The sequence below is a fragment of the Lissotriton vulgaris genome, chromosome 1_1, assembly GCF_964263255.1.
Source record: "Lissotriton vulgaris chromosome 1_1, aLisVul1.2, whole genome shotgun sequence".
Classification (NCBI taxonomy): Eukaryota; Metazoa; Chordata; class Amphibia; order Caudata; family Salamandridae; genus Lissotriton; species Lissotriton vulgaris.
Genome location: NC_141685.1, coordinates 747,717,176 through 748,870,608, shown reverse-complemented (window position 1 = coordinate 748,870,608; position 1,153,433 = coordinate 747,717,176). Strand labels below are relative to the sequence as shown.

Genomic DNA, 1,153,433 nt, shown 5'->3' with positions numbered 1-1,153,433 from the left:
CTGGAGGTGAAGATAGGGTCGAGTGTGTGACCTGCGATGTGGGTGGGGGAAGTGACCAGTTGTTTAAGTCCGAGGTTGGCGAGGTTGTCCAAAAGGGTGGTGGAGTTGCTGTCGTTGTTCTTTTCAAGGTGAAAGTTGAGGTCTCCCAGAAGGATGTAATCTTTGGAGGGGAGCGCGTGTGGAGTGATGAAGTCCGTGATGTCCTCACTAAATTGTGCGCGGGTCCTGGAGGTCTGTAAAGGAGGGTGCCTCTGAGTGTGGTGTTGGGGTCGATGTGGATCTGGAAGTGAAGGTGTTCAGAGTTGGCGAGAGTGACGTCTGAGCTGGTTGAGATGTGGATGGATTTCTTATGGACGATAGCGATTCCTCCTCCTGTGTGGCCGGTACGGTCCTTGCGTATGATCTTATAATATTCTGGGATGGCAGTGGTGATGTCTGGGGCGGAAGAGGCGTTCATCCATGTTTCTGTTAGGAAGGCGACGTCCGGAGAGATGGTGTCTAGTAGATTCCAGAGGTCGATGGCGTGCCTGTGGACCGATCGGGTGTTGAGCAAGATGCATTGTAGGTGGTTGGGGTCGGATATCTGTGGTGTGATCTTAGCGGAGTTGTGGTCGGTGCCGTTGAACTTGCAGGAGTTGCATGAGAAAGGTCCGTGGATTTGTCCAGGAGCGGCTTGGACGCAGTTTGGGGAGCGGCCGGGGTTAAGGTCTAGGAGGGTGGTGGCATCGTAGGTAATGCGGGAGTGGTGGGCATGACAAGGGCCAGGGGCTCTGGCGCTGGGCGCGGTCCAGGCGCGGACGGGCGTAGACGGGCTTACCTTTGGCGCACCTTCGGCGCGGCCGTAGCGCGTGGACGCTGCGCGTGGGACCATCTGGTATAAATGGACAGTGGAGGGGGCGGAGCGTGGGAGGGGCAGCAGGGAGGCGGTAGTGTGGCTGAGGGGCGGGCCTGGGGAGGTCAACAACAACAAAATGGAGGGTCCGAGTGGTAGGCAGGCAGGGGTAACAATAACAGAAATACAGCGAGTAAGCACAATCTGACCAAAAGCGCTATACAAATGCAGCACAATCTGACCAAAAGCGCTATACAAATACAGCACAATCTGAACAAAAGCGCTATACAAATACAGCACAATCTGAACAAAAGCGCTATACAAATGCAGCACAATCTGACCAAAAGCGCTATACAAATGCAGCAATAATGATCCCAATAGCGCTGAGAAAGGCAGGTAATCAGCAGAGGCGCCAAAATACAAATAAAGCAGCAGTTCAGTGTTCAGCGCGCTACAACGATACCAGGGAGCGTCGCAGCTGAAGCACAGGAGGAGCGTGGTGGAGCGGCCGTACTGGAGCTGGTCCAGGTGGTCACAGTCAGGCTGGGGGAGAGGAAGGCTCGATGAACGTGGGTGGGAGGGGCAGCAGGGAGGCGGTAGTGTGGCTGAGGGGCGGGCCTGGGGAGGTCAACAACAACAAAATGGAGGGTCCGAGTGGTAGGCAGGGAGGGGTAACAATAACAGAAATACAGCGAGTAAGCACAATCTGACCAAAAGTGCTATACAAATGCAGCACAATCTGACCAAAAGCGCTATACAAATACAGCACAATCTGAACAAAAGCGCTATACAAATACAGCACAATCTGAACAAAAGCGCTATACAAATGCAGCACAATCTGACCAAAAGCGCTATACAAATGCAGCAATAATGATCCCAATAGCGCTGAGAAAGGCAGGTAATCAGCAGAGGCGCCAAAATACAAATAAAGCAGCAGTTCAGTGTTCAGCGCGCTACAACGATACCAGGGAGCGTCGCAGCTGAAGCACAGGAGGAGCGTGGTGGAGCGGCCGTACTGGAGCTGGTCCAGGTCGATCGACGGAATCAGTATCAGACAGCGGAGAGTGAAATTGCCGAGTCTCAGGATTACGTACACTCATAGGATTGCGTAGGATGGGGTGTGGAATCGGTTGAAGTACCAGTAGATCAAAGAGGCCCATATGTATCAGCGGGAGTTTTGGGTTCTACTGATCAGTTCCTGGTTGATACAGGAGCTACTCGTAGTGCTCTGTCTAAAAACTTGGTTCCAAGGGCTCCCCTGTCTGGCGAAATGATTACATCGATAGGGTTCGATGGAACACCCTCTCTTAGCCCATTGTCACAACCCCTTACATTTTACATTGACAGATTCTTTGGTGCGTGCCCGTTTTTATTGTCACCAAACACCCCAGACAATATTATGGGAATAGATATGCTTAAATATTTTCGAGCAACCATACGCTGCGCTCCTGAAGGAGTGCGGGTTATTTTGAATGACAATTACCCAGATGTAGAGAGATTGTGCACTATGCAAGCAATTGAAGCGTTGGCCTCTCTCCCACAAACGTTATGGGCTACTTCAGGCACGGATGTGGGACAGATGTTTATTCCCCCTATTCGAATCACTGTAAAGGAGGGAGCGTCTCTGCCTCGTGTACCACAGTATAAAATCTCCAGGGAAGGTGAGATTGCTTTAACACATATTGTACACGATTTGATTATTGCTGGCGTAGTGGAGGAAGTCCCCTATAATGTCTGTAATAGCCCTATTCTTCCGATTTTAAAGAAAGATACTGATGACAAAATCTATCGATTTATTATTGATCTGAGAGAAATTAACAAGATAGTAGTGCCCCAATACCCGGTGGTGTCTGATATTACCACCCTACTTACTTTGATTAGCATTTATAGCCAGGCTTTAAAAAGACAGCTTGGTTCTTTTGATTTACAGCCTGGAGTGGCTCTCATTCAATATGTCGATGACATTCTACTTGCCGCAGACACGCAGGAGCAATGTGAGGAGAGTAGTCTTGCTTTGCTTTCCTTTCTTGCCCACAATATTCACAAGGTTTCGAGGAAAAAGCTTCAATATGTAGACCAAAGGTGACCTACCTCGGTCATCTTTTGTTTAAGGAGGGACGTGCATTGACATCTGACCGAATCCAAGCGATTTTAGATATACCAGTTCCCCGCACTCAGAGAGATGTTCGTGCTTTCATAGGTTTAACGTCTTTTTGTAGGCAGTGGATAATGGGGTTTTCACACATTATAAAACCTTTGTTAGCATTATTGTCCAAGACTACACCAATGCCCCTTGAATGGACAGATGAATGTCAGAATGCTTTTGACCAATTGAGACAAGCCCTTTGTTCTGCACCAGTGCTAGGTACACCAGATTATACGAAGATTTTTACATTATATGTACATGAGAGGGATGGGTGTGCATTGTCAGTCTTAGTGCAGACAAGCAGAGACCTTGCGCGTATTTTTCAGCAGTACTTGACCCCGTAGCACGAGGATTACCTGGGTGTTTTCGAGCAGTCGCAGCAACAGCAGTGGCTATACGACAGAGTGAGGGAATAGTTTTGTCACACAAACTGTTGGTGTTAGTTCCCCATGCAGTAGACGCTCTGCTAAACCAAACGAAAACCCAGTACTTAACGAGTGCACGTTTAACAGGATATGAGCTAACACTGTTGGCGCCACATATTACACTGAAGAGATGTGCTACTCTGAACCCTGCTACTTTATTGCCGTATCCAATTGCTGAGGGCCAGGAGGAAGAACACCATGATTGTGTTTTCCTGACGGAAGAACAAACAAAGGGTAGTGTTGACTTACAGGATATGCCACTTCCGGATGTGGATGGGGAACTGTGGGTGGATGGATCGTGTTTGAGGCTGCCAGATGGTACAACTTCTGCAGCATACGCGATCACGACACTTAAGACAGTGGTAGAAGCAGCACGAATACCATTGAAATCGGCCCAAGCAGCGGAATTGATAGCCCTAACAAGAGCATGTGAATTAAGTGCTGGTTTATGTGTGAACATCTACACTGATAGCCGGTACGCCTTTGGAGTAGTGCATGATTTTGGCCTACTCTGGAGAGAACGAGGGTTTTTGACTTCACACGGAGTACACATCATGCACGGCGAACTAGTGCGTGATCTCTTGAATGCGTTACTATGTCCAAAGAAAGTGGCGATAATTAAATGCAGTGCACACAAGAAAGTGACAGACAAAGTAGGACAAGCAAACGCCTTTGCAGATTGTATAGCGAGGGAAACTGCTATGTTACGAAATGCCTCGCCGATGTATGTAGTGAAATCGCAGGCTGAACGATGGCATGATGCTAGAGAGGAGATACTAGACATTCAGAAATCAGCGTCTGAAGCAGAACTCGCAACCTGGGCAACGGAGGGAGCGTTGGATGATGAGGGTTGCTGGAGGAGCAAGGACATGGAGAGATGGAAATTGCCTGCAGCTTACTTGCAAGCAATGGTTCAAATGACACATGGATTGGCACATGTTGGAGTTCTCGCAATTACTAAATTGCTTACGCGAGTCTGGGAGCATTCTGAGATTGCCAATACGGCCAAAAGAGTAGTGCAGACCTGTCTGATATGCTTGCAGCACAATCCTGCCTCAGGGACGTATACTCGGAAAGGAGGGTTTGTCCCACCTACTGCACCATTCGAAGTGCTACAAATGGATTACATCCAGCTTGAGTGTTGCAATAACCTTAAATATGTCTTAGTGGTGGTGTGTGCTTTCAGTAAATGGATTGAGGCCTTCCCCACGAAGGATAATACAGCGCTGACAACAGCTAAGGTGCTGCTCAAAGAGTACTTTCCGCGCTATGGTGTTTGCAAATTTTTATGGAGCGATAATGGTTCTCATTTTGTTGGGAAAATTGTGGAATACGTCATGAAGGGATTAGGAATTCAGCAAAAATTCCATGCTGTATTTCATCCACAGTCAGCAGGTCTGGTGGAAAGGTACAACGCTACTTTGAAATTGAAGCTAGCAAAGATCGTGGCATCCACGTCTTTGAAATGGCCGGATGCTCTGCCTCTGGCATTGCTATCTATTAGATCAGTGCCCCATTCCCGAACTGGCCTCACACCTTATGAAGTGGTGTTTGGGAGGCCTATGAATATATGGGGAGTTCCTAAGCCTCGGTTGTTACATGATGTGCCTTGTATAATGATGAACGATTATTTGGCACGATTAACAAATGATTTACTTTCTATTCATCAACAGGTTCGAGAAGCGCTCCCCGACAATTCCATTGGAGAGGCTCATAATCTTCGTCCTGGCGACCATGTGATGGTCCGGTCCTTTGAGAGAACAATCAGCTTGGAGCCGAGGTGGCGTGGCCCCGAGCAAGTGCTATTGGCGACTCGAACGGCTGTGCGAGTTACTAACAGGAAACGATGGGTGCATTCGACTCATTGTCGTCGTGTCTCTCCGGATCTGGTGAGCCCAACTATGCTGTGTGATTATCGAGACATCTTGGACGAGGAGAAGAGCCCAGCTGTTACGTCTACTGAATCGGAGGGAGCCTTCCCGGACCATACTGTCTCTGGTAGAGAGAGATATAATCTACGGCCAAGAGAAGCAGTTGTTTTGTGCGAGACTGGTTGAGTTACCGCTCCAGGTTTGTGAAACGGAAGCCGGGAATATCAAGGGGGGGGGATAAGTTCTGCCAAGTGTAGCGACACCCGTCTTGAATCTCAGAGAAGAAACCAACGGCTACCTCGGAGCTCAGCACTCACATTTTTATTTTTTAGTTGCTTTCTTTTTGAGACACTTGTACTTTGATCTATGGCATCTTCTACGATGCGGAACAAGAGAGTTCTTGGTGCAGTACTTTTTGTTATGACCATCGTAGTGATAGCGGTAATAGCCTGGGTGGTAGAACTGCTGGTGCCAGCAAGAGAACATTTATTGCCTACTACCCCAATTCCATCTGAACATTTTCATTTCACTTTGCCCTATCATGAAGAACGACATAGACAGACTTATCTGAATAATAGTTTCATCCAGATTCTGCATCACACCCATAATATGACGAACACTTCAAACTGTTGGGTCTGTGGAATGTTGCCTGGACATCAAAAGAAAGGAGGCACTCCGCTTATTCCTCTCCCATTTTCTCACAATGGTTCTTGTATTGCTTGGTACACTCTTCTGTTCACTTTCTGATGGCCAACAAAGGGTGGACTACTTTTCCGACTTAATAAAGTCTGTTTTAATGATCGAGATGGTTATCCACAAGCTGAAGGAACAAAATTCGAATGGGAAGAATATCGACCAGATAATGTATATTCGCCTCGAATTTATACGACTCAAAGAAATGTAAATATGTCTAGCCTGCATATGATCACAGTTATTGATACAAAAGCAGATCTATGTGTCCGTAATAAAGGTACAATCCCAGTAGGAAGAAGTGAATGTAATACTACTCTCACCTTTGACACTCCAAATGGTATCACCTTTGTGGCTTCACGAAATACTTACTTTATCTGTGGAAATAAAGGTTATCACCGTCTCCCTATAGGATGGTTAGGAGCATGTTATATATCCTTTGTATTACCTCCTGTGTTTATTGCCCCTCCTATGTACCATAATGATTTTGTACTCTATCATGATTTTATATTGAATAGAGGGAAGAGAACGTTAGCCCTCGATGATATTGACCAGACCGATACATCTCTGCAACAGTATGTCGATTTCAATTTAGGTCTCTTTTCGTTTGTTGGTGCTGCCCTAAATAGCAGAAAAATTAGGCGACTAACACGTGTTGTAGAAGCTGTTGCTAATGAAACAGTTTTTGCTTTAGGGAATTTGACTGAGGAACTTCAAATTACCAGAATTGTAACGCTCCAGAACAGAATGGTTCTAGACGTAGCGTTAGCTGACCGTGGGGGTGCATGCCGCATTATCGGAAGTAGTTGTTGCGTATATGTGCCTGATAATTCACCCTCTGTATATGATGCTATTTCTAAATTACATAAGATAGCTGCTGAGATACATCCTGCTAATGGCACTTGGACACTATCGAGTTGGTTTTGGACACTGCTTAGTACTTGGGGCTGGAAATTGTTAACCGTCCTATGTATTATAATTTGGTTACTATTTTTTCTATGTTTGTGTATTCAGTGCGGCCCTATGTTATGTTCCATGTGCCTTTCTGCTTGCATTCCATCCAGACGAGCTATTGTCAAGAATGAGCAAATGATCAATAGAGAAGTAGCAAACATTATGTCAATCAATATTGATGATTAATACCCTGATTACGTTCACTATGAGGTAGCTTCAGCTAAATGCTAAAAGGGTTGTCTGTCGTAATTTGACGGTGATCAGGTTAGCGTTGAGCTTTGCTACACGAATTTCCCCTTATCTTGACCATGATGTTCGGAGGCCATCTTGAGAACACTGACGTCCATTTTATATGAACGCGCTGCCTCGTGGTCAGGGTGCCCTTTTGTCCTTTCTCTGTACCACTGACCACCTAACTTGCCCAGCAACAGGCTATTTTTAGTACTGGTCAAACCTGCACATGCGTAGTCTAACCCTTTGGACTAGTGGACAGTCATCCCTTAGGAATGTTCTCTCAAACTGACCAGTGGTGTTATAACTCCTCCCATGAGTTGGCTGTGTTCCAAAAATGACCTTATATGTACCGAAATTGAGCAAATGTGTTCCGCCTACTCTTTTTATTACTGTAAAACTGTATTAAAGATGTCTGGCACCGATGTTCGGGGTGATACTTCTTGCATTGCCGAAGGGTGCTGTAGGAATGTACCACCACCCCATGGGGTCTTAATAAACTTGTCTTTTGCATTTTCCAGTTTCCGTGCCAACTTCTGTTTTATGGTGTAAGCGGTTTTACTGAATATGTAGGCCTGGAGAACCCAATACCACACCGCCAGGAGAGGTTGTGGTTCCTGATCTCCTGGAAGGGGTACCAAGCGGAGGATGATTCATGGGAGCCTAGTGCCGCGGTTCATGCTCCTGTGGAAGTTCGGAGGTTTTTTTCGCGGAATCCGGGGAACCCTGGAGTTAGGAGGCACCTGGGAGGGGGGCATACTGTCAGGGTCCGACGTGTGCCTACCCAATGGTGAAACCAGGAACTACATCTCCCAGAGTTCCTGCGGGCTGTAGGTGTGGGAGAGGCCATATAGCACGGAGAGACGCCGGGTGCGGTGCACGTGATTTTTGTCTTGCTGGGACATTGTTACACGGACGTCTTGGTTCTCTGTGTTTCCTGTTGGTTCGAGAGGAACTGTTGCTTCTTTGGAGGTAATCCCGCTGCTGTGGGATTACGTTAGTTTGGAGTCCTGCCTGCTACCTGTGTGAGGGCTGAACGTGGTGTTTGTGGTCGGGAAGGGAGACGCTGGATCCATTCCTCCCGAGTCCGACTTTAGGAGCCTTGGCGGTGCTGATGCGAGAGACGCAGGATTTGCCCCCTCTCGCGTCGGAGTGTGTGTGAGCCGTTGCGAGAGATGCCGGATTTGCCCCCTCTCGCGTCGGAGTGTGTGTGAGCCGGTGCGAGAGACGCCGGATTTGCCCCCTCTCGGCTGGTATTCAGTACAACGGTTAAGAGGTGCTCTGAGTCGATGCGAGAGACGCAGGATTGCCCCCTCTCGTGATCAGAGTCCTCTTCACGTACCCTGAGAATACATTAGGTTAGGTTCTGGCGAGGAAGACGCAGGATTGCACCCTCCCGTGGCCGGAGCCGTAAAAGAGGGAACAACAACTACTGTCTCTGGTAAGAGAGCCTCTTTCCTCATGATTCCTTATGTCCTGTTTTGCTGTCCCAGCTAATGACATTGGAGTTGTACATTTATATATTTCGAGTCAAGCCAAAAGGGCATTCTGTCCGGTTGTAGTATCTTTCAGAACCCACGAACTAGATTTTTGCACTTGAACTATTTTCTTTTGTTTTCCCCTGTTCTTCCTACTTCTTGTCTAGCATTCGGAAAACCTATCCTGTTGGTTGGACTGTCCTAATTCAAGGGGCGAGACCGTATGGTATGTAGGAGGTTTTATAGGAAAGGGTAAGGAAGGACCTGTATAACAAGGGCTTTTGTTCTTTTAGGAATCTTGTTCCATTTACGAGAGAAGACATCTCATCTTATCATTTCGGATAAAAGAAGTGAGCTAAAGTCTGAGAATTATCAGGTAGGGGTTGGGTCTATAGAGCTATAAAGAAGAGAAGTGTGAGGGCCTGGTATTAATGTATGGCATTTTGTTTCTACAGGCATCCCTTCTTCAGCGGTTCCCGCCCCGGCATTTTTCCCTCACCTGCTTACTAGCGTACTCTGTAAGCAATTATATGCAGAGTGCGGGGAAAGCTGGAGGTGGACCCCTATTAGCATCACCCAGATTCCGAGGAGCCATTGGACCGTGACAGTGGCCTCTCCTTCACCCCCTGCCCTCCCAAGCAATCACACAGAGGCTGGGCTGGGGAGAGGAGATTGTTTGCAAGGTGTTGCTCAGTTCTATGAACCATTTTCACCCCGCCCCCCTGGGGCCCACGCAGCCCAGAAACAGTGTTTGTCTTAACACCTCGCCCACAGCCCTTCACATTCAGGGCTTAGTGGGCGAGGAAGAATGGGTCTCGCTATGGGGGCCAGGTGATGTTTGGAACTCGCACCCTTCACCTCAGCCTCCCCCTGGCTTCCTGGCTTCCTGGCTATCTTGGATGACCCAGCAGCTGCGTTTGTGCTCCCCTGCCAGGACCTTGCCCTGAGGCCTGAAGGGCTGATTAATTTACTAATTGCAGGGGCCTTACCTATGTTCATGTGCTCCTGAGCTGAAGGTCTGGGGAGGGCTAAGTTGGTTCGTAATAGCAGGGGCTTTCCTGCTTTTCAGGGGCTCCTGCGCTGGAGGGCTCGAATAATTTTGTGACAGAAAGGGGCCTTGATGTTTTTTTTAGTTGATCAGCATGTAGGCCATTGTCAACGTGGCCCTGTGTCCTGCGCAAGAACAGTATCCTCCCACTTTCATTCCTTGTCTGTGCAAATGGATTTTCGTGATTGGGCACGCCCCTTGAATGTGGGACATGCCCCTTAAATATGGGCCACGCCTCATGAATGTGGGCCACTTTTTTCGTCAGTGCCCGGGCCAAATTGTGATCCCAATCCGACCCTGCTGGTGTTAGGTTCTGCGGCGCGGTCCTGACTGACTATACGGGGTCACCCTCTTTATTTTATCCAGGCGCATGGCCTCGGTCAATTCGCCTGCCTGCAGTGCTGCACTACGGCAGTACAACCGTCAAGGGCAGCAAGCAGTTTGCATTCCCGATGGTTAACACCCCCCCCCCCCCCCCCCCCACCCCCCGTTCCCAGCTCCAAGAGGCGCTCTGCTGGCTCTGCCTGCCCTGGCAGTCACTTCTGCTTAGCACAGGTGAGTCCAGCAGCAGAGCACTATCCTGACTGAGATGGGGCAGAGTCAAACGGTGGGCCTTGCCGGGCAAAAATGTCATAAAATTCTGTCTCTGTTGCTCATTCACCTTAATTAATATGCATAAAATAACACGCACCTTAAATGAACTATAAATGCAAGTAACAAGTGGGAAATGCACTCTTGTACATGTAAAACCTCAATTGGTTAATGTGGCATCTCTGCAGATGTTTATGTCTATCTGTGTGTGTTTGTAACCTGAGATCAACAGAATAAAATACTGGCTGGAGTATTAGGCAATAGTGACTTGTCTTTTTATAGGGCTATGAGGCACCATACGGTGGCAGAGAAAGCACTTTTGACTATGCAAGTCGTTAATTCTATAACAGACTGCAAAAGATGTTTACCTCAGTGTCACACATTTGTCTGTAGAATGTAAAGCCTAAGTACACTAAAACCATGGAAATGTCACATATAAGCAAACTAAAAACGTGCCAGCTATGCAAAAGAATTAAACAACAACAAGCTTGCCTACACTTCACGTGTGACGTGGTTGTGTAACGTTAGAATCTAACGTCATGATGCACCACCTGCAGGCATCTTTAGGGCATATGCTGTGTTCGGAACTATCTATAGCAGGCTGTGTTAGTTCTGGGTCAAACAAAAGTTGACCACCCAAGCATTTATGCGGAGTCTACTCTATTCAACAACACATTGCCTCATTAAAAAAAAATCAAACGCACAGGCACACAGTGTAAAACGTGAACATGAGTTTAAACCAAAACAAGATAGGTGAACACTCAACTTGTAATGGTGGATGGTGGACAGTAGAGGGCGCCCACGGTATAGGCTGGGAGCATTGATTCATTCTTTCCTTGGTAAACAACTTGTGCCTTGTGCAAGAACGTCTTCGTGGTAAAGCAAGCAGGGGCCAGGGAACGAGGCAGGCGCGCAACACCCATTGGGCTCACGGGGCTTCAGCCCCCCCCGTCGTGTGTGTCAGCCCGGGCTGACAAAGCTTCGCGGGCAGGGGCTGGCGAGCATCTAATTGCAGCCGCACCCGAGTAGTTAACAGGTCTTTAAAAGACCATTTACTTGCAAATGAGGCTTTTGAGAAAGAAAACCCGACGCAGACCTGCTTACATATTGCAGCTCTCTGACAATTAGGAAATGACGTGGGCTAGCCACGCTCTGCCATAAAAGTGGACTTGTACATTTGGTGAGCTAAACGCACAGTGACGATTTCCTCCTTGAATATGCAGCACATCTTGGTAAATATTTGATGGCGCTTTGGTTTCACTATAGTAAAAGGGCTGACATAGTTTCCTTCGGTAACTGTTTTGGGGCATTTTAATTGGAAGACGTGGGGGATAAGGTGTAAATAAATGACAGTTTAATCTGTGCTGTGCCTGCCAAAACATCACAAAAGCGCAGGAATGTAAAACTTGCAATCTTAGTAGCTGTACTAGATGAGGCAAAGCCTTTGCATTCATATTACATGTGAAGTGTTTGAAGTGTTAACCGTGACATAATATTGGGAGTAAGAAGAGCCTCTTGTTTGCAGACAGAGTGCTGCCACATGGGAATTATGGAATGTATTTCTGTATTTATTTTTCAATTTACTGAAGCATGAACCAGGCCCTGTTAGGCATCAGAGCTCTACTACCATTTACACAAGATGACATCATTGTGCCTTGGGGGCCTGTTTCTTGCTGTTGTTGTGCCCAGGCAGTTAAGTGTTCGAAAATAAAACTGCAACATCAAGGCCGCTTTTAGATGTCTGGGTCTCGATAGAACGTCACAGGCAGGAGCTGGTGAATTGCCATCAGCGTCACCATAAGTGACGCAACATATCTGAGGAGTGTCTGTAGCAGTGAGACATAATTCACTGAGATGATGGGGGTCCATGTCCTGTACCTCAGTCATGCACATCCAAGTTCATGAGGAGTGGACACGGTAGTAGTGGATAGTAACATTTCTGAGTCTTCCACGCAGTGCTCAAACATTTCCCGCTCTGACAAGACTGAGGGAATTCTCTTCTATAGCACACACTGCATATTAAGTCACATCCCGGCCATTCTTATTTGTATAATAAAATATTTAAGGAAACATGTGTAGGCATTTATATAGCGCACTACTTACCCGTAGGGTCCCAAGGCGCTTCGACCGCTGCGAAACCCTTCCTGGCTTCCCTGAGAGATGGTCCCTTAATGGGTATCTCCAGGGTGAGACCAGGCATCCCCGGCGGTCTGGTGGGGCCATTAGTGAAGATGAGGCAAGCTAATGCCCAGAGTTGCCGAGTGTGATCGCTGATCAGAGTGGGCACCGAGGCGAGAGAATTATCGAGTCCGCTGACCCTGGTCCAGAAACCTGCCGCGCCGGGAATCGAACCCTGGTCCCGGGCCGTCCTCTGCTCTCGGGTCTGCCGCCTCTAACCAGTGAGCCACACTACTTCACTAGTTGGCTGAGAGAAGCAACGTATTGATCGGTTAAAGGTTTTCTAGTGCGCCCTGATGGGTTCGGCCTGGCTCGCTGACTGGTATGTGTGATGTATTCACAAGGCCCCGTGGCAGCAGAAGGAGCCTCGTATGTCACCTGAACATAATATAAGGACATTGGCATTGAAAGAGATCTCTCCCTGTAGGAGAAATTGACAAGTTAGCAGGGCTCATACATTGCCCTGCTTCTTCTCCCTATTGCTACAACTATCTACAGCACTCCAATGCCGTACTAAATAAACGCACAAAACAGAAGAGCTTTAAAATGAACTAAACAAGGATTTCATGATATGATGTTCTCCTTTCTCATAAGGGGTCAGGTCATTCCATATTGTGATTGAATGTGGTATCTCTCGCTGCTTGAATCCTGCCTACCTATCAGGCCACTTCTCACACTTGCACTTCTACAAAGGGGACTCTTTGTGCGGGTCTTATGTGGGTCCGTAACACCAAAATATGTTTTTAGTGCCTTCTTAAAGCAAGTCAAGTTGGACGGATATCGCAGCAATTCTCGGAGAGAGTCCAGATCTTACTGACCGAGTTGATTGGCACTGTCACTCTCCTCAGAGCATCGCAACACTTCTTACTGAAGTAACTGTGAGCACTTTATATATGGTCTCAATCAATCAATCAGATAGATGGGCCTGGGGCAGAAAAAGCTCAGAAGCCTTAATTTTAAAGTTGACTTTTGGGACTTTCAAAAACAATTCATCCTGAGTTCTTAGATTTTACATGTTACAGTAGAGTGAGATTCTGCTGGATAGATAGAGGAGGACCAAGTACATATATTCATCTTACAGCAGTGTATACATGTATACATCCAGCAGTCAAGTTTGAATAGGATTCCATCTTCTAACTGGTAACCAGTGAAGGGATTTAGAGCTGCTACTGTACCATAATCGCTTCTACCCAACGCTGAGACAGGTGAGACATTCTGGGCCATCTGCAACCGATTGAGCCGTGAAGCTGGAGGGCCATTGTAGATGCAGTTATATTAATACAGTCTCAAGTTAATAACAGCCCCTGCAACTTCAAGGCAGAAGAGAGTGAGTGCATGACGTGTGTCACCTTTGCTTGTTGGTAGCAGCAACTCTTAATTACAAGCCCTTGCTTACCTAGAGGCATGATCAGCGTCACATTTTGGCCTTAGATACTGTCTCGATCTTTTGCACACTGACTGTTTGGGGAAGTTGCGAGGAGGGTGGCTCTCTCCTTGATTCCAATTAGGATTATAAATGTCTTGGGATAGATGGAGTTCACAAAGAATTCACAGCTTTAATGTTCCTTAGTACTAATATACTACATATTTATGTGCTTTTATTACACATAATGCAGTAGTATACGAACCCATATTTCACAGGGATTGCCATTGAATATAGATTTCATCATCAAAATGATATCCCCCAAACCACTCTGCGGAGCTTTACATTGTGAAGAATATTGAGAGTATGTGGCTTGGAGGACCACATTATGCAGCAAGGTTATCTAATTTGTGTCTAAAAAATTGCCATTTAGGTGGCACATTATATATATATATATACATATTTTAATTTTTAGAGTTTTATACAGCATAAACTAGACCCGAGACATCGAGTATCAGAGCGCTTTACATGAGCACCAGTTTTATTACAGATGTACACATTCATTTTTGTTAGGCACTGGGAGATTAAGTGATTTGCCCAGAATCACAGGATGTTGACCATCGTTGCTGAGACTTGAACCCGGTTCCCCAGGTCCAAGGTCCACCGCTCTAGCCGCAAGGCTACATCATCATTAGCTAGAAGCAATATTCTTTGTTAATTCTAAAGAATAGGTAGTAAAATGATATGGCAACTGTGGTAAATCTATAATTATGTGGTAAACCCTGCAGCCATTGTATCACATAAATCCGAGGTCCCTCATCATTGCCCACTGTTATATCAACAATTTATTCATGCAAGTATATAAAACCTAAACATTTTAAACAGGGTTTTCACGCTAACTACCCAACACAAAGATGTAATATAAAACTACATAACACTAATGTGTAATATGTAGCCATCTCTGGGCTCTCTCCAGGCGTGCAACGCCCATTGGTCTCAAAGGGCTTCAGCACCTCCCCCCTGTCGTGTGTGTCAGCCCCGCTGAGACAGCGTCCCGGGCACAAACACAGCCACACCTGAGTACTTCACAGGTCTTTAAAAGACCATTTGCTTGTTAATGAGGCTTTGTTGTTTTTTCACCCCTTTTTAGAGAGCCCCCGCATCTCCACTCTGCATACTGTTGGAAGAATTAGCCCCACCCGAAATTTTTTCTTAGCCCCCCCCGAAATTTGTCTCTAGTTGCGCCTCTGGAACGAGGCGTACTGTAAATTTCTGGAAATGTCCTGTTTTACATATGAAAGCAGCTCTCCTGAGTTCGTCTGTTTACAAACATTTGGGACGTGGAGAAGTAAACAGAGGCCCTGACATATTCCTTAATGCAATTGGGCACCCTAAACAATTCGGCACCCTCATCTTACCGCAGAGTCTGAGAGCATTTTACTTCCGCTCATGACTCCACAACACTCATTGTCAGCCAGGGACGTATCTAGGTGTGTGTGTGTGGGGGGACATTTTGCAAATGACTCGAGTTTTAATTTTCACTGCGGTGGGGGCTGATTTTGTTCATGGAGACCTGCGTGTACTTCGAAATAATTCAGGCAAAACTAATTGCATTCAGGTCCCCATCAACGAAATCAGCCCCCAGCTCAGCAGCATTCCAAAACGCCCGGTAGCCAGTCCGGCCCTGCCTGCTGTGATAGTGTGGTTCGTTCTCATGATGGAAATAATCCACAGAACAATCGACTGGTAATGATGGGAGCAGCCTACAAGTGGGTTTGCCTCTATATTTTATTGGTATGGTGACGGCACGCCTGTCATCACCGTGTGTGCAACGTCAATTCTATGTGCTGCTCAGCACAAAGTTTTATCCACAGTTTAGGTGTTTAGTTTTCACCCCTCAGCGTGCTTGAGAAATCTATTGTTTTTACTATAAACTTAAAAGGAACTTACATCCCGCCTCCTCTCTATCTTCGCTTCTCATTGGTTCCTGTGCGTGCCACTTATCTTTTCTCGATTTCTGTTGACTGTAGCATATTTTCCTGCATTTACCAATGCTTGTTCCCTGTCTGCTTCTCTTATCAGTTTCCCGCTGCCGAACTACTGTTAAGACCCGCTTTGGTGGAACTATATTTTCATAAAGTTTTACCTTTTACTCTTATAGCATGTTTATATTACAGTTTATCACCCGGAGAGATTAAGTGATTTGCATAAAATAACAGAATGTTGCGCAGCACCACCAAGTCTCAAACCAGAATCCCCAGCTCTTGAGTCAGCTGCTCTGGCCACTGCACCAAATCCTCTTCAGTTCTGTGTTATCTGTCAGGGACCTTTCCTTCTCCCAGACGATGACTGATGAAAACAGCTCTTTATTCATTACATAAGCAAAACGGATGCATTACCAATACTTGTTTTTTTCTGTTAACACTTGAGAACTCACAACATGCAAATAGGATTGCTATCATTCTTAAGTGGAAATACCGCAATTTATTCATGTTTTAAGAGTCTGCAAACGCCCTGACAAGATACATAAATATAATTTCATAATCAATCAATCAATCAAAGACATTTATATCGCGCACTACTCACCCGGAGGGTCTCAAGGCGCTTGGGGAGGGGGGGTCCGCTACTGCTCGAACAGCCAGGTCTTGAGCTGCTTCCTGAAGGCGAGGTGGTCTTGGGTCTGTCGGTTTGGGTGCGGTGCCCAGGGCGGGGGGCCACCAGGAGTCGTCCCAGGAGGAGGGTGAGGAGCCCAGGATGAGGACTTCCGTCTTGTCTGAGTTCAGTTTCAGGCGGCTGGTCATCATCCACTCGGCTACGACTTTCATCCCTTCGTGTAGGTTGGCTCTGGCGGTGGCGGGTCGTTGGTAAGGGAGAGGATCAGCTGTGTGTCGTCGGCGTAGGAGATGATGTTGAGGTTGTTCTGGCGTGCGATGGCCGCAAGGGGGCTCATGTAGACATTGAAGAGAGTGGGGCTGAGCGAGGAGCCCTGAGGAAAGCCGCAGATGACTTCGGTGGCCTCTGACTTGAACGGGGGTAGGCGGACTCTCTGTGTCCTTCCAGCGAGGAAGGAGATGATCCACTCCAGTGCCTTCTCCTGGATTCCGACGTTGCTGAGGCGCTGCACTAGGGTGCGGTGGCAGACAGTGTTGAATGCTGCGGAGAGGTCTAGGAGGATGAGGGCCGCTGTTTCTCCGTTGTCGAGCAGGGCTCGGATGTCGTCGGTGGCAGTGATGAGGGCGGTCTCGGTGCTGTGGTTGGCCCTGAAGCCCGACTGTGAGGGGTTGAGGGGTCCATTCGTCTCGAGGAAGGCGGCCAGTTGCTTTTTGACGGTCTTCTCGATGACTTTGGCTGGAAACGGGAGGAGCGAGATGGGGCGGTAGTTTTTGAGTTCGGTGGGGTCCGCTGTTAGTTTCTTTAGTAGAGCGCTGAGTTCGGCATGCTTCCAGCTCTCAGGGAAGGTGGCGGTGTCGAAGGAGGTGTTGATGATGTCCCGCAGGTGGGGTGCGATGACTGCGTCGGCCATGTTGAAGACGTGGTGAGGGCAGGGGTCGGTTGGAGATCCGGAGTAAAATCATTTATATTCACATAGCTGCCAAGGTTTCAGATTGCTTATGTGTGCCATTTTTATAATTTAAGTGCAATTATGAGTGACATTCAAAAACTAAGAGGCAGATTTACAAGCCCCTTGCGACACTTTTACGCCACCGTTGCGTCACTTTTGGGATGCAGCGACGGCGTAAACAGTGCGCCACATTGCGACCTATTTACAACGTGACGCATCTAGGCAAATGCGTCACGTTGTAAAGCCCTGCACCACATGAAACCTGCGTCAGGTTTCATGTGGGCGTTCTGTCGCAGGGTGGGCGTTCCCTCGCAGAAAACCCCCGTAAAACTGACGCAGTGAAATCTACAAGATTTCACTGAGTCAGTTTTACGGCGCTGGTGCGTCAAATCCTTACGCCTGCCTGAAGCAGGCGTAAGGAGTGATGCACCACATTGAGTATGGGTGGCCCCTGTGCATTGCAGGAGTTGCGTCGCGCTTGCGACGCGACTCCAGCAATGCGCCGCTCATACGCCACAAGATGCGTCACGCATCTTCCCTTCCTTGCACCATAGTGCGCCGCATTGTAAATGCGGTGCATCTGTGATGGCGGAAGGAGAGGATTGCGTGACGCATCTGTTCTGGCCCATCTCTGCTGATTTGCAGAGATGCGTCAAAACATGTAAATATGTCCCTAAGAGTGATGCTTTTCGCAAGCAAAATCAAGCAATGAAGACGAGGGAAACATAAATATCAGAAAGTACACCCATTAGAACAACGAGAAACTCTCAGAACTTGGTGCCACAATAATAAAAAGGTCTGGAAAAATTAACTATGTACTAAAGAGCAGTGTTCTGTATTTGTTTTGAGGTACATTTTTTGTCCTTTGTCATAATAATTATAACAAGTAGTTATGGAAAAAAGAAACTTGCTTGAAAAAAGATTTTCCATGATTTCCTATTCACAGTGACGCACAACTTGAAATGAAGCCCTAGGCTTGTCACAGCCACAAACAACAAGAATTTGCAATGCAATCAGTCTCGCCTTTGGGACCTTATATGTATTTAGCTATGCAGCACATTAGCCTGGGTGCTGAAACATCGACTGTTCTTTAACATGGAGAGAAAGTAAGCACTAAACTGTGTGACACTCCAGGTATGGGAATACATGGGGAGCATTATTGCCTTTCAGTGGTAAATGGTATAGTCCAAAGCTCTGTTTTTATTATCAAATCACGGCCTTCGGTGATCATATCACTGAAAATACAAGATTTGAAAAAAAAAATATTGTGTACGGGTGCTTGTGAAAGACAATTTCCATGGACTGGAATCTAGAGAATGCTGAAGTGATTCTGGTATTTTACTGACCTCTGCTGGTCGTTTTCTATCAAGAAAGTTAAATAGAGGCAGTTGCCAGAAAAATAACAAAAGTAAAGTCCCTCTCCAGAGAGCAATTCTGATATTTTACTGACCTCTACTGGTCGTTTTCTATCAAGACAGTTAAATAGAGGCATTTGAACAGAAAAAAGTCCCTAAGTGGAAGCAGACAAGTTCTAGGGCTGATCTCCAGAGCCCACAAAGTACATACACATATAAGTAAATTCTAAAGTATATAAAAGAGGTCTTTGAATTCTAGACCGAAAAAAGGCCCCTTCACAAGCTTAAAATACAAAAACAACGAGGCATTAAAAGTATAAGCAGAATGATTCACATCTGTGAATGTTGATGTCTGTATCTGTATGCTGTCACTAACTGCTGCTGTGTGTATTATAGTTGACATAGTATGACTAATCATCAGTTGTGGTTTATTAAATCCTTCATCAGCGCCAGGCCCAGATTTACACAGTGGAAAGAACATTTGTGTAACATAGCCACCAAGGGCCTCATTTATGAGCCTCTGCGTCACTTTTACGCCGCCGGTGCGTCACATTTTGTGACGCACCAGTGGCGTTAAAAATGCGCCTTGTTGCGCCATATTTGCAAAGTGACGCATCTAGGTAGATGCGTCACTTTGTAAACCCCTGCGCCACATTATACCTGCGCCAGGTATAATGTATGCAAGGGGAGGAGTATTGACGCAAGAGAGGGTCATGGAAGTGACGCAGTGAAATCTATGAGATTTCACTGCGCCACTTCTAGGACTCGGATGCGTCAAAATCTTACGCCTGCCTCACAGCAGACGTAAGACTGACGCAAGACCTTTCACATGGGGCTTGCCCAATGTGAAAGGATACATTGCTGGAGTTGCGTCACTTTTGTGACACACTCCAGCAATGCGCCACTTTTGCGCCATACAGATACGTCAGAAATACTGACGTATCTGTATCTCCTTGCGCAATGATGCGTCATACTATAAATATGACGCATCATTGGTGGTGCAAGGAGGGCGCAGTGAAAAGTGACGCATCACTGTTTTCACGCAGTGATGCGTCACTTTTCATAAATGAGGGCCCAAGTGCCCTACAGCCAGGATAAGGAGATTTAATGATCTCTAAACTTCATGAGCTGGCATCTGTTTTAATGCAATTCAAGTTTGTCACATTTTCCCAAAAAATGGTGCTTTGCATACATTACCTTATTTAATGTAAACAACTGCTATCTTGACCATGCTATATAGTGTAACTCAAAGTGCACACATAAGGCAGTGAAATATCACTCATAAATACACTGAAAACCTATAAATGTCACACAATCGAAGTGAAAACCTGTCAGATATGGTCTCCTTCCCCATACTGTATGTTGTAGTGGGCAGACGCAAATTGTGAATTACACTAACAGGCCAATGGATGAAGAAAGTTGGCAGAGTCCCTTTAAATAAACATATTGTGCAGATTGTTTTAAAAAAAAAAAACACAGGTTCTTGGCCAACGCCAGATCTAAAAAATGATATGAAGTATAGGCTGTGAAAACCTAACACATTGTGGTAAGCACTTCTCGTTGTGTACCGATCGTGTCATTAAAAAACACACAAGACAAACCTGAATGAAAATCAAGGTAAACGATCACTGAGGGTTGCTCACCACGTGGAGCATATCGGCTGCTGTTGGAGTGACTTGTATTTGTTGTGCTTATCAATTATTTGTTTAATGAAGGCAGGGTCATTGTTATTTTGTGGAACCACTCAGAAACAAGGACCAAAAAGTTCCAGCAGCATAACACACACCAAGAGTTGTCTGCTTTCCATTGCATTCTGCCAATCACAGCTTTCTCGATCATCGCTGTCAGCATTAAAACGACTTCCCGCCCACTAAATGATAGAGGTCTGGCAGTTACGCAAGGCACCTGGGCACGTCACAGGTACTGCAGCAGGAAGGCAGACCACGCCTCCTGTTGGAATGATTGTACGGATTGAAAGCAATTTTAGAAAACAAAGCTGACACAAGCAGCTATTAAATTTCCTTTTAAACAAAGATGTCTTGCTCCAAAGCATAACTGCGTTACAGCTGACTGTAGTGCTCAAGTTTAATGTTATTAGGTATTCCTGCTGATTTAATGAATGCTTCCTGCTCTTAAGGAGTCTTAGGCAGAGCGTAACTTTTCACGTTCAATTTGCTGGTTCCATAGTAGTTGCATCGGTACACCTCGTCCCACAACCCTCACCACCCAAATGATACACAGACAAGCATGTTGGGAATAAGAAGTTGCAGGTTTATTTGTGATACAAATAACAGAGCGGGTTAACTGACAGGCGACCCCCCTATACCCCGCAACCCCTTGTTGCAGGGCGCCTGAAGTTGAGCCAAGGAAGCGGACACCAGTGGCCCTAGCCAGGTGTCGAACCTGGGAGGCACCAACCTCCCACCGATGGACCTATCGTCCACCTGCCCCACCCTCCGGACAAGGGAGAGTCAACTCACACCTTGCCCAGCCAGGCGGGGCGTTATTAGCAAACCCCCGGTTGCTCAGGCTTACAACCGGCCTAAGGACTAACGGGGTGCCGTTGAACCAAGTCCCCAAGAAGGGCCCCTCGGCTTATGTATGACTCAGCACTGTGCATTTCGCACTGGGGCTTCAGGTCCTGTTCCTTTTCCTGTCCTGCATGGGGGGGTCGCCTTGTAACTCCTCCTGCAACCTAGAAAACATAAATACATCATTAATATTCCCCCCTACCCACTTCCCCCCTTTCAGCGGGTGAGCGGTAGGGAGGGGAGCAGAAATTGCGGGCCTCGCGTCCGGTGTCGTGGGGAAGTGAGGGGGGGCCTAAGGGAAATAAATGGCCTGAGGCTGGCGAGGAGCAGCCTGCACGACCGTCAGTGATGGAGGGGGCAGCAGCAAAGAGGGTGCCAGGAGGGAGGAGCTCCCCTATAACAGTCCCAGAAATGGGGGTGGCCTATCCTTGCGTGACCCCGCCCCCCCTCCCTCCCTCCCTCCCCCGAGCTGGCCTATGGTTCCCTACGCCCTACTACGGGGTTTGCCCTCCTATGGGGTCCCCTGCAGGGACCTCGGGCCTCCCGCATTCTTCTACTTGTGTTGTGGTCAGTGGTATGGATGTATGTATAGTGGCCCTACCCATTCGCACCCGCTTATAAGTGCGTCTATGTGTGAAACATGAGTCTGTCCTTCTTGTGTCATTGGGGAAAATCAGACTGACACCCGTGACGTCAGTGCTGATACCGCAGCGGTGTATCGGCATTGTAGCCTATGCCAGCGCAAGCTCAGCTTTGCCAGTCCTGAGCCTGCAGCAAGCAGCCTGGACTAAGCGCTGCCACCAGCTTGCTCAGTCACACAGTGGTAAGAGTGCTCTGACCTTAACCTGTTATTTGTGTGGAATAAACTCCTACGGTTCCTCTTCCTTATTGCGATTAATTACAAATTCATAATTAATTGTGGGTTTATATAGCGCTAGAATCGACTCCCGGAGGAGTATCTCCGCGCTTCGACCGCTGGGGAACCCGTCCTGTCTCACCCTGAGAGATGGTCCCTAATGGGTATCTCTAAGGTGCGACCAAGCATCCCCGGCGGTCTGGGGGGGCCGTTGTGAAGATGAGGCAAGCTAATGCCCAGAGTTGCCGAGTGTGGTCCCTGACTGGAGTAGGCACCGAGGCGAGAATTATCGAGCCCGCTGACCCTGGTCCACGACTCTGCCGCGTCGGGAATCGAACCCTGGTCCCGGGCCGTCCTCTGCTTACGGGTCTGCCGCCTCTAACCAGTGAGCCACACCACTCCATAAAGGAATGAGGTACCCCTCCCTCTAAATCATTGACTAGGAGGGTCCTTTATTATATCATATTGATAGCACCACATTAAACAGAGGCTATGTGAAAATGTCATGTCGCTTTAAAACATGGATACTATTATCCAAAAATGAACTGAATGTTGGTCTGTGTTTTTATGTGTTAGTATGTCTTTTTTCTCCCCTTTTTTCTACAGGTAACTTTGGCTTCTGTGAATCACAGTGAGCTAACCCGGGCAATATCCGTGAGTAACATCACCAAAAATGTTCTCTTTTTCACACTAAGTGCCTCACGGGAGGGTGCACCTTAGTGCGTGCATACCACCGGAGTGCTATTTGTCATGGTCCTGACGAATGCTGAGCGAACCTGCATTTTTTCCAGCAGAAACATGTTGACCTATTATTTTATCTAAGGACACAGGTTTCCTAATTTAGAACCTAGTTTGGTCCGCATATACACGTTTTTAATCCCAATACAGGTTGGCCCTCATTAAAAATGTTGTACGGGTTTCAATCTTGTATTTTTTAATTCTGCACTCACATTTGAAAATCACATTTTGAGTTATACCACTGTTACACTCATCACCAACCCGCTCCGCTGTAAATCAGGCATTGTAGCACGCTGGGGGGGCATTCGGCCACCCCAGCGGGGACCCAATGAAGAAGCATGTCACCAATTAGTGGTGAGTGAGGGTCCTTTTTCAAAGAGGTAGACTTGCCCCATCTGATGTTTGTAAACACATTAGAACAAAGGTTGCTACTTGCTGGTTGCCACTTTGTGGTTTGCCAGTATTTGGTTTACCGTAGTCTGGTGGGGGTCCAGTAGTGTCTAACACATATTTATTTGTATTTTTTTTGGTTTCTATTTGTCACTGAGTCACTCCTAAGTTGTTTGTTGGTATATATAAAAATAGCCTTTGTATTATACCAAACACATTAGATAATAAACACACACTTTACAATGTGCCACAGGCACGGGCAGAATTTACGGGGGATTATATACACGGGACAGGGCCACGTGGACCACTGTCAGGAATAACGCTTAGCACAAAGCACATGTAATAATTGTAGCACCAAATAGCAAATGTAGCACACAACCAGTTATCACTGGTAAAAGGTAAGTATGCACTACGCAACCCTAACCACAATAGGCATGTATCACGCAGGGCACCATGAACTCACTAGCATAACTATACTAGGAAAAACAACCTCCTAAGCATAAACACACATTTAGAGCAGGGGCGGCTCTAGGCTCATGGCGGCCCTGGTCAGGGAGCGTAGGTAGGGGGCCCCGGAAGAGTGGGTCTGGGCGGGGCGGAGCACAAAGGCCAGTGAAGAGGGGGGGGGTCAGGGTGTTTGGAAGTGGAACAGAGCCGGAGGCCGCCAAATCCCTGCCAGGGGCCACCACGCAAATATGTATCCATCCTCAGAGGAATATTATATTAAGGATATGTATTGGCGTGGTGGCCCCTGGGGTTTGGTTGCCCTGTGCAGGTGCACAGCTTGCACATGCCTAAGGCCGCCCCTGTTTAGAGGTATTGGCAATAAGCATCGCATAAATCACATTAGGTAAGCATCACATCTGCGCAAAAATCACATGAGGCAAAAACATGTACCCCACGCAAGGGCACAACACATGAACTGTCCCCCAGGCAAACCTGGCCTCTCAGAGGCTGAAATGCCCTGTGTCCAGCAAAGTCAGGGCAGGCTGCGCAGGCAGCAAAAGAAGATTCACAAGGGCCTAAACGTAGCAGCTGCCCACTAAGTGCTGGGCAGCTGTAGGACTTGAGCCTGGCACCAGCGTGCCTCCTGGCTCTTCTTCTGGGCTCTAATTAACAATGCCCCAAAAGCAACATGGGAGCCTTGTGGGCTCTGAATAAAACAAAATGCCCCCTTTGAGCCTCGAGGGCTCGATAAACAGATATGGCCCCCTTGGAGCCTTGTGGGCTCGACAAAAATGCTGGCCACTGGGGGAGCGGTCCGCTGCCAATCGGGGCCGCTCTACCCTCTGCAATGCACGCAAACAATGAGGGCGCCACGGGGCTCGAGATACAAAATGTCACCTTTGGAGCCTTGCTGGCTTTAAAATAAAATATGCCCCCTAAACGTTGGAGTCACTCCTCTGGGGCTCGAAATACAAAATGCTCCCGTCGTTTGAGTCCCTCCTCTGGGGCTAGAAATACAAAATGCCCCAGTCATTGGAGTCCCCCCTCTGGGGACTCGGAAAACAAAGGAAATGCCCAGATGGTGCAGCCCTAAAGGAAGTACGTGCCCAACTGTGCCTGGGAGCCTCTCTAAACAACTGTGGGTTCGTATGAGCGGCCCACTGGCCAACGGGGCCGCTCTATCTCAGGGCCCTCCACGGGGGAGGTTTCTCTAAACACTAGACTTCTCCCCTCACGTTGGAGCGGCCTGCTCAAGACAGGAGCCGGCTTGGACCTGGCTCCACTGGCACCCTCGCGGAACCCCCACCAGCCCTCCTTCACTCACCAGGCGGTGTCGGGTGTCTCTTGCTTTGGAAACCTGCAGGGCTCTCTTCCTGGGTTGCGGGGCTCTCCCTTCACTCGGGGAGCCTCGCTCCTCTCGCCGGTCCTGAGCTTTTGCTGCAGGGCTCTCCTTTCCAGATGGGAGCCTCGCTGACCGCAGCACTTCTCGGGCGGCCGGGACCCTCGGCTTCAGGAGGCGGGCTCTCTCAACGCGGCACTTCCTGCCGCCGGGCCCTTCCGCTTCCGTCCGCGAGGTCCCGCCTACAACCAGGCGGGCCACGGACATTCTTCTCTCAACGGGGGCAATGCGGGGTAGGCACCCGCCTAAATGAAAAGGTCCCTGGTGGGGTGGGCACCCGCTAGGGACATCCAACTGGGCAAATATGCGGCAGGCAGCGCGGGGTGGGCACCTGCGCTGTAGACAGCCACAATCACAGGGGAAACTCCACTCTGGGAGTTCCCTTGTGCAGGTAGGCTCCTGTGAGTAAAAAATAGCGTAAACGCAGGGTGGGCACCTGCACTCCTGGAAATATACAAATAGCGGCAATCCTGCAGGGTGGGCACCTTCTCCGATAAGCAATGAAACAGGCGGCAAGACGAGGGGTAGGCTCCCTCACAAACCCCAGCCAAAGTCTTTGTCAGGAACCAAAAAAAGAGCGCCTTCCTGGAAATAAAGTGCAAGGCCCCCAAGGAAGTCCTCCAGAAAGCAACAGTAAGAGTCCTTAGGGCTGGGGAGACCCCAGCAAAGGGAAGCCAGGCAGGCCAGCATGCAGGGACCCATAGGAAGCAGCAGCTGGGTCCCGCGGCGGTTCCTGCTGGCAGAGTGCCCTTCCAAAGTAAGCACAAGCACCACCCTACACTGGGGTCACAGCCCCTTCTTTTATACACATGAATCCTTTGTCTTAGGGTGCAGGGTGGAGGAAAAACCAGACGCAGCTGGTTTTGGAGCACTCTGATGTACTCAGCCCCTCTCCCTATTCACTGGCCAGGTTAGGGACATCAGACACACCACAGGGGGCGGAGCCAGCATTGTGTAGGGAAAGCCCAGGCCTATTCAGGTCCCAGGTGCACTCCTCCCACCCATCTGACTGTCAATCTCCCTATTCACCACCGGGGCAGACCCATCTGACTCCTGGAGCCAGGCTCACCAGCCAGCTCCAGCCAATTACAAGCCAAACAGACATTGCACATACATGCCAACTTCAAGAAGTTGCACTTCCATACTAGGTACATTCACGCCGCACACATCATCGTGCAGCATTCAATCTCACGAGTCCGCACATACCAAACTCGAGCCTGCACTCCCCATGCATCAGGAACTACCATGGACACATACATTCCCCATGCATTCCTATGGGAGGGCAGGCCAACCTCACCACACGCACGCACTTTACCCTGGGACACAGTGGTAAAATGCACAGAGGCCAAAAATAACTAACACTAGATCACAATTAAAAGCAAAAAGTTGAGGGGTGAACCTGCCAGAAGAGAGAAGTCCAACACAACTGAAGTCCATTTGTCATGAGTACAGTGTTTTACTGGGTCTAATTGTGAACAAAATTGAGTTAATTATTGCATCTTGTTTCATGGTGATGGAGAACCATTCTATGTGAGGGGAAATTCTTGACAGCCTAAAGAAATAAGTTGTTGCCTCCCTAACCTAGAAAGTGTCCCAAGGCTCATACATTTTACAAAAGTGTTGTCTAACTTCTCAATTACCCTGGCTCTGAATCGTTGTAGATGTTAGTTATTTCCCGGCATCATTGATTTCTAGATGCTCAGTAATGGCTTGCTTCTCGCTAGTTGGGATTCAACCCTCATCATGGCACTGCTACTGTGCTGTTATCACTGTTCGACGATACGCTACCTGCTGCTAATCTCTCACTGGTCCTGGACTTTGAACTGTTGTTCTCAAGGCTTAGATCTGAGGCTGCTTTGTCAATAAAAATTGGTGATTCAAACCTATTTCTTATTGGCTCCGCAAAAAAGTTAAACTTGCTTCTGGAATAAGGTTGGAATGTGGGATACCCAAGAAACAAGCTACACCTGACTGATGAGCCCCAATCAGGGTCACACTGGTGTGGGGTTACTTGTGTTATGGTTCAGGGAAGACTTGGCCTGACAGTTTGTGCTGGACTGCTCCAATTGGCACAGGGTCAAAACTGATTTGCATATGGCTGGGTCCAAACTGAGGTAGCATGGTGGGCAAATGAACAATGGGTTGGAATGCTACCACAAGTGATTGACAGTGGTTAGACAGATTGCAAGAATTCCTTCGATCATCTTGTCTGTGTATCATGTGCCGCCCTAAGAGGCATGGGTAGGCCCAGACGAGGGTCCTATGCTTGCCAAGCTACACCTTACTGATGAGGCCCAGTCAAGGCGGCACTGGTCTTGGGTTATTTGTGCTCTGGTTCATGGAGGACCTGGCCTTGACATTCAGGCTTGACTGTTTCCATGGGAGCAGGATCAAAACAGAGCTACACATGACTAGATCCAAACTGAGATGTCATGATAGGAAAATGAATGATGGGTTGGGATGCTACCCCGAAGGATTTCCATTGCTTAGACAAATTACAAGCATTCCTTCCATCACCTTTTGTGTGTTTCATGTACCCCAGGAACCTCTATAATACCCTCCCCTGTTTAGCATATGTATTAGCCCATTGCTCTCTGTCATCATGGGCACAGGATTTCAGTTCCATTCCAATGTAAACAATAATCATTTTGATTTTTGTCTCAATGGTTCTGATAACGATTTTCCCCAACCTAAAAAGAGTTCTCGATGATGTAGCTTGATCAGGGCACAAGTCCTAAAAAAAGAAGTGGGGGGACGCTCCAAGTTAGGTGGTGTCACAGGAAGTGACGTCACGACAGGAAGTGGCGTCATGAAAGGTAGTCCCCTCTTATTACAGGGAGACCCGCTTCACTTGGGGGGCCACTGTAATACAGGTAACACATACACAAGAGCAGCATGCATCATTCTATCACAATTTTGCAATTTACAGAGGGGTTGAACTATGTCCTGATAGGCAATCCCTGTCGAGTTTTCAAGCTGTTAAAACATTGAAAGATATGAGAATTGAGTCCATGTGTACCTACCCATATTGTATTTTTGTCCTCCACTCTCTTTAAGCAGCATGGTTACCGTCTGAACGGCACCTAAAGTAAGGGCTTTCACTGCCGGGCACTTTGGGATCCATTACAGGATTTGAATACCTTGCGTTTGTTTTTGGGGGGGGTAGCTCTGGCTTGACAAGACAACCCTGTTTTTATCAATGTCATTACAATTTACACAGATAAGGCTTTGGCTCCGCTCAGAGGAGCATACCTCTCTCATCACATGTTATTTATTGGCTGTTTGGTTCCTCATTTCATCTGCTATGGAGGGCTTCCACTGCAATGCATTTAGGACAATTTTCTTTTCAACAACATTCCAGATTCCTCCACATGAAACTGCTGAGTCTCGGAATGGCAGTCGCATGAAAGAGTCTCTGTAAACCATATAACTACAGCCGCACGACCTTTAACATTAACCGTATCGGTTACTTCTTGATTACTCCAACCCGCTCACAAGGCTGCACTTGTTAACGGGACCGGTAGGGGGGGCGGCGTCCACCCGGTAAAATAAGTGGGGGGACGCCGTCCACCCGCGTGGCACCCCGACTCAAGCCCTGAGCTTGATGGATGAATACGAACGGGTTGCAATGAGTTGAGCCAAATCAGAAGTCTGCCTCGTGGGCACTGGTAACTTACTTTAGGTCACTGGTAAACCCTCCCTACCATCTTACACATTTGGCTATCCAACCACCCTTGCAAAAACAACAAGACATCTGATTAAGGTGTGGGATGCTGAGCTCAATTTCAATACCCACATAGCGCTGGTGACTCGTTTGGCCATGCTTTGTCTTCTGCAGTTAAAACAAACCCTTCCCAACCTTGAATAAAAACATAATGAAACTTTTTTGGCTCCCTTTTCAAATTCCAAACGTGATTACGTTAGAACCACACAAGGAGGTTTAAACAAGGGCCAGATTAGGCCGTTCCATTCGCTCAAAATATTGATGCAACGCTAGTCACGAAGCTGAGAAGATTGGATAGCATCATGGAAAGCATAGCAAGGGCTCGAGTCGGGGTACCATGCGGGTGGACGGCGTCCCCCCACTTATTTTACCGGGAGCTCGATAACTATAAACTGGAACTGAGTGCAAGCCACCTTTCATGATGTCACTTCCTGTTGTAATGTATGCGTCCCCCCACTACTTTTTAGGTTTTGCCTGGCAAAAGCTGCGCTCTGCGCAACTTTTTCGCGCAGGCAAAAACCTAATGACTATAGTAGGGGAGACAGGAACGGCCCCCGTCTTCCATTGGCTAGCTCCATAAATGGAGGCTAGCCATTGGAAGATGGGCCTGTCCGTCAATGCCGGACCAGATTCGGGGGCGTTCCCGAGAATTTTTGGCTTTTGGCTACGTCAAGCTACGTCAGCCGAAAGCCGATTCTCGGGAACGCCCCCGAATCTGGTCCGGCATTGACGGCACCCGCCCTCATTGCAGCCGCCGTCATTTCTGGGATCCTGTTGGTGTTTAGAGCCGACCCCACGTGAACAGACCGGTGGCCGAGTGGAACGGAGATGCCACCTCTACTAATTAATACGAAGTGCACGCTCCCCCGTGTTCCCGCCCCCCGTCCCGCTGTCCGTGTTCTCGCCCCCCCTCCCGCTAAGCTATGTTTGAAATGCACTTTGTTTGAAATGCACTTGCTGCTAGTACTGAAGGCTACCCCCACCTCCTTGGGACCCTCTGAAATAAAATTTGCTTTGAAGAACAATTCTACGTGACCGTCCAATAAAGAGTCAGGTTCGCACGACTGCCTCACTCACTGAATGTGTTTGAAAGTGGGGGTGTTACTTTTGTGGCTACTCTTCTGCTCCCCTCCCATCCAGAACGACCGGCAAACTACAAAGGACGGCGCAACCTAACCCAGGTTGTCGCCAGCCGGTACCGAACAGACTCACCTCAGATAAAACTTCAGCTAAAACCTGTCTGCCAACAACAAAAGCACCCCACATAGCATGTAGGAGCCAGGACGGGGCAGACGGCGTGTGAAAATGTCACAACCAATCAACATTTCGGAATGCTGTGAGACGCCTTTGGATTGGCTGAAGTATTTCTGATACTCCAATCCTAAATCATTTGACACCTGAACAGCACTTCCCACTCAAAGACAACTCACAAGTTATGTTCAGCCGTGGGATTGGACGATAAGCGGCCCGGAAGTGTTAACAGAATGGATACCTGACATTTGTTAAAGATCGACGACGGACGACTGATATTAGACTTACTTAATAGAGTAAGTATCAAAAAGGTAATAATCTTACTTATAAGGTAGTTCGCTCACGCCAGGTATCTTGTCTTTTTAAGACCAAAATATGTTTTAAAAAAATCAACGGGCTTTCTAAATCAGCTTAATAAAAACTGTGTTTTTGGTTCAGGCGAGGGGTTAGGTCACACGTGAGGGCGTGATGGATACATGCCAACTGGCCCGATTCAAGCAGGATATTTTAATTTTTAAAGCCAAAATGCTTTAATTTAGTTTTCTCTTTCCTGACATTGTCCTTACTTTAATGCAAGTCAAATGGGAAAATAAACCTGCCGCCCCAATTTTTTTTTTTTTTAAATCTCCTTCTTTCTGCTTTCCCAAAGCTGCGTCGCTGGCATATATGATCGTGCTAACGTGTTGGCTTGTTTGCGTTTCGTAAGGGGCAAGGACACAAATGTGTGGTGTATTGGGCTGCAGTTAGAGATGCAAGAGTCGCTTAGGGGCATGCTACCAGTGCACGTGATAGTATATGTCCTTCACCAGGCTGAGGCCACTCATTTGCTTCTGAATAAATTCTTATGGGTACTAAAGAGAGATATGTTGAAGGACAAATGAGGACCTGGTGAAGAACAAGAGGATGTGTTGTAACGACCAGAGCTGCCGACGAACTGGGGAACTTGCCTGTCGCAGTGAGTAGGTAGTGGACGAGCCCAAAGGGATGCTCTTTTTTAATTCCTGTAGGTGCTTTGTGGGGCTCGCAGTGTGAGGGGGGCTCGCAGTGTGTGTGGGGGGCTCTGTGTGGGTGTGTTGGTGGGGCTCTGTGTGGGTGTGTGGGGGGCTCTGTGTGTGTGGGGGGGCTCTGTGTGGGGGGCTCTCTGTGGGTGTGTGTGTGTGTGTGGCATTTGCGAGAGATTAAGCCATTGTCATTGTAAATGACAATGCCATTTATTTATCAGTTTTCAAATCTAACACATAGATAAAAATGTTGTCATTTACAATGCCAATAGCTCTAACTTTTGCAAAGGCGAAACCGTTGCATTGTAAAGTGGGTTAGGGGGCTCGCAGTGTGTGTGGGGGGGCTTGCAGTGTTTGGGGGGGGCTCGCAGTGTGTGGGGGGGCTTGCAGTGTGTGGGGGGGCTCGCAGTGTGTAGGGAGGCTCGCAGTGTGTAGGGAGGCTCTGTGGGTGTGTGGGGGGGCTTTGTGTGGCTGTGTGTGGGGGGCTCTGTGTGGGTGTGGGGAGGCCTCTGAGTGTGTTGGGGGGGCTCTCTGTGGGTGTTTGTGGGTGTCATTTGCGAGAGATAAAGCTAGTGGCATTGTAAATGACAATGCCATTTATTTATGTTTAAAAAAAATAAATAAAAATATTGTCAAGAGCAATGCCAATAGATCAAACTTTAACAAAGGCAAAACCATTGCATTGTAAATGCTTGTTTTAGGACTTGTGCCCTGGGCATAGCCACGGTCCACTAGCTACAGCTAGCCAAACATACACTTCAAAGAAACAGCCTCTGCTATTTGTGGGATGAGTTATCTAGGTCGCTCAGTGTAGGCCCACCAGGTTGCATACTCCAAAGCTCTGTCCGATTTCCAGGACGAACATTCTAGCAGGATCGTATTCTCGTGCTAAGGATCGTATTCTCGCGCTAGGTCCGTAGACATGGACATCACTACTGGATCGAATAAAACATATCTCAGAGGGATAAGGAAAAGACTTTAAAAAAAATGTTTAAAATACGAGCATATTTTCATCTATGGCATAATTCAGTGATGTACACCGCAATTTGGAATTATCAAGTTTTTATTCTTTCTAGATTATATGGCACGTAGAGACAATTTATTTTGTGGCGTTTGCTTGAGAAAATAAAATGAAAAATAAATAAATTAAGTGCGCGTAGACATCAGTAACATCGAAATTTTTGTTGTAGGCATTTGCTTGGTACCCATTTTGGTACCGAAATGCGGATATAGAAGCGCTAACAAATGACGACGCCGTGGCACCAAACTATCTTATCCTTTCTAGAAGAGGGGCACATTTAAAGCGATAAAGCGACAGCGGTGGATAGAGACTAAGACGGAGCGAAGGAGAGGGAGAAACACAGATTAAAGAGATCTGAAATAAATATTTTCCCGCCCACAAGTCGTAGTAGGGCGAGATAAAAACGAATGGCCAGGAGGCAGAGTGGCGGGTGGCAGGAGGGGGAAAGCCACAGGAGGAGATATTTGGAACGACATCTCATCACTGTCGTGGGTGAGGCCAGTAGTTGGAAGTCTGCCTGAGTGGGTGCCGAGGTAGTTATGCAAAACAGAGTATCACCCTATGTCACCCCGGGCGGCGGACAACACGTGTACTATCTACGCAGGCATTCCATAATGCCATGCGCTAATCCGTTGCGCGCAGAGCCAAGAGCAGGGCGGGCGCGCTCACTCCCATCCTGCACCGCGCCCACTGAAGGCAGGGTGAGCAGGTACAAAGAGAGACAAAAAAAGCACTCACACACGCGTTATCAAGAGACCTCCGGCTCCCAGTGGGTTATACTAATGAACCAGGCACGGGTACGCGAAACCAGGTGTGGCCAGGTGGTAATCCGACGTGTTTCAGCAACAAGGCCATGCTATTTACTGGTGATGCGCACTAACTGTTTCAAAAACACTTTCAATTCTGAGTCGCCCAGCTCCACACGTCCACCTGTTTCGCTACTATCACCTTTTTGATGATGGTGGTACAGTGTCGAACTGGGACAGAAATAGGCCGGGGCACCAGAATAAAAGTGATTCGCATTACTAATTTAGATATCTTAAAAAGTGGTTCATGATTGCAAATCGGGGCAGTTTGAACTTGCAAAAGGCACACTGTATAAGTGATTTGCATGGTATGCAAGACTGCACAAAGTTGTGCTTGCTGCAGGGGTGTTTAATGTGTTATCAAGGAGATCAACAGTAAAAACCGGCCCAGCAGACCATAAAACAGGCCCACAAACACCTCCAAAACACCGGCCCACACACTGACCAGTCAAACCAGCCCATTTTACCCTGCCTGCTTGCCCTACAGGCCTGTCCGGCCTTGCCAAAGGAGAGTGTAAAGAAGAGAGTAACTTAACGCCATGTGAAACACAAAACAGCGAGACAGAATACAAAGCTGACTAAACAACGGTCAGAGGAGAAAAGACAGAGATCATGTTCCCACTCAGCAACCCTCCCCTCAGCCCACCGGAAAGTCCACACCTTAACATGACTTCCAACATAGGGGAAAGGAACAAAAACAGGCACATTGCCAGTCAGCTGTTTATTAAGAATCGAATCAAAGCTGACTATTGCAGGTAGAATTTCTCTTGTGGCAGGAAAGTAAATATATGCTTTATTGGGCCAGAGCATTCCAGAGCTGAGCCCTGCCACAGTAAAGGAGACAGCGAACAATTGACCTACCAGGCCCTCTGTTTATGTCTTTTTGCTGACTGCAGAAAAAGAAATACCTGTCACAAACCGGAGCTGCTTTGCGACATCACCAGAGCTCCACCGAATACCAATCAATCAATCAATCAATCAATCATTTGTAAAGCACACTACATACCCGCAAGGGTCTCAAGGCGCTGGGGGGGAGGCGGGCCGCTACTGATCGAACAGCCAGGTCTGAGCATCCTCCTGAAGGTCACCGTCATTACCATCATTTCCCATTGGTGTCTCAGGGCCTCAGTTAGTATTTCATTTAAATTGAATAACCAAGTTATTCCCTTTGTACATTCCACTCTCCAGGAGAGGTGATAGCAACCAGTCAAGGCACCACTCAGATTTAAATTTACCGTTTCAAATTGTTTTCTGGCATATAGCTTAGAATAAGAGTACTTTATAAACTGTTACATAAATATCTTGACCAGTAAAATGTTGGTGAATTCGTCAAGCACAGAATTCTGTTTCGCGTGTGTCACGTTTGTAGACTTATTTACATAAGCCACTGCTTTTGAATTGGTTTCTTTTATTCTCTACTTAGGTCACATCCCTTTTAGAGCCCCCTCTCCCCTTTTTAATCCCATTTTAAAGCACTAGTAAGTATACATCACTTCTATGAATCTGTGGCAGCCATCCCGAGCTCCATTGATAATATATATCACTCGTAATTAATTTTGATAAATAGGTTGCAGGTGCAGTGGCGTAGCTATCAATAGTGCAGCAGGTGAAGTGGCACCAGCATCTGTGGGACCATCTGCACACCAGTCATAGCTGTATGTCACTACTTAATTGGTGACGTGGAGGCACATTTTCCTCACTTTCACTGGTTCCCATGGGACCATTGCTCCACCAGTGCGCAGATGGTATTATCAAACAATATAAAAAAACTCGCCTGCATAAATAAGAGAGGGGAAGAGACTGTGCCAGTAAGATGTTATCATAAAGTGTTCTCCAGAAATTTCGGGGCAGATTTTCGAGCCCCTACGCCACTTTTGCGCTGACGTTGCGTCACTTTTGTGACGCAGCGGCCACGCAAAGTCAGCGCCATGCTGCGGGGTATTTACAAGGACCAACAAGGGTTTGGCTAAAGCGCAGCAAGGCCGCGGCACTATGATATGTGTTGGACCCGGCCCTTTTGGTAGGTTCACCCCGAGACTTTTTGCTTTTTCCTAGCCTGTTTTGGAACCTAGTGTTGGTGATTTTAGGCCTCTGCGCACTTTTTCACTGTGGTACAGTGTAAAGTGCTTGAGCTCTCTGTGTATGTGTGGTGAGTGACCTGCCCTCCCATAGGAATGAATGGGGAATATGTATGCCCATGGTAGTTCTTGATGTGTGGGGAGTGCAGGGGCGAGTTTGATATGTACGAACTCGTTAGATTGAATGCTGCGTGATGGTATATGCGGCATGACTGTGTCTAGTCTAGAAGTGCCACTTTTGGAAGTTGGTATATTTGTGTAATTTGTGTCTGGCGTGTGATTGGCTGGTGAGCCTGGTCCAGGAGTGACTGGGCCTGCTTGTGGATTGACTGTCTGGTTTGAGAATGACAGGGGCTGGGGAGCCCCAGGAGGTTTTCTGAGTTAGCCCGTGGATGGAAGGCTGCATCTGCTGCCAGGGAAGTGGGAGGAGATGGCACCTGGGAGTGACCAGGGCTGTGCCTACCTGACCACAATGCTGGCTCCACTTCCCGCTTGGCGACTGTCACCTCTGTCCCTGATACTGAAGAGAGTTCCCTAAAACCAGTTCTAGCTGGTTCTCACACTGCCTGCACAAAGACTTCAAATACTTTTTTCTGTATAAGAAGGGGCTGTGTCCCCTTCCAATTTGTTCTTGTTTTTGGACTTGAATCTGCCAGGGGCGTGCTGCTGCTTGGGCTCAGGGGAATCCCTGTGCCCTGCCCAGCCCCTGGACACCTGATGTACCTTCCTGGACTCCTGGGGGACCCCTCTGCCTTGCTTGGGCTGATGGGGGGGACATTGCTTTGCCCCCTTGAAATCCCTGGGACCTTTGGCAGCATGGAGAAGCTGCATTTTCCTTCAAGAGACCTTTTTTTTCTTGCCTTTACCCAGGTTTGTTGAAGCCTAAGCGCTGGGGAGCGCTTGACTGGTATTTATAGCGCCTGGGAGCGCTGTATATTACTTATAGCGCTGGGAGAGCGCTTTATTTGAACCCATTGCGAGCGTGGCGCCCTCATGCATTTTGCGTGAGGTTTGGCAGGTGCCTACCCTGCTACTTTGCCCGTTTATTTACTTATTTTACGAGTGCACACCTCGCTTCTTTATTTTATTTTAATAGCGAGGGTGCCCACCCCTCGTTGTGCCCCTTTATTCACCGCTGCGGCCCGAGCTGTGTGTAATGGCCGCCGGAGAAGCTTGCCTCAAGAGCCGCGCAGCCATTGGTTGGCTGCGGGAGGCTTGTCCTGCGAGCAGCGTGGTGTTTCGGCGGCGTCACGAGGGGCTTGTCCTTGAGCCGCGCTCGGATTGGCCGAAGAGCCGCCGTGTGTGAGGCGTCACGAAGGAAGAAGGCTGATGGTGCTCACGGGGCTCCCGTGAGGAGGAGGGAGCCCCGGTAAGAGAGGAGGAAGCGTGGCCTGCTGCTGGGGCTCCCGTGTGCTGAGGGAGCCCTGGAGAGAGAGAGAGAGAAGTCCGGCGCGAGGCTCCCCGGATGGAGGTAGAGCCCCGAGTGAGGAGAGCCGCTGATCGTCTGGCAAACCGGTGAGTGGGGCAGATGAAAGGGACGGGCGCAGGGACACATTGTCGCCCCCCCCCCCTCAGTAGCGCGAGCTCGCGCTCATTGTCAGTGTGAAGCCACAAGGGCTTCAAGGGCGGCCCCGGTTGGCAGTGGGTCGCCCCAACGCGTGTAAAGCCCTGAGAGGCTCCCTGCCCCTATTATTGTGTTGAGAGCCATGGAGGCTCTAGGGGAGCATATCCGATTTACGAGCCCAGCGAGGCTCGAGGGCCATATTAGATAGAGGGGGCGTCGGGGCACATTGCCGGTGCCCGCCCCCTCCTGCCTGCTAGGGATCTGTTCAGAGCCTCGAGGGCTCCAGGGGCCTACAATTGTTTAAGAGCCTGTGTGGCTCCAAGTGCGCAGTTCAGAGCCTGTGTGGCTCCAGCAGTGGCGCAGTTTGCGCTTAAGGGTCAGTGAGGGCCCTGGCGCAGTTTGGATGATTCCCAGCTGCCCAGCAATTAGTGGGCAGCTGCACCGTTTAGGTCTTGGGATTTCACAGGTGCCCAGCAAGTAGTGGGCACCTGCTACGTTTAGGCTTGTGCTTGGACTGGCGCTGCATGGCAGCGCGCCCTGACATTTGGACACAGGGGGTCTTAGCCCCAACAAGGCCAGTTGGCCTAGGGACTGCCACAGGTGGTGGCTTATGTAAGTTTTGCGCAATTGTATGGTTATTGCACCTCTGAATGTGTTTTTTTTTGCATCATGTGTTATTCCTGCACCTCTGAATGTTTTTAGGCTTCATGTGATTTTTGCACTATTGTATTGTTCTGGCACCCCTAAATGTTTTTAGGCATCATGTGTCTTCCTTTTCCCTGCGCTGCACCTCTGAATGTTTTAGGCATCATGTGTCTTCTTGCGCTGCACCTCTGAATGTATTTTATTGCATCATGTGCTTTGTTTTGAACACCGCTGAATGTGTAGGTTTATGCATCATGTGTTTCCCTTGTCTTACACCTCTGAATGTTTTTATGCATCATGTGTCTTTCTTCCTGCGCTGCACCTCTGAATGTTTTAGGCGTCATGTGTCTCCTAGCGCTGCACCTCTGAATGTGTTTGTGATGCATCATGTGCCTTGTTCTTAACACCTCTGAATGTTTTTAAGCATCATGTGTTTCCCTTTACTACACCGCTGAATGTGTTTTCATGCATCATGTGTAATGTGTTGTGCTTATACCCCTAAATTCTGTGTGATACTTAGGTGGTTGTTCTTTTTAGTACAGTTGGTCCTAGTAAGGTCCTGGTACCCTGCGTGACATTCTCCTAAGGTGGTGAGGGTTGCCTAGGTGGTACTTACCTGTTCCCAGTAGTTACTGGATGTGATTTATAACTGTTATCTTGTGCTATACTTATTCTATTTCTAAAAGTGTTGATTCTGACAGTGGCCCATGTGGCCCTGTCCTGTAAATAATCCCTTGCGAATATTGTCCGTGCCAGTTGGCACCATGTATTTTGTGTGATTCTATCTGATGTGTTTTTACAATACAAAAGTTATTTTATAATAACCTTGTGTGGAGTTCCTTTTGTGGTGTGCCTAGTATGTTGTTGCTGTTGTGTGCTGGCGCAAATGCTTTTCACATTGCCCCCGTTTCGTGCCAAGCTACCAGGGGGTGAGCATGGGTTATCTTGGCGTGTGACTCCCTTGCCCTGACTAGAATGGTGGTTTCTGCCTAGCTTTGGCGACAGCCTTAGCCAACCAGAAATAGCCAGTTCTAACAATATACAACAAAACAAAATGCTAGTACTGCTCAATGACTTCTGGCAACTTCACAAAACAATGAATTAAACTATTATCCTGTTTAGACCAATAATACAGTCTTGACTAAATCATCAAATCAAATTGATTTATTTTCATTTATCAAAGCTTCATGATTTTTTAGAATTTTTCATTTATTCATTTTCTGATACAAAACATTGGATTCTATTTACAAAACAAGTGGAGCCCCTATTTAGTAAATTTTCTGGGGGGGGCTATCTAAGAAGATGAGTGAATAGAAAAAAGATTGTTTGAATTCATTCATACTATAAAACTGCATATAAACAACTCAGTCATTCGGTGATACAGTCAAGCTCATATCAAAAACATAACACTTATACAACAGTTGGAAAGAAGTGAAAATTAAAGATAACGAAAAGAAATGGACCAAACCTGGGAAAAATTATCTTTTCTCTTTTAGTAGAAATCATGAAGCTTTGATAAATTAAAATAAATCAATTTGTTGTATATCATAGTTGCGCGGCCTTGCTGCGCTTTAGCCAAACCCTTGTTGTTCCTTGCTTTTGTAGCGGGCGCATGCTTGCGAGGTACTTTCAATTGACACAGACAAGTGTCAGAAATAGTGCTAATTTTGGTGTTTTAGAGAGTTGTTTGTCGCTATCACTCGTGTTTCGTTTGACTGACAGGGTATCTTTAGAACTGTAGAGTCATATTCACAGCTACACTGGTGTTGTTTGAGTGTGTTTTCAGTGATTGGTGGCTTCGACTGTTTGATCGTGTGAGGTTAAAAAAAACATGATTCATCTTGACTTTACATAACATGATAGAACAAGAGACGTTCGCATACAGCGAAGACCATATAAAAAACTACTGAGCAACCCTCCTTTACTCAGCTCTGCAGCACTCAGCTGTACGGCAAAAATTAACAATGAATCAGACAAATTAACTCGTCTGAAGTAGAAACAAATTTGCACAGATCTCCATGGTCACTTCCTCATCCAACACCTGAGAGCAGGTACAATTCCTGGCGGCTTAATTATAAGAAACATACCAGTGATCTTTACGGAAGACCCAATATACAAAAAAGGCTACAGTTTCATTGAAACTAAATGTAGTAGAGATTTGATGGTATTAACTGTTGAGACAGCCCAAAGATTATCTAAATTACAACTGGAAGAGATTGAAGCTCTAGAATCAGAGATAAAATCAAATCAACTAATCACGGACTCTAAGACACTTAGCGAAAGTTGAAAAGGACATTATTGAGTTGAAAGATTACACAATTAACTAAAAAGAAACAAAGTTTGAAAAGACAAACATAATTTTTAATTGGAAAAAGCATACCCCTACCTCCAACAGGACTTTTACTCTAGACCTGAGCCACAAAGATTCCTCCCTGACAATCAAGGGCGGTCACGGAATAATTTCATTACTTTCTCAGAAACGTCATCATCTAGTGGAAGTGAAACTGATAATACAAACTATAGACCAGGCTTTGGAAAAAGAGGATCTTTCCAACCAAATTATCAGCAAAATTACCAATAAAATTATCAACAAGGAGCTGCTCAACAACAACAGCACCCTTTTTTAGGCCAAGGACAGCCGAGAACACGAGCGAAAACCCGGTTTACAGAACAACCATGGGAAATGTCCACCAGTAGACACAACTACAAAAACTAGAGCAGTCTCCTATTTATAATCTATCTGATAAGATTCTTATAGAAATAGAGATAAGTGTTCTTGAGAAAGGCTTGACATTCGTACCTACGAAACCCACAGATTTTGTCAGATTGAAGTCCGAGTTTATAGTTTCGTAGGAAAATCCGACTGACATCATTCTTTACAGATCAAATCGATCAAAAAGGACCGGAAACAACTGGACTAAGAAAAAAATCTAACTTTTGCCCGCCAGCTTGCAAAGTTCCTAAAGAGGTCATTATTTTTGAAAAACAGTCCTTTCAGCGATTGCGGATCAGGAAAGTAGGAAACCAGGATACACAAGAATGAATTTATCAAAAGCACAAAATGAGGCTTTACATTCCCTAAAAAATGACGTGTGATTATCAAACAGGACGATAAGGGCGGGTCCATTGTAATATGGGGCGTTTCGGAGTATACAGCAGAAGTGCACAGACAATTATCTGACAAGGAGTGTTACAGGAAGATCGACAAAGACCCTACGGGAGATTTACAAAAAGAATTGTTCTCCACTCTTAATAGAGGCTTTGAACAAGACTTCCTAGGCAAAAAAGAGTTCGAATATTTGCAGAATAAGTATCCTAGAACACCTTTATTCTATGTACTTCCAAAGGTACATAAGGATGAAAAAAGACCGCCTGGAAGATCAATAGTCTCAGGGTGCGAATCTTTGTTCGAACCAGTTTCGAAATTTGTTGACTATTTCCTGAAACCTTTCTTGCCAGGTGTCAAATCCTTTCTACAAGACACAATGGACTTTATCAATAAATTGGAACATTGGCATTTTGATGAGGAAAAGGACCTTCTAGTGAGTATGGATGTGGTATCGCTATACACACAGATCCCACAGGATGAAGGCTTAGCGGTCCTACAGGTATTCCTGAACACCAGGGAAAGACCAGAACAAAATCCAACTGAGTTTATTATTGAACTAGCCAAGATGGCTCTCAGAAGGAATTATTTTAAATTCAAGGATGAGTTCTTTTATCAAATAAAGGAAGTCGCAATGGGCTGCCCTTTTGCTCCTGAATTGGCGGTCCTCTTCATGAGCATGTTTGAAGAGAAATTTGTCAATGACAATAACCCATATCAACAGTGGATTGGAGGATGGGTTCGATATATTGACAATGTGTTTTTAACTTGGACAGGCGAAGAAGAACAACTATTAGCATTCCATCAATGGCTCAATAATCTCACAAAGGACATCCAATTCAGCATTCAGCATTCTAGACAAAAATGCCTTTTCTAGATGTAGAAGTATATTGCTCAGAAGGAAAGTTGGTCACCACACTTTATAAAAAGAAATCAGACAGAAACAAAGCTCTACATTATACGTGCAATCACCCGCGGAGTCTGAAAGTGAATCTACCGCTAGGGCAATTCCTAAGAATTCGTAGGAATTTCTCATTCAAGGATGAATACATGCACCATGCGAATATTCTCAGAGAAAAATTGTTATCTTGTGGTTATCCTTCCAAACTTCTGAAATGCGCCATAAAACGAGCATGTTGGACCCCAAGGGAGGCACTACTATCAAAAAAAGAGAAGAAGGATGTGAACCACATAGTCTGTGTGTCAACATTCTGTCCAACATCCAATTGTCTAAAAAAGTTGATTCACCAGAATTGGCATTTAGTTAAAGATCTAGACACCAAGTTAGGTGAAGTCCTGTTGTTCGCCTTAAAAAAAGATACAAGTATTGCTAACCAAATCGTACGTCCAGCGATTCCATAAACAAAAAATCTGACACTGCGAGATTATGTCAACTTGCCCCCAATCACTGGTCATCACAAATGTGGAACATGCATTTGCTGTCCACTTACCCTTGAAGGAGACCTGTTCCAACACAACGGAATCTCATGGAAACATGACAAATTTACAAACTGCAAATCAAAATATGTAGTCTACGGCATCGTTTGTCCTTGTAAGAAATTATATATTGGGAAAACAAATCAGGAAATTAGACAACGGATCACCCAGCATAAGTCCAGAATTCGTAAAAAGGTTCTAAGTGCACCATTAGTGCAACATTGGATTGAACATGCACACACTGAGAATGATTTAAAATGGACAGTTATATCAAAAATCGAACCTGACCCCAGAGGAGGCGACCTGGAAATAAAGCTGTCCAAGAGAGAGGCAATGCTAATTTTAAAATTTAATGCAGCAGTAAGTGGTCTAAATGAGATGTCAGAACCATACCATCTATAAGTGAATAAGGTCAGACACCTTATTACCCAACTGCTTTCTAGCCATATTTTGTTCACAGCATACATTACAAGCTTCGCATATTAAGATGCTTCAGGGATTCATAGATCGTAGTTTTAAAGAGGCCACTGGAAATCTCACGGCTTCCCCGACCGCGGTCTAATTGCCAGCACGAAATAAACTATCAGCTTGAATAGGCTTTGCACGATATATTCAAACGTAAAGGAGGAGATACCAACTCATTTTGGTTGGTTTTTCATAAGCTAAGTCATCTACATATGTCCAAAGTTGAACTATTGGGTGCGACCAAATGCGCTATAGGAAACACAGTGGCAATGCAACACTACATTTCCCATGATGCTTGCCTCCACCGCAGACGCTTTAATCAACGTGCCGGAAAAGATCTAACTCGAACGTGAGACAGCGGAGGACCGAGTTGCTGTTCCCTCGCTCTACGAGCCCCATGAAAAATTAAAAGGTAAACTTCTGCGGTAATTTAGGCATTGGTGCATACAAAGTCTTTGTCAGGAGATATAGCACTGTGTACGTGTTCCCGCGATTAACCTCTTCAATGCTGATGACGGAACCGCTCCGTCATCAGCTGCGGTGGCGCTGTGCTGATGACGGAGCGGTTCCGTCATGGAAAGCCCGACGCAACTGCACGGCGGGAATTCCGCGCCTGCGCTGGGCGTTCTATTGAGCGGGCGGGGCCATGATGGAACCGCTCCGTCATCAGCACAACTCACCCGAGGCTGGTGACGGAGCGGTTCCGTCACCAGCGTGTGAGCGCCGCACGGCCGCCCCGCCCCCTTAGCGCTGCTGCAGAATAGCCGCCGCAGCGAAGGTGTTAAAGAGCTCGGTGCTCTCTGTTCTGTGCCTGAGTTTATTTATTTATTTAGCTTTTCTAAAGCGCCTGGTTATGCCATCTGGCGTGTTCCTGCGCTAGTGGATTTCTAACTAGGACCTACCGTTAAGCACTTTCCTGTAAATTGCCGAATAATGCCATCTTAGGATGTTCCTATAGTTTAGTATGCGGAGGAGAATAGCCAGGTTTTTAGCTTCTTCCTAAATTGGCCTTCACATGGTTCCATTCTTATTTTTTCTGGGAGTCCATTCCAATATTTTGCTGCAAGGTAGCTGAAGGACCTGGCCCCCATTCTTACTCTCTGAATTCTCTGAACTTTCACTAGTACCCCAGCTTCTGATCGTAAGTTACGACCTGGGACATATTTGGAAACTAGAGGGTGCAGGTAACGGGGACCCTTTTTTGCGAGTATTTTATGGCAGCAGCACATGGATTTAAAAAGGACCCTTTCTGCCACCGGAAGCCAGTGCAATTCTTTTAGAGCATTCTTAGCGGAAGCTCTTCTAGGGAGATTCAGTATCAGCCATGCAGCCGCATTCTGTACCACCTGTAGTTTGGCTAGTCCCTTTTTGGGGGCCCCCAGGTACAGTACATTACCATAGTCCAATTGTGATGTTGACAGCGCGTGGACTATAGTTTTCCTTGCATTTTGGGGTAGGAGGTCCAAGGTTTTCCTTAGAGTTTTAAGGGTTCCAAAACATTTGCCCACTACCCTTCGAATTTGAGCCTTGAAGGTCAATTCTGGGTCAAACATGACTCTCAAATTTTTAACTTCAGATTTTGGTGTCGGGACAGGTTCCAAGGTTTCTGGCCACCATGCAGAGGACCACAAACTCGGTGCATTGCCTACTATCATCACCTCTGTTTTATTGCTATTCAATTTTAGGCAATGATCAGACATCCATCCTGCTACCTCTTCTAAACACCTGATGAAATTCGGTGCTTTCATTTTGTTATTTTCAGATAGTGTCACAATTAACTGAGTATCATCAGCATATGATACGATGGTAACGTGATATTTTTCCACTAGTTCTGCCAATGGCCCCACATAAAGATTGAATAGTGTGGGACTCAAAATTGATCGCTGCGGGACTCCCTGTGGCAAAAAGATACTCTTCGAAAGTTGTGACTGCTGTAATACTTGGAAGCTTCGTAGCGATAGTAAGGATGTCATCCATTGAAGTACGGTACCCTCTAAGCTGCATTCCTCTAGTCTCTGCAAAAGCAGCCCATGTGAGACTGTACCAAATGCCGCACTTAGGTCCAATAAAATCATAGCTGACGTCTGTCCTCCATCTGCACAGCATTTCATTGTATCAGTAGCCAGGAGTAGAGCGGATTCTGTTGAATGTGCTGTTCTAAAGCCAGACTGGGAGGGATGTAATATGTCATTTAGCTCGATATGATTAATTAGCTGTTTATTAACTATTTTTTCCGCAATCTTAGCAACAAAAGGTAATAGCGAGATTGGATGTAAGTTTTCTAAGACTGCTGAGTCTATTGATGGTTTTTTTTTCAGTGGGCGTACTATTGCTTGTTTCCACCTACTGGGTACTTCTCCCTTCTGGAAGGAGATGTTGATGAGCTCATGGATATAAGGCATAATGTGCTCTTCCCCCTTCAGGAGTTGTTCCGGATGGGCCGGATCTCGGGGGGAGCAGGATTTAATTCCTTGCTTTCCTCATTGGTTTGCAGGGGTGTTGTGTGTTGAGTCGGATCTGTGTTGGTTCCAGGCTCAGGACAACCGCCTGTCCCTCTCCTTATGCTGGATCGATCAGAGGTCTGTGGCGGGTCGACCTCAACCGCTTTGTCTTCCTCCCCATCATAACCAGCGACCTTAGCAGTGCTATCCGTGGCCCAGCGGAGGACCTTATTGCACTTTGCCATGCAGCTGTGTGACCAAATATTGCCGTCACTCAGGAGTGCGGATCGTGAGTAGAGTTCCTTGACCTGCAGAGGTTTGCTGTTTCCTTTCTTGCAGAGCTGGCTCAGCTTCACTCTGACCCAGTCTCCTACCACCAACGAGACTTCACGTACTCCATGTCGCCGGTCATAGTGTTCTTTGTAGACTTTCTGAGCTTTGGCTATGATGCCTCTGATCACTGCCTGGGACCACTTGCTTTGGAGAATCATGGTCATCCAAGCACGATTGTCCTTGGTGAAGGTTTCCCTACCCCGTAGGATCTTGAACGGGCTGTAGCCTGTCACTGTGGGCATTATCCAGTATGCTCATATCGCGCTTCTGAGTTCTGTCTCCCAATTCCTGCCTGCATTGATTGCAGCTTGGACTGAGCCCATGATGACACGGTTGAAGTGTTCGGCTAGTCCGTTGCCCACTGGGTGATACACTGAGGTGTGCTGTGTTTTGATGCTGGTCTACGTATGACACGTGATTCTCCTTTTGGCTACCATGCCTATCTCTGCCTAACAAGACTAAGTACGATATATACAGCACAACCTGAATAAGCACAATATACACATCTTTGCGAAAGCCATTCTATTACATTTCTTCATGAACCAGAGGAATCACTAACCTGCTATTTCCAAGGAATCTCAGTGTGCTGTATAAACTTTTGAACTAAAACTGATGTTTGAGCCCTGAAGAAGTCTCAGTGTTTGAGACGAAACGCGTTGGCTAAGAAGGGAAATCCACAGATGTTCTTGGATTTTTTGCCTGTCTTGGATTATCACAATAAAGAATTTGAATCAGAAAACTACGGTCCGGACTTATTTATTACAAGATCTTGAACTTTTATTGAGAACAACAGAGACTTCCAATTAACATTTCTTAGATGGGTGCTGGTTCCATATTGTTCATTGTAATTTTTGGGCTTTGCCCTTGAAGGAACAGACGGGGTTGTGTTCCTTGGAGTCACAAGCACCATCACCATAACTCTCAAGTCACAGGTGAAAGTAGGTGCTGTTTTGTTTTGCCTCAACCCTTGCTCTTTGAAATAAATGTGTTTTGATGCCATTCCTCTGTGTGAAGCCCTTCCATTTGTCCGAGGTGAACTGGGGAACCATTGTCGCAGGTAATGACCCTCAGGATGCCTTCCCTCAAAAAGGTGTTGGTAAGAAATTTGATGATTCTGTCCGTGTCCACTTTCTCGCAGGTCTCCACTTCAGGCTATTTAGAGTACCTGTCCACGAGGACTATGACATACTTGGGTTCTCCCCAGGTGTCCAGGATGGGGCCTAAGATGTCCACAGACGGCTCTTCCCAAGGGTTGGCAGGAGTGGTGAATTCCCCCATTGGGGGTCTTAGCAGGGTAAGGGATTTGTCTGCATTGGAGCAGTGTTGGCATGCCCTCAGGTATTTTTCCATGGATGCTTCGATGGCTGGCAACCACTGGAGTCAAGCTAGCCGGGCTGATGAGAGGTGTTACCTCGAAACCGGTCCGGTCCTCGGATGCTTGATTCCGTTCTGGGAAGGACATGGCTTTTGTAGTTCGGACTGGACTGTTCCCATGGGGCACAGGGTCAGAGCTGATTTGCATATCGCCATTGTCTAACCCAGGGTGGTGTGGAGTGCAAAAAAACGATGGATTTGGGCCCAGATCTTTGGACTGGGGTGAATAAGTGACATTGATCCACATTCTGTCCATCACCTTTTTTGTTGGCAACCAATATGACAACTTCATCCTCCTTTTGGATTTTACAATTCCCAGGTGGCCTTCATTGACGATAGTGAGGACGCGGTCTTGTAGTGTCTCAAGGGGTACTACCTTGTCCCCTCGGAGTAGGAAGACGGCGTGATCGCTGAGGGACAATTTGTCCCGTACCGCCCAATATTTCTTCGTGTCTTCAGGTACATGCCTCTTCTCTGGCCACCCTGATGTGACAAAGGTTTTGACTTTTGACAATGTAGGATCGGAGTCGTAAGCAGATGTCCAATTTTGTGCACTGATGCTGCTCTCATGGTCCTCCTTGAATGCGACCTGGTAGTCATCCTCCTCACTGTGCACTGGTGCTGTCTCCATGGCGGCTGAGCGACTGAGAAAGTTAGCTACTTTGTTCTTTTGGCCCAGTAGGTATTCCACATCGTACATGAAATCTAGGAGTTTGAGGGACATTCTGGCGATGCGTGGGTTGGCTGTGGCATGACTGCTGGATGTGAGGACCTTTATCAGTGGTTTGTGGTCCGTGCGAAGGCAGAAACGGGAGCCCCATAGGTACTGGCAAAATTTGCTCATGGCCCAGGTGACTGCGAGCATCTCCTTTCCGACCACGCTGAATTTTTCTTCGTTGGGCCCAAACTAGCTGGACGCGAAGCTGATCGTTATTTCTGTGCTGTTGGGCGATAGTTGCATCAAGACGGCTCCCAATACCTTGTCGCTTGCGTCCGTGGTCACAATGCTGGGGGCTCGGCCGTTGAAGTCCCAGAGAGGTATTGCCGCGCAGATGTCCTGTTTGATGGCTTTGAATTCTCGGTTGCAGTCTGGTGTCCAACAGAAGCTGGCTCTGCCTTTCAGTAGTTGACGCATGGAATGGGTTTTTGTGGCAAAGTTGCAGACAAACTTGCTGTAAAATTCTGCCAGTCCGAGGAATGATCAAACGTCCTCTTTGGTCCTGGGCTGGGGTGCTGCTTTGATCGCCGCTACGTTAGCACGTTTGGGGAATATTCCCTTTTCTCCGATCTTGTGTCTGAGATATGTTACTGAGCGCAGTCCAAATTTGCACTTTGCGAGTTCAGCTGGGAGTCCGCTGGCTGACAGGGTGCCTAATATTTCCCGGAGGATGCCATTGTGTTCTTCTCTGGTCTTCCCAATGATCAATATGTCATCTTGAAAGTATAGTACGTTCCTGCTTGCCTTAAAGTGTTTAAGTATTAGTTTTTGTAACACCAATGCTGCTGACGCCAGTCCAAAGGGCAGACGACGGAATCTGTAGCAGCCAAATGGTGTAATGAAGGAGGTCAATTTCCGGCTTGATGGGTGGAGTAGGATCTTGTGGTACGCCGCTGTGAGGTCGATGGTCGAGAACCATTTTATGTCCTTGGTCTTAGCCAGGAGGTTGCTGATGAGTGGTAACGGAAATTTGTCCACTAGGATGTTTTTGTTTAATTCCCGAAGGTCACTGCATAGGCGCACCTTCCCGTTGGTTTTCCGCACCACGACCAGTGGCACCAACCATTCTGCACTCTCTATGGGCTCCATCACTCCGTTTTATTCAAGGCGTTGCAATTCTTGTTGTACAGCGTCTCGACAGTTGAAAGGAATGTTGCGCACTTTGTGGCTGACCGGCACAGCTCCTTCCTTCAGCAGTAGCTTGTGCATAAAGTGGGATAGTTAGCCTATGGAGCCCCCGAAGATGCTGGGAAATTTCTTTCTCAAAGTGTCCTCCGTAAGGGTGTGCGTGTCATCTGTCATGAGAACTTGGATGTCACCGCTTGGATTGAGTTGTATGCCTAGGGCACCTTGGTCAACCCACCCCAAGAGTGAGGGGTTCTTTTCTGCTACGTATAGTTTGCCTGTGGCCATTCTGCCTTTGAACTCAAATGTGAGGGTTCTGAACCCTACCATGGGGATCTTCTCACCGGTGTAGGTGACCGGGTGTATGTCTGTATGGTGTTTGGTGCCCTATGGAGTTGGCAAAGTCTGATTCTGAGACAGCCTTTTGTATTATGGTAAACGGGGGGACCTGAGTCCACCACCATTAAGACCTGTACACCTCGAATGATCACTATGCAGGAGGGTTTCTTCCTGGCATGTCGGTCGTGCTCAGGACACAAATGCACGGACACTGTACTTGGTTAGAAGACATATCTTTATTGATGGGTAAGTGCGTCTCTCCTCTCCTGTTCCCCTTGTTACACTCGCGCGATGCAGCGCGCTCTCGCGTTGGGCACCACAGGTCACATGGGTGCATGACATGGGAGTACACCACTAGACTGAGAAACCATCGTTTATTAATAACTTTACTAAGAATATGAAGCAGAAATAATATTACAACTGAGCAATTTCTTTGAACTAAACAATGTCAAACTTCAACTGATTACCAATCTTCATTTGTTTCGGCAGAAGATCTATGAGAAAATGAAGAATACCCTGATTAAGAAAACCACAATAAACCAGGACCACAAACTGTTCTTTTTGACTTAGGGGAACCATAATGAAAATCTCATCAAGAATGCCCTGATCTTGATAATGTTGCATCGATCACTACCCCAACGCCAACCATAACTCTTTAACATCAGCTCTTATCATAAGACTTACCTAACCGTAAACCAAGCATAATCAAGCCCCAACTCTAGCCCTAGCTCTTGCCTTTACTCACTTTCACTAGCCATAAACTAATAAACTCACTAATCCTAGCCTTATCTATACCCGTCACCCAAACCCTATCCTGAACATTAACCATTAACCTAACCCTATCTTGTACCCTAGTGTAAAGATCCACTCCAATGCAGAATGTGAAGTCAAGTATCTTTATTAAGTAGAATACAATCACCGGTACCTCCAGCTCTTCCTTCCAGCTTGTCAGCCCCAAATCCTTCTTCCCTTCAAAGAGTAACATTCCACCCTAGCAACAAGCTCTACATTCCATTTTCCATTAAGATAACTCCACTAAGCATGGGCGAATTTTGCGAATCTCGCGTTCGCGAATTTTGCGGATTTGCGAACTCGCAATCCGCAAAATCCGCGAATTCTCGCGAATTTGCGGATTTTTTTTTTGTGTTTGCGCGGGTTTCTGCCAGTTCGCGAGGGTTTTGTACAATTTCGCAAATTGCGAACTTACCTGTCGGGTCGCAAGTTTCGCGAACTTGTTGTTTCTACGTGTCCAGCCTGTTTGGGACACTCTTCTTCATCACGGCCACTCTCTGTCACCACTGCCACTCTCTGACTACTCATGCCACCCTCTGGCCCACCCATGCCACCCTCTGTTTCATCACAGCACCCTCTGGTTGTCCAGGCAGTGTACATTATTGTGGCAACGCAAGCACACCTTCCCTGCCTCAAGTGACCTGCATTAATTTGGGGCTGATTAATGTGTCACAGAATATTTTTTTAGCTGGCACCTGCTTCCTTAGTGCTTCCTGATTAGTGATCTTTTGCACTTGCTAAGTGCTTTCATTGTTGCAAAATTAGTTACAACACCTGCCCTGCCCCAACTGACAATAATGAATTAGGGGCTGATTAATGGATTTGAACTTCCAGCCTGGCTCCTGCTTGTCTCCCTTAGCTGTAATTCAGGACCTTTGTGGCATATGTGTAACTATTCTGAGGTTCAGAGCAGGGTCACATAATAGTTGCAACTGGCAACTGAACTCTGGAGGGGCCCCTCAGGAAGCACTACAGGAAATGGCTACTAATGATGAGCCTGAACTTTTGAACCTGGTAAGTAGTTTCAGTTTTGCTAAGATCGTATTTCTGCAATTTTGCACTTATTCGCGGGGCGCGAAGTTGTACTGGGAAGCCGCGAACTCACGCGAACAGTGCGAGCAGTGCGAGCAAAATCCGCTGCTCGCGGATTTGCGGATTTTGCGGGAGATTCGCGAATCTCGCGGATTGCGAATTTACCGAAAATCCGCAAAATCCGCGAGCGAAACGGATTTTCCGCCCATGCTTAAACTCCACACCTAGCCTTTACCATTACATCAACCCATATCCTCCTAGTTGTGATCCTGTCTCTCACCACTACCCACATTCAAGTAACATAAACTAACCCAAATTAAACCCAACCTCCTCCATAAACTCTGTTTGCCTGCTTTAACTAACCATAAACTAATGCTATCACTAATTGTAAACGCATCTCAAACCATCACCCAAACTCCGTCCTTAACATTAACCATTGAACTAAGCTTATCTCTTACCCTAGCCCTTACAATTATGCCAGCTTTTGCCCACCTAGCCGTTACCCTGTCTCTTGCCACTATCCACATTCAAGCAACATAAACTAACCCCAAATTAAACCCAACCTCTTCCAACAACTCTGTTTGCCTGCTTTAACTAACCATAAATTAATGCTATCACTAATTCTAAATGTATCTCAAACCATCAGCCAACCTCCATCCTTAACATTAACCATTGAACTAAGCTTATCTCTTACCCTAGCCCTTACCATTATGCCAGCTTTTGCCCATCTAGCCCTTACCCTGTCTCTCACCACTACCCACTTTCAATTACCATAAAAATAAACAAATTCAATAAGAAACCCCACCCCAAACCCTTACCTAACCTCTGTCCCTGTGCCTGTTGCAATAGACGATTCAGAAAAGGGGGTGGTGATGGACAGAGTATCTGAATTAAGCAGAACACTCGTACCCAGTCAACAGATCAGGGCTTGATCCATCACCGTTTTTTAGCTCACTGCACCATCCCAGCTCAGAACCTGGCTACATGCAAATAAGTCTGTCCCTGGCCCAGTGCATCATGGGAACAGGGCAGACCAAACTACCAAGCCAATTCTTTTACTGGAAAGGAAACAAGCTTCCGGGGACCGGTTTCTGGCATTACAGCCGTCTTCGGCCCGGCTTGCTTGAATCCTGATGGTGCAAAGAGCAAGGGACTCATGTCTGAGCATACCCTTCCACGCTTATGGTGGACAAAACGATTCAGAAAAGGGGGTGGTGATGGACAGAGTATCTGAATTAAGCAGTACACTTGTACCCAGTCAACAGATCAAGGCTTGATCCATCACCGTTTTTTAGCTCACTGCACCATCCCAGCTCAGAACCTGGCTACATGCAAATTAGTCTGTCCCTGGCCCAGTGCATCATGGGAACAGGGCAGACCAAACTTCCAAGCCAATTCTTTAACTGGAAAGGAAACAAGCTTCCGGGGACCGGGTTCTGGAATTACAGCCGTCTTCGGCCCGGCTTGCTTGAATCCTGATGGTGCAGTGAGCAAGGGACTCATGTCTGAGCATACCCTTCCGTGCTTATGGTGGACAAAACGATTCAGAAAAGGGGGTGGTGATGGACAGAGTATCTGAATTAAGCAGAACACACGTACCCAGTCAACAGATCAGGGCTTGATCCATCACCGTTTTTTAGCTCACTGCACCATCCCAGCTCAGAACCTGGCTACATGCAAATTAGTCTGTCCCTGGCCCAGTGCATCATGGGAACAGGGCAGACCAAACTTCCAAGCCAATTCTTTTACTGGAAAGGAAACAAGCTTCCGGGGACCGGGTTCTGGCATTACAGCCGTCTTCGGCCCGGCTTGCTTGAATCCTGATGGTGCAGTGAGCAAGGGACTCATGTCTGAGCATACCCTTCCACGCTTATGGTGGACAAAACGATTCAGAAAAGGGGGTGGTGATGGACAGAGTATCTGAATTAAGCAGAACACTCGTACCCAGTCAACAGATCAGGGCTTGATCCATCACCGTTTTTTAGCTCACTGCACCATCCCAGCTCAGAACCTGGCTACATGCAAATTAGTCTGTCCCTGGCCCAGTGCATCATTGGAACAGGGCAGACCAAACTACCAAGCCAATTCTTTTACTGGGAAGGAAACAAGCTTCCGGGGACCAGTTTCTGGCATTACAGCCGTCTTCGGCCCAGCTTGCTTGAATCCTGATGGTGCAGTGAGCAAGCGTGGAAGGATATGCTCAGATGTGAGTCCCTTGCTCACTGCACCATTAGGATTCAAGCAAGCCGGGCCGAAGACGGCTGTAATGCCAGAAACCGGTCCCCGGAAGCTTGTTTCCTTTCCAGTAAAAGAATTGGCTTGGTAGTTTGGTCTGCCCTGTTCCCATGATGCACTGGGCCAGGTACAGACTAATTTGCATGTAGCCAGGTTCTGAGCTGGGATGGTGCAGTGAGCTAAAAAACGGTGATGGATCAAGCCCTGATCTTTTGACTGGGTAGGAGTGTTCTGCTTAATTCAGAGACTCTGTCCATCACCACCCCCTTTTCTGAATCGTTTTGTCCACCATAAGCGTGGAAGGGTATGCTCAGATGTGAGTCCCTTGCTCACTGCACCATTAGGATTCAAGCAAGCCGGGCCGAAGACGGCTGTAATGCCAGAAACCGGTCCCCGGAAGCTTGTTTCCTTTCCAGTAAAAGAATTGGCTTGGTAGTTTGGTCTGCCCTGTTCCCATGATGCACTGGGCCAGGTACAGACTAATTTGCATGTAGCCAGGTTCTGAGCTGGGATGGTGCAGTGAGTTAAAAAACGGTGATGGATCAAGCCCTGATCTGTTGACTGGGTAGGAGTGTTCTGCTTAATTCAGAGACTCTGTCCATCACCACCCCCTTTTCTGAATCGTTTTGTCCACCATAAGCGTGGAAGGGTATGCTCAGATGCGAGTCCCTTGCTCACTGCACCATTAGGATTCAAGCAAGCCGGGCCGAAGACGGCTGTAATGCCAGAAACCAGTTCCCGGAAGCTTGTTTCCTTTCCAGTAAAAGAATTGGCTTCTTAGTTTGGTCTGCCCTGTTCCCATGATGCACTGGGCCAGGTACAGACTAATTTGCATGTAGCCAGGTTCTGAGCTGGGATGGTGCAGTGAGCTAAAAAACGGTGATGGATCAAGCCCTGATCTGTTGACTGGGTACGAGTGTTCTGCTTAATTCAGAGACTCTGTCCATCACCACCCCCTTTTCTGAATCGCTTTGTCCACCATAAGCGTTGAAGGGTATGCTCAGATGTGAGTCCCTTGCTCACTGCACCATTAGGATTCAAGCAAGCCGGGCCGAAGATGGCTGTAATGCCAGAAACCGGTCCCCGGAAGCTTGTTTCCTTTCCAGTAAAAGAATTGGCTTGGTAGTTTGGTCTGCCCTGTTCCCATGATGCACTGGGCCAGGTACAGACTAATTTGCATGTAGCCAGGTTTTGACCTGGGATGGTGCAGTGAGCTAAAAAACGGTGATGGATCAAGCCCTGATCTGTTGAATGGGTAGGAGTGTTCTGCTTAATTCAGAGACTCTGTCCATCACCACCACCCCCTTTTCTGAATCGTTTTGTCCACCATAAGCGTGGAAGGGTATGCTCAGATGTGATTCCCTTGCTCACTGCACCATTAGGATTCAAGCAAGCCGGGCCGAAGACGGCAGTAATGCCAGAAACCGGTCCCCGGAAGCTTGTTTCCTTTCCAGTAAAAGAATTGGCTTGGTAGTTTGGTCTGCCCTGTTCCCATGATGCACTGGGCCAGGTACAGACTAATTTGCATGTAGCCAGGTTCTGAGCTGGGATGGTGCAGTGAGCTAAAAAACGGTGATGGATCAAGCCCTGATCTGTTGACTGGGTAGGAGTGTTTTGCTTAATTCAGAGACTCTGTCCATCACCACCCCCTTTTCTGAATCGTTTTGTTGCAATAGACGGCAACATGTTTTTTGTAGATTGACTAAACTATATGAAAGGAAAAGGCAAACAGTATTTTTCACTCTTTTGCCATTTTAACAATCATTTAATATTGTCTGGACAACAGTTTTTATCTCACTAGCACTAGTTTAATACATCAGCAGCCAGGCCAATGATTGTGACCTGCAGCGCGTAAAACTGAAATATGGAAGTGCAGGTACCCACTATACAAGACTACCCGCTTACTATTAAGAAAGTGTTGTGCAGACCAATTAAAAATATAGCACAGTGCTGAAAAGGCCTGATACTCTTCCACTAAATGTACTACACAGTGCTGAGAAGTGCTGGTATTCTCCCTTTTAAGTTAAAAAAAAGTGCTGCCACTCAGTACCTGTCCATTAAAACACTGTTTACCACTAACACTTTGATTTGAAAGGAGCTGTAGTAACATTGCACACAATGCACTACAACTCATTGACGGAGAGGGCTGCACTAAGAGTCCATGCTTTATAAAACAGAGAGCGACCCTTATGTCCATGCGAACAGGGGAATCAAGAATCCTTGAAAAAAGCGTTCACATGGAACTCATTATGCAGCAAACGTATGATTCTCTTCGATAATATTGTCTGGACTTAATCCAAATAAGTCTGGCTGAGTGGTTAACAGGAAGAGTATTCTGTTATCCACTCAGCCTGATTTTCAGGGATTGTCACCCTCACATCACTTCTTCTCCAAAGAAGAGTTTAAACTTCACAGAATTTAATTCTGCTTGACAATTCAGCCAATCCCAGGCAGGGGCGTAACACAGGACCCTGCAGCCCCCACGGTGCGGGGGGGCCACACTCCAGGGGCCCCCTCACTCAGCGGAACCTGCAAGCAAGCCTCTTCAAGTCTTCATGAATTAAATGGTGCGCACGGCCTCCCCATAAATTAAATGGTGCGTGCATGCCACGGCCTCTTCATTAACATTAAATCAATTGTGCTGTGCGCACGCCCTGCCAGCCTCCTAATTAATTAAATGGTTGGTGCACACGCCCGGGCCGGGCCTATGAGGCTCTTCATAATTAAATGGTGCGCGGCGGTGCGCAGTTGTCTCCGCTGTCTTCAGCGTGAAGCATAGGGTGGGGCTGGTGACCAATGCCATTGTCATGCGCATTGCGCAGCGCAAGTAAAAGTGCGCGTGACTTGTGAGGTGAGGCATCCCAGGACCCAGCCAGAGACCACTGTACTGAGAAGGACCGTCACTGTGCGGCGCCGGGCATAATTTAATTATTACTGGTACTAGCCCCTGTCTGGCTAGCCTTGCCCTCTCTTCTGTTGCCGCTCGCGCCTGCCTCTGAAGCTGCAGGCCAGGCCTCAGGTTAGTCTGTCCGAAGCAGGAGTGGTCCGAGGCGACCCGAGGTCCGAGTGGAGTCTCAGAGAGGTGGGTGGTGGGGTGAGATCATAGGAATCGGGCATCATGGGCCCCTGCCGGCCAATAGCAAAAGTAAAAAAAAGTAATATAGGCCTGGTTCTGCAGAAGACGATTGCTCCTGCTCCAGTTTGTGAGAGTGAGAGGATGGATTGTTGCACACTGTCATGTGGCTGCAATGTTCAGTCAAAATTTTTAATCATGATAGGTCAACACCCCCCCCTCCGCCCGCCCCCACAGTGAATTGCAGCAGGAGTATTGGACAGAGTAACAGATGCCAGGCCAGGACTGAAATCTGAGGCGGCGGGCGACCAGGCACGTGCAGCCCGCCTTCGCTGTAGTTACCCACCACCGCAGCTCATGGCCTGGAAAGCTGAGTCAGAGGCTGCAGCGCGTGTTAACAATAATTTGCTTTTTAGTGTAAGCTGCAGCGCGCGCCAGGCGATCAGCTGCCTGCCAGTAGTGTTACTGCTGAGCTAGTTAGATCACCCCTTGCCAGTTTCAGACTACCTTTAAATGTAGAGAGTTGATGATTCTTTCATTGTTCATAAACCACTTGGACACCTGCAACCCTTGGGTGCCACTTTCTGCACACTCTTCTCTTAGACTCAGGCAAGCCTCAGCATAGGGGCACAACGCACAAAGGCGCAGCCAGAGTTGCATGGGAAGGTGAGTCAGAGGCTGCAGCGCGTGTTAACAATAATTTGCTTTTTAGTGTAAGCTGCAGCGAGCACCGCGCGATCAGCTGCCTGCCAGTAGTGTTACTGCTGAGCTAGTTAAATCACCCCTTGCCAGTTTCAGACTACCTTTAAATGTAGAGAGTTGATGATTCTTTCATTGTTCATAAACCACTTGGACACCTGCACCCCGTGGGTGCCACTTTCTGCACACTCTTCTCCAGTGCTTAATTTGTAAAAAATTAAGTCCAGGTGCTCACATTTTTGCAGGAGGCCACACCCACTGCCCCGGTTCCACCCACTTCCTCCACTGACTCCACCCACTTCCTCCAATGGCATTGCTGAGAGCCAGATGTAATACCCAATCTGAATTTCAGCAAGGTAGCCTTCCTCAAGTAAGATTTTGATATGAGGTGTCCCCCACCCCCTGAACATTTGGAAAAAGATTAAATCAACAGTGAATTTAAAACACATTTAGGAATTACAGCGCATATAATGGAAGAATGCAAATTTCCCATACCCAAGTCAGAAATGTCCACCTATGAAGGCTTCTGTTTGGTTAGCTTATTACATATGTCATGCTGTGAAAGCCTCTGGCATATGCACACCATAGGGCAGCTGATATTTGCCCTGTGTTTCAAACCTTTGGCAAATGTATAATTTTGTGGACAATGAGTGTCCAGTAGTGCAGGCTTCAGGCAAATGCACATCATGTGACCAAGGCACACTTATCCAAATTCTAAATGTGTTTACTAATCTAATATTTAGAAGTAGTGGGGCGTGGCCAAGATGGCGGGGTGAGCGGACGCTTCCTCCCGTAGCTCCCCCGGCCCAACTCAGCTCGAGCCCCGATTCCTGCGCTTCTCTCCCCCCGCGGCTGCACTGCGGGCGAGAGAACTGTGCCGGAGTTCTTGGGGCACATTTTGATACCATTTTGACTTCTGTTGCCCCGGGGGAAGTCCCCGAAAAGTTTGCTCAACGATCGCTCCGGGGAGCAGAGCCTGGGTCGCCCCGAGGAGAAGGGCCTGGAGGCGGAGCATATCGCGGCGCTGTCCGCGCGCCTCGGCTGGGCCGAGTGCTGAGAAGCTGGAGACCCCGGGGAGCGGACTAGACGGACTCCGCGGAGTGTGGAAGCTTCCTGGCCGGCGCCCTTGTGGCAAGAACCATCGCTGGACGACAGACCCCAGCCCGGCGACGGCGACCCACCCCCCTGCCTTGGGTGTCGGTGTGTGACGCCTTGCGGACCCCGAGCTTGGAGGTGAAGGACGACGGAGTCTGAGCGGGGCCCGGCCCGGGCGTACTGGCCGGTGTTAATGGGAGGCATTGGTTTCGCTCCTTCCCGACCCATTGCTGTTTGAGGGTCGCCCATAGACTTGCTGGCCTAGGCTGCCCTCCCGGGTTCCGCCCTCCCGCCATCTTGTCTTTGTGGAGCTGAAACTGGTGACCCTCGCCCGCGCCCTTATCACACGGGCGCCTTGGTTCCTCCTGGTGCCTATACATCTGCTATCCTCCCTGGGAGCACACAGCTGAAAGCCTCCGTTTTGAACATTGCTGACCACCCTAACTGGCTCGATGGTCGTCTCGCCCTGACCCGGGCCGCCATTTTGTCGCCTGTGACGCACCACCCTTGTCCTCGGTGAGGCCTTCACATCTGGTGCCCTCGAGCGGTTGGGCACATTCACAGCGGCTGGCTCTAGGCCTCATCCACTGCGGAGGCCAAGATGACTGGGAGACGAGGCGCGGCACGGGGAGATCGCACTCTGCCGGAAATGCTTGGCAGGTCCCAGCAACTACGCGACAGGACGCAGCCGTCCCCGGGGTCCTCCCGGGCCTCAACGGACGCCACCGGAGGCGAACCGCCAGTCACGAGGTCCTTTATGGAGGACTTATTCAGCTCCCTCAAGGAGGAATTCCAGACTCTCAAGACCGAGGTGGCCGGAGAGGTACGTGAAGTGCGAAGGGAGGTCGAAGGCCTGGGCGAGCGGGTCGACACTGTGGAAACGGCGGCCCAGCGTCGCGACGAAGAGATAGTCCACCTCCAGCAGGACGTCCTCCGCCTACGGGAGCAGTGTGTCGAGCTCCAGGCCCACTCGGAGGACCTCGAGAACAGGCCCAGGCGGAATAACATCCGGGTGCGAGGCGTTCCGTCCGCGGATGAGGGTGCGGACCTAGTGGCCTATCGGCAGGACCTGTTCCGCGACATCTTGGAGGAAGGAGCGGACTTCCAGATCCGCATCGACAGAGCACATAGGGTGGGCCGCCAGCGCCAGTCATCGGCGCCCCCGCCTGATATCCTGGCATTCCTGCCGGATTTCCCCTTAAAGGAGCGCATCATGACGGAGGCCCGCAGGAAGCAACCGCTGTCCTTCCGAGAACGACCCGTGGCGCTCTAGCAAGACCTGTCCGCCATCACATTGCAGAAACGCAGGTCTTTCCGCATCGCCACGGACTTTCTGCGGGAACATGAGACGGCCTATTCCTGGGGTCACCCCTTCCGTCTTATCTTTCGATGGAATGGGGTGCTACATCAGCTGCGCTCCCTACAGGATGTCTGTGGGGTGCTGGGACTTACAGCTACGGAGGAAGAGGGAGCTACGCCCGCATGGAGGCGCCCCGAGCGGCGAGGCCGACGGAGATCGAGGAGGCGCCACTCGTCGGCGACAGTGAGTCGTCCTGACTCCCCTACCATCAGGGCGGATATGGCGGAGGCCCTGAGGACTGCGGCCAGGAACTTGCCTGAATCTAACGGCGTGGCCCAGACGGCCTAACTTTACTCCGGGGGAGAGATTCTTAGCTTCTATGATGCTGGGCTGGGGCTGGGGGTTGGGGGGGAGCGGTTGGAGGTGTGTGGCTGGACGTCCACTTGACTTTTTTCTGCAGACTCGCCCTCTTGGGCTGGACTGAGACAATGGGGTGTTTTTTCTTGTTTTTGGTTTGGGCTGGTTGCCATGGGTTGGTTTTGGGGGGGTTTAAGAACTGGTTTGGTGCTGGGGGGGTCCCGTCCGATACTGTCCGAACACTTGCGAAGCCGATCCTGGCCTTCCCTGTTCCCCTGTCCCGCGTGCCCTTCCCGCTGATCCCTCGCTTGCTGCATAGCGCTTTGCTTCCCCGTGAGCGATGCCGCCCCTGAAAGTAGTGACCCTTAATGTTAAGGGTCTGAATAACCCTGTGAAGCGTAGGGCGATCCTTTCCCTGCTAGAGGGGTCGCAGGCGGATATTTGCCTCCTGCAGGAAACCCATTTACTCTCTAAGGACTGCCATAGGTTGCGCTCTGCCAAGTTCCCCACGCAACTCTTTTCCTCGGCTGCGACTAAGACTGCGGGGGTGGCCATTCTTCTAGCTAGCTCCTTCAGGGGTGAGGTGTTATATAAACATGCCGAGCAGAAGGGGAGGCTTCTAGTGTATCGCATGCGTCTGGGAGGTGTTGCCTTTACGGTTGGTTCCGTTTACAGCCCGAATGACCACCAGGATCGCTTCCTGGACTGTGTTAGTGGACGTTACTGCCTCGCCCGACCGCCATATTATCTTGGGGGGAGACCTGAACATCGTCTTCGACTCCACCCTGGATAGGTCTGCCCAGCGCTTTCCGCAGACGGGGGAGCTTTCTAGAGCGGTGCAAGACCAGATTGCTGAGATGGATCTACATGACCTCTGGCGAACCATGCATCCCACCGACAGGGACTACTCATATTTTTCCCACGCACACCGCACTTATTCGCGGTTAGATTATCTCCTGGGGAGCGGCCCGCTCCGCTCGGCCGCCACGACGGCGGACATCGGGGTCTTGTCCTTGTCCGATCATGCGCCGGTTTCCGGAGTTTTTGCTTGGCCGGCGGCCCCCCCCTCCAGAGGGATGTGGCGGCTTCGGGACACGCTTCTCCATAAGAAACTGGTGGTGAAGCGAATAGAGGAGGTCATCCGAGAGTACCTGACCCACAATGACAACTCCGATACGTCCCTGGCGACGCAATGGGCGGCTTTGAAAGCAGTCATCAGGGGGGAGTTTATCTCCATTTCCTCGGCGGAGAATAAGGAGCGCCAACGCAAGAGGGAGGAACTAACGGCGCAGGTCAGGGAACTTGAACAGGTTCACCGCCGGACGGGGGCTCCTCGTGTTTGGAGGCAGCTGAAGGCGGCGCGGAAACTCCTCTCTGCGTTGGATCTAGACCGGGCGGAGTATGCGGCGTTACGCTTGAAGCATGCCTATTACACCGGCGGAGATAGGTGCGGTAAGCTCCTGGCCCATCGGCTCAGAGCTGCGCAGCAGCGCAACGTGGTAAAAGAGCTAGTAGGAGTGGATGGGGTCCCGGTTTCCGGTGACGCGGAGGTGGCGGATTCCTTTCGTGCCTTTTACGAGGCGCTGTACGCTGCAGAGCCCTCCCCATCGGGAGAGGCTGAAGCCTATCTGGACTCCGTAACCCTCCCGACCCTGGATTCCGCCCAGGCGGACCACCTGGAGAGGGATATTCACGTGGAGGAAGTCATCTCCGCTATTGCTCGGCTCAAGCACGGCAAGGCTCCGGGCCCGGATGGCTATACGGCCTTGTTCTACAAGACCTTCTGTCCCACTGTCGCGCCTCTCCTGGCTCGCTTATTCAATTCCTTCTCCGACCCAGGAGCTATCCCGCCGGACCTTCTCTCGGCGACTGTGTCGGTTATCCCGAAACCGGGAAAGGACCGGACTCTGTGCGGCTCGTACCGGCCCATCTCGCTTTTGAATGTGGACCTCAAGCTTTACACGGGGATCTTGGCGGCCAGGCTGGGTCTACACCTGCCAGGTTTGGTGGAGGCGGACCAGGCCGGTTTTGTACCCGGTAGGCAGACGGTCGACAACACCAAGAGGGTGACGCACGTGCTAGAAAAGGCCTCACGCGTCCCGGGGGAGCGGATGCTGCTATCGGTCGACGCGGAGAAGGCCTTTGATAGGGTTCATTGGCCGTACCTCGAGCTGGTCCTTGGGAAACTGGGGATCGGCGAGAAGTTCCGCACTATGGTCTTCAATTGTTATAGGAGACCGTCAGCATCTGTGCGTGTCAACGGACACAGCTCCGGCAGCTTCGCCATTGAACGCGGCACGAGACAGGGTTGCCCCCTTTCGCCGCTCCTGTTTGCCCTCTATATGGAGCCGTTTGCCCAGAGGATTCGCGATAACCCGGACGCTATTGGGGTGAAGATGGGGCGATACACGCATACTGTCAGCTTATATGCGGATGATGTCTTGCTGACCCTGGATGACCCCAAACGGTCGCTCCCTGCCTGCGTCCAGGAGCTGGACTCCTTTGCCCGCGTGGCGGGCTTTAAAATGAATATGACTAAGTCGGCTGCCCTGGACGTGTCGCTCTCTGTCGACACCAGGCGGGACCTTCAGCGTCTTTTTCCTCTGCAGTGGTCCTCCTCCACGGTGCCTTATCTGGGTATTTTGCTTGCTCCCTCCCTGCCTGCAATGGTCGCCACTAACTATTCCTCTCTGGGCAAAAAAGTCAAAGACGAACTCGGCCGATGGAACAAAGGCCTGCTCTCGTGGCTGGGCCGTATTGCAGCGGTGAAGATGACGATACTGCCTCAGATCCTGTATCTTTTTCGCGCTCTGCCTCTCCAGCCTCCTGTAGGTTGGATACGGCAGACGCAGGCAGACATCTCCCGCTTCGTGTGGCAGGGTCGTAAGCCGCGGATGAAGCGGGTCCTCTCCATGCTTGCCCCGGAGGCGGGGGGTCTCGGGGTCCCGGACCTCCGGAAGTACTTTCAGGCGGCGCAACTTCGGTACTTGGTGGAGTGGAGCCGGTGGGAATCGGACAAGCATTGGCTCTTTCAAGATCAGGCAGTTGCGGGCCGTACCCTCCAGGAAGTCCCGTTCCTGCGGCGCACTCACCGCCCGCCTAATCTCTACGCCTCTTTTATCACCCGGGTTCCGCTGAGAGTGTGGGACGCGGTGTGTGAGCTTCGTGAACTCACCACCTTTCCATCGCCATTCACTCCCATTGCTGGTAATCCAGACTTCACTCCGGGTCTGGAACCGGGAGCCTTTTCTCACTGGGTGAGTGCGGGCTGCAGGGTGCTTTTCCAGATGTGCTCCCCTTCCAGCAGCTCCAACAGGAGTTTGGCCTGATGGAGGGGGACAGACTGCGTTATATGCAAGTCCGCCACTGGGCTCTTCAACCCTCAGTACGCGACATCGCTGCCCGTTCGATTACGCCCTATGAGCGATGGCTGGTAACCCGGGCCTCGGATGCCAAGCTTATCACCGACTTGTACAAGTTTCTCCAACCCCCGCCGTTTCACTACCATAACCCAGGGAGGGAGCGTTGGCACAGGGAATTGGGCAGGACCTTGAGCCACAAGGAGTGGGACAGGATTGCGTATCGGGCGAGGCACTCTGCGTACCACACTGGGCTGACGGAGACCTTTACTAAGGTATCCACCTATTGGTATTACACCCCGGAGAGGCTTTACGAGATGCGCAAAATCGGTGATAAAGGTTGCTGGCGCGGCTGCGGACAGGAGGGCACCCTCACACATATTCTCTGGGAGTGCCCGGTGCTGTCGGCCTATTGGAAGGAGGTCCTGGATGAGGTAGATAAGCATTTTGAGATTGAGCTCCCGCGCTTCCCCGCGTATGTTTTGCTAGGCCTCCCCAATGACCTGATGTACCCGCTGAAGTCCCGTAGGGGTAGGCAGATTGCGATTGCGCTAGGTTCCGCGGTCCAAAACATCCTTGTACTCTGGCGCACCCCTACTGCCCCCTCCATCACTGGTTGGCTACATAGGCTCTGGCAGGTACTGGGCATGGAGAAGATGTCGCTCACGGTGGCTGGGAATGTTGACCAGTTTGAAGAGCTCTGGCACCCCTTTTTGGCACTGCTATCCACGGAGTTTCGCGAACTCACATGTCCCCGGTACCTGCGACTCCTTAGGCTGACACCGCTGGCGGCTACAGCGGAGTGAATGTGCGGGCTCGGGGGTATGGGGCTGGGGGTGAGGCACGGGGTCATTTGCTTTTAATGCTGATTGTCGGACGGGGATGTTGGGGTATTGTTTTCTTCTTTTTCCTCCTTTGCTTCTCTTTTTTCTCCTTTTCTGGGGACGGGGGGTTGGAGGGATGGTGTGCTTTCTTTTTTACTGTAATGCGGGACGTTATTCCAGCTCTGCCTTGCTTAGGGAGTGGGGGTCTCCTGGGGGGTCATTCACAATACTTTATTGCTTTATGACTTCTGCCTTGTTCCCCTCTGGGGCTTCCTGCCTCCCTCCTTCTCTTCTGAATTGCTGCAACGTTCCGCTTCTTGTACTGTGTATTCGCTTGACCTCCTATTCCCTTCCCCATGCTCTTTTTGTACTTTAATAAAATACTTTAAACCTAATATTTAGAAGTAGTGACCTGTGTTTTCAATACTGTAACACAGCAGCATGCACTAATATTGCTGCAAGTAGTCTTTGTGACACCCTCCCATTTCTTATTTGCGCTGTGCTGTTTTGATCTAAAAGAAACTTTATCGATGTTACATAAAACATAAATGCACAACATGTCTCTGCAAAATGTCCATAATAGACTCTCAGATGTCACCCACATTAAAAAGGAAAACAGTAATAAAAAAAAAACGTTTCAGAATTGGTCAAGGTAATCAGAGCTAGACTCTCTGCAGAACATAGCTGCCTTTATAAGCCCCCCCACATCTGTGCTGTTCGGTAGGCCAATGATTTCTGTAGGCGTAGTGCTGCTGAAAGATTATCAACAGCATGTGCACCAGAAATGGTATCTGAAACTACAACTAATGTAAGAGGATATACAGATGTGTGCTGCAAACAAAGAGCAAAATGCGAAGCCAAATGGAGAAAGGGAAACTGAATTAAAGGGAGTCAGAAAGGATGTTATGAAAAAAGAAGACAGAATGACTGGAGGCGAATGAGGTGGAAGCATACAATGCGAATAGAGATGGAGAACAAGAGAGAAGACAGCCTCTAAGAGAGACACAGACATGAAGAAGAGAAAGAAATCGAGGTAATGAGATGGATGAAGAGAAAGCGAGTCCTAGGAAGGGTGCAAGCAAAAGAGAGGGATAGAGACATATGGGAGAAGGAGGAGGGGGAGGAGGATCTAAAAAGAGGGAAATGGAGTACATCTGTTGGAAAAAAAATGGACGGTGGCAAAAGTTGAGCAAGCAAAGAAAGACATAAAACAACAGTGGATGGACAGGCAAAGTAAAGAAGATGCTGATATACAGGAATGGAGGCCGAAAAATATTTATTGTTTTGCCCAATAGCAACATTTTTGTAAAGAATGTTGATGCCCTCTTTGCTCCTGTAGAATTCTGGTTAAAAGTAAATGATGATCATGACATAGTGCACTCTGGTTCTGTATGGAGTAAAAGTTGATGGCTAGATCAACTGATGGTTTGCCTTAATCACAGGGGAAAGAAAACACCCCTACGTCGCCCCTGGAAACCAGGTACTTTAGTGGTGTAGCTAGAAATTCATTTTAAGGGATGCAGTTGTGTATTTACTTGATGGCTCTACGTCAGTAGGGAAAGGCTAATCCAGTCATGTGTTTTCGGTTTAGTAAACTATGCAATCTCGGTTTACTGTAATGAGTATAATTAAAGTGACGTAATCAACAAAAGGAGAGTGAGGGTGTTCTAGCCGGTTTTACTCCCTAGTCCCCTGAAATTGAATTTTTCAAAACAAAGAAAGGAGTATCCCCAGGAACCTGTGTCCTAGTGGTCTAGCGCGGAGAGAAAAGCAGAAAAAGAAATAATTATTCTTTCTTTATAAACCCCTCACTCACCAACCTGGTTGGTGACATGCTTCATCATCGGGGTCCACCTGAGTGACCGAGTGCCACTCAGGTGTGCTTTGACACCTGCAGCTGCAGCGGAGCTGGTTGTTTTTGTGAGTTGTCAAAAGGTGAGTTAAAAAAGTGTTCTCCCTATAGTCTTTATTCTGGAGTCAATGTGACACAATTAAAAACAAGTGGGATACAGGGGGCGTGGCTAGCCGAGCAGCGAGATGGCCGCTCTCTGAGTGAGCTCCGCCGGCTGCTACGATTAATCCTTAAATAATCCTGTTCCTGGCGACTGCGGACCCTCACTCCTCTGGGGTTCTGCTCCTTGGACCCGGGTGATCCTCCTGCCCAAGTTTGAAGCGCGGAGGCGGCTATTACGAGCAGCGAGACGAGCCCCCGTCCTCACCGGCCGGCGGGCAGACCGGATCCCCGACCGGAAGTGCCTGTTGTCGAGGGCCGGATAACACTGTGCGCCGCGGCTGCAGAGGCCCCAGCCACTCGGGCCCATACTGCGGAGTGAACCAGACGAGCCGCTACCATAGTCACTGCTGGAGGCTGTCTGCGGCGGTTCCCTCACTGCAGCCGATGCTGATTCCGCCTGGCGTGAGTCTACGAGGGGGTCGCTGGAACCGGCGCAGCTAAGTACAAGCCGCCGCGCCGCTTCGTGGCGCTCCCACAGCCGTCGGAGCGGCGCTGACACTGATAGAGCCCGGCGAGGGACAGAGGAGACGCACTGACACCGATTGCGGCATCGCGGCAGCGAGAGCGGAGGAGGGCGAGCGCTGCAGCGGAGCCTGGACTGTTTCAAGTAGGTTGTGGGACATACCGATGAATGGGGACGCCGAGCCCTTCCACTGCTATGTAACTTGCTGGGGCTTGATATCACGCGATTGGAGGGACACCTTGCCGCGCTGCACCCCAGAGACCTGCGAGTTGCACTTCATTGCCGGTGCGAGTCGATCCCCACATACACTACAGGCGCCCGCCATTTTGAACCACGAGGGGGCCCTGGCCGCGAGCGGCAGCCTGCGATCCCCGCTGGACACCGGGAGCAGTCCGTGAAGAGGATCTCGTTATCCACTGAGCTGCCATAGTTGCACCTGGCGCGCACTGGTAAAGCCTGAGAACCCGCATGCTAGCGGAGCACTTGGTGGCTGTGACGCAGTAAGGTGCTGCCCCATTACATTACCGGAGGACTCTCTAACCGCGAGAATGGGGAAGAACGACGTCAAGCAACCTAAACTGAGTTTTGACAATAGGAAACCACCGAGGACCACGGCGGTGGAATCGGATGGGGGCGCAGCGTCGGCACGGAATGATGCCCCGGACATAGATTTTGTGGCCCTCATCATGGAGGTGAGAACCAGTTTAAAGAGCATAGATGCCAAGCTTGACAACATGGCGGCGCAGCTCGAAACCGTGAAGGCGAAAGTGGACACCCACGAGAAGAGGCTGGACTGTCTTGAGAATAGACAGACGGAATGTTGTGAATTCCAGCAGCAGGCCAAGAGACACATCACGACGCTGGAGCGGGACATTGACAACTTGCGCGCCAAGTCGGACGATTTAGAAGCGCGCTCCAGAAGATCCAACGTTCGCATTACGGGCATTCCAGAAACTACGAACACAGGGAAAATGGAACTGTTTGTGTCAAACCTCCTCCATGAACTGTTCGATCCGGATCTGTCCCCGGTTTTTACGGTGGAGAGGGCGCACAGGTCCCTTGGGAAAAAACCTCCGGTGGGAGCCCCGCCGCGCCCAATTCTGGCTAAACTGCTCAATTACCAGGATAGAGATGTCATTCTACGCTTGGCGAGAGAAAAAGGTAAAATCTTGCATCAGGGAAATCACGTTTCTTTCTACCCGGATTTCACCCCTCTGGTGCAGGCGGCCCGTAAAGAATTTCTACCTGCAAAGAAGATCTTACTGCAAGCTGGAGTGCCCTACTCTCTCCTATACCCGGCAAAGCTGAAGGTTCAGCACGAAAACGCCTCTCACTTCTTCACTGACGCCAAATCCGCCCTCAAGTTCGCTAAACACATATGTGCTGGGGCAAGGAGAAAATCGCCGAGACTTGAAGAAGCCTCGGACCAGCTAAGTGACAATGATTGACATCTCCACAGCGCTTCCCCGGCCCGGTGACTAATATGCTCTCTGCTTTGGGGCTGGACGACCCAGATGGGTCACCCACAAAGTTATGCTCCCACTGCACTGTCCCATCTGGGGTAAGTCATTGTGTCGCCTTTGCGCTAACTTTTGGCCGCAGCCACCGCGCCTCTGCTGGGACGACAACTGCCTTTGACCCTTGTGAACTGTGGGGTGGGGGCCACTGTCAGGACCCAGGAACTTGAAAGTTTGACTGTAGCCACCCCGCGTAACCGGGGATGTTTGCCGAGCGCACCACGCCTCATGGGGTGCCTCCCTTTTTTGTTGTTGTTGTTGGGGTGTTTCCACGCATTGCGTGAATGCTTATGGGATATGTCACGACCTGATTGGGGGGTTGCTGAGGGAGGAGGTTGGGGGGGGGATACTCAAAAGTTACGAATTTCTGTTCGTGTTTGGTGCGATGTACTACTACACATACCTATGTATCTGAATGCTGCATCTGCAAATATGGCGTCTGGGTGCCTGAGAGGCCTTACAGGTCGGGGATTGGTGGGGAGGGCGGGTTGCAGTCGAGTACTTTAATGGGAGGTGTTAAACTCTGGACTTGGAACATTAGGGGCCTGGGGGACTTCAAGAAAGCTCGTCTACTGCATGGAATGTTGTCCAGACACAATGTGGATGTGTGCTTCCTTCAGGAGACCCATCTGAATGTCGCCCCCTCGGCTCGATTGAAAAACTCCAGATGGGCACATGTTTATTCTTCCATATACTCAAAGTATGCGAGGGGTGTCGCGATTCTCATTCGTAGGGGGCTGGATTGGCGGGAGTACTCCCAAGTTCGGGATGAGGAGGGTAGATATGTCCTGCTCCATGGGTCATTACAGGGTCGACCTATTGTCCTGGCTGCAATTTATGGACCCAATGTGGACGATCCTGATTTTTTTAGAACTGTTTGGGCGAAAATAGTGTTGCTGGACTGTCAGTCGGTTGTGCTGGGAGGAGACTTCAACATTGTGCTGAATGATGACATGGATCGCAGAGGTGTAAGTAGGCCACAGCACACTAGGGCGCGCCAGGCGGTGTCTGATATCATGAGTGAGGGACTGCTGACTGATGTGTGGCGGGCTAGACACCCGGGAGCAAAATTGGGGACCTGCTACACATATCATAAGGACGCTTGGTCACGGCTAGACTTCTGGTTGGTCTCCCCAGCAGTTGCGACATGGGTCACGAATGTGGATATCATGGCTAGATCCTTGTCGGACCATGCTCCCTGTATGTTGGAATTGCACCCCCCAGGCACTGCACATAGGGCATTCCAGTGGCGACTTCCCCCGCACGTACTCACTGACCCTGTGTTCGTAGAAGAGATGAGGGAGGACATTAATAATTACTTTGCTGAAAATGCTGGGTCTGCCACATCTGAGGCAATTGTTTGGGATGCCTTTAAGGCTGTAATTAGGGGCCAATGTATTGCACGCAAAGCGGGGGTACTACGCACTATAAGGGATGAGTTAGCTAAAATTGAAGGAGAACTGAAAGCCCTAGATGTTGCGTTTAGTGCTGACCCATCATTGGTGACTGCGGGCGCTCTGAAATCCAAATTGCTGGCATTTAACGAGGAAGCGGAACGAGAGGTGAAGTTCCTGGGGAGACAGGCAGAGGCGCGCAGATATGGGGAAGGAGATAGACCCAGCAGGACCCTTGCCAGACTGATTGCTCCCCGCGCACAATCAAATTATATACACACTATCTATGATGCCACTGGACGCCTTGTAACAGGCCAGGAGGCGGTGTTAGGCGCCTTCGCAGACTTCTATGCTACCCTGTACACCTCGCGACAGCCCACTACACCAGCGTCCCTGCGAGACTTTCTTGACTCCATAGCGCTGGTGTGGTTCAACAACAACCATAGACAATACATGGACCTCACAGTCACGGTACAAGACATCGCCCAGGTGATTAAGAGTATGCCGGCCAATAAGGCTCCTGGCCCAGATGGCCTGACCACCTCCTTCTATAAAACATATGTTACTGAACTAGCGCCGAGACTGCACTCTGTATTTGTCGAGGCCCTCGAATTAAACTCACTTCCGGACTCCATGCGCGAGGCTCTAATTATTACACTACTCAAGCCGGATAAGGATGAACAGCAGCTGGACTCCTATAGGCCCCTGTCCCTTATAAACGTTGATGCTAAGATTTACGCGAAAGTCATCGCAGATAGGTTACAGCCGATGCTGCCTATGATAGCGCTCCCGGATCAATCGGGCTTCATCCCTGGCCGTGCGACATCACACAACCTCAGGACGATTTTCTCGGTCCTTCATTATTTACACCCGTCGGTACAGGCGGCGGTGGTGTTTCTGGACGCCACCAAAGCCTTCGACTCACTGGAGTGGCCCTACCTGTTCAGTGTTTTAGGGCGGATGGGCTTCAGTCTAAACTTCATGACCCTGATTAAGCTCCTGTACCAGGAACCAAGAGCCCGGGTGAGCGTTAATGGTCTCGTCTCCAAGCCTTTCAGTATTTCACGAGGAACTAGGCAGGGTTGTCCTCTGTCACCGCTCCTTTTTGCAATTGCAATGGAACCGCTGGCGGCCAGGGTCAGACAACACCACACTGCCAGGGGCATTGGCTTCAGTGCTAGAAGCTTGCTAATCTCGCTATATGCGGACGATGTAACACTGTATGTCCTGAATCCTAAAGATAACCTGAGCCCGCTACTCCGGGAATTTGTACGATTTGAAGGCCTGGCGGGGATATCCATTAATTGGGCGAAGTCAGTGGCCTTCCCCCTTACGGAGAGCACTGAACGCCCCGCTCCTGACTACCCCCTCAGATGGGAAACAGAAGCTGTCAAATATCTGGGCATCTGGATAAGCCGGAATGTGCAGGAGCTGTGGTCGATGAACTTCGGTAGAGCGGTAGACTGGTTGGAAGGGAAGGTTGAGATCTGGAATAAACTGCTGCTGTCCCTGGTCGCGAGAATTGCATTGACTAAAATGGTGGTCCTCCCTAAATTCTTGTATTTGTTTGTCAACGTGCCGCTGCCTATGACAGCGTACTTCCACGCCCGGGTCCGCTCCCTGCTGCTTAAACTGGTGTGGGCTGGAGGTCAGGCCAGAGTCTCCTGGGACCTACTCACGCTTCCGCTAATACAAGGTGGTCTGGGTGCCCCAGATTTGAAACTCTACGCACTCTGTGCGCAAGCCCAATTCCTGCACTTCTGGGCGTTCCCTACCCCCTACCAGCCGCACGTGGCAGTGGAGCTAGCCGTGGTCGCCCCCTTGCCGTTGCGAGTGGCCTTGTATGGTAAAGTTACTTGCCCGTCACGCGAGGTGGACACGGTGGAAATGGTCCGCTGGTCCTGGCGCGAACTTCAGAGGCGAGCCGGTCTCTCCATGCTTTATGCGCCAGCTGTCCCCCTGAGGGGTAACCCGTTGCTGCCTTGTCTAACGGCCAGAGGCGACGTCCTCACTATCCGTGGCAATCGACTTCTCACCTTTGCTGACTTATATCCGTATGGCACTTTTTTCGAGATGCCCGCCGATACAGTAGACCAACCCTGCACATTCACTGACATATTGCTATATCACTCCCTTAAGGAGTCTTGCAAGAAGATAGGGCCGTGCTTCCCGGAGGAGCCCGGCGCGCTCGCCGCCCTTCAAAACTTGCTTTCTAGGCCTTCCCCCAAAAAGCTGGTGTCCAGGTTGTATAATTGTATGCAGGAACAGGCACCAGTGACAGTGGCCACGGCCAAAACCGCCTGGACTGCAGACCTGGGGGACGAGATGCCGGACGACGCGTGGGAGTATTGTTGTGCACAACTCACAGCCCTGTCCCCAAATTATCGTCTGCGGCTCATCCACTTCAAATTCCTACACAGATATTACCGTACTCCGACACTACTACACCGCATGGGCATCCGGGAGGATGCATCTTGCTGGAGATGTGGAGGTGAAGGTGCGTCCTTTATCCATATGGCCTGGACCTGCCCCAAGTTGTCTAACTACTGGACAGAGGTCTTCGCGGCCATTAATCAAATCACCCAACGGGAGGACTCACCGTCTCCACTGCTAGGGCTGCTGGGGTATGTTAAGGACACTGAGCCCTGCGACAGGAAATTGCATGCGTTACTCCTATTATATGCCAAGCGACAAATCGCACTGCACTGGGGCAGACCGACCCCCCCCTCTCTCGAAAGCTGGATCAGAGACGTGACTTACGGCCACGCGCAATTGACACATTACTGGGAGACCATGCCCACCGCTTCCAGACCCACTGACATATGGGGCCCGTTTATACAGTGGACCTCTGCACGCACAAACACTGACACCCCACATGCCTCACGTGATACAAGCATTTCAGATGATATGGGCTGAGGGTGCGCAATGCGTAGGTTAATTAGGGTGGTCCTGAATTCCCACGTTAACACTGGCACACCCTGCCTGGACGCATACTGTGCGACTGCTGTCCTCACTGACCCGGTTGGAGTCCCTGACCCCCCCCCGCGCCCCACTGGCAGTCCCGTGCCCTGGACTTTGCCCCTGCCCCCCCCCCCCCCCGCCCACTAACCCCGCGCCTATGCGTGTACGGACAAGGCGACTTTACACTCTCGCTCTGGTAATAGATGGCACTTGACATGCAGGTCGTGTAGCTGGCCCATGTGACCCTTTTGTGGATTGACGTGTTGTATGGATGTGTTTTCCATGTACTTGCACCTCCGTTTGTAGTTTCTAACTTGATTTGTTGGGGGGTTGGTTGGGAGAAAAATGGTGCCGACGGACACATCCTTTTCAGGACATGCAGTAGCGGGTGGCTTACTGCTCCTTCCTTAGGAGCGGCCTCGCTGATTTCCCACTTCTTTCAATTGTTGGAGGCACTGTACAAAACGTAAGACCGTTTCCTTGCTGAAGTCATACTGCGTAAACTCAAAATTCTATTGTGTTGCATGCTTGCATCTGTATGTTACACCCGGTTGGGTGATGGAACCTATCTGGTTCTCAGAATTTTTTGTATGCACTTCTTGATAGCGGCCTGCCTCCGGGTTGTTGGCGTGACGCAGTGTGCAACTTCTCTTTCATTTGTTCAAAATAAATGTCTTACACCAAAAAAAAAAAAAAAAAAAAAAACAAAACAAGTGGGATACATATATTGGCGTGGTTTTGACCAGAAAGTATCAGAATTAAAGTGAGAATGTGGTCACATGTTTCAACCTTTTGCAATTTTTAGGTTTTCAACAGGACCAAGTGGGGTGAGTCGAGAGGTCTGCGCACATTAAGGCGCACCCGTCCCTGACTCAACTGTTTGCCAGACCGTGTACGTACGGTTTAGCTTGCTTACAGCCTTCTGTGTAAGGAAAAAATCTGAAACAATAGACACATTTCTTGCATTAGTTGCTCCAACATATTGCTTTTTGTCTCCTTTGAAATAATTTGCGTGCCACATACAGAGTATGGGGCGTCCAAAGACACATATCAGACATGCATGCAAAAGTACACTGTTTGTTCGAGGTGAATACTCGGTCTGTCCCAGCTGGGTGACTTTATATTAAGTATATACCCACTCAACATTCGCCCTCAATAAAGTGGGTGTCATGCGCTCCTAAAACATCTCTAGGGGGCGCTATGTGACTATTTTTAGGGTGTGTTACTCTTACAACGCATCTTTTACAACGTAATGCTGTTACAACGCAGCTATTACATCGCAAATACCATTACAATGCATGCCATTACAACGCATGGCATTACATAGCAGATGCTATTACAACGCATACCATTACATCGTAAGTATTGGTAAGTATTTAATTTTTTATTTTTTTTTATTTAATATTTTATAATTGATTTATTTATTATTAATTATAAAAAAATATTTATTTCGTTTTTAAATATTATAAATTAAATATATTAATATATTAATTTAAGTATTTTTTTAAATAAGTATGAGTATAGGAGTATATGTTTTGGGGTACTGATGTATATGTTTTGGGGTGTTTGGGTATTTTTAGGTTTTAGGGCAGTGTTTGGGTTTTGGGGTACAGGGGTGTTTTTAGGTTTTAGGGCAGGGTTTGGGTTTTGGGGTACAGGGGTGTTTTTAGGTTTTAGGGTAGGGTTTGGGTTTTGGGGTACAGGGGTGTTTTTAGGTTTTAGGGTAGGGTTTGGGTTTTGGGGTACAGGGGTGTTTTTAGGTTTTAGGGTAGGGTTTGGGTTTTGGGGTACAGGGGTGTTTTTAGGTTTTAGGGCAGTGTTTGGGTTTTGGGGTACAGGGGTGTTTTTAGGTTTTAGGGCAGGGTTTGGGTTTTGGGGTACAGGGGTGTTTTTAGGTTTTAGGGTAGGGTTTGTGTTTAGGGATAATTAAATTATATTTACCATTTTAAAATTGATTAAAATATATTTAATAAATTAAATTAATTATTTTACACTAATTATATTTTTTAATTAAATTAATTAAATTAAATAAATAATTATTATTAATTTAATTTAATTTCATTATCAAAAATATGTACTTTAAACGAATTACCTTTTTTTATTAAATTAAATTAATTACTATTTTTAATAAAATTACATTTATTAAATAGATATTATTTATTAAATAGATATTATTTAATTAAATTAATTTAATGACAATTTTAAAATGTCTTTTAATTTAATTTTCTTAAATAAATTAATTACAATAAACTAAATAACATTTTTAAAAAAAGCTATACTTACCTATACTTACGATGTAATGCCATGCGTTGTAATAGCATTTGCGATGTAATGCCATGCATTGTAATGACATCCGTTGTAATGTATCCCGCGTTGTAAAATCTGCGTTGTAACGGAACGCGTTGTAATACATCGCGTTGTACTGACACCAATCCTTTTTTAGTCATTGTATGTCTAATGCCCTTGAATCGGGCATGACGTGGTTTTACACATTTTATCAAACGGACATGGGTGAGGTGGCCAAGGTTTCTACTTTCACTAGTGGTCGGAATGCCTAAAATGATGTAACAGAAATTAATACACTCAACAAAGGACCTACTAGAAACTACTTTTAGTTGAACTCCATGGATAATGTGGGGAGGCCTGGATTCGAGCGTTCTGTGGGTAAAAGAAAGATTGCAGACTTGAGGATTCAAGGAAGCGGGACGTCGTGGTGAAAGGCGCCCGTTCCCGCACGTCAAAGCTATTAAAAAAGCGGAGCCCATTCGCTTGATTCGTAAGGAACTTACTTGTCAAATGTTGGTGGCCCACTGGAAACCTATCCTAAACCTATCCTAAACCGCTTACCTTCATAACAGTTAGGGGATCTGGGAAAAGTACCCTAACGTGTTGCGACACAACACAACTTTATTGTGTCCCCGGTTTGTCTACATAGAAGACATTGCACACATGTTGGCAGAGATAATCTGTTATTAGCACAGATAAATTGATGTCATGAATTAAAGCATATACTAAGCTCATATTTAAAGCACTCTACAGGCATTGGGAAAGAAATTATGTGGATGAGGGATTTTTCTATATATATGAGGGATTTTTTCTCTCTATATATATGCAGATACACTAATGGTAACGAGTGTAGGTAATGCGAGGTTATAGGAGCTACCTTTTAATGCACATATACTAATGGCAAAGAGGGTAGGTAATTACCTGTGAAAGGAAATCGGTATACCGTGCTCAGTAATTATTAAGACAGTGAGGTTTTTTCAATTGATTTTATCTTTGTCTCACGGTGTTCCACGATATATTATCGTTTAGACCAGATACATTGGTGGAGAGTCTATATACCCATCGATGACTTTTTTATTATTTGGAACGGTTCAGAGCAGACTGCCATTGACTTTGTCAGGAAACTCAATCACAATGACCTCAATCTGGTCTTTACTGCCAACTACAGCAGGAAGACAATTGAGTTTCTGGATATAGCTATCAACATCAATGGCCCCATCATTGAAACTATCCTACACCGTAAGAAAACGGCAGGCAACAGCATACTGAGGGCCAATAGCTCGCACCCCCGTAAGCTGATACAAAGTATCCCCTATGGGGAATTGCTGAGGGCCAAGAGGACCTGTAGCACTACAGAATCATTTGAAAGGGAGAAACAAGTGATGTGTGACAGATTCATTGAACGTGGTTACAACAACAAAACCATTCAATTTGCATGTGAAAGAGCTGAAAAGATTGCCAGGACTGATCTGCTCTACTCTAACAAAGAACCACAGAGGAGCAAGAATGTAAGGTTTATTACCACTTATTGTGGTCAAGCCAATGAGATAAGAGATATATTCAATAAGCACTGGCATGTCTTATTGAATGATGAACATCTCAAATCTGATCTGGCTAGTAATCCTCAGATTACATTCAGAAAAAGTAGATCCCTAAAAGGTGAACTCAGCCATAATCATGTCACACTTACCAGGAATATCACTACTAGAACTGGCTATAAGTGTTGTAGAAAGTGTAAAGCGTGCAGGGGAAGTGTCAATTGTGATAAACTGGTGGTTCCAACCACAGGAAAGGAATTCTATATAAGAAAACACCTGACCTGTGATACCACTTATTGTGTCTACATTTTAATATGTCCATGCAATAAGTGGTATGTTGGTAGCAGCAAACATACAGCCACGAAAAGAATCTTGGAACATCTACGGGCCATCAGAAATAAAACAAAAACATACCCTGTTGCTCGTCACTTCCAGACACACCACTTTAGCGATGAAACCAAACTCCGTATGGTGGTGATTGATAAGATAGATCTGGGAATGAGAGGGGGTAACCGTGAACTCTCCCTGAGGAAACTTGAATCGACCTATATTATTGATTTCGACTGTACTATACCCGGTGGCCTAAATGTTAATGAAGAGCTTGCAATACATCTGCAGTAAAATTGTAAGTGGCATCGTAGCTTGTCAACACTGACATTCAGTAATTTTAAATTCTTCTTTTCTTTCAGACATTTAGAACATGTTTTGCAGAGTAGGTTTTCTGTGAAGAACTTACCTTTTGAAGAGACACAGTACCTATCATCAATAATGCCCACTGGGGCAAGAACTTTTTAAGGCACTAATTTTTGACTTCCCTTACATGCTCACCAGGGTGAAGTATATGCTTTCAGTGCTTTGAGGTCCTGATTTGCCCACTTGGGCACTATGTTTCTGTGCAATCACCACTGATGGATATTACAATTTGTGATTGTGTGTATTTTGAATTGCCCACTAGGGCGTTATTCTGGGCTTGCATTGAATTTTGGTGTCATACATGTTCTTCACTATTCTACTTTTATATGTCACATTGCTATTATTTAAGCTTTTTAGACATACTAAGATGGCCGACACATTTACCATCATGTTGGTTGTACCTGCAAAACAGTCCGTCCTCTATGTTTTTTGCACTTGTTTGCGGATTTAAAACTGATGTTCTTGTGGCGAGACGGTAAGCGTAATCAAGGCTTAACCGCCGAAACGCGTTGTTGTTGCCATTAAATCTATTATATTTGCACAGAAAAGGTGTCCGGGCTATCATTTCATACAGAACTGATTCGTGAAAAGAATTAATTGGGACTGCTGGTGCCCGGCTCGGACCGCCCGCCGACAGTGCTTCTCCACTACCAGCACTCGTGAAAAGGATATATATATATGTATATATATATATATATATATATATATATATATATATATATATATATATATATATATATATATATATATATTTTCTCCAATCAGTTACTTGTGCAACGCCTTTGCACAAAGTCCAGTACGCAGACACAGATGAATGAATCCACAGCCAGTCTTGCATGGATATATTTCTTTTATTCCATCATAAAGTGCAGAGGTGCAACAAAACGCCGAACAGACGCGTTTCGGGCATGAACGCCCTTGCTCACTGTCAGCGGGTTAGTGGCTGAGTACACATTTAAATACTGCAACAAACAATTGCCACAAGGCGCCAAAACGCTAACATCAATCCATGACATAGAAAGTGGACTTCAGTCAATGGTGAGTAAATTCAAACCTTATTTTCATGGCGGCCATATTTGAAAGGTACAAATATAGTATTTGGTGTTGCAATTACTGCAGATAAGGTATTTCGTAGTACAAATACATGTTAACCAAAGGCACATTTAAAAAAATCAACTGCCTTAATTCATGGAAATTACGTTTTAAAGTGCAAATGCATTATTGCAATGATGTGCAAAATATCGCAAATAAAAAATCATTCACTGATAATAAATTGTGCAAATACGCAAAAGAGAAGATTTCATCATTGTGCAAATACGCTGTAAACATTAATTGTCATTAACATAAATTTCCAAAAGGCGTCCATCATGCCCTTAGATTAGAGTCACTGTAAAAAATTGCTCGATGACAAGTTAGGCAACACCATGATTTCTTTGAAATTAACCAAAAGACTCCACGTGGTGAAACTAGAGTAATGGCGTGTGGTTATCAACACATATCTATTAATGAATTTAAAAGATTCTATAACATGTTGCATTTGATAAAATGTACTTGCAATCGGATGCTGTTTCATTATCTCAGACCACTAGGTAAATAAATAATATTAAAGTGAAGGAGTGCTAAAATGTCCTGACCAACAGGTATAAAACACAATGGGGTTGAGGGAAAAAAACATAACCAATATAATGTTAAAATATGCAATTGCATAACAATCTTGTTCAATTATATGTCTTGAAATGCCTCTATGTGTTGCATGGTGGTATATTCAATCACACGATTATAGTTAACATTGGTCCCTGCCACAGACCAACGTCATCTCAGTTATAACGTGGGCAAAAAGCGTGGAAACCCAGATTATTAAAGCAAGGGAACATGATATTTAATCCTAATAGAGACATGCATCTACCTATTCTGATATTGACATATTTACAAGTGGCATGTGTTAATGTACAAAAATGTTGGATTAAAGAAAAGTGCTCAGGTCTTCCCCCATGTTCAGACCCCCCGGGATCTTTGTGTTGAGGCGAACAATGTAAAGGGACTCCAACTGTCTCAACTGTCTTTCGTAGTCTCCACCTTTCTTGGAGGTTCTGACTACATCTATCACAAAGTAACTCAGATGGGATAGGTTTCTACTGTGATATTGGTCAAAATGCCGAGCTACTGGGTAGCTTTTATCGCAGTTGACTATGGCCCGTAAGTGCTGAAGGATACGTTGGTGCACCGGGAGTTTGGTGCTACCCACGTACCTTAGATTGCATGAGCACGTAAGTACATATACTGCTAGCTCAGTCTTGCAAGTGTAGTGGCCTCTGATGTAAGTTGGTTTGCAGTCAAATGGTGTCATATAAGACCTGGTATTCGTGCCAAATTTGCATGCTCTGCATGATATACACCGGAAAAAACCTTTCCGAGGTGACAACCAATCGTTGTTCTTTACCGATTCCGGTGAACCGGACACTAAAGCATTTCTCATACTGTATGCCCGTCTGTAAGTCACTTCAGGTTTTTTGGGTAAAATATCTCTCAATGTGGGGTCAGTCAGAATGACGGACCATTGTCCTCTGACTAATTTCGAAATTTGATTAGCCTGGCGACTAAACCCTGTGATCAAACGTATGGTGTTGCTATTCTCTTTCTGAGTATCATTAGTGGAGGCAGAACTGGAGGGGGCCTGCAGGAGACTTATCCTGTCCAAATTGTTGGCTTTGGACATGGCTGTCTTTAGGGCACTGAGTTTGTAACCCCTTGCTTCCAACCTTTTTGTGGCCTCGTTCTGATGGAAATCCCTAAGTTCCACTGAGCTACAGGTCCTGTGAATCCTAAGGAATTCTCCATATGGTATGGATCTGATGGTATGACCCGGGTGGAAACTGCGTGCGTGCAGTATTGTATTGCCTGCTGTGATTTTTCTGTATAGGCTTGTGGTCAGAGTGTTATTAACTATTGTGACCTGCACGTCTAAGAAGCTAATTACAGTATTGCTGATTTCAGCACTAAATATTAGGTTGGAATCATTCACATTTATGGATTTTACAAACCGCTCAGCTTCCTCCTGACTCCCCTTCCAAATAATGAAAATATCATCGATGTACCTCATGTACTTTATGATGTTGTTGTGCCAAACACTCGAGTATTGTGCCCTGAGGACATGCTCCTCCCACCAACCCACGTGGAGCCCCGCGTAGGTTGGGGAAAAACATGCCCCCATTGCCACTCCCCTCAACTGTTTAAAAACTTTGTCATCAAACAAAAAGATGTTATTGTTGAGGCATCGTTCTACCATAGTCAAAAGCATGTTATTGTGTTTGTGCAACTCTACTGGTCTCTTACCCAAATAGAATTTTAAAGCTTTGAGGCCATCATGATGAGAAATACTAGTATAGAGACTAGCGATGTCCATAGTGATTAACAAATAATCTGGTGACCACACACTCTGATTCATGATTTTAAGGAAATCCGTACTGTCCTTTATATATGCAGGCAGAGTGGTTACAAAGTCTTGTAAATAATGGTCTATATACTTGGAGGTGTTCTCAAACAAGCTGTGGATGGCAGATACTATAGGTCTTCCCGGCACTGGTCTGACCCCTTTGTGGACCTTTGGGATGAAATAAATGTTCGGTATTACTGGGTGCTCTTTGTATAAATATTTCATCTCATCTTTCGTTAGAAGTCCATCTCTTTTCCATCCATTTAATTCTTTGTAATAAGCTTGTTGGATGGTTTTTGCTGTCCTTATTTCGATTTGCGCATAGCATGCTCTGTCATGTAAGTGGCGATACGCTTCTTCCATATATTCCAATTTACTCCAAAGTACCACATTCCCCCCTTTGTCAGATTGATTTACAATGATAGTGTCATTGGATTGTAACTTCTTTATTAGATCATTGTAAGGCCTCATATTGGCATTGGTGGCATTCCTTTGTTTACTGACTTGGGTATGCAGTTTTTTCAAACCGTTGGTTAACATTTCTGCATATGTATCTATGGCATCTTTGGGCATGGATGGGATGAAGGTTGATGGTAGTTTAAAGCCACTGAGCTCACTTTGTCCAATGTCAATATTTTCCTCACAGGCTGCGTTTTGGGTGATAAGAAACTACCACTGACGTGTGTAACTACATATAATACATTGTCAAATAAAATGCAAAATCCATTAACAAGCACTGGAGCATACTCAATACCAGACACCCGCATTGGGAAAAACACACTTTTCTCTTTCAAGAGAGCCAGAAGCATAAAGGACACACTAGTACATACCCGCTCGAGACAGGATGCGACAGAAGAACCCACAACAGTACTCAGCACATGGGGGTTATCAAAAGTCATCGGTCACTACCCATGTGGGAACTGCAGTGTGTGTCACTTGACCACGGCAACAAAAACCCTGAAATTGGAGAAAGATAAAATCTGGACGCAGAGGACCCACACGAACTGCAACAGCCACAACGTGGTGTACCTAATAACATGCCTGTGTGGTCTACAATACATGGGCATGACCGGAAGGAAGGTCAAACAACAAATTTGTGAACACAGAAGCGCGATCAGGTGCAAAAAAGTAACCACAAAACTGACAGAACATTTCCTGACGATGAACCCCACCACAAACGACATAAGGTGGACCGTAATTGAAGTGATACACCCAGGGGAAAATACTACACAACGCTTGTTTGTAAAGGAGCAACGCTGGGTATATAGACTCTCCACCAATGTATCCGGTGTGAACGATAATATACTGTGGAACACCGTGAGACAAAGATAAAATCAATTGAAAAAAACCTCACTGTTTTAATAATTACTGAGCATGCTATACCAATTCCCTTTCACAGGTAGCTCCTCTACCCTTGAATTACCTACACTCTTTGCCATTAGTGTATGTGCATATGTGTATATATATATATATATATATATATATATATATATATATATATATATATATATATATATATATATATATATATATATATATATATATATATATATATATTCAAGCTCCTGGGTCTGCCACCAAGTTGAAGGAGCACTCGAACAACAGAGAAGGTTTTGACCCGTAACCTTTATTGTTAGGTACAAACTGCACACGTGGGTGGGCGGGATATGCAGAAACTTTGAATCACCTTCTCTGTTGTTCGAGTGCTCCTTCAACTTGGTGGCAGACCCAGGAGCTTGAATACAGAGCGGCGCCCAGCCGCGAAGGTGCACCATCCTGTCTAAAACGGGGGCCATGAGATGGGATGTTACCTACCTCGACTGTGGAGCAGCGGAGCTGGATTAAGACTGCAGCGTTGGTGGAGGCTCATCCAGAGTCTAGGGGTCCATACAGGGCAGCAGTTAAGAAAGTGCGTTCATTTATGGACTTTAAAGACTTCAACATCCACAATGCTGAGGGGCGTGAATGGCCCAATCAGTGAGCATGTAGGAGTGCCGCACGAAAACTTCGGTAGAAGCCTCTGAGGAAGATAGAAATTGAAACGCGTCAGGTGATTCGAAGTTTCTGCATATCCCGCCCACCCACGTGTGCAGTTTGTACCTAACAATAAAGGTTACGGGTCAAAACCTTCTCTGTTGTTCGAGTGCTCCTTCAACTTGGTGGCAGACCCAGGAGCTTGAATACAGAGCGGCGCCCAGCCGCGAAGGTGCACCATCCTGTCTAAAACGGGGGCCATGAGATGGGATGTTACCTACCTCGACTGTGGAGCAGCGGAGCTGGATTAAGACTTCAGCGTTGGTGGAGGCTCATCCAGAGTCTAGGGGCCCATACAGGGCAGCAGTTAAGAAAGTGCGTTCATTTATGGACTTTAAAGACTTCAACATCCACAATGCTGAGGGGCATGAATGGCCCAATCAGTGAGCATGTAGGAGTGCCGCACGAAAACTTCGGTAGAAGCCTCTGAGGAAGATAGAAATTGAAACGCGTCAGGTGATTCGAAGTTTCTGCATATCCCGCCCACCCACGTGTGCAGTTTGTACCTAACAATAAAGGTTACGGGTCAAAACCTTCTCTGTTGTTCGAGTGCTCCTTCAACTTGGTGGCAGACCCAGGAGCTTGAATACAGAGCGGCGCCCAGCCGCGAAGGTGCACCATCCTGTCTAAAACGGGGGCCATGAGATGGAATGTTACCTACCTCGACTGTGGAGCAGCGGAGCTGGATTAAGACTGCAGCGTTGGTGGAGGCTCATCCAGAGTCTAGGGGCCCATACAGGGCAGCAGTTAAGAAAGTGCGTTCATTTATGGACTTTAAAGACTTCAACATCCACAATGCTGAGGGGCGTGAATGGCCCAATCAGTGAGCATGTAGGAGTGCCGCACGAAAACTTCGGTAGAAGCCTCTGAGGAAGATAGAAATTGAAACGCGTCAGGTGATTCGAAGTTTCTGCATATCCCGCCCACCCACGTGTGCAGTTTGTACCTAACAATAAAGGTTACGGGTCAAAACCTTCTCTGTTGTTCGAGTGCTCCTTCAACTTGGTGGCAGACCCAGGAGCTTGAATATATATATGAATATATATATATATATATATATATATATATACATATACATATACATATATATATATATATATATATATATATATATATATATATATATATATATATATATATATATGTATATATATATATAAATCCCTCATCCACATAATTGCTTTGCCAATGCCTGTAGAGTGCTTTTAATATGAGCTTAGTATATGCTTTAATTCATGACATTAATGTATCTGTGCTAATAACAGATTCTCTCTACCAACATGTGTAAAATGTCTTCTATGGGGGCGTGGCCAAGATGGCGGTGTGAGCGGACGTGCCTCGCTGAGCTCCCGCCGCCGGTCACCGAATTTAGCACTGCATCAGCACTTGCCCGGCCGAGAGTGGCCCCGAGAGACTCCTGGCACCAGCGCCACAGCAGCGGCGACCTTCTGGCCCAGTTCTGAGACCGGAGGCAGCCTGACCCGTGCGGTAATCGGCCGCGGAGACAGCGGCAGTTGGGGCCTAGCGCACTCCTCGAGACAGGAGCGCGAACGAGAGCGAGGCCGAGGAGGGCGGAGCCACAGAGCCGCCTGAGATCGCCCGAGGCAGGCATCAACTGAGGCGGCGGGTCCGGCCCGCGCGGAGACGCGCGAGGCTTCCTACGGTTCCACGTGGAAGCTACTGCGGACCTGCCGACCCCATCGGAGAACGGAGCGGACATTGCCCGGGCTGCCGTTGGCTCCCGTCCTCGGACCTGGCGGCGCCGCCTGGAGGGCGCGCACGAGCCTTGAGACCCGACTGGCAGCACAGTGGAGAAGAGGTACGGGGGGGAAGAGACAGTAACACCAGGCCCCCCCCCCTCGCAGACCACCCGCGTCCCGATCTGCCTGGCCGGGGAAGAATCGTCGAGAGAGGCGCGATCCCCAGCAGCGTCCCGCCATCTTAGGCGTACATGCACTGAAGCCGCGTGGGAGCGCGACATCGGCCTAGCCCGCGCCAGGCGACCGCTGACACCGGGGGTGGCATCTGGGACCGTCCACCTTCCTGCCCACTCTCTTGAACTGCCGACCTGCGCGACGGCCCTCGCGCCAGCACGGGATCAGCCCGGGGGCCACGGCTGGGGGACACGTCGAGAGTGGAGCCATTGAGCCACGCGCGGCGCCCGCCTGCACCAGGGGAACCTGACAACGAGCCCTGCACTACCCTCGCACCCGCTCTGCAGGCCCGGGTGGCGACTCCAGCAAGAACCCAGACACCGGCCGGAGGACGCCCCTGAGCTCCAAGGCTAGAAGAGGACCCCGCCCCCGGCTTGACCCCCACCCGAGGGGTGAACCCCTGGCGAAGCCCTCACACCCGGGCCCTCACTGCGGGGGCCACACTGTGACTCCGACACCCGGCTAGACACATAGCCGGCACACAGGGCGCGCCACCTCTCCGCTACCCACGTGCCGGACGCCAAGAGACGCAGCGGCATCTGCGGCCTGGGCCAACGGTACCAGTAGCGGCCTGTTGCTGGGCAAGGGACACCGCAGGCGCCATGTCCAACGCCAGGACGAGGAAAGACCGCTCCATCGCTGAGCTCTTCACCCCCGGTGCCGTGTGGAAGAAGGCGGATGTCGCAACGACCAGCCACCGCGTGGGCTCCGAGAAGAAATGCCAGGCCTCGCCAGCCCAGGGACAGACAGACTCAGAGGGCCCTGTCACGCGCTCCTTCCTGGAGTCGCTCTTCATGGGGCTACGCGAAGACATCCAGGAGCTGAAGAAAGAACTCCAGGACGAGATAAAGGAAGTGCGCCGAGATACCGACGCCATTGGCGAGAGAGTAGCGGAACTAGAGACGAAGAGCGACGCACGGGACATAGAAATTGAGGCGCTGCGGCAGGAACTGGTGCGCATACACGACCAGCAAGTGGACCTCCAGACGCATGCCGAGGATTTGGAGAACCGCTCCAGGCGGCATAACATCAGGATCCGGGAGGTGAAGCACTCCCCTGACACGGAAGACCTCTTCCAATTTACTCAGGGCCTGTTCAATCATATCCTAGGCCGACCGTCAGACGCTCCCCTGGGCCTAGACAGAGTGCACAGGACGGGCCCACCTAGAGCGGCTACGGCCCACCCAGCGGACATCCTTGTATGCGTACAGGACTTTCGGACCAAGGAGGAGATCCTCAACAAGGCGCGCCAGATGGCGCCGGTGTCCTTTGGCGCACACTCCCCTGCTCTTTATCAGGACCTTGCAGCGCTGACCCTGGAGAAGAGGCGCATCTTCGGACCTGTCACAGCAGAGCTGCGGAAACGCCACATCTCCTACAGCTGGGGACACCCCTTTAGGCTTGTGTTCAAGATGGGCAATAATCTTCACCAGATTCGCTCCCTCAGGGAGGCTTGCACCCTCCTGAACATTGAAGAGCCGACTGAGGCCGAGAACCTGGGGCGGGGGGCACCCCCAGCGAGGATGCACCGGGACGGTGGCGGCAGCAGCGGCGGCGACACAGAACGCGACGTCCCGCCACCAAAGAAATAGCAGAAGGCCAACGAGCAGCAGTGGAAACCGTCGCACAAGGCCTAGTGAATAAAGAAACCGACTGATCTCTGGCCAAAGTCTCAAAGTACTACGGGGACACGGCCCGGCCGGGACTGCTCACTCCGGCGGCGGGGGCGAAGCCTCGCTAGCCCGCGCTATGTCTGCGCCATCCCTTTGATGGCTGACCCAAACGGAGACGTGCACTGTCCGACGTCACCGTCGCCATCGCCTACACTCCAAGTGTTTCCCTTACCACTGGTCCAGCGGACATTCACCTGGATCTGGGACTATGATAGTTTGGACTTCTTAATGGTTGAGTTGACATGGGCAGAGGGTGGGGGTGGGGGGAGAATGGCTTCGGTGCTTACACCCTTCTCAAGGATCGAACACTGCACTAACGGGGGTTGGGGAGAGGGGGGAGTTGCACCAGTTGGGGTCGGGGGGGAGTTGGGGGAAGGAGGGGAGGGTTGGGGGGGTTCTCCTTGTCCAAGGGATTCTACCACCACTAGCGGAGTCGGTTTGACCTCCGGCGCAGTGTCTTCCACGGTCCATCAGCCAGCGCCCGCCACCTCCAGGTGGGACCTAGCGTTTCCCCTATTACCTCGGACATGACACGAGAAATAACAGTGCTCTCGCTTAATGTGCGGGGGCTCAACAGTCCGAACAAACGCAAAGCCATACTGTCCTTCCTCGAGCGTTCCAAAGCGGACATCTGCCTCCTCCAAGAAACACACCTGGTCCGTAACGACCAGCACAGACTCAAAGCGCGCGCCTTTCCATGGCAGTTCTTCTCCTCATCCCTGAAGAAAGCTGCTGGGGTAGCGATTCTTGTGGAAGAAGGTAGGGCTAGGACCTTTCTCAAGATTTGCCCGGCGCTAACCGCCCTTGTACCATTCAAATTACCAAGCAATGAGGCAGGCGCCGGAGACCAGAAGGCAGGAAACAGAAGTTTATTCCGAAGGAGCAGAACACATCAGATCAGACAACAAGGTATCGTCTCGAGGTGCTCTAACAGCCTCTCGGAGGCCTGGCCTCTTATACACTGGTTTATGGCATGTGACCTTCCTTTATTACAATCAGAACTTTGTAAAGCAAGGAAAAGACATCCCCGTAATCCTCGTGTCAATCCCACCCCCATATACCTTCACAATAGAGGTCCTCAACCTGCTGATAAGAGGAGGGGGTCATCACGCAGCTGAGTGTTCCGTCGAGTCTTAGGATGTGTGCGCCTGATCATATCACAGGGGGTGGGGAGGCCTGGATCAATAGAGGGTCCTTTGAAGTAGAGCGACCTCATACAATAAGGGGCAGTAAATGATATCTCCCGGCTTAGGCAGTGGCCTCGGACCTGTGTGGACAGTCGGACACGGGGTGAGGGGCCATCAATGGAGTGGTATTCATGCTGCGTGGACAATCCAGCGCAGAGGGGAGGTTTATCAACAGAGGGGCATTCATGGGAGGAGAGGAGGTGTTGGTCAGGCGCTGGCGTGACTCCCAAGGACAGGGTCATGCAGAAGGGTCATGCTCATAAGGAGGAGGGAGGGGGAGCCAGGGTGCGCGGAGGATGCTTGCTGGGTCAGAGGGGCGCGCTGGCGATCGATCGTGGACAGGGAGACCATGATATCTAAAATGGCTGCCGTGCACGTAGTACATAGGTGACCTAGAATGGCTGCCGTGCACGTAGTACATAGGTGACAAGCTGGCGCAGATGATGTTCAGATCGCAAACTAAAATTCCACAGTCCTCCCTTTTAACATGTCTCGCCAACTTGTCAGTTCGGATTTATCCCCATAAGGCCACGTATTTCTACTTCATAGAGGGGGCTCATGTGCTCATTTCGGAAGTCCAAAGTTTTTGGGCACATACAGTTAGAAACAAGGCCGAACAAAGGTGGCAGACATTGGATACCTAAGCAGCACCCACATAATATCACAAGAGGTATCAGCACGAAGGAAAACAACTTCCAACCCCAATTTTTCAAAGTGTCCCAAAACCAGCTCCCAAGCGACCATCCTTCCTGTTCTTGGTGAACCTCCGAGGAAAGTCTGTGGAGGTGTTCGATGGCTTTGTAGACTGAAGGCGAGTTGTCTGGCACGTAGGTGCAGCAGCTGGATCCGATGATGCGGCATGCTCCTCCTCGGTCGGCTAGGACCACGTCTAGGACGAGTCGATTTTGAAGGGTCACAAGGCGGACCGCCTGAAGCTCCGCAGTGTTGTTGGCGAGGATACCAGCCGTGATGTTGATCGTTGTTTCTACTGCCTGGGTCAGGTGTCGGATAGCAGGGCTGTTTGCCATTGGGCCCCACAGAGGAACAAGTCCCTTTGCTGCATCCAGGAACTGTGCTCCGGTGGAGTCGGCTTGTCCAAGGTCGTCTGCACGCCTCTGCCGGTGGTGGTTGGCAGGGGCTACATATGTGGGTGGAAGAACGAAGGCAATGTAACAGACGCCTTTCCAGCCTCTCGGGAGCCAGGTGTAAGCTTTGGTGCCACACACAAAGTACATATTCGGAGAAGCAACAAAAGAAGGGGGTTCAGCTGAGTCCAATGTTCTGGTGATTCGGCAGGCGCTGTAACCCACCAGCTGCGTTCCATGGCCTTCGAGACACACGAGACCTGTGACATTGATAACAGACAGGGCTACAGTCAGAGTGGCGGTAGTTTGTTTTTGCAGATGAGTGAAGGTGGTTCTGGCCGGATTGTGGAGCACCTGTACTTCGACTCGTTCTTTGGCTGGAATGTCTTTGATGAAGGTGGCGCCTGCGAGCGCAGGACACAGGGCAGCTGGGGTCTTTCCTGTTTTGCTCAGCCAGAACCCAGAGTAGAAGTGTGACACTGTCCGGCTGGAGGTGGCGTTGTCCCTGTGGCTCTCTTGCATGAGGATCAACCAGGCGAGGCAAGAGCCGTGAACTGAGAAGGGTGAAGGGATGAAGGGGATGGAGTGTCCAGTGGCATGCGGGAGCAACCCGCAGATCCAACAGTTCGTAGCATTTGCAGCAAGGTTGTGTTGGTGCAACAGTTGCACGAAGGAATTGTTCCAGAATTCCCTGCGCCTTTCTCGGAGCTGAGGCGACAGAGAGATTAGGTGATGCTCTTTCAGGGGTGTTGGCTGTGCAGTAGGTAGCAATGCCTCATGAGCCGGTGTGTTTTCCTCCAGAATCCAGAAGGAGGTCATGAGGAGGAGGCAGAAGAGGAAGACAATGAAGAGTGCGATTGTCTTTGATTTGTGCAGGTTGTCAGTCTTTGGATTTCTATACTGGGTATTTCCCGTTGCTTCCATCATCTTCTTATCTGGCGCTTCCATCATCTTCTTATTTGGCGCTTCCATCACCTTCAAGGGGCTCGGTAGTGGGCAGAACCACAGACTTCGTTTAGCTTCTCTCCCGGCGACCCTTGATTGTGTGTAGGTCACCGTTCTGAGATTTAACTTAGTCCGTGGCCTACTTAGCCGAAGCTCCCTCCTTTCGACGCAGGAAATACCCTTCTCTGGATGGCACAGTGGGATCAGAGAATTTTGCAAGTTCGAGTGCCTCAGTATCGGGATAACAGTCCAATATCGGTCGGTCTTTGCTCAGGAGCTCTTCTTGGGTGCTGACGTTTTCTGTCGTGGCCAGGTTTGCAGAGACCTTTCGGCAATGATGCGCGTGCAGCCAGTGCTTCTTTCCCTCCACTCGGAGTGCCGTTCGGGTGGTGATCAGCACTTGCCAGGGGCCCGTCCACCGAGGTTCCAGACTCTTGGTTCGCTGGAAATTTCGTATCAATACGAAATCTCCCGGTTGGATGTCGTGGCCGGGGCCCCTGGAAGCATCGGGGATGGCCTGCTGCACCTGTTGATGAATGACAGACAACGTTTTAGTTAACTTGCACAAATAATCAGACAGTAGGACGTCCGGGACGTCATGAATGGAGGTCGGTTTGGGAGCAGTCCAGAGATTCATCGGTCGCCCAAACACGACCTCGTAGGGGGTCAAATGGTGCTTGGTGGGAGTGGAGCGCATCGATAACAAAGCCAGTGGGAGGGCATCCGGCCAGTTAAGTCCAGTGGTGGCCACTATTTTTGCCAGTTTCAGCTTCAGTGTGGCATTATGGCGTTCCACTAGACCAGCGGATTGGGGGTGGAAGACCGCATGGAATCGTTGCTTCACCCCCAACCCCTTTAGGATTAGTTGGATAACCTCAGCTATGAAGTGGGGGCCATTGTCGCTCCATAAAATTCGGCAAAGGCCATAGCGAGGGAAGAATTCTTTCAGTAGTACTTTGGCAGTAGTCATGGCAGTGTTGTCACGGGTTGGATAGGCCTCTACCCATTTACTGAAGGCACATACAATGACTAGTACATACTTCAGGTTTTGGCATCTCTCTAGTTGGATGTAATCCATCTGAAGGACCTCAAAGGGGTGATTGGGGGTCCCAAACCCTCCCCGGGGCACTACAGTTCCTTTCCCGGGGTTGTGTTGCAGGCAGATAAGGCACTGCTGAACTAGACGTCTGGCTGAGTCAGGGCTTTTGTTGTTATGCCAGACTTTGGAAATGAGTTCGATCATGGGTGCAGATCCTATGTGTGCGGGGGAGTGAGCCATTGTCAGTATGGGAATCAGATATGAGTCGGGCAGCAACCATTTGCTGGCATCCTTCGTTCGCCAACAGCCCTCCTCATCCTTCAAACCCACCCTTGCCCACTTAGTCAGCTCGTGAGGGGTGCTGGCCGATTGTATGTCTCTGATCATTATCCTTGTGTCACTCCATGTTTCTGCTTGTGACCTGGTCATGTACATGCGTGTCACCGTCCTATTCTCAGCTGTGGTTCGTGCAGTGATGTCGGCCAACGCATTCCCTTGTCCGACTAAGTCTGTCACCCTTTTGTGTGCCTGACATTTTATCACCGCTAATCGTTTGGGGAGGAGAACTGCTTCAATCAGAGCGGAGACTAGATCTCCGTGGAGGATCGGGGTGCCGTGGGATGTCAGGAATCCCCTCTCCCTCCACAGGAGCCCAAAATGGTGGACCACTCCGAAGGCATACTGGCTGTCCGTATATACGTTCGTGGTGGTCCCTGCGGCTATGATGCATGCTCGGGTGAGGGCTATCAGCTCTGCTGCCTGGGCAGATCGTTGTGTGATGCAGGCTGTCTCAACTACTGTTCGGGCTGTCGTTACTGCATAGGCAGCTGAAGTGGTGCCATCTGGGAGTTTGATGCATGAGCCGTCTACCCATAGCTCTCCATCGGGGTCAGTAAAAGCAGTGTCTCGGAGGTCAACCCTACTCCTAGTTTGTTCGTCCGTGAGGGTCACACAGTCGTGGATGGGAGGAATGTCGGGGTCATTTTCAGGCAGGGGTAACAATGTGGCAGGATTCAAAGTCGTGCATCTCTTTAGTGTGATGTGGGGTGCAAGTAGCGTCAGTTCATACCCTGTCAGTCGTGCGCTAGTCAGGTGTTGGGTCTTTGTCTGATTCAAGAGGGTGTCGACTGCATGGGGTACTAGCACTGTGAGGGAGTTGGAAAGTACAATTCCCTCGCTCTGACGGATAGAGACAGCAGCGGCGGCTACTGCTCGAAGGCAGGCAGGCAAAGCTCTGGCTACAGGATCAAGAGTGGCGGAGAAGTAGGCACAAGGGCGCTGCTTAGGACCAATTGATTGAGTTAGGACAGACAATGCGCATCCCTCCCTTTCGTGGGTGAAGAGGGAGAAGGGTTTGGAGTAATCCGGCGTTCCTAGGACAGGCGCTGAACAGAGTGCATCCCGTAATTCCTTAAAGGAGGCTTGACACTCAGTGGTCCAAGGAAGCGGGGAGGGGACATCTTTGGTCAGCAGGGCAAGTAATGGTTTCACAATGAGGCTGTAATTAGGCAACCACTGTCTGCAAAAAGAGGTTAGGCCAACCAAAGAGCGGACCTGCTTTTGTGTTTTTGGGATGGGGGTGTCTAGGATGGTTTGGATTCGGTCGGGTGTAAGTTTCCTCCCTTCTTTGGACAGAAGATGGCCTAGGTAAGTCACCTGTGGCTGACAGAACTGTAACTTCTTTTTGGAGACTTTATGGCCATTTTCTGCAAGAAAGTGTAGGAGTTGGACGGTGGCTGTCGTTGCAAGCGGGGTGGTGTCGGCCGCCAGAAGGATATCATCGACATATTGGATCAACACCACTCCCTCTGGTAGCTGGAAGGCATCCAGCTGTCTTTTGAGGGCCTGGCTGTAAATGCTGGGACTTTCAGTGTATCCCTGGGGAGCTCTACAGAATCGGTACGAGCGGGATTTTAAGGTGAAGCCGAAGAGATAACGGCTGTCTGGATGAATGGGGATAGAGAAAAACGCGTTTTTAAGGTCGATAACAGAGAAGGTGGTGGCAGTGGACGGGATGAGGGTCAGAATGGTGGTGATATCTGAGACCACAGGATATTGGGGTACAACCACTTTGTTAATCTCTCGTAAGTCGATGATGAAGCGGTACGCTTTCTCATCTCCTTCACCTTGCTTCTTAACAATAGGTAGGATTGGGCTGTTGCAGACGTTGCTAACCACCTCTTCAACCACTCCTGCATCTACCAGAGACTGAATGATCGCTACCAGTGCCTTCTCACCCTCTGGCGATATCCGATATTGCGGGCGTTTCCGGAGCATAGCGTCCTGTCGTACAGTTATGTGAATAGGATCAATCATCATTTGCCCCACATCAGAGTCATTTTTGGCCCACAGGTACGGAGGCAGGGTGTCAAGCAGGGACAGGTCAGCGTCAGTTATGGAGCACATGTGTCGTGGGGGAGGGGATCTGGGCATGTCTGGGTTGTCGTACAGGATGACTCGTATTCCATCTGGGGAACACCTAATGGTAGCTCGAAAATGTTTCAGTAAGTCAATACCCATAATGGCGTCAGGGGAGTTGGTGGAGAGTAGAAATGTCGCGTCAGTAGTGTTGTTTTCTAGGTCAAAGGTAATAGGTACGGACAGGGGGTTAGTGGAGGGCGTCCCATCGAAACCTATCGACGTTATGTGTGAGCCAGACAAGGGTGCCCTTGGAATCAGTCGTTTTGATAACACACTACGTGTCGCCCCAGTGTCTACCAAGAATGGAGACTCTGTACCCAAGACCTTAGCGGTGACATAAGGACCTTGCTGGCCAACACAGAGCTCGACTGGATCCCTCCTTTGCCCCTGGCAGTCCTATGCAAAGTCGGGGGCATGTTCACCTTCGGACAGCTGATATTGGTTCTGTCGGGGACGGTCAAACGTGTTCAGTCTCCCTGATCTGTCATAGCTGGTGTCGTTGGTGCTCCCTCGTCCTTGTACTCTATTTCTCGGGCCACCTGCCACATCCCTGGAATCCCTATTTCTATTCATTTCTAGCAGAACCGGACACTGGAATTTCCAATGGCCGAGCCCTTTGCAGAAGGCGCATTGGTCAGTGCTAATGTCTCTCCGTCCAGTGTGGGATGTTGGGGTGTGATCTTTAGGAGGTAGATCTCTGGGGGTGGTTGATTGGTAGTTCCCCCTTTGGTGTTCCCGTCCTGGCGCTATACCCTGTATCTGGGCTATCATTACCCTTTCCTTTAAATCTTTCTTCTTTTTCTCGGACGCCCTATCATTCTCATTCTTTTGGTGCTCGTAATACTGAGCCATCTGAAGGATAGCTGTGGGTTTGGAGGCCCCCCAACTACTCTCACTCGTCTGCAGTTTTTGGGAGACTTCTTGTGTTAGACCCTTTACATAATTTTGCACAAACAGGTGCTGTCCGGTTGCGGTGGTCATGTCTTGGCCACTGTAGTCGGAGAACACTGTCTCAAATCGGGAGAAGTATTCTGACACATCTTCCTGGGGTTTCTGTCGACAGGCCGTGACTATCGACCAGTCTACTTTTCTTTCCGGGACCAGGGTTTTTAACTTCTGGACCAGTTTGTCTGGGAGTTCCAGTATGTCCTTCACTGGTTTACTCCCCGGCTCTCGCTGTCTATCTAGTTTACCGAGTTGGTCCCAGGTATGTCCAAACAGATCCGTGTGGTCAGCCTTCCGGATTTGCTTCCACACATCAGCTGGCAGGCATAACCCAAAGAACAAGTCAATATCTGCTAAAGTCATTATTGTCGAACCCAAGGCTGTGCCTAATTCGGTATAAAATGCCGTCGGGTTCTTTCTTAAGTCGGGCAGGGTTTGCTTAAAGGTTAGGATGTCTTGTCGGTCCCATGGTTGGTAAACCCAATTGTACACAACCCTCCCCTTTGCATTTTCATTATTAATATCATCGCTCGTTCCCTGGCCCCGTGGCGGGATCCAGTAAGGAGCCGCTTCTCTGATAGGCATCATAGTATTGGCTACTTCTGCCGAGGTTGTTTCAGGGACCGTAACCTTGGCTTCTGGTTTCTGTTCCGCGAGGTGGCGGAAGACCTCAAGCATTTGCATGAAGAGCTCCGTCGCCTCACGTTCAGTCCCATCTCCAACATCAATCTTCCTATACAGTGTTGTTAGTTTAGCGGGACCCTTACTCTGATACCTATCTTCATACGCGTTCAGGGTGTGGTAGCTGAATCGCAAAATGAAATGCCGTCTGTGGCTGTCGGCATGTGAATTATATACGCTCATTGTGTATTCTTCGCTCTCCCTTCGTTCTACCAATGTCTTTGCTATTTCGTTGATCCCATCCCGCTCATCTTTGCTTAACCTACTTAACCTGGCTGATGATTGTTTGCTAGCCTCGGGGTCGTCTGAAGAAGTTGTTAATATGGTTGGTGCGGAGGCCGTGAGGGCCGGTGCACTAGCACTAGGGTCACTTTCACTCACACTCGGGGCTTGCAGGTTTTGTTGGCTGGGAGCATATGGAGGGGGCATGTAGATGATTGGGGGACCTAGCAGTAACTCATCGTTTGCCCGTTGTTTGGAGGGTAGTTCAGGGTAGAGCGCAGAGGAGGTCCTAACAGGACATTGGCCTGTTGACCCTGATTCTTGGTTTTGTGTAGCTTCTTTTCTTTCTTTTCTTTCTTCTTCTAGTTGTTTTGCGGCTAGGTGGGCTGCCTTTCGTAATTCTTTCCCTATTTTTGCTTCTTCTCTTTTCTTTCGTTGTTCCGTTTCCTTGCGCCACATGCCGATACTGTCGAGCATAGTGGGCGTGGTCTTATTCTTCTGGAGCGCTATTTCTAATGTTTTTATTTTATTTTCACTAAAGGAACCTATCAGTGGCCACTGACTTTCAGGGTTCTTTTTCGTATATTTATGCCATAGTCTAGTGTAAGCTATAGCGACTAGTCCATACTTAGTGAACATGTCCTTATTAGGGGTGCCCTCCAGTGGAGCTGGATGGTTCATCTCTAATAAGCGGTCCGGGCTAAACAGGCTACCAACCAGTGGGGAGAAGATAGGCATGACGGTTTACACCGGGGACAAAAAGTCTGCACTACCTATCTTATCACGGCGGGCAAAGACTAGACAGAATATTTCTATTCTCCGTTGTTTGCCGGCGGTGAATACCTCAAACGAACCAATACCGAACATCGGTCAATCAAAACAATTCAGTGGGGAGAATAAGTGGGCACGAAAAGTTATCGTTACCTACTCTTTCTCTCCCTGCAAAGAGAGACCTTGTTCTTCCCTGTTTGCAGAAAAAGAATCTCCAGACAATAATCCACGAACGACAGTTCGGGAAACAGTGGGGGAGGAAGATAGGCACGACGGATTACAATGGGGACAAAAGTCTGCGTTACCTATCCTTCACTGTTTGCAAAGAGAGAGCCTGTTGTTTTTCTCCGTTTGCAGACAGCGAATCTCCAGAGGTTTCAACAAAGCGTAATACTAGTATTATCCAAACAAAAACAATTTTCCTCAATTCGTCGTGTTTACACGACCTTACCCGGACCGCATGGACGGTTTCCTGTCTTCTGGATCCAGCGCCCGATCGTCCTCTCTCCTTCGTGATGTTCGTGGCACTCCTGATGGTTCCCAGTCAGGACCGTAGATCACTCGAGAGAGGTCTGTTCAGAACTAGTGAAGGTCGGATGATCGGCTGTCAGACGAGGGTCTATCGGACACGAGCTCTTCCCGATCGTTGCAGTCGTTCACTCTGTCGTCGGGACCTCTCCCACTGGATCCACGTGTCGCTGATGGGCCCCACGTTGGGCGCCAATTGTGGAAAAAGGTAGGGCTAGGACCTTTCTCAAGATTTGCCCGGCGCTAACCGCCCTTGTACCATTCAAATTACCAAGCAATGAGGCAGGCGCCGGAGACCAGAAGGCAGGAAACAGAAGTTTATTCCGACGGAGCAGAACACATCAGATCAGACAACAAGGTATCGTCTCGAGGTGCTCTAACAGCCTCTCGGAGGCCTGGCCTCTTATACACTGGTTTATGGCATGTGACCTTCCTTTATTACAATCAGAACTTTGTAAAGCAAGGAGAAGACATCCCCGTAATCCTCGTGTCAATCCCACCCCCATATACCTTCACAATAGAGGTCCTCAACCTGCTGATAAGAGGAGGGGGTCATCACGCAGCTGAGTGTTCCGTCGAGTCTTAGGATGTGTGCGCCTGATCATATCACAGGGGGTGGGGAGGCCTGGATCAATAGAGGGTCCTTTGAAGGAGAGCGACCTCATACAATAAGGGGCAGTAAATGATATCTCCCGGCTTAGGCAGTGGCCTCGGACCTGTGTGGACAGTCGGACACGGGGTGAGGGGCCATCAATGGAGTGGTATTCATGCTGCGTGGACAATCCAGCGCAGAGGGGAGGTTTATCAACAGAGGGGCATTCATGGGAGGAGAGGAGGTGTTGGTCAGGCGCTGGCGTGACTCCCAAGGACAGGGTCATGCAGAAGGGTCATGCTCATAAGGAGGAGGGAGGGGGAGCCAGGGTGCGCGGAGGATGCTTGCTGGGTCAGAGGGGCGCGCTGGCGATCGATCGTGGACAGGGAGACCATGATATCTAAAATGGCTGCCGTGCACGTAGTACATAGGTGACCTAGAATGGCTGCCGTGCACGTAGTACATAGGTGACAAGCTGGCGCAGATGATGTTCAGATCGCAAACTAAAATTCCACATTCTAGTAGCTAAATCATTCGAGGGGAGGGTCCTCCAGAAGGAAGCTGAGATTAAAGGACGGCTTCTGCTTTACAGCTTTCAGATTGCAGGTCATACTCTACTCGTGGGCTCGGTCTATGCCCCGAATGAGGGGCAGGAAAGGTTCTTACACACAACGTTGGAGGCCTCGACATCCACCACACACACGCACTTACTACTAGGGGGAGACCTCAACATTGTATTTCATAACACAGCAGACCGCTCAGGTCAGAGATCCGGGCAAGTAGGGGCACTCACAGCTGCAGGACATGCACACATAGCGGACTTGGGCCTCATAGACCTATGGAGACATACCCATCCCCAGTCGACGGCCTACACATATTATTCGGCGGCGCGTAAGACTTACGCGAGGCTGGACTACTTTTTATGCTCCTCTCAACTAGCGCTGCAGGTCAAAGAAGTGGAGATAATGCCAGCCGCGCTGTCGGATCACTCCCCGGTGGTAGCGACATTTCAAATGGGGGCCACGCCAGCTCCGCAACGACACTGGCGGCTGCGTGATGGCCTTTTGCAGCTGCCTGATACCCAAACGCGGCTCACGACCGCGATTGACCACTATTTGGAACACAACACTAACGACGACACCACCAAAGCCACTCAGTGGGCGGCCCTCAAAGCAGTCCTACGCGGTGAACTTATCTCCATTGCCACCGCCAACAACAAAGAAAGGGCTCTAAAGCGTGCCGAGCTCACCCAACGGGTGGCGGAACTGGAACAGATGCACCAGCGCACAGGAGCGGCTCGGGCATGGCGCCAATTATGCGCAGAGCGGAAAATGTTGGCCGCTCTAGACCAAGATGTAGCGGAATATGCCGCTATGCGCCTGAAGCACGCCTATTACACCGGAGGCGACCGTTGCGGGAAGCTTCTGGCGAGCAGACTGCGGGCGCAAACCCAACGACAGCAGGTGCGCTCCCTCCAATCTGCTAGTGGCAGCCAGATCACAGAGGACGCGGCAATCGCAGCAGCCTTCGGCAACTTTTACGCGGCGCTATACGATGCGGACCACTTGGACCCTACTGCTGGGCCGACTTATTTGCGGGGCGCGGAGCTCCCCACCCTCAACCAAGCCCAAGCGGACTTCCTGGAACTGCCCATAGGCCTGGAGGAAGTCATCTCCGCCATTGCCCGCCTCAAAGTGGGGAAATCCCCGGGCCCCGAGGGCTTTACTGCAGCCTTCTATAAAACCTTTTGTCAGCAGCTTGCCCCACTCTTGCGCGACCTGTTTAACACCTTCGACATGCCCGGTGCCATACACCCGGACCTGCTAGAGGCCTCAATCTCTGTCATTCCCAAACCGGGCCGCGACCCGACGGCTTGCGGCTCATACAGGCCCATTTCGCTGCTGAATGTAGACTTGAAACTCTACACCGGAATACTGGCGGGCCGCATTGCACCATACATGCAGCAGTTGATTGACCCGGACCAGGCAGGCTTTATCCCCCAACGGCAGACCAGCGACAACACCAAGCGAGTGCTGCACCTCATTGAGGCCGGGTCGCGCACTAAACCGGGCTGCATGCTCCTCACCATCGATGCAGAGAAAGCATTCGACAGGGTGCATTGGCCCTACCTCGACCAGGTTCTTCGCCACTTCGGGTTTGGGGAGAAACTCCGCCACTGCATCTTCAATTGTTATCGCCGGCCCAATGCCACCGTGAGGGTGAACGGCCATACTTCCCCGAGATTCGATATTGGCAGAGGCACACGCCAGGGCTGTCCACTATCGCCGCTCTTATTCGCACTGTACATGGAACCGATGGCCCAGAGGGTGCGACAACACACACGCATCTCCGGCATTAAATTTGGTGCTGACACGCACAAAATCAGCCTGTACGTTGACGACATTTTGCTGTCACTCACCGACCCGATGCAATCCCTGCGCGCTCTCTTTGTGGAGCTCCATACCTTTGCCATGGCCTCGGGTTTTAAGATCAATGAAGCTAAGTCTGAAGCCCTGAACATCTCCCTGAGCCCGGAGGTGGTGGCCGAGATTAAGTCCGAATTCAAGATACTGTGGTCGGATGCAGCCGTCCCGTACCTGGGTGTGCGTCTGGCTCCTACTGTGCGGGATACTGCGCGAATCAATTATGAGGCGCTCACAATCAAACTCCGGGAGCAGCTCCGGCGATGGAAGCCGCTTACACTCTCGTGGCTAGGCAGGATCGCCGCAGTCAAAATGACACTGCTACCTCAGATCTTATATCTGTTTCAGACGCTCCCCTTGAATCCCCCGGCCGGCTGGCTTCAACAGACACAATCGGAGTTGTCGCGATTCATTTGGAACGGCCGCCGACCGCGGTTTAAGCATACCCTCGCCACTTTGCCCCCAACGAACGGGGGGGTTGGTGTGCCCGACCTCACCCTGTACTTCCAGGCGGCGCAACTGCGCACCTTAGTGGAGTGGTTTCAACTGGAGTCCGGCAGACACTGGCTCTTCCTGGACCAGGCAGTGGCAGGTCGCACTCTTCAGGGCGTGCCTTTCCTACCACGCCAGCATCGGCCCCCTAATCTGTACGCCTCTGACATCACCAGCACCGCTCTGAGAGTGTGGGATAGAGTGGCCGAGGCCAGGGGACTACCCACCTTTCCCTCGCCTATGACCCCCATCTTCGAAAATCCTGACTTCACACCAGGCTTGGATGCCGGAGCGTTTACGACCTGGCGGTCGACGCCCTGTAGGGCGGCGGGCCACATGTTCAACCTCAATGGGATCCTCCCGTTCCAACAGGTCAAGGCGGACTACGGTGTGGCCGAATCGGAACGCCTACAGTACCTGCAGGTGCGGCATTGGGTGCTCCACCCCTCGATCCAGCCGGGTGCCCAACGACTCCTCACGCCATATGAAAAATGGCTGCTGACACGCACTTCGGATAAAAAGTTGATTTCAGACCTCTATCAGCAGCTGCTCCTCACTCAGGCACACACTTACAACGCGGGACAGGTCAGGTGGGAAAGGGACCTGGGGCGGCAGCTCACAAGGAAGGAATGGGAGGGGGTGTACCACAGGGCCAGACATTCAGCACACCACACCGGGCTCACCGAGACACTAACTAAAGTCGCCACGTACTGGTACCATACCCCTGAGAGAATACACCAATGGGATGCCCGAGTTAGCGATAGGTGCTGGAGAGGGTGCGGGGAGCTAGGAACACTGGAACACTTGCTGTGGAGCTGCAAGGCACTTTGCCCCTACTGGGACCCTATCCTGGACCTTATAGACGCACACCTAGATACACAGCTGCCGCGCTTCCCAGCATACATTATACTAGGTCTCCCGAACGCCCTCATGTATCCTTTGAAGTCCTGGAGGGGGCGGCTGATCGCACTGGCCCTGGGGGCAGCAGTCCAGAACATTGTGGCCCATTGGAGAGCAGCCCAGGCTCCGCAACAACTGGGGTGGCTCCACCGGCTCTGGGCGATCCTGGGAATGGAGAAACTGTCACTGGCTGCGGCAGGGAGGGGGACGGAATTTGCGGAACTCTGGCGACCATTCCTCGCCCTACTTACGGGGGAATTCCGTGAGGTGAGCTGCCCACGCTACCTGCGCCTGCTACGCCTTGCGGAGACACCCCTCCCAGAACCCAAGACACGCTCCCACAAGCGTACAGGCCAGGCGAGCGCAGCACCACCAGACCATTAGTGGAAGACAGTAACCAACCGATTAATCCCGGACATGGACAAGGAGAGGGGAGGGTAAGGGTGGGAAGGGTGGGGGGTTGTTAACAGTTTGATGGTTCTTTCATGTTGCACTAGTACTACTTAGCTTGCACCTTTGCAGCACCTCTTATGACGCGGCCGGCCCGGTTGGGTTGTAGGCGGCTTGCTGTGTTAACGAACAGTGTGGCCCGATGGCCAGGTCATGGGTATCAGTGTGATCTCTGCCTTCGGCTTCCCCGGAGTGGGGCCGGCCCACATCACATATTGAGGTGCATGTTGTTTGCCTGTGCTCAATAAAAGATTTAATACATAAAATGTCTTCTATGTAGACAAACCAGGTATACAATAAAGTCATCTCTTTGTCTCGCAACATGTACTTTTCCCAGATCCCCTAACTGTTATGAAGGGAAGCCTCTTTTGAATACGATCCCTTAAGTGGCCCCAGATGCTCAGCAAACAACGTAACTCGTGCGGCGGTCACGTGACCGTGTAGTGCGTGCGCCGATTGGATATAGACTAACCAGTGACTGGGTGCATTTAAACACACGGAAGCGCGTCCCTCCGTATCCTCGGGACTACGTGTGGTTTGGGATAGGTTTCCAGCGGGCCGCCAACATTTGACACTTTAGTTCCTTACGAATCAAGCGAATGGGCTCCGCTTTTTCAATAGCTTTGACGTGCGGGAAGGGGCGCCATTCACAACGACGTCCCGCTTCCTTGAATCCTCACGTCTTCAATCTTTCTTTTACCCACAGAACACTCAAATCCAGGCCCCCCCACGGTATCCATGGGGTTCAACTAAAAGTACAAATGGGGGTGGGGTCGCACACCACTCACACACCAGCGGGATAGCCCCTAAGAACTTTGGTCAGTGTAGTTCGTGTTCCGCGGTGCATCTTCTTTCGATTCTTTGCTATCTTCGCTTTCTTCGCCATCCCTGGACACGTGTTTCGGGGTATTTACCCCTCATCAGCAGGGATTAGGCCATGTTCTGGGGTTGCTGGTGGCTGCCAAATATTGCCAGGTTTAGTACTACTCAGGCGCGCAGGTGCGGGGTTCCAGGCTCGTCAGCCAACTGCTTGAGGGAGCTTTTAACATTACAAATGGGGGTGGGGTCGCACACCACTCACACACCAGCGGGATCGCCCCTAAGGACTGTGGTCAGTGTATTTCGTGTTCCGCGATGCATCTTCTTTCGATTCTCTGCTATCTTCGCTTTCTTCGCCATCTCTGGACACGTGTTTCGGGGTATTTACCCCTCATCAGCAGGGATTAGGCCATGTTCTGGGGTTGCCGGTGGCTGCCAAATATTGCCAGGTTTAGTATCACTCAGGTGCGCAGGTGCGGGGTCCCAGGCTCTTCAGCCAACTGTTCGAGGGAGCTTTTAACATTACAAATGGGGGTGGGGTCACACACCACTCACACACCGGCGGGATCGCCCCTAAGGACTGTGGTCAGTGTAGTTTGTGTTCTGCGATGCATCTTCCTTCGATTCTCTGCTATCTTCGCTTTCTTCGCCATCCCTGGACACGTGTTTCGAGGTATTTAGCCCTCATCAGCAGGGATTAGGCCATGTTCTGGGGTTGCCGGTGGCTGCCAAATATTGCCAGGTTTAGTACCACTCAGGCGAGCAGGTGCGGGTCCCAGTTTTGTCAGCCAACTGCTCGAGGGAGCTTTTAACATTACAAAAGGGGGTGGGGTTGCACACCACTCACACACCAGCGGGATTGCCCCTAAGGACTGTGGTCAGTGTAGTTCGTGTTCCGCGATGCATCTTCTTTCGATTCTCTGCTATCTTGGCTTTCTTCGCCATCCCTGGACACATGTTTCGGGGTATTTACCCCTCATCAGCAGGGATTAGGCCATGTTCTGGGATTGCTGGTCACTGCCAAATATTGCCAGGTTTAGTACCACTCAGGCGCACAGGTGCGGGGTCCCAGGCTTGTCAGCCAACTGCTCGAGGGAGCTTTTAACATTACAAATGGGGGTGGGGTAGCACACCACTCACACACCAGCGGGATCGCCCCTAAGGACTGTGGTCAGTGTAGTTCGTGTTCTGCTATGCATCTTCCTTCGATTCTCTGCTATCTTCGCTTTCTTCGCCATCCCTGGACTCATGTTTCGGGGTATTTACCCCTCATCAGCAGGGATTAGGCCATGTTCTGGGGTTGCCGGTGGCTGCCAAATATTGCCAGGTTTAGTACCACTCAGGCGCGCAGGTGGGGGTCCCAGGCTCGTCAGCCAACTGCTCAAGGAAGCTTTTAACATTACAAATGGGGGTGGGGTCGCACACCACTCACACACCAGCGGGATCGCCCCTAAGGACTGTGGTCAGTGTAGTTTGTCTTCCGCGATGCATCTTCTTTCGATTCTCTGCTATCTTTGCTTTCTTCGCCATCCCTGGACACGTGTTTCGGGGTATTTACCCCTCATCAGAAGGGATTAGGCCATGTTCTGGGGTTGCCGGTGGCTGCCATATATTGCCAGGTTTAGTACCACTCAGGCGCGCAGGTGCGGGGTCCCAGGCTCGTCAGCCAACTGCTCGAGGGAGCTTTTAACATTACAAATGGGGGTGGGGTCGCACACCACTCACACACCAGCGGGATCGCCCCTAAGGACTGTGGTCAGTGTAGTTTGTGTTCCGCGATGCATCTTCTTTCGATTCTCTGCTATCTTCGCTATCTTCGCCATCCCTGGACACGTGTTTCGGGGTATTTACCCCTCATCAGCAGGGATTAGGCCATGTTCTGGGGTTGCCGGTGGCTGCCAAATATTGCCAGGTTTAGTACCACTCCGGCGCGCAGGTGCGGGGTCCCAGGCTCGTCAGCCAACTGCTCGAGGGAGCTTTTAACATTACAATTGGGGGTGGGGTCGCACACCACTCACACACCAGGGGGACCGCCCCTAAGGACTGTGGTCAGTGTAGCTCTTGTTCCGCGATGCATCTTCTTTCGATTCTCTGCTATCTTCGCTTTCTTCGCCATCCCCGGACACGTGTTTCGGGGTATTTACCCCTCATCAGCAGGGATTAGGCCATGTTCTGGGGTTGCAGGTGGCTGCCAAATATTGCCAGGTTCAGTACCACTCGGGCGCGCAGGTGCGGGGTCTCAGGCTCGTCAGCCAACTGCTTGAGGGAGCTTTTAACATTACAAATGGGGGTGGGGTCGCACACCACTCACACACCAGGGGGATCGCCCCTAAGGACTGTGGTCAGTGTAGCTCGTGTTCCGCGATGCATCTTCTTTCGATTGTCTGCTATCTTCGCTTTCTTCACCATCCCTGGACACGTGTTTCGGGGTATTTACCCCTCATCAGCAGGGATTAGGCCATGTTCTGGGGTTGCCGGTGGCTGCCAAATATTGCCAGGTTTAGTACCACTCAGGCGCGCAGGTGCGGGGTCTCAGGCTCGTCAGCCAACTGCTTGAGGGAGCTTTTAACATTACAAATGGGGGTGGGGTCGCACACCACTCACACACCAGCGGGATCGCCCCTAAGGACTGTGGTCAGTGTATTTCGTGTTCCGCGATGCATCTTCTTTCGATTCTCTGCTATCTTCGCTTTCTTCGCCATCCCTGGACACGTGTTTCGGGGTATTTACCCCTCATCAGCAGGGATTAGACCATGTTCTGGGGTTGCCGGTGGCTGCCAAATATTGCGAGGTTTAGTACCACTCAGGCGCGCAGGTGCGGGGTCCCAGGCTCGTCAGCCAACTGCTCGAGGGAGCTTTTAACATTACCAATGGGGGTGGGGTTGCACACCACTCACACACCAGCGGGATCGCCCCTAAGGACTGTGGTCAGTGTAGTTCCTGTTCTGCGATGCATCTTCCTTCGATTCTCTGCTATCTTCGCTTTCTTCGCCAATCCCTGGGCACGTGTTTCGGGGTATTTACCCGTCATCAGCAGGGATTAGGCCATGTTCTGGGGTTGCCGGTGGCTGCCAAATATTGCCAGGTTTAGTACCACTCAGGCGCGCAGGTGCGGGGTCCCAAGCTCGTCAGCCAACTGCTCGAGGGAGCTTTTTGGTTTAAATCTTTTATTGAAATTTTGACAAGACAGACATAGGACACAGAAACAGTACGGGCGTGCATGCGGTCGCCCGGCAAGTAATATCTATCCCACCCCTCCCAAAGGGTGGGCCCCCTGTTGCAGCACAGAGTGTGTCCTTGAGTGCTAGGGAAGCCCAGGGGGTGAAGCAAAGCTCTGATCCGGTCCCATGAACATCCAACAATCCCTCCCCCTCCCTTCTCCCACCCGTATCCCACCCTCGTTTCCCCTTCCCCGGTGTGGTAAGTGCATTGATGTCAGATATCACAGGGCCTGCAGGAGAGGCATCATTCAGTCGGGTGATCGGGGCTCCCCCCGGAAATCGTCTGGAAGCCGGAGCACCCTTACGTATTTTGGGCAGGTGATCTCATTGAATTCCTCCGACAGGAGAGAGACGAGGGGCCGCCATGTATCGAGGAATGTGTCCCGTGTTTGGGTAAGAGAGGCCTGTATTTTCTCCATCCTCATTATATACCACAGGCGGTGGAGCCATCCCGTATGAGTAGGCTTCCTTGGGGTACCCCAAAGAGATAGGATGTGTTGGGTGGCTGCCCCCATCGCTAGCCCCATCTGCCTCCCCCTGATCGATTTGAGAGGGAATGTGATGGCGTTGGGGAGGCCAAGGAGCGTGTATGCTGGAAACTGGGGAATTTCCGTGTCAAAGTGTGTGTCAAAGCTCTTGAGCACATCCTCCCAGTACTCCTGGACCTCTGTGCATTCCAACAGGATGTGAGTGAGTGTCCCCTGTTGACCGCAACCCCTCCAGCACCCAGGGTCTCTACGTGGATTGCCTTGATGTAGCCGTGCCGGTGTAAGGTGCCACAAGTATGCTATTTTCACCGCCGCCTCTTTACTAGCCACCTTGCGGGCGGTGTGATGAGCCCTGAAATATATGTCCTGCCATTCCTTGTCTGTGTAGGAGCGACCTAGTTCGCACTCCCATCGATTCTGACCCGCCGATCGTGCAGCAGGGGGAGGTGGGCTGAGCATCATGTAGAGGTCTGTGATCGCGTGTCTGTCTGTTGTTTTCGTGTGGAGCCACTTCTCGTAGTCTGTTAGGGTTCTGCTCACGTGGGGCAGCACGCCTTTCTCTGTGAGCCAGTGTTTGATCTGGAAGTACTGAAAGCATTGGATCTGTGGAAGTGTGTAGTAGTCCTGCAAAGTGCGTATCTGCATGAAGCCTGTGGGATTGAAGAGGTCGCCAGCTGCCTTGCATTCCAACTCCCGCCACTGCGAAAACGACCCGGGGGTCAATCCCGGAGGGAACGCCGGGTTTCCAAACAGAGGGGTCATCGGGGACGGGAACGTGGTAAGGCCCTTCGGTACCGCCACTTTGTCCCATACCTGCATTACCGTTCTCATGATGGGTGATTTCTTAAGATACGAGGGTCTGTCTTTTCGTCCCAGGAATGGGACCTTCCATAGGGACATCTGGCCCATAGCCCGGTCTTGAAATAACCACCGCTTCTCCGATTCAGGCCTACTCCATTCCAGTAGGTAGCGAAGTTGTGATGCGTGGAAGTAGCGAAGCAGGTCAGGGACCCCTAGACCGCCTTCCGCCGTAGCCCGCGTGTTCAGGTCCCTGCGCAGACGCGGGCGCTTACCAGCCCACACAAAGTGTGTGATGGAGTCCTGCAATTGTTTGAGCATGCCAATCGGGGGAGTTACCGGAATGGTCTGAAACAAGTACAGGACTTTTGGCAGGAGTGTCATTTTTATCGCTGCCACGCGTCCCAACCATGAAAGCGGCTGGCGACGCCATCTCGCAAGGTCCCCCTTCAGGGCAGCTAGTAGAGCCGTATAGTTCCGTTCGACCGTTTGGGTCGTGCTCGGGGTTAAGGAGATGCCTAAATAGGGTATGGACATCTGAGTCTGAAGATCCCCATATTGCTGCTGGCCGCGCCACGCGGCCCGTGCGTTCCGTCCCAGGGGCAGGATTAGAGATTTCTCCACATTTATCTTGAACCCCGATACGCTCCCGAAGCTCTCTATCTCCGAGAGGAAAGCCCGTACCGACGTCGAGGGGTTCTCTAGGGCCACCAGGGCGTCATCTGCATACAGACTTATGGTCTGCGGTTCCCCACCGATTCGAACTCCTGTAATGGACCTGTTGTCTCGAATCCTTTGGGCCAGTGGTTCGATATACAGAGCAAATAGCAGGGGCAACAGAGGACACCCTTGTCTGGTGCCCCTTCGGATGTCTAGAGGTTTCGAGCGTATCCCGTTAACTGTGATCTTGGCCTGCGGGGCGGCGTAGCAGCTAGCAACCCATGTGCGGAACCGGTCTCCGAACCCAAAGCGCACCAGGACGGCGTCTAGATATCCCCAGTCCACTCTGTCGAACGCCTTTTCGGCATCTACTGACAGTAGGACCGCGTCAGAGTCATTGTAGTGGGCACTGTCTGTTGGGGATAATTCCCGCTTGGTCCGGTTCAATGATTCTCGGTAGGCACGGGCATAGTCTCGCTGCCAACACGCTTGTGAACAGTTTTAGGTCAAGGTTAAGTAGGGAGATGGGTCTATATGCTTTGCATTGGGATGGGTCCTTGCCTGGCTTGGGGATGACCACGATGTCAGCTTCCAACATGTCCTGAGGAATGGAGCCTCTGCCCTGGAAGGAATTGAAAAGGCTAGTTAACACCGGTGTAGGAAGGTGGATATCTGACTATGGTTGCCCCCAACTTTTTGCCTGGTGTTTTGCTGCTTTTTCGACTTAGTTGACCTGGGGCCCTGCTATTCAGGACCCCAGGCCCACTGCTCTCTCTGTAAAATGGATTCCCTGTACCTTAGGTACATATCTAATTGGATACTGAGTCACCTTATCGGCCCCTGTACAGTGTACCTTAGGTACCTAGGGCATAGGTGCACCCAGGGCCTACCAGGGGCTGCAGCATGTATTATGCCACCCCTAGCTGGCCACCCAAATCTGACACAACTGGCTGCATGACAGCTGGGGCAAGGTGGTGTAATCACCCTTTGCTTTAGATATAGTATTCCTATATCTAACCCTAAAATGGACACATATATTCCTATCAGCCACTCCTATGGCAGGCCTTATCAATCCTGAAGGCAGAATGCTTGGAATTATGTGAGATGGTGCTCTGGCATGAGCTGAGCCCATTTGCAGCTTGCGGAACCAAGTCCTAATAGCTGTTCCATGATAACGCGTACCATATACTCTTAAGTGCATTATAATCCTCGCGGTTATTTGCCAACTTTGGTATCGCTTTATCAAAACATGTCGAGTAAGGTGTCATATGAATTGGAATACTAACCCCTCGCCAATTCTGGCGACGGGGTTAGCATTCCACCCTTCTAGAGGGACACGACATGTATGTAACTGTGAACCCCGTTTAAAGTTAACTCGGGCCTCAGAATCACAAAATCGATGCTGCCACCACAGACACAAGTCTGACCTCCTGCTGCTGGGAGTCCTTCCAGCAAGGAGAGCTCGGACAAAGGGTTTCCTGTCAGGGGCGGTGCTAGCACCATCCCAGACAGGGTTTTGTGTATCCCAGGTAGGCAGGGCTGAGAGGAAGGTGACTGCAAGTGGCACCCGGTGCTCACTGTGCATATGCCGGCTCAAACCAGTTCCAGGGGCACACCAGCCCCTGAGCTGGGGAAAGTCCGGACAAGGGAGAGGGGTGTAACCACCCCCCTCCTGGTCCCACCCATGGGCAGGACCTAGTAGCGTGCCAGCCCCTTTTCTTAGAATAAAGGTAGGAGCGGGCCCCCTTCCCAAATTAGATAATCTTGAATCTTGAACTACTTTCCACGAAAGGAACTCTTGACTTTCTCTGAAGACTCTCCCTTGTGGCTAAGGAGTAGCCACCCTGCACCCGCAGGCACCACCTAAGCATCGCGGTTTTCTGCACGTCCATCCTCCGGATCAAGACTGACCAGCTCGACGAGACCCGAATTCCCTGGCATCTCTGACCTCTACCTGCATCATCAGCCCAGCTGAGATTCGTGGGTGTGACGAGACCTGAGGGACCGGCCAACTTCAAAACCTGCACGACGCTTAACCAGCACGACCGCCGAGGGATCCTCGAGTGAGTGCACTGGGGTTTGAGAAGCCCCAACCCAGAGCAGCTCCAGCACCGAAGTCCAGCCCCTCAGCATCCACGAGATCTGCGTGGGGCCCTTCTGCTCTTTGCTGCTTACCGCGTTGTCCGGTCACTTGCCCGTTGGCTAGTGGCCCTTCTGACGACGTACCACGATGATTTCACCGCTGGTCTGGTTGCTCCAGACTGGCCCTTGCTCCCTTCCAAAAGAGGAGCACCCCGGACCCTCCTGCTCCCCTCCAGACGCCATCTTGACTCCACCGCGTGGGCTTGCCTTTGCCACGGTTTGTTGCTCCAATCCTGGTTCCAGCATCGCCGACAGCAGACACCCTCGTGGGACAGCTCGCACCTCCAGCCTGGTCGCCGACAACGCCTCCTGGCCCGTGTGACTGCAGAGTCCAGCGTCGCCCACTCACCTGATCGCGGTGACCTCATCCGGTGCCATCCTGGTGCCCACACAATCACTGGCTAGTGATTAAGAACTGAGTCCCCTCTGCTTTCAGGTCGTCTCCATCACCGATCCAGGCTTGGATCACCACGAACATCTTCACTGGTCGCCTGCCAGCAACTTCTTCTTTCAGGCTTCATAGACTACAACGAGGATTCCCGACGTCTTTTGAACCCTATGCAGCCGCAGCCCCTGGGCTAGGTAACCCGAGCATTTTGGTGCTCCAACGCAGGTTCACTATCCAAGTGATCCTTTTTCGTTTTAAGTCTACCTAGTCGGATTCGTCCGAAAACAGTAACTTTAGAAATACTAGCCTTCATAGACTTTGTCCCGCATCCCGCGTGAGAGTGCACACTCTGCACCCGATCTCCCTAGGCCTCCTGCTCCTAACCTTAGGGTTCAGTAGTGTAGTCCTAGCGATCCTGAAGCCTCTGGATCTTGTTACTTACCTGCTAGTATTTCGCATTCCACTTTTAGAGTATATGGTTTTTCGTGCCCCTCGGGCATTTGTGTAAATTGTGCAACTTGAAGTATTTTCGTAAGAGTTTTGTATTGTGCTTAGCTCCCTGACTCATAAAGAGTTCAGGGTAGACTTGTTATAAATAAATATACTTTATTTTTCATAACAACTTGTGTGGTGTCCTTTCACTTGGTGTTCAAGGGGTATATGTGATGGTAAAACAGCTGGCTTAACACGCCCTCTAGAGTTTAGCCTAAGGACTGCTTTTGTCCACGCTACTAGGATAGCTGGTCTATAAGGTTGACTTACAACCAATCATCAATAAGGGTCGTTTGGTATGATACACAGTGATCACTAGAATAGTGAGCACTATATATCAGGCCAACTTCTCACAACCGGCGCGACTTGGGGGCAGAAATCCTTGTAGAAGCTTGCCGGAAAACCATCCGGGCCTGGGGCCTTCAGAGGCTTGAGACGCGCGATCGCGGAGATGACCTCCTCCGTTTTGATGGGAACTTCGAGGGAAGCCCTTGTGGGTTCATCTAGGGGCGTTATCTCCGTGTTCCGGAGATAAGATTCCGCGGTAATCCCCCCGGCAGGTGGCTCTGCCGTATACAGCGAGGCATAAAACTCGCGGAAGGCCCCCGCAATTTGGTCATCCTCACGGACGACCTTCCCATCTTGGGTACGGATGGAGGGGACCTTCGCCTGCAGGGTCTTCTCTTTGAGGCAGCTCGCCAGCAAGCGCCCCGTCTTATCGCCACCCACATAGTAAGTGTGGCGCAGTCTCAGGGCTGCATATTCCGCCCTATCTAGATCCAAGCTGGCGAGTTGGGCCCTGACCGCATTAAGCTGCCGCCAAATCCTGGGAGCCCCGGTTCAGCTATGGGCTTGCTCCAGGTCAAGCGCTTGCGCGGACAAAGAGTGCCTTTTATCTCTCTGTTCCTTGGCTTCCGCCGCGGCTATAGAAATCAGTTCTCCCCTCACTACCGCTTTAAGCACCCCCCAGACCGCTGCCAGGGAGACCTCTGGGGTGTCGTTGGTCTGCAGATATTCTTTGATGCGGTCTTGAAGCCGCTGCGTCATCCCCTCGTGTCGCAGGAGTGCATCATTGAGGTGCCATCTACCTTTCCACTGTGAGACCCTAGGGGCTTGCATGTGTAGTACGAGCGCATCGTGATCAGACAACGCCGCCGGGAGCACCTCCACATCGTCTATCAGGGGAGTCACGTCTGTGTTACCGAAAAAGTGGTCAATGCGTGCGTAGGTGCGGTGTACGTGGGAGTAGAAAGTGTATCCCGGGGTGATGGGATGGTGTTTGCGCCACAGGTCAACGAATCCCTCCTCCAACAACCATTGGCTCCCCTCCGATGTGATCGCCCCGGCAAACCCCTGTCGATGGCCAGATCTGTCAATGTTGGGGCATTACTAGGTTTATGTCCCCGCCCACCAGTACTGTCTTAGTGTTAGGTTGCAGCGCGTCTGCTAATGCCCCTTTGAGGAATGGTTCTTGCTTGGTGTTCGGAGCATAACGGGAGCCCACGACCATTTCCAACCCACCGATATGGATGGTGAGGGCTAGGAACCTCCCCTTAATTTCAGCCACCTTGTCCCCAACTGTCCCCTTAAAATGACGTGCCACCAGTAAGGCCACCCCCGCTTTCTTCTCTAGGGTTGAGGAGTAGTATTGGAGCAGGAAGGCCCTTGAGCGCATTCTGTGCCAGTCTTTGGAGAGCAAGTGAGTTTCTTGGAGCAGGCAAATTTCCGCTCCTGAGTTTTCTAAGAAGGACAGAACAGCCCTGCGTTTAACGGGGTTGTTAAGCCCCTTTACATTCAAGGTGAGAATCTTCAGCTTGCTAGCCATGCATGGGAGTTGTGTGAGTCGCGCAGCGTCCTCGGCCTGTCAGGGGTCTGCCAGCACCCCGTGTCGGTCCGTCCCGACTCTAATGTACCACACCGGGAGGGTCCTGATTTCCCTCTCCCCACCCGCCCCTGTTCCCAACTTCCCCAACTGACCCCCTCTACCCAACAACACCCTCCTCCCTCACCTACCCTAACCCCAACTTGTGGCTCCCAATCAAAAGTCATAGTCCCAGGCCTATCCAGAGTCAGTTCAGGCCTGCAGGTTCTAAAGGCAAAGGAAACTGTGGCAGTGGCAACTCATGTGGCCCCTCGTCCCCCCCCCACAGTGAAAAGATGCATCAAGTATGGCCCCCCGGGTCAAAACAGGCTTAGGACTTAGTAGCGGTGTCCTTAACTACTTCTTCGATGGCTGCGGCCCTGTCTTTGGCGATCATCCCTGGATCCGGGCGGAGGTGAGTTTTAGGTGTGCGGCGTCTCCGTACCTGTTGCCAACCGCTTCCAGAGGGTAGCGTCCAATTAGCTTGGGAGGATCCCGGAGTAGAGCCACCCTCTGATGTGTCATCTGGTAACTCAAGGCCCAGTAGGGCGCAGGTGTCCTGAAGCGAGCGGAGCTAGTGTAGGGTACCCTCCCATTTAAAGATCAGGCAGGACGGGTGGCCCCAGGAGTAAGGCACCCCTTTTCCCTTCAAAAACGTGGTGACTGCTTTGAATTCTTTGCGCTTTTGAAGCGTTATAGCTGAGAGATCCTGGAAGAGTTCAACAGGGCAGTCTCGGAAGCGGCGGGGTTGTGCTTGACGTGCTTCCCTTAGTATCCTTTCTTTCAGGGGAAAGTCTGGGAGGAACGCTAAGATGTCTGGATGGGGGGCAGGAGCTCGACGGGGTAATCCCACCCGGTGTGCCCGGTCAATGCGGATGGGAAAGTCCGCTGGTTCATTGAGGATCTCTCGGAATAGGTCTTGGAGATACATTGTGACGCTGTTCCCCTCCGCTTTTGATGGTACTCCTCTAACCCGTACGTTGTTCCGCCGAGAGCGGTTTTCGAGGTCCTCCGCATGAGCCTGGAGGTCCACCTGCTGTTCCCGGAGACGGAGGACCTCTTGTTGGAAGTGCACCAGATCCTCACAGCGTGCTTGGTTAGACTCTTCCACCGCCACTACTCTTTCCCCCAGTCCGTCTAGGTCCCGGCGCAGTTCCCTCTGCTCACTCACCAGTTCCTGCTTTAAGGTCTGGAAGTCCTCACGGAGCGTGTTGAAGAGTGTTTCCAAAAACGACTTCGTGATGGGGGCGTCCTCGGCGTCCTTGTTTGGAGTGGCCGCCGGTGCCGATGGCGACGTAGGTGTTTGGGATTTCTCGCTTTTTGCTGATGTTTTCATGAGTAGTTCATTAATTGGTCGGCCTCCCCTGTGATTAGCGTTAGACATTGCGCCGTAGTCGGTCCGTCTGCCGGACTACTCCGCACCGCCGGTCAAGAGGGCCGCCTCACCGGTCCCGTGGCCGCTAGCTGCCTTGATGATATCCTGCTAGGTTGCCAAATCAGTTCAGTAGACGGGCGTAGCGTCTCCAGTTCCCGCCGAAACAGTCGCGGGGTTTCTGTGCTCTGTGGTAGTGATGGGGCTTAACGTTGTTGGTCAGGGCAGTATCGGGTCGTGTCCGCGGGTTTTCTTGCAGCCCGCTTTTGTATTCAGCCAGTTAGACACCGAAGACGGGTCTCAAAGCTCTGATCAGTGGGAGTCTACTGGAATGCAAAAGTCTCTGGTTCGCCTTGACAAAGCGCCTCGACGCACAATTGAGAGCCGATTGTGTCAGAGTACTCCCCGGGCGCTCGATTCGTGCCCCCCGAGCTACAAGTAACAGCGGAGGCTGTGGCGGGGTAACACTATTGGGGCCAACCGCGACGGCCCGCGATGCGTCCTTTTGGCACTCCCTGTATTCTTTCACCGTCTGGTTAGTTCCCTCAAGCAGTCCCCAGTGGGTGTGGGGGGGGGTCAGCAATATATAGATGTCCGCACTCTTCCCACCGGGGGCACGATCACCAGGCCCGCCGAGCTCCCCCACTCCTCACCTCCGAGTCTGCGGTTGCTTCGTAGTCACCTGCCTGCGTTCTTCAGGCGTCTTTCGGGCCGCTCGCAGTGGGCCCCCCTTGCCTGGATCGGGGCACTGGCTCTGTGGTCCGGGTCGGCCCCCGGCTGCCCCAGGCGCTGATGCGGGGGATGGGTCTTCTCCTGCTAGGCCCTCGGAGGTGTCTTGCCCGCTGTTGCGCCATGCAGGCCCAAGCCGGGGCCTCAAGTTGGCGCCCCAAGGCGGGGAGCCTCGTAGGATCCAAGGTCCAGGCAATAGGAGGGCTAGCGCGGGTCAAACGCACTCGAAATGCCCAAGCGCTCGCCCTCAGCGCCTACTCATGAGTCACTCTGCCCGTTGGTGGATGCTCACTGTTCGATCCACGCCCCAGTGTAGGCCCGTGCCGGAGTCCAGAGCCTCCTCGTGTACCCGGGCCGCAGTCCGCCTCGGGTGCAGTCGCTGGGATCTGTAGCCCCTCTGTGGTGTCGGCAACAGCAGCGGCCCTGTGCCGATTCCAGTGTGTCAAGGACCCGGCAGCATCGGGCAGTTCATTCCAGGTCCGCCTCGGTCTTCCTCCGCCGGCCCCGCTCTGGGGGTTAGGCCCAGACCGCGGGCTGGATTTAATGTATGCCCGGGCCGCGAGCCGCCCCAGTCACGGAGCGGAGACTTTCTCCCTAACGGCCCCCGGTATCTCGGGGGGGTCCCCGGTGTTGAGGGCTTGCCTCGATCAGTAGCTGTGACTCCCGCAGGCGGGACGGTGGCCCTGGGGCAGAATCAGGCCCGATCCACAGCCGTCCTCTGCTGCGGCTCGCTCCTGCTCCAGTCAGCGTTCGCGATGGCGGCGGGTAAGTGTGTTTTCGCCTTTTGGATCCGCACTCCGGGCCGCACTGCTCCTAGAAGGATGCAAGGGGGACCAAATTAGCTGTTTTGGGGCTATTGTGGGGGGTTACAGGGGATTAGGGCGAGGAGCTCCGCAGTCAGACCTCCGTCCCGGTCGCCATCTTGGCCATGCCCCCCTCGAGGGAGCTTTTAACATTACAAATGGGGGTGGGGTCGCACACCACTCACACACCAGTGGGATCGCCCCTAAGGACTGTGGTCAGTGTAGTTCGTGTTCCGCAATGCATCTTCTTTCGATTCTCTGCTATCTTCGCTTTCTTCGCCATCCATGGACACGTGTTTTGGGGTATTTACCCCTCATCAGCAGGGATTAGGCCATGTTCTGGGGTTGCCGGTGGCTGCCATATATTGCCAGGTTTAGTACCACTCAGGCTCGCAGGTGCGGGGTCCCAGGCTCGTCAGCCAACTGCTCGAGGGAGCTTTTAACATTACAAATGGGGGTGGGGTTGCACACCACTCACACACCAGCGGGATCGCCCCTAAGGACTGTGGTCAGTGTAGTTTGTGTTCCGCGATGCATCTTCTTTCGATTCTCTGCTATCTTCGCTTTCTTCGCCATCCCTGGGCACGTGTTTCAGGGTATTTACGCCTCATCAGCAGGGATTAGGCCATGTTCTGGGGTTGCCGGTGGCTGCCAAATATTGCCAGGTTTAGTACCACTCAGGCTCGCAGGTGCCGGGTCCCAGGCTCGTCAGCCAACTGCTCGAGGGAGCTTTTAACATTACAAATGGTGGTGGGGTCGCACACCACTCACACACCAGCGGGATCGCCCCTAAGGACTGTGGTCAGTGTAGTTCGTGTTCCGCGATGCATCTTCTTTCGATTCTCTGCTATCTTCGCTTTCTTCACCATCCCTGGACACTTGTTTCGGGGTATTTACCCCTCATCATTAGGGATTAGGCCATGTTCTGGGGTTGCCGGTGGCTGCCAAATATTGCCAGGTTTAGTACCACTCAGGCGCGCAGGTACGGGGTGCGACCCCATTTGTGAATGTTTATGCTCTTCGGAGCCGGGAGCTGACGAACTCGGGACCCCGCACCTGCGCGCCGTTGTGTAGTACTATACCTGGTAATATTTGGCAGCACGCAGCAACCCCAAAAGATTGCCTAATCCCTGCTGATGAGGGGTAAATACCCCGAAACAAGTGTACAGGGATGGCGAAGATTTGAAGATATGCGAGAATTCGAAAGAAGATGCATCGCAGAAAACAGAACTACAATTACCATGGTCCTTAGGGGCGATCCCGTTGGTGTGTTAGCAGTGTGCGACCCCATTTGTGAATGTTTATGCTCTTCGGAAACTGGAGCTGACGAGCTCGGGACCCCGCACCTGCGCGCCGTTGTGTAGTAGTATACCTGGTAATATTTGGCAGCACGCAGCAACCCCAGAAGATTGCCTAATCCCTGCTGATGAGGGGTAAATACCCCGAAACACGTGTACAGGGATGGCGAAGATTTGAAGATATGCGAGAATTCGAAAGAAGATGCATTGCAGAAAACGGAGAAGATAGCCTAATCCCTGCTGATGAGGGGTAAATACTCCGAAACACGTGTACAGGGATGGCGAATATTTGAAGATATGCGAGAATTCGAAAGAAGATGCATCGCAGAAAACGGAACTACAATTACCATGGTCCTTAGGGGCGATCACGCTGGTGTGTTAGCAGTGTGCGACCCCATTTGTGAATGTTCAACTAAAAGTAGTTTCTAGTAGGTCCTTTGTTGAGTGTATTAATTTCTGATACGCCATTTTAAGCATTCCGACCACTAGTGAAATTAGAAACCTTGGCCACCTCACCCTTTTCTCTTTGATAAAATGTGTAATACCACGTCATGCCAGATTCAAGGGCATTGGACATACAATGACTAAAAATAGTCACATAGTGCCCCTAGAGATGTTTTAGGAGCGCATGACACCCACTTTATTAAGGGCGAATGTTGAGTGGGTATGTACTTAATATAAAGGCACCAAGCTGGGTCAGACCGAGTATGCACCTCGAACAAACAGTGTACTTTTGCATGCATGTCTGATATGTGTCTTTGCACGCCCCGTACTCTGTATGTGGCACACAAACAATTTCACGGAGACAAAAAGCAATATGTTGGAGCAACTAACGCAAGAAATGTGTCTATTGTTTCAGATTTTTTCCTTACACAGAGGGCTGTAAGCAAGCTGAACCGTAAGTATACGGTCTGGCACACAATTGAGTCAGGGACGGGTGTGCCTTAGCGTGCTTAGACCTCTCGACTCACCCCACTTGGTCCTGATGAAAACCTAAAAATTGCAAAAGGTTGAAACATGCTAACCACATTCTCACTTTAATTCTGATACTTTCTGGTCAAATCCACGCCAGTAAAAGTATCCCTCTTGTTTTTTTTTTATTTCAGTAATTTTTTATTGAAAATAAAGAGCATATTTACATGGTACAGGGTGAATCACATGGGGAAAAGGAAAGAAAAAAGCACCGGCGGGGGGGGGGGGGGGGGTGGGGGGGGGCAGTCAAGCATTGTCTAGATTGGCTTAAATTAGTTTGGCTCTTGACAGTCCATTCTACAGTTTGTTTCATCTTCTTCTCGCTGTTCTTGCACGTTTCCAGTTTCCTCCTGTGTCCCCTTGCAACCTGTCTGGTTATCTTTTCGCACCCCTGGTGGTGTGAAGAGATAGAAAAATTGTGTCACATTGCTTCCAGAATAAAGACTATAGGGAGTACATGTAGAACACTTTTTTAACTCACCTTTTCACAACTCACAAAAACAACTAGCTCCTCTGCAGTTGCAGGGGTCGAAGCACACCTGAGTGGCACTCAGTCACTCAGGTGGACCCTGATGATGAAGCATGTCACCAACCAGGTTGGTGAGTGAGGGGTTTATAAAGAAATAAAGAATTCTATAATTAAAATCAACCAAGACTACAGATCCCAGAATCTACTGGAATGTTACAGAAAATCCAATGCGAGAGTCCTGTCTCAAGTTACAAGAGGTCATCCACATCCCTTAAACATGGACCACGTACGGAACTGTGTGAATGCCTCAGCCCTCTGAGCACCATGGGTGGTGGCATATGCACCGACCAGCAGGAGACGAGAATGCAGGCTCATTCAATCAGATTTCTGTGATCAAGTCAACCCAGCTGCCCACCTTTCCAAAATTCAGAACTGGGGAATGAGCTACGAGAATAGTTGGGGGAACATTTTAATGTGGTTACCGCTGCTGGGGAAACCACTTCTTTGGTAACTACAATACGCTACTTTTGAGGTTACACTTTTCAGGCCTGTGACATACCTCGAACATTAAACAGTAAGCATACTTGCTTCACACTAGCGCATGCATTACCACCAAAATTAAATCCTTTACTTACGGCCTGCTGCTGTGCGTCATGCTGCTTGATCTAGAGTCAATTTGGTAGCACAGCACAGAACTGCAGCTGCGCAGTATGCTGGGGCGGGAAAAAGTGGGGACACTCATGCATTGGTCCGACTCACTCGGAAGGAAAGGAAACACTTGACGATACAACGCCAAGGAGGGAGGGGGCAGGCTATTTTCAAGCAGTCATTCGTATTGGACTAGTCCTACTCTGATTGCTGTTAGTCACGTGGCAGGCCACTTCTCACCCAGGCCATTTCTGGTGGTGTGTGCGTGCAGTCCGTGTGCCTCATGATAAGGCGGGCAGTTGCAGGGCACAACTTTAAATATTTCACGCACAATCCAGCCCAATCAGGCAAAACTGAACCCAGGCAGGCATGGCTCACGGCTTTACCATGCAATATCAACTTTTCACCTGGGAGACCATGTGAACATAGTGAGCTGATATTGCATGTGTAGACCCGGCCCTGAGGAATAAGTGCCGGTGCTAAGCACCGGAAAGCACCGTCACAAATTAAGCACTGCTCTTCTCTTAGACTCAGGCAGGCCTCAGCATAAGGGCACAACGCACAAAGGCGCAGCCAGAGTTGCATGGGAAGGTGAGTCAGAGGCTGCAGCGCGTGTTAACAATAATTTGCTTTTTAGTGTAAGCTGCAGCGAGCACCGCGCGATCAGCTGCCTGCCAGTAGTGTTACTGCTGAGCTAGTTAAATCACCCCTTGCCAGTTTCAGACTACCTTTAAATGTAGAGAGTTGATGATTCTTTCATTGTTCATAAACCACTTGGACACCTGCACCCCGTGGGTGCCACTTTCTGCACACTCTTCTCTTAGACTCAGGCAGGCCTCAGCATAAGGGCACAACGCACAAAGGCGCAGCCAGAGTTGCATGGGTGGGTTTTCTGTAGTCTTAAGTTTAAGGCGTACAAAGGCTCCTCTGCACAGGGCTAGCAGGTGCCATCGGAGGGGCTGGAGTTATGCAGAGTGTGGCATCCAAACCTTGCCAGTGGCATGCCCAACCTGGAATGTGCAGATAATAAAGTGTATTTGAAAAGCGCACATTCACCCAATTGTATCTTTGCGCTGAATAACAGATGTTTATCGTAACCCAACTCAATGGAACTCATTTTATCGACCTCAGAAGGATAAAAGGCCTGTTGGGATTTGAACCTGTGACCACGAGAACACAGGCCCCCATAGTGGACGTATTTATCCACTAAGCCACCAGACCCAGCCTCAGTTGCTTAAGGGGGCGTGGACTAGGGTGTGAACAAGGAACCAACAGGGACATGCGCGTTTGCGGAGTGGGTAGAAAAGGGGTGGGAAAGGCACCATGCACCGGTCACAAAGCCTTACCACTGACACTGCTCATGTGTAGGGTCTGGGGACTCAGCCAGGAGCCTGCAAAATCTACTCATTCTGGAGATTTTTTGGGCATAGTCCGGAATATTTCTGCGAAACCTCAAAAAACGAATACATCGGTTCAATCTCACCAGCGAAATGTAAACCTCGCAGATGTAATCTATACCTTGTTCATGGAGACCTTCGGGAATATCTAGTGAGGACGTTGTCCGTTCATTGCCTATGATGTCATTGTGGCCTCTGCTGGCGTCTGATCCGGCCAGCATCGAGTACAGAGACGTGCACCCTGGCACAAACATGAACCACCTCGGGTGAGAGGGGCTCAGATGCATTCCCTGGCGACGCCTTGACGCAGGAAACAGAAACATTCCTCCATCTAGACACACACACACCTCTTTTGAGGTTTCCAAAAATGAACAGAGACCCCCTACTGTTCCAGCAATATCTCCTAGGACGAATTGTGCAATTGAAATCCTAGGATTCCAAGTCTAAAACGCTTTTTTCCAATTCCATCACATAGATTTGCACATATGTGTTCTTTATATAATGCGCTTGGTCACAACTGGGTCTGGTAGGCACTAAATGAAACTACAAATAAATGATCAACCCGACAAAGAGTAAGGAACGGTAGCTGGGCCCTCCCTCAGGTCTGCTGCAATAGCAACTCCTAGTTCGAGAGAACCTGATTTTTTGCTTTGCATCTGCTGCGTTTTCAGTTTGGTATTCCTATTTGAATCAGATAATGGTTATTTAAAGCAGTGACGCCAATGATGAGGTACATTGCACCGTGGACTGGTGAACATGATAGAACACGTGGCCATGTCATGCTGAAGTCAAACAGTAAGTAAGGTGTTCACTGTGAGTGAAATATTACATTTTTAGTTTTTTTGACTGGTGTTCATTTAGAGGAAACCTCTTTGTGCGGCTTTCTTTACATTAGTTCTAGGAACTGCGAGAACATTTGCCACGGGTGTTTGTGTAGGAAAAAGTAACAAGCCAATAAAACAAGCACTGGCAAAGCCAATAAGTCTCTGCAGTGAAACCTATTGGCTTTGCCAAAGCTTTTTTGCTAGCCAGCCGAGGCAGAGTAACAATATTAAAAGCGCCGGGCTTCGCTGCCAGGCAGAAATAAAGCTGCCCAGAATGATTCATCACTGACTTTCATTCAGCTCACAGAACAAGTGCACAAAAGCCTTTCTAAGCTTCAAGGATGCAGTCCACATGCAGCGCTCCCTTTCTCCCCTCATCCCAGCAAATTCTTCCACCTCCGAATCCTTGCAGGCCGACTAAGCTGTTAATCCTTTGGGGGTCAATATCATGAGGACCATATCACAAGATGAATAAAAATATCACAAGGTGAATAAACTTACCATGAGATGAGTACAAATATCATGTGTATAAATATGAGATGCACGAGGTGAGGTACCATGAGATGGGTAAAAATGAACCTTTTAAAGTGCCAGTTTGTAACTTAGTTTGGGTTCTGTCACATAAATAGACATTATTATTGTTCCACTAACAAAAGATACGTTTTACAGATTATTTTGCCCTTCACATAGAAGTTTTTATTATAAATTTGTATTTATTGATCATGCCACTATAGGTCTACCTGAAATGCCCTAATGCAGCAAAAAGAAGTACAGTTTTACACACAAGGACATCAACAATGTGTGGGTCAGTTTAAGGGAGGCGATGAACGATGCTGGTTGTCACGCGATGAGAAACAGTGAAATTACTCTTGAATCTCTCTGGGGCAATTACCAGCTTTAGAACTACGGCAAATGACATGGTTAACAGACACAGGGTATTGTTACAAATGGCATAGCTTGTATGTTAAGAGTGTTTCCCACTTTCTCATTAGAACTTAGAGAAAGACAATATAGAGACATTTCATTTAAATGTTGGAGGTTTCAAATCAAAATATACTAGATTTCTGGGTGGTACGGCAAAGTGGTAGGTGGTGGGCCGGGCCACAATGGGGGTGGGGGGGCCCTCCATGTGCTTTGCAGGGGGCCCCCTCAAGTTTCGTTATGCTACTGACCCCAGGCATCCCATGTCCTGATGAGATCCCACTATACCAGATGGTTTGAAACGCCATTGACAAGAACATAGAGACAGACACATTTTCCTCCCTATGCCGATACAATCATTGCACTTTTGTATCCATGAGTTGTTTGTAAGAAAAACTGCGGTCTCACAATTGAATCAACCAACAACCTTTCTTCGTTCTTGATTTATGTCAACTTTGTCTTATCTTTTGGTTTTGGTTTGTTTACACATCTGGGGTATATTTCTATTACACTTGTTCTCAGCACACTGTCGTAAAATTGTGCGAATTGTTATTGATTATCTTGAATAAAACTCTTTTCGGCTGAACCGTGCTCCTCACTAACTCCTGATCTGTTTCTAAAACGTGTTGTATTTTGTAACACTTATTTGGATTACGCCTGGACAGTAATATCTGTGAGAATCATAGGTTTGCTGCATAATGAGTTCCATGTGAATGCTTTTTTCAAGGATTCTAAGAGTCCATGTAGCATTCCTGGAAATCAGTGTTGTGATAGGGGCGTGAGGTGTACAGCACTCCTTTAAATCAGTACATGGAAAGGGGCACATAGAAATAGTACATTCTGTACTCCTGTCACCTTTGAGTGGGGATTGGCTGCACTAGCAGTCTGCACAACACCCATAGAAGTCCTGCAGTACTCCCATAAATCATTGCGTGGGAAGAGGCTGTAGTAAGACACCCAGGGCTCGAGTCGGGGGTACACTGCACATGCAATGCGAATCATTAAATTTGGAGCCCTTGTTGCGAAAAACATGACACGAAAATATCCCCCATGACTAGCCCCAGTCAGTCAAGATGCTTCATTGTACATTGTCCAGCCCCTTTTGTCCCCGCACAGCCAGAGGGTGCGGCGTGAAGAGCTGATAATGGGGCAGTGAAAGCGGCTTCAGGGGCCAGAAGAGGCCCATCGGCTGACAACGACTCTGACCGCGGGAGGGCACTGGGGCAGGGCAGGCCGTGGGTGCCATGGTGGCGGGGGCAGGGCAGGCCGCGGGGGCAACCGGCGAGGACTCTCGAAAACATCCAGTGTGCGGAGAAGATGGCCGCACGTGGGAAGGTGGCTATTTTCCCCTATCTGTGTGTTTTAGGCGCTATGACCAAATCATTGATTTTGATTGTCTCTCACTCAACACACACACTCCCTTTCCTCCCATTCTCTCGCTCTCTTTCTTCTCTCTAACTTTAAATCACTGTCTCATTTTCTTCCTCGCGCGCTCCTACCCTCTTTCGCGACCTCCTTTTCTTTTTCATCTTTACATCTTTCTCCCCCTTCTCTTTTTGTATCTTACTCCATCCTCTTCCCTTTATATTACTTTCTCTTCATTTTGACCTCTATATTTCTTTCTTCCCTCGTATTCTACTTTTCTCTTTGCTTGTCTTTGCTTGTATTTCACTTTCGCCATTTTTCTCTTTCTTCGCTCTCTAACTCACACTCTCGCCTTTTACATTGAGCTCTATATTTGTCTTACTTCCCTTGTTTTTTTTCTCCAATTCTTTTTGCATGTCTCGCTCGTTTTCTCTCTCTCTTTTCACCCCCACTTCTGCCTTTCTTTGTTTCCCTCTCTGCCCTCTCTGTTTAACCCACCTCGGCCTCCGTTGCCCTCCTTCTAAGCCTCTCTCTTCCAACATTTTAAATCATGCGTCGGTGCCCTATCTTCTCCCACGGGTGCATCGCCAGGCAGGAGGCTGCACGCTCCTCCAGGAACCCGAGGACGTCACGTGACCATCCCTTTGTCTCATGATATAGTTGAAATCGATATGCTTACAACAGGTTTCCTGGAAATACCATATATTTCGAATACTGCCCTGAAATAAGACGGCTTCCTCCTGGGCGCTGTATTGAACTGCATGTATGTAGCGCTTGGCATCCCTGACTAGACGCGGAAGCGCTATGTTTTGTGTTGGGTAAATGAAGCACGGGCCGTGCTGATGTTGGTCAAGGTGGGTTAATGGCATTTTAATGGCAGCCGGTGTGTGACAAGTGTATGACAGGTCTCTGTTACAAACACCAATGTGGTGGTCCAGGTATATGATATCCACACCGTGGGCACAGCCCGGGGGGAGGGGTGAGGAGGGGGTGAGCCTAGCATGGCTCTGCGGCTGGGTTCTCTTTCTCACACTCTCAGGTACAACATTAAACCAGAGGAACCCGTACATTATGACACAGCTACCAGCTGTCCTTAATCACGTGTGCCCCCCATGCAACAGTTCACTGCTCGTCACACCAACCTCTCGAAAAATATTTCGGAGTAAAAACAGAGCACAGTGGTCAGATTTCTGCCCCTGTAATAAAGATTTGCCCACATTTAATGCGCACGCGAGTGAACTTTTCTGACTCCTGTGGGTACGTGTAGTTCCTTCCTCCATATGTAATCACCTCACGTGCAATATTGTATATATTTTATTTCACAAATGGTATTGGGATGTCTGCCTATTAGAAAACAACGGATTAATAAAATGATAATTTATTTTTTTACTAAAAGATTTTAAGTGTATTAATGAGAATAACTAATTAAGAGATATAAAACACTTTGTGTAAGATCTAGGCAAACACAGGCGCATAACAAAACTCTCAGCAACACCCAGGCTTCAGACAAGATCATACCTTTTTTGGAGAAAACCACTCCATCCCTAAAGGTTGCACTTTCTTCCTCAGTCCCATATCTGTTCTTTTCCCTTGTCTCTGTTCTTCTGTTTCATTTCTCCTGTTCCACCTGAAGGCTTTGAGTTAACCTTACAGAGTGCATAAAGTGCTGGTCAAACACTCAGCATAACTTAACAAAAAACACACACTCTCACTCTCTCCGCTCTCTCCCTCCCTCGCTCCATCTTCTCTCTCTCTCTCTCGCACTCCCTCTCTCTTCTTCTACTTCCCTCTTTCTCTGTTTCACCCTCCCTCCTCTCTCACTCTTCGCTCTCTCTCCCCCTCTCTCTCCCTCTTCTCCCTTTTTCTCTCCCACTCCCCCTCTCTCTCTCTTTCCCTCCCCCTCTACCCTCGTTCTCTCCCCCCTCTTTACCTCCCTTTTCTCTTTCTCCCCTTTCCATCTCACCCACTTCCCTCTCCCTCTTCCCCTCTCTCTTGCACTTCCCCCTCTCATCCGCGTCCCTCTCTTCCTTCTTCCCTCTCTCTGTCTCCCTCTTCACTCTTTCTTTCCCCTTCCCTCTCTCTATCTTCTTCCTTCTTCCTTCTCCCCTCTCTCCTCCCGCTCTCCTCCTCTCCCCCCAATATACAAAGAAGTGGATGGACTGCACCGAGGTAAGCAGAAACAATAGAAGTCGAGGCGATCTGAAGCCTACAATCAGTGATAAAAGTGTTGAGAGAGGCCCTGGTAGCTGTCCCGCATATCTCCAAAAGCGAACCTCCTTATTATTATTATTATTATGTTTCTTATATAGCGCCAGAATCGACCCCCGAAGGGGTATCTCCGCGCTTGCCTTGGGAACCCGTCCTGGCTTTTCCCTGTGAGATAGCCCCTACAGGGCATCCCCAAGGTGAAAGCCTGGCATCCCGCCGCGGGGGGCCGTTGTGGAGATTAAGCAAGCTTAATGCCCAGAGTTGCAGAGTGTGAACCCATGATTAGGTCAGGCACCGAAGCGAGAAAATATCGAGTTCATGGACATTTGAGCTCAAGACCCTGCCACGTCGGGTATTGAACCCTGGTCCCGGGTCTGACCTCTGCTTCAGGGTCTGCCTGCTCTAACCAGTGAGCCACACTTCTCTACTTGATATTCAGTCCACGAGACAGCCTTCCCACATGACCCTGAACCGGAAAAAGAAGGAGAAATCGAAAGGACTTATAGGTCAAGCAAATGACAATTGTTACCATCCACTATGATGGAGGACTTACTGCCCTGAAGGTCCTGTTCAAAAGCATCGAGCAAAGAATTGTTTTACAGAACGATTGAGCTCTGGAAATCCGAACCGCCTGCCCCAGGTTCAACAAGCATTTACAATGCAATAGGTCTCGCATTATTAAAGTTTGAGATATCGGCATTGTAAATGACAATGCCTTTTATTAATTTGTTTTTAAAACCTGCAATCGGTGCATAAACACGCACTTTAAACGTATAGTCCTTGCTTACGATGAGCAAGGCTGGCAGTAAAAGAGACTGCCAGCCGTGCTTCTCATAAGCATGGACTATAAGTACAAAGTGCTTGTTTACGCACCAATGCAAATGAATGAAAGGCATTGTCATTTCCAATGCCAATAGCTCAAACTTTAAGAATGTGAGACCTATTGCATTGTAAATGCTTGTTTCACCTTCAGCTGGGCCGAAATTAAAGGGCCATCCGGCCTCCTTATGTTTGTATATGCTGACTGGGGGCGCCTGGAACCTTACATTTAAATGTAAATGCCACAGAGGGAAACAAAGGCACACAGCTTGACTTCTCTCCACAGGTACTTAACAGAGGCATGCTTTTGCCTTTGTTCTGTCAGTGTATATAAATGCAGACAGTGTAAGACTGTCAGATGGGTTAGTCTGTCCACCGGCATAGCTAGGGGGGTGCGGAGGGGGGGTCCGCCCCAGGCGGCAAAATGTTGAGGGCGAGCACTGGTGTTACCGGAGAGAGCCCCCCCCCCCCCCCCCCCCCCCCCAATGAGGACATGCTGCAACTGTAGGCGAGGTTAGTGAACGCACCCGACGTGGAGCTGCGACCCGCCCGGAGCTGCCTTGACGAAGCTGCGAGGGCCCGCAGGAGGAAATGGACACAACAGATGGCACGGCCCACAGGGGAAAAGGTGAACGGGCTGCAACCTGCGCCAGGCCGGCATCGGACCAGAGCCTGTGACCAGAGAATGAGTGACCCAGTCTGAGCCGCCTGGAGGCAAATCGCACCGCCAACATTAGTGCAAAAACCAGGTAGCGAATAAAGGCGGCAGACTCTACCACCCCAACCCTGTTAAACAGCGAAAAACACACTGTGATCCCGAAATCACTAAGGGGAAGAGAGAGACTAAGCCTGATCTTTCCTTTGCAAGGGGACAAACAAAGCGACCTGGGTCCTTAACTGTAAACATGGTCCCAAGAACTACTGGGATAGTCCACGTACTGCAGAACCAGTAAGCAAGACATAGACACAATATGCAGTACCACTGAGACTGAAAACCTCTTTCCTCCCCCCACTGGTCTGCACCTACCAGAATCAACGCTGCCGTAGGCAGCTTGGCACTGCATGGGTCCCCAGAGGCCCTGAGCTCAGTATGAATCACAGAACAGGTGCAGGAAGACAAAGTGAATGCCTGCAGGGCACCCTGGACAGAATGAAAGAGGTGCTGCTAACTTTTGGACCCCATCCCCACAAGAATTGCCAATAAAACTCACATTGATAGCCCGAGGATGGGTGCACTTCCTGGGGGGGACCTCAGCATTCCTGACCGAAGGGACCTGGAGGAAGTAGGAACAGGCGTGAAACTACAGTGAACCAGATGACCGGTAATGAACTGCGGGCCAGTCCCGCACGCACGGCCCTGTCAGTTTGAAAGTGCGCGCTGCATGCACATGACCTGCTTTTGTTCATACGTCCCAGCCTTCAGGGCCTTCAATCAATCTTGTAGCGCATGAGCGCTACCAATGACGGCCCTGCTGGGCGACATTAAATGCTTTATTTTGGCCGGGCCAGCCCTGCTCCTGCGATGAGAACGACGTAGCAGTGACGTGTCACGCGCTTCACCGCTACGCTCTCTCGCGCTCATTCTGGCCTGTTGCTGTTGGGGAAGTCAGTGGCAGTGCTGCTTTCTGGGGATTGGTCTGGCTGCTGAAGCAACCACCCATACCTGCCACAGAGACCCTGGAGCGAGTCACGACGAGTGAGGTAAGACTGTCACTGGAGAGTTTTCAGAGGGGATATTTAGAGAGTTGCAGCATAGCTGTCAACAGGGCTTGAAGTGGGATGAAAAAACTGGGGAGGTCTCTCAAAGGGGGTGGCCGATTAAATTAAGAGCGTGGCTTTAAAACACTTATGCTAAAAATCTGTGTTTAGCATTGTGTGCCGCCTGACTTGTATTTTGCTGTTTCTGTCATTGCATCCAGAAATGTGATACAACAGCTAACATCATACCTACAATCAGGCCCGGTTCTACCCACATCTACATTTTAAAGTTCTGAGTGGGGACGTGTGGGTGGGAGAGCAAAGGAGAGAGAGAGAAAGAGAGGGGGAGAGAGATGAAAGAGAGAAAGGGAGAGGGAGAAAAAAGAGAGAGAGGGGGTGAGAAAGAGAGAGGGAGATGGAGTGAGAGAAAGAGCGGGAGAGAGAAAGAGGGGGAGAGAGAGAGATAGGGAAACAGAGAGCAAGAGAGAGAGTGAATGTGGTACTGCAAGGCTGAGAGTAAGTTTAATATTGACTGGACATTAAAAGATGAAGTGAGTGGGGAAAGAGTGTCAAACAAGGATTTAAGTGGGTCGGGTCTTAGCACCGGCCGAAATTAGAAAGAGCAACTGGAACGGGTTCTTTTTCAGGCTCTAAATGCAGTGGAGTAGCTATGGGAGTCGGCACTATTCTGCCAGTGGCGGTCGCGCAGCACTGGTGGCCTGTTGCAGAGGCCTTTATAAGTTATTTGGGGACACTCACTGTCTGACACTTTACAGTAGTGTCAGTCAGTGTCCACAGTCCCCAAATAACTTATAAAGGCCGCCGCAATGGGCCACCAGTCAATCAGAGTACAGCCCAGGCCTGACGTCACCAGATCGATTAGATTCCCCTTCTGACCGGTTTTGTCTCTTCTCCTCAGGATAGCAGATAGCGCCAGGACACCCTCGGGTAGCAGTTGCGCTGTACAAAATAATTAACATAACATAACATTGAGACATGAGTGACACCTGCTGGGCGGTGCCTGTCCTCAGTGGGCCTGCTACCCCACCCACTCCCAATATGCCACTGACAAACAGGATTTGCATAGCGCTACTTATCACCTGTGAGGGTATCCAAGCGCTGGGGGGGTTTGGCGGTGCTGCTGATGAGGGACGTTAATCGAATAACCATGTTTTTAGGCCCTTCCTGAAATCCTGCAGGGTGGCAGTCTGTGTGTTCTCCTTTGTACTGCCGGTCACCGGTGTATTCACAACTGTGTAGCCCTGGACTGTGTCATGTATGTGCATGTAACTTGACTGATGAAGGTAACTATTAGCGGCATTACTACCCTGCACCCCTCCCCCCCAGGGGCGGCACTCTAAGGGATAGCCCCGGGCGCCACAAGCTCTTGCTACGCCCGTGAGTCTGTCCCAGAATTTACACAGATAATTTAAATTGCATTATTTTATTTATTTTATAGCGCTAGGTCGTGACGTCATGAGATCATTTCATATTGTCTTACCTGGTCAGTCTCCCCACTTCTTTTTATAGGACTTGTGCCCTGAAGACACCACACTATACATAAGGTTGCTGGAGTATACACACCATTACACAGTGTAAGTCGGTGGGATGCCTGGTCCGTCTTACACATCAATCATAAATGTGCGAGGTACACTGTCCCTGTTAAACAAGCACTCGCACTGCCCGCAAAGCACTCCCATTGATCCTGAGGTGCACTGGACCCACAGCACTCCCATAGATCCTGAGGTGCACTGCCCGCACAGCACTCTCATAGATCCTGAGGTGCACTGGACCCACAGCACTCCCATAGATCCTGAGGTGCACTGCCCGCACAGCACTCTCATAGATCCTGTGGTGCACTGGCCCCACAGCATTCCCATAGAACCTGAGGTGCACTGGCCCCACAGCACTCCCATAGATCCTGAGGTGCAATGCCCGCACAGCACTCCCATAGATCCTGAGGTGCACTGGCCCCACAGCACTCCCATAGAACCTGAGGTGCACTACCCGCACAGCACTCCCATAGAACCTGAGGTGCACTACCCGCACAGCAATCCCATAGATGCTGAGGTGCACTGCCCACACAGCACTCCCATGGATCCTGAGGTGCACTGTCCGGACAGCACTCCCATGGATCCTGAGGTGCACTGCCCGCACAGCACTCCCATAGTTCCGGAGGTGCACTGACCCGCACAGCAATCCCATGGATCCTGAGGTGCACTGTCCGGACAGAACTCCCATGAATCCTGAGGTGCACTGCCCTCACAGCACTCCCATAGATCCTGAGGTGCACTGGATTCACAGCACTCCCATAGATCCTGAGGTGCACTGCCCGCACAGCACTCCCATAGATCCTGAGGCGCACTGCTGAACAGCACTCCCATGGATCCTGAGGTGCACTGCCCGCACAGCACTCCCATGGATCCTGAGGTGCAGTGTCCGGACAGCCACTCCCATAGATCCTGAGGTGCACTGCCCGCACAGCACTCCCATGGATCCTGAGGTGCACTGTCCGCACAGCCACTCCCATAGATCCTGAGGTGCACTGCCCGCGCAGCACTCCCATAGATGCTGAGGTGCACTGGCCCCACACCACTCCCATAGATGCTGAGGTGCACTGGCCCCACAGCACTCCTACAGATCAGTCTCGTGCATTGCCCGTCTTCCACATCGCTCTTACAGCACCATTCCTGATTGGATGACTGCGTTATACTGCACTCCTGTAGATCACTGAGGGAGGAATATGCACCGCACTCTTATACATTACTGTTACGCCGGCACTGCCAGGGTGACACTGCACCCCACAGCAACGCTGAGAAGCTGTCGTTGCCCGTGCTCCGTTGGCGCACATATGGTGCACTGGAAACCCTTGGGCACTTGTCTCTGCACCTCCCGAGGTCTGTTCCCGGTAGAGGTCTCTCTAGCTTCCTGTTGGAGGCGTTGACGTGCTGGCCTCGCGCAGCCCCTGCTGATCTTGTTTTTCTCCTCCTCTGCCCTATATCTTCGGCTTGTTTTGTTCGTTCCTTTCTTCCTTCGCTATCCCTTCCTGTTCTTTCCCCACCTCGGCACCGCACCCCGCCCAATGGCCATGCCCCATGAGGCTGGCATCCCTCCAGCCATGTAACGATCACGCCGCTCGTGGCCAATCACCGAGCAGGTGGGCGGGGCCTGCGCTGCCCATAAGAAGAGGCGGCTGGACTGCAAATGTGGCAGAGCAGCATGGGGCTCCCAAAAACGCACTGAAAATTTGAATACCACCACCACCCGCACCACCGACCAGGGAGACACCACCAACCTCAACCCCACCACCAGAACCACTTGCTCGGATTCCGCTCAGGTAATAATGCTGCTCCCAGGCGGCGACACTACCTGCTCAAGATAGCTTGCATCGTTCGTCTGCTTATGTAATGCACTTCAAGGCGCAAGAAATAGACTGTTAGGGCCGGGGTTATGCATCCTTGTGTCTGCTTAAGCAATATTACTTCTGTTAGTGCATGTTTCCGTCTTCTTGTGCTTTTTATGAACTAGATTCCAGTTGACCACTGAAATGTTCCATGGGTAGAATTCCTTTTAATTATGTGTGCTTTGCCCTAGGATGATGTAAGCATTAAATGTCCCCACCTTTTAGGCACGGTAGGAGTAAACAAGTGCCCCTTTCTGGCGGAGGGAGCTGCACAGAGACATTTCTAAGGCATGGGCAAAGTTGCCTTTCAGGGTGCCCCGTGATAGAGCTTCCTGTCATCAAATTGTAATGTGGGTGATATGTGAGTCTATTGCACACAATTTGCCAAGAAATGTTGCGTTTGCGTTTCATGCAAACAGCCATAAAAATATTCCTTTACATCAAAACAGGAAATTACAAATGCGAAATGGGAGGACGCAACAGAGATTATTATCAGTATATTAGTGAACTGTTGTTGTTAAATTGAAAACACAGCTCTACTATCCCAGAATATTAGATGTACAAACCATTTAGCATTTGGAGGAGTGTGCCTATGCACTGTCAGTGACCTGGCTGCAGAGGGCATGAAAGGTGAAAATGGATCATAAATTCAAACCTGTTCCGAACAGGGGCTCCCCAAATACGTTTGACCCAGGGCCCCCGAAATCCTTAAGATGTCCCTGTTTCTGCATAGTGTAGATTGTAGAACATATTTGGTAGTGGAAGCCGTACTCGGAATGGCAGAAACGAGTAAACATAGCCAGTTTTGTTTTGCTTACATAGCACCTCGGTTACGTTTTGCCACATTGTGTAAAATATAACTTCTGGGTGGTGTCAGAAGGCACGGTTTACTCCTTGCGACATACTGGAGGATATGTTTTCTTCACTGAGGGTGCGGGTGCAAAGTGGGGCACCGTGTACAGGGGTGGGGGGGGGGGGGGCTTGCACTGTTCGGCGGCTTCTTCCGCGGTCCTTTTAGTTATATGCTGCTTGTCTTGTTGGGGTATTCTTGGTTAATGGTCTATAAAACAACCTGGAACTAAAGAAACTCCTGTACACAGGTTCACACTGGTCTCAAGAAAAATGTAGAGTTAACAAATGCCGATCTATTAATACACAATGCTTTGTAGCTAGCCTTGCCTGCTTTTAGAAGATGACGCGAAATATCGGCCAGGGTGCTGTAGTAAACGCTGTGTAAAACGCAACGTCATGTTATGTAAGTTTCTGTAACCCAGTCATGTTTTCTCATTCATTTCTCGCCCACTGGCTTAGTAAGCAGGACTCAGCCTGTGATCTTACGCACCGGCTTCTTGCTGCGCCGCTTTTGTCGTGCAAATAGTTATATTTTTTTACATATATTTAAATGTTAGAAAGCTGTGCACACGTTACGATCCTTTGGCTTTATAGGGGTTGCTGGAGCCTCCCGGGAGACTCCGTGCTGTAAACAAGTCACACAGTCAGTCCTCGGCACTTGATTTTGTTGCAAGAGACAGTACCGGTGCCTTCCAGCAGGGTGCAACATTGAGACTGGAAACATCTCCTACTCTTTTCGGTGACGAGAGAGCTACTTCAGTAGGAGGGAAGTTATGGTACTTTGCAGCAAACCTACAATGAATGCTTTCAGCCGGAGAGAACAGCAGACCTACAGTACTCTAGTAACTGCACTCCTCAGCAGACCTACAGTACTCTCGGTGGGAGAGTAACTGCACTCCTCAGCAGAGTGCCTTCCAGCAGGGTGCAACATTGAGACTGGAAACATCTCCTACTCTTTTCGGTGACGAGAGAGCTACTTCAGTAGGAGGGAAGTTATGGTACTTTGCAGCAAACCTACAATGAATGCTTTCAGCCGGAGAGAACAGCAGACCTACAGTACTCTAGTAACTGCACTCCTCAGCAGACCTACAGTACTCTCGGTGGGAGAGTAACTGCACTCCTCAGCAGACCTACAGTACTCTCGGTGGGAGGGTACTGGCACTTCTCAGCAGACCTGCATTGAAAGCTTTCATTCGGAAAGTACCTGCAGTTCTCAGCAGACATGCAATTTTTTCCGTGGGAGGATACTGGCCCTTCTCAGGAGACTTCAAAGCCTTCAGTGGGAGGATAGGATGCCTTTGCTTCTCGGAAGAGACTCTCACTTCAGTAGGGAGCACAGTACATACCGAACTGCCCCCAGGGGCGTTCTCAGGAGTTTCTTGCAGTGTGTGTGTGATCTTGGTTTTGTGAAAGGATTAAAAGAGAACATCGACCCGGACACAGGCTAATACCGCCCTGGCACAAACACCCCAGCCCCTCCCTCCGCACGGGACACAGGGTTCCCGAGGGGAACTTGGCAAGCAGCGTCCAGGTGTGCTGCACTGCACAGGTGACTGCTTGTCGGTAAATAACACAAATAACAACTTAGCTGAACTGCTTGTTCCTTCAACTATTCGAACCGAGGGGCACATATTTTGTGCTTTAAATCACAATTTCAAACTCGTGGTTTCAGTGTCTAAAAAAAGGCAACAAGCAAAGGTTGTAGATATACTTTCCATATAGCGCTCCCTCTCGCAGTGCATTAATCCTCCTCTAGGCGCTCACTTTTTATTATACCTCACTGCGCCCTTTTATTGGCCGCCCATCTCAAGATAGGCTCGCCTTTCTCCTTTCAAAACAGAATTAATGATCCTCATCTTATCGCTCCGAGAACAATGAAAGGCTGAACCCGCCCTTGCTTTATGCTTCGCCTTTTGCTGGCGCAGGACCATCCGGCTATCTCTGAGGTTGCTTGCATGAACTATGGACATTTTAAACCGAGGGGATCTATTTACATTATGTAGCGGGAAGAAAGAAGGTGGGATCTTGAAAACGGAGAAGATAAAGCGTGGAGGGGGCGGACGTGGATGTAGAGGTGCATGGGTGTAAAATGGTGGCATGTTGCGAAAGAAGTGGGTATAGTACACCTGTGTGGGAAATGGCGGCTTTGTTCGATACTGGGGTCCTTATAGAGGTGCGGTTTTCACTTACCATGGTTCATTTATACTTTTTGAGGTGTCCTATATGTTTGCATCTTTACATTGTATTCCTACATTCCGTAATGTTTGGGGCGAGTGGCAGGGGGCGTTGTAATGCTCATGGTAGCATTGGCAGGGGTGCCAGGAGAGGGGCTGGCAGGCAGGCACAATCATGAGCTCCATGATACTTTAAGCATCATAAATCGATGCGCAGAAGCCATCGAAACGACGTGTTGCAATCACAGAGTAACATTCCATTCCGCTGCGCTTGGCTCGTCTGGTTGCCTCGGGTCCGTTTGGGCACCGCATATAGAGAGCGCCATCTTCCTTCGGGTCGCTCACGAAAGTAATAGCTTCGTTTGCAGAGCTGGAGGTGTATGTGGAGGAGTGATAGTGTGGTGGGGTGTGGGGCAACATGGGGCCTTTCTAGCCTTCTAACTTTTGTGCTTCCGCTGTACTCTTAAGGAACAGGAATGGCTGGCTCCAAAGACTCCCTCTAATCAACAGGGTACCCAATGATGTGGCTTGCACCCTGCACCTCTAAGGTCCCCTGCATCTTAATGTTTCCTTTCCCTCCAGTCTCTACCAAGTGCCCTGGAGCTACATACCAGTACTCTGCACTGCTGAGATCTCCAGCATCTTAATGCTTGATGAACCCCCCCTCCCACCAGCTCTCTGGAGCTACGTATAATAGGTTGGACTTAGCCTGCCCCACCGCATCTTGGTTCTGTGACTTAGGGCCCGATGTAGGTAGGGCTTTACCGATCGGTATCGGCCGAAAATACCGATTTTTGGCCCTTACCGATCGGTAAACAGCCATCGAGATGTAGGGGACCAAAAACAGAACGAATCGGATAGAAAACCGATTCGGAATGTGTACCGAATGTGAAAGAATCCGATACGTACATACCGAAAATCGGATATGTAACGAATCGGAAAAACACCGATTCGGTTACAAAGACCGAATCGGTCCATGTACCGAATCGTTAGTGACACCGAATCGGAAAATCACCGATTCGGTCCCACTACCGATTCGTTAGAGACACCGAATCGGAAAATCACCGATTCGGTCCCACTACCGAATCGTTAGTGACACCGAATCGGAAAATCACCGATTCGGTCCCACTACCGAATCGTTAGTGACACCGATTCGGAAAATCACCGATTCGGTCCATGTACCGAATCGGAAAAAATACCGATTCGGACATGATCCGATTCGGAAAACATGCCGATTCGTATAAATCTCCGATCGGGAAATTCCCCGATTCCGACAGTTGGGGAGATGTAGGGAGGCACAGAAACACCGAAATCGGCTCAAAATCGGTAGAATTCACTCGGTATTTACCATGGATTGCAATCAGGTGGTAACCAACTCCAACCCATATAAACAGTCCCAAAATGCATTGCAACTTGCAGGATGGCAGCTTTCTATGTCATTGCGAGGCGGCTACGGCTACAGCAGGAAGGACTGAGGGAATGGCTAAGAAATGAACAGGTCTACAGACAGAGGATAACCCTGTTCATGCTCACTGAGGCTGAGATCCTACAGAGATACAGGCTGGACTCTGACACCATACTTGAGCTCATCAGGGACCTTAAGCCATACTTGGACCACCACACCCCAAGGGCACACGCCATCCCTGCGCACGTCCAGGTGCTATGCAGCCTACACCTGGTAGCGTCTGGCAGCTATCAAAGTGGAGTAGCAGCAGCAGGAGGGGTGAGCCAGAGCAGCCTGTCAAGGTTCTTCCACATATTCCTTGACGCCATGATAGACAGGATGGACCAATACATCTCATTCCCTGCAACCCACGCAGAACTGCTACAAACCAAAGCGGACTTCTACCAGATGGCACACTTTCCCCAAGTCATCGGTTGCATAGATGGCACGCATATTCCGATTTGCCCACCAGCGGACACCGAATACATATACCGCAATCGGAAATCGACACACACCATCAACGTGCAGGTGATCTGCAATGCCAAGTGCACCATCACAGACCTGGTAGCAAAATTTCCAGGGAGTACCCATGACTCCTATATATTCCAACAGAGCGGCATATATGCACGGCTGATGGCTGGCGATTTTGGAGAAGGATACCTCCTAGGTGAGCCACATCATCAGACCCCCATAACACATAGTAGGTAGGTGTAATACATGTATGCATGTGTCTAATGTGACCCCTTTCTCTTCCAGGCGACAGTGCATATGCCCTCCGCTCATTCATACTCACCCCCTACCTCAACCCCTCCACACCCAGCCAAAGGAGGTATAACCGGGCCCACATACGCACAAGGAATGTTGTTGAACGGACCTTTGGCATCTGGAAAAGTAGATTCAGATGCCTGCACAAGAGTGGAGGTGCAAGGCAGTATACCCCCATCACCTGCTGCAAGATCATAGCTGTATGTGCAATGTTACACAACCTTGCGGTCAAGAAGGGCACTGAGGTGGAGTTGTCTGACTACGAGGACTATGACGACGACGAAGCTGTGCCACTGACACAGCCAGCTGGGGTGTGTACGCCATGTGATGGCAGATACAGACGTGAGGAGATCACTGAGAACTATTTCTGACTGAGTACAGATGCAAAGACAGCTAAATGTTGCTTGGAAAATAAACTTTTTAATAGTGATGCACCACAGTTACATCACTGAAGTGCATAGAAAAATGGAGTCTGTCAAAACAAATAAAGTCCAGGGTTCTGGTATGATCATCCCCCCTTGCCAGCCTATTTTTTGGCCCGCTTTCCAGACCCACTGGGGTGTCCCTCGGCCCCCTCCGAATGGCCAGCAGCATCAGCGGAGCGCCTGGTGCTCCTCCTTGGCTCTGATGCAGCGCTGGCCGGGCTGCTGCGGCTGCTGCTGTCACCAGCATCACCCAGGTCCAGGGCAGGATTGGAGGCGGCGTTTGAAATTAACATGGCCTCCATGGCCGTGGTGATCCTGGCCATCCCCCTGGTCAGCTCAGCAGTATGCTGACTCTGCACCGACTCCTGATTTGCGCTACGATGGCACAGCTGTGCAGTCGCCGCTGCAAGGCGGGCCATGGCCCGGTTGAGCACCCGGGCATCCCTCCTGCGCGCAACCTCATGCTCCTCCTGCCTGGCAGAGGAGTGGGTGATGGCAGTGGTCAGCCTGCCCAACCCTGCTGCCACCTCCTTGTTGCTGTCCACAACAGCCTGGAACCCCTTCACCAACTCCCCCATCTGCAGGTTGTGCTGCAGGAGCTGGCGTTGGCAGGCCATGGTGGATCTGGCCTGTTGGCGCTGGATTTTGACCATCTGGCCCTCCAGGCCCAGGAACACACTGCCCTCCCGTGCTGGTGCAGCAGTGGTGGTGGTGGTGGTGGTGGTGGCACGGCGTCTGGCACTGCTGCCTCCGGCCTGCTGAGTGGGCTGGGGTGCCACTGGTGGTGGTGTGGTGCTGGCCGGTCCCGGAGCCCCTGCTCCCAGGACAGGTAGGACGGGTGGCAAGGCCACGGTTGTGGCAGGAGATGTTGTCGGCGGAATGGTCTGCCTTGTTGGGGAGTTGTATGGGGAAAATTGCAAGGGGGGTGAGCTGGGCAGTACTGGGGAGTGCTCTGCCTGGAAATCAATCACCAGGACTCCCTCCATTCCAAGCCCTGGGGTGTCTCCTTCCTCATCCTCTTCCTCCTCCTCCTGGCCAGGCTGGCTGGTGCTCGGCCCTGCCACTGCAGTATGTGATGTCGAAGCTCCCTCTGCTGCCACAGTGGTGCCGCCTGATGGTGCCCCTAGGTACAAAGAAGCATTTGTAAACTGAGTGCCGATGTATTACAGTCAGTACAATTATGGCATTCCACATGTCCTTGCATCTCCTTACACCGTGTCACACTGTTTCCTGTCTTGTGATTCTGCACTGACATATTTGGCTAACTCCTGCTGACTACATGTACCATGATGCTTGTCTCTTGTATGTTGGTGACAGTACAGTGCTGGTGTTTGCCTATGCATTGTGTCTAATGGGGAGGTGTCTGGTAGGGTGTGTCATGATGCGCATGCTTCTTACCTGTAGCTGTGGCCATCGCAGTGCTGTCCAGGGTCCCGATCCCTACAATGCTCTCCCTCTCGATGGTGCTGGAGACAATTTCCTCCAGCTCGGTGAGGGGTGGCGCCGGGTTCTTGCCTCCTCCGGTGAGTCCTGCCTGCCTTTGGAGGTCGGCCAGCTTCCTCTTGGTGAGGCTGCGGAGGTCATAGAACCTTTTCTTAAGTTCCTCAATGGACCTGGGGGTGACTCCAGCAGCATTTACCTTCTGGGCGATGTCTGCCCACAATCGCCTCTTGGTGCTGTCTGGCACGTTGAGGGACAGCTTGCCAAAGAGCTGGCGGTGCACCCTCACCACCTCCTCAACCAGCACCTGTAGTTCTGTGGTGGTGAATTTGGGCTTCCTCTTTTGGGAGGACTTCTGGCTTCCTGCCTGATCTGCCATATTCTCTTGCTCCTGCTCAGTCTGCAACCTCCTTCTCCCACTGCTGCTAACTGTGTGTTGGGCTCAGGCAGGCTTTCCAGAAACTTCTAGAAACTTCTTAATTGGCTGCACCTGCCAGGGTTGCCACTCCCTGTTTGGGTGGGGGAGGGGGAGCCACCTCATTGGCTGAATCGCCTATTGCCGAGTCTGCTTTTACAGATTCGGTAAAATCCGATTCGGTAAAATCCGATTCGGTAAAATCCGATTCGGTAAAATCCGATTCGGTATTATCCGAATCGGTAAAAGCCGAATCGGGTCATGCAATGCATTCCTATGGGCTTTTTCGCCATGGGTCTATGATTGCCGAATCGGTTTTTACCGAATCGGCTTTTACCGATTCGGTATTCGCCGAATCGGAAATATCCGAATCGGTGGTAGCCGATTCGGTATTTTCCGATTCGTTGTTGGCCGATTCGGTAATTTCCGATTCGGACCGAGCTGAATCGGAACGTACCGAATCTCATTACCGATGCCGACCGAATCGGTCTTCAGTCGGTATTTTTTTCCTACATCTCGTTTTCCGATTTCAGAATACCGATTCGGCCCGCCTCGGTATTTTGAAATCGGAAAATCCCGTTTACCTACATCGGGCCCTCAGCCCCTAAAAACTACTTTTGGGATTCCAAATGCTGCCCGCATATTTTGCTTTTGTAGTCCGCACCTGTAGCATCTACCCTTAGCGTGACCCTCTGGAGCCCTGTGTGACTTTGTGTAACCTGATGCCGAAAGCTGGACCTGCCGTACCTGTCGCCTGGATTCCTACTGGCCACGCACTGGTTCAACAGGCAGAGCCGGGCGGCCAGTCTACTTGCCTAGAGGCAATGTTTACTAATGGAGGGTCCTTGGGTATCACTCAAGCTAGGCTTTCTACACCGCAACAACGTCAACTGCACCTCAGGAACAGGAGACACTGCTTTGTGGTGAAGCCCAACCCCCCTGGCACCTCTTATGTTGGATGCATGACGTAACGACAATGCACGGAAATCACTACCGGTTTCCTCTATCCACTACACCCACTCTCCCAAAAGGCGACTAACGGAGTGCCCACAGCCGGAGAAGCTGCACCCCCCACCCCCGTCGCCGGCGCGCGTGGGAGCTGTCTGGTGAGGGGTCACCATGGAAACCCGCTCCAGGATGTTCTGGGGCCTTCCAGACTTACTACATATCTTACAGGAGGGGGCGTCCTCCCTGGGCCTCTCAGGGATGGTGTGGGGAGCCTTAGAGAAGGGGGTACACTGCATCTTGTGCCAGTTGCAATGAGTCGCCTTTTGTCCTGCAATTAGGCTTCCGTCTAGCTGCCCACTGAGAGATACTGCGGGGCACCCACGGTCAGCACTTTACAGTCTGCTCAGTTTGAAATCTGAGCCCCCAAACTATTCTCACACCTTCAGCCGATATGAGCTGTGAAATCAGAGGTGCTTGTAGGTGGCAGAGAGGCGAGCTGCGGTCCTGGAGGGGTCGGCACAAAGCAGTTCCCGGAGCCCTGAAGGTGTCACTTATGTAAATTAGAAGGGCCTCTCACATTCGTCTTCGCCCAGGGCCCCAAAAATTCTATAACTGGCCCTGGATCTATGTACAGGTGGTGTGGGCCATAAGTCAAAAAGGATGTTCCCCGAGAGGTGAGGGCCTATGAACAACATACTCGGCTTGGAATGGAAAAGCCACCCTTGGGTGCAAAAAAGATATCAGACTGCACGCCCTTTCACTCTCTGGCCACTTTATGAGGCTACAGTCCAAGCACATTCATTTTTTTGCCTCTCGTGAGGCTGCACTCCAAAAACATGGTCAGAGCATTGGCGGTGACCTGCGATCCTTTTCTTTTGTTGTGCCTGTTATCTGTCTAAGCTTTGTTGTACATTGTGTGAGTTTACTTTGTGTTTTCGCAGTGTACAGTACGCTATCATTCATGCTACAAAATATTGACAGTGCTCCTGTCTTTCATCCACAGGACCCTCCATCTAGAAGTATGGCGTTGTCTGTGAGTTCCACGCTGAGCAAGGCCGTCAAGCAGATGTACCTGGATCTCCCACAGGGGGAAAAGGTGCAGGCCATGTACATCTGGATCGACGGTAGTGGCGAAGGACTGCGCTGCAAGACCAAGACCCTGGACAACGAGCCCAAGACAATTGCAGGTAAGGCCACAACTGGTACTGATCCCTCCTAGGAAACAAGCAAGGGTGTCGCAGGTCAAAATAACAAACAGAAGCTTACTACCCCTTAAGGCTTGGAAGCAAATGGTTCATGATCTTGTCTCCAGCCAGTTTCCTCAGGGGTGCACTAATCACATCACGCAGCCTGACCTTGTTTTTTATTTCCGTGGCCTAGATCTCCCCGAGTGGAACTTTGACGGCTCAAGCACTGACCAGTCCGAAGGCTCCAACAGTGACATGTTCCTTCTCCCTGTTGCCATGTTCCGAGACCCCTTTCGCAAGGACCCCAACAAGCTGATCCTCTGTGAAGTCTTCAAATACAACCACACGCTAGCAGGTAGGTGACGGCGTACTCAGTAGGGTACTTGGTCTACAACCTTCCCCATGACTCTTCTGTTGCGCCTGGAGATTAAACTGGAGCACTGGCTTTAGGGTGGCGGGGCAGGAGTGGTGCTTAGTATGAAGGTCATGGGTGCCATCTGTGGTATCTCAACCCTTAGATTGGGGCAGCACTGGGTACCACACGCAACATACATCTTGAAACAATTGGGGCACCACCCCTACATGTGCAACACTGTATTATATCTGTCAACCTCGATTGTGGTGCATATAATCACAATCCACTGACTGAACAATGATCAACAAACCTTCCAGCTGAAAAAAACAGAAAAAGAAAATTCTGTTGGTTGATCCACCCACACACACAAGACAGTGCAAAGATCTTTACCAAGGTCACATCCATTTTACCTTCACATTAACTTACACACAATGCGTCAAAAAACGGAACAAGCTCTACTAACCATATACAATTAACATTCACAATCAAATGATACTTCATGAACCTTGCAGAAGGGCACCCAGGGCATGAAAGCACTATTGTACCATGCTAATTTTAGTTGGCGCTACAAAAGTGTCAATAAAATATATTAATTAAAAAAATTAGTATCTTCATATAACTTTGCCTCATACCACATCCTCATGCTCACAGAAACATGGTTAAATGATTCCTCCCATTCTGGACATTTTTATTCACCCCCCCCCACCCCTCGTCCCCCAACACATGTCATCATTAAACTAGACCACTGAGGTCATTCGGGGGTGGCTTAGCCTATATATACAGATCCTCTCTCTCTGTGAAACAGTCATACACTAGATCTTTGCCCTCTTGCGAATACTTCAAGCTTGATAATGCCCACCTCTAACAGCACAAAGTGCTTCCTCCACACGTTTTATCATCCACCAGGTGAAAATCGCACATTCATCCAACAGGTCATGGAGGTTATATTTATTTTATTCATTTTTGGGATTTTTATTGCGCAAACAAATACCCGAAGGTGTCTCGGCGCATGTGTGGGCTAGCTATCCTCTAACAACAACGAATGCAATAACCAGGTTTTCCTTGGAGACTTCAACATTCACTGGAATGATTCCAATGACTCACTCGTGAATATGCTCAAATCCTTCCTGGACTTCGACCTCATCCAAGCTTGTAACAGCCTGACCCATTACAAAGGTGCCACCCTAAACCTAATCTTGCAAATGAGAACCTCTTACAGGTTGATTCTAATCTCCTGTTCAATTGGACTGATCACCACTGCATCACCTTCTTCTTAAACATAAAGGCAATCACTACCAAGGGCCAACCAAAGCAAGTCTAACACTGGATCTGTGACACCCACAACATTAACTCACAGTCTTTATAATCTCTTAGTAAAGTAAACCTGCTCACACCATCCACCATGACTGATGCCCACAACCTCGCTGACCACTATATCAAATCCATGTCCAAATTTATGGACACCCACGCTCCTAAACAACTAGAACGAATCTCTTAAAAGTTACAACCCCTGGTTCATTTGTAATCTGAACGAAGAGTGACAACACCTCAGATGTGCAGAAAGAGCACGGAGACACACCCCCTCTTTGGCCAGCCGCATCCCTATGTCAAATACGCAGCACCTGCAATAGCAACATTAGGAACTCTACTTCCAAAATCAATTAGACAAAGCAACAAATCGACCAAAAAAATGGTTCGAAAATATCAGAACCAATTGACCTGTAAAAACGATCCCACTTCCACCAACACCAAAGCACTCCCTAACTGTAAAACCTTTGCCACCTTCTTTGATGAGAACACCACTCAAGACACTAACGGAATCCAGATTGCTTTTGGACTTCTTCTACACAAAGCCCTCCTAGCCCTGCCCCATCCGATCTTCACGCATGCCCAAATAATCCCCCCATACCCTCCAAAAATGACGCCACCTGGTCTAGCTTCAAGATCCTTGATGAGACTGGCACTCTAAATCAATTAACCTCTTTGAAATACTCCAGCCACTTCAATGATTCACTCCCAGCCAGACTCCTAAAAGAGCCCATTCACCTCCCACTCCCACAATGGACTATGATAATTAATGCCTACCCCACCCAAGGCCCCTTACCATACTGCCTCAAAAGTGGCCAGGTCGCCCCTATCCTAAAGAAACCCAACTCCAACGAATCCGCCCCAACAATTAGCTAGCCATCACCAACATCCTTACTTTGGAGAAATGTGTGCACTTATAAATAAGTTAATTGACTGTTGCCCCAAGTTTAATCCCTGGCTGTATGCCAGCCTCCCTACTTTCCACTGTTAATAGTCTGCGGCTGATGGTCAACAGGCACTTTATCCGGGTGGGTGTGGGGGGATCCGCTTACTGGAGGGTGCACAGTTCTTCTCTTCCCTTTGTTAATGTAAGAACTGTCTCTTTTTTTTCAGAGACAAATCTCAGACATAGCTGCAAAAAGATCATGGACATGGTGACGAATGAGCACCCCTGGTTCGGCATGGAACAAGAGTACACACTTCTGGGAACCGACGGGCATCCTTTTGGCTGGCCATCCAATGGCTTCCCCGGACCCCAGGGTAAGAATCCTGGATCGGAGGGGCTATGGAGAACATAGGTTCAGTTCTGAACTACGTTCAGGTCATGGAGAACATAGAGGACGTAGAGAACATGGAGAAACTGTGGTTGTGATTGCCTTAATTTGTTTTGTTCGCTAAGGTTGCGCGGATTTTGTGCTGCACTCTTTCTTATGCATTTTGCATAGTAGTAAATGCTTAGAAATAACCTCCTTACTTGTGTACAGTCTTGCGTGTGTGTGGAAAGATGAACTTAACATGTACATGAACATCAATGTGTTTTTGCAAAACTGCAGAGCCCAGATCTAGGTTTCATGGGTGAAATGCTTCTAAAATGACATAGGGCCTGGTTTAGATCTCCTGAAGTGTTACGTTGTCACAGCGGTGAAGGATATCCTGTTTGCCGAAATATAAATCTCATAGGATATAAGTGGATTCATATTTCGGCGGACAGGATATCCATCACTGTTACAGAGTAACCCGTCCGCCGATATCGAAATCAGGCCCATAGTTAGCTTGTTCGGGTAGAGTAGAGCAAGCATGTTCCTCAAGTACAGAGGGGAAGCCACAGGAGTAAGCTAGGAATTCCTGGTTATGCTGTGGTCCTGTAGGAGTGGGTGATGCCCAGAGACTTCCCTAACTTGTGCTTTTGCATTTTTTTTATCCATCTCTGCAGGACCATACTACTGTGGTGTTGGGGCAGACAAGGCCTACGGCAGGGATATTGTGGAGGCTCACTACCGTGCCTGCCTGTACGCCGGGGTGAAGATTGCAGGAACAAACGCCGAAGTCATGCCAGCACAGGTGAGCAGGTCTATGAGGGCCTGTTTGTCATTGGGGCAGTGCGGGCTGGACTTGGTAGGGGCTGGTTTTGGAGCAATGGGAGCCCTTTTTTTTTACTGGGGGCTGTTTTAGTGGCAGTGCTACAATATCTGCCCCATGTAACAAGTGCTGCAGCAGTGCTTCCCACCAGTATTGCCCTAAGGGTCTCTGTTCGTACTGACACTCTGGTGTAGGTTCTCCGACTACTGATTCCAGGATGCCCTGCAGTAGGAGCTCACATTGCTGGAATCAAGTTGGTGCCAGAGGGCACTACTTAGGAAGCTCACATTGCTGGGGTCCCGAGTCTGCTGGAGAAGCTCAGGGAGTGCACTGCTGGAGAAGCTCACACTGCTGGAGTCCCATAGCACTGACATTCTTCTGCAGGAGCTCACACTGCTGGGTACCTCTAGGTCCCAGAGTGCACTGCTGGAGAAGCTCACACTGCTGGAGTCCCATAGCACTGACAGTTGCTGGAGAAGCTCACACTGCTGGAGTCCTGAAGCACTGACATTCTTCTGCAGGAGCTCACACTGCTGGGTACCTCTAGGTCCCAGAGTGCACTGCTGGAGAAGCTCACACTGCTGGAGTCCCATAGCACTGACAGTTGCTGGAGAAGCTCACACTGCTGGAGTCCTGAAGCACTGACATTCTTCTGCAGGAGCTCACACTGCTGGGTACCTCTAGGTCCCAGAGTGCACTGCTGGAGAAGCTCACACTGCTGGAGTCCTAAAGCACTGACATTCTTCTGCAGGAGCTCACACTGCTGGGTACCTCTAGGTCCCAGAGTGCACTGCTGGAGAAGCTCACACTGCTGGAGTCCCATAGCACTGACAGTTGCTGGAGAAGCTCACACTGCTGGAGTCCTGAAGCACTGACATTCTTCTGCAGGAGCTCACACTGCTGGGTACCTCTAGGTCCCAGAGTGCACTGCTGGAGAAGCTCACACTGCTGGAGTCCCATAGCACTGACAGTTGCTGGAGAAGCTCACACTGCTGGAGTCCTGAAGCACTGACATTCTTCTGCAGGAGCTCACACTGCTGGGTACCTCTAGGTCCCAGAGTGCACTGCTGGAGAAGCTCACACTGCTGGAGTCCCATAGCACTGACAGTTGCTGGAGAAGCTCACACTGCTGGAGTCCTGAAGCACTGACATTCTTCTGCAGGAGCTCACACTGCTGGGTACCTCTAGGTCCCAGAGTGCACTGCTGGAGAAGCTCACACTGCTGGAGTCCTAAAGCACTGACATTCTTCTGCAGGAGCTCACACTGCTGGGTACCTCTAGGTCCCAGAGTGCACTGCTGGAGAAGCTCACACTGCTGGAGTCCCATAGCACTGACAGTTGCTGGAGAAGCTCACACTGCTGGAGTCCTGAAGCACTGACATTCTTCTGCAGGAGCTCACACTGCTGGGTACCTCTAGGTCCCAGAGTGCACTGCTGGAGAAGCTCACACTGCTGGAGTCCCAAAGCACTGACAGTTGCTGGAGAAGCTCACACTGCTGGAGTCCTGAAGCACTGACATTCTTCTGCAGGAGCTCACACTGCTGGGTACCTCTAGGTCCCAGAGTGCACTGCTGGAGAAGCTCACACTGCTGGAGTCCTAAAGCACTGACATTCTTCTGCAGGAGCTCACACTGCTGGGGTCCTTTATGTCCCAGAGGGCATTGCTGAGGAAGCTCACACTGCTGGAGTCCCATAGCACTGACAGTTGCTGGAGAAGCTCACAGTACTGGAAACCCATAGGGCAGCTCACATCAGCTGGTCTCGGCCCGTGCAGTGCTTGACAGGTCTGGGTAGGTGGATTGACGGAGTGTTTGTTGTGTTTTTCTCTGTAGTGGGAGTTCCAGGTTGGCCCCTGCGAAGGAATCGATATGGGAGATCACCTCTGGATGGCGCGCTTTATTCTGCACCGAGTATGTGAAGACTTTGGCATTCTCGTTTCCTTTGACCCCAAGCCCATCTCCGGCAACTGGAATGGAGCAGGGTGCCACACGAACTTCAGCACCCAAGCCATGAGGGAAGAAGGCGGACTCAAGTAAGTGCCAACTTGCATCCGGGCAAGAGGGATTGCGTTCCCGTTCCACCCACATATGTTGCCACATGCAGAACAAGCCCAAGAGAGTTTATTGGCCTCAGGCTCCTTGACAAAGAGGCTGTGCAAAACGAATTTTAATTCAAGAGAAGTGACAAAGAGCAGCAGGACATGAGTAAGCTACAATAGCAGCCTGTTGTACTACTAATCCTAAAATGACCTGCCCTCTAATGTAAGAACAATGGGTTGCTGACACAAGCTTTTAAAACCATGTAATCATAGTTATGTGCCAGTTTGCCTGTCAGAACATATTTTACCCATTTGGCTGTTTGGGTGGTTTTGATCAGCTTGGAAGTAGCAGTGTAACCAACATGCATGATTTAATAACATATTTAATTTTGAGCACTACTGAGGAAAACTCAATCAGAGACGTTTTAAGGCACGGGCGTAGTGAGCAATTGCCCAGGGCCCCCACCTTCCACGGGCCTCTCTGGGAAAGTGAATTACCTCTCTAGCTCACATCTGCCTATTCCTCCATCTCAGCCATTAACATATTATTCAATATTGTTTGGCATAATGGAGCCTGAATTATCAGAAAACCGATAACAAAATAAAAAACTGTTCTGGACAGAGGCACCTAAAGTGTGACTTGCCCAAGGCCCCCGAAATACTTAAGATGAGCCTGAAACATAATGTTTGCAATATTAATGATGAAATCATTGTATGGGCACGATGATGTTTGGGGGTAAGGTTGTTTTAAGGAGTAGCTTACAGTACAGGGTAAGGTTAAGGGCTAGGGTTCGGTCTGTGACTCAGACTGATTTAGGCGAGGAAATCAGGACCGCCCGACAGACTGACGGCGGTCCTGTCATAGGCATTATGATGTGACCACCACTGTGGCGGTCGCACTGTGCCTATCTTTTGTATTGCTTATTATCAAAAAACAAAAGCTCCTGTGGACACTTAATGAAGTGATCTCAATGTATATGGGGACAATGGCAATATTTTGGGTTATAGTGATACTGGAGAGAGAAGGAAGCAAATACACCTGATTTGTTTTTGAATCAAAAATATTTATATAATCCTTGAAATAAAATACTGTTACAAAGTAATACATTTGAACATATAGTTCTGAGTGAGAGGTGTCCTAGTGAAAAACGGAACCCAGGAAATTGGTGACATATATGTGAAATATATACGAGGTTTCCAATGCTTCATATGAACAACCATTAACATATATATGATCAGTGGACAGCACTAGATACAGCGATCACTGCTGGTAAACAATGGTTCGTTTATGCAACTTGTCGACGGCGTTTCGACCCTGTGTGCAGTGTAGGGTCTCTTCAGGAGGGGAGGGACATAGTAATACATACGGTGCCACCTGGTAGGCACTGCCATCATTGTATGGATTGTGAGGCCCACTGCTGCACCGGCAGGCCTCACTCATCACACTGGTAGTCACAGGCAATTCTATATCTCCTATGTGTATTTTATGTAGAAAGTACATCTTATTTTTTTTTTTTTTTTCAACATTGGTGAAACCTGTAAGCCATGCTTTAATGTGATAAAACAGCAAATACCTGTGTTTACTGTGCTGCCAGACCTACTGACTTTGCCAGTGCTTGTGGTTAAGGTTTATGATTATAGTTAAGGTTGCGCTCAAGATTAGGGCCCAATAAGGGGCAGGATAAGTGTTTTCCCTATCATTTCTTGCTCTACTATTCATTATAATAATTACATCATAATGTCAATGCAACATGACATGCATCTTGCTTCGCCGTAATCACATCTTCATAAATGTATTTTTTTATTGTTGCATTTCTATTATTGAGTCAACCCCCCCCCCCCCCCCCACACACACACACTAAATAAAAAGCCCATAATACCAAGTAATGGGAGTAGAAAACCAGTTCCTGAAAAATGTGATTTTATTAGCCAATGTTGCGAGGGAGAGGCTCTTGGAGCCTTGGAGGGAGAGGCTGCCAGCTGTAAAGGAAAGGGGAAAGATACTGCACAAAACACCATAGAGATCTTGATGGCATGTCATTTTTTAGCCACATTTATCAAGCTGCCTCTTAAAATCCTAAAACCATAGCTGATTTTGTTCCTTTTTTTAGGGTCATTGAGGAGTCAATTGAAAAACTGGCCAAACGCCACGAGTTCCACATCCGCAGCTATGACCCCAAGGGGGGGTCCGACAATGCCAGGCGTCTCACCGGCTTCCATGAGACCTCCAGCATTCATGAGTTTTCCGCCGGAGTAGCCAACCGTGGTGCCAGCATCCGCATCCCAAGAGCTGTGGGGCAAGAAGGAAAAGGCTATTTTGAGGACCGTCGCCCATCGGCCAACTGCGACCCATACCCTGTGACCGAGGCGCTGATCCGCACTTGTGTCCTGAAAGAAACCGGAGACCAGGTTGTGGAGTACAAGAACTAAGCGCATTGCACCTCAGATTCCCAGTTCAAAGTCACTCTTCCCCTCATTCAACCTCTCGTTGAACAACGTCTGACCTATCTGAGAGGGAAAGTGAGAAACATAATTGGACATTTGTCAAAGGGGGTCCTAGCAATCAGTGGGGAGCTACATTTGAGGAAGCTGCAAAGAGAGGAAATAACCACTGGCCTTTCTACTTTAGGTGTAGTGAGGCTAATTCCTGCACCAGTACGTGACCACACTTTAGGCCCAGATGAAGCCCACGTTCTATCGTAAGATTCTTTAGGGGACACCTCCCTCCCCCGCTGCTGTTTTCCCACCCCTCCTGCACACAATCCATGGGCACAAATTCTGGAGCTAGCAAAGGACGCCCATGGAATCGGAGGGATGGACAGGGGAGGGAAGAGACCGTAGAATGGCCAGCTTCATGGGTAGACCCAAGGTGGAGGGTAAAGCAAGAATTGCCAATGCATTGAAGAAGCGTAACCACTTCTACTCCTTTTTAAAAAAAAAATTGTGGATGGGTCATCTCTTATTTGCCCTTTTGGCATCAGGTGAATGGATAAGGGGTGAAAAATTGTCACCAAGACATTTGAAGAAAAAACACAAAGCATAAGAAATGTCTATGGGGGCACACTTGGACCAAGTCTTCATGGTATCACTTTCACTTTCACCTTAAGCGTTTCATAACTCCGTGACATACCCTCTTTCTAACAAAACAGCTCCGTAGTATTTTTATATTTATATGTAAAAAAAGAGTCAAAAGATTATATATATGTACGAAAACAAAAACTATTAGTTCCGACGGGTGCTAGAAAGTTAAAGAGGACATGGGTTGGGCAACAGTCATCAGTGGAGGCTACAGTCGTCTCACAGTCTTGTCTCTTCTCGAGTGAGCATTTGGATCTCTGTTATTGCTCTTTCGTTGTTTTTTTAGGAGAATACCCGGGGACTAGGAAGGGTTTTACCTCCCTTGGTCACCCTGTTCGATCATCTCATTGTGGGTTGTTTTGTATTGCGGCAGCCCCCTGGGGTGCAGTCTGTGCATGTACTGTATGCCCTGGTGAGGTCATCACCCCAGTGTCTCTCCTGTGAGTAGAATGCCTTCAATTAGGGGGCAATAAGGCGGGTCTCTTAAATATGTCTGTGTTGGGTTTTCAAAAGTTCTACACATACTACCTAGACAGCTCAGTTCAAGGTACAAGGGTCTTCCTTCTGAATTGTTCTGATTAAAAATGTATTCTTTTTTATAATAAAAACAAACTTTCACACACTATCCAGGATCCTGTGATGTTAACGGTGGGAAGAGGGATAGGAGGAGAGATTTTGCAGGTTCTAAGTCTTACCGACATTTGAATATTTATGATGATTCCATGGACTTCCAGTGTTTCAAATGATTTGAGCATTTCCATCCAGAACCTTGTGACTTAAGTGGAATGTGTGTGTCCAGTTGTAGCCTTCAAAGTCTCCGTGCCGTAGGGTCTCGAGCTACATGTCACCCTTGAAGTCATTGAATCAAAATACCTCTGCGGTTGTTTGCTGAATGGATGTGGTCTAGAAGTTCCAGAGGAGTTGAATTTCCCTTGCTCCATGAAATAAAAAATGTCTCTCCCCCCCCCCCCCCCCCCCCCAAAAAAAAGATATGGCTGGTACATAAAAAGGTGTGCTGGTCTAATGGAACTGCAGAGGCTTTGTCATCAAGATCCCTAAGGAAGGTGTATAATGAGAGGAAAGGGCAGTACAAGTTGTTAATATTGTAAAGCAGTTGTCGAAGGAGGCTGCAGTCATATTGGTTGAAAAGTTCAGACATGGCTATATGCAAATCAGTCTGACCCTGTGCCTCATGGGTATGCTCAGACGTGAGTCCTTTGCTCACTTTGCCACTGGATTCAAGCAAGCCGGGCTGAAGACGGCTGGAATGCCAGAAACCGGTCCTAGGAAGCTTGTTTCCGGTCCAGGGAAGACATGGCTTGGCAGTTCGGGCTGGACTGTTTCCATGAGGCACAGGGTCAGACTGATTTGCATATAGCCATGTCTGAACTGGGGTGGCAGAGTGGGCTAAAGAACAGTGATGGATTAAACCCAGATCATTTGACTGGGTGTGAGTGTTTGATTGATTGCGTCCATCACCACCCCCTTTTGTACCGTCATATCGGTTGAAGCAAACCATACTTTGCGCGATCTATGAGCAGGCTGTGGCAGTAGTCCAGACTACTCATGACAAGATTGGGGTTTGTAGTTAATCAATGCAAGTGAAAGAGACAGTAGGGTGTTTGTGATTGACCTGTGACTTGAGCTCGAATCCACGAAAAGCAAACTCACCTTTTTAAGTTGCACAGTCAGTAAATTGAGTGCTAAACCTTGAGTAATGACATCTGTTATTTACATTGGAGAAACGAACTATTAACTCCTATACAAAAAGCTAAATTATCATAAGAGAAGCAAAAGGATGGTGGAGGTCCATGGAAGTGGGAAAGCACAGAAGTAGTGGGAGACCAGCAGTTGAGTAGCGTGGGGGGGGGGGTGGGGGTAGTTGAGGAAGTTGTGTCTGTCGACCACAACCATCCCATGAGAACACATTGTCCCCCGAAACAAGTCAGCCCCCCGTAAACAAGCAGACTGCCCCGCCCCCTCACCCCTCTTAACTTAGAGGCCGCCACGGGTGGCATTAGGTCTAGCTACGTCACTGGTGACCAGGGATGTGCCTTGGAGATGAGGGAGTGGGTATGTACTCGCCACGCACCATGAGGCTGAGAAGAGCAGTCCGAGAGGCAGGAGGTAAATCACTAACCGGTCCCTGAGATTTCAAGGAGGTCGATGTTGACCGTAATCCAGTGGTATCAGTAATGACTGCAGCTAATAACTCCAGAATGAAAACGACAGAAAATACATATTGCCAAGAGGACTTGATTATTTTGAATTCGTTAGTAGGAGGTTGTCTCAGTGGAGTGAACAGTACAGAAGTCAGCAGTCCGACCACAGGAGTCGAGTACATTATTAAAGTGAAAGCAATGGATAGTCCATTAAAATTCAAGGTCGTTGAGTTCGGAGAAGAACCACAGTTTAGGGGCGTGGCCGAAGAGGTAAAGAGCGATTAGCTGACACACCGCAAAGAAAAGATAGGTTGAATTAGTGGAAGAGTCAGGCGAGGATGCCAGGAAAGAGCCAGAGGAGTCACAAGTTGAGCCGACTGCCACAAGGGCCCGGGAGGAATTGGCCTTCTGAGGATAAGAGCAGAGTAATTACTCGATGTATTGAACAACGTGTTGGATGTGGCAGAAGATGCAGCATATGTCCATCACTAGCAATGAAATGATTGGCTCTGAGTGTGCAATGAAGAGTTGGCAATTAACAATGGTTAACCCCCTCAACAGGTGCTATGGTCTGTTAACACTAGGTGGCCATAAAGTAAAAGTTTGAAAAGCTTACATCAGAAGGAAAGGTGATGCCACTCTTTTTGATCGCATGAAACAGACACTTTCTAGACACCCCCCCCCTGCAAGTGACTGTCACCACAGATATCTCAGATCTCTCTAAATTGGTTGGGGAGCCCACATTTATCGCATGACAATCCTGAACACTTTGCTTTACAGTACCAAGGTTGCCACATCAACCACCTGGAACTAATGGCTTTCACGCTTAATCCTCAGAGATTTTCTTCCAATGCTTCTGAACAAGACCATACTATAAAACCAGATAACATTGGTATAGGAGATTTGGTATTGGGCACTCATCACAACATTCCCTTATTAGCAGAGCACTTTATGTGGCACAACAACTTTGCTGACCTGCTCAGCAGAACACACCAACAAGTACAGAAACAGAACTCCACCCACAAGTCCTTCACAGGTGCGTCCAACATTGTGGAACTTCAACAACAGACCTCTTTGCCACCCCCTAAAATGCAAAATGCCAAAACCTCTCCACCAGCTACCCACATCCTTAATCGAAGGGCAATGCACAACTGGTCGTAGATGTTTGCTTATGCTTTTCTACCTCTTTCCCTGACACCATACAGAGGGGCATATGTACAATGTGCCAACGGCACCTTTAGGCCACTGGAGCATCACATTTGTGACACTCTGGCGACGCAGTGTGCCGGCCTATATTTAAATATCATATTTACAATATGGCCTACTTTCATGCATTACTCTGCGTGAATGGGGCATTCCATGGGTGCTGCTGTGCGTGTTCACACACAACATCCAAGGAACCTGGGCCATTCCCAGATATACAAGCTTTACAAGCTTCTAATGCCTGCATTAAAGTGGCACAACATTTTTTGCTATTTCTATGTGTGCTGTATTCTGCAGATCATGAGTTAAATGCCACCAGTGACTGTTTCTGTACAGGAAGGTCTCCTTTCCTGCACAAAAACAATCATCCCTGCAATGCAGGTACCCTTGCACCATGCTAAAAGGGTATTGGAATTGGGCTAGTCATCCAATTGTGCGCCAGTGTAGAGGAACAGGGAGGCATCATATTGCTGTAAATACAACACATCTATGCACTTTCTAATGGCACAGCCCGGCACAGCAAAATGGCTTGCAGCACTGAGTCATTCTCTAGTAAATATACCCCAAAGTTTGGAAGGGCTAAAAAGGATTATCGCCATAGAAAACAACCCCTGTGGCCATTTAGAACTTCAATATTTAACTCATAAGATTTAGTGGCCTCCCTTTTGAACCCCTCCCCTCCTGTGCATTGCAATTCCTCTTATGGAAAGGGACCTTTTTAAAAGAAATCACTCCCCTTACACGTATTAGCGAGCCCCAAGCTCTAACAGTTTACACACCATATATTCCGGAGCATAAGGATAGGGTAGTCCTTCACACTAATCTTAAATTCTTGCCAAAGGTGGTCTCCTGTTTTCAAAGCAACCAGCCCAGTGAGGTACTAGTCTGTTTGCCATCTCCAGACTCAGTAGCTGAAAGAGTGTTCTGTTCTATATGCTTGAGGTTAAGAGAGTGCTCATGCACTAAATTGACAGAAGCCAAGCTTTTAGTAAGTCTAATCAACGTTGTGCTGCATTTGCCATGCCTCATAAACTTTTTCCCATCTCCAAAGCAGGTATTGCTGAAAGAATAGTTAAATGTATCCAAACCCCCTACCATAAAGCAAAAAACAAATTTCCTGTGTCCCAAAGAGCACTTTTTGTAAAAAAAAGAGCCACAGTGGCTTTTATAGGAAACAGCCATGTCAAGGAAATATACAAAGCTGCTGCATGGTCTACACCACACATCTTTATTAACCATTTCTGTTAGATGTGCTTGCAAGTCAACATGCTTTTGTAGACCAAGCAGATTTTAAGGCCACTGTTTCAAACATCTGCATCATCAGATATTTAACAACTGCATTCCTGAGGGACTGCTTTACTATCTGCAGAACATGTGTATTTACAGGCACACATTACTTCTTAATTTACATTTATCCACCTCTCCCTTCATCTGCATTCTCCTCGGCACTGTCGCCATCTGGTTCCTGGGCAAAAGAGAAAAGAGACAAAAGGTTAGAAGCCCCTGCACCCACCCCCGGGTAATTGCAGGGGGATCCCTTTGTGTCACCTGAGCCGTCCAGACCCCCTCTCCTTTGTTAGGGTACAAGGGGACCCCTTTGGGTCCTCGGGTCTCATCATCGCTGTCTTCATCTGATCCGTCCATTGCAGCTTAGTAATGCAGGAGACTGGCAGTGGTGTAGCGAGGGGGGTAGGGGTGGTGCTCTTACCTGTGAACATCGTGGTGCAGCCGTCACAGGAATCACCACCACTCTTACATGCAGCCGCCAAGGGCGGCAAAGCAGGGACTGCCACATGCGACACACGGTCTAGCTAAGTCACTGGATTGGCTCATCTTTCAGCACACTAGGTCTTATGTCTCCTTCCCCACTACCAGGCGATTTTTGGGAAACAGAAGAACATCTTGAAAGCAGCACAGGAGCCTCCAGCAGTCCTGGAGGTCTCTGAGTGTGTTTGTCCCTGGTAACAGACCATACATCACCTAGCCTGCGGTGATGCATGATGTTGGTATCCAGGCCCTGAGCTCCGTGCCTAGGGCCTTCAGCAGTTTCTGTGAATATGCGCACTCCCAGGAGAGATGGTAGGTTGTCTCGTCATAGGCAGGGCACTTGACAGGACTTGTATTGGTTGAGCGCTCTTGCGTGCACCGAGGCTCTCACTGGCAGTCCTCCTTTGAAGGCAATCCATGCAATGTCTTTGTGCTGGTTGGTGAGGTCAGGAGGTGACGTTCCCCCACACATGGTTCTCTGTGGCAGAATGGAGGGCAATGATCACTTTGTTGATGTCCCTTGCACGTATCTGGTGTTGGACGATCTTCGTAGTCCACGTGGCCGGGGCGGCAGCCTCCAGACCAAACTACTTGACAAACGTTTCCACTTCCTTGTAGAACCACCAGGAGTCCCAGTTGTAGAGGGCGGCGCTCACCCATTATGCCCATCTACAGCCACACATGCCACAAATGGAAAAAAATACTTACCTGTAGCCATCTGATCTCAGCATTTAGTGCTGTAGATTCACATATGCCATTCCTTCTCCCTAGAAGATAGTGATGATTACAGATATTTACACATATCTTACATATAAATTATCATCAGCACAAATTTTCTGACTCACATTACTCTAATCACACTGGAAAAAAGTCTTAAATGGAAGCATTTGGTTGATGCATTCTGGGAAAAAGGAAGAAGGCACAATATGCTTTTTGACTTGAACTTCTTAACCCCTTCGATGCTGGTGACGGAACCATTCCGCCATCAGTCACAGTTGAGCTGTGCTGATGACGGAATGGTACCATCACGACCACACCCAGTTAAGGAATGTTCAGCACAGTGCTGAAATTCCTGCCGCACGATGAGGTTAAAAAAGAACAACTTGCAAAAGTCAGGGCCCAACATTAGATGACACCCCCCTGCCCCCATGCCCATTGCTGTCATCAACTAAACAGTCAAAATTCCTGTGAGAAAGAATGGCAAGTACAAGAGGACACCCTTGATTAATGTCACATTTCTAAGTTCATCGGATAGTTGAACCTTTACTTGTCATAATAGGATAGTCACCAACTTGGAACAGGCGATTAGGTTCGTCTTGCCAGGACACTGATTCACACTTCTTATGACTGGAGCCTCCATAAAGGATTAATGATGAAAACACTGACTGGGGTGGATTTGTGTCTCTGGGACCCTTCCCACCCCATAATGGTCAGGCGGTCTGAGTACACTACCCTATGGTATTTTCAGAAAATTTTAAGACAGGGAACCAAGTCCGGCCGCCGAAAACCTTTTGTTCATATTATGTTAAGCTTATCTAAGCTCTCTCCTAAAAAGCTCCTCAACCAATAAGAAGGCTTAAAGCTTTGAATTTCAACCCAATTGTTAACACATTCGTGAATTTTGAACGTTAAGCTATAGATGAACAGTAATTGCTCCAGAACTATTTTTCACAAATTCGCAAAAAGCATGCGTTCTAGCTGCCAACTTTGGGAAATTCTCTTTAGCAGTTGTGGCTGTAGTGTCGTCTAAAACTCCTTATGGAAATTTGGATTTTGTGACCTGCTCCTCTTTTTCTCATCCCTCATTTGATGGACCACCTTGAACCTTTTGAAGAAGGAGTTGAATTGGACGAACCTTTTTTTGAAAAGCTTTGTTAAGATTTGTCAAACGCTGACGTTATTAACAAAAGAAACACCATCTTCCTGTGCAAAGTCTGCCCTAACTATAAGTATATAAATATATATGTTACAGAATGGTGATTGCCATTGAAAAAGCATTTTTTAAGTTGATTATAACTTTTGACCCAGAAGATGGATTTGTATGAAATCTGGATTTTTAAGAAACTTTGTACAACGACATGGATGTGCAGCACTTGCAGGAAGCTCAACCCAACCAAGTTAGAATTCCTGCTATATTACAAAGAACAATAAACAAAGTACAGTACAAACCTGTCTCAATGGCATGAACTTTGACAGCTTAGAACAACAACTTTCACCAATTGCCTAGTCACTTGGATTTACCCTGTACACCAACCTCGCTCTTAAGGAACACAATTCAATTCAATTCATGAAGCTTTTTTCGGTACATATAAAATGACCATAAAAGCACAGAGAAAAAAGAATCATACATAGAATAAAAATACATCAGATTACAGGGAAAAGATGGACCAGAACATTACAGACATGGTTCTTAAAAGCACATACTTTTCCTAACATTTATACACTGAGTTAAAAACGTTGCAGTATAAAAACAGATATCGACAGATTGCAAATTAAAAATTAGATTCATTGCCTGGTTAACTCTACGTACGCCATGTTTAACAAACATAGGTTTCAGATAGGCAGTACGGAAATTCATATACAGTTTACAAAACAGTAAAAAGTGCAAAGTGCTCTTTTTAGATAAGCCGTCAAACATGCATGGCCCTAGCGGGTGTCTCTTAAGGTTCGGCAGAGCCACTAAATGATGTGCTACTCCAAACCTCAGTCTGGTCAGCACAAACTTGTGGTATGGCCTTGTCACCCATACCAAATAATTGGGGAAACCTCCAAAGGTGATATATCTATTATAAAACAAAACAGTAGATAAAGATCCGTAGGCTAAGGCTCGCTTCCTTGCAGTAAAAGCCAAGAATTACATTTTCAACTCTATTTTGGGTGTCTGGGATGCTGCAATGGGATCAATCAAAACATTTAAATTAAATATCTCCGAAAAACAAACAACAACATATTTTAACCAGGGTATATTTAGATGTTTATCCAGCGAGATACAATCCTCGATGATTGATCTGTTAAAAGATTTTTCTTCCTGAAGCCAAATTGACCGCCAAATCATAAGTGCCCTCGGGGATAACAGATCAATTAAAAAATTGGAATCCAGTTCCCGATGGATTAACTCAGTAGGAGCGGAGGTTGGTAAAGACAGGAGCTTTTTTAAGAAAGTTTTCCTCCTGCTGCAAATGATGGTAACTTATATGACCACACACACCTGTCCCATAGAGTGCAATTGTAACACATCTTGCTTGGTAAATCTTCAGCATATCCCTGGTACGTCGGTCCCCCACTTTTGCAGCAAATCTAAGGACACCATGGGCACTTTTAGGCATTTTAATACGAATATTGTTAAATTCATTGGACCATTTTCTATCTTTGGAAAAGGTTATACCAAGGTAACAAAATTTATCTACTTGTTGCACCTTTTCTTGGTCAATAAAAAAGGCATTTAAAAATTTGCTTTTTGCCCCACATGTCATAGTGTGCGTTTTCCCATTATTAATAATCAATTTTCTGTCTTTAATAAAGACAGAGAATCTATCAAGCAAACGCTGTTATCCCAAAGGGGTTCTGGAGAGCAAAACAGCGTCGTCAGCGTATAGTAACACCGGAACAGGTAAACCTTTGATCTGGGGGGCATCCGCTTAAAAAAAAATTAAAATTGCATCGATTCCGTTGATGAATAATATAAAAAGTAGGGGGGCCAGTACACAGCCCTGTCTAATCCCTCTTTTGACACTGAATTTAGGGGTGCATTCACCTTTAAAGCCGTAACGCACAGATGTTTGTAATTTCCCATATAACCTCGCGAGGAAAAAGATAATGCCCTCTGGTGCTCCTAGCTGTAATAGGGTTGACCATAAAATAAAATGGTCAACCCTGTCAAAAGCACTACTTAGGTCTGCAAAACAAAGGTACAGTGATCCTTGTTTTGCTTCAGTATATTTCCCGATCAGTAAATCAAGGTTAATACACTGATCGATTTTTCCCCGGCCCTTTCTAAATCCATACTGGCTGTCGGCAAGAATACCCTCTTGCTCAACCCATTCCTCTAACCTACCCAGCATGACTCTGCTCATGATCTTAACTGAGGAGTCAAGAAGGGAGATGGGGCGGTCATTTTTCACATCAGATCTGCTGCCCTTTTTATGTATTGGGATAATAATAGATTTGCCCCATGTTTTGGGGGCCTCAGTACATACTGCGGCGTTAAAAACAATGGCCAAGAGAGGGCTCCACATCTCGGGGGCTGCTTTGTAAACATCAACGGGCACCCCATCGGGGCCCTGGGCTTTCGCGCCCTAGCTAACCGTGTGAGCTCCTGCAGAAGAATGTCAGTGCTTCAGGACTCCAGCAGTGTGAGCTTCTCCAGCAGTGCACTTTCTTTGGGACCTAACCGTGATGTCCAAAGATAGAACAGCCCGCCTTCTAAGGTTGGAGTCTACACAGCTATTTTAATTAAAAATATTTGAAAAATGGGCAACCTAGCCATTGCTGGGGACATTCGAGGTTAACTCTGGTATATTTTCTCCCTTCAAAAATGGAGAGTTAAAAGTAGCCCAAAACAGAGTACTGTTGGATAATTCAGCAGCTTGATTAAAAGAGTCCCAAGCCAACTGCTGTAACTCACACCTCCTCCGTTTCAGGGCATGCTTATATTCTGTTCTTAAATTTCCCATGTAATTAGTGTCCCTCGGCCTTTTGGCAAGTGCATGTTTTAATTCAGTTAATAGACTGGTGCACGTATGGTCAAACCAACCTGGGCCGTTTCTACTCTGAACGCCTTTGGGCCTAGTGAACCTGGCATCAATAGATTTATTAATATTGCTAAAAGAAAATAAAACCTGCTTATGATCAGTACTATTATCAAGGATAAAGGTAATATCTACCAAACATTCCCTGACAATCTTACCGATTAATTCATTGGCTTTGACCCCTGCCCATCTTAATCTTACTCCATTTGGTCTGTGAGGTTCCACGTTTGTAACTGTAGTACCCATTTTAACAGAACTTTTACCCCAAAAAATTGTTTCCAGGATGATACAATTATGGTCACTTATAGAAGTTTCTTCAATCCTAGGAACAGCGCAACTAGAAATAATATTATAAGAGATGATCACATGGTCAATAACCGAAGTAGTGTGCCAATTCTTAAAGGTAGGAATAATTTCACCATTTTTATCTTTGGCAAAACCCAGAATTTCCAGATCATAGCAGCCCATAAATGAGTGTAGTGCCTCACCATAGCTGTTATGTCCAAAATGCAGGTCGTCAAATACAGCGTTATTTGTGAACCCACAGACTTTTTGTGTTGAGAATTCACATAATGGAATATTAAAATCACCAACCCATATGAAATCAAAAGAAATAGTTGTTTCTAAAATTAGATTTTCAATGGCACTTGCCAGGTCATGTACAACTGATACCCTTGAGCTATCAAAGATGTTATTGTAGTAATTTACCAGTAGAATATTACGTCCTGGGTCCTCAAATAACCAAAGGATCTGCACATGTGCTCCCACAATGATGTACCTTTTAACTGCAATCGGGCGATAAATAGATACTAATATCAATAGACCACCTTCGGCTCTCCCTGGTCCACTGTCCTGCGCCGGCAGGTTATAAGAAACAAACCCCTCAAAATTAGCATCTTCCCTGCACCACTTTTCTTGAAAGCATAGAATATTATTGGTATTAATAAGGTCCAACCAGCCAAGAACATTCCCCTTTGATTTCAACCCTGCAATATTCCAGCTAGCAATTGTTATCCCTTTACCCATTCCTCCAATGCTATCCGGTATCGTAATTACATTACTACCGTCTTCTTCCCTTTGATTTCCACTGGATAAAACCCATGGTCATTGATCAGATCTAAATTGTCCATCCGGATCGGCTCATAGACCATAGGATTTTCACTTGTTTCGGTTACCGGGGTATCTGAGATCTCACACTGGGGTGCTCAAGAACCTGGAGAAGTCAGTCATTAGTGTCCACGCTATTTAGGGCATGGAATCGAATTCGCAATGGGATATCCAAACCTGGCCGGTAAATAAGTGGAAATTGCCTGGTACTGTTACTATCATTAGGGAGGGATTTAATAAGGTGGCTATAAAAATAACCAAGTGGACGAGCACAAACGCTGTTATCAGCAGACTGTAAGGATGCTGCTCTTAACAAAACAGTAGAGGCATGTTGGGGGTGTTTAAAGTTAATAATAACAGTCGCCCCTGCTATTCTTTGTAGAGTTGCCGATCCAGTTCACCCTTCTAGTTGTTAATATTTGGTCGGAATAGGCAAATGGGAACCCACATTGCCTATGCAACCACGAGACTGTTTTATTTTTTAAAGAGTCATGTGTTTCTGGCTGGGAATGGGTTGTGCATGTTTCAATAGGCGGAAAATTAGTTAAGACTACCACATAGGGGGCACAATCAGGGGGAAGGTTCATAAAACGCCTTCTCTTTACTTCAGTCCACCCTTCTTTGCTCTCAGCTACTGTTATGACCTTATTTTCCTGACAAATTCTTGGTGGGCTATCTAGTAAGACTGTCTCATTAACACTGTGCCTCCCCTCAGTTAGGATTTTTACATCTTTACTCACTCTACTGCCCTTCTCGATGATCTTAGGTTTTCCAGCCATGGCGATGTGAGTATCCAAAAGGCATCCTAATCTGGTTACTTCTGCAGACATCAGATCTAATTTAGCCACTAAGGGTTTAATAATGCTTTCTAACTTGGCACCAATAAGGCTACCCAGAAGATCTAATTGCTCAGTGTCCAGTTTAGCTGTACCTTCCTTTTCCATGGCATCCTCCTCGCCTACTATACTTTTTGGGGGGGTTCCTACTCTTTTTTTATTCCGATTTATCCTCGTCTAATTGGTACTTTCCTACAAGCTCTGACTACTCTACGGGCCAGGGAAGCATGTGCTGGTGTGTCAGAGATGTCATCCATTACACCCTGGTTGGATACATCTAGCAGTGGTATCTCATTATTTATCATATCCACCTTGTCAGCTTCACAACTATCATCTAATGCAGATACACCTAAAGAAGTAGACAGAGTGGGGGGACTACCACGGCCCAGTGATAATCGCCGGTCATTCTTAGTTTTCTTAACTACTTTAACTAAATAGTTATCCAGTGTGGCAGGAACTGAGGGTTTTTTCACTATTTTCTGTTTAGACATTATTAGAACCGCCGGCAAAGCCCACAATACTTATATTAAAATCCGAAAGCTATCATGAATAATACAATAAAATAATAATAACACATATATAACAGATCAGAGTCCTTATAACTTAGATACATGTTAAAAGTCTCACAAGATGAGGATGGGTGGCCCTAGCAAGCGACAGCCAGAGTTTGTGGCCCAGCCCAGCCTCGTCCTGCCCCGGACTGCCACAGACTGTCCCGCCCTTGTCCCGGGCTTCTCCCGGCGCTGCCCGTGCGCGTCCCGCAGGGCGGGAGGCGTTCCGGTCTTAATTGGCCCCTCCGGGCGCAGCCTGTGACGTCCCGGGTTCACCTCTGTCACTGAGGCACCTGGGAGCTGTGGTCTGCTGCTGGCGTGGTGGACCGGCCGTTTCCCTCACGGCGCTGGATGATGGACAGGTAGGGAAGTGAACACAGAGCCGTTGCCCTCACGGCGATGCCTGCCGCGGTCATGAAATGCCCCCCACAGCGCGCTTGGCGCTTTGGTCTTTATTGGCACCTCCAGGCACCGCCTGTGACGTCCCGGGTGCACCTTTGTCACTGGGGCACCTGGGAGCTGTGGTCTGCTGCTGGCGTGGTGGACCGGCCATTTCCCTCACGGTGCTGGATGGTCGACAGGTAGTGAAGTGAACACAGAGCCGTTGCCCTCACGGCGATGCCTGCCGTGGTCATGAAATGCCCCCCACAGAGCGCTCGGCGCTCCGGTCTTTATTGGCGCTCCAGGCGCTGCCTGTGACGTCCCGGGTGCACCTTTGTCACTGGGGCACCTGGGAGCTGTGGTCTGCTGCTGGCGTGGTGGAGCGGCCGTTTCCCTCACAGCGCTGGATGGTCGACAGGTAGGGAGTGAACACAGAGCCGTTGTTACAAAATGCCCCCCACCCCCCTTTAAGGAACACATTGGGTTTTTGACAAAGACAACCTGATACCAGCCCACTCTTCCAGCTGTTTTTGAGATATTTGTGCTTTGCAAAGTGTCAGCCAGAATTCAAAAGTTTTTGCTTGCTGTCAATCACAGTTTGAATTTGTTTTACATTCTGATTGGCTGGAAGGAGTCAGGCCCAGAATTAGGGATTTGAAACAGCACTCCAATGGAAGCTATCGTATAGTGAGGCCAACTCGGGTCCCGGTTTACACACACTCCCCTTTCACTCAATTCAGCATTTTGGGACACTAAGGGGATGGTTCAAACTAACAGAAGGAGAATGTGGTTGAAGGTGTCCAACACAGGTTCATGTTTATGCTCACACTCCACTCACCTGGGTCAGCGTTCTGGGCCTTGATCAGGGAGCTGGAGGAGGACTCCAACAGCAGCATAAGGAGAGGGAGGGTGAGGATTCCAACGTGCAGGTCCAGACTTAAACGGACACCCCATTTAGGGCCTCAAACAAGAATTTAATAGAGCACTTCCACAGCAGAAAAAGCACGCAAAAGTACAGGGAGGGATTAAACTACTCAGTGAGATTTGAGGACAACGAAATAGGGAAGGGAACAGTGTGAATTGTGTGAGTCCAACAGATGTCTAAGAACACAACTTGCGCACAGACACAATCAGGTCTATGTCTGGAAAATTAGCACTCTGACAGAAGGAATGGGACTGGCAGCTATTGGTTGTCCAACAAAGAACCAGTAAGACAAACAGCACCACCCACTCAGGTACATTCTGAGGGGTAGTCCTAGAGAACTGAAGATTCAGATGGAGAGTAAGGGATTGTATATCAGTGGTTGTACAACATAGGTCCAAAAATTACAAACACTGACACTCACTGAGATGCTCCAGGCAGCTAAATAATAAAAGTTAGTTAACAATGTTTCTTTTTACAGCTAGCAGGCACAGTTAAATATTGACCGAAGTTCACTGATAGAAGAAAGGTAAATATATTATCAATCAGGTAAGAAATTGCTAATTTTGAGAAGTGCTTTATCATAAAAGGAAAAATTATTTAATCCTTATTTTAAAGCCAAATCTCCATGAAGTTCATCTTTTATGATTCGCCGTTCAAACCTTAATTGCACCCCCATTTAAATTGCAAATGTCATCACACACATCTTTGGTGACATAATAAGTTACAACCTGGATTGGATTACTTATAACATCAGATTTGTATGAATGCTTGAGCTATAACTTGTGCCACCCCTTTAGCTTCCCATAACATCACACATGACATCACTGATGACATTATAAGAGAGATCATTGATAAGCTCATTCATTACTTCAACCATGATATCACGGATGAGATCTCTATCTACAGTAAACAAAATAACATAAACATGTACCCCAGAAAAAAACAAAATCGGCTCTAAAAATGCAATTAAAATAGCATTGTCTCAGACTGAGAATTGCATGAGTTTAAACACATGCTCAGAGACACACACACAGGAACACAAATTAGCAGTACACCATTTATTTACATACACATAACTAAGAAAACATTACATTATCATCCTCAAAGTCACACTTACAAACACCATTTTCACAACATGACTGTCTCAGACTCTTTATGATATAGGCACGGAGACACACTCAGAGCCAGACATAGGAGTAGGTATATGTACAACAGCACTCACACACTCATGCTCTAAGGTATAGCAACACTCAAAATCAAAGGAACAACATCAATGTAAAATGCACCCTCGGGCACACTATTGGCCTAACCCTGAGCATCAGTCAGAGAGTAGTATTTTCATGGAGACACAATGCGAAGCATTCTTAGGGGGGCATATTGGTACACCATTACTCAGATACAAAAACACAAACAATCTCCAAGACGAATACATTAGAAGGGAAAGATAAAACTGAGAGACGCGCACAAAATCATATTTTAGAACACACAGCCATAATGCATAAGAGGGGTATTAAATAAATATATAGTCACACAGATTCATAAACATCACAGACCCCCTACATATGCAAACTCATAATTTCATATGAACATTTGCACACACATAAACTTGCAGGCACACCATGATACAGTCTTAAAAACTGTTTAATTTTTCTTCAAAATCATACAGCCAAATACAAGGAGCATGAATGTGCAAAAATGTGGCAAAAAGTAACCTGATTTAGAGTTTTATTGTTGGAATACACCATCACACACAACACATTATACCCTATTGCACCTTTTAGCTAGAATGGCAGATGTTGTGAACCCCCTAGCTAACCCTATTCTCAACCTTTCCTTGAGTCAGGGGGTTCTGCCTCCATCCTGGAAACAGGCCATGGTGATCCCTCTCCTTAAAAAGCCCAACCTTGCCCCGGAAGCCCCGTCCAACTATCGACCAATTTCGCTCCTTCCTGCAGTTACTAAAATCCTCGAGAAGCACGTTCATAGCGTGCTCTCCAACTTCCTGGTGTCGAATGAGCTTCTCCATGCGTCTCAATCGGGCTTTCGATCCAACCTAAGCACCGAGACGGCACTTTTGGAAGTCTCAGAGACGGTGAAGGAGGTGCTGGATGATGGAGGCAGGGTGATGTTAGTCATGTTAGATTTGTCGGCGACTTTCGACACCATTCCCCATGAGGATCTCCTCATAAGACTACATGACATCGGTCTAGGGGGGACGGTGCTCAATTGGTTTCGTTCCTTCTTAGCCAACCGCCGACAAACGGTCTGGGCCTCGCCTGGATCTGCCGAAATGCCGCCATTGGGAGTCGGAGTTCCTCAGGGCTCAGTTTTGAGCCCTACTTTATTTAACATCCTCATGACCCCTCTGGCGGATTTGGTGGAGTCCTACTGGGCCCGGATCGTCTCTTATGCTGACGACACCCAGCTCCTTTTCACCTGCTGCAAGAGCGAAGAATTCGATGGCAAAAGTATCCGTGAGTGCCCTGGGGCTGTTTTTAATTGGTTTCATCTGAACAGCCTCAAGTGTAACTCGGATAAATCCGAGATACTTTTCTTTGGATGCCCTGTGGAACCGGACTGGCATGGTTGGTGGCCTGCTGACAAGTTCCCTCCAGCCCAGTCTTCTAAATGGGCCAAGAACCTGGGAATTAAAATTGACAACGGGCTTTCGCTCAAATCCCAGGTGGCAACCTTGACTGGGACTTGCTTCGGGATTCTCAGGATGCTCCGAAAGTTTTTCCCTTTGCTGTCTCAGGAGCATCGGAGAATAACTGTGCAGGCTCTCATCGGATCCAGATTGGATTATGCCAACATTCTATATCTGGGTCTCCCAGAATACCTTTTACAGCGTATGCAGGTGACCCAGAATGCTGCTGCGCGAGCCATTTTCGGCCTGCACCGTCGAGCCAGTGTTTCAAACTTGCTGCAATCCCTCCATTGGCTCCCTACACGGAAGAGGATAATGTTCAAGGCCTTGACATTAGCCCACAAAGCACTGCATGCCACGGGTGCAAAATACCTTCAGAAGAGGCTGGAATTCTATCGGCCGACTCGATCTTTAAGATCGGAGTCTCTAGCTCTTGATGTAGTTCCCCGTATAAAGAGGGCACGTCTGGGAGGGCGATATTTCAGATTCCTGGCCCCTCAGTTATGGAACTCCCTACCATTGTCCTTACGTTCCACATCCAATCTGTTAGCCTTTAGGAAGGGTCTGAAGACTTGGTTATTCGCTAGGTAGAGTTCTGTTTTCTTTTCCTTTGTCTTCTTGTTTGCTGTTATGTTCTTCTTTAGTATCTCTTCTGGGACTGGAGCACAAAGCGCCGGGACACTCCTTCGGAGTAGCCGTTGCGCTATATAAGACCCATTAATAACATAACATAACACCTGTAATACGTCAGATCAATCACTCTTTTTGGATTAAGTATCCCTTCTGCCAAATTCGAAATCGGGCAAAAGTCAAGATAATGTAACTTTGGGTGACAGTTTAGCGCTATACAAATACGCGATACAATACAATACTACGGAAGGGGGCATTATACAAATAATTGTTTCTGTGTATCTTTGCCTATATCTGCACCATATAATGCCCTGTTGTGTTGCTAGATTAATATTAGTATTCGTATGACCTTAGCAGTGAGAATATATCAATAAGTATTTTGCACCCTATGAGGAGTATTCACAAGCTGCATTTTGTAGTACGTCTATTAGTATTACAATAGTACTACTATTCACTAACCTATGTGTAGAGGTCTCCATCCCTTATCTTTTTTTCTGTGGAGATCTGTGCGCCGACTGCAGATCTCGAAAAACGTATGCCTACGTTCTGATAGTAAATGATGGAGTGACAGGGGGAGTGGATAGAAACTAGGGAATAATTATTACTAAATTAGAGGGATTTTGAGCATGATTTTGGAAGAAGCAAGGAGGGCTTAAAGGTGGGTTAGGGAGGAATATGCACCTACTGAGAGTAACTCCATTCCTATTCATAGAATGCACCTCAGAAATTATTACAGCCAAAAAGAAGCCAAAACAGTCATAAATGTACTCCAGCTCAGACCTAGAGTAAGTCCAGCACCTTTCATGACCCACCACAGGTACTGCAACACCCTCCCATAGAACCTAAGAGTGACAAGTACTTAAAATAGCACCCCTTAGGAAACAATGTTTAAATAATGTAATTTATTTTTGCCATGTATATATTTAATTAATTTAATGATAACAATATATAAATAAACATATTTTTAATTTTAGTAAAATATTTTAATTACCTATTTGAATTTTAAAATACATTTACCTTATTTTTTAATTATATCAATTAATAAAAATGTATTCTATTCAAAAGTTGAAATATTTTTAAATATAAACATTTTATTTTAGGTGGAAATTGTTTTTAAAATACATCTTAGAAAAAAATGCTAGTATTCATTGTAATATAATTTAATTTAATGAAATATTTCATAAAAAATGTAATGAATAGTTCTGTAACTTGTTTCTTTTCCCTTACATTTAAAATAAATACATAAGCTATATTTATATTAATATTTATGATAACATATTTTTACAATTTTTTTTAAAGTCTAGTCAAATGTTTTACTTATCCCTATAATTTCAATATGGAGAGCTTGACCTACATGCAGAAAGTTACTAATAGTAACATTACACTAATACATTAGGTTCCACTCTCTGAATTCAGGGGTTCAAGATATGTAAGTCCACACTTTGGGGCCGATTCCGATGTCGGACGATCTCGGTTCCGTCTGACATTGGTCAGGAGCCATAACTGACCGACCTGCTGTGGTCGGTTATGGCCCTGCTAGTACGGTGCAACCAAACCCTGTTTGGCCGCATTTGTATGGTTCACAATGCAAGCATGCATTCCGACCGGAAAGCATTCTTGCAATGTGAAATGCAGGGGTGCAGTTCATCCCTGCACTCTGTGGCCGGCACCCCAAGGTGCCTGCCACCGGGTGCAGGGATCAACAGAGGGGCACCATAGGTACCCCCATGCCACCGTTCGGTGGCCTCACACCCATGGGAGCCCTGCTGGGGGCCCCCAGAGACAGTTTCCGACTGCCTATTCGTGCCGGACACACCGGCATGAAAAGGCTGTGAAAACTTGCCATCGTACTCTCTTGGTTGTAAAGAGGCGACCGGGGGAGTACTGGAGGTTTTCCGGATGGCAGACGGGCTCTCTGAGCCCGTCTTAGGCCATCCGGAAATACGAGTTGATTCCTTTCCGACCGAGCCCATCGGAATGGCTCGGCTGCAAAGGAATCCGTTTGGCACATACTGATTCGGTCGGAAGGGCTCTGAACATGGTTCAGGGCCCTTCTGTCCCGAATCGGAATCGGCCCCTTTGTTGTAAGTTTAAAAACTGAAATGGTAAATAGCCTAAGTTAGTAAAGTTACAACAAAATGGAATAGTACCTTTACATGTGCAGATTTACTCACTTGTAAGTATACCTTTGTGAATTGGCCCCTATGTCTCTATGTGCCACAATATAGAATCAAAGAAAACTTTAAAAAACCCAAACAAGATCTAAAATACAATGCAAAAAAATGCATATTAAAACACGCCTATGAGATCATTGAATAAATCTCAAAAAGACAGCTAATATAAATACACATTAATTAACAGGAGCATATAAAGTACAATAAAGAGGAGTGGCGCTGCGGCTAGGGCGACTGACTCCAGAATCTGGGCATCATGGTTCGATCCCCGGGGCACGTGCTTAATCTTCCCGATGGCGCCCAACACCTAGAGACCCTTACGGGTGATTGTGCGCTTTACAAATGTGAGTTATTATTATTATCACATTAAAAATGAAAGAAAAAATCCCAAATAAGCATCAACTGATATTCGGGAAAGGATACAGAAACTTCAATTCACAATAGTTTAGTCTTCTACAAACCAACAACCTACTTTGTTCAAAATTTCCCTGGCATTGTAAACAAAATCTTTATTATATATGTTAAATGATCAAATGTTGTTCTAAATAACGTTATTTAGCAATTGATATTTTGAAAAAACTACAGTTAGCACAATAACCAGAGCAAGTACTATCAAAAATATTTTATCACACTTTAAAATTAGGACGGCCCATATATCTAACACAGAACAATACATTCTAAACAATCTGTTAACACATAAGTTTATTTAGACCATAGTCTATAAACCATACATAGAACAATGGATCGCGTATCGTGATAAGACATTTAAAACCACAATTCATTTTACATATTACAGCACTTGTAAAACCATACGCATACAATATTAAAAAACACAGTTCATTTTATACAATTACAAAACTTATGAGGGCCATATACATAAAATTGGGATACTCTATAAATTCAAACTCTCCCATTCTCCTTTGTTGTCTCCATTACATATTCTCGTATTGCTTTCAGAAATTTCCCCAACGCAATTGTAGTATCCAAAGAAGACATTTCTGTAAGGAGGCAAATAGCCTCAGCCCGTGAGAACACCTCATTTTTTAAAAAAATTAGACGTAAATTTTTTTTACGAATTGCTAAAATACATGTACAATCACACAATATATGTAAAATATTATTCCTTACACCTAGACCACATTTGCAAGTTCCATCCGGATGGATCAGGGCCACACTTATTTTTCTTTCAATCTTCCATGGATTTAGTCCCACCCGAATCTTCAAAATTTCATTTCTTAGCCATCTACTAGGCAATAAATCCAGGTATGGGTACCGAACCTTCTTTTCCCACTCATTTTTTACCCAATTCACTGATTTTTTTAGCCTTAGATAGTCCATATCTTTTGATCTAGAGTAATCAAGCCCTTGGTCTCTAAGCATCTTTTTCGTACACGCTATATTTAACAGTGGTTGGGAAAGGCTCAATTTCAAGTTTGCAGCTACCGTCTGGAGGGTTTTCTTCACATCTCGCGCCCAGCGTAAGCTGCTTACTCGAATTTCCTCTCTACACCAGATTGAAACCTTCTCATCGCCCCCAGTCTCCAGTCGGTTCCAAAATCTTATTAGAGACAATTGGGACTTTACCTCCCATGATGTTAAACCCACCTCCATTCTAATTGCTTGAATCATGGAGCTATTTGGTAAGGACAACAACATCTTCACAATTTTTCCTTCTTCCCGATCCCACCCATTTTTACCACTCAGAAAAAGCACCTCAGTTCCATAAAGCACTTGTGGGGGGATCATTGCTTCAAAAGCCTTCAAAAGCGGTCTGTGTGACATATCGCCATAATCTTTGTTAAATTTTTTCAGCCCACAGACAGACGAATAGGCCTTTGCCTTCTGTGCCTCCAAGTGGGTATTCCACTTTAATGCGCCATTAAACCAGAGGCCTAAATATTTATATTCATTTACTATATCTAATTTATCCTGTCCTAAAAACGAATTAAAATTGTTTACCCTCTTTCCAAAACATAGGATCTTAGTTTTTTCCATATTCACTGTTAAGAGCTTTTTATCACAGTACTTATTGAACACGTTTAACTTCCTTTGTAGGCCCATTTCTGTTTGATCCAAAATCACAAGATCATCAGCGTACAAGAGACATGACACTTTATTATTATTCATACGAGGGCTCGCACTCTTTTCAATTTCCAAAGTCGCTGGGAGGTCTGCCAAAAAGATTGAGAAAAGCAAGGGTGCCAAAACGCACCCCTGTCTCAAGCCATTTTTTATTGGAATTTTTTGGGTTAGGGAACCCTTTATATCTCTAATGACCTGTGCCCAGTTACCACTATGAAGTTCTTTCAAGATGTTCAATAGTCCCTGTGGTATTCCATAATTTTCCAGTATCTCCCAAAGGCTATTTCGGTCTACTGTGTCAAACGCCGCTCGGAAATCGACGAAACAGCAAAATAATTTGCCATTTTGTTCCATCGATTTCCTAGCCAGGGCCCACAATGCAAAACAATGATCTATCGTAGAGTGGCCTTCTTTGAAGCCCCCTTGCTCAACCGGGATGATAGAACTTTGTTCTACCCAGACTTTTAACTTACTAAGGACTATTTTAGAGAAAATTTTTTCTCCTATATCTAATAGGTTGATTAGCCTATAATTCTTTGGGGCATATGCATCCCCTTTCTTGTGTAGCGGTCTTATTATAGCTCCCTTCCAATTTGGGGGCATAATCCCTTGTTCTAAAATTATAGTAAACATTTTTGCGTAGAATTCCGCCCACCAAGTCTGATTTGAATTTAGTATCAGGGCTGGTAGGTTATCTGGGCCCGCAGCCCTAGTTAGGTTCAGTGTCTTTATTGTTCTAAGAACATTTGCTGTTAGACATTCTTGTTTTAGATCCTCTACTTGGCCACGCCAGTCCCCAGCTACCTCATTTCCAGTCCCTCCCCTTGGGGCATATAATTGCTGTATATACTGTATCCACGCTCCCTCTTCCACTACGCAACTCATCGGGGCAACCGCAGGTACCATTGCTGTCTGGATTAACTCCCAGAACTGCCGTATATTTTTGGCTTCGATTGCTTCTAATAGTTTGCCCCAACACTTTTCTTTATAGGTCCTTTTAGCATTACGGATTAGAGTAGTATATTCCTTCTTTATTTTTATTAGATTTTCTGCCCTGGTTTGCACGAATTTTTTCCGTAGGCTACGTTCTTCTCGCCTAACTTCTCTTTTCTTTAGTAAACATTCCTGATTAAACCAAGTTTCTCGCTTTGCTTGTGACCTTCCATTATTCTTATTGGCGCTTACATCATACTTTAATTCTACGCTTATGCTTTCCACTACTTGAGTTATTTTCTCAACATACCAAGGTAAATTTTGGCCACATAAGTGCCCTAATTGCACCTTTTGTTGCAGCTTAGTCAACCTGGCGATATATTTTTCAGTTAAACGAGTGGTTATCCGTTTTGGATAATCCATCTCTTGGGGGATAACTATATCACATGCTAAATGTTGGGCGATTACAAGCTCTAGTTTTAACATTTTATGATCACTACATTCCGCAGGGGCAATCCTGAAATCTTTTATCAATTCAAAATTCCAAGCCAACATAAAAATATAATCTATCGGGCATATTTGCGTCCCATAATTAAAAGTTTTCTTTGCGGGACAATCCTGCGTTGTCCTCCCATTTAGACAGAATAAACTTTTTGTCGCCAAGAAGTTGCCCAAGTTGGCCGCATCAGTTGTTATTTTAGTTTCCAGGAATTCTGCTTTTTTCACATCACATGCATCTAGAATTTCAATATACAACTGATCAGTCCGTTTTGGGTTTAATTTATGATTAAAATCTCCCATTAACAGCATTAAATCATTTCCATACTTATCACACAGCATATCCATGTCATTTTTAAAATGTAACAGTTCATCCCCGTGTTCCTTCCTTGAGCTCCACTGCATATACACATTTAGGATCAACATACATTCATATTTTTTATCAGCAAATGATGTTTGTATTCTGCAAGCCAACAGCCACTTAGATGTCACAGGTATCTGTAAAGTCGTTATTAGTATACATGTTGAGATCAGAGTCAGCAGGCCCCCGGCCGGGCGGCCAGATGTAGATTTTTCTGCTGGGCGGTAAATTTGTTTAAACCCTTCCACTATTGGGGGTTCCCCACTGAGCCAGGTCTCTTGAATACAAATGATTTCACACTTTTTTGCGAGTTCCTTCAGAGTTTCCTGTTTTACTTGGGTACCCATCCCATTTATATTCCAAGAGACCATATTTGTGCTCCGTGGTTGCCCCCTTTCCTATTCTACATCGCTTAGGGGGTCATTTATTTCTGATTCTTCCCTATAGCTTTGTGAGGGGCCTGCCGGGCTTTCAATATTACTCCAATTTTTCCAGGACTCTACTAGGTCCGAGTTATTTATCACTATATTGATATTTTCCCGCCCTTGTTTCATTTCTCTTCCAGGTAATTTCACTTGTCTCTTTCCTAGCCCTGCATGGTACTTTAGGAAGGTTCTCTGTTGGGACACCATCTGGCCTAGTCCTAGCTCTTCTTTGGGCACTAGTCTAACCCCCTCTTTTTGAATCTCCTGTTCTGCGTTTATTATTGCTGTAACAGCCAGAGCGGAATAGAACTGTACCTTAGTAACCTCCTTGCCATCGCCATTTGCTTGAAAGCCCACCTGTTTCAAGTCTTCTGTACTTATACTTTTTAGGTTTGGGCAAAGTGCGAACATATTAAGAAGATAGGACCTATTTAAAGGAGCGCACTTTTTTACTTTTTTTCCGCCCCTTCCCAATTTCACTCGTTCGAAATAGAGTTGCTTATTCCCTTTATTCATCTCCTCTCCAAATTTACCCTCATCCTGGTGTAGTTTTGTATTAATTCTACAACCTTCCTCTAGGCTAGTTTCCCAGTATATCTTTTTCGCTGTGGCCTTCCGGGCGGGTGTAGTCACTTGCTCTGAAGCAACCTGTCTCTTATGTTTTATCACCTTTTCCTGGAGGGTTTGCTTTCTACAGCTGCTTTCCTCGTCCACTAGGCCCCTGTCCCGATTCTCAGATCTTAGTCTCATTGATCTAGATACACTCGCCTTCTTGTGAGGCTGGGGCATAGGGTTATGCACTACTGCTTCTATTGACTCACGCTTTTCTTTGTGGGTTTTTATCGCTCTTTTACTTAGCTTCGCTTTCACCCTCCTTCTTGCCACTCTGACTCTCTTTAGTATACCGTGACTCATAAATTTACTTCTTCTTTTTACCAGCATTGGCCATCTTGACACATAAACTTGGTTTCCCCCAGAAGGGGCTATGTCAGTCTGGCTTGCTGGTCGGGGTTTAGTTGTTCCACCTTCCTCTTCCCCTTCTTGACTCATCATCACTGAGTCTGCTACGGGTCTTAACATTGAGGGCATTTGAACCCTAATCCCGTGTAATTCTCCCTCAATTTTAGACAGGTGCATTTTTTGACTTTTCAAAATGTCATGATTTAACATTGTTACTTCTAGCAGACCTTGTAACGATTTTTGCACCATTAACATCAGTTCCAAGATTGAGGATGCTGGGGATTCCGACGACTCCAAGTTTATCTCAGGATGCTGGTTTTCCCCGTTTGTGTCACCATTTTTAACCAAGCCCACAAGGTCATTGCTATTTGAGAATGCCATTTTTCCTGAGCCATTAGAACTTCCATCTATGATTGGGGTTTTTTCATCACTGTGCCTCGAGCTCAGGCTAACTACATCCTCCAACGTCTGTCGTACGAATAGCGGAGAGGAAGAAAGTCGCGGTGAGGAAGAAAGTCGCGGTGACATTATTGTCCCTTTTTGGCCTGGCAGGGACTGTACTGATCGGTCGACTAGATTTATTGAGTCTGCCAATCGGTCATCAACGATTAGTGACGTGCCCCCTTTCCATGGTTCCTCCTCCTCTTCAGTAGCATTAGTCTTAGCCGGTGAAAAAACCCTTTTGAAGTGTTTTCCCACAAATTCTTTAATTGTATGGGTTGCTACATTCCCCTTACTTCCTCCCTGTTGGACATTATTGGGAGTTTTCTCTTTGTTCTTTTGGGGATGTTTTGTTTTTTCCTTGACCACAGGTGATGTCGGACTCTCTTGGTCGTCTTGTCTATTTTCGCTGCTAGGCTTTGCTTTCCTAGATGTTCCTAGTGTGCTCTTATTTCTTCGTGACTCTCTTGGTCGTCTTGTCTATTTTCGCTGCTAGGCTTTGCTTTCCTAGATGTTCCTAGTGTGCTCTTATTTCTTCGTGGGGCCATTTTAATCCTTAATCACTTCCCTTTCGTGCTTCGATTTAAAAAACAATTTAATTGAATAAATGAAAATTCTTTCCACTTACCTCTGTTGTGCCTTGCCCTTGCGCTCGTGACCCGTGGCTTTCTCCACTTTTTCTTTAAAATAATATATATCTGGGCTAAGCAGATTATTCTGCCAAGTAGTCCAAGTTTTTTATCACGTCCTCACCTACGGAGGAGGTAGCAAGCTCGGGTTTGTGGGGCTTAATTTTCCACTACTGGCCACCCGGTTTTGGCCCGGGGCACTGGGATCGATCCTCCGAGGGTGGGGGCGAGGGCTGGAGCACAGCCTGGACACACAGGTCCCACAGGCACTGGATGCCTCACTCCCCCACTCCACTTACTCCTCGCACCTCTTTGGGCCAGGGCTCTGAGATCAATCCTCCGAGGGTGGGGGCGAGGGCTGGAGCACAGCCTGGACACACGGGTCCCACAGGCACTGGATGCCTCGCTCCCCCACTCCACTTACTCCTCGCACCTCTTTGGGCCAGGGCTCTGGGATCAATCCTCCGAGGGTGGGGGCGAGGGCTGGAGCACAGCCTGGACACATGGGTCCCACAGGCACTGGATGCCTCGCTCCCCCACTCCACTTACTCCTTGCACCTCTTTGGGGAGTAAAATTGTGTTCGTGAAGTTCGTGTAGTTAAAGGTTTTTATATTTCTCGCACCGCTCGGCTCCAGCAACTTCAAAATCGGCTCCCTTCGCGCTCCTCGCGCTCTGAAGCGCACGTCACGTCACACGTCGGGTCACGGGGTCACGTGGTCACGGGGTCACGGCTCACGGCTCACAGCGGCAATACGGCACAACAGAGTGTCTAAACAATCATAGCACCTTTGTAGTGAGAATCAGTTAAGTCACTAATGAAGTCATGAGTGATGTCATCAAGATGTCACATATGATGTCATCAATTATGTCATGTGTTATGTCATAGGCAGCTGAAATGGGTAGCACAAGTTATGGTTTAAGAAGTCATTGGTGATGTTATAAGTAATGTAAACAGTGGTGGAACCTACAATGTCATCAATGATGTTGTGTGTGATGACATTCGCAATGTAAGGGGGTATGTGATAATTATGGCATGCAACATGAACAATAACAGGTGGATATCAGTGGTTTGAGCCAGAAGTAGGTCTGGCATGATTTGGTGTAATTTGATGTAATCTGGGAATTTCAGGCTGTGAAAATTATGCATAATGTCCGATTTTATTATTCCATTTTCTGTAAACAAGTTTTCGTATTGGAAAAAAATCTATCATGGGAGCATGGGAACAACAGGATCGAAGCACAGCAACAAAGAGAGTGGCCTTTCTTTAATGCAGTTACTGATGAAATTACTTGTATAGTCATTTGGCATTAACTTTTTACCCGAGCGGAGTGTTCCAGTACTTTTTGAGCGCAAAATGCATTTAAAAATTTATTTTTTTCATTTGCAAAGAGGAATTGCCATAGGAAGTGAAGGTCCTGTGCATGCGGTATAACCTTCTTCCTGTCCTGAAGACTCATCGCCATGCTTTGTCAAGTCCATGGTCATTTATGATTTGGATTTTGGAGGGAAAGCATCACTCTATTTATTGTTGTCTGCAATCTGTGCTGCATCATCAACCCATGGAATATGGGATTTGTACTTTTATGGAAAATCAAATGAGTTACGTGCAATTCTGTGCAAAATGGCTGTGTTGGCAGGCACCGTTTGCTTTTATTCCTGTTTTCGTTTTGTTTTTGCTGATGGCCTGTGATTTAATTTAGGTAGGGTGCAGACAGGCCCATTTGAGATTAAGGGTTAACAGACATTTTTGGATGACGGATGTCTGAGTTTAATAACACTTCCTTTTTTTCTTCAGGTTTTGTTGATTTTGTCCAGATGTTTCTTTATATTTGGCTGTGTTTAACTTTTTGAGATCTAGTCTGCTGTAAGCATTGACTGTACTTTGCAATGTATTTTTCACTGCTTGTGTGCTAGAGATATTTTTAGGGGCTTATGGATATCCTTGTATCCATGCCACATTTAGGTTAGCTTTTTGTTGTCTGCTTGGGTCTGTTGGGGGGTAGGTCCGGGGTGGCGTCAGGAGAGTCCAGGACTATGCAGCCAGACAGTTTCCTTTGCTCTTCCTCATGTTCTTGCCCACTATTTTTGTTTGTGTGTGTGAGAAGATTGTTCAATAGTTTTTTTCAACTTTGAGAATATTTTGCAGGGATTCTTGTAGTCAGTGCTTGCAATGGAAAAATAGAAGTGCAGGTATCCTGTACCAGAATAACTACTTGTTTCTGAGACGTGCAGGTACTCCCCAATTAAAAGTATTATGTCACTCGAGAAGTACAGGTACTCTCCCTCTCAAAATAAAAAAGTGACAGTACTTAGTATCGGACAGTACTGGCCCATTTAGGGCACTGTTATTAGTCTTATGCTGTTTGTGTTTGAAGCATTGTGAAGTTAAATTTAAACTATTCTCAATGTTTTTATTTTACTATGCTGTTTTTTGTTGGTGCTTTACTTGTGGTGGTGTACTACACCCACAAATAGACCCAGACACAATTTAGGTGTATATTTCTTCAAGTCCTTCCCTGCAATGTTTTGTAGAATTGTAGATGGAGTGGGTGGATGGGGCTCCAGTCAGGGGAGGGCTGCACGTTCTCTTTGTTTAACACACCTCCCTCCTTTTTTGCTAACTGTGTAGTGTGGGTCATTTTGTGCCCTGTGTGTGTGTGTTTTGTAGATGGCAATTTTATTTCTGTTATACATCGTTCCTTATTTGCTGGCCATGAGGTCATGGCCAATCTATGAAGCCAGTGTGTGTGTGTGTGTGTGTGTCATAGGAGGCCATTTTGTCATTGTTCTCAATGACTCCTTCTTTGCAGGCCATGTGGCAAAGGACATTTTGTGTAGAATGTGTGTGTGCATGTGTGTCTGAGTGTGGGTGTGTGTCATAGGCAGCCATTTTCTCTCTGTTCTCCATGCTTCCTTGCTTGCTAGCAAATGCCATGTGGAGAGCATCCACCATATTGTGGAGCCAGTGGGTGTTGATTATTAATCATTTATTCCATTTTAAAAAGCCATTTCCCAAAGATATTGATATAACAAGATGCCCATGTATTAGTTTCCCATATTTGGTTTATTTCTAATATATGTTACTTATGATTATTTATGCTTGTGCTGATTGTAGTAGTCTGTAGTACACAGTGTTTGTTTTTGTATTAATGTAACCATCTTTATATTAGTTTAATTGATTTTTTATAATATCATTATGATGATGATGATGATTAAGATGGAGATTACATACATTATTTTGACAATAAGTTGCCAAGTATCATTCTCTTCCTTCTTTATTGCCTGAAGGTATGCGAGAGGCTATTACTGACAACGGTGGAGAGAAGGCTTTGAATTAGCTGATGCCAGAGTTCAGAAACCTTTCTCCTTACAATAAGTACAAAATATGGCCTCCAGAAAAGAAGGTTCCTGCCAGGAAGTGACCTGTGAGGAGAAGAAGTATATTGCCAGTGCCCCCACCAATTAAGCCATCATCTTATTTCAGGAAACACAGCATATATGCTGCAGCCTCTACTTTCTGAAAGAAGGAGGGAGGAGGAGCACCTCTGGAACACGAGTGACACCACCACCAACCCGGAACCAGATGTCTTTCAGCTCTGCACTGACTAGTCATGGCTGAGAGTAGTGAATCAAAAATAGCAACAAATTGAATCTTCACAGGAACCTCAACACCAACCACAGTTTGCCACACCAAACTGCCCACAGGTAGGAGCAGAGCAGGAAGTTGAGCTTACTGCTGAACAAGATGTTGTGACTGCTATTCCATTGGACCCATCGGCGTTACAATCTCCTGCTAGGAAATGAAAGAGTACTCCCTCATTTCTCCAAGCTCTCTTCCGATCGAAACCCACCACAGGAGACAAGGAAAGAGGAACACACATTGGTAGGACTTTGCAAGAAACATGGGTTGACAGGCAAACAAACAAAAGGGCAATACTAAAGAGGGCAATAGTAAAAAAGGACCCCAAGGGTACCAAGAGGGAGAAAACAGTGAGGAATGGCAAAACGTGTGTTAACTGTAGCGAGGATCGAAAAGAAAATGCAACTATGTAACTCTAAGGCCTAAAAGAGGCTAAAAGGGGCTTGATCCCTCCAAACCTGGATAGTTATAATAAATATATTAAAGTAAAATAATGTTATATATTTATTTTACATGTGGAACAACATTTTTAAATGGTATAGCTCTATTAACTGAGTATTGAAGTAGGTGTTTAATTAGTGAAACCACATTAAATTAAAATTACATTTCTGATGTTTGATTTAGAAAATAAAAGTCCAACTAGAGAAAGAAAATAGTGTTTTAATATACATTACTAATTATTAGAAGTAACATATAGACTTAATTAATATTAACTTAATTATATTTGAAAAAAAATATTGTAAAGGGTATTAAACTATTTTATAACTATATAATAAATATGCATTACATTATATATTTGTTAACATTGAATTATATTTATTGATATTTTTAACTACTTTAAATAATTTAGTTCACCATTATTTCCCATGGAGTTTTATTTTAATCCCCTCGCTCCATTTTCTACTGGAGGGTTTTGTAGTACCAGTGCTTGGCCATGAATGGTGCTGGACTTACTACTGTTTTTCTTTTTTATTCGTAATAATTTTCACTCAGATTTTGCGAATAGCCAGAATTAGTAAACTTACTCAAAATTGTAAGCGTATTCAATAGTGTAAGTTATCTTTGAGAATCAGGCCCTGGATGTCTAATCCTTTCATCCTTTGGTGAGTTTAACACACTTCGCTGCGCTTCCTGTGCTTTGGGTTTTCATTGAGGCAGACTTCTGAAATGTAATACAAGATTTTCACAGATTGGTACATTGAGGTAAAATCATGATATGCTGGGATAAATTTGAATGATGTTTTTAATACAAAATTATCAACTTTCAACAATATACAGAATTAATAAATTTTCCTTATAGGAATGATTTTACCCAAGGGGATGTTTGTCGTACACTAGGTGACATTTGTTAAATGCTATCAAGTTTAAGGAGCACACAGGAAAGTTTCCAACAGTATGAACACTTACAAACAGTAAAGCAAAGGATGCTAAGCATACGTCTTGGTGAAATGACAATTTAATTCTACTGATATTAGTAAAGGTTCAATACTAGTACTACTGACAACAATTGTAGAGCACGCATACGTATCTGCCGGTGAGGTCTCTTGGAAATGGACATCCTGTGACCTACAAGCAAATTTCGAATTCAAGACATATGGGTCCTAGGTTCAGATTTCATTTTCATGTGTTAGCTGCCTAGACTGAGAACTGCCTATCACTGTGAGACAGAAGACTGATTTGCGGTACAGTCAAGAGCAATTGATCAAATAAGATGAAGTTGTGTTATTCCAGCATTTCAAGGCAAGACATGGAATTTGCACCTGCCCAGCACTTGAAGGGGAGTTAATGAGTGTCATTGGTGACAAGGGACACTCACTTTAATATGGTTTAGTGGTCCATAATATTGAAAATGGCGCTGAGGTCTTAAATAGGACCAGTAGTGTGGTGTGCCCCATGTCACTTGCTTTGAGGGTCACTTCCCAGAAATCCAGTAGCTGTCTCAGTTCCACATCTGGATCAAAAAGTCAATAAAATGATTCAAGGGAGTGTTACTGTTGATCTCATGGAGGTTGAACTTATAGCAATCGTGGACCATCTGTCGGTGATTCAGGATGAGAGAAGTGTTGGCACGTTCATCCATTTAGATTTATCTGCAGCTTTTGACATTGTCCTACTCTGTTCTCCTAGTCCGTTTCCAGGAGACTGTTGGCAGTAAGGTTTTTGGATTGATTATATAATTTCTACATGGACGCATCCAGACTATTTTCATTCTTCGTTACCAATCAACATTTTGCAGGATGGAGCCTGACATCCCTCTGGGCTTTTCTTTAAGCTTCACCTTCGTTAAGATCTATGCCGCACTGCTGGCTAAGGTCATTACGTCATTCACTCTGGAGGTCACAACCTATATCTACACCACCAAGATTTATTCTAAGATTAAACGGTGATGTCCAGGCCACACAAACTCCAGCCTCCGGGAGGAGCAGTAACTTTCCAAATTTCAACTTAGACAAGACGCGGTCGTGGATATAGGAGGATCTTCCTCAATCTGGTCTCATCTCTGGTACTCATGGCTCATGCCAAGCCTTTATTGCTACAGTCCACAGTAATGGCTTCACTTTTGATGACAAGTTGTACTGATAGACCCAAGTTGTAAGACGTGCATCTTCAAATGTTTTCCATTAAAGACCTTTAAGGACTATACTTCCTTGTTTACCTTTTACCTTTAGACACACGATCTGCACTAAGCAAGGCAACTGCTGAGTCCTCATTACACTTTTGTAATTCATTCTACCCTAACCTTCCTGATTACCAGCTTCAGAAACTATAACGTATTCAAAACATGGCTGCCAAACTTTAGAGGGGCCTTTATCTCACATCATCTTTAACAGCTTCACTGCCTACTGATCAATATGCATATTTAAATGTATATCTCATTGCATTTTCCACAAAGCAATCTATGCAAACAAATTGAAACAGGGCAACCCATAGGTTAAGAGGAATCTGGGGATAGTGAAGAAAAGCCACAAGTGGTTCCTTCCAATCATACACTTCTGTAATTATAATGGTACGAATCTACGAATAAACAATGAAAAATTACTCTAGGGAACGTATATATATATATATATATATATATATATATATATATATATATATATATATATATATATATATGATTCACAGTCCTGCTCCATTCACTGCACAAGGAAGAGCTTTCCCACAACAACCAACGGAAACCACAGGTACAGACCACTCCACAGCGCTGAGTTAGACTTCAAAGGTGGTTTATTCTCTCACAGTTGCCAGCATGACGCGTTTCGGCCACGACACGGTGACCTTGATCACATGCCAGACAGAACCAATAACAGTGCATATATAGGGCGCACAATTAACACATAGAGGGGGCGTGTACATTCATAGAAACTGAAAATGCATGTAGTTTGCAACTCATCCTGGTTAGAAAACAGACCCGTTTTAACAAGTGTAAAATATAATATAACATGAATGTCAGTTGCATAGGCAAGATAAATACCATTTATGTATAAAAATACAATTCTATAAGCTGAAGGTTTATAAATTCATAAAACCATTAATATATAGCGTACTATTTAATTCTATGCCGATCTCCTAATCAAGGGTCTACAAGATAAAGGTGCAAATCTATGTGAAGTAGATATGTACAATTAATGTTCTTAGCCCTTCAGTGTTAATAAAGTGCTAGTGCTAACAATATAAGACCCTTTAGTGCAAACACACGTGCAAAGTGTAAAGTGCAAATTGCAAATTTAGCCATGACTAAGAAACAGATCCCTGTCTCATAAGCAACTCATTGTCAAAGGCTAATAATGTGAAACATAACAAAAGGGGGCGGGGGGGAGGACAGGAGCGCTTAAAAACCATGTTGCGCCTATTAGGAGGTTTACATGTAATGAAACCAACATTTCAAACAACACTACCTGTACCCCATTTCACGAAGTAGAAATTTACAGACTCAAGGAATGGTGTCAATTAATAGATTAGAAACGACTTGTGGGAAACCCAGACTTAGGGCATAGTGCCCTTATTATCCCCACATTGCGTACCAATACAATGCAAAATGTTTAATTATGCCCAGAATAGCAAAATCACGAACACATCATTTATCCATATATGATGAAACTGTGATTAGATCTAAGATAAATTTCAGAGCGGGGGTGATTTGTGAAAAAAACAGCTGTACAATACACTCAGTACATGATATACATGAATGAAGGGAGAATACTACTTCATAAACACGAGAGTGGAAACACTAAGCTGTCAAGTATGGAGGGAGTTAACCCTTCAACCCAAATAGAAAATTGCCACTCTTCAATGTACAACCTGGTCTCTTGACAAGATTTATAAAAAACAGTGCAGGTCCTCTCCCGTATTTAACCCATTCGGGATTCTAGTATCTAATAGCAAGATATACTTGCTCTCCAGCTGCCTGAGAGATTTTTCTCTATTCCCACCCCTGATATTTTTGGGAACTCCGTCAATGATGAAATAACTCAAATCATTCACATTTTTCTGATGGACCAGACCAAAATGACGTGCGACCGGATAATTCTCATCAGAGTTAACAATGGCCCTGAGATGTTGGAGGATGCGGTTGAAGGCCTGTAGTTTAGTGCTTCCAACATACTTGAGCCCGCAAGTACATTGGAGCACATAGATTACGAAATCAGTCCGGCAAGTGTAGTGCCCCTTTATTGAGATGGGTGACGAACCAAATGCAGAACAATACTCCTTGGTAGAAACACCAAATTTGCAAGCTCTGCAAGAGATGCATTTATAAAATCCTGATTTCTCGGATAACCAATTTTTCTTTGTGATAACCTCTGGGCTGGACCTAACTAAGGCGTCCCGCATGGAGGGTGCCCTTCTGAAGGTTACTATTGGTTCCTCTGGTATTAAGGGCACCACACTTATGTCTGTTTTCAACAGGGGCCAATGTTTTCTTAGAATGCCCCTTACTTTCCTTTCCTCACTGTTGAAGGTTGTAATTATACTGATTCTGTCAGGGGTTTCAGACTTGGGCTCTTGTCTGATACTGATGGCTCTGGTGGAATTCAGATAGTCATCCCGGTTCAAATCATTCGCTCTATTCAAAGCATCTATCAGAGCAGTTGTGTGATAGCCCCTAGCAACAAATCTGAGAAACGCCTCATTCTGACATTTTTTCAGGTCGACCTCGGAACTACATATCCTACGTATATGTAGAAATTCCCCATAAGGAATACTTTTCACAAGGTGTCCTGGATGTGCACTACCGGCGTGCAAGATAGAATTGCCCGCCGTAGGCTTTCTATGGAGTCTAGTATGTAATTTCTCATCTTGGACATAGATCTCAACGTCCAAGAATTGAATCATGCTTCTAATGATCTGTGACGTAAACTTAAGGTTAAGCTGGTTATCATTGATGACTCTAACAAATTCAGCTGCTGATTCCTCTGATCCCCTCCATATCATACAAATATCATCTATGAAACGCCAAAAATGGGCTGTCTTGTTGGGAAACATGGTAGCAAGTGATCCCATGAGGACATGTTCCTCCCACCACCCCACATGTAAACATGCGTAGGTGGGGGAAAAACATGCCCCCATGGCCACCCCTCTCAATTGCTGATAAACTTCTTTATCAAACAAGAAATAATTGTTGTTTAAACATAAATCCAACATTCTCAGAAGCATGCTACTATGTTGACTGAAAGCAATACCACGTTTGTCCAAGAAATGCTTAACAGCGTTTAGTCCATCATGATGTGCTATACTAGTATATAGAGAATCTATATCTAGAGCTATAAAAATTAGTTCATTATCCCACACAATGTCATTAATTTTAGACAAAAAATGTCCAGTATCTTTGATGAAAGAAGGTAATGACTCCGCAAATTCATGTAGGAAATGATCAGCGTATCGTGAGATAGACTCTAACAAGCTGCCCTGGGCCGAGATGATGGGCCGGCCAGGGACTGGGATGGTCTGCTTGTGAATCTTCGGTATCAGATAGAAAAGTGGGGTCACTGGAAAATCATTTTTCAGGAAAGCATGTTCTTGCTTGCTTAACAAACCTTCACGCCTCCATTGACTGAGTTCTTTATGCACTTTATCCTTGAGACGCAGGATATCAATGAAGCTGCCTTTCCTGTAACACGTTTGATTACTCAAATGTTTTTCAGCCTCAGCCATATACTGAGTACGAGGCCAGATAACGGTGTTACCTCCTTTGTCCGCTTTATTTATAATGAGATTAGAGTCACTTCTCAATTTCTTCATGAGTTTGTTGTATTGTTTCTCTACGTATTTTATACGCTTACTCTTTCTAGACACGGTATGTTGTAGTTTCTTCAACTCTTCCACAACTATGTCCCCAAAGGCATCAATATTATCTTTAGGCATTATTGGGTAAAATGTGGAAGGAGGTTTAAATTTTGTGGCACAAGGAAGATTAGTCATAATGCCTGCATTTCTAAGATTTTGTTGAGTTGCCCCAGCCGCAAAATCCTCTTCCTGTGCTAACTCATGTGCAACTTTCAAAGCATTCGTGTCAGAAATGGAGAACACTCTGGAAGGGTGAGATTTTTCCACAATGTCAGAAGCCTTCAATTGTGCATTTGACAACTTGAAGTGCTTTTTTAATTTCAGCTTTCTTATGAATTTGAACACATCAACCCTGGTTTGCACATAATTGAACAAGTTTTTAGGGCAATATGACAAACCCAAAGATAAAATTTGCAATTCGGCTTTATCCAGCACTACATCGGATAAATTAATGACAGTATTAACCTCTGTGTTGACCGCCATTTGTCCCACACTATTGGTGCTAGAACCTACATCAACACTGTCTTCAGGTGTGGAAATAGTGTGCTGACCGGAGGTAGATAATGGTCCCCCATCCAGGTTTACGATTTCTTTCCTTTTCCTCTCCCTCTCTTTGCTGTTCCTTTGCCGCCTGCATTTCCTCCTTGCGCTGCGTTTTTTGTTTGCTGCTGTTCGTTTAACTTCCGCTGCTGCCGGGTTTGAGGCCGCAATGTTTTGAATCTGTCCTCGACCATAAAACCCAATTCCTCTGAAGGAGTATATTTAGTGGGCACTGAACATTGATTAGAGCTCCCCGCCACAGTGTCCTCTGAATCACTTCCACTAGTAACAGAGCTCATTTCAGGTTCGGACAGGTCCACACTCTGATTATTCATAGAGGTTTGTGTGTTAGCCTTGGGTGCCATAGCTTGCCGTTTTACGTTGTCAAACTTGCGCGCAAACGTAAAAATTCTGCCAGTCTCGTAATCATGTTTGTCACGCGCAAATTTATATTGTTTCCTCGTGCTGATGGTTTCCTGGTGCTTTGCAAGTCTGAAATCAATTTCATCTCTTGTCTTTTTTATAAATTCTTGATCTTTCTCGATTTCCAGTTCTTTATTCAGTTTCTCAATGTCCTGTAAAATCTCATTGCGGTCAATTTCAGCATATTTGATCAGTAAACTGACCATGTTCATTGAAGCGTCTAGATTCCCAGTTGCCCATTCCTTTAACATGAGAGGGTTGGGGTTCTCAAATGATGGAGCAATTAGAATCCTCAACCCTCTGGGAACGCGGCCCACTTCCTGATACTTTTCTAAAGATCGTTTTTCCCACCATTTAGTGGTCTCCGTTCTGAGCAGTTTTTCTAATTTTTTCATTTTGGACTTCAAATCCGTGACATCATTCCCAGGTTTTATTGAGTCTTTTTTGTTTGCGGGTGTCAGTAGGTTTACAAACATAGCATCCGCTAATGCCTCCCGGTTCCGTAAGACTTCTGCTGGCATTGACATTATGCGAGAGTACAAACAAACTGCCTTGATTTCCGGCTAACAATACTTTCAGAGCCGGGAAATCGTTATGCTAGCGCGTCTCCTTTCTCCCGTGCAATTGGCTACTTTGCTATCGAATCAGCAAAAAACCCAGTATGTCCGCTTACCACAGAGTTCCTCCGGCGGTGTCTCCTCGGTGTCCTCCGACCCCTCGGGAGACTCACGAACGGTGGCTCCAGGTGCTACGGCAAGCTGGGCTACAGAACGCCAGACTCAAAATACTCCTTCCGGGTCAATTGAGAGGGTGCTTCCGCTTGTAGACCGCATAACCAAAACAGCCCAAATTGAAAGGAGGGTCCGTAAAGAAGGTAACGGTCCAATACCTTCTGTTTGAAATACGATTCACAGTCCTGCTCTGTTCACTGCACAAGGAAGAGCTTTCCCACAACAACCAACGGAAACCACAGGTACAGACCACTCCACAGCGCTGAGTTAGAATTCAAAGGTGGTTTATTCTCTCACAGTTGCCAGCATGACGCGTTTCGGCCACGACACGGTGACCTTGATCACATGCCAGACAGAACCAATAACAGTGCATATATAGGGCGCACAATTAACACATAGAGGGGGCGTGTACATTCATAGAAACTGAAAATGCATGTCGTTTGCAACTCATCCTGGTTAGAAAACAGACCCGTTTTAACAAGTGTAAAATATAATATAACATGAATGTCAGTTGCATAGGCAAGATAAATACCATTTATGTATAAAAATACAATTCTATAAGCTGAAGGTTTATAAATTCATAAAACCATTAATATATATTTAATTCTATGCCGATCTCCTAATCAAGGGTCTACAAGATAAAGGTGCAAATCTATATGAAGTAGATATGTACAATTAATGTTCTTAGCCCTTCAGTGTTAATAAAGTGCTAGTGCTAACAATATAAGACCCTTTAGTGCAAACACACGTGCAAAGTGTAAAGTGCAAAGTGCAAATTTAGCCATGACTAAGAAACAGATCCCTGTCTCATAAGCAACTCATTGTCAAAGGCTAATAATGTGAAACATAACAAAAGGGGGCGGGGGGAGGACAGGAGCGCTTAAAAACCATGTTGCGCCTATTAGGAGGTTTACATGTAATGAAACCAACATTTCAAACAACACTACCTGTACCCCATTTCACGAAGTAGAAATTTACAGACTCAAGGAATGGTGTCAATTAATAGATTAGAAACGACTTGTGGGAATATATATATATATATATATATATATCCCACGTGCAAAGCCCAATGAAGTACGCTCTCAGGATAAAAGGCAGGACACCAGTCTTGTTAATCCAAGTTAATTCCACAACGCATTTCGACTGTAAACAGCCTTAATCATGTGAAAAGTGCACATTGAATGCGGTAACTGATAAAGCTTTGAACGAGAACAAACAGTAGAAATCAAAAGAGGACTTATCCATAGACAAGCACTTGGCGGCCATGATGTAGTGGGAAAATACATACGACATTACATAGCATAGGTTTAAATCCCAAAATGTGCACAAAAAATTATATAAATACAGAAACATAATCCAAACATAGTAAGCGCTCATACTAATGCAGTGCGCTTATTAGTGTTTGATAACATACATGTACGCAGACCAAAGCCCCCAGTCTCTCTTCCTGTGGAAGAAATCTATACCACGTCAGTATGAAAGGGCGTGGCCACACCGCTCAACAGTAGTCATCATGTCGTCCTACATGATCAACGTGTGCAACCTGCTCGCTATGTTATGCTCCACAATGAAAACAACGAGAAAAAAAAAAATATATATATATATATATATAGTTCTGATTGTAGATTGTACATTGAATTCATACAGAATATAATAGAAAACAAGTGAAATAGTGCAAAAGTATTGCTCAACGCATAACAATTGTTACTTATGTGTTACTTAGGAGTGTAAAGTAGGAATTATTTCAAAGCAAGAGCCATTTTCAGCCTCATAAAGTCAGTGTGCACAAGTGACTTGTGTAAATTCAGGCCAATGATTTAAGCTTTCAATAAAGATAAGTCCTTGTGGATATATTTTTGATGCTACTTGTGCTAGGTTGATATTTAAATGCCAGCAATAATTCAATTGATGTTCATCAGGACAGGGTAGAAATTGAGAATCTTCTGAAACAAGGAAACAAGGCACATAGATAGGTCTTACAATGTGCCAAAGTCAGGGCTGGCTTTAGTGCAGTGCACCTGGTGCAGGCGCACTAGGCGCTGCTGGGATGCCTCAGCTCAAACTAATGCTTGAGGTGGAGCAATAGGGTGGGGGAGACAATACAAACAAATATAGAAAGGAAGAAGGATCCAACTAAAAATTGCAGATAGTGAATCTTAAAACTAACTTTGGGATATCCTAATAACAATTTTATTCCTGGATTCCATTGTCAGGGTTAAAAAGGTAATTCATACCCTAGGATGGTGGTGAAGTGAGTGTTTCATGCACCCTACACCCCTCTGTTCTGCATGAAGGTCGACATGTTTCTGCCGGAATCCGTATCTCTACCGGCTTTCTTCAGGAGTGTCGGATCGCTATGCTAAATTCCCTTCCTGCCCCTAGTATATCAATATACTTAAGGTTACTCCACCTGTACTATGTGGTGTGGTCCAATACACATACTCTTATTTGAGATCGAGTTTACTGTATCCTTCTCTAAAACTGGCACGAGAGAAGAGGGGCACCCCCTGTAGTCACACAGCCATCAAGGGTGGTGGGCCACCACAATTATGGTCTCTCCTGGTAACTGCATGGCACCAGAAGGAGCAGTCCAGTGTGGTCCCAACATGGGGAACACCAGAAAAACAAGTGACTTTAAGGAATCGTAGTCAGGAGTTACTTGTGTATGAAGGGGTACCCAGGTCTGTATGAGTGATAATTGCTGTGCACTGTACCAAGACTTTGAAATGGCCATGCATCGTGTGTGATAAGTGTCCTGCTGTGTGTCTGTGAGAGTTGTGTTGGTGCTGCCCACGTCGGAATCAGAGATTCCTCATCACCGACACAGAAGAAGTTCTGACATTGGAGGTGGCTGTAACAGTCATAGACACCACCTTCTCACGAACGGCCCTGCGGTTGCACGTGCCACCCAAGAGTCTCATATGCACCTATCCTAGGGAGGCCACTACTGGCTAGATGATTGCCACCATGTGAGCTTTTATGTGGATCTTGCCCAGTCATTAGGTTCCAAGTGATATCTCATCTGCGTCCCAGCAGTTCAAGAACCCTCACCACAGGAGCCTGACCACTGCACCGGCTGGTCCTGCACCACCATGACTGCATCTACAGAAAGCAGGTATTCATGGAGACTAAACTGTTAGTGAAATGAGAGACTGGTGATGTAGATAGAATGCTACCATACAAAGTTAAGACTTTTACTAGGTGAAGTTGAATTGTTGAAAGCTTATTCAACTGTTGTGCACATCTAAGCTATGGGGGTATTTTGAGCGCTTGCCTCTACCTTCGTGCAGAGGGTGTTTATTTTGCAATCACGCAGCCGTGAGGGAAACGGCCCTCGGCATTTCACAGACGCCGTGAGGGGAACGGCCATCGGTGTCCAGCAAACCACATCCCCCAGAAGTCCTAACCCAGGCGCCTGGTACCAACGACAGCAGGCGGAGCCTGGGCTTTAAAGCACCCGACGGAGCCCCGCAGCGCGGGACGCGCGCGGGCAGTCGCCGGGCTAAGCCCGGGCAAAGTGCGGGCAAAGTGCGGGCCGTCTGTGGCCGTCCGGGGCAGGAGGAGGCAGGGCTGGGCCCTCCCTCTTACGCTGGACCTGAACATTGCCTACAGGTATTTATTCACAGCCCCGGTAATCGAGTACTGACTGCTTAGCCACACGGGCTGCACACTGGATTAACTTGGTGGACAGGGGTATTAGAAGTCACCTTACTTTAAAACACTCATATAGGAGTGGTACAATGGCTTGTAATTTATTGAACTCATCGCTACCTGCTACCCTAGGAACAAGTATATTGGGCCCTCTTGATAAGTTTTTTGCACGGACAAAAAGGGATATAGATAGAGAGCTAGAGTTGGCTGAGCGGAGAGCAGAGCGACGCCTTTCTATCGAACTACTTAAACAGACACCCTTACAATCCGCTGCAACTGAGGTTACTTCAACGCCAAATAACTCTATAGTGGGTGAGACAGATTTAGACCTATTCAATACAAATGACATCCCTCTAATCTTTAAAGAAGGTCCACCTGAAATAACACACAAGGAGCATGTCAACACAATTATTATCACCCAAAATTTACAGACTTCAGCCGAGGTTATTGTATCGCATTCATTAATAGATCTGGATGCAGATGCGACATGTCACACCTTGCCTGTAGCCACATCCCCTTCTGAAGATGGGAAACAAGGGAATAAACACACAGATAAACCAGCAGCTGGAACTATACAGTGTAAGAGAAGTCGCGAAGTATGTCATTCCCCGCCAAGGAAAAAGGCGCGAAAGGCTGGGAACAGAAAAAGGCCTGAAACTATAAAAACGCCACTGCCTCCAAAGAACTCCAATAATAAAACTCCCAAGGCCACTGTGAAAGAAGTACCAAGTAAGCCACAAACAGGGGAGAGTGCGCCTCCATTTAGTAAGACGCACGGAGGCCTTATAGAGGACATTGAACATCTTCTTAGATCCTTTATGCTCCCTATCTTGGAGAGGGTAAAAATGCTGGGTAAAACCGTGGATCGTATACTGGAGATCCAAACAACCGAAGCAATGGGACAGAGAAAAGGGGGAGAAAATGGTCAAGTAGACACGCACTTAACACAGAACACAGTGACTCACACTAAGGCTCAGCCACAAACAACCTTAAATCAGAATGACAAAAGTGTGACACCGACGGGAACTCTGGTACCTCAGGTGGGAAAAGCTATGACTATGGCAAAAAAGGTCCCCGCAGTGGTAGAGACAAGGGAAACAACTAAACCACCTCAAACTCTATACAAAACAAAACATACCAAAAATGTAGATCTACCCCCTGAGTCACTAAACTATGTCATTATATTGACTGGGGTCCCCAAGTTAACAGAGGGTAGTATAGAGCCAGACACATCCCTAAAAAACAAAGTAAACCACTGGCTGAGGGCTAACAGACCACTCCCACCACATTTAAATGGGGAGATTATATCCGTTAGACGCTGTGACTGGGTGGGCGTGAGACCAAAAGAAATTGAAGGTGACGTAATCATCATAAATTTCAGGGATCACAGGGTAGTTAACCATATCTCTGATTGGTTCTCGGGAAGGCAGGATGGCTCTGTAGCCACCCGGAATGTGAGTTATTTTTATCCTCAAGGTATGATGAAGCCCCGTACCCATCCTCCAAAACGGAGTCACCATAACTCCCGAGCACCAGCTAACTATAGACAACCCAGCCTAGATAGGCATAGGTACTATGAGCCGCCACCTGGCTTTTTGCCACATCACCCCAATAGACTTGGACACAGCCTAAGTAGGGACAGGTACTACGATCCGCCACCTACCCCCTGGTCGCAATATCCCAACACGTTTGAGTATGGCCCAGGTAATAACCATTACAGGTACCATGACCTCCCACCCACCCTCTTGCCTTATCATTCCAATGAGTTTGAGTATGGTTTAGGTAATAAATATCACCACACAAACCCAAATTCTTATTGGAATATTCCTCTTCATAATCTCTTTGAACCACTTTCGGGCCTAGATTCAAATGATTGACTTTCTAAATCCAAACCTAAAACAAAAGGAAATAAGGTGAGGGATGAGGAAACTATACATAAGAGCTCAACATCTGATAAAGGTACAGGAAGTAAAAGAAACACGACCCTAGACATTGAAATAAGGATGATGAATAAAACTAAAAAGGCAAGTTGTACAAAGGATAAGGGCAATGAAATCTTAACAGAGAAGGAAGTTAGGAGGAATGCTGGGGGAGAGGCTAATCTGATAACTAGAACAAAGGACAAGCTAATAAATGTAGTAACGTGGAATGTGTGTGGGATTGCCAACAAAGTGACAGATACTCTTTGGGGTGAGTTTGTAACCAGCATTGACATACTCTGTGTCCAGGAAACCTGGGCTTCAAAGGAGGTGCATATAGAGGGCTTTAAAACTCTCTATGTTCCTGCAGTAATTTCCAACCATGGCAGGAATAAAGGGGGTCTATGTGTCTACGTGTCCAATCGTTTAAACACTAGTACTAGTATAGGTAGATCCACGTCACCCTACTTTCAACTTGTCACGATTGATTTAAATGGTAGAAGTGTGCTGATAGTTATTAATTTCTATAACAACATCGAAAATGCACACTTCAGGGAAGTACTAATGGAAGTGTACAAAGAAATGAGGGAGATAAAACCCTTGAAAGGGAAGGAATTAATCTGGATTTGGACTGGTGATTTTAACGTAAATATATGTACTAGTGATACATGTGGTTTTGCAGAATATGGGGTGGGGGTACAAGGGGATAGTAGTCATTTTGCTCATCACTCTAAAGGGGAAATCCTAAATGATATTATGGCCAAGCTTGATCTAGGGTTTGCAAATAGGCTATGTTACCCTAAGGTGGACTTCACTTCAACCTTTATGGCAAGAGGACTACAGTCAACTATTGATTTCATAATTCTACCAAATAGGTTTGGCAGTAGTGTTATGAATGTTGAAACCCTTGCTATGGGTCTGAGCGATCACTTGCCGTTAAAAATGGTACTCAACATACAGGATGTTAAAATAAATACACTAACTGAGACTTTGACATGGACTCAGAACTTAGAGGTAGCACGACAAAATGGTATTGCTTTAAAATGGAGCATGGCAGACCCGGAAAAAATTATGCAAAGAATAGTCCACGAGGCTCTCCCATCGCTACTTGTATGTTTAGAGGATAATCCCACAAGTGGAGAAATACTGGAGGCCTTTTCTAACATAACGGAAACTATAAAGGGTGTTCTGACTAGAAAGTGCCTAAAAAAGCAAAACACTCCAAAGGGGTGGTTTAACACTGAATGCACTAAGGCACACAATGCGCTAAAAAAGGCCCTAAAAGACCCAGTAAGGGATCCTGAGACCATCAGAGTATTAAGGAAAGCATATAAGGTAACAAGAGATCAAAGTAAGAAAGCAATCAAGGAGAAGGCTTGGCAAGATTTATTGGAGGCAGCGGAAAGTAGAGACCCTAAGCTATTTTGGCAGGTAGTTAACTCACCATTTCTTAATAACAAGGCGACAGCTAAAATAGATATAGCTATCGATGAAAATGCATGGGTAGAGTTTTTCTCTAAATTGTATAGTGATACCCTAACCGAGCCACAATTACCAAGTAAGCATCACCCGATCCCACTAGAGTTCGAATTAGAGGAGGTCAAGGTTGCGATTAAATCTTCTCAAAACAATAAAGCCCCGGGCCCAGATGGGATCCCAAGTGATCTTTACAAAAAGAACATAGATCTTTGGGCACCTATATGTTTACGTGTAATGGGGGCATGTTGTGATATTGGCTTCATTAAAACCTGGGCAGAATCACTGATTATCCCGATATATAAAAAGGGGGATAGGGAAAGCCCATCAAATTATAGACCAATATCACTACTGGATTCAATAGTAAAAATTGCAGGAAGAGTAATCTTGACTAGGCTCCAGGACTGGGCTGAAGATCAAAATATCTTGACCCCAGTACAATATGGTTTCCGACTAGGGATGGGTACCGTGGAACAAGTGCTAAACTTTGTTCTTTTGCAGGGGAAATATACCTGTGCAAAAGAGGGGTGTTTCTACGCAATCTTCGTCGACCTTTCGTCGGCGTTTGATTGTGTTATACATGATAAACTGTGGTTGACATTAGAAGAGATGAAAGTGGATTCTTCGATAGTCCTCTTCCTAAGACAATTATATTCAAATGCCTCTGCCAGAGTAAGGTATGGGCTGGGGGGGGAATGCACAGGGTCTTTCCGCATACAGAAGGGGGTGAGGCAAGGGTGTGTGCTGGCCCCATTCCTTTTCTCTCTTTACACTAATAGCTTGGAGAGGGAATTGGGTGCCAGCAATATTGACTCTCCTAAGGCCGGGGATACGCAGATCAGCTCCCTCTTGTATGCGGACGACGCTGTGTTGATGGCAAGAACAAAGGTCGGCGCGCAAAAGGTATTGCTTAGATATATAACATATATGGAAGAGAGGGGCCTAAACCTGAATGCAAAAAAGTCCTATGTGATGGCTTCTGGTAAAGGATGAGCCAGATGTAGACTACTTAAGGCGGCAGGCACCCTATTACAAGCTACAAAAACATTCCCATATCTAGGGGTCACAATCGAGGCAACAGGGGGATGGGGCCCCGAGGTAAAAAACAGAGCGTTAGCATTTAAACGCTCAGTTGCGGCGATAAAGCATTTCGCCAGCAAATTGGGCAGAAAACAACCTGATATAATGCTTAACATATATGTGGCCAAATGTAGAAGCATCGCCCTGTATGGGGCAGGGATATGGGGATATCAGGATGTGACGGTGCTCCAGATTATTGAAAATAATTTTTTTCGCTACCTTTTGTCCCTTCCGGCAAGTATGTCAAATTATAATTGCCATGTAGAACTAGGCATGGACTATTTGACAGATCTGATTAAAATCCAGCCAATCTTACTCTGGAGGAGAATTTGGGCAACGCAAGAACTGGCTCTCAATCGAGAAATTATCCTGGATGTTAAAAAATTAGCCAATGTAAAAAGAATCAAATGGCTTGAGTATGTGAGGAAAGCCCTGACGGACCTGTGTATGGAACATTTTAACACCTTAAGGCTTGGGAATGAAGTCAGCAAAAGAACTGTTTTCGAACATCAGCCGCTGCTGATTACCCTCAAAATGCAACCCTACCTAACTCTGATCACTTTGGGTTTTGAGCGTTTTGTCCTGACCAGATTCAGGTTCAACATATTTCATCGCCTGGTTTCATACCCGGAGAAAAATGACTGGAATAGAACTCTTGCCCCATGCCCATGCGACAACATATCTATCCAGTCTACTTTCCATTTGGTACTATTTTGCAAACGGTATAAAAAAGAGCGGGCGAGATGGCTGATATCTTATCTTAGAGATGGGGCGTGGAGGCAATGTAGGCCAGCTTATTTACATCTCCAACAATTAGGAAACCCCCTATGTATTAGTTCCATGTCGATGTTTTTAAAAAGTGTCGTAAAATCACGGAATTTATCATGAATTTATTAATTATCGATTTGTCACCACACTTGGATTTAATGCTGTTTTTATAACTATTTATTGTGTAAATATATAATGTGTAATTTGTTTACTATGTACTGCTTTTATGATTTTTTTACTTGGTGAAAATCGAATAAAGTACTTGAATTGAATTGAGTGAACTGCACCTTTTACACACGTTTTACACACCAGCGTTTGACACTAGGAAATTCTGTTATCAGGTGAAGGTTACTGAAAGGGTGCAGTGCCACACCAAAGATCTTAAGCTCGACTACAACCCAGAGTCTGAAATCTCAAATTGCTTTATGTAGTAATGCATTATAAACAGTGTGATTAAAGGACTTTCTTTTAAACAAAAGAGACAAGCACTGGGCTGGAAAATACATTACTGTGTTGTTGTTGGCTTGTTAAGTCCTGAGCTCTTGCCCCCGCACTACCTCCTGAAGAAGCCTCTGACAGTTTGCCCTTGCTTCCCTGAGAGTCAAGTGTCGAAAGGGTTTAACTCTCCCAGTTTACAGAGCCATAGTAGGACGAATCCCAAGGCACCAGTAGTAAATGAGCTTTACCACGACGGTTGGGGACCAGCTGTCTGGAAAGGGGCGACCATTCGGTCCCCCCGAACGTATGGTGGAGTACCACGATCCCCCCGGGAAGCCATCTTGGGCGGGAGGCGAGTCTCGGCTGGTATGCCCGAAGCGGCGTAGCCGGGGCGCGCCTTTTTCCCGCCCTGGAGTGGGTTGTCCTAGACACTGACGCAGCTGGCCACGCCCTCGGAGGCAGGCGTGGGCGGGTTTACGCCCGCCCTGAAGACGGATAAAAGGAGCAACAAGCCAAGAAAGCATCCTCTTGTTCCTGTGCTCTGAAGCTGCACCTCCCCGCTGCACGTGAGCTCGAGACGGAACGAAGAGCCAATTTTGAGCGTTGTAATCTTTCTTTTTGTTTTACAGATATCTTCATTGAGAATGCCAGGCAAGAAGGTCGGAAAGCGGGTCGGTACCGATCAGATGCTCCGCATGCTCATAAAGGAGGTAGCCGATTTGAAGAAGCAGATGGCGGCTAAGAACGGGGAGGGAGGACCGAAGCGAGTCATCGGACCAGCTTTGCCAGGAGTAGTCCCTGGTGGGAGAGGCAAGAGGTCCAAAAGGGGGGCACTTGGGGGGGAAACCCCGGTCCCTGATACCCCACTCGAGGAGCCAACCCCGGTTCCGAAGGAGGGGCACCCGACCCCCGTGACCGGGGAAGATATGCCTCCCGAGTTAGCGGCGCAATTAGCAGCGTGGTTGGGAAAAGATAGTGAGGGCACCACGGCTGAAGACGCCCGGGCAGTAATGAGACAACTGCGGGAATCTAGAGAGGCTGATAAGGCACCATCTTCTGTTACCCCGCCAGTTCCGGCGGCAGAAAATGCATCAGGCCCAAGTTCGGCGGCAAATGCAGCATCTGGTTCAGGTAAGCGGCCATTGCCGATTGCGGGGGAGGGGTCTGTACCTCCTGGGGAATTTCCCGGGGCCAGGACATCTGCGACGGCAGATGGGGTAAGTTGTGTGGGGTTCGGGAGGGGGTTTACGCTACCTTTTAGACACCTCACACGAGTCCTCGGACGACCGTTAAATGGCGTCGAGTTCATTGGGGCCCCCGTCAAGTCCAAGGGAAATTGGTAGATGCACTTGAGGTACGCCTCTGTGCGGTCGATCTCCTCACAAGTGAGGGGGGGTATTTCTGGTTTAGGGATCTGACACCGGTTACGACCTTGCCGTTGGCCCTTAACGTTAGGATGTACAATTTCAAGTCAAATGTTTTGTAGGATGTTAGTTCGGCTAGGAGAACCTTTGTATTAGAGATCTGTTAAGGTTAGCCAAACATCGTAATGTGGAAATGAAATTGTACATAATATGAAACTGTTATTTTAATGTTTTGATTTTGTTTCATATTTTAATAAATACGGCCGGGAGGGTCACTCCCTCCCGCCTTCCAAAAGTTCAGAACCGTTTCCGGTTTCCCATCCTTGGGGATTGTGTTGAGAGGGGGTGGCGGGTATCTCAGCCATAATGTAGTTCCTCAAAAGGAGTCTGACATTTGCGGTCAAGCATAGCTATAGAAGGAAGCCTAATGGAAGCCTGAGCAAAAAATCACATGGAATATAAATTGTGCATAGGAAATGCTATGATGTAAACATTTCCTCTTCAAAATCCAGACTGAGAGGCTGAATGCATGAGCTATGGATGCTGGTATCTTAATGGAATAATTATCATTTTCTAATCTTCCAAGTGTACGGTTCTTTCACTTTAGGATAAAGTGTTGCAATCTGTGGGGCTTGCTCTGATACAGCAAATTCACATACATTGTGCTATTCTGTGCACTGCTACATTAAAAGATGATTAAAATCTGTAAAATATTTTCAAGCCCAGAAAGGAAATCAGTATTACTTTCATGGCAGCAGGGACCACATTAGTGAATACACCTGCAACCATGTCAGGGATAGCAGCATGAAACAGGGATGTAGCTACAGCCCAATAGTGCTCCTTCCAAGGCAGAGACAACCCAAGTGACAACCTGTTTCCCCATTGTAGGGACTGCAGCAGCAATAACAGCTGCCAGCACAGCAAGTATAACAGCAGTGACAACAACTACCACAAAGGCAAAGACAAAAGCAATAGCCACATCCCTAACCACAGCAGAGAAGATAGAAGCAATATCAACTATGAGTGCAGCGACCAACCCAGCAACAAAAGCTATGACAGCGGAGACTACAGCTGCTGCAGCAGCAGGGACTTCTCCAGCGGCCCCAACTTCCACCATGGTGAGGTAACGAAAAGCAACTGTTGCCACTGTGGGATCTGACTCCAATAATCATCTGAACCCTGATTTTATAAAGCCCCAAATTTGCCTTGGGCAATTCAGCTCTGTGTGTCTTCTCATTGATCTAGCGGTATGAGACTACCCTCCAAATCAACAATACCACTTAGAAGAGTAAAATTAGTTCTAGATCAGAATTAAGTTTAAAAAGTTTAATACAGAATCGTTAATAAAAGCATTGCAGAGAAAAATGCATAATTTCCTCTGGAGAGTCAGATAAAGAATTACAAATCATAACAGAAACCCTAGTTAGTCAATAAAATCTCTCTAAATTCTAAGTGTAAAGAGTACTGACAGCATTCTAAGTGAGGAAATTTCAAAATAACCGCACAGAGTTTCAGGAGATAAATGAAAGTCGCCCGATCTATCAAAACCAAGGAGTTTTATACACAATTTAGGCTTATTAATTATTTAACCTGCAAACTATGGTACGATCATGGTTAGGTCATATTGGATGCAATAGTGGATGCATTTTGGCCCTGACGTTCACACATTTGGATGTATGTGTGCTCAACATGCATGGTGTGGGGCCTAGGCGGAGTATCTTAGCAGTTGTGCACAGCAGTACTTGACATTGTGATTGTGGTCATTAGGTTGTACTTACCAGCCTCCATTCCCTCAGCTATTCCTTCGAGGCTCACCGGGTGCAGTATTTCAAGCACCTTCTCCTCCCATTCAGTGTATGGTATTGGCTGGATGGGACTGCCGGCGCCAGTACGGTCGGCCCGCTCGCGGTTCTTGGCTCTGATTGTCTTCACCTTTGCCTTGAGGTCCTGACACCGCCTCTGGATGTCTCTTTTGTTGCGAGGTGCAGTCCCTGATGCGTTCACTCTGGTGACTATCCTTTCCCACATTTTGGTTTTGTTGGCCAGTGTGGTCTGTTGTACAAGGTTTCCAAACAGGTTGGGTTCTACGCGTTTGATCTCATCCACCATGACTTTCAGCTCACTCTCTGTGAATTTGGGCTGTTTCTTGTGGGCCATGGTGTATGCTGTGCAGGATGTTCGGGGTGCAGGTGTGTGGTTTGTTGTGATGGTGTTGTGGTGGATGGTGACTTGTGTGTGTGTTGATGTGCAGGTTGTTGTGTGGCTATTGGTGTATGTGGTGCTGTGCTCTGCTGTGTATGTGGTGCTGTGCTCTGCTGTGTGCCTCTTCCTCTCAGTTCTGCTGTGTGCCTCTTTCTCTTGGTTCTGCTGTGATGCAAAGGATTGTGGGGGAGGGAGGAGCTCCTTTTATTTTAGTCTTTGTGGCTGTGTCCCAATGGGATCTTGCAGTCAGGTATGTTGTGTGTGTGGACCCTTGCCTGTCAGGTGTTCCACCATGGGGGGGTGTTTTTGATGTGGGCTATTGGGGGAGGGGTGTGTTCAAGGTAGGTTTGTGTCCGGATTTGCTGGATTTCATATTGCCTTGCAGACACCATTATTTTTGCAGTCAGACTGCCGCAGAGGATTAGCTTTGGCCCTTCCGCTGTTACTTACAATTGTCGATGTTATTTTCCGCGACGGTCGTGGAGGGGGATTCTTTATGTTGCCCTGGCGGTGTTATCCTAATCGTGCGGCCAGTCACTCCGCTGCACTGTCAGCGGTTGGGCCAGTTACCTCGGCCACTCTGTCCGCGGCGGTTGGTTTTTTTATTGGTTCCGTCCCCGGTCGGTGGACTTTGTTGACATCCGTCTGCCGCGGTCGGGTTTTGCTGGAGGGGAATCATAATTGCACCGCCGGTTTCACCACGGTGTGGTCGGACGGTCAATTCCTGCGGGACTGGCGGTCAGGACGCTTTACGTCCGCAATCCTAATCGGCCCCCATATTTTTTAAGTTACATTATAATTACATTATAGATTACATTACAAAATATACTTTCTCAGAATGAATTACTTTAGTTTAAATACTTTGAAAATAGGCAATAGACTTGTAAGTACAGTAGTTACAGTTGTTGCTATGGGCGACTCAATTTCAAACACAATGCAACATTGAGGTCAATGTGAATTCCTAGTTAAATGTAATTAATTTCTTTTTGGATTACTTTTCCAACACAGGACTAGATCCTAAATTCAGTCCTTAGACATCACCTGTAAACATTTGATTAAAAGCATTTTGGTTACAGTAGTGATTTTTAAGGAATTTTATTGTATTTTAAAAGATGACACAAACTTTTTCACATAGAATAACCAATGTTATCCTACGGGAGGAAATTCACTTATCAGGCAAGTCGTTTTAAGGTTACTTTTTCTTATTCAGTGGTGGATCCTGATTCTAGCATGGGTACATCGCCTGTAAACAGTCGAAATAATGCGTTTAAGTCATACAGGCAATTTTTAAGGAATATTTTTAGTTTGTGAAAATAGACAGAAACTTTTCTGGTGAAAACCACACAATGGATTCCTATGGAAGGAAATACAAGTTACTGGTAATACGGTTAGAATTACTTTTCAGGATCAGTACTGGGCTCAAAGAAGCAGCACTGACCTCACTCCTGATAACAGGTGAGTAAATCGGAATTTGTAGTTCTGCTGATTTTATAGAATTCAAAAACTCCACAATTAGAAGAATTTCCAAGTGGAACCAGTCAATGTTCGCCTATGGAAGAAAATTCAAGTAACTGGTAAGTAAGTACGGTTAGAATACTTTTCATGATCAGTACTGGGCTCAAAGATGCAGCACTGACGTCTCTCCTGATAACAGGTGAGTAAATCGGAATTCGTAGTTCAGCTGATTTTAGAGGAATATTTGTACGTTTGAAAACCACACAATGGATTCCTATGGAAGGAAATACAAGTTACTGGTAAGTACGCTTAGACTTACTTTTCAGGGTCAGTACTGGTTAAGGCCCAGATTTTTGTACTGGGGTGAATGTAAGACATTGTACTGCATTCTGTCCATCAACTGTGTTTTTTGCAATTTTCACCCCGAGTGGGCTGGGTATGCTCAGACGTGAGTCCCAGGCTCTCCACATCACTGGAGTCAAGCTATCCAGGCTGAAGAAGGCTGATAGCCAGAAACCGGTCCTTGGATGCTTGATTCCAGTCTAGGAAAGACATGGCTTGGTAGTTCGGGCTGGACTGTTCCCATGAGGCACAGGGTCAAGGCTGATTTGCACATAGCCAGTGTCTGACCTAGGGTGGTGTGGAGTGCAAAAAACCGATGGATTTAGGCCCAGATCTTTGTACTGGGGTGAATGTAAGACATTGTTCTGCATTCTGTCCATCAACTGTGTTTTTTGCAATTTTCACCCGAGTGGGCTGAAAATGCTCAGACGTGAGTCCCAGGCTCTCCCCATCACTGGAGTCAAGCTATCCAGGCTGAAGAAGGCTGATAGCCAGAAACTGGTCCTTGGATGCTTGATTCCAGTCTAGGAAAGACATGGCTTGTTAGTTCGGGCTGGACTGTTCCCATGAGGCACAGGGTCAAGGCTGATTTGCATATAGCCAGTGTCTGACCTAGGGTGGTGTGGAGTGCAAAAAACCGATGGATTTAGGCCCAGATCTTTGTACTGGGGTGAATGTAAGACATTGTTCTGCATTCTGTCCATCAACTGTGTTTTTTGCAATTTTCACCCGAGTGGGCTGAAAATGCTCAGACGTGAGTCCCAGGCTCTCCCCATCACTGGAGTCAAGCTATCCAGGCTGAAGAAGGCTGATAGCCAGAAACTGGTCCTTGGATGCTTGATTCCAGTCTAGGAAAGACATGGCTTGTTAGTTCGGGCTGGACTGTTCCCATGAGGCACAGGGTCAAGGCTGATTTGCATATAGCCAGTGTCTGACCTAGGGTGGTGTGGAGTGCAAAAAAACGATGGATTTAAGCCCAGATCTTTGTACTGGGGCGAATGTAAGACATTGTTCTGCCTTCTGTCCATCAACTGTGTTTTTCGCGGGTTAAAAGATGCAGCACTGGGTTCTCTCCTGATAACAGGTGAATAAATCGCAATTCGTAGTTCGCCAGATTTTTCAGGAATATTTGTACATTTCAAAAATCAACACTAAGAAACTTTTCTGCTGAAAACCACACAATAGATTCCTATGGAAGGAAATACAAGTTACTGGTAAGTACGCTTAGCATTACTTTTCAGGGTCAGTGCTGGGCTAAAAGATGCAGCACTGGGTTCTCTCCTGATAACAGATAAGTAAATCAGAATTTTTAGTTCTGCTGATATTACAGGAACATATGTACTTTTCAAAAATCAACACTTAGAAACTTTTCTGCTGAAAACCACACAATGGATTCCTATGGAAAGAAATACAAGGGACTGTAAGTACGCTTCAAATTACTTTTCAGGGTCAGTGCTGGGCTAAAAGATGCCGCACTGGGTTCTCTCCTGATAACAGGTGAGTAAATCGGAATTCGTAGTTTGGCTGATTTTACAGGAATATTTGTACAATGGTGAAGGAAGGGATGGAGCCTGAGGTGACGTGTGCAAACACATGTGGCGCATTTTAAGTTGCAGGATTAAGTGCCCTTGAATCCTGAGGTCCCCTGGGGGCCAACTAGCCAGCCAGGTACCTCTAGTATGCACCAGGGGCTGCGTTGCAGAGAGGTGTTCTGAGGCCACGCCCCTTTTTCCAACACTCTGCAACGCAGCTCTGTGACGCTTATTAGAGGCACCTGGTGGGCTAGCTGGCCCCCAGGGGACCTCAGGATTCAAGAGCACTTAATCGCGCAACTTAAAATGCGCCACAGGGCGTGTCTGCACACATGTCACCTCAGGCCCCACCCCCTCCCTTCACCACTGTGCAAACGCGTCCTGTGGCGCGTTTTAGGTTGGGGGATTAACTCCCCTTGAATCTTGAGGGTCCCTGGGGTGCAGCTAGCCCACCAGCTACCTCCAGTAAGCGCCACAGAGCTGCTTTGCAGAGAGGTGTAAAAAGGGGCGTGGCCTCAAAACACCTCTATGCAACGCAGCCCACTGGCACATACTAGAGGTACCTGTTGGGCTCGTTGGCCCCCAGCGACCCACAATATTCAAGGGGAATTTGTTCCCCCTCTGCAAACGCACCAGGGGGCGTTTTTGCAGAGTGGTGCAATAAGGGGGCGTGGCCTCCGGCCACGATTCCTTTTTAAAACATTTTTTTTAAGAAGGGGGGCTGTGTAGCCCCCTTCTTTTAATAGTTTTTGGGCCCTGGGGACCCCATCCCCCAGGGTTTGCCCCCAATTTTTAATTAAACAAAAAAAACTGTAAGGGGGCCGCGTGGCCCCCCTCTTGCAGCCATAGTCTTCCCCGGGGACCCCATCCCCTGGAGCATGGGCCTTTTTAAAAAAGTATATATATATTTGGAGGGGGGCTGCCATGCCCCCCTCCTGTGGCCACTTTGGCCCCGGGGACCCCATCACCCGGGCTGGCCCTTTAAAAAAAAAAAATTGGGGGAGGGGGGCCACGTGGCCCCCCCTCCCGGGCCACTAATAGCCCCGGGGACCCCATCCCTCGGGTCTGGCCCACTCCGTTGGGGACCGTGGGGGGGTCCTCAATCCCCCCACAGTCCCAGCCGGCTCCCCGCATCCTGCGGACCCCGGCATTGCTTTTCCATGTGGGGAGCAGCTAACATGCTGCTCCCCATATGAAAAAGCAATCTGCTTTCCTATTTGGAAGAGAGACCAGTTTCCCTGCTCTCACTTCCAAATAGGAAAGCAGTTTGCAGTGACAAGGTGGGAGCCACGAGGCTCCCTCCCTGCCATTGTAAACAGCAGTGTCCTGGGGTGGGCACCCCGGGACACTGCAGGAGCCGGCCCTGGGGGGTGGCGGTCCCCAGGGCCATCGAGGGCTCCAGGACGGGGGCTGCGTGGCACACTTCCACATTTTTGATAAGCCCCAGGGGTGGTGGTACCCGGGGCTGGGGGGCCTCAGAGCCCCCCACCCAATTTTCTTAATCCCTGGGGGGTGGCAGTCCCTGTGGCTGGGGGGTCTGAGAGCCCCCCACCCATTTGTTTGAAGTCCCGGGGGTGGCAGTCCTCAGGGCTGCGGGGGGCCCATTGAGCCCCCCACATACATTAAATTCTTGCCCTGGGGGAGGCGGTCCCTGGGACTAGGGGGGCTGAGAGCCCCCACCCATTTCAAAATAGCCCCGGGGGGTGGCGGTCCCCAGGGCAGCGGGGGGCCCCATGAGCCCCCCGGCATACATTAAAATCGAGCTCCGGGGGGGCAGTCCCGGGGCTGGGGGGCCTGAGAGCCCCCCAGCCATTTTGAAGAAGCCCGGGAGGGTGGCGGCCCCCGGGGCTGCGGCGGGCCCGTGAACCTCCTGCATATACTAAATTAGAGCCCCGGGGGGTGACGGTCCCCGGGGGAGTGTGGGGAGAATTGGTACCCCCCACACTATTTTTTCAATAATGCCCCCGGGATTTGGCCCCCCCGGGGCAAATTAATATATTTACCGTGGGAGACCGCGTTTCTTTTTTTTTTATATCGCTGGGATGCGCAGATCCTACATGCATCCTGCGAAAAAAAAGGAAAGAAATGTTTTGTTTTTTGGGCCCTGTGGGTCCTTGTGGGACCTTCTGAGCAGGCCTAGGGGGTCAGGGAGTGTCTACCCTGCCCCCTATTCGCGTTTTTCACGTTTTTTGTTTGGCTTCTCGTGCCTCGGTTCTACCGAGGCACGCGATGGCTGCCAACACTTCCTGATTTGGAGTGTTGACAGCCAATTAAGAAGCAGCTTGTGCATGGCAGGGTGCGTCCAGGCTCCGCGTAGAGTACCCGGACCCTCCGAGCCCATAGATATATATTTACTTTTAAATGTCATTTTCACAGAAACTACTGAACAGATTTACACTAAATAAGCAAAAGGCATGAGTCTGAACTGAGGACTACTTCTTTGCCAAATTTGGTGTAATTCCGTTCAGCCGTTCGGGCTGTAGCCGTGGCTAAAGGTCCTATGGGAAATAGCATGGGGAAAACACGTTTTGTGACCCCCCTTTTTTCGCAGCCCCCGCTTGACCAATCACCCCCAAACTTTCAGGGAAGGAACTGAGCTGGCCAAAAGTTTGGAAAATTTCACGCAGATTTATCAATCGGCGCCAAAGTTACTGTCAATAGAATGTTGCAGATTTCCTATGTATAATAGGTCCTCACTATAACTACCTACTGGCGACCGCCTGTATGTAACATATAATATATATATATATATATATATATATCAATTCATGAATCCACACAATGTCTCCTCATCCGAGGTTGTAGGAAAGACACGAGCCCAAAATAGCATCAAAGATTTATTTACCTGACTGGCAACAAAAATTAACTCAACGCATTTCGGGAAGTTTCCCTTGCTCACGAGTTAAGTTGTGTGTATTTCATTGGACTATATAAACAAGCACGTGACCAAAAAACATAAACAAAAGACTGCCGCGATTAAATAAACAAAGCGGTCATCAGGAATGTTTCTTCTTATAACATGCAGTTTTAAGTTTGCCTTACTACCTCTAAATATAATGATATCGTGCGCAAGGTTCATTTTAATACAATTAAATTCTAGGCACATTTTTTGTAACATTCTGCTCAATGGCTGAAACCCTGTATTCCAAAGGCAGCTATTTGTCATTCAATCCGCGCTGTTCGTCTTAAACAGATAATTATACTACTAGCGCACTGCGCTATGATTCAATCAATCAAGCCTGAAACATTTGTATCTGTATTGGGCACAGATTGTATTCGTAATTGCATCCTACAAATTAAGCCCTAGTGGGCAAACTATTATACAGTTTGGACATTAAGCCTGAAACAATTTTATCTGTATTAAGCACAGATTGCATTCGTGATTGTATTTGATAAATTGAGCCCCATTGGGCAAGCTACTATACAGTTTTAACATTACTTATATATTTTCTAAGGCAAATCGAAACAATTGAATGGAAAAAGAGCTTTTCACTACTATCATTGGATGTAGTGAACCTCTACACAAGTATCCCCCACCAGCAAGGCTTAGATGCTTGTAGACATTTTTTTGCTAGAAGATCTGTGTCATATTTGTACCACACACAAATGCTTATACAAATGATGCATACATGCCTTACCCAAACATATTTCCTGTTTGATAATAAAGTTTTCAAGCAGACTCTCGGTACTTCCATGGGGACTTGCTTTGCTCCTTGTTTTGCGGGTCTCTTCATGGGGTACTGGGAGGAGGAAATTACATATCGATCATCTATGTACAAAAAAAACGCAATCAAGTGGATGCGGTACATAGATGATATTTTTGTGATATGGGAGGGGACAGAAGTGGAAGCTTTGAAATTCGTGGACATACTCAATGTAAACACGTTCAATCTGAAATTCACGAGTCACTGGTCTAAAGACTCACTTGAATTTTTGGATTTAAGATTGCGAGCCAATGGCAATAAGTTGGAGAGTGAACTGTTTAGGAAAACAACATCAGGTAACAGTTTATTGCACGCGCGAAGTTGCCATCCTAATTCCCTTATCCAGAGTATCCCAGTAGGGGAATTACTGCGAGCAAAACGTAATTGCAGTACTAGTAGCGCCTATGCCATAGAAGAGAAGGAGATGTGTGGCAGATTTGCAGCAAGAGTGTACCCAACAAAAGCCATTGCTAATGCTATAAGGGTCGTGGCAGGAAGGAGCAGAGAGTCACTACTTGAGAAACAGTCTGTGAGAACTGAGCTAGAAGTCAAGACACGCTTTATTACGACGTACAGCAGTAAAGCCTCAATAAATTTTGGCCAATGTTGCAATCTGATCCAGATATAGCGACCAGTGTAGAACCATCACCACAAGTTACATTCAGGAGAGCGAGATCCCTTAAAGACCAACTATGTAGAGCGATAGAACCTAACAGAAATACAGTCCAAAATATACAGGGATTCTTTACTTGCAGAAACTGCAAAGCGTGCAAAAACAGCCGCAATGTGAAGGTGGCACTGTTGTCCCCGGCAGCTGAACCATTTGTGATTCAGGAACACACTTCCTGTAACACAGATTATGCTGTCTACGCACTGTTCTGCCCATGCAAGAAAACTTACATCGGCAGCACGATTAAAAAAGCAAAGCTGCGGATATTGGAGCATTTGCGAGCGATAAAAAACATGGACAAGACTTATCCCATAGCAAGACATTTCCAGAGTCAACACAACCAGAACCCAGATTTATTAAGCTTTTGTGTCTTAGATACAATAAAACAAAATGAAAGAGGCGGAAATAGACAGTTGTGTCTACGCAGATTGGAGTCAAAAATTATAATAAAGTACAGAACCATGGCACCTCTGGGACACAATAATGACGAAGAAATGGAAGTACATTTGGGCTGATTAAGGCCACGCTGAACATAGATGTAAAATGATAACCTTTTTCTGTTTCCCGTAAGTGCCCTAGAGTCAGTCTCTATAGAGTCTCTTACTGTATATAATACTATATGTGCCCGTACATGAATGTTCTCTTTTTTAACTTTGTATAAATATTATGTTTGTGTGTTCGAAATATAATTAGTTTATGTTTATTATTTTTTAGGGAATGTGGATTCCTTTGACGAAAACAAATGCAGTAGACTACACTCAAATGTTCAAAGATTGTTGTAAGAATTTATGCCCACAAGGGCAAGATTGGTGCAGCGAAAGAAATACAGAATATATAAGTAATGATAAAACTGTATAGTAGCTTGCCCACTGGGGCTCAATTTATCAAATACAATCACGAATGCAATCTGTGCTTAATACAGATAAAATTGTTTCAAGCTTAATGTCCAAACTGTATAATAGTTTGCCCACTAGGGCTTAATTTGTAGGATGCAATTATGAATACAATCTGTGCCCAATACAGATACAAATGTTTCAGGCTTGATTGATTGAATCATAGCACAGTGCGCTAGTAGTATAATTATCTGTTTAAGACGAACAGCGCGGATTGAATGACTAATAGCTGCCTTTGGAATACAGGGTTTCAGCCATTGAGCAGAATGTTACAAAAAATGTGCCTAGAATTTAATTGTATTAAAATGAACCTCACGCACGATATCATTTTATTTAGAGGTAGTAAGGCAAACTTAAAACTGCATGTTATAAGAAGAAACATTCCTGATGACCGCTTTGTTTATTTAATCACGGCAGTCTTTTGTTTATGTTTTTTGGTCACATGCTTGTTTATATAGTCCAATGAAATACACACAACTTAACTCGTGAGCAAGGGAAACTTCCCGAAACGCGTTGAGTTAATTTTTGTTGCCAGTCACGTAAATAAATCTTTGATGCTATTTTGGGCTCGTGTCTTTCCTACAACCTAGGATGAGGAGACATTGTGTGGATTTGTGAATTGAATTAAGGGTTCGCCACCCGGCACGAGCCCCTATCGCAAAGAGGTCGAGTCAAGGCGGCGTTCGGCATTTGCAGAACCTGATGATTTGATATATATCAAATCATCATCAGCAAACAGCCTAATGGGTTAAATGCGACCGAGGACATGCACAACTTTTTGTAGGAACAGTGATCAAACACACACATTCTGTATCCAACGAGTGCACTATATTTTGAAGGTTTAGCTGTTACCCCACCACAGCGAAGAATGTTTAACCACACATGTCTCAAACTGTATATAATTCACAACAATGCACCTATTTTAGGTGATCTGCAGTCCGATTTTTGTTTCTAAACTGGCTGGTCAGGGCTCTGAGCAGGGCAGACTTTTAAAATCATTGGTTCAAAATTTCTTTAGGTGGTTCAGTTGCACTGTGAATATATTTGAGCACTTACATTTATGTTTTGCACATATAAAAACAACCTTTTTGTAAATAGTCCTTAATATGTATGCAACATAAAGTTTATAATGTATAAATTTTAAATAAGTATATAGGACTGTAGCTCAATCTCATGGTCTTACACTTAGGTTCTTTCTAATGAGATATTTTCCTTTTTTCACAAAGTTTTGCCAAGCTCTGTATCAATTTATTAACGGTACTGTGATTAATTTCAACACCAAAACCTATTTATAATGCTTTATGATAATAATTTGTGAATGTTCTAGTCTTGGATTGTAAATTGATTGAGAATTGGACTATGCATTGATGCATATCACTTCAACAATTTTATCAGTAACATTCCACCAAATGCATTTATGCAGTTAAGATATGTCAAGTATTCACGTATTTGCACAACAGTATATACAAATTTTCAATCATTATGATGAAATCCACATCATGCATTAGTTTACGAAATATGGTTTTAATGTTTGTTTATCGCCAACATACATCACATTGTATTTAATACGTACTGTGGCCTTAAATTGTTTAAATCAGGCAGGAGGCTGAACTATGTGTTGCACGTGTGGTAGGTGTGACCTATAGGAGGGGTCAGAACTGCATACATAAAAGAATTCCCCCAACAAGAATGTGGTGTGTGAACAAGAGTACGTCAGTACTCGAAACGTTGCATTTTTGAAAGGCATTGAATAAAACAACTTGCCCGGACAACGTGGGGTCTGCCTCTTCTTTCGCCGCTCTTGTGTGGAGGTTTGAAGATTACGTGTATATATATATATATATTCAATGAAAAAACCATAGGTTATAGGCCATATATAGTTAGGAATTAGCATTTACAAAACCTTATTTTACTCGCATAAAACCATTGAAATTCCATATATAGTTAGCTAACTATAAGCGCTAACTATATATCGCGCACCCGCAATCCACTGCTGATGATGTCACATATTACATCATTCATGACATGGTCAGTGACATCACTGATGACATCACTGATCAAAACAACCAGTGATTGTATGTGTCTGTAAAGTTTAAATATGTTTCACATATTGAAGAATGAGTGGATGTATAAGTGTCTGGATGAAGAATTTAGTAGGTGCATGACTGACTGTATGAGTGAGTGATTAAATGTGTCTCACTGAGTACATGGGTTAGTGACTAAACTGTCTTAATTCGTGCATCAGTATGTTTGTTGTTGTGTAAGCTGCTGCATGTGTTGATCAGTAGCTATAAGAGTGGCCATATAGGTTATTGATTGGTTGCCCAAATATTTGAATGGGAGGCTGAGTGTGTGTGTGGGTGGCTGGGAGGTGCGTGACTCTGTGCATAGATGTGTAAGCAGTTGATTCACTAGGAGTATGAGTTCAAGAGTGCATGTGGAAACAGCTATATGGGCGGTTGACTGTGCATGGGTGTGTTGGTGAGTGAATGGATTTCTCATTGCTACATGTGCAAGTAAGTACGTATGTAAAACACAATACATGTGAGAGTTGAGATATATAAATAACTGAACATAAGAGCCAGTGAATGTGTGAGTGGCTGTATCGATCACTGTGAGCTTGTATCAGGGATTATATAAGAGAGTAAATATGTGTTATTATATGTTTGAATAAGTAAGATGTGTATAACTGTATAGTTGAGGAAATGGAGGTGTGATTGATTCTTTGCATGACTGACTAGGTGTGTGAGTAACTCCATGGATGAGTGACAGTCTGTGAGTGTCTGTTTATACTGAGTGTATGTAAGGTTATATTAGAGTCTGAAGAGGTTCATTGTATTATCACATGAGTGATGTGATCAGTGATGACAAATGAGATGTCATCAGTGATGTCATTTGAATTGTCATCAGTGATGTCATCAGTGATGTCATTTGAGATGTCATCATTGATATCATTTGAGTTGTCATCAGTGATGTCATTTGAGATGTCATCAGTGATGTCATCAGTGATGTCACTGACCATGTCATGAATGATGTAATATGTGACATCATCAGCAGTGGATTGCGGGTGCGCGATATATAGTTAGCGCTTTTAGTTAGCTAACTATATATGGAATTTCAATGGTTTTATGCGAGTAAAATAAGGTTTTGTAAATGCTAATTCCTAACTATATATGGCCTATAACCTATGGTTTTTTCATTGAATTTTCAAGGTTTTGTAAATGCAAATTCCTAACTATATATCCACTATAACCTATGGTTTTTTCTGTGAATTTCATTGGTTTTTTAATAGCAAATATGAAAAGCTTTAAAATGTCAAGTACGTGATAGATAAAAACATTTTCGTATTTATGCACGCTGATGTGCTTTGAACGCTGCCCCCCCCCCCTCCCCTCTTTTGCCTTAGTAGTACTCTCTCTTTGCAGATACAGAAGGGTAGTTAACGCAGGCCTTTACCCCCGTTGTAATCCGTCGTACCTCCTTGTCTCTCCATTTGATTGATTGTTGTCCAAGCATTTACTGTTTTAGAATTGGTTCTCTTTGGATCATTCTCTATTTACAAACAAGCACAAAGTCGCAATACTCTGTTTAGTCTTTGCAGATAGTGAAAAATCGTGTAAAAAAATAAAAGTAATCGAGCAAAATCAGTAGGCCACTAATTGGATCTCTTTTTGACCTCGCTAAAATAGAAATATTAGGAACAACCCTTCTTGAGAAATACGAAAATAGTGAGATGAACTGAGCTCCACACCATGAGGGCTGCAAGACAGCTCGGCTCCATCACCCATCCCGCACAAAATAATGACAAACCCTATGCAAATATTAAAAATATAGACAACACACCAGCAAAGAAACAGGGTAAAACATTTTATTAAAAAACTATTTACATAACGTTGGTTTATAAGATGATGTCAGTAGTGGACCGATGTGTGAATAGATCGAAAACAGCACAAGGCTCCAAGATCCGGATAGCAAGCTCCTGGATGTTGGGTGCCATAGTTTAGAGTTCTGAATTTCAGCCTTTTTCAATGCCTGTGCTTTGTTGAATCAAAATGGCGGCTTGACACAAAGCTGACTCAAGCGTTGTTACTGATGCTATGCAGACCAAAACTGGTTTTCAGTTTGTACATTTTTCTAGATTTTTCAATCCAAGTTTGGTTGACTTTGTAGAACGATGGCTTCAGATTTTCAACATACGGTGTGGTGGCGCTGACTGGGAGGGGGCGCTTCGCTCCTGCCCCCTCCCCAAGTAAGATTTTCATACGTGAAAGTACGTTAATGGTTTTGGTCCCTGAGATGCTTCGATGTCACTACCATTCTCAAATAGCATAAGTTCTGGATGTTGGGTGCCATAGTTAAGAGTTCTGAGCAGCGCTTGTAACACTGTCTGAAGCTTATTTCCACCTACTGCAGCTTCACTATTCTCAAAGTAAGTGAGTGTCGTTTGTGGACCTGACTGCATTAGAAAACAATGTGATATGTTACCTTCCTAAACAGCTTGACGGAGGCCCCTGAGGGGCGCTGTGATGGCCATGGACTCGGAGAAGACGCTTGGCTCCGACACCCTCCCCAAGTCTTATAGCACTGGTGTAGCCTGAGATCGCCCCCGACATAGGCGGCCGGCTCCCGGGGTCCGGCGGTACTTTTTGCCTTTTGATGACTCTTCAATTCTGGACCTTGTCCCACAATCCGTTTGACCTGAAGACAAGCTGTAGTGAAGCGCCCCTTTATCGTTTTAGTTGCCATTCCGCCCGCTTTTGCTACACTGTGCCTCTTCCGCCATTCAGCTGTTTTCCGCCCGCTCTTGCGACTACAGCGTCTCGCTCACCATGTAGTTGAGATGCGCCCGCTCTTGCGGTGCAGCGATAGGCGGCTGCCACAGGACTCTCAAAATGGCGGCCGGCTCTTCGGTTTTGGGCCTGGTCCACTAAAATGGCCCTGGGACACCTTGGAACTCGGACGCTTGTCTGCTAGGGCTTGGGTCCCATTCTCGAAAAGCGTCCCCTCAGCCGTGAAGATTCTACAAAAGTCTTGGGGGCCTCCGACTCCCGCAGGCTTCTGGTGGGGAGCGGCTGCCATGATTGCTCGTGGAATGGCCACGACGGAGCTACGAGATGGTAGTGGTCTCATGCTGACGCCAGCTTTAGTCTGAAACATCCAGAAACACTGTAGACTACCAATTCGATCAGTTCCGGTAGCACCCCAACATGACCCGGAAGAGAAGAACTTGCCCTCCCCTCTTTGACTGATGGTTCTTGTTGCCTGTCCCCTCTGTTGTCATTTAACAGAACTTTTTGGACTGCTGAAAGGGGTTGTGTTCTGAACGCTGGTTGGTGGAGACATTTAGACTATATTCTTGACCTACGTTGTCGCGTAATGCGTTTTATGACACGCCGCGTTAGCGCACCCGGAAGTGATCCGAGGCGCGGCGCGCAGCGCGTAACGTAAGCATAACAGGTCATGTGACTTGTTAATAAAACTTTTCATTGGTTCATTTTACTTTTGTTAATTTAATGATGAAAAGCTTGGTCATATGACCTAAAAATTACGCTTTTTATTATTTTCGAACAATATTTTTTTTTCAAACATATGTTATAATATTCCAGGCTAATGTACTTTCCCGGAAAATTTACAACTGTCTTGCAAGTAAAATATATTCCTTTTTCGAGAAAAAGGGCGTTTCTTCCTTCCATGACGGAGCCGTTGAGTAAAAGAGATTCGGCCTGCTGTCTTAGTCGCCGATACGCCTGATTATCAGATTCTTATCGATCACTTTATGTTGCAGACATGAAAAACACAACTGCCCTTGACCATTTATCTTTACTGCGTTCCTACATATTATACCTTTTATCCGTCATGTAATTGGACTGCTTTATTTCACTTGCCTTTTACTGATTCGAAAACAGTCACTAAAAGTAAAAACTTTACAAATGAAAATACTACTACCGTGTTTTGTTTTAAAAACCTTTATTGTGAAAATGTCAGTATACAAATACGGGCCTATAACCACGTGGGCCGGCCACGGAGCAAACTCAAATCGTATATGATGAGGAGACATTTACACTGTAGAAGAACGTAACGAGCGGGCCATTAGGTGACAAGAACAAAGGTGTCTAACAGTTGCGGAATCGGTGGACGTACATTTTGTAATTAAAATACGACAGGGCCACTTACAATAACATTTTCTAGATATACATTTGCGGGCAAAGAGTTACGAGTCCCATTTATACCGGCGCCATTTTGGGCGAGGCCGGGCAGGTCCAAGATATAGTCAAAATGTCTCCACCAACCATCGGCCAGACCAGAACCCCTTTCGGCCCTTTATGTTACAAGATGGTGTCTTCCATTCAGAAAATATTGGTGGCAGCATTTTGAAAGGAAACAGAAACAGCCGTTCTCCTAGTGAGTTTCACATTGTTACATTTAGGAAGAATGTTGAAGAGTAGTATGTGGAAAATCTGAAGCCATTTTTCTACAAACTCTCAATCAGACTTGGATGGAAAAAAAAACCTGAAGAATGTACAAACTGAAAACCAATTTTTGTCTGTATAGCACCAACAGTAACGCTTGAGTCAGCTTTGTGTCAAGCCGCCATTTTCATTCAATCAATAGCGTCCCCCTGCACACATTCAGGGACCTGGTCGTGTCTTCAAATGAAACGCATTGTAGGAAAAGAAGCAGAAAGGAAAAGGAAAAAAGTTCCGCCGGACCTAGTGAAGCTGCAGCAGGTGCAAATAAGCTTCAGACAGTCTTACAAGCACTGCTCAGAACTCTCAACTGAGGCACTCAACATCCAGGACTTGCCATTCGGATCTTGGCGCCTTGTATTTTTGTTTTGTTTTTGATGGAGGGGAAAGAACAAAAAACAGACATTGAAAAAGGCTCAACAGTGCAGGGTGCCTTGTGCTGGTTCCGACCTATTCACACATCGGTCCGCTACTGACATCACCTCATAAACCAACGGGGCACCCCACGCCGACTTTCGGCGCAGCATTGTAGGATGGCCACACCAGTGCGGCAATTTGCTGGACACCACCTCGGTGCCATCCAGATCTCGGCGCGTTCATTCATTCAATAGCGTCCCCCTGCACACATTCAGGGACCTGGTCGTGTCTTCAGAAGAAACGCATTGTAGGAAAAGAAGCAGAAAGGAAAAGGCAACAAGTTCCGCCGGACCTAGTGAAGCTGCAGCAGGTGCAAATAAGCTTCAGACAGTTCTACAAGCACTGCTCAGAAATCTCAACTGAGGCACTCAACATCCAGGACTTGCCATTCGGATCTTGGCGCCTTGTGCTGGTTCCGACCTATTCACACATCAGTCCACTACTGACATCACCTCATAAGCCAACGAGGCACCCCACGCCGACTTCCGGCGCAGCATTGTAGGATGGCCACACCAGTGCAGCCACTTGCTGGACACCACCTCGGTGCCATCCGGATCTCAGCGCGTTCGAGTCACTGTGCCGGAAGAGTGACCGGAACTCAGCTGAACACGCCGTCTTTCGGCGCAGCATTGTAGGATGGCCACACCAGTACGGCAATTTGCTGGACACCACCTCGGCGCCATCCGGATCTCGGCGCGTTCGAGTCACTGTACCGCAACAGTGACCGCAATTCAGCTGGACACGCCGTCTTTCGGCGCAGCATTGTAGGATGGCCACACCAGTGCGGCAATTTGCTGGACACCACCTCGGTGCCATCCGGATCTCGGCGCGTTGTGCTGCCTTCGGCCTATTCGCACATCGGTCCGCTACTGACGCCGCCTCACGTGCCAACGGATTTTCTACGCTTTTTGTAGCCCTATGTCGCATAACAGGTCATGTGACTTGTTTATAAAACTTTTCATTGGTTCATTTTACTTTTGGTTTCCTAAAGATGGAAGGCTTGGTCATATGACCTAAAAATAACACTTTTCATTGGTTTAGAACATTTTTTTTTCCCAAACGATGAAAGCCCCACCTTGTTTCTGGATCATTCAGACTGAAGCTGGCGTCAGCATGAGAGCACCACCATCTCGTGGCTCCGTCGTGGTCATTCCGCGAGCAATCATGGCAGCCGCTCCCCACCGGAAGCCTGCGGGAGTCGGGGGCCCCCAAGACTTTTATACAATCTTCACGGCTGAGGGGACGCTTTTCGAGAATGGAGCCCAAGCCCTAGCAGGCAAGCGTCCGACTTCCAAGGTGTCCCAGGGCCATTTCAGTGGACCAGGCCCAAAACCGAAGAGCCGTCCGCCATTTTGACAGCCATGTGGCAGCCGCCTATCGCTGCACTGCAAGAGTGGGAGCAACTCCACAACATGGTGAGCGAGACGCTGTGGCCGCAAGAGCGAGCGCAACTCAGCTAGATGGCCGCCACCTGGGGAGGCCCGTTCACGCCGCCTCCCCCCCCCCCCCCCCCCCCGGGCCGCCGCACGCCAATTTTCGGAGCAGCATTGTAGGATACCAAAACCAGTGCGGCAGTTTACTGGACATCACCTGGGTGCCTGTCGTACATGTTGTGTCAGCCATGTGACACTGGACACAGACCGCTACTGACGAGGCCTCCCCCCGCACCACCCGGGACGCCCCACGCTGTTTTTCTGTGCTGCATTGTAGGATCCCTAAACCAGTGCGGCACCCAGGCGACATCACCTGGGTGCCGTCCAGAACTCTGCACGTTGTGCTGCCTTGGGACTATTCGCACAACAGACCGCTACTGACGAGGCCTCCCCCCGCCCCACCCGGGACGCCCCACGCCAATTTTCGGAGCAGCATTGTAGGATCCCTAAACCAGTGCGGCACCCAGGCGACATCACCTGGGTGCCGTCCAGAACTCTGCACGTTGTGCTGCCTTGGGACTATTCGCACAAAAGACAGCTTCTAACCATTGTTGCTTTTTGTGTTAATAAATGTTTAAATGTTTTTAGTTTTTGTTCTGTTCATTATCGTTAAAAGTTAATAAAGTTTTATAACCTTAATTTGTTGGAGTGTTATCTATTTTTTGAAAAACGGGTGAATGGGGCCTTGAATCGGGTTATTGTCATGTGTGGGCTTTGGAAGTGTGCTGCTGCAGGATCGGACATTTCAAACTCAAATGCACGTTCTTTTTCTTACCTTTCCGAAGCATGGAGCGCAATAGCAGGCAGAGAAAGGGTGATGCACGTGTTGAACACTACCAGACCTGGCAAGTTGCTGGCAGTGCCCCCCCGCCCGCTCCTGAAAGAGGGCACACACACACCGCCGCCCCGAGTACTTCACAAATCTTTAAAAGACCATGCGCTTGTTCATGAGGCTTAAATGGTTTATCACCTCTTCTAGAACCCCTACATCGACCCTCTGACGTTTCATGGAAAAATTACCATGTAACACAATACCAAGCCATGTCAGCTGAAACCCCCAAGGAATCGTGGGGCATATTATCAAGGGGGTTTATCTCCGCTTTTTTGGCTTTAAAAACCATGAAAGCGGAGATAAAATTATTTCCCTATTATCAAGCTGTCGCTAACACCAGTTAGTGACACCTAAAAGGAGATAGCGACCATCTTGGGCCCGGCTTTGCATGTCAGTGATACTTATCACTAATGACATGCAAAGTGGCGTGCCAAGATGTTAGCGACTGGAAACAGTCCCTAACATCGCTACCTTCTATTACCAACTTTTGGAGATATTCGCGCTAAGCGCGAATATCTCCAAAATCTAACACCTGCCCTGAGCAGTTCTTAGCCATGTTATCCAATGGGAGGTGGATAACATGGCTAAGAGCATTAGGTCGATAATACATGAATATCGCTGACTTTTCTGCGATAATAGCAAGGTTTATCTGCGATAAAAATCGCCGATGTGCGGCGATAATTTTTGTCTCTAAACAAGTTATAGACAAAAATTATCGCTAGTTGTTCGTAATATGCCCCCGGGTTTTTGCTTGCAGAAATCGGGAGGCGGGAGACTAGCACTGAAATCAGTACTCACACGCCTGAATCAGGAGGATTGGCATGTCTGAATTCTCTACAGCTGGGGCCATAAACTACATCCGCAGGGGTAGGTGATAGCCTGGGACCAGCCTGGCATCTAAAATGGCTGCCGTGCACGACAAAATTGTGGCATTCGAAAAAAGGCAAGATGGCGCAGCCGCTGGAAGAGATATATCAACATATATCAGCCTCCTCAGCCACCCTCAGGAAACATAGGGGATTAGGATATGTCTCCCGCACCCCCTTATACCTAGTACTTTAATTAACGAAGCACAAAATGGCGAATTCCCGTTTCGCTACCAGTTTGCGGCCCAGTTCGCGGCCCGTGAAGCGCTTCTACCGTGAAAAATCATTTTTTTTTTATTTTCCCCACGGGACCCTTTAATAACCCCAACAACATTCCTAGGGGGTCAAGAGGGGGATACCTTGCCCCCTTTCATTAAATTCCCCCTTAGTTTTTCACCTTTTCTTCTCTCTCGATCCTACCGAGAGACAAGATGGCGGCCGCTCCGGACTGTCACGCAGCAAAAAAAAAAAAAAAGCTCACGCACAGCCGCTGGAAGAGATGTATCAACATATATCAGCCTCCTCACCCACCCTCAGGAAACATAGGGGATTAGGATACGTCTCCCGCACCCACTTATAACTAGTAATTTAATTTACGAAGCACAAAATGGCGAATTCCCGTTTCGCTACCAGTTCGCGGCCGCGCTTCTACCGTGAAAAATCATTTTTTTTTTATTTTCCCCACGGGACCCTTTAATAACCCCAACAACATTCCTAGGGGGTCAAGAGGGGGATACCTTGCCCCCTTTCATTAAATTCCCCCTTCGTTTTCCACCTCTTCTTCTCTCTCGATCCTACCGAGAGACAAGATGGCGTCCGCTCCGGACTGTTTAGAATGTTGACAGACACCGGAGAGCCAATCAGCTTTCTGCGCGCAAAGTTCCGATAAGCGAAAAGTAAGCGGACCGGATCGCTGCCCAGAGCGCTGTTACAGATATATATCTTGGTTTGAACGTTAATTTCTCAAAAACTACTGGAGCACATATATTGAGACCTAGCAAAGGCACATCGGGCTAACAGTCCCTACAATTTTGCCAAGTTTCGTGCAAATCCATTCAGCCGTTCGAGCTAAAAGTGAGTCCAACCGCCCTATGGAAAACTCAATGCAAAAAACGCGTTTTGGGACCCCCCTTTTTTCTCAGCCCCCCCTTGACGAAACCCCACCAAATTTTCAGGGGCTGCTCAGAAACAAAATGTGCCATTTTCCTGAAAATTTCAGCCGATTCCGTCCACAAACGCCAAAGTTATTAGACATAGAATTTTCAAAAGTCCCATAGGGAAAAAATTCTAACTATATATACCTACTGGCGATAGCCAGTAGGTAATATATATATATATATATATATATATATATATATATATATATATATATATATATATATATATATATATATATATATATATATATATATATATCCAAATATTCACTGAAAACAACATGTTATGGTTAGGTGACATATTCAGTAACAATGTAATATTTCTAATTCACAGAAATTCAGCAGTTATAGTTATAGTTATCTCAAGTAACTATAACTCTATAACTCAAGCCCTAAGGTAAATATACCTTGCACCCCAACCAAGCACAGTTTTTCCATCCATCATTTCCCTGCAAATGTTGCAATGATATAATCGGTGATGTGATACAAATTGTCATGAGTGATGTAGTATGTGGGGTAATTAGCAGTACATGGTGAGGGCGCAAGTTATAATTACCTTAGGGCAGAATTTATAGTTACTTGAGATAACTATAACTATAACTGGACAACGTCCGTGGTTTTTAGAGTTTAAAACATTATATTGTTAATGAACATTTCAACTAACTATAACGTTTATTTAACCTTTGTTTTTTCAGTGAATTTCGTGTTTTTTTAAAATATGAAGTCATTTTTAATTACCATACATAAATTCAACCTCCCGCTGCTCTAAGGCCTGTGGCCAACCCCTCCGTATGCTGCCAACTCCACACTGTGCACAGCCTTTATCCGTGAGCAGTGGGGGATTGCCCATAAGGTGTGGCCTGCAGCCAGGCCCTGTGGCCAACCCCCTTAAAGGCAGCTAACTCCACGCTGCGCTGAGTCTTCTTTCATGCCATGATCCTCTTTAGAACCTGGATAACCCATGCCCCGATGACTTTTTTAATTAAAGGGGAGGAGGCAGCACGGCCCTCCTGACTCTTGTTAGGCTCTGGGTACCCTATCCTCCCATTGTTTTTAATTAAATGGGAGGGGAGCCCCATGATCCCCTCTCCTAGCCTTGTTAGGCCCTGCGGACCCCATTCCCCAGGGACGCTTTTTCAATTAAAGTGAAGAGGGGCCGCATGGCCCCCCTCCACAAGCCTTGTTAGGCCCTGATGACCCTATCCCCCAGGGCCACTCCTTAACATAATGGGGAGGGAGCAACACTGCCCACCTTCCCCATGCTTTTATTAGCTCACCCAAGGCACCCAGCGGCCCAAGCCATCTCCCTGCAAGCAGTAGGAGCCAGCAGTGGGAGAAGATACTTATGTGGCTCTCTCTGGGCAGGAGCAATATTTTGACCTTTTTCCCTTCCCGCTTCAGTGTGGGCCGAGAAACCGATCAAATGTCTACTCCCAGCTGGCAGGAGCATTGACAATGCTCCCGCATGATAGGAGTTTTGAAAATCCTCCTGCCAAGCGAGAGAAAATACAGGTACAACTGTGTTCAATGGGTGGGCTACCAGGGACACAGCATGTGACCTGGCATCAGGGGGTGAGGTCCCCGGGGCCATTGATGACTCAGGGAGGGGGCTGTGGGGTCCCCATCCCTTTAACTTACTTTATCGCCCCTGGAGATGGTGTCCCTGGGGTCTTTAGAGTTTCAAGGAATGGTCATGCAGCCCCCACCCCTAAAAACACATTGGTCCCAGGGGGTTGAGGTCTCGAGCCACAAGCAGCTCAGCAACAGGGGCCATGCATGCCTCCTGCAAAAAAAATCAAAAGCATAGCCCCCTCAAGCCCTGGACCACCTTGTGTGGTTTTGAAAGTAAGTACAGAAGACCACGCTTTTTTTTTATTGGAAAAAATGTTGATGGGGATTCGCGAAACCTTTGCGAAATCATGGCAAAATACAAAAAAATGGTTTTGGTCCCAGCTGGGTCCAACTGCAGTAAAAAATACTCTTGAGGCTGCCAAAAGCAAGGTCTTTGAAGTCAAAAGGGAAGACATTTTATTCAAAAATACGAGAAAGAACCAGCTTACAGGAGATAAATGTTGATTATCACTACATTAAATACCAGACATGACAAAGTTAGATCAATTCTAAACAAATACTGGTACTTACTGCAAAATGACCACATGATTGGAAAGGAGGTACCTAAAAGACTGCTTTTTACCTTTAAGGGAGCTAGGTCCATGAGAGAGGTCAGGAGAATGGATCTGTCAAGTATAACAAATATAAAGCCCGCAAGAATGGGGAGACCAAGACAGAGATAATTATTTGAGGCAAGACTACAAAGAAAATCAGAGGGGACCTATACCTGTAAGAGTGATCAGATGGTTCACACCTTAAGCTGCCCTTACCTTTCCCTAAGAAATATTTAGGAAGAATCACCTTACCTACCCATAAGAGATTTCTTCAACATCTTAGAGCTATAAAAAACTTGGATACTACATATCCAATAGCGAGACACTTCCATGAAGGTCATAAAAGAGATGAAAGAGATTTTAGATACAGTGCAAGAGATAGTATCCCTAGGGAAGCTCGAGCGGGAGGCAAGGAAAAACGTTTGTGAATACTAGAATGCAAGTACATCCTGTCACTAGATAGCATGAGCCTAGAGGCTTCAATTGTGATGAAGAAATGTATGTTCATTGATACATTTTATTTGCTCTTCTTCTTTTTTGTTAACAATAGACCTTTAATTGTGTTTTATCATGTATATCTTGTATATTACCATTAAGCATAGGGCTGCCCAGATATAGAAATGTTGTTTTGTGTTTTTTGTATTACACATTATCATTTTTATTGCAGGTCACTCACCATGTGACTCAGAAAAATCGTTGCAGTTTTAGTCAAATGCAGGATGAAAGTGATAATCAATATATCCGGGGTAACACCTTCTTTGGCACTATTTTGTATTTTGAGTATTTGGGAAATTGTTCATTTTGCATAATATATCATTTAGCATTTAGAATCAGAACTGTGTACACATAGGGACTAAAGACTTACCACGTGGTACATGGGGCCATTATGTGCCAGAATGTGATGGAAATTGTATCTTGCCCACTTGGGCTTAATTGTGATTATTGGTTGAAAAACATACATTAGGAGTCCCACTTAGGTTCAAAAATTGTTTATAATGTGTTATTGTTAATTTCTCAAACTTTTATACTGTTGAAAATTCACTGCCACAGTAATTAATTTTTCTTCAAGATGTACCAATAGTGACTGACAAAGTATCTCTTTTATTTTGCTGTTCACTGTTAGTTCACATAATAATAAATATTGACACAGGAATGGATGGCATCTGGTATCGTGATCAAGGCTGGTTTTCCAGCTGAAACACATTGTTGTAGACACTGCTGTTCTTTGAAAAATAAATATTCATTGAACCGAGCGCAAGTGGCGTGCTCCTCTGTATATGCGGAATCCTTTGGATTCTTCGGCGTTGGAGAGAAGGTGTCACTTTCCGGCACCGCAAGCTGTCAGGTTGTGCATCGGTATCCCCATTACACAGATGAATATATATATATATGTACTAAATATATATAGAGACAGTACACAATAAGAAATACAGTAATAGCACCTCCTTAAAACGAATTAAGAAGTGCTGGGTTTGCCTAGTCTTTTCCACGTTGGTAATACTGTATCCTCGGTGGCAGTGAGGCAACATTATTTAAATAGCTGTATATTACACCTGTGCCATCAGGATTTGAAAAAGTCACTAAGACGAACTGCATCATGTTGTTTTTAAATAAAGTGAAGTCCTGCAAATCGGCTGTGTGCTCTGGTTGGGTTCCTGAAGGGAGCGATCCTGGGTTGGATATGTACGTGCGGCCACAAGCACATTAGAGTACTCATTCTCATGATATTCGGCAGCTGTAGTGGCCCTTTTCAGTGTACTCCAAGGAATTGGAAACCAATGAACCGCCGCAGCCTAGGAGAAATGGGAACCTGTTGGTATGAGTCAGACGATGACTGAATGAATGGGCGCAGGTTACTCAATGCTGTGCTTTCAGGTGTGTTTACTTCAAAGGCAAGCATTCAGCTGGCTGAAAGATTTTGCAGAGGCGGATTCTATTTCAAGACTGGACATTGGTGCCAATATTAGTAAACTTAATGCACATCAATGGAAGAAAAAAGAGGAAACAAAGAAAGTGGCATTTAGGCTGAGAGAATACACAATACGAAATACAGTAATAGCGCCTCCTTGAACTAATTGAGAAGTGTTGGGTTTGCCCAATCTTTCCAAGCAGGTGATAGTGTATCCTCCAATTAAAGTGAGGGAACACTTATTTGAAGACCCTGAATATATAAACATGTGTCATTAGCATTTAAAAAAGGCAATTAGCCCAAATGAGTCATGTTGATTTTAAGTAAAGTGAAGTCCTGCAAATCCGTATAATGCCTGTCGGTAATTATAGTTTGAACCTTGTTTCAATACGAATAGCATTTTTTATTTGCTAACAACTTTGGTGCCATTCGACGAATCTTCAAAAAATGTTCAATAATAGTGTGCATCTCAGTTTAGCTGGAGACTGGTAAATTCTGGGGTGAAGCGAGGGCGAAGAAAAAGGGAGGGTCCCAAAACGCATTTTCCCCATGCAATTTTCTCATAGGGATTTAGACACAACTACAGCGGAACCGCTGAACAGAATTATACCAAATTTGGCAGAAAGCTAGATCTTGGTCCAGAAAGAGTGCTTTTTGTCATTTAGTGTAAATCTATTCAGTAGTTTCGGAGTAATTAAAGAAAAAATATTTATTTATTTCTAGAGGCGCGAGTCCATGCGCCAACAGCAATGCCTTGATTGGCTGGCAGCAACCTGAGGGAAAAGTTGTGGCTGCCAATTTGTGAATTGGAACACAGTTCATGGAGAGGAATCAAGTAGAAATAGGATATAAGGGGTCAGGCTAGAGCTATCCTGACCCCATGGGACTGATGAAGGGGTCTGTGAGGGACCCCTCATAGAAAGAAATTGAGGAAAAACTTTTTTTGCATGTGCGAGGATCCTTGACCCCAAGTGATTGGGTAGCAGATCCAGACCCCAATTTTAAAAAAAACACATACACCCACACAGTCACTCGCACACCCACTTGCACACGCATTCGCACAGAAATTGCTTAATTTCTTAACATTTTTATTAAATGTTTAAACACAAAATAACTATTAATTTATTTAATTAAAGAAATGAATGTAATCTACATTTAATTTGAAAAACACTCCATGGAGCAGGAATGATACACTAAATAGTGAATAGCCTAAGAGAGAGAGCCTAAACCCACTTTATGTATATTTTAAACATACATGCCTACATTTTTGTAGCGGAAAATGCGAGAATTAAAAAAATGATCAGAATAATGTATTTCCCCCATTGACCGCTATTGAAGCAGAGGCAATTTCAGATGGGAGACAGCCAAAAGAAAGAATTTTTTTTTCTTTAAAAAACAGGAGTCTCCCGCATGAATCGGGTCAATTGGCATGTATGTACAAAAATTGTTATCAGTAGGTAAATGCCAGCTGCCGTGTCCAATTAGACCTAAAAGCAATGGCCAATATAAGATCTGCTTGTTAAGCTCGAAAATACTAGGTGTAGCAAGTAATGTGTAACTTGTTTCGGAAGGACACTGAACTTAACATGTTGAAACTGAATTCCCAAACATTTATGTCACGGAATTCTACGGATGATGTGCTAGGAATCCTTTTTGCTAGACTCTTTTGAACCAACCTCTCGCTCTCTAGCGCCTAAAGGTGTTTACCATAATAGTTTTCAGCTATCAGAAATCGGCGTATGCGAGGCAATTTGCTGCACAGATTACACGGTGAAAGAATCGGTGGGTGCTTGCTTTTGTTCCATGTATCAGTTATTTCAACAAAGCCTCTTTATGGCTCACGTGAAGTGTTATAACTTGTACAGTAACGAGAAGTGCCTGTGACACTGGATATTTTTGGGAGTTCAAGTATTTCATTTTACCCTGCGGGTTTACAGTATATGCATCAATGCTCCTACAAGCTTCTCTGCACCATGTATATTTCGCTTAAGAGTCTACAGAGAGGAACATTTTTCAATTCATTTGTTGAAAATGTCTCTCTTTCACAAGCCGAATTTCCCTCTAGTGAACTTAATTTTAGAATGAGTGCAGGCACTTTCTCCTTGACGTCAGTTTTTCTGAGAACCCTGGGTGGGTGCTGCAGTCCACCACTGCAGCCCTGCAACCAATCAGGGTCTGCAGCTGGTTGTTGCCGGGGCCTCTGTAAAATGTAGGAAAGTAGGTCAAAGGTCTAAAAACAAGCTATCTGTTTACCCTCCGACTTCTGCCTTCTTTCCTCTGTGTCGGCCGCTCCCTTCCCCCTCTCGGTGCCCCATCACCTCATAGGCTCCTGTGGCTCGAGCATTTAGGGCCTTGGGAAACAAAGGCAGCTGCAGTCGTGACTTCCTTTTGCTGATCCAGCAGTTCCAAGAAAACATTCAGGTTGGGCGAGGGCGTTGGGAAGATGCGGAAAACTTGAGAATGCACTTTCCTTACCTCTCAGCCCTCGATGAGGGTCCACAGACAAAAACTGCCTCTATTTTTATTGTCATTCAAATGTGTTGGACTGATGTGCCATTTTTAGAGTGACAATGGTGGCCAAATGAAGGCTGAGTTCCAAGGGATACACCATGTTTAGACAGTGACAGCTGCTAATATTTACCCCTCCTACTTGTCCATTTGTTATTAAAGAAGATTGTCCCAGACACGCTATGGCCCATGCTGGGACCACTGACAGAAGCGGGAGCAGATGTGTTAGTGCGCTCTACCTCCAAGAATCTCTTTTCTGGATAGACTTGGGGCGAATCAGTATCCTCCCATGTGGGTGCCCTGCCTGCACATCCTATCTAGCTTTGTTTGAATCGTGCTAGGATCGGTGAAGAGGTACAGTGCTGTGTGATTGGTCTCGTAACGGGTCGCATTCAATACTATTCTATGGGGTTGTACTCTGTTGGGTTGTATCTTGGCCCTAATTCTACATAGGTACAGGTACAGAAGGCATTTCGCTTTTTCGGGGGCTATTTCTTGAGACAAGTAAGCTGTCTGTGCCTACTGCATGTCATATCAGTGAACAGACGTAACATTACCTGGCTGATGTCTGGGCACCATGGTGGTCATGTGCTGGTGGTTTTCAGTGCTCAGCACCGGCACTTAATTGTCAACAGCGGTACTTATGACAGTCTGTCACATGGTGGCACTTTTTGTCTAAATAAAAGATGAGCACATAACAGTTGTTTATTACCTAAATAAATGTTTTATGGGACTAATACCTGCTGCCCAAGCTACCTTAATAGCTCTGGGAGCCTGGAATAGTCTGAATTGTCACTCTTGTAGGAGTGTAACAGTTAGCAGTAGTGTTGGTACTGTCATTCGCATGGCTGGCAGGGGCAGTGGGTGGTGGAAGCTGCAGTGGCCTCCTGAGCAGGGCCTGGTACTTCTTCTTTTACAAATTAAACACTGGTCGATATCATGTATTGTGTAAGAGTGTGCTGTGTAGTGAGTGTGGAATACTAGTGTTTGGTTTGGTGTATTTATAAGCGACACAGGAGAGGTCCCTACGCAAGCGCTATGTTAATGTCGATGTGGAATCCATTTGACTAGGCAGATCTTTGGCAACAGATGGATTCGGCCATACACACAGTAAACAGAGGGTATACAATTGTAACGTAATACATTAGTTATTGAACTTTGTAGGTTTTGGGGGTGGATCCACGAAAGATGTCTGTAGTCCTCTGGTGATTGGAAGATTTCTTTACTTTGGAAAGGTTCAAAAGAGTTCAGTGGAAATGTATATGATAAAAGTTCAAGGTCTTTGACTTGCACTCTTGGGTCTTGTTAGGATTCTGGAAATGGTCGCCGAAGAGATTGTGGGCAGCTGTAAAGGTGGTGCCCTTTGGTGGCTTGCTTAAAATGGAAGGTGCACCAGGAATGAAGTCGAAATCGCAAATTACGTCCGGTGATCGCTGGCTACCATGCCTAGGCTAGGAACCCTTTGGACCTAGATCACAAATTGGGAATTTACTTGACCTGAAACCCTGACTTTTGGGTGAATATCCTGGCAACACTACACCTAAACTTTGTGAATACACTGCTTGATGGACAAAGCTGTGATGAAGTTCCTAAAGTGGTAGGAATGAAACGCGTTGGCTGATGGCTGACTTTAATCTATTTACAAATAAAGAATGATAATGGAGATAATTTGTGATTTCAACTTCATTTCTGGTGCACCTTCCATTTAAAGCAATTCATCTGCTCTGGATTCCAGGGGCACTAAACAAAAGCAAGGGCCAGAAGTGGATACACAGGACTATACAACTGATTGCAACAGGGATTGAGGTGCTGAACCTGTGGTCAGCCGTTGAAAGGTTTGTGTTTAACACTTTGGTGGCTTGATTGCTGATCTGTTGGATAAGAGCTGATGTTTGTTTGTTTAGTTCAGAAAAAATGTGCATCCTTACGTATCATTATCAATCATTCTTGGGGATTCTTGTGCTTTTCATTTTAGAGGTGGGATTTTACATTCATATGTGTTATTTTTAGCAAGGCCCATTGACACCTCAACCGTTATTTAGCCGTTATACAGTTCGTAATCTGGGCGTTATATTGGATAGTAAACTTACTATGGAGGCGCAGGTGACGAAAACAGTGAGCTGTTGTTTGGCCATTATCATATCCTTGCAGAAGATTTTCCCTCTGTTGACCACCCTCCCCCCCCCCCCCAGCACGCGCACTAATAGCACATAGCACTTTTCTTAGAAGACTAGATTATTGCAATGCCCTGCTACTTGAGTCTCCGAAATCTCTTCTTGATAGGCTGCAGAGGATCCAGTCAACGGCAGCCAAATTAGCGCTAGGCTGGTCCAGAAGGTCCTCTTCTTCTTTGGTCTTGGCTGAGTTGCATTGGCTCCCACTGAGACAGAGAGTTCAGTTCAAGTCTCTTTGTTTAGTGTTTAAAGCCCTGCATGGGCTGGGGCCTGTCTCCTTCCCAAAACAATTTGAGTGGTATGTCCCTACGATAACTCTGCGCTCGTCATGGGCAAAGCTGGTAAAGATACCTAGATTCAGGGATGTCAGATCCTTTGGGGTTACAGCTGCTAAACTCTGGAACGCATTGCCTCTGGAGCTTAGACAAGTCAGTGACCTCCTTCTTTTCAGAAGGAGATTAAAAACATGGTTGTTTCCGAAGACTTAGGTGGTTATCGCCAGTGGGACCCAATACTTCTGTTGTTACTCTGAATTGCCAGCGCCAGGATGCCTGCTAGGTGACAGTGCGCTTTAGAAATATAATAAATACATAAATAAATAAATACATAAATAAATAAAAGTGGCCCCCAATTGGGGTGTCTACTTTTTTAAGAACCCCTCTCCTTTTGACTACGTCTTATCCAAGCTATTTCGACCTGCTGTCCCCGGCTGTAGCCAGGGACTTCCAACCAGTGACACGCTACCTTTGTTGGTTTGGAGGGACATGAGCAGACAAGCAGGCTTTGGGTGTTTAGAGAGAAGTGACGGAAAGGGAGAGGCAGAAAATGTGCTAACTAGAGTCCGGTGAGAGGCCACGACTTGTTACATTTTGCCTGATATGGCTAATGAGCTGGGATGACGATTGCTGTGGTGATCATCCCTGCTGACTCAGCACCATGTAGAGCTTTTGCGATCGGTCGGAGTTTTATGCATGTGCAATGTACGTTATGGGGTCCTCATCATCCCAAGTGTGGGAAACTTAGCTCTGAACACTGGAACATAGCTTAATGTTGGAACTGAGAAGGGACCTCCATTGGCCTGGAGGCTATGGGCTGCGGTTTAGGACCATACGCCATGAGGGAATTTTGGTCCCGGGCCAGAGACCCGAGTGTGGGGTCCGTTTGGTCTTGCTATTAGAACTTATCCCAATTGGACTTGGGTGAGGGGACCTGGGTGCCTGCTTTTATGCACTGGATGGGGAGCTGCCCTGCCCCCTCTAGTGAGTGGCCTCCCCTCCGGGACATGGCCTGCTAACACCGCCCTGGGAACGCAGCAGCCGAGTGGGGCTTAGGCCCCTGCAGGCGCCCGAATAGGTGACTCTAGTACGGATTCCCGATCAACATAACGTACAGCAGCCCTGAGTTTGTCAAACGTAAGACTTATAGTTCCTAATGTTGTCTTACTAGTCATTATTTTGAAATGTGTTTTGAGGTGTGCGTTAAGTGTATGTTCTGCATTGGGGGTTTGAACTTACTGTGCAGCTGGGTTTTGTGAATGTCACCCGAGTGTGTTGACCCAGATGGGTGGGAGTGCACATTTTCTGTGCCGCTAGGATTTGATATGTTGAATGTGATTGATGGGGGAGATTGAGCTTCGCGTAGCTGTAACGCTGGATTGGGGTGTGACTGGGGTGGGCTGGGCCTGGTGGACTGTTGGCCTCCTTTCTCAGGCTCCAGTAGTTCATTGTTCGGTGGGGGGCCCTCCGGCACCCTCCACTGATAGATTGGTATAACCTAACCCGGGAATTGCAGGTATCAGAGAGAGCACCTCCATTTCTACATATGGTGGGGGAGGCACGGACACCTTAGCTGTGAGTTGTAGGATAGGATTGTCGGTTTAGGCCTCCTAAAAGATGGCCCATTGTTCCACCAGTGCCTCTCTTCTGGTTTTCTTTTCCCCAATATATTTGGTCCAAATGTGTGTTCTCGTGTGTTCGATTATGTTAGTGTCGAAGGTTCCCCCTCTGGCCAGGGAAAACACGTGGGCCTTAGCGCATGTGTGCCATTCACAGCATTACTTGCTACATTTTTTCACCTGTGTGGGAACCTAGTTTGCCTTTGCTTGTGCTTTAGCAGCGACTCCATGATAGCTGGGACTTTCTAAAGGGACTAATACGCTCTCGCTTCTCTGGATCAAATGATATTAGATCCTTGGGGAAATAAATACACAGGGATTACTGGTAACAACTACTTCTGCAAGCTAAATACTATATATACAGATGCATCAGAATAGGCATTTCACAAATAAAAACAATACACGCAGATGAAGGGTCACAACCTGAAAGAAGTGCAATTGTTAGTTCAAAACATGTGAATTCAGCAGAGAAATAGCAGATGTGGAAAAACGATTGTAAGAATTAGCAGAGCCTTCATAAGCACATTAAGTCATTAACAAAACAAATCATTCAAGACAAAAAACAGTTTGCAACAATTTAGCAGCACCACAACATCAATAATGCATCAATTAATAACCACAATGGAGAAAAAGTGAGAAAAACTGACAGAGAAAAATGATGAGTTTGTCAAAACATACCTTAGCCCTCTCTTTAGCGTATACTACTCAATAGTCTGTCCATATCGGCATTGGGACAAAGATAACAATAATTTACGCCGAACCGAGGAACAACTTGACAACCACAGGCCCTCCTTGGCTAAGCACAAGTTACACCTAATCTCTAAGGTCCACATTTCCCCTAATGTCTGAATTGTACCCTATATCACACCTAGGGGTCATGGTTACCATCTGTTTCATGACCATCGGTCCAAGCGAATAAGACGTCTCATTTCATTCAGATACAGTGTTAAGAAACCAGTAGTACTGAGACTAAACTCTTTTAGACTAAAAAATAAGATCAAGATGCTTGCCCTATATAACACCCAGGGCCTATGCATACCATCTGTAACATGCCCAGCGGTCCAAGCGGTAACACTGTATCACACTCAGGGACATGTGTATAATCTGTATCATGGCCAGCGGTCCAAGCGGTGAGGCTTCAGCCCTGTATTACACCCAGGGGACAAGCACCCCATCAGTGTACTGCCCAGCAGTCCAAGCAACTAACAACCTTTACCTTTCCTATCGTGCTGACTATCGAAAAAAGGTGACCTCTGCAGGATTGCCTCCGAGGCCGCCTTGCGACTACTCAGTTGAGACTCAAAAAATAGGCAATATGTCAGATTTCTGTCAGTGGCAGAATGCTCAGGTTACATTTGTCCCAGTCCTGAGGCGGAAGCCGGGAGCTGGAGGTACTCTGCTGCTTTTAAAAATTGTTTTCGTGTGGTGTCACTGTATAATTGCTTTTTAATCCAAAGCACAACATAGCGCTCGCGCACAGCTGATCACATTGGCTGCATCGCGCCCTTCATCGCTCTTTACCTGCAGCCGCCATAGCCACCGGCGTGCGCGCAGACTCCGCCCCTTTCTGAGGCCACGCCCCCTGATCACTACTTAAACCGCTGACCTTCAGCGGCAACTTGTAAAACCTTGTCCCAGTCCTGAGGCGGAAGCCGGGAGCTGGAGGTACTCTGCTGCTTTTAAAAATTGTTTTTGTGTGGTGTCACTGTATAATTGCTTTTTAATCCAAAGCACAACGTAGCGCTCGCGCACAGCTGATCACATTGGCTGCATCGCGCCCTTCATCGCTCTTTACCTGCAGCCGCCATAGCCACCGGCGTGCGCGCAGACTCCGCCCCTTTCTGAGGCCACGCCCCCTGATCACTACTTAAACCGCTGACCTTCAGCGGCAACTTGTAAAACCCTGTCCCAGTCCTGAGGCGGAAGCCGGGAGCTGGAGGTACTCTGCTGCTTTTAAAAATTGTTTTCGTGTGGTGTCACTGTATAATTGCTTTTTAATCCAAAGCACAACGTAGCGCTCGCGCACAGCTGATCACATTGGCTGCATCGCGCCCTTCATCGCTCTTTACCTGCAGCCGCCATAGCCACCGGCGTGCGCGCAGACTCCGCCCCTTTCTGAGGCCACGCCCCCTGATCACTACTTAAACCGCTGACCTTCAGCAGCAACTTGTAAAACCTTGTCCCAGTCCTGAGGCGGAAGCCGGGAGCTGGAGGTACTCTGCTGCTTTTAAAAATTGTTTTCGTGTGGTGTCACTGTATAATTTCTTTTTAATCCAAAGCACAACGTAGCGCTCGCACACATCTGATCACATTGGCTGCATCGCGCCCTTCATCGCTCTTTACCTGCAGCCGCCATAGCCACCGGCGTGCGCGCAGACTCCGCCCCTTTCTGAGGCCACGCCCCCTGATCACTACTTAAACCGCTGACCTTCAGCGGCAACTTGTAAAACCTTGTCCCAGTCCTGAGGCGGAAGCCGGGAGCTGGAGGTACTCTGCTGCTTTTAAAAATTGTTTTCGTGTGGTGTCACTGTATAATTGCTTTTTAATCCAAAGCACAACGTAGCGCTCGCGCACAGCTGATCACATTGGCTGCATCGCGCCCTTCATCGCTCTTTACCTGCAGCCGCCATAGCCACCGGCGTGCGCGCAGACTCCGCCCCTTTCTGAGGCCACGCCCCCTGATCACTACTTAAACCGCTGACCTTCAGCGGCAACTTGTAAAACCTTGTCCCAGTCCTGAGGCGGAAGCCGGGAGCTGGAGGTACTCTGCTGCTTTTAAAAATTGTTTTCGTGTGGTGTCACTGTATAATTGCTTTTTAATCCAAAGCACAACGTAGCGCTCGCGCACAGCTGATCCCATTGGCTGCATCGCGCCCTTCATCGCTCTTTACCTGCAGCCGCCATAGCCACCGGCGTGCGCGCAGACTCCGCCCCTTTCTGAGGACACGCCCCCGCCTTCCACCATAAATGTGTATGCTTAGGACGCGCAGCGGACGAGCGCAGCGGGAGCGCCTAAGGGAAGCCCGTCTGCGCCCGTCCGCGCCAAGACCACGCCAGGTGCAGGAACCCCTGCCTAAAACCCTCTAACCATCAGGTATGCTCCCAACAACCTCCTTAAACTTCGAGGCAGATCTGACTGCCCCTGCAAGCTTGATCTTTCTAAAGTATTCGGTTCCACCAGTTGTAACAAATGTCGTTGGATACTCAACTTCGTCACCAAGCAGCCAACATCCCCCAAACGACCTCACTTTACAGGAGGTCTGATAAACGCCAGGTCAATGTGTAAACATAGTCAGGATATTCACGACCTCATTATCAACCATGACCTAGATTGTCTCATGATCACCGAGACCTGGCTTACTGAAGACAGTAACCCTGACATAGCCATCGCCCTCCCCCCAGGCTACTCCTTTCACAGACAGGACAGACAGAAAGGTAGAGGAGGAGGCGTTGCATTCATCCTGAGGAACTCTTTTAGCTGCCACACCTTCTGCCTCGACCCCCTCACTGATGCAGAGGGACTAGGTTTCTCCATCAAACTTAGTCAAACCCTCTCTTTCTCAGGTGGTCTGATCTACCGCCCACCCGGAAAGGCCGCAAAATTCCTTGACTCCCTTAATGACGCACTCGGACACTTCCTACTCCGCTACCCACATTTCACCCTCCTGGGCGACTTTAACCTGCATCTCGAAGCATCCGTCGACCCCTTCACCAGAAATCTTCTGCAGACATTGGATATTTTCAATCTGCAACAAAGCGTCAAGCTGCCTACTCATTCCCTTGGCCACACCCTGGATGGTGTCTGTTCCAATTTCCCGTCCATCTCCACCTTGTCCCCCATTCCCCAAATTTGGACTGATCACAGTCTGATCCCTTTCCATATCTTCAGCGTTCCCCCTCTCAACTGCAAAAAACGAACTCGCCAACACATTCACTCCATCAATTGGAATACTGTCCAGAAAAGTCTTATTTCTCATCCCTTTTCCCCTACCAATGCCCCCTCTTCCTCTGGTAACATCGATAAAGATGCAGTCTCTCTCAACAACTGGCTCTCTCAAGAAATCTCCAAACGATGCCCACCTAATAATAAAGACAACACCCTAAAGAAAACGAAAATTAAAGCCCCCTGGTACACGCCTGACCTAACAGCCGCACACCTACTCTGCAGGAAAGCAGAACGTAAATGGCGTAGATCCTACGATAATGACGATCGTAACAACTACATTCTACAGAGGAAAAATTATCTCTCAACCATTAAATCAGCAAAAAGAACCTACTATGTAAACGCCATTAAAGAGGCTAGCCAAAAACAACAAACCCTCTTTTCTATAGTAAAATCTTTCACTAAACCAAAAGCTCTTCAACCAGAAATCCCCCCTTCCCAAGAGCTGTGTGACAAGATCTCCGACTACTTTGAGGAAAAAATCAGCTCTATCCATAAAAACTTTCCCCCTCCCCCTCCCGTGTACTCAACCTTGGATCTAGACCAATCTCGCCCGTTTGCAAACAGTCTCAAACACTTTACCCCGGTGACCCTGACTCAGACCAGAGAAGCGATCCTTTCATGCAAATCTGGCTCCCCTTCTGACCCTTGTCCCCCCAAGATCCTCCACAACATCATTGATGAAATCAACCCCATCATTAATGAAATAGTCAACCTCTCCCTCGAAACTGGCTCTGTTCCCCTCTCTTGGAAAAAGGGTGTGGTTAAACCTCTTATGAAAAAGGCTAACAAACCCCCCTCTGATTTGACTAACCTCCGTCATATCACCCTGCTACCTGCGCTGGGCAAAATAACAGAACAGTTAGTCCACAAGGAGCTCAAGTCCTTTCTTGATACCCACAACCTACTTCACCCCCAGCAATCCGGTTTCCGGTCTAAACATTCTACCGAAACCGCCCTGATCGAACTGACCGATACTATCAAAATCCTCCAAGATCAAAGGAAGAAGGCCATTCTGATCCTTCTTGACCTCACGGCGGCATTCGATACTATTTCCCACTCCATTCTGCTTAACAGACTTATGGACATCGGCGTTACTAACTCGGCCCTAGCCTGGATCAGTTCCTTCCTCAGCGACAGGCTTCAAACTGTCTCACTGGGCCCTTTCCAATCGAAAGAGAAAAAGATCTTCTGTAGAGTGCCCCAGGGCTCCATTCTTAGTCCCCTCCTTTTCAATATATATCTCATCCCCCTGCTTACTCTTATAGAATCGTTCGGCATAACCGTCACGTCTTATGCCGACGATACTCAGCTTGTCATCCCTCTCGACGACAATTCCAACGCAGCCGAACTCAATCTCAAGCGCTGCCTCACAGCGGTCTTTCAATGGATGGACGCCAACCACCTCCGCTGCAATTCGAATAAAACCGAGATCTTGCCCATTGGAAAGAATGCTTCTTTCTGCCCCGCCCTGTGGTGGCCTGATAATTCTGCAGCCCCACCTCAGACAGTCTCATCGGCCAGAAACCTCGGAGTTATCTTTGATTCCGATCTCTCTTTCGATACCCACGTCGCGACTGTAGCAGGTAAATGCTTCGGCATTATAAAGTCCATGCGAAAGTTCTTTGACTTCCTCCCGCTCGACTCCAGAAAGACCATTGCGGTGGCCCTCATACTCTCTCGAGTGGACTACTGTAATGGCCTCCTGGCAGGGACCAAAAAGTCCACCCGATTGAAACTTCAAAGTGTCCTGCACACTGCTGCGCGGCTTGTCCTTAAACTCCCACGCAAATCCTCTATCTCCACTGCTCTCAAATCCTTACATTGGCTCCCCTTGCACAAGAGAATACTCTTTAAAATTCTCACTGTGGCCTTCCGAGCCTTCAACAAATCTGGCCCATCCTACTTGTCGAGACGCTTCCCTCACTACACCCCGGGCCGCACTCTCAGATCCTCACAAGAAAACCTCATGACCCCCTCCAAATTTAACCTGAAGTCTAAAGGTGGAAAAACACTCAGTACCCTGGCTATTAGAGCCTGGAACAGCATGCCAAGGCATCTCAGACTTCAGACGCATGAGAAGCCGTTTAGGAAGCACCTCAAAACGTGGATTTTTAATCTCTCGGATGACTGGACTAAAGCAGCCATTTAGCTCCCCACCACCGTCCCGGTGATCTGGTCCCAGGTTTTGCAGCGCCAACATGCTCCCTTCGGAGCGAACGTTTGCGCTCTAGAAATACCCATCCAAATATCCAAATATCCAAATTTTTATGCTTCTCCCTAGTTTGCCATACACCAAATGCTGGGACTAAGGAACAGATGTAGTCTCTTACCAACTGATGGCAGCTTCAGAATGGACCTCCACCCCACGGATTCAGCAGAACTTTCAATCAATTGAGTCATCTGCTCACCTCCTTGCTGCGCAGATGTGAATCTGTCAGAGTGGGGTCCTTTCCTTCAGCTGCAGCTGGGTTCAAAACGCCAATCTCTCCTATCTGTCTCACAAAAATGTTGCTCAGATATGAATTTACCTTGAAAAAACAAAGACAAGAGACATTTGTCAAAACAGAAACAGTTGGTTTAATTAAACACTGTGGCCAAGAGTATAGCATACAGGAACAAGTCTGAAGTCTGACTCAAAGTACAATCTTTTGAGCTCCTTTATGTACATTTCTTGGAGCATCATAAAACATTTTAGAGATCCTGTTACAGGAGAGAAATGTGGGCCTAGTCATGGAGCCATAAATAACTCCTACTTGATGACAAATGCAGGTGAGTCTCGACCTTGCATGGACACAATGTGGACCAGTATGTAACGTGTCCAGATGTCCGGCATGGGGAGTGCGTGATCACTGCATGTGCTGTGTCCTGATTGGCTAAGTGTTCCTAACTTAATGTGGCATCTAACTTTATGATGAGTTGGAAAAGCACGCCTCTCCGTCCATGTGTGATTTATTGGGACCAGTGTCCCCGGACCATTGTGGTATCACTGCCTATCTGTGGGACTAATCTGGGTTTTTCCTTTTCACATGTTTGTTCTGCTGGCTACATGCCACTCCATCTGTGATCTGTCAATCAGTTGCCTTAGGTCTAGGCCACAGGGCCTGCCTGAGCGATCTTTCACCCTGCCACCAGGTAGGTCGCTCCCCTCACTGCCATGCAGCCCCCTGTGTGATCGCATCCGCTGCCTACACCCGTGTTAGCCGCCTGTGTGCTGTGTTGCCTGGTTACCTCCATTTGCCGCTTTTGCCTCTGCTTTTTTTTATTTTTTTTTATTTCAAAAGATTTTATTAGAGAAATGTTTACAGTACATATATTGTGAAGGCAACACTGGAGTCGTTATACGCCGTAAGGGTTACAGTAGGCATATCGTTGACATGATTGGACGCATTTTCAGTGGCTGGGCAAAGCTTGGTACTGGCGTACGTTTGAAACTCGGCAGTCTTATGTACTGCCCTCGCAAGAGGAAAATAAAGGAAGAGAAACAAAAGGAAAGTAGGGAAAAGAGAAGAAGGAAGAGCGGACAGGAAAGGTAGCGCAGTCCTTGTTCACCATACACCCGAGGATTGTATTTTTGTTGTACCCCTAATCCCTTTTTACATTCTGTACCCCGTGCTCTTACCCTTTTTTTTTCCCATTGTGCCCCCTCTTCTTCTGTTATCCCCTCCCTCCGTAACCCTCGCCGTTTTTCTCCCGCTGCTTTCTCCCGCCACTTTCTCCCACCGCTGAGCCCCTGCAGCCCCGCCCCCTTCACTCCCATTGGCCGCCCCGCTCCCACCTTCCAGCTGCTCCTCCCTCCCTCTGCCCCTCATATGGTGGCTGCGCAGCGGCCGCGCTACGGATTCGTGCAGCGGCGCGCCCAAGGCAAGCCCGTCTGCGCCCATCCGCGCCTGGCCCCCACCAAAACCAGAGAACTCGACTGAGATACGACTCTGCCGCCCTCAACGCACTCAACACCGGACAAACACCAGCCTGCTACCGAGCCGCCCCGAAGCGCACCCACGGACCCTTCACCTGTCAAGCCTGCAAATTCACCTGCCTCCGTACCTGCCCCCGCCCGCCGAACCAAACAACAACCTCCTCAAGTGCGTCCTTTTCAACACCCGCTCCGTCCACAAGCACGCTGTCGAACTCTGGGACCTCCTTGATACGACAGCACCAGACGTCGCCTTCCTCACGGAAACCTGGATGAACGCCTCCTCAGCTCCCAACATCGCCATAGCCATCCCGGACGGCTACAAGATCACCCGAAAGGACCGTGCCAACAAACCTGGAGGAGGAATCACCATCATCTACAGGAACACCATCAGCATCACGACCAACACCGAAGATACTCTCTCCACCGCCGAACACCTACACTTCCAGATCCACACCGACCCCCAGACCACCCTCAGAGGAACGCTCATCTTCAGACCCCCGGGCCCACGCACACAATTTAGCGAAACCATCTCCGACTTTATCAGCGCGCACGCCCTGGCCTCACCAGAATACATCCTCCTAGGGGACCTAAACTTCCACCTGGAAAAAAACGACAGCAACACCACCACCCTGCTCGACAACCTCAACAACCTCGGACTCAAGCAACCGGTGGACACGCCCACCCACCGTGCTGGCCACACGCTCAACCCCATCTTCTCCGCCAGCAACCACGTCTACTTCAGTCACTCCACTGAACTACACTGGACCGACCACAGCTGCATTCACTTCACCTTCAAGAAGACCACATCCCACAACCACAAGCAACAGATCTCCGCAGATGCTGGAGCAAAGGCACCACAGACCAACTAGCCACATCATTGAGCAAGAACCCACCTGTCAACACCCCCGACACCAACAACGCAGCACACAATCTCGCACAGTGGATCACCAACTGCGCCGACGACCTCGCTCCACTCAAGAACCCCCCAGGCAAGACCGACAACAGAAAGACCTTGTGGTTCACAGACGCCCTCAAAGTCGCAAAGAAAACCTGCAGAACCCTCGAAAATACCGGGCGCCACGAACGGACAGCAGAAAACATGACAGCCATCAAGAGCGCCACCCGCGACTACCACCAGATGATCCGCACCACCAAAAGGACATCATTCAAAGAGCGGCTGGACAACAACACCCACAACAGCAAGGAACTCTTCAGCATCGTCAAAGAGCTCTCCAATCCCAAGCCGGTAACAACGACATCACACCATCGCAAAACCTCTGCAACTCCCTCGCCACGTTCTTCCACCGTAAGATCATAGATATACACGACAGCTTCGAACCCCAGATTCCGCTTCCAGTCGCCAAATCTACGACCACCACCACCACCCTCTGTGCATGGACCCCCATCAGCACTGAAGACACCACCCACGTCATGAACACCATCCACTCTGGCTCCCCCTCCGACCCATGCCCTCATCATATCTTCAACCAAGCCGACACCACCATCGCACCCCACCTCCAGAACATCATAAACAGCTCCGTCACGTCAACCACCTTCCCTGAGAGCTGGAAACACGCAGAGATCAACGTCCTTCTGAAGAAACCCACAGCGGACCCCAAAGAACTCAAGAACTTCCGCCCCATCTTCCTCCTCCCCTTCCCGGCTAAAGTCATCGAGAAGACCGTCAATAAACAGCTGACTACATTTATCGAAGCAAACAACTCGCTCGACCCATCCCAGTCCGGTTTTCGAGACAAACACAACACCGAGGCCGCCCTCATCGCAGCCACCGACGACATCAGGACCCTGATGGACAACAGAGAAATGACCGCTGTCATCTTCCTGGATCTCTCAGCAGCCTTTGATACCATCTGCCACTGCACCCTAATAACTCACCTCTACAATACTGGGATCCAAGGAAAGGCCCTGGACTGGATCACCTTGCTCCTCTCCGACAGAACCCAGAGAGTACGCCTCCACCCCTTCCTCTCCGCGGCCACCGAGATCATCTGTGGCATACCCCAAGGCTCCTCGCTCAGCCCAACCCTCTTCAATATCTACATGAGCCCCCTCGCCGCCATCGCACACAAACACAACATCAACATCATCTCTTACGCCGAGCTAATACTCTTCCTCACAAAAGACCCAGCCACCGCCAAAACCAACCTCCAGGAAGAAATGAAAGATGTCGCTGAATGGATGAAGCACAGCCGTCTGAAGCTCAACTCGGACAAAACGGAGGTCTTAAATCTTGGACAATCCCCATCCGCCTGGGACGACTCCTGGTGGCCCACAGCGCTGGGCACCGCACCTACACCACGGACTACGCACGCAACCTGGGATTCATTCTGGACTCCTCCCTGATGATGACCAAGCAAGTCAACGCCGTCTCGTCCGCACGCTTCAACACCCTGCGCATGCTCCGAAAGATCTTCAGGTGGATCCCCACCGAAACCAGAAAGACTGTCACCCAAGCCCCGTCACCAGCCATCTAGACTACGGGAACGCCCGATACGCAGGAACCGCAGCCAAACTCGAGTAACGACTCCAGCGCATACAGAACGCCTCCGCACGACTCATACTCAACATCCCTCACCACAGCCACATATCTGCCCACCTGAGGAACCTGCACTGGCTCCCCGTCAACAAAAGGATCACGTTCAGGCTGCTCACCCACGCACACAACGCACTTCATAACATGAGCCCAGAATAACTCCACAACCGCCTCTCGTTCTACACCCCCACCCGCCAGCTCCGCTCCGCCAGCCTCACCCTCGCCACCATCCCACGGATTCAGAGGACCACCACTGGAGGAAGATCGTTCTCCTACCTGGCAGCCAAGACATGGGACTCTCTCCCTGCACACCTACGACTGACCCAGGACCATCTCGCTTTCAGGAAACACCTCAAGACCTGGCTTTTCGAACTGTAGCAGCACACCCCCCCCCCCGCCCCCCCCCCCCTTCAGCACCTAGAGACCCTTACGGGTGAGTAGCCCGCTCTATAAATGTTCCTGATTGATTGATTGATTGACCAAGTATTTCTGACTCAGGGTTGATGGTGAGGTGATCTAGGGGGACTTCGACAACAGTGATTCTATCTTGTTTTATGCACACCTGTATCATTGCATACATTGACATCAATATTAACACCTTCATCTGTAGAGATATGACTCCAAACGTCTTTATACCGTTTACATACCATATAATGGATTTTCCTCACTATTGGCCCTATGGCCAAGTCTGTCTTTGCTGGGATGATCTTTGGGGACTTTAAAACTCTTCAGTTTTGAACATAATATTTGTCAACAAAATCTCAATCATCTGGACAGAGGTACAAGAATAAATTAATAAAATAATGGCAACTTTGCTGTGTTATGTCTGGACCTCTTTTTCTTTGGTCTCCAGCTTAAGATGCAGTTCTGGTCAGCTCGGGCAGAAACCAAAGTTGTGAATTTCCAGCCCACAGCAGTATAAATCTTCGCCAAAAAACCCACAACCTAAAAAATGGGCACACAAGTCACTGGTGAATCTCCAGTTTGAGGACTATTGGGGATCTAGTAGCCAGTGGCCTTTGGGTCACAGTTTATTGTAAAAAACCGCTCCTTAAGCATACAACTCAAGGTGTTTATTGCGGGCAGCTGCATCAGAAGGTAAGCATCGGCACTGACCTCCAAACTTTAGAGGCCAAAATTACTTGCCACAGACAATATTTTCCTCTGGGGGGCACTTACATGTCTAGTGCTCACACTGGATTGCAGTGCTACATCAGTCCTTACATAGAACTGAACATTAGGGTTAGGGACCAAAAGCAGCTTTATACCTTGATATTTCTATACCCAAAGGCGTTAAAGCAATGATACAAACAGTTGGGTGAATTGGCACTCAAAATCACAGATGGTTGTGAAGGCACAAGAATTCTGTGTCTGGAAAAGAGCTGTACTGAGTACCCTAAGCGAAGGGAGGATTGGGGAAGATGAGGTATCACTAGTGATGATTCAGTAAAGTGTTTCTGGAACTCCAAAACACGTGGGGCCTTATTTATGAAGGCCTTGCGTCAGTTTTGCGCCGCCGATGCGTCACTTTTTGTGACGCACCAGCGGTGTAAAAAATGCGCCTTGTTGTGCCATATTTAAAAAGCGACGCATCTAGGTAGATGCGTCACTTTTTAAACCCCTGCGCCACATTAAACCTGCGTCAGGTATAATGTATGCAGAAGGGGCGTTCCCCCGCAAAAAGCCTCGTAATAGTGACGCAGTGAAATTTATGAGATTTCACTGCGTCAGTTTTAGGATGCTGTTGCGTCAAAATCTTGCGCCTGCCTCACAGCAGGCGTAAGACTGACGCAAGCCCTTTCACATGTGGCTTTCCCCATGTGAAAGGACGCATTGCTGGAGTTGCGTCACTTTTGTGACACACTCCAGCAATGTGTCACTTTTGCGCTTACAGATATGTCAGAAATACTGACGTATCTGTAACTCCTTGCGACATGATGCGTCATACATTAAATATGACGCATCAGGAATGTTGTATGGAGTGCGCAGTGAAAAGTGACGCATCGCTGTTTTCACGCAGCAATGCGTCACTTTTCATAAATGAGGCCCCTGATGCTTGTAGTGATCCTTGTCTTACTTTTGCTTCAATGCCATGTGTCCTAATCCTGGCCTATCTTTGTTTCTTGAGGCACCCTCCATGGAGATCTTTGGCAGCTAGGTGTTGTAGGAGTTGTGGAGTAACACTAGTATCGGGGAAGCTGTCCCTACCCCATGGATGTGCAGGCCATTATAGTGACTACGGACAAAAGGAAGTCTGCATGGAACTAACCATCTCATGCAAGCATCTCATGGCTACCTTTCCATTCACTCTACGATACACATATTGCCCTTCCTTGCCCCACATCAAGATAGGCAAGGGATCCTGTTTATAGACATTGACACTGAAAGTAAGGCTGTGATGGTGCTGCAGAACCCCCAAAATAAATATGCTGAATTGCTGAAGATGAATGAGCAATAAAGATGACTTTACAGTTTGTTTTTATCTGGTCACATTTGCTGTGCATTCAAAAACAGAGGTCAAATGACAGGCTATGTCTTCTGGCAAATGACTCCCTATTCTTTTAACATGGAGGTTGGTGTTTACCTTTGTTTCTCTGGCTGTAAAGTTAGAGCATTTTGTAAAGTGAATGATGTGATAGCAGTGCTGGTGTGAAAGGAAAGGCTGTAGGATGTGGTTTTCTTTAACACATAACAACATGTAAATGCATATAAATGGACTGTACAAATATATCAAAATAAATAAACAGTTAGGAAAGCATAAATGAAGGTCTTTTTTTTATAATTCTAAAGCGGGACAGAAACAAATAATGTAATACCTTAAGATAAATCAAGACACTTAGGGATGTGGAAATTAGAAATATTCACTGAAACCCAATGTAACACATTATATTTTATGCACTGTATAATGTTGACAGTAAAACGGTATGTCTGTTCAAATTTAGTGGTCATTTCAGTCAACAAATGCTGACTGTAAATGGTGTGTGTTAGATCTGGGGGTCTCTAGTGTGCAATGGTATTCACCTTTGTCCAAATAGGGACCCTTACTTCTAAGTCAGGATAAGGGTATTACACTCCTTAATAACCCCTGCTCATCCCCTTGGTAGCTTGGCACGAGCAGACAGGCTTATCTCAGAGGCAGTGTGTTAAGCATTTATGAACATACACAGTAATACAGTGAAAACATTACAGATGGACACAACACAGGTTTTATTAAAATAAGTATTCTTTATATAGACCTAAACACAAGACCACAATACTACACTTAAGATTACTTTAAAGATGATTAAAGTCTCTTAGTTGAAGTGTTTGGTAAATGCGACAAAGTTCTCAACAAAGTACCTGGATGCGTAACGCAAAGTGAACAAAAGGCTCCTAAAAGGGGAGATGCATCCGTTCTGTTACCCGGGGAAACGGTTGCGTCCTTCTTCAATGCTTGCGCAGAGTAGGGGGCTCGTCGTGAGCCTTACCGGTGTGGAGGTGATGCATGGATTCTCGGCCTGCGGGCCCGTTGCGGTGCGCAAGATGACGCCCTGATGCGATTGGATGATCCGGTTGCGATGCGAGAAGATGGTGCCCTTGATGCGGCGATGCGATGACGCCCTGACAGCCTTGCGACGATTCAGTACTTTGGAGCTGCGACAGGCACTGCGACACACTTGATAAGCAAAAGAATACAAAGTTCCCCCGGGAAAAACGAACAATGAAGAGGTATGTGTGTGTATGGGAGTAGAGCAGAAGCAGGGAACAAGGTGTTCCCTTGTTGGAACTAGAAGACCTCACACACCCAGAAACCTAGGTGTCATGCTTCATCATTGGTCTCCTGCTCCTCGTCAGACTGGCGCTGCAATGTCCGACGGGCGCCGTAGGCGCTCTTTGTTGGAGATCTTTTGTCGACGGGGTGCCTTGCTTGGGGGTAGGTTTTCACACCCAGGCTGCTCGTGCTACAGGTACCTTACCTTAACGAGCAGCCCCACGGGAACAGACTGCGGGGCCCACTAGTGATACTCCTAGGGTCTCCCTGCTAGAGCAGGACCACTTGGCCTGCTCCCTGATTGACCCAGTGAGGTTGTGTCTTTCTCCTTTATTTTACTGTGTTTTTTCCACTGTGTAGTACCTAGCACCCGAGGTCCTGAAGAATTGCCAGTTAGGCAAGAAACATGTCGACCTATTTAAAGGGTTGAGTTAGCCCACTGTGCCCCTCACAGTCCCTATCTCCCCTCCCACCCTTTTAACTAAGGGAGTCAGCCACGTGAACAAAGACCCTTGTGGACTGACCCACCTTCTTTTAATCTCACTATTCCCTCACGACTACACCTTCACCAGACACCTTACACGCACTCAACCAATGGCTGGAACAAAAGATCTCCAACAAAGAGCGCCTACGGCGCCCGTCGGACATTGCAGCGCCAGTCTGACGAGGAGCAGGAGACCAATGATGAAGCATGACACCTAGGTTTCTGGGTGTGTGAGGTCTTCTAGTTCCAACAAGGGAACACCTTGTTCCCTGCTTCTGCTCTACTTCCATACACACACATACCTCTTTATTGTTTGTTTTTCCCGGGGGAACTTTGTATTCTTTTGCTTATCAGTTGACTGGACAAGTACACTGGACCCCGTACAACATTTTCCACAGGTGGTTCCCACTTTTGTATTGAACTGCAACACACTTCTCTGGTGATGCGATGGCAACTCTCTCAATGGCGTCACGCTTCTCTGGTGATGCGACAGCAGGCAGCTTCGATGAACACACACTTCCAGGGAGATGCAATGAAGGCTCGCTTCTCCAGCGTTGCGATGATTTCAGCTGCGGCGGCGACACGCTTCTTCTCGATGAGTCGTGTTTCCAGCTCCCAGTGGCACGCAAGTGACTGGAGTCAGAATTCCCAGCAAGGAAATTCAGGAGGGAGCTGGAGGTGAAGTCTTTTGTCCCTGCGACTTCAGCAGGAGGCAAGCACAGTTCAAGCCCTTGGAGAATATTCTGTAGATGAAAGTCCTTACAAAGTTCATTCTTCTTTCCCTTGGCAATGAAGCAACCACTGCAGGCCAACCCAACAAACAGCACACGGGCAGAGGGGCAGTGCAACTCCTGCAGCTTCCTTGGTTCTTCTCCTTGGTAGAAAGGTTTCTTGTCCAGAAGTGATCTCATTTCTTAGGATCAGGGTCCCAATATTTATACCCCAAAATCCTTAGTTCTCTGAAGGCAGAGAGGCCTCTGCCTAGTCCAAACCACTTCCTGGGCACTTTGTTTACATGACTCTCTTCTTCCTTTCACTGCGCAGGGCAGAGACATCGGCCGCCCCACAGGAGGTGGAGCAAGCACAGGGGAGGGAAGATACAGCTCTGGAGCACTCTGTTGACAGGATTCCTCCTCTCCTTTCACAGTGCAGGGTAGAGACATCAGACAAGCCCCAGGGGGTGGAACCAGCATTGTAGAAGGAAGACCCAGCCCTATTCAGGTCCCAGGTGCAACTCCTCCCTCCCATCTGGATGCAGATCACTCTATTCACCACTGGGCTGCCCCAGCCTGTCTTCTGGAATTCCCCAGCCCTGTCACTCACAAACCCAGACAAGGAATACACAACCCAGCAGAGGCAGGCTCAAATGGGTAGCCAAGCAAATACCTACTTTCTAAAAGTGGCATTTGCAAACACAGAACATTAAAATAACCTTTACTAAAAGATGTATTTTATTATTCTGAGTTCAGGCATACTAAATTTGAATTTCTACCATGTTCCCTGAGTCAGTTAGGATTATAAGAATGTAATAATCTAACTGCCCACTCTGGCCTATGACAACAGGTAGCCTTCAATAGTGAAAAACGAAAATGGCTGTAATTCACTATTTGAACATGCTACACACATCAGAGCATGTCCTGTCTTATACTTGCAATGCACCTTGCCCTTGGGCTTACCATAGGGGTGTCTAATAGGAAGCAAAGGGAAGGTTCAGGGACTGGCCAAGTGGGTGCACTTGACCAAGTCGACATGGCAGTGCTAGACTGCACACAGGCCTTGCAATGGCAGGCATGAGACACACTTTACAAGCTGCGTCTGTGGGTGGCACAACCAGTGCTGCAAGCCCACCAGCAGCATTTGATTTACAATCCCTGGACACACATGGTGCACTGTACTAGGGGTTGACAGATAAATCAAATAATCCAATCATGGAATAACCACTTAATACATAAATTTAACATAGGGAGCACTTGCACTGTGGCACTGGTTAGCAGTGCACAGTGCCCAAAGCATAAATCCAGCAAAAACATATCAAAACAGGGGGGGGGCAATCCGTCAAAATGGAAGGGAGACTCACGCCGATGATGCCGGGTCTAACAGTGTGCTACCACATCATCCTCTAATACATCAGCTATAGGGTGCGCCTAAATAAAGTTACAGCTACATACTATACACTTACCACTTTCCTGTTGAATGGGCATGACTCATTTGTGACACTTGTTCTTTGTGTGATAGTTGGATTTTTCAGAATCTGATGAGTTCAGTGAGGTAACATTGATGGCAGCTCCTCCACTCTGAAAAGTGTTCCAGAACTATTAGTTATATAATGTTGGGTGTTAGGAAAGCTCCTGTCTGTAACATCTGGCTGTTATAAAAGCGCCTATCTGTAACATCTGTAACTGCTGGCATCATCCCCAGTCACCTAATAGCCTGGGTTGACGGTGCCTTAATCACCAACCATTCAGGTTGAGAGGATGCTTTAGGTGTACCCCCTTTCAGCAGAGTCTAGCTCTGTTTACAAATTGCTTAGTAAAATCAAGGAGCATATAAAAGTGTACCCAGATTGTAAAGAAGGGTCAACCACTAACAGCTTGAGCCATATGCCTGGCTCTGGCTCAGCAGGAGGTCCTCATGGCCCTCAAATGAGCAGAGCTATAATGTGACTTCTGCCTGCCACCCACACTCTAACTTATGGTGCTAATAATATTTAAAAAATTTACTTTTGGTGTAAAGCAGAAGAGAAGAATAATAACCCATCTAGTGGCTGAATTCCTTAATGTGAAATCAGAAAACCTATGATTTTTCAAGGCTTGACCAAATTGTGTGCTCCTAGGCAAATATTTTATTTTACCCTGTTTAATTTTTAGGTCTCGCTGAGCCAGCGCATGCGCTGCATGTGAGAAATTTAGTGAGTGCTACCACAAGCTTTTCCTGGCCTCAAGCTTGCTGGCACGTGCGCCTGCATGCCCGCAGCCGCCATGTGGGATTCTGTCAAGTCTCATTAAGCCTTGTGTGCCTCACGCCGTGCTTCAATTCCCTCCCCACCACAGATTGCATCACTCTGCTGGCCTCCACTTCCTCCCCCGCCTCTCTATACTGCAGCAGGAGTGTGCTGATTTTCCCATTTTTTTTAACTTTTGTATGCGAGACAGTCTGGAGTTAGATACCTTTGGAATGCCCTGTAGTTCCCTGATGCGCCCACAGCTCAGTCAGCTCTGTAATTGGGCCAGATTGATGGCCAAGGTTTCTGCAGTTGCTTAACAGTGTGCATATGCATGCCTGTCCAGCCAATAATCTAAACCAGGTCTGTATTTTAATGAGCAACTCCTGCATGATTATCTTGTGCCTGGACTTTGTTATGCTTCTCTAATTTCAATTTTTCTATTTATCAGCCCAATCTCTTAATATGCGTAGGAGTTTACCTTCATCTTTGACTATGTGCTCAACACACAATGTTGTCTACTGCATGAGGGTCCGGCCTATCACTGCACTATGTAGGTGCATGTGAGTGGGGAAAGAGGAGGGTGGTGGGCTGGTCATGCGCAGACACATATCCAGTAGCTATGCGCCATCGTTTTATTTTCAGAGTCTTTTTTTCTTAGCGGATGACAGAGGCCTTGGTGTGAAGGATTTCTTCTCAGTTCCATGGGGCTCTAATGCAAGCGATCAGGTTCAGGGTACTTTGGTCATTACATTGGATAGGGGTCTTTTAGTTTCAGGGGCATCCTAACTAGTGGCCTGGACAGCAAGCAGCCTGCACTGTATTCAGGTTTCCCTTCTTCGTATCCCCATGTCTCTTCCTCTGCCTCATTTCTTCTCTGCCGCTCCCAGTTATTTTCCCTCGAGTTATGGTCAGAATGGCCATTACATGCAGGCTTCACTTCTCCGCTCACTGTGGGGCTGGCCGTTCACCAATGATTCGCCAACCATGTCAGGTTTTGTTTGTGCACGCCTAACCTCTTCTCCGTGTAGGTACTTCAATAGCACAGCAAGAGATGTGTGATTCTGCTGACGTCTCATGTTACTCCGGCCCAAATGTCTTTTTTGATTGAAAGGCTACACCGCAATTTTATCTTGTCTGCAAACGTAGTATCTGTTACCTTGCTTCCCCCTTTACGTATATTTAGGGGCCTCCTAAAGCCAGCTTTGTCAGCGTTCTCAGAGCTGCTATGTTTAGATGTAATTTAGTTGGATTTTTCCTCCAACTACATGAGCCTCACTCCAGGGTGGCCATTTTGCCTGCAGCTCTTTGGCACCTCCCATTAAGCCAGGGTAAAGCACTTTTTAGGGTCATGGTTACTAAGATGACTGACAGACTTGTGTAAGTAAAGTAACTGAATGATACGTTTTTTAAATATATTTTATATTATTATTAAGGCTGCTTTTTACTGCTAGACAGATCAGGGACCTGAGGAACACTGACCTGTAACCTGAAATGCATACTGAATGAGCCCAACGCAGTTCCAATCAGACAAAATAACTTTGAACCAAACAAGATTTAAACCTTTCCTTTATTAGGTCTCGGCCTGCGTAGGCTGCACTTGCGCAGTCTCGCTGGCGAGATCTTATGTTTTCCAGAGTGGGGCTTGAACCCACCCCACTTCTCCATTGGTTGGCTTCCTAAACGGAGGCCAGCCATTGGAGAAGACGGGCGTATTTCCATTTAAGCCCCGTCTTCTTTCGGATTGAGGGGTGTGTTTTTTAGTTTCTTTCTCTCCTCCTCCCATTGGCTGTAATTTCACATTCCAGCCACTGGGAAGAGAAGAGAAAGAAAAACACGCCCCCCAGTCCGAAAATGACGGGGCATTTCCCTGAGGCATTTCTGCTTGACCTCAGAGAAACATGGTGGTATGGAGCTCTCCTTTCTTGTTTTTGCAGAAATTGGCCGTTTTCCCTACAATAAACACGGCTGGATATTTTATAGTAACTTTCCAGGACAGAGGTCTAAGAAGAATAAATACCTTTGTTTGGTTTGTTTTACTGAACGTAAGCAATCGCCTTCTTAATTTGTTTAAGGTTCTGAAATAGTGATAAGGAGCCCAAAGCTATCATCTGGCACTTGGTCCCCCTCACCAGTAAAAACTGTTGATAAAGGTAATGGTGGTCCGTGCACAAATGGAACCGTCTGGGCACTTCTCCGCGTACACATAGCTGCTCGGTAACTTCATTAGTGAACATCTCTGATCTCGTCCCCTCCTTCCTGTGATCGCATTAACTCTGCCTCTTTCTGGCTAGGTAACTTGATTGAATTACTGGCTCCTTGTACCCCCCACCCCCGTCCTTACACAGCCATTGTGGTTTCCGCTCGGTGGACCTGGTGGGGGTGCAGCATGGTTTCACCGGAGGACCAGACACGGCCGGCGCGAGCCCGGCTCCTCTCTATGAATGTTTAATTCGACAACAGGACCACGGGCCAGGGCTCCGCGGCGCATCGTGAAATATTCAAAGGGAGGGGTAGGGGGAGGGGCAGAGGGAAGCTGGCCCGGGATACAGGTGCAGCAACCCGGGGGAGGGGGGGGAACTCTGCTGAGGTCCGGCAGGGGCACATAATCAGGAAATAGAGGGGCATCTCATGAGTGGAGGTACGGCCCGTGGATTGAGAGGAAGGGGCCGTTGAGCAGGGAAGGGGAGAGAGTAGCAGAGAGACACGGTGTTGGTGGGAAGAGACGTTTCGCCTGGGAGAAGAGCAAGCATGTCCCGATGAGGTACGGGAGCGTCATCAAGGGGAGGCATGTGTCAATCATGGTATAGCATCACAGGATGAATGTCTCGATTCCCCTCAAAGCTAGGCGTTGAAAGGCTACGTACACACCTTGAGGAGGTGCCCTCTAGAAGAGGTTACGGATCGAGATGAGAGCTTAGAAAGTTCACACCTCACCAGCCACAGCTACATTGTCAACAGAACCTTGGCTTGTAGATTCAGTCCGTGCGTGGGGAGTCACTCAACTGCCCCTACATGCACCTTCTAGGGGCAGCTGAGTGACTCCCCACGCACTGACTAGTAGCCACTTTAACCAAACACTGCTCCTGATGTTTGTTCTGGACCCCAGCATGCTGGATCGAAAGTGTGGATGCGAGGGAGGCATCTGCTAAAGTAAACAAACCTGCCTTTTTCAACACAATTGTTTGTAGATAATTTATAGGAGCGAAAGGGCCCCCCCCAAAACAAGTGAACCTTTGCGTGGCAGTGTGGATGACATGACTTGGACTCGCGAGGTGTACAATCTGTGCTACAAAATCCTGCCGACAACCACTAAGCTGGATCTGAGGACAGAGGATGACGGAGCCGGAAGGGAATGAGACTGGTGCAGCAGGTACAGTGACACAGGGACCAAGAGCCCTGAGAGGCCAACCACTGGACTCCTCGCTATTGTTCCTTGAGCCTGCTTTGAGAGGGGCGACCAGTGTTGTGGTGGTGAAGTGCTTCGCTTACTTATTGGCATTTATGCTGCTTCTAAGTGCTGCAAATAATAATAAAGTGTAAGAACACATCACAATTAACCTAGATGAGTTAACAACGCCCTAAATTCGCCACCAGCATAGATAATGGTGAAGTGGTTCAACAGTCGAAGCCCACCTGGACTTCTAGCCCTGCTGCATTCAAACTGCGTTTACAGGGTTGGTCATTGGAACTAGGGAAGTTCTGGAGACTTGTGTCTGTGTGAAATCACAGGCTCCACAGTTCAATGGCGCCCACCACACACTCCCCGTGGTTTCCGTGGTATTCTCCCGCTCAGAATCTTCTTTTCACTTATAGACAAATGCACTTGTTGTTTTCAACACAGTGTAGCCTGAGGAGTATCATTAAAAGCCATTTCAAATAGAGTCACCTCCTTAACATAAGCATGGCTCGGTTCATATTAAAAAAAATAAACAAAAATCAAATGTCTGACTTACAAATAGAGACAGCCCGCTTGATTTGTTTTCTGAATAATACTCGGAAAAAGAATTCTTAGTTTATGTTATAGACAATAGGTGCATTTATGTATGCATTATTTGTTCTTTTCGAAAAAAATTAAATGTTTTGGTGTTGAAATATTCGTACCTGTATTGTACTGGCTGCGCTCATTTGCGTATCGTGCACTGTTGTTTGTGTGTGGGGTAAACATGTGTGCGCGTATGCTTGCCTTTGCCTTACAAGTGCGTTGAAACCGGAAGCCTGAGTCCTCCAGCATGAGTGCTGTGCTTCAAGTAACAGGTGCTTCCTAATCTTACACAAAAACGGCGCTTTTGGAAACTGTACATTGGCAGTATCACATGGCTATTTCTTTTTTTTGCAGTACTATTTAATGAAGTTGTCTTCTCTGGATTTCACCTTTATGGCCTGCGCTGGTAATCTTGTGAGAGGACGGGACGGTGATTAAGGAGGTAGCTAGGGGGATAAAGATGAAGAGTTGCAGGGCAATAGGGCAAATAGGATGATTGATAATGGGATAAGGCAATGGGGATACTGGTGTAAGCTTGAGGGCTCATGTGAGTGGCATTGAGAGATGAGGGCTTTGGTCTTGAGCACACAGCAGAATATACACTGTTATGCACCATGCATGCTTTGAGGCAAAAGCATTAATACTGCACATTCACAATAATACTCGACTGTCTTATTTATCTATGACGTCTCAATCCTAACAGGATCCTATACTTTATTCTTCCTATGACGACCAGTTAGTGTGTGGCTCTGTGTGTGTGTTTGTGTGTGTGGCTCTGTGTGTGTGTGACTCTGTGTGTGTGTGTGGCTCTGTGTGTGTGGCTCTGTGTGTGTGGCTGTGTGTGTGGCTGTGTGTGTGGCTCTGTGTGTGTGTGTGGGTCTGTGTGTGGCTGTATGTGTGTGGATCTGTGTGTGTGTGGCATTTGCGAGAGATTAAGCTATTGGCATTGTAAATGACAATGCCAATCATTTATCTGTTTTCAAAACCAACACATTAATAAAATAATGGTCATTTACAATGCCAATAGCTCTAACTTTTGCAAAGGCGAGACAGTTGCATTGTAAATGCTTGTTACATTAGGCCTTGAGAAAGCTCTGGTACATATTGTGGGACCAAGTGACACACTGTAGCAGCCTCATCATGGTGTATAAAAAACTGTTTCAACCACTGGTTCGCTGTCATCCTTGGATTCAAAGGAAACTTAAATCCCTAAGAAGAGTGACAAATCTGAAAAATCATTTCTTAGTCAATCTTAATTCATTTTAATTTAAATAGAAAATTAATCACTTTCAGTAACGTAATGCTTACAATTTTCCTAACCTTTCAAGAAAGGGACAAACTTCATTTTATCTTTGCAATTACTTCATAAATATCCACCAACAATAAATTGTCAATTTACCACAAACCTAAAAAAAAGCCTCAAAACCGGGAAACGAGTGCTTCCGAAGCACTAAAAAGGAAAACCCGGGATTGACTACTTAGAGAGATGTCAACTGTTAAGCCATTGCGCACTATCTAAAACAAAAGTTTCAATTTAAGCAAGCATTGGCATAGCCAATAGGTCTTGCCTTTAGGACCTTATAAGTTTTTCGTTATGCAGCACAATATCTTTGGTGCAACAACATCAACTGTTGCATGGCTACACACTTATAAGGCCCCAAAGGCGAAACCTATTGGCGATGCCAATGCTTGTTTCTTTTTCCATTTGAAAACACCTCGAAATATATGAGTTCAGGAAATATGCTACACTTGTGAATGATTTAAATTGATTGCAATCCATGTTAGAACCTTGGTCATATACAAGATGCACATGATAACTAACCTGCTTCTTAACTCATTAATGCCATTGTTGTCATGGCGGAAGATTTAAGTTGATGTTTAAAAACTGCCACTTTTCATAAATCGTCCTCTCAATGCAGAGCTATCATAAGACAACCTAGCTGAAACACTTGTTAAATACAGTTTTGTAATGTTAAAAAGCCTCCAGCATTTTTTGGTGGGGTTGCACAGTATATGTGCCAAACATTTTCAGGGCTCTGATTGTGCCCAGACTCTTAGAGCCTGACCAGACCCTCAGCTCGACTCTGGTTTGGCCCTCCCTGTTAATTTGTTGGCTCACCCATCTCTACCAGATTACGGAGACCACACAGTAGGCCCCAAAAAAACACAACATTTCAAGATGGCATTTTTTCAGAACTATATAGGGGATGTTCATCCCATCGATTACCTACCGTTCCTTTTACTTAAGTATAGCTCGACTTTTAGGTTCCAGGTATTGAATAATTGAGTTGACAGTGACCTCTAGAAATTTGATTACACTTTCACGGCTTGTGTTGAATGCCAATTTTAGGCTGTACAGTGCAGTGCCGCTCAAGCCACACTTTTTTAAAACTCCAAAATCTTGCCACCTATTGTTTTTATTGTTTTATTTTTTGGTTCTTATCTTTACAATTGAGCTGCTTCTTTTATCTTTCTTTCTCTTTGCTGTACAAGAATGAAATGTCGTTTGTCTTGTACTATTGCTTTAGCATGATGTAGTAGAAGATTCCAGCTTTGAAATGTTCAACTTGTGCCTCTGTGGGGCCGTGCGTGCTACAGTTTTTGTCACTTTCTCATTACACTCTTTCTGCAAAAGACTGTTCAATAGATCAGGAAATAACTATGGGCCAGATGTAGGTAGACATTTACCGACCGGTAACGGCCGATTCGGCTGTTACCGACCGGTAAATGGCTATTCTAGATGTAGGTGGCCTATTTTACCGATTCAGTAAATTTACCGAATCGGTAAAATACCGAATCAGAATTTTTACAGATTCAGTAATTTTGAAATGTAGTTGGGACTCTTCTGAGTCCCACAGGCCTTACCGAATCGGTATTTTACCACCCAATCCAATTGGGTGGTAAAATACCGATTCCAGGTGTGCATGCACATGTGTGCATGCACACCTATGGCATGTGACAGACGGACATGCCCTTAGGGCATGTCTGTGTGCCACATGTCACACATGCCCTAAATCGGGGTGCTAGAGGGTGTCAAAGTGACACCCCCTGCACCCTTGCAAAAATCGGTATTTACTTCAATGCCCATAGGAATCAATGGGCATTACCGAATCGGTATTTACCGATTCAGTAAATACCGATTCTTACAGAATAGGTAATTCAATTACCGATTCTTTCTACATCTCCCCCCTTCTATTTTACCGATTCATAAATACCGATTCGGTAAAATTCGGTATTTATGATTCGGTAAAATTAACTTACCTACATCTGGCCCTATGTGTGTAATCTTGTTCTATATACTTAGTTTTCTGGTGGACAAGAGAGGTGTTGACAAAGCCCAGGAAAGAATAAAGAAAGCTCTGTTTGTTTGGTTTGCCCCAATGAGAATAACATCTACGCACCTATAGCTTTGTCAGACATAATTTTTTTAAAGAACGTTAGTCTACGTTGTGTCTGATTTGCTTTCCCTTGCTTTTGAAGCGTACTAACAGTTTTGTAAGTTTTTCATTGTGGTAGCAGAATTGGTTCCTGTAAGAAAATTTGAGGCAATAAAAATGACTTTAACTAAGACTGCACTGTGGTTTGTGGCCTGTTTGATGGTGTTAACGTATTTTGGGGGATTTGCAAGGTGTATTTCTTTCCTGCATGTGGGAAGGAGATGTTTCAGAAGTGGTGGGGTCTAAGGTTAGTTTAGAATCCTGCCAGACTTTCACTAATCTGTGGATTTTCTTTTGCTCTCTTTTAGTTTTCTGACAACCCTCCGTGCAGGGGGTTCGCTTGTAATGTGAGTGGGAGAGGAGTGTAGTTCTGTGCTGTGAAGTGTGTCTTACTTGATTTTCATATTAAGGTTGGAGCTCGTTGTGGTTGAGTGTGTCCAATAATAGTTTGTAAGACTTGGATGGTACTTTGACGAATTTAGCAGCTAATGTGTGCTAGTTTTAAGTGATGGATGCTTCAAGGGTTAATATAGTGTTTTTACTTTGGTCTCAGATGTTGATGAACATGGTTTCAGTGCCTAATGCTTTGTACTTAACACAATCTTGCTTTTGCTACTTCATATTTTGGTTGTTGGACTCTATCCACTTTGACTCAATGGCGGCGCTTGTTCACAGTGTTTGGCATTACTCACTGTTGATCCAGGTTCCCTCTGAAGGCAGTTATGAATCTGGAAACCTTTCTGTACCATATACTAACCACAGGGCAGACATGGTCTACTGGGCCGCAGGTTTCTTGTCATGGATATCCTGGGCTGCAGCTAAACTAGGCCAAATACACCCTTTCAGTACTTGACTCTCAGAGTAGCAAGGAAAAGCAATCTAAGTCTTGCCAGGGAGTAGCTTGTGGGCAAGAACTCAGAAGTGAACAGTCAATCAACAGTCACAACAACGCATTGTCCAGCCCAGTGTTTATCTTTTGGATTAAAAGAAAGTACTTTAATATCACACAACGCCTAAGAAGATTCGGACACAGCGTAATGCTGTTTGCGATCTTCTTTGAGATGATACATCCTATGGTACCCTTCCTCAACAAAGGGAGTTCCCCAGAGCCTATAATTCGTGGTAGGCACCACTGGGCAAGGCACTGATCAGGCACTGGTGAGGTTCGCACAGAACATCATCAAGGTGTAGATGTGCGCAACAGTTTGCTGTCACCTCATTAAGTCAACTATGCAGACGACCTTCAGCTGGTTTTTAATATTGACTCTTCTGATACTTCCATCACTGATTTCCAAACCACCATGACTTTTATCAGTGAATGGATGTACCACAGTCAACTTAAACTAAATCCTGATAAAACCGAGTTGGTCCTAGTTGGAGGTCCCCATCACCCTTGGAATCCCAGCTTCCGGCCACCCTCATTAGGCTCCGCTCCCAACCCTGTCAACTCTGTGAAGAGTCTCGGAGTAACCATCTGCAGCGACCTATCGCTCAAGCCCCAAATAAACACAGTAGTCTCCTCCTGCTTTTTTCACCTTCACAGAATCCGCAAAATCAGTAGATTCCTAACTAAAGAAGCTCTTATCATTGTCATCAAGGCCCTTGTCCCCTCTCGCATCGACTATGCGAATGTTCTGTATGTCGGCATTCTGTCATACCAACTTCACCGCCTGCAACTTGTACAAAATCAAGCAGCCTGGCTGATCTTTCACCAACTCAAACACCAACATGTTAGTTCCCTCATGAAGAGCCTACATTGGCTACCTGTAGCCAATCGCTGTCTCTTCAAACTTGGCTGTACCATCTTTAAAGCTCTCGCCAATAAGTCCCCCGCCTTCATCTCTTCTCGGATTCAATGCTACACCCCGTCACGTGAACTCCGCTCCTCTCGCCTTCACCTCCTTGTCATTCCCACCTTCAGACGGAAAAAGTACGGAGGTCTGATATTCTCCGTCTTGGCTCCCGCTTCTGGAAATACCTCCCTATGGAAATCAGACTGGTCACCTGCTACACTAAATTCAGATCTCTCCTGAAAACTCTCTTATTTTCTCAAGCATATCTATAAGTTCACTTGACTCTGCTCCGCTTCTCTCAGCGCCATGAAACCGCTTGGTGTAAGTGCGCTTAAGAAATTCTTTTACCATACCACCATACCACCATACCATAAGTGTGTACGAGGTAAAAAACTACTGCTTCGTCAGTCTCTTATTCCACTCATAGTTTAAGGGTTTGCATTTATTTGTGTTTTTCTTGTTGCAGTGTGGATTATGCAGGACAGACATACGAAGGGTTCCCCTACAGTGGTGGTGGCTCAGCACCTGCGGGGACCACAGAGGCGGCCACGTTGAGACCTTGACAGCTGGGCGATGTCGGTGTGGGGGCTCACACAGTGGTACTCGTATTCGGCAGTAACAGACTCCCTAGGCCAGGTGTCGATAGGGTGCTGGGTTGGCAGGTCTTATGGACGTGGTACACACATGGAATGTTATCCCACGGATCTGGGACTCGCATAAGACTGGAACTTTAAAAGAGTATAGTTAGTAGAACATACATGACTGGGCAAAGAAAGAAAGGCTTGGTCACACTATTCATTCATCAAAACTCCGTGGGCTGCTATCGGTGCTTTACGTGACTCACCCTGGGCATGGACAGAAGTCCTATGCTGACTATAAGTGCAGGCTTGGTGCACCCCTCTAGGTCTCAGAACAGGTTGTGGACTTCACAGTGCCAGAGACAGGCCTAGGACTTTGTACACATGCTAGATAAGTGTGACACAAGGGTTAACTAATACGTCAGGATACCAGGTTCACTTACAGGCATGCACTCATGGCAAAGCTACATAGTATGCTCACTTTGCAGGAGGCATTGCTGTCCCAATATATAAGTTAATATTATGTTAACAAGAGCTTCCTGGAGTGCACTTGCCCAGATAATTCTGGAATCATTGCATTTTACAGTTTTTAGTATAGGGCTTTATTACCGCGTGCGAGTTGTGCAAGGAGGGAGAAAATTGCAAAAGCATATCAATTAGGATATGCTGCTGCTGCTGGCTTCTCAAGCACTGGCACACAAGCAGGCTGCCTAGTGTTACACACAAATCTTTGCACCATAGTGCAGAATGTGTGTGCTTGAAATTTAGCATAGGATTTGCACTGGAACGTTAGCTTTCCAGTACAACATACTATGCATAGACTAAATGTAAAACTTTTCACACATCCCCCAAAATGTTTATAGCTAGAAACCCTGACTTCACCCCTGCCCTACCCCCCCCCCCCCTAGCTAACTTCACAGAGTGGGTAAGGGGAGACTGTGGACAGATAGGCGATCTCTATACGACGAGTCAGTCAAATCAATCTAATGTTGCAAGAGGGAATTCCATATCACGGAGAATTAACAACTCAAGTACTGCCACCTCCAGCACTGGGTTCTCCACTCACCCAATAAGATGGCACCACATGGCGCCTGATTCTCTTCGAGATGCTGGTAAGAGCCTTTACGGGCACTAAAGGCCTCATATCAAAAACGGACTGCTCCCTTCAAGATTCCAAACCACACATCTGACACATCTACCAAAAGAGATGGGCAGCTTGCCTGGAGAAGTACATATCTACTAAAGACTGGGACAGACTGTGGGCGACCATACCAAATATCCTCCGAAGTATCCTCCAGAGTGAGACAGCATACAAGGTGATGGTCCAATGGAACCGCTCCCCCATCAGACACCAGTTTAGGCATCCTGCAACCTCTAACCTCTGTTGGAGATGTAACAAGGAGGTTGTATCCTGCCAACACGTGTGGTGAGACTAAACGCTCATCCAGACATTCTGGAAATAAATCCTAGGGCACATCAAAGCCACATCGGGTTACTCTATCCCAGCTGACTAAGCCACTGTACTCCTGGGGATTCGCCCAACGGATATTGACAGGGTTCACAGGGTCGGACAAGGCTCTATCACAGTACATGACATGGGCAGGCAAGCAACTCCTCGTCCTATATTGGAAGAGAACAGAACCACCACCCATATCCCTGTGGTTCCACAAAATGTAGCAAAACCCTAGCTATGGAACACATCACTCACTGCCTGATGCACACAGACAAGAAATTCACCCGGTTATGGCAACCTCTTATTAACTATGTGTCTAAGCTAGAATTCCACACCACAAAGTCTAGGAGCCCTCCAACATTGCGACACACTGCAGACCTAAGGCATAACACCACTTAGAAAAGGAGGGATCCCCAGCTACTACTGCTGTCTCTGATAGTTGCCCCATACTTCCATCACCTTCTTACGGGGGAGCGTGGCTAGCCGTCTAAAATGGCGGTCATAGCTTGATTGTGCTTCGGACCCTCCCGGGGGAACTATCCCTATTTACGCAGTGTTCCTAGCGGCTACCAGCCTGGGGACCCGAATATTAAGATATCGGATCCCCCACTGTGCAGAGAAGTACCAGGACTGGCGTTTTGTCTGCCTGGCATCGCTGGAACAGTCATGGGCCTGTACGCTGACTGCCATCACTGGAGGCTGGGGCCTGGAGCAGCGGAGGAGCCCGAAACGCAGCGCGCCTTGCTACGTGGGCTACGGTGCGGAGCTGACCTCTTGATCCGGGGAACGGCGGCTCCCTTCCTTCCGGTCCCAGTCTGTGGTGGTCCTTGCCCACCCTGCGGCTACCATCGTGGAGCGGATGCCCAGTAGAGGACCCCTGGTGTGCTGTGGCCCTGTTAATCTGCGGCGCTGCTGCCTACGGCCATGTGGCGGGAAGATGGCGGTGTCCCACTGACTGGGTGAGTCGGGGACTGCTGCGACGAGTGTGGAGGTCGTGGGGTCCCGCAGGGCTATCCCCCGCCCACCTTTTGTTCCATCTGACTGGGATTGGCCCGGCCGGGAGCGGGCCGGGAAGGAGAAGACTGCCACGAAATACTGCAGAGGCGGTACTGGGACTGCCTGTGGCGGAGCCCGCTGTTGCGGACTGGGTGGCCCCCCAGTCTGTACCTACTGTCTCATTTGGGGGAGTTGCTCTGTTGGGACCCCCGATCGGCTGGGCGGTAGCACCTGTACTGAGTGGAGGCTGGAGTGCGGAGGGAAGGAGGAAAGCGCCATAAGAAAGGACCCCCGAGACTGCATCAGCGGTGAGTGCCGTAGTGCAAAGACCTTTTACCAGACCCCCACACATCACTCCGAGGCTTGACGGAACGAGGGGCCCCTGGAGACACTTCCCCACGGTACACTGGTGCTTGAGGGCCGGGGGTCAAGGCAACTTTTCAGACCCCACAGAACTGCCCAATGAGCCCACGAGATGACGTTGGTTCGGCCTGAGGCCTCTTCTCCCTCTCGCTCTCTGCTGTAACCCAAAGCTCCTGTCACTGGACACAGTCACTTGTCCGCCCTGGTGCTGGGCTCACACACCGCATAGGAGGTGTACTTTGACATTCACCAAACGGTGATCCTGTTTGACGCCCCTGAATACACCGGTCTCGCCCAAGCCAGTGCTGACAATGTACCACGGCAGAATTTCTCCTGTCCCCTACATTGCAGGCGAAACACTACCCATGAAAACGCGTAAATGGTGCGACATCCCTTATCCTAGACTTCCTGCTGAGGGTACTGGCGCCAGGCCGCATGCGACAGCCATACCATGGGGAGAAAAAGGGCAAAAATACTAGAAGGTCAACAGAGACCGGACCTGTCCTCTGAGATGCCGGGAAGCGGGAACCGACCCCCCTCACCTGGAATGGCTTCTACTGATCATCCTGGCAGTGCACCGGACAAATTAGATCTTATCCTCAAGGACATCCGTGAATCTTGAGTGGCGCTTGAATCACAGATTGGTACCCTCACCACAGGCCTTACTCTACTTAAAGCGGATCATAGCAAGCTAGCAGACATGGTCAAGGTCCACGGCCAATCCATTGCGGATCTCACACCACAGGTTACGGACCACTCATCCACATTGCAGCAACTGCAACAACAGGTGACGACACTTATGGATCGGGTGGAAGACACGGAGGGCAGAAATAGGTGCAATAAAATACGCGTTATTGGTCTACCGAAACGTAGCGAAGGGAATAAAGCATCTGACTTTATGGAGCATTGGTTTAAGAACCACGTAGCCCATGAGGGGCTCTCCTCATACTTCTGCGTGGAGCACGCCCATAGGATCCCGACCGGCTCACCTAGGCCTGGAGCACCACCTCGCCCTCTGATAGTGAAAATTCTCAACTATAGAGACCGTGATACCCTCTTACAAAAAGCGAGAGAAAAGGCACTGACCCAGTTCGAAAATCAACGCATCTCCTTGTATCCGGACTATACTGTTTAAGTGCAAAGACAAAGATCATCCTATCAAGCCGTAAAGAAAAAGTTCCAGAAAGCGCAACTCAAATATGCGCTTTTATACCCTGCCAGGCTGAAAATTGTCAATGCCAAAAATAACGACTTTTTTTAAAGCCCTGCTGATGCTGAGGAATGGTTGGAGGTGATGGGTATTGGCTCTAGCCAGGTAAGCCGCGCAGACTTCTTCTCACAAGACTCTACTAGACGCCCACAACTGACCCCCCCTCGATCTCAGAACTCCGACCGGACTAAAGGTGGTGCGGGCCCATTGTGGGAGCAGCAGCGATGAGACAAGAGGGAGTGATTGCTACAGCAGGCGCTTTCCGAGATGAAAGAGATCAGGTTTTAAATGTTGCGCCACAGTTTGTTGGGGGTTTTGGGATGGGGGACTCCTGGTCGGGCTTAGTATACATATTCCGCATATGCGGAACTCTCTATCACCCACACAGACATGCCCGGGAAAGCTAGTATCACGGGGATGTACAACTTTGTCAAGTGGAACGTACGCGGGCTGGGAGCCATCCAAAAAAGGCACCGTATTCATGCGTACCTTCTTCGACGTCAGACACTAGTGGCATTCCTCCAAGAGTCCCACCTTACTGATTTGGAGGCTCAAAAAATGCGCAAAAAATGGAGAGGTCACATTTATTTGACCAATTACTCCGCCTTTGCAAAGGGGACGACCATCTGGATATGCCATGGGGTCCCATTTCTTGAGCTGGACAAAAGGGTCAACAATCATGGCAGGTATGTTTTGGTGAAAGGCACTCTAGATTGCTCCATAGTAGTCCTGGGCAGCATCTATGCCCCTAACTTTAATCAGGATCAGTTTCTGCGTAGATTGGGTACAGCACTGACAGACTGGGATGGCATACCATGGATACTGGGTGGAGACTGGAATGCGGTCCTGAACAGAGCCTTGGATAGATCACATACCCCCCTTCAGGGCACAAATGCTGGTAAACTGGCTGACTTCTTCACTACGTGGACGGAAGGGTGGACACTCTCAGATGCATGGAGACACCTACACCCGACCCATAAAGAATATTCCTTCTATTCCTCCGTACAGAGTCTGCACACTAGAATTGATAGGTTTCTTTGCTCTAGATCCATCATTGATAGGACTCACCAGTCCACTTATTTAGCAAAAACATTCTCTGACCATAACCCCCTAAAGCTCACGATTAGCTGGGGTCTAGTACTCACCCCCGTTCCTATCTCAAGACTGAACCCACAGCTGCTAGAGGACGGCCTGTTCCGTACGACCCTCTCTAACTGTCTCACTAATTATCTGACTGAAAACTGGAACACAGCCTCCTCCAATCTGATTGACTGGGAGGCCCTGAAAGGGGTGGTAAGGGGGGCATCAATTGGTCAGACAGTCGGGCCAGGCAGGAGACACGTCAACGATTGCAAACTATAGAACAACGCTTAAACACACTGGAACGGGAAGTGATAGCCGACCCAGACGACCTAGACAAGCGGAGAGCATTACATAGCACATGCAGAATCATTGGAATCTTTGCTGACCATAGACCACAGTGCATTCCTTCAATGAAAACACTTTGACGCTGATAGATCGGGTGCACTGTTGGCCTGTATAGTTAGGGACAGGCCGGACCCACCTATCATAACCAGAATCCGTACTTGTGCAGGTCATGTAGTCCACACACAAAATGAGATTAATAAGGCATTTTATGAACATCGGACAATGCTGTATGAACCCCCCGCTCCGGTAGACGGTTGTTCTGTAGCAGCATTTTTACAGGACCTCCCCTTTCAGGTGGTCTCTGATGCAGTAAAACAGGACATTGATGGCCCTATGACTCAAAATGAAATCTGTGCTTATATTAAAGGTTTAAATCATAACAAAACCCCTGGGATTGATGGACTCCCGGTGGAGTTTTACCATACCTACTCGGAGACCTTGGTTCCCACTCCGGAGTCTGTCTACAGGGTAGCCTTTGAGACCGGTCATCTGCCAGAATCCACTATGCAAGCTTTGGTCACATCGATACCAAAAGCCAGGCCGAGATACCCTAGAGCTCTCCAATTACAGACCCCTCTCCTTACTGTCCACTGAATACAAAATTTTAAGTAAGGCCCTCGCTAATCATTTACAACCCCACCTCAATGTGCTAATACACAGGGACCAATGCGGTTTCTTACCGGCTCGCAGTACTTCATTGAACACAAGACGATTACACGCTGTAATGCAGGCCACCCCTCGTGACTATCAAGCAGCGGGATGCATAGCACTAGCACTTGACCTTTATCTTGGGATTTTATGTTTATGGTGTTGCAACGCTTTGAATTCCCGCACGTATTCCTTAAATGGGTCCGTCTAATATATACGTCCCCCACGGCAAGGGCACGCACTGGCCGCTACATCTCGGGCCCATATAATATCCATAGAGGCACTAGACAGGGATGCACGCTATCCCCCTTATTATTTGTGCTCGCATTGGAACCACTAGTGATAGCCCTCAGAAAGTCAGCAGCTCAGCTCGGAATTCCTGTTTCTGAGACTCACCATCTAATATCAATCTATGCTGATAACATACTGTTATATTTACGGGATCTGACTGCAGACAATGCCCCTCTCCCCGACATCTTTGCCACTTTTGAACGACTGTCGGGACTGGCCATAAACCCCAAAAAATCGATCACTTATTTTTTCCGGGATTAGCATCATCCACCTCACATACAGTTTGGTAATTATACAATACCGGTAGCCACCACCATCTTCAAATATATGAGCATACAAGTATATAGTACACAGATGGACCAGATTGAGGGTAATATAGTCCGAGCTATAACGGCCCTCCACGCCAGTGTGGCCTTTTGGTCCTCGCTACCACTCTCGGTGATGGGCAGAATAGCCGTCGCAAAAATGGTGATGCTGCTCCGCCTATTATATTATTTTGTAAATATACCTGTGGTTCTTCCCCTGTCCATTTTTAATACATTGAATGCTATGCTGATTACACTCATTTGGGGAGCTGGGCGACATCGGGTAAGTCTTTGAAAACTCCAATTAGAGACAGCCAATGGAGGCTTTGGAGTCCCTGACTTCCCAAGCTACTACTATGCCAGCCAGCTCCAATGGCTGTCATACTAGACGGCAGGGAGAAATCTACAGGAGATTGGGTTCACACCACAGAGAATTGATAGAGGCGATTTGCACTCCTTACTATTGCCAAAAAACAGAATTCCTCCAGACTGCCCCTCCCTATTGAGAACCGCCTTGCAATGTTGGAAGAAGGCCCTGGTATACACCAACACAGCGATCCCTTACACCACAAATATCCCCCTTCTCGGAATTCCTACCCCACAGGGTAGATTATTGAAAACAAGGATGCGGGACTGGACAGATGCTGGGGTTGGAGGACATAGGCGTCTTCTTTGGAGATGGCGCCCTACTAGATCAAGACTCCTTTACACAGGCTACGGGGGCACCGACACGCCTATTCCTATTGCATGCCAACGTGACACACTACATAGGACTACCTGGACCCCACAAAGGGAAGAGCCCCCACAACACAATCTGGTGCATCTACTATATTAAATGGGAACTGGGGGTCATTTGGTGCGGTGGTTGTATACTGGGGTTAAGGCACATGCTGCTGTTGCACTTCCCTCCCTCAGAACACAATGGTCAGAAGATTCTCTGTTTGAAATTACTGACAAGGCATGGGCGCATATGCTAGAACACCCCAGAAAGGTATCGCGCAATGCGAAACTTAAGTTTACCAGTCCATGGTTCTACATAGATCGTACCTCATGCCCAAACGGATCCATTGCATGTTTCCGAGCTCCCCCCACTGCTGTCCCTGTTGTCGAGAAGATAAGGCGGGCTTTCTCCACATGCTGTGGTTCTGCCCGTGCCTCAGAGATTACTGGAGAAGAATCTGCACCTCATTGAACACAGTTACACAACTTGCAGTGCCAGCCGAAGCTCTACATTGTCTCATAGGTCACCGGAGACGTTCAAAGACACAAAAGGCACAATTAAGGTTCTTAGATCTCGCATTTATCCTAGTGATACGAGCTCTCACTATGAGGTGGAACTCCCGAGATGCCCGGACGTATCCATCCATCTGGCAGACGGACATGCTTCAATGGGGGAGGGCAGAGGGAGCACCTCTCCGCAGAGAGTATGAGAGAGGGTAGCTTCCAGAAACACCCTATTTCCCTAGATTGGGAGGCTATGCTGCTTGAACTCGAGACACTTGATTTGTTACCCACATGAATTACATCACCCGCGTAGCATATTAAGATGTGAGAGGTCCGTAGACCCCTAGGCTCTGAGACCAGGAATAACGCTCTCTGACCCTGGATCACATCCGTCATTGGGGCAATCTGTCTGTAGTAAATTACACTAATTATTACGACCTCCTAGGAAGCCTTTGACTGGGAGTCAGGGGGGAGGGGTGGGAGGAGGGAGGGACCGTGAAGGTTTATGTTCAGTTCTGCCAATTATATTCACACACTGTTTTAAATTTGATGTGACTCACGTTGATAATACGCTGCTTTGTTGATATTCGGAGTCCAGATCCCAGGACTAAGTTATAATATAGAACCCACAAAATATACTTTGTATATAAAACTGGTATAATAATGTATGGAAAGAAAAGGGAAAAGACTGTCTCTGATGTACTTATGGAATGCAATGTAAAATGTCTTGGTCACTAATAAAGTGTGGGAAAAAAATACTTCCATCACCTTCCTTTGCCCTCAGTGCACCCCCACCAGTCCAGGCTTGACTAGGGCTTACGCCTGTGAGAGAGCGCAAACTGACCTAAATGTAGAAGTGCGTCACACTTACACGTAGTAAGCACAAGTCATGAAGAGAAATGCCATGAGTGCTGATAGTACCTGCATCTATATTCTGAAATGTGTAGTTAATATAGAGATTTAAGGAGAAGTGGAACTAATACAGAAATGTGTGAAACTATATGATTTTATTAGACGTGATTATTCCTGAATCCATGTTGTGTAGCTGCTAAAATGTAAGATGGCATACGGAAACGTCGAACGTGGTAGGCCTCAGGGCCAGAGCTAGAAGGGAGGGGGAAGGTGGTTCAAATTCACAACATGGATTGCACTAATGTTTAGTAATAATGAATAGGCCATGATTTATAGATGTGTTTACCGAATAAATAGAATAAGAGTATTAACATGCTAATAATTAAAGAAGAAGTTGAATACTATAATCATTATGAGAAATGTTGTAAGGCTGGAATGCTTTAACGTTGATTTACACATATTAGTCTGGGCCGGAGAATGTTGCAACGCGGTTGGAAGACTATGAGAATTGGGATTTGGCTGCAGATGTCTGTCTGTAAGAGAAAAGGGGGTATTCAATTATAAATAATATGAATAGAAGTTTGTTCAAGAGACGGACCAGACATGGAGGAGGGTTCCGGAATGTTTAAGGGGTATCAGCGGGCCGGAGAAGAGTCTGAGAAGCAAGGTCGACTCTAACCACAAGGCCTCATCATGGAAAAAGCCAGAAGCTACACCACGTGAGGGGCGTCTCACGAGGGGCGTCCTAAATGTTGTTGTATTTTTGTATTAGGGACAGCACCCCTGGGTGGAGAGAGAGCAGAAGCCTGAGGACCCTTAAGAGAGCGGATGGGTAGGCAGAGAGGGGTCATGATTGGAGAACTATAGGTTTTCACCAAGAGATCTGAGAGTGGGTGACTTCCCTTGGGGGTCATTCACTGCTGACACCTTTTGTTAGGTAGGGACCTGGTTAAGTAGGGATACCATCTAGATCAGGGTAGGGACAGCCTAACCTGTATTTTCCCTCCGGCTGTAAATGACTGAGAGATCTCAATATGTGTCTATGCTAATAGCCCTATTATTTTTAGAACTGGTTCTTGTAGTTTCCGTTGCTCGTCTGAGGGCTTTCAGAGAGCACATGTATGTAGTTGGGCCCGTGTATCTGGTGAATCCCATTTTGAGATGCTTGTACCTGCAACTTATCTTGACTTTATAATAAATCTTTGAAAGCTAGAAGTTGTTTGTGATCTTTTGGAGCGGAGTCCTTTATTGGGTAAACTAACTTGGTAAGAGATGCACTTTCTTCCCTCAACGACAGGCAATAAAGGTTCAGTCGACCAGATCGGGGTTTTAGATCAATAGTGATAAGGTATCGATCAAAATCTCGCCCTTCCAGTTGGTAGCAGAGGATGGTTGCCTTCTTGAGGAAGGTGATCTAGGCCAGGTTAGATTACCCCAAGGCCCCTAGAGATCGATGATCGGAAGAACCGCCCGCCGAAGAAGGACCGGATGATGTGAGACAGAAAAGCAGCAGTATCGGTCGAGAGTGAGTATAAAGGGTCATGCGTGTTAAGATTGCGGTGTTTTGTATTGTATCTATGTTGTAATGTCTGGCGGAGTTGAATGCCTGTAGAGTGACTGTGGAACAGGTTGTGAGCGCGCACAACCGGTGGAAATCTTAAGTTCAAGGAGAGCTTAAGTGGTTCGGGTGTATCGGACACCCAGAGTAATTGTTAACTAGAGTGAAGGGGGTCATGAGGTACCATTGATCACCCGGAAGACCGAGATAGGGGGAACGTAAGAGTGAGTGCGTGAGTAACGGACGCTGGTCGGAAGTTACTGTGTGGGTGTAAAGAACCTATCAGAGAGACGATAGACATCTCGTCAGTTGTGTTGACAATTACAGATAGACTGTGGACGTACAGTCGAGGGAAGTGACCGCTTGGTCGGAAGTAGTCATTTTTCAGAGTATGAATGGGACGCATGCATGACCGCGAGGAGAGCTGAGAAAGGAGGGGTGCTGCTGCGAAGCGGAGACTAGTGACGTCAGAAAGTGCCGCGCTGGGATTGGCCGGCCGGTGAAAGACCGCGCTGCGATAGGCCAGCTAGCAAAATCGCGCTAGGATTGGTGGATTGTCATCAGGAAGTAAACAGAGTATTCAAGCTGGAAATTTTGCGCATAATTATGAAGTGTTTTAAATGGTTAAGAGCGCTGTTTAAAAGAGAGCGCAGGGGATCGTATGAAGGGGAAGAAGCCCCGCCGGAGGGTACACCAGCTCGTTATATGGGGACAAATGTTGGGCTGCATACGATTCTGTGGATCACAGAGTGGAGTAAGATTACAGACGGAAATGAGGAACTCACGTTCCCGAAGTACGGGACGTTCAGATTAGAGGTGCTACACAGATTAAAAGCAATTATGACCTCAACGAGACCCTTGCCCAGACCAACCCAGTTTGAAGCCCTTAATGCATGGATTAGGGCAGCGCATGAAAAGAACATGAACAGACGGCAAGAAAGAGTGAAACGTTCGGTAAGGGCAGTACAGGATGCCAAGTGGGATGCGGATGCTAAAAGATGGAGGGTGCATAACATGGAAGTAAATAAATTGTATCCAGTGTTAGAGATGCCCGGGAACAAAAGCCCTCTAGAAGAAGATGACGAGAGCGAGACAGAGGACAGCCTGATAAACAGATTATTGACAGACAGGCCACCCCCGTATAACAGAGCAGGGGGAGATGATGAGAATAGTGAGAAGGGGGGGGGGCAATGCAGGAGAGCATAGGCCGCTTCCCAGGCCTGATTGGGATCCCGCTGCAAAGAAAGAACTGTCCCAGCCTAGCCAGGTGCAACAGGTGGTCGGGAGGTTTGTGGTGCAAAGGCCGCCAGAGACGGAGTGTGCCACATCCTACGCATTACCTGATGCACTACAGGTACCTGTTACCATAGGTCCTATAGTATCGATATATGACCCAGAGAGAGCTAGAGGGGAAGAACGGGTACGGAGGGACAGAGAAAGAGCAGAGATGGCAAGGAGGAATGATACGATCAACTCCCCAAGCCAGTTGCCGATACCAAGAGAGTGGAGCACCCCAGTACACACAACAGGAGATCCGGGGGGCCATAGATGGCCAGAGGATATGAGGGGATCAGGACGGAAATCCTTTCAGGAGTTAAACGAGTACATGAAGAAGTGGGATGAGGCAGTTGAGGCTCACAAGAACATCATAACTGCGGAAGCTGAAAGGGAAAGGCAAGACAGCAGAGCCCGGACTCACTGCGGGGCTGAAGAGAGCAGTCCGGAGTGGGACGGGAGGGAGAAGGACAGTAGGAGAGGCACCCATTGGGCCCGGAGTGGAGGTAGATCAGACCTGGAAAACGGGGGCCCAGAGAACGGGGGGGTGTCTCGCCCAATATGTAGTGATGAAGACAGGAGGGCTCGGGAGTACAGAGACAGCTTTAAGTGTATTCACTGTGTGCCCGGCAACAGAGAACAGAATGAGAGTTGCGAGAGGTCGCACCATAGTCCCTGTGATGACGGACATAAGCGCAGCCCAGGGAATATGGGAAACCAGGAAGGATCGTATCAGATACTGAGTGATACGAGGCCAAGAGAGAATGGAGACCGAAGGGAGAATAGCAGAGAGTCCTACTGTGAAAAGAGAGGAGAGAATGGACAAAGTAAGATAGGGGGTAACAGGCCCGTGTTCCATCACCTTCCAAGATCGGATGGCCGAGCATGGGACCTGGAGAGATGGGAGCAAGAGAGAGCACTCCCCAACTCTCCCGAACCCAAACGTAGGGCCCGGAGTTGGGATGGGAGAGAAACCTGTGAACCTCCCTCGAAGGAGTTATTGCGAGCAGAAATAAAAGCCAAAAGACTCGATGTCTCCAGCTTAAAGTCAGATCTGGATGACATGGTAGACGGTACCCTGCCCTTGGAAAGAATGGACATGTATGAGCAGGATGAAATTCTGTTCATGGCAAAGGACGTAACTCGAAAGGCGAGGACAATCCATGAGAAATTGGTAGAACTAGCAGGCAAATATATGGTGGACCTGTCAAGAACCAAAGCATTACAGGGCAACCACAGACTACATTACTCAGACCGAGATTTAGATGAGAGGAGAACCATCGGATTGAAAACACACATAAGGGAGCTGATCACTGGAATAAGGACATGGAGGGCCCTAGATAAGTGGGAAGAGAGGTGGTCCAAGAAAGGGACCGTCAGGAGAAGCACACTTGGTATGACACCAGGAGGACAGCAGGGAGTAGAGACATACCCTTTGAGAGAAGTCGCAAATGGGACCTATGTCCACGTCCCTTGGAGTAGGGGAGATTTAGCTGCTTTTACCACCTCCTTTCCCAAACTGCGGGAAAACCCAGTGGAGTGGTATAAGCAAGTTGAGAGATTCGTAAAAATCTCAAAGGTCCTATGGATAGATTTGAACACGCTGTTTGACATAGTAGTGCCAGGAGATTTGTGGACCGCATGCAAGGTCAGCGCTGAGTGGCCCACTACAGAGCCCGAGAGAGATGCTAAGACTAATGGGCCGTCCGAGAGTGTGATGGCAAAATTCGAGAGAGTAATGACTTGGCTGAAAGATAAAGTGCCAATGCAAGACATAGATTGGGTAAAAATTGACCGAACAAGACAGGAACCCAAAGAGACAGTTCACGAATACTATGAGAGATTGCTGAAGGCGTTTAAACAGTATAGCGGTCTGGATGTAATGGATCCAAAGGACATAGGGCAATTTGTGTCCAAGTTCGTCTTGGGCCTGAGACCGGATATTAGTTTAATGATACAGCAACACTTGATTTGTTGGCAAAATAAACCCCTAGACGAAATACTGAGGTATGCCAGGTACTGCTGTGACGAGATAGACTCCAAGGCTAAGAAACTAAAGGAGAAACTGATGGTGGTACAGATGCAGGCAGCTGGGAAGGGGGGACAGCAGCAACAGCAACCAGGAACAGGTACTGGAGGAAAGAAACAGTACAGTCAGAACAAGGGCAATGAGGAGAACTCCACCTTTAGACCCAGGATAGAGATAGCTGCCTTAAAGAAAACAACTAGGTGCCACCAGTGTAACGAGGTGGGGCATTGGAAACGCTAGTGTCCCTATAATGTTGAGATAGGAGACCAAGAGGTAGAAGAGGAAGTGACCCAGAGTGCGCCTGCAAGAGGGGTAACGCAATACCAGGGAAAGGTGCTCAAAGGGGGGGGCCCACCTCCCCGAGCTCAGTTCCCGCAGCCACCCAGAGTAGGGACCATGGGTAAGACGTATAGACAGATGCCCTTGTTCGTAGGAGGAGAGGAGTGCTATTATGTGGACCCACTAACTGGACAGAGAGTGGAAAGGGAAGACTGCACCCTCGGGGCAGCCCTGGAGGTAGACCAGAGGGGACCCTATGTTGAGGCCGAAGTGGCAGGGTTCCCCACGACATTTCTAGTGGACACAGGAGCCACCCGATCCACGATCAGATCAGCCGCAGTTCCAGGCCTGCCCATGTCTGGAGAGACCATACAAGTGGTGGGGGTCGCTAACAGGAGAATGACCAGTCCTCTGATTGAACCCGTGCAGGTGAAAATAGGGAAGTACAGTGATGAGCATCAGTTTGTGGTTTGCGATTCTAGTCCTGTATGTCTGCTAGGAAGAGACCTTTTGTGCAAGTTGAATTGCACCATATACTGCACACCACAGGGAGTGGAGGTATTGACTAATGACGATGATGCTGACTTTAAAGTCGCAAATTCCAGAATATGTGTGGAATTGTATCCCACTCTGACAGTAGACGAGCTCCCCTGGGATCTGAGAGAGACAGTAGCTCCAGAAGTGTGGGATTTCACTGGGGAAGAGATTGGGTTGGTGAAAGGGGTGGACCCAGTGAAAATTGTAGTGAAACCACATGCTGAGTTTCCAAGAACACCTCAATATAAATTGACTCCAGAAACGATTGCAGGCATCAAACCCGTGATCGAATCCATGATTAAGCAGGGAATACTGAAGGAAATCGTGGGTAGTCCATGTAACTCCCCGATTATGGGTTTGCAGAAACCAAATGGGAAATTCCGGATAGTGCAGGACCTTAGAAAGATTAATAACATAGTCATTTCGTGTTGTCCAGTGGTACCGAATCCATCAGTGATACTGTTTCAGATACCGTTCCAAGCAGAATGGTTCACTGTAATTGATCTTTGTCAGGCTTTCTTCTCGATCCCTCTGGACGAAGAAAGCCATTTTCTTTTCGCATTTAAGCTGGAAGGTCGTGTCCTAACATGGTGTCGTATTCCTCAGGGGTATACAGAGAGCCCATCGATCTTCAACCAGCTTCTAAAGAAAAATCTTGAAAGTCTAGTGCTGCCCCAGAGGTCAGTTCTGGTCCAGTACATAGACGACCTCCTTGTGGCGTCAGAAACAGAGGAAGCTTGCAGGGAAGACTCTATTGCTTTGTTAAATCACCTAGCTGAGAATGGGCATAAGGTGTCCCCGGGAAAATTGCAGTACTGCCTGACAGAGGTGCAGTACTTGGGACACAGAATTGAGAAAGGTAAACGAAAAGTGTCACCAGACAGGATAGAGGCCATCATGAAGATGAATGCGCCTAAAACACAGAGAGAAGTCAGGATGTTCCTCGGAATGGTGGGATATTGCCGACAGTGGATTGCAAACTTTTCACTGAAAGCAAAGCCCTTGCAAAAACTGACGCACAAGGAGGTGAGCGATCCGGTACCATGGGACAAAGACTGTTTGATGGCGTTCCTACAGCTGAGAGAGGACTTGTGTCGTGCTCCGGCTCTGGGAATGCCAGATTACGATAAACCATTCTTGCTCTACTGCTGTGAGAGAGAGGGTTGCGCGCTGTCTGTGTTAGCCCAAATTCATGGGAATGCCCGTAGACCAGTCGCTTATTTCTCGGCTACTTTAGATCCAGTAGCCGCAGCGTTGCCCGGATGTCTCAAATCCGTTGCCGCAACAGGTGTCAGCATTGAGAGGTGTGAAAATATAGTCATGGGGCACCCGTTAGAGGTGCATGTGCCCCACTCTGTTGAATTATTGATGACCAGGACCAAAACACAGCATCTGACGAACAGCAGGCTCACGCGCTATGAGCAAGTCATTCTTGCTGCAGAGAACGTGACCCTCAGGAGATGCTCTGTTTTAAATCCTGCTACCTTGATGCCACTTCCAAACGATATTGAGGATGATGATGAATGTACAGACCATGACTGCCTCGATGTGACTGAACTATGCACCAAACCAAGACCCGACATCGTAGATGAGCCACTGACTAACCCAGATGAAATTTTCTTTGTCGATGGCTCATGTGTAAGAGACGAAGTTGGGCAGTTGAGAGCAGCTTACGCTGTTTGTGCAATTACTGGAGTGGTGGAAGCTGGATGCCTGGAAGGAGTACACTCCGCTCAGGTAGCTGAGATTATTGCCCTGACACGTGCCTGCCTGGCAAGCAATCAAATCCGAGTCACCATATACACTGACAGTCAATATGGTTACGGGGTAGTTCATGATTACGGGCAGTTGTGGTCTCAAAGAGGTTTCATGACCTCTTCAGGCTCTCCCATTCGCAATGGAGAGTTTGTGCGCCTGTTGTTAGAGGCGTTGCAATGTCCAGCAGGTATCGCAGTTGTGAAGTGCACCGCACATACCAGAAATATGGACTTCGTGTCACAAGGCAATAGATATGCCGACGAAGTCGCGCGGTATTGCGCGGAAACAGGGTACTCTTTCACGGAGGTGGAAGTGGGTGGAATAAATGTAAGGACTGAATTAGCCATGATATTAGAAACTGTTGATACTTGGGACGAACTAAAAGACATGCAAGAAAATGCTCCTGATTGTGAAAAAGAAACATGGCAAAAGGCAGGATGTGTGATGGGTGAGGCCCATTTCTGGGTCTCAGCAGATGGCAGAGCAGTGTTGCCCAATGAGATGGTGAGCCCAATGGCCAGACACCTACATGGTCCTGTCCACTTAGGAAGAGATGCTATGCTGAGAGTGTTTAGACAGACCTGGTATAACCCTAAGTTCAGAGTAGCAGCCGAAGCAGTGTGCCAACGTTGTGTGACGTGTCAGCAGTTGAATGTAGGGAAAAAGACACCAGTTGCACTGAGCCACATTGGGAGGTCAGGAGGTCCATTCAATCGAATGCAGGTAGATTTTATTGAAATGCCAAGGTGCAGCCGCCTCCGTTATATCCTGGTGGTTGTTTGCGTTTTCTCCAGATGGGTTGAGGCATACCCTACACGTAGGTGCGACACCCTCACAGTAGCCAAGTTACTGCTTAGGGAGCTTATCCCGCGCTTCGGGGTGCCGGCCTCTTTGGAATCAGATAGGGGAACGCATTTCAACAGCTCGCTTGTGAAAATGATTTGTGCAGCCTTGAACATAGATCAGAAATTACATTGCAGTTATTGACCAGAGGCTTCAGGAATTGTGGAGCAAATAAATGGCACCATCAAGGCCAGAATTGCAAAGGTGTGTTCATCAACATCCTTGAGTTGGCCTGATGCGTTGCCATTGGTCCTTATGAGCCTCCGTAGTACCCCGGATAGGAGAACTGGTTTGTCTCCTCATGAGGTATTGATGGGAAGAGCAATGAGGTTACCTTCTGTCCCAACTGCTGCACTGATTAGCATCACAGATGATATGATCCTGGACTATTGTAAGGGGCTGTCTGACGCCATTCATTCTGTGTCCCTTCAGGTGCAGGCTGCCGAGGTACCATCGTGCCAGGACCCGTGTCATGACTTGCTTCCTGGGGACTGGGTCCTGGTGAAAAAACACGTGAGAAGAAGCTGCTTGGATGTTCGTTGGCGTGGGCCCTTCCAGATCATCCTGATCACGAACACGGCAGTGAAGGTGGGAGGCCTGCCCAACTGGATCCACGCGTCGCACACGCGGAGGGTTCCAGCACCTCTGGAAGACACAGCTCCTCTCTCGGATAGACGTCCAGCTGCGGACCGAGAAGCCATAGAGGGGGCCAGCCAAGCTGTAGAGGTGCCAGCGGAAGCGAGGAACGAGTCTGACCAAGCTGAGGACGGTCAGTACAGCAGCGAAACAGACGACGCTACTGAAGGTGAAAGTAGCTGGGAGTACGAGTCAGACACTGACAGGTCTGACAGAGAGCGTGAACAGACAAGAAGGAGAAGGAGCAGAAGGGTACGTGGAGAAGCGGATTGGCCACAGAGAAGAAGCTCTAGTCTGAGGTCAACTCCAGAGAGAACCCTTCCTCCGATATCAGAAGATTCAGACCCGGAAGAAGGTGCTCAGGGCGCTGAAGCACCGGTCTTGAGAAGGTCAAGAAGAGTGCGTGTACCTAGCAGAAGATACTCCACCCCTGAGTGGACATATCTGGCGACAGATGGCTTCGAAACCAGTGACAGGGAGGATCCGAGCGGTGGTGGTGTCCAGTTCTGAGCCCATCGTCACAGTGGAAATACGACTGTTAGTACCCGGAGTCGAACAAGAAGGGTCACTGACATTCATGGTTCCCCGACCTCCCCGCCTCAGCAAGTTAAAGCACATGTTTCTCACAGAATTGCAATTCCCCGATTTTGGTACAAAGATATCAGCCCAAGAAGAGCACAATCTTCGTATGGAAATATTGAACTTTGCTGTCGAAGCTGCAGGCGACCGCCTGATAGTAGATGCTTAAAAGACTTTGTAAATAAGCGAGAAGAAAAGAAGATTACCTAGCGCCCAGGAAGCAGAGAATCTTAGGGACCTTCCCATGAGTTACTGGAGAAGGGCTAGGGTTGTCTGTATTGAACCATAAAGAACTTTTGCGAAGAAGGTTGTCAGCTTCCAGTTGTGTGGTTCTAAGGACAAAAAAGGAGTAAAAGAGACTGTAAAGGAACGAAAAGGAAAGAACTTTGTGCCAAGATACGAGAGAGCCATACAGTCTGACGAAATGGAGGCCGGCACCCAGAACCGCAGAGCGAAATGTATAATAGGTACACTAATAGTAGGAGTGATAATATTAATAGCTTTAGTAGTAACAGTCTCTTATGTAAAGGGACGTGAGGAAGAGGCAAAGGTAACTGATGTGAAATCTGTAGAGGCGCTTACACCCACCGTTGCTGGTGAGAAAGGGGAAAACACACAAGAAAAAGCGTTATTAGCTGCAGAAGCCCGCAGGTTACACGTAGATGAGTCCCAAGGTGACTTTAGGTCAAATGCTTATGCTAAACTATTATATGAATACGTGGATGCCATGGAGGTCAAGGACTGTTACGTCTGCATGCAGTTGCCGGCGTCTGTAGATGAAGGCATTCGATATCATCACCTCCCGCTGACATATGGCATTACATGTAGCTTATTGCTTAGTATATTTTATGGGAGAGATAGTTTTGAATACTATTTCTCCAATTACGATGCAGTGTTACCAGAAGTCCCAAATTATAAACAAATGAATAAATGGGACTACTGGAAGAGTGAAGACAGGTTGGCAAAGTTTTTCATTCCTTGGATTACCTTAGATACTTCACATGCCCGTAGAAATAACCTGACATGCAAGGTGTCAGAAGTCGAGAAGAAGTTTATAGGGCAGGTGGATGATCGAAATAGGAGACAAAAGATTTTGAAAAAATCAGGACAATGGAAAACAGATTGGACCGAGGAAGAAAAGGCACACAAGAGAAAGGGTAGTAGTGGTCCAATAGCTTTAGATAGAACGCAGAGAGGAAAGTTATGTCTTCATAGAGCCAAAACGTATTATGAAAATGTATACTTGGGAGAAGTTAGCTGTGAACATGCTTTCAATTTAGAGTACTATACTAAGGACTTCCTGAAGGGAATGCAAGCGATTCCAAATGTGTATTTTGTATGTGGGAGAAATGCCTACGTGAGACTACCTGACAACTGGTATGGATCATGTTACTTGGCAATTATCTTCCCTAAAATATATCATGCCCAAGACTTAGAGATCATTGAGGGCAAGACATCATCGAGGGGAAGGAGAGATGTAGGAGATGCAGAAATGGTAGGAGATGTCTTTGGAGCTGTGTTCCCTCTTCTGGGATTAATCCTTAATGATGTTAAAATTAGACGACTGGCAACAGTCGTAGACAGGTTGTCTGCCAGCACTGCTCAGTCCTTAATGCTGGTAGAAGGAGAGATGCAATCGATAAGGGCTATGGTTCTCCAGAACCGTCTTGCATTAGACGTCCTATTAGCAAAAGAGGGCGGAGTCTGTAAGGCTTTGAAGGTCCAGGAATGTTGTACTTACATTCCAGACAATTCGAAGCCCCTTGAGAAAGTTATTAGGAACATAACTGATATTCACAAAGAGATCGAAGACCTGAGCAGAGAAAATGTCTGGGAAAAGGTGGGCCATGGAATAAGTGAAGCAGGAGGTTGGCTCACCACCTTAGGCAAAAGCTTTGTGTGGAAAATACTAAAACCTATCATCATAATATTGATCTGTGGGATCGTGTTGTGGGGATTGGTGAGGGTATTCAAATGGTACAGAGCAAGAAGGTCAGAGAGGGCTCAGAGAAAACAGCTGCAGAGATTGGCTGCCATACAAGATAGTCAGTACCGGAGCCTGAGGGCTCTGGAAACACAGAAACGAGTTATGCTAGCAATCACTGCAGTTTAAAGGTTAATGATGACCCCGAGAGGTCATCAAAGGGGGGAACTGAGAGAGCGCAAACTGACCTAAATGTAGAAGTGCGTCACACTTACACGTAGTAAGCACAAGTCATGAAGAGAAATGCCATGAGTGCTGATAGTACCTGCATCTATATTCTGAAATGTGTAGTTAATATAGAGATTTAAGGAGAAGTGGAACTAATACAGAAATGTGTGAAACTATATGATTTTATTAGACGTGATTATTCCTGAATCCATGTTGTGTAGCTGCTAAAATGTAAGATGGCATACGGAAACGTCGAACGTGGTAGGCCTCAGGGCCAGAGCTAGAAGGGAGGGGGAAGGTGGTTCAAATTCACAACATGGATTGCACTAATGTTTAGTAATAATGAATAGGCCATGATTTATAGATGTGTTTACCGAATAAATAGAATAAGAGTATTAACATGCTAATAATTAAAGAAGAAGTTGAATACTATAATCATTATGAGAAATGTTGTAAGGCTGGAATGCTTTAACGTTGATTTACACATATTAGTCTGGGCCGGAGAATGTTGCAACGCGGTTGGAAGACTATGAGAATTGGGATTTGGCTGCAGATGTCTGTCTGTAAGAGAAAAGGGGGTATTCAATTATAAATAATATGAATAGAAGTTTGTTCAAGAGACGGACCAGACATGGAGGAGGGTTCCGGAATGTTTAAGGGGTATCAGCGGGCCGGAGAAGAGTCTGAGAAGCAAGGTCGACTCTAACCACAAGGCCTCATCATGGAAAAAGCCAGAAGCTACACCACGTGAGGGGCGTCTCACGAGGGGCGTCCTAAATGTTGTTGTATTTTTGTATTAGGGACAGCACCCCTGGGTGGAGAGAGAGCAGAAGCCTGAGGACCCTTAAGAGAGCGGATGGGTAGGCAGAGAGGGGTCATGATTGGAGAACTATAGGTTTTCACCAAGAGATCTGAGAGTGGGTGACTTCCCTTGGGGGTCATTCACTGCTGACACCTTTTGTTAGGTAGGGACCTGGTTAAGTAGGGATACCATCTAGATCAGGGTAGGGACAGCCTAACCTGTATTTTCCCTCCGGCTGTAAATGACTGAGAGATCTCAATATGTGTCTATGCTAATAGCCCTATTATTTTTAGAACTGGTTCTTGTAGTTTCCGTTGCTCGTCTGAGGGCTTTCAGAGAGCACATGTATGTAGTTGGGCCCGTGTATCTGGTGAATCCCATTTTGAGATGCTTGTACCTGCAACTTATCTTGACTTTATAATAAATCTTTGAAAGCTAGAAGTTGTTTGTGATCTTTTGGAGCGGAGTCCTTTATTGGGTAAACTAACTTGGTAAGAGATGCACTTTCTTCCCTCAACGACAGGCAATAAAGGTTCAGTCGACCAGATCGGGGTTTTAGATCAATAGTGATAAGGTATCGATCAAAATCTCGCCCTTCCAGTTGGTAGCAGAGGATGGTTGCCTTCTTGAGGAAGGTGATCTAGGCCAGGTTAGATTACCCCAAGGCCCCTAGAGATCGATGATCGGAAGAACCGCCCGCCGAAGAAGGACCGGATGATGTGAGACAGAAAAGCAGCAGTATCGGTCGAGAGTGAGTATAAAGGGTCATGCGTGTTAAGATTGCGGTGTTTTGTATTGTATCTATGTTGTAATGTCTGGCGGAGTTGAATGCCTGTAGAGTGACTGTGGAACAGGTTGTGAGCGCGCACAACCGGTGGAAATCTTAAGTTCAAGGAGAGCTTAAGTGGTTCGGGTGTATCGGACACCCAGAGTAATTGTTAACTAGAGTGAAGGGGGTCATGAGGTACCATTGATCACCCGGAAGACCGAGATAGGGGGAACGTAAGAGTGAGTGCGTGAGTAACGGACGCTGGTCGGAAGTTACTGTGTGGGTGTAAAGAACCTATCAGAGAGACGATAGACATCTCGTCAGTTGTGTTGACAATTACAGATAGACTGTGGACGTACAGTCGAGGGAAGTGACCGCTTGGTCGGAAGTAGTCATTTTTCAGAGTATGAATGGGACGCATGCATGACCGCGAGGAGAGCTGAGAAAGGAGGGGTGCTGCTGCGAAGCGGAGACTAGTGACGTCAGAAAGTGCCGCGCTGGGATTGGCCGGCCGGTGAAAGACCGCGCTGCGATAGGCCAGCTAGCAAAATCGCGCTAGGATTGGTGGATTGTCATCAGGAAGTAAACAGAGTATTCAAGCTGGAAATTTTGCGCATAATTATGAAGTGTTTTAAATGGTTAAGAGCGCTGTTTAAAAGAGAGCGCAGGGGATCGTATGAAGGGGAAGAAGCCCCGCCGGAGGGTACACCAGCTCGTTATATGGGGACAAATGTTGGGCTGCATACGATTCTGTGGATCACAGAGTGGAGTAAGATTACAGACGGAAATGAGGAACTCACGTTCCCGAAGTACGGGACGTTCAGATTAGAGGTGCTACACAGATTAAAAGCAATTATGACCTCAACGAGACCCTTGCCCAGACCAACCCAGTTTGAAGCCCTTAATGCATGGATTAGGGCAGCGCATGAAAAGAACATGAACAGACGGCAAGAAAGAGTGAAACGTTCGGTAAGGGCAGTACAGGATGCCAAGTGGGATGCGGATGCTAAAAGATGGAGGGTGCATAACATGGAAGTAAATAAATTGTATCCAGTGTTAGAGATGCCCGGGAACAAAAGCCCCCTAGAAGAAGATGACGAGAGCGAGACAGAGGACAGCCTGATAAACAGATTATTGACAGACAGGCCACCCCCGTATAACAGAGCAGGGGGAGATGATGAGAATAGTGAGAAGGGGGGGGGCAATGCAGGAGAGCATAGGCCGCTTCCCAGGCCTGATTGGGATCCCGCTGCAAAGAAAGAACTGTCCCAGCCTAGCCAGGTGCAACAGGTGGTCGGGAGGTTTGTGGTGCAAAGGCCGCCAGAGACGGAGTGTGCCACATCCTACGCATTACCTGATGCACTACAGGTACCTGTTACCATAGGTCCTATAGTATCGATATATGACCCAGAGAGAGCTAGAGGGGAAGAACGGGTACGGAGGGACAGAGAAAGAGCAGAGATGGCAAGGAGGAATGATACGATCAACTCCCCAAGCCAGTTGCCGATACCAAGAGAGTGGAGCACCCCAGTACACACAACAGGAGATCCGGGGGGCCATAGATGGCCAGAGGATATGAGGGGATCAGGACGGAAATCCTTTCAGGAGTTAAACGAGTACATGAAGAAGTGGGATGAGGCAGTTGAGGCTCACAAGAACATCATAACTGCGGAAGCTGAAAGGGAAAGGCAAGACAGCAGAGCCCGGACTCACTGCGGGGCTGAAGAGAGCAGTCCGGAGTGGGACGGGAGGGAGAAGGACAGTAGGAGAGGCACCCATTGGGCCCGGAGTGGAGGTAGATCAGACCTGGAAAACGGGGGCCCAGAGAACGGGGGGGTGTCTCGCCCAATACGTAGTGATGAAGACAGGAGGGCTCGGGAGTACAGAGACAGCTTTAAGTGTATTCACTGTGTGCCCGGCAACAGAGAACAGAATGAGAGTTGCGAGAGGTCGCACCATAGTCCCTGTGATGACGGACATAAGCGCAGCCCAGGGAATATGGGAAACCAGGAAGGATCGTATCAGATACTGAGTGATACGAGGCCAAGAGAGAATGGAGACCGAAGGGAGAATAGCAGAGAGTCCTACTGTGAAAAGAGAGGAGAGAATGGACAAAGTAAGATAGGGGGTAACAGGCCCGTGTTCCATCACCTTCCAAGATCGGATGGCCGAGCATGGGACCTGGAGAGATGGGAGCAAGAGAGAGCACTCCCCAACTCTCCCGAACCCAAACGTAGGGCCCGGAGTTGGGATGGGAGAGAAACCTGTGAACCTCCCTCGAAGGAGTTATTGCGAGCAGAAATAAAAGCCAAAAGACTCGATGTCTCCAGCTTAAAGTCAGATCTGGATGACATGGTAGACGGTACCCTGCCCTTATCTTGACTTTATAATAAATCTTTGAAAGCTAGAAGTTGTTTGTGATCTTTTGGAGCGGAGTCCTTTATTGGGTAAACTAACTTGGTAAGAGATGCACTTTCTTCCCTCAACGACAGGCAATAAAGGTTCAGTCGACCAGATCGGGGTTTTAGATCAATAGTGATAAGGTATCGATCAAAATCTCGCCCTTCCACCTGCATGTTCATGAGTGACCATCTCTGCCCGGAAGTGCTGCTGAGGTTCCTTTTCCCTGGAAGCGATCTTGTGGGGGCCCGGACATGTCTCCTGTTGTACCTTTGTTTCATTGTATTTGTACTGGCACAGATTATGGCAATAAATCATGTGTACTGTGTTATAGTGAAAATAAATAAAAAGATCAGTTCAAACGTTTCATAAATTGGATGTGTGGTGCTTAACACCATGGACACATCTTTGCACCACAGTGCAAAGGTGCGTATTTGATATTCAGCCTAAGTGTTGTACTTGAAGTAATTTTTCACACATTGTATGTGGGCTGTAAAGTGCAGCACACCAGAAAATTGAGAAAAGTTAGGAGAAATAAAAACATTTCTCCTTGGTAGCACCTGCCTCATTATTTATTTTTTGCGAAAAACCCTGTCTACTTATTTTACAAGACAGGACTTTATGTTAAAACCATGGCTGGTAGTGAAGGAATGTGTATGTACCATCCATGGCACACCCCTTTGAAGCAAAATAGAGCAAAGCTGTGCAAAGCTTTATTTGTGTAACTCTCCAGCGTAAAAAAGTTATTTGCTGGACAGAAAATACTCAAGCTACAATTTGCATCACTTTGCGTGACTTTTCTGTGGCACAAGTTTTGATAAATCTTCCCCCTTGTTAGAATAGAGTTTAGTTTAAATTGGATGCAAAATACCACTATACCCAGTGCAAAAAACGCTGGTAATAGAAGCCCTGATGTACTAATTTCCCAATAGACGCAGAGTGAATAGAACCCTTTGGTACATCAGACACTTAGGGCCCCATTTGGATGGGTGGCGGATTGCCCACGCCGGGCCAGCGGTAGTCACCGCTGGCCCGGCGGGGGCAATCCGCCCGCCATCCCTGTAGGAAAGACCCCCGCCATATTATTAAGACTGGGGGTCCACGGCGGACGGAAAGACCATCCGCCGCTTTTCCGCCCGGTCGACATGTCGACCAGGGCGGAAAAGGGTTCAATGTGGTGGCGGTGTCTTTCAGACACCGTCAGCCATATTAGAATGTGCCTTTGTGAATGCCTTTCCGTGGCAAAAGGCATGCAGAGTCTACTTGGGGGGCCTGTTGCGGTCCCCCATGGACTCCGGGGGGTGGGGGTTGCACATGTGGGTACCTATGGTTCTCCCCTGCCTTTCAAAGAACAACGTGGCAGGCACCACGCAGTGCCTGTCACGCTGTGCTTTGAAAAGCACAACATGTATTTTTAGCATTGCGGCGGGCGGTGCTTTCAGCACCGCCCACCGCAATGTTAAAAATACGGGATGAGCCCGCCACTGTGGCGGACGCATCCTAATTGCCCCCACGGGACCCCCGCCCTTATGGCGTGTGGTCCCTTTTACCGTGAGGATGGCGGCCTAATGATGCCCTTAATCTCCAGCCAAAATGCTGTGGCATGTTTATCCACGATTATGGATATTAACCCCTTCAGCGCAGCGCGAATTTACGCGCTGTGCTGAAGGTTCTAATGAGCCTATCGGCTCATGATGGAACGGTTCCGTCATGAGCTCAGCTCAACCGACGCTCATGACGGAACCGTTCCGTCATGAGCATGGAAGGGGCTAAATAAGCATGAAAGATGTTTGAAATATGTACTTGGGACCTTATTTACAAGAAAATGATGCAGTGCACGCTGCAAGCCATTTTGCTGCGCCAAGCTGGGTCATTTTACAGTGCAATGCAGAATGGTCTCAGTAAGTATTCATTCAACAGCACACATAATATAAACAGAGATTAAGAAACATACTCAGAAAAAAACAAGTTGTGTGACAGTGTTGGTTATTCACACTGAACATATATTATTATATAAATCAATAATGCAAAAACACTTTAAAAGCTGCAAGTGCCCAGAGGGAAATGGGAGAAAGTGTTGGGAAAGTTTGGTGATTTGAGTGAGGGTGATGGGGTACAAGGAAACAGAGTATTGTGCAAATAACATATTCTTATTTACATGAAACAATGGCTCATCACTTCAATCAATCAATGTTGATTATTCCACCGGCAAGATATAAAGTGTCGATGTATCGACCCCCGAAAGAATGTAGGTTCTTGAATTCCTTACGGAGGGGTCTTCCTCAGGCCCGTAGTGAAAGGGGGGGGGGGGGCACCTGTAAGATTCCTGAGGTTATTGAAAAAGCCCATTAGGTGCACAGCCACTACATACGGGATGCCGTGAAGCAATCAGGCGACCCGGCAGGGCGAAATCGCTACTTGCGGGGATGGCCCCGTTTATGGGGAGGGACCAAGCACACTGATGCATCTTATAAACAACAAAATGATACATCTGTGTGCTTTCCCCTGCGCTGGCGTTGCACCACTCCTATGCTTTGGCGGGGTGTGTGGGTGGGGTAGGATTCTGACGCTTTCCCAGCTATACAAAACGTTGTAAATCTGGGAATGTGTCAGGTTCCTTGGATGTTGCATGGGAACACTCCAGCAACACCCATGGAATGCTCCTTTCACACAGAGTAATGCGTGAAAGGGGCCCATATTTACAAGACCATGAAAGTCACACAGGGTGGCTTTGGCCTGCCTTGTAAATCTGGGGAAGCCCATTTTGCAGCAGATGCTTCAAAAAATTTGATGCACCGGCGGTGCAATGAACTTGAAAATGAGGCCCTTGGTGTTTACTAAAAAAAATGGAATAAGTGCAGGGGCCCAAGGTTTTGCTAAGGGTCCCAGCGGTGCTGCCAGAAATAGGGAATGGCAAATAGCAAGACATCCTAATTTTTGTTTCACCTCATTCTTCTTTCTTCCACCATCCTAATCTTCTTGTCTCTTTATGTTAATGCCCGTTTTTTGCATTTCCCCCCTTCCCCCTTTGTCATTGATTTCCTATCTTTCTCCTACTTTCGTCTTTTCTACTCTGTTGCTGTGGCTTAAACGCTGATGATAAAAAATAAACCCAGGTCCCCAAAAATGAGTGTCGGTGCACACCGCCTGAGAACACCAGCACAAGTAAAGTACTGTCATTGAGAAAGTTGAGGTAGATGGAAGATATAGTGACTGTAAGCTGCAAGAGAAATCTTCCAGTTATGAGAAATAAACAATAAGTATAAGGGGGAGGGGAACACGAACTATGAGGGGCATGATGGGCCTCCAGAATCTTTGAGGGGTTTTGAAGTCTTTTGCACAGCTGGTACTGCATGCCATGTCAGAGGTATCACACCTAGTCCTGACTGGCAATCCATTTAACCCACTGATCTGTCCTACCTACTAGATCACAAGGGCAAAAAGAGGTTAACACGATTAAGGATTCCTGATGAGTGTAAGACAAGCTGCTTGAGGGCAGGGCATCTTAGTTTGGCTCACGGCCAGGCAGGCCTTTGATTCCACTGGGCATGGGCATTTTCCCAGTGGACTAAAGCAGTTTTTAATAGCTCAGGGCCGCTCCTGATGCCTCTCACTTTCCCCGGCGCCCAGGTTTAATTGCAGAGGGGGAGGGTAGAGAGAAAGCGACCAGAGAGGCAGAACAGAGAGAGGATTCCATATTCACAGAGCCCTGTGCCAAGTCTGAGGCGGCGAACATCCGCCGGCATGCTGGTGATCTCACCGTCATGCTACACCTCAGGCGTCACAGGTAACCAGGCGCAGGGGAAGCAGAAAACAAAAACAAGCACGGGACCGGCTGCCAACAAGGTATGCCAACGTCAATGCTGCCGAGAAGCCACTCATCGGGCAAGTCAGAGCCGAATGCAGCCCTTGGTTTACATAACAGCATTGTGACTTTTTAAAATTGTAAACATGTTTATTTATTTGCTCATTTCGTATAGCACGACACAGCTACTTCAGGGCACTGTTCACCTCGAAATGAGAGTGCGTGATGACGACATAAGAGGTGTCCAATCAACTATTTTTTATTTTTTTTATTTAATGCGATCTTATATAGTGCGAACTTTACCCGAAGGTGTCAGAGCGCTTTACATAAGAACCAGTTGCAAAACATAAGGACTAAGGATTACATGCGTTACATAAAAGATACAAACAGAAAAAATTGCAAACGTACAAGATGTAAAGTCGCACAAGAATGAGATACAAACAGAAAGAAAAATTGCAAATGTACAAATAGTAAAGTCACTCAAGGAAGAGATGCGAATGGATATACTCTAACAGGTACATGCATCAAAGGATTTTGCGATCCCAAACGGTGTGAATCGCAAAAATCGGCCGTTTGCGATCGCAAAATCAGCTTTTGGAATGCATGAAGGGTGAAGGCCCTAGCAATTTGAGAATTCGCAAATATTTGCAAATTCTCAAAATGAGATTGCATTTAAGGAATCGCTATTTGCAATTCCTTAAATGCAATGCATGAAACTTTAAAAAAATGTGAATTCGCAATTAGGGGGAGCAAATTACCATGAGGTTGAACCTCATGGTAATTTGCGAAAACTTTGAAAAATGCACTTTTGTGCATTTTTCAAAGTTTCATGTTGTGCCACACATGCCCTAAGGGCATGTGTGTGCACAACATATGTGCACAGATTGATTTCAGGGGTGCAACAGGGTGTCCTTTGGACACCCCTGCACCCTTGAAATCGCATTCTCAATTTGCGATTCGCTAATTGCTAATCGCAAATTGAGAATGTCTACCCATTCATTCCTATGGGTCTCTAGGCCCATAGGAATGAATGGGGAGGTATTCCTTAATTGCGACTCGCAATTTGCGAGTCGCAATTAAGGAATATTAAGAAATCGCAATTTATTTAGCGATTTCTTGATGCATTGCATTTTGCAATTCCTTAATTGCGATTCCTTATTTTTCGCAATTAAGGAGTCGCAAAAAGCAATATTGATGCATGTGCCTGTTAGAGTCACATAGGAATGATAGAGAGTACAAAGGTCTACTGTATATACTAGTGATTAGAGTTATCTCTATATACATAGGAAAGGGATACAAATGGATATACTCTAAGAGTCACATAGGAATGGTAGAGAGTACAAGGGTCTACTGCATATACTAGTGATTAGAGTTATCTCTATATACATAGGAAAGGTATATGAATGGATATACTCTAAGAGTCACATAGGAATGATAGAGAGTACAAAGGTCTACTGCATATACTAGTGATTAGAGTTATCTCTATATACATAGGAAAGGGATACGAATGGATATACTCTAAGAGTCACATAGGAATGGTAGAGAGTACGAGGTCTACTGCATATACTAGAGATTAGAGTTATCTCTATATACATAAGGAAGGGATACGAATGGATATACTCTAAGAGTCACATAGGAATGGTAGAGAGTACAAAGGTCTACTGCATATACTAGTGATTAGAGTTATCTCTATATACAGAAAAGCAGAGTTCCATTAAGTGGGGTCGGAGGGGGGATGCAGTCACAGCACCAAGGGAGGGTGGGAGAGATACTAGGGTATGGAGAAAAGGCAAATCAGAAAAGGGAAGAAACATTTGAGGGTCATCAAGGGGGGAAACGAAGGAAAAAGGTTGAAGGACGAGGGAATGGGCAAGATGGCGGGTCAGGGTCCACAGTAAAGCGGCCGAGAGCCGCAGCGAAATGGTGGCCAGGACAAAAGAAAAAGTAAAGTAGTCCAGTGAAGTCCATTTTTTTTTTCACGGACCGCTGCTTTGGTTTGCGGAGGGGTGTGTGTATCCCGAGGGCCGCTCCGCACTGGCCCTCTCTACTGGCCCAGAATTGCGGGGCTGCTGCAGACGTGAGGTAATGGGGCAATGTAGGTGGTGCTTCTGGTACTAGGGAGCTGAGGGCCTGCGCAGTCTGCAAACTGTTCTACTGCGCTCTCTCTTCTCCGTGCGTGATTTTGTCTGATCGCAGGTCTAAAATGGCGGCGCTCTGTTGTTCTGCTTCCACTTTTGTTTTGGTTCTTAGTGTCACTGGGCTTTTTCCCCGCCCCAATCTTGTTTCTCTACATCCCCCCGTTCTCGTGTGATCGCCCCTGGGAGTGCCGCTTCTGGCAGGGGTCTGGAGGCTCTTAGGCGCCATGCGGATCATTTTATGCGCCGTCTGTGTGGTGCAGCTGACGCAGCTCCTTTCACTTGTTCTGAGTCTCAGCGCGGGGACACACCGTTGGTGTAACCAGGCACTCCTCTGAAGATCCTAATAGATCACTTCTTCTAACAATTCTGAGATCTAGTCAAGATCTAGTCAGAATGATTAATCTTTTGAGGAGTTTCCTGGGACATGGATAGTTGGGCTCTGTCCTCAAGGTCGTGTTGACAACGTTCCATTGCTTTGAACTCCTAGGCATCCATCCCTGTGTCTTATTCCCTCGAGTTGTGTTAAAACTCCGGGTGAAGTAACGCAAGTCGAAAATATGTGCGTTAGAGCCTGGAATTATCGGTCCTAAAACTCTCGACCCGAAAATTCCAGGCCAGACAGACTGCCAAGGCCTGGGGCTGCAGGCAGCAGCATTGCCCAACCCATGCTCACCCCCAGCAGTAGTCTGTCCAAGGGGTGTACAATGCTCCCCTCGGACAGACAAAGGTGTGCCCTGATGCACTCTGACCCCAACACCACCCCGACTCACTCGCAGTATTTCTAGATACACGTTGGAGCATGTGGAAATGTATGCCCTTGTCCCGTAATAGTGAAAAACTGCACTGCAATACAATCTGTAAATCTGGGTTCTTCCAGAGTGTACTGGGGGCCTAGGTTTTGCATGTACTAAAATATGTGCCACTATGTCCCAGAATGCAAAGGGCTGATAACTCAAAAGCTCGGATTAGGTCAAGGTATTAGACTGAATAAGGGACATTTGGCAGCTATGCAATCTATTGCTTTGTATTAGGTGGAACTAGAAGAATTGAGTGGTAAACAGATGTGGGCTGGGCATTAAAGACATGTTAGCCATACCAGACATGCTTTCTTGTAAGAGTCCCACATATCTCCCACTTCTCTCCTTCAGAACATGTCCATCTCCAAGACTAGGAGCTGCTCTTGGGAAATATTTGGTTAACTTGTGATGCATCTGATAAGCTGCTAGATCCTTTATTTGACACATAAACTAATTATGAGACATTTTGAATAATCTGTGACTAAACGTGCACTAATGACAGCTACATGGGAAAAAATGTGATGGAACGTAGTTACTGCATTGTAAAAGCATGCAGTTGAAAGTAGAATAGATAAAGTTGCATTTATTGAATAATATAGGTTCTAACTTTATTAACCAGCCATGATATATTATATTAATTTGTACTAGAGTGCTAAAGTGATGTACTCACATGTTACGAAATCCCTACTCATCCTCAACGAAATAGTAATGTGTGTAAAGAACTTATGAAATCCAACGTAATATAGTTACGTTTTACATGTGATATGGAAGGGTTTAGTTCAGAATTTCATCACTGCATATGTGAAATTGTGCACAACATGAGAATAGGGATTTGGGAGGGGCGGCCGACCAGCGGGAAGTCTGCTCCTCCCGGGGGTTTTCGGCGGGGAGGGGGGCAGCCCGCACCTCAGTTGGGCTGATTAGGCTGTTTAGGCCACGTTTGGGCTGGATGGGCTATTTTTGGGCTGGTTTTGGTCTTGTGTGATATATAGAGCTAGCCATTTCAGGGCACTACCCACCATATTGGTGGTAGTGACCCAGCAGCCGGTTGTGGGTGGTACTGGGGGAGTTATTGTTTTTTATTCTTGCCTTTGGCTGATTGCTTCCGTTGCTGTGGGCCTCTCGCTTGCTGTATTTTGACTGCCTTGCCTGGGTATTTCTGCTGTGAGGGCTCGGCGTGGTGGTGGTGGTGCAGGCATTCCTGGTGTTGTGTGCGGCCTCGCCTGATGGCGCGTTTCGAGGAACCCCGGGTGTTGGATGCCCTCCGCCTTCTTGCTGATGCGGGCCGCATGGATATCCTGCGGCCCGAAGTCAAGGTGAGGCCGCGGCGGGGCGCAGCAAGCGAAGCGGCGGCGGCAGTGCTTGCGACTGAACCGCGCGTGTGCGGCAGCGGCTTGGGTCAGAGGGAGGGGGGCGCAGCCGGGGAGCTGGAGACAAGAGGAGGCACGGCCGCGACGACACCGAGTGCGTTGCGGCGAGGCGGGAGGTGGAGCGCGGTTTTGAGGGTCGAATTGGTATTTGCGGAGGGGGCTGGGGTGGCTAGGCGCGGGGAGTACTTCGCTGGGGAAGCATTGCAGGGGGGGGTTGGGGATCTGCTGTGGGGACAGGGCTGGAGGGGCCGGGAGAGCACACCACAGCGAGAGCAGGTGGGAAGGAGGCCCTCACCCAGGAGAGTGACGGGGGGCATCTCCCCTGGTGATCGAAAGCTCGGGGGATGAAGAGAGGGAGGGCGAGGGGGGTGGGGCGGGGGTGGGGTGGAGGAGCCGGTTAGGGTGCTGCGTACTTACTGGGTGAGAGGGGGAGCTTGGCGGTGTCAAGTCAGCCGCAGACGCCAAGGTTGGGGCCGGGAAGGAGTGTGCAGGGCAGGCGGCGTGGGGGGAGGGATTTGACCACGGAGGGGTGGGGGGTTGGCGGACCGCGGGTTTTGGGCTGGAAAACACTGCGGTGTCGAGACCCAGGGGGGCAGGGGGGTTGGGGTGGGCGGGGGACAGTGGGGGGAGTCGGGGAGAGTGTCTGGGGTAGAATAGAGGTGTGGGCTTTTGGGGGAGGGGGTGAGGGTGCCTCAGTGCGGCAAGAGTTGGAGTCCCTGGTGTGGAGCAACCGGGAAGATGGGGGGGAGGGCGGCTGAGAGTTTGGGGGGTGGGGCTCGAGGGGCAGGGGCGGATATGAGGACATGGCGGTAGAGTGGGTGGGTTGGGGGAGCTTTTTCACCCCGGCATACTGGACTCCACGCCTGACAGGAACGTGTGGTGAGGCACTCGGGAGAGCAGCATGCGGCTCCAACCCGCCGAGAGGATGGGCCGGCTCTGCCTCATATGGGCGGTCGCACTCCCACGAGGGACCGGACGATGGCATCCTATGGGAGGCGGGGCGGTAGGTCCCTGCCAGCCCCACCCCGAAGGGTCGAGACGGCTGCCGGGGGATGGGGGCGGAGGTCAGTCAGTGCTGAACTAGACCCGGAGGAGTATCATGCGAGAAGAGGAGGGAGAGTGTGGATTTGGGGGAGCTAATGCGTACCTGTAGGGAGCGAGTGGGACTGAGCCGGCTGGCGCCCGGGGAGGGCGGCCGAGGGCAGGATTTGGAGGATGTCTTGGGGGTGGAGCAGGAGGATGAGATGTCCTAGCTGGATTATGAGGAGGACAGCACGGAGGAGGTGGAAATCTGGGAGGGGCAGGGGGATTGGAGGGGGGGGAACAGAGTAATGCTGTTCTTAGTTTTTGCAGGTGCACAAGAAGGGCAGAACGCAGAGAGTGGCGCCCCCCCGCTGAACTGGTTAGGTAGCGGGATCCGGTGCGGACGTCAGCCTTAACGCAAGGTAAGGAAGGTGGCAGAGCAGGGAGCAGGTTGGGTTGGATTCCAAGGGGGGGTTGGGGTGGGCGGGGGACAGTGGGGGGAGTCGGGGAGAGTGTCTGGGGTAGAATAGAGGTGTGGGCTTTTGGGGGAGGGGGTGAGGGTGCCTCAGTGCGGCAAGAGTTGGAGTCCCTGGTGTGGAGCAACCGGGAAGATGGGGGGGAGGGCGGCTGAGAGTTTGGGGGGTGGGGCTCGAGGGGCAGGGGGGGATATGAGGACATGGCGGTAGAGTGGGTGGGTTGGGGGAGCTTTTTCACCCCGGCATACTGGACTCCACGCCTGACAGGAACGTGTGGTGAGGCACTCGGGAGAGCAGCATGCGGCTCCAACCCGCCGAGAGGATGGGCCGGCTCTGCCTCATATGGGCGGTCGCGCTCCCACGAGGGACCGGACGATGGCATCCTATGGGAGGCGGGCGGTAGGTCCCTGCCAGCCCCACCCCGAAGGGTCGAGACGGCTGCCGGGGGATGGGGGCGGAGGTCAGTCAGTGCTGAACTAGACCCGGAGGAGTATCATGCGAGAAGAGGAGGGAGAGTGTGGATTTGGGGGAGCTAATGCGTACCTGTAGGGAGAGAGTGGGACTGAGCCGGCTGGCGCCCGGGGAGGGCGGCCGAGGGCAGGATTTGGAGGATGTCTTGGGGATGGAGCAGGAGGATGAGATGTCCTAGCTGGATTATGAGGAGGACAGCACGGAGGAGGTGGAAATCTGGGAGGGGCAGGGGGATTGGAGGGGGGGGAACAGAGTAATGCTGTTCTTAGTTTTTGCAGGCGCACAAGAAGGGCAGAACGCAGAGAGTGGCGCCCCCCGCTGAACTGGTTAGGTGGCGGGATCCGGTGCGGACGTCAGCCTTAACGCAAGGTAAGGAAGGTGGCAGAGCAGGGAGCAGGTTGCGTTGGATTCCACGGGGGAAGGTGTCAGTGGGGACGGATGCTAAAGGAGAGGAAGAAGTGGTGCGCCTTAATAAAGGAATGTATGTGTAGGACACAGGGATGGGCACGGACGAGGCCGGCGTCGGTGGGTCCGGGGACACTAAGACAGATGGGACGGGTGTCAGCGGTTCCGGGGACACTAAGAAGGACGAGGGGAACAAGTGGGGTACGGCGGGGAAGGAGAGTTGCGATATACCGGTGCGCAAACTACCTCATATGGGCATTACGAAACCCCTGGGGGCACATTTGTGGCTGACGACCAAAGAGAAGATTTGGAAGGGGGATTATGTTGATATTCTGAAGCTCTTGCACCGTGCGCTGACAGTGAAGGAGGGGTCAGAGGAAGAGGAACAGGAGTTGGTGAAGCGGCCAAAGGTCCCTCTGAAAATAGAAAACTGGTTGGCAGGGTTTTTGATATTCACCAGCGTGTACTGGGAGAAGTACCCTGACCGGGTGGTCGCGCTTTTTAAGTATATGGATATGATCTGGCGGGCGCAGGTCATGTACGGGGGTTATGGGTGGTCACATTATGATGAGTAGTTCCGCACGCTTGGCAGTGGACCCAGAGGCGAAGTGGGAGGAGCTTGACTCGGACCTGTATCAACAGATAATGGGCGGGGTGAAGTTTGGTGAGACGATTTATACGCCCAGCGGCCTACCGCTAGCTCTGTGCCCCTTTCTGGCCTGCCCCACCCGTGGGGGGGTGGGGCAGGGAGAAGGTGTCGCTACTACCACAGCAGGAGCTTGTTGGGATTATAACAAGGGCGCGTGTGCGCAACAATACTGTTGGTTTCGGCATGAGTGCTCCAAATGCGGGAAGCGACACCCGGTGGTGCACTGCTGGGGAGTTGTGGACAACCAGAGTCAGCAGCCCGTGAAGGCAGGGGCACAATCCGGGGGCAGGGGAGGCAGAGGGTGTCAGGGAACACTGGGAAAAGGTTCATACACCGGTTACGGTGGACCGGCTGGAAACCCGCTTAGCGTCTTAACCACGGTGTTCAGGGAGGGTTTCCGGCTGGGGTATGAAGGTCCGAGGATTCCCCCGTGGGCCGAGAATTTGAAATCGTCAATGCGCACAAAGCAGTGGTGAGGAACAAGTTGTTCAAGGTAGTGCGGGAGGGATGCATGGCGAGTCCTTTTCGGGAAGCGCCCATTCGGGATTTGATCATCTCTCCTATCGGTGTGGTGCCAAAGAAGGAGCCGGGGCAATTTCACCTGATTCAGCATCTGTCGTGGCAGGAAGGAACGTCGGTAAATTACTATATATCTGCGGAGTTGTCGATGGTGTCTTACTCTTCCGTGCATGTGGTGCGGCGTCTGGTGGCATCGGTAGGCGCGGGCGCCCGCATGACAAAATGTGACATTAAATCTACGTTCATGCTGCTGCCGGTGCATCCGGGAGATCACCAGCTGCTAGGGATCCAGTTTGAGGGAGACATATTCGTGGACAAGGCATTGCCCTGGGGTGTTCGATCTCGTGTGCTCTATTTGAGTGCTTCAGTACCTTCTTGCAGTGGGCTTTTTCCCTGGCACACAGGCAATGAGACGTGACGACCTACCTGGAGGACTTCTTCTTGGTGGGGCGGCCTGGTTCGGCGGACTGCAAGCAGCAGCTGGATGGTTTTACGGAACTCATGGGCTACCTGGGTGTGCCCCTGGCGCCAGAGAAGATGCAGGATCCCAGTACGGTGCTGTCATTTTTGGGAATAGAGCTTGACTCTGTGGCCATGGAAGCACGCCTACTGGAGGATAAGAAGGTGCATATGATGGCACTGGTGCACAACATTTTGAGGAAACAGAAGGGCACGGTGCGGGAGGTACAGGTTTTGCTGGGCCATTTGAATTTTGCGTGCCTCATCGTGCAGGCGGGCCACACTTTTTGCAGACGGCTAGGACTGGTGCTGTCCGACTTGACGTTGCCACATCATCACCTGCGTTTGTCGGCGGGGACGAAGGAGGACCTGCGCATGCGGTGGGCCTTCTTGGAGCGTTTCAATGGTGTGCCCATGGCACCCCCCAAGCACTGGGAATGGGAAGTCACCATCTTGTCGGATGTGGTGGGGTGGGCGGTTTCGGTCTGTAATGGTGGGGGATGTGGTACGTGAAGGAATGGCCGCCGCATTGGCAGGGTGGGGGCTGGAGCATCGCATTCCTGGAACTATTCCCGCTGGTGGTGGTGGTGACAGTGTGGGCGCAAGAGCTAGCACACAAATGGGTGATTTTTAAAGTGGACAACATGTCGGTAGTGCAGGTGATCAATAGACAGTCGGCCAGGGACACTCAGGTGCTCAAGCTGCTGAGGGTGTTTGTGCTACGTAGTTTGGAGCATGACATTTTGTTTCAAGCACGACATGTGCCGGGGGTGAACAATGACATTGCGGATGCTTTGTCTCATTCACAGTGGCAGAGGTTCCATGGGCTGACCATGGAGGTGAACGAGCGCAAGACGCCAGTGCCGTTGGAAATGTGGTCAGTGGGAGAGACCAGGTCGTACAACTGGTAAGAGCGTTGGTGACCTTTTCTACCGGGAGTGATTACGAACAGATATGGCAGGAATTTTGGGAATGTGGGGCAGTGCGGCAGGATGACCGCTGGCTACGGGGCGAACAGGTGGTTCAGTTTATGCTGTGGATGTTGGACAAGCGGATGTCGAAGGCGACGACTGCCGGCAAGTTGTCGGTCGTCGCTTTCATGGGGAAGTTCTGGTGGGGTTATTGTTCGTCAGTGGGGGAACTGGGAATGCGGCTATTGGAAGGTTGGTTGCGTGAGAAGGGTGCCAAGGTTAGCCGGCGTCGGCCCATCACTGCGTGTATGCTGGGGGGTTTGATACGGCTTTTGCCGACAATTTGCCACAACCGAGAGGAGACCGCTCATGTCATGGATGTATTTTGGGGCTTTTCGGGTTTCAGAATTGGTGGGTCTCAGGGGTAGGCCGGGGGTCCTTTGGGGGGAGGTGGAGCTGTGAGCTCGGGAGGTAGCAGTGCTGGTACAAAGTTCTAAGACCGACCAACAGGGAGCGGGGAAGTGGGTGGTGATGGGCCCAGTGGAGACAGGTGCGGTGTGCCCGGCATTGTGGGGGGGGATTCTGGCGTTCGGACGGCGGGTGGTGACAGGGGAAGTCTTCTGCCAGTTTGACAAGGGCAGGGTGACAGTGGCTCAGCTGCTATGGGTCCTGCGACAAACCCTACGTGCCCTGGGTGAGGACCCGGGGATTTTTGGGACACATTTGTTCCGTATAGGGGCGGCGACAGATGCAGCAAGACAAGGTTGGGGGAGGGAGGAGCTCATGCATCTGGGGCATTGGAAGTCGGACTGCTACAAGGTGTACATCAGGTTGAGTGGGGTAGGAATGGAGGACTAAGCTTGATTGTGTTCCGCTGTCTTACATGTGTGTCTTTGCAGGTGTGGTGGCGGGGCCGGACGCAGCTGTCCTGTCTATACTCATTATAGTTCACAAATACAAGGAGTCTCAGTCGAAGAAGGGGCTATTGAATCATGCTAGGCATAAGTGTATAGACTCAGATAGAGATGCTAGTACCACTATATCAATAAACTGCTATTGACAACAAAAATGTCAAAAATACATAGGTTTTTCTTAAAAAGCCATCAACATTTTATTAGGTACAATATACAATTGTGTATTACAAAATCATAAAAGACAATAATTAAAATCAGATGTTAAAATAACATTTCATATATATTGATTGTAATATAATCGAGTAGTCGTTGTCGACACAGCATTTCGGTTATTTGGGAGTAAAAACACCTTCTTTAGGACAATTTCTCAAACTAAAACTTTCAGGGGGTACCAGAAAAAATCTTAATTTCGTTTTCAGTTCTTTAAGTTGTCAGGCCCTAAGTGGAAATGTGTGGGTACCAATCATCACTTCTGTGTCAATATCCTCAAATACGTGGGTATGATGATTCAAGAATATACAGCGGAGCCACCAGTATATTATTTCTGTCATATGGCAGATTCGGTTATAATCAGGCAAGAGAGTATGTTGTTGCAGCCGTAATCAGGTTTTTGCCTCCATCTCCAGGAGAAACTACCGAACACAGACAGAACAGGGAGGCCAGAGGAATTTTTATTGAGTGGCAAATATACTACTTTAAGACAGGAGGATAACCCCTGTGCACCACGTGCCGTTTATAGAGGCTAACACCTGATTATGTCTGCAACGACATACTCCCTTGCCTGATTTTAATCGAATCTGGCATATGACAGAAATAATATACTGGTGGCTCCGCTGTATATTCTTGAATCATCATACCCACGTATTTGAGGATATTAACACAGAAGTGATGATTGGTACCCACACATTTCCACTTGGGGCCTGACAACTTAAAGAACTGAAAACGAAATCAAGATTTTTTTTCTGGTACCCCCTGAATTTTTTAGTTTGAGAAATTGTCCTGAAGAAGGTGTTTTTACTCCCAAATAACCGAAATGCTGCGTCAACAACTACTTCTCGAATATTACAATCAATATATATGAAGTGTTATTTTAACATGTGATTTTAATTATTGTCTTTTATGATTTTGTAATACACAATTGTATATTGTACCTAATAAAATGTTGATGAGTTTGTAAGAGAAACCTATGTCTTTTTGACATTTTTGTTGTCTATAGCAGTTTATGGATATGGCGGTACTAGAATCTCTATCCTAGTCTTTACACTTATGCCTAGCTTGATTCAATAGCCCCTTGTTCAACTGGGACTCCTTGTATTTGTGAACTACTTACCCCCGTCCCGTATTGGATTGGTGAGGGGACCTCCCTTTTGTTTTGAGTTATACTCATTATAGGACACTCATTTGTAAAGCGAGCGGAATGGGCGGAGTGGGACAAGAAACGGAGTTTAAATCTGGATTTGGATTTGAAGTTGTTTGCATGTCATTGGCAAGGGAAAGGGGGTATGAGGTGGCATGAACTGTTGCCAGCGCTGAATAAGGTGATCAACAAGGGAGTGTTCCCGGACGTAGTGGTCATCCACCTGGGGAGAACGATTTAGTCCAGTGCAAGGGCGCAGCTTTGGTGAAGCAGATGAAGAGGGATTTGTTGGAGGTACGGCCCCAGTGGTCAGGCTGCCATATCATATGGTCGGAATTTATACCCAGGCGAATTTGGAGGGGAGCGGAGCGGCTGGCGGCCATAGTTAGGGCATGTAGGAAGATCAACAGCGAGATGAGGAGTTTCTGTGAGAAGGAAGGTCTGGGTAGGATGGAACATCCAGAGCTGCGCTATGGGGCAGTGTACTTTTTTAGGGAGGACGGAGTACACCTCTCTCGGTATGGGATAGAGCTGTACATTGTGCAATTGAAGGAAGCTCTGGACAGAGTTATAGGGGTATGCAGATATCCGAAGAGACAGGGGGCTTAGAGGGGGTCAGAAGCCGTTAGGACAACTTTCGAATGGTGTTTTGTTCCTAAGTAATGGGGATTTTAGAAGCTCTGGTTTACTGTTGGTGTAGATACAAGAAGTTATCTAGTTAGGTAGGTAGGAAACTTGGAAATTGCAAGTTTGTGTTGATAATTGTTGCAGGGGGGAAATATGTTTAGGGGAGGGGTGGGGGGTGGGTTAGGAAGAATACTATTTAGTGAGGTTTAGTTTTGTATGGCACAGGCCAAGGAAATTTATTTGTAAGGTGCACCTGTTTCCAATAAAGCAGCTTTTTCACACCAACAAGCTGCTCTGTGGCCTGTGCTGCTCCCCCTCTTGTGGGCGCAATAGGGCTTTGGGAGGGGCGGCCGACCAGCGGGAGGCCTGCTCCTCCTTGGGGATTTTGGGCCGGGGGCCAGCCAGCACCTCAGTTGGGCTGGTTGGGCTGTTTAGGCTACGTTTGGGCTGGGTGGGCTATTTTCGGGTGGTAGTGACCCAGCAGCCGGTTGTGGGTGGTACTGGGGGAGATATTGTTTTTCCTGCCCTCCCGCCCTCTTCATTTTGCTAGTTCTTGCTTTTGGGGTTTTTGTTTTCTGGTTATTGGAGTTAGCGAGCTGCGGCATGGTAAGGTGGCCTTGTTGGGATCGGGTGCATCGGGGATTTTCATTGTATGGGGTTCTTTGTGGCTGAAGCAGGAGCTGGTGTGTTGGTACAGTCCTTTTGGGGCAGTGGTTTTTTCCTAAGTATTGGGGGATTTTAGGAGCTCTGGTTTACTGTTGGGGTAGATACACAAAGTTATCTAGTTAGGTAGGTAGGAAAGTTGGAAATTGCAAGTTTGTGTTTGTGAGTGGGGATGTTAGGAAAATACTATATAGTTTTGTATGGCACAGGTCAAGGGAATTTATTTGTAAGGTGTACCTGTTTCCAATAAAGCGGCATTTTTCACACCAACAAGCTGGTCTGTGGTCTGTGCTGCTCCCCTCTTGTGGGCCCAAAAGAGAAAGTGATGCTGTGTATTGAATGGAAACAAGACAAAACCTTCAGAATATGATCTTTGTATATATGTACTAATGTAAACCACTTGAAACGTTATTAATATTTTATGATTAGAACATAATTTTACACATGGGTACCTTAAAAATGCAGTAGTAAGTCATAGTTACATGTGAGTTTTGCAACGCAACTAATGATATTTTCTTTGTGCCATATAAAGTGAAAAGAATATTAGAAACTTATTTTCCCATTCAAAATTGATGTTTCCATTATTTTATATTCAGCATAATTTAAAATCACATATATTATAGGCCTGTATTTTCTTACTCTTACACTTGTGAGAACGTTTCATAAGCTTACAATGTTAAGCGAAACTGTGTCTTACTAGAAGAGTTCTCACTCACTGACAAGGACTAATTGCAACAAAGTCGATACTTTGGGAACATCTGCTATGAGAAACTATTCATTTGAACTCACCCATGTGCCTACTGCTAAAGGATCATTGTTTGAAAGTTTATGTACACCCGATGACCTGACAACTTACGTGACCAGTGACACCTATTTCTATAAAATGTGTCTTCTTTATGTCTGACGACAACCATCCTATACAAACTGACCAATGGACTGAGTGGTCTGACACAATGATGTGACCAAGGAGCTGTCACCACCGGAACTGAAGGATTAGAAAATGCAGTGATTTGAAGGAGAGAGAGAGAGGAGACTTTTTTCTGATTCTAACCAAACCTGATCCCAGAGACTGCCTTTTGATTGGGAACTTTTGCCGACTCTATGTGGTTTCTTTTCGGACTGACGCCTACGCTGTATGCGCCATTCAGGAACTCTTTTCCTCTTGGGACACTGCCCTTGAGCTGTTGTGGCTCATATCCTTGCTGAACTTTCTAGAGCTTCTTGCCACCTTCTGGCAAGCCCAAATTAATTAGACTGTCCCACTCTCTTTAGATCTTAAATGCTAAATAATGATGCACTTGTCCTGTTGAATATATTGATAAAATGTACTCTCGCCAAACTATAGATTATGTCTCGTCATGAATAGTTTCCTCAAAATTGATTGTGCATTCCAATTGATTTATTAATGACAGGGAGAGATCGGTATAGAGAAATATCCAAACACCAGATACTAATGTTACTGTTTTGCATTGCCTTAACAGAATTATTGGTTTGTATTATTCTGGTCCGACTAAATTCCTTCAGAAGATTTGGACTAGCAGTAATATTTCTCTAAATGTATAATCTGGTTTTACGAGTCATATATATGAATTTGATTACTAATTTGTAAGTTGGTTGTCTAATTCCTGGTAATCATTGGATAGCCCTCCATTTCCTACCCCTCACTGGCACAAAAGAAGGTCCACTTAAGGACCAAATGAATGACTGTAAGGGAAAGAACAGGTCTCGGGATAATTAAGTTTGAGCTATTGGCATTGCTAAATATTGCAACACCAACTGTAATATTCCATGCAGCACAAGAGCAGTGATGGATGTGTGAACAGGTGGCCGTGTTTGCCCGTGCATGTGTGTGTGTGACACATTGTGCACGGATCCATGTGTGCGCGATTGGATGTGTGTGTTGGCTTGAGAGCATGCATGCCTCGTGTGTGCATGGATCCACGTGGCATATCTAAACAAACTTTTACGTGTTTCTGTGTGGCATTGAGTGTGCGTTTTTATGTAGCCGAATGGAACCATGTGCAATTGTGTGGGCTGCGTGAGTGCCTACATATGTGTGTATGCATCTGTGGGCTTATATATGTGTTTGCTTGTGTACTTGCATGGCAATATAGAAATGTGTCATTGTGTAGGTGCTTGCATGTATGTGCGGTTTTATATGTGCCCTGGTGTATTTGCATGTCTGTGCTTTTATGTGCGTGTGTTTCGATGTGCGTGCTTATATGTGCCCTGGTGTATTTGTGTGTCTGCATGTATGTGCTTGTGCTTCGATGTGTGCGTGCTTATATGTGCCCTGGTGTATTTGCGTGTCTGTGCTTTTATGTGCTTGTGTTTCGATGTGTGCATGTGTCTTCATGCTTATATGTGCCCTGGTGTATTTGCGTGTCTGTGCTTTTATGTGCTTGTCTTTCGATGTGTGCATGTGTGTTCATGCTTATATGTGCCCTGGTGTATTTGCGTGTCTGTGCTTTTATGTGCTTGTGTTTCGATGTGTGCATGTGTGTTCATGCTTATATGTGCCCTGGTGTATTTGCGTGTCTGTGCTTTTATGTGCTTGTGTTTCGATGTGTGCATGTGTGTTCATGCTTATATGTGCCCTGGTGTCTTTGCGTGTCTGTGCTTTTATGTGCTTGTGATTCGATGTGTGCATGTGTGTTCATGCTTATATGTGCCCTGGTGTATTTGCGTGTCTGTGTTTTTATGTGCTTGTGTTTCGATGTGTGTGTGGGATTTTGTACACGGCTGTACCAGAGCAATGGCATTAACTAAAGACATCTTGCATTTTTACAACGGTTTCTACTGGGGAGACAGAATAACAATATTTGGGTAGTCTCAGAATGTCTATATTTTACACTAAACATGCAGAGACTGTTTTCACAGATGAAAACAAAATGGCACGTTGGCAGACCTGGGAGGCCTTTACAGTTTCGCACTGACCTGAAGCACTGGGGGCTCGGGCATCTCGCTTCACTGCGCAGAGCTGGTGGTGGGCTGATCCAGGTGGAAGAGGAGCCAGGATCATACACCCTCTCCTGAGCCTGTGAGCCCGGACCGGACGGGTCGGTCATTTTGGCAGACGGAGAGGAAATATGCAGACTCCCGTCGGCGCTGCTGCTGAGACTCCTGTGTTGTCGTGGGAGCACTCCGGATCCAGCTCCGGAAGATCAGCAGAGGCGCTGGCCAGGGAATTTGGAGGCACGCTAGAGGGTTTGCACGGAGGTGAGGAGCAGCGGAGGACACATTGAGGGAATGACAGGCAGTTTCCTGCAATGAAACCACCCAAGTACAACTACAGCCTCCCATGTGACCAACGCGAGCCTGAGAGTGGGGCAGCGTCGGATTACGACGCTCGCCTTGGGATTGGGCCGCACGACGTCACGTGAGCGGTCTATGGTACAAGCTCACGCGCGTGACCCAATCCTAAAGCGCGCGTCGTAATCCGACTCTGAAAATGCTTTTCCCATTGAGAATTCTGGGCACGCGGCCAGCTCTTGTCTCCCCTTCGTCGCGTATGATAATGAAAACCAGGGAAGAGCGACTACTTTCACTTCTCCAATTCAAAGGAATAAATAATACACGAGAACTCTACTGGCCAGCCAAAGTGAGAACGCACACGGACCCGACCGTCACCCTTCACCGAGGCAGAGGGGCTGCCACTTACAATCCCTACCCGTGAACAGATCAGTCACGACAGCCTTCCCAGCTCCGGGCCTACCCACGAGCACCCTGGAGAGGCTGACAGGCGGACCCCTCACACCCTGGAAAGTACGCGAGCAAAGCTCACCGAGAGCCCAGCTCCAGGACCTAGCAGAGTACTCCCCCTGCCGCAGATGTCCCAGCCCCCACACTCACCTCGGTACCCTCAGCGGACCTTAGGCTCCTTGCCCAGATTATTCAGCTCAGAGCATAATGACTGATCAGAAAACTGCTTAGTGGGCGTGCAACGGGAGTGCGCACAGTGAGATGCAGCTAAAAAAGTAAAGCACATAGAGAGCAGTGCACTTTAATAAAGTATTAACATAATTTCCTGCATGTATTACATACTCTAGAGAAACCTAAATACCAGTAACGTGCTCAAACAAGTGATTGCAGCTCAGTGCCTGCCTGTTTATCAGCGCCACGCGCCTCTCCGCAGACTCCCCCTGCATTCCAGAGAGGCACGCAACGCGATCCGGTCAGCCCTGCAATGCTGTGGAGACAAGACCTGGCCGCGCTCACAACGTTATCCTATGGGGAAACGCTGCGCGCGGCTAGGTCTTCTTGTCTCACTTCGGTGTTCTCAGACTGCTGAGACGCCGACAATAGTTCTCTGGCGAGAACGCGCTTTCAGCGCGTTACTAGCCGAGACCTAAAAAGGAAAAGAAAAACTCAGTTCAACTAAGGCGGGCCCAGTAATGCTGGAACACCTGTTACAAATGGTTTCCACTGGATCAAGCCGCTCAATTTGTGTTTGTTAACAAGCGATTACACATAAACACAGCATAATTCTGTTGAATGAATAAAAATATCAGTTTAAACAAACAGCAGCAATACCAATGCAGCTGCACGGGAGCGCAGATCAGAGGTCTGACTGAAAAGACTATGGGGGTCATTTTGATGGCGGACTAATTTAAGTCCATCCGTCATCGTCTCGGAAATTGGGACTGGCCACCTATATGGTGGCGGTGACGCACATGGAATTACAATGTGATTGCCACGGTGGCAGTTGCATTGGGCATGCTTACCATTGAGGGGGGTGCTGCTGCAAAGGTAAAAATGCATGTTCCTGCATTTCCCTGCACTACGTGGCAGGCACCACGCGGTGCCTGCCACCTGGTGCAGGGAAGTGCACAATTTCCATGTCCCTGCACAAGGGAGGCCCGCAACAGGCCCCCAAAGTACATCCCCACCAGCCTCTGAATGGCAGTTAAACCGCCATTCAAGGCTTGCAGCGATGAAACATCCTAGTGTGGTCCCATTCTAGGTATGCTTTCCAGATCCTACAGACAATCGTAACGATTGCCTGTGTTGGACCCGTGGCAGACGAACTATCAATCTGCCATCCTTATCTGGCGGGCGGAGAATGTCTGCGCGATGGCGGTGAACCCTAAACCGGCAGGCTGCCGGTGGCGGTTTTACCACCATCGTAATGAGCCCTTATGCTATAATCCACCTTTGATGATTGCCATTGTGAAATGTCACTTGAAGAGATTTGCCAAGAAGGACTGTGTTGTGGTCATCCATTCTGCCATTATTAGATGTCAGTGCTCAGAGTATGTGACTTTTTGGGACCTGCAGTCAGAGCGTTCTGTTAACTGCCAACTTGTGGCAGATTTCTTTGGTCTCGACTGGCCAGTACATAATGGTTAGATACGCATGCTGGTATAGCCTGTATCTGTGAAGCCCAGTTGACAATAAGGTTCATCAGGTAATTTCATACATTATGTGCCTACCGGTAGTTATATGATATGGTGAAATGAATTATATCAAATTGATACTGGGTGGACCATCATAGCGACTAGATTAAATATGTTCCTTTCGTGGTTAGAGGTAGAAGGTATGGTAGACATACTTTACTATGTCTGTGAAATCTGAGTGGTGAGACCATGGCAAGCTGTCACAGTGAAAGAAATAAAGGGTGGCTTCTGCCAAGACTAAAGATATATACCACAAATGATTGGTCAAGCAAAGTGTAGGAAAGTAGGATCTGCTTCTTATGGTTACCCCCACTTTTTTGCTGAATGCGATAATGTTTCTGACTAGTCTGACTGGGATTCTGCCAATCAGGACCCCAGTCTATCTGCTTTATCCCTAAACTGTAATGTTATGTACTTAGTTACACTCCAGATTGGATGCCTGGGCTCCTTTGTCACTCCCTAGTACATGGTACCAGTGTAGCCAGGGCATAGGTACCACAGGGGTCTCCCATGGGCTGAAGCATGTATTATGCCACCCATGAGGGACCATGCAAAATGGAATTACAGGCCTGCCATTGCAGCCTGTGTAAGATGGTGCATGCACCTCTTACTTTAGATATAGGTTTAACATATCTAAGGATCATTGCACTTAAAACCTATAAGTCACCGTTATAGCAGGCCTTAACAATCCAGAAGGCAGGGTACTTGGTTCTAAGTGAGAGGGTGCCACTGCATGAGCAGGATGCCCCTGCAGCCTACGGAGTCCATTCTCCCGGGTTGTCAGTGTATCAGCCATTTACAACATAGGGAGTGGCATTATGCCACTGCATGATGACCAACTCTAAAATTGCTGAAAGTAACCCTATCAAGTTTGGTGTCAAACATTGTGGAATGATACCCCCACACCTGTAACCAGTGTGGGAGGTATGATTCTAGCCCTCAGAAGCGAGCTTCATTGTGTCCCTGATGTTCCCGGCACCAGCCTTCTTGTCCAAGGCAGTACAAAATAGTTGCGGCCGACCAGAGACACATTTCTGCCCTCCTGCTGCTGAGCCAAGCTCGAGCAGAGGAAGGTGGAACAATAGGCATCCTCTCACAGAGAGGTGTGTAACCACCTCCCAGACAGGATTTAGTGCATTAGGGCTGAGTGGTGCGCTTGCCAGTGACCGAAAGTCTGCATGAGGGGCACATTTGGTGTCCCTGTGCATAGTCCAGTTCAAACCAGTCCTGGGAGCTGTTAGCTTCTGCTCTGGCATGAAACTGGAAAAAGGACATAGGAGTAACCTTCCCACTGTACAGACCCTCCCCTAGCAGGGTCCCTTGAATCTGTTCAACCCTCTCCCATAGGTACAAAAGGGCTCACCTGGCTGTAGGACCCTAGATTCGATGTGGACAATATTCTGAACCAGAAACCACTGAACTTCGACAGTCTGGACCCTCTGGACTTTGCTGGACTTCTTTGAGCCTGACTTTGTCTGCCTCTCTGTCTGAAGCATTGTCTGTGCCCGTGCACCATTCAGGCTCCGTGCAGGACCTGTGGAGCATCAAGGACAACCAAAGACATCTCCCTTGGAGTGAAGGAGTCACTCCCCTGCAACTGCAGGTACCACATCATGATTGACTGGTTTGCTGCTCCTGAGCTCCTACAGATGTTAAAGGCTCAAGCAACACAGGAGGTAGGTTTCCAAGTTCAACAAGGTCTGAGCTGCCCTCTCACCAAATTTGAGGTCAGAATCTCTTGTGGGAGCTGCAATACGCATACCCCTGTGCATCGTGTTTATTTGCAAGTCCATATGCTTGTTGGCGTTTTCCGAACAAGTGCACTGGGCTCGAGTAGCCCCAACCTCTGGTACCATTTCCTACAAAGTACTCTGGCCTCCTTTCACCGACTGCTCCTTCGGCTGTTACTGTCAAGAATCAGTACCTGGAATTGCTGGTTCCGTGGGAGCCATACTGCTGAGGCTATGTCACGTAGCTAGTTCCCAACTCCCCCTCACCCCAAGAGCCAGACTAAGCTGGACACTGAGGTATGGGGGAAAGGGGAATAGGATAACAAACAATAGAGACTGCCCACACTGGAGTCTTCACCACTATCTTCTGTGTGTGAGATCTCCTGTAAGGGAAAAGCAGAGGTTAAAACAATCCTATCTACCTCTACCCTAATCTAATGCCCCAGCTACACCTGGTGTTACCTGAAAGTGTGTGGGAGTTTGCCTCTCTCTGTGTTGGTTACTAGGTTTCTTTATCTTGCAGGAAACTTGAATTGCAACCAGGTGAAAGCAATCTGGACTTGAGCTTTCTTTCTCTTTCTTTGCAGATTAACACGGAGCTGAAGACTCTCAAGAACCGTCCTTCAGCGATAAGAAAATATAAATATATATTTATATCTACGTAGAGGATAATAAGTCGAAGAAAAAAAGGTTATCTTGTCTAGCAGCACTGAATTAGAATGTACAAAAAACGAGCTGCGCAAATAATAAGCCAAAGTCTTTAATCAATATGCAGCTTAAACTGTCCAACAAAATAGCGCTTAAGAAGTACCAAAGTCTGACTAAGAATTAGAGTCTCTTCTAGCACTGACGTAATAATATTTCTAGTTAATCTCAGAGAGAATTCAAACTGAAGATAAACTGAGCATTTTCGTAAACTCCTCACTGAATGCTCTTTGAATAACTGAATTACTGGCTGCAAACAAAAACTTGTATTCTCCTTAGCTCCGCAGTTAGAAAATAGAAAATTCTTTTCCGGGCCTAAGGACTCTCACTCAAGAAGTCTGAGAGAGTAATGGACAAAAGCTACCTGAAAGGAGCAGTTCGGATCTTCCTCGCAAGAAGGCACAACTGGAATGCGAGTGAAGAAAGGCTTGAAGGAAACTGAACAAACGGGAACCTTCACGAAGTCCAGGAAAATCTTCCACGAAGCGCTGACTGAAGAAAGGCTGCTTCCCAGTCAAGCGATAAGGTTGAAATGCGCAGCATTCGAAATGCTCACGCTTCACATACTAACCGTCAGACGAGGTCAAAAAGGCTAGAACTCTAACTGCTAACGGGAGCGTTCTTCCAGGAAGTCTTATAGATATATTACAGTCCCTTCAAATCACTCGCACAAGCTTTGGCCAGTCTTTGGGTCCATCCCCATGGGGAATATAGAACAGAATTGCCCCTTTTGATCCTAAAGGTTGGAGCAGTGTGTTGTCTACTAATGCCTGTCTGTTCAGTCCTGACAGTTACTTTGTGAAACTGCTTGAGGTTCCCTTGTGACTCCCGTGCCTCCAAGATTGTGGGTCCTCTTGACGGACAAAACTATTTTTCTGTGGCTCCCCTGGTTTCTCCAGGCCTGTCCTAACTCACCTGTGTCTGGTAACTCTCCTGGACCTTGCTGGTCCAAACCGTAACCTTTCTTGACGTTCTTCATGGGTTGCCATTGCCAAGGCTTGTTGGTGCTCCAGCCAGACTCTGACCCTTCAGCACTCAACATCCTTTGAGGGACAGCTCATATCTGGCTCCTGGTTATCCTCAACATCTCCTGGTCCCTGTAGCTTCAGAGTCAAGAACCCCCTCAACGCACCTGAAGCACCCAACATTGGTGGGCATTCATCTACCAAGGGTCTGATCACTCCTGAGTGACCCAGACTCTGTCCCCTCTGCTTTCAGGTACTCCTCACCAAGAATCCACCTTTGAACTCCATGGGACACTTTTCTCTTTCCCGGCAATGTTTCTTCTTCGTAGTCCTCCATAGAAATCAACAGCGGTTTCCAACGCCACTTCAGAACTATGCACCCATCTTCCCTGAGATATGTAACTCTGGTACTACAGTATCCATAGGTGGGATGGCTCATCAACCTGCTAACATCCACAGGGTTTCGTCGAAGTTCATTGGGAAGGGTCCTTAAACTTTAAAACTTCAACCGCCTCTTTCCTATAGAATTATACGGCGAACGCGGTTGTGTTCCCACAGTGCACCCATCCTCCGTGGGGTCCCTATTTACTCACCTTGGGTGGTTCCTTGGGTTCCCAGCGATTCTACATCCTCTAGACACTGTCTTAACTCGAGTCATGGTTCTCATACCACTATTGTAGTATATGGTCTGGTCTCCCCCTGGACCCCACTGTGTATTAGTGCTATTTACTATTGTTTCTGTGCTACAGTATTGTGTGCTTTGTGATTATCTGTGTGTAGCAGATACTGTGTCGTACTAGAGAGTGTTATATTAATAAATCCATATATTTACAACTACTGTGTGGTTCTCCTTTCATTTAACCAATACTATAAGGTTGCATCAGGTAAAACAAGCTGCTTAACATTCCTTCAAGACTAAGCCTGAAGACTGCTCTCCACGGCTACCACTTGGATACCTTTCTAAGGTTCCCTTTGACATTTTAAATCACCATAAGGATTGTTTGGACTGGTGCAAGGTGCCCACTTAAACTAGTGAACAGCATATACCAGGTCAACTTCTCACATTAAAGACTCTGCAGGTCCAAATAATCACAAATTATGAGCATTGACATCCTATAGTATCAAAAAAGTGTGACAATAACTCAGTCCACCTTGTGAAATCTCTTCAATTGACATCTCATAATGGCATTCATACAAAAGAGGAGTATAATACAGTCTATTCAGGCATATGTCTGATGCCCCCAACAATTTGTCGACACCTGTTATAGCTTATGGATCCATCAGATTGCAGAAAGGAAGACCTTCTGCCACAGCCAGCATAAGAAATTAGATCGAGAACATATAAGATAACTACCAACATTTCCGAGGGGCCTGCCTCTAAAGCTAAAACCAGTTTAAAGTATCCCATACAGCTAATCAGTGCAGATATCATAACAATTATTAAAAATATGTGCATCTACTCTCATCCATCTCACTATTAAGGGATGAGTTCAGTAACATGTTAAGAGTAGCTTAGTGAAAGCACACTTCCCACATAACTCAAAGCAACAGCAGCACTCTTTCAACCAAACACCCCCATGGTGTTGCATTCTGCCCACGTGGACAAGCCCTTCACCACCCTGTCTAGGGGTAGTAAGTGCAATACAAAGACTATAATAGACATACATTTAAAGATGCATATGCTAACAACTGGATTGCATAGAAATAGTTTACAACTTGTCTACTGGAATTTCCACAAGGGTAGGAGAGTGTGCGGTTGATAATAGGTTAGGGTGGTAGTTGAACAGTTTTGCAGGGAAACTGAGATTTTCCCAGAGGCTCATGCTTCTGAAAGATCAGTGGGTCTAGGATAGATAAAGTTACTGACTGATATGTGACTGACTGTCCTGATTACTAGGCTTTGGCACTAGGAATTTCACAGACACCCTGTGAGAATGTACTGCCTTGCAATCAGAAATGCATCTATGAACAACGCAGTACTAGGTAGCTATAAACTGGTCGTTGATCCTCCACCCTTGGAGTCTCTGATGCTATGGGCATTGGTAACTCAAGAATGGAGTGAAATACCACTGGATTATCAGTTGATCCATGAGGGGCCCCAGAAAAATTATTGGGGAATCGGAGATAATGCACCTGATTTATGTGGTTTTTTAAAATCTTCCTCTAGTTTCCACAGCCGAATGACAGGGTGAAAACTCCAAACTCACGATATTCTCGTGGGACTGGTAATGACTTCTGCTACTAGCCCCTTTGGAACAGTGCCGGATTAAACCCAGTGGAGACCCGAGGTAGTCGAAACGTCGGGCCCCCTTGTACATTTTCTCTCAATACGTTTTTAATTTTACCAACCAACAATTTTAATAAACCAATTTTATTTCACAAAACTAAACATTAACAATTATTAACGTTATTAAACACAAATTAATTGGAAACAATTTAAGAAAGCTTGATTGTAATTTTCCTTCAAGATCAAACGAATACTATTTTGATCCATTGTCATGGGGCCCATAGGCCAGTGCCTACTTTACCTATTTGGTCATCTGGAACTGCTTTGGAACTATAGGGGCCCCCTTAATGAGACCCTTAGTGGGAGGAATGCATGTAGAATAGCTGTATTGCAACCTTCTTCAGCTATTTCGAGATCCCAGCCAGCCCTGTTATTATTACAGCACTGCATTCAGAGTCTTGCTACAGTTTCCATGGTGATAGTCAATGCACCTTAAGCACTGGGAACATGATGAGCCTGCAGTGAGGGTAGAGTCAGGGTGACTCTTTATTTTTGACTCAGAAAGGTATGGAATATAACGTTTAAAATGTCATAATGAAATAGAATAGCCTTACAAATTAATCTTGAAGCAGGACTCGTAAATACAAACAATTGACCAGCGTGATCATAGCTTCGCCCTCAAAGGGGAACATATCTTTTTGCAAAAACACTGTGGGGCTCGAATATACACATCACCGGACTTGAGTTAATATATATGCAGTTTTATATAGCGTGAACTTGGCCGAAGGGCATCGGAGCGCTTTCTATGAGTACCATATAATTGTACATGTTTTGCTTGGTTTTAGGAACATGGGGGTCTATTAGAATGGCGGGAGGATCGGTTTCACCCGCCATAACTCACCGCCGTATGCCATTTACTCCCCGCCATATTATGATGGCGGGGGTACCGCAGTGGACGGGAAGACCGTCCACCCCTTTTCTGCCAGTCAACGAGTCGACCGGGCGGAAAAGGGGTATAATATTGTGGCGGTGTCTGCAAGACACCGCCATCCATATTATAATGCAGGCGGGGATGTGCCTTTCCATGGCCGCGTTACCCCATGGAAAGGCATGCAGTGTTTGCATGTGGGGGCCCCCAGGGTGTTGGGGGTGTACACATGGGGGGTACCTATGGTACCCCCCTGCATTTGCATGCACAACATGGCAGGCACCACGCGGTGCCTGTCATGTTGTGCATGCAAATGCACAGCATGCCTGTTTGACATTGTGGCGGGTGCTGAATACAGCACCACCCGCCACAATGCTCAATATACAGGATGCGACCGGCATGCTGGCGTTCGCATCCTGATAGGCACAGCGGGGCCGCCGCACCTCTTGCGGTCGGTCCCGTTTACCGTTACGGTGGCGGGCGGACATTATCCGTCCACCATCGTAATAGACCACTTAGACTTAAAATGATTTGCCCAGGATCACAAGCAGAGACCACGACTCGAACATGGCTGATAGAGTGGGGGCTCACCTGCTTAACATTCTCACTTGGGCCCATATATCTATGTATACATTAAACACGTAAACCCACACTCTATTCATTGGGGTTTGGATTTTTATACCATTTGTCTTACCAATCCAAACCACTGATACCTATAGTCCTAAAGGATCAAGGGGGTAGGAGAAAAAATAAGTAGCAAAAATAACAATTAATCTTTCATGAATAACCACAAACTCGGGAAAGTTTTAAAATCTTTATCTAAGTATTTTTTTTAAAGTTATAATCATGAGTTTCAGATTAATTTCTTATTCTATAGAAATAATGCAGATTTAAAAAAAATAAACATTGCAAATGCACCAGAAAGGAAATGTCGTTAAGCATTTAGACAGAGGGTGGGTAAAAGAAAAGGGAAAACAATACAATGACAAATCCACACTTTATAGTTTCGGTGTGATGATCATTCCTGGTCACAGATTATGCCAAAGCATTAAGAATCCCAAGAACAGGTGCCAGCAGGTAAGAACAGATGCAAGCCAGAAATCAGAACCAGGACAGGATACAGACCAAATTGGATCAGGACAGGACCCCCACAGGCTAAGACTCGCACCACAGTTAAAGTTCAAAATCCTCGCGTTGAAAACCCTCTCTGCAGCTAACAGTCGAACCCCGATTGGGTCATCGATCTCCTTCCCAATAACCCAGATTGGTTATCGAATATTCTGAAAGAGTGCTCTGCCAGCAACTCTGCTCCCAATCACCTATTAAGTTCGTTGGGTCAGTGACAGGTCAGCTATTCGGACAAGTCGGACAATCTAACTAACTAAGCTCACCCTAGTTATACTATTTTTCAGGTCAGGGTACCACCCCCAAATGTTGCAAATGTGTGAATCACACAATTTTATTGGATAAGGACGAGGAGTAACCATCACACCATATTTTTTAGAGGCATCTTGTCAATCATGTATTCATGATGTTTCCCCCCATAACTTTATAAACCCATGTTCTTTATTCCTCCCGGTAGTGAAATGTATCAATGATTATTTTAACACAAATTATTCAATTCAGCTTCCACTGTCAAGGAAAATGTCATTCTTCTCTGCCTTCCATGTCCGTCTTGGCCATTATTCAAGGCTACAGCTTCTGTAACTTCAGGACTTGTCGCGCAGTCGCAGTTTCTCCAAAGATGGAGTTCAGCAAAGCATTTAGGGCCATTCAGTTTAACATGTTAAAAATAGAAAAGAACAGTTTTAGAGACATAGAATAAATGAATACACTGTATACCACTTCTTTCTACTCTACTCCCGTTATTTTATTGTATACTATTGCGTTAGATATTATTGCTAAACAGACAACTTAGCAAAGCAGCAATGCAAGCTTCTTGCATGTTAAGACAGATAACGCCATTTTAGTTCTATTGCGCAGAAGCAAAGCTTTCCCACCAAGTATATCACGTGGGCATGACAGACGCATGCGCAGTAGAAAATCCCGCGTAGCAGCAGCCATTTTAGTACAAGCGGATTATCGTACTAAAATTGACAAGCTTCTTTTAGATACCTATTTATGTCGTGTAATGCAATATTAATAAGACAAAACACATATTAGTTAGTATATTAACGTTACTACGAGAGGGTTGAGTTTAAGCAAGTCACTTTACATGTAAAACCTTGCTCCATCAATCCCCTCTTTGATGATATTTTATATCATCACTAATTAATTAAACAGATGCCAACTTTTACACTTCACCCATTTCAATTTCTTCAAACTTTCTGTAATTATTCTTTTCATTCTTCATATGAAAGTCTTTTACCCTTTTGTATAAATGTCCATTAAATTCTTCTAATTCTATGTCATTGATATTCCTTTTCTTTCCTCTTTTATTCATTGCATATGTCTTTTTATTCTTACAACTTTTGCAACAAATTATTATCCCTAAAGTCATTAAGGCTATTCCCACCATTTGCATTAATATTTTACCTACAAAACTTTTCCTTACATTAGAAAACCAACTACCTATGGAGAAGAGACCATCTGTTAGTCTCTTCCATGCACTATCAACCACCAGTGGTTTAAGTTATTTTTCTAAATATGTAATATTTCTTACATACCTTATCAGTTCTACACTTTTGTCAGGTATGTAAGTGCAACAATGTTGCGCCTTTATCATTCTACAGACTCCACCCTCTTTTGCCAACTATGTATCAAGAGCAAGTCGATTTTGTAAAACCATTGATCTTACTGCAACTAGTTCAGTATTGATCATCAAAAATCCTCCAGCAGTGTCAGTTGATAAACGATCTACTACTGTTGACAATTTGCAAATTCTTTCAGTATTTATAACTACACCCACTGAAGGTATCAATGCACTAAATATGTCACCTACAATTTCTGCTATAGTAGTTCTTTTACCACGTATTAGTCCATTAGTTTCTTCAATGTTTCCAGTGATTCTATTTACATGGTATACTTTGGGAATATTATTCCAAAATAGCAACTCCCATACCAATGACCAGGTAATTTGTAATATGCTTTGTTCCCACAAATATAATAAATTCCAGGAAACACCGGTTCAGTTCCATCTTTGAAACCCCAACCTCCAATTACTTTATAGTTGTGTTCACATTCACTAGAACCAATGAATATATTGCTATAGTAACTCGTTCTCTCCCTGTGGAGACAGTTTCCCTTTCTTTTCAAAGTCTAGTAATATAGCAGCATGAGTTTTGCCATTCAAGGTGTATTTTTTATTTTCTGCCCATTTAGGAATTTTTCATTTCTTTTCTGTAGCTTTTCTTTGGAAACCTTCTCTTCTTCTCTCAACTAAATTAAAAAATATCTTCTCTTCTTCATGTAAAATGCATGTTAAATTATTCTTGTGTGCTTGAGCTATATCTATTGTACCTACAGTTAGGAAATATTCTCCCATATAACAAGATATGTTACCTTTACTATGTACAGGATTCAGGTTACTATGAATAGGAAGTTAAAAAAAACACATCTAAATTAGAATAATAATATTGTAAGGGTCCTTTTTTATAAAATAAACTAGCTAAAATACTACATGATATGCCATATGTCAAGGGCAAATGATGATAAGTAACACCTTCCACTACAGACAATGGTAGCTTCATACATACGTAGCAATCGCTTATTTCCATTGCCTATACATAGTGTACTAATAGATTTGCAAATACATTCAAATGTGTTCTATTTCGAATTTTTTCCAAATGCAATCCTTCCTCATCTGAGGCTTCTACTTCTACTCTTTGCTGCATAACATGATCTATTCTTTTGTGTAAATCTGAATTTTCAGGTACATTTACTTTCTCATGAATGTTAGTGTCATTCTTCTCACTTTTACTCATTAGATAAGGAATAGCTACTGTTAATCCTAACCATACAATGAGTACTATTACTACACTACATGTGCATATTCTACTGCATGTTTTAAGCAATTTCTTTTCGGTTTCCCATTAACAGTATTATCAGCCATTTTTGATTAAGGAGACTTAACCCCTCTTTGAGGCTTTTTTCACTGAATTTTAACCTGTGAATTTTCAAGTTGGTCTTACTTCTTCGTCTGTTGGTTCGTCAAATAATTCATCATCTTCTTCATCACTCAGCTCTAGTTTTTCAAGATATTCAAGAATTACATAAGTCCATTCAGGGCCTCTGAACTTATTTTTCAGTCTTTTCAAACGTGGACTTCTTCTTTTCGATTGTTCTGTGTTAAGCCTAGTTTGACTTGATATTCCGTTTACTTGCTCCGGATCTTCATTTATTGATTTCAGTTTCTTGACAAAACCAGGCTAATTATCTCCCTTTCTGAGTCTTTTAGCTGGTATTGTACTTTGTTTTTCTTCAATTGTTCTTTTGTTTTCGTTCACTTGCGATACAACTTGTGTATCTTCGTCATCTGTATCCCTCTCTATCTTACTTGGTCCAGGGCTTGTTTCTGTTTCTTCTGCCTGGATGCTAATCTGACCTTGTTTAGGTATGTACTGCAATTGTTTTTGATTTGATTTATTTTCTTATTCCTGAAAACATTTGTCTACATCTATCTGGTCCTGCTCAGGTATCTCGATCTCTTGCTTTACTTCTTCCTGAGCCTTCGCCCTTTTACCTATCTGTCCCTTCTCAGACTCTAAAACTGTGACAGGTATTTGGAATGTCTGAGTATATTGATCTTTCCTTATCTGTTCCTCCTCAGAATTACTTTTGACTTTGATTTCTGTAATCTGAGTACGTTCTTCTATTTCTGACTCATCCTCACTATCACTCTGTCTATCTAAATAGGTTTGGCTTCTGGTTCTCGCAACATCTGCAGGAATGCCAATCATTGGAATCCATTCATCCTGACTGGTGCTCGGTTGTTCATCATCAACTACTTCGGAATCACTTTCTCTGGACCCCTCAACTGCACAACCTTCAGCTTCAGTTTCATCAGGTTCAGCCACTCTTTTTGTATGGCTCGCATGAATCCAATTTGGAACTCCTTTACATTTTACTGCTGTAGTGGTAACCAATATCACTTGTGTTGGTTTTCCCCACCTTCGAGCTAGGCAAGATTCTCTTGTATGTTCCTTTATTACGACCCAGTCACCTGGAATCAGATCATGTTCTGGAGTTATTTGCCTGGTGACAACTTCTTCTCCAACCTGGTGAGAGATAGAACGCACTTGGTCAGCCAGTTCTTTGCATTACTCTAGTACTAAGTCATAAGATATATTTATCAACTTATGACCTGGCACCCATGCCTGCCTCATTGCTCTTCCCATGAGTATTTCATGAGGACTCAAGCCTGTCTTCTGTTTGGAATGCTTCTGAGTCCCATCAGAACAAGAGGTAGAGCATCTGGCCACTCCAATCGTGTTGATTCATAAATCTTTCACAATCTTGATTTGAATGTGCCATTCAGTTGTTCTACCACTCCAGAAGCCTCTGGGCTTTATGCACAGTGCAGCTTTTGCTAAATTTTAAATGCTTCACAGATTAGACCAATTATTTCATTATTAAAATGTCTCCCTCGGTCTGACTCAATCGTTACTGGAAAACCGAAACGTGGTATGAGCTCTCTAAGTAGTAGTTTTGCTACTGTGATGCTATGATTCCTTCGTGTCGGGTAAGCTTCTACCCATTTTGAAAATAGGCAGACAATGACAAGAACGTACTTCATTCCTCTGCTAGGGGGTAACTGAATGAAATCAATCTGAAGTCGAATAAAAGGACCTTCTGCCTTTCCAATCTTTCCTGACAACACTACAGTTCTTTTCCCAGGATTCATCTGTTGGCTGACCAAACACCTGTGGCAAAGACTCTGCAATGTTCCTGAACCTTGCGTTGAACCAAGTTTGTCTGAATAATCTAATCATAGCGTCTCGTCCTAGATGAGAATCACCATGATACATCCTAGCCATAGGAGCAAGCATACAGTTTGGCAACACAGGCCACCTATCATGGTAAATCAACAACAAGATCCCTATACCTGGGGCGCTAATAACTTAGCAAAGACATGAGTACACATCACTCGAGTTGCATTCATCTTTTACATATCGAGCTAAACCCCTGCTATCTATCGCAGTGTGGTATTGCTCCTCTAATGTCTAGTTGTCCCCACTCATTCTATGGTTCCAAAAAAATTAAATACTGCGGTCTCAATTCAAAAAATGTCCAGCGTGATGTCCTATAGATGTCTGCCGTATAAACTAACAGTGCATCTATCCACACTTCACCACATGTGTACACTCCTTAAGAGGAAAAAATATGTGGTGGAGAGGAAGGCACCTCACGGGCGAACACCCTCGGGGATGTTGGCAGATGTTACCAACTCAATGCCCCTTTCTCCTCATCGGTTGCCTTCCAATCCGAACAGAAAACAGAAAAAATTACAACACACAAACTGAAATGCGTGTAAAGGTGCAACACAAAGAGTCCAACAACATTAACTCATAACAGACAGAGTGACATAAAATCAACAGCCACACCCACTCAATTACTTTATTCTTCGTATCAGTGTGAGCTGAAGAATTAAAAATGAGGTTGGTAGCTTAATATCGCCTACCAGTACCTGATACTGACATGTTTCACTGCCCCGTAAATTTCGGCAGATTCATCAGGGTATAGAACACTCGGTCAATGCACCAATCTGTTGAACATCCGTTTTGGACACCCTAGTCAGCATGTGTAACTCATACCGGCTGACTGAATCACGCTTTGACTCGATTAAAAACGATTGAAGTAGCAATCGTATGGTTTGGAAACCGGGACCGTACCAAACCGTACGATTGCTACTTCAATCGTTTTTAATCGAAACATGTCGGTATCAGGTACTGGTAGGCGATATTAAGCTACCAACCTCATTTTTAATTCTTCAGCTCACACTGATACGAAGAATGAAGTAATTGAGTGGGTGTGGCTGTTGATTTTATGTCACTCTGTCTGTTATGAGTTAATGTTGTTGGACTCTTTATGTTGCACCTTTACACGTATTTCAGTTTGTGTGTTGTAATTTTTTCTGTTTTCTGTTCGGATTGGAAGGCAACCGATGATGAGAAAGGGGCATTGAGTTGGTAACATCTGCCAACATCCCCGAGGGTGTTCGCCCGTGAGGTGCCTTCCTCTCCACCACACATTTTTTCCTCTTAAGGAGTGTACACATGTGGTGAAGTGTGGATAGATGCACTGTTAGTTTATACGGCAGACATCTATAGGACATCACGCTGGACATTTTTTGAATTGAGACCGCAGTATTTAATTTTTTTGGAACCATAGAATGAGTGGGGACAACTAGACATTAGAGGAGCAATACCACACTGCGATAGATAGCAGGGGTTTAGCTCGATATGTAAAAGATGAATGCAACTCGAGTGATGTGTACTCATGTCTTTGCTAAGTTATTAGCGCCCCAGGTATAGGGATCTTGTTGTTGATTTACTGGTTAGAGTGGAGGGCGATCCTCTATACCGTTCCATATCCCTCTTGACTCCTTTTTGCTAGCACCTATCATGGTAAACAATGACACTATCTCCAGCCCTTCTCTGACATCCTATTTTTGCCCACTCTTCCTTTTCTTCCTGGTCTGCATCATTTTGCAAACCTTTCACTTCTTCCCATGTTTTCACTTTTTCAAGCAACATAAGTTGGCAGCTGTTTCTTTTTGGTTCAATTTTCGTGTTTATTGCCATCTTATTTTTGGCACAATATTGAGCTAGTTGGTCAGCATATTGGTTCCCTGCTGTCACTTTGTCAATGCCAGATTGGTGAGCAGCACACTTGACCACAGCTACTGTTTCTGGTAATTGGATTGCCTTTAGCACATTTTTCACAAAATTTCTATTTTTAATAGGAGTACCTGATGATGTCAGAAACTCTCTTTGCATCCAGAGTTGGCCAAAATCATGCACAACTCCGTAACAATATTGGCTATCAGTAAAAACAGTCACTTTCAGATTTTTCCCAAATTTGCAAGCTTTTGTCAATGCAATTAGTTCTGCTACCTGTGCTTATTTTACTCCTGGTATATATGATGCTTCAATTGGACCCCATAGAGTGCAAACTGCATAAGCAGCACTCAACCCTCCTTCTTCATGTCGCATACATGAACCATCTACATACAAATAGCTCATATTCTGAATTTATTAGTGGCTCTTCTCTTATGTCTGGGCGTGGTTTAGTACAGTATTCTGTAAGATCAATGCAAATATGTTTGATTTAATTTTTTACTTCTGCAAAGTGCGATTCAGGCAAAAATGTTGCTGGGTTCAGAATATTACATCTAGCAATTGTCACATTTTCTGCACCTACAAGAATTCGTTCATACTTAGTCAGCCGACTAGGTGTTACTAAGTTTTAGTCCTTGTCAGTAAAATCACAACTGCATGTGGGACGTACACTGTCACTGGATGTCCCATGATAATGGACTCACTTTGCTCAAGATTCGCACAAGTTGCTGCTACTGCTTTCAAACATCCTGGCAGTGCTGCTGCCACTAGATCCAGAGCAGAGGAAAAATATGCAACAGGGCGTCTCATCAGACCATGAGTCTGAGTTAGAACTGAAAGTGCACAATTATCTCGTGTGTCACAAAACAATGCAAAATCTTTTGTATAGTCAGGCATCCCTAATGCTGGAGCTGAACACAGATAATCTCGTAACTTTAGGAAAGATGACATGTTCTCATCATCCCAGTCTACTGGGTCTTTTGCTCTTTTTCTTGTCTTTTGTATCAGTGGTTTTGCTAGGACTGAAAATCCCACAATCCATTGCCTGCAATAACCTAAAACTCCAAGAAACATTCTGATTTTGTTTTGTGTTTGAGGAAGATTCATGTTTTGAATTATTCTGATTCTTTCAGAGGTAACCCTTCTGACACCTCTCTCCATCTGGTGCCCCAGATATTTCACTGATGTGGTACACTACTGCAATTTCTCAGGTGATACTTTGTGTCCACCTTTTCCTAAATGATTCAACAATGCAATTGTATCAGTAACACAGTCTTTTCGATTCTTATATGCCACTAATAGGTCATTTATAAACTGCACCAAAACTGATTGTCCGGGCAATATTAGATATTCAAGAAATTTTTTCAAGATCTGATTAAAAATGGATGGACTTTCTGAGGGACGTGATTCTAAACGTAGATTTGGTCGTCGAATTTGAATGAAAAAAGATACTTCCTGTCAGGATGCAGTGGTATTGAAAAAAATGTGTGACAAAGGTCAATTACTGTGAACCAACCTGCTGCCCATGGTATTTGATACAAAATCACAGCAGGGTTTGGTACAACTGGACAATATGGGACAACAATTTTATTAATTTTGCGGAGGTCCTGTACGACCCTGTATTTTCTGCTTGGTTTCTTGATGCCAATTATGGGCGAATTACATGGACTGCTCATTATTTCCTGTGAAATTCCTGCTTCAACCAGACGTTTTATTTCTAGTGCAACTCCTGCTTTTATTTCTGGGCTCATTTTGTACTGTCGAATGTTTGGATAAACTGCACCTTCTTTTACTGTCACTTTTACTGGGTCAACGTTTGCCATTAATCCTACATCTTTTCCTGTAAAATCCCACACTTTAGGATCTACCGTATGTTATAATTCTTTTGGCACTGGTAAACTTTGGTTTTTCAGTCGTTTCTTGTTTTGCTAACATAATTTTATAAATTCCGTCTTCATCTGGGGTTTGAATTTCAACACCATTTTTGTACAAAAAATAGTGCAATTCATTTTGCACAGTAAATCCCTACCTAACAGATTTACAGGACTAGAGTCACAAACGACAAATGTATGCATTTCTTTAAAATTGCCTTTTTTGATTTCCATTGGTTCTGTAACTGGGGTATTAATTTGTTTATTAGAAACGCCCACTACTAGGATCGCTTCTCCTGGGAGGGGTAGGTTTGGAACGTCTGCTGTTCTCACAGTAGAACGGGTAGCACCAGTATCCAACAGAAAGGTAACATCATTTCCTTCAACCTTTCCCTTAATGTATGGACCTGACTGGTCTACCTGCAAGGATGCGCCAAGTACGCACTCCTTGTCCTCCCCCTTCAGGCACCATCAGAAACTGTCTTCATCAAAGTACGAATCACTAAAGAGGAATTGGGGTGTCACTGTGTCCCTTTTACCACTGTCTTCCCAACTTGTGGTATCTACACTGTATGCTGTTTGACTCCCAGGATTTGGCATAGGCGCCAATGGTAACTGATTTTGTATGACCTGTTTTAGCTGCTTTTTGATACCTCATTCTGCGTCTGTGAATTCAAATTATTATTATTATTTAACACAGCCTTACACTCGTTCTTCCAATGCCCCAACTTGCCGCACCCATGGCAAGGAAATTTCTTTTTAGCCTACTCTCGATTAAATTTCCGTCTAGGTTTATTACCATTTCCATCTCCTTGGGTTTGCATATTTTTCAATTGTTGTTCTTGTTGTTCTACTAATTTTACCTATGCACACATTACTTTTTCTTCCAAATTCTTTCGTTTATTGTCCAATTCATCTTCACAATATTTTGCATATTTCAATATTTCATCTACAGGTTTGGCCTGCCAACAGATTTTATTATCTTTAATCCATTGTGAAATTTCTGGTCTTAATCCAGACACAAACCAATAGATAAAATGCGTCATATCTTTGGTGTTAATATTCTCCAAACCACTATACTGTTTAAAAACCTGTAAAAGACATTCATAATATGCATGCACAGATTCAGCTTTATTCTGGGTAGTTCTGTCTATTCTAGTCCAGTTTGGCTCTTTTGGAGGTACTTTCCCTTTCAAGTACAGTATAACCTGATTATACTTCCTCATCACTTCATCTGATGGTGCTCCTGTTTTTGGTCTCTAGGATATTCATCACTTGGCCAGTTTACCGCAATTTTACATTCTGTCCATAAATCGACAGGAACAACAATGTCGAAAAATCCATCTTAATCTTTTAGTAGCACTTTTGAAACTTTTACAAATCTCTCAACCTGTACCAATCTACAGGTACCAATCTACAGGTTTCTCTCTGAGTTTTGGAAAATCATTTGTAAAGGACAGTATATCTTGTCGGGACCATGGAACATGCACATAACCTCCACCTGGTACTTCTCTCATTGGACACAGCCTTTCCACTTTTTCTGTTTCTTTCAACATATATTCTGATACAGTGCTTTTTCCCTGAACTTCTTCCTTTTTCTTTAACCACCTAGCTTTCCATCTGTCTATGTCACCCCATTTTTGTAACAATATGAGCAACTCTTTAATTTGCAATTTTCGACCTGACACATTCATATTTTCTAAATCTTTGTCAGAGAATTCTGCTCGATATGGTTTCTGTAACACTTTTGATTTACCAATATCAATTTCCATTTCACTTGCCAAACACATAAATTTTTCATGAAATGTTTTTGTATTTCGGGTGATACTACGACATATAAACAACAATTCATCTTCATTAAATGCATTCAATCGATCTAATCCCACATTTCCAGCAATCATTTCTTTCAATTTAACTCTTAATTTAAAAATATCCAATGTCTTTGACTGTGAATTTGTTTTTTCTTTTAATCCAGACCATCTTTCAATTTCTTCTGGGGTAACTACAGTTGCATTTCTCGTACCTGAAGAGCTTCCAATTTGTACTTCTCTCGTATTTACAGGTGTGGTTTTCCTAGCTGAGTTATTTACTGGTTCTCTTATAGGTAAGTCCATTAAAGAAATTTCTAACCCACATTCACTTGCTTGGTCATCCACTATTAATGTTTCTTTCATTGGCTGCACTACAGGTGTAGTTAAAACAGGGGGTCTGGGACTGGTTTGTTTTTCTCCCTATGAAGGAACAACTGGACCTATAGTTACTGGAAGTGTCAAGGCTTCAGGATTTCATTTAACCGTGTAATTTTTGAAATTAATTCATTCCTTTGCTTATTTATTGCTTCTCGTTCCTTTTCCTGTAATTTTTTTTTAATGATGCCTCATGTAATACTTGCGGAACTAAACGTGGCTTTAAAAACAGAGCACTAGGATTTGCTTGATTCTGCTCCTCATTATAAGGTGGCGGATTTTTCATTAATAAATCCTCCAAGTAAACATCTTCTGGATCAGCACTTGTCATTAGATTTTAAGTTTTCTCAGTACTTTTACTCCCTGTTTGTTCCTCTAATGCTCGGACAGGATATAATCCTTCAACTAGCATAGACTGTCTCCATTGTTTCATCTGCTTATCTCTCGTCTCTTTAGGGAATTTAGGATAACATTTCCTAATACTTTTATCACTTCTAACTCTGTCTCGCTCAAAAGCCTCTATTTCCCATTCCTCCAATGCCTCACATTGGGTTAATCTAGGTCTTGGATCTAAATCATTCATGCGTGTTCTTAAATTGTATAAGATTCTACCATTAAAAGTACCATTTTCTGGAAATGCTAAAATTCCATCATTTTTTGTATATTCAACCCAATTTTCTAACCAAATGCAAGTATGATAACCCCTTTCATGCATCATGAATGATGCTGGCATATTTGGTGGTGGAATAATAATCCCTTCTCTGGTTTTTATTGGCTTATCTTTCTTAAAGAAATTTTTAACTTTCTTGGCGAACAACATTTTCCTTTTATCTCCGTACATTATATATGGTCTCCCTCTTATCATCTGTTCTTTAGCAAAACCTAGATATTTTCTATCTGGTCGATTTCCTATGAATCCTGGATCTAAATGCCACATATATTTTATGCCGCTTTACTTCGTGATGACACTCAGTTTGTTTACGAAAAACCTTCAATACAAAAACGTTTCTTATTTTCAATGACCAACCAATGATTAGAATACAAAACAAATTCAACCAATGGTTGTGTGGCTTTTCCGTGAGACGAGTTATCACAATCCTGTGTTCACCCCTCCTTTACAAAATTACCTCAGCTACACACCCGCTGAATCAACCAATACCAGCTCGGCTCTGAGTGATGTCAGCGCAGCTCCACAACTGACTCCCTCCTTTGCAAGGTAATTCGAGAGTTTACTTCGATTCACTTTTAAATGTTCATTTTTATTAATTAACAACGTAAAAACATTCGCCACTGTGTTTGAGTAACTCATTTTAAAGGAAAGAATGATTTTAAAATCACTGCGAGTAACTCCCTTCCGTTTACTCTTCACATAATACAAGTAGATCCCTTCCGTCTACCTTTCACGCAAGCATCGGAGAACCTGTTACTCCCTCTGGCTTACCCTAACTAGGTTATGCAAGGCCAAAGTTTCACAAACGAACCCCTTTGCTGTCAATCAAGCTCAGAAGAACCTGCTACTCCCTCAGTGTGACCCTTTCTAGGTAATATCACACTAAAGTTTTAGTACTGAACTCGTTGTTATCAATTATTCACACATTCATACAGAAAACTTCCTAAAACAGTGCTTCCGGTTCTACCAAATCATGAACTTACTTCTACAAACAAGTGACCTCACTACAGAATGGCTTCCATTTACCATCTGCTATTCTGCCCCCGGGGTGTCCAGACAAAACATAAAAACAGATACGAACAGTTTTGGTTAATGCATAAAATCAATAAAATCAATAACTAATAATCAATCAATATTTACTATCTACCTATCTACACTAATCCCAAACCATCCTCTGCTACCAAAATAACTGATAGCGCGAGGGCTCACCTGCTCAACATACTCACTTGGGCTCATATATCTATGTATACATTAAACAGACAAACCTACACTCTATTCATTGGGGTTTTTACCATTTGAATTTTTATACCATTTGTCTTACCAATCCAAACCACCGATACCTATAGTCCTAAAGGATCAAGGGAGTTAGAGAGAAAATAGGTAGCAATAATAACATTTAGTATTTCATGAATAACCACAAACTCAGGAAAGTTATAAAATCTTTATCTAAGTCTTTTTTTGAAAGTTATATTCATGAGTTTCAGATTAATTTCTTATTCTATAGAAACAATGCATATTTACAAAAAAATAAACATTGCAAATGCATTGGAAAGAAAATGTTGTTAAGCATTTAGACAGAGGGTGGGTAAAAGAAAAGGGAAAACAATACAATGACAAATCCACACTTTATGGTTACCTATTTCGGTGTGATGATCAATCCTGGTCACGGATTATGCCAAAGAATTAAGAATCCCAAGAACAGGTGCCAGCAGGTAAGAACAGGTGCAAGTCAGAAATTAGAACCAGGACAGGATACGGACCAAATTGGATCAGGACAGGACCGCCACAGGCTAAGACTCGCACCACAGTTAAAGTTCAAAACGCCACGATTGAAACCTCTTTCTGCAGCTAACAGTCGAACCCCGATTGGGTCATCGATCTCCTTCCCAATAACCCCGATTGGTTATTGAATATTCTGACAGAATGCTCCGCCAGCAAATCTGCTCCCGATCACATATTGAGTGCGTTGGGTCAGTGACAGGTCAGCTATTCGGACAAGTTGGAATAGCTGCTCTGTTCTGGCCACTGGCCCTGTTAGTAATGTGATGTACTGTGCCCCTCACTTGTGCCTCCTCAGATGTACCTGCTCTGTTCTGTACCATGGACTGTTGATGCACTGTGCCCCTCACTTGTGCTGCCTCAGATGTACCTGCTCTGTTCTGTACCATGGACTGTTGATGCACTGTGCTCCTCACTTGTGCTTCCTCAGATGTACCTGCTCTGTTCTCTACCATGGACTCTTGATGGACTGTGCCCCTCACTTGTGCTGCCTCAGATGTACCTGCTCTGTTCTGGCCACTGGCCCTGTTAGTAATGTGATGTACTGTGCCCCTCATTTGTGCTGCCTCAGGTGGACCTGCTCTGTTCTGGCCACTGGCCCTGTTAGTAATGTGATGTACTGTGCCCCTCACTTGTGCTGCCTTAGATGGACCTGCTCTGTTCTGGCCACTGACACTGGTAGTAATGTGATGTACTGTGCCCCTCACTTGTGCTGCCACAGATGGACCTACTCTGTTCTGGCCACTGGCCCTGTTAGTAATGTGATGCACTGTGCCACTCACTTGTGCTGCCTCAGATGTACCTGCTCGGTTCTGTACCATGGACTGTTGATGCACTGTGCCCCTCAATTGTGCTGCCTCAGATGTACCTGCTCTGTTCGGTACCATGGACTGTTGATGTACTGTGCCCCTGACTTGTGCTGCCTCAGATGGACCTGCCCTGTTCTGGCCACAGGCTCTATGGTAACTGTGCTGCTTGTTGCCCCTTGGTTGTGCAGCTTCTCGTGGACATACTCTGCACTCGCTCATTGCCCTGCCTGGAACTGTGCTTCTTGTTGCCCCTTGGTTGTACAGCTTCTCGTGGACATACTCTGCACTCGCTCATTGCCCTGCCTGGAACTGTGCTTCTTGTTGCCCCTTGGTTGTACAGCTTCTCATGGACATGCTCTGCACTCTGTCATTGCCCTGCCTGGAACTGTGCTGCTTCTTGCCCCTTGGTTGCGCAGCTTCTCATGGACATGCTCTGCAATGTGTACTGGCCACTGGGCTGGCTCCTGGGTACATCAGAGTGCTATCTTTGTGATGTTTAATAAAGGCAGTTACTCATGTTGTGTACTTTGTCAGTGTCCGTGCTTGTTGTGTACTTGCATTGTGGATTTCTTGTGTTTACAACATGCCCTGTCTATCACGGATTAGTTCACAATGGTGACGCACCTGAAAACTAGTGAGGCAAGTTTTGATTATGCCCCCTGCACCGCTCAATATAAATAGATTACTGGTCTGGCCCAGCAAGAGCAAGGGAGTGACACCTCTGCCATTGATGGGAGGGTGGCAATGAATGCACATTTACTTACAGGAAAGCCTCTCAGGCACCAACTGGGCCGCTGGTGGTCATTTACATATGCAGGGACCACCCAGATCGGTCCACCATGGCTGCCCACAACAGCAGCCCTCAGCTGGGACTGCGGTACAAAAGGGTGTGGTAATAAAACACTCACACCCAGTCAAAAGGTCAGTTTCTGGCATTTCAGCCGTCCTCACCCCGGCCTGCTTGAATCCAGTGGCAAAGTGAGCAAGGGACTCACGTCTGAGCATACCCTGCCACACTTATGGCGGCCAAAAGCGGTACAAAAGGGGGTGGTAATGGACGGAGCATCTGAACCAATCAAACACTCACACCCAGTCAAAAGATCTGGGTTTAATCCATCACTGTTCTTTAGCCAACTCTGCCACCCCAGTTCAGACATGGCTATATGCAAATCAGTCTGACCCTGTGCCTCATGGGAACAGTCCAGCCCGAACTGCCAAGCCATGCCTTCCCTGGACCGGAAACAAGCTTCCGAGGACCGGTTTCTGGCATTCCAGCCGTCCTCAGCCGGCCTGCTTGAATCCAGTGGCAAACTGAGCAAGGGACTCACGTCTGAGCATACCCTGCCTCACTTATGGTGGCCAAAAGCGGTACAAAAGGGGGTGGTGATGGACAGAGCATCTGAACCAATCAAACACTCACACCCAGTCAAAAGATCTGGGTTTGATCCATCACCGTTCTTTAGCCCACTCTGCCACCCCAGTTCAGACATGGCTATATGCAAATCAGTCTGACCCTGTGCCTCATGGGAACAGTCCAGCCCCAACTGCCAAGCCATGCCTTCCCTGGATCGGAAACAAGCTTCCGAGGACCGGTTTTTGGCATTGTGTGGCAAGGTATGCTCAGACGTGAGTCCCTTGCTCACTTTGCCACTGGATTCAAGCAAGCCGGGCTGAAGACGGCTGGAATGCCAGAAACCGGTCCTCGGAAGCATGTTTCCGGTCCAGGGAAGGCATGGCTTGGCAAATAAACTACAAATCCCAACGTCGTTGCTGCATTACGCGCATGCGCGACGCAGAACACGATGACGCTAGCACAATGCAATTAACAAAAATGGAGCTACCGACCATTCGGGTATCTCCCCAAGACGGCCCAGAGGAACGCCCGGATTACCGACGGTCAGGTAATCCCCATTGCTATACAGGTACATCTGGGTACGTTGCTCAGCGTTTGTGTCGGACACTTTTGTTCACCAACACGACTGAGCGCTCACGCCCGATTTTTACGGCTCAGGCTACTTGTGTTACCATGAGACTGACTGTTTTGAGCCTCCCAGTTACCTTTTTTGATCACATACATCTTTACAAATGCGGCTCTAACCACCGTGTACCCCGCTGCTTTTCAGCTCACTGTCACTTAAGTATGGGCGGAAAATCCGTTACGCTCGCGGATTTTGCGTATTTTCGGTAAATTCACAATCCGCGAGATTTGCGAATTTCCCGCAAAATCCGCAAATTCGCACGCAGCGGATTTTTTTTGCGGCGCGCGGCGTTGGTGATACAATTTTTGCGGCGCGCGGCGTTTATCATCGTTTGCCGAGTTGTTTTTCTCGATATTTTGCGAGTGCTGCGCCATTTTGGATCTTGCTGTGTGATCCCGCGGGAATTTGGCGAGCGCGATTACGTCATCGCGGCTTGCCAACTTGCACAGCGAGAGTTTGTCAACGCGAGTACGGCGAGATCACGTCTCGCAGTACTTTGCAATTGCGAGATTTGAGATGCGGCGAGCAGCAACAATCTCGCACAAGCGAAAATATAAAATTTGCAATTCTGCACAAGAAATCCACCAGCAAGCAGCATAAACCTTCTTGAAATGATGATTTTTATCTGAATAACTCCTTAGGTTGACATTTGCCTGCACTTTTTTAGCGAGGAGTCCATTTTGGGGAGGGGGGGAGGGGGGGAGGGGGGTGGGAGGAAGGAAGTGCCCCACAGTCTTCAACTTCATGTTCCTGTCCAGCAGGCTCCTCCCAGTGCTTTGTCCATCTCCTGGTCACTTTTCATTTGGATCTGGAGCTGGAAGGATTACTTTTTGTGGATGCTGCTGGATATTTGGATTTGAGGCCTTTTTGACTTTCTTTGGCTCACTGTTGGATTAGAAATTTTACAAGTAAGTTTGTTTGGGGCATTACAGTTGCTGCAACTACAATTTTGGAATTTTCGATTTTTGGGCTGTTTTAGGGCCTTTTGCCCAGGGGTACTCAGTGGTGGGTGGACTGAGTCTTTCTGTGGGTTGTCTTGAACTTAAACATCATGGAGGGCATGGATGGAATGGGATTGTGCTGATTTTTCAGTGATTTTCGTTTTTTGGGGCTGTACTTGTGGCCTTTTCACCAGGGGTATTTGAGTCTAGCATGGGCCTAGTCTTTCTGTGGGGTGTCTTGAACTTAAACATCATGGAGGGCATGGATGGAATGGGATTGTGCTGATTTTTCAGTGATTTTCGTTTTTTGGGGCTGTACTTGTGAGTTGTGGCCTTTTCACCAGGGGTATTGAGTCTAGCATGGGCCTAGTGTTTTTGTGGGGTGTCTTGAACTTAAACATCATGGAGGGCATGGATGGAATGGGATTGTGCTGATTTTTCAGTGATTTTCGATTTTTGGGGGTGTTCATGGGGAGGGACAGGCCATGTGGCTGGGGGCCATTTTGAGTGCTGCTACAGGCCCTGGCTATGTGCAGGGAGGCAAGTGGCCATTTTGAATGCAGCCATTGTTGTTAGGCCTGCAACCATTTTGCCTATTTTTCAACCTTTATGCCCAGGGGTAGTGAGTCTTGCATGGGCCTAGTCTTTCTGTGGGTTGTCTTGAATTTAAACATCATGGAGGGCATGGATGGAATGGGATTGTGCTGATTTTTCAGTGATTTTCATTTTTTGGGGCTGTACTTGTGGCCTTTTCACCAGGGGTATTTGAGTCTAGCATAGGCCTAGTCTTTCTGTGGGGTGTCTTGAACTTAAACATCATGGAGGGCATGGATGGAATGGGATTGTGCTGATTTTTCAGTGATTTTTGTTTTTTGGGGCTGTACTTGTGAGTTGTGGCCTTTTCACCAGGGGTATTGAGTCTAGCATGGGCCTAGTGTTTTTGTGGGGTGTCTTGAACTTAAACATCATGGAGGGCATGGATGGAATGAGATTGTGCTGATTTTTCAGTGATTTTCGATTTTTGGGGGTGTTCATGGGGAGGGACAGGCCATGTGGCTGGGGGCCATTTTGAGTGCTGCTACAGGCCCTGGCTATGTGCAGGGAGGCACGTGGCCATTTTGAATGCAGGCATTGTTGTTAGGCCTGCAACTATTTTGCCTACTTTTCAACCTTTATGCCCAGGGGTAGTGAGTCTTGCATGGGCCTAGTCTTTCTGTGGGTTGTCTTGAATTTAAACATCATGGAGGGCATGGATGGAATGGGATTGTGCTGATTTTTCAGTGATTTTCGTTTTTTGGGGCTGTACTTGTGGCCTTTTCACCAGGGGTATTTGAGTCTAGCATGGGCCTAGTCTTTCTGTGGGGTGTCTTGAACTTAAACATCATGGAGGGCATGGATGGAATGGGATTGTGCTGATTTTTCAGTGATTTTCGATTTTTGGGGGTGTTCATGGGGAGGGACAGGCCATGTGGCTGGGGGCCATTTTGAGTGCTGCTACAGGCCCTGGCTATGTGCAGGGAGGCAAGTGGCCATTTTGAATGCATGCATTGTTGTTAGGCCTGCAACCATTTTGCCTACTTTTCAACCTTTATGCCCAGGGGTAGTGAGTCTTGCATGGGCCTAGTCTTTCTGTGGGTTGTCTTGAATTTAAACATCATGGAGGGCATGGATGGAATGGGATTGTGCTGATATTTCAGTGATTTTCGTTTTTTGGGGCTGTACTTGTGGCCTTTTCACCAGGGGTATTTGAGTCTAGCATGGGCCTAGTCTTTCTGTGGGGTGTCTTGAACTTAAACATCATGGAGGGCATGGATGGAATGGGATTGTGCTGATTTTTCAGTGATTTTCGTTTTTTGGGGCTGTACTTGTGGCCTTTTCACCAGGGGTATTGAGTCTAGCATGGGCCTAGTGTTTTTGTGGGGTGTCTTGAACTTAAACATCATGGGGGGCATGGATGGAATGGGATTGTGCTGATTTTTCAGTGATTTTCTATTTTTGGGGGTGTTCATGGGGAGGGACAGGCCATGTGGCTGGGGGCCATTTTGAGTGCTGCTACAGGCCCTGGCTATGTGCAGGGAGGCAAGTGGCCATTTTGAATGCAGGCATTGTTGTTAGGCCTGCAACCATTTTGCCTACTTTTCAACCTTTATGCCCAGGGGTAGTGAGTCTTGCATGGGCCTAGTCTTTCTGTGGGTTGTCTTGAATTTAAACATCATGGAGGGCATGGATGAAATGGGATTGTGCTGATTTTTCAGTGATTTTCGTTTTTTGGGGCTGTACTTGTGGCCTTTTCACCAGGGGTATTTGAGTCTAGCATGGGCCTAGTCTTTCTGTGGGGTGTCTTGAACTTAAACATCATGGAGGGCATGGATGGAATGGGATTGTGCTGATTTTTCAGTGATTTTCGATTTTTGGGGGTGTACATGGGGAGGGACAGGCCATGTGGCTGGGGGCCATTTTGAGTGCTGCTACAGGCCCTGTCTTTGTGCAGGGAGGCAAGTGGCCATTTTGAATGCAGGCATTGTTGTTAGGCCTGCAACCATTTTGCCTACTTTTCAACCTTTATGCCCAGGGGTAGTGAGTCTTGCATGGGCCTAGTCTTTCTGTGGGTTGTCTTGAATTTAAACATCATGGAGGGCATGGATGGAATGGGATTGTGCAGATTTTTCAGTGATTTTCGTTTTTTGGGGCTGTACTTGTGGCCTTTTCACCAGGGGTATTTGAGTCTAGCATGGGCCTAGTCTTTCTGTGGGGTGTCTTGAACTTAAACATCATGGAGGGCATGGATGGAATGGGATTGTGCTGATTGTTCAGTGATTTTCGTTTTTTGGGGCTGTACTTGTGGGCTTTTCACCAGGGGTATTGAGTCTAGCATAGGCCTAGTGTTTTTGTGGGGTGTCTTGAACTTAAACATCATGGAGGGCATGGATGGAATGGGATTGTGCTGATTTTTCAGTGATTTTCGATTTTTGGGGGTGTTCATGGGGAGGGACAGGCCATGTGGCTGGGGGCCATTTTGAGTGCTGCTACAGGCCCTGGCTATGTGCAGGGAGGCAAGTGGCCATTTTGAATGCAGGCATTGTTGTTAGGCCTACAACCATTTTGCCTACTTTTCAACCTTTATGCCCAGGGGTAGTGAGTCTTGCATGGGCCTAGTCTTTCTGTGTGTCGTCTTGAATTTAAACATCATGGAGGGCATGGATGGAATGGGATTGTGCTGATTTTTCAGTGATTTTCGTTTTTTGGGGCTGTACTTGTGGCCTTTTCACCAGGGGTATTTGTGTCTAGCATGGGCCTAGTCTTTCTGTGGGGTGTCTTGAACTTAAACATCATGGAGGGCATGGATGGAATGGGATTGTGCTGATTTTTCAGTGATTTTCGATTTTTGGGGGTGTTCATGGGGAGGGACAGGCCATGTGGCTGGGGGCCATTTTGAGTGCTGCTACAGGCCCTGTCTTTGTGCAGGGAGGCAAGTGGCCATTTTGAATGCAGGCATTGTTGTTAGGCCTGCAACCATTTTGCCTACTTTTCAACCTTTATGCCCAGGGGTAGTGAGTCTTGCATGGGCCTAGTCTTTCTGTGGGTTGTCTTGAATTTAAACATCATGGAGGGCATGGATGGAATGGGATTGTGCTGATTTTTCAGTGATTTTCGTTTTTTGGGGCTGTACTTGTGGCCTTTTCACCAGGGGTATTTGAGTCTAGCATGGGCCTAGTCTTTCTGTGGGGTGTCTTGAACTTAAACATCATGGAGGGCATGGATGGAATGGGATTGTGCTGATTTTTCAGTGATTTTCGTTTTTTGGGGCTGTACTTGTGGCCTTTTCACCAGGGGTATTGAGTCTAGCATGGGCCTAGTGTTTTTGTGGGGTGTCTTGAACTTAAACATCATGGGGGGCATGGATGGAATGGGATTGTGCTGATTTTTCAGTGATTTTCTATTTTTGGGGGTGTTCATGGGGAGGGACAGGCCATGCGGCTGGGGGCCATTTTGAGTGCTGCTACAGGCCCTGGCTATGTGCAGGGAGGCAAGTGGCCATTTTGAATGCAGGCATTGTTGTTAGGCCTGCAACCATTTTGCCTACTTTTCAACCTTTATGCCCAGGGGTAGTGAGTCTTGCATGGGCCTAGTCTTTCTGTGGGTTGTCTTGAATTTAAACATCATGGAGGGCATGGATGGAATGGGATTGTGCTGATTTTTCAGTGATTTTCGTTTTTTGGGGCTGTACTTGTGGCCTTTTCACCAGGGGTATTTGAGTCTAGCATGGGCCTAGTCTTTCTGTGGGGTGTCTTGAACTTAAACATCATGGAGGGCATGGATGGAATGGGATTGTGCTGATTTTTCAGTGATTTTCGTTTTTTGGGGCTGTACTTGTGGCCTTTTCACCAGGGGTATTGAGTCTTGCATGGGCCTAGTCTTTCTGTGGGGTGTCTTGAACTTAAACATCATGGAGGGCATGGATGGAATGGGATTGTGCTGATTTTTCTGGGGGGTTTTTCGATTTTTTTGGGGTGTATAACTGAACTGATGTTCCTCTGTCTTCCATTGTTTTTAGGTGCACAAGACTCAAGAGAACCACCAGTGCCAGGAAGAAGTCCTGCAGCGGTGTGTGTGTGCAGCATAACGTCACGCGACGTCACGTCTGGCCTCAGACAACTCTACAATTCGTGCAACTGCGGCCTGCTGTCTGACCTGCTCTGAAGAAGATGCCCCCAAAAAAAGGTCTCCGTAGCTCCTCTAGCAAGAAAGTTGCTAGTAAGGAGCAGAAGAAGCAAGTTACCAAGGAGGCTGGTGTGCCAACCGCCACGTTTTTTGGGAGCAAAAAGAAAGTACGCCTGCAGCAGCAGGATCTGCTGGGGACCAAGCTGGGAGCAGCACCCCCGCTCCATTGGGTTCAGTGCCTCCACCACCACGCCAACTTAAGTCAAAGCCCTTGAGTGCTTCAGAGGCAGTCAGTGTACTTCTCCAATCACCATCGACCAGTGATGTTGGCACATCGCAAGAAAGTAGCAGCAATGTCCCTGAATCAACACAGGTTGTTGTAACTCATCTGACAAGTGTTGAACAACCACAGCCGCAACAACAACATGTGCAAGTAGTACAAGCCCAATTACATGTGGAAGGAGAGGCAGCGCAAGGAGATGCGCAAGCAGAGGTGCATGGAGGGTCACAACAAGTTCCCACAATAGTTGTCCCTCCCGAAGTAGGGGCACATCAGGAAATTGACAATCAGACCGAGGTATCATTTGAGGAAGCCACTCCTCCTGATGATCATTCATTGTCATCCACATCCCTAGCAAGGAAAAGATCAAGGGGGGTGTCTACATCTTCTTCAAGCCCACCTCCTACTGATGATCTGGATGACGATTGGGTACCACCACGGCAGCCTGAGAGTGAGGCACACCATGATCTGACAAAGATACCTAAGCGTAAAAGGAAGGTCGTCGAAAAACTCATAGCTATGGAGTGTGATGAGGCTCAACAAGAAGTGACGCATACTGCTGCTGATGAAGCCCTTCACGACGACGATCCAGTCATCATAATGGTCACTGCAGCCCCAGCGGGCATGCAGCAAAGAGACATTTTGACCCTATCCCGAGAAGCTGCTGAGCGTGATGATGATGTCGACGAGGAGGCAATGGAAGAAACACCACAATCATTGGAGTTAACTAGTACACCAACACCTACCGCTTCCATATTTCTTAGTCGCCAGAAGGGACCTCCATCCACCTCGACCTCAATTCGTGGTGGTGAAAGTGCAAAACGTACTGAAGTTCGGCAATCCACATCCTCCACTTCATCTGGCATTAGCAGCAGGACCACCACCACCAGTATCGCCGCCTCCTCCGGCCCCCAAAGACATTTCAAGTCTGCAGTTTGGGACTTCTTTAGTGTTTGCCCAAAAAATGAAACCGTAGCCATTTGTAGCATGTGTAAGCTTCGAGTTAGTCGTGGTAAGTTGGGTTCCAACTATGGTACCGGAGGCCAGAGAGGTCATCTTGAAAGAAAGCACGCTGTCAAATGGTTTGCGCACCTACAGGCGATCAAGGAAGCCCGAATTGCACGTAATGCGGTTTCATCTGATGATGACGAGGAGGAACAAGACGTGTCAAACCCTTCACTTACACCTAGTACCCCTGTCAGCAGCACACCCCATGTGAGCCACACTAAGAGTGTGGGAGAGAGTGATACACCATTGCGAAAAAGTTCATCAGCGAGCGTAACTGGGTCGAAGATATCATCATCATCCCGTAAATCTTTGGTCCAGGGCAACATTAAAAAGATGTTGTTTACAGAAGCGCAATATGAACGCAACCACCCACTGACGCGTCTGTATAACACTAAGCTGGCTAAAATGCTAGCTCTGGACCTTCTCCCTTTTTCTTTTGTAGAAGGGGTTGGTTTTCTAGAATTAGTGGCAGCGCTCTGCCCTAAATGGAAGGTTCCTAGCCGGTTCTATTTTGCCCGAGTTGCGGTTCCAGCACTACATGAAGATGTTCTGAAGGTGATTGGGGCAGCTTTGCAGAAGAGTGCTGTTCACACTATACATCTGACAACAGATATGTGGACCAGTGGCGCAGGCGCTGATTACATGCGCATCACTGCACACTGGGTCTCTTTTTCAGGGGCTAAAGCAAAGCTAAACACAGGTGTTGACTCGGACATTGTTTTTAAAGCTGCTCGGAAACATGCAACACTAGCCATGTTTGGTTTGGAGAAACGTCACACAGCAGAAAACATTTTGGATGTCTTTAACACAAAGGTCCTTAACTGGCTGTCCCCACTAAAACGCCAGGTTGGCTGTGTTTCCACGGACAATGGCGCCAATATAGTTAAGGCCATGAGGCAGGGTGACTATTTCAGAGTGCCGTGTTTGGCGCACTGTATAAACCTGGTTGTCCAAAAATTCTTGGGTAATAAAGGCAGTGCAGCGTACAGAGTATTGGACACCTGCCGAAAAATGTGCAACCATTTCAGCCATTCTTTTAAGGCCCGGAAGCAGCTGAGGAGCCTGCTATATCAACGTCAAATGCCAGTGAAAGCACTCATCCAGGAGGTGGTAACACGTTGGAACTCAACCTTCTACATGCTTGAGCGTCTGTATGAGCAGTATACGGTACTCGATCAATATTTCTTTACAGAGGGTACAGAGGACCTGAGGATGGGTGCGGCGCAATGGAACATAGTTCAAAGCCTGACACGCATGCTTCGTCCTTTTGAGTTCTTCACGCGTGCAGTCAGCAAGGAGGACTGTAATTTGGGAAAAGCTATCCCATTGTTGTACATGCTGGAGGACCAACTGAAGGAGGTGTGTTCTGTGTTTGAAAAAGATGTAAAAAACCAAGACTCTTTTGTTCTGGCTGAGAAATTATTAGAGCTCCTACAAGGTGATGAACGTCTTAAAAAGATCCACTCAGAAGAGCATTACATTTGTGCTACTATTCTGGATCCACGCTACAAAAAGGCGCTGGCAGGCCAAGCATTCTTTCCTTTTGATGATGAACATGTTCCAAAGTACAAACATTGGCTAGCCTTGTCAGCCAAGAGGTTTGAAATAGAACGGCTGAAAATTGAAGGAAATGGCAGTACATCAGCAGGCCATCCCCAGTCAAAACAATCCACTTCTGCACCTGTGGCTGTGGCACAAGTGACCTCTCAGCCGTTAAAGACACCGGCAACCGGATCATCTGCACCAGACACAACAGAAACATTGGAGGCTGAAGAGGATTGGCTAGCTCTGCGTGGGTTTGGTTCTCAAAAGGTCAGAGGCACAGCAAGAGCTAAGCAAAGTGGAGGAACCTTGGATGAGGACCTTGAGTCGATGGTGAAGGACTATCTGAATGACTCAACAGACGTCTATGTTAATTCTGACCCATTGGCGTATTGGCATGGGAAAAAAGAATTGTGGCCACAGCTCACCAACCTGGCTTTAAACTACTTGTCTTGCCCACTCGCAAGCGTGTCTTCTGAACGTGTTTTCAGTGCTGCTGGTGGCATTGTAACTCCCAAACGGAGCCGCCTCTCGCCCAAAAATGTGGAGAGGTTAACAATGATCAAGATGAATCAGCACCTCATACCACCAGATTTCAGAGTACGAGAAAGCGCGCCGGATGAAGACGAGGTGGCCAGCAACATAGATGAGGGAATTTCTACTCTGTCAGGTGACACTGAGCTCACCCTGCCTGAATTCGCAGAGTATGATGACGAAGCCTTATTCTCATTCCTGGACCGTGATACCGAGCCCTGAAAATGAGACAACGAATCAATAACTTTCTTTTTCGTCCTTATTCACTTTTATTCCTGTGTGTCTGTCTTTCTTTGTTGTGCACAGTTAATATATTTCAAACTTTAATCAGATAATCACAAAAACAAGCCCATCAGCAGAACTGTCTTCACTGGTTTGCTAATTGATTGAAGTTGCCACAGTCTGCATTCCTCAGGTTCACAAGTTCAGAAGAACATGCTCCTCTATCCTCCTCCTCCAGACTCCTATTTCCATCAAACCAGAGGGCTGGTTTACGCCCAATGAAGAAAGACTCAGCACGTGTGGGGGTGTTGTTCTACCTCTTTGCAGGTGAGTTGACGGCGCTGGGGCCATTGCTGGGAAGCTCTAATACCGGATAAAAGTGGTTTGGACCAAATCCCAGGCGGAATTTTTTTTGTGTTTTTGATGACTTGCTTGCCTTTGAGGTGCTCTTAGGGGGGGTTCCGTCTGTTTGTGGGTGAGTTTCGTGGTCTGGGAGCACTGCTGGGACACTCTAATCTTGATTGCATTTGCTTTTCAGGAAATCCGTGGTGGCAACCCCGACTTATGGCCTAGCTACGCAGCGCGTTTGGACCGAAGGCCGAGAAATATTGCAAGTATGAGATTTTGCTTTTGGCCTGTTTGGGGGTGTTATGCTTTTTGGCGGGTGGGTTGGCGGGTCTTGGGGCATTCCTGGGAAGGTCTAATACCGGGTAGAAGTGGTTGGGACAAAATCCAGGCCGATTTTTTTTTGTGCTATTTCTGACATTTTGCTCAATGTAGCGTTTTCGGGGGCCTGTTTGGGGGGCTTCCTGGTGTTTGTGGGTGGGTTTCGGGGTCTGGGCGCACTGCTGGCTATATATACTTTACTTTGCAAGAGGTTTGAAGCAAATCCATGGTGGCAGAGGGGAGTTAGGGCCTAGCTGCAGAGCGTGTTGCGGAGTGATTTGGGAAATTTGGGAAAAACTGACAGTCCCCATTTTTGTACTTTTGCTCTTTGGCTGTTTGGGGGTCTCCTATTCGTTTTCTCCTGGGTTGACTGCGCTGGGGCCATTGCTGGGAAGCTCTAATACCGGATAAAAGTGGTTTGGACCAAATCCCAGGCGGAAATTTATTTGTGTTTTTGATGACTTGCTTGCCTTTGAGGTGCTCTTAGGGGGGGTTCCGTCTGTTTGTGGGTGAGTTTCGTGGTCTGGGAGCACTGCTGGGACGCTCTAATCTTGATTGCATTTGCTTTTCAGGAAATCCGTGGTGGCAACCCCGACTTATGGCCAAGCTACGCAGCGCGTTTGGACCGAAGGCCGAGAAATATTGCAAGTATGAGATTTTGCTTTTGGCCTGTTTGGGGGTGTTATGCTTTTTGGCGGGTGGGTTGGCGGGTCTTGGGGCATTCCTGGGAAGGTCTAATACCGGGTAGAAGTGGTTGGGACAAAATCCTCGCGGAAAAGCCTTTTGGCATTTTTTGTAACTTAGGGTTCGTCAGGGTTAGCCCTAGCAGCAGGATTGCATGTGTTTCGGGGTGTTCTAGATTTTTGCAACTGAGTTCTGGGGTCTTAGAGCACTCGTGAGAATGTGTAATTTTGGTTGCAAGTCATTTGAAGAAAATCCATGGTGGGAAAGGGGGGATTTGGCATAGTTAAAGAAAGCCTTTGCCACTATTCTTAACTTAGGGTTTGTTAGGGTTAGCAGTATTTCTATTGCATGTGTTTGGGTGGGGGGTTTTTCGAGTCTTGGAGCGATGCTGGCTATGGATACTTTTGCTTGGTTGCTTGCAAGTGGTTTGAATGCAATCCACGGTGGGTAAGGGATAATTAGTAAGGGGGTACTTCGGCCTACTTTTACTTTCGAAGTAAGTTTTGTCACCAGTTTTCTGCTAGGCCTCATTTTTTGAGATTTGATTGGGGGTCTTCTACATTTTTGCGACTGGCTTTAGTAAGGGTCTGGGTGGGAGCACTGCTGGGAAGATCTAATTTTGTTCTAAAACACAGTTTACAGTACACCTAGCTTGAGGGGAAAGATCCGCTACATTAATTTGCCCCTTCTTATTTATCCTTCAAAAGGTGACTCAGACAGAGTACGCACTTTCAAAAATATTGTACTGTCTACTAGGAAAATCAAAGTGTGACTTTTTGCACTCCACAGCCTACATACCTTATATTTATTTATCAGTGGTGTTGTAATATTATATCACTTCCTGTTTTTCGTTGAATAATTACAGGCCGGGTTTCAGTCTCTGCAATGGGGAAAAAAGGATGGAGTCAGGCTTCACATTAGCGAGCCACAATTCAGCATCAGGCAGGCAGTGGACAGGGTGTCTTCTGGTCACCAACATTGATGGACGAAGCGTCAGCTGCAATGGAGGAGTGCCACTAATGAGAGGAATTTTTTTCTGGATGCAACTTACTTATCAAATTCAACAGGACAACTACAACAACATACAGATACAGTATCCTTAGTGTTTTTCTCTGACTGTGACTGCATTTCTTGGATCTCTCTCTGCTTCTAAATTGATCCCTTAACACATTACTTAGTCCACTCCACTATCACATCTGCACCACACATAGTCATTTGTAAGTGCTCCTACGTAATTCGCAAGTCGCAGCACGCCCCAGCCCATAGAGGACTGGGATGGCCCCATTGATGAAGCATGCCACCAAGGGGCAACCCTGGTGAGTGAGGGGACACCTAGAAAAAGAGCAATTTCTCCTTTTCTATCTACTATACCTTCCAGACCAACCCCATTGAGTGTTGTGAATGGATTTATAGTGACCAGCAAGGCTCTCAGGTATCTGGCTACAGAGACCTTATGTTGAATATAGTTATCAATATTTCCACACACGCCCTGTACTGTCGCATTCTTTCTTCCACAGTTGTCGAAAGTACTACTTACTTTTCACTGACATGCATGCAGTAGTGCATGCACTTTCAAAGATTGATGGATAGGTTTGTACCCAAAGATTTGTTTATGTTCAATTGTTTGTCCATGCTGTGCTTTTTTTACAGGGTGTCTTCTGGTGACCAACATCGATGGACGAAGCGTCGGCTGCAATGGAGGAGTGCCGCTAATAAGAGGATTTTTTTTCTGCAGGCAACTTACTTACCACTTTCAACAGGACAACCACAACAACATACAGATACAGTATCCCTTGCCTTTTTCTCTGACTGTGACTGCATTTCTTGGATCTCTCTCTGCTTCTAAATTGATCCCTTAACACATCACTTAGTCCACTCCACTATCACATCTGCACCACACATAGTCATTTGTAAGTGCTCCTACGTAATTCGCAAGTCGCAGCATGCCCCAGCCCGTAGAGGACTGGGATGGCCCCAATGATGAAGCATGTCACCAAGGGGCAACCCTGGTGAGTGAGGGGACACCTAGAAAAAGAGCAATTTCTCCTTTTCTATCTACTATACCTTCCAGACCAACCCCATTGAGTGTTGTGAATGGATTTATAGTGACCAGCAAGGCTCTCAGGTATCTGGCTACAGAGACCTTATGTTGAATATAGTTATCAATAATTCCACACACCCCCTGTACTGTCGCATTCTTTCTTCCACAGTTGTCGAAAGTACTACTTACTTTTCACTGACATGCATGCAGTAGTGCATGCACTTTCAAAGATTGATGGATAGGTTTGTACCCAAAGATTTGTTTATGTTCACAATTGTTTGTCCATGCTGTGCTATTTTTTCTTGTCTCCAAAAACCTTTCCCAAAAACCCCCGTACCCATCCATTTTTCAAACCCTAACCCTCTTCCCCCGGGCTGTGTGGTTTTGATTGATGTGTGACTAAATTACAGCAATAACTCCACACACTTGCTGGGGAGGATAAGGTGATAGCAACAGGCTGGTGAAGAAATCCGAGGATATATTCTTACTCTGCTTGACAAAGACCCATGGCTAATGTCAAAGAACTTCAACCGAATTAGTAGTTATACTTTACCATTTGTTAGGCTACAATGTGGCACTGTTCTAGTGTACTTCTGTCACCTGCTATATTCTCTATTGTACCGTTGAATTGCTCAGGAGGACAAACCAGATTTAATTTTCTTTTTTTTCATAGACATGCAACTGCCACTGTGTCACACCACTAGTACCACCGCTATGAGGAAATTTTATCCGACCAAGATTGCCAACCTTATTCGCTGTTTCCCGTGGAGCCAGCCCTGGGTCTAGCCCTACTTTCAAACACAAATTACAGGTAAGATAAGCGTTTGGTGGTTTGGGGGTATAATGGAGTATTAGGAGGAGAGACGAGAGACTGACGGTAGTACTACTAAAGTCCTAGGACTCTTGAATTCACTTCACTTACTCTGTGAGAGGCACTTAGTGTTGAAAACATTTGGGCATTTACACTTAAAGGAAGAAAATGGAACTAAACTTTCAGGAAAACAAAGTCACTGTTAAACCCCCACCCACCAGGCAAGCAATAAAAAACAGGTATGCTCAGATAAAGTTTGAAAAAGTATATTTATATCCCTAACAAAATAATCTCCTGCAAGACCCTCCCTAACCCCAACGATTGTCCTTCAAAAGTCCCCAAAAACCCAACTCCCAATTCCCACCCCCCAAAAGTCTCTAAAAAAGGGGCAAGGGACACTATGGGTGGATGCTGTCTACTTTGTGGGCCAGGGCATCATGCTCCTGGCGGAGCAAGGTGTGCTCTACGCGGAGCCCCTCCAACACGTTTGAAAAGTGGTGGAGCTCCTGCTGAAGGCGGGACACCATCAGGGTACTGCGGCGCAGGCGTGCCTTCACTGCCTTGCAGGTGCAACGGCTGTGAGAGGAAGCTGTTGTCCTTGCTGCTCGGTGGTGGCGTTTGGCTTTGGCAGCCCGGCTCAGTCTGGGTGGACCACTGTGCTGGGTGGCAGCCCGTGGGGGCACGGAGGCCGATGCAGACGACGTTGTTGTGGTCGACTGCACACTTTCTTCGTCCTCCAGGGCCACCAGCCGCCGATATTCGGCCACAGTGGCATCGATCCTCCGTTGCCGGGCCGCTCTAGCCAGCTCCTTCCTCCTTGTTCGTTTGGAAGGAGCATCTATATGAAGAAAGAAAGACATAGTCTGTAACCAATGCTCTTTAAGATTAACTCAATCAGTCAGCAGAAATTTGTGTTGCAGTACAACTAGCAACTTGCAAGCGCATTACATAACTATTGAGGCCAGTATCTATCTAACCTCACACTTCTTCATCCTTGCTCTAACATTAGTGGGAGTTTAAGGAACAAATTCTACGAGCACTATGGACTTCCATTGGAGTCGACTATGAAAGTACACCAGTCTTATTCTTCTTCTTGTCTCTTGTTTAGGAAAATTGGTACGTTATCTTCTGCAAGCCGGCATAATGCCAGCGCAGTAAACTTGCACCCGAGAAAAAGAGACGCACGCCATGATGAGTGACCTAGACTTGCGTTGCGTTACTGTACCCGTCCAGTACATGCAGGTGGTGAAGCTCTTACTTTTCTATTACGGGTGGCACTGAGAATACTCTGTTACAAGGGCTACTGCTTAATTAATTTAACTTTCACCCTACAGTGCAAATGAGTACTAGAAATGGAAAATTGAAGAAGATAAATAATCTGATTATCTATCACTTCACATGGGATGTTTTTGCTTATATATGGGATGACTTTAGGTGCTTTGCTTTTTATTGAGTGACCAGTGATACATCCACACATGAATGACTGAGTACTACTAAACTTATTAAGAGAGGTAGGGAGTTGCCACCGTAATAACCGGATCTATGCTGTGCTTGCAATACAAACTACTGCTACTATTGATGGTAGTATTTGGACAAAATTAAAACTTCTTTTCCTTGCCTTTCCTACACTGGAACGGACGTGCGGGTGCAGTGTTACATGCTCTTCAAAGTTACACTTAGTTCATCCACTGACCGTCTACTCTCTCTAGATCATGGGTACTCACAAACTTTCTCTCAGGGGCTAAATTTACAGTGTAGTTTGTGGCCGAAGGCCGCACTGGTGGGGGCGGAGTCAGAGGGGGCGGGGCTAAAGCAAAACAAAAACTTGTGACCATGAGGTTGCACAAAGGTCCCTGCAGCAGATGCCTTCATCCACTGAGCCACCAGACCCAGCATTTACATACATCTCTCTCACTCATGCTCTCCCTCCTGCCCTCCCTCTCCATCTCTCTCTCCCTCCTGCCCTCCCTCTCCCTCCCCCTCTGTCATCTCACTGTGTGTGTGTCTGTCTGTGTCAGCCTTCAGCCCGGGCTGAGACAGCTTCCTCAACGCGCACACACAGATAGCCACACCAAAGTACTTAACAGGTCTTTAAAAGACCATTAACATATTATTGAGGCTTTGTTTGTTGTAGCGCCCCTGCATCTCCACCCTGACAATCACTGCTGGCCCGGCCCCACAGAGCAGAGGCTTTGTTCTATTTCACCTCTTTGTGGCCCTGCATCTCCACTCTGCTCTGTGGGGGCTGGGGGAGCAGTGATTGTCTGCAAGGTCTGCACACCGCCAAGAAAGGCTTGCCGGGCCGCCACCGGCCCGCGGGCCGTACTATGAGTACCCCAGCTCTAGATACACATATGCTATCTAAGAGTCAGATAGTAGCATGATCCAGGTATATGGACACATACAGTTTCTGTGTCACCCACCCAGGCTGTTGTCCTTCCACCAATCATTGCTTCATCATTCACCCAGCCATGCATCTCATATTCTTTCCTTCCCAGCCACGTCTTCAATCTCAATAAGTAAGGAATATATAAGAGCTTACCTCTGCCCGCCACCACCACCGTCTGAACTCTCACAGCCGGCACTGGAACCGCCGCATCCTCCCCTGAGGAATTGCCCTCCGCCTCCGTGTCGAGCACCACCACCTCCGCGTTGGCCCCGCCACCAGATGCTCCACCTACAAAGTACATTTAAGAATGTTAGAATAAACCACTCACTAGTATTTGGTCTAGGAATGAAGACATGTGAAAACAATGTAATGCAGCACTTTTTGGCACAACTGATGAAGGCTGGCTTTTTAACACGCACCATTTTTTTCCACACAGACAGAAGATGGACTTCTAACAACAAGATCAAGTTGAAACAAGGTGAGAGCTCGGCTCGACCACAAGAAATGTCTTCAATTAATCATTAGCACTAACCACTTTTACATTCTCAGTTAAACGTTTTGTTTTTTTATTATGACTTCATTTTAATAAATGTGTTTACTTTTAATAAAGCTTTTAAACTTAGAGAGACTCTGTGTTTTTTGGTCCAGAGTGACTAGAGTGACTGAGCGAAAGGTTTTGCAATTTTTGCAAGCATGAGCCCTTGCCTCTGACACTTCTTGACTCTGACTCCGTACTCTTCAGCTACGCTGGATAATAATCATCGTTGGGGATCAATGATCGATGAATTCGGGAGGTAAATGACTGTGCCACACTATGTAGTTAGTCAGTAACGACATTGGGGGTTCAAAGTCTGTTATCACAGAGGTATGTGGAAACTCTAACAGCGCCTATTATAATTGATAAGCAATGCACTATTTATTGTCCATAGTTCTGTTTCTGCAGAAGAATTGTCCGCGCCACTGTAGTGGTATGGATTGTCCTCCTATCCAAACCAAAAGGTAGTATCTTATTCTTTCTTGGTGGTCATTCACATTTTATAGTTGGGAATTTTCAAAGCAGATAGAACACTTCAAAAGACATTATGGACAATCCCAGAGGACTGCACTAAGTTGATAGAGCTATTGCTGACTAGAATGGGAGTTTCGCCAACCGTGCAATCTTAGTTAGCTACATAGAAAGACTAATAAGAATAATCTAGTAATACCACAGGGGGTCATAGTAGAGGCAGGATAAGAATTTAGATACAGTCTACAAGAAGATCAAAGACGATTTTGAAAAAATCAAATGAGGAACGCTAGGAAAAATAGGTACTAGTCTAAATTGAAAACTTACTGGGGGAAGCAAAGCAGCCCTCGCCTGCCCGATCCTGGCCCTGTTCAACAGCATCTGCCGCCTGCTGCTCCTGTGCCCTCCCCTCGCCCCTGGGGGGAGCTGACGTACAACATGAAAGAAAAAACAGAAAACATGGATGATTGTTGCTTGTCAATGTCAACCAAATCAAACATTTCAAAAGAACAATAACAAAATATTTCCGCGAAATTATATTGATTAGGGTTAGTTTTCATTTATTTGCGGACCTGTGACTTCGAAAGTCACATAACTCACTAAACAAAGTACTGAAAGGTTCACCTAGGACTGGCAGGCAGCAGTCCGCAGGCAAGACGCAAAGTGACAGACAAACTCCATTGTGATTTCAGTCAGATCAGTGACAACACTGACAGTTGCCTGCTACATTACCAGTCATTTAAATAGTCAAACTATCAATCCACCGCCACAATTTTTCTTATTGTCAGGGGTACAAAGGAAGGGGCAGATTTAAGCCCCTTGCGGCTCTTTTGCTCCGTTCTTGCGTGACTTTTGTGACGCAGCAGCTAAACAAAAAAGGGCGCCATGGTGGGGCGTATAATATTATAACAACGTGACGCATTTGGGAGATGCATCCTGTTATAAAGCCCTGCGCCATCAGGGGGCGTTCCGGCGCAAGGGAGGGCATTCCTGCGCTGGAACACATCCTAAAAGTGGCTGAGGGAAATCTACAAAATTTCAATCAGTCACCTTTAGGACAATGATGCGTCACACAAACCCTGCACCTGCTTGAAGCAGACGTACGGCTTGACCCAGCATTGGGGAGATAGGGTACCCCAGAGCATTGCTGGAGCTGCGCCATCGTTGCGACGCAACTCCAGCAGTAAAGCTTCGGTGACGTTTTGGGTCCATGGTACGCCGCATTGCAAATACGGCGCACCATGTTTGGTGGTGGTAGCGGGCCGCACAATTAATGGCGCATCCCTGCTACTTTGCAGGGATGTGACGGTAATTGCAATTCTGCCCCTTAGGGGCATACTTACTTACGCGTTCTGGCGCATCTCCAGAGATGCGCCAGATCAAATGCGTCACGCTAAAAAAACTACTCTTGCGACACGGCAGATGCGCCTCATTTACAATGCGGCGCGCCCAGGCGCAAGGGTAGGCACTTGCGTGACGCATCTCGTCACGTAAGAGCGGCGCATCGCTGGAGTCACGTCGCCAATGCAATGCAACTCCAGTAATGCTCAGGGCCACCCAATACTTAACATGCTGTGTCAGTCCTTACGCCTGCTTCAAGCAGGCATAAGGAATTGAATTGACGTAGCAGCGTCGCAGAAGTGCCTGCGTTAAATCTTGTAGATTTCACGCAGGCAATTTTGCGAGGCGCACAGCCGCCGGACCGCCCACCCTGCGTACTAGGAACGCACCCATTGTGGTGCAGGCCCATGGCTTTATAACGTGACGCATCTCCCTAGATGCGTCATGCTGTAAATGACTCGCAGGGATGCGCCACGTTTACGCCGCTGTTGCGTCACGCAAGGCAACGTAAACGTGGCGCAAGGGGCTTGTAAATGTAATCTGCCCCCTAGTGTCTAGCATTACGCAGTTCTGTAAAGTAGACTCATACATAATAGTTACTCAGGCCAATGGGACCACAAAATAGAAAACAAATAAGCATAGTAGCAACGCCACTGAGAAGGAGAGCAGTGCACCTGAAATGCACAGAAGATTTTGAAATATAATTTAACTACAATGTAATCGTCATCAGCGGCATTATTGGCTTGCTCCATGTAAAAAACAAATATTTGCAATACAACAACACAGAGCAGGAGAAAACATCATAGTAGTGAGTGATGAAATAGCTACTACTACTCACCAAGCCCGGGGATCTCCAAGCCGAGCTGGTCCAGCAGGTCGCGCTCCGGGCCAGGAGATCCGTCCAGCGATGGGTGACCTGGCTGTAGGTGCGCTGGACCCCGTAGAGGTGGGATATGGCCCAGCACACCTTCTCCCACTGCTTCCGGCGCTCCCGGATGTTGTAGCCGCCGGCCGCGATCCTGCCGCCTCCCGCGATGGTCCTGGGCAGGCGGCGCTGGACGAAGTAGACCAGCGCGCCCACTTCCTCCGGGCTGAAGATCTCCCGTCGCATCACCTGCTCCCCCCTCAATCGACCGCATGGTGTCCTGGCACTGGGTCCAGGACTCCTCCTCCCCGCCGCCGCTGCCGCCCTCAAGTGCCTGGGCAGCTTCACGGCGCCTGGCTTCACCATGGTCTGGGCAGGTAAGGTAGGAAGTAGAAAATTAAGAAGGAATAGGATAGGGAAGAAGAAAAGAAAAGAGTTTAAAAAAGTAGTTTAAAGGTAAAGAAAAATAGCAGAAAAGACAAAAATATACAGCTAGGAAAAGAGAGGGATAGATAAGAAGCAAAATCGTTCAAAAAAAACTGAAAACAAGCAAAGGATGGCAAAGATAGCAAGAGGATTAAACACCATGCCCAGACACAGGAAATGAACAAAAAACAAGATGGCCGGCGCCCGTTCACGAGTGCGAAAGTAAGTTCGCACAAGATTTTCCTCGCGATCTCGTGCGAACTTGTACTTGCAATGCGCTTACTGCGCGAGATTATACATAGCGGGCGGAAACGGAAATACGTCACGCAAACAAAATGGCCGCGCCCGTACTCGACCTTGGGGTAAATTCGCGTGTTGCACTGCAAGCGGCTCGCGAATACTGCAAAAAAACTCGCGAAACAACAAGCCGCAAAAAAATATAAAGCTCATTCGCACGAATTGGCGGCTTCCGCGGTCGGTTTCGCACGACGCCGCGCCCCGCGAATAGCGCGAAAAAACCGAAAAACGATTTTTGCAAAAGCAAAAGCAATGAGCAGGTGCAAAAGGTCAACCTCATGATTTGTAACGATTCCCTGTAGTGCTTCCTGAGGGGGCCCTCCAGAATTCGGTTGCCTGCTTGCAACTATTGTGTGACCCTGCTCTGACCTTAACTGTATGCCACAAAGGTCCTGATTTACAGCTAAGGGAGCAGACAAGCAGGTGCCAGGCTGGAACTTTAAATTCAGTGACACATTAATTAGCCCCTAATTCATTATTGTCAGTTGGGGCAGGGCAGGTGTTGTTAATAAACTAACCCCAAATTAATTCATGTCAGTTCAAGCAGGGCAGGTGGGCTTGCTTTTCCCCCCCATCTTCTACAGTGATGAGGAACCAGAGGGTGGCATTGATGTAACAGAGGGTGGCATGGGTCAAAGAGAGGGTGGCAGTGGTGAAACAGAGGGTGCTGGGAGGCTGTGATGATGAACCAGACGTAGAAACAACATAGTCGCGACCGTTGCGAGCCGACAAGTAAGTACCAAATCCTCGCAAACTGGCAGAAACACTTGCGAACACAAAAAAAAAAATCCGCAAATTCGCGGATTTTACGGATTGCAAGTTCGCAAATCCGCTAAATTCGCGAACGCGAGATTCGCAAAATTCGCCCATACTTACTGTCATTACCCATGTGTCTGTACTCAGAATCTAAAAGCTTTGTCATACCAACAATATAATTGGCGACTGGTAGTGGAGGCTGCCTATTGTGCTTCGCATGCTTTTTCGGAGCTAACATGCTCTTGTGGTCCTGTGAAGGCTGTCTATACTGCTTTGTAGGCTATTTCGGAGCTCACACGCTTTTGTGGTTCTCTCCGTGCATATCCCGGCACAGTGTGGTTTTGGTATAATGGCGGCTCAAACCAGTTTTCAGCTTGCCGCTTTCAGCTCACTGTTACCAATTGGTCTAAACGATTTAAACTTAATCTTGGTCATGTTGATAGCATAAGCGTGTGCCAATGGGTGAGGCTGCCTGTATTGCTTCTTAAGCCACGACGAAGCTAACACGCGCCTGGGGCATTTGTGAGATATCACGACATCTAATGCAAGGTGCATACTAGGGAGTGTGTTTATAGTCTATTCCATTCATAAGGCGAAACGTAAACTGTAAGCGCACGCCTAATATCAGTGACACCTGCTTCTGACACTGTCTTTTTTAGACTATTGATATCTGTACATTTCTATCATTGTTGATTTTCTCACTGCTCTTCTTCTCTTTTATTACAGCGGTGCTCCACCTACCTGAGCCGCAGCCAGGTGAGGCGTAGTACTTTCTCCTACCAAAAAGGTAAGCGGAATACCGGCTCATGTTGGGCCTTTAGGTGCCCATTCAATGGACACAGTGGGTGTTATGAGTGTTTAACACCCTATCATTGGTTGTAGTGATTCTTGATTTGTCTGACACCAATGTATTTCAGTCTCTCTTTTTTGTTTCTCTTCTATCTGACCTTGTTACCTTTCTAATCCTGAGTATCCACCATTGAATAGGAGGATTGATGTATATTGTAAGTAAGAAGTTCCAGAAGTCAGGGTAAGATGAGGTGAGTTAGTTTAATCATTATATATCAACAAAGAGAGAGAAAGGGTTAGGGCACTCTTGGTCCCCAGTCAGTATAACAAATAAACAAAGGAAGAGTGTCCGTAAGGGAGGGGTACAAAGTGGTTGTAGCACGTGAAGTCTGAGGCCAGTTGTAAGTGGTCAGATGATAAGACCAATTTCAAAAAAAAAATGCAGGATTTTTTCAGGAAACCCTTACTCATCCTAGTGATGACATGCTTCATCATCGGGTCCTCCGGGAGAGATCGAGTACCTCCCCGGTGTGCTGCGACGCCAGGAGACTGCGGAGCAGGTTCTTGTGAGGGTGAAGAGTGAAAAAGTATAGAGAGATTAAAAATGTCTAAGGTTGTACCAAAAATCATTTATTCACTGGTGAACCTGAGATGATAAAAACTTGCTATGTGTAGGGAAAACTAAACAAATAAAATATACTGATGTTTCCCTTTTATATAAAGGTCAACATGTTTCTGCCCGTGGTATGTGTGACTTTACAGGGCTTTCTTCAGGATGAGTTAGCGAGTGTCCCCTTGACAGGAGAGGGCACGCTAAGGCCCCCCCTGCCAAAGGTCGTGAAAGTTAAAAATAGCACTATGTGTAAAAACGGTGCAAAAAAAGAAAAACGAACAAACTTGTAAGTTTGGGGATTTACCTCTGTTACGAGGAACCTAGAAGTCTGTGAAAATAAAAGTGAGACAAACAAACAGATACACAGTCAAAAAACATAAAATTAATGATTATTGATCATTTTCAGTGGCAAAAAATGCAACTTAGTGGCGTGACCCGTGCTGGCATACCTATCAAAGGCCGTGGCCGGTATGCATGGGATGTGTAGTTGAAGTCATAATCCGGGGTGGAGGGGCCTCAACTAGCACTGAAAAGTGTTATCCAGCGCGGTTTGTTGCATGTAGTAAATACGGCAACAGGGTGGTAAATGGAGACTTACAGTGTTTAGTCCATCCGTGCGGGAGGCCAGAAGTGGCTCCCCGTTGATAAAATGGCTACCTACAGTAGGGCGGCGGGCAAGTGGTCCCCGAGGTGAAAAGCGAAGAAGCAGAGCTCCAGTATGTATAACCGTTACTCTGCTGGCCGTGACTCGTTAATTGTTCAAGCACACAACACTAAGATCGTGAAAAGGAAATTATCCTCACTAGCAAAGAAATGAACCACGCCCCATAGAACTCAGGAGGGGGGTGGGAGCGACAATGGCACACCCTATTTGGGAAGGGAAAAACAAACACACACAGAGGAATTAAAAATATGGCATTTTCTCATCCACACGACTTATCGTAATTGGTGATGTCCGATGAGAAGTTCCTTACGCCCGCAACGCTCAGCACCCTCTCGGCACCTAGCTGTTCCCTCGCTGGATCTCGTGGATCCTGAGCGAAGGGCGAGCCCGGTGTTATGAGAGTGGAAGCAGAGCTCGGGCCAATCGGAGGCCGGTAACCAGAACGAGGCTTGGAGTGCAAGTCGCGTAATCCCGCGAGAGGTGGAATTAGATCGCGGGATGGGAGCGAGACTTGGAATACAAGCTCTCGTGGATATAAAATAGAAACCGGGATTGTAAAAGCTTGGTCATGACTCAAGGTACATTAAAGTGGAGAGAATGACAATCTAATGTTTTAAGACACTGGTCCAAGGGATTTGATCATTCAGCCCATGGATATGAGTGCTGAGTCGATATACCCAGCGCTGTTCTTTCTCAAACAGAATGCTGTCTCTGTTTCTCAGGCTGCTGACCTGCTCGATCACTGTCCAGGTCATGTCATTGGGGGTATGATTTGCCTGCAGGTAATGTTCACTGAGTTTGGTGGTGACTTTTTTGCAACGGATGTTGCTGCGGTGTTCGCCAATGCGCGTTTTTATTTTTCGAGTAGTCATCCCCACATAGCGTTTCGCGCAGGGGCAGGTGATCAGATAGATGACATTGGCAGAGTTACAGTTTGTATGAGATTTCTGGATCCACACTTTGCCGGGTTCTAAATGAAGTTGTTTAGTGTGGGTGGTAAGATGGCAAACACTGCAATCCGTGCAAGGGAAATGACCAGCAATTGGAGGCAAGTGCCAGGGTTCAGTAACAGACCTAGTGAGAGTAGCTGGTGTTGAACTTGGTAATGGTCTTGTATGTACCAAGGCATCTTTTAGGCTCCTGCCCTTTTTGAAGGAGAAAAGGGGTTTCTCCCAATTGCTCATGCTACTTGTCATTGTTCTCCAATTCTTGTTAATTGATTTCTTGACAGTGTCTGAAAGGGTGCTGTAGGTGGTTACACATGTGAGTGGCACCTCTGTGGTTGTCTTTACATTCTCCTCAAGGAGGGCATCACGGGGTTGGTTGCGTGCCCTGGTCTGGCCTTTGTTAAGAAGTCCTTGCGGGTATCCTCTTTGTTTCAATTTTTCAGTCAGTTCCTTGGCCTGGACTTTGTAGTTGTTGATGTTACTAATCTTAAGCGAAGAAATTGTCCATAGGGCAAATTTTCACGCAGAGGTCTTGGATGGAAGCTGCTGAACTCCAAAAGGTTATTTTTTGCTGTGGGTTTGTGATGGGTCACGGTAGTGAGAGATGTTCCCTCTATCTTGATCACTACATCAAGGAAGACGATCGATTCTCTGCTGTGATTGTGGGTGAATCTCAGGTGAGGGTCAAGGGTATTGACCCAGCTTAGGAACTGTAAGTGACTGTCTTCAGTCCCTGTCCACAGTAAGAGAATGTCATCAATGTACCTCCTCCATAATCCTATGGAGGAGGCAAAAGGGTTTGTTGTCGGTAAGATGTGTTTGGTTTCAAAATCGTACACGTACAACCCCGCTATGCTAGGAGCAAAAGTGCTCCCCATTGAAGTCCCCGTGCATTGGAGGTACAGTTGTCCTTTATATTCGAAATAGTTTTCTCTGAGTGCCATCCTTGCACATTTCAAAATGAATTCCTTAGGGGTGGTGTACTCCCAGTTGACTGTGTCTAATGCTTCAGCCAGTACCCGTAGTGTTTCTTCCTGGGGGATACTGGTGTACAGACTCTCTATGTCCATGGTGACAAGTATGACAGAGTTTTGTACAAACGAGATCTCATTGAGTAGTCTGAGTAAGCTTTTCGTATCCTTTAGGTAGGTACTAGAGTTCTGCACTAACGGTTTCAGATAGTGATCGCAAAATGTAGATAATGGTTCCAATACTGAACCGATCCCCGACACAATTGGCCGACCTGGAGGTGGTAACACATTTTTATGTGTTTTTGGCAGCGTGTAAAAGTAGGGGATAGTTGGACCCCCTGCCATTAGGTATGCAGCTTCATGTGGGGAGATATGCTCATTGGTCTCCGCTTCCCGTACAAAAGTTGCTATGCGTGCTTTCATTTCTGTGGTCGGATCTGTGGAGAGGGGCAAGTAATTTGTCCTATCATCCAAGAGTGTCATGCACACTTTGTCATATTCAGAGGTATCCTGAATGACAATCCCACCGCCTTTGTCGGCGGGTTTTATGGTAATTTCTCTGTCATTTTTTAGGCCTTCCAGTGCTTTATGTTCTGCAGCCGTGAAATTATTAAACCGCTAGGGGTTTTCCGCGGTTTCCAGATCTTTCATAACAGCCTGTTCAAAAGCAGTGATTGCTGCAGGTATTGTGTGTGGTGGTGGCATGAAGGTGGATTTAGGTCTAAAGTTGGTATCGAACTCTTGTTCATCTGTTAAGGACTGGTCTTTGGATTCAAAAAGAGCCTTTAATTTAAATTTCCTGAAAAATTGTGAGAGTTCACAATGTAGTTGGAATTTGTCAGGACGAGAGGTAGGAACAAAACCTAGACCTTTTTCCAGGACTTTGGTCTCTTCTGGGGTTAGGACTTTTTTCGAAAGATTAGTCACAAGACTTATATTGCGCTCATGCTGGCTGTTGTTGTTCTGCTGCGGGTGTGCTTCCCCACTGCATCTTCGTCTTCCCAGGTTACTTGCGTGTTGCCTCTGGTCCGTCCCCGTCCCCTCCCGCCTCTCCCTAAAAAAGGCATAGGTGGGTGGTTTAGGGGAAATTGAGGGTGCATATATGGGTTCCAGTTCATCATGGGGAACTGGGGTTGCTGATAGAACAATGGTGTGGGGCCATTGTTTGGATGACCATAATTTTGCCATCTTGTTTGTTGATTCGGGTAATTGAATCTGCCCCTTCCTCCTCTTCGTCCTTTTTGTCTAGGACTTTGATTACTCGTAGTACTCCCACTTGAGGAGTGACTGTCTGAGTCGTCTGATTTACTCGTGTCCTTTTTAGGAACACTGTAATTTGGGTCGGAGTAGGGGTACACACTTTCAAATTTTAATTTTTTAAGGTCTTTTTGGAATTTGGTCAGTTTTGCCTGCATGAGATTGTCCTTGTATTCTGTGAGGTCTTTGTTTATTTCATCCAACTTTTTCTTATAACCCGTTATTGTGGCTTTATACTGGGCTTCTGTTTGTTGGATTTCTATCTGTAGGGTTTCGGATAGGCGAAGTGCTGTTTTTATGATTAGCACTAGCCAATCTCTCGTACAATGCCATGCAATCATGGCCCAGTCTCTTCTAAACGTGGCATCATTTAGAAAGATCCTGGGAGCGTTTGCGACCAAAAGCCCTTTAGGGGCTGAGTTGGAGGTGAGGTATTGTTTAAGAATTGTACCATGAAGTATGGTCCTTATTCTGTCACGTTGAAGTTCAGTCAGTTGTTCCCATTCAGCTGTATGTGAAATTGCTTGAGATATTGCTGGATCTGCAAAAATGTTCGGATCTGCCAATAATTCATCTATCTCCTCTGTGGAGTATGTAAGTCCCAAGTTAGCCATTTTTTCTCTTGATAGATACAGGTAATTGTATCTCAAAAAAAAATATATATATATATGTGTGGAGGAGAGTCTCTCACTGCTGTGTGCAGCTAAGTATATATCAACAAAGAGAGAGAAAGGGTTAGGGCACTCTTGGTCCCCAGTCAGTATAACAAATAAACAAAGGAAGAGTGTCCGTAAGGGAGGGGTACAAAGTGGTTGTAGCACGTGAAGTCTGAGGCCAGTTGTAAGTGGTCAGATGATAAGACCAATTTCAAGAAAAAATGCAGGATTTTTTCAGGAAACCCTCACTCATCCTAGTGATGACATGCTTCATCATCGGGTCCACCGGGAGAGATCGAGTACCTCCCCGGTGTGCTGCGACGCCAGGAGACTGCGGAGCAGGTTCTTGTGAGGGTGAAGAGTGAAAAAGTATAGTGAGATTAAAAATGTCTAAGGTTGTACCAAAAATCATTTATTCACTGGTCAACCTGACATGATAAAAACTTGCTATGTGTAGGGAAAACTAACCAAATAAAATATACTGGTGTTTCCCTTTTATATAAAGGTCAACATGTTTCTGCCCGTGGTATGTGTGACTTTACAGGGCTTTCTTCAGGACCAGTTAGCGAGTGTCCCCTTGACAGGAGAGGGCGCGCTAAGGCCCCCCCTGCCAAAGGTCGTGAAAGTTAAAAATAGCACTATGTGTAAAAACGGTGCAAAAAAAGAAAAACGACCAAACTTGTAAGTTTGGGGATTTACCTCTGTTACGAGGAACCTAGAAGTCTGTGGAAATAAAAGTGAGACAAACAAACAGATACACAGACAAAAAACATAAAATTAATGATTATTGATCATTTTCAGTGGCAAAAAATGCAACTTAGTGGCGTGACCCGTGCTGGCATACCTATCAAAGGCCGTGGCCGGTATGCATGGGATATGTAGTTGAAGCCATAATCCGGGGTGGAGGGGCCTCAACTAGCACTGAAAAGTGTTATCCAGCGCGGTTTGTTGCATGTAGTAAATACGGCAACAGGGTGGTAAATGGAGACTTACAGTGTTAAGTCCATCCGTGCGGGAGGCCAGAAGTGGCTCCCCGTTGATAAAATGGCTACCTACAGTAGGGCGGCGGGGAAGTGGTCCCCGAGGTGAAAAGCGAAGAAGCAGAGCTCCAGTATGTATAACCGTTACTCTGCTGGCCGTGACTCGTTAATTGTTCAAGCACACAACACTAAGATCGTGAAAAGGAAATTATCCTCACTTGCAAAGAAATGAACCACGCCCCATAGAACTCAGGAGGGGGGTGGGAGCGAATATGGCACACCCTATTTGGGAAGGGAAAAACAAACACACACAGAGGAATTAAAAATATGGACCCTTCGCTCAGGATCCACGAGATCCAGCGAGGGAACAGCTAGGTGCCGAGAGGGTGCTGAGCGTTGCGGGCGTAAGGAACTTCTCATCGGACATCACCAATTACGATAAGTCGTGTGAATGAGAAAATGCCATATTTTTAATTCCTCTGTGTGTGTTTGTTTTTCCCTTCCCAAATAGGGTGTGCCATTGTCGCTCCCACCCCCCTCCTGAGTTCTATGGGGCGTGGTTCATTTCTTTGCAAGTGAGGATAATTTCCTTTTCACGATCTTAGTGTTGTGTGCTTGAACAATTAACGAGTCACGGCCAGCAGAGTAACGTGAGATTCACCCTGAGATTCACCCACAATCACAGCAGAGAATCGATCGTCTTCCTTGATGTAGTGATCAAGATAGAGGGAACATCTCTCACTACCGTGACCCATCACAAACCCACAGCAAAAAATAACCTTTTGGAGTTCAGCAGCTTCCATCCAAGACCTCTGCGCGAAAATTTGCCCTATGGACAATTTCTTCGCTTAAGAAGGAATTGTAGTAACATTAACGACTACAAAGTCCAGGCCAAGGAACTGACTGAAAAATTGAAACAAAGAGGATACCCGCAAGGACTTCTTAACAAAGGCCAGACCAGGGCACGCAACCAACCCCGTGATGCCCTCCTTGAGTAGAATGTAAAGACAACCACAGAGGTGTCACTCACATGTGTAACCACCTACAGCACCCTTTCAGACACTGTCAAGAAATCAATTAACAAGAATTGGAGAACAATCACAAGTAGCATGAGCAATTGGGAGAAACCCCTTTTCTCCTTCAAAAAGGGCAGGAGCCTAAAAGATGCCTTGGTACATACAAGACCATTACCAAGTTCAACACCAGCTACTCTCACTAGGTCTGTTACTGAACCCTGGCACTTGCCTCCAATTACTGGTCATTTCCCTTGCACGGATTGTAGTGTTTGCCATCTTACCACCCACACTAAACAACTTCATTTAGAACCCCGCAAAGTGTGGATCCAGAAATCTCATACAAACTGTAACTCTGCCAATGTCATCTATCTGATCACCTGCCCCTGCGCGAAACGCTTTCTGGGGATGACTACTCGAAAAATAAAAACGCGCATTGGTGAACACCGCAGCAACATCCGTTGCAAAAAAGTCACCACCAAACTCAGTGAACATTACCTGCAGGCAAATCATACCCCCAATGACATGACCTGGACAGTGATCGAGCAGGTCAGCAGCCTGAGAAACAGAGACAGCATTCTGTTTGAGAAAGAACAGCGCTGGGTATATCGACTCAGCACTCATATCCATGGGCTGAATGATCAAATCCCTTGGACCAGTGTCTTAAAACATTAGATTGTCATTCTCTCCACTTTAATGTACCTTGAGTCATGACCAAGCTTTTACAATCCCGGTTTCTATTTTACATCCACAAGAGCTTGTATTCCAAGCCTCGCTCCCATCCCGCGATCTAATTCCACCTCTCGCGGGATTACGCGACTTGCACTCCAAGCCTCGTTCTGGTTACCGGCCTCCGATTGGCCCGAGCTCTGCTTCCGCTCTCATAACACCGGGCTCGCCCTTTGCTCAGGATCCACGAGATCCAGCGTGGGAACAGCTAGGTGCCGAGAGGGTGCTGAGCGTTGCGGGCGTAAGGAACTTCTCATCGGACATCACCAATTACGATAAGTCGTGTGAATGAGAAAATGCCATATTTTTAATTCCTCTGTGTGTGTTTGTTTTTCCCTTCCCAAATAGGGTGTGCCATTGTCGCTCCCACCCCCCTCCTGAGTTCTATGGGGCATGGTTCATTTCTTTGCAAGTGAGGATAATTTCCTTTTCACGATCTTAGTGTTGTGTGCTTGAACAATTAACGAGTCACGGCCAGCAGAGTAACGGTTATACATACTGGAGCTCTGCTTCTTCGCTTTTCACCTCGGGGACCACTTCCCCGCCGCCCTACTGTAGGTAGCCATTTTATCAACGGGGAGCCACTTCTGGCCTCCCGCACGGATGGACTTAGCACTGTAAGTCTCCATTTACCACCCTGTTGCCGTATTTACTACATGCAACAAACCGCGCTGGAGAACACTTTTCAGTGCTAGTTGAGGCCCCTCTACCCCGGATTATGACTTCAACTACACATCCCATGCATACCGGCCACGGCCTTTGATAGGTATGCCAGCACGGGTCACGCCACTAAGTTGCATTTTTTGCCACTGAAAATGATCAATAATCATAAATTTTATGTTTTTTGTCTGTGTATCTGTTTGTTTGTCTCACTTTTATTTCCACAGACTACTAGGATCCTCGTAACAGAGGTAAATCCCCAAACTTACAAGTTTGTTTGTTTTTCTTTTTTTGCACTGTTTTTACACATAGTGCTATTTTTAACTTTCACAACCTTTGGCAAGGGGGGCCTTAGCGCGCCCTCTCCTGTCAAGGGGACACTCGCTAACTGGTCCTGAAGAAAGCCCTGTAAAGTCACACATACCACGGGCAGAAACATGTTGACCTTTATATAAAAGGGAAACACCAGTATATTTTATTTGGTTAGTTTTCCCTACACATAGCAAGTTTTTATCATGTCAGGTTGACCAGTGAATAAATGATTTTTGGTACAACCTTAGACATTTTTAATCTCACTATACTTTTTCACTCTTCACCCTCACAAGAACCTGCTCCGCAGTCTCCTGGCGTCGCAGCACACCGGGGAGGTACTCGATCTCTCCCGGTGGACCCGATGATGAAGCATGTCATCACTAGGATGAGTGAGGGTTTCCTGAAAAAATCCTGCATTTTTTCTTGAAATTGGTCTTATCATCTGACCACTTACAACTGGCCTCAGACTTCACGTGCTACAACCACTTTGTACCCCTCCCTTACGGACACTCTTCCTTTGTTTATTTGTTAGTTTAATCATTGACAGAGAGAAGTACAAGTCTTCCTGCCTCAGCAACCGCCCCTGCCGGAATGATAAGAATCTGGAATCAGGTTGATTCTACTACGTGACTCCAGATTCTAATACATTCCTACACGAGACAGAAGTAAAGGCAATTATAACATATCTTCTTTTCTTATGGAACAAAAAGAAACAATCAGGGAAAGAAAAACAAAACACTATAATACTTAACAAGCAAATAAAAACAAAAGCATAGAATAAAAACACAAGAATATGCAAAATCAAATTAACACTCTACGGTTATAAATCATGTAAAAACTGGAGAATAAGACTAATAGATGACAAAATCATCATACTTCTTGGGCACACTGAGCTGCCTTGTAGAGTGTACATTTTCTTGCACATTTTTCTTCTCTTGCACAATTTTGCTATAAAGGTTTTTTTAAAACCAACAGAACTCGGAACAGTCTTGGAACTAACAACAAGCTTGGAACCATAAACATCCTTACTAGAAACCAACTCCTTAGAAGCAGCAGCACCACTACCTCCCTTCGAATACAAAGCAATTCTTCTGAAGTTCCAATTCTGACCATTCTCCAAAACAACATGCCACTTATGCACTTCTTTGACTTTAAGAGGTTCCGTAAACTTGTTTACACCAAATTCCTTGCTACCCAATTTAATCTTGACGTAGTCACCAACATCAACTCTACCAACCTTACCCTTGAAACCACTAGAAAATTTCCCAGAACTAGTGCTAGAATTGTTAACATCATGAAATCTTTCTTCAAAAAACCACTGAGGGACAATCTTCGTCTTGGGAAACCTACTGCGCATGCGCTCAAAAGGAACTTCATTGGTGACACTATGAACAGTGGTCTTATAAGACCAAACCGCCTCTTCCACAGCACTACAAACATCGCATTGACTTTGCACAGCCAATTGAATAGTGCCCTTGACCAACCTATTCTTGCGCTCCACAATACCGTTACCTTGCGGATTGTATAAAGATGTACACATATGCTTGATACCATGATTAGATAACAACATCTGCATAGAAGAAGAGGTTAATTGAGTACCATTATCTGTTAACAAAATGCAAGGAAAACTTTCTTTCATAAAAATGGATTTGAGTTGTCCAATTACACTTTCAGTAGTTATATTTTTCATGAACTCAACACACATCCATCGTGAACACACATCCACCAAAACCATTGCAAAACGACAATCACCAGACAAGTAGTCCATTGGACCAATACAATCCAAACAGACCTTGCCCCAAGGCAAATCTTCATCACATTCAATTGAACCTAAAGGACGCGAATCAATCTTTAACCTCTTCTCGATCTCCTTGCAAAATGAACAGTTCTCAACCCATCTCCTAACATCTTCATCCAAACCAGGCCACCAGAAATTGGCCTTCAAACGTTTGCCAGTAATACTCTGACCTAGGTGACCTTCGTGTGCCAAAACAAAAAATCTTTTTTTAAGTGAATGCGGAGGTATAAATCCTTCACCTCTCAACACAAAATCATCAGAACTACCCAAACTAAGGGGCTAATTATGATTGCGGAGTTCCCGCATCCTCCGGGCCGGCGGAAGCCACCGCCGGCCCGGAGGATGCGGGAACTCCGCCAAATTAGGATGGCTGGTGGGTCTGCTTTTATGTCCGCAGCTTTTCCGCTGCAGTCGCCTTCCGACCGCGGCGGAAAAGCACTAATATGTCTGGCGGTGTCTATCAGACACCGCCAGGCATATTAGGATGTCTGAAATACTATGCTTTTCCACGGCGGCTTTTCCGCCGTGGAAAAGCATACGGTTCTTCACTGCGGGGGCCCGTTGCGGGCCCCCTAGGTGAAGGGGGGGTGGAGGGTGCACATGGGGGGTACCTATGGTACCCCCCTTCATTTGCGTGCACAAAGCGGCAGGCACCGCGAGGTGCCTGCCGCTTTTTGCATGCAAATGCACTGTTGTCATTTTTTACATTGCGGCGGGTGCTGCTTCAAGCAGCACCCGCCGCAATGTAAAAAATACAGGATGTGACCGCCAGGGTGGCGGTCACATCCTAATTGTCATGGAGGGACTGCCGCTGCCCATGCAGACGGTCCCTCACACTCAGTGGTGGCGGACGGACGCAAGTCCGTCCGCCATCATAATCGGCCCCTAAGTTCTTCTTGTAACTTCACAAAACTACGTAAAGAAGGCTTCACATCACCTTCCTGTTTCCAACCGAGACGAATGGCACTGATTAATTCACCGAAGTCAGGGTCCTCAACAACAGCTTGATGCCACTCGTCTTTAGAAATAGAATTAAAACCATTTGAACACACTTCACCAAAGCCAGCAACCAAACAGACAGTCTCATCATCAAAATCAACACACTCTTCAGATCTAATAGGTAGGCGGGACAAGCAGTCTGCTTGCACATTTTCCCAGCCGGAGATATGTTGCAACGAAAAATCATACTCTTGTAATTTTGCAGCAAATCTCATCAGACGAGGAGAACCGTTATTAGCTCCTCCAGGTGACAGAATCCTAATAAGCGGTTTATGATCCGTTCTTAAAGAAAAATGCGTGCCCCACACATAAGTGCAAAAGTGAGAGACTCCCTAAACAGCAGCTAACGCTTCACGCTCTATCACCGCATGATTGCGTTCAGAGGCACTAAGAGTACGTGAAGCGAAAGCTACAGTTTTCTCTACACCATTCTACCTTTGAGACAGAATAGCACCAATACCATAAGCACTGGCGTCAACTGTCACAAAGGTGTCTCTACCAGGTTCAAATGTGGAGAGATTGCCTGCATTGACAATTTCGAGTTATATTTTTTCAAAAGCATCAGATTGTTGTGAGCCTCACTCAAATTGTACACCTTTTCTAAGTAGTAATCTCAAAGCTTCAGTCTTGTGGGCAAAATTTGAATCAAACTTGGAGTAATACTCCACTAATCCTAAAAAGGATTTCAGTTGATCCTTATTTGAGGGAACGGGAGCACACCTAGTAGCTTTCAATAAATCCTCTTTTGGCTTCACCCCAGAATGGAGATGTTGTACCCTAAATAGTCTATCTCCGTTAGTAAAAACTGACATTTATCTTTTCTAAGGGTGAGACCAGCATTTGAAAACACATGTAACACTTTGGCTAAATTAATATTATGCTCTGATTCATCAATTCCTGTAATCAAAACATCATCTTGAAAAAAATTAACATGTTTCAAGTCTTTTAACAAGGAATGCATCATGCGTTGGAATACGCTGGCCGCAGAGGCCAGCCCAAACGGTAATCTTTTGAATTGGAACACTCCCTCAACAGTAACAAAAGTGGTCAGTTCCCTGGACTTGGGGTGTAAAACAACCTGATGGTAGGCTGAACAGAGATCGAGCTTGCTAAAGAACTTCGCCTTGTCCATCAGGAAAACCATTTCAGAGATGTTTGGGAGAGGGAACTTATCCACAATAATATTCTGGTTGAGGGACCTAAGGTCCACACAAAAACGAAGTTTGCCATCCTTTTTTGAGTGACCACAACAGGGGAAAGCCACTCCGAGACCTCAACAGGCTCTATTATATCTTGCTTCTGCATATCATCTAACATTTCTTTCCACCTCATTGCGAATGGCAATAGGAATTCTCCTAAGGGCATGTCTCACAGGAGAAACATCTTTTTTAAGTTTTATCTCGTGCATTTAACCCTCTAATTTTCCTAAGTTTGTCCGAAACACATCACTGTACTTGTTCAGAATAGTATCAATGTTGGGAAAATCATCAACAACAAGAACACTTTCTACAGACCTTGGATCTAAAATGATGTGCAAATCATATTGTTGTATCCAGCCTAGGATAGCTGGTTCCTCATCAGAAATGTAGACTTTCCCAGACGAACATCTGCCCTTGAACTCAAATGAAGCATCCATAACGCCTTTAATGTTGATAATCTGGCCTCCATATCCCTTTGGAGTAATGTCACTTTTATAGAGTGATAAATTGGGCCAGTATTCATTAAATAAACGAAAAGGAATAATTGAAAACATAGATCCAGGATCAACAAAAGCGTTATAGCAACTCCATTCACCACAAAGACAGCTTTCGGTCTTTGAAGACCAACACAGAAGCAATTCTCTACATCAGAACATTCTTCTATGCATAAAGACATTTCATTAGAAATTGTGTCATCATCAACATAAGCAACCTTATTGAGTGAAGGATATCTACAGGCCTTACTAATATGACCTCTTTTCCCACATTTCATACAAGTTTTATCTCTAGGAAAACAACCTGCAAAGTCCGCTGCATGAGACATGCTCCCACAGCGAAAGCAACCCACAAATTTACTTTTCCCAAAAGGAACAAGATTTTTGGTTTTCTGCTTAAAATTTGAAAATTTAGGCTTAGCATCAGTAGAAACAAAGTTTTTAGGCTTAACATCCGTAGAAACAATGTTCTAATCCACTTTGTTCACAACATTAATTGAGTCATCCTTCTACAATTCCAAACTGTGCATCTCTTCCATGCACTTATCGGACTCCTCCACGACTTTGGCAATAGCAATAGCTTCCATTCAGCTTGGATTTCTGGCCGCCCAAAGTTTTTGTTGCATCCTCTTATTTTTACATTGAACGATCAACTGATCTCTAATCATTTGATCAGTCATGGGACCAAAATCGCATTTTAACGAGAGTTCCCTTAAATGAGTGACCATTTGATCCACAGATTCTTGTCTTTTTGAGGCATATGGTAAAATTTGTGTCTTTGCATGACAATATTCACTTTTTTGCCAAAGTATTTTTCAAGTCTCATTTTTGCTTCAACAAATGGATTATCAACAGGTTAACCATCCGCATCAAGTAATTCCGGTAGAAATTTAAAAGCATGTTGGCCTCCTTTACCAAGTGAGTTTAATAAAATTGCTTTTTTGCGTGTCAAAGGAAATCTAAGTCCATCGATGGCTTCCAGATAATTTTCAAAAATACCTATCCATTCTTCCCATTCAATGGTAGGTATATCACCATCAATCAGAAATGGAGGAGGTGGTGCAATAGTAGAATTAGCTGTTGTAGCCATTTTAATTTTAAAAATCAGGTAATGTATGCGGAATTAAGCTGAGGCAGGAAAATGTTGAATAAGAATGCTCAAAATGGCACAGTTGTACAGTGTAAAAAAAAAAATGTAAGCAAGAATAAAATTCATAAAATGTTTTTTTTTTAAATAAACAAAAATGTCAATCCACACTTTAAATGAGTGTTTCTTGGATAATATATATATATTTGTCCATAAACTGGCGTTAGAATAAAGAAACAGAAAGCTGGTGGCACTGCTAACGTTAAACACGATAAATCCGTGTAAAACATTACGTGGTTGGCAAAATTTGGTTGGCAAACAGTACAAAATGGCCGCTGTGCGTGAAAGCGTGATGACGCGATGCCAAATGCAGTGACGTGCGCAACGTTACTTGCACGTACAGGTGTCTCGCTGCTTGCACGTGGAGGATAATGTCTTGCGGTCAGCGCGTGAAACAAGAGAGTTTCAAATAGCGCGTGCAGCTAACGTCTTGCTTTATAATAAAAATATGCCAAAAGCGCCAAAAATATGCGGAGGTTACCTATGACTACAGCGAGTGGGTGGTTACTCACAAAGAAGCTCAAGAAATGTTCGCCATGAATTTTCGGATCGCTGAAATCTTCCAAACGCCGGAACATGCGAAAAATTATGATAGAGGTCCGAGTAAAACGTGGTGGCAGAACCAGGATCATCGCCAAATATTGTAAGTAAGAAATTCCAGAAGTCAAGGTAAGATGAGGTGAATTAGTTTATTTATTGACAGAGAGAAGTACAAGTCTTCCTGCCTCAGCAACCGCCCCTGCCGGAATGATAAGAATCTGGAATCAGGTTGATTCTACTACGTGACTCCAGATTCTAATACATTCCTACACGAGACAGAAGTAAAGGCAACTATAAAATAGTACACCTAGTACGTTCAGGTGATATCATTTTCTTTTTTACCCTTTATCACTGGCAGTAGTAATCTATGGTCCGGACGAAAGCAGTGGACACCTTTATGGGTCCTAAGACTGCAGAAACATGTTGACCAATTTATGTAGTAGCTATTTGTTGAAACTACTATGTACCTGCACTGATTTTTCTATGTTGGAAGTTTGAGAGGTACTTAATAAATTCAGTTTTTCCTCTCAGCTCTCCAATTTTAGCTCCCTTCACAATTTCTCACTCCCATACACTAATACACTGCATTTTCAGTTAGCAAGCACACGCGAAATACACCACCTTTTCTTTGGGGCTTCCACCTCCGCATGGTCACAGATGACTGCAGGATTTACTTTTCCTTGAGTGAGGAGTCCCACATGATGACAAGGGCGGCACCGGACGATAACTGATGGGTATTTTCCACACTTTAAAAGTATCCTGTTGTGTCTGGACTTAATTATATTCCCACACAGTTAGAAACTTTTTAGGAGGTCTTGGTCGATAGAGTTTAAGTATTATAGTGGTTAGACCCACAGTTACCTTGTTTGTGTTTATAAAGAGGGTACTCCGTCACAAAGCCTCCCATGGCAGGAGGAGCATTACTTCAAAAAGGAAATCCAGTTTCAGGACTTTCTTTTTGAAAAGAAAAAAGAATGCTGTTAGCTGCAGGGTTGCATCCTTCCGACCCAGCCCTGCAGCAAACAGTAAAATGCAGTGACAGGAATCGCTGCAACAGTGATTTCTGCCAATACCTTCATAAATGACTGCCTACTAGGCAGTCATTTATCAATCTGGCGGGCATAGTATTCTCGGCCTGGCAAACGTAAAGTCCTCTGCCAGGCCAACGGGGAATACTCTGTTCAGCAGTAATGAACTTGGGCCCTATGGGCCACATGCATCATCGGGACATTTTACGATTCCTTATTTGCGAAAAATAGGGAATCGCAAATAAGGAATCGCAAAATGGGATGCATTAATTTATTCGCATAATTTTTGCGATTCAGTGAAAATCGCAATTGTTACCGACTCGCAAGGATTATGCGAATTCTAAATTGCGTTTCGCAATTCCCATTGATTCCTATAGGCCAAAAGCCCCATAGGAATCAATGGGAAGGCATTGACATTTTGTGAATTTCTATTTGCGATTCGCAAAATGTTCATGCATTACATGGGTGCAGGGGGGGTCCAAATGACACCCCCCTTGCACCCCTGAAATGCATTTTTAAGTGCATGTTTCACACACACATGTCCTAAGGACAAGTGTGTCTGTAACATTACAGTGTTTAAAATGCAATTTTGAGCATTTTTAAACTTTTTCGCAAATTACCACAAGGTTCAACCTCGTGGTAATTTGCACCCCCTAATTGCGAATTCGCAATTTAAAATGCAATCATGCATTGCTATTAAGGAATCGCAAATTTGCGATTCCTTAAAAGCAATCGCATTTTTGGAATTCGCTAAAAATAGCGATTTTCCAAAAAATGTTTGATGCATCCAAAATAGATATTTAGGAATCGCAAACGGACAAATTTACCGATTCGCACCGTTTGCGACTCCTAAATACCTAGATGCATGTGGGCCTAAATCTTTAGGGGATAGAGTGAAAATGCTCCATAAATTTAAAGAAGCATTGACAAACCTAATTGGTTTGGTGCTGTCTGCTGAACTTTTTCCACTTTGCATGTGTGTTTCATTCTGCAGGACACATATAGAGGAAATAGCCTTAAATCATAGTTTTGAATCCCAGAGCATTTAGCTTCCCAATGATTTCAATTAAGATGATTGCTTATTGGACTTGCCTGCCCAAAGTTCTCATTCACATCTTGCCATTCATCTCAGAGAATGAGGAAGGGATTATAATATCCTAAATTGAACTCATATTACTCTTACACTAACACATAGAATCGTTTTGAAACTTAAGACGGAACAACCTTTTTTACTAACAAAACACCAGCACAACAACATACACTATTGCACATTCAATTCATACTTTTCCAAGAATCTCACAAAAGGGTGCCCAAACAGTGAACGCACTATGATGGCATCACAATGGTGACCAGTGCTACTACAAATGTGAAGAACACAATACAGTAGATCCTGATGGCAGCATATAATTCACAATGGAGGTCTTGGAATGAATTTCACAATGGGCAGTACAGCCTTACCTGAAGCAGATGTTCTGTGATGCATCTTAGTGCATGTAAAGTTGTTGGAGAACGTGATGGCCACTTCTCGTCTCCTCTTCTCTTTTTGTAGTTCGTAAACATTGTTGGGTGATAACATTAGATTTAAGACACCCCTCATGTTATTTCCATGATAGGTATCAGTTAGAATGACGATATTTCATTTGAGTTCTGTTATAAATGTTCATAGTATGAAGGAGATGTATGTAGGCTGACTGAGTGTTCACCAGACACTCCTTTATGAGTGTGGCTTTTGGTGCCAGGATCTCATCCTCATATGAGGGGCATGCAGCTTTGTATGCCGCTCTGTCTCCAGTCTTTGTTTCTGGTGTAGATAGCTGTTGCTGGTTGGGCTAGTTGGTGATTGTCCTGATGATTCTTGAAGTCCTGTGTGGGAAAGCGTCTGCTCACTTCGCGTTTTCCGTTTACTTGCTTTCTGTAATGTGTTTTGGGATTTAGTGTAGGGACCTAACCTAAGCTTTCAGGTAGATGAAATTCTGGGCTTCCCTTTCCCCATGGGGACCTCAGACCTGTGTGTCACGTCGTGATGCAGTCTAGTGGTTGAGGGGGCGGAGCCGGGAACCAGGAACAGGAATGGGAGGGACACAAGATCGAGGGGCAGTTACGAGTAGGGCATGAAAGAATAAAGAAGTATTGAAGACTACTCTCCGGCTCCTGTCCTATTTGGGGGGGCATGACAATGGCGACGAGGGTGGGATGACAACTGAAGCCCACATTGCCCAAGACCCCTGCCGCCTGAGGACGGCCAGGAAAACAGAGAGCCTGCAGCCCGTGTCAGCGCAGCACGTAAGGAGCGTGAAACGGAATGCTCCACACGTTGTGCCTGAATGCTGCCAAAGCGCGAGAATCAGCGCTATTTCAAAGAAGTTACTGCCCATGCCCTGACATCCTGATCAACATAGCGGAGGTACTGCCCGCCGACTTGTTGCCTCCGGAGGGTGGCCCGACACCCGAGAGCCTACAGGGGTCCCGACGCGATGCTCGGAAAGAGCACGGAAATTGAAAGCCGCTGAAAGCCGCCACTCACCCCAGCAAAGAAACTGCCTGTTAACACGAGAGATCCTCGGAGGGAAGTGGGGCGCCAAGATCAGGCTGCAGCCAGCGGTCCACCGAAAAGCCGGAGAGCGTGTGCCAGAGCGCCACCCCGTGTGCCTTCAAACGCTGCCTGCCTGCTGAAAGAAGGGCGCGGGTGCCAGAACGCTGCCACCACGTGTCCCCAGACGCGAGCGATCGGCTCTGCGTAGCGCCGGAGAACAGTGCCAGACCCCAGACATGAGGCGAGGAGCGAGGGGCCAGAAACGGAGACAGAGCGAAGAGCGAGGGTGAGTCCAAACCCCGCAACCTTCCTCGTGCGTTCAAACATAGATAGCAGCAAGTGCAAAGGAAAATAAATGAGACACGATGTCCCGCGCGGCGGCCATTTTAGGGTCAGGCGCCAGCGCTTAAATCAATCCATGCACCCTTGATGGCGGCCATCTTAAGGTCAGGCGCCACTCATCTCCAAGGACTTTACTGAAAGAAAAGGCGGGAAACACACGTTTAAAGCAAAGAAAAGCTTCCTAACATAAAGAAAGGACCGTCGTAAAGCCAGCAACAATATAATAGAACCTGGACGACTTCCCATACAGATATCCAGGGTCAGTCAGTTGCAGATGTCCGATATAAACCCTGATAGCTTACCCGGAGGGAACGAGATATCAGGCCCAGCAAGTACAGGAGGCCCAGCCCCTCCAGTTAACGTGCCCACAATGCAAATCCCATTGGAGCCTCGTTCATACATTAACCAGAGATAGACTAAGGAAACAAGCACAAGTGACCGCAAGAAACACACAGCGGTGAAGACTAGAGGAAACCACAACATGCATTGGCAAACACAAGAGAACGAGCCCTGGTGAACGCAACAACCACGGACAAAGAATCAGACCGCCAACGGCTGAGTGGCGACCAAGCTAACCCCAAGAAATCAAGTCCATCTACCTGAAGCTTGCGTACTACACCATCATGCCGGTGAGGAAAGACACGCACACACCCAATCCCTGCATTGGAGTACCTCCTCCAGTGACAAAGACCAGCGCTCACTGTTTAGGTCCTGAATGGTCAAAGTGGCTGGAGTCATTGGATGAATTCCTCGCAACGATCGGTGAGTGGAGGGATAGTAGACGGCGATTACTACTGCTTCAGCTGGTGGGTCATGAAGGCCGACGTTTAATCAAAACAATTTTAGCAAAAGACACAGAGACATATAGAGGACTCAGAGAGACGCTGCTCGCTCACTTCTACGCGAAGGAAGACGTGGATCATGAACGCATGGCTTTCAACGCAGCACGGCAGGAACCATTAGAATCCTTACCAAGCTTTATTACCCGGCTGCAACGTTTAGTGAAAGGTTGCCACTTCGACACCTTCACAAATGAAGATGCAATCCGACTGCGGGTGATTGAAGGCTGTTCAAAACCCGACACCAAGCGCAAGATCATTCAAGGGCGGTTCTCGCTAAAAGAGATCATCAGGAGAGCCGAAATTGGAGAGCGGGTCACAGCGAGGGAAGCGTCCAAAGAATTCCACCAGGACGCTGGAGACAAAAAGAGAAGAAAGGAGACATTCCCCATGTCCGCGAGGAAAACCCAGAAGTCAAACAAAACCCGAGAGAGGGAGGGCGAAAGCGGACTAGAGACACAATACCATGAGATGCAAAGTGACAGGGAAGCAGGAAACAAGAAGAGAAGACAGGAGACATTCCCCATGTCCGCGAGGAAAGCATTCCCCATGTCCGCGAGGAAAACTCAGGAGTCAAACAAAACCCGAGAGAGGGAGGGCGAAAGCGGACTAGAGACACAATACCATGAGATGCAAAGTGACAGGGAAGCAGGAAACAAGAAGAGAAGACAGGAGACATTCCCCATGTCCGCGAGGAAAGCATTCCCCATGTCCGCGAGGAAAACTCAGGAGTCAAACAAAACCCGAGAGAGGGAGGGCGAAAGCGGACCAGAGGCAAGATACTATGAAAGACGAAGTGACAGGGAACTCCCTGAGACACCAACACAAAGGACAATGGATAAGGGTGTACGAAAGACTGGGACAACCAGGAATCGTGACAACCAGGTTGACACAACGCCGAGAAGCCACTCAACACATTACTCTGGAGACATATCAAGCAGCGACACAGATCACACAGAGGAGGCCGAAGACAGTTTACTCAATGGTCGTAACGAAAACTACAAACACCGGCGAGGAGGCAAGTCACGTTATATTCGGAAACCAACATACTACTTCGGAGAACCATCAAGCAGAGACACAGACCACACAGAGGAGACCGCAAGCACTCGGAAACCAACATACTACTTCGGAGAACCATCAAGCAGAGACACAGACCACACAGAGGAGACCGACGGCAGTCGACTCAACGGTTGTGAGGAAAAGACCAAACACCAGCGAGGGGACAGGCCACGCCATCCCCAGAAACCGATACACACATACACTCGAACAACTCAAGATGCATACGCGCAAGCCATTTGTGATCTGGAGAAAACAGAGAAGAGTCAAATACTCCAAGACCAAACCAAGGAAGCAAATATGTGGCTAGCAATCAAACCCGTCATACCAACAACACAAAAGACATTTCAAAAGATGCACCCAGAGGAGTGCCTCCTCGATAACAGCAACTCCAGGAGTGCGTCGTCGACCGACTCAGAAAGCATATCCGGACGATCACTTAAACTAACAGAGTCCTGGTACCGACAACGGTCAGGGTGTCCACCACTTGAAAACACAGTGGAAGCAAAGGCCATCCTCCCTGTCCAAAGCAACACACCTCAGGCCAACAACCTGCAATGTCTGAACTCCTCACAAGGCAACATGCCATATCAGCCCCAGGAACACCATGATGTGAAGAATATACCATCACCATTGAAAGGGTCAGCAAGACTTACGCAAAAAGGGCACAGAAAAAGCACGGATGCAGGTGATTGCACCCGCTGGGCGGAAAGGGACCACCCAGTCACCGTACCCAGAGGGGCCAACACGTTGGGAAAGAGAGGTCATCATCATCAGTTAGAAGGGAAGCGCGCACCTGTGTTGTCTGGCATGCCTGTCCAAGGGCAGGAGGACAGTGTTGTCTCTGACCGAACAAGACAACGAGAAATAGAAGTGCATGCAGGCGCTCGGAAGAAAACTAAAACAACGGACACACGTGCAAGCGATCAATTGCCGCTCAAACAAAAACTACAAAAGAACATGGACAGCCGACATCTAGCGGAGCCATCGACAACCACATCACAAGAAGCGACACTCCTGTCAAGGCAGCAGGAAAGACACAATGAGGTGTCCCCAACGGACTGCACCCTGCTGACACCCGAGAAACAGACCGAGTCTGAGTTTGTGATGGAGATGTGTCTCATGACTCAAACAGGCGGGTCGCCGCCCTGTGCAGCTGATCAAGACACTATAGAAGTTTCGGGAATCAACTCTGTTTGTTAAAAAGGGGGGAGATGTCACGTCGTGATGCAGTCTAGTGGTTGAGGGGGCGGAGCCGGGAACCAGGAACAGGAATGGGAGGGACACAAGATCGAGGGGCAGTTACGAGTAGGGCATGAAAGAATAAAGAAGTATTGAAGACTACTCTCCGGCTCCTGTCCTATTTGGGGGGGCATGACACTGTGTGATCATTGTCTAGTACAGGCATGGCTCTCCAATGTCAGTCCTGGAGGGCTGGATCCATGCCAGATTTTCATAACTCCATTTATCTAAACGTGGCTATGCTAAAACTATGGCACAGATCCGGCCCTACAGGACAGACACTGGAGAACCCTGGTCTAGTTCCATCTATCGGAGGTCTTGCCTGCTTTAGGGCAGCAGCTTTGGTCTGTATTGTTGGGGGATTTTGCTCCCTGTGTGTCAGATGCAGAGTACCTCATGTCTTGTTTGAGGAACTCCCTTCCTCCACAAAAACTATGCAGACCTCAACACAGACACTCTTGCACTATAGAGCAAGGGTTCCTGCATTGGCCCATGGCTGCCCAAAGTGCACCAGCCCACGGAGAGACCAGAACTGTACCATTCCTTTGTAGCATTGGCGCATTTATTCTCTTTCCATTTCAGGCAACACAGCGCTGCAACTTTGCTTGCTGTCCTGTGTTGCGTGAACTGTTAGTAACTCTGGGTCTATGTGTGGCGTGTATACAGGCCCTGCAACCTTTGAGTCACACAATGAATGAAAAGACACTTCAATCACGGAGTTAGTGCTGTGTGTGCAGAGTTCTCTGTAGATGCAATGATGTGGTGTGCATGCAGGCCACTAGAGTTAGTGATGTGTAGGCAAACCTAGCAGCATTTGGGGCAACTGTATGATGTATAGACAGGTGTACTGTACATTCACCCGTCGTGTGATTTCAACTGTGCTATGTATCTAGGCCCCTGACTTCATGTTAATTGTGTTGTGTGCACATAACGCAGGCCCATGCACCCCTGTGGTGCAGTGGGACCCTAACCTCAGGGGACACCCTCGCCCACATTCAACCCCAGAGCGAGGAATATCAGTGACATAAAAGCGCTTCGACACCTCACCAGGGTTATTAAGCGCTATATGACAATGACAATCACAATATGGAGGCCTTAGGGGTGCGTCACCACGTCTGCAGCAGCGCTCATTCATCTGCTGTTACGCAACTGTAAAGTGCCCTCTCTTCCACGAGTTTACTTGTACAGTTTATGCAATTTCAACACCGGCCTCGTTGTCAGCCCCGGGAGTCCTGAGGGGTCAGCACTGCAGGCGGCATTCTCGCTCTCACATTCTTGCCTTGAAAGCTGAGCTGTTTGAGGAGCAGATGGTTTGCACCCCGCTGCCCCACGCTGCCCTCTTCACTACCGTGCAATGCTGCTGGCAGGAAGGTCACGGGCACGCAGCAGTTAATCATGTCAGAAGCCGCCTACACACAATACTCTGGTGTCACGGTTCTTCTCGCCTATTTTTTTTTTAATGCGTTTATTTATTTATTTAATGCGGTTTTTATATAGCGCGGACTTTACCGAAGGTGTCGGAGCACTTCACAATAGGAACAGTAGTGAAACATGAGGAAATATTACAAGTCAATATGTTACAAAGCAAACGTTACGTTAAATAAGGCAATGGTGACAATTGTGCATGTATCAAGAGCAAACAAAATACAGAGGTAGCAAACGATACGTTACAAGAGGACAAAAGTGACATGTGTGTAAGTTATAAAATAGTCCACATTTCAAATAGAGGTATAATACTGCACTAAACGTTCCGTTACATGAGGCAATTGTGCATGTATCAAAAGCAAACAAAAAACAAGAGGCAGTAAACGATACATTACAAGAGGGAAAATGACGTGTGCATGTTACAAAGGAGTACACAATACAAGTAGAAGTATAATACTGCAATAAATGGCAGACTCTCAAACCACAAGAACAAATTGGGAAGGCACATCTATAGTGATGTAGAGCAGAATTTCCTATAATGGAAGGACTTCCTTCAGATAATAGAGAGGGCGTGAATACAATTTGGAAGTGTCTTTGAAGGAGGAGAGCTTTGAGGTCAGTTTTGAAGGCCTGGGAAGAGGTGGTGGTCTGGAGCTGAGGGGGAAGTGAGTTCCATATTTTCACTGTGTTGCCTGAAAAGGATTGGGCCATCGACCTTTCCTTCTTGAAAGTGGGAGGTTCAAGCAATAGATTTTCCGAATTACGTGATGGTCTAGAGCATGGGTACTCATAGTACGGCCCGCGGGCCGCCAGCGGCTTGGCAACCCTTCCTTACCTTTCAGACATCTGCCTGTGTTTTACACTGCCACTGCAAACACTGCCGGTTGCCGCAGCGCGAGTCTGAGAGACTCTGCTGCTCTGTGGGGGCCGGGCGACCAGTGATAGAGTGGAGCTCCAGGGGTGAAGAGATGACATACCACAAAGCCTCATTGACATGAAAATGGTCTTTTAAAGACCTGTGAAGTGCTCGGGTGCGGCTGTGTGTGCACGCTGGGGAACCTGTATCAGCCCGAGCACACACAGGCAGGGTGAGATGACAGAGGGAGAGAAAGGGAGGGAGGGAAAGGGAGAGGGAGAAAGGGAGAGGGAGAGAGGGAAAGGGAGAGAAAGTGGGGGAGGGAAAGAGAGAGAAAGGGAGGGAAAGGGAGAGAGAGGAGAGAGTGAGGGAAAGAGAGGGAGGGAAAAAGAGAAAGGGAGGGAGGGAAAGGGAGAGATGTGAGGGAAAGGGAGGAGGGAGGGAAAGGGAAAGAAAGGGAGGGGGGGACAGGGAGAGAAAGTGAGAGGGAGAGAGAGGGAGGGAAAGGGAGAGAAAGGGAGGGAGGGAGGGAAAGGGAGAGAAAGGGAGGGTAAGGGACAGAGAGGGAGGGTAAGGGAGCGAGAGGGAGGGAAAGGGAGAGAAAGGGGAAAAGGGAAAGAACGGGAGGGAAAGGGAGAGAAAGGGGAAAAGGGTAAGAACAGGAGGGAGGGTAAGGGAGAGAGCAGGAGGGATGGAAAGGGAGAGAAGGGGAGAGAGGGAAAGGGAGAGAAAGGGAGGGAATGAAAGGGAGGGGAGAAAGGGAGGGAGGGAAAGGGAGGGAGAGAAAGTGAGAGGGAAAGAGAGGGAGGGAAAGGGAGAGAAAGGGAGGGAGAGAAAGGGAGGGAGGGAAAGGGAGAGAGAGGGAGGGTAAGGGAGCGAGAGGGAGGAAAAGGGAGAGAAAGGGAGGGAAAGGGAAAGAAAGGGAGAGAGGGAAAGGGAAAGAGGTAAAGGGAGAGAAAAGGAGGGAGGGAACACGAGAGAAAGGGAGGGAGGGAAAGCAAGGGAGGAAAAGGGAGCGATAGGGAGGGAAAGGGAGACAGAGTGAGGGAGAGAAAGGGAGGGAGGGAAAGGAGGGAGGGAGTGAAAAGGAGGGAGGGAAAGGGAGAGAAAGGGAGGGAGGGAAAGGGAGACAGAGTGAGGGAGGGAAAGGGAGACAGAGTGAGGGAGAGTGAGGGAGACAGAGTGAGGTAGAGTGAGGGAGACAGAGTGAGGGAGAGTGAGACAGAGTAAGGGAGACAGAGGGAGGGAGAGGTAGACAGAGAGATAGAGAGAGAAAGAGAGAGAGAGAAAGAAAGAAAGAGAAAGAGAGAGAGATGTGTATATGCCAGGTCTGGTGACTCAGTGGACGAAGGAGTCCGCTGCAGGGACCTGTGTTCAACCTCATGGTCACAGTTTTGTTGTTGTCCTAGCCCCGCCCCCTCCCCCACTGACCCTCGCCCCCACCAGTGCAGCCCCAGGACACAAACCACACTTTAAATTTGGCCCCGAGACAAAGTTTGTGAGTACCCATGGTCTAGAGCCTCCAGAGAGTTTCAGTTTATTCGCCAGGTAGCGAGGAGAGGAGGAGTGCAAGCCTTTGTGGCTGATACAGGCAGTCTTGTAGATAGATCCTGCCTGGGTGGGAAGCCAACGGAGGGTGGATAAAATGGGTGTGATGTGGTCGCTTCTTTTGGCCCCATATATGAAATGAGCCGCTGAATGGAGAACAGATTTAAGGGGGGACAGGTGGGATTTGGAAGGCCAGTAAGAAGAGAGTCGCACTAATTCAGTCTGGAGAGAACCAGCGATTGGACCAGGGTTTTAAGGTCATGCTCCGGGAAGAAGCGACGAATCCCCCAAAGAAGGCGCAGTTGGTATCGAGCAGACTTTGCAATGGAATTTAAGTGGGAGAGTAGATTGAGTTTTGTGTCGAGTATGACACCAAGGGATTTTGCGTTGTCGACAATGATGAGTTTATTGATAAGTAGATTCATCTGATCCATCCATGATTGAACCGGGGGAAGAGAAAGTGAGGAGGAGAGGAGGAGGAATTCAGTTTTAGAGGGATTCAGAATCAGTTGATGAGTTAACATCCAGTTTTGAATGGAGTCGAGAGTAGAGCTTAGGATGGAGACAGGCCCGGACTGGCTATTGCGGGCACCAGGCAATCCCCTGGTGCGCCACATGGGTTGGGGCCGGTTTTGGGCCCCTGGGGGCCGTTTTTGTTACAGGGCCATTTTTGCAGCTTAGCTACAAAATTGGCCCTGTAACAAAATCGGCCTAAAACCGACCCTGGCAAAGAACTCAGCCGCACCCCCAAACCCCCCCACCGCCCCCAGGGGGAAGGGGGGGGGGGGGAAGCGGAGCACTTTGCCAGGGCCGGTTTTGGTTCCCAGTCCGGCCCTGGATGGAGAGATCGTGAGTGGAGGCAACCTTGAGGCAGATTTGAGATGATAGTAAATTCCGGATTTGCTTAGGAGATTTACCAATGATTCTAAATAGAGATTGAACAATGTGGGTGCATGTATAGAGCCTTGAGGAACACCTTGACCAACCGCCAAAGGAGATGAAAGACTATTCGCTATTTTGATAATTTGAAATCTATCAGAGAGGAAGGAAGCAAACCATTTAAGCGCAGTGCCCTCCATGCCCATTCTCTGTTGAAGAGTGTTAAGGAGGTGTTGTGATTGACAGTGTTAAAGGCTGCAGAAAGGTCAAGGAGAACAAGAAGACAATGGCAATGGCACTAGGGATGGGGTCAAGAGAATGGTTTGAAGGCTTTGATTCGAGGATGCTTTTGCGGAGGGCATCTTCGGAGATGGGGTCAAAGTTCAGCCAAATGGCTAAGGATTTATGCTCCTCTGGAGGGGTAGGATGACTGACCTGATCCACAAGTGATTCCACTTTTTCTTCAAAGAATATAGCGAATTCCGCTGCTTTCTTTGTAGAATCCCCCAATTTGGAGGTTGGGGGAGAGCATTTTGGATCCTTGAGGAGATCAAATAGTTTCTTGGGTCTATTTTTGGCTGAGTCGAGGCGGGATCTGAAATGCGTCGCTTTTCCAAGGAAGATGTGCTTGTGGTACTCGGATCTTGCTGATTGAAGCGTGGCCAAATTATTGGTGGAGGGCGCTTGTCTCCATTTGTTTCTCAAGGAATTTTAGGTGCTTCTTTTCTTTATAGAGGGATTTGTTGAACCAAGGTGCTGAGGGAGTGGGCCTTTTCTTTTTGCTTTGGAGAGGAGCGACGTTATTGATTTCGACTGCAAGGACTGTGAGGCATTGGGAGGTGAGTTAGTTAACATCTAGGTTCGAGTCTAGCCTTGGAAGTGATAGCAAAGCTGATTCACAGAGGGTAGCGAGGTCAATATGTTTAGTGTCACGGAACCAGGAGGTAGCCCTCTTAGGTTGGCCGAGAGTTATAGAGTTTGATAGGTGAAGAGATAAAGGGATGAGGAGGTGGTCAGACCAGTCTACATGAATAGTGGTACTGTTTTTGAAATAACAAGGTCCAGGATTGAGCCCTTAGAGTGTGTTGTTTCTGTGCAGTGTTGGATAAGATCGTTTGCAGAGAGGAAGGTGGCCAGCAAATTCGCAGAAGAGTCTTTGAGACAAGCCCCAGTGGAGATTGAAGTCACCCACGAAGATCTGATTATCACTTTGCGAGTATTGGTCACTAATGAAGTCAGTGAGTTCCTCCATAAACGAGGGGCCGCTACAAGGCGGGCGGTAAATGGAATGGAATTTGAGGGGTGAGCAGTGGTGCAATTGAAGTTCAAGGGATAGGCATTCAGAAGTGCGGAAGGAGCAGTTAGGAAAAGCCTTAAGTTGAAGGGAGTTTCTAAAGATGTCTGCAACACCTCCCCCAACCTTGTCAATTCTGTCATCTAGATATAGAATAGCCTGTGGGTACTAGGAGATCAAACATAGTGTGAGAGGTATCGCTGAATCAGGTCTCTGTGAGGAAGAGCATGTCAATGTTGTGAAGTATGATAGTGTCGGAGATTTCAAGTTTATGTTTTATTGCAGATCTGGAGTTGTGGAGCAGACAGCGCAGCTCTGTCGAGACTGTTTTGGTGACGGGTACACTTGGACTATGAGGGCTAATAGGGATGTTGTACTTATACGTGGGTGCTCGGATGGGTTTAGATGGATGAGTGGTTCTGAAAGAGGAGATGGTCCAGATAGTGTAGATAGTAGGGCTACTTGGAGATGAAAGTGGAAGAAGGGTGGGGTTCGAGGACTTGTGTGAGTTAGCGATGTTTGCAGATGACAGGTTATGCTTGGCTATTATGGGGTGTAGGGGCGAGGTGCATCTTGTGGGAAGGTGAGTGTTTTCCAAGGGAACTGAGGTGTGCGGAAAAGTGGAAATCTTGGAGCTTAGAAGTGAAATGGTAGCTTCAAGTTGGGAGATGGAGGTGATGAGAGAGCCTCACTTATTTTGCAGAGAGAGTAGGGCAGAGCACTGCATGTTGGGTGGCTCAATAGAAACAGGAGGGGGTGCAATTGGCGGTGGATGGCAGGGGGAAGTCGTTGGGGAACAGGAGGGGAGTTGGGGTATAGGGTTCAGAGGTGGGGAAAGGTGGTGGTTGAGAGCGGGCGTTGGTGCATCAGAGGTGAAAGGAGAGTTGTCTTTGTTGGTGTTGCAAGAAGGATAGGAATGAAGGACATGATTATGGGGAGGTAGGTGAGGAGCGAGGCGGTGAGGCGGAGGGAGAAGGAATGTGTGGAGACATAGGAATGAAGGAGATTTGCGAGGAAGTGAGCGGAGGGGGTTGGAGAGGTCCTGTATGCTAGGTGAGGAGGCTGTGCGGGAATGGGCATCTGGCGGAATGAGGGGGGTTGGGAGATAGGGAAGTTGAAGAAACAAAGTGGTTCTGCTAGACCAGAGGGAGGGAGAGGGAAAGGGGTACATAGCGAGGGGAGGAGGGGGAAGAGAGGAGGAGAAGAGGAAGGAATAAAGGGGACGTAAGAAAAGTTAACTAGGGGGAAGGTTGGAGGAGAGGTGAACTAAAAAGGGGCGTGGCAGGTAGGGAAAGGGGGAGGAGATGAGGTTGGATGGTGCAGATTGGCCGAGGAGTGGATTAGCTAGAGGTCTGGCTGAAGTGATGAAGGGGGGGGCATACTGTGAGGGGGAAGAATGGGAGAGGATGGCACAGGGGAGGGAAGAGGGCCGACCTGTGCCTCCCGAGGGTGTAGCCTATTGGAGTGTAGGGGGTCAGGGGTGGAGAGATGGAGTAATGGGTGGAGCTACATGAAGAATCAGGGGACAACACGGTCGCAGGGAAGGGGAGTAGGGAAGGGAAGAGGTGGTCAAAGAGAGAGAGACAAGTGTCTTTGGCTTGGATCATGACTGTACCATTGTTATAGAGTGAGATAGTGAGGGAGCAGTTGAAACACGCAGAGGGGGAGATTTTCAGCTGTTTCCCATGAGGGATAGAAGAGGAGGTGACGTTAAGGGAGTGATGTAAGCTGGTGGACCAAGAGGGGATGTCGTGAGTGAAGAAAATGAAATTGTTTTTGAGCCTCCCATAATGACCATTGTAAAATTGATCGACAAAAAGGGATTCAGGGAAACATTCCATGGTGTTATGCTTGAATCGTTTTGCTGCAGCTTTAGTCAGGTAAGGAGTATAAATGGTTTTGTAGCTATTAATTCCAGACTTAACTCGAGTGGTGGCCATGTTGGGAGAATGAGGAGGAGGAGGGTGGTGGGGCTAAGGGAGGTGTGTTATCAGGAAGGCGGTGGCGAGGAGAAGTATAAGGACAAAGAGGGGGCACATATTCCAGACGTCGGGTGAAGATATATGAACTAATGTGCAGTCTGGGAAGTAAGGCGATTAGGAACAGGTTGTTACTTCAGAGCAGGAGAAGATGGCGGCACTGATTCCAGTAGTTGAGAAAGATTAACTGCTTGGGAAATGTATTTTTTCTTGCAAGCCTAAGAGGAAGATTTTTTTGACTCTCCCACAAGTATTGTGATGAGCGGGATTTGTGACCCTCCACTCAATAAGCTCCATTTGAACACTTACAAATGGTTACCACTAGACCTATTGTGGCCTTGGTCGACTTGATGTAAATATATAATTTACCGTCTTAATTTCTATGCAGGTAAGTACTTAATCAATAATAACTCAAATCGGAAAGAAAAAAACAGAGTCCGTGGTGTTAGAGTTCTTAGGGGTTTTATTCCTTAAAAAGGAATGGTCAAGACCAGAATATCATGTTCTTCCCACCACAGGGGTGGAAGAAGGGATAGAGCGCGCTCCATTTTATTGACAGTACATAGCTTATATACTTAATTTACACCATAGAAAGCAATGCAGTAGGCGTAACAGCTGAGAGAAGACAAGATAACAGTATCCACGTGTTACTAGTACGTAATCAGAAGGCGTGGACTAGGCGTGAACTGGAGGTGTGTGCTAGAAACGTCACAGGTAGGTGTCACAAAAGGGGTGGCACTAAACAGAAATGTTGCAATGTCAGCAGAAATCGGAAGCTTGGATGCGCGCGCAGCTACATGACGTGTGATTGACGTGAAACTGGAGGGTGCAGGGGGCTTGACATTTACACTGACGGAAAGAGACAGAAATCTGGCATGTCAGATCAACTTGTACTTCTATCATATCTGATATCTGATGTTTGGGAACCATATTATCTGGACGGGAAAGGTCTCTGGGGCAGAAGCTACTCTATACTGACTGTGAATGCGTGTATAAGCGCCTGGGTGTCTGCATGAGAAGCATGAGAAGCGTGGGGCCATGGGGCCTTCCATGGGAGCATGGTAACAGAGGCTATGAATTACTTGCACGGAGACGGGCTGGCCCTTTGCTCTGCAGCTGAGGAGGATGTTTACTGAAACTAGTAGGCAGGAATGTATTTTCGAGGAGCGGGACAGATAACTCGAAGGTTATAGTCAGTCTTGGCAGGCAGCAGGCTGAGCTGAGCGCAGTGGGCCGCGCTGGAAGTAAGTCAGAGTTCACGGGTACAGAGGCAGCCTGGGCTGAGGCTTTCAGAGTCAGAAGCCAGAAAAATGGCTCGATGGCAGAAATTCAGGGCCTACTTTGCTAGAGCTGAAAAACGTGTAAGGTACACTATAAAAAGACGTTGGCATAGCATACTTAGGAACGGACTATTTAACCCATTCAGGGTGGGTCTGAAAGAGGACATGTTAACGTTGGACGCAAATGTATTTGCGTCTTCATAGCTGGCACAGGAGGGAAGTTACATGCACTTTAAGCTGATGCATGGAGACGGTGGGGTACGCGCTAGGGAACACAACTTGACCATAGAATTTATATTTCCTCATTCCCTCCTTGTTCCCTACGGACCCTTCATGATATATCGATCCTCATGAATCGATCAGTTTGTTCTTGTAACATCATTTGCTCTTCTTTCTTTCTTTTACGTCCTGAAAGGAAACTGGAATGTTCAATACATGAAGTGGCACACAGTCCACAAATCGCTGGCCCACACTGTAAGCACAGGCAGCAACTGAATACTAGGACTAGGCCAATGCCTAGGAAGGATAGGATCTTCCATCCCCAAGCGGTTAACGTTGTCCAGAACCAACCGGACCAAGTCCAGGTGCCTGGATTCTGATGTATCTGATTTGCAATTTTATGAAGACGTGTAATAGCTTGATATACAGATGGCGCGTTTTCTGGAATGAAAACACAGCAACTTGACCCGATGACCTTACAGGCTCCACCTCTATCTGCCAAGATGACGTCAATAACAAGACGATTCTGAAGGACAACAACCCGCATGGCGGACTGCTCTTCGGTTAAGTTACCTAAGGCGGAGGCAGTTTCATTCACTACTGCTTCAAGTGTTCTAGTTAATCTGCGTATTAGTTTACTATTTTGGACAGGGCCTAAAAAGAAAAAGAATCCTTTATTAAAATCGGTGTATTGCTCCCATGCCGTTTCAGTGTAGTCGACAAGTGAGATATCTCTTCTGAGTCTATTCTTTACTATGTTTGTATTTCTGTGATAATCAGGAGGAGCTAGAAAAACAGGTGGCAGAAGGAATGCTATGTAACAGGTACCATCCCAATCTGGAGGTAAGCGTATGTATGCGGTATGACCACAAACAAAATAGGAATGACTGATAGCTTTAAAGGACGATTTACCATAATCACTGAATTCGACCACAGTAGTACATTTACTATGACCTAAGTGTACTGAACCTTTCTTCCGGACACATAATTCACCAGTGACGGGTAATACTGACATAGCGGGCAGAACTGGCGCAGCTTCGGACTCAACAGTAAGAATCATAAGGTTAATTGTGTAATTTCCTAGTCCATATACTTCATTTTCTAGATTAGTTCCTATTCTAGTGGGGAGTCCCTCCTTATCCGGGGAGCAGACGTCGAGCAGGACCAAGTTCAAGTTTCCCCAAACCCAGCCCCCATCGAAAACAGCAATATCAGGATCTAAGGAATTAATTATTTTAAACCATGCACCACAGGAGCCATTGTGAGTGAACGGGTACGGAAAGAGGGGCAGAGCTCCCTTGTAATTCTGGTAGGGAGGGAGTCGGCCACATATCCAGCAGTTTGTAGCATTATTAGTCTGATGGGAATGATGTAGCATACTAATGAATGTGTTGTTGCGCAGCGCAAGTCTGTAAGAAAGTTCATGTGGAGGTAACTCGCTAAAAGAATGTTCAGCAGATAGCTTGTAAGCAGATTGTTCACGCTTGAAAATAGGGTAATAGATAGGGAGAAGTATGCTTGCAACAATAATTAGAAGACTCAGAAAAAACATGATTAATAATGTCACTATACAGTGACTACGCAGTGATTTGCAGTATGTACGTTTCTTGAATTCTCTCTGTCTCTCTCTATCTCGATCTAGGGGATACATGTCAGAAACTATTTAACCGATTCACCTAGGGGAGGACTTAAACAATTAAACTGTCTGACTTGCTAGATCGGAGCTTTGATCTATATTCTTCTTGTGGAGTTTTCTCTCGTTCGGAAATTTTAAAGTCATTAGTTTTGATACAGTCTTTGGAAGGGGTGGACGAGCCTGGGTCGGATTTCAGTTCATTGCACAGTTTAACATGGCTCATGTGGATCCACCCCTTCCTGCCCTCAACTTTCACCGCTGTCCTCGTAGTAAGTAGAACGGTCTTCGGCTCTTTCCAGCGGGGCTCCAGCGGACTTTTCCTGTCAAAGTTTCTTATGAGAATTAGGTCGCCTGGACGGACATCATGCGGCTTTACATCAGTGTTGTCGGGGAAAGCTGCGGCAACCTGTGAACGACATGATTGGAGTGCAGACATCAAGGAGGCAAGGTAATCTGTCAACATATTGCAATCAACATCAGTAATTTTCTTAGGAATGGGCGTCCCCCACATATTCGGTGGTCTACCAAAGACCACTTCGTACGGGGATAGTCCTGATCTCGAATGGGCAACCATTCTCATATAGAACAGTGCCACTGGCAGGGCGACTATCCAGTCGACCCCTTTCTCTTTACATATTTTAGCAAGACGTGTCTTTAATGTCTGATTATGCCTTTCTACAAGGCCTGCGGCTTCGGGATGTCGGACACAATGGAATCTCCACTGGTATCCTAGCAATAGGGAAACCTGCTTCATTAATTCGGATGAGAATGGCTGACCGTTATCTGAGTACACGACACGAGGCAAGCCGTACCGTGGGAAGAATTCACAAACCAACTGCCTGGCAGTGGTCGGAGCAGTGTAATCTGGGACTGGGTATGCTTCGGTCCAACGGGACAGAGCACAAACAATTACGAGGACATATTTGAATCCTCGACAACGGTCCATCTGGATATAATCCATCTGGAGGACTTCAAAAGGGTGATCGGGAAGATGAAATCCACCTTGCTCTACAGGGACGCTTTTACCTGGATTGAACTGACAACAGATCATGCAAGTACGCACTTTCTGTTTTGCTGCTGCTCGTAAGTGTTTATTGCTCCAAAGATTTTGTAAACTGTCTAACATCGCTTTTTCTCCTAGGTGTGCTGGACTATGTGGTGTATTAATCATGACTTGAACCATAGAATCAGGGAGAAACCATGTAGATTTTCCCTTCGTCATCCAACCTTGATCTGTCTGGATCCCTCCTAGTTCAGTCCATTTCTTTATTTCATCTGGAGTAGCATGTGCCTGAATATCGATTACATCTAGTGTGGGATCCCTGACTGTCATGCAATTTGTCGGTCCTATTGTCTTTGTCACATCCGTTGTCTGAGTGTGAGTCAATGCTGTATGTTTTGCTGTCTGGTCTGCCAGGTCGTTACCCTGGGAAACAGAATCTGTAACTTTAGTATGTGCTTTACACTTCATGACGGATATGCCTGAAGGCAGATGTATTGCTTCTAACAGTGCTTGAATGAGGGGACCATGTTGGATCTTGGCACCATGAGAGGTCAGAAAACCTCGTTCTTGCCATAACATTCCGAAGTCGTGTACAACTCCGAACGCATAACGGGAATCAGTATATATATTTACATTTCTGTTCTTGGCTAGAATACAGGCTCGGGTCAGAGCAATAAGCTCTGCCGCTTGAGCAGACAGTGTGTCAATACGATGTGTTTCTTTTACTTCGGTTTCAGTGGTCACTGCATATGCGGCCACTAATTCTCCTGTACTTGTTCGCATACATGAACCATCCACATAAAGTGTCAGGTCTGGATTTGTCAGTGGAACATCTGTTAAGTCTCGTCGGGGCTTCGTTACTGCATTAATGATTTCTATACAATCATGCAGGGCTGGATCTGTCATAATTGTAGGTAACAGTGTTGCGGGGTTCAGAATGCTGCAGCGTCTGATTTCTATGTGTGGCTGGAATAGCGTTAATTCGTAACCTGTCAGTCGTGCTATAGTCAAGTGTTGAGTCTGGGTTCTGTTTAACAGAACCTCTACAGAATGTGGAACTTGTACTGTTAACTGATGTCCTAAAACAATTGAATCGCTCTGTCTAATTGCTAATGCTGTTGCTGCTACAGACTTTAAGCACGCAGGGAGTGCCTGGGCTACTGAATCCAATGTACTTGAGAAATAAGCGCAAGGCTTATGTGAACCTGCTTGATCTTGAGTGAGGACAGACAATGCTGTACCATCACGTTCTGTAACAAAAAGTGTAAACGGTTTGCTGTAACATGGTGTCGCTAAAACTGGTGCTTGACATAATGCTTTCTTTAGTTCCTCAAAGGCTTGTGTATGTTCCTGAGTCCAAGGGAGGACAGTCGAAGTCGCTGCCTCCTGTGTCGTTAACTGGATGAGTGGTTTAGCTAGAAATGCATATTGAGGAATCCATTGTCTGCAGTACGAGGTGAGGCCTATGAAGGCCCGCACTTCCTTTTGTGTCTGGGGTCGTGGCATATTTACAATTAACTGAATGCGATCGGGAGTGAGCTGTCTCCCCACTTTGGACAGCAAGTGACCCAAGTACACAACTTGCTGAACACAGAATTGTAGCTTCGAAGGAGACACCTTGTGTCCCTTGTCGGCCAGAAAATGTAAAACTGTCAGTGATGCTTGTTCACATTCGGGCTCACTTCGTGCGGTGATCAGCAGATCATCGACGTATTGCAGTAAAGAGGTGTTAACTGGCATTTGAATACAATCTAGTTGTCTTTTCAGTGCTTGACTATAGATGCTGGGGCTTTCTGTGAATCCTTGAGGTGCGCGGGAAAATTTGAAACTTCGTCCATTTAAACTGAATCCGAAGAGATATTGGCTCTCTGGATCAATAGGTACACTAAAGAAGGCGTTCTTGAGATCAATTACAGTAAAGAACGTTGCTTCTGAATCAATAGCAGTCAATAAGGAAGAGATATCGGGGACCACAGGGTACTGTGGTACAATGCATTTATTCAGCTCTCTTAGATCAATCACCAGCCGATATACTGGCGGTGCATTGGGATCAGTACGTTTAAGAATTGGAATGATGGGTGAATTACAGATATTGGAGTCGGTCTCTACGACCACTCCTTGGGCAATGAGCTCTTCAATGATTTCCAGTAAAGCCACTACAGCATCGGGTGGTAACTTGTATTGTCTGATTCGTGGTAGAACAACTCCTGTCTTGAGTGTAACACGGTATGGTGTGATATGCATACAACCTACATAAGTTGGGCCTGTTGCCCACAAGTGATCTGGTACATTTTTCAATCTGACATCGAATTCTCGTAAGACATAATGACCCTTGAAATCCCGCAGAAAGAGTCTAACCCCCTCCGGGGAACAGCAGATTATGGCTCCTAGAGCCTTTAATGTTTTAATTCCTAACAGATTCTCTGGGCATGATTTCGTAGGTAACAAGTCTGTAACTCGCGATAATGGACCCACAGCCAGGGGGACTGGTTCAGATACTTCATTTACAATGGGCTGTCCTGAAAAACCAAGGGAAACATTCTGTGAGCCTGAGAGGGGTGCCCCTGGGACTTCATTATGACTGATCGTTGTGCGGCTTGCCCCTGTGTCAATTAAAAACTTTCTATCTTTTCCCAATACTTGACTGTGTACATAAGGACCTTCTTGATCTACAGGAATTTCAATAAGAGGCAAGTCAAATTCCCTCTCTAGGCTGGTTCATGTGTATCGTTGATACTCTGGATAAGCAGATTGGGCATACTGGTACATCTGTTGGGAAACTTGTTGAGTCGAAGCGGTGGGCTGTGGTACCGCTACTGTCTGTGCTGTGTGAGATGAAGCATGCGTAGGCTGTGTATTCTGCATGGGCTGTACATTCTGTGAAGTCTGTTGCTGGACTTGATCTTGTCTTGGTGGATGCGGTCTCTCTTTAGTTTTACCTGTTGCTATGTTATGTTTCAGAACTGGACATTCATGTACGTAGTGACCTGGTTGCTTACAATAGTTGCATGTCCCTTTAACGGGAGCTGCAGAATGATTTGTCTCGGTCGTACCCTTTCTGTTTCCGTCGGTATGGACCGACTGGGCTACTAACATTTTCATTTTCGTGTCTTTCATACGTTTTTGTTCCTGATCTTGTTCTTCTCTAATTCTATTCTGATGGTATTGTAACATTTGTAACATCTGGGATGGCGTATTTGCTTGCCATGTACTCTCAACCTTGTATACACGATTCTTGACTGCTAACAGGGAATTTTCAACTAACTTGGATACAAAAAGATGCGGGTACGACTCGCTACTTGGTTTAAGACCACTATTAATAATAAAACATTTCTCGAATCTTGAATAAAAGTCACTAGTATCTTCGTCGGGTTTCTGTTTACATGCTAAGATTGCATCCCAGTCTTCTTTTCTAGTTGTCAATAATCTTGGCAGAACCTGTACTATCAAACCTGGTAATGCTTTAGTTTTCTCCCCAAGGCCTACCCCTGGGACACGTTTGTTCTCTTCATCTTCTATTTCTGCCCATACAATCTTTTTCTCTCCCACCTCCCATTCCTTTTCCTTTAATTTCTCGTAGATGCCCGTGGGCAGCAGTACCTTTAACATTTTCATGATATCTTCGTATGTGTAATCCCCCATCAGTAACATGTCTTTAAGTTCTCTGTGAAAACCTGCAGGGTCTTTATCATGGCAGGGTACTAGTTTCTTCATTTCTAACAGTTCTAACTTAGTCAGTGGCGTGTGTACATACACGCGTTTCAAGACATTATCCTCACCCATAACTGGATGTACTTCTCGTAAGGGGTTCTGACTTTCAATGCCACTCAGGCGCTGCATGTGATACATTTTCCTTTCTGGGTGTGGGGCGGGAACATATTCGGTGCTTACAAAAGTGTTATATCTATGTCGTTGTTCTAGAATTATTTGTATTAACTTGGTACTTAAACCTCTCCATCTATCCATGAGTAGTGCTTCTAGTATTTCGGGTAAGGGGCCTGGATCAGAATGTTGGTTTCTGTATTTCGTGAGGAGGTGCTGAATCATGTATACACCTGCTAATTTCTGCTCGTCTGGGGAAAGGTTCAGAAATGTCTGTGCTACCGTGTCATCATTATATATGTCGGGATTTTCAGACCATAATATGGCTGACCGAGCTAGTTCTTGTTCATCCATAGAATAGAGTACGTGGTACCCCACTCTCTCTCGGAGTCTTTTATCAGTTTCCTGGAACTGATGTTCAGAAGAATTCGGGTTGGTTAAGGCAGAGAGAAAAACTCTCTTGCTTTCCGGACGGATACCTTTCCTAAGGTAAGTTCCCTTACCTACATACGCTATAGTGTCTGTAGTCTTTTCTGGTTCTTCAAGTTCTTCTTCCTCCTCGGAGGAAGCCTTTTCTTTCTCTTTTTGGTGTATTTCTATCACTGCTTTTCTAATTTTCTTGTACATACTGGCTATGCAAGTCCCCTTATCATGTTTTCCTTCAGATATATTTTTTTCTTGTTTAGTGCATCTAATTCACTCTGATCTGTCCCAGGCCTGTCTCGTTCTCTTATTAGGCAATTTATGAAAAAACGTAGTATCTGTGCTTGAACGTCAACTTTCTGACGCTCCATGGCATCCTGAATACTGTCAGGGTCTTTCCCAGTCTGAACAAACTCATATATTCTATCTAGGCATTCCTTCATTCCTGCATAGCACAGCAGGAAATCAGTAGCAGATCTTAACCGTAGTGATGCCATCATCATTATATCGTCTTTACCGGGTACTGGATCATATCTGCAAACTGAAAGATTTTCTTTGAATATGTCAAGGCGGGGTGACTTGAACGCAAGAGGATTCCGCAAATCCCCGAGCTGTAACCTGCGTGTTAATGGCGGGGTGTGAAGACCCCCGGTCGCACCTCCTGAGGCGGAAGCTTGGACATTATCTCTCTGTGGAGTCTGTACCTGGACTTGAATTTGTCTTTTAGTAGGGTCAGGTAAACGTGGTTTCGGTAAATCAACTTTAGGTACGGGAAGTGGTGGAGGTGGTGGAGCAGGAGGATTCTGTTGTGGTACTGGCGGAATATGATCTTGGGGCGGATTACCACCCCCGTCCCTGTCGTTAGGCAGGGCGCGGACAGGCAGATTGGTGTAAGCGGGTACTACATCCTCTAGGTAGGAATTCAGGAATATGTCTTTAGTGGTCTTATGAGTTACTTTAGTTGGAACCAATGGTGGCGGCAGATTTTTCGGTATTTCTGAAATGGCCTCAGGCGAACCCTCGGCCGCGAGATACATACCGTTTACGAGGTTATTTCGTGCGCGGTCTACTTGCTCTGATTTTACTCGGATCCCCTCGGTAACTAACTCGTTTTCTTGGGCCTTGTCTGATTCTTTAAGTCTGTCTTCTCTACGTAGTGCTTTTTCAGCACGCTTATGTGATTCCTTACGCCAAAACTCTATGGCATCTTTCTGAGATTGTCTGGCTTTCTTTTTCCATAATGCTTCTTCTACCTTCATGATGCACTCTGCATCCCATGTTCCGGTAACAGGCCATCTGTGTCTTTCGTCTAGATGTTTAGTATAGTCGGCCCATAAATCTAGATATAATATGGCATCTATGCCATGCTTGTGGTACATAAAGTTTCCTGGAGTGTCCCTAGGGGGGATAGGAATTGCTTCCTCTAGTATCCCTTTCCTAGTTCCTATCTGCTTTAACTTGTTGAAAAACGGCATCTTGTTTACTTAATACTGAATGCTCAACCCTAACTACTTAATACTGAATACAGCTAGTTATACAAGAACACAATAATGCACATTAAAAACAGTCACACTCATACCACGACATTAATCACATAAACGGACATTTGAGACATATATCACTACCCTATATAACGGATGTACTGCTAAACAGTACAGATACACTGCTAAAACAGTGCAGAAACTTGAATAACGGATGTACTGCTAAACAGTACAGATACACTGTCTAAAAACAGTGCAGACCGGACTTGTGTACCCAAACCCGTCTAGATACGTCCCAGCAATGGTACTCACCGGGAAGCACGGAAACTGAAGGCCTCGGAAAACTCGACTGGACTTGACTCGACACTTCGGGAGACTTCGGAAAACTTCGGAAAACTTCGGAAAACTGGTGGGCCTCTTGACACCTCGGACCTTGCTTCTTTCCGCTAGGCTCTGGTCGGGATCCTCCGCACTCCTCACCGCCTCGTCTGGGTACTGATCGCAGTCTTCGTCACCTCCGTGGGCCAGAGGGAGATGCAGGAAATCCTGCCGGTACGCGTAGTTTCCGTCTAACTGATGGCAGGGGGCAGAGCTTGCAACGCACCAACCGGCGCGTGAGGTGGGGGAGGGGTCCCTATTCGGGCGCCAAAATGATGTAAATATATAATTTACCGTCTTAATTTCTATGCAGGTAAGTACTTAATCAATAATAACTCAAATCGGAAAGAAAAAAACAGAGTCCGTGGTGTTAGAGTTCTTAGGGGTTTTATTCCTTAAAAAGGAATGGTCAAGACCAGAATATCATGTTCTTCCCACCACAGGGGTGGAAGAAGGGATAGAGCGCGCTCCATTTTATTGACAGTACATAGCTTATATACTTAATTTACACCATAGAAAGCAATGCAGTAGGCGTAACAGCTGAGAGAAGACAAGATAACAGTATCCACGTGTTACTAGTACGTAATCAGAAGGCGTGGACTAGGCGTGAACTGGAGGTGTGTGCTAGAAACGTCACAGGTAGGTGTCACAAAAGGGGTGGCACTAAACAGAAATGTTGCAATGTCAGCAGAAATCGGAAGCTTGGATGCGCGCGCAGCTACATGACGTGTGATTGACGTGAAACTGGAGGGTGCAGGGGGCTTGACATTTACACTGACGGAAAGAGACAGAAATCTGACATGTCAGATCAACTTGTACTTCTATCATATCTGATATCTGATGTTTGGGAACCATATTATCTGGACGGGAAAGGTCTCTGGGGCAGAAGCTATTCTATACTGACTGTGAATGCGTGTATAAGCGCCTGGGTGTCTGCATGAGAAGCATGAGAAGCGTGGGGCCATGGGGCCTTCCATGGGAGCATGGTAACAGAGGCTATGAATTACTTGCACGGAGACGGGTTGGCCCTTTGCTCTGCAGCTGAGGAGGATGTTTACTGAAACTAGTAGGCAGGAATGTATTTTCGAGGAGCGGGACAGATAACTCGAAGGTTATAGTCAGTCTTGGCAGGCAGCAGGCTGAGCTGAGCGCAGTGGGCCGCGCTGGAAGTAAGTCAGAGTTCACGGGTACAGAGGCAGCCTGGGCTGAGGCTTTCAGAGTCAGAAGCCAGAAAAATGGCTCGATGGCAGAAATTCAGGGCCTACTTTGCTAGAGCTGAAAAACGTGTAAGGTACACTATAAAAAGACGTTGGCATAGCATACTTAGGAACGGACTATTTAACCCATTCAGGGTGGGTCTGAAAGAGGACATGTTAACGTTGGACGCAAATGTATTTGCGTCTTCATAGCTGGCACAGGAGGGAAGTTACATGCACTTTAAGCTGATGCATGGAGACGGTGGGCTACGCGCTAGGGAACACAACTTGACCATAGAATTTATATTTCCTCATTGTTGTTACTTCAGAGCAGGAGAAGATGGCGGCACTGATTCCAGTAGTTGAGAAAGATTAACTGCTTGGGAAATGTATTTTTTCTTGCAAGCCTAAGAGGAAGATTTTTTTGACTCTCCCACAAGTATTGTGATGAGCGGGATTTGTGACCCTCCACTCAATAAGCTCCATTTGAACACTTACAAATGGTTACCACTAGACCTATTGTGGCCTTGGTCGACTGCTGCCTTTAGTGACTTCACAGCATTTGAGAAAAAAGTAAACCCACTAGTCAGGGTCAGATATGAACGTTCTTTAAATTGTAAATCTTTCTTTGAGTGGGAAGTTCGCATTGGGTTTCTAGGATTGTTAGTGCCATACTGTCCTACCATTGGCTGCTCTTCATCTTGTTGAATAACATGGCCAAAGAATATGGCAGCTGGCAGCTAAGGGGAAGCAGGCGGGTGTGCGTGAGCCCAAATTATAAAATCGAAAAAAAAGACATAAACACTTACCTCTGTACTGCATCACACCTCTTCTTTCTTCCACTGCAGCCCTGCCACCATGGAGCTCCCTTGACCAATTCTGGCGTTGGTCTCATGCAGCATGAGAGCCGAGCCCCGATTGGAGGGTGCGGCCTCACTCAGCACTCCACAGCGCTCTAGAGGCCTGCACTTGCTGTATAGAGATGTTTAAAGTGTGCATGTGTGGCTAGCTGACGCAAGACAGCCAGCCAGCCAAAAAGACATGAACATTGTAAACAAGTGCAAAAGCTTTAAACAAGTGAAAAAGGAAGCCCACCTTCCTCCCTGTTGCTGTCACTCAGCAACAACCCAGGCCCGTCTGACAGTGTTCAGGACAGGGGATGAAAAATAAAATGGCAATGAATTGTATTGCATTTTTCATCCCTGGGGCTTTGGGGGGAATTTAAGAGAGGCGACGCTCCTCTGCTACAATGGAGGAGCCGCCCCTGGTCAAATGAGTGAAAAATGACTTCAAAAGTGTAACTTACATGTTTCTACTAAATTGAAAGGCCTGGTTCTATTTACAAAGTGCATTTTGTAGTACATTCTTTAGTACTGCAATGGTACTACAAAAGTATTTCAAACCACTACTCACAATCAGCATTTTGTAAAACGTTTTATAGTACTACAAAACACACTACAAAATACATGGGACTATTCACAAAAGTAACTAACTCTTTTGAGTAATTTACACGTATAATTTACTCTCATACTTTTGAGCAATGTTACTACTTTTAGCTATTCAGAAAATCCCAGTGTAAAGTTATTCAAAAGTGTGAGAGTAAAAACCATGTATAAACTACTCAAAAGTGTAAGTTACCTTTGTGAATAGCCCCTTCAGTTTGTGTATAGGTTCTCTCCAGTTTGGTGGAGACATGTAAATGACACTTTTAGAGTAAACACTTGAATTTTGTGAATAGCTAAAAAATAGTAAATGTGCTCAGGAGTGTAAATTACTCAAAAGTGTAAGTTACCTTTGTGAATCAGGCACCTAGTGATCTTTCCAGGGTTTATACAACTTAAGTTTTGGTCAGATAATAGAATGGGGCTATGCTGATGTAACTACTGCAGTCGGAAGACGGGCCCCAGACGGAGTGGGGGGAACCAGACATCCCCACATGGGATTTAGGTGGGGCCAGGGTGAAACCCACTGCCGAGGTGACTTCAGCTGCATGTGGTCCGCCTCCTCTCTGCGAAATAATGTGACGGCATACGTGCAAAAAGGGAAAGCATTTTCCCTCTGTACCCTGAAAGGAAGAGGTGGCAAGTTGGAAGCAGGAAGTGTGTGTTGTAACTATGTAGAGTGTTGTACATGTGCATTTGATATGGTTAGTTGCTGAAACAAACTGAAACGAGATTCAGAAGAAGGCGGGAGAAGAGAGGGTAAGTTTAAGAGTGAAGTAGTACTGAAAAGCATAATGAAAGTCACAAGGTGGGGCCACCTGAGCCTACTGCCCGCAGGCAGAAGTTTAAGTGGAACTTAAGGATGCAAAGAGAAGAAGTTTTTCTCTGGCTGGAATGTGTTTACCTTTGACAAGTTCATTAAAGGGACCATGAGAAAGTAAGAGGTGAATAACAATTATGGGAGTGGTGGGGATTTAGAAGTTCATGTTAGAGCAAAGGTCTGGGTGTTTAGAGTTAGCAGGTAAGCTGAAGGCATTTAATGAATGTGACCTCTGCTTATTTTCCAATTAAGTGACCTTTTCCACAGTAACAAGGGTGTCAGGAGTGGTCCCTCTCTCAATGAAGTCAAGTGCCAGCTACAGCTGCTAACCCGAGCTTCGTCTCCAGAAGTGCTAATGGACCACTTTACCAATGATATGTGGTCAGTGCGGGGGCGGGGAGCGGGGTGCCACTGGCAGTTCTGGTAATGTAAAGCATTTAAAAACATTTTAATTGGTGTTGACTGTAGAACTCAAGAGCAAAGAGGCAATCCTCGTGATAGGTACTGTTGCTGTCCCTAGAACCACAGATGTCATATAATACTGCTAGTTGAAGGAATTCACAAGTACTAATTTTTAGATTTTGCTTGTCAGGGAGCAGTGAGGTCGAACAGGCAAGGCTTACGCTTCCAGGGTAGTGTGTGGTACAAAGTGTGGTTGCAGATAGCACACATATCACTCACAATAAGTATATTGTGAGTGATATGATACCCATCCGAGCACCCTAGTATAAGTACAACATCCCTATGAGGGGTGATAGGAATTGTTGTACTTATACGAGGGCGCTCGGGTGGGTTTAGGTGGATGAGTGGTTCTGACAGAGGAGATGGTCCGAATAGTGTAGATAGTAGGGCTACTTGGAGATGAAAGTGGAAGAAGGGTGGCGTTCGAGGACTTGTGTGAGTTAGCGATGTTTGCAAATGACAGGTTATGCTTGGCTATTATGAGGTGTGGGGGCGAGGTGCATCTTGTGGGAAGGTGAGTGTTTTCCAAGGGAATTGAGGTGTGCGAAAAAGTGGAAATCTTGGAGCTTAGAAGTAAAATGGTAGCTTCAAGTTGGGAGATGGAGGTGATGAGAGAGCCTCACTTATTTTGCAGAGAGAGTAGGGCAGTGCACAGCATGTTGGGTGGCTCGATGGAAACAGAAGGGGGTGCAATTGGTGGTGGAAGGCAGGGAGAAGTTGTCGCGGGACGGGAGGGGAGTTGGGGTATAGGGTTCAGAGGTGGGGAAAGGTGGTGGTTTGGAGCGGGCGTTGGTGCATCAGAGGTGAAAGGAGAGTTGCCTTTGTTGGTGTTGCAAGAAAGATAGGAATGAAAGACATAATTAGGGGGAGGTAGGTGAGGAGCGAGGCGGTGAGGCGGAGGGAGAGGAGAGGAATGTGTGGAGACATAGGAATGAAGGAGGTTTGGGAGGAAGCGAGCGGAGGGGGTTGGAGAGGTCCAGTATGCTACGTGAGGTGGCTGTGCGGGAAGGGGCATCTGGCGGAGTGAGGGGGGTTGGGAGATAGGGAAGTTGAAGAAAGGAAGTGGTTCTGCTAGGCCAGAGGGAGGGAGAGGGAAAGGGTTACCATGGGGGGGAAGGGGGTAGCACAGTATTGGGGAAGGAGAGAGGTGCAATGGGTTTGTGTAGAAATCAGGGTACATAGCGAGGGGAGGAGGGGGAAGAAAGGAGGAGGGAATAAGGGGGACGTAAGGAAAGTTAACTAGGGGGGAAGGTTGGAGGGGAGTTGGACTAAAAAGGGGGGTGGCAGGTAGGGAAGGGGGAGGAGATGAGGTTGGATGGTGCAGATTGGCCGAGGAGCTAGAGGTCTGGCTGAAGTGATGAAGGGGGGCATACTGTGAGGGGGAAGAATGCGAGAGGAGGGCACAGAGGAGGGGCAAGGAAGAGAGCCGACCTGTGCCTCCCGAGGGTGCAGCCTATTGGAGTGTAGGGGGGTCAGGGGCGGAGAGATGGAGCAATGGGTGAAGCTAGATGAAGAATCAGGGGACAACACGGTCACAGGGAAGGGGCGTAGGGAAGGGAAGATGTGGTCAAAGAGAGAGAAACAGGTGTCTTTGGCTTGGATCATGACTGTACCATTGTTATAGAGTGAGATAGTGAGGGAGCCGTTGAAACACGCAGAGGGGGAGATTTTTTGCTGTTTCCCATGAGGGATGGAGGAGGAGGTGACGTTAAGGGAATGATGTAATCTGGTGGACCAAGAGAGGATGTCATGAGTGAAGAAAATGAAATTGTTGTTGAGCCTCCCATAACGATCATTGTAAAATTGATCGACAAAAAGGGAATCAGGGAAACATTCCATGGTGTTATGCTTGAATCGTTTTGCTGCAGCTTTAGTCAGGTAAGGAGGATAAATGATTTTGTAGCAACTAATTCCAGACTTAACTCGAGTGGTGGCCATGTTGGGAAAATGAGGAGGAGGAGGGTGGTGGGGCTAAGGGAGGGGTGTTATCAGGAAGGCGGTGGTGAGGAGAAGTATAAGGACAAAGAGGTGGCACATATTCCAGATGTCGGGTGAAGATATCTGAACTAATATGCAGTCCTGGAAGGGAGGCGATTAGGAACAGGTTGTTACTTCAGAGCAGAAGAAGATAGGGGCACAGATTCCAGTAGTTGAGAAAGCTTTAATGCTTGGGAAATGTATTTCTTCTTGCAAGCCTAGGAGGAAGATTTTTTTCTGACTCTCCCACAAGTATTTTGATGAGCGGGATTTGCGACCCTCCATTCAATAAGCTCCATTTGAACACTTACAAATGGTTACCACTAGACCGATTTTGTCCTTGGTCGACTACTGCCTTTAGTGACGTCACAGCATTTGAGCAAAAAGTAAACCCACACGTCAGGGTCAGATATGAACGTTCTTTAAATTGCAAATCTTTCTTTGAGTGGGAAGTTTGCATTGGGTTTCTAGGATTGTTAGTGCCATACTGTCCTACCATTGGCTGCTCTTCATCTTGTTGAATAAGGTGGTCAAAGAATATGGCAGCTGGCACCTAAGGGGAAGCAGGCGGGTGTGCGTGAGCACAAATTATAAAAAAGAAAAAAATACATAAACACTTACTTCTGTACTGCACCACACCTCTTCTTTCTTCCACTGCAGCCCTGCCACCAGGGAGATCCCTTGACCAATTCTGGCGTTGGTCTCATGCAGCATGAGAGCCGAGCCCCGATTGGAGGGTGCGGCCTCACTCAGCACTCCACAGCGCTCTAGAGGCCTGCACTTGCTGTATAGAGATGTTTAAAGTGTGCATGTGTGGCTAGCTTACGCAAGACAGCCAGCCAAAAAGACATGGACATTGTAAACGAGTGCAAAAGATTTAAACAAGTGAAAAGGGCAGCCCACCTTCCTCCCTGCTGCTGTCACTCAGCAACAACCCAAGCCCGTCCTGACAGTGTTTGGGAAAGGGGATGAAAAATAAAATGGCAATGAATTGTATTGCATTTTTCATCCATGGGGCTTTGGGGGGAATTTAAGAGAGGCGACGCTCCTCTGCTTCAATGGAGGAGCCGCCCCTGGTCAAATGAGTGAAAAATGACTTCAAAAGTGTAACTTACATGTTTCCACTAAATTAATGGGCCTGGGGCTATTTACAAAGTGCATTTTATAGTACATTCTTTAGTACTGCAATCGTACTACAAAAGTATTTCAAACTACTACTCACAATCAGCATTTTGTAATACGTTTTATAGTACTACAAAACGCACTACAAAATACATGGGACTATTCACAAAAGTAACTAACACTTTTGGGTAATTTACACATATAATTAACTCTCATACTTTTGAGCAATTTTACTACTTTTAGCTATTCAGAAAATCCCAATGTAAAGTTATTCAAAAGTGTGAGAGTAAAAATCACGTATAAACTTCTCAAAAGTGTAAGTTACCTTTGTGAATAGCCCCTTTAGTTTGTGTATAGGTTCTCTCCAGTTTGGTGGAGACATGTAAATGACACTTTTAGAGTAAACACTTGAATTTTGTGAATAGCTAAAAAATAGTAAATGTGCTCAGAAGTGTAAATTACTCAAAAGTGTAAGTTACCTTTGTGAATCAGGCACCTAGTGATCTTTCCAGGGTTTATACAACTTAAATTTTGGTCAGATAATAAAATGGGGCTATACTGATCTGACTACTGCAGTCGGAAGACGGGCCCCAGACGGAGTGGGGGGAACCAGACCTCGCCACATGGGATTTAGGTGGGGCCAGGGTGAAACTCACTGCCGAGGTGACTTCAGCGGCATCTGGCCCGCCTCCTCTCTGTGAAATAATGTGACGCGTTTCACCATCTTTGTGTCCCAACCCTGCATCGCCTTTGGCTGACTGCCATTTTAGCTTGCTTGTTGTTGTTTCGCCTTCCCTCCGCGGCTCTCCACCCCGCCTCCCGCCTCCCAGCTGCCCCTCCCTCCCACAGATCTTCAGGCTCCGCTCTCCCACGAGTCCTCTGTGACCGTCCTGATTCCCTCAGACACGGTCGCTTCCTCATCACGCTGCCTCCCTCCTGACTCCAGATTGGTATCGTTATCAGTAGCCCACCGCCTGCATTGTAGACGCAATTATTATATTATATTCTGCATTGTACGCCAGATCGAGTTATATCGCCTTTAAACCTGCTGTGTTACATTTTACTAATTAGCATATCACAGCAAGTCGCCCATAGCACGCTGCAACGCTCTTGTAACCCACGCTGCCTTTATTGTCACTGTGTGCCTCCTGACTGTATTATCATTATTTACGCGTTTCACCATCTTTGTGTCCCAACCCTGCATCGCCTTTGGCTGACTGCCATTTTAGCTTGCTTGTTGTTGTTGTTGTTTCGCCTTCCATCCACGGCTCTCCACCCCGCCTCCCACCTCCCAGCTGCCCCTCCCTCGCCCCTCCCCTCCATTATCCGCATATGACAGATGCATTATCGTGCAGCGGTCACGCGCAGCGGTCGCGCCCCATGCGCGCCGAAGGTGCGCCAAAGGTAAGCCCGTCTGCGCCTGTCAGTGCCTGGTCCACGCCCAGCACCAGACCCCCTGGCCCCCACAAACCGAACTCCTCCAGCATAATGTATGACGCCGCCACCCTCCTATCCCTTAACCATGGATGCCCACCACAATGTTACGAAGCTGCCCCGGGACGTACCCACGGCCCCTTCGCCTGCCACTCCTGCAAATTTACAGCAAGACCCACACCTTATCCACGAACCCCAAACACAATTCCGACTCTACCCACCTTAAGTGCGTCCTGCTGAACACCCGCTCGGTCCACAGACACGCCACCGAACTCTGGGACCTACTCGACGCTGCCTCACCGGACGTCGCTTTTCTTACAGAAACCTAGATGAACACATCATCAACACCCGACATCGCCATAGCCATCCCGGACACTTACAAGATCACCCGAAAGACCGCTCCAATTAAACAGGAGGAGGCATCGCCATCGTCCATAAAAACACCATCAAAATGACGACCAGCTCTGACGATAACCTTACAACCGCCGAACACCTCCACTTCCAGATCCACACCGACCCCAGGACCACACTCAGAGGCACCCTCATCTACAGACCTCCAGGAACCCGTAAACAATTCAGCGAAGACATCACCGACTTCATCAGTCCACATGCCCTCGTCTCCGAGAACTACATTCTACTAGGAGACTTCAACTTTCACTTGGAAAAGAAAAAGGACAGCAACACCACCACCCTTCTGGACAACCTGGCCAATCTCGGCCTCAAACAACTTGTTGACACCCCCACCCATGTAGCCGGACACACGCTCGACCCTATCTTCACCTCCAGCAAACACATCTCCTTCAATCATACCACAGCTCTCCATTGGACGGACCACAGTTGTGTTCACTTCAGCTACAAAACCACCTCGACCCACACCCCCCACAACCTATTCCCCGAAGAAAATGGAACAAAATCACCACCGACCAACTCCTCACATCGCTCAACTAAAACCCACCCACCCTCTCATCTGACCCAAACCAAGCTGCCATCAAACTCAAACAATAGATCACTCACAGCGCTGACGAATTAGCACCCTTGAAAAACCATCACACCAAACAAGACAGCAAAAAGGCCCCCTGGTTCAACGATGACCTTAAGAAATCCAAGAAGCTATGCCGTACTCTCGAGAAAACATGGAGAAAAAACCCAACCACCGACAACATGACCACCTTCAAGACAGCCACCCGCAAACACCACCAGCTGATTCGATCCACCAAGAAATCAGCATTCAAGAATCGACTCGACAACAACGCCCATAACAGCAAGGAACTATTCAACATCGTAAAAGAATTCACCAACCCCACGCAGCCTCAAACGACATCACTCCCTCCCAAGACCTCTGCGATTCGTTATCCTCCTTCTTCTACAACAAAATTGCCGACATACATAACAGCTTCAAAAACAGCTCCAACGAACAACCCTCTCCACCCCCCTCAGAACCTAAACCACCCTCTAACATACAACGCATCAGCAACATCCGCATAAAAGGAAAAGCCTTGGACTGGATCATCTCGTTCCTAGCTGGAAGAACTCAGAGAGTCCGACTTCCCCCATACAGATCAGAGGCCACCGAAGTCATCTGCGGTGTACCACAAGGATCATCACTCAGTCCCACCCTCTTCAACGTTTACATGAGTCCACTCGCTTCCATCGCGCGTCAACACAACCTTAACATCATCTCCTACGCTGACGACACCCAGCTGATCCTGTCCCTCACCAATGACCCCATCACCGCCAAAACCAATCTTCACGAAGGCATGAAAGAAGTAGCCGTATGGATGAAAAACAGCTGCCTAAAACTTAACTCAGAAAAAACAGAAGTACTCATCCTAGGATCATCCCCCTCTGCCTGGGACGACTCATGGTGGCCTTCAGATCTTGGCTCAGCACCCATACCCACAGACCACGCACGTAACCTTGGCTTCATCCTAGACTCCTCACTCTCGATGACCAAACAAGTCAACGCCGTCTCATCTTCATGCTTCAACATCCTACGCATGCTCAAAAAAATCTTCCGCTGGATCCCCACCGAAATCAGAAAGACAGTCACCCACGCACTGGTCACCAGCTGATTGGATTATGGAAATACCCTTTACGCCGGGACCACAGCCAAACTACAGAAAAAACTACAACGCATCCAAACGCCTCAGCCAGACTCATGCTGGACATTCCCCGTCATGCCCACATTTCCGGTCACCTGAAGGTTCTCCACTGGCTCCCCGTCAACAAGAGAATAACGTTCCGTCTCCTCACCCACGCACACAAGGCCCTCTACGACCTAGGACCCGAATGCCTCAACACACGACTGTCCTTCTACACACCCACCCGCCAACTACGATCATCCAATCAAGCCCTCGCTGTAATTCCGCGCATCCACAGATCCACCATGGGAGGAAGATCCTTCTCCTACTTAGCGGCCAAAACCTGGAACTCTCTCCCCACTCACCTCCGACTTACACAGAACCACCTCTCCTTCAGAAAGCAACTAAAAACCTGGCTATTCGATAAGTAATGCACCCACCCTCCTTCAAGCGCCTTGAGACCCTATGGGTGAGTAGTGCGCTATACAAATTCCTGAACTTGAACTTGAACTTGAAGGGCATTCGTGCAAAAGTGAAAGCATTTTCCCTCTGTGCCCTGAAATGAAGAGGTGGCAAGTTGGAAGCAGGAAGTTTGTGTTGTAACTATATAGAGTGTTGTATATGTGTAATTGATATGGTGAGTTGCTGATACAAACTGAAAAAAGATTCAGAAGAAGGCAGAAGAGAGGGTAAGTTTAAGAGTGAAGTAGTACTGAAAAGCATAATTAAAGTCACAAGGTGGGGCCACCTGAGCATACTGCCGACAGGCAGAAGTTTATGTGGAACTTAAGGATGCAAAGAGAATACGTTTTTCTCTGGCTGAAATGTGTTTACCTTTGACAAGTTCATTAAAGGGACCATGAGAAAGTAAGAGGTGAATAACAATTATGGGAGTGGTGGGGGTTTAGAAGTTCATGTTAGAGCATAGGGCTGGGTGTTTAGAGTTAGCAGGTAAGCTGAAGGCATTCAATGAATGTGACCTCTGCTTATTTTCCAATTAAGTGACCTTTTCCACAGTAACAAGGGTGTCAGGAGTGGTCCCTCTCTCAATGAAGTCAAGTGCCAGCTACAGCTGCTAACCTGAGCTTCTTCTCCAGAAGTGCTAATGGACCACTTTACCAATGATATGTGGTCAGTGCGGGGGCGGGGAGCGGGGTGCCACTGGCAGTTCTGGTGATGTAAAGCATTTAAAAACATTTTAATTGGTGTTGACTGTAGAACTCTAGAGCAAAGAGGCAATCCTCGTGATAAGTACTGTTGCTGTCCCTAGGACCACAGATGCCATGTAATACGGCTAGTTGAATGAATTCACAAGTACTATTTTTTAGATTTTTCTTGTCAGGGAGCAGTGAGGTCCAACAGGCAAGGCTTACGCTTCCAGGGTAGTGTGTGGTAAAAAGTGTGGTTTTAGACAGCACACATATCACTCACAATAAGTCTATTGCCCAGGCGTTGATATTTGCTAAAAAACGATATAACCCTTTAATTGTGTTAAGATAAATTGCTTAGAAACAAAAGGAAATTCAATTACATTTACAACTACTCTGACCACCCTTTCTGCCTAGACTTGGAATCTTTGGTGGTGGCTAGGGTACTCTATGTGCATGTGCAATAGGGATACAACCTGGCAAAGGAGTTCAACCAAAGTCCTTTGTCCAGTTTGCCTAGGAACAGGGGGCTCGCAGGCTAGATCTTACTAAGGCCTGCAAGCTGTTTGTTGAGTGGGTGCCTACAGGCACCAGTTGATTGTGGAGAGAGTATCACGGCTGTGGCATTCAGTCCCAAGAGGCACAGGTTTTTGCTGTTGTTGGCTTGTGCACGGGAAAGGTGGAACTGGGTGCAGAGACTGTGGTTTGAAAGCCTCTTGGATTTCAGGCAGCCATAGCTCTGGGAATAGGAGGGATTCTACAGTGGATATTTAGAGACATTCTTGAAAACAGGAGGTGGAACCACCAACAGGGAATTCAGTGGGGTGGCTGCAGGTGGAGCAGATCATGGGACCGCAAGCATCGGATCAGTATCACAAACAGCGAACCTCCATGTTGACTGTGTGTGTGGAGGCTCACATTCAATCACACAAAAGATTGGCATTACCAAAGATGACACGTAGACGACAATGTATCAGGCGACACGCTCTTCACGAGCAGTTTGCCCCAATTGCATGTTCGCTCTCTCAACATGTCCCACAACCTATTTGGAGCCATAATCTCGGTCGGGCTGGGCAACAAATACCGGCCTCAGGTCTTGCAGTCTCTGGTGAGGAGGTCTCCTGACAGCAAACAGAGGAAGACTGGCTTCAAACTCTGAGCTGACATGGGGTAGGTTCTCTACCAACTAGACAGTCTTTCTGCCTCTCATATTCAGGTTGCAGCAGCAGCAAAGTCTTTTCCTCAGCCCTGTCGTATATTCCATTGTACTCCAGTGGAGACAGCCATATCTCTCTGCCTCTGGTCTTTCTCTGAATAAGTGTACCGCGTTCTTTCAAATAAAAATATGAACTCTGAATAAGCCAAAGAAGTCAGATTATATTCAGTAACAGTGACAATCACAGCCTAAATGATCACACAGACTTAAAGTTGTCCCCAAAGCTTTGGAAGGAAACACTTATTCAAAAGTGCATTTTTTTTCTTTAGAGGTTGTACAGTTCCATGTTAGGAAACGATGAAAGCGGCACAGTTAATTTCATTCGGGTTTTCTTCAAAATAGCCGATTTCCTGAAATGTTCACTGTATTTTATAGAGCTGAGGCAGACAGACCTTTGGGCAACCATGGCTGTTGCTGGGCTGTTGCTGGGCTCTTGCTTCTGTAGTTCCTCAGGACAGGGGTTATGGGACATAAGAAGATGCTGCTTGTGCAGACCTGGGAGGAAATCTGTGAATGTCTCTGGCCTAGGACTGTAAAGACAATGTACCTGATCTTGGAGTAAATAAATTGTGTGGTCAAAGAGAGTTTGGCCCTACTGGCAAGGCTTCTTCACCGTCAATGTTCTCGCCTCATGCTCGTACCTGGCCTGATTCCTGTTGGTGTTTGTCTGCACGAGGATGTTGCTAGAACATGATTTATCACTAGTTACGTTTTGGGCTCAGTTTGCAGGGACTGGCAGCTTCATTTCGTAGAGTCTTGCTGCCTTCAAGCCCCAGACTCCTAGTGTAATCATCAAGCTTGTGATGAAATGTGAGGTATCGGATTGTGCTCCTTCCAACTCGTTGTAGCATTATTGGCAAGGTTACAGTGAATTTGGTGGGGGAGGGTAATGCGGATGCTAGCGTCTTGGTGATGAAGATCGCAGGATGCTGATTCCCAAGATGGAACGGCATAGAGGAGCTTCCTATCATCTTCCAAATGGTCAGCAGCAATTCCCACCTTGATACTTAGGACCGTGACATAGCATGTAAAAGGTGAGAAAAGCCAGTAAAAGAAAACTTTCCTTTCTTTGGAAAAAAGAATTTACAACCCCCCCCCCAAAAAAAAACAGAACCCTTACCAGCTCTTTGATATCAGATTTAAGGCCATCATCCTCTCTGGTGGTTGCCTGATGTTTTGATCTCTTAAATATAACCCAACCTATTAACAATACTGGATCCAATATCACTTGAGTATGCACAGAAAAGTAGTTTAAAGCACAATTTAAACATCTAGACGGATGTTGGAAAGCGGACATGAGCAGAAAATCAATCTTAGTAAATCCATGGGCCTCATTTATGAAAAGTGACGCATCGCTGCGTGAAAACAGCGATGCGTCACTTTTCACTGCGCACTCCTTGCGACACCAATGATGCGTCATATTTAATGTATGACGCATCATGTCGCAAGGACTTACAGATACGTCAGTATTTCTGACGCATCTGTAAGCGCAAAAGTGACGCATTGCTGGAGTGTGTCACAAAAGTGACGCATCTCCAGCAATGCGTCCTTTCACATGGGGAAAGCCCCATGTGAAATAGCTTGCGTCAGTCTTACGCCTGCTGTGAGGCAGACGCAAGATTTTGACGCAACCGCATCCTAAAAGTGACGCAGTGAAATCTCATAGATTTCACTGCGTCACTATTACGAGGCTTTTTGCGGGGGAACGCCCCCTCTGCATACATTATACCTGACGCAGGTATAATGTGGCGCAGGGGTTTAAAAAGTGACGCATCTACCTAGATGCGTCACTTTTTAAATATGGCGCAACAAGGCGCATGTTTTACGCCGCAGATGCGTCACAAAAAGTGACGTATCCGCAGCGCAAAACTGACGCAAGGCCTCATAAATGAGGCCCCATGAGCTTTAGGATTGAAGCTTTGGGAGTAAAAGAGCGAAAGTAGAGGAAAGATATTGGCCACCCTATGCTTAGTGATATTTTGACTCCTCCCACCCCCGTCAAATTTGTGACTTCCCTGTGCAATTTATTTGTGTTTGCTGGTATGGCTAACCTACTCATCTTCCTCAACCTTGGGAAAGGTACTTAATTTCTCCTTGCAATCAGAAACACACTATAGTAAAGCCCATCCTAAAAAAGTCCTTCTTGGACCCCCGCCAAGTGGAAAGTTATAGACCAATATCTCTGAGTCCCATAATGGAAAGGTCCTGGAAAAACATATTAATCTTCAACTTTCTGCTTTTCTGAAACAAAATGGGTTGCTCCATCTTACTCAAATGGGCTTTCGAGCAGGTCCATCACCACCCCCTTTTGTAGCACTTTTGGTCGCCATAAGTGTGGCAGGGTATGCTTAGACATGAGTCCCTTGTTCACTTTGCCACTGGATTCAAGCAAGCCGGGCTGAAGACGGCTGGAATGCCAGAAACCGGTCCTCGGAAGCTTGTTTCCGGTCCAGGGAAGACATGGCTTGGCAGTTCGGGCTGGACTGTTCCCATGAGGCACAGGGTCAGACTGATTTGCATAATGCCATGCCTGAACTGGGGTGACAGAGTGGGCTAAAGAACGGTGATGGATTAAACCCAGATCTTTTGACAGGGTGTGAGTGTTTGATTGATTCAGATGCTCCGTCCATCACCACCCTCTTTTGCACCGCTTTTGGCCGCCATAAGTGTGGCAGGGTATGCTCAGACGTGAGTCCCTTGCTCACTTTGCCACTGGATTCAAGCAAGCCAGGCTGAAGACGGCTAGAATGCCAGAAACCGGTCCTCGGAAGCTTGTTTCCGGTCCAGGGAAGACATGGCTTGGCAGTTCGGGCTGGACTGTTCCCATGAGGCACAGGGTCAGACTGATTTGCATTTAGCCATGTCTGAACTGGGGTGGCAGAGTGGGCTAAAGAACGGTGATGGATTAAACCCAGATCTTTTGACTGGGTGTGAGTGTTTGATTGATTCGGATGCTCCTTCCATCACCACCCCCTTTTGTACCGCTTTTGGGCGCCATAAGTGTGGCAGGGTATGCTCAGACGTGAGTCCCTTGCTCACTTTGCCACTGGATTCAAGCAAGCCGGGCTGAAGATGGCTAGAATGCCTGAAACCCGTCCTAAGAAGCTTGTTTCCGGTCCAGGGAAGACATGGCTTGGCAGTTCGGGCTGGACTGTTCCCATGAGGCAAAGGGTCAGACTGATTTGCATATAGCAATGTCTGAACTGGGGTGTCAGAGTGGGCTAAAGAACGGTGATTGATTAAACCCAGATCTTTTGACTGGGTCTGAGTGTTTGATTGATTCGGATGCTCCGTCCATCACCATCCCCTTTTGTACCACTTTTGGTCGCCATAAGTGTGGCAGGGTATGCTTAGACATGAGTCCCTTGCTCACTTTGCCACTGGATTCAAGCAAGCCGGGCTGAAGGCGGCTGGAATGCCAGAAACCGGTCCTCTGAAGCTTGTTTCCGGTCCAGGGAAGACATGGCTTGGCAGTTCGGGCTGGACTGTTCCCATGAGGCACAGGGTCAGACGGATTTGCATAATGCCATGCCTGAACTGGGGTGACAGAGTGGGCTAAAGAACGGTGATGGATTAAACCCAGATCTTTTGACAGGTTGTGAGTGTTTGATTGATTCGGATGCTCCGTCCATCACCACCCTCTTTTGCACCGCTTTTGGCCGCCATAAGTGTGGCAGGGTATGCTCAGACGTGAGTCCCTTGCTCACTTTGCCACTGGATTCAAGCAAGCCGGGCTGAAGACGGCTGGAATGCCAGAAACCGGTCCTCGGAAGCTTGTTTCCGGTCCAGGGAAGACATGGCTTGGCAGTTCGGGCTGGACTGTTCCCATGAGGCACAGGGTCAGACTGATTTGCATATAGCCATGTCTGAACTGGGGTGGCAGAGTGGGCTAAAGAACGGTGATGGATTAAACCCAGATCTTTTGACTGGGTGTGAGTGTTTGATTGATTCGGATGCTCCGTCCATCACCACCCCCTTTTGTACCGCTTTTGGCTGCCATAAGTGTGGCAGGGTATGCTCAGACGTGAGTCCCTTGCTCACTTTGCCACTGGATTCAAGCAAGCCGGGCTGAAGACGGCTAGAATGCCTGAAAACCGTCCTAAGAAGCTTGTTTCCGGTCCAGGGAAGACATGGCTTGGCAGTTCGGGCTGGACTGTTCCCATGAGGCACAGGGTCAGACTGATTTGCATATAGCAATGTCTGAACTGGGGTGTCAGAGTGGGCTAAAGAACGGTGATTGATTAAACCCAGATCTTTTGACTGGGTCTGAGTGTTTGATTGATTCGGATGCTCCGTCCATCACCATCCCCTTTTGTACCGCTTTTGGCCGCTATATGTGTGGCAGGGTATGCTCAGACGTGAGTCCCTTGCTCACTTTGCCACTGGATTCAAGTAAGCCGGGCTGAAGACGGCTGGAATGCCAGAAACCGGTCCTCGGAAGCTTGTTTCCGGTCCAGGGAAGGCATGGCTTGGCAGATCGGGCTGGACTGTTCCCATGAGGCACAGGGTCAGACTGATTTGCATATAGCCATGTCTGAACTGGGGTGGCAGAGTGGGCTAAAGAACGGTGATGGATTAAACCCAGATCTTTTGACTGGGTGTGAGTGTTTGATTGATTCGGATGCTCCGTCCATCACCAACCCCTTTTGTACCGCTTTTGGCCGCCATAAGTGTGGCAGGGTATGCTCAGACGTGAGTCCCTTGCTCACTTTGCCACTGGATTCAAGCAAGCCGGGCTGAAGACGGCTGGAATGCCAGAAACCGGTCCTCGGAAGCTTGATTCCGGTCCAGGGAAGACATGGCTTGTCAGTTCGGGCTGGACTGCTCCCATGAGGCACAGGATCAGACTGATTTGCATATAGCCATGTCTGAACTGGGGTGGCAGAGTGGGCTAAAGAACGGTGATGGATTTAACCCAGATCTTTTGACTGGGTGTGAGTGTTTGATTGATTTGGATGCTCCGTCCATCACCACCCCCTTTCGTACCGCTTTTGGCCGCCAAAAGTGTGGCAGGGTATGCTCAGACGTGAGTACCTTGCTCACTTTGCCACTGGATTCAAGCAAGCCGGGCTGAAGACGGTTGGAATGCCAGAAACCGGTCCTAGGAAGCTTGTTTCCGGTCCAGGGAAGACATGGCTTGGCAGTTCGGGCTGGACTGTTCCCATGAGGCACAGGGTCAGACTGATTTGCATATAGCCATGTCTGAACTGGGGTGGCAGAGTGGGCTAAAGAACGGTGATGGATTAAACCCAGACCTTTTGACTGGGTGTGAGTGTTTGATTGATTCGGATGCTCCGTCCATCACCACCCACTTTTGTACTGCTTTTGGCCGCCATAAGTGTGGCAGGGTATGCTCAGACGTGAGTCCCTTGCTCACTTTGCCACTGGATTCAAGCAAGCCGGGCTGAAGATGGCTGGAATGCCAGAAACCGGTCCTCGGAAGCTTGTTTCCGGTCCAGGGAAGACATGGCTTGGCAGTTCGGGCTGGACTGTTCCAATGAGGCACAGGGTCAGACTGATTTGCATATAGCCATGTCTGAACTGGGGTGGCAGAGTGGGCTAAAGAACGGTGATGGATTAAACCCAGATCTTTTGACTGGGTGTGAGTGTTTGATTGATTCGGATGCTCTGTCCATCACCACCCTCTTTTGTACCGCTTTTGGCCGACATAAGTGTGGCAGGGTATGCTCAGACGTGAGTCCCTTGCTCACTTTGCCACTGGATTCAAGCAAGCCGGGCTGAAGACGGCTGGAATGCCAGAAAACCGGTCCTCGGAAGCTTGTTTCCGGTCCAGGGAAGACATGGCTTGGCAGTTCGGGCTGGACTGTTTGCATGAGGCACAGGGTCAGACTGATTTGCATATAGCCATGTCTGAACTGGGGTGGCAGAGAGGGCTAAAGAACGGTGATGGATTAAACCCAGATCTTTTGACTGGGTGTGAGTGTTTGATTGATTCGGATGCTCCGTCCATCACCATTTCTTTTGTACCGCTTTTGGCCACCATAAGTGTGGCAGGGTATGCTCAGACGTGAGTCCCTTGCTCACTTTGCCACTGGATTCAAGCAAGCCGGGCTGAAGACGGCTGGAATGCCAGAAACCGGTCCTCGGAAGCTTGTTTCCGGTGCAGGTAAGACATGGCTTGGCAGTTCGGGCTGGACTGTTCCCATGAGGCACAGGGTCAGAATGATTTGCATATAGCCATGTCTGAACTGGGGTGGCAGAGTGGGCTAAAGAACGGTGATGGATTAAACCCAGATCTTTTGACTGGGTGTGAGTGTTTGATTGATTTGGATGCTCCGTCCATCACCACCCCCTTTCGTACTGCTTTTGGCCGCCATAAGTGTGGCAGGGTATGCTCAGACGTGAGTATCTTGCTCACTTTGCCACTGGATTCAAGCAAGCCGGGCTGAAGACGGTTGGAATGCCAGAAACCGGTCCTCGGAAGCTTGTTTCCGGTACAGGGAAGACATGGCTTGGCAGTTCGGGCTGGACTGTTCCCATGAGGCACAGGGTCAGACTGATTTGCATATAGCCATGTCTGAACTGGGGTGGCAGAGTGGGCTAAAGAACGGTGATGGATTAAACCCAGATTTTTTGATTGGGTGTTGGTGTTTGATTGATTCGGAAGCTCCGTCCATCACCACCCGCTTTTGTACTGCTTTTGGCCGCCATAAGTGTGGCAGGGTATGCTCAGACGTGAGTCCCTTGCTCACTTTGCCACTGGATTCAAGCAAGCCGGGCTGAAGATGGCTGGAATGCCAGAAACCGGTCCTCGGAAGCTTGTTTCCGGTCCAGGGAAGATATGGCTTGGCAGTTCGGGCTGGACTGTTCCCATGAGGCACAGGGTCAGACTGATTTGCATATAGCCATGTCTAAACTGGGGTGGCAGAGTGGGCTAAAGAACGGTGATGGATTAAACCCAGATCTTTTGACTGGGTGTGAGTGTTTGATTGATTCGGATGCTCCGTCCATCACCACCCCCTTTTGTACCGCTTTTGGCCACCATAAGTGTGGCAGGGTATGCTCAGACGTGAGTCCCTTGCTCACTTTACAACGCAATTTCCTATGCACACACAAATCTATTAAGGTACAAATTGTATTATAAACAGACATCAATAAATTTCATTCTAGACAATAAATGTTTCCGCTTCTTTTGTTTGAGCAATATTCTGTTGTTTTATTGCCCAAAAAAAATTTCTTTTCGCCAGCCGACACGTGTTTCGTCAGAGTCAAGATTACTCTGACTCTTCAGGGCTTTCTTTCAATGATGGCGAATATTGTAGTCCCACTTAACCGGTGATAATTCCAACCCGGTAAGGGTATCATGTATGTTCAATGGATGTGATAGATCTTCTCACGAATCTTCGAAATCTTTAGTAAGGACGCAGTCACAAATTCAAAAATTACGTGCTCCAAATGAGGGCGAGGGAATCCCCTCCTGCCGTGTAGGCGTTGCTATATATACGGATCCGTATGTCCCTGGACCTTAAGAAGTGTTCAGCCACGAATCCGGCGGTCTGCCTTTCCAGTCTTCTCGAGTAATTGCTCACTTTGCCACTGGATTCAAGCAAGCCGGGCTGAAGACGGCTGGAATGCCAGAAACCGGTCCTCGGAAGCTTGTTTCCGGTGCAGGGAAGACATGGCTTGGCAGTTCGGGTTGGACTGTTCCAATGAGGCACAGGGTCAGACTGATTTGCATATAGCCATGTCTGAACTGGGGTGGCAGAGTGGGCTAAAGAACGGTGATGGATTAAACCCAGATCTTTTGACTGGGTGTGAGTGTTTGATTGATTCGGATGCTCCGTCCATCACCAACCCCTTTTGTACCGCTTTTGGCCGCCATAAGTGTGGCAGGGTATGCTCAGACGTGAGTCCCTTGCTCACTTTGCCACTGGATACAAGCAAGCTGGGCTGAAGACGGCTGGAATGCCAGAAACCGGTCCTCGGAAGCTTGATTCCGGTCCAGGGAAGACATGGCTTGTCAGTTCGGGCTGGACTGCTCCCATGAGGCACAGGATCAGACTGATTTGCATATAGCCATGTCTGAACTGGGGTGGCAGAGTGGGCTAAAGAACGGTGATGGATTAAACCCAGATCTTTTGACTGGGTGTGAGTGTTTGATTGATTTGGATGCTCCGTCCATCACCACCCCCTTTCGTACCGCTTTTGGCCGCCAAAAGTGTGGCAGGGTATGCTCAGACGTGAGTACCTTTCTCACTTTGCCACTGGATTCAAGCAAGCCGGGCTGAAGACGGTTGGAATGCCAGAAACCGGTCCTAGGAAGCTTGTTTCCGGTCCAGGGAAGACATGGCTTGGCAGTTCGGGCTGGACTGTTCCCATGAGGCACAGGGTCAGACTGATTTGCATATAGCCATTTCTGAACTGGGGTGGCAGAGTGGGCTAAAGAACGGTGATGGATTAAACCCAGATCTTTTGACTGGGTGTGAGTGTTTGATTGATTCGGATGCTCCGTCCATCACCACCCGCTTTTGTACTGCTTTTGGCTGCCATAAGTGTGGCAGGGTATGCTCAGACGTGAGTCCCTTGCTCACTTTGCCACTGGATTCAAGCAAGCCGGGCTGAAGATGGCTGGAATGCCAGAAACCGGTCCTCGGAAGCTTGTTTCCGGTCCAGGGAAGACATGGCTTGGCAGTTCGGGCTGGACTGTTCCCATGAGGCACAGGGTCAGACTGATTTGCATATAGCCATGTCTGAACTGGGGTGGCAGAGTGGGCTAAAGAACGGTGATGGATTAAACCCAGATCTTTTGACTGGGTGTGAGTGTTTGATTGATTTGGATGCTCCGTCCATCACCACCCCCTTTTGTACCGCTTTTGGCCGCCATAAGTGTGGCAGGGTATGCTCAGACGTGAGTCCCTTGCTCACTTTGCCACTGGATTCAAGCAAGCTGGGCTGAAGACGGCTGGAATGCCAGAAACCGGTCCTCGGAAGCTTGTTTCCGGTCCAGGGAAGACATGGCTTGGCAGTTCGGGCTGGACTGTTCCCATGAGGCACAGGGTCAGACTGATTTGCATATAGCCATGTCTGAACTGGGGTGGCAGAGTGGGCTAAAGAACGGTGATGGATTAAACCCAGATCTTTTGACTGGGTGTGAGTGTTTGATTGATTCGGATGCTCCGTCCATCACCATTCCTTTTGTACCGCTTTTGGCCACCATAAGTGTGGCAGGGTATGCTCAGACGTGAGTCCCTTGCTCACTTTGCCACTGGATTCAAGCAAGCCGGGCTGCAGATGGCTGGAATGCCAGAAACCGGTCCTCGGAAGCTTGTTTCCGGTGCAGGGAAGACATGGCTTGGCAGTTTGGGCTGGACTGTTCCCATGAGGCACAGGGTCAGAATGATTTGCATATAGCCATGTCTGAACTGGGGTGGCAGAGTGGGCTAAAGAACGGTGATGGATTAAACCTAGATCTTTTGACTGGGTGTGAGTGTTTGATTGATTCGGATGCTCCGTCCATCACCACCCGCTTTTGTACCGCTTTTGGCCGCCATAAGTGTGGCAGGGTATGCTCAGACGTGAGTCCCTTGCTCACTTTGCCACTGGATTCAAGCAAGCCGGGCTGAAGACGGCTGGAATGCCAGAAACTGGTCCTCGGAAGCTTGTTTCCGGTCCAGGGAAGACATGGCTTGGCAGTTCGGGCTGGACTGTCCCCATGAGGCACAGGGTCAGACTGATTTGCATATAGCCATGTCTGAACTGGGGTGGCAGAGTGGGCTAAAGAACGGTGATGGATTAAACCCAGATCTTTTGACTGGGTGTGAGTGTTTGATTGATTCGGATGCTCCGTCCATCACCACCCCCTTTTGTACCGCTTTTGGCCACCATAAGTGTGGCAGGGTATGCTCAGACGTGAGTCCCTTGCTCACTTTGCCACTGGATTCAAGCAAGCCGGGCTGAAGACGGCTGGAATGCCAGAAACCGGTCCTTGGAAGCTTGTTTCCGGTGCAGGGAAGACATGGCTTGGCAGTTCGGGCTGGACTGTTCCAATGAGGCACAGGGTCAGACTGATTTGCATATAGCCATGTCTGAACTGGGGTGGCAGAGTGGGCTAAAGAACTGTGATGGAATAAACCCAGATCTTTTGGCTGGGTGTGAGTGTTTGATTGATCCGGATGCTCCGTCTATCACCGCCCCCTTTTGTACAGCTTTTGGCCGCCATAAGTGTGGCAGGGTATGCTCAGATGGGAGTCCCTTGCTCACTTTGTCACTGGATTCAAGCAAGCCGGGCTGAAGACGGCTGGAATGCCAGAAACCGATCCTCGGAAACTTGTATCCGGTCCAGGGAAGACATGGCTTGGCATTTCGGGCTGGACTGTTCCCATGAGGCACAGGGTCAGAATGATTTGCATATAGCCATGTCTGAACTGGGGTGGCAGAGTGGGCTAAAGAACGGTGATGGATTAAACCCAGATCTTTTGACTGGGTGTGAGTGTTTGATTAATTCGGATGCTCCGTCCATCACCACCCCCTTTTGTACTGTATAGTACTGAAATGGCATTGCTAACTGTGGTGACGCTCTAGTCGTTGGGGCGGGCGCCGTGGGCGGAACCGGAAGTGCGGCCATTTTAGGTTTGCCGCGACTCCGGAGCCCGTCAGACGCTTTCCCCGGCGCGCAGTACATAAAGAGTTTTCTGGCATACTACAAGGCCTCGAGAGTGTTTCTTCACATAGAGGCTGCTTCCTACAATGGCGACGAGGCACGGGATGCCTAAGTAAAGAAAAAAAAATAATTCACACAAAAAAAGACAGAAAAACTAAAACTACCAGTGGCCAAGCGCACGAAGGCCGTAAATACTGGGCATGGCAGAGGGACAGAAGAGGCACGGACCAAGGTGCCAAGAGAAGTGAAGCAGAGCACGGGCAGGCTAGCACCAGCCACCACACAACCCCACACTGGCACAGCCGGTGAGTGCACTGCCCCACCCCAAGCCAGCCAACACATGCTAGAACAGGCACAGGAGAGGGAAAGTAAGCAAAAGAACAAGCAGCCACAGCAGGAAATAAGCAGAAGATGCCCCAGTTGTCACAGGCACCATAGAGGAGAACAGCAGAGGTAGCTGCATACAGGAAAGGACCAACCTGCACAGAACCTGCCCCCGACCTACTCCACTCACAAGAGCTAGCCAAGGCCCAGCGCGCATGTTCCTGATGCAACCCTGGAACCCTCAAGCACGTCCAGCAGTGAGGAAGGAGACGCAGCGCACACGCAAGAAGGCAAACACGAAGAAAGACAGGCGCCAGGAAGCTCGCCAGGCGCAAGCGCACCGCAAAACCAAGGCCCACGCAACGCGGGAAAGATGTGTGCGCAATCGTCCTCCCTCACCAACTTGGTCACGTTCTTACCCAAGAGAGGGGAGCCAGCCGTGCCATGGGAAGACTGGAAGAGGTACTTTCTGAACTATATATCAGCCCTAGAAGAAGAGAGTGAAGCTGCATACTCGAGCGCCAGGAGGAAGAAGATACTCCTCCTCAACTTAGGCCTGGAAGGTATCCGAATATACGACACCCTAACGAAGAAGACCAGAGACCCCACAGACACAGACGTATTCCAACACGCGATAGAAGATCTAGATTCACACTACCGACCGCTGGTGTGTGTAGCCATAGATAGATGCAGTTTCTTCCTGAGGAAGCAAGATGGAGGGGAATCGGTCGACGAATATGTAGCGGCCCTACAAAAACTAGCTGTAACCTGTAAATTTGGAACGTTACATGATGAACTGATAAGAGACCAAATCATAATGCACACGTCCAACGCAGCCGTCCAGGAGAAGCTGTGGGTGAATGGTGATGCCTCAGTCAAAGAAGTTGTGGCGATGGTGAAAAAAGCGGAGCTGTCGAAGAGATGCGCAGAAGCGGCCAGAAAGGACACGATCAGCAAGACGACAAAATGCAAAGTGACGGAAGGGTACAAGCCGGACAAGAATCAACAAAGAGGACCAGTCAAGACACAACCCCAGAAAAGGTACCCGCATAAAGCCGGAGGGATGCAAAGGCCAGTTGGGACAGCAAGGAGACTTGCTACTGGTGTGGAAGCTCGACACATGTTGGCAACGACAAAGTCTGCCCAGCATTCAGGGCCAGGTGCTCGTATTGTGGCATCATGGGTCACTATGAAAAGGTGTGCTGACGCCGGCCCAAGAAAACTGAAGTGAAATATGTAACACAGGAAGAGGAGGAGGAAGTAGAAACCCATGAAGAAGAGAAGGAAGAAGAGGAGGTTTTGTGCATAAACAACCAAGTCCTGGGGATAAACTGCACGAATTCCAAGAAACCAGTTCTGAGAATGAAAATTTGAGGAGTAGAGATCGACATTGTGGCGGACTCGGGCTCCCCTTACACGATAGTGCAACAATCGGTGTGGGAGAAAAACTTTTGGAAGGAGACGTTAGCGCACCTAATGCCCACAGACATACGCCCAGTCACGTACACTGGCGAACCTATACCCATGGTAGGGTATTGCCCTCTCACCTTCAAATTCAAAGAACGGTAGGCGGACGGCAAGCTGTGCGTGGCCGAAAAAGGGCAGTCAGTATTAGGCTGGATAGACCAAGGAGCCTTAGGCATTCAACTCAACCCGGAGTGGTCGACAAAATATTAATGACAGACACCGACGCTGGATATGAAAAAGAGGCGTGGAGAAGAGAATACTCAGAGGTCTTCAAAGGAACGATTGGCCGAATGACCAAGTTCACGCAAAAAATACGTCTGAAAGATGACGCACATCCAGTGAGCCACAAGGTCCGCAACATACCGTTCCGAAGCTGAGAGGCAGTGCAAGAGGAATTGAGGCGCTTGGAAAAGAGCGGCATCATAGAGACCATTGAGAGTGCGGAATGGCTGGCACCCCTGGTCCTAGCACAGAAACCCAATGGGAAGGTGCGCCTGTGCATGGACCTCAGGGAATTTAACAAGAACATACTGGTGGACAAACTCCCTCTACCAAGGTTCAACGAAATGCTGTCAAAGACGAAGGGAATAAAATGGTTCTCCACAGTTGACCTATCTTATGCGTACCACCAGATCGCATTACACCCGTCCTGTAGTCACCTAACCTCCTTCTTAACCCCGTTTGGATGTAACAAGTTCCTAAGGATGCCGTTTGGACTAGCGTCAGCTACAGCGGTCTTCCAAAAACTAATGCATAAACTATTCCAGAAGGAGGAGGGAGTGCAATACTTCCAAGACGACATACTCATAATGGGAAAGTCGAAAAAAGAACACAACGCGAAACTACATGCGGTGTTATCCATACTGGAGAAGAACGGATTCACGGCGGAATGGGCGAAATGCAAATTCGGAGTGAAGTCAGTGACATACCTGGGTCACGAAGTCAGTGAGAAGGGAATAGAACCAAAAAAGGCGAACGTGACAGCCATCCAAGATGCACCCACACCAACGAGGAAGGAGGACATTCACTCATTTCTAGGAATGGCTGAATTTTATAGCAAATTCATTCCACATTTTGCCTCTAAAACCCATCACCTGAGGCAGCTACTGAAGGAGAAGACTGTGTTTAAATGGTCAAACAGAGTTCGATGCCCTGAAGCAGGAGATCGGCAACGCAGTACCCCTCAAGGGATTCGACCAAGCAGCTCTGTCCATACTAATGACGGACGCGAGCGACAAAGGGCTAGGTGCCGTTTTGATCCAAAGGTCACGAGAGGGAGACATCTCGACAGTCAGCTTTGCCTCGAGGTCGCTTGCACCAAACGAAGAAAAATTCAGCGTAATCGAAAAGGAGATGCTGGCAGCGGTGTGGGCCATGGAGCAGGTCAGGCAGTTCCTATGGGGCACCAGTTTCCTACTCCGCACAGACCATAAACCCCTAGTGAAGGTCCTCACCTCACACAGACATGCCCATGCGACGCCCCACATTGCCAAGATTACCTTAAGGTTACTGGACTTCGTATATGACGTTGAGTACATCCCGGGCAACAAGAACAGAGTGGCTGACTTCCTAAGCAGGGCGGCGGCTATGGAAAGGGCAGAAGACCAGGAGCCCTCGGGATGGGAAAACTACATGGTAGCAGTAACCCAGGATCATGAAGAGGTAATCAGCGAAAAGGAATGGGGTGAAGCGTACACCCGGGAGGAGGCCATAGAAGCGGTGAAAGGCTATGTGATGCACGGATGGCCGGACAAGAAGCATCTCGACAGCCATTTAAAGAAATTCTGGGAGGTGTGAGAGAAACTATCGATTGGGGACAACCCGATCTTCCTACTGAGAGGGGACAAAGTAGTTCCCCCACAGACATTGATGGAACGCCTCCTAGCTATCATCCACGAAGGACACCTCGGCATAATGAAAACTAAAGCCTGGGCAAAGCAAGCTTACTGGTGGCCCGCCATGGATAGTCAAGTCGAAAGGCACGTAAGGTCGTGCGAACAGTGCAGCAGAGCGGACAAAATACAGGTCCTGCTGAGGCCACCCCTAGGAAAATTCACTGTTCCATCCTCATCACCAAAGGAGTGCCGAAATATGCCATAGTCTTGGTGGATAGATACTCAAAATGGCCGGAAGTGGAAGTGCAAGGAACAGTGGACACGGAAACTGTACTTTCCTTCTTGACCTCTACCTTCCTGAAGGAAGGAATCCCCAAGGTAATTACTTGTGACAATGGACCACAATTCGTATCTGCGAAATGGGACGCCTTCATGGCACGAAACGGAATCGAAGTCAAACATACCCCCATTTACCACCCAGCGGGGAACGGACAGGTAGAACGATTCAACAGAGTAATAATGGGATTGGTACAGGCCGCAATTAGTGCAGGGCAAGACTGGGAAAGAGAACTCCCGAAAATGCTGTGGGCGTACCGCATCACACCAGCCAGCACAGGATACAGCCCCTTCCGCATTCTACGAGGGCGAGAACCGTTCACGATGCACAATCTGGCGTGGAAGCACCTAATCGTCCAGAACAAATGGACCCCTGCAGTTGTGAGGCGCAACATCGAGAGGGCTCTGGCCTTGTTCAATGTACATTACAACACAATAAGGAATGTCCAAGATGTAGCTCTGGAGAAGGGCAAATGGGTGAGAGTAAAGACAGCCGTATTGAAAAGGAAGGGGGACAGCAAGTTCACCCCACCACTGCGGGTGGTGGAGCCATATTCAAGATCAGCGCTGCTCAGCGATGGAAAGGTATGGTCTCAAGACAGGATGGTGAGATGCAGCAAAATCCTAAAATGGGAGGTACCTGAAGAGACACGTCCACTAAGTGGAAGGAACAGAGAAAAACAGAGTTCCGAAACGACGGAGGAGATGGACAGGCAGGGAGATCAAGCTCATTGGGGAGATGAAGATGACCAGCCCTACCCAGGAGAAACTGGCAGAACCGAGTTCCCCACGCGCAGAGCTCCCGAAGGGAACAGAATCAAACGTGAACCAGGATCTACTATGGACCAGGAGGCGATAAGCCTGGGAAAGACACGAGGAGAGACCACCGACAAGCCACCGTTGAGAACCAGGTCTGGCAGAATGGTCAAGATCCCCAGAAAGTTCGAAGGGTTCTGCATGGAGACCAAGTAAGACTGTTCCTTGTACCTATTTCACATCCCCCATGCTCCTGGACTGAGATTTATTGAGTTGTATTGTGTTTTGTTTGAGAGAACCAAAGGGGGGAGATATGTGGTGATGCTCTAGTGGTTGGGGCACGTGCCGCGGGCGGAACCGGAAGTGCGGCCATTTTAGGTTTGCCGCAACTCTGGAGCCCGTCGAACGCTTTCCCCAGCATCAAGTAAATAAAGAGTATTCTGGCATACTACAAGGCCTCAAGAGTGTTCCTTCACATAGAGGCTGTTCCTACACTAACGATTGTTGGGGAATTGAAAATGGATCTGGTCTATAGCAGGCAAAGCCGCAGTAATCCCTTTGGATCATAGTTCCGCGTTTGACACTGTTTCCCACAATAAATTACAGCGTAGATTAACAGCTATAGGTGTATCAGAATATGCATTTCATTGGTTAGAACCTTTCAAGTGTATGAGAAACCTTTTATTCGGCTACTTTACTTCTTAAGCGTGGAGTCCCTCAGGGCACTTCACTGAGTCCCACACTTTTAAATGTATATGTTAGCCCACTAGCAGAGATCTTGTCATTTTATGGTCTATCCATTGTCTCGTATGCAGATGATACATAGATTACCATCTTTCTTACCCAAGATAACCATTGTAACACAGATCAACTTGAGCCCTGCCTAGGTTGTTACTGACTCGATGCCCCATTTTCGTTAAACTTATTGGAGACAAAACAGAGGTATTGGTGGTTGGTAACAACTTTAATCTATGGGCTTCGGTTCGCTGGTCTGAATCCCTCAGTAGTTGGCTCAAGCCTTAACCAAATTGGCTCCTGATTCAATGAAAACATCACCTTTGAGATCCAAGTTGGTAAACTGGCCTCCACATGCTTTGGCATTATGAGATTACTCCAAAAAATCCTGGATCTCTAACCACTGCATTTACAGAGAATTCTGGTACAGGCACTGATTCTCTCCTGATTAGATTTAGGAAACTCTCTTTACCTGGATTGCCCAGTTCATTTTTTAAAAGAATCCAAGTTATCCAGAATGCAGCTGCAAGGCTACTTTTGAGAATACTGAGATATCGATCTGTATTTGGGTCCTTGGCAACTTTGCCTTCGCACACGGTCTCACACAGATTTCAAATTACATTGCTATGCGTTGCTTATAGGGTGTATCATAAAAAGCCCAACAATTCAGTTTCACTTGATTCATCCTCACATGCCTAGGAGATCAGTGAGATCATCCTCCCTTAATTTAGCAGAAATACAAACAGCGCAGTAAGGGAGGGCAGGTGGTAGTTTCTTCTCCTTCCTGTGGCAAAACTTTGGAATGATCATCTGTTCAGTTTGAGGTTTACGGTGGAAGAAGGACACCTGGTTGTTTTGAGGACTATGATTCAATAGAGACGCTGGGAGGCCCTGCGTGGAAAGCTATGCGCATATAAGCCCATCTGAATTGAATAGAATTGAATAGTGTTACCATACTGTAGGACTTGCCCTTCATTAGGACACACACGAAGAGAGTTACAGAGCTAGACAACTTGGCAAGTAGCAACCAAAGTGTGACACTGGTAGGAGAAGCCATGACATGGATGGATTTTAAAACAAAGCTTTACTGAAATTTGAAGCAAAAAGAGATTTGAGATACTTTGCGGATGCAGCAGCAACTATGTGAGACACAGGGAACCTGAAAAAGAAGCTGCACAAGAGCATTTTTAACACACTGGGAGTGAGAGAGATGCCTATGTGATACTCTAATTAAAAGAATTAAGCAATAGTGTAGTGATCAAAATTGGCTTTAGGTGTTTACTTGCACCGAATGTGATGGAAGGTCAGAATTTATAAGTTTGAAGAGTTAGAAGTAAAAAAGAGAGAAGCAGTAGTTGTAATGTGGTGGAAGATTGAAGTTAATTGTGAGATCTCATGCACAGTGGGAAACGTTATGTGGGTGAATGAAAGAAGATAGAAGGGAGGAAAGAGAGGGATAAGGAGCAAAGAAGAATTGAGTTCGGTTTTAGTGGAGCGAGGCAGAGCAAACTGCTTCACAAGAAACAATGAAAGACAAGACAATTGTGCAAACGTTTTGCTAAAAGAGCAGGCAGATTGAAAGTAGCAGGAAATACATTTTTTTACCAATAGGTTATGCGTGCCGCAATTTTTAGCATTGCATTCTCAATTTTACCGAGCTCGCTTATTTCTCATTCTAAAAGGGAGGCCATGGTTCATCCAAACATCGAAAATGATTCATAATCAATAATAGAGGATTCTCTGAAAATATATGGGTCTTGCAAATTGTTTTAAAGGGTTACACTCTACCTTTCATTTCTTCCTGACCTCCACACCAGGACACATTTTTGAAGAGCATCTGTCCATCCTGCGGCAGGAGGTATGTCTGTTGCTTTCCAAGAGCTCTGTAGAAAGGTGCTGAACTCTGACGAAAGCAGAGGCTGTTATTCCTGCTATTTCATTGACCCAAAAAAGGAAGGGCCTATCTTTGACATCTAACTCCTGAAAGCCATGCTGCAGAAGGAGACATTCAAAATGCTCACATTGGCTAAGATGATCACTGCTCTGGACCCTGGAGACTGGATGGTGTCCATGGACTTCCAGGATGGGGTTTTTCATATAGATGTACTGTAGTTCCACATATGTTACTTACTGTTCAAGGAGCATATTAAGTTTGCCATCTTCTCCTTTGGCCTCGCCAGCACCCCTTGTGTGTTCACAAACGTGATATCAGTGGTTGCTGCCATCTTCAGACGTTTGCATTTTTTAAACATCTAAGAGAGAATTTCTGTTGGAGAGTGGCCAGGCCATTTTTCATAATAAGAACATTGGCCCGTTAGGATTTAAGTGGTATATGTTGTTTGTGGTGATGTGTATCAATGTGGATGTGTGTGTACATATGAACAACGTGGAGTGAGTGTGAGTGTAAAAAGTGTGAGTGTAAAAAGGTACGTGTATTTATTTGATGACATTGATGTGTATATAGCCCCTATATATATCTCATTTGAAAACACATTTTTGAATATTGCAAAGAAAAGCTTATAAGAAGCTGTTGGATGCTTGGTTTGGTTTCCTTGCACCTATTTATTTAATATCATTGTAGTCAGGTATCGGTATTGGCAACCTGGTTGGTGTGTTACGTTGGTGACTCAGCCTTACTGATTAGCGTCAGGCCCTGTTTTTTGTTACATAAAACCTATCTTTGACATCTAACTCCTGAAAGCCATGCTGCAGAAGGACACATTCAAAATGCTCACATTGGCTTAGATGATCACTGCTCTGGACCCAGGAGACTGGATGGTGTCCATGGACTTCCAGGAGGGTTTTTTTCATATAGATGTCCTGTAGTTCCTCATATGTTACTTACTGTTCAAGGAGCATTTTCAGTTTGCCATCTTCTCCTTTGGCCTCGCCAGCACCCCTTGTGTGTTCACAAACATGTTATCAGTGGTTGCTGCCATCTTCAGACGTTGAATGTTTCAGTATTCCTGTACTTTGGTGACGGGCTGATGAAGGTGGGCTAGCTGTAGTCAGTCGTAGGCCACCTCAAGGTGATAGTAGAAGTCCATTGGGCTAACCATAAACAATCTGAAGTCACACCTGATTTAATCACAGGACTTCTATTCATTGGGTCATCCTGGACAAGGAGCAGTTCAAGGATTTTACTCTGCTGCAATGAGTCTAGGATATTCAGGTTACAATCCCGATATTTCAGACTTAATCCTGGTGAGGTAAGCGTTGAGGCTTCGTGGCCTCTTAGCTTTGTGCATCCCTTTGGTCAACTATGCCAGGATTCACATACGTGCCCTGCCATGGAACCTAAAGTTCAACTGGGCCCAGCATCAAGATTACCTTTCAGACACCATCCAGGTCTCAGGGAAAATAGTTCATGATCTGCAGTGGTGGCTCACTAATCACAATTTGTCCTGCGGCATGCCACCATCCTTCCCCAACCAAGAGCTGACAGTGGACACAGACAAAACACTACTGGTTTGTGGAAGTCATCTTGGGAAAGTGGAGATCAGAGGCCTCTCGTCTTTGGTGGTGGACCGGCCCCACATCAAACTACTGTAGCTGGAGCCATTTGTCTGGCCCTGAAGGCCTTCCTGCTGTCTGTCAAGGAGAGGCTGGTGCAAGTTCTCACAGACAACTCCCCTGCCATGTGATAATGCAACAAGCAGGGCAGAGTGAGGTCCAATGACCTGTGCCGAGAAGCTTTGCATGTCTGGAGGTGGTTGGATTAGGAGAACATTTTCCTGGTCGCCTACCAGCTGGTAGAGTTGCTGAATACCACAGCGAATGAACTGAGCTGATGTCGTCTGGCAGATCACAAGTGGACTCTACATCCTGATGTGGCACAGGGCGTATTCTTCCATTAGGGAGTGCCATGGCTAGATATTTTTGTTAAAGTTGAGAGTATGCAGTGTCAACAGTATTGCACATTTGAGTTCCGTAAGAGAACTTGTTAGGTAATGTATTCCGCCTGGAATGGAACAAGTGACTCCTTCCCATCACTATTTCTCCTGCACTGAGTTCTGAAGAAGAAAGATTCTTTCTAAGTGCCCCCGATGGGGCATGAGAGTGTGGTAACCGGAGCTGCGCAGCACAAGCATCTTCCCTTTGATCAGGCTACCAGTTCGGAACGACCATCATTCTCAGCCAGCAACAGAACAGGATACTCCATCTGAACATCTGCAACTTACACCTCCATATGTGTAGATTAAGCAGTGGCAATTGGCTATATTCAGTTTGCAATTTGAAGTGATGAATATTTCCTTTACCAACAGTTGCAACTCCTCAAAATCCATCTATGCTAGGCGCTGGGTTAAGTTTGTAACCTGATGTCAAATCTGAGGCACCGACTCCTTGTCAGACATCCTTTTGTTTGTTTTGTCTTTAACCCTGCAAGGCCTTGATTTGGGCACTGTAAAAGGTCATTTGTTCGCCCTTTAAGCCTTTCTTGGTTTGCGGGACCAACCATTGTTGTTAGCCAGTTAACATAAGCAAACTCACTTGTAAGTCCCTAGTATATGGTACCCATTCTCTGTGAGTTAGACCCAGGGATTGCAGCACTGGTTGTGCCACCCTGGGTGTTACAAAGGTAAAACATAGCTCCCAGTCTGCCACTGCAGACTGGAAGAGCAGTTTTAGACTACTAACTTAACTCCATCTTTTACAATAATTGCAAAGTAGGGGTGGGGGAACTGCAGAGTTTTACTCCACAAAATGCCTCAGAGTTACATTAAAACTCAGAGATAAACAGTGGAGTTCAGCCCACACCTAATTAAGGGCCAACGCCTTAGTTATGCCTGCACATTGATCTATGAATGTGCCTAATCTGATGCATATTTACACTGTGGACTCACATTCCCTCCCCCAACCCCAACAATGTGCATTATTTATCTAATATATCACCAAGGCTGTTTCTGCAATCTCATATTGTATGCTGAAGTGCAAACACTAGTTCATGCCATGGGTGTCTGGCACTCTGATACACTTCCACACAGACCATATTGTGGAGCGCTTTGCCTGTTTTTGGTAAATGTTGTGCGCTGAAGTGCCAAAGCGGTATTGCAGGTACAAGTTGGGCCCTGTGAGACCTGCCTTGCCCTGTATCCAGTATACAGCTTGCTCTGATTACATGCTGTGTATCTGAGTAATATAGTTTCACAGAGCCTCATGCGCCTCAACGACATCAAGAGTCAGTGGAACAGCTCCTCGTTTTGTGAGGAGTGGGTGATTCTTCCCATCATCCTGCTTTGGAAAATCAAGCTCCCCAGACTTGTCCCGAAGGATCTAGCTCATACACCCCAAACACATGACAGCTGCTGTAGAGGCAGGAATCGCTGTGCAGTAGCTGACAGCTGAATGGAGGGTAGGTATATGTATCAGATTTGTATCCCTTCCCAAAATACTCTCACGCCGCTCACCTGTGGAGGCTCCTCTCCGATGTCTATAGCGAACCATTTGGCATTTTCCAGGTTGGGGAAGATCTCATCTGACAACAGCATAATGCTCTTATCCAGGCAGTCCCTGCTCCTGCCGCCAGAGATCACCGCCATCTTGGATTTCCTTCATCAGCTCATTGAAAAATGTGCATATATTTACATACCGAAAGACTGTAATTTAGGTGTAGGGAGTAAACTGCCCCATGCAGCAGTTGCCTGAGATTTTGCAGAACTCCGTGCTCCCCGATTGGGCAACACTCCGCAAACTCCACCTGCAGAATGGAGTTTACCACCCAAAGTTATTGAAAAAAGCAATCTACCTTTTTTAATAAATATATTATCCCTAAGGTAGGCCTGTCGAGCCCTAAGGCAGGATGCAGTATGTTAGCTAGTGGAACATGCATTCTTTACATGTTACAGCTGTAAAAACCTGAAATTGAATTTATTTTACTGTGGAAAAAGTAGTAGCCCCATTGCGAATGCAGAGTTACAGGCTGCCTCCTCTGCCCTGCTACCTTCTGACTGCACATGTCTAATTTGATGTAGCGCATTGCGAAGTGCAACTTTTACAAAGTTGCCACTTTGTTGCAAAACGTCTCCTGTGGAAAACATCCATTACAATGCAGTCAATACATCACACTGCTTTTACAACGCATCTGTTACAACACACCTGCCTTTACATTGCATGCCATTACAACGCATGTCATTACAAAGCATGTCACTACAACGCATGCCACACCAACACATGCCATTACACCACATTAAAAGGTAAGTAATGGAGATTTTTCAGTTTTACAGTGGGTATGGGTTTTGGGGTAGATGGGAATAGTAATTTTTACCCCTACACTATCCAACCCTTTCCCTACTGTTACACTCACTGGATTGGGAATAGTAATTTTTACCCCTACACTATCCAACACTTACCCTACTGTTGCACTCACTGGAGTGAGAATAGTAATGTTTACCCCTACACTATCCAACACATACCCTACTATTGCCCTAAAAGTATTATGCGTTGTAATGGTATGTGTTGTAATGGTATGCATTGTAATGGAATGCGTTGTAATGGTCGTTTTTAAAAATGCGTTGTAATGGCATGCCTCATAAAATCCTGTGATGTAATGATAGTTGTGATGTAAAAACTGCATTGTAAAAGCATGCGTTGTAATTGTTTGCCTTTTAACGTCATATATTCTCTCCTGTGCCCATTTACGGTTGCACCTGGAGTCTTTCCCCAAGACACATTTTGCCCTTCCGGGAAGACGTGTAAACGGCTCCCAATAAAGGACATAATAGAGACCTGCGTCGGGCAGAAGTGTTGGCCCAAAAGCAAGCTTCTGTAGTAAACTGTGTTGTATGTATCTGGTTACTCACTCCCCAGCTGTTCAGCCTGTGTGAATGTGATGCATGGAATGTTGGTGTGAGAGTCTTAAATGGAATGTTTGTGTGCCTGGATGCTTGAGTGTGTCAGTTGGAGTATGGGCTGAGCAGCAGGCAGACTGCTCCTGGTGGGGCTATAACTCTACAACTCAGCTACTCGTAAAAACTCAATAAATCCACTTAAAACTACATCCTGGCTGCGGACTTCATCACTACAGCTTCAAAGGGGAAGCAACCTTTGAAGGGCAAATGGGGAGCAGTTGGGAGAGGGGCTGCTCCATTGTTTAGGTAGACAGGCTGGCATTAGGGATAAAGAGGAGAAAGCAAATGTCAGACCGGTGTTTCAGGGGTGTGCAGCCCCCTTAATAGCCACATCTCTGGGTTAGGCTAGGGAGCTCTGCATGTCAAGAGAGAGATTTTGCCTTGTTGAGAGTGGGCAGAACAGAGACTTCTGGGATAGTGAGATCTCAAACTTCACCGAAGTAATCATCAGGAGGGAGGGACCTGGTAGCCCATTGGCTTGTGCCTAAGAACTCTCCTCAGGGCATTTTCTGGGTGGAAAAAGGGCACCTTTGTCAGCCAGAAATCAGATCTTTTTGTACTGGAGAAGAGGACCGAAGAAGGACTTTCGTGCTGCACCATAGACCCAGTGAAGAGAGGCTACTGCAACGTGGACTGTGCATGCTGTGCCCTGATCTCGTAGCAGTCAACCCCTGAGCCCAGCCAAAGCAAGAGACTCCAAGGATCAGTTGGCTGACCTCCTGTTTACAGAACGGGGACACAACACTGGAAGAAGCCTGCTGGGGGAGTTGGTATCCCAGATTCTGAAATCACAGCTCCTCGTCACAGTGCAGCCAAACAGACCACTACCTGATGCTCAAAAGTTGTCACCAAGTCTGCTGGACCCAGGAGAGTCAACGGAGTGCAGCTAGGTTGTCCAGATGGCAAGTTAACACCAAAAGAAGAAAACCACTGAAACCGCTGTGCCGGGTGACTGGTAGCCCAGTGATGACTGGATTTCTACCCAGCTCGAGAGGACTTTGTGGAACATCTACTCTGAGACTGAGAAGAAGCCCCAGGATAACCCCCGTCGACCGCACAGCATCTTCAGCATCCTTGAGCATCTTCAGCATCCTGTATCGCTTCCATCAGGACCACTCTATATATGTCAACGGAAAGGAACCACTGAAGCTAGAACTGGACTGGGGACTGCTTCTTTCATTGCAATAGCTGTTTCTGTGGCCATTGTTGGTCCCACTGGCTGGCTTCCTGCTGGGGGTTGTTCGCCTAAAGTAACTCTAAGTAACCACATTGGTACTGACCCAAGTTTTTCTTGAAAATGTTTCCAAGTGTCAAATTTGTTGAATTCATAAATGCTTGTTCACAGTAAAGTAAATAGTGTTGATTTACTATACCTTTTAAAATCTGTATCTCCGGAACCCTCCAGTCGATCTTTTTAACTTTACTACAATAAACTATATTAACAATTTACTCAATTTTTATAAATTGGTGTTGGATTTCTTGAGTGTCTAATGTATTTCTTTTTTAATTGTTTTGGTGCTGTTTAAATTGTTTACACTTGTGTACGCCTGACTGCTCTGACCCACAGCTACCCAGGGTTGAGCTAAAGGTTTAACAACCAAAATCGACTGGCCCTAAAGCGGCTGATAAGTGTATTACACAGCGAGGTCTCACAACCACACCATACTATACACCCTTTTCCTCACATTATCTGTCAGAAGAACAAGTTACTTACCTTTGGTAACAGTCTTTCCGGTAGATACTCTATCTAATTGTAGATTCATCATCACTTTGTGGAGTGGCCTCTTGTAAGATCTAAAATAGGCCCAAGTTAATGATCAGCACACTGTTACCAACAATTGTTCACGCTACAATCTAAGGGTTTGGAAAGGGGACGAGACAAGAAACTGACATCAGCAGCACAGGGGCAGCTCTGATATGAGACTCTGCTCTGTCACTTATGGGTCAGAGTGAAGTTGTACAGCATCACCTGTCAGTGTGCAGGAGCACTGCTATCAAATTCTGTGGATTCAGATTGAAACCTGTTGAATACTATAAGGTGAGCAATCTGCGATTAGATAGAGTATCCACCAGAAAGAGCTTTACCAAAGGTAAGTAACTAGTTGATCAGACCCTGTAAAGTCTAAAGGTTTCCCCAATGTTGCTTAGCTTGGAGTGTGAATAGTTAATCTGACCATCCCAAAGTCCAAGTCTTTCTACAATGGTCTTTCGCTTGGACTAGAAATATTTAACTTGACTCTCCCAAAGTCCAACACTTAACCCAGTGTTTCTTCTTTTGGAACTAGAATAGTAAATCTTACCCCCAGCAAAGTCCAACACTTTCCCCAATGTTGCTTAAGTTGGAGTTAGAATAGCAAATATGACTCCCAACTAAATATATTTTCTCCAGAGTTAGTTATTTTGTAGTCAAAGTAGTAAATTTAATATATTTATATGTTTGAGGGTACTTTAATAAAAATGTATATTGTACGTGTTTATATTAATTTGCATTTCAATCGTTTCTAAACTATATAATGTTTAGTAGATAATACATTGTTTATATTTTCAAATAGTTATTTCAATCTGTTTTAAAAAGCAAATAGTGAAATGAATGCTTTTTATTATTTAATGCCTTTATTTAACATTTAAAACATGTAATTATCCTTACTTTTAACACTTTCAAAATACAGTTTAACACTTTATTCAAACAACATAGTCAGAAATATGTTTTTAAATGGAACATATAACATAAATCAATAATATAATGTTTAAATATCAGTAATGGCAAACAACATTGTTAACATTGAATGGGAAACAACCATTACAACGCAGTCCTTACAATGCACTACCTTTACAACACAGTCATTACAACCCGACTGCATTTACATTGCATGCCATTACAACGCAGGCATTACAATGGGTGTCACTACAACACAGGCATTACAATGCATGCCATTACAACGCATACCATTACAACATAGTATAAGGTAAGAAATTTAGGGTTTTTTTGCTTTAAGGTGGGTACAGGTTTGGGGGTACATGTGAATAGTAATTTTTATCCCTAGGCTATCCAACACTTACCCTACTGTTCGACTCATTGGAGTGTGAATAGTAATTTTACCCCTACACTATCCAAAACTTACCCCACTGTTACCCTAAAAGTATTATGCGTTGTAATGGTATGCGTTGTAATAAAAGCATTGTAAATGTAGTTTCTAAAAATGCGTTGTGATAGCATGCGTTGTAAAATCATGCATTGTAATGGATGTTGCGATGTAAAAGCTTGCGTTGTAAATGTTTTCGTTGTAATGTGTCTTATTATCACTAGATACACATTTTTAGGTAGTCATATCATTCTATATACGTAAAGAAGCTCCTTTTCTATAGTTTTGTCACAAATATTTTTACACAAAATTGTACACATTTTTCATGCACATTTTCTTTTAATTCTATTTCATATTAAAATAAAAATGCAGTTAGGCATTTTAAACATATTAGAATATAATATCCAATTTTACATTTATTTATTCTCCATTTTGTTTTACATTTTTTAATGCATGAAAACATTTTTAAAAGTTAAATGAATTGAAAACAACCATTTTTATCTTTTAATTAAGTCAGCATTTTGCCTGAGAGGGATTCATTTAAAGTTATATTTTACTAGTTATTTTAGTTTTGGAGTGAGGCTTTTTCTGTTATTTTAGGTATAGTATATTTTTCTTGTTTAGAATTAGTTTTATCTGGTTTATGTATGCTTTATTATGTTAGAAAAAAAGTATTACTCTTTAGGATTGCTATAGGTTTTGAATGTCTTACTACGTTTCTTTAGGTAAAGTTCCATCGTTAATATCTTTTACTTAGGATTTTTTGTGAAAGATTTTTCTTTTGCTCCCATTTTTTGGAAGGAATTATTTTAGATATTTTGTTATGGCCAAACTTTTAATTCATTTGTTTTTGGGTTTGTGGTCTATGTTTTTATCTATCTTTCAGACTTTTATTAGTTATTTTGAGTGCATTGGTGGGGGTTCCTTATGTATATATTCTATCTTTTTTGAGTGGATGTTTTGCATTTTTGGGTATCTTTTGTGGATCAATGGCAGTTGAAGAGGATTTTGGAAGATGCTGCACTGCCACAGGCGTGTCAGCAATATTTTGTTTATATAGTAATTGTAGGGGACTTGTTTTCTTTGGGTAATCTTAAAATGTTATGTTGTTTATGTTTTGATTTCATTTAGGTATGATTTATGAGCTGTTATGTGTGTACTATTTGGTTCAATGCCTATTAGATTCCCCATGTTAGACTCATGTTTTGATTTGTTACCTTTGCCTCAAATTGTAAAGCGCTCTGATAACCTTCGGGATCAAGTTTGCGCTATATAACACTTTATAAATAAAATAAAATATGTAATGTGTGTAAGTAGTGTTATATTTATTATTTTAATTATGCGTATATATTCCATGTGGATTTTTGAACATGCTTTTATGTTAAATTATTTTTGCTGTGATTTTGCTTTTAGGAAAAGGTTAGGATTATTATGTTTGAGGCTTTTCTACTTTTTGGACTTTTTATTTATTTGTGTGGATTTTTTTAATTTTCTATAGTATTTATTGAATACACATACATATATATATAAATAGTGTAATTTTGTTGTTGAGTTTAAATTCAAAATAGTGTGTACGTTATTGATTCTAGGTAGTCTAGGTGTGGCAATTCTTTATATATTTTAAGATTTGACCAAGGTATTGTTTAATTTTTAGTTCTTTATAGTTGTGTCCCATCTGTAGGATTTCAATTAACTGGTATAGTGTAGGGTCATGTCTTATGATAGCCTAGAATGAATTGTGTCAGCCTTCTGCTTCATTGTTAAATTTTGCTTCTTTAAATAGGATATTGTATTAAACATCCACACTCTTTCAGGAACCTAGCTCAGCTTCTGTGTCCATAACGGTGTGGACGGTCAACTCAAGTGACCTCAAAGTAGTCAAGTTGTGGGGTTAATTTGTCTTCATTGTCTTTGTGAAAGGTATACTTCATTAGCAAGCCGTTGAAGTTATTTACTTCTCTAGGTGTTATGAAGGCCAGCACAAAGATACTGTTGGTGGAGTGTTCTATACTTAGTGTGGATGTTTTAGGTGGTGCCAGATGCCTTTGTTATAATGAAAAAAAACTTGTATTTGGGTACTGGGACAAATTTGCTATTCTGTGTATCAACTCAAATTTAAAACCTGTGATTATTTTAGTGGGTGAGTAGTTGTTTGTTTTATCTTTTTCTGCACTTAACACTTCACTGTAGGTTGTGTTATGTTTTGTTTGTTTGGTAACAGTGCAAATATGAGGTGTATGTTATTGTCTTGGTATTAATGTGCGAAAAAACAAGGACCCCCTGATATGGATAAGGTTCCTGGGTCAGGGTAAATAATGTATGTAAAGAAACGCAGCCAGGCAAACAGTATGAATACTGGCACAAATTAGATGGCAAACAAAATTGTGTTTTGTTTGCCATCTAATTTGTGCCAGTAGTCATACTGTTTGCCTGGGTGCGTTTCTTTACATACATTGTCTTGGTATTATCCATTTATGGTGTCTAACTGGCAAAATGGAGACAGGCAGATTTAAAATGTACCATCCATGAACTGAATAAGAGACTGAGTTAGAGTTAAAAGGGTTTGTGCTGTTGCAAATATGATTAGTCTCTTCTAATTTTTGGGGTTATCATATAAGATCAAGTCCTCTATTGTTTCGCCAGTTGTTTGGTGGTGATGGATGTCTATTTCTGAGAAAGTCTTTGACTCATGATAAGCAATTCTTATTCTGGAAATTGTCATTGTGAGAAGCTGACCTGGTATACGATGTCCACTAATGTAAGTGGGCACCTTGCAACAGTCCAGACAACCGTTATGGTAATTTAAGAGGTATTAGACAACCTTATAAGCTCTCTAAGTGATAGCACGGTGCCTGCCGTGTTGTGCATTGAAGTGCACAACATGCCTCCCTGGCATTTTGGCGGGCGGTGCTGAGTGCACGTCTGCTACAATGTTACAATGTTAGGGATGCAGGATGCGCCACTGTGGCGGGCGCATCCTAATGGCACACATGGGACCCCCGCCCTTATGGCGGCGGTCCCTTTTTACGACGGGATGGCGGGCAGATCCTAATGTGCCCCTTAGTCTTGAAGAAGTGTAAAGCAGCTTCTTTTACCAGAATGCAACCTTATAGTATAGATTAAATGGGAAAGAACGACACAAAGTATTTATAAAAATATGTATTTATTATATAACACTATCTAGTACGTTACAGTATCTCCTACACAGAAATAGGCACAAAGCACACAATACTTTAACAAAGTAACCACAGTAAATAGCATTAACACACAGTGGTCCGGGGTAGGGGGAACCAAACCATATACTAAGAAAGTGGTAAAAGAACCATGACCCGAGTCAGGACAATGTCTAGAGGACATAGAGTCACTGGAGACCATAGAAACCACCCAAGGTAAGTAGATAGAGACCCCACGGAGAGCGCATGCAGTGTGGGAACACAAACGTTGGCTCTGTACAACTCTACGTGTAAGCTGCAGTTGAATTTTTAAAGATGAGGGACCCATCCCAGTGGACCCTGAAGAAACCCATTGGAAGACAAAAGGTTGGAGAGCCACCCCACCTGTGCATAACATGGTACCCAAATTACCTATCCCAGGGAAGCCGGGTGCATAGGTGGGAAGTGGCGTCGGAAACCGCCATTGAACCCAATGGAGGACTTCAGGAAAGTGCCACTGCTGGAAGAGGAGAATATGTCTGGAGGAATATAAATGTGGATTCTTGAAGAGGATACTTGAAAGCAGAGGGGACAGAGTCTTTGTCACGCAGGGGTGACCAGGAGACTTGGAAGACGAATGCCCTCCGATGTCGGGTGGTTCAAGGATGGTGTTGATGACCTTAACACCTTGGCTGCTAGGGGTTTTCCTGCTGTGCGCTACTTCTTCTGATATCCCATTGTTCATGACAAAGCCAGCTCGTCATCCGCACAGCGCAGGTAACGCTCATGACGAGCTGGCTTTGTCATCAGCGCTGAAGGGGTTAACTCTACAGCTGTTGGGGACCAGGCAATGCTGAGGATGACCAGGAGCTGGATACGAGCTGTCCCACAAAGGATGTTGAGTGCTGAGTGGCCGATGTCCAGCGGGAGCACCAACAAGTCTTGGCAAATGCAACCAATGCATGAAGTCAAGAAGGTGAAAAGTTGGGACCAGCAAGGTCCAGGGGATTCACCACAAGCAAGTGAGTCAGGGCAGGCCCTGAGCAATCAAAGCAGCCCAAAAGAAACACATGTGACCCTCAAGTGGACCCACAGGCCAGTGCCAAATGAGTCACAAGAGGACCTCAAGCAGCTCACAAAAAGATGTAGGCCATGATGCACACGTTGCGGTGTGGCCAAAGATTCTGGTCACTGGAGGTGAAAGAATGAATGAATTAATGAATATAAGCTTTATAAAGTGCGAACGTAACCCAGGGGCATCAAGGCACTGCGGAAAGAGGTCAACAGAGCTGAGAACAGAGGTGCAAATATATAAACAACTTACAGAGTAGAGAGAGTAAAAAACCAGGTCTTCAAGGCTTTACGAAAAAGAGAGTGAGAGTCCAGACCCGAGATTAAAAGAGGGAGGGAGTTTCACTGTTTGGCCACAGAGACAGAGAAGGCTCTACCTCCCCACCTAGCTTCCTGAAACTAGGGACTATCAGCAAGTTCTTACTAGTCGATCTTAACTGCTTGGTGGGGACATATCTCTGAAATAGTTTCCTGATGCCGTCTGACCCTGTGTTGTAGAAGGCCTTATAAACCAAGCAGAGGGCTTTGAAAACAATTCTCTGATCAAGTGGAAGCCAGTGCAGATTCCTGATAGTGGCCGAGACTGAGTGATATTTGGGGAGACCCATCACCAGCATTGGAGCAGCATTCTGCGCACGCTGAAGTTGATGCACTAACCCCTTGTTAATACCCAGATAAAGGGCATTACAATAGTCTAATCTAGACAACACAAGGCCTACAGTGGACTGTTTTAGGGCAGAGAAGGAAAGACATTGAGAGATCTTTCTGAGAATCCTTATAATGCCAAAGCAGGTAGAGACTGTCCTATCGACTTGAAGGCCTAAGGAAAGAGAGTTGTCAATTATGATGCCCACATTTTGGCACTGAGACCAGGGCAGGGGCGGGGACCAAGTGAGTCCGGCCACCAGGCGTCTGAACAAATGTCCTGATGGTTTCCAAACATTAAAACCTCAGTTTTTTCTCCATTGAGTTTTAAATAGTTCTCTACCATCCAGGAGGCCACTACCTGCATACAATTTTTAAAATTCGCCTCTGATGCTTCCACACTGTCAGTGATAGAGACCATAATTTGAGTGTCATCAGCATAAAATAACACTACTAGCCCAAATGATCTTGCCACCCTGGCGAGAGGGGACACATAAATATTAAAAAGGGTCAGGCTGAATGAAGACTCCTAAGGAACTCCACAGAAATCCGGATTGGGAGCTGAGTAGAATTGTCCCATTTGTGCACTTTGTGGTCGGTCTGTAAGAAATGTGGTGAGCAGATTCAGTGCAAGGTCCTTAATCCCAATTTCCTTAAGCCTCTCAACCAATCTCAGAGGAGAGATGGTGTTGAAGGCCGCTGTAAGGTCCAGAAGGATAAGCAAAGTCCTGTGACCTGCATCCACATGACTTCTGATGTTGTTAAGTACAGAGGTTAATGCCGTCTCTGTGCTATGCTCTCCCCTGAACCTATGCTGCGAGCCATCGCACAAGTGATGTTCCTCCAGGTACGAACTGAGATGGAAGTTCAGATGCTTTTCCAGGATTTTTGCTGGTACAGGGAGTAGGAAGACGGGACAGTAATTTTTTAATTCAGCGGGATCCAAAGAGGGCTTTTTTAAGAGGGGTTTAACCACTGCAGTTTTTCATGCGACGGGATTCTGCCCAGATGTAATGGCAGTATTAAGAAGTGTGGTCAGATGAGGACCAATAGCCTCTCTTCCCAACTTCAAAATTTTGAAAGGGCAGGGCTCCAGCAGGGAACCAGACATGATTCCATTTAACATCTGCTCTGTATCCTCTGGAAGAAGAGGAGGGAAGGACCAAAATTGACCTTCTTCCCCCAGTGCTGCGCAGTGAACCCCAACCGGAGACCCTAGAGGAGGATCTATACTGGACCCTCCAGCATTGAGGGTCACCAGGGAGGAATGTATTTCCTTAATTTTATCTTGAAAAAAGCATGCCATTTTATCACACAGAACCTGTGAAACTTCAATACAGGCAGAGGCTGAGGGGGCCAAAAGAGAGTTGATCACAGTGAAAAGTTCCCTTTGTGACTTTAGGGACTTTATCTTATGATAAAATGATCTCTTTTCCTCAATGATGACTGTTTTATGCTCTCTCAATCTAAGCTTATGCAGATCTCGTTCTGCAGGTTCGAGCTCGCGACGCCATTTCCTTTCCTGGAGTCAGCATCCCTGTCTGAGCTTTCTCAATCCCTCTGAGAATCAAGGAGCCGAGGACCGTTTCCTAGCCGTATAATGCTCTTTAAGAGGGGAAAGGGAGTCCAAAGCTGCCAAAATCCAATCATACAAGTCTGAGTTGGTTAAGTTAACGTCCGGGTGGGAGGGAGGGCTGTACATAATCCCTAAATAGATTAAAAAGGGCCTCTTTGTTAATAAGGCTGAGGTTTCTTTTCAGTTCCACCCTATTCTTAATATTGGGACCTAAATGAGCCGCTCCAATTTGGAACAGGAATGGAATGGCATAGTGATCGGACTAAGAAAGTTGAATCGGTTCCTCCACTCTAATCCGCAAATCATTAGAAAAGATGCCATCCAGAGTATGTCCTGCTAAATGTGTGGGACTCATAACCAACTGTGGGAAACCACAAGAATCCATAGTTTCTAGGAATGCTTTCGTCTCAGTACACAGCATCTTCTCTAGGTGAAAATTAAAATCGCCTAAGAGGGTAATGTTAGATCTTGCCAGATAGGGCTCTATTAGATTACTAAAATTCTGATTGAACAATGTTCTAGATCCCGGAGGCCGATAGGTCAATACCCTGGTAAAACTTTCAATAGGGAAGACCTTCAGTGAGAAGTATAGGGCCTGATAGGGGTCCAAGGGGGTAGTAAGTGGTTGAGCGCAGCAAGAGTAGGTATCTTTCCACAGAATTCCTATCCTCCCTTCTCTATCAAATCTAGAGAGAGCATAGCCGGAGGAGATAGCCTCTACCAGGTCAGGCCCAGAGCAATCTCTGGCCCAGGTTTCAGTTATAAATACCCAGTCAGGCTTACGAATGGACACAAAATCCCTAAATTCTACCTTGTTCTTAATCAACAATCTAGTGTTTAAAAGGTAGCCCTTAAATCAGTATTTCAAGATCAGAGCGTTGGGCAAGTGACCCTCCTCCAGAGGAATAATTTCAACACCTAGCGGCATACTTGTCTTACATACTGTGCACTCATACTCCTGGAAACCGACAAGAGCCTCTGAACTCATAGACCTACAGTGCAACTCTCCTATTCCCTGTAGGTCAAGAAGCTGCCTTCTCGAATAGCTGAGATGCTTACCATGATCTGGGGAAAATCGGCTAGGGTGTCTGGTGAAAGGCGCAAACTGGGCGTGGACGGGCTCAGACGGGATTGCCTTTGGCGCGCCGGCGCGTGCCTGGTGCGTGTCCTGCCCAGCATGCTGATGAAATAGGCTGGGCAAGGAACAACTAGAGCGCCTCCCTCAAGTGCAGCAGGAAGTGGGAGGAAGGGAAAGAAACAGAAATACTCACTTCCCTCCACACAAACGGCAAGCCGCAGCAGACCGTGGAATGAGTGATGCCCCAGACAGCCCCCAGACAAAATAGTAAGGGCCCCCCTAAATGCTAATCACCGTAAAATATCATTAAAATAGCAGAAAACAGTTAAAAGCACATACATTATTTTTAAAAGATCAGGTAAATTTAAATAAAAGAGCAGCGCAACAGGTGCTCGAGGTTGGGGCTATTTGGAGCCCAAAGATCTTCTTGCAAAGATGACAACAAGCCTTTGCAACTACAAAGTGGATGCATACTCAGGGGTTTGGTTATTGCAACCCCCATGAGGACTACTGGCCTCAAACTTGGTGAGAGGGTAGATCAGGCCTCGGGAGCTGTGGAAAACTGGCACCTGGATTGCAGATCTCACGGAGTTCGGAGGAGCTCAGGATCTGCAGACTGGCCGACTTAGTTGCGGTGCCTGGAAATGCAGGGGAACAAGTCCTTCACTCCAAGAGAGATTACTTTAGTTGTCCTTGATGCTTCACAGGTCTTGGAAGGTTCAGATATGATACACAGGCACAGACGATGCATTAGACTGGAAGGGAGATGAATACAGGTCCAAACAAAGTCCAGTGAAGTCCAGAATACCCAGACTGTAGAAGTGCAATGGTATCTGATCTGAATCTTATACCACGGTGAATCCAAAGATTTACACCCAGGTAAGCCCTTAAGTACCCTAGGTAAAGGGTTGGGAAGATTCAGGAAACCCTACCAGGGGAGAGTCTGGACAGGGGGAGGTTACTCCCATGTCCTTTGTCCAGTTTCACACCAGAGCAGGAGCCAACGGCTCCCAGGACTGGTTTGAACTGGACTATGCACAGGTACACCAAATGTGCCCCTCTTGCAGACTTTCTGACACTGGCAAGTGCACCCACCCAGCCCTAACATACTAAATCCTGCCTAGGGGGTGGTCACACTTCCCTGTGACAGGATGGCTATTGTTTCACCTTCCACTGCTCAAGATTGGCTTAGCAACAGGAGGGCAGAAATTTGTCTCTGGTCAGCAGCAACCATGTTGTGCTGTCCGGGTCAAGAATGCTGGTACAGAGACCACTGAGAGCCTAACGGAGGGCTTTTTCAGTACTTAGAATCATACCTCTTACACCGTATGATTCCAACATGTTTCATACCAAACATGATAGGATTCATTGCAACCGTTTTCAAGATGGTCATCGCACGATTACACAGTGCCCCTCTATATAGTATATGGATGCTTCACTGACATCCCAGGAGAATGGACTCTGTAAGCTGCAGGGGTACGCTCTCACTTAGAATCAAGCACCCTGCCTTCAGGATTGTAAAGGCCTGCTATGGGTTGACTTATAAGTTTTAAATGCAGTGGCCCTTAGATATAGTAAACCTATATCTTTAGTAAGTGGTGCATGCGCCAACTTACACAGGCTGCAATGGCAGGCCTGTAGTTCCAATTTGAATGGTCTCCCATGGGTGGCATAATACATGCTTTAGCCCATAGGGGGCCTCTCGGGTACCTATGACCTTGGTACATGGGTACCATATACTAGGGACTGACAAAGTACCACAGCATCCAATCTGGGATGTACCTAAGTACTGTACTTGCCAATTAAGGGAGGAATTAGATAGACTGGGGTCCTGATAAGCAGGATCCCAGTCAGACGAGTCAAAAACAGCATCACATCAAGCAAAAAGTGGGGGTAACCATAAGAAGCAGATCCTACTTTCGTACAGTCCTTTTTAGGTTAGGAAAAGAGGATAGGTGGGATATAAAACATAAAAAGTTAGGAGGTATCCTGTATACATAGTCTATCAGTATTGTTGTACTAGGAGCTTTGGAAAATTGTTTCGTCCTCTTACCAAGTCTTGGATTATGTTAGTATTCCTGCCTTATTTGGTGGGTGATTATGATTGGAAACATTGCCCACTTGGGTATTTCCAGCGGTTGCCCATGCATAGCAAATATTGGGCTAATAATTTGAATGTCATCTCCAGTAGCTATGTTCTTTTCCATGGTGCTCTTTGCTGTTTGCATAGCCTAGGTATGTAAGCAGGGATTAGCCTGTATGAGATTCAGTTGAAGTGGCTTCTTTGGACACAATGGGATCTGCAGTTAATTTAAACATATGAACACGTTTTATTAAAATATTCTATGTGTTATAATAATACTTTTTATTGGTTAGATATGGTTATTTTTCAGAATTTCAAAGGTTAGGCCTTCTGGTGTTTTAGTTTGGCATCTTTGGAGAATTCGTTTTATGAGTACTAGACATACTAAAACAATAGAGCAACTGTAATTAGTTTTATGCATTTCAAAATATAGCTAAGTAGGTAGGTATTTTGTTTTAATAGATTTTTAAATTAAATAAAGTGTTAAAACATACTTTTATAAAGTTTGTTTTCTCTAGTAATTGGATAATTTTCTTTTTAGGGTGCAGGCACAATAATGCTTTATTTTTAGTTTCTTTTAAAGTGATGTGATAATTGTATCTTTCTTCTTCTTGTTTGGCAACTGTTGTAATTGTTTATGTGATTAATTAAGTTCTACACTCTTTTTCCTTTGACGTGTTTCTTATATGGAAAAAGCTAATTTAGATGTATTTATTTGTTAAAATGTATGTACATTTTTATTGTTTAATCAATATTTTGTTTCTCAATATTTTAAGTATCAATATTTTTGTGTGTTCTTATAATATTGATAGGAGGGCGCTATTTCTTATGGGCATATATAGTACTTTGGCATTGTGTTAGTATCGATATTTAGAAACACAACACTAGTGTTAATATTTTTTTTATTAGGTCTCACCTACGCAGCGCGCATGCGCTCGTTAGGAGACCTTTAGGCTTCGTACAGCTCTTTTTCCAAGCACATACTCGTGCTTGTGGTGCATACAGCTTGCGGGAGTGCGCAGCGGCGCGCCACAAGCACGAGTGTGTGCTTTGAAAAAGAGCAAACAGCTGCTGCTTAGCAGGCACGTGTGTGCACTCCCTCCCACCCCTCCCACTTGTTTACTTCTTCAAGCCTCAAGGCTCAAGCCCGCCCAGCTGCAAGAGGTGTCTCCTGTGTGTGCTCCCATTTGTTTACTTCTTCAAGCCTCAAGGCTCAAGCCCGCCCAGCTGCAAGAGTTGTCTCCTGTACCAATTTTGCAACTTATATAATTGTGCTATGTGCTGCAAAATGGTTTACGCAAAATAATTAACTACAGAAATATACTTAAACAGCAAGTTGTTAAGACTTCTATTCCGGGACCAAATGGCTCAGTGCATTTTAAAATGCACTGTTTCCTGGAAAATGACCCTTCAGGCTGTGTATTGTTCTAGTCCAGAACAGTAAAGGGAGTACCCTCGGGTAATTCTGACTAGGATCTAAAGATGCCTGTGCCCACATTCTTCGAAAGAGTATCCCAACTCCCCTTCCGCTCACCCCCCTTTCGCACCCGAAGTTTGGTTTCAGGTGCGCAACTGCTGTCTTTAATTCCATTCTGGAATTAAAACGCAGTTGCTTTGCAACATGAAACACTTTAAAAATCTAAACATTTCTTCTATGGTATCTTAGAGCTTAGATGATGCTCGACCGTGACTAAGCAATGTGGGCTCCGAGAGGAGACTCTTCTCCGATCCTCTGTTCCATCTCCACCCTGCATTAACTCTTCTCCGGCCACATTTCTTTCTCCACCCTTCCCTTTCTTCTCCCCCTCATCTCTGCTCTCCGCTCCCCTTTAACGGGCTTCTTTTTCGTCCACCATTTTCTTTCCCTCTTATCTTCGTTTACTTTAATTATGGCAGTTTAGGTGTTAGTGGTGTCTTCCGGGAGGTTGTGCCATGGGTGTGACCGAGGGACAAACCAGCCCAGGGAGAGGAAGCAGACGGGCGGAATTTTGGCAACTGCGAAACATTAAACTGTTGCATGGCTAATAGAATTTTGTTGCGCTACGTACAGTGAGCCTATGCTCTACATAATGGCACATTATTGATGCTCATTTGGCTATTCCTCCTTCACGTGCATTTACGTACATTGAGCTTGATATGGTGAATTTTAATTCTTCCTTCTTTATGGCCCATAATTAACACATATTGATTTCACTTCCTCAATCATTAGTGGACCTACTTATTGTGAAGCGATTTCAAGATGCAGTGATTCTCACATGGCGCTTCTTTACTTGTAGAAACCACTATACTTTAGTGGATCCTCCGAGCAACTACCTGGGTGGCTCACCCCTGGCACCCTTAATTTTTGCATACTTCCTACCTCTGGGTGAGACCCTACTCCATTTCCTGGACCATTACACACATGTGCTTCCTCTCTATCTTCCACCACCCTCTCTCTCTCCACATCTCTCTCTCTACCTCTCTCTCTCTCTCTCTCTCTCTTCCTCCACCCTCTCTCTCTACCTCTCTCTCTCTACCTCTCTCTCTACCTCTCTACCTCTCTCTCTCTCTCTCTACCTCTTTCTCTCCCCCTCTCTCTTTTTCTACCTCTCTCTCTCTCTACCTCATTCTACCCCTCTCTCTCTACCTCTCTCTCTACTTCTACCTCTCTCTCTACCTCTCTCTCCCTCTCTCTCTCTACCGCTCTACCTCTATCTCTCTACCTCTCTCTACCTCTCTCTCTACCTCTACCTCTCTACCTCTACCTCTTTACCTCTACCTCTTTACCTCTCTACCTCTCTCTCTCTACCTTCCTCTCTCTACCTGTCGACCTCTCTTCCTCTACCTCTCTACCTCTCCCTCCCTACCGCTCTACCTCTCTCTACTTCTCTACCTCTCTGCCTCTCTACCTCTCTCTCTACCTCTCTCTCGCTACCTCTCTCTACCTCTCTCTCGCTACCTCTCTCTCTCTCTACCTCTCTCTCTGCCTCTCTACCCCTCTCTACCTCTCTCTTTCTACCTCTCTCTCTCTCTACCTCTCTCTACTGCTCTCTCTCTACCTCTCTCCCTCTACCTCTCTACCTCTCTACCTCTCTGTACCTCTCTACCTCGCTACCTCTCGCTCTACCTCTCTCTATCTCTCTACACCTATCTCTCTACACCCCTCTCTCTACACCCTCTCTCTACCCCTCTCTTTACACCTCTCTCTACACCTCTCTCTCTACCCCTCTCTCTCTACCCCTCTCTCTACCCCTCTCTCTACCCCTTTCTCTACCCACCTCTATACACACCTCTCTCTACCCACCTCTCTCTACCCACCTCTCTCTACACACCTCTCGCTCTCTCTCTACACACCTCTCTCTCTCTCTCTACACACCTCTCTCTCTCTCTCTACCTCTAAGTGGCAGCTGGAGCCTGATAACACTGCTTGTCCTTCAAAATAAAAAAAGCATTGGCATAGCCGATAGGTTTCGCCTTTTTGGCCTTATGAGTGTTTAACCATTCAACAGTTAATGTTGTTGCGCCAAGGATATTGTGCTGCATAACTAAATACTTATAAAGTCACAAAAGCGAGACCTATTGGCTATGCCAATGCTTGCTTTATATAGAGGGCTATTTAAAGTTGATTTTGTGGTTATTGACATTTTTGATTTGATGTTGTTGTAGCTTGATATTGTAGTGGTCAATATTCAGTAGCACAAACTGCCAGATAGTGGAGGTTTAATTTTGAGTAGATGCCATCTGTGAGAGCCAATGATGTGTTTTGACCAGTGCTTTGGGCGGGTTGAGAAGGATAGGCGGGGCTCTAAAAGAGGTGTTGCCAAAGAAGCATGTCCAAAGAAAGATAACTACAATTATTTGTTCAATAGCAGATAAATGAGAAAAACCATATTATTGGTGTAAATAATTACATTAAAAGTATTTCACTTCTGAAAATATGAGCTTCTACAAAGTTCTGAAACAGTGAACCTAAATTAACCACTAAGCAGGTCTATGGAAGAGGACGGTGGCCTTCTGAGTGTCTCACTGACTCCTGTCCTCCGCATCTCATTACATTACTCTGCGATCCCTCTCTCTGCTTTCAGCCAACCCTCTTCATCCAGCGGTCTGTTCAATTGCCATTCACATTTTGCTTCTACCACCACAAACAGCATGGGGAAACCAATCAGCCCACTGAGCCCTCGGCTCCTTAATTGGTGAGTAGAGGCATTCTCCACGAGCACGGAAGCACTGTAGCCCAAAAGTAATCTGCTACAAGGGCCAGACCTAATTTCTTTTAAAAAGAAAACAAATCCCCTTTTCAGATCTCATCTACTGCGTGCAATATGAACATATGGAGTGGACTTTGAGTGAGCCCATTGCTTATCATTGGTTGGCTTTCTTGTCAACCTCATTTGCGTGCTTCCATGCCTTGCCTCCATCTTCTTGTGTTTATCTCTCCTTTGAAGCATAGCTTCTATCCCATCCCTTCGACTGGCTGACTTGTAACCCTTCAGTGCTCACATCAGGGAATTATTTTATTGTTTTTATTTCAGCTCTCCATTGGAGGGCATATGTTTTCTTGATCTCTCTACCAGAGCTGCTTCACCTCTCACACATCCCTGACCCAGCGCTCCCTGTGGTGCTCTCCACCCCTCCCAGCTCATCCCTTAAAGCACAGCAACAGAATTTGTTCCAGTTCTGAGTCATGGGGAAAGTAATTGGCAAGCATGTTCCTTTAAGTTACAACATTTTCTCACTGAGCTGTTATCTTCTTTCACTACTTTTTTTAAGCAGGATCACGTGCAACAGACATTTTAAATTCTGTCCAGTGTTTATGCGTGAAATTTGAAAATTAAAGTTTGCCAAAGATTACAATTATAGAATTCAATGTTCAGTTTCCAGATACCTTAAGATACATGCTAGCTTTTCTTACCGTATTTTCAAGTATTTTTACTTTAACTTTTTTTTTTAACAATGTTGCGAGGGCTCAGCTCTTCATACACCGCTACGGGTCCCTTTCCTCTTCTTGTAGTGTGCTGCATTCCACGGACACTGCAAGCAGCGTACATTTCAGAATTGACCCCAAACCCATTTTAAAATGGCCGGTCATGCGTCGCTTGCACACAAGCTGTTAGTAATCTTTAAAGGGATTTTAAGCCTATTCTAAATTGGCCAACCATGTGTGCGCATCTGCCCACGTGAACATGCGGCTGTTTTTATTGGTTTTGTACAACTTTATATTAAATAGATTGAGTATTGTGTACCTGTGTGTGTTCTCATGCGCTGCCTGTGAATGCTCGCACTTTACCTGTGCATATTCTTGCATGGTCAGCCATTTTTCATTTTTTTTTGGTAAAACTTTATTACATAAATATTTAAAAAAAACTGCCTTGGCGTGCACACGTGTGCATGCCTGCACATTCATTTTTTAATGTATTTTATAAAAAAAACTTTACAAAAACGTGAAAAAACAACTTCATTGCCAAAACCAATAGGCATGCAGCCAATGCAAAACCTATTGGCTTTCTTTAAAACTTGTTTATTACTGTCAGTGCTGAGCATTGGCGGCCCCATCCTACTTAGACCTATTGACTTTGCCTTAACTAGTGTATTCCTGTCAATGTTGAGCATTGATCGGTCCTATCCCTCTTAGAGTCCTGGTTTCAATCATGGCACAGTGATCAGTGAATATAGTTAAGTAAGGAGATTTGCGTCTTTCGGCACACAAGGATTTGGTGAGAATTTATTTGTACTATGTACAAGTATTTGAAGAGGAAACCCATTTTGTGCCACACTTCAGCATTTGATGGAAATGACAGTGCTCATTAGCAGCATGTGGTGCCATTGACCGGTCTGATGTTCAATCATGCTCTTCTGAACAACCCCTCCATGATGGTTCTTTGATAAGCCTAGAATACTTTCAGCCTTCATAATCTGGTTTGAAGGAGGTTCTATCATTTATTTCTCAATGAATTTCGGGAAAGTTGTGCCTCTAAGTTGGGATCTGTTGAAGTTTGCCATTTCTATCAAGAGTTCTGGACTACATAGATCAATAGTATTCTTTGGAGGATCATATATCTTCAGGGACTAAAAGTACACCCTCTTTGTGGAACTCTGCCATTAAGGTATTTGCGCCAACTCTTTTTAATTAAAAAGATCATGTAAACTTCCCTGCAGCTCCTCTGGTCTAGATGGAATGAGTTCATGTAGGAGTCTGCCTAGGCAATTCCTCCCTTTGGCCCCAAATATTGCCATTCTAAACGAGACTGCCACTCTCAATAAAAGTGTGAGTATCCTGGAAGGCTAGGGGAGTAGCACACTTATCTTTGCACAATTACACTGTGGTGGTGGGAATCTCAGGGGCTCCAGATCATATTTTGCAGGGGTGACTCACCATTGTGCATTACATCGCTATATAGTTGTTCCCTAAGGTGAAATCAATGAAAGTTAACAGATTTGAATACAATGGCACCAGGAATTGTTAAGTGTAGAGAATATTTTTGCACATCCATTCATAAACCGGCAGGAGGCACACTACCTAAAAAATGAATTGTTCACATTGAGGAAATTGTTTCAAACGTTGTTTTGAAAGTACAACGTTATCTTGAAAACATCACAAGGTAAGATGTTCCTTCACATTTGTTTCTTTTGCTGGTTTGTGTACCTCTCTGTCTGAGCGGTATATATCCTGTCTCTTTCCTTTTGTTCAGCCCTGAACGGTATCAATTCTTGGTTTCAGTCTCAGGTCCTGGTGGAGTCGAATAATGCTGTTTTACTATCCAGATGGCAGCAGAGAGGAAGAGCTGCCTGCCAGCTGTCACCGGGGCCGTGCAGTGCCGCAGAGGATCATGGGTGATTCTGTGGCTATTGGCTAGGAAAGCAAATGATGTGATTTTGTGCAACTGCGGCCTTTGGGAGTTGTGCAGTCCACTGTAAGGGAATGTTACATATTTTACAGAGTGGGCACGTGTCTTGACAAATTGATAAGAGCATGAGTTCGTAAAACCGAAGCATTCTGCATGGAACATTTGCACATCACACTTTGGCTATTGCAAACACTATAAGGACAACACACATTGCCAACAAGTTTAGAGCAGCAAAAAAATTGTCACCTTTATATATGATCACCCTTTACATTTGATAATCATTACACCTACTAGGGTTCCTTTTAAGAACTCTCTTTGGTCTATTTAAGCTCAAATGCACATCCTGCTTAGTATTTGAATCCACTGTCTCCCCCAATTCTGTGCCATCACTCCTGGGAAGTGCAACGTCAGAATCAGAAGTAAGCACACCACAATGTTTCACAATTCTAGACATATTCCGCACATCACCAGAATCAAGTACTCCCACATTCCTTTTTAACTTCACTGATTTAGAAAGGTCCTATGAATTTGGACATCCTTTTCTTAACAAAACCTGTTTTATTAATCAAATCCTTGTCCCCAACAGCCCATTTAACTCTCTTCACAATGTTTATCAGTAGAGAAGTCTTTTTGCATGGATCAAAATGACCCAAAGTAGGTAGTGCACATACCCTGCTTTGAATGCTGATTCACATTCACTTGTCCACTCAAATTTCTATTTTTTAAAGCAAAATCCTTTATGACAATGACAAACTAACAAAATTGGAAATAAACTTAGAGTGAAAGTCAGCTAAGGAAAGAACACACTCGAGCCTTGTTTACAGTCAAAGTTGCTTCCACAACACATTTTGCCATATCCCATTTGGGACTCAGTGGAAATGGTGTGAACAAGATACGTGACCCGTCTCATTCAAAATTTACATTTTTCTTTTTTAAGGGTGAGACCAGAATCTTGCAATTTGTTGAGTACTAATCTGAGAGTAGGTCCATGTCTTCACCATCTTTCCCGTATACTAAAATGTCATCCTGGAAAAACATCGCTACCATCTACGTTTACCTCTGGAAACATGCTGCAGCTGAAGCTAATCCAAATGGAATACGTACAAATCCAAAAGCTCCCAATGGTGCAACAAATGACCTGACATGTCTTGACTTTGAATGAAGCAGAACTTGATGCTAAGCTGACCAAAAATCCATTTACACTGCTAGTCTTTGGATCATTGATTAATGACAATGCCTCAGTAATATTAGGTAAAGGTTGACAATCTACCCAGATATGTTTATTCAATCCATGGAGATCCAAGCACATTCTTATCTTTTTGACCCGAGCCTTTGGTGCCAAAGCTAACTTGGGGAGGCCACACTGATGACTCAATCTCCCCAATCACATCAAAATCTAAAAGTTTTTGTAGTTCATCATTAAGTGGATCTAACATATGTTTGGAACCTTCCTTACCTTGTACACACAAGGGACAACACTCCGGTTTACGTTTTTCTTATGCTCAGAATTTTTTATCCCTCTTAAATGCCCCGTAAACACTTTAGGAAACTCAGACAGAATATCACATGACATCTCACCATTTGACAAACGTATCACACTTTCAGCTGAGCTGTGACATAATACTTGCCTATGTGTCAAACAAGCATTGGAAAATGCCGGGGAAAACATGGCGGCCGCCAACTAAGAGCGGCGCACACGTCCCGACACTAGCTCCGATGCTCTGAACGCGAACTACCTGCTGGATGGGTCGACGGTGGTGGATTTGGCATTTTTTCCGGGGTGCCTGGAGGCCTGGAGGCATGCGAGGGTGGCAACGTGGCGGTGTGATGTCGGATTGACTTTTGGCGTGTTTTGGCTCGGGGGCTCGAGCTTCGGAGCCTTTCTTCGGCATCTTCCTGCAGTTCAGCAGTCCTGCAGCTTGGAGGTGCGGCGGCTTTGAGACGGCCAGCTACTCCGGGCGCTGCAAGCAGAGCAGCCGATGTGCTGGGGGCGGGTCTCGCTTCCCGCTCCACTCCGCTGTTTCGAGGCAGCCGTGGAGCTGCGAAAAAGTCGAAGGGCGGCTGCTCGCAGCGCATTCTCAAGGACTGGGACTGGGAGCTCTGTGAAATGGTGCGGTAAGGGGGTTTCTCAGGAGGATGGCATGTCAGTAACACTTGATGCAGGAAAAATCAAAAAAGCAAATGTAAATGTAAATTCCAAAGCAGCAGCTGATAGCACTGATAGCACTGATAGCACTAAATGTAACCTTAATTACACAGCATTAGCGATAGATGCAGACAAGAGTCCTCTGACACGTCCAGATCAAGAAATAAATGGTGGGCCTGCAAAAGATCCCTGTCCCATAACAGCCCCAGCCCCAAATTTGAGTAATATTGAGAATAAATTACATGCCCTTTCTACTGCAGTCTTAGGTCAGAATAAAACACAGACTAAACAACGGATTGAGAGGAGAGATTCTGAAGGGAAGAAGGGATCCATCAACGACAATCTGGGGAAACGAAAGGGAAAGGGGAAGAGTAAAAAAAAGATCACAGCTCCAGGGTGTAAAACTGTGGAGCCGGACTCTGAGCGGGAACTTTTGACGGAAAAGACCCTGGGAAAGGCTCTGATACAGAAACTGAGAGGGAGTCCGAGTTAGAGTCAATACAAATAGCGCAAGATAGAGCATCTATCAAGGCAGGAGCTCATTTGCCATTTAACACTACTAAACTAGGGGTTGACGGTCGGGGTAATAGCGCGAAAGAGTCGCCTCAAAGCAAACCTAGAAAGGGTAAAGCTACGCTGATTACGCCTTCTTTGAGGTCGTACTTCAAGACCCTACCTCAGATCCTAAATATCAATCAAGAATCTCTGGGCCCTCAAAACTTGACGGCCGAACAAAGTATATCTACCCCAGATGAACCCTCCTGTATACTAAGCACGTCAGTTATATCTAACCACACCAAGCTTCCAGAAGTGGGGGAAATGGAACAGGCTCACAAGACAGACATTGCTGTTGCTACAAGAGATCTGAGCACTGACTTGAACACAGTCGCAGAGATCCTATCAGACCCCTTGCGGGTTAACGTAGAAAGCCCAGAAGCCTCAAGTGGAGCAGGAGCAGGAGATACGATTCTACTTCCCGGGGCCAACAACGGAGATGGTGAGAGCACTCTCCAACACTTACTTCTTAACATGAGAGAAGAGATCAAAACTGGTTTTGCAGAAGCCAAGAAGAGCTATGCCGAATCTAGGCAAAATCAATCAGAGATTTGTGCTATGTGCGAAAACCTAGAGACGAAAGTAGATGGGCTTTCCGAGAGGACCGGGAGTTTAGAGAACACCGTATGCGAACTCAAAGCCAAACTAGACCATGCAGAAACCAGAATTCAGTCTCTACGCAGAGAAGGAGACGATGTAAAAGACAGAGTTGAGTCCTTGGAAAATTATTCAAGGAGGAACAATAATAGACTACTAAAAATTCCGGAAGGAAAAGAAGGAAGTGAAATAAAGAAATACGTTGTCTCTTTGTTAAAGGAGACTCTCAATCTAGAGGAGTCAGCTGAAGAATTGGAATCAAACATACAAAGGATCCATCGAGACCCCTTCCGATTGAATTCTGGGAGGAGCAAACCCAGAAAGATCCTTGTCAATTTTCTAACATATGCGATAAAAGAAAAGATACTCAATTTAGCACTAAAAGCCAAGTCACTGAAGACTTCTGACTTCTCCTTCGATGTGAGATCAGATTTATCTAAGACCACATTGGAAAGGCAGTGGGAACTAGGACAACAAATGGAAAAGTTCAAAGCTTTAGGAGCCACTGTACAGATGTGATTCCCAGCATTTCTGAAGATCATGTTTAACAACAAAATGTACAATATTAAGACTCCTCTAGAGGCAGATGAACTACTGGCATCCATCAGCGAGTTTTTTCTCGAACCACCTGAGATAGTATGCCAATTCAACCAAGCCTCAGATAAAAAAAAAAAGAAAAACATAAACAAGGGAGAATAAAAAATAAATTACAAAAAATGCGTTCAATTAATAAAATAAAGAAATAGGATAATATCCAAAATAAATAAATAAATTTAAAAAAAAGGGGGGAACAATGACTCAACTTTGCATGAAAACAGAAAGAGTAGAAACAAAGGGAGTTATCAATAATCAACTTGAGAGGGAAAAAAAAACAGATAAATAAATAAATAAATAAAATAAAATGGGAAAAATATATACAACAAAATAAAAGCGGTATAATATTAAATAGCACAGGGTCACGGGATACATTTTTTTTTAAAGGTTTCTCCCTTCTTTTTCCCCTACCACCTCTCTTTCCCTTTTCTATTTTCCGTTAAGAGATTGGGTTCATCTCCCAAAGAACAACAACTATGACATTTACCTAAATAAATTGTGTCGATCATTTAACGAATAAGAGCATCAGAGGGGGCTATGTCGGTGACGTCAACCTGGCAAGTCAACTGGCCAGAGTAAGTAGGGGGGAGTTTTCTAAGGGAGGGAGGAGGGTGAAAGCACAAAAAAATCCTCATAAGCAAAAGACCAATTCACTAAATTTTATCGAGTCCGGGGAGAGACACAGAGTTAAGCTGGCTGACATACATCATAATAGACAGATAGCAGCAGAGATAGTATCATGGGAGAGGCAGAACAGCCAAATGATAAAGCAAAATAAGGAACATTAAATTTTTATCATGGAATGTTAATGGCCTGCGTGTGCGAGGAAGGAGACATAAAATTATGCAATATCTTAGAGACTCCCCCACACAGGTCATAACATTACAGGAGACTCACCTAAACAAACAAGAGTTTACGGACATAATGAAAAAATTGAAATGGGTGGATAAATTTATAAGTACGGATCACAACGCTAATATCCGTGGAATAGCTGTTATTTTCAAAAAGGGAGCTAGGGCTCAGATAGCGGATTGGAGGACGGATTCGAGTGGAAGATGGCTGATAGCCAATGTTCAGCTTGATGAGAGGCGATTTACCCTGGTGGGATATTATGGTCCTAACCAGGACGATCCTTCCTACTTAAACACACTACAAAACCATTTGATCACAGTTACAGATCCAATAATATGGATGGGCGATTTTCATTTAGTGTTAGATCCTAAATTAGATAAATCCTCTAGTTCGAGAGCTATAGTAAACAATAAAATGAGATATACTCTTGTACATTCTATGTTTAACCTGGGGATGGTTGATTTGTGGAGACAAAGAGCCGGGAAAACTTTGGGTGTTTCTTTCCACAATCATAAATATAAACATAAATCACGCATCGACTATGCCTTATTTAGCTTCTCCATAAAAGACTCCATAGAAAACTTAACATATTTACCCCAGCACATTTCTGATCATTACGCCATTACTTTTTCTATAACGTTAGATAAGCGGCCCACCCATGCTTCTTGGTCTTTTGACTGCTCCATTCTATTGGAAGAAGAAGAAAGAGAACTTCTTATATCTGAAACCATCTCTTTTTTGGAGTGGAATATAGAGTCCGCCTCTCTGGTTAATGTGTGGGAGTCTTGGAAAGCATATATAAGGGGACATATCACCAACCGGGCATCCTATAGAAAAAAGAAATATAAAGAGGGGATATCAAAAATAGAGCAAGACTTGACCCTCTTAGAGTCAGCAGACCCAGAGCCACCGGGGAAGCTAGAAAAGAAAAGGGAGCTAAGAGACAAACTAAATATATTATTGCAGGAGAGACTGAGTAAACGATGGCAGACCAGTAAGCTCTCTCATTTTGAATACGGCAAATCGGCAGGGAAGCTCCTGGCCTGGAAAATAAAAGCCGACCGGTCTAGGAACCATATTAAAGAAGTGAGGCTAGTAGGGGAAGTCGATAGCAGAAAAACAGATCTTGAAATAGGCGAAGCCTTCAGCGTCTTCTTTCAAAATATATATACAGACGCGACCAACGTCAATATTAGGGAAAGAACGGAGTGGCTGGATAAGGTGAATCTTCCTAAGCTGTCTATGGCACAGAGTGAAAACCTAGAGAAAGAAATTACCGAGGCGGAGGTTGAAAAAGTCATTAAACATCTAAAATTGGAAAAGGCTGCAGGACCTGATAGTATTCCGGGCGAGATATATCGAGTGCTTAATCGAACTCTTACCCCGACACTAACTAGCCTCTTTAATAACATCTTACTTAGGGGGGAGGCACCACCCAGTTCCTGGGGAGAGGCAAATATCACCTTAATCCTAAAAACAGGTAAAGACCCTGCTGACTGTGGATCATATCGTCCAATCTCGCTTCTCAATAATGATTATAAGATCTTTTCAACTGTTTTGGCTGCACGTTTAGGAAGCGAGATTGGTACAATTATCCACCAGGATCAAAAGGGGTTTATCAGAGGTCGACAACTGGCGGATTTAACATACGATCTAGTCGGAGCGATAGATATCGCGTCAACCTTTGCCTTGCCTCTCGCCACGATGACACTGGATGCAACAAAAGCATTCGACAGGGTCAATTGGTCCTACCTAACTGCAGTTATGGAGAAGTTCCAATTTGGTCCTAAATTTTGCAGAGCAGTAGGACTACTTTACAAAAACCCGAGAGCCAGCCTACTAATAAATGGCACGCATACAAACTCATTTGAAATAAGTAGAGGGAGAAGACAGGGGTGTCCTCTCTCCCCTTTTCTATTCAACATTTATGTTGAACCATTCGCCCAGACTATCGGAGAGGACACCAATATTCGGCCGTTTGCCTTCTCCGGATGGGAGAAGAAAATCGGATGCCGATGATATTCTCATCTACACAACTAACCCGGCCCAGGCATTCCCCATAGTAATCAAAAAAGCTGAGGAATTTGGAAAATTTTCCGGCTACGAAATAAATGCTGGAAAAACAGATATAATGGCCTGGAACATCATAAATCTTCAGCTTCCGGTCAGATCTTCAATCCGCTATCTGGATATAACAATCACACATGACATAAATCTCCTGTCCCAGTCTAATCTGGACAGGATCTCCCGTGAATCTAAAGCACTCATGAAGTCCTGGTCTTTCCTCCCTCTCTCCATCTACGGGAGAACTAGTTTGGTGAAAATGACCATCCTCCCTAAATACTCATTTATTTTTAACTGTATTCCACTAACATTCGATACCAAATCACTTTTCAAATTCCAACAAAATATTAATTCATTCATCTGGTGCTTTAAGTCAACTAGGCTGGCTTGGAAGAAGTTAAGGAGGAGAGAAAAGGGAGGTCTTGCTTTACCAGACCTTGAATATTATGCATGGGCGTTCCATCTGACCCACTCTAGAATGCTATTAAAGACCCCGTTAGATAACCCAAACGGCCGCATGTTCAAAGCAATGATTTCGGACTCCACTCTCCCATTGGACGGTTTTTTATTTAAGTATGGACATCAGAGATTCTTCAAGAAAGTTAGGTTAAAGACTTTACATAGTTCTCTGAAGGAATGGACGCAAATTAGGTCTAGAGCAGGGATAGCGTATTTTTCCAATTGCGCACCAATCTGGGACTTTTCAGGATTCTCCACGCAATACACTGACACGGTCAAAGCCGCACTGTCGGAAGCAGGAATAATACGTTGGGGAGACTTAGTGGCAGAAGGATCCTTATTGGATTTGGAATCATTCTCAGAAAAGGTAACCTCACCATTATCCTGGTATGTATATCTACAATTGACCAGCTGGTTGCGTACCCAAGTAAAGAAAAAGGGCAAATTCGGCAGAGCTAGTATATTAGAAAAAAACCGAGTTGAGAAACCCTATGGAGGGAAAGAAGTAGCTTTTTTCTACAAGAACGTTATGGAAGAAGCACACGGAGAATTTAACCTCCCGTTAAAACTGTGGGCTGGAGAGGGAGAATCTCAGGCAGAAGAGAAATGGATAGAATCTTTTAGCCTTCTCTACAAAATCATTAAACCCGCCTGGTTGAGGCGTAACCAACTATTTACACTACATCGAGCGTATTATTCCCCTAAAAAGCTCTCCAAGTTTCAACCAGGGAAGTGCTGCAGCAAATGCTTCCTCCCAGCTGCCTCAGACTTACATATGTTCTGGGAGTGTCCAAATGTCAAGACATTCTGGCAAGAAATTAAGACTTCACTTGATTCAATGCTTCAAATTCCTATTCCTCTCTCCTGGTCGTTAGTCATTTTTGGGCTAACCAGTAACATCAAGGGGTTAGAAAGAGAATTTTTATATTATGCTATCCTAATAGCAAGAAGAGAACTATGCAAAAACTGGGTTAATGTAAATCCGCCGACCCATGCAGAGTGGCTGTCGTCACTTTACGAAATATCGAAAGTAGATCTAGCTAGAGCTTGCAGCCCCGAACTTTGAGATTTTGGAACTTTTTAATAGATTGGAGACGGGATAACTGAAACGCCCGGGTTTTTTTTTTTTTTTTTTTTTTTCCCTGGTCCGATGATTAAGCCTAAGTTTCCATGTCCAATGGGAGGCACCCCATGCCATAATGCTACTGGACTATCGGCCAATAATGGGTTCGAATGGAGATAGTTTGTGCGGGGCTCTTCCTCACCAAGACATCAGATCTGCTCTGTAGGATGTCGTGAAGCCAATTTCGGGTTTCGTGATGGCACAGTAGCGATCGTCTTCCTGCAGCTAGAGTATCCCTGGAACGATATATTGGCTAATGAGGACAAAAAAAAAAAAAAAAAAAAGCATTGGAAAATGCCAATAGTTCTCACTTTTGGGACATATTAGCTCTGTACAGCATCACAAAAAAGCATTTTTTACCGATGGTCTCAAGCATTGGACAAACAAAACAAAAGGTGCGATGACGGTGGAGGATGGCTACTGGTGGCCACGTTATTTCATAGGCACACACGTGTCATGAGGTATGCATGTACATGCATCATCATGCAAGCGTGTGCAGCTATAAAAAGATAAAGGTACCATTTCTTATTTACTGATCCAAGATGGATCAGCACATTTTTTTTAAATAAAATTGGAGTAGCATGAAAGTCCTCTATCGTAAGTCAAAGGGACTGCCAGCACTTTTCTGCTGTGCCTTTCAAACAAACATAAAAAAGGACTGCCGGGGATACAGAATTGTGGGTGAGGGAAGCCTTTGAGGGGAATCAACAGGGAGTGGGTAAGGAGAATAAAACAATTAAAACCAGGGGAGGAGAGGAAAAGCAGCACACGAGGGAGACAGCAACACTTTGGCGGGGAGTAGCACACAAGGAAGAGAGCAGCAGAGAGTCAGGGAAGAAGCACAAGAGAGGGAGAGAGCAGAATTCGAGGAAGAGGGCAACAAGGAGTGTAGTGCTGGTAATTGGCAGAAAGGGAGAAGTACATGAGGATGAGAGCTGGAAAGCATATGCACTTTTGTGCAGTGTTTAACCAAAAAGTGAACAGTAGAAGAATACATCAGCCAAACAAAAGGAGGTTAAGGGGGCAATGCTCCTAGGGAGGGACACATACAAGTTGGACAATATGAAAGCAGGGTAGCCATCAAATAAGAACCAAGCAAATAAGAACAACAATAAAGCCAAACACTGGCATGCAATGGGTGGCCTTGAGAAGACCTTTACCGTGGTGGAACTTTAGAAAATGTGCAGATGTCCCCATCTATTTCCAACTCTAATCTAGTCAGCAGTGGTGCTGGCCGGGGTCATCGGTAATATGAAATCTTCTAGGGCTGGTGGAACCATCGGCACATCAGGAACAGGTGCTGTTATATCATCAAGGGGACACAGACTCTGCAAGAAGTTGCAGTATAAACCCAGTTAGAGAAACTTCCGCACAGCAGTTGTGGTAACCAGAATCACCTGGTATGGCCCACGCCCGTGGTGTAGTTAATCATCGGTGGGGCAGGTAAGTTGAGCATGAAAAAGGGTGAAGGTCTCTGAGAAAACCTTTTGGATCAGTCAGTCCCAGTCTAATTTGAAGAAAAGATTGCACCCGAAACACCCAAAGTGGTCCCTTGCATTGGAACCATAGGAGGCTGAGAAATCTGTCTCAAATGTGTTGAATGTTCAACTGCGGCATTAGTCCCAGTAGGAACAGCCAAAGTATGCATAGTATTTTCTACTGGTCAGGGCTTATACAGTGGGACCACAGGACCAATAGTTACTGAATTCTCTCCAACTAAAGTTGGATTCACATTGAATCTACATTCAATGTAAATCCAAATTTAGTTGGAGAAAATTTGAGAACTCTTAAGGCTTCTCTACTTTGTTTAAAGCACATTTTTATGCACTGATATAAAATCCATTTTCTCTCTAGATTGTGGGAGGATGAGCAGAAGAATAATTAATGGCTCTTTTTTACATACATACAGGACATAGATCCCTTTCTACTCAATCACCTAACCATTTATAGGCAAAACTTTTACTGGTAGTATGCCCAACCTGAGTTTTAGATAAAATGTTTTGGTAGTATTGGGTTCAACATTATCCATGTATGGCTCTTATTTTAAAAAGTGTTTAAAAGAGATATACTTGTTTCCTAAACCCCAAACATGTCCTTCTGCATCCTATTTGTTCATTACATAAGATTAATAACTGGTCTTTAGGTAAGTGATGCGTCTCCCACAGTCCCACAGATCACTAAAACCCAGGGTATAACGCCAATTTTTTACAGAGGTAAGCCACGGTGTACAGGCCATGTCTAACAAGATATGTTTCTTCAATGAGCTCCTTTATCTCTCAAGTTCAGGGACTGATCAGATGTGAAACCAGTATAAAATTGGGCTGAGATTGGTTACGTGAGCTGTGCTATGTAGTGTCAGATCTAGGTGCAATGGGAGCACGCTCCGGAATGTTAAATGGGATCTCTAGAAATTATTCTTGACTGTAACTGTAAGAACCCCTTTCAGATGGTCATAGGGCACACAGGAGCTCCTGGGCCCAACTGTGGTGGTTGAGGCCTTTTACTCCTGATCCCCGGGCAGGATTGCTATGGATCCTTAGTAACCGGGCCAAGTATCCCATTGGCACTTGACTCACAGCGTATGCATGGTCTGTGCAGTCCAAAGCTCCCTGAGGGGGGATGTGTCAATACAAATTAGTGAACACTGGGTCACAACTTGAAATGCGTGCAGAAGCAGCAATAAATCATTGTCCAGCCAAATGCTCACTTTCATGAAAAAAGAGAAGTATTTTAGTTCTCTTGCTACCCACACAAAGGAAGAATACGACATCCACAAACAATTACACAGTCCAACCCTGAGGTCAGTGATCTAGTGTCTCTCTGGCGATCCCCTGTCCCACTAACTCCTCGCTTTAGCAATTGTGCTTATTTCTCATTCACTATTAGTAATATCCAGGGTATGCCCCACTAGTAATAATACACAAACTGGTGGTGAGGTAAGCAAAGTGCGCACAGGTGTCTGTTCTGGGATATTATTCTCAAAGTTCTGATCACGCTCTACTTTATGTGGTCCCACTGTCACTGGGCCACCAACAATAACTACAATCTATACAAAAGGAGTGTGTGATTCATCCAAATAATGATAGCGTTCCAAGCAGTGCGCTCATATATCGTTCATTCTCTGTGTATCCAACCAAGAAAATCCCAAGGGAGTCTTGTTTAATTGGAAAACCAATTCCGAATTTATTATTCAATCCAAGTTTTTCAACACAAAGGTACATTATCCAATTTATCCAGCCAACACGTTTCATCCTAAGCAGGCATCATCAGGGCTGTAAATTGAAAACAAGCCAGTCAATACTTGTTTTTTCACATACATATTCACACTTTACCACAACATAAATTTTAAATCAGTCACTATGAATATATTAGTCCAGACTCCCTACCTATATCCAATCTAAAAAAACAAAAAGACACGCTCATTCATGAGTTTAAATCAATACAGTCGCTAGTTCCAAAACATATAACCCAGTGTCCCCATTTCGACCATTATAATTGCTTTGTTGATTTTACATCATATACAAAGTATAAGTTTTAGACACTTTATATTACTACATTTCCTAAATTCTGCACACTACAACATATAATATTGTGTTACCTTCTAATATCATAATAATCATATGACTTTAAATTCCATGTTGTGCGCCCATCCTTCTTCTAGTATCAATCTTTGTTTATTGCAAACGTCTAGAATATGAGAGAAAACACCAAGTTGCTCCAGTATATGTAATGTTAGTCCAAGTCTGCTATGCAAGACAACCCTGAAGCCACATTATCACCTATTCCCAACTTCCCATGCTCACACGGGACCCCATGGTCCTGCTGTGTCTCAATAACCTCTATTCACTACCTGTTAATAGTCCTCAAGGTCAGTAGCATGATACTAAATAACTCCTTCTTTTTGCACTGTCCCATATCATTTTATCTCTATTTCTGCCCTCTGTCTCTATGAACATTTCCTCCAAACCCCCGTGCACTCATAAATTATGTTCCACGTTTCCTTCTAGTGTGTCTCCAACACTGTCCTTCTTTCGTACACCTTCATGTTTAAACTGGCTTTTAACCTGGTCTTTTAAACTCCACTTCCACCAATCAGTGTTCATTCAAAGTCTCCAGTGTGCTCTCTTTCTGGTCCACATATCTTTCAACCAATCCATAACCTTGTTACTCAGTAGGTTCACTTTACTGATCACTCAATTCCCACTGAATTCAGCCGGGTTTCCATTTTTCTAATTCAAAATCTACTTCCACCAATCAGCATTCATTCTGTTTTGCCGAATCAGGTTTCCTCTCTGGTCCCCCTGTCCTCCAGCCAATCATCTTCATTCTCACCTGCCCGGGGTGCCGCCTTTCACCTGTCCTGCCTGACCCAAAGCGTAAAGTTATTACTCAGAAGGTTCAATCTGCCAATCACTCCATTCCCGCTAAAGTCCGCCTGTATAGATTATGCCCCACAAGTAGTCCGAGTCTCAAGGGTCCAGTAAGTCTCTGATTTTAAGTGAATAGTGTTCCAGCACAAATAGCTCAGGGTGAGGAGTTCGCCTAACAGCTAGGGCGGTCGACCTCGAATCTGGGGCACTGGGATCAAGTCTCGACAATGACGCTGAACTTCCTGTGATTCTGGGTAAACCCCTTCATCTCCCAGTGCCTAACAAAAGTGAATGTGTCCTCATGTAATGCAACTGTTGCTATGTAAAGTGCTCTGATACCCGATTCGGGTCAAGTTTGCGCTATATAAAACTCTGGGGAAAAAAAACATGTGCTCAATGTAGCAGCAAGTTACTCTGGGGCCATCAGGCTCGAAAAAAGTCTTACATTCTCCAGCAGAAGGGAAGTGCTCTGAGTCCTAGATTGTGTCAAGTTCGCAGGAGCTCCTACCCAACTCAGGTGGGTCTGCCACATGGGGACACAGTGGCTTAACTCAGTGGGTGCAGGCTCTCTCCCTTGCAGACATTAAAGGTTTCCTGCAGCTTCTTTTGTGGGGTAAGTGTTTACTCACTCCTGATGGAGGGGTGGCAACAACAACCCTGTTCTTGGTCCCTCGCAATGCTCCTACAGAGTTCTCCCTTATCCAATGGGGTAGAACATGTTGCAGTCCTTGGTGCTTCTGGTGACTTCTTTGGATAAATAGGGTCACCATCACTCGCTGTTCATGGGCTGTAACCCAGTCAGCTTGACAAAGTTATGCACAAAGAACCTTCCTGTCATTGTGGTGGTTGCTGCACCTCTACTGCACAAGACTTTGGTACTGACAGCATGGCCGTCTTACCACTGTGGCTCCTTTTAGCTAACAGGGTGGCGCACCACTACAGCACAAAGCTTTGGTCGTTAGTTCAAGGCAATCTCCAATCAATCAATCAATCATTCAGATATTTGTAGAGCACACTACTCACCCGTGAGGGTCTCAAGGTGCTGGGGGGGGCGAGGGGGGAGGGAGCAGCAACTGATCGAACAGCCAGGTCTTGAGGAGTCCCCTGAAGGTTAGCAGGTCCTGGGTCTGTCGCAGGTGGGTAGGGAGGGTGTTCCATGTCTTGGCAGTGAGCTGGGAGAAAGATATGCCGCCGGAGGTCGTTCGGCAGATGTCACGTGACTATCTTCACAGCGGCCATCTCCTGGCATATGGAGGGTACTGAGTCAGTCCTGTACACAGGTAACAACCTGGCTAGTCCAGCAGCCATTTTTTCACACAGAGAGTCCAGTCAATAGGGCTCCCCACTGGACCTCGCCCCCTCCAACACTTCTCTTCCTAATAGGGTTCACTAGTATTGGCAAGTTGACAGGCGCTGGTGATCCAGGCTTCAGGACAGGCGGTCTTGGATTCCCTGGGAGATGTTCCCTCACCCTCCAGGGAGACTGGCAGGCCTTTGTCCCCAGCCCTAGTCATAGGCAGAAGTCTTGCATTGCTTCCCCTCCTCACACAGCCTGTCTAGCTGCTTAGCAGATGACAATTTTTGGGGTCTGAGCCTCCACTTCTTATAGTCCTTTCCAGAACCAAATGTGATTTAGGGTCTCAGTCTTTGAAGTTTTATGTTAGGGTTCTGCTTCTTTTGAAGTGCATGCTCCTCTGCTTCCTATTTTCTCTCTTGAAAAGTAGTCTGCCACAGCAGGGATGTTTTCGAAGATGATAGTCCCACAACACAGGACTTGGGAGGGAATGACTAGAGTTCACTCGTGGATGCCAGCCACAGTGATATGTGCATCAAAAGCTTAGCCGAAGGCTCCTAGCACTACTGTTCTATGATTTTCTTATCAGTCCCAGTTTCTTTCTGAGATGTGCCCAGGCACCTTCCTTGTGACCTCTCACTCAATCAATGAGCAACCTTTGAAGTGTACTGGGGAGGCCTGGTCCTCCCATTCCCAGTGTGTGTCCCACCATTCTTACAGGAATGCCACAATTCACAAATCTCTCTGGGGGATCTCTCTACCTCCAGTCTATGTTTCACAGTGCAGGTCTGAGTCTCCCAAACTGGAAACCAGGGCCCTCAATTCATTGTAGCATCCACAGGCACACATACACCCAATGCATTTATATAGCATACACACACTATGCAGCACTGCATCCTCCTTGCTTTGTACCATTCAGAGGCACACATACATTACACATTTGCATTCACCATGGGCTCACTGGCCAGCAATGTATCCTATATGTACTGTACCACTCATAGGCACACATACTCCCAGCGCAGTCTCCTATCATATCATATGTGAACTGTATCCTTTATGTATCGTACCATACACACATACACTCAGCACGTGTTTATCCTGCACGCACTGTACAGCACGACATCCTCTACCACTGATAGGTGCGAGTATTTTGAGTACATAAAAACAGCATACACTCACTGTTCAGTTCTGCACTATCCTTACACAAATGCTTTAACTTATTCAAAAGAAAACAAAGGGCAGAATAATTGGGGAAGTAATAGATCTCTGCTTTAAGATGGCTGGAATCTACTTGTAATTTCACTTTATGTTTATGTTAGACATCAGTTTGGCTACAGTTGGTTTTAAAAAAAAGTTCAAAGAAAACTTCTGAGCTGCAGAGATCCAACATTGCATAAGGTTAAAGATTAGGCTAAAGGTATAGAACGCTCTTCTGTGTAATGAAGACTGATGGCTGAGGAACCCTCATTCAGTTCTACTTCAAATGTTAACTCTGTGCTTGAGTCAGAAACAGTTAGGACTGTTTCTGTGAGAGACACATTTGCAAAATCAAACTTTTAAAGAATGAACAGTGTTTGCTACAGGTGTGGACCTAGAGCTCACTTAAGTTATAATCTTAGTTATCCTGTACAGGGTATACACTGCATTGATTGCAAAAAGAACGGTCACTTTCAAAGTGTATGTAAAAGTGGCAAACTATCTGTAAAGGTTGGCAGTGTTGAGTTGGGTAAAGTGGAAAATTGTACATAGGACTTATCCAAAATAGTACTAATTGTAGCTAAATATATGGATATTTTCTCCAACGCTAGAGGACCTTGGTGTGATCTCTCTTTAAATATGATGCCTGATTAGGGAGCGCCCATCTCTATTATTTCTGATACCTTGTTTTTTTAAACATTGTGGAGGGCAGATGGTGTTGAAAGCTCCTGATGTAAATCCCAAGGCGATCGGTGACCAAGTTATAGAGATGCTTGGTTATTGTATGTATTCTGTTATGAATCTGGGTAGGAAAATTGAAACTTCATTTTATGTGGCCTTGAAGGGAAAACATATTGTTGGGTGGCACGATCTGGTGGAATTAGAGAAAATATTGGTTCTAGGCTCAGACATGCCTGTGATTTCCAATATTCCCATTTCTCTAGTTGAAAATACTAATGATGATACTGTTACCAATGTTGTCGACAAGTTTCCGGATGATTTTTAAGAAATAATTGGTAATATCACCAAGTTAGATCACAGAATCAGACCTATGAAAAATGATATCCAAGTTACTCACAAAGTAACATTGGTACCTTTAATAGTGAGAGATGAGTTTAGGAAACAGGTTGTCGAAGTTAGTCTCTGAGGGCATTATACAAGAAGCCAGTTCTACAGAGTGGGTCAACCCTATTTTTAAAAATGAGGTGTGGTTCGTTTGTGTCCTGACCTTTGTTCATAGTTGATTGTCACCTGCTTCCTAAAATCCACAAATTGCTAGCTAATCTAGGTCAGGCAACATTATTTTATTTACTTGATATGAGACTGGCATGTCATCGATATCCCTTTAGCACCTAAATCGCAAAAGTTAACTACCTTTGTCACTCGGCTTTCTTAGATTGCTATTTGGAATAGCTCAGTAGCCAGTGTTTTTAAAAAACTAATGGACATGACTTTCAGTGGGATTTCTGGGGTGCAAGCTTACCAGGACAATGTTCTTGTTTTTGCTGACAACATACAAGAACAAAATTTCATTTTGGATAAGCTTCTCATTGTTTTGAGAGAGATTGGCACCACTCTCAGAAGAGATAAATGTCAATTTTAACTCTACACCTGGATTATTTTGATCATTTCATCACTTCCCAGGGCATTAAGTCAACATTTTCCCTAATTCAAGCAATTCAAGATGCTCCTGCCGCCAGAGATAAATATGCTCTTTACTCTTTCTTTGGTTTAAGTGAACATTATTCATGTTTTATCCAGGGTTATGTGTGTATTGTGCAGCCTATGCTAACTTACTCAAGAAAGATGAAAAATGTGTATGGTCGGATCTTGTCAATGAGGCTTTTTTAAACGTCAAGGAACTTATTATTTTGGCGCTTGCTCCTTCACCATATTGTTCTGGCAAAAAATATTTTTAACCATGGATGCTAGCCAGATTGGTCTTTATGCTGTGTTATTTCAGTGTGCACAGGACAAAGAACAGACTATTGCTTTTTCTTCTTGTTCCTTGAAACAACCAGAACTTAATTAATGTACAATTGAAAAAGAAGCACAAGCTTGTTAGGCCATTCCAACGTTTAGAACCATTTTATGCGTCTTGTGTCTTGATTTATACACATGCCACAAACCATTAGTTTACATGCTTAATGGCAAAGGTTCAGGGAAGGCATTTGCCAGACTTATCGGGTTGATGTCACAGCTTCAAGAATACAATTTCACTGTAAAATGTATACCTTGATGCAATAATTTCAGAGGGGATTGTTTGTCTAGGTTGCCTATTGTTGATGTAGTGGATGTACAGGACAATGATGTTGAGTGTGTGGTGGCAAAGGTGGAAGATGTCTTGGAAGGTAAAGGTTTGATTTCATCTCAGAAATGGCTTGATGCTTTGAAAGATGATGCTATGTTACAAACTGCTATAAATGTTGTCGAGGTTGGGTGGCTTAAGGAAAGGACTTTAGAAGCTGCTTTGAGGCCTTTTGCTCAAGTTTCACATGAATTATCAGTATCAAAGGATGTCTTGGTAGCACATGATTTTTGTTTTCTTCCTGTTTCCATTACGGAACATTTGATTCATCTAGCACATCAAGGTCATCTTGGGGTGAATGCCACCTGCAAAAATGCATGCCCATCTTTGGAATCACAGGTTTCCAAATGGATTGATTGTTGCAATGAGTGCCTCTTGTCAGATAAGCATTGCAAAATTAAAGACACCCAACATACGATCCTTTTAACCAATGATACTAGGGTAAATATTGCTTTAGACTTTGCTGGCCCATTTGAGATGCTTCCCACAGACTAAAGGTATATGTTGGTGTTAATTAATTACTTTTCGAATTCGGTGTGTTTTATTTCTGCTCCCAAAACCAATCCAGCAACTACATTCTTGGAAAAAGTATTTTGTATTGGAAAAAGTTTATTTGCGTTGAAGTTGTCCATACAGAACTTGTAAAAATCAATGGTACCCATTGAAGATGAGACAGTTTATTGAGTTTTTTCACATAAACAGATATGCATGTTTCCCTGTATTCTCCCTCTTCCAATGGCTTGGTAGAGAGGATGAATACGTTTCTGAAAGAGGGTGTTCAGATAGCCATGGCTTTGGGGTACGTAGATAAGAAATTTTAGAGAAAGAAATTGTGGTCATATCTTATAACCCCACATAGTACCACTGGTCTTTCACCTTTTAAGCTGTCACAGAATAAACTACCAAGGTCCAAGGTTTGTTTTGAATGGATAAAGTACATGGAAAATGATTCAGATCATTTGTCACAAAGTTGGAGGAAGAAACTTGTGACTAAGGTGTCTTTGCAACAGGACATTTGTAGAGACTGTTTTAAAAAAGACCTCATGGTAAATCCCTCTCCTTTGAGGATGGGGATGCAGTTCTTATTAAGAAGCCCAATAAAGTGAGGAAGGGTCAATCAAAGTGTATGTCCCCTTAGCAAATTGCTAAAATGTTTAAAGGTACTGTTGGGATTCTGAGAAAAGGCTGGTGGAGTACCAGGCGTTTAGTGAAGTTGTCACAAGACCAATCTGAGAGAATTTTGTCCTGTAAAACTGTGCCTCAAGGACCTGGTTGAGATAGATCCTGGTGGCTTATATCTAGTGAACTAATTCCCATGTACTCCAATTTAACTTCCCAGTTGGCTTCCAATGGACTCTCTCATTCATCTGTATTTTCGCCAGCATAAACATCAAGGTTGCTTATATCTATGGATTCTTCTGAGACGCGTGCTGTTCTTCTGCCCTGCCTATTCTGCAATTAGAAAATGCTGGTTGACACCTATTTGTAAGAACTTGGGACTTTTGCATTTCACACAGGCCTGTAGGATATTGGCTCATGATACTCATCCTCCCATTGTGTTTGCGGTTTCTCGTTATCTATTTAAGATGTGGCGTAGGAGACAAACCTTTTTAACTTAATTGCTGTATATACTGTTTTAATGTCTTATATTCCGATAACTTCTAGTTTAATTCTTTCTTAAACATTTTATAATTATTTATTGTTTTAATGTTTGTGCTGATACATTTTATATGCACTTTTTATGGTCTTTTGACCGAAATAAAGTTATCAAGCAAGAATTTATTATTCATGACTTTAACCATTTCTTTCAATTCAGCAATTTCTCTTATCAATCCCTCATTTGTCTTCATCAGCTTACAATCAGGTTCTGTGCACTATACCATTCAATGGAGTTTGGGTGTCAATGCCCACTTTTGTATTGGGCTTGGGATATGCTGATCTTCCTTCTGGGGTGTTGGTGGGATGTATCAACTTTGACCAATTACCGTGGGAATGAGATGAGTGCTTAGACACAAGTGCCTCATTTGTTTTGTCGAGCCAAACTGAAACATTACCTGGCACTGAGTTTTTCCTAGTATTTTGTGTTTGTGACTTTACTCTTCTGTTAACCTAGAGCCTGCATTATGAAGAGACAGATTGGTAACATTCTGGCGTTTTTTAGTGCTCGAATCACCTCTCTTTGAGTTTAGCAAGGACTCTGCCTTTTTAATCAGATTGTTGATTTTTGTCATTGCACAGTTTTCAACTTCATGCCTCACAGTTTTCATGTCCTTAACTGCTCACTGGCTTCAATCTACAGCGTTCCTTTTTTCATTTCTTTATATAGAACAGGCTACTGTCAGGTTTAAACTATGTGCCAAAGATGCCTACTAAATTGAAATTAAACAGCAGTGTTTTTTATGACAATAGTCGGCTGAAAACTTTGCACGAAATGTTGGAATCCGTTCTCTGGGTTTGATGAATAATGGTAATCCGAACAACAGAAAACACAGCCCTGCCTTCCATTCTCTGCCCAATGACAGGGAAAGATGGCGTGCCTGCGACCCAGGCTTTGCCTCTGCACGGCCCGCCTCTGTCCCACACAGCAGGATTTTATTTGTGCTTTATACCAAAAGGGTGACAGTAACAGGACTCTCACAATGGCAGTTTCTTCAGGGCAGTAGTGTTGGGGTATGGGGTTTAAAAAAGAGAAAATTGCACTTATTTGCCGTCCGCCGCCGCCATCCTGCTTCTGTTCTTTTGGCGATGACGCACTGTCCCACGGAGACAGGAAGCACACAGGCTCCCAGACTCCCTTAGCCAATCCCGACGCTGCTGTCACCAGCATGACTGCAGTGTCGTAATTGGTCTGAGCACCATGGTTCGGCGCTCAGAAATGAGTGGGAGGCTGTGCATGTACTCCACTCTACCTTGCAATACAGCCAGGTGGAGAACATGCTAAGTGTGCATGATTGTCTGGCCGGCCCAAGACGGCCCACCAAACCGTAATGCGTATTAAGAAGTGTCCACCACTCCTCCCCCTGCTGGCTGACAGCCCAACCCCACCCCACCCCCACCTAAAACAAAACTAGGTAAGTACGGAAAAAATAAAAGGATAATAACATTGTGTTATTATCATTTTATTTATCCTGTGGGGCGACGTTCCTCCGCCTTAGCAGAGGAGCTGCTGCTGGACCTTGCTGCACAGATGACTTATGGGGGATGGAGTCCTAGTGAGCTGCCACAGCAAACAAAAATAAAGTCTTCCTTTCAGTTTGACCCTTGGGGCTACATTATTCTGTGTGAATCTCTTTCCCAGCTTCTTCTTATCTTCAACCAGGGCCAAAAGGTCGGTTTATGTAGGATATAGCAGATACAGAGCCAGGGCTGCCATTACAGGTGTAAAGTACTCCACAAACAATGGAATGAAGAATAAGTACTTTATTCCCAAATTACGCCACCCACAGGAACAGCTTCTAGCTCTCTGTGGCTTGTCGCAGCAACTGTCAGGACGCAGAGCTTACATTCCAATCTGGAATGCCGAATGCAATTGTGGCAGCCTGAACGAGCCACTTATGCACGAGCCATAAACATAACAACAGGTTTTTTATATGCAGTTAGGACCATTTTCTCCAACACAGGAAGTGTAGCTTCCAGCGGCAATGGCTGTTACCTCCTCAGCAGGATCTGACTGAGAAGCTGATGGTTGCCGATCAGATGTTTACTGGTACCAAGCTTATTAGCTGAGGGGTCATTAATGGCTCAGAGTTCCACTTTTCAAAAGCCCCCTTTTCTTAATGTACTATTACTAGTGTCCATGAATGGCAATATTCTTGGTTCACTTGAAAATTGAAGTGAAAAAGTCCCTGACACTCCTTAGATCCTTGTATTCTCTACTCTTTCTTTTAGGTCCACTGAGAGGCTAATGACTCCAGCTGAATCCCATGTTTAACTAGCATTGGCACTGATATGTAATTGCTCTTGACATTAGAGGATTTTCAGAAAGCGTGACAGTAGTTGTCAATGTGAACAATTTGTGAACCCCCCAAGAACTTACCTCTGACTTCAGAGTACCCTTGGTGCTGAGTCGAGTCAGATAAGATGTACTCATGGCTTTCATTATTTGTTCATGACCAGCATTTCAAATATGGTTTTACTATGTTGTGTCTTCACCCTACTAAGATCCAGTGCTGGGGAGTCACAGCCAGAGAGCCTCTTGAGTGATCCTATGCCACTAAATCTCCTTCCTGGATGAAGAGGTACATGAAATAATACTGGGAATATGGGCCACCATAGAGCAAACATGTTGATGCTTGTGGCTCTCTAACTCTTCAGACACTTTTGAAGAGAGGAGAGTTTGTTGAAATGGCTTAGGGCAATCTTAAAATTACTTAAGGATAGGAGAGCGTAATGAATCGAAAAAGCAATAAGGATTGTTTATTACAGCAGTTGTGGATTTTGGGACATTTTTAGTCCAGATTTGCTATCTGGTCACAAACATTTGTACCACTCTCAAGCTGAAAATTTGGAAGACGCAAGGCACATGCTAAGTGTCATGCTGTTGACCATCAGGCTTGTTGTACTAGGACAATCGTACTGCTGGTCTCAACTCCCTACGTTTCAGCCCATCTCAGCATTCAAGGCTAAAAAAAAATGGCCTCACATTTATACAAAAGATTCCAGTGTCCACACAGTTTTGCAGATTAGGGACTCCCTGACAATAGCTGACAAACACACCCAATCCCTTCCTTGCAGGAATGACTGCAAGGCTTGGGAACAAAAATGCGGCCTAACAGAGCAGAAAGCTGCACTCGGCACTAGATGTAGATGTACATGCTCTGAGCTCATGTGTTTTGTGGAGGACCATTTCTATAACTATCAGACTTTTCCACATTACTGTGTCCTCCTGCATAGTATCCTCATGTAATCATCTCAGGCCTGTTCATTACTCCCTATTACCTCTGAGTCCCTATTGGCAGTGCCCTCATGGCAGTGTGCTCAGGTCACAGCCCTGGCTCCATCATCTGTGCCCCTTTATCAGTGTACCTGCATATTATCCCCATGTCAGTGGGAGAGTACCAAATACTGTGCCAGTGTCCCCCAGTGGGCCAGTGTGTCTGTCACTTAATTAGTAAGTGTACCAGTTTCCCAGCAATCAGATTACAGCTGTGGCCCCATTGCCCATACCCCTTTATCAGTGTTATCAGTGCACAGGTGCATTGTACCCATGTCAGTGTGAGAGTCCCAATGTGCTTCTGTTTCTGTCACTTTAGCAGTCAATGTCTCAGTTTCCCCAAGTAAGAACTAGTGTCCTTGTTGCAGAGTAGTAGTCTATTAACCAGGGCTCCATTGTTAATGCAACGTTCAATGTAAATAGTATCTTAATAACAGATTTGGTGTCTGTGTCCCTGCGTTGTCACATTGTTGAATGTGTAGCCTTTATACCATCTTCAGTCTGCTTCAAAGTTTTATGGTGGAAAAGGAGAAGTAGAGGCCGCGACAAGGATGGTAGGGGCTTTGGCGGATAAGAGTTTGAACAAAAGATATGTCCAAGTGACAGAAAAAGTTCATCATGGTTATGTGAAGAGGTATTGGTATCCCATTTTGTTTAAAGAATAATAGCACTCACTCAAAGCAGGGAGAGCAGACCGCTGCATGCATGCAGATTATATTGCATTAATAGCAATTAACCGAATCATTAATCCCGATAGTTTCACCTTGTTTAGTACACCTGTTGTCAGTGGTTAATTTGTAAAAAAATAAGTGCCAGGGCTTTCGTCAAAAGGTCACTGCAGCTTGTACCACACATTGCTCCACTTCATTATAACACTCCAATTTACCTGGCAAAAAACTTGAACTATATCTGGTTGAACCGGATCCTAAGAAATTCTAACGCTCTACTATTGAAACCACAAAAATGAAAGAAGAAGAAAACTTACAACGGCACCTTCTTAGGTATCGCTCCAAGAATATGGAACGCTCTTCCTCCCGAAATCAGAGCTAACCCTTCGACCGCCTCAATCAAAAAAGAAGTAAAGGGTTGTTTCTGAAAAGCTACCTGCCAATATAGACTTGAAGTCATCAAACTAACTTTTATTTCATGCTTACAGTTGGATCTATCTTTTCAACTATTCAATGCTTTGATTCTTCATATTTAATATGATCGCCTTCTGTTTGTTTAACTTTCTTTTATGGTTTTCTTATATGTACAGTGTTCTCATACCCTGTTGGGTCATGTTCGCGCTTTTCAAAACTTTACAAATAATAAATAAATAAATAAATATGCTGCCAATGTTATGTTATGTTATGCTATGCCCTTTTGTATAGCGCTCGAATCACCGGGAGGCATCTCGGCGCTTTACTCAGAATACTCCGGATAGGAGGGAAGCGCAGGGGGAAAAAAAAGGGAGCCTAGTACAGGAAGGCCTTTAGCATTTACCTAAAAGTTAAATAGGAGGGTATATCTCGTAAGTAGGCTGGGAGACTATTCCAGTACTTGGGAGCCAGGAAGGAAAAGGCCAGGCCCCCAGATCTGTGGAGCCTAATGCGGGGCACTTGGAGGAGCTGGAGTGTACTAGATCTCAAGGAACGACTAGGGGTATACTTTTTTTGATTCCTTTGAAGATACAGGGGGCCCTGTCCCTGGAGAGCACAGTAAGTCAGGCAGCAAATTTAAAAAAAGGCTCTCTGTTTAATCGGAAGCCAGTGCAGCTTTCTTAGTAAGGGACGTGATGATGATCCTGACGGCATATTCAGGACCAACCTGGCCGCCGTGTTCTGAACTACCTGAAGTTTTTTCAATGAAGTGATTCCGACCTCTGCCAGTAAGGCATTCCCATAGTCCATACGGCTAAGGACTAAGGCTTGGGTCAGAGTTTTGCGGTGTTCCGTCGGGACAAAAGGTAGAATTTTCCTCAGTAGCCTAAGCCTGTAGTAACAGGATCCAGAGACTGAGGCTACATGGTCTTGCATAGATAGAGTGTGGTTTAGTTTAATGCCCAAGTTGTTCACACACTGTTTGGGTATTGGTGACAAGCCTAATTGTCGTGGCCACCAGTCCTCCGACCATACTGCTGCAGCTTTCTCTAGAAGCATGACTTCCGTTTTGCCCGGATTTAACTGGAGACAGTTGTCGGTCATCCAGTTAGATATTGCGATAATTCCTGAGACAAAACTGAGTCTATCTGCTTCCAGGTTCTGACTGATGTTAAATAGCAGCAGGTTGTCATCCGCATACGAAATGACTTCGAACCCCAGAGCTTCCACTACCCTCGCCAAAGGGGCCATATAGATATTAAACAAGGTGGGGCTAAGGCAGGAGCCCTGGGGAACGCCTTTGTCTAAGGAGGTTTTTTCTGCTTGGTGAGGGCCCATGATGACCATTTGAGAGCGCTCAGTCAAAAAATGTTGGAGCCATTTGAGAGCTAGACCACCAATGCCGAAGGAGCTTAGCCTCTCCTCCAACCTAATATGGGAGATGGTATCAAAGGCCGCGGAGAGGTCAAGCAAGACCAGGATAGCTGATCCACCCATATCCACCGTAGTTCTCAAAGAGTCTGTCACCGCTACAAGGGCCGTTTCTGTACTGTATCCTCCACGAAAACCTGACTGCGAGGGGTACAGGATACCATTTGTCTCCAAATAACAGTTAAGCTGATAGTAAGAACAGATCTATTAACCAGGACTCTTCTAAAAGTGTCACAATTCGGACTACTTAAGGTCCTCAAAGTTATAAGAATGGCTTGGACGGCAGGTATCATTTTTAATGTATATTGAGTTGTTAATTAACTGTTGTTGTGGTTATCCCTAAATTAGTCAGACAGGGGCACCTTGTGGCAGATTGTCTCAAGTGAAGGTGTTGACAGTTAAGTATCAGTGCTGAGCGTTGGAAATCATAGGCTCAAATTAAGCACCGCCTGATGTTCTGATCTTTTCAGAAAGGAGTGTGTGTGTGTTTTTTGCAATGCAGTACAAAACTAAGTTAGCAAACATATTTATTTGTAGTAATGTAGCATAACAATGTTTCCTTCTTGTTTTAGAAAGGGAAATTCTGTACAAGAAAGGAAAGTGGTCTTTTCACAGAGTAGGCCTTGCAGTTTATCTTGCAGCTTCCACTTATATCCATGTTGGGAAACAGTTGGGACAATGCGGGCAGAGGCAGGCATGTTCTAAATTTGCAAGCACTACCATGCTTGCCTTAACCACACACATGCCTTAACCATGCATATGAGCGGTTAATCAAGAGTGCGGTCTAGTTGCTGGCTGGAGGAAGCAGGAATCAGGAGGGCTTGGGAAAGGATGTTGTGAGGTAAGTGGGGCTGGGGTTAGGTTTTGGAGGGAGTTTGTTTGCATGGTTCTGGGGTGGGGGTTGGGGCTGGGGTAGTTTTTAGGGCTGAGGGGACAGAGTAGTTTTCAGGGCTGGGGGGTCAGGTAGTTTTCAAAGCCTGGGAGTGTTGGGGTCATTTTCAGGGCTGGGGACTTGGGGTAGTTTTCAGGGCTGGGGGTTCGTTTTCAGGGCTGGGGGACGGGGTTATTTTTTAGGAGTGAGGGGCTAGTTTTAGACGGCTTGGTGCCATTTTAGGGCTGATGGCATGGGGATGGATTGTAATACTTTTTAGGGCTTAGGGTACAGGGATCGTTTTTAGGGCTTTGGGGGGGGGGGGGATTGGGAAGCTTTTAGGGCTCCTGGGGCTCAGTGTAGTTTTAGGGCTTAGAAGAGGATGGGGTCGTTTTTCTGACTGGGTCATGGACGTTTTTAGGATACGTGGTTTTGGTTTTCAGAAGGGAGACAGTGGTTTTAGGAGTCAGGGCTGGGGCAGGGGTCAGAGTGGTTAAGACTTATCCGTCAAGTCTTTACCACAGATATGTCTTTACCACACATGCCTTAGCATCGCATAATTCATTGTAAAGGCATGAGTGGTAAAGGCATATTCAAGTTTAAAACATGTGTTGTTGAGAGGGCGTGGAACCGGCATGCGTGGTAAACACATACGTAGTTCCATCCCTCAACCATCCATGTTAGATATGTTTGTATATAAGCAAGCATTTCTTTTGAAAAATCATTGTCTTTTAATCTCATATACCCTGCTTGGCATTTACTGAGGCCAAACATTAATAAGGGCTGGCACAATCCTGGCCGCCTCCCCACCCCGTCGCTACAACCCTGTGCTTCAGTGTCCCACAAACAGGTAGTAAGAGCTCTACAAATGCTATCATTCGGTGCAATTTTTAGAGAGATGAACAGCTTCCAAGTGAAAAGTAAATGAATTATACGGCCTCTTCTTCTTAAATCCTACTCCAAGCTAACTGCGCAGATCACTGCTATAAGAAATAGTTTTATTGATTGAGGGGGCGAAAACCCTTTTCAAGTAACAAGAAATCCTTGTCAGGGTTAAAACACAAAAGTCACTAAATTAGCCTGTGCTTAATCCTCCGGCAGCTTTGTGCAAAAGCAGGCTGGCTTAACTTAAGGCAGTGTGTTAAGTATTTATGCAGCACACAAACAGTAATAAAGTGAAAACACAACACAAGAGATACTCCAAACCAATTTAGAAAAATAGAGTAAAATGTAATAAATAAAATGAGGCCAAAACCACCAACATTCAAACAGGAGAACGGGAGATATGCAATTGTAATGTGCCACATGACCAGGGTGGGTAACAGCTCCTTGAATAATACTGGAACCGACAGGAATACCATCCCCCCCCCCCCCCCCCCCGCCAATGGCATCTAGGTTTCACAAATTATGTCACATCCTGGCGATGGAACACCTGTGCCACAAGCTCTCCCAAACAGAATAGAAATTCACCCACACCTGGGGCCCATTTTTTATTTACCTCTCCAAACTGGAACATTTTTGACTAAACGCTGAATGTACCCCTCTCCTTTCCCCTATTTAGAAGCAACACTTCTGCTCCCCCTTCCTCGGCACACTTGGGACTTTCCTGGTTACCTCTTTCTCGCCTCCAACCCTGCTCCTAAGTGGAATGGGCTACTCTTCGTTACTGAAACTGCACCCTGCCGGCGGCCACCCCCACTGCCATCATGCAGTGTCTACAATGCTGTGTTGTAATATTATCACACATGTTGCTTATCGTTGTTGAAAATAATTGTAAAATCAATAAAGATATTCAAAACAGGGGGCTTGCCAAAGGACACACCGTATGAGTGGCTACGCTAACCTCCTGCAATTTATTGGGTATCTAGTACCGAAATGTTTTGCTTTCCAGCTGAACACTTGCGTGAATGGAAGAGGCAGTCAGGCAAGGCTCGAGCTACACGACCGGCTCGGTCCTGGTCCCATGCGTATGGCGAGCCAAAACAGAGCCTCATCATGCCTTCACTGCGCCACCATTGCCCTCCATATCACATTTCTAAAGGGCATAAAACTCAAGACGTACAACATGCGTGCATGAAACCCAGTGAGCTGCTACCTTGCTGTGTGTGTCTGAGGTAAAGGTGAGTTCTGATTAGCACATGTCTCTGAGGTCAAGGTGACTTCTGATTTGCACATATCTCTGAGGTCAACATGTCTCTGAGGTCAAGGCACGTTCTGATTAGCACATGTCTCTGAGGTCAATGCGAGTTCTGAAAAACACATGTCTCTGAGGTCAACATGTCTCTGAGGTCAAGGCGAGTTCTTATTAGCACATGTCTCTGAGGTCAAGGTGAGTTCTAATTAGCACATCTCTGAGGTCAAGGAGAGTTCTGATTAGCACATGTCTCTGAGTTCAAGGCGAGTTCTGATTAGCACATGTCTCTGAGCTCAAGGCGAGTTCGGTTTAGCACATGTCTCTGAGGTCAAGGCGAGTTCTTATTAGCACATGTCTCTGAGGTCAAGGGGAGTTCTGAATAGCACATGTCTCTGAGGTCAACATGTCTCTGAGGTCAAGGCGAGTTCTTATTAGCACATGTCTCTGAGGTCAAGGTGAGTTCTAATTAGCACGTCTCTGAGGTCAAGGCGAGTATGATTAGCACATGTCTCTGAGGTCAAGGGGAGTTCTGAATAGCACATGTCTCTGAGGTCAACATGTCTCTGAGGTCAAGGCGAGTTCTTATTAGCACATGTCTCTGAGGTCAAGGTGAGTTCTAATTAGCACGTCTCTGAGGTCAAGGCGAGTTATGATTAGCACATGTCTCTGAGTTCAAGGCGAGTTCTGATTAGCACATGTCTCTGAGGTCAAGGCGAGTTCTGATTAGCACATGTCTCCGTAGACCTGCAGGAGGCGGCCAAGTTTGTCTTTCTCATGGATGATTTTGTTCTCAATTACGTGATCCATCCATTCCCTCTGTACTGTACCTTACTGTACATTAAGTTATCGCAAGGCAGTAGTGGTAATAAAAATAGTCTGTTGCCTTCCCTTATACTTAATTTTTCTCAAGGCAGACATTTTGACATTTTATACTTATGTCGAGGCAGATTGAGTGATGCTTGTATTTATTCATCATAGTGTACTGTACTCATTCAGGTCATGAAATAATCGAACACACAACAATGTGTTCGTAGGTGGTAAAAGGGAAGGGGATATTTATCCAGTGGCTGAATAGCTACATGTACAGTCAAGAAAAGCTAGTTTAAATTCCACGTTCCCCATTTGACCAAATTGTGTGATTCTAGGCAAGTTACTTTGCTTCATTGTGCCTCATTTTACAACTCCGAGAGAATGTGTAGTCTATGAAAGCCTGACTTACGTATGGTTTATTAGATGCTAATACCCCGCATACAACAACTGTATGTACAGAGCTAACGGCAAACTGACATCCCTTGGTTCACTAACAGCAGTGCAATGTGAGGGCATTGGCATCTCTTCTGCGTCAAGGACATGGATGGAAATGCTGCAACATTGCATTTTTGTATTGTTTAATTCCCAATTTATTAGATTATTAAATATTTTATTATTTACCTAGATGTCAGTGAATCTGCCCTTTTTATGCTCTGGTTACGCAGCGCAGCTGTCGCCAGACAAATATGTGAGAATCGCCTGGTGAGGGGTTTTCGATTCACCCGCATGTTAGAAGCCAGGAATACATACATGTTTTGATTGGGCAGATGATTTCTGCTTCCGCCAAAAAGGCACTTGCCCTCCACACAGCTGTGATCATTGTGTTCATCCCACCTAATGAGCTTGTACTTTCAGGGTCACACAAATGATGTAATGCTATCAAAGAGTTTAAGATAACTAGATCATTTATGATGATTTTCTCTTCCAGCAGCACAGATGGGATGAGGACCGTCATTAACCTACATGCGTTTTAGATCTGGCTTGACAGTACAACTCTCATCTGACCTTTAAACCTACACCAATATTATTCTACAGTTCCTTGCTTCCACATAAATACATAGTCATTCCCATGCTATCTACTTGTAATGCTTCACATTACCATACAACATTTCTTTAAAACTAGCCAGGGCTTAATTTGTGCCGGTGCTTTCCGGTGCTTAGCACCGGCACTTTCTTGGCAGGGCCGGGTCTACACTCTTGCACTGCACGCACCAGGCGTACGTCACATTTTTCAATGTAAGTTCATTTTACAGTAGTATTGTGATGTATGAACTCAACTCTGCCAGACTCTCTTGCCGTGCTGGGCCCGCAGCCTGTTTTTCGCATCTTTCGGCGAGGAGTGAGTCACACACACTAACACTGGCTGTATTCTTATTCAGGCTGAAATACACGTAACTGTGTTGTTGGGCGGCAAATGGGCGTGGCATCATCGCACTGCGCGCCTCGGAGGCCTTCTCACCACTTACTGGCTGCTGTGGGCGGGACGGAGGTTTCTGCGTATTTTGAGTTGCCAGCCCCCCAACATAACCACCACGTGACCGTCCGCAGCGCGCAACAGGCAGATGAGCTCTCTCAAGTCACCACGAGCTGAGCATCGCGCTTTAAAGTTGGCCCCGTCCCCCGCCGCCCGAGGCCCGACCCGAGTTTGTCTGGTGGTGGGGGTACTACAATTTGGCAGCAGCAGTAGCACCAGGCCGTCCGGACCAGGCCTAATCGCAGCCGGTGCAGGGTGTGTCTGTCTGGCTGGCTGTTCTGTGTCCCGAGTCCGGAGTCCCTGCAGGCCGGCCCACCCACCACACAGCAGGTAACGGGTAAGAGACCAACGACGACATTAACAGCACATGTATTTCTCATCGTACTGTGTTGGTGTCTTTATTCTGGTGGTGCTTTCTCTCGGTGTTCATTTGCATGTATACTGACACCTATCCGTTTCAACCAACATTCTTGTCTATGTGTTCTTGCAGTGCCTTTGAATATCTTGTAGCATAACGGGCGCAGACAGCCCAGTTCCCATGAAATGAGGCAACGGGAGGGAGCCATTGAAATGAGGCAGCATTCCAGGCCCATGAGGCCCACTTCCAGGGTCGCTATTTCCGGATACGATTCACTTCGCATGGTGGACATGTGCTGGTAAATTTGTGACAAAAGGTGGCAAACGATGTTAAAGCCTGGGACATTGAAAGAATTCCTGACGTGGAAGTAGCTCTGAAAGGCCAGGAAGCTTCATCCAGAGTCAGTCACATGTCCGGGCCCGGCAGTAGAAGGGGACTACCGCACGAAGTATAATTAATGTCGCAGGCTGACAAATAAAGAATTTAAATCGGTAATAAACTTTTAGAAACTATTTGTTTCTTATCACAACTCATTATTTTATCAAGTAATAGCAGCACATCTTCAGCAGATCCATTTACACAAAATCCTACTAAAATGTAAAGGTAATTTCGTGGACATAACAAGGAGTAAAAATGTCTTGACTACAAAAGCAACATTTTTGGTCAAACACAACTTTGGCAAAAAAAACTAAAAGTCAAATAAAGCAATATATATATACAAAAAATCATGTCTATAAAATGTCTGCCACGTCTAATACGACTTACATTAATATTAAAAATATACTTATTTTTTTTACAGAATTTAAAAAGTACATAAAACATTGTTGGTCAGTTCAGGTGACAGTGCGGCGGACCACGCACCTCAAGATTCAAATATAGAAACATATCCAGAGCAAATGAGAATAACAAATGCCAACCTTTTTGTTTCTGAATTACATTTTACACAGATTTTAGAAGAGACATTTAAAAATGCAGCCTAAATTTCCCCACGATGGACTAATCCTGAACTCCTATGCGAATTATGATGGGACTGTGGCCAGTGTGTCTTAGCTCATCCATGAACCCCCTTCTGAATGTGAAGGGTCGAGCATGGTTACTCTGCCATTGAGGGCTTTATAAGTGTACAACACTCCTTGCCTCCCAAACAGTTGTAGTGGCATGCTGCAGTGGGGAGTCTGTGCGTGGTCTTATTCCCTGTGCCAACACGCTACTGTAGTGGGTCATAGTCTTGTATCTACGGTGCAGTAACTAACTTCAGCATTGCTGATTGTGGGGTCTCTCTGCTTGTCCATCATCACCCTGTTCTGCAGGGCCTCTCAATTGCAGCTTCAGTGTGGTAGTATTGGTTCCGCAAGGCGACCCAACTTTAGCTAGGAGAGCCGGGCAAGGTTTCCTAGTGGTTGCCACACTGAATTTGAACACCTGGTGCGAAGTGGTAGTATGAGCTGTGTGAAGATGCCCGCCTCTGCCTGCAGAAGGGGTTGAGTGGCTGCTCTGTGTTTCCATGCGAAGTATAATTAAGTAGGTCATACCCCATACTAGTGCCATGATTTGTGGTGCTCCCAGCGGCTTCTGGGGCCCATGTGGTGAAATATGGTATTAAAAGTTGGTGAAAATTACAATTAACCAGTTACAAGTGGTTTGTGCCGAATCCAATAGTTAATACACGTTTTTGGCATTTCCTACATGCGATGGAGAAAATTCCAGTTTTTCTTAGCTGTACCTTGGAGCTGGCTGTTAGTGCCTGATAGTGTCTCTCGACTTTTGATGATATTCTTACTTAAACTGTATGATTTCTAATTTTTTCGATTTGACCCAGATAGTTCTATGTGCAAACATTTATAATATTTTTCTTGTAAATTACCACCTGTGCAGCGCCATCAGTATGGCTTCGCAAAACCTGTTACTAGTATGGGGTATGACCTTCTTTAATGCTGCCATATTAGACCAGAGTTTGATTAGCTTTTTTATGGACTGGCTTGACAGCGCATCTATCGCCAGACAATTATATAAACATCACCAGAGAGGGGCTTTCGATCTGCCCACCTGTTGGTAGCCAGTAGTACATGGTATGATTGGGCAGAAGTTGTCTGCTTCCACAAAAAAGTGCTTGCCTTCTAGTTCCAGGCAGCTGTAATCATTTTGCCTATTTATCCAGCTGCCCAAGCCTGAACTTTCAGGGACACACACACATGACATTAGAATGCCATTGAAGTACCTTAGAAAACTAAATGATTTATGTTGTTTTCCTCTGGCAGCAGCGCAAATGGGGAGAGGGCTGTCATTAACTTACATGGATGTTTAGGTCTGGCTTGACAGTGTAACTCACCCAACCTTTTACCCTCCACCAATATTATTCTACAGTTCTTTGCTACCACACAAATACATATCTATTCCCGTACTATTTACTTGTAATGCTACACACTACAAGTAAATAGCTTTTAAGCCAGACCTATTGGCATTGCCAGTGCTTGCTGAGTTGTGTGGTCAGTATAGTGAGCATGCTACAACCGAACCTAGTACAAACCATTTGAAACTAGTCAGTAGGAAATTTCCACTAAGCAAGTCACATGGAAGACGCCAATCACCAAAAGACTTGCCAGAAAACAGAGTTGTCTGCTGGCCAAACTTTGGTAATGGTTGAAGTAGCGAAGCGATGTGCAGATGATATGGGATAGGGAGTTTTAGCGTAAAAGCGAGGGCAGAGAGCTAGACCTCACATATACAAAATTACTTATGGAGTGACATTGCCCAAGCTACACTGCTTAAGAGGCACGACTGCAGGACATCTGAGAAGCCATAACACACCAATACCAACAAAATAAAATAACACACATGGACACTATTGCATAATACTCTCCATCACAAACTAGAAATATACACCCACTCCCACCCTCCTAACTACACAACTAATACACATCCTAAACCCTCTTTACTGCCAACATTTCTCTCTTCCTCCACACCTAACACAAATACATAAACACAACAATTGTCATCTCATTATAACGCCTCTCATCCATTGCACAATTCAGATCCTTACAACATGACCCATGTGGTGCACCACCACCCCTAACTCATACACCTTCCACCTTAAACAGACACAAACAAAATGAACAACTCCATGTCTGTTACACTACAAGACTACTCCACAACAAAAACACAGCTCACCAACTCACTCTCAAACACCATCTCCACCACCTATCCTTGCACATACAGACCCATAACAATGCCTTTTAAGCTTGCTGGACGGGAATTAAATATAGAAAAGCAACACAATTGCTATCTTCATACAGGCAAACTGCATCATGTATCACTTTTGCGCGCCCGGAAGTGGGACGAGGCTGTGACTAGGAGTTGTGTCTTTGAGTAATATTCCACCTTGGGGAGTTGACCAGACCAACAGCATCAGTGCTGTCAGGCGTGTGGTCCGGATGAGTTTATTTTGTTTCTCTGCTGGCGGTGTGTGTCACGCCGGCAGCTGCAGGAAGCAGAGCATGTCTGCACTATGAAGCAGGAGCATGAAACCACCACACGCCTGCACAGTGCGTGTTCCTGGTCAAAGCTCTGAGCTACAGTCGCTAATACATAATATCATCTCTCACCCACATGCAAAATGCTCTCAGGTATGTGCATCGCTCTCCGACCAGTGAACAGCAGCTTCATTATTGAACACATGCAGAGCTCCGTACCACGTGCTGTAAGGTTGTAAATGAACCTTTGCCACCATGTGATAGTTGTCTGGTACTTGAGAGTCTGCAGTGCCAGTTGAGGATGTGGGGTAGCAACTAGAGTAAGTGGGAGGAGTCACTGGTAGAAGAGGGTGGAGCCGAGGGAAGTGGGTGTGGCCTCTAAAAAAAATTGAGCACCTGCACTTCATATTTTACAAATTAAGCACTGAAACTAGCCTTATTGACATCGCCAGTGCTTGTAGGCGGTATCTGCTGGCCAGTCTGAAGGCGTGATGCTTTCGCTAAATACTTTCTCTGTTTTTCTGTTGAATTGAATTGGTCAAGTCAGGAGTTGATGGTAAGCTCTGTTAAAATGGAGGGGTCCTCAGGCAAATGAACGAAGGGAAGATAAATGTAATTAAAGGTAGTTTTACGGTGTGCTGCAGTGGCGTATCACTAGCCCTGCAACCACCGCGATGCCGGGGCCCCTGAGCTCCAGGCGGCCACCTCTGGCACTGTGCCCCTGGTCTGGTAGCTCCTGACTGGGTACAAGCGTGTGGGCCCCCTGCATGTACTTTGCAGGGGGGCCCCCTCAAGTTTCGTTACGCCACTGGGCAGACTAGGTCAGACTGGGAACCCAAAGCAGCCCTGGCAGTTTTGTCGGACCGGCCACCACCCCCCGGGGAGCAAGTGTCAAGCACTACTGCTCAACAAAACTGGTCCCCAGCAATGCTGCTTTTGTTACTGGGGGCCTATATTGCAGCACCTCTGCAAAACTGCCCCCAGTAACAAAACCGGTCCCCACTGCTCCAAAACTGGCCACACCCTTACAGCCTCCCAAGCAAATGCCTGATTCCTACCATGGTCAGTCCACCCCTGGGGAAGGCATTCGTGCTGGTAACTGGTGTACACTGGTTGTGTCATGTTGGAAATTAATAGGTGCATTGCAGAGCATCCGCAACCATGACAAAGCTACACTAATATATATTAGGAAACCGGGGCAACCTGCCTCATTCCACAGCGCCAGTGAACCTCTGCTTTCCTAACTAACTACACAGTGACGGCTCAGGGACATCTTAAGGATTTTGAGCACGCTACGACAAACATATTTTGGGGGCCCCTGTGTGGATCTGCTTTGAATTTATGATCCAGTTTCAACTCTCATGTGTCCCCTTTAGCCAGATCACAAACATTGCACAGAGACACTGGTTCAAATTCTAAATGTGTTTATAATTAATATTCAGGGATAATGATGTATTTTTCCAATAATGTAACACAGTAGAAGCTCACTAATACTACTGTAAATAATCACTGTGACATCCTTTCATTCTCATATCTGAGATCCCGTTTGGATCTAAAAAAACATTTTGTATAGAGGTTGCATGAAACAAAAACACATTTGTCATAAAATGTCTGCAATAGACACACATTATCCAGAATAAAATGAAATGAAAGGAAAATTATATTTGCAACAATCTGTTTAAGAATTATTCATGGTCGTCAGGGCAAGAATCTCTCCAGAACAGAGCTGGCTCTAGTAGGGGAGATCACTCCACTCTTCAGGACTGGTGACACATGGGGGGGAGGGGGGAGTCTAAGGAGCGGGGAGGGACTCCCTTTAAGTAGTGTAGTTGGGATTTTAGTTATAGGCACTACAGGGAGAGGGGGGTTTGGGGGGAAAAATTAAAAGCAGACAATGGAACCCCCCACAGGCGCCATACGATGTCCTCCGAAAGCGAAGATTGCATTGCTTTGAGATTTTGCCGCCCGACCTCCGGGTTATGGGCTGAACGGCTGGGTACACCTGATGGGATCCTCAAAACGAGAGGGGGGATTTCACAATGATGATACTAATGTGATTGATTATCCTGTGATTGGTTCTGCAATAAAAATGGTTTACAAAAAAAAAAATCACTCCACTCTTCAGAACTGATAATCATCAGTTCACTTATCAGCTCAGAAGGTGGTTTCCTGGATACTTAGGGGGAGGAATGTACATACAAGTCCACCACATATGCTTTCAGAATCACTAATATACACTAGTGATTCTGAAAGCACTTGTGGTGCTTTTAGGTTTGCTCAGGGCTTTAGGTGGGATGAAAAAACTGGGGGGGGGTCTCTCAAAGGGGTGTGGCTGATGTAATTAAGGGCATGGCTTAAAAACACGTAAGCTTAATATCTGTGTTTAGCATAGTGTGCCGCCCAACTGTTATTGTGCTGCCTCTGTCATTGCATCCAGATATATGATACACCAAGTAACATTATACCTACAACAAGCCAGGACTGTTGGCGTTGTCTTGTTAGTTGCATAACAAAAATAAGCAACAACTACGGCGTCTTTGAATATTATATAGCAAGTGCTTCAGTTCTGAAATGATCAGGCTGTGAAAGAACACCAAAGGCTTTGAGCAGTTGCACTGCTGCAGAGCTGTGATTATTTTTTAACCCTGTGAATGAGGGCAAAAATGAAGCAAGTCCAGAAGCACGAAGTGTGCCTTCAGAATCACTAACATATATGAGTGATTGTGAAAGCACATGTCGTGCTGTTAGGCTTGCTGCATGCCCCTTCATAATAGAGCACGTCTGGGGGCAGATTGTCTCTTTTTTTTAAGTATTCATGTTGATCACAGCGCCCATAATGCTACAGGGCGCTGCAATCAACATGAATACTGTGTGTGCGCTCGCCCTTCAAATAAATATACTACGCACTCGGAGTGACATAGGTGCGCGCACACCTTACAGGTTTTAGTGGTCCTGTCAGCAGTTCTACCATGTGACAAAGCATAGTTGAACCTCCTACCATGGACATTTTCTCCTGAAATGTCTTGCACCATGGAAGCAGGAGCCACTTAGAATGAAAAGCCCTGTCTCCAGCGGCAGCTCCTCCATAATAGCAGAGGAGAGTCGCCCCCTGCCAGCAGAGACTAACTTGAAAAATAAAATGATAATGAAACAGTTTTATAATCATTTTATTTTTCGTCACCGAGTTAAGTTTCGGGGGCAGTGCAATACTTACCAGAGAACTGCTGGAAGCATGGAGAACGAGTGGTGGGCACTGCTGTCAGTGTGCGTGTCGGTTTGGCCGGCTCTCTTAGGAGGGCCAAACCTGCATGCGCACTGACATCTCTCCAACCCGAGCTGCCTTGCAGATTGGAGAGAACCGCAGGCACAAGCTCCCAGTCCCCGTTGGAGGTCAAAGCCATCCCACTCAGGCCAAGCCCAGTGCTCCCCGAGTGCTGGGTAATAGTTTTACCAGCATGAGAGCAGCGCTTGGACTGTCCGTAGGGGAGTCTGGAAGCCTCAGCCTGTGTACTAGCAGAGGAACAGAAGAGTGGCAAGCTGCAGGTAAGTTCTTTTTTAGGTCTTGCAAAGGCAGCGCTTGCGCTGTCTCTTCAAGACAATCTGTATTCTGAATATGGGCTTTAAACTCCACCCATTTTCAAGTCTGCCCCAGTTACATTTGTTGTTTCTCAGATAGTTTGTGAGCACTATTTTTTTCTTTAAGCTGGAGCACTCAACAGCAGTACTGTGGTTAACAGAGCTCTGTTGTAAACACGGCTGTAAATCTTGCTCTTATCTTACCACATTTGCTGTGCATTCAAAGACCGAAGTCTGTTTTTCCCCCTTTTTGTTTTGGCAGGAATGCTATGGACTACACCAACCACATACAGCAACAGACTTTGCTGAATGCATTTTCACCCGCAATTAAAATTACATTTTCTTTAGACAACGTGTCCCCTTCTTGCACCTGTTACATTTTTTTTTAAATTGAAAAGAAAAGCAAAATATTAGGCAAAAAGTGTCCACATTACTTTTTTTTAAAAAAAATGTCCTATTCCCCTGCTAAAAATGTGCTTGCGCACACAGGTTTCAAATTAAATGGGACAATCCTTTCCATGGTTTAGCATGGAGCATATAAAATAATTTAAACATTTCTCAATCCCAGTATGCTTCTATATAATATAATTACCAGCTTTAAATAATAATAGGATATAACAGACATATTTAGTCTACATGTTTGCTTTGCGCAATTGCCAAGAATAAACAAAAAATTGTACATTAGAATGGTGCAGTCAACTAATTTTGTGCGTGAGTCCAATAATACTACATCCAATTTAGGGTATTTTCTTGGCTCCAGTACAAATGGTGTGTTTGATTGGCACACATTTCACTAGATTAAACAGAAAGCTTTCCAAAATGCAAGTGATACATGACCTGCCTTTTGTTTCTTTTATGTACAGTTTCTGGCAAACTGTTCACACCACTTCAAATCAGTTTCATGGGTGCTCCAGGAGAAAGTCATCTAAAATACCATAAAGGAGACAGCCCTAGAAAAATAAGGGCAAGGAATGAAACAATGTCTCTGTTTCTAAAACTGCTTAGCCATATGGTTAAATATTTTGAATTAAACTAGTTCTTTTAAAACCGTATCTTTTGCTTGTCATATTTAACCAAGGAGTATTACATATGGAAAATCAACCATATATTATTGCTGCTGTTTACGAAGATACCATCCTTTTTCTATAGTACAAATCGTTTATGTATGTTGGAATTGGGGTAGCCTGGCCTAGGGCAAGACTAGCATATCAGAGGCTCAGTGTAAAGGTTGCAGACCACCCAAAAGTAATTCCACGCAATAGCACTCAAAAGAAAACACTACACCAAAAATGTGTGAAAATACGTACTGCTTTATATAAAAATAATATTCTCTTTGTTGTCAGATATAAATAGCTCAGAACATTTCAGGTCACTTTAGAATCAGCAGTTAAACTTTTTAAATTACTAGCAGATTATCACTTTGTCTTTAAAGCAGTTACTATATTCTTGAACTCCTAACACACTTTTGCATTCAGGATATACTGTACTTTATATCTAATCACACACCATAACCCTGACTGGCATGTCACACTTATTCCTCCATAAGTTGGTTAAAGTATAGCCTGTACTCTTCACTTGGTTTTATAAATATCAATTGCGCTTCTAACTGTTGCACAGGCTATTAATCAATTACCATTGGTCACTCTGCACTTGGTTTTATAAATATCAAGTGCGCGTTTAACTGTTGCACAGGTTATTAATCAATTACCATTAGTCACTCTACACTTGGTTTTGTAAATATCAATTGCGTTTTCAACGGTTGCACAGGTTATTAATTAATCACCATTAGTCACTCTACACTTGGTTTTGTAAATATCAATTGCGTTTTCAATGGTTGCACAGGTTATTAATTAATCACCATAAGTCATTACTGTGCAACCTTACTCCATCAGAGGGGGGGAAAAAGCAAGCTGTCACAACCTGTTTAATATCAGGGGTCTTGAAGACAGTTAGTTTGTGAATGTTAGGCCTCTTGTTCCTTAGGCCCTCCTCCCTCTTTCTCCTCACTTAGTTCTTCACCGAGTGGGGGAGGAAACCAGACGAGCAGGAGACCTTACCGGAGCTCCCTCGCCCTCCCTCACTCTTCCCAGCTTACTTGAATAGGCGGTCAGCCGGCAGTTCCTCCGCTCACCCCCTCAGCGCTCAGTCACTTCACCTCAGGTGATCGGCCTCCTCGCTCCCACGCAGCGGAGCGGAGGCCCTCTCCACTTCAATTCGGGCCGCAGTCGCGGTGATTCCGCCACAGGAAGGTTCTGTCCCACGTCGTGCAGAGCGGTCGTCAGACGCTCCACGGAGACGCTTCACGGAGACACTTCCTGACGGCGCTTCTCCTCCAGGCAGACGCTCCCTCGCCGGACATGCGCGGAAGCGCTCGCTCTTCTCCCGCCTCTCCCGGCGGCCGCTCCCAGGAAGGACACTACTCGCCTGGGCCTGCTCGGTCCTAGGCCCCTCCTGTAGGGTCTGTGTTCGCGTCAACGGGCATGCGCGAAGGCGCTTTTGCGGAGTGTCTTGCCCTTCCCTCGCCAAGGGTCACAATACACTTCCAGGCAATGCGCCAGCAGCGCGGAAGGCGCTCCGGGGGTCCCGTCCACAGAGAGAAGTCTCTCAAGCTCAGTGGATCCCGGGGCAGGCGCTGCCCACAGAAATCAGCTCCCTTCACCCGGCACTCCAGCGACCGGCCAGCTGCTCTCCTCAGTGGCGCTCCACCACAGCAGGTGAGAGATGACGCTCCAGGGGATTATGAAGTAGGGAACAGTCTAGGGCATTTACCGGTCTCTGGACCGAGGCTGAGGATAAGGGTACACTTTTTACCAGTCTCTCCAACTGGGCAGAGGACCGCACTCCGCAGGCTGTAGTCTCCTTCTCCTTAATTCTTCCCCTCCCTGATTTAGAAAAGGGGCAAGCTAGGCGCCCAGGGTCTCCAGTAACTTCCCACAGCGGGGCCAAGACAAGTAACTAAAAGGGGAGTAGTGGGTTGGACCAAATAGGCAGCTTCCCAGTCCAGGAGGTCAACCCTAAGTCTAACCTTTTCCCACCCTTAGCTACCACCTGTCCTCCAGCTGACTTCCACAGGTAGACAAAATGGCTGCCCCGCATTCCGCCTTATATAGGCTGCCCTTCAGTGGTCCAGAATGGACCAGAAGGTTCTGGAATGCCCTATGTTAGGCTATGGCCAAGTTCTGTTTGTGACAGTTGGGGCAGTTGGTGGCCACCATTTTAGGTGGTGCCAACTTTCCTGTCAGAACAGGCCTCTGGGCCTGAGGTAAAAGATTATGAGGGGGAGAAAGAACACCTATCCCCCTGGCCAACACCTACAAAAAGTCAGTAGACAAAAAAAAATTATCAAGGGTATGAGGGGCAAAAAGGGGACAAAATAAATAATAATTAGGAGGGACTTCGCCAAAAAGCCAGACAGGTCTAACACGCGTCCCCCCCAGCTGAAAGTGGGGAGAACTACCCAACCCCTTGGGAGTCCTCATCACTAAGGCGGAAATACCTGGAGAGACCGTCTGCATTGGCGTGGTCCACTCCAGGCCGATGTTCCACCCGGAAGTCCATTCCCTGTAGGGAGATGGACCACCTCAACAACTTGGGATTTTCCCCCTTCATCTGCATCAGCCAACGAAGGGGTCGGTGGTCAGTCTGAACCAGGAAGTGCGAGCCAAAGAGGTATGGCCGCAGCTTCTTCAGAGCCCACACCACCGCAAAAGCTTCCCTCTCAATGGCACTCCACTTCTGTTCCCGGGGAAGCAGTCTCCTGGATAAGAAGACTACGGGTTGATCCAGGCCCTCTTCATTCAGTTGCGATAACACTGCCCCAATGCCATGTTCTGATGCATCTGTTTGGACAATGAACTCCTTGGAGAAGTCTGGGGCCCTCAGGACCGGTGCCGCACACATTGCCTGTTTCAACTTTTCAAAGGCTTGCTGACAAGCCTTTGTCCAAACTACCCGTCGAGGTTGTTTCTTGGAGGTGAGCTCTGTGAGGGGCGCTACAATAGTGCCATACCCCTTCACAAAGCGACGGTAGTGGCCTGTGAGGCCCAGGAAAGCTCGGACCTCAGTCTGTGTCTTGGGGGGTTCCCAGGCCATGATTGCCTCAATCTTCGCCTGCAGGGGCTGCACAGTCCCCCTACCCACCAAGTGTCCAAGGTACACAACCGACCCCTGCCCAATCTGGCATTTGCTGGCTTTGATGGTCAATCCAGCTTGTCTCAGGGCCTGGAGAACGGCCTGCAAATGCTGCAGATGGTCCTCCCAGCTGCTACTGAAGACAGCAATGTCATCCAAGTAGGCAGCAGAGAAACTCTCCAATCCAGAGAGGACCTGGTTCACCAGCCGCTGAAATGTGGCAGGGGCGTTCTTGAGCCCAAAGGGCATTACACAGAACTGGTAGTGTCCCTCAGGCATGGAGAAGGCTGACCTTTCCCTTGCTCCATCTGTCAAGGAGATCTGCCAGTACCCTGAAGTGAGGTCAAAGGTACTCAGATATTGGGCAGCTCCTAGCCGGTCAATCAATTCATCCGCCCTAGGGATCGGATGAGCATCAGTCTTGGTTACTGAATTCAGTCCTCGGTAATCCACACAGAACCTTAGTTCGGGTGTGGTGCCTGGTGGTGCGGCTTTTGGCACGAGCACCACCGGACTGGACCAAGGGCTGTTGGAAGGTTCAATTACTCCCAGCTCTAGCATCTTGGCAACTTCTCCATGGATGCTAGCCTTCACCTTGTCAGACAGCCGGTAGGTCTTGGACTTCACTGGTGGGCTGTCTCCTGTGTCCACATCATGGGTACACAGGTGGGTCCTTCCCGGGACAAGGGAGAACAACGAAGAGTATGTATATGTATGTATAGGCATTTATATAGCGCACTACTTACCCGTAGGGTCCCAAGGCGCTTCGACCGCTGCGAAACCCTTCCTGGCTTCCCTGAGAGATGGTCCCTTAATGGGTATCTCCAGGGTGAGACCAGGCATCCCCGGCGGTCTGGTGGGGCCGTTAGTGAAGATGAGGCAAGCTAATGCCCAGAGTTGCCGAGTGTGCTCGCTGATCAGAGTGGGCACCGAGGCGAGAGAATTATCGAGTCCGCTGACCCTGGTCCAGAAACCTGCCGCGCCGGGAATCGAACCCTGGTCCCGGGCCGTCCTCTGCTCTCGGGTCTGCCGCCTCTAACCAGTGAGCCACACTACTTCACTGCTCCAGGATCTGGCGGCAGTCCTCCCGTTGCTCAGGAGTTAGAGTAGGAGAGAGAATCACTCCCTCCACTGACCCATCCTTCTCTTGGGACGAAAAGAGATCTGGGAGAGGTTCGCTTTCCGCTTCCTCTTCCCCGTCAGTCACCATCATCAACATGACTTCGGGCCTCTCATGGTGGGGCTTGAGTCGGTTGGCATGCAGCACCCGTAGGGGCTGTCGAGGGGTCTTAAGGTCCACCAGGTATGTGGCCTTACCCTTCTTCTCCAACACCTCAAAGGGGCCTGTCCAGCGATCCTGGAGGGCGCTAAGCTCTCCAGGCTCCATCACCCACACTTTCTGTCCAGGCTCCAATTCCACCTGGTGAGCATTGTGGTCATACCACTCCTTCATGACTGCCTGGCTGGCTTCCAAGTTGTCAGAAGCTTGCTTCCACAACTTTGCCATTTGGCTCCTGGAAGCCCCCGGGAGCTTGTTTCCTTCCCAGTGTAAGAATTGGCTTTTGTAGTTTGGTTTGCCCTGTTCCCATCATGCACTGAGACAGGAACAGACTAATTTGCATACAGCCAGGTTCTGAAACTGGGATGGTGCAGTGAGCTAAAAAACGGTGTTGGATCTAGCCCTGATCTCTTGACTGGGTGAGAGCTTTCTGCTTAATTCAGAGACTCTGTCCCTCACCACCCCTTGTTGTAAATATTTTTGTCCACCCTAAGCGTGGAAGGGTATTCTCAGATGTGAGACCCTTGCTCATTGCACCATCAGGATTCAAGCAAACCGGGCCGAAGACGGCTGTAATGCCAGAAACCGGTCCCCGGGAGCTTGTTTCCTTCCCAGTGTAAGAATTGGCTTTTGTAGTTTGGTTTGCCCTGTTCCCATCATGCACTGGGACAGGAACAGACTAATTTGCATACAGCCAGGTTCTGAAACTGGGATGGTGCAGTGAGCTAAAAAACGGTGTTGGATCTAGCTCTGATCTCTTGACTGGGTGAGAGCTTTCTGCTTAATTCAGAGACTCTGTCCCTCACCACCCCTTGTTGTAAATATTTGGCTCCTGAAAGCCAGCATGTAGCTCACCACATCCCGGGGGGGTTTCCTGGGAGACTTCTCCCAACCATCCTTCACCAGGCTGAGAGGACCGCGTACAGGGTGCCCATACAGAAGCTCAAAGGGGCTGAAGCCCACTCTCTTCTGGGGCACTTCCCTGTAGGAAAAGAGTAAACAGGGTAGGAGGACATCCCATTTCCTCCGCAGGCTCTCGGGCAGACTTCTGATCATGCCCTTCAAGGTCTTATTAAACCTCTCAACCAGTCCATTCGACTGGGGGTGATAAGGAGTGGTGAACCGGTAGGTCACTCCACACTCCTTCCACATTGCCCGCATATAAGCTGACATGAAGTTGGTCCCCCTGTCGGACACAACTTCCTTGGGAAATCCCACTCGGGTAAAGATTCCCATTAGGGCTCTTGCCACTACAGGTGCAGTGACTGTCCTCAGAGGTATTGCCTCTGGGTACCGTGTGGCATGATCCACCAGAACCAGGATAAACCTGTGACCAGCTGTTGTTGGTGGATCCAAGGGCCCTACAATATCGATGCCCACCCTCTCAAAGGGTGTGCTAACGACTGGAAGTGGTTCCAGGGGAGCCTTTAGCTTCACCCCTGTTTTCCCACTGGCCTGGAAGGTTACACATGTCCGACAGTATGTGTTGGACGCCACTTTCATCTGAGGCCAGTAAAAGTGGAGGACAAGCCGTGCAAAGGTCTTGTCCTGGCCTAAGTGTCCTGCCAGGGGTATGGCATGAGCCAATTCCAAAAGAAAGGCTCGGTACTGTTGCGGGACTACCAAGGCCCTCGATGAACCAGGCGAGGGTACCTTGGGTTCACTGTAGAGGAGTCCATCCTCCCAGTAAATATGGTAATGTCCCGTAACATCACCTGCTGCTTGGGCTTCAGCCTGTCGCCTCAGTCCCTCAAGGGTGGGGCACTCCCTCTGCCCCTTACAGAATTCCTCTCTGGTAGGACCTCCCTCCACATGCCACTCCGCAGGGATGGGTAAATCCTCCAGAGAGTCTACTTCCCCCTCCACGGACTCCTGGTCCACCACCGCAGGTGGCCGATCTGTCTCATGGGGTGTGGAAGCCGGAGCAGGCTTTCTCTGTCTTCGGGTCTGTCCCTTCTTAGCAGCGGGTTGGGCCATTGTTCCAGGCTCCAACCCAGGCGAACTCCCTCTCCGGGCAGTCGCAGACCGTGTGCTTGCACAGGCCCAGTCAGGTGTACCCAGCATCGCAGAATGCGTCCGGTATTCCACCTCTCTCCAAGTGTTGTGTTCCATGTCATTCCCCAACAGACAATCGACTGGCACGGCAGGGCTTACGGCAACTCGAAGTGAACCTGCAACCCCCTCCCACTCAAAGGGAACCTCAGCCACTGGATAGTGGCCCATTCTGCCGTCAGCCATCGCGGCGGGGTGGAGTACATTAGGAACAACCTGCTCTGGAGACACCAGCTGACTTCTCACCATAGTCATGCTGGCTCCTGTATCTCTCAGAGCCTCCCCTCTCTGGCCATTGATGGTAACCCATTGCCCATACTTTGTAGTATTTGGGGGCACCTGGATCTTTGGCACCATCTCCCGCTCTCCCAGGGACACTAAGGTGACACCCGCCCACTCACCCCCCTTATCTAAGGGCAACTCCTCCCCGAGCGCTACACTAGCTACTCCCGGTGACTTTCCTCCGGTGGGAGGGGGTGGTCTCTTTGGGCATCTGACATCTCCCTTATAATGTCCAACGCCACCGCATTCAAAACAGTGGAGAACCCTGGGCTGCTGGCTTTGGCCAGGATTAGGGTTTCGGGGCGGGTTTGCCCTAGGGGTGAAACCTGCTCCCTTCCCTTGGAAGTTATTTTGGGGACCTTTAGAGAACTTTTTCTTTTTCTCCCCCCCCTCCTTCTTCTGGGGGGCGCCCTGTCCGGCTTTTTGAGATTCCCCTCCAGTCCCCTTGGAGGACACCCGGGTACTTGCCCAGATGTCCGCCTCCTCTGCAAGCATCCGGGGATTGGTCAGCTTGCTGTCCACCAGGTGTTGGCGCAGCTCAGGAAAACATTTCTCGAGGAGGTGTTCTCTCAAAAATAGATCGTACAGCCCCTCATAATCTTTTACCTCACTGCCCTTGACCCAACCCTCTAAGGCCTTTCTGGCGTAGTCAAGGAAGTCCACCCAGTTCTGAGTGCTCAACTTGTGGCTCCCCCTGAACTTCTGTCGGTACTTTTCTGGGGTGAGCCCGAACTTCCTTAACAACGCCAGCTTCATGGTGGGGTAGTTTGTCTGTTCCTCTGGATCCAGGGCCAGCAAGGTGTCCCGACCAGCAGGAGGCATGTACTTATACAAACTACCCCCCCAGTGCTTCTCCTGCACTCCATGAACCCTCAGAGAAACCTCATAAGCGGCCAGCCACTTAGCTACATCGTCCCCCTGACTGAAGCTCGCTATCAGGTCCTTTGGTATATAGGGTTTGGTCTCCCTGGCTGACTCCTTTGGTTCGCTGCCACCATTCCTAACAGGAGAGGACCCCCGTTGCAGACTTTGGAGCTCCAGTTCCTTCAGTCTAAACTCGTGGACCATCCTCCTCTCCTCTTTCTCCTGCTCCAACTTAGCCAACTCCCACCTTAACTGTCTTTTCTCCCTCCTATCGGTGAGCTCGGCTTCCGTTAGGCTTCCCCCAGAGATGCTACTGCCCCTTCTGGAGTAGGACACTGGTCCGGTGAGTAAGTTTTCCCCCTCATGGCGGAATAACTCTTCTACCTCCCCCACCGTGTCCTGGTCGACCTCTTCATCCTCCTCCTTCTTTCCTTGGTGTGCCTCCACCCAGGCCCTAAGACTGGTCTGGAGCTCCCCCTTCCTGGCACCATGTTTAAAAAATACCCCCATTTGTTGGCAGAACATTTTCAATTGTGACACGGAATAGACTTCCAGGTTTTCCACAGCGAACTCCATTGTGAGTCAGGCAAACCTAGATACACACCAGAAATTTCGGAGTGGCAAGGGCAACCTAAAGCCAACTCCACCCACCACCAGGAATAAATTTGGAAAAAACAAAAAGACTAATTGGGAGGGCCTCAAGGAGAAAACTCCTGGTGTAGGTTTGGTGTATTACGTCAAATTACTAGTGAGTAGCTGCAACCAAGTCAGGATCCCACCGCTAGGCACCAATATGTTGGAATTGGGGTAGCCTGGCCTAGGGCAAGACTAGCATATCAGAGGCTCAGTGTAAAGGTTGCAGACCACCAAAAAGTAATTCCACGCAATAGCACTCAAAAGAAAACACTACACCAAAAATGTGTGAAAATACGTACTGCTTTATATAAAAATAATATTCTCTTTGTTGTCAGATATAAATAGCTCAGAACATTTCAGGTCACTTTAGAATCAGCAGTTAAACTTTTTAAATTACTAGCAGATTATCACTTTGTCTTTAAAGCAGTTACTATATTCTTGAACTCCTAACACACTTTTGCATTCAGGATATACTGTACTTTATATCTAATCACACACCATAACCCTGACTGGCATGTCACACTTATTCCTCCATAAGTTGGTTAAAGTATAGCCTGTACTCTTCACTTGGTTTTATAAATATCAATTGCGCTTCTAACTGTTGCACAGGCTATTAATCAATTACCATTGGTCACTCTGCACTTGGTTTTATAAATATCAAGTGCGCGTTTAACTGTTGCACAGGTTATTAATCAATTACCATTAGTCACTCTACACTTGGTTTTGTAAATATCAATTGCGTTTTCAACGGTTGCACAGGTTATTAATTAATCACCATTAGTCACTCTACACTTGGTTTTGTAAATATCAATTGCGTTTTCAATGGTTGCACAGGTTATTAATTAATCACCATTAGTAATTACTGTGCAACCTTACACCATCAGAGGGGGGGAAAAAGCAAGCTGTCACAACCTGTTTAATATCAGGGGTCTTGAAGACAGTTAGTTTGTGAATGTTAGGCCTCTCGTTCCTTAGGCCCTCCTCCCTCTTTCTCCTCACTTAGTTCTGCACCGAGTGGGGGAGGAAACCAGACGAGCAGGAGACCTTACCGGAGCTCCCTCGCCCTCCCTCACTCTTCCCAGCTTACTTGAATAGGCGGTCAGCCGGCAGTTCCTCCGCTCACCCCCTCAGCGCTCAGTCACTTCACCTCAGGTGATCGGCCTCCTCGCTCCCACGCAGCGGAGCGGAGGCCCTCTCCACTTCAATTCGGGCCGCAGTCGCGGTGATTCCGCCACAGGAAGGTTCTGTCCCACGTCGTGCAGAGCGGTCGTCAGACGCTCCACGGAGACGCTTCACGGAGACACTTCCTGACGGCGCTTCTCCTCCAGGCAGACGCTCCCTCGCCGGACATGCGCGGAAGCGCTCGCTCTTCTCCCGCCTCTCCCGGCGGCCGCTCCCAGGAAGGACACTACTCGCCTGGGCCTGCTCGGTCCTAGGCCCCTCCTGTAGGGTCTGTGTTCGCGTCAACGGGCATGCGCGAAGGCGCTTTTGCGGAGTGTCTCGCCCTTCCCTCGCCAAGGGTCACAATACACTTCCAGGCAATGCGCCAGCAGCGCGGAAGGCGCTCCGGGGTCCCGTCCACAGAGAGAAGTCTCTCAAGCTCAGTGGATCCCAGGGCAGGCGCTGCCCACAGAAATCAGCTCCCTTCACCCGGCACTCCAGCGACCGGCCAGCTGCTCTCCTCAGTGGCGCTCCACCACAGCAGGTGAGAGATGACGCTCCAGGGGATTATGAAGTAGGGAACAGTCTAGGGCATTTACCGGTCTCTGGACCGAGGCTGAGGATAAGGGTACACTTTTTACCAGTCTCTCCAACTGGGCAGAGGACCGCACTCCGCAGGCTGCAGTCTCCTTCTCCTTAATTCTTCCCCTCCCTATTTTAGAAAAGGGGCAAGCTAGGCGCCCAGGGTCTCCAGTAACTTCCCACAGCGGGGCCAAGACAAGTAACTAAAAGGGGAGTAGTGGGTTGGACCAAATAGGCAGCTTCCCAGTCCAGGAGGTCAACCCTAAGTCTAACCTTTTCCCACCCTTAGCTACCACCTGTCCTCCAGCTGACTTCCACAGGTAGACAAAATGGCTGCCCCGCATTCCGCCTTATATAGGCTGCCCTTCAGTGGTCCAGAATGGACCAGAAGGTTCTGGAATGCCCTATGTTAGGCTATGGCCAAGTTCTGTTTGTGACAGTTGGGGCAGTTGGTGGCCACCATTTTAGGTGGTGCCAACTTTCCTGTCAGAACAGGCCTCTGGGCCTGAGGTAAAAGATTATGAGGGGGAGAAAGAACACCTATCCCCCTGGCCAACACCTACAAAAAGTCAGTAGACAAAAAAAAATTATCAAGGGTATGAGGGGCAAAAAGGGGACAAAAAAAATAATAATTAGGAGGGACTTCGCCAAAAAGCCAGACAGGTCTAACAATGTACATTTTATTTAACACACCTTTCATGCACTAATTCTAAACGTATTAGCTTTTACTAAATTGCATTTGTAATATCTTCAAATTCGGTAAAGGTTGCACTGTTTAAGTCCTGTTCATTTTATTTACAGCCTCCACTTTTGTTCTCTTACTAAACCTTTTTTGCGTCGTGTGTAAAACACCGCTGTTCGCAAAATGCAATTATAGCATGTGCCTATGTCTGTATTTTATTTATTTAACTACTTAGACATTGGTTAAAAAAAAAAGCATTGGGCCACTAAACATACATGTGAGATATAATAATATTTATTTTATAGGCACAGGGAAATTAAATATGTTTGTTACGAGTTTGCCACTGTTTTTGAGTAGATTGTGCCGTAATTACTAAATAGGTTGCAAGGGAAAACATGTTTATGTTTATAGCAGTGTTTTCAAATCTTCATTTCACAGAAGCGTATGCACCATGTATTCGGCCCAGTCCTCACTATAGTATGCCATTGTGTGTAGGTTGGTTTAGGAAGTCAGTAATAGTTTTTAGCAATTTTGGGTACATTGGCACAATTTTAATAAAGTTTCTGTCCCTAATCTTTCCTCAAACGCAACAAGAACACCACGCGGACTGCATCGTGTCCCTATTTTGCATGTTTTTGAATCTAAAAATGCCATAGCACATAAAAATATGAAGAAAATACCAATATTAGTTGCCACAACCTACATCTGCACTGTGCTGCTTGCGTGCTTTTCAAAAACAAAAACACTTTTGTTTAAGCCACCACTTTCAATCACTAAGGTGCAGTTAGTCTATGTTTACAGTAGAAAGTAAAACATTTGTCATTGGCTCCTTTCCTCTCATGAACACAAGCACTTTCATCTTAGATGCTCGTTCCAATTTCTCTCTTCACTCTATCTCTCACACACACTTATTTCTTTGTTTCTCTCTCTGTCTCATACACACACCATCTCTTTGTAATCTCTCTCTCTCTCTTTTTTTTACACAATCCACATGCTCTCTTCCTCTCTAAAGTACAAACAACAGCCTCCCACTACTATCTATTTTAGAATACTGGCTGTCTCTCAGGTGATCAACACAAACACATTTACAAACACTTTCTTTTCCAGGGGTAATCACTTCCAGGTTTTCTCACAACCTCTTAGCTACACAAACTTGACAGATCTAGCTACACATTCCTTATGTTCACTCTCACTTTACTTTAGCCACTCATACTTTCTTTAACTAACACTATTAATACCGTAGTCCTTTACCAGTAAACAGTCTAGCAAATAATTACACTACAGAAATACAATCCACATCACATGAAAATACACAAATAACAAATTTAAAAAACATATTTCCGCTACAAAACACATACATACACAACACTAAGAACCAAAACACATACTGATAAAACATTACCATTTACAAAGTCAACAGCTCTAACTCTAAAAGAAATGTGAGACCCGTTGCATTGAAAACGCTTGTTTGTTTTTGTTTTTTGTTTAATTACTGTTCCCCACTCTGTCTATCCACTTTCACCTGATACCAGCCGCTACTGCCTGTCTTGAAGGCGGGAAGCTCAAAATGAGGGGAGCTATCTTTCACCACACCGGATGCCTGGCGGTCTGCCAGAAATAAGGTTCTTTATCGCAGTTGTCCTGTACCACAACCGGTGCTGTTTTAAATCAACTTGGGCCTCTTTGTTTAGCTCTGTACAGAACAATAGGCAGTACTAAAATGATATGCATATCGCCGACGTTTGCTATTTATAAATGCGCTGCCTAATAATACTTTTCGAATATTCTTTTTCTCTAGGATGTAATGTGCAGAGCCGAAAACGTTTCCACGCGGCTGAGCTTAGAATTGGCCCCAGCTGCCTCACGTGCCGTGCTCAGAGCAGCCTGCCTGCACGAAGGAAGAGAGAGAGGCCCCCCTTCCCTTTGCTTATCAGTACCCGGCCTCCAGCTGGCCAGAGCATCCCGAGGGCACCAGAGGGGGAGAACAACACAACAGAGTTTCTTTTTTTAACTGAATTATCTGCCTGGCAACAGGAATAGACAGGGGGCTGACAGGAGGGCCTCAGGCACTGGAGCACGAAGGAATTCTTCTGCTCTCTACTAAACATGCCGCAATTGCTATCCCAGCCTAACATTGACCTCCCCCTTGGACATGGCCCCTCCCGGCTCTAATTACGGATGTGCGAATCCTGGCTGGTCAAAAGAAGCATTCACACCACCGACAAGTCTGGTTGTAATATGCTGCACCATGCACTTAAAATGACACTCCACTCACCCGGAACTCATACTGGTACTCTGCTAATACTGCACTCACAATACACACTGCACTCACAATACACACTGCTCACCCTATACTCCCAACACACACCACTCACGTGCACTCAAAATACCCAATGCTCACCCTGCACTCAGGATGACACTCCACACGCCCAGATCTCATCTGGGTGCGCGGCTGATGCTGCACTCACAATACACACTGCACACGCTGCTCTCAGAACGACACTCCACTAGCCCGAAACTCATACTGGTGCACTGCTAATATTTCACTCACAATCACACTGCACACCCTGCTCTCAGAACGACACTCCGCTCGCCTAATTCTCATCCTACTGTATCGCGAATACTGCACTCACAATACACGCTGCTGACATTCCACTCACAATACACAATGCTCACCCCACTCAGGAAGTAACTCCACTCGCCCGGATCTCATCCTGGTGTGCTGCTAATGTTGTACTCACAATACACGCTGCTCACTCTGCACTCACAATACACACTGCTGTCCCTACACTCCCAACACACACCACTCATGTGCGCTCACAATGGCACACTACTCACCATGCACTCACAATGCACACTGCTCACCCTACACCCTCAACACACACTACTCATGTGCACTCAATACACACTGCTCAACCTGCGCTCACAATACACACTGCTCACCCTACACTTTCACACACACCAATCAGGTGCACTAACAATACACACTGCTCACCCTGCACACACAATACACACTGATCACCCTGCACGCACAATACACCAATACAGACTGCTTACCCTGCACTCCCAAAACACACCACTCACGTGCCCTCACAAAGGCACACTACTCACCATGCACTCACAATGCACACTGCTCACCCTACACTCCCAACCCACACTACTCTGGTGCAGTCACAATGCACACTGCTAACCCTGCACTCACAATACACACTGTGGAGAAGTGTGGCTCAGGGGTTAGAGGCGGCAGACCCGGAAGCTGAGATCGGTCCTGGACCAGGGTTCAATTCCCCGCCTCGGTGGGTCTTGGACTAAAAATTCCACGGACTCGATAATTCTCGCTCCGGTGCCTTCTCGACTCACGGGTTCACACTCTGCGACTCTGGGCAATAGCTTGCTTAATCTCCACAACGGCCCCTCGCGGCGGGATGCCTGACTTTCACCTTGTGGATACCCGCTGGGGCTATCACACAGGGGAATATCAGGACGGGTTCCCTAAGCAAGCGCCGGGACACCCACTGCGGGTAGCTGTGCGCTATATAAGCTCAATTACATTTACATTTACATTTGCACTGCTCACCCTGCACTCACAATACACACTGCTCACCCTACACTCCCAACACACACCACTCATATGCACTCACAATGGCACACTGCTCACCATGCTCTCACAATACACACTGCTCACCCTACAATCCCAACACACACCACTCACGTGTACTCACAATACACACTGCTCACTCTTAAATTCCTCTCCTAAATGCTGCCTCCTACCAATACACAGACCTTGACCAATACACAGTGCTTGATCAAATACGGACTAGCGCCTGCCTTCGGAACACCGACCTACCTCTTAAAGAAATCTGGGGACTTATCTGGAGTTACTTATATGTAAACTGTTCATACGCGTCGGCTACCCTATTGTGATTCCTTGCCTATTGTACACAGGTGTGTTTCCCTGTAAAGCGCTCTGATACCCTTCGGGTCAAGAATGCGCTCTATAAAACAATAAAATAAATAAATAAAAGTAAAATAATACACACTGCTCACTTGCACTCACAATACACACTACACATTGTGCACTCACAATACACACTGCTCACCCTGCACTCACAATGGCACACTGCTCACCCTGCACTCACAATCCACACTGCTTTTACTATACTCCTACACACACCACTCACGTTGACTTACAACGGCACACTACTTACCATGCACTGACAATACACACTGCTCACCCTATACTCCCAACACACATGACTCACGTGCACTCACAATACACACTGCTCCCCCTGCACTCACAATACACACTGCTCACCCTACACTCACAATACACACTGCTCAACCGAAACTCACAATACACACTGCTCAACTGAAACTCCCAACACACACCACCATTGCACTGACATTGACATGCAACTCACCATGCACTCACAATACACACTGAGCACCACTCCCAACACACACCACTCACATGCACTCACAATACACACTGCTAAACCTGCACTCACAATGCACACGGCTCACCCTACACTACCAACACAAACCACTCACTTGCTCTCACAATGGCACACTACTCACCATGCAGTCACAATACACAATGCTCACCCTACACTCCCAACACACACCACTCATGTGCACTCACAATACACACTCCTCACCCTGCACTCTCAAGAACACTGCTCACCCTGCACTCACAATACACACTGCTTACCCTACACTTACAATACATACTGCTCAACGCACACTCCCAACACACACAACTCATGTGCACTCACAATACACACTGCTCACCCTACACTCAGATCGACACTCCACTCACCCAGAACTCATACTTCTGCACCGCTGATACTTTACTCACAATACACACTGCACACCATACTCTCAGAATAACACTACACTTGCCCGGAACTCATCCTGGTGCACCGCTATTACTCCCCGCACAATACACAGTGCTCATCCTGCACTCAGGACGAAACTCCACTCGCCCAGGTCTCATCCTGCTGCACCGCTAATACTACACTCACAATACACGCTGCTCACCCTGCACTCAGGACGACATTCCACTCACCCGGATCTCATACTGGTACTCCGCTTATACTGCACTCACAATAGACACTGCTCACCCTGCACTCACAATACACACTGCTCACCCTACACTCCCAGCACACGCCACTCATGTGCACTCACAATACACACTGCTCACCCTGCACTTAGAACAACACTTCACTCGCACTGCTCTCATCCTGGTGTGCTGCTAATACTTCACTCACAATATACAGTTTACACTCTGCCCTCAGAACGACATTCCACTCACTCAGAACTCATACTGGTGCACTGCTATTTCTGCACTCACAATACACACTGCTCACACTGCACTTAGAACGACAATCCACTCGCCCGGAACACATCCTGCTGTGCTGCTAATGCTGCACTCACAAAACACACTGCACACCCTGCACTCAGAACGACAATCCACTTGCACAAAACTCATCCTGGTGCGCTGCTAATGCTGCACTCACAATACACACTGCACACACTGCACTCACAATACACACTGCTCCCCCTACACTCCCAACACACACCACTCACGTGCACTCAAAAAAACCAATGCTCACAATGCACTCAGGACAACACTCCACTCACCCGGAACTCATACTGGTGCACTGCTATTACTGCACTCACAATACACACTGTTCACACAGCTCTCAGAATGACACTCCACTCTCCCGGGACTGATACTGTTGCCATGCTGATGCTACACTCACAATACATGCTGCTCACCCTGCACCCAGAACGGCACTCTACTCACTCGGAGCTCATACTGGTGCACTGCTATTTCTGCACTCACAATACACAATGCTCACACTGGACTCAGAACGACAATCCACTCGCCCGGAACTCATCCTGCTGTGCTGCTAATGCTGCACTCACAAAAACACTGTACACCCTGCAATCAGAATGACAATCTACTTGCCCAGAACTCCTCCTGGTGCGCTGCTAATGTTACACTCACAAAACACAATGCACACACTGCACTCACAATACACACTGCTCACCCTACACTCCCAACACACACCACTCACGTGCACTCAAAATAACCACTGCTCACCCTGCACTCAGGACGACACTCCACTCACGCGTTTCTCAAATTGGTGCACTACTATTTCTGCACTTACAATACACAATGCTCACAATGCTATCAGAATGACACTCCACTCACCCGAGACTCATATTGTTGCGCTGCTAATGCTGCACTCACAATACATGCTGCTCACCCTGCACTCAGAACAACAATCCACTTGCCCAGTTCTCATCCTGCTGCACCGCGAATACTGCACTCACAATACACACTGCTCACCCTGCACTCAGGCCGACACTTCACTCACCTGGAACTCATACTGATACCCTTCTAACACTGTACTCACAAATTCACACTGCTCACCCTACACTCACAATACACAATACACACGGCTCACCCTACACTCACAATACACACTGCTCACCCTACACTCACAATACACTCTGCTAACCCTGCACTCACAATACACACTGCTCACCCTATACTCCCAACACAAACCACTCATGTCCACTGAATACACACTGCTCACCCTGCACTCACAATAGACACTGCTCACCCTACACTTCCAACACACACCACTCATGTGCATTAACAATACAAACTGCTCACCCTGCACACACAAAACACACTGTTCACCCTGCTCTCCCTATACACCAATACACACTGCTCACCCTTCACTCACAATACACACTGCTCATCCTACACTCACAGTACACACTGCTCACTCTGCACTCACAATACACACTTCTGTCCCTGCACTCCCAACACCCACCACTCATGTGCACTCACAATGGTACACTACTCACCATGCACTCACAATACACACTGCTCACCCTACTCTCCCAACACACACTGCTCACGTGCACACACATTACACACTGCTCACCCTGCACTCACAATACACACTGCTCACCCTGTGGTGGTGGGCCTCAGCAAGGCCTACCAGTGCTAGGGGTTCTCCCTTCTCTGCACAGAGTCCTCAGACCATAGAATAGAAGTTGGCATAGAAACTGGAATAGAAAGTACAAAGTTTATTAAACCTCATTAGGTGGAACTACATTCACACAGCACCCTTCGGTTATGTATGAAGTAGCACACTGAATGGAAGGAGCTTGGTCCTTGTATACCCACACAGGGGCTCAAATGAAGGTGGTACAAGTACAAAATGCTGGTTTTAGGTACATATAAGGTCATACAGAAAGTGTACAGGCAACAAGTGGGAGGAGCTAACAGTTTGCTAATTCTGGTGGACACATCCTGACAGTTACAGACTACAGCAGCTGCAAGCTCAAATGAGCATGTGCGAAGGTGGAAGATGCTACATATATCTAGTTTCTAGGCAGATTTCAAGAGCAGTTAGCAGAAAGGTAGGACAGAGCACATGGCAAACAAAATGGCTGACAGAAATACAAAATGGATTCCACAAAACGGACAAGATAGTCTCTAAATACAGGATGTCTTCTGCTAATGCTTAACCTAATTGCTGCCAAATTACAACAGACGACCCTTTCAGCATTAGCTGAAGGCATTCGTTCGCCTGGGGTAATCTAGATATGCATCCTGTACATTGATGCTCATAATCTCAGTGATCTCTTTGTTAAGCATTTGTTGTGCTTTCATTTCTGCAATGTTTCTCTTAGCAGGTGTAGAAGCAGTGAAGCACATGGAGCAAAGCATAGAACCATATTGTATACAAGCACAGCATGTAAATAATATCGCCAACAGTATACATAAAATAGTCAGTCATTTCCATCTCCAAGTAGCAAATAGTGTCCAGAACCAGGTCGAAAAAGTCCATGTACCAGTCTCTGGGTGAATTTCTGCAGCAATCTTATGCAGTTTTGATATTGAGTCATATACTGAAGGTGAGTGATCTGGTATGAACACGCAACAGCTGCTACCAATGATGCGACATGCACCACCTGGATCAGCCAAAATCATATCACGCACCATTCTGTTTTGGAGTGCTACAATCCTTGCAATTTGCAGTTCCTCTGTAATGTTCCCAAGTGCCATTGCTGTCTGATTGGTAACAGCTTCCACAACATGAGTCAATCTCCTTATTTTCCTACTGTTCAATGCAGCACCCACAAAGAAAAACAAACCCAACTTAAAATCAACATATTGTTGCAGAGTGGTATCAGTCTGATCAACCTCATCTGTACTTATTGTTCTTTTGTATCTGTTCTTGGAGATATCATTATATAGTTTCAAGTCCTGGTGATACGATGGAGGGGCCAAGAGCACAGGGGTAACAAGAATGAAACATAACATACCCCAGACCATCCAATGGGGAGTTGGTAATATCCCTTATTACCGCATACAAAGTACGTATTATGCGAGGCTGTAAAAGTGCTGTTGTTGGCACCTTCAATGGTTAGATTTACAGTACATTCACTCCTCCCCACTGGAATTCTCCCATCACTGCTAATACATAAATCTGGTTTGGCTCTTGTCACAGAAATTACAAAAGTTCCATTGTTTTTGGTATTTCTCATATACGTGAAGACATATGGGGTTGAAATATTGTCAGGTTTATACTCTTCTAATTCCCATTTAGTTCCTTTAGCTTGCGGATAACCTTCTTTATCTTGATAGCATACTTTATTCAGACGCAAGTTAATTCCACCTACTGAAGGCTTTCCAGAAGCAAACAAAAGTGCATACCAAGCTTGACATGAACCATTATGGGAAAATGGCAGAGGAATAAAAGGTGATCCTCCCTTTTTCTGGTGAGCAGGTATCATCCCACACACCCAACAGTTGGTGGTATTCATGGCATCAGTGGCGGTTTCTACATGGGGGCGTTTGGGCGCCGCCCCCCCTGCTTTCTCGCCGTGCGAGAAGGCAGAAACAAATGGTAGTTATTTATTTATAACTACCATTTGTTTCTGCCTGCCCTTCTCGCACGGCAAGAAAGCAGTCAGCAGATTAGAACTTCTTAGTTGTTCCTCGAGTCGAGCCTCAGGGCAGGGGGGAGTGGCTTGGGGGAGTGGCTTGCCCACTGTTATTAATACTGACTGTTTGGACAGCCTGAGAGGCTGTCCAAACAGACAGTATTAGCAACAGTGGGCAAGCCGCTCCCCCAAGCCTCCTCCCACTTTCCGTTCTGCAGGATGCAGACTAGGAAGAATGACGCAGTTAGGGCAGCAGGCCGAACCAATCAGCGCCGGCTGCCATGGAGGGGAGGGAGGCTGCCTGCAGCCTTCAGTGACGAAAGAGGCGGCATTCAAAATCCAGGACGCGGGAGCAGTCTCGGGACTCGAGTCGGGAAGCCAAGGTAAGTTTTTTATATTTAAATTAATTTTAAAATTAACCTTGTCTTGCAGTAGTCTTAGCGGAAGGGAGGCTTGGGTGAGAGAACACTCGTAGTTGTATTCGACTACAACTACGTGCACCTGTGCTCTGCTATCTTCGTCAGGGAATAGGATAGCTGGGCTGGGAGGTTTACTGTATTAGCACACCAAATTCAGAAGTCTTCAGGCCTGGTTTCTCCCCAGGTGCTCAGACTTCAGGCACCTGTTGCACTGCAAATGCAAGCCCGCGTGGGGGAGGGCACAAGCTGCGACCCTGCTTTGCCTGTTTCTTTAGTCTTCCGGGTTAACCAAATTTGAATTTCGGATTCATGCATCCCTTCTGAGTGTCGTGGTCTTTTGTGTGGTGTGCACCTGTGATTGGGAATGACAGCAACATATGTTCACATCTCCAGGGTGAAACTGCAATAAATATGCGTCTTTGTAAGGAAACGCGCTTTATAAAACTGCATAAACTGAAGCTACATGCGAGTTATTTTAGGAGAGGAATACAAAAATAATGGTAAAAATAAGCGATCCTGAAACAGCCTGCAAAACACGACAATACAGTAGATGAGCCCACTGTTAACTCACTGAGCTCGCTTACAGTATCCCCAAGCAAGCACGTCATTTGGTGTGGATCGAGTTTTGTGCTAATTTATTAAACACCTCGGGCCGCTGTTTGCCTTGTAACATAGAGCAGCATGCCCAGGAAGGGACCTCTTCTTAGTGCCTTGAAGCGCCGCACGAAGGAGACTGGGCGCGAGTTCAATGCAGATGAAAGTGACAAAGTCGCTCGTCACGTCAGAATTCTGTGAGTCTGCCTCTTTCAATGATTTTTCTTGTTCACTAGGTCTGTCCCCAAGAGACTGCGGGGCGGTTCACAAGAGAGCACAAGAGAGAGGTTTTCACACAATCTGATCCCGATCACAAAGGAAGGATCAGTGTTTTTGTGTGGGGGGTTTTAAAAGTGTGCACATTTCGTCATGTAAATAGATCAGTCGGCAGCCACAAGTGACACAACTGTTTCAGCAGCTTTGCTGCTCTTTTCTGAACAAGAGTCTTACCGCTCCTCATGGGACGAGATGAAAACCAGAGAAGAATATTCTTACCACACGGATTACGTCTGAAGGAAGGGACACGTTGGTTCCGCGAAGAGATTTTCTCTCAAGACTCACCCACCACTACCTTCCTTTCCCTCCTCTTTTTCGCCCGTCCTTCCATCCACTCCCTCTCTACATTTCGTACCAAAACCTCTACCTTTCATTCCTGTCTCCCAACCACTACTCCCACTTTCCTTCTTCGCCTCTCTGCCTCTCACCCAACACATCTGCCTTACCTCATTCTCTCACCCACCACAACCATTTTCCTTTCTCTCTCCCCCCTCTCTCTCCTCACACCCACAACTCCTTCTGTCTCTCTCCTCACTGCCTCACTCACCGCTCCGCCTTCCTTTCTGTCCTCTCTCTGACACTCACTCCACTTCTTTCCATTTCTCTTTCCCACCAAGTTTCCTCCTTTCATCCTCTTTCCCTTCTATGCGTGTCACCAACTCCTTCCCCTGCCTTCAGTTATTCTACCACTTCCCTCCTTATTTCTCTCCCTCTTACTCCTCTTCTTGACCACCTTCCCCTTCCCCTCTTCTCTCACTCACCACTCCCTCTACCTTTTGATCTCTAGTCTCTGCCCCAGCTTCCCCTTTCCTTTCCCTACCCTCTCCTCTCTCCTCTCACCCAACACTCCTTCTACCTTTCTCTCTGTCCACCCAGCTCCCCATTCCTTTCTCTTCACACTCTCTCCTTTCACCCACATCCCTCTACCTTTCTAGGTCTCTGTCCACCCAGCTCCCCTTTTCTTGGATCTACATTCTCTCTCCTCTCACCCACCACTCTCTACTAGACTGATGCCATCTATATTCTATGAGTGAGAAAGAAGCACCCATTCCTTGCACACAAGGGAACGCGTGGGCATCTTGAAAGTAAAACAGGCTTGTTTTAAGTGGAAAAACATGTTGTGCATATGGCTGGAATTAAAGGTGCACGCCTTTAAGCTACCCTACACCATTATCATATGAAATGTCTTTATTTATTTCATAATGACACTTTCACAATTCCTTTATCAACTCTCTTGCTTACTTAAATTTGCTTAAATGCACCATTTGCCTGCTCTTTTTTACCCCCCCGAATTTCCCCATCACCATATGGTAGCTGGACTCGCCCGCTACACTCACTCGCCTTCGGTCACTCAGACAAAACTATTACGCCTCACCACTTTCAAATGCCACCAGCCGCCACTGTATGGCATTATGAGTATGATGCAGCATCTGTATGAATGTAATATTTAGATAGGATTGTCGATGCTTCTGCTCATGGTGGGGAAGTGTGAAGTAGTGGTGTTCCATTGGTACTGTAGTAGTGGCAACAAAAAGCTGTCGAGCAGGAGCCACTTTCTTAACAAACCAGGTGATTATTTCCATAACCACCAGAGCAACAACAAACCCTACAGCACAAATGATTCTTTTGTTATGCATTTTAGCAACAGCTATAATTGATCTTTCTACAAACACATTGAAACAATCGTTGGAGCTCTTATCCCTGGGCAGCCGCTGATTTCTTCACCACGGGCCAAGACAGGTGCCACTACACTACACAGGACTGATCCCCCCCCTTGCCACATCGGCTCTCTGTTTCACTAACCCAGGGAGGTAGCTGAACCAGTCTTTTTCGGCAAAGGAGATTCTTTCCTTGGTCTCAGCTGATATCGGGATTCTCCTGCGATAGTGTGGTCCGGGAAGACTCCCGCAGATTTGTCAGGTGAGATACCTTGACCTTTCTACGTTTCCAGAATCTCTCAATGGTCGGTCAACACAGCAGGTTCCACCATGGCAGGCGACACACGTTTGGAGTGTGTGCTATGGATCCAGTTCTTCTTTTTCGTCACTCGAACTGCTGTCCTTATTGCTAGGAGCACCTGCTCCGGTCCTCGCCACCTCGGTTCCAGACTGTTCGATCTGTCGAAGACCTTGACCATCACGTGGTCGCCAGGACGGAGTTCATGGGCCTCACCTGTAGATCTGTCAGGAATCGCTTCTCAAACCTGTTGATGAATAGAGATCAAACTGTTGGTTAACTGTGCCAAATAATCATTCATCAGAACACATGGAACATCATGTATGGGGCGTGGCTTAGGAACTCCCCAAATGTTCATTGGTCTCCCAAATACAATTTCATATGGGGTAAGGCCAGATCGGGAATGTGGCACTAATCTTATGGATAACAATGCCAAGGGTAATGCATCTGACCACTTCAAAGACGTGGAAGCAAGTATTTTTGCTAAGTTCAATTTCAAAGTAGCATTGTACCTCTCCACTAATCCTGTTGATTGCGGGTGGAAAACTGCATGGAATTTCTGTTTGATCCCTAATCCTTTCAGGCCATGCTCAACAACTTGTCCAATAAAATGAGGTCTGTTGTCACTCCATAAAAGCTTACAAACACCATATCTAGGGAAAAACTCTTTTAGAAGCACCTTCGCTGTGGTGAGAGCAGTATTATCCTTTTTAGGGTATACCTCTATCCATTTACTGAAGGCACATACCACCACTAGGACATATTTGAGATTATTGCAGCGTTCAAGATGGATGTAATCCATCTGCAAAACTTCAAAAGGTGCGGTTGATGTAGCAAACCCTCCTGTAGGAATTTGTGTCCCTTTTCCAGGATTATACTGCCAACAGATCAAACAGGACTATACTACTCTTTTAGCTGTGCTGTCAATTTCAGTGTGCTCCCAAGCTTGTGTAAGCAATTTAGTTATTGCTAGAGCTCCAACATGTGCCAGCCCATGTGCCATTTGAACCATAGGTTGTAAATAGGCTGCAGGCAATTTCCACTTATTAATTTCTTTGTTACGCCAACAGCCCTCATCGTCTAACATTTGTTCTTTAGACCATTGCTCAAGTTCTTCCACAGAGGCAGATCTCTTTATATCCAATACTTCCTCTCTAGCATCATGCCAACGCTCAGCTTGTGATTTCACTACGTACATGGATGTAGTGCTTCGCTGCATCGCAGTCTCACGGGCTACGGGGTCAGCAAGGGCATTGCCTTGTCCTATTTTGTCAATGATTTTCTTGCGCGCGCTACACTTCATAATAGCAACTCTCTTTGGGTATGTAAGTGCAGTGAAGAGATTATGCACTAATTCTTGGTGCATTATCTGCATCCCGTGGGATGTAAGAAAGCCTCTTTCCATCCAGAGTAGGCCAAAATCATGGACTACTCCAAAAGCATAGCGGCTATCCGTGTAGATGTTCACACACAAGTCAGTGCTAAGTTCACACGCTCGTGTCAAAGCTATTAATTCAGCTGCTTGAGCCGACTTCTGTGGTATTCGCGCTGATTCCACAACTGTCTCAAGTGTAGTAATTGCATACGCAGCTGAAGTCGTGCCATCTGGTAACTTCAAACAGGACCCATCAACCCACAGTTCCCCATCTACAACTGGAAGGGGCGTATCTTGCAAATTGATGCAACCCTTTGTCTGTTCCTCAGTAAGGAATATACAATCGTGAGGCTCATTGGACTGAGACTGAGTCGCAGGATATGGCAACAAAGTGGCTGGGTTCAGTGTCGCGCATCTCTTCAAGGTAATATGAGGTGCAAACAGTGTCAATTCATATCCTGTCAGGCGAGCACTAGTTAAGTGTTGTGTCTTAGTCTGATTCAAAAGCGCATCTACTGCATGGGGTACTCCTGAGTAAGAGGATGTAATAACTATCAGAACTTGAGTTATCCCTCGGGCGGAAATGATTAACGTTGGATATTAACAGCAAACAAACACTGAAAAAGCATGGATAACACCGCGCCGCCTTTGGGGTAAGCTTTTCGTCGAGATGGGTGCATAGCACCTCCTTTTCAAACAGGATAACTTCACGCTTCAAATCTACTTTTACTTTTTTCCATACAGCCAGTTAACTTTATAACGGTTTCAAACATTGGACGCTTGAATCTTTGTTTACTTTTCCCAGTGTATCGGGAATACGCATACACATCCTAAAACTTGTGTGAGTAATTTTAGATTGACACATTGTCATTTACCCTCAACTCGTGGGCACTTCTTATTTTTGTCAATAGTACAATGTAGCGCGTCTCGGATTTTCACCTTGCACACTCAGATCACTTTTATCGTATAAGCTGCACGTCATTTACCCACGCCTCGTGGGCACTTTTTTATTTTTGTCACCAGTTTAACGTAGCTAGATTCGGTTTTTCACCTTTCCACATTTTGTTCACCTTTATGTACAATTCGCATGATTTAGTTCATGACACATGAACTCTCGGGGAAGTTTGTTAAAGTACCTGTTTCTGTACCCTTTCCCTCAATTCCTTTCTCATTATCCAAATCATGAATAAGCGATGGGTATAACCACTGCAACATAGAATAACACCGCACTTTATGTGGTACGATGTATAAATTGTGTAATTCAGATAGAACCAGCACTCTTTTTGGTAATACTGTTGTTAATTCACAATTGCAGAATATTAAGTCCCCTGAAGAAGGGCTCAAGCCCTAAATACATTGGGTAGAAATTTTTGTTGGATGTTATGGCAAAATGAAAAAATGAAGACAAAACATGTGTGAATAAACACAATTAAAACTGAATCTAAACATTTGAAATATTAATGAAGCTTTTTTTATTGAGTGCATCCTGGGGACGTTTTTCAAAACATTGGCAGGTGGAGGTGTTGGGTTTAGAACTGCTGGAGTCACCAAGCCCACCAGAATGTGCTTACCCTTGGCAACAGACAAGATAATATAGGAGCCATCCTGAACAGATCCAGCATAGCCAGTCAGAAGGCCTTGACCAGGGTGAGTTTGGCCAAAGGCCCTGGAACCGCCAGTCTCATCTTTTCCAGAACCAGGGGCCGCATTTATGAAAAGTGACACATCGCTGCGTGAAAACAGCGATGCGTCACTTTTCACTGCGCACTCCTTACGACATTCCTGATGCGTCATATTTAATGTATGACGCATCATGTCGCAAGGAGTTACAGATACGTCAGTATTTCTGACGTATCTGTAAGCGTAAAAGTGACGCATTGCTGGAGTGTGTCACAAAAGTGACGCAACTCCAGCAATGCGTCCTTTCACATGGGGAAAGCCCCATGTGAAAGGGCTTGCGTCAGTCTTACGCCTGTTGTGTCAGGATTTGCGTAATGGCGCCTACAGAACTACAACTCCCACGAGCTAGGTGTGGAACAGAGTCTATATATTTGTGTTGTCCACTAGATGGCGCTGTAATTGATTACTCTTTGGAACCTGAGAGGAGAGTGTGGTCGTGTTCCCTGTTTTAGGGAGCTTTGTCCAGGATCAAAGATTGGAAGCCTGAAAGTTTTGCTGGAGTTTCTGAACGGCGAGAACATCACGTATGCCAAAAGGATTAGGGAAGGCTTTCCCTACGTGTGATTTCCTAACGCGAGCGGCTGCCGCGAGGAGGAAGCCGTGTTTGTGTAACGACTGCCAAAAGAAGGCATTCCTGTGTTCTTAGGAGATTTCCCGTTCGCGAGCGGCTGCCGCGAGGGAAGATCCCCAGTGTTTGGTGTCCGATGCGAGGGGCGCATCATTTGGAACTTGTTGTTGCCAGAAAGCTTGTCAGCTACACGAAATAAGACTGTGTCTTGGTCTTTATCGCGAGCGGCTGCCGCGAGGAGGAAGCAGCTGATACTGTGTCAAAACTGGGTTGCTGGAAAACGAGAAAGCTCGCGCAACCACAATTTTTGAACTACATAAAACTCAAGAAAGGGAAGCCGGTAAGCCTCGGATGAGGACGTATTCTTTCATGTCTATTTTTGTTAGTGTTCCTGTTAGACCTGACATCATTGGCTTGAGTCTCTCCTCCATTTTTTCTGTTTGCCTCTACTGTGTTACGATGTTTTGCTGGTATATGCTTTGGGCGCCGTGTCACTGCTGATCAGTGCCATAGCGCAAGTGCTCCCTATGTTAAAATGATGTATCTATTGTATCCATGTTTGGCTTATTTGGTTTACTATCAGTCCCTCGTCTAGTGCACCAGGAGTGCCGGGGCTTGTAAATACAAATGCCGCTCGTGGGCTTGCAGCACGTGTTGTGCCACCCACAGGAGCGGCCTTGTAAAAGAATGTCTACGGGTCGGTCATTGCGAGACCCACGTGCAGTCCTGCACTGTCACGTCGGCTGCGCAGGTATACCTACCTGCCAGCCCCTCCAACCTTCCCTTAGCTTCATGTTAGTCACCCCTATGGTAGGCCCGTGGGCAGGGTGCATTGTAAGTGTAAGGTAGGACAAGCCTGACCAAGTTGGCATGTCCTGATAGTGAAGTGCCGCCATCTTAGGGCTCCACTATTGCGAGGTAGCCTGCTCTCCGTTGAATAGAATGGGCCGCCGGGATTATTAACGCTATAATCCTAGCTGGCTCGGGGAGCATGGTGCAATGTCGAGTTTGGTATCCCTGAACTCGGGGGTTAATTACGCATCCGTTGGTGTGGATGGTTTTTGGACTCTGGGTTCGAAAATAGCACTTTTAGAAAGTGTCTATTTTCTTGTCTAACCATATCTGGTCTCTGCTGGTCTTGCGTGTGTGTGACAGGAGCTGGGTGGCTCCAAGAGGTCTGGATGAGTCAGTGTGGGATGAGTGGGACATTACGTTGAGAGTAGGGGGAGAGTAGTTGTTGATAGCCTGCCTTGCCTGATACAATGCTGGCTCCACCTCCTGCCGAGCGACGGATGGCTCTGTACCTGCCATGGACGATCCTGGCCCCACCTCCTGCCAGGAGGGCGATAGCTCTGCTCCTGCCAGTGTCAATGCTGGCTCCACCTCCTGCGGGGCGTCTGAGGACCCGGCCCGGCTCAGTGAATAGGCCAGGTGCTACTGCCTAGCTCCACCCACCACAGACCCAGGATGTTGGGAAATCCCCGGCATAGACAAAGGGATCAAAGACGAAAAGGGGTATAAGAGGAGGACCCCTGAACTAGGAAATCAGATCACTTCTGACAAGGAACCCTGTAACCAAGGACAAGAAGCCTGCTGATCTAAAGGACTGCTTACCCCTTCTGCCAGTGTGCTGTTGTTGGGGGAATCCTGCAGCGCTTCTTTATTTTTGCCAAGGAACCAGGAGAGAGGAACTGTGTGTGTACTCTCACGCTTGCTAAGAAAATCTCCAAGGACTGGAAGAGTGCCAGTCTCCTGCCGAAGTCACAGGGCTAAAGGACTTCACCTGCTACAAAGTGCTATCTGCTGGAAGTGTGAATCCAGCATCTCTGAAAGAACCAGCAACCACGACGATCGGACGCTGGGCCCAACCGACGCCAGCAGCAACGCCAGTGAGTGGGAGTACGGCTCTAACTCCAGAGGACCTCGTGTCTGCCCCGCTGCTGATCGCATCAACCGTGTGCCCTTCGACGCCGTGAGCGCTGCTCACTCTGTGCAACTGCATCATCGACAACGCCTGCTGAGGCCTGATCGACACCGAAGACGCGACGCCGGATTGCTCGACGCCGCTGATCATCGTGTGCTTCATTTTCCTAAGGTACTGTGTTGTTGGGGGTCCGTGTGACTCCAGGCCCGACGCAGCGCTCCTCGCGGTCGACGCCGAACCTGTGGATTACCTTTGCCCCAGCGTTGTGTAGCTCCCGTGTGAGTTACCCTGTTGCTAAGAACTGTGTTTCCAAGAAGAAGAATTGCTTGATACTAAAGACTTTTGTGCTAAAGAAGAAACTACCTTTGAACTATCCTTTTTCCTTCCCGAACGTATTTATTCCGATTGTGTACAGTTTTGCCGTTATTTGGTCTTGTGCTAAGTCTTATATAAAAATACTTATTTTTATAATACTACTGTGTCGTGTCCATTTGTAGCGTATTCACTGTATTACTGTATGTGGTCATAATTGCTTAACACACAGCCTCTGAGATAAGCCTGTTCTGCTCTGCCAAGCTACCAAGGGGGTGAGCAGGGGTTATCGAAGGGTGTGATCCCCTTGCCCTGACTAGAAAAGGAGTGTCCCTATTTGTCAGAAGTGTATACCTCTGCCAACTAAAGACAGCCGGTTCTAACATTGGATGCAGCGGTGAGGATTTGGACCTTGCATTTATGACCCATGTACAGTGATTAGTGTGCGCTACGTAGTGAAAGCAGACCATAACGCAGTCACAATCTGATTCGGAAGGATCATATTTTTGTTCTCCGCTTTCCTGAAACTTGATCTTCTGAACACTGCCAGTTTTAACCATGAGTGACAACGGAGTCACTGCCCCTGCTATCGTTGTTGTTGAAGAGTTCGAGAGGAGTAAGCTAAAAAGATACAAGAAAGATGAGCTGAAACACTTTTGCAACCAGTTTGAAGTTCCTACCACCGGCCTCTCGAGAAAAGATGATTTTTATAAAGCATTGCAGGCCTGGTGGGAATCGAGAAATCCCTCTGATGTGGTGGTGGTACCCACAGAGGAAGGGGATGAGGAGGTGCCAGTGAATGGACCTGTGCCCTCTCCCGGAAGCAGTGTTTCCTCTAAAGGTCTTTCCCCTGAAGAAAGAGAAGAAAGGGCGAAAGAGCGAGCTTACAACATGGAGATGGCAAGGCTAAAGATAAATGGGCAGTTGGAGTTAGAAAATGCAAGAGGTAGAAGGGAAGCTGATTTAGAGATCAAAAAGTTAGAGTTTGAACGAGAGAAGTTAGCTTTGGAGCGTGAAGCCAGGTTGAGGGAACTGGATATCCAAGCTAAAAAGTTAGAGTTGAATCCCTCTGGTGGCAGCATTCCATCCGAGCCTGCAGAAAGTAAGTTTTACTTCCCGAAAGATGTGATCAAAGATTACAATAAGAATGAGGATATTGGTCAATGGTTTAAAGCGTATGAGTTAGCATTGTTGGCCCACCAGGTCCCTGAGAAGAATTGGGGAGCAGGGTTGTGGGGTCGCTTTGTGAATGAGGGAAGAGATACCCTGTTAGACATGCCTGTTGCGGATAGGATGTCGTATGCTCATATGAAAGATGCTTTAATGTTGCGATATGGTTTAACCCCCGAGCAGTACAGACAAGCTTTTAGAGAATGTAAGAAGTTGCCTGGTACGACGTGGGTTGAATATGTGTCTTATTTTTGCAGAGCCATGGATGGTTGGGTAAAGGGCAGCAAAGTGGAAAGTTATGAAGCTCTCTATGATTTGTTTGCGTGGGAGCACTTGTCTAATAACTGTTTTCCAGAGCTGCGCCAGCACCTGATTGATAGCAAGATATCTAACCCTAGAAAACTTGCTGAGGAGGCGGACCGCTGGGTCAGTACCAGGGTCCACAAGGGTCCAGTGGGAGACTCAGCCAAAGGTGGGCAGGGTCCCCAGCAGAAGAGTGGGGGGGACAAGGGTAAACAGAAGGAGTCTCAGAAAGGGCCCCAAAGTAATCCCCAAGGAAACCAAGGGAAAGGTTCCCAGCCTCCCCCTGAGAAGAAGCCAGGGGCCCCGACGGGTAAACCTGTTCATAGGGGCCCCCTAACCTGCTACGGTTGTGGGCAGGTGGGACACCGGTTTTATGACCCCCAGTGTCCCAAGAAGGATTCGAATGCACCGCCGCGTGCACCCCCTCGTCAGTTGGCAAGTGTAGCCTTGGGAGGGGAGGAGATGGTTGTCCATGGTGGGAGGGGTCCCGCAGAAATGTCCCTGGTCTCGCTAGGAGACATGCAAATGGTCCCTCCACCCCCTCTGCCTAGTAACACTAGTAAATATAGGCAGTGGGTGACCATTAATGGCCATAGAGTGGAAGCTCTCAGAGACAACGGAGCGAGTGTGACAGCTGTCAAGTGTCACTTGGTGTCCAGAGAGCAGGTGGTCCCCCACGCATTCTACCCCGTGATAGCTGCCGATAACTCCCAGAAAGAGTGTGAGGTGGCTCAGGTTTCCTTTGAATGGGGGGGAGTTTCAGGTACTCTTCAAGTTGCTGTGAAACCCGCCATGCCTGTCGACTGTCTCCTGGGCAATGATTTGGAAGACTCCCCTTGGGCTAAGGTGGAGAGAGCGGCGCACTTGAAAATGTTGGGTGTGCCAGAGTGGGTGTGTGCAACCACTCGTTCCATGACAGCGAGTAAGGGTGTTGATGGGGTCCCGGAGCCTGAAAGTATGGCCCAGGACCCAGCTGTGAAGAGAAGAGGCAGGAGGCGCGGGAAACCGGCCCCCGTTGTTCCCGTGGTCCAGAAGGAGGTAGACCCTGAGGGGGATGCCCTGGAGCCCACCGGGGAACAAATTGCCGAACTGGGAGATCTGCCCGAGCTGACCCACTGGCAGCAGGATGGTGGTCCCTCCAGGGAGGAATTCTGTGCGGAACAGAAAGAGTGCCCTTCTCTTGTGGGCATGAGGCAGCAGGCCTCAGCCCAATCCTCAGGTGATCAGTCAGGGTCACATTTTGTGTACTGGGAGAACGACCTCCTGTATAGCGAGCCTAAGGCTGCTGAGCCTGGGTCAGCCCGTGTGCTGATGGTACCCCAGCGCTTCAGAGCCTTCCTACTGGGTTTGGCTCATGACGTACCGTTAGCTGGACATCTGGGGCAGGACAAGACCTATGACAGGCTTGTCACCCATTTTTATTGGCCTCAGATGCGTAGGGATGTAGACATCCATTGCAAGACTTGTCGCACTTGCCAGGCAAGTGGGAAAAGCGGAAGGAAGCAGAAGGCTCCCCTCCAACCTTTTCCGGTGGTCAGCACCCCCTTTGACCGGGTGGGTATTGACATTGTTGGGCCCCTGGACCCCAAGACAGCCCTGGGCAACAGGTTCATCCTGGTCTTGGTGGACCATGCCACAAGGTACCCGGAAGCCATCCCTCTCAGGACAGTGACGGCCCCCGTGGTGGGACGGGCACTGATGGGTGTTTTCTCCCGGATGGGGTTCCCCAGAGAGGTGGTGTTCGACCGAGGCACCAACTTCATTTCGAACTATATGAAGTCTCTGTGGAAGGAGTGTGGGGTAACCTACAAGTTCACCACTCCTTACCACCCTCAAGGAAACGGGCTGGTTGAGAGATTCAACCGGACCCTGAAAGGCATGATTATGGGTCTTGAAGAACCAATGAGGCGGAAATGGGACGTCCTCTTGCCATGCCTGTTGTTTGCTTACCGTGAGGTGCCGCAGAAGGCTCTAGGGTTCAGTCCCTTTGAGCTCTTATACGGTCACCCGGTAAGAGGACCTCTGAGTCTGGTCAAGGAAGGCTGGGAGCAATCTCCCAGGAAACCTCCCCAGGATGTATACAGCTACATGCTGGCCTTTCGGAACCAGACTCGGCGCTTCAGAGAACTTGCTCAGGCAAATCTGGAGGCCAGCCAGGAGGAGATGAAGCGATGGTACGACCGGAATACCACTCTGGTAGAGCTTCAGCCTGGTCAGGAAGTGTGGGTCATGTCCCCTGTGGAACCTTGTGCGCTCAAGGACAGGTGGACTGGACCGTTTAAGGTTGTGGAGAAGAAGAGCGATGTCACCTACCTGGTGGACTTGAAATCTCCCAGGAACCCCTTGCGGGTCCTGCATGTCAACCGTTTGAAGCCCCACTTAGAAAGGTCCGAAGTGGGCATGCTCTTAGCGACAGATGATGGAACGGAGGAGGAGAGTGAGCCTCTTCCTGACCTCCTGTATGCTAAGGAGCAAGATGGGTCAGTGGATGGTGTGGTCCTCTCTGACACACTGACCCTTGAACAGAAACAGGATTGTCGCCAACTGTTGGGACAATTCCCGGATCTGTTTTCCTTGGTTCCGAGTGTCACGCATTGGTGTGTCCATGACGTTGACACCGGAGACAGCCCTCCTGTGAAGCACAAGGCTTACAGGGTGACTGACAAGGTCCGAGCGTACATTAAGGAGGAGGTCTCCAAAATGTTCGCATTGGGGGTGATTGAGTCCTCTAGCAGTCCTTGGGCCAGCCCAGTGGTCTTGGTCCCGAAGGCTGCAGCGCCTGGTGCTTCACCAGAACTCCGGTTCTGCGTGGACTACCGAGGGCTCAATTCAGTCACGAAGACTGACGCGCACCCCATCCCCAGAGCTGATGAGCTCATCGATCGGTTGGGGGCTGCCCGGTACCTTAGTACGTTTGACTTAACGTCTGGGTACTGGCAGATCGCCTTGACTGATGGGGCAAAAGAGAGGTCAGCATTCTCCACACCAGATGGGCTATACCAATTCCGGGTGATGCCCTTTGGGATGAAGAATGCCCCCGCCACCTTCCAGAGGTTGGTCAACCAGGTCTTGGCTGGACTGGAGGAATTCAGCGCCGCCTACCTGGACGACATCGCAGTGTTCAGCGCCAGCTGGGAGGAACACTTGCGCCACCTCCAGGAAGTGTTGTTGGCCCTGCGCGGAGCAGGCCTCACAATCAAGGCCAGTAAGTGCCAGATTGGGCAGGGTTCTGTGGTGTACTTGGGGCACCAAGTAGGGAGCGACAAGGTTGCCCCCCTGCAACCCAAGATTGATACCATCCTGGCGTGGGCACCGCCCAAAACCCAAACACAGGTGAGAGCCTTCTTAGGACTCACGGGTTAATACAGGAGGTTTGTCAAGGATTACTGTAACATTGTGCACCCCTTGACTTCGCTGACTTCCAGGAAGCAGCCACGAAACGTGATCTGGACTGATGCCTGTCAAACGGCCTTTGACACCCTGAAAACTGCAATGTGCACAGCACCTATACTCCAAGCACCCGACTTTTCGAAAGAATTCATTGTTCAGACGGACGCTTCAGAGCATGGCGTGGGGGCTGTTCTAGCTCAGGTGAATGAAGAGGGCCGAGACTTGCCTGTAGCCTTCATCAGTAGGAGGTTACTTCCCAGGGAAACGAGGTGGAGTGCGATAGAGAGAGAAGCATTTGCTGTGGTCTGGGCGCTGAAGAAGCTAAGACCCTACCTGTTTGGGACTCACTTCCGGGTTCAGACAGACCACAGGCCCCTCAGATGGTTAATGCAAATGAGGGGTGAGAATCCAAAACTGTTGAGGTGGTCCATTGCTCTACAGGGGATGGACTTTACGGTGGAACACCGCCCTGGTACAGATCACGCCAATGCTGATGGTCTGTCCAGATTTTTCCGCCTTAGTGATGAGGACTCCCTAGGTTAAGGGTAGTTCTCCCCACATTTCAGCTGGAGGGGACACGTGTTAGACCTGACATCATTGGCTTGAGTCTCTCCTCCATTTTTTCTGTTTGCCTCTACTGTGTTACGATGTTTTGCTGGTATATGCTTTGGGCGCCGTGTCACTGCTGATCAGTGCCATAGCGCAAGTGCTCCCTATGTTAAAATGATGTATCTATTGTATCCATGTTTGGCTTATTTGGTTTACTATCAGTCCCTCGTCTAGTGCACCAGGAGTGCCGGGGCTTGTAAATACAAATGCCGCTCGTGGGCTTGCAGCACGTGTTGTGCCACCCACAGGAGCGGCCTTGTAAAAGAATGTCTACGGGTCGGTCATTGCGAGACCCACGTGCAGTCCTGCAATGTCACGTCGGCTGCGCAGGTATACCTACCTGCCAGCCCCTCCAACCTTCCCTTAGCTTCATGTTAGTCACCCCTATGGTAGGCCCGTGGGCAGGGTGCATTGTAAGTGTAAGGTAGGACAAGCCTGACCAAGTTGGCATGTCCTGATAGTGAAGTGCCGCCATCTTAGGGCTCCACTATTGCGAGGTAGCCTGCTCTCCGTTGAATAGAATGGGCCGCCGGGATTATTAACGCTATAATCCTAGCTGGCTCGGGGAGCATGGTGCAATGTCGAGTTTGGTATCCCTGAACTCGGGGGTTAATTACGCATCCGTTGGTGTGGATGGTTTTTGGACTCTGGGTTCGAAAATAGCACTTTTAGAAAGTGTCTATTTTCTTGTCTAACCATATCTGGTCTCTGCTGGTCTTGCGTGTGTGTGACAGGAGCTGGGTGGCTCCAAGAGGTCTGGATGAGTCAGTGTGGGATGAGTGGGACATTACGTTGAGAGTAGGGGGAGAGTAGTTGTTGATAGCCTGCCTTGCCTGATACAATGCTGGCTCCACCTCCTGCCGAGCGACGGATGGCTCTGTACCTGCCATGGACGATCCTGGCCCCACCTCCTGCCAGGAGGGCGATAGCTCTGCTCCTGCCAGTGTCAATGCTGGCTCCACCTCCTGCGGGGCGTCTGAGGACCCGGCCCGGCTCAGTGAATAGGCCAGGTGCTACTGCCTAGCTCCACCCACCACAGACCCAGGATGTTGGGAAATCCCCGGCATAGACAAAGGGATCAAAGACGAAAAGGGGTATAAGAGGAGGACCCCTGAACTAGGAAATCAGATCACTTCTGACAAGGAACCCTGTAACCAAGGACAAGAAGCCTGCTGATCTAAAGGACTGCTTACCCCTTCTGCCAGTGTGCTGTTGTTGGGGGAATCCTGCAGCGCTTCTTTATTTTTGCCAAGGAACCAGGAGAGAGGAACTGTGTGTGTACTCTCACGCTTGCTAAGAAAATCTCCAAGGACTGGAAGAGTGCCAGTCTCCTGCCGAAGTCACAGGGCTAAAGGACTTCACCTGCTACAAAGTGCTATCTGCTGGAAGTGTGAATCCAGCATCTCTGAAAGAACCAGCAACCACGACGATCGGACGCTGGGCCCAACCGACGCCAGCAGCAACGCCAGTGAGTGGGAGTACGGCTCTAACTCCAGAGGACCTCGTGTCTGCCCCGCTGCTGATCGCATCAACCGTGTGCCCTTCGACGCCGTGAGCGCTGCTCACTCTGTGCAACTGCATCATCGACAACGCCTGCTGAGGCCTGATCGACACCGAAGACGCGACGCCGGATTGCTCGACGCCGCTGATCATCGTGTGCTTCATTTTCCTAAGGTACTGTGTTGTTGGGGGTCCGTGTGACTCCAGGCCCGACGCAGCGCTCCTCGCGGTCGACGCCGAACCTGTGGATTACCTTTGCCCCAGCGTTGTGTAGCTCCCGTGTGAGTTACCCTGTTGCTAAGAACTGTGTTTCCAAGAAGAAGAATTGCTTGATACTAAAGACTTTTGTGCTAAAGAAGAAACTACCTTTGAACTATCCTTTTTCCTTCCCGAACGTATTTATTCCGATTGTGTACAGTTTTGCCGTTATTTGGTCTTGTGCTAAGTCTTATATAAAAATACTTATTTTTATAATACTACTGTGTCGTGTCCATTTGTAGCGTATTCACTGTATTACTGTATGTGGTCATAATTGCTTAACACACAGCCTCTGAGATAAGCCTGTTCTGCTCTGCCAAGCTACCAAGGGGGTGAGCAGGGGTTATCGAAGGGTGTGATCCCCTTGCCCTGACTAGAAAAGGAGTGTCCTTATTTGTCAGAAGTGTATACCTCTGCCAACTAAAGACAGCCGGTTCTAACAGTTCCATTATTAGTTGGGCCCAGCTAGGAATACTATTTCGAAAACTATTCTTTTTGTTCTTGGATGAACTGGAACTGTATATAAAACTCTATTACGAACTCCTGATCTTCAGTGTTTTGGAACTGAGGTTTTGGCGATATCCCAAACTATATCCACTGGGTTACTGGAGAGAACTGTTATATATTCAAGGGAAGCATTATAAGGGTATGTGTGGTGAATGATTGGCCTTTTGAATGCTTTGATGAAGGTTGTTGAACAATTAGTAGTCCATGGTTTTCTTACAGGTAGCACTCTGGTATAGAGAAGTATCTATGGTTTAGAGGAAAGAGGTCCCCTCCTGATTTAATTGGTATGTATCGTTCCATTAGCGAGACTTGACTGAGAGTAGTCAGAATTGATGTGATAATCTTTTTGTTCTTGTCATTTCAGCTATCCCATCCGTTCCAGACCCCATCCTTACCTTCCCTGATTTATCCCTCGCTTGATTACCTTTACGCTCTGTGTTATTTGTACAGTCAGAGTGTGGGGAAATCAGGAGGTGGACCCCTTTCAGCATCACCCTGATCCTGAGGTTTTCCAGAATCGTGACATGTTGTGAGGCAGGCGCAAGATTTTGACGCAACAGCGTCCTAAAAGTGACGCAGTGAAATCTCATAGATTTCACTGCGTCACTATTACGGGGCTTTTTGCGGCGGAACGCCCCCTCTGCATACATTATACCTGACGCAGGTATAATGTGGCGCAGGGGTTTAAAAAGTGACGCATCTAGCTAGATGCATCACTTTTTAAATATGTCGCAATGAGGCACATTTTTTACACCGCTGGTGCGTCACAAAAAGTGACGCACCGGCGGCGCAAAACTGATGCAAGGCCTTCATAAATAAGGCCCCAGGACTTTTATGTGATGAGGAGACCAGCAGCCGAAAACACTGATAGAGGGACCATTTCCTTGAAGATGAACAGTATTTCTCCTTCCAAGGGCTTTTTAAAAACTATTTTTAATAAAATTGCTCATTACTTACCAATGAAAAATTAGCAGGTGATAGTTGTCGAGAGGGCAAACTGAAAGAGCAGCGTTTGCCCAGATGTCCCAATTCGTTGAAGAGAATGACATACTTTCAGACTTCCAAACAGGATTCCGTCCGGAAAGAGGCACTGAATCTGCCCTCCTTGCCATCTGGGATGACCTAAAGAATACAGTTGACCGCATCGGGGTTGCTGCTCTACTCCTCTTGGACCTCTCCACTGCCTTTGACAAGGTTGACCATGACACTCTAAAAACAAAGACTCTATGAAGCCGGCATAGAGGGAACTGCTCTAGACTGGATCGCGTCCTACCTTCGAAACAGAACTAATGTCATCCATACCCCACCTTTCTCGTCCAAACCGTACTCCACAAAAGCAGGGCTCCCTCAAGGTTCTAACATCTCGCCCATGCTTTTCAACATCTACATGAAGTCATTACCAGTACTGATCAATAAATTTCACCTCATGTACTATAACTATGCATATGACACGCAAATACTCCTTCAACTGGAATGCCCCAAAGACATTGGAAAATCACCAATTTTCAACTGTCTCTGAGCCGTGGATCAGTGGATGACCTGGAGCCATCTCAAATTGAATGCTTCAAAAGCTGAAATACTCCCGTGTGGCGATTGGAAACATTATAACCCGCTTGCCGCATGGCCTTATAAACTGGGATCACTGCCTAAAGTATTGAAGGGAGTAATAAACCTCGGAATGACCATGGACTCCAAGCTGTCAATGAATGCCCAAGTGGATAAAATAGCAAGATCAAGCTTTGGTACTATAAAAACGCTGCGACAAATTTTCCCTCATTTGGTATTTCCACACAAGGTCCAAGCTACCATCTCCCTCGTTCTGTCCAAACTCAATTACGCCAATAGCTTCTACCAGAGATCACCTTTAACGACCATGAAAAGACTACAACGGATTCAGAACTCAGCTGCCAGACTACTCTTGCATATCAAACCGTGAGACCACATCTCCCCTGCCTTGAAAGCCCTGCATTGGTTACCGGTTGCCAGAAGATCCACGTTCAAGCTGCTTTGTATCACTCACAAAGAAATACATGGAATGGGACCACTCTTCATCAGGAATAAAATCACCAAATGCATTCAACAAAGGAACCTCCGCTCTAAAGGAGCATCTCGCCTCAAAATCCCACCATACACGAAAAAAACGTGGGTGGCAGTAAAATCTGTTTCACGGGCGAATTTGCGGATTTTCCGCGATTTCGTGATCCGCGAATCTTGCGAACTCGCGGTAAAATCCGCGGATCAGCGGGGACGAATTTTGGGCCAAGCAAGGGTTACAGCAGCAGGTGCAAAAGTTAAACCTAATTTCTTTGTAACCTTTTACAAAAGGGTTACAAACAATTTAACTTCAACTTGGACACCTGCTGCTAATTGCTTCCTGGTGCCTCGTTGCCTACTTGCAACTATTCTCTGACCCTGCTCTGACGCTTGAAGCAGGGTCAGAGAATAGTTACAAGTAGGCAACGAGGCACCTGTCCAAGGAATTAAACCTCATCAGGAAGCATTTACAGATATAAAAAACAGGAAGAAGGGAGAGGATGGCAAATACACCCATTTTGAGTTGTCAGGAGGGGTTAAACTAAGAGAGACCTTTACAGCACAATTTTCATATGCATTTTGCTAAAAATAAAAAGCTGTATGTTCTGTAGGGGCAACTCAGGAATCTGGCCCTTCAGAGATCCGGCCTCTCTTTCTTTCTCTCGTTCTCTCTCTCCCTCTATCTTTCCCTCTCTTTCTCTATCTATCTATCTATCTATCTATCTATCTATCTATCTATCTATCTATCTATCTATCTATTTATCTATCTCTCTCTCCCTCTCCAATAAACGACCGCATGGGTAACTTCGCTATGCAAGCGGCTCGTGAAGACGCAAAAAGCCCCGCGAACACGCAAAAAACCCTGCGAACACGCAAAAAACCCCGCGAACATGCAAAAACCAAAAATTCGCACAAATTCGCGAATTTTGCGGATTGCGATTTCGCAAATCCGCAAATTCGCGGATCGCAAATTCGCAAAATTCGCCCATGCTTAGTACTAGCAGCAACAGTTTATGTGACAGAACTATCCCTTCAGTCTGACGTATGGACACAGCTGTTGCTGCAACTGAACGAAAGCACCCAGGTAAGGCACGAGCAACTGGATCAAGAACTGCAAAAAAAATATGCACTGGGGTACTGCTTATCCCCGTGTGTCTGTACTAAAACTGACAATGCGCACCCATCTTTCTCATGTACATAGTGTGTAAAAGCCTTTGTGTAATCTGGAGTGCCTAACACTGGTGCAGAACAAAGAGCTTGACGTAACTAATGAAAAGCATTCTGACATTCATCTGTCCATGGAAGGGGCACTGGAGTGTCTTTAGTCAAAAGCGCTAGCAGGAGTTTAACAATTTGTGAAAAACCCAATATCCATTGCCTACAAAATGAAGTCAAGCCAATAAATGCACAGACATCTTTCTGAGTAGAAGGTATTGGTGTGTCTGAAATTGCTAGAATGCGATCTGGTGTCAGTGCACGGCCCTCCTTAGACAGAAGGTGACCTAAGTAGGTTACCTTCGGTCTACAATATTGCAATTTCTTTCGTGACACTTTATGGTGGTGTGTAGCAAGAAAAGAAAGCAAAGACAAAGTATACTCTTCACATAGTTCAGGGGTATAGGCTGCCAACAAGATGTCATCGACATTTTGAATGAGAGCCACCCCTTTAGATAAGACAAAAAAATCAAGTTGTCTTTTCAGTGCTTTGCTATAGATACTAAGACTCTCAGTGTACCCTTGAGGAATTCTACAAAATCTGTATGATCGATTATTTAAAGAGAAAACAAACAAATATCGGCTTTCAGGATGAATAGGAATCGAAAAGAAAGCATTCTTCAAATCAATTACAGAAAATGTAGTTGCTGTTGGAGGGACTAGGGTAAGTAATGTCGTTATGTCAGAAACCACAGGGTACTGTGGTACTACAATCTTATTAACTTCTCTCAAGTCAATGATGAATCTGTAAATCCTAGTGTCAGTATCTTTTTTCAAAATGGGAAGAATCGGACTATTGCAAACATTGTAAGGGACTTCCTCCACAACCCTCACTTTAATCAAATCATGGACAATGCATGTGAGTGCTTCTCCTTCTCTAGAAATTTTATACTGAGGCAGTCTTGGCAATGAAGCACCCTCCTTGACACTAATATGCACTGGCGGAATAACCATTTGTCCTACATCAGTGTCTGAAGTAGCCCACAAAGCACTCAGGAGTGAAGGTAATGCAGTATCTTCTTTAACCAACAAGATCTCTCAGTCATGGGGTAGTTGTCATTCAAAATAACACGCACTCCTTCAGGAGAACATCGTATCGTAGCCCGGAAATACTTGAGCATATCAAGTCCTACAATATTGTGTGGTGTGTTCGGAGAGAGCAAAAATGGACATGGAGCAGTAAACCTATCAACATGGAATGCGAGTGGTTGTGACAATGGGCTAAGGGAAGGCGTTCCATCGAACCCTATCGATGTAATGGTTGAGCCAGACAGGGGAGCCCTTGGAACCAATTGTCTAGATAAGACGCTACGAGTAGCTCCTGTATCAACGAGAAACTGATCAGTAGAACCCAAAACATGTGCTGTAACATAGGGACCTCTCTGATCTACTGGAACTTCAACTGATTCCTTACCCCATCCTAGGAAATCCTATGCATAAGCAGAATCTTGAAAATCAGACGGCACATAGTCGGACATTTTATATTGGTTCCTTCTATCAAAAGTGTTAAACCCATCCTGCCCACGTGTATTAGCATCAAACCTAGCGCGATCATTCGTGCTTCCTCTAGGCCCTGAGTATCCTGAACGACTTCTCATTTGTCCCCGCCCACATGGACACTGCTGAGCACGCAGTACTAAACAATCAGAAAGCCAATGTCCAAATTTCTTGCAGTAAGCACACTGATCAACAGACAAATTCGAACGAGTATTCGAAGGAAAGAACAAACCATAAGATCCACGTCCACCTCTATCATTACCTCTAGAAGGTGGGACATAAGCTTGAGCCAACATAACCTTTGTTTTCAACTCTTTCGAATTTTTATCCTCAGTACTTTTAGCTTCTAATTCTTGTCGCTCATAATACTGAGCCATAGTTAGGAGAGAACTGGAGAAGAGGTAGTCCATGAACTTTCACTCGCCTTTTGGCAACTAGCTATTCCTGGCAAAAGGTTTGCAACATATTTATTGCCAAACAGATGCCTACCCGTGTCATCTGTCAATGACTGGCAACTAAAATCGTGGAATGCTTCTTCAAAGCGTGTGAAGAAGTCAGAAACTGAATCATCTACCTTTTGCTTGCAAGATGCTAACACTGTCCAATTTATCTTTTTAGGGGGAATGATCGTCTTTAACTTAACTAATAAAGCTGCTGGAAGATTTAAAATTAACTGACACAGTTTCTGTGCAGGTTCTTTATCTTCATCTAACTGCTCTAAATCTTTCCACAATGGTCCAAATGTCGCACGATCATCAACTTTACGCACAATTCTCCACATATGAGGCAGTAATATTAATCCAAAAAACAAATCAATATCAGGAAAAGTCATAGTACAAGAGCTAATGGCACCCTCAACTTCCTAATAAAAAGCTACTGGATTTTTGCACGGATCAGGCAATGCATTTTAAGGGCCATAACATCTGCTCTATTCCAAGGAGTGTAAACCCAATTATAAACAAAATACCCTTTTGTAATGTAATGTAATGTAATGTAATGTAATGTAAGGGGTTATTTATACCGCACAACTATCGCTCGAAGGAGCATCTTGGCGCCCACTTGTATGGCTGATCAGATAGAATTCTTACACTAGGGATCTGGCAGTAGTGTCAGGTAGAGTAAAGATCCAGGTTTTTAATTGTTTCCTGAATTCAGTTTCTCTATCCAGGGCTCTTATGTAAGGTGGGAGGGTGTTCCAGGCTTTTGTGCCTAGCACCGCAAGGGACTTGCCCCCGCGGGTCTTAAGCCTGAATGATTGAGCTGCCAGAAGATTGGCATTGGTCGAGCGGAGAATTCGGGTTGGATGATATCTGGTGAATTTTTTCCGCAGATACAGCGGTCCTAGTTTATGAAATGCCCTGAAGGTGATGAGCAGTATTTTTAAATAGAATTCTTTTAATGATAGGTAGCCAATGTAAAGTCTTAAGGGCTTCCGTCACTGACGATCTTCTGGGCCACTTTAATACAAGTTTGGCCGCCAAGTTCTGCACCATTTGGAGCCTATAGGTAACCTCCTTGTTGGTGCCTGCATATAGTCCATTACAATAATCAAGGTGGGATGTAACCAGTGCGACCACTACTGTTTTCCTGGCCTCCAAAGGAAGGAGATCGAAGAACTTTCTCAAACTCTTTATAACACCAAAGCACGTACCTGCCACTTTCAGTGCCTGCTGTTTAAAGGACAAATTCCCATCAAAGGTCACTCCCAGATTGCGGGCCGTGATAGCAGTATTGGGTGGTATTTCTGCTTTCTCAGGCCACCACAGTCTGGGTATGAATTCATTGTTTGGGCCCATCGGTATTATCTCCGTCTTCCCAGTGTTACATTTCAAATGGTTAGTTCGCATCCATTCAAAGGTCGCCGTAAGGCAGCCCTTGAGTTTCTCTTCCCAGACCTGGTTGTCTTTATCCATAGTCAGGATCAGTTGCGTGTCGTCGGCATAGGCTATAGCTTCTATGCCAAACGATGCAATTAAACTGATTAGGGGTGCGGTATAGACATTAAACAATGTCGGGCTAAGACTAGAGCCCTGAGGTACTCCTGTCGTGAGTCTTCTCTCCCCAGATTGAAATTCTCCTAGCGTCACTACCTGTCTCCTTCCACTCAGGAAGTTCTTGAGCCATTCAAGTACCACACCCGTGATGCCAAAGGTTTTCAGACGGTCTATCAGGATGATATGTGAGACCGTATCGAAGGCCGCCGATAGGTCTAATAAAATCAGGACGGCCTTCTTCCCTTGGTCTAGGGCTGTGCGGATGGTATCTGCAGTATGCAGGAGAGCAGACTCCATTGAGTGCTGTGCTCTAAAACCAGCCTGGTTAGGATGCCATACTTCACTCTCTTCTAAGAACCTGGTCAGTTGTTGGTTGACCATAGACTCCGTGATTTTACATAGAGCAGGAAGTAGTGAGATGGGACGCAGATTGGATAATGTAGTGGGTTCAGGGAGCTGTTTTTTTTGCAGGGGTCTCACTGCTGCAAGTTTCCACTCTGAGGGGACATTGGCTGTGGCCAGGGAACTATTTACAATGTCGTTAATGACTGGGTTGGTAACCTCCACAATAAGGTGCAGAAGTTTAATAGGGCAGGGGTCAAATGGAGAACCTGATTTGGTGCAGAGTATAGCCCGCCGAGATTCCTCTAAGCTGACAGGTTGGAAGCTCGCCAATTGTTTCTCCACCAGTCTCTCCTTTCCATTAACTTCATCACTGATCAGGCTAGGGATTACAAAATCCTTTGTCAGGCCATGTACTTTTGCTTCAATGTACTCGGCGATAGCCTCGCACAGAGTCTCTGAAGGGGAAATTTGCATCTGTAGAAGTCTTATCATCACTTGTACCCGTTCCCTTAGGAGGAACATATAAAGGTGCGGCTTCCCGCATGGGTTTCACATTAATTACAACATTCTTATCTATTTCAGGAGTAGAAGTTCGTGCCATGTTGATTCAGGATTTTAGTGCATCTGCGTCTGCTGCCTTTTTCTCCTCTCGCAAACGTACGCAGTTTAACCAAGCGTCTGATCGTGTCAGCCACATGGGAGAAGACAAAAAGCCCTTCACATAGTTGTTTACAATCAACTGCTACATCATCGGGCTCCATTTCTACCGAATATTTTCTAAACCGTTCAATAACCTCTGCGGCAAATGTATTGGTAAAATACATTTGCTCCCTTTCCTGCCAATCTTTTCTACTATCTAAAAGTTCAGAAGCAGCTTTAGTACTAAGAACGGCTTTATGCGCAGCGGATCTAATCTCAGACACACGTTCAGCAGATAATATTGAGCTAGTTTCTCGGGCTTTGTCCTGATCTGTAGACGAGTCCTCATCTGATTCATGAGGAGCAGAAGGAAGAGTATACAGAGGTGGAAAACAATCTAATAAGAGAGAATCATCTTGGGGTTTATTAAGAATAGGATAAAGAGGTCTACGAACAGCGTATTGGCCATTTACCTGTAAATGACGCTCCCTATCTTCCCTCTCTTTAATTTCCCTATTTTTCATTTCCAATGCTTTCGCATGAATGCTCTTTCGATGTTCTTTTTCAATGAAGGCTTGCTCACGCTTCATTCGCTCACACACTTCTTTCTCCCACATTCGCACACAGTCAAACATATCTTGCTAGCCTTTCGCTTAAACATTTCTGGCTCCACATACTGAATCTTTCGCAAATCAAATGGCCCATGCATAGGACAACGCAACTCAGGATCCACACGAGTGTATTTATTCCATAACATGCTGTACATTTTAGAAGAAATACCATACTTAATATACATGTCCCTATTAGGCGTCCCCTCGGGGGGGGGGCGGTTGTGCTTCGTCGAGTTACAAACTGGTAGCACTACAAAAGCAACACATCCTATGAAGTGTGCTGGAAACAGGCATTCCAAAAATAGTGCAGAATATGCAGTATTATAATCAAAGTAGTGCTTAAGGTACTCTTCGTACGTTGGGCCGTTCAAACAAATTCAAATAAAGAAAAATCTCCTCATTACCTGCCTATATAAATTGCAATTCATATATAAATTTCAAACAAATACTAATATTGACTAGTCTTTCAAACAAAAGCCGCAGTAAGTGTTATTAAACTACCTTACTAATCAAAGACATCAAAAACCAACAGCAAGTGCCGCAGAACGGCTCTTACCAATCAAATGGTGTCCAGGTTCCAACTGCCAAGTTCTCAAATCGACCAAATGGTCACTGCAAGGCGAATCAACAGAAGAGATCTCAGTCGAGGACCGGCGCCACCTGGATGGTAAGATCAGAAAGAAAGGAAACACGCCGTGGTTGCCAAGACTCGGGTCTCCTCAAGAAGCGATCGCGTCCAAAGCGAGATTCCAATCCTTCGTCTCTACCACTACTTCGGGCATCCGAGTCGCCGATGAGCCCCATGTTGGAAGCGCCAATTTGTGGTGTGGGGCCTCTGCAAGGCCAACCAGTGCTAGGGATTCTCCCTTCTCTGCACAGAGTCCTCAGACCATAGAATAGAAGTTGGCACAGAAACTGGAATAGAAAGTACAAAGTTTATTAAACCTCATGAGGTGGAACTACATTCACACAGCACCCATCAGTAATGTATGACGTAGCACACAGAATGGAAGGAGCTTGGTCCTTTTATACCCACACAGGGGCTCAAATGAAGGCAGTACAAGTACAAAATGCTGGTTTTAGGTACATATAAGGTCATACAGAAAGTGTACAGGCAACAAGTGGGAGGAGCTAACAGTTTGCTAATTCTGGTGGACACATCCTGACAGTTACAGACTACAGCAGCTGCAAGCTCAACTGAGCATGTGCGAAGGTGGAAGATGCTAAATATATCTTGTCTCTAGGCAGATTTCAAGAGCAGTTAACAGAAAGGTAGGACAGAGCACATGGCGAGCACAAAATGGCTGATAGAAATACCAAATGGATTCCACAAAAAGGACAAGATAGTCTCTAAATACAGGATGTCTTCTGCTAATGCTTAACCTAATTACTGCCAAATTACAACAACCCTGCATTCACAATACACACTGCTCACCCTACACTCCCAACACACACCACTCATGTGCACTCACAATAGCACACTACTCACCATACTCTCACAATACACACTGCTCACCCTACACTCCCAACACACACCACTCACGTACACTCAAAATACTCACTGCTCATCCTGTACTACGGACGACACTAAACTCGCCCGGATCCCTCCTGGGTGTGCTGCTGATACTGCACTCACAATGCACACTGCACACCCTGCTCTCAGAATGACACTCCAGTAGCCCCAAACTCATACTGGTGCACTGCTAATACTTCACTCATAATATTCACTGCACACCCTGCTCTCAGAACGACACTCCACTCACCGAGACCAAATACTGGTGCACTGCTATTTCTGCACTCATAATACACACTGCTCACCCTGCACTACACTCGCCCAGTTCTCATCCTGCTGCGTCATGAATACTGGACTCACCATACACCCTGCTCCCACTGCACCAACAATACACACTGCTCACCCTGCACTCAGGACGTAACTCCACTCGCCCGGATCTCAACCTGGTGCGCTGCTGATGCTGCACTCACAATACACACTGCACACCTTGCTCTCAGAATGACACTCCACTCGCCCGAACCAATATTTCTCTGCTGCTAATGCTGTACTCACATTACACGATGCTCACTCTGCACTCAGGACGACACTCCACTTATACTGCTACTCTGCTAATACTGTACTCACAATACACAATACACACTGCTCACCCAGCACTCACAATACACAATACACACTGCTCACCCTACACTCACAATACACACTGCTCATGTTACACTCACAATACACACTACTCACCATGCATTCACAATACACACTGCTGTCCCCAAACTCCCAACACACACCACCACACCACTCATGTGCACTCAATACACACTGCTCACCCTGCACTCATAATACACACTGCTCACCCAACACTCCCAACACTCACATATAAAACAATTTTAACTCCTTGTGGCAAACAAAATGTGAGGAAGAAATTGGCGCCCCAAGAGTCTTCGGCAACATCTATTTTCTTCTATCTGAATGCTACAACAATTTGTAAAACCCCAGGCTACTGCACCATATGTTGCGGTTGGTATGCACTGCGTTCTATTTATTTTCATTATAGATAGTACTATGTCAGTTCTTTTAGGTTGCGGAAGGCACAAAATTGAGTTTCTGGCCCTGAAAAATTACTCCTGCTCTGCACCAAATGAGCTGCCCAAGAACCATTATCTGAAAATACTAGCCCTAGATATTGGAAAGTGCGAGTGCATAGCAAGCGTTCAGAACCTGAGCTAATTGTATTAATAAGGTGCTTTTTGGGGCCACAGTTCATTAAAAATGATTTCTTAAAATTAGTATAAAGATCTAGGCTGGCCATAAAATCCACAAAGCCCCTGACTAAAGTGCGTAGTGCATTCAGGGTGCGGCCCATTAGGACCGCATTGTCCGTGCATAGTTGGATGGGTAATGTGCTGCCATTAATCATCGGGATATCAGTAGTCTGTTCATACAGTACGTTGTGTAATCATTAATTTATAAAAAAAAATAGGAGTGGGGCCAGTACGCACCCCTGCCTGACCCCTCTGCCAATAATAATGTCACCTGAAACCTCCCCGTCCTTACTAATCCTCACCCAAACCTTCTAGTCCCTGTGCAAATAAGCTAATAAATTAACTAAAATCTCATCCTACTCGTATTTTAAAAGACATGACCATAAACGTGACTTCTTAACAAAGCCAAAGGCTGAGTTAAGGTCCATAAAAGCCAAATAAATGGGAGATTGCCAGGCTATAGTATATTTGCCGATAATCAGAATGAGATTTAGGCATAAAAATGTGCAAAAAAATATATGTGCAGACTCACAGCAAATATGCAAGCTGAAATGATCATCACAGTGGCAATGAAGTCAAAGGCGTTACTCAGATGTCCAATTCACTTGAAGAAATGCAGTCACTCAAAGCAGCCGACAGGTCCAGCACAGCGAATGTATGACGATACTACGCGATCATGTTGATCGCAGAATCTTACAACGCGGGGTTTACAACGCAAGTCATTTCAACGACTTGTGCTGGAGGGCGCTGGACTTCAGGATAGTACGATTTACTATTCCAACACCAGTCTACGTACAGTAGCGAAGGTGCTGGAGAGTAAATTATACTTTTCCTTAGCTAGTGCAAGTCGTTGAAATGACTTGCTTTGTAAAACCCGTGTTGTAAACCTACTGCGGTGAAACTCCCGCGCAGTAAAGGCCGTCTCCCCAGCACAGCACCAGCGGAGAGTGAAGATGCCTCAAGTGTTAATTGTATGTCTGTTGATCCAGACACTGCAAGGAGCAGGAGAAGCAGCAATGGGGAGGGCAGGGCAGGGCAGAGTAATTCAGCACTCCACAGAGAAAACAACTTGTACTAGAGCAATATGCAAATAATGATTAAAAAAAATTAGCTTTGCATGTTAAGCTGTAACATACATAAGTTTTTTGATTTGGTGATGTTGAATCTAGATAGTTGACTCCATCCTATGTTTGTCATAATTATGATAAATAACTGATAAAAACTTTAAATGGTTATTTGTTTATTCTTATCCCCCAGCTCTACTCAAGGTTGTCATACATTGCAGAGTGATGGTTTTGTGAGAGGGGATTGTTCCTGTTTCTGTATATAAATTCACCCCCATCATTTGGCATATAGCAACAGGGGTTCCCTTTACACGTCATGTCTTATTTATGAATTGTGTTATGTCATAAATTCAGACCATTTTATCCTGCAATATACCTAGGTTACTTGGGAAAATGATATTCGTGACAGCATAGCGTCAAAGACATTTCATAAAACTCTCGAGAGGCTGATATGCCATCTGTAAAAGCTACAACACCATGATAACTTGCTGATACTACTAAGTGTATGCAATTCAGGTCAAGAATGTTTGTAGGTATTGTCTTGCTGTGTTGAGTATGCCTGTCTATTATGATTTTCTTTTAATCTATAAGGTCACGTCTGACCAGACTTCTTAACATATACTTTGCATAAGTATCTTCTGTTTAATAGTCTCACCCCTTGTCCGATATCCTCACACTTCTCCTCTGCTAGGCACTATGTTCATCCTCTTCATCGCTAGAGAGTGATAACATTGTGAATGTTTGCATTGTATTTTGCACTTCCTCTCATACTTTGCACCTAGTTACCACCTGCTTCTACTATATAGTAAATTGTGAGTGCAATCTGGTATATTTGCGCACCTTAGTAGTTTGCAAATGTTTTGTACATGTTGTTTGTGAATATTATTTGGTAATCGCTGATTAGAAATAGCTATTTCCATGTCGCAAAATAGTGATTCTTACAGCCTTATTCATCATTCTCCCGTTTTGCGAGCCCCTAATAGCAATTCATAGCGAATCGCTATTAAGGACTCGCAAAACGGGATTCATGTAGGAATTGCATAAAGAAATGCGATTCCTACATAATCCTTATTTGCGATTAGCAAATTGCTAATCGCAAATAAGGAATAACTCGCCACTCATTCCTATGGGCCAAAAGGCCCATAGGAATGAATGGGGAGTATTCCTTATTTGCGATTAGCAATTTGCTAATCGCAAATAAGATATCGATTTGAAGGGTGCCAGGGGTGTCCAAAGGACACCCTGTAGCACCCCTCAAATGAAATTTTACACAGGTGTTACACACACACATTTCCAAAGGACATGTGTGTGTGTAACATGCAACTCAGAAAAATGCATTTAAAAGCATTTTTCTGAGTTTTCGCAATTTACCACGAGGTCTGACCTCGCGGTAAATTGAGGCCAGAAATTGCGAATTCGCAAAATAAAATTGGATGATAAATTGCATTTAAGGAATCTCAAATAGAGATTCCTTAAATGTAATTCCTCGCAAAATTGCGAGCTCGCAATTTGCGATTTTTGCATGTGGGATGATGAATCCCAAATGCAAAAATCGCACTCGCAAAGGGCCAGATTCTCAGAATCTGGCCCTTTGCGTGCCGATTACGGCTTCATGAATAAGGCTGATAGTTTATTAAATCGCTACGCAAAATTAGCAAATGTCTGTTTTTAAAGGTTGCATACGTCGTAGAATGTTGATTTAGTGATCACAAACCAGTCTGCAACCTGTTTCCATACCACTAATGCTTCATACACCTTGACCTTGCTTCTATGTCACAGGCAATGGTATCGGTAGTAATCCTGATACATCTCTGCCCAATACAGAGGGCTAAAAGCAACCTCTGTGAAAAACCTACAAACGTACCCCTTAAGCAGAAAAAAAGAGTACTAAATGGAACAAGTCCTGCAACTACAGGGATTCAGGGATATGGAAGGCCTGCCAGGGGACCGAGGTCTACTCCACATTGCCAGGCATCCCCTGCTTCCTCATCATCAGACATTCTCATTTACCAGATGCACAGAGAGATTGGAGTGATCAGATTCATACGTCGTTGCACTGGAATTATTTCTTAGCGTGGGGCAATTAAACAAATCACATCCTTAAATTTACGGGAGAACATATGCTCCTTCTTCAGATAAACCAGACGCAAATTCAGCATCTCAGCTGAGAGCTGAATCAGACTTTATAAGTATGATTAGACAATATTTATAGATGGACGATTAAGGAAGAAGGAAGAAATTATTGCTATACTGGCAACTTCCCTCCACCTGCTTGAGTAGAACTAATCGGTACAAAGGGGGTGGTGATGGACAGAGCATCTGAACCAATCAAACACTCGCCCCCAGTCAACTGATCTGGATTTAATCCATCACCGTTCTTTAGCCCACTCTGCCACCCCAGTTCAGACATGGCCATATGCAAATCAGTCTGACCCTGTGCCTCATGGGAACAGTCCAGCCCGAACTGCCAAGCCATGTCTTCCCTGGACCAGAAACAAGCTTCCGAGGACCGGTTTCTGGCATTCCAGCCGTCTTCAGCCCGGCTTGCATGAATCCAGTGGCAAAGTGAGCAAGGGACTCACGTCTGCGCATACCCTGCTACACTTATGGCGGCCAAAAGCGGTACAAAAGGGGGTGGTGATGGATGGAGCATCTGAACCAATCAAACACTCACACCCAGTCAAAAGATCTGGGTTTAATCCATCACCGTTCTTTAGCCCACTCTGCCACCCCAGTTCAGACATGGCCATATGCAAATCAGTCTGACCCTGTGCCTTATGGGAACATTCCACCCCCTTTTGTACCGCTGAGTTGAACTAATGGCAAGTCGGGACACGACCCCATCCCTTTGTGTGCCCGAGAAATTGACAAAACTATAGACATCTGTGAAGTCCTGCTCACTTATTACACAATTGGTTGCTATTACGTTAAATGCCCTAGGTATGCAATGAGCATGTGCACCCACTTCATGTAACCCTGTGGTGCTTTGGTTTTACTGAAGAAGCCACAGAAAGGACCACAGGTGCTTGCCAACCCCTTCTGTAATACCGATAGTGCTGGCGCCCATATAGCAACAACTCTATCCTAAAGGAGTGTTGCATCAATGGGGGATCCCATGCAAATGAGGGAAACACTTTGCCCGCATCATGTTATGAACATGGGCACAGAGGTAAGAGGCTCTCTAGAGGCACACTAGCTGTGTTCCATAGGTAATTGGTGTACAATCCCTCTGGAAGGGGCAAAGGGGGTACCATGGAGCCAGAAGAATCCCACTGAAAGCGGGTTAAGTCACTCTCTGAATCCTACTGCAGAAGGATCTCTCTCCCCCTTGAAAGTGCTGACCAGACACAGCCTTCACTGCGAAAGGAGGAGATGCTTCTTCAATCAGTCGATCCACTTTCACTAATGAGCTTCCCCCCTCCCCCTCCAGGCAGCTCATGTTCATTGCTGGCCGAGGCTACCCTAGGGGCAGCACATCATTGTCAGTAAAAGGGCACACAGACTTTGTATGTGCCCAGCATACCTACTCAAAAGTGTATCTGGCACAAAAGGGGCAGTGCACCCTTACTGTAATACAGCTCCTTGTCCCTTTATGGATGAGCCATTGTCAGCAACACACTAATGCCATTGTTACTGCTGTGGACTATGCCTCCTCTCACATTAGAGGGATTGAGAAACACTGGTAGCAGTTGGTCCTCTATTTAGAATTTCATAAATACTAGCTTTGGGACATGACATCTGATATCTTATTCTGATTCCAGTCAGAGTGTCAAGCACCCTTGTAGCCCCTATCACCACAGCTACCCAGTCCAGTGTAAGACTACCTTCCTAGCCCCACTTTTTCAGGTGAAGGACGCAGTCCTGAATTCCTTATTTTAGGTAGATGCCATCACTTCCATTGTGGCCCAACAGCCTAATATATACCTCTTTGCTCCAGCCATTGGGCGATGCACACTCTGTCCAATCAAGAGCTTCTGGCCATCCTGGTCTCCACTAGGTTAGTCACAGTTGGGGAGGACTGGGACATCAGGATGTGTCTGCGTCCCATCTCGCTCCAACATAGACTGTGCAAGCTGACTAAAAAAATTGTTAATAGCCAACTCACAACATTCTTAGAGAAAACAAATGCGCTGCACTCTAATCAATCAGGTTTTAGAGCCCAACACTCAACAGAATCTGACCTATTGTATACAACTGAAACCCTAAGAGCAGCCCTGGATCAGGGAAAGAGAGCAGTCCTGGTGCTATTAGACCTGACGGCTGCCTTCGACATAGTCTCACATGTCATTCTTTTAGACAGTCTCAAATCATCTGGCATATCTGGCAGTGTCATAGAGTGGATAAATAACTTCCTGCAAGATCGTCGCCAAGTGATCTTGCTAGGACAATATAACTCACATTAGGGGTACCTCAGGGTTGTAGCCTCAGCCCAACCCTCTTCAATGCCTATATGGCCCCTTTGATCAAGCTAATATCGTCATTTAATATAAACACCATCTCATATGCTGCCGATATGCAGCTAATCCTGGTCATGGACAATGACACTACCCAGGCGGAAGAAAATCTCTGCAAATGCCTCACAGCGACTTTGAGATGGATGAATAATAACCATCTGAGGTGTAACTCGAAAAAACCCGAAATCCTACCTCTAGGCCAACAAAACCTTTCATCGCCTAAACTTTGGTGACCAGAAAATGCCACCCCACCCTAACACAATAAAAGTGGTTAGGAATCTAGGAATACAATCTTATACTACCCTATCATTTAAACAGCAAACATTGGCAGTTGCAGGTACCGGCTTCCACATCATAAACAGCCTAAAGAAATTCTTCAACCAGCTTCTCATCTCAGTCAGGCAAACTATTGCTGTTGCCCTTATTACATGCAGGCTGGATTATTGTAACATTCTATATGCAGGAACTAACAGAACAGTTATGCACAAGCTTCAGATGGTCCAGCTTGCGGGCCTGGCTGGTACTGAAGTGGCCCAGGAGATCATCTGCATCTGCGGCACTAGATATCCTGCACTGGCTGCCAATTCATAAACGCGTTCGGTTTAAAGGTCCTTATTATTACTTTCAGGGCCTTCCACTCCCTAGGCCCCAAATATCATCAAACTGGCTTTAAGCGTTATGTTCCCTCCCGAAGTTTAAGATCATCAAACGCCAATCTGTTGAATATTCCAGCCTTCAGATTGGTGTCAAAGGGAGGAACATCGCTCACAATCATAGGCTCAAAGGCATGGAATAAACTCCCACCTCAAATTCACCAGATTGCATCTGAGTCTCTGTTTAGAAAGGCACTTAAAACCTGGATTCTGGTGCATCAGATACACTCAGCAAAACTCTGATTTGATCGCCTCTTTTACCGTTAGCAGTTAACCAGCTCTGGGTTCCATCTCTGGTTTCCGTCTTAGCGTCAAGATGTTCCTCAGAGTGATAGTCGCGCTATATAAATATACCTTTACATTACAATACATTACTTTGCAGCTGTTCTCATAGCCCCCTGTGGACTATTGGGTCAAATGGGGCTATCCTGCCCTAACTTTCCATACAACCTTCTTGACCAGTACCATTTCTCCCAAGGATCAACCATCTTGTCAACAGCTGCTGCTTAGGCAATTCAAAAGCCTATTGAGGCCTCTTTCTACCCCTAATTGGGAGACCCTGTGAGCTGGGAAGACTGAGTGAGGACATTGGGAGGAGGACTGACCTTCTCTTTGTTTGACTTAAGTTTGGTTTCAATTTTGAGCAGTTAAATTGATGTTTTACATCGGTTTTCATCGAGATCATCAATGCAACAGTTGAATATTATTTTTTCAATTGTTTAATCAAGCCACAATTTCATCCAGTGATGTTTCACTACGGTATCTAACTGTATTTAGTGCAGTAGGTGCAGTGAGGTGTGATTTACTCCCTGCACACAAACTATGCCTTCCTTTTATATCCAGCCTTTGGGTAGTTGGAGTTATATCCTTGCTAGTATTAGCCCATAGTATGCTTGCTATGCTACTAGTGTTATTCACCTCACCTCGCCCTGTGCTTCACCACCACTCATGGGGGGGTGGGCTTATAAACTAGTGCCTTACCCACTGCAGTGCACGTCCACTGCCTGCATGTTGCTCCAGGTGCTTTTACCTTTTGCCATGCACTCTCTATGAGTCCATTGCATGGTACGATGTGACCACCCCCCACCCCTCCTCCTCTGCCCTTAAATGTAGCACCAATTCAACCCGGAGGCATTGGGGAGCTTTTACAGGAGTACCAGTTACATTACACTAGGTCAGATTACCACTTGTCCCCTGCCCTCCTCCTGCTGCTGTGCTCTTTTTTCTCTTTTTTATTCTTGCAGTTTTTTATAGTACCAACTTAACCTGAGGGTATTTGAGCACTTTTACAGTCCCACCAGATACATTACACAAGGTCAGATCAATCATTTTTAGGCATGAGGAAATTTAAGGGCCTGATACAGATCTTGGTGGTCTCCTGCCATACCTCCATGGTGGTGGTTTCAAGCACTTCTTTGAGTTGACGGAATCATTCCCGCCGTATTTAGATATGTGCTGGCTGAACTGTGCCAGTGGCTGTCTTCTCTGCTGGCTAACAGTAGTCCAACGCCATCAGGCCGGCGATAGTACGCCAAGCATATTTAGATGTTCCTGTTGTGCTGGTGGTGTTCTAGTGGTAGTTTGCTGACGGAGTGAGTCCCTGTGCCAAGGAATCTGGTAAATACTACTTATTAATGTGTCAATACACATATGTATCATGTTTGCATCAAAAAACATATGTAGGCAACATTTTGTGGCCCCTTAAGTTACATATTGCATGCTACAAACACATCATGCTCACACTATTGAATGCACAACCATAGGCAACACAAGCACAACACCCACAACCACCACAAAACAAATATTTCTTGTAAGTGTCAATACAGTTGTATTCAATTTACCTTAATACATTGGAAAATTAACACTACTACATTACGCCTAAGTAAAATATTACATGTAAAAGCAATGCAAAAATACCCAAGGCCTCAGCAATTGTCAACACACGATTCATAGTAGGACAATTGCACAAGTAGCTTGCCTTGGATCCCGGCAGTTTTTCGTCATGGTGGAGTCGGAGCAACAAAGGAGAGACCTGGGTGATGGGGTACAAATGGAAAGGGAAGCAGTAAAAAAGGTAATTTTTTTACCTCATTTCCTTAGTTTCCGCCAACTCAAAATAGGAGGTATTCCAGCCACAGTTGCCTCAACGGAAAAGCACATCGTAATCAGCTCTGCAGGAGTCATAGCTGGAGTCCTGCAAACAGCTGCTTCTGCCTATGACGCTGTTAATGCAGAAGAACATTTCTGGTGAAAGCGGTGGGACGCTGATGGATTTTCACTGATGGATCCTCCAACATCTATATAGGGTGGGAGGATCGCCAAGTCAGCAAGCTGTGAATCAGTTAAAAAAGTGACAGCTGGACCTATTCCGTCAAGATCAAAATCAGACCGTTAGTGATTTGCTGAGGATCACAGGATGCTAAGCCAACACTTAAACTCTAAGCTGGTTCCCCAGTTATTGGCAGCTCTGGACGCAACACCACAACCTCTCGTCCCAACCTCTCTAACTTGGGTTGCTTATTCTTTCCACCATCGTTATGCTTCAGCTGTCAAAGCCCAGCTCACCTGAGTTTCTGTTCAGTTCTGATGGAGGTTGAAGACAGTCCGACCCCACCCTGAAACTGCTTGTTCCAGCACACTAGTTTTAAAACAGTGCACTAAGAACCAGAAGCTCAAGGGAAGGGGGAAAGTGGATAAAATAAAAAAAGAGACAACACAGTTCTTGCGTTTCCACTGTAGAACAGCTGCTAAAATCTGCGGCCCTCTCTAACTTCTGTAGAAACTGGTGCCTAATGAAACATAAACAAAGAACAGATAAGTGCAACCTATCCCTAAATGTGTTCCTGACTAACCCTTAATCTTATTAGAAATTCTCTGCTAAAAGTACCTCTTGGATCCTGGTCTCAAGCTTCCAGGTTTGGAATGCGTTACTGTTCTGGGATGTGCTTTCTATTACTGTAAAACTTCTGTAAAATCAAACGAATATCATTATCAGAATTACCAACGTCTAACATTCACCTTAATATAACTAAAGCCTAAATTCTTAATAGCAAACTCACTTTTCACACATTTCCAGACTTTTTATAAAACAAATTCTGTACTTTTACATCATAATACAGCAGGTAATTTGTGCAAGTCCTTGATTTACTGTTTGCCTTGCTGTCAATGGTTTCTTCTGTTCGATTCTTAAAAAAGGTCCATGTAAAACAATTTAGACATGCTTGAACAGCAGCACCTGCTGCTGTGCAACATGGCTAAAAGAAAATAGAAACAAAGCGATGAGACACTTTCAAAGCTGGCCGAGTCATAGCGCGTTGTTCTTATTTACTTTAAGCCGTGCTGCACAAGATGCAGCTGAAAAGCTGTAAGAATCTTTATGTGACAAATAAACTGATTTTGAGACATTTTAATTAGCACATGAATGAACATGTACAATCTATACGTTAAAGAGACATGAGTAATAAACATGTGGAAACGTAGTTACTGTATCGTAAAAGCATGCAGATGATTGTAGGATAGATGAAATCATATTAATTTGAATAACATAAGTTTATATTTTATTAATCAGCTTTAGCATAATTATTTCAACACATAATAGAATGGTAAAGTGATTTACTTATGTAATATAATGTTCTTAACCATCCTAATGAAATAGTAAATTGTGATATGGGAATTTAAATAACTTTGTGTGATACTGAGTGTTTTCTTTCCGAATTGCATCTTCTGCAGATGTGAAATTGTGCTCCAAATGAGTAACACAAAAAGTAGTGCTACACAGTTATATTGAGTGTAAACATCACGAAGTCCTTAGATAATGATCTTCATGTAGGTGCTAATATAGAACACTTGAAGCAAGATTAATACTTTATAATTTGAAATAATTTTACACGTTGGCACTTTGAAAATTGCAGTAAAATGGCATAGTTACATGAAATCTTTGTTAACAGATTGTTAATATCTCTAAATGCTTTTAAATTGAAATGGTCTATCAGAATATTGCTTTACCTTTATGAAATGTATATTTTACTACGTATATCCTGTATATTCTTGAATTTACTATATTCTAGGCCTGCATTTTCCTATTCTGTTTTGTCTTACACTCACGAGAACCTTTCTCAAACTTACATTGTGAAGCGAAACTGTTGCTTCCTAGAAGGAGTTGTCACTCAGTAGGACTTTTTCGCAACTAAATTGATACTTCAGGAACATTTGCTATAAGAAACTGTCCTCTTGAACTCACTCTCCTGCCTGCTGCTAAAGAATCATTGTTTGGAGGTTTCCATGTACCAGATGACCCACAAATTAAGTGAATAGTACCAACTCTTTCTATAATATGTTTCTTACTTTATGCCGCATGACAATCATCTTTTACCAAGGAGGTGTCACCCCGGAACTAGAAGACCATATTGTATACTTATCGGATGAATGAGAGACCTGCCCTGACTACCAGACTTTTACCCTTACCCCTTTTCGATTTCGGTTGAATGGATTCAAGGGAGACTGCTTTTGGCTTTCCTGCAACTCTTTCTGTTCATGCTAATCCCTTTGCAGGCCATGCTCGCTCCCTCCTTTTGGACTGACACATGCGCTGTGTGCGCCATTCTTGGACTCTTTCTTGATGATTCACTGCACATGAGCTTCTCTTAAACCTTTTTGGCACCTAATGTCAAGCTCATACTAACTAAACTATTCTGTACTCTTTAGGCAAAGAAATGTTCATGAATAATGTGATACCCTTTTATTGAAATCTTTGATAAACTATACATTTTAACTAGAAACCTGAGTCTATGGTTTATCATGGCCTTTCTTTTTAAATTTGTGCATTCTTAATTTATTTAATAATGCTAAGGAGAAACCAGCTTAGAGAACTCTCCGAGCATCACGTACTAATGTTTTGGATAGCCCTATCAGAATTATTAGTTTACATGATTTTGGTCCAGCTAAACTCCTTCAGAAGGTTCGGACTTGCAGTGATAATTCTTTCCTTGTATAATCTGGTTTTGAGTGTCATATACATTAACTTAACTTTTAGCTTGTGAACTGGAAATCTAATTCCTGATCCTGTTGGATATCTGGATTTTGGATCCTTATATCCAACCACTCACTGGCACAAAACAAGATCCATCAGAGGATCGAGTGAGTCACCACAAATAGATCAGATATGAAAAATGGTCCAGTTTCCAATCAAACACACAAAAGCGGGCAATGCTGTGCAGCATGTCTAAAGAAACATTGACAAAGCCAATAGATCTTGCATGAGTGAAACCTATTGGTTTTGCCAATTATTGTTTAAGATGTGAGTGTTATTAGTATCAGCTTACGGAATGAGCCTGAATGCAGGATCGCATAGGCAGTCAGTCTAAGTTAGATACATTCCTCCTTCCTCAGCCTGTGTGTAAAGGTGTTGCAGATGTAACCAGCACAAAACCACTACTGCTGAATTTCAAGGGCGCATTAGAGCAGCACTCTGCTGTGAGGTCCAGTTCTGCAGAATAACTGGTTGACAAAGAGGTAATGCCACCAGCCTTTAGTAAGTGGCGTTTTAGACGACAACATCGCTGAATTTCAAGAGTTGAGTGTCACAAGACAATATTAGGTGATGTTTCACAGCCTGGAATCATTGCTGTATTAAAGTGGTATTAGTATTGCAGGCTTTTTATTTGTTATCCTTCATGCAGGCAGGGGGATAAAGGAGGCCCCCCAGATCCTGCAGTGCGGTGGGCCCCAGGGTTCCTAGTTTTGGAGGGGTCCCTCAACTCCCAAAGCAAAGCCATTGCATGCCTTGGAGAATATGTGCATTGGCATGGACTAAGAAATAGGTAAACACTTTGGAATGTCACCCTGCTTTCCCGAGCAGGCCAGTGGCAGCATAGGAGGGCCCCAACACACCAGGGCGACCCCATAGAGCCCATGACTAATGAATATCTGTGCAATCTGGGAGACGATGGGACCCTTAATCACATTTTGCAGGGGGCCCCATCATTTTGTGTTACACAACTGCATTCAGAGCAGTTGTGGACCTAAACTGATGCCCTTCCATGCAGTTTGTCTGTCTGTACTGTTCAGCCAGCCGGTCCTGTGTTCTTGTACCAGATTTATTTCAATGCTGTTTATTAGAAACAGTTCTGCTGCAGTTCAGGATTCCCCGCTGACTTTCACTACCACTTGAGGTTCCGTGACGATCGTAAGTGGTGTTTTCGACTTGCACGAATATGGTCGAGTCTGGTATCTATGAACCGCAAATGACGAGTTTAGTGGGTGTACGCAGTTTCGCTGTGTTAACCTAAACCGTTCGTCTGTTTCGTGGGTTTCTATATCTGTACCCACGGATTCCATCTTAGATACGGCATCCATTTTGTCTCTTGCCCTCAAGTAGCCAGCGAACGGACGCTGTCCGCTTCGCGACCCTGGGATTCCCAAGACTTTTACGGAAGACACGTTTCCTTTGAAAGTGTCTTTATGATGAGGGGGATGATACTGTAAGGCAGATGGCCCCGCTCGAGGCTCATCTTGCCGTGCCGGTCCATTGTCTCAGCCGTGCATCTCATTAGGCACGTCCCTTTGATGCTTGCAACTCGTGTTTCCCGATACCACCCCTTTTACACCCTTTCCGATCTCCCCACCGTTTCTGCCTTCCTTTGCACCTGTCCTTGTTCCTCCTTCGATCTGTTTACTGCCGATTGGAATGTACTAATGGTGGGAAGATGGGTTTTTACAGTTGGGAACCACCAAATGTTTCTGTACTTATGTTCCGGGCCCTGAATACATCAAAGCGACCCCTCTTGGGGATAATGATGGGAATCAAGTTGTAAACCTTTGTGTATCATGTTAACCTATGAGAGAAAACTGTATAAAAAGGAGCGATCCACAGTAGCAAATCGAATCAGATCCCGCAAACTTACATGCTGTGTACTTCACGTGACTTCTGTGTTCCCTGCAGTAAATAAACCTCGAATCTTTGACGCCGAAGGAAGTGTCCCGTGTCTCTGTCATTTGTACGCCGGAACAGGTTACCCACGAAGGTTTCAGGTGTTGTCCCCTGGCACCGCTGGGTCTTAAATAACCCAGTCCTTCACCCTTTGACACCACCTTCAGTTGATCTGCTGCAGTTTTTGTCATACTTCGACACCTGGCTAAAACATACTATACGTTATCCACAAGGGAAGGGAATACAAAATATTGTTAAGTCATTTTAGTATCTGCCATTACTTCAAAAGATGCCTGAGTATTCTGGCCTAGTAAAACATAATTAATTAGGAACTATTTTCCACCGAACAGAATTTGCATCTTTTCTTTTGTACCATCATCACTGGATGGGAATGGAAGCAGTACCACATGTCATTACTAGGTATTGATTTGTGGTCTGCCAACACATTTACAAGGGTATACTGCCTCATGATTCTATGAAGTAGCAACCAGCAGTATCATTGGATAGCCATCATGCAGCATCACAAACCCGGATTTCTTACTAGTATCATCACTAAATTTCAAGGGCGTGGTAGCCTTGATTCATTTATGGATTACAGGGATGGGGATGATGGCCATGTATCCGAAAAAGGAAACCCAGCAGATGTAAATGCCTTTATTATTGCGTAATTGTATGCCATACGTGCATACAGTTAGGAGTAAATTGCATGCAAGTAATGTGAGCGGGTAAAAAATGCCCTTGAAGATGGCAAACATTTAAAAGTTTGTGATTTTGTACGCTTTCACAAACTCCTCTCTGAAATTCCCATACTGGGAATGGTCAGAGTTGTGTTCCAGCAACGGGCTGGAGAAACTTGCCTTGCAGGGTGAGAAGAAGAGTCTGTAAGAAGCTGGCTCTCTATATAGTGGACTAAATCGAGGTACACTGTTCAGAAAGTCCAGAAATCCTTATTAGTTTACAGAGGCACAAAAAACAAACACAAATGCTCTTCTTTGTGGTAGTGTGGGAGAGTAGTTTAGGCTTATCAGAGGGTAGTGCTAGGCACTTGTCCTCATGGAGGCAATAAATGAAACACACACTCAAGAATAAATCCAAGACCAATTTGGAAAAATAACATGAATTTTAATATAAGTTTCAACACCAAGAACTTTGGGATCAAGTAAATACTTTTTGAAGTTTTGATTTTTACAGGTAAGTAAAATGTCCAATTAAATGTGTCTTTAAGCGGTAATGCTTTGCTATTGGATAAAAGACATATACTGGTACTATAACAAGCATTAGGTTTCCGGGGGTCAACTACTGGACTTAAGGTGTTAAGGGGCCAAGGTCCAAAGATCCACCAGCAGTTAGTTGTCCCCTGGAGCATCTGGGTTCATAGGTGCTGGCCGGGTTGGTAGCTTTACATGCTACACCAAAGGGGTGTGGGGGGCACCTAGAAACAGACTACAGAATCAGTACTTGAGACAAGTCCTGGAGCTCCCAACAGGGGAGCTCAGTCCATGAGGACCATGGGAGCAAGGAAGTACAGTCGGTTCTCGGAAACCCGGGCTGGGGGCGCTCAGTGCAGGGTGATTAGGTCGGCTAGGCTTGTGCCTCATGGGCACTCACAGTTGCCTGTCTTGCCGGTTGAGGGGACAAAAACAGGACAGCTGTGCCACTCTCTAAGAGGGTCTCTGTGGTGGTGACCTCCCTTGATGGCAGCTCATTCTTGGACATAGGCGCATCCCTGCGGGTGGGCACACTTGTATGGTTCTTTGTGCGGGAAGCACAATTGATTCCACAAAAGTTCAATAAAGAATTTAAAATTGTCATGTTGATGTGTTTATTTGAAGTTTTATACGTTTTTCTTGTAAATCATCATTCAATGGATATAGTCGACATTACAAAGAATTGAAAGTGCTCCGATGCATTTCGGACTCGAGGAGTCCTTTCTCAAGGAGCGCTCCTCCACCGATCCATCTAGTGAAAGATCCACACCATCCACACAAGACATCAATCTAACCACCTCTGAGCCTTTTTTAGAGGCAGGCCCAGACAGAACCGACGACCCAGACGGGGCAAAAGGGCAGGAAAAAGAAAACGAAAGTACCCAACAACCTCCGAAGACCAAACAGAAGACCAGGAAGAATCGCTTGTGATCAACATCTTGGACACCAACCTCAACAGCTATGAAACAAAGATCCTTCAAAAGCGTATGTCATTCATCCCCACAAGCAACACCAACTTACTTGAGTTAGAAGTAAGCACCTTTAAGCTCACTAGAAAATTACGGCTGAAACATTTCTTTGAGAAAATTTTAGAACCCTCGAAAAAAACCAAACCAGACCTTCTTTTGGGTTTACAACCTTCCAGCACCTTTATACCCCCCAGTAGTCATAAAAGCATTGACACCTTCGAGACCTTGGTAAGACAGGACATTTCCAAAATCAACTGCAGGAAGAAAACCTGCAAAAACATCACGAACAAAGACTTGGATACCTTAAGGAAGATTGCCAACAACCCTTCCATCAAATGCCTCAAAGCGGACAAGGGTGGCGCTTTAGTCATCCTCAACACACAAATGTACAGCCGGCGAATCACTGAACATGTCATGGACTCCAACATTTACCTGCCACTGGAGGGGAACCCCACCAGTGAATACAAAACCGAATTGATAAAAATTATCGACAAAGCATTAGAGGATGACATCATCGACGAGAGAACGAAGAGGTATTTGATAGTAGAACATCCCAGGAGCCCCTCGATCACCATGTTGCCCAAAATACACAAGAACCTTATGGACCCTCCTTTCCGTCCAATCGTCTCTACCAGAGGATCGATACACGAACCAACAGGCAAGTTTATCGATCGGTATCTGCAACCGATGGTCTTGAGTTTGGAAATTAAACTGTTGTGTACCGAGCACTCCTAATTGATTTAAACAAACATCAACTGTTTTATTTTGATCGGTGTGCTGCAACTGAAAGAGTATACCCTAATACTCTGCTAGTAACATGAAAAATTTGGCTGGTCAACACTCTGTTAACACAGGCTCAGCTGCGCACAACACTAGTGAAATTTATCGATCAGACTTCACTTTAAACATAGTACTCATATTTTTAATTCATATGCATCTTGACATTCAGTCAAATCTTTTCAAAGATATTTTGTATACATATAATCAACACAGTATTTACAAAACAATTTTCCGCATTATATACAATGTAGAACATTAGATTCTTTTGTGTGCATCGTAGTTCGCCCAATGCATTTCGGGACAAAAGTAGGGTCCCTTCGTCAGGGGCAATGATATACACAAGTAAATCGTCTCTTCTCTTCTTCTGAGCTTCCTAAGTCCAGCACAATTCTGCAATCAATTCCAGGATAATGCTAAGCGTGGACACTCTCCCACTTGGACGCGCAATCTATCTTCAAGACCGCTTTTCCAAAAGACGTAGCTCATCAGTAATCCACCGAATAAACTTCCAACATTCGAAGACACCGGCGTGTGTGTGAGTTTGGAAAGCCACATAAAAGACACCACAGAGTTCTTAAACAAACTGTCATCCATACAAATCAAAGAGGACGAAAAATTGATTCTATGCACAGCCGACGTGAAAAGCTTATACACTTCAATTCCCCACGAGGGAGGAATCAACGCTGTAGAACAAGCCTTACTTCGATCCGATATCACTGATCCTTTGAAAACCTTCATCCTAGAACTTATGATATTCACCTTATATCATAGTTATTTTGCCTTCGAACAGAAATGGTATTTACAAATGTCCGGAATGGCTATGGGCAATTGCGCTGCTCCCACATACGCTAACATCTACATGGGTAATGTCGAACTCAATAATATTCACATGAACAAAAACTGGACGGACAACCTGAAGCTCTACGTACGTTACATTGATGACCTGTTCTTCATTTGGAAGGACTCCCGCGAAAACCTTGAACTCGCACTTATAGACTTGAACTCAAAAGACGATCGAATTGAGTTCACATGGAACATTAACTGCCAGGAGATAGCATTCTTGGATGTACTTATAAAAATCATTTCCCAAGGCATTGAGACAGATCTATTCCGCAAACCCACGGACCGCAACAACGCCCTACTTTAAAGCAGTTTTCATCAAAACTCCTTGAAAAGGCATTTACCATTCAGCCAGATGCTAAGAGTCACACGTATAGTATCCGACCCGAACACTAGAACGAACCAAATCAAATCCATGGCATCAAGATTCCTCAAAAGAGGATACCCAGAGGAAATACTCAAAGAGGCCATAAACAGGACCTATTCAATCCCTCGTTCGGAAGCTCTTAAGAGCACAAAAAAGTCTGACCATCAAAGGATGGCTCTCGTTTCTAGGTACTCTACATCCAGTAAATCCTACAAGAATATCATCTTAAAACATTGGCGTATCATTTCATCTGAACGAGACTTTGGGGACCTTTTCAAGGATCCTCCTATTTTTGCCTACACCCGCCCGATGAACATTAAGGAAATCTTGTCAAAAACCACCAGTACACCGGAGAAACACACAGGCACACGCCCCTTGCCATCATTGTAACAACTGTAACAACATCATCAGAGGCAATAATATCAATCACCCCATGAGAGGCTTCAACATTAAATTGCAGGTAGACGCTACTTGCGACTCTTCAAATCTCATTTACCTCCTGAAATGTCCTTGCGGAAAAATCTATGTTGGGAAAACCAGCAGGAAAATTAAAATCCGTTTGAATGAACATAAGTCAAACATACGTACAAAAAACATCAAATCCAGTGTGGCCACTCACTTTAATGAAGCTAATCACAACGTAGCACAATTGAAGTACTTGGTTCTTGAAATTGTCCCAAAAATCGAAGGAAAAGACAACAACAAGTTCCTCCTACAAAGGGAGACAGCATGGATTTATAGACTTCAATCACAGAAGCCTTTTGGTCTTAACGACCGGACTGAACTAAGTTGCTACTTATAATACCCATTTGGATATATTTTGATACATTGTATCTCAGTTCTGTTGGTTATTTTCACCTTTGCTAGTTTCATCCTATGATTCTATCTATGTTACACACAAGTCCACCATTCAAAGATGGCCGCACCCCTTTGCCTCCATCCCCGTTGTCCTTTACCGATTTCTATTACCTTTTTACCTCGCCCTGGAACTCCGCGTTCACTCCGGGAAGTCCCCGGAACCTGAACGCAGACCCTGTTGAAACGCTCTACGTGTAGTCCAAGTAAGCTCCATCTCGAAGCCCTTTGACCGCCTCCCCCGCCATTCATCTCCCTGACTCCCCTACACTAAATGGTCTTTCTGTTATTTTTTTACAGCGCCACGCATAGATCGACCCGAAGATCCACTACGTAAGTCTCGAGTCACTCGAGCAGTTGTTTCATTTTTGTACAAACACCCCACCCCCTTCCCGCTCCAATCCCGCTTTGAAAACATGCCTTTTTCACTTTTTCCCCCCACGATTTCATTAATCTCCTCCACGATTTGTTTCCATTAACTTTTCATGACTGCTTCTACTTATTTCATTCTTAATTGTGCACATAACACGTGTATACTGTTTACGATACCATTTTTGTTATCTATGTGGATGCATGTGGTTATCTTATTCACGTACCAATGTTAACCTCTTAGGATGATTTAATTGCATTATTGGTACATTCATTGATTTGGGTTATTTTTTGTTCTTTGTTGCAGCGCTCCTTGAGAAAGGACTCCTCGAGTCCGAAATGCATCGGAGCACTTTCAATTCTTTGTAATCATGTCGACTATATCCATTGAATGATGATTTACATGAAAAACTTATAAAACTTCAAATAAACACAACAACATGACAATTTGAAATTCTTTATTGAACTTTTGTGGAATCAATTGTGCTTCCCGCACAAAGAACCATACAAGTGTGCCCACCCGCAGGGATGCGCCTACGCCTCAGTAGCGCACTCAACCCTTCAGCCATTTGTACGCATTAGGACAGTTGCGTCACCTGCAGGAGCACCTTTAACCTACCTAAACTGCATTAAATTGTACTCAACTACAGTTCAAACAAACGCTGTGCGCTGCGCCTACTCCACTGTTCTGAGCTCATTCTTGGAGCCATTGAAGTTTGAATTGGACTCAAACAGGCTTTGGTTGCTGGGCTCTGGTACCCAAGGCATTAGTGCTGTGCAGCTCTGGCTGGTCCTTGTGTCTTCTCACTTGGTGGGGAGACAGATGTGGCCTTCTGGAGCATGGAGACCTCTTCCTGGGTGGCTGCTGCATCGATGGAACCAAAGGGAGCAGCAAGGTGGAAACGACTTTGCTGTTGGTGCCTGAAGGCTACAGGGGAGTAGTTCCTCTATTCCAAGGCATTTTGCAAAGTCCTGGCAACCCATAGAGGTTCTTGGTAGCTGCACAGTGGCAGTACGAGTCAGTTTGTCGCGATTGTTGGGAGTGGTGCAGGTAGGCAGGGGTTGGCGCCAAAAGGTCTGCAGCTGGTCCTCAGTTCTCGCTTCTTCGCTTTTCTTTGTCCTCTCCTTCTTGTGTCTGTCAAATCTGAGCACCTGGTTTCAGGGGTGTCACCTAAATACTCAATTTAGGGTTGTTAAGGGGAGTGTAAGGTAGTAGCCAATTGGCCTATTTTCATTTTGATTGCCTACACTTTCTATATGACCAGTGTAATACCGCTGCTGCTCTTCATTGTTACCTGTTGCTCTTGAGACTCCGTTTGCACTGCTTGGGGGAACGCTGCCTTTAACCCCTTCCGTGCGGCCGCGATTTTTCCCGTGTGCGGCCGCCGGCCGAACACGGGCGGGCCATGACGAACCCCAGCCGTCATCAGCACACGAGCACTGTAGTGCATGACGGCTGGGGTTCGTCACCAGCATGGAAGGGGTTAACCACCTCTCCACCCTGCTTACCGCTCCCGCTCCCAGGACCGGTCTCCCCCCGCTGCCGCTAGCCAGTTGACATCCGCGGCCGCAGAGAGGGGGGGGGGACTACAGGTCCCAGCTGCCCCAGCGGCAGGAAGCCGCTTACGCCCAGACTGCGCCCGGATGCACTTAAGTGCAGAGGGGAGCCTCGGCAGAGCGGGTGTTCTACCGCTGCTGCCCTTCATTGTTACCTGTTGCTCTTGGGACTCCGTTTGCATCGCTTGGGGGAACGCTGCCTTTAACCACCTCTCCACCCTGCTTACCGCACCTGCTCCCAGGACCGGTCTCCCCCCGCTGCCCTAAGCCAGTTGACATCCGCGGCCGCAGAGAGGGGGGGACTACAGGTCCCAGCTGCCCCAGCGGCAGGAAGATGCCTACGCCCAGACCGCGCCCGGAGGTGCTTAAGTGCAGAGGGATGCCTCGGCAGAGCGGGTGTTCTACTGCTGCTGCCCTTCATTGTTACCTGTTGCTCTTGGGACTCCATTTGCATCGCTTGGGGGAACGCTGCCTTTAACCACCTTTCCGCCCTGCTTACCGCTCCCGCTCCCAGGACCAGTCTCCCCCCGCAGCCGCTAGCCAGTTGACATCCGCGGCCGCAGAGAGGGTGGACTACAGGTCCCAGCTGCCCCAGCGGCAGGAAGCCGCCTACGCCCAGACCGCGCCTGGAGGCGCTTAAGTGCAGAGGGGAGCCCCGCGTCGCGGGACGCGCGCGGGCGGAGCCGGGCTAAGCCCCGGCAAAGGGTGGGCCGTCTGTGGCCGTCCGGTACTGGCCAAGGCTGGGCTGGGCCACCCCCCTTGGCACCATCAAAACGACCCTGTATCGTGATACAAAAAGGTACTCTATTATAGTTCACTGTTTACTGTTGCCTTAATTATGTGGAAAAACACTCCGGTTTAAACAAGATCTAGCTCCAGACTCAAAAAGAGCACTACAACCCCATTGCCTACCTCAACCGTGATAGATAGGATGCTGCAGAAGACAATTGGGGTGGTTGTCACTGCCACTGAGAGCAAGGAGAGACGCCTTTCGCTCCCTCCAAACATGTGTTTGCAGCAATTACAAACTAATACTACTCTGACACAGGCAAACAATTCAATTTCAATACTTGTGGATTCATACATAGATCTCCCCAGGGCTGAAAACAACCCCAACATCTCATCTACACAAAACACTTCTTGCAAACACCAAATCTGCAGTTCGAAGATCTAAGTGCAGAGTCCTCCCTTCTATTGAGCTCCTCTCCATCAGGGCTTGTACCCCAGGCTGATTTCCTAAATGTACCGGTGGGACCAGCGGTGTCATTCATTAGCGAGGGCCCCCGCCAGTCGGGTACTGCTGAACAAATAAGGGTGCAGGAGACCCCCCTAAGTAATGATACTGCTGTACCCAAACCAGTTAGTAGACAAGCCCAAAATCGTGCGATTATTAGAGATACCACAAAAAGAAAAAGGACTGAAAACACACAGAAAGGGAGGCAATCAAAAGTATTGAAAATGGCGGGTCCCGCTATTCTCGAACCAGGCGTACAAGCAGACAGAGGGTTAGTAAGGCCTGATGTTACTCAAAGGAAATCCACTCAAAATGCTAGAGATAATTATGTAGGGAAGCCCTCTCCTACCCCCATAGAGGAGGTCAAAGTGTCAATGGCACAGATAGAAAAGGTTGTTAAATCATTGATCCTCCCTCTCCTTGAAAGGATAAAAATGGTAAATAACAAACTGGAGAAGTTTGAACAGCTAACCTTAGATAATTTCACCTCGTTAAAAAATCTGGTAAAACTTGAAGTTAGAGGGCGAATGGAGAATATGGTGCCTCCTTCAAGGGAACCTGCTATAAACACTACAGGATCCATAGCGGGTCCAACTACTAGTAAAACTACAGAGGTGGGAATCCCAAAGGGCCCTAGTACTAATAAACAGATGAACAAGCAGTCTAAAAAGTCCTCTGAAAAGACTGCACAACATATCACACCCAGTATAGCTAACGATGCATCAAAAAATGCTGTGTGCCCAAAAGATATTGGAAATACTAAAGGAAATGATGATAGTAGTGTAAGAGCTCCCCTGGCTACGGTTGACCTACCACCCGAATCATTACCATACGTCATCGTACTCACGGGTGTCCCTGAATTAAAAAATGGGAAACCAGAATCTTACCAAGAATTAAAAAATAAGGCCTAGACATCAGCCATCAGACATCAGCTTTCTTGGTATTATTGGATCTTTCCGCTGCCTTTGATACCATCTACCACAGCATTTTGAAACATCGGTTGTGGGAGGCTGGTGTCAGAGGCAGTGCCTTGGCCTGGTTCGCGGACTATCTCACGGACCGTCATTCTTATATCAGGATGAACTCTTTTTCATCTGACACCACTCCCCTTTCGGTTGGGGTCCCACAGGGATCTCTCCTCAGCCCTTTACTATTTAATCTCTATCTTCGCCCTCTGGCCCTCATTATAAAATCTTATGGCTTCTCTCTCTACTTCTCTACTGTGTCTTACGCAGATGACACGCAGGTACTTATCACCTGTAAATCTAATCTTCAGGAGACCTGCACTAGTTTTAAACAATGTATGACTCACATTAAAAACTGGATGAGTGAAAACAAACTTCAACTCAACTGCAGAAAGACCGAAATATTACTATTTGGCAAGGCCAAGACCTTCTGGTCGCAGGACTGGTGGCCCTCTGATTTAGGGCCTTGCCCTGAGCATAAAGAAGCTGTAAGAGATCTAGGGATTTTGCTTGACGAGGATCTCTCTATGAAGACTCACGTCAACCATGTGGCTGGGACTTGTTTCGGCCTTCTCCGATTATTGCGTAACATTTTCAAATGGCTCCCAGTTGAGGCCAGAAAGCCTCTGGTCCAGGGATTGATTGTCAGTAGGCTCGATTATGGTAATGCCTTATTTGCTTCCATCAATGCGAGCTCGCTGACTAAATTACAAACTATACAGAATGCGGCGGCAAGGCTGGTGCTTGGCCTGCCTCCTAGGTCTGCTTCTAAATCCTCCCTTAAACAGCTGCACTGGCTCCCTGTGCGCCAAAGATGCCATTTCAAAATCCTAAGCTTAACTCACAAACTTTTACATGGGATCGGCCCGTCTTATCTAATAAAGAAATTGGCCTGGTATATTCCATCTAGAGCTCTGCGTTCTAGTTCTAGGTTCTTGTTGGCCCAGCCTAGAGCTCGATTAGCTAGGAATGGGTGCCGCTCCTTTTCATATGTGGCTCCCCAACTATGGAATAAATTACCCACTCATATCCTGTCCCTTGCTAATCATTTGGAGTTTCGAAGGGCTCTAAAAACGTGGCTCTTTCCCAATTAAAGTCCCCCCAAACTTGTGTTTCTCCAGGGGGTCAATGCCTTTTCCTCCAAAGCGCCTTGAGAACTTTCTGGTGATAAGTGTGCTATATAAAAGCATTTGACATTGACATTGACATTGAATGGTGAGGTACTGTTCGTGAGAAGAGTCAATTGGATAGGTAGAAGACCGAAAGACATTCAGGGAGATGTAATCATTGTTAACTTTTGAGAGAGTAAAGTAGTGAGTCTAATCTGCAAGGAATACCATTATATGGATAGGGGCCCAATTTGCACAAAAGATCTTACTTATTTCTACAGCCCAAGGGCAATGCGACTACATGGGAGCCAGCAAAATTCCACCCACAAAGAGATTTTAGATGGCTTTACTACCTATCCTCGGGTGGCCACAAATAACCAATTTGCATCACTTTATGGGTTGGATTAAGCTTATTGACTGGGAGATATACACAAAACAGGGGAAAGTATAATAACAACAGATTATACTGAGGAAATAGAAATTTTTAGGTAATCAATGTGTCCCCCACTCGCACCCTATCCATGCACCCATGTTCCATGTATGTTGTGTAATTTCTTTTCCGTGCATGCCACAAAGACGCATATGCATTTGCGTCCAACCTTAACATGTCAGTTATCCAGTCCTCCATGAAAACCATGTTAATTTGGCTTCTAGGCCTATGGTGCCAACGTCTTTACATGGTGCACTTTTAATGAAAAGCACACGTTTTCCACGTTTTTCTGGCTCAGTCGAGCTAGGCCCTTAATTGAGGCTTCGAGTCTCTTCTGTCTCTGAAAACTGCAGTTTAGGTATGCATCCCTGACCTCTGTCTTACTTCCTGCCCAGCGAAGCGGTGCCCGGCTCGGCCTGGACTGTCTGCCAAAACAGTATTTTGCCTACAGTTATCTGCTCAGCCTCCTCGAAAAAACATTCCAGTCTAGTGAAATAGGTAAACATATTCCCGGCTGCAGAGCAAAGGGCCCGGCTTTCCTGTCCTCCTTGCAAGTGATTTACAGAACCCGTTACCATGGTAGGCCCATGGCCCCCGCATTGCACCAAGACACATATGCACGCACTAGCATTCAGTATTGAACGGCCTCTGCCCGAAAGACCCTTTACTTCAGACAATACATCCTCCAAACATAAGATACCAGATATGCTATAGGTACAGGTCGTTCTGACATCCCAGACACCAGACTCTTCTACTAGAGCTAAAGTCAAGCCCCTCAGCTTTCCCCAGTTACACGTCATGCTCAGTTGTGAGCGCACCTAAGCCAAAGGTTTCTGCTGACTCTACAGAATTTCTATATGCATCCACCCACCTATGACATTTCTGTGACGTTTCCAGTACACACCTCCGTGTACGCCCATGTACACGCCTTCTTTTACGCCCATGTGTTCTTATCTCTGTCTCGTTCCACCTGTTACGCCTACTGTATTCATTTCAATTATACTGTTTTACTATATATAATGTGTGATGTTAATAAAACGTTGAATGTCCCTTCCTGAACCTTAGTGGTGATGGAACTCGATGTCCTGGCTCTCGAGAACCATAATTAAAGCCCGTATGACTCAGATACCACGGACTCTGCCTCTCATTTATTGAGCTATCCTTTATTGTCATTTAATGTATAGAAAAATAGTCCGGTAATTTTATTTACCACATAATCTGGCGCCCGAACAGGAACCCCTCCCCTTCTTCACGCGCTGGCGATTTCCTGCTATCTCCCTCAGGCCCACGGAGGAGACGGAGACTGCGGTACGGCATCCAGACGAGGCGGTGAGGAATGCGGAGAGTCCCGACCAGAGCCCAAGTCGAGAGAGAGCAAGGTCCGAGGTATCCGGAGGCCCACCTGTCCCGAAGCGCAAGCGTAGTAGCAGCCAGACGCCGTAGCAGTCCAGTCCAGTCCAGTTTCCGAGGCCTTCAGTTTTGCTTCCGGTGAGTACCGTTGTTGGGAACGCATCTAGACGGGTTCATTAATTTGTGCCCGGTCAAGACGGGTCTGGGTACACAGACCTGGTCCAGACGTGTTCACTTAAGTGTACACGGTCAGACGTGTCTCTTCATGGGACCGGTATTGTCTGTACTGTTTTAGCAGTGCATCTAGTAATCCAGTATTCTAGTATTGTATCTCGAGATTTTCTGGATTTGTGTTTTATGTACCGAGTAATATCAGTCTGAAATGTTAAATGTGTTTAATGTCGTGGTATGAATGATTGTTTGCTATTCATTACTGTGTTTACTGTGTTCACGTTCGAATCAATTCAAAAATGCCGCTGTTCTCGAAATTACGTCAGATAGGAACTAGGAAAGGGATACTCGAAGAAGCAGTTCCGGTCCCGCCCAGGGACACTCCAGGATATTTTATGTACCACAAACATGGCTTAGATGCCATACTGTACTTAGACTTGTGGGTTGATTACACTAGGGATCTGGAAGAGAAGTATAGATGGCCTGTCTCAGGGACATGGGATGCTGAATGCATCATGAGAGTAGAAGAAGCACTATGGAAAAAGAAAGCAAGACAATCCCAGAAAGATGCCATAGAATTGTGGCGTAAAGAAGCGCATAGAAGAACAGAGAAAGCAATAAGAAAAGCAGAGAAAAGTAGAGAAGGATCCGAAAAAGCTAAAGAAAGAGAGTTACTAGAAGAAGGTGAACGAGTTAGAGCAGAACAATTAGACAGACAAAGAAATGCCCTTATTACAGGCATGTATCCTGTTCTCGCCGAGGGCCTGCCCAGGGTGACCCCGGAAGTATCCCGTAACCTACCGCCACCATTGGTCCCGACTAAATTACGTCATAAACAGACCGCCGCGAAAATTTTCATTTCCTCTTATTTAGATGACACTGTCCCAGAATATGCGAACAGAAGTCCTCCTCCACATGTTCAACCTCCCAATCCAGTTCACATTCCCGCTGATGACACGACCCCTCCTCCCACTGTTTCATCTGCCACTGTTCCAGTCACTGGTCCTACCAATCCTTTTAATGCGCCTGCAACTCAGGGCCCACCTGTATTACCTGCACCTATATTACAGCCTACACCGCCACCAGTGACAGTACCGCCACTATTAATTGACGATCTCGCTTCCGGAGGAGCAGTAGGAGGTATTCCCGTCACCCCGCCTCCACTAAAACGAATCACACTCAGAGAAGCAGCATTACAACGCACACCGAAAGCAGCTACATTCGCAACCCTTAAACAGTACATTACAGATTGTAGATATGATCCAGTACCAGGTGAAGAAGAGATGATATTATTTTCATTACGTCTGCGACGTGTTGCAAACTATTTGACTATTTTACCAGAAATGACTAAACACTTAGACAACATATATCACTTTATTAAAACGGGGGAGAAACCAGAAAGTATTCACGAGGCCATGGCACACCAAAAGGTGGAGACTCAGGGTATGATCTTACAGTTTTTGATAAATTGTTTGATTAGGGAACAAGACCGGCCAGGTAAAGACAAAGAAGAAATGAAACTTCTGATTAAATGGAGTGACAACATAGCTGCTGGAAAACATGATAAACAAGGTTGTATAGAAGCCATGTACAGAAAGATTCGTAAAGAAATTCTAGACATACACGAAAGGGAAAAAGCAGCTAGAGAAACCGAGAAAACAGATGATGACGTCTCAGAGGACAATGATATAGACACAGGAACTCAAGGCAGAATAGCGTATGTAGGTAGAGCGAGACCTTTTGACAGACCCTTTGACAAACCCATACGTCTAGAAAACAAGCAACGTTTTCTCTCTCCCATACCAGAACAATGTTCTCTTGAACATTAATTCCAAGCCACTGATAAAATACTGCAGGAACGAATAGGTTATAGTGAACTTCGTACCATGCCTGAACAAGAACTAGCCCGGTCAGCAGTCCAATGGGCTGGAAATACTAGTATATATAAAGATGACATAGTAGCGCAAACGTTTTTGAGCCTTTCTCCAGACGAACAGCGACTAGCTGGTGTGTACATGATCCAACACCTCATTACACTATATGAAAGTCAGCATTCTGATCCAGGTCCCCTATATAATATATTGGAAGAATTACTTCTAAAAAGATGGAGAGGCCTAGGTACCGATTTAATTAATATCATTCTAGAACAACGACACAAATACAGAACTTTCCTGACTCCTCATTTCGTTCCGGTTCCACCCCCAGTAAGAAAACCATTTTACATAGACAGACAGAATCCCTTACGAGAAGTTCATCCCGTCCGGACCGAAGATGGTGAGCTAGAACGAGTATTCGTATACACTTCCTTGACTAAAATGGAATTATTGGAAATGAAAAAATTAGTGCCATGTCATGATAAAGATCCAGCAGGGTTCCACCGTGAATTAAAAGACATGCTACTCATGGGGGATTATACGTATCCCGATATAATTAAAATGTTAAAGGTATTGTTGCCAGCAGGCATTTACGAAAAACTAAAAGAAAAAGAATGGGAGGTGGGGGATAAAAAGATTATTTGGGCAGAATTAGAAACTGAAGAAAACGGACGAGTCCCAGGTACAGGTCTTGGGGAAAAATCTAAAGCATTACCAGGATTATTAGTACAGGTCTTGCCTAGGTTATTGACAGATAAAAGGAAAACTGGGATGCGATCTCAGCCTGCAAACAGAAACAAGACGAAGACACTAGTGATTTTTATTCTAGATTCGAGAAATGTTTCATTATTAATAGCGGCCTGAAAACAAGTAGTGAATCATATCCACATCTTTTTGTGACCAAACTAGTCGAGAATTCCTTACCACAGGTTAAAAACAGAGTATTGAAAGTTGAAAGCACATGGCAAGCGAATACCCCTTCCCAAATGTTACAAATGTTACAGTACCACCAGAACCGAATCAGAGAGGAACATGAACATGAACAGAGACGTATGAAAGACACGAAAATGAAAGTGCTAGTTGCCCAGTCCGTTCCAGCAGATGGTCAGAAGAGGGGTACGACACAGACTAGTAACTCTGCAGCTCCTGTTAAAGGGAATTGCAACTACTGTAAACAGCCAGGTCACTATATAAACGAATGTACCGTTCTGAAATACAATATTGCTACAGGCAGGACGAAAGAAAGACCGCGTCCACCTAGACCAGAACATGTTCCACAGAATACTCCACAGAACACGCAACCTCCACAGAATGCACAACAGACAGTAGCAGTACCCCAGCCCCAACCCATTGCAGCCATGCAACATGTTACACAGCAAATGTACCAGTATGCACAGTCAGATTACCCCGATTATCAGCAGTACTCATGAAACAGCCTAGAGAGGGAGGTTGGCTTGCCCCTATTGAGGTTCCTGTAGATCAAGAGGGTCCCTATGTACATAGTCAGGTATTAGGGAAAGACAGAAAATTTTTGATTGACACAGGGGCGAGCAGAACTACCATCAGTCATGACGAGGTTCCAGGTGCACCCCTCTCAGGCTCACAGAATGTTTCCCTTGGATTTTCAGGAAAGCCTATTGTTAACGAAGTGTCAAAGCCAGTTTCCTTAGAAGTTGGTCCATTGTCTCGTACTACAGACTTGTTACTTACGAAATCATGTCCTGAAAACTTGCTTGGTATAAAAACGTTGAAAGCATTAGGAGCAGTGATATGTTGTTCTCCGGAAGGAGTGAGATTGTTTTTACGTGATTTTAAAGGACATTATGTGTTGAGAGATTTTGATCCAAGATTGCAGAATGTACCACAGCACTTATGGGCACAAGGTCCAACTGATGTAGGTTGTATGCACATTACACCATATTGTGTCACTCTCAAACAAGGTGTTGTACTGCCCCGAATCCGCCAATACAAATTACCACCCGAGGCTGTAGCAGCCTTACTGAAAATTATTGACGAGCTCATTACACAAGGAGTAGTTGTAGAAACTGACTCCAATGTATGTAATTCTCCAATCATTCCGATTCTTAAACGAACTGACCCGTATGCACCACCAGTCTATAGATTGGTGATAGACCTTCGAGAACTGAATAAATGCATAATACCCCAGTACCCAGTGGTTCCAGATATTTCCTCCCTATTGACTGCCATTGATTCCGAAGCTGCGTTCTTTACTGTAATCGATCTTAAGAACGCCTTCTTTAGTGTTCCCATTCATCCGGAAAGCCAGTACCTTTTCGGATTCTGTTTAGATGGCCGAAGCTTCAAATTTGCACGTGCACCTCAAGGGTTCACAGAGAGTCCTAGTATTTACAGCCAAGCATTAAAACGACAACTAGACTGTATTCACATGCCTACTGACACTGCCCTACTTCAATACGTTGACGATCTGTTAATCACAGCACGGACCGAACGTGATTGCGAACGCGCATCACTGACAGTCTTGTATTTTTTGGCCGAAAAGGGGCATAAAGTGTCCCCTTCGAAGCTACAATTCTGTGCCCAGCAAGTGGTATACCTTGGACACTTGCTGTCCAAGAGGGGTAGACAGTTGACACCTGATCGTATTCAGTTAATTGCACATCTGCCACATCCCAAGACACAAAAGGAAGTACGGGCCTTCATTGGCCTCACTTCTTACTGCAGACAATGGATTCCTCAATATGCATATCTAGCCAAGCCACTCATACAGTTGACAACACAGGAGGCAGCAACTTCGACTGTCCTCCCTTGGACTCAGGAACATACACAGGCTTTTGATGAACTGAAGAAAGCCCTATGTCAAGCACCTGTTTTAGCAACACCATGTTACAGCAAACCTTTTACACTTTTTGTTACTGAGCGCGATGGCACAGCATTATCTGTTCTCACACAAGATCAAGCAGGAAAACACAAGCCTTGTGCTTATTTTTCTAGTACATTGGATCCAGTAGCCCAGGCTTTGCCTGCGTGCCTAAAATCAGTTGCAGCAACAGCTCTAGCTATCAGACAAAGCGACTCAATAGTGCTAGGACATCCCCTGACCGTACAGGTTCCACACTCCGTGGAAGTTCTCCTAAACCGAACCCAGACTCAGCACTTGACCATAGCACGACTGACAGGATATGAACTGACGTTGTTCCAACCACACATAGAAATCAGACGTTGCAATATACTCAACCCTGCCACACTGTTACCCTCGATTACAGCAGACCCTACACCACATGACTGCGTGGAAGTCATTAATACCGTGACAAAGCCCAGACAAGACTTGACAGACATTGCATTGCCCGACCCAGACCTGACACTTTATGTAGATGGTTCATGTATGAGAACAAGTACAGGAGAATTAGTAGCCGCATATGCAGTGACCACTGAAACTGAAGTCATAGAAACACATTGTATTGACACACTGTCTGCTCAAGCAGCAGAGCTCATCGCTCTGACCCAAGCCTGCATACTAGCTAAGAACAAGAAAGTAAACATATATACAGACTCACAGTACGCATTCGGAGTCGTTCACGACTTCGGCGTTCTCTGGCAAGAAAGAGGTTTTTTAACTTCTCACGGTGCCAAGATACAACACGGTCCCCTCATTCAAGCCCTGTTAGAAGCAATACATTTGCCTACAGCCATAGCTATCATGAAGTGCAAGGCACATACTAAAGTCACCGACATCATTTCCCAGGGTAACGACCTGGCAGACCGAACAGCCAAACTCACAGCTCAGACTCAAACAGACATCCCGACTGACACGACAAAGACTGAAGTAACTACACCGACACATTGCATGACAGTTAAGGATCCCACACTAGATGTACTCGACATACAGACACATGCAACCCCAGATGAAATCAAGAAATGGACTGAACAAGGAGGGATCCAGACAGATCAAGGATGGATGACGAAGGGAAGAGCCACATGGTTCCTCCCCGACTCTATGGTTCAAGTCATCATTAATACAGCACATAGTCCAGCACACTTAGGAGAGAAAGCCATGTTAGACAGCATTCAGAACATCTGGTTCAACAAGCATTTACGTGCAGCAGCGAAACAGAAAGTGCGTACCTGCATGATCTGTTGTCAGTTCAATCCAGGCAAAGGTATTCCCGTGGAACAAGGTGGATTTCATCCTCCTGACCAATCTTTTGAAGTCCTCCAGATGGATTATATCCAGATGGACAGATGCCGAGGATTCAAGTATGTCCTCATAGTTGTATGTGCCCTTTCCCGATGGACAGAAGCATATCCAGTCCCAGATTACACTGCTGTAACCACTGCTAAACAGCTGGTCCGTGAATTTTTCCCGCGATACAGCTTGCCCCGTGTCGTGTACTCTGATAATGGTCAGCCATTCTCGTCCGAGCTCATGAAACAGGTATCACTCCTGTTAGGATACCAGTGGAAATTCCACTGCGTACGACACCCCGAAGCCGCTGGTCTCGTCGAGAGACATAATCAAACCCTGAAAACACGGTTAGCGAAGGTCTGTGCAGAAAAAGGAGTAGATTGGATGGTAGCTTTGCCGGTTGCCCTCTTTTACATGCAAATGGTTGCCCATTCCAGGACCGGATTGTCCCCGTATGAAGTAATTTTTGGACGTCCTCCAAATATGTGGGGTACGCCTATGCCCCGAAAAATAACTGATGTTGAAAGTACTATGCTGACAGATTACTTGGCTTCCTTGATGTCTGCACTACTATCTTGTCGTTCACAGGTCGCGGCTGCCTTCCCGGACAATACCCAGGTGAAACCGCATGAAATCGTTCCAGGAGACCTGGTATTGGTCCGCAACTTTGACAGATCGAGCCCTCTCGAACCCAGGTGGAAGGAGCCCAAATTGGTGTTGTTGACGACGAGGACCGCAGTGAAGATAGAAGGCCGGAAGGGGTGGTTACACTCCAGCCACGTTAAACGCTTTTATGGACTGTGTCCAAAGACTTTTCCCAAGGACTGCCCCGCTACAGACTCTAAACTCCCCCTGTTAGAGAAAATTCCCCAGCAGGAGTATCGAGCCAAATTGAGGTCTAGTAAGTCAGACAGCGTTTAATTGTTTAAGTCCCCCTCGGGTGAAGCGGTTAGACAGGTTTCTGACATGTATAAGATAGACCCAAGTAGTCAGAGAGATAGGCGAATCGAAAAGAGAGAAAAATATTGCAAGAATCTGCATAGCAGATGCGTCATTACTTTGATTTTTATGTTTCTTCTGAGTCTTATGATGATATGCATAAGTTTAATGCTACATGTTTTCTTTCCTCTTGGTTCACATGTACATGCTTCCTCTAATGACACTGTAGAGCACACTTTCAGTGACCTGCCCCCTCACGAGCTGTCCTATCGATTAGCAATGCGTAACAATACTTTTATCCGGATGTTACACCATTCTCACCAGACCAGCAATGTCACCAATTGCTGGGTATGTGGCCGACTCCCTCCCTATCAGAAATACAAGGGAGCTCTGCCCCTCTTTCCTTATCCGTTCACACATAATGGTTTGTGTGGTGCATGGTTTACTTTAATGTCCTCCCTAGACAGTAAGTCCACGGTTTCCCAAGGCAATTGGATATGGGGGAACCTTAATACAGTTATGAATAAAATATGTTTCCCAGACAAGGAAGGTCTTCCCCAAAGGACAGGGACCGATCTAGAAAATGAAGTGTATGGATTAGGTAATTTTACACTTAACCTCATGATTCTGAACGTTCAATCCGAGACTAATTCGGACTTGCCGTTTATTACCGTTTTACCAGTAAAAGGCGAATTATGTGTCAGGAAAAATGGTTCAATACATCTAGGACACAGTGATTGTAATACTGTGGTCGAATTCAGTGATAAAGGCAAGTCTACTTTTAAAGCCTCCCGCCATTCTTATTTTATATGTGGTCAGACAGCTTATGTACGTCTGCCATTATATTGGAATGGAACGTGTTATATTGCGTTCCTATTGCCACCTGTTTTCCTAGCCCCGCCTGATTATCATCGAAATTCACATCTTGTGCATGAAAGACATAAAAGAGACCTTCCTCCAGTTATCGATTATTCTGAGTCAGCATGGGACCAGTATAAGGATTATATCAAAGGATACTTCTGGTTCATAGGTCCCGTCCAAAATAGTAAGATAATACGAAGATTGACCAGAACTTTGGAAGCAGTAGTGAACTAAACTACTTTTGCTTTAGGTAACCTGACCGAAGAGCAGTCTGCTATGAGACTTGTTGTTCTTCAAAATTGCCTTGTCCTTGACGTCATCCTGGCCGATAGGGGCGGGGATTGTAGAGTCATCGGATCCAGTTGTTGCATTTTTATTCCTAATAATGCGCCATCAGTATACAAAGCAATAACAAGGCTTCATAATATAGCTCACCAGATGCACCAGAATCCTGACACCTGGACCTGGTCCGGTTGGCTTTGGAGTGTGATATCCGCCTGGGGATGGAAATTACTGTCGTTCCTAGGAATAATACTACTCATAGTATTCAGTTGTTGTCTCTGTCTGCAATGTGGGCCAGCGATTTGCGGCTTGTGCGCCACAGCTTGTATTCCCCGTCCAAGTTCACGTTCCCGTTCCCGAATGAAAAAAGATGAACAAATGATGCTATACGAACATATAGATAGTCTCATGAAGATAGACATATCCTAAAGGGTGTAGTAGGGGCCAAGGAGGGAATGAGGAAATAGAAATTTTTAGGTAATCAATGTGTCCCCCACTCGCACCCTATCCATGCACCCATGTTCCATGTATGTCGTGTAATTTATTTTCCGTGCATGCCACAAAGACGCATATGCATTTGCGTCCAACCTTAACATGTCAGTTATCCAGTCCTCCATGAAAACTATGTTAATTTGGCTTCTAGGCCTATGGTGCCAACGTCTTTACATGGTGCACTTTTAATGAAAAGCACACGTTTTCCACGTTTTTCTGGCTCAGTCGAGCTAGGCCCTTAATTGAGGCTTCGAGTCTCTTCTGTCTCTGAAAACTGCAGTTTAGGTATGCATCCCTGACCTCTGTCTTACTTCCTGCCCAGCGAAGCGGTGCCCGGCTCGGCCTGGACTGTCTGCCAAAACAGTATTTTGCCTACAGTTATCTGCTCAGCCTCCTCGAAAACACATTCCAGTCTAGTGAAATAGGTAAACATATTCCCGGCTGCAGAGCAAAGGGCCCGGCTTTCCTGTCCTCCTTGCAAGTGATTTACAGAACCCGTTACCATGGTAGGCCCATGGCCCCCGCATTGCACCAAGACACGTATGCACGCACTAGCATTCAGTATTGAACGGCCTCTGCCCGAAAGACCTTTTACTTCAGACAATACATCCTCCAAACATAAGATACCAGATATGCTATAGGTACAGGTCGTTCTGACACCCAGACACCAGACTCTTCTACTAGAGCTAAAGTCAAGCCCCTCAGCTTTCCCCAGTTACACGTCATGCTCAGTTGCGCGCGCACCTAAGCCAAAGGTTTCTGCTGACTCTACAGAATTTCTATATGCATCCACCCACCTATGACATTTCTGTGACGTTTCCAGTACACACCTCCGTGTACGCCCATGTACACGCCTTCTTTTACGCCCATGTGTTCTTATCTCTCTCTCGTTCCACCTGTTACGCCTACTGTATTCATTTCAATTATACTGTTTTACTATACATAATGTGTGATGTTAATAAAACGTTGAATGTCCCTTCCTGAACCTTAGTGGTGATGGAACTCGATGTCCTGGCTCTCGAGAACCATAATTAAAGCCCGTATGACTCAGATACCACGGACTCTGCCTCTCATTTATTGAGCTATCCTTTATTGTCATTTAATGTATAGAAAAATAGTCCGGTAATTTTATTTACCACAATACCCATGCAAACAACTACAGGTGCAACACAAGGGAAACAGTTAATCAGGTAAATATCCCGTTTCAACGAACCAGGGGGGAAATCCAAAATTGCTAACCCCAAAAACCAAAGAGAATACAAGTGTAGCTAACAATTTAACAGCTACATTCGCTAAGGGTAAGGCCAAGGCGATAATAATTTCCTGGAACATTGCAGCATAGGGAAAAATATGCCTGATCCTGCATCGCATGACTATATTAATAGGGGGGACTTTATTTTGTTCCAAGAAACATGGGGAATAGAAAATTATTTTAAAGTAGGGTATAGATCATTCTACATTCCGGCTAGTAATTCGAATAAAGGTAGACCCTCTGGTGGCCTGATAATCTGGGCGAGAATAACATTACAAAAAACACAGTTGATGGACAGAATGTAGAACAATGTCATACATTCACCCCAGTACAAGGATCTGGGCCTAAATCCATCGTTTTTTTGCACTCCACACCACCCTGGGTTAGACACTGGCTATATGCAAATCAGCTCTGACCCTGTGCCCCATGGGAACAGTCCAGTCCGAACTACCAAGCCATGTCTTTCCCAGACCGGAATCAAGCATCCAAGGACCGGTTTCTGGCTATCAGCCTTCATTCAGCCTGGATAGCTTGACTCCAGTGGTGTGGAGAGCCTGGGACTCACGTCTGAGTACACCCAGCACACTCGGGGTGAAAATTGCAAAAAACACAGTTGATGGACAGAATGTAGAACAATGTCATACATTCACCCCAGTACAAGGATCTGGGCCTAAATCCATCGTTTTTTTGCACTCCGCACCACCCTGGGTTAGACACTGGCTATATGCAAATCAGCTCTGACCCTGTGCCCCATGGGAACAGTCCAGTCCGAACTACCAAGCCATGTCTTTCCCAGACTGGAATCAAGCATCCAAGGACCGGTTTCTGGCTATCAGCCTTCATTCAGCCTGGATAGCTTGACTCCAGTGGTGTGGAGAGCTTGGGACTCACGTCTGAGTATACCCAGCACACTCGGGGTGAAAATTGCAAAAAACACAGTTGATGGACAGAATGTAGAACAATGTCATACATTCACCCCAGTACAAGGATCTGGGCCTAAATCCATCGGTTTGTTTGCACTCCACACCACCCTGGGTTAGACACTGGCTATATGCAAATCAGCTCTGACCCTGTGCCCCATGGGAACAGTCCAGTCCGAACTACCAAGCCATGTCTTTCCCAGACCGGAATCAAGCATCCAAGGACCGATTTCTGGCTATCAGCCTTCATTCAGCCTGGATAGCTTGACTCCAGTGGTGTGGAGAGCCTGGGACTCACGTCTGAGTATACCCAGCACACCCGGGGTGAAAATTGCAAAAAACACAGTTGATGGACAGAATGTAGAACAATGTCATACATTCACCCCAGTACAAGGATCTGGGCCTAAATCCATCGTTGTTTTGCACTCCACACCACCCTGGGTTAGACACTGGCTATATGCAAATCAGCTCTGACCCTGTGCCCCATGGGAACAGTCCAGTCCGAACTACCAAGCCATGTCTTTCCCAGACCGGAATCATGCATCCAAGGACCGGTTTCTGGTTATCAGCCTTCATTCAGCCTGGATAGCTTGACTCCAGTGGTGTGGAGAGCCTGGGACTCACGTCTGAGTAATAACATTAGACATTGATGTCAAACAGATAGATCTCAATAGCTCCGATATCTTGGCTATAAAATTCCAGGACGCAAAAGGACGGATGGTCTGTATTATTAATATCTACAATAGACCTCAATCGCCTAGCAAAGAATCGAAAACAATAGCCCAGCTAGCCAATTTTATTTCTAGCCTAGACCACAAAATCATGCTGATCATTGGAGGAGTCTTCAATAGGAAGTTTGAGTCAGTTGGGGGCTAGAAGATATCTACGGGGAGGAAGATAGCACCAACAATATTCCCCGCATTGATGCAAGCGATACTGTCGCTTGCTCTAAAGGTGCTCTGCAACTATTAAAACTAACAATGGAATATGGTTTGCGCGCCTGTAATGGACGGTTTTTGTCAGATTGTCCAAGTAACCCTACTTTTAAAAGAGGCCGTTGTGCCAGCCATTTAGATATGCTTATCATATGCTTTCTGTGCATGACGTTCCCTTCGTTTTTGTGAAACTTTATAACCTTGGACTTTTGATCTCCATAATTCATTGACAGGCTGTAGTTTAAGTGGAGTTTAGTTTAAAATAAAATGTATGTATATATATATTTATAAGAATGTAATGTTACTAAGTACAGCAGCATTTCCATTTCATTACTCCGGATTATTTGGGTTTCTCTCCCACGAGCTCGCCTTAGGACACCCGCGTTATTGTTTGACAGTCGTACTTCCCCAGTCCATCTCCCCACCTGCCATTGTCCCCACATCAGAATGCAAATGCTCGCTTGATCTCGATTTTCAGTATGAATACAGACCATGAAAGCGGGCCTCGAGATCCTTTTGACTTTTTGAGTTTCAAGCAGGATGTGTCAGCAAAGTTACCACAGGGTCAACAGGCTTGTGACGGCCAATCGTTCATAGAGACGTTTCTTTTTGATCCTTCATTGTCACCTCTTTCCATCATTTTGAAACAGAATTTACCATGTGTTTGATTGTTCACCCGCTAATAGGGAGCATGAGCTATTTTTAGATCATTGCGAGATACTGATGCTGTGCTTTTGCAATAGTAAACCTGCTCATTACGAGAGAATATAAACAGGTTCAGACATTTGGTGTTTCTGCTTGGATGCTGAGCCAATGGGCAAAGCTGCCATCTGTAGGATTATGGCTGAATGCCTTTAAGTCAGAATCCCCACTTAACTGTAACGGTACCGTAGTGCTGTGGAGCCTCGGTTAGCCTGGGATACCAGGCCTCTGGACCAGTGTGTACAGTTGCTCACTTAAAGACCAGCGTGTGGATGGAAGGGGCTGTCTTCATCACCCTTAGTGCAGGGCATGTTCGTGGGGTATATGATGCTTAATTCTTTGTAGACAACCTGATTCTGGGTCAGGGTTTCATTACTAGCAGAGTAGCTACCTAGGATGGTGGGAGGCACGAGGTGCAGGCCCATGAGTGGCACCCTCCACTGTGCCGTGTGTGGTATGGGGGACCTCTCCTTCTTCCCCTGTGCTGAAATGATTGGGGCATGCTCCCTTGCAGGACAGCAGGCTGACCAGATGGCCAGAGCGGGCACCATCAGAGACGACCGGAGGCAAGAAGCAGATGAGCTGACTCTGGGAAGGAACTTCCTGAGCACTGGCCTTGTCGTTTGCTGCGACCTGGACACACTGGTTGCCAGGTCGGCCCAGGTCATCTGGTCGCTGGACTGACCAAACAGATGACAGGTTGATGTTTGTCTGACCAGATGGCCAGTGGGCCAGCTGGCACATCTAACTCTAACATTTGTCTTCCTCTTTGTACTAGTCAAGGAAAAAAATGCTTCACAGGCAGGCCCAAGGTGAGAGAGGGGTTGGCCTAAGGGCTTAACCCTCCTTAGTTAATGGCAACCGTGCGCACGCGCAGTGGGTGCGCCGATTGTGCGCCGAAGGCGCGCCAAAGTTAAGCCTGTCTGCGCCCGTCCCGCCTGGACCGTGCCCAGGGCCAGGACCCCTGGCCCCCGCAGCCACCAGCCCACCCGCCGGACCTACGACGCCACCGAACTCTACGCTCTCCATGACCAGACAAGTCAACGCCGTCTCCTCGACGTGCTTCAACATCCTGCGCATGCTACGAAAGATCTTCCGGTGGATCCCCACCGAGACCAGGAAGACGGTCACTCAGGTCCTCGTCACCAGCCGTCTGGACTACGGCAACTCCCTCTACGCCGGAACCTCCGCCAAACTCCAGAAGAGGCTCCAGCGGATCCAGAACGCCTCAGCACGACTCATCCTGGACATCCCCCGTCGCAACCACATCTCCGGACACCTGAGAGACCTGCACTGGCTCCCGGTCAACAAGAGAATCACCTTTCGTCTCCTCACCCACGCACACAAAGCCCTACACGGATCACTGACATAATATAGAATGACAAAATATAGACTTACCAAAATATAGTCACCAAAATATAGAATGCCAAAATATCGAATTCCAATCTACAAACAGGTAAGTACAAAAATATCGAATCCAAAATATAGTCTGTAAAAAATATAGACTGTCAAAATATCGAATTTTTTAAAATGTCTTAAAAGTAATTTAAAATTAATGAAATAATAAATATAATTAACTAAAACATACTTAAAAATACTCAAATAACCTTAAAATTAAGATATAATTAATTTAAGTTATTAATAAAAAATGTACAATATTTTACAGTAGGATAGCAGGAGGGTAACATTTAATATTACCACTCCAGTGAGTGCAACAGTAGGGAAAGCGTTGGATAGCGTTGGGGTAAAAAATACTATTCCCACTCCAGTGAGTGCAACAGTAGGGAAAGCGTTGTATAGCGTAAGGGTAAAAATTACTATTCCCACTCCAGAGTGCAACAGTAGGGAAAGCGTTGGATAGCATAGGGGTAAAAATACTATTCCCACTCCAGTGAGTGCAACAGTAGGGAAAGCGTTGGATAGCGTAAGGGTAAAAATTACTATTCCCACTCCAGAGAGTGCAACAGTAGGGAAAGCGTTGGATAGCGGGAGGGTAAAAAATACTATTCCCACTCCAGTGAGTGCAACAGTAGGGAAAGCGTCGGATAGCGTAGGGGTAAAAAATACTATTCCCACTCCAGAGTGCAACAGTAGGGAAAGCGTTGGTTAGCGTAGGGGTAAAAATTACTATTCCCACTCCAGAGAGTGCAACAGTAGGGAAAGCGTTGGATAGCGTAGGGGTAAAAATTACTATTCCCACTCCAGAGAGTGCAACAGTAGGGAAAGCGTTGGATAGCGTAGGGGTAAAAAATACTATTCGCACTCCAGAGAGTGCAACAGTAGGGAAAGCGTTGGATAGCGGGAGGGTGAAAATTACTATTCCCACTCCAGTGAGTTTAACAGTAGGGAAAGTAATGATTTAATATATTATTAAAAATAAATTAAATATCAATACCAATAAAACATTAATTGAAATTAATAACCAATTTAATATTATGTAATAATTAATTAGAAATACAACTACATATTAGTTATTAAAAATTAATAACCTATTCATAATTATTTAACAACTAATTAATTTTCAACAACAAAAACTAATTAATAATAAAAATTAATACCAATTACAAATTAACAGTAAATTAATTATCAATACACAAAACGTATTTTTAATATGTAATTAATTACAATTACCTTACTTCCCACCCTATTCCCCTATAAACCCACATCCCACTACAGAAAATACATTAATACAATTATCATAATTATCAAATATTTAATTAATACAAAATAATTACCAATTATTAAAAATTAATTGCCAATTAATAGAAATTAATTACCAATTAATAATTAATTAACAATATATTTAAAATCAATACCAATAAATGAAAAAAATTATTTACTTAATTACAATTAAATTACTTCCCACCCTATTCCCCTATAAACCCACAACCCGCTACAGAAAATAAATTTAGAAATTTAACATAATTAACAATTAATCAATTAATACAAATTAATTGGCAATTAATACAAATTAATTACCAATTAAAAAATAACAATAAATTCAAAATGAATACCAATAATTAAATTAAAATATTTAATTAATTACAATTAAATTACTTCCCACCCTATTCCCCTATAAACCCACAACCCGCTACAGAATTAAATTACGCAAAAATTAAATAACATAAAATTCATTACTTAAAATACATTAAACATACATTACAAAAATTAATATACACTTTTCACACATATACTAACATACAAAACACTTTAAAAAAAATTGATATTATTAAAAAATCGATATATTTAATGCCTATATTGTATACTTCGATATTTTGACTTCTATATTTTGAAAATCGATATTACTTACCTTAAATTCGATATTTTTAACCACTATATTGTGTCCATTCGATATTTTGTCCATTCTATATTTTTACTTCGATATTATGTCCATTCTATATTTTGGAATCAATATTATGACTGTTTACCGCCCTACACAACCAAGGCCCAGGATACCTCAACAGCCGCCTCAACTTCTATGCTCCCAAATGCCAGCTTCGATCGACCGGCCATGCCCTCGCTGCCGTTCCCCGCATCCGAAGAGCCACCACAGGGGGAAGGTCCTTCTCCTACCTCGCCGCCAAGACTTGGAACTCCCTCCCGACCCAACTCCGCCTGACCCAGGACCACCTCGCCTTCAGGAAGCAGCTCAAGACCTGGCTGTTCGAACAGTAGCGGACCCCCCTCCCCTAGCGCCTTGAGACCCTCCGGGTGAGTAGTGCGCTATATAAATGCCTTGATTGATTGATTGATTGATTGAGTTCTCCAGACTCTGGCACCATGAAGGTACCGACCTGAGGCACCCTTAGCCAATGAACTGGGTTTACAGCCCATACAGCCTGGGGAAGTCTCTTGAGTCCCTCTGGGGTGTGGAGTGGAATTGGGACCCCTGTTAAGGCCCAAAAACTGTATGACCAGGGCAAGATGGGGTTGGACAGTAGAGCAGTCTGGAGCTACTTCAGGCTAAACAGGTCCAGTAACTCCCAATGAGAGGAGAGCGATGCCATGGCTTTCGTCTGGGAAGTCCAGTCCCCACATGCAGAGCTCCAGGCACCGGACAGGGCCACTTTCCCTATCCAAGGCAGGGTGTCATCAGACTGAGGAAGAGTCTGGGCCTCCTGCAAGCTGTACATATCCCTTAATGGCTTGTGAGGAGGAAGAAGCCATGAATTTGACCTATGTGGCCAAGTCACCCCAGGCCAGGGCACCGGCCAGGGACACCTTCCTTATCAAGGGCAGGGTGGCATCGAACTGAGGAGGAGCCTGGGGCTCCCGAGGGCTGAACAGCTCCTGTAGTCCTCTGTGTCAGGTGAGTGAAGGCATTAATTTTGCATCGGAGACCCGTTCCCTGCAGACCATGATCACAGGCACGGGGCAGGGCCACCTTCCCTAACCAGGGGAAGGGTTTGTCAGATTTCAAGTTGTCCACAAGGTTGCTTGTCTGCTTCATGTTGGCCAAAGCGTGACTAGTGACACTTCTTTCTCAATGCTGATCCAGCCAATGGACAGGTATGTGTGTGCCAACTCAGTGAACCATGTCACTAGTCAAGCAGCCCTAATTTGAATTACACCCAGACCTAATATAGATTTATAATTTAAATTCCACTCTGATTGCTAAGATTAAATAAAAATCAGTCTTCTATTTCTGTGTCCAAATATTGGTGAAAAATTAATAATAGTTAATCGTTTACAAAGTGTTTCGCAAAGTTCTAGGTAACTTTACATGCAACTATCCTATCTATCTATCTATCTATCTATCTATCTATCTATCTATCTATCTATCTATCTATCTATCTATCTATCTATCTATCTATCTATCTATCTATCTATCTATCTATCTATCTATCTATCTATCTATCTATCGCCCTCACTCTAACAAATTGTGGCCGTGTTAAGCAAATGCAAACTCCAGTGCAACCTCAAATTGTAAAGCACTCTGATATCCTTCGGGATCAAGTTCGCGCTATATAAAACTTTATAAATAAATAAAGAAAGAAAGAAAAAATATATATTGGTCTCTATGTGCTTATGGCCAATGCTTCTGGATTTGAAGGTGGATAATCGTATAGAAAGTGACCACCTCCCCTTAACTTTGACCATTTGTAGTACGCTATTTGCCCCCCTAACGGAGTTGAATCCCTGTGGAGACACTCGAACTGAGGACCCCCTAGAGTCCAATAATCGTAGGTCTTTAAAATGGCCTGCTGTTATGAGTAATACGAATATCATTAAGAAAATCTATGATTCCTACGTAATGTTAATGTCCCCATTAGATGATAACAATTTAGTGGGCATTCGCCTAGCAGAGGTGCATGAGAATCTGATGCCACAGCTTAGAGAGATTCTCTCAAAAGGGACCAAGCAAGCACAATCTGGCCAGAAAAAAACTTATTTGAAGGAAGGCCGCTGGTATAGCAGAGCCTGTTGTCATGCCAAATCTGATCTAATACAAGCTGTAAAGGAGAATCAGACTAATATTATTAGAGACAAAAGGATGCAGTATAAAAATACACTTGACCTTGCAAAAAGGGAATGGGATGGTAGAGTTTGGTCGGACTTTCTCTTAGCATGTAAATTGAAAGACCAATCTTCCTTCTGGAAGCTGATTGCGAGTGGCACTAAAGATGGAATTCCATCGAGGGACAGGTTCCTTGAAGAAAGTGTCTGGGTCAAGCACTTCTCATCTCTGTACCCATGTGGTGGGTATGACGATGATGAGTGGACACAAGGGAATTTAGAACTAGACCCGTGTATCACACCCTTAACATTTAGTTTGTCTGAAACCATACTAGCTATCAACGCAGTCAAACAGGGCAAAGCTCCAGGCCCAGACAGAATACCTGGCGATCTCTGGAAACACGGAAATCTCCTGTGGGCTCCGTATATTAATTTACTTAGCAATGACATCTTAAGAGGGGCCCCAATCCCGGAGATGTGGCGGAGTGCCAAAATCGTAACCATCTTTAAGAAGGGAGATAGATTCAACCCATCCCATTACAGACCAATTAGTCTGTTAGATGTACTTCAAAAGATTTTTGCACGTCAACTTTTAACCAAGCTAAATATTTGGATCGAGGATAACCTCATTTTAACAAAATACCAGGCAGGATTTAGAGTCAAAATTAGTACAGTGGATCAAGTTTTTAGATTTTTATGCTTAGTATGGAAATACATTAATATAAGGAACTCTCACCTATATGTAGCTTTTGTGGACCTCAGGGCCGTCTTCGATTTGGTCCCGAGAGGGAAATTATGGAAATCACTAAGAGACATGGGAGTCCCCAGTGACATACTACAACAACTAGTCAGGCTGCACGAGCGGAACTACGCAAGAGTGAGGTGGGGACCTAATGGGGAGCTGACGGAAAGAATTGACATAAAGAGAGGGGTAAGGCAAGGCTGCGTTGTGGCGCCAACCCTCTTCTCTCTTTATGTTAATGACATCCCATACACCCTCTTGGGCTGCGAGCATGACTCTCCCAAGTTGTGTGGTCAAGCCGTTCCGGTTCTCCTATTTGCGGATGACACAATTTTAATCTCCCAGATGCCTAAAGGACTACAGAATTTGTTGAACAAATTTCATTCATACAGTTTAGACAAAAACCTTGAAATTAATTCCTCTAAAACTAAGATTATGTCCAGCAGTCCACCTAAGGGTTTTAATAAAGTTTTTTGTGTAAATTATGAGAATATTGAACAGGTTCAACATTTTAAATATTTGGGTATTAGCCTCGATTCTAAAATGAATTGGAAATCGCAAATAGAAAAATCGAGGCTAATGCTAATACAAAACCAAGCTCCCATAATAAGGAAGCATAAAAACAGCTTCTTTAAGGCAGTATCACCAGCAATTGAGCTATTTAAATACAAAGCTCAATCGGCCACCTTGTATGGGGCAGAACTGTGGGGCCATGTAGTCAGAGACTCGTTTTTAGTGCAGGAGAACAGCTTTTTCAAACAACTTTTATCTGTGCCAGGTTGTACTCCTTTAATTCCTTTATTTTGGGATTTAAACATACGACGCTCTGACGATCACGCCTCCCTACGCCCGCTCCTTTACTGGGTTCGTCTATGGTCCACTGACGAGTTAGTGGACTATAGAGCAGCACTAAGGGAAATTATACAGATAAAGAACATTACTAGAATAAGCTGGTTACTTCACATTGAAAAATGGTTTTTAAAACTAGGCCTATATAGTTTCTGGATCGATCCCGATTCTCTTACTCATCGCTATAAAAAGCTATTGACGGTACGGTACTGGGAACATATTCACAGTTACCCCCTTCAAAACTCAAAAATCGGGAAATTGACACTTAAATTCTTTGATGTTAAAACCGAATATAAATGTGAATGTTTTATGGATGAAATTCTACCTTCATTGGTAAAGTCACTGTATCTGAAGTACCGTTACGGCATCTTACAATTAAAAATTAGCACTTCCAAGTGGGCGCATAAGATAGATCCTATGAGTAAATGTGATACTGATCTTTGTGAACTATGTGATATGGGCGTTAAGGAGGACGAGGCCCATGTCTTATTTATATGCCCTGCATATCTGCAAGCAAGGAGGAAGTGTATTAAGCCTATTTGCCTTCTTTTAGGTTTCCGGAAAATCAAAGAGGGGGAAAGAGTATTTAAAGGGGACACCTCACAGACTATAGTATTTAGTCTCAGTCGATTCCTTCTTGCAGTAGCAATAGTTAGGAAGAAAAAAGGTCTAAAAATGTAGCAGTACTTTTAGGATCTGTACCAACCCACAGTGTGCAAAATAAAATGTATTGGTACCGCAGTTACCCCCATATATCTATGTCCCAATTGTACCTTGTAAAAGGGTTCCAGACCTTCTAGACTGAAACTTTTATTAACTGTACTTTTACAATGCTGCCTCTGGTATTTGCCAAACATTTTTATAAAAGAAAAAATATTTATTGTATTAATTAATTTTTTTAATTATGTATCACCTCGATGATGGATTTATACTGTACTCCAAGAATTTTTAATCCTTCTACCAACCTGGTCTTGTCATCAGCCAACTCTTTTTATATATACAAATGCTTAAGTATATATATATGTCTTAAACAGTTCTCTGTGGAATACTAGTACATGATGTATATGATGATGTTTTTAATATTGAATTGTACTCTTTTATGGTTATTTAACCGAAATAAAGAACTAATGAATAAATATGACCACTTCCTGCGGGGAGTGGGCATAACCCTGACCCAGTGTCTAATTTCACCAAAAACTAAGATGGTGGTATTCCACTTTTTCGTGTTCATTCAGGTAGCCCACCTTAATTGGATAACTAGTCTGATAGTGAACATGCCTCCTGACTAGCTATTTTCCTGCCTGTCCTGGTGCCAAATGAGCACTGGAAAGGGAGTGGCATAACCACTGTCTGGAGGAAGCCGCAGTCACTTATTAAAGGTGGTAGAGGCCCTTGAAGCCTCCTGGCTTGATATGCTTATTACTAGCCATCCTGCTTGGGGGAGGTGACAGCACCTCCGGCCAGAGCAGGCATTGTTTCTGACTTCAGAGTGCACGGGCTCTCACCTCAGAGGGGGTCAGAAATGCAACTGTAGTGGCAGGCTGGTTGGTACAGTCAGGGCTGCATGTAATAATAAATCTAGTACTGGCACCAGTACAGATTTACTAAGATGAGGTGTTTTATACCAAACACCATAGGTTTCAGTGAAGCCATCAGTGAAGCTGAGGGAACTCCAATGACCAGTGCCCAGAATATGTACTCAAGATGAATTTCCTGTTCACTTGTACTGTCTAGCAATTGGTGATATGTCCTTAAATGTAATATAATGCACCCTTCCTTAGGGTTATAAGGCCTGCTGTAGGGGTGACTTTTAAAGATGTCATGCAGTGACAGTGGGCATGGTACACCGGTTGTGTGCCATGTCGTGTTTTTACTTTGTTTTTTCACGCAGCCTGCACTGGAAGTCTGCATGGAATTGGTGGTTTGTCCCTTAGGGTAACACAATATATGCAGCAGTCCTTAGTGCCCAGGTCCTAAATTCCAGGAGTACTATTTACTAGGGACTTACAGTGCTAAGTGTCTTGTTTTTGGAAAAGAATACTGGTACTGGGGACCTGTTAGCAGGACCCCAGTCACTTAAGTCAAAGTTGCATCAAATACCAGTCAAAAAATGGGGGCGACCATGTCAAAAAATTGCACTTTCCTACAGAATGCAACATGTACATAGATTGTAGCGGCCTAGGGAAGTGGTTTCTCAACATCATGGTTTCCTGTGGAAAAAAAGGAAACATATTGTTATTGCATGACAGTTCTGCTTTTCCCCAATCTGGAATTGCACCACATATGCAATTCCTCAGTAGAGAAATAGCAACATCCAAAGTCTCACATGATCTTGCAAATATTGCAGCAGGATAACGGCATCTGGTGCAGGTTTCCAAGCATACTACTACCAATATTTGTGAATTCCAAAAAGGAGTAAGTCTGAACTTAGTATAGACATATTAGTATGGGTGCAGATTTACTATACATTTTTCAGCAATCACCGGGTTCGAGTCTCGGCAGGGACACCCAACATCTTGTGATTCTGGGCAAATCACTTAATCTCCTCATGCCTAACAAAATGAATGTGTCAGTGTGTAACACAACTGGTGCTCATGTAAAGTGCTCTGACACCTTTGGGTCGATATCGACTATATAAAACTCTAAAAACAAAAGTTCAGAACTCAATAAATTGACTTTTTCTATCTTCATGATAACCTCCCTGTTTTCCAATCTATGCAGCACTTCAAACTATAATGCACCTTTTCCATGCATCTAGCACCAAACATGACTTTTACATCACTTTGTTTTGCAACACATTTATGTCTACAATTTGTTAAGTTACAATGCGGTACGGTTACGCTTTAATATTTATAACACTTTATATAATGGTGCATTGTAGTTGGCTTTTGGGGCATAGGAAAAGGCAGTTTTAAGTTGTAGTCAGGAATTTTGAGGTTCAAGGGATGGTTAGTGTTTAGGAGCAGTAAGGTAGTTTAATGGTACAGGGATGGATAGAGCTAAGGGATGAAAGGGAGTTTTAGGGTTCAGGAAAGAGTAAAGAGTTTTTCGAATTCAGGGTAGGGCATTGTTATGAAGTAGTAAACTGTTTTTAAGGTTCAGGGATAGGTACTATTTACGGGGTAGAAAGAAGTTTTTAGGGTTCAGGCATAGGTTATGTTGTGGCTCTTGTTGTATGGTAAATGTCACAGAGTCGATGAGAATGTGTGGTAAGCGTAGTCATTGTCAGGCGCGGTTCGTCCATTGGGGCGTGGGGGCGTAGCCCCCCTCCCCGACGCCGCCCGCAGCTCCCTCATGACAATCATGTCAATGAATCAACATGATGTCAGACCGCCAGGCGGGCGTCATGTTGATTCATTGACATGATTGTACAGACGGCAACGTAAGTACGCATGCGTGGGGACGGAGAGTGAATTTTTACCCGTGCCCACGCATGCGCACTTGTGTTTTGGCGGCGTTGCGCATGCCCATCAGGAGCCCTAATGGGCGTGCTGCGGGCGAGAGGGTACCTGTGCCCCTGGCGCCAGGATTGGCCAGGGGCGCTGTGAGCCTGTGACGTGTGCGGGACCGGCAGCCAGGTAAGAGTGTGTGTTTTTCGGTGTTCCAGTAAACTAGCTTGCACAAATGACTTGAGATAGTTCAGTGTGTTAAAGCATCTGCAGCAGAAATGTGTGCGTCTATTCCAGGTCACCCATTTATTTCACGGCATGGGGTTTTGGAAATGTAAAAATTCTCAGAATTTCTTTTTTGATAGTTGCAACAACAGCCTTCAACAGATTTCATTTTATAAACATTTTCCATGAAAATGAGTTAACAACTGTCACCACAAATATAATGTACTCTTTGAACTAAGGTTATAAAATTTCAAAATGTTAACAAACGATAGAGGCGGAATAGCATGATATATGCATTTATTATTGCATGCATGTTGGTGTATGTTTGTATGTGAATTTGTATAGTACATACCTAGGGTTTACAGGATGGCAAATACATGGGCGGTAGAAGGTTTCCAGCATAAAAAGGTAGGGGTGATGTAATATGTAAACTGGCACATCCTTCAACATCGATCCTAAAGGCTTGTTAGAGTCCATAATCTATTTTTATATGGTCATAAAAATACATGAATGATGGATGGATGCAGGGTGGGTGCATTAATGATTGTTCGGTGGATGGGTGGGTGGATGGATGCATGCATGATGGGTGGATGGATGCATGAATGATGGATGCAGGATGGATGGGTGGGTGGATGGGTGGATGCATGAATGAATGATGTATGGATGCAGGATGGGTGGATGGATGGGTGGATGCATGCATGATGGGTGGATGCATGATGGATGGATGGGTGGATGGATGGATGGATGCATGAATGATGTATGGATGGATGCATGGATGCATGCATGATGGGTGGATGCATGATGGATGGATGGGTGGATGCATGAATGAATGATGTATGCAGGGTGGGTGGGTGGATGGATGGGTGGATGCATGGATGCATGCATGATGGGTGGATGCATGATGGATGGATGGGTGGATGGGTGGATGGGTGGATGGGTGGGTGCATGAATGAATGATGTATGGATGCAGGATGGGTGGGTGGATGTATGGGTGGATGTATGAATGATGTATGGATGCATGCATGCATGATGGGTGGATGCATGATGGATGGATGGGTGGATGCATGAATGAATGATGTATGGATGCAGGGTGGGTGGGTGGATAGATGGGTGGATGCATGAATTATGGATGGATAATGTGGTTCGGGCTCGCTCGCTGCGCTCGATCGCTGCGGTGCAATATGCAAATTAGTTTACGCCTCACCACTTTCAAATGTCACCAGCCGCCCCTGGTCATTGTGCTTACATAATAAAGTCATGCATTTCTATGGTTTCCATTATCGTAACATACATACCTTCAAATAAGGCCTTGATATGTTTACCCAAACTATTTCCACACAAATTGGCCATCCTGAAATACCACAGCTTTATCTATTCCTGGCAGAACATTTCTCATAACGTTTTGAAAAGCGCATCTGCTTTTGCTAACCCGAATGGCATTCATTTCAACTAGCTGGTTGTCTAAAAGTATTATAAAACAGATTGGATGTTCTGATTACTCATGGAGCCTTACCAAGGGATACACAGATGGCCAATCCATCAAAAAAAAGTTGACTTGACCCAAGATTGCTAGCAGTTCAAAAACGTTTGGAAGTGGCAGTCTTTCGCCCATATGACTTTGTTTAAATCTCTCGGATCCAAAGATATACATAGACAATTCCCGCCATGCCTCGGTTGCCATAACTACTGGGACCAACCTTTAAGGATATCTCTGTCTCTTCAATAACACCTACACCCACTGTCCATTCCCACACTGCTTCCGAGGTTCCCACATTTAATAAAGGCACAGTTCTCCCTTAATGGACTACTGGAACCACTTCCTTCCTTGCAATTATATGATGCTGAAGCCCCTCTTACAGTCTCAACCTGTTGTCAAACTCACACAGGATATCAAAATTCTCCATTGATATTGATACCATCATAACGTGTTCTTTTGCACTGGGATCTAGTTTTAACCCCAAATCTCGTAGGGGCAGATGTATCAAGCTTTTTTGCGTCTGTAAATGGGCAGATTCTCAGAATCTGCTCGTTTGCGAATGCAAACATTTATTTTCTGATGCAGCAAACCATATTTTGCGATTCTGTAACCTGTTACGAATTGCACAATGGGTTTGCGATTCAGTATAAGGAAGGGGTGTGTTTAGGGCGTCCCTTCCTAACACAGAATTGCATCTTTATGTATGAATGTTTTACGACTGCAATTGTGGTCGCAAAACATTTGCATTTTACCACCTACTTCAAGAAGGTGGTAACCCATTCACAAATGGGAAGGGGCCTCCAAGGGACCCCTTCCCCTTTGTGAATGTTCGTAAAACCATTTTTAAGAGCAGGCAGTTTTGGTTTTGTAAAGCATCTCGTTTTCCTTTAAGGAAAACGGGCTGCTTTACAAATAAAAAAGATTGCTCTGTTGAAAAGCAATCACGGACATGGTGGTCTGCTGATCTCAGCAGGTCACCATACCTGTGATTTTTGCGATTCCTAGGGGGGTCACAATTTTCGACCTACCTCATTAATATTCATGAGGTTGGTCATATGCGACGGCCTAGGAATCCCAAAAGGTGTATTATACACCTTCATAAATTGCATTTTGTGATTTCCTAATTGTGAATCCTTGTTATTTGCAATCAGGGATTCACAAAATGCTAGCTACATACATCTGGCCCTAAGTGCCTTAATCTTAATAATTTATCTCTCATTTCTTGCTACATATATCTTGCTAAAATGGTTAGTACTTAGAATGAAATCATCATGTGTAGCATCGCAACTAGATCAATTCTGCTTTGTGTATACCCTCCTGAGTAGATGTGTGCCGCATCCATCTCTTCTTTATGCTCTCCAAAGGTTTCTACAAATGCTACTTCACCCATCAAAGGTATGAAGACTGTGACTCTGCCAACACTGTAATTGTTTTCTTATCCAACACACTCCTGCATAACCAACTTCTAACTCTTTTCCAGGCTGCTGGCCTCAAGCACCACGTTTTTTTGCTGCCTCATCCTGATCTTCCACTTGTTGCAGCTTTCCAGCTCTGCACACACTATCATAGGTATTCAATCTTACCACATTTGTGGCACAGTGAGTTCCTGGAATAACATGACACACGTTAGAGATATGACTTGTATTTCTATATATTATCTATAACATTACACATTTTCATCACTAACCACTACAGTTTAACTTTACTACTCCCTTTCAGTGGCTTACAATCATCCTCCTTTTCACTAAGCATGGGCAGAAAATCCGTTCCGCTCGCGGATTTTGCGGATTTTCGGTAAATTCGCAATCCGCGAACGCTCGCGAATTTACAGAAAATCCGCAAATTTGCACGCAGCGGATTTTTTTTTCTTGGTGATACAATTTTGCGGCGTGCAGTGTAAGTTCGCAATTGCGAACATGTAGGTGCGGCGGGCAGCAACAATCTCGCACTCGCGAAATTACAAAAATTGGAATTCTGCACAAGAAATCCACGAGCAAGCGGCATAGACCTTCTGAAAATGATGATTTTTATGAGAATAACTCCTCAGGTTGACATTTGCCTGCACTTTTTTGGATGTGAGGCCTTTTGACTTTCTTTGGATCACTTTTGGATTAGAAATCAACTTTCACAAGTAAGCTTGTTTGGGGCATTACAGGTGCTGTAATGCTGTTCTGCAAAAAAACGAGTTTTGCTAAACTGAAAGCACTCAGCAGCAGGTGCAAAAGTTCAAATTCATCATTAGTAACCATTCCCTGTAATGCTTCCTGACTGGGGCCCCTCCAGAGTTCAGTTGCTAGTTGCAACAATTGTATGACCCTGCTCTGACCCTCACAGCCGGATCATAGAATCGCTACAAGTAGGCCACAAAGGTCCTGGAAAAAAAAAATTGCACTGCAACAGAAAGCAAATTACAGATAAGGAATCAGGTGCCAGGCTGGAATTTTAAAACAGTGACACATTAATAAATCAACCCCAAATTAATTCATGTCAGTTGAAGCAGGGCAGGTGTGCTTGCTTTTTCCCCCCATAATCTGCAGTGATGATGAACCAGAGGGTGGCATTGATGTACCAGAGGGTGGCATGGGTGAAACAGAGGGTGGCAGGGGTGAAACAGAGGGTGCTGGGAACCTGTGATGATGAACCAGACGTAGAAACAACATAATCGCGACCGTTGCGAGCCGACATGTAAGTTTGCAATTGCGAACTGGTACAAAACCCTCGCGAACTGGCAGAAATCCTTGCGAACACAAAAAAATCCGCAAATTCGCGAGAATTCGCGGATTTTGCGGATTGCGAGTTCGCAAATTCGCAAAATTCGCGAACGCCAGATTCGCAAAATTCGCCCATGCTTACTTTTCACTTTCTTCATAAAATACAGATTTTTCAGTTATCATCACTAACAGTCTTTACACATACAACTATGTTTTCCACTTCATCTACAATCACCACAGAGTCTAACAGGCTTCCTTACCACCAATTACCCTTGCACGTCCGGGTTGCTCATCCACCTTTCAATCTAGCCTCTGGTGAAGGATTTTGTCATATACACAAATTTATAGGTTTTTGCCAGAATTCTCAGCCAACTACATTGTGACCCATTTGATCCTTTTCTATTGCATTAATGCTAAGATTGTATGTCTTTCCAACACAGCATTAATGCCTGGATCAAAATCCATCTCTGATATCTTAATAGATATATCTCCACATCTTCGCATGCATCCTCCACTCTTAGTTCTGAAATACTCACATAAATATTTCTTAATTCTATTCATAAATGATATGACAGTACTTTTTAGGTCTCGCTACAATGAACACGCTATGCGCGTTCTCGCAGCGAGAACTATAGTCGGCGTCTCAGCCGAAAAACGACGAGGGGAGACAAGAGCTGGCCGCGCGCCCATCATTCCCTATGGCGGCGTCGGATTCCGACGCGCGCCTTCAGATCGGGTCGCGAGCGTGAGCTTCTACCGTAGACAGCTCACGTGACGTCACACGGACCAATCCGAAGGCGCACGTCGGAATCGGCTCTCGCAGTCCAGCCCCTTCTCGCCGGACCGGCACTTGCCCTGCACGTCTTGTATTGGTGGTTAACGAAGGTGCCTTTCAGATATTCGCGTTACTGTCGAAGTACACTCCCTTGTTTGGCCCCTGTAAAAACTGAAATGTCTCCAGTTATTGCGCACAATCCTGATTTTGCACGGTGTGCGGTGACTGGTTTCCCTGAATCTCCTGCCCCCTGAGGCCCAGTGAGTCTTCTGTGGGTTTTTCGATCTGCATCACAATGGTTGGCCGAAATACCATCGCTCCTGCCACAGCGACCACCACTGCTATTCACTTTGTAAAATTGATCGAAGTCTTTCTGCCGCAAACAACCTGTGTAATCGACCCACGATGAGTGCAAATTATAGCTAACACAATTTCACGATATATGACTTCGGCATGTTAACTTTGCTTATAGTAGAAGAGTTTATCTTCAGCAAAGTTGGTAGCTGCACCTCTGGAGAGCACATGCAACAAGCAGTCCTACATTGTAAAAAAGGTTAATCGACAATTGATATGTTTTAAGGCACGTGAAGTGCGCGCTCACCCCTGGGGCACCTTGGTGCTCAATATCAGATGTTTGTTGTTACCAACCCTAGTCCTCTTATCAAACTCTGAAGGATGACCGACTAAGTGGGCCCGCTGGGATTCAAACCTGCGGACTTGAGGACTTGTAGAGATTTCAGGAGCAGATGCTTGATCCATGGAGCTATAGAACAAGTTTATCTCTATCAATTATCATATCTCTGAAGCCACTGTCAGTACTTTGATAGTCATGCCAGGCGAAGATGAAACGCACAAGAAATGAATAGATGGCTTTAAAAAAAAAAAAACATTTTTTAATATATCATTTAGCGGCTCTCTTAGCACTGTGGCATGGGGGCTCGCATTGTTTTGATCTTCTCCTCTACCATTTCCTCCCTTCTTTTTTCAAAAGTCCATCTGTGGCTCCTCTTAATCTCGTCCATTGTCCCTTTCTTTCCCTTGCCTTTGATCCCTCCATGCCCTCTCTCTTCTTCCTGCCACTTTGCTCCCCTCCCTTCTTCTCTCCTCTCTCCTCCTTTCTTGCCTCCTTTCACCCCCCTGCCGTTCAGCTTGCTTCCTTCCCTTCCCATGCACGTTTTCTGTATTTTCCCATGACTCACTGCAGCATTTCATTCGTACTTTCTGCATCGATTCCTCCGTTCACTCTCTTTGCTATATTTCTTTGTTCCACTGTCCGACCTCCCTTCTAACACCGTGTGGCTCTATGTATTTTGTCGCTGGCATTCTTTAGTGAAATGTAGCGCACATTGCCCCATATATTTCATCTTGTGTGTATGGCGTCTTCCCAGCTCTTATTCTGTCGTTCTCGTTATTCATGAAAGCAAGATACTTAGTCTAGTGTCACACTCCAATCCCTATCATGGTCCAATTTGCACATATATTTCAAAATATACATATTTACCTGCCACACTGACCCCCCTCTCTTTGGCCTTCCCTCACCGTACATTTCCCAGAACTGTAAGATATATTTGAGGTAGCTCCTACCTCATACCCACTTCTGTCTGGGTGTGTCTCCTCCTCCATTTATGAGGGCTGTGCTTCTGTTCTCCGTGAGAGTGAAGTGAGCAGGCATAGTGCTTTCAGTGGCTGTTACAATGGCTTGATGATGAGTATGATAGAAATCACAATCTACTGAAGGTCCATGTAGACGGTTGGGAGACAGAGAACATGACCGCACCAGCCACACACACATAAACACACACAATCAAACACACACAATCACACACACACAACCACACACACACACACACACAAGCACACACACTACACACACACAAGCACAACCACTACACATGCACAAGCACACACACTACACACACACACTACACACACAACCACACACACACAACCACAAACACAACCACACACACAACCACATGCACAACCACGCACACAACCACACACACAACCACACACACACAACAACACACACACAACAACACACACAACCACACACACACAACCACACAACACACACACAACCACACACACACACACAACCACACACCACCACACCACCACACCATCAGTGCACACTTTCACCAGACACAAACACCATCAGTAGTCAGTGTACGCTTTCACTCAGTGCACGCTTTCACCAGGCACAAACACAACCAGCCATCAGTGCATGCTTCCACCAAGCACACACCACCAGACGTCAGTGCACACTTTCACCAGTCATCCACACACCACCAGCCGTCAGTGCACGCTTTCACCAGGCACACATACACCACCAGCCGTCAGTGCATGCTTTCACCAGGCACACACACACCACCAGCTGTCATTGCACACTTTCACCAGTGACACACACCACCAGCTGTCAGTGCACGCTTGCACCAGGCACACACACCACCAGCCAGCAGTGCACACTTCCACCAGGCACACACCACCAGCCATCAGTGCACAATTTCTACAGGCACACACACCACTAGCCATCAGTGCACACATCAATTGTTAACGCATCCACAATTAACTATTGCAGCAATCGCAGTATGGCACACTTTACTTTTAAACATATTAATCTAAAGTGCAGCATGCCACCATTGCTACAAAAATAAATACACATTTTTTTGGCCTACAATTTATTGACTTTTGTTGCAATTAGTGTTGCAATATTTAGCAATGCCAAAAGCTCAAACTTAATTACTGCGAGACCTATTGCATTTCAAATGCTTGTTGTTCTCTTGCTGGTGAGATCTCTTCGGTTTCTGAGGCAATCAAATACAAGTAGAACAGCTTCTTCTATGGTTTCAAGGGAATCAAAGATTGCTGGCGCCAACAAAAACAGTCAAACTTACGACATCTAGCTGCCGCCAGGGAACACATTAAACGAAAGAACAAGCAATTAAAACAACTGGCTCATAAAAATAACTGATAAAACAAGTTACCAAAACAAACCAGAAACTGAATTTCCATGTAAGAGGTACTCGGAATCTCCAGAAAACCTCATAATAAGAGGCTGAACATTGACACTCCACAACAACTTCAAGGTACAGTATGTCGGAATAAACAAAGCATCATGTTAATACAGCAATACATGCAATCAAATGGAAACATGCCCCAAACAAATTCTTCAAATTCTCCACCAATAATTAGTGTTTCATATCGATCTTTCCTGCTTGGATTTGACACATATAGCTATTGTTTCTCACTACATAGTTGTTGAAATAGCGAACTGCAAAAATACTGATTCCACAATATTGATTAAACCAGTATATCATCAAGTTAATTACATATTTACTATGCTTAACTTCATATCCACTCATCTTGATGGTATATTGGTGGTATATATACTTCTGGTTGAACATTTGATGGCACTACACTTCTAGAACACCAGTTTTGTTTCCACTAAATTAGACAACACAGGCCTAAATGCGTTCGGTTCTGTTACCTGGTCTACTCACACCAGTGAATATTCAAGTTTCCCCAGCACAAAGTGTATCTTTAAATCTCTTTTTAACACTAGCTCCTTGTCAGGCATTTGAAGGTCAGCACAGAGGGACTCGCTACAGTCACAGTTAGGAAAACAAGTTCACAGGTGTTAATTGTTACAGATGGAATTGGAAGACCAGTTGTTCACTGTCATTATATTCAGCCATGTTTGCACTTTCCTTGTATTCACACATTCTTAGATATCTGGTCTCACATACATTATTTACTCATACCTTACTTGGATATCTGACGTAACCATATACTCACAAACAAAATGCAATAGGTCTCGCCCTCGTTTAAGTTAAAGCAATTCTGTTTGTAATTAGGTGGCTTTTTAGCTTTGCTTTTATTAGTGTTTTTAAAACTTTCATGTACATAACATGCATATGTATGCATATATGTATATGTATATTTATATGTATGCATGCATTTATATATGTATTTATATTGATACGCAGATGTATGACGGTTTATATATGTATGTATATATATATACACATATATATATATGCATATGCATATATATATATATATATATATATATATATATATATATATATATATATATATATATATATATATATATTGACGCTCCAAAGTCCTTCCCACTCCTCCTTGGAAAGAACACAACAGCACTCGAGGTTGAGGGTTGCAAACGCGCTAGATTTTATTTAGCGGAGGGGTGCACACAGACGCGTTTCGGCGGTCTGCCTTCGTCAGTGTGTGATGCACTGTGTTTGTTTCCGACATTATTTTAAACATACATGGTCACTCCCACTACCAGTCAGGTGTGGACACAAACAAGGGGACTAAAGCCTAGCACGAGACAGAGGCGGCCATCTTGTAGTGTATGGTAGATGTAACACAACATTAGCAAATTGCTATATAAAGCCCACAGATGGGCAGTTGCATTGTCCCCTGCTAGGCTGATCACAATGAAATGTCATAAAATTAACATAAGTAATAAAGCCGTATATATATATATATATATATATATATATATATATATATATATATATATATATATATATATATATATATATATTCCACTCACAGGTTGCCTGCAATGAGTCAGCCCACACGAGTGCATGAAATTATCCTGTTTATTTCATAGCAAGAACGGCTTTCCAAACTCAGCACAAGCGCTTCGCCGTCATAATCCTGTGCAGCCCAACGCGTTTCATGCTTGGCGGCATTTCATCAGGGGCTCAGGTAGGTCAGGAAACACAGCCCGCAATGTTCAAGTCACTTGTTTAAATTCACAAGTCCACGCCCCAATGGGCGCGGCCGTCACCACGGCCTTCTGGGTCTTGAAGTGCTTGCCATATTAGTCGAGTGATTTGCAGCTGTGAATTTCCCACAATTAATCCAAGTAAAAGCCACAGTGGGTTGCGATAGTCTGCTGTGTTGATCCGAAGGCACACTTAATGTTCTTGCATGGAGGTGCACACGTCCCTCATTTGCGGCGCAGCTTGACACCACAACAGGGCTGCACAGACGTGCAGCAGGGCTGAACTCGCGCCCAGACTGCGCCGCAAAATCTTCCACTCACAGGTTGCCTGCAATGAGTCAGCCCACACGAGTGCATGAAATTATCCTCTTTATTTCATAGCAAGAACGGCTTTCCAAACTCAGCACAAGCGCTTCGCCGTCATAATCCTGTGCAGCCCAACGCGTTTCATGCTTGGCGGCATTTCATCAGGGGCTCAGGTAGGTCAGGAAACACAGCCCGCAATGTTCAAGTCACTTGTTTAAATTCACAAGTCCACGCCCCAATGGGCGCGGCCGTCACCACGGCCTTCTGGGTCTTGAAGTGCTTGCCATATTAGTCGAGTGATTTGCAGCTGTGAATTTCCCACACTTAATCCAAGTAAAAGCCACAGTGGGTTGCGATAGTCTGCTGTGTTGATCCGAAGGCACACTTAATGTTCTTGCATGGAGGTGCACACGTCCCTCATTTGCGGCGTAGCTTGACACCACAACAGGGCTGCACAGACGTGCAGCAGGGCTGAACTATGCTGACATACTTCTATGAGCGCCTGACTATTTGCATTTGCCCTGAAGAAGTCTTATGGTTGACACCTTCATAAGATGAAACCCATGTTGGCTAGAAGTCTGTTGAACCTTATCTAGAGGAAATAAAGAAGACAAACAAAAGCCTATCACAAATACCGTTGTGGGCTATTTCTAATAACTTGTATTATTTTTGCTCACAACATTAATCCATTTTACTCATTTAAATGGCATGTTCTGGGTAGATGCCAATGTTCTTCTGGATCCCAAAAACTCGTAATAAGTAGATTCAGGAAAACCAACTGGGGGAGGCCGAAGATTTATCATCTCTATGGCCAAGGAATGGAATGCACTTCCTCTTTTCAATAGAACTATTCCAGATCTTCTTCAGTTTAGGAAGAATCTCAAAACATGGCTGCTTCGATAACTTATCACATCTCGATCTCTCCTTTTGGTCCATAGCGCCTTGACCTCTCCGGGTAATGTTTGAGGTGAATAAATCCCTTTAAAATAACATAACAAAACAAAGGTACGTATACACCTAATTCACTCACTCTTAACTCTGAATCATAACTCTCTCACTCGTTCCTAATAATTAGGATTGGGTTGGAGTAAATTTGAACCTATTTTACATCAATTCTCCAGCTCCTTCTGAACTCACTCATTCCAAGCTCCTAACTCCCTCAAGTCTTATTCACTCATCTCAAACTCAGACTCCTAAATCACCCACTCACAACATTGCAACTGGCATCTCGTTCCTTACTCACAGACATTGCTAACACACTATGCTACATGGATATTAGATATCAGTCCTCTAAAGTAAACACAGAGTGCATAAAGTAATGTGCCCACACCATCTGTGATTATAAGTTCTTATCTGCGGTGTTTATTGTGCTGTAAACTCCTCCGATAAAAAACACACAGACACAACCACACCTTCTTTTCACCTGGCTGCCTGCCATGGTCTCACCGGCCATGAACTCACCTCCAGCAATGTGGAAGACGAAATTGTCATTTTCATCTGAAACCTTTACGTAATTCTGCAAGTGGCACACATAACTAAAAACAAACTTTTCCAAAGCCAATAGGTCGCATGTTGGCTACAAACCATTTGACTTTGCCAGTACTTAAGTTTATTTGTCACAGGTTTTGTAAAACTTTGTTACAGGAGCAGCAGTCGAGCTCCGCCATTATACAAATAAATTGCCTAAAAGTGAAATATTTTTTTTATCTCAAAAAGCATACTCTTTTTTGTAGACTCTGGTATTAAGGGACTTGCTTTGTTTGTAGATGTGCTCCCAGTGAAGGAGCAGAAAACTGTCAATCACGGTGAAGTTAGCCAATAGCCGAGGTGGACTACCCATTGCTGTATACTGTACTTGTCGGAAGACTTACGTGAATGACACTATAGACCAATGGGTGATAAGGGGTGTCTGAAAACTGTTATAAGTATATTATTTATATCATTTTAGGAAAATCAAAAAGTCATGACTAACCCCAGTCCTAAGAACACCAGAGGTCACCAGGTTGAAAGAAGTAAGAACCAACAAGCATGTCAGCTGCAAAATCCTGTCCATCATTCACCCAACGTTCGGGAAAACATCCAAGCCAGAATTGAATATTAATAACATTATTATTATTATTAGTAGTAGTAGTATTGTCTTTTGATATGTTGTGCAATATGGCATTTTCCCGAACATTGTCAATATGGAAATAGAGGCCAATGGTCAAAGCAACTGGGATTAAAAATAATTAACCTGCGGGCAACTTTATATCCTGATAGGTTGAACAGTGACAAAGGACTGTATTCTACACCGGTATGCCATCTTAAAACACTTTCATTATTATGTTTAATTGCAATGTATTCGATTGTTACAACTCTTCACCAGTATGTCTTGGGAAGAATCTCCATTTATACAGTTGCTAATTAAAAGGATTATCCCTGGCAATGCATAATACTGTTTGTCATATCTATTATTTTATTGTAGATGGTAATGCATTTGTGCCTTTTTACATCATTTTCCCATGGTGATATGTGGCAAAATACAAAGTGCTGCCTGCCTTCATTAGGGAGGATCGGGGAACCCTATGTAGGTAACTGGCTACTTGGGGTGTCCCACCAAAACTGCCAAGGGTAATAATGTCAGTATATGCAGGGACTTATGTCCATGTGAAAACCGGGACTCGCACCGTTACACCCAAAATTTGCACCATCTGTGGTCTAAAGCAGGGTTACGTCCTCGCTCCACACCTATTCAACTTATATACTGCTGACTCGGGGAAAGATGCCAAAACCTGAGCCAACCTAACTCCACATCATCCAATACACAGATGACATTGTGGTAATGGACCACACCAAAGCAGGTATTCAACAAGCCTTGAATGCTCTAATTGCCTCCATCGTGGAAAATCACCACAGGGTAAACTAGCACAATGGAAAGGTGCTCATGTTTGGAAGATACTGAAATAAGAAACACCTTAATTGGCTCCTGGGCAGCATGATTAGCAAAACTGTCATAAAATATAATTGCCTGGGAGTCTGGTTCATAGAAAATTCCAAACACCCCACACATGTTAAAGTTTTAAAGAAGAAAGGTGCAGCAATGATTTATGGCACAAATGAAATGAATCTGACACTCAGTAGTGCGTCATCTGCACCCATCCTTAGGGTTATAAATGCAATCTGCTTCCAGCCTTGCAGTGTTTGCATCAAGCCTATCCAGGTGCCTTGGCTTCTGCTCTGGAGAGTATTCACTGTACTGCTCGCAGGAAAATCTTCCCGCGGCTTCGCTACATTCGAAGGTCAAGGTAAAGATTGGAATTTGGTTTGGTGAAACTATCTCTAGACTGTAAAGCTGCCCTACTGAAATATCAGACTTGGGTCATGAAGCCCCTGACCACTGGTCAAAAGGAAACCTGAAATGCAGTTTTGAGACTCCGGCTAATCCCTTGCATCACTACCAGCAGGTCGCAATTAAGTCTCTTAACGTACAAGAAATGGCTTTGAGGAACGTGGACATATCACACAGCATGGAAAAAACCAATAAACAGTGAACTGAGGATAACCTCAAGGGACCAGGATCTAAGGTCATTAAATAACTTGCCCACCTTACTTCCTTTGAACAGTTCCTATTTGGTGGGGAAGTCACAACCATGCCTTTTGGAAACCCTGAACAGGTAGACTCATTGCTCAATCCTGTACACGCAGCGTTTAGGATCACTAGTAAAATACTTTAATCCTGCTTGGGCTGGCCACGGAGGAGCCAGGAATGCAGGCTGCACAGCTACGAATAGGAATCATGGCTGCACCTACTATGGTGTTATCCCCAATTAGACTCAACCAGAAGGCAACTGTTGAAGCCGATGCTCATGGACCCAGGGGCCCCTATGTGGAAAGAAGCTTCCAAGCTTTGCTGTACATCGTCTGCTCCATGGGTGCTGTTGATAACTTGTTGATGATCAGGTCACTACTCATCCACAAGATATCAGCACGCCAGTCAAAAGTATGTCCAAACCCAGATAACAACAACCAAACAGGAATGATGGGGTGTACCAGGGTGGGAATGGCGTACACAGTTGGGTATGCCTGTGCCAACGGACATGATTTGGTTTTGAGGACAACATGTAATCCGGCCCAATGGCGTTGGGCTGCTTGAGCACAAAAAAATACAAATAATGGTCATATAGGACAAGAATAGTCTACTTCTGCAACTATAATTAGGTGCGGGTGCTAGAGGAGATATGGAAGGGCAGAATAATATCACCGCTATCCCACCTAGTATGGGGGCCAGGGGCTGTAGAAAGCCAATATTAGCCTAGTAAATTGTCAGGTCTAGATATTCTCACTTTCTTGATGTTGGCTCACACCTTTACTATTTTAAGAAGCCAGTAAATCACAACTTTTAGGGCCAGATGCATCAAGCTAAAAACCGGTCGCAAAGGGGCAGATTCTCAGAATCTGCCCCTTTGCGACCGGTATTTTTGCATTTGGGATGCATCATCCCAAATGCAAAAATCGCAAATAGAGAATTCGCTAAATTGCGATTGTTTGCATTTAAGGAATCTCAAATTGAGATTCCTTAAATGCAATGCATGAAAGTATCAAAAAAAGCAAATTCGCTAATAGGGCACGCAAATTACCACAAAGTACAACTTCATGGTAATTTGCAAAAACTTTGAAAAAAGCACTTTTGTGCACTTTTCAAAGTTTCATGTTGCGCACACACATGCCCTAAGGGTATGTGTGTGCGCAACATATGTGCACAGATCAAATTCAGGGGTGCAACAGGGTGTCCTTTGGACACCCCTGCACCCTTGAACTCGCAATCTCAATTTGCGAATCGCTAATTGTGATTCGCAAATTGAGATTGTCTTCCCATTCATTCCTATGGGCCTCTAGGCCCATAGGAATGAATGGGGAGGTATTCGTTAATTGCGACTCGCAATTTGCGAGTCGCAATTAAGGAATTCTAAGGAATCCCTATTTTTGTAGTGTTTGCTTGATGCATTCCATTTTGCTATTCCTTATTAGCGATTCCTTATTTTTCGCTAATAAGGAATCGCAAAATGGATGCTTGATGCATCTGGCCCTCTGTCATTCTAATTGTGGTGGTGTTGGTTCACACTTTGTATTCATATAAGTAGGGTATTTAACAGTTTCCGGATTTAACAAACCACTTTGGTAACACTTTGTATTAGCTCCTGTAGGGGTAATCCAATTAGCCTTAAGAGAGTTTGGAGAAGCGAGTTCACATCTTAATACTTGAAGCATGCTTTTAGCAATCGCCTGCAATTTACAACAAAGAACTCCTGATAATACGTGTTATTAGCTCCATGCAGAGGAAAATTAACTTGGTCCAGGTAAGTCTGCACTAGCACTGTGGCATTTAGTAAGCGTTTGCACTGGCACTGCTGCACTATAACACAGAGATGGACATGCAGCCTAGATATCATCACACTGGGCTCCTTTTACCTGTACATTTGCGACTCAGGGGTTTGGGCTGTCCATGAATATTTTACCAAAAACATGTATACAGTGCCTTCAGACTTTGCAGTAATGCTAGTTTGATTTATTGCTATTAACTCATTTTACTGTCTTTGCCTTTATGTTGTTATGGTTTTAATTGACTAAACAATATACAAACAAAAACACAAAAAATACCTTAGTTGATTGGATTTTATTTTCCCTTCTTCTACTTACTTGAATCAAATTGTGCCCATGACCAGCTTTAATCTGTGATCGGTAGAGGTATGTTTTTAATGCTTGAGAAAATAATTGTGGGTAAATACCTTGAGAAAGTCAATGGAGACTGGTGAAACATTGTTTCTGTGTTGGTGGTGGGACGCAATATGCAGTGCACCATAGACACATCTCTCCATCTTTAAATAACAATGTAATAATGTGTAAATATTGTTTTACTTTTTTAACTATGGTATGCCATTGTGGTTGGCGCAATGACGGAAAAGAAAACTTAGAGGCTTCGCCTCATTTACAAGGCAGTGTTCAGCCACTTAACGTGGCTTATCACTGCCTTGTAAATAAGGCCCCCTTTCACACTAGACTTATCTTGAAAGGCGAGTTGGGAGTTGGGTGTTGCTGGGGGCATTCCAACGCAACACCCATTGATTTTGATTCTGTCCCATATTTAAAAGGGCAGCATAAATATGGGGCAGTGCCAACATTAAGACCAGGGAAAACCTGTTCTTACCTTGGCGAAATGAGAAGAAATTTTAAATTTCTTCTCGTTTTTGCTGTTTCCATATGTGCGGCAAACGGCCAATGATTGTTTATGTGCGGGAAGGTGTCCCTTCCTGCACATAAACAATCCTAAAATGCCAGTCTGTCACTTTCATGTGTGCTGCTTCATGCAGCACACATGAAAGTGACAACATTTAATTGTTTTAAAGGTTTGTTTATGTACAGGAAGGGACACCTTCCTGTGCATAAACAAACCATGCATTTTGCTTTTTCCATATGTGCTGCACAAGGCAGCGCACATGGAAAAAGCAAAAACAAGGAGAAATAATGCATTTCTCATTGTTTCGCCACCTTAAATCCAGGAATTACCTGGTCCTAATTTTGGCGCTGCCTCCTATATACGCACCCTTGTGTCAAAATAAATGGGTATTGCGGTGGAACGGCCACCGCAACACCCACTGCCCACCCCTTTCACGCTAACCATAGAGGGAAAGGGGGCCTTATGTACAAGGCATCGTTAAGCCAAGTTTAGTGGCTTAACACTGCCTTGTACATAAGGTACAGCCCCAATCCCCTCCACAACATCGGTAAAAGTGACGTTGTGGTGGCGATAGGGGCTTGTACATATGCCCCTTAGATTAGATACAATTTACAGTTACTACTATGTGGGTTAGTGCTAATTCTCTCTTTTAATTTTGTATTTGCCCTCTCATATACTCATTGTAGCACATGCCCAAAATAATTAAATTCATGCTGCCTTTCCAGATTAAACATTACTACCATTTTAGATGGCATCAACATTTTTCTTTTGATTATTGACTCAACTATGTTCAGTATGAATGGTTTCATTCAAACCCACATTGATCTCCATACATTTTGGATGATTCAGGAGGTAAAAGAGGGACATTATCAGTAAACACGTAGGGTTTATTTTTGTGAATAATTTACTGAAAGACAGAGGTAAATTATATTGTTACAAAATTCGAATTTCCATTGATACTGAAACGCCTGGCTGTTTCTCCTTGCAACTGACAAATGGAGATCATCACATCTGGAATTTAGCCCGAGTGCAGATCAGCACTGGTATGTCCATCAACGAATGCATTGTCAGAGATGTAGATGGAGTGTGTCTGTGAGCCTGCTGCCCACCTCAGTCATGAGCTGTAGGTTTTTCTCCATGTCTTCATGGTTAATATTCTTCTGCGCCTCTGTATTGTAGAATGGATAGTTCAGGTAATCGTAACATTTCACACCTAGGCTCAGTCTCTGGACAGTGTTTTCATTAGTCTCTTAGCACCAGGACACATATAAAGGCATTTATGCACATATAAACTCTTGACCTAACATATCATAATATCACTTGGACATTCTGGAACTGCATTTTTTTTGGACGTACTGGATGTCCACTCCACAAGTCGTTGCCAAGGTGGGTATCCTTTGCTATTGGAAAACACAAACATTAACCACACACAAAAAAACAGACCTGCCCATTTAGCTTCCTATGAGATAATCATTAAAATGCTAACTGATATGTGTGGGGTATGCAATAACATAAGGGCATCTTTCTTAGACAATTGGTGATACCCTACCACCCCCACGATACTGGTGATCGACCATAGGAAGCACCAATCAGTGTGAGTCTTATTCAGTTTATTCATTATCCAGGTTACACTCGACCTTCCTGTGAGTTTCTTCTCTAGTCGTTTATGACCCCACTTAGCTTTGTATATTTCGTGTTGATGTTATGACGGACTCCCTTTTACTGATTAGGAATCAAAACCTTGTCTTGATTCCACCCCCTGCCTCCCACCACCAGACATTTCTTGTCTCCCTACTGGCGATTCCTTGCAGTGCCCGTGACTTTTAAGCTCAATGCGCATGCGCATTGAGCTTAAAAGCGCGTGCACGTCCGTCTTGTTTTACCCGCTCCGCCCCCTCCCCTTCCCGCCGTGTCGCATTTCTCCTCCCCCCTCCCCTCTCCTCCGTCCGTCTTGTTTCTTTAATTTAACCCACTCTGCCCCCTCCCCTTCCCGCCGTGTCGCATTTCTCCTCCCCCCTCCCCTCTCTTCCCTCCGTCTCGTTTGTTTAATTTAACCCGCTCCGCCCCCTCCCCTTCCCGCCGCCTCTCCCTATCCGTCTAAATGTATTAGCTATTTTTTGATATTTCTGGCAGCACACTAGAAAATACATTTTTTTTCTAGCAGGAATAACACATAGTAAGAAAATGCTACCGCAAACACTTTCAACAACGTTGTTGCCGTTTTTATTGTGTCATATTGCAGTGCCAAGAATGTCTCATAAACCTTTTCCGTGAGTTACTTATTTTATTTAAAAAAAAAATCAAAAGCTGAAAAGATATTCAACCTCATAAGGCTCCAACTTCATTCATATTTTTCTCATTTGCTTTTATACGACTAAATCATCACCATGTCGTGCCACATATACCTCACCCACACAGTATCACTCTGTACCCAAATGGAGCATGCTAGTCAAATCCTTTCTCCCCAGGATTAATTTTGGGTTTCACTCACTCATTCCCCTCTATCCCTTAAGTGTGTCCCAAAAGTGCTGCATCCAATAAAATGTAAGGTGATTTAGATTCCGGGAAAGCTGTCACATTAACTCCCTCCAAAAGCTGCTTACTCTTTGTTAACAATACTACGTCATCATCTTCATTACAATTTTCAGGCTGACTAAAACATTCCTTTGTTCATGTGATTCCTCCTCATAATGCACTTTAGAATCCGTATAAAAGCAGGAATAATGCCCCGTTACTGACACTTACTTTAAGTTTCTGGCATAACTATTTGTGCTGCTGGAGATATGCACACACTTGCCACATTTTAAACACCTAACTTTATTCTCATTCACAAAGTTCTTATTTTTTTCATCTTTATTTATTCCCACATCATCATCACACTTCTTGCCTCTTACTATGCATACATCCTTGCCCACAGTTTCACTCTGCATCTCTTCACACATACATTGCAATGAGCTCTACCGCTTTTACAGTTGTGATGGATTTTATTAAACTGAATTCCTTGCCAACATGCTGTTTAACTTAAGGACTGTTAGTGCATTTAGATATTTGCTTTCTTATGAGGGAGTCTGCCAACCCTCCGAATTCATGCCTTCAAAATCTTTGTGAGATTGTCCAAGACATTCTACTTCCTTAGGGACGCATACAAAACCCCCTCCCTCCAAGTGCTATTAAATAACCATTGTACAGTTTTTTCAATTGTTTTTATTGACGTACTGGCCGGAAGTACTGGCTTCCCAGTTTACATCAAAGGTGGTTAGGAAATGCTGGGTGCAGACATTGCAGCTAAAGAAAAATAACATTTAACACAACTAACAAATGTAATAAGCTAATAAGATTTAAAAAAATACCTCACTGACACGTTGCATATATAAGGAAGTTCTGACACTGCCATATGACACAACAAACAAAACTTGAACAATGTTGCTGCAAAATGTTGCAGTAGCGTGTATTTACCACAATGAATTTGGAGTTGCTCCAAAAAAATCTATGTTGCAATGTGTTCCCAGAGCTGCTCATAAATAGCTAATATATTTTGTCTGCCTGTGAAAACATTGCATGTACAGAAGAAGAATGAATATTATGTTCATGACATAGGGGCTTCTAACTTCATTTCTGGCTCTCACGCTGTCCATTGCAGCTAGACTTTTGTTTACTCTACAAACTGCACATTTCCAGTTACCGATGTGTAACGACCTTGGCCCGTATTACATAATGGGTTCACTGTTCCACTTTGCGCCACGGCACACCTTTAATCAGGCACACAAGGAACAAACAGGAACAATGCACCCTATTAGAAGGAATGCGCTGTCCCTAAAGTCAGCCGGAAACTCACTGCTACCTTGGGGCGGCACATTCAGTTAAATACAGAGAGTCTGGTTACAAGCCACTCCATGTTTGACAGAGAGGGATTGCATCTGCCTCCAGGGATATGGATGAGGTGTCCATGGGACCCCTTTTTCCCCCCTCAAGAGCTGCCCCTAGAGGGCGCACTTACTGTGTGCTACTTCATTGTCGTGCACTATGAGTGCCACCTCCAAAGGGTTTGTTTGCCTCTGCGTCCGCATCAATAATCAGCATAGGCACAGGTGCAAAGTGATTCCCGTATTTGCATGGGACTATGGGCCCGATGTAGGTGGCCTTTACCGGTCGGTAACGGCCGATTTCGGCCGTTACCGACCGGTAAATGGGTAAATGAGATGTAGGGGGACCTTGTTTACCGATGCGGTATATTTACCGAATCGGTAAAGTTACCGAATCTGTAAAATACCGAATCGGTATTCATACCGATTCGGTATTTTACATATGTAGGTGGGACTCTTCTGAGTCCCAGAGGCCTTACAGAATCGGTATTTTACCATGAAATAAAACCTCATGGTAAAATACCGATTCTGGTGTGCATGCACATGTGTGCATGCACACCTATGCCATGTGACAGGCAGACCTGCCCTTAGGGCATGTATGCCTGCCACATGGCACCCACGCCTGTTTAGGGGGTGCCAGGGGGTGTCAAAGTGACACCCCCTGCACCCTTGTGAAATTCGGTATTTACCGATTCGGTAAATACCGAATCGGTAAAGCCTATTGATTCCTATGGGCTTTGAAGCTCATAGGAATCAATAGGCTTTACCGATTCAGTATTTACCGAATCGGTAAATACCGAATTTTACCGATTCGGTAAAAGGGAACATCTGGATTCCCTACATACCAACCCCTCACATTTACCGAATCTTGATTACCGAATCGGTATAATTCGGTAATTTTCGGTAATTAAGATTCGGTAAATGCTACTTACCTACATCTGGCCCTATGTCCCTATGCAAATGAGAAAAGGCCATTTCAAGATAGCACTGGTGCTTATATTGTGCATCAGTGTTATCAGTAATAAACAAGGGGGGACACAAGCACATGCAACTATGCATAATTCTGACCCCGGAATCCTTCAAACAACAGAGCCCATGGCTAAATGGGTGCTGTGTTGATGCCAAACACAGGCACGCACAGTGACACAGTATAACAGCTGCCACTAGGAGATCAACAGTGTTGATTTTACTGAGTGCAACGCACATCAATACTCGATCAAAAAATGAGAGATACACTTCGAGTTTATTATTGTACAGCTCATCACTAAAGTGTCCTGATCCTAACTGACCCTTCAACACTGCAACATGAAATATAGAATACAGGTTTATAGATATCCTATGGCATAAGTACAGATGCAAAGATAAATAAAAACAGTCAAAAGAATATTCTAAACAATAGGCAGAAGGAGTGTAGTGACAGTGGTGCATTCGGAGGGCCGAAAGTGCATTGAAATGGCCAACCATAGTACCACTCCTTCAAGCATACAACTATACAATGGTTAAGCAGCCTGAATGTCTCATACTGCATAAACAAAGTCTGAACACGGAACCGTCTTCCTGAGGGAATTCACAGTGCTAGTTTAATTCACCTGATCCTTATGCAAAACATTTTAATGATGCAGAACCTGAATATCTAGATGGACATACTATATAACAAACAAGCTTCAATAGGAGTTAAAGTCTGGTCCATAGGGTTCACCCACCTACTCTTCAACCCGACTGAGAAAGACACTAGAGATTGAATTAATCTGATAACTAGAAACATTGGACCTGGGAGTCAGATCCAAGGCCTGGTCTGACCATTCTATGATAACTTAGTTGATAGGAGTCAAAACCATACCCCCGTAAACAGAGTCATTTTGAGTAATACACCTAATTGTGTATGGTTACAGAAGAAGCCCTGCCACTTTCTAGGACTCATAAGAAACAATCTGGTTATGGCATCCTGTGCAGGCAATCCTGGACCACTTTACAGTAACGTTAAATGCCAATATAACCAACTCAACTTCATCATAGTAAAGATGATGTGAACAAATAGTTTGGACAGATTTATCTGCAAGCCTCAGATCAGCATAATAGCAAACATCTCTCACTCCTCTGTGGAAAATGTAATAGGTTTGAACGCTCCCGTGTTTAGCACCCTCCAGTGTTTTCTTGCTTTGATCCAAATGACAGAAAACTCAAATGAAGTCCAAAGGACCTTCCATCTTTTGTTCCCTGTCAAGGCACCTAGAAAGTAAAATTTCTTAAAGTGAGTAGTGCACCACATGAATTAGCCTGGCAGGTCACATACCAGCAAGCTGATCACAATCTTATGAGAAGCGATGAAACCTGAAAAGCAATGAGGCACTTGCTTATGATTTCACGCAATGGTGTAAAGATCGCGTATTTTCCTTCAAGGAGAATTTCCAGGAAATTTGGGACACTGTCAAGACTGGCAAGAAAACCCTACCTATGACTTCATCATACCATCTAAACCAGCCAGGACCCAGGCATCACTGACTTCCATTCCAAAGTGATCCTCTCTGAAGTAGGTCATGTGGTAATTTAAGTTAAAGCATTCAACTTCACAACTATTTCATGCCTGAATCTAAGCTCCCTCCCCTTCCCGCCGCCTCTCCCTACCCGTCTCTCATCCCCGTTTCCTTTGTTTCCACTCTCGGTACAACTCTACCCCTTTCTGTTTTACTTCCCAGTGCTCGCTCCCTTTCTTCACTTCTCCACACCTTCTGGTCAGGTTTTGTGCAAATTCCCTTTCCCCGATCTCTAAATTTCTCTGCTGGCTCCACTGGCAGCGCCTCTCTGGCCCCTTTCCCTTTCCTCCTCTCAGCTGCTCCCTACTCCCCCCCCCCCCATTCCTGCTCTTACCGCTGCTCTCTCTGCCCACACCCTTCCGTCTCTCCATCTTCCCACTCCCTCTGCTCCCGCTTCTGACACATGTACATTATATTCTCACAAGAAATAACGCCCCGACACGTTCCCGCAGCGCAGCATATGCCAAAAACAACTCCGCCGCTGCTGCCGTGAGCAATTCACGTATTTCCGGCTGTTTACTTCCCCACTCACTGTTCAGCGTATTGTTGTATTCTCTTCAGCTTCTTAACCAAACTACATCAGACTACCTTGAGGGAAAATTGCTTACGAGAGATATTGAATTTTCCCTGCTCCCTCCAGTATTCTATTATTTGGACAGCCTACGCCCACTGTTATTTACAGGATACAGCTAGCTATGTTAGCCTCTTCTAAGGGGCAATGTAAATACTGATACTTGTGTTCTGTCATTTTTTCTATGTACAAAATCCATTAAAAATATTTAGACCACAAAAAGTGCGTAAAATTTCAAATCAAAAACCATTTTGTTGCTTACTGGTTATTAGACGATCACCAATGTTTTGTATGCATCCTTTTTCCTGTCTAACTAGAAATCACAAACTAGACCTTGTTCACAAAATAATGTGCATGCTCATAATCATTCTTGAATTACCAGAAGGTCAATACAATATAGTATCCCGTCACAGTCTACCACCAGCAGTGAGAGGTCTAGTTACTGCTTCGGATTGGATCAATGGGGTTACACACGTCTCTGCGCGATGATGTCATTTTGTTACTCTCTTTTGATGTGGACTCTAGGAACAGTCCTATTTCAGGCTTAAACATCTGATGTCAATTCACTGAAGGTGTATGAAACACGGTGTCCAGGTAGGTAGCATCAGACCCCTTGATGAAATATGGCGGGAACAACTCTTATTTACCTTTACATTTATTGACTAGTGCTACAGTATGTTTTCTTGAGCATAGTGTTAAAGCATTTTGCAAGTAGCAACTTTTATTTTTTGCAGTTACTGATATTTGCGCGTCCACAACACTGTACGCAGAACAAGAACATCTGGGGGCGCCGCCATGCTTTCAATAATCTCCAAATTCTCCACGGACCACCCTCCGGCATCCGCCCCCTCCCCTTCCCGCCGTGTCGCATTTCTCCTCCCCCCTCCCCTCTCCTGCGTCCGTCTTGTTTGTTTAATTTAACCCGCTCCGCCCCCTCCCCTTCCCGCCGTGTCGCATTTCTCCTCCCCCCTCCCCTCTCTTCCCTCTACAGTTCTGCTTTTGCTCTGCCGGTGTTTGAGCACACGCATTCTGGGATGAATGTATTACATACATGGGGGGCTTATGTGCAAGCCTCTTGCGCCGCCGGTTCGTCACCTTTCCACACATTACAAGAGACCCACCGGCAGCGCAAGGGGCTTCTAAATAAGCCCCATAATACCTTGGCCTCGTGCGCTTGTAAACTCAATTCGCACCATTTAAGCTGCATGGGACGTCCGAGCGTTAGTGGCCTGGGGAGTTTGGTGGCAAACATACATCACCCTCAACCCCTCACCCTCAACCCCTCACTCACCCTCACTCTCACTCACCCTCACTCAGCCTCAACTACTCCCCCTCACCCTCACTCACCCAAAACCCCTCACCCTCACTCACCCTCACCCTCACTCACCCTCAACACCTCACTCACCCTCACTCACCCTCACCCTCACTCACCCTCAACACCTCACCCTCAACCTCACTCACCCTCACTCACCCTCACTCTCACTCACCCTCACTCACCCTCACTCACCCTCACTCTCACTCACCCTCAACCCCTCACCCTCAACCCCTCACTCACCCTCACTCACCCTCACTCACTCACCCACCCTCACCCTCACTCACCCTCACCCTCACTCACCCTCACCCTCACACAGTGCAATAGTTCTCAGACCATTTCAGTTAGAGCTTTTAGAAATGTTTATGGCTTTTTTTATTTGTAATACTTTAGCATTGGCTACAGGAAACAAAAATGCTAAACATTTACAAGAAAAACCCATAAACAATTCTAAAAGCACTAACTCTAATGGTGCGAGACCTATTGCATTTCCAATGCTTGTTCCTAAGGCCTACAAATTCCAAACACAAACTAAAATCCACTGTAACTTGTGTGAGAAGAAGTATTCTACAGAATCGAAAGTCATATTTGTACTGCTTCGGGTCATCCAGATATGTTATATTTCTCTGAGTCAGCTCATAACCAGGGTCTTGCTGGGGGCTAATTCTGCCAGGCTGATTTAATGACCTTCCTCTCCAAGCCGTGGCCTCAGAGGCCCAGCTCAGCACAACAAGCATTCCAAGGGCGAGGGCCTCCACGCCAAGAGGAGAAGATGGGTGGAGCTACAGGTTCATCCATCAGTAGCTGACACCTGGTGCCAGGCACCAGGCTGCTCTGGAGGGAAGGCAGCCTAGGGGGAAGGGGCTCTCAGACACCATGTGGCAGGAGACCACAGAGGACGCCATTTTGAACAAACCCAGAGGCCTGGGCAGGAAGGAGGGAGCAGGGGTATAGAAGTAATGTGTCACTGTGTGATAGGGCAACCAGAGGCTTCCTGCCATCCCCCTTCCCAAATCTTTAAAAAGAACTTGCACAGGAACAGGAGCTCTCTCTGGGGTGTGGTCTGCAGAGGCAGAGGGTGCTGGAGCCTGGCACAATGAGCAGTTGGAAGGAGGAACCCCCTGAATGCCCCAGAATTCTGAACAGCACCAGGAGAAGAGTCCAGGACCAGTGCTCAGAAGCAGGGGCCTCTGCGCAGGGAGAAAAGAGGCCCAGGAGGAGAGCCATGTGAAAGACTGGCTCAGGGAGCCAGTGAATACACAGCTCCCTGCTGAATCCACCCTCCGTGTGACCAGGAGGGTGAAGGAAAGTGCTCCCAGTGGCTGGGGTGCACAACCAGGAGCAGCAAGAAGAGGCCAACATCACCAAGAACGGATCCCTGGGGGCTGAGATATGCCCCCCAGAAGGTAGGGGACCTTTGACCTCTACCATGACCGACGACGAAGCACATGGGGCTCTGCCGCCGGTCCAAGATGGGCCCCCGGAGTGTGTCAGGTCCCGGGGTCTGTGCCCGCAAGAAGCAAAGCCGGGCAGCGCCATTGCGCTCCCCCTGAAGCTGGTATAGAGGGGTGCCAGGAGCCCACCCTGGCCCCGAGAAGAACTGGAGCAGGGGAGTGCTGTCGCGCCCCCCTGGGAAACGTGCCAGGGACCCAGGATCACAACTCCGGGCCCCGTGTGCAGTGGAAGAAGGGGGAGCGCCGTTGCACCCCGTGTAGAAGACACTAGGCCCGGGATCCCAACTCGGGCCCCACCAAAGCAAAATTAGTGAGGGGGGAAGGCCAGGAACCCACCCTTGCTCCAAGCAGAGAAGGTAAGGCGGGGAGCGCCGGCACGTTCCCCGTGAAGAGGAGGCTAGGCCTGAGACCCCATCCCCGGGCCCCGAAGAGACGAGGAGGAGGAGGGGGAAGTGCCGCCGCACTCCCCAAGGTCTGCCTGGGCCGGCGGGAACCTCCTTGTCTGCCCGCAGGAGCGGGCAGACCAGAAAATGAGTGCCCGCTCCCGAAGCAGCACGCAAGTGTGTGGGCCGGGCGGGGAGCTGAAAGGAGCCACCGGGGTGGGCTCCCCAGGTGGCTCTTTACCAAGGAAGCCAGACGGGGTCCCCGGGTGGAACCGGGGCCCCAGAGAAGAGAAGTGGTGCAAGGGGCCCGGGTGGGACCAGACCCCCGAAAATGCGAAGATCGGCTGGGGGTGGTCTCCCCGAGTCATAAGACTCACCTGGGGATCCGGGTGGGACCGAACCCTTCAACGGAAGGCAGACGCGGCCGCAGGCCCACATTGTGGCTCTCCCCGGAGCAGTGGGAGAACCGCTGTTCTAAAATGCAAAAGCGCCCATAATGCCTTGGAGGTCTGGACCGGCCTGCAAGGGGGAAACAGCATTTTTTCTGGTTGTGATGGCCCCAGGACGACGGGGTCACCACCCAGTGAGTGCAGAGGTACAGGGGGAGCTGCAGGAGAACGCAGCCTCCTCCAGCACGAAGAAAAGGATTCCCTCTCTAAGTCTCATGGGGACTTGAAAAAAATAACCCCTCAAAGGCTCAGCCAGCAATTTACCTCCTCCTGTGCTGGGACTTTTGCTCTATAGCTGGGGGTGTATGGAGAAGTGCATCAAGGAATGAAGGGCTGAGTTGGAGATGTCTAGAGAAGGGAATCCCCTGGAAGTGAAGAGGTGTAATTGCACTAGAACTGCATTTACTAAAGGTATTGCTTTTAGAGGGACGGAAGGTCACATGTGTAATGTGAAGTACCTGTGTAATGTGATGTCATAAGCAAAGTGGGGTTATGTTGCCAGCCAGTCCTGCTAGGGTGTCTGGCTGAATATGCGTAATCCTGTGATTTCATCTGTGATGCCTTTAGGAGCTGTAATTGCAGTGCATTCTAACGATCCACAAATGTGATGAGTACTGTCATTCTAAAGTGATGCTTAAACATGTATTCTTGCTGCTGCGCGTAGGTGAAGAACCCAGACTGTTAGCCTTTAAGATGTAGAGGTGTATACTTCCTAGTCAGTAGGAAATGCTCAGTCAGGGTTGTGTCACCAGGGCAGGTGTACCTATTTTAAATGCTTGTTGGGGTAATAGGGTGGGTCGCTGCTGGGATGATGCCAGTGTCCAGGGCCCTCGCTCCAGGTTATGTTCAACTAACTGCATTTGGGGGCAAGATGATGTGCACACATGGGAGTGGTGGTACTAGACCCCATCCCCCTGCGGGAGGGGTAGGAATGTTATGCAATGTCACAAAGTAATTCCAACAGCTTATGTATATTTGTAAATTGGTACATAGTATTGAGTAGTGTATGTGTTTAATAAATGTACTCTTACTTTTATAAAGCAAAGTACAGACTGGACAATAGATTATTGAGTGTTATTTTTGCGCATCTGCAAATGGCGATTACTAGCCCACACCACCTCACTTGAGTAAGCCTCAGACTGCTCTGCAACGCTACCTTCTGAGAGTCAGGCGCTACAATTGGGTGTCTGGTTCCCAGGGAAGGACAAATGTAGTCATGTTATTTGTGCAGGCCTCACAGATATTGCCTCGTTTTCCAACAGTCACATTATAAGATTCTGATAAAAATCGTTAGAAAAGTGATCCACAGAGAGCCATGACTTAGAGACTGTGTCATATCTCATTTTATCAGAATGTAGATTGAAACCTATATCACTATCCCTTTTTGCATTTCAGCATACAAAACCAACCTGGGATCCTATGAAATTGACTAACAAACACCAAATCTACTATGAGATTATATAAAGATCTGTAATTCTTACGATTTAAAGCATGGCATATTGGGTGACAAAATAGCAACTAGTTCTTTAATTTGTCTTTTCATCTTGCGTCTTGGAGAGCAGATTTTTACGTAGCAGCACCATATGGGCTTTTAAAATCTAAACATGTACAGATCATAAAACATCTCACAGTTTCACAGCTCTCCCAGGATTCATCAGCTGGATTCTACACAAAATGGAAGAGGTAGGTTGAGCTGTACTTGTGGGGATTTACTGCATTCATTTGGGAATCAGCAGCACTGTCACTGCCGTCTTTTGAATTACAATTACACCTCAGATTTGGAAACTATTCTGTTTGATCGGACGTACTGGAATGGCAAGCCAACCTTTGGATAGACCGAATTAGAAACTGCTTTCTGTAATTCACACACATTCTACCCACTTGAGTAGTCTGGGAATGTTGGCCTTGGGTCCAGCCTGACACTGTGTCCTACCAGGAGTGGGTCAAATATGTGTTGACAAGGGCTACCCGAACCAGAATTCAATTGAAATTTGAAACCATCTTGCTGTACAAGGTTGTTATCTCAGCTGCCAGACTACTCACCGGCACCAAGAAATTCGACCACATCTCTCCACATCTGAAAGCACTGAACTGGCTCCCCCTAGAGGCCAGAATTCAGCTGAAACTGGCATTCATCACACACAAGGCTCTTCATTGACAGTGGCGGCTGGTGACATTTTAAAGTGGGGGGGCGTCAAAATTCCTGATGAGGGCCCACTGGCAAGTGAGCATAGCGTTTCTTATTTTTCAAAATGCAGGACTACAAGTGCCAGAGAGCCAAGGGAAAGGAACTGGGGGACAAATAAACTACACTTAACAGGGATCTGGCTTACATAACAAATATAGTGTTAAACATGCGCTTCATAACCACGTCAGGTCTGAATTTATTTTCATCTATGTAACGTTACTCATCGAGGTGGTTACACAATTCAAAGACACGCACCTGGTACCGAAACATGGAAGTAAATAGGAGCAATTAACATAGCTGGTGACTAAGCAGGCACTGGGGTGTTGCAAGAAACCATGAAGTGATTATTGCCCATGCCCATATCCCTCAACCCTTACCAAACCAAATGTCATTGTAACACCAAGATTATTTTTTTGTGGTAAATGGTTGCTTTACAATTTGGTACAACAAGTCACAAGTGCAGTATAACGGAGTACACTTTCAGCTCACATAACCTCAGCACGCAAAAGTCTTCACCGAGCATTACAGCAGAGAAGAATGAATACACGTTTGTTTCCTCTCTTCACTATAAAAGAACATGCACACCACCAGCCCCGAGTCCTGACTGCACTTTAGAATGCATTTTTCTGCTTCAATCGCGGTCCTGAACCAAATGGCTAAACCCGTGTGGGCGGAAACACTCGACAGCAAATGGCACCCTTGCCAGACTTGCAATGCTTCATCGTACAGCAAAAGTGCAAATGATGCTTTGTGATTTTTAAAATATAATATTGTTAGGGGAAATAAGCTGCCATGCCCATCTACTCCATTTCACAATCACCTCCTCTGTGTACTTGCAGCGCACAAATATTTCTATCTGGTGGTGGGCGCTTTACATAAGTAGAAGCAGACAATTATAGTGCTTTGAATGTGGCAGGAGGCAGCGCTTTACTTTGCAGCTTAATGCTAGTTTTAAAACCACTCTTGGGGATTAAGGCAGCCTGTTACCCCCGACCATGCTACAGTAGGCCCCAGTCCACGAACTGCAGCCTTGAACGCATGTGATGTGCGAGGGGGCAGTGCAGCTGTGTAAATTACGGGCCACTGTCTCGCAGTGACGTGGTAAGATCTGCGTTTCTTCTCAGTGAGAACACGGGTGGGCACTTCTGCAATGAGCTCTTCACGGGTGGTTTGTGGCGATAATTCGTGTAAGGAAACGGGCGGCCCGTGAGCTTCAGATTACCTTTTCAGATGAGACAGCTGTGCAGCTTTGAGACATGCATCACTGAGAGATCCGTCACGTTTGGTACCGTCAAGTGCGTGTTTTAAGCAGTGCACCACGCAGGATCACCCCTTTGTGTGAAATAGACTATCTGTCCATTCCCTATTGATCTGGCTTTTGTTTATCGCAGTTGCAATGTTTTAAAGTTACAGAGACTCTGAAATGGCACCACTGCAGCGCTACTAGCCCAAGTTCTTCAAAGCTCACACCACTTACGAGCATTTATAAGTCAAACTTAACTTACCTTAGGCTTCCCGCCTTCAAGTCCCGACTCCCGCGGCGCCGTCCTGTTTGAAATTCCCATGGTGCTTGACTAGTCGTCACGCAGGAAGGCTGCAGGCAGTCTCCCTCCCCTCCGGCTCCACCACAGCACAGCGCTGTGATTGGTTCGGCCGGCTGCCCCAAAACCACGTCATTTCTCTGTATGCTGCAGCATACAGAGAGCAGGGAGAGTGGGAGGGGTTACTTGAGGGCAGGGGGAGCGGCTTGCCCACTGTTCTTTATACAGTTAATACTGTCTGTTTGGACAGCCTCTTAGGCTGCCCAAACAGACAGTATTAACAACAGTGGGAAAGCCACTCCCCCTGCCCTCGAGTAACGCCGCCCACTCTCCCAAACAGGAACTTCTGCTTTCTCGCCGTGCGAGAAGGCAGAAACAAATGGTAGTTCTCTACTATTTGTTTCTGCCTTCTCGTACGGCGAGAAAGCAGTGAGGCGGTGCCCAAACGCCCCCATGGAGGATCCGCCACTGTTCATTCAAACTCCCCTGCTTATCTGGCACAAAAACTAGTGGTATCTGGAGGAAGCAGAAACTTCCGGTTCGCCAGCAACCTAGTGCTCCAACCCGCCTTTTTTCAGAAAAAAAGAACCTATAACAGGGCATTCACTGGGGCAGCACCCAGAATCTGGAACTCTTTCCCACCAGCCATCCGAAGAATCCCTTCTCTAGAACGCTTCAAGATGGAGGCCAAAACCTTCCTCATGGGTAAATTCCTTGCCTAATCCTCGTCATGCCTGACCACAAATCTGATGTCTCTAATGACCATGGTTCTTCTCAGATCACCAACCCTCCCTGCAGAGAATTTACGGGGCCTTTAATTTCTTTACTGAATTTAATTTTGATTGCAATATTACCTTGGTTTCTCCAATATCCCTATCTTTCCCACACCCCTGTCCCTCCACATCCCTTTGTACAGTTTCTGTATACTTCTGCACATTGACTTGGTTTGTACACTGTGATATTTCCTGTAATGCGCTCTGATACCCTCACGGGTCAAGTTTGCGCTCTATAAAACTCTAAAATAAATAAATAAATAAATAAATAGGTGCAGGAGAGCCTTAGACAGAATAAGAACAGCAGAGAAGGCTCACAATTCCACAGAGTGTCAGGCCATTGTAGTTTTGCATGGAGTGCCACTTGAAACCTGCTTTACCTGTGGATAGGGCTACACAGCCCCAAAAAGAAGACTGGTTTACTTGGTGGACCATTACATACTAGCTCCAGAAGAGGGCTCTAAACCAAGCACTGTGTTGCACTGAGGCAGTGTCTTGGGAACAACTCCTACGCAAAATTACACAACACTAACTACCAGAATCTGCAATTGTTCTGCGGACAGTTTACTTCAAGTACGCTGGTGTCTCGCAGCCCTACCTGTTTCTATGAGCAGTACTGAAGCAGAACTCCCATTAGGGATTTTTGCTGCATCCCTGTCCTCTACTGGCTTTTTTTTTTACCATATTCTATTGGCCTGGTGCTGCGAGTTTTATCTCTCCTGCAAACGTCTTGCCTCAACAAGGCTTTTTTCTGACCATGGTTACAGAACATTTTGACATTTATACTTTACCAGTTACTAATGTAATTTTGTAACTTGTGATTCCTCATGTAAAGTGCTCTGATACCTCCGGGTCTAGCCAGCGCTATATAAAACTCTTCAAATAAATAAATAAATAAATCAATAAATAAATAAAATAGACCATTTTGTAGCTGACTGGCTTAAGGAATATTTGTCACTCTCAGAACTAGGTTAGCCAATTTTTCCTATATCATTTCTCTCAGATGGGTAAAATATATTTATGTATTGAATATATATATTTCTATCTAAATTGGTCTAGACTTTTCACATTTTTGATTCTTTTACTGTGGTAGTTCTTGTTTGTTTAATTGTTTTACATACGCCTTACACACATCTGCCGCCCAATTTGTTACTCTTTGTGCATGTCGGCTATACTACATAGGTACTTCTATCAGACAGTTATGTCTTAGAAAAGCTGAGCACGTTGGATGGCTCAGAAGATCAGGTGGGAGAAGACAGCGTCATAAAGACTACCATACCATGATTACAGACCCCTTATATTTACTGGTGTTTGCACACAAGCGAGACACTCTAGAGGAGGAAGGCATGAACTTGTGAACTTAAATTGCACCAATTTGAATCCCACTTTATTTTTATACTTTTTAACTATGGAACCATTACGACTTAAGCATATTGAAGGGTTGCATAACTTTTTGAGCATAGACAAATGTATAAGATGTGGGTGTATATCATGAGGACATTTTAGATATCTTCATTCACATTTTAGGTACACACACTTTTCATTTAGCCAAATGTAGCTATAATTTGTATGTATTTAAGAAACTCTGTGGGCATTTTTGAATTGAGTTCGATATTATTCCATGATGCAAATAATTATTCCATGTATACAAATGTATATGTATGCATAGGATCCATGGGTCGAAGCCTTCATATCGCTATGTAATACTTAAGTATTTTTGTAGTTGATGTTATTATCCTTCAGTCATCGCGTTGCTGTTTGGAACTATGTGGGCTGACTATGGCATTGACTGAACTATCATATTAAAATTGGATAGTATATCACTTGAGCCCAGTGTTCTATGTAAACCTTCACTTCTTCTAATCCAATTTGTTTGTGGTTATCTTTCCGAGTTTTATTTTGTATTATAACACTCAATGTAAGTGTTCGATTTAGATTAGTGGTAACTAACTGGTGATTAGTGGGGGCCTACATACCATTGGCTATTCTGGCCTTAAAGATCGAAGGGGATTAAGAAATCTGATCTTGAGAAAGCCCATGCACGTGGGTAAGTTGTTTTTGCCCATCCAGAAAGGCACTCTTTTGAGCTCTCCTAAAGTTTTTTAAATTAGTAAATATTCTGTAAATTTCTGTGAGGGTTGTGGCTTGAACTATTTGCTGAACCCAGAAATTAACAATCAAACAGGGCTAGACCGCATTATCTGTGTCACTACCTTTTCCACACGGAGTAATGAAATCAAACAAATCATCAACAAGAACTGATCTTTGGTAGCAGATGAGATCAAGCAACCGCATCTCCCCCTTCATTCCTTCAAAAGGGCTAAAAATATACGAGACATGGTGGTCCATTCCTACTTGGAACTAGTGAGTCAACCAACTCTTACTACCTTATGGAATCTGCCCCCCTTGGTAGGACATTACAGATGTGGCACATGTACTGCGTGTGACACCACCATTCAGACCAAGACATTTGCCCATGGTGGACGTGCCTACACCTTAAAACACTACACGAATTGTAATTTGACTAGTGTTATCTACATTGTTCAATGCCCATGCAATCATGTATATGTTGGACAAACCCAACAGAAAATCAAATCCTGCATCTCTTCCCACTGCAGTAGACTGCGATGTAAAGTTTTGGGTGCGCCTTTGGTAGAACATTGGCAAAAAGCAGGACATATGGTGTCTGACTTAAGATGGTTTGTCATTGAAAAGGTATCCCTAGGGAGAAGAGGGGGTAATCTGGTGACAGCTTTAATTACACGTGAATCCAAATGGATGTCCCTTTTAGACTCGATAAAAAATGGTCTTAATGAGCAGGACAGTAGTTTGGCACAATTGGCAGCACTTGGTTAACCTAGTTGACTAAGAATGACACCATCTAAGATAGATTAGGTTGTTCACCATTCATGTGTATATCTTATCACACTAGATGTATCTGATGATACTCGTTTACACTCTCATGTTGGAGAAGTGCACGAGCTGTTTTGCATGGACTTTATTGCACATTTGTCAGTACTGTAGTATACTAGATGCAATACAACCCGCCCTACAACCTCTTGCCAGAGAGTTGCCCGGGTTACTACAACTTCAGTAATAACTGGCTGTTCCTAATTGATGATGTTCTGAATGTTTTGATTGACTGCCACTTTTTCAATGCAACAACTCGTGTACAACCTCCTGTGAGAGAGTTGCTCGAGCTAGGAAATGTTTCAGTCTCGTAATAGGGTCAATCGGTGAACTGCTGTCTTAATAATTCAGAAAGAGTGAATAATTCTATATCTTTCAGAATCTAATTTTTGAACACTCAAAGTAGACGTTTTCACTACAGATGTCCCTGTTCAATGCTACTTTAGCACGTATCACTGCAGCTACCGAGTAACTCTTCCATTTCCTTTGAGTCAGACAAGTACTGACCCCGCCCCCAACTCCGCGTAGCAGTCCTGCGGAGTTCGCACCGATTAGCGTTGACTGTAGCGGGCCTCTAGGGTGTCTGTAAGTAGCAGCGCGCTTTCCCCGAGCAATTCCTTTTGGCTCACTGTAATTCAAAAGAGTTATCTCATCTCTTTTCTGACGGGTTGTTTTTTCGGCTTTCCGTAGGATTCATTTGTAACTGAGGCTGACGGAACGGCTGTCCGTCTCCTGCCTCCTTTGATCGTCGGGCTGGTGTTGTACGAGACGACTTCATCATACAGCACACTTGTTGCCAAAAGGAAGGTCGGCTCCCCATTTAGCTCTTATCCCGGAGGTATGTAACGGAGTCTTGTATGCCCTACACAAGGTATGCACTCCCATGTAGCTCTCGACCAACGTAGTCTCTGTTGTATCCTTTACAGCGACCCACAACGTTACGAAATTATACCAGGAACTGCCTTCCATGTTTAAAGACAACCAGCGTCGCTTATCGCTTTCCAATTTCAGATTGTTTAATGTAAGTGACGATGTGATTTATATGCCACGATGGTGGCCCTCGTTATGACTGTCACTCGGTGCGATTGAATCATTGCACATACCCATAAATCCCACATTTCTTTTCCATCTACAGCCCGTGCACATTAATTGCACTTTCGGCTCTTTCGGATACACGACATTTGGGAGCGAATATTCACCTCATAATTCATTCACCATTCGGCTGATTGGTTGAAGCTTATGTAAGTTTAGTCCCGGTTTTAAATCAAGTATGTAATACTGAATGACATAATACCTCTCAACTGGTGGTATGCTTTTGATCTCTTCTTATCTCATACTGTTCATTTCAATCCCATTATTTCTCCTCTGTAGTTGCGAATTAATATCGCTGAGATTGACCACGACTGCTTGCGTGGCTTCACTCACTTCCTACGTTCAGAGGCCTGTTGGGCCCTGACTCCATGGTAAATTAAATTTAATGAACTCTATTACTGTCAAATAGGACGGTTGTAATTTGTTTTTACAAATGCATTAGTCTGACCTCCTGTTTTAATTTCACAGATAGGATCGCCCCACTCCCCTCCTTCCCTGTACATGTCCTGATGAAGACCCCGTTAAAGGACCTAACGTAGCCTACAGACAAGGGTCGAAACGTCGACGGCTCTTTCCTTTTTCTGGACCTCCGGCACATGCCCCTGATAGTTCTGATTTGTGTATGTGACCGTTGAATGTCTCTAGTTTAACAGTTCTTCAATGGATGCCTTGATTTTTGGCCTTTTTGCATCTGATTTGTCTTGAACTTAATGTGAAATACTGCAATCATTGTTACTTGTGTTTTTTTGACTGTGCTTATCCTTTTTGACTTTACACTTCCCTGAGCACTTCCCTCCCCTTCCCTTTCTTCCCTTCCCCCAATTGGGGCTATTTATTAAATGTGAATGCAATTTGATAATGGTTGATATCTGGTGTTGGAAAATAAATGACAATACCTGTAAAAAATCCCTTTGATTATTGTTTGTTTAGTCTTGTCTTTATGAGGTTGTTAAGGGCAGCACGGAGGCTCAGTCACTGCTCACAGAATCCTAGGCTTATCTCTTCCTGCCTCACTCTCTGTCACTCTCTCTCTCTCTCTCTCTCTCTCTCTCTCTCTCTCACTCCCCTCTCTCTGCCTCCCTCTCTCACTCACTCCCCTCCCTGTCTCCCTCTCACTCTCTGTCTCTCTCTTCTTTATCTGTCTCTCTCCTCTCTATGTCTTGTCTGTCTCTCTCTCTCACGCACTCACTCTCACAATCTCCTCTCTCTGTCTCCCCCACCTCTCTCTCTTTCTCTCTCTAGCATACCCTCAGTCTAGCATACCCCTACAACCGAAGGATCCCTATACACAAGTGCTTGCAGTCTTTTGTGAAGTTACTGGTAAACATTTACTCAATCTGTATACTTAATGCAGTTTTTGTGTTTTTTGATTTGACGTATTTAATCATGTTTCGAACTATACAAAAAAAGGCTCAGCAGTATTGACACATCAGTGTTTTGGAGCACAACCTTCTACTGCAGAAACTCCAACTAACAGAGACGGGTTCTTTTACAAGGTAAACAAATTACTCTTAGTGGATATTTGGCAATCTCTATGAACTGAGAACATTTTTTCAGCTGTACCCGGAAGTAGGTTCTGCGTGAGTTTCCTCTGGAAGTCAGTACAGGGTAGCTTCCCTATCTGTTCTGCTTCTGAAGGGCAACACGAACAGATGTAGCTGTTGCCTATCTATTTCGCAACGCATTCCTATAGCTTTTTAATGCCTGCTGCCAGTCTGCAATTTGATCAGTTCACAATACCTTTTGAGCATGTACTGTGAACGCCTTTCAGTTGAAAAAAGCAAGTTGGTCAAACAGTTTTATTTCATGACATAATACAATTAGGATTCTAATTCGAAAGTTCCCCTTACTAATGTTTGAAAAAGAGAGACAGGAAAAATGTATTTGAAAACAAACCTTTGGAGATTTTTCTTCTAGACTTTGCAAGAATTCAAAGACAGATTTCACAGTCTTGCAGCAGCTTCTGGAGTTACAAACTGAACCAGTGTTAGGAAGATTAAGGCTGGCCACAGCAATCAAAGAACACGTGCATATGGCATGTAATTTATATTTAGGGAGAACATTTGGGACAGAAGCCACATGACCATTCTCTCTGACCTAGATCTAATTTCATGCCATGTGATGTTGTTGGCTCAATGGTCTTTTGGTGTAATTTCTGGTGAGGTCATTACTATCCTGATTAGTCGTTTTGGCAACTACTCAGTCGCCTGTAAATGTTAACATGCATGGAATGCAGGACTAATCACTTAGCATCAATGAGTGACACAGCAGGATATGGGCACCCTCGTGTGGGTCACATGTAGATACCAGATGCAAATAAAGTCTAGGATAGCTGAAAGCTTTTCATTTGGAGGCAAATCGAAAGGATATCCGCAAATCAATCCTGTAACGAGATTAGGGGATCAGATGAAAGTATTCCAAGAGCATCTGCTGCTTGCAAAGAGGAGATGAGGATATGCCCTTTGATGAGACTGGCCATTGGAGGCGCATATGAGAATGGCACAGTATTTAGCTGCTGCACAGCCGCGGGCTAAAGCATACCGGGCACGCTAAATGCTGATGCAGCACATATTGCATGCTAATACTGCTACTACCATCTGCAGCAGGACACGAAATACTTCGGTATTGGAAGCAGAAAGGATGTATTGGAACTCAAAACTGAAAAAAATTATCAGTAGCTGAATTTAATTCAAGCATCCCACCAACACTCTTTACTCTTTGTTCATATTGCGACCATTCCGTAGAATACAGAAGGAAGGGGCTTTGCATATGAAGGAGTTGACTTGGCAAAAGCACACAATAGAAAGGAGTTTAATATGGAGATCAATTTTAGATCTGGCTACAATAATGGCCAGATTATAATTAAGTTTCTAAAGCGCTCAGATGCATCAAAGGGTTTTGCCCATTGTGTGTCTATTTGAAAATGTGTTCATGGATAAAGCCCTAAATGCCTGGTGCTCTGAGTGAGACTTTGTGTTCAGGTTCTTATCAATATATACTTTAGATCTGCCTATCATGCCTAGTCTTAGTCACAAACCGCATTCGTCTTAGTTTATTGATATTTAAATGTTTTCATAAAGGCAGCAAAACTTGCATTTTATATTGTTACCATCATGACAAACACCATAGGAAGGAGTTTACATTTTAACGTTCTTGATAAATAGACTTGGAAGTGGTTTCCTATAAGGAGGCAAACTGACGCATATTGGGTCATTTCAATCATAGTGGTGTTTTCCATTGGTGTAAGAATGAAACAAATTGCACATGTGTTTGTGCGTACTGTACTGTTTCACACAAGTTGTGTTGGATGACCTACTATACTAGTTGGAATACAGCAACAGTGATTTGAAGGAAGAATATATTGATTAATTTGTACATAAACAATTGATACACCAGATACATTGGTTTACACGAGAAGGCCTACAACTTAAGATGTACTTTTTTTGAAAACAGCATATAATTTTATTTTCCCAATAAACCGGTTTACATAAACTGCACGCTGCTATAGCTGGTCAGTACATTAGTATATGTACAATAAATACTGTTGTATATATCACACATTGGCATTGCAGCTTTGGATGGTAGTCAAATTACAAAGTCTGGCCCTCATAATTAATTGGTACATATGCATGATATTGTGATTCAAATGCATACCCTCCATCTGTGCATGCATAACACACTTGTAATGATTTGGTTGAGGTGTAAAGGATATTCGTTATTCACATAATTTACTGATTGTATGCAAAGCACACTGATTCGCATGCATGTCTGACTGCATGTTATACTGCCTGGCAGGAGAAACACATGGGTGTACATATTTAATTTACTGGTGCATATATAACTTACATTGGCTCACTCTTGTAATGTATTGATTTTTGTGCATAATTATTAGTGGAAACATGCTGCCTCTTAGTTTGAAAGTATTATATGCCGGTTTGTATTCAGTATGTACTGGAAGACATTCATAATGGCACGGTTCAGACATAAAAATATTATCTCACTCACATAAAGTACAGTTTTGTAAGTGTAATGTATTGGTTGCAATGGACAGCCTATTGGTTTGCAACACCACACACAGGTCTATGCATGATGCACTGGTTCATGTATATATCCTGCTGGGGGTTGCATTAATACCACACTGTTGTTCATGCATACTGTACAGTCAACATTTTTAATTACATGGTTCGTAAACATAATATATTGCTTTGTTTCTGTAATGAACTTATTTGCATGTGTAATACATAGGTTTAAATGTACACCCTTTCAGTTTGAAAGCATTACATGTTGATTTGCAAGCATAATATACTGGTTCTTATGAATAACCTGCTGGTTTGCATGTTTACAATAAGGATTTGCAAGCATAGTATACTGGTTCTTATGAATAACCTGCTGGCTTGCATGTTTACCATAAGGATTTGCATGCATACAATGCTGGCAGACAATACTTGTATGGATCTCATGAATAACACATTGATTAGTAAGCACAATATATGTGTTTGTACAAACAATATGCTGTTTTTTAAACATCACCTACAGATTTGTGTTCACAATATACATGTACCTGTGCTTGGTATGCCCATTGCATATTATCTGTTTTTCCCCAATCACATTGCTCATTGAAGAGCAAGAATCATGGCTTGAATGGGGTGTATGACCAAGTCTGTGCTTCATCTATTGATTTGCTTGCACTACACTATGGTTTGACTTGTGGTGAGGGAGATGACAATAAGAGGGGTCACAAGGTATTTGGAAGCAGGAGGCTCAACATACTCATGTCCTGGGAGAAGTCAAATCCTGTGAAGCTTTGGAATGCTTGCTGGTAGCCTTCAGAAGGACATGCTTTGGGTTATGTTCCAAACATATCGTTTTGCACTTTAAGTTGTTCTGGCTTGCCCGTTTGAAGTGTGATTTAACATAATGGAAAATAGTCAGCATTTAAACATAATATTGCATTGTGTGCTCCATGTTGTCACTGTTTGGAACAGTGTTAACAGTCTAAAATCCAGGTAGATGGACACTGCACAAGAAACAGCCTCTGTGAGCTCACACAGTCAAAATGTTCATAGAGAAAACAAACTGCGGCCCAGATTTACCAACCTGTCTTTCAATGCAGGGCAGCACCCGAAGTTGCTGCACTGCATAACAGGGAGAGAGCAGTAAAGCACCGTATCTACAGAGATATGACACAATACTGTGTTCTCTCTAGCGTCGGCACAGAATTATGCTGCCGAACGCCAGTCACACTCCTTTGCACCATAGTGAAAAGGGGTGTGTGTGAGTCTAGCATAGGTCTTGTACTGGAAGGGTATACTTCCAGTGCAAAATGTTACGTGGAAAATAACTCTGAAACTTTTCCCACTTTAGAATTGTGGTGTACAGTGCAGCACACATACAAAATAGGAAATTAAAGCATTTCTCATTTTGGATGCCTGTTGTCAAGTGACGTTAATTTTTGGTGAAAAACCCTGTCTACTATTGTTAGCAGATAGGGTTACGCTGCTAAGCATAAAAAACCAGGGGGCATATTACCAAGCAATAGCGATAATTATCGCTATTGCTTGGTTAGAGACAAAAATGTACCGCTGAGCGGCGGCGATTTTTACCGCAAATAAACCTTGGTATTACCAAGGTTTATCGCAAATACGATAAAAATCGCCGCAGTGCATGAATATCGCTGAAAAGTCAGCGATATTCATGCATTAGCGAGCTAATGCTCTGAGCCATGTTATCCACCTCCCATTGGATAACATGGCTAAGAACTGCTCAGGGCAGGTGTTAGCTTTTGGAGATATTCGCGCTTAGCGCGAATATCTCCAAAAGTTGGTAATAGGAGATAGCGATGTTAGCGACTGTTTTCAGTCGCTAACATCTTGGCACGCCCACTTTGCATGTCATTAGTGATAAATATCACTGACATGCAATGTGGGGCCCAAGATGGTCGCTATCTCCTACTAGCTATCGCTAACTGGTGTTAGCGACAGCTAGGTAATAGGGAGATAATTTTATCTCCGCTTTCTTGGCTTTTAAAGCCAAAAAAGCGGAGATAAACTCCCTTGATAATATGCCCCCATAGGTGGTTGCAAGGGAATGCCATGCATCACCCATGGAACACCTCCTTCACGCAGAATAATGCAGAGCAGCGATTTGAGCTAGTTTGCATTATTTTTTCTTACAAACCAATACAAGTACCAATTTGAGTTTCTTTGTCAATATCCCCAAAAGATCTTGCGTCGGAATTGCATTAAAAACATAATATAAACCTGAAGCAAAACCTTTATAAATGTGGGCCTCCAGGTGTTACCTATGTTCCTTCTTATTTTGGCAGACGATTTCATTATATTTTGAGGTCAATAGTTGTTAGCATACTCTTGAAAGTATAAGATTTTTACTTTAAAAACATAAGGACCTCATAGTTTTGTTGAATACTGGAGTGTACGTTTTGCAAGTCCAGTAAACTGTCAATCACCTGGGCTTGCATGGTGGTCTGCGGTCTGGGGGCCATCTGGGAGACACTGAACCCCCCGTAATCACTCCGAGGAGCTCTTGAACACAGCTGGGTCTCCCACTGCTGCTGCTGGTTCCGGTATTGCGGCGCTCACACTCCGGTGGGACTCGGTGTCCCAGAATGCATCCCTGGAAATTACCCACAGCTGCTGAGGGTGGAGGCGTTCCCCATCGCGCTATAAAGCGCTGCCTCGCGCCCCTCAGTGCGGGGGTCAATCACCTTGGCTCGCATGGTGGTCTGCTGTCTGGGGCCAGCTGGGGAGGCACTGAACTCACCTAATCTACAAAGCGCTGCCTCACACCCGCTGTGTGGGACATGCGTGGTACGTGCGCGGGACATGCCGGGCGTAGCCCGGGCCAAGGACCAGCCCATCTGAGCCCGTCAGAGGACGGAGGAGGCTGGGCTGGGCCACCTCCCTAAGTCTTCGAAAGGAAGCGGACCCCCTTAAATCCTCACCAAGGTTTGTGACACAAGGCACCCTGTCCACCAATAACAGGCCACTAAATTAATCCCTCCTGCAAATATGGGGAGGTGAGCCGGGGCGGGAAAGCCAAATGTAGCCCCAGCACAGCCGGCCTCCTCTATCCAACAGATATCAATAGACCGGATGCTCCAGAGAGCCATCGGCGTAGTGGCCAACGAGATTGAACTAACTGGAAGGCGATTATCCCTCACACCTAATCTTGCTGCACCTCCTAGTCCACCTGATTTACCAGATTGCCTCCTCATCACGGACCAGGAACTCGCCTTATGTGACACAGGACCTTCCACAGAAAGCAGGGTGGCCGTTTTTTTATCATGGGGGGGTCCGTCCAAAAACAGGAAAAACTAAAGCCACTGTAACTAGAGGGCCCAAACAAAAGTTCCAGCCCCTCAGATTCCTACCGCCGCAAAGGCTAAAGATCATAGCCCCCTATCTAACGGAGGCCCAAAACAGCCAGCCTGGGTCACGGATGTGGTTATAGACATGCAGGTCCAAATAAGGACCATAGTGAGGGCCGAACTAAAAATGTATGGGATTGAGTCGATAAACTCACAAAACTAGTAGAACGATGGGTGGATAGGACTGAGGTGATCTTGAGAGAAAAGTAGTCGGTCAACACATTCTCCCACATAAGACCCGGCCCCCAGCTCGCAAAAGATAATATGCCCCTCCTAACACAGCACAGCAATTAAATCAGGAGAACGAGGGAAACCAATGCAGCTGGCCTAAGGAGGCGGAGAAAGAAAATATTGCTCATGGGCAGGAGCTTAAGCAGGGAGCACTGAAAGAAAAGGTTAATGCTGGGGGGCTGTCGGATCCTCCGAAAGCTCCTCCACTGGTGCAAGGGATAGGCAAAAGAGTAGGCCACAGGAGGGACCCTATGAGGCAGGGACAGCCCTTCCATGCATTATTCTTCCCCCAACCTCAATCCCTTACGTAGTCATTTTAGCTGTAGTCCCTGAATTAAAGAAAGGCACTAGGGAATCCTATTTCGATTTGAAAAACAAATGTACCCATTGGTTAACTAATAACAATCAGTTTTCCAATAGAGATATAAATTAAATCATTACGATTCGTAGGGTAGGGTGGGTAGGTTGGAGACCCAAAGATATCACTGGCGTCTGTGTGATAATTAACTTTAGGAACAGGGGGATTGTAAACTTCCTTCTAGATCACCACTTAGCCAGGCCTGGGAGATCTGTCAACGTATTGCCCCAAGGTTACTTCTACCCATCTGGTCAGCATCCACAAGAGTCTAGAGTAGCTTATTACCCGAAGTGGGCATCTAAACAGAACATCCAATTTTTAACACCCCTGCAGGCGCAAACAACACCAATATTTTCAAATATTCCAGTGAATAATAGGTTCAGCCTCTTTGAGGCAGTAGACTGACTAACGAAAGTGGTAGCCCCCACACTAGATAGAGCTCAACCCAGCACATGTACTGCACAGGCAAGAGGGACTGCCCAAAGGAGTGACTTTTTAACACTATCTAAGGCCATAGTTCAACATACAGAGGCGGGGAAAAGCAGTTCACTAGAGGATAATTAAATCAAGATCTTGAGGCCATACCAAACCCCTTGCCATCATGCACTCAAGTAAATCAGCAAAAAGGATGGAAAATTCTCTCCATCAGCTAGGAAAACATTTAACTTAAATCTCAACCTAAGTTCACTTTCCCAAATAGAATCCACATTAGATAGCATAACCATTGACCCCCCATTACATGCTACTATAGTCTGCATGCCAAGTGTGAAAATACCCTCTTGGAACAGAGCAGGACTAGCATCTAAACTGAATAACTCTGAATGGGGACTCTTCATCGAACACCACGAAATCTGTATGTTCCAAGAAACATGGTCTAGGGATGAATTGAGTAGGCAGGGGTACGCGGTCTTTAGTATCCCAGCGACCCATATGGGGAGAGGTAGACCCTCAGGAGGATTGTCCACTTGGGTTGGAGCTCATTTAGGCTGTGAGGCAAAATCTATTGAAAGTTCCTCTCACGATATCCTCTGAGTCCTTTTAACTTTTCAGTCAAAACAAAGCATTCTGCTTATAAATCTTTTTTCACGCCCGACATCCCGGGGCCAAGAGTCTAGTACCCTGGACCAACTTAATATCCTCCTCGCAACTATTCCATCAAACTGAAGAGTAATAATTGGCGGCGACTTTAACTGCCAATTTGAGCCCCTGGACGGCTTGGCAACAGGTCAATTAGACGAGGAGGCCAATATTGGTCCATTCCCGAACCTAACATTTCGCCAGTAAGGTTTTCGACCCCGTTAGCACTCCAAATACAATCCTTAACACTACATTTTTCTTTAAGAGCATGCAATGGATGCACCACATCTGATAGACTGGGGAATCACAATTTTAATAGACCGGGCCACACCTCAATAATTGATTATATTATGCTGGATCTACAGTCCTGGCATATTAAAATCAGCCTGCGACATGACAGCGACCATGACGCCCTTATCTTAGAAATAGTATTGCCAGGTAATATGAAGGCACAAGTTAAATCGTCAATACCAGCCCAAAGCCTGATTCTGACCAACGGAGTCCGTTAGTCCGAAAGAGTACGTTAGGACGAAATCTCCCAATCGCAAGACAAACTGGCCAAACTTTACCATCATGTAGTCCCTCATCTCTTAACCACATTTCAACTATCAGAGAGTATTGTAGCCCCCAATTCACTCTCACAGATCTCACAAAATCACCACAATCTGGTTGATATCATGGCCACTTTTTTCTAGCAAAACAAAATGCAGAGAGTGCCCGATAAGAACAAGCATAAATGGTTCAACGCCAACAGCCGAGCTGCTAAAAATGACCTAATCACTGTCATTAAAAGTAGCGATAAAACAAAAATCAAAGAATCTAGAGCAGCACACAAAAGCGCCATAAATACAGCACTGGGTAGCCAAAAAATGGGAAGACCTCAGAAACGCATTAATTTCACATGATCTGAGGTCATTCTGGAACATCCTAAATACTGACTCGCAGGCTGGTAGATCGGCCATTGAACCCAACATAGACGAAGATGTCTGAAGGGCACACTTTGATGTCCTCTATAGAAGGGACAAGGAAGGGGGGGAAAGTATGGCAAGAGCTTCACTGAACCTGGGTTTTAACCAGGACAATGTCCACCCAATCACAGTAAGAGAAACCACTGAAGCCCTAGGGAAGATCCTCCCTGCAAAAGCAGCAGGCTTAGATAGGATCCCTAGTGATCTCTACCGATCTGAACCTACGATCTCGGCCCCCTATTTGGCTACTCTGTTTAATGCCATATTACAAGGCATGATTCAGAAAAGGGGGTGGTGATGAACAGAGTGTCTGAATTAAGCAGACCACTCTTACCCAGTCCAAAGATCAGGGCTTGATCCATCACCGTTATTTATCTCACTGCACCATCCCAGCTCAGAACCTGGCTATATGCAAATCAGTCTGTCCCTGGCCCAGTGCATCATGGGAACAGGGCAGACTAAACTACCAAGCCAATTCTTCACCAGAAAGGAGACAAGCTACCGGGGACCGGTTTCTGGCATTTCAGCCGTCTTCGGCCCAGCTTGCTTGAATCCTGATGGTGCAGTGAGAAAGGGACTCATGTCTGAGTATACGCTGCCACACCTATAGTGGCCAAAAACGATTCAGAAAAGGGGGTGGTGATGAACAGAGTTTCTGAATTAAGCAGACCACTCTTACCCAGTCCAAAGATCAGGGCTTGATCCATCACCATTATTTATCTCACTGTACCATCCCAGCTCAGAACCAGGCTATATGCAAATCAGTCTGTCCCTGGCCCAGTGCATCATGGGAACAGGGCAGACTAAACTACCAAGCCAATTCTTCACCAGAAAGGAGACAAGCTACCGGGGACCGGTTTCTGGCATTTCAGCCGTCTTCGGCCCAGCTTGCTTGAATCCTGATGGTGCAGTGAGAAAGGGACTCATGTCTGAGTATACCCTGCCACACCTATAGTGGACAAAAACGATTCAGAAAAGGGGGTGGTGATGAACAGAGTGTCTGAATTAAGCTGACCACTCTTACCCAGTCCAAAGATCAGGGCTTGATCCATCACCGTTATTTATCTCACTGCACCATCCCAGCTCAGAACCTGGCTATATGCAAATCAGTCTGTCCCTGGCCCAGTGCATCATGGGAACAGGGCAGACTAAACTACCAAGCCAATTCTTCACCAGAAAGGAGACAAGCTACCGGGGACCGGTTTCTGGCATTTCAGCCGTCTTCGGCCCGGCCTGCTTGAATCCTGATGGTGCAGTGAGAAAGGGACTCATGTCTGAGTATACCCTGCCACACCTATAGTGGCCAAAAACTATTCAGTAGTTTGGTCTGCCCTGTTCCCATGATGCACTGGGCCAGGGACAGACTAATTTGCATGTAGCCAGGTTCTGAGCTGGGATGGTGCAGTGAGCTAAAAAACGGTGATGGATCAAGCCCTGATCTGTTGACTGGGTATGAGTGTTCTGTTTAATTCAGATACTCTGTCCATCACCACCCCCTTTTCTGAATCGTTTTGTCCACCATAAGCGTGGAAGGGTATACTCAGATGTGAGTCCCTTGCTCATTGCACCATCAGGATTCAAGCAAGCCGGGCCGAAGGCGGCTGTAATGCCAGAAACCGGTCCCCGGAAGCTTGTTTTCTTCCCAGTATAAGAATTGGCTTGGTAGTTTGGTCTGCCCTGTTCCCCTGATGCACTGGGCCAGGGACAGACTAATTTGCATGTAGCCAGGTTCTGAGCTGGGATGGTGCAGTGAGCTAAAAAACGGTGATGGATCAAGCCCTGATCTGTTGACTGGGTATGAGTGTTCTGTTTAATTCAGATACTCTGTCCATCACCACCCCCTTTTCTGAATCGTTTTGTCCACCATAAGCGTGGAAGGGTATACTCAGATGTGAGTGAATCCCTTGCTCATTGCACCATCAGGATTCAAGCAAGCCGGGCCGAAGACGGCTGTAATGCCAGAAACCGGTCCCTGGAAGCTCATTTCCTTCCCAGTATAAGAATTGGCTTGGTAGTTTGGTCTGCCCTGTTCCCATGATGCACTGGGCCAGGGACAGACTAATTTGCATGTAGCCAAGTTCTGAGCTGGGATGGTGCAGTGAGCTAAAAAACGGTGATGGATCAAGCCCTGATCTGTTGACTGGGTATGAGTGTTCTGTTTAATTCAGATACTCTGTCCATCACCACCCCCTTTTCTGAATCGTTTTGTCCACCATAAGCGTGGAAGGGTATACTCAGATGTGGGTCCCTTGCTCATTGCACCATCAGGATTCAAGCAAGCCGGGCCGAAGACGGCTGTAATGCCAGAAACCGGTCCCCGGAAGCTTGTTTCCTTCCCAGTATAAGAATTGGCTTGGTAGTTTGGTCTGCCCTGTTCCCATGATGCACTGGGCCAGGGACAGACTAATTTGCATGTAGCCAGGTTCTGAGCTGGGATGGTGCAGTGAGCTAAAAAATGGTGATGGATCAAGCCCTGATCTGTTGACTGGGTATGAGTGTTCTGTTTAATTCAGATACTCTGTCCATCACACCCCCTTTTCTGAATCGTTTTGTCCACCATAAGCGTTCAAGGGTATACTCGGATGTGAGTCCCTTGCTCATTGCACCATCAGGATTCAAGCAAGCCGGGCCTAAGACGGCTGTAATGCCAGAAACCGGTCCCCGGAAGCTTGTTTCCTTCCCAGTATAAGAATTGGCTTGGTAGTTTGGTCTGCCCTGTTCCCATGATGCACTGGGTCAGGGATAGACTAATTTGCATGTAGCCAGGTTCTGAGCTGGGATGGTGCAGTGAGCTAAAAAACGGTGATGGATCAAGCCCTGATCTGTTGACTGGGTATGAGTGTTCTGTTTAATTCAGATACTCTGTCCATCACCACCCCCTTTTCTGAATCGTTTTGTCCACCATAAGCGTGGAAGGGTATACTCAGATGTGAGTCCCTTGCTCATTGCACCATCAGGATTCAAGCAAGCCGGGCCGAAGACGGCTGTAATGCCAGAAACCGGTCCCCGGAAGCTTGTTTCCTTCCCAGTATAAGAATTGGCTTGGTAGTTTGGTCTGCCCTGTTCCCATGATGCACTGGGCCAGGGACAGACTAATTTGCATGTAGCCAGGTTCTGAGCTGGGATGGTGCAGTGAGCTAAAAAACGGTGATGGATCAAGCCCTGATCTGTTGACTGGGTATGAGTGTTCTGTTTAATTCAGATACTCTGTCCATCACCACCCCCTTTTCTGAATCGTTTTGTCCACCATAAGCGTGGAAGGGTATACTCAGATGTGAGTCCCTTGCTCATTGCACCATCAGGATTCAAGCAAGCCGGGCCGAAGACGGCTGTAATGCCAGAAACCGGTCCCCGGAAGCTTGTTTCCTTCCCAGTATAAGAATTGGCTTGGTATTTTGGTCTGCCCTGTTCCCATGATGCACTGGGCCAGGGACAGACTAATTTGCATGTAGCCAGGTTCTGAGCTGGGATGGTGCAGTGAGCTAAAAAACGGTGATGGATCATGCCCTGATCTGTTGACTGGGTATGAGTGTTCTGTTTAATTCAGATACTCTTTCCATCACCACCCCCTTTTCTGAATCGTTTTGTCCACCATAAGCGTGGAAGGGTATACTCAGATGTGAGTCCCTTGCTCATTGCACCATCAGGATTCAAGCAAGCCGGGCCGAAGACGGCTGTAATGCCAGAAACCGGTCCCCGGAAGCTTGTTTTCTTCCCAGTATAAGAATTGGCTTGGTAGTTTGGTCTGCCCTGTTCCCATGATGCACTGGGCCAGGGACAGACTAATTTGCATGTAGCCAGGTTCTGAGCTGGGATGGTGCAGTGAGCTAAAAAACGGCGATGGATCAAGCCCTGATCTGTTGACTGGGTATGAGTGTTCTGTTTAATTCAGATACTCTGTCCATCACCACCCCCTTTTCTGAAACTTTTTGTCCACCATAAGCGTGGAAGGGTATACTCAGATGTGAGTCCCTTGCTCATTGCACCATCAGGATTCAAGCAAGCCGGGCCGAAGACGGCTGTAATGCCAGAAACCGGTCCCCGGAAGCTTGTTTCCTTCCCAGTATAAGAATTGGCTTGGTAGTTTGGTCTGCCCTGTTCCCATGATGCACTGGGCCAGGGACAGACTAATTTGCATGTAGCCAGGTTCAGAGCTGGGATGGTGCAGTGAGCTAAAAAACGGTGATGGATCAAGCCCTGATCTGTTGACTGGGTATGAGTGTTCTGTTTAATTCAGATACTCTGTCCATCACCACTCCCTTTTCTGAATCGTTTTGTCCACCATAAGCGTGGAAGGGTATACTCAGATGTGAGTCCCTTGCTCATTGCACCATCAGGATTCAAGCAAGCCGGGCCGAAGACGGCTGTGATGCCAGAAACCGGTCCCCGGAAGCTTGTTTCCTTCCCAGTATAATAATTGGCTTGGTAGTTTGGTCTGCCCTGTTCCCATGATGCACTGGGCCAGGGACAGACTAATTTGCAAGTAGCCAGGTTCTGAGCTGGGATGGTGCAGTGAGCTAAAAAACAGTGATGGATCAAGCCCTGATCTGTTGACTGGGTATGAGTGTTCTGTTTAATTCAGATACTCTGTCCATCACCACCCCCTTTTCTGAATCATATTACAAGGCATGGCATGTCCCACCACTTGGGCGGGAGCTGAAATAATACCAATCTGTAAAAAGGGCTCCCCGCTCTTGCCTGCTAACTATCACCGGATCAGTCTTATAGACGCTGGTCAGACAATTTTCGCTCGAGTCCTATTGGGGCACTTACAATCTTGGATAGAGGAACGTAATATTTTAACCCCCCTTCAAGCCGGGTTTAGAGCCAGGACATTATTTAGGCTGCAGGTGATATATTTAAAAACCGTTTCCATTGAGGGGGATAGCCTTTATCTTATATATATGTAGATTTGAAATCTGCTTTTGACTTGGTTCAGAGGGAAAAATTATGGGTAATTTTAAGAGACATTGGAGTGCCAGAATACCTGTGCGAGCAGTTAAAACGTCTTCATGTGGGTAACTATGCTCGTATTAGATATGGAAAGAATGGCAAATTTACAGCCGCTTTGCCCGTAGAGAGAGGGGTCCAGCAGGGTTGCGTCCTGGCTCCCACACTTTTCTCCCTCTACATCAATGGCCTAATAGATTTCTTGAGCGCAGGGAAGAACATCGATGCCCCTAGGTTGGCACAGTGTAAGATCCCAGCCCTGATGTTTGCGGATGATATGCTTCTCCTTGCAAAATCCCCTATGGGAATTCAGAGGACTCTTGACAACTTTAGAGACTTCTAAAAACACCAGGGCCTGGAAATAAACCTGCAAGAAACCAAGTACATGGCGTTCAATGAAGGCAACTCCACCGCCCGAATCCTTGCCTGGACGGCAGACCCCTTGAAAGAGTAACCATCTTTGATTATCTGGGATTGACGCTGACCGAGAAAATGGATTGGGGTGCCCAAATAAATAAAGCAAGGCTGAAATGTACCCAAACAACGGGAAGTATCTTAAAATTGTACAGGTGGTGACCCGAAAAAACGCTTAGCCCAGTGATGGAAATCTATAAGGTCCAGGCCAAGTCTGCTGCCCTCTATGGAGCAGAACTTTGGGGCCATTGTGCACTGGGCCCGTTATTACAAACAGAGAATTCCTTCATTAGACAGCTTTTGGGCCTTCCTATCAGTACTCCATTAACACCACTTTGCTTGGATCTTGGGGTTAGATCCATTGCGGAAGAGGTGTCCCTCAGACCCCTTCTCCATTGGCGTCGCCTCTGGAGTTCCCCGGAGCTAGCTGCCTGTAGGGACGAATTAACTGACATAATGGTTCAGGGAGGATACCTTGATTGTCCAACATTAGGAACATATGTGAGGGTTTGGGTAGGGGCAATTTATGGCGTAACGCGGAAGTCGCGTCCCAAATAACAGCAAGAAAGACCCTGATAGAGATCTTCAGAGAGTAAAAGCTCAATGAGCTTGAAAAAAGAACTACCGCCGGCCGTTTGACGGTGGAATTCCTGGCTGTAAAAAATAAGTACAGCCTAAAACTGGTGCTGGATGATATCCAGACATTCCTTGCTAAAAAACTTTATGTCCAGTTCAGACATAGAGTCCTCCAGTTACGAGCTTTTACTCATAAGTGTGAGGGGACTTCAAGTGGGGGCTGCCCGGCCTGTAACTACCCCGATGAAATGGAATTGCACGTGTTATTTTTCTGCAAGGGTTATGCAAAGGCCAGAACACGCTGGCTAATCCAACTCTGCAGAAACTTGGGGTCAAGACGCTGCATGTACAGGATATTTAAATCAAACACGCAAATGCCGATTGTCTACTCCATTTCACAGTTTTTATTTATTTGGTGTACCCGATGGGCCATTCTTAAAAGAAGGGCCCAGCAGAATGACATTGCAGGAATTGTATGAGTGATCATAATAATGTATTTTTTTGGCCAGATTTCGTGCTCTGGGAGGGGCTACATCAATTTTACCAGTGGGATTACTGATTAGCACTGTATCTAATTCTAATATTACCTTTTTAACTGTGTATATTTTATGAACTGAATAGATTTTATTGCTTGTTTTATTGATGCTTTCATGGCATTTGATTGCCGAAATAAAGTTTTATGAATGATAGTGTTTACCATATTTTGACAAATGAATGTTAATTTTAATTTAAAAAATCTTATTACAGTTCACCCCCTTTCCTTAGCACCTGTGCTGGTAATATCACCCAAACACAACAAGTGATGGACAGAATGTGGATCAATGTCACACACTCAACCCAGTCCAAGGATCTGGGCCTAAATCCATCGTTATTTTGCACTCCACACCACCCTGGGTTAGACAATGGCGATATGCAAATCAGCTCTGACCCTGGGCCTCATGGGAACAGTCCAGTCCGAACTACAAAAGCCATGTCCTTCCCAGAACGGAATCAAGCATCCGAGGACCGGACCGGTTTCGAGGTAACACCTCTCATCAGCCCGGCTAGCTTGACTCCAGTGGTGTGGAGTGCCTGGGACCCACGTCTGGGCATCCCCAGCGCACTTAGGGCGGAAATTGCAAACACAACAAGTGATGGACAGAATGTGGATCACCCAAGTCACCATTTTAGTTTGAAAAAAAATCTGTTTCTTAAAGTTTTTCTCACATATAAAATACACGCACAACTCAGTTTGTGTAACATTTCAAAACCTTATTATAATACCACCTGCACAAGTCAATTTGACCGCATCTTCCACAGTTCACATTATTCCTGTAATATCTTTCATGGCAGCTTTTCATTTAGGTGGTCTGTGAGCCTGGTTAGCATTTAACTTCACACAGCCAGGTCCTCCATATGCTTTTCATCTCTGCATGTCAATGGCCCTCAAACATCTTTTTGTCATCTAATCGATTCCAGTGCATTGGGAGACACTTAGGGGTACATTCACAAGAATATGTGATAACTACCACAAGAGTAGCGTAACGCAACTTGCAACATCACAGCCTATCACGGGAAAATAACCCTGTGTCAACATGGAATTCACAACAATGCAGAAGCATAAGATAGTGACCAGATAACACGTCAAATGTGAGCGTGAAAATCAACACCGTGCCGCAAAAATGTGAAACGCGAACGAAAAAAAAAACATACGATGAGGCCAATCACGGTACAAAAATCAGAGAAAACCAGCCACAGACCTGCAAATCCCACGCGTCTGGTGGGAAACAGCACTATAAAAGAAAAAAAAAAGATAAAGCAATTCAAACTGCGCTGCAACATGGATGCACCCGGACCGAGTGCAGAGGACAAGCCGAACCCCACAAGCACCACAGAGGTACTGCCAGGAACCCTGTGTTCGGGGAAGGGCAAGGAAGAGAGGAAGAGGAAGACAGGGTTCAGTCCGCAGGAAGACCGGATCATCATCACGGAGGTGATAGAACACCATCAACAACTGTTTGGCACCTCCACTGTGGAACTGGCAACCCAAACAAAAATATGGCAAGCCATCGTAACCTACGTCAATGCAGTCGGAGTGTCGAGGATGTCACAGGAGGTGGTCAAGAGGCGCTGGCATGAAGTGCACAGCCAAACAAAGGAGAAGCTCTCCGCCAACAGGAAGGCAGCAAGGGCTACTAGAGGTGGGAGTCCTGCGACACAGGAGGAGATTGATGAGCTGGTGGAAATAGTGGCCACAGTCTGCAGTGTGGAGATGGTTGCAGGAATTGGGGGCCTGGACACAGCACGGTCCAGACCCAACAACAACAGGGTGGGTAACGACCAGGGATAAGGGGACGGGGGGAGATGGGCACAATCGCACACATGCACAATTATGTGTAACACACTGCACACCCACAATGATCGTGGAACATGTCACTGATAGCCTTGGCACACTGCAGCACACATAAAAACACCAAGTAGGCCCCAGTCCACAATTTGCACAAAGGGGCCCCATCCTTATCACCAATACCACAGCTGACCCATGCACTTGTGCTGAATCCAGCAAATCAGCGACTCTGTGACCCACACTGACTATGCAAGTAACACTGCATGCCTGATAGCATGGCAGCAGCCCATAAACATGAGATGGCCTATGAATCAACATGGAGGTAGCCGAGTGCGGATCACACCTGTAAAGGAGCAGGTCACACTGACATGTCCATGTGCACACGCAACCCATGCCGTACAACACACACAGCAGACAAACAATGCACAAGGCCACAAAATCTGTCAGAATGCACATATGACCCAAGGCAAAAATAAATCAGGTCCCGGAAAGCACACAATTTAAAGGCACTCCACCTCAAAGGGAGAAGGCTACACAAACTCAGAGCTGCAGGGGCAACTCTCCCACAATGCAGCACACACACAAAGCATTCACAGAACATCAGCAATGATGGCAATGAGGTACAAAGTGCAACACCAACACCATAGGAAACGGCTCATAACAGTTCCCCCACATGCAGAATAACTGTCCACTCACATCTGGCATTGCCTGACACTGTGTGATGATAATGCATGTGTACTACCACACATCTGCCATGTACTCGTAACACACACCGACTGCCATCAAATAGCCAGCTCTACCAAAACAGTGACAATGTGCATTGGCATGCAGTCTGAATGTAAACATCTGCAAATCTTCAATATACAAGCGTAACTCTGTTGACCTGCATCTCCCCTTTCACATTGCAGAGGTACAAACAACACCTCCTGCAGGGCACACCACACTTCACATCATTGATGATGAGGAGGACAACCTGCACATATGTCAAGACACCCTCCAACGGATAATGGACAGTTTCCGCATACCATCCCCAGGAGCTGGGCAGGCCAGCTGCCCCGCGGTGAGCCCACCACCTGCACAGACCACACAGCAGGAAACACAAACCACCATTGGCTGTCTCCCAGCACCCCCGACCAATACATGGAGTTCCTACAAAGTGTGTGGGGTTGCCAGGTGGAGTTGGCTGAAAAGCTGTGGGTGGGTTTTGAACTCATGGCAGCCAAACTCGATGCCATATATGGGTGTCCCATCAGGAACCACGTACAGTCCCTATCGGACACCCCCTGTATGCACCATGCTCCGCCACAGACCTTGGCTGACCTCGCTGGGGCCATGAATCGAATACAAGAACTGTCTGGTCAGAGAGGCACCAGCAATTACAGCACAGAGTTGGCACAGATGCAGAGGTCAATGGAGACCATGGAGCAGATACAGGCTGGAAGTAAGTGTGCCATGGCTGGACACCAGCGAGTAGCATCTGGGAACTTCAATACCCTGCAGTACTTCATCTTGCCATTGCTGCCACTGAGCCGCTCCCAGATGACTGCAGCGGGAGCCTCGACACACACAGCTCTGACCCCTGATGTGCCCGTGGCACACAGTGATGCTGCCCCATCACCTTCGCAGACTGTTGTGTCAGTGACACACAGTGATGCAGCCATCACCCCGCCACACACACACACCGGACACACCGGGCACAGAACCTGTATCAGGAGAATAAGAAGGGGATGGGAATTACTGTGTGAGGAAGGGGCAGTAGCATCCATCACTGCCATATGCCCTGTCTCTGCCTGGTTATGACCTATGCATCATGCCCTGGGAAATACCCCCTACTGACCCCTTGAATACTCTGCGACATTCACCCAGACCCCGACACGGACTCCCATTTCATCACTGCTGGCCAATCACACAGCAATCTAGCTGCAGACTGCACTCGCCCACTTCCTAATCACTTCTCAATCCCCAAAGGACTCTGGTTGGCCCACCACTGGGCTCCCATGCGATGTGGCTTGGATGGCCATGTATGGTTCCAGCTCCGTAAATCACTTGAATGTGAATAAAACATTCTAAATCACATAGATGTGTCATTACTATGTTCACTCATGTATGGAAGTATGGCTGGATGTAAGGACAATGATTGCTCCTGAAGGTACACCCTGGTAACTGACATCTATGCACATGTGTATCCCTGGGACACATGGCAAATTGGATGACTGGGAAGGTGAGTACTAGCTGTGTCCCCATTGCACATCAACAACAATCTCATGACTCCCCAAGTAGGCACACGTCCATGAGTTGAATAGGACTGTGTGTAGGTGTGACCAAATTGGTAGCAGGCCAGGAGTGGTGTACTATATCACATGTGTTAACAGACCTTCATGATGCATGCCTACTTACACACATCTGTGTGGACACATTCTGTAATGATAGATGACATTGCCCCACATGGTCAGAGGTTGGACACCATACTCTCATTGCTGAAGTCACGTAAGTGCACATGTCGACCAGCACCTATTCCAAAACAATGACCGGTTCACATAGGTTGAGCTTGCAAAAGGGACACACCCCAATTGCACATGCGTCAGTCAGTTCCTCCCTGTGTAGGGACGCTGCTCATTGTGGCACGCGAGTGGACAATCTAATGAACACAAGTCACATTTACACACCAGTGGGGTGGCATGGTCTTTATTGGCATGTGCGTGTCAGTACAGACGAGGCAAGGGACACAACAGGCAGGGACATGCTTAAGACACTTACACGCTGCATGGGTACATGTCGAGGTTCAGAATTTGTTGGTGCAAAAATGGTAAACAATCATTACGGATGGCAACGCCCCACCCCACCTTGCCTTGCTGGATGAGTTATGTGTTGTTTGGCGTCCTTCCATTGCCCCGTGTGAGGGTGCACGACTCATTGTCTGTGGTATCGGCATAGTGCTCTGCCACTGGAGAGCGCCGATTGTCTGCTCTGCTGACAGTGATCAGGTGAAAGGGTCCGACATGTTCCATGTTGTGCTAGGTGCCATGTGTGTGCTCTCCCCAGCAGTGTGTCCGAATTGGCAACGTTGCAAAACGGCGCTGTGTTGCTCCGACCATGGACCTGCATCACCTTGCACAGGTATGTGTACACACGCGTTGTTCCACGCACATGCATCCAGAGTCCAGACGATGGCAGACATGTCCACTGTTGTGGTGGGCTACGTGAGCAATCGCCACGATGCAACAAGTTGTTGTGACGTGTGCTATGTGTAACAATCAGATGTGGCTGCAGCAATGTAGTTACTCGTCCATGAATGCGAGCGCAGCTTCATGCGCCATGTGTTCAAATAGTACATCGTTGTCATGTTCAAGGAACAACAGGGTGAGCCAATCCATCAAATGGTCCGGGCAGGTGTGCTCAGCCCACGCCTTTTCATCAATCCGCAACACAACCCAATAGGGGAGCACCTCGATGTGGTCACTGCACACGAGGAATTGTGCAATCTCCCATGTACAACTGCCAATACATATGCAGTATGTCTCGGTTACACTCCTGTTCGTTCGGCAGTGGAATCAGGGCTGGACCAATATGACGTAGGCTATGCAGAAGCTGAGCCGGTAACTGATCCGCAGCACTGCCAGTGGCACAGCGCCCAGTACATGCACAATAATGTTCCACGTGACGGGGTTTGTGCATGTGCCCGATATGGCCTCCCATTGCCTTGGTGCGTCTCGTGGAACCGGCACTCTTCTGAACCTTGGCAGTTGTGTGGAGGATATGCCACAGCTCTGGGCAATGATTTGACTGTGTGTGCAACGTTGGGCTGAATGGGTTGCTATTTCCGTGTGTGTCAATGGCAACCCATGCGGGGGTCCCTCAGGTAGGGGCTTCTCCGTGTGGGGTGTGGATGAGTCAGATAGTTCATTTGCGCAATGCGTGGTGTGGGAGTCATTCACATCTGCCATGGCATCTCTCTCAGGGTGTTCCTGGCGTGCTCTGGACTAAGGTCAGAGGTGTAGGTGTCCTCCCACCTTCTGCATTGGGACAATGGAGCTTTCATCCCTGTTGTTTGTCTGACTGCTACCTGCGTTTTCGGAATGTGATGTGGCTTTGGCACTGAGATTGGGACACGGTCTTGGGCTCATGGGGTACAGATGGCGATACACACAATTGTTGGCACGTGGAGCCAGGTGCCCTGCAAGGCCTTGTGCTGCTTGTGCAATCTCACTCCGTCTCTCTCCCTTGCTCTCTCACTCTATTTCCTTTGTTGGGTGCATGGCACACCTTCTTCTCCTGGATTTATTCTTCCAGGCTGTGTCCTACGGATTGTCCAGTGAGGACCCGCTTGGACTCCTCCGAATCGTTGTTTTGGCTTTTGTTTGTATGGTGTTCTGTGTTGGTGATTGCATTGCTGTATGACTGATTCTCCATTTTCTGGCCACGCATGTATGTTGATTGATTTTCCTGCTTGTGCGATATCAGGCAAAATATTTGTTTTGGGAATTGTGGTTTTGGTGTGCAGTTTCTTGGTCCGGGGTTGGTGGTGGGCGCGGGGGAGGGGGTGGGGGGTGGGGGGGGTGTTGCGGGCATGGGTGTGATGGTGGGTGTTGTGGCCCTCTTGGGTGTCCGTGCTGCATGTTCAGTTGCTCCATGGCATCTGTTGCCCTTCAGGTGTGGCTGTGGCCTGGGCTCCTTTTTGTGGTACAGGCTGTGGTCCGACTTTACACCAGGTCAGAGCAGGTGTTAATTTCCTGCTGATAACGCGCCTTATCGCCGATCTGGCTGGTTGTTGTGAATGTTGAGGTGTCGTATTGTCGCTGCTTTTTTGCATGGGAACACCTACACTGCATCTCATTAGCGATAGTTGCGGGGGTCCTCTGTGGCGATGTTTTTTACAGCTGCTATTGCGGGAAAACTGGTGCTGTGGGCTGTTTTCACCAGCTTGTGAATAGGGTGTTAAATTTATCACAACTTCGGCTGCGATAAAGTGTCGTTGATTCGGTGATAGCTCCTTGCTATTATCTCTTCCAAAATCCTTTTCCAGTCGTCAATAGAGTTAAGTCATGTGCAAAGATAATCAGCCTCTACATGTGCACATCTACTACATTTGGGTACCCAAAGCGGGTAAATCTGATTCAATTTGTACGGGTAAGATAGGTATTTTTACTTGTTGACAGGCCCGTTCCATTCTGGCAATTCATTAGGGCCTTGGGCCTAAATTCACCAAAATGCCGGGGGTAGCGAAAGAGACATCACATGTCATTTGACCTTTACTATGACTCCCACACACATGCTTACAAATACAAACATTGACAAACACTCTCTAGCACATACAGACACTCACACCTGCTAGCAAGAATAGAACATACATTTAAATGCATTTTACCTGTCGGATAGTGCCATATTCGAGTTAATTGTACTTGATTTTTGTTACACTAAAAGTGAATAATATTATTCACTAATTGTGTAGCAAACAAATTACCAGGAAAGTGGAGCCCCAAGCTGCCCATGTGTTCTGGGCGCTGATTTTGCCACCTATGAGGCTAGGAGTTGCAAAGGCAGTGCCAGGGGTCGCAAGGGCCAAGTCAGGGTTCACAGGTTAGACCCCTGACAACCCTTAAATGTTGTCCATGATCAGGGCAATACTGAGGCCAGCGATCTCTTGCCAGGCCCCTGTTGTCGTGCCTGTCCAATACAAGCATTGCACATACAGGTGTGATTCATTTTTACATCAGTTGGCTGCAAGAGTCGCTGCCCAGCTGTCTTTTCCTTGGGGCCTTCTGGAAAGGAGTCCAGTGTACCCAGGCCCATGCAGCATCCGCGCATGCTGCTGAAATTGCCCCGACCCTAGGCCAAACTGCTGCTGCACCTGTAATAAGGCTATGAAAGTATTGTTGACATACAGGTCTCCCACTGTTTTACACCCCATCCCACCATCGATGGAAGAACATGTCGCTGAGCACATGCTGGGAAGGCTTCAAGGAGAGCCTGTGCATTGAGAGCTTCTTCATTTTATTGTTCAGATATTCATATTATATAAATACATAACATCTTTGTCTTTATTCTGACCACATCAATCACTTTACAAATGTAACTTTCTCCTATTTTTCATAGGCCCACTTTTACTTATCCTTTCTGTCAACTTTTGGGCTCAAACTAATATTTCTCTAAATGGAAAAATCCATTATTGCTTTGCTCCACAAAGGACCAATGTCCCTTTCAATGTTTGCAAAGGAGGTGCTAATGGAGTGAAACAGTAAACCCACTATTACATTTGGCACAAAGTCAGATAAATAAAAAATAGCAAAGTGGCAAAGACTCATGCTGAGTGAAACCAATGGCAATCAAAGGGGCTACCAGTATCGCCTGATATACCTACACTTAATGTGATTTAACATATATCCTATAAAGATTAAACCTGTGCAGTCATCCTCAAATAGAAATTCGTATTGAGCTGCAGAGTACAACTATGGTTCATGAAAAGTAGATTATTCCTCATCAAATCATCAGCACTCGACTGTAAGTGAATCCGGTGTTCACAATCTTTTAAAGGTTAGCGCAATGCACCATAGCAAATTTTCCTCCAATGGTGCCAATCCTAGCTGTTGGGGTGGAAAAGTCCTTCGTATTGGATGGGCAATCATTCCTGACCTGAGTGCCCCCGCTGCAATGATGTCTGCATCCCTGATGCAAATTGTTGTAGTCATGGGCAAACACAGATCACGGGGTTGTGCCATGACATGGGCCTGCTCATGGATTGTGGTCTAGTTGGACTACCTTTTTGGTGTTAAGTAGCTCAAGCACAGCAGTAGCAGCATACTGTGTAGCAATCAGTAGGAGTGACTGTGCATTTCTACCTGTGGCACTATAGTGAGGCCTACAGGCTCACTCATGTAACATTCTGCTGCTTTGTGCTTAACTCGCCCTTGGCCTACATCATGGAGTGCTGTGAAACACACGTCTGGTAGCATGCATGTGCTGTCTGAATGTGTGTCTCAGAATGGGTGTCCGTGCATGGTGCAATACATGGAGTCCTTTGGGTTCCATTTTGGAAGACCCAGGGCTGACTTGTTAAGCGTGTGGAGGTAGAGTAATCTGTTTATCAAGGTTGGATTACTGTAGGGAATATGAGACTCATTACAAAAGGCAAGCATTACAACATGAGATTTAGGTGAAGGCCGAGGCCTTCTCGAATGGACTGCCTCTCGGGTGGAGTCCACCACCATGCATAGTTTTCTCATCAATAATTTCATTGCAAATTGCTGCCTGCTCCCCCTCCCTAAACCTCATTAGGCCCTGGTGATCCCATCCCACAGGGACGTATCTCTCTTAAATGAGAGGGAGGCTGTGCGGCCCCCCTCCTCGAGCCTATTGCAGCCCTGAGGGACCCCATCCCCCAGTGCCCACATTATTTCAAAACACACATTGGGGGCCAATCCAGCTGGCCACCTGCATGCTGTGGGAGCCAGATTTGCTTCCACTGGCAGGGAGCAGCTATTTTTGCTGTTCCCTCCAGGCGGGAGCAATCTGTTGATCTGTTTCCTTGCCCTCATCAGTGCAGGCAGGGAAACAGATAAAAAGTCTGCTTTCTTCCAGCCCTATAATTTTTATAGCTCCTGCCCACTGGAAACAGGTTTTGTGTTCGCTCCTGTGGGGCAGGAGTTTTCAAAATGCTTCTGAAAACCGGGAGCAAAAACAAGTTTCACTGTTAGTGCCAGTGCGGGCAGGGAAACTGCGATTTCCCAGGGGTGAGCACAGAAAGTGAGCCGGCAGGCAGCTGGGTTACCTAGGACCATTAATGGCTCATCAATTTTGCTGCGGATGCGCGAATCCACAGTACAATAAAAAAAATAACTAAGCACTGGCTGCCATGCTTTCTTTTTATATGCCCTCAGGTGGGCCAAGTCCCGGGTTGTGTGGTAATTAATATAATTGGAGGAGGGATCACGCATGGCACCCTATCATTGCTGATTTGGCCCCAGTGATCTCATCCCCAGGGGCCTTCCCAGTTTTCAAAACTGGCCATGCGGCTTCCTCGGGGGCCAATTATGCCCCCATCTACCCCTTTCTTAGGGGGCTCGGCAGTGCAATCCAAACAGAGGAGGGCTGCATGGCTCCCCTCCTGGAGACATTAATGGCACTGGGGAACCCAGGGCTGGGATCCTGCTATGTCCCAGGGTGCCCACCTCTGGGACAAAGCATTTTTGCTCTCGCTTGGCAGGATACATTTTAAAGTTCTTGCAAAGCAAGAGCAAACACTAAGGAACAGATTTAGATCTTGACAGATGGGTTACTTTGTCACAACAGTGATGGATAACCCATCGGCCAAAATATAAACCTCATTATATTCTATGGGATTTATATTTTGGCGGACAGGACATCCGTCACCGTTGTGATGGAGTAACCCATCCATAAAGATCTAAATCAGGCCCTCAGTCTGCTCCCAGTGGATGGGGGCATTAAAAATGCCCCCACTCCCTAGGGACAGACTTTTCATCAGTTTCTCTGCCAGCTGTGAAGCAAGCAGTGAAACACATGAAAAAATGTTGCTCCCACATGCAGGGAGCAGCATTTTCTGCTGTTCCCTGGGTGCAGGAGCAATGCTAGCTATAGTTGGAGGCGGGGGGCTGGCTTGGGCTGCGGAGGCATTGGAGCTCCCCCATGGCGCACAAGAACCAGATTCTAAGAGCCCTGGGTGGGCCAGGCTACCCACCATTCACTAGCTGGGCCCTGGGGGATGGAGTCCACAGCTCCAATATTGGCCCGGGGAGGGGGGTGGTGCGCCCTTCATCCCCTTGCAGTAATTGGCTGGGCCCGTGGGTGGGGTCCCAATGTCTGAAATTGGACAGCGGAGGGGGGCTGATTCCCCCCACCAAACTGAAAAAGATGCAAAGCTTTCGTGGATTAGGTTCCATGGGTAAAATTGGCCTGGGGGCACATGTCCCCATCTTCCACAGTTTTTTATGGCCGGGTCCTGAGAGATGGGGCCCTAGGGCTGAAATCAGCGTAGGGCGGGGGTCTGTATGCCCCCTGCCATTTAGAATATGTCTGGGTCCATGGGAATCGGGTCCCGGGGGCCGAAATCAGTCCAGGGAGGTGGGTAGCATGCCCTCTCCCTATTTACTGTATGGATGGGACAGGAGCTGCTGCAGGCCTCTCTTCTGGGAAATGTTGCCTTCATGTGGGGGGGTTGGCCACTTCAGCCAACCCCTTGCCCAGCACGGCCAAAGGCTGTGCGCGGGAAGGGGTGGGAGCCTGCGGGGGTTGGCCAAGCCCTCTGGCCAAACCCCCACAACCCACAGCCAATTGCGCAACAGGGGTTGGATCAACGTAAGGTAATTAAATAACATTTTTAACGTAATGTTTAAATAAAACTAGAAATTAACTGAAAAACCCAAAGTTTTTCAGGGACATTATAGTTAGGAAATAGAATGTACAATATTTTTGAAATTCACTAAAAAAATCTAAAGTCACAGGGACTTTATAGTTATGTTCAGAATTTACATGCACAAAACCATAGAAATTCAGCAGTTCTACTTATCTGGAGACACTATAACTCGTACCCTAAGGTAACCCTAACTCGCTCCTACCCCATGTACTGCTAATTACCACACAATATATCACTCATGACATACCATACAACATCATTAATATTATTACTGCAACATTTGTTGTGAATTACTGATACGAAACAATGTGCATGGCATGGGAGTGAGTTACAGTTACCTTAGGGCATGAGTTATAGAGTAAAGAGTAGAAAGAAATACTTGGTTATCCATTTGGTGTGCAATAGTATGATAGGTGATGAAGACTAGTGGTGAATGACAGTAGCCTTCAGTGGTGCTGTCTAGGAACCACAAATTACTTCTACACCCAAGAACAGGGTGTCTGTGATGTGGTTCGTGAAAATGTCTCTGGCACCCAATGAGATGGATCACACATCAGTTCTAGATCTGGTGTTTGCCAGGACCTTTGGATTTTACTACCATGATATATATAATATATTTACTTACAGGGACTTTCACATTTTTTTCCGCCCACTACAGCATACAGAAAGAGCATATTACAGTTGATCGGCTCACATTAGCCACTGTATAACTTCACGGTGAGTGGCAGCTTTCTTCCCTTTCATAAGAGCATATCCACACACAAAGAAGTTCCCTTAAGGGCCATGGGCTAGCATGACAATGTGTGCTTTGTGAGACCAAAAAATATATATGTTTGCACTTATCCAATGTTTTTTAGATTGATGAGGGCCCAGAAACCCCTCAAAAGATAAAGATTTGTAAAAACTATAACTAGACTAAACAAGAGTTGTAAAAGCCAAAAGGTTGGCAGTAACACCAGAACTATTGTCTTTGCCAACGTTTGTTTCAATTGATTTGTATCACACTAAACAGGCCACTATGGAGCGTGTGAGGGAACAGGGAGGACATTTTAAATCAATCATCAGACTTGTTGGTGAAACAAGAAATTACTTCTTGGAATACCTGATGTAGGGTATAATCCAACAATGTAGGCATGGCAGTAATACAGCTCTTGTGAGATCAGTTTTATGGAGCTGTTGCAGTAAAGTGGGAACCCTTTTCAGCATCATGATATAAGTTGAAGGAAGGTATTCGTTGCAAGAGCTGTAATCTGTTGGTTAAAGTTGATCTCATAGTTAAACCAAACTTCCCACTTTTTTGATCTGAACCAGTGGGGGATTGGATGAAATAGTCATTTCCAGTTTGCAAAGCCAGTCAAATGTAAAAGATAATTCATCTGGAATACGTATGATCATCATGACTAGGCCCGGGCAAACGTTTAATTATTCAACTGTAATTCCTGTATTTTGAGGAATTGTCCGTTACACTTTTTACGTGAATTTCCTAAAATGACTCCATTACATCACTTTCAAAAATTACACCGCTGCTCATGGAAAAATTGTAGACTGGGAGCAATGTAAGCAACCAAAATGCAAAAAGCTGTTTTCCATGGCAATTGTATTTTTCGGGCTATTTTTTAGCGTAACATGCGTGTTTGTGTCACAGTCACTCTTTCACGCAAGGTCTTCCTGTGATGTTGCAGCAGCCTGTGGCTCTAGGTGGTGGACACCTGTGGATACATAGTGTATAGTGTACGATGACTTCTTTCTGGGAGAACCAGTTTGCTTCTGTTGATGACTGCTGCAAAGCTGCACCTCAGGCCTTTAACATGACCCAGATTTCGGTTCTTAAGTCTTGAGTGCAAGGGGTGTGGGACTGAATATGCATGAAAATCATCAGTGACGCCAGGTTATTTCATGCTAATCTTCAATCTGTAGATGAACTAATGACACTCAGCAAACTCCTTCTCACCATCAGTTGATGCCAGTATGTATGTTGGCAAATCTAGTGGGTTCATGCCTTTCATTGCAACAGACTCTAATAAAACGTACAATCCGCTGCACCCACAGAAACCTAATTGTTACAAATGTAAACAAAATCTGCCTTAAGGCAGCAGCAGACTCATTATAGCAGATGAAGCTTACTTTAGAAATACAGGGGCATATGTGGTGCAAGAGCGGCACAAATGAAAAATGAGATTCATGAAGCCAAGGAAGGCCACTTGGCATTGCCCTGCATAGCATCAATCTTGAGTAATGTAACACAGCACAAATCACTGGTTTGCATTATTCTGCGCTAGGGAGGCATTTTCATGGGTGTTCCCACCCAACATCCATGGATTTAGATGCCATCTCTTGATGAGTAGGAACTCTCAGGTGAAACCACCATACGGTTTCTTTGGTTGAAAAAGTGATTTGATAAGTCTTAAAATTACAGAGGCGCAGACCACCTCTAAATGTGTTTGTTTGGAGTTTTCGCAGCGAGATCCACGTTCTCTTAGTGTTCCAAATAAATATATTTATATTGAATTAGCAGAATTATGAAAAGATGCAGAAAGGTTGACTAGGAACATACTTAAGAAAAATGTAATTTGTGGGGCAAGCATTGTCTTAGTCGTTTTGGTTTTTAGTATCTTGATCACAAAATATATTGTTATTCATTCAGCATGAACTAGTCTCCAGATGTCAACCAGTTAGTTTTCTTCAGATAGTGTATGTAGTTGTCTGTGCGAGCGACTTGGTCTGTAACGGCTTGTCTGGAGTAGTGTTATATAGAAGATTAAAATCTCCACCTGAATGATTCTACTATCTTTGGGCAAGACATTTCTTCCTGTGGTCCTCCATAGGCCTGGCATCGTTCTGAGAGATGTCCACTCTGTGACCCATTCAGTTAATGGTTTTAATCCATTTCATAAGGTCCAGGATCAGCTCTATATGTTGATATCTCAGAGGTCTGAAAATAAGCTCTCTTGCCCGTGTTGGGTTTCTGTGCACAATTTCTACTAAAAATGTATCTCAAATGGTATTTTAAGAACACGCAGGAGCCAGGATTCCAGTAAGGCTACACATGATTTTTTACTGCTTTCTGCATTTTCCAGAAGACCTAGAATTCACAAAGTGATCCTCCTGTTTTGTCTTCCAAATTGCAAAACTCCCTCTCTAGGGACACCATCTTGCATGACATTATGTGCAATTATTTAATCAATGGGTTCTGGGTATCTTCTACCTAACTATAGATTCTGCCTCCTCCATGCGGTTAGCTTGGGCTTTAACATTTTGCCTTAAACCCATATTTTGACATGAAGATTTTCTGTGTTGGATTTTGTTGATTTTGTCAGATCATGTAATGAGTTGAGCCGCAGTAATATTGTCTCAATACTATTGAAAAGATCCCTTTTCCCTTATATTGGAGAGAGTGCTAATGAAGGGTCTGGTTTAGTACATTTTTGACTAGGCTTTTGTTCTCTCATCTCCTTGGTACTTCTGCCCCCCCCCCCCACCACCCCTTATAGGTCCTTATCCTTCATGTCAGCCATGATAGAGACCAGCCTAAACAAGGATGAGCTTGTGGTGATCAGAAAACTACAGTGCAACAATTACACTCAGATAATGGCAGAGGATGCACAGTCCAGATCCTTTATATGGACCATGAGGCAGACAAATGTAAGACAGATTACAAAAAGGAAATATGGCGTGAGAAAGTAGGTTCTTACACGTATCAATTTTCTTTGTGGCTAATATGGTATAGAGAAAGTAAGGCAGCAACAGTGTTTCATTAGAAAATGAGAGTAACCATTGGACGCAAAAAAACAAAATAGACATATATTTACCCTCATGATAAAAGTTCCATGGGGAACTCAGCTCTGTAGGCAACATTGTGTTTGCAACATAATTACACATTTACCCTCATTCTGTATGTATAGGACTGCGTAAAGGATTTAAAAGTGACTTTCCTTAGGGGCGACATGCTTCTGAATGATTCCGAGGTAAGAAACTCTCTTCATGTGTAAGATGGTTCAACAAAGCAGAGCTGGTGGCGGAGCAGGGTACTCAGCATTTGGGTGACACAGTGTTTTGGAGCTCTCCTACCTTTGTGAAAATCAGTGCCATTATGCTCTAGGGTGGGTTTTCCAGCCGTTCCTCTGTACAGAGAGCATGGCTTGCTATTGTAGACATGGGCGCCATTTTGAGCTTCAGTCTGGCCTTCATCTCAGAGCTCGCTTCGACAAAAAAGGGGTAAAACGCACCTACAGCAGGTCCTATTTTACGTCATCTGGGGAGTAAAGATGTCCACAGCAAAAGCAAGCGAAGGTAGATGTGAAAGTGTGGGGGCAATCATGTGAAATTTGGGATCGGAAGCCGTTCGGGTTCAGAGCTTCGATTCTTAAGTGCCCCTACCCATTGGGCATCAGCTACGCCCCTGCTTAAAAAGCCATTGAACGCACTTACATGCTCAAATTCTACACGTCTTGTAAAATACAAGAATTTTTTTTTAAAAAGCGTCATCCTAGGAGACCTTACTAAAGATAACAAACAGAATAACAAAATATTTCATTGCATGTCACCAAACGACACACAACTCTTGTGTACAAGTTTGCTAGAAAATTAGAACCTTGATGCGTTCAAATCAGAAACCCTGTGATTTTTCCCAACTAGATATGGGCAGGTCAAACCTGCTGACTTAACCCAAAGGAATAAAATTCATGCAGATTTTGGTGAGAATTTGAATTGTGTAGGGGATAAACATTTAATAGGAAATACTTATTGAACCCCATAAATTGTAAATAAGAGGGTATTGGATATGAACATGTGCGAGGAATATCCCACTTCTTACTGGGTCACTCGCAATCAGGGCCACACACAGTATCAACTCGGTCTTTAGAATAGCACTGAAAGTGAGGTTATTACTGCTTGATAGTCATAGTACAGTAGCTATTTGAGCACTGACAGCCACAAAGAGTGTTCTGCACTTACACTCAAATAGAATGTACAGCAACCACCACGGCTGTTCCCTTACTGGCACCCACATACAGTTCTGCTAAGGCAACTCTTTACTAACCTGAGGAAACCCGTGAAATGACACTGTATTATTGATATTTACCTGGAGAGAACCCTCTGCTATTGCAGTAACAGGGTAGAGGATGTGGCGTAACGACCAGAGATGCTGACTTCAGAGCTGGGGAACCAGGTTTGAGTCTTGGCGTGGTCTCAACATCCTGTGATCCTGGTAAAATCTCGTAATCTCCCTGTGCCTACCAAGTATGATTGTGTCCTTGTGTAACGTAACTGGTGCTTATGTAAATCGCTCCAATACCACCAGGTCCAGTTCGCGCAATACAAATCTGCACAAAAAAAGAAAAACAAGTACTGCGGCTCACACTCAGCGATCTTCAATCCAGCCTGGAGATCCCTATGCTTTTCCATCACATTTGCTACTTCAGCAGTGACCTTTGGCACAGTCACTTAGAATGACAGGAGTAGGACACATGGATGCAAACACTTTTTTGGGCAGCTTGGGGGCTATCTGCGCTGTTAGGATGCCGCCAGCAGCCCAGTGGGTGCCTGAGTAGCCTTTCTAGAGGCAGATGGATGGAGGTATCACTCCCTTTGTCTCGCTAGGATGGCCCATTATTGTATGCTTATTGAGCAGTGGCAGGGGGATAGGCAGAAGTGGTCTCACTTGCAGTAGGATGACATCAATAGGCCACTGCCATCTTGCCCAGGTGCCCGATGAGAGCCAGTGCATAAGAGAGATGGGGATGCACCCTACTCATTGTTATACCCAAAGAGCCGTGCTGAAAACAAGAGTTCATCTGTGCTGTTGTCCAGCCTTCTCGTTGACCTAACGCCTTGGTTGTGCATCAGGACCTGCAGGTAAAGAAAAGGTGGTTGCAAATTATTTTATGGTACATTGTCTTCACAAAAATGTATCTACGTATTTGGGAATAGGATCCATACTATTTAGAACAGTAGTATTTCACAGGAAGACCTAATTTCATCTGTAAGATGAGAGGGCAACTCCTTATGTTTGTGTTACCATAAAGAACTATGTATTAGTATCCCTGTACATCTGTCCCTTTCCCATGTGCTTATACATTGAACCCCATGTCAACTCACAGTGCTTAATTTGCACCTGCTGCCATAGTAAGAGGCCATCTTGGAGTTAAACGACCAAACTTGCATTCTGCCATGAGCCAACTGCAGCTCTGGCGTGTGCCACCCTGCCAAGATGGCTCATGGCTCCTTGACAGATCTGATTGTCTTCCAAGGTGAAGGCCATGGACGGATAAGGAGAGTAGGGCAGAAGAGGGCCTGAGGCTCTGTCTCCACTATCAGCTGCTGGGCTGCTGCACTGTGACCTGGCCTGGACACTCAGCTGGGAGTACTTGAGCTAAAGAGGTGACCATGCCATGTTGCTAGACAGTCACAGGACTTGAAGATCCATCCAAAGATCTGGTTCTGAACGTGCCAGATAGCACCTCAGAGGAGCAGATGAGCCAGCTACAGTGCTTTCTACTGCATCCAGAGTCCATGCAAAAAATTCTCTGGGCCACCAAAGGGCGGCCCAAAATAGCATAATAGACCCATGAGCCCATAAGGTAATCAGATCAACTCCTGATGCACACCCTCCTCCTTCCCCCCTTGTGTTGACAAGGCGGCCTCTGAAGATAAAATGTGGGTGCCAGCAGTTATTTGTTTTTTCAATAATACAGTTTCTTTACAAATCTGCCACACCACTGATCCATTCAATACCAGAGATAAAATGTTGTGCATATAATTACCAATCCATGGACCCAGTGTTGAAGATAAAAAAGGAGGTATATATTTTAACAAACATCAGGTTAGTTAAATTAAAGAGTGCACATTTGTGCCAGGTACCTGACAATTTAGTAGCAGAGGTAAGCAGTCGCGGCCGGCATGGCTCGCAGGTGGGGGGGTCGCACGAGGTGAGGGGATTTAATTTAATAATAAATAATATTAAAAATGTACCTTTCTGCCAGCCGGGTCCACGTCTTCTCGGCTCCTGCTCTCCTGCCTGGAACAGGAAGCAGACAGCCTCCCTCACCTCCCCTAAGCCAATCACAACACTGCAATGGCAGCATTGTGATTGGTCGGGACACCGCCCAGCCAGGGGCTTACAGGGAGGCCTTGTTCTCCATGTAGGCTGCATTACAACCTGCATGGAGAAAGGGCAGAGTGTGCATGACTGGATTGGACTGCCCCAGAGGGCTGACAAAACCATCATTGAGCCCTAAGGAGTGGGTACATCACTATTCCTCTGCTCACAGAGCAGCTCCGCCCTCCAACTAAACATAAAATGGTAATAAAAGAAAGTTATTAACATTTTATGTTTCTTCTTCTCGCCCTGCAAAAAAGCAGTGGGGCGACGCTCCTCTGCCTTAGTGGAGAAGCCGTCCCTCGAGGTAAACCAATAGCAACATTTGCTACGCCCCCTTAACCTATACAGTTGCAGACGTAAGTGAAACACACAACATCCCTAAGTGACAAATCGTCCATCACTTCCTGGAAGGGAAAAGCTATGTTTATCCATGCCCCTTTCTGGAGCCATTCAGTCCTCCACTGTTAGTCATGTGGATCTCATGGTCATTTAAGAGGATCCTATCTTGCAGATTGAATAACATATATAGCTGTGAACAAACATCTGAGCCTTCCCAGCCCTAGAGATGAAACACGTTATATACGTGAGGCAGTGTCACAGTATTTCAGTGAAATCAGTGCATTTGCTTCCAGTGGAATGAAGAATTTGGAATGAAGAATTAAATGCAAATTGTTGTGTATCCTATTCATATTCTCTGGTGGCTCTGATCTTTTCTACTTACTTTGACATTTTAAACGCTTGGGTCCTTTTTAATTGTTATAACTCTGTTATTTTGTGTGTTGCTCTCACCGCTGTTGCTCCGCCATTTCCCCTTCTCGCTGAGACGCTTTCTGGTCCACCACAGCGTGTGCTGATTGTGAGTAGAAAGCTATGGCTTACTTCCACAGCCTCAGCGGTCTAGTCTCTGCTCTCCCTCGCGCTAAAAAATCAATGCTGCGATTGGCGCACAGCAGGCGCTCCACGGGCGCCCTGCGGGCGCGCCGAAGGCAAGCCCGTCTGCACCCGTCTGTGCCCGACCGTGGCCAGGGGCTAGTACCCCTGGCCGAAAAGTGTGCTACTTCAAGGAACATTTGGTTAACTTGAAACATCTGTCCCTCGGGACTGCCCTCCCTGCCTCAGTTGGTAAGTTTTTGCTAGCTGAGAATCTTCTCTTGGCAGATCCCTCACAGGCATGCTCAGACACCCCTTTGGGCCTGAAGGTCACTTTATTAAATACCAGGTCTCTCACTAAGCACAGCCTTGAATTTTTCACTCTTCTGCAGGAGACAGAGCTGGACATCTTAGCTCTGTCAGAGACCTTGCTAGATGTTACGTCAGGGCCTGATTTAGTGACCTCTCTTCCTCCTGAGTTTACTGCCTGGACTTACAACCGCCAAGGCAACAAAAGAGGTGGAGGGGGTGCGCTTTTTACTCGCAGGATACTGGCCTCAGAGAGAATAGTGGAGGAAATTCTAGATGGGGCAGAAGTCCTGGGGCTCAAACTCGGACTCACTGCCTCATGTCTTATAGTGGTAGTGGTGTACCACATCCCTCGCCCCCCCCCCTCTATTCAATGATTTGTTTTTCGAAGTAATGAGCAATCTTCGCTCAAGATATCAACACATTTTGGTCCTTGGTGACTTTAATTATCATTGGGAGTCGACCTCAAGAGAGGGTGCGGCCTGTAAGTTTGATGATGCTATGACCACGTTAGGGCTACGTCAAATCGTGGTGTTCCTCACACATGAGAAGGGACACACCCTGGACCTTGTCTGGACTACGTCCACGGTTAACCCCCAGGCCAAGTGTACACCATGCAGCTGGTTGCTAGGATTAGTGAGGCAAGTGACATGCAAAAAGAGACATTCATTGTACTCAGAGAGCTGAGTAGGCCGACGGAGCAAAAACAGTCACCAATCAAGTTGACTGCGATAACATACAGAGCTCCTTCCTAACTAAAGTCGAAGACATTGTCACGGCTATTAAGAATACGCACATTACCTCTTGCCTATTCTCGTCGGAGGAGGAGCCTTTTGACTCTTTGGGCTTCTCTCTGTCTCAGCTTCCTGTGCTTGAATCACATGTCCTGGCTTACTTAGTGGCTAAAGTGAAATCTGGGTCACCTGAGGACCTGTGTCCTCCAAAGGAGCTCAAATCGATTATTCCTTTGGTGGAGGCTGAGGTGCTGTCTGTTCTGAATCTCTCTTTGACCTCAGGTACAGTACCTCAGAAATTTAAGGAAGCTATAGTACTTCCGCTGCTGAAGAAAGAGGGGGCAGATACTAGGAACCTGAAACACTATCACCCCATTGCTCAACTCCTGTTCCTGGCCAAGGTACTTGAACAGCATGTCCTCAGAGCCCTTGTGTTATATACTGAACAACACCACCTGCTGCATCATCGGCGAGCTGGGTTTCGGGCGCATAACAGCACAGAGTTAGTTATGCTCTCAGTCTTGGACAATCTACGACTGGCAGCAGACAAGAAGATCCACTCAACCTTCATCCTACTTGATCTCTCATCTGCCTTTGATACAGTGAACCATGGGCAGCTAATAGCTCGTATGCGGTTGCTAGGAGTCACTGGGACGGCCCTCCAGTGGTTCACTTCATTCTTGGAGGACCGCCGGCAGAAGGTCCAATTAGGAGACCTCATGTCTAAGCAGGGCAACCTTCGCTGGGGAGTTCCGCAGGGCTCGACATTGTCACCTCTGCTTTTTAACATTTATCTCCAACCTCTGATTGAGGCTCCGGCAAAGGCAGACTGCTAACTCCTGTGACTTGCAGCAGAACGTCCAGAACATTCTCTGGTACACCATGAATTGGATGACCTTTAATTCTTTAAAGGTGAATCCCGATATGACAGACGTTCTGGTACATTCCCCTGTTTCCTCCCCTTGGTCGAGTCTTTCTTGGCCCCAAGAGCTTAGCACTACTCCAACGCCTGTGCCAGCCGTGAAAAGTCTGGATATCAGACTGGACACCGGATTGACCATGAAGACCCAGGTGTCTGCTGTCGTGGGAAGCTGTATTGGGCTGATGCGCCAACTTCAGAAATTATCAACCCTGTGTTAGGAACCAGGGCCAGTCTGTCCTCCATGGCCATGCTCCACCATCACATGATCAGCATTGAGGGAATATAAGCACCGCCCTCCTTTGAATCAGTGCTTGGTATCGTTAATTTTGGGTTCCAGGTGCTGGGTTGTTGTTCCTGAGCTATAGCTTTGTCTGGGGTTCACGGGCTCGTGTTCCCTGGTTGATTGTATCCCGTTTTTGTAAAGCTTCGTTTTCTTGCCCTTCCCCCCTCCCTCCCCTTATTTACGTTAGTCATCCTCAATTCCTTCCCCCTTGTTTGGATCCTTGCTCCTTGGAGCTCGTGTATTTCTGACTTTGGTCTGAAGAGCCGAAGTGAACCGGGGCTCCGGTTCACTCGACAACAAGCTGAAGTAGAAGCGTGTGAGCGCGCTAGAAGAAACTCTCACCGGTGCCTTCGGTATCCACACGGAATCAGCGCACTGGGTTTCCGCATTTTTTGTAGGCAATCCGCCTCTTTGTGTGCCGCTTGGGCGTTTTCTGCCGCGCTGGGCAGAGCTGCAGACGCTGCCGATCCCGGAGGAGCGAAAAGTTGTTGTTAGACACTTTTACCTGGTGGTTTACGGAAAGACGCTTATGGACAGTAGTTTGGGGTTTTTTTATGCCTATGGACCTGGCTTTTTCCCCCTAGAATCCCTGATTAGCGCAATTGATTCCCGAGAGCTGTTTCCCTTTCTTTCACCCCTTCTGGAACTGGAAGCTCCCATCTACTTCGGAGTTTCACTCTTCTTGCTGCAGAGACCTCCCGAAAGCAGTTCCTGTATCTTACACAAGTAAGGAGATTGTGGGTTGTGTATGGTGGAGTGTGGTTATGAGACAGGGTGGAAAGGGAGGGTACAACAAGACATAGGAGAGATATTGATTCTGTGTATCTTGTATTTCTAGATACAGAGGCGTAAAGGTGGAGGTTGGATATCGTATTCCATTCCAGCTTGGGGTGAAGCATTTTGACGTCCCTTCCCTTTGATTTCCTTTCCGGCCCCCTATCCTAGACTCGAGTGTCTTCTTATGTTGTTATATTACATGAGTCGCATTAGAGTCGGGGTAGTGGGTTGGGCATACGTCGTTCCTGCAGTGTCCGGGCCGGTGGAAACCAACAGAATACCAAGCCCACGAATTTAATACACTGCCTGGACGAGGTATGGACGAGGAATTGGGTGGTCCTACGGAGGGAGCCGAACGGGTTCCTACTTTTCAGGATATAATAGGGGCTGTTGCTGCCTTGCAGACTCAGGTGCAAGACCTACAGCAGGAGAATGCAGGACTAAAACAGGAGCTGGGAGCAGTGAGAGCCAGAGAACAGCTGAGAGAAAGGGGACATGGTCCTGTCATACAGCCAGCCACTTTTCAATACGGAGGTGGGACAGGTCAGAGAGCGGATGGGGGTGCTCCCGTAGCGGTAACTGTCACAACTCCTGTCCCTGTCCCTTTGGCCCCCCCTGAGAGATTCATGGGAGATAGTAATAAGTTTGGGACCTTTATGACGCAATGCCAATTGCATTTTATGTGCAGGCCGACTGCTTTTCCGGATGACACGGCAAAAGTGGCGTTCACCATCTCGTATTTGGCTGGCACAGCCGCTCAGTGGGCTACCCCTCTTGTGGATAACGATGATCCGGTTATACATGACTATCGGACATTTAAAGAACTAATGAGAGGCCTCTTTGCTAAACATGCGTTTATGCAGGCAAGCGATGCAGAGCTCCTAAAGTTGCGACAGGGCAGACAGGATTTGCTAACATATATATCGACATTTAATAGATTGGTGTCAGAGACACACTGGCCAATAGACAAACGGACTTCCTTGTTCTATCAGGGTTTGTGTGACGAATTAAAGGACGTGGTGTCGCAGGTGGTAGATCCCCCCGACGACTGTGCCGCCTTTATAGATCTGGTGGTGAAGTTAAATCATAGGTTGTCTGAGAGGCGGGGCGACCGTAGTCGAGGTCAGATGTCTAGGTGGAATTATCCTAAACCAGAAATGAGACCACCTGGTGAACAAAAAATTGCCCCTGAACCCATGGAGATAGGCGGAGTGAGAGGTCCGTTAACCATGGAAGAGAAGAGGCGAAGGAGAGAGTTGAATCTATGTCTGTACTGTGGACAAGGCGGCCACTTTGCCCGTGAGTGTCCAGTTAAACCTTCAGGTCTAGCCTTCAGTAAAAAGATAGCTTGTGTACATGGGAATCGGGGTTCAGACGTGAGGAGAGGAGCAGTGGGGACCTACGATGTACTGGGGGCGATAGACCAGATTCCTAGGCATTTTATGATCCCTGCACATTTATTGTGGGCTGGAAGGAGCCGTGTATCCGTGTCAGTACTGTTGGATTCCGGAGCCACTGGAAATTTTATCGACATATCATTAGCGGATACATTGGGGATTCCATGTCAATACAAACAACAGCCAGAGCCGGTAAGGGCTATTGATGGGACTGAATTGACATCAGGCTCTATCACACGTCAAACTGAACCACTTACGTTGTTGTGTGAGAACGGACACTCGGAGTTAGTGGTGTTTGACCTTATAGATGCCCCTTCTTTTGGTGTGGTGTTGGGAGTCCCATGGCTTCAGGGACATAACCCGAGGATAGATTGGGTGCAACGGTTGGTTACCCTAGATTCCAAATATTGTCTTACACATTGCTATAAGGAAGCTAGTGAACAGGTCTCTCCTTTGTCTTGTGCTGGAGTAGAAGGGGTGTCTGTCCCTGTACAGTATTCTGCCTTTCAGGAGGTCTTTGACAAGACCCAGGCGCAGGGACTCCCTCCGCACAGGTCGTTCGACTGTAAAATTGATTTAATACCAGGTGTTCCTTTACCATCTTGTCGCATTTATGCCCTCTCGGAACCTGAAGAAGTGCATCTTAAAGAGTATCTGGACGAGATGTTGAGGATGGGTTTTATTCGTCCCTCTTGCTCGCCTGTGTCATCGGCGATCTTCTTCATCCCGAAGAAGGAAGGGACCTTGAGGGCATGTGTAGACTACAGGGCCTTGAATAAGGCTACTGTAAAGAATAGGTACCCTCTTCCACTCATCCCTGTGCTGTTAGACCAACTACGCAAAGCAACCATATTTACGAAACTGGACTTGCGGGGTGCTTATCATCTCATCCGAGTGCGGCCCGGGGATGAATGGAAAACAGCGTTTAAGACCAAATTTGGTCTCTTCGAGTATTGTGTAATGCCGTTCGGTTTATGTAATGCACCGGCGGCATTCCAATACTTTATTAACGAGGTTCTCCGGGAACAACTGGACCGAAGTGTCATAGTCTATTTGGATGACATCTTGATTTTCTCGGAGACAAGGGCGGAACATCACGACCATGTAGCGGAAGTATTGCAGAAGTTGCAGGACAACCATTTGTATGCCAAACTGGAGAAGTGCCAGTTCAGTACACAAAAGGTGGAATTCCTGGGGTTTATCATCACAGCAGAGGGTATCCGAATGGATCCCAGGAAAATAGAGGCTATTATCACCTGGCCTATCCCAACCACGGTCAAACAGATCCAGGCCCTTTTGGGGTTCGCCAATTTTTATCGGCGCTTTATCCCCAATTTTTCTGACATCGTGTCTCCTATGACCCGATTATTGAGGAAGGGGGTTTCCTTTGACTGGTCCTCTGAAGTCCAGAATGCCTTCCGTTTGTTGTTGAGGTCCTTCACGTCAGCCCCTGTATTGGTGCATCCCGATACTGCTTTACCGTTTTTTGTGGAAACGGACGCTTCCTTGTGTGCGGTAGGAGGGGTATTGTCCCAGAGGGATGCTGAATCAGGTCAGATGCATCCTATCGCCTTCTTCTCTAAGACCTTGCTGCCTGCGGAGCGCAATTATACTGTGGCAGAGAGGGAGCTGCTGGCGGTGAAATTGTCGTTCGAGGAGTGGCGCCATTATCTTTGGGGCGCTAGACATACGATCACTATCTATACGGATCACAAGAACTTAGAATTCTTTCGCTCTGCCCGTGCGTTAACACCTCGACAGATGCGGTGGGTCTTGTTTTTTAACGAGTATGACTTTGTCATTACTTATCGACCCGCCGCACAGCAGATAAAATCAGATGCCCTTTCCAGGATCCATGTGGAGGGGAAGGGGGAGAGCAGAGTGAAGGAGGATAGACCCATGATCAGTGCTGAGAGGATTGTAGGGGTGACACAGGTCGAGGATTTTCCCACTCTAATTAAACGGCACCTCCAACAACTGGATTTGGCCCCTTGGATGGCGGTGCCACAGGTATTGATGCAGGACGGGCTATTGTACCATGGGGACCGTCTGTTTGTGCCCCCCTCCCTCAGACAGAAGGTATTGGAGTGGTGTCATTCTTCTTCATTGGTAGCACATCCGGGGATACAAAAGACGAGGGAGATGTGTCTGCGATGGTTTTGGTGGGATTCACTGATCAGGGATATCCAGGGATATGTGGCAGCGTGTCCGGTGTGCGCCATTAATAAACCTTCCCACACCAAGCCATCTGGTCTGTTGCAGCCCTTAGAGGTCCCTCCTGCTCCTTGGCATACTATTAGTATGGATTTTGTGACGGATCTGCCTCTGGTGTCAGGACATACCGCGATAATGGTGGTGGTTGATCTGTTCACAAAGATGGCACATTTTGTTCCATTACCCAAAGTGCCTACTGCAAGGGAGATGGCATTAGTCTTCATGTCATCAATAGTTAGACTCCATGGGTTACCATCTGCGATTGTGTCGGACAGGGGAGCACAGTTTGTGTCTCATTTCTGGACGGAATTGTGTTCGGTGTTGAAGATAGAGATAAGGTTGTCATCAGCCTACCATCCGCAATCAGACGGTCAGACTGAACGGACGAACCAGACCATGGAGCAATACTTGAGGTGTCTGGTGACGTCCTTGTCGTGTGATTGGAGGGTGGCCCTTCCCATTGCGGATTTTGCGTACAATAACAGCTTGCATTCCGCTTTAGGTATGACTCCTTTTTTCTGTTCATTGGGTTATCACCCCAGGGCGTTAGCCATCCAGCCTACGGGGCGTGTGCCAGCCATAGACGATGTATGTAGGTCCCTGGGTGGGATATGGGACAGAGCACGAGAACAGTTACAGGCCTCCAAAGAGTCTATGAAGGTTCAGGCAGATAAACACAGAGTCCCCGCTCCTTTATATAAGGTAGGGGATCAGGTGTGGCTAGCTTCGCGCAATCTTAGGTTGCAGGGCTCACGTAAACTGCAGCCTCGGTTTGTGGGACCATTCGCCATACAGCAAGTGATTAATCCTGTGGCCATGAAGTTAGTTTTGCCCAATGAATACAAGGTCCATCCTGTGTTTCATACATCACTGTTGAAACCCTATGTTCCATCAACACAGGTTCTGCCACCACCCCCTCCTTTGTTAGTTGATGGGGAAGAAGAGTTCGAGGTTCAGACTATTTTGGATTCCCGGCGTAGGAGAGGTCGTCTCTTCTACCTGGTGGATTGGAAGGGATATACACCTGAGGATCGAACCTGGGAACTAGCTGGTAGCGTACACGCTCCTCGGCTGGTTCGAGCGTTCCATAGACAGCATCCCTCTAAACCCCGTCCGGTAGGGAGGGCCTTTGGGGGGGGATACTGTTAGGAACCAGGGCCAGTCTGTCCTCCATGGCCATGCTCCACCATCACATGATCAGCATTGAGGGAATATAAGCACCGCCCTCCTTTGAATCAGTGCTTGGTATCGTTAATTTTGGGTTCCAGGTGCTGGGTTGTTGTTCCTGAGCTATAGCTTTGTCTGGGGTTCACGGGCTCGTGTTCCCTGCTTGATTGTATCCCGTTTTTGTAAAGCTTCGTTTTCTTGCCCTTCCCCCCTCCCTCCCCTTATTTACGTTAGTCATCCTCAATTCCTTCCCCCTTGTTTGGATCCTTGCTCCTTGGAGCTCGTGTATTTCTGACTTTGGTCTGAAGAGCCGAAGTGAACCGGGGCTCCGGTTCACTCGACAACAAGCTGAAGTAGAAGCGTGTGAGCGCGCTAGAAGAAACTCTCACCGGTGCCTTCGGTATCCACACGGAAGCAGCGCACTGGGTTTCCGCATTTTTTGTAGGCAATCCGCCTCTTTGTGTGCCGCTTGGGCGTTTTCTGCCACGCTGGGCAGAGCTGCAGACGCTGCCGATCCCGGAGGAGCGAAAAGTTGTTGTTAGACACTTTTACCTGGTGGTTTACGGAAAGACGCTTATGGACAGTAATTTGGGGGTTTTTTATGCCTATGGACCTGGCTTTTTCCCCCTAGAATCCCTGATTAGCGCAATTGATTCCCGAGAGCTTTTTCCCTTTCTTTCACCCCTTCTGGAACTGGAAGCTCCCATCTACTTCGGAGTTTCACTCTTCTTGCTGCAGAGACCTCCCGAAAGCAGTTCCTGTATCTTACACAAGTAAGGAGATTGTGGGTTGTGTATGGTGGAGTGTGGTTATGAGACAGGGTGGAAAGGGAGGGTACAACAAGACATAGGAGAGATATTGATTCTGTGTATCTTGTATTTCTAGATACAGAGGCGTAAAGGTGGAGGTTGGATATCGTATTCCATTCCAGCTTGGGGTGAAGCATTTTGACGTCCCTTCCCTTTGATTTCCTTTCCGGCCCCCTATCCTAGACTCGAGTGTCTTCGTATGTTGTTATATTACATGAGTCGCATTAGAGTCGGGGTAGTGGGTTGGGCATACGTCGTTCCTGCAGTGTCCGGGCCGGTGGAAACCAACACCCTGCAGTCTTCCACCACTATGCAGGCGGTGGTGACTGCTGTAATACTATCCCGTTTAAATTATGGCAATGCAGTTTATATTGGCCTTCCTGGTACTCTTCTGAGGAAACTCCAGGTGGTCACGACACGGCCTTTGACACGGTCTCTCACAGTATCCTTCTACACCGGCTCGAGGAGATTGGTGTCGGGGGCCAGGCGCTGCAGTGGTTCCGCTCCTTCCTTGACAACCGTTCCTTCTGTGTGGCCATCCCTCCCTTCAAGTCCAACTACCAGCCGCTGGCCATGGGGGTTCCGCAGGATCCTCGCTGCGTCCCACGTTATTCAACCTGTACGTGAGACCGCTGGCTGAGGTCGCCAGGCAGTGGGGCCTGACCTTGGTCTCATATTCCGACGACACACAGCTGGCGGTTGCTCTCAGCGGGGATGCGGAACAAGATGCCCCCAGGTTTCAGGATGGACTGAAGGCGGTGGCCAGCTGGCTGACGGGGAACTGTCTCCAGCTCAATGCCACCAAGACAGAAGTTATGATTGTCGGAAGGAGAGTGGAATTATGGGGTGACCAATGGTGGCCGCCAGAGTTGGGACCAACTCCGACTCCGGTGTCGGAACTGAAAAACCTGGGAGTCTGGCTGGATGCTGGTCTTACCTTCGTAGGCCACACCAAAAAAACAGCTGCTTGTTGTTTTGGCATGCTGAGAGGCTTAAGACCTGTTCTCAAATATTTTGACGCCCCAACCAGGCAGCTGGTAATCCAGGCCATTGTCATCTCCCACCTGGATTACGCCAGCTCTCTCCTGGTCGGGGCCAATCAGGCAGAGCTTACCCGTTTACAACGGGTACAAAATGCTGCGGCCAGAGCGATTGTCGGCCTGCCCAGATTTTGTTCGGTGTCAAGTGTCCTTCGCTCCTTGCACTTGCTTCCAGTGAGGAAGCGTATCCTTTTCAAGGTCCTCTGTTTGACCTTTAAAATTTTGAAAGGTATAGGCCCCGAAATTATGTCCAGCTTTCTCTCTTTTTATGTACCTACGCGCGCCCTTCGTTCTCAAGGTCAGGCCTTTGCTGTGGTCCCTAGATACAGGCTTTGTCGTGTGGGGGGGCGTTCCTTCAGCGTTAAAGCTGCAACAACTTGGAACTCTCTTCCGGTTGAAATCCGCCTGCTGGAGGACCTTACGCTTTTTTGGAAAGCTATACAAACCTTCCTGTTTTAATTAGTCCCCTTAAGCCTTCTGTTTAGTTCCTGTTATGTTATGTTCTACCTTGTCACTGCGCCAGGACGCTCCTTAGCTGGAGCAGCTGTGCGCACAACAAATTTCGATAACATAACATAACATAACACGAATGACGCAGCAAGGCTGATATATAAACTGCCTCATAGAGTACATGCTACCCCCTTGCTGTGTCAACTGCACTGGCTCCCGATTAAACAAAGGGTAAGCTTCAAGGGCTTGTGCATTGTGCACAAATCCCTGTTTGGTGAAGCTCTAAATATATCAAAGACCATTTAAAGCCTTACGTACCGGCCCACCATCTTCGCTCATCACAGGCCAGTCTTCTTGCCTGCCCTTGTGTCAGTATGGCGACATTTGGAGGCCGGGCCTTTTCGATCTGCGTTCCCCAGATGTGGAATAAACTAGCAGATGACATGCGCAGGTAAGATACACTGCTCCCATTTCGGAGAAGGCTCAAGACGATACTGTTCTTGGAGGCATTTGATCAGGCCAATTAGGATTAATGTCAAGCTCAGTGGCGTAACGGACTGTTGTTCTATGTTGCAGCGCTTAGAGACCTTTGTGTGATTAGCGCTTTATAAATGTAATTTAACATTAACATTAACATCATTTGGTCCCCATTGCACACAGGGATCCAGCGTGAGCCTTGCCAGCTCCAGTCTGGACCGATTTTGAAGCAGGTAAGAAGAAAGCACGGGGACAGAAGATCGAATCCTTTGAGATCTTCCCACTTTATGATGCTTCAGAAAAGCACTGAAGATAAAGGGGCTCAAAGAAACTCTCGGCTCATAAGCAGACTCTGTTGTGACACTCTACCCCTTCTGATTCACTTTAGGACCTTACCTCGTCAACCTATGTAGCGCCCCCTCGAGCTGTCCCCAAGGACCCTCTTCAGCGCTTGATTCTGGCATATTCTCCTTTACCAGCCTCAGGCTTGAAGACTGGGTTCCTCCCGGTTGTTGCATGCTCTGTGAAGTGGCCTGTTGACATGTTAGCACAATCTAAATCGATTCATAATTAAATCAAATAAATATCCTTGCATTCTAATCTTTAAGGTAACATAATCTGTCACTTTTGAGACTGACAGGCTGTGTTACATGCCAGTCGAACTCTCTCTGCCGCCTTTGCGGTCGATTTGACGAAAGCTTGTTACATTTTCTGAGCATCTGCCCAGCCGTAAACTCCTTAAGGCAGAACCTACTCTGCCCTGCTTTCCGGGCACTTAATATACGATCGTGCCGTTTTGCAGTGCTGACATTACTAAACAGCAAATCAATTCAGCTTTCCTGCAGGGATGCCAAGTTCCTTCTACAAGTGAAAACTTTGCTTCCAACAACTCAGCCACCCTGGAAAGATAATATCAGTCCCAGGGCAAGGAACCTTGAAGTGAGGATCTTGGCTACCACCAGTTGAACTGTGCGTCAATTCCCTGTTACTGCTAAATAAAAATAAAAAAAATAATCGGTGACGAAATCCACAGAGCACTTGATGGACTATCACTCCTTTGAGACGACCATATTTTTGTAAAGTAATGAAATGTTAAGTAGGATTTTTTTTTTGCTTGTAAATGTTTTCTTACTCAGATGTTTTATGTAAAATTGCAATGAGTTTAATTAATCTGCAAAATAAATATTACTTACTTACTATTTGTTTAATGATCACTGTTATACAATAGTAATTTCCAAGTTTGCCCACTATTTAGCAAGGTTGCAAAGAGCCCCCTTTTCCCACGGGGTACAGTGTGCAATATGAACACCAAAAATGAAATGTATTTCTGTGCCAGCCCTCTGAGCACAGTGCTTGATACCAATGAGAGGTTCAGAATACCTTTGCCAGTCAGCTGCCACTTCTGCACACCAGTGGTCCCAGAGGCCGGATCCAGTGCATAGTGCCTGAGGCCATAGTGGGTTCAAGGTTCCACATGGTGACAGACTCTACAACTGTGGCACGATCTTTGATCCATTATGTCCTAGAAGTGAAAGGACTTACATGACTGTGCCAGGACCCTGAACCCTGGTACCAAATTGGGAATTATATTGGAACAGACCAAAGGAGGAAGTGAGCTGACTTAAAGCCCTTCTATGCTTCTATGTATATATATAATATATATTTTGTGCACATGAGGCTCGTGATATATAACTAGAGATGTCTCTAGGTCAGACCAAAAAATGTGCTGTAGTTTGCACTGTTTAGACCCATTTTCATTAAAGCTTTCTTTGGGAGAATTCAACCAAACCACCTGGATCAGGTTAGGCGAGGGGCGTAACTCAGGCCCCTGCAGCCCCTGCGGCACAGGGGGCCCTAACTCTCCAGGGAGGCCCAATCTCTTCAAATGGCCGCCTATTTAGCCGAAGACCAGCAATTATCTATAAGGAGCTCTTCACCCCATTCTGCAGAGGGGCCCGCCATTGTGAGTTACGCCATTGTGTTGGCCCTCTCAGTCCACTCACTCAGTTTAAACAAAAATGGCAGGGCTTGGTTTGGTCCCCATTGCTACCCTGGAGAAGAGGCCTGTGCTGTCTTCATGGCCCCACAGGCCAGAGTCCCAGGAGCCCTGTGCTGTGGACAGAATGCAGATGTTTCTCACAACAGCTGGTCAGAAGAAGCACTATACAGGTCATGGAAATGCAACACATATGAATATAGTGTCACCGCTAGGGCATGATATTGAGCGGTACAAATGACCTTTATCTATGTAAATGTAACCTAACCATAGTGGTTGTAAGGTTGAACACTGGCCTCTAGCCGGCCAACCAATAGACACATGAAAGAGGAAGAGGACAGTGAGGGTTTTTCCTGAACGATGACATGGGTGGGTGGATCAGACTAGACCAGCAGCGCTCAGCGATGTTCATTGAGGACTGGTCCACAGCAGAGGTTCAAGATAAATATTGGCCATGTAAATGAATGGTTCCCATTTACATTCATTGTTATTAAATTTATTTTATGGACAGATGATGAAACGTTTGCAAAGGTTCACCCACTGTAAACCTATATTGCACATCACCGGGCTAGATACACTCTCCATAGAAGGCAGGTGAGGACATCAGCGGGCCATGCTGCTAGTTACAAGATACAGTTTACACTTACGCAGATGTCAATGATCTCACCCCCCCCCCATTGCCTCTCAATCCTTGCAGCTGAAATCGACAAGGTCGCTCCACTCCAAAGCAAATGGAAAAGACCCACCCCCTTCAGCACCTTGGTTCAATAAAGCTCTCTATGACGAAAGGAAAAACCTTAGAATCTTGGACAAACATTGGAGACAATCTCCATCCATCTCCAATCTCTCTCTTTTACGTTCAGAAAGATCCAAATACCACAAGCACATCTTCCAAGAAAAAGCATCACATTTCAGATCCCTCCTCGACTCAGCTAAAAACAGACCTAAAAAACGTTTCAACCTCATCAAAAACCCAATCTGTTCTCCCCAAACCATCAAACCAGAGGATGCTTCAAAGAAAGCAACTGAATTTGCTATATTCTTTGATGAAAAGGTCAAATCACTGGTGGATTAGGTCACCCACCCCACCCCCATTGAGGAGCGAAAATCTTTAGTCACTTGGCAGAACTTTGCCACCATCTCGGTAGATGACCTCCTCAAATGTATCCTCGAAACCAAACCCTTTAACTATTCTGCTGACCCCATACCTAGTGGCATTGCCATTTACTTCTATACCAGTACTCTCTCTTATTGGACCAGGCTAGTTAATCTCTTCCTCAGTCAAGGATCCCTCCAAGCTGTCCTCAAAACAGGAAAGGTTATCCCCTTATAAAAAAACCTTCGCAGGTGCAAACAACCTCAATAATTTCTGCCCCATCAACTATCTACCTTTTCTTTCAAAGATCACAGAAAAATGTGTTGCAAAACAACTTTCCCAACACATTATGGACAATAATCTCCTTGACGTGTTCCAGTATGGCTTTATTCAAAATTTCAGATCTGAAACAGCCCTGCTGCAAGTGATCGATGATGCGCTGCATATACTCAATTCGGGGGAATCCTGCCTGCTGATTGTTCTTGACCTCTCTGCAGCCTTTGACACTGTTAATCACAATACCCTCCTTAACACTCTTCAACAGGGAAGGGGCGTGGAAGGCACAGTGCTTAAATGGTTTGCCTCATTCCTCTCAGACAGATCCCAAATGATCAAGATTGTGAACAGTCTCTTGTCTCCACTTGTGGTTGGTTAAGGAGCCCCTCAAGGTTCTATCCTTGCACCCACTCTATTTAAGCTATATCTGGAACCATTAGGGAACCTCCTAAGCAAATCTGGAATCCTCTACGATCTCTATGTGGATGATACCCAAATCTACCTCAAGGTGTCTTCCTCACAAGATCTCTCACTACTCAACTCTACTCTCAACTCTATTTACAACTGGATGTTAGTTCACCAACTCATACTCAATCCCTCCAAAACTGAATTCCTCCTCCTATCTACCTCTCTCTCCCCGCCTCCTGTTCAATCCTGAATGGATCAGCTGAATCTACTCAACAGTAAACCCATCATTGTCGACTGCGCTAAATCCCTAGGTGTCACTTGACAAAAGACTCAACCTAATCTCACACATCAACTCCATTGCCAAGAATGCACATTATCAGCTGCGCCTTCTGTGGGGGATTCGTTGGTTCTTCCCATAGAAAGACCTAAAAACCTTGGTCCAATCGCTAGTTGTCTATAGACTGGATTATTGTAATTCTCTTCTGACTGGCATTCCCAAATATCACCTCTCACCCCTCAAATCCATCCTCCATTCAGCAGCTCGCTTCATTTCAGGGTCCAAATGAAGTGACCACATCACTCCTATCCTGTCTTCTCTCCGATGGCTTCCCAACGAGGCTAGCGCTATTTACAAAACGGCTTGCATCACCCACAAAGCCTTGCACTCTTCCTCCCCTCGCTATCTGCCGAATAAACTGAAATTGTCTGGAGGCTTGAGACCTTTTCGGAATGCTGAAGAGTTTCTGCTTGAGCCCTCCTCCTTCAAAAGGGAAAAATGGATGGCTCAATCGTTCTCAGGTAATGCAGTGAGAATCTGGAACTCGCTTCCTTCATCGCTCTGTGTCACCTCCTCCATCAGGAACTTCAAAGCGGATCTCAAATCTCCTCTATTCCAAAAACACTTTCAGAACTAATTCCTTCATTCTCAGACCCCGCCAGTGAGTCCATTAGTCATTGTAAATTTGTAATATTTTTTTTTTTTTTTCCATTCCTTGCTTGCTGTGTTTGATATTGTGTTCCTCTTGCCTGCTGTGTTCGATTCTGTGTCTTGCTATTTTTGTACGTTCTATTTTGTAACATTTCTCTCATGTAACGTAACTTGTTCTATTGTACAGCGCTCTAACACCTTCGGGTAAAGTTTTCGCTTTATAAAAATGCATAAATAATAAATATTAAAAAAATTCCTTCTACCCATTCTCAAACTATTCTACAAAACCTCCATGATTGATGATTTCTGATGTAAGACGTGACAGAAATAGTTCCAAGGTTTCTATTTTCGCCACCCTTTTCCCTAGCACTCAACTCAACAAATGTCGGAGAGTTCACCCAATATATTAGTTTTTATTCAGCTGTACTGTCCAGCCACATAGGGTCAGAGGAGGCCTCTAATCTATGCAGGGCTATGGGTCATGAATGTACAAGAACATTTCTTCCCTATTCCAACGATGGCCTGCCAAGGAGGGAGCTGACTGCATCCTTGGGACAATAAAGAGTTGGGGAGCCTACTGCCTAGCAAAAAACTGAAACACAATGCTTACAAATTACCCATATTTCCCTACTTTTTTGCAGTCTGCACATTTAGCAGTAGTTTTTCATATTCCACATTTTAATTATTTTCTTTTTGCTCCTTTTTAAACATTTCTGGTATGTTCGAATGAGATTGCTCACTTAGGGGACTCATTATGATGTTGTGACATTCACCACCGCCGATCCGGCGGTGGAGACCACCACGACAACGTAACGAGTGAAACCCCCGCCATACTACAATGTCGGGGAGTTACGTGGCAGACGCAAAGTACGTCAGCCGCTTTTCCGCCGGTCGGCAATCGTACCGATTGCTGGCAGGGCGGAAATGGGCCCTTAATATGGTGGCGGTGCCTAGCAGGCACCGCCAGCCATGTTAGGATGGTGTGTTGTGAAGGCCTTTCCATGGCGGCTTTGCCGTCATGGAACAGCTGGCAGCGATGTTCTTTGGGGGCCTGTTGTGGGGTACGGGGGTGGTTGGGTGATGTGGGTGGTGCACTTGGGGAGTACCCATGGTACCACCCTCCATTTGCAAGCACAAGGTGGCAGGCACCGCGCGGTGCCTGCCACCTTGTGCATGCAAATGCACAACATGCCATTTTAGCATTGCGCGGGTGCTGTTGTACGCTGCACCCGCCGCAATGTCAAATATGCATGATGCGGTCCTAATCAGGGCTGCAGGACCGCCCCATGTCTGGCGGCTGGTCCCCTTCCCACTGGGATGGCGGGCGGACTAAGGTTTGCCTGCCATCCTACTCAGCCCCTTAGCTCTTACTACTACCTTTTGCAACTACCTACAGCTCATTAGATTATAACATTTCTCAACAAGATTTTCAACATTTGAGTCATCACTTCCTTTCCACTGGGACTCATGGATATATAGTTAGAACATCAAACATTCCTCTGGTGCGGTCCGGAGCCTTGTTGTCAAGGAGACACTACAACACATACCTTGAGAGCTCACCTGTTCATTCGATTGCTTTGAATGTTAAGGCCTGCCTGACCTACTCTGTTTATGGTTTCTAGGAAGAATATAGAGGGGAAAAATGTGGTCTGAAAAGGTCACGTCAAAAATAGTGCGTATTAAAAAAAATAGAACAAAAAAATTGTGTCTACAATTTTTTTTAAATTGTTGTGCCCTAAAAGCCAAAGTTAAATGCGCTGGCTGCAGGGGCAAGGGTGAACCCTCCTGCTAAAGTAGCGGAACATTTACTGTGAGGAGAGGAAGTGGGCAGGGGACTGGTAAAAGGGCTTTTAGGATTCAGCAAAGGGCAGCTTCAAGGGTTGGTAATGGGTTGTATAGTTGAAGGAGTGGTAGCCTTAAGGGAAATAATTGGATTTGCAGGGTTCAGGGATGAGTAGTGCAAGCTGGTCATAAGGGGTTGTGAGGATTCAGGCAAGGGTAGAGTTGCTGGATAGTAAAGGGTTTTAGGTTTCAGGGAAAGGGAGCATAAACAAGTAGTAAGGGCTTTTTAGGGTTCAGAGAAGGGTAGCTTTAAAGGGTAGTGAAGAGGTTTTTATGGTTATAGGAAGGGTAGAATTAGGGAGTAGAAAGGGCTTGTTAGGATTTAGGGAGGGTAGGGAGGAGAGTTAGTAAAGTTCTTTTAGGATTCAGGAAAAGTTACATAAAGGGATAGTGAGAGGCTTTTAGGGTTCATGGAAGGGTTGCATTAAGAGGTAGTAAGAAATTGGTGGAATTCAGGAATTGGTATCTTTAACCGCGGCGCAGATTCTGCCGCGGTACGGCGGTTTGATTAAGTGGGCGATGCCGCGTCGGCCAACGGACCTGCGCAACACTACGGAGGTAGTGCTCGTGAGGGTCGTAGGCCGACAGGCGCAGCGAAGGGGTTAAGTGGTAGGTAGGGGATTTTGGGTTCAGGGTAGGATAGCGTTAAGGATTAGTCAGATTTTTTTTACGGTTCACGGATAGGAAGCCTGAAGGTGTACTAAGGAGTTATTAGGGTTAAGTTAGATACATTAAAGAATGCATGTGATAAAAATTATTTTTAGAACTCTACACTTTCGGAATTATCATGGGTAATAATGAAGGATACAACAATTTAATGTAGTCAACATTTTAAAAGTCGACTTTATTACATTCAACTGTATTTTCTGAGACGTAGCCGCTTACTTATTTTCCTTGGTAGATTGTCGAACTCAACACCATTAACTATGAGACGCTCATTCATGATTAAAAATACCATATTGGTATAGCTGTCAAGGCATTGGAGTGGCTTAAATCCTGTCTAGATAAATACTTTGAATGAATGGACCATTCTTTGTCTAACTCTGTTGCTGTATCAAAAGCAGTTCCTCAAGGATCTGTTTGAGCCTGCAAACTCCTCTTCTACCCCAATTCAAAACTGGGATGATCCACTGATATGCTGGATAGTTCTCACACAAGTATTGAAAAGTGTTCTCCCTAATAATCACTTTAATGTTCAGAAACTCATTTGTAGTACTACCAGAAATGCCAGCCATCAACTTAGAATTTTCCAGGGTTCAAATCTTCTCTACCTGAACGGGATCTTAAAGTCCTTTCTCAATTCACTTGGTCCTATTAAAGATATCATGCAGGTAGCAGCTCATCATCTCTACAGGACCGACCATCATAAATGTATCAATCTGTCCTGCACTTCTTGAACTGGCTACCTATTGAGGATTAACCTGCATATGAACTTCCATGTTTAGTACACAAACGTTTGTACTCTAATAACTCACACTATCTGGCTAGAACACAGATCTTAAGGCGTTCTCGTCAAATGCACAGTTCTGACAATCTCCTAGTCGAAACATATTTTCAGTAAAAATATACCTGGAACCAGTTGTCCTCTTGGTGTGGGCTCATTGTCCGGATTTCCATTTGGCCAGCTATCCACGTTATTACCTCCTTACCTGCATTCAAAAGAGTTTCAGCAGTTCCTTCTGAATTTTCAATTCATTCCCACCATCTTCTATCTATGGGCCATGTGAACACATTTTCCCATAGACACAGAAAGGGTAAAACCATATGAAACATCTGTCCCTATATGTCTTCCAAGCGTGAAGTTTGCCTTTTTCGGTAAAATTCTTGTATTTTTTTTTCTTTTTGACTTGTATAATTGTTCCTCTGTTATTTCTTACTTTACAAACTCATGGATTAGCACTAAAGATGGTTTGGTTCTCCTGTTTACGTTGAGTTTGTCTGTTTTACTATACTGTACTGCACATCTTTTTGCACCATGAGCTTGCTGTTTCATGTAACCCTATACATATGTGTAAAACGTGTTTAATCTAGTATTGTTGATCTTTTGATTCTAATATATTTAGAACTTGACTCTGCTTTTCACATTATTGCTTGTGATTTGCTCTATGCACTTCCTATACTTTGGTCTATGCAAAAGGCTCTGTTGCTAATGGGTCATTAATGCAGCATATAAAACCCTCAATACATGGCAAATAAATCCATTTTATTTGGAAGAATCCAGTTTTCCAGATTTGGAGGCCTCACTTTTGCATAGTGAATCTCACTCAAACGTTTGTAGATGAAACACCCCTCTTAAAGCCTGGATACTAAATTGAGTAATGTTATACACACACGTGGATGAAACTTGAGGCCCATGTTGTCATTACAAAGTTGAGGCCATCAATTACCTTGAGTGTCTTTTACACCATATACTTCAAACTGTCCCTTGTTCAGACACCCAGACATATATTTATCACGTCCTCAAACCAGTATATCTAGAAGTGCTGGTGGTGGCAAGTGTACTAATGTTGGCTCTGTGCCTTGCAAGCCTGTACAAGATAAACATGTATCACCTGGTAGAAGTCTTTACAGTTGGCACTGCCTCCCTGCTTCTGCCAGGACAGTTACAGTGTGGGGAGAGAGGCAGTGGTATAACACAAATGATGGAACCACCTGAAGAGTGTGATGAGGGGCACTCAGTTTCCCACATCTCACCTATATTCATAGACCTTGGACTGAAAGGGGGTCCTCTAAAGAGTGGGACCCCGTATACCCCAGGCACAGCTGGGTCTGTGTTACACACCTTAAGAAAGAGTAAATAGGCAATGCCAAATACTGGCACCGATACATGAGGGCATGTGTTGATGGATTCTGCGTCTTTAATTCCAGAAAAGGCAGTAATCTGACAGCCTAAATCAGTAGTAAGAACCTGATCGTTGGAGAAAGGGAACCGAACAGCCCACTGGGGAAAATCACCCACTAGATTCTGTCTGGAGAAAATAACCCTGCCAGTGCTAAATTCACCACTAGGGACCAACTCAATGCCACATATTTTGCCTTTATACAAAATAAGGCTGGCATCAAAAATACGATCAGGTCTGAGCTGTTGTTAAATAATATGAAAATCAGACCCTTCGTGAAGCGCAGGGTCACCCCATATCCACATAATGCCACAAGATTCCAGGCACAGCCCCCTTTATTAACATGTTTATTACTGTACACTAATATTTTTAGCTACTAGGATAAGCATTTTCCACCGGAAGTATGTCATTCATTTTTTTTAATTCATTAAGGACTTGCGGGTAAGCCCTGTCCTGGGGCCTGATTTATAATGTGGCCTGCAGGTTACTCTGTCATAAAGTGACAGATATACCGTCCGCCTTATTACAAATGCAATAGGATCAGACACCCTTGCAGCAAGTTAGACTGGACATCCATCACGTTTGTGACATTAAATCAGGCCCTAGGGCCGCCTAGGTTCATTGGAAGTATCCCCGGAATCTGTCAGGGTCTTCTCAGTAGCAAGTACTGCTTAAGGGTTCATTCCTTTTGTATTATTTGGTGTTGGTGACTGCTTCTGCTGAGTCAGGTATTTAACACCCGGGGATTTCCTACAAATATGCATTCTGCTTATAAGCCAAAAGCACTTTAAAGTCTCTGTTGTCTGTCCTTTGTGTTGCCCGGGAGTTTAGTTTATAAATCAGACCAGACAAAGTTTTCAAGGTCTGCATGTAACTGACATGTTTCGCCCAGTGTGGCTTGTGTCTCACAGGTCTTCTTTAAGGCTACGAGTAAATCAAAAGCAGTTGCATATTTAAGGAAGAAATAATGCCACTTTAATTGAAAATATTAAAGCCAGGGATCAGATAAAAAATCTAAGCAAAGGGAGTTCAAATGACTTCACAGCACCAATATACAGGTATTAAATACAGAAGACTGCTCTCCATCTCCAGGGCGCCAGGATGAAGGGCTTTGCCTGAGAAAAGGAGGTGTTGACCCAGCAGGCTCGGTGAGCAAGAAATACTGAGCCAAGACTTGTAATGGCGGATAGGGAAGAGATTATTAGAATCGAATCTACTTGCAGGCATGTGTATGGAAGTGCTGACAAAGTTTGGTGAATATTGCACGAATATCCTTAAAGCTGAAAGCCATTTAGACTTCCTGATTGATAGTTGGTGGAGATGGCTCATTGTCTGGAATCAATAACAGCAGGGTACAAAACCTCAGTTTCAGGATTTCTTTTATTTCCCTGGTTTTGGTTTCACAAAACCAGGAAAAGAAATTAGAAATATTTGTTCATCACAATGAGGGACTCTCCTATCCATATGAGAGTTGCTGCTTGATTCTACTCAAATGTGCCCTTGAGATGCTCCGAATAGCCCGGTGATAGGTCCAAAGCTTCTCCAAAGCCTATGCCAGTCAGTTAGCGATACGGATTGCTGGGGAGAGGGTGATGTTTTCCCTCCAGTGCTTTAACTTATTCAAAGTTTTCAAGCCCAAGGGTGTCAAATTGAAGAAATGGAATTCTTCTGCAAAAGCTAACCTGCCCAAGCTTAGGTAGAGCATTTCAGATGTGGAACCACCATAGGCTGTCCTTTAAATAATCTCAATATAAAGGAGAATCATGAAAGTACAAAAATGCACCCTCAATCATGATGTTACTCCTGTAGTGTGTGCAATATATCACCTCCAAAGAATTTGGAGAGACCACTGTATATTACAATTTCTAATACGGCGATGACATTGTGTTTGAAAGTTTGATATGATTTAATATAAAAATGTATGATTATCTATAATGCCTGTAGGATAAATCATACACGGTCTGCTCTTTTTTTATCCCAAAAAAGTTATTTGTCACACATAGTCCAAAAGAAAATATATTATCTATTAGCCAATACATATTAATTTTCAAACCACAAGATCTTCACATCTTTAAAACTGCACTTTCTTTAACATAAATCATGTAAATATTGAAGTAACATTGGAGCACATCAATAACATTGAGGGATTTGTCACCAGCAAAACAGAGTATTTGGAGTTTAGGTGGATGTAAGCGTGCTTTACAGACAAAGCAAGATTAAGGGTGTGAATGCCCTCATCACCGAAACCAACTCCGAATAATCCTTCCACCCTTTCCAACGCTACCGAGATCCTTGCCTAAATTACTGGGCTGCATGTTAAATATATGCACAGGCTAAGCTTTGATTGCTGCCACCCCTAATTATCTGATTTTAGGCTCCTTTAGTGACTCTACGCCTGAGTCGCCATATTGCGTCATGTGTATAATGCATATCTTCCGTGTGTATGTCTTGTATACACAGGGGTCCAGCTGAGGTACAAACTTAATATCAAAAACTTATCAGGGTAGTAGGGCCTGCTCTCATTCCCCGGCCTCATTTACCGGTTGGGGAAAATCGGTATCCTAACAAAGGAAACCTTATCAGGGAAACCACTGTAAGGACCTGACACTCAGTAGTGTAGCCAGGGTGTCATGGACCCTAGTGCAAGGCAGAAAATGGGCTCCCTGGCTCCTGTTTGAATTATAAAATATAGCAGTAATCAGGGTTGAGTGGGATCCTCAGGACTCTCTGTGTCCTGGTGCCAAGACACATGCTGCACCAATGGAAGCTATGCCCCTTCTAACACTGGTGTTAACAGTGGTGGAGGACCCCCCAATTTAGGGTGGCCCCCCTCATGCAGGTCCCACTGGCTACTGTAGTTGGCAGGGTATGCCCAGACGTGGGTCTCTTGCTCACTTTGTCACTGGAATCAAGCTAACCTGGCTGATGAGGGGTGTTAACCCGAAACCGGTCCCAGGTTGCTTGTTTCCGGTTCAGGGAAGACCTGGCTTGGCAGTTTGGGCTGGACTGTTCCCATGAGGCACATGGTCAAGACTGATTTGCATATATCTTGAGTCTGAACTGAGGTGGTAAAGTGAGCTAAAGAATGATGATGGATTCAACCCAGATCTGTGACTGGGGGTGAGTGTCTGAAAAGTTTCAGCGCTCCAACCATCCTCTCCTTGTGTTTACTGCAGGAGACCCACCATCAGTCATGATCCTGCCAGACAGAAAAAGTCCCCAAATGTCTCCCATGAGGATGAAGAAAACTTAGGAACATTAGTTATATTTTCTCCAAAGATGTACCACTCTCAGCGTGTCTGCCTTTGGAAATGACATACGTGATTGTAGGCCCAATAGACAGCTATGGCATTGAGGACCTTCCATCAATGTTAATTTATCCTGCAAGAGCCACATTATGGAGAAAAAGTCCTCCGACATGTCCGGCATCTTTTAAATTGGTGCCCTGGATGTAGTTTGGATGCAAAGATGCTACATTTGCAGCCCCAGCCTGCGAAAACTATTGAAGGTTTTATACAAAAGAGATGAATTAGTCCACAAGTACTGAAGATGTCCATGCAGGCAGTGTTTAATGGCCGAGTCTGCCGGTGCACTGTGTAACACTGTCACACTGTTGCACAATCAGGGTGCTATATTTATTTTATTTGTTTAATTTAAAAGTTTTATATAGTACGAACAAGACCCATTGGGGTATCAGAATGCTTTACAAGTGAACGAAAAATAGAATAGACCTATGTAACAAACAACAGGGTGGGCAGAAGTGTCAGGGTAGAGAAGCTCAATGACGGCAAGGCATACATAATCATAAACAGTCTAAGCAAAATATAGTTTAGAGCAGGCATGGAAAAAAAGGGAACAATAGTAACCAAAGCATGTTACAAAGAGGTAAAGGGGGGGCCTCAATCAAATACAATAAAAAGCCAGGTAAAAACAGAGAGGGGGCGAGTTTTTGAGCACGTATAAGGCAAGGGAATTCTAGGGCAATGATTTATTTATCAGAAGCACTTTAACTTCCTTTTTTAAATTAACGGTTATGGGGATCATTAAGATTTCCTGAGGAAGGGAGTTCCAGATTCTTGGGGCAATACCTGAGAAAGCTCGATCATAAGTTTTCGTTTTTCTGAATTTCTGAGTTTTCAGCAGAAGGGTGCTGGCACTTCTGGAGGATCTTGAGCCACCAGATAGGGCAAGGTTTTGTGTGAGGCATAGTGGGGTGTTATAATGTAAGGCTTTATGAGTCATGCAAGAAATTTTTATTTGTATCCTTGCTTCATAAGGGAGACAATTTAGGTATTTCAGCTCCAGTGTGATATGGTGGTATCTTTTTGAGCCAGTGATGCGTCCAGCAGCAGAGTTAAGAGAGGTTCTGAGTGGAGCCATCTTCGATCTCAGGAGTCCACAGAGGGTTGCACTTCCATAGTACAACATGGAGATCACCAGATATTGCAACGCGGATTTGAAGTCATTGAGGGGGAGAAATTTTTTTTTTCCTTAGTGAGTAAAATTTTGTGGCATGTTCAGGCTCATGTTGAGCATTATGCCCACAGACCTGGTGGATTCAATGATGTATGGTATGCAGTTAAGAGCTGTTAGCTGATTCATCCATTCACTGATGACAGATTAATGATTAGGTGTGGCGATTAAAAGGAATTCCATTTTCAGAGCATTGAGTTTGAGATGATTTAGAGTCAGCCAGTGTTGGGCTTTCAGTAGGGTGTTGTTAAGGGAACTGATATCACAATGGGAGGGAGGCTTTCAGGTACAGTTGGGTAGACATGTGATATTTTAGTAAAAGGCTCCATGAACAAGTTGAAAAGAGTTGGAGAGAGTGTGAACCCTTGTGAAACCCCAAGGTTGACTAAGGAAGGGTTAGAGAGAGATTGATTGACCTTGAATCTTTGAGTTCTATTGTGGAGAAAAGATGCATAAAAAAGCTATTCAACTCTTGACAAGGTAATCTCCTCATGGTGCCATGCTGCAACCTTTTTTGGTCTCTCCTAAACAGCACATGCGCTGTACTGAGAATGTATTGTTTACGGTTCAGTATTGTTTGCGGTTCAGTATTCAAGGTTACAACCCAACCACAGCATGCCATTAGTTGTTTCGTTGTCACTCTTATTTGCAAACTTTTGATTGCTTAGCTCCTGTAGGCGTCCCTTCCGTTCTTGTGTTAGCTCTTTCCTAGAGTATGGACCAAGCACATGAGCTCTTCCTCATCTTCGTTTTCCCTTGTTTTTCGAAATGTTATAAGCATTTCAGCATTATTCCTGAAAGTGCAATGTGGTATCCTACTGTTAACATAGGCATACAGCTTCTTCTTTATGTTGCTTATAGCTGCCTTCTTTATTGAAGCTTTAGTTACTTTCAATCACAACTTTACTACTCTACACCACTCTAATCTATGCTATGCTGCTTCACTCCACTCTCTGCCACTCTACATCACTCTCACTCCCCTCTACGCCACTCCACTCTACTCTACGCCACTCAACTGTATGCCACTCTAGACCATTCCACTCCACGCATTGCCACTACATGGCACTCTACATCACTCCACTCTATGCCACACTACTCTATGTCATCCCACTCTAAGGAATTCTACTTTATGCCGTCCTATTCTATATTCCACTCTACATCATTCTACACACTCCACACCACTCTATCTTATGCCACTCTATGCTTGCTCCACTCAACTCCACCCCACACAATGCCATCCTACACCACTCCTCTCTACGCCACTCTGCTATATGTCACTCAATGCCACTCTGTTCTGTGCCACTCCGTGCCACTTCACCACCTTTGCACTGCTTTCTTTTTATAATTAGTTTTCAAGGTTTATGGCTACTTTCTTAAAGCCTGGGTGTCTGTTGGAAAATCTAAGTGCTAGTGGGCGAAAGTGAAAAATGGCAGTGGTTAATGTGTCAAGAGGCCGCTGCAATTTGCACCACTCATTGTCCCTCTACGTGCTGCCAATGACAGAATCAACACAACTACTAATCAACACACCCTACAAGTTTGACATTTATGCTATTCCAGGCCCGAAAGCTACAACAATGGCTTTAGTAGCAGATAGTAGTCAGTTTTAATGTTCATTGAAATAATAAACAACTGTTGTTGTGTTAATCTCTAATTTAGAAAAAAACACTGCAGACTGTCATAAGTGCTGGTGTTGACAATTAAGTTCCAGTGCCGAGCACTGGAAATCTCAAGCTCAAAGTAAGCACTGGAGAAAGGCAATTATAGCAGGTAAATTCCGGTAATTCTACCTTTTAGCACAGCTTCTTTTTGGCAACACCTGGGCAGAATTTTGTTTATGGCAAATGAATCTTGTGTAAATACCTGCATTACGCATTATGATAGTTACACAAGATGCCAGGTATTAAGCCATTATGCCACATCTTGTAGATTTCTAGGGTAACAATCCTATTGCTGGAAAAAAATAATTGCCAGGGACCAAGGTATGGCTTAGGATGCACTTGCAGCTTTCACCACTCACTACTACCGTGCGAGTGCTGCAAAATGCCAGTAACAATGGCCAGACAGCGCCACCATGTGTGGTTGACTGTCCTGAGATAAGTACGGGTAATAAGAATTGTCAGTGGCCACCTTGTTACAAATTAAGCACTGCGTGTTCCTCTGCAGGCTCAACAGTGGCTCCACAATGACTTGGAGGGCAAGGTGAAAAATAGAAACAGACTGGAAAAACTCAGCAACCTCATCAGGAAAAAACGGAGAACCAGAAATAACCTCTGAAGATCAAACAGGCCAAGAGTACACAGGAACTGAAGAGCAGTTTAACAAGGACCCAGTATGTAGTTGAGTATTCGGGGCGAGCAACACGCCAACAGTAACAAGCAAAGCTATAAAGCAAACATTGAATGCCGCAACGCATCTGCTTACATACTGTTAATGGGGGCATGACCTGAATTGAAATGAGCAAACAGGAAGCAATGGATGACTTCCATCTTGCCTTGGTCTTGCTCACTTATTACTAGCACTTCCTGTGATTCTTGCCAGTAAAAACTTGGACTGGACTTAGGATGTGAGGATTCAGTCTGAAGAAACATGTGGCATGGGCTTGGCCCAGTGCCTGCCTAAAATCATTCTCCACAGCTCCTTTGCACTTTCCCCTTATGATGCCACAGATTGCCAAGAACTGCATGTCTCAGCGGCTGACTGAATTCATGCAAAGAACACGGTGGTACCTGTGGTGCCCCCAAAATACCAAAGGGATCACCATCAGCTTCATATAGAAGAGAGGACCCCCCCCCCCATACCTAGGACCCCTCTTCCCACAAGGATAAACTTGACCACGAAAACACTCATGGCCTGATTGTGAATTGGACAGACAGACAGTCAGGGCTGGACTGGTTACTGGGTGTTTCAGTGGGCTAGCAGGGTGGGGTCAGTTTCACTGCTAAGGGAGTGTTTCTGTTTTTCCTGGGGACCCTCCGGGTATGTTCCTACATTCAGTGCTTCTACATAAAAAATGCAAAGACATATGGTTTTAAAGAGTAAATCTGGCACACCCAGCTAGAGTAACCCCAGGCTCCATCAGCGTTGGCTGACAGCAGAACAGGCAGTGGGGGATTGGAATAAAGCCTAGAATAGAAAGAATTTAAGGTGAGTTTTTGAAAATGCTCTTATGTCACCAGGAAGATTTTTGAATGAGAAAGAGTTTGCCTGAACAGTGTACTGCTGAGTTCGTGTCACATACAATTACATGCCAAGACCCAGACTTACTAAAGTTAGGCAGCACAGCCCTCCATGAAAATATGCTTGGCTGCCCGGCATAAAAAGAGAAACAATGTGCATTGCCTTATTTACAAATAATGCTATGTTGATGGTGTCACCGGCTGAGCTTGCGCTAAAAAGTATTTTGGGATGACACTATTCATTCCGCTGTGGCTTTACGACTAGTTAGTGTTGCCTTGTGTGGGATTTGTACTCATGGTTCACTCTTCAGTACAAATAAACGTGAGGCCAAAGCCCATGGGCAAGCTGCATACATTGAGTAAAATCATGGAAATTACATGTTACATGGAGAAATATCACCCTTGTTTGCAGCTGATTTCATGTGGGGCTATGGTTGCACACAGAGTCAGGTCGTGATGTCTTTGTAGACTTGGCTTTGCTTGAAGAAATATGGGTGCACTCACTGCTTCCGTCCGCTTTGCCCTCTTTTCATAAATAAAGAGGGCAGAGTCCGAGAGGAGTAAAGCGCAATCTGGCAGTACTAGGAGGGCGGATCTCACAGAACAGTGTGTGGGCTGGTGTTGTGGCTGTGTGTGGTCCTGTTTTATGGTCCGGTGGGCCGTTTTTTTACTGTTGGTTTCTCTTATATTAAAACAAATATTGCCTGCCACACAGGGCTTTATGTGGGATGAAAAAATGGGGGGTCTCTCAAAGGGGCGTGGCCACTAAATAGGGGCGTGGCTTTTAAACACTTGCGCTAAAAAAAAAATTGTATAGTGTGCCGCCCAACTTGTATTTTGCTGTTTCTTTCATTGCATCCAGATATCTGATACAATAGGTAAGATCATACCTACAACAAGTAAGGACTATTGGCTTTGTCAACGGTTATTAGTTACATAAGATAAATAAGCTGCAACTATATCTTGTTACATATAATATTGAAAAAGCTTCCAATTAAAGCCCTGTTGACCCTACCACAATGTTGCTGCTCTTGCTTTTCAGAAAGAGAAGGGAAATCCAGAAAGAAAATGATTCTTTAAAGGATTTCCCTTCCCCCACAACGCTCACCTGGCATGACATCATGCGTAACTTCTCCGCTAGTGAGAAGTGAGCAGTTTGGGCAGCGCACATCCATGTTCTAGTCTCGAAACGGGTCTCTATCTGGCTGTTTTGTGCCTTGGCACTTTTTTCCGGACTGCAGTGACAGTAAACTGCTGTCTCTGCAGTCTGGAAAAAAACGGACCGCCTGTGCCAGGGCTCAAAACAGAGCCCGATAGAGCTCCGTTTCGAGGCCTCTTTTAAAAAACTCCCGGTGCTCAGACCCCTTGAGACCCGGCCCACTTAAAGCCCTGCTGCCACAAGCACAAATGCATGCAGCCTTCCTTACCTTGCAAGATACCTATACAGCGTGTTTTTGCAAGTGTAAAGCTGCTCTGATTTGCAAGTGTGGGCCTTTTTTTATCTATCTGATTCACTAATGAGGGTCACTTTTATTTTGGTGGCCTTGCCTATTTTCTGTCTTTGTCTGACCCTGGGGTTGGCACCCTATGACTCAAAGCAGTTTTAGAGTTTGGTGGAGAGGGTACTCTGTGGCAGTGGCAACGGAGTACCCTCGCGGCCCAACTGAACATCCGCCCACCTTATTTAGTGTCGGGCAGACCTTTACTATGTTAACGGACAACAACTCTGTCTCCACCATTGACATAAACCTCCAATTGCCCAACAGAGTAAAGGCCATTGGAGGTTTGGCTGTCCATCAATGCCAGATAAAAACCTAGTGGTAAGCAGCAGTGAATACTGCATAAAAAACTGCTTTGCCATTGAAAAAAAAACTACCATGGTAAGGGCGCATTGTTTTTCTCATTTTCTAAAGCAAAATACCACTTTGGGTTTTTGTTTTTGTAAAATAAAATAGAAACATTGCAGTTTGCCATGCGACTCCGTCCTGTTGACACTGCTCTCTGTCAAACTTACAATGCTTTGACAGGAACCACAGTGACAGTGGTTCCTGCCAGTGCTAGGGATGGCCACTGGGCCGGCCGACATCTCAAAATGTATCAGGTGGGGACTCTGCCAGGGCAATGGAGTACTTTACTCCATCGCCCGAAGAAGTAAAACCTTTGCCTCTCAAATAAAAATGAGGCCAAAGTATCTTTACTACTGAAGCTGTATGGTACAGCTGTTTGCACTTCTTGGTATTATAGAATCCCAATCAAGGTCATGAGAATGCCTGTGTAATAAGTTTGCAGTTCATCTACATAGAATCATCATAAAGAAAGACACCTCTCTTGCTTTAAAATCCCTCAAAATACCACAGATTCTTTGATAAACCTCCACATCAGTTAGGAATCAACTCTAGGGGCTCTCATTGCAGGAACTAGCAACCAGACCTTTTCTGATGCCAGCTGCACGATAAGCTAAAGTCAGTCAGAGTTGTAATGCAGGCTCATGTAACGCAGGGGGCCACCAACCCTACAAGGGTCTTCCAACCCTTCTGGGGGCCCCATTCAGCCCAAGGCCAATGAATGTCTGTGAGTTATGGGCAACTCAGAGGCTCTTCATCCCATTCTGCGAAGGTCCTCTCATTTTGCGTTATGCCACTGGGGTCAGTAAAGTTATCCCTATATCCCCTGATTGACAAATTGAGTTTCATAATTACTGCTGCAGTATATGGTGGTCCACTTGTCACAAGTTTGAACCCCAGCTAAGCAACCTTGTTTTGAGGTTGGTAAACTGGGTACTATCACATTGGGTAATATTAGCGCCTATTGTTTAAAGTGCCTAAAAATTACAGTAGTGCAGTAAGCATTGATATTTAGAATACATTTTTAATATGTGCATTGTAACTGTACCAGCTTGATCTCACTGAACCAGCATGGTGAAATCCTTCTGCTTCTGGGTGAAATGTTGCAAAAGGTGAAATGTTGCAAACATGCATTGCGCTGTACTTTGTTCTCCACGCTAATGGGCACCACCGAAAAAAACATGGGGTGTGGTACTGGTCCCGGCGTAAGCTGCTGAGCAGTAGCATTGTAATGATAAAGCAGGGTGAGGTGAGCTGTGATTACTGAGGAATCCAGACAGAGGAGGCAGAGCTGACAGGCATTCCTGTGACACAAAAATGTCAGCTTTGATTTATGTTAAAAAGATTTTCATCTTTTGTCTTGTCTTCCAGTCCACACCCAGAGCTATTCCTCGCAAAGTACCGCCCCTTTCAGGGTCTGGCTGGAGACGGCTTTAGTTGGTTAGATATCTCGGCACGTTTATCAAGAAGTCACGCAGTGCATAAGCCACCTTGCTGCACTGCTCTGTGTGATAGGTGAAAGGAGAGGAATGTGCTGTGTTTAACATTATACAGCGCATTCCTGTCTTTTGTACTTGCGCTGGCGCACATTGCGTTGCCTACTACCAATGCAGGCACCCTTGACCAAGGGTGCCTGCGTTGTAAGCAGTATTGTTTTTGTGCAGGTAGGGGCACCTTACTGCACAAAAATAATCCTCGGAGGCATTTGAAACTTTTAATTTGGACGGCAGAATGCAGCACACATAAAAAGAGGAAAAAACAAGGAGAAATAAAGATATTTATCCTGGTTACGTCTCACCTGGGGAAGTGTATATATTTTTGACGTATTCCCAGGTCTGTTACGAATTTGAAAATCTGGGAATGCATCAAAATCCATGGGTGGATGCGTGGGAACACCCTCGGTCCACCCAGAGAACACTTCCCTGGGGCAGAGTAGTGCATTGCAGCGAATTGCGCTGCATTGCGTTACTCTATATTTATCAAAGAAATTATAGGTGGTCTTGATTGGCTCGATTAATCTAACTTAGATGTTGCATCGCCCTTGCACCCCCTTGCGTGATGCAAGGGCAACCCAACTCTTTGATACATGTGCCTCCTCCCATCATCAATAATTGAAAAAGTATAATGAGATTAATTTATCCTGAAAGAGGGGGCTTTGGATCAGACCTCCTCAGAAATGTACTTGAACGTGCCTTTCATGACTGGGATGGGTTTTCAAGGCTGAGGCATTTTAATGATAGTTATATTGTCCCATTTGTATTTCCATTGGGCTTTTGTTGATGGCGATGAAGAAGTCCATTTGGTAAACGGCAGATGAACGTGGCAAGTAGCACCATACACTGATCTAACTTGCACTATGATTTTTTTGTGTTTGCAATCAGACTGTATTGTACATACAGCTTAAACAAACAGTGCCATTAATTCTTAGGCTCTGTTTCTGTCATATCTTTCTTTTATTTCCACCCTTTTTCCCATGTTTTAAACAGTAAAACAACTCGTTTGCAATAGCGCATCTTTCGTACATGGGTACCCAATAGAAACTGAATTAAGCTAAAAAAAAAAGCACCCTGTTATCATGAATGTCACAATGTGACAGTGAAAAAAGAAAGGCTTGAACTAAAACAGCTTTTACAATGATTTGAAAAAAAGCCAAATATGTGGTGACATGCGTGCAAACAGGCTTTCTGAAAAATCCAGCAGAAATTGATATTTTGTCTCTGTGTCACTTCTACTGCCACTTTGTGATTCGATACTAAAAGCAAAACTGCAGTGAGCTATACAGTGGGCTTTTATAACAAGACATTTAGGCACATCGGTTTTCTTAAAGATGGATCAAAAGTGGCATTCTGCCCAGGGCTGTTCACTATCGCCTAACCTTTTTGCCTTGGCAGTGGACCCCTTTACTAGCACACAACTAGAATCCATCATCCCATAGGTGTCCAGTTTAGATCCAGTAAAATCTTCTTATCAATGTACACTGATTACATCATGCTTATTGTAAAAAATAAAAAAACATCTATGATCTAGGCTCTGTCATTGACGAAATAGCGGAATATGGCAAATGATATGACCTTAATATAAATTGGTCTAAATTGATGTGGATGCCACTAACAAGAGCCACACAGACTCGGTTCCCCTGTACCCCCGAAGTGGCTGACAGACCCTATTCGATACTTAGACATCCAGTATCATTGGGAACTACGGACCTGCATCAAAGAAAAATATGGGAAATGCATGACCAGCCTCAGTAAATTAGCAGACAACTGGATTAAACTGCAACTAATCATGGCGGAACAGGTGGCAGACATGAAAATGCCACGCTACCCCAAATTACACTACCTGTTCCACAACATCCCAATGCTTCTGAATAGAGCTTTCTTCGATCAGTTGAGCTCTCTGGGGCTTGATTGGCTTGGGCGGGATACGCCACCCTGGATTGCATCATACAAACTAGAGATGCTCCACAATAGTGAGGATTTGCCACACTACACTTGGAATGACGCTGTCTGGCAGCACAGGTTCAATATTCACACCCATCTATCTGCTTCTAGAAGTGAGACTTTCTGGCCTTGACCAGTTGCGCACAGCCATGCTCTCTAAACTCTGCCGCCCAACCACAGAGATCCATACAGTAGAATATACTAGATGGGGTTGGTCCTGGCTAGCGCCAATATCAAACATTCAGGCGCTGTACTCTCCACATTGCCCATTTCCCCAGATTATCCTTGACCTCTGAACCTGGGCTAATCAAAAACTCGAGGAGGGGGGACCTGAAGCCTCTGGGGACATATTCTCTTAGGGATCTTTTTATCAGGCACAAGCTTCATTCGTGGAATCCCAGGCAAATTGCTGGACACGATTATTTACCAAGACCTGCAGTACACTATAAAAGTAATCTACCCTAGGGTGCCCAATGTACCTGCAGAGTGGGCATTGTTCACTCTGGTTGCCACGAACTCCAGTACAGCTTGTCCTCTGATCACATATACATAAAACTACTCATTAAGCAAGCACACAAGCTCACAATAATCTGACTATGAAGGGCACATGGGACCATGACTTGGGGTATAAGATTACAGCCTCACAGTTATTGTATTGTTTCCAGCAGATCAGAGAGGTTTCCCAAATGGTACATTCAGAAAGAGTCACCTCAAATGTATTCATAGAGCCTGACACACTGCAGTTTATGCTTATTTTGCTCTAGACTAACAAACGCTGCTTACTGCTGGAGCTGCAGTGCTCCAGATCTGGACATCTTGCTCAAGGTTTGGGCCTGCCCCACAATTCAGGCCTACTGGAAGAAAACATTGGAGGTGGAACAGGAAATTATTGCAGTTACCACTATTCTCAATACTTACGCTACTGGGATATTTCCAACCTGTTCCGCAAATTTATGGCTATTGCTTCATTACTATGCAGAAGTTGAATAACTATGCGCTGGCAAAAGAAGGCTGCACCTAACTATGCAGGTTGACTGAGCGACATGACTACCTACAGCGAACACTCTGATATTTATGGAGAGCTTCTGAAGAGTGCGCCCCACCTCTTGATATAGGGATCCCTCTACAAAGGTTGTATGACAGAGGCACACAAGGCTAAACCACACATGCCTTTACTACGCTGCCTAAACTACCAATGTGTTTGAACAACGAAATTCCTTTATCAAGCAAGTCTTTACCACTCATGCCTTTACCAAGAAATGGTAAAGGCGTATCTGGTATAGGGATGTGTGATAAATATCACACCCTATGCCACCTGCTCTTATCCCTAACAACTACCCTGACCCCCTTGAGCACTAAAAACTACAGCGACCCCACCCTGAGCCCTAAAAATGTAACCCAACCCCCCGAGCCCTAAAAACTACCATGACCCCACCCTGAGTCCTAAAAACGAACCCAACCCCGGGCCCTAAAAACTACACTCACCCCCATGCCCAAAAAACGACACTGGCCCCTCCTTGAGCCCTAAAAGCAACCCTGCACCCAGCCCTAACCCTGAGCCCTAAAAACTACTGCAATCAATAAAATCTACCCCATCCCCCAAAATCTGACCCTAGCACCACATACCTCACTGCGTCCTCTTTCAAACCTTCCTGTTCCTGGCCTTGCTATCTCAACATCTAGGCCGCGCATTGCCTTAACCACGCATATGCGTGGCCAAGGCAAATGCATGGTTAAAGCAAGCCTGGCTGTGCTTGCATTGGAAAGGCACGCGTAGCACTGCCCACGTTGTTTAAACTGTTTCCCCTCTGCAAACCTACCCTGCAGAACATTTTGGTATAATCATATAACTGGACGAGGTGATCACTATGAAAGGTTAAGTAATACAGCTCCCCTTGGGCAATTGCACATCCGGGAGGGGTAGATTGTCCTCGATTTGCCACACTCAATTGTACTTACTATCACTCAGTTGAACTATAAATGCTGTTAAGAACTCATGCAGTACACTCTGTTCGCCTGTATTATGCCGCTTTGTTAGTGTTAAAAAAGAAATTAAAAATAAGAAAATGTAAATCTTTGAAAGTTTTCTCTCAGAAAATATGCTATTTTCGTTTTCCAGTGAATGTACAAGAATTGTTACTGTGGGTTACATTCTTTAAAACACTCATGTACACGTATGCCTCATCTAAACTTTAGATGCATGGTGGAGGAAAATCCCAGCTGCTAATTGACTGGGTTGTGGAGGGGCAGCAGAGCAGAAGTTGAGGTGGGAGACAGTAGCGTGCAGCGGTGGAACAGAGGTAAGTGCAGGGGCAGGGGGGTTGGGGCAGATCGACAAATTGTTTTGGAGAAGGTCCCAGGCAAGGTGACTCAAACAGCAGTTGCTTCGGAAGCCTTCGGTGGAAGCCTTAAATGGAAAGAAGAAGAAGGGTACTATAGGGGTTCACCTGTAACAAAGCAGGAAAAGTGCAAAAGGACCCAAAAGGTGATGACACTTAGCAAAGCAAAAGCACGGACAGGCCAAAAAATACATAAAAAGGCCGATTTTAGCAACATGGGCAAAGAGGATATCCATGTCTTTGAAAGAGAAAGGAAATGTAAAAGACGCTCATGGCTACACCACCCGATGTAAAAAAAGAATTACAGAGGGAAAACCAACCCCCAGCCACAACTCCGCAGCAGCAAAGTAGGCTGGGGGGGGGGGGGGGGGGGAGGGTAAGGGCGGAGCCTAGGTTACAAACTCAATTAAAGATTTTGAGGGGAAACATTTTAAAGGAAAGGGTATGAAAGTAAAAGAACCGAGCACAAGAGAGAATCTGTTAACTCCAGCCAACCTGGCACCCCAGGAGCGAGCCTAACCAAATCAAAGTCAATTTAACCTTTCCGGACTCTTTCTGGACCCAAGGCTGTCCTCATCTCCTAGATTCTCTACCTCTCTGAGTATTCAAGACATAGTGATTGAGGGACAAATCGAGGAATCGGAAACAGACGGTGAGGGACAGAGTAATATCCATCGTATAAAAGGATATATGGATAAAAAGGTGGATGCAGAAAATTCCCAGGGCAAATTGAACGATATTTCAGGACCCTCTTTGTTTAATTTGGATGTAACAGGTACCTCTAGCGTCTCTATGCTGGACGCTATGTTAATTCTACAAAAATCTTTGCAAGGGTTGCTAGAGGTAGCAGTAATGAATAACGAGGTTTTAAAAACCCAAAGAGATCAGTTCGATATCATGATACGGGAGCTGAAACAAATCAGGAAGCTTATGCCCTTCATAGTTAGACCAGTTGGTGAGGCCTACCAAGAGGGGGATAGGCCTCGGCAGGAAGGCGCAGTGCTGGAAGCCCCACTACAGAACGAACGGCATAGTGTATTTATTTCTCAGCACCCAATGATCATAAAAAAACAGGGGCGAAAGGAGGAGTTATAAGCAGCGTATCCCACTCCAAAAGAGTTGGGAGAGGAACTCTAGAAAGGGCCAGGCTCCATTACAGCAGGGGTTATGGAAGGAAGTAAGAGAAGAAGAACAAGTGCTCGTAAGAAAGGAGGTAAGGTTAGCCCCATTAAAGGTAAATGATTTAGGAGAAGGAACATCCGTTAGTAACACAGAAGGCGAGGAAAGAAAGAAAAAAGGCCCAACGCAAGTAGGCACAAGAATCATTAGAGGCCATATGGAGAAAGGCAAGGAGCTACTTCATCAAGGTAGAAGCAAGTACAAGATCAAATGGGGGCCCCCATGACGCAGAGACAAAATGTAATAAGGACCTGTTGGTATTCTTGGAGCTGATCGGCAGGGGTAAAGAGAGGAAAAAAGTGAGGAAATGAGTTCCTTTAAACCGATCACAGCTGCTTTCCTCCTTATCTAATTGTGAAAGCTTATGGAATATCGGCAGAGAGGGTCTTAGAGATGTTAGCTTTCCCTTAAATTGTAAGGGGACAGATGTAACCAAGGTTTTACTTTACTCTAGACTAGTAAAGACTACAATAATAAAAACAGAACATGAGCTTTATAAGGAAGGGATCAGACTAGTATAAAGGATAGAATTGCAAGTTTATAATAAGGATGAAAGATCATTCCTTATAAACCATGCAGGGCTGGGTCGAAGGCAGGTTAAAAAGGATGATCTTGAAATCACCATAAGAGATAGGGAAAGTGAGAGAGACAATGAAGGATTCCTAGCAGGAAACAGATATAGAGTCCTAGCATCCCCAGCATATGAGGGAGACGGATGCCTAAGTGAGATAGATTAGGATCCTGGGTCGTCGCACAGCCTAACCATACTTTCCTGGAATATAAATGATTATAATAGAATAGCGAATCAGGATAGCTTCTAAAAGGCAATTGACAGCAACAAGATTATTTGTTTGCAGGAGACCTGGCTGTGCGATGAAACCCTAGTAATTGAGGAGTTTGCCCATCAGAAGAAGGTTGCAAAAAAGAATCGCTTTGGTAGACCCTCAGGAGGGCAACTGACGCTGGTTTCATCTAAGATTGCCAGGAAGGTGGTACTTTTAGATGTAAAATGCAAATGGGCGATAGAATTTAGAGTACTGTTATCGAACTCAGACCATCATTTTGAAGACATAGTTATTGTAAATGTATACATCCAGAGGGGTGGAAGAGAACAATTATAAGGTTGAAATGGGAAAATTAAATGAGGATTTGTTAAATCTAGCTAATAATTATCAAAAAGATGTATTGTTTGTGATGGGTGATTTCAACCACAGGCTAAACCCATGTAGGACCTACTAATGGTGCAAGGAATTGTTGATTTCACATACAATTAGGAAAGCCTTATTTCCAAGGGGAGTTATGTCAGTATATGATGTGTCTCTAGGTCAAATGCTTGACGCCTTGGGATTGGTCTGTGTGAATGGCAGATAGGACACAGATAGACCAGCAAAGCGCACCTTCAAGTCAGGCCAGAAACTCTGCCCAATAGACTATGTGTTTGCACATGCCTGGAACTTTGATCTAATTAAGCGCTTTGAGGTGGTAAATGTGGAAGGAAGTGATCACTACCCCCTGAAGACAGAAGTATATGGTACAAAGAAAAGACAAAGAGACACTGTGCTACAGGTCCACGTTGATTACCCAAGACGCCTTACAACTTGGAAATCAGAGGATTTTATAGAAAAGCTAGCAGCCTTACAGCAGACACTTATGTTGGAAAATGTTCGGAATTCTTATGATATTGTCTGGTTCGAAAATATTATTAGGCAACTGCTGCAATGTATAAGGGTAAAAATTTAATTTAGAAAACCAGGGTGTGGGAGCAAAAACCAACCACAAATTATAGAGGAAATGGTTCGATGAAGAATGTCGTAAAGCTAAAGCAAGTATCAGACACTGAGAAAGAAGACTTAGGGTAAAGTACAATGTAGAATTGCTTTACCGCCTCCAGAACAAAGGAGAACATATAAAATGATGGTAAGAAATAAAAAAAGATCCTACAAAGAAAGCTGCTGGGTTAAATTACTTACTGCAATAGATTCTAAAGATTTGAAAGGCTTCTGCAAATTGGTCGAAGAAAGCTCAGGGAAACCTTTAGGTTCCCTGAATTGTGTGGTACCAGAAGATGACTGGGATGCTTACGTTATGTTATGTTATGTTATGTTATGTTAAGCGCATTTATTAGGCGCACAGATGCTCCAGCGAAGGAGCGTCCTGGCGCCTGTTACTTGGGGAACATTTATGGTAATTGGAAATAAAATTACGGATCAATTTCAAAATTATGGCTAGGAGTGAAGAAGGAAGTTAAGGATCAGTTTACCACCAGCAAGGTTAAAAAAACATATCTAATCCGACATTGACTCAAGCAGCTGGCCCAGATAACCTCGAGGCAGCGATCATAAAAGATAGGCCTGAGTGGTGGGCAGACTTCTTTTCAAAAAAAATTCTGGGGATACTTAATACAGTTATCATACCAGAAAACTGGAGAGGTGCAATTATAAGACTCATCCATAAAAAAGGATACATAAATGCCCCAAAGAACTATAGATTAATCAACCTTTTAGATATAGGTGAAAAAGTATTTGCCAAAATAATCTTGGAGAGGCTTAAGGAGTGGGCAGAAGTAAACCAGATCGTGCCCCCCGAGCAGGGGGATTTAAGGAGGGACATTCAATGGTTGATCACTGCTTTGCACTCTGGTCAATTGTGCGGAAGTCCATTGAGCATATTGGAAGTCTGTACTGCTGCTTAGTGGACTTCCGAGCAGCGTTTGATTTAGTGGACAGAGGGAGGCTGTAGGAGATGCTGATTGGTTATGACTTACTAAGTATGATACAAGAACGTCATACTTCCAACTGGGCACAAGTAATTCTAGACACAGAGGGGAGCCTGTCTCAGAAAATACAGATTGGAAATGGGCTGAGACAGGGGTGTGTATTTGCCACTCTACTATTTTCCCTATTCATTGCAGATTTACCCTCAGTTTTATGCAAAGAAAGGGGGGCCAGCCCAAAGGTAGATGGGAAACATATCTCTTGTCTATTATATGCAGATGATCTAGTAATAGTAGACCAAACAGAGGTTGGGCTACAAAGAAAGCTGAACAGTTTTAACAAATATTGTGGGCATAAAAAACTTGTAGCTAACATGGACAAAACAAAGATCATGAGATTTGGAAGAACGAAAATAAGGTTCTGTTGGTACTTGGGTTCCACAAAGTTGGAAATAGTAGATGAATTCAGGTACCTTGGCATGTGGTTTCAGAAAAATATGAACTGGTCTACCCACCTCGAAGCATTGAAAGTAAGGACATCAGCTTTGGTTGGTGGTTTATAGAAATTTAATGGAGTATACGGGGAAAAGTCTGAGAGACCAATGTTAAAAGCATATACAGCTATGGTTCCACCAAAGTTCCTATATGGAGCCGAACTTCTATACTTGAGTGGGAAAAATGGATTGGATGGAGAAGAGGGAAATCTTATTATCTTTGCCCAAATCTTATTATCTTAGCCCAAATCCTCAATGGTGCAAGTAAGATTCTGGCAGCGCCAGGGACTAGGCGAGGATAATACAGTCTTGCAGTGGTGCCGAAATGAGATATTGATGAGTGAACTAACAAGGGCAAAAAGGGTACGAAAAACTCTGATAAAAGCTTGTACAATGATGAGGCTTAAGATTAGCCCCCTGTCCCTACAAATTGAGGCTGAGAGGAGGGAACGTAGGTCCCTGGACAAAGAAACCTCTCAAGTCCAGGATCAGGAGTACCTCAGGAGAAAATAATCAGTATGTTTTATGGCAACTTCATGGAAAAATGAATTCAATTTCCCCTACATCGATAGATTACCCTATCGACGACTGAGAAGAGAAGTTTTAAAGCTGAGAATTGGTGTCAATCCCTGCTACTCCAATAATGGAAAAAAGAGTAATGATCAATAGCAATGGGAAATGTAACTGTTCGATGGGAACAACGTGCGATATCGTACACATTTTATTGGCTTGCCAAATGGTTTTAGACATACGGAAAGAGATTTTACGCCCAATTTTTTCAAAGTATAGCATAAGAAACAGGGCACAGGGAGCATAACATTTACTAGAAATGACGGATTTGAATATAGCCTGTGCTTTGGGGAGGTTTATTCAAAAAGTAAAAGAATATTTGAAATGTGACTAGCATCCTGAAGTTCGCTTCTTTATAGGTTATGTGTAGGATATATGTTGAAAAAAAAGGATTAATGTTCTTACCCTGGAATCGTATGATGATGCATTTAAAGTTTGTGCCCTAGGTAAGAGTATTCAACAAGTCAAAGAAATTTGAAATGGGCCCAATAAGGAATTATTGCCTTAACTTATGATCTGTGTTAGGATGTTTTAGGGTTGGAGTCAAAAACGAACAATTTTAACTTGAATATTATGATGTGTTTTATTGTGTAATTTGTGATTTTTAGGCATTGTATTTTATGATGATTTTTATATGTTTAAGGACTGTCTAGTCCAAATAAACTTCGTTTTTGAACTGACATGTCCTAGGTCTTAACTGTGTTTTTCTGATGTGTCAATTTGCCATTTTCAGTTTATTTCAAATTTCAAATTTAGCTTTATTCGATTTGTTTGATAAAATCATAAAAGCATACAGGTACATTTCATACAACAAATTTAAAAAGATTACCCCAACGAAGTTTTTGTGTGATTCTATGAAACAGTTTTCCAGATCAAAAAGATTCAATAATGAAATTGCAGCAATTAACCTCATGTAAAAACATAAGAAGAAGGTTAAAACATGTACAAGTTACATCATGGAATTTCTATATTTCATTACTGAGATTAAAAAACGTGAAACAACAAAGATGACATACGCCTCATCTAACAAAAGTAATTTAAGGTAAGCGTCTTTGCATGTTCTTAAGCCCCATTGTTTTAAAAGAGGTAATAAATACAATTTCCTTGGGGCAGAATACAGGTTGCAAAAGAACATAATATGAATATTACTTTGTGATGAGTGATCGTCGCATGGGCAAATGAGGTTTGGGGCAGTCCAATCGTTTTGTTTAGGGAGGGTGACCATACGAAAGAAGGTACCTAGGCGCAGCCTGGTGAGAAGCATACGAGGGTAAGGTGCCGTTTCCGTCCTGAGATACAATTGCAAACCTTCGGTGGGAGTAATTCTTTGGTAACTCAGGATAGTATTTTTGAGTCGCACTGCATCCCATCTAAGTCCCTCCAAGTGGGCAAGTAAAAGTTTTTTAAGAGACGACCTGGACAGATTTTCAAGGGACTCTGGGTCATCATAATATTCCGGACAGCCAGCCTGGGCAAACATCAACCGGACGTGTCGCAACCATTTAATTTTGGCTGCGGCATCCAAGCTCATGCAATCCCTGATTAGTTCTCTGTTAAGTTGGCATTCCCTAGTAGACCAAATTTTGTGCCAGAGCAAGCATGGTGACAGCTTTATGAGGTCGCTAAGGTATTTGAGGCCAGTCTCAATGTGAGTAATGAAGATTGAAGTAGATTTGCTCACCCCCAATAAGTAGCGGATAAAGTGATTTTCGCAAATTTGGAGGGAGGACACATCTTCAAAGCCCCATAAGCCTGCTCCATAGGTGACTGTCGCTATACACTTTGCTTGGTAAATCTGTATCATCTCGGCAGTCGGTTTGCCCCCAATTTTCGCTGCAAAAGTTCTCAGGGCACCAATAGCACGGGTAAAGGCAAGCCTCCTAGCCGTTACTGCATGTTTCCAGGCTCCTTTTCTCTCAAAAACGACACCCAGATAGCAAAAAGTGTCTGTAGTCTCGATTTTTTGCTCGTCAAGGTATATCGAGCATTGTGGCCTTATACTCTTTAGGGTGCACGGCATGGAGAAAGTTTTTGAGATGTTCACTTTCAAATTTCTTTTCCCCATGTAGGACGAAAATTCTGTTACCGCTCTCTGCAACCCTACCCTAGTCCTAGACATAATAGCCGCGTCATCGGCATATAATAGGATGGGAACAGGCCTACCATTGATAGCTGGGTAGTCATTCTGGAGATTTATTAGGTCTTCTACAACTGAATTAATATAAAAACTAAATAGAAGGGGCGCGAGTATGCACCCTTGCCTAACCCCTCTATTTATAGTGAATTTCTGTGTGCACTGCCCCTGGGTCCCAAACCTAACCCTTGCACCAGCCTCTCTGTAAAGTTCTTTAATAAAAACCACTATTGTGGGATCCACCCCAATGTTCTCCAAAGTTGACCAAAGCTGCAGATGATCCACACAATCAAAAGCTGAGCTAAGGTCAACAAATGTAACAAAAAGATCCCCTTTTTTAGCCTCAGAGTATTTGGACATTAGTAAGGACAGATTTAGGCATTGCTCTTGGGTTCCCAGTCCCTTTCGGAATCCATATTGGAGTTCCGAAATAACCTTATGTTCTACCTCCCAGTGCTGGATCCTCTTTAGAACGATCCTTCCTGCAATTTTCATGAGGCCGTCTAATAAGGATATGGGACGGTAGCAGGCCGGATCGTCCCTGTTTCCCTTTTTGAAGATGGGAATTACAATGGCATCTGACCAGGTCTTAATTAAGCCGCATTTATTTCCCATGTTCAAAACGTTCGTTAAAAGCGGGGCCCAAAATTCCAAGTTTGTTTTGTAGGCATCCACTGGTGTGTGATCCGGACCAGGAGCTTTCCCTGAAGGACATTCCCTGATTGCACTATCAACCTCTAGGATGGTGAAGACCAAGTCAATTGGGTATGGCGAAGCTAGGGGATCACTTTGCTGGAAGTCCCGCATGGGTATCTTCGGTGTTAAAAGTGCCTTTTCTTGATTCGTGCTGTTCCCCTGTCTATCGGTGTAGAGTTTCCCGTAATGTTCAACCCAAAGCTCTGCTGTAATTGCTACATCTATGCAGTTATCAGTATGCTTTGGGTTGTATACTGATCTAATCACTTTCCAGAAAAGGTTGGTGTCTTTATTCCTGGCAGCTTCTCCCAGTGCTTCCCAGGCCTCCTTTTTTATGGTTGCTTTCCTGAGGTTAATTTCTCTCTTGTATTCTCGTCTAGCCTCAGAGATTTGGGCCCTATTTTTCGGGACGGTGTTTAAAACTTTCTTCAAGTTCTTTAGAGCGGCTGTGCACCTAGAATCAAACCACCTGGATGCACGTCTCCCCTTCTTATTATGGCTCTTGGTTAAAACCCCTTTTATGTATTCCTGTATATTGGCGAAAGCTGCCATAATCGCCTTAGGTTCCGCATCTACTTCTAAGCATACGAATATGTCTTCAAGGCAGGATGAGATTAATTTGTGGAAGAAAATGCTGGGGTTTAAATTCTCCCACTTTACCACATATCCATTTATCTTTGCTAAGGAAACCTCGAATGGATATTGTGGGCCACTAGGTTCCTTTAGTTTCTCTACTGAGAGCCTAACCCCAAAGGTAATAGGGTAATGATCACTCATTGGATCTTTCCCTATCTCCCAAGAGGTTATAAAATTGGGCGCGGTGGGGGATATCAGTGCAAAGTCGATTGTGGATTCACAACCTCTTCCATTATATGTTGGGGCAAAGGGCACTGGGGGAGAGCATGCCTGATTAACGAAAGTGAGGTCAAAGGCAAACATAATACTGTTAAGGAGACACCCCAATTTGGTGTGTGAGAAGTGAAAAGGACCGTCCTCCTCACGATCTGCAAGGCCGCACAAACCTAACTCAGAAAGTGGGCAGACTGCACAATTAAAATCTCCCACCCAGATAATTGTATGGTCTCCCGCATTTTGATCTCTTGCTTTATGGATGCGACTAAGCATTTTGTTTAAGATGAATTCCATCTCGTTAAGTGGCATATTATTATAGAAATTCACCAGTAAAACCTTTTGTGTAGAGCCCCATTTAAAAGAAAGAATTTGAAAGTATTGGTTTGAGTGGAAGTTATACACTTTTATGTCCCCCACATTCGAAACGTATATACACAGACCCCCTTTATTGCGGCCCTGAGTGGCAGGAACAGCAGGTGTATGGAACGTACGGTACCCCAGGATATGCCTTTGTTCCACCAGCCAGGTTTCTTGCAGGCAAAGTATGCTATGCTTGTGAACCGTCTCCAGCCAGAGTGGATGCTTGATCTTATTGCCTAGTCCTGCTACATTCCAGGACAAAAGTGAATGTTTCGGTTCACTATCTACCTGATATATGTGGCCCTCACTCTCTATTAACTCTACCTGATCTTGAAAATGTGCCCTGTCTAGGTGTTGTATAGCTTGCACAGGGGACGGGTACTGGACAGGGGTGGGTGGAACCACCATCGAATGGGTCAGGTGCTTGGCTATGGGTGGCGATGAGTGGCTATTAGTGGTAATCATTACGTGGTTCTGATCGCTTGATCGGGGTGTTTGATCTACTGTTCCCAGTCAGTCCACCTGATCTAAGCATCCAAACCTATTCATGGTGTGTATACCTTCCCACCCATCATTGGCGTTTTGCCATCCCTGCATCTGGCCCTTCCGTCTGTGATTGTGGATAGTGGTCCAAGTCCCAGGATACTCTACTAGCTGTTTTGGAGGGTAGAAAAAGGTTAGGGGTTTGGTGACAATGATCTGTTCAGTCACATATTGGTCCCATGTGGAAATGAGGTGGGCTGTATGAGGGTCTGCAAAAGACACCACGATACAGTCTCCTGATATCGATTTGTGGGTACGGCCCACCCAAGGGACTCTCCTGACCATTAGTACCCTGCTCCTATTAGGGTAAGGAATCTGCCTATTAATATTTAACCAGTGGATCACTTTATTTTTTAAGGACCACTGGGTTTCAACAATATCCGGGGCAAGTGGTGGTACCCCTGCCAGGATAACCACATAGGGCCCAGCCTCAGGGGGAAGATCAATGTAGCCTCCGCGGAAGTTCTGGTAATTCGGGTGTAAATTTGGTGTGCACTCTAGGAGGGGAGTGATGGGTTATTCGCCTTCTGCTCGGCTCTGGGAGGGGGTTTGGGCTGAAGAAGTTTTTTAGGGGGTTTTTCCTCAGTTTTTGGGGGGTTGGCCGCAACATTTGCCAGCGTCCTCGGTTTGGGGATCGGGGTCGGCTTGGATGACGGGGGTAGAACGGGTGCAGGAAGAGTCAAGGGGGCTGAAGAAACCTCCTTAGGCGCTGTAGCTGTTTTAGTGCCAGTGTTAGAGGCTGGAACAGGTTGGATGTCGGACTTTCTAACCAGGGGTTGGCTATCGTTAATATGGGGATGTGCGGCTTCCAGCTGTTTTAAGCTGAGCGTGGCCAGGGATACTAACGTTTTATCCATCTCGAGTAAATGACTCTCAATGCGTGACAGTCTGAGTTCAAACGGTGTCAGTAGTTGTTTTAAGGTGACCCAGACTGTCTGAAGAAAATCTTCATCATCACCCGCTTTGTCCTCGTTCCTAGCTGTCTCGTTTAACCCTCCCAGTGTTGGATTTTCTGCTGGGGTAATGGGATTTTCTACCACAGGAGCCATAGTGAGGTTACTATTCCCCCCTATTTGGTGGATATCTGGGGGTAATGTTGGTTTATGGTCCCCTACATTGGGTAATGGTCTTCTATGGTTGAAAAACTGCTGCCTTGCAACTTTAGCTTTTTTACGAGCATAGGCAGATTTTACATTGTTTTTCTTTCTCGGTGCTTGGCGACCTGGGTTTGTACTTTTTGGTACAGAAAAAAAGGGAGCAGTTATAACCGGGAGGGTGGAGGGATTTCCCTGATCAGTAGATGGGTCACTTTCTCTAGGTTGGACAGTCATGGGGGAGAAAATAAATGAAGAATCTAATGCTGGAGGAGAGGAAGGAAAGGGGGAATGATGGACATCGGCAGGGATCAATAAAGGAGGCGGACGTTCCACCCGTTGGGGAGATGCAGCAGACGCGATATTTCCCAAGGAGGATTTTTTAGAGTTAGCAAATGTTTGGGAAAGTCTGCGTGCAGCATCTAACTCAATGGAGACCCTCTTCTGCATTTTTAAGATTTCGGCATCTATTGCCAAGTTTGTTTTTACGAGGAAAGTGTCCAAGGTGCCTTTTGGCTTGGTTAGACCAAGCGCGGTCTTGCTGCGACTCCCCCGGGTACACATGATAGTGGCAGTTTTCTATATGGTACTCACTAGAGTCAATGCCCAGGGACGATCACCTTGCGAAGAGCCAAGGGGGGTGGGCCAGGCCAGTCCTCTCTGTCCTCGAACGGCCTCAAACGGTCCCGCCCTTGTCCCGGGCTTCTCCCGGCGCCCACCCGCGCGCTCCCGCGCAGCGGGGATGACGCTCCTCTTTTGTTGCTAGCTGATAGGCCTCTGGGGGCGGAGCCGGCAGGGAGAGCAGCCCAGATGACCACGGGCACGCGGGGGCTCCTGGAACTTGGAGTCCCCCGCTGTAGCTCGCAGCCCCGCCGGACACAAAGCCCACACACCTGAAAGCCCTACAGGCTGCTCCTTGCCGCGAAGCGGGACCCGCGAAGCGGGTCCGGCGAGAGGCAGCGGCGGGAGCAGGCAACAGGCAGCGCAGGCAGCAACGACCGCCCTCAGCTCCCTCCTGGACAATGGAGCAGTAGGTCCGTGGTTGTGGAAAAAGAAATCCAAATCTTTCAGCTCGCACTTCTTTAGCTGTACAACTCCCTGCTGACACCTCTCCCTGCGCATACCTCTCCCTGTTTCTGTGCTTCCGTACGCATAATTCTCCGTGCCCCCACCTCTGCCATGCTCAGCTAGGATCTTGCCCTGACTGTACCTCTGCTTGCCCACTCGCACTTCTCCCAGTCTGCATCTCTCACCCTCCTCTCCTCTCCCGTCCAGTTCCTCGCCTGCCCATACCTCTTCCTTATCACACCATACCTTTTGCAGCTGCATCATTCTCTCCCTGTCCCCGTCTTTCCTTCTCCGTACCTCTCCAGGTAGTACCTCTCTGTGATGCCTTTCACCTGCACCTCTGCCTGCTCACAATTATTCCACCCCACACCGCTACCATCCTGTACCTCTCGTTCGTATCTCTCCCTGTCAACATCTCTCTCCAGCCATCACCTCAGGGGAAACATCCTTTACAACGCAACTTTTACCACGCAGTGCTTTTACATCGCAACTTTTACAACGCCAACCATTACAACGTATTGCGCTGGGGGGCGCTCTAGGATAACGAATAGATTTAATTTACTATCCAACACCTTCCCTACTATCCATGGGAACTAGAGTTGGAATAGTAAATGAAACTATTCACTATCCAGCACCCCTCAACACTATGCGTGGTAAAGGCATGCGTTGTAAAAGTTGCGATGTAAAAGCATGCGTGGTAAAAGCATGCGTTGTGATGCGATACATTCCCTCTCAGTGCTCGTACTCTTTCTGCCCATACCTCGGCTCATCCGTACCTTTTACCTGCCCTATCTATATCTAGGCCTCAGCATTGACAAACTCCAAAGGTGTGGCTGATAATTGAAAATGCAGGACAAACATTGGCTCGGCCCATGCTAGCTTACTTTCTTTTTTGTCACCCATCCTTTCCTTTTCATTTCAGCCCCTTGCGATTTGTTATCTCATCTGTCTCTAACGTTCTCCCTGAATCCCAACTTTTATCAAAATTGTAGTTACTGTGACGCCATTTGTTTCTTCTTTTGGAAAAGTTCAACAGTGGCATGACACATTAATTCAATTTTCAAAGTCAACATCGTCTTGTGATGTTTCCTTAATTTATCACATCTGACCAAGGAAACCCCATTATTGTATTCTGCAATTGGACCGTGTTCCTGGCGCAGGTTTTGATGCTGCTGATTATAAAATCAATGTTCTTTTCTTTTCCTTTCTTTTCTTTTCTTTTCTTTTAATTTCTTCATCTCCCTCACGCTCCTCACTCTTGCACATTCGCTGTCCCTCTTCGAGAGAGGGTCAGGTTAGCAAGAATCCTAAAAACTGTTCGAACAAATATGAGACTTACATAATCAACCCATAGTTATGTAGATTGGGTGCACCCGTATCTAGCACAGAGTGGAAACCGGATGGTTGCGGTGGCTACTCATATGTTTTCCGGAACCGTATTCTGAAATCACCCCATCGTTTTGCACCCAAACCCAGACACCCGTGACAGAGCCTGCATCCATTAATCGGGCCATTCATCGAGTGGAGTGCAGGTGCAGCCTGCAGGTGGAAGGAAGCATTCGAATGTCTTGCCACAGCCACCGCTAAAGTCCAAATGCCTCACTTCAAGGACAATCAGTAAATCCATTTGTCCAACCTGTGAACTGGCTGAGAGCAGGTGTCTGAAACCTAGATACTGTCACAACAATTGCAGACTCAGAAGACCCTCTGGGAAGCAAAGATATACTCTGAGTGTCACTTCACAAGATTGCCAAGAGATAAACCGAGATACGATAGCTTCTAATTTTCTCAATGTCCATTTGTTTGCCAAGGGTGTTATTATAATAATAATGATACGTTATAAAGCACACAATGTAAAAACAATTAAATCAATTTTGATTAAACTTGCAATAAGAAACCATTGAGTTACAGACTGCAAAACGTTTGCTTTGCAAGCAGCAGATGTGTACCAGCTGATCTTTTACACCACACTGTATAATGTGTTTACATTTTGTTATCTCTCCTGTTTTCTATGTTTCTGCCTTTCATAGACTGCTTTCTCTTGTTTGTTAAAATCGTAAAGTAAATAAATAACCACACTGTCCTAATTTTCCAGGACTGAATCATGTAACCTTGAAGTTATAAAAGGATCTCTAAAACAAATGCATGCCCCTACTAGCTAATGTACTAGGATGCAAATGTTTAACCAGCTTGCTACAGCAATGCTTTTCCACAAACTTGTCAACCCTATTTTAAGACGATTCAGACCTGTGACCAGAGACAACACCCAGATCTTTTATCATGGACATTCACCACCTGGGATAGTATTACGCAAAGTGCTCCAGAAACCAAAAGGGCGTCTGCATTGTGCAGATGCTTATGCCGCACCTTCTGTAATACTGATAGGACTGGCACACATGTAGCACCAACGCTTGCATTAGAGGGCGGTCCTTCATTTGAATGGGGGTGTGACCCTATGCAAGGGGGGGAATCACTTTGCCTCTGCGTTTGTTCTCTACTACGAACGTGGGCACAGATACAAACATGCCACTTAGGAGGCGCCCTGATTGTATGCCATAAAAAGATGGTACACTGTTAGAGCACCCCCTTGAGGACAACCCTCTGGATGGGGTCCTATGGATCCTCCAGACATCCCCCTGCAGGCGGGTGCACTCACAGCAGTCAGGTACAGGGGGCTCTCTCTGTTCTCTTCAAACTGCAGATGGGTAACTGCCTGCACAAAAAAACAAGGATCTGGTTGGAAGCAGCTGCTTCGTGTTTCATTGACTACTCTGCCCTGCGGGCAGTGCAAGTTCATGGCTGGCCTGGGGGTAACTCATTCATCACAATAGGGCACAGTATCCTGTCTGTGCCAGGCGCACCTTTTGAGAGGTACGCCATGGTGCAAACTGGGACATCAGGTTCAATGTATGGTACGCACCCTGGTGTGTTGCACAAGCCTAATACCCTACAGCTGACTCTGTACCTATCAGTGTCTACAGCAAGTGCCTTAATCCCCTAAGATATCCTAAAATGTGATTGTCTGTGACCATTAATGGAAGCTAAAGCAGTTTTAATGTTACATTTTTCCTCGTTATTTTGGGGTGGGGGGAAGGATACAGTTTGTGAAAATAATACCTATGTACTGGTAAGCCATAGGCTGACTACTATTTATATCTTATTGTTATTAAAAAAACTCAACCAAGTAGATGTCGGCACGTTGGGTTGACCCTGACATATATCGAGATGTAACTAATGAAGGCTGATTTTGCAGAGGATTGAGAGGGGAGAAAGGGAAGGAGGCAGAAGGTTTAGGGGGTTAGGATTAATGGAGAAACTATAAGTGAGATGTTTAGGATAAATGAATAAGAGGGGTACCTGAGGTGGGGAGATCTCAATTAGAAAGCAACTAAGCATTCACGTGAGGGGAGGGGTAGGAGTAAAGAAGGATGCAAGGACTGGGAGAGGTGAAAGAGGGGAAGTGCAACAAGGAATTCAAGGAGGTAATGGAGGGGACTAGAGGAAGACTAAGATGGAGAGTATAATAAGCAGGAACAATTCATTGAAAACATCGATTGAGAGGCCTCACCTAGAAATGAGGTAAGAGTGTAAAAAAGTTGAAAGGACAATTGTAGTGCAGGATGTGCAAACAGACAAAGATTAAGGATGGAGAGATTAAGACTGTGGGGCATATTATCAAGGGGGTTTATCTCCGCTCTTTTGGCTTTAAAAGCCAGGAAAGCGGAGATAAAATTATCTCCCTATTACCTAGCTGTCGCTAACACCAGTTAGCGACAGCTAGTAGGAGATAGCGACCATCTTGGGCCCCACTTTGCATGTCAGTGATATTTATCACTAATGACATGCAAAGTGGGCGTGCCAAGATGTTAGCGACTGAAAACAGTCGCTAACATCGCTATCTCCCATTACCAACTTTTGGAGATATTCGCGCTAAGCGCGAATATCTCCAAAAGCTAACACCTATCCTGAGCAGTTCTTAGCCATGTTATCGAATGGGAGATGGATAACATGGCTAAGAGCATTAGCTCGGTAATGCATGAATATCGCTGACTTTTCAGCGATATTCATGCATTTCGGCCGATTTTTATTGCATTTGCGATAAACCTTGGTAATACCAAGGTTTATCTGCGTTAAAAATCGCCGCAGCTCAGCTGTAAATTTTTGTCTCTAACCAAGCAATAGCGATAATTATCGCTATTGCTTGGTAATATGCCCCTGTGTTCCAGCTTTGCAGGAGAGGAACTGCAACGTGGATGTTATTAGAATGAATCAGGATTTTAAGTCTTTTGTGGAGTGGGAAGTGACTCTTGTAGCAGAGAAAGATATTTGTGAGTTCATAGACCAATGAGAATCCATCAGTAGACCCATAATTTACCCTAATTTATCAATTTGCATGGGAAGCCATTGAAGTTAGCTCAAATAGAGAGTTCACTTAAAATGTATACTTGTGAGGACGTCTTGTAGTCCGAATAATCTTAGGTGAAGTTATGTGTCATCTGCATACTGATGAACCACAACCCTTCCTCAAGATTCTTTGCTGCTTCTGATACAATTTGAACAATATGGGTGCAAAAAATGATCCCTGATGGAGTCCATACATGAGAAAGATGGGGTCATGGTTTCCCTTCCTTGCCAAATATTTTGACTGGTAAGGAGTGAGGAAATCATCTAGCTAACCGATTTCTGAAACCCATCAAGGATTCAAGGATAGAACTGAACTGTTTCTGGTTAATCACAAGGAATGCCATAGACAAATCAAGAATAATGAGGAAGAAAACATCACCATTATCCAGCAGCCAGTGAATGTCATATAGGACATTATTTGTTGCATTTCATTGCTGCACCTTCTGTGAATGCCAGATTCGTATGGATCTGACAGCTTCTTGTCATTGTCAATGTGCACAACAAGTTGGCCAACAACAGATTTCTCCTTTACTTTGACAAGTCAAGGCAGATTTATCACAGGACTGAAAGTAGGTTAGGAGCATCTTGGGGGTTCTGTTTACAAATGGAGTGATAGGTCCAGTCTTCAGTGAGAAAGGGAAAACGTACTTAGATAGTGAGCAGTTTATTAAGTGATACCGTAGCTTGCTGGAAAGGTGAACATTGTTTTTTGGATATAGCAGCAAAAGTTATATCATCATGGAAAAAATTTGATTTAATGTCTTCCATAATCTTACACAGTTAATCGTCGGATATGGGAGTAAAGGAGAACCACATTTTATTTGGTGTAAGGGTAAAATAGGTTAATTCCTATACAATGTTTGTGAGGGACTTTGATCCCATACTTGCATAATCTAGTTCGAGATGAAGTAACAGAATTTGAGACATTTACCCTCCTGGTGTTGCGTAGGAGGGCATTATGAGTAGAGTTTAATTAATTGGAACAGTTATTTTGATCAATTTAAGAATTTGTTTTAGTTGACTCAGATTGACATTAAAGGAGATACATTTCTGGTTCTGTTGCTTTTTTCCTGCCAGATTTCAAACCAAACTGAATGTCTCTCTTGTATTTTACTCCGCTCTTCTAGTTCTACCTACTTTATGTTGACTCTTATCCACTCAATATTGGTTCTTCAGAGTATTGCTTTATTTCCAGCTCTGGGCAAACCAACTGGCAAGCTGCAGTAGCAGCAATTAGCTTAAAAGTAGTAGACCAGCTTCAGCATTCCGGAAATCAATTCTAGGACCTTCCATGTAAAATATAGGGCCATATTATCAAGAGAGGGCGATACATTATCGCCGCTTAAATCGGCAGGAAACTGCCGCTAAAGCTGCGATAATGGGCTTGATAATATGCCCTTGTGAATTCCCATAGAATTCCAGGTTAACACCAGAACCTGGGCTTCTATGGGAATTTACAAGGCTTATTATCAAGCCCATTATCGCCACTTTAGCGGCAGTTTCCTGCAGATAAAAGCGGCAATAATGTATCGCCCTTTCTTGATAATATGGCCCACAGTGTTTAAGGGAACCTGTCCATCCATAATGGTAACTATTCATCTCCCAACACACCTTCCACTAATTCTTGCCAACTCTCTTGATTTAGACAAGCGAGTCCTGATTTTATAACTCGAAAAGGCTTTATTATATCTTTCAACCATTTACATTTTCTACACTTCTCTCATCTCCTCCCAAATTTGACCATCAATGCCCGACCTCAATAAGAAGCTACATTTTAATCGCTTTGGGGGTTTTGTCCTTCTGCCAATATGTATGGTTCTCGGTTCTAATGTCACATGAGCGGTGGTAATAGCAAGTGGCTGTAGCACTGAGAAGGGGATTTAAAACTGAGGCCCCGAAAAGGTGGCCCCCATTGCATCCTGCGGGGCTGCTGTCCAGTGTCCCCAGGGTTGTTGACTGTTGACGTGTAGTTGTGATATCGTATAAAATCAGCCTAGTCAGACTGCCACAGGGTTCTATTTAAGTATCACACTCATGATTCAAATACTACGTTGTATTATTGCATTTCACAGATGAAAATAATACAGTATTTATTATTGTTGTAACTGACAATCATTTTTTGTTTTAGGTATAGTAATTTATATGTCACCTTATAGGAAACTGGCTCTATATATATACTACACCAAAATGAGGTACAGTGTGTATAGAGTCCAGGTAACCCCAGAGGTAGGCAGAGGTTAAAGTTAGATAGAACCTTACTCTCTATTGGTGGTAGAGTGGTCGAGCAGTAAGGCAGTATCAGATGATAGTGTTAAGCATTTGATATACACACTCAGTCAGCAAATTAATTCACACAATAATAAAAATAATATAGTGCTGTTTTATTTTAGAACCAATCAAGCCTGGAACAGGTAAGCATTAAATACTTTACAGTAATAAGTTGCTGAATGTAGAACAGTTTAAAAATGCAACAGAAATTGCACTTTGTTTGATTTACAGGGGATGCAGTAAGTTGCAATACTTAGCAAATACAGTACATTGAAATGAATAGGCTCTTTCAGTAAATTACAGATAAGTTACTTTTCACGTTACTTTTCTAGCTCAGTGCTGGATACCTAGATTCTGCACTTGGACATCTCCTGAAAGCAGGTAAGTAAATATGTTTTGGTTATTCGTGCAATTTTTAAAGAATATTTTTAGATTTTAAAACTCCACACTTAGAACATTTTTGGCAGATAATTGTCAATGTTATCCTATGGAGGAAAACCAGGTTATCGGTTCACAGGTATGTTATCTACTGTGGGAGTTAAGGTTCTGGGATTAGACTCAGGGGTCTTGTTACACCCTCAGTGGCACTAGGTAGACCGTGTGCAGAGTGTTGATGCCCAGTGTTATCCAATGGGGAATAGTGGGCCACCTGTTGGTGGCTGCTAACGAGCAGGCCACTGGGCTGTGGGAGCAAAGCTCCTAAGGATTAGGTCAGGGCAAATGGGGAAACAAAGTAGCACAAAAGATGCACCCTCAGCGGCACTAAGGCGGCCAGGTGCGGGGTGCTGTTTTTGACGTTGGGGGCCTTGTAGCTTCCAATGGAGAACCTCCGGTTTGCAAAAGCACTGCAGGCAGGGAGACGAAAGACTTCTGGGTGCGACCACCACTTCGAGAGGTAAGTTTGGAGGTTAAGGTTTTGTTAGGCACCGTTGGTTTGGGCACACAACGCCCTAGGGCATCGGATGCAAGGGGTGCCTTTTGGGGTCAGATCTTCCTGCCAGCTCCTGGTTGCGGTTAGGGGGGTCTTCTGGATTTAGGCTGCAGGTGTTGGCTGGAGGCTTGAGGCAGGTCAGGGGTCGCTGGATCTTGGTTCAGGATCACCTGGGTGACCTCCTTGTGGTGTTTTTCCACTCTGGCCGGGTTTGGCAGGTGCAGAGTGGGCTGGATTTGCGGTTTCCAGCTGCTGCCAGAGGTTGCAGTTGAACAAATCCGGTGTTCATGGGAAAATCAGTCTTTGGAAGGGAAGGCAGGCAGGTCCTCCTTAGTTTTTGAGGTTGCTGGCTGCAGGAGACACCAGGGTTTCGCAGGAGCAGGTTCGAGGGGAGACAGGCCTTTATGGCTGGGGCCAAGTCAGTTGGTGTCGTCCTTTTGTTAGCTCTGTACGGCTCTTTGTTCCTTCTTCTTATCTTCTTTCTTGTAGTTTCTGGATCTAAAAAAGCAAGGTTCAGGGTGCCCCCTAAATACTAGATTTAGGGGTGTTACAGGTGAGTAAAGGGCAGGAACTAATGGGTCCCTTCCCTGGGATGGGTACACACCCTTTTGTACCACCCTTCAGTAGGTGCGGGGCAGGAGCCTGTCCCTGGTTGGTTGGGATCCCCTGTCCTCAAGAGGGCGGGGATTCAGAGTTGTGCTTCACTTCGCCTCCCCCAACCGGAGGGGTGGATTTGGCATAGGTGGCCACATCTCTCTCCGACACTTGTTTTTCCTGCCGCTTCTCCCACCCAAAGTGGGGAGTAGAACCAGTGGGGACCAGTTGCTGAAAGCAGCAAATGTTCTGGGGAGGCTCACAAAGGTGGCATGCCTTCAATCAATAACATTTATAGAGCGCGCTACTCACCCGCTAGGGTCTCAAGGCGCTGGGAAGGGGGGTGCTACTGCTGGAAAAGCCAGGTCTTGAGGTGCTTCCTGAAGGAGAGAGGGTCCTGGGTGAGTCGTAGGTGGGTGGGGAGGGTGTTCCAAGTCTTTGCCACCAGGTAGGAGAAGGATCTTCCTCCGGTGGTGGCTCTGCGGGTCCGTGGGACGGTGGCGAGGGCGAGGCTGGCGGAGCAGAGCTGGCGGATTGGCGTGTAGAACGAGAGGAGGTTGTTGAGGTATTCGGGGCCTAAGTCGTGAAGAGCCTTGTGTGCGTGGGTGAGGAGTCTGAACGTGATCCTCTTGCTGACTGGGAGCCAGTGCAGGTCTCTCAGGTGGGTGGAGATGTGGCTGTTTCGGGGGATGTCCAGGACGAGTCATGCTGATGCGTTCTGGATGCGCTGGAGTCTTTTCTGTAGTTTGGCAGTGGCCCCAGCATAGAGGGCATTCCCATAGTCCAGACGGCTGGTGACCAGGGCCTGGGTGACCATTTTCCTGGTTCTAGTGGGGATCCAGCGGAAGATTTTTCAGAGCATGCGGAGGGTGTTGAAGCAGGAGGAAGTCACAGCGTTGACTTGTCTGGCCATCATGAGGGAGGAGTCAAGGATGAAGCCCAGGTTGCGTGCGTGGTCCGTGGGCTTGGGTGGGGGGCCCAGGGCAGGGGGCCACCAGGAGTCATTCCAGGCGGAGATGGATGGGCCGAGGATGAGGACTTCCATCTTGTCCGAGTTCAGCTTCAGACGGCTGAGCTTCATCCAGTCCGCGATGTCTTTCATGCCGTCCTGGAAGCTGGCTTTGGCGGAGGCAGGGTCGTTGGTGAGGGAGATGATCATTAGTTGTGTATCGTCGGCGTAGGAGATGATGTTGAGGTTGTGCTTGCGTGCGATGGCTGTGAGGGGGCTCATGTAGACATTGAAGAGGGTGGGGCTGAGTGAGGAGCCTTGAGGTACACCGCAGATGATCTTGGTGGCTTCTGTGAGGAAGGGCGGGAGACGGACTCTTTGGGTTCTGTCGGAGAGGAAGGAAGTGATCCATTCCAGGGCCTTTCCTTGGATCCCGGTGTGGTGGAGGCGGGTTGTCAGGGTGCAATGGCAGACTGTGTTGAATGCAGCCGAAAGGTCGAGGAGGATGAGTGCAGCGGTTTCTCCGTTGTCAAGCAGGGTCCTGATGTCATCGATGGCTGCGATGAGGGCGGTCTCGGTGCTGTGGTTCGCTCGGAATACGGACTGCGATGGGTAGAGGGAGCCGTTCGTCTCAAGGAAGGCTGTCAGCTGTTTGTTGATGGTTTTCTCAATGACTTTTGCGGGGAAGGGGAGGAGCGAGATGGGGCGGAAGTTCTTGAGGTCTATGGCGTCAGCGGTGGGTTTCTTCAGGAGGGCGTTGATCTCTGCATGCTTCCAGCTCTCCGGGAAGGTGGCGGATGCGAAGGAGTTATTGATGATGTCCCGGAGTTTGGGTGCGATGATGGAGTCAGCTTTGTTGAAGATGTAGTGTGGGCAGGGATCGGCTGGGGAGCCCGAGTGGATGGTGTTCATCGTGTGGGTTGTGTCTTCCGTGCTGACCTGGATCCAGGCGCATAGGGTGGTGGTGGGGGGCTTATGTTCAGTGGCAGGGTAAGAGTTCTGAGCGCCGAAGCTGTCGTGTATGTCGACGATCTTACGGTGGAAAAAAGTGGCGAGAGAGTTGCAGAGGTCTTGCGATGGCGTGATGTCGTTGTTGCTGATATTGGGGTTGGAGAGCTCTATCACGATGTTGAAGAGTTCCTTGCTGTTATGGGCGTTGCTGTCCAGTCGTTCTCTGAATGCTGTCCTTTTGGTGGTGCGGATCAGCTGGTGGTGTTTGCGAGTGGCGTTCTTGAGGGCTATCATGTTTTCCGATGACTGGTGGTGACACCAGGCTTTCTCAAGGGCACAGCAGGAGTCTTTGAGGTCGTTGGTGAACCATGCGACTTTCTTGCTGTCGGGATTGCTTGGAGGGTTCTTCAGTGGAGCAAGGGCATTTGAGCAGTCGGAGATCCACTGTGTGAGGTTGCGGGCTGCCTCGTTGGGGTCCGTAGTGTTGGTGTGAGGGTTTTGGCTCAGGGAGGTGGTGAGTTGGTCGGTGGTGATCTTGATCCAACATCGTTGGGAGGTTTGTTGTGGACGTTGGTGGGTCGTTGTTTTCCTGACGTTGAAGTGTACGCAGCTATGGTCGGTCCAGTGGAGCTCGGTGGTGTGGCTGAAGGAGATGTGGTTCCTGGAGGAGAAGACGGGGTCGAGTGTTTGGCCGGCATAGTGGGTGGGGGTGTTGACCAGTTGCTTGAGTCCGAGGGTGGCGAGGTTGTCTAGTAGGGTGGTGGTGTTGTTGTCCTTGTCGTTCTCCAGGTGGAAGTTGAGGTCTCCTAGGAGGATGTAGTCGGGGGAGGCAAGGGCGAGCGGGCTGATGAAGTCTGCGATGGCTTCGCTGAAATGTGAGCGTGGTCCCGGGGGTCTGTAGATGAGGGTCCCTCTGAGGGTGGTCTTGGGGTTGGTGTGTATCTGGAAGTGAAGGTGTTCCGCGCCGGTAAGGGTGTCGTTGGTGTTGGTCGTGATGCGGATGGTGTTTCTGTGGGCAATGGCGATGCCTCCTCCGGTTCGGTTGATGCGGTCCCTCCGGATGATCTTGTAGTCGTCCGGGATGGCTATGGCGATGACGGGGGCTGAGGTGGCGTTCATCCAGGTTTCCGTGAGGAAGGCGACGTCCGGTGCTGTTTTGTCCAGGAGGTCCCAGAGTTCAACAGCGTGTTTGTGGGCAGAGCGGGTGTTGAGCAGGATGCACTTGAGGTGAGTGTTTTTGGCGGTTGTTCTGGCTTGCGCGGTGCAGGACCGAGTGCAGGTGAAGTTGCAAGGGTGGCAGGTGAAGTCTCCGTGGGTGCGTTTTGGGGTGGCTTGGTAGCAGGCTGGCTGTCATCCGGTGTTGAGTGCGTGGAAGGTGGTGGCATCGTATCTCTGTCGGGTTGGCTGGCTCCGGCGAGATCCAGGGGTTCTGGCGCTGGCACGGTCCAGGCGCGGACGGGCGTAGACGGGCTTGCCTTTGTCGCGCCCGCTGGGCATGGCCGCTGCACATACGTGCGGTCCCCGCCATATATGGCGAAGTGGGAGGGAGGAGCAGCTGGGAGGCGGGAGCGGGGTGGTGAATGGGGAACGGGAAGAAGGAAGGGGGTGGGGCCGTAGGGGAGCAGCGGCAGGGAGCGGGGGGGGACAAGGGCGGGAAAACAGTCACGGGGGAAGCGGCGAGGGGGCAAGCCTGAGGGCAGAGGCCCAAGAAGCAGCAACAGCACACAGGGGAGAAGGCAGCAGCTTCCCCTTCGTGAACCCTGCCCATCCTGGAGGAGGAGGCTTGGCACCCTGTCCCAGGATGTACATTGTTTCAGGCCCCAGAGAGCAGAAGTCTCTTGACCCAGGGGTCCAGAAACATGTCTCGTGGTGGCCGCTGAAGCAGCCACTCAGCATGGACACTAGTGGTGGGTTAGTTTTCAGGGGGCATCTCTGAGATGCCCTCTGTGTGCATTTTTCATTAAATCCCACGCTGGCATCAGTGTGGGTTCAACGTGCTGAGAAGTTTGATACCAAACTTCTCAGTTTTCACTGCAGCCGTTATGGTGCTGTGGAGTTTGTAATGACAAGCTCCCAGCACCATATACTCTTAATGCCAGCACTGCACTTACAATGTCTAATAATGGACTTAGACACTGTAGGGGTATAGGGCTCATGCACCTTATCCCTCACCACTGGCATAGGGCACCCAGCTAGAGGGGTGAGAGATCTATGCCAGGGCAAGGGGATGTAGGCATGGCACACAGGAATGTGTGCCATGTCGACCCTTTACTTTGTTCTGCACCAAAGCACGCAGCCTGCAAAGGCAGTGTGTGTGTGTGTAAAGGTACAGGGCCTCTAAGGTTGGCACAATAAGTGCGTCAGCCCTTCGAGGTCTTCCCTGGTCACAGTGCCCTGGGTACCCGTGGTACCATTTACCAGGTGCTGACCTGTGGCCAGAGATGCCAATCGGGTTAGTTTTGGGGAAAGAACACAGGCCTTGGGAACCTGATTGGCAGGGACCCAGGGCACTCCAAGAAAAAGTGCATCAGTAGTCTGGCAAAAAGTGGGGGGTTGCAGCAACCCACTTTCCTACATACCTGTCTCCCAAGATAGGGCATGGGTGCCTAAAATTCATTACAGACCAGTAGAAAACAATACAATATCAATTTGATAAACACCAGTTTTGGCTCTAAGGAACATTTAAAATACATTTATACACAAAAACAATAGAAAAGGAAGTCATTTTACTTGCTTAGATGTAGTATTATTTCAATAAAAACTAACCAACTAAATGAGAAAAACCCCAGATTAATGAAATGTAGAGCCCAGATGGCACATCTAATGCAGTGCTTCTGGAGGGAGACACAAACTTAAAGTAGGTGAACGAAGGTTGCTTGGGTTCAGGTATTCCCCTTGCTGTATAATCCCCGCATTTACAATAATGTAATACTACTGCATATCCCCCCTGTTCCAAGCTGCAAAACTCCAAATATTGTGTTTTTCCTTGCAGAAATTTCTCTAGGCTGAAACAAGCAACATTTCTGTGTGGGAAATCACTGGGTCTGTAGTAATTACTCGAAAGTTCTAATCCCAGTTCATGCTGCGCCTCTTTTTTCTCAGTAACTGGGTCAGCTCTGATGTTCTGTGTCTAGTTATGAGAGACTTTTTGGATGTTACCAATTGGAAAAGTAAGCATTCTACCTGTCACTCATAGCAACATCCAATCAGTCACTTACAGCAAGACACAGAACCCAAGTGGGAATGTGGTGGAACAGGGCCTAAATCCAAGAAATTATTACCAGCTGTCACCATCCATCAGTATCCCCATACCCTGGTGAGGAGATATGAGATACTCTAGGTGCCCTTGTCCATCTAGAAGAATCTCGAGATCTGCTAGAAGGAGAAATCACAGAAAAAAATGTGGCACACCACCAAGAGGGCATCGGTCTCTTCTTGGTAAGAGGATACCAGGTCAGCCAGAATGCATACAATGAAGACAGAATGTTTTAACTGTGAAAGTATTTTTATTTGTCCAAGCAAAACATAATTTTGGCACCTCCATGCACTGAAGAAGGCCATTTTTGCCCTTACACAGAAATGTGCCCGTCCAATGGTCCTCAGAAGAGGGTAACAGAGGGAGCATTGTTCCCCAGGACCAGTCCATGCTTTTTAGGTACCCCGTGATCATGCTGCAATCTCTTATCTATTAATTTTGAAGCAAGCCTGCTCTATTTATTTATGACAGCTAACATGACTAAAATCACTAGGTGATGCCAGATTATATTTCTTTAAGGACATTTGTAAACTTAGAAATAGCACCTTGTGGGCCTTTTGTGACGTTTTAGATCCAGGCCCCACAAAATCATCTGATATTCTTGGCAAATGTGGTCTTACTACTCCTCGTAAGCTTAGTCAGTTAGATTCGGGTGGTGGGGAACGGAGATTTCCCAAACATCACTGCAATTGTTATGGCAACATGGATGAAAATAGTATTACATGTAAAAGGCTTTTCTGCACCACATAAGAACCATCCAGTCCTTTGTTTATTCTTGGCCTGTTTTGTGAGCAGAGGAGGGGTGGATGTTTACCAGGTCTGCAAAGTTTCATAGAGACATGTGTCTGTGCTAAGGGGCTGCTAATCTGAGTGGAACCCCTACCACAGACACAGTTAGCCCGACTGGAGGCCCCTGGCCCCAACAAATCACACCAGAATCCATTGAAACCCAAACACCCTCTTGGAGCTAAACCCCTGGATACGCCTTAGAGAACAGCGTCAAAACCAAAGAAATCATGGAGTAAATAGATTGGGTGTGTCTGAAATATATGGTCTTTGATTATGTGCTGCTCCTAAAAAAGAATATGGCCTTGGCCTCTGTGCTTGGCAGGTATTGCGGGCACAGACTGAAGCTGGCAGAATGAGGGAAGCGGCTGCTCTCCTAATAGGGAAACCAGATCAGCGGGTTCCGGATCACTGTAAGAGAAACAAACACAGAATTACGTCAGAGAGAGAAGAATCAGCTCAAACTAATCAAAGAGAATACAGCCGATTGTTCTCTGAGAACAAGCTGTGCCCCTACTGTGAGTTATTGAGCTCGCCCCAATGCCCACCCATCCCAATCAAGGCTCAGTGCGCCATTACATTCATATAACTCTGTGTACATCTCACTTATTGTCTACTTTGCACTCTCCACCCATCATTAGTTAATAATTGTCCACATTCTAGCTTAATGGTTCTTAATCTCAACCTCCGGTCCGGTAATCTCTGGGAGTCCACTAGGCCTACTCAGGGGGTCCCCGACTGCTTAGCAAATAAATAATATTAACAGATTAACATAGTCTATATGAATAAAGAAGCAAAATGTGTAGCCTTTTCCTCTTCCTGGGTACCCGCAATGACTACACCGCATATGGAGCTTAATATTACATGTCTTTAGTTATCTGTGTTAAACTTCGAACTCAACATTCTAAAACAAGCGTTCATTGCGTTTGCTCTGACACCTACGTCAAAGCTCTACGGAGTCCACTTGGACCCAAAAGGATTCCACCATAAAACATGCAGGAAACCCATTTCCCCTCTGTTAGATAAAACACTTAAAACATTTTACATGCAGTATATGTACAGGCAAAGTGCGTACAATATTTTGTCCAGCCCGTCCGCGCTAAGGACGGGCTGGACGGCTGGACTACTGGCCTTTACAAGGTAGGCACCCCTGTCCTGAAATACTCTTTAAGGGAGATGCTGCGGCTAAAGCCCGCTCCTGCCCCTTGCTCTCATCGCTACAGACCTGAGGATTATTTGACATGTCCCAGCTGTGTGTGCTTTTCGACTGAGGCGGATGAGCCTCTGCTCACTCTTGCCTCTGTTCTTCCGGAACCCTGCTCCTTATCACCACCCATAAACCCCAGCGAGTCCTGTCTTCTTCTCAACGCTCGCTCGCTTATTAAAAATAACATTGTTTTCAAGGAACTGGTCTTAGATAAAACACCTTCTTGGGTCTTTATTACGGAGACCTGGGCTAAAGACTCCTCCGGTCCTGATCTGGTTGAAGCGGTCCCTGAGGGCTACTGCCTTACTCGATTGGACAGATCAGGCCGTGTTGGCGGTGGTCTGGCCATTTTATATCAGGACAAATTTCACTGCCACACTATACCCCTTTCTGACCCTAAGGACACATTCCAGGTCTTATACTTTTCCCTCTCTGATTCTGCTAACCCAGCATTTAATGGAATCTTGGTATACCGCCCTCCTGGCCCAAGAGCAGGATTTGGGCTGAAACTGATGCAGGTTCTGGAACCCTATTTTGGCCGACAAAATCTGACCATTCTAGGTGATTTCAATTTTCATCTCGAGCTATTGGAGGCTCACGACACGATCTCCCTGGTAGAAATAATGTCAGCCTGCGGACTCACCCAGCTGGTGAACGGTCCCACCCACCGAGCGGGGCACACGCTCGATGGTATTTTCTCCAACGACCCTAGGCTGACAGTTGCCAGCCCCTTCCATCTCTCCTGGTCGGACCATCTGGCCGTTCCCTTCAACATGTTGTATCCCGCACGGGGCTATATTAGAAGGGCCTCGAGCACCACGGAAGTGCGAAGGAACCTCAAAAAGATCAGGGAAGACTCCTTCCTTCCATGGACAACCAGTTTGTCCATTCCTCGGGAGGCAGATACCTCCACTGCGGTCTCTTTATTTGAAAATACCATTGCTGAGGCCATGGAGGAGCTTGCTCCCGCAAGATCTTGCTATTCTGCGAGGAAAAGACCCTCCGCTCCCTGGTTCTCTGAACAGCTCCGGCTTCGGAGACAGGAAGTAAGAAGGCAGGAGCGCTTATGGCACTCTAGCTGGGCCTCTAAGGACAGAGAAGCCCATAGGGTCCTGCTTAAAAACTACAAACTAGAAGTTATTAAGACCAAGCAGGAATACTTTACGGCACTCACCTCCTCATTGTCATCTCCTAGAGAACTTTTCAGGATTGTCGATTCCCTTACGACCCTTCAGACACCGGATCCTGTGGTTGCCTCTCAGGACCTGTGCAACAAGATAGCTGCCTTTTTTCAGTCAAAAATCGCTGACATCTATGCTGCTTTGGAGGTCCAAAAATCCCTGACCGCCGTCCCCCTGCTGCCTGCTCTCCCTGAGCCCAGTGTTGCGGAATCCTCTCAACATCAGGAATTGATTTCCTTTCCTCCTCTTTCCTGTCAGGATCTTGAAATCCTGCTTGATAAAACCAAATCTGGTTCTCCGCTGGATGTCTGCCCGCTAAAGATCCTCAAGCAGTGCAGAGAATCTCTCCTTCCTCCTCTGGTTGACATCATGAACAGAGCGATGAAGGAAGGCATTTTTCCCCAACAGTGGAAAAATGCTGTTGTAAAACCTTTGCTTAAAAAGCCTTCTCTGGACCCCGGGGTGTTAAAGAACTTTCGCCCCATCTCACTGCTCCCGGCTCCCGCAAAGATGCTCGAAGCCTATCTAAATAAACATCTGGCTGCATTTGTGGAGAGCTCGGGCTGTTTGGATCTTTCCCAGCATGGGTTCAGGAGGGAACATAGCACCGAGTCTGCCCTCACCATAGTGCTGGATACCATCCGCACCAGAGTTGATGAGGGTCAGACCTCCCTCCTGATCCTTCTAGACCTCACAGCGGCCTTCGATACCCTTTCTCCTGTGGTGTTAACATCTCGCCTGAGGGAAATTGGGGTCCGCGGGTCTGCTCTGGGACTCCTTTCCTCTTTTCTCGACCATAGAGAACAAAGGATAATGCTGGGTTCATTTCTATCTCCATCCCTGTCTGTGCAATGTGGGGTCCCCCAAGGGTCAGCGCTTAGTCCTACCCTTTTTAATATCTACGTGACCCCCCTTGCCAGACTTATTAGATCTTTTGGGATGGAGGTAGTTTCCTACGCGGACGACACCCAGATCCTAGTCTCTCTCTCCCAGCCAGCTACGTCAACTGCTGCCAATTTTAGATCTTGCATGGAGGCAGTTGGCCAGTGGATGATCCACAATTCACTAAAGCTGAATGGGGAGAAGACGGAGGTGATGGTTTTTGGAGGAAAGGAATCGATCTGGTCGGCGGAGTGGTGGCCGAACTCGCTGGGCGCATGTCCCGAGCCCACCTTGCCAGCAAAAAACTTGGGAGTTATCACCGACCCCAACCTCAGTATGTGCCAACAGGTCAACAGGACTGTTTCGACCTGCTGGGGGATTATCCACACACTGAGGAAAATCAGGCACTTCTTGTCACCCCAGGCAAGAAAGCAACTTGCTGTCGCTTTTCTGGGCTCGCGACTGGACTACTGCAATGCGCTGTATGCAGGGCTTAACAAGAGTCACCTACAGCGCTTGCAGGTGGTCCAGAACGCGGCAGCGAGATTTGCTCTTGACCTACCAAAGCGTGCCTCTGCCACTGAAGCCCGAAAACAACTGCACTGGCTCCCCGTTGAATACCGGATCCTTTTCAAATCCATGTGCCTGGTGTATAAAGCTCTTGCTAAACCCAGCCCTACAAGCATGGGATCCATTCTTTCTCGGCATAACCCTAGTAGGAATCTTCGCTCCAGTCACAAACTCCTCCTCTCTGTACCCCGTGTCAGAAAAGCAAGATGGGGAGGTAAGGCCTTTTCCTTTCTGGCACCCAAGTGGTGGAATGCCCTCCCTCTGGAAGTAAGATCTAGCCCCTCTTTGCAAACTTTTAGATCCGCGCTTAAAACTCATCTTTTCACACTTGCATACCCGTAGTGGTATTCTGTATTTTCTGTTTATTGATTTTGATAGGCGCCTTGATACCTTCGGGTTTAGTCTGCGCGATACAAGTTGCTTAATAAATAAATAAATAAAATAAATAAATATAATATCTCAATTTGATCTCTTCGATCAACCTTACTGGTACTTTAATTATTAACCTTTCTGGTTACTGGCACTGCATGGTTTTCAAAGCCATCAGCCCTTCTTTTGCTCCAGTATCATTCTGACGAGGAGCTATCTAGCTCCTAGCAACGAGACGCCACCGTAATGGAGGGAAGCCAACACACTCAGCTTGTTATCACTTCACAAGTACTTAAGAAACACAGTGATTTGGAGGAATGTTTTTGACAGTTTTCAACACCAGAGATACGCATGTACTGCAAGAATGGCAGGTGTATTTGTCTGCATGAGTAATTACACAAGTAAAAAGTTAAACAGACCTATTTTTTTAAAAATAATTTCATTTACACAATAGTTAAATATCACTATTTTAAAAACTCTTTAATAGTGCTATTCATTCCAATTGTGGTGTCAGAGCCCATTTCATCACACAAACATGCATGCACACACACCCACACACATATGAAATGGTATGTAAATGCAGGTTCTGTGGTTTCCAAAACAGCAGAATTTTAAATGAGAGGGTCAGTCGATCATACTCAGAGAAAAAGGCCAGGCCACATTCAAAATTCCGAAAACATGGGTCACTTTCACCTCTGCTTTATGTGTCTGACGCCGGGCAGGGACTGTAGACCGATGCCTACTATGAGGACATACTAGGTCCACCCCTCCAGGTCACATAATAGTTTGTGGACATTGCATACTAGGAAGAGGCCTAGGCCTCTGTGCTAAGGCTAGACTAGTGTGATGCTATGACCAAACAGAAAGTCAGAATACCAATTTCATACGCAGTTGGACACTCAGGACAACAGTAGATGCCCTTTTAACATGCTGGAGTGTAGGAAACCTGCATTTTCTGTATGGTCATACCAGAGCTTTTACTTGGGCTCTTAAGTTTTGTTGAATGTAGACACTGGCCAGAGTGCTTTTGAAGCTACTCGGGGGTTTGGTGTAACCCCACCCCCAGTAGATCCCCCTCTGCAATCATTTAGTTTTGAAACTGAACCATTCTTGTGCTATTTCTATACACATTGGCTGCAGAATGTGAATTCATCTTCTTCCCAGGTGCTTTCCACAAGTGATTAAGTAAGTTAAAGGAAGATGATGCTCAAAGGAAGCTGCATGGGAGGTACTCTACTCTCTCTGGTGTGATTGCGATTAAATGTAATCTCTCGCGCACATGCTATGATGCTGTCATCTTCTCCAAGCAAGCCGATTGGAAAGGCTTCTGCCAGTGGTGGCAGTCTTGCAGTAAGCTCCTCTCCTGGTGACTCCAGTGAAGTATTCTGGGTCTTTGTTGAGCCTCTTCATAAGTATATATTCCTTATTGGGTAATTTTGAAAAGTAATAATGGATTTGTGCTGCAGGTGGGCCATTCATTCTCCTTGTTAGGGACCACTGGACATTAAGCTGAAGAAAGCAAAGGTGGTGTCACCACCAGAATTTTTTTTCAACACAAACTTTATTGCATTTTTGGAAAATGATGTCTATCACAACAGTATCCATAAGTGTGTGCTAACCGTGACACATTATCTGTGGAGAACATTAGTCACAAGCTAAACCAGATCAAGTATTAACAGTTGCCATGATCGAAAAAAATCGATTAACTGAATTACACACCCCATCCATCCAGACCCCGACCCAAACTAGAAAAAACTTCTGCATCACTTAAGAGTCATCATTATCAGAAAAAGAAGAGAGGAGCAGGAGAGAGAGAACGGGAGTGCCTATATGGGTGTAGCGTAATAACTGTATGAATCTATGTAACAATGGTGAGAATGGGAGTCACAGCCTAACATGCATCAGGAGAGGAGTATTACCAAACTAGTGGATACCCTCTCATTGGGAACCAACTGCCACCCCTGGATCCAAAGTTGTGCTTTAAAGCTCTCTAATAACTAATCCCATTCCATAGTGATTGAGGTTTTACAGAATCCCCTATGTTCTTCACGCCTAAGGCTATGCTTTAGGCAATGCCCCATTGGCAAAGGTCCTCCTGTCAGTCCAGCAATCTTGGTGCTTAGTGAGAAGGCTCTTCACCAGTAATAATGCCAGATGTGTGAAATGCACCCCCACTTTGGAACCCCTGGGACCTGTGGGCAATCTTAGGATACACCTCTCCATAGCATCCCAGCAGGACCGGCTTGTGACCTCGTTCAGAGTTTTCTGTACTCCTGACCAGTGATCTGATAATTGTGGGCAGGCCCACAATATGTGGAAGTCTGCCTCTTCCATTCATCAACGAGGGCGGCGCTGAGTATATCCGAGTCACTTTATATCTCATTAAATATGCCCTGTGTCAAATGGCCAATTAAATTAATTTGAATTTCGAATTGCCAGACACTTTCTTGAGGTATTCCAATAGCCTTGCCCCTTCCTTGTCAGAGAATATCTCCGCCTCCCATCTCTCCTTTAGGGTGGTAATGGATTTCATGAGGTGGTCGCAGAGTCCTTTATATAATGAGTGCACGAGTGCAGTCCATGCCCCAGTGCGTGTAATGCTCTCGATGTTTCAAAAGTCCGAGGTTCATTATCATCAGGTGCCCAATGTCAACTCACATTTTGCAAGAGACTAGCATGTGTTATAAAAAGAGTGTCTGGAAGGTTGTGTGTGTGAAATCTTCATGGGTCATAAGAGTATTACCTGCAAACAGGACACTGATTGTGGTTACACCTTGCCATTCCCATGGTGTAAGCATCCTATTAATTGGTGTGCCCGAGGTGGTGGGGAGGCCATGCAGTGGTATTTTGGGAGTGTAATGCTTTTGAACCAAGGAGCATCTTACCCTTAGTTTTCAGTACCACAATGCAGTACGATGTAGCCGTGTATATGAGGACGATGTCAGGATGCCTGGGCACAGCAGACAGTGAAGCTGGCCTCGTTCTAGTTGCGACTCTGTAAAATCTATTTCTAATAGGTTGTGACCAGTGAGCCAATATAATAACCACTGCAGTTGCCCAGCTATACAGCAAGCCTTAAAATCAGGTGCTCCCAACCCTCCTATATCTTTTGGGAGTTGGAGCTTTGCCAAACTTATTCTACGATTCCCCTGCCCCAAATCAAGTCAGCCAACATAGAGTTAAGTTGCTGGAAAATCCCTGTAGGAATCACAATTGGTAAGTTCACAAAATTATATAGTAATTGTGGCCACATTACCATTTTGGCGAGTGCCAGTCGACCAGTTACGGATAGGGGTTGGTATACACCCGTTACAACGCATCTTTTACTCCGCACTACCATTACAACGCGACTTTTACAACGCACACCATTACAACGCATTGCGCTGGGGGGCGCTCTAGGATAGGGAATAAGTATAATTTACTATCCAACACCTTCCCTAGGGTCCACGGGGACTGGAGTTAGAATAGTAAATTATACTTACCACTATCCAGCACCTCAAAGCGCTATGCGTTGTAATGGTATGCATTGTAATGGTCGCGTTGTAACGGTAGGTAGTTGTAATAGTATGCGTTGTAACATGGTACATCCATAGGGGTTATATTGTCCAAAAGGCCACCTGTGATTTGAGCGCTGTAAATGTAAGTGAGAGGTTGCCTTTTAATAAATCAAGACTACCCCTGTATATCTGTATCACACGACATCTGTAAGTGTAGGGGGCTACTGGAATCATGTATTCCCCCAAACTCAGACTGGGTTCAGCATACGCACCAGTAAAGGAGTAATGCGTTAGATTTGTCTGCCTTGATGTGGAGGTTGGAGAAGGCCCCAAAGGTAGATGGAAATTTGGCCACCTCAGCCTGTGTTTCATGGATACCTTTAAAATACAAGATCATGTCACCTGCATAGAGTAAACTACATGAACTGTGTTGCCCACTGGAATTCCCTTATGTCCTGCTTCCTGTCTGAGACTTTGCACTAGGGGTTAAACCTCAAGGATGAAGAGGAGAGGAAAAAGGCACCCTGCCTAATGCCACAGCCTACAGGGTAGGATTGGAAGATTTGTGGAGCTGTTTCATTCCATGCTGTAAGGCTAGCATATAATATCTTGACCCATCTAATGCAGGCCGGGGGAATCCCAAACCATGACAATGTGATAAGCATACGGTTGGAAATGGCCCTTTTTGCAGGGTAACCCCCAAACCTTTTGCTTCTTCCTCCTATTTTTTCCTGACTTGTTTGTGTTGGGTTTAAGACTCTGGGCACTTTACCACTGCTAATCAGTGCTAAAGTGCATATGCTCTCTGTGCAAATTGTGTTATGGATTGGTGTTTGCATGATTGGATATTTGATTTACTTGTTAGTCCCTAGTAAAGTGCACTGAGTGTGCCAGGGCCTGTGAATCAAATGCTACTAGTGGGCCTGCAGCACTAATTGTGCCACCCACGCGATTAGCCTTAAAAGGGTGCCTCTGACCTGCGCGCAGTTTGTAACTGCCATGTCGACTTGGCCAGTGCACACACTTGCCAATCCCTAAACTTCCCTTTTCTTACATGTCAGGCACACCTAAGGTACCCCAGTGGGCAGGGTGCAGTGTATGTGAAAGGTAGGACATGCCCTTGTATGTGTGGCATGTCCTGATAGTGAATTACAGCCCATTTCATTTTTCACTATTTCAAGGCTACCAGTTCCCCATATTACAGAATAGGCAGTTTGGCTATAACATCTTATCATCCTAACTGACCCAGGGAACATGGTAGAAAAACAGATTTAATATGCCTGAACTCAAAATCTAAAGATGCATATTTTAGTGAAGGCAGTTTTTACATTCTGGGTTTGAAAATACCACTTTTAAAAAGTAGGTATTTTCTTGCTCAGTCATCCCATGTGCCTCGGCTGGAATGTGGATTGCCTGTCTGGGTTTTGGATGACAGAAGGCTGGGGAGCCAGAGGGGCTCCAGATAGTCTAGGTAGGTCAGGAAAGGGCTGAATAGACCTGGGCTGCGATGGGGGAAGGGGGCGGAGATTTCCTTGCACCTCAAAGGGCCTGCTATGCCTCCTGCCAGGGATTCACACTGGAGAAGGCAGAACTGGTTCTGGCTGGGCACAGACACTCTCTGCCTAAGAGATCAAAGGATTTTGGGATATAAATATTGTGATCCAGACCCCTGAACTTTAGAACTCTTTTGGATCAAGAAAACTGTCAAGAAGAAGAGCTGGAGAAGCTGTGAGGAGGGACTACCACTTTACTGTGTTGGCCTGCAGTGGCTGCTTCTGTCTTGAGCAGTGAAAGGACTGGACTGAACTTTCTGCAATCTACTTTTTTCAAGGGCTTGAGCTAGAGCTTGCCCCCTGTTCAAGAAGTCTCATGACCAGCAAAGACATCAAGCTCTTCTGCCCTCAGCACTGGGGACTGTGTGTTTTGTGCTGCAACAGAAGAAAAGCAACTGTACGATGTCTACAATTCCGCTGCCTACTCCGTGTCCTGAAGTCACCGCTTACGGCACCGCCGCAATGCCACACTACGACCCTGGTCTTACCGATGACGCCTGCTGATGTTGCCACCGAGCCGGTGCTCGCACTGCGGCCTGTGGACAACGCACTCTGAACTGCCTCGCTTCACGACAACACCTTGGCAACGCAGAGTGCAACGCGACCCTAGTCTCACCGCCGCCGTCTGCTGAGACCGCCACAGAGCCGTTGCTTGCACCGCGACCTGTGGGCACGGCCTCGCTTCACGCCGCCGCCTTGGTTTACCCGATGGCGCCGCTCCACGCCTAAATCAACGCCGCTGCTTTCACGGTGGTTTGCGGGCACCGCTCGTAACGTTACATGACGCACCACCCTCATCCCGCACCGTAGCCTTGACCTACAGACACCGGCGCCATCGACTCCAGTTTATCAGCTGACAACAGCGCTTCCGCAACAATGACGCCGCTGCTTGCACCGTGACCTGCCAGCATTGTGACAAGCGCCGCCTTCATCACGCACCGCAACCCTGGTCTCACCGACGACGCCATCTGACGCCGCTACCCTCTGGTGCTGCTTGCTTTTTGGGCTAGTGGAATGTAAGAAACTTCCTATCCCTGTTATCAAGTCAAGTCAAGTCAAAACCACTTTATTCGATTAGTTAAAATCATAAAAGTATTCTAGAGATTTATAAAACTGTTAAAAACATTTTTAAAAATCAATTAATACAGTATTAAACATGACAATAGATAAAACCCAGTTTAAAAAGATAATTACACCATTTCATTTCCGTTTGAGCCCAACAGTCCATTACTCAAGTACATAATACAGAAGTGGTTAACTTTCAGCATTAAAGATCTTAATCTCAATCTCCTACTTCTTACAGATGCAGCCAGGAAACTGGCGATACAATACATAGTTACGGGAGATTCCATCATTTGCAAATATAACAATGCGGGCTTATACTGCGCAAATCCCATCTCCTTCAGTATTGGTTTTAAAAATCGATTCCGGGGTTCACAATACAAGGAGCAAAAAAACAGGAAATGCGCAGTGTCCTGGGTGGAATGGTCATCACATTTGCATGGGGTCGACTCCTCAGGCCTACACCAATCTTTCTCGTCCCAAAGGACCATATGAATTTGGTTGAAACGGAATTTAGTCAGTAGCCATCTATGGAAGAAATTTGTCACCACTGACAAATAAGGAGCCGCTCAAGGGATGTAGTTATCATTACATGCGCCCTCACAGATGGTTTACATAGCTCATCCGTTTCACGCTCGGCAACACAAAGCCTAATAAAGTTAGTCTTCGCCCACACTAGATCTGCTTTACACAGGGATTCTGGACTATCAAAAATCTCAGGGCGTCCTAGCTTCACAGCCAAAGACTCTACATAGGACAGCCACTGGATATCCCTCCTGTGGTCTAGTTTAAGACAATCTTTTATAATCTTGTGATTAAGGCTAAGGTTCGGATTTAGCCAGAGCTTGATCCACATCTGGAACGGGGCTAGTTTTATTGTGTCTATAATATAACCAAGACCTAGCTCAAGGTGTAGAGAATAAGTTGCTCTTGACTGAGGTAGGCCCAGCAATGACCGCAGGAATTTGTTTTCCTCTGTTTGGATGCGGTCAGGTTTTGCAAAGCCCCAAATTGCAGCCCCATATCTTGCAATAGCGGCTGTCTTGGCTTTGTAAACGGCCAAGATAGCCTCTGTGGGTTTCCCCCCTAGTCTTTTAGTGAACCCCAAGACTGCGGAGGCGGAACTTTTCACCGCGTTTGCTTTAGATGTTAACTGTGGTGTCCAAGGACCCCTATGATCGAAAATTACACCCAAGTAGGTGAAAACCTTAACGCTAGAGATAACCTCGCCGTCACAGAAGAAGGTTTTTTCAGATCTAGACTGGACATAAAGTTTCCAAAAGAATCAAACAGCTTTTGCAGGGCAAATGGGGTCCTGGCTATCAGCACCGCATCATCGGCATAGAGGAGCACCGGGACTGGTGCACCCCCGATGCATGGAATATCCTGAGTAACAGTTGTTAGGTCAGCCTCCAATGAATTCACGTATAACGTGAATAACATTGGGGCCAAGATGCAGCCTTGGCGCACCCCTCTACTTGATCTAAAACTTGCCGTACATTTCCCCTCTGTTGTCATCCTAATGCAGGCTTTCAGATTTTTATGGAGCTCCGCTAGGAAGTGTACCAAGGAGCGGTCAAGGCCCAACTTCAGGAGCATAGTCCACAGCCTTGATCTATTAACTAGATCAAAGGCTGTGGATAGGTCCATGAAGCCTAAAAATATCGATCCCCCTTTTGCCCTCGTATATTTGGAAATTATGAGGTAAAGATTGAGGCATTGGTCCTCCGTACTCCTCCCCGACCTAAAGCCGTATTGTGCCTCTGTCAGAATGTTATTCCCTTTGGCCCAAGATGCTATTCTCGCCAGGACAACCTTCCCTAAGATTTTTAACCAAGGAGTCCAACAGTGATATAGGCCCATAGCATCTAGGGTCTCCCCTCTGACCTTTTTTGAACACTGGGATTATAGTAGCTGAGGACTAGGAATTAGGAAATCCCACAGTTGCTGAGGCATTAAAAACTTTAGTTAAAATATTGGCCCAGTACAACGGATTAGGCTCAAACATATCAGCTGGAACCCCATCGGGGCCCGGGGCCTTTCGGCCCGCAGTGCCCTCGATTGCTCTAATGACTTCAACTGTATCAAAACTAACAGGCGCTAAGGGGAGTTCGGACGCAGGGACTACAAAGGATTCCTGCTCCATGTTGCTACCGTAGATTTTTTCAAAATGGCTAAGCCAGTCTTCCTCGGAGATGTTAAGTTCCAGCACGGTATTTTGGTCCCGAGAAAACAAGGGGGTATTAATAATTGACCAAAACTTAGCACTGTTTTTTAACCCCTTGCATGCTGATGACGGAGCGGTTCCGTCATCAGCTACGGGTGAGCTGTGCTGATGACAGAACCGTTCCGTCATGACTCCGCCCGCGCAAGGCGGAGTCAGCATGGGCGGGGAATTCCCGCCGCATGCAAGGGGTTAAGGTGGCTTTATCCATGAGCTCGGCCCAGGCGGTGCACAGACAAAATATCGACTCCAAAATATCGACTGGACATAATATCGAGTTTTAAATATAGACTGGACAAAATATCGACTGGACATAATATCGACTACAAAAATATCGTTTTTCAGGTAAGTGAAGTAGTATCGACTGTATAAAATATAGATAGCAAAAATATCGAATTTTTAATAATATATAATATTTTATAGTGTATTTTATGTAATATTATGTGTGAAAAGTGTGTATTAATGTTATAAAATATTTTATTAAATGATTTTTTTTTTTTTAATAATTGCGTATTGTAATTCTGTAGCGGGTTGTGGGTTTATAGGGGAATAGGGTGGGAAGTAATTTAATAATAATTAATTAATTAATATATGTTTGTAAATATTTATAATTAATAATTAATTGATAATTAATTAATAATAATTAGTTAATTAATTAATATAATTTTGTACATATTTTGTATTAGTAATTAATTGGTAATTAATTAATTGTAATTAGTTAATTACATTAATTAGAATACATTTTAATATATATAATTTTGTGTTATTGTTAAGTAATTAATTGGGAAAAAATAATATTAATTATTAAAATAATTACAGCTAATGTGCTAATATATTTACTTTATTGTTATTGTTAATTAATAATTATTTGGTAATTAAATAATATTGATCAATTTTGGGTAAAGGAGTATTTTTAGGGTTCAGGGTCAGTTTTCAGTTTTTGGGTAAAGGGGTATTTTTAGGGTTCAGGGTCAGTTTTCAGTTTTTGGGTAAAGGGGCATTTTTAGGGTTCAGGGTCAGTTTTTAGTTTTTGGGTAAAGGGGCATTTTTAGGGTTCAGGGTCAGTTTTCAGTTTTTGGGTAAAGGGGCATTTTTAGGGTTCAGGGTCAGTTTTTAGTTTTTGGGTAAAGGGGCATTTTTAGGGTTCAGGGTCAGTTTTCAGTTTTTGGGTAAAGGGCATTTTTAGGGTTCAGGGTCAGTTTTTAGTTTTTGGGTAAAGGGGCATTTTTAGGGTTCAGGGTCAGTTTTCAGTTTTTGGGTAAAGGGGCAGTTTTAGGGTTCAAGGTCAGTTTTCAGTTTTTGGGTAAAGGGGCATTTTTAGGGTTCAGGGTCAGTTTTCAGTTTTTGGGTAAAGGGGCATTTTTAGGGTTCAGGGTCAGTTTTTAGTTTTTGGGTAAAGGGGTATTTTTAGGGTTCAGGGTCAGTTTTGGGTTTTTGGGTAAAGGGGTATATTTTAGGGTTCAGGGTCAACAAATAAGATTGGAAAAAATTATTTTTATTATTTTCATTTATTATTTAATTATTATAATTTAATTTAAGTATTTTTAAGTATATTTTAGTAATTAAAATTTAATATTAATTTAATTTAACACTGTTTTTAATAAAGTCGATATTTTTTACATCTATATTATTGTTAACGATATTTTGTACTCGATATTTTTGTACTTACCTGTTTGTAGATACAAACTCGATATTTTGACTGTCGATATTTTGTCCACGATATTTTGGCAAGTCGATATTTTGTCCCTCGATATTATTTCAGTGATCCGGCCCAGGCATCACTCTTTAATTCATTTTTACGTGTTTTAATTGCCCTGGTATAATCCTTTCTAAGCTGCACCACTAGGGCTTTGTCCCTCGGACGGGTATTAAGTGCTTTTTTAAGGAGGTTATGAGTTTTGCTGCCGTTGCTATCAAACCAGCCCATTACCAATTTATTTTTACCTCCCTGGCCTTTAGCTGTTAAGTTTGTGGCCACTGTCCGACAGACACCTTCAAAGGAAGTTAAAACCTCCTCGCTCCTAGAGTGGGGATTGGCACAAACATTCAAATCTTCAGCAGCCATAGATGTTAATTTTAGAAAAAAATCATCAGGAACTACCTGTGCCCATTTGATCCTTCTCCCCTGATCTTTAGCTTTGACTGACATTATAGCCTGGGGGTAACAGATGAATTTAGCAACAAAAAACCATTAGCTAGCTCCATCCCCACGGGGTTATGATCACTCAACGGCATAACTACAGCATTATAAGAGATCACATATTTAAGGAGACCTAATGACAAAAAAATAAAATCATTTATCGAATCACAGTCCCTTCCCGTGTATGTTGCAACCCGTCAGCTATTATCATAAAACTCAGCCTCATACAGATCATTTCCGATTAATAGATTTTCAAGAACCTGTCCCTTCTGGGTATGTTCAAGATGCGGAGGGGAAATATTGTCCGGCCCATCTGAGTCAATTAGAGCACAATTTAAACATAAATGTACATTAAAATCACCCATCAGAATAAAGTGACAATAAGTGGTTTGCTTTTCCTTATATGAAGTTAAAAAATCTGTTAACCAAACTAAGTGCACGTTTGCAGGGTAGCCATGCGGTGAATTATAACAGTTTACAAGAAGTATTTTACAACCATCATCCAAGGTTACCTCTATAACAAGAAAATTATGTGTGGCACAATCAACCTTTGTAATTTTGCCCTTTACATTCACTGAGACCAACATCAGGAGACCCCCTCTATTCCGTCCTGCTGGAGAGAGAAGAGCAGGTATAAAAAATGAAGTAAAGCCATCCAACCAAAAATCGCATTCCGTGTCCCAAGTCTCTTGCATAGCGATAATGTCATATAGCTTTACAAAGTTTATCCAGTTGGGGTCTCCTCTCTTGGACCGTAAACTGGCAATGTTCCAACTTAACAACCTAACAATATCCCCCTTGCCAGGAATACCCACTACCGGTATAAAACCATCATCAGCAGAAGAAGGTACAGGAGCCATAGGGGTAAGGTCCACTATAACTTCATCAACTATACCCTCTCCGGCCCCCCGTCAGTCGCACAACTCGAGTCCTGAGAGTGCGTCAAACCTATTATGTGTTACAATGGGTGGTCCAAATCTACAAAAATTCTCCCTTCAGGGTCCCTGATTTTGACAAGTGGACCGTGGCCCCAAAGGAGTAAAGGGACTCAACCCTTGTCTAGGGGTAGAGGCTACGTTAAGGTGATTGTAGAAATATCCCAAAGGGCGCACTTGGATGCTGTTGCCGTCATTCATCATCGATGCTGCCCTTAACAAAACTGTGGCCACGTGTTGCGGACATTTAAAATGTACTACCACGCAGTCCCCTTTACAATTTTTGCGTGTGGGACCAATCCAATTTACCCTCCTGGTTGTGATAATTTCTCCGGCAAACTTTGTAGGGAAACCACAGTTTGAGCTCAGCCAAGATACCACTTTATTTTTAAGAGAATCATGTGATTCCTCGTGTGACTCGGCTACATCCAGGTTTTGGGTCGGAACATTTGCCAGTACGATTACATAGGGGGCACAATCTGGGGGTAAATTAATAAAATTACTTCTCCTACTTGGGGCGGCAATCGGATCTTTAGCAGGCCCTGGCTTAGGGTGTACTACTGTAGTAACTAATGGCAGGGGGGATGGGGCTGAAGGGGCGGGGGAGTCAATATCGACTCTAGTAGACTGTTGAGAGGTATAAGTTTGTTTAACCAACTTGGCTAAATTTTTTCCAACAGACTCTGGGTGGACCATTCTAGTTGAGGGGAGCGGAGGGTTAACCTTATCTGTATGGGCTAGCTAATTCTCTAGCAGGCCTCCTAGTCTTTTTATCTCTGCAGTAGCAGTATCCAGTAGTTTGGCCACTAGGGATTGAAGGGATTGAAGGGATTCCTTGACTTTTAATTCACATTTTGCTTCTAGAGTTCGAATTAGCAGGCCAAACTGCTCAGGGCTCAAGGCTATATTTGCCTCATTCTTACCCTCCAAGATCGTAGTTACCTCCGGGGAGGTATGGAAGTCAGGCTCATGAGTATCTACCCTTCTTTTATGAGCATTCCTACCACCCCTTTTACTTTGCTGCTTTCTGCAGGTTCTGACGGGTCTAGTATTTTTATGTACTGGTGCCACCTCTTCCTCCGAGTCCGAAAGAGTCTTGTCGGGAATTTCTATATCCGGAGCCCGGTGGGTCAGTACTTCTACTGCATTGACTACCTCCAGCCCAGAATCAATGCCATTTTCGGTCTCTGGAGGAGCCTCCATTGGGGAAAGACCCACTAAGGATAGGTCGTGATCTGATAGATTACTTTTACCCAGTGAGGCCCTCCTGTCATTGTTGATCTTGTTTACCATTTTTACTAGAAAATTGTCAATGGGACCTGCCCCCACAGTAGCCTTATCCTTCTTTGTTCCCGACATGAGTCTAGTTATACTTTAATGAGGGTTATCCTATTAACAAGTAAGCCAAAGTACTCAACTCCCAGTGTTAATCACGCAGTAATTACGCAATAGTCCCTCAGCCCTCACAGTCACTTTACCGTACAATAGATGGTCTCCGTAATATTTGCACAGGGTCTCTGGCCCAGCCCAGCCTCTTCCTGCCTCTGACGGCCGCAGACGGCCCGCCATTGTCCCGGGCTTCTCCCGGGCGCCTCCCGCGCGCGACTCGCGGTGGCGAGAGGGAGGTTAGCGTTTACCTCGTGCCTCCGGGCGCTCCAGTCGCGTGTCAGGTGAGCTTTGCCGCTTTCTGGTGTTCCCCCCTGGGCTCCTGGGAGGTCAGCGTTTATCTCGCGCCTCCGGGCGCTCCAGTCGCGTCACAGGCGCGCCGCCCCTGAGGCTGCTGGGTGCTGTAGTTCTCCCAGCGCTCCGCCGCCGCCGCCGGTAAGGGAGACTGCCACCGTTCACCTCACGGCCCTGTCCAGCCCGTTGGCGTGTCTGGTGTTCCTGTGGACAACGCACTCTGAACTGCCTCGCTTCACGACAACACCTTGGCAACGCAGAGTGCAACGCGACCCTGGTCTCACCGCCGCCGTCTGCTGAGACCGCCACAGAGCACAGCGACCAGTGGGCACCGCCTCGCTTCACGCCCCCGCCTTGGTTTACCCGATGGCGCCGCTCCACGCCTAAGTCAACGCCGCTGCTTTCACGGTGGTTTGCGGGCACCGCTCGTAATGTTACATGACGCACCACCCTCATCCCGCACCGTAGCCTTGACCTACAGACACCGGCGCCAACGACTCCAGTTTATCAGCTGACAACAGCGCTTCTGCAACAATGACGCCACTGCTTGCACCGTGACCTGCCAGCATCGTGACAAGCACCGCCTTCATCACGTACCGCAACCCTGGTCTCACCGACGACGCCATCTGACGCCGCTACCCTCTGGTGCTGCTTGATTTTTGGTCTAGTGGAATGTAAGAAACTTCCTATCCCTGTTATCAAATTTGGAATTTTAAGGTTTCCTTAAGATGTGATCTCCTGGGAACTGGTAAAATGGCTACCAGCCCTTTCTCTGATGAGTCAGCACTTTTGTACTTTGTCCTGCTAGGGCAATCCAATCCTGCAGGTCATAAATCAAGTTGTTCCCTTCCTTGTGTTAAACGGTCTACAAACCACCAAGGCTTGTGTACAGTGTTCTTGCATTAGACATCATGTCAATATAACTTGAATACTTCCTGTGGGGGACACATTTTTGTCACATATTGGGTTTAATCTTTTTGCCAAAATCTCTGAAGCAGTATAACTCTAATTCAGACGTGCCTTGGGTTCTATCAACCAGATTTGTGTTTTCTATTGAGCTCACTTTACAATCTCAGACGTAGATAAGGAAAAAAACGGATAAAGGACTGAGAGCACATATATACATTTTTTTTTTTTAATATTGTAATAATGAAATGAACTTCCTTAGTGGAACCTTGGGACCAGTGCTCAATTTAGGAGTGATGGATACCTAGGAACACGTACAGTGAGAGCGGGAAGGAAAAAATCAACTGTTGTGAATTGTGATGATGTCACTTGACTTTGCATGAAGTGGAAAAGCAGTTGATCAATACTGCCACGACGGTTATCAAGATTATGCATGGTTCCTGGACTCACTTATGCAGCGTAACATCTCTCGAGATTGTGTGCCTTTTCCAAGTAATCTCTACACCATCCATTCTGCATGTATCTCACTTTGTTAGATTAAGACAGCTGTATCTTATATTATTATTTCTTGAAAATAAAGAAACAACGGATAGTGCGCCTTCTTTTTTGCATATTAGCGGTGTAAATGTTTTCTTTTGTGTTACAATGGTCACATTTTAGGTCAATGTCACTACTAAATAATCTAAGACTGAATTTCCCAAACAATAATTGATTGTCGCTGGTGGTGAATAATTGGGCTTTGGCTTTTTCTAATAAAGCCCGCCAACTTGACTCAATTTGAGATATTCAATATTATAGGACTTTAGGAATTCCTGCAATTTCTATTATGTCAACCTTTAATGAATGTTTTCATTTACTTTATTTAAAACTAGTCATTCTTTTTCTTCCTTTTAACATTATGTTTTTTTAGCTGAACAATAATCTTATTTATGTAGTAGAATATGAAAGACTTAAAATGGAATGGAAATAGGTGGAAATTATATTTAGCACCAAATACCAAGGCCTTTTTTGACATTCACGCAGGCTAGTGACTCAGAAGCACCTTCTGCTCCAGGTAAAGGTACTTTAGGGGAACAGCAGTGCCAAACTTTACAAAACATGGACACAACACAAGGCAAATGAACTAAAGTAGTCTTTTAAAAGGTGAGCACCAATTTACTATGTAAAACATATATTTTTTTTATGTCAGTCCTGTTCTTCTAGACCTGTGGGTCTCGGAGATACTGGACAATCTGTATGACAGGTATTGTCCCTTATCTGGAAACCTCAGGAGTGTAGTGCTACTGCACAGCTCACTGGAACAACAAGTACCTCCTACTAAGTGTCTGAATACGAGTTTGGTGGCCCTGGAGCTGGCTGTCCACCACCTCCCTGCTTCAGGACCACCAAACTGGCCCGCCCACCGGATTATGAGGTTTATCGTGGTCTGGCAGCGATGGTGTGGCAGTACTGCGGCGGTGCCTTTCAAAGGCTCCGCCGTGGGACCTCCACTGCGCGTTCCAGCACGGCATGGACTGTCAAATCCATGCCGTGATGGAAAAAGGGGCATTCATGCATGCACACAGGGGGCCATGCACACACATGGCTGGGGCAAGTGTTTCCGGACTGCCAGCAGTTTCTTCGAATAAGAACCTCTTATTCTGCTGGCGGATGGGAAACTCGTAATATGCATGGAGGTGCCGCACTGCCAGCATACTGTCAGGCCCTGATCGCCGTGCCACTGACAAGGAACACAGCTCCCTGGTGATTGTGGCAGTCAAATGGGGGTCCGACGGCCAACAGTTGGAATAGGGCGGTCGGACCACAGTTGCGGCGGTGGCTGGACCGCCACCTCCACACCACCGTGAGTTTAGCAGTCCCCGGACCACCAAAATCACAATTAGGCCTTTTGTCTTAGACTTGTAGGAGGAGCAGTGGGGTGCACGCCAAGGCTTACTCGTGGAAGGTGATGTAGGATTGCAAAGTACTTTAAAGACAATGTATGTATTGCGACTTATATAGTGCACATATCACCCGAAGGCATCAAGGCGCTTGCCTTGGGAACCCGTCCTGGATTTTCCCTGTGAGATAACCCCTACTGGGCATCCCCAAGGTGAAAGCCAGGCATCCCGCAGCGGGTGGGCCGCCATAGTGGAGATTAAGCAAGCTATTGCTTAATCAGAGTTGCAGCGTGGGACCCCATGATTAGAGTAGGCACCGAGGCGAGAATTATCGAGTCCGTGGACATTTTTGGGCTCAGGACCCTGCCGCGTCGGGAATTGCACCCTGGTCCCGGGCCAGACCTCTGCATCAGGGTCTGCCGCTCTAATCAGTGAGCCACACTCCTCCACACTCCTCCAAGACAACACAGCTGAACAGAGAAAAGGCACGAGAAACTGACTGCACGGCCAGGTCTAAAATACATTCTAGTAGCTCTAACTTTCAATCTGTCAGTAAAACACAAGATAGTGAAATATTACATGAGTTTTCTATCCATCCCGGGAGTAATTAGACTTCCCTTAAAAAGCTGCGGCCTAGTCCCAGCATTCGCATTTAAAAATGTTCTAGAGGTGACAGCAGTTTGTTTGTGTTTTGTAAATGCAGCCTAAGGGTGGTGTCTGGCGTGCACGCTAAGTTCGGAATGTTCCATCAGAGGATCTTTTGCAATATTACATTATGTTGGTGGAGCCTCCTAGCACTGGTAAATAACTTATGTAACACTGCGGGCATGGAGTTGGATGTCAGGTGCTTGCTGTTGGAGTGGAAATCAGCAGGACTGGTAGAGCTGTGCGGGTATGTTTGAGACACGTGCCGTTAGTTATGGGAAAATCCAGTCTGATGCTGTTGCACAATCTATAGTGAGATGTTGTGTCCCTCAACTGAGAAACAGAGGGACACTGACTCACATGCTGGAGCTGAGGGTGAGATAGCAATCAGGGTCGAGCTGATAGTTGTGGCCAACACAGTGGAAAAATGGAAGGGACTACAAATATCAGGGCACGTTGCAAAGGGGTAACCAGGCTGCATGGGGCGTAGAGATCCCCCAAGTAATCCACTGTAGGATGCTGAATCACCGGCAAGGCTGCCGCACTGTTTCCTTAGTCGATATGGTCTCAACCACTTCTTGATTCATTCTTGCAGAGGTGCTGGAGAGAGTGATACCGTGGGCCAATCACCATTATGTTGTGGTGTGTCTTTTGTGGGAGCATATGACGTGAAATTAGGCAACTTGCAACATCACACACCTTGGTCTAAATTTTGTAAGCTATGCAAAGTGCGGACCTTCCAAAGTCAACCAAAATGGCCACTTCAGAGGCTCTTTGAGGTAACAACAAAAACATTCGTGCTGAAATGAAGGGCTGCACTGGCCTCAAGGGCAATAGCTGGTATGTGGCCGTGGTTCCCCATCCCTTGTTTCAGGCCCCCACCGAACACAAAGTTCCAAGAGACTTTTAAAGCACGCTAATACCCTTAGGTGTCTCTAGACGCGAAGCTCCGAAAAAGAGAAGGGAGAGAAGGAACAGGAGATTAGAACCGAAAGAACCAGCAGCTAGATTCATCAAAGGCCCGTTTTGCGAGTCAGTAATAGCGATTATTAAGGAATCGCTATTACAGACTCGCAAAACGGGATTCATGTCCAAATTGTAATTTATATAGCGATTCCTACAGCTTCCCTATTTGCGATTAGCTAATTGCTAATCGCAAATAAAGAATAACTCCCCATTCATTCCTGTGGGCCTAAAGGCACATAGGAATGAATGGGAAGACACATCAATGTGCGAATCGCTATTAGTGATTCACATTTTGAAATTGCGATTTCAAGGGTGCAGGGGTGTCCAAAGGACACCCTGTAGCACCCCTGAAATGTAATCTACATTGGTGTTGCGCACACACATGTCCAAAGGACATGTGTGTGTGTAACATGCAACTTAGAAAAATGCATTTAAAGGCATTTTTCACAGTTTTCGCTATTTACCACGAAGTCAGACTTCGCGGTAAATAGCGGCCAAAAATAGCGATTTCGCAATTTTTAAATGCTTCTTGAATTGCATTTAAGGAACCTCTAATTGAGATTCCTTAAATGCAATTATTCGCAAATATGCGATTTCTAAAAATGCGATTTTTGCATCTGGGATGATGAATCCCAAATGCAAAAATAGCGCTTGCAAAGAGCCAGATTCTCAGAATCTGGCCCTTTGCGAGCCGTTTTCGGCTTGATGAATCTGGCCGCAGGTCTTTAAGGCATTCTTAAATTTCAGCAGATATGCAGATTTGTTCAGTTCAAGAGGAAGCGAGTTCCAAAGATGAGAGGGAGAAGTAATGAAACTCCTTCCACCCCATTGTAACTTTTTGAATCTGGGGACCACAAGGTTGTAGGTGGAAGTAGAATGAAGAGTTCAGGAACAAATGTACCACCAAAACTTTTTCCTGAAGAATTCGGGGCCAGCTCCATGAGATGCCTTAAAGGCAATGCATAGAGATTTGAACTCTATCCGTTTTTTGACCAGGAACCAGTGTAAATGCACAAGTGCGATAGACACAGATTGGCGTTCAGAAATGCCCAAAAGTAAGCTTGCTGCGAATTTTGTAGAATCAGAATTTTGTTTTAAGATTTTTTCTGTAGGTTACAAAGAGGGTATTCCAGTATTCTATTTTTGAAAGGACACGCTGCCGACCGATCTCATTAAGTTCAAGGCCGGGTTTCCTCCTTTATCAATGGTTTGCCAAATTTGCTCAGTGGCGGTGATCAAGGCAAATTTAGTACTATGGAGGCTTCTAAAGCCAAATTGAGAGGCATCATGATGCTGGTGTTTCTCAATAAAGGTAGCAATTTGGGCGTTAATCTCCTTCTCAATATTTTTTGTTGGCAACTGAAGACGGGAAATGGGGAGGTAATTATTTAAGTTAGAATCATCTAATGTCATGCACCCTGCCTTGTTCCACCCTCTGACACACCTCTAAAATCTTCCCTGCCTTTCCAGTGACCAGGTACACCTATATTTCCCACTCTCCCTTCCTCTCTCCACAACTAGTGCCTACACTGGGATTGGTGATGGCAGCCACCGCAGATGTCATAATACAGGATGTCATGCTGGCTGCTTATCCTGCAAGAAGAAAGCCTACTGTGCTGTTTATCTGCAAGGTTTTACTTTTTGCATTGAGTAAAGTTATCAGAAGTTGGGAAATCACATCCAAGATTCCAACCATGCAAGCAAAAGAAAAAAAAATATCTTGTTTGTGGTAGGACAATTGCAACAGAACCCTGGTCTAGGGCATCATTTAATCTCGGGAGACAGGTCCTCACAGCACTGCTCAGAACCAGTGCTGAATTTGAGCTGGTGGTTGCAGGGGTGGCACACCGGCAACCATTTTTGGGTATGGGCCCTTATTTTTCATCATTAGACATATACTGACAGCAAGAGAGGGAAAAACACACAAAGTGGAAAGACAGCTGAAGAAAAAAACTGAAAATTATCACAAATGGAGAAAGCAGGAACCTGTAGGAGTGAGATAGGAAGCAAGGGATATGTAGTAGTGGAGTAAAGAGGTGTGAGGTGGGTTCAAGGCTACACAGCACTGATAATTCAACACGCCGACATTTTAGCACCGGCTGTGGACTCTTGAGCAAAGCTTTGGGCACCTTTACTCATTCTGGAACACATTAGCACTGCTTAGAGCAGCTGTATCATTGCAGACTAGTTATACACAGACCCAATAGAAAGGGAAATCTATCTACATTTTCCTAAGTCATAGCAATAGTTGTCTTTCTTTCTCAGTCTTAGATTCCATCATCAGTCGGTCTGCTGTGTCTGTGTCAGTTTTCTCATCGTGTGCCACAAATAAAAGACAAAAGCAGTGACCTAAGATGTAAAACAGCACAGAGAGAAAAAGAGAAAGAGATAAAGATGTCCATCTGGAAGCTGAATTTCAAAATGTGAAAACAAATATCCTGAAATCAATACTAGATCACTGCCTGCTTCAAATTTTGTGAACCTAGGGAAACATTTCATTTCATGGAGCCTCCGTTTTCGCTATTATCGTATGTGATGGCACTTTTAAATACTTGAGTTCAGGGCGTATACACATCTCATATGTGTGATTTAATAGGCTATAAGTTTGCTCCTTTTATAATAAGCATCTATGCCTTGTTTAAGGTTTACTTGACTACAAGCTTGCCTCTTAGTTCCTTAATGGCATATTTGTTCTGGGGCAAGCCATGAATATTTCTAAGTTTACGTTTAAAAACTATAATATTTTATAAATGTCTGTCTATGTAGGAATATAATCTGAAAAACGTCTGAAAAAAGAGACAGTATCATATTTTTTATCATTTTTGTTGCAAGATATACATATCAATGTTTCTCATGGTTTGGCTCATGAATGAACTCTTAGACCTAAGCCAAACACATGCTCGGCTCTAGTTCGACTTGCACTATAATTTGCTAGAGCACCCACCTCTGTTTGCAACTCAGGCTTAGTCTGTTACTTGCTAATATGATCTGTAAACGGGGAGGACTGGAACAGGGAGGCCTGCCTCCAAGCATCAGTTGGATAACTCTGCCTTCAAGGCTGCTCGTAGCAGAGACTTAGAAGAGTGTGTGCCATGAAAACACATTCAACATAAGTGATCCAGGGCAGTGACTTCAGGCCGTTTTAAGTGACCATAGTCTCGAGTTCCCAGGGATAACTACCAAGACCAAGTGGGATGGACAGCGGCGTAGCTTCGGGGGGAGAGGGGGTAGGGGGTGTTTGGAGTTGAAACCTTCCCAATACATTCTTGGCTTTGTAGTTGGGTCTAAGCCCTGAGTTGGGTCTGCTATGCAGTAGTGTAGCTAGGGAGGGCTGTCCATCCCGGGCGAACTGTTTTTGGGTGCACGGAGGTAAGTAAGTCATGTCTGTGGACTACCACCATTCCCAGCCCTGAGAACAAGTTGACCTTCGGCTGCCACCTAGTCCCCCCCCTCACCCCCGGAACAAGTCGTCTGTCAGCCGCCAACACCCCCAATCTCTTACCGGCAACGGCAAAATAAACTTAGGGTCCGCACCGTGTAGCAGCATGGCTAGCTAAGTCATTGCTGCTATGTCTGTGTTCTTTTTTCTTGTCATTCTCATTTCACAAACTGTATTTAACATGTTAGCTTTTTGGAGCGGAAACTTTAATACACAATAAAAAAGTAGCGAATCTGCACCCATAGAAGTGTGCCTTGAGTGGCTGCCAAGTTACAACTTTTTGGAATTCACAAACATTGGCTGTAGTAGGCTTGGGTCGCTGTGCCAGTCCCAGATTTCCAAACATACTACTGACATTCAAATACCCAAAGGTGATGGGATGAAGTTCTGCAAATAGTCTAACCAGTGGCAGTCGCTTGGGGTAGCATTCCAAACAATTGTTTTTCATCCAGTGTGCAACTCTAGACAGAGGCCTACCAAATTCCTATCAGTATTGACTGAGTTCCTCGTGGAAAGAGTCCATCTTGAACCTTGGTCATCTCACCCCTCCACCCTGCATCCCATTGATTCTTTAGTTGTGAAATTTGTGATTCACCCTCACCCACCCTAGATTCTCACTGACTAAGCCACACCCCTGCTTGCAGGAAGACAGCAACAGATTTCTACCCTTGGTCAAATGCTTTCTTCTGTGCTGTTTGTTGATCATTGCTAAATTAAAAGGATGATACATTTCCTGGCCTCAGGTATAGCAAATTTCAAAGGCTAAAGGCATTTAGTGCCATGCCAGTCAGCCACTTAGACTGTTTTGTTGGTGTTTAGTTGTAGGCAGCTGTTTTTCATCCATTTGGCGACGGCTTCCATGCCTTCTCGAAAGTTGCGTCTGGCGGTGTTGGGCTCGTTGGATAGGGAGAGGATGAGCTGGGTGTCGTCTGCGTATGACAGGATGTTGAGTCCGTAGGTTCTGACGATGGGGGCATGTGGAGCCATGTAGACGTTGAATAGCGTCGGGCTGAGGGAGGAGCCCTGGGGGACTCCGCAGGTGGTAGTTGTGGGGTCTGAGAGGAAAGGGGGGAGTCTGACCCATTGCGTCCTGCCGGAGAGGAAGGAGCAGATCCAGTCGAGGGCCTTGTCCTGGATTCCTGCGTCGTAGAGTCTGCGTATTAGGGTGCGGTGGGAGACTGTGTAGAACGCCGCTGATAGGTCTAGGAGGATGAGGGCTACTGTTTCTCCTTTGTCCAGTAGGGTGCGGATGTCGTCTGTTGCGGCGAGGAGGGCGGTTTCCGTACTGTGGTTTTTTTCTGAAGCCGGATTGGGAGGAGTCGAGGATGTTGTGTTCTTCAATGAATGTGGCGAGTTGGCTGTTGATGGCTTTCTCAATGACTTTCGCTGGGAACGGGAGCAGGGAGATGGGTCTGTAGTTTTTGAGGTCGGTGGGGTCCACTGAGGGTTTCTTCAGGAGGGGGTTGACCTCGGCGTGTTTCCAGTCGTCGGGGAACGAGGCGGTCGCGAGGGAGCGGTTGATGGTGTGGCAGAGCATGGGTGCGATGGTGTCAGCGGCTCTGTTGAAGATGTGGTGGGGGCAGGGGTCCGTGGGGGCCCCTGAATGGATTGACTTCATTGTCTTCAGTGTGTCTTTGGTGGTGAGGGCTGTCCAGTCATCAATCGCTGGTTCCCTTGTGTCGGGGGTAGTTGGTGAGGGTTCAGTGTGTTGGTTGTCTTCGTCGAAGTTGTCGTAGATGCTCTTAATTTTGTGGTGGAAAAAGGTGCTGAGTTTGTCGCAGAGGTCTTGTGAGGGAGGGATGTCGGTAGACTCGCTGGTGGGTTGGGCGAACTCCTTGATGATGCTGAAGAGTTCCTTGCTGTTGTGTGCGTGGGTGGAGATTCTGTCTTCAATCGCTTTTTTCCTCGTTTCTCTGATGAGTTGATGGTGAGCGTTAGTGGCGGCTCTGAAGTTGTTGGGGGCTTCTGTGGATTTGGTGTTTCTCCAGGCCTTTTCGAGGCGGCAGCATGTGCGCCTGGACTCTCGAAGTTCGGTGGTAAACCATCTGGCTTTCTTGGCACGGGTATTGTTATTTTTCTTGAGGGGGGCTATGGTGTTGGTGCTGTCCGAGATCCATCTATGCAGGGTTCGGGCTGCGGTGTTGGGGTCGTCGTTTTCCGCGATGGTTGGAGTGGAGTTGTTGAGTGAGGAGATGAGCTGGTCGTCGGTGATTTTGGTCCGGTTTCTTTGTGGAAGCAGGTGCTGGTGTCTGTGGATGGTGGGTGTTCTGAAGGTGAAGTGGACGCAACGATGGTCGGTCCATGGGAGTTCGGTGGTGTGGCTGAAGGTGATGGAGTTTCCTGTAGTAAAGAGGGGGTTGAGGGTGTGTCCTGCTGAGTTCGTGGGCTCGGTCACGATCTGGCAGAGTCCAATGTTGTGGAGGTTGTCCAGGAGGCATGTGGTGTTGGGGTCCAGTTGATTGTCGAGGTGGAAGTTGAGGTCTCCCAGCAGGGTGTAGTTGGTGGATGCGATGGCCTGCGGGGAGATAATGTCCGTGATGGAGTTGGCGAAGGGTCCGCGGGGTCCAGGGGGTCGGTAGATGAGGGTTCCTCACAGGGTGGCAGTGGGGCTGGCCAGTATCTTGAAGTGAAGGTGTTCCATCAGTTCTGTGGACTCGTCAGGGTGTGTGCTCAGGCGGAGGCTGGATTTGTGGACGATGGCGAATCCTCCTCCTGGGTGGGTGGGGCGGTCCTTCCTGTAGATCTTGTATCCTTGGGGGATGGCGATGGCGATGTCCGGTCCTGAGGTGGCGTGGGTCCAGGTTTAGGTGAAGAATGCTATATCCGGGGTGGTGCTGTTGAGGAGGTCCCAGATTTCTGTAGCGTGTTTGTGGAGGGATCGGACGTTGAGGAGGATGCATTGCAGGGTCTTCGGTTCGGTTGTGTTCTTGTGGGCGGGTTGTGCTGGATCTGTGTTCTTGGCGGTGCTGCAGGTGTGCCGGCAGCGGTGACAGCTAAAGGGTCCATGGGTGTCAGCTGGTGATGCTAGCTTGCAGTTGTTGTTGCAGCCTGGGTTGATTGCGTGGAGTGCTGCTGGGTCGTAGCGTTGGCGGGGCGGAGGTCCAGGGTTCCTGGTGCTGGTCGCGGACGGGTCGCAGACGGGCGCAGACGTGCTTGCCTTTGACGCGCCTTCGGTGCACCAGCGGGGCGCCCGCGGCCGCCATTAAGTAGGGGTCGGGGAAGGCTGGACAGCTGGGAGGCGGGAGCGGGGAGAGGAGCTGGATTGGGCCGGTCGCACTGGGGGGGGGGGCCGTGGGGGCAGCAGCGGCGGGGAAAGGTAAAGGGAGGAAAGAAGGGATAAAGAAAAAAGGGAAAATAAGCAGAAATAAGGCACAAAAGAGCAGAGATGCAGAAAAGGGCAGAAAGGTGAAAGATGGAAAGGGTAGAAAAACGAGTGAAAGCGAGTGAAGGAGCAGAGGGAGAGAAAGGGAAAATGGGCAGAAATAAGGCAAAAAAGAGCAGAGGTGCAGAAAGGTGCAGAAGGGTGAAAGATAGAAAGGGTAGAAAAACGAGTGAAGCAGCAGAGTGAGAGAAAGGAGACAGAGGTCCACTGGACCACCAGGGATGAGGCGCAGGGAAACCTGCGGGTGGAGGAGGGCCTTGATCACTAACACTCAAGAGTGCAGGGGCAGGGGCACCTCACTTAATGGTGGAGCTGTGAGGGTGGGAGAGCAATTTCACTGACAATGAGTCAGTGGTCTTGCTCGCCTGTCCCCGCAGTGGCCGCCATTAAGTAGGGGTCGGTGAGGGCTGGACAGCTGGGAGGCGGGAGCGGGGAGAGGAGCTGGATTGGGCTGGTTGCGCTGGGGGGGGGAGGGGCCGCGGGGGCAGCAGCGGCGGGGAAAGGTAAAGGGAGGAAAGAAGGGATAAAGAAAAAGGGAAAATAAGCAGAAATAAGGCACAAAAGAGCAGAGATGCAGAAAAGGGCAGAAAGTGAAAGATGGAAAGGGTAGAAAAACGAGTGAAAACGAGTGAAGGAGCAGAGGGAGAGAAAGGGAAAATGGGCAGAAATAAGGTAAAAAAGAGCAGAGGTGCAGAAAGGTGAAAGATAGAAAGGGTAGAAAAACGAGTGAAAACGAGTGAAGGAACAGAGGGAGAGAAAGGGACAATGGGCAGAAATAAGGCACAAAAGAGCAGAGATGCAGAAAGGTGCAGAAGGGTGAAAGATAGAAAGGGTAGAAAAACGAGTGAAGGAGCAGAGTGAGAGAAAGGAGACAGAGGTCCACTGGACCACCAGGGATGAGGCGCAGGGAAACCTGCAGGTGGAGGAGGGCCTCGATCACTAACACTCAAGAGTGCAGGGACAGGGGCACCTCACTTAATGGTGGAGCTGCGAGGGTGGGAGAGCAATTTCACTGACAATGAGTCAACTCGATACCAGAGTCCCTGTATATCGCACGTACTTGGTAAGAATGGATTGCATCTCAGAATATCATTGGAAAAAACATTGCCTGACAGAGATATTGCGTCCTAAATGACCTATACAAAATATAACGCTATTGGATGCAGATTTTAAATTAGTATATTTATATAATATTATATGTAATATATATATAATATTTATATAGTATCATTTTGTAAGCAATATTTAAGTAAAATATTTCTGCCAGATTGTAGGGTATTCTCACACACTTTAAGTGACCGCAGAAGCAGTCGTAGCACAGAGACACCTAAGCTCCTTTCTGTGGTCTTTACGATAGGGCTGCTTTCTTGGGTCACGGCCCCTGTGCCTCACGGCGTTTACCGTGCTTCAGTGTTTCCAATCAAATATTGTATGTCAGTTAACTGCTGCACCAGAGGGATAGGAAAAACACACAGAGATTCTTATAGCATTACAGGATGACAGATTTCTGAATGCTAGTGAGCCGCCACATGTTCAAGGCGGAACGTAAACACCTGGCAGTTTCCCCCCACTGACAATTTACAGTTTGCTTAGCTGTCATTGGATGTCAGCTACTCTCTGGAAGTGACGTCAGTTTTCATTTAAATAAGCCCACCCATACGGTACCACTGCCCTGCGTTCCCACTCAGTAACTAATTCTGTTGTTTCCTATTTGCCTGGGCACTGAATAGTAATGCTGAAAGACTATGTCAGTTTAAGCTTGCCAAAATAGATTTTAGGCTGAAGGTGGGTGGGGAGATACCCTCCCCTGCTACAGTGTCTGCCGGCAGGCGCTGGGAGGGAGAGCCCTGCCCTGGGGAGAGCTGAACTTCCCGTGCCACACTGCGCCTCCACTCTCGGTCCGTGCTTCACAGCTGTGGTGAAGAATGTTCTTATCTGCCAGTTAAAATAAACAACTAGATAAGAAAAGTTCTTTAACACAGCCAACGGTGTCCAGAGGGGCTGTCCGAAAAACGGACAGGGTGGCGCCCAAATACACTCCTTTCCATTGGGAATCCATCGTTTACAATAAACGCTGACGCTACCCAATGGAAAGGAGGGGCGGGGCTTCGAGTGCCCTTTCTAACAAAATCTCTCACATGGCGTGGCAGCTTCACTGCTCCGCCCACGCTCGACCAAAAAAGCAGTGTTTTGGCTCTCATCTGCCATATTTCCAAGGCTAATGGCATTTAGTGCCATATCAGTCAACCACATAGACTTTATACCACACTGAAAAATTGGAAGGAACTGAGATGGTTCAACATTTCATTCTTTGTTTCTAATTCACTTCAATAACAACTCAATCTCTCATAATCATCACAGTGTTTTAGAATGTATGCTGATGGCATATTCTCCCAATCAGCTCTGAGGATGTGAATTGCTTTCACACGAACCTCTGCCAATCAGAGGTTGTGACTGGGTCTTTAGCTTTCTTGCCTCTGCAGACCTCAGGACCAACACTTAGGACATCATTTTGTCACAGGTGAAAACTGATGGTCATGCCTTGGTCTTGTCTTTTGTTAAGGGCTCGACTCTTGCATGCCACAGGCTATACATCTGAAACTGTGTGAGGAACCAGAAATATGTCAAAATATTGTATGGCGTAATTACTGTGTCCCACTTATTGTCTACAAAAATGTCACCTATTTGGAGATCATTTTAAAAAATTTGAGTGGCGTGAAGGAAGGTTATAGTTCAAAGTGAAAAGTCGGGTTCCACCGGGGTTGCTATCAGGGCATCACAGCATAAAGAAGTCTATTTAGGCTATTGATGAAGCCCAGCTGCGTCAGAGGTGTAGGGTGGACACAACACAGATTTAAAACTCCCCAAGCCAAACTTGAGGCAGCCACAGCGCTGGTGTCAGGGGCAATCAGGCCTGCTTTACTTAGGGGATGCTCTCAATTCTGATTGCATATAAATATTCAAATATAAACCACAGTCAATTTAAATCCAAACCAAGGAGAAGTATCCAATGATGAATTTGCTTTAGGCCTGGTCTGAAAACTCTGCTCTATCTGTGGAGTTTGCGGAACTATTGTTTATAGTGTGGAAATCAAGTATTTTTCCTCCAATGCGGATATTTGGACAATCCCTGTATATGTCTGTTCTGCCTTAACCTAATTCTCTTGTTTTGTGCATTAGCCACTGAAATCATGACAATAGCGCTTGTAACCCTAATGGGGTGTTGAAGCGCTTATTGGCGAGAACCTATAAAGGATTAGTGTTGTAAATTAGTATAGTGAAATATGAAAGTAGTTTGAGTGGTGGATGTGTTATTCAGTTGGATATAAAAGGGTAGCAGAGGGATAGGAGAGGGAAAAAGATTTGTGGTGAATTAGTATGGTGGAATTTGAAATTTAAGAAGTGAACATGTTAGTCTGTTATTTCGATTGAAAAGGATAGTGGAGGAATAGGAGAGTGAAGGATTTAGATTTTTTAAAGTCATAGTAGTAGGGGGAAGCCTTTGGATGAGTAAAAAGGGGTTGTGGAGGGGAAGAGTCAGAGGGAAGAGTTTAGAAAGGTTTGTTTTGGGGATCGGTATAGTAAAAGGGGTGTCATATGATGCAAGGAGGGGTAGATTAAGGGAGAGTTAGAAAGGGTTATTTTTGGTATGGAGTTTGGGATGAATGAGAGAGTGGGAGAGTGGGTGTAGGGGACATATTGATAGATGTATAGGGTAAAAAATAGGGTAGTGCATTGGAAAGAGTAGTAGAAAGAAGTTTGAGATGAGTCAGAAAGTTGGGTTAGAAGATATATTGAGAGAAGTATAGGATGAGAAATAGGGGAGTGCATTGGATATGATGAATTAGAAGAAAGTGATAAATATATAGATCCATAAGTACATTGAAAGTATATAGATGCATTAAGGAGGTGGGTATAGGCAGATTAAAGATATTGACAGAGGTACAGGATGAGAAATAGGGTAGTGCATTTGATATGCTTTTCAGCAGGAAAGTAGCAAACACACAGATCAAAGTACATGGAAGGTACATAGATGCACAATGGAAGAGGTACATGTAGACTAAAGATGCACCAGATAAACTCCGGTTTTCAAGTGTTATTGTACTCTTTTAACATAATTATTCTACATGTTTATACAAAGCAATGCACAAAGATAGATACATATTTACAGAAAAAACAAATGAATATATACAGAGGGACATGTTGTAAATTTCTGTTTGTGTATGGTGTTTATGTGGGGAAGAGCCTATTCTTGAGCAGTGTACGGAAGATTAGGTGGCTGTCCGTGGATCTTATGACGAGGGTAAAGATTTTCATAGTTTGGCTGCTTGAACAGAGAAGCATGCGCCACCCATTCTTTTTTTCTTGTATCTTGGGATTTTGAGGTGAGGTGTCATTTTAGAATGGAGGTTCCTTTGTTGAATGTGTTTGGTGATTTTATTTCTGATGAAGAGTGATACCATTCCATGTATTGGTTTGTGGGTGATACAAAGCAGCTTGAACGTGGATCTTCTGGCAACCGGTAAACAATGCAGGGCTTTCAAGGCAGGTGTGATGCGGTCTCACGATTTGATATGCAAGAGTAGTCTGGCAGCCGAGTTCTGAATCTGTTGTAGTCTTTTAATGGTGATTAAAGGTGATCCTTGGTAGAGGCTATTGGCGTAATCGAGTTTGGACAGAACGAGGGAGATGGTAGCTTGGACCTTGTGTGGAGATCTTCCTAGTTTGTCCACTCGGGCATTCATCGACAGCTCGGAGTGCATGGTCATTCCGAGGTTTCTGACTTCCTTCGATACTTCAGGTGGTGATCCCAGTTCATCAGGCCAGGCGGCAAGCGGGTCATAGTGCTTCCAATTGTCACACGTGAGTATTTCTGTTTTGGAAGCATTCAATTTGAGGTGGATCCTAGTCATCCACTTATCCACGGCTCTGAGACAACTGAAAATGGGGACGTTTCCAATATCCTTGGGGTATTCCAGTTGAAGGAGTATGTATGTGTCACCTGCATAGTTATAGCGCGTGAGGTGAAATTGATTGACCAGTACCGATAATGAATTCATGTAGATGTTTAAAAGCATGGGCGAGATGATAGAGCCTTGAGGGACCCCTGCTTTTGTGGAGTATGGTTTGGATGAAAAAGGTGGGGCACGGATGACATTAGTTCTGTTTCGAAGGTAGGACGCGATCCAGTCTACAGCAGTCCCCTCTATGCCGGCTTCATAGAGTGTTTGTTTCAGAGTGTCACGGTCAATTGTGTCAAACTTATCCGAGAGGTCCAAGAGGAAAAGCGCAGCAACCCCATTGTGGTCTACTGTGTTCTTCAGGTCATCCACGGGGCACGGAGGGCAGATTCTGTGCCTCTTCCCGGACGAAATCCTGTTTGGAAGTCTGAAAGTATGTCATTCTCTTCAATAAATTGTGACATCTGGGTGAACACTGCTCTTTCTATCAGTTTGCCCAGGAAAGGTCCATTTGTAATGGATCTGTAGTTGTCAGGGATCAGCGGGTCCAAGATTGTTTTCTTCAGCAAAGGGCGTATGTATGACTTTGTGAGCTCTTCTGGAAATATTCCGGTAGTTAAGGAATCGTTGATGATTCTTCTTACTGGAGTGGCAGCAGAGGTTGTCTTGAAAGTTTGTGGTGGACACGGGTCAGAAAGGCTGCCAGCAGGCCTGCTTGCTTTGACCAGGTCCATAAATTTATCGTATGAGATGACTTGCAAGGAACGAAGAGGCTGAGTTAGAGTATTCTTGGATTGTTGTTTTGTCAAAGGGTTAGTGCTGGTGCTTTGTCTCTGTTTTAAGTATGAGTCCAACATGTCTGCTTTGTCAGTGTAATGATTTGCCAGTGTGTCTGTGAAATCTTGAGTAACAGGTTGAGTTCCTTCTAGGCTATTTGGTTTGCGAAGTTCATTGAGTATTTTATAGAACTCTTTATTTGCAAATTTAGCCTTTTGAATTCTGTCTGAATAGTACCTTTTCTTAGCTTTTTTGATAGCTGACTTGTGGAATCTGTAAATTTTTTGTAGGTGAAGTTCGTCTTGTTTGGCGTTTGTTTTGAGCCATGTACGTTGCAGCTTTCTAATTTCCTTTTTTATGTCCTTTATCTCTATGTTTCCCCAAGGCGCTTTTTTTCTTTTGTTCTGTTGTGTGGTTTTGAGTGATATCAGGATGTTAAAAGCTTCCTGTAACCGCTCATCTAGTTTTGAACAGAATTTATTGTTACCAGATTTGTACTGGATGTTAGTTTTGTTTCTAAGTGTTCCAAATTGAGTTAGTTCCACAGTCGATAGGTGGATGGACATAAGGTGGTTTTAGGTGAGTCGCTTAGTGTTGTTTTATGTTGGAAAGCATGCAAGTGGTGGTCTGATCATGTGACTGGAATTATAGTTTGAAAGGTAACTAGTTCCGTATTAGTAAAAATCACACCTAGGATATGTCCAGCGATGTGTGTGGGTTTGTGGACAATCTGATGCAGGTGTAGTGCATCTAGGCCAGTGATTATTGTTTTTGGATGGGTCATATTGGGGTTGTCAAACCAAATGTTGAGGTCACCCATAACGCATAGGTTGGAGTGTAGTTATCAGGTTTGAAACTGTGTCTAGCAGTGCATCTGGGAATGTCGACTTGCTAGGTGGAGGTCTGTAAAGGAGCAGGAAGTTACAGGAGGAAGACAGTGTAGGAATGCATCTGGTGAGAAGTTGCTCACAATTCTTTATGGTGATGTCGTCAACTTTAGTGATATGTAATGTTTGCCTGAACACCACAGCTAGACCATCTCCTTTTTTGCCTATACAATTTTGGGTGATTGTTTGATAGCCTAGAGGAACGGCTTCATGCAGGACTGGAGCCATATCACCTCCCAACCATGATTCAGTTACGAATAGTATGTCTGGTTTTGCATCGGAGAGAAGGTCGTAGATGTAATGTTTGTTGCTAGAGAGGGATCGAGCATTTATTAGTAGACAGTTTAGAAAATGGGCTTTGGTGATTTTGAGACTTTGTTTTGTAGAAGAGTGATTAGTATTGTGTGGGTTTGTAGCAGGTGTGTTTTTAGTGCTGGTATTAGCTGTGTTAGAATAGCAATCGTGTAGCTGTTCAGGATCTTGTTCCCCATCCGGCATGCTAAGAAGGTGTTTTGATGGGTCTTAGTGTGCAGTAGGTGGAGACTGTGATTGATAGTGAGTTGGTGTGCTGTGTTGTTTTTGTGGTGTAACATTGTTGTGCAGTAGACATTGGGAAGCAAAGTTGTGAGCTGTGGCACGTCGCTTATATTGTTTTTGTGTGTTTAGGGAGGAAGGTATATGAGTCAGGGGTTAAGGATGTGGGTCATGTAGTAAGGTAATAAATTGTCCAATGGATGAGAGGCGTTTGGAAGAGAGCTGCTGTGTTGCTGTATGTGTGTTAGATGTGGTGGAAGATAGAACGTTTGGCATTGGTGTTTGTTCCTTTGTGTGGTTTGAAAGGTGGGTATATGTTTGTATTTTGTGATGGTAAGTATTATGAGGTGATGCGCTTGGAAGATCTTGTTGTGTTGGTGTGCGTGAATGATATGTTTTGTTTATGAGGAGTAGTGAAAAAAGGTGCTGGTGTATGTGTTTCATGCAATGGATTTGTTTGTATAGTATTGTTTGTGAGAGGAGGTTGTAAGGTAGAAGGGGTGGTGATGTGCTTATGAGTAGAGTGTAGTTTTGTGTAGAAGGTAATGAAGTAGAGGTAAGAGTGTTTGTCTTAGACTGGTATGTTGCAAGAGTTAAAAAGTATGTGTTGTGCAGTGTATGTGTTGTTCGTTTGTGTTATTCTGGAAGAAGGAAGAGCAAGGTGTTGGTTGGACAAGTGATGGATGGGTGACTATGTGTTTGTTAGTGATAAAAAGTGGTCTGTTAGGAGTGATTAGGGCAGGGAGTGTGTGTCTGGATGGGATATAGTTAAGTATGGTGTTGAATGGGGTTGTGTTAGTGATGAGTGGATTGGTTTGTGCTATAGGATAGAGTTGTGTATTGTTTGTAGGTGATGGCGGAAATGTGTGGTAGCTGGGATAGAAGGGTGTAAAGGTGTGGTTTGTGTGGTTTTGTAGTGGGTGCTGAGACATGGATTTGTGAATAGGATTTGGTTTGTAGTAAGTGTGTGGTGTACATTTGGTGTGGTGAGTGTGTTGCTCTGTTTGTGGATGTGGATGTGGATGGTGTGGGCTGGGTATTACTGAATGGGAACATAGGCAGCATTTCTGGTCCTAATCCCAACCAGTCTCGAACAGGCTCAAACAAGCAATTGCCCTTGTCCTCTCTGCCCTTAGCCTCGAAGACCTAAGCCTTGGCCTTTTATAGCCCCAATAAGCAGGTGACCACTTCAGCCAATGGGAACCCTAGCCCTAACACTATCCAATCACAAGACTAGCCCTAAAATCTAGAACCAATAGGAGACCAGGACCTTACAGCCAATCTTAGCCCTAGTCCAACCACCCAATCGGTTTAAAAAACCTTGATCTTTATGTCCAGTAGAGGCCCTAGCCCTATCAGTAGTCCCAACCCAAGTCCAAGCAACCAATGACACAGGGAGCCCTGGTCCCTACTTCCAATAGAAAGCCTAACCCTACCCTTAGTTCCACACCTAGTCCAGCAACCAATCACACCAGAAGCCCTAATCGCTACTTCCAATTAAAGGCCTAACCCTAGCCCTAGTCCCACCCTAGTCCGAACAACCAATTACATAGGAAGCTCTAGTCCCTCCTTCCAATAGAAATCCTAACCCTAGCCCTAGTCCCAACCCTACATTGATTGAGTCACAGACCCAGAAACTAATCAGAGCCCTCAAATCCCCAACATATGAGAACACTAACCCTAATCCAATGGAACCATCAGATTCAACCACCAACCAGTGTACACATTTACCAATCAATAGCAGATTATATAAGGTCCCCGCGACCTCAGACAAGGTTTGTCTGCCAGGGAGTTGGAAGCTGCTCCTCTATTAAGAAATCTCCTAGGAGACAGACACACTTTAGACTTCTACAGGTAAGGGCCTAACAAACTTGTCCTCTAACAATACTGTTTGTATAAAAGTTTACTCCCTCTCCTGGCCAAAAAACGAAGTGCACAGTCCCTATTAAACAGAGCTTAGAGCACCCTCTTTTCTCTTTCTGATGTAAAAATAGACTGGTTGCTAGGGAGGGGGAGGGGGACCTGGTTATCTCACTCGCTAACACAAAATGGAAGCTAGGGTGGACTGCTTAACATACAGGTCTTAGCACAGAACAAGGGAGGAAAACAGAGGGAAAAACTGATAGCCACGGGGAATGTGAGGGAACAAACTACAGAGTTAAGACTGCAAATCCCACAATTGAGCAGTCACAGGCAAGGAAGACCCACAAGTTGAAACACAAAACAGGTGATAAAGTATGCAATCACTGCAGGTTAAAACTACAATTTGAAACTGTAATGAACACTGGCAAAGACAGTTCCAGAAAAAAAAATGATGCAATCACATGTAGGGAAAATCTTTTTTCAATTGTTAGGAAAGAGACAGCACTAGTCTGCCTCCCTATCACTTCCTGGACTCTGCTGCTTCACTGCAACCTGGGGCACAGGTAGACTGCAACTCACCAAAATGTCTGGGAATTTTTTGGGGTGCACCCAGCAAGGCCTTAATTATTTATTTTAATGATTATTGCATTTCCCTCTGGACCACATTGCCTGCTAGAGGCACGCACTAACCTTTATTTAAAAAAATATAATTCTATTCCATTTACCCATGCAGTTCCCTCAGTGCCACACGTGTCTCCTTTAGATTATATAGACAAAGAGCAAGGAGCTATATTTGTATGTTGTGTTATCCTGATTTGAAGTTAAATTGTATGGTATGGTTGTGTGGTTTGAATTTAAGTGGCTGATTTAATATGACCTAGGTAACCAACTACACTAATATTGCCTTTGTCAGTGCTAATTCAAACTGTAACAATGCCATGTTTCACTAAATGCTGCCACGCAGAAGGCCTGCACAGTGATGGCAGTCCTCCAATCTTTTCTGCCTGAGCAGCTTAGTGCCACTGCCAACTGAGAGTTTTAAGATGGCCCGAAAGAAAGTTTCTCCCGAGAAAGTGGTCAGTGAGAAGAAGCAGCTTTCCAGCTGTGGTGTGCCAACCAAAACCTTTCACTGGAGATGTGTGTCTGCCGAACTGGTTTCCGAGGAGGATTCTGGAAGCAGCACTCCTGTATCATCAACACCAACCCAACCTAAGCTAAAGACCATGCCTGTCAGAGAGGCAGCCACTGAAATCATGGTGATGCTAACAAGGAGTGACATTGAATTGGACTTTTTGCTTCTGCAAATTAGTACCCAAATGTTTCAGAAAACAGAGCAAAGTGGACAGCAGCCACAGCTAGAAATAATACATCTTCCTAATGTTGAAGCAGAACAGGAGGTTGAGCTTCTTGCAGAGCAAGAACATCCTATTTAGAATCATCTGCTCCCAGATCTCCAGGAAGAAAAAGGAAGGGTACTACTTCACCATCTATTCCAAAGCACCACTTCTGATGATGATGATAGGGTCATGAAGTGGGGCCCGGCAGAGTCCAGTAGATGCCAGGAGAGGCAAGGGAAAAGAAAAGTTCCTAAAAGCCTTAGAATTATGGAAGGGGATGATGAGAAGGATGATGGTGATGAGCTAGATATTATAGAAGGTGACAGAAAGAAGTCTGACATTACTATTCAACCTGCTCCGAGGGATGTGACACTGGTAGTGCTACAGCGCAGCTCCAGAAATTATTTCTAATCAATACTCACCATTTCCCTGAAACCTTAAAACACACAAATCATGCATCAGTGGGGCCCATAACACTGCACATTTACTCTGTTCACTTAGACTTGGCTTCAAGGATTCTGGTGAATCACACTGGAGAAATGCTGTAACATTTGGTGGAGCGTCTAAACCTATTTAACTAATTATTATTTACACCTGCAGATTATTTACACTTTACCATGGTTTCTTTAAACACCTTTTTATTCAGACACACCACCATAATGGCAATGGATCTGCTAGGATGCTTTTACTTCTTCATTTGTCTAATTTTTATTCAAAAGATTTAATGTAATTAATTTGCTTAAAAGATCATTAGCATTTATTCTATCATTGTTAATTCTCACTGAGCATTGCTATTTATTCAGGCAATAAATCAAGTAAAACATGTTTAATCATAAAGAGAAAATTCAGGTTCACATTAATTACATTATTCTCTAAAATAAAACATCAAACCTTGGTCAATGCAACTGAAAGGCAAATTCTGCTTGAAAAGATCAGAGAACCATAGTTAAAACATGCATGTAATTCTAAAGATTTCTACACTAAAAACCTGCCTACCCAGCACTAAACCCCAAAGCTATACTTACTAACCCAGAGTCTCCTCGGACGCAGTCCCTCACCCAGGCTCTCAGTGACCCGCAACAAATCTCCAACCTACAGGGGTTATCAGCAAGCAAGTCTGGCATAGTTTCAGGCTCCTAGCATCTCTTCAAAACAGCTGCAGTGCAAAAAGCATCTCTCTCTCTGCGTTCAGCTCCAATAACATTAAACCCCAATTTTGCTCTAATATTTATACTGAATTTCCTGGCTCACTACTCTCAAATGTTTCAACACTTTCTGGTTTCCATTCTCTGATTGGTCATGACATTGCAATTATTAGCTTCCAGGATGTTCGTTAATCCACAATGTATTTGCTAATTTTCAGAATGTCCATGAATAACTTGCTGATTAAAAACTGACAGATACGAATTTGACTGTTCATACATTTCTCAAACTTCCATGATGTACGTGAATAACTTTGTTTGCAAACTGATAAATAACCGTTCAACAGTTCCTGTTCGACTTTAGGCCTTTTTTGTTTAAATGTTTATTTTCAGAGATTCAGCTGTTTCCATGTGGTCATTTTTGAAAGGCGCTATGCTTTTGTCCTTGGCATTCGTTCAGCTGTTCTCGTGGTTATCACTTTGGCCTGCAGCCACTTCACCAACATTCATATCAAGTGGCCTCGAATCATAGTTAGCTGAAGCTTCATAATGTTTTTCAGTGGAGTCAGAGCATAAACGAGCTTTCTCTCAGCAAAATGATGTAAGCCTTTCTACTGCGCAGAACCGGGAAAAGCGAAGCCATTTTGGAATTGGCAACCCACCAGAACTACGAACAGAAAAAGAAAATGTGAATTCATAGAATAAATGCGTTTTCTGTCCCCCCAACCACCAATGCTAATAATTACCCTTTAAAACTGTTACCTAGCAGAAAAGCATCACACTGCAAGCCATTAAAAATAAAGTAGAAAAGCAACATGCAAATGCACAATGCACATTATAACACAGACATGCATTTTTCACCACTTAAATGCACAAAATAGAATAAACATGTGTTTTACATCACCAATTAATATGTTATTCAAACCTGTTAGTGCAAAGCATTTCCCACATGTAATGTGTGTGTTGTGGTTAATACACAGCAATCAAAATGAATATATTACTTTATTATGGAGGTGATTGATCTGAATGAGGTACACAATGAATCTTCTGTATCTCGCTTCATCAGTAGCACCACCAGCTCCCATATTTGCAAAGCACCGGCTGAGACCTACACTAACTCCTACCTCAGTAGAAGTATGCACTGCAGAGAGGCAATTGACGGCATGCCCACCTACTTCAAGTTCTTTTCAGGCATTGGCAGTGGCCCAGTCAAAAAGTACCTATCCCTAGTTTGGGAATTTTTTATGGTTAGCACACAGGGGGAACACATTGCAATATGCACCATTTGCCACACAATGATCGTCGAAGTAAGCCTGGTTCTCATTATGGTACTGGAGGCCAAATAACCTACATGAAAAAACATCACGCAAACTGGTGGGAGGTGCACCTCAAAAGATTTGCTGAATGTGATTGTGGTGGTGAAGGTGAAGAGAGCTGAAGAACATCAGCTACAAGTCCAATCACAGTGGGAGATGATGAGGAGGAAGAAGAATGTGACAGCCTCAAACAAAACAGCCTTGTTGCCATCACTGCGCCAGCAGAACCACCTGACTCAGTGACTTCACAATGGCACAAGAATACTCAGAGTCAGATGGAGATACCACGACATACATTGACCCATCACAACGCACACTGATTCTACCACCAACTACTTCTCAAAAGTCACCTACGTCAGTGGCCCCAGGTAATACAGCATACTATTATGGGCATGTTTAGGCAGGAGGGGCCCTATCACCGTACCCACTCAACGGCACATTGGTACAATGGGAAGCTGGCAAAAATGTTAGCACTGGATCTCCTCCCTTTTTGGGGGGAGGAGTGGGATGCTTAGAATGTGTGGCAGCCATCTGCTGCCTGAAATGAAAGGTTCCAAAATAGACCTATTTTGTCAGAGTTACTGTTCCAGCACTGCATCACAATGTGCTTCGATTGGTTGGACAAGCTTTGCAGCAAAGTGTAGTTCACTATCTACCTGACAACAGAATTGCGGACCAACTGTCAGGCGACTGATTACGTGTGCATTACTGGACACTGGATTTAATTTGCTGGGCTAAAACAAAAGCTATCTACAGGTCTTGACCCTGAAGAAAGTTTTGAGAGCTTTCAGTGGCATGTAACAATAGCCATATTCGCCATGGGGACATCACATACAGCTACAAACATCTTGGATACATTTAATAACAAGGTGTTTAAATGGCTGAGACCCAGAGGTCTCAGAATTGAATTTGTCTTGGCTATTTTAGGATCCTTTGTTTGGCACATTGCATCAACCTGGTGGTGTAAGACTTTCTAAAAAAATAAGACATAGTCAGCAACATACTGACAACCTGCAGAGCAATCTGCACTCATTTCAGCCATTCTTTTAATGCCCAGAAGAAGCTGCGGAATGTTACAGCATTCTAATAGAGTACCAGTTAAAGTTCAGATACAGGAGGTGCCAACACATTGGAACTCGACCTATTACATGTTGCAACATCTGTTTGAGCAATCAAACAGACTAATGACTATTTCATTCAAAGAGGAGAAGATGTCTTTTAGATGAAGAAACTTGTATTGTTGTAACTTATTTTTTACGAGCTGCTGTTCACTCACATGACACTATGGGACCGTATTTAAATGATGTGATGCTGTAAGATATCTTATGGGTGGCTGTTTTAAATGTAATGTACTGTGCACTTTATTTCACAGGGTTTTATTCTGAATTTTATTGTGTGGGGCTTTTTTTAGCATTCATCAAATATGGATGCATTTAATCTGTTTTTATGCTTTTTAAGCTTTTATGATTGTTTTATCAACCAAATAAAGTTATTTTGATCTTTGAGCAATTGGGAAACCTATGACCACGGATGCGGACAAATTGGGCCTAGTGAAATCCCCCCTTTGAGGTTTTTACACAGGAAGTTATCTAGGAGAACAGTAAGATGGACCAATTTATCCCGTTGTTGCATCTGCTACAGGACCAGTTAAAGAAGGTGAAACCCAAAAGTGAATGCTTTAGTTTAGAGCGTAATCTTTCCCTTGGCTTGAAATGAACGGCTCTATAATTTCATCATCTTGTCCAAACAGTACACCGGTCCCACACTACTCGATCAATGCTACAGAAAAATTGTGCCCACTTTCATTTCTTTCTCTGAAGTGGTTGTTCAAAAATGTAAGAGGTGGATTATTGAGCAAGTCGAAGTGCTGGAAGAAGAATGGCTGGAACTTAGAGTCCCACTCTGCAGTTCTGGGGTACTGAATTCAACTTCCAGAGAGGGCAGTCTTGTCTCACGGGAACCAACATCAGCAACCAGTACACCAGAAACAACAGTAACAGAAGGATTGGACCCAAATCTGCATTGGATTAGTATCAAATGGCAGGGCTTAAGCCGAGAAAACAGGTGATAACAAAAGAGGTAGAGCAAGTGGCAGCACCAACGACCATTCATATGGATGTTTTTGGATGATCCAAAAGAGGTCTGTGTGGATCAGAACCTATTGATGTATCAGTATGGGAGGATCTGCCAATGGCCACACAGCCATGTCTGAACTGGGGTGGTGGAGTGAGATAAAGAATGATGATGGATTAAACCCAGATCAGTTGACTGGGGGTGAGTGTTTGATCTGCTCAAGTGCTCCGTCCATCATCCCCTTTGGTATTGCTTTGTTCGCCCTAAGTTGGCAGGGTATGTCCTGACGTGGGTCGCTTGCTCACTTTGCCACCGGATTCAAGATAGCCTGGCTGAGGAGGGTTATGAACCCGAAACCGGTCCCAGGATGCTTGTTTTTGGTCCAGGGAAGATATGGCTTTGCAGTTTGGGCTGGACTGTTCCTATGAGGCACAGGGTCAGACTGATTTGCATATGGCTATGTCTGAACTGGGGTGGTGGAGTGAGCTAAAGAATGATGATGGATTAAACCCAGATCAGTTGGCTGGAGGTGAGTGTTTGATTTGCTCAAGTCCTCCGCCCATCATCCCCTTTGGTATTGCAATGGCCAGAGTTCAGCAGGCTGGCAATCAAGTATCTGGCTTGTCCTGTAGCCAGTGTGTCAGCTGAGCATTTCTTCAGTTCAGCTGGCACAGTTGTTGCAGTGAGAAGGACCAGTCTTTCACCTCAAAATGTGGGGAGATTGACCATGATCAAAATGACCCAATATTTCATACTACACAATTAAACCATTCTTGTAACAGCAGGGGAGGAGGAGGATTGGTCAGAATCAAGTGTGTTAGCTTACCAACCTCTGCGTGAGGATAAACTCATCATTGCCGATTATGCCAGTACCACCACAGAACCTTCTAAATTATTTGTTGTTGAACTTCTTTCTTTGCAAAAATAAAAGTACCTAGTGGAACATTATGTTTGTCTCAGATTTATGCTGTCCCACCAGATTGCTAGATGGGCAGATTTCAGTTGGACCAGTGTGCAGTGAAGAAGCCTCCACAATTCCTTCATGACATTGGAGATAATGCCTGCCTCCCTCGCATGCCTATCCTTTTTTGAATCACTTAGCTGGGCTGCCCCAGAAGATTGTAGATTTACAACCGTGCCAATACCAAATTCCAATGTGTTGCCTGCGTCAAAGATACAATTGTGTACCTAATACCTAACCTACCTATGCTTGAATTGGAAGAGGTAACTACAACTAATGTAATAATGAGTGAGTGATTGTGAGTGGTGATTAATGATTTGTGTGGTGGCAGACATTGAGGGAGGGTGTGCAATTAATGTTAAACTTCATTTTTATTAATTGCACTGTTTTGTGCCTGATGGGTGATCATTTTTCCTATAGGTGAAAATGTAGGTATATGGTTGACTCGTATCCTACTTAGAAGGGCTGCCCCCGAAGGTCATTTGATTTACAAGACTGTCAAATTCCAATGTATTGCTTACATCAAACTGAAGATACAATTGTGTACTTAACTCCATGCTTAGATTGGACCAGGTAACTGTTGCACCAATGAGTGGTATATTATTGCGTGATTGTGAGTGATGATTGCTGATTCATGTGGTGGCAGACAGTGAGGGGGCGTTCAACTAATTTGTAAACTTGATTTCAATGATTTGTAATGTTTGGGGCCTGATGAGGGATTACTTTTCCTGAAGGTGATAGGCCCTTCGAACTTAGCGAGATTTATCTGCAGGGTGAACTCCTTTTTTCTGGTTCTTCAGAAACCAGAACAATAACTTAAGTTAACAAACACAAACGTATACAAAATACTCCAATTCTGTTTCTCTATTTGTTCTTCAACAGCAGTGCACTGCACATCTATCTTGCTGAGGGAGGGACTCGAACGGAGTTACTCGGAGTCAGGAGGGTGATGGAAGCACTCAAGGAGGGACTACCTCATCAACAGTTAGGAGAAGGTAGTTATCAGCTTCAAGAGGAATTCATAACTCTGAAGCCCAGTACTCAGCTATGTGGAATGGAGATTGGTGCATTGATTTGGGAAATGCTGCTGAGTATGTGTGTGTTGCACTGGTGGCAAAAGTGCAACTTTGAGTTGTCTTGTTGTTTTCTGGGCCTCTGAGTCTTTCAGGTGCTCTCCTCATGATCCCAATCTTCCTTCTGTACTTCTCCTTGACTCTACAATACAGTTTCTGTTTTATAATCCACAGTCCTTCTCGTCTCCTGTATGAATGAAAGGTGAAAGCTGAGCTCAACAATCCTGTTTACCTACTGGACCAATCCAGGCAGGGACCCAAGACTGACAGACAATCCTGAGGAGAATGCAGATGCATCACCAAATTTTGCAATACAGTATAATGTTTTCTTTTAACAATCATATCTTAGAACTAGGTGGGATCACTCCTTCATAATTTGATTATTTAAAACCTAGAAGGCAGGACATTTAGATATCAGATAAATTGAGTCTCTGGGACAGAAGGACTGTTTGCAGTGTATTTAACTGTGCTATGTCATGCAAATTCCTTCGTTTCTTTCCACAACAGATGGATGATGATGTGCTGCTCATCACCCAGATGAATATTGTCCTTCTGTAGTGTTTGTCTTTGCCACACCTTTCCCCAAAACCCCTTTCCCATCCATTCATTAATCTCCTAACCTTCTTGCCCTGGGTTGTGTGATTTATTGAGGTGTGACTTAATTTACACCATAAATCCACAAATGGATCACATGCTTGGTGGGGCAGATGTGATGAAAGCGACACCAACTCCCTGCAGGATCTTCTATTACCCAAGCAATAACCCACATTTTTCACATATAGCTACACATGCATAAACAAGTGATATATATTTTAGATATAGAAGAACATCATTCCTCAGCATCATCATTCAGTCCTTTTGTTGCGCAAACGCTTAACCTTGTCCCCTCCAGACTTTGAATTCACTTTTCATGACTCAAGGATTTTGTAACTTTAGTTTTAATTACATACTAGCTCCCCATTGTCAGAAACAGTTACTACTGCTATTTTCTGTTATATTATCACTATTAGGTATTCTGTGTTGTGTCATGTTGTGTCATGTAGTAGTCTGCCCTCAATTGTTTATAAAGCTATGCTATAATATATAACCCACTAACTCAGTGTTTTTATTTCAATTTAGTTGCTAGCAATGGATAATCCTTCCGATTAATACTACAGTTGGAACTCACCTGGGTTGGAGTGGGACTTTGTTTCTGAAGTTGTGATGCCTTCCCTGTTGCTTCATCGATATTCAGGTATGAGAACTGTGGAGTGAAGTGAACTAAGTAAGCAACTAAGTAAGCAACTAATGTCTACTGCAGATAAGTAATCATTTATCTAGGTTGTTGTAAGCAATATAGGCCACCCACAAGTCCCTCCCACCAAAACAAAAATCAAAAAGGGCTTAGGAGAGGGGTCTGGAGAAGGTCCAGGCTCTGCTCCATACTCCCTAGCTAGCTTTCGATGCGGTCCAGTCACTGAAGGAGGTGACACTGGAATGCCTGTCCAAGCTGGAGGGGGTGGCAGCAGTGACAGTCAGTGTATCTGACAGCTGGCAGCGGCACTGGCAATGAAATGGCTAGGAGGCTGGGTCTGGCTTGTTGAACTGGGGCCCAGGTCAGATGCAGCTACTTCTGCCTCTTCATTCTCAAGGGCCACCAACCACCGGTATTTGGACTGGATGGTCTCCAGCCTCTGCCACTGCAGATAGGCTGTTATCTCCTGTCTGGTAAGTAGTGCTGGTGGACTAGCAGGAGTAGCTATATTGAGAAAATCAAAAAGAAAAAAGACAAACTGTAAACAATGCTCTGTGCAAACCATTGTTGAAAAGTAAGTAGTGGATGGAGCAGTAGTAGTACATTGCTGATCCCCTTGGGCCATGGGAATTTTATATGATTATGATTAGGAGAGTCACAGGGCCAATTTTATTTTTTACCTACTCATGCTTCACACAAAGAACACTGGCTGTCTGGCAGAAAAGAATTAAGGCAGAATAACACCAAATAAAAAAGATTTATTTTCTTTTATAGGCTTTTCTAGTAACTAAATAGACACCTTGAGTGAAAAAATCTAAATAAAGTACCTTTCATTAATGAGAAAGGCATTATGTACTATTGAGTACAAGTTGTTTATCTATATTAATGGAGGCATGCTAACCAGGGCATTGGGTACTTTGCTACTGTCTACAGCTGGGGCAGCTGTAATTGACAATTATCTATCTTTAATTCCAATGGCCCTGATCTGCTCCAAATTCTACCCTGACCCCAAAGAGGCATAAGAAAAATAAATAAGATACTACATCACACATGTAATGTATAAAATGCAGATAATATTATCCTGTCTACCGTAAGTAGACGGTATGGAAAACAATGTGCTGCACTACAGGGAGAGGAACTGACTATATAGATTACATTTGCCACGTTTGTCACAGAGTATGCCATACTCCAAACTTGAAATCAAACCAGGCACTTAGTCCCACTTTACTCACTGGCCTCACCCACCACCACAAATTATTTCCATCAATTTCTTTAGTTGGGCAGTAAGGAAAGGAACCTTGACTTACTGTACTGCAGGATAAGATAAAGCGATTAGTTGGGTAGGTAAAGTTTTTGCTATAGAATAGATGGGTTTCACTGATCATCAATTTTTCATGTGCCTAAGCTTTGGCTTATTCAGTCACTGTAGTTGACGAAAGTCCAAAGGGAAAAATCTGAACAGGCATAAAATAAATCTGTAATGGGAAACCATGAAATATATTTTGGAATCACTTCACATGGCCATAAAAAAAGTTGGCACATGCCTAGAATGGATATTTCATTTTTTCGTAGGCTGGGGCGGACTTCGAGTAGAATGAAAGAGAGAAATACTAAGAGGTGACTGAGTGGGTGAACAGAAACACACCTTGGGGTCGATTCCAATTTGGGAAAAACCGCTCCGAATAGCCGTTCGGAGCATTTGTCCCGTACGAATTGTACCCTGCAACGTCCCCCGTACGTACGATGAAGTACGATTCGTTCTAGAAGCTGGACTCCGTATGAATCGCACAAAGACCGTACGAAACAAATCAAATTACGAATCTGCCTCGGAACCCGCTGTACGCGACATCTGTACAGTTCGCGGCTGCTTTTTGCGACCCGGCAAATACGATTCATGTCGGGTACGCACCGTACAACCCTTTTTCTACAGGAGCTGAAAACAGCCGTAAAAGCAGAGATCGCCCCGAAACAGGTATGAAACGCCCCCCCGGGTACGGTGCGTACACCCCATGATCGCAGGGGTACGGTGCGTACCCCTCCGATCATGGGGTGTATGCACCATACCCCATGTTCGCTGGGTGTACGGTGCGTACACCCTGCGTTCGCGGGGTACGGTGCGTACACCCCAAGATCAAAGGGGTACGTACCGTACCCCTGCTATCATGGGGTGTACGCACCATATGGTGTGTAAGTGATTGTGTGCTTTTCCGTACGAATCGCCCTAACCTGACTTGGACCGTACGAATCACGTCCTCATACCCCGGTCCGGATCGTACTCGTCGGGTCATACGGCATGTGTACGAGACGTACAGTTCACTGTTTCAGCCTTGCAATACATACGGATCGCGTCGATTCGGACAGATTGACGGAATACGAATCGTACTAAGCGACTCGGACGAACGGGTATGAATCATATGGCGATGGCTCCGGATGAAAATCGTACGGACGTTTTTTTTCCAGGATCGGAATCGGCCCTCTTGTGTTCGGTTTACAATACACTGAAAACTTTGTAAATGCTGCATTAACTGAAAAAGATGCACATTGCACAGCCAACACTGTAGTCACAAATTGAACCATACTGCATATCGGTTATGGGTGACAAAATGCCATCGGCAGGGAGGAGGGTGATGAATGATGATGGGTGGGATAAATATCTGCCTTGCTTAACAAATACAGTGAGTCAAGTGATTAGAACATAAAGTATAATAACCCCCAATTTGTACCCTAGTTTTGATAACCAAGAAGCATAGTAAGCAAAGTAGGTGAGCAGCCTGCCCCTCACCAGAAGAGATTACTTATTTGTTCATCCAAGAAATTATACATTCATTCTTTCATTCTTCTATATTCACCCATAGCCACCATGATTTGAACTTCGCATGCTCTCATCCAGTCTTCCACCAAAACTTACAATCCATTATCTGTCCATTCACCCTTTTTTTCAACCATCCTTTCACTCATCTATCCTTTTACCCAATACCCACCCATGGATCCTTTCACTAATATACCATTTTGCTCATCCTTTCTTTTAACCTCCCGTTCGTTCCCGTTTTCATCAAGCCATCATTTATACCATTCATTTTGTGAGCTTTTGCCGAGTTGCAGATAGAAGAGGCCATATCTCAACCACCGCTGTAACTGGCAGAGCGGGGGGTTCACAATCACGAGTCGCAACAATGCCCATGTAGCTAGTATTTATAATAGAACTTATTAATAAGCTAGCAATGTGACTTACCATCTCCAACCAAATCCCCTTCTCCTCCAACAGTAAAAATTGAGCCAGCGGTCTCTATGTGGCCATAAAAAAATATCATACATTTTTTTGATGACAGATACATCTCTCCTTTAATTTCTTTCTATCGAAAATATCACTCTGGAAATATGTTGGTTCACAATGTTAGAAAAGAGTTATAACCTATGAAGATGACTCTGAGCCATTAAAGTGCTATGAAGGGTGGAATAATAAGGGTCAACGAAAGACATATAATGTTGATTGGCAAATGCAATAGGCTCTCATACTTTCTAGCCATGCTGCACTGTCATGGAAACTGCTGGTATACTGTATAAATGAATTACACAGCACAACATTAGAGGGGTGGTGGATGGGGGTCCCCGACCATGACCACTCTCTAGTGAACTGTTAGAGCATGAGCAAGAGAAAAAAAGCCTTCTCAACAAACATACATGTGAATATTACCTATAATACTAGCTTACTTGGGCCTGCAATCTTCACAGTAGACAGTAGAGCAACAACAACCTTTACTTAGTCTTACAGTACCACAAGATATATTGTGGAGAGGGAAAGATTACCAACAAAGTAGAAGAAAATTACTGACTAGTACAGAGTACTAGACCTTGGCGAGTGCAAGCAAGGAAAAATCTCACTGGGTGGTGAATTTTCCTTGCTGATGCTCAGCAACTTGACGTTGACTAGCGTGAGTGAGAAGAAAAACTCAGCTCAGCGGAGCAGAGTTTTTGGGAACTCTGTGTGCTGTGCGGAGTTCAGAAAACTCTGCAACACTACAAACGGAGCATAGTTTACCAGCACTAAAAATACAATGAAATAAGAAAATATAAAGATAATGAAGGAATTAAACAAAAATTGGATAGGGGATTTTGAAAATAAAGGAGCCAGTATACATTTTTTTTTTTTTTAAATGAACAAAGCAAAATAATAGAGGGCAAAGGTAAAGGTGGGGCGATAATAATAATAAATAATAGGGTTTACTGGGCGGAGCAGAGCCCTCAGGACTGGCTTTGGTGCCTCCTCCCCAGCTCTTCTCAGACTCGCCTCTCCACTGCCTTTCTTCTTGCCATTTGGTGCTGACATAGGAAATAAAGAAGATCAAAATAAAGATTAGTGGTACAGTTAATCTCCAAAAAATGATTAGGATAGGCAAACGCAGTGACCTTGTCCTTATCGGAATCAGATCACCGAGAGTACTAGCATTGGCTATTGTTGAGTTTAGATTAATACTAAAATCCCTATTCCAAATTTTCCTAACAAAAACGACATTTGGAACTAATGCATTGCAATGAATGGTCTTTGATTCTATTCTCATTTCTCAACCCGCTTGATCGACCAACTCAGTCTCTCTTTTTTGTAATTCCTAGATACATACTAGTACTGCACATCATGTGAAATTGCTTGGGACTACATGAAGGAAGTCACAGAGAATGCTAGGTCACTGCTATCACTGATTTAATATGGCCGCAGAAGGACAGAGGAGTTTGCAATGGTTTCTTAAATAATCAACCAATGCGAGCGCTGATGAGTATGATTAGGTAAGGCAAAGTACCTGCCTAGCTCAAATTGGAAAACATAATAATATTCTTACCATGAACTAAACATAACTTACCTCTGAGTGTGAGCAGAATGCTATTTTGATTTTTTTAGCATTGTAGAACACAAACACAACAAATAATTTATACTGGCCAAGCCCTGCAATCTCAATGCCTAGCAGGTCCTGCTCCCGGTCGAGGATGTCCGGCCAGCAGTGCGTCAGCTGCTGCGTGGTGCGCCGGATTTGGCTGGCATGCACAAACGCCTGCACACCCTCCCCTAATGCAGTTGATGCTCCCACAGGGGGTATCCACGGCCAGGCCTGCTGCCTGTTGCCAGCATTAACAGGAGGTGGCGCTGCACAAAAAAGTGCTGCCACCTTACAAAAGATTGTCTTGGTCTCCACCTCTTGGCGGTGCCCTCGTCCGCAGGGTAGGCGGTTGCTGCAGCTCAGTGTTTGGGGGAGCCAGGCACTGCAATTCTCCTGTTCGCCCTGCTCTGTCATGGCGCTAGGTGGGGGAAAAAAAGAAAAACAGGGCAAGGAAGGAAAGAAGGAAGGAAGGAAGGAAGGAAGGAAGGAAGGAAGGAAGGAAGGAAGGAAGGAAGGAAGGAAGGAAGTAGAATGAAATACAAATAAAGAAGTCAGGAAAAAACACAAAAATATGAAAAAAACATAAAACGAACAGACACAAAAACACACACTAATTCAATAAAAAATGCAATAGGTCGCGAGTCTGCGAGAGTTAGAGCTATTGGCTTTGAAAATGATAATGTCTTTTACCTATGTGTTTTGGTTTAGGGTGGAGTGGATGTATGTGGTGTGGAGTGGAGTGGAATTGTGTGGGTTGCATTGCAATTGTTAGTGGTGGAATTGTGTGGTGTGGAATATATTTGTTGGGTGGAATTATGTGGCATGGTGAATGTAATGGGTGAAAGCTGCACAAAAGTGATAGCAAGGAAGATTGCAAGGGATAGGTAGATTGTGCGGGAAGTGGTAAATGAGCTTTAGACAGGGTGGCAGAAATAGTGTGTGGAAAAGAGAGAAAGAAGGGGAGAGAATGCCATAGAAGCATAAAGAGGGTGAACCTGTGTAGGAGGAAGACACCCAAAGAAGAGGTGGAGATCGTGGGTTTGAGGGACAGAAATTTTGAAAAGGTATGATAATGAAACTGTCCTGAACCAATATGTGAGAGGCCGGAAGAGTGTGTGAGAGAGTGAAAGAGAGGTGTGAGAGATTACAAGAGACAGCAAGAGAGAGAAAGGGGCGAGTGGGAGGTGCATCCTGTCAAACAGCTTAGTACCTGAATCTTGCTTCCACGGGGGTCAGAAGATATTTTCCCAACTCCCCTACTCCACTGCAGCCGAATATATTCAACTGGCAGCAAAGTGGGGGAAAAGGGAATGGGAGAATAGAGAGACTGCCACTGCGGTGTCTTGTTCTCTGGAGATTCCACACTGTGTCTTCCTACACCTGGAATGATAAATAACACAATTACAAGCTCTAACTAAATGCTAATTCTTCCTGTCACTGATCCAATCCAACCCTCCCACTATAACTCTTCCTGAACCTCCTTTACCTGAGTATACAGTGGTGATTGCTTCTCTCTAAATTATTTTTCCTTGTGCCCAGAGGTGGTGAATAATATGAAAATTGCCAAGTTGTTCTTCTTAATGATGCAGTTCTTAGAAGAAATGAGACAATATCGCAGCTATGGAGGTAAGTATATATATATATATATATATCTATATATATATATATCTATATATATATATATATATATATACATATATATATATATATATATATATATATATATATATATATATATATATATATATATATATATATATATATATATATATATATATATATGTATATATTCAATGATTTGGCTCCGTTGCACAATCCTTTGGCGCTCAATCCACCGGTGCCGTGACTCCTAAGCAGAGCTCCGCTTTGGAAATATTTTATACAAATCCCTTTCCTCAAGGGAATGAGTCAGCACTCACGGACCAGTTTCTCCCAAAGTACTTTATTTTTTTTTGTTCAATCTCCACCGAGACCGTGTTAATCGGTGGAGTTTGAACAAAAAGAAATAAAGTACTTTGGGAGAAACTGGTCCGTGAGTGCTGACTCATTCCCTTGAGGAAAGGGATTTGTATAAAATATATGTATATATATATATATATATATATATATATATATATATATATATATATATATATATATATATATATATATATATATATATATATATATATATATATATATATATATATATATACATATATATATATATATATATATATATATATACATATATATATATATATTCACCTACATGCTGGAAAACAGTTGTAGAACCAGGCACAAAGAAGAAGTACTATAGAAAGATCTGCAAGTCTCTATATGAGTCCGTGGAGCTATAGCCTATAGCCAATACTGAGCTAAGTCTTTGAGTGCTAGCTGAATAGGTAAAAGGTATTGTAGAATTCAAGTTCTGACCCAAGAACTGAACGCTGAAGAATTCCTCAGAAACTAACACTGGCAAAAATATACTGTGCGAAGGAATTCTACAGTCTCAAACTCGATCCTGAATTTGAGGTAATTACCAAATAATGAAGAAAAAACTAAATTGAGCGGACCCTAAAGAGACCAGAACAGTCCCTCTAAAGTCCACCTCAAATACCTGCAGTCCCGCGAAGTCTGAAAGGAAGGTATCACTGACCTCAGGCCTCCGGGAAGGAATGCAGAAGGGAAAGTCAAGTCAAGTCAAGTCAAAAATTTGTATAGCGCGCTACATACCCAGAGGGTCTCAAGGCGCTTGAAGAAGGGTGGGAAATTATTTGTCAAATATCCACGTTTTAAGTTGTTTTCTAAATGCTAGGTGGTTCTGAGTGAGGCGAAGGTGAGTGGGAAGTGAGTTCCAGGTTTTAGCTGCCAGGTAGGAGAAGGATCTACCTCCCATGGTAGTTTTGTTGATGCGAGGTACATTGGCAAGGGCTTGGTTGGAGGATCGTAGCTTACGGGAGGGGATGTAGAAGGACAGTCGTGTGTCGAGGTATTCGGGTCCCTTTTATTGATGGGGAGCCAGTGGAGGTTTTTCAGGTGACCAGAGATGTGTTCTTTACGCGGGATGTCTAGTATGAGCCTGGCTGAAGCGTTCTGGATGTGTTGGAGTTTTTTCTGGAGTTTTGCGGTGGTACCGGCGTATAAGGTGTTTCCGTAGTCCAGGCGGCTCGTGATCAGAGCGTGGGTGACCGTTTTCCTAGTTTCGGTGGGGATCCAACGAAATGTTTTTTTGAGCATGCGAAGAATGTTGAAGCAAGATGAAGAAACGGCGTTGACTTGTCTGTTCATCGAGAGGGAGGAATCCAGGATGACGCCCAGGTTCCGTGCGTGGTCTGTCGGGATAGGTGCTTTTCCAAGGGCCTCAGGCCACCAAGAGTCATCCCAGGCGGAGGGGGAGGTGCCTAGGATGAGGACTTCTGTTTTGTCTGCGGAGAGGTCGAGGAGGATGAGGGCGACTGTGTCTCCATTGTCCAGTAGAGTTCGAATGTCGTCTGTTGCTGCGATGAGGGCGGTTTCAGTGCTGTGCTTGGCTCGGAAGCCGGATTGTGAGGAGTCAAGGGATTTGTTGGTTTCGAGGAATGCGGCGAGCTGGTTGTTGACCGCTTTTTCGATGACTTTGGCCGGGAATGGAAGGAGTGAGATAGGGCGGTAGTTTTTGAGTTCGGTGGGGTCAGCTGTGGGTTTCTTCAGGAGGGCGCTGAGTTCGGCATGTTTCCAGCTTTCCGGGAAGGTTGCGGAGTTGAGGGAGCAGTTGATGACATCTCGGAGGTGAGGTGCTATGATGGAGTCTGCTTTATTGAAGATGTGGTGAGGGCATGGGTCTGTGGGGGATCCTGAGTGGATAGAGTTCATCAGACGGATGGTGTCCTCAGTGGAGATTGGCTTCCAGTCATTGAGGATGTTCAAGGGGGGTGGGGGTCCTGCAGGGGGTTGGGTGGGTTGGTCTTCGGGTCGGTTGTCGAAGCTGTTGTGGATGTCTGCAATTTTGTTTTGGAAGAATGAGGCTAGGGAGTCGCAGAGGGCTTGAGAGGGGGTGATGTCGTTGGAGTTGGCTGAGGGGTTGGTAAATTCCTTGACGATGTTGAATAATTCCTTGCTGTTGTGGGCGTTATCTAGGCGGTCCTTGAAGGCGGCTTTCTTGGCATTCCGGATCAGTTGGTGGTGTATGCGGGTGGCGTTTTTGAAGGCATCCTTGGAGCTGCTGGATGGGTCTTTTTTCCAGGCCTTCTCGAGGCAGCGACAGAGTTTCTTGGATTTCTTAAGATCATCGTTGAACCAGGAGGCCTTCTTGCTGCCTAGTGTGATTTGTCGTTTTTTCAGTGGTGCTAGGATGTCGGCGCTGTTGGATAACCATTGGGTGAGTACAAAAAAATAAAAAGAATACAAGCGGAATACTTCCCTCGCAATAATTGACCAAAACTCTGAGCACCAAAATAACGCTGCTTTCTTCTCTGAATAGACGGTTGAAGTGCGCTGCGTTTCAAATGCTTGCGCACGAAATCAAAGACAGCTGGATAGCTTGAAAAAGACTAGAGCGCAAACCAGCGAAAATAGAACTGCGGCCATATTGGAATTCCGCAAAAGGAGCAGCAGCCATCTAACACATCTTTCTGAAACGCTGAGACACTAATTGTGTCCAGGACAACGGAAACATCTTCGTGTTGGCGGACTATCACATACTTACGGCGGGTCCTAGTGGCTAGCGGTCGGTGAGTGGCGTCCAACCGTAACGGGGCTACCATTTGGAATTCTCAGGTGGAGAGAATTGGTGTGCAGTCAAGAGACCGGCAGCGGCGCGAGCCGCCGGGTTACATATTTCAAAAACAGAACCTCTCCAGTCGCACCATGTCAGCCAGTTTGGAGAGAGAGAGGGAGGACGCCGCTGAAACACTCTTCAGCAATATACGGAAGAACATTCCAACAACCAACGCGGCAAAAAGTCAGCCCAACGAAGTGCAACAGGATGCCAAACAATTGTTGAAAATCCTGGAGAAAAAAACCAAGTCGGAGATCACGAAGTGGTGGGAGCATAAGTCTCTCACCAAGTATGTTGAAGCCGGTCGAGTTCCGCGTGGTCTGCGGATTATGCTGGCACCTAGCTTCGAGGACCCCAACCCAGCAATGTTAAAGGAGTGGGGCGAGTTGAATTTGGATGCGTCGATGAACCTGGTAAGAGTGCTCATTAAATACGCAGTCATAGACCGCGACAAACTGCTTGAGGAAATTAAGGGTATAAATGAGCAGCTGGATGCCACTACTGACCCGGATACTAAGTTACTAATTACCAATATGCGCAAAGAAATAAGTGAGAGACTGCACAAACACGAGGAGCGCATTAAAATCAGAAAAGTGCACAAGTTCGCAAGGGACTTGAAGGATTATGAGACTGGGCAAATTTATACGTTTGCCAGAAAGTATGATCGAGCCAAGCAAGCGAAATTGACCAAACAAGCCGCAAAAGTGGGAGCCAGTAGTAGCAACGTGGCGACAATGAACCCACAGGATGAGGCGATGGAAAATTCAGATCCAGATACAGTCTCTCTGGCCAGCTCATCCAGCATGTCTCTTTCTGAAATTAGCAACACAGAAATACAACCGGGAAGAATTTTAGAAATCGGCGAAGAGATGGATTTTTTAGTGGACGACCGGCTGCAAACTTTGCGTCCGAGGCACAAAAAGAACTACAACGCAAAAAGCGCAATGCAAGACGCCACGCAAGACGCAAAAGGCGGAAAGCAACATCAGCAGCCTCAACAGCAAAAGAAAAAGAAACAATGGTTCAACAAGAAGAAACAATAAAGGATTGTACCATTACTAATCTCTCTGATGTTACCCTCACCACAGCAGAAGAGCAATTACTAGCTCTAGGACTCAATTTTTGTCCAGAAAGTTCGTTTAATTATACCAACACGAGAGCGGATGTTTTTAAGTTTATTCGCAAGCTTAAGCTTAAAAAGTTTTTTGCATCCAAAACTGCAAGCAAAAACATGGAGCGCACTACCAGCACCATTGTAAATAGCAGTGCCATTGCCACTGCTGTTTTATTTATTTATTTATTTATTTGATTTGTATAGCGCGTTATAGCCACCGGGGCCTCTAAGCGCTGGTTGTCCAAATTAACTAGTAGGGCTGAGCATATTACTTGATCTTAGAGTGCGCTTAGTGACTGCTCCATGCTTGTTTGAATAACACAGTTTTTAGCTTTTTCCTAAAAGTTAACAAATTGCGTTCCTTCCTAAGATCTGGGGTCAATTTATTCCACAGAGCCGGGAGTGTTTTAGAGAAAGCACGTCCCCCTACCGTAGCCAGTTTAAATCGGGGTTGGGATAGGAGAGTAGCCACAGTTCCAGCAGCCCCGGCAGCGAGAGATGCTAGACTCTTGCTCACCCTGTGTGATCTGGGGAATGCAGCGGCCTCAACACCGGATGATGAAGGAGTTCAAAATACCCAAAGAGAATTGAGTAATGTGGACATTCGCCAGAGAGGAGCGGGAGAAAGTCCTTTCAAACCGGTAAGCACCTTTTTACCCGTCATGCCTAAAGATGCAATTGATATCTATCACGAGTGCGTGACGGAAGATCTGAAAAGGCTTAACCGTTCTACACAGGCACAATCTAATAAGAACAATGCTAGGATCATACAATATAATACTCTAATGAAAAAACTTAGTCAAAATCAGGAAGTTGTTATTAACAAGTCTGACAAGGGGGGTAATATTGTCTTGTGGAAAAAGGAAGAGTATATGGCCGAAGCCATGAGACAGCTAAATGACCCCACCTGCTACGAAAGATCAAATGGGATGGCCTACAAACGAGCCAAAGACAGCTTGAAAAAAATGTTAATGTCCTACAAAAGAACTAATTTGATCTCCCAAGCTGAATTTGACTACCTGCATAGAGAACATCCGGTGATACCGATATTGTATTTGATCCCTAAAATTCATAAGCAGAAAATTCCCACTCCGGGCCGCCCTATTATAGCGGCCATCAATAGTGTGGGGGAGAATATTTCACATTATATAGACTTTTTTCTGCAGGACATTGTCAAAGATTTGCCCAGCTATTTAAAAGACACGGGGGACTTTCTTAATAAACTCAATTCCATCCAGTGGCGTGAAAATTGGTGCATTTTGACTTTAGATATTGAGTCTTTATACACCTCCATAGACCACACTAAAGGATTGAACGCCATCACACACTATCTTGGTTCCCGATCTTGTGAATATTATGCACACAACAAGATGTTGTGTGAGTTAGTGCATTGGTGTTTAAATAACAACTACTTTATGTTTGCTAAGAATGTCTGGAGACAAGTGCGAGGTGTGGCGATGGGATCGTGCTTCTCCCCCAGCTACGCATGCTTGCATGTAGGCTGGTGGGAGGAGCGCGGTCTCACCAACACTCCCGGATTTGACAAGGTTCAATACTGGAAACGGTTTATTGATGATGTGTTTTGTATTTGGGAGGGGGATGAGGAAAGCGCTAAAGTTTTTGTTGATGCTCTTAATCAGAACAATGATAACCTGTTTTTTACGGCCCACATCAGCAAAGAGCAAGCAGATTTCCTAGATGTACATGTTACCATTGCCAATAATACTGTTGCCACGTCGTTATATCGAAAACCGACGGCTGGCAACAGTATATTACACGCTAGCAGTAAGCATCCCCAACACGTAATCACCAATATTCCATATGGGGAGCTGCTTAGAGTTAAGAGAATCAGCAGCACTCCTGAAACCTTTGAACAAGAGGCACAGATCACGATGAACAGACTGAGAGCAAGGGGATATAATAACGAGGTCCTAAACAGCGCACTGAGGCGATGTCGAGCTAAGCCTCGGGAATCTCTTCTGACATCTGAAACTGTAGATATGGAATCAGATAACCTTGCCCCTCGACTCATACTGGCATTCAGTAAACAAGAAAAACAAATAAAGTCCATTGTGAGGAAGCACTGGTCAATTCTTCGAACTGACAGTGTCCTGGGCGATATTATCCCCAGTGCCCCCACTATAACGTACAAAAAAGCACCTAGTATGCACAACTGTCTAGTCAAAAATAGCCCTGAATTAGGAAAGAGCAGCACTTGGCTTAAACAAAAAGGTTTCTTTAAATGTTCCTCCTGTAGGGCTTGTAAATTCGGTGTAAACACATCACATTACTTTACACCTTTCAGTTCTAGGAGGAAAGCCATCCGGGGATATTTTAATTGTCACAGTGAGTTTGCAATATATGTCCTGACGTGCACCTGTGGCCTACGATATGTGGGCAGTACCAAGCTACAGGTGCACGCCAGGATCTTGCAACACTTACGAGCCATCGTTAACAGTGACAATACGTACCCAGTAGCACGTCATTTCAAGTCCACACACAACAATGATTTATCGAACTTATCATATTATGTTATTGATGTGGTTGCGCCCCTCGTTCGAGGAGGCGACAGAGAAAGACTGCTACGAAAAAAGGAAACCGAATACATAATTGAACTAGACAGCAAGTACCCGAATGGGTTAAACACTACTGAAGACTTACATCATCTGTTGTAGTCTTACCAAGCGTAATATTCTTATGTGGGTTTTTTCTATATTTTTCTCTTCAAGGTCATTCTGAATACAACAACTGATACCAGATGGCGCCGATCTGGCACCACATGGGAGTCCAACAAGGATTCGTTTATCACACTGACCTTGATGTACATTGCCTTCTTGTATATATTATCTCTCTATCCATTTAAAGAATAATTTGGGGACTAATGTATTTTAGTCAACCAATAACTTGTGTTTACTTCACGATTTTGCACTTTCACTATATTTCTAATATAGATCACATTAGGATTTATCACCAGTGGGTTATTTAATATCAGTGTTGGTACGCTATAAGTACATGTACATGTTGATGTTGTACATTTTCCTGAATTATACATAGACATGTGTCCATGTGTTCATCGAAATGCCATGGAAGCTCTAAATTGGGTTTGTAATGGATGTAGATTTGTAAATAAGAATAGAGTGTGTATTTTTGTAAGATATAAATATGTATATATGTATATGGGTAGATATGTATATATATTTTTTTTGTACAACTTTGTGATATTGTATATAGATAGTATATATATATTTTTCTAAGAGTATGCAGATGGATTCGAATCTAATGGGCACATTTTTATATAGGACTGATATATGTATATATATTATATATATACGTATTTTTTTGTACATGGCTATGGTTTAACATGTCATTATAATTGCATTCATGCAGATATATTTTTTCCTAAATGCCACCTACTCTGGTATTTGTTTTGATTGTAAATAGAGGTGTGCACGTAGTTTATAATGAAATACGTGTTTTTTCTATGTCTACACCTTGTAACTCACGTCAATGGGTGGAGCATCACTGGTAAAAAAAAAATGTATAAATTTGTAGCTGACCTGGTGCGCGGTGTGTGAACAAGGGCACTAGTTGCTCGAAACGCGTAACCAGCGAGGTTTTTATTAAAAATCTCCTTGACTGCATCCATTGGGTCCGTGTCTTCGTTTCCACAACAGGAGTGTGGTTTACTTGAAGATTGTTCTGTTCACATATATATATATATGTATATATTCAATGATTTGGCTCCGTTGCACAATCCTTTGGCGCTCAATCCACCGGTGCCGTGACTCCTAAGCAGAGCTCCGCTTTGGAAATATTTTATACAAATCCCTTTCCTCAAGGGAATGAGTCAGCACTCACGGACCAGTTTCTCCCAAAGTACTTTATTTTTTTTTGTTCAATCTCCACCGAGACCGTGTTAATCGGTGGAGTTTGAACAAAAAGAAATAAAGTACTTTGGGAGAAACTGGTCCGTGAGTGCTGACTCATTCCCTTGAGGAAAGGGATTTGTATAAAATATATGTATATATATATATATATATATATATATATATATATATATATATATATATATATATATATATATATATATATATATATATATATATATATATATATATATATATATATATATATATATATATATATATATATATATTCACCTACATGCTGGAAAACAGTTGTAGAACCAGGCACAAAGAAGAAGTACTATAGAAAGATCTGCAAGTCTCTATATGAGTCCGTGGAGCTATAGCCTATAGCCAATACTGAGCTAAGTCTTTGAGTGCTAGCTGAATAGGTAAAAGGTATTGTAGAATTCAAGTTCTGACCCAAGAACTGAACGCTGAAGAATTCCTCAGAAACTAACACTGGCAAAAATATACTGTGCGAAGGAATTCTACAGTCTCAAACTCGATCCTGAATTTGAGGTAATTACCAAATAATGAAGAAAAAACTAAATTGAGCGGACCCTAAAGAGACCAGAACAGTCCCTCTAAAGTCCACCTCAAATACCTGCAGTCCCGCGAAGTCTGAAAGGAAGGTATCACTGACCTCAGGCCTCCGGGAAGGAATGCAGAAGGGAAAGTCAAGTCAAGTCAAGTCAAAAATTTGTATAGCGCGCTACATACCCAGAGGGTCTCAAGGCGCTTGAAGAAGGGTGGGAAATTATTTGTCAAATATCCACGTTTTAAGTTGTTTTCTAAATGCTAGGTGGTTCTGAGTGAGGCGAAGGTGAGTGGGAAGTGAGTTCCAGGTTTTAGCTGCCAGGTAGGAGAAGGATCTACCTCCCATGGTAGTTTTGTTGATGCGAGGTACATTGGCAAGGGCTTGGTTGGAGGATCGTAGCTTACGGGAGTGGGTGTAGAAGGACAGTCGTGTGTTGAGGTATTCGGGTCCCTTTTATTGATGGGGAGCCAGTGGAGGTTTTTCAGGTGACCAGAGATGTGTTCTTTACGCGGGATGTCTAGTATGAGCCTGGCTGAAGCGTTCTGGATGTGTTGGAGTTTTTTCTGGAGTTTTGCGGTGGTACCGGCGTTCAAGGTGTTTCCGTAGTCCAGGCGGCTCGTGATCAGAGCGTGGGTGACCGTTTTTCTAGTTTCGGTGGGGATCCAACTAAATGTTTTTTTGAGCATGCGAAGAATGTTGAAGCAAGATGAAGAAACGGCGTTGACTTGTCTGTTCATCGAGAGGGAGGAATCCAGGATGACGCCCAGGTTCCGTGCGTGGTCTGTCGGGATGGGTGCTTTTCCAAGGGCCTCAGGCCACCAAGAGTCATCCCAGGCGGAGGGGGAGGTGCCTAGGATGAGGACTTCTGTTTTGTCTGAGTTCAGTTTCAGACGGCTGTGCTTCATCCAGTCGGCTACTTCTTTCATTCCTTCATGCAGGTTGGTTTTGGCAGTGTTAGGGTCTCTGGTGAGAGATAGGATCAATTGAGTGTCATCGGCGTAGGAGATGATGTTGAGGTTGTGTTGGCGTGCGATGGCCGCGAGGGGGCTCATGTATACGTTGAAGAGGGTGGGGCTAAGTGAGGATCCTCGTGGTACGCCGCAGATGACTTCAGTGGCCTCTGACTTGAATGGTGGGAGGCGGACTCTCTGGATTCTTCCGGCAAGGAACGAGGTGATCCAGTCCAGTGCTTTTCCTTGGATTCCGATGTTTCTGAGGCGTTGTAGCAGGGTGCTGTGACAGACTGTGTCGAAGGCTGCGGAGAGGTCGAGGAGGATGAGGGCGACTGTGTCTCCATTGTCCAGTAGAGTTCGAATGTCGTCTGTTGCTGCGATGAGGGCGGTTTCAGTGCTGTGCTTGGCTCGGAAGCCGGATTGTGAGGAGTCAAGGGATTTGTTGGTTTCGAGGAATGCGGCGAGCTGGTTGTTGACCGCTTTTTCGATGACTTTGGCCGGGAATGGAAGGAGTGAGATAGGGCGGTAGTTTTTGAGTTCGGTGGGGTCAGCTGTGGGTTTCTTCAGGAGGGCGCTGAGTTCGGCATGTTTCCAGCTTTCCGGGAAGGTTGCGGAGTTGAGGGAGCAGTTGATGACATCTCGGAGGTGAAGTGCTATGATGGAGTCTGCTTTATTGAAGATGTGGTGAGGGCATGGGTCTGTGGGGGATCCTGAGTGGATAGAGTTCATCAGAGGATGGTGTCCTCAGTGGAGATTGGCTTCCAGTCATTGAGGATGTTCAAGGGGGGTGGGGGTCCTGCAGGGGGTTGGGTGGGTTGGTCTTCGGGTCGGTTGTCGAAGCTGTTGTGGATGTCTGCAATTTTGTTGTGGAAGAATGAGGCTAGGGAGTCGCAGAGGGCTTGAGAGGGGGTGATGTCGTTGGAGTTGGCTGAGGGGTTGGTAAATTCCTTGACGATGTTGAATAATTCCTTGCTGTTGTGGGCGTTATCTAGGCGGTCCTTGAAGGCGGCTTTTTTGGCATTCCGGATCAGTTGGTGGTGTATGCGGGTGGCGTTTTTGAAGGCATCCTTGGAGCTGCTGGATGGGTCTTTTTTCCAGGCCTTCTCGAGGCAGCGACAGAGTTTCTTGGATTTCTTAAGATCATCGTTGAACCAGGAGGCCTTCTTGCTGCCTAGTGTGATTTGTCGTTTTTTCAGTGGTGCTAGGATGTCGGCGCTGTTGGATAACCATTGGGTGAGTACAAAAAAATAAAAAGAATACAAGCGGAATACTTCCCTCGCAATAATTGACCAAAACTCTGAGCACCAAAATAACGCTGCTTTCTTCTCTGAATAGACGGTTGAAGTGCGCTGCGTTTCAAATGCTTGCGCACGAAATCAAAGACAGCTGGATAGCTTGAAAAAGACTAGAGCGCAAACCAGCGAAAATAGAACTGCGGCCATATTGGAATTCCGCAAAAGGAGCAGCATCCATCTAACACATCTTCCTGAAACGCTGAGACACTAATTGTGTCCAGGACAATGGAAACATCTTCAGATCATTATCACAGGAGGAATTTAGACCTCTAAATCTGAAATCGGACTAAGCACCTAACGGGGCCAACCTGACAGTACCCCCCCCAAGAGTCCTCCTCCCACTTCTTTTGGCTTATTTGGATTTCTTTTATGGAATTCCCAGATTAATCTTGGGGCATGAACATTGGGACTAGGCTCCCAAGATCTTTCCTCTGGACCATAGCCTTTCCAATCTACTAAGTAGAACAACTTCCCTTTCTTAGTTTTCGAGTCAAGTATTCTTTTAACTTCAAATTCTTCCTCCGAATGCAACTGCACTGGAGCTGGAGGCTGAATCTTTCGTAGCCCTGATAGATTTCTTTTGAGCAATGAAACATGAAATACAGAGTGTATCCTAAACTTTCTTGGTAGAGTAATCTTTACACTAACAGGATTCACCATCCTATCAACTGGATATGGACCCACATAGCAAGGTTGAAATCTCCTATTACCCTTGAGTCTTAGATTTCAAGTGGAAATCCAAACTAAATCCCCAGGCTCAAAAACTGGACTCTTCCTTCTTTTCTTGTCAGCCTGTTTCTTATAGGAATCTTTAGCCTTTTCTAGGTTTTTACTTGATGTCTGGTAAGCGTTCTGCAGCTCCTGAATAACTTCTTCCACTGCTGGAACATCACTTTCCAATTTACCAATTAACATATTTGGATGCCTACCAGAATTCAAAAAGAATGGTGAAAAACCTGTAGAAGAGTGAACCGCGTTGTTATAGACAAATTCTGCAGCCCAAAGCAATTTGGTCGAATCACCCTCTTGGTCCATGAGATACAGTCGTAAGTATTGTTCTAAATCTTGATTGACTCTTTCATTCTGTCCCTCAGTTTCTGGATGGAAACTAGTAGACAGACGAGAATCAACACCTGATCTCTTCAGAAAAGACCTCCAAAATCGAGAAACAAATTATGGATCTCGATCGGAAATCACCACCTCAGGAATTCCATGGGACTTGACTATGTGTTGTGCAAACAATGTAGACAATTGAGAAGCATTAGGAAGGTTTTTCAGTGGAATGAAATGACTCATTTTAGTGAAATGATCAACTACCACCCAGATAGTGTTGTAACCCTGACTTGATGGCAAATCTACTATGAAATCCATGGAAACTGTATGCCTCGGATAAGGAGCCACAGATAGTGGTAGAAGCAAACCTTGAGTCAGTCTAATAGCTTCCTGTGAATAATGTGTCAAGGGAAAAACTATGTACTGCCTCTCCTGAGCTTCCATGCCTGGCCACCAGAACTCTCTCTTTATCAATTCCAAGGTTTTCTTTTCTCCTTTATATCCTGCCAATGGATTATCATGAAACAACTGGATGATTTCCAAACATAACTCGCGATTTGGTATATACAGTTTCCCCATGTAGTACGGTTTTCCATTCTTGACTTCTCCATTGGACCCACTCTTAGACCAATTAAACAATTCTTCTTCTGAAAGACTCTTTTGGAGTTTTTCCACTAACTCAGAATACTGGATGGTACCAACAATCTTTTCTTCTGGGATTATTAATTCTTCTTTGAAAGATTCAGGTTCATCTTCAATGTTCAATCTAGACAAGGTGTCAGCCTTACCATTGGTGGCTCCTGGTTTTTACGTGAGAACAAAACCGAAGTCAGCGAAGAACAGTGACCATCTTAGTTGTATGGGGGGTAAGAGTTTGTGCCGACTTCAGAAACTGCAAATTTCAATGATCAGTGAAAACTGTCACCTCGTTTTTCGCTCCAATGTCTCCATTCTTAAAAGGCGTCTTTGACAGCCAACAACTCCTTATCTGCAATGGAATAATTGTTTTGAGCAGGAGTCAATTTACGGGATCGATAGGCCACCGGATGTAGTTGACCAGTCATCTTGTTTCTTTGGGACAAAATCCCTCCAATAGCCTAATTGGAAGCATCAGCTTCAACATGAAATGGTTCCTCCAAATCTGGATGCAGCAAAACTGGGGCGGAAGTAAAGGTATCTTTTAACTGCTGGAAAGCCTTCTCTGTTTCCATGTTCCAAACAAATCTTTTATTCTTCTTCAGAAGACGAGTGATATGCCTGACCGTATCACTAAAGTTGCAGATAAAACGCCGATAGAAGTTGGCAAAGGCCAAAAATCACTGGATGTTTTTAACATTTTGCAGGGATGGCCAATCCTTAACCGCTCTCACCTTGGATTCGTCCATTTCCACTCCTTCCGAGGATAGGATAAATCCCAAAAATTCAAACCGACTGGCATGGAAGACACACTTCTCCAATTTAACAAAGAGTTGATTTTCCAGCAATCTTTCCAAAATGGAACAAACATGCCTAATATGCTTCTGGAGATTGGCAGAAAAAATGAGAATATCATCTATATAGACGACAGCGAATCGATCCAGGAACTCACGCAAAATATCATTCACAAAGTGCTGAAAAGAAGTGGGAGCATTGCACAAACCAAAGGGCATGACTTGATATTCGAACAAGCCAAACCTTATGCGAAATGCAGTCTTCCATTCATCTCCCTCAGCCATTCTCACCAGATGATAAGCCCCTCTCAAATCCAACTTTGTAAACACTTGGGCTTCCTTAACTTGATCCAATAATTCAGAATCAAGGGCAGAGGGTATCGATTCTTCTTCGTGACTTGATTGAGTGTGCGATAATCAATGCAAGTTCTCAACTTCCCATCTTTTTTAGGAATGAAGAACAAAGGGGAAGAGACAGGCGACTGTGAAGGACGGATGAATCCGTTGTCCAAGTATTGATCCAAATATTCCTTCAGGTGACGATTCTCGACTTCCGATAGTGCGTAAATTCTACTACAAGTCAATGACGCACCTGGTTCAAGTTCAATCCGACAGTCGGATTCCCTATGAGGGGTAACTTCTTGGCCTCTTGTTCATCAAATACTGGCGACAGATCAAGATATTCCTCTGAAATTTCTGGTATTTCCACAGTGCAAATCATTCTAGTTTGTTCAGCCAAATGAGAGGAAGGAGATGGCTGACTCACCAAAGGACTGGAATCAAAACAATACCCCACAAAATATTCTGAATTTAACTCGATTGTTCTTTTGGCCCAATCAATCCTTGGATTATGCTCTGTGAGCTGAGGCAACCCAAAATGAACTGAAATTGCGGGGCGTCTATTAGACAAAACTTCAAAATTGATCGATGCTGTCCCGGACAAGTCAATGTGATTTCTTTGGTATCATGCGTAATCGGGTCAGAAGGGAGATTGGTTCCATCAACAGCTCGAACTGGCTCGGGCCTTTCCTTCTTGATGGACTGTATTCCTAAGGTTTTAGCAAATTTTATGTCACAAAAGTTTCCAGTGGCCCCAGAATCAATCATAACTGAGACACCGTTAACTTCATGATTACCAAACTGAATTGAACTTGAGATTATCAAATGAGGAGTGGAGGATTGGAGTGTGTTCGCCAATAACTGTGGAATTGGAGTTGTCTCTTCTGAAGCACCCACCAGAGCAACTCAGTCTACTGATGGGGCCTGTCTTTTACCCAATTGCTGGATTTGGGTCTCTTCAGACATTCCTTAACGAAATGACCAGCATTGCCGCAATACATACACAATTTTCCACTCCTTCTCTTCTCACGTTCTTCCTTAGTTAATGGACCTCTAACTATACCCATCTGCATGGGTTCTTCCAAAGTTCCTGGATCACTAGGTTTAGCAACTTCAGGTTTTGCTCTATCAAATCGAGGAGGGAATGGTTTGGAATCTTTCCGCCGTTTATTTCTTCTCTCCGACTGACGCTGATCAATCTGCAGGACCGAATCTATTAGCTCGGAAACACCTGTGGGTCTCTTTGGAATCTGGGCCAGACCATCCTTGAGCTCGTCTTTGAGACCTCTATAAAAAATTGCCGCTCTTTTTTCTTCAGGCCACTTAGTTTCCACTATCAATTTGTTAAATTGTGCCAAATATGCCACCAAATCTCTGCTTCCCTGCTTCAAATACAAAAGTTTGTTATCGGTGGTCTGGGAAATGGTCCTTCGATCGAATATACGTAGAAACTCTGACTTGAATTCTTCAAAGTTATATAGCATCCAGTCATTGGAATTTACCAAGTGCATGGACCAAGCTGCAGCATCTCCACTCAGGTAAGACAGTACGAAAGCCACCTTAGACTGATCCTCTTTAAAAATGATTGGTTTACATAAGAAATGTAAGGAACACTGCGTGAGAAATATTTGAGCCTTCTGAGGGTCACCTGTGAATCTCTCAGGAGCAGCCAATGGAATAGTGGGGGAGAATGCATGTATAACCTGTGTAGATAATTCTGTAGCTGATGGGGAATGAGAGAATGGTTGAGAACTAGTCCCACCTGGTAAGAGATGTGACCCTGCCACCAACTCATCAAACCTTCTACGAAGAACTCCTGCCTCCTGACTAGATTTTTTAAGTTCTTCCATAGTGTCACTTAACTGTTGCTGCAAGCCTTCTAAAACTAACGCTAGACCCTTAACATCAAACCCTTCAGCCATTCTGACCAGGTGGAAGATTCGCTTGGCACTTTAATCTGTCAAACAGCTTAGTACCTGAACCTTGCTTCCACGGGGTCAGAAGATATTTTCCCAACTCCCCTACTCCACTGCAGCCGAATATATTCAACTGGCAGCAAAGGGGGTAAAGGGGAATGGAGAAAAGAGAGACTGCCACTGCGGTGTCTTGTTCTCTGGAGATTCCAAACGGAGTCTTCCTACACCTGGATCGAGAAATAACACAATTACAAGTTCTAACTAAATGCTAATTCTTCCTGTCACTGATCCATTCCAACCCTCCCACTATAACTCTTCATGAACCTTTACCTGCGTATACAGTGGTGATTGCTTCTCTCTAAAATATTTTTCCTTGTGCCCAGAGGTGGTGAATAATATGAAAATTGCCAAGTTGTTCTTCTTAATGATGCAGTTCTTAGAAGAAATGAGACAATATCGCCGATATGGAGGTAAGTATAAATATATATATATATATATTTTCACCTACATGCTAGAAACCAGTTGTAGAACCAGGCACGAAGAAGAAGTACTATAGAAAGAACTGCAAGTCTCTATATGAGTCCGTGGAGCTATAGCCAATACTGAGCTAAGTATTTGTGTGCTAATTGAATAGGAAAAAGGTATTGTAGAATTCAAGTTCTGATCCAAGAACTGAACGCTGAAGAATTCCTCAGAAACTAACACTCGCAAAAATATACTGTGCGAAGGAATTCTACAGTCTCAAACTCGGTCCTGAATTTGAGGTAATTACCAAATAATGAAGAAAAATAAGTTGAGCGGACCATAAAGAGACCAGGACAGTCCCTCTAAAGTCCACCTCAAATACCTGCAGTCCCCCGAAGTCTGAAAGGAAGGTAGCACTGACCTCAGGCCTCCGGGAAGGAATGCAGAAGGGAAAAAAGAATACGAGCGGAATACTTCCCTCGCAATAATTGACCAAAACTCTGAGCACCAAAATAACGCTGCTTTCTTCTCTGAATAGTGCGCTATGTTTCAAATGCTCGCACACGAAATCAAACACAGCTGGATAGCTTGAAAAACACTAGAGCACTAACCAGCGAAAAGAGAACTGCCGCCATATTGGAATTCTGCAAAAGGAGTAGCAGCCGTCTAATACATCTTTCTGAAACGCGGAAACACTAATTGTGTCCAATATCTTCAGATCATTATCACAGGAGGAATTTAGACCTCTACATCTGAAATCTGACTTAGCACCTAACGGGGCCAACCTGACACATCCGGGGGAGCGAGAAGTGGGACAGTGCACAGCACAAGGCGGTACAGGAAGGTAGCGTGTATGAGCAGGCAGTATAGAGAGGAAATAGGGAGCGTGAAGAAGGGATGAGAGGGAGAAGTGGAATCGCGAGCTGAGAGGGGTAGTGGCAGTGTGAGGGAGAGTTGTCGGGACAGTGGGTGCGTGGGGGAGAGTTGACAGGGTTGTTGAAAGTGCAAGAGAGAGATGTATTGTATTGGAATTGTTTGTTGTGGAATTGTGTGGTGTGGTGTGAAGTATGCATTAGCCTGGGTGTTAGAACATCTTCTGTTACTGGTAACCCAAGGATGGGCATCAGTGCTATTTAATGAAAATATGCTAAAGTCTCTTCAAAATTTAACAAGCATTTTCAATGTCATAGGTCTCACATTTACGCAAGTTTAAGCTATTGGCATTGTAAATGACAATGCAGCTGTACAGCATTTAAAAGGCAGTAATGTAAAAGTACTGGAAGCAAAGCCAATGAAGTACAGGTACAAAGAAATGCAGGCACTGAAAAACAAGAACAAAAGAAGTGAACACACTAGTCCTAGTCAAATAGAACCAAAGCAATCATTCCCAAATGACGGGCTGGGCAGAAAGCAACTAAAATGTACCCCATCTAATGCGCGGTGTGTGGATGTTGTGAGGGCTGGCAGGGAGGGGCTCTGGAAGAGGGACTCAACGTGAGGCTCTTTAAATTTAAAGTGAAAGCGCTAGTCGTGCACGTTTGTGAAACGAAGGGAGCACACTTCCCATGCGCTCCTGGGGGAACTCAGGGAAGCAAAAGGGAGGAAGGGGTTAAGGGTGGGTGAAGGATGATGGGAGTGTGACATGGTGAGGGAAACCAAGATGAACACCATAAAAAAAGCATACTGCCTTTAACCGAGGAGGTGGCTTACCATCCAAGGCTGCTGACTTTGAGCTGGAGAACAGAGTTCGAGCCTTGGTGTGAGAGGTAATTATTGAAGCTGGCCTCCTGTAAGTGTAGTGTACAATAATAAAGTAAAAAGTTCTTTGGATTGCTAATGAAAGCACTGAAATTAGGACCCTAGTAAAAGGACCAGTCCTCATGGAAGGCAACAACAGAAGTCAGGGTGGTACTCTGGAGTGACTAAAAAACCTAATAACTAATGGGAAGCCAGCCTTTACCAAGGACAATGACGCAAGCCAATTAAAAATATGGGTGAAGAGTGGGTGGAGCATCCAGTGCATACCGTAATAGAGCATGCCTCGCAGACCTTAGGTTCGACCTAAAAAATAGGGCGAAAGATTAGGTGAAAGGGTCATTAATAGATGTTACTGCCTAGGTGTATGTGAGCAGTAACATTATTAGCACCAGTTCGAATTTAATGGAACACAGGCACACTCCCCTGGTCTGCTACATGCATCCACTGCACACTCCGGCTGAACTGAAACAGCAGCCGCTAGGGTCAGCTTTCTGTGCATTTTGATTGGCTGAGCCGATCTCAGCATTCCATATGCTAACAGATTGTAGGTTATATGGTATTTTTACACGCCTGTAAGCGTCCTGGCCTTAGGCGCAGAAGGCTGGCCGCGCTGGGTTTCTTTTACTGGTTAATTGTGTCTCGCTGTCTGAGTCTACTTGTTCAATGTACACATTCTCTGTTCCAGTGTTTGCGTCCATGGCCCTGGGCTCCATTCAGTGGCGGCCGGCATAACTCTCGGGTGGGGGGGCGGGAGGTCGCGCGGGGTGTGGGGTCACTGGGTGGGAGTTTTAATTTAAATAAATTTGAAAAAAATAACTTACCTTTGACTGCCTGCTCCAGTTCTGCATCGTCACGCGCCTAGCCCTTCAAGGCAATCCCACGTCAGGTACCAGTGTCGCATTTTCACATTGGCCAGGTGCTCTCATGAAGGTGGTGGGGCCTTAACAAGATGACCAGGAGGAGGCTCAGGCAGGGGTGTTGCTAGCGCTTACCGGGGGTCTCCAGGAGCTGCAAGGGTCGGCCTGCCCCACTGGGAATTGAGATGCTTTGGTCGCACTCAGGGGCCTCGCCGTCGGGTGAGTTGGTGCCAGCGTCCACAAAGGTGTCTCCTCATGCTGCTTTGCAAGTCTTGTTCTAAACCCTTGGACCCCTTTTAGCCGCTCTGACTCACACACATGGGGACCAGGTACGGAGGCTTGGTCACCGCCTTGATCTTGGCCGAATCCTGCGGCCCGGCCCTGGAAATGTTGTTGTGCTGCTGGGCCTGGGAACGGAGTAGAGCGACACACACAGGCAGTGTTGGTCACACCTGCATCACAATTTCTTTAAAGTTACCGTCCTGCGCCCTCCCGCTCACAGCCCGCCTCTCTCCTTCCCACTGCCTCAGGTGCTGCGCGGCGGTTGGCCGGTTCTTCCGCAATCTGCAGCCCACTTCCTCACCTCCCGCTGTCCAATCAGGAGGTCTGGGACTAGCGTGAAGGCAAGGGAGTGCTCAGGTTGTTGCCACCCACTGCCCTGCCCCTTGCCATTGATTTCAGGGGCGCAGCATAGGCGACCCAAATAGAAACCATTCATTTTGCGCTTAATCTGGCAACTCCCTTCAGGATGACATCACTCCTGTTGCATGTGATTCGAGGGGGAGCAATAGTCCTCGCCCTGGTCAGCACATGCGCAGGAGGTGTCAATCCGATATGACAGGGGAATGGACCTTACCTCACCTGGACCCTGCTCAGGTCTACGAGGCCCGCTCTCTCCGTCGGTACCTCAAGCTCACTCCTGAGACTTGGAAGTCTCAGGAGAGACCTGAGCACGGTCCAGGTGAGGTGAGGTCCATTCCCCTGTCATTTCGGATTCATAAATTCCAGTGACACGGAGGATTAGTGCGTTGTGGTTGGTACAGGTTGTATCGTTTCCAACCCTTTTTTGTGATTTTTGATTTGGTCACATCATTATTTGATAATAGTAACAACAGTTTTGAGAGCAGAGGCCCAGATGAAAGCCGAGGGTTTCAGTGCCCGTTAGGCAGAAACATGTTGGCCCATTTTGCGACAATTATTTGTTTATATGATCGTTTGCACTGTTCTGATTTTTGATTAGGGGATGTGCCCTGTCATGCAATAAAGTTCATTTTTTGAGGACACATCATCCTATCTTAATTCACCACATTTGTTTATGTTGCACTGTATTTTCAAAATTTTCACAACCATCATTGATTAGCTATCAGAAGGCGGGTCATAGAAACCTGTGGACTAGATCCAATACTAGCAATTGATTGTGTGGCATTTAGTCTCGATGATCAAGGGACTAGCCTCTTCACAAGGTGGACAGCCGGATGATATGACTGATCACCAAGTCTTCATTGATAGTAATCCACTATTTGATGGTATGGATCTTGTCGACCAGCTTTGAACATTATTTTGTGTTTGTCAAGTGTTTCATGTTATGCCAGATTGGTAGTTGTTCCCTTTTTTGAGGCTGTTCTGTGGTGATCTGGGTACCTTTTGACTTGATAGTCTTTTAAGACAGCTTAGCCAGACCATCTGTCTTCCAGACCCCTGGTTCCTTTTGTGTTTATTATACCGTGTAGCTGGGGATTTGAACCAGGCTAGGATCTTTAAATCTTATATCCCTTTGACTCTCTCTCCACTGTTTGTTACTTCTATGGGAATTAACAAGATCGTGTTATCAAGCCCATTATCACCGTTTTATCAGCAGTATCCTGCTGATAAAACTGCGATAATTTTAACACTGGTCCTTGATAATATGCCCCATAATTTTGCTGAAACTTGGAAATGATACAGCAAAAACTCTGACCCATTTGTCCTCCAGAGCATGGAACTCCATGCCCCACAACCTAAGGTCACAGACCAAAGAAACTCATTTTAGGAAGCAACTCAAAACATGGATCTTCAGTCTCTCAGACGAATATGTCTTGGCCGCCATCTAACCCTGCGTCTGTAACTGCTACTGTATGCATTCTATCTAGCTAGCGCCAGGATGCTCCTTCCGGAGCGATAGTCGCGCTCTACAAATACCAAAATACAAATACAAATACAAATACAAAAGGTAAAATAACGTGGCAAGCGATGTAAATCCATAATGCATGTGCGGAAATGTCAGAGACAAAGAATTGCATACCATTGTTTTCTTCGAATGTAAAGCACAAAGGAATTAGTCCATTTGTGCAGCAGGTGCAGCGTCGCCGGGTTACAGAGGCCTGGACCTGCCCACCGAACCCTGAATATTGCTTAATTTCACAACTCAAACAGCTCCCTGGGGCCCTATTTCCTTTGTTGCACTAGGGCACAAGACACACTGGTTATGCTGCTATTTATTACTCCAATATATGAAGTAAGGCCACCCCATTAAAAAAAACTTAAATAAACAACCTGGTGCAGAGCATGCTTGGGGAAACAGCCTGCATTGGGTTCCGATATTTAAACAAGCAACGGGTGGACAGCATTCTTAGGTCCGCATCCTGAATGTCCAAGCTGCCTTTAGCAAACCATACAGCTGCGCTGTTTGGCAAACTTTGACCTAAAAAAGGACTTAAGTAAACCCTAAAGCTACTTCCCGGTGTACCTGCCTAAGTATAAAACACAAAACTGGGAAAGCATTTTGAAATAAAACTCTGCTATGGCTGCGGGATAGGAAGCCATCAGAAACTGTTTAAAACTACCAAAACTATACATACTTAAAATACTCATTGTAAAGCTGGTAGCTCTCTGTCCCCTCTCAACTAGATGAGCAGCCAGCACACAACAGTAAGGACCTATACATCTCTTGCAGCAGCCCACGCGAAGCCAAACAGCGCAACATTGCGGAAGTTTGCCATAGTAGTATTGATATGATAGAAAACATCAACACGAGGGAAGCAGGAATTACATTAAAATACGTTTTAACATAACGCATTTGTATTACAACATGCATTGCTTCATGTCCCATGCTGCTTTTGGGGATCTCGAGATGTGCGCTTTATTGCAAGCTATCCCGATAAAGAGTGCTTCTTTGTGAGGACGGTTCTATTGTGACCTTCCACGAAACCCGTGCAGATACGTACTTCCCTTCTCCTCAACACAATGCTGTTGTTATCTGTGCGCTGTGGCGTACCCCGGCGAATGTCTCCAGTGGGGGTGATCGGATACCACCTCCTGGCCTCGTTGTTGTTAGAAGGTCATTGTGAACATCTCTATTTCACCTAACACCATTAACGTGCCCTTGGCTAAAATGAATACAGCATTCTGAAAATGTGTCGAGCCAAAAGTGATGGCTACCTATCCACTGTCTCAAAATGTATTTATTCATTGCACGTCCAACAGTGCTTGAAATGGAAAACAAGCCTGAGGGAGGGGTGGGCTCCACAGAGCACTCGAGGGAGGGGGAGGAACAGCAGAGAGTGGAGTGGAGGTAGAGTAGCGAGGGGAGGGAGGGAATTCCGCTTCTCTTAAGACTATAGAGTCTGCCGGGATCCCTCCATCCTCCCCGTGAACCACTGCGCCTGTGAGGTCCATGCCTGGCCGGACTAGTAAACAGAGTAATAAAACACGCCTCCACTGTTAAGAAAGTTAGTTACCACAGCCTTAAAGCAGGTCATGGTGTCCGTAGGGGCTGTATTAAAAGCAGACAAGGTGGCACCTGAAAACACTCCTTTCCATTGGGAAGCCAGCGTTTACCATAAACGCTGACGCTACCCAATGGAAAGGAGGGGTGGGGCTTAGAGTCCTGTTTAGAATTCTTTTTTTAACAATATCTCTCGTGGAGGCGCGGCAGCTTCGCTGCCACACCCACGCAAGACCTAAAAAGGTTTATCTCTTTAACAAAGAAGCCTTGGCACTTATAGGCACATTATAGCACCCCATTCTTAACAAGCATTGGCATAGCCAATAGGTCTCGCATTTGGGAACTTATAAGTGTTTAGCCATGCAACAGTTGGTGTTGTTGCACCAAGGATATTCTGCTGCAAAACTAAGTACTTATAAGGTCCCAAAAGCGAGACCTATTGGCTATGCCAATGCTTGTTTTTTACATTTCAACAATACATTTGCATTTATTAAGCCTAATTAATGTATTCCTTCTTCTGGGCTGACATTGCAGTTGACCAGTTACGAATGGTTTCGACTGGATGCGGGTTCGGCATAGGTTTAAAAAACAAGCATTTACAATGCAATGGTCTCTGCATTATCAAAGGTAGAGCTATTGGCATTGCTCGTGACATTTTTTTTTTTTTTTAAATCATAAATAAATGGCATTATCATTTATATTGCCAATAGCTTGCATATGCGAGACCTATTGCATTAGTATCCACACACAGAGTAAGTAGTAGAGTGAGTAGTTGATAGTGAGTAGGAGAGAGTTATTAGGAAAGCGAGTATTAGAGAGCGAGTAGTACAAAGTGAAAGAGTGAGTATTAAATAGTGAGAGAGTGAGTAGTAAATAGTCCTAGAGCCACAAATTTACATGCACAGCCACACCCTTACATATACAAAGTGTATTTTTAGTTTTAGTAGTAAAGAGTGAGTAGTATAGAGTGACTAATTATGAGTGAGTAATGTTGAGTAGTAGAGTGTGTGTGTGTGTGTGTGAGAGAGAGTGTGTGTGAGAGTGAGAGAGAGTGTGTGAGACAGAGTGGGAGAGAGACAGGAAGGTGCACTGGCCTACAAAGGCCTGGCAAACTTGTAATGTTTTGAAAGTGTGATCCTTTAGGGTTTGGGCATGAGCCATTAAGGTTGGCCGTGGCTTTTGAGAGTTGACTTTGTCAAAGCAGCTCAGGAACTACAGTTAACAACCCCAACAGAACCACCAAAAGTACCCGATGCTGCCTCCCATCAAAGCTGAAAACACTGCACTGAGTTACAACAGTGCAGAGCTACCACCCATGACCTGGAAAGCTACATGTAAGGTGTTCCAAATCACATGGCTGTTCATCGTGCAAAAATGTCTCATCACCCGATGTGACCGTGTGAAGAGTGTCAATACCATGTAGCACACAACAGCACCTACTGAGCAGGATGCTGTGTACACATCAGCTGAAAAACTGAACCTTCAAATATATAATTTTTTGGCCATTATCAATAAAAATATTTAATAGAATTGAATGGCAGAATACATTAATCTTAATATAACGCTTCATACCACAGTCCTTCCGTTTTTAAATACTGTAAACAATAGATGTGACTATCGCCCACTTTAATGATACCTAATTTACCGACCTCAGAAGGGTGAAAGTCAGAGCCAGCCTTGCCAAGATTTGAATTCAATGACTTGGAGATCACTGCATGTTTCATCAGTAAATATTAAACTCAGCTATCCTGACGGCCTTTACATAGGGGCATTAAGCCAGGAACAGTTTGGAAACAGAGTTGAACAGCCCAGTATACTTCCTGTTACTTCTACTGGCTTTAGACTACGGGTAGACGAGCAATGTCAGGGGTACCACAGCCCAAACATCGGATCTATTGATTTTTTTATAGCGCAAATTTAGCCCAGGGTCCTTACAGCTCTTTGCATGAGCCCCAGATTATATTACTCTCTGTTTTAAAGCGCAGGGAGATTAAGTAATTTGCCCAGAATCACAGGTTGTTGAGCTAAAGCCAGGAATGGAACCTCGTTGTCCAAGTCCAAAGTCAGCAGTTCTGGCCATAAGGCCAAATTGTACTTCAGAACTAGCTTTGTGATTTACAATGTGTGGGTGTATGCAGATAGATTCCTTCCTGCCCTCTCTACCGAACTCCTGCAATGCACAAGAGTTCCTGAAGGGATGGAGGGGGGAAAATGCACCCTGCAAAGACTGAGACACCCCAACATGTCCCCTATGGACTCACCTCCTCCAGACGCCTTAACGATGAGAGGAAGGGCGAGGAGGGTTAGACACACTCCCTGGACCTTCATCCTTGCAGAGCCGATGGAAGACTGACACCTCCGTCTTCTGTTCACGAGTGTTCCACCAGGATGGTGCACCTCCTAGGTTCCCGTGCACTAGTGCTCCCACAGAGCGGAGCAACCCCCTGGCCCCTCTCACCGGTGCTCGTCCCGAAGTGGTACAGGAAGGACACTGCCTCACTTGCACTAGTGTCCACAGCAGTTCGGCGCCCTGGACCCCGTGCAATAATGCCCACCGCACAGCAGTCAGCCCCCTGGTCCCCGTGCACACGTATCTACCCCCGACCAGTCCGGCACCCTGGTCCGGAGCACTGAAGTTAGGTAATGCAGTGCACTAATTCCTACCACACACGAACCATCACTCTAGCTCCTGTGCACAAGTATCCACCCTAGAACAGTCCGGCACCCCGGTGCACAAATGTCAACTCCAGAGCAGGTGCCTACTTTACTTCACCTCAGCTGTGCGAGGGGGGGGAGGACACACGGACAGCGGGGGCGGGAAAGGAGACACTGACAGCGGGGGGGGGGGAGAGGGTGGCCTTCAAGGAGATACGGACAGCGGGAGGGGGGTGGCGGGAAAAGAGACACAGACAACGGGGGGCGGGAAAGGAGACACGGCTAGCGGCACACACACATCATACATAAAGACAGATGCCGGCTCCTAGGTTCCCGTGCACTAGGGCTCCCACAGAGCGGAGCAACCCCCTGGCCCCTCTCACCGGTGCTCATCCCGAAGTGGTACAGGAAGGACACTGCCTCACTTGCACTAGTGTCCACAGCAGTTCGGCGCCCTGGACCCCGTGCAATAATGCCCACCGCACAGCAGTCAGCCCCCTGGTCCCCGTGCAGGAAAAGAGACACGGACAGTGGGGGGAGGGGGGGGTGGCCGGAAAGGAGACACGGACACCGGGACGGGGGGCGGGAAAGGAGACACGGACAACGGGGGGCGGGAAAGGAGACGCGGCACACACACATCATACATAAAGACAGATGCCAGCTCCTAGGTTCCCGTGCACTAGGGCTCCCACAGAGCGGAGCAACCCCCTGGCCCCTCTCCCCAGTGCTTGTCCCAAAGTGGTACAGGAAGGACACTGCCTCACTTGCACTAGTGTCCACAGCAGTTCGGCGCCCTGGACCCTGTGCAATAATGCCCACTGCACAGCAGTCAGCCCCCTGGTCCCCGTGCAGGAAAGGAGACACGGACAGCGGGGGGGGGGGGGCTGGAAAGGAGACACAGACAGGGGGGGAGGGAGGGAGGGGGGGAAAGGAGACACGGACAGCGGGAGGGGGTAGGCGGAAAAGGAGACACGGACAACGGGGGGGGGGGGCGGGAAAGGAGACACGGCTAGCGGCACACACACATCATACATAAAGAGAGCCCGTGATCAGAGACAGATGAGGCGAGCCTCGGCCATGAAGGTTTCAGTCTAAGGCTAGTTTTTTTTTCCTCTACCATGCGCTCATATTAAAAGCGTGCATCTTTAGAGCACGCTACTTACCAGCTAGCACCCACGTGGTGCCTACTTTACTTCACCTCAGCTGTGCGCCCATCCTGGCTGCAAATAAAGGCCCCTCAGCAAAACGCCCGGGTTGCAATCTCGGCTCAGCAGCGGGACGTCGCCGCGGTGACGTGGGCAGCTTGAGTCGCGGGAGGAGGGCGGGAACAAACACGGACAGCGGGAGGGGGGGCGGGAAAAGACACAGGGGGGAAGAATACAACGGTTGACCTAATCAGCGGGAGGAGGGCGGAAACAGAGACGGACAGCAGGAGGGGGGCGGGAAAAAGACAGCGGGAAACGAGGACAGCAGCCTACCTCATCTTAAGGAGACTTAAAATGGCAGCCACAAGCTTTAGAAATTTTTCGGAATTGGGGGCGTGTTTTGCTGTTCTGAGTGACGGACAACATCACTGTCTAAAGAACAGCAAAAATGACGCCCCCAAATCCGAAAAAGACGGGGCTTCATTGGAGGGATGGCTCTCTCCTCCAATGGCTGGCCTCCATTTAGGAAGCCAGCCAATGGTGGAGAGACAGAGCAGGGAGGCGGGACCTTCTGCGCTACTGAGAGTCATTAAATCTCCGGCCTAAGACTGCACAAGCGCAGCCTTTTAGGCCTTCGACCTAAAAATAGATCATATAATCAACAATTAAAAAAAATAACATCTTATTAAATCGCGCTGGTGCTGGTTAATGTGCCTAATGGTGTCTATGGGTTGAATTTAGCACTTCCATTTATCTGTAGAATTAACCTTGTTCTTGGCCCTGGCTATATAGTCGAACGTCCATAATATGACTCCTCTCCATCCAACAGAAACCATTATAGACTGGTCAACTGGATTTTTTTTTACACCAGGGCTGCTCTTCTTTTCAGATAAAAAATATTTCTCATGCAGCCCTGTGGCGTTTTAGACCTTCGCTTGGGAAAAGAAAATATGGCAGCGCTTGCCCCCCATAATGCCCTTCAAGAAATGGGTCTGTCAGCCAGCCCCTGCTCGCGGTGGAATCAGGGCAGGACGTTTTCCAGCCCAAGCAATATAAAATCGTGTGTTTTATGTATGTGTGTGTGTGTGGCTTGGAAAGATGTATTGCTCATAAAACACACTGTGGTTCCCTGGTCCCTCCCAAAGAGTAACCCCCGAACCCGGGCACAATCTCCATGTATGCAAATCAGCAGAGGGACTCCCACCCTAAAGCTACCACACAAATCTCGGATTAATGCCACACTGCACGGGCAGTCTCTCGCTTCAAACGTGGGTTTGTGGTATAAAATGCTTCATTTAAATTTGTGTTATATGTCGCTGATGGGGGGTGCATGGTTGTTGCGTGTGTCACAGCGGGTGCTTTGCCTTATGTTATATTTGTCATGAAATTAAGAACATTTCTCATTTCCACTGACGTTGTTGGTGAAGGGTCCGGTGCACGTGGGGTAAGGTGGGCCCGGCGCTGTGGTGCGCAGATGCTGCGGGCTGCGCCGGGGGTCGACACATCCCTGAGGGATGGAGGCTCCTGCCTGTTCCCGGGAACACGACACGCCGCGGTAACCTCTAAAAGAGACAGGGGTTGATGATGAGATGCAGGGGCTTAGGGCCGGGGAGGCGGGCGTGGGGAGGAGGGGCAGGACAGGCACTGTACAACTGAGGGGATGGAGTGTGCATGGAGGACAGGCAGTACAGAGGCTGTAACCCATGCAGGTGTGTGGTGGGTAGTGTGTGCATGGAGGAGGGCAGTATAGATACTGTGCGACTGAGGGGGTGGAGTGTGCATGGAGGATGGGCAGTACAGACGCTATGTAAACGGCAATGCGTAACCCATGGAGGTGCGAGGGGGGCTAGTGTGTGCATGGAGGACAGGCAGTACAGACGCTGTGACACATGGAGGTGCAAGGAGCAGTGTGTGCATGGAGGAGGGCGGTATAGACACTGTGACCAAGGGGAGGCAGTTTGTGCATGATGGACGGGCAGTACAGATGCTGTAACCCATGGAGGGAGGTTGGGGGAGGGGGGTAGTGTGTGCATGGAGGAGGGCAGTACCGAGACTGCGACTGAGGGGATGGAGTGTGCATTAGGACGGACAGTACAGACGCTGTAACCCATGGAGGTGTGAGGGGGTAGTGTGTGCACAGAGGAGGGCAGTAAAGACACTGTGCGACTGAGTAGACGCAGTGTGTGCAGGAAGGAGGGGCAGTACAGACACTGTAATCCATGAAAGGAGGTTGGGGCAAGGGGGTAATGTGTGCATGGAGGAGGGCAGCAGACACTGTGTGTCTTTTGGGGAGGAGTCGGGTACATACAAAGGGGTCAGTATAGTCACTGTGTGCCTGTGGGGAGGGTGTGTGCATGGTGGAGCGGCAGTACAGACGCTGTAACCCATGAAGGGAGGTGGGGGTAGTATGAGCACGGAGGAGTGCAGTACAGACACTGTCTACTGAGGGGAGGGAGTGTGCATGAAGGAGGAACAGTACAGAACCAGTAACCTATGGAGGGAGGTGGGGTGTGGGGGGTAGTGTGTGCACGGAGGAGGGGAGCAGACACTGTATGCCTCTTGGGGAGAAGCAGGGTATATGAAAAGGGGGCAGTATAGACACAGTGGGCCTGTGGGGAGGGTGTGTGCATGAATAGAACTAACAAGTGGGAGTTGTGTGCGCGCGCACGCTAAAAGAAAAAAAAAGGACGCGAGTGGTGCGCGCGCGCTCGACGGCAAAAGTGAAAGCAGGCTGGCGAGTGGTGTGCTATGTGCGCCCACCATGACAAGCGAGGAAAGCCAGATGGCGCCTCTGCTCGTCATTGTGCGCGTAACCACACGCTCTATTTCAGCCAAAAAGCTGTGGTAGGACTTTTAAAAGCCCACTCACTAAATGTATCGCCAGAGCAGCGCATGCGCTGGCTCAGGCAAGACCTAAAAAGTAGTCTGACCGAAGTGGGAGCCTCCATTAACTTTTGTTTCAATTTTAATAACATCACCAAAACAAGCAGCTGGAAAAAAAAAAGGTCACGCCACTGATCTGGTTAATTCTAAGTAGCCCTAAAAGCCCGGTAGCTCACAAGGGGATATGGTTACAAACCGGCACATGGTTGTGCAAGGTTATAGTGATGCACTTAACTCTGTATTTGGATGTTCCTATCTAATACTAAATGTGTAACAAGAATGCTGGGACTTTTGTAGGACATCAGGACCAGGAAAGCAAATATATTCTTTTCTTGAACTTTTTTCCCCCACAAAAGTAGTACCTAGAAAAATGATACCGTAATCTTTGTTATGAACATCGCATGCTCCTAAGGCCCTAGTTGTGGATTTATTTTGTTGAATCCAGAATCCTGGCAACTGGGGCTCAGAAGCCTGCCTTCCGGAAAATGACCCAGATGTTACTATAGCCTTTTAAGTCAGATGTACTTATTCCCCATTGTGCTGAGGCACCCGTAAACCTAAGCACTTCATCAACAATTGGGCACTCAAACTGTATGTGTATTTTTTATTCTAGAATTGGGTGTGAAAACAAGAAATCTGGAACCCCAAAATAAAAAATAAAAATGTAGAACATAGGATATACAGTTAGAAATGGCATAGAAAAATGTTGCCTTGTGCAGCTCTCGAATTAGCAGGTGTTAGCGTTACATGACTCATTGGCATTCATTTTACTGACCTAATAAGACTGAAAGGCTGCGTAAGCAACACTGGTTTTCAAGCCGGTGTCCCAGTAAATGCAATTGCTCCAATACATTGGATGCCGTGTAGATAAGATGCGTCACTGCAGCTCGCTATTGTTTGCTTTGAGAAAGCTACTCCAGCGGCTGATAATGTGATTTCGACTGGAAGTGTACTGGGTTCCTGCTAACCAGGTCTCCAGTGCCAGAGCTCTTTCCCAAAATTGTACAATTGTTTCCCCAATTGGTAAAACATTTAGTACCCTCTTTAAGTCCCTAGTAAATGGTTCTCTTGGTACCTAGGGCCTGAGGTACTAAAAAGGTTCCCTAAGGGCAACAGCACAAATTGTGCCAACCTAAGAGACCCCTCAGACATGCAAGGCTGCCGTTGCAGGCTGAGTGTCTTGGTGCAGACAAAAGTAAAAATACAACATGTCATGCATCCTTGTGTGCCATTCCCCTAACACTGCAAGTAATATTTGTAAGTCACCCCTACAGCAGGCCTGACAGTCATTAGGTGGGGTGCTGAATGTCGCATGTGAGCTCATACCTGCATGAGCAGATTTACCCCTGTACTGGTCAGTCCTATCACTGTCAGTACATGTGAGCAGAGAAGCCACTTTAAAATGTGCTGGACATTGGTGAAAACGAGTTCCCCAGTTACATGATGATTCCAGTGAAAAGTGGGATGTTTGGTATAAAACATCTTGTATTGGGATATCCACACTGATTCCAGGGATGGATTTACCAATACTTGCACTTAGAGGGTACCGCAGAGGTGCCCCCTGAAAACCTACCAGCTTCTGGTGTAATTGCGGACTGGTTTCTGCCAGCCTGCCACTTGAGAGACTGTTCTGACCTTCTAGGGTGAGAGTACTTTTGCTCTTAGGAGACCAAGACCAAAAGCCTATCCGGTTGAACACTCCCTCCCACAGGATGAGCTGAGGATTAGCCTCCCTAGGTTGAAAAGCTTCAAAGAGCTGCCACCTTTGGAATACAAATCTGGCTTCCTTCACAGGAGAGGAAACCACCCCCCCTTGCCCAGGACCCCCTTGGCACCTGGACAGGCAGGATAATGAACTAGGTAGGTTTGCCACTTCCAGGCTACTACCACCGCTAAGGTGGTCTACAGTGGGGTGGGCACCATTTTTCAGAAGTATCCATCTTTGTAATGGCATACTTAGGAATTATGGGACAGGGTTATGCCTACTTCTCACAGGAAGTGGTCATATATGGAGCCTAGTGATTCCAAAGGGTCAGAAGCCTATTGGCTACTACCCTAAACTCCCCTAATACCCGTAGATTCAGTATTTAGAGGATATCCTGCCACCAAGAAACAGATCCTTTCAACCTCAGAAGAGCGAGGACATTGAGGAGTCTCAAAAGCAGAGAGAAGAGAAGAGCAGCTGACCTGATATCATGCATGCTCGCTTGTCTGCATTCCTCGTCGAAACTTGGGAGGACTGCTTGCCTTTGATAAAGACCAAAGACCTCCAGTGAACAGTGGACCTATTCTCCTGCATCCTGCAGAAACTCAGAAGCAAAGTCTTTGAGGCCTCCGGAACTGCCAAACCCCAACACCTGAAGTCACCACTGCACCATCACACCCGGCCCCAGTTGGAGTGGTGTCAGCAAGGTCCACCAGCCCTCCAGAGCTCGAGTCCATCTGTGTTTCGCCCCTCATGGATGCTCCAATTTTGCTAACAGCCTCTGCACGCAGGCGTCCCCTACGCGACTGCTCCCGGTAAGAAAACCTGAGGACTAAAGCCACTTCTGCATCCATCACCCCTGGGCCCTGGAGAAGGGAACCACATGGGTCCCTACATCCCAAGCATCTCAAGGCCTCAGCCTCCCAATAGGTTCAGCCTGATTGGCCTTCCATCCAGAGTCTGCAGCCTCTTTTTGCAGTAACCGATCTCCATAGAATCCCATTGGACTCCCACCGCTGTTTTGCACCTTGCACCCAACCGCCATTGCGCCGCTGGTGGTGTACTGTTGGTGCTACTTCATACCTTTAATTGTACATCTTTTTTTAATGACTTCCTCAAAAAAATGCACTTCCCTCCTAAAAGTGAAATTTCAAAAAAATGCTGGTGCTACTTGCCAGACTCAAAATGTGTGTGTGGCCCTCCTTCTCTTACTTGTAAATGCTAGTTCATTGTTTTGCTAATGTGGATAAGACTACATGGTCAGTTAAAATATCATCTCATTCCCTCGTCCTCAAAATACTGAACCAGTCAATGCTGAGCTTGTTGTTGATTGTCAACCAACTAGGGGTGGGCACAACTGGTAATGTTTCACAATGCAGAAATCCGCAGAGTTACTGAAAAACTCTGTGAGATTCTGCAGAATTCCACCAATGGATGAAAAATATGCATCTCACATTGCTCGCACTGCATGTTAGTGCCAGTAGGGCGAACAGTCCTGAAAATCAGCACAAACAGCGTGTGTGAGAAGAAGGGGGTATCCCCGACTACAGTTCCTAATTCGGGATATTTATATTATTTGGAAAGGCAGGAAATTAGGAACAAGGGTATCATATGGACATAAACTGACATCAGACATAAACGACTATATATTGACAATATGCATGGTACAAAAAATACATATTTATTTTATTTGGTAACAGTCTTAACACTGTTTTTTTCTTATTTTTTCATGTATATATGATATGTGATCTATAAATACATAATATTGTACACATTTGTTATTTAGAATCAACTGTGAATATTTTGATATACAATTTATAGTTTTTTTCTTTCTTCTTTCTCCTTTTAGGTCACAGTATGTTATCATTCATTGTACAATAAAGAATTGATCAAAAAAGTGCAAAAAATATATACTAAATCTTAATCTAAAAACATGGCTAGAAATTATTGGTAATGCTACGCGTGTTTCAGCTGTAAGCCTTCATCAGGGAGCCATGATGTATTTTCCAAATGTACCTATGCAAACAAAAAAATATACATAAAAAATCCATGTCAGTGTCAGTATAATGTCCTAATCATAAGAATTACAAAAACATAAAATGCTTCAATATTTACAAGATCGTGATTAAAAAAAGGGCGAGAAAGTGGAAATACATAAAGCATTCTCACTATGTACATATATACAAAAATTACATACACCAGCACCAGCTGTTGGCGCAAACCGTCACATTGTGTATCATTATGACAAAGTTCTACCTAAACTGATACATAGTCCAATTTATACATATGAGTTGATAAGTCTACATTGGTTAAGCATTTGTCACTAGTTCCATCCTGTATTGCATGTCTGGCAATATAGGGGACATGGGATACCTGCTGATAGGGTCACAGAGAAAACAGAGGGGGCGGTTTTGTTACTGTCAGAGAACACATGGTGAACATGAAATTGAAACCATGGAGAAAAGTAAGGATGGTGTGTAGAAAAGATGTAAGGAAGAGTGAAAAGGGGATAGATGCAGTAGTGTATGGGACTGTTAAACAGGTGAGATGTGTTCTTACCAAAAAAACAGCGGTTGCAGTATCCACTAGTATACTGCTAAAGTTAGCAATACGACTCTTCTATAGGCGCATAGTGGGTAGTTCTTTACTCTGATAGGAACATAATACAGGCAAACGATTAATGTCTGTTATATATGGTCACAGAACAGGCTAAAGATGAAATAGTTTAGAAATGAAGGTACCTGTCTTTAAAATTTGGAAATTATGGATGAGTTGCGAAGTTGAAAAAGCATTTGCCAGCAATGAGAAACGCTGTAAAGAATGCAAAACACAGCAGTGAGTGCTAGGCTCAAGGTTACAAGCATGAACACTGTGAGTAACGGAACAAAAAAAGCAATGATAGAACGCTAGAATAACCTACACTGCAATTGAACTCAAAAAGGAGTGTTTAGAGATACCTGAAGGACGTGGCCCAGGGTTCAATTAGGGTAGGTTCCAAAAGAGTTAGCAATTGCTGTGCCCCAGTGCGGTAAGAACTACAATGAAAAACAACAATAAGGTAAAGATGAGGGCAATAGTCAAACTGAGGTTTAGGATTTATCTAAGTTCCTAAAACAGCGGTATTCATCACTTGTATAGGAGCCATGTACCTTATTATGTTCGTTGTTTGTTAAATGTATCAAGGGCCATCAATGTTGGTACTTCAAGTTGTCTATGAATAAAGACAAAAATTGCATGTGATAAGTTTTTTTTTTTTTTGGGAAAAGGAAAGTATGTTGGAGGGGTATGATACCATAACTTTGGGGTAGGTGCCTAGAGGAGACGGGAAAAGATCTGTACCTGTCTCAGGGGTCCATCGCGTTCTCCGATGGTGGGATCTTGTTCGTCTGGCGTTTCGATCGATTAGTAAAATAAAGGTGAGAGCCCCTGCAACCTGTTGATAATTGTGTCTATAGTTATCTGGAGATAGAAATGGACATACGGGCGAAAGATTAGGGGAAATATAAAGGGAACCAGAGTGACATGGTTATGGGGTAAGTGACAGAAGGGAGCGGAAACGGGTCTGTACCTGGGTCGGGGATATGTTGTATCCTCCAATGATGGGGTCTGTTTGTCCGGCGTCTCAGTCGGCAATCAGGTGGCGATGAAAACGCCGGGATACTTGTTGGTATTTATGTAGCGCACGCATTATGAGGTAATAGCTTACAGCCGGGACCATTGATTGTCTGACCCGGAAAAGTAGCGGCTATTGTTGGGATTCATTGGCGAATCTCGGCGTATGTGGCAGCCATCTTGGGACAGGTTAAAAACGTACCAAAAACAGTGGTGGTGGTCCTGTATGTGGTAGTGGGAGTCTATCGGAGTTGGTTCGGAGCCGATACGATAAATGTATTGTTCTTAAGGATAATCCATTGTAATTTTAAATAAACTGTGGGTATATAAAATTAAAATGGGTAATGGCAAAATCGGGTCATTGTAGACACAATTTGTACAATGAATGATAACATACTGTGACCTAAAAGGAGAAAGAAGAAAGAAAAAAACTATAAATTGTATATCAAAATATTCACAGTTGATTCTAAATAACAAATGTCTAGTCTAGTCTGGAAATTTGTATTGCGCAGAACATATCACATCCCGTGAGGGAGTCTCATGGCGCATGCGGACAGTCCCAGAGGAAAAGAGGAGAGATCCTATAAAAGGCAAGACCTAGCTGAAAAGCCATGTTTTCAGCAATTTTCGGGACCTCATGTGCTCGATCGTTGCACGGATATTCAGAGGAAGTTTGTTCCATAGGAGGGGTGCTGTATGGGAAAAAGCACGTCCCCCATTTCTGACTGTTTGTACTCTAGATGGCGTAAGTAGGAACTTGGAGCTGGATCTCAGTTCTCGTCCGGGCTGGTACCAGGTCAATTTTTGGTTCCAGTATTTGGGTCCAGTGCCATGCATATGTTTATGAACTAGACACATGATTTTAAAAATGACTTTTTTTTATTGGGAGCCAGTGTAGATTCTTTAGGCTTGGAGAGGAAGGAGATCGTTTTGGGAGTCCCAAAATCAGACGAGCAGCAGTGTTTTGAACAACTTGTAGCCTCTTTATATGGCACTCATTTATGGCAAGCAGGATGGAATTGCAGTAGTCTAACCTATTTATTATGAGGCCCTGCACTAAATGTGTACAATATTATGTATTTATAGATCACATACCATATATACATGAAAAAATAAGAAAAAAACAATTTTAAGACTGTTACCAAATAAAATAAATATATATTTTTTGTACCATGCATATTGTCAATATATAGTCGTTTATGTCTGATGTCAGTTTATGTCCATATGATACCCTTGTTCCTAATTTCCTGTCTTTCCAAATAATCAGCACAAACAGCACCATCCATTGTGCAAGAGCTTGCGGTCATTCCAGTTGATTTTGTGGCCCCTCAAGCAGAAAATCTACTAGAGTGGTAGCAAATCTACGGTAAGGCAGCACTCTGGCAGTGACCGCTCACAATGCTGATGACTGCCTGTGTGAGAATCACACTACTGGACGCCATATCTATCTCACGCTCATCAGCTGTCATATTCTAGAGCCTCGCAACAACTTGTGAAATTTGGCCTGAACTCTGCTTTAAAGAGTAATACGCAGTGGCCAAAATTCCACCAATTCAGCAGGCAGAATGGAACATTACAGCCACCCATACAAACAACCTGTGCACCAAACTAACTTTCACATTAAAATCCCTCCTGTTCTATCATATTCATTCTCCTAACGTCTGCAAATCTCGGAGAAACTGTGATGGCGTGCATGGAGTATATCTGTTGTAAATTACCCAAAAAATCAATAGTATTAATTGGATTGGTTAGTGCTTCCAGATCCCACATTTTATGGTTGAGCCTAGGCAGCGCGCATGCGCTGCTCTAAGGCATGCTGTATTCACTGTATTGGCTAACAGCCCACCCCCTGGCTTTTCATTGGTAACTTGGATTGCCCTTTAAAAAGGATTGCTACCTAATGAGTAATCTTACCTCTTTGTCCCGCTTTGAGCTCACTTGTTTCCTACAACGGATGAGTGGCTAACTTCTGGTATCGTTCCAATTAGATCTCACTATTCATTTTGTGAAAATTTTTAAGTGCTGTCATCATATCACTGCATTGATATTTAATGTCACACTTACTAAGAAAATCCTCTCTGTGCATTGCTCAAGCACTGCTTACCAGGCACTAGGTCTGTGGTACTGCCAGGTGCCCCAGGCAGTCTGTCAGAGAGCTGGGCCTGGTGTCGAAGAGAGATGACCTTGCACAGCCCAAAAGACTGGTGCTGCATGACCCTGGAATGATCACAGCTGTTAAGTCCACCGGGGATGCTGTGACGATAAGATCATGCCAGAGCAAGCCCCTACCAGCTTTGGAGGCTTACCACACTAGCGGTACCCGGGACGTGCAATCAACCTCACTCGATTTTGTCAGAGCCACCGCAAGCAAACAGGCCTTGCCTGTCTCTGTGAATGACCTGCCCTGCCCTAGCAGCTCTACCCATGCCACTCTATACAGAGGCGCAGCTTCAGAGGAGGTGCTTGGGGTGCTACTCCCCCCCCCCCCACTCCGTTCCCCCAATAAATCTGCTCTCTCTCACACACTTTCACTCGTGTGTAATTCCTACATACACTGACAAAAATACATGCACACACACACAATGCCTCTTTTCTATGTTTTAAATGTCTTTAAAAATGTTGGTAATTGAAAAACAAAATTGTTTTAAGTACCCCTTACGATCCGCACCGTACTCCTATCCCACTAACTCATAAACTGCCCATCGCACAGCTTTCCTTATTATAACATATCTTAACATGATATACCACATGGTTGTCAGAAAACTTAAAGTGCGACCCGCCGCTAATCTTACTGACCAAGCTACGCCCTGACTCTATGCGGATGCGGAGAGCAAGTCCTCCCCCTGCCTTGACTTTCCGTGGGTGCTGCACGTGCCCCTGCCGGGGTATTTCAGTTAAAAGTAACAGTTGCCTGCAGGTGTGGACTCCTGCAGATCTGTGCAGCGTTCAGTGCCAGAGCGAACGTGTTCCAGCTAAAAGCAATACAGTTCACAGTCAGAGGGTCAGGCCCACATGCGTCATTTAATGTTTGTTATGGCTAGGCTTTTACTTCCTTTACTGGTGCGAGGGCCATTGGCGGGATGGGGCCAGGGTATGATGTGTAGATTTAATACTCATTCCACTTAAGGCGGTCACTTCATGTCAGCAGGGTGCAACGTGCCACTTCAAAGTTACATTATTATCTTATAAATCCCTTAATATCAAATATGTCAAATGAAAACTAGCGCTTTCTGTTTGAACCAATATATCACATGCAAGTCTTGGTTTCATTTAATGACACAGGCAAGAGCAGCAGGTTCTAAAGGCAGCTCGACGGCTCCTCTAAGACAACAAACAGCAATGCGTTTCAACTCACTATTGATCTAATTTAAGGTAGTTTTAAAAATGAAATAAATTGAACTTCATCATGGTGTGAAAGTACACACGAGTCTTCTGGGATGTATACAAATAATTTTCTTGTGTTACTTTGTGAAGAACCAGTATGGAAGTGAAATGCTTAGCTCACAATAATACCTTGGCCATGAGGTGCAGCTTACATGTATAAGCTTTTCTGATTTACGCTTGGCCTGATGTCTCACTGTGGTATTGCATAGCGAGGCGTCTGTATCTATAAAACTTTGTATACTTCAGAACTGCTGACAGAGTAAAGTAATGACTTTTGAAATGTGGTTATGACAATGGTTGTCCAATTCGAACCGTCATTTGAATTTTCGAGGCCTGCTCTCTCCCAAGGTTTACCCACTGTGGTTAGTGGCCTTCAATTTGCAGGGGGTTCACAGCAGTTTCAGGGTTTTCTGGAGCTTTTCATAACTCAAGCGTAGGAAATTTGTGATATTTATTTATTTACACGGTTATTATTGCTTGGGTGTATCCATGATAGCGTCACTCACAGGGTCTCGTATTGGCAGTGAAATGTCACTTGCATGCACACTGAAATTATGGAAATGTCACATATAAGCAATCGGAAAATATGACAGCTATGTATAACGTGCCTTGGCATTTGTCATTGGTTGTCTTACACTGCGGCAGTGATTAGTGACTCTTAGTAAATGAGATGGCAAGATGTGTTCCTTATTCTTGAAACAATACCCTCTGCTGCTTAAATTTGTGAAGAAGTTTATTGACCAGTGGGATCTTACTTCCTCTTTAGCAATGACGAACCAGGAGGGAAGAGTGCGAACTATGGGGCATATTTATGAGGAAGTGGCGGAGCGTGGCATTAGCCTCAATGGCTTAATACAGCGCTCCGCCACTTCCGAAACGCAGGGCTGCACCATATTTACAAGGATAATTTAGACGCCTAGCGCCAACACAGATCACCCTTGCACCATAGTGCAAGGGTGCCTGTGTTGCAGGGAAAGATTAAGGTGTCCCTGCCTGCACATAAACAATCTGAAATTGGATTTTGTAACTTCTATGTGTGCTGCTTAGAAGTTGCAAAACGTAATTTTTTTATCCCTCACTGCACATACACAATCAATGGCCTTTTGCTGTTTCTATGTGTGCTGCACAACGCAGCACACATGGACACAGCAAAAACAAGGAGAAATTAAACATTTCTCCTCATTGCGCCAGGGTAAGACCAGGTTTTCCTTGGTCTTAATTTTAGCGCTGTCCATATTTACGCCACCCTTGTAAATATGGGACAGCATCAAAATCAATGGCTGTTGTGGTGGAACGACCAAAACAACACCCTTGGCCCGCCCCTTGCACACTAAGTATAGCGTGAAAGCGTGCCTTATATAAAAGGCAGCATTAAGCCACGTTAAGTGCCTTAATCTGCCTTGTATATAAAGGCACAACCCCTATTATCAACGTCAGAAAAAGTGACGCTGTGGTGGCGACAGGGACTTGTAAATATGCCCCTCTGTGTCTTGTTCATAAAATGGTTATTTGTCTAGAAGAATTGTGTTGACCACTAGGCATTGAGTTGATTTAGGGTAGAGAAGTGTTTTGTGGCAGAATCCTGGCTTTCTTCTATTTCCAGAGTACTGACATCAGTGCAATTCACATAAGCATTTGGGGACAATTGATCATTAAAATTATTTATCTGAATTTTATTCAATATATTAGTCACCCTTGGGCTATTTCTGCTCTGAGCCATGAGCCACATAAACCTGTTTCAATTTAACCTAATTTCCTACTAGCCGCAGGAATGGAACTGGACTCATAATTACATTACAATAAGCGAAGCAGTGACGCACTTGGAAATCTAGGATTTTAGAGAGAAATTATCATGTAGAAAGGAGTAATCCCAATTCTTCAGGGTCTTTGCTTGGCAAGACGTTTCAGGGGATTATGCTCACCAAGATTTCAGGCCCTTTTTAGTTTAAACGACCAAGTGTAATCAGCCTGCATAGCATTTCTGTAACAATACATGAGGTGTGCTATGAATGCTGAATGGTTAGTGCTCATCTGTGTCTCTGCTGGCTGCGTAAGCTAGTAACCACGAGACCAATGGGCAAGAGTAGCTTGATGAGAGACCGGTGGTAACAGTGCCAGCATGATGGGCTCTGTGCCCGTGTAACCAGTTAACCCGGCAACAGAACAACACTGACATAAAAGTATTCTGTTACATCAAAAAGCCACTTGTCACCATATTGTAGTACTTAATTTGAGCCAGTGGTTCCGGTGATCTGCACCAGCACTTAATTGCCAGAACCTGCACTTATGACAGCTGCCCCATGGTAGCGCTGTATGTGCACTTTAAAGATGAGCAGAAAAACTGTTGTTTGTTAATTAAAAGTACATTGAAAAAATAATACCTGCACCCAATCCATTTCTAAAGCTTTGACGGCCTCAGTCTGAACTGTCACACTTGTAGTAGTGTCATGGTTAAGTAGTTCTGTAATTACTGTGGCAATGTGTGGTGCAAACTGCGGTGGCCTCCTGACGAGGGCCATAGCACATATTTTTGGGCAAATTAAGCACTGTCATATCAGCACTATAAAATCAACACCAAACAGAAAAAGACACATGATCAATAGAGCAATTTACGGACAGAAGAACGAAGCCAACTCAGTGCCTAGAAGGCAGGTTGGAGAGCGAAATAAGTGTTCCCTCAGGAAGGCAATGGGGCTCTTGGGTGGTCATTTCTGAAAACACTAAGCTGTATGGTTACTACTAGTTCAGTGAGTGAATGCACCGCACACATGCTTTATTACTCAGTCTTGTTTTGATTGTTTTGATGGTACGGGCCTGGAGTGCGTGTAGGAGAGAACGTTTGTCAACCATGTTTTATTGGTCAGAACAGAAAACAGTCATGATTTGTGTTTTTCACGCAGCTGTTGCAAGCAGCTCTTCAATCGACAGTACCATTGCACTGGTAGTGCAGTGTGTCATATTTCTTTTTGGTTTATCACCTAATGATTAGATATTAAATCAAATGTTAGGTTGAGCCCTTTTATTCTTTTGTTTTGGGGCCACTAGGGCAGCAGGTACGTTCTTTATTTCATATTAGGTCCATTGGGTCAACGAACAAAGCTGAGACTGTAAAACTTTGTGAACTACTGAGTATCTTCAATCTGGCACCCTATGTATCGCTCCATACGCATGGAAAAGGTCATGTTTTAGACCAAATTTTTTCGGGGAACAGTGTTTACAACGCAACTTTTACCACGCACTACCTCTACCACGCAACTTTTACAACGCAAGTCGTTACAACGACTTGCGCTGGGGGGCGCTGTATGATAGGGAATGGTTTAATTTACTATCCAAAACCTTCCCTACTATCCACGGGGGCGGTACAAAAGGGGGTGGGGAAGGCATGGCTTGGCAGTTCGGGCTGGACTGTTCCCATGAGGCACAGGGTTAGACTGATTTGCATATAGCCATGTCTGAACTGGGGTGGCAGAGTGGGCTAAAGAACGGTGATGGATTAAACCCAGATCTTTTGACTGGGTGTGAGTGTTTGATTGGTTCAGATGCTCCGTCCATTACCACCCCCTTTTGTACCGCTTTTGGCCGCCATAAGTGTGGCTGGGTATGCTCAGACGTGAGTCCCTTGCTCACTTTGCCACTGGATTCAAGCAAGCCGGGCTGAAGACGGCTGGAATGCCAGAAACCGGTCCTCGGAAGCTTGTTTCCGGTCCAGGGAAGGCATGGCTTGGCAGTTCGGGCTGGACTGTTCCCATGAGGCACAGGGTCAGACTGATTTGCATATAGCCATGTCTGAACTGGGGTGGCAGAGTGGGCTAAAGAACGGTGATGGATTAAACCCAGATCTTTTGACTGGGTGTGAGTGTTTGATTGGTTCAGATGCTCCGTCCATTACCACCCCCTTTTGTACCGCTACTATCCACGGGGACTGGAGTTGGAATAGTAAATTAAACTATTCACTATCCAGCGCCCCCCAACGCAAGTCGTTGTAAAAGTTGCGTGGTAAAGATATGCGTTGTAAAAGCATGCGTAGTAACGACATACATCCATTTTTTCAACTACAGTACTAGAACCTATTGTCCCTTTGCCTATCATTTGGCTCGACCATTTTCTGCTAACTTTTAGGATAGAAAAGGTTCAGGCCAAGTCTAAATCTTATTGTAAAAATCAGACGAAAAGCTTCAGATCTTTCAATCAAATAACACCTGAGGCTTTAACGCTTATGCTTAGCCAACAGCCTATACCAGTCAACAATGATTTAGAGCATGATGTATCTTCTTTAAAAAACTGGCTTCAGGAGGATTGTACTATGCATTTAGCCACTATTAAAATACGAGCGGCTAAACAAGGCAGAGTTTCTGCACCTTGGTTCAAGGAGTCCTTAAGGAAAAGTAAAAGTGCATGTAAAAATTTAGAACGCATATAGAGGAAGAATTTTGATCCTATAAATAAACTTACATATAAAGTGGCTTTGAAAACCCACCATGTAAAAGTCCGAGAGGAAAAGAAAACGTTTCTGGCTGGAAAAATTGAACAAGCTGATAATCGTGCTAAAGAGGTGTTCAAGATTGTTAAAGATTTCTCCACACCTAATCCATCTAAAAGCTCTTTTTCCCCTACTGGTGCACGGACAAACGAATTTGCGCAATACTTCCATAGGAAAATTCAAACTATTCAGGACTCTTTTAGCAGCTTTCACGAGGATGAAGAAAATAGTACTGACAGGTTTCTCCCCATTTGCTCTTTTATGGAGAACACTCTTCTGTAGTTTCCGCCTATGCCCATGTCCACCTCACTTAAAATCATGAAGTCCCTAAAATCCGGATCTCCTTCCGACCCCTGCCCATCAAAAACGTTTGCATCAATTGCAGAGGTAATAAATCCAGCTGTTAATCAGACACTGAACCTTTCTCTGTCCGAAGGAAGGATGCCAGAAAACTGGAAGCATGGAAAAATTCTTCCACTTCTAAAAAAACCATCAGCTGAACCCCTAGTAGTAAGCAACTACCGACCTATATCGCTTCTACCTTATTTCTCCAAGGTTTTGGCGAAATATGTGAATACCATCATCACAGATTTTATTGAGGTCAGCCAGGTACTTCATTCGAGCCAGTTTGGTTTTTGAACAAATTTCAGTACAGAGACTGCTCTATTAGAAATCTCAGAGACGATCAAAACCACCTTAGACAGAGGCGGAAAGGCTGTGCTGATTTTATGAGATCTATCAGCAGCCTTTGACACCGTGCCACATGATCACCTCCTTCATAGATTGAGGGAGAGTGGCATTGGGGGCCCGGTGCTCAGATGGTTTTCTTCCTTCTTGGAAAACCGCCAGCAAACAGTTTGGGCCCCCCCTTTTCAGCCCGCATTCCACCACTGAGCGTAGGGGTCTCACAGGGCTCCGTCTTAAGTCTGACCCTGTTTAATATATATATGCCCCCCTGGCTCCTATTGCAGAACAACACGGGGCAAAAATTATATCGTACGCAGATGACACGCAATTGCTGTTCACCTGTGAGAAGGATGAGGCGGTAAATGGAAACAAAGTCAATGTTTGCTTAACCAAGGTTTTTGAGTGGTTCAGGCAAAATCAGTTGCTTTGCAACTCCGACAAGTCAGAAATTATCATTTTTGGTCATACCCCAGGCGATGAGTGGCGTCAATGGTGGCCTAAAACTCTATCTCCTCCTGAAAGCCCAGTCTCAACTGTAAAAAATTTAGGAGTGAAGTTGGACTCTGACATGACGATGAAGTCCCAGGTTCAATCGGTTGCTGGCATCTGCTTAGGCCTTTGCTTCCTATTCCGCATAGGAAAACTGTGGTCCAGGCCCTGATTATATCAAGGTTGGACTATGTAAATGTGTTGTACCTGGGCCTTCGGACTACTTACTGAACCGCCTGCAGGTTGTTAAAAATGCGGCAGCTAGGTCCGTGCTTAAGGTTGGACATAGGTCACATATGTCTCCCCAACCTAGATCCTTGCACTGGCTTCCAGTGAGACAAAGAGTCTTTTTTAAATCCCTGGTCCTAACTTTTAAGGCTCTAAATAACATTGGGGCCCCGTATATCAGGAACAAAATTCAGCCCTACAAACCTCTCAGAACGCTGCAATCCTCCTCCCAGCAGCTGACAATTGTGCCTAAGTTTTACCGTTCTTACAAAGGAGGCCGCTCTTTTTAAGTAGTAACCGCAAAATTATGAAATGGTCTCCCTTTCTCCCTTAGACAGGAACATGATCTTCTCAGCTTTAGGCGAAGCTTAAAGACCTGGCTCTTCCAACAGTAGTCACAGTCCAGTTAGTTATCTCTGGCTGTCTCTTCACTTGCTCTGTTTTGTCGTTAAGACAGCATCGGAACACTCCTTGGAGTAGCCGTGCGCTTAACAAATACCCCTATAACGTAACATAACATAACAGTGTCAGGTAGTGCGCTGCAAAGGAAATCAGGGGTGGCACATGCACAGTCATTTGCAGTCATACACAAGTACACGCACAACCACCTCTGCACACACATACACACTTACCTCCGCACGCACACATACACCCCCGCACAGATACACTCCCCGCACACCCATACAAACACACACACACAATCCCCCACCCCTCCCCACATACACCATAGACAGAGATACACTGGCTTCCAAGCATGTCTTATCATTTTTCCTATGAACAGTTTACTCCTAAGTATGAAACGTCTACCATATCTGCCTTTCCTTTATTGCAGTGCAAATCCTTGCATAGCTGCTATTCAATGCTAAAAAGAGTAAAGTCATGTTACACTCTATATGCTGGCTAATTTGTCCTGAGAGACCAAATCGGAAATCGACCCTGTGGTGGAGGGTTTCCTACCAGACATCAAAGTTATATTATAAACCTGACAAAATATCATGGCAAAAATACTGACTACCAGATTATCATGAGGTTAAGCATATATAGCTAACAGTATATTACTATACTAACTCAACACATATATACCTTGGGGCAGGGCTTTAAGTGGGATGAAAAAACAGGGAGGGGGTCTCTCATAGGGGCGTGGCCAATGTATTTAAGGGGCGTGGCATAAAACACATCAGGTAATATTCTGTGCTTAGCATAGTGTGCCACCCTACTTGTATTTTGCTATTTCTCTCATTGCATCTAGATATATGATACAACAAGTAACATCATACCTACAAGTCAGGACTATTGGCTTTGTCAATGGTTGTTAGTTGCATAAGATAAATATGCAGCAACCATGTCTTGTATATAATATTGAAAAAACTTCCACTTAAAGCCCTGGTGACGCCAATGTTGCTGCTCCTGAGTTTCAAAAAGAAAATGGAAATCCAGAGAGAAAATGACTCTCTTTAAGGATTTCCCTTCACCTACAACGCTCACCTGCCATGACATCATGCCGTAACTTCTCTAGTAAGAAGTGAGCAGTGTGAGCACGCGCACATCTATGAGCCTGCAGTCACTGCAGTCCAGGAAACAAGCATTTACAATGCAATGGTCTCTGCATCATTAAAGGTAGAGCTATTGGCATTGCTCATGACATTTCTTTTTTTTTCTTTAAATCATAAATAAATGGCATTGTCATTTACATTGCCAATACACAGCACTCTGCACTCAACAGCACACACCACTCTGCACTCAACAGCACACACCACTCTGCACTCAACAGCACACACCACTCTGCACTCACCACTCTGCACGCACCACTCTGCACTCACTACTCTGCACTCACTACTCTGCACTCACTACTCTGCACTCACTACTCTGCACTCTCTACTCTGCGCTCACTACTCTGCACTCTCTACTCTGCACTCTCTACTCTGCACTCTCTACTCTGCACTCACTACTCTCTACTCTGCACTCTCTACTCTGCACTCACTACTCTGCACTCACTACTCACTACTCTGCACTCACTACTCACTATGCACTCACTACCCTGCACTCACTACCCTGCACTCACTACTCTGCACTCTGCACTCACTACTCTGCACTCTGCACTCACTACTCTGCACTCTGCACTCACTACTCTGCACTCACTACTCTGCACTCACTACTCTGCACTCACTACTCTGCACTCTGCACTCACTACTCTGCACTCACTACTCTGCACTCACTACTCTGCACTCACTACTCTGCACTCACTACTCTGCACTATGCACTCACACTATGCACACTCACTTTGCACTCACTACTTCACACTCTGCGCACTCTGCACTCGCACTCACCTTCTGCCTCACAGAGGGATGAAGTGAGCGCCGTTCTACTGGGCAGACCTGGGGTCGGGTGTGAGATTCTATAGCAAAGTGTTTAGAAATGAGGAAACACACGATTTAAAGCGTAGTTAATAAAATGGGGAATCAAATGCAGAGGAGCAGGCAAAATGGCAGTATTATTCACCTGTGCCTGACCTGGTGGGAGAAGAGAGTAAATGTCCTCCTGGGTGATCAGTTGCAGACTTGGTTGGAATGCCCCCGGCCCTCCTGAATGCTCACTTCCAGGCATAGCAGCTTTCATCCAGACTCACAACATGACCGCGCGGGAGATTCGGTCACACTTGTAGACCAAACCTGCTGCCGCAGCAGGAGCACAGCAGTGGCCTTTGATTTCGGTTTTAAACGTCTGAGGTTCTCACAGCAGCAGTCCTGTAACTCCTGAACCGAAAACCTCCTTCCTCGCAAACATCAAAGAGCATAATCACAAGCTGAGGATCAACGGGCGCGAAACAGCTTGGTGGGCGTGCACGAGACGCAGCGTGGGCATGCACATCAGCTGAAGATCGCTGGAGAAGACACCGAGTCTGCCTGCTGCCATGACTGACCCGCTGTGAGGGAAAGAGCCCGGTGAGTGGGGGTAGAGGGGGGCGGCAGAGAGGGAGTGGGCAGAGAGGGAGAGGGTGTGTGTGTGTGTGTGTGTGCGTGTGTGTGTGCGTGTGTCTGTCTGTGAGTGTGTGTCTGTGTGTGCGAGGCTCGTGACTGACTGCCTGCCTGACTGTGTGTGTGCGCGTCCACAGACCCTGGTCGGCTCGTTCACAGCTCTATCTCCCTTGAGGAGCTTCTTAGCTACAATAGGTCTCGAAGCCGAGACCTAAAAATGGACCGACTGTGCCAGGGCAAAAACAGAGCCTGATAGAGACCCATTTCGAGGCCCCCCCTTAAAAATCTGCCAGTGCTCAGCACCAATGAGACCCGGCCCACTTAAAGCCCTGCCTTGGGGATATACAGCTTCAAGGTGAATAGCTGTGGAAATGAGTATAGTAAATCTATACTTACCTATGTATAGTTACCGTCACTATGTTATTTTAGTTTATATTTCGGTTTTTCTGTCCTTAATATTCTGATATACAACTGTGATGGAGGACATGGAAATAGGTGGACAGGTCATGCAGATGTTGCATATCAAGAAGAGTAGAGGGTGCAGCCTCACTACAGTAGAATGAGTAAGGCCTAAAAATATTAATCCTAGAAAATAGAGTGAAAAATAAGTTTAGATGAGGCATTTCAGTGTAAATTTTGTATTTCAAGTAAGTAATGCAGCTGAGCCTACGGCCACCTTTAGTGGTTGACAGAAAGTATACTCCATTAAAATGTGATGAATGTCACGTCCACTGGATTCCAAGTGCAGTAGACCATAACGCAATTTTATTGCAGCGTATGGGACACCTACCACAATTGTGATAATATTATGTCCACCAAACTCTAAATACGGTGCCTTTTGTGTGACAGGCTCAGGGATGTAATAAAGGTACTATGAGCAATAATACGAGTATGTAAAAAGGTCTACCTTATCCCCCTGTTGGATCATAAAAGAATTGGGATTCATTGGGGCTTCGAAAATCGGGCCCCAATGTCGCTGCACATACTTCACCAATGACAGCTATGCCTCAGTGAAGGATCAAGCTTGGCAAGTGTCCCATTGCGTCGAAGGAGGTAGATGCTAAAGGGGTCTCAGACCACACCTAAGGAGAAGAGCAAATTTGGAACTGTATGTCCAAATCATAAATTAATGGCATTTGCATTTGTGCTGGGTGGGGATTGTTGTCCGTGATTATCTGTTCTTTTGCACACCATGACACCCCAGTTTGGATCCAGCCATATGCAAATCAGTCTTCTTACGGCTCCACTGGGGACAGTCCTGTCCTAACTGCCTGGCCAGGTCATACCTGAAACAGAACACAAGTAACCCAGGACCAGTTGTTAGTTCGGGCTCAATAGCCAGGTACAGCTTGGTTCCACTGACAGTGTGCACTGGACCAACATCTGGACATGCCTGTCCCACTGAGAGCAACACAACAAAGTATACAAAACAAGGCTGGAATTAATCTCAGAAGGTCCTCCTTGCACTGGGACACATGCAACCCAGGACTGGTTTTGGTTGGTTAAGGCTGAACTGTTCCCACTGTGAGAGAGGCAAGGCTGATTTGCATATAGAGACGTCCAAAAAGGAAGTAAAATCGATTCTCATGGCCAAATTCACCTGAGTAAGGTCCAAAGACATTTCGAGACCAAATGTACCCTGGCTACTACCCTTACTATGAGAAGGGACCATCTAGACAATCTAGACATTCTGTTTTCCTCTTACCTGGCGCAATGGGATAGTTTTGTGTTGTACCTTACTACTTTGCTTTTACAAGATGTTTTGTATACGTGCTTCAACTTGCCGTTAATTAATGTATAAAGAACTTTATTTACTGTAAAGCGCTCTGATATCCACAAGGGTCTTGTTCGCGCTCTATAAAACTTTCAAAATAAATAAATTAAATAAATAAATAAATAAATAAGAGGAGGCTTGGTGAGCAAAATAACAATGGACTGAGATGCTGCGGCTCTGAGTAATTACCAGAGGCTGAGATTCATTCAAGCATTCCTTCCATCACTTTTTTGTATACTCTAGTACAGCAAAAAAACACAACGTGGAAGGAGGGTCTGAAGGGGAAAATAGTTTAATGACCTAAGTGCACCCTATCCCCTAATCTAACTCGCAAAAAACACAAAGGGGGTGCTACAGGTCTAGAAAGGCTAGAGAGTGTCTTCTTTCTCATGAAAGGTGTGTGTATAAACTAGTAAGTGTGAAGAAGAAAAAGAAGAAAACCCATCAGCCCACCTATTGGCGGAACTTCATCATCTGGGATTTTTGAATGGGTTTTCTTCTTTTTCTTCTTCACACTTACTAGTTTATACACACACCTTTCATGAGAAAGCAGGCACTCTCTAGCCTTTCTAGACCAGTAGCACCCCCTTTGTGTTTTTTACTCTAGTACAGCGCCATGCTTGCCAAGTGTCCCATTGTGTTGAAAGCGGTGGATGTAAAAAGTGCCTGGACCACACCTAAGGAGAAGTGCAACATTGGGAAATGCATGTCCAAATCATAATTAACAGCATTTGCATATGTGCAGGGCGGGGTTGTTATTTACGAGTCCTGGGTTCTCTGAAATCATCATGAATGAGTAATTGATGTGCCAGATCCCAGAGGGCTGAATGACGTCAAGAGTTAGGGCAGGACTCAGATATCACTATCTGAAGGAACAATTTGCTCATTTAAATGGTTCACCTCGGGCTTCTGTCTCAGCTACAGTGGGTGTCTTCTCCATGATCTGAGTTTTATTTTTGTGACCCAGAAATCGCCTCACACTGGTACATAACATTTGCTATGTTGGCCCAAAACACCCTATTTTCATCCTCAGTATCTACCCCCCTCCCCGACACACACTGCTGCCTTCTCGCCTCTGGATCGTGCTCTCTTCGCTCCCTCCTCCCCTTCTCTCAGGGATTTTGAGCTCCCTAATCACACTCTTAGGATTCTGGTAAAATTGAATGAGCATTTTCTTTTGTAATTGGATACCTATCAGTCAGTCAAATATTGTTGATTAGAACAAATAAAACAATATTCATCACCAATCCAAACTAAAATTACCACCCGGTTATTCCCTCTCCAGACTTGATAGAAAGGATGGCAGAGGTGGGGGTATTGCTATTGTTACCAAAGCCCCTTTAGAATGCACCCTCTCTCCCATTACGATTGATCACAGTGAAGCCCGCTCTTTTACCATCAGTACAGGGCCAAATCACTCTCTCTCAGGCATCCTTGTGTACCGTCTCCCTGGAAGGCTCTATGACTTTACTTCTAGCCTTATGGAGGCCATAACCCATCTAGCACTTAGAAAACCCAGAGTGTTAGTATTGGGGGATTTAAATGTCCATTTTGACGACCCCCTCGATAAAGAGGCGGCAGATATTAAATCTGAACTACTCTCCCTACAACTAGAGCTAAAGAATAACGACCCGTCACACCAACTGGGACATTTATTGGACCCTATATTTGGGAATTGGACGGGAGTTCAGACCTCATCTCCCCAGCCAGTACCCTGGTCTGATCACTTTGTTATCCCCATGCAAATTCAACTAGATGAAACTGAACATAACAAAGATAGCTCACAACGATATCAACGTAGGAAATGGAAAAATTTATCTCTAGACGCCTTCATAAAAATCCTTGAAAATGCGGGACCTCCTAGAGGATCTGACTGTGAGACAGCATATAAACATCTACAGAATTGCATCACTAATGCTCTAGATATCACTGCCCCTATTCGCACCTTAACCAACTCTAAGAGGACTAAAAAAACTGCCCCATGGTTCACACAGGAGCTTCAGCTAGCTAAAACTGCTTGTAAAAAGCTCGAAAGGGAATGGCGTAATAATTTCTGCCCTAAAATCAAAGCCCTATATAAAACGGCGCAAAAAGAATATAACAAAAAGATTCGCGTGTCTAAAGCATCCCACTACAATAACCGTATCCTGGAAGCTGAAAACTCCTCGAAAGAGCTCTTTCAGATCTTCAAGGAAATTTCTATAATAACCTCGAATCCTACATCCCACAATGATTCAGTAGACACCTGCAACAAAATTGCGAAGTATTTTTCCGGCAAGATCACGGACATCTATGCCAATTTCTCCAGTAATATCAAATCTGGCATTGACTTTGTTGAGAGGGAAGATTACACCCTTACAAAATCCTGCCTTTGTACTTTTACTGTTCCTCCCTCCGAAATCCTCATGAAGACCTGTAAAAGTATTAAATCTGGCTCTCCCCGAGATCCCGCTCCCCCTAAAGTTTTAGCAGCTAGCCTCTCGGTCTTAGAGCCCTACTTTAGACATATGCTCCAAATCTCTTTTGACACTGCCTGTCTACCTGTAGAATGGAAGAAAGCAATTGTACTCCCCATCAAGAAAAAACCTAATGTGAGCCAGGACACACTGGAGAACCTTCGCCCCATCTCCTTGCTACCCTATTTAGCAAAACTTGCCGAGAAAGTAGCCAACATCCAACTCATGGCCCACCTTGAATCCCAAAATGCCTTTCACAGCTCGCAGTCGGGCTTTAGATCGAGCTACTCCACAGAGACAGCGCTCCTGAGAGCGACCGAAACTCTGCAGGAAGGAGCCGATGAGGGTAAGATCATGGCACTCATCATGCTGGACCTCAGTGCCGCGTTTGACACTGTATTTACAACAATGAGTGGTGAGGGACAGAGTCTCTGAATTAAGCAGAAAGCTCTCACCCAGTCAAGTGATCAGGGCTAGATCCAACACCGTTTTTTAGCTCACTGCACCATCCCAGTTTCAGAACCTGGCTGTATGCAAATTAGTCTGTTCCTGTCCCAGTGCATGATGGGAACAGGGCAAACCAAACTACAAAAGCCAATTCTTACACTGGGAAGGAAACAAGCTCCCGGGGAGCGGTTTCTGGCATTACAGCCGTCTTCGGCCCGGTTTGCTTGAATCCTGATGGTGCAATGAGCAAGGGTCTCACATCTGAGAATACCCTTCCACGCTTAGGGTGGACAAAAATATTTACAACAAGGGGTGGTGAGGGACAGAGTCTCTGAATTAAGCAGAAAGCTCTCACCCAGTCAATAGATCAGGGCTAGATCCAACACCGTTTTTTAGCTCACTGCACCATCCCAGTTTCAGAACCTGGCTGTATGCAAATTAGTCTGTTCCTGTCCCAGTGCATGATGGGAACAGGGCAAACCAAACTACAAAAGCCAATTCTTACACTGGGAAGGAAACAAGCTCCCGGGGACCGGTTTCTGGCATTACAGCCGTCTTCGGCCCGGTTTGCTTGAATCCTGATGGTGCAATGAGCAAGGGTCTCACATCTGAGAATACCCTTCCACGCTTAGGGTGGACAAAAATATTTACAACAAGGGGTGGTGAGGGACAGAGTCTCTGAATTAAGCAGAAAGCTCACACCCAGTCAAGAGATCAGGGCTAGATCCAACACCGTTTTTTAGCTCACTGCACCATCCCAGTTTCAGAACCTGGCTGTATGCATATTAGTCTGTTCCTGTCCCAGTGCATGATGGGAACAGGGCAAACCAAACTACAAAAGCCAATTCTTACACTGGGAAGGAAACAAGCTCCCGGGGACCGGTTTCTGGCATTACAGCCGTCTTCGAATGCCAGAAACCGGTCCCCGGTAGCTTGTCTCCTTTCTGGTGAAGAATTGGCTTGGTAGTTTAGTCTGCCCTGTTCCCATGATGCACTGGGCCAGGGACAGACTGATTTGCATATAGCCAGGTTCTGAGCTGGGATGGTGCAGTGAGATAAATAACAGTGATGGATCAAGCCCTGATCTTTGGACTGGGTAAGAGTGGTCTGCTTAATTCAGACACTCTGTTCATCACCACCCCCTTTTCTGAATCGTTTTTGGCCACTATAGGTGTGACAGGGTATACTCAGACATGAGTCCCTTTCTCACTGCACCATCAGGATTCAAGCAAGCCGGGCCGAAGACGGCTGAAATGCCAGAAACCGGTCCCCGGTAGCTTGTCTCCTTTCTGGTGAAGAATTGGCTTGGTAGTTTAGTCTGCCCTGTTCCCATGATGCACTGGGCCAGGGACAGACTGATTTGCATATAGCCAGGTTCTGAGCTGGGATGGTGCAGTGAGATAAATAACGGTGATGGATCAAGCCCTGATCTTTGGACTGGGTAAGAGTGGTCTGCTTAATTCAGACACTCTGTTCATCACCACCCCCTTTTCTGAATCGTTTTTGGCCACTATAGGTGTGGCAGGGTATACTCAGACATGAGTCTCTTTCTCACTGCACCATCAGGATTCAAGCAAGCCGGGCCGAAGACGGCTGAAATGCCAGAAACCGGTCCCCGGTAGCTTGTCTCCTTTCTGGTGAAGAATTGGCTTGGTAGTTTAGTCTGCCCTGTTCCCATGATGCACTGGGCCAGGGACAGACTGATTTGCATATAGCCAGGTTCTGAGCTGGGATGGTGCAGTGAGATAAATAACGGTGATGGATCAAGCCCTGATCTTTGGACTGGGTAAGAGTGGTCTGCTTAATTCAGACACTCTGTTCATCACCACCCCCTTTTCTGAATCGTTTTTGGCCACTATAGGTGTGGCAGGGTATACTCAGACATGAGTCCCTTTCTCACTGCACCATCAGGATTCAAGCAAGCCGGGCCGAAGACGGCTGAAATGCCAGAAACCGGTCCCCGGTAGCTTGTCTCCTTTCTGGTGAAGAATTGGCTTGGTAGTTTAGTCTGCCCTGTTCCCATGATGCACTGGGCCAGGGACAGACTGATTTGCATATAGCCAGGTTCTGAGCTGGGATGGTGCAGTGAGATAAATAACGGTGATGGATCAAGCCCTGATCTTTGGACTGGGTAAGAGTGGTCTGCTTAATTCAGACACTCTGTTCATCACCACCCCCTTTTCTGAATCGTTTTTGGCCACTATAGGTGTGGCAGGGTATACTCAGACATGAGTCCCTTTCTCACTGCACCATCAGGATTCAAGCAAGCCAGGCCGAAGACGACTGAAATGCCAGAAACCGGTCCCCGGTAGCTTGTCTCCTTTCTGGTGAAGAATTGGCTTGGTAGTTTAGTCTGCCCTGTTCCCATGATGCACTGGGCCAGGGACAGACTGATTTGCATATAGCCAGGTTCTGAGCTGGGATGGTGCAGTGAGATAAATAACGGTGATGGATCAAGCCCTGATCTTTGGACTGGGTAAGAGTGGTCTGCTTAATTCAGACACTCTGTTCATCACCACCCCCTTTTCTGAATCGTTTTTGGCCACTATAGGTGTGGCAGGGTATACTCAGACATGAGTCCCTTTCTCACTGCACCATCAGGATTCAAGCAAGCCGGGCCGAAGACGGCTGAAATGCCAGAAACCGGTCCCCGGTAGCTTGTCTCCTTTCTGGTGAAGAATTGGCTTGGTAGTTTAGTCTGCCCTGTTCCCATGATGCACTGGGCCAGGGACAGACTGATTTGCATATAGCCAGGTTCTGAGCTGGGATGGTGCAGTGAGATAAATAACGGTGATGGATCAAGCCCTGATCTTTGGACTGGGTAAGAGTGGTCTGCTTAATTCAGACACTCTGTTCATCACCACCCCCTTTTCTGAATCGTTTATGGCCTCTATAGGTGTGGCAGGGTATACTCAGACATGAGTCCCTTTCTCACTGCACCATCAGGATTCAAGCAAGCCGGGCCGAAGACGGCTGAAATGCCAGAAACCGGTCCCCGGTAGCTTGTCTCCTTTCTGGTGAAGAATTGGCTTGGTAGTTTAGTCTGCCCTGTTCCCATGATGCACTGGGCCAGGGACAGACTGATTTGCATATAGCCAGGTTCTGAGCTGGGATGGTGCAGTGAGATAAATAACGGTGATGGATCAAGCCCTGATCTTTTGACTGGGTAAGAGTGGTCTGCTTAATTCAGACACTCTGTTCATCACCACCCCCTTTTCTGAATCGTTTTTTGGCCACTATAGGTGTGGCAGGGTATACTCAGACATGAGTCCCTTTCTCACTGCACCATCAGGATTCAAGCAAGCCGGGCCGAAGACGGCTTAAATGCCAGAAACCGGTCCCCGGTAGCTTGTCTCCTTTCTGGTGAAGAATTGGCTTGGTAGTTTAGTCTGCCCTGTTCCCATGATGCACTGGGCCAGGGACAGACTGATTTGCATATAGCCAGGTTCTGAGCTGGGATGGTGCAGTGAGATAAATAACGGTGATGGATCAAGCCCTGATCTTTGGACTGGGTAAGAGTGGTCTGCTTAATTCAGACACTCTGTTCATCACCACCCCCTTTTCTGAATCGCGTTTGACACTGTAGCACACTCCATCTTGCTACAGTGTCTAAACAAAGCGGGGGTCACCAAAGAGGCTCTGGGGTGGCTGAAAGCCTTTCTCACCAACAGGAGCTTTCAGGTTCAGAGAGGAAACTTTCTCTCGGACAGCATGGTATTAGAACAGGGGGTACCTCAGGGCTCTGCCCTTAGTCCCACCCTGTTCAACCTCTATATGGCGCCGTTGGCAGAGGTGGTCCAATCGTTCGGCGTAGAGCTTGTCTCTTACGCCGACGATACTCAATTGTTGATCTCCTTGTCCCAAGCCCCCTCCTCTGATGCTGACAACCTCAAATCTTGCATGAGCAATGTCGCAGATTGGATGACTAAGCATTGCCTCAAACTAAATGGTACAAAAACTGAGGTACTCATAATAGGAGGTACGGACACTAACTGGACCAAAGACTGGTGGCCTCCCTGTCTGGGGCCTCTACCCACTCCCAGTCAGGAAGCGAAGAACTTAGGCGTCTGGATCGACAACAAACTCTCGTACGATAGCCATGTCAAGAAAACTGTAGGAAAGTGCTTTGGAGTCATGAGAACTCTCAATCGTACCCTGGATCTTCTCCCACTAGACTCCAGGCGTACCATGACTCAGGCACTTATAACCTCCCGAATAGACTATGGCAATGTGCTTCTGCTGAGTACCTCCGAAAAGAACATCAGAAGACTGCAGGTCTTACAAAACTCAGCTGCACGATTAGTGTTAAGACTTCCCCGAAGAGCACCCTCTAAACCCTCCTTGGCTACCCTCCACTGGTTGCCAATCAGGAAGAGAATCCTATTCAAGGCACTTCTCTGGTGCTATAGGATTATCTCTCAGAAAGCTCCATCCTATCTGTCCGATCTAGCCATGCCCTATGAGCCCAACAGATCCCTTTGTTCCAAGGGAATGGGTTTGCTTAAGACTCCGTTCACAAAAAAAGCTAGAATGGGAGGTCGGTCTTTCTGTTCTCTAGCAGCCAACAAATGGAACACTCTTCCCATCAACATTAGACTAGCTAAGAATGAGTCCTCCTTCAGGAAACTGCTGAAAACACATCTGTTCGCCCTTTAGCTTCCCCTTCCCCCTCCCCTCCCTTGACTCTCTCTCCACAGCGCGGGGACACGCCGGGAGGCGTCACCAGGCGCTTTACAAACCCCTTTAATGATAATAATAATAATAAAATTACAATAAAAAGCATTTATAAAAAGACATATATAACATAAAGAATTAGAAAATGCAAAGTGCAAGAAAAATTCAGTGAAAAAGTAGCAGTCCTAAATAGACAATATCTTAGTGCTAATTAAACATTTACGAATTGACAAATTTGTATATATTTAACAATGTAAAACCGGACCTAATTTAAATTAGTATTTTTCACAGATACATTGTTTTCCTACAAGTTTGCACACCATCTTTAAGAATAAAGGGTTTAATCGTGAATTTCCGACAATTTATAACAAACACTCTCAAAACCAGTAGGCCTCACGCCTGAAACCTATTGGCTTTGCCAATGCTTATTGTTTTTTCTAGTTGGCCTGCGCAAATGTGTGCACATCTGCGGCGGCCATCTTTGAATGAGGTTTATTAATCTTTACAATGTGTTGACTAACGTATAACAAAATGTATTCAAAGAGGAACACCGTGGATGCCTATTCATCCATAGCAGCCAACTTCAAAGGTGATTCTTTACAATACAACAAAATAGGTTAAAAAATGCCTGAACTGTTTGTTGGAGCAAGTAGACCACCTTATGACAGTTAAAAGGCATTTTAATATGGCAACATGCAGCTAGAGTAGTGAGCATCATTGCAAGCATAAGGGAACTTTCAGTGATGTGATAGGGGTTTCGCCTTATTTACAAGGCAGTGTTAAGCCACTTAACGTGGCTTAACGCTGTCTTGTAAATAAGGCACCCTTTCACACTGTAATTAGCCTGAAAGGAAGGGCAATTGGTGTTGCGGTGGGCGTTTCACCGCAACACCCACTGTTTTTTACGCTGCTACCTATTTACCAGGGTGGCGTAAATATGAGGCAGCGCCAAAATTAAGACCAGGGAAAACCTGGTCTTAAACATGCGAAACAAGGAGAAATGCTTTATTTCTCCTCGTTTTTGCTGTTTCCATGTGTGCTGCATTGTGCAGCACACATAGAAACAGCAAATTGCCATTGATTGTTTATGTGCAGGAAGGTGTTCTTTCCTGCACAAAAACAATAAAAACAAAACAGGACATTTTGAACCTTCTATGTGTGCTGCATTAAGCAGCACACATAAAAGTTTACAAAATGTCTTATAAAGATTGTTTATGTGCAGGAAGGGTGACCTTTCTGCGCATAAACAATCTTCCCCTCAACGCAGACACCCTTGCACTATGGTGCAAGGGTGCCTGCGTTGGCACTAGGCTGATAAGATTAGGGCCAGCATAGGAGGAAGTGCAGGGCTGCACCATTTGGTTGTAAATATGGTGCAGCTCTGCGTTTCTGCAGTGGCGGACTGCGGTGTTAATCTAGGAATGCTAATGCCGCACTCCGTCACTTCACTGTAAATATGCCCCAAAGGGGGGGGGGGGGGGGAGTAGGCTTTAATAAAGCAGAAGGGTGGTTGACAGGAATGGGGCAGAGACTGAAAGGGAAAGAATAAAGGACCTGATTTCAAGCCCTCCATCCAGAAGTAACTACTTTCACCACCCTGGCTGGAGTACCCCCCACCAAATTTTGAGATCATTGCAGGCTCCTCTGTGCTTTTAAAGAAGCCTCTGCAGGAATAGCTTCTCTGAAGGCACTGAAAGTTCACTGAGCAGCCATTATTTTTCAGTCAGCTGCTAAGCAAGCTTTTCTTTTTTTTAAAACAAAACTCCCAAAGCCAGAGTTTGTTTTGAAAAGCAAACAAATATAATGGCCCTGGGTGTTTTCTCCTAGGGTGTGGGAATCATTATTAATTTGTTTTCTTGAACCTCATGGTTTCCTTGGCAGTCCCTAAGTGAAACAAGCATTTGCAATGTAATATGTCTCGCATTATTAAAGTTTGAGCTACTGGCATTGTTAAATAATGCAACGCCAATAACTCAAACTTTAATAATGCGAGACCTATTGCATTTCAAATGCTTGTTGTATATCCAATTAGTAAATTTCATTAAAATGTATATAATTGTTTTTATTAAATTGTATTTTTAAATTTAAAATGACATATGTTATGTGAAATGCCATCAGTGTTGTTATTTAACATGTCATGAGTGATGTAAATAGGTGAAGTCATAGGCGGTGTATGGTGGGGTGCAGGTATAGGTAGCTCAGGTAAACTAGAACTGATGAATTTCTGTGTTTTTTTGGTCATATTCTAATTTGTGCATACACCCATCTGCCACAGGTGACCTACCCCCAACTTCCCTCCCGCTATGTACAGCCTTCAGTTGTGACCAGCAGAGGGTTGGTCCTCCATCCAAACCACAGCTGACTGCAACCCCCACACCTCATGGGCTGACTAATCCCCTCTCCCTGCTGTTAAATGTTAAACAAGGTAAAGACTTAGCACACGTGGTGTGGGTTGCAGAGGCATATTTCAAAGTAGGTTGTGGATCAAAGCAAATGGCAGTTGCAAACAATCTGTGAGAAAAGCCAAAGCTTCCACTATTGGATGTTCAGGTATGTGCCCATGTTAATAGTTGTGATATAGTACTAGGGGCAAATTCAATGTAATGTGGGTGGCTCTAAGATGTGTTTTTTTTAAATCCATAACTTCCCTGATGATGATTTTGAGGGATTGCAAATTGTTGAATTATGGAAAATGTACGAGTGACTCACTCAGAGGTGCATTAACGGTACACAGTTGTATACCATTCAGCTCATTTCAAGAATGTGTAGTGTATTTTACCAGACTACAGAGGATTGTCCATAGCGCCTAGTTAAAGGTGTCTAATCATTGGCTTATTCAGAACCGTCAACCTCTTGATTCAAAATTGCAGGTCATGGGTAGTCTTTAGGAGGGTGACCCATTAAGGTGAATAGAGAACAAAGACTTTTTTGAAAGATGTTCAAGGTTTAAAAAGCGGGTGATCCCATTAATGTCTATGGAGGCATTTTTTTTGTTAGGTAGGTGAACACTAGTAGAAAGAGGGGAAATACCACCAAATGAGGGAGAGTTGATAGATATGTTGTGTGTCCTGCAAGTTGCCAAAGGTTATGTCCATTAGCACTTGTTTGGTGATAGAAAAGTGGACTCATGTGTAGTTTTTGAATTACTTCCAGTCCACAAAGCCCATAGCACAGTTTCACAGTCATTTGATGATGTGATCAGTGATGCAATCAATAATAAAATGTAGCCTATCATGAGTGATGCAATATGTGAGGTCATAAGCACATAAGTTATACTTAATTCACTAAACTGTAACCGCCGCATTTCAGTGTTTTTAAACTGTAAGCCCTTATCTCGTTTCAACACCTAACTATAGTGTAAATGTAGCCTTTTATATATACATATATACATATATATATATACACATATATATATACACATATATATATATATATATATATATATATATACATACATACACACTGAAACAAACAAAGGTTAGAGTGAGGTTATAGTTAGGTGAAAATGTCAGTTACAACATGCTATTTTAAATGTACAAAATCATTGAAATTCACCACTTATAGTTATCTCAAGTAACTATAACCTGTATCCTAAGGATAATATAACTTGTGCTCCGCCATGCACAGTATTGTCAGTGATAATTTAATTGCAAATGTTGCAGTGAAATTATCAATGACGTCACAGATGTATAACAAGTGATGTAATAAGTGGGGTAATTAGCAGTGCATGGCAAGGGAGAGAGTTATAGTTACCTTAGGGTACGAGTTAAAACATAACACATGTTAAAAGCATACAAGAGAGCACTTTTAAATATGTTAGTTCAGGATGCACACCTCTTTCATATGCGTTTAATGTGTGGGAGCCTTTCACTTATTATTAACAGTTTTAATAAATGTCTCTCAATATGGTGATATAACCAAATGTAAAGTGAAATGCTCCCACATATTAAAAGCATACAAAAGAGCACTTTTAAATATGTGAGTTCAGGATGCACATATCCAGAACTTACATAACCAAAAGTGCTCCAGTTGCATGGTTGCTTTTGACATGCTGGGAGCATTTCACTTAAGTACATCAGTTTAAATCACTATATTGAAAGGCATTTCTTAACAACTGTAATGCCTCTCCATATAGTGATATAAACGCATATACTAAGGTGAAAAGCTCCAAGGTAATAAAAGTATTCAGGTGGCACTCACCATTTTGAATTCCACCAGCCGCCACTGTAATAGCTATCATTCCCAGATCCCATTGGAAAATCTCTACAAGAAAACTGGACAACCTGGGACCCATTGATGCCATGTACTTCAGTATCTCCGAGGCCGCTCTCCTCATTGGCGCAGGGGTACTAATATACAATCCACCGAGCACTCCCCCCACCCACACCACAGACTTACTCACGATCTTGGCGGACCTCTCTCTAAAACATCCGCACTTCACTGTCCTGGGAGATTTTAATCTACATGTAGATAACAGTAACTGTGCAAAGGCGTCCTCCTTGGTAGAAACTATGGAGGGCATCAACCTTCCTCAGAAAGTGGTGGGCCCTGCACATACGGCCGGTCACACGCTAGACCTTATCTTTACGAATGCACCTGGCCTCCCCACCCTTGCCCCCCTCCCGGTGACAAGGTCCGACCATTTTATTATTCCTTTTAATCTTAAACTCCCACCTACCCTGATCCCAGTCTGTAGGACAGAGAGGACAGGAAGAAAGTGGTTCAAAGTAACGTTGGAAGATATTGAGCCTGCATTAGCCAAACTCAAATGGCAACCCTCCACGAATATAAATGAGAGCGTCACTAACCTAAATCAATACCTCACTACGGCCATTGAGAACATGGCCCCCCTCACTGTCCTCTCCTCAGCCAGAACCAAACCCTCTGCACCCTGGTTTTCCCAGCTGCTGCGGGAAGAAAAAAGTAAATGTAAAAGGCTAGAACGCCTTTGGCGCCGTAACTATGAGCATCATGAGGGAATACTTTGCCAGTAAAATTAAATCTGCAGATAACTCAGCCAAGGTACTCTTTCAAGTTGTGAAAGACTTTACCAACCCCGCTGCCCTCTTGCACAAGACAGAGCCCTGCCAGGAACTCTGTGATAAACTATCGGATTTTTTCTATGAGAAAATTCATCTCATCTATGCCTCTTTTAATGTAGCTAATAGTCCGGACACAGGGGGTACACCCCCGTCAATCCCATGCCTAAGGACTCAAGGCTAAATGCGTTCAAACCCATCACCCTTGACACGGCACTGAAGAAACTTCAATCTTGTAAATCAGGTTCACCTTTAGATCCCATGCCTGCTCAAGTTTTCTCCACAGTTGCTCCTGTGATTGCACAACCCCTTCTATCGATATGGAACTCCTCTCTTTCATCTGGCCAATTCCCAGAAAATTGGAAGAAAGGCCGTTCTCATTCCTCTTTTAAAAAAACCTGAGGCAGACCCGGCTGTCCTCAGTAACTATCGCCCGATATCATTGCTTCCAAAAGCAGCCAAAATTCTGGAAAAAATAGTCCAAGAACAACTCTCTGACTATTTTGAAAGCAATGATCTTCTACATGACTCGCAATCCGGCTTTAGGACCAGTTATAGTACGGAGACAGCACTTCTGGAGTTGGCAGAGACCGTGCGGGAGACTGTGGACCGAGGAGAGGTAGCCATGCTTGTGCTCCTCGACCTGTCCGCAGCCTTCGACACGGTCTCCCATGCCATCCTCCTAAACAGACTCCTAGAGATGGGGATCTGTGGAACTCCGCTAGCCTGGATAACCTCCTTCCTTACTGACCGCACACAACAAGTTTGGTGTCGACCATTCTGGTCTAAAGACAAGAAACCGCTTGGCTGTAAGGTGCCCCAGGGTTCTGCCCTCAACCCCCTTTTCTTTAACGTATACGTTGCACCCCTAGCAAAGGTGATTGAGTCCTCTGGGGTGAGAGTGATATCCTACGCTGATGACACGCAGCTTGTTTTTTCCTTCAGAGATCACTCTCCCTCGGGTTTTGAAAACTTTAGAACTTGCCTTTCCAATATTGTAGCCTGGATGACCTTAAACACGTTAAAACTCAATACGGACAAGACGGAGGTGTTGTTTTTTAATCAATCGATCCCCTTGTCACCCGACACCTGGTGGCCTGCGGAACTCAACCCACCACCTTCTCCGGTAAAGGTGGCACGCAATCTTGGAGTCCAATTCGACAACAAATTATCCTTTAAATCCCAGATCCAGAAAGTAACCTCGGCATGTTTTGGGAAACTTCACATGTTAAAAAAAATCTCCCCCTTCCTCCCCACGGAATCACTAAAGACAGTGACCCACGCTTTAATCCCCTCGCACTTGGACTATGTGAATAGCCTATACGTGGGAATCGTGAGAATCGTGTGATGTCCCCCAGCTATCTATTGTGTTAGGAAAGGCTGCTACCCAATTTTTTCTTTTTGTGTGTGTGAATCGTCGTATAAAACCTTCTACAACACTAATGACAACATAATGAAAATTACCAATGCATGTCTTGAATAAAAAGTGAGATTTCACAAAATATCTGAGCAGAATTTACTTTGATTTTATGTGTGAAACAAGCAATTTTTGATATGGACTACACGACTTTGTGAATTTTTTAAACTTAGCAAACAAGTGGTTCCATGACATGCATAACACTGTCGGTCACTTCTAGCATTTAATCAACAGTCCCTTTGCCTAATTGGGGTTTGAGCCCGTAATAACAGAGTTAAAAGCAAAACTACAAGCCACACAATGAAGTATTCTGTTGGCTGAAAATTCAGGACTGGCAGATGATATGTCATAGCGCCACTCGCCAGATCTGTGAAATGCAAAATAAAATGTAGTTCTTCACTTTTGCCTTTTCTTCTTGCAAGCCATCAAGGACTCAACAGCCCGGTGGCATAGAGGGTGGGATCCCTTTTCAAATGCCAATGCCAGCATCTCACTGCTATTAGACAAACATCAACACTCCGTAGAGAAATGAAATGTGTATTCCACAACGATAGCCCATCCTTGTCATTTAGGTGGGTCGTCTTCAACACAGCTCTGATGTTCCCTGGCTGAAACACGTGCAAGCGGCTCCGCGAGGACCGCTCGTGACTGTACACGGTAACAAGCAGATCAATGGCTCCCTCTACTGGAGAGACGATGAATACACTTAATCCACTGTAGTTCTGAGTACCTGTGGAATGAAGAACATTCGGTCATGCATTTATCAATGATAGGTACACTAAACTGAAAGATGAAACGACAATGAAGATAGAGTTTTAGGAAGCCTACACGTTAGAAAATAGGAAGCGTAAAATGACGATCTTAGGGTCCGTCTCTGTTCTGCTTTGAGAATTAAAAGGTTGAGAAGGGGCTTAGTAGCACAATCTCACGTTTTTTTCCATCATGCACCAACTGTGGAGTTCATACCTACTTTTGTTTGCTCTACATGTTTTCCGCGTACAAACCAGTAGATTAGTGTCATCGGCCATAATGCACAACAAAATAAGTATATCACATCTCTGTGTTCCCCCGTGCCTGCGTGCATATATGCTCCACTGAAATTGACAGCCATATACCTGCTGCCCTGCATTATCAGGCGATGCAGCACATCAGCAAAGTGAACTTCAGCTCACTGTGTAATTCAGCGAGAGAGCATTTGGACAATGTGAGCGTGCACCACATTTTAAGTAATGTGCATGCTCACTCTTCCACCAACCCTAGCTTGCTAAAAGAAAGGACAGAAGTAACTGTGCTGAGTCACTGAGTTGCTCAATGTGCAGAACTGCAGTTATTAAAACAAGAAAAACAAGCTCCACTGAAAGTGATCACGAAAGCGATCGCTATTGTAAAAAAAAACACGCCTGCAAGTGGTGCGCGCTTGCGCCACTGCGAGCCATATGTTATCAATTATCGCGCCCGTGTCTGGGCACGATAATTGAAAAGCATATGGGCTTTGGTGCGCATAACAGACACCAATAAGCAATGGGCGGAGCAATGCGCCCGCCTTTGGCCTATTGCGTGCTCTGTTTAAAAAAAACACGCAAACAAAGTCCAATAGCGGAACCCAAAAGGAAAAGCACACGCACGAGCGTGTGCGATTCCAGGGTCTGTTTTCAAACCCCGGACAAAAGGGCTCTCGCCTGCGCGAGCAGTGCTGTGCTCTGCAACGCAGGGCGCAAGCCCTAAAAAGAACATCAGATCTTCCTTATTTAATAGGGCCGACAGTCTGATGCACCTACATGGACAGGTCAAACTCTGTCGGGCTCTAGGTTTAGGGCTTCCACAAGCAGAGCCAGCGAGCACACCGCCCGTCAAAACCATGATTGTCTGCCTAACTTTAAATTGAGTGGGTGGACCTTCAGTTTGGCAGAAAGTGTACTCAGTGTTAGAGGACCTGTACACCAAACTCAAAATGCCCATTGTTCCTTATATGCACTGCAAAGCAAGGTCTGATGCCAGCAGCAGAAGAGCACATGCCACTCATTTGAAATCCTGCTGAGAGGGACAAACACTAAAGAGAAAATCATCAATTCAAGAGCCGGAAAGTAAGACAGACAACAATGCATCCAATCGTGAGTACAGGGTTGACAAAAAGCTCACTCTGGGCCCGATTCACAAAGGTAAACTTAAACCTTTGTTTAAATTTATGTTTGTTTTGGAATTCACAAAACTGCATTTTAGTAGTAAGTTTACAATTGCGGAGAACTCCACACATAAAAGATACGACATGCCTATCTTTGCTCTGCCTGACTGCGGAGTCTCCGCACTTGTAAACTTATTAAATTGCAGTTTTGTGAATTCCAAACCAAACATAAACTTACATAAAAGTGTAAGTTTACTATTATGAAGCAGGTCCGCTGTGTATTGTATCATTTGCAAGAGGCCACAACAAAAGAAAACAAAAGCTGTCTGTAGGCAAGGCACAAAAAGGTGGTTAGAAGTTAACACCAAAGGGGAAAAAGAAGAGAGGAAGTTTATTGTTATTTTTTTTAAACAGCACAACTGGTGAAGAAAAAGCAAGGAAAAACAGGCAAAAACAAGGTAAAGGTTACAAGGAATATAAACCAGGAAATCGAAAATGTAAAGTAATACTACTGGAAAGTTTACATTTTGAAAACATGAGATGCAACCATGACTTTTGTTAAAGCTGACCACGCATCATGCTATGGTTTTCACTATTTGTTTTTTCTTTCTTTTGCACTTTCTTTCAGTCATTTACGACCATAAAAGTGCAATGCATACAGTACAACATTGGGAGACTGAGATCGTATCAAAGAACTTTAAGGGCCTCATTAGGATGGAGGATTTTCCGCATCCTCCGGAAGCCACCGCCGGCCCGGAGGATGCGGAAAATCCTCTGCGGACCCACCAAAGACCCACCGCCACATTAGGATGGCTGGTGGGTCCTGGTTTCCATCCGCAGCTTTTCTGCCGCGGTTGGCTTACAACCGCGGCGGAAAAGCACTAATATGGTGACGGTGTCTGTCAGACACCGTCAACCAGATTAGGATGGGCACAGAAACATGCTTTTCCGCGGCGGCTTTTCCGCCGTGGAAAAGCATGTGTAACTTCACTGCGGGGGCCCGTTGCGGGCCCCCTAGGTGAAGGGGGCGTGGGGGGTGCACATGGGGGGTACCTTTGGTACCCCCCTGCATTTGTATGCAGAAAGCGGCAGGCACCGCGCGGTGCCTGCCACTTTCTACATACAAATGCAGTGCATGCATTTTTAACATTGCTGCGGGTGCAGCTTGAAGCCGCACCCGCCGCAATGTTAAAAATAGAGGATGTGACCGCCAGGGTGGCGGTCACATCCTAATTGCACAGGAGGGAACTCCGCAGCCCATGCGGAAGTTCCCTCCTACTCTATGGTGGCGGACTGACTCAGGTCCGTCCGCCATCATAATGTGCCCCTTAATGTGCCACAATCAACCTCAAAAAGTTGCTGGAGAAACCCCCACAGACTCCCTGGTCTGAGCGGAGTATCTTTTCAGCCCGCTCAGACCAATCCTTATGCGCTGTAGGTGGCCATAGAGGGTGGAGCTGTTCCCGTCATCCGCCACCCTCAAGGGGATTGTGGCTCTGCCCTTGTCACCGCAGCCCCTATTGGACACCTCAGCAGGCCAACAGAGCAGATATAAGCCACCTCCGTAGCTAGGCTGATATGCAGCAGCATCGTAAGTCAGTGACACACTTCGGGCCACAGAGCATCAAGTGCTTGGAAGTGTGTGCGATTGGGGCTACCACTTAATGAGTGCCCAAGTGCAATGTAATGAGTTTCTATTGCATTAGTGGAGATTAAGAGAGAGTTCTGCTTTATGAGGCCATATGGCCGACTCCTAGCCCCCCCACAACAACATTTGCATTGGCAAAACAATACATTGGCCTTGCAAGAGGGCTGAACAAGCACGGCATAGGGCATATTTTCTGCTTACAGTATTTGGGAGTAGTCTGTGAGAATTCATGTAATGTAATACCTGTCTACAGGCTTTAACAGCGTACTAACAAGTCACCTTTAAATGCCTACTGGCTTTAAAAAATGCATTTTACAATAAGTAATTGAGGTCGGCTGCCTTTGCCATAACTATCATAATAAACAAATCAGGTCTATGGCATTTAACATACATTTCCCCACTGAACAATTCATGCTTTTATCACTGGAATGTTGCAATAACCAACTGAGGCCACTTGCATTGCACTTGAACTGCCAATAACCAAGCACATCTTCATAAAATTAGAAACATGTACAAAGTTATAGTTGGCAAAACAATATATAACTGTTGTGAAAATGCGCCTAACAATGATTATTCCAGTGCAAATCTTCAACCTCAAGTGATTGTCAGAAGCGTAATCAACACCAGAACCCTTGTCTATTATGGTAAACCGAGACATTCTATGTACCAAAATATCTGGCTACTGCTTTTAATATACTTTAATCACAATCCAACCTTTGAAGCATATTACTAGTAACTTTTCATAATAAACATATCGGGTCTATAGCCTCTCCCATAAATTTTCTCAAAGAGACAAGCATGCCTAGGAGCCTAATTACGTAGCAATGCTGGTGGTCTTCAGGCCACCACATTACGAATGGACCACCGGGCCGGTGGTCCGAGGTCAGCGGTCTCACCACGGCGGCATGGCTCAGCCATTAACTACAGTCACAGCAGATACAGCCATGCAGCAAGGTGTGCATGCCCATGCAAAGTGTATGATGTGCCATTTCGTACATGGCACGCATTGTATGCACGTAGGTGCATTGAAAGGGGGGCACAACATGTGCCCCCATGCACAATCCCCCTTGTGCTAAATTGCCTTGGGGCCTTGTTTGGAGCAACTTGCTTCCCTTTCCGCCATCCTTTTTCATGGCGAGGTTCCCAACATGAAAAGGATAGTGGTAAGGGAAGTCATAATGCCGACGGCTGTGCCTTCCTTGGTACTGCTGCACTGTCGGGATCTGAGATCCTGGCGGTATTGGTGGTGTTGTGTTAGGCTGATGGCAGTCCGACTGCCATACTTGTAATCAGGCAGTCGGACCACCTAGGTTACGGTGGATGAACCACCACCACGGGTACGGAGCTCTCAAGACTGCCGTACTCGTAAATGAGACCCTGAGTCTTTATCATTGGCTTGTCAACATAACGAACTGAGGCCCAGTGAATTCTGCCTAAAATGTCCCACAAGTGCAACCCTTGAGCAAACAGTAAGTAAATTATAAATGCACAAAAAATTACTGTTACTAAAACAATAATCAACTCCTCCTAAGAGGGCTCGCAATAATTGACAAAGTGCAAATTTTCTACTCAACAGGATTGTTAGAGAGTGAAACAACAGTAGAAATCAACATCAAAACCCTTGCCTATCACAGTGATCTTTGACAATCCAATCCATGTGCGAAAATACTTGCCTAGAGGTTTTCACACAGTGTAATGTTAATCCACCCTTAAAGGCTTATTAGCTTTAGCATATGTTTTTAATAATAAATAAGTGAGGTCTATTACCTTTGTCATAACTTTTTTTACACTAAATACATCAAGCCACCTACTCTCATAAAGTGCTTAATCAAAAAGATAAACTCAGTACCTGAAAAATGAGCAGTGGACATGTAAAAGTCCATGTTCCCAGGGTTGGGACAAACACAAAAATAGCCTATGGAAGCTGATGAATAAGATCCAAGCAAATGAGAGTGACAATAAAGCCAACCAGTGGTAAGCAATTTGTGGGCAGGCTCTAAGTCCACTGAAAGCTAACAAAAAGTCTTGCAGCAGATGGCGCATGCACTGTCATGGGAGAGACCTAAAAAGGATGAGGGAGCCCCCAAATTAGAGATTCAACAACTTTTATGGTGTAATCTGTTTTTTTTCTTTTTTCCTCTTCTTAAATGTGTTTCTAATCTTCTGTCATTTCTTAGAATTCGTTTTTATACGCCAACCGTCAAATAGAATCTTTCCAATCACTTCCATTGTACATAAGACAGAGCCAACACGTGGTTCGCCACGTTAATTTTAGGTTGCCCCGATTCACCCGATCCCCTCTGGGCCTGAATTGTAAATATGTATATTTGTACTAAATTGACGTGATTGGATCAACATCTCAAATGGAAAATATATTGTGTTTTTTGTGAATATTATGAGTCTGAAATGGGTCTTGAATAGTGATCATAAGTTGTTCACACAGGTCCTGGTTACAGTGAGATTTTGTATTAATAGTGTCAGTGCTTAATTTGAGCTGGTGGTTTCCAGTGCTTGGCGCCAGCACTAATTGCCAGAACCTGCACTTATAACAGCCAGCTGCCACATGGTGGGGCTGCTTGTGTAATTTAAAGCTGCGAAGCAAAACAGTTGTTTGATTATTCAATATACATTAAAACCAACTAATACCTGCCACTCAAGCCATTGTTCAAGCGCGGCCTTGAACAGCCTGAAAGTCACACAGTAGCAGTGTGATGGTTACTAGTTGTGTAAGTACCAGTGGCCACATGTGATGCAAACTGCATTGGCCTGCAGAAGAGGACCTGGCACATATATATATTTTTTTAACACATAAAGCACTGACGGTGTCTAAATGTTTGAAACCTCGATCTCCACTCGTTTGCACAGCTTTACTACACTCTATATGACTCCCGAGTAATAGTTGTAGAGCTCACAAAGAAATGACAATGGGTTTATCCTTGCACAAGAGTGGAGTAAAAGTGGGGATTCTATTTGTGTGAGCACGTGAAATAACATGTGATGTTGGCCTCCACCTGAAGAGTGGAGTTTGATCTAAAATGGCCGACCATGAATCCCTGAGAGGCTAGGTTTGAGCCAATGAGTCTTCAGTAATGTTGACACGCCCACCTACATGCTTCCTGGCATTCCACTGAATTGTCGAACAAGAGCAGCTGAAAATCTGAAAATAAAATGAATGATGCTCTTTGTCATATTTGTTTAGAAAAGCTGGGGCTATTTGCAAGCAATCCCTCCCCCCATCAGATTTCTAAAATTGAAAGACAGAGGAATTGGGCAGGTAGAGCAAGTGGGTCAAAACGTGCTGAAAAAGAGCTTACCAGAAAAATATATATATATTTATCCGTCCAAAGTGCCTGCCATTCAGAGAAGAGCTATTAGCTACAAACTGTAAATAAACAAGCTGATCCAGCGTTTGTGCCCGCACGTACACACAGACACAGAAGTACACACAAGCAGCAGGGCTTAGCAGAAGGTAGTTGCGGCCCAAGGTGCCTTGATTCCCACTTACACGAGAAAGTGGCCTAAAAGTACAGAACAACATGTTCCAGTCAGGAAACAACGACGACGATTGATTGCATAAGAGCTGGAGCAGATATTTCAAGCTGCGGTTTTGTGTATGTACTATGCAGTCAAAGCAATTAAACAACATGCAGGCCTGTTCAGAGGGCTGTGTGCGAATGGGGCCAGGCGGCAATAAGACTCATTCTGTTTTGTTCATTTTGAGACTGACGTCTCATTTATGAAGCATTTACACTGATAACTGATGGCTCCCTAGGGGGGAATGCGAAAGGAAGGACTCCAGGGGCAGGTTCACATAAGGTAAGCATGTGAGAAGGGCTAATTTAAGGCCTGGTCTCCGCCATGGTTTTGAACTGATGATGCCCTAAATAGTTTAAGAGCTGTAGTAGCGGCATATCACCACCTTTGGTAATGCTAAATGATTATTTTCACTATAGCTCTATTTAATTTTTCTTTTCTTATTCACTTTTACTGTAGTTCTCTTCCTGAAATGTGTAACTCCTATCTGGCTCCTGATGTTGCATTATGAAAGTGAAAGCTGCGACTCTTTTGCATTTCCTCCTACTTCTTTCAGTCACAAGCTGCTAATAAGTGACCATTTACACAAATATTGACCTGTTTGCTGCGGCTCAAGGAATAACAATCACTCTGAAAGGGATTAGAGCAGATATACAAAGCAGTTTTTTGGTAACAGACGCGCTGATTAGTAGTTTGAGGCCGAAGAAATGTTTAAGTAATGTATTAAATCCAATTTAAAGTCAGTAACGTTTTACAGACTTGTAAAAATCAGTTTAGAAATGGATAAGTAATTGCATTTTGGAAGTGGGGGGTTGTGGTGTCTCTTCCAAATAGTGATTGCTATTCGTACCTAGGACCATAATCGTAGCCCATTGAAAAGTAGCCAACGCCCAAGATGAGTTGTTAACCCACTCACAAAATAGAATGGGTCCCTTGAGGACACTTTCCTCTTTCTGAATGTCAAGGAAAGTTTGTTGGGAGTAGGCAGTATTCCACTAGGTCCATTGTGAACCCTAAAACAAACAAACATTTTTTTTTTTTTTTTTTTAACAAAGCCCGGTTTCCTTTAAGGAAAATGGGCAGTATTATAAAAAAGAAAAAGCTTAACTTACTGAAAGGAGATCAGTAGTGGCCGGCAGGGATCAAGCGAGGCAGAGCGGCTCTGGTGGGGGAGGGGTGTAAAAAAAAAATAGAAGAAAAAAATGTACCTCCTCGCTGCTCTCTCGCTCTTTCCCATGTTGTCGCAGTCTCTCCTCTCCTGGGCCGGAACAGGAAGCAGCCAGGCTCCTTCCCCTTAGCCAATCACAACAGCTCAGCCAGGGAAGGGGGGCCTGGGCAAGCTGTAATGCAGCCTGCACGGAGAACATGCGAAGTGCGCATGACTCCTTGACTAGCTCGAGAAGGCCAGTCAAAGAGTCATGCCCTCTTGGAGTGGGCAAACCACTCCCCCCTAGCCCTGCTCTCTGAGCAGAGCAGCCCCGCCCGCCCTGCAAAGCTGCGCAGCAGCCAGCAGCAAAAAAATACAATGATAATAACCTTGAGTAGTTATCATTGAATTTGTTCTTTATTTCACTGCTTTGGAGCAGTGGAGCGACACTCCTCAGCCTTAGCGGAGGAGCCGCCACTGAAGGAGATCACAGACATTCATCGTAGCCCAGTAAGAGCAGAAACTGTCTGCACAGCCGCACTGCCCGCTCATGCGAAGAGCGACCGGGCCCACCCTATGTGTGTCTGTGAGTGACACACTTGGGTGAGTTAGCATCACTCTAACCTGCCTGAGCCTAGAGCAAGCTGACCTATTCTCCAAGCCAGATGGCAGCGCGGACCGGACTGCGCCTCTTTCTGTCACTTTGCTTGTAATTTAGCAGTGCTCCAGCTTCTTCACAGCCCAGGAGTCGCTATAATAAATGCGTGACTTTCCATTTGAGTGCGGTGATGCGGACCACCACACTGAAATGCGTCAGGCTAATGCATGATGGTGGTCTGCTGACCCCAGCAGATCTGCATCCTGTGATGGCATCCAATCGTAGTGAGTCACAATTTACAACCTAACCTATTAAATATATGAGTTAGGTTGAATTCTGACCCACTATGATTTGGATTTTTAAGAACCAACCTATTAGCGCATGGGCTATTCTTATAAATCTTTGCTGGTTTCCAAAATACTGGTCACAATTTGCGACCAATATTTGGAGACCATGCCAAGACCAGATAGGCAATTTTTTCTAGGGGGTATCTCCATGGTGGCCTGGAGCAAGCTTAGGCTGGCTTTAAAAGCCCAGGGCTGCTCCAGGTTAACTGAAGCAAGCACAGTGATGCTTTGCGTGAGAGAGGAAGTGGAGGGGAAGGTAACAAGAAAGCAATCAGAGAGGAAAAAGAAAGAGGAGAGAACGCGAGTGAGAAGATGAATGAATTGAGAGATTGTGCAAGGGATGAAGGGGGGGGCTGGTTTGAACATTTTTGCAAGGGCAGCTTTTTGTTCCTTAGTCTGGCCTTTGATATTTGCACACTTGATCCTTAATTCAGTAAGGGAACAAATAAGCACAAATACATTTTTCTTTGCACAACCAATACTAGAAGCGTGCACATTCTTTGCTTTTTTCAATCCACTCTCCATTATAAAATTCAACAAAATTTTCCTTACCTTTGTCGTTTTAGGCAGTAAAAGGTGTGTGGTTTTCTTGGCACAAGACAAACTTGCAACTTGAACCAACAGTACACCTTTGTGATTTTAGAGTGAAGACTGAATCAAGCTAGAGCTTTAGAAACTCTTTCCATGATACAGCAATATACATTATACAGCAGTGTACAGTGTTTTAAAAGAACAATAAGTCATTAACTGCCCCAACATGCATTGCTTCTCTCCAGATTTTTTTTGTATGATCCAGTCCAAGATGTCTTCATGATTAAGAGAGCAGTGTTAAGGCCAGATTTATAAAAGCTTTGCATCAGTTTTGTGTTACTTTTTTTTAGTCAAACCAAATACAAACTGATGTGTTGGTATTTACAATCCAGTGTAAATCGTGATTTACATTATATTGTAGCCAAAGCTGCACAATGGCCCGTCTTTGTTACTGTGCGTCAAAAGGGCATTCCATGGGTGGTGCACAGATGTTCCTATGCAGTCAAACATGGCTTTTGAAGCAAATCCTTATACACAAAGAACGGTAAACCGGGATTTGCACCAAAATCCTTTGCCTCCTTGAGGCAGGCACATCGAGGAGAAATGTTTTCATTCCTCCTTGCTTTTCCCTCTTTGCATGTGTGTTACATTCTACAGCACATATACAAAGAGGGAAACGCCTTAAAGCATAGTTTTTGTCTGGATGGGGCTTGTTCCTGTACAAAAATGTTGCTTGCCACAATGCAGACACTCTTGCACTATGACACATTGATGCCTGCATTGGCGCATGGCATTTAAAGCTGAGCAGTGCAGAGAGGGAGTAGAACCGAGTGGCACCTTAGTAGATATGGCACCGTTCTGCTCTCTACCGTGCATACAAAGCAGCGCTGCAACTCTCATTTCTTTGCTGCGTTGCATGCTTTCGTATTAAACCTCGGCCCCAAGGTAGGAGCCCAGAGCAGACATGAAATATTTGTAATCAATGAATATTTGTAATCAATGCTTGTAAGGTGTATCTATAGAGCATTAGCATGCATATGTATTTAACAGTAGAAAATATTGTAGATAATATAAATGCTCACAAATTCATAGCATAGATACTGTGCATTTACCAGGATGAACATTGTTTCATCATTTGTTGTGATTATAACCTTTTCAAATAAAAGTTCTATTCTTGTCTGCCTCATATTACTTACATTTGCACAATCACACAGCACATTACTTCTAAGTTTCTGCTTTCTTTTCGCATGTAGGACATTTATTCGCATTTTGGGGGAACCCATGCCTCTAGTAAAGAACATATAGGGGAGCAAAGATTTTGAAACGAATTGAAAGGAAACGAGTAATTGTTGAACTCCAGTCTAACAGTCCATTTAAAGTTTTACGTGAGTGAAAAACAGTGCACACATGACCAGAATGCCTTTGCTTTCTTGCAGTTAACTTTAGTGACCGGTTAGTCAACCTTTCCAAAGCTTTTTTTTTTAAAGAGGGCTGGTTTAACAGGGGTGTTACATTGTGCCCTCTCGTTATTTTTGCTTTTCTTGTGTATCTCTATTGTCCCCTTAAAAAGTAGAGGCAAATCTGAAACTATAATACAAGTAACATGGCATCAAGTAATTTAACATAGTGAATGTGTCAGACTCCCAAAGGATGGCATGTCGGTTCAGAGTTGATTCTATATCAGGTGGGAACTGTTCCAGTCAGACTTGTATCATTCACGGTGGACGCCATATTACCGCTCCTGCCCTTCTCATCCTCCCCCTTTGGTAATTTACCTTTGCTTCTTCATTTCTCTCATATTCACCATGACTATTTGTTGCTGGCGAGGAAAGGCCTAAAGGACTCACTCCTAGGCATTGGCTCTCCTCTGCAACCCACGTGTCAGCTCTCTCTGAACCAAAACACAGCTGTTCAGTGGTAGGACTGAAGGATGAAGTCGGGTAAAACTATAATAGAGCTTTATCTCAGATATTGAGTCATCGCGGTCTGACCCCATTATCCCTCAAGCTCTGAAAGTCTGAGTTACCAGCCTTGATCACATTTCAAGTAATGCTCCGGTTACTCACTGCCAATCTTCATTACTCCGAGTCCTGGTCTGTTTTTTTGCTTTCTGACAGAAAGAAGAAGAATCTCATGTGTAAGGGCTGTATCCAGGAAGATGGATAACGAGGTAATGGGTATTGCATCACCATTCCCTCAGTGTTAGGTTTCTTTGCGTCTCTAACAGCAAGTTAAAGATGACTGCATTGCAGGTAAATCCCTAACAGCACCAGAATATACATACCTGTTGCATAGGTATCTCTTTTACCATTTGGGTAGATAGTATCGCTGCTGAAAGGTCTCTCGTGGTTTTGATGGAAGGCCAATTGTCCTGCCTTCAGATTGAGCAATGTAGACTTACGGGCCCCCATCCTCAAGAGGGTGTTAAACGCGGCAATTAAGTCTGGATTGCCCCGCTCCTGGTCTACCGCAATAATTGTCCCTATTTTTAAGAAGGGAAACAGGGACAACCCCCAAAGTTATAGACCAATATCACTGATCGATGTCTCAGCCAAAATCCTGGGCCGGGTAATTTAAACAGCTCATGGACTGGACTGAAGAGCATCATATCATCTCGGACACCCAGTATGGTTTTAGGTTTGGTAGGTCCACTAGTGATCAATGTCTTAACCTCTATCTGCTTGTGGCAAAATATACCAAAGCCAGCAATGAAGCTATTTACATGGGGTTCATGGACCTAGCAGCTGCATTTGACCATGTGAATAGGAATAAGCTATGGGTTATGATGAGTAACATGGGAATTGACCCAGGCCTGATTGATATTCCCAGAGAGTTACACTGGGACACCACTGCCAAAGTCCGATGTAACATGGAGGGGGGGGACACAGAACCCTTTCCATGTACTAGTGGAGTGAGACAAGGTTGTATTCTCGCCCCTTTTTTATTTTCGCTTTATATTAACAACTTGGAGAGAACCTTGATTGCCTTGAACACAGATTGTCCAAAAGCAGGAACGCGCCATATACAAGTGCTTTTGTACGCGGATGACGCGGTCCTGCTTGCCCGTACCCCGAGGGGCTTGCAGTGTTTAATTGAAGGATTTGTTAATTTCATGGACACTTTAGACCTGGCTGGCACAAAGCCCTGCAGGAAGTTTGCATATAAAATAGGGACTCACACTTTAGAGAAGGTGCAGTCTTTTTCTTATCTCGGGCTGCTATTTGATGGGGCACTAAAATTTAAATCCTTGGTAGAAGAGCGGTGCACCAAACTGATATCCTCAAATGGCGCTATAACAAACTTTGCCCGAAGGTTGGGTCGTTGGTCGCCGGAACAGGTCATGAACCTATATGGCTCCATAAGCACTATGAAAGCTATGTATGGATCAGAAGTGTGGGGCTTTGTGGATGCCAAGCAACTACAGCTAGAAAAAGATAAATACCTGCGAAGGAACTTAAAAATCCCCCAGAGCACCCCAGCAGTAATTGCGCAGAGAGAATTAGGCAGACCATTCATTAAGGATCAGGTTAAGCTTAGACCCATTATGGCATGGTTAAAATTTTGGGCAAATCCTGAGGCAGACTTAAGCAGACAAATTATGAGAGATTGTCTGCAAAGGGACAAAGGTCTACAGATCCCATGGCTAAAACACATCAAGGTTACTCTAGAGGTTTTAGATCGGAAGGATTTTTAGCAATCCAAGTGCAATATTAAACCTTGACAAACTGAAGATTAAAAAAATGTTGCTTGAACAGTTTACCAAACGCAGAGCAGGAGTGGAATTGTCCAAACGTTCAGTAAGCGCCCACTGTCTCATTAAGAATAGTGAGGACATGGAACCATATTTGTATTTGATGCATAACTCTCAGGATAGGTTTTTAATGTCTCGTTTTAGGCTCAATTTATTGCCAAATGTACTGGCTGACCCACCAGGTTTTACCTCAACAATTGAGCAGAAGGGTGCCTGCGGCTGCGACAATCGGTCTCCGCAGGACACCCTTCAATTTGTACTTTTGTGTCCTTTTAACAAGATGCCTAGACGCAAATTTCTGGTAGACATGCTAAAACCGGCGAAGTTCCGTCACGCTAAAGCTGCTCTGCTCTTTTTACAAAGAGCAAATTGATGTGTTTTATCTAGGAACCCGATTCAATATTGTGACTTTATGCCCCTGTACGGCTATAATCAATAATATCCCTATAATGGCATAAGGATCAGATCCATATTTCAGTAAATCGCCTTTGCAGTTGAAGGCATGGCAGAAGCTACTTCCTTAGATTCCTAGAAAGCACAGCGAGTTCTTTCGACACGCCAAACCTCCAGCAACCCGGGAAATCCCCGCTTGCTTTGTTTTGATTTGTAATAGAACTCCTGCGAGCACTGTAAAAACAGCCAGTTCTTAGTGACATCTTTATTGACATCTTATGTCCAAATCTTACGTCAAACTCGGCACCTTTCAGGTATAAATATACCAACGTTGCCTTAAGCAAACACACGTGGTGGTTTTGGAGCAGAGCAGCTAATCTACATTCCGAGAGCCCAGCAGACGCGAGAAGCCCACGGACGCTGCCCCTCCTCTTTGACACGCTGAGAAAGATGCTGTCTTTTCTCCTGCCGAGAAAATCCAGCTCCGGCGTTTCCAGCCTACCCTTGCGGGTGACTGGGATATCGAGTCCTGAGAGAGAGATACCAGACCTCATACATTCTATTCCCAAGGTACAGTGCTGACTAAACCCTTAGAGAGAATTCTTGAACAGATCCTTGGCAACAAACCTACTTAACTTAAACTGCTACTTACTTACTCCTTCCCACATATTCGGCTTAGGTCAGGTACACCGGGGTAGGCGTAGTTTAGAAGCACCAGTTGAGGACGTTAGCCTATGTATATATGTATGTATATATTTTATCCATTTTAAAGTGTCTTATGGCTAAGAAACCATATCAATGCTTTTACAGTATTATTTTACAATACTCCTTTTACTGTACGTACTTTACTTTATATTAAGTATTGCAATTGTGGCAATTCATTTCTCTTGCATGAGAAGGAAGACTGCTCAATAAATAATACCTTTTATTGAAAACGCCCGTCTCTCTATTTCTCTGCACTCTGGTGAAACTAAGAACGCACATCTGACTGAGTGAAATAGCTGTCTATTGTTTTCACGACTCTAGAGATTTACTCTTATTCTGAGGGAGCAAAGTTGTCATGTTTATGCGGTTGTCGGAAGCTGAATCCCTTCTTGTCTGAGCCAGGGAAGCTGATCACTTTCTATTCAGTCAAGAAAGTTTCCAGTGACCTCTGAGCTAGCTGGCGCAAACCTAAATTAAGTCTAACATAGTCAGTAGAGACCTAGATGACCTCAGTCCTACGTCTACACTGCTGTTTATGTTATTCCAATGCGCAGGGCCTATAGGGAAAATAGGAACTACACTACATGGCGCCCAACGTTTGGTAAGGCGATAAAAGTAACGCAAGACTTTAGAGTAACTCAGTCGTGCTTTTTCACACAGACCCTTTTTCCTGTAAATACTCCAATAGACGTCTGGAGTGGGTGAAAGGTTAAAATCCGCCGGAACTTAGTAGGAAGAGATTCCTATGTAGAGTTTTTGGTTTAGTCAACGTTGAAGGATACAGTGTTCCAAAATATTGTGCACCTAACCTTTTGTTTCCTTGAAACCTGATCTGCAACAAAAAACTTTCTGACAGTAAAATGCCAGACAGTGATGATGATAGGGAGGCAGCTAGAATATCAGCCCAACTAATGGATGATGAAACAAGTCTCCTACAGAATGACCGGAATGCTATCCTCATTCCGGTCAACATAAGAAAAACTATAACTTTAAAACTTATAGAAAACGGACTGACATCACGAGGTGGTACAGTCATTTTCGTGATAGAGGCACACGAATATCGGCAGACAGAGGTATTCTATTCATGGATAAACTTACCAGCGGCAAACGCTACAGCACACGAATTCCACTATTACAAAATAGAGGAACCTCCGGATGAATACACTCCTTTCGAGGATGTGGAAATCCCACTAAATTACCAAGAGCACCTGCTCTGGTTTAAAGGCGCCCTAAAAACATACTGATCACTAAGGGTGGGCGTAAAATCCGTTTCGCGGGCGAATTTGCGGATTTTCCGCGATTTCGCGATCCGCGAATCTCGCGAAATCGCGGTAAAATCCGCGAATCAGCGGGGACGAATTTTCAGCCAAGCAAGGGTTACAGCAGCAGGTGCAAAAGTTGAACCTAATTTCTTTGTAACCTTTTATAAAAGGGTTACAAACAAATTAACTTCAACTTGGACACCTGCTGCTAATTGCTTCCTGGCGCCTCGTTGCCTACTTGCAACTATTCTCTGACCCTGCTCTGACCCTTGAAGCAGGGTCAGAGAATAGTTACAAGTAGGCAACGAGGCACCTGTCCAAGGAATTAAACCTCACCAGGAAGCACTTACAGATATAAAAAACAGGAAGAAGGGAGAGGATGGCAAATACACCCATTTTGAGTTGTCAGGAGGGGTTAAACTAAAAGAGACCTTTACAGCACAATTTTCATATGCATTTTGCTAAAAATAAAAAGCTGTATGTTTTGTAGGGGCAACTCAGGAATCTGGCGCTTCAGAGATCCGGCCTCTCTTTCTTTCTCTCGTTCTCTCTCTCCCTCTCTCTTCTATCTATCTATCTATCTATCTATCTATCTATCTATCTATCTATCTATCTATCTATCTATCTATCTATCTATCTATCTATCTATCTATCTATCTATCTATCTATCTATCTCTCTCTCGCTCTCCCATAAACGACTGCATGGGTAACTTCGCTATGCAAGCGGCTCGCGAAGACGCAAAAAGCCCTGCGAACACGCAAAAAACCCAGTGAACACGCAAAAAACCCCACGAACACGCAAAAAAACAAAAATCCGCAAATTCGCACAAATTCACAAATTTTGCGGATCGCGAATTCTCAAATCCGCAACTTCGTGGATCGCGAATTCGCTAAATTCGCCCATGCTTACTGATCACATCACCAGGCTTGGTCCAATAGGTAGACCAGGAGCACCGTGGCCGGTTCTAGCCAGCTACACACCACATCCAGACATAGAAAAAATGTCAGACAAAGAACTTTTAGCACAGCTAAAATTACTAATTAAAATTCTCAGACAATGCTAGACAGCGCAGCAGAAGTGAGCATAGCTCGCAAGATCCTGATGAATCATCTGGAGACAGTGGACACAAATGAATACATTCAAGTGGAAACTGCAGATACCAGAGTTAGCGAACCTCATAAAATATACGAAACAACATTGCGTATAGAGGGAGATAAGACTAGGAAAATAAGGGGTCTATTTTGGAATAACCTCTCAAAAGGCTATGACATCCTATTAGCTGAGAAAGACTGGCCACCAGAGTTTGTCAGGGAGTGCCCTCATGGTGAAGAAATGATTATGCCTGCCTTCTCAAATCATATTCCAATTCACAGAAAATATATATATGCAAGAAAATGGGCATTAGCTCAAGCACCTGCATTATATAAGAATCATTTAGCACAAAATCCAGTTAAAATGTCAACCTACTGCACAAAGACAGTACCCAATTAAACAAGAAGCTAAAAAACAGGTCAGGGAGATTTTAGATCAACTTGAATACCAAGGGGTGATTGAAACATGCACCTCTCAAATGAACAATCCTTTGTTTCCTGTCTCCAAACCAGACGATTCATATCATCTAGTCTTGGACTACAGACACCTTAACTCATGTTGCAAAACATTTGCGGTACAAAATTCGCACAGTGCGGCACTAATGAATAACATAGTTCGCAAAAAATAAAAAACAACATTAGACATTTCTTATGGATTCTTTTGTCAAAATATTGCACCGGAAAGCAGGTACAGCTTTCTCAATAATGGGGTCACAGAAAAATTTCTGTAGACTCCCACAGGGATTCAAGTATAGCCCAGGATTATTCTCAGCCAGAGTAACAGAGTTACTACAAATGTATGATGATGACGAGGCCTTATCTTCTGTCAATGACATCTATCTCACAGACCACGACTTGGATACTCACTTGAAAAGAGTGAACACCATAATACTTGGGTTCGCAGCAGAGGGTTACAAACTCAACTTTAAAAAGTCACGAATTGCCCCCATCTAACGGTCCTGTTTTTAGGATACGAATTATCAAGTGAAGGCAAAAGCCTAGCAGACAACTTCTTAGAGAAGTGCGCTGTACTCCAAGCACCAAAAACGCTGAAGAACTTACAATCGATTCTAGGCTTCCTGAATTTCGGAAGAACTTACATTCTAAATTATGCAGAGAGGGTTAAACCTCTCTACAAATTAATGAAACCTGATTTTAAACCAATCAACTGGACTCAGAAACACACAGAAATTTTGAGATCATTGCAAACAGACATGTTAGCTAAAACAAAATTAGAAACTCGTGATAATACACGCAACCTTGTAATCCGGGTCATCCCAGGAAGATGCGGATTCACGTACCTGACCTCTAATGAGGGAGAAACTGTACCAATAGCTTACAAATCACATTTGTACACAAAAGCAGAAAAAAACATTCAGTCTTACAGAAAATACTATTAAGGCAGTTCAAACTGCTGTAGCAAGAGAACGAGCCCAAGCACAAGGCAAAGGAATAACTGTTTTCACAGCAGAATCAGCCTTCGAGGCGTTATTCAGCCCAGTAAATCTAAAAACAGTGGCACTAGATCCAAAATGGATACAGTTGGAAAATTCTCTTGATACAGAAAAAGTGACATACTATTATGTCTCGAACATGAAAAAACTGAATGATTTGAAATATGAAGAAGAATATCCTCTGCCAATCGAAATTCTGCCTCTCCAACAGTACTCTTGTATGATCTACACAGACAGATTTATACAACATTACGATGTGGATAAAAAATCCTATAATGCAGCGTGCGCGATTGTTAAAGGTCGCTGGCTGTGTGGTAAATTCAGACAAAAAATAACAAAAACTGAATCACTGAGAAACTGTTCGGCTCGGCGAGCTGAAATCAGATCTTTAAAGATGGTGCTTGAAAATGCCGATCGTGAATTCCCGACACTAATAGTGTGCGATTCGCTTTTCTGCGTAAAATCTTACAATAATGACTTGCAGAGCTGGGTTCAAAGCAATTACAAAGATGACACAGGTGCCACTATCAAGCATAAAGTGCTTTGGGAACAAATAGTTCTTTTACAGAAAGAACTACAAAAGACTCACGTGATACACACACCTAGTCATCAACGTGATGGCGTTCACGTTGCAGGGAATTCATTGGCTAATACAACCACAGCGGAAGCACCTCAACGGGCTTCCGTAGCCACCAAAAAGCGTTCAGAAAAATACATAGACGGGGAAACAATGCTGGCGGTAAAAACGTCTTCAAAAGGCAACTGTGCAGCACTACCCGTGAACTATCCACTCAATTATACATACGTAATTGACGCAAACTCCGTTCCTTTTGCTCGAATCCCTGGAGTGGGGAATAGGGTGATTCCAAACACGAACCGGAGAGTCTTATTAATAGCGGACGCACATATGGGTGATGGTCCAAGGCACAACCAGATTAAGGAATCTCTGACAGAATTACAATCAGAATACTGGTGGCCGGGGATGAGCCTACAACATTACAAATTTGTAAAGAGCTGTCCAAACTGCAACAGAGATCGCAGCGGTGAACCGACCGGAGTAATGCCATGGCCATTCTTATAGTTAAAATAAGGCTATCTATACGTAAAAACCAGCGTCCCATTAAATTCCTTTTTAAGACAAAACACACATAAAAAATGGAGAACACAAGCGCTCGGCTGACGCCAGAACTGTTATAAAAGATTTGCGAGTCTTTATCGGCACATACGCAATTGCCATGCTTCATTCTGACCAGGGTCCTGCTTTTAGCTCTCGAGCTTATAAGGAGGCCATGACCAGTATGGGCATTGGGTTGCGGTACTCTTGTCCCTTCCATCCTGAGGGAAGCGGGATTGTGGAAAGAAAAAACCGAGACATAAAGCAATCTATAACGGCAAAGGTATTAGGTTCGGGTGATGGGTGGGTCCAGCATTTAACAAGTGTCCAACATAGTCTTAATAATCTGCCAAGAAATTCTCTAAAAGGTTTCAGCCCGTACGAACTATTGTTCGGAACTAGAATCTATGTTCAGGATTTAGATAGTCAAGCTTAATTTGTAGAAGATAAGAAAAAATGCTTTGACATCAAAGATCGTTTGGCTGTTTTACAGGACTTAAATGAAACAAGAAAAGCCCTGAGCAACACAAAGCTAAAACAACAGCCAACAACCACTGAAGACACACCACCTGTCCCAGCAAGACCTGTCTGGATTCCAAAGATTGGGGATCTGGTCAGAGAAAAGATCGTGGTTAAGAAGGAATTTGGGCCTTCTTACAGAAAAGCAGTACCTGTCTTAGCAGTCAACGGAACAAGATCAGTTGTACTACCGCCCCTTGCTGGAAAAAAGGAGAACCGAGTTGTATCCATCGACCTGGTAAAACCACAATCATGTGGCCAATAATAAATAGTAGGCCCAGTGGACTCCCAAGAAATAGCAGAATACCAAAATTTGCTACTATCCAAGAGGTTCAAACTGAGAGACTAATCACATTTGATAAACCTGCAGTGAATAAAAAAGGACTAGGCAACAATGCCATGGAAATTGTGCCTCTTGAAACCCAAATTGAAACAGTTCGTCAAGAAACACCAATCTACAATGAGGTAGCATCAGAATGTGCTGATAAAAGGCAAATTGAAAAAACAATCCCAACAATTGACAGAACTGCATCTGGCTACTTCATCAATTTCGATAACTTTTCTGAAGATCAAAGCGACCCTGAAGTAACGCCAGCAACAAAAAGCTTTAAAGACAAAGCAACAGAACTCTTTCATCAACTCAAAGAAACCTATCTGATTTCTCCATGGATTACATTTTGGATTGTGCTAGGTGTACTTCTCCTCCTGACCTGGCTCATCATGGTACTTTGTTTGGGAAAATTCATTGAGGGAAAATACAGTACAATGAACACAGCAAGTCAGAACATCAACTTAGTTCTGAAGCCACACAAGTCATCTCACATCGAGAAAAGAGAACTGTCATCAGTGAATGTCACAGCCATTCCAATACCCGGCGGGGTAGTTTGGGACAAAACAGATTACGAAATATATGGACCGGTCGAATTCTTGAAATATCCTCATCAGTTTAAGGTTTCATTAAGTGACTTTGTAAAACCAAGTACATTCTCTGATGATCGGGACTTTGAAAGCATAAATAATATGATGTCAGATCTAGTAATGTCAGCAAAATTTACAGAACATGATTATTTACAGGGTTCATCGAACTATGAACAGATGTATTGCTACAGCCACTATGCACATCACTATTTGCATAAATCTGCTCAACCTAGAAATGTTTTTAAATATAATCAATGGGAGCATTGTGCAACTCCACCTAAAAGCAGTTCGAATACATTTTATGAGAAATTTCCATACCTCAGGGTTTAACACAAGTAATGCTGAAACATTCTATTACAAACTGTTAAATAAAACAGGGACAAAAAACATGCTGACAAATACCAAACTGATTTATTCTGAAACATTTAATGAAAAAATTATTACATTTGGTTTTGATTTCTGGAATAATAACATTGAAACAAAAAACCATCTGGGGTACAAAGGAATGGCAGGTCCAAGGATTAGAAGCTTTATTTCGTGCCTGCATGATCCCAGAACAAATAATGTTCTTGAATGACACCATTCAACAGACTACTTGTCTTGGCCTAGCCAATATCAAGGACTTAAATAAACCGTCTATTCCAAAGCCAATATCTGATAATACAACCACAGATATTGAGATAGACGTATCCAGAATTTTACACCGAAACAGAACACATCCTGATTGGAAAAAGTGGTTGATCTGGCCAACAGACACAAATAACTGTCAAGATAGATTCCTGAACAAAATACAGGGGTTAAAAATGACCAGACCAGACCCTAAATACTCCCAGAGACAACATCCAGGGATAGTAACAACATACAGTGTAGGAAAATTATGCCTTGAATGGCTACAGACATCCACACTGGCAGAAATTAAGCAACAGTTGACTTTACTTAAAGACGGTGCTGACTTGCGTGATTTCATAATGGGACCACGCAAACAGCGTCAAAAACGCTTCATAGCGGCCAGTATATACGCTGCTTGCAACGAGGCTTGAAAAGTGACTCGAATTGAGACAGCAGAGAAAATACGAGAGATTGATCGTATTAATTTGGAAAAATCGCTTTCTGTTGTGGACAATGGGTTAATGACTCTGTCCTCCAGAATATATTCATTGGACAGTATTGTATCGTCTGCTATAGATATAATAGATCAGGACTTACTAATGTTACAACATGGTCAGTCCCAATTACGTTCTATTGTACAGCTAGGCTGGACGTTGCAAAACCTGCGTTCAGGCTATGTGCCATGGCGTTTAATCAACACAACGTCGTTATTTTCTATCTTTAACCTTATTGATAAACAAATCAGTTTGGCACAGAAAGGAGCAGACTATACGATTCTGAGCATTGAAAAACTTGAGAGATTACCATTGACAATGTCAGAAAGACCTGTCATTGAATGGATAATACACGGAATTATCACAATTCCTATAACAACTTTCCAATTTAAAAATTGCCAAGAGTATATACCAGCAGGCCAGTATGAAAGGTTGGGTAAAGGGTACATTAAGTCATCATGGAAATTACCTTATACACACACATGTTATAGTGACAAAAACAAGAGTGTATTTCTTAGTGGTAATGATTGTAGACGTTCACTAAGCGGTATACTCCTGTGCCAAGGAATTAATTTACATGGGGCCTGTGAGGGGACTTCAAATAACCTTTCATGCCACCAGCACGGCACACCTGCAACACAGATAGAGCCATTCTTTAGACAACTTTCTAACGGGAGTTACGTTCTAATAACGGACCACAGCTGTTGTGGCATAGTGCCAGGGAAAGCATATCTCGTAAGCGTTAGTTCCATGGTCACTTGCTGTATGCAAGCATTGTATCCAAACGGCCCTGAAGACTCAGAGGCGACGATTTGGCTTCCGTTGAATATCTCTTCTATACGAATTGATACTTTAAGCAGGATGAAGTCAGTGCTTTTATAGACAACAGTGCCCATCACGTCATCGAAAGAGACGTATGATCTCCAAGTTGCAAGGACAACAGCAGAGATACATGCGCTTTTATCAACAAATTGCCCCGTGCATTTCGTGGAAATGCTAAGCCAAATACTAAATATGTCAGATGCCAGTGGTATCGCACATGTATTTAAGACAATTTTTTCGGGACTGTTAACACCCTTCGAAGCAGTCCTGGGCATCTTTCCCAATTTTGTCCATTCCGTTTTTAGTGGCCTACCACTAGTTTTGGGTCTCGTAGCAGGAATTCTATTTTTGACTCTTCTGCTCCGATATGGCAAGCCAAAACGCAGACATGACTCCAGCAACGATGGAAGAAACGATCCTAGCTATACGCTATCGGGACCGCATAACTAAAGTCCTTGGATTAGCCTTGCTAAAGGATCTGAATATGACCTGGTTTCTTTCATTCAGACCTATATGGCAGAAATGCATCTTACCTGTGCTTCGATGTATGCTATGCGAAGAAGATTGCGTGTTAGACACCTGTCTTACACTACGATCAGCAGTGCCAATGGATGTCAATACTTTGCTAAGTCCTGTAACGGCTCATGCATCGTGTTGTCCCCAGCGGTTACCAATCCTGATGACGGTATTCGTTGAGACTTCTCCACTACAGTTAGGTGGTGGCAGTGAAGCAAGAAATGAGAGCAACATCACCCAGGTACGACCTTCTGTGAGCATTGCTGATCCCGACACCGATGATAGCAATCATTCTCACGACTGCCCAGTTACAGCATTAACATCCTTGGTCGAACTTTCACCTGAAGCTGTAGACTGTTTTTTTGCACATCTATCTGAAGTCATGTTCTCCCCTGAACCAAAAGAATAACTTTTAAGCAAACCGGCACACAGTGTTCCCCTGAACTCTGAATTCGGCTTTGATAAACAAAAGCTACTGAAAACTTTTGGAACTATTTTTTCCCCTCAAAACAAAATTATTTTTTTCCAAAATTCCAAAATATTTACCTTTTTTTTGGAACATGTACTCTGCTTACAGTAGAACTATTCATAAATAACAGAGCTTCTATTTTTAGTAATTCTAGAGACAAAATATTACCTCAGCCTCTAACACACTCACAAGAAATTTCATTTATATGTGATGAAATAGTCTCGACCTTCTTTTCTGTAATTAAGAGACATTTCATGTGTAATTTTCGCAAATAATTCAGCTGAATATATATGCATTTTTTTAATGATTACACTGCTTAAAAAACGTACAGTACCAATAATATTTCATGTATTTCACGGACTCCATTTCGAATGCAAAAATGTATTTTGGGGTGGGATGGAATACACATGCACGTTAACATGTTTACTATTGCTTAGTTTTAAGTACATTATGGACATAAAATCGTGGAGTGGGTGATGTGTTTTATCTAGGAACCCGATTTAATCGATCTCCACAGGACACCCTTCATTTTGTGCTTTTGTGTCCTTTTTACAAGATGCCTAGACGCAAATTTCTGGTAGACATCCTAAAACCGGCGAAGTTCCGTCATGCTAAAGCTGCTCTGCTCTTTTTACAAACAGCAAATTGATGTGTTTTATCTAGGAACCCGATTCAACATTGTGACTTTATGCCCCTGTATGGCTATAATCAATAATATCCCTATAATGGCATAAGGATCAGATCCATATTTCAGTAAATCGCCTTTGCAGCCCAAGGCATGGCAGAAGCTACTTCCTTAGATTCCTAGAAAGCACAACGAGTTATTTCAACACACCAAACCTCCAGCAACCTGGGAAATCCCCGCTTGCTTTGTTTTGATTTGTAATAGAACTCCTGCGAGCACTGTAAGAACGGCCAGTTCTTAGTGACACCTTATGTCCAAATCTTACGTCAAACTCGGCACCTTTCAGGTATAAATATACCAACGTTGCCTTAAGCAAACACACGGTGGTGGTTTTGGAGCAGAGCAGCTAATCTACTTTCCGAGAGCCCAGCAGACGCGAGAAGCCCACGGACGCTGCCCCTCCTCTTTGGCACGCTGAGAAAGACGCTATCTTTTCTCCTGCCGAGAAAATCCAGCTCCGGCGTTTCCAGCCTACCCTTGCGGGTGACTGGGATATCGAGTCCTTAGAGAGAGATACCAGACCTCCTACATTCTATTCCCAAGGTGCAGTGCTGACTAAACCCTTAGAGAGAATTCTTGAACAGATCCTTGGCAACAAACCTACTTAACTGAAACTGCTACTTACTTACTCCTTCCCAAGTATTAGGCTTAGGTCAGGTACACCGGGGTAGGCGTAGTTTAGAAGCACCAGTTGAGGACGTTAGCCTATGTATATATGTATGTATATATTTTATCCATTTTAAAGTGTCTTATGGCTAAGAAACCATATCAATGCTTTTACAGTATTATTTTATAATACTCCTTTTACTGTACGTACTTTACTTTATATTAAGTATTGCAATTGTGGCAATTCATTTCTCTTGCATGAGAAGGAAGACTGCTCAATAAATAATACCTTTTATTGAAAACGCCTGTCTCTCTATTTCTCTGCACTCTGGTGAAACTAAGAACGCACATCTGACTGAGTGAAATAGCTGTCTATTGTTTTCACGACTCTAGAGATTTACTCTTATTTTGAGGGAGCAAAGTTGTCATGTTTATGCGGTTGTCGGAAGCTGAATCCCTTCCTGTCTGAGCCAGGGAAGCTGATCACTTCCTATTCAGTCAAGAAAGTTTCCAGTGACCTCTGAGCTAGCTGGCACAAACCTAAATTAAGTCTCTCATAGTCAGTAGAGACCTAGATGACCTCAGTCCTACGTCTACACTGCTGTTTATGTTATTCCAATGCGCAGGGCCTAAGGGAAAATAGGAACTACACTACAAAATGACATGCGTACATTATGCTGTATTATGAATTTTATTAAAGTCTCGGTGAGGCTAAGAAATACAAGAGGACAGGGTTAATTAATGGTCCCAGATAAAATCCTTTTTTAGCCTTTTAATTCTTATCGGCAAATTTAGATGGAGTTCAGACATGTTATTTAATTGTATTTTTAACTGTAAATATGTACTTTTATGATGTTTTTTTAATCATCGAATAATGATTTACTGAACTGAACTGTCATTTCTTAGAATTTGTTTTTATAAGCAAACAGTCAAAGAGAATCTTTCCAATCACTTCCATTGTTCATAAGACAGAGCCAACACGTGGTTCGCCATGTTACTTACTTTTTTCAGATGTCTTGAACTTGCAAAATATATTGTTTGCCGATAGATAATGTCACAATGGGTCAAGTCTATGAAACTGTAGAAATTAATTTTAGGTTGCCCCGATTCACCGGATCCCCACTGGGCTTGAATTGTAAATATGCTTATGGGGAATCAGTTCTATCTACATTTGTGCTAAATTGAGGTGATTGGATCAACATCTCAAATGGAAAATATATGGTGTTTTTTGTGAATATTAGGAGTCTGAAATGGGTCTTGAATAGTGATCATAAGTTGTTCACACAGGTCCTGGTTACAGTGAGATTTAGTATTAATAGTGTCAGTGCTTAATTTGAGCTGGTGGTTTCCAGTGCTTGGCACCAGCACTAATTGCCAGAACCTGCACTTATAACAGCCAGCTGCCACATGGTGGTGCTGCTTGTGTAATTTAAAGATGAGAAGCAAAACAGTTGTTTGATTATTCAATATACATTAAAACCAACTAATACCTGCCACTCAAGCCATTGTTCAAGCGTTAGCGGCCTAGAACAGTCTGAAAGTCACACTGTAGCAGTGTGATGGTTACTAGTTGTGTAAGTACCAGTGGCCACGTGTGATGCAAACTGCATTGGCCTGCAGAAGAGGGCCTGGCACATATATATATTTATTTTTTAACAAATAAAGCACTGACGGTGTCTAAATGTTTGAAACCTAGATCTCCACTCGTTTGCACAGCTTTACTACACTCTATATGACTCCCAAGTAATAGTTGTAGAGCTCACAAAGAAATGACAATGGGTTTATCCTTGCACAAGAGTGGAGTAAAAGTGGGGATTCTATTTGTGTGAGCACATGAAACAACATGTGATGTTGGCCTCGGCCTGAAGAGTGGAGTTTGTTCTAAAATGGCCGACCATGAATCCCTGAGAGGCTAGGCTTGAGCCAATGAGTCTTCAGTAATGTTGACACGCCCACCTTCAATGCTTCCTGGCATTCCACTGAATTGTCAAACAATGGCAGCTGAAAATAAAATGAATGATGCTCTTTGTCATATTTGTTTAGAAAAGCTGTGGCTATTTGGAAGCAATCCCTCCCCCATCAGATTTCTAAAATGGAAAGACAGAGGAATTGGGCAGGTGGAGCAAGAGGGTCAAAACGTGCTGAAAAAGAGCTTACCAGAAAAATATATATATATTTATCCGTCCAAAGTGCCTGCCATTCAGAGAAGAGCTATTAGCTGCAAACTGTAAATAAACAAGCTGCTCCCGCGTTTGTGCCCGCACGCACACACAGACACAGAAGCACACACAAGCAGCAGGGCTTAGCCAAAGGTAGAAGCGGCACAAGGTGCCTTGATTCCCACTTACACGAGAAAGTGGCCTAAAAGTACAGAACAGCATGTTCCAGTCAGGAAACAACGACGACGATTGATTGCATAAGAGCTGGAGCAGATATTTCGAGCTGCGGTTTTGTGTATGTACTACAGTCACCGCAATTAAACAACATGCAGGCCTGTTCAGAGGGCTGTGTGCGATAGGGGCCAGGCGGCAATAAGACTCATCTGTTTTGTTCATTGTGAGACTGACGTCTCATCTATGAAGCATTTACACTGATAACTGATGGCTCCCTAGGGGGGAATGCGAAAGGAAGGACTCCAGGGGCAGGTTCACATAAGGTAAGCATGTGAGAAGGGCTAATTTAAGGCCTGGTCTCTGCCATGGTTTTGAACTGATGATGCCCTAAATAGTTTAAGAGCTGTAGTAGCGGCATATCACCGCCTTTGGTAATGCTAAATGATTATTTTCGCTATAGATCTATTTAATTTTTCTTTTCTTATTCACTTTTACTGTTTGTTCCCTTCCTGAAATGTGTAACTCCTATCTGGCTCCTGATGTTGCATTATGAAAGTGAAAGCTGTGAATATCTTTCGCATTTCCTCCTTCTTTCAGTCACAAGCTGCTAATAAGTGACCACTTACACAAATATTGACCTGTTTGCTGCTGCTCAAGGAATAACAATCACTCTGAAAGGGCTTAGGGCAGATATACAAAGCAGTTTTTTGGTAACAGACGCTCTGATTAGTAGTTTGAGGCCGAAGAAATGTTTAAGTAATGTATTAAATCCAATTTAGGAGTCAGTAACGTTTTACAGACTTGTAAAAATCAGTATAGAAATGGATAAGGAATTGCATTTTGGAAGTGAGGTGTTGTGGTGTCTCTTACAAATAGTGAGTGCTATTCGTACCTAGGACCATAATCGTAGCCCATTGAAAAGTAGCCAACGCCCAAGATGAGTTGTTAACCCACTCACAAAATAGAATGGGTCCCTTGAGGACACTTTCCTCTTTCTGAATGTCAAGGAAAGTTTGTTGGGAGTAGGCAGTATTCCACTAGGTCCATTGTGAACCCTAAAACAAACAAACATTTTTTTTTTTTTTTTTTTAACAAAGCCCGGTTTCCTTTAAGGAAAATGGGCAGTATTATAAAAAAGAAAAAGCTTAACTTACTGAAAGGAGATCAGTAGTGGCCGGCAGGGATCAAGCGAGGCAGAGCGGCTCTGGTGGGGGAGGGGTGTAAAAAAAAAATAGAAGAAAAAAATGTACCTCCTCGCTGCTCTCTCGCTCTTTCCCATGTTGTCGCAGTCTCTCCTCTCCTGGGCCGGAACAGGAAGCAGCCAGGCTCCTTCTCCTTAGCCAATCACAACAGCTCAGCCAGGGAAGGGGGGTCTGGGCAAGCCGTAATGCAGCCTGCACGGAGAACATGCGAAGTGCGCATGACTCTTTGACTAGCTCGAGAATGCCGGTCAAAGCGTCATGCCCTCTTGGAGTGGGCAAACCACTCCCCCCTTGCCCTGCTCTCTGAGCAGAGCAGCCCGCCCGCCCTGCGAAGCTGCACAGCAGCCAGCAGCAAAAAAATACAATGATAATAACCTTGAGTAGTTATCATTGTATTTGTTCTTTATTTCACTGCTTTGCAGCAGTGGAGCGGCGCTCCTCTGCCTTAGTGGAGGAGCTGCCACTGAAGTAGATCACAGACATTCACCGTAGCCCAGTAAGAGCAGAAACTGTCTGCGCAGCCGCACTGCCCGTTCATGCGAAGGGCGGCCAGGCCCACCCTATGTGTGTCTGTGAGTGACACACTTGGGTGAATTAGCAACACTCTAACCTGCCTGAGCCTAGAGCGAGCTGACCTATTCTCCAAGCCAGATGGCAGCGCGGACCGGACTGCCCGCTTTGCTAGTAATTTAGCAGTGCTCCAGCTTCTTTACAGCCCAGGAGTCGCAATAATAAATGCGTGACTTTCTATTTGAGTGCGGTGATGCAAGCCACCACACTGAAATGCGTCAGACTAATGCATGATGTGTGATACTTGGCAGGTCTAACATGGTGGTCTGCTGACCCCAGCAGATCTGCATCCTGTGATGGCATCCAATCGTAGTGAGTCAAAATTTACAACCTAACTTATTAAATATATGAGGTAGGTTGAATTCTGACCCACTATGATTTGGATTTTTAAGAACCAACCTATTAGCACATGGGCCATTCTTAAAAATCTTTGCTGGTTGCAAAAATACTGGTCACAATTTGCGACCAGTAATTTGAGACCATGCCAAGACCAGATAGGCAATTTATTCTAGGGGGTATCTCCATGGTGGCCTGGAGCAAGCTTAGGCTGGCTTTAAAAGCCCAGGGCTGCTCCAGGTTAACTGAAGCAAGCACAGTGATGCTTTGCGTGAGAGAGGAAGTGGAGGGGAAGGTAGCAAGAAAGCCATCAGAGAGGAAAAAGAAAGAGGAGAGAAAGCGAGTGAGAAGATGAATGAATTGAGAGATTGGGCAAGGAGATGAAGGGGGGGCTGGTTTGAACATTTTTGCAAGGGCAGCTTTTGGTTCCTTAGTCCGGCCTTTGATATTTGCACACTTGATCCTTAATTCAGTAAGGGAACAAATAAGCACAAATAAATATTTATTTGCACAACCAATACTAGAAGCGTGCATATTCTTTGCTTTTTTCAATCCACTCTCCATTATAAAATTCAACAACATTTTCCTTACCTTTGTCGTTTTAGGCAGTAAAAGGTGTGTGGTTTTCTTGGCACAAGACAAACTTGCAACTTGAACCAACAGTACACCTTTGTGATTTTAGAGTGAAGACTGAATCAAGCTAGAGCTTTAGAAACTCTTTCCATGATACAGCAATATACATTATACAGCAGTGTACAGTGTTTTAAAAGAACAATAAGTCATTAACTGCCCCAACATGCAGTGCTTCTGTCCAGATTTTTTTTGTATGATCCAGTCCAAGATGTCTTCATGATTAAGAGAGCAGTGTTAAGGCCAGATTTATAAAAGCTTTGCATCAGTTTTGTGTTACTTTTTTTTAGTCAAACCAAATACAAACTGATGTGTTGGTATTTACAATCCAGTGTAAATCGTGATTTACATTATATTGTAGCCAAAGCTGCACAATGGCCCGTCTTTGTTACTGTGCGTCAAAAGGGCATTCCATGGGTGGTGCACAGATGTTCCTATGCAGTCAAACATGGCTTTTGAAGCAAATCCTTATACACAAAGAACGGTAAACCGGGATTTGCACCAAAATCCTCTGCCTCCTTGAGGCAGGCACATCGAGGAGAAATGTTTTCATTCCTCCTTGCTTTTCCCTCTTTGCATGTGTGTTACATTCTACAGCACATATACAAAGAGGGAAACGCCTTAAAGCATAGTTTTTGTACTGGATGGGGCTTGTTCCTGTACAAAAATGTTGCTTGCCACAATGCAGACACTCTTGCACTATGACACATTGATGCCTGCATTGGCGCATGGCATTTAAAGCTGAGCAGTGCAGAGAGGGAGTAGAACCGAGTGGCACCTTAGTAGATATGGCACCGTTCTGCTCTCTACCGTGCATACAAAGCAGCGCTGCAACTCTCATTTCTTTGCTGCGTTGCATGATTTCGTATTAAACCTCGGCCCCAAGGTAGGAGCCCAGAGCAGACATGAAATATTAGTAATCAATGAATATTTGTAATCAATGCTTGTAAGGTGTATCTATAGAGCATTAGCATGCATATGTATTTAACAGTAGAAAATATTGTAGATAATATAAATGCTCACAAATTCATAGCATAGATACTGTGCATTTACCAGGATGAACATTGTTTCATCATTTGTTGTGATTATAACCTTTTCAAATAAAAGTTCTATTCTTGTCTGCCTCATATTACTTACATTTGCACAATCACACAGCACATTACTTGAAGTGTCTGCTTTCTTTTTGCATATAAGACATTTATTCGCATTTTGGGGGAACCCATGCCCCTAGTAAGGAACATATATGGGAGCAAAGATTTTGAAACGAATTGAAAGGGAACAAGTAATTGTTGAACTCAGGTCTAACAGTCCATTTAAAGTTTTATGTGAGTGAAAAACAGTGCACACATGAATAGAATGCCTTTGCTTTCTTGCAGTTAACTTTAGTGACCGGTTAGTCAACCTTTCCAAAGCTTTTTTTAAAAGAGGGATGGTTTAACAGGGGTGTTACATTATGCCCTCTCGTTATTTGTGCTTTTCTTGTGTATCTCTATTGTCCCCCTAAGAAGTAGAAGCAACTCTGAAACTATAATACAAATAACATGGCATCAAGTAATTTAATATAGTGAATGTGTCAGACTCCCAAAGGCTTGCATGTCGGTTCAGAGTTGATTCTATATCAGGTGGGGACTGTTCCAGTCAGACTTCTATCATTCACGGTGGACGCCATCTTACCTCTCCTGTCCCTTCTCATCCTCCCCCTTTGGTAATTTACCTTTGCTTTTTCATTTCTCTCACATTCACCATGACTATTTGTTGCTGGCGAGGAAAGGCCTAAAGGACTCACTCCTAGGCATTGGCTCTCCTCTGCAACCCATGTGTCAGCTCACTCTGAACCAAAAAACAGCTGTTCAGTGGTAGGACTGAAGGATGAAGTTGGGTGAAACCATAATAGAGCTTTATCTCAGATATTGAGTCATCGTGGTCTGACCCCATTATCCCGCAAGCTCTGAAAGACTGAGTTACCAGCCTTGATCACATTTCAAGTAATGCTCCGGTTACTTACTGGTAATCTTCATTACTCTGAGTCCTGGTCTGTTTTTAGGTTTCGCCTAAGTGAAAGCTGCGCACGCAGCTTTTCACGAAGGTGAAAACCTAATGAGAATAGTATGTGGCTTGGGAATCCGCCCTCTCTTCCATTGGCCAGCTCCATAAATGGAGGCTAGCCATTGGAACAGAGATCGGTCCGTCATGGCCGGACCAGATTCGTGGGCGTTCCCGCGATTTCTTTCCTCTCCACCCTCCACACTGAAGTAGTGTGGCTCACTGGTTAGAGGCGGCAGACCGGAGAGCAGAGGACGGCCCGGGACCAGGGTTCGATTCCCAGCGCGGCAGGTTTCTGGACCAGGGTCAGCGGACTCGATAATTCTCTCGCCTCGGTGCCCACTCTGATCAGCGATCACACTCGGCAACTCTGGGCATTAGCTTGCCACATCTTCACTAACGGCCCCACCAGACCGCCGGGGATGCCTGGTCTCACCCTGGAGATACCCATTAAGGGACCATCCCTCAGGGAAGCCAGGAAGGGTTTCGCAGCGGTCGAAGCGCCTTGGGACCCTACGGGTAAGTAGTGCGCTATATAAATGCCTATACATACATACATACATACATATACATACATACATACATACATTTTCGCATCGTCATCGCGTCCGTGGGCGGGGTTTATTTTTTGTTGTTATCCAGGTTTGTTTTGGCCATTCTGCGTCCGACCGCCAACGGAGGAAGCCTTCCCGACCCCCCTCCTGCTGGTCGTTCCCCCCCCCCCCCCCCCCCCCCCCCCCCCTGTCCGTGTGCTTCATGTTTTTCCTGCGGCCAGGAGGATCAATACAGACGGAGCCTGAAGGGCTCTCAGAGCGCACATTACCGTGTATTCTACTGGCCCTGGCCGCCTGCATCGAATGCCACTGGCTGCACAGTTTGCAAGGCCACTTGTCTGCACTGAGAGGAACGTACATCACTCATACAGCAGCGAGAAGCCGGAGAGATGTGGAGGGGCTTGAGGAAGGGAGCTCAAAGGTTAATGACGCTTCATTTAACACGGAAGATGCTGTAAATCGGCAGAATGGTTTCTGCCACCACAGCTAACTGGCCTCACTTAGGTGAGATTTGTCCGAGGAATAAGGCAACAAAGTTCTGGTTTTCCTGACCCAAGGCGATGCGGCCTAAAACTCGAGCTCTTCAAATCGTCAAGGATGAGTTCCCGCTGGGTATGAGGGTGCAGTACAGAGGGAAGAACGTGGTGTTCACACCCGCAAGAAGCCAGGGCATTTACAGGCTGGGGGTATTATCCGACACTGGGTTGCGGAAAAACGAGGCATTTGAAGTACGGTTTGAGAATTCGGACCGTTCTCCGGGGTGGAAGGTCTCTCTGACACTGAATAATTAACTGGGGTGGTGGATGTTTTTTCTCCACCTCCCCTTTCTTTCCCCTATCTTCCACTCCTTTAGTGTTTCCTTTTAATAAGAGTTTAAAAATATGCCATCAGTGTGCTATGGCAGTCTCCTTCCAGTGTGTAATTCTGAGATACTTTTTGTCTTCCTTTTAGTCTTAAAGGGCTTTGTTCTCGAAATCCTGGCTTGGTGGAAATGGCTTTATTGACCCTTATGTAGTCCGTGTCCAATAGAAATGCTTTCAACCTAATTGAAAACCCATTATTCATAACTTAAAGTAATATGCTTTGCTCTGTCACTTTGTTCTTATAATGAGGCGGCAAAGAGGGAGTTTGAAGGGATGGTCTGTGAATAGAAAGCCATATTTATGACTTTCCTTGAAGCCTAGCCTATCGCTGCGTGCGCATCTTCTCACCACAGAACTCGTCCCTGAGGCCTTGGGGTGTGAGACACACAATCTGTAGAAGAACACGTGCAACTTTTTCGCTTGGTGGCAACTAGATGTAAAGAGCAGCCGTGACCTCTCCATGACCCCTTCGGCGGTGGAGTTGTATCCTGTTTAATTTCTGTCTGTGTTGGTGGGTCACTGTCGCCCACTGGTACGTGCGGTGTTCTTTCCGCTAACTACTGTACCTGTTGGGTTCGATCTGTGCCCCCTGCAAGGGGGAGGGGGCATGTTTCCAAGTGCCTTACGTGGGCAGGCGCCCACGGGTACGGAGCAGTTGCACTTTGCCTTCTTAAAGGGAGAGTAGTAGCACTTCTCAGCGAGAGTGCAGTACTTTCAACGTGGGGTGTTAGCATTTCTCGGTAGAAAACTGTACTATATGGTCGTTAGCACCTGCACATTTAATTCTATTTAAATTTTAGGGACTGGTTAAGTTTCTCGTGTGCTGTGCAGCAGCATAGCTGAACTGAACAAGAGCCTGTGTGCTTTTTGGGTGTGTACACTTTACAGTGACATTGGTTGTTCAGGTGATGTTGTATTCCGCCTTCAGCTGTTCCTCTTAGGAGTGTGGGAAGGCAGGAACATGTGAGGTAAATAAAGCACCTAGTGTCACCTGCGGTTCACTGAAATGTGATCAGCCCTTTCACAGATTCCCCTCACCACACCACGTGGGCTAGAATGTAACCTCTAACCACATCTGCTTCTCCAAGGCATACATCCAGCTTACTTCGACCCACCACACTTTTGCCAAAGACCGCACTACCTTCTGACCTTAACTCCTCCTATTTTTCTCCAATAAACCACTTTCAGCCCTTCACCATTTCCTCGGGCCTACTTCTTTCCACATCTACTTCTCATGGCATCCGGTAAACTTCACATCTGTACACCTTAGCTTTTCCATGGCCTCCTTCCACTCTTCACTGACCTCCCCGGCGCTTCTGAATTGATCCACCTCTGAGTTTCGCTACCTCCACTTCTGTCTTCTTTCGTCAAACCTCTAGACTCCGTGGATTCACAAAGGAGCCCCATCTTCTGACCTCGGTCTACCTGGAACTTTTCAGGGGACACGCTTCAACACAACTTTCTGCGGTGGGTGGGGCGGAGGACTCCGTGCCCTAAGACGTGTGTTTATTCAGTAGTTCTTAATAAACAAGCGTCTTAAAGTGAAGATTATCTGAAGACCCAGAGAAGGTGTGGACTCATGTGCCGGCTGTTTGGTATAATAAGACTGTAACACAAATAATTATATCCCCTTAAGTGGCCTCGAGCAGAGTAAGCATAAGATGGGCACAGCTTGATTTTGGGAGGGGTGCAGGCGGGGCGGGGGAGAGGTTGAAGGGGGTGATGGTATTCTTCCACATAAACATTTTATTGAACTTCAGAACTTGTATTCTTCAAATAACAATGTGTATCATCTCCAGGGAGAGTCCTTTAGCTCTGTTTGCTTGGACAGCTGTTTAAGTTTTAAAGATCAGAGCTACGCAGCATCCTTTCACGCTCTTTTCACTACTGTGCTCACTAGTAAGAGGGGGAGTGATATCTCCAGAGTAGGTGAGGTACTATCCAGTGATGTCTTGAAGGGAGTGACTGAGTGAAGAGGTTTAGCGAAGGATAGTGCGAGGAAGACAGAAGGATTGCAGACTAATGGGGAGGGTACTGCTGGGGAGCTCACCAGGGAGAGGGTGTGCTGGGGAACTCACCAGGGGGAGGAATGTGAGGATGATGTGGAATTGGCAAGGAGTGTTGGATGAGAATTTTGAGAAACAAAGGTGTCTTAATTAAACTTGAGTGGCCAGTATGTTAGATTTGTTCTTATATAGCGCCTAATCACCAACAAGTCTCTTAGCGCTTTTCTTGAGAGAGGGCCAGGAAGCATTTGAGCTGTTGCATAACATCACAGGCAGGGGGGTAGACAGAGTGCAAGGCCTCCCTAAACAAGATAGTTTTAAGCTGTTTAATGAATGGTAGAAGTGCAGGTTCCTTTCTTAGATGATCCGGCAGTAGGTTTCATGATTGCTGGAGTAGGACGGAGAACGCTCTACCTCCTTTGGACACACTGTTGTATCGTGGGGGAACCAGCCGGCATGCCTCGGAAGATCGTAAAGTGCGACCCAGGATGTAATTCTCAAGGCGTTCTTTGATGTATAGTGGGGCTTGGCCTTGGATTGCTTTATGTGCAATGCAGAGGCCCTTGAATTTAGCCTTTTGCTTAATTGGGAGCTAGTGTAGCTTGCACAGCAATGGGGTGGCATGTGTCCTTCTCAGCAGCCTAAATCAATCTGGCTGCGTAGTTCAGTTTATAAGATACAGAGGGAGGCCAATGTATAGGGCGTTGCCATATTCTAGTCTGGAGATAATTGTGCTGATACAATAGTCTGTAGTGGGGCAGTTGAAAGAAGGGAAACAAGTTTTCGCAGTGGTCTCAGGTGGCCTGTGCATGTTCCGACCACTGTGGTGACCTGATTGGGCATTAAGATTGACTCGGAGCTCTCGATGGCCAAACTTTTCACAACGGGCACTGGTTTGGGTGTGGGGGGGTGGGAGAGGAAGTACACAGTTCTTGGGGCCAGAAACGATCGCTCTAGGGATTGTTTTTCGTGGGTATGACTAGGACTTTTGTTTTGTCTGGGTTTATTTTTAGGTTTCGCCTCGTCGAGAGAATAATATGTGCTTGGGAATCCGCCCCTCTGTTCCATTGGCTAGCTCCATAAATGGAGGCTAGCCGCTGGAACAGAAATTTGTCTGTCATGGCCAGATTCGTGGGCGTTCCCGTGATTTCTTCCCTCTCCGCCTCTCTGTGCGCGTCATCTCTGCGGTGGGCGGGTTGTTTTGTTTTTTTTTAAGGTTTGTTTTGTTCATTCCAGGCCGACCGCCGCCGGAAGAAGTCCAGGTGAGTGCCCGTTCCCGCCCCCCCTCCCGCTGACCGTGTGCCGTTCCCGCCACCCCCCTCCCGCTGTCCGTGCCTGACTTTCCCGCCCCCCCTCCCGCTGTCCGTGCCTATCCTGCCCCCCCCCCTTGTTGTTTTCCTCGATTGTTATAGAACTGGTTAGTCACTCTTTTGTTGACATTTCTTCCTTGTTTTATTATTGCCAACTATTACTTATCTACTTTCTTCATCTGAAGTGTAGTTGTTTTGCCTCGCCAATCTTTAATGTTTACAGAATCTTTGCTGCTTTTAGTCACTAGTTGTCTTTTCCGAAATTAATTTTTCAGTTGTCTTTCTTAAATACGCTGATATTCCCTTTCCGTTTGTCTGTTATCTCGGCATTGCTTTATTTTTGTTTTTAAAATGCTTTTGTTGTTGCAGTGAATCATTTTCTGTTTGTGTCATTTAGGGTGGGTCAGATGGGGTTCTAGGCGCCTCCAGGTCAGATTTTCACTTGGGTCGAAACCTTTGATTTACTGCTTTCTTTGTGGGGTTTTATTGGTGTTGTCGGCTGCACCGTCTTTTTCTTGTAATTATAATTCGGAAGAAGTAAAGTGAGCACGACCCCGAGTGCTGTGGAGTGGAGTGTGATGTCAAAGTTCAGGTCTGAAGGGCGGAGTCAAAGCTTTAACAGCAGCAATATTCAAAGTGCCGCTATTACTACTGAAGTGAAGTGCTGTGTCTTTGGGGTTGTAGGGTTGTGCGGCAATGTCCATTCAGTGCCGCCTGTAACCACCAGTGCAAAGTTCTCTGGAGGTCCCGGGTATATCCCTTCAAAGTGCCACCCGTAACTACCGCTGTAAAGTGCATGGGGCGGGGATAGTCATTGAAAGTGCAATGTAAAATGTTTCGTGGAGAGGGTCTGGATGTTGAGTGTGACCTGAAGCTTGTATTCCCTGCATAGCAGACAAGTGGTGTCCAAAGTCTCGCTGCAAGAACAGTTTTTTGTTGCAGGTTTATAAAGCATAAACTCGACCTGAAGGTATCGGAGCGCTTTACATGAGCACCAGCTACATTACACAGTCAAGGACACATTCATTTTTTGTAGCTACAGGGAGAGTGAGTGTTTTGCCCAGAATCACAGGACGCTGAGACTCCAACACGGTTCTTCAGATTCAAAGTCGACAGTTTTGGCCGTTAGGCTACCCCCCCCCCCCTAAAAAAAAATGAAGAGGGGAAATAAATAAGTGAAAGTGGAGCTGATAAAAAAGTTGGGGCGGTTAATCCTTAAATACATTCAGTAACCTATTAATAAATAGCAAAGTGCAGAAGGGTGTGATCTCGAAATGCCACGGGAACGTATAGGAGACTTTAGTCGAAAAAATGTCCTTTAAAGTGCAGTGGAAGAAAAGGGATTCCCTGCACTTCGGCTTCACACTATAAGCGTACCGAGTAATGTGTGCTAACGTGTTCATCCGAAGTGCAGCGGTGTTGTCTAGTATAGTATTTACGGTTGGAATGAGTTAAAGTGCAGGCGACATCTGTACACACAAAATGACCCGGGTATATGGATTTAAAGTCCAGTGATTGTGCACGAGCTTAAATTGAATTAGTGTGTGAATTTAAAGTGAAAATCAAATGAGGAATGTGCTTTGAACGTGCTGCAGGGTGTACGTTTAAATACGTTACTGAATAACGCGCAGCTGACATAGGAGCCCTTACGTGCAGAAGGGTGTATTCGAGTAAAGTGCTGTGAGAAGGGAGCTAGGTCCTCACCCAGAGGGACAGTGCGTCCATTTAAAGTGCAACAAATAATGTTTGAGGGTGCAGTATGTAAAGTGCAGCATGGGTGCATGATTTTCGAACGCAGCAGGCACCTCTTGTGCTCCGGTGATGTAGTAAAGTGCAATTGAGGAGTGCCGTGGGGGTGTACAGTGCAGCGAGGGAGTACAAGAGTGTACTCCGCATTTAGAGTACGCTGAGCGCGTACATTAATCGTGCAGCTAGCAGGGTTTTGTTTGCAGTGCAAGGGTGGTTGCTGACACGTCTCTGTAGGGCACATCAATTGTAGTAGTTGCAGGTCATCGGAAGAGGATACATTGCGACGATTTTGGACTACCATATTTGAGGAAGCCTCATCTATTGTTTGTTTTTCAGGTGTGGTGTGAACCAAGATCTTCTCGTTCTAGTAATATCATATATTTCGCTCTTACTTATAGGGCGTTCAGGCAGCCCTCTTCACCCATTGGTCTGCTGTTGTGCCATTCACACTTCTCTTCTGCTCCCTGCTTTGAACCCCCTGGCCCAGCCCACTTCAGACATTGGCTTACTGCATCCTGAGCGAGGGCAAAAGCAAACCCTGTCAAAATGAACACATCCACACACAAAGTAGCACCCCCTCAGGGGCCACTTTGACACTGTGTTTGTTTAGAGAAAAAATGTGTGTTTATATTTTTTTAAAATATTAGTGAAGGCCTGGCAACTTCCACGGCGGCGTTTTGTGCAATCAATGGCAATACAGAACAACTATTAACCAAACCCAAAGCCTGGAACCCAACGCTAGATGGATTGGCTTTGCTAATGTTTGCTTTCCTATGTTGCCCATTTTTTGCGAAGCTCCAGTTACACAGAAGTCCGAGAGAGATACTCTGCGCAGTTTCTAACCTTTTCTAAACCTCCAGGCTTGTCCTCAGTCTCCCTCTCTGTGCAGTGAGTCCCTCAAGACTTGTCCTCAGTCTCCCTCTGTGTGCAGTGAGTCCCCCCCCATGCTTGTCCTCTGTCTCCCTCTCTGTGCAGTGAGTCCCTCAAGACTTGTCCTCAGTCTCCCTCTGTGTGCAGTGAGTCCCTCCAGGCCTGTCCTCAGTCTCCCTCTGTGTGCAGTGAGTCCCTTCAGGCCTGTCCCCAGTCTCCCTCCCTGTCCAGGCCTGAAATGAGACTCCGCCTTTGTGCAGCTAGCTCATGCAAGTGGGTTCTAGCCTGCACCAAAATAACAGCTACAACTTTGTTTTGTTTTTTCTTGCCTTCTGCCTTTTGATTGTGCCTGTGCCTGTTCCCGCCCCCCCTCCCGCTGTCCGTGTGCCCGTTCCTGCCCCCCCTCCCGCTGTCCGTGTCTCCGGCCCCACTTGTAAATGCTTGTTTTATTTTTGCAGTATATTTCCTTGGGAAAGCACATGTCTGTAGTTGCATTTGGGGAATGAATCTCTGAAACTGAGATCTGTTTTGAATTTGGGAAGTACTTCTCTTAGAGACAACAGCATAGTGTGGGCTATGAGAGCTGTGTGGGCTGTGAGAGCTGTGAGAGCTGTGTGGGCTGTGAGAGCTGTGAGAGCTGTGAGAGCTGTGAGAGCTGTGTGGGCTGTGAGAGCTGTGTGGGCTGTGAGAGCTGTGTGGGCTGTGAGAGCTGTGAGAGCTGTGTGGGCTGTGAGAGCTGTGAGAGCTGTGTGGGCTGTGAGAGCTGTGTGGGCTGTGAGAGCTGTGTGGGCTGTGAGAGCTGTGAGAGCTGTGTGGGCTGTGAGAGCTGTGTGGGCTGTGAGAGCTGTGTGGGCTGTGAGAGCTGTGTGGTCTGTGAGAGCTGTATGGGCTGTGAGAGCTGTGAGAGCTGTGTGGGATGTGAGAGCTGTGTGGGCTGTGAGAGCTGTGTGGGCTGTGTGGGCTGTGTGAGCTGTGTGAGCTGTGTGGGCTGTGAGAGCTGTGTGGGCTGTGAGAGCTGTGTGGGCTGTGAGAGCTGTGTGGGCTGTGTGGGCTGTGTGAGCTGTGTGGGCTGTGAGAGCTGTGAGAGCTGAGAGAGCTGTGGGAGCTGTGTGGGCTGAGAGAGTTGTTGGCAATGTAAATAACAATGGCATTTATTTATAAGTAAAAAAAAAAAAAAGAAATGTCATGAGCAATGCCAATAGCTCTAACTTTTCCAAAGGCGAAACCATTGCATTGTAAATGCTTGTTTTGCTTTCTGACAGAAAGAAGAAGAAGAATCTCATGTGTAAGGACTGTATCCAGGAAGATGGATGACGATGTAATGGATATTGCATCACCATTCCCTCAGTGTTAGGTTTCTTTGCGTCTCTAACCGCAAGTTAAAGATGACAGCATTGCAGGTAAATCCCTAACAGCACCAGAATATACATACCTGTTGCAAAGGTATCTCTTTTGCCAATTGGGTAGATAGTATCGCTGCTGAAAGGTCTCTCTTGGTTTTGATCGATGGCCACTTGTACCGCCTTCAGATATAGCAGTTCATGCTTGAGCTTTTGGGGAAAACCAGGCCAGCGTTAGTTGTGACTCGCAGCTTAGTGGCATGAGTATGAAAGTCAGTAAAAACAATGGTCGGGATTAAAGAATTAAAGGCCATGGTGGAGAGAGTCTTCCAAAGCAGTTATCTGTTGAAAGTCATGGAACTGATCAACAGGATTGAACCTTTATGTAGTAGTAGACCTGCTTTGTCGTGAAGATAAACGGAGCCTTTGTTTTTTGCCCAGTCATTCCCCGGCTGGTAAATTTCACGTTTGTGCAAGATAACTTTATTTTTCCTGTGCTTTTTTTTAAATCCAGAAAGCAGTCGAGGATAGCCGTACATATTTAGTAAAAACAGTGAGTAGAAGCTATATTAATGCCACATGCCAGTCAAGGCCAGACTGGCTACCAGGTGTTTTGGCATGCTGCTGAGCTGGCGGCTGATGTCACTGCGGTGGGGGCTAATTTAGTTGATGGAGACCTGCATGCGCTTCGAAATAAACAAAGCAAAACAAATTTCGTTCAGCACACGCAGGTCCCCATCAACGAAATCAGCCCCCAGCTCGGCAGCATGCCAAAACGCCCGGTAGCCAGTCCGGCCCTGATGCCAGTTGCTTGGCACCTAAACAACCCCAATTCTACCTTTTATGTAACAGAAGGTTCTTTGTTCAATTGAGTGCACATCTGCCAAGAACATACTTTACAAATGGTCAAATGATCGAGAAAATCAGAAGTCTGGCATCTTGTTAAGGCTTAAGTCGATGATATGATTATTCTATTATCTGCAGTTTTTTTAGATTTATTTCATTAAAACGTTTTTTTCCCATTGGTGATGAATTGGAAAGACTACTTTGATGAAAGGGTAATTAGGATTTGCTGTTTTAAGGTTTTGCCTCAGCCAGCGCGCATATGGTGCTCTGCGAGGCTTCTTGTAAGGTTTCCAGCACGGACCACATGCTCGTGTGTGTGTTTTTTTTTTTTGCTCACAAGCTATTGGCCTTAGCGTGCGTCTTTCTAAGAAAGACAGCCCACAATTGGCCAAAGGCGGGTGCATGTCCCGCCTTCTCTCTCCCCTGGCCTAGGGAGCTCAGGAGCAAGCAGCCGGCCAGCACTGTGCCTGCTGCATTCCTTAAATGCTTTGCTGTGCGTGCATGCGCACCGCTCAAGGGGCTTTTAAAAAAATTCCTTTTAGCGCGCGTTCGCGCGCACCACTCCCGGGCTTGTTGTGAAATATGCTAGGTGTTCTATCTCTGTTTGAGACACTGCGTTAGTGGGAAAATGGACTGCTTACTTTAACTTACACTTAAAGCATCAAGACGATGAAAACAGTTTTGAGAAATGTCTTCAGCATTACGAAATAGACCTGCAAATTGTACATAAAGTTACAAAAACATATTTTTTTATAATTTGCTAACAATAACTAGATTTAGAGACACATTGACTTTTAGCTTACATCTCCTCTGAGTACCTATGGTTCTTTAGGTAGCACTTTGGCAGAGCAAATCAGACCTGTTACCGTTCTGACATGACTGCTAAGCAAAGGATGAATAGACAGGGATCTCTTTTATATATGCCATAAAGTCTAACAAATTTACGATCTAATGCAACAATCTATTTTTTGTCTACATTAAAATAATTCATCATTAGTTCATAACATCTGTTTCAGTAGAAGACACGTACATGTGCAACTGTGCTTCTGTATTTAAAATTGTTGCCTTTTAAAAAAAAAATTGAAATAGGTCTTTTTCAAATTTGTTTTGTACAGCAAGGTGAGAAACAAAATCCGATCTTATAGTCTTCACCACTCCACCCACCCACTCACTCCCACCCCCCTACGCCCAGCAGTACCAGCCCAAATATTGTCCATAAACCTTTCATATAACATTAACATACATTACAAAACATAAGCGAGACAAAAAAAGGAAAAAAAGGAAAAAAGAACAAAGATATGTTATGCTATGTTATTGAATCTTATAGAGCGCAACAGCTGCCCCAGCAAAGGGGCATCCCGGCGCTAGAGAAAGAAAGAACTGACATAACAGCAGAGCAGGCAAAAACTAAGATGAAGGGAAAAGAAAGGTCTTAGTGGCCTTCCTACATTCTAAATAATGGTTGAGGCCATGAATCTGCACAGGGAGTGTATTCCATAAAGTGGCAGCTCTGTAGCGAAAGGAGCGGCCACCGACACAAACTCTTCGTATCCGGGGAACCACCACCAAGTGCTGTCCCTGTGAACGAAGGAGTCGTGGTGGGGCATATGGCCGGAGGAGGTTGGCCAGAATAGGAGGAGTGGCTAGTTTGAAATCCTTAAAGGAATGACATAGGGTTTTAAATTCAATACGCCTGGCAACCGGTAACCAATGAAGATGTCGGATGGTGCTGGACACAGAGCAAAACTTGTGCAGGCCTAAAAGGGTTCTTGCTGCTGTATTCTGTTCCCTTTGCAACCTCAAGACCTTTGCCTTATTGGACCCTAGATAGAGGGAGCAGGCATAATCAAGTCTGGACAAAACCATCGCCTGAATGATGACCTGGGCGCGTGGATGCGTCAAAGAAGCCCAGCAATGGCCTGAGCCCCCGTAAAAGTCAAAAACAGGTCCCTGCTGTTTTTTTGACTTGGACTCGATAAAGATGAGTCCAACCAAACCCCTAAATTTTTTACAGCTTGTTTAGGGGAAGGGGGCTCGCCCATGCTGGCTGTCCACTAGAGATCACTCCACAGACCATGGTCCCTACCTACTAACAGTACCTCTGACTTGTTGGAATTCAGTTGGAGGCAGTTGTCGGTCATCCACTCAGCCACTGCCGCAAGGTTGCCCTGAAACTTAAGGGCATCCCGCTCGGTGTAATTAGAGAGTGCCACCACCAACTGAGTATCGTCAGCGTAGGAGATCATGGTCCAGCCCCTGCTTGTGGCTTCTGCTGTCAAAGGTTGAACATAGATGTTAAATAACATGGGGCTAAGGGAGGAGACCTGTGGCACCCATTGTTTAACAGAGTATTTACCAGAACCAAACAGGGGATCTAATCATGAAAATTACCTCTCATGAAGGAATGAGGCAAGCCACTCCAGTGCCGGGCCTGTAATTCCTACCTCCACAAGGCGTCTCAACAGTATGTTGTGAGACACAGTATCAAACGCGGCGCTCAAGTCAAACTGGATCAGCGCTGAAGTTTGCCCCTCATCCGTTGCTGAACAAAGATGTTCTGTCACAGCCAGGAGGGCTGACTCCGCCTAAAGTCGTTCTGGGAGGGGTCCAGTATATTATGTAGGGACAGAAAATCCGACAAAGGGAGTTCACATATGCCTCTGTGATCTTTGCCGCCCTTGGAAGCAGATAGATGGGACGATGGTTTTCTGGTTTAGCTGGGTCGAGCGCAGGTTTTTTGAGTAACGGAATTACCTTGGCCTGTTTCCAAGCCCTGGGCACCGTAGCTGTACTGAGGGACCCATTTATCACCTGATTCAAGAAATATAAGATTGTCGGTAATACTTTCTTGAATTGATTTGGTCTAAGCGGGTCGGCAGGGGAACCCGACTTAATCCTACTACAGAGTGCTGACAGCTGATCATCCGAGATCGTTGGAAAGGTGTGGAGAGTATTCGGCCGTTGACAGCAGCGTGCGGCCAGCACGTCACTGTGTGTGGTCTGGAAGTATCTGTAAATGTCATCCACCTTTTTAACAAAGAAGGTGGCCAGGTCCTGGCATTGCCTATTAATCTTGATGGTTGGCCCGGCGCCGGTTTGCAAACTGGCAAGTATTGAGAACGTGCTCTTAGAAGGATTAGCCCTCTCGCGGATTTGGTTGGAGAGAAAAACTGTTCGTGCCTGATGTATTGATTTATGATATCTTTTAATTGCTGCCCAGTAGATAACTTTGGCAGCCGGGCTAAAGTCTCTTCTCCATATCCGCTCTAATCTCTTACATCCCTTACGCAAGTCGGCGAGTTCAGTCTCAAACCATAGTCATGTTTTAGTGTTGCAATTGACTGACCATTTCATCGGGATAAAACTGTCCAATGGATGTCTTATCCATTCAGAGAATACCCTGTATGTCTCGTTAGATTCCTCTGGCAAATTGGGACGAGTAGCCAGGAGGCAGGCATCAAAATGATCCCAATTCAATTTATATCAGGGCCGTTTCAAGGAGATTGACCGACACTGAGTCTGGGCAGGAATTACTCCATATAAGGCCATTGAGACAAAAAAATGGTCCGTCCATCCCATCTTGATGGGTGCATGCATTATAACTTGGGGCATGTTAGTAAAAACTGGGTCTAGTAGATGCCCCGCAATATGCGTTGAACCTACGACCAGCTGCAGCAGTTAGCAGGCTGCAAGGTCAGCTACAAAATTCGCAGTTTCAGTATCCTCAGTGTTGTTTAAGGGGAGATTCAAATCCCCAGAACCGTAAAGTTGGCAGTATTAACTGCCAGTATATTAACCGTCATTAAAAGTAATGGGGTAACCCAGTAACCCTCAGAACCTGGGTAAGGGATATAAACAACAAAATTGGTTCTGTTGGGTACACAATTAAAATGAAAGACGTATTGAATACATATAAGGAAACAATATATCCGGTGAACGATATATCAGAAAACAAACAAACACTGACCACGGTGGAAGAAAAGGTAAAACTTTAGTATTTAGCCTTTTGGCGGAATAATTCAAAACAAAACTGCATTACGCAAGCTGTCCAAAACAAGACAAAACATGGACTAGGAATACATTGAGTGAGTGAGTCGTGACTGGTGACTGAGTGTTAAAATGGTTAAACAGATACAAGCCAAATCATACAGTTAGACAAAACAATACATCCAAAATATCCACTGTACATCACAATAGTCTCAGGAGGATGAATTATTTCTTTAGTTCGTTGGGACTCTGTGCAAATAAATACTAAAGATTTACCTTTTCTTCCACTGTGGTCAGTGTTTGTATGTTTTCTGAAATATCGTTCACGGGATATATTGTTTCCTTGTATGTATTCAATACGCCTTTCAATTTAATTGTGTCCCCAACAGAACATATTTTGTTGTTCATAGCATATTAACCCTGTCTACCAGGGCTTCCCTGAAGCCTGGGGATGGCCCTGGAGGTCGATAAACGAAGAGCCCAGACATAGTAAAGTTTGGGCTCAAGGTGACCTTAAAGTATGCACTCTCATAACCGGTGACCACCTGTTTAACACCTTGACTGCTCACTGCTGCAGTAATTCCCCCTATGTGCTGCAGATCCTTGAATCCTATTATTCATGACGAGCTGAGCTCGTCATAAGCACACGACCAGTGTACTGCATGACGAGCTGAGCTCGTCATGAGCAGGGAAGGGGTTAATCAAAGAGCATGGATAGCAGGATTTGAAAATTATCGCTTTACCCCCCCCTCTGGATGGTCTATTGAGCGAGAGGAGGCTATATCCCGTGGGAAGATCAAGGCCAGGTTCAGCTATCATGTCATCGAGAGCCATGTCTCAGTGAGAAAAAGGACGTCAGGGTAGGCCTCCTCTAGCAGGTCAAAAACATTTGCATGGTGTTTTGCTAAGGAGCGACAGTTAAGGCTGAATATGCTAGTATGCTTCCTGTGCTTAGAAGGGTAGTGGCGAGGGGCAAAGTATGTCTAGCTTGAAAACCACATCATAAACATCAGAAGGCGCCCTCAACAACATACCCACAGGCCTGCTTGTAGCCCCTCCCCAGAGTCCTTAACTCCAACAGGTCCTCCTGTGTATAAGTAACAATATCCCTCCTAAAAAGTGCAGCATGTCTGGGGTCGAACTGGGGGGGACGGGCGCAGACGAGTTTGCCTTTGGCGCGCCCGATGTGCACGTCCGCTGCGCGGCGGGGCGCCATAGCTCTATTTTTATACTATTCTAAAAACAATGGAAAGACTAGTCCGTCCCTTCCAAGATGGCATCACTGATCGTGCCACTGGAAGTGAGGAGAACGGGAGTCTGAGTCGCAATGAACTTCCTCCACACAATCAGCACCGGTTGTGGTGGACCGGGGAGGAAGTGACGCGAGGTGAGCAAGTTTAAAATAACATAAAAGTAAAATAGGGGCACATCACTGTGCAATCACAGCTATTCAAAAACACAGTGAGATAGGAAGAATAAAAACAAGTGCAACACGTAGCACCACTCGCACGCTACCAACACTGAACCAAGTCAATAGCGAGTGTCAGCTTTCCTGCGCGGCGGCGCCATAGCTCTATTTTTATACTATTCTAAAAACAATGGAAAGACTAGCCTGTCTCTTCCAAGATGGCTGTCACTGATCGTGCCACCGGAAGTGAGAACAGGAGACTGAGTCGCAACGAACTCCCTCTACACAATCAGCACAGGCTGCGGTGGACCAGGGAGGAAGCGACGCGAGCTGAGCAAGTTTAAAATAACATAAAAGTAAAATGGGGGCACAGCTAGTCAAAAACACAGTGAGATAGGAAGAAAAAAACAAGTGCAACGCGTAGCACCACTCGCACTCTACCAACACTTGACCAAGTCAATATCTGTCCTATTAGCTCCCTTCCTATTCCTGTTCACTGTTCAAGCGGGAACAATTCATTAGGGGGGCCCAAATAGCTAGCCCTGTGGCTTTCGCCCTGAGGCCTCTTCTAGAGTACACAGCTCTTTCCATTCTATGCACTGCAAGAAATCTTCCAAGCCACTGTTGTCCAGACCGAGGAATGGGGTCAAGCCAATGAGTGGCCAGATATAATCTAAAGACTGTCATGGCAATAAAAAGAAAGGGCTTGCTTTGATGTGAAGATACAGGGTGTCCAACCCCCAGTACAATCAATTGAGATGATAAAGCAATTTTACAGCCCAGCATAGTTCTCAACATATTGCTTACATCCTGTTTCAGAGTATCTAGCCCAGGACAATCTGCGAACATATGAATAATATTCGCCGCTTGATAGCTGCACCAGGGACATGTTGATCCTGCTACCCTACCCCATTTAGCAATTTTAGCCGGCGTAATATAGAGATTGATACCATGTTTTAAAATATTGGAGCTGAAGATTAGCCGCCGTAAATGATGTCTGGGCTGCGGAGAGGGTTAGGCAAGATGGCGGCTGTGTGACCGGTGCTGAGAAGCCACTCATCACTGCTTCATGGCTCAAACGTGATTTAGACGATTTAAACCCCCAACTTCACAAATGATCATCCCCCTGATTATAGACGGCTGTTTGGGGTGCACAGAAAGAGGCTGACAGACAAAACAAGGAGCTCCACTTATCTGTTGGTGCTGGTCCGAGCCGAGCTGAAATCGCTTCTCCTTTGGTGCAGCGGGGGGCTGCGATTTCGTTCTTCGCGGAGCGGGATGCCTCCTAAGCCACCAAAGCCTCCGTGGGATTGTGCGGGGAGTGGCGCATTGACGGGGAATGCCGTAGGGAGTCTATGAGGCCCACAGCCACAGGCCACGCGGAAGATTCAGGTCAGAAGAAAGGCAGGGGACGCTACTCACCTAGCAGGCAGCAAGGAGGCGGAGGTAGTCAAAATCCAAAACAAGGAACAGCTTCCCGGGGAAGACGCAGAACCTGTCAGACAGCACAGGGCGATTCCTGGGCTGTTCGCTGGACACGGGAGATTAAAGGAGAAATCGACGATTGTGGAGAAAGGAGAGACTGCTGTCTTGAATGGAGGGACTCTGACAGCGTTGACGGAGGGGAACACTGATCCCCCAGTGGACATTGTGAGTACAAGTTTAGCTGCATTTGGGGTTTATGAGCCTGTTCAGGAGGGTAGCGGGGCACTCATAGCGACAACAGCCATAACAGTGGACAATCAATGTAACGAGGAGCTAACAGTGGTCGTCAGCTCAATAAAAATAAAAGCCTCTGGTATTCTGGTAAAGGCTAGGGAACCCCCGAATGCAGGGAAACATTCTTCTCTCTAAATGAGGATTCTGAACTATCCAATCCCATTGAAGAGGAGACCTCTGAAATGGATCATATAGGTACGGATTCAGATAGTGCCCTTTCTAATCCTAGCACCCAAAAACGCCTGCCCTCACTAACCAAGAGAAGAAGGAGGACTCATAGTGGAAAAAAACACGGACCCGGTCTATCCGGTTCAGATAATAGTCGCTCCAGCCAATTAAAATGGGATTACTCGCCTACTCAGTTCTTAACTGAAGATGGGGGGTGTGATAATGCAGACCTTTCAGAAGGCCCCAAAAATCTATCTGACCACCCTTCGATGTAGGTGGCATCTTCCCCTTCGATGAGTTTGATATAGTCAACTCTCAAACATATGCAGGAGGAAGCCAGACAAGAACATAAGCGGGCCCACCTTGCTACAAAGAAGCTTCAAGGTGCCATTAGAAAAGTAAATAAATTGTGCGCCGAGATCGCAGAGAGAACTATGGCTCTTGAAGTATGGGTGGCTGCTTTAGAGGCTGAAACAGGAAACTCAGCCTGACAAGTCATGTCAAATAAAACACGGATGTCGGACTTGATGTGGAAGTTAGAAGATTTTGAAAAACGCCAGCGGAGTAACAATTTAAGACTTCTTGGTAACGCAGAGAGTGGGGACATTCGAGGCTTTGTCCTGCGCCTGCTGAAGGGTGGCTTTCCCAAACTTTCACATTGGGACTGGGATACTGAGGTGCAGCGCATACATTGCTTTCCAGATATGCTCAAGAAAAGGCAGGGGCAGAATGGGGTGATGGAAAAACCCAGAGCTATACTGATTTTTAGGGAAATTTCCTCCTTTGATAGGCAGCGTTTGACAAAGCCCGACCGGAATCATGACGCACGGCGGAAGGCCACACCTTCTTTGTTAGGCCAGATTTCTGCCATATTACAGTAGGGAGAAGGTGGAGGCTTCGCCAGTTAATTTGACCATTTCAAAAGAATGGATGTGAAGCCTATTTACTCAGCCGGGCATGACTCAAAATCATTTGTAAGGGTACTACCAGAGTATTCTCTTCAGAGGTACAGGCTCAAGACTTTTTGCGGGAAATCTCTGCAGATTAAGGGCATGAAAGGACCTGAGGGATAACCAGGGATGGTAGTGGGAAGAATCTGATTAAAAGTGTTTTGATTTGCTTGTTTGTTTTGATTTGCTTGCTTGTTTCCTTTTTTTGCAGGAGGCATCACAAGGGCCCATGGACCTTTTTTTGTCTAGGGGAAGATGATAGGGGGGATAAGAGGGGGAGAGTGTGGTGGGGGTAAGGGAGGAGTCTGGGGGTTGTGGGTCGAGCCAACTAAACTTGTTGATTTATTATTTGTAGGTAGCAGGATTTGGAACAGTCTGGACTGGCAGTGGACTATGAATGGCACTGGGTAAATTGTGGATAGCCTCAGTTAATATATATGGCCTGAATAATCCCTCGAAAAAAACATAGAATTAATGAAGATATAAAATACCTAAAGGCAGATATAGTGTATCTCAAGGAGACTCATCTCGAAGCCGGTAGAGAAAAGATTGTTGAACTAGAGGGATACCAATTGATTTCTGCCACCTCCCAGGGAACATGCACAAGAGGGGTCCCGGTTAAGGCTCGCAAAAAAGGTTTAAGGTCCCCACATTCAAAATCAGGCCAGTATGTTAGATGGGTTATCACTCACTGCTGTTTGGATAATTATTCTTTCACACTATGCTGTGTCTATCGATCAGTGTTGGATGAGGCCACCTTATTTGACTGGCTGAATGTTGAGCTGGTTGGTTGGCCGCTGCCTCTAATCAAATGTGGGGATTTTAATGTCAATTTAAACAACGAGAATATGAAATTAGGTGTGCAGTCATATTAGGGTCATAAACCTAAAGTTTTTAATGCTCATGCATGGGCTACACTAGAACCTCAAGATGTGGGATACACATTTTTCTCTGCCCCCCATAAAACTAATGCTAGGCTAGATTATTTGTTTGTGTCTCAGGAGGTGCTAACGAGATCCAACATCATTAAATTCCCCGGGGTGATGTCGGATCACAATCCGCTTGTATTAGAGATCTCACTCCATACATCAAAGCCTGCAATGTCTCACAGGACTTTCAATAGAGCACTTCTATATGAGGAAGATTATAACCAACATATGATGGAGTAGATTCCAAGATTCGTAGAGGAGAATAAAGGCAGTGCGCAAATAGGGATAATCCGGGACACACTCAAAGCGGGGATAAGAGGGTAGCATTGAGGAGAAATCGCCTAGACCGCCAGACCCTGAGGCATGGAGGGCGGAAGTGATTAGGTGGGGGAAAGCTGAAAACTCGGAACTACAACGCGAAGAGCGCAGGGGGCTCAGAAAGACTCCCATATCATTGGAATGGAATGCGATACTGGGATCGTTTGAGGCAGGGGAGGAGGTTGAGTCTGACCGTTCTGGAGGGACGGGTTAATGAATGAGATATGAGTAGCGTGCGATAGACGACCACTTCACGGTCTAGGTTCCAATAATTATGTGAAAGCCAGGAATGCCACTGGGTGCACAGCACGATTAAAACATATGTGAGAAATTATGTGTAACCCCTGTAACGGTGCAGCAGTTCGTACTGAATATAATACATGAGAATGGACAACTAAATTCATGTTGGATCTGATGGTGATCTATGTAAGTAATGAGGGGGGGAGGGAGAGGGAGGGGGTGTTGTGTTAGGTTGGGAATGTTCTTCACTTAAATTCAGAAAATGGAAAATGGAAACACATCACTGTAAATGACGATTATACACATGCAAGTGAAACAGACTTCTGTATACTGTTGAAATTGTCATGATTATTGTGCAGTATCCTTAAATAAAAAGATTAAAAAAAAAAAAAAAAGAGGGTAGCATTGAGGTATGGTTGGGCTTCGCAGGCAAAAGAGAAAATATATCTCCAAGAACAATACCAGGCACTGAGCGAAGCAGAAACACAATTAATACAGGCTATTACAAATAAGGGAGAGGTAGAGCAGGCAAAAATTAAGGTGGCTTTAGTCAAATCTACAATTATGGATCTCTCAGCCAATAAGGCGGCAGGTAAATACTGCGCTTGGTGATCCTAAATATATGAATGTTATAAGAGAGTGGGCCATCTTTTGACAGTTCGGACCAGACAACGAATAAATAACACAGGGGGGGATATTAGAAATAGATGATCCAGGGCTAAGGTTAGTCAATCAGCCTCTAGAAATCCAAGCTGCTTTTCAGCAGTTTTATCAGAAGCTTTATAGGGATGATATTCCTAGTGAGGAGGAAGCCATACAGGGTTATTTAACAGTGAGTACGTGTGAGAGCCTGTCGATAGAAGAAAGGGATGCGCTCGAAGTACCTATAACAGTGGGCAAAATTCAGGAAGCTATTAGGTCATTAGTAAACGGCAAGGCGGTGGGTACGGATGCTATAACCGGTGAATTTTACAAAATCTTCGCTTCTCCTTCGCAGGAGTTAATGAAGAGTGTTTTTGGAAGCTCAGGCGGGGAGAGGAGCTCCTGGATCTTGGGGGTCAGCTAATATTGTCATTTTCCCTTAAAAAGGTTAACCGGTGAAAGAGATGGGGTCTCACCGTCCCATCACTTTAATAAATAGTGACGTCAAAGTATATGCTAAAATTCTAGCTAGGCGACTGACGACAATTATTAAGAAATTGGATTCCCCAACCCAGCATGGATTTGTACCTGGACTGAATACAATAGATCATATCCAGAGGGTTATCGCTCTTTTTGATGACGCAGGAATTACCGGGGACCCTATCGGGCTCATCCTGTTTGATGCGGAGAAGGCCTTTGATAGAGTCTCCTGGCTGTTTTTATGGGCAGCTTTAAAGAGCAGAGGGTTTGGGGAGGGCTTTATCACCGCCATTGAAATAATGTATAAAGACCCTGTGGCAAGACTATCAATAAAGGGAGAGATATCAGACCCTGTTTTGATCAGCAGGGTATCCGTCAGGGATGCCCGTGCTCCCCCTTATTGTTTGCACTATATTTAGATCTGTTGGTTAGGAAGATCGAACACAACAACTGGATTCCAGGTGTGCAGAGCATAGGGGGAGTACCAAGATACTGACATATGCTAATAATCTAGCAATTATTACTCCAAATCTCATGACAGCATTGACGGAGATTGAAAAAGAAGCGGATATTTTTGTGAAAATCTCCGGCTACCGCCTGAACTCAACTAAAACTCCGGTTTTGGTTGGCAAAGGACTTCAGATGAACGACTCTCGTGCAGTGCCTAATTTGTAAAATATGAAGTCCAGGTGCTTCAAATTTTGAAGGGGGCCACGTCCACTCCCTGGTGCCACCCACTTCATCTGCTAGCTCCACCCACTTAATGTATTGGCTCCACCCACAACCCCAACTGGCACCGCTGAAAGCCAGATGTAATACTCTATCTGAATTTCAGCAAGAGAGCCTTCCGCAAGAAAGGTTTTGATAGGAGGTACCCTCAACCTCCCCAAAAAGTTTTTAAAATGAAACCAACAGTGCATTCAAAGCACAATTTTGGAATTAATTGGATAAAATTATTAATACATTGAAAAGTGAACAAGCTCGAACATGTACACCACGGTATATGTCTTTATCCCATTTAATACCTGGTCACATCATCACCTTTCCCACAAACCACTTACAATTTGGTGCTTAGCTCTTTCATATGATAGAGCGAGCATGTTTGCAAGCATGACGAATACAAATAAAATCTCTAGTGCTGCAAAAATACATGCATCAAAAGCCTGCTGGATATGTGTTGCAAACAGATATTAGAAACACTTTAATATGTCAGTTAAAAAAATAAGCTACAGTAGCTTGAAACGTATAGAAAGTGGAAACATGTAGAAAGAGATTCTAGCTTCTCTGTATCTATGGAGTGCAAAAAATAAACATATTCTCTAGGCTTGTGTGTGTAAACTATTAAAATAGAGTAGAAGAAAGAAAAGCAAGATCTGGAATGTGCTGCTCTGGATTGGCTTGTTGCAGCTTGGCAACAATAAGTTTGTGTTGCACCTTCATCTTTGTCTGGAAGAGGTGCCAAGAGGTATGAATGGGACACACATCTGCGACTATCTCAGGAAAATAGACGTACTCAGCTTTAGCTTTCTCCTTGTGTACATCAATGAATAAAAGTGAGAGTTAATGAAAGAATTACCAGCCTAGGATCACAACAATTGGCTAAGCAGGGAGGCCAGCAGTGATTCCAGATTTTCACCTCAATTCAGCCACCAACTGACCATGTTTTCTGACATCAAAGGGAAACAGTTTATCCTGAAAGGAGATTATAGCGAACGTGACAGGCAGAAATCTTTTTCTTTGAGACAGGCATACGAGCTCTTCACGAAGAAGACAGGCAGAACACTTTTTTGCCCTCTTGCAGCATAATGCTGCCCCCATGAAGCAGACAGCCTTGCGCAATTTCTTTACAGCTGGCCTGACTGAAATTAAAATTAACTGAGGCACTTAAGAAATCGAGTGTATGTCTGAACTGTTGACCGACCTGCTGAGGGGACATATTTCTGCATGCTCACTATGGGACTATGAAGCACGCATCTTTTAATCGGCTTGATCTTTAACATACGACCGTGGAATCTGTTGCAGCACTTTGCAGGTAGTCACTGCAAGTCAGACAATATTTATAGTTCTCGCATGATTCTCCAAGCAGTCACCTTAATATGAAATTAGAACTCCTTTGCTGTGCCCGATTTCCGCGCACAATGTTGTTTTTCTATAATAAATGCACAAAAAACTGTGATTTGACATGCAGCCATTGTAATGTGGTCAATGCTTTATTTTGTGAACGTGGCGGGCAGCTCCCTGCTGCCATCACTGGGCATGCAATGAATCAATCACATTGAAGCCTGTGACAAAGACCAATAGGGGATTAAGTCAACAAACCACTGAATGCCCTATCACAAGAAGGCCCACTTCCTGAAAATAAAACGCTGTCCTGGTGAGCACTGGCATCCTTCAACCTAAGCTGCAGTCACTGCAAGAGTATAGGAGGTCTCAACTCCACACTGCACACTGTGTGATCTTCGGCCTGTGCCCTCCCAACATCTTTGGGACAGATTAATGCACTCACTTTATTTGCTCATGTACACAGGTCAAGTTGTGAGTAAGAGGTTCAGGTCTACCAGGAGATTAATAACAATCCTGCCGATAGAACCTCTAATTTGTTGCATATATACACACTTTATATCTTTTTCCCAAGCCCTGGACTGGGCGCGGCCAGGTAACAATAAGTTGCAACACAATGCCTTCCTACAAAGCACCTGGCCTCAAGCCCGTTGGAACTAATCAGGGCCTCAGAAGAGGAACATAGGGTGTTGGTGCGCGGGAAATAAATTGTCAGTACTATCTATTTCAAGCATCTAATTTTATTAAATAGAGGTCGCGTTTCAACAAAGAAAATGCCTATAGTCTTTCATAGATAGCAATGTTATGTCATGGCCTTGGTACTTAAGCTTTTTATTGTGTGTGTTAAATCACGTTCATAAGCACCACACATTAGCAATAATGCATGGAGATAACCAGGCTGGACTGTGTGTGCTGGGGGCACACAGCCATTGATAAGCTTACTCACCAACCATCTTTTCAAGCAATAGAATGTAAAGCCTACGTGACGGTTAATTTATCTGCCCATTTTCCCTGTGTGCAGCATTCTCTGAAAAAAATACAAAATGCCGACTCCTCATGTTTATATCTGCAAAGTAAATCGTGAGCCATCCTGCTAGCTGTACGGGAATACCACCAACGGAGATACAAATATCCATTACTCATGTTACTGTACGAGTGTGTCTCGCTGCGTCACCTCACACATGATGTCGTACTTAACTGAAATGGTGTACAGTGAGTGAACTATAAAGCAAGCAGCTCAGCTCACTGACACGTATTTCCATCTTCCACATGCCAGAATACCTTGGGTCAAGTAAAAGCAGCATTATTTATGGCCTTTTAATGACCTGATTCAGAGGCCTGCTACTGCACGTCATGCTGCTTGCTTCTTCTACTGCTGACTAGTGCAGCTCTGCGGCTGTGCAGTATGCTGGGGCGGGTGAAAAGTTGGGAGACTGATTTACATTGGTCCGAGTCCGGATCTGGACTCGACGATTCTATGGCAGGACCGGAGGCTTCTGATTATGCTTTCTCATTTCTTTACTGCACAAACAGCAGCCAATGAAAGTAAAACTACAATGGTAAAAAACAACATTTCCCATGAGGCTTTGAACCACGCCTCCAATATTACAACCAATCACAGTAGTAACAAGCATATAAAGTATAGAGACACTAATCTGGCCTCCTCTTTCTTTGCCGCTCCGCAGCCCAGATAAGTGCCCTTTACTTTATATGCTTATTCTGCTTCAGGGCAGGCCTCATGTTGTAGATATCGCCTCTGGCGCTTACTTGCTGATAATTATTATTCATATTGTGTATTTTTTGCACTGTTTTACCCTGTATGCACTGTTTATACCGCTATTGTGATTGTTGGGTCTACGCTGCTGACGGCTTCTTTTTCCCTCCCGATTTCGGAGCGGAGCTTCTCTGGCCCACTCCGGGTCACTTTAGACTCCCTTGGAGCGCGTGTTGCGCCAGTAGGTCTCCCTTTTCTCCTGGTTTGCTGCTTGAAGACCGCGGCCGCCTCGATCGCGGTCCGCGATTAGGAGGGACTTGGCCCCCCCCTCGGGGAAGGAGGCGCACGTCGGAGCCCGTCTGAAGCCCGGCGTGCGTCTTCGGTGTCTCGCGCGCGTCAGTGTGCGCGTGCAGCCCGCCTTTAGTGTCTGCAAGACGCTTTGCCCCTGGCTGAAGTGGGGAATCACGCAGTTTGGCCAGGAGCCGAGGGGCCGTTTTTGACATTAATAAGCAGCGTTTTCCAGCGCAAATTGCATAGGAGCTATTGAGCATTAACCCCTTGCTTCCCAGTGAGTGAGGAAGTGGGAGAATTTTTGGAAACCCTTCTCTGAGCCAGATAAGGGTTATTTACCCTCCATTAGTCCTAGAATTGGACTTATACGACAGACTTTGACTTCTTTCTTGGTATTTCCGGCTCCTGTGCCTGGCACTTCCCCTGATCGACGCCCTCGCCTGGGCTGGCAATTGTGCTTCCCTCTGGGGAATTAGAGTGGAATTTGTCAATTCCTTGTGGATACGGCAGATACGGAATACTGCGATGAGGAGGGTACTGCGGTGGCTACCAGGGCAATGATGAGTATTACGAATAGGAGTCTATGGAGGATATTATTGACAAAAAACTGGACGCTAAACTTGATAAGGCCCTTTCCTCGGCCCTGCTTCCCTTGGCCAAGAAACTGGAGCTGTTAGTCCCTGGTAAGCCCCTTCCTCTTCCTGGTCAGGACCATTCAACCCCCCCCCCCCCTAAGAAGGTGGCTATTGACTCGGCCTGGCACCACGCCCAGTCCTATGATAAGCTATATAAATCCAAAGATTCTTCTGCTGGTGACAAAGCCTTACCGTCCCCCCCCCTCCCCTCCCCCTCCAGATAATACCACGACTGACACTGATACTGATACGGACTCCTCAGATGCTGCCCCGCGCAAGCGCACTAAGAAATGTAAGCATGCTTCCCCTCCTGTCAACCCCTCGCCCTTCTCTTTTGACCCATCGGACATTGTCCTCCCTAGATCTTCGGATTGGGTCCCCACCCTGCTGTGACGGAATACCTGGAAACTCACCTCCGTAAAGGTTTTGACAAAGAGGTGAGAGCACGCCTTAAGTCCGAGTGCCCCCGTCCCGATTTGGCCCGCAAGGTGGCCGTCACCCCCGACATTGACACTTCTATGACTACTTTCCTCAAGAAATATAAAAAAGACCCCAAGAAAGGGATTGATCGCGCGCTCAGAGCGTGCCAAGATAAGGTCCTTGACCTTTCGGGCCCGCTGGCCAAGATCCTGGAACTGGCCCTCCAAGCTCAAGAGACAGGGGATGCCATTCATCCTGAGGTCCTAGCGGGCTGGGCGCAACGTGCCATCTGCATGCTGGGGAACGCCAACTGCACTTTAGCTTCTGAAAGACAGAAATCAGACCTGCTCCGGATTGACCCTCAGTTGGTAGAGTTGGCTTCTTCAGAGCCGGGTCCTTTGGCGGAAGGGCAGTTGTTTGGAGACAACTTTGTGAAAGATATTGCGAAATTTGTTAATACCTTCGTGTCCCTTGATAAATCTCAAGCCTCCTTGAAGAGGGTGCTGCACCAGGTCTCTAATAGGGCCGGACGTGGCAGCGGACGCTCGACCGGCCGCAGGGGATACACCCAAGAGCCGGACCAGGCCGGTTTCTACCCGTCAAGATCCCGCGGCTTCAGAGGCCGATATAATCGAGGTGTCAACAGAGGTTACAAGAACTTCGACAATCAGTCCTCTGGTAAGTCCCATGTGCTCATTGGCTCCTTTAGGGGGCAGGTTGCGTCACTTTGTGATAAATTGGACGAGTCTCACTTCAGATGCTTGGGTTCTACAGACTGTCCAGGGCTACCAGATAGAGATGTTAGAATGTCCCCTTCAGTCCTTCCCCCCTCAGCCTCTCCTTTTTTCCCGTCTAGAACAGAGTTTTATCGACTCAGAACTGGAAGAAGTGTTAACCAAAAGGGCTATTGCTGTAGGACCCTTCATTCCGGAAGGCTTCTGCAGCAACGTTTTTCTAGTACAGAAGAGAGGAGGCGGCCAACGCCTAGTATTACATTTAAGAGACTTCAATCCCTACATCACTTATCGCCACTTCAAGGTGGAGGGTATCCATCTTTTACGAGATCTTCTGTTGGAAAACGACTGGATGGTCTGTTTAGATTTAAAGGATGCCTATCTGACAGTACCCATCTGCCCCTCTCATCAAAAGTACTTACAGTTCCCTTGGAAAGGGCAGTGGTATCGGTACAGGGTGCTTCCCTTTGGCCTGTCCTCAGCCCCTTGGGTATTCACCAAGCTTCTCAAACCTGTGATCTCTCGCCTACGAGAGATGGGAGTATGTCTCATTGTTTACCTGGACGACATGCTCATTCTAGCCCAAGATCGGTCCGTTCTTCTCGCCCACTTAGAGTGGACGACGTCCCTGCTGCAGAATCTGGGGTTCGTTATCAATACCAAGAAATCTTTGATGATACCGAACCAGCAGATGGAATTCCTAGGTTTTCTGATAGACTCTGTTTCAGCTCAACTTCTCCTTCCTCTTCACAAGATCAGGTCCATCAAGAGGGAAATAAAATCCACTTTGACCAAGGAGAGGATTTCCTTGCGTGTGCTGGTGAGGATTGTGGGCCTTCTGGCCTCGTCAATCCAAGCCATTTTCCCGGGCCCCTTACACTACAGGGCCCTTCAGAGACGGAAAATCTTTTTCTTGCAGAGGAATTTTCATTACGATCACCTGATTCCTCTTTCCCCTGAGGCCCGAGAGGAACTTCAGTGGTGGCTGGAACACATGTCAGCCTGGAATGGCCGAGCCATCTTCGGCGCAGCCCCGGATGTGGTAGTCGAATCGGACGCCAGTCAATGGGGCTGGGGCGCTCGCTGTGGAGATTTTACCACAGGAGGACGGTGGTCAGCGGACGAACTCACACTACACATAAACTGTCTAGAGTTGTTGGCAGGGTCCTTTGCCATCAGGTCTGTCTCACCGCTGAAGAGCAATTGTTGTATACTCCTTCGAATGGACAATGTCTCAGCGGTGAGATACATCAACCGGTTAGGGGGGACGAAGTCCCGCATGCTGGTCCACATTGCGAAGGAATTTTGGCACTTTTGCCTGGATTGCAAGATCTCTGTGGTGGCAGAATACCTTCCGGGGAAATTCAATCAGGTGGCGGATTGGAATTCCCGGTTTCTTCGAGACTTCAGCGATTGGAGGCTTCACCCATCGCTGTTTGCTCAGATCATGACTATGCGAGGCCCCTGTCAGATAGACCTGTTTGCCTCTCGCCTCAATGCCCATCTTCCCCTGTTTTACAGTTGTAGAACTGATCCAATGGCGATGGGAACGGACGCGTTCCTACACCATTGGGGGCAACGGAGGAATTATGTCTTTCCCCCGTTTGCTCTGATCCCGAGAGTGGCGGCCTTTGTGCGCTGGCAGAGGGCGACAATAGTGTTGGTGACTCCGTTCTGGTCAACTCAGTCGTGGTTTCGCACACTGTTGGAGTTATCTGTGGACCTTCCCTTCCGACTCCCAGTTTTCCTGACGCTTCTGCAGGACCCAGTGGGATCTTGCCATCCTTTAGTCCTGCAGAATCAGTTGACCTTGATGGTGTGGACGCTCTCCGGAGACATGAATGCCTTGCAGGCCTTTCACGAGAAGCTTCCAGCTTTATGCAACAGGCGTGGGCTCCTTTCACCCGGAAACGATACTCTGCATCTTGGAAGAAGTGGGTGGGTTGGTGCCTTCCAAAACAGTTGTATCCCGTGGGATCAAATGTGACTGATGTACTGAATTTTCTGTCTGAATGTGCAGCTTCAGGCCTGGCTTACAGGTCGGTTAATAATTTCAGGTCTGCTATTTCTGCTGGTCACGACCACATCGATGGTAAGCCTGTGGGGATGCATCCCTTGGTTTGTAAGTTACTTAAAGGTGTTTGTGTGGCCAACCCTCCTCGGCCCAGGTATTCCACGCTTTGGGATGTTACAAAAGTTCTTAATCTGTTGGAAACCTGGCCCGATAATGGTGATTTATCCTTAAAACAGCTCTCTGCCAAGCTTACTATGTTATTTATTTATTTATTTATTTATTAAATTTGTAAAGCGCTACAGCTACCCAAACGGGTTTCCCGGTGCTAATTGTCACAAGTCACCTGACACCCATGAAAAGAAAGAATCTACTGGTTGAAGAGCCAGATCTTAACAGCTCTTTGAAAGCAAACATAGTTGACCTCCGCACGGACAGCCAGCTGGAGAGAATTCCACAGTCTGGGTCCCAAGTTGGCAAATGCACCGCCCCCCATTCTGGACAACCTATACTTAGGAGCACAGATTAAGTGTTGAGAGGAAGAACGGAGCAAGTGGGAAGGAGAATAGGGCTCAACAAGTGACTGAAGATAGAGGGGAGCCACACCCATCTTAATCTTGTGCATGTAGCATAGCACCTTGAACTTTATACGGCTTTCCACACGGAGCCAATGAAGTTCCCTCAGGCGTTCTGTAATGTGGTCTGATTTACGACATCCACAAAGGAGTCGCGCGGCCGCATTTTGACCCAATTGGAGACAGCGGGTGACCGCCTTGGTGGACCCCAGATAGAGTACGTTGCCATAGTCCAATCTGGAGGTCACCAAGGCGTCAACCACGGATCTCTGAGTGTCCGAGGGGAGCATCCAATTTTTTTTTCCAAGCCACCGTAAGATGGTAAAGCAGGTGGCAGACACTCTGTTGGCTTGGTCCCTCATAGATAGCCCCCTATCAATAATCACTCCAAGATTACGTACAGATGCAGACAAAACTGGCAGTGCTCCCATAGCTGAAGGCCAATGACTCGGACTCCAAAGATCAGGTTTATTGCCCAAGATCAAAACCTCCGTCTTCCCACCATTTAATTTAAGGAAGTTCCTATTCATCCAGTTTGCTATGTCACTAAGTCCGATTTCCAGGGGAGAAGGTAGGGCAGGGTCAGTTTGGGATAGGGAAAAAACAATCTGTGAATCGTCTGCATAAGTAAATAAATTAAGATCGGCCTTTTGAGCAATATGAGCTAAGGGAGTAACATAAAGATTAAACAAAAGAGGACTAAGAATGGAACCCTGGGGTACACCGTGTGGGGAAAGATACACTTTAGAAGTGGAATTGAGAAACAATTTGGAAAGTCCGGTCTTTCAAAAAAGACGAGAGCCAATCCAAAGCCCTGCCACCAATACCAAGGTGTGTGAGGGATCTGATGAGTATACTGTGTGATATAGTATTGAATGCTGCACTGAGATCGAGCAATATCAGTGCAGCAGTTTCCCCTCGATCCAGATGTAAACGTAGATTTTCTGTCACACCTAAAAGAGTGGTCTCCGTAGAGAATCCTGGGCGAAAGCCAGACTGAGAGGGATGTAGGAAATTGTTAAGCACCACATATTGAGATAGATGCGTGTGGACATGTCTCTCCAGAACTTTGGAAAAGATAGGCAACAGAGAGATAGGACGATAGTTTGACGAAACATTGGGGTCCAAGGTGGGCTTTTTCAAGAGTGGTGTAACCATTGCATGTTTCCAGCAGCTTGGGACAGTAGCCGTATTCAAGGAGTGGTTTAGCAGAGTACAAATAATAGAGAGCAGGGGGAGCTCCAAAGATCGTAGGATGGAAACAGGTACAGGGTCCAACGGTGAGCCTGAGTTAACTTTACCCAAGATCTCTAAAAGAGTAGAGGGAAGAAGGTCGGGCCAGGACGGACGGAGTGTGAAGAATCACCTCAGCAGCTGCAGGGGGCAAGTTAGCAGAGGTGTTACTGATGTTGCCAGCTCCCTGCGCAGTAATGTCCAGCTGAATATTCTCAATCTTAGAGATGAAATACTGAGCGAGCTAGTCACACTTATCGGTGGATAAGGGAGGAAGTATGGCCGTAGTTTTAGAGCCGGCAAGCTCCTTGACAACACTAAACAGTGTTTTAGATTTATTTGAAGCTTCGGAAATCATTTTATTCACAGAGCTAGCCCTAGTCTGGGCACAGGCTTTGTGATATTGCTTCAGTTCAGTTTTATAGATGAGACAAGCGGAGGGGGAATAATCTCTTCTCCAAACCCGTTCGAGTTTCTTACAGCGGGATTTATTAGTTTGAAGTGACTCATTATACCAAGGGGCAGGGGTTCTGTGAGTTGATTTTCTCTTCAGAACTGAAGGAAGACAAATATCAATGGCTTCAGAAAGCCAGGCATTCACGGCACTGGCTGCAGATTCGGTGTCTTCTAAGTCCAGGCGACTAAACGGTGGATGGTCAGCGAGGACCTCATTTAAAGCACCTGAGTCGAGTTTTTTCCAGTCTCTCTTCAGTATGCTTCCAGAAGCTTTACTATTGGTTGGCGCAACAGTGTTCACAACTGAGAATTTAATTAAATAGTGGTCTGACCAAGAAACTGGTAGGGATAAAGAACAGTGTAACTGGGGAATATTTGAAAAGATAGGATCAAGTAAATGACCACCACTATGGGTTGGGCCCTTGTTATGTAGGGTAAGGTTCATAGCAGCCAAATCATCAATTAAAGTGTTACTCAGGCTGTTGGTGGGGTCATCCAAATGCACATTAAGATCACCCACCACTGGAGGATGAAAGCATCGAACTTAATCAGTGAACGAAGCCAACCATGTATTAGCCGGACCAGGAGGCCGATAAACTAGTAGGCCGGTAAGAGTAATCTTAGGGTGCAGGGCAAGCTTAAAATGTGCTGCCTCGCAATTGTCTAAAACAACAGAGTCGAATTGGCATTGGTTGGAATTTTTAAATATAATAGCCACACCGCCCCCGGTTTTTCTGGGGCGGTCACACCTGACAATGGCATAGCCAGTAGGTAGTGCTTCTGCCACATCAGGACCGGAGCCGCATGAAGCCAAGTTTCAGTTATAAAAAGGCCATCAGGGGATTCATCTGTGAGGAGGTCGAAGATCTCGCGTCTGTGTTTCGGTAAAGAGCGGCAGTTCAAGCTGAAAAATGTGTAACCCAAGGAGGAGGAAATAGAATACCTCTGTATAAGGCTACCACAAAGCTGCGGAGCATCAAGAGAGAATGAGCAGTGTGTCTCATTTCATGTCGCAGGGTTTCAGATGTTAGAGCTTTAGATTTGGCTGGTAGGATGTTTTCTCCACAAGGTGTCTCCTTTGTTATTACACGACGAACTAAGACCATGTCACGCTCAGTGGAGTACCCCGCCTTTCCTCATAACAGCAAACTATGTGTGTTGCAGTGTCTCAAATACTATGAAGAGCGTACTATTGCACACAGGGCGGATCCTTTAGGCCAGTTGCTAATCTCTGTTCAGAAACACTTCAAACCAGTCGCTGCGGCTACTTTAGCCAGATGGGTTCGATGGATTATGTCAGAGGCTGGCATCGATATCTCTGTGTATGGTGCTCATTCAGCTAGAGGTGCGATGGCTTCAAAGGCCTATTTACTAGGTTCCCGCTTAGAGGACATCCTAAAAGCGGCTGATTGGTCTTCTGGTTCCATGTTTGAAGTGTTTTATTGTAAACATATTCCTTATATTTCTGATGCTGTGATGGATGAGCTTTGAACCAGCATAATCAGAAGCCTCCGGTCCTGCCACAGAATACAAAATTTTCTAGCTATTGCAACAATAATTTTAGATTCTATTAAGGACACGGAGGCGAGGATTATCCCATCCGTTGGGACAGTTAGGTAACTGTAAAGTTGTTTGAAATGATGTTGCTTAACAACTTTGTTCCCACCCTATGAGAAATGTAGTTGGTGGGCTCCTTTTCTCAAACTTCTTTTTCTGTTTCAGGAAATGATTCCAACAAGAGTTGAGTGCCTTCTTTGGATTGTGCTGCTGTCCCTTCCTGGTGGAAGATGACTCCTTCGTGGTTATGGATTGTTCTCCGTTGAGAATTCCTAAAGGAACTATTTTCTCTCCGTTGAGAGTTCAAGAGTTGGTTTATTATGACAAGACGGTTCGCGCAAAGAAAGAGGAGGCCAGATTAGTGTCTCTATACTTTATATGCTTGTTACTACTGTGATTGGTTGTAATATTGGAGGCGTGGTTCAAAGCCTCATGGGAAATGTTGTTTTTTACCATTGTTTTTTACCATTGTAGTTTTACTTTCATTGGCTGCTGTTTGTGCAGTAAAGAAATGAGAAAGCATAATCCTCGCCTCCATGTCCTTAATAGAATCTAAAATTCTTGTCGCGATAGCTAGAAAATGTTGTATTCAACGCCAAGGAGTGATGGGGCGGGTTAATAATGTAATTTGTCTGGTCATTGGTAGAGCTACGCTGATTGATGTAACTGTTACGCTCAGGCAGTGACCCAGGCAGCTAATGGTGATTTGTGTGTGCCTCTTGGTAAGGTGGGCTGCGTGTAATTTAAAAAAGATTACGCTGCCCTACACAGAACCAAGTTTAGTCCAATCAGTGACCCACTGCAACACTGAATGAACCCAGGCATGGATTTCTACAGCGTGACATCAGCTCTTCACCGGGAGAAAGTGTGAAGTGCTGATATTGTGAAACACACATTGCCATCATGTAAGTTGGCACTCAGGTTTGTTAATAGACCCGGCCCTCAGAAATAAGTGCCGGTGCTAAGCACCCGAAAGCACCGGCACAAATTATGCACTGCTATTGTGTGGTACAGAGTGCAATTTCCCTAGGTGCAGAAATTTCAGCTGACGTTGTGAAGATTACAGGAGATAATTAGAATCCACTGCTTTTTAAATTTAAAACGGAATTCAATAGATTAGAAAATCTCAAACTTACGATGGTAGGGAGATGTAATGTTATCAAAATGCTTTTTTTTACCTAAGATTTTGTCTTTTTTGAGGGCCATTCCTTTGAATGTCTGTAATTCGTGGTTTGTGGCTATCGATCACTTATTTTTTAGGTTTATTTGGGCTAATGTGCCGCCCTCGGAGAGTGCTAACATTTCTAACATTACCAAGAGAAAGAGGGGGATGGGCAGTACCCATTCTTCAGTTTTATCATTCGGCCTCTGTGCTACATGAGGCAGGGATACTACTTAATGAAAAGGCAGAGGCTACACAGAGTGGGTCGCCCTCGTCTGTCTTTGAGTTGTTACTGGGTGATGAGGCTCGGGGGTGTCTCTTACAATATATAGAATCAAATTATCACAAAAGGTTCAATTTAAAACTTTATTCTGTGCATGTAAGGTTTGTCCGGAAAAAGCATGGCTTCAGGTATATAAATGCTTATCTATATTACTATTATAAAGGAAGAACTTTGAGGTTTTGAGGCGGGTAAACTCGGGAACCACAGTGCCAATCCACACACCCGATACATCGTTGTAATCCTCAGGGTGTGCAGATGGACATAGGCTATATAAATTAAAAATAAATATGTTATTAAAAAATATAAGTAAAAAAAAAATAGTCCCTTCAAAGTAGCGCCTGCCGCGGCGTGCTTGCTGACATCAGGAGCGGCATACACGCGAGGAGCGGCATACAGGAGCGACGGAGAACAGCGAGTGGAGGAGCGGTGGAGATCAGCGCGGGGAGGAGCAGTGACAAGGAGCGGCGGAGATCAGGGGAGCAGCGGACATGACCGGCAGACAGGCGGTGAGGATCGGCAGGCAGACAGTGAGGGGCTGCAGAGATTGAATAACAGTAGAGGCTGTTTGTATAGCACCTGTGGCAGCCATGGATTGCTTCTAACCGCTGAAAATCATGTTGAATCGTCAGGTGTGCGCCAGAGTGGAGCAGCTGCCGTGTTCTTCTCGGATGAGAGCGTAAGGTGCTGATAACATGGAATTGTGAAACGCGCAGAGCACTGCTATCAGGCCCATGAGCACAGTGAATATAAAGCGTGTCTGCTGTTCAGAAAAGGCATTTCCTTTGAAATTGAATCAATTCATTGTCGGGGGAAGTGACGGGACAGTACAGGAACTTCTGAGGGGCAAGCAGGTACTGTGTGACGCTAACTACCTGCACTTTTCCATTAAGGAGACAAAGGAGGCTCAATAAAAAGAGCATTTATAAAAATAAAAAAAGCAAAGAATGTATAAAGAAAGAAAGAGAAAGCACACGTAGACAATCTGTTCTGTTATGTTAATCACTGGCAGGGGGATGGGTAACGTTCAACACAATGAAAATAGAGGGGATTAAAAATATAAAAAGGTAGTGGACACAGCCTGTGCGTCACGCAGAGCACCCGGGTCACCCCTCTGCGGAGAACAGTCAACAAGTCCTAATAATGTGTCTCGTGGGCAGGTACCTAACGGGGCATTACAGCAGGAAAAAGTGACATGAGCAGTGACGTAGGCAGGTTACCCAACGTCAGAGCGGGCGGGGGCCCTGAGCCATGATTGCTCCCGGACAACGTCGGGACGGGCTGCTAGTACCCTATATTTAAGAACAGCTGTCTCCCAAATATTTTTAATGATAGGTACATGAGGTATTGGTAAGATAAAGGAGTTAGGGTGGTGGGCGATGATATAAATGGGACCGAGGTGGTGCTTTTTGAGAGCATTAGTGATCGATTTGGGTTAGATAATCGGCAGTTCTTTAAATATCAACAAATAAGAGATGTTTTAGTCAAGAAAACAAGAGGTGCCTGTGGTTTCTCTGATGTGAAGCTGATTGAGGGATTACTTAAGGGTACTACTACACTGGGAGGGATATATCAAATGCTGAATCTGCTGACTGGATGATCTGAAGAAACCTGTTGAGCGTTGGCAGGGACTCTTACAGGTGGGACTGGAAGAAATAGAAGACTCATTACACCTAGCCCAGACGTCATTTATTGCGGCTAATCTTCAGCTCCAATGTTTTAAAATTGTTGCCTTTTATGTCCTTTAACCGGAAGTCCATGCGGGCTGCTTTGGGAAACCCTGTGCTGACAATGCGCATGGTCTTTGTGAAATTTCGGTCGGAGACGAGAAGAGTGTGCGAACCGTTTCGCGTCTGTTACAGTTTTAAAGTAAGTCCATAAGGCTGCATATACTACCCTCTACCGGTGTGTTGATTTGTTACAACTATGTGTCCTTCTACTGAGCCCCACTTTAGTGGTTTATGTAAACAATTGCCAAGGGCGGATGCGAGCCATCCTTCCGCTCCCTTTCGGTGAGGTTACGGTAGTGCCCCAGGAAAGCCGACCAGTGACGTAGATAGGAGCTCTCGGGAAATCCAAGCTCTTGTCTTGGCACAGCACTTCTAAAAATGCTCATGGGGCCGTGCGCATGGAATTAAGGACACATATTTTAAACAAATCGAAATGCTTTCGACTGACAATGTTTTTGAATGGGGCAGGGCTGAAAACGTGTTTGTTTCAGGAGTCTAGTTTGAGGGTCTGTTTACAGCCAGCTGAACATTTTGAGATTCTTTATCGGTGTGTCCTTGTATGCTGGAATATGGGGGTGGGGGAGGTGCAGATCTGGCACATCTCCGCCAGTGTTTGTCATGTGATCAGCTGAGGGTTTCCACACGGTCCAACCTAACAGGAAATCTGTGATCTTGTGGCCAACCGTGGTACACGTGTAAGTAGTTTATGTGGTCAGTAGATTTACCCAGAGCATAGATCAGAAAGGCCTTGTTCCCTGTGTAGATATTGCTTTGTTGCTGTGGCCTTGTATGTGACTCTGCCCCTGTGTTGCCCAAATCCAGATTGGGAATTTCTATTCTAGCGTTGACCTCTCTCCCAGTACCCACGTTTTGTGTACTGTCATTTGTCCCTGCTCTGTACGATTGTCAGTGTACTAACCTCGTTTTGGATTTCAATTTTTGAGCGGTCAGTGTCTCTTGTCCCATTTCATTATGCTTTTTTGATGTCCAGTACCTGTGCTACTGTATCGGTGCTCATTTGTCTGGCTTGGGGCGATTTCGAATATACTTCTGTCCGTCTGTCTACATTCCTGGAGTACGACTTAATTTGCTCGATTCTGTGCCTCGCTCTCAAGGTAATGTCCAAAGTGTTTCCTATCCCAGAGTCTATATATCCTTATGCCCATGCATGCTTGTCACCTAACCCCGCTGATGGTCCATTTCTAATATTGTTGCCTTTAATCGCACACATCTGCTTGAAATCAGACGCTTGGTATAGCCAATAGGTCTCGCTTTTGGGACCTTATAAGTGTTTAGTTTTCCAGCTCAATATTCTTCGTGCAACAACATCAACTGTTGCATGGCTAAACACTTATAAGTTACCAAAAGTGAGACCTATTGGCTATGCCTATGCTTGTTTTTAAATTTCGCCTGAAGATCGAGTAACCCATGTTGCCTTTACAAAAGAATCATCCCCAAAGTAAGAAATGCTCTAATTAAAAATCTGCAAGCAGCCATCGTTATTCAGGAGAGATTTAATTACGAGGTGATACTTTTTTGTGCTTTTGAGGTTAATTGGATAAGTACGTCACTGAAATGAGCAGATTCGTACGAGATCTGCCACCTCTTCATGCGATAATTATTATACATCATTTACATATACTCTCCTTCTCTTACCTTACTGCCAAGTCCTGGAACGATCTTCTCTTCCACCTCCAAACAGCATCCTCTCTCCCGGAATTCATAAAAGGACTCAAGACCTTGTTTTTTGACTGAGCCCAGCAAGAACCTGCCAATTCAATAGTTTTAAGGGTGATTCGCTGTGCTTTACAAATCCTGATTGATTGATGCAAAAAGGAATATATATTTTTTTGTTACTGAGAAGCAATTGATCATTCGGTTATGCTTCAGATATTAAATTCCCACATATACGGAGGTAACTTAGGTATGATCTTTTTGTGCCCAAATAATCCACATTACACTCAAGATAGCAACTTCCAACCCTAGATCTCAGGATCCTTTTAAGTAGATTTTGTCACTGGTAGGATCATATGAATTAGACTGTAGACCTAAGAGTACAAGTGTACTATCCCTTTTAACATGGTAATATAATGCTACTACTTTAAGCAGAGGCTTGAGAGTGTGTTTTGTGGAGTTCTGACTGAATCATAAATTGATATAAAAAATGCATGAAGAGCAACAGCATATGCAGATGGGAAAGGCAGCTCTAATATTATTGCCAGATGGTTATTGAGGAGGCTGAATGTAATAGTTCTTTGCATATTGGTCCCTCAATTACATTAAGATCAATCCGATTCTCAAACTAATAGATCAAAGAACCATGATACAAAAATTGGGTCAGATTTCCATTTAAATTGTTCTAAGACTAATTCTTCAAAATTTTTAATTTTTAATTCCATAGTTATTACTTCGGTAGTTTTTCTTTCAAAGAAAATATGAAATCAGTCAAACTTTTGACAGAATAAAAAATTGGAAAAAAGTGGAAACAGGTTAGGAAAGAATGAGGACAGCAGAAAATAGCAAGGAAATAGAATAAGGGTAAAAAGAGGAAAATAATAGAAAAAAAACAAAAGAGAAAGAAAAAAACATGGTGGAAAACACAAAATGGAAGTGGGGAAGGAAAAAAGAAACAAACATTGGCAAAGGCAAACATTGGCAAAGGCAGTATGTCTCACCTGTAAAATCTATTCGTTTTGGCAATGCTTTCTTTTTTGTTCTAGATGGCTGCAGCAAATGCATGTGAATTCTTTGTGGTGGCCAAGTTTGTATGTGGTTGGTAAAATAATGTGGGTGCATCTGTAGTGGCCATGTTTGAACTTATACAATTTTAAGAAGGCTCATCCAAAGATGGTTGCCATGAATGTGTGCATATTCATGACAGCTATCTTTGAATTGGATTCTTCAAAATATAACAAAATAGAGAAAAGGATGCCCACTACACATCCACTTGCATGCAAATGAAGTGATGTTTGAATGGTTAGAAAACAATAAGATCGCCAAGAGGGCCTGGGGGGCAAGTGGTTACAAGGCCTGTCATCAGCAGTGGTAGGATATCTGACATCCAGTCATAACACGGTGAGACCAAAATCCTGGACAAGACAAATACAAGCACATTGAGGAAAGCCTTCAAATCAGGAAAAGGAAATTGAGGTAGAGAAGAAAGCCATCCAATCATGAGTAAAAGATTGACCAAAGTATTGTATTATACACAATAGGTAATCAACAACAAAAGCTAAATCGGTCTGAATGTGTTACCCAAAAAAGTGGTCCAGAGGTACCCCCAAAAGGAAAAACAAAGAGGAAGCTAAAAGAGACACAAAATATAATAAAACACTAGAAGGTAAAGGGTAACATAATGGACAAAAACGAGGTAACGATTAAAAGGAGAAAAAAACAGAATGAACATTTTTGAAGCAATACTACTGGTAATTGTTGTGTGTTTTCCTTAGGGACCACTTAGTTTGCTCATAGTTTGATTTGCTTGCACATTTAGGCTGCTTTGCCTAGCACACATTATGCTTGGCACGTTTATTTTTGTGCCACAACATTATTTTAGAAAAGCATTGCACATGTTCTTGTTATTGTTTCAGACTGTCTGAACATCTTGTACAAAATCAAACAACACTGTGCCTGATCTTTTTGTGATCGGTTAGCAAATATAACTTGCACTTTGACACAATATACATTCACATCTGCTGTTTTCAAGAGGACACCTTATAACATTTACACAGAGACGTGCCATTTTCAAAACAGAGAAGCCTTTCTAGCAGAGCAGAGGTCCAGACGAGAGAGAAATCCACTGCCTGAGATGTAAAACAACTGCCTATGCATAGCAGGTATGAGGTTTGCCACTAAACCCAGAGATCTATAATATAACACTGTGTTTCCATAGTGGGGCTAGATTAAGACAGATAAATAATTCACAGTGGTAGGGCTTCATATTGTTAATAGTTTGCTTGAAACGCTCCTCACTTTGTTGTGATGCATATGTTGTCTAGTTGCAGCACAATAGGCTTCAATAAATATTGGAAACTGTTCTCATGTCTTTTTTGTATAATATGGACATGCATGAGTGAGAAAATGAAAGGTTGACGATCTGTTTCCACAGTTCCCTGAGGGGACTAGAGTGTTGTGTTCTGGGGTGCTAATTTACCTGTCACTCTGGGAAGATTAGGAAGGCAGGCAAGCACTATGAGCTAGTCTGGATTGGGGATCATAGGTACTGATGTGGTATGGTGACTCAGTCCCTGCATACTGATGCTCTGTGGTCCCAGGCATAGTTCTGTTCACACAGAATCCTTGCAACATAAGTAAAGATTTTGAAAAATAACCGCAACAATATTAAGAAGTTGAATTGAATAACCACAATATTTTTATTCAAGCTGGTGAAGCCTTTTAATATGGATTTCGCTATTTGTTTTTTCAAGACTTTGCTTCAGTAATTAATAATGTGGTAATTAGTGACCACTTTATACTTAGAGGTGTGAGAGTTTTTTTCCTGCAAAAAGGTTTCGTTAAGTTCCTAATTTTCATACCTTTGCAAAAGTTGCAAAGTTTCCAGGTTCCCTATGCCAAAGCAAAGTTTTCTTTCACATTACCGGATCCTTTTCACTGTACTGGAAGTGAAAAAAGCTGTAAAATCCATTGAGAATTCTGCGCAAAGAGACTTTGTGGTGGTTTTTTATGTACAATTTCAAATGTTTGTACCATTTTTACCCTTTACAGAGTTCTTCCGTAGCCAATTACATAGGAATAGAATACTACGGTATTCTTCTGTATTCTATATATTGCAGACCCATTTTTATTGCGAAATAATGTTATGCATAACAACAATATCACAAACATCATGGCCTTTAGGCAAAAGTGGCAAAGAGAAAAACTCTGCAAACTTTGTGAATTTGTCAAGATTTCTGTACAACTTATGGAAAGGTGCAAAAAAATTGAAACTTCATACAGCCCTGTTTAGAAAAAAGGGTTACCTATTTACTTGAACAAGAGATTAGTGTTCTGTATTTACACACTTAAATAAATAACAATTAGCATAAATGATCTATACCCAATTCCCTCCTTACGTGCCCTTTGGAGAGTTGTGTCAGCTCCCAGGCAAGCGCTGAATCAGCATTCAGTCATAGGCGTGTGCCACATTTTTATTACACAAGCAAAGGCTCATTTAGATCCCGATTATTGGTCTACCCATAGTATAAGAAGTTTGCTACTTTTTCTATGTCAGTTACATGGACTTACCATTCAATCTCTCAATATTACATCATGGGGTATAATTGGCTCTAAAGATGGATGGTTCAGTTTATTAAGAGTTAGTCTTCAAACACATTTTGTAATTATTTTCAAACTGGATGCATCAATTAAATATTTCATGTTTTTCAAGCAACTTAAAAGATGTACAAAAATCCCACTTGGTAAAGAAAAAAACCTAGTTGCAAAACATCTTGTGATCTACAGATAGTAATCATAGTATTCACAAGAAGGTCGCAAAAGAAAAATCTTCACATCTTCTCAGATCCCTGCAATTAGTTATTTGGTAAGTGCTATAAAGTATAACAATGAGATAGTAAAATAAGTTTTGGTCAAGAGTTCTTGCATTTTGGCTTTGTCATTGCCTTTTGCCATTGATGCTCAGAATCAAGTCCTTCCTGGGGACAGAATATCTGTTTGATTGCACTAGGCTTTTCTTGAGAGCAGTGGTAGCTCCTCCGCTAAGGCCGAGGAGCGTCGCCCCACTGCTCAGTGAGCAGTGGAAAAAAATAAAAATAAAATGCTAATACCAAAACTTTATTATCATTTATTTTCTTTGCGGGACTCCGAGCCAGGTCAGGCGGGGCGGGGCTGGGCTCACCACTGTGATAGGGAGTAGAAGTGGTTTGCACTCCCTCCCTAAGTGCGCTTGACTGCTTGGCTGGCCCTCTTGGGTCAGCCAAGCTGTCATGCGCACTTACCATGTTCTCCACTGGGTTGTGTTGCACAGCCCGATGGAGAACATATCCAGGCCCACAGGCACTGACCATGATTGGCTGTGAGAGTCCGGGAGCCTGGGTGCTTCAGGTGCAGGCAAGGACAGAGGAGAGGCGTGCGACGGTATGTTTGTTTTATTTATTTTTTCACCCCCGCCCACCACCTCTGTTACTAGGAAACCACCACTGCTTTAGTGAGTCTCAGGATGGTCAAAGCAATACCATGATTATGGTATTTGAATTACCAAAACCAGCAATCATGTTATTATAATTAATTTATATTCTTAATGGGCAGGAATATGCAGAAATGGTAGTTATATTTATCTTTCTGTATTTAGGGTTCCAGATATAGCACCTCACAGAGAGGTAGTCTTATAAAATTTCTTGATGCAGTTCTATCATTATTCTCTGAACATCCAGGGCCTCATTTATGAAAAGTGATGCATCGCTGCATGAAACAGCGATGCGTCACTTTTCATTGCGCCCTCCTTGCGACATGATGGACATGTCATATTTACTGTATTACGCATCATGTCGCAAGGAATGACAGATTTGGCTGTTTTACTGACATATCTGTTGGCGCAAAAATGACGCATTGCTGGAGTTGTATCGTAAGTGTGATGCGACTCCAGCAATGCAAGGGGGAGGGCTATGGATAAAGAACTGCGCCACCCTTAGGTCTGCCATGAGGCAGGCATAAGGTTTTGATGCATTTGTGTCCTAGAAGTCTCATAGATTTCACTGCATTACTTCTACGAGGCTTACTTGCATGGGAACACCCCCCCAGCATACATTATACCTGACGCAGGTATATTGTAGAGCCGGGTATTACAAAGTTATTCATCTGCTTAGATGCGTCTCTTTGTAAATAGGGCGCAACAGGGGGCATTATTTATGCCGCTGATGCATCACAAACAGTGACGCAACAGCAGCGCAAAACTGTCGCAAGGCCTCACAAGTAAGGCCCTCAGTGGTGGTAGCTCCAATGCTACCACCAATGTGACCTGGGGCTCCTGTGACGAAGTGGCCTCTTGGTTAAGGGTTTCCGATGGCCGAGCCAGCTGAAGCTCTACTGTCAAAAACCCAGTGGTTCATTCGCATCGAATTGATGCAGGAACTGTGAGCTGGACTGGTTTGCCAATTTATTTTGGACTTTCTCCTCTGACATACGGTAAATAAGGCCTGCATTTTATGATTTTTCTGTGTGTTGTTTGTCAAATGGTTTTAAGTTTTATTTACGTTTGTTTTGAACTTTTTTATTTGTTCTTGAAATCATTGAGTTTTGGTTCTTTTATATAAAAATGATTGGAAACGTTTACAATCCATATGTTAGACTGCGACTACGAAAGCTAGAAGCGTCCATGTAAGCCACATCCAAAAACTGCAATATCACCTAGCCCAGATTTACTAACAAGTTATGCCAGGTTTGGGTCACAAAAGTGTTGTATTGGGATTTACTTTCCAGTGAAAAATTGCTGCACTGATTTGCACGAAAATTTGTGAGTATGGCCCACAGGGTATTTTTTGCTCTGTACCCAATAATGTCATCACAGACCTTACAGATATTGACACATAGCGCTGAAAGATAAGATGGCAGTCTCTGAGAATGGTTGTAGTCAACACACTCCACAGGCCAACCAGGAAAATGATCCACACTGTGCTGTGACACATGGCCCCATGAGTCACTGCACATGAAAAGCTTATTGGAAAAAGTGCACACGGTGTCCTTGAAAACATCAGATGGGACAAATAGTGACAAAAGTGAATGCTGGTCATCAATGGGCATGAGAGGGGGTGCACCAATAGACACTACTGATGTAACATAAAAGTTGTTGAACCAAAAACGAAGGGCCTTATTTATGAGGCCTTGCATCACTTTTTGTGACGCACCAGCAGGGTAAAAAATGTGCCATGTTGTGTCATATTTACACATCTAGGTAGATGCATCACTTTGTTAACCCCTGCGCCACATTATACCTGCTCCAGGTTTAATGTATGCAGGAGGGCTTTCTGACGCAATTAAGCCTCGTAGAAGTGACGCAGTGAAATCTATGAGATTTCTCTGATTCACTTCTAGGATGCAAATGCGTCAATATCTTACACCTGCCTCACAGCAGGCGTAAGACTGACGCAGGCACATTTCACATGGGACTTACCCATGTGTAATGACCCATTGCTGGAGTTGCATCACTTTTGTGACACACTCCAGCAATGAGTCATTTTTTGCGCCTACAGATACGTCAGAAATACAGACGTATCATTCTGTAACTCCTTGTGTCATACTGTAAATATGATGCATCCAGCATGTCGCAAGGAGGGCCCAATGAAAAGTGACGCATCGCTGTTTTCATAGAGCAATGCGTCACTTTTCATAAATGAGGCCCTAAGCTACTGGGAAATAAGTATGGTACCACAGACACCGCACTTTGCATCAGAATCTCTGGTGAAGTCCAGGGCCGGACTAGGAACTAAAACCGGCCCTGGCAAAGTGCTCGGCCAGCCCCGCCTGCCCACTCGGGGGGGTTGGAGATGCCGCCGGGCGCTTTGCTAGGGCCGGTTTTATGCTGCAAAAACGGCCCTGTAACAAAATCGGCCCCCAGGGGCTCAAAACCGGCCCCAGCCCTCGCGGCGCACTGGGGGATTGCCCGGTGCCCGCTATGGCCAGTACGGACCTGGTGAAGTCTGCACTATTCCCAGAGACAGTGACTGCAGTGAATGAAGGTGAGCTTTATAGTGACACATATAAAGGTAATTGTGCAAGAGCTAGCTGTGTGGGAGTGGTAACAGCAAGCCCATGATGCAAGAACATGTAGCAGTGATTTGGCCTGTAGGCCACGCTACATTTTATTGCCTATTTTAATTTACCTTAGCTCATCAGATGCGTAAGGCATAAATGTGGCACGCAGGAAGCCCATGTCACACACCCTCATAACACGTATTTGTAAAGCACACGTTCACTCTAAAGGGCACCTTGTAAGCGAATCACATGTTTATTGTTATCCACCTGAATGGTACTCACCATTAGGATTTGAACTTGTGACCATGAGATCAAACACAGATTGTGGGGGGCAGTGTGTGTGCGTGTCTGTCTGTGTGTGCGCGCATATATAAATGTCTCCAGGTTAGGCCTGATGCAATTCATCCCTTACAGGGGCATGTTACTACTTGCAGATATAATCCTTATCAATGCATTGAAAAAACCCAAAACAGTGATGCTTGGAATGCTTGAATTAAACTCAGCCGCTGGCATTTTATTCTGGGACACGTTCCAATCTGTTTTTTTTTGCCCCCCACGTCACCTCAGACAGGAACCAGCCATATGGAAATCATCCTCGGTCCTGCTCTAATAGCAAATATCAAGCTCGAACTGCCAAACCAGGTCCCCTCTGAAACAGCCACCAGCAAACCCAGATCAGCAGCACCTGGTAAATACAAGAAACAATGGTACTGGTTTTTAAGGATATTGCCCCTTACCAGTGGTTGAAGTGCATAAAAAAGAATGCCAGCTATGATCCTGAGTTCAATTGTGGTGGGGGCAGTCAGAGTGGGGGCGATGGCAAAGATGTGATTAAAAAGAACAAAATTACCTGAAACCATTTTGTTGGTTTCCCCTTTAGGTAACTGCTTATAAATAACTCACAGACCAGTAGCGGCGCCTGGAAGGAGTGCTGTGGGGCGGTGGGCGGGGGAGGGACAGGGTGGGGGGTAGTAAACTCCAGCATACAGCCAATCGGAGTTAGGTAAAGAAATAAAGAAATAAAACGAATTAAATTGCGCGCGCAATTTAATTTGTTTTATTTCTTTATTTCTTCTTTACCTAACTCCGATCTGCCGTATGCCGGAGCTTACTACCCCCAGCCTGCCCCTCCCCCGCCCTGCCTCACCGCCCCCTGGTTGGCGCTGTGAGAAATAGTGATTTGTGAATTTTTAGTGCTACACTATGAAGTCCCAACCTGTGACAGAAAGTACTGTGAATATGCAAGTCATTAAATTAAAAATGTGTTACACACACAGTACACAATAAGGTGTGCCTAAATGCACAAAACGATGTAGTGCTTAAGATAAAAAAAGTGTTTTCCAAATACATATTTAAATAATATGCAATCCGTCTGAACCGTGTGCAATTATTTTGTATAAGTGCCCAATAAAAGGATGCACTCCAGGGCTCAGCTGGCAACACCCTTACATTACCACTCAAAAACAATACATCTTTGGCACAATGAAGCTTCAAGTGACTTCTTCAGTTTTCAAGCAGCCTTTACATTTGCTGATTAACCAATGCACTTCCATTCTTTCAAGTAGGAGGCACCCTGGTGAAAAGGCTTGTTTCTTCTTTAGCTCTCTGCCCCTCCATTGGCTTCAGAGCACAGGAGACACCCTCCTTCGCATCGCTTTTTCAAAGTAAACATTGGAAGCATTGGCAAAGCCAATAGGTCTAACCTTTGCAAGAGGTTCTAATTGTTTTCTCTATTCCACAGTAGTTTTGTAGTTAGTACGTGTAGATTGTTTTGTGTTTGTGTTAATAAAATAGTTTTTAATACTTTGCTGATTAAGTGATATATGTTGGATGTTTTGTCTGCCTCTGTAGATCTATTTGGCTTTGCAAATATATGTTGTTGATGTTATCCAGCTGAAGCATTAATATCCTGCACTACCTTAATGGCACTGGAAACTATTACTGCAGATTCCATAATCTCCATTTGGTACGTATTCAGTGAGCTGTAGTACAAACTTTTATTAAGCCGTTTTAGCACAGCACACAGAGGCTTGATTCTTTCATTAGGAGAGGGGGTCTTCTTTTAGCCAATTTCAGTATAGAAGATATATGTATAAGGAATTTATATATAAACCTAATTGAAAGGCAGCGGAGCTTTGTATATTGTCAAGGCAGAGCCATCACAACATATGATAGACGTGGTAGCGCGTTTGTGTAGTATTGCGACAGCGGGTTGGTGAAAAATTGTGAATCAATGTCAGTAAATGAATCACATCTTGCAGCATCTTCTCTGCGCAACCCGTCAGCGAACTTGAGTCATGTGACGCAGTGCAAAGAAGATGAAGTTGACTGCTCACTCAACTGCTTTCCTTGCTCCTGAACGTTAACTTTGGAACATGCAGGGTAGTCGCAAGACTGTGCACTAACGGTTCCTTTTTATAAAATACATAGCTGTAAAGTTTAGGGTTTTTCTTATGTGGTTGAGATAATTACTGTTAATACATTGTGTCTCTGTTTTTATTGGCGACCTCATATGTGGGTGTAGCTCTCCATTGGAAGCAGTTGTAACGAGGGGCTGGGAATCTACAGTGAGTCCAGAGGGGAGGAGACGAAAAGGGTGGTCGATGATGAAGGGGGCAAGCAGCGATGAGGGAGGGGGTGGATGGATGAAACAGGCCCCCTCGGAAAACAACAAATGTGACGAGCTAAGGACAAGATTTATGGGCAGTTTACTGAAAGAGCCCATACACCTCAAATACTCAATCAATACTACAAAGAAACAAAAGGGAACCTTCCCAAAACACAGGCTGAAAGAAACTAAAAAAATAGTATGCATACATGAACTGAAATAGACAAAGGTGAATGGTTTGTTTTATAAAATGCAAAGCTATAACATTTTGGGTTTGCATATATGTTTACGATAATTATTGTTAATGCATTGTTCCTTTGTGTGATGATTGGAGCCGTATCACGTGTGCATGTAGCTCCCCATTGAAAGCAGTTGTAGCGAGGGCCCGGGAAGCTAAAGAGGGACTCAGAGGGGGGGAGTTAGAAAGAGCGGCTGACGATGGAGTGGGTAAGCAGCAATGAGGGATGGTGTGGGTGGAAGGAACAGGTGCCCTCGGAAAAAAGCAATTGTGATGAGATAAGGACAATATTTACAGGACTGTTTACACAAACAACGCTAGGAACATCAACACTACAAAGAAACAAAAGGGAACCTTCCTAAATCACAGGGTGAAATAAATGAAAGTAATAGTGCACAGGCATGAAATGAAATAGACAAAAGTGAAAGGATACAAATATAGGCTACTGCTCCATGGTAGGAAGCGAGACACAAGACGGAGGGACAAAAATACACATTACGCATATAGAAAAAAGCTTTTGAAAAGACACAAGAATAAACTATTAAAAAGCAATGGGCGGGCTGTAAGCCCACATAGTGGATACAGCATTTCTTGAAGTGACTGCGCATGCACGGTCCAGGCGAGACCTAAACAGTATGAGAACTGTTTTTGTAAAAATATAAACCTATGGACACATCATGGCTCATAGATCCTTCGCACTTCAAGCTCTGACCCTACCTCAGACAATGATTGTCCACCAACCAAACCTTCCTCTGAATTAGTTGGAGCACCAGGCCATTAAGACTACACTCCACAGCTAAATAAATGTCCGGAACTGGCAACCTTATAATGATTTTCATCATATGATTATATAGGGAGAAGCAGTGGGCACCTTGGAGAAAAGCAGGGTCATGAAGAGTGGGGCTTTAGACGCCCCTGCACTGCCCAGTCACACCTACTCTCCCCCATAGAAAGAAGAAAATCATCTGGAGTCTCCTCTCATGTCCTCGGGAGGATTTATTTGGAGACCAGCTTTGAAAAATGTTCACTCCTGAACTAGAAACCTATTCTGTGTGAGGGCTTCAGTGTCAGTTTGTGATAGTGGCTCTTCACTGGGTTGCAATGTGATGATTGAAGAAGCCATCTGTCAAATAGCAACACTGCATGAGTCGGTAGACCTGACTGGAATCTAAAGAGAACTGGCTTCTGTGCCACTGGAAGAGGGGTAATCAATGCCAACTCTTGTCACTTGGGCTGTTAGAAATGGGGTTTCTAGTTGTCTAAGGTATGCACCTAAGCCAGGCAGAACCCACCACTCTAGTCTGGGTAAGGCAGTTACACTCCCAACATAACCCCTGGTCACACCCTTGGTAGCTTGGCAGAGCAGTCAGACTTATCCCAGAGGTAATGTGCAAAGTGTTTGCGCACCACACACACACCAGTGACACAATAAATACACTTCACACTATTTTATAAAAAATATCTCATATATCGTATAGAACACATAGACCAAAACAATATGAACAAATAATCACTTTGCCAAATAGGCAATAGTCATAACATCACAGTTAGAGCATAAGATAAAGACATATATGTTGCACACGTCATAAAAACACCATCATTGACCATATTATGCAGATCCGGAACTTATACTCACTATCTTGTCATAGCAAAGCATAAAACTACATAAATCATAACATCAGGGCCTGACATGCAGCAGTTTGGAGAAAAACACGTAAATATATATGAATCACCATATCACCGTAGAAGCAGTCATCACCTAGATACAGCTTACCTGTGCTACTCTTCTAAGTTATGCAGACATTTTGATTCCTAACGTGCGTACAGGTACACCTGCATGCCTATTAGGGGCACTATGGTAATCTTGGAGCGAGTTCCACACTAAGGATTCCTCTCAGTGCCCTGGGACCTCCATCGAGGTTTCTCCCCACAGTGCAGTTGAAGAACCAGTGCCCTCAAGGTATATCACTGTACGGGGGGGCACACACACTCGATTATAGTGGGGAGGCCCTCATTCAGCAGACTCCATGGGGAGAAGGGTACCAATAAGACAGCTGCCAGCAATAACACATGGTAGCCACTGACTCAACGCATCCCCCCAGAATTGCCATGCCGCAGTGGCAGCACGTCCGAGACCCTCTGGGGCCTCTTGGACTGGTCTCTGTCACCGCCAAGACCAAGTGGAGCCGTTCAAACAATGGGGCTGCCGCGAGGAGCGCAGGATTGCCTCCGTGCAGGCACAGCACTGGTTTCCTTTGCTCAATAAGCGGCTGCCGGGACGAGGTGATCCGGGGCACTTCCCCAAGACAATGGCATCTCCCCAGCTCATGCCCATCAGCATTAATATGGTATGAGAGGCCAACAGGACACTCGACTCCCGGGCACTCTACACAGTAGAGAGACCCAACCCCTGGGTGACGTTTAGGAAAAAAGCAATTTCACGGGACGATGAAGTAGTAGTAGTAGAGTAGTGCCTCTCCTCAGGCCCTACTCCACGGGCAAACAAAGTGCTCCTCACACTCTGACTCCTCCTGGTCAAAAGCAGCACTCCACACATGGGAGGGAAGCGCCGGCATCCTGATCCGGTTGCAGACAGGAACGCTGACACAGGTTTACGGGGTTGAGATTGAGCACCAAGCTCTCTCTTCTCAGGTGATTATAAAGAGCTCTCCACACGCTAGGTTGCTTCAATAAATAAAAAGCAAAAAAAATGAAGTGCTCACTCTGCGCTATTTACTGGCACCATACAACATGTCATGGGCAGCGCTCACCCGCGCTGCATGTGGGAAAACAATTAGTACAGGCTGATTGTCAATAAGTGCTTCATACAAACATGGGTGGGGGGACCAAACCCACAAGCCCTTTGAGAGCACTGGGGGCACCAAAGCAGGAATGCAGGCGGCAGGTCAGCACACAGAGTCCTTGTAGACAAACAGGCAGTTTGCTTGTAGCCCAGAAGGCCACAGGTCAGCACAATAAACAAGGTAGTCCTGGCAGCATAACAGTTCCTTTGAGTCAAGGTGCAGTCTGTAGAGCCAGAAGCGTCTGATTACAAGTCCCACGCAGTGTCTAAAATCATGGGGTCAGAGCCCCTATACTTATGCTTAAAATGTCTTTGGATCTGGGGGTAACTTCAAACAAACTTTAGAAGAGCACAACACCCCTATTTAATCCCAGCCTTGTCTCCAGACACACTATAAGGGGGCAGAGACAGCATTGTGAAAGGAAGTCACAGCCCTATTCAGGCATCAGTGACAACTCCTCCTACCTGTCTAGCTCAGGAAAACCCATCAGGATATATGGCAGTTTAGAGTGAATGTATAAATAGGGCCCTTTCAGTGTGAACCAGATGTTGATCAGAGTCAGACTGCAAAACACAAAAATCATAAGCACACAGAAATGCCCACTTTTTGAAAGTGGCATTTCTAAAATAGTAATGAAAAATCCACTACCACAATAAGCAGGATTTATCACCACTATTCCAAACATGGCAATGCTACTACCTTCCTATCAGAAATTGCCACTGAAACACATATCAGGGAATTCCGAATGCAAAACTATGAGAGGAGCAGACCTCACAGCAGTGAGAAACCAAACAGGCTGTTTGTCACTACCAGGACATGCCACACAACAAAGGTACATGTCCTACCTTTTACCTACACAGCACCTTGTCCATAGGGCTACTTAGGGCCTACCTTACAGGTGACCTATAAATATAGTAAAAGGGGAGTTTTTGGCGGCTCGGCAAGTAAATATAAATGTCAAGTCACTGTGGCAGTAAACTGAGCATTCAGGCCCTGCAGTGGCAGAGGCCTAACACATGTTTGAAAGGCTATTTCCTGGGTGGAGCAAGCAGTGCTCCAGGCTCACTAGTAGCATTTAATTTACAGGCCCTGGGTATATAGGATACCACTTTAATAGGGACTTACAGGTAAATTAAATGTGACAAACAGGCGTAGACCAATAATATTACGTTTTCAGGAAAGAGCACATGCACCTTAGCACTGATCAGCAGTGGTAAAGTAACCAGAGTCATAAAGCCAACGAAAACAGGTCATAAAAAATACTGGAGGAAGGCAAAAAGTTTAGGAATAACCCTGCAAAAACGGCTAGGTCCAACATGGGCTGATAGGCCAAATACTGCACCACATAAGGTAGCGTATTGTAGGGGTGGGCATAGTTCGCGAAGTAGCGCTACGCGAAGTGCACTTCGCACTACGCAAACTTCACGAAGCACTACACGAGCTGTGTAGTAGCATGTTCGCAAGATGCATTTTCACTGATTGCACAGTGCGGACAAGCATCTGGCCCTGTGCAATCATTGAAAACGGCATTTTGTACAGTGCGAGCTGTAGTTTTTTGCTGCTCGAGTAGATTATTACTCGAGCGGCAGCTTTCTCAACGCGAACTGGTAGTTTCTCATTGAGTGCGGTCGCGAGCATGCACAACCACTCACAATGAGAAACCTGACCGCCCCACGTTGAGAATCTCGCCGGTATGTCAATTTGCTTGCTCGCGGTCGCGAACATGACATTGAGGACTGCGAACAAGCAAAAAATGACCGCTGGACTACGCTACGCTGCACTACGCGTGTTCGCACTGTGCTACGTGCAGCTTGCGTAGTGCGAAGTTGCGCAAACTTCGCAAACTCCGCGAGCGTAGCATAGTGCTTCGCCCAGGGTTAGCGTATTGAAAAATATGGCGAAAGGACAAGGAATGGAAAACACACTGTCAAGTCACTGTTGATGCAACAGCGGTGGCAGAACACCCCTAGTTTTCATAAGCATTCCATTTGGCTTAAGTCACATCTGCCCTTAGCAGAAAGTCTGCAAACCTTCAAAAAAGACCTGGAGTGGTTCACAATGACAAAGGGGCTCCTTCAAATACTCTTAGTGGGACATGTAAAGTCCATTGAATCTGTCTGCATAAATATCTCAAGTACACCATCATTCATGCGCAATGTGGCCCGCACAAGATGGGTGCACCCTTGCGGGCCTGTTCACACCAGCAGAACAATCCACCAAACAAGAGGAAGTACTTTTTTTCTGTATATTCCTTTCAGTTACAGTCCTTGCAGGATTCCGAGGACTACATTCAGCTCACTTTGCATTTTACTATATAATTAGCTTTTAGAGATTATCAATACTGAATGCCATTTCAGTTGGACTGTGATATTGTTCCCATTTTCCACCTGTAAAGTAACAATAAACTGCGTTATTTCATGCTCATTGTATAGTACATATGGGTTTTTCATGGCGAGATGCTCACATCAAATATTGTTGTATTGCACCTTATACCTCCAGCCCATTCCATCACTTGCCCTCTCCTCCTGCTGATGCGAGGACGATGGCGACCACTGAAACTACCAAATATTGCAGACTCTGTAGGTGTCCATCAAAAACCGACGGATAAAAACGAATTATTGCACTATAAATCATTTCATGGACAAGGGCTTCGGGATAATTTTCCTGTAGGTCAATTCCTGCGTTATCGCAGGAATCACACATCAACTCAGAAATTTGCAGAACAATCTGCGGAACTTGCCACGAAGTTAGAGAATTGTGCATATCCCAAGAAGATGGTGAAAAGAGCCAGGAAGAGGGCGCTCAATATACCCATAGTGGCCTTACTAGAGAGGAATGTGAAAGCGAAAGAGGACTGCCTGCCGGTGGTCACCACGTTTGATCCTCTGTCAACCAAGGTTCGCCAAATAATCAGAAAGCACTGGTCTTCGCTAAGTACCAGCAATTTCAAGATTCCGCAGCCGAGGTTTGCATTCAGAAGATCTAGGAACCTACGTGACCAATTGGTGCCCACTCGCCTGACCCATGAGGTTACAAACTCAGGACTTCCCTCTAGACACTACCCTTGTGGGGGGTGCTCTGTGTGTGCGCTCACGGAGGTGACAAAAAGTGTGCAATTGCCCAGCATGAGGACTTGGAATTTTAATAAACTTACCAATTGTAACACTCCAAATGTTATCTAAAAATTGACATGCCCTTGCGGGGTGCACTATATCGGATTAACATCACATAAGATTAAAATAAAAATTCAAGAACATCTAAGCACGTTGAAAGCGGGGAAGCTAACCACACGACTAGTGAGCCACTTCCAGGAACAGAAACACAATCACAAAGACATCAGATGGGTGGTACTGGAAAGAGTATGGGCGGACTCATACAATATGGAAGCAGGTTGGCCAAGAAGGTGGCACGCTAGATATACCAGGAAGGGGCGGACAAGCGGGGCCTGAATGATGTTATTGAGTGGAACAAAGCAGGGATATACACTTAAATAATCCATTGGTATAGGATGATTTTATAGAAACAGTGGAGGATTACACTATACTGTCAGGTTTAATATAGGTGTGTATGCACTTTTTTGGCCATTTTCTGATTTTTTCGCCTTGCCTGGGGGGCGATGGTGATGTCAGCCTTGAAGTGCAGATGTGACATAATGCATATATTGAGATACGTTGAAATAATAAAAAGTACCCCTCGAATACTGTGATAACTCGGTCGATTTTGCCAGTATATTGTAATGAGGTCGATTACTTCGAATATGAGGAGAAAGTGTGATTTTTATCTTTTAGAAATGATAACAATGAAGGTGAGAACGAGTTAAACCTTCAGTAAGAAATGTAGATATTAATACTCATAACATTTGTAGTAGCTAATCTGGATTGAAGGTTCAGTGGTGTAATTTCCCTTTCAAAGATGGCGCCCACGTACATGCACACGTGATCGGGGTGCACCGGAAGAGGGTGGGTGTGTCAAAGACTCTCGCGCCTGAGTGATGCATTCAAATAGACGCAGAGAAAGAATAGCTAATGTGCGTGGAGTATGAGGCCAGACGCAAAAACGTATCGGTAAGCGGGCGGACAAGACTGATTTAATGGCGGCACATTGAAGTAAGCAAAAGGTCCTATAACTGGGAATAGTAATGAGCAGTGTGGTAATACACAGCTGCTCTTAGGTAGAGAGCTCAGATTGGGGCAAGTGCATATACATATGTAATCCTTATAGTTATTTAAAATATGTACTAAGACGCTGAACACTAGATATACGTAGATCCAATCAGGGCTTAATAAAATGGACTAGAAGGACCTAGTCAGGGGTGAGAGAGGGTGAAACTCCACATCCCTTTTTAGGTCTCGCTTACGCAGACCACATGCACTGCTTAGGCAAAAAGACCTTTAGCAATAGCTAAGGCTTTTCAGCCAAAAATGTGCACGCGTTCCATTGCCTTGAATGGCAACGCGTGCATGTGTGGCGATTCACTTGTGGGAGCGAGCTGCACCATATGGTAGCAATTATCGCTCCAAAAAGGGAACCGCGCAGGCCCCCCCTCGTCCCTCCTGCTGCCGCGCGAGGCGCGCGCTTGTTACAGCTTGCACCCCCCACTGCTACTACCGCCCCCACAAACTGCATGGCTGCGCGCGATCCCTGCAGTTCACCCAACAACATCGCCTGCCTGGGCCAGGGAGCCAGTGCGACCCACATCAGCAGGTAAGCGCATTTGCGCGAGGCGAGCGCGCCCTTGTTTTAATTGTATTATGGATGTGTAGCTTTGAGTGTGTACTTGATAAAATGTGTACATGATGGCCCTTTCTGCTCTGGATCTGTGTTGGATTAGTAATTTATCTTAGAATGGATGTGGTGCTTTTAAGTGGAATATTTCCTCGATAAGTTGTTTATCCTGTGTGATCTTCTTCTGTACATGATCTGTTTCCGGTGATGTTCTAGGTAGACGTTAAACTCACTCCCACTGCGTCAAATTCACTGTGAGAGATTCCTGCTCTCTATATGTTGTTGGTAAATGTATTTTGTGCAGTGTTTCGCTTGATTAAGCAAGGGCCGACCCTATTCTGGTGGCAAGCTCTTCTTCCAGCCTTTCAATTGATTCTCAAGATGTCGATGAAGCGGCACGCGAGGGTCCCCAGTCAGCCCCATTCCAGGCACAGCCTCTCTACCTCCCCTGCCTGCATGCCTCCACTGTTACTTTGATGTGAAATCCGTCTTTCCTGTAGAAATGTTGTCTTTTCCAGAGTTTAGACCATGCAAGGAATTTAATTTTGTCATCTGGAGGAAGTTTATGACCCTGTGAAACTTGAGTCAGACAGTGGCCTTCCTTCCCTTGTGAAAGTTTTCCTTCTATGAAACTTGCAACCCTGCACTGTGCTCGCCCCATAAATTCTCCACAGCCCACACCGCCGGCCCTTCGGCCTCCTTAGACCCTCATTTCCGGATCAGCTTCTTCGTAAAGTGAGGCGCTTACTGCTCCTTCAAGACTCACTCTTGGGAAGGGTGCTTGTTATCGTCTTCGCAGGGTCCATCTTTGACATTAAAAAAACGCAGGTATAAAGCGCTGCAGCCTTAAAGCCTCAAAGCGCTGGACTGGCATTGAACAAGTTATTACTCTAGTAAGAAATATCTGCCATAGGGTAGGACAAGCCAGAACACCCTTCTGGCTGTATGCCAAGTGTCAAAGCAGCTAGCAACAGAATTGTGATGAGAATCATACAGATTTGTATGATTATCATGTAAAGTACGAAAAATTAGTTAATAATATTCAGTGAGTGACATTTATTTGAAAGAATAAAAAAGAACACCCACACCCCCAACCCTAGAATGCCCGGGTGGTGTTGCCACGAGTGAGACAAAGACCATACCGCTTGGATGTGCATTATATAAACGACCAATAGTAAATACATCTACATTATTGTCTATTAAACTATATACGAGGGAAGTGCTTGCTTCAGAGACCCTCTGGTTTGTATTACATTTGCTCCCAAGTCTTAATTCGTGTAGTTAACTAAAGTGCGGGAGGATGAATGGTGGGCATGGGCCGTCATGACTTAAGCCCAGGTTTCCGTGTGATGTGTCTTCAATCACGCCATTGCATGATATCGCCTAGCCTGGCTAAATTCACAGCAAATGAGACTGTTCTTATCTTTGCTGCTTTTCACAGCTAGATTCTCTGAATCATTGTTGTAGTGGTAAATGTATAGGATCTATATCCTTGGAGGTTTAAAGGGGATTGAGCCTCTGATTCTTTGCACCCTTATATATTGGAAAATATTATAATTTTAGACAAAAAGATAAGTGCATTTATAATTACCTCATACCCCTTGTTGTCCATTTACTGTAGATTTGTGTGCTATGGTCAGTAAAGGTAAGTAGCAAAATACACAGGTAAATACAAACTCCTTCAAGAAGCAGGCTAGGCCAATTTAGGATAATTGTTACATGGTTCTGTGTCCGTCATGTTTTCCATATCATTATAGATTTGCCACACTTGTATGGTCCCAAAGGCAAGACCTATTGGCTATGCCAATGCTTGTTTGAATATTGTGATGGCGGGGTGAGCTACTATGCAAATATCACCATTGAAGAAGTGTTTGCTCCAACAGGTTGACTTAAAGCAACCGGGACAATTCATGTGGGTGATGTGGACGCGTACACATCCCCAGTGAAAAGGAGTTGCTGGTATGGGCTGAGGGGGCACCTTCCTGGTAAATATCCTGTATATGTGAGCAGTAGAATTCTTAATCCACAAGCTTGGTTTGTAATGGTTTTAATCTTACACTGTGCTAACTTTGTGTTAAGTGCTGTCTGTGTCATATTTCCCCAGGTATATAATTGAATTGACAGTGTGGCGAGGACTGACCACTAGCCCCGAAGAAATTGCCGGAAGTGTAAATGGCAATGAAACATGTTGGCCTTCCATAGCAACTGATGGTTTGCAACAGTATGTCTTGTTTTTATATTAAGCAGACACACAGCAATGATTAAAGTGTTGCGTTTGCCAGTGGTTGTTTAGCTCGTTTTTAGTTTGGAGAAGCGAAAGGCAGTGGTATTTTTGCTTCTTTTGAAGGGGGTCAGAATAGGACTTCACGCGGAGACTGTTCCAAGTGCAGGTTTTACCTTTTTCACCCATATAAATAATTTTCACATTTTTCACAGTATTTTTTGTGGATTGGAGTTGCCAATGATGAAAACCGGAGCACACTGGTGAGAACCAATCAGCAGCTCCCTTGGTGGTGTATCTGTGAGGCGTCTCCAAACCTTTGCACATATTTTTTTCTTTCACATGTAAAGCACCTTATCGGTTTTATAATGGGGAATGACACTGAACAATTTTAAAAAAAATATGGAAAGGAGCACCTAGGAGTGGACAGCATTGTGATAGCTGTTGCTGAATATTTCAGCCAAAATATGACCTGGGGTATGCTCACGAAGATTGTCCCATATTATATCAGGTCTTTTTTGGATTGAAGGTGTGCAATGAAACAAATCGCAGTGGCAGGTTTTCCGACCCCCTAGTGCAAAACTGCAACCTTGCCTCCATTTGTGCTAAGAAAATAGTGCTAAATGGAGGGAGTACTTTGGGGAAAAATCCTACCCCTTGAGCACATTAAGCGACCACAAACGGCTGCTCACACTCACTATTTGTGTTCTGTTACATTTAGCACCATTTCTTAGTGCAAAATGCATCCTGGTGTCCTTTTAACCCTATCCATGCTGATGACAGAACCGCTCCGTCATCAGCCGCGGTGGCGCTGTGCTGATGAAGGAGCGGTTCCGTCATGGCCCGGCCGCCGCACCTGCGCGGCGCGTTCTATTGAGCGGGCGGGGCCATGACGGAACCACTCCGTCATGAGCACAGCTCAACCGCGGCTGGTGACGGAGCGGTTCCGTCACCAGCATGCGCCCGCCGCGCGGCCACCCCGCCCCTTCAGCACTGCGGCGTAATAGCTGCCGCAGTGAAGGGGTTAAGATGTGAGGGGGCATTTTTGCACTATGAAACAGTTCTAAATGCAGAATTATTATTCTTGAGTAATTCTGCATAATCTCATGGATTTCTTTAATAATTCCAAGTGATTACGGCACATAGAGTTACGAGTTATGCACCACTAGTCGGAACCACATCCTTATAACAGTGCAAGGGACTGTCATATGAAATGCGGAAGGTCAGGGTGACTACAACAGAGGAAGAGCTAAATAAACATACAGAGCCACAACCAAAAGTACAGGAGAAGCGCAACTCAGCAGTAAAGTGTTAAAGTAGGAAGCAGAAATGCAGACACTGTAAGGAGAACTTCAGTGACCTCTGGTGGCATGGTTCCTAAAGCAAGGTAGGTATAATGCCCCTTCTAGAGCCTGGATGGATGAGAGGTCTGATATTAATGGAGGCACAGAAACCCATTACAATCCGGCCAGTGCCACTGCACCTGCTGCACCATGGGCACCTACGCCCTGTCCTCAGCGTCTTTGTGTTTTCTTAAAACACTGGGGCGTGAAGAGGCCCGAGGTGGCGGATAGCTCAGCGGTAATGTCATAGTTGCACTAAGGAAGAATGAGTGTGGATTTGTGCATGACGGGCACTTCCACTCCCGCCGGCTGATTCACATAATCTTCATTCAGCACGTTGTGATATTCTGTATTATATGTCACATTGTCAGCCATTGTAAGTCTTTTCTAGCTTTCTAGCTTTCTAATTTCAGAGTTCTGGAACTCTAGAATTTCTACATTGGAACTACTCATTGTTGGAACATTAAGCCTTGTATTCCAAGTTTCTAAAGAAGAAATTCTACTCAATTCAGCCTTCACAATATAGATTCCATTCAGCGTGGGAAACATTCCATTTTGATCAGTGACAGGCACACTCTATATTATAAAGACACTTATGTTTCATTTTGACTGCCTGTGTTCACAGTGACAAGCTCACCTCCATTATTCTGGTCATATTTTGTGCGTTCTAATCTCATTACTTTTACAGGTTGTTGACAAGATTCTTACTTGCATTTTTGCTACTTTCACAGCTCATTTATTATTATTTTTTACACGCTTCACTATTAGCAAAATGCAAAACGTTCCTCCTCCACCGTTCTTTCTTATGAGTGCAGGTGAACCCAACATTCCTTGGAAACAATGGAAAAATGTATTTGCACACTATTCTCGTGTTTGTGGTGTGTCACTTAGTGCAGAAAGGAAAATGTCTCTACTCCTTCATTGTCTAGGCCCTGAAGGGCAAGAGGTTTTTCAACACCAACCAGACCTACCCACATCAGAAGCAGATAATTTAAATGACTATGAAATTTGTTTAAAAAAAATAGATTTACATTTTCTACCTAAAGTCTTAACTGTCTTAGAAAGACATCACTTTGGAAATCGTATGAAAAGGTCGGGAGAAAATGTAGAGGAATATGTAGCTACACTGAGAACATTGGCTTCCACCTGTAATTTTGGAGCTAATTATGAGGAGAGACTTAGAGATCAATTTATGCTGGGTTGTTCTTTAGATAAAGCAAAGGAGTCTTGTTGGGATAAAGATAACCCTTCTTTGTCTGAAGTAATTACCATCGCCAAATCATGCGAACACACCAAGGCATGTGTTGCGGATCTTAAAAAAGGAAATGGAGAGGGACATAAGGAAGATAAAGTAGATAGAGTTTATGATTCAAAGGGTAAACCTAGTTACTTTACGAACACCCATCAAAGCAAAAATGATTCAAACAAATTGTTTTCGAGTAAGAGTAATTCGAAAAAAAATGTTCCTTACAATGATAAATTTCAAGCTACATGCTATAGATGTGCGGAACATGGTCATATAGCCAATTTTAAGGGGTGGATTGGATGGAAGACAACATGTTTAAAATGTAGGAAAAAGGGTCATCTAACTAAATGTTGTTGCTCTAGTATAAGTAAAAAACAGGTGCAGGAATTGGTTACACTGAAGATTGTGATGTGGAAGAGATTATACTCAGAACCTCTGACGGTGAACAAAGCGGTTCTTTTGAGACTGTTCACATTAATAGGACTCCTGTATGGATGCTATTTGACTCCAGTGCAACAATTACTCTTATTCCCAAAGAGTTCTTTGATGAACATTTAAAGGGTTTTGTAGTTTTAAACCAACCAGACATCAGAGCCAAAGGTTATGGAGGAGAACCTATCAAATTATCTGGTTATTTCAATGGTGTCATTAAGTTCAAAGATCGCAGTATTACTGGAAAAATGTATATTTCCGAAAGAGGTGACTCATTAATAAGTTGGTTACACCAGAGAGATCTTAGAATTATCTTGGATCCTAATGAAACACCATAGGTTTTATTGAAAACTGATCCCGGTAATGATTTATAACATCCGTTGAGTCAAGTCAATTTGTGTGATTCTAGTATTTCCTTTGAAAAAGAATTTCCCTTAGTTTTTAATGAACAGTTGGGATGTCTAAAAGGTTACTCACACAAAATTATTTTTAAAAAAATATGTGGTTCCTGTCATCAGTAAGGTTCGAGGTGTTCCCATCAAAGTAAAAGAAAATATGAAAGGTGAGTTAGAAAAATTACTCAAAACAGGTATTATCACAGAGGTTGTAGCCTCAGAATGGTTATCTTCGGTGGTCATGGCTCTTAAAAGCAATGGAGAGTCAAGGCTTTGTATAGATTTCATAGAACTTAACAGGTGTGTTGTTGTTGACCATTATCCCCTACCTAATATCTCTGAGATGCTGACCCTCCTAGAAGTAGCCAAATTATTTTCATCGGTAGATCTGGCTTCAGCGTACCATCAGGTAAAATTGCAGTTAGATTCGCAAGATTTAACAGCATTTATTACTCCTTTTGGGACTTTCAAATTCCTTAGAATGCCGTTTGGGCTAATATCTGCCGCTGCCGTCTTCCAAAGGATGATGGAACATATTTTTAGCAAGGTCAAGGGCATAAAGATATATCAAGATGACATGCTAAATTATGGTTGCAACAAGAAAGAACATGATGACAGAGTGAGACAAGTTGTAAAGATACTGGAGGCTATTGGACTCACTCTTAAAGCAAAGAAATGTAAGTTCAATCTCACTGAAATAGATTATCTTGGTCACAAAATTTCTCGTTCAGGTATAGAGCCCAAGAAAGAGCTTGTGGATACTATAGGTAACTTGGCCAGTCCTAGCGATAAAGAACAAGTTGTTAAGTTCTTAGGGATGACTGAATACTATGCTAAATTCATTCCTAACTTTGCACACAAGACTTAGAATATGAGGCTGCTTCTAAAGAAAGGAGCAACTTTCACTTGGAATAATGCATGTGAAAAAGAATATGTGTTGATCAAACAATTGTTATCTAAAGCTCCCTGTCTGACCAGTTTTGAGCCTAGTCATGACATTGTTATCATGACAGGTGCCAGCTCTGCAGGTTTAGGTGCGGAATTTTTTGTCATTACTTGATCGTGGACGCTGTTCTTTGCTGCTGGCCGCCATGCCTTATAACGTTTATACAGTTTCAGTGAATACGACAGAATTGGGAGATCTATAACTTGATGCTCTTTATCGCAAATATCTTTCCTAAATTGATTAAAGCATTGACCTTTTTGAGCCCTGAAGAAGTCTCGTTTGTGAGACGAAACACGTTGGCTAAGAGAAAGTCACTTGTGTTTCTGGATTTTATTATTTGGATGAAGTTATAAAGAATATATTCCGATCACCAGTGGAGTCCGGACCTGTTCATTTCACTATTTTTTTACTTGGACTGATTTAATGTGTATGATAATTTTTGATGGGTGCTGATTCCCAAAAATTCTTCTGTATTGTATTTTGGGCTTTTGCTCAATAGGGAGCAGATAGGGTTGTGCTCCCTGGTTTCTTAAGCACCATCACAACACTAGCCAGCCACTTATAATAATAGGTGCATCTCTTTTGCCTCGAACCTTGTTCTGTTATTCCTTAGGTGCGGTTATGTTACAAAATCATGGAGGTATAGAGAAAACCATTTTGTTCCTATCCAGAGGTCTAAGGGGAGCTGAACACAACTATTCGGTGGTTGAGAAGGAGGTCCTGGGTATATTCTGGGCAATAAGGAAATTGCGAAAGTTTCTTTGGGGAACTGATTTCACTATAAAGACAGATCACAAACCATTGAAGGAAATCTTCACAAAAAAGGATCTTGACAACATCTCCTCAAGAATAAGAAAATGGGTTGTAGCTCTTCAGGAATTCAATTTTACTGTTGTTTATGTCCCTGGTGCTAAGAACAATTTAGCAGATTGTTGTTCACGTTCGGTAAATACTGAAAATACCAAGGACGGTGTGTTTGAGGATGAAAGTGATGATTTTGAGGACTTAGCTGTCTGTCTTGTCAATGAGACTATCATCAAGAAGGAAGTGTGGGAAAATGAGTTTTTGAATGATGTGTCTCTTCAATCTGTATGCAAGGGCATTGCCGGAATTTGGGTTAAAAATACAAAGGCAGACGTAGCTCTTAGTGGATTCTTTCGTGTGAAGGATGAACTGGCATGTCAGGATGGAATTTTGATGAGAGGCACAAGACTCATTCCACCAACCTCATTAAGGTCGCGACTTGTAGACTTTGCTCATGAGAGTCATCCTGGAATCCCAAAAACAAAGGAGATTCTTAGGCAAACCTATTGGTGGCCAGGAATGGACACTTTTGTGGAGAGGGTTGTTAGAGATTGTAATGAATGTAATAGATGTGACAAGATTTTAAAACCATGTGTACAACCTATGTCTTTGAGAACTCTTCCTAAAAATGTCTGGGAGGAAGTAGTTATTGACATCCTTGGGCCTATCAAACCCACAAGTGTAGATAAGTTTGTAATAGTTCTCCTTGATGTTTATTCCAGGTGGCCTGAGATAAAAATTATTAATTCAATAGAAACTAAGGATGTTATATGGTTTTTTGCGAACATATTCGAAAGGGAGGGTATTCCTTCGGCTCTATTTCAGATAATGGTGTCCAGCTCACCTCCAAGGATAGGTTAGCTTCTTGGATGATAAAGGGATTGTGCATAAAAAGTCAGCACTTTATCACCCAGAAACTAACGGAATCGTTGAGAGGTTCAACAGAGTACTCAAAGAGACTATTCAGAGAGCTCTTTCTAATCATGCCTCTTGGGAAGTTGAAATTCATAATAAAGTTAAGAATTACAGACTAACTCCTCATTCTTCAACTGGTAAAATACCCTTTGAGCTTTTTCATAAGCGCAAACCTTCCACCTTGTTGTGTCCTTCTTGGATACCCAGAAGTTCGTCTACTTCTTTGTGCATAAATGAAGACAAAGAACGTATTGAGAAAGAGATTAAGAATATGTATATGAATAAAGGGATTTTTGGCAAGAGAAAAGCGGTTAAAAAAACTATTGTGAAGTCTGGAGATTTTGTAAAAATTTACAGTCCCCGTAAGACATCTGTCTCTGAGGGTTCAAAGTTCTTACTTACTACGAGAGTCATCAAAGTGTTCAAGAATGCCATTAGAACAGAAGATCATAGGGTATGGAACTTAAACAGAGTTGCAAAACTTCCTAATGTTCCATCTGATGTCACTCTCAATTTTGGTTCACAATAAACAAAGATGTGGTACATGAGAGAAATGTGAGAAAACGTGTCAAGCCAAAATATTTGGATGATTTCGTACAATATTGAGAATTAACTTATAATGGTGAGAAAAACGTGCCAAGTCAAAATATTTGGATGATTTCATGCAATATTGAGAATTAACTTATAATGGTACCTAGCGATTATATACAGTTCAACTTGTTTAATGTTAGGTTTCAATTTGTAATGATATTTCTACTGTTTGTTTAGTTATTGAGAGGAAGATGTGTGATATTCTGTATTATATGTCACATTGTCAGCCATTGTAAGTCTTTTCTAGCTTTCTTATTTCAGAGTTCTGGAACTCTGATTACCAAGCCTCAGCTTGGAATGTATACCTTTGATCCTGTTAAGCAGTTACTTGGTTGTCTGTGCTGAAGGTGGAACTAGCAGGCTGAGGTGTTACCTATTACCTAAATAAAGAACCTTTACTTCACTTTTGACTGCCTGGAGGATCTTTACACACGTCTTATATCTCATACATTTAAATCTCATAAAAATACCAGTGCTTTAAAAGGGCCGGTACTGAGTTGCGCTCTTATATTTTCTCCCCTTGAGTACCGGGACCTTTCCTCGTACAAGGAGAGTACCGGTACTCAGAATGGCCCAGTTTTGATGTGGTTTGCCTGCCCTCTGCCTCGCTGCTGCCTCGTTTGCCGGTTGCCGGCTGCCTCCGCTGCGGTTGTTTTTGCCTTGTTTTTTCAGTAATTTGTGCCTGTTTTTAATTTTATTTCATTGTGCCTGTGTTGGTTTTCCTTCCTTGTTGTCCGCCTACCTCGCCGCCCTCCACCCTCCCTTCCCGCCACCGCCGCTTTTCCCCACCCCTTTTTCTATTCTGTACCCTCCCCGCTCCCGCCTCCCAGCTGCTCCGCCCACCCGCGCACTTCGCCTTAAATGGCGACCGTGCGAACGCGCAGCGGTCACGCTCAGCGGGCGCGCCGATTGTGCGCCGAAGGCGCGCCAAAGGTAAGCCCGTCTACGCCCGTCCGCGCCTGGACCGCGACCAGTGCCAGGACCCCTGGCCCACGAGGACCCCGACCGACCCGCCTGACGTACTCCGCCGCCACCCTCACCGCTCTCAACACCGGCCGACTCCCAGAATGCCATCAAGCCACTCCACGACGTACCCACGGACCTTTCAGCTGCCACGCCTGCAAGTTCACCTGCATCCGGACCAGCCTCGCACCAGCACCCGCCAAGTCGAACACCAGCAGCACCCACCTCAAGTGCATCCTGCTCAACACCCGCTCCGTCCACAGACACGCCATCGAACTCTGGAACCTTCTAGACGCCACAGCCCCTGACGTTGCCTTCCTCACGGAGACCTGGATGAACGCCTCTTCAGCTCCCGACATCGCCATCGCTATCCCAGAGGGCTACAAGATCGTCCGGAGGGACCGAAACGCCAACCAGATGGGAGGAGACATCGCCATCATCCACAGGAACACCATCCGTCTCACGACCAGCACCGACAACACCCTGACCAGCGCCGAACACCTGCATTTCCAGATCCACACCAACCCGAACACCACCCTCAGAGGCACCCTGATCTACCGACCCCCTGGACCACGCACACAATTCAGCGAGGACATCGCCGACTTCGTCAGCCCGCATGCCCTCCCCTCCACTGACTACATCCTCCTGGGAGACATCAACTTCCATCTGGAGAACAACAACGACCGCAACACCAGCACCCTGCTCGACAACCTCGCCAACCTGGGACTCAAGCAACTGGTGTCCACCCCCACCCACCTCGCCGGACACACACTCGACGCAGTCTTCTCTTCCAGCACAGACATCAACTTCAGCCACGCCACAGAGCTTCAATGGACGGACCACAGCTGCGTCCACTTCACCTTCAAGAGAACAACGACCCACCAACACCAGCAACAGGCCGCCCGCAGAAGCTGGAACAAGATCACAGCAGACCAGCTCGCCACCTCCCTGAGCCAGCTCCTCCTGCCAGCTCAGCGAACCCCAGCCAGGCCGCCGACAACCTCACGAAGTGGATCAGCAACTGCGCGGACGAACTCGCCCCACTGAGGACCCCGCCTAGCAGACCCGGCAGCAAGAAGGCCCCATGGTTCACCGACGAACTCAAGAGCTCCAAGAAGAACTGCCGAGCCCTCGAGAAAGTCTGGAGAAGGGAACCGACACCGGACAACAGGACCTCCTTCAAACTTGCCACCCGGAAACACCACCAGCTGATCCGTGCCGCCAAGAAAACAGCATTCAAGGACCGGTTGGACAACAACGCACACAACTGCAAGGAACTCTTCAACATCGTGAAAGAGCTTTCCAACCCCAGTGCAGGAAACAACGACATCACCCCATCGCAAGACCTCTGCAACTCCCTCGCTTCATACTTCCACAACAAGATCGCGGACATACACAACAGCTTCAACAACCAACCAACGCACACCATGACCGAACAACCACCCCCCACCACCACCCTCCACGCCTGGACCCCGATCAGCACCGAAGACACCATCCGCACGATGAACTCCATCCACTCCGGATCACCGACCGACCCCTGCCCTCACCACTTCTTCAACAAGGCAGACGCTGTCATCGCACCCCACCTGCGAGACATCATCAACACATCCTTCAACACCACCATCTTCCCTGAGAGCTGGAAACACGCCGAACTCAGCGCTCTACTCAAGAAACCAACAGCGGACCCCACCGACCTCAAGAATTACCGCCCCATCTCGCTCCTCCCGTTTCCAGCCAAAGTCATCGAGAAGACCGTCAACAAGCAGATGGCCGCCTTCCTCGAGACGAACGGATCCCTCGACCCCTCACAGTCCGGCTTCCGAGCCAATCACAGCACCGAGACCGCCCTCATCCCGCCACCGATGACATCCGAGCCCTGATGGACAATGGAGAAACAGCGGCCCTCATCCTCCTAGACCTCTCCGCGGCATTCGACACGGTCTGCCACCGCACCCTAGTACGGCGCCTCAGCAACATCGGAATCCAGGACAAGGCGCTGGAATGGATCATCTCCTTCCTCGACGGAAGAACACAGAGAGTCCGCCTACCACCGTACAAGTCAGAAGCCTCCGAAGTCATCTGCGGCGTCCCCCAAGGATCATCTCTGAGCCCCACCCTCTTCAACGTCTACATGAGCCCCCTCGCGGCCATCGTACGCAAACACAACCTCAGCATAATCTCCTACGCCGACGACACCCAACTGATCCTCTCCCTGACCAACGACCCCGCCGCCGCCAGAGCCAACCTGCACGAAGGGATGAAAGAGGTAGCCGAGTGGATGATGACCAGCCGCCTGAAACTGAACTCGGACAAGACGGAGGTCCTCATCCTGGGCTCCTCACCCTCCGCCTGGGACGACTCCTGGTGGCCTCCCGCCCTGGGCACCGCACCCAAACCGACAGACCATGCACGCAACCTGGGCTTCATCCTGGACTCCTCCCTCTCCATGACCAGGCAAGTCAACAACGTCTCATCGGCGTGCTTCAACATCCTACGCATGCTACGGAAGATCTTCTGGTGGATCCCCACCGAGACCAGGAAGACCGTCACCCAGGCCCTCGTCACCAGCCGACTGGACTACGGCAACGCCCTCTACGCCGGTACCACCGCCAAGCTCCAGAAGAGACTCCAGCGGATCCAGAACGCCTCAGCCAGACTCATCCTCGACATCCCACGAACCAGCCACATCTCCGGACATCTGAGAGACCTTCACTGGCTCCCCGTCAACAAAAGAATCACCTTCCGCATCCTCACCCACGCACACAAAGCCCTACACGACCAAGGCCCGAGCTACCTCAACAGCCGAGTCAACTTCTACGCTCCCAAACGCCACCTCCGATCAGCCAACCACGCCCTCGCCGCCGTCCCCCGCATCGGAAGAGCGACTACAGGAGGAAGGTCCTTCTCCTACCTGGCCGCCAAGACCTGGAACTCCCTCCCGACCGACCTGCGCCTGACCCAAGACCACCTCTCCTTCAGGAAGAAGCTGAAGACATGGCTGTTCGAGCAGTAGCGGCACCCCCCCCCCAGCGCCTTGAGACCCTACGGGTATGTAGCGTGCTTTATAAGTGTCACTGATTGATTGATTGATTGAGCGCTCCTGAGCTCCACCCGTGGCAGCACCTTCTGCACGGTTTCAAGTGCATTTCAAACCGAGCTGATTAAGCATGGGACCTGCTCCTTTTCAGTAGAACAAAGAGATCTGCGTGTGCCTCTCTGGAAGTTATGAGAGGAGGAGTATCATTGCATGGAGTCTTTCAGAGGGGGTCGGAAGGTGTACCTAAAACCGAGTGCTGGACACATTGTTCAGGGCAATACAGCCAGTTAGCATGTCCATTGTTTTAAATGCCTGCAAATCTTCGCCCATCAACAATTGAAATGAAAGGGATTTGCATGATAGAAAACCCCTGCTCTATAGGCTTAAAACAATGCATTCCTTATTTTAAAAAAAGCTGCAGTATTGATTCGTTAGTGTGCCGTTTATTGATAAACATTTGTTATATAACCAGGGATTTAAGTTTTTTAAAGGGGGCCTCGAAACGGGTCTCTATCGGTCTCTGTTCTGAGCCCTGGCACAGGAGGTCCGTGTTTTTCCAGGACTGCAGTAACTGGAGTTTGCTGTCACTACAGTCCGGAAAAAAATGACAGGGCGCAAAACAGCCCCATAGAGACTCGTTTCGAAACAGCAAGCACATCTATGTGCGCTGCCTGCACTGCTCACTTCTCACTAGTAGAGAAGTTACGGCATGACGTCATGCCAGGAGAGCATTGTGGGGGGGGGGGGGGGTAAATCCTTTAAAGAGTCATTTTCTTTCTGGATTTCCCTTCTCTTTCTGAAACTCAGGAGCAGCAACATTGTGGTATGGTCTCCATGGTTTTAATTGGAAGCTTTTTCAATATTATATGTAACAAGCCATAGATGCAGCTTATTTATCTTATGCAACTAATAATCATTGACAAAGCCAATAGTCCTTACTTGTTGTAGGTATGATGTTATTTGTTTTATCACATATCTGGATGCAATGACAGAAACAGCAAAATACAAGTTGGGCCTCACACTATGCTAAACACAGATTTTTAGTGGAAGTGTTTTAAAGCCACACCCCTGATTACACTGGCCACACCCCTTTGAGAGACCCCCAGTTTTTTCATCCCACTTAAAGCCCTGTATATAACTATAAACTTAGGTGATTTGCAGCAATGAAACATGCCTGTGGCAGTCTCTGAAAAGGTTTCAATATGCGAATACATACATCGCACAAAATGTGACCCCCGACTTTGTACTGCACCTGTTTTTGAAGGCCTCCACTGTCAGGCACTGCGTGTGAAAGAGAATGTGTGAGGGTCAGGAAGTAAAAACAATAAGTGTGTGAGTCTGCAAGCATGGGTATGACTGTGAGAATGAAAAGGATTACTGTGCGTTTGTGTGAAACTTAATGTGATTCAGAGATCATAAAATGGGCTCTTAAGTGTGAGGGGGCATGTGTGTGTGAAAGGGGGCAAATAAATTTCGATGTGTGTAGGGAATATGTGTTAACAGTTCATCTCCATCTTTTCTAGAGATAATTTTGTGATTTTTATGATGTTCTCTGGTGATTTTGTGAAATTCTGTTTATATTTTTAAGAAAATGCCAGCTAGGTGAACAAATGATGCAGCAGATTTACCATTCAGAAGACAAATGTAGTGGTGGGTAGCCAACAAATGTACAGGAAAAGCAGAGCCAATGGTCTGGCTGGAGAACTTGCATGAACTTAGCCTTGGAACTGTTTGAATGTAAATCATCCAACAAACATCACTCAAAATATGATAAGTCTCTTCAAAATAGAAAAAGCATATTTCTTTAACATTTTACAGATTTAAAATTATTAGGTCACACTATACAATATTGAGGTATAATGAAAAAAGGGAGATTTGTAAAACAAAATATTTGCCTAAGATAACAGAGTTTGGTTAGGTGGAGAAGCCGGGATATACCCCAGGTTTTCTTGTGTCACTTTGTACACTTCAGCCACTAAATGGGTAACTATTTATCTTGAGAAACTGAGGGGGTGTGCGGTTCCTAAGGGTGGGTCTTTACTCAGGATTATTCAACCCGAGCGTCCAACTGCTTCTGGTTATCAGTCACGAGTCGCTGAACCAGGCTTGTGGTAGTGCTAAAGCACTTTTTTATCACACTTTTGTTCCTGTTGAAGTGCCACCAGACCCAATAGGGGCTAACTTGTCATGAAACATGTCAACCCTATGCATCGCACTAGCCCTATAGGATCATTACATCCAGCTAGGGCTGCTTACTTTTAGTTAGTCTAGTGCCCTCTGGTAATAAACATAATTAGTGTAGACGGCTCTAGACCTATTTTAAACCACTCACTTGCCGCACTACCCAGCCCACACACCCGCACCCACCCTACGGCTTCATCTACAAAAAGATCACTGGCAAAAAGCCCCTTCGCAGGTGCCCGTCGAGCATTGCAGCGCCGGCCCGATGAGGAGCAGACCCAAATGATGAAGCATGACATCCTTTGGGGTGTGTGAGGGCACACTGTAGAAAAGACCTTCCTTCCCACCCCACCCTCAGGAACTGCACACCCCCTCTGTTTCTCTTCTCATTATTGCCTTGAAGCATGTGTGCAGGCCCCGATTAATAATAGCTCCTGAAATTACTAATTTGTGCACCCGGTTTGAAAGTTAAAAAAATTGAGTTTTAATAAACCGTCGGTATAGAAATTGCCATCCCTTCCTTTCGCATAATCATAGTTGCACCACATGATTAAACAGTTCACTTGTGTTTTATATATTTGCTAAGAAAATATGGTAGCATGATGGAAAAATTCCCTTTCTTTCCTCTTAAAAGTCTCTTTACTCTTCTTACATAAAACTTTTTTTTACTTTCTCCTTTGACTCTTCTCTAGTATTTCTTCTAGTGTTTTCTCAAGGTTACCTTTGTCCAAACATTTACCCTTCCCTTTTGCTATCTTTTGAATTTTTATGCTTGTCTCCTATTAGGATTCTCCTTTTCATCCGTACTACTTTTTCCCTTCTTCATAATCTCTTCCAGTGGTATTTTTTGATTAATGTTGTTGCACTGCACAATTTGCATACCCAGCAGGCTCTGGGGCAGCCGGACCTGTGCGTGTACAGGCACGGGCGCAAGAATAGGTTGCCCTACACCAAGCTGCAGCTGAAGGAGCTGGAGGGCGAGTACACGCTCAGTAAGTTCATCAACCTGGTTGCCGTTCCTGCCTGTAATGAAGAGGAACCGCAGATGGCATCGGCGGAGCTACGCCACCTGATCCACTGCCCGCGGCAGTCAGCACATCCCCACACTACATATGGTGATTGCAGGCGCTCTCGGAGACCCCCAGTTCTTCAGCAAGCCTCGCCTAGCCACTCGCGGTGCAGGAGAACGGAGCGGAGTTGGTGGCTGGCGATGTGCTTCTTGAGGGGTGAGCGCAGTGCTGGATGCATGGGGTCACCACTGTCTGGTGTCACACACCACAGAATGGTAGACGGTGAGCGGGGGTACTGCTAATCACCCTAGTGTTCCCCCAGACGTTCTGGTATTGATAGTGGGGGGCTCCGATGACCTGTCCCCCCACCGGCTTTAAACTCTCCGGGTTAGATGCGCGCTTGCTGAGCACAAGATGGCAGAGTGCTCCTCAGTGCTGTGACTGCGTCCCCCCTCCGACCCCACTTAATGGAACTCTGCTCTCATGGTTTTTGGGTCCTGACCTGGGTGCATCTTGCTAGTTTGAGATGGTTTCCATCGATGCCCACGACCCGGGTCCACCATTTTGTGGATTCTTGTCCTTTCCTTTGGTCCATTGGATTCCATCCTGCTGACCTTCAGACATTTCTCTTTTGCTGGACTGCCTTATCTCTTTCTCTCCCTCAGGTCCCCCTCTCCTCTCACCAATCTCAGCCTCCGACTCTTCTCCACCGCTGGTAAAATGTAATCCTGAGCAAATCTACTATTTGTATATATATGTATATAGAGATAACTCTAACCACTAGTATATGTAGTAGATCCTTGTACTCACTACCATTCCTATGTGATTCTTAGAGTTTATCCATTTGTATCTCTTCCTTGAGTGACTTTGCAACTTGTACATTTGCAATTTTCTCTGTTTGTATCTCTTCTTTGTGTGACTTTACAACTTGTACATTTACAATTTGTTCCTGTTTGTATCTTTTATGTAACTCATGTAATCCTAAAACCTTAAGTATCGCAACTGATTCTTATGTAAAGCGCTCTGACACCTTCGGGTAATGTTTGCGCTATATTAAATCGCATTAAATAAATAAATAAATAAATAAATGAAATAAAAAATAAATAGTGACTCATGATCCTGCATCAAAGATACGCATCAAACTACAAGACAAACGTTAGGAAACTTGTTGTTTTTTTCTCCCAATATTTTATTGTCATAAAGTTGCTAAAAAAGCGTACTTTGGTTAATATTAAGGACTTATTGGTAAGTACTATATACATGGTTAGACATTTTTACAATGCATTCATATTTTTTGCATACATAGCTTAGAAAGGTGAAAAACATAGCCCAGCCCTTTCTCCGCCTCAAGCTCCACCCTAGTCCACTGCTTATTTTTGGTGAGTACCTGCACTAGTTTTTTCTATTTAAAGCACTGATAAATACAATATAATAACTAAATAAATTGTAGGAAAAGTTACAGGATAATTGTGCAGTGAAGAACGCTCCTGCAGTAGCAGAATCCTCATTTTCTTCCTGTTGTGCACCCCTTCCACGACACGGCAGACATTGCCTGTACACAAAGCCAACTGGTCAGACCAGATCATGGCAGCTATTGACGCATCAGGTAAGGCCACTGCTCATACCACACGGCGCCTCAGAACTGGAGGAGCTCTGAACCCGATACCATAATTGTTAATCTCCTCCTGAAGCTGTTAATCACTCGTGGGAAGCAGCTGGCCTGGAGGGAAGCCAAGAAGTCTGTCATAAACAATGCAGCTCGGTGATCCTCGAACGTTACCGTTCCTTTCTGTCCCCTTCTCCGATGCTCAATTACCCGCGAAACTCGTCAGCACGCCTAACTTGTCAACGCAGCACATCTATGAATCAGTAAGTGCTTATAAAAACCCTGCCCTATCTAAAAGAATGTCTCTTTTCAGAAGAATCGCCTCTAGGATATAAGCCTTCTTGGCTGGTTCTTTTTTTATTTTAATTAAATGACTGCTTTTCCGAGTCTTGTGGAAAAACCTGCCTAGCATACGAGCACAGGTGCGTCGACAGTGATGCGAGGAACTAGCTGTGTTACGCACCATGAAACTGAGGCCCTGCACCCAACCATAGACAGCTACAAACAGCAAGACATCCCACTCATTAAATACAACTAGAAATGGCTGAAATTCTGTTATGTTCGCTTAATCTCGTGGAATTTGTGTTACAGAAAATAGGCAAAATGTTCACCATGTCCAATTCTATAGACACTGACTTTGCTTGGGAGATGCCCTCTCATAGCGGGTAAGTTTCCAGCCTGGAGCACCCACAACAGAGAAATGGGGAGGTGTGACTTATCTGCACCTGGCTAGGAACAGCCACAAAGTCTGATTAGGAAATGGAGAACAGGCTAAATTCACTTAAAGGACCCCTCTCACTCTGAACAACCGACTGCAGCCCTCTTCACCCCCACCACCTTCCAAGGGCCAGTGCTACTGGAAGTACCTAATGAATTTCTATATGAGAGTTGTCTCTTGTCCTCACTTCACTGTCTAGGTCTCTTCCCTCCTGCATCCTGATACACTTCCACTCTCCTGGAAAACAACTTTACCACCAACTTGTGCACAGAAACAGGCCCGAGGCTTCCAGAATGGAACCCACAGGCAGGGCTGGACTGGGAAATAAAACCGGCCCTGGCAAAGTGCTCGGCCTACCCTCCCCCCCCCCCCCCCTCCTCACTGGGGGGGTTGGAGGTGCCGCCGAGCGCTTTGCTAGGGCCGGTTTTCGGCCGATTTTGTTGCAGGGCCGATTTTGCAGCTATGCTGCAGAAACGGCCCTGTAACAAAATCGGCCCCCAGGGGCTCAAAACCGGCCCCCACCCTTGCGGCGCACCAGGGGATTGCACGGTGCCCGCTATGGCTAGTCCGGGCCTGCCCACAGGCCTTCATCAATCTGCTTCGTTTATACATGTAGGCCAGATGTAAAAAGCATTTTTCGGGTCACAAATGGCCCAGTTTGCAAAAGTGGGCCATTTGCGACTGGTACAATGCTTTTCAAACATGCAATATGCGATTCCGTAACCTGTTTAACCTGTTACCGAATCGCAATCTGCATTTGAGATTCGGTATTTGAAAGGGGCGTGTTTTGGGCAGCACTTCCAAATACCGAATCAGTATGGTATGTATTACTGTTTTGCGACCAAATTCTGGTTGTAAAACAGTAAAAACTTTACCATTATTTTAAAACTGATGTTAACCCATTCCCTTTGGGATCCCTTCCTCTTTGAGAATGTCGAACAAACATTTTTTAAGAGCAGGCAGTGGTCGAAATTTCAAAGTCCCATTTTTGTATTTTTAAATGCATCCCGTTTTCCTTTAAAGACTACAGTCTGCAGCTGAGCTTAGCAGGCCTCCAGGCGTGTGATGGCTGTGAATCCTAATGGGTGGCAAATTGTGACCTACCTCACTAAAATTCATGAGGTAGTTCGATTTTGCGGCCCACTAGGAATCCCAAAGTTAGAACTAAATATTTCTTCATACATTTAGAATACCGATTACCAAATAGAGATTCAGAAAATAATTGTAATTTGAAAATCGTTATTCTAAAGGTACATACATATGGCCCATAATGCATATACTACAATAGTCCCATAGACAAACATGCAAACCATTCACTTAGAAGTGATTAGGTGACAACACAGGGTATAATTCGGATTGTGCGTAGGGAGGCACCTACTCACCACAAAAATTATAATTGACGTTGAACAGACAATAATACAAACAATACTTAAAGTACAGCTGCAGTTTCTTCATTAATGCAGGGCAGCTTTGCTCCATCTGCCGCAAGCACAGCAAAACTTTAAAAAAAAATGGTAATAAAAGAAATGTATTGGGGAGGAGCCAGGCCGGCGACCGCGATGGCCGCTTAGGCGCCCGGCTCCGTAAACCTTTCCGCCTCGCGACCATATCCTGCCCGTCATCCTGTGCCCGCATCACGGTATTGTGCGGGTGAATGGAAATGACCGCCGTCCGTGTGCCTCCGGGACTCCTACCTGCCCGGATGCCAGAGATACGTCCCATCTTTCCTGCGGCCTGGGAAGACGTCGGAGCCGGGGCCTGGAGTGGGACGCTGTGCTGACCGCCGACACAACAATGGCGGCCACCAGTTCGTGAAACCTGACCGATCGCCCAAGCTGGGGTGCATTTTCCCCAGATTCTTTGCTTGTGTCTCAATTCCGACATCGGCGACGCGGAGCGGTCCCGACCCATCATCATACGGGCTGCTACTCCTAGAGGGGGGGTGCTCACTACAGCGGCCGTCGGACTTGGAACCCAGCTTTCCTGCAACCGGTGGAATTCCCCGAATCGTGCAGGAGAATACTTTCATTGCTGACGGGACCCGCCGGGTGGAGTTGGCGGCCCGGATTGCTGCACCCGGTTTCCCTGGCCTGTTTGTGACGCCATGCACTCCCCCTCTTCTTTGTCTGGGGCCCGCTCCCGGTCCTCCACAGTGTTGGATGCTGACTGAGAGGCAGTTTGCGATGGTAACTCTCAGCTTCGGCTGCCCCAAGGAGATGGAGTGAACGCAGCTGGGAGATGTGCTGACATCGAGGCGCATTGCGAAGGGCTAATGGTTTGCGTCCTGGTTCTGGCTCTTGGCGCCCTCCGCAGTGCCCTACAACGAGACGCACGAAACCTGGGAGAAAAGTTGAACGCCATTACTGCCACCCCGAGGACGGAGGCGCCATTCATGCCCTGGGCGTCTGCCACTTTGCCTGTGTACACATCAGTTGGCTGCGCTTTTGATACCCTACCAACTTGGGAACTTGTGAGGGACCCGACTCATACCACTCCTAGTTGGCCACCGGGAGACTCCTTTGAGTCAGGGACCACCGGATCTGTGATGCCGAAGGGGTCGGTTGTTCATGCAACGCCTTTGAGTGCTCCGATGAGGTTCCGACAGTGGAATGGAACTGTTCCTACAACTCAAATACTAAAGTCCCCTTGTGCAGTCCCGCCGCGAAGTCTGGTGAACATATTGGTGTGGCTTGATCCCCGCGTTTCCTCTACGCAACATGGCTGACTGTTCTCCCTACTCGGGAAGCCTGAGTCTCCCGGAACAATCTTTTCGGACACTGACTGGTTGCTGCATATGTGTGAGCTGGATAGGGTGGGCCAGGGGTAGAGGAGATTCCACTGAGCTGAGACTGCTAACGGACTGATGGAAGTGGTTGAGACTCGGAAATGTTTTAACTATGTAACTTTGCAGGCTAACAATGTATCTTATTACCCTCTTGCGGATGGATTGTATCTGATTCAGTGTTGTTCATTGTGTTGAGGGTTGGCGCGGGGTGCGGTGGGGCCGGGAGCTGGCCTGGAGTTCCTCCTCCACTTTATTCGTAACTACCTTTCTTTCCTTTTATGGACTTGTTTCTTTTTGGGGGTTTTGGTTCTTTAGGGCGACAGGCACACTGCTAGGGGGGGTAGGCCGTAGCCATCTACAGGAGTGCAGGGTGGGGGGTTGGGGATATGGGTCTTCTTAGCCTTGTCCTTTTATTGTTTCTATGGCCTTTATTTTTTCTTTCCCTTTCCTTCTTTTCTGGGATCTGGGTAGTGTATTCCTATAATTTTTCCAATTTGTTCTATTAGGGTGGATGTTTCTGGGATGTTCCGGGGCGTGATGGTCAGATTGCTATGACGATACAACGTGTAAAGGTTCCACTGCTTATCCTGTTTAGGGCGTACCAGCGCTCTTATTTTAACTACAGTCATCCTGTCTGTGAACATCCTACAATATCGTAATCCCTTCCTTTGTTCTTGATTGAATATACGGTTCCGGATCCTGTTCTTCCTTAAATTTTAAAAGAAACCTTTATTGATCCTGTTATGTATGTGATGAGCTGTGGGCGAATGTTAATTAGTCTCAGTATTGTGCCGGCGGGTGGCGGACTACTGTTTTCTACGACATGCTTGACTTGCTTTGACCAAATCGTATTAGCGGCCAGCCGTGATGGTTGTAGGCCCATACCTGTATTTGCTTCATGTAATAATGAAGCTTTACCAAAAATAAAAAAAGAAATAAAAAAAAAGAAATGTATTGCTATTTTATTGTTGATGGTGGCAGCCAAGCTGAGTCTGAAGGCAGGGCCATTGCTGCTGATTGGCAGCAGGGAGGAGTAGTGGGCACTTCAGTATAAAGTGTGCATGCCACTTTGGCTGGCTATCTTGTGACGGCTAGCCTGACATTTTCACTTTAAGCCTCTACAAACCAAGGTGTGTTAGACAGCTGGCTGGAGAGCAGGGAAAGGCCCCAGAGCAGAGTTGCTTTGGGTGCTTCGGCTTACCCAAGGCACTCAGACATGAGACATTGGAACAATTACACTAAAGGCCATATTATGAGTTTGCCATCCTATTGGTGGCAGTCCGACAGATGTGAGCGGTCCACCGTATTACGAGTTGAGCAGATTGGCTTTGAGAAGACCAGAGCTCGACCACTGGCAGCGCCAGCATATCACGACCACCGGGGACGCGGTCAGTGGAAGGCAGCCTCCATTGGGCGTTACAGAGGTGCAACAACGCCATCTATATAATGATTTGATTTCCAGAGGAGTTGACCGCAGCAGTCGGATCGGCGCCTAAAAGTCAGTTCTTCCAAGCAGATTGCGATGTGGACCCCCATCTCCAGGCCCCCCCAAACAAGAGCATCTTCACCCAAAGGAATATTGCCATTCTTCGGTGAACTACAGGTATGGGCTTTGGTACTGTGTATCCATTACCGTGACTGCCCATATATTAGTCGGACTTCGGCAAAAGGTAAATGGTAGTTTTCCACACATATCAGGATTATGTGTACATTCTACACATATGCAGTCAGAATGTACACACAGGCATTAAGATATATGGAATACACCGCCCACCACCGTAACACCGCCACAGCCACACCTCTGGCCCCTCTGAAAACTCGTAACACCGAGGATGAAAGGCCACAGGCGAAGCGGTCTCCTAGCGGTCACAGACGCGATCCCTCAGCGGTCAGACCACTGCATCCCTGTTGGAGGACTGGAGAAAGGGCAAGTATAAATGTTTGATGCATTATGTGAGATATGGCTAGTTTGTTTTGAGCTCCCAGGTGTGGAGGAAGGTGCGTTAGGGCTGGGGGACACTAATGAATGTTATGTTGTTTCGTGTTGAGTATTGCACATAGTTTTTGTTTTTAACAGGCAGCGCAACAAGAATTTTTCAAGGTCCCCACCGGCCAGTGGCTGTAGATAGTGTATAAGTATGTGCTGTACAATAAGTAATAAATTAATTTCAATCATAAAAACAAAGATAACCACCGCAATATGCAAAATCCCTATTTTGCCAAAGAAATTAACAGAAATTAAGTCCACTAATGGACTGTTTCAAAAATACTTAGTATGGCAGACTGCACAGCTCTGGACCCAGACATCAACCCAAATTTCAATCAGTGGAATGTCTACAACAGCATCATGGCTCAGCAAGTCAAAACCAACAACACAGTGGGAGGATGGCACAATGCCTTTAAGGCCTCATAAGGAAGTGTTCGGACCTCCCCACTTAGGACAATACCCTGAGTCATTTGCCTTTGCCTTTGTAGAACTCTCTTGAATCATGTTTCCCCCATTGACCTTGTTTCCTTCCCTGATTCTGATTACTCCCAAGGCTCTTAGATTTAAAACAGCATGCTCCAAGTTCCTTCTTCATTTTCCCATCCCTCTTGTTATCAAAAGGACTCCATGCTGAAGGCCTGGATTTGGGAAGCAGCTACGGTTTCTTGGGGAATGTTCTGGCTCGTTGGCACACCCAACAGGAGCATGGACCATCACATGACCCAGCAGCCATTTTGAAAGCTTGGCTGGGTATAAATTCCAAGCCCCAGCCTATGGATGCAGCTTGGCTTTGTTACTTCTTCCTGTGCAGCACAGAACTTCTTGAGTCTCCGTTTGAAATCACTTACCAGAATCCTTGTTCTCAGACCTCTGCACTCCTCTTGTGCAGGTTTTCTTTATTTGAAGGCAGCAAATCCATGCAAAAAAAAACAAAGAAAGAAAAGCAAAGGCACGAGGTATTTCCAGACCATTGCGCAGCTGCGAACTTCTTAAAGTCAAAACTGCCAGTAATTCTGTGCATGTCGAGGTGCAAATTAGAACAAAATTGTAGAAATATGTTCCATGAGAGACTGATTAGCGTTTTTAAGAAAGAGTACGCTGTTTTTCAAGAGACTAGGGACATTCAAGGGTAATGCCCTGAGTCTTTGGAACTTAGGGCCTGATTACGAGTTTGGCAGTTTGGGAGCTGGCCACCATGCCACCACCCCACTCCCACATTGCCAAAGTCGACTACCAACCCGCCATATTACGAGTTCCCTCGTGGTCTGGTGGGTGGTGCTTTGGTGGTCTCATGTTGGTGCAGTTTTAAGGCCCATTGTGAGCCTTTGAACTGCAGTGCTGCGGGAGATGCAAACCCCCATTCCTGCACGGCATGGACTGGTGCAGACTTGTGCTCCCCTGCATGCACCCCATTGCCCTGAGGGAGCAGGGTGCCCTGTAGGGCTGAAGCCCTCACACCCATTACAGTACATGGTTAAGATCTCTGAACCCTCATATCCACTTAAGTATGTGGTTAGGATCCTTGGAGCAAATATGCTCCCTTGAATATGTAGTTAATATTCCTGGAGCACCCGGTCCCTAGTATCCTTGTACATACTTAAAAAAGAGGTAAATATTTCCAGAAGTTCCCATACCCACTGGAATATGTGGTTAAGATCCCTGGAGCCAAACAACCCATTTCAATGTTTAGGTGAGATCTCTTGGGCCTCATAAAAACTTGAATATGTGGTTACAATCACTGGAGCCTTAATATCCATATCAATGTGTGGTTAGGACCCTATGGGGTCTCCGTGCCACACCAATATGTAGTAAAGATCCCTTGAGTTCTCGTGTCTACGTCAGTATGTGGCTAAGGTGTTTTTTTTGTCAGACAGCATACACATCAGCTGACTGCAGGGTAGAAAAATTAATGAAATCATTAGAGCATCTCATATGTTTGTTAATGTTATCCTTGAAGCACTGCAAACAAGTTGAAAATGCACAATTAAGTGGATGTGATAGTGAAAAGGAGTGCAGACTCAATTGTACAGAAATAGGCAGACAGACAATACAATACAAAGATTTAATGTCAATATACAGCTATTACTTGTGGTCTGACATTCCCCGCATTAGGATATATGTTAGGCCCTAAGGTGTGTGGTGGGACTAGCTGTATAGTCCCACACTCTGTGAAAACATAAAACTGAGCACAAACGATGAGTGTGAGCGAAATGGTTAAAGCAATGGTGCCTATTTAGTGGGAATATTGCAGCCGTCAGAAACATAGTAATGTGTCAAAGATTTCTACCCCACTTTATCAAGACCTCCTGTCTGCAGTGTAACCTATTCTGTCAACGCCTCCCAGATAGCATTCATTAACACCTTGGCTGCTAGGCGTTTTCCCCCTGGGTGCTGAAGAATCTTGAATCGTATAGGATCGTGACAAGGTCAACTCGTCATAAGCACAGGGCAGGTAAAGCCCATGACGAGTTGACCTTGTCATTAGCATGGAAGGGGTTGAAAAAGGAGATGTTCTAATGATTTTATTTAATTATTCTTACCTGCATTCAACAGGTGACCAATGTGTCATCCCGCAACTATGAGGAGTTTGCATGAATGTGTGCATGCTGTTTGACAATACTATCTTTACAAAAACGTGAATAATTTTTTTTGACTCTAAATTGTTTAGGATTATTTTGGTGATGACGGAGGCCGCATGACCCCTTGAGGCAACTCGACATGGCTGTACCATGAAGACCTCGATAGAGGATGTAGAGGCCATTATTACCCTCAAACACCCCCCAAAGTTCTAGGTTAGTGCTTGTTTTTACTCTTATCAGGATGACCATCAATAAATAATGATATGTGGTATAACCTAGATAGTTTTATTCCATCTCCTTTCAGCCCTACAATATCTAAGAGCTCCCAGATCCCTGGTTGAGCCCACCCTAATGCAGAGTCATTCATATGACCCTGGTCAAAGGCATACTCTCTCCCCAGCAGCTCCACTCCTAGTCCACTGCCTTTAAGCTTCCAGGGGGAGGTGTTTGAGAGAGACTGCAGCCTACCAGTCTCCCTGTGCCGCTGCCTGACTCCGCTCCCTTGGTTTGTGACTCCGTTTTTGTTGTGTGTTATACCCTGCTGTTGTACTGTTGTGTTAATTCCCTGTATTGCCTTGTGTACTTTTATTTTTTCCTTACTCCATAGTGCCTGTGTGCCCATTCTCGCCATTCTCTCGCTTCCATTTCCCACTGCTGTTGTCCCTGCCACCTGTTCATTCCGATACCACCTCCTGCCTCCCAGCTGCTCATCCCTCCGCCTCTCCTGGCAGCCGCTGCGCAGTCACACTGCTGGCGCGCCGAAGATGTGCCTAAGGCAAGCCTGTCTGCGCCCGTCCGTGATTTGACCGTGACCAGCGACATTGACCCTGGACCTACGACCTTTCATCGCTATGATCCCGCCACCCTCCTCGCTCCCAACCCCAGAAGACCCACAGACTGCGAACAGGTCTCACCGCACACGATCCACTGTAACAACCGGATTTTCGGACCGAATAGAATCAGCTCACCAAGACACCACCAACCCGGCCGAAACGTAACCACCTCCCTCCTCAGGACCTATTTACCTCAGTACCTGGGAACCTACCTGGGGATGGGGAATTGGCAATATACAAGCTTAGATTATCAAAAACACCACCAAATCCATAAGGATTACTAGAAACAATCGCTAATTGCTACGGAATTCCATATTCTACACCACACACATACCTTATAGTTTCGAGGAAACTCAGGCCCAGACTATGCTACCCTCCTCCTCATAGTGAAGGGGGCAGTTCTGATTACTTACCATTACATACTGACCACAATCAGTGTTCACACAAGCCACAATCCTGTGGGTATACACACCGTATCCTCCCGGTGCTCTCTCTCTCTCTCTCTCTCTCTCTCTCTCTCTCTCTCTCTCTCTCTCTCTCTCTCTCTCTCTCTCTCTCTCTCTCTCTCTCTCAAGCCACAATCCTGTGGGTATAATACGCACTGTATACTCCCGGTGCTCACGCTTCCGTCCCAATCAGGTGACGATACACACCGTATCCCCCCGGTGCTCTCAATAATGCCGCTCCACAACGGCGATTACTGTCTGTTATGGCTAGATTTTCTGAGTAGGTGGGATCAGCCCCCAGGGGCCCCTCCAACCCAGCCAGAACGTACTCACCTTCCCTCCTCAGGACTCCTCTATATCCAGGCACCTGGTACCTACCTGAGGATGGGGAACTCGCAATATACAAGCTCATATTATTAAAAACACCACTAAACACCACTAAATCTATAGGGATACTAAGAATACTCACTGATTACTAGGGATATCCATACCCTACACCACACTTATTCACATCAGTTGGTCTCGCGGCCACCCTGACCCAGACCGTTCTACCCTAGGGCAGATATGACACACAATCCGGTGTGTCTACACATGGGCCTGTAGAACCCAATGCTCCCTTTTCCAAACTGTTCGCAATCCTGCGAAACTACACACTAGTTCAACTACCTAGTGCTCTCATTTACTCAAGCCACAATCCAGTGGGTATCCACACTGGTTCGACCCCCCAGTGCTCTCACTAACGCCGCATATCAACGACGACCACATTCCTATGAACACCTATACATATATATATATATATTGGGAAGTCTCTTCACTAAGGGTCTGCTACTACAATAATATTAATATCTCAGTTGTCTACTCGGGATGAAACTACAATAATAACTTTGAATATAGTTCCAGATTATAGTGTACTCCCTGCTCTTGGCATCAAAGGTCCACTCACTCCCTATTTATGTGATCACCACTTACCTGATTGGGATTACTCATCCATTCACGTAGCAACTACCTAGGAGATATATTTACCTTCAGTGAACAAGAATAGGGGCTACACACCAGTTTGTTATAAACTGGGGGTTGTTTAATATAAACATTTACACAGATCAACAAAGGCTATAGGTAGAACACACTGCTTGAAAGAGAAAAGATTAAACATAACAGGAACACTCCGCTGAAAGGGAAAAGATTAGACATAAAGTGTAAGTGTAGCTAATGTGATGAAAACAATATCACCTGATTAGTGTGAAGTCTTGTTCTAGCTGTCATCTGGGTTCCTCTCTCGTCTGTGCCTTGGCTCATCTCAGACTCTCTCTCTCTCCTGCACTCTTGGGTACACCTCTGCGCTGATCACTCTGTCTCTGGACTCCTCTCCCCCACACGAACTGTCTCTCCACCTTCCGTCTTCAATCTTAATGGTTCCTGCCGCTCTGATCACCGTTCATTCCACTAGCTTATTCACTCTGTCTCTGCGCCAATGTCCAATTAACTCCATCTGCTCCCATAGGTTAGTCCACGAGCTCTCCTCTATCTCTTTTAAAAGGCATTACTTCAGACTCCAGCTATTCACACCTCCTCCTGATAAGCAACTGCTTCTGACTGCTTCCTTCAGTTCCAGCTCACTATTCAACTCAGCTCTTCTCCAGCTTGAACCCTCTCTCTCTCTCTCTGCCAACTCCACTCCACTGCTCGACTCTCTGCTGGACTGACCCTCTGCTTGACTCTCTCCTCGACTCTCTCTCTCTTGACTGACTGACTCCGCCTCTGCACTTCACTGATATAGAATGCTGTTTTCTCATGGAAAGTTCCAGCCAGCAGCTTGCCGCCCACCAGATCCCTGCACCACTTCGCATCAAGGACACACACCCAGCTACCCAGCCTTTTGTGGTGTCTTCAACACAGAGAATAATACAGCCTACCGATAAGGGCTGGCCCAGACCGGTTCTCTCCAAGCGAAAAACAGCCTTAACTATAAACTTTGCCTTTGCCCTGAAAAGTCTCCCAGTTTCATCAAGATGGATTCCCTCTAGCTCTAGGCCTGTAGGCCTGAAAGGGGTGAAATGCTCCTTAGCTCTGTCAAAACACCTACATAAACCATACCAATATGTCTAATATGTCAAAGCCAATAGGCAATAGACAGGTTAAAGTCAAGAATAAAGGCATATTAAGCAGCTATCCTCTTCTAGATCTGGAAAAAAGGGCTTAAAAGGGCCAACACAGGCTAAGAATACCTATACTAGATGCGAGCAAGACTAATGATCTATATCACTGCTAAATAAAGCCAAAAACTCTGCCATTACATTGCACCCTAGATCCTTATCTTGCGAGCATCTTATAAACAACAACAACCATCTAAACAAACATCAACATAATCTATCCAACATAGGCTAAGAATACCTATCCTAGATGTGAGCAAGATTAAGATCTATATCACTGCTAAATATCTCTGCCATCCACCCTTAGATCCTTATCTTGCGAACATCTTACAAACAATAACATCTAGATAAACATACATCAACACAATCTATCAACAAATCAAAACCTAAAAAAAAAAAAACTCCCTAAAAAGAATGACAACTTAAGAAAATTCCACCTGAAACTCAATTGTAGGTAATAGAAACCTAAAAACAAATCAAAGCACCCTTGACTTGAATGCTGAAACATATCTGATATTGGATCTGATAACAACAGAAACTAACCAAAGCATCCTCAAACTAAATGTGCCTCAACTTCTAATGATAACTGGTGAAATCTAGTGATGTAGGGACTTATGTGTTGAATGAAAACAGCAAGGGGCCTAAATGGGGCCTACTTCGGACAACTTAAGGCTAAATGAGGCCTACCTACTATTGTCAACTTAAGAACTAAATGTGTTTCAACTCCTAATGAGAAAATAAGAAAGGGCCTAAATGAGCCCTACGTACTATAGGCAACTTAAGCTAATGATGACTCATGAAACTATTGGTGTAGGGGCTTGTTTGTGGGATGAAAATAACAATAGGCCTGAATGAGGCCTACCTGCTGACATTTGTCAATTTAAAGTGAAATCTGAGAAATAAACATGACAAACTGTGTCAAGGTTTGGGCAAACATTAATACATAATCATACTAAAAGACACACCACCCAGAACAATCCAAATTTTAAGGTAACCACCCTTTGATCAATCAAGGTGAAAATGTAAGAACAGTAAAAAAAAAACTACAACAACCCCATTTGTACAGGATAGCAGGTGTAACATTAAAAACACATGTGGGCACCGCCATTCAAAAAAGTCCTTCATTGAAATCACGCAAAAACTGTTTTGAAGAAAACAGAAAAACTATAATAGGTGACATATTTTTTTTTTTTAAAAGTGGGGCCTGATTGTCCAAGGGATTATTCAATGTCCAAATTCTTCAGTGTAGGCCACCACCCTGCATCCTCGGTATCCGGACACTTCCTCCAATGCGGCCATCCATTACCCGGTCTGGTCTGGTCTGGTCTGGTTCCATCATCCAAAAATAATAAAATAAAATAAAAACATGAAAGTAAAAAGCTAAAACAATAAAGGGAGTGGGAGGGGGGTGGGCCGACGCACGCACGCACCACAACCCAGCAACCTAGGAACAAGAGAACAAGTATCATTATTCTTGCAAAATAAAATTTTCCATTTAAAAAGCACCCCGGGTGCCTTTCATTATTGAAAAGAAAATATCCTAATTAATTAAAAACATTAAAAATTTAACTTTTAATAACTTTGCGCAGGGCCTAACACACCCTAATCCTTCCTAAGCCAGTCCCACCCTTCAGAGCAGGAGCCAGGCTACAGTGTGAAAAAATTTGGATTACCGCCAGATGATGAGCTCACAGCATCAGCAGGGCACTGCAAGCCTCCCATTTCCCTGGTCAGAGAAGCCCGCCCAGGCCCATCACGACTAACTAACTCCAAGGGAAGAGCCAGGTCACCCCGCCCTTAAATAAACAAGCCGTTCGCGGAAGAAAATTGAATTGTAGCCAATCATAACAAACAGGGACGTGATCAAAACTTGCACAATGAAGGAAAACAAAGACTCGTCTGCACAAACCAGCTGGTCTGCCAAGGTCGAAAAACAAATTTCTCATGCCTTATTTTCTAACTAACGGAAGCTAGAATTTAACAAAAAATAATTCTGTTACAGTGTACTGCCAATTAAAAAAGCTCCAGTTTTTTTTAAAAAGACGTTAGTCCAACTAATTCAGCTAAAGGCAAGACACTCAAAATATGGGCACTTATTTAGAAAGGGGAAACTACCTTTTGCACACAAGATTATACATTCTGCATTTGGGAAAAAAAAACGAAGTAACATGGTCCATTTGTCAAAGAGAAATAATTTGTAAAACAACATAAAATGCAGATACATTTCAACATTGAAAAGCATACATTTTAATTTACATTTGGGAAAATAATAATGTTACATTTTAACATTTTTTTTTCTTTCAAAGGCACATGGTTGCATTCCACTAATTAAAAGCACATGTCACCATGCACAGTCGGGCAAGATTCATTATTCTGAATTTATGATCATTGCAACCAGCACATTCCTGTCTAGATGGAAACCCCTCACAGAAATAATTAATGAAAACAGCTCGTAGCATGCATTCTAACGGGCTATCTTTTTAACATTTCACTCATTTTAAAAGAACACAGCTTTCTCCGTAAGCAGACTGGTTGATTTATAACCACATCAGTTCCAAGGCAAACCCACACAAAAATTCGTAGACGCATTTCAAAAGGAATGTGAAATGAACAGAACCCTTCTCAAAACACAAGATGTTACCTTCTCGTCAAGAAACTGACAAAGCACGTAGGCAGACCAAGGAACCAAACAAAAAGTGAAAATCAAACCATCAAATAATCCTTAAAATAATCCACTGACTTTTATAGTCAGGTCAGATAACCATGCATGTTGACAGCATGTAAAAAATAAAGACTGCCATCTCAACTCAAGATATTAACCCTTTGGCAGCTCAAGCAGAATCATTTCCCAACGTCCATGGATACATGGGAAAATCATAATCACATTTCTTCACGTTTACAGATGACACGTACACATATTTTCAAAAACGTTATCCCCAAGCACCCGAGAGAGATCCAGCTCTCTCCTGCCAAACGTAATGATAACATGCCCTGTCCAAGCCATGACCACATGGCGCTATTCACAAGCCATATTTACAAGACAAACCTTTCACAAACAACATTTCCAAGGCGCAATGCACAAGGAACACAGCAGATCAACATGAGAACATGCACCTCACAAGTCACAATAATATGGCGCTATTCACAAGCCAAATTTACAAGACAAGCTTTTCACAAACAATGTATCCAAGGCGCAATGCACAAGGAACACAATAGATCAACATGAGAACCTGCACCTCACAAGCCACATTAATATGGCGCTATTCACAAGTCATATTTACAAGGAGCTATATTCAAAGAACTTCACAAATCATATTACAATGAACACATTTCACATTGCACAGCATAAGCAGATGCAGCAAGCAATTGAATGGGCAATTTAAAAGCATTTTTACACACATTTATACAATTGGACCATCACAAAGATGTAACTGGCTTCCTCATGTAATGCCATCCTTCAACTCTGACAGTTTAAACACCAAGATGAAAACCATTCCTTCCACCCTGAATAAACCAAATGCCATGATGTAATGCAATCTCCTCACGCTGCAACTATTCAAGCCAATAGGTCTAACAGGCTACATAAACTGCAACATTACGCCAGATGGAACCAGCGTTCAGGGCACTCCCTCAGAACACATGGGAAACTCTCTAAGCACATGGCTTGGACACACAGGATAGGTAAACAGTTCGTGACGCCAGATGTTATGGCTGGATTTTCTGAGTAGGTGGGATCAGCCCCCAGGGGCCCCTCCAACCCAGCCAGAACGTACTCACCTTCCCTCCTCAGGACTCCTCTATATCCAGGCACCTGGTACCTACCTGAGGATGAGGAACTCGCAATATACAAGCTCATATTATTAAAAACACCACTAAATCTATAGGGATACTAAGAATACTCACTGATTACTAGGGATATCCATACCCTACACCACACTTATTCACATCAGTTGGTCTCGCGGCCACCCTGACCCAGACCGTTCTACCCTAGGGCAGATATGACACACAATCCGGTGTGTCTACACATGGGCCTGCAGAACCCAATGCTCCCTTTTCCAAACTGTTCGCAATCCTGCGAAACTACACACTAGTTCAACTACCTAGTGCTCTCATTTACTCAAGCCACAATCCAGTGGGTATCCACACTGGTTCGACCCCCCAGTGCTCTCACTAACGCCGCATATCAACGACGACCACATTCCTATGAACACCTATACATATATATATATATATTGGGAAGTCTCTTCACTAAGGGTCTGCTACTACAATAATATTAATATCTCAGTTGTCTACTCGGGATGAAACTACAATAATAACTTTGAATATAGTTCCAGATTATAGTGTACTCCCTGCTCTTGGCATCAAAGGTCCACTCACTCCCTATTTATGTGATCACCACTTACCTGATTGGGATTACTCGTCCATTCACGTAGCAACTACCTAGGAGATATATTTACCTTCAGTGAACAAGAATAGGGGCTACACACCAGTTTGTTATAAACTGGGGGTTGTTTTATTATAACAATATAAACATTTACACAGATCAACAAAGGCTATAGGTAGAACACACCGCTTGAAAGAGAAAAGATTAAACATAACAGGAACACTCCGCTGAAAGGGAAAAGATTAGACATAAAGTGTAAGTGTAGCTAATGTGATGAAAACAATATCACCTGATTAGTGTGAAGTCTTGTTCTAGCTGTCATCTGGGTTCCTCTCTCGTCTGTGCCTTGGCTCATCTCAGACTCTCTCTCTCTCCTGCACTCTTGGGTACACCTCTGCGCTGATCACTCTGTCTCTGGACTCCTCTCCCCCACACGAACTGTCTCTCCACCTTCCGTCTTCAATCTTAATGGTTCCTGCCGCTCTGATCACCGTTCATTCCACTAGCTTATTCACTCTGTCTCTGCACCAATGTCCAATTAACTCCATCTGCTCCCATAGGTTAGTCCACGAGCTCTCCTCTATCTCTTTTAAAAGGCATTACTTCAGACTCCAGCTATTCACACCTCCTCCTGATAAGCAACTGCTTCTGACTGCTTCCTTCAGTTCCAGCTCACTATTCAACTCAGCTCTTCTCCAGCTTGAACCCTCTCTCTCTCTCTGCCAACTCCACTCCACTGCTCGACTCTCTGCTGGACTGACCCTCTGCTTGACTCTCTCCTCGACTCTCTCTCTCTTGACTGACTGACTCCGCCTCTGCACTTCACTGATATAGAATGCTGTTTTCTCATGGAAAGTTCCAGCCAGCAGCTTGCCGCCCACCAGATCCCTGCACCACTTCGCATCAAGGACACACACCCAGCTGGCCAGCCTTTTGTGGTGTCTTCAACACAGAGAATAATACAGCCTACCGATAAGGGCTGGCCCAGACCGGTTCTCTCCAAGCGAAAAACAGCCTTAACTATAAACTTTGCCTTTGCCCTGAAAAGTCTCCCAGTTTCATCAAGATGGATTCCCTCTAGCTCTAGGCCTGTAGGCCTGAAAGGGGTGAAATGCTCCTTAGCTCTGTCAAAACACCTACATAAACCATACCAATATGTCTAATATGTCAAAGCCAATAGGCAATAGACAGGTTAAAGTCAAGAATAAAGGCATATTAAGCAGCTATCCTCTTCTAGATCTGGAAAAAAGGGCTTAAAAGGGCCAACACAGGCTAAGAATACCTATACTAGATGCGAGCAAGACTAATGATCTATATCACTGCTAAATAAAGCCAAAAACTCTGCCATTACACTGTCCTATTGATACCTTCAACTCTCTCTCTCTCTCTCTGTTGGGAAGTTTCTTTATATACCTAATATCTACTGGGAATGTCTCATATATGATATTATAGGTTATGTGATAGACAGGCAGTTCAATCCTCTCACACAAGAATGGCCAAATCACTGTATGCAAAGGTTATTCTCTGATTTAGGCGCTCCCTGCTCCCTTGCTCAGTTACCACTTACCCGGACGGGAAACGCATCCGTCAACATAACAGCATCTGACTAGAAGAAAGGTTAATCCTACCAAAAGAACAACAGTTGCACAGTGGTTCACTAAGAACTGGGGTCCCTTTATTACACAATAGCAAATTATAACAACAATATAATACTGCAATATAACATACGGCCTGAAAAGCAGGTCACCTGTTCATCCCGATACCACCTCCCGCCTCCCAGCTGCTCATCCCTCCGCCTCTCCTGGCAGCCGCTGCGCAGTCACACTGCTGGCGCGCCGAAGATGTGCCTAAAGCAAGCCTGTCTGCGCCCGTCCGTGACTTGACCGTGACCAGCGACATTGACCCTGGACCTACGACCTTTCATCGCTATGATCCCGCCACCCTCCTCGCTCCCAACTCCAGAAGACCCACAGACTGCGAACAGGTCTCACCGCACACGATCCACTGTAACAACCGGATTTTCGGACCGAATAGAATCAGCTCACCAAGACACCACCAACCCGGCCGAAACGTAACCACCTCCCTCCTCAGAACCTATTTACCTCAGTACCTGGGAACCTACCTGGGGATGGGGAATTAGCAATATACAAGCTTAGATTATCAAAAACACCACCAAATCAATAAGGATTACTAGAAACAATCGCTAATTGCTACGGAATTCCATATTCTACACCACACACATACCTTAAAATCTCGAGGAAACTCAGGCCCAGACTATGCTACCCTCCTCCTCATAGTGAAGGGGGCAGTTCTGATTACTTACCATTACACACTGACCACAATCAGTGTTCACACAAGCCACAATCCTGTGGGTATACACACCGTATCCTCCCGGTGCTCTCTCTCTCTCTCTCTCTCTCTCTCTCTCTCTCTCTCTCTCTCTCTCTCTCTCAAGCCACAATCCTGTGGGTATAATACACACTGTATACTCCCGGTGCTCACGCATCCGTCCCAATCAGGTGACGATACACACCGTATCCCCCCGGTGCTCTCAATAATGCCGCTCCACAACGGCGATTACTGTCCTATTGATACCTTCAACTCTCTCTCTCTCTCTCTGTTGGGAAGTTTCTTTATATACCTAATATCTACTGGGAATGTCTCATATATGATATTATAGGTTATGTGATAGACAGGCAGTTCAATCCTCTCACACAAGAATGGCCAAATCACGGTATGCAAAGGTTATTCTCTGATTTAGGCGCTCCCTGCTCCCTTGCTCAGTTACCACTTACCCGGACGGGAAACGCATCCGTCAACATAACAGCATCTGACTAGAAGAAAGGTTAATCCTACCAAAAGAACAACAGTTGCACAGTGGTTCACTAAGAACTGGGGTCCCTTTATTACACAATAGCAAATTATAACAACAATATAATACTGCAATATAACATACGGCCTGAAAAGCAAAGGAAAGAATTAGTATATGTGTGTGCACGCTAATAAGAAAGGGTCAACGTCACCTTATGAGTACGAAGTCTGGACTCAGTTGTCATCTGGGTTCCCTTTTCGTCTGTGCCTTGGCTCATCTTAGGATCACCCATGCAGTCACGGATACACGTCTGCACCGCTATGCTCTGTCTCCTCTGCTCCCCTCCAAGTCACTGGAACCTCCCTCTTGTTCTCTGTTTCGTCTGTCTCACTCTCGCCGTTCTGCACTACTCCTCTCTCCTGTTGATCACGGACTATCTTCACCTTCCGACTTCGATCTTATAAATCAGTTACTGCTGCTCTAGTATTCGTTCGCTCTGCTAACTTCTTCACTCTGCATGCTCTGATCTCAGTATCAAAGCTCACCAGCTGCTCCAACTAAAGTAACTTCAATCTTTCTGAGAGAGTATCAGCCTTCTGTCTTTTCGGACTTCAAAATGGCGACTGTCTGCTTCAAGTTGATTAACTGCAAGAATGCTAATGACTAGCTGCCGTCTACTAACTGACTGAATGATCTGTCCTCCTCTCTGTACTTTCGCTGATATAGAAACTTGTTCATGCATGGAAATTTCCAGCCAGTAACTTGCCGCCCACCAAATTCTTGTACCACCCCGTGCCAAGGACACGTTCTCAGCCGGCCGGCCTGATGTTGCGTCTTCGACACGAAGAAAAATACAGTCTTTCGATAAGGGCCAGCCCGAGCCGGCTCTCTCCAAGCGAACAACACCTTATAACTAAAACATCACATTTGACCTAAAAGCATCTCAAGCAGCCGAGGCAGAAAGAAAGATGGAGCCTCTCCCGTTCAATGCCTACAAGGTCCGAAATAAGCATAAAGATGAATAACTCTATCAGGAATATACTAGTAACCTTACAAAAGGACGAAATAATACCAATACTAAGGAATCTATCCCCTAATGTAAGCTTATAGGCCCTAGAATAGAGAAAAGAATAGGGAATCATGTCAAGCATCTTGTAAATAGGCCAAATCTAAGGCTCTAATCCCTCTATTAGAATGATAGTAGGCTAAAGTCACCTTCACTCAGAAATAGAACAAAAACCCGGTCAGAACATTTCACCCTTGACTTTAGGCTACTAATTATTCGCTAAATGGAACTAACGTCTGTCGAAGAATAACATGAAACAAAGTTGACAGATCTGTTTCTAGTTCGCCATCTGCAAGTTTGAAGTAAAGAAGGAATACACCGAATGAAACAGCAAATAGCAATTAAAATACAAATAGCAAGTAGGGTACCCCCTAATATCCGACGTAAAGAATGTAAATCGGGTAACCAATTAAAGAGCCAGTCAAACCAACCCTGGTCTATGTGTTTTCTAACTTCTTTGGTTAAATCGTGGAGTTTGTCAATGTGATCCTGAATCCATCTAGTGTGGTCTGATAGATTAAAACAACAAAGACCCTCAAAGTCAGAACAGTCATGACCATGTTTAAGTAAAAAGTAATCTATAGCAGCTCTATTTTGTAGAATTGCCCTACGCTAACCCTGGGCATCTAATAGCAAGTCAGATAGAATCATGGAAGTGTGATGGATGGATTTAACCATCCAACAGGCCATTTTTCCAATAGATTTAGCATTATATACTGACAAATCAGGGACACCTAAAATAGAGAAAGCCAAACTAAGATATTCAGATTCAGAAAATAAATGTAGTGAAGAGTCACAATTGTCATTCAAGATTACAGCATCACGGGCAATACGGGAATTCGCATTAGGGTGTGAAGAAAACATTAACAAGCTTAATATAGTAATAGCACAGGGTCCTCCGGTAATATTTGCAGGGATATAAGGCCAAGATGTATTGCCACAAGAGAAAAGCCATCCAGAAGGTAATAGCATTGTACGATAGTGACTAGGGGTAACTACAAGACTTTTGCAGGTCATATTGTTCTTGACTGAAGTACATGATTTTGGTAATCTCCGGGAACAGAAAGTTTTTTCATGATCTGTAACTGTAGTGGCACCTTTCAATTTTAAACGAACACATTCAGTTATAGCACTTGGCTCACATGTGAGGATGAAACATAGATCACCCTGCGTGATATTATATGTATTTATTTGAGAATGAATTGGTGGTACTGGATCCAACAGCACTGTACATAAAGGACAGTTGCAATGTCACCTAGAATAATGTTAGGACGGGCATTTGATATATTGAAAATATGGGCAAGGGTCTCCAACGAAGCTGGAACAGCAACCAAACAGGTCGCTAATATGTCCGTTACCGAACGCATCGGTGTCAAACAGAAATGTGGGGAGTTTGTCACTCTCCGTGCCAGGGTTGTCCAAAAGTTAGATGATGAATCCCATGCAGCAAAGGAACGGTGTACTCTGATTATCGAATCAACCAAAGTCTGGGGGTTCCTTCCTCTCCCGATGTAGCAGGCCAAAAGGAGTCCAACGCCGGCACATCCTGCAACAGCAGTCCTGAGAATGATCTGAAATAAAATCAAATACAGGCATCATTCATTCTCGTAAGTAACATTTGTCAGCTGGGACAGCCTCCCAGTATCTCTCCCTGGTCTCATGACAAGTACGGTATTATCATGACCGGTTGCAATGATTTCAGCTTGCTCAGGGGTATTTTTAGGCAACTGCACCCACACTCTCGCTCCTGGATTATCGGTGGAGCCAAAACCTTTTTGTCCTTCAACAGTTAATAGAGTTGGGGCGGTGCCTTTCTGAATCTCGCCACTGAAAACAGGCATTATTAGCAATTGAGCAACTCGGTCAGTCTTATGAATCGGTAAATCAACCTCACTACTATTCAGCAGGAGTACCTTAATCTCTCCCTGATAAACACTGTCAATTATACCTCCAAGCACTTGAATGCCTTTTAAGGCAAGGCCCGATCTTGGGGCAATTAATCCAAAATTTCCTGTCGATATACTGACACCAATGCCAGTTTCAATGATAACTCGATCTCTTCCTTTTACAGTAATGTCATTCATGGCATGCAGGTCTAAGCCTGTGGAACCTGGGGTTGCTCTGCATGGAGCCAGGGCTCCAGAGGAAATTTCCCAATACATTACAGTATTTTTAACTGTGTTCGGTTTAGCATCAACAGCTGGAGGAAATAAACGCATTAATGGGGAATCAGCATTTAAAAAGGGACGATTATTCAAAATTAGCAGTGCATGAAATAAATGATCTCTCCAATTTTCATATTTGTTATCAGTTAATTTACGCAATTGATCTTTCAGCAAACCATTCATTCTCTCCACAAGGCCTGCTGCCTGTGGGTAGTACGGTATATGAAACACCCATTCAATGTTGTTTTCCACACAAAATTCCTGTACCAATCTTCCTTTAAAATGGGATGCATTGTCAGATTGTATTTGAAATGGGACACCATAACACAGCATAATTAATTCCAATGTTTTAATGGTATTTACTTGGGTAGCTTGTTTACAGGGAAAGGCCACTAAAAGGCCACTACAAGGGGTCGATTATGATGGCGGACGGACCTGAGTCCTTCCGCCACCATAGAGTAGGAGGGACCGTCCGCAGGGGCAGCGGCGGTCCCTCCGTGCAAATTAGGATGTGACCGCCACCCTTGCAGTCACATCCTGTATTTTTATCATTGCGGCGGGTGCGGCTTGAAGCAGCACCGCCCGCAATGATAAAAATGTGAGTTGTGCATTTGCATGCACAAAGCGGCAGGCACCTCGCGGTGCCTGCCGCTTTGTGCAGGCAAATGCAGGGGGGTACCATAGGTACCCCCCATGTGCACCCCCCAACCCCCTTCACCCCTGGGGGCCCGCAACGGGCCCCCAAACACGAATCCGTATGCCTTTACACGGCGGAAATGCCGCCGTGTAAAGGCATCTTTCCGCAGACATCCTAATATGGCTGGCGGTGTCTGATAGACACCGCCAGCCATGTTAAAGCTTTTCCGCCGCGGTCGGAAGGCGACCGCAGCGGAAAAGCTGCAGACTGAAAAACGATCCCCCAGCCATCCTAATCTGGCGGGGGGTCTTTTTCAGTCCGCAGCGGTTTTCCCGCATCCTCCGGGCCGGCGGTGGCTTCCGCCGGCCCGGAGGATGCGGGAAAACCGCAATCGTAATCAGGCCCAATTGTGTCTACAATGGTGCATATATATTGACAATTTTTACACATAGGGAGTGGATCAATATAATCAATTTGCCAAATTTGAGCGGGTAATTTGCCTCAATGTAGTTGTCCTCTAACAATTTGGGGTTCTTGTCATTGTCTAGAATGTTGACAGATAGGACAATGCATTAAAGTATCTTTGATTAAATTCAGTGGAATATAAATTCCTCGGTCAGCAGCCCACCTGCTAGGGGCTCTTTCTCCAAAATGTCCTGCTTTCTGATGGGCCCATTTCGCCAATCCCGCCAAATCAGAATTCTGCATGTCCACCACTGCCTCAGCAATTTTAGATTTCTCATCTGCAATGTTGTGAAAGAATTTATCAAGGGAGTCTAATGGTGTATGGGCATCCACATGAAAGATTGTAACAGTACTTTGCGGAAGCAATTCCCAAATTTCTTGCCATAATTCTTTACCCCAAAGTTCTTTAGAATGCAATTCCCAATCGCGAGCATACCATGTTGGCAACCAAACCGCCAATCCATTAGCAGTGGACCAGGAGTCAGTAAAAATGTGACACGTACCAAGTTGTTCCTGTTTTAAAACTTGGTAAACAGCCTTCAATTCAGCAAATTGACTACTTTTTCCTTCACCAGTTGTACTCAGCAATTATTGTGTGACAGGATTATAAGACACTGCCTTCCGATGCCTTTTCTCTCCTATGTACCTCGCTGAAGCATCCGTAAACCACACATGGTTTCTGTCCTCCGCAGACAGATCATCAAATGGCTTACCCCACTTAACAGGGGATTCCTGTACTATAGGTACGGAGCAATAACTCTCGGTCTCATTCGATGGCGCCAGCGCCACTTGCTCATGTAATGTCGCAACACCTTTCGGTCCCACACGTGCCCTGTCTTGTATGTACCATTTCCACTTAATCACACTCGCCTCTTGAGCATGTCCAATTTGATGAGTTTTCGGCGAACTCAGAACCCATTGCATAATAGGAATTTCAGGTCTCAACATCACATCATGTCCCAAAGTCAATTGCTCGGTATCCACCAGAGCTCAATAACATGCAAGTAACTGTTTTTCAAAGGGTGTGTAATGCTCACCAGCATCAGGTAACTTTTTAGTGCAGAAACGTAGCGGTACTTTATTTCTGCCTTGTTTTTGCCACAGACTCCAATTCGCATAAGGACCTTGCACAGACACATTCAGATCCACATCACCATCACGTACAGGCCACAGATCCAAAGCATACTGGATCGCTTCTTTCGCCAAATCAAACGCATCTTGCTGCGGTTTACTCCATTCAAACGCATTCTTTTTACGAGTGACTCTGTACAAAGGGGCTAATATCTGACTTAAATGTGGAATATGTTGACGCCAAAAACCAAATAAACCAATGAATATCTGGGCTTCTTTTCTGTTCCGGGGAACTGCAAAATCAAGGATTTTCTGTTTTACCTGTGGAATTACTTCTCTGTTTCCTTTATGCCAATTGATGCCTAAAAATGTTACACTTTGTGATGGACCTTGTAACTTGTCGGGATTAATTTCCCAACCTTTTTCTCGCAAATGATTGATAACCTGGTCTAACTGAGTCTGAACTTGATCCTGCGTTTCACCTTGAATCAAAATGTCGTCAATATAATGACACATCTGTATCTGTGGGTTTCTGGCTTTTTCAGCTAAATGTTCCGCCACCAGCCGGTGACAGATTGTAGGACTGTGTACATAGCCTTGGGGAAGACTTCTAAACGTCATTTGGCGTCCATTCCATGTAAAACTGAACTGTTCCTGACACTCAGGGGCAATTGGGATCGAAAAGAAAGCATTAGCAATGTCAATGGAAGCATACCACATTCCTGAATGTTTCTGAATTCTTTCAATTAAGGTAATAATGTCTGGTACTGCAACAGTCAAAGGGGGTTTATGTTTATTCAATTTGCGGTAATCAACAGACATACGCCAAGAATTATCACTTTTACGCACAGGCCAAACGGGATTATTCCAAGCAGAGGTAACCGGAGTTATAACTCCTGCATTCACTAGATCCTGAATAGTAGCACTAGTTTCTTCATGCCCACCTGGAATACGATACTGTTTTTGGGAAATGACTTTTGTAGCCTGGGGAATTTTTATAGGAGGCATTCTCAAACGGCCAACTCGTACAGGTCTGGATGATATATAACCTCTACTTCCAAATTGATAACATCCATCATCTACATGTAAAGTCATACCTTTTAAGATATCAATTCCAATTATGTATTCTAAGAGTGGCACAACTAAAACAGAATATTCTTTTCGGGGAATTCTACCTATTTTCATCTCAACATTTGTTTGTACTGCGGGGGTTTCCTTTCCACCTAAACCAGTAATGGTAAAAAATTGTCCTTTGAATTTCTTTGATTTTCCATGAATTAAAGTGGCCTCCGCTCCTATATCTACCAATGCTCGGGCCCTCTGTATGTTACGATATCTCCCAAAAATTTCAATATCTACATAGGGTCTATTATCTTCGTGAGCCCAACTGCATACTGGAGCTTGACCTATTTCCTAGTCATTTTTATTGCGTTCTGACAACCAAGACAAATCAGGGTAAAGACTCTCAAATTTTCTGGACGATGTAACTTCCTGTTCATATCCTTTCCCGTCATGAAACAGGTTTTTGTCATTTAAATGATATTGTGAATTACGTTCAGAAAACCTGCGTCGTTCCTCTCTTCTCCTTATGTCGGGGGACTGATCCCTTTCATCTCTGTATCTGCTTTCAACACGCTCATCACTCCCCCTCTCTCTCTCTCCCTCTCTCCCCCTCTCTCTCTCACGCCGAGGGGACACATCTCGCTCATTCCATCGTCTATCACGCCGATCCGAATCATCACAACGTCTGTCATTTCCGCTATCATCAGAAAATTCACTATCACAATCATTCTTTCGTACACGTCGAGAACCCTCCTTCCTGTCCAAACCACGCTTGCGAAACATAGCCCACAAGCGATTATTAGGTTCACCATCAATCTCCTCTCTCTTCACACCGTCAGCCAACAAAGCAAGAAACTTATCACGTCTAGAAAACTGATAATTTCCAGCAGTACGACCCTCAGGTCTGGATTGTCTTTCAGGTTTAAGCCATTCGCCTAATTCACCAAGTTGACGTACAGATTCAAGCACTAAGGACAAAGCGTTACCAATTTGATTGATCAACAATGTCATCATAACTTGTTTATATGCAACAGGGGAAGAACGGATAATGCGGTTCCGCACGGAAGATGTCAACAAACCATCCAACTGTCAGAAGTACTCAGAAAAATCGCAGTTTTCATTACCTCCTCCTTTATTCTTTGTGCCGCATTACGCAAAGTATACCACGGCTTGTCATTCAGAGAACAATTAGATTCAGTAGGGTATTTGTGATTACAACCATCAGTCGCTAATTGAAGCAAACTAATTTGACCAACGCCGTTATAGTTTCGGAAATTATCTTGTTCAGTAGAATCAGAACTCAAAGAACAAAATTTCAAAGCATCTCCCATATCCAGCATAATGCCAGCAGCACCCAATTCATAGAGACGCACCATCCACGTAAGCAAGGCCTCACCGGGCCGCTGTCGAAATCGTTCCAAAATGTCACTAACTTCCTGTTGCGTAAAATCTTCTAAGCTATCCAAAGCAATACCATTTGGATTACCAGGAGCCTGCTGTAATTTTCGTCGAAAAACCAGATGCGCAGAAACCTCAGTACGAGGAGCACAAGGAACTCGATTAACAGATTTAGGGGGACATTTAGATTGAGAAATGTCATCAGATTTAGAACACCGACCATGGTCACCGGAATCATCAAGTTTGTCAAAAGTATTAGATTTACAGTCACGTCCGGTGCGAAAATACTCGCGTCTGTCAGACTCCTCAGCCGGGGAGCCAGATTCATTTGAGTCCCAGATATTACTATTCATTCATCAGGATTCCAGTCCAGTCCAGCTTTCGCTACGACCAGACGTACTTTCCGTTTGCAAACTCGACCACAACGATTTCTTATTTTTGTATTTAGCAATACGAACAGCAGCTCTCTCAGCAATAGTCTAATAAGTCTCAAGTTTGTCGGCAAGCAATTTATTTTGACATCTCAAAAGAGTGTGAGCATTTTGCACTTCAACAAACTTCTCTTCAATATCTGCATATTGTTTCTTCAATTTCAAAAATGTCTCATGTACAATCTTGTACGCATATAAAACAATCCAACCTCCGCGTCCCAAAATAGGAAGCTCCTCACCCTTCACAATTGGTGCTTTCTGCAAGCAAGCAATCACATGAGTCGGATCCGCTAGTTCCAAACAAGAACTCCAATTTTCACTCAAAAAAGTAGAATCCGCCCATTCACGGGCCAATGCCTCGTAAGGCGTTGATTCCCATCCGGGAATTTCAACAGGCAATTTAAAAGTAGATTTTGACCTTCTCAAAAACATCGTGCCAATTACAAAAAGATATATACAACTATAAACAAATAATGTACAAAATGTACTCCGCACGCGCCAAGCGCAAACAAACAAGATAGAAACAACACCGCGCTAACAGGCTTACGTAAGCGGTTCGTGACGCCAGATGTAACGACCGGATTTTCAGACCGAATAGAATCAGCTCACCAAGACACCACCAACCCGGCCGAAACGTAACCACCTCCCTCCTCAGGACCTACTTACCTCAGTACCTGGGTACCTACCTGGGGATGGGGAATTAGCAATATACAAGCTTAGATTATCAAAAACACCACCAAATCCATAAGGATTACTAGAAACAATCGCTAATTGCTACGGAATTCCATATTCTACACCACACTCATACCTTATAGTCTCGCGGCAACTCAGGCCCAGACTATGCTACCCTCCTCCTCATAGTGAAGGGGCAGTTCTGATTACTTACCATTACACACTGACCACAATCAGTGTTCACACAAGCCACAATCCTGAGGGTATACACACCGTATCTTCCCGGTGCTCTCGCTCTCTCTCGCTCTCTCTCAAGCCACAATCCTGTGGGTATACACACCGTATCCTCCCGGTGCTCGTGCTTTCGTCACAATAAGGTGACGATACACACCGTATCCCCCCGGTGCTCTCAATAATGCCGCTCCACAACGGCGAGAACTGTCCTATTGATACCTTCAACTCTCTCTCTCTCTGTTGGGAAGTTTCTTTATATACCTAATATCTACTGGGAATGTCTCATATATGATATTATAGGTTATGTGATAGATAGGCAGTTCAATCCTCTCACATAAGAATGGCCAAATCACGGTAGGCAAAGGTTATTCTCTGATTTAGGTGCTCCCTGCTCCCTTGCTCAGTTACCACTTACCCGGACGGGAAACGCATCCATCCACATAATAGCATCAGACTAGAAGAAAGGTTAATCTTACCAAAAGAACAACAGTTGCACAGTGGTTCACTAAGAACTAGGGGCCCTTTATTACACAATAGCAAATTATAACAACAATATAATACTGCAATATAACATACGGCCTGAAAAGCAAAGGAAAGAATTAGTATATGTGTGTGCACGCTAATAAGAAAGGGTCGACGTCACCTTATGAGTACGAAGTCTGGACTCAGTTGTCATCTGGGTTCCCTTCTCGTCTGTGCCTTGGCTCATCTTAGGATCAGCCCTGCAGTCACGGATACACGTCTGCACCGCTATGCTCTGTCTCCTCTGCTCCCCTCCAAGTCACTGGAACCTCCCCCTTGTTCTCTGTTTCATCTGTCTCACTCTCGCCGTTCTGCACTACTCCTCTCTCCTCTTGATCACCCGCTATCTTTACCTTCCGACTTTGATCTTATAAATCAGTTACTGCCGCTCTAGTATTCGTTCGCTCTGCTAACTTCTTCACTCTGCATGCTCTGATCTAATATTCAAAGCTCACCAGTTGCTCCAACTAAAGTAACTTCAATCTTTCTGAGAGAGTTTCAGCCTTCAGTCTTTTCGGACTTCAAAATGGCGACTGTCTGCTTTAAGTTGATTAACTGCAAGAATGCTAACGACTAGCTGCCGTCTACTAACTGACTGAATGCTATGTCCTCCTCTCTGTACTTTCTCTAATATAGAAACTTGTTCATGCATGGAAATTTCCAGCCAGTAACCTGCCGGCCACCAAATTCTTGTACCACCCCGTGCCAAGGACACGTTCACAGCCGACCGGCCTGATGTTGCGTCTTTGACACGAAGAAAAATACAGTCTTTCGATAAGGGCCAGCCCGAGCCGGTTCTCTCCAAGCGAGCAACACCTTATAACTAAAACATCACATTTGACCTAAAAGCATCTCAAGCAGCCGAGGCAGAAAGAAAGATGGAGTCTCTCCCGTTCGAGGCCTACAAGGCCCGAAATAAGCATAAAGATGAATAACTCTATCAGGAATATACTAGTAACCTTACAAAAGGACGAAATAATACCAATACTAAGGAATCTATCCCCTAACGTAAGCTTATAGGCCCTAGAATAGAGAAAAGAATAGGGAATCATGTCAAGCAGCTTGTAAATAGGCCAAATCCAAGGCTCTAATCCCTCTATTAGAATGATAGTAGGCTAAAGTCACCTTCACTCAGAAATAGAACAAAAACCCGGTTAGAACACCCACGTCCAGTTCTCCTGCCGCCGCTGCCGCTGGACCTTTTCCACCACCCCAACCCGCAACACCGCCAGCGCGAGCACCAACGACGCCCTCTTGTGCATTCTCATCAACATACGCTCCATACACAAACACGCCATGGAAATCTGGGACCTACTCGACTCTCTCTCGCCTGACATCTCCTTCTTCACAGATAGGACAAAAAAATGGTGGATTTGCTATTTTGATTTGCACATCAACCTTAGTTTTCAATAGTCAAAAGACAAAGTACAATATCCACACTGTTCAATATGGAGTGCTACTTGGCGTTGGATGCACATCCACCTCAGGCATCAACCTACTACCCCCTTCCCAAAGTTCATTTGGAATGGAAGTCCTTACAATATGACAAAACACACCCGTGCACCTCCAAGATAGTCTCTTTGATCCCTTAGCTTATTTAGCGTTTCATCTGGAATTCATATCCTTGGTCAAACAGTCAATTTCTTTATTTTTCCAAACTTAATGGTCCACAGCCGACGCGCGTTTCGCCCCCTATGGGCTTTTTCAAGGCTTTGTAAATTGTAGAAAAGACTTTCAATTCCGATAAGTGATTTTATGTTTTGAGGATACATTTCACACACGTCCTAGTCTACTGTGTACGCCGTCCCTGCAACCCGACGGCGTACACAGTGGACTAGGACGTGTGTGAAGATTGTGGAACGTAGCATGGCTCCACAACCATAACCTGAATTGAGAAAAACTGATATCACAATTGGAAGAATCAATAGTATCCTGCATCAGCATTCATGATTGCTCTCAAGATTGGTTGAACAAACATTTATGAATTGTATCCTCAAAACTTAAAATCACTTATCGGAATTGAAAGTCTTTTCTACAATTTACAAAGCCTTGAAAAAGCCCATAGGGGGCGAAATGCGCGTCGGCTGTGGACCATTAAGTTAGGAAAAATAAAGACTTGAATCCTGTACAACGTCTGGTGTGATGAAATTGACGGCCATGAGAGGAATCAACTCTGGGGCCCCCACCGACCCATGCCCCCCGCACATCTACCACAGAGCCGCAAACACCATTGCACCCCAACTGCAATACACCATCAACACAACCTTCAAAACAGGCACCTTCCCAGACGCCTGGAAGAGCGCCGAAGTCAGGCCCCTGCTCAAGAGCCCACGGCCGACCCCACCAACCTCAAAAACTACCGGCCCATCCCACTTCTGCCCTTCGCAGCCAAAGTGGAAGAAAAAAAAGTCATCAGGGAACTGACATGATTCATCGAAGAGCATGTCATACTTGACCCATCCCAATCCAGATTCTGAGCCAACCACAGCACCGAGACTGCCCTTCTCTCCACCACAGATGACATCCGCATCCTTCTGGATCAAGGCCACTCCGCAGCCCTCATCCTCCTCGACCTGTCTGCAGCCTTCGATACCATCTCTCACAGCACACTCGTCGCCAGACTAGACAATGCCGGCATACAAGGAACTGCCCTAGACTGGATCCGCTCGTTCCTCACCGGAAGAAGCTAAAGAATCAGATTACCCCCCTTCCTTTCCTCCCCCATGGAGATCACCTGCGGAGTCCCTCAGGGGTCATCTCTGACCCCAACCCTTTTCAACATCTACATGGCCCCCTCACAGACATCGTCCGACAACATGGCCTTAACATCGTAACCTACGCAGACGACACCCAGCTCATCCTCTCCCTCACCAAAGACCCCACCACCGCAAAACTCAACTTCCAAAGAGGAATGCAAGAAGTCACAGTCTGGATGACTAACAGCTGCGTAAAACTCAACCCCGAGAAGACTGAAGTCCTTGTCTTTTGAACCACCGCTTCAGCATGGGACAACACCTGGTGGCGCACCGCCCTCGGAAGACCCCCTACTCCTTAGATCAGGCCAAGAGCCTCAACATCGTACTCAATTCATCACTCACCATGGAGCGACAGGTAAACACCCTTACCTCCAGCTGTTTCAACACCCTGCGCATCATCCGAAAGACTTTCAAATGGATCCCCCACGAGGCGCGAACACATCAGTGAACATCTGCGATGACTTCACTGGCTCCCCGTGGAGAAGAGAGCCACCTACAAAATCCTCACCCACGCCTGCAAATGCCTGCACAACAGCGGTTCCAAATACCTCAATGACAGAATAAACTTCCACATACCCAAAAGAAACCTGCGATCATCCAAATGCGCACTAGTTGAGACCCAGCACTTCCACAGAGCCAGAACAGGCAGAAGATCGTTCTCTCACATTGCAGCCAAGGCCTGGAACGAGCTACCGGCAGACATCACATGTGCCCCCACCCTGAAGACCTTCAGGAAGATGCTCAAGACCTGGCTTTTCGACTGAACAGAGCGACGCCCCCCCAACCCATCCAGTGCCTTAAGACACTTACAGGTGAGTAGCACGCTTACAATTCCCTGATTGATTGACTAGTTGATAGGGTGAAGGTCCGATGATGAAGCACTCCACTTTGTGTGTGAGTACCCTTTGATAACCTTAAAGGCTATTTAAGTAAACATGATTTTGGAATTAGCAGGAACCATTGATTGATTTGATAGGGAGGTACCTTACCTTGGTTGATTTATTATTGTGTTTGGAAGATGGAAAGGTTTCTCAGTTCATTCTCCTTTTCCCCTCCTTTTGTTGAGGTATAAGTTGTCTAAGGCCCTTGTGCCTACTTCAGTTTGTGGTTAAGATCCATGAAGCTCTTGTATCCACTTTAATATATGGTGGAGATGCCTGAAGCCATCATATCCATTTCAGTTAGTGAATAAGCTTCTTGGAACCCTTTTGCTCCCTTCAATCTGTGGTTAAGGTCTCAGGAGCCTTCTTCCCACTTCACTATGGGCCTCATTGCGAGTCGGTAGTCCGATCAAGGAGAGCTTGGTGGTCCAAGAGCTGGTCGGATAGGCTTTGTGAAGACCACGGCTGAAAGGGGGTTGGGGAAAGGCAACTGCCATAGGGTGCTACAGGGGATCTGCATTGCCATCGGTATTACGAGTTGCCTTTTCTACAAGTAGACTGCTGCGGTCCTACCCCCTTCTGCAAGGTAGCGGTGAAGATTTTTTCAGGGTGCGTACTCACCCCTTTCTTATTCTTCCAGGCAGATTCCAATGTGGATCCCTTTCTTCAGGTCTCCACTTTGCAGAAGAATCTTCACCCCAAGGATTATAACCCCATTTGCGGCATCTTTAGGTGAGTCCTTTTTGTACCTTATACCCATTGCCAGGACTGCCTACATATGGCCTGAACTCCTGCAATGGTAGATAGTCATTTTTCCATGAGTATCATGCATATGTGGGCATCAGGCACATATGTAATTGGAATGCTTGCACAGGCATCAATATATTTGGAAAAAATACTCACCACTGATGCAAGATATCAGCAGCCACACCGCCGGCACCATAGTCAACTCGTAATGTGGTGGTCTTTGTACAGCCAGCACTGTGGTCTACTGGCAGGTGCAGTTCTTCGGCGGTCAGACTTTCCAAACTTGTAGTAAAGCCTGTGTGTGATCATTCCACAGAATGACTCTGAAAGCGTGTAACCTAGCAAAGTTCAAAGTCAGTGCAACTATCAGTCTGGTAAGTCCTAGCAAGAGTTTCCCACAAAATCTTGAAATCTCCTAATTTCCAATCTACTCTTCTAAGAATTCAATTCCTCTGACTTCAACTGGTGCGCATATACCAAATAGTTTGCAATCTCTCATTTGCACCAGACTGTCACAACCTGGGTGCAAATCGTACAACCCAAGAGTGTTTTGCCTAGTCAGTTTTGATCAGGTCAAATGTGCTTCAACCTGACTTGAAAATGTGCACTTGTGCTGTTTGTGAACGTCTGAATGGAGAATAACAGGAGCTATTAGCATGTGATTCCACATTCTGATGTGTGTGCAGTAGAATGGGTTATGAATTGAACTGCCGGTAAATAACATCCACGCATAATTGTGGAATTTCCAGAGGTCAATTGGCTTGAGGGAGGCCCTGTAATTTTTTCCACCCTACTGGAATTGAAGCTTATGTTTTCTTTTGAGGTATATGTGGCTTTTGGATTATTAACACATTTTAGAAATTAAATCACAAGTGTAGTAAACAAGGTATTTTGAATGTCATATCGTAATGGGAGAGTAAACTGTATCCCCCTATTAAAGTTGAGTTGAGAATTTAAGAAATATAAAATGCGAAGCAATAATTAAGACATACATCAGATACGCATTACAAAGAACAATGGTCCCTATATAGAAGTAGTATACAAAGAACACAATGATCATACACTTGATAAGTCGTATGTCTTCTGTCCGTCCGGACAGGGTTTTTATTTTCTATTTAAGTGACATTTTTGGGTTTCTAGAAGATGTCAAGCGGGCACAGCCGTGACCTTTAACATACAAGAGACAACAACAAGAAAAAGTGGAAAAAGCAAGAAATCTGTCTGTGCACTTGTATTTCAGTGAAACAGACTTTGGATGTTCAAATAAACCACACCATTGCATTATTCAGTGTTATATAAAAAGTTTGCATATGGGGTTAAGGGTCGACGTTTCGATGCCTTTCCTAAAATATAGGCATCATCATCAGGACATTGGATGACATTATTGTTGTCTTGGATATCATGAATAAAAATTTTTGAAGCCTTTTCATTACATTTAGCAGTATATATAAGGCGATCAATCAGAGGTTCAAGGAGAGTAAATACCGCTTGGGCAGGTAATCTGCAAAGTCGGGTTTCGGCTGTTTACTTATCCGGTTACGCAAATAATCCGGAGCGGGTGAACACAGCACATGCGTATACAATGATACGCGAGGAGCACAATGGCTATTGTGGGGATGACTCAGCGCTGCCACGGGTCTGGCGATCTGACCATATATATATTTGTGCACATATATACACATATATAAATGCATATATGTGCATATATATGTATATATGTGTAACCATATATGCATATATATGGATATGTATGCATGTTTTACAAGTGCATTTATATTAATATGCAGATTAATATAAATATTTGTATATGTAGATATATACATAAATAAATGCATAAATAAATGCTATGCCAATGCTTTTTTGTTTTTGTTTCTGAGTTATGTGAAAACCTGTGTTAGTTGGCACATTTGAAACTTGCAGCAAAAAGTGGTGTTAAAGAACAACATCTTGAATAAAGAAGTTAGTTATTTTCTCCTACACACTCAAAATGTGTATAAAAAGTCCAAATTGCAAAAGTTTATCGCTGGTACCGGTGTACTGCCAAGAAAATAATCACGCATATCTAGTTTGAGAAGTGCTTTCAGCTCCAGGTGCTCTCTTTGCAGGACAGTATCACCCACTAAAATAGTCTTGCTCGATTATGGGTTTATTTATTTTGCTTGTGTGAAGTTGAGTAAACATTTTTGCAGATCTCAAAAAATATGGTTGTTTGTCTTTATTGGTGCTTTTTGCTATGTTTCAATATATCATCTTTAAATAAGGTTATTGTTGACACTATATTCCAATGTAAGTTTTCTGATCACAGACCTTTAGATTTTAGAACTCGAGTCAAATTGCTGCGGCTGAGATGAACCTGAACTACTACTCCCAGAATACAGTCCGTTAAACTAGTGTGTGAGGGCACAGAATCTCCGGGACACTGTGTATCTGAATACCTTTGTGTCTGTAAGGTAAGCTTGGCCATGCCTGGCGGTACCCGGCCTCTGCAGTGAGTGGGGCGGTGGATGAAAGCCTTGGTGCCCGGTGTGCCTTTCCAGGCCCGAGGCACTCCCGGCGTGTGCTGTGGAGGTAGGTACACGCCCTTTTATTTTTACTCCTCAGTGATGGAGGTGAGCAGGCTGTCTGTCGGGAGGATCGTCGGAAGCGCCGGAGGGACGCGGCTACAGTGGCTCAACAGTGACGAGTCAGTGACGGACAAGTGATCACGTGACACAAGGTCTGGGAGGCTTACCGGTATGTGATGACTGGGCAAGTAAAAGGTCCTTGATGAAGTGAAGACTGAGAATAGAGACCCCATTCTTTCACCCTGATGAAATTGCTGACACAGGAGCAATGAAACATGTCGGTCCATTCTAAATTCACAACGATGGTATATAATTAACCATTTTTAATGGGAAGTTTTGCAGCATCGGAATAAAAATACAGACAACCAGCAAAACTTCACCGGTTTTTATTTCCCTTTCTCTTTGTGTTGGGGTCCGAGGATTATTTTTACACACCTTGGTTTGCAGCTGTATTTGTATGCGTACTCTGTCTGTCTTTTCTTCCTATTCTCACTTGTGCACAGCTATATTAGGTTGTGTATGTTTCTTTCTTCACACAGAGAGAGTGACCAATGATGAGAAGGGGGTATACCGACAATTACTAGACGGGAACCCCCTCAGGTGTTACGTCCGTGAGGCACTCTCTCTGCTCTCTCACACTTTTTTCTGATACTGTGTGGGGTGGCCTGTGCATATTTGTTGTTGTTTTATACAAATATAACATCTTGACCTATGGAATAGTGGTGAGGGATATACCGAGGGTACCAACAAGTGTATTGGACCCCCATCCATTTTGGTCAGTACAGTGATGTGTTAGGACTGGGTAGGGCTTTTTGTTGACAGTACTTTGAGTGGGGGGCTGCCCTACTGTCCTTTCTTCCCCCTTCACTCCTAAAGATTGATGATGGGTGACATGACAGCTCAGCTTTCTTCTCAGTGTGCGCTCTTGGGGCGCCGTATTATGCAAGCAGATTTTTAATGAACCCAAGTCCCTCTCCTGCCCCGCCGTCTGCTGAGGAGAGGACCCCGTGGGCAATGGAGGCTCTCGCTACGCTTTGAGGAGGGAGACCGCGGGCACACACACTGGTGTGCCGGCATCTGAACGCCTCACTGTGGCAGCCTGTAACATGGATGATTTAGTGTCCGTCACAGACAAGCCGGGTGCCCCGGGGTAAGCTGAGTTTTATGTAGTGCGGACCACGCCATTGTCTACGTCAGAGCCCTGAACAAAGGTTCAGGCATATCTACAATGACTAACAAACCAGAAATTCCTCAAGCAAGTGGAAAATGAGCAAGGTGCAGTGAATGAGGACATACATGTAGTGGGTAAAACAGCGATGACGTAAATATACTGGATGAGTTTTAAATGCACGGCTCGCGGGCCCGTTCATGTGCGTGGCTGGTGCGGGGAGCTGCTATATCATGCTACCAGTGGGCCACTTAGGGACCATCTGAGGGCTCGAGGTTGTGTGCAAAATAACCAGGAAAGGCTGCAGACTGATTTTCTTGGGAGCGAGTTAAAGCAGCAATGGGGCATGTGGGGGAGCAAGATGAAGGCGGGTGTTTTAGAAGTGGTGAGGGAGGAAAAGCAAAAGCATGCCACCATGCGCGCACGTCGGCACATACGGGGAGAGAGAGGGAACACGGAAACACTCCGCGTTGCGCCCGCGTGATATCATACGCGAAGCAGCAGCTTGGTTGCCATGACAAAACAAAGCTATTGGCACAAGATGGAGTCGGACTGTCCACTGTCTGCAAGTACACGTGCATGTTTAGCTTTGGCTGAATGGCGTGAGCAGCCATCTTTGTCCATCCGTACAAGTGCATGTTTAGCTTTGGCTGAATCGTTCGCAAAAGGCCCTCGCATGGCGAGTGCAGCGTATGCGCTGCTAATGCCAGGTGAGACCTAAAAAAAACAGAGGGCTCCCCCTTTAATGCAGATTCAATATATTCAGCAGACAATAAATAAACAAAGTGCAGTCAGTGCAGTGCCTATTAGGGTGTAACAATATTTTACATTACCGTAAAATCACATAAACATCAGCTGTTGTATGTACAATAGAAGATAAGAAAAGAATATGTTTTTTAACAGTGCGCCCAGTTGAAAATCAATCCAGTTACAACCACGTCAACGTTTTTGACCCAAATGTTATTGTGCAGGTCGTATCAGCCATCTGACTTAACAGCTCTTATCCTATCTAAGAGGTATAACAGAAACTCTCTGTAGTGGGGCTGAGATAATGCTAGGATTTATTAGTGGCTCAAAGTATATCATATGACTCAATAGTCCATGTTCTGGACCTTTTTGTGCAACCATTTGGAGGGTCCTGACACCTGAATCCTTTCCGACTCTGTACGTTTTCCAATATGAGGTTTTTTGTCTAGAGTAGCAAAAGAAGCCAGCCTAACCTCTCCCATAGCAGTCATACGAGCTGGGGGAGAGATAATCCACTTCTGAGTTGGTGGGTGTCTGAGGGAGGGAAAGAAAATGGCATAAGTATTCCTCAGTCATATCATCACTATAGTAGGTAATTGCCTTGTGTACAACAATTCTCACCTTCGGCATTCAATTTAAGTATGTCCCTGACCCCAGTAAAAGACTATGTCCAAAGGATCAACTTGCATCTTGGACATTTGATGTGGTGGCAAAATGCTGACAGGCGATAGCTATACTATGTAGTCTACTTCCAAGATGTGTAGCTTAATTTTAAGCACTGTGTGGCAAGAACAGCTCACGGGTAAAGGTGATACAATGTATTCACCTTAGGGGTTGGCATTCATTTCAGCCGCCTTTTGCCATGCCTTATGAAACGTCTGAGATACATGTGGGCCCTTTGAGTGTTGTGTCATTTCTGGGATATGGGACATGCTTAATTTTAATGCTGCAGGTAAGCATGGTTGAATACAGACCTATGACCGACTGCAGTGACAATATCGCAGAGGAATATTGATCCCTTGTCCCCCCCCCTTAGACACACGCCAACCTATAGTTGAATTATTGCTCCACCAGCTCATATTACTACTAAGGGACAGGTTAGGAATACTTTCTTCACTGACCTAGACTCAACCTTAGAATATGCAAACAGGGAGCAGACAGTGCAGGTTAGAAACAGTCACTTTATGAAAATATAGTTCCACCAATGTGGATGTTAACAGTATTTTGACAGCAGGAAACTGATGAGAGAAGCAGACGAGGAACAAGCATTGGTAAATGCAGGACAATATGCTACAGCCAATAGAAATGGAGAAAAGGTAAGTGGCACACACAGGAACCAATGAGAAGCCAAGAAAGAGAAGAGGTGGGATGTAAATCCCTTTTAAGTTTATATTAAAAACAATAGATTTCTCAAGGACAGCGCAGGCGCTGTGCAGGCAAAACCCAAAAAGGACAAATCAAATATGAAATCCTGCTTATTGCTAGTGCGTCCAAAAGATTTTTTCCTATTAAGGATATAGTTTGAGGGCCATATTTTCATAGAGAAAGCAATGCCGCTCAGTTACTCAGTAGTGTGTGCAGTGTTCAAATTTTTCAGTACTATTTTGGAATAGGTAGTGAAAGAGGATTATGGGTCAGAGTAAGTGCCACACTAATGCCAACCATTTCCTGCCAGGAGGAAAGAGAAGCAATTATGGTGAATGTATGCATCTTATGACTGTTGCACTAATCTGAAAATCAATTTCTCCACCCTAACACATGGGAACTTTGGCTCATTGGGCAATAATTCCCTTCATTCAATTCTCGGACTTAGAATAAGAAGCTAATATGAAAGTAGTGCTTCTAAACTCATACAGATGCTTAAATGTTTTAAAATGCTTTGAAGACCTGAGCTGATTAAAGTGAAGAGATTAGTATACTTCCATGGCAGGGTAGATAAAGCAAGGAGATACAACACATAATTAACAACAGAGCAACTCTTTTATTTAAATTACATACAAATATAAATGTTTACTAGATTTAGAGGTCAGAATGTGGATTAAGAAACAGAAACCGGTTATATGGGTGGAGCCAGTGGACTTTGAAAGTCGTCTTGGGATACAGCCAAAAGAAGCTATGGCATTCTTGAAAAGAAAGATAAAAAGAAATAAAAAGATGTCCATTGTTGAGACATGCTACCCACTTGTATCTTAGTTCACTGAATGCATCGTAATCCTCTTCTGAGGCTTATACAGAGATCCAGGCATTGTGATAATGGGTTGACCAATGGAACCAAATCCCAGTCTTCTAAGATGTTTTTCCTGATAGACAATAATACTCAAAGGTTGCAGATCATGTCTACTCCAACGTAAATTGTCAGAGACAGGGTCAAAAGTGGTGTAGCAAGGGAACCAAGGGTCCTAGTGCAAGCAATGTAATCTGGCACCTTATCCATAGAATTGTAGTAGCAGTAATACTAGTGTTTTGGGCTCCTAACACGCCTTAGTCCTGATGCAACTGCAACTGCTGCACCCTTGATAGATGTGCCCCAAATGATGCAACATTTACAGAAGATGGCTAAACCACTTTCATGCCTAACTTAAAATTAAAGCAATTTAGATATAGATCAACGTGACAAAATCAACATAATTTTCTGTCACTGTATGTTATATGGGCAGTATTACAGGAAGAAACAAACAACAATTTATAATGGGTCTATTAAAAATCTTAAGTAGCATCAAATACTATTAAGTTCAATTCATGCTTGGTGAGCTCAGCTGACATGCATTTTATACTTCTGGAATTGCCAGTGGATTAGATAGTACAACTCGAAAACAGAGAGCTGTATGGTTGTTGCTCAGTGTTTAGAAACTGCAGAGGTTGCATTACACTGTGTTCTGTGGAGGTACAACTGGCACATGCACCCACTTTCTGCTCCTCAATCTATATATTTAAAAACGAAAGTATGTCTGTTTGTCCTTTATGCATTACTACACCATTCATCCGATCGGCATGAAACTTTGGAAAGTTGTTGAGAAAAACAAGTTTTCAGGCAAAAAAAAAAAAGAAATTGTTAAAAGTTGTTGAGTACACTCCAGCGAAGGTTTCTGTCAATTTATGTTTTTTAGATCAGCCCCCCAGGGCCCACATAATCTTTCGAATACTGAAATAGACAGCAAATTTGCGAGCATCGTCAACAGTTATGACCCCCAAACGGAAATCGATTGGTCAATCTACATCAGAAGCACAAAAGAAAAACGCATTACGAGCTTCAGAAACAGACGAGCAATGGGAAGCAAGATTAGAAGCTGTTCGAATACAAACTGCTCAAGCCCGTAATTCTCAAACGAATGAGCAACGAGAATCAAGATTTGAAGCCGATCAAGTACGCACTGCTCAAGCCCGTTCTTCTCAAACGAACAAGCAACGAGAATCAAGATTGGAAACAGATGGATTACGCACTGCTCAAGCCCGCTCGATTGAAACAGGAGAGCAACCAGAATCAAGATTGGAAAACACTCAATTACGCACTGCTCAAGCCCGCTCGAATGAAACAGGAGAGCAACCAGAATCAAGATTTGAAGCCAATCGAGGACGCACTGCTCAAGCCACACTTAGAAATGTTTTCAAAAATAAAATGAATACATTTCAATAACAATGACACAATGTAAATTTAATGTTATCATAACGAGTTTCCTTGAATTTCCTTTCTTCTGAGATCGCAGCAACGCCCGACGGGAAAGCTAGTAAATACTATAAAGAAGGCACTGTTGATGCCTGCGCAACCCCTTCTGAAAAATAGATGGCGCCTGTGCTACATGCGTGCCGGTACAAACTCAAAGGTCCATTTCATAACTTGCATGTGTGTGTGGCCCAGTCCAACTGAGGGACCAGGCTGCAACTGCACATATGCAGGCAGAGACATAGGAGCTGGCAGGTGCACTGACTGTGTCCTACCAAGATGTGGCACATCCCTGTAGGTGACACTTAAAAGGTCTAAAAAAGGCGAAATAGACTCCCATACAAACCTTAGGAGTGCAGTCACTCATTCCACTAACTACACACGGATCTCTGTCCACCTTTGAAAGGCAGGCAGCATATTGACTGCAATAGGGTACACTGAAGGAGTCTGCTCCTGATGCACCTAGATTAAGGAAAGCTGTGGGGTAGACCAGGGCAGGGTGCACTACTCAAAATGTCTCAAAAAAAGGCATTTTCCCCTTGATCGAGACAAGGCCCCAAACCAATCTCCGGCTAGAATCTCATGGTACAACAAACTTAGTCAAGCTACCGTTGAAATGTAGTTCAGGTTATGCATGCCATTGCACAAAAATATAGAGTATTTTATGACAAAAAAATACACTTCCCCATTTAGAATCTGAGCCATTATCACTGGAGTACCAATACAAGCAGCACTCTTTGTGCAATCAAAACATTTACTTCGCAATCTAAAAATAGTTTTCATCTAAAATTTCTGCAAAATTTATTATTCTATAGATTTAAATGATGAGGTTTTAAGTTCAAAAGCATTTTGGGCCTCATTTATGAGAAATGACGCATCGCTGCGTGAAAGCAGCGATGTGTCACTTGTCAGTGCGCACTCCTTGCGACATTCCTGATGCATCATGTTTAATGTATGACACATCATGTCGCAAGGAGTTACAGATATGTCAGTATTTCTGACGTATCTGTAAGCGCAAAAGTGACGCATTGCTGGAGTGTGTCACAAAAGTGACGCAATTCCAGCAATGCGTCCTTTCACATGGGGCAAGCCCCATGTGAAAGGGCCTGCGTCAGTCTTACGCCTGTTGTGAGGCAGACGCAAGATTTTGACGCAACGGCGTCCTAAAAGTGGCGCAGTGAAATCTCATAGATTTCACTGCGTCACTTCTACGAACCTTTCTTGCGTCAATACGCCCCCTTACAAACGTTATACCTGGCGCAGGTATAATGTGGTGCAGGGGTTTACAGGGGTCTACCTAGATGCGTCACTTTGTAAATATGGCGCAACAAGGCACATTTTTCACGCCACTGGTGCGTCACAAAAAGTGACGCACCGGCGGCGTAAAAGTGACGCACAGCCTCATAAATGAGCCCTTTGACTTTTACGCCATCCTGGTTTTGTACAGAATGTGGGGACATTTTGTGTTTTGTTGGGAACACTGGAAATTTACATCCAATCATCAATATAAAAAAATACAGTATGTTTTATGCAGATTGAATCCCTTATCTCTTACATATTTTCATTCCATTCTTTTTTATTCCTTTTTTTCTTTACCTATTTAAAATGATATTTATAGTAATTTACTTTCTCTTTCCTATATGTGGTTTTCATGATTTGATTATTGTATTAAGTTAAATTACAGCGCCTTACCTTATCGAATTTCAGTTGTCATTATCAATCAATCAATCAGAGACATTTATAGAGAGCGCTACTTACCCGGAGGGTCTCAAGACGCTTGGGGGGGGTGCTGCTACTGCTCGAACAGCCAGGTCTTGAGCTTCTTCCTGAAGGAGAGGTGGTCTTGGGTCAGGCGCAGGTCGGTCGGGAGGGAGTTCCAGGTCTTGGCGGCCAGGTAGGAGAAGGACCTTCCTCCTGTTGTCGTTCTTCGGATGCGGGGGACGGCGGCGAGGGCGTGACTGGCTGATCGGAGGTGGCGTTTGGGAGCGTAGAAGTTGATGCGGTTGTTGAGGTAGCTCGGGCCTTGATCGTGTAGGGCTTTGTGTGCGTGGGTGAGTAGACGGAAGGTGATTCTTTTGTTGACGGGGAGCCAATGCAGGTCTCTCAGATGTCCGGAGATGTGGCTGTGTCGTGGGATGTCGAGGATGAGTCTGGCTGAGGTGTTCTGGATCCGCTGGAGTCTCTTCTGGAGGTTGGCGGTGGTTCCGGCGTAGAGGGTGTTGCCGTAGTCCAGTCGGCTGGTGACGAGGGCCTGGGTGACCGTCTTCCTGGTCTCGGTGGGGATCCACCGGAAGATCTTCCGTAGCATGCGCAGGATGTTGAAGCACGACGAGGAGACGGCGTTGACTTGTCCGGTCATAGAGAGGGAGGAGTCCAGGATGAAGCCCAGGTTGCGTGCTTGGTCTGTCGGTTTGGGTGCGGTGCCCAGGGCGGGGGGCCACCAGGAGTTGTCCCAGGCGGAGGGCGAGGAGCCCAGGATGAGGACTTCCGTCTTGTCTGAGTTCAGTTTCAGGCGGCTGGTCGTCATCCACTCGGCTACGTCTTTCATCCCTTCGTGAACGTTGGCTCTGGCGGTGGCGGGGTCGTTGGTCAGGGAGAGGATCAGCTGGGTGTCGTCAGCGTAGGAGATGATGTTGAGGTTGTGTTGGCGTGCGATGGCCGCGAGGGGGCTCATGTAGACGTTGAAGAGGGTGGGGCTCAGCGAGGATCCTTGAGGGACGCCGCAGATGACTTCGGTGGCCTCTGACTTGTACGGTGGTAGACGGACTCTCTGTGTTCTTCCGTCGAGGAAGGAGATGATCCATTCCAGTGCCTTCTCCTGGATTCCGATGTTGCTGAGGCGCTGCACTAGGGTGCGGTGGCAGACAGTGTTGAATGCCGCGGAGAGGTCTAGGAGGATGAGGGCCGCTGTTTCTCCGTTGTCCATCAGGGCTCGGATGTCGTCGGTGGCAGCAATGAGGGCGGTCTCGGTGCTGTGGTTGGCTCGGAAGCCAGACTGTGAGGGGTCGAGGGATCCATTCGTCTCGAGGAAGGCGGCCAGCTGTTTGTTGACGGTCTTCTCGATGACTTTGGCTGGAAACGGGAGGAGCGAGATGGGGCGGTAATTCTTGAGTTCGTGGGGTCCGCTGTTAGTTTCTTTAGTAGAGCGCTGAGTTCGGCGTGCTTCCAGCTCTCCGGGAAGGTGGTGGTGTCGAAGGAGGTGTTGATGATGTCCCGCAGGTGGGGTGCGATGACAGCGTCGGCCTTGTTGAAGACGTGGTGAGGGCAGGGGTCGGTTGGAGATCCGGAGTGGATGGAGTTCATCATGCGGATGGTGTCTTCGGTGCTGATCAGAGTCCAGGTGCGGAGGGTGGTGGTTGGGGGCGGTGGTTCGGTCGTGGCGTGCGTCGGTTGAGTGCTGAAGCTGTTGTGTATGTCCGCTATCTTGTTGTGGAAGTAGGAGGCGAGGGAGTTGCAGAGGTCTTGCGATGGGGTGATGTCGTTGTTTCCGGCGTTGGGGTTGGAGAGCTCTTTCACGATGTTGAAGAGTTCCTTGCAGTTGTGTGCGTTGTTGTCCAGCTGGTCCTTGAATGCGGTTTTCTTGGTGGCGCGGATCAGTTGGTGGTGCTTCCGGGTGGCAAGCTTGAGGGTGGTCATGTTGTACGGTGTTGGTTCCCTTCTCCAGGCTTTCTCGAGGGCTCGGCAGTTCTTCTTGGAGCTCTTGAGTTCGTCGGTGAACCATGGGGCCTTCTTGCTGCCGGGTCTGCTGGGCGGGGTCCTCAGTGGGGCGAGTTCGTCCGCGCAGTTGCTGATCCATTTTTTGAGGTTGTCGGCGGCCTGGCTGGGGTTCGCTGAGCTGGCGGGAGGGTGCTGGCTCAAGGAAGCGGCGAACTAGTCGGCTGTGATCTTGTTCCAGCTTCTTCGAGCAACCTGTTGCTGGTGGTGGTGGATCGTCGTTCTTCTGAAGGTGAAGTGGACGCAGCTGTGGTCCGTCCAGTGGAGTCCGGTGGCGTGGCTGAAGGCGATGTCTTTGCTGGATGAGAAGACGCGTCGAGTGTGTGTCCGGCGAGGTGGGTGGGGGTGGACACCAGCTGCTTGAGTCCGAGGTTGGCGAGGTTGTCGAGCAGGGTGATGGTGTTGCGGTCGTTGCTGTTCTCCAGGTGGAAGTTGATGTCCCACAGGAGGATGTAGTCAGCGGAGGGGAGGGCATGCGGACTGACGAAGTCGGCGATGTCCTCGCTGAATTGTGTGCGTGGTCCCGGGGGTCGGTAGATCAGGGTGCCTCTGAGGGTGATCTTCGGGTCGGTGCGGATCTGGAAGTGTAGGTGTTCGGCGGTAGTCAGGGTGTCGTCGGTGTTGGTCGTGATGTGGATGGTGTCCCTGTGGATGATGGCGATGCCTCCTCCCATCTGGTTGGCGGTGCGGTCCCTCCGGGTGATCTTGTAGCCCTCTGGGATGGCGATGGCGATGTCGGGCGCTGAGGAGTCGTTCATCCAGGTTTCCGTGAGGAAGGCAACGTCAGGAGCTGTGGTGTCGAGGAGGTTCCAGAGTTCGATGGCGTGCCTGTGGACGGAGCGGGTGTTGAGCAGGATGCACTTGAGGTGGTTGCTGCTGGTGTTCGGCTTGGCGGGTGCTGGTGCGAGGCAGGTCCGGATGCAGGTGAACTTGCAGGCGTGGCAGCTGAAGGGTCCGTGGGTGCATCTCGGGGTGGCTCGGTAGCATCCCGGGATTCGGCCGGTGTTGAGTGCGTTGATGGTGGCGGCGTCGTAGGTCCGGCAGGGGGGCTGGGGTCTGCGGGGGCCAGGGATCCTGGCACTGGGTGCGGTCCAGGCGCGGACGGGCGCAGACGGGCTTACCTTTGGAGCACCTTCGGCGCTCAGTCGGCGCTCCCGCTGCGCGCGTCCGCTGCGCGGTCGCTGAGGGGGCGACATAAGAGGGTGACGGGAGGGCGGGTCAGCCGGGCTGGGCTCGCGTCAGGGCCAATGGGCCGGAGGTGGGCAGGGCCACAGGGGGCTAGCGGAGGGAAAAATTGGCGATCGGCCGGCTCTGCAGTGGCTGGGCCGCTCGGGGGGGGCGACGGCGTCAGGGAGGCTGGCAAGGGTGCAGAGAGGCAGGTGAGCAGCAGGCGTGGGGAGCAAGGGGGTGACCCGGCCTTGAGAAAAAAAGACAGATATTTCCAAGTCTAACAAAGAGGGAGTGGGGCATACATTTTCCTGATTTCCTCAGTTGTTTTATGGAAACAAATATAATTTTTGATTCACGAGTCAACGATGAGGGCTTCTAGATTGATCTATTTTTTAGCAATTGTTCTCTCTTATTAAAAAAACTTACATATCTTGTTTTTTTCAAGCCGTGGTCATGCAGTGGAAAGTAACCTCAGAGTAATCACATTTGAGAAAGGAGGGGGACAAGACGCAGTCAATGTTGTCTAGAACACTAGAAATAAAAGACAATGGGCCATATGTAGGTAAATGGCATTTACCGATTCGGTATTTACAAATCGGTAAATGCTATGTAGGTATTTTTACCAAAATACTTACCGAATCGGTAACATTCGGTAATTACCGAATCGGTATTTACCGATTCGGTATTTGCCATTGATTCCTATGGGCCTTGAGGCCCATAGGAACCAATGGCAATTACCGAATCGGTAAATACCAATTCTATAAAATTACCGATTTTACAAGGGGGACAAGGTGTCACTTTGACACCCTGTTGCACCCCCGATTCAGGCTTGTGTGCCATGTGACACACATACATTCCCTTAGGGCATGCATGTGTGCCACATGGCACAGGTGTACATGCACAGATGTGCATGTACACAGGAATTCGTTATTTACCATCAAATAGAATTTGATGGTAAATAACGAATTATTTAGGGCCTGTGGCACTGTATTCAGTGCCACCTACTTCCCATATTACCGAATCTGTAAATTTATCGAATCGGTAATTTACAGAATCAGTAAATTTACCGATTCGGTAAATTTACAGATTCGGATATATTTTGGCCCCCTACATCTGAAACTCCAACTACCGGACGGTAACGGCCGAAATCAGCCGTTACCGACTGGTATTTGGCCTCCTACATATGGCCCAATGTTGTTATCTACATTGGTAATGGACTCACAGCAGGTCACAGTACCGATTTATTCATCAACTGAACAAACAGTGTGATAAAATCAACGCTTGCTGAATAAGTAAAGAAGAGGTTAACCAGGACCTATGATAAACTACCGAAAGACTTGGGGTCTGGTGTGAACTTTACAGAATTCTTGTTTACCCGCATGATACTAGACTTCCTTGAGTGCACTGAATGTAGTATTAAAAGATATGGTTAATATATGTATGTTTAAGCCCTTTAACTCTGCTTGATGAACCGTTCACATCATGAGCACGGCCACTGTAAGAGGAAAATCCATCTGATGCTCACACAGAGGGACTTTCTTTTAGAAAATAATGTCAGAGCTTGAGGGTAAAGCATGCCCCACATGCCCACACAGTGAAACCAGTCAGTGCCAATAACCATCAGAGAATTTGTTGAGAGGGAGAGTCCTGCTAGGCATGGGCCAAATCTCCCTCTCCATCTTTTGGCCCCCCAGAGGGCAAATGGAGTGAGATTACCTTCAATCTGCTCTCCCCACATGAGGAAGAAAGCTCAATGGACCAAAAGGATATAAATGAAAAAAAGAAGGACTGGAGACAGCCTGTCCTGGCATAAGGACATGCTCTATACCATAATAGCCAAAACAGTCTTTCTACAAAATTTGGGGGTATTCGGGGGCTACCCCTACCCCCTGACTCTCCACCCCCCCAGGGGAAGAAGCCAGTGAAACATGATGAAATAAAAACTAAGTGTTGGGTAGCCTGTGCAAGCACTTGACCCAGCAGTCTTTCTGGGGTTTACCTCATTTGCATCCTGGGAGGGGCAGTAACTGTCCTAAACACACTGAAAAATAGTCCAAAAAATAAAGGGTGAGGGCCAGCAGTGTTTCTCTCCCTATCCCCCTGCAAAGGATGAAAGCCTATTAAACACCAGGGAAAAATAGTCAGAGAAGGGGCGAGGAGGCCCACCCAGGCGTTAGGCCATGCTATTACCCCAGAATGGGCCCACTAGACTTTCTGCCACCTGTATAGGGCAGATTGGTGTCTCAGCCCAATCATTCCCTCCAGGGTCCACAGATATACAACTGAACACCAGGCAAAAATGGTCACAAAATAAAGAATGGGAATTGGTGGCCCTCCCAGGCATCAAGCCATGCCCCAAACCCCAGAACAGATTCAGCAACCTTCCTATCTTCAATCACCCTTCTGGGAAAGTAGAAATCCCACTAGACACTAAGGGCATTTTTTTAGAAACAAATATGGCCTCACCCTCAACCCTAAAGCGGACCACAATCTTTCTAGATCCCCCTTGGGTGCAGATTGAGAGGTTTACTCCAAATCAGGAGAGCTCACTTAAGGACAAGATATTTCATTGTACAGAATAAAATATTCACTGGTGCCATCCCATACATTTTGAAGATTGAGGAACAGAAATGTGGAGAAAATGCATGATTGCAGCCAAAGTTGAGGTTTGCATAGCATTCATGGTAAGAATGTGAATTGGAATCCAAGCAAGTATCATTTCAGAAATGCCTAGGTAAAGTAGGTTTCCTTTTGTAGCAGTTGAGGCTGAGCTCCTACACCTCTGCTATACACATCATCAAAATAGGTTGGTTTTAATGGCAGAAAATGTATATCTCCAAATTGTTTTTTCAGACCTTTCATATCATGGGCGTTAGTCTCTATCACACAAGTGGGGTTCTATTTTTATCAGAAGAAGTGTGGGAAGCTGGGTGGTAGGAATGTAGTGGTAATCCATAGGGTTCTGGAGCTTTCACTCACAGAAATGTGGGTAAGATTTGTGTTTGTATTTCAAATTCAGAATAAGAATTTGTAGTGGGATCAATGCAAGTCAAATCACTGTGGACTCTTGATTATCTAGTTTTCACAACTGTTTAGTTTTAGTAGGTTTCCCGGGTGACACTTTATTTATTTATTTATTTTAAGAGTTTTATAAAGCGCTGGCTAGACCCGGAGGTATCAGAGTGCTTTACAAGAGGTTCCACAAAATTACAAGATTACATCAGTTCCAATTTACATCAGTTGCTAGACAAACAAATACAAGAGCATAGAAGACGCGATAAGTGAAGTGTAGAGGGGAAGGGGGAAGGGTAAAGGGGTGGGAGGGAGATACGGCAGAAAAACGGAGGAAAGTCTGCCCAAAGTCCGGCTGGGTAGGTGACCGTCGTGGGGGAAGTCCCAAAACCCATCTCCTCTATAGCTATCAGGTAGCTCCACCGGGCATTGGCCAAACAGCTAGGTCTCAATGGGAAAACATTTAAAGAACATGGAGGGCAAAATAAATGGAGCCTGGGGGAGGGGGCAGGGAAGGTGAGAAAGGGAGGATAGGAGAAGAGACATCAAGGAGAGACAAAATGAAGTCTGTCTAAAGGCCGACTGGGTAGGTAACGACCAAGGGAGGGAGTCCACGGCCCATCTCCCCTATAGCTAAACCAGGTAGCTCCATCAGGCATCAGACAAAATAGTTCAGTCTCAATACATTGAGAGAGGAGAGAAGGAGAGACATAATAGAGGAAGGATGCGGGAAGAGACGAAAGGAGAGACGAAAGGAAGTCTGGCTAAAGACCAGGGTTCTGGAGCTTTCACTCACAGAAATGTGGGTAAGATTTGTGTTTGTATTTCAAATTCTGAATAGGAATTTGTAGTGGGATCCAGTCATCCAGCGTATTTTTACAATATTCATGGAATCCCCGACCTGTCTCCCCTATAGCTAAAGCAGGTAGCTCCATCGGGCTCCATCGGGCATCAGACAAAATAGCTAGGTCTCAAATGACGAGAGAAAATTCACAGATAAGCAGGGTGGGGACTAAGGGCCAGGACAGACAAGGGCAGAGGTCAGTAGCAGGAAAGTAGAGAGGAGTAGAGCAGGGAGGAGGGATATACAGCAGAGAGACGAAGGAAAGTCTGTCCAAAGTCCGGCTGGGTAGGTGACGGCCGAGGGGGAAGTCCACAGCCCATCTCCTCTATAACTATCAAAGTAGCTCCACTGGGCATCGGCCAAACTGCTAGGTCTCAGCGGTCGGCGGCAAGTTCGCAGATTCAATGTCTTGATGGCTGAGCCGGATAGGGGATATGCTTGAGGACTGGTCGATGGCCAATAGTAGTAGCACAATGTGGTAGAGGACCACTATGGGTCCGATGGGGTCGCTGGTGTCTTGAGGAGGCGCGGGAATTTGGTAGGTTTTCCGGTGTGGTTTCTGGTCCCGTTGTGTTCTGTGAGAGCCTTGGTTTCCTCATTATTCTGCATGGAGCTGGTGTCACCTGATGGTCCAGTGTAGTGCACTGTCTGTTGTCTGTGCGGTTCCCCAGCTCAGAAAAGCCCACTTCCCCATTGGTACTCAATGCGCGGGTGATGGATTGCACCTCAGGAACTCAGTCCATCTGGCAGGTGCTGTGAGGCCTCACTCCAAAGATATCAGTGGGGAGGGAGGTTGCATCAAGCTGGGTGCAGACTGGCGCTATTTTCAAATAGGTGCCACAGCAGTGCGGGTGTTCAGTGCGTGCGGTCGCACGTCATTCAGCGTATTTTTACAATATTGTGCCCCACTCTCAGTCTGTATGGTGTCCCTAGTGTGTCGCGGGGTATGGAAGATATTGCCAATTCGCGTTGGCATACTCACTGCACTGCAGGTATTCAACAGCTCTCAGTGCGGCTGTGACGGACAGCATTATAATGAAGAAGGGAAGGGGAGAGGGGGGCGAAGGGGAGTGCATGACCTGCACCACCCCTACCTACATCACCAAAATGGGTACATTTGAAGGCAAAGGGTTAAATGCATCCACACTGCGTTTTTAAGGCCATTCTGTTCGAGGGCAATAAGCCCAGCCACACAAAAACTTTTATCAGAAGAAGTGCGCAAATACAGACTAGTACAACATTTCTTACATTTTCTCTCCATGTTTGGCTTCAAATTGTAAGCCACAGTCCAAGAAAGAACACATTTTCCCAAATGCCCCTTGAAACTCCAAATTCAAAGCTGAACAAACTACCACTATTCAAAAATGCAATATCCTGAGCACATTTTAAAAATGCATAGGTCTCCTGCACCACCCTTTTTTATTCATTAGATTTTACCATTTGAATTGCTTCATGGTTGGTACACACTGCAATATCATTGTAAACTGCAACTCATTTTGATGGATATAATGCAATACTACTGTTAGGAATTGGTCATTGTGGCAAACAAATTACAGATGAAAACATTGACAGCCATTTCTTTTTTTCCACTTATTTACTTTGCTGAATTCAGAATTTTGTCTACTTTTCAGACATGGATGCTTTCCAGGTTCATTAGCTGGCTTCACACTAACTACCACTTAGAAAAATGCACAAGCTATGGCAGAAATCTGTTTTTTACAACTTTGCTTGTTCCTGAATGCTGAGAAGATGGTGAACAGCAACTTTTTATCATTCCACCAGCAGTGCTTAATTTGTGCCAGTGTTTGCAGCAGCTGGGCACCGGCATACATTTTTGGGCATCAGAACTTATGATTCATCATCAGGCTTCGATCCATGAGAGAAAGGCAGAAACGGGGCAATCGAAGGAGGAAGGGAAAGGTAGGAAAACAGTTGTAAAAGCAAAAGACCTACTCAGGGTTGAAAAATAACCTGTAAGAGCGGGCAGAGGAAGGGAGATAGGTAGGGTGGTGGAAACAATAAGCAAGTCATTGCTCCAAAACCAAGTAGCCTTGGTATTCAGCAACACCAACGTTCGGCAGTAACAGTGGTGGACTTCATCAAAAGATTTTGGCCACTACACATCTTTTTGCACAAATTAAGCACTGCACCACCCCCAAAAACAAATGTTTGCTATATTTTAGTTATTTGCTCTGTTATATCTTGGTGAATCCATAAACACTGAGGGGGCGGCAGATTTACAAGCCCCTTGCAATACTTTTGCGCCACAGTTGCGTCAATTTTGTGGTGCAGCGACGGCATAAACAATGTGACACGTTGCGACACATTTACAACGCGATGCATCTAGGGAGATGCGTCATGTTGTAAAGCCATGCACCACATTATACCTGCGTCAGGTATAGTGTATGCAGGGTGGATGTTCCGACGCAAGAAAGCCTTGTAAAAGTAGCGCAGCAAAATCTACAAGATTTCACTGCGCCACTTCTACGACGCCACTGAGTCAAAACCTGACGCCTGCTTGAAGCAGGCGTAAGGAGTGACGCAGCACAATAGGAATAGGCATTCCTTGAGCATTGCTGGAGTTGCATCATGCTTGCGACATGACTCCAGCAATGTGTTACCTTTATGTCAGCAGATGCGTGACGCATCTGTCAATCCTTGCGCCACAGTGCGCCGCATTATAAATGCGACGCATCCAGGGTGGTGCAAGGGTCTTTGTGTGTCGCAAGTAAACTGAAGCATCTCTGCTATAATGCAGAGATGCGTCCGTTTCTTGTAAATCTGCCAATGGGTACCTTTAGAAACCAAAACAGATGGGAAAACAGGGTGCAACTTTGACCTGAATAGCTTTTGTGGAAAAAGTTTCAAAAGGCTTAAGTGTGAAATGCCTTAAGCATCAAAAGAAGGGCTCTGAAGTGGGACGAGAAAAGTCCCAGCAGTTAAGGGGTTAAATGGACGTGGTTGTGTGTTTATTTTCCTTCTGTAGCTACCCAGATACATTAGGTAGCCTTGCAAACTGTGCCTGCATGTAATGGTACCAATCTTGCAATATTGATGATTGCTGATACATTTTAAAGGGAAAAAGCAATCTGTACACCGTTCTTGTAGCTTGCTAAATTAACAGCTTATAAAAATCTGCCTTGCACTTTTATTTCTGTTTATAACAGCACCAGCCAGCCACACACCTAATCTGAAACCCACATTGCCTGCCTGTGTAGCATAGAATCACATTTAACACTCTCTGCTTCGCCGTCAAAAGGTTAGAAGCCTGAGCACCCAGGAAGCAAGTGCAAAACAATCAAATGCTACCGACCATCCCTCTTATGTAAATTAACTAAGCCGCCCTGCAGGTAATCACGTGAACTAAAAGCAATAACAGAGGAGACAGACAATTCGCAAACATATCTGGAGTTTCCAAAGTGCCACAACCCTCAGGAGCTTGGGGGCAAAGCGGAAAACCCCATCTGTTCTGACAACTCTTCTCAAATTGATTTCGAGCTGATCCTTCTTCAGACAGCAATAGTAAATTACCTGGAATTCAACCTACATATCGGTCAGTGTGATGCTCTGTGTGTTCCATGTAACCACATGAATAGAATGTGATTGCATGATGTAAGACACATCCATGGAGTTCACCTGGAAGGCAGAGGTGCACTCCAACCGAAACTCTATAGACCCCATCTGTGATGTATTACTGCAATTGCTGCTCCTTTTCATAAAGCTTTTAGAAGCAAACAAGGAAGCTGTGGAGTGCACTAAGCAACCAAAATAACTATAACATATAGTCAATGAATTTTAATGCTATTATAAAACTGTCCACAAACTTACATAGAACATGATCAAAGATATGATTAGGTCATGATCCCTCTGGTTACTTACCCTTTCTCCTCTTTCTCCCCTCTACTCTTTCCTTCTCTTCTGCTTTCCTCTTTCTCTCTCTTTCCTTCTTTCCTTTCTCTATTTCTTTCTACCCTTCTTTTCCATATATAAATTCCTCTGGATTGATGTCTTTTATTATTATATTCATATGTACTTTTTCTAATTTTTCATGACATGCTTTTTGTATCACTTTTCAATGCTTAATAAAAATTTCTTAAACAAAAGATATGATTAGGAACCTTCCACATACCCATTGTAGGGTATCAATCAATCAAATTGCATTTGTAGAGCGCTACTTGTCACACAAGAGGGTATCCAGGCGCTACGTATATTGTAGGTCAGTTTGTGGTTAAGATCCCTGGACCCCTTGTACCCAAGTAATATGGATTTTATGGTCCCTGGAATCTGTAGCTACATCAGTATGGGTTAAGATTCCTTCGGTTTCATTCACGTATCAATACGTAGTTAGGATCACTGAAGTATCTGTACCTACTTCAAGATGTGACTGATTTGCTTAGAGCTCTTGGACTCGTTACAATTTTGTTTTTAAGATCCCTGAATATTTTTAACCACTTTTATTATGTGGCTAGCAACCCTGGATCCATCATACCAACTTTAGTACGTGGTTAAGGTCCCTGATCCCCTTGTACGCACTTTAATATGGGGTGTATGTCCCCTAAACCTTATTCCTACTCCACTACCGTCTAATTTAGAAGAGAGCAAACTTCCGTGTCGGGGCAACTAACTTTCTCTCTTAGAAGGCAAGAGTTTACCACAAAATCCTCAAGCATCCTAAACTCAGATCTAGAATTAGCAGAAATTAATTTCCCCATTTACGAATGGTGTGGAAATATCTAATGCGGTGAAAACTCTAATTTGCTCTTGACTTGATTTTCAGGGAGGGAGCAGGAGAGCACCATATCTACAGAGATATGGCTCTCTCCTCCCTTTCCTAGCGCTGGCGCTGATTTCAGCTGCTGTGCTCCAAGCACACACCTTAGTGAGTCTACCATAGGTTTTGTACAGGAAGGTTTCCCTTCCTGCACAAAATACTATGCCTAGACAAGTTTAAAAACATTTACCACTTTTAATGTGAGCTGTACAAGGCAGCACACATGCAAAGTATGAAAAGAAAGGAGAAATGAAAACATTACTCCTCTTAATTCCTCCTTTCAGATGGCGTTAACTTTTGATGCTAAACCCTGTCTACAACTGTTTTTAGATAGAGTCTTGCATTAAAAGTCATAGCTGGTTGCATGGGAACGCCCATGTACCACCTATGTAATGCCCCCATGGTACTAAGTAATGCGTGTCAGACTCCAGGCGCAAATTGCACATCCCATCTAAGACTTTTTGCGCTGTCAATTTTCATCAGGTCAAACGTGCCGTAACTGGGCAATAACGCACCACACCTGTTTGTGAACCTCTGAAAGGAGAATCATTTGGGCTATTGGCATGTGATTACGAGATCGGAAACACACAACCCTTCACACTCAGGGATTTATCAATGGCACTGTAGAATCAGTACGGCCATGTAATTTGTGTTCGTACCCATGCTACCCCACTGAAATCTGAGTGTATTTTGTCTTTTGAGGTACACATGAGTTTTGGAGTACAGGAAAATTACAAAAATTATGTTGCAGCTGTAGTAAGTATTTTAATATACAATATCACATGGCAAATGGCAGGAGTTGTCCTAGTGCTGGGCATGCATCTGCATGCGGGAAGTCGTATCCGCACCGGTAGCATTTGAGTTGTCTGTCTGATCGTCCCCTTGTGTGACTCGCGTCTTTGTGTCCTTTGCTTGACTGGTGATGATGCCTCTTGGATCTGGAGGAACGCACCTGTGGTGGGGATCGTCTGTGCACTTGTCGAGACTGCATCCTGAATGCTTGTTCCCGTCTCTCACCTTTCCCTGCTTCCATTCTCTTTGCATGGTCATCCGCTTGTTCATCTACTCTCGTCATCTCTACAATCTCTTCCAACGCGTAGCTTCTCTTGAGCAATTTGTGTCTCAGTAGTTCGGAGTGACACTCTTCTATGACTCTTAGCCGCAGGGCGTCTTCAGTTGAAAACTTGTCAAAATCACAGTACTTCGCCAGTCGTCTCAGACGTGTTACGAACGCCCCCATTTGTTCACCTTTCTCTTGTGCGGCCAGGTTGAATGTGCACCGCTCAAAGTCGATGTTCCTTTTGTGTAGGAAATTGCGGTCTAGTGCTTCACGTACTTTATCGTAGGAATCAGACGATTCTTCTGGCAGTTCTTTTATGATTCGTCCACCTTCCCTGCCAATCAGGTTCATGAGAGCAAACAGTTGCTCTTCGAGGTCTGTCACCTTGGATGCTTTCATGAAGTCCTCAAAATCTTATATCCATTCTTGCCATCGCGGACCCATGCTCCCGCCAGATTCAAGAACGAGGGGCTCGGGGCTGCGCAGAAATGAGGCTCTCATCATGCTTGTGGGGGCTGGGTCGGGCGCTGTACACCTGTGGTTCTTGACTGCTTTTACAGGCCTGAATCTCTCTCTGCTATGTCTGTTGCACCCACCAGTGCTTGTTTGTTACTTCTGTTGCACTCGCCAGTGCTTGTTTGTTGCTCCCGTTACACTCGCCAGTGCTTGATTGTTACTTTGTTGCACTCGCCAGTGCTTGTTTGCTGTTTTTATTGCACTCGCTAGTGCTTGTTTGTTGCTTCCGTTGCACTCACCAGTGCTTGTTTGTTGGTCCTGTTACATTTGCCAATGTTTGTGTGTCACTCGCCAATGTTTGTTTGCTGTTTCAGGATCTTTGCCTGACTTCAAAATGGCCGCCGATGGTCCCTCGCAGGGGATTGGCCAATGCTGCCTGACTCTAAGATCGCAGCGCGGAAATCTCGTTTCTGGCGAGATTTCGGACGTTTTTTTTGTTTTCTTCACCGGGGACACCGTCAATCGGCGCTTTCACTCACCGCATGCAGCCACGATCCACCGCTGGAGTCACAGACGGGTAGGGCAGCTTTCTTTTGCTTCTGCCACCGGGGTGGGCTCCCGGTGGGGACTTTGGGCAGTGTGCTTCGGCCTCTTTGCACGAGGCGCGCTCTGCTGTTTCCGCCGCCGAGGTGGGCTCTCGGTGGGTGCTTTTGGTAACGCGCTTCCGCCGCCCTGGTAGGCTCTCGGTGGGCTCTTTTGGTAACGCGCTTCCGCTGCCGAGGTGGGCTCTCGGTGGGCGCTCCGTGTAACGCGCTTCCGCCGCCGAGGTGGGCTCTCGGTGGGCGCTGTGGGCAACGCGCTTCCGCCGCCGAGGTGAGCTCTCGGTGGGCGCTGCGGGTGACACGCTCAAACCTCCACGCACGAGGCGAGCTCCGGTCTTTCCGCCGCCGGTGTGGCTCCCAGTGGGCGTTATGGGTAACACGCTTGATCCTCCGGACGTGGGGTGAGCTCCAGGCGGGTCAATAACCGCTGGGTGCTGAGTTAGCCTTCTTCACGCACGCGTGGGGACAGGATACCTTCATCGCCAGATTTAGTATCGTTATTCCCACAGAATGCACGCAGACACGGATGACTGTATCAGCTCCTTTATTCAGCTCCTTCCTTGCACAGGGCTAACGGCTAACTGACCCCTTGGTCCCCCGTCTCCTCCCTTTCCGCCCGCCCTCGTCCCTCACTCGGGCTGGTCCTAGTGCCTGACCAGATTGGTCACTGGGCACTCTTGCATTGAATTGCATTGACATCATTACAACCCCCAGCGATGGGGTTCTTGTCAGCGGCCTGTGCAGAGGCAACACACCGCCGCCAGCACAGACCCGTCTGCCACAATATGTGTCAACAAAAGGAGACCGGAGTGCAAAGAAACGGGGAAATAACAAAAAAACACTACGTAAAAGTATCTGTGAAGTTAAAAACACCACATTGTATTTCTGTCGCCTACTTAGGAGCACGAACTGAGGGTAATATCCTCAAGGACAAGCTTGAGACCTAATCAAAAGACGAAAGTGCATGGGGCTGGAGGCTCCGAGGACTGATACATTCACAGGAGGGGTGCATGTTGGGTCCAAAGAAGGGTAGGGCTGCCTGAGCTCATGGGCTGCTAGCAATAAATATTACAAAGTTAAATGACTCGCAAATCTAGGCCTTTGCTTTCATAATACCCTCTTCAAAGTGAACAAGAACCCCCCCAAAAAAAGATGAGACCCCCAAAACCCAGCTACTCCACGCGATGACCGACGATAGCAACAGCCACAAGAGCACACAGTGTCATGCTCGCCAGAAAAGTGCTAGCTGTAAGGGAGCTTGCATTCTGTAACCAGTGGGGCGCGCGCACAACAGAGGAGCGGGGGGAGGGAGCACGGCAGCAGCAGCGAATGCGCGCTGCTCGCACGTGCTGGACATGAACAGGAATGGGCATTGCCAAGTCGGGACATGCTCCCTCCTTTGCCCAATCCTGTCCCGTTTAAAAAAAAACACGCTAAAGCCAATGAGGAGTTCTGAAAGCCCAGAACCCCCTTACAAGAGGTGTCGCTCTGGGCATGCAATGCTGCACACTGCAACACTAGGCACGAGACCTAGAAATGTTAAAAGGTCAAATGGTATACAAGGAACACATTAAACATAGACAATACATTTTTAAGGAGCACTTTAACTGAAATGTAAATAAGTGATCATATAACTATGCAATTCGTTTGGCACAAAGGTAAAATTAAAACCGAATGAAAGTCAAAGATTTCACGAGTCTCCTTCTCTAATCACACATAAAAATTGAATTATGTACAAATAAACTGCTAACAAAAAAAGCAAGTAGCACAAAGATGCTTTTCGAGGAGGAAAACCAAATAAGGAAGAAGAATGAGCTCAAGAGTGTGAAGTGGGATTGTGGGGATGGGAAACGATAAAGTGGATGGAATGGGACTGCCACTCAAACGACAAACACTAAAACAAAACCCAAGAGAGACCACATAGCCCACATCCAATACAAAACACAAATGAATATCATTCTCTATAGTTAATTTATAATAACGACAAGCCAAATTCCATCCAAAGTTCCTTTAAAAATGGAGGCTTTTATAAAGTAGCTCTGTGAAGAGGGTGTAAACCCATTTTATTTAACTGGAATTATAGCCCACAGCTGAAGACGAGAATGCAGAAATAGCAAAAAGGCAATTAAATTTGGTTATCACCTGAAAGTATCTGGGCAAAAATGCTATTTCCCATCTTGAGTGGATTCAAATTGGGTAACAGTACTATTAACACAAGTATCATCAACTTCTCTCCAGCACCTAACATGGTGGACTATGGCTTGAATCAGACATGGCCTAGAAAGTGAATACCAATCTCACACACTGCTCATGTGTGGGCACAATCATTTCTACATCATCATGGTCAACACATCAGACACGGATCAGTCAAATCCTTTGTGTGCCCAAGGGAGGATATGCCCTCGGACATGGAAGCGACAATATCAAGCGGACCAGTATCTAGGACAAATTATATCAAATCCAAAATATAAAAAAAGTATAGGGGGCGTGGCTTGGCGCCCGGCGGTGATGGCAGCACTCAAGTGAGGCTCCGCTGCTGACCCAGGAGACTTTCGTTATGAGGCTCATATTCCTGCTCAGAACCTAAGCTAAAACGTCGGAACACTTCCAGACAACTATGACGCACCCTGCAGGCTTTCGTTTGATGGGGCATTAAAGAATTTCAAAGCTGTAAGTTTTTTTTTTCTCCGGACTTGTCAAGACTGCGACCGCCATTTTATGCTTTTCCTTTCCTCTGCGTGGTAAGCTGCAGGGCTGCTGCCACCCTGTCGAGTGCTTCTCTGTCATCCGGATGCCTCCTGGTGCCTCCCTTGTGTGCTTGTTGCTCGAGCTGCCGCCATTTTGTTTTAAATGCAAATTTTTTCCTCAGTGCCAGCACCAGGCCCCCGTTTTGAGATGCAGCCTGCTTCTAATTTCATTCATCTGCTGATTTAACAGTTTTGCCTCATTCCTGCACTATAATATGAGATGTTCATCACGTACTGGGTGTATGCTGCAGATTACATGCCGCGTCATATTAGACATGCCTGCTAACCTGCTGTACTTCAAGTGACATTTCAGAGTTTGATGTGCTTGACCTTGAGGTGATGGAGGACAATTCTTTGCAAAATTACTATCGATGGATGTTGCCTTTGACATGTTGAGGACACTGTGAATTACTACTGTGTTTTTCGACGCCACACTGTGCTGCTCCTTGCTGCATTCTGTGGATGGCCTTTATTCCATTGTAGTCCCTGCAAACTGCTTACCACGATTTCTTTCACTCTATTATTTTATTTTATGTGCTGCCTAGTACCTATTGCTCACTGACTTGCTAAGCACGCAGCTCAGATATTTTGTGACTTCTTCCGTTTGTTGAGGTATGTTCCTCTCAACGTTGAAGGTTTCCATTGGCCCTATCTCCACTGAGCACCTGTTGTAAACTACGTCTTTCTCATTTCTATTGCGTCATCCTGATTACCCCACTTGCAGCTTATGTTTGACGTCTCTTCTGACAAATGAGCTTTGCCAGGGCTATATTCACTCCTAGTCCATTCTATTTCTACTACAGGCCTCTTTGGTGACTTTTGGTGCTACATTTCCTATTTAATCACGCATTTTATGTGTACATTGTGGCTGCTTTACTATAACTTGTGCTTTATGGGCAGACTGAAGCATCTGTCGCACTCACCCCATACAACAAGGACTGCTTTTGTCAAGAACTCTGAGGTCTTTTCTGCCTTTTCCAAATTGGAGGTCTCCCTCACCTCGTCTGGCTCGGATACCGCAATGGAGCCTTCTCAACCTGCACCGGGGAAGGCCAATGCTAAGCGATTAAAAAAGGACCCTCCCTCACCATCTACACAATCCACGAAAGTCTCCATGGAGCTGTTATTGGACGAAATTAGGTCTTTTCGCCCCTTTCTTGAGGAAATTAGGTCCCTACGTCCTTTTATGGAGGAGACTAATGTTAAACTTCAGGCTTTATCGGATAATTGGTCTCAAATAGACACTAGGGTGTCTTCCGTTGAACATTCAGTTACCTCCCTCCAGGAAACGTGCTCTATTGTGCCTCATTTAAACTCCTAAGTCTCTGCTCTTCAGCGGCAAGTGGAAGAATTGGAAAATAGGAACCGGAGGAACAACCTCCGCCTTTATGGTCTGGGGAAAGGACTTGAAGGTTCAGACTCCCTTTCCTTTTTCAAATCGTTCCTTCCCAAATTGCTTCATCTCCCAGAGGGCACAAATCTCAACATTCAGCGTGCACATCGTCTGGGCCGCCCTTCTGCTTCAGCTTCTCCATCACAGAGATCCAGAGGTGTCATCATTTACTTTTTAGAATATACCGATCTTCTGAAGGTCTTGACAGCTGCCAAATCTTCTCCCAAGCTGACTTGGTCTGGATCCCCCTTGTTCTTCACCCAAGACTACGCAAAAGCTACTGCCAACGGCGCAAGGCTTTTCTAAGCATGAGAGATGACCTTCGTTCAATGGGTGCAAGATATGGTCTTTACCATCCTTGTTTGTTCAAAGTTATCTATAACAACAAGACAACCACTTACGAACATCCAATGCGCCTGCAGGGCTTCATTAATGCGCACAAAACTTCCACCATGGACTCTTCTGGTCCCTCCTCCTCTTTTCGTGGCTGAGTTATAGCTTTATTGCTTGATGTTATGATGATGTATTTGCTTCTCTTATCTTATAGCATGTTTTACCGTTTCTTGTTCTCATCCTCATTAACTTGCATTGATGTTCAATGTTACTCACGTTCGTAATTTGTGTCTCTTCGTACACTGACCTGTGTTCTCCTTGTTCCCTGTTGCAGGATTCCTTCCCCTTTTGATGATGTCTCCCTGGTTCCCGGTCCAGCTGACCTCGGATGTGCTGCCTCACCCGTGTGGCCCCATCCTACCCCAGTTCCCTCTCATTCTCTCCTCTTGTAGGTATGTTTTCCTTTTGTTTCCACTTTTGTTTCCATCTTTGTTTACCATTTTTCCTTTTCACTTTCTTTCTCCTTCTCTGCGCATGGATGACAACTTTTGTTCTCATAGCATTCTACCATATGTCTCTTTTTGTTTCCCTTACGCTAGTGGTGTTTCTTTCCCCTCTTTTTCTTACTTGCTTATCCTTTTCTTTTCTTATTTCCTACTTGTTACTTTTTCTTCTCTTTTCCTCTTTTACACTTTTGATGAGCACTTCCTATTTTCTCTCCTACTTCTCCTTCATGGGCTTTTTCTCCAATTTTGTTACTTTATGAATTACAGTTTACTTTGTATGAAATGTCATTGAATATAGTTTCTTGGAATGGCAAGGGTATTAATTCTCCAATCAAACATCAACGTATTTAGTCTCATTTAGCCAGATTGAATGTTGATGTAGCTTTCTTGCAGGAAACTCACCTTTCTGCAACTGAATCAGCAAAACTTAAAAGAGGTTGGGTGGGTGAGGTTTTTTATTCACATGGTGACGGTAAGCGTAATGGAGTGGCAATCCTTTGCCGGATATCGCTTCCCCTTACGCTTATCTCTCAGGAGTCAGATGCTAATGGAAGATGTACGTATTCTAAGTTACCTCTCAGGGGTGTTCCAGTCTCTTTCCTCAATGTCTATGCTCCTACTGGAGGTGAACCTCTTTTTTGGGCCAATCTTTCTTAACACGTTACTCGATATATGGATGATAACTTCATCCTTGCTGGCGATTGCAATCATCCCTTTGATCCCTTTCTGGACAGGAATTCTTCTGTTCATTATATCCCCAAAAAGTCCCATAAGCTTTTCACCCAAACCATCTCCCAACATAAGCTTTTTGACGCGTGGCGTCTTTGCAACCCAACATTAAAGGAATTCACCTTTTACTCCCCTTCGCACCAATCACAGTCCCGCATCAACTATATTTTTGTGTCTCACCACATGGCTGAGTCCCTCAACACCGCGGAAATTGGACCGATTTTACTCCCTGATCATGCTCCTGTTCTGATTAGTATTGATGTATTCCCTAAATCCGCTGGACCTAAGAGGTGGCGCTTCAATAATACCCCTCTCTTAGACCCCAAGTTTACAGCCTCTTTTATCACTTTCTTTGGCAAGTTTTTCCTGCTTAATGACACTCCCTCTATTCCGACACACACTATCTGGGATGCTTTTAAGGCAGCAACACAAGACTTTATTATTCGTTTTGTGGCACGGAAGCGCAAGGCTGCTCGTAAATTCACTGGTGAGCTTCTCAGTGACATTAAGAGACTGGAACATGCCTATTTTACTTCCCATTCACAGGACAGTTTGACTGCTCTTGTGGCTGCCAAAATGAAGTTCAACCAAAAATCCACAGAAGACGCCTCACTGTACCTGTTAAAGTCTAGCGCTAAGTTTTATGGGGGAAGGAACAAAGTTGGGAAAATTCTCGCTAATTACCTAATGGTCAAGCACAACAAGCTGAACATTGAATCTATTTATGATGCTAACTCTGTTCTTCGACACAAAGACGCTGATATTCTCGCTGAGTTTTCCCTTTGCTACAAAACTTGGTACTCTTCTGAAACTCTGCCTTCTCCCCACGCTCATACACATTTCTTTTCTACCATCCAGAAGCCTAAGCAATTTCCTCTTGATCTGACACATCTAGAATCTGATATTTCCCAGACAGAATTACTTACCGCACTTCTGCACCTTAAACTGAATAAAGCCCCTGGATCAGATGGTTTTACAGTTGAATTTTACCTTCATTTTTCCAAGTTACTTGTTCCAAAAACTCCACTCTCTTTTAAGTACATTCACTGCCCTTGGAAGCTCCTCTGGTTCCTTTTCCGAGGTCCATATTTGTTTGATACCCAAAGAAGGCAAAGACGCGCAACATTTAGAACAATCTGGTATTGTGAAGGGTCGCTATATAACGGACAATACCAGACTACTGTTTAATATTTTGTCTAAATCCTCACGTCTGCAGTGTCCCCTAGCAGTGGTCGCTCTAGATGCCGAAAAGGCTTTGATAGGGTTGAGTGGTCCTACCTTTTCCATACCCTAAACTGGTTTGGCTTTGGCCCCAAATTTATATCCTTGGTTTCTCTCCTGTACTCTAACCCGTGTGCGGCGGTCTGCGTGAATGGTCCTGTTTCCTCCTTTTTTGATCTCGGTAGGGGTGCACGCCAAGGCTTTCCCCTTTCCCCTTTTCTTTTTAATTTGGCTCTGGAGCCCTTTATATCCAAACTTCGCCAGAACCCTAACATTCACGGTTTCCAGACGGCGAATTCTCACATTAAGTTGGCAGCTTATGCGGACGACATCTTACTTTTCCTCTCCGATCCCACAACCTCAATTCCAGCTTTTCTGGAGGAAGTACAGAGTTACTCCTCAATATCGGGTTACAAAATTAACAGCGACAAGTGCGAGATCCTGCCCCTTACAAAATTCACCTTTAAACCTGACTTTAACGCTTCCAACTTTACTTGGAGCCCCTTGCAGATTAAGTATTTAGATCTACACATTACCCCTTCCATCTCAGGCACTGTCTCCCTTTGCCTTAATAAATGTATTCAAAAGGTATCGGATTTGGCAACCAGGTGGCCCCCTCTTTATTTATCTTGGTGGGGTCAACTTGATACCATAAAGATGATGTTGTCCCCCATTATCCTCTATACAATCTCTAACATCCCTGTGCCTATCCCCTCCAAATTCTTCAAGAAGATTAACACAGTCATGTCTTCCTTTTTGTGGAATAACAAAAGACCCAGAATGTCCCTTGCTAGAATGATACACCCGCTTCAGAAGGTGGAGTCAACTTTCCAGACTTCCCAGCCTATCAAAAGGCCTTTCTGTTGCGAGAAGCTTCTTTTTGGTTGCAGGACCCCGCCTCTCCTTATCCTCTATGGGCTAAGGTTGAGTGCCTTTTCCTGTCACCTTTTTCTTTTGCTGAATATATTTCCTTTTCCCGGAAGCCTCCTTCGATTTCCACTCCCATTCATAAATTCACCACCAAGCTTCTCCTTTCTTCCAAACCCTCCCCTCCAGCTGACATTGCTGACTTCCTTTCCTCCACCATCTGGCATAACATGCACCTCCTAATTTTTATTTTTTTATTTTTTTATTTTTATTAAAAGACCTTTATTCTTATGAATCACAGCTTGCGTTACACGACACATATGTTCACATGTTTTGAAGTAATAGTACATCTAGATCGCTGAGCTTCGTAATGTTGAACACAGCCATTTAGCCGGCATCCCGGGGGCCTGGTGGCATACAAGGCAGCAATCCGTTGTAGCTAACATTGTGTGGCCACAACCCATCAGCAGTGTATAGTGGGCCATACGCGCTAGCAAGCATCTGATGTTCGCTTGAGTCTAAGGTCTTAGGGAACCAAAGAGAGACCAGAAACGAGTTAACTAACCCAACAATCCCCCATCCCCCCCCGAGTGCCTGCAATAATGTCCCCGTGTGCAAACTCCAATTATGTGTGACAGTGTACTAATATTACTCTACCTACAGTCATCATCCCGGAAACCCTTCTCCCCACTCCAATCCACCTGGACGGGACCCTGCTCGTTCTATCTCTAATCCCCGCCACACCTCCCCTGAAGCCCTCCTCTGAGGAATACTATGTCAACTGCGGCACCTAGTCCTCCGTGGAATCCGGGAGGTCCAACGCCTCCGCACCATCCGAGTCCTCCTCGACCCCCCGCTGCATGTATTCCTGATAAAGACCCCAGAAGTTTTTTGGCCTACTTCTAGGGGGGAGTAATTCACTATAGAGTTCTGACTGAGTGCAGCAGTAGAGTAGATCACCCGCCCACCTTTTCTTGGTGGGGAGAGGCCCCCTCATCCAGCACTGTGCCACCACTCTCCTAGCTGTCAGTAGGGCCATATCGACCAGACGACGCTGGGAGGCAGGGAGCGGCTTAGAATAACCCAACAGAGCCAGCTCTGGGCTACTAGTCAGCTCCGAGATCAGGATCTCATTGATCTCCGAGAAGACCTCTGCCCAGAATTTCTGAATGCCCGGGCAGTACCATGCCGTGTGGATAAATTCTGCAACCGGCGTGTGGCATCGTTCACACTCCGCCGACTGCCGTAGGCCGTACCGGTGGAGTCTTTCCGGGGTATAGTATACCCGCTGAAGAAACTTAAAGTGCACTAGCCTGTGCCTTCCGTTGAGGGAGAGTCTACGCGTGCTGGAGCAGCAATACTTCCACATGTCATCGTCAATTGGCGACTGCAGATCACCTTGCCACGCCTCTCTAACCTTGGAGTACTGGATCTGCTGGTGTGCAATACCCAGCTTATTTAGGTCAGAGATTAGTTTACTAGGAGACTTGTTTTTAAGAACGTAGGTGAGCTCAGGGACCTCCTGGGGTTCCTCCATTGCAGGGCCTAGTACTTCCTTGAACGCAGACCGGAGTCTATGGAACTGGAACCGCTGCAGTAGCGTAGTTCCCGAGGGAGTGAGAGGGAGCTGATCCCATGTCTTCAAGACACCCGCTGTAAACAGATCCTCCATTTTCACGAGCCCCAGCGCACGAAGCGCCTCCGTAACTCCCTTTTCCCCGAGAGGGTCTAGCCACAACACCCAGTCAATCTGCATTAGCGGCGAATACAAAAATTGACAGCCACTTAACGAGTTAACGCGTGCCATGCATGATTGGTAGACTTAAGGGAGTCCAATTGGCCCATGGCGCGATCCTCTGGAAGACAGAGGGTGGCCGGGAGGGGAAGAGGCTCCGCAAGCATGCGCTCCAGGATCACATGCGGTATGCGTGAGTCCCCATGGATCCACAAATGTAAATGCGACGCCTGCGCAATGCGGTAGTATCTTTCCATGTCAGGAGCCCCCAGACTCCCCATTTCACAAGGGAGCATCAGAGTCGTCCATTGGACTCTAGGTTGTTTGCCCCCCCACGCCAATCTGATAAGCACTTGTGTAAGTTGTTTGAAGAAGGCTTTTGACAGGACCACAGGGATATTGTTAAAGAGGAAAAGGAACCTCGGCAGTACTATCATTTTCATGATAGCTATTCTGCCCATGAGAGATAGTGGAAGTTTACACCAGGCTTCAACGTCTTCTACAAGTTTATTGTAAGCTACGCCATAGTTGTCCCTGACCAAGACTTCCGGGTCAGTGTGCAGTTGTATGCCTAGGTATCTGACAGAATCTGAGGACCATTTCAGGGGGTACTCCATGTCGAAGGGCTGCGTCACAGGGGTCAACGGGACAGCAATAGATTTGTCCCAGTTCACTTGCAGCCCGGAGAGAGCGCCAAAGCGGACGATCTCGCGCAGAACGGCTGAAAGGTTCGACTCCGGATCACGGACGTATAGAAGCGTATCGTCAGCATACATGGAGATGCCTATTTTATATGTAGGAAAGCTGATACCCTCCAGGCTGTGATACTCCCTTATAGCACAAGCCAGTGGCTCCGCAACAAGTGCATATAGCAGGGACGAGAGGGGGCATCCCTGCCTAGTACCTCTGCTGATGTCAAACGGGTCCGCCACTCTATCCCCTATCTTCAGCCTCGCCGAGGGTTGGTAGTACAGGGCTCCCAGCATCTGTAAGAACGGCTCTCCCAGGCCCAGTTTCCTAAGGACTCTGATCATGAAAGGCCACTCCACAGAGTCAAAGGCCTTTTCCATATTGAGGAAAACTGTTAAGGCGGTGTTTTCCTGGCGCACATGCTGCATTGTCCCCAGCACTGTGCGAATGTTATATGTCAGGTTTCTATTGGGGACAAAGCCTGACTGCTCAGGGGCTACCAGGTCAGGAACCAAGAGTGCCAAGCGGTTGGCCAGCACTTTGGCAAAGAGCTTGGCGTCCACATTTAACAGGCCGAGGGGTCTGTATGTGCTGCAGGTCTCCTGGGGCTTCCCTGGCTTTAAAATAGTGACGAGCAGGGCTTCTCTCATTGTGAGGGGCATAGTGCCCTCCTAGCAGATATCATCGAAGAGGGTAATCAGGTGCGGGACCAGCTTGTCTTTAAATGATTTATAAAAGCCCACAGTCAGACCGTCAGAGCCCGGTGCACTGCCCGATCGCATGCTAGACAGTGCTTCCAGGATCTCGTCCTCCTGTATGGGGGACATCAAGAATTCTCTGTCTGAGTTCGGTAAAAAGGGCATGGCGATATGGTCGAGGTATTCATCTATCTCCTCTTCAACACTCAGCGATCTGGACTTGTACAACTCGGCATAGTACTGCCAAAAGGTTAGGAGGATCTCCTCCTCGTCCGTGATTACTTCTCCCTCTGGCGTGTGTAGCTCGTCCACAACAAGAGGTCTTCTAGTACCATGTACCATTCTAGCCAGGAGTGCCCCCGGTCTATCTCCCTCCCCGTAAGTTCGCGCCGTCGCATATTTGCCCATGTGTAGTACCTCCCTGTCGGCTAGCTCATGGAATTCCGTCAGCAGGAGTTTAAGTTGGGAGTCAGTGCTGGACCCAGGGTCACCCAATTGCTGTCCCTCCAAGTCCGACAGCTGGGATTCAAGCGCCGCCAGATCCCGTCTAATAGACCTAAGCACACTCGAGTGTTTGGACATCGCCATGCCTCTAATGTAGGCCTTAAACGCGTCCCACACAGTCTGAAAGCTGTCTACCGTACCCAGATTTGTTTAAAAAAATGTATCAATGTCGTCAGCCAGTTCACCCTGGAAAGCATCATCCAGCAGGGAATAGGGGGGGAACCTCCAGGTAAAGGGGGGGATAGTTCTCTTTGGGGTGGCCATGTGCAGCAGTATGGGGGAGTGGTCCGAGAGAGTGCGGGGGAGCACCTCGCATCTTCGAATACTGTCTATCATAGACTGTGAGACTAGCCACTAATCAATTCTGGTATGAATATTGTGAAAGGCAGAATAGTGAGTGAAGCCACCTTTCGTGGGGTGCTTACTTCTCCACACATCCACCAGGTCTAATTTGATTAATTCTGCCTTCATGTGTGCGGCCGAGGCAACAGGCCTTCGAACAGGCCCGAGGATCTATCCAGAGCAGGGTCAAAAACAAAGTTAAAGTCACCTCCCCACAGTACTCTAGCGGTAGCGTGCGATCTACATTGTGCCGATAGATTTGTGTAGAAGTCAGGGTTATCGTAATTTGGTCCGTAGACGTTAACCAACAAGAGATCAAGACCCCTACCCACACATCTAGCAATTACAAACCGACCTTCAGAGTCAGATACCAATGGGAATAGTTTTAGTTGGGAGGTAGGGCTGACCCAGGTAAGTACCCCTCTGCAGTGTGTCGTGAACCCTGCAGCCACAGTGTGTCCCACGAGCCCCTGGGCCTGCAACATCCTACTAGTGAGTGGGAGGTGCGTCTCCTGTAGAAGAGCTAGGTCAACATGATGTCTGTGCAAGTAGCTGAGGACCTTACGTAATTTACGGTAATCATTAAGGCCCCGCACATTCCAAGTCAACATCTTTAATTCCAGCGGGGTGTGTGCAGTGTTCCTTCCGGTAGCGCTGGTCATCCCAACAGTAAAAACCATAGGCAGCAGATAGCAGTACTGTCATTGCATGTTCCCATGCTTGGCACAACTTCAGACAACACATTGCATGGCATTAATTTCAAATCCCCACAAGCGAAACAGTAAGTACATTCCTCATCACAGTACCCTCCCCGCTTATGGCAGGCCTCCCCCAACTCGGCCATCCAAGCTCCAACCCACCCACAGCCGACCACACCAAACCAGGTCAGACAGAACCCAAAACCACCCCCCAGCATCCCAGAAATAACGGACTCAAATCAGTCCTTTAACTGGCTCACAGCAGAGCCTAACAGCCAAAAGCGCCGGGGCAGAGATTGCCAGTCAGAAGCAGTTCCCCAACTGCACAACAACACAAAGCTGGCGCGCCCCTTCGCCTAGCCCCAACCGGTAGTTCAGCGCCATAAGCATGACCCAGTACAGCAAGTCAGGTGATATGCACTACCGCGCCCTCCAATGTCTCAGGACTCCCCGGAGTCCCCCGTCTCTCCAGCCACCCCCTCACGTCATATGATCATCGACACGGAGTGTCGGCCCAGGGCTAGGATTCCTCCCATCTACGCCAAACACAGAGACAAAACAGTAGATCTTCACCCACCAGTGTGTCCGCTGGGCTCCTCCATCATGTGGTTCAGTGGGAGCCGCCAATACAAGTCAAAGCAGCCCCTTACCGCCCCCCACGCTGCATGAGTCCTCAAAATGGGTATGTTCCAAACCGAACAGAAAGTCATCCATGGCGCACAGTCGCTGCATGTTCACTCTTGCTCATCCATTTGCGAGGCGAAATCAGTGTCGCCGCTGCGGTTCCTCTGGGCGTTCCTGTGCTCTCTGGACCACTCCTTCAAGGACTTCTGGAGTTCCCTAGGGTCCGTAAAGAAGTGAGAATGGCCCTGCTTGTTGATCCGTAGCTTTGCGGGGTACATCATGGCGTAGTCTAAGCCCAGCAATGTAAATAACAAGGACCCCCTGTTCAGAAACTTAATTCGCGGTACAGGGAAATAAACAGTGCAAACAAATTGGCAAATTAAAAGACATAATTCAAGGGAGAAAAGTAAGGAAGACACCAAACTAAATAATTAAAAAAGTATAAAGTTTCATTTAATTAATCCACAAACATTCACGTTTAAAAACAATTAATAAAATACATAAATTATACACAATAAATTTGTTACAAGAACAACTAAATAATACAGTGTTCAATATGTCCCATAAAAGAATCCTATAACATAACATATATTTTGTGGCAAACAGATGGCATAGTTCGACGCGCGTTTCGGCGTTGTTTAGAACGCCTTCTTCAGGAACCACAATATTATCTGAAAAACATATTAATGCAAGGAAAAAACAAGGATCAGATTATTTTTAATTTACATAAAACTATACATGTGTAGTCCATATACAAACACAATATCTAAATTAATTACGGTGTCTAGTTCACTATAACTCCCTACTCATACAGCAGAATATTGCTGTACAAGGAACAAACTACAAATGTATTTTTTGAGCAGCAAAAAATTCCAAAGGGAAGGAAAAGAATTAAGGGAAGGATAAGAATGTGTGAGAATACAGTTTCTCTAAAAAGTGTCTTCAGAGTACATGTGTATGGGCATTGCTAATGTATGTATCCGGTAACCCATGAAGGATAGGGATGTATTAAGATGTTTAGACTATCCTAAACACTCCATAGGTAGTAATTACTCATATCAATCCTATAGCTCACTTACCACCAAAGTAGAAAGTAGAAAATGAGGTGGATGCTGCCCTTGTCAATCAAAAGTCTTGAAGAAACAGTATTAGTTTCTATTGAAAACAATAAGGGGATGTCAGAAATAAATATTATCACGATGTGGGTGAAAATGTTGTTAAATAATATATAAAGAGACAAATTAATACTCAGTATTATATGAATATGGGGCAGGGTTGTTAATCTAAAGCACATCAACGATGTATAAATATGGTGAACATAACTGCCTGTGCTTCACAGTTTTGTGGCTTAAAAGAGCAAATGTAATCTGGCGCCACAATAATGTTTCATTTTACTACCTACGCTTTACATATTCCTGATATGAAGATGCAAAATCTAATACAATACCTAGTAGAGTTCATTTAACTAATAATACCTGTTTCTCTCGTTTCTGCTGTATCTAAACTAGTATGGTTAAATAGTAGAAAAAAGAGCTTACCAAGGGCAGTCAGACTTGGCTTTTATAATGGGGGTGGCTTCTTTTGCGTATAACTCAGACAGAAAATGTGTCTATCTGGCCTGTAATACCTCCATTCTCTGTCACTGGAAATAGAGGGATGTAACTGTTTTATTTTTAATGGTGGGGAATACATCAGTGTTTAGTCATAAGAACCTGAACAGGTGGACGGTATCATAAAAAAACACATTCAAGGTGTCCCCTTCGAACAGAGTAGTATTTTCGTAGTCAAGGCACAAAGAAAGTTTAACAAGATATTCTAATTCCAGGGATGTATACCTAATATAACCCCGATAGGACATACTCCAAGTTGTATATATTTCTATCTCCAAGTTCTATAAATTACCATGTAGTATGGATAAAGATATCAGGGGAGGGCTTACCAGAGAAATCTAAAAGCTGTGAGCCCGTAGCGTAAGCGATGTGTCAAGGTAAATGGAATTGCAAGGATACAATGTTGCATCTAAAAGCTGTGAGCCCGTAGCGTAAGCGATGTGTCAAGGTAAATGGAATTGCAAGGATACAATGTTGCATCCGTCAGGCTGAGAAAGCAAACATATAAGAGAGAGACGCCTTTGTTAGATAAATGCGTTCTAATAAACATTCAGCCAACTCTAAATATCTGCTAGTCTGCGCGATATCTTACTAAAATTAAAAAACGCGGTATTCCATAAAAACGATTCGTGAATTGTTTCCTCAATGATAAAGGTTGCCGCTTTAAGTCGGAATCCGTTTCCTCAATGTGAAAAGGTTCCGCTGTCAGTCTTAAATGTTTCCGCTTTAAGTCGGAATCTGATCGTGTCTGTGTGAAAATGAAAAAACCTGGTAAGGAGCATTCTAGCAATGTGCCCTTGGCAAAGAAGGTCCGCTTAACAGGAAAAGCAGCAGGCTTCTTACCTTAACGGTACCGGTGTGTCCGTTAACAGCAACCCGCCGGACCCGCGCTGATACAGATTGCTGGCGTCCCGCAGCCGTTGTGTGAAAAGGTTAGCTCGAAACCTGAAAAGGCCGGTTTATTTGAATACGTCTATGTGGATGGAGGGGTGACGTATGTGGGAAAAAGTAACGCCCCCTTAAAGTTGTATCTTTCAATATAGGGATGAAGGACGCTAATACCACGTGGGTGGCGGGGAAGCCGTCCACGTGAATGATAATGTCCAAGTAATGGCGACATGTTTTCACTTTTATATAGGTGATGAAAGGCGTACTGGGCAAACGCAAAAAGGAAAGCAGATGGTGAAAAGCCGACCGTGCCAGATTATGTTAAAAACGCCACCCACGGTGGTAAATATCGCCACACAGTCACGTGGACAACGTAGATAGCCGGTACAGCAGGCATGGCAGGCCGCCAACGGCCGGAAAGGCCATTCAGAGGTCCAAAACTGGTGTGTAGCGAGAAATGACTGGACATTCTCAATGAGGTAGCAGATGTTGAAAGAAATTCCTTGTCAGGTCTTGTAATTGTAAGAAAAAGGAGGTTTTCCTCCTTTTTCTTGTGCCATTAGGGTTGTTGTCCACAACCGTGGTACTAATTTACTCGCTATGTACCTGTTTAGATTAGACTATATCCTGCAACATTGTGATTTCATGCCTAACATGATAGGCTTATCAAACTTTTGGTCCTTGGGACCAGATTGCGATGTTATCTACTTCACATATTCATGTTTACAAGACCTGACAAGGAATTTCTTTCAACATCTGCTACCTCATTGAGAATGTCCAGTCATTTCTCGCTACACACCAGTTTTGGACCTCTGAATGGCCTTTCCGGCCGTTGGCGGCCTGCCATGCCTGCTGTACCGGCTATCTACGTTGTCCACGTGACTGTGTGGCGATATTTACCACCGTGGGCAAACGCAAAAAGGAAAGCAGATGGTGAAAAGCCGACCGTGCCAGATTATGTTAAAAACGCCACCCACGGTGGTAAATATCGCCACACAGTCACGTGGACAACGTAGATAGCCGGTACAGCAGGCATGGCAGGCCGCCAACGGCCGGAAAGGCCATTCAGAGGTCCAAAACTGGTGTGTAGCGAGAAATGACTGGACATTCTCAATGAGGTAGCAGATGTTGAAAGAAATTCCTTGTCAGGTCTTGTAAACATGAATATGTGAAGTAGATAACATCGCAATCTGGTCCCAAGGACCAAAAGTTTGATAAGCCTATCATGTTAGGCATGAAATCACAATGTTGCAGGATATAGTCTAATCTAAACAGGTACATAGCGAGTAAATTAGTACCACGGTTGTGGACAACAACCCTAATGGCACAAGAAAAAGGAGGAAAACCTCCTTTTTCTTACAATTACAAGACCTGACAAGGAATTTCTTTCAACATCTGCTACCTCATTGAGAATGTCCAGTCATTTCTCGCTACACACCAGTTTTGGACCTCTGAATGGCCTTTCCGGCCGTTGGCGGCCTGCCATGCCTGCTGTACCGGCTATCTACGTTGTCCACGTGACTGTGTGGCGATATTTACCACCGTGGGTGGCGTTTTTAACATAATCTGGCACGGTCGGCTTTTCACCATCTGCTTTCCTTTTTGCGTTTGCCCAGTACGCCTTTCATCACCTATATAAAAGTGAAAACATGTCGCCATTACTTGGACATTATCATTCACGTGGACGGCTTCCCCGCCACCCACGTGGTATTAGCGTCCTTCATCCCTATATTGAAAGATACAACTTTAAGGGGGCGTTACTTTTTCCCACATACGTCACCCCTCCATCCACATAGACGTATTCAAATAAACCGGCCTTTTCAGGTTTCGAGCTAACCTTTTCACACAACGGCTGCGGGACGCCAGCAATCTGTATCAGCGCGGGTCCGGCGGGTTGCTGTTAACGGACACACCGGTACCGTTAAGGTAAGAAGCCTGCTGCTTTTCCTGTTAAGCGGACCTTCTTTGCCAAGGGCACATTGCTAGAATGCTCCTTACCAGGTTTTTTCATTTTCACACAGACACGATCAGATTCCGACTTAAAGCGGAAACATTTAAGACTGACAGCGGAACCTTTTCACCATTGAGGAAACGGATTCCGACTTAAAGCGGCAACCTTTATCATTGAGGAAACAATTCACGAATCGTTTTTATGGAATACCGCGTTTTTTAATTTTAGTAAGATATCGCGCAGACTAGCAGATATTTAGAGTTGGCTGAATGTTTATTAGAACGCATTTATCTAACAAAGGCGTCTCTCTCTTATATGTTTGCTTTCTCAGCCTGACGGATGCAACATTGTATCCTTGCAATTCCATTTACATTGACACATCGCTTACGCTACGGGCTCACAGCTTTTAGATGCAACATTGTATCCTTGCAATTCCATTTACCTTGACACATCGCTTACGCTACGGGCTCACAGCTTTTAGATTTCTCTGGTAAGCCCTCCCCTGATATCTTTATCCATACTACATGGTAAATTATAGAACTTGGAGATAGAAATATATACAACTTGGATTATGTCCTATCGGGGTTATATTAGGTATACATCCCTGGAATTAGAATATCTTGTTAAACTTTCTTTGTGCCTTGACTACGAAAATACTACTCTGTTCGAAGGGGACACCTTGAATGTGTTTTTTTATGATACCGTCCACCTGTTCAGGTTCTTATGACTAAACACTGATGTATTCCCCACCATTAAAAATAAAACAGTTACATCCCTCTATTTCCAGTGACAGAGAATGGAGGTATTACAGGCCAGATAGACACATTTTCTGTCTGAGTTATACGCAAAAGAAGCCACCCCCATTATAAAAGCCAAGTCTGACTGCCCTTGGTAAGCTCTTTTTTCTACTATTTAACCATACTAGTTTAGATACAGCAGAAACGAGAGAAACAGGTATTATTAGTTAAATGAACTCTACTAGGTATTGTATTAGATTTTGCATCTTCATATCAGGAATATGTAAAGCGTAGGTAGTAAAATGAAACATTATTGTGGCGCCAGATTACATTTGCTCTTTTAAGCCACAAAACTGTGAAGCACAGGCAGTTATGTTCACCATATTTATACATCGTTGATGTGCTTTAGATTAACAACCCTGCCCCATATTCATATAATACTGAGTATTAATTTGTCTCTTTATATATTATTTAACAACATTTTCACCCACATCGTGATAATATTTATTTCTGACATCCCCTTATTGTTTTCAATAGAAACTAATACTGTTTCTTCAAGACTTTTGATTGACAAGGGCAGCATCCACCTCATTTTCTACTTTCTACTTTGGTGGTAAGTGAGCTATAGGATTGATATGAGTAATTACTACCTATGGAGTGTTTAGGATAGTCTAAACATCTTAATACATCCCTATCCTTCATGGGTTACCGGATACATACATTAGCAATGCCCATACACATGTACTCTGAAGACACTTTTTAGAGAAACTGTATTCTCACACATTCTTATCCTTCCCTTAATTCTTTTCCTTCCCTTTGGAATTTTTTGCTGCTCAAAAAATACATTTGTAGTTTGTTCCTTGTACAGCAATATTCTGCTGTATGAGTAGGGAGTTATAGTGAACTAGACACCGTAATTAATTTAGATAATTGTGTTTGTATATGGACTACACATGTATAGTTTTATGTAAATTAAAAATGATCTGATCCTTGTTTTTTCCTTGCATTAATATGTTTTTCAGATAATATTGTGGTTCCTGAAGAAGGCGTTCTAAACAACGCCGAAACGCGCGTCAAACTATACCATCTGTTTGCCACAAAATATATGTTATGTTATAGGATTCTTTTATGGGACATATTGAACACTATATTATTTAGTTGTTCTTGTAACAAATTTATTGTGTATAATTTATGTATTTTATTAATTGTTTTTAAACGTGAATGTTTGTGGATTAATTAAATGAAACTTTATACTTTTTTAATTATTTAGTTTGGTGTCTTCCTTACTTTTCTTCCTTGAATTATGTCTTTTAATTTGCCAATTTGTTTGCACTGTGTAGTCTAAGCCCAGATCACGCAGCTGCTTTTTGTAAGGAGCGAATTGCCTCCTTTCCTCCTGTACCTTGGCGGTGAAATCCGGGTAAAGGGAAATGTCCATGCCCTCGTACTGCAGCTTGCCTTTGTCCCTGGCCAAGTGGAGCGCCATGTCCCTATCTCGATAGTTCAGAAGTTTCGCTATTATGGGGCGGGGGAGTGCGCCCGGCTTTGGCTTAGGACCCAGGGTGCGATGGGCCCTCTCAACAATGAACATGGGCGAAAAAACATCCTCTCCAAGCAGCACCTTTAAGAGTTTCTCAACAAAGAGCTCCATTTTACCGGTCTGTGTGGTCTCCGCCACTCCCGTGATACGGATGTTAGATCTACGTGACCTCGCTTCCAAGTCTTCTGACTTGTCTTGGATCACCTGTAGAAGTCTGCCAAACTGCTTTCTGTCTTTGTGCCATTCTGTCTGCGCCTCCTCCGCCTCCGTAAGCCGTCTTTCCGCCATGTCGAGGCGCTCGCATGCTTATCGACACGTTCCGCCATGCGGTCCATACGATATGACAAGGCATCAATTTTGGTTCCAATGGACGCTATACTGTCTTGTATTCCCTTTTCCATGGAGACCAGCAGGTCTCGGAGTTCCGTGCCCGTCGATCCATCCATTGCAGCCCCCTTCGGGGACGCCTCCGTGACTGGCGCCTCCGTCCCCTTGGTCCGACGCTGCTCAAAGGAGAGTTTAGCCTGCGTTCTGTCGTTCTTTCCCATGGCTATTCTGCTCGACATAAATGTAGTACGCTGCGTCATCTTCTGAGCACAGTTAGGGTTTTCCAGGGGTGCGCCGCGTGTCTCGGAAGTCTACACACTTTCCGCTTCAACGCCCGGGTGGGGGTCTCCAGCTATAAGGTCGCCAGGGTCTGGTATCCCGCTGCACGTTGCGCCAGTCAGGTGCCCAGCAGCGGTCAGCAAAGGCCTTGCTACATAGATCTCACAAGGCCTATACTGCGCCACACAGCCTCTCTGCTCCGAGCCGGGGGTCCACTTAGCTTCGGTATGGTTCGAGTCCAGGAGACCCGCTTCTCCCTAAGTCTCCAGGGGCAAGACGCCTCGGACAGGGCGTGCAAGCACAATCGCGTCTATCACCGCCACAGCCCAGGGCAACACGTCCCAGCGCCGTCGTACATCCTCACTCAGGACCAGCCGCTGCAGAAGAGTGCAAGTACCTCAGAGCCAGCTCCACTTCCAGTAGGGCCAGGACCCAAAATGGCGGCAACTGTGAAGGCCCGCAGCCCACCGCTGGTCACTGTCGAGGGCCGCCTCCACTCTCACCCTTGGCGTCGTTCACCACCGCGCACACTCGACCAAATATCACACAGTGGGGGGGTTCGCAGTAAGCTCTGTCCCAGGTTAATGCTCCACCAGGTTACTAGGTCCCCGCAGCTCACTCACTGTTGTATCTCCAGTCGGCAGCAGATAACAGGCAGTATCTTCGGGTAGCCCACGCGTGTTACCATGCTCCAGGCAGCACTGCTGCGGTCGGGCGTCCGCCCGCCACGTGTAGTCCCTCGCCGCCAAGCACTCTGTCCGGCGCAGGCTAGGCCCGGGTCGGCCCGCCAATGCCCGTCGCCCGAGGTGCTCCACGATCTCCTTCTCGTCTGCAGTGCTGGGCGACCAGCAGGAGCGTCGCCAGTTATAGCGCCTCTATAACCGCGTAGGTCCAGGGGGGGGAGGGAGAGAAGCGTCGGAGACCGTCTTCCAAATTTCCGGGTTACGCCGGGGGGAACCGAGGTCCCCGGCTCGTGCAACACCACTTCAGCCGCACGTCGGGCGATGTCGCTCGGCTCGCGCTTCAGGGCAGGTCGCGGCTTCGGGCCCTGTCCGCCGCCGCCTGGGCACTCTCTCTCCCTCGCCGTGAGCCGCAGTTCGCCGGGGCTACGAACCTCTCCTCAAGGACCCGGGGGCCTCCGGGGGGAGAACAGAGCAATTAGGGCCAGGCTGGACACTGTGAAGGATGAGATGTCAGGATATTACTGGGGCATAGGCTAGGAGCCGAGCGCTCACGCGTCCACCATTGACGCCGGCAAGCTCCGCCCCCCATGCACCTCCTAATTAATAACAAACCCTTCTATTGGAAGTCCTGGAGGCTTAAGGGATTAATTTGGATTTCGCAGTTATTTTCAGGCTCCACCTTTTTGTCCTTCTCAACTCTCTGCTCTTCTTATGATTTAACTACATCCTTTGCCCCCAAATATCTTTTACTTGAGACAGCGGTGATGACGGTATATGCTCGTCTGTTGCACGCACAGGGGCCTCCTTCTTCCCCCACATCCTCTGCATGACTTCACTCTCTCCTACGCACTTCTCCCAAGGCTTCTACTCTCTACAAACATCTTCATGCTCACTATTCTATTAGGGCCAAGTTTAAGGTTGAGGAGCAATGGGAGCATGACCTCGACACTATTTGGTCCACATCCATGTGGGATAAGATATGGATTAAGATCCGTAAATCTTTTGGAGCGGCGTCCCTAACACAGTCTCTATTTTTCATTTATAATAGGTTGCTCTATACGCCGGCTATCCTTAATAAGAGGTTTTCCACCACCCCAGAAATATGCTGGCCCTGTTCCTCCTTACAAGCTACCCTACTCAGTATGCTGTTCCTTTGCAAACCAGTGCATGATTTTTGAATACAAGTTTAGGCACAAATTAACGTAATTTTCAAGACCCGCATCCCTTTCTCTCGTACTCACATCTTTTTGGGTAGCCTCTCGCTTTGTTGGGAAAATGCTGACCTGGATGTTTGTATTGTTGACCTGCTGTTGGCTGTTGCATTTCAACAGATCCCTATTAATTGGAATGCTTCAACTAACATCTCCTTCAAAGCTTGGTGGTACAATGTTTGTCACAACCACAGGTTGGATACTGCTTTTGTTTTCCCCATTCGCATGGCTGCGAAATGCGAAGAATTATTTCTCCCTATCACACTATACCTAAATACTTGCGCTCTCCGCTTGCCCCGCCCACAACCCTCCCAGCAAGAAGTCCTTAAACCGCCATGAATACCCTTTGCATTTCCCTTCTTGTTGTTCATCAATTTCATGTATTCAAACACTCCCATCTTACTGTGTGCATACCTATTGTATTATCATTGTTATGTTTACTGCCCATGATTTACTCATGTTATTGACGTTATTGCAATATTTTTCCGATTTCATTACAAGACCGGAGGCTACCATTATGCATATAACTTTTAATGCAACAACAAAACAATTCTACAAAGCACCAGGCAATCAGCCTCTTTTAAATGCGGCTCCAAGCAGATAAGTCATGTTTTTCTCTACTCTTTGATTGACATTGCTATTCTTACTTGCTATTGTTGTTTTATCCTTATTACAATATTCCTATTGGATTATACTACATATTCTGATGTCCTATATTGTTGTATTGATAATATATATTTTTCATTGTACTGGTCTTTTTTTACTACCAGCTGCTGTCCCTTCGGAAGGCTCCACTCCCCTTCCCTTCCGTGCTCGAGTCCCCGACCTCCAATTTATGGAGGTCGGCCCCTTCCCGATCACTTCTTTGCTCTCTCTCCGTGTTTGTATTTGTTTGCCTGCTTCACATTAACCGAGGCGCAACAGCGCTTATGGCCTCCCACAGCGTCCAAACCGCCACAGCGCACAGCTCCGACAGCGCTTAATTAGTAAAGCTTTACTTTCAAAATACCTCACTCGCGTTTATTCTTTTCACCGCTTTCACCGCTACGCTCAGAGAAACGAGAGGACAAGAGGAAAGGCCCTTGGCAACACGCGCGTAGCGCGCTATGTTTGCCTACAGCCTTCCTCTTGTCACACGCTCACAATGAGCGTCTCCCAGCAACCAGCTGATCGCGATCGGAGAAACTGTCATTTCTCCGACGCGATCAGCAATTTTACACGAAGAACCGGCCTCTTCTTCATTGCCCAAGCAATTTAAGCTTAAAATAGCTTATTTTAACTAAAGTTCGTTCCCCCTTTCATACAAATAATTCCCATAATCAAAAAAAAAAAAAGGGGGAAATATTATTTATTATTTATTATTAAATTATTTACTTACCTAAAAAAAAAAAAAAGGGAGGAATAAGAGAGAATTATTTGACTTTTACTATTACCTCTCCACAATGTCTGATTCTGACTCAGACCAAAACAATGTCTCTCTCCCTAATTTTGATAACGAAGCTTTTAAATCTCTTATCCATAGAGAAATGCGATCATGCATGTTCTCTACTCTTTCCCAAGTTATGGCATCCAAAAGGTCCCTCTCCCCAGAAGAGGAAGACGAATTCCAAGAGGATTCCAATGATGACCTCTCTATTTCTAGGGGTAAATAAACTAAAAAAAGTAAAAATATTGACCCTACCCCTAAGAGCACTATTACAGGTCCTAGTACCTCGGGTGTCCCCAGCGGCACAACCTATCAAGGTGTCCACCGCGGCACAACCTATCAAGTGTCCATCGCGGCACAACATATAAAGGTGTCCACCGCGGCACAAATCTTAAAGGTGTCCTCAGCGGCACAACTCATCCTAGTGCTCAAAATGATGATTCCATGTGCAACGATGATTTCAATAATTTTATTCACGATGATATTAACGATACCATCTCTGATTTTCCTGACGAATACATCCTTGATCTAGATGAGGATGACCAAGATTTTGATTCCATTGAGGATAACCTACCCTCCTCCTCAAAAGATAGTATCCTAGACCCTCTTGGTCAAGAAATGTTTTCCCCCCTCAACATTAAACATCCTAGGACTTATGATTGGAATCCTTTGGAACACGTTAGCCAATTCATCACAAAATGGATCAGAAATCCTCTTGAGAGGAATACTCGCAACCTCTTACGAATGGAATGCTCAAGACCCTCTATTGAAGGCAAAGTCTGCCAAACACCCAATCTCGACCCAGAGTTAATAAAATATCTCTTCAAACTCGGCAGAGATCCTAGGAAGGGCATGGAGAGATCCCTCAAAATCTGCCAAGACCGAGTTTTAGACATCCTTGGCCCCCTCTCTAAAATTATCGATGCAGCTGAAGACAGTCACATTAATGGCTCCACCTTGGACACTAACCTCATACGTGGTTGGAGTCAGAGGGCACTAGTCCTTCTAGGAAACGCCAATGCTGGCCTTAATTCAGAAAGAAGGAGAGTCGTCCTTACTAAAATTAGCCCCAAACTAAGCGACTTAGCCGATAAAGAACCCTCCCTTAACCCTAAGGGACTACTTTTTGGGGAAGACCTCATCAAAACGCTAGGTAGATATGTATCAACCTTCACTGCCCTAGACAGAGCTCACCAGAATATGAAAAAAGTCTTCAACCAAAACACTAATAACCTTTTTGGCAGGGCCGGAAGAAGGGGCCAATCTTTCGGCCGTTTTAATCGAAGGCCCTATGGCAGATCAAGAGGCTTTGACTCCAGAGGCAGTTACCAGTCCTCCTACCAATCTCAATTCTATCCTCCAAGAGGCAGAGGCTTTCGATCAAGAGGTTCCAGAGCAAGAAGAGGACCTACCGAGAACAACCCACAAAGTAAGTGCTTTGACTTCTTTTTCCCCTCCCACGAAAGTCGGAGACAGACTAAAATTCTTTCTAGAGAACTGGAAACTTATCACTCAAGATCCATGGGTTCTGAACACCGTTACCGGTTTTACAATAGACTTCATAGATACACCGATTCAGGTTTCCTTTCCAAAAATAATGCCTCTCTCTCCCGATCAAGAGAAGATCATAGAAGAAGAAATCTCTTCAATGCTCCAGAAAGGCGCAATCACAGAAGTCCCTATGGAATTTCTGACATTCATAAGTACACTCTTTCTAGTAAAAAAGAAGGACAAGGGTTGGAGACCCGTTATAAATCTCAGAGGACTCAACAAATTCCTTGTTTACAGACATTTCAAGATGGAAGGTATCCATCTTCTGAGAGATCTCCTGTTGGAAGGAGACTGGTTGGTCAAACTAGATCTCAAAGACGCCTATTTTACCATCCCTATAGCCAAGAAAGATCAACCCTTCCTACAATTTATTTGGAAGAACCGTCTTTATCAATTCCAAGCTCTCCCTTTCGGTCTCTCATCAGCCCCTTGGTGTTTCACCAAAATAATGAGGACAGTCGCCTCATCTCTAAGAGAAAAGGGTATTCGTATGATTATTTACCTAGACGATATCCTTATTATGTCTCAAGATCATACTCAAATTCTTCAAGATCTCAAAACTGTTATGGATCTTTTAGAAAACCTAGGTTTTATTGTAAACAAAGAAAAGTCAATACTGTCCCCTTCAAAGTCCATGGAATTCCTAGGTTTCACTGTAGACACCACCAATTGCCTTCTCCTTCTTCCTCCGAAGAAGATTTCCAAAATCAAAAAAGAGATAAGACATGTCCTCAAACATCAAAATCTTTCCTTAAGGGAACTAGCCAGACTCCTAGGTCTTCTCTCATCCTCCATTCAAGCTATCTTTCCGGGCCCCCTAAACTATCGAGCCCTTCAAAGGATAAAGGGAAAAGCTTTAAGATCAGGTCTCTGGTACGGAGACCGTGTTTCCCTGAACCAAGAATCCATCTCAGAACTAACGTGGTGGTTGGAGAATTTGGATGCTTGGAACGGCAGAGTGATTTTTGGTTCAACACCAGACTTTATTTTGGAATCAGATGCGAGCCTTCACGGCTGGGGTGCCTGTCTCCAAGATCAAAATACTGGTGGAATTTGGTCTCGAGAAGAGTCTTCTCACCATATAAACTTTCTAGAACTAACTGCGGGTCTTTATGCTCTAATGAGCTTCAAACACTCTCTTCAAGGCAGATCAGTAATTCTAAAAATGGACAATATTTCTGCTGTTGCTTACATAAATCGCCTAGGTGGAACGAAGTCAGAGGACTTGTCAAATTTAGCCGAAAAACTTTGGATATTTTGTCTAGAACACAAAATATCTTTAAGAGCAGAATACCTTCCAGGAGATTCCAACCTTTCTGCAGATTGGAATTCCAGATTCCTCTTGGATCGTTCAGATTGGAAACTCAACACCTTAATATTCAAATCCCTCAATTATTTCTGGGGTCCCTTCCAAATAGATCTCTTTGCGAGCAGACTGACTTTTCAACTAGATGCTTATTACAGCTGGATGCCCGATCCCGGTGCTCTAGCAGTAAACGCTTTTCTTCAATCATGGGCGGGACTCAACGCTTATGCCTTCCCTCCCTTTGCCATGATCCAGAGAGTCCTCCAGAAAGTGAGACTTCAACATGCCTCCATTGTCCTGATAACTCCCTTTTGGCCTTCCCAAGCCTGGTTCCCAACTACTCTGGAGATGTCTTACGACCTTCCTTTCCTAATCCCTTCTCTCAACAACCTTCTCACAGACATAGACGGTCTAATTCACCCTCTTGTTCAAACAGGGAAATTGAACCTTCTTGCCTGGAGAGTGTCAGGAGATCCAATGATCTCTCTAGACTTTCGTCAACAGCTTCAACTCTCCTCGGAGAATCTTGGGCCCCGGGAACACACTACCGGTATAACAACATTTGGAAAGTATGGTTTCGTTGGTGCTTGGAAAGGGACTTGGATCCCGTGGAAGCACCTGTCGTTGATATAATCAATTTCCTTGGAGAACAATTTGATAGAGGTCTTAGTTACAGATCTATCAATTGCTATAGATCAGCTATTTCTGCTGGTCATTCTTTAATCAACAATAGAACGGTAGGTAAAAATCCTATTATTTGTAGAATCCTTAAAAGTATAAGACTCAGAAGACCTCCTAAACCTAGATATCAATCTCTCTGGGATGTTAAATTAATTCTTGACCTTTTCTGTAGTTGGCCAGATAACTCACTTTTGAACAGAAAGAACCTTTCTATCAAGCTAGCTACTCTTCTTTGTCTAATCTCATGTCGTAGAGTTTCTGATGTTAAAGCTCTAGATATTTCCTATAGATCCTATGATATGTTTGGTGTTAAATTTGAACTCCACAGAAGAACTAAAACTATGTCTGATTTTATTTTCTATCCTCGATTTGATGTTTGTAAAAAACTTTGTATTGTGGATTGTATGAAACAATATGATTCAAGAATGCATGCTCTTCGCCCTTCTGGCGTTAATCAATTGCTTATATCCTTTGTTAAACCTCATAAAGGTATCTCCTCCTCCTCTATTGCAAGATGGGTCAAAATTGTTATGAATTTTGCTGGTGTTGATCTAAACATCTTCAAACCACATTCTATCAGAGGTGCTATGGCCAGTAAGTCCTTTTGGTCAGGAGGTAAGTTAGATGATATTCTTAAAGCTGCTGATTGGTCAAATTCTAGAACCTTTGCTCATCATTATTGCAAACCTATATCTCATATGTCTGATGTTGTTTTAGAAAGCTACCAACATGCATAATGGTAGCCTCCGGGCTTGTAATGAAATTGCGATTCTCCTATTAACATGACCAGAGAATCTGGATTTCATTAAAGACACGGAGGCTAACATTATCCCTCCCACCCTTCCCTGGGTGGTTGATGGTTAGTAATATTTTTCTCACTGTTTAACATTTACAATTTTCAGATTACATTTAATAGAATGCTTTATCTTAAACTCTTTAAATTCCTTTTCAGGATTTATCTTTATTTATATTCCAAGAGTTATTTACACTTCTTTTCAGATAACCTTTCGTGAAGCTTTGTTCCTGTTTCCTTGCCTACGGATTTTGGAACTTTCACTTACCTTGGTTTATTTGAAGTCTCATCGTCTATATGAAGTCTCATCGTTTATTTGAAGTCTCATCATTGATTTTCTCATTGGGACATTTCCTTTCTTCTTATTCCTTATTTAAAAGAGGCTGATTGCCTGGTGCTTTGTAGAATTGTTTTGTTGTCGCATTAAAAGTTATATGCATAATGTTAGCCTCCGTGTCTTTAATGAAATCCAGATTCTCTGGTCATGTTAATAGGAGAATCGCAATTGTTCTTGTTTTCTTTTTCCTGCTTTTATTTGTCCTTTCATTTCTCATGACCTGTTATTTGATACCTTGTATTTTGACTAATAAATTCTCTTTTGAACTTAAAAAAAGGTAAGTATAGATTTTCTGTATCTAACTCTACTTATATGTACCTTGTTGATATATATCGTCAAGATATGTAGATGTCGAGTTAGGAATAGCAAATCTATACATTGTCTATATGTGCTTACCTTTTCATACCTTGATCTTCCATATTTGGTCCATGATTCTCTGGTATCTCGATATTCTTTGCCTCGATATTCAGTAATACAATCCTAAAAGAGAAGGAATTACTGTAAATCATTTGGTGGAATGCAGTCAGCACACCAGCAAAGGAATGTGCCTGTTGGAATGAGTCCTCATGCTTATGTCGAAGAAGCCATGTCAAAGCCTCAGAAGATTTAGCAATGTAATTAGGGGCCTAGAGCAGTGCTTCTTACTTTGGTGTCTGCACGGGGGAGAGGAAGGGGACATGGGAGGAGGGTTCAATGAAGCCTTCTCGGGGACCAATGACGGTTTAGTAAACTAAATATTATTAGCAGAATAATGAAGTATATATACTTAAAAAACAAAATTGTAAATTTTAAAACCGTTTGTAAATGTGAAGGAATTTGAAATTGGAGGCTAAAATTAAGTGGGTCTCCTTAGCTTCAGTGGTGGGAGCAGCGCAAGTAAAGTGAACAGTACTACAGCCTCAAATGAATCCCTAGTGTGCATGATCAGAAAAAGGGCGCACATTAGTAGCAAAAAAGATGAACTGACATGCTAGAGCCTAATGGACCACTTTCCTTACCTTACAATTACATTTCGATTTGTATATATTTTTGTTTGTAAATTAAATCCACTTTTTCATAATTTGTATATCTGATGCTTACTCAATTATGTAGTTTTGTGTATTGTTTGAAGTTCAAATCAATCACTTCGATCGGGGTGCCAGGGACGATTCATTGGGGTCCAAAGGATAAGAACTGATGGCCTAGGATATTAAGGCAATAGCTGGTCTTAGGTGTCTGGCCTGAATGTCAAATTCTATGACTGTTGCTCCAGAATAGAGATTTTGTTCGTAGTCATTGAGTCACCAAAATATAAGGAACGTTGGACGTTACATCATACAGCAGTTGGCCCCTAGTGACAATACTGGGGTACTACATCACCCAATATTCAGATTTGATTTTATGAGGTCACTTGGTAGAGGATATCAATGTACACTTCGTGGGATATTAACACATTGATTATCCAACCCTAATGAAGTCCTACACTGCTATTGTATAGACTTTCTATGCAAACCTTGCTCTAAACCTATGTAGGGTGTGTTGGACTTGCATGCTACACTAATTCACTCAGGCCCTGATTCACAAAGGTCCTCCGCACTCGTGGCCCTGAGAACATATGGTTCTCAGTGATCCATTGAGACCTAAAACAATATTGGAATATGGCTTTTACAGAAATAGGAGCAATATGAATAACCACAATTCCTAAACCGATTTTTTCTAAATATGAATGACCACTACTCCTATGTGGTCAATGTCTCACTCAAGCATCGGCAAAGCTGTAGCCAGGTATGACAATATAGAGTGGGCGCAGAAAAGGTCAAATCGAATGTGAACTCATCATTATGTTTATTGCCAGTGCACCCAGAGGATTTTCTCTATTGGGGACACAGTTTGACGGGTAGATTTTCATTGGCATGGCAATGCTGATGCGTTGCTCTTTCGCATGTGCAGTGTTTGAGACTTTCAGCATCTTTCAAGAATGGGTAGTTAAAGAGGGTTCAGAGCAAGTGTTCCACTACTATGGACACTGGAAGTAGCAGGGTGATGGTTGCTGGAGCACCCCCAAAAATAACCATACTGAAGTTCTGAAGGTGAATGAGCTCTAAAGATGCCTGTACATTTTGTTTTTATCTTATAACCTTTTCTGTGGACCCAGAGGCAGAGGTCAAAAGTTAGTCTATGGCCTTTGACAAATTATTCTTTTATCATGGAAATTGGTGTTTAGATTTCTTTATCTGACTGCAGAGAGAGTGGAGATTGTAAAGTGAACAATGCTGGTATGAAGGTAAAGGCTGCAGACTTTGTTTTTCCTAACACACAACAAAATTTTAATCCCAATAAATGAACTCCACAAAATGTCAGGGGTTAGAAATCCCAAACAAAGCGCTTTGTTGTAATTCGGAAGTGTGATGGGAATAAAGATTTTCATATAATCAAAACAAAAATCAAGACAGCACATTATTGTTTATGTTCAATATACGTTTATCAGTACAATTATACGCTTTTTCATAACAGTGGGCATTTCAAATGAGAATGTGTTGTCTGTGACAGACAGTTTGCTACCACACCATGCTTTAGTACTATATTTGCAAGAGTGTCCCTACAAATGCACCACCAGCTATATATTACTGTTAAAGTTAAGAAAGTCGATCTCAATATGAATAATGATACAATTATGTGTAAAACAAAATCACAACTTTAGTAACTAATTTTCACATTGTGAACTCCATCTCAACCCGACTTAGAAATACGTAGTCAGGCAGCCTTTGAGACCAAAGCCAAGGTCACTGATTGACAGATGACAGGTGAGATGGTATGTAGCTGGCAGAAAAACGCGCAAACAGGAAACCCCAGATCAATCCCACAGCGACATCCCAATGGTCTAAGGAGATTGGCTTCAATAAAGCACACATGGCCGGAGGGCTACTCACGTGCCCAAAGCACCATAAAGTCAGAAGCCACATCAAGTTAGGAACACATAGCTAATCAGGACACAAAACACACAGTACTCTCAGTGATCGCACACTCTCTGTTATTGACATCTGAATACATTACCCACTGGCCGCATTGTGTCCATGTGAGGTCGAGGCCTACCTGGATTCCTCACCCAATACATTTATGTATCTCTCTAAAGACAGAGGTGTTCATTCCTTACCAAAAAAAATGATCGCCAGAACTATTTTATTGCATACAATGAACTGTATAAAAACACATGTTAGAACAATTGTAAATTGAGACAGTCCTCAGACCCTATAGCTGTAACTGTTCTCACATCTGCACTGTTTAATTAAAAAAACTGTTCCTGTTGTGCCAAATGCCTCTTGTCTTGTTTTTTAAGGTATTTCATGTTCAAGTAACACTGCTACACCCTTATCACTCTTTTGCCGAACTGGTGTGGCTCATTTCTTACACTTGTTCTTTGTGTGACGCTTGGATTTTTCACAGTCCCTATAAATTCAGTAATGTAACATTAATGGCAGCACCTCTGCTCGTAAAATGTCTTGCTGCACCACTGCACACAACTTCAACAATTTCCTGCTAGTAGGAAACAGTAGCAAACATGGTGAATGAGGATATCTGAAAAGGGCCTCACTGATCTGAAAAAACATTTCTCCACCTCGACTCAGAGGAAAGTTCGCTCAGTGGGCAATAGTTGCACTCAATTCTCAGACCTAAAATAGGAAGCTATTTTGAGGGTAGTGCTTCTTTGCTCACATGGACACTTGAGTGTTTGAAAATGTAATGGAGACCAATGCAAATTAAAGTGGAGAGTTTAGTGTACTCCCATGGGAGGCTAGATCATCAAAGGAGATACAACCTTAAATTAACAAGAAACTAAAATTGCATTTACTTTAAATACACATATACATATTTATTGGATTTAGAGGTCAATTGGGGATTACGTTACAGGATTTGCCAGTTCCCTGGGTGGAGCTGGTGGAGTCTGAGCTTAATTTTGTGATTATAGCGAAGAGAAGTTCTCACGTGGTAGAACAGAGATCAAAATAGAAAGTCATTAGAATGTGTCTGTCATTGTGATGTACTGGAGACTTGTATCCTGGTTCATCAGGTGGATCTTGAGAGGCGCTCCAGGCATTGTAGTACTGAGTAGGTCAATGTAACCCCAGTCTAGTCTTCTAATGTATTTCTTAATAGCCTGACGAAGGGTGCACACCATGCCTCCTTGAATGTGAGTTGTAGGTGGCATGGTCTACAGTGGTGTAACAAGGATGCCAAGGGCGCTAATGCAAGCCAATGAACTGGACCATATCCACTAGATGGGTGACAGAAATAATTGGAGTGCAGTGGGACCTTCACGTGTCCTAGCCCAGCTGCCTTTGCACCAGCTGCACCACTGATAGATACACCCCTAATGATGTAATACTCACACAAAATAAAAAAATCACTTTCAAATCTATCATGAACATAATACCAATTTCTATCCGATCAACATGCCAAATTCAGAATACTTTGTTTTCAATGTATATAATGTGGGCAGTAGTACAAAAAAAAGAAGCCAACAGCATTTGATAATGGCTCTACAAAAACTGTTATGTAGCATCAAACAATGTTCAGTTCAATTCACTTTTGGTGTGCATGCAACAAGCACTTTTTGTTTTGTTCAAGTACTCATTTTATTTATTTGTTTATAAAATGTTTTCGTCCTCGGTCAGAGGATAACATCGCATCAAAAATCCTCTACACAAATGAAAATGAGTCGCAAAAAAAAGAATGCAATCACTAAATGTCAGATATTATCATGAATAATTAAACGTAAAACAGTTTTCGAAAAGTGCTAAAGAATTTGAATAGACAGAAACCTATGAAAGGACCAAGTGGAGGCTTAATTTGTGGATAGAGTTCTTCAGAAGTGTTCACTTAGTATTTAAAGAAATAGCATTCCGAAAAATTTTACTCTACCATGGAACAATATTGGAGAAACAAATATGGCATGACTTATGTCCTGGGTGAACACGTGGCATAAAAATGCAAATAGATGTTAAAAAGATAGTTTTTCCTAGATTCTGAGAACTGATCTAACCAGTAAACCATTTGTTTTCAATGAAAAAAATATGTGAAATGTATTTTATACTACTCAATGAGGCAGAGGGGCAGATATCACAGTTCGGAAACATAGAGCAATATGGGTGTTGCTTGGTGTTTATGACTTGCAGGTGTGGTATTACACAGCCATGTGCACCTGCCTTCTGACCAGGGCCTGACTGGGAACCGAAACCTGGCCTTGCAAACAACTCAGCTGGCTCCCCTGGGGGGCAGGAGGATGTACGGTCGAGCTGTTTAGTTTGGCCGGTTTCGGACGATTTTGTTACAGGGGGCCTATATTGCTGGCCCTCAGTAACAAAAAGGGCATCCAACCAGGCGGCCCACCAGGGAAATTCTTACTGCCCGCTACGGCCAGTCCGGCCCTGCTTTTGAGTGACTGGGGCACTTTGGTATTACTAAAGTGTCAATAGCATTTCGGCAGCCCCTTCAGTAATCCAGATCACCCGGGCACATGGAGGGGGTGTATCTTCTTAGCCCTTGGGTCTGTGCTATATTTTAGATGCTGTATAGGGACAGTGGTTCTACCACATAAGAAGTTTCTTTAAATTTGATCTCCCACTCCTGATGGGACTTCACAACATATGTATAAGATGCATACAACTGAAGTAACAGTAATTTAGTTTCTTATACATATCTTGTGAAGTCCCATCAGGAGTGGGGGGATAACATTTAAAGAAACTTCGTTGTGGCAGAACCACTGTTCCTATACTGTACCTATCCCCAGGTTCTGCGCAATACTGGGTTACCCCATAGTGATTACTGATATTATAGATGCTGGCACAGAGGCAAAAGAGATGTGGGGGGACACACTGAATGTGCACTATCAAGAGGTAGTGAACAGACAAGGTGCTCTCCAAAGGGTATCCTTGAAAGGGGTGTGGGGAGTGGGTTAAATGGACCTCTCAGACATTCCCTTGCAGACAGAAGCAATGATTCACTGCACCCTCCTGCAGGGATCTCTGTCCACCCTTTACCACCTGCAAAGTGAAACACGGTCCAGCTGCTTCCAACAGCCAGTCCACCTTTACAAATGCACGGCCTCCTGGGAAGGTGTGAGATCGCAGCTGCGCTGTTGGCAAACAATTAACTGTGATAGGGTGCGCAGACCATGTCTGGGGCTGTGCGCTCGACAAATAGTATGGGACCAGATGTGGTATGGTAAAATCATCAGAATATCATCATACAGACATCTTGTGTTCTAAATGTCTACAACAACATCACCTCAGTGGAAATAACATTATAACTTCTATACCAAATGGGACAATATTTATGTAAATAATATAAAAGGACACAATGATATCTCTGTGTATGGTATTTCAACATATAACCAAGGTGCAATGCCCTGAATTCCTAAAGAACAGCTGTGAACTTTTATCCAAGCAACGCTATTACCTTATCAATCATTTCTTAATCTGATTGAGGTTTTCTGTCTTGAGTCCAGTTAAGCCTATGTCTCTAATACTGTGGTGCATTGACCTCAAGTTTAACTTTTGCAACCTAACTACGAACACCTCATGCACTTTGGTTTCTGGGGAAATGTTCCATAATATTCCAGAGGAAGATGGCTGAGCTTTGTTCTAATTGTTGTATCGTAGATGCCTGTAAGGGATATTAAGCAAAGGTATTCATCTTTTTATGGAATGAAATGAAAGAACATTTCTTGAATATTTATTAGGATTAACTGAGAAGTGTAGCGGTCTGTTCCAATAAAGTATCCCTACTTCATGAGACCAGATTGCCGGTCTATGGGGTTTGGAATGACATTATTTCATGCTTCTCAATAAAGATTTGGGGAAGGCCCCACTTGCACTCTAACCATGAGGCTCCCCAAGAGTCATGGGACCAGTGGCGACCGGCTCAGATAAGCACTGTGGGGCGGTGAAGCGGAACACAGCGCGGCAATGGAGGGAAGCCGACGGACGACGGAATAGGTATAATTGAATAAATAAATAATACCTATTCTGTCGTCCGTCGGCTCCCCCCTGATGCACCCTGCCCCACCCCACCACCTTACTTGAGCCAGCCGCCGCTGCATGGTACAGGGCTGGAACAGTTAGGGATGTACCAGACAAGCTTTTGTTGGCAGCCCTGAAGGAAGATAGAGTGGCCCAGCTATGGACACGCCAGGCAAGCCCTTCCCAGATGTAACTCCATTACCACACTGGGATCGTTGGGAGGGCTGAAGTAAGACATATCAGCCTGGTGCACTCCCGGCTGCATACGCACTGATGGTATTCATTATTGCCCTGGTGTGAAGGGAAAGATTGGCAGATGGAAGCAGAGCTCCATCCACACTTTCAATTAGGGCAGTAATTGCCCTGTAAAGTGTCAGTGGGAAGACTACCCCCTGGCTGTCAGCAGGACACCTGTTGTGCCAATGAAGAATTGTAGGCCACAGAGAGTGGTGTGTGCGGGGGTCTGCGTTGCCACCTAATAAGGGGAGTGGTGGTGGGGCCCGCAGAAAGGAGGCAATAGAACCCTCAGAGAGTAATAAGATGGGCAGGTAGGGTCCCTCAGAAAAAGGGATGAGGCAGTTGCAAAAGGGAGGTCAAAGACAACAGAGAGAAAGCTGGGCCCCAAAAGGAAATGGCCAATGGTCTCAGCGGGCAAGTGCAATATGGTAGATTAGACAGGACCCGATGAGGGCCCCAAAGATGCACGCCTGCACAAGGGCAGATATGATGCATAACACCAAGGTTGGGGCAGACAGTTAGCAGATGGAAAGCCATTTGGCTAAAGGTAGGTAGACACAACACTAGTTTGCGCCAATCTAGGGCAACAGGTTTGAATGCGGTCCAGGGTACACACCATAGCAAGTCTCCATAGAGGGTGGGCTCCTCCGAAAGTGAGTGTAAATTTACAAGAAGCTCCAGGAACCTGGTATTAAGCATGGGCGGAAAATCCGTTTCGCTCGCGGATTTTGCGGATTTTCGGTAAATTCGCAATCCGTGAGATTCGCGAATCTCCCGCAAAATCCGCAAATCCGCGAGCAGTGGATTTTGCTCGCACTGCTCGCACTGTTCGCGTGAGTTCGCGGCTTCCCAGTACAACTTCACGCCCCGCGAATAAGTGCAAAATTGCAGAAATACGATCTTAGCAAAACTGAAACTACTTACCAGGTTCAAAAGTTCAGGCTCATCATTAGTAGCCATTTCCTGTAGTGCTTCCTGAGGGGCCCCTCCAGAGTTCAGTTGCCAGTTGCAACTATTATGTGACCCTGCTCTGAACCTCAGAATAGTTACACATATGCCACAAAGGTCCTGAATTACAGCTAAGGGAGACAAGCAGGAGCCAGGCTGGAAGTTCAAATCCATTAATCAGCCCCTAATTCATTATTGTCAGTTGGGGCAGGGCAGGTGTTGTAACTAATTTTGCAACAATGAAAGCACTTAGCAAGTGCAAAAGATCACTAATCAGGAAGCACTAAGGAAGCAGGTGCCAGCTAAAAAAATATTCTGTGACACATTAATCAGCCCCAAATTAATTCAGGTCACTTGAGGCAGGGAAGGTGTGCTTGCGTTGCCACAATAATGTACACTGACTGGACAACCAGAGGGTGCTGTGATGAAACAGAGGGTGGCATGGGTGGGCCAGAGGGTGGCATGAGTAGTCAGAGAGTGGCAGTGGTGACAGAGAGTGGCAGTGATGAAGAAGAGTGTCCCAAACAGGCTGGACACGTAGAAACAACAAGTTCGCGAAACTTGCGGCCCGACAGGTAAGTTCGCAATTTGCGAAATTGTACAAAACCCTCGCGAACTGGCAGAAACCCGCGCAAACACAAAAAAAAAAATCCGCAAATTCGCGAGAATTCGCGGATTTTGCGGATTGCGAGTTCGCAAATCTGCAAAATTCGCGAACGCGAGATTCGCAAAATTCGCCCATGCTTACCTGGTATGAAAGGCACAGTTACAGAAGCATATGCTCCTGCATTGCTGACATTAACAATGAGGCATGGGCAGCTGCCCAGGCAGCACAAAGACGGAGGTTTTTGGAAAGTCCCTCACCTCAAGAAGACATATGATGGAGCTACAAGGTGGAGTGAGGTGATTGGAGGTAGGGATGGTTTTGATGTTGGAATGTGAATGCTGAGCTGCTAATGAATGGCTGTAGTTAGTGTTAGTCAGCAGATGGAAGGCCAGGGCCCCTGCCTGGGGGATAGGAGCCTCTAATGCACAGGTTTTAGCCTGCATAATGATCTCGATGTCTGAGGAACACAGCACCATGAAAAACATAAACATATATATCATTGGTGGGTATGGAAGCCTCCGTTAGAGGGTCTGGAACACTCAACGGGCTCCTAGGGACAAGAAGAGAAGACGAACATCTGCTTCACATGGACAAATAGACAAAACAATGGAGCTTGGAGAAAACCAGAATGAGTACAGCAATGTCTACTCATTGGCTCAAAAAACACATTTGCCAACTTATTATCAATAAAAGACTGTGTTACCAGACGTCTTTGAAAGTTCAGATACAGAGCAGTGCCGCCAAGTGGGCCACCCCTCTGCGTTGTATTGATATTGCTTGTGAACACCCACAAGAAGCCGCTGGCATCACTTCACAGGGGCTTAAGAAACCTTATCTGTATTGCCTGCACTCTCATGTTATGCTTTGAATTTATGAAGCCGTTATGGGACATCATTTATGATCTGAAAACAGTGCTGATCATCCATGAATTATTGTTTTTATCAATTCAATTTCATTATAACTTCATTTGGTGATGTTTTCCGTGGGTTCCTGGGCCACATTTGAATGAACATGTTGGGTTAGGTGTTGCTACCAGAGCACAACTGTCCTAAATACATTTGGCAAGAAGCATGGGATGCAGGTCAGATGTTTGACACACTGAGGAAATAGCAGAAAAGAGGTGGAAAGAGCAGAAAAGTGGGAACAATTATAAATGTTACAACCCTGCTGAGGATTAACTACAGTTCTATCGCCAGGTGCAGCAATGCAAAGTTCAATTGGCCGTGTTCATCGCCTAATGGAAATAGAGAGAAGTGGAATCTTTGGGCCACATGCATGAAAAGAAAAACCGGTTGCAAACTGACAGATTCTCAGAATTTGCCCCTTTGCGACTGGTATTTTTGCATTTGGGACTCATCATCCCAAATGCAAAAATCACAATTTAAGGAATCGCAAAATATGCGATTACTTAAATTGCAAGTGTATTTAAGGAATCGCAAATTGTGATGCCTCAAATGCAATGCATGATGCCATTGAAAATAGCGATTTCACTATTAGGGGACTCAAATTACCGTCAAATGAAACTTGACGGTAATTTGCAAAACGTTGAAAGTTCCTGGTTACACATACATGCCCTTAGAGCATCTGTGTGCGTAACATGTGTTCACATTACAATTTATGGGGTGCAACAGGGTGTCCTTTTGGCCCCCTTGCACCCTTGAAATTGCTTGCGCAATTTGCAAGGACCTATGGGTACCCGCAAATTGCGCATGAAATTCCCATTCATTCCTATGGGCCTGAAGGCCGCTAGGAATGAATGGGAAGCCATTCCTTAATTGTGACTCGCAATTTGCGAGTCGCAATTAAGGAATGTGTAGGAATCGCTATAATTTTTAGCGATTCCTACATGCATAGGCTATTGCAATTCCACAATTGAGATTCCTTAATAATCGCAATTAAGGGCTCGCAAAAGTGAACCTTGATGCATGTGCCCCTTTGTTGGCTGATCCAACACAGGTAACACAGGAGCAGATTAGTGTGAGAAAGAACAGGGGCGATTATTTTTGCAGTACTCTGGATTTTGTTTTGTAATAATTATTGAAGGCATGTTGAATGCATGCTTTGCAAGGTTTATGGTTTTTATTGACTAATAAACTCTTACTTATTACTGGATGAAACATGCAGGCAGAGAAAAAAGCAAAGAGCAAAACACAACAGAGAATACAGAAAAGCATTGAGGCTTATTTACAAGCCCCCCTCCCGCGCCGCCGGTACGTCACTTTTTCCCATATTAAAAGTGACTCACAGGTGGCGCAAGGGGATTGTTAATAAGGCCCATTGTGTGGAAGGAAATAATGTTGAAGGAATTGATGTTCAAGTTTAACTAGAATATGATGATCTGTTATTTTGTGTGTGAAAAGCGTAAACCAGGTGCAGTGGAAGGGGCATTGTTTATTTTGAAAAATCATCCAGCTGTTAGTAATATGCGCTAAACGATGTGTACTTTGTGAGACAGAAAGGTAAGGAAAGCTGAAATTGGGATTACAAAAGATCACGTTACACGTATATAGCATTGTGATTGAAAAAAAGAGCTGATTTCATTGCATGTTGGTTGGAAGCTGAGTTTGTTTAAAGTGAAGTGTGCAGCGATAAGAGATTAATGTTATCTGCTGATGGGAGGGACAGCAAAGCACATCATTGGCGTGGAAAGCCGTTTACATATGTTGTACAGACATGACAGGATTCCTAGGAGTGGTACAGATTCTAATATTGAGAAAGATACAGATACTCACATGAGAAGTAGAGTTTCTATGCGCTGCCTGGTTAGAATCAGTTTAAGTAGAATATGTGAAAGCGATTGGTGCAATTCAGATACTGACGTTTTTCAAAACAAAGATTGAAATGTAGGAATGTTCAGAAGTTTTACTATTTGAGTTTTCCATTTTTCCTGTGAACGTGATGTTGAAAATGCTGTGCAATGTCACTGGGGAAAATGATCGATTTGAGTGGAAGTCAGTGACACAAGATAACCCGAGAATGTTGGAAGAGATTGTAGAAGCAGTGATCCTTCTCATCAATGTTTTGGGGGATGCACGGACCATCACAGGTAGCAAGTCAGTGCCTTTGCATACACAGGCTTCCCTGCCAGGTTGGGTAAACGTAAGAAGGAGGACAAGTGATAGATTAAGGAGTAGGATAGATTCTACTCTTGTGAAGTGGTTATGGCAACACAGGGAGAAGACTGGACTTGAGATTGTGTCCACAACGAAAAAGATATACTCGGGAAGCAAACTGCAGGCAATAACCCCAATTACAAGTAAGTGAGCTGGTTCACTTTTTGTGTAAAATTGACCCACCATGAATCACTAGTAAGTAAGTAAGTAAGTAAAAAGTTTATTGTTTCTGATTAATTAAAACCATTACAAAAATACATTTGAGTGCACATGTCATCATTTAAAAGTTTTAAGATTAAAAAAGAGAGAATCAATACGCAGAAGAAGGAGGTTGACTGCAGACTGCATGGTTTGGAGATGAAACTGCAGACTGCTAAAATGACAGAGTTGTGGTGATGAACTAGAGGGCGGAGGAGATAAAGCTGTATTGTCCAGAAGTAGAAAGTGGTTCTGAGTAAGGTGAAAGTACTAAATAGAGGAAAGGTATTATGATGAATACACCTCTGTATACACAAATGATGCATGGTGCCTGTTAGACCTGTCAACCTTGAGGTGGTCTTCGCCCGAACGTTTATCATCACCTCCTATTTTTCTGAATTTGTTGGCCTTAGGACTCTGTGCACTTTACCAACGCTAACCAGTGCTAAGTGTTAGTGTTCACTCTCTAAAACATGGTAAAATTGACTTACATCTGATTGACATATTTAATTTACTCATATGTCCCTATTAAAGTGGTACACCATGCACCCAGGTCTGGTAAATGAAATGCTACTAATGGGACTGGATCACTTATTGTGCCATTCACTTAAGTAGTCCCCTAAAACATGTCTCAGTCCTGACATTGCAGCCTTCGGCAGTTTTAAACTGCCAATTCAACTTGGCAAAATACCCCCATTGCTAATGTCAATGTCTATAATGTCTGCACCTTGTCCATATGGCAGGGTGCATTGTAATTAAAAAGTTGTGGATGTACATTTAAGTTTTGCATGTCCTGGCAGAGAAAAACTCAATGTATTTCCCTTGAGATAACATTGAGTTATTGTATTACATTTAATAAGTGATAACTTTTGATTGCAAGCAGGTAGGAAAGTCATGTTTGGTGACTGAGGAATTGTAATTTAAAATCTTCTTTAATTGCAAAGTCGGATTTTAAGTCACAAACCTGAAAATGCCAATTTTAGAAAATTAGCCTTTTCCGATCCTAGCCATTTGGTGCCTGCAGCCTGTTCCTGGGTCACATGGCTGGGTGTAGTTGGAAGTTGGCATTTGTATATTCCTCATAGACAGCCACAATAGGGGTGTCTGGTTGGGCCATCTCAGGCAATATGGGGTGGAAAGCTGTGCAAAGCCCCGGTGGCACATCAATAGGCTGTGCCTTGCTCTCTCACAAAGAATGTTACACTAGTCTATTGTGCCTGTAGGTAGACTGGGACCATGGCGGACAGGCATTCCAATTCCAAACACTTCTGAAATGGGAAAACTCCAGAAACTTGTCCTTCTTCAAAGGAAGCACCAGGTATAAAAATAGAACCCTCAGACCTACTTTTCAATTACATTTCTTGATCTGCGGAAGGCATCTTATTGGACTACATGCTGGTGTGTCTTGCTGTGTACTTTAGAAGACTGTTTACCTGCACCAAGAAGGACTGTTCAGAGGCCTGATGCCTGCTCTGAGCACTAACAGGTATGACCTGTTGCTTGCGCCCTGCACTTCTACTTGAACCCAGAACTTTCAGAGTTACACCAAGGGCTAGTTGCCTGGCCTCCTGATCAGAACCTCAGGGACAGAAAAGGCTCCAACAGTTTTGAACCTGCACTTGCACCTACCCTGAGTGAGTCCTGACCCTCCAAGTGGTTCCCTTCCAGCCCTGGACCCTTGAAAGTGATGCTAAAGTTACCCAGATAGCCCAAATAAAAAATGTAGGACTTTGAGCATTTTTAACCAAAACATCCTCTGAGAACTGAGAGGAGGCCTGGACCTTTCTGTTCGTTGATCTGCCCAAAGAGCATTGCCGGACAGTCTGACTTCACAGCAGCTCCTACTATGTTCTAATCCACAGCAGCAAATTCTGTACAGCAGCTCCCTGCAAAAGGTGTATCTGGCCTCGGGGAGCCCTCCCTGGCTACAGCCTGCAGCTTTTTTCCCTCTGGAGTTTTTCAATAAAAAACAAAACCTACGTCCGAACAAAGGAATCTCCACCGGAACTTTATCCAGCGGCTCCCTGACGATGATGCCTTCTTTTCAGACACCACCCGATGCTTTGCCTCATTGAAATTTACCTTGTCAGAAAAGTTTCTACAAAATTTCTTCTAAGTTTGAAGGCAAACGGAGACCAGGCCCATTCCACATTGTGTATCTGCCTCATGCTCCATTACAGTCAGCCATAACATTCAACTTTGCCCCGGTTTCGTGTGACTAGATGTCCCTGGTTGGCACTTTGATCTTTTAGGGACTCTTTTTCATTTAAAACTTTAAAAATTCTTAACTCTGGTTCTAATATTAGGATGTTTGTCATTTTGGTGTCAAATAATGTATTGAAATGTACTCTATTTTTTCAAATTGTTGTGGGATTTGTTTTGTGTTGTATTTTTACTTTATTACTGTTTGTGTGCTGCATAAACAATGTACACATTTCCTCTAAGTTAATCCTGACTGCCTTGGTACCAAGCTATGAGAATTAGGCACAGGTTCATAAATGACTTTTTATCGTTTACCCTGACAAGGACTGTGGTTGTTGCTTGAGTAGGATTTCACCCCCAACAAGCATTAGCCCCATTTCTCACAGTGTCTGTTAAAACTGTAAGAAAGTTAAAGGGCCTGGTTTACAAAGGTAAAGTTACATTTTATACAAGTTTTTTTATAATCAGAAAATATGAGCTAATAGTACTTTTATGACTGCGGAGAGTCCGAATTCAGGGTGGAGAACTATGCACATAAAAATATAGGCCTGTCCAATCTTTTTATTTGTGGAGTTACACTTACTGTCAACGTGTGAGGATTGGGGTGTATTATATGGCATGACTGTGTGGTCTTATCATGGAAAACACTTACAAAAATTGTCTTGGGTCCAGTCAGGCTCATTTGCATAACCTTAAACTTAACCCTGGGTAGCTATGTCTTTGAGCAGCAAGGCTTGAACAATGGATCTAGAGTAAATAATTTAACAGTACCAAACAACAACAAAATAGAAAGCCACGCAACATGAAAGAAACACACCAGTTTATAAACATAGACTATATTTTTAGAAATTTTTAGAGTCCTTAATGTGCAAAATCAACCACAGGGTTCTGGATGTACAGATTTGAAAATATTTAGCATTTTTAAAATTAACTGCAAACAAGCATTGATCACTCCAAAGTTCATTAACTTTAGAAAAGTTTGTAAAAGTTAGTTTGGCTACTCTGGCCCAGGTTGGGCGACCAAATCTGACAGGAAAAAGGTATGAGAGGCCAATAGGATTAATATGGACAGTTACCTGGCCACTACAGCTTTTCCAGTCCAGTTCCAAACTTTACAGCACAACCAACATAGACTTTAATGGAGTGGTCTTGTTGCTAAGGATATAGGATGAAAAGATGCTCCGGTTGCTGTGCGGTGGACAGACGTACCTTTATTGTGATTCCTCTGGCCATTGGTTGTGTGAGGTGACTTTGGCCATAGAGGCTGGGGTCCCTCAAAGTTCTCCTTAGTAACGTAGAAGACCAGCTGTGGCTGCGCTACCGGTCACTGTGCATAGCAGTCCTTGTTAAATCCTTTAGTGAAGGCTGGTGTCCCTCTTGCGGGCCAATCTGGACTCTGACAACACTCCCAGGTCCAGCGGAGTCAGATGCAACATTTGGCCATCAAGGATCGGACTCTTGGGGTGCCCAGCGGCAGTCAATGGTGATTCCTCTGAAGTGACTACCAACATCCAGGTTTGGCCATCTTCAGCTTTAATGTCCCTGGTGCTGTTCCAGTGGGCCAGCCAACTAACCCTTGGAGTCACTGCTTCGGCCTGGGGCTGGAGTATTACTTTTCCACAAGCCAAGAGCAACAGGCACAGTCCTAACTTTGCTAGCCCAGGGCGCAGCAGGTGCAGGCCAGCAGAAGCTGCAGCCTCTCTTTGTGAAGTCATGTGGACAGCAGGGAACTCCTTCTTCAGGGCTTGTTCCCATCCCAATGTGATCTGATGTTCAGGGTGCATGGGTTGCCATATATATCCAGCAAAAGTGCCCTGAGGAGACAACGACATTACTAGCCAAAGGGCTACCAGGTGCCATCCATCTTGGTGATGACATTCTCGCAATGTGTGGCAGCTATTAATCCCAGAGGGCACTAATCTTACTACTCCCTATATGTCTGCAGCCTTCCTCGGCTGTTGGGAGCTTAGTAGCCCATCCTAGAGGTGCTGCTGCCTGGCTGCCTCATCCCCACTCGAAAACAGATTTGGGTGCTGGAATTCCCAAGGGGGTGAGCAAGGGTTATCTTAGCTGTGTTTTTTCATTACCCTGACTAGAGAGAGCGTCCCTACTTGGACAGGGTGCAAAGCACTGCCAACTAGACTCCTCATTTCTAATATTGATGATCAGCAGTGAGAATAGGACTTGCATTTGTATATTGCATACAGTGATTGGTGTACACTACTTCCATATCACAGACCAATATATCCCAACATACTGGTTTGTTTTTCCTTTTTTTTTAACAACACCTGAGTTTGATCCACAGTTACATCTCAGGTTGGTGAGCCAGCAGTTTAAGCTGCAGATTTGGTGTTTGAGCAGGAGAGGTTGGAGGTCTATATGGTACCACAGTTCAAAAAGTTCTGCAAGTATCTCAAATGTTTTAGTAGAGGCCTCACTAAAAAGGAAGAGCTGAAAAAGGCACTGAGGGCCAGGGTGGCAGCAAAGAAGACTGGAGAGGACACAGAGGATGGGAAGGACAATGTGGATATGGAGGAGCAGAACCTGCATCTGGATTTTGTGAATCAGGATCCACCTGGGCACCTTATACAGCAAGCAGTAGAGTTTCTTGAAGAGGTCTGTCCACAAAGGAGCTGGAGGACAGGCGTCATGATGGGAAACATTAGATCGTGCTGAAAAAGCTCAAGATGTAGCAACTGAAGGAGCTTCAGTTGAAACTAGCCAAATTCAACAGAGAGGCAGAAAAGGATAAACTGTCTGTAGATTAGAAAAATATGATGCTAGTTTAAGAGCTGGCTCTGAGGAGCTGGATTTAAAAAAGCCAAGTCTAGAACATATTGTGGCAGTGAATCATCTAAGGTGCAGATGATTTTAAAGTGCACATATCTAAGAACCTAGGGTAAGAGTATACCAAGGAGTATTACATACATAGGTGATTTCAGGGTTTTGAGTCAGCTCAACTACTTCACAATAGAGGGGAGGGATACATTGTTGGCACTGGGGCCTGCAAGTGAGCTTACCTACCCTGTCATGAAGGATGCCTTGATCACTAGGTACAGGCTTACCCCAGAGAGATACTAAGACAAGTTTAGGTAGAGTACCAAGGTTGAATCCCAGACCTGGCTAGTGTTGTTGACACATTTTGCAGAGCACTGGATGGTTGGGTGAAGGGCAGTGAGGTAACAGATTACCAGTGGCTGTATAATTTGATTGTGTGGGTGCACTTGTCTAGTCTATGTTTTCCAGAGATGCACCAGAACTTGATGGACATTAAGCATACAGACCCCAGGAAGCTTGCTCAGGAGGCAGACCTCTGAGGGAGTACCAGCATCCAAAAGAGGTCGCACGGGGGAGACTCAGCCAAAGTTGGTCAGGGTCACCAACAGAAGAAGGAGGGGAGGACAAAAATAATAAGAGTAGGGAATTCTCAAAAGGCCCTCAAGCTAGTTCCCAAGGTAAGAATTCCCGACCCCTACTGAGAAGCAAGGTTGATTCCCATCAGGTAAACCAGTAGGAAAGGGACCATTGAAGCATTTTGACTGTAGCCAGGGAGGGCCCTTTAGAGGGAGTCCCAAGTGTCCCAAGCGGGCACAGCCACCCACCCACTGGTGTGCAGTCACAAGGGATGGTGATTGTAGCACTTGGGGAGGAGTTAGTCCCAGTTAAGTGATTGGGAGCCTGCTGAGATGACCCTAGTTTCCCTACGTAATGGTGAGACGGTCCACAGAAACTTCATGCCTGATAATACTAAGAAGTACAGGCAGCGGGAGACCATCAGTGGCAGGTGGGTAGAGACTCCGAGACACTGAGAGACACAGCAGCCACTGGTATCTGAAGAGCAGATAGTTCCTAATGTGGTCCACCAAGTTGTTGCTGTCGACAACAGTGAGTGCTAGTGTACGGTAGCTCATGTTCCCTCTGAGTTGGGCAGCTCTCAGGTTACTTGAGGGTAGCTGTGAGTCCATTCATGCCTGTTGATTGTATGCTTGGCAACGACCTGGAGCATGGGAGGAAGTGGAGCTCAGGTTACACTTGGAGTTGTTGGGATTGTCGGAGTGGGCATGCTTGACCACTTGGTGCATGGCAGCCAGAGAGGGTGATCAGGACGACCTGGAGCCTGAACCAATGGCCTTCAGGCCTGCCAGGAAGAGTAGATGCGAGGAGGGTGGAAAAACCCACTCCTGAAATTCCCATAGTCCGGGAGGAGGCTGAACCTGAGGGTGATGCCCCAGTGTTTACAGGATATCTTTCAGTGGACTGTGCAATTACTATGAGAAATTTTTTAAAGACTTTTTCACTCTTATAGAACCACTTAGGAAGTTACTGTGTAGGAATATTGAATACCAGTAGGGAAAAGAACAAAATTAAGTATGTTAATGTATCAATGATCTGATTATCCATGCTCCTACTCTCCAACCATTCACTTACAGGGGAAGATGTACCCTAACTGGGAGACGTGCCTGAGCTGACCAATTGGCATCAGGATGGAGGCCCCACCAAGGAGGAATTCTGAGCAGTTCAGAGTGTCACACTCTTGTGGGTCTTCAGAAACAGGCCGGGGACTAGGCAGCTGATAATGCCTTGGGATCTCACCTGATTTATTGGCATAATTATCTCCTGTATAGTGAGCCTAAGGTTCTTAAGCCTGGGGCAGCCTTAGTGCTGGTGGTAGCCCAGTGCTTCAGAACCTTCCTACTGGGCTTGGCTCATAATGTGCCTCTGGCAGATCATTCGGGGCAGGACAAGACCTTTGACAGGTTTGTCACCCACTTTTACTGGCCCCAAATGAGAAAGAACTCAGATGCGTTCTGTAGGTCTTGTCAAACCTGCCAGGCGAGTGGCAAAGCTGGGAAGAGGTGCAAGGCTCCTCTTCAACTGTTTCTTGTCATGATCACCCCTTTCAAGAAGGTGGGCATTGACATTGTGGACCCTCTGGATCCCAAGACAGCCATGGGGAACAGGTTCATCCTGGTCTTGGTTGACCATGCCGCCAGGTACCCGGAAGATGGTGACTGCACCCACCGTGACCAGGGCACTGATGGGGATCTTTACTTGCATCAGTTTCCCCAAGGAGATGGTATCTGACTGTGATACTAACTTCATGTCTTTGTTCATGAAGGCCATGTGGAAGGGGTGTGGTGTTTCAGTACAAGACGATGCTGTTTGATCTAGTCTCTGCTGCTTCCATGTTTCACTGTGTGATGTATCACATCTTCAAGGACATGGAAACCAATATTCATTCTTTTCAAGATGATGTGTTGATCTTTACTAAAGAAATGGAGGACAACTTCAAGATCTTACACAAGGTTTGCAGGAGGTTGTTTAACAAATGCTTGGTACTATCTCTGCAGAAGTGCAAGTTGTTAAAAAAATGAGTATACTATTTGGGCCTCATCATTTCAGAAAAGGGGGTCACTCCAAAATAATTGTTAGTAAATTCTATTAAGATGTGTCTAACAACTGACGATAAGGAGAAGTTGAGATCTTTTAATGGACTGTGCAATTACTATGAGAATTTTTTTAAAGACTTTTACACTCTTATGGAACCACTTAGGAAGTTACTGCGTAGGAATATTGAATACCAGTAGGGAAAAGAACAAAATTAAGTATTTTAATGTGTCAAGGATCTGATTATCCATGCTCCTACTCTCCAACCATTCACCAATGGTGTACTTTGAGTTATTATAGTTGATGTGAGTACTTTTGTTTTGGGAGCAGTCTTTACTGGTCAGGAAAGAGTCAGTGGATAATGGCATATGCTTCAAAGCCATTTAATGACACTGAAAAGGAATAGTCTGTTGTAATGACACTGAAAATGAATGGTCTGTTATTATGCAGGAATTATTTGTATGTTGTGAAAGTCAATAATTTTAGACACTTTATTAGGGGAAATAGATTTTCTCTCCAGACCAACCACAAGCCTCGCATGCACATTCTCTCACCAGTAGGGGGAAAGAACAGTATTGTCTGCATTACTAAACTCTGGAGCATATTACCAAGCAATAGCGATAATTATCGCTATTGCTTGGTTAGCGTGAAACAATTATCGCCGAGCTGCAGCGATTTTTATCGCAGATAAACCTTGGTATTACCAAGGTTTATCGCAAATGCGATAAAAATCGGCCGCAATGCATGAATATCGCTGAAAAGTCAGCGATATTCATGCATTTGCGGGCTAATGCTCTTAGCCATGTTATCCACCTCCCATTGGATAACATGGCTAAGAACTGCTCAGGGCAGGTGTTAGCTATTGGAGATATTCGCGCGTTGGTAATAGGAGATAGCGATGTTAGCGACTGTTTCCAGTCGCTAACATCTTGGCACGCCCACTTTGCATGTCATTAGTGATAAATATCACTGACATGCAAAGTGGGGCCCAAGATGGTCGCTATCTCCTACTAGCTGTCGCTAACTGGTGTTAGCGACAGCTAGGTCATTGGGAGATAATTTTATCTCTGCTTTCTTGGCTTTTAAAGCCAAAAAAGCGGAGATAAACCCCCTTGATAATATGCCCCCCCTGTTCCAAATTCAGAGTGTATAATTTTCACATGATGCACTTTCCTGGGGTTGTCAGCCAACCTGCCAACTGTCTGTCCAGGTTGCATAAGACAGATATGGAGTTTGCGTGTTTTGAGGATGATGATCTTGAAGTAGCTGCATGTGTGAGCAATGTGTGTGCTGATGAGGAGTAATGGTCCTGTGAGAATAAGAAGGATGAGGAGATATCTCTAGTAAGCAAATATGTATGTGATTCATGGCCAAATCTCAAAGGTTTGAAGGGCTCATTGCATTCTTTTGCCCAAGTATCTCATGAACTTAGAGTTGAGGGTCAATTTATAATCCACAATGGCTGATGTGTTCCCTCTTGAGAAATGATGAAACAATTATTAGTGAATCATGAAGGACATATGGGAATGCCTTATCCTAAGAATTTGCTGAGAGGTTAATTCTGGTGGACTGTTATGGATGCAGAAGCAGATCATTTTGTTAGAAATTGTACCATCTATAAGCATGCTGACAAGTCATGTAATACAAGTGTGCTTCCCATGCAGAACGTTGAGCGGGCCACCGTACCTTGGAAGAAAATTGGACTTGATATTACTGGTCCATTCAATAATTTACCTTCCAATATGTAATATGCCATTGTGTTGATAGATTACCATTCCAAATAGCCAGAAGTAATGTTTACTGAAAAGGTTCCCACAAACACAGTGTTAGATTTCTTTAAGGACACTTTCCGCCACGAGGGTCATCCTGAGTGTCTTGTTACCGATAATGGGGTACAATTTATGTCAACATGAAATGAAAGACCACGACACACATGATTAAACATCTTCACACTGCACTTTACGACCTGCAGTATAATGGTTGGTGAAACAATGTATGAGGTTCCTTACAGACAGCTTGCATTTAGCCTCCATTGAAGAAGTTATCTTTTGTGTAGCTATTAAGAAAAGATTGTGGACATATAGAATTCCTCCCAGTTCAGTCACTGGGAAAGCTCCTTTCGTCTCGTTAAAGGGTAGAGAACCCCCATCGGCCGTATGATCCTGAAGGCTCGAGTCCAGATATCCTGACTACAGAAGGGTCAATCCCAAGGGCAGTTTCACCAAAGTACAAGAAAAAGTCAAATCGTACCAAGAGAGATCTTCAGGGCTCATTACGATGGCGGAACGATCACCACCGCCGGGCTGGCGATGGCGATCATTCTGCCATCACATTGAGATTTACCCACCACATATTAGGATGGCGGTGGGTATCGTGTCGGACGCAACGTCCGTTCGCCGTCTTTACGCTGGTGGCAATTGCGCTGATTGACTGGCTGGCGGAGCAGCGCCACTATGGTGGCAGTGCCTAGTGGGCACCGTCCGCCCTATTAGGATGTGTGTGGTGGTGCACAGACAACTTCTTTATTTCGACCTACATAAATATCGAGTTTTAAATATCATAGGGACAGAATATCGACATCAAGAATATCAGTGACCAGAATATCGACCTGAAGGTAAGAAATATCATTTTTGTTAATATCGAAGTTAGTAATATCGATAGCAAAAATATCCATGTTAATAAAATCGATGTTAGTGTTATGTATTTTATATGTATGTGTTTCACATGTTTTGTTATGTTTTGTATTTTTTTTATGTGTATTAAATGTTTAGAAGTTAGTATTTTTTTTTAAACTAAATTTTGCGTTTTAGTACTGTAGCGGGTTGTGGGTTTATAGGGGAATAGGGTGGGAAGCAATTTAATTATAGTAAATTAAATCGTAATTTTTATAAATTATTAATAATTTTTTATAACATTTTGCCTTTTAGTTCTTTAGCAGGTTGTGGGTTTATAGGGGAATATGGTGGGAAGTACTTTAATTGTAATTAAGTAATGATTAATTGTTATTTATTGGGATTGATAATTAATTTATTGTTAGTTATTACATTTTAATAATTGATTAGCTGATAAGTATATTAATTGTATTCATTTTGTTTTGTAGCGGGTTGTGGGTTTATAATGGAACAGGGTGTAAAGTAAATTAATTATAATAAATGAATTAATCATTTTTATTTTTTAGTATTGAAAATTAATTTATTGTTTTTTAATTGTTAAGTGTTAAATAATTTGTATTACCTGATTAATTGATAAATATATTAATTGTGTTAATTCAGTTTAGGAGCAGGTTGTGCTTTTATAGGGGAATAGGGTGGGAAGTAATTTCTTAGAATTAAGTAATTATCAATTAATATTTATTGGTATTTGATTATTAATTGGTAATTACTTGCTATTAATTATTATTTCTTGGTAACAATAAATAATGTATTGGTAATTAAATATTGAATAATTGATAATTATATTAATTATATTAATTTGTATGCAGAGCGGGTTGGGGGTTTATTGGGGAATAGGGTTGGAAGTAATTTAAAGTTATTAAAATAATTATAAATTTTGTTTTAATGGTATTTCTAAATAATTTATTGTTAATTTATTATTAATTCATTATGGAATAAAAAAAAGAATTAATTAATAAGTTTGTTATTTTTAACCCCTACGCTATCCAACACTTTCCCTACTTGTGCACTCTCTGGAGTGGGAATAGAAATTTTCCCCCTAGGCTATCCAACACTTCACCTACTGTTGCACTCTCTGGAGTAGGAATAGCAATTATAACCCCTACGGTATCCAACACTTTCCCTACTGTTGCAATAATTGGAGTGGGAATAGTAATTTCAACCTCTTCGCTATCCAACATTTTCCCTACTGTTGCACTCACTGGAGTGGTAATAGTAATTTTTACCCCTATGCTATCCAACACTTTCCCTACTGTTGCACTCTTTGGAGTGGGGATAGTAATTTTAACTCCTACGTTATCCAACACTTTCCCTACTGTTGCAATAGTTTGAGTGGGGATATTAATTTTAACTTCTTCGCTATCCAACACTTTCCCTACTGTTGCACTCACTGCAGTGGGAATAGTAATTATAAACCCCTACGCTATCCAACACTTTCCCTACTGTTGCACTCACTGGAGTGGGAATAGAATTTTTTACCCCTAGGCTATCCATCACTTTCCCTACTGTTGTACTCTCTGGAGTGGGAATAGTAATTTTATTTCTTCCAGTATCGAATATTTTTCTGTATTCTTTTAGTTAATGTTGTGTATAATTTATTTTAAAAAGATTAAAAATATTGTTGTTTTTCAATTTGTTATATATTTTTTTATAATTGTATTTATATTATTATTTATATGTGTATATATTAGTTTATAATTTATAAAATATTGTTATCAATTTATGAGTTATTAAAATAATTATTTACAAATATTATTAAGTAAGTATATATATATAATATTTTATATGTATATGTTTAATTCACCGCTTTTGGCCGCCATAAGTGTGGCAGGGTATGCTCAGACGTGAGTCCCTTGCTCACTTTGCCACTGGATTCAAGCAAGCCGGGCTGAAGACGGCTGGAATGCCAGAAACCGGTCCTCGGAAGCTTGTTTCCGGTCCAGGGTAGACATGGCTTGGCAGTTCGGGCTGGACTGTTCCCATGAGGCACAGGGTCAGACTGATTTGCATATAACCATATAGCCATGTCTGAACTGGGGTGGCAGAGTGTTTGATTGATTCAGATGCTCCATCCATCACCACCCCCTTTTGTACCTATGTTTAATTCATAGTAACATTCATTCATAGTAACATTCATTCATTCATTCAAAGTAACATTAAATTCATAGTGAAGTAGTGTGGCTCACTGGTTAGAGGCGGCAGACCTGAGAGCAGAGGACGGCCAGGGACCAGGGTTCGATTCCCGGCGCGGCAGGTTTCTGGACCAGGGTCAGCGAACTCGATAATTCTCTCGCCTCGGTGCCCACTCTGATCAGCGATCACACTCGGCAACTCTGGGCATTAGCTTGCCTCATCTTCACTAACGGCCCCACCAGACCGCTGGGGATGCCTGGTCTCACCCTGGAGATACCCATTAAGGGACCATCTCTCAGGGAAGCCAGGAAGGGTTTCGCAGCGGTCGAAGCGCCTTGGGACCCTCCGGGTATGCAGTGCGCTATATAAATGCCTATACATACATACACATACATAACATTATATGTATTCGTTAGGAATTTTTTTCTTTTAATTATATGTATTGTTTACTTTAATTTACATGATTTTCTTTACATTTTAAAGAAAGCTATTTTTAACTAAGATATTTTAGACATCAATATTTTTTCTCTCGATATTTTTGTACTTACCATGATGTAGATAGCATGTTGATATTACTGACTTCAATATTTTTGTCACAATATTTTTGTACCTCGATATTGTGGTACTCAATATTTTGTCAGTGATTCGTGTGTGGCCAGGTGACTTTCCATGGCCGCCATGGAAAGGCTGGTGGGGATTGGGTTTGGGGGCCCATTAAGGGCCCCCTTGTTGCGGGGGGTGTCGCTACACTAGAGGGTCCCCATGGTACCCTCCTATATTTCCATGCATAAGATGGCAGGCACTGAGTGGTGCCTGCCACGTTGTGCATGGAAATGCACAACATGCGTTTTTCAACACCACGGGGCTGCTGCAGCCAGCAGCACCATCCGCAATGTTAAAACGCTGTATGCGGGCGCCACAGTGGCGATCGAATCCTGATTTGGAGTGCGGTACCGCTGCCTTACAAGCAAGTGGTCCTGTTACCGCTAGGATGGCGGGCGGAGTCCACCCGCCATCCTAATGACCCCCTAAGTTTCATTATGATAAGACACACAAGTTGAGGAATATCAATGTAAAGGTTGGAGGTTTTGTTAGAATACGCATTCCCAAATTGGTAAAGAAAGGTGAAAGCAGATTTGGTAAACCTATTAAAGTGGTGAAAGCCTACAAAAATAGTATAAGCACACATCCTCTCACTCTTCCAATCATCATTTCTTCCTTCTTTTCATAATTTCTTTTCTTTCACTCTTTTTTTCTTATGCTTTTTTAATTCACCCATCTGTCTTCCTTACCCTTTTTACTTGTTTGTTGATACTTTTGTTTTCTCTGCCTGTTATTTCTCTCTGTCTCTCTTTTCCCTATTTTCATTACATCATTTTTCTCTGTCCCCTTTGCTGCTCTGTGTCACTGTGTCATCTGGCAGTCCTCGGCCCATTCCCTTTATGAGGCTGAGAATAAACTACTTAACCTGTATGGGAGCCTGAGGATTAGCCAAGTATGGTTTTAAAATGAAACACTCAATTTTCCGACTTTGTACTTGGGTAATCCTTATGACTCCGAAAGGTCAATGGATGTTTGCCACCATTTGTGAATTGGAGCTAGAACAATATTATAAATTATGCATATTATCGACAGTTAGAAATTTACATTTTTGGTCAATGATGAGAAGTTGATGAAGATTTCAACACCTTTATATATCTTAAAATATATTTTTTGTCATCTTTGTTCAGATTAGACACTTTTCAGAAATATTGATAAAAGATTGATTAGTGGCAGCATAAATCAATACACAGTGTTCCATAAAGGACAATGTCACTAAACTAACTAAGGGACCTAACCTATTCTAAGGAGTACCCATGAAGTGTCCTTTTCGGAAAAGAGCAAGAGTGAGAATAAAAGAAGAACTTCCCCCAAAGAGTGATTCTGGAAACTCACCCAAGTTCCCTACAGCAATCGGTGCTTAATTTGTGCTGGTGCTTTCAAGTGCTTAGCACCGGCACTTATTTCTTAGCCCGGGACTACACTTCATATTGCCTCTCTTAAGTTTTCTTGGGTCTTCCCGTTGAACGGGGCAAAATATTTAAAATTGGATGTTGTATGGGCGCATCCCCCATGCCTTATTATGAGGTACATTCCACCACTCTGGGAGGGACTGCCTGAGGGGAAACAGCTGAGCAGTGCCTGCCAATTCTCCTGCCTAAAGCTGATGATAGAAAATACATTGTGCTCCCCGGCTGTAATCACCTGCTTGAAAAGCTGCGCAGCCCCCATAGCAGGTCAGCCTTCTCAAAAAAGCACCTCCTAACCCCACTCTCTAACTCCCGCCCGCCTCTTTGCTTCTGCTTCCTGCCCTTAGAGTGATCCTGATAGCGGAAAAAAGCAGGCATTTGATTTTCCTTTCTTAGAGAGAGCATTTGAAAATAAATAAAACAGTGGCTCCCGGCATGCTCCTTCAGTCGGATCACTGACACAACATCGACAGTCAAAATATCGAGAGGACAAAATATTGAGGTAAAAAAACTTCCTATCTTCAAACAGGTAAGTACAGAAATATCGACTCCAAAATATCGAGTGTAAAAAATATAGACTGTCAACATATCGAATTTTTTAAATGTCTTAAAAGTAAATTAAAAGTAATATAATAATAAATTAAATTAATTTAAACATATTTAAAATACTTAAATAAACGTAAAATTGAAAAATAATTAATGTAACTAAAAAATATATATATTTCACAAGTTAGGTTCCCTATTTGTGTAAAATTGTCAGTTTGCATATTTAATTACAGTTGCGTATTGCCTCATGGAGTATTAGATACTATGTAGATTGATTACATTGTCTTCGCATCTCATTGCACTTTATCCATCTAATTTTGCACATCTGCGCTTATTTCCTATGAATTTAGTGTTGTTTATGTGACTTGTCTATTCTACTTGTAAATATATGGGATATAGTGTTTTTTATATATATACCAGTTTTTAACACTTTTTGATACTGCATTTTTGATACCAGTTTTTACCATTTATGCTTTGATTGCCATGAATGATTGTATTTATTGACTATTTATATTCAGGAATCTGAATTTCTGTGTTCATTTATATACGGCATGTCTGGTCCTGGTAATGATGCAGCTTATATTGCACTGTGACACTCTTTTCGTCACAATCACTTTTTTGCACTTTATCCACTCATGCACTTTATAATGTCCTTTGCTGCTATTTAATTCTGCTATTTTGCACATTACAGCCAATGGTTTACATATTCCCTATTTTCAGATTTTACCAACTGAAACAAGTTAAACAATATATATACCGTCGGTATATATTTGTGATGGTGTTGTAAGATATTGGTCATGAAGATCTTTATGACTTTATGTTATTAGAAATAGTGGCACTTTATGAGTAATCATGGATTTAACCAGTCATTTTCTATTACTATGTACACCCAAACACCACCACCTTGTGAATTCTGGATTTAACCTGTGACTGTCATTTAAAATGTGCTGTCTACACACAATTGCTGCAGCAAAAGTCTGTCTTCACTGTTGTTACCCACGTGACACGGGAGGATGCCACCAGGGGGTGGTAACATAGCATTAGCCTTGCATTTAAAAAAGGCTTGTGATTGTTTTATTTTTTCACTGCAGCGTGAACAAGGGCACTTGTGCTCGAAACGCGTCGCTGACCTGGCTTTGTGAATGAAATAAACAAGAACTCTTGCTGACTTGGTGGTCTGTATTTCCTTTTGTGGATGACGTGGAGGCTTTGACCACGTACGCAGATCCCGAAGAGGGGAAACTCGTGCTCTCATATATATATATATATATATATGTATATATGTATATATACATATTATTTACAAAACATATACAATATTTTTACTGTAGGATAGTGAAAGGGTTAAATTTACTGTAAGGACTCCAGTGAGTGCAACAGTAGGGAAAGCATTGGAGCGTTGGGGTAAAAATTACTATTCCCACTCCAGTGAGTGCAACAGTAGGGAAAGCGTTGGATAGCGTAGGGGTAAAAATTACTATTCCCACTCCAGTGAGTGCAACAGTAGGGAAATCGATGGTTAGCGTAGGGGTTTAAATTACTTTTCCAACTCCAGTGAGTGTAACAGTTGGGTAAGCGTTGGATAGCTTAGGGGTAAAAATTATTATTCCAACTCCAGAGAGTGGAACAGTAGGGAAAGCGTTGGATAGCGTAGGGGTAAAAATTACTATTCCCACTCTAGTGAGTGCAACAGCAGGGAAAGCGTTGGAAAGCGTATGGGTAAAATTACTATTCCAACTACAGTGAGTGCAATAGTAGGGAAAGTAAATACTTCATATGTAAATATAAATACCATAAATATTAATACCAATTACAAATTAATTAAAATATTTTACAATTTTATAAAACATATTAATTAATCAATTAAAATTACAAATAAAAAGGAACTAATATTAAAAATTACCTACTAATACTAATTGTTTACCAATTACCCATAAATTAATTTACAATATAAAAATAAATAAAAATTAGACACAAAAAAATATTTAAAAAATGTAATTACTTACGATTAAATTACTTCCCAAGCTATTCCCCTATAAACACACAACCCACTACAGAAAATAATGTAATAAAAGTAATTTTTTTATCAATTACAATAAATTACTAATTATATTTTAATTAATTACCAATTCATAATTAATGAACAATTAATTCTAAATAAATACCAATAATTTAATTAACATATGTAATTAATTACAATTAAATTACTTCCCACCCTATTCCCCTATAAACCCACAACCCGCTACAGAAAATAAATTACTAAAATTAACATATTTTTCAATTAATCAATTAAAATTATTTACCAATTATATTTTAATAATTACCAATTAATAATTAATTAACAATTAATTCTAAATAAATACCAATAAATAAATTAACATATTTAATTAATTATAATTAAATTACTTCCCACCCTTTTCCCCTATAAACCCACAACCCGCTACAGAAAATAAATTACTAAAATTAACATATTTATCAATTAATCAATTAACATTAATTACCAATTATATTTTAATTAATTACCAATTTATAATTCATTAACAATTAATTCTAAATAAATACCAATAAATAAAATAACATATTTAATTAATTATAATTAGATTACTTCTCACACTATTCCCCTATAAACCCACAACCCGCTACAGAAAATAAATTACTAAAATAAACATATTTATCAATTCATCAATTAAAATTAATTACCAATTATATTTTAATTAATTACCAATTAATAATGAATGAACAATTAATTCTAAATAAATAACAATAAATAAAATAACATATTTAATTAATTATAATTAAATTACTTCCCACCCTATTTCCCTATAAACCCACAACCCGCTACAGAATTATATTACACAAAAATAAAAAATTAATATTAACTTACCTTAAATTCGATATTTTTGTTGTCTATATTATGTCTAGTTGATATTATGTCCATTCTATATTTTTGATTCAATATTATGTCCATTCTATTCAAAATTAAAATTTTCTAGTCGATATTTTGGTAGTCTATATTGTGTCTAGTCGATATTTTGTCTATTCTATATTTTAAACTCGATATTATGTCTAGTCGATAATAAAAACTCGATATTTAGTCTCTATACCCCTTCAGTCCTGAACCCTGTCTGCCACGGTGCCACCGGACTGCCAGTACAAGCCCCGGGAGCAACCACTGTAAGAAGAGGGGCTAGGGCAAGCGCAAGAAGAAGCTAAGCAGCTTCTATATCATGTTTCATGTTTCAAAACTCGGCTGCGGCCGTGGCTCCTTCCATGGCACAGGGCTGAGGGCTCTTGTAATCCGAGGATAGTGGGTTTGAGGATGAGCAGTTGGCTGCTTCTCTGGGTGGCTGAGGGGCTCCTGGGCTCTGTGTGTCACTGCCTCCATCACTGAGAGCAGCATGGCCCCCACGCAGCACTCCACATTGCTGCCTTCCGATGTTACTGCTTCCGCCGCTCGTCCTGGCACTGGTGGGCCTCCAAGCTGAACATTCCAAGGTACTGATTCCCTAATCTGCGGCCTGTGGCACGAGAATCAGCTTCACCTTGGAGGCCATTGCAGGCTACTATTGACAGTGAGTGCTGAGGTTTCAGGGCAGGGAGGGCATACGACGAGGTGACAGAAAGCAGAGCATGCTTGCACCATGAAGCAGGGGCGACATGTTTGTCAAACTGATTCTACATTTTCTTAAATTACCTGTGAGATCAAGATGTTTAGCCAATTTTTAAGCAGACAGTAGCAAAATGGTGAAGTCGCCTATAAATTGTACGATATAAGCATGAGATTGTAGGTGATTTAATTGAGAAAAACAAGGACCCCCCTGAACCATGAATAATATGATGATGATAGGTGATGTAAACATGGTCAGCATGTTGCTAGTGGGTTGCGTCTGAGCTCTTAAAGGTTGAAACACAAATGAGCAAGAAAGGCAATTACGGAATGTGACAATAGCTGCTCATACTATGTAGGCTGTAAAAGACACTACACCCCTCGACTCAGCTGACCCATGAAGGTCTGTCCCTTACCCTGGCAGTGTACTTCATACTTTCCCGCTCCATGTCTCTTGTTGTTTGCGCTAATTTTACTTAATTATTGTGCCAAGCAAGCACTGGACCACAGCACCGCGTTTTTTATCTTCAGTTGTTTAAATTATGGTGCCAGCCAGGCATGCTGGACAGATGCTGAACACGTTCATAGAGTAGACAGCCATGGAGTAGTGCGGGTTAAAAGCAACAGATCTGTTTGGTTTGAGACAAACACAGAATATCTTGGGTAGCTTAGAAAAATGTCAGAATGTATGCAAGATCTGTGGGGTGTTAGAATTGTTTGGTAACTCCTGGGCGATACTTATTGCAGAGCATATCTGGCTCCCTAGTTGAATTTTCCTCTCCTTCTCCACACCACCCTACAAGGCTGGTTGTGTATATGTGTTATTTACTTAATTGTTTAACACTTTAAAAAAAATAAACCTTAAGAGATAACAGAGCACTTTCCTTTGTTCCACTTTCTGCCGGCCTTTGACACTGCTAGTGCTAGCTGACTTTAAAACAGGTATTCTTAAAATATTGTGTGTTCCGTCTAAATTTAAGAGTCTGCCTTGAGAAACCACTTCAACTTTTCAGACAAGATCAGGTGGTACAGACTCTTTCTGAAGATTATTCATGTCAGCAGACACTTTTAAAAGCTTTACATCTGCAGAAGCTCATGCAGCAAAAATGTCTTTAATGACCCTGAAAAGTTGGCTCTGCTTTATTGCATGGATCGGCCTGCCTTAGGATTGCAATGCGTGACTGGCCTAAAATTTGCCCACTAAAACAGCAATAAATGTTATGATAGGAAACATAAAAAATTATAACATGAAACTAGGCAAGCTGTAAGGAATGTTTTGTTTGTGACATGGTATTTGCACAAGTGCATCTTTAATTAACTGTCAGGACGACAGCAAGGGCTAGTGCTCGTCTATGGCTAATAGTGGCTGAGAGGCATTTTTCACCCGTTTCTGTTTTAGTTGTGCAGTTCTGATACACTGTATGGTATTTGTGGATTCAGGTGTGCCATTGTTATGGGCTAACAACACTGTCCGGTGTGGTATTTGCAGAATAGTCCGGCCCGGGGATTTCAGTAGGTTCTTATATGATGGAGAGAGACGAATTCACCTGAGAAGGGTTAGGGGACATCCATTCAGAAGCTGGGAAGAGCTTGAGACCAAAAAGGAGAATGCTTTGTAATGTACACGGTGGTAGTGCTGTGGACAGAAAGGCACATTGCTCATTTCATGACAAGGGTAGAGGATGTTGAAATAATGGTCAAAGCTGCCCACTTTGGAACGGAGGAACCAGGTCCAGCTTCGACCATCACTCACCCGACCGTGCCTATCAAACAAATGAATGAGGCCCAGTGTAACGTAACTGGTGATCATGTAAAGTGCTATAATAATCTGAAAAAAAAGGGTGAAGACGCGATGGAGAGTAAAGGTGCAGTGAGTAGCCTGGGCCTCCCCGACACTAATCGAGAGAAGAAAATTACCTCCCAAGTAGTCAACAGTTCCGGTTGAGGATGTGGTTGGAGCAACTAGAGTAAGTGGGTTGAGCCACACATGGAAGTGGGTGGAGCCAAGGGAAGTGGGTGTGGCCTCCTAGAAAAAAATGAGCATCTGCACTTCATATTTTACAAATTAAGCACTGCTACAGCTACTGTAGCTACTGTCAATATTAGAATGATCTGTGCAGTAGCACTGATAAGGAAACAGTTTTTAGATAATAGGAAATGAGATACCTTTAGCAGTAGCTGTTGGTAATAAAGCAAAAGATCAACTCTTCAGGAAAAGAGTTGCAAGGCAGAGGCATAGTTCTGGGCCTCTCAGTCTCACATTGGGAACGCTTCAATTCTCCTTCTATCTTCCCTTCTTCCCCCTCTAACTAGGAAAACTCATAATAATAAATCACACAATAATGCAATGAAATTCTCGTAGGTGTTAGCTTTTCCAGCCAATGGATACTGCTCATCCGATGGTGTCATCAACTTCTGATGTCTCTTCTCCCGATTCCCAAGGTAAACATTCATGTTGCTATAGAGCTAAACATTGTTTTACAGTGTTGTTACATGGAGGAAAGTTCTCATGAGAACCTTCTCAGCTAAGCTAAAAGATGCACTATGAGTTTCATTTCTAAGATAAAGGCTTGTCAGAGAAGCAGAGGCAAACTAGCAATAATATTCTGATGAAGCATACATAAAATGTCTATATCAGTCTTTATTATAACAAACACAGCAAGTCTCATTGTGTTAAGCTAAATGATCTAGCATGGGAAGCTGGAACTGAATGGAGCACCCGTTTAAAATTAGTACATTCTTAAGCAAGCTGCAGGTGCTAGGTAAAAGATCCGAATAAACGTTTAATAAGATGTGAACAAGAGTCGAGAGAAAAAGGCTTTGAGGCCTAAGTAAAAGTGCACATGACAAGTCGGCAATGCAGCAAGCGCAAGGTAAGTGTTTTTAATTTTTAATTTTTTTCCCTATTCTATCGTCTGTCGACTCCCCCGTCCCACCCCACCACTCTTACCTGCACCACCCGCGACTGATGCTACTAGTGGGCCTGCAGCACTGATCATGTCACCCACTTAAGTATCCTTTTGAAATATGTCTCAGGTGTGACATTGCAGCCTGTGTGTGCAGTTTAAACTGCTATTTCAACCTATCAAAACAAACCTTTTGTCAGGCCTAAACCTTCATTTTTAATACATATAGGTCACCCCAATGATAGGCCCTAAACAGCCCATCGGACAGGTTGCACTGTATTTAAAAAGTTGGAAATGTACTTTTAAGTTTGACATGTCCTGGTAGTAAACAACTACTGCAAGGCCTAGCTCTCCTATAGTATAACATTATGTTACCTCATTACATTTAATAGTAAGTGATAGTTGTTGTGCAAGAACAGGTAGGAATGTCATGTTTGGTGTCTGAAGAACTGTAATTTAAAATCCTCTTTGATGGTGAAGTCACATTTTAAGTCACAATTCACATTTAGAAAATTGGTATATTTTTGTCCTAACCATTTGTTGCCTGCTGCCTTTTCCTGGGTCACATAACTAGGTGTAGTTGGCAGCTGACCTTTGTGTATTCCTCCCTGACAGAATCACAATAGAGGGGGACTGGGTGTTAGCTTGATTGAAAGGGTGGACCCGGCATCTACCACACTTGCACTTCAAAGGCACTGGTCCAGCTCACAGACAAAGGACCTCACACTAACCCATTGTGCCCCAAGACAGAAGGGCATGGGCAGGGATACAGGAAATTCCAGACACTTTTGTAGGGGGAAACTTCAGAAATCTCTTCCAATTTAATAAAGTGGGCATCAAGTATAACATGGAGACCCTCAGACCCACTCTTTAGACCATTCTTGGACCTGTGAATAATACAAAGAAGGGTGCCCTGCTTCTTGAGACCTGCCCTGCTTGCTGAGAAGGAAGACTAGACTTGCTTCCTTCATCCCAGGCTAAGTAAATTCAAAGGTCTGCTGATTGACATCCTGGCTGAGCTACAGGAACACAACATGCTCCAGAGCCTTCCATGTAACTGGTCATCTGACCTTCTTCTTCACTAGAATCTCCTAGACCTTCAACTGAACCTGTCTGCACTCTGCTGGCCTCTGCTGGAATGAGTTCCGGATCCCCAAGTGGTACCTCCTTAGCTCATGGGCCTTTGGCTGCCCTTAGAGAGAGCTCATCCTGCCCTAACTGAAGGTTTAACAACATCCAGTGGTGAGCAACGTGAAGCCCTGCAAAGCCTTGCTGCAGACCTGCAAGCATCATTGGAATTGAAGCTGAGCAACACCAAGCCCTGCTGCACAGCCGCCAGCTTCATTGGAACCAACGACAAGCAACGCAAAGCCCTGGAAAACTCTACACACACCTTCATCGGAACTGACGCCAGACAAAGCAAAGCTTCGCGAAGCAATGCCGTGGAGACCAAGCACCTAGGACTTACGGTGCAACCCCTCAGGTCCATCTTGGCCCTGTTCCTGGCCTGCGCTCCACCACGGTTTTCCTGAATTTGTGAATTTGTCTCTGTCCAGAGTGACTGGATGCCATGTGTGGCAGCTGGTTGGCTTTACAGATGGCCACAAAATATTACTTTATGTGAAAGAAAAAAAACTAAAAATTAATTGAAAAAATCAATGGTTAAAGTGACGTTATAGTTCGGAATTGTAATTAAATCTTAATTTTCATTAAAAAACATAAAAGATAAAACCAAAAAGATAAAAATTCACTAAAACAACCAAAGGTTAAAGTGACGTTATAGTTTAGTGAAAATTTCAGTGCCAATGTAACATTTTGAACTAAATATAACACAGTAATTCACCAGTAATAGTTAACAGAACTCACTATAACTTGCGCCTGCGGCACACACTGCTTATGACCTCACATTTTACATCACTCATGACATGTTCTATGACATCATTTTTGACATCACTGATGATCTTCAAAAGTCCTTGTGTTTTACCCCCAGACCAATGCAATATATTTTTTTATTGCTCTTTATTGACATTTACATTTCTCAATATGCATTATATTGAGGAGTCATGTAGACAGGATGTTGGACAATTTTGGCTGATTTAACTTATTTAATGGTGAGCCGCCACCAGCTATGTTCTAACCTGAATGTTGACACAAATTGTACATTAGTACATTTAAAAGTCAATATAATGTGTCAAAACAATCTGTCCAAAAACAACCCACACACTCAGTTCCCACCCTCCCGAAACAAAATACAGTCAACCCATTTAGCGTCGGCTGATACAGGCAAAGAGATATTTTTGCATTTACAATGTTAATTTTTTCTCTTCAGCAGTCTGAAACCTTGTGAAGTTGTACCTTACCACATGAAGCTTCAGATGCCTGTGCACAATTATAATGAGAAAATAATGGACACTTTACAGGCAGATTCTATTAACTTTGGAATAAGCATACGTTTTGAGCAGCCTTGCACAGTAGCCTCTTTAGTAGGTTAGCAGTACATAGCCAGCTGCCCCCTTTAAAATAGGTCATAAGGACTGGCTTCCTTGTTCTTTTCCCCAGTTGTACAGTGCATTCAGTACACTTACGCCCTGGTAACAAGAGCACTGGAAAATGTCGGCCTCCACCTACACCCTTATGAGCTGAGGTGTTGGAATTATGAGTTGGGTGGAGTATACATCATTTGTTAATTACCAGGTGCACTAAGTGTGCGCCCTTGGAACTTTACCAAGATACATGTTCGCAGTTCAAACCTGCCACTATATACTGACGGAAACTGCCTGGTTAATACCACAACCTGCAGATTTCGATGCAGAAAGCGCCAAAATCCATATGTTATGCCCTATTTTAAAGGGCTATACTTGTAATAGGCTATAATTATCAAATTCTACACAATCCAGTCCAGTGGTGTTGTAGTCTACTGGTGCAATGATCCATACTCTTTGCATCACCAATATTAGGATCCTTAGGGGCCCATTAGGATGACGGGTGGACTTTGTCCGCCCGCCATCCTATCGTAGCAAGTGACCGCCCGCCATAAGGGCGGGGGTCCTGTGTTTGCAATTAGGATGCGCCCACCACAGTGGCGGGCGCATCCAGCATTCCTTACATTGTGGCGGGCGGTGCACTCAGCACCGATGCCACAATGCCTGGTAGGCATGCTGTGCACTTCCATGCACAACATGGCAGGCATCACGTGGTGCCTGTCATGTTGTGCATTGAACTGCTGGGGGGTACCATAGGTACCCCCATGTGAACCCTCACCCCCGGAGTCCTTGGGGGCCCGCACCGGGCCCCCAAAGCAGACTCCGCATGCCTTTCCATGGCGGCAATGCCGCCACGGAAAGGCATTGTAAAATGCCCATTCTAATATGGCTGGCGGTGTCTGAAAGACACCGCCACCATATAGAACCCTTTTCTGCCCAGTCGACATGTTGACTGGGCGGAAAAGCGGCGGACGGTCTTTCTGTCCGCCGCAGACCCCCAGCCATGAAAATATGGCGGGCGGTCATTCTGGCACGGATGGCGGGCGAATCACCCCCGCCAGGCCAGCGGTGGCTACCACCGGCCCGGCGGGGGCGATCCGCCCGCCATCCTAATGGGGCCCTTAGTGTTACCTTGACAGGTAATGACTACCAACTGTCAGAAAATTACAATCAATCTGAAAGAACCCTACACTTAGTACAGATTAAAGAAATGTTACTGTAATGTTAGAAGTGTTATAGCAGGCTGCCTATGGCTGGGTTTTGCTGGCGAACCCTGGCAAACATGGAAAAGTCCCTTCTGCTCAGGTAGGTGAGGGCTTCCAACTTTGTCCGACTTGCCTAGGCAAAGCTTCCTCACCCACGACACACAAGTGGGCTGGTCAGAAGATCCCGCACAAGAAGGGCAGGACTTCCTGCAACCACAAAACTGCAATAATCGTGTGAAAGAGTAACTTTCTGACTCCTTAGGAAAAACTAGGAAGAACTTTCCTGGCACATTTGGAAGAGCTGCAAACCAGGACCAACCTGGAACTCTCTGTTGCCCAGAAGGTCCACCACAATGCAGTAGAAGAAATGATGGCAGAACAGAGAAGCCCATCCCTGGGTGTCCACAACGACGTAGAAACAGTCCGGCCTAAATGCCTCCCACAGAAAAGAGGACTCAAGACGGCAGATTGTTTTGGACCATGCATCTGACAGAGTTGAGAAACATGACAGAGACAAAGAAGGCGAGAAAGAGGGAAGAAATTGGTGATTCCTTGAAAAAGGCTAGCCCACCTAAGACTGCCACCCGAGGACAAAACATGGGTGAAGCAACTAGAGAGCACTAGAAAGGCAGAGAGCCAGATACAGAAAAGCCAGGCTGGAAAGAGAAATTAGTTTCCACATTTCTAAACCCAGAAAGGGAGAGGAGGTGAAGAAAAATAGAACTTGCCGTGAACAATTGTTACATCAGGAAAAGAGAACAAGGAAAGTCTTTAAAAGAAAATAAGAATTGCGAGTGGGATTCTGTATTGTTGTTTGAATTGTATTCTGAAGAGACAACCCGTAAAAAAGGATGAATTTTGTATCGATCTTATAAATGTTGTGTGGAAAATGCAATAAAAAGAACTATGACAAATAAAAGGATGAATTGTTATCAAAACTCGCCAAGAGATAGGGAGCAAAATATCGAAAGTTTACATCAAAAACACAAACAGTTAAAAGACATTTACCATAAAAGTAAATACAAAAAAAGCAGAGAGTTAACTTTGAAGTAAAATGAGAGATTAAAATGTGAATTACACAAATGGGCCAAAGGATATACCTTGATATATTTACAAATAAAGGAATTTGGATGATATTTCAAAGTATCAAACAATGCCTTTTTTGGTAATATCTGTTTCTTTCTCCAGTGCTGGGGAAATCTGATGTGGACGATGTGAAGTAGTCCGGGAAAACAAAAGGGATTTCGCAATGGGAGGACCTAGAAAAGAGCAAGTGGGAAGCCCAATTATAGACAACAATGGTGATATCTGAATCAATTTAGCACTATAGCCCGGACGGCAATAGAAAGAAACCCGCCCTTTTAAAAAAAAATCACAAATAGTCTTGGTCGATTCTTCTGCCTACTTCCAGAAAGGTGCATTCAGAAGGGTGCTTTCTGGGATGGGGCTGGGGTGTTGAGGGAGACTAGAGTTGTCTGGATTATAGGGTGGTGGGAGGGATACACATAGATGGATTTTGCTGTTGAAGAAGAGGGTAAAGTAATTGTTCAGTACTTTGTGCGGGTTGTGGGACAGGGGACAAGATGGAATCCCATTGGTTGCAGATTTTCTATTAGTAAATCCTAAAGAATATCTGGGCATAGAGGCTGTCTCCCAAACCTCCTTGATGCACCCACAAACATAAAGTCTGCTCTGAAAATGTCTGTGCTTTTAGAGGAGCCACCATGCTGGTGGCCACACAGCAGGACCAGAGATTCCCCAGCTGCCTAGTGGGAAAAATTTACATTTGGCAGGTGCGTTACATTAGAGGAGCAAAGGCTTTGGCTACAACTGACTTGTGGCCTGGTGAACTTCCCACCATGCTCTAAATATCCGCATTGGGCTATTTCATATTGCTAAAGACCCATAATAATTGGTATTTTAAACATTTGGTTTAGGGTATATATTTTCTTTTTGTAAGTCATTTTAGTTCTAACTCGCTGAATATAGTCTAAACCAGTGGCCCCGGGGGCTGCATGCGGCCCTCCTGATATTCACATGCAGCTCCCAGATGAACCATCACACTCGGCTCCATTTTACTTGAAAGAGAATGAACATTCAGCAATATGTTAAATAAACGAGCAAGTGTTTATTTAGAAGTTAACTTATGTAAAAGAAAAGAACCAAATAAGGAATTACTTTTTTAAGACATCTTGCAACAATCGTTTAAAAATAATACCATTCTAATCATAAAGCAAAAAAGTGTGTTTCATTAACATGCTGATGTGTTAATGTACATCAGATTAGATTAGTGCATTGAGAAGTATTTTTTAAAAGTGATAGTTTTCAAAAATGAACAAAGAAACATTCACTACTACTCTCACCAGAAGGCCCATAGGAATGAATGGGAAGTCATTCTCAATTTGCGATTCGCAATTTGAGAATCGCAAATTGAGAATAATTTCATGGGTGCAAGGGTGTCATAAGAACACCCTGATGCACCCCTGAAATGAACATGTGTGCGCATATGGCGCATGTACATGCCCTAAGGACATGTATGTCCGCCACATGGCACCTTCACAAATGCAAAAAAGTGCGTTTGTGAAAGAAATCGTAAATTACCATCAACTTGAAGTTGGTGGTAATTTACGATTTCTTAAGGAGAAATCGCAAAACTTGAGTGTTTGTTGCATAGCATTTAAGGAATCGCACTTTGAGATTCCTTAAATGCTTACACAAAATTAAGGAATCACAAATTTTGTGAATCCTTAATTTAGCAATGCGATTTTCCTAATACATCCCATTTTACAAATTTTTAGTCGCAAACGCTGCTTTTTTTTTATTCGCAGCATTTGCGACTAAAATGTCCGTTCATACATATGCCCCTAAGAGGCAAGTCAGTTGCACATTGAACATGTAACATTAATGCACACATTGCATAATTTTTTTCATTTAACTTGCAATAACATTCTACGCATGATAGAATGGTTGAGAACTAATAATTAAGGGCCTGATTTTGCTCTTGGAGGATGGTTACTCTGTCACAATGGTGACGAATATCCCTTTCGCTAAAATATAAATTCTGTAGGATATCATGGGAATTATATATTGGCAGACAGGATATCTGTCACCGTTGTGACAGATTAACCCATCTGCCAAATTCTAAATCAGGCCCCAGTCACTAATGGTTTTCAGACAATATAGCACCCGTTTGGGCATTATAAGTCATGTATCAGCAATGGAGCACAATAACATGAAGAAAATGGTTATTTTCATTACATTAAATGATTATTCTAAGTCATTTATATCAACACATTTCTATAAAATGAAGATAGTTTATACGCTAAGTATGTCCATTAACATGGTTAATCACACATATTTATGGTTAAAACAATCGTATGAGTTACTGGCAGGTGCTTCAACCAAAATAGCTCCCGGTAAAATAGCGAATCGGTAAAACAGGCCGTTACCGAACACAAAACCTGAAATCCCAATGCATCAACCCCAATACCCCAAAAAATGAAGAATCGCAAACAAAAACCCGCAGTAAATTACCGAATCACAAAATAACGAATCAGTAATACCGCCACAAACAACAGCCCCCGGAAATACCGTATTGCTATTAAAAAAATACTGAAAATCCACCAAATCGCAATTTAGCATGAGCAAAATAAGGGGAATCTCAACCAGGAGGTAAAGTTGGTTGAAGGCAAAAAAAAATTAATTAATAATAATTCCTACAGGGGTATACAATCAGAAACCCTTCAATTTGCCTCTGAAAACCCTGTATGTCTTCCAAAATTACTGCCCTCTATGTGCTTGCTAGGAGGATGAGAATCAATGCTGCAGCACAGCTCAGGAGGAGGATCCAGGGGTAATCAACCTTTACTACAAATTTTTCATTGCAAATACTATTATCATGCATACTTTCACTCCGCAAAAACATTCATTTCGAATACTTTCACTCCGCATATGCATTCATTCCGCAAACATGATGCACGCAATACTATTACTCCGCAAGATGGAATAGAGGATACATAGGGAAGTGAAGGGAAAAGAACCACTCCAAACGTTAAGGATTTGAGTTTAAGATTGAAAATTTACACGGTTCAATACAGCTTTTCCTCAATAACAGACAAGTGCGTGTAATTTTTTGTGAAAATAAACACTGCCTCCAGCAACAAGAACGTTTATCCACGAATGTTTAACTTCAAAATAATCAAATTAAACATTGTCTTCGCTGCTCATTAACCCCTTCAGTGCTCATGACAAGCCCAGGCTCGTCATGCAGCACAGTGCTTGTGTGCTCATGACGAGCCTGGGCTCGTCATGAGCCGTGGAACGCTCACACGCGGGGCTAATTCCCCCGCTGTGCTGAGCGTTCCATTGCGCGGGCGGGTTCATGACGAGCCTAGGCTCGTCATGAGCACACGAGCACCGTGCTGCATGACGAGCCTGGGCTCGTCATGAGCACAGCGGCGCCGTGCGCGGCCCCCCTCCCCCTGCACAGCGGGGAAATTTGCCCTGCAGGGAAAGGGGTTAAAAATAAACACAGCTTCTGACAAACATTATTTACTGCACGTTAATAACGACAAGCCAAGCTAGTATCGGATGTAAAATAAATGATTTAAAATAAAGTACTGGCCAGTCAAAAAAATAATATATCGGGGACAGCGACAAACAAATCCAAACTAAGGGAAGCCAGGAGCATCTATAGAAAGGCCGTGAGGGTCGCAAAGGCCGAGTACAAAGAAAACATTTGGAACAAACTCCTAATTGCGGGAAAACATCCTAATAGTCGTGATTTCTGGGGAATCATAAATGATCTAAATCAAAGAACTAATCTCCATCAGGAAGCAGGAGTCGGAGCGGACATTTGGGTCCGTCATGTGCAATCTTTATACAAAGAAACAGAGCAAGTCCCTGAGAAAAGTTTACGGGCCATACAGGAAGTCGAGGATAAACAAAATGGAACTAATTATAAGGAAAGACCGGAGTCCAAGGAAGTCTCAAAGGGGGAAATTGAGCTGGCCGATTTAATCAACAAAAAAGAATTAAAATCGATTATATCAAAATTGAAGTCAGAAGGAGCTGCAGGCCCGAACGGGCTGCCAAATGCTATTTTTAAGCAGGATCCAGATATGTGGCTAGAGACTTTAACTCATTTATTTAACCACATATACAAACAAGCAGACGTTCCCACATCTTGGAAAGGAAATATTATTCACCCGATATTCAAGCATGGAGATCATCGTAATCCAACAAATTATAGACTGATATCTTTAATTGACGTGGAGGCTAAGCTCTACGCCTCCTGCTTACTACTTGAGCTACAGGCCTGGGTAGGAGTAACCAAGAAAATTCCCAAATACCAAACTGGCTTCAGGCAAGGAATGGGGACAATAACAAACTTAACTTGCCTGTCACTCCTAATGGACAACGCAGTAGCCAAGGGAACCCGGCTGTATGCCTGCTTTATTGACATCAAGTCTGCTTTTGACAGGGTGAACAGAGAGCGCTTGTGGGATAAATTAAAATGCTGGGGCCTCCCAAATCAACTCTTGCAAGCGATAATAGCCTTATACCGGAACACCTGGGCAAGAGTGAAACTGGGCAATGGGGGCAGTACAACCATGAGCATTCCTACGCATCAAGGTTTAAAACAAGGATGTGTACTAGCCCCCACCCTGTTTAACCTTTTTCTCTCTGACCTCTCAAGTGTGTTGGAATCGGCTGAAAATCACCCCCCATTATTGGCTAACAATCCAATATATTTTTTGCAATATGCAGATTATATAGTTCTGTTGAGTAAAACACCTATCGGTCTACAACGAGCCATTAATAAATTGTCATCTTACTTGGATCGGGAACGGCTGGAATTAAATAAAGACAAAACAAAAGTGGTACGCCTAGTAGATCCGCAAAAACTTAAGTACAAATGGACGGCGAAGGGGGACATAGTGGAAGAACAAAATTCATAAAAATACCTGGGAATAATAATATCAAAAGGTGGAAATCACAAGGAGCACAAAGCAGCAATTCAAGCAAAAGCCCAATCTTTGATCTTTGCCTACCGATCTTTAAAAGGAAATATGGACTGCCCAAACCACAAGCACCTATTAAAAGTCATGACAGCTCAAATTTTGCCCAGCTTATCCTATGGTCTAGTTACTTGGTGTGGTAAGGAGGCCGATTTTCTGAACGACCTACAGATTAAAATCTATAAAGCGGTTTTCAATCTCCCAAAATCCGCCTCGGTTTCTCAAGTCAGGCTGGAATTTGGACTGCAAAATCAGTATTTCCGGAGCATGAGCGGCTTCGTAAAAATCTGTAACAAACTTCGATCTGCAGACCCAGATACAATGGACTGGATGAGCTGGGAAGAAATCAAACAACGGGCGGAGACCGATTCTGGAAATACATGGGGGAAGTACCTGAAACTGTGCGTAGAAAAGCTGAACCTGGAACCAGCCTGGAAAGCTGGGACAGACAAATCAACCCTAAGCAGACTAGCCAACGGGGCAGCGAAAAAGATATCCTTTTTGGAGGATAAATATTCCCTCGCAAATCGTCGTCATGGCTGGACCATTATTAACTCTTTCACAATACTAAAACCTCATGCATATCTTACATCCCACTTCAACGGCCATTTAAAAAAAGCTTTCACAAACTATAGGATGGGCATGCATGTCTCAAAAGACTTATTACCCTCTTGGAAACATTCCTATCAGTCGGAGCAATGTCGACTCTGTGGGTATAAATATGAAACTTTAGCCCATCTTTTTTGTGTATGTCCGGCACTGATAGGACAGAGACGACAACATTTGAAATCCATTTTTAAAGAGATGAACATTCGCTCATGCAGACAGGCAGTTACAAGCTGGTTGGGAGGTTCCTCCTCAATTTTGATTTGCCGGGGAGTTAAATTTATGGCGGAGGCTAGTAAACGCTTAAGAGAATGTGAGCAGGGGGAACACCGTGACGAAAGCCTATCAGGGAAACCCTAACTCCAGGGTCTCATACTGGGAAAAGAAAAAGAGACCCGGAGATGGACTGATTAATGTCAGAGGAAGCACCTCCTATTGCTTTCTAATTCGCATCACTTTTAAGGTTATTTTAATCTTGAGAAGTAGCAATTTAAGAAATGTTAGCAATCTGCTCTGTTATTTTATCATGTGAATTTGTAATAATTTTAAATAATTATGCAATAAATCTTTGACTTTGACTTTGATTTAAAATAAACATGGTTCCCTACTACGCTTTTAAACAAAACAGGCAAGTACGTGTAATTTTTTGTGTGAAAATAATCACTGACTCCAGCAACAAGAACGTTTGTCCACAAATGTTTATCTTCAAAATAGTCAAGTTAAACATTAAGGGCCAGATGTAGGTCGCCAATAACCGGTCGGTAACGGCCGATTTTTGCCGTTACCGACCGGTAATTGCTTTTTGAGATGTAGGGACATGTATTTTACAGAATCGGTAAATTTACCGAATCAGTAAATTTACCGATTCTGTAAAATACCATTCATTAATTTGACCGATTCGGTAAATTCCAGATGTAGGTAGCACTGTTTACAGTGCTACAGGCCTTCACAATTCGGTATTTTACCACCCAATCCAATTGGGTGGTAAAATACCGAATTCAGGTGTACATGCACACCAGTGCATGTACACCTGTGCCATGTGACACACAGACATGCCCTTAGGGCATGTATGTGTGCCACATGTCACACAAGCCTGTACTTGGGGTGCTAGAGGGTGTCAAAGTGACACCCCTGCACCCTTGCAGGATTCGATATTTACCGATTCGGTAAATACCGAATCGGTACTGCCCATTGATTCCTATGGGCTTCAAGGCCCATAGGAATCAATGGCCAATACCGATTTGGTATTTACCGGATCAGTAAATACCGAATCATACAGATTCGGTAATTCTGAAATAAGAATTACCTATATCTGCCCCCTTCCGATTTACCGACTCTTAAATACCGAATCGGTATGATTCGGTATTTAGGAGTCGGTAATTCAGAATTGCTGCTCATTGAAAATAAACACAGCTTCTGACAAACATTATTTACTGCGCAGTAATAATGTAAAGCAAAGCTACTATCGTATGCCAAATAAACTTGATTTACTGGGATTTGACTCTAACCTGCTTATTCAAGTGTGAAAAGAAACCGTCTTCAATTGGCACATTTTTTCAGCGTTTGTGTACTCCACTGTGTGCAGCCAAGCATGAAGGGAATTAGCTACTGTTTTCATTTAAGCCAACCAAAACACCTATAAATTAATAACAAATATTTAAAAAAGCATTTCTAAGACATTAATTTAGTTCTGAAACCAAACGTTGTACAGAAATGCGTGATAAATGTAGTTTTACATGTTAAAATAGATTTTTTAGTTGTCATTGCTTCGTTATAAAAACATGCGGAGTTATGGTATTTGCGGACTTAAAAATGTGTTGTGATTGTACGTGGAGTCATATCATGTGGAATAAAGACTTATATTCGGATCCAGGACAGGGTATTCAGGGTGCTCATCATATTGCTGGGCCAGAGTTAGGAACTAATCTATGACAAGTGCAGACTGAATCGTGCCATGATCATGCGCCTCATTGCTGACCTGTAACCACTACTGCAGCACCAATGTAGGACCAATGCCATTCCTGTCCACGTCCAGGTCCTATGCAGCCTGCACCTGCAGGCGTCTGGAAGTTTTTCAGGGGGTTGTAGCAGTTGCCGGAGGCGCGTCACAAAGCACGCTTTCACGCTTCTTCCGCGAATTCCTAGATGCCATGCTGACAATGATACGTACCCACATCAACTTCCCCACAACCCCAGAGCAGTTGAACCGCACCAAACAGGACTTCTACCAGGTGGCACAATTTCCCCGTATCATAGGATGCGTTGACTGTATGCATGTCGCCATCTGTCCCCCCTCAGCCAACGAATACATATTCAGCAACCGGAAGTCCTATCACTCCATAAACGTGCAGGTCGTGTGCAATGCCAAGCACATCATTACGGAAATTGTAGCGTAATTTCATGGAAGCACACACGACTCATACATATTCCGACATAGTGGCATCCACAGGCGTCTGCTGAACAGTGAATTTGGAGAGGGACACTTACTAGGTACATACATATGCCTAATCATTAACTCCATCCTCACATATGTAATTGTATTCTTGCTGCTAACCCTTTTGCTCCCCACCCTGCAGGTGACAGCGCATACGCCTTGCATGAATATCTCCTCACTTCCTACCTCAACCCAGCAACACCTCAGGAGCAGCGCTACAATGCAGCACATATCAGTACCAGGAATGTGTTAGAGCAAACCTTTGGCATTCTCAAGAGTCACTTCCGGATCCTACACAAGACAGGAGGTGCCTTGCAGTATGACCCGGTAACCTGCTGCCGGATAATAGCGGTGTATGCCATGCGGCACAACATTGCCACAAGAAGGGGGATACCAATAGAGGTGGATGAAGATGACAACTTTCATGCACAGCAACCCCCCCCCCCCCACAGAACACAGACAGGCACACGTGCCTTAAACAGCTGATGGTCAAAGGAGGCAGATATACATCACACAACATCACTTCAGAGACAGGTAAGAATGAGCCATCACTACATAATCTGGTGTGAAAATGTTTAATACACATGAGCACTTGTCAGGTGAATATGAAGGATACGTCTACATGACACAAACCCAAAACATAGTTAACTATACATATCCGTTGTCATCACGGTCGTATCTTGAAGTAATGTAGGTGGCCCATGGTTACATCACCATGGCCAAATAGCCGGTAGTGCAGTCTCCTGTCGCGCAACTCCCCCACATCACCACGATGTGTGTCAGTGGCTGTGGAGCTGCGCGAACTGCGCCTCCTATCGCTGGGATCCGGCACAGAGACTCTGCTGATGCTTGATGCCTCCTCACTCCCCTCCTCCACTCCCAAATTGCTGGCACTAAATGTCCCAGACTGCAGATGCTCCACTGCAGTGGTCACTTGGCTCAAGGCCTTGGCCACATCACCACAGTAATGGCCCAGGTCGACCTGCAGTGACGCATATATCCGTGAAAGTACAGCTGTGCTGTTGCAGAGCTTAGTGATGGCCCTAATGGATGCATTGGAACGGAGCAAGTTCTGGCAATGCCTCCTGCGCTCATGGGTTGCCCTGCTAGGACGTCACGGGTTAGCTCCTGTAAGCACAGTTTGATGTCTCTGTTACCCTCAGCAACGGCTTTGGTCATTTCATGCACAGCGTCTGTCATCGTGCCCATTTTGCTAGCCAATTTTGCCATGTTAATGTTAATTGCCCCCATGTGTCTCCCCTGCAGGCGCTGAATCCGCAGCATCTGTGACTCAACCACACCATAGCTGTGTGCAGGCTCTTCAGATCCTTCTGCAAGTCTTCCCAGGGGCCTGCGCCGCTGTCTGACTCGGACACGTGCTGGTGTTTGAGCTGGCAGAGTGACAATTGACTGTTGTGGTACATTTGTGGCTGCTGGCCTCTGCTCCGTCTCCATCACTTGCCCTGCTTCTTGGTGGTGTTGTCTGTGGTGGTGGTGTTGTGGAATGACATCCCTGCGGAGTCTCTCCATTGGTCCCTGCCAGTGTTTCTGATATGATGAGGCATCCGCTGTCATCAGAGTCCAGGGGTGATGCATCTGTGTGTGAAACAGTGCATTTAAAAGAAAATTCTGAATGTATATGTTAATCATTTTGCATACTTTCGACTTGGGCTGCTGGTCCCATTTCTCTTACATTGGGGCTCATACATGCACACTTGGATGACATGACTACAACTCCCATGAGGCAACACTTCTGGGAGGGTATATGCGTTAGGCACTTCTACCTGTGCACTGTGATTAGCCTGGGGGGGATGAGCATTGGTAGACAACACGCTGCGTATCAGTACAGCCATGCATCTTACCTTGTTCTCCTGGCGCAGCGCCGGAAGTGTCCAATTGGGTGACCCCCACGACTGCCTCAGGCTCAATGGTACCCTCGACGAGGACGGAAGTGTCCTATTGAGTGACCCCCACGACTGCCTCAGGCTCAATGGTACCCTCGTAAGCATGAGCGAATTTTGCGGATCTCGCGTTCGCGAATTTTGCGGATTTGCGGATTCGCAATCCGCAAAATCCGCGAATTCTCGCGAATTTGTGGATTTTTTTTTTTTTGTGTTTGCGCGGGTTTCTGCCAGTTCGCGAGGGTTTTGTACAATGTCGCAAATTGCGAACTTACCTGTCGGGTCGCAAGTTTCGCGAACTTGTTGTTTCTACGTGTCCAGCCTGTTTGGGACACTCTTCTTCATCACTGCCACTCTCTGTCACCACTGCCACTCTCTGACTACTCATGCCACCCTCTGGCCCACCCATGCCACCCTCTGTTTCATCACCACACCCTCTGGTTGTCCAGTGTACATTATTTTCGGCAAAGCACACCTTCCCTGCCTCAAGTGACCTGAATTAATTTGGGGCTGATTAATGTGTCACAGAATATTTTTTTAGCTGGCACCTGCTTCCTTAGTGCGCCCTGATTAGTGATCTTTTGCACTTGCTAAGTGCTTTCATTGTTGCAAAATTAGTTACAACACCTGCCCTGCCCCAACTGACAATAATGAATTAGGGGCTGATTAATGGATTTTAACTTCCAGCCTGGCTCCTGCTTGTCTCCCTTAGCTGTAATTCAGGACCTTTGTGGCATATGTGTAACTATTCTGAGGTTCAGAGCAGGGTCACATAATAGTTGCAACTGGCAACTGAACTCTGGAGGGGCCCCTCAGGAAGCACTACAGGAAATGGCTACTAATGATGAGCCTGAACTTTTGAACCTGGTAAGTAGTTACTTTCAGTTTTGCTAAGATCGTATTTCTGCAATTTTGCACTTATTCGCGGGGCGCGAACTCACGCGAACTCACGCGAACAGTGCGAGCAGTGCGAGCAAAATCCGCTGCTCGCGGATTTGCGGATTTTGCGGGAGATTCGCGAATCTCGCGGATTGCGGATTTCCCGAAAATCCGCAAAATCCGCGAGCGGAACGGATTTTCCGCCCATGCCTATACCCTCGACGAGGTCCTCAAGGGCTGTGTTGGGAGTGACTGTGGATGTCTCCCCTCCTGCGGCAGTTGCATCCTTCACCCTTTCAGCAATCCTCTCCTTTGCCCTTTTTCTGAGGTCATTCCACCTCTTCTTCAGGTTGTGTATGCTGCGGTGGGTGACTCAAACCGCATTCACCCTCTCCTTGATGCGCAGCCAGATCTTGCGCTTCTGCGCCTCAGGCACTTTAATGACAGCTTACCAAACAGCCTGTCAAGCATGCTGCTCACCCCCTCAATCAGAAGTTCCAGTTCCTTGCCAGAAAGCTTCCTCTTCCTCTTTCTGGGCTTGTCTGTGTTTTGGGGTGCATCCTTCTCCATCCTGGATTGCAGTGGTGCTGCTGGTTTGTGGGATCAGTGTTTCTCTCCTCAGCTCCTGGGCTCTGCATCCTCCTCTGAGCTCCTCAGGGCACTGAATGAAGTATAGGCTGGATGACTTCCTGGTTGTGATGTCATCAACCTTCTTCTAATGCGACCCTTTTTTTGCAAATTGATTAATACCGAACTCGCAAATACCGATTCGGTATTTGCTAATTCGGTATTTGCTAATCTTTATTTTGTACTCTCGCTATTGTGGTTTCGGTATCTATTAACGATTTTTAGCGATTCGGTAATAAATACCGAATCGGTTGATGCATCGTGGATAACGAATCCTTATTTGGGATTCCTTATTGATCGCAAATAAGGACTTGTTTTACCGATTTTTGATGCATGGGCCCATAAGTTTTCTAATCCGACTGTGAAAGCACTCATTAATATCAAGTGCAACACTTGCACTAGTTAGTTAAATCATACATGAATCATGCTCGAAATGCACTTTCATACTGTGTGTTTAAGTGTCTGTGACATTTGTCTTCTCTTCCTGCGGATGACGCAACAGTCTTTTGCCATTGGTGCTGAGTGTGCCGAATGGCTTAACCTGTTAATATCTAAATGACAGTAAGAGCATGTCACACAAACCTAAATTAGCTACCAGTGTAATTTTGCTGCATATACAGATTTTATCCCCAAATTCTGCTGAACCCTGGAACACTGCCCTTTCATGGCCGGGTGAGCTGAGAAAGAATTAAAAGGGACGCTTCTTAGCCCTAGATCCACCGAATTTCCTCAGGAACAACAATAGACTACAATGAAGGGGGTAGTGTCCATGGAAGCTCCCATCAGATGCAGGGGCTGCTGCTCTATTTCTGGAGTAGAACAACGCACAATGAATATCCAGCGCTGCTACTGGTGGCAGTTACATGCAAGTTACATTCCTTTCAGAGTCATACAACATGCACTCTCATCACAAGTAGTGGGTGCATAAGCCTGCGTAAGTAGGCGTACCAGCGTGAATCCAGGGTGAGACCAGGAACCAAAAAAGTTCTTGGAAAAAATGCTCAAAACAACCATGTCAGGAAAGTGCAACTAGAATGGAACCCTGGGAGCTTTCATGGTTGGGTCATGGGACGCCATGGAGAAACAAAAAAGTAGCCAGCTAGCCTGCAGCACACCATCAAAAGGCTCCACATAAGGCTGCAGAGCAGGCCAAAGTGAGAAGTTGGAGTCCTTTGCCTGCCAAATACTGCCTACCGACAATAAGAGATACGGAGACACAAGGGGCCAGATTTATCATTCTTTCATGCAGTGCAAAACAGCAAGCCACTTAGTGCTGCACCGCATGAAAGGGAAAGAGCAGGAATGAGCCGTATTTAGCATTATATGGCGTATTCCTGTCCTTTCCTACTGCCGGCGCACTTTTGGCTGCCTAGCGTCATGGTGCAGGGGTGGCTGAGTTGTAGGCAGGAGGGTTTCCATGCAAGAAGGACCCATTCCTGCACAGAACAATCCTGAGAAGCATTTTCCTCATTCTATGGGTACTGAAGAATGCAGCACAGGTACAGAGGGGAAATATCAGGCAGAAATAAAGATATTTCTCCTTGTGATTCCTCCCCAGGCGAGACGTAGCATTTTGACACATTCCCAAGTCTACCACTTATGGCAAATCTGAGAATATGCCAGATCCATGGGTGGATGCGTGGAAACACCCATGATCCACCCATGGAATGCCTTTCTAGGGTAGAGCAACCCAAAATAGTGACTTGTGCTGCCTTACGTTACTCTATATTTATAAATCCATGCAGAGGCACTCAAAGTTGCCTTGCCCGGCTTGATAAATCTCACTTAGGTGTTGTGTCACTCTTGCACCTCCTGGCGTGACGCGAGGGCGAGAAAAAACCCTGATAAATCTGGCCCCAGGAGTATAGGGGAAGGCAAAGACAGCCCCACATCCAAAAACAGAAAAATTAATCAAAACCACATAAAATTGAGGGGGCTTTTGAAAAACAAAGTTCAGGAAAACTGAGAAGGGGGAATCAGAAGGTCAGTGATGAGTCAAAAGGGCGCCAAACACAAGGGCTTTACGTTGGCCGGGTCCTGCCGGTGCAAAAGAAGGTGCTGAGAAGGGCCTCTATTGGGCTCTCAATTTTGGCCTTCACCATCAGGGTATAAAAAAAAACTTACGACACTACGAGGACTTTAGCTGAGTTAGGTTTTAAACAATCATTCTTTCGCCTTTGGTGATGTTCCCTCTTTTAGTTCCCATAATACATCCTTTTAGTTTTCTTTCCTGCAATATCCGCAAACTGATAATGGATCCTCCTCAGATTGATTGTTCCACTTGAATCCTGTGGGGTGATTTCACATCCCTCATTGTGATATACACATACATTTACAGAGGAGCCAGTCATTTTAATATTCACCCATTTCCTAGCACCATCTTACACTTGAATTCAATGGCTAATATTCCAAGCACTAGACATCCAGTCGTCAAATGGAAATATACCAGTGTGAGGGGCAGAAATTACAGGTTTTATGCACAGATTTAAGAGTTTTGGAGTGTTCCTTTCCTCTTCTCTGGAAGTGAATTCTAGGTGGTCAGCTGAGACCCACTGGAAGTGAGGGGGGCATCTAGGCACTATATTAGTCAACTTGTGATTCCTTCAGGCTACCACCTACCCAAGACCTAGACAGTGGGTTCCAGAAGTGTATTTTCCATCCTCAGGATGGTCATCTTATGTGGTAGTCGGCGCATGCCCCCTGCCTGCTCTCTTCTGGCCTGTTCTTGACCTGTGAAGCCACCAATAGTCTGAGGCAGCTGGGGCAGGCATTCTTCAGGAAACCAACTTCCACTGGCTCAGAAAAGCATAGTGCTTTCATGGCCTGCTCTCTGGTGCTATGGGGTACTGGCCTGACCCTAGGAAATCTGTTCCCATGACTGGGCTACCCAACTATTATACACAGTTTTCAAAGCAGTTTCGTAGCATAAGGTGTATGTCAACTTAGCTTATTGTGTATTTGACAGGCATTGGACTTTCCTGCTTCGTTTTAGGCCCTGATCACGAGTGGCTCAGTGTTTTCAAACCCCTGCTTAAACCTATTTGAGCAGGGGTGAAAATTACGATTTGGGAGGTATTTAGTGCATTTAGTAATCTCTAGTTTAACAGGGGAATATTGAATGTTATTTATTGTACCATGCATATTTTAGTGCGATAAGCACCAAAAACCACATGCTCTTCCCCAAAAACTAATAAAAGGTGCTGTTTATCACATTTGATATATATTGTCCCTGAAGGAAGCAGTGTTTATCTGGTGCAAGAAATAGCAACTGGTTCCTGACAAACTCAGAATTCAGGCCTTAGAATGAGTGTGATTTGCTTCTCTAACTATGCAACCAGGTAATTATACATTCTACTCTCTGTATGTCTGTTACCTTTCAGGCAGTTAAATTAAACCCTTTAAAATATTTTTGTACTTAGTAAGGAACAAGTGGTTGTGCAGAGCATGTGCAAATCTATATTTCTATTGCTTTTTTGTAGACATTTTGTATCAAGTTACAGTTCAATAACTAAAATAAATTAGGATATGTTGAATGCCTTTGTCTTGGTTTACAGACTGGTCTCTATAGTGAAAAAACACCCCCCGAGAACTCTAACACTATGGATGGGCAGCACCCATGTATCTACTCCTCATGTAAGGAACGAAAACCATGGAAAATGTGGAGAAGAGACTGTAACCCAACTTGACACCCCTCCAGTAAGGGACACAACATGTGAAAATGAGACTGTGACCCATGAAGCAAACTGTGTAAATGGGACGCCTCAAGTCATCCCTCTAGAAAGAGTAAAATGACTTATAAAAAACTCCCTCATGTAAGGGTAAAACATTTTTTTAGGCCTAACTAACTGCGTTGAATGGGACTAACACCCATTAAGACAACAAACACATGTGCAGCCCAAGGTGACTTACACTACATGACCAACGTGCAGCACAAGGTAACTTTCACACTATATGAACAACGTGAAGCACAGGGTGACTTACACACATTCGGAACATGACTACAATGCATTAAATGGGTCTACCACTTATAAACTGTACAAGAGGGAGAGACCCCCATAAAGCACAGCTCATGTAAGGGAATAGTGGCTTACATCGTGAAAGTGGGATTAAAACCCATTCCCATCCCTTGAGAAAGGGATACAGACTTGGATAAAAAACAGACAAGAGCACCTAAAAGATTACCTCAAAAGAAAATGATAAGAAGAAACACCTGAATGAGTGACAGTCACCCATGAACCAGAAGAACACCCTCCCATAAGACCCAGCAGAACACACAAAATGAAACACCATGGGCACAGCAAGCAGTTTATAGGGGAATAGGGTGGGAAGTAATTTAATTAATTAATTGTTAATTTGTAATTAATCTGTATTAATAGGTAAGTAATTGTAATAATTAATTTTAATTTGTAATTTTTAAAAAAAAAAATTACTTTTTTTTTATTGAAATCTTGGATGCACCACAACACAGAAATATACTAACATATGCCGAATGAGTTCGGAACCAGACAAATTCGATAGAGAATATAAATAAAAATACATTCCGTAACATTCCCAATATTCGTTAAACAAAATACGATTCCCAGATTTTCTCAAATTTCCGAACCACCCCAATTCTTTGAGCATAACTTTGTTCACATTTTCTAACTCTCTCCATTTTATGGCGCCATTCTTGTACCGTAGGGCAATAGTGTGAACGCCAGTTCTGAAGTAATAATGATCTAGCCACAGCCATAGCTATATACAATAGTTTGACTAGTTGCCCAGTTAACATCAGCTCTAAATCAAAGCCAAACAAAATCAATGTAACATTCTGTGAAATCATAATTTTCTGTTGATTTTGAAGAAATGCAAAGATATCCTCCCAAAAGGATGCTATTTTGGGACAGAAAGCAATAACATGAGACCAATTGGCAGGATTATAATTCAAACACCGGAAGCAGTTAGATGAGCTATTGGGATATATTTTAGATACAATCGCCGGGGTATAATACAGGAGCCACTTACTAAAAAACAGCATTCTGCGCCAATTAGCCCCTCTTAGTACAGAGAAGTTCAGTCTATTAATTTTCTGCCACGCAGTAGAAGTTAATGCTAAATTTTCCTGCCCTTGCCATTTATGAACTGCTTTAAGATAAAGATCCGGGGCCTTATTCTGTGTTAAAGAGCGTTTCCACTCCCCTGGTTTCTTCTCATGTATAGAAATAAACAGTTCACTAAATAGCTGGACAGGAGGAGAAAGAAGTGTAGGATCCAGTTGACGCAATACACTGTAAATCAGTTTATATGAGCCCAACATTAAAAAGTTGCCTTGGACCAGAGGAGCCATATCTGAAAGGGTAATCCAGGCTCCGTCTTTCATAAAGTTTTTTAACATTGTAAACCCTGTCCTATGCCAATTTTCTACTATTTCCAAACTTATATCCGTCCCTAAAAAAGAAAATGCGCTATATAAAGAGGAAGTTAAATTAAGAAAAGGGAGGGAATATCTTTTAAGCATTGCAGAACGCTTCTTAAAAAAACAGTTTAAGACCTTGTAACGAACCAGTTTGGGTGATTTAAATATGTGAAGAGGAGAGGGAATCTGGGTCTCTCGGCTAATTAAATTTTAAAAAAAAGTTGATAAAGAGTTTCTGGTTACTGTTGTAGAAAATGAATACAAACTTGGTGAACATTATCTGCGCCATCTTGCCCCTTTCCAGGCCCATTCATGCGCGTAAGCGGCAGCCATTTTGAATGCCATGGCCTCCCTGCCCCTCACTAATAGCCAGCGCGTCTCTCTCTCTCTCTTAACCTCGCAAGCATTTCCCCGCACGCTGACAACCCCCCCGCTCTCTCATGCCTTGGGTCATAAACCCCTCTTCAGCGCAGCTCCACCACTGAATCCCATCCTGTTCCCAGCGCGACACCTCCCTTCATTCCTTTCATGGCCTCAAACCCTTTTGATGCAAACCCCCTTTTCCTGTGTCCCCGTTTGTCTTCCTCGTTCCCAGGCTGCCACCTGACCCTACGGATACTGTTTATTACCCCGTACAGTAGGAAGCTTCCCCTCCCCATCAAAAGACCCCCGAACCGATCAAAGCCCCCACCCCATGAGATCCGATCAACCCCATGCATTCCGTGAATCGGCGGAATGCCCTGCTGTGCGACAACCATCACCTGTTGTGACCGGGGTGGGGAATCCAACTGTAAATGTATGTGGGAACGGGTCTGAAGGGGAGATTCCGAGGATGTTCTTTCAAGTATTAAAATATTACGAGAATGTGTTATGTGCAATAAAGGTTGTAAACTCTAGTATAAGAGGCCCGGCCTCAGAGATGTGGTTAGAGCACCTCGTGACGATACTTGCTGTCTGAATTGATGTGTTCTCCTCCGGAGAGAATAAAATCCTCGTTTCCCGCCTTCCAGTCTCCAGCGCCTGCTTCTTCATTGATTAATATTGGTGGGTCATAGAGGCGATACCGCCGGGCAACATAAAAGGGTCTTTGGTTACCGGTTGTCTTTGGAACCCTTTTTAACACTGTCTTTAAATCTCGCTAGGAATTGGGCTAAATATGCATTATAATAATCTTTCAGATTTGGAAGAGCAAGCCCTCCTTGCTCCTTATCCTCATATAATGTATTTAAAGCTATTCATGGGGTCTTTTTGGCCCAAATAAAAGATGAGAACAAAGATTCTGTTTTAGCAAAAAACGATCCGGGTAAAAAGCAGGAAATGGTTGCGAACAGAAAATTAAATAAAGGAAGAATTGACATTTTAATTAGTGCTACCCGTCCTAAAATAGATAATGGTAGAGGGTTCCATCTTTCCAACATTGAACGTACTCTATGAAGAAGGAGCACAAAATTTAGCCTGTAAAGGTCTGAGACAGAAGAAGAGAAAAGAACCCCTAAATATCTTTTCGGTTTATTATTAATACAGAGTCTTAGATCAGGATGGAGTTCAGGATCGGAACCACCACAAACCAGGATTTCAGTTTTTTTTTTATTGATACAATATCCGCCAAAAGCTTCAAACTCTTCAAATATTTGCAGAGCATAAGTTTGGCATTGCAATTCAGGTTTAATTAACAAAATTATATCGTCTGCATTTAATTTAATTTTAGGCATCGAGGTAATAGGGGGAAGAATATAAGCAGATTTCCTAATTGCAGTTGCTAAGGGTTCAATAAAAAATGCAAATAAAACGGGAGAGAGCGGGCATCCTTGTCTGGTACCGCGTTTAACCGGCACCAGGCCCACTGACTCTGCATTAATAATAATATTGGCTTGAGCCTTTGAGTAAAGGTTCTGAATCAGATTTATAATAGCTACTGGAATCCCAAAGTGATCTGAAATAATAAAAAGTGTTTCCCAAACCACCAAATCAAAAGCTTTTTCAGCGTCAAATAGTAAAACTAACGCAGGAACCCGTCGTGTTTCAAAATAATCTAACGCCTCAATTAAAAAGTGAGTGTTAGATAATAATTGTCGGCCGTCAATAAAGCTGTTTTGATCTGTATGAATCAAATCTGAAGAAAAGGAATTGAAACGAATAGATAATAATTTAGTGATGATTTTATAATCCGTGTTCAATAACGTAATAGGTCTATATGAATTTGGATCATTAGGCGGCTTGCCCTTTTTTAGAAAGCTAACTACGGTTCCTTCCCGGAATGAATCAGGGACTGAGCCACCATCCAACATAAAGTTTACTAACTGTACAAAGAGTTCAGCAAAGGAGCTGAAAAAAATCTTTAAAAATTCTGTTGGAAGCCCATCAGGCCCACATGCCTTACCTATTGGTAGATCTTGCACAACCCGCTCTACTTCTTCTCTTGTAAATGGATTAACCATAGTAAATTGTTCTAAAGGAGAAAGAACAGGCAGGGAAATTTTAGCCAGATAATTTAATAACTTTTGCCGATCTATAGTGGATTGAGTATTATAGATCTTCCTATAGTGTGCAACCATTATCTCTCCGATTTCTACAGGAACAGATGTATCTATTAGAGTACCCGGAGACTTTAAGGAATGAATGAGATTAGAAGCGGCTTGCTCTCTGGCCTGCCACGCCAGGAATTTGTCGGTAAAATTACTCTCCTCGTATATCTTTTGCGAACTCTTAAAAAATATCTCTTCACTAAGGGTATAGAAATGTTGACAAAGTTCTCTTTTTGCCTTGTTTAATTGTTCCTGAATAATACTAGCTGAGTTTTGTTGCCTAAGAACAGTCAAGGCCTGAATTTTTTGCTGCAGAGATTTATTCTTATTTTTGGCTGCTAAAGAGTCTGCAGCGTTAATTTGTAATTTTAATTGATTAATTATTATATTATATTAAATTGGTAATTACTTTAAAATATTTTTTTTATATTAATGTATATTTTTTTAAATAATATATGAAGTATTTACTTTTCCTACTGTTGCACTCTCTGGAGTGGGAATAGTAATTTTTACCCCTACGCTATCCGGCGCTTTCCCTACTGTTGCACTCACTGGAGTGGGAATAGTAATTTTTACCCCTACGCTATCCAACGCTTTCCCTACTGTTGCACTCTTTGGAGTGGGAATAGTAATTTTTACCCCTACGCTATCCAACGCTTTCCCTACTGTTGCACTCTTTGAAGTGGATATAGTAATTGTTACCCCTACGCTATCCAACGCTTTCCCAACTTTTTGCACTCTTTGGAGTGGGAATAGTAATTTTTACCCCTACGTTATCCAGCGCTTTACCTACTGTTGCACTCTCTGGAGTGGGAATAGTAATTATTACTGCTACGCTATCCAACGCTTTCCCTACTGTTGCACTCATTGGAGTGGGAATAGTAATTTTGACACTCCCGCTATCCTACGGTAATAAAATGGTATATTTGTAATAATATTATGTTAATATATATATATATATAAATATATGTTTTAACAAATAAAATTATTATTATTCTAATAATTTAAATTAATTATTTATTAATTTTAAGGTTATATAAGTATATTTTAGTTATTTATTTTTAATATTATTTTAATTTTACATTAATTTTAATCATTTTGATATTTTCACAAAGTACATATTGTTAAACAATATTTTGGAGTCGATATTTTTGTACTTACCTGTTTGTAGATAGGACTTCGATATTCTGTCTGTATATATCTTGGCATCGATATTGTGGGTAGTCTATATTTTGTCCCTCAATATTATGTCAGTGATCCCACTCATCCTTGCAGTCATGCTTCTATTTATCCATCCACTGACTCATTCTTGCATCTACCAACTTACACAACAATAAAACACACAAACTCAACAAAATATGCAAGATAAATTAAGAGAATACAAGTAAAAAAGGGAAAACATACTGATGTACATCTGCTTGTAATAATAAAGTTAAACAAAGCAGTGGGTGATCATCGTGCAGTGGTATTTTATGTAGTGCATCATTGTTTTACTTCCAATAAATATGTGAGGCTTGCTTCCTTTCTACTACCTTTTCATAATAAATAGATAAGACCTATAGTATTGATCATTGGCTTGCTACCATAACCAATTAAGTCCTGCTGTATTCAGCTCAAGCTTTATCACAATGCAAAATGTGCTATACAAGCATTGATTTCAGTGGAAGCACACAAATCCTGCCCAATCAAATTCTGCACTCAAGAAAAGCTGATATGTGGTCAGAATTTAGGCCTCTCTCTCAGTAGTACTTCTGGAAATTCTTTTTCGTTTGATCACATAAGGTCAGGTGACAGACCTAAAAAGGGACAAATTCTCCAAAACATGGATGACCTCATTGAGAGATACTGGAGACCAAGCACAAATTAAAAGAGGGTGCTTTCTAACCCTTAAATGAGACAGAGTAACAGTAAGAGGAAGCAATAATATTTCCAGGAATAAAGTAAAAAAAGTGTCTTCAGATTGATTAGATGATTCTTGGAGAGGAACAGACATGGGTGTTGAGTCATCATCATCAAATAACTTTATTTCGCATTTAAGAAAAATGCATAAAAGTACATAGTGCAAATGCTAATTCAATAATTTAAGCTAAAAGGCATCATAGGCATACAATCTTTCTTAAAAACCTAAAGCGATAATAAAATGTCACATAAAATTCATATCTATGTGAAATATACATTTGATCAGCAATTAAGTAGGCTGCGAGTTTTATGGCTGCACGCAAAAAGGAAGCAGTTACAAAGCACACAGTCTCTAGCTGTTACATAATGGACAATGTGGTGACATAGCTGCGGAGACAAACATTTTTTGCAAAGGGGATAATAAATCTCCTTATTCCTTTACATACAATTAGTAAAAGATAAAATAGCCCAACATTAATGTCACATAGTTAAAACGGAATTTTGTCAAAATAAATCGATGATGGTTATTTTCTACAAAGGTAAGATATGAAGACAAGCCATGTAAAGTTGGTGGGATTGGTTTATAAGCAACTACTGTTACTTTTTCTCTGTATCTATTCCACCTATCTTGTGCACATTTCTCTAGGAAAATCCGTTGTAGACTCATCTTACTCCAAGATTCGCAACGTTCAGGTTGGGCATAAAGATCCCCCAAACCCATCGATTCCAGGGTACACTGTACATATTGGAGCAAAATTAGTTTTGAGGCATGCTCAATTTTCATTACGTCCCTCAGGATTAATTGGTTTGGCTGTACCTCCTCCTGTTTCCATATATACAACCATAGTAGCAAAGGGGCTAATTTGATTGTATCCGTAATGTATAGTAATGCTAACTCTTTATGGATTATATAATTTGTGGAAGCCTTTGGGACAGACAGTAATCTTTTGGCAAAACTGTCCTCTATCATTTGTAAGCTACCCACCCCAGTTGTGCCCCAGATTTAAGCCCCATACGCTGCTACCGAAACTGTTTTTGCCAAATAAATTCTAACCATCTCATGTATTGATTTATTACCCAGGTTAGAAGCAAATCTAAAAATTGCAGCTATACTTTTCCTCATTCCTGGTAGCTCTAGAGGTCCCCATAGAGTTCCAATCTAGCTTAATGTCAAAAAATAAAACCTAGATAAGAGAAATTCTCTACACTTTAAAAAAAAATTCCTTCAATATTAAACTTTGCACTTCTTATCCTACTGTTTCTAATAGACATAACAAAAGACTTTGTTTTGTTAACATATAAATCTAGGTTCTTCATGAAAAGGGCATAGTTCATAATAGTCTTTTGTAAGGAAAGGGGTGTTCGGGAAAGTTAAACCGCATCATCTGCATACAATAAAATTGGGAAATGGGTCGTATTCGCTCTTGGCATATCTATAGATTTTCCCACCGGGATAATATTTAGGCTATTAGTATTTATTGAGAACAAAAAGGGTGCGAGTAACCAGCCCTGTCTTACACCACTTGCAATAGTGAATGGTCTAGTGCACTCCCCTTGTTTACCATGACGAACCCTTTCAGAGGCTTCTATATATATTTGTCTAATTAAGCAGCTAATTGCGATATCCACCCCATTTGCTCCATAATATGCCACAACTTATTGTGATTGACACAGTCAAAAGCGTATGAAAGGTCCATACATGCCATATAAAAACTTTCTTGCTTGGCCTGCGTATATTTTGCTGCTAGGAGAGCCACGTTCAGGCATTGGTCCACTGTTCCTCTGCCCTTCCTGAACCCATATTGTACCTCAGCAAGCTGCCTATTCTTCCATTCGATTCAGCAATACTCGTCCCATTACTTTAGCAGTGCTTTCAATTAAAGCTATCGTTAGATCATTTACAGGTTCACCTTTCTTATATATTGGGACAATTATTGATTCTTTCCATGATGGTAGAGGACCTATAGTACAGATGGTGTTAGATACGAGTGTAAGGAAGGGTACCCATAGCGATCTGTTTGTTAGAAATATATCAGCAGGGACCCAGTCTGGGCCTGCTGCTTTGAGAGGCATAGTTTGAGTCAGTGCCTGCTCTATCTCTTCCATTTCAAAAGCCAAGGGGCTAATTGCTACAGAGGGTTTAGACCATTCGTCTGTACTACCTTCCTTATGTTTTTGGAAAAATATTTTTAAAGTGGTTTACCCAGGTTTCCTCGTCAATGAACACATCAGTCCTCGGACCTCCCACCTCCTGTAAAAAGGGGGTATTTACAACCTCCCAGGATGACTTACTGTTGTTAATAATTGCCGCTGCCCTCAATTTCTCCCTTGCTTCCCATCTCAGTTGTGTTTTCGGCTTCTCTATATGTGATGTGTAAATTGCTCTGAGATTTGTAATTAGTAACTTATCCCTAGGTTTTTCCTTTAGAGCCTTTTGTAAGTTATTTGAAGATTTGCAAGCACAATTTGTAAAATCAGTCATGAATGATGTAATATGTGACATCATCAGCAGTGGATTGCGGGTGCGCGAAATATAGTTAGTACAACTAACTATATAGCAGCAATTTCAATGTTTTTTTAAAATACTAATTCCTAACTATATAAGGCCTGAAACCTATGGCTTTTTAAGTGAATTTGCAAGGTTTTTAAAATGCTAATTCCTAACTATATAAGGCTTGAAACCTATGTTTTTTAAGTGAATTTGCAAGGTTTTTTAAATGCTAATTCCTAACTATATCAGACGTGAAACCTATATTTTTTTCACTAAATTTCAAGGTTTTGTAAATGCTAATTCTATTAGCGGATAATGTTTATATATGTTAATATTCTTCTGGGGCCACCTGAGCAGCTATCTTGTTTCTCAGGAGAAGTGAGGCACAAGAGAGCACAAAACAAGAGTGGAAACCGCGAAAAGGGGGCAGGGTTGAGACCCCTGACCCCTTAGCCCTTCTCAGGGGTTCCCAGAAGGACCACCAAGTGCAAAACTTTTTTTTTTTTTAAATCAAGGGGTACGCGCACGGTACGCTTACCGTACGCGTACGGTGCGCGTACCCCGTGATGTTTTTGAATTTTTTTTTTTGCCCTTGGGGGTCCTTTTGGGACCCCCTGAGAAGGGCTAGAGGGTTGGGGGGGTCTCTACCCTGCCCCCTTTTTGTGTTTTCCACTCTTGTTTTGGGCTCTCTTGTGCCTCAGTTCTCCTGAAAAACAAGATGGTGGCCAACACTTCCTGGCTTGGACAGTTTGGAATGTTGACAGTCGACTGTCAGCCAATCAGAAACTCGCTCGCGCACGTAAGGGTACGCACACGTACGCGTACGGTAAGCGTACGGTACACGTACGGTGCGCATACGGTGAGCACATATAGGTATATAATTTGCTCAAATTCAATTTTCTCAACAACTACTTGAGGGATTTTCACCAAATATAGAAAAGGCGCTACTGCATACCTGTCCCTACCATTTTGCCAAGTTTGGTGTAATTCCGTTCAGCCGTTCGGGCTGTAGCTGTGTCTAAAGGTCCCATAGAACATGCCATTTGAAAATTTTCAAATTCAATTTTCTCAAGAACTACTGGAAGGATTTTCACCAAACATAGCAAAGGCATATCTGCATACCATGCCCTACCATGTTGCCAAGTTTGGTGTAATTCCATTCAGCCGCTCGGGCTGTAGCCGTGTCTAAAGGTCCCTATGGAAATTCAATCACAAAAGAGGGGCGAGGGTCAACTTAGTTTAAACTCTACCACCCCAGACCCCTAAAGACCTCAATTGTACACACATAAGGGGTGGATAGAGTAAGTAACATAAAAATACATGTATGCACAACAAAACAGAGAGGGCCCCGATAGGGCAAATCACTCTATTTAAAAAAACTGCCCTCACTCACATACCAAGGTATGTGGCATGCTTCATCATCGGGCCTGCTTACAATACGCCCTGGTGTACCCCACACAGGGCGGAGCATAAGGGAGGGGAAAAAATAATAAATTTCTCTTAACACAACATATAGTCAGGACAAATGGACATAGACAACACTAAACACATAAATTGGTGAGAATCGTGCAAACACCAAGTGATCTCAACCGAGGAGTGCGACAAAAAAGTGCAGTATGAGGAGTGATTAAAACTGATTAAAGGTGTCAACCAGAATACAACCTTTATTAAACTTTCCTTGACACCCCTACCAGGGTTAAAAAATAGATGAAAAGGATGGGAATAAACCTCTAAGAAGTAATTAGGAACCTCAAGGCATCCCTCCTACCACTGCCTGAGGCAACATGTTTCGACCGCTCTGTATGCGCCTGTCAGGTCACTCCGGTCTTCTTCAGGACCGTCGCATTCGGTGTCACTCTGGGTACCCCCGTACTTCGGAGAAATATTATCCCAACAGGCGGACAGGTCAAATCAATCCGTACCTCTCTTGTATAGTATGTGAAGAGTGTTCCCTCAAATGCGGGAGAACATTTACTATAGCAAAGAAAGAGAGTAGAGAGAAGGTTATATAGTCCCGTATTAGTATACATCTACTCTTTCTGTCAAATTTTTTACATGTCATCCATGTCTCTTTCTTTCAAATTCTTACATGTCATCCATGTCTATAGCCATTAAGATCCATTGTTCAATATTACGTCAACGACCCCGTACGCAAGTAATGCACGGACTCCTGCTCAACCAATCACTTGTCCCTGTGTAATCAAATGTATACAAGACACTGTTCCTTATGATTAACCATGTCTCTGTATTAGCATAAACACCCGTACCTCGTACCCAGCCCCACTCTATAACCGAGGGACCATCATTGTACTACAATCTGTAACTATTGCTGTTTGCGTGCCCCCACTCATGATGATATATAATGTGTGGTTCACTTACCTAGTTCATATAAATTACAAACTCGAACTGGTGTCCGGTGAGGAGGACGCCAAAGAACACAATCTGAAAAAATAAATACGGGAGGAGATGTTACCTGCCAAGTCTCCCCCTCCCGATATACGCCTGTTGATAGATATATCGCAGGCTGTTCTTAAGGATTAAAGTGCCTTCATGGTTGTTCCTGTAAACTGCGCTGAAAGTGCTCACCCCCGTGGGGCCCTCTCCTTACGGTTCCGTAGGCCCGCCCTGGCTCAGTCACCTACAAACCGCAACACCGCGTAGATAATACGCACCGTGTTTCCTCGTTCTCATAATGTTGTTAACCAGCTGGGGCGTTCCACGTGACTGCGCCGAAGGCGTCGTCACGCTGTACGCTCTCGCGCTCGCGAAGGGAACCATGGGAAATGTAGTCTGCGCTCAGAACATTACTAGGCGTTCAGAGTTCGAGACTCCTATGGCGCTGTGTATTTTGATTTAAAATTAAAATTAAAAGTTAACAATACACAATTTCCCTTAATCTACCCTGGATTGTTAATTTAACTTGGTAGGGAGCCTTCAAAGAGAAACCCAGAAACCGCTGTACGAAATTACTACTACAGCCTATCAATGGGCAGGGAGCGCTCGCTCAGAGACCTGGTTTTTCTCTAACTACATATAGATCTTGAGGTGGATGGTGTATGATGTATATGAACCTCCTAGCCCAGCTCATACCACGAGGATAAGGTCATTAAGGACTTAGCTTAGAAATCTGGAGTTTTTTGCACGAGATGCTACCTCTATAGTGCTTCATTCTATACTCCTTCGCGTTCACTATTAGCACCCCAGGGATCTATAATAGGGTGTTCGGGTAAGTGGTCAAATACACCGAAAAGGCACTTAGAAATAGAAATAACGAGGAGGTCCAGACACTAAGCTGATCATATGTCATGGAAGACTCCAAATGACCCTAGAGGCTTATCTACATTATTAATGGACTTCGTTAGGGGACGCAACTAGACCGCCTGATTATTCAGTGGCAATCTACTGTCTGCTCAGTGACTGCCAGGGGATGTCATCATTCAGTCCTACCAGATGACACTTTAGACGATAGACCCATCTTTGCTCCTGCCGGAGCAAAAGATCATGATCATCTGCTTGGTATCGACCTAGTTGGATTTTTTCGATGACAGTCCACTCCAAGTCATCTATACCATGTCCTTTTTCCTGGAAGGGAGCTGTGAGTCCAGTGTTGGTTTTACCACATCTAATTGTACTGCGATGTTCTGTGATTCTCACACGCACTTTCCTACTTGTCATCCCCACATACCTTTGTTGGCAAGGGCATGTAATCAAGTATATCACTCCCTGGGAATTACAGTTGGTATGGGATCTTTGTTCCCAGGGAGTGCGCAGGCCTAGGTCAATGGTTTTACTGTTGCGTGTAAGGTGACAGACACTACATGAGCCGCACCTCGTGTGACCAATCAGTCTTGGTAAACCTGGTAGTACGCTAGTCTTACTCACTCCCCCCAGATCCCGGGGTCTAGTGTGTACCAGTAAATCCTTCAGGTTTTGACTGCGCCTGAATGAAAAAAGTGGTGTAGTAATGTTCATCCCCCCGGTGTTCAGGATTCTCCATTTCTGCATAACTAGGCGTTTTATATGGTGAGAGGCCGTATTGAAGGTAGACACAAAAACTGGCTTGTTCATTTTAGGTCTAACATTTTTCGTGAGTAATGACTCTCGATTGGCATTAAGGGCCCTTTTCTTGGCCTTTTTGATTATTTTTAATGGGTAACCTCGTTGTCGCAGTTTTCCAGTCAGAATCTCTGATTCGGCCACAAAATCCTCCCTCTCCGAACAATTCCGACGGATACGGAAGAATTGTCCCACTGGTAGATTCTCTCGCAGGGAGCGAGGATGGAAGCTCCCAAAATCCTGTAGGGAATTCTTGTCTGGCGGTTTGTGGAAGACTTTGGTCTTCAAAGTACCGTTGGAGGGTTCAATCACCAGGTCCAAGAAGGGTAAATGGGTCTTAGTGACTGTAGAAGTGAAATGGAGGAACGGATTCTGGGCGTTGAGCCACTCCAAAAAGTGGTCAACAGATGTTCTCTCGCCCCTCCAGATCACTAGAACGTCATCAGTGTAGCGACGCCACAATCGCAGGTTGTTCGCCCATGGGCCAGTGGCATCGAGGATTGTCGGCCCCCGCTTGACGAATCCCACCGAAACTTTCAGGGAAGGAGCGGAGCGGAGCTGGCCAAAATTCTGGAAAATGACACACAGATTCCTCAATCGGGGCCAAAGTTATTCCCAATAGAATGTGGAGCGCATATAGATATATAATTTGCTCAAATTCAATTTTCTCAACAACTACTGGAGGGATTTTCACCAAATATAGAAAAGGCACTACTGCATACCAGTCCCTACCATTTTGCCAAGTTTGGTGTAATTCTGTTCAGCCATTCAGGCTGTAGCCGTGTCTAAAGGTCCCATAGAAAATGCCATTAGCCTTGCCAGAATGTCCCTATGGAAATTAACATGGGGAAAACACGTTTTGGGACCCCCCTTTTTTCTCGGCCCCCGCTTGACGAATTCCCCTGAAACTTTCAGGGAAGGAGCGGAGCGCAGCGAGACAAATTTAAGGAAAATTACAGGCAGATCCCTCAATCGGCGCCAAAGTTATTTCCAATAGAATGTTCGGAATTTCCTATGGTAACTAGGTCCTAACTATATATAGCTACTGGCGACTGCCAGTAGGTAATATATCTATATATATATATATATCTATATATATATATATGTTATGTTAATTTCCATAGAGACATTCTGACAAGGCTACAGCTCGAACGGCTGAACGGAATTATACCAGATTTGGCAAAATGGTAGGGACTGGTATGCAGCAGTGCCTTTTGTATGTTTGGTGTAAATCCCTCCAGTAGTTCTTAAGAAAATTAAATTTGAAATTTTTCAAATGGCATTTTCTATGGGACCTTTAAAAACGGCTACAGCCCGAATGGCTGAACAGAATTACACCAAACTTGGCAAAAAGGGTAGGGACAGGTATGCAGTACTGCCTTTTCTATATTTGGTGAAAATCCCTCCAGTAGTTGTTGAGAAAATGAATTTGAGCAAATTATATATATATATGTGCTCAACATTCTATTGGGAATAACTTTGGCGCCGATTGAGGAATCTGTGTGTTATTTTCCAGAATTTTTGCCAGCTCCGCTCCGCTCCTTCCCTGAAAGTTTCGGGGGGATTCGTCAAGCGGGGGCCGAAAGGTGGGTCACAAAACGTGTTTTCCCCATGTTAATTTCCATAGGGACCTTTAGACAGGGCTACAGCCCGAACGGCTGAATAGAAATACACCAAACTTGGGAAAATGGTAGGGCCTGGTATGCAGATGTGCCTTTGCTATGCTTGGTGAAAATCCTTCCAGTAGTTCTTGAGAAAATTGAATTTGAAATTTTTCAAATGGCATTTTTTATGGGACCTTTAGACACGGCTACAGCCTGAATGACTGAACGGAATTACACCAAACCTGGCAAAATGGTAGGGACAGGTATGCAGTAGTGCCTTTTCTATATATGGTGAAAATCCCTCCAGTAGTTGTTGAGAAAATTGATTTTGATCAAATTATATATCTATATGCGCTCACCTTACGTGTATGTGCGCGTACCCTTACGTGCACGAGCAAGGTTCTGATTGGCTGGCAGTCGACTGTCAACAATCCAAACTGTCCAAACCAGGAAGTGTTGGCCACCATCTTGTTTTTCAGGCGAACTGAGGCACAAGAGAGCCCAAAACAAGAGTGGAAAACACGAAAAGGGGACAGGGTAGACCCCCCAACCCTCTAGCCCTTCTCAGGGGTCCCAAAAGGACCCCCAAGGGCAACAAAAAAAATAAAAAAATAAAAAAAAATTGTGGCGTACCGTGCGCGTACCCCGTGATTTAAAAAAAATATTAATAATTTTTGCACTTGGTGGTCCTTCTGGGACCCCCTGAGAAGGGCTTTTTCCACTCTTGTTTTGTGCTCTCTTGTACCTCACTTCTCCTGAGAAACAAGATGGCTGCTCAGGTGGTCCCAAAAGGAACATATATAAACGTTATCCGCTAATAGAATTAGCATTTACAAAACCTTTGAAATGTATTGAAAAAAGATATAGGTTTCACGCCTGATATAGTTAGGAATTAGCATTTAAAAAACCTTGCAAATTCACTGAAAAAACTTTAGGTTTCAAGCCTTATATAGTTAGGAATTAGCATTTTAAAAAAAATACAAATTCACTTAAACAACCATAGGTTTCAGGACTTATGTAGTTAGGAATTAGCATTTAGAAAACTCACAAATTTACTAAAAAAACCATAGGTTTCAGGCCTTCTATAGTTAGGAATTAGCATTTTAAAAACCTTGCAAATTCACTTAAAAAAACCATAGGTTTCAGAACTTATATAGTTAGGAATTAGCATTTAAAAAAACATTGAAATTGCTCCTATATAGTTAGTTGTACTAACTATATTTCGCGCACCCGCAATCCACTGCTGATGATGTCACATATTACATCATTCATGACATGGTCAGTGACATCACTGATGACATCACTGATGACATCTCAAATGACATCACTGATGACATCACTGATGATATCTCATTTGACATCACTGATCACATCACTGATGATATCATTCATGTGATAATACGATGCACCTCCTCACACTCTAATATAACCTTTGATACACCCAGTGTTAAATACAGACTACCATTCTTGAAACCATTGACACCATTGACACCAATACCAGTTACTACATACGCACTCACTGATTCCTAGGTCTACACACACATTCACTCATTCACCCATAGAATCACTCATACATACAGTCACTCATCAATACAACACTATTATATGCACTCATACACCTATACAGACACTGCCACTCATCCATGGAGTTACTCACATACCTAGTCAGTCATGCAAAGAATCAGTCACACTTCCATTTCCTCAAATATACAGTTATACACTCAACACCTTACTTATTCAAACATATACTAACACATACTTACTCTCTTATACAATCACTGATACAAGTACACAATGATCCACATAGCCACTCGCACATTCACTTGCTCTCATGTATAGTCATTCATATATGCCAACTCTCACATGCACTGTGTTTTACATATGTACTTACTTGCACATGTAGCACTGAGATATCCATTCACTCACCAACACACCCATGCACACAATCAGCCGCCCATATAGCTGTTTCCACATGCACTCTTGAACTCATACACCTAGTGAATCAACTTCTCACACATCTATGCACAGAGTCATACACCTCCCAGCCACCCAAACACACACTCAGTCTCCCATTCAAATACTTGGTCAACCAATCAATAACCCAAATAGCCACTCATATAGCTACTGATCAACACATGCAGCAGCTTACACAACAACAGACATACTGATGCACACATTCAGACAGTTTAGGCACTAACCCATGCATTTAGTAAGACACATTTAATCACTCACTCATACAGTCAGTCACGCACCTACCAAATCCTTCATCCAGACACTTATACATCCACTCATTCTTCAATATGTAAAACATATTAAAACTTTACAGAAACACAGTGATGTCAAATGAGATGTCATCAGTGATGTCATCAGTGATGCTAATTCCTAACTATATAAGGCCTGAAACCTATGGTTTTTTAAGTGAATATATATATAATTACCAAGGCGCTCCTTCCGATCACAGGGGACCCGTGGGAGGTGGCGCACACTCCGGCGGAGCAGGCCGGCAAGAAAGTTCAGAATGCCAACAAGGATAATCGTGACTCTCAGTAGTCCGGACACCACACAAACAAATCCACAGGTTTCAAGGGTGCTTATTCAGAATGCGTCTGTAAGCCGAAACGCGTTGTGAATAAACACCCTTGAAACCTGTGGATCTGTTTGCGTGGTGTCCGGAGTACTGAGAGTGCACGACCACCTTGTTGGCATTCTGGCATTCTGAAATATATTTATATATATATATATATATATATATATATATATATATATATACCCTAAGGACTACCACCTCCCCAGGGTTTTGTCACTGATGCAAGGGGGGCAAAGTGGGGCCCCTCCTGGAGCCAATGAGCCCCTCAGGGCTGGCTCCTGCAGTGTCCCAGGGTGTCCACCCCGAGACACTGCAGTTTGCTATGGCAGGGCAGGAGCCACGCGGCTCCCGCCCTGCCATTGCAAACTTGGTTTGGATTTTGAAAGGGAGAACAGGGAAACCTGCTCTCTCTTTCAAAATGTTAGCAGCTCCCCTTGTGGAAAAGCAATGCCGGCTCCCGAAGGACGCGGGGAGCCGGCAGGATCATGGGGGGATTGGGGCTTCCACCATGGTCCCCACCATTGTATATAGGCCCCAGGGGATGGGGTCCCCGGTGAGAATATAAATTAGTGGTAGGAGCAAAAAATAAAATGCATGGAAAAATTTGGAGTCGCGACTCCAGCGCAGCGCTTAATTTGCTCCCCTGGTGTGAAATCGCTGGGTGCGCGACTCCCAGCGCGGCCCCCTGGTGTGAACGCGTTGGGTGCGTGAGTCCCAGCGCGGCCCCCTGGTGTAAACGCGTTGGATGTGCGACTTCAAAACGTGCTGGGTGCACAACTCCAAACCAAAAAAAAGTAATATTTTTTAAATATACATCAAGCTTATGTGTTTAGATCTTGGGTGGCTCTAAAAAGACCCCTATGTTTATTGGGAGACGTTGGTACCTACAAGTAAGTACTTATGCAGAGTCTAAAGTTGTTGAGGAAGACTCTGGTACCTTCATCTGTAAAATGTACACCATCTCTCCTATAGATGCAATCTATATTATAAATCAGATTGTTGTGTAAATGGACCCCATCCTATAATCTCTGAGATAAGCAGAAACAGCTTTATTCACATGTTTCCTAGCTTTCTCAATCTGTGGACAAAATTGATTGGACCAGTTCCATTTCTGTCTTTGGTATATGTTAGAATAGACAAAGGCAGTTTGGGGGAAACGTGACATCAATTCTCCAAAGGTGTCCTTCATAAGCATTTCCAGACATACCCCAGTCAAAGTGTCTAGGTCATTGCAACCACAGTGCACAATTATGAGTTCAGGGTGTTGGAAATGCAAAAAAGGATTTAGCCAATGGCATCAATTGGTGCCTCTTTAATCCTCTCTGTCCAATCCATTTAATATCTACATTTGGCAAAGCTAAATCTTTGTCAATACCTCTGTTTTCAGCATACCTTTTGCTCCAGACAATATAGCTGTGTCCCACAATCCACACTCTAAGCATCTTGAAGGGAGGTCTGGGATGCACTCAGAAGGTGTCTGTATGTGAAAAGGGCAGTTTGAAAACTAAGATTTTTTCTAAAATGGTGGATAGGATGCAGTTTAAACAAAAAGAGAAATGATTGGCTGTTTGAGAACATTGCAGACTGAAAATTAGGGTGCATGTTTCTGTGTTTTAAAAGCATGCTTCTTATTGGTTAATAAAACTGTTTGAAAGGAACATTACATAGGATAAGCTGATAGTTTGAAAAGTCAAGCACACCTGCTGTTTGAATTTGCAACATTGTGTGCTGAACTTGTGACCTGTGTGTTCATTTGAATGTTCCATGAACTGTTAATATGGTAACAGGCATTAAGCAGAATGGGGGTAGGGTTCAAAGTTATGTCAATTGGAAAGGGTTGAAATGTGTAACCAATTGAAATGTGTGTTAGCTTTTAGATTAATGTGGGAAGCAATGTGATTTGATATTTACATGTCTATGTGTGCAGAATGAGAGGGAAAGTTTGCCATTTTTTGGTTTTGCTAGGAGCAGTGCACTACAGACATTCGGTATAAGAAATCTGGTTTGCGATTTTGATACTTCTTAATCTACAAATCAATTTGAAAGGTGAGTTATTATTGTGTGAGGTGTTGTATGTGGTGCATTTGTTTTTAATTAGACTACTGTATTTCTCCTGCTAAAGTTCAGGGAATAGTCTTGCTTGTCTAGAATCACACTGTGAGTCTGTGTACACTTGTGCAACCATTGTGGCAGAAGCATGTGGTTACTTCATATCATTGCTGGCACATAACTTCTTAAAAACCCATCCTGTTGTCAAATTTCAGTGTTATTAGAACCCAGACATTGTTTATGCATTCGCAGAATGAGTCAGGCATTCACACTAGAGTGGAGTAGTGAAATGTGTATAATGTATGCAGTCGCCCTACCCCTTTCAGACTAGTGAGTTTCTCCTGCTAAAGTCCAGGGAATAGTCTTGCTTGTCTAGAATCACACTGTGAGTTTGTGTGCACTTGGCAACCATTGTGGCAGAAGATCTGTTTACTTCATGTCTTTGCTGACACATAACTACTTAAAAACCTATCCTGTTGTCAAGTTTCAGTAGGATTAGAGCCCAGTCATTGCTTATGCATTCGTATAATGAGCCAGGCATTCACAATAGAGTGCAGTAGTGAAATGTGTAGAATGTATGCAGTCACATCAGTTACCCCTTCCAGACTAGTGAATTTCTCCAGCTAAAGTCCAGGGAATAATCTTGCTTGTTTAGAATTACACTTTGAGTCTGTGTGCACTTGTGCAACGATTGTGGCAGAAGCATGTGGTTACTTCATGTCTTTACTGACACATAACTGCATAAAAACCTATCCTGCTGTCAAGTTTCAGTTGTATTAGAACCCAAACATCACTCATTTGCAGAATGAATCAGGTATTTACACTAGAGTGCAGTAGTGACATTTGAGGAATGCATACAGTCACCTTATCCCTTCCAGACTAGTGAGTTTCTCCTGCTAAAGTCCAGGGAATAGTCTTGCTTGTCTAGAATCACACTGTGAGTCTGTGTGCACTTGTGCAACCATTGTGACAAAAGCATGTGGTTACTTCATGTCTTTGCTGACATATAACTGCTTAAAAACCTTTCTGCTGTCAAGTGTCAGTAGTATTCGAACCCAGTCATTGGGTATGCATTCGCAGAATGAGTCAGGCATTCACACTAGAGTGCAGAAGTGAAATGTGTAGAATGTATGCAGTCACCTTATCCCTTCCAGACTAGCGAGTTTCTCCTGCTAAAGTCCAGGGAATAGTCTTGCTTGTCTAGAATCACACTGTAAGTCTATGTGCACATGTGCAACCATTGTGGCAGAAGCATGTGGTAACTTCATGTCTTTGCTGACATGTAACTGCTTAAAAACCTATCCTGTTGTCCGGTTTCAGTAGTATTAGAACCCAGTCATTGCTTATGTATTCGCAGAATGAGTCCGGCATTCACACTAGAGTGCAGTGGTGAAATGTGTAGAATGCATGCAGTCACCTAACCCCTTCCAGACTAGTGAGTTTCTCCTACTAAAGTCCAGGGAATAGTCGTGCTTGTCTAGAATCAAACTGTGAGTCTGTGTGCACTGGTGCAACCATTGTGGCAGAAGCATGTGGTTGCTGCATGTATTTGCTGACACATAACTGCTTAAAAACATATGCTGTTGTCAAGTGTTAGTAGTATTAGAACCCAGTCATTGCTTATGCTTTTGCAGAATGAGTCAGACATTCACACTGGAGTACAGTAGTGAAGTGTGTAGAATGTATGAAGGCACCTTACCCCTTCCAGACTAGTGAGTTTCTCCTGCTAAAGTCCAGGGAATAGTCTTGCTTGTCTAGAATCACACTGTGAGTCTGTGTCCACTTCTGCAACCATTGTGACAGAATCATGTGGGTATTTCATCTCATTCCTAACACATAACTGCTTAAAATTCTACTGCCCTTGCAATCCTCTAGTGACCCATTCAGGACTGTGTACTAATCCATTCACTGCGCCAAAACCCGAACCACTTATAAATTCACCAGGCATTCTCCTTGCAGTATTCTAATCATTGAGTCAGTACCCAAGTACTCATACAGTGATCCAGGCCTTAGCACATGGACTGCCACAAACCTCTGTCCAATATGCATGCAGGCCTCTAACAACCAGCACACTTGTCTATCACACCTTCAATTCCCCAGTCAGTATCCATACACTCCAGCAAAGACCCTGTCACTCCCCTTGCACTCCTCTAGTGACCTATTCAGCACCATGTACTGATCTATTCACTGTGCAAAAACCCAAACACTTATAGATGTACACAGGCATTCTCCTTGCAGTACTCTAATCATTGAGTCAGCACCCAAGTACTCATGCAGTGACCCATGCCTTAGCACATGTACTGCTACAAACCTCTGCCCAATATGCATGCAGTCCTCTAACAACCTACACACATGTCTATCACGCCTTCAATTCCCCAGTCAGTATACATACACTCCAGCAAAGACCCTGTCACTCCCGTTGGACTCCACTAGTGACCCATTCAGAACCGTGCACTAATCCATTCACTGCGCCAAAACCCAACCACTTATAAATTCATCCAGGCATTCTCCTTGCAGTACCCTAATCATTCAGTCAGTACCCAGGTACTCATGCAGTGACCCAGGCCTTAGCACATAGACTGCTTCAAACCCCTTTCCACTATGCATGCAGTCCTCTAACCACCTACACACTTGTTTTTTCACACCTTAAATTCCCCAGTCAGTATCCATACACTTCCAGCAAACACCCTGTCACTCCCTATGCACTCCTCCAGTCAGCCATCCAGCACCATGTACTAATCCAAACACTGTGCCAAAACCCAAACACTTATACATTCACCCAGGCACTCGCCTGGGTGACTCTAATCATTCAGTCAGTACCTAAGTACTCATACAATGTTCCAGGCCTTAACACATGCACTGGTACAAATCTTGTCCATTACACATGGAGTCCTATAACCACCTACACATTCATATTTCATACCTTCAATTAAAATTTCAATTAGTGATTACAAAAGAAAATGCTGAAATGGTTTTTATATGCAATGTGTTTGTTTATTAATAAAACGTATAATTTATAGATTTATTAAAATAAATGTATATATATTTATTTTTTACAGATATTGTTTATCATCATTAAAATATACTTATTATGTCTAAAAAAACAGAAAAGAGAAAAGGACAGACAAAGGACAAATATTTGAAGAAAATTTAACAAGTATTGGATGACCAACAACATGTGGGGAAAAACGACAAGTCTTCTGGTAAGAGAACGAAAGAATTCATTAAAAAACTTTCAGAGTCTAGAAACAGTGTGCAGATTGTGCAAAGTACAAAGAATGCTTCGACCAGAAAAAAGAATATGAATAAAAAAGCAAAGGAAAAAATGGAAAATTACATTCAAAAGACACAATGTATGGTAAAAGAAGGCAAAATCAGTATAAAGCAATCAGAAAAAAAATTTGAATTAAAAATGAAATTATTTATTTTAGTTTTAAACAGAATTTGATCACTAGATATACCAATCCATTTTATGAAGGCCAAAAGTAAGAAGAAAAGAGTAATTAACAGAACTAGTTTTTGTGATTTTTTTGGGTGAATGGAAACACAGTTCAAGCTCAGTGCCTTTCTTTAATGAAGAGAGTTATTTTCAGACCAATAATTTATTGCATGCAGTTGATACAAGTGGTCGAGCTTATGAGGTTAGAAATGGTTGTCTAATTGAGAAAGAGAAGATGGTTCCCAGAAAGGTAGAAGAAGTGATAGCTGATGAAGTTCTAGGGAGACATCCGAAAGCCCCAGTGCACACTTGAGATTGCAGTAGTATTTGTAGTATACAGCAGGAATCTATTGATATTTTACGCAATTTCTTACAAGAATATAGAAAAAAAAGTGTTAAACAAAAGATTAAGATGTTGCAAGGACTAGATCCCTGAAGAGTGAGAAAAAATACTGGTTTGCAAGGTCATTCTTTAGCTTGTCTTTGTAGAAAAGTATGTCAAAGTGTTTTTCATCATTTCAGGATGTTAGCAGTACATCATTCTGAAATGCGGACGTTAGTCAGAAGATTGTATTACGCAAAAAGTCCAGCATTAATGTTAAATGAGTTGAACAGTGCTCTTTTGCGTGAGTCAGTATCAGATGTGAAGGTTTGTGATGACATTGAGTTTTGTTAATTTGTTCGTGGACAAGAGAGTGCAGAAACTGATACATTAATAGAGGAAAGTTTTAGGAGAATGTGCAATATACTGCTACAAAAAAGCTTGAAGAACAAATTACAAAGTTTAAGGTGATTTCAGGTTAAAGGCTACATTATTCTTGTATTTGTTGCCGGCGAACTCACTATAAAAATCAGATCAGAACTGTTGATCTGTATTTAAAAAGTGAAAGAGAAAATAATGATAAGCGGAAGGAATTTGCAACTTTTTTGTTGGTAGAGTATTGTTTTGATTTGGGTTCTGACAAGCATATTTGCAAATATTGTAATAACAATTTACATCAGAATAAAATGCCCACTAGAGCTGTCCATAATAATCTAGATTTGGTAACTATTCCTCCTGAACTGTTAGATTTAAATACGTATGAGTCTATTCTGATTTACTGTGTGTACCCATTTCAAGCTATTGTTCGTATGGAGCCTAAAACAGGTAAATTGCCTCCTACAGATTTACAGAGAGGATTAAAAGGAAGTTATATATTTACCCGTAGATTTAAAGAAAAATATTGAAACTTTGTGTGTAGAGAATGTAGAAAGTGAACCACTAGTTATTCTAGTTAATTGTGTTCTTACTAAGAGTAAGAAAATCTGGCAAGAATTAATGGATGTTAGGAAAGTGCAAAAGGCAACATTATATCTGATAAAAAACAATGATTACTACAAAAATGTGTATGTGGGAGAAGAAGACATACTTTTAGGAGATGATACTGAAATATCAAGTGGTCAAATTGAAAAAGTGGACATGTCCAAAAGTGAAGAAATTTATGAACATTATAGTGTACATCCACTTCATTCGAAAGAAGTGATGGGGCATACTATTGAATTATTCCAAATGAAAACAGCCAAGGGAAGTCCTATGAATGAATGGGGAAAAAGTTTGGAAGCTCGTTATTTTCCACAGCTGTTCCCAACAGGAAAAGGTGGACAATATGATGAACGATTTGTGCAGATTCCTGCATCTGAATATCATACAACAAGATTGTATGCAGAAGATCCAAGATTTTCGACAATGTATCTCATATGTATTTCATCTTTTGTTTGAGATTGACTTGTCTGGACTTTCATATGCAGTCAAACACATTTTGAAAACAGGAGTACATTTTCAAAATGTTTCTGCAAAGGAATTTATGGATAAAGTACATCAGAGAGACGATCATTTAGAATCTAAGCTGATTAATTTGATGGCCTGTCAGCGTGGTACTAATGAATATTGGTACCATCGTCATGGAGAACTTAAATGCATGCTAAGGAACTTAGGAACTCCTACGTGGTTTCTTACCTTAAGCTGTGCTGAATACGCTTGGGATGATTTACTTGAATTTCTTCGAGAGGCAAATACGAAAATAAAAAATATTGAATACAAGACACCTGGAGAATTGTACTCTTTGGATCCTGTTAATGTATGCAGATATTTCAATCACAGGTTTGAAGCTATGATGTCTTTTATCTGAAAGAAAAAGAATCCTCCTCTTGGAGAAGTTGTGGATTTCTTTTGGAGAAAGGAGTATCAAGCTCAAGGTGCTCCTCATATACATATGCTAATATGGATCAAGGATGCACCCAAATTTGGAACTGATTCGGATGATACTGTTTTGTCTTTTATTGAAGAATATCCCACATGTGATATACCAAAAAGAAGAGAAGAAAACAACTTAAGGCAACAAGTTTTTCGATTCCAAAGTTATCGCTGTCGAAAAAAATTTCGACGAAAGTATAAGTCTAAAGGAAAGTTTTATACCAAATGTCGTTTTGGATTTCCACGTCCTGTAATATTCAAAGGAAGAGTAAACAGTTTTATGTCAGTTGTGAATCAAAATATATCAATGATTATAATCCAGTTATTCTCTCAATGTGGAATGCTAATATGGACATTCAGCATGTTGCAGATAATTCTATTGCTTTTGCCCGGTATGTGACATCCTATATTAAAATATCAGAAAAGACGGAATTGAAAGAAATGTGGAAAGAAATTTCTCACGAGAAGAGTCTTAGTAAAAAATTATACAGTTTCAGTTTGAAGATGTTATCCCTTCAAGAAATTGGTGCGAATGAATGCTCTGATCGGTTATCATCTGCAAGTTTGTACTCAAAATCTAGAAGAATCATTTGAGTGAGTCTAGATCTTGCTGCGACGCGAAATTGAGTACTTAAATCAGTACAAAAAATTGAATATTTAGCCGAAAAAGAACCAGTAAGTACAGAAATTGTCAAAACAAACATTTTGGAAACATATTATCCAAATAGAAGTCATCATCTTGAGAGCATATCTATACTACTATTACAAAGGAAGATTTTTGAACCTTTGAGGCGGGTAAACTCGGGAACCACAGCTCCAATCCACACACCCGATACATCGTTGTAATCGTCAGGGTCTGCAGATGGACATAGGTTATATAAACGTAATAAATATAAGTTATTTAAAGAATTTACCCCATAAAAAAGTAGTCCCTTGGAAGAAGCGCCGGCCATGACGTGCGTGCTGACGTGAGGAGCGCGGGGAGGAGCGACGTCCAGGAGCGCGAGGAGGACTGGCAGACATGGCGTGGGGAGGAGCGGTGAGGAGCAGCGGACAGGCAATGAGGAGCAGCGGACACGCGATGAGGAGCGGCGGACAGGCGGTGAGGAGTGGCGAACAGGTGAGGAGGAGCGGTGAGCGGCGGATGAGGTAGGTGATTTATTTATTTATTTAGGAGCGGCGGAAAAATGAAGCAAAAATGACAATCATGAGCAAGAGGAAGCAAACGGAGCATTACAAAAGTGAGCCAAATGGTGCATTACAGGAGGAAAAAGTTACGTGCGCAGGTAACAAAAGCGTACATCGTGAGCAAGAGGAAGCAAACGGAGCATTACAAAAGTGAGCCAAACGGTGCCTTACAGGAGGAAAAAGTTACGTGTGCAGGTTACAAAAGCGTAGAAAGTAAACATAGAGGTATAGGAGGAAAAAGTGACGTGTGCAGGTAGCAAGAGGAAGCAAACGGAGCATTACAAAAGTGAGCCAAACGGTGCATTACAGGAGGAAAAAGTTACGTGTGCAGGTTACAAAAGAGTAGAAAGTAAACATAGAGGTATAGGAGGAAAAAGTGACGTGTGCAGGTTACAAAAGCGTACAAAGTAAATATAGAGGTATAATACTGCAATATATGGAGGAAGGCTCCGGGGGACCCACGGACAACGTCAGGGCGGGCGGGGGCCCTGAAGCCTAATTGCTCCCAGACAACGTCGGGACGGGCTGCTAGTGTCTTTATAAAGTGCGGCAATATTACACTTTTAAATGGAATGCTACAGAAAGCTTAAATAATGGAAAATATGCCACGATTGGTTATGAAGGATGTTTGGTGAAACAAAGGAAAGGAAATTTGATTAATCACAGAAAACTGAGTTGTGATACTCCTTATAAAAGGGAATTTTACTATTTAGTACTTTTGCAACTCTGCAAACCGTGGTGTACAGAATTGGAATTACTTGGAGATTCTCAGAGCTATGAAGATTCCTTCAATGCTTGTAAAGATACCATACAAGGTACAGTTTTTGCAAATTATCTGAAAACGTTGAATGATGAAGTTACTATTGCAGCTGAGATTCCTAGAGACAGTTCTCAAGACAGTCAAAGTTCTGCTGCAATGAGTCAAGATCCACTAGGACAACCAATTCTTGAAAATGAAGCAACATAATACCAATAACACGAACAGGTTTCCATCAAGGGCAAGAAACCATAACCAACATTATGGCCTTAACCATGCTCATGGATGCAGGAAAGCAGGGTAAATATCCCCTATACCTTTGCTTCATAGACTATTCAGCAGCCTTCGACCATGTCGACCGATCCAAGCTCTGGCAAAAGCTGAAGGAATGGAGGATACCTCCACTCCTCCTAGACCAACTCATACAGCTGCATACCAATCACATGGATAAGAATTAAACTAGGCACTGGAAAGCACGTCTCAAACATAATCATGACCACAAAGGGTTTAAAGCAAGGATGTGTCCTGTGCTTTTTAGCGTCTTCCTGGCCGACCTGCCGGCAGAACTGGATGCTTGCTCCTTACATGCCCCGAAGCTAGGTGGCATGATACTGACAAATCTACTCTATGCTGATGACCTTGTGCTGATCAGTAGACCTCCGATAGGTCTCCAGCACCTTCTAGATGCCACCCAAACTTTTTCATACGGGAACGCCTTAAAAATAAATTTACAAAAATCAAAAGTTATGGGCGTAAACGACCGCAAGAAGTCAAATCCTCGCTGGCACCTGGACAGCAAATGTCTGGACCAGGTAACAACCTACAAATACTTGGGCGTGCTTTTAGAAAAAAACAATTCTTTTAAACCACAGCAAGAATCCTTAAAAAGGAAGGGAGTAATGACCTGCTTGGCATTAAAACCCCTGAAGAAACTGGTTCCGGACTTAACACTCAACCCCTTTTTAAAAGTCCTGCGAGCGAAACTTCAACCAACAGTCACCTATGCGAGCGAATCCATGACAGGGAGAGCCGCTGCTATCCTCGACTGCATAATTGCAAACTTCTATGGTGCGGTTTTCCAACTCCCCAAATTTGTTTCCCCTGTCCAAATAAGACTGAAATTCGGTCTTCAAAAACAGGAAGTAGAAAGGCAGGGTGCGTTTTTAAAGAGCTGGCACAAAATCAGAGCTGCCGACACAGGGTCCCTGAGCTGACCCGTACCAGAAAGTTGCCAGCTAATGTCTACCTTCATAAATCCTTGCAGGCTCTTAGTCTGACAGAAGCCTGGAACACCCCAATGGCCCACTTGGTTTTCAAAAGACTAGTCACAAAAACTACAAGACTCATATCGGGCATAAAGGATAAGGAAGCGGTAACCACGCGAGCTCATGGTTGGGTCGTGCTTAACAATTATGAAGCTCTTAAACCTCAGCCCTACCTCAAGGTCGGATCCAAGCTTGTGATCAAAGAAGAATTCTTAAGGCTTCGGTTGGGAGTCGGACCGATCAGCCCGCTTTTGTCACCGTGGGAAGGAAGAGGGAGTGATCAGATCTGCCGTCTGTGTGCGAAAGACACTGAGTCTCTGATCCACATCATATTCATATGCAAGAAACTAGAGGACATTCGGAAGGCACTGTTAAAACCAATATTTAACCAGTATGGAGTGAGGTCCTGCAGGCAGGCAGTGATGCTGTGCTTTAACCCTACCTTAGTGCAGCTAAACTGCCGGCTTACAAAATTCTTCAATCTGACAGCACTGACACTGAAAAAACATGCTGCCACAGTTAAGACCCATTACCGAGAGTTGAAGATGTAGAACTGGACCACACCACTGGACAACCAAGAAAGTTTCCATAATTGACCTTACACAGGCCTTCATATCTGCGCCAGCAGTGCTAACACAGTTGTAAACAATATTTACGTCTTTTAACCATAAAACCAAACCATTTTTAACCTTGTATTCTATCTTAAATTGTTTTATTCATGCAGTATTTTTTACATTTACCTTTAATGTTCTGAATGCAACGGTTTTAAATAATCATGCATAATAAATTTACTTACTTACTTACTTGAAAATGAAGCGGCAATCGCCTTGAATGAAGTGGGAACAGCAATGCATAAGCTCAAGAAGATATTATGGACTTAGCAAATTTGGATGAACAACTAAATGATGAACAGAAAAAAATATATCACCATCTGAGACAGCAGATTGACCATGGATTTCTTCAAGAAAAGAAATAATTCACATGCACATCATTTCAACCTATCTGAATGTATGTCAGTGGTCAAGCTGGAACAGGAAAAAGTTTCTTAATTAAAGTAAAGACCAGTTATCTACAGAAAACAACTGACTCACATTTGTCTCGTGTAGTAACTGCTCCAACTGGGTTGGAAGTACACAACATTAAAGGAATTACATTACATTGTTTACTTATGCTGCCTGTAGAGCATGAAAATAAATTGGAATATAATAAACTATCTGGAGAAGCTTGCTATGATGTTTCAAGAGTGCTAAAGAAAATGAAACTTTTGATTATTGATGAAGTAAGCATGGTCTCAAACTTAATGCTTGCCTTTGTGCATTTAAGAATGCAGCAAATTCTTAAATAGAGTACGATGTCTTATTTGGAGGAAAACATGTGGTAGTTTTTGGAAATCTACTGCAACTTACTCCCATAAAAGGGCAACCAGTAGTTAAAACACTTGTACATGAAGACACCAGAAAGTCTTTGGGGAGTGTTGGAAACGTTAACATTTGCTCATATGTTGAATACAAAAAACTTACAAACCTGTTTATATAGTTCCTGAAAAAATATATATGAAATTTGCAGAAAATAAATCTATAATCTGCTTAAAGCCAACACTGCGAGAGTGTTCTATATTCAATGAACAACTTTTGAAGATAGAAAATGAACAAATATTTAACATTGGAGGCTATTGATAAAATAGAGCATGAAGGAAATACTATTATTTTGACCGAAAAATTGAAAACAAAATTGGATTCTTTAGAAAAATCGATATCTAAGACTGCTGGTTTAGAAACTGTTGGGTAATTTTAAGGCGTAATTTGGATGTAGAAAAAGGTTTTATTAAATAGAGCAATGGGTAAAGTTGTTGACTTTGTTAATTATCAAAATAGAGATGGAATTGAATATTTAAAAATCAAATTTGATCAAATTGAAGAAGTAAATCAAATTGGTCCTTGTTCAGTTCGTTTTTTGCTTGTTAAAAAGATTTATATGTCCGTAGAAAACAGTTTTCACTTTCTCTGGCATATGCAGTGACTATTCATAAATCTCAAGGATTAAGTGTAGATAGTGCTTTGGTGAACATTGGAAGAACCGTGTTTAAAGAGGGTATGGCATATGTTGCTTTGTCTCGAGTCAGAACTTTATCTGGATTGCATTTTATTGGTTTTGGTGAGAGAAAGATTAGTGCAGATGCAAACTGTGTAAAAGAGTATTATCGGTTAAGAAGATCATATGCTCCCAATTTAGGTCAATATTCTGTATTTTAAAAGCGTGTAGTAGGTCAAAAAAGAAGATATGAGAATATCTGTACTGAAGTTATAAAGAAAGAAAAAAATTAAGACAATGTTTAGATTGCAAGCAAAAAGAAAAAGGACACTATTGAAGAGATTGTTGGATATCAGTTAGAGAATAGTTCAGGTATCAACTGCTATGCTAATGTAGTGGTGAACGTTGGTTTTTTTTCTTGAAAGTTTGCAACAGTAAATTATGGAAAATCGTGAAAAAGATTTTGTTCCTTGTTGCATTGTATTTATGAAAAAGTGATAGAAGTAAAATGCAAAGCGTTTCTGATATTCGTAATCTTTTGGATATATGTTCTGATTGTACACAATTTACGCAGAATGTCCAACAAGATGCTCAGGAAATTCTAATATATATGCTTGCAGTATTGGAAAATGAAGGAATAGAAATTGAAAATCTTTTTGGCCTTTGATATAAATGGGAACATCAATGTGTAAATTGTATGTTTATATATAGCACTAACATAGATAATGAAAGATTTATATATTTGGCATTACCAGAGTGTAAAACAGTGTCTTTAAACAAACTAGTTAAATCAGCAAATCAAAACATGGAGTGTAGCCAATGCAAATCAGAAAAGTTATCAACATTATTTATACAAGATATTGACGATATATAATTTTAATGATACAACGTTGTACAGCTGATGGAAGAAAACTGGAAACTTTAATTAAACATTTTGTAGCAAATCAAGTATCAATATCAGGAAGAACTTTTGTAGCAGTAGCAATTATTTTCCATGATGGTCCTTCCACCATATCTCGACATTACACTGTTTATTTAAAAAGCAATAAAGGATGGACATATTGTAATGATTCACATTTGGTTTTTAAACATCGTTTGCCTCATGAATTACCAAATTCCTACCAAATTTTTTAAAACCAAAGTTTTAAGAACATAATTCGGCCCATGAGGAATGTATTAAAATGTATTAATATGATTACTATTGGACAATTTCAGTATAAAAGATTTCAGGAATACCATTTGGCCTAGAGGAAAGGTATACATTTGAATTAAGGACTTTTTTATGCACATTCTCTCAGCATATATTTTAAAGAACATTATTTAGAGTGTATGCAAATTAAAAATAATTGTTCATTGAATTATTATTTGAGTTCTTTCATATTCACGTAAGAAAATTCTCTTAGAAGGAAGTATTTTATATGTGTGATCTGTCTTATATGGTATGTTATTGAGGATGTAGTTTTTATGGAATGTTCAGAAATAGTTGAGTATATTTATAATATTTTTGACAGAGATTTGTTTTTTTTAAACAATCTTATTGATTGTTTTTTATTTTAGCCTGCTCTTATGTGATGAGTAACATTGAAATCACTGTTTGTAGTGAAATTCAATTTATTCTGGGAACAGCAAAAAAAAAATACTTCATATAATGTTAAAATTGTTGTGTTGTAAAAAATATATTATATATTATAACCGTCTTTTTTCTTCTCTTTCACAGATCCTAATTCTAAAATATGACATTTTAAAAAATACCAGAAAAAATGTTTAGCATTTTTTTCATATCTACTAGTGTCATGATAAGATTAACTAAATATTAAAATGCACAATGCACTACGTTTGCACACTGGTGAAGGAAGGGGAGACTGAGATGACATATGTGCAACCACGCTCTGTCGGTGTTTTAAGTTAGCGGATAAAGTCCCTTTGAATCCTAAGGGACCAGGTATGTGTAGTAAGTGCCACAGAGTTGCATTGCAGATAGGTGTAAAATGCGGCATGGCCTAAGACCACCTCTCTGCAACGCAGCTCTATGATATTTAATAGAGAGACATGGTGGGCTAGTAGAACCAATAGACATTCAGGATTAAAGGGGACTTAATTCCTCAACTTAAAACACGCCAAAGGGTGTCTTTGCACATGTCACATCAGGCCCCATGCCCTCCCTTCACCACTGTGTAAACACGTCCTATAACCTTTTTATGTTGGGAGATTACGTCTCCTTGAATCCTGAAGGTTCTTACAGTCCAACTAGCCCACCACGTATATCTACTAAGCACCACAGAACTGCGTTGCAGAGAGATGTAAAAAGGGGCATAACCTAGACTACCTGTCTGCAACGCAGCACAGTAGTGCTTGCTGGAAGCATGTATTCTCTTTAGAACAATGACATTATTTTATTAACTAATAAAGTATGAAAGAAATGCACTAAACAGAAAAACTAGTAAAGGTACAATATTTAGTAAAGTATGTATGCAAACTTCTAATCATCTACATAGACTTGATACACTCTTTTGAATACTCAGTTAGTAACTACGCAGTTTAGGAAACCTTGTGTCTGTCCTTACCACGTGTCCATTTATCCATCCAGCACTATGTGTGTATCCTATCACTTTGTCCAAACCTATGTACTTCTAAATGTATCTTGCACTCTCTTTGCAGAACTGAAATTACTCTAGTTATTAGTCATATACTTAAGGATTGGCCTAGTCACTAATAGTAATACAAACCAATTTCTTTATATACTACTAGCAACCCGTCCCGACGTTGTCCGGGAGCAATTAGGCTTCAGGGCCCCCGCCCGCCCCGACATTGTCTGTGGGTCCCCCGGAGCCTTCCTCCATATATTGCAGTATTATACCTCTATATTTACTTTGTACGCTTTTGTAACCTGCACACGTCACTTTTTCCTCCTATACCTCTATGTTTACTTTCTACGTTTTTGTAACCTGCACACATAACTTTTTCCTCCTGTAATGCACCGTTTGGCTGACTTTTGTAATGTTCCGTTTGCTTCCTCTTGCTAGCTGCACACGTCACTTTTTCCTCCTATACCTCTATGTTTACTTTCTACGCTTTTGTAACCTGCACACGTAGCTTTTTCCTCCTGTAATGCACCGTTTGGCTCACTTTTGTAATGCTCCATTTGCTTCCTCTTGCTCACGATGTACGCTTTTGTTACCTGCACACATAACTTTTTCCTCCTGTAATGCACCATTTGGCTCACTTTTGTAATGCTCCGTTTGCTTCCTCTTGCTCACGATTGTCATTTTTGCTTCATTTTTCCGCCGCTCCTAAATAAATAAATAAATCACCTACCTCATCTGCCGCTTACTGCTCCTCCTCACCTGTTCGTCGCTCCTCACCGCCTGTCCGCCGCTCCTCATCGCCTGTCCGCCGCTCCTCACCGTTTGTCCGCCGCTCCTCCCCACGCCATGTCCGCCAGTCCTCCTCGCGCTCCTGGATGCCGCTCCTCCCCGCGCTCCTCACGTCAGCACGCACGTCGCGGCCGGCGCTTTTTCCAAGGGACTACTTTTTTTGGGGGTAAATTTTTTAAATAACGTATATTTATTACGTTTATATAGCCTATGTCCATCTGCACACCCTGACGATTACAACAATGTATCGGGTGTGTGGATTGGAGCTGTGGTTCCCGAGTTTACCCGCCTCAAAGGTTCAAAGTTCTTCCTTTATAATAGTAGTATAGATGTATGTAGACCTGCAAGAAGCTACAAAGTATTAATACACTCTTTGAAACACACAGTTTATATCTATTTAGTTTAGGAATCTCTCTGTCATAGGATGCCATGTGATCTGAGAAAAAAAGATTTGATTGGTTCATAACATTTCCCATTGTAACTAATGAAGGATCGCAACCAATTCAATCATTGTTGTTTGTGCATCTTTGGAGAGATATTTCTCTGCTTACCTCCTGTCACTCTCAGGCAATTCTTCAATCAAGCAACCATCAATATGTTCTTATTGCATCAGTCTGCCAATACCTATGCACTTATGAGGCAGATTTAGAAGCATTCTGAACTAACAATATGTCTCTTTTTGCAACATAGTGATGGCGCCAGATACTCCTTCATATTTACAAGGAGAGAAAAAAGCACCCTGTGTAGGTTTTCTTCTCCATGTAAATACAACCTCATCATACATACCACTTTGCGTTGAAGGGGCGTGCCATAGCTTGTTGCTGTCAGTGTTTGCACATGAGGTTCTTCGGTTTCCGACTTTGTCCCGTATTTGGCCGTCATTTTGTGTCTCGTCTCCATTTTGTGTTGCCCTCACTCAGGCAGCACGGCGAACGAAGTGTTTTTGCCTTTCCCAGCTGCTACGTGTCTCTTCTGTTAAAAAGTAACCCTGTGCCCTTGTTTACGAAACCGATGTCAGGGTCTGGCCGAGTTCACTAATCCATGTCTGGGTTGATTGATCCCTGTCTCGACTGACTATTTGGCTTCCCCTATTCTTTCCTTACTTTATCTTGTCCGACTGGCCTTCGCTATTCACTCCTTGTATTCTCTTATTACACAACTATCCTTTGAGGCACACAAATATGTACTGCCACCTGCAAATTGGATTGTAGGCACTATCACTGATTAATTTGTGGGGAGGGGTGACACACAGGGTTTGAAAGAGGGGCGTATTTGGGACACCTGACAGTTTGTTTTCCAACTTTTCCTATAGGCTTGCTTTGTATGTATTGGGAGTATACATTGTAAATATGTGTCCTATAAAAGATTGTGCGCCATGGAATAAAGTGGCAGTCTCCTGAGAACCTACTCTCTACTTCTGGGACAACTCTGCTTAGCTGCAGCTAATAAACCTGGTTTTCTACGCCCAACAGAGTGTCTCGTGTCTCTGTCCGACAAGGCAGGTGAACTCGGGATTTAAGGCGTGCCCTGTGTCGCCAGGCCCATAAGGCCCGGTTCTCCAACTGGCACCCAATGTGGGGCAGTTTCAGTGGTAGCGGTTCAGCCCGAGGGTCGTGAGGAGCCTCGCAAGAAAATTCCGGAGGATTTGCGAACCACGTCAAGCGACCCCTGTATGTCGAAGTGGACTGAAGGTCTTTTGCAGCGCGGCTACTCTTTTCTGGCGGCTGCTGATAAATGCTGCCCTGACTGCCGCCCTGCCTTGGTCCCTTTGATGATGACTGGTATTGCAAGACATTAGACGGACCTCTGTTGGCGTGAGAGAACATTTAGTTAAGTATTCGTGGGTAGCGCCCACTTCTTTATTTTGTTTTTGGGTTTGTTATTTGACCATTGCAATAGCCGAAGCCAAGGGGTGAGTATGTTTTTGCTGTGTTATTTGCTTTAACCCCTTGAAGTTTGGAAACAGACCAGTGAATTAAAGATGCCTGGTTTTAGCAAATTTAGGAAGTTTTGTTGTCTTGGTTGTAATAGGGATTCCCGGCTAGAGGGCTCTTGTCCTATTCCTCCGGTTGGAACTTCCACTTATGAGCTCTATTCCAAACATCGTGTTGGCCCCATTGCCTTTAACGAGGCTTGGATCCGATACACGAAGAAAGATGGTGTTTTACAGTGGCCACAAAATGGCAGCTTCGAGCCTGACATATTAGACAATCTAGAAGCAATTTTGTTCAAAAGAAAAGCCCGGCCGGCGATGTTTGACTCTTTCCGCCTTTGGCGTAAAGAAGCCAAGCAGAGAGAAATTAAGCAGGCAAAAAGAGATAAGAAGGCGACAGATATGACGATTATACAGACTGCACAGCAGTTTAAAGAAAATGAGATTGATCGAGCGATTGAAGTCTCAGATAGACAGCATCGTATGGCAATAGATAGTTGTTATCCTGTGTTGCCTACTTCTCCACAGAATAAGGATCTTGATGAAAATCCCTTAATGTCCCATTTGTTGAGATTGCCTGCGCCTTATGTACCAGGTGCTAATGCACCCCCATTGTTGCCACTTGTTCAGCAACCTGTTGTTCAGCCAGTTGATCCAGCTCTTCCACAATTGCCCCTTTCAGTATTGCCACCCCGACTCTTTTGCCACCAACTTCTGAACCTCAGTCTCCTTTACCCTTGGTTCCTCTTGTAACGATCAGTCCTTCTCCTCCTTTGCTTAATACCTTGTCTCCAGTTTTACTGTCAGATTCTCCCCCAGCTCGCAAACGGTTGGTCAATACTGTTTCTGGCCTTCTCTCCCCCTTCTTTGGGTCTTTTTCCATGACTCCTGCTCTGTCCCGAAGGCAATCCTGTAGTCAAATCCCAGGTTCCGACGAGTGAATTGCGTTGGACTCTCTTGCTCACAAATGGATCATGGGTGGTCCACAGTATAGTGTGCTTGATATCCTGAGTACCTTTATGCAGTGGAATGCGCCCACACACAGATATGTTTTTAATGTTATGTGTGACAATCTTGTCAAAGGATTGGAAGATAGGGATTTGGGTTTAGCTCCTCAGGGTCTGTTAGATGTGCAGGCTAAATTTGATAAAGGTTTTATTGTGGATTCTGAAGTTGAAGATGCCGTTAGGACACTTGTCGCTTTCAGGTCTTTATTTTCTTCTCAGACTATTCTTGAACCTGATCCTGCGGTTAGACAGAAAATGAAACATTATCCTATGAGGGAAGTTCCTCCAGTATGGAGAGAAGAGGTTCCACAGGCACAGATATTAGCTACTGCTCAGTATTATGAGAATAGAGATAAGGAGGAAAAGGATAAGATCGAGAAGAAGACTAAGGAATTAAAAACGAAGGTTCTTTTGCAACAGGCTTATCCCCCTCGTTCTGCTCAGCGCCAATTTCAACAGCCTCCACAGCTTCAGAGGTTGGTATAAAAACCTGAACCTTTTGTTCCGCGACCTTTGCTAGGTCCTAATCAATGTGCCTATTGTAAAGAGGAAGGTCATTTTAAGAATAGCTGTCCGTTTTTTTTGCAATGTAATGGTGGATTCCCAGGGCCGCGAGGCCGTGGTGGTTTTTAATCAGCACCTAGAGGTAGAGGGCGAGGTGCGTTGTCCCAAGGACAGCGTTCCTTTCCCCCTCAGAATTCTATGAATTATTTTGATCAGCAGTATACTCAGTCTGTGCAATATTACAATGACGATTATTGTATTGAGAGTGAGGCTCAGGATTTTCACACTAGTTAGGACAGCCATGGACAAAGAAAGGGAGTTGTATCAGTTCCAGTGGATCAGAATGGGCCTTATGTTGAAGTTGGTGCATTGGGTGTTTCAGAGCCATTTCTTTTGGATACTGGTGCAATGAGAAATTCTATCATTCACTCCAAACTCCCTGGGGCACCTTTGTCTGGCTTAACTAACGTTTCTGTAGGATTCTCTGGCGCCCCAGTTAGTAGCCCGGTTTCTTGTCCTTTGCCTATCTCGATTGGTCCTTATAATTTGGAGGCCCGCTCATTTTAACGACTGGTTGCGGCTAGAATTTGTTGGGTTTGGACTTATTGAAACGTCTTCATGCAACATTGTATTGTTCCCCCTCTGGTGTATTTGTCTAAGGACCAACTCCCACCCGAATTGCATTTTCTTTCTGCTACGCTCTGGGCTACGGGTCCGAATGATGTTGGTCTGCTCCAGATTCCGCCTTACGTGGTTACTATTAAGCCTAATGTTAAATTACCATGCATTCCGTAGTATAACATTTCCAACGATGGGGAACGAGCTTTGCTGGCTATTATCTATGATCTGGTTCAGAAGGGTGTGGTCGAAGAAACAAGAGGAAATGTTTGCAACAGTCCTGTTCTACCTGTCCTTAAATGCACTGATCCTTCTCAGCCTCCAGTATATCGCTTTGTGATAGATCTTCGGGAGGTCAACAAAATTGTTGTCCCCCAGTTTCCTGTTGTCCCAGATATCACTGCCTTGCTCACTATGATACCTGCTTCAGCGGCATGGTTCTCGGTTATTGATCTCAAAAATGCTTTCTTCAGCATTCCTATTGCTGAGGAGAGTAGGGATATTTTTGGCTTCTCTCTCGGAGGCCGGAGTTTCCGATTCGAACGTGCACCTCAAGGCTATTGTGAGAGTCCCTCCATTTATCGTTAGGCTTTGAAATCTCAGCTCGATGCTTTTACTTTGCCCCCAGGTGTCACTCTTATTCAGTATGTGGATGATTTGTTGGTTGCTGCTGATTCAGTGGATGTTTGTAAGGATGTGACTGTTTCACTGTTGCGTCATTTGTCTGACCTGCATCACAAGGTGCCACCCTCAAAACTGCAATATTGCCGCCAAGAGGTTACCTACTTAGGAGGGAAGACGATTGACCTCAGAACGTATTCAAGCGATCGCGCAAATGTCTGTACCATCCACACAAAGGGAGGTGCGTGCCTTTCTGGGCATTACCTCTTATTGTAGACAGTGGATTGCAAATTTTTCTTTGTTGGCTAAACCTCTGCTGGCACTTACTCTGAAAGATACACCCCAACCTCTTCCTTGGACTGATGAATGTCAGAAGAGTTTTTCTGACTTACATACAGCCTTGTGTTCTTCCCCTGTGTTAGGTACTCCAGATTACAGTAAGCCTTTCACACTCTTCGTTCATGAAAGAGAAGGTTGCGCGTTGTCAGTTTTAACGCAACAATTTGGAGACAAATAACGGCCATGTGCCTATTTTTCGGTTACATTGGATCCAGTAGCCAAGGCATTGCCTAGTTGTCTCAGGGCTTCAGCAGCAGCAGCAACGATTTCCATTCGTCAATCTGCTGGATTGGTACTAGATAACACTCTTGTTGTTATGATACCACATGCAGTAGATACTCTTTTGAACAGAACAAAAACACAACATCTTACGAGTGCCCGCTTGTCTGGGTATGAGCTGACGCTCTTGGCTAGTCATATACACATCAAGCGGTATAATACTTTGAATCCAGCAACATTGTTACCCAATCCAGAAGAGAAAGACACTCAAGAACAGCATGATTGTTTTCACGGAACAGAGGAGGAAACGAAAGGCAGAATAGACTTAAAAGACACACCACTAGTGGACCCGGATGGGATCCTATAGGTGGATGGGTCTTGTTTTAAGCTTCCTAATGGCAAGACAACTGTGGCCACCTTGTATACGGTAGTGGAGACAGCACACATTACACAGAATTCAGCCCAAGCAGCTGAACTGATTGCCCTGACGAGAGCGTGTGAGTTGGCTAAGGGAAAGAGAGTGAATGTTTACACGGATAGCCAATACGCCTTTGGCGTGGCTCATAGTTTCAGTCGTTTGTGGAAGGAAAGAGGATTCTTTACTTCCCTTGGGACTAATATACAGCATGGTCAGTTGGTAACTGACCTTCTCGAATCACTTGCTTTGCCTATCCAAATAGCAATAGTGAAGTGTAGTGCACATAAAAAGATCATTGATGATGTGGGTCACGGGAATGCTTTTACAGATGAGGTAGCAAAAGAAACAGCGAGAGATGCTACGAGTCGCATGTGTGTTGCAGACCCTGCAAGATGCGTCAGACAAGTAGGAATGTGTGAGGACACAACAGAAAGTGTGAGAATGATTCAAGAAGAGGCTACTGAAAAGGAATTGAGTAAGTGGAGAGAAAGTACGGGAATGTTGGACGCGACAGGGTGTTGGACGGAATTGTTAGAACATCAGCGTTGGCTGTTACCAGATGTCTATGTACTGCCTGTAGTTACTATGGCGCATGGTCCAGCCCACATCAGTGCGAAAGGAATATGCAAACTTCTGGCTCCAGTATGGCAGAATGAAGGAATTCCTAAATGTGCGGAGAATGTGGTGAAACATTGTATCATTTGTTTGATGCATAATCCAGAAAAGGGAACCCCAACTCCAGCAGGTCATTTTGCTCCCCTACGTATCCTTTTGAGGTATTACAAATAGATTACATTCATATGGAACGTTGTAATAACCTCAAGTATGTTCTGGTGGTGCTCGTGTACCTTTTCCAGATGGATAGAGGCCTACCCCATAAAGGACAATACTGCTTTGTCTACTGCCAAAGTCCTTTTTAAGGAATTCTTCCCGAGGTTTGGTTTGCCGCGAATTGTCTGGAGTGACAATGGAAGTGAATTTGTAGGCCAAATTGTGCAGAAGGTGTGTGCGGGTCTTGGTATTAGGCAGAAATTCCATGCGGCAAACCACCCTCAGTCAGCAGGTTTGGTGGAGTGCTCTAATTGCACACTCAAGCTCAAACTGGCAAAGATTCAAGCCAGCACGGGTCTTGCTTGGCCCGACCCTTTACCTTTGGCACTTTTATCTACGAGAACTTCTGTACATTCTCAAAATATGCAGCATATCGCTCTGCAAACATCATTCCTAACCCATATCGCAACTGTTCCCCACTCTCTATGTAATAATACATTGAACACTTTTGCGGTTATACAAACAGCGTACCCATGGCTAAATCAGACTTGTCTCTGATAATAACGTGTCCACATATTCTCAACACTGCAAAAGTACCCATACTCCCAGCTTGTAGGATCAGTATCGTTAAGTGCAAACCCTGAAGTCCCCCTGTATCCTGTCCACCCTTTACTTGAATCACCACCGTGGCAGCTTGGACCCAGGCAATTGTGCACGTACATATATAGACGTACCCCTGCAAAAACTGGCACACAGCCCAACCACCCACAGTGTCACACTGCACCCGTATAGCTACCAGCCCTTGTTGTTCAGTCCTGTTTATCCAGCGTCGACCCCTTCAGATCTTCTGGACTGGGCTGCTCCGGGCAAGGTCCTCGCTCTTTTGCCCAAGTCTTTATGGGTTTTTGCAATGCAGCAGGATCTGTAAAAATGTGTGATAGGCCCTAACGGTTAACTTGGAGCTTCGCCGGGTACAGCATCGCATAATCCACACCCATGTCTCTCAACTGTCGCTTGAGTGGTACAAAGTGCCTGCGTGCGTCCTGAACTCTGGGGGGTAAAGTCTGGATACAGGGCCAACTCCGATCCCTCATAGCGTAGCACCTTCTTCTCCCGGGCAACCCTCAAAGCAGCATTACGGTCCCGATAGTTGAGTAATTTTGCGATGATCAGGCGCGACGCCGCGCCAGCCGGTGGCCGAGGACCCAGCGCCCTGTGCGCTCTCTCCACCACGAACATAGCCAAGAAGACGCGATCGCCCAGCAATGTCACAAGTAACTTTACCATAAACTGTTCCATATTACCCGTGGCTGTCGTCTCCGGTAAGCCTACCAGGCACAGATTACAGCGCCGAGAGCACGCTTCAAGGTCTTCAGTTTTCTCCTGTAAAACTCTCAGGACTTTCCCCAGTTGCTTGTTGTCAGCATCCATGGTTGTGTGCGCTTCTTCCACCTCCGTTAGGGGTCTCTCCGACATGTCCAGGCGTTCCGCGTGCTTGTCCAGGCGCTCCCCCATCCTGTCCATGCGATAGGTTAGTGCGTCCATTTTCGCGCCTAGGGACGTGATGGCACCCTGCAAGGACTTCTCCATGGCTCTCAGCATGCTGCGGATATCCGGCTCATCCTCATCTTGGGAGTGCAACGCACCTCTGGATCGCTTATCTGATGCGGGGTCTTGCGATTTCGCCCGCTTCTGTTCAAATGTCAACTTCGTCTGGGCCTTGTCTCCTCTACCCATGCTGTCGGTCGGGCCGACTGCGTGTCTGCACTCGCCGCGCTGATGTAGTCCCTCCTCGTACCTCACAAGGGTCTCAGTCCCCAGGTTCCAGACTCAGACCTCGATTGGCGTAGTCTCCTTGCTCCATCTAGGTGGTGGGGGCATGAGTGGCCAGACCAAAAGACTGTGGGCACAACACGTGTCAACACGGGCCCAGCTCCACCTTCACGTGGGCCGTCTGCCAGGGGAGGGTCTGTGGGGTCAGTCCAGTTAGCTCGGGCCCTGGGTCTCACTTGTACCTCTGGGTAGCCAGTACTCCTCTCTGCACCACGCCAGGCAGTACCAATCTCTGCCCCCAGCTCTGTGCGTGGTGTACAGCCCTCTGCCAGCTATTAGACCCCCGCCTCAGCAGACGCCCTAGGGTCAAAGCAGGGCGTCTGTATTTGCACCTGTGGCAGCTAGGTATATAGGGCAGCACTCCTCCAACCGCCTCCTAGCAAGCCGCCTCCACTTTCCCCCTGTGATATCCCTCGTGCTCAGGCTCCACGCGGTGCACCCCTCTACAGCTCAGCAGTCGCAATCTTCCTCTCCCCTCTGTGAGGCTTGTGCAGTCAGTGCCACGTCTTGTCGCGGGTCACTCCCGACCGCCTCCACTGCTACCACCGAGGCCGCACATCAAGCGATGTCACTCGGCCGCTCCCGTCACTTCAGTCTGGGGATCCGCTGCCTAGTTGCTGCGATTCAAGTCAGCGTGCATTCTGCCCTTTTCGTGCTCCGGTTCAGCGCCAGATCACGCCAGCCCCCTCCACACACTGTTCTGCTGTTCCGACGCCGCAATGCAAGGAACAGCAGCCGCGTTAGCTGCATGATTCTTGATGAATGGGCCATCGTCCCAGGAGAGCTCAGGGCTCAGGCGGCCATTACGGTTCCGCGCAAGCTCCGCCCCCCAACACATCTAATCACTTACCTATAGATTCATTCGTACATGCTGTCAATGACCAATAGAACACTGTCAAATGCACTTATACACCTATATCAACATTACACAGCAGCACACATCATATTCACTTATACGGTCATCCTACTCACTTATGCAAACAATCGATCATACTTATATTTTTCTCAGCTGCAAACTTATACAAAAAACACTTCATTTATTCATTCAGATAGTAACTCATACTTAGGGCCTCATTAGGATGGCGGCCAGATCACCCCCGCCAGGCCGGCGGTAGCCACCCCCGGCCTGGCGGGGGCGATCCGCCTGCCATCCGTGCCGGAATGACCCCGCCATATTATTATGGCTGGGGGGTCCACGGCGGACGGAAAGACCGTCCGCCGCTTTTCCGCCCCGGTCACCTTGCGACCGGGCGGAAAACAGTTCTATATGGTGGTGGTGTCTATCAGACACCGCCAGCCATTTTAGAATGGACATTTTCCAATGCAAAGGCATGCAGAGTATGCTTTGGGGGCCTGTTGCGGGCCCCTAGGGACTCCGGCGGGGGGGAACATGGGGGGTACCTATGGTACCCCCCAGCAGTTCCATGCACAACACAGCAGGCACCGCGCGGTGCCTGCCATGTTGTGCATGGAAGTGCACAGCATTCCTTCCTGGCATTGTGGCGGGCGATGCTGAGTGCACCCCGTCACAATGTCACGAATGATGGATGCACCCGCTACTGTGGCATCCTAATTGCAGGCACGGGACCCCCGCCCTTATGGCGGGTGGTCACTATATACGATGGGATGGCGGGCAGACAAAGTCTGCCCAGCATTATAATGGCCCCCTTAGTGTCTTATAAAATCACTATTATAAGTATACAGTTATCCATACAGTCAGTCATACGTATACGTATGTATAGTTATTTATATAGAACAACTGTCACATACACTGCCTTTTATTTTTCTACTTTGTTGGACATGTACCATTGAGAGATATATTTCCTCATCACCACAGCCATAAAGACATTCACTCTCCCAAGCAACTGTTTCCACATGCAGTCTTAACCTCATATACCTACTGAATCAACTATTCACACATCTTTGGACAGTCACACCCCCCACCCAACCACACACACATTCACTCTCCAATACAAATACTTAGCGAACAAATCAATAAAAAAATATAGACTTTCATGTAGCTAGTAACCAACTGATGCAGCAGTTTAAACAACAACAGACAGAGTGATACAGATATTCACACAGTTTAGTCACTAACCCATATATTTAGTGAGACACTTTAAATTAGTCACTTAAATAGTCAATCACACTGCTACTAAATCCTCCATCCAGACACTTATACATCCAGTCATTTTTTAATGTAGATTGCTATATATACTTAATACATATTCAAATATCGAACCAAAACATATTCACTGGATGATGTCATCAGTGATGTTATCAATGATGTCATTTGAGATGTCATCAGTTATGTCATCAGGGATGTCACTGACCATGTCATGAATGATGTAATACGTGACATCATCAGCAGTGCATTGCGGGTGCGCGAGTTATAGTTAGCAGAACTAACTATAACGGAGGAATTTCTATGGGTTTGTACGAGTGAAATATCCAGCTAACTATAACAGCCCTGAAACCTATGTTTTTTTCAGTGAATATATGTATATATATATATATATATATATACATATATGCGGTTCACTGAAAAAAACATAGGTTATAGACCATATATAGTTAGGAATTAGCATTTACAAAACCTTATTTTACTCACACAAAACCATTGAAATTCGCATATATAGTTAGTTGCACTAACTATATATCGCGCACCCGCAATCCACTGCTGATCATGTCACATATTACATCATTCATGACATGGTCAGTGACATCACTGATGACATCACTGATGACATCTCAAATGAAATAACTGATGACATCACTGATGACAACATCCAGTGACTGTATGTTTCTGTAAAGTTAAAATATGTCTTACATATTGAAGAATGAGTGGATGTATAAGTATCTGGATGAAGGATTTAGTAGGTGCATGACTGACTGTATGAGTGAGTGATTAAATGTGTCTCACTGAGTGCATGGGTTAGTGACTAAACTGTCTTAATTTGTGCATCATTATGTCTGTTGTTCTGTAAACTGATGCATGTGTTGATCAGTAGCTATATGAGTAACTATATGGGTTATTGATTGGTTGCCCAAGTATTTGTATGGGAGACTGAGTGTGTGTGTGGGTGGCTGGGAGGTGTATGACTCTGTGCATAGATGTGTGAGCAGTTGATTCACTAGATGTATGGGTTCAAAAGTGCATGTGGAAACAGCTGTATGGGCGGTTCACTGTGTGCATGAGTGTATTGGTGAGTGAATGGATATCTCAGTGCTACATGTCAAAGTAAGTACATATGTAAAACACAGTACATGTGAGAGTTGACATATATAAATAACTGTGCATAAGAGCCAGTGAATGTGTGAGTGGCTGTATGGATCATTGTGAACTTGTATCAGGGATTGTATAAGAGAGTAAATATGTGTTAGTATATGTTTGAATAAGTAAGGTGTGTATAACTGTATAGTTGAGGAAATGGAGGTGTGATTGATTCTTTGCATGACTGACTGGGTGTGTGAGTAACTCCATGGATGACAGTCTGTTAGTGTCTGTTTACACTGAGTGTATCTAAAGTTATATTAGAGTCTGAAGAGGTTCATCGTATTATCACATGAATGATGTCATCAGTGATGTGATCAGTAATGTCAAATGAGATGTCATCAGTGATGTCATCAGTGATGTCATTTGAGATGTCATCAGTGATGTCATTTGAAATGCCATCAGTGATGTCATCAGTGATGTCATTTGAGATGTCATCAGTGATATCATCAGTGATGTCATTTGAGATGTCATCAGTGATGTCATCAGTGATGTCATTTGAGATGTCATCAGTGATGTCATCAGTGATGTCACTGATCATGTCATGAATGATGTAATATGTGACATGATCAGCAGTGGATTGCGGGTGCGCGATATATAGTTAGTGCAACTAACTATATATGCGAATTTCAATGGTTTTGTGTGAGTAAAATAAGGTTTTGTAAATGCTAATTCCTAACTATATATGGTCTATAACCTATGGTTTTTTCAGTGAATTTTCAAGGTTTTGTAAATGCTAATTCCTAACTATATATGGTCTATAACCTATGGTTTTTTCAGTGAATATATATATATATATATATATATATATATATATATATATATATATATATATATATATATATATATAACATTTCTATGGCAAAAGGAAACCCCTCATTTTGTTCCTTTGCAAATTAAATGTTTTAAGTGTTAACACTTTATTCCAATCAAGATGACTTCAGGTGTGCCATACTTTTGTCATAAGTAAGACTGTTAGCGCTCTAGTTGTTCTTTAGAAAACTCTGGGACATTCTGTCACTGGGCTATAGTTGAGCTACATCTGGCTGATATTTGGGCTACATTTGTTTTTTTTGTCTCTGGTGGCCATCTTTGGGCTACATTGGGCTACATTGGGCTACATTTGGGCTCTAACATATATATAGCCCAATGTAGCCCAATATATATTTTTCAAAGTTAATTTTCATAAAAACCACTGGAGCATATATCTTGAGACATAGCAAAGGCACATAGGGCTACCAGTCCCTACAATTTTGCCATGTTTTGTGGAAATCCATTCAGCCGTTCGAGCTAAAAGTGAGTCCAACCGCCCTATGGAAAACTCAATGTTAAAAACACGTTTTGGGACCCCCCCTTTCTTCTCGACCCCCGCTTGACGAAACCCCCCCAAACTTGCAGGGGACGCTCAGAAACAAAATGTGCAATTTTCCTGCAAATTTCAGCCAATTCCGTCCATCAACGCCAAAGTTATTCAACATAGAATTTTCAGAAATCCCTATTCAAAAAAATTCTAACTATATATACCTACTGGCGACCGCCAGTAAGTAATATATAACATTTCTATGGCAAAATGAAAACCCTCATTTTGTTCCTTTGCAAATTAAATGTTTTAAGTGTTAACACTTTATTCCAATCAAGATGACTTCAGGTGTGCCATACTTTTGTCATAAGTAAGACTGTTAGCGCTTTAGTTGTTCTTTAGAACACTCTGGGACATTCTGTCTCTGGGCTATAGTTGGGCTACATCTGGCTGATATTTGGGCTACATTTGTTTTTTTTGTCTCTGGTGGCCATCTTTGGGCTACATTGGGCTACATTGGGCTACATTTGGGCTCTAACATATATATAGCCCAATGTAGCCCAATATATATTTTTCAAAGTTAATTTTCATAAAAACCACTAGAGCATATATCTTGAGACATAGCAAAGGCACATCCGGCTACCAGTCCTTACAATTTTGCCAAGTTTTGTGGAAATCCATTCAGCCGTTCGAGCTAAAAGTGAGTCCAACCGCCCTATGGAAAACTCAATGTTAAAAACACGTTTTGGGACCCCCCTTTTTTCTCGGCCCCCGCTTGACGAAACCCCCCAAACTTTCAGGGGACGCTCAGAAACAAAATGTGCCATTTTCCTGAAAATTTCAGCCAATTCCGTCCATCAACGCCAAAGTTATTCAACATAGAATTTTCAGAAATCCCTATTCAAAAAAAATCCTAACTATATATACCTACTGGCGACCGCCAGTAGGTAATATATATATATATATATATATATATATATATATATATATATATATATATATATATATATATATATATATTACACACCAAGCTCACCAAACCTCCTCGCTGCGAAAAGAGAGTCACAAACTCCAGTTTGTAAATTGGCATGAAAATTGGCATGAAAGTTCTTATTCCTCACAAGCCTCTGTTCTGACGCGTTTCGGTTAACAAGTGACCTTGATCACAAATATATATATATCTATTCATTTATTTATTTATTCAGACTTTTATAATAGTGCGAACATGACCCAATGGGTATCAGAGCGCTTAACAATTACATAGTAGCAAAATGACGACACAAGAGAGAGACATCACAAGAGACAATAATGTAGATAATAATAACAAGCTCCATGCGATGTACTTGCAATTGACATTATAGGCAAATAGATACAAGTACTCAATGTGGGATAACTCTCAGCTAGCAAGGAATTTCTGTTATGCTCCAAATCAGGAACAGACCTGTTATGATAGAACTAGATGGAGAGAGCAGATTCCATAACTAATGGACTTGGGGGCAACCTAGGTACAAAACATGTTGAGGGTTAAGTTCAGTCATCAGTTGTGGTAGGAATTTGCTCATAAGGATTATCATTGCTTTCTTCTTGAAGGAAGAAGTAGAATTTATTCTTCTAATGTAAGGAGGAACCAAATTCGAGATTCTAGGGGCAGCTGAATATAAATTATATAAAATATAATATAATTTATATAAAATATATATTACATTAATACATATTACATAATATAAACAATACCATTAATTTTTAAAAATAAAATAAAAGTAATACATATTTTAACAAATATAAAAAATTAACATTTTTTTTTAAAGTTAGACGCACATATATAATAATTAATGTGTGTTCAGAGGTTTTGCCCAACGCCGTACGCCTGCCTGTAACTGGTGTGGTGGCAAAACCCACGGAAATCCAAACAATCCTTTTGATAACAAAGAAGGCGACACACCAATATCACAACAAGGAGGTTTTAATGTGCAAGAAAAGAATGACGAGTTTCAGCCTGATGGCCTTCGTCAAGTTCAAAGGCATTCGCACAGCATTATGTTTAAATACACTCTACGTCAGCAATAGACATTGAAGACATACTAAACCGACATACTATACCGATTTGCAAAACTTTTAACTTGTCAAATAGCATACCATATGGGGAATTATTAGGGGGCATGCTGAAACTGCAGCACAGATATTAGTTTTGAGAATTAACAAAATCTAAATCTGCACAGATTTAAGGCCAGAGGTTATCCAGATAAGGTTTTGACACAGGTGGTTTCCAATTTAAAAGATACCAAACAGGAAGATGTCCTATTCAAATATGATGTTGTCACTGATAAGGGGAAACCTTCCAGCATTCCAAGAATGATCACCATGTACAATGCAAGATCCAACAAATTAAAATCTATCATGAGAAAGCATTGGAGTCTCATACAATCAGATCCCATAATTGGTCATGCAGTTGGTCATTCTGCTACTGTAACCTACAAGAGAGCACCCTCCCTCAGGGATAAATTGGTCAACAGGTATTGCCAAACTGATGTTCCACCAACCTGGCTTAAAACCAGTAAAGGATTTTTTAAGTGTAATGCCTGTAAGGCTTGCACCAATAGCCCGAGTTGCAAAATCTTCAAGACATCCAATTGTAAAGAGAGATCTATATCCAAGTTCATTACCTGCACAACTGATTTAGTCATTTATTGCCTGGAATGCCCATGTGTAAAAAAAACTTATTTTAGAGCATTTAAGAGCCACAACCAATCGTGATTTTAATTATCCGATTGCTAGACATTTTTACAATGTCCATACCAGCAACAGCCAGCTCTTGAGCTACATGGGACTTGATCGAAATCTGAAGAATATCAGCAGAGGTGACAGAGAAAAACCTCTGTGCATCCTAGAATCTAGGTATATTATAGACTTGAATACCAGGGCGCCCTTTGTAATTAATAAGAAAGAGGAATTGGCCACGCACATAGGAGTATAATCCCTACTGCCTCTACATTCAGCAAACTGTATCCTGTATCCTAGTCTCCACCGCAGCATCACTCTATATACATTAGTTAGTTGTTTGATAATTTATTTTGGTATTTTGGAATTTAGGTAAGGGGAGGAAGATGGCGGTCGGCCACAATGGAGTAAAAAGACACACTTTTCTACGGCGTTTCTGCAGCTTTTTGCCTGTTATCAACTCGGCAATCGGCAATCGGTTCTATCAAGGCACAGGGGGGGATAGAACGAATGGTACGGAAAGGCTAATTTATAAAAACGAAGAACGCGGATAAAAAGCTCCCTCCAGCCGCAAGAGACTTCTAGACTCAAAACTAACGGCACGACATGGTAAACAGAAGCCCGTGGAACCAAAACCTGAACATGCTGTTTAAACCCCAATCTCCACAGCAGCCATCACCGTACGTCGGAGCCTGGACTGTAGCGCGGAGAGCTACACGGAGCTGCCGTAGGGCGTTCCAGAGGATTGTCTTCCTGTTCCGGGGCACGAGCAGCAGAATCAGCGGGGCGGAGTTGAAGCAGAGAGACGGTCAGAGCGACTCTGCACAGCTACCCCTGGATTCAGGTCTGGTAACCAAGATAGAAAGTCTGCCGATCACACAAACTCTTGATCAGACACTAAGAAAGTTACAGAGAGAAAACAGAGAGGTCGATCGACAAAAAATAGACAGTCTATCTAGCCCTGGAAATTTAAAGTCTCCTCCGTTGATGAATAATGAAAGGGAGTCTCCTCTGCCCTACGAAGAGAAAACTGAAGAGAAAAAAGAATTGTCCTCAAAACTACGGACAGACAGAGAGCAGAGGCATTCTAAGGAACTGGGAAAGCTGGGAATTTTTACTGAAACAAAAATACAAGCATACGGAGAAGTAAGTGGTTTGGAAAAGATAACGCCAGATTTAATTACAAGCTGTGTTCAGCACACCAGCATTGAACAAAAGGGTTCTGGGGAATGCAAAGGGGGGAGTCACAATCCAATGCAAACAGGGGTGCCTTTATACAAAACAAGATCTAGGAAATTAGAAAGAGGAGCTGAAATGGACACTTTATCTGAGGCAGAAAAGGACAAAGAGCTTGGAGGTGGGGGAAAATCCTCCTACTGCCTGAGAAAGCGTAAGCTAACGCAACAGTTTGATCCACTGAAAAAGAGTGTGACTCCAAGAAGCACTAAAAGAAAGCAGAGATTGTCCCCCAATTTAGTAGAACTGTCAGAAAACATAAAACTAAGATCTACGAAACCGAAGCTCACTTCAAAACAAAAAATTAAAGTTACCCCCTCTCTAAGGTCTTATTTTAACGTTCAGCAATCAGTACAAATAAGAGGAGGCCATTTCTCTATCCAAAACGAGACCATTGAACCATCTTCAAGCGTTGGTGATTGCTCAGCTAAAACCCTCACGTCTAAAGGGAATTCAGAAGATTTAAAAACTAGGGGGACGTCAGAGACAATTAGAGACGAAATGTCAACGGAACCTACTATTCCGCCTAATACAGCCCCTAACACCATACCCCTAATGGAGGTAAACGGAGATGCTCTATTATCACCACAAACTGAATCTCCAGAGAGAACTACAGAACAAGCAACTAATGACCCCTTAGTAGCAAATCCAACTGAAAAAGTTATGGAGATGTTTGTAGAAAAAATAATGGGTGTAATGAGAGAAAAATGTTTAGTCTCTGAGGGGAATCAGAACAAGATACGCGAGGTCTGTGAAGGCTTGGACCAAAAACTAAACGACTTGGGGGAGAGAGTGACCGCAGTAGAAGCGGCAGTTGAAACTCTTAGTAAAAAGGTGAGCATAAACCAAAAAGAGATCAGGTACCTAAAAGACAGGGACACTCGGTTAAAGAGATACTGGAATCATTGGAAAACCAAGCAAGGAAGAACAATCTTAGAATACTAAATGTACCGGAAAATCTGGCGGGCTCAGATATAAAATCATTTATTGTTTCCCTCTTCGAAGAATTCTTCCAGTGGACAAAAAGCTGCAACCTGATGGAGGACATTCAAAGGGTCCACAGGGATCCTTTCAGGAAAAGTAAAGAAAGGAAAACCCCAAGAAAAATTTTAGTTAACTTTATGACTTACACCCTTAAAGAAAAAATACTAAGTGAGGGTCTAAAAAGTGGAACACAAAACAAAGACAACTGGTCCTTTAAAATTCGCTCGGACATATGTAAAGCCACACAAGACAGACCGTGGGAACTGGGGCAACATATGCAAGAGCTAAAAACTCTTGGGGCTAACGTCCAGATGAAATTCCCGGCAGCGCTAAGAATCATGTGGCGCAATAAAATGCATAATATAAGGGAGCCCCAGGAGGTAGAGGATCTTATAAACCAGATAAAGGACCAGATCCAAAGGGAGAAGTCTAACTAGAGAAGGAACCTTTTCTCAAATCCCAAAGGACTAGTTTAATTAAAGAAGGAAAGTGATCTTTTAAATAAAATAGTCAAGTAAGTAAACTGGTGAGACCGGAGCTCGAAGCGGGTGGAAATTCCACCCAAAAGAAGATGGGAGGCTTCCTCAGGGTGGGAAAAGCAATCCTCACAAATAGTTTATAATGTAAGATATGTTAAAACACGGGTGGGGAGCAAATTAGGGAAAACAATCTGAAAAAATATCCTCATAAAACGAAAAATAGGAGTTAAAAGGGTGTCCGTTAGATTGCATAAAAAATGCCGTATCATAACCCAGAACCTAGAAGTTTTTAAGAAGAAATGGCAAGAGAAAAAATAATAAACGTCCTCTCATGGAACGTTAACGGACTTAGAACTCCTAATAGAAGAAGGAAAATCTTGGAATACTTAAAGGAAATGGAGAGTGAGATTATCATACTTCAAGAAACTTACCTTGTAAGCACCAAGTGGGATCAGATAATAAAAAATTAAAATGGGTGGATGCTTGCATATATACTACGCAAGACTGTAACGTGAAGGGGGTAGCAATTATCTTAAAAAAATCGTTAAAAGCAAAAGTTGAAAGTAAGGCAGTAGATAATAAAGGAAGATGGGCTGTAGCGAAAATAAGGATAGATGACAATATACTCAATATAGTAGGATACTATGGCCCAAATTTAGATGACTTAACCCCCCTCCAAAATCTATACTCGGAACTTCGATCAATCTCTGCCCCCATAATAATAGGAGGAGATTATAATATTGTACTTGATCCGAAAGTAGATAGATCACCTCCTAATAATCAACTGAATCTACCTAATATGAGGTAATGGCTAAGAATCTATAAAAAAGACCTAGATCTAGAAGATATGTGGCCACAAAAAGGAGCGAAAACGTATCCCTTTACTTTCCATAATAAGAAATTGGCCATAAGTCAAGAATAGATTTTTTTCTTTTAAATAGATCTCTTCAAAATAATGTCAATTGCATTGAACACCTCCCCACACACCTATCTGACCACTCAGTGGTAAAGTTAACACTCCTTTTGCCCAAAGACATACTCCTCCTAGATGGACAGAAGACAGATCCCTATTCAACAACTCACAAAATTTTAACCAGCTAGAAATTGCCTCAGCACACTATTTTGAAGATAATGCAAATGGCACCTCGAAGCAAACAAATTGGGACGCTTATAAAGCAGTGGTAAGGGGAAAACTACTTAGTCTAGGGGCACACAAAATAAAAATAACGAAACTAGAAATTAAAAAAATGGAATTAGATATTAAAACTGTGGAGATACAACTAGAGAATGGAACCTACTCAGAGCCAAAGGAAGATTTAGAGAAAAAACACCGAAATCTTAAAGAAACGCTAACGAACTATTTGGAAAACATTGTGAGAGAAAAATGGGAAAATAGTAAATTAGCTAGCTATGAATATGGGGAAGGATGCGGAAAACTGCTAGCATGGAGAATAAAAACTGAGCAATCTAGGAATAACATACCATGCATCCAGATCCCAGACCAACTATCACAAACATCTGAAGATAGCATAATAAAACAGGAGTTCTCAAAGTTCTTTTCGGGTATATACAAAGAAGACATAAATCCAGCTAAAGAAGAAATCAAGAACTATCTTGAGGCTATCTCCCTTCCAAAACTAACAGAAGAGGAAATGAAAGAATTAAATCAAGAGATTAAGCCTGAGGAATTTAGAGCAGCTATAAGCAACCTAAAAAGAGGAAAAGCTGCTGGCCCAGATGCTCTCCCAAATGAGTTCTATATAGCGTTAAAAGAATCCCTAGTTGGCAAATTAACAGATCTAATGAATAATATATATCTGGACCATGAGAAAATCCCCGATACCTGGAATGATGCGACAATTAGCATTATCCTAAAACCTGGAAAAAATCCAAAATTGCGTGAGTCATACAGACCAATATCGTTACTTAACGGTGACTACAAAATCTTCATGCAAGTTGTAGCAAAAAGACTATCTAAGGTAATGCCAAGACTGATTAACTTAGACCAAAAGGGTTATCTAAAAGGGCGGCAAATTCATGAGACCATCCATGAGCTATTTTCAGCAATAGATATAGCCACCTGCGAAGAAATTCCCCTTACTATAATCACCTACGACGCTGCTAAAGCGTTCGATAGAGTTAACTGGGCCTTTCTAAATGAAATCATTGGAAAATACAACTTGGGGGCAAGGGTTGCCCATATGGTAAAGGAAGTATACAAGAATCCAAGGGCTAAAATAATAGTTAATGGAAGACTGACTAGTAACTTCGAAATACAACGTGGTACAAGGCAAGGTTGTCCGTTGTCGCCGCTACTTTTTAATCTTTACAACGAACCGCTGGCCTCCCTGATTAGAGACCATCCACTAATTCATCCTTTTAAACATCAAAATTGGTCAAAGAAAGTAGCACTATATGCGGGCGACCTAATGGTATTCACTACTAACTATGGAAAATGCCTACCAAGCATTGGAAGACACGATGAACAATTTTGGTAAAGTCTCAGGTTACCTGACAAATAAAGGAAAAACTGAGGCAATGAGCTGGAACATCAATCCAAACACATCATATAGTAGGGATAAAATAAAATATCTAGGAATCACTTTGGTAAAAGAAATCGAGAAAGTCCCGCAATTAAACCTGAGAAATGAGAAGAATTCTTAAAACATGGAGTGGTCTGCCACTAACTTTTTTGGGAAGATCCAACGTAATAAAAATGACCATTATTCCAAAGGTCACTTACCTTTTTAACACAATACCATTGGATTTTAAAAAAGAACCCTTAAAGAATATCCAGGGCAAAATATCAAGCTTTATCTGGGCATCAAAAGGAACGAGAATAGCCTGGAGTAAGCTTAGGAGGAGGAAAGACCAAGGTGGAATAGCTAGTCCTGACTTATTTGAATACTATAGGTCATTTCAATTTAAGAACTTTAGACCATTACTGAGGAAGTACCAATATTATCCAAGTTTCCTGCTAAATATGGCGGAAAGAACAGACTATTTCCTATTCAAATTTGGCCATCCAAAATTAAAAAAGAAAATAAATAAATAAAGATTTTACACAATGCGGCTAGACTTTGGTTCCAAATCAGAAGCACAGTAAATATATCATATTATAGCACAAAAGCGCCAATATGGGATTCCCCAGGGACACCGGAATGTTTAAAAGACTCTTTAGCGGTACCACTCAAAACAACAGGAATAGAAAAATGGGGCCAACTGTTAAAAGACATAGAGATAATCTCTTGGAATTTGCTATATGAACTTACAGATGGTAAGATGTCAAAGTTTAAATATTACCAACTAATTAACTGGGCTAAATCCTGGCAAGAGGAAAACATCGGAAATGAGAATTTTGAAAGCGAAATGATAACAATTACACCAATAAGAAAAGAAATATCAAAATGGTACTGGGCACTCATTGAATCCGGAGAGGAAGAATTTCTGGTCCCGAAAAAAACTTGGAGGAAAGATATACCTGATCAGGAATTAGATCTACAACTGGTATGGCAAAACTCTATGGAAAAATGTTGGTCCTGTATAAAATCAGCCTCACTAAGGAGGAACCACCTGTACACAATCCACCGAGCCTATTGGACCCCAAAAAGATTGTCCAAATTTAAAGAAACCAACGTTAAGTCCTGCCCTAAGTGTGGAGAAGCTAAAGCGGATGACATTCACATGTTCTAAAAATGTCCTGCAATAACCAACTATTGGCTTGGGAACCAACATAACTGTAAGTACTTTTCTTATTATTTTGGGGATATACAATATTATAGATGCTGGTATAAATAAACTAAGTAAAAAACAGGAAAGCTTACTTTTCGTCCTGATACTGCTAGCGCGGAGAGAAATTTGCATTAACTGGGTTAAACCAGTCCCACCAAGTCATACAAACAGTCTAACTTATACAATACAAATCAATAATCTTGATAGAAAAGGGAAATACTCGAAGAGAATAAACTTCTGGGAAATTTGGGAACAGCACTTTCAAATAAATCATTAACTTCTACTGGGTTATGGTCTTCTGAAGGGATTACGGCAGGGGATCTCTCTCCCACTGAGGACTCTCCTCATTTTCTCTCCAACCCAAATATGGAGTTAACTAGTGAATTTCAGATGAACATCAAAGATATATTGAATCTAATTTTGGGGGAAGTTCGTGAGCTGAAGAGATCACAGAAAGCTGAACTCTCCTCTCTTCATCAGCGCCTGGAGAAAATCGATGAGACTATGTCAAGTAGACTCCAGGAGGCAGAAGCTGGGATATCTGTTCTGGAGAATGGATGACCATCATAATGGGAGAAGCTAAAACAGCGGTCAAAAGCAAGAATCTCCTTGAGAATAAACTGGAGGAATTAGAAAATCATTCTCAGAGATCTAACCTCCTGATAGTTGAAATTCCGGAAGGTATTGAGGGCTCCCAAACCTTGCAGTGGGCCAATTCATTCATTAAACCAAAAGTCATCCCAGAGTTCGAAGGTGACCTTACCATCACAAGGGCTCATTGCGTTCCTGCCCGCCTGTTTCCCAAATGTATAATGCCACGTAGAATTCTGCTAAATTTTGCTGATTATCATGTAAAAGAGCAAATACTAACTAAGGCAATCCAACAAAGACAGTTTGCTGTGAACAAGACTGTAAAATGTTGTATCTTCTCTGATATGACCGCTGTTGCGGCACGTCGGAGAAAAGAATTTGTGAAGATCCTCCACCTGTTTAAAACCAATGGGGCGCAAGCTTCTATCGCCCGCAGTCCAAATTAAGAGTTTTGGTGAAGGGCAAATTCTTCATGTTCTCCGATTTAGATGAAGCCCAGGAATTATTATAGGAGATCTTGCAGGGGTCAAAGGCTTAGAAAGGATCTGCTAGATGTATTATATTGGTCATTGTCATTGGTATAAATTGGGGGGTTAGGTGGGTGAGTTTTCTTCCCTTACTCGCGTCCCAGGGCATGATGACGATGTTCTGGTGACCTGCCTGAAATTACCACTAACTGTCCCCCTGAGATAAAAATTGTGATATTTTAACCTGCTACCTAAAAATTTTGATATTTTAATCCTGCGGCGTGTTTTAAAGACTGTAGCACTTTAGTGTTGTGTTTACACAGCTTTTTGCTCTGTTTTCCTTCCTGCCTGTGCCCCGTTCCACCACGGGATTTCCCGCTAGTGTGGAGGGCACGCCGGCAGAGATTGGGTCCCCGCTCCAATTGGCTGCTCTCAGTCAGGTGGGACGCGAGAGCTGACTCCTTAAAACCGGGCGATCCTGAAGCCTTGGCTAGTTCGCGCCCCAGGGCATGATGACGATGTTCTGGTGACCTGCCTGAAATTACCACTAACTGTCCCCCTGAGATAAAAATTGTGATATTTTAACCTGCTACCTAAAAATTGTGATATTTTAACCCTGAGGCGTGTTTTAAAGACTGTAGAACTTTAGTGTTGTGTTTACACAGCTTCTTGCTCTGTTTTCCTTCCTGCCTGTGCCCCGTCCCACCAGGGGTTTTCCCGCTAGTGTGGAGGGCACGCCGGCAGAGATTGGGTTCCCGCTCCCATTGGCTGCTCTCAGTCAGGTGGGACGCGAGAGCTGACTCCTTAAAACCGGGCAATCCTGAAGCCTTGGTTAGTTCGCGTCCCAGGGCATGATGACGATGTTCTGGTGACCTGCCTGCAATTACCACTAACTGTCCCCCTGAGATAAAAATTGTGATATTTTAACCTGCTACCTAAAAATTGTGATATTTTAATCCTGTGGCGTGTTTTAAAGACTGTAGCACTTTAGTGTTGTGTTTACACAGCTTCTTGCTCTGTTTTCCTTCCTGCCTGTGCCCCGTTCCACCACGGGTTTTCCCGCTAGTGTGGAGGGCACGCCGGCAGAGATTGGGTCCCCGCTTCCATTGGCTGCTCTCAGTCAGGTGGGACGCCAGAGCCGACTCCTTAAAACCGGGCGATCCTGAAGCCTTGGTTAGTTCGCGTCCCAGGGCATGATGACGATGTTCTGGTGACCTGCCTGCAATTACCACTAACTGTCCCCCTGAGATAAAAATTGGGATATTTTAACCTGCTACCTAAAAATTGTGATATTTTAATCCTGTGGCGTGTTTTAAAGACTGTAGCACTTTAGTGTTGTGTTTACACAGCTTCTTGCTCTGTTTTCCTTCCTGCCTGTGCCCCGTTCCACCACGGGTTTTCCCGCTAGTGTGGAGGGCACGCCGGCAGAGATTGGGTCCCCGCTTCCATTGGCTGCTCCGAGTCAGGTGGGACGCCAGAGCCGACTCCTTAAAACCGGGCGATCCTGAAGCCTTGGTTAGTTCGCGTCCCAGGGCATGATGACGATGTTCTGGTGACCTGCCTGAAATTACCACTAAATGTCCCCCTGAGATAAAAATTGTGATATTTTAACCTGCTACCTAAAAATTGTAATATTTTAATCCTGCGGCGTGTTTTAAAGACTGTAGCACTTTAGTGTTGTGTTTACACAGCTTCTTGCTCTGTTTTCCTTCCTGCCTGTGCCCCGTTCCACCACGGGTTTTCCCGTTAGTGTGGAGGGCACGCCGGCAGTGATTGGGTCCTCGCTCCCATTGGCTGCTCTTAGTCATGTGGGACGCGAGACACGTGACCTGACGTATTTAATTAGGATGTCCCTATTCGTGCACAGCGAATGCGCACAGCGAACATGCGCCGAAGTTTCGCCAAAGTTAAGCCCGTCTGTGCCCGTCCGCGCTGAGGACGGGCTGCAGAACGGGCTGTGCAGAGAGGAGACATCGTTGGGCAGCCAGGTAACATGGTCTTATGCCTATACGGATATAGTTGCACTGAGGGCTATGCGCTACATAGACTGGACAGATCAGGACGCAGGTGTTGAGGGCTGGTTTCATCTGTTTGCCGCATTAAAACTCTTTCTGCGCCATCAGACCTCTTTCAGGCTATTCACTTTTCTATATCCTCCTCTCCCTCAGTGTCCTTCACCGGTCTCCTCATTTACAGACCCCCCGGCCCCAGATCCTGCTTTAGCCTCAATCTATTTAAAATCTTAGAGCCCTATTTTGGCAAACCCCACCTTACGGTTCTGGGGGATCTAAATTTTCACCTAGACGATCTTTGTTCTAAGGACACTCTTTCCTTGGTGGACCTCCTGGCCGCATGTGGCCTTCATCAGCTGGTAAATAGTCCTACCCACCTGGCTGGCCATATTCTTGACGGGGTGTTCTCCAACGACCCCAGACTTTCTGTGGGGCCCCCTATTCCCCTGGTCTGGTCAGACCATCTGGCGGTTCCTTTGGAACTTAAATCCCTTCCTTCCTCTGTACCACAACATGGTTCTATTAACAAAGAACTCAAGCAGAACTATCGGGGTATCACAAATGAATCTCTTGCCCCCCTCATATCGCAGACCTCTATCTCTCCCAGGAAGGATGCCAGTGATGCCGCACTGGAGCTTGCCAACTCTATCTCCAGAGCAGTAGATCTCTCAGCCCCTGCCTCTCTGCGCTATTCAGCTAGGAGGAAACCTTCTGCCCCCTGGTTTACCGAGCCTCTTAGACTTCTGAGGCAGGGATGTAGGAGGCAGGAGAGGCAATGGCGAAAAACTTGGAACCCCACAGATAGAGAAACACATAAGCTTCTGCTTGGAGAATACAAGACTAGGGTCATTAAAGAAAAGCAGGACTACTTCTCCAGGTATACGTCGTCCCTCACCTCCTCTAGGGAATTATTCAAGATCATTGATTCTTTGCGTTCTCTACAAATTCCCGACCCCATCATAGGTTCCCAAGAGCTGTGCGACAAGATCGCACAGTTCTTTCATACTAAAATCGCTGAAATCTCTCTCACTCTGGAAGCACAGAGAGATCTAATGTGCTCCCATTCTTTCCCGACTCAACCTGTCTTAGAGTGCTGGGCTAAAGATCCCTCCAAGAACCTGACCAACTTCCCGCTCCTTACCCTTGATCGACTAGACTCTCTGTTAAATAGGACAAAATCAGGTTCGCCACTGGACCCCTGCCCTCTGAAGGCCCTGAAGGATTGTAGAGAAACCTTATTGCCCTCTCTTCTGGAGGTAATGAACCGGGCTATGACTCAGGGCCTATTCCCAGCACCCCGGAAAAAGGCCATAGTCAAGCCGTTACTTAAAAAGCCTACTCTCGATCCGGAAACCCTTAAAAACTTCCGACCGATTTTTTTATTGCCTGCTCCAGCTAAAATGCTAGAATCACATCTTAATTGTTAGGATTAGGTCCCCAGTCCTCTCTCGTTGACCATGTCCAATACCATCACATGACACACCAGTAGCATAAAAAGAAGTCCTACCCTTATGTCTATGCTTGTTATTGCTAACCTGCGGGTTCCTGCATCCTGGCTCCGGAGTTTCCTGTTGTTTGTTGCTGTCTTTTCACGGGCTCGTGGAAAGAATTGGAGAATTCCCTATTTCCCTTTTTACCTTTTTGTCCCTTATCTTGGTTTATTTCCTTGTCCTGGTGCTTCGTTTTTGGGTTAACACCTGTTTTTGTTCACCCCCTTCCGTGTTCGGGTCCCCTGTAGTTAGAAGGTAGTCAGAGTCCTGTTTAGTAATTGTCCCGCCCCCTTTATTTAGTTATTTTTGTGGAAGCGCATTTGGGAACTTTGCCTGCATTCAGGGGTCCCTGTTTGCAAAGCGCCGGTTCGCGCCGCTCTCCGTTCACGGAGACGCGGTGATTGAACCGGTGATACTCGCGCCGCTGCGCGATCCCTTGCTGTAGATGCGCAACCCGTCCACCTCGTTATAGGTGGAAGTGACGTTTTGGGCCGATCCGCAAGAGAAACCCGGCTGGGTTTTCTCTTTACTTTCACGATAACAACAACGCGGAAGAGGCTCACGTTCCTTGGGGTTATTTTAGTCCCGTTTCCCCAGACCACACAAACAGGGGTTTTTTGTACATGCCAATAAGGTTGGTGTGTTTTTTACCCTGTAATCTTCTTATTCGCCCACACCAAAACACCCATACAAGACGTAAAGTCCAGTACCTAATTCAACCAAGAGATGATATCTGGTGATACAGGTTCCAATTGAATGACAACTCCTTGAAGCAAAGCCTGCTCACGCTTCTGGTAAGGGTGTGTGTGATGATATTTATTGGATATGGATATATGGCTTAGAGGTAAGGCTGGGGACTGAGATATTACTGTTGGGTGTATTTTTTGTTTCCCTTTTATGCAGGAGCAGAAGAAGGAGGTGGGTGTTCCTTTTTGTGACAAGTTACAAGGGTGGAAGGTGTGGTTGCCTTATGATTTTCCACCCCCTTTTCTGAGTCAGCAGCTTACTCATCTGTGTCAGTCAGGGAGTGGCTGGTGAGTCGGGGAAGCGGATTGGACATATCCTCGTTCCTGCAGTGTGTGGGTTGGGCAGGAGTCCAACAGAATAACAAGCCCACGTTAAAATACACTGCCTGAACTTGGATGGACGAAGGAGGAGGGGCCATGGCTGGGGCTGAAGCCCCCTCCATGATTGATATAATGGGTGCCCTTGCTGCCTTACAGGCCCAAGTACAGGAATTGAGACAGGAGAATGTAGGCTTGAGACAAGAGCTGGTTGCAGTAAGAGCACAGGCACAGGCCCAGCCTAGAGCCCAAAATCCTGTGATACATCCGGCTACTTTCCAGTATGGGGGGGCGGGACAGAGCAACCCTGGAGGAAGTACCCCTGTAGCTATTACTGTAAACTCCCCTGTTCCTGTTCCCCTGGCTCAGCCTGAACGGTTCTATGGGGACAGTGGGAAGTATGGGATGTTTATGAACCAGTGTCAGTTACACTTTATGTGTCGACCTGGTGCATTTCCTGATGATGCCGCGAATGTAGCCTTTACTCTTTCATATCTGGCTGGTACGGCTGCCCAGTGGGCTATCCCCTTGGTGGAAGGGAATGATCAGGTGCTGAGGGATTACAATGCATTCAAAGAACTGATGAGGGGGTTGTTTGCCAAACATGCTTTCATGCAAGCTAGTGATTCAGAATTACTGAAACTGCGACAGGGTCGACAGGATCTTCTGACATATATAGCGTCTTTTAATCGTCTGATTGCAGAGACACATTGGCCGGCTGATAAGCGGACATCCTTGTTTTACCAGGGTCTTAATGACGATTTGAAGGACGTGGTGTCACAAGTAGTGGACCCCCCGGAGGAGTGTGCCGCTTTTATAGATCTAGTGGTTAAATTGAATCATAGGCTATCGGAGCGCCGCGGTGACCGTGGCCGTTTTCAGGTTTCCCGAGGGAACTTCATAAAGACCGAAGTGAAACAGCAACCTGGTGAAGCAAAGCCTGAACCAATGGAAATAGGAGGGGTTAGGGGGCCCCTTACTCCTGAGGAAAGAAAGAGACGGAGGGATCAGAACTTATGTCTCTATTGTGGACAAGGAGGTCATTTTGCAAGAGAGTGTCCCGTTAAACCGTCTGGAGCTGGTTATGGAAAAAAGGTGGCATATGTACAGGTGGAAAGGCTACCCCTAACGGTGCATAGAAGAGATCATTATGAGGTGTTGGGGGCAGTGGATATGGCGCCCAGACATTTTGTGATTTCGGCACAGCTGCTGCTGGCAGAGTACCAAAGGGTGCCTGTTTCTGTGTTGTTGGATTCAGGGGCCACTGGCAATTTCATTGACATCTCCCTAGCAGAGAAACTAGGTGTGCCTTGCCAGTATAAGAAACAGCCAGAGCCGGTACGTGCGATAGACGGGACTGAGTTGTCATCAGGGTGTATTACTAGACAAACTATGCCGCTGCGGTTGTTATGTGACAATGGTCATTCTGAGTGCGTGGTTTTCGATCTGATAGACGCACCTTCCTTTGGCTTGGTACTAGGGGTGCCTTGGCTCCAAGAACACAATCCCAGGATTGATTGGGTACAACGGCTTGTCACGCTTGATTCGCATTATTGTTTGAAACATTGCTATAGCGAGGCCAGTGAGAAGGTCCCTCCCTTGTATTGTGCTGCCACGGAAGAGAACGGGGTTCCAAAACAGTATGTGGAATACGCCGATGTCTTTGACAAGGGTCGCGCTCAGAGTCTGCCTCCACATCGGTCTTTTGACTGTAGGATAGACTTAGTGGAGGGGGTTCCTTTACCTTGTAGTAGAGTTTATGCTCTGTCTGAACCAGAGGAAAGACATCTCAAAGAATATCTGGATGAGATGTTGGAGCTAGGTTTTATCCGTCCTTCTTCCTCTCCTGTTTCTTCAGCAATCTTTTTCATCCCAAAGAAGGAAGGCACTCTGAGGGCCTGTGTGGACTATCGGACATTAAATAAGGCCACTATTTAGAACCGGTACCCTCTTCCGCTCATCCCCGTGTTGCTGTATGAGCTCCGCAAGGCCACGGTGTTCTCTAAATTAGACTTGCGTGGAGCATATCATCTGATCAGGGTGCGGCCCGGTGATGAGTGGAAGACGGCTTTCAAAACTAAACATGGGTTATTCGAATACTGTGTGATGCCGTTCGGCTTGTGTAACGCGCCGGCGGCGTTCCAGTATTTTATAAACGAGGTCCTGAGCGAACATCTGGATAAGACAGTAATAGTTTACTTGGATGACATCCTTATCTTCTCAGAGACCGGAGCAGACCATCATACTCATGTCAAAAAAGTGCTGCAGAAACTGCGGGAACATCGGCTTTATGCCAAACTTGAAAAGTGTCATTTTGATGCTAAGGAGGTGGAGTTTTTGGGTTTCCTCATTTCCTCTGAAGGGATACGAATGGATCCAAAAAAGATACAGGCTATTTTATCCTGGCCAGTGCCTACTACGGTGAAGCACATACAGGTACTTTTAGGGTTCGCCAATTTCTACCGGCGCTTTATCTCCCACTTTTCAGATATTGTGGCACCAATGACCCGCCTGTTGAGAAAGGGGGTTTCGTTTGAGTGGTCCCCGGAGGCTCATGATGCCTTTCGGTTATTGTTGGAAACCTTTACGACCGCTCCAGTACTGGCTCACCCAGATCCGGCGTTTCCCTTCTTTGTGGAAACGGATGCTTCCGCAAGTGCAGTAGGTGGTGTTTTGTCCCAGAGGGAGGGGGGCCCTGGAGATATGCACCCTATCGCCTATTTCTCAAAAACATTGTTGCCGGCCGAACGTAACTATACGGTGGCAGAGAGGGAACTACTGGCGGTGAAATTGTCCTTCGAAGAATGGCGCCATTATCTGTGGGGGGCCCGGCATACCGTCACAATCTAAACAGATCACAAGAATCTGGAGTTCTTTAGATCAGCCAGGGCTTTGACACCCAGACAAATGCGATGGGTCTTGTTTTTTAATGAATATGATTTCATTATCACCTACAGACCTGCCGCTCAGCAGATTAAATCAGACGCCTTGTCCCGGATTCATGTTGATCCAGAGGAAGTAAAAGCAGGGAAGGAAAACAGGCCTATGCTGGATAGTAGGAGGATTGTGGGAGTAGCTTCGGTGGAAGAACTCGCTTCGAATATTAAAGATCTGTTGCGCAATATGGATTTGGCCCCTTGGTTACAATTGTCTCAGGTGGTGCTTAGAGAGGGGTTGTTATATCAGGGGGATAGGTTGTTCGTTCCTCCTGAGTTGAGACAAAAGGTGGTGGAATGGTGTCACTCATCCTCTTTAGTTGCGCACCCAGGTATTGGGAAGACAAAGGAGTTGTGTTTGAGGTGGTTTTGGTGGGATACGGTGGCCCAGGATATCCATAAATACGTGACAGCTTGCCCTGTATGTGCCATCAATAAACCCTCACACAGTTAGCCCTCGGGTCTGTTACAGCCGTTGGCAGTACCCCCTTCCCCTTGGCACACCATCAGCATGGATTTTGTCACAGACCTTCCCTTGGTTTCCGGTTTTACTGCTATCTTAGTGGTCGTAGACTTGTTTACCAAAATGGCTCACTTTTTACCACTTCGAAATATTCCCACAGCAAAGGAAATGGCATGGGAGTTTTTGGTTTCGATAGTACGGTTGCATGGGTTACCCACAGCAGTCATATCAGACAGGGGGGCGCAATTTGTGTCTCACTTCTGGAGGGAGCTCTGTCTGGTGCTAAAGATGGACATACGTTTGTCATCTGCATACCATCCCCAGTCAGATGGGCAGACAGAACGCACCAACCAGACGATGGAACAGTTTTTGAGGTGCTTGACTACGTCCCTTTCGTGTGATTGGGTGAGGGCATTGCCCATAGCGGAATTCGCATATAATAACAGTGTACACTCGGCCTTGGGCATGACACCTTTCTTTTGCTCTATGGGATTTCATCCTAGAGCCCTAGCCATCCAACCCACTGGGCACATGCCAGCCATTGATGAAGTCAGTAAAAGGTTGGGAGACATCTGGGAAGTGGCTAGGAGCAGCTTGCAGGAAGCCAAGGCAGCTATGAAGGTGCAGGCAGACCGACATAGAGTTCCAGCTCCTGGGTATAAAGTGGGCGATCAAGTGTGGTTGGTGTCCCGTAATTTAAGACTACAGGGTTCTCGTAAACTACAGCCCCGGTATGTAGGCCCTTTCCCAGTGGTTCAGGTTATCAACCCTGTGGCAATGAAGTTGTTATTACCATCAGACTATAAGATTCATCCGGTGTTCCACACTTCTTTGCTGAAGCCCTTCATCCCATCAGATCAGGTCCTACCTCCTCCTGCCCCCGTATTAGTGGACGGCGAAGAGGAGTTTGAGGTTCAGGCCATTCTTGATTCCAGAAGAAGGAGGGGTAGGTTGTATTACCTGGTAGACTGGAAGGGGTATGCCCCGGAGGATAGGACATGGGAACCAGCTGGAGGGGTACATGCGCCTCGGCTGGTGAGATTGTTCCACAGGCAGCATCCCCGAAAACCACGACCTGTGGGGAGGATTGTCGGGGGGGGGGTACTGTTGGGATTAGGTCCCCAGTCCTCTCTCGTTGACCATGTCCAATACCATCACATGACACACCAGTAGCATAAAAAGGAGTCCTACCCTTATGTCTATGCTTGTTATTGCTAACCTGTGGGTTCCTGCATCCTGGCTCCGGAGTTTCCTGTTGTTTGTTGCTGTCTTTTCACGGGCTCGTGGAAAGAATTGGAGAATTCCCTATTTCCCTTTTTACCTTTTTGTCCCTTATCTTGGTTTATTTCCTTGTCCTGGTGCTTCGTTTTTGGGTTAACACCTGTTTTTGTTCACCCCCTTCCGTGTTCGGGTCCCCTGTAGTTAGAAGGTAGTCAGAGTCCTGTTTAGTAATTGTCCCGCCCCCTTTATTTAGTTATTTTTGTGGAAGCGCATTTGGGAACTTTGCCTGCATTCAGGGGCTCCTGTTTGCAAAGCGCCGGTTCGCGCCGCTCTCCGTTCACGGAGACGTGGTGATTGAACCGGTGATACTCGCGCCGCTGCGCGATCCCTTGCTGTAGATGCGCAACCCGTCCACCTCGTTATAGGTGGAAGTGACGTTTTGGGCCGATCCGCGAGAGAAACCCGGCTGGGTTTTCTCTTTACTTTCCCGATAACAACAACGCGGAAGAGGCTCACGTTCCTTGGGGACCACACAAACAGGGGTTTTTTGTACATGCCAATAAGGTTGGTGTGTTTTTTACCCTGTAATCTTCTTATTCGCCCACACCAAAACACCCATACAAGACGTAAAGTCCAGTACCTAATTCAACCAAGAGATGATATCTGGTGATACAGGTTCCAATTGAATGACAACTCCTTGAAGCAAAGCCTGCTCACGCTTCTGGTAAGGGTGTGTGTGATGATATTTATTGGATATGGATATATGGCTTAGAGGTAAGACTGGGGACTGAGATATTACTGTTGGGTGTATTTTTTGTTTCCCTTTTATGCAGGAGCAGAAGAAGGAGGCGGGTGTTCCTTTTTGTGACAAGTTACAAGGGTGGAAGGTGTGGTTGCCTTATGATTTTCCACCCCCTTTTCTGAGTCAGCAGCTTACTCATCTGTGTCAGTCAGGGAGTGGCTGGTGAGTCGGGGAAGCGGATTGGACATATCCTCGTTCCTGCAGTGTGTGGGTTGGGCAGGAGTCCAACATTAATCAGCATTTGCCTGCTTTCCTCGATGCCTCTGGGTTCCTGGACCAGTCTCAGCATGGCTTCCAAAAATTCCACAGCACCGAGTCGACGCTCACGGTAGTGATAGACAATATACGATCAAAGGTCGACCGAGGTCAGACCACTCTTTTGGTCTATACTCGACCTGACCGCAGTCTTTGACATCCTGTCTCCCTCGACTTTAACAGCTCGTCTGAGGGAGATAGGGGTGGAGGGCCCAGCATTGAGTCTTTTGTCCTCTTTCCTCGACCAGAGAGAGCAGAGGGTCAAGCTAGGAGAGTTCCTCTCCCCTGCTAAGCCTGTGCAATGTGGGGTCCCACAGGGGTCGGCCTTGAGTCCGACCCTCTTTAACATTTACGTGGCCCCACTTGCTAGGCTAGTAAGATCACAGGGGATGGAGGTGGTGTCATACGCCGATGACACCCAGATTATGGTGTCCCTCTCCCACTCGGTGAGTACCTCCGCGCTCAACTTCAGGAACTGCATGCAGGCAGTCTCTGAATGGATGATTTCAAATCCACTGAAGCTGAACGGAGAGAAAACCGAGGTCTTGATCTTCGGTAAAGATCAAGACATATGGTCCAATGACTGGTGGCCTCCGTCTCTTGGAGCCTGTCCCGTGCCGTCAAACTCCACCCGGAATCTTGGCGTGATCATCGATACTTCGCTGGCCATGACACAACAGGTCAATAGAACCGTGCCCACCTGTTGGGGAGTTATTAGGGTTCTCAGGAAAATCACCCAGTATCTCTCCCCTCAAGCCCGCAAACAGACCGTGGTCACCTTAGTTGCATCACGGCTGGATTATTGCGACGCACTATATGCAGACACCAATAAAGGCAAGGTCAGATGGGGCGGAAGGGCCTTTTCATCTGTGGCCCTAAACTGTGGAACGCCCTTCCCTCTGAGATTAAAACCCAACCCTCTATGGCCCTTTTTAAGAAAGCCCTAAAGACGTGGTGTTTCATTAAGGCCTACCAGTAAGCATGCTCTTTGACCTTACACTTTATTTGGTTAGGCGCCTTGACGCCCGTTGGGCTAAGTAGCGCTATAAAAATCTGGCTTCATTCATTCATTCATTTATACTCCGGGAAGGTAGCGATGTTTGTTAATTGGGGCCCTACACCTTTAACATATGCTTGCTTGCACGCTTTATTAATATTCAACATATTTTAGAATCCCTGGGGGAGGCAGTGGTTGGTGGGGGGTGTTCCATATTTCGAGAGCCAGTTTATTGTGATAACCATATGGGCAGGGACACTGGGGGTTAGGTGTGCTGAGCTATGCTTACCCGTTGCTTCTCTCATTGGTAGGTCTACTAAAGGCTATGATGCCTGTTTAGCTACGATCTGATTATAGTAGACACTGCTTTCTTATTGTGCATGCCTGCTTGTCTGTATATTCAATTGGTTGTTTTTTTACATTTTTATTGGGGGGCTCAGGGGTAAGATCATCTGTTGTAATTACATGACATCCAGGTTAGAGGGGGGGGGGGAATGTGGTTGGGGGGTTCCACATTTCAGGGGGGTGGGTCACAAGGGGTGGGTGGAGAGCATAAGGAGCGAAAAAATGAAGTCCTTTTTTTGTTTTTTGATTCCATTCAGGTCTTATACTCATGTTTTGTTGGTGTGACTCTTGGTAGGATGTTTAAGGGGCTCATGACTGGCTTTAGTTTCAACCATGGCTAGTAAAGAACTGCTGAAAGTGGTATCTTTTAGGGCCAGATTCTGATGCGATTAGGAAAGCATTCCTACCTAGGGCCTGATTCTGATGCGGTTAGGAAGGCCTCTTAATGGCATGTGCTCCTTCCAAATCGGTCAGGAACGTGTCTTCCTGACCCAGGGCCCAATTATGATGCGGTTAGGAACATATACTCCCATTGAAATCAATGGGAGTCCAACCAAATTATATCTGGAAGCATCCGGATGTATTGTACTCCGTCGGTCGGACTCTTCCGATCCGAGTGGCTCGGAAATCATTTCCAAACCAATTTGGTCGGTAAGCTTGCCAACCCGCATCAGAATAAGGCCCTTAATCTTAACGGTCTCAATAACAAAAAGAAAATGCGGGCAATTGAATCATGGATTAAAACCGAAAACCTGGCAGTGATTTTGTTACAAGAGACTCATATACCAGCATTAAAACTGCCCAAGTTTTCGATGTTCAGATCCTGGGCTGCTTATAGGGGATTTTCTTCATTCTCGGCCTCCCATAGAGGGACAGCAATATTTTTAAGTAAAAAACTTCAAGCAGAGGTTGTTAATTTTGACAAAGATCTGCACGAGCGCTGGTGTTGGGTTACCTGTTCCCTTAGACAAAGTAAGAGACCGTTAACGTTTGTCAGTATTTATGCCCCAGTTGAGGATAATCATAAGCCCTATGAGGATCTTTTCCAGTCCCTTATTCAGGCTCCTGGGGAGTTGGTTTTTGGGGGGCGATTTTAATATCTTAATGAACCCCAAAATAGATTTGTCAGTGAAGGGTAAAAAGCAGCTGAAACCTAAATCCTTGAGAACTCTGCAACATTACGAAGCAACCTTGTATCTTCAGGATCCTTGGCGTACGGCTTTTCCAACCAAAATAGCGTATACTTGCTGGTCAGATAGATTTTGTTCTTCATCACGCATTGATTTTTTCTTGGTTTCACGTAAGTTGAGTTTTAGTCAGCAAAGATTCCTATATAACGGAATCTCTGATCATGCCTTGTTGGTTCTTGAGCTATTTTTAGGTAACTGCACTACGTCCCCTAAATGGTGGTCGTTTAATAGACTATATTTGAATGAAGAGGACTGGGTGAACTTTATGGGGATAGAGATTAAGGAGTTTTTATCGCTAAATATTGAGTCTGCACCTTTAAGTGTGGTTTGGGATACACTTAAGCCCTTCATTCGGGGGTTAATTATTGGCAAAGATACAGAAGCTGTTAAAAAATGTAAGGAAAATAAGAGAATTTTGGAGCAGAAGTTCCAAGTGTCTTACTCTGCTTTTTTAAGTAACCCCTCCGTCTCTAATCAGCGGCAGTTGGATCAGGCTAAGTGTGCTCTCAGTGCTAATTACTACACTCTGAGCGATGCCTCCTTTCAACAACATCGCCAAAAATCTCATGAGGAAAACAATTTTACAGGCAGGTTCTTAGCTTGGCAGGCTAGGGAGCAAGCCACCTCAAATCAGATTAAGACACTGAAATACCCCTCAACTGCCTCATGCATAAACGACCCAGTCAAAATTGGGGAAATAATGCTATGGCATTATGAGCCCATCTATAGTCAACACCAGACCGTGGATATGACCTTGTTACAAGAATTTCTGCAGAACAACCACCCCCCAACACTTTTGGATTTTGAGAAACTCTCTATGGCAAGCCCCTTCACTATGTAAGAGCTGGAGGGCGTTATTAAAAATCTTCCAAATGAGAAGGCGTGTGGCCCGGATGGGTTACCGCCTGAATTTCTTAAAGTATTCTTTAGCTCAGTGGCAGACACTTTCCTTCGTTTGGTGAATTCTATGCTCTAAGGGGGGGGAATACCCGAGTTTTTTAGACAAGGAAACATAGTCAGCTTTCTGAAAAAAAGGCAAGAACAGCGAGGATCCAAACTCCTATCGGCCGATAACGTTGCTAAACTCTGACTATAAAATCGTTACTAAATTGTTGTCACTCCGGTTCAATCATCATGCGGCACAATTGATATATATGGACCAGAATGGTTTTATCGCTGGGAGGCAACTAGCATCTAACACACACTATCTATTGGAGGCATTAGATTATTTCGAGACTCAATGGATACCCGCGTTAGTCCTTCTGCTAGACGCCGAAAAGGCTTTTGACCTTGTTGTTTGGGAAACCTTGTTTAAGATTCTAGATCACTTTGGTATCTCTTCTAAGATCACAGCTCTGATTCATAATTTGTACAATAATTTGAAAGCTAATGTAATTGTTAACAACTCAGTGGTCGGACTGGTCAAAGTAAAACGGGGCACAAGGCAAGGGTGCCCTCTGTCACCGGTTTTGTTTGCCTTGTTTATCGAACCATTGGCGATAGCTATAAGAAACTGCTCTGATATCCATCCCCCTACTCCATCTATGGTGAAATTGAAGTTATACGCCAACGATATCATGCTTATTATTAGACCAGAAATAGAGGTTCAGGCCAAAGTCTTCCAGGTATTTGAAGACTTCGAGGCGCTTGGGGGGTATCGCATTAATAAAAGGAAGGCTAAAATTTTACAATGTGGTGGTGCAGGTTTGGATCTGCACCCCGATATCCTTGCTTGCGCCAACACTCATCCTAAAAGATATCTTGGAGTATATTTCCCTGAAAGAGTTTCCGATTTATATCAACAAAATTACTTTCCACTTTTGCGGAAAATTCAGGCCTTATTTTCACGCTTGAACTCTTTGCCGTTATCTATTTTGGGCCGGGTTGCCTTGATTAAAATGTCTGTTCTTCATTTGTTTAATTTTTTGTTTTCAACAATTCCTTGTTGTTTGTCAAGCGCCTTTTTCACCCAAGTAGAGTCTATGTTTACATCTTTTCTTTGGGCAAAAAAAGAATCACGTTTTGCACTCAGCACTTTATATGAAGAGCAGGATCAAGGAGGCTTTGCCCTCCCGAACCTCAGGGATTATTACTTTGCTTATTTTGCTCAGTATTTGTCTAGATTTAAACCTCAACCTCATTCAAACCTTTGAATTGATTGCTTTATGGAATTAATATGTAAGGAGAGTCAAATCCATTCCCCATTGTTTATTTTCCGATCCCCTAAGTGGGTTCGCTATAAATGCCTTCATTGGTTTTTTTTTAAATTACAGGCATTTTATAAAATATATTCTATTCCAGTAATTCATTTAACCACTTTACTAGCTGATATTTTACCTTTAGCAGGGATCACACAATCCTCAGAACTCACTCTAAAATGGGCGACGGTAGGATTTTGTAAGGTTTTAGACTTTCTGAGGAATGGAAAATGGCTGACCATGATCGAAATGGCACATTTAATAGTCAATTACTTTATTCTTTTGGGGTCATATAACATCTCCTTAAATTCCTTGCTGAGCTAGATGTCTCTCAAATTAGTGAACAACATCAGCTAACTAACAAACTCTTAGAAGAATCCTCTGTGAGGAAACCAGGGGCATGGAAAAAGTGCTTAGCCTCAGTCAGTGCCCTAGATCTTTGGCAGAAGGCTATTAAAAAATGGAAGGATTGTGAAGACCTAGAAATCTCAGCTAATCTGTGGTCATCTATTAATAATCTTAATTTTAACACGCTTAGAGGTGCGAATTGGCGTAGGATGCTTTTCTTTAGCAAATGGCAACTTTATCAAACTCCTTTATCTTTGTCGAAAATGTATGCCAATCATCCACCACACTGCTTTCGTTGTGTCATTTTTCCTTTAGCCAATTGGTCACATATAATGTTACAATGCCCTATGATCCAGAAATTCTGGAAGGATATCTTTTGTTATTTGGAAATTGAATGTGGCACTCAATTAGCAGTGAATGATTAGTTAATCGTTATTGGTTACAACCCTGACCTTTCCCTTTCTCACCACTTGGTTACATTTCTAAATATTGCTATGGCAGTAGCCAGATCACTTATACTGCAAAGGTGGCGCACCGCTGTGATCCCTTCTGTCCTCGAATGGGCCCATAAAATGAAAGCAGTTAGAAAAAGTGAACGTACTTATGCACTACGAATAGGGGGTCTTAGGAAATTTGGGAAAAATATGGGCTACGTACTTCGACTGAGACTGAGAGGGGGATTACCTCATTTATGTGGTTAAAAAACGTCTTCTTGGGATTCTGTGTATTTGTCCCTGACTTCAGAATACATTGTGTATTATTTAGGCTATTGTGGAAATTTTATGTTTGCCCAAAATTAATTTTTCCGAATGGATGTATTGGCTGTAATGGATTTAATGCATTGTCATTTTTGGATTTCAATAATTTTTTATATAAAAAAACTCCAAAAAAAGCAATTGACATAATTAAGTAACAATAAAATAAATATTAATAAAGAAATGATCATAAATATATTAAAATTGAATTACCTCCCACCATATACCCCTATAAAATCCAGAACCCGCTACTGAACTAAACAACACAAAATTTAATCAAATTAAATATAATAACTACTAAAAACTTAACAAATATATTTAAAAAATATACACAATGATTATACAAAAAATGACATCATATGCATTTAAAATATAAACGAAACTACATACCAATAATTGAAAAAACATTTTAAACAACTATGGGGCTTTATACGAAGTCGGTCGGAGTTGCCTCCGACCGACACTGTCTTGGACTCAGGACCAACCGACCTGTGGTCAGCGGTTCTGATTGCCGGATTACGATGCAATTGAACACTGTTCGGTCAGATTCCCACTGTTCTCAATAGAAGGTTGTGTCACTGCTGTAAACCAGCCATAATTCATACTCCTATAGAGAAATTGGGGTGTGTAAAACCCTGCAACCTGTGGACAGCACCCAATGGTGCCTGTCACACAGTGCATGGTTTTACAGGGGGTGCCCTAGGTACCCCCTTGACCACCAACCATAGGCCAGCCAGCCAGCCTTTCCGTGTCAGAAAGGCCGTCACGGAAAGGCTGTGGAAAACCAACATCATAATCCCGACGGCGGAAACGCCATCCGTAGGGGATTTTGGTGCGGTTCCGACTGACTGGAACCCGAGTCGGAATGACTGGCCGGTTTATGTTCTGACCACCGACATCGTAATCGGTTGGTCGGACCTCAAATTAACAGTGTCAGTCGGAATGCCTCCGAACGTCGTCAGAAAGCTTCCTAATAGATGTCAGAATCTTTCTGCCCGAGTTTTTAAATGGCTCCTATATTTTTACAAACAATATTAATGACTTCGATATTTTAAAAATCGATATTCCTTACCTTCAAATCGATCTCCTTTACATCGATATTCTTGACATCGATATTTCCTGATCACGCTATTTTAGACACAATATTCTTGTACATCGATATTGTAAACTCAATATTTTGTCTGTATAACATTTATTCCATGGCTGTGATGGAGTAAATTCATTCAGCTAAATTGGACCCAAAGTCAGAAGGTAAAATCTTTGACCAGGACGAACTTGGTTACTATATTGAACTGCACTCAATACGGTAAACCTCAAACTGCGCCTAGATCCCAGTCTACTGCAACCATTGACTGTCATTGGTTCTTTGTGGTTTTGGGCATGCTTTTGACTTAAAATGTTAAAACTTCATATCTTTGCTTCCCCTCATTGGATTTTTGTCCTGTTGAGGTTATTTTGTTTATTAAATAAAATATTAATTTATTTTTCTAAATCAGGTTCATATTTTAATTTTTCTGCATTTCGTCTTTATTACTATTTTAGTACTGCAAAAATGCTTTACACGTTGTCCTAAGTTAAGCCTTTCAGCTCTGTTCCATAGCAACCAGGAGATTGAGTGCAGGTTAATTTAGTAACTCTGTGGGTTCCCCATGGAAAGGGTTGTGATTATTCCTTGAGGAGGATTTTCACCTACCCCAATAATAATTCAATTTCTTACAGGTAGGACTAGTCATCCATCCCAAATAATCATTCAGTGTCTTACAGTTTTATATTGGGATTTCTAGATGGGAGCAATAATCCATTTTAGAGACAGCCTTCTTCCCAGTGATTGGGATAACAGTATCCATATTTCAATACCAAAGTTAGCGTGTCCTTATGATGGTGTGTGGATCACCACCACCCGACCGGCGGTGGAGATCCGCACACCATAACTCCCCACCTGACCGCCATTTATCTCCGTCATATTACCATGGCGGGGGGTACCGCGGCGGACGGAAAGACCGTCTGCTGCTTTTCCGCCGGCAGGCAATCTTCATGATTGCTTGCCGGGAGTCAAAGGCCCAAAATATGGTGGCGGGGCCTTGCAGGCACCACAATCCATATTATGCCAACTGTGGTGGGAATGCCTTTCCATGGCGGAGACTCCACCATGGAAAGGCATGCAGAGACATACTTTGGGGGCCTGTTGGGGACCCTCGGGGGTGGTGGCTGCACTGGGGGGTACCTATGGTACCCCCCTTCATTGCGATACACAAGGTGTAGTGTCTGTCACGTTGTGCATTGCAATGCACAACATACACCTTTAACATTGCGGCGGATGCTGTTTACAGCACCCCGCTGCAATGTTAAAGACAAGAATGCACCCGCCAGTGTGGCGGGCGCATCCTAATTTGCCTCGTGGGACAGCTGTCAGTCCCATTTTCCGTTATGCCATCCAAATGGGGCCCTTAGTTCATTAGTTTGTTTTGTAAGGTCAGGTATTCAATTTCACTTCTCTTCCCTATCCTTCTGCTCCACCCCTTAATGCTTCTCAGGCTACTCAAACTGCTTATGGTGTCTCTCAGGTAGTAGGGTCTCGGAATGGTGATATGTCTAGATTATATGATCTTTCGGAATGGCAGAAGTAAATATTGATAGACCAGGTTCATTTTGCCATAGAATTAATATGATTCTGTCTCAACAGTTGGAATTTCTGGGGTTTGTGGTAGACTCACAAAGGAGTTGCTTCAATCTTCTAGAAACAAATTTAGCAGTAATCAAGAAGGAACTGATGTTAATCCTGGAAACTTCAGATATAGGCTCTCTGGCACTTAGGGGCTCATGCCATCCCCGTGGTTTTGGGACCGGCCCCAAGACATGCGGCAGTCCCGCACTGCGGGTTAGGATGCGACCGCCACCATGGCAGTAGCATTCCGCAATTTAACATTGCGGCTGGCGCTGCTGACAGCAGCACCCGCCCCAATGTTAAAATCGCTTGCCAGGCATTTCACTGCACCCCATGTCAGGCACCACACAGTGCCTGCCACTTGGTGCAGCGAAATGTAGGGGGTTACAATAGGTACACACCAAGTGCTCCCGCCCTCCCATAGTATTTAGGCGCGCCCTACCCAGCGCTCTCTGCCCTACAGTAGCTCTCCCTAGAGAGGTTATTGGGGCTGCGAGCTGCAGTAGAAACAAGAGGAAGTGCTAACCTTTGCGCACTGCTTACAGGCTGTTTAAAAAAAATAATTTAGAGCGTTTTTAGCGTTTTTAAAATTATACCGCTTTTTATTCTGGGGGCTGCTTTTAGAATGGGGAATTGAATTAGCAGGCACACTGACACTCTACACACCCTTACCTCTTAAATATTGAAATTAAATCCGCTTTGTTCGAGATTTCACTCGGCGGTGGGCGCCATCTTGGGTGAGGAAGGCGAGGTCAGCGCTCAAGTCGGGCCGGCCTCCCGCCCTCCCATAGTATTTAGGCGCGCCCTACCCAGCGCTCTCTGCCCTACAGTAGCTCTCCCTAGAGAGGTTATTGGGGCTGCGAGCTGCAGTAGAAACAAGAGGAAGTGCTAACCTTTGCGCACTGCTTACAGGCTGTTTAAAAAAAATAATTTAGAGCGTTTTTAGCGTTTTTAAAATTATACCGCTTTTTATTCTGGGGGCTGCTTTTAGAATGGGGAATTGAATTAGCAGGCACACTGACACTCTACACACCCTTACCTCTTAAATATTGAAATTAAATCCGCTTTGTTCGAGATTTCACTCGGCGGTGGGCGCCATCTTGGGTGAGGAAGGCGAGGTCAGCGCTCAAGTCGGGCCGGCCTCCCACCCTCCTCCTCCCTATATTATGTGTCACCCAACCAGACGGCGCAGCGGGCTGGCGCAGCGGGCGCGCCGGAAGCGCGCCGAAGTCGAGCCAAAGTCCAGCCCGTCTGCGCCCGTCCGCGGCCGAACGGGGCGCGGGGCCACAAACCCTGGCAGTTCAGCTCAAAACTCCATAAGGTATGGCAGACACGCACTACTTGCTCTACAACCCGACACACCTGTCGATTGCAAACACGCCATGTCTGCCCAGTCACTTATAAAATGCACGAGGTGCCGCTTTGAACCCCTTCCTCAAATCCCAGACACTAACTCGGGCCCTAGCATCAAAGCTGCACTATTGAATTGTAGATCCCTACGGAAGCATGCTCTAGAAATCTACCATTTACTAGAAGACCTAAATCTTAATATCCTCTTTCTAACTGAAACCTGGCTAGATGATCACTCGGACCCGGATATTATCCAGGCCATGCCCAACGGCTATTCCCTATCTAGATTGGACAGGAAGGACGGCAGAGGAGGCGGCATCGCCATAGCCACGAAAGCTCCTCTAGTCTGTTCCCTAGTACACACTCAGGTTGATCACAGTGAAGCCGGCACCTTCACAATTAACACTGGCCCCAATCATTCGATCTCTGGCATTTTGATATACCGACCGCCAGGTACACTATATGAGTTTACATCGACCCTAATGGAAGCGGTCACTCATCTAGCACTGAGGAAATCCAGACTGTTAGTGCTAGGGGATCTTAATGCTCATTTCGAAGATCATTTAGATAAAAACGCTGATGATATCCGGATGGAATTGCAATCTGTTCAGCTTGATCTAAAAAATAAAGAGCCTTCTCATCAATTAGGACACCTACTAGACCCCGTTTTTGGTAACTGGCAGGGAGTGCATACCTCTGATCCTATACCCATACCTTGGTCGGACCATTATATTATTCCCATCACAATACAGCTTGACAGAACGGAGATTGTTCGTCATCAATCCCTGCGATACAAACGCAGGAAATGGAAGAACTTCTCTCTTGATTCATTTAAGCAAATTGTACATGACGAACGCCCTCCCAAAGGGGTCGACTGTGAGGCAGCTAATGACAACTTAAACAACATCGTCACCAAGGCCCTGGACATCACTGCCCCAAGTCGTACCCTGTCCAATGCCAGGAGACCTAAGAAAACTGCTCCTTGGTTTAGCCAAGAACTGCAAGCCATGAAAACGGCTTGTAAGAAACTTGAGAGAGCTTGGCGCCAGAATCTCTGTGCAGATATTAAAATACAATATAAAACAACACAGAGAGAATATTATAAATCAGTTCGTTTGGCCAAAGCAGAGCATTATCACACCCGTATTATGGAAGCAGGCAATTCCTCCAAGGAACTGTTTCTGATATACAAAGAGATATCCATAGTGGACGTGACTTCCCCCGCGCACAATGACTCGGTGGAAGCGTGCAACAAGATTGCACAGTATTTTGCAGGCAAAATACATAAAATCTATTCTAGTTTCTCTAACCAGACAGATTCGGCCACGGACTTCATTGAAAATGACAAACTTGTAAATACACCTGTATGTTTAAATTCTTTTACAGTCCCTTCTTATGAAATTATGTCCAAAATGTGCAATAAAATTAAATCAGGATCCCCTAGGGATCCGGCACCCCCGAAAATTTTAGCTGAAGCCTTTCCTGTATTAGAGCCTCATTTCAGGCACTTATTACACGCCTCCTTTACTACCTCCTGCCTTCCGGAGGAATGGAAACAGGCAATAGTATTACCCATTAAGAAAAAATCAAACATCAGCATGGACATAATGGACAACCTACGACCCATATCCCTGCTACCTTACGTGGCCAAGTTAGCAGAGAAAATCGCTAACAGTCAACTTATGGAACATCTTGAGAACCATAATGTTTTCCATAAATCTCAGTCGGGTTTTAGAACTGGCTTCTCTACGGAGACAGCTCTCCTGAGGGCCACTGAAACCTTACGTGAAGGAGCAGATAAGGGAAAGACAATGGCCCTCATCATGCTTGATCTCAGTGCCGCTTTTGACACTGTAGCACACTCCATCCTGCTACAGTGTCTAAATAAAGCGGGAGTTACCAACAAGGCACTGGGTTGGCTGAAATCTTTCCTGATTAACAGGACCTTCCAGGTTCAAAGAGGGACTTTCCTCTCTGACAGGGTGATGCTGGAACAGGGGGTTCCTCAGGGCTCTGCCCTGAGTCCCACCCTGTTCAATCTCTACATGGCCCCTCTGGCAGAAGTGGTGCAATCGTTCGGCGTAGAGCTTGTCTCTTACGCCGACGACACGCAACTCCTCATATCTCTGACCCATGCCCCTTCTAAGGAAGCTGATAACTTCAACGCCTGCATGTCCAAACTAGCTATGTGGATGAATGAACACTGTTTGAAACTAAATGGGACAAAAACAGAGGTCCTCATTATGGGAGGCAATGAGGTCAAATGGACGACAGAGTGGTGGCCCAGCTGTCTGGGACCTCTGCCCTCGCCTGCACAAGAGGCGAAGAACTTAGGTGTATGGGTGGACAATAAACTGTCCTTTGACAGCCACGTAAAGAAGACTGTTGGCAAATGTTTTGGGGTGATGAAAACCCTCAACCGCACCCTCGACCTGTTACCCATTAACTCCAGGCGTACCATGACGCAGGCACTAATAACGTCCCGTATTGATTACGGCAATGTACTACTCATGGGGACTTCAGTGAAAAACATAAAAAAGCTACAGGTTCTACAAAACTCGGCAGCTCGCCTGGTGCTAAGGCTTCCCCGCCGAGCTCCCTCACGTCCCTCTCTAGCAGCCCTCCACTGGTTACCGATCAGTAAGAGGATTGTTTTTAAAGCCATGCTCTGGTGCCATAAAATAATTCATCACAGAGCTCCGGCATATATGTCTGATTTGGTGTCTGTGTATGAACCTAACAGATCTCTTAGATCCAAAGGAATGGGTCTACTTAAAACTACCTGCCCCAAAAAAGCTAAAATGGGTGGCAGATCATTCCGCACCTTAGCTGCCAGGCAATGGAACCTCCTGCCTCTAGATATCAGGCTGGAGAGTAATGAAATCGTATTCAGGAAGAAGCTGAAAACTTGCCTCTTTGCTGTGTGAACTGGTTCGTTCTTTTTTTTTTCCTCTGCTGCTGCTTTCTTTCTCTATAGCGCGGGGACACGCCGGGAGGTGTTACCATGCGCTCTACAAACTCCTTTAAACTAAACTAAACTAAACCTCCCCCAGACACAAGGGGGGCCCGCACTGGGCCCCAAAACACAATCCCCACCAGCCTTTCCATGGCGGCGTTGCCACCATGGAAAGGCATTCCAACCCGACATCCTAATATGGCGGACCGTACCTGCTAGGCACCGCCATTATATTAGAACCCCTGCTCCGCCCGTCAGGCAATCGTGGCGATTGCCACAGTGGAAAAGCTGCAGGCAGACTTTCTGTCCGCCACAATACCCACCGCCATCATAATATGGCAAGGGGTAAAGCTCATGACGATAGCGTAATGATCGCCACCGGCAGCCTGGCGGTGGTGATCGTTACGCCATTGTTGAGCCCCTTAGTGAGTGGTCTCCTTTCTTCTTCGATTCAGGCAATATTCTAATCACATTTGCAGAGCAATCTGTCATATTTGGATGCAACTCCTTTCGATCAGTATGGCTGAGAGGAGACTATTTATAGCCTGTTTATAGCCTGTTTATGTAGACACTTGGAATAGTAAAGCTGTTGGTCCTAAAGCTCCAGGTCTAATACCATAATCTGATGCAACCCTTTGGAGATAGGATAAGCAATGTGGCTATTTATTGATTGGAGGAAAATGGTCAAGGAGCTAGTTGTCAATGCTCTTAAATGTTCATGCTTCTTTGTGATTTGCAGTTTTGTACAGGGAAAATCAAAGTGTGCTATTCTCCTGTGCATGGACAATATAACCACAGTACGGTAAGTAATCAGTTGGTAGGAACGAGGTTGAAACCCAAACAGATTTGACAAAGACTGAGTGGGAGCGTGCCTGCAGAAATAGGGGCATATTTACAATGACTGGCGCATCCCTGCAAATTAGCAGGGATGCACCAGTAATTGTGTGCCATGCCTCCGCCACCCATGATGCGCCACATTTACAATGCGGCGCACCATGGGGCAAAAACGGCACAGATGGGTCACGCATCTGTGCCGTAAAAGTGTTGCAATGCCGGAGTTGCGTTGCATGCCCCCCGACTCCCATTGACCCCAGCAAAGCCCAGAGTCGCTGTGATAGTCAGGCTGATTATTTTCACAATAAAATAGTGAAAATTGCATCTGCTTTTAGCCCACCCAATTTGACCCAGGACGAAGGAACTACTTCACCAAGCACTATGATTCACAAACTAGACGAGTTCCCTTTGTTAAACGAGGACTCTCTTGATGCCCTCATGCGAAAAATTAAATCTGGGTCTCCCACTGATCCGCCCCCCCCCTGTCAGCTAATAAAGATCAAAGACACCATCAAACCTGTCATCCTCAATATTCTGAATGCCTCTATTAGCACAGGTTCAGTGCCCACTACCTGGAAACGTGCCCAAGTCAGGGCACTACTGAAAAAGCCTACCTTGGACCCCGAGAATATGGCCAACTACCGACCTATTTCTCTTCTCCCGTGGGTCAGCAAACTGTTAGAAAAACATATTAACGCATCCATTACCCAATTCCTAGAAAATTATCATCTACTTCATGATTCCCAAGCAGGTTTCCGTCCCAAGTTGGGAACTGAGGCGGCTCTTTTGGCGGTAACTGAGCTGGCCAGGAAACAAATGGATCAAGGCGGCACCACAGCAATTATGTTGCTTGACCTCAGTGCCGCCTTCGATACTGTCAACACCAGCATCCTCCTTCACCGCCTCGGCCAAATAGGAATTTCAGGGAAGGCCATGCACTGGCTTCAGTCTTTTCTGGAGAATCGCTCCTTTGAGGTTGTCGAGGGCACCACTCACTCAAAATTCTGGCCCCTGGATCAAGGCGTGCCCCAGGGCTCTGCCCTGAGCCCTACCCTTTTTAATATTTATATGCACCCTCTTGCTGATATAGTGCACTCGTTCGGCCTAGACATAGTGACCTACGCTGACGATACACAATTAGTTGTATCCATGAACCAATCTGACTCTTCCCTTTCAAACCTGAGCAATTGCCTGGTAGCGGTCGCCCAGTGGATGGCTGCCTCGCATCTGAAACTAAATGGCGAGAAAACGGAGCTCATGATGTTAGGCAATCCAACCATCCCTAGCCCTATGATGGACTGGCCCCCATGCATGGGCCCCCCGCCCCAACCAAAGCCCCATATAAAACGTTTGGGCATCTGGCTGGACGCAAACCTCAGCTTCTTGCAACAAGCTACCACTCTGTCCGCCACCTGTTTTGGGCTTATGCACATGCTGAGGAAAGTGCTACCACTTCTCCCCTTCGAAGCCCGTAGAATAGTGGTGCAAGCCATTATCTTGTCCCGTCTGGACTATGGGAACTCCCTATATTTAGGGGGTCCCACCTCCACAATAAGGAAGATGCAGGTGACCCAAAATGCTGCAGCCCGCCTACTATTAGGCCTTAATCAACGGGATTCAGGTACAGCGGCTCTGAGGAAACTGCATTGGCTTCCTATTAAGGCCAGAGTGCTGTTCAAATCCATGTGTATTATGCACAAGGCCATGTGGAAGACCGCCCCAACTATGATCTGCTCCCTTGCAAACCCCTACCTCCCCCACAGAGCACTGCGATCTAGCACAGCATTCCTGGCTACTTCAACAAAATCAGACGCACCACATGGGGCGGGCGCTCCTTCTCTTGGAATGCCGCAAAAGCATGGAATTCCTTGCCCATCTCCCTGCGCAGTGAACCCAACCTTCTAAAATTTCGGAAGGAATTAAAAACCCACCTGTTCATCTAATCCTCTTTCACCTCATAATAGTCTGACTATACATAGCGCTACGAGGCCTCCGGGTTGTTTGCGCTTTACAAAACTCAATTAATAATAATAATAATAATAATAATAATAATGCGTGACGCAGCTCCAGCAATGCTCTGGGGGGCCCATTCTACCAATGCTGCATCAAGCCTTACGCCTGCTTCAAGCAGGCACAGGGTTTTGACGCAGCATTGGCCTAAAAGTGACTGAGGGAAATCTTGTAGATTTCACTCAGCCACTTTTAGGAGGCGTTCCTACGCCGGAACGCCCTCCCCCCCTGCACTGGAACGCCTCCTTAAGGCGCAGGGCTTTACAACGTGACGCATCTCCCAGATCTGTCACGTTGTAAATAGCCCGCACCATGGCGCATCTTTTGGGCCGACGCTGCGTCACAAAAGTGACGCAACGGCGGCGCAAAAGAGGCGCAAGGGGCTTGTAAATCTGCCCCATAGTTTTTTAAAATGCAATGCATCGTTCCAGTCTTGGTGTAAGTGCACCATCTTGAAACTACTGGCAAATCAATTCATCTCCCCACTCCAGGCCGAATTTCTTGTTAGTTGCCCTTCCCCCAAAACCACCTCCCGCCCGTCGCGAACCTCCTATTGCTGTCCACAGATCCCCTCCTACCCTGACCCTGCTTTTGCCATTGTAAGGCTTGGCCTCAGTTCAACATCTTGTGATTAAGGGCACATCACTAAGGGGCCGATTATGATGTCGGTCATCAGAGGCTTACCGACCGACAGGTAGGTTTACAGTCCGACCACCCAATTATAATGCAGGCAGTCGGAGTGTATATCGGCTGGTCTTTCAGACTGACTTCCGACGGGCTCATGGAGCTCGTCGGCCAGTCGGAAGTCGGTCCAGCCGAAGGTTGATCGTTCCCGAGACCACAACGGTATCGCACCCGACATCGTAATGATGACCTTAATCTCCCAGTAACCAAACAAAACAACCATTAGCAACGCCAATATTTTTTCCTGTGCGAAATCTATTGGTTTTGTCAATGTGTTTTTTTAGACTTGTTGTACAGTGTCACTTGCTGCTGTACAACATGGCTTAAAAAAGAGTTATCACGTGGACAGCATTGACCGCATCACCGCCTTTTTTTTTAACTGTTAAACATGCTGTACTGCTGTGTCACATGTGGAAAAAACATTAACAAAACCAACAGATTTCCGCGAGGCGAAACCTATTGGCTTTGCCAATGGTTGCTGAAATATCATTCTCCCTTCAATGACCCCTTCTAATCCTTTCCTCAGATGACCTATCTCGTCACCATTTGTATCCTCACAACTTTACTCAGAACACCGTATGTGTTTTTGTTGGGTACACTCTTGTGGCTGATGAGAAATTCCAGGAGCCATTCCAAATCTCACTGATTAAAATAGGCCCAAGTCTTTCCGCAGAGAAATGAAGGTGAAGGATGTGTGGCTATTTCCCCTTTCCTCTCAGCAAGGGCCAAACACTATGGGCCCGATTCACAGAACTAACTTAAGACAAAATCCTAAACTTACTACTAATGTTATTCACAGAAGTTAGGATTTTGTCTTAAGTTTGTCTTAAGACAAACTTAAGACAGACTTAAGACAGACTTAAGACTGACTTAAGACAGACTTGTCTTAAGTCTGTCTTAAGTCTGTCTTAAGTTTGTCTTAAGACAAAATCCTAACTTCTGTGAATACCACTGGTAGTAAGTTTAGGAGTTTGTCTTAAGTTAGTTCTATGAATCGGGCCCTATGTGGTGAGGATTTAGGTTGAAAACACTATTTATGATTATCACGCAACTTGCTAGTTAACTCGCGCTACTGGGGCTTGCACAGAGAACAACGGCAACGCATTATGAATGTGCAGTCTGGAGACAACACATTCTTAGCAACATGTGTTGAAATCAAACTAAGCAGAAAGGGAATATAACGTGTATTTTAGCAGGCCAATCACACTTTCTTCTACCCCGCGAGATGGCAGACAGAGTGGAAAACATGCGCATGTAGAGAAAGTAGCTAACCGGAGTTTAATAAGTCAAGGAGCAAAAATACCCTTATCACATGAGAGCCCACAACATTAAAAAACAAAAAGAAACAAAAAGCCTGGGCCTTAGGCGAAAACGTCTGTCAGGCAAGCAGCTGTTATCGTTTACACTTCCTGCGCAGACTACATTTGGTGAGCTGCCTCTCTTTATCACTCTCCTCTGTCAGAACACCATATACTGATCTGTGTTCGCTGTTTACACTGTCATTGTTAGCACTCCATAAATCTCTCGTTCCACCACTTCAGAGCGCTCCATAAATCACTACAAGCACTTTACAGCAGCCACACACGCCTCTCTAGGAAGCTCTTGGCAGCACGCCAGAGGAACCGTCTCTCTGCCCCCACGAACATCATAATGTGCAGATGATGGATTACTTCTGTGCTACGAAGAGAGTTTATGAAAACGGCAGCCTGCAGCGTTGGGATATTCAGATCGCCTAGGCATCCCATGAATGTTGAATTGTGGACCGTGACAAACAACAAATTGATGGAAGGAATGTTTGAATTCATCTAAGCCAATGGGATTGCTCGGGCCGGATTACATTTCATCATTTTTCACCCACTCTGCGACCTTGGATAGAGACCTATCATTTGCAAATCAGTCTCGGTCCTGATCCAATAAGAACAGCGCAGCCGGAACTGCTAGGCCTGGCTAGCAGTTCTACTTAGGCTTCATCGGTGAATCATGCTATGATTTCTAGGGAACCACGTCTGGGGATACCCATAGCACTTAGGAGACCAACTATTAGAAACAACAAAGTGATCACTGGAATGCTTGAATGAATCTCAGCAACTGGTGACCACTTGTGACACATTTCAGTCCATTCTTTTTCCCACTGTGCCACTCTAGACAAAGACCTGCAATATGCAACTGAACCTTTGCCAAATTCTAATAGGAATGGTCCAGTCGAAATTGTCACCAGCAGAAGTCGAAGTGGAAACATAAATAAAGACTGTGACCATATATAAGGTGCATACATTAGGGAAAGGGCTCTCCAGTCACAAAGAAGTACAATCTATACAGGTTTTTAAAATATCCACAATAAGTACTACTACTGCTGCCCGTTATGCTGGCTGGATTGTAGGACAGGATCAAAGGACCTACATTTCAGCCTGTCTTGGGCAGATATCTGTACAGTGCCCCAGCTGTGGTTCAGGATCTTCAGTTCGGCTTCTACAGCTTGCCTTCAGGAGTTCTTTGGCCTACCTCTTTTCCGTTTTCCTTTTGGGGTCCAGTGAAGAGCTGTTCTGGTGATGGGATCTTGGAGCATATTATCAAGGGGGTTTATCTCCGCTTTTT

The 1,153,433-nt window shown here is 45.4% G+C and overlaps 1 protein-coding gene across 1 annotated transcript; it reads left to right on the top strand.

Annotated features, from left to right (window-relative positions):
• The first annotated feature begins 129,487 nt into the window (after positions 1-129,487).
• GLUL (glutamate-ammonia ligase) lies at positions 129,488-148,828 on the top strand. The gene is made up of 7 exons (XM_086955536.1): positions 129,488-129,629; positions 139,162-139,345; positions 139,539-139,700; positions 142,122-142,268; positions 142,942-143,069; positions 144,920-145,119; positions 147,237-148,828. The coding sequence occupies exons 2-7, from the start codon at positions 139,180-139,182 to the stop codon at positions 147,553-147,555; spliced, it is 1,122 nt and encodes a 373-aa protein (XP_086811662.1). The 5' UTR covers positions 129,488-129,629; positions 139,162-139,179; the 3' UTR covers positions 147,556-148,828.
• The last annotated feature ends 1,004,605 nt before the right edge of the window (positions 148,829-1,153,433 follow it).

Bases quoted from the DNA above. Each gene is read 5' to 3' on its own strand.
- GLUL (XM_086955536.1), top strand. From the start codon at position 139,180: ATGGCGTTGTCTGTGAGTTCCACGCTGAGCAAGGCCGTCAAGCAGATG. The intron at 139,701-142,121 runs GTAGGTGACGGC...CTTTTTTTTCAG, and splicing joins ATACAACCACACGCTAGCAG to AGACAAATCTCAGACATAGC. The intron at 145,120-147,236 runs GTAAGTGCCAAC...TCCTTTTTTTAG, and splicing joins AGGGAAGAAGGCGGACTCAA to GGTCATTGAGGAGTCAATTG.